Raw genomic sequence first — 1084030 nt, forward strand, 5'->3', positions numbered from 1 at the left:
CCTGAAAATCCGATCTGATCTGTCACTTGCCCCTCACGTACACGGTTAGAACAAGGCCTAATGGTAGGTAGCCTGGACATGAGCTGCTAAATGCCGCTGATCTCCCTCTTACATCCCTGAGCTTCATTGTTTCTTGCTTATTTACACGGCGTTCAGCTCTGAACATACACAAATCTTGCTTTGATGCCCTGCAGACACTTGGATATGAATTTAGTTCTCCCGAGTCTGCACAGATGTGGTGTTCTCCGCACCTTTCTCTTTCTCTCTCCCTCCTGTGCCATCAATCACTGCCTTCCTGTCTTTCCCTTCTGAGAAACAACTCCAGCACCAATTAATTTTCTTTTGGACAATTATCAGGCGCAAGTCAATGGAAAGCGTGTGCCTGGATTGCGTAATGTTCCCAGTAATACTCCCGGTGCAGTGGGCACAGGATCACGAACATGTTGTAATTGAAAGATAATTATTTCCTTTCTTCCCAGGAATGTATTTGGAGTTCTCGGAGCATCCGTTAATGCAACACCAGGAGTTTTCTCACTGCGTGTGCATTAGGAAGTAGCTGCGTGATGGGGGCCTCTTCCAGCTCTCAGGTATCCCGCTGAAAGCACAAGCCAGTCGGAAAAGGGCACAAGGGACTCAACCACATTTCTAACTGTATGATGGTGTAGTCTAGCCAAAGTCTAAGGCTAAAATTTCTAAAAGCAGCAAGAGATTTTTTGGGGAGCCAACATGAGCCCTTGCAAAGGCCTTTTTTTGCAGAAACTGCTGAGGATCCCATCAAATTGAGGGACTTAAAATGACTAACTTCTGAAGCTTGTAGCAGCACGACCGAGGAGCACAGGGAGAACGCAGCACAAGGCCGTCTCCACTGCACGCTCGAGCCACGCTCCGTTCCCAGCAAGGGACCTGCAGCGTCACGTTCCCAGAACGCAGCACTGAAGACGGCAGCTTATTAAGAGGAAACTCATAATCAAAGACAAATCGCTCCCTACACGGTCAGTAGCAAAGGACTTGCTAGGTTTTGAAATGAGCTGTGCTTAGGGCACTGGATAACATCCATGTTTCTGGGGTTTCTCGCACACCCACATCAGCTAATTTACACCTCCCGTCTCCTATTACAGGATGTAAGCAGGCAACAGCCAGGAAGATTGGGCTAACATGAGGACTTCCAAGGAAGAAGAATCATCTATAAAACACAAGTTCAAGCTCCCTGACATAACTGATGCAATGCAACATCAAGTTAATAAATCATCTTCCCAGTAAGCGATTGTCCTTCCTGGTGCCATTGATGATAACCTATTCAGGGCTTAACAGCCAGAGACTTTATTCACTCTTAGCATTTATTCTCTGGATTGATTTCTCCCGAGTTGTGCCTGAACCTGAACTGCAAGGCTACGCGCAGGGGTACAGTTTAGTCTGAACTCTCAACCCAAACTGCCTCGGTTTAGGATCTAGATCAGGATTGCATGTTCCAGGGGTTGGATTCTGCCTGTGACGGGCTCACAATACATCTTGGACACGTACTTTCCCTTCAGCTCTGTCCCCAGGCTCTTCTGCCCTTGGGCAGCAAAACCTAAGCATTTAGGCCCAAGGTCTGGTTCCCATGTCCCAGCACAGTGCTGCAGTGTTGAGTTCACAGACTTACAGGGAATATTTACAACCAACTAATGCCTGTTTTTGCACACTTGGGATTTCATTTACAAATCTATTGAATTGTCTTCATTTTAGGAAACATTTTTAAAGTGGCCTAGACTACTGCTTGGCTCCTTTCAGTACTTCTCTACCTCAGGGCATATGGTGCCTCTCAATTTGTGCATTATTGGCATCCTCGACTCTAAAACACTCTCTGGGAGGCACTGCCTTCTGGTGTTCTTAATGATACAGTAGTTTGGCAGCTTTAAACGGTAGCTTATTGATGTGTTACACGCTAACAGCTCCTTTGGTAAGCATCAAAGCTGATTCCTAGCCGTCTCTAGCTACTTGGACAAACACCTCTGAGTAGGTCACGTTAGAAGAACAAGCATTGAGATACGACGACAAGAAGAGTTGTATTTTAATGCAGAAAAAATTTGTTTTAAAGGGTGCTGTTTGCTCTAGGGAGGCTGATAGTTAGAGCAGAATTTTATTTGAATATTTCAACCAATTCCTTCCCATGCTTTCTCTGTAGGTTTGATTTCACACGTGGAAGTGCAGGGTTTGTGCGCAACCAGAGCAGAAAACCCTGATTCAAGGTGAAAGCATAAAACAAACTAAGCATGCATTTACATCCAGCTTCCTTCAGTGGAGCTTGTGCACTCATAGTGTCTTGAATAGGAATAATTCCCCAAACTGGGGGCAAAATGAGCTTCTAAAATATTACAGGTGCCTTTGTCCCATCCAATCCTTCATTGCTAGAGAGACAACGTTTTGGAAAACCTCTGCTTGAAATGGTGTCCCCATAGCTAGTTAGTCTCATTGCAACCGTGTCCTAATATAGGAGCTGTGTGGCGGCACCTTTTTATAAGGTCAGAAATTTAAAATCTATATACATAGTATATATAGTATAAAAATCTAGTGTGTGTGTGTGTGTGTGTGTGTGTGTGTGTGTGTAAAAACTATAACATAGTTGAAAACAAAACAAAAGAGAGTTGCTCCTTGTCCAGTATTTTAAAAGGATGAAATTTTAAACTCCAGACAACCAGGATTGTGACTAGGGCTGGGTTTATTTGGGTTTTTTATTTATTGGCAAATAGCAGATTTGTTGCAAAATGTGCTTTTTGTGGGAATGACACTATTTATACATTTGAGTCCAATACAGTGAATAGTTAAAACTAAAAAGAGGGGAAATTGGGAAAAATCAGCACTTTTTTTTTTTACATTTTCAAAACAAATCGTTTCATCTTTGTTTCAAAACCAGGTCTTAAGTTGCAGAATTGAGCTAAATTAAAAAAAAAATGAACTCAAAGTCAAAATGAGTCATGAATGTTGAGCTGAACAACGTGTTTTGACTTAACTGGAAGTGAAATAGCAGAACATTGGGAGGGGAAAAATCCCCACCAAAAAAACCACAAATATGTTCATTTCAGGTTAACCCACACTTTTTTTTGTTCACGTTGTGGCTCAGCCCCAACCAAAGTAAAATAATCCATTTATTTTGCACATCTGTAACTAGTATGTGGGAAGAACCTGAATGCCACTGGTGCAAAAGCTGAGAAGCTCTGAATTGATGGCCTTTTTTATATTTATTACAGCGATTTCTGAGAAAGGTAAAGTGTCAGCCTGCCTATTGATAGCTGAGGCATGCGATAAAATACCTGCCCACTTAAACCTGCGTCGTTAGTTCTCAGCCATTACTGTAAGAAACACAGAACGACGCGTCTAGTCTACTGCACGTGCTGAGAAACCGCACAGCCCAACTCCCGCGAGGGCTTCTCCTGCGGGCCGGGTCCTGGCCGCGTGGCTGGTGTCTGGAGACAGCGAGAGCCAGAGACTTACAGAGGGGAAGCTAAACTGGCAGCTTCCCAGTCTCATCTCTGCTAGTCGGTCGGGAGAGACCTCATCTAGTCCAGCCCCTGCTCCAAGCAGGACCAGCCCCAACTGCATCATCCCAGCCAGGGCTTTGTCTACCTGGGGCTTCAACACCTCCAAGGATGGAGATGCCACCACCTCTCTGGGGAGCCTGTTCCAGTGCTTCACCACCCTCCTCATGAGAAAGTTTTTCCTACTATCCAACCTCAACTTCCCTTGCTGCAACGTGAGCCCATTGCTCCTTGTCCTGCCATCCGCCCCCACCGAGACCAGCCCAGCTCCATCCTCTTTGCAGCCCCCCTGCAGGGAGCTATCAAATCCCACCTCGGTCTTCTCTTCTCCAGGCTCGAAAAGCCCAGTTCCCTCATCCTCTCCTCACTAGTCATGTGCCCCAGCCCCACAACCATTTTCATTTAATGCTTCGACTTCACAACACACCAAGTCTGCAAACGATGGGTGAGACGCAGCAGCTCGTGAGCACCCGGGCAGGGTGCACCAGATCTAGGATACAAGCCCCCGGACAGGCAGAAAAGAGCACGTTGGCGGGCGAGGACTCATAGGAGCCTGGCTGATGCTGAGTGTTTAGGGAAAAGATGGAGGGAGGCAATCCCTGCAACTTCACAGGGTTAAACCTGCAGATTAAAGGTTCGCGGAGAGCTCAGGGCAGCAGGCATCCAAATCAATTTGGTTAACGGCCAAGCTGTGCCCCTGGTCATCTGCCTGCGGCCCCGCTGCTGCGTCTGGGATTGCACATGGCTCTCACGGCAGGATCAGCCCTTTGCAAGCATCCCTGGGCAGCGGAGCAGCAAGCTCCGGGATTCAGGATGCTGTCACCTCTAGTCACATTGCTAAACCTGATGGCCTACAATCCTTCTGCCAGGTGCCTGGGGTGACCGGCGGGGCCAGGCCTCGGAGCAAATGGAAAGTTGGGCTCAAGCCCCCGTCAGCTCTTACTGAGTCTCAATTCTAGCAATACCCAAGTCAATCCCTAGTCGACCTTCATGGGGTCCCTTCCCCACCCGCGCACCAGCCAGGACACGACACCACACCACAGACCCCTGGAGATCACAGGAACAGGGTGTCACGACAATGTCCCAATAGACACGAAACCCAGCCACGAGCAAACCTCCAGACAGGCTGCCTGGGCTGGCTTGCTGGAACCTCAAACTCTCACCGAAAACACGGCACAGATGCCTCCCCTGCAAAGGTGCACAGCAAAAAATTGCCTCTCTTACCTTGATTGTTGCAGCGAGCTGCTGCCAGGTCCCGGGTCTGCTGCTGCTTGCTGAGGTCTGCCCTCCCCTCCAACCAGCTCCATCTGCTCAGAGGTGAGTTTCCATGGCAGGCCTGCTCGGTTTCATCACAGCAAAATGCAAGATCATATCCTGGTTCAGCTACCACATCTGAGCCCACGGACTCAGTGGTCAGGGTGGTGGAGTGACCCCGGGCAGAGCCCTCGTGAGTTCGTCTGTTCATGCTACGTGGGCATCCGGTGCATGTGAATCCCGACACGCGCAGCGGGGACCTGCGGACAAGAGGCTTGGAGCATTTCGTGGCACAAGGGTGATGCACGTGGCAGCAGGTAGGAACCACCCTCATTTCCATATTGCCCCTGGAGGAGGAGTCACAAGGGCCTCACATGCAAATCAAGCCGGCCAAACCTCCGGCAGGACGTAAGTGCATGCTTAGTTTGGTTTATGCTGCCGGAGGTTTGCCTAGGGCAGGCACATTTCCATGTCCCTGGCCGCCAAAGTCTTCCAGGGGCAAGAAGAATGGGGTACCAGTGGATCCAAAGCTGGCTAAGCCCTGCTCGCTCCCCCAAGGCAGTGGTTTGCAGGTGTCCTGCTGCCTTCTGGGGCAAGGGAGCACTTATGGATTAACCCGCGGTACGGTACGCAGCACCTACAGCCTCTGCCTGGATGCCGGCTCTTTGCTGAGGTCTCAAAAAAGCACTTTTGTGCTGTCTCCTGCATGGCGTGGCCCTTGCATTTGGGCCGGCTTGCAAACCTCCACCAAGCAGCTTCAGCCCCTTCCCCACCACTACAGACGGGGAAAAGGTGGGACCCGCTTGGAAAAAGAGCTGCAATGCAATCGTTCCCAGCCCGTGGCACTGCCTAGTGCCAGCTGCGGGCATTGCACCGTCTGCCCTCTTGCTTGCCTGCCAGCTGCTCAGGGCTTGCTTCCAATCAACCAGAAAGTGCTGGGCCGGCATCTCAGCCCCGGGGGTGGGAATCAGAGATCCCTTCCCTGGACAAGCAGGGAGGGCAGCCGGGAGCCCCCAGAGCAGGACAGCGGGTCCGCTGATGGGGAAGGAAAGCAAGGAGAGCTTGTGTGCGTCTGTGTGTACATCTCCGGGTAGGGTAGATGTGATCTCTTTTATGAAACCAACTGAGTAGCTGGAAAAATGTTCTTTGCAAGCTTTCGGGCCCAAGCACCCTTCTTGTGCGTACACAGCATCCAAACCCTTCGCCAGAGCGTCCCCCCAGAAGGGAAAAGGGTCCAGCGGGGTTAGGGCCGGGGGGGTTAGAGGTGGGAAAGGCAGGGCTGAAGGCCTCAGGGGCACTTTTGCATCCGTCGTTACAGCTGGCCCCCACTTGCTGCTGTGCGAGACCCAGGTTGGGGACAGCCGCTCCCGGCAGGAGAGGGGGCTGTGCGGGGAGGGCTGGGGGGTCCCCGGCTCCCCGCTTCTTTGCTGAGACACGCGGCATGCCTGCGAGCACAGAGCAGACCCAGGCTGCCGCGTGGAGATGGGGGTGACCAGGAGCAGACCCCCCTCCTGATCCTGGCTGGGGTTTGCCTTGCAATAGAGCCCCGATGCTCCAGTGCATCGTCTAGTTTACCAGGACACAGGTCCTGACAAGGGTCCTGCAGTCTGCCAGGCGAAAAAGCCGAGACTGGGGAAAAAGGCACCATTAATTAGCAGTGGGAATTCATTAACCTCCCCCCACCCCCTCGACCTGCAGCATCTGGGGGGCGAGGGAAGCCCTCACGGATGCCACAGGTGAGGACAAGGTTGGGCAGCAAGAGACATCCTTCCTCTGCCCTTTGTACCTGCTTTGCTCTCAGCTGCCTTTTATCCAGCCTAGGAGCAAAGCCTGGCCTCACCTGGGACAGCAAGCGCTGCTCAGCTGCCTGGGGCGGGGGGACAAGTCGTCTGCACGGCCCTGCCGTGCTGGGAGAGTCTGCCTGGGGCGGGGGGACAAGGGAATTAGGGCTGGGGCTGAGCCGGGTCAGGATGCATTTAGGCAGTCGCAGACGCAGGTGCTGCCTCTGTGCCATCATGTGCAGATGCCAGGCAGGAGCCGGGCCGAGGCCATTTCAAAGGCCGGCCTGGGGGGTTTCTTGCAGGTGGGGACACTGGCAGGAGCCCGCAGAGCTCTGCCTGGCACTGAGCCTTGTCACAGGCCTGGCGGCATCAGCCCCAGGCTCTGTCCTGACCCGAGGAGGTGGCACGGTCATTTCCCACCTACGGGGCCCGGGACCCATCACCCCCGGCTGCGAGCAGGACGGGGAGCCCAGCAGCCGCTCTGGGCATGTGCTCGGGGCTGCTCTAACACGGCTGTATCACCGTGTCACCGGGAGCTGGCGTGTGCAGCGTGAGTGCGTGGGGTCAAGGAGTGTGGGGGGGGTGCAGTGAGTGAGTGTGCAGGGTGTGTGAGTCTGTGAGTGAGCGTGCAGGGTCAGTGAGGGTGCAAAGTGAGTGTGCAGGGTGTGTGGGGTCAATAGGTATGCCAGGTGAGTGTGCAGGGTGTGTGGAGTCAGTGAGGGTGCAAGGTGACTGTGCAGGGTGTGTCAACACATCCCTAGCCGGTGTTGCTGGGAGAGGCTGTGGCCGAGTGACGTTGTTCCCGAGCTGGGGAGAGACGCCCAGGCGGTGAGGGTTGAGCAGGGGCAGAGAAGGGGCTCCTTGCAGCGACTCCCCAGCAGCCGTGGGAAGCTCTGTCCCAGCTCCGCGCCCCCAGGACTCAGCTTCACCCTGGGGGGAAAGACAGAGGCGGGGGCTGCGAGCCGGGACCCCACGGGCACTGACGGGCCCACCGCCTCGCACGCATCCCAACCTTTGTGCTGAAGGCAGAAACAGGCCGAGCCTGGCGCCCACCCCCTTGGGCCCGGGGAAGAGACGGGAGCAGCGTCCCCATTGGACCCGCAGGACGCCGACCCCCCGGTTGCCAGACGGTCTTGCAGAAGGTGCATTTGTTGCTGTCGGCACCGCGGATCCGGCAGTGACCCGAGGGGCAGCTCCACGCGGTTTCTGGTACCCAGTGCGTGGGCATGATCCACGTGCCCGCTGCAGCACCGCATCGCCCTGCGCTGGGCATGGCGGGGTGCAGACAGCCCAGCCCCTGCCTGCCTTCCAGGCCTTTCCCGGCTCGCTTCCTACCGGGTCCCGAGTCGTGGCTTGCAAACTCCCCTCTTGCAACACCTGTGGAAAGCCACTTTCCCGGCTCCCAGGGACCACAGCAAAGCTGCCACCCCAGGGAAAGCCCCTGCTGGATCCTCGTGCCCTTCCTCCCTGCCCCTCGAGAGCTGGACGTGCTTTGCTGGTGCTAGTGGCACCGTCTGGACCCAAAGCAGTCACACGTGAGACAAGGGGGTGCACGGGGGGGAAGCACGCACACGCCCGTGGGACACGCATCAGCCCTCAGGCTGTGCGTGGGGGAAATCTGTGGCCGGACAATCCCACGGCACAAATGCAGGCGGGAGAGAGTTGCACGCGCCCGCCCTGGGCCCGCAGCAAGCCCCAGTGGGCTTAATTATCGCAGTGTCCTTAACTAGCACCCGGCCCCGGCACTGCTCCTGTGCCTGGAGCGGAGGAGCCCTCCCTGCTCCTCGCTCATGGCCGCAGGCTCTTAAAACCGAGGGAGAAGCGGGGCCGTGTAACTCAGGCTCTCGGCCATGCGCTCTCGCGGTGCGGATGAGTCCTTGGCCCTGTACGACGTGGGAAATGACTGCCACGTTCTCGCACGGGGAGTGCCTGCAACAGGAGCCGTTGCCCCAAAATGCAACGCGTTTCACGAGACTGGGGAGCGGGGCCAGCACGCAGCTGCCTGCACGAGGCTCGGGGTCACGCTGACACACCTGCGTCTGAACACGCCATTGTGCGTGTGCGCTCAGCCCCCCCTGCAAGGTCCCCACGCCCCGTTCCCAACGCCGTCATGCCCGGGCACCCACCTGTCTGCGTAGGAGGCTCTGGCCAAAGTGGCCTGGCACCGGCTCACAGCAGGGAGCACCGCTGCCAAACGCGAAGGAGCAAGACGAAGCCTCCGACAGTGCGGTGCGGGCTCGGGGGCCTGCCTGCGCCTCTGTCCCCCCATGTGCCGGCGAGCCTCAGGGGCCCGGAGGGAGGCTGGGTGTCGGGGGCTGGAGAGAGGTTCTTTGTAACAAGAAAAATAGGGGTTGTTTTCTATGCGACGATGAACCTCCCTATGTGCTTGCCCTTTTCGCACTTCCACATCTGCCCCGGATGTGGGCACGGGCAAGACAGATGTGGCGTGGCGCTGGCGGGTGCAGGAGGGGCTGTGGAGAGAGGCCAGGGCTATGCTGGTTTCAGAGCGACCCAGACGAAGTGGAGGATTGGGCCACCAGAAATTAGGCTTGACAAGGACAAGTGCAGAGTCCTGCCCGTAGGACGGAGCGAGCCCCTGCACGGTGCAGGCGGGGGCACTGGCTGGGCAGCCGCTCTGCAGACACGGTCCGGCGGCCGCGGCTCCTCGACCCCGGTCCGTCCTCAATCCGCCCCCAAGCACGGCATGTAAATGGGCTCTGGCCGACACCAGAGAGCTGCCGGCAGTTTCCTCCCAGGGGCCCTTGACCGAGCCCTGGCTACTCTGAGACACTCATTGAAAAGGGGACGGGGCTGTTTTACATCATTGCCTCCTCTGAAAAGAGGCCGGGAGGGGAAAGGGGGTTTAGGAACAACCAGTGACCAGTTTATTTATTGCCCACAGCTGCTCTCCCCAGGAGGGCAACGGGTTTGTCTGGGCCGGTTTGCACAGGGCTGATCCTGCCTCAGGCAGGGGTGGACTGGATGCGAGCGCGGCAGGTGCCTCCCAGCCCCACGGCGCTGGGATCCTGTGACTACGACCAGCCAGGAGACGTCACGCCGGATGAAGCAGACGCAGGAGGCCCCGGAGATCCTGGATCTGCTCAGCAAGAGACAGCGGTGCCCACAGGGCACGGAGGCGGGGGAGCTCGCCTTGGGTGGGTGGGCTAGGAAGGAGCAGGGCAGCCCCATGGCGATGCGCGGGTCCCTGGGCCGTAGCCCTCAATGATGCCCAGGGCTGCCTGGTTTGCAAGCTGGTCCCTGGCAGCGTGGGACCTCGCCCAGCAGGGCCACGTCCAGGGCAGCGAGCTGAGCCCCTTGCACCGGCTGGCAGCGGTGCAGCTGTGCGTTGCAACTCCAGGAGAATTACAGCTTTTATTAAGAGCAGACACAATGGACCTGGTGATTGCAGGCTGGGAAACACAAAGGGCTCAGTATCAGAGGGCTGATCTCTCTGGCCAGGCTGCAGACAGACAGACTGACGGGTGCCTGGTCATTACCGCCACCGGCCAGGATTTAGGAACAGGGCACAGGGACCCTGGCACATGCTGCAAACCAGGGGCAAGGATGGACGCGCCTGGGACAGACGGCCCCTCCTGAGCATATAGGACCTGGACCATGTGGCATGACCATACTCAGGGCACAGCAGCAAGCTGCTGCAAGGCTGGGGCAGGCCTTTGCAGCGCCCGTGGCCCGTGTGCCCGCTCTGGAGCACTGCCCCGCAGCCGCGCAGCCCTCCGTCAGCGTGGGGAAGGGACTATGTGGCCGGCTGCTGCATGCACATGCGGTCCCTGGCCTGCTTCCTGCATGGGCCATGGTTCGGGTGCAAGCGCCCTTGAGGAGAGGTCCCGTGTATGGCAGGCTGACCGCTGCTCCCACCACTGCTCCCTGCACCCCAAGGGGACGAGCAGCCCTGCCCTGGTAAAGTGCGTGCTGGCCTATGAGGGTTGGGAACAGGTCCTCTCCATGTGGACCCCCTCGCTGGGCTAAGCAGTGCCCGGCACAGACAAGGGCCCTTGCAGCATGGCATGGGCTGGAAAACACCTGCCAGCAAGCCAGGGGGAGAGAGGGTTGCCCTGACCCAGAGAGCCACGCAGGCACGGTGAAGACGAGACAGGGGTGTGCATTGCACGCAGAACAAGGGTTCACGGCTGAGCGGAGCGCCCGCCCCGCTGCCCATATATACGAGGCTCCCCCCTGCGGGACACACAGCGGGCAACTGCCGGGCTCAGGACAGTCGAGGCAGTCTCCACCCATCTCCACCATGATGCTGACCAGGGTCACCGTGCTCCTCGCTCTCGGGCTCCTCTGCTACTTGGAGGGTGAGTCTGTTTGCAGGCACCTGGGCAGAGCCCGGGGCTGGTCCTTCACTCCCGGCGCTCAGGAGCAGGTGCCTCTTTGCAAGAAGCAGGGGTGACTTTTGGGGCCTGAACTCAGCCAGGTAATGGTGGGACTGCGGGCTGTGTTCACAAGCCTGCTGCGAGGGGGCATTTACCCCCCCTGCTTCTGCTGGTGCCAGAGGCCAGATGCCGGCACGGCTGCTCCGGGGCACTGTTCTGTGCCTCCAGGGGAAGAGCGAGTGTGCACAGCTGCCTCGTGGCGGGTAGTGCTGCAGCAATGATCCCGTTCCTTGGGGAGAGGTAATGCGGGGAGAGCCGGTGCCATCTCTAGGGGCTGTCACGGATGCCAGAGGCATCACATTGCCAAGGTGCTCAGCACCCCAGTGCTGAGAGCAAAGCAGCTGGGAATGCGCTCTGCTTCCCATCTCTGCATCGCAGGGGGCGCATCCTGCAGAACATGCCGCGCCATGGGGAGGAAAGCCTGGCACGGTGCCGTGTGCTCGAGACACAGCCTGCCCGGGGGGTTGCTAACGTGAGTCTCAGTCTCCAGCCTTGTGCATGGAGCTGCTTCTCTGCTCACACACATGCACGCTTGAGTGCAAGCACAAGAGGTCCCCCGGGTGCACGAGAGGCACCAGGGCAGGAGGTCTTCCCGGAGCCGGGTGGCCAGCTGAGGAAGCAGCACCCGCTGCCCCGCTGCCCTCCAGCACCGGGTCACTCGTGTCTGTGCTTCCGTTCCAGGTGCTGCCGGGCAGGACGACCAGGTGAGTCTGCTCCCTCGCCCTGCCGCACGTCCTTGCTTCCTGCGCCCCGGTGCCTGACTGCAGGGCCCCGATAGCACCGCAGGGAAGGGGATGGCACTCCCCCCTGAGACCCAGACCGGGGACGGGGCTGCATGCTGCGGGTCGATGGTTGGCACGACCTGTCTGGGGGTGGAGAGGAGCATGGAGGGGAGGAGAAGGGGCCCCTTAGTTCACGTCCCAGGTGAAGCTGGGGAGAGGATGGCCACAGGAATCGAGGTGCTGCAGAAAACCCCGGGGCAAGGCAGTGGTTGCACCCCTGCCGCAGCACGAGGATGAGCAGACCGCATGGGAGACCCAGAGCAGCAGGACCCCAGGGCCTGATGGACCAGGGCAGAGCCTGCAACCCGCAGCCGGCTGCTCTGGGCCGCGGAGGCAACGGCCCTCCCTCGCCGCTCCGTGCCTGGGTGGGGGGCAGCGCGGAGAGACCCACCTATTGCACCTGCAAAGCGTGGCCCCTCTCAGGCCTGGCGCTGCTAGCATCACTGGGCCAAAAGCAGGCTCAGCCGTGCCAGCGGTTGGGGCCGGGCTGGGTGGATGGTTTAAGGAGCCTCCCGTTGCCTCGGCAGGATGATTACCCAAAGCACGTGAACTGCCCGGGTGTCTACGCCCCGGTGTGTGGCACAAACGGCAAGACGTATCACAACGTCTGCTTTCTGAAAGCGGAGAACCGGTAAGTGCCAAAACGCCCCCGTCCTCCGTGCAGCGCTCTGCCGGAGCCGGGCTCCTGGGCACCGCTGCGGTCACGCGGCAAGGAGCAGGCCAGGCCTGGAGCTTGCCTTGCCTCCTGTGGTCCACACCGATGGCGGGAGGGAGGGGACTGAGCCACGGCCCAGTGCGCTGGGTGCAATCGTTAGCATCCCCGTGCACTGCAGCATCTCCTGGGCATCGCCATCTCAGCCTCCCGTGACCCCCAGGGCCAGCCCGGCCTCTCCGGGGGTGGCTTTGGGAGACCTGCCGCCCCCTCCGCACAAGGGCACTGTGCTCACGGCGCTGCCTTGCATTGCCTTCCAGAAAAAGCATGCGCACCATTCGCGTGAGGCACAGGGGACCTTGCCAGGACGACGACTTGCATGAATCCTGAGCTTCCAGGCTGGTGAAAAGGATGCACCCCGGCGCCCACGCCCTCCCCGCCGTCACGCTCCCTGCCCCTGGGCTGCCTGGCCTAGAGGCCTCACTTCTCCCCGCTGCTCAGAGACCCGGTGTGTCCCCCCCAGCCCCTTCTTGCCCTTTGCTTGTGCAATAAAACCAATGCAGCAGAACCCCGTGTCAGGCTCGTTTCCTCCATCTCTCTCTGCAGCTGGGAGGAAAGCCTGGCCCAGCACGAGCCCGAGGGAGGCACGGCGTGCAGTCTGAGTGCCGGGCGCTAGGTGTCCTCGCCGGGCAGCCCTTGGCCCTTCCCTGCAAACTAGCGCAGCAGCAGGAGGGCAGGGGAGGGGAGGAAGCCCTGGGGGTGCAGCCCCAGCGCACAGCTGCTGCCCAGAGCAGGTGCATGGTGCAGGCGGCTAGCACTCCCCTGCTATCGGCACTACACCCGCAGGGCCAAGTCCTTTGCTGGGGGCTTCCCTTAGACTCCCTGCCACTTGCAGCCAGGCCGTGCTATGAGACCCCCCGGGAATGGGGTGACTTTGGGACTTGGGGCTGGAGCTTGTGTGCCTGCCCCCATTGCGGAGAGTAACCCCATCCGTGGACATCAGCCGCTTGGAGCTGGCCCTGTCTGCCAGGAGTGCGTGCCCACCCAGGTGGTCTGGCTGGCCCCTTCTTCCAGGAACGCGGCTCAGCGAGGGGGGACTGGAGGGTGATTTAAAAGAGCCCTGTGTCCCTGCACAGCTCTCCTGTCCGTGCAGCTCATGTGCTTCCGCTTCTGCATTTTACAAGATTCATCCTCATCCTAGGACCAAACCAGCCCTACAGTTCAGGCCTGGCGCGAGTGAGTGGCGGTCTCTCGATGCCGGGGGAAGCCCCGTCCCCCCCCCCGCCTGCCCACCAGGTTACCTGTAAAGGCAGAGTCCTCTCAGGTGGGGACCAGTGTGGGACACTGGAGGGAAGATGGAGAGAAACGGAGAGGGGGATGAGGAAGGGTTGCAATGCAGCCCGAGGGGGAAAGGGCAAGGGACCGCGGTCGGCCGAGTCTGGAGAGACAGAGGTGAAGGAGGACACGAGAGCGGCTTTGGTATTTGGACGAGGAAGACAGGGACGCTTTCTTTCCTGCCACAGAAGGCAGGGACCAGGCAGCGGGGTCGCGCGCAGCCAAGCAGCTTCCCAACAAAGCTTAGGAAGGATTCCCTAGTGGTAAGAGCAGCAGGACCAGAGCAGGAGCTGTGGGCATTGCTTCCAGCCCCGTGAGTCCCTGATTCGGTGCAACCTGGGCAGAGAAGCAGCTGGATGCAGGGGTAGCTTTTCCCAAGGGTCTCATTAAAGCGGTGCTTGGTGCCAAGCCTGCCCTCCTGGCTCCCGAGGAGACTGACCGTGGCCCGACGGTGCAGCGGACACCAGTCCTGGGACCAGGCCTTGCAGCGTGGTCCTTTCCTCGCCCGACCGGTGGCGGTGCGCTCTGGCTCAGCCCCTCCTCGGCGATGGGCTGAAAACCGAGGGCCCCTCGCTCTCGGTCAGGTTGACTCTGTGGCTGGACCTTTAATGCAGAGCAGACAGCATGAAGGCCACTGCCTGCCACGGCTTGCCCCGGGCTTTGGCCTCCCCCGCCTGAATCTCAGGGGAGGAGCTCGCAGTGCTGTGAAGGCAGGTGCTTTCATTGCAACAGGTATCCAGGCTGCAGCCGTGCTGGTGTAGAGGCAAAGGGCATCCGAACTCGTGGTAGGGGTGATCTCTTGCGTTAGATTTTTGCACAAAAAAAAAAAAGTTTCTTCAATTGCAATTCAAGCTTGCAAGAATTCTTTATTTTGCCAAAATCGAGTTGGTCTAATAAAAGAGATCACCTCTACCACGCGTTCTGATTCCTTCGTTGCGCCGGGGCTTTCAATCAGCAGCGCGAGGTGCGTGCTCTTTCCTTGGGAACAGGCCGCAGGGTCTTGTCTCGAAAGGGGGCCGAGGCCCACCAGGCCCCCCTGGCTGGAGAGAGGCCGCCAGGCGCACAGCCGATGCCTGGGGACGGCAGACGCTGGCACAGGAATGGGAGGCAAGGCTACAGGCTGCTCCCAGGGAGGGACCCAGCAGAGAGCATACACCGCTCCAAGATGCTTCAATTAACTCAACCTGCCTAATTGCTACTGCAGTCACCAAATTAGGGGTGTGATGTATTTGTTCAGCTAAGTTTCAGGAAAAACAGGCTGAGGACAGAACAACACAGGTGTTCCCCTTCGGAGGAATGTCTCCTGGTTTCCCAAACCATCAACAACCAGTTTGGACACATTCATGGGGAAGGTGGGTGCTGGGCACCCTCTATATAGAGCAAGGCTGTGGGGTTTGCTGGCAAAGCAGCTGCTGGGCGGCGGACCGGGCGGCTTGCACCATGAAGACAGCAGGAGCCCTGGTGCTCCTTGCCATCGCGCTCCTCTGCTTCTCCTCGGGTGAGTCCCCTTCACCCAGCCGGCGCCGAGACCCAGCTCCGGCACCCCAGCCGCCGGAGAAGGGCAGGGTCAGTCCCACCCACAACTTCTCACGGGTCAGGAAGTGGCTTCTCCCAGGGGGAAGTGGGTGCCTTACCCAGAGGGTCCGGCAGAGCCTGGACCCTGAACTTGGGGTTGCTGATGCCCGGCAATGGGAGAGCTGCCCAGCCCCGGGGGCTGGGACAGCAAACAGCGCCCATGGCACAGGGCGCATCGCTGCTGCAGGGCTGGGCGAGCTGTGAGCGTTGTGCAGGGCCCGAGGGGGCGCAGATCCCTGCCGCCCGAGCTGCAGCTTGAAGGGGACGGGTGTTGTTTTCAGATCCCGGCTGGGCTGATGCCGGATGTTCCCATTACTTGAGTCGGGTCCAGCTCCTTTAGGACTCTTTCCTCTTGCGGGAACCTGAGACACAGACTGTGTGCGTGTGTGCATGCAGGTGTGCATGCATGTGCGCGTGTGATGCAAGCTGGATGCAGGTGTGTTAAGAGGCAGAGTCCCAGGGGCCTGGCCAGATCCGGCTTCATCCTCATTTCTGCCCTTTGTGTTTTGTTCCAGAGGTCGCAGCTCAGCCCGGCAGGAGGGTAAGTGCCGCCCTCTGGCTTCCAGCCCGTTCCCAGGGCACGGGCCCCTCTGTGCGCTGTAAATGGGGGCAGTCCTTGCAGACCTCGCTGAGGCCCCGACACCCTCTTCCCCAGCCCCTTGCCCTGCATGGGGTCAGGGCGAAGGGCCCAGCAGTTCCCAGCCCAGGAGGGGCAGGGGTGGTGGGATCCCTAAGCCCTGACAACAACGCTCAGCTCAGCGTCACCCGTGCAGCGGGGCAGCTTCTGCCCCGGGGATGCACCTGCACCCGCGCGAACTGGAGGCCACGAAGATGTGGTCCTGGCAGGGGCCGGGCAGCGCTGCCCATGCACACCCTGGGCTCTGCTCATGCCAGCGAGCTCCCCGTCCCCAGCTTCTCGAGGGCAGCGCTGCCAAGCCCCAGGGCCAAAGCGGGGTAAGAGTTGCCTCGTTGCCTCTGCAGTGTGACGGCGACGACACAGCGTGCCCGGTGGTCTACGATCCTGTCTGTGGCACGGATGGCAAAACATATCCCAACGACTGCTACCTTCAGGCAGCCAAGGTGTAAGTGCAGCGCCGCTCGGCACCGTCTAAGCGCCCTCGCCTGTGAGCAGCCCCTGCCTCCCTGCTCCTCTCCGTGCCCAGGCTGCTCACGTCTGCCTCCCTTCGCTTCTCCCCTGCCCCAGCAAGGGAGAAGTGTTGCCCCTCCAAGCCCTTCCCAGCGGACCCACACGTGCTCCTGAGGTCTCTGCAAATTGGGGGTGGGGGGTTACCAGAAAGGCCAGCCCTGCCTGCCGGGCTCCTGGACCAAGTAGCACAGACCCAGGATAGTCACAAGCTTTCCCCCGGCCCCCGGCAGAGAGAGCTACACGGCCCCCTGGGTGCTGCTGGGTGGACCCCAGAGCAGGTCGATCAATTAGCACCCAGGGAGGATTTTTTTTTTTCCCTTAAAAACATTTTATTAGAAAACCAGACCATAACAAAAGGCTCAGAAACGACCTCCAAGAGAGGCCTCGCAAAAGGATAATACAACAGTCCAAATAACATACTAAAAAAAACATCGGAATTGGTATCATATTGCACATCATCTCATTTGTACGCAGTATATACAAACACCCCTGAGTAGTGTCTATCGAACACATATTACACGCATCCTGTACTTTCCCGGAAAAGGGAAAGCAAGAACATACAGGTCCCTTTGTTGTCTCTACCCCACGTACAACCCTCGCCAGCCTTTTCTACCCACTAAGGCTGACTCTTAGTTTAGCCTACACCTGTGCGGGGCTGAAACAACCCCCTGAAGTCCAGCTCTTGCCAGAATTTTTCCTCCCCTCCTTTCGTATTTCCTTCTCTAGCTCCATAGAAGTGCAGCTCGTGCGTTGCTAACTGCACACACTCTACCTCTGCGCTTGCAGCGTGTGCGGGTTGCAAGGGCCAGGGCTGCTGCAGGCGGCGGGTGCAGGGTGCAGACCCTCGGTGCTCCCTACACGGCGAGCTGCTGCCCGCTGGCCCCTGCCAGGGCTATCACAAGCTCAAAAGCCAATCTGCCTGGCTTGCTGGGGGTTGTGGAGGGACTGGGCACCCCCTCTTTGCACGAGGTCACTGGGGTGGCTCTGATTTCACGGTGTTTCTCTTCCTAGGAAGGTCCAGGTGAACTACCGGGGGCCTTGTCGCTAGCGGGGCGAGGTGGAGAGGTGATGCCCTTCCACTCCCTGGCACGTCCCCGCCGGTGAGGACAACGTGCAACCTCATCTGCACGAATGCATCCGTGCTCCCGGGCCCAGGGGTCCAATAGACCGCACGCCCCCCACTGCTGCCCCCCACCCCGCCTTCCCTGCGCATCCCGGGGCCCGCTGGGGTGTCTTCGGAGGCCTCCTCTTGCTGTGCTTGCTCCATAAACTGCCTGCAGCAGAATCCCGCGTCTTTGTGATCTGTGAAGAAGTCGAGTGCCCTGCGTTCCCGATCCGAGCAGCACAAGTGTCAGGGTAGAGGTGTCCGGGTGCAGGACTCCTGCAGCCGCGCTCATGGCTGCGCTGCGTCCCGTCTGGCCCTGACGTCTTCCCAAGCTGCAAACTAGAGCAGCCTCCCACGCCGAGGCTGCAGGACCGGCTGCCTCTGTTAGCCCGTGGCATCCCCGGCCGGTCGGTGGCATGCATGTGATGGGCCTCAGAGGGAGCTCGTGCCCCGGGGTGGGGTGTGGGGTGCCCCTGCCTTGCTTTGGCAGCTCAAAGCCTGCCCCAGCAGCACGCGGGGAGGCCCTGGAGAAGGCAACCGGCATGCCCGGCACCACAGCACGAGTCCTCTCGGCGGGGCGGTACCGGAAGACACGATGCAAGAGGGACGGTGGAAGGACTCGGTGACTGAGCCATGTCATGGAAGGGGATTTACCCACGCGGGAAAGCTGGGGCTGCTGAGAAACCAGAAGCGCGATGGATTACGTGTGCGGCCAGACGTCCCCAGGACAGGCCGGCGTGGCCGCCAGGAGCTGGGGTGCGAGTCTTTGCAGCCCTCAGGTCCCGGCGTGCGACACTCCTCTCCACTACGCCCATCTGCACTGACTCAAGTTCCTTCCATCAGGGGCTCCATTTCTCCCGTGCCCCGGGCTGAAGGTGAAGCCTGGCGCTCTCCTCCTCCCGGCCCTCGCAAAGGGCTAAACAGAGCAGATACGTCCTGGGGCTGAGCCAAGGAGGCAACCCTGACCAATGCCTGACCTCCTCACATCATGTGTTCAGATCCGGGCCAGGGGAGCGGTCCTGCCAGGAGAGACGGCTGCGCTGGCACAGGATAGCCCCGTGCCAGGATGGTCGGTCTGTAATGGGAACACCCCGACCAGGACGTGACACGAGCCCACGGCCCAGGACGGGATAAGAGATGCAAGATACGGGCGCAGCGAATACGTAATTTGTTTCCACCACTGTGCAAAAGGAGGATTGGGAAGTACAGAAACTTTGCAGCAGCCTGCGTGGTGTCGTGCCGACCACCTTGTCACAGCACAGATGTGTTAACCCCGGTCTGATGTGCTTGCCAGGCCCAGATGTGTTAGGTCCGTGCTTGTAGACAGTAAACCTGGCTCAATCTTTACCCTAAACCCGACCCGTGCTTGTTCTTTAAGACACGATTGGTGCTGGGATCTGGCTGCTGCGCTTCCCAGCACGGAGACTACAAGACCTCAGTAACCCCAGCGAGTCCACGGCAGGGGCCACGCGCCCGGGCTCGTGCGGGCTGGAGGTTTAGCTGCTTTCAGAAGGGCAGACCCTGCAAACCCCGTGCAGGGATCCTGCAAGCTCAAGGCGGTGGGCGGCTTTAGGAGGCTCTGGGGCTGCTCTCCGGGGAGGGGGCAGGCGGCACGGGGGTGCATAGACTCCACCTGCAGAAGAGGCGGCTCTTGCCTGGTCCTCTACCTCCAAACCGGGCCCAGCAAGGAGTCATCGGGCGTAACTCTCTCTATTCGGGAGCCCGTTTCTTCCTTGTCCCCAGAGCTGCTGGGCAGAGGCCAGTCGTCACTGTGGCCACCGTGTCTAGACCATTCATACTCGACCCTGTCTTTATTCTCCCAGCCCAACACGCCTCGGCGACAGGGAGGTGCTCCTCTCCCCACGCTGCAGACCGCAGCTGGAGGCACAGGCGAAGGAAGGGCAAGGTCCTTGAAGGTCTTTAGGCCCCTGACTCCTACTGAAGTACAGGGGGATTCGGCACCAACTGACCTTGGTGATTGTGGACTGAGGTGACATGACCAAGGTCACACGCGGTAGTCTGTGGCAGAGCAGAGACGCATTCTTTCGCATCCCAAGACCAGGCCTTCCCCAGGGCACTCTCCTGTCCCTCAGAGGGGCATTAGCTAAGGGCAAAACAGTCCCTGGCATCTCCCTGGATTTCCATGCTGTCATAGTCCTAGGAGACACGCCGATGTAGCCCGGCCATCTCCCACGACACGGTGCTCCGTAGCGCCTGCGCTACACACCACTCACTGGCAGCATTGCCCCGTGCATTGCGGCAACAGGAAACACTCAAAGGATTGTGCCGAGTTTTCTTTATTGAGCAAGCAGATTGGAGACAACGTCGCCCCCAGAGCAGGGCTGAGATGAGCAGGGATCTGGGCCCTGGGGATGGCGAGGGAAAGCGAACTGATGCTTGGCACGGCCGGGGACTCAGCATTTCCCCATGTGGTACAGTCGAAGCTTCCCCCCACTTTTCCTGCAAGACAGACGCAGATCCAACCGGAGGTTAGAGAGGCCTGTCCCCGCGGCACGGGCAACGCCGCTGGCCGGCTCCTCGTGCCTCTGGGGTGGGCATCGCAGGGTTAACCCGCACGAGCAGGTGGGGGCCCAGCACTCAGCTCACCCCCCAGCAGCAATTAAATGCAATTAAGTATGCTTTCATGAAGATCTGAGGCAAGCCGGCCTGCTGGGAAAGGTCCAGGCTTAGACTCTCCCTTCCAGATGTTGCAGAGGAGCAGCCCCAAAACAGGGCTTGGGGGGGAGGCCCTTGGTGCCCAGGCCTGGTGCTAGCCAGAGAGGACTTGCAGCAAGTTGGACTCGTCTGGCTGTGCCGGGGTGGGGACAGGTGAGGGCTCGCTGCCCTTCGCAGGAAGGGTCGACTAGTCCCTATGAGCAGAAGCCGAAGGGATCCCGGCCCTTTGCTCCAAAGGCCTGGCATTCAGCTCACCCCCCTTGTCCTCAGCTCTACGCCCTCCAGGTCACTTACTCGACGGCCTTGCAGAAGGCGCACAAGTTGCCGTAGGTCATGCCGTCGTCGCCGCAGTGGGGGTTGGACTCCCGCGTGCAGAAGGTGCCCGAGTCCTTGAACTCGCTGCAGTCAGGCTGCAACGGCAACGGTAGATGCCCTTTAGGATCCCTTTCTCCCCCTTTCTTCCCTTCCTTGGCTCTAACAAGATGTTCACCCGCTTGCTCTACCATTTCTGCCGCAACGGCCGTGACGGCAGAGCCTCCTTCTCTCCGGCGCAATGGGCATCGCAGCCCACCTGAGCCCTGTTTTGGGGTTCAGTTGCACAGGAAGAGAAGTGTTACAGATGCTCTTTTAAAACCCATCGCCGCCCCAAGGAGCGCCAGGCTGAGCGGGGCCTCCCTCCCCTTGGCCCAGCTCTTCAGCCCAGTGTCTCGCCCGCACCCCAGCTCCATGCCTTTCCACCCGAAGGAAAAGCAAGTGGTAGCTTGCAGATGTCTCCGAAAAACAGCAAGGCAAGCTCAGTTTTGATCACCTCTTACAGCCGTCTTTCGGCTGAGGCCATGCTGCAAGCATTGCCCGGGCTCCCGAGAAGGCTCACCTCCACCCACCACCCACCCACCGTCGCTCTCCCCACCCTGGCACGGGATCCATGCATGGATCAGCTTCATGGTGGATCACCATCCGTATGTCATGCATGGATCACCTTCATGCAGGTGCATCCCCCCAGCGCGGGAACCACCCAGCTCCACCCATTCCCTTTTAAAATGATCTTCCAGGAGCTGAAAACGTGGTTGCAAAGACCCCTTCTCTTAAAGCAGGAGGAAGAGCAAAGCATTGCATAGGATCAGCTGCCCTAACCTTGTCCTCCTCTTTGCCGGCAACATCTGGAACAAAAGAGAGAGAGAGTGGGTTTGCAACAGCTGCACGGTCCCCGAGGAGAGGGAGGCAGTCATTCATCCTCAAAATGCAGCATTATTGTCTCGTCCCCGCGGGCGGAAACCAACCACCTGAATTGTTGTCCAGGATCTAACAGGGACTAATGAGACTGGGAGGTTTTGATTCTTCTAGCCTTGCCCTGCCGATGCCCCGTGGTCTCTGGGAAGAAACGCTCCAACGTTCACTAAGGGACGGGACCATCTCCGGTGAACTGGACCCGAGCCGTGTGGCCCCGATTTGGGGGACCTAGGTCAGGCACCCTCCCTACCCCCAGGGCTGCCAAGGGCTCATCAGCTCACGCGACACAGATGTGTCAGGCCGGCAGCTGACACGGACTCTCCTGTATCTAGGAAGGGCTGGTGAGATCCTCTTTCCCAGGACTTGCTGGCAGCCTCTGTCCACACCCGGTAGATCTGAGCAGGAGCGGAGCAGGGGACACAAGAAGAGGGAGAAACCCTAGTCCCAGCACCCTTGGCTTGCACCGTCCCTGCCCACCCCCAGCACCTCGAAACACCTAGCCCCTTCCGCACCTGCCCCCAGCCTCATTACCCAGGCCAGTCCCAGCCCTGTGCCCGGCTCCCCTCGCTGCTGTTGGGAGTGGGCAGCGTTGACCGTGAGCTGAGGCTTATAACTAGACGCGACCGAGGTACGAATGAGCAAAACGAAGCGCCTGGCACAAGCATCCCATGGGGTGCACGCAGCACTTGGGGATGATGCCCCGACCCTGCACAACGACAGCAGTGGCTGCAGCTGGTCCCTGGTTCTGCAGGAACAGCAGCGCGCGGCTGGCTCTTGGACCCCAATTAAATCTTAATTAGGGCCGGGCACAGATTTCCGAGCAAATCCTTCCTACAAGGGATCTTGCCTCTTTTGTCCTCAGGCAGCTTGGGACTCTCTCAGCTGCATCCACCATCCGCATGAGCCCGCTGCAAAAAGGTTTGCAACCAACGCTCGGGCTGCAGATGGCAGGGGAGAAGCAGCCCTGTGCGGCCTGGATCTGGGCCGAGTTAGCCGGACACGAGTCACATCGCTATTGCTAACTCCAGAGCTTCAAATATGGTACGTCCGCCCCCCCAAATCACGGAGAGACACCAGGCAGATACACGCTCCGCTCCTTGGATGTGTCCTCTGTGCTTTGAGTGGTTAAGGGCAACTGCAGCCCATTTGCCAGCTCTCCTCTGCTAAGTGAAGGGTTAGAAATTTACGGTTTTTAATAAATGAAAGCGGAGACTCTCCTCTTCCCACGTACCTCCACCGCCCAGGGCTGTAAGGAAACCATCTTGCAACAGAGCCACGGCAGCTGGCAGCTCAGCTGGCTCCCGACGGAGGGGTCTAACCCTCCAAAGAAGGTTTTTGGAGCCACCAGCGTCCGCAGTCAGATACTGGAGGTTTGCCTTCAACACCTACTCTGTGCCATTGTGTCTCCACTGCCGGTGAGCCTTTCCGTACCTGATTCACCCTCAGGAAACGCTGGAGGGGCAGGGACACCCCGATGCATCGAAACAGCCCTTGGGATGATTGCAGCGCTCCTCTCGAATGGCTCCCCCTACCCCCTGCCCAGAAGGGAAGACTCGTCCGGCCGGGCTTCATCGGGTTTGCAGAAGCAAACGTTACTCACGTGCGGAGAAGCAGAAAAGAGCCAGGCTCAGCAGCAGCAAGATGCCCATTGCCTTCATGGTGCAAGTGGCTGATCTCCGGTCCCGGGACGCTGCCTCAGCCCACAGGGAGTGCTGAGGGACCCGCCTCGCCACCTGCTTATATAGACACACCTTCCTGCCTGCTTCCCGAAGGGATCATTGGCTCCGTCGGTGTCTCAGGAATGCTTCGGCTTGAAGAGCGCCGCCCTGTCCACATCAAGCTCGGGGGAAATAGTGGGGGGGAGGGGGTTAATTATGTGGGTGGCATGCAATCTGCCAGGATGCAATCGGCTCCACAATTAGTAATCCCCGTTCTTGCACCTCGTCCTGGAGCTGGGACAAGGGCGACGCAGGGAGCCGTGATTCAGTGGGGCGGCCAGTCATTTTCCTAGCGCGCGGGCCTGCACCGATCGCCTGCAGCCAGGTTTTACAACGCGGCGAGCCAGCACTTAATGGCCAGGTACGAAGTGAATCACGCCGGGAGAAAGGAGCGGCTGCAAAACCAGTCATTTGCTGTGAGTCTAAATTTGGTAAGAGAGACATCGGGGTGACATTTTTTCACACCTGTTTGGAGAGTCCCAAGCCAGACGGGCCGACACTCCTCTGGGAACTATTTCAGCTATGGCTGTAAAGGATGTTTTTCAGTCCTTCTGACATGCAAAAGTATGTCGTGGCCCCGTTCTTCTTTTGGGTGGCAATGTGAAAGCACAGGATGGGCAATCAGGTCTACCTCCACCTCTTCCACCTACTTCCCATGTGACCTTTGGCCGATACTCTCCTATAGAGACATCATCCATAAAATGGGCATGACAGATCCTTTGAGCTTGGAGGTGCCAAGTATCAGTCCTATTTACTCTGCTCCTTTGAAGTCAGTGGAGCAACTCCTACGAGGGTTTGCTGATTCACGGCCCTTGCATGTCAGAAACCACCTCTGCGGGCTGGGGCTGAAAGGAAGAGTTGTTTCAGGATCGGTTTGGCCACGGAGACGGGGCGGGGGGCTCTGAGAGCCGTCAGCTACAACGGAAGGGCAAAGACTGAGACTATATGAACCTCCCAGTGAAATCAGAGATGGCCCCAAGTCTAAACCTCTGGGCCCGCGGGACATCGTTTGTACTGCAGAGCAGTGGTTTTCACCCTGTTTCCATTTGCGGACCCCTAAAAAAGTGCGAGCGGCGGTGCGGACCCCTTTGAGCTGTCAGTGTGGGCATTCACATAGTTTTGAAGGATCGTAGTCGTCCTTCACGGACCGCTTCGAAGGTCTGCGGACCCACGGACCACCGGGTGAAAACCACTGCTCGAGAACAAGTGCCCTTCGCATGGGTGAGGGTGACGTGCCAAGCTGGAAAGGAAGGGCAATGAGGATGTGCAATGAGCTAGGATTCGGGCGGCCTGGTCCAGGACAGAAGGGTGTTGGCTGCCATCACACCAGTAGCTTCTCCTAGGACGCCCCAAACACCCCCCGAGACAGGCCAGCCGGTGAGACGCGATGCCGGACGGCAGGAAAGGACGGCAGGAAAAGCCTCCGGCAGATCTTGCGTGTGCGAGCTGGCTGGCTTCAGTGAAACTAAAACATTAATCTGGTTCAGTCGGGTTCGTTGAACACAATTACCCCTGCAAGGCCAGGCCGCTGCGGCTCAGACATTTGCTGAGACATGTTACAAAGGCAGGGGAAAATGAGCCAAAGCCTAATAAAGTTCTCATCAAAGCGCAACCGGCTCAGGTGGTGTCAGTCCGCAAAGTCTTGCCTTGTGTCTTGTGAAGGTGTCTAGGGAGCAAATGAGAGCTATAAGGCTGTATGCAACAGGGAGCCGTCACCGCGAGAGACGTGGGCTCCAGCAAAACGAGGGTGGGTGTTTGAGCGGTGCTGGTTGCTGCGTGGTCCTGGGTACCCGGGTCCTTGCAGCCTTGCCTGGGCGTAGGGGCAGGGTGACTGAATTGAACCAGGACCCCAGGGAACAATCCTGCACCGGTGGGGAGGGAAGAGCCTACCCCATGGACCAATGTTTCCTGCTTCGCACTGATGTGCGCTGGCCTGGAGCATCCCTCGCATTTGTCTGCAATAAGAAGCAAGGCGTAAAAAGAGGTGTTTGGGGCTGACACCCATTTAGTCTGGGGATATTTTGCTGCAGAGAGTGGCCGGCGGTGTGCGAGTCCGGCGTCCTCTTCTAGGGGGAGGGTGGCACGGCTCTCTCCTGCCTGCGCCGGCCTGTCTGGGGCCATGCGCTGACACCGAAACAAGGGGTCTTCTTCAGCGCGGCATCTGAACATCAGGCGGGGGGACGCTGGGAGACGTGGACTGTTACCGGCCCCAGGAACGCTGTCCTGGCTGGGAAGTAAACAAGGCTGAGGTTATTAACCTAATTAGCAGCCTTGGAAACTGCCCCAGCCTCGCCTGTGCTGGCGAGAGTGGAAGGTGGAGGTGAGCATGTGAGTCAGGCCACACGCGGGACCCAGATCCGCCGGCACGCCCAGGAGCTGACTCATGCACCTTGTGAGCCACGGCCGGGCGTTGCATCTGTGCACGCGGAGCCTTGCTCCGCTCTGCAGTTGCTTTGCACCCTCCTGGGGCCGGGGTGTGAACCCGGCCCCTCCAGCATCCCCTGCACCGAGCCACCAGCGCTTCTTGCCCCTTCTTTCCGGAGGGCTGAGACCTCCCCCCACTCCGGGCTCCCCTCTTCGGCCCTCCTGTTAGGCGCTGTCAATGTGTGGTCGGAGCTGAAGTCGCAGGACCTGCGGTGCCAGCGCAAAGGGGGAGCCAGGAGATCCCGACTCCCATCGTGTCTTCAAGAACAACCGCAGGCCGGGCTCGTGGCAGAGACGTGGCCAGGTTCACTGTGTACCAGCACGGCCCTAACGCATCCAGGCCTGATGAGTACATCAGACCAGGTGTTAACACATCTGTACCTGTGACAAGGTGGTCGGCGTGACACCACGCAGGGCACTGCCAAGTTCCTAAACTTTCCCATTCTCCTTTTGTACAGCGGTGAAAACAAATGATGCATTCGTTCCACCCGTATCTTGCATCTCTTCTATCGTCCTGGGCCGTGGGCTCGTGTCACGTCCTGATCGGGGTGTTCCCATTACAGCCTGGTACAGGACTATCCTGTGCTAGCGCAGCCCTCTCCCCCTCCGCTCTCCTCGCACGACTGCTTCCCTGGCCCGGATCTGAACATGTGATGTGAGGAGGCCAGGCATCGGTCAGGGTTGCCGGTCAAGCCTCCTCTGCCCAGTGCTGGAGTAAAGCCTGGGCGTGAGCAGTGTACATACGGAGCGACGTTCCCGTATATTGTGTGATCAGTGTGCATATGGAGCAATGTTCCTGTATATTGTGTGATCGGTGCATATATAGAGTGATGTTCCTGTATATTGCTTGAGCAGTGTACATATGGAGCGATGATCCTGTATATTGTGAGAGCACTGTATATATGGAGTGATGTTCCCATATATTGCTTGAGCAGTGTACATATGGAGCGATGTTCCCATATATTGTGAGAGCAGTGTACATATGGAGCGATGTTCCCATATATTGTGAGAGCAGTGTACATATGGAGCGATGTTCCCGTATATTGCTTGAGCAGTGTACGTATGGAGCGATGTTCCCATATATTGTGAGAGCAGTGTACATATGGAGCGATGTTCCCGTATATTGCTTGAGCAGTGTACATATGGAGCGATGTTCCCATATATTGTGAGAGCAGTGTACATATGGAGCGATGTTCCCGTATATTGCTTGAGCAGTGTACGTATGGAGCGATGTTCCCATATATTGTGAGAGCAGTGTATATATGGAGCGATGTTCCCATATATTGTGAGAGCAGTGTACATATGGAGCAATGTTCCCATATATTGTGAGAGCAGTGTACGTATGGAGCGCTGATCCACCTTCTGGCCCAAGCTCCCTGCTCATCGCCCGCCCCGTCCCCCCTGAAACGGCACAGGGCTTGTGTGGCTGCCTGGAGCCCTCCTCCGTCCCTCCTCTCCCTCCTGCCTAGCAAGCCTAGGCAGGGCTAATTAAGCCCCAAACCTGTTGTTAACCCTTTCCGGGGAGCAGTCCCGCAGCAGGTGCTAGACTGTCCGTGGGAGGGGGTCAGGCCCAGCTCTCTGCCCCCGGCACATGACGCTAATGAGCCGTGGGGACGGACTAGGGGAGCAGCTTTGTGAGGAAGGCTAGGAGAGGGGAAAGCAGCAACAGTTCGTAGTCCCTGGATGCCTCCTTGGGTATCAGCAAGCCTGGCCTGGTTCAGCCACGCAGCCCCCTTGTCTACGCCATGGCCCTGGGGGTCCTGGCACCTGCCAGCCCCAGGCCTGGGGACGGGTCTCCGAGGCTGCTCTCGAACCCCCTGGCTCCACCAGGACTCAGCACAACTGGGGTGTGCACAAACCCGCCGAGCCTCTCGCCTGGTCCCCCGCTGCAACCGGGGGGCGGCCGGCGGCATGCATGCAAAGTGGAAGGTCAGCTCACGCCTTGAGCCATGGCGCAATACTGCGCCCGCTGTCTCGCTGGGCCCCTCTCCTTTGCTCTCGCACCGGGGAACGCAATAGGCATCATCCTGACGCCTGCCTGTGGCACTGCCCTTCCGGCCCCGCACCGAGACTCGTTTCTGCCTCCCCTCCATGTACGCGGGAGGCCATAACCCCCTGCCCTGCAAGGACTCGCTGAGGCAGAGGATGCTGCTGAGTTCGCTTTATTGATGAAGCCAAGGCAGAGCTCGAGACCACCGGAGGAGCCCCCCGAGCCCTGGGACCAAGAAAGCAGCGATGGCGTGGGGGCAAGGAGCAAGCTGGCTGTCAGTGCGCTCTGCCCCGGGAGATTTAGCATTTCCCGTAATGCTTGAACCGAAGTTTCTCACCACCTCTCCTGCAAAGAGAGAGAGAGCTTGGAGACAGGGGACTCAGGGCGAGAGTCCGGGGCGGCTTCTCCCCGTGACCCATCGCTTTGGACCCTTTCTTTTGCAGATGCAGTTTAAACCCCTGGGGACCCGGAGCCTGCCTGACCGCCCGGGAAGCAGAGAGAGAAACCTCCCGTGCTGTGTGCTGATGGAGGAGTGGAGGGGTCAGAAGGGAATATGGAGCCGAGCAAACCTGCAGGCTCTCCGCCTGCAACAGCCTGGCTTCCCGCTGCGTTGAGCAGCGACCTGGCTACAGCCCTGCCGCTGTCGGTGCAGGGCCTTCGGGCGGAGGAGAAAGGGGCAAGACCCCAGGGCCGTGGCCCTCCCCGGGCAGGCCCCAGGGGCTCAGGGCCACGGGCGCTGTACGTACACGACTGCATTGCAGAACTGGCACCTATTGCCGTACGTGCGGCCGTCGGAGCCGCAGTGGGGCAGGTACTCCAGCGTGCAGAAGGGTTTGGGCTCCTTGTAGTCACTGCAGTCCACCTGCAAGGAACGGGCACCGTCAGGGCTCTGCTGGGCATGAGCTATATGCTGCCCTGCCCAGAGGAGCTTGAAAAATAGGGGGCAAGCAGGCAACGTCATGCAGGCAATGGGAGGAGGGAGAAACTCGAAGACAGACGCTGCTTGAGTAGATAAGAAGGTGTCAGTGCCCCCGCAAGGCACCCATCCTCCCGGACACGCTGCACTGGCGTGTGTGCACAGATGTTACAGCACCGGGTAACGAGGGCCTTACCTGGGGACATTCTCCGTCACTGCTCCAGTCCGTGTCAGCCCCGTTCCTTTGGGAGGAAAGCAAGATGAGAGCGAGTGAGCGAACGGCGGGGCGTCTCCTCCTCGTGCCCGGGGGAGAACGCAGCCCCCATCGAGCCCGCTATTCCCAGGGCACTTACGCGACGGTCGTGCAGAAGGCACACGGGTTGCTGTAGGAAGTGCCGTCAGTGCCGCAGATGGGTTTGTGCTCCAGGGCACAGGCAGCCTCCTTGCCAGGACGGGTTTTCAGGTAGCCGGTGCAGTCCACCCCCTGCAAGTCATATGCACAGTGCAAGCCCTGACCCCGAGCCCGCCACCCCTGCTCCCTAGGACAGGGCCACGGCTGCGTCGGCAGCTCTCTCTGCCCGGTCTGTCTGCAGCGAGCACTGGGTGGGCAGTGGGAGAGGCTGCCCAACGGGCACGGCTGAGGCCAGCGGGGTGGGCACCACTGCATGCACCCCAAAAATAAGGGTTGGGCACAACCAAGGGCAGAACCAGACAAGCTCCTCGCCGTTAGATGGACTTCAACGCTGGAAGATTTCACACTGAAATCCAGACTGCATTTGAGAGAAAGCCAGCGGGAGGCTGACTGGTGTGGGCACCGAAGCAGCCAAGCTAGCGGAGGACCGGGCTGAGCCATACGCACCGGAGCAGAGATTTGACTTTACCTGAACGCATCTCCCATCGTGCTTTTTGTCAATGCTCTTGCCACGCCTGGAGCACCAAAGAGAAAAAAGAAGTTATCTGCCAGCGCCGGGCAGCCACCTCATCCAGGAAATCTTTCCATTTATATGGCAGCGAATACAATTAAGCAAATTCAGAGGGAGAAAAAAAAATCAAAGAACCGAAGGATCACGGATGTTAGGGAAGGGAAAGAGGCAGGAAGCGTCCCAGGCCACCTCGCTGAGCCGTTAGCCGTTAGCCGGGGGCTGTGAAGTGCCGGGAGAGGTGTGAACACTCACAGGATTTCCCTACACAGCATGCACTCGTTGGGGTAGACCACGCTGTCGGTGCCGCAGACGGGCTCAAGGTTTTTGGGACAGGCGACTTCGTTGTCTTCACTCAAGCGGTAACTGCTGCAATTGGCCTGGGGAAGGGAGGAGCAGGTTGGCATGGCCTCACCTCTCATCCTCCCCGAGTGCCTGCGTGCCCCATTGCCTCTCCCTGCCCTGGGACCCTCCCCTGCCTAATTGCTCCCATGGAGAAAACAGCACGTTCGGGTTAAACTCCTGCCTGTTTCCCCATGTCTCAATGTGGGGGGACACGGTTTTTCTCTCTCTCGTTCACTTTGATGAGCACCAGAAACTGCATCCCAGATCTTGTGGGGTGCAGTGGGCAGCGATGCTGAGCCAGGATCACCGCTCACCCGCCTTTCAGCGCATGGCAGCCTCCAGAGGCCTGGGCGATGCCACAGGATTGAATGATTCACCGCCACGTGATAGCTCTCCCCCTTCCCTCTGCTTGCAGGCTGCCTTCGGTGCCTCCTGATTTCGTGCACTATTCAACCCGCTCAGATAGAAAGCTGTTCTCAGGTGAGAGCCGGGGCCCTTTCTCCCTCGGAGAACATATTTACAGATGTCTGCAAGGGGTCACCCCCCAGCTGGCGAGTCCTAGAGCATCCGTTTGTCTCTGAGCGGGCTTCCTTCCTCACCCCACTCCCCGCCATGCAATGTGATCTAGAGTTACCAGCAAGCAGGTCCCCTCGTGCTGTTTGTCGACGTTGGCCCCATTTCTGCAAGGAGAGAAAGAAAGAGAAGCCGGGGATTTAAATCATGAATGCTCTGAAGTCATCTCAGCAAGCAATCTCCTTCCTTGCAAAACCATGGCACCAGTACAGCTAAAAGAGCCGAAATATGGGACAGGAAAGGAAATCAGAAGAGGTTGAAAGCATGGGGTGAAATCTAAGGTAACGAGCCTAGTAGAAATCGTGCCAGACCTTCCCTATAGATACCAGCGGTGAGGGCTTTTAGCCGAAATGCCATTGCTTTCCCAAGAGATGCTCGAAGCAGCTTTGGTGGCATCTTTTTTCCATTGGAAAAGGCCATTTTCCAACGGCCTTGTGGCTGGGACGGCGGAGTCGGGGCTGGTCCTGCTTGGAGCAGGGTCGCACTAGATGTGACTCCTGAGCTCTCGTCCAGCCCAAATTGCTGTGATTTCATCAGTATCAAAACTTCCATGAAGACATGCCCATTTTGACAAAAAAAATCATTATTTTTATAAAAAAAAGAACCAAAATGAAGCCTTTTCAGAATCAAGTTACTTTGCTTTTTTTTTTAGAAAATGAAGTTACTTTGCTTTTTTTTTTGCCTTTTCATCACAAATGCTTTGTAAATGATATCGCATGCAACAAGCAAATGAGAAAACATTTCTCTTTTTGTCCCACCAAATGAAACCTTGACACTGGCTAAAAAAAATTCTTCCAGACCTTTTTACATGGCTGGAAACGTTCAGGCCTCGTGGCTTCCTGGGATCAGGCCCGAGACTGCCACGTATCGCTGGAAATCCTCGCTGACCGGGATTTCCCGTTTTTCACCAGCTCCAGTTTTGAGTTGGTTACAAGTCTTTATCGGAGTACTCACAAGATTCGTGTGCAGAGGAAGCACTCGTTGGGGTAAGTGATGCCGTCTGTACCGCACACGGGTTGGAAGATTCGCGGGCAGGCCACGAGGCCGGTGGCGCCTACCTTGAAGCTGCTGCAGTCGGCCTGCAGAAAGAGAGGCATTTCCACGGGGCGCATTGGGTTCAACTGCATCTTCCCTGCCTTGCTCCTCTCCTCCTTGGCTACCTCCCGCTGCCACAAATTGCATCAGATCGCTTCCACCCGCCTTTCCCCGAAGCGTCTGACGTACAACAAAGGGCAGGAATTTTCCCCGAAAAAGCGAATGGTGGCCAATAGCTGTGGCAAGCTGATTTCCCGTTTGCAGAGGAGGCAAACATCCCAGAAACATGGCTGTGATGCTTCCCCTCATCGCAACGGGGCCAGCCGTGCAGCCTTTTGCCTGCAATACTCGGTTACGCTACAGCCCTCCCGTTTGGGACACGCAGCACGTGCAGACAGTTACGGAGGTGCAGGGGGAGCACGTGCCGAGGCCTCTAGGGAGGCTGCGTGCAAATCAAAAGTGAAAATCCCACCTTTTATAAGACAAGCAAAAAACTAGAACTCTTGGCTCCAAAATGATGCCCATCCACCATTACCTGTTATTAGACCAACTGGGAAATGGCAAGAAAATGGCATTGACAGCCGCTCACCTGACTTGCTTCGATGACAGCATCTAGAGCAGGAAGAAAGAGAGACAGCAGAAGTAACACCACAGCAGGGTCTCGGATGAGGAGCCACTTGAAAGCACGGCATCGTCATACGTGACGGAGACATGATGAAACGACATGTGCCGTTCAGAGTAACGCGTGTCCCAGCCCTCAGCGCTGCGCTGTTCCCCACCGCTCACGTTCTGTCTGCCCAGGGCAAACATCGCGTCGGGACAATGGGGGATTTTTTAAGATTTCATAAAAAGATTGGGATTTTTACATTTTTCATTAAAAACAACAGGGTTTTCCATTGCTACGGAAGAAGAAACAAAACCTGAACCTCGCTCTCTGCCCTCACCGTTGTCCCAGCTACATCCCAGAAATCTGGGAGGACATGGGTGAGGCATCAGCTTTGCAACTCTTCCCCGCACAAGCATGAGTTTCATCCCAAGAGGACTCACGCACCAAACCCGTTCCTCCAGGTTGGTGCCATGCTTGCAGGTAACACGGATCATCGCATCCTCCAACCACCTCTCCGGACAGGCCACCGCGGAAGCAACTCACCTGGAAGACAGCTGAGGAGCACCAGCCCAAGCAGCCCAAAAACGCTCGCGATCATGATGGGAGCAGCGATGTGGTCCCACTCGTCTGAGCAGATGACAGAGCTCCCTTGCTGCTTCTCTTTATATAGACGTGTTTCCCTAATCTAGATTGCAAATTCACCCTCCTAAAGTCATTATTTGCTCTGCAAACCAGCCAATTTTTATGGGTGATGGTGCTAAGCTGTAAAGACTGCTTCCTTGTCAGCAGAGTGCCCGGGAGAGTGAACAAACACGGGCGTACCACCCAGCTCATTAACAAAGGGGTTCTGTGGCACAAAGGTGGTTTGTAGTTTCTGGACAACGAGGGCATTGTCTCAGCGCCAGAAGCAGTGACAATCTGCAGGGAAACTGGGAAAGGAAGGGCCAGAGATGTGGGCAGCTTTATTGCACTCAAAATCTATAGGCGATAGATAGCCTGCTGCATTGCATAGGTTGCAAGGTGTTCAAAGCTCCCCACATGCTCTTGCACCGTGGCTTTTGGTGGGACAGATCTCTGGAGAGGTTTACATGGGATTTCAAAGATGCCTCAGGCTTACGCTGACCCTTTGCAGGACCCGCGGGTTCTCCAGAGACGTCGGGACCCTGCGATCGTCATGGGACCACCTTTCCCCGTCCTCGCCGGTACTTTCGTGTCGTGCTACCTCTTCCTGCCAACAGGCTGGGGTGACAAAGCATTAAACATCTAAGTTTTGGAGCTTACGGGTACCGTTCCAGCGCGGCACAAAAGAGCTGTTTGTCGCTGGCAGCGGAGATGAGTCCGGGAAGGATGTCATGGGAACAACAGATGGAAATTAGCTTTGAACAGGGCTTGGGTGAAATGCAGCTCGCTCTTGCAAGCCATCGGGGTCTCACGAGCGTCTGGGCCGGTTCGACACCAGAGGCATTTTTGTTTTAAAAGCTTTGCCATAGTTGCTAACACAGGGTAAGGCCCGAGGGAAGCATCGGCCCCATTATATGCGGCTGAATCTAGGCCGTCAGCTGTACATCTGGAAGTGCAGATGATGCAAGGGTTCACCCGATAACCTGCATGCCGCAGGGTGGATTCGATGTCAACGTCTATACAGCATCATTAAAGTCTTATAGGGCTTTGTCAGGAGAATGAGACATGATTAAACGGCATGTGCCTGCTCTGAAGCAGGAAAAGCAAATACAGATGTTGCCTAAAGAAAGGCTCCCTGCAGAGACTGAGTTATGCAAGGCTGCGAGGGGCCGGGCAGCATGTTTGCTTGCTTGGAAAGTGCCGGTCACCTGCGGACGATCGGGGAGTGGGTTGAAGGGTCTCCCGAGTCTTGAAACATCCTTCCCGGTGCCCTAGGAAATGCTGGCGGGTCTTGGCGCAGGGATGTTGGTCAACGGTGCCTGAAAGGGCCCTTGGGTTTTGGCAGCACGGTGCAGCGTGGCGGATACGGCCCATTTGCTGCAACAGGAGTCTTGACCGAATCACGAACGAGCCGCGGCATTAGCACTTAGTCCCTGGGGATTACAGGGCTTGGCTTGACAAACGCTTTCATTTCCCAACTTGCACAACCACATTCTCTGCATCGCGAGCTGCAGTTGACCCCAACCGATCGCACAGACGCACGAGCCGCGGGGCTGGCGGGGAGCCCCAGAGCCGGTCCAACCCCTGCCACAGGCAGGATCAGCCCCGTCCCAACCGCCCCAGACACATCCATCATCTAAACCCTATAGAAGCTGACTATCAAGTCTGGCACAGCGCCGACCCAGCACCCTGACCTGCCGCAGGGAAAGCAGGGGAACCACAGCAGGTCGTGTCCTGCTTCTAGGAAATGTTGTTAATATATGCTCAAGAAATCCCTGGAAGAGGGCCATGTCCCCCGCTACAAAGGAAGGCAAAACCCCTCTGCACATACAGCTCTGACCCCGGGGTAAAATCCCTTCCTGCCCCCAAGTAGGGCGATCGGTCTGACCCGGAGCAGAGGGCAGGACCCTTTAGCCAGGAACCTCTGGCTTTGCTGCCAGCAGGAGCAAGTCAATCCTGCAGGTCAAACATCTGGCAGGGACAACTGGCTACCATCTCCCCAGCTGTGTCAGCATCTTTGCCCCCCACCGGGGCTCGTTGCCACCAGTGAAATCCCCCTCCTCTGTGCTTTGCATCCTGGAGTTCGTGCCTGGCTTCTTCCTGGCAGCATTTCTGCCTGGGCCGTGATGATTTTTGCCTGGCCGGGCTTTGAAGGGTGCGCTCAGGTCTTAGGAGGAGGAGGAGGCGCTGGGATTCTCGGTGAAATGAGCTTGCTGCTCTCCTTCTTGGAGGAAAGCGCGTGCAGCAAAGGCTATTAGCAGCTTTACCATAAGAAGGGAGGTGTAGGTACTTAGGAGATTAGCCTTGAGATCTTGTTTATGCCAGCAAGTGGCACCATCTGCGCTGCCAACTGGAATAACACTTCTTGGCATGACGGGAGCTCACCATCGAACACGCAAGGGTCTGTGTTGTGTGGGTACAAGCAAGCTGCAAATGCACGAGATGAAATGGCTGTGGCCTCACTGTATGGAGCCATTTCTCTGCCCATATGTTCCTCCTTTGCACTCCTCTTGGCTTGTCATGAGAGAGAGAAAACAGGCCCCGGAGAGCTGCACATACACGTGGCTCCCTGCGGTGTTGTGGAGGGCCGGCTGGGCGCCCGGGCTGTTCTTCTGGACCGACGGGAAAGGCCACTGCCGCGCCGACTCCCCTGCGGGCTCCGCACGCTGCTCTCCGCGGGAGGCGGTTGCTAAATCTCAGGTCTGTAGCTCGCTGTCAGAGCTGGCCAGGTCTGTGAAAGATGGTCCCTTTTCTGCACTGAAAAATGCCTGTGTTTTTTGATGAGTGCTATTCAGGGCATCCCGCTTTGAAGCTGTAACAGGGGGCACAGCGGTCCCTTGCACGCTGATACGTCTTGTTGGGAGCCCCGAAAGCTGTCAGGACACAAAGTGTGGCAAGATCGCTGCACAACAGTTTCATCGGCGGGGTTCAGTAGTTACGGCCAGACGCAGCGAGCGAGGGAGAGCTGCGCCCGTCCACTGGAGCTGGGAAGTAGCCCCGGCCGCAGAGGGCCAGGTCGCAGTTTGGGAGCATTGTCCCTTTTAGCCCTCTCCAGTCACATGCATGTAGACTTCCATATAAAATATCACTGGGGACTGGCAGGCTGGAAGCTGGGCTCAGAATAGACATTCGGGACGTTTCACAGCAGCCCAGCCCATCGCTGTGAGTTCTTGGGAGGTAAAAAAGAAAGGTGCCTTCATCCCATCAGAAAACAGGCCGCCCTTTCCTTCGCTTCTGGCAAACATTCATTCCTGGTTTAAAACGTCGGTCTGAGAAAGCCTCACCGCTCCTGACAGAAATTGTCTGCTTTTGAGGGGGGTTTTTGGCTTGAGGGGGTGAGTTGGAAATAAAGGGTCTGAAATGATTGTATTGCAGTGCCTCCCCCACCTGCAGGATTCCCATACTGTACTTTCCTCGTCATGTGTACAAGTGCCACGTGCACAAGCGCCACGTGTGCAAGCGCCTCGGTCCAAGCGCCACGTGTACAAGCGCCCCGGTCCAAGCGCCACGTGTACAAGCGCCCCGGTCCAAGCGCCACGTGTACAAGCGCCCCGGTCCAAGCGCCACGTGTACAAGCGCCCCGGTCCAAGCGCCACGTGTACAAGCGCCCTGGTCCAAGCGCCACGTGTACAAGTGCCCCTGGACAACAAGAGAACACGTGCAGCAAACAGTAAAATGTGCTCCATGCCGCTCAGTGCAAGGAGGAGCATTTCCTTCCTGTTGAATCAGCTCCTAGTGTTTGCCCAACAAGAGTTGCACTGTGCTGCAAAGTTTTAATGAATCAGGTGTTGAGCCAGAAGCTCCAGTTCCTGTGGGAATTTGTTCTGCGAGTCCAGAGCGTGTTGAATCGCCGCACTCAGCTGCCTTTGGGTTTCTCTTCCTCTTCCCAGTTTAGCAACATGCTGTAGCCAGAGAAGAAATCACCTACAGTGGTGTCTGGGATTCGTGAGAGGATTGCATGGGAGCCAGGGGCCAGATCCCCAGCTGGCACAAATTGGCTCAATGCCCTCGGGTGCTACAAATCACCCACTTAGCATCACTTGAGAGTCTGGCTGCCATGCCCCTGGTGCAGAGACAGCCGAGTGATAAGCCTGGCACAAAATGCCCCCGGGGACAGACAGCACGCTCCCGCATGAATTGGCCCTGGAGCTATTTCGGTACAGAGGAAGGGGGATTTTTTTTTATTATTATTGCTGGAGCAGATTTGTTAGTGAAATAGCGCTGGAGTCATTGCAAAGAAGAATTGTTCCAACTGTTTGAGCCGCTCTAGTAAAAGATATCAGATTTACCCAAAGAGCCTTGTCTACTGGAGTCATTTGCAACCCAAGCAGGGGTCTCCCCGAGGTAGAGGGCTGGGAAATGCCCCCAGCCAGGTGCTGCCTGGGTAACTCCACTGGCTGCAGGATCAAACAGCAGAATTTGACCCCATTTTTCTCTTCTCCTGCAGATCCCCTTAAACGACCCCGCACTTTCTCCTGCTGCTTCCGACGAGCTGTCTGGCGCTGGAGCCGTGCCGATAGCACGCTGCACTGCTCGCACTTCAGTGCCTGCGAGGAGCAGCAAGTAACCGCAGGACCCTGAGCTTTTCCCTGGATCCATCAGGATGTCCAGAGTCGCCTGCACCCTGCGGCAGCGAGTGAGGAGCGCAGAACAGCTGCTGACCCAGCGGGGCTGACTCTGCCCCATTCGCGTCCCTTAAATACCCCACGGACAGAGCTGCACGCACGCAGGCAGGGGCAGGGAGCCCACCCTTGCAAGCTGCTATAGGAACTGCAGTGCAGCTGGGGTTTCGGGGGGCAGAAATGGTCACCTGAGACATGCCCCTGGGCGGGACTGGTGGAAGCAGGCTCCGGGCCCGGGAGTGACCGTCAGCCTCCTGCCCTGGTTCTCACGAGAGGTGAACATTAAGGGGTGCAAAGGTGGACAGAAACCAACTATGTGCCCAGAGGGATGTGAGTGGCCCGGCCCAGCCCAAACTGCCTCTGCCTGGCACGGCTGGAGGGGTATGCCAGCCTGCACTGGCAGCGCTGCCTGGGCACCCTCCCATCCCCTTGCTTTCTCTCTTGCAGAAAGAGGGATGCTACGGAGATGTCTCAGGATAGTTCCTTTGCAGGAAGACTTTGATTCCCCTGTAGACTCAGGAGATCATGTGCTCTGTGTGTCCGATCCGTCACAGGGGCAAGGTGCTTCCTCCCTTGAAGCGCTGCTCGTGGGGAAGCAAAGCTGGAAATCCACGGTGCCTTTGCAGCACAAGGGAGATGTCACAGGGCACACTGCTTTGAAATCAGGCAGAGAATGACTGCCAATGGCGTTTCATTGACCAGGAGCATCCTCAGAGATCAGGAAGCCCCAGGGAGCAAAAGGAGCCGATGGCAGCGTTATACCATGGGTGCTGGCAAGGATTCAGCGTTCTTCAAGGTCTTGCAAGATGAGATCCCAACCACTGCTCCAGGAAGGTAGGAGTCAAAGGAAAGAGTCAGAGATGAGAGTTTCATAGAAACTGAGGGTGGGAAGGGACCGCAGGAGGTCACATCTAGTCCGAGCAGGACCAGCCCCAACTCCATCATCCCAGACAAGGCTTTGTCCAGCCAGGTCTTAACCACCTCCAAGGATGGAGAGCCCACCACCTCTCTGGGCCACCTGCTCCAGTGCTGCACCACCCTCCTAGGGAGAAAGTTTTTCCTAATAGCCCCTAAAGTCCCTTGCTGCAGCTTGAGACCATTGCTCCTTGTTCTCGCTGTCCGATAACACGCCCTGCATGGGAGCACTGGTCTGAGAGAGACCAGTCAGCTCCTGGCCCCAGAGACAAAGACTATCCAGAGTCACAGGGACTCTCAATAGCACCTCCCCTTCGGTGCAAATATCAACAGAGCAGCAAAAGGCAGATTCCAGCTGGTTTTAAGAAATATTTGTCCGGCTGCAGGGAGGCTCAGGGCCGAATCCTGTGTTGGTGAAACAGCCGAATGCTACTGCAGGGCGTGGGGGGAACCCAGCTGCGACCCCTGAAAATGTGACCTCTGCTTTCGTAGCTCAGTGGAAACATGTCCTGGTGTGCTGGCTTCTCCTGCCAAAACTCCCCAGCACTTGGACGCTCATGGGAAAGCAAAGCTGGAAATCCACTGAGCCTCAAGGCACAGCGAGGCAGGGATTAGGCAAATGCAAAGTAAAGGAACGTAACCGCATCTGTGCCAGAGAAGCAGAGCATTCACCTTAATCAAAATGAGGAGGTGATTTATCCCTGCACATACACCACTGGTACTGGCACGCGTGTTGGCACGTGTCGTGCCATCTGAGCCCCCGTGGGCCGCGCGCTCTGGGGCGCAGTGTGTGCTGGTGCAACGTAGCCACAGCAGAAACGTTCCCGATAGAAGAGCAGCGTCTGGTGTGTGCAGCTGGCAGGGGCCGGATCCCCTTGGTGAGACTTGCACGCTGACGATCACGACCTACGGCAAAATGCACACGCAGTGGTATGCTGCAGGCAGGGGGATGGGTTAGGGTTAGGGTTAGGGTTTGGCATGGGGGTTTCCAGTGTGGTTTCACACCTTCTCTGCCATCTCAGCTCTGCAACACTCGAGGGTCCCTGCTCATCTTCGACAGCGCGAGAACGGACAAGTTGGCACTGAAGGCTGGCTGGGGCGATGCGGTGTCCAGGCTGCCAGGGGAGAGTCCTTTTGTGCAGCTCTGCCGCATGGAGGGACCCAGGACAACCTGGGCCGGGGCTATCATGGATAAACAGAGCCGGACACATGCATGGGTGAACCGCGCGGCTGCCCAAGGCGTGAACAGAAAGGGGCCCTTTTTTCCTGTTGTCCAATTATTATTATCTTTATCTCTGGCGAAGGGGGGCCGATACTAAAAGTTCACCTGGGGCTGCCAGGGGTCTAGGTACAGCACTGGCTATCAAAGCCAGTGAGGGGAGTTGGGATCGAGTGAAATGCCACGTGAAGCCTTTTCCGCAGGGAGGGATCGCGTGCCGGCCGAGCGAGCGCCTTCTGCCGAGAGCCGCCGAACACCGACTGCCGCGAGGGCCAAGACGCAGCGCAGAAGCGGGCGTGAGACCAGCGCTCCGGGGACGCAGCACAGGAGGGGCTGTCAGGTGCAAACCCTCTTGTAAAGCTCCCTCCAGCGTGGGGTTTTCCCCATCCTGTTCTTTGATCCCTGCGATGCCTTTCAGGCCTGGCACGCGCCTCCCCACGCGAGGCGAGCAGGTCTGCACACCCAGCCCAAGTAATTAGGTCGCTCTCTGTAAAGGCAAGTGGGGCAGAGACGAGCTGTGGGCTCAAAGAAATCCCTTGGTCCTTAAACATGTGAGTGGCCCCTTATGGCTTGTTAATAAAGCTATAGGATGTCCTATATCAGTGCTTCTCGACCCTGGTAGACCCCAGACCCCTTTGGAGAACGCCAGCTCTTCGCTTTGACTTGTTTCGTGATGACGGAAAATACCAGCGCAATTCTGCTGTTGCAAAGTGCTCGGGTCGGATGGTTTGTGACCCCGTGGATCGCTGTTTGAAATGGCTGGGCTCGTGTTGTGAATCACGTTGTGTTGTGGTGTTTGCGCTCCGGCGCCCCGGCTGAGAGTCACCGACCCTGTCGAGGGGTGTGCTCGAAAGGGGATGGATAGAAAGGGAAGAGTTATCCCTTTACCATCAAAGCAACTCCTCTGCAGTCAGCGTCTAGAGCAATGATTCACCCGGGCTTGTTTTTCAGAGACCGCGGGAGGGCACGGGGCAGACCGCACATTTTTGGATGCAGCATCATGCATCTTCTTTGTTTGCCGTGAGAAAAAACCCTGCGTGTCCCGACACCCGGGAGAGGCAAATGCCAAGCAGGCCCTGGCTGAGCACGGATCCCCTCGCTAACGGAGCTCGTAGCCCTATCCAGAAGTGAAACCATCAAAACCGAGGGCTGGCAGGGACCTCAGGAGGACCAAGCAGGACCAGCCCACCTCCATCATCCCTGGCAGTAGCCCACCGCGCCAGGCAGGGAGCGGGGCCGCCAGAGGCGGATGGACGGGTGTGCAGAGGGGGAGAGATGCATCTGGCATCACCCCCAAAGTGCCAGGGCCGTGCACGAGCGTGCTGCTTTCGTTTATTCGGGGGCGGGAAGTGGAAACCAGGACGGAGGGCGAAGAACGACTCCCTGTGAGCCGCTGCAGGCTGCTGAGAGAAAAGACCTGCAGGGAAATGCCGGGCGACATCCCAGACCCACCTCCGACCTGCACCGTGGGCGAACTCTCAGGAGGGCAAACGTCCCCCTGGGATGGAGCCAAAGGTCCCTGCAGAGCGGCCAGCTTCCAGCTCCTACCGACCAGCTCAGCCCGCGGGGCGCCGGGGGGGGAGCGTGCCCCCTCCTCCTGGTCCGGGCAGCGCGCCGCAGGAGTCCTCCCTGCCAAACCCGGAGACAACCTATTCTCTGCCTCTGTGCTTTCCTTTTGCCCCCAACCCCGTGACCGTCCCAGGAGCTCGGGGCTTCCCCCCGCCGCGAACGGACATGAAACGCAGGCGCTGGCATCACCCCTGGCCCAAGGCAAGGACAGCCGCAGAGGGCACGGCGTGGACACGAGGCCGAGCGATGCTGCTGAGCTATTTATTGATGCAGGAAGCGAGGCGCTCGGGGCGAGCGCACGTGAGCTAGCGCCAGGCCTCTGGGCAACCCCTGCCAGCGCGTGGGAAGTCCTGGGGGGCTCTTTCAGGACACCGCGGCGGGAAAGGTTCAACATACTCCATAGCGGACGAAGGTGAGAGTCTTCTTGCTTTGCCTGCGGGAAAACGGAGGAAGAAACAGGTTAGAGACCGAGCGTGGGGGTTGGCACAGGGGATCTGCTGGGACCTGGCCCTGGAGCCCTGGGGCCTTGCTGTGGCCCTTCATTATTAACATGGGACAAAGAGGAAACTCCTTCTGCAAGATCAAGCTGTCCCGGAGAAATATGAAGTCTTTCATGCTGTCAGAAGACCCAGTGCTAAATTCTCCGTGGTGTAGGTGGGGAACAGTCCGTTCCTCGGTCTGCATCTACTCGGCCCTTTATAGGTTTCAGTTAAAAGAAAAGCACACGTCCTGTGCTGCTGGCCGTCCCCAGGAGAGCAGAGGAAGGTACGTGGGCGGTGACGAGGACAGGCACTCGTCCCGTGGCAAGCAGGGGAGACGCGATGTAGTCCCGTACGTACGCGACTGCGTTACAAAAGGTGCACTTGTTGCCGTAGGTCTTGCCATCAGAGCCACAGATGGGCATGTACTCCAGGGTGCAGGCCGGTCCCGCAGCGTCACGGCAGTCAACCTGCAAAATGAATTGCGAGGTCCCGTTGTAAAAGGGGCAAATGGCAAATGGGGCCAGGCCCCTTGCCACAAGTGCAGGAGCAAGGACGATCGTCTACTTCGCTGCCAAGAACGAATATCTGCCGAGCTTCGTCCCAGGGGAGTTGAGCTAAGCGTGCAGGCTGCGTCCCCACCCGGGAGCCCTGCGCAATGCAAGCCAAGCGCAGCGTGTGCCAGGAGCCGGGGGACGGTGGTCTTTCCCCCGCACACGGGGCCGCTGGCATGTCTCTAGTTGCCCTGGGAAATTCCCGGCTCCAAGGTGAACGTGCTGATATCTCTGGCAGTCTTGCTTCCTTGTGTTAGCTGTAAACCTGCTTCCTGATACTTTCCTTGCAGATCCCCTTGCTCTCGGGATCTGAGGGATAATACATAGCGGGCACGTCTGCACTTTCATTCATGCACCGTAGTTACTGCGCATTAAGTTTAGCATGTGTATAACCAAGTACTAAATGAATGCGCAGTAACTAGAGCTACGCAGCAGCAGCACCGGTGCACGGGTTTTTACAGACGCTAACCGCACAGTACCCTAATACTACTGCGCCATAACCCGTGAGCACGGGTCTTGCCCAGCACGCTACTGCACAGCATTATTCAGCTATTGCACAGTGTGCGTCTCATGCACATGCACCCAGTAGGTCCCAATTTCCTTTTTTCCACGTCATTATTTTATTGCCCTCTATCATATGCCCCCTCAGCTGTCTTTTTCTAAGCCGAAAAGTTCTAGCCTGTCGAGTCCCTGGGACTCTTCCCGCAGCCGTCAGTGGGATGAGGACCAAGCATCCCTCCACACGCACCGGTTCTGGTTTCTTCTTGCACGGCCCCTGGTGCTGCAGGGTGATGTTGGCCCCATGTTCCCTGGAAAAGGCAAAACTGGAGTCAGGAGGCCCAGCCGAGAGCATGAACTGAACTGATGTCTAACAAACGAGACGTGGGAGACGTGTGCCCGCGATGGTTTGTTTTCTCCAGCCAGGCAGCATCAACCTCACGGATTGGTACAACCCTGCTAGCGGGTGGCCGTGCTGTCTTCCTACAGTGGATCGCGTGGGATAGCACTCGGGCCCGATCTTTTCTTTGCTTAGTCTCCAGTCACCCGCTGCTGCGCCCACCTCTGGCTCTGAGCACGAGCAAGAGCCATGACAAGAAACATGGGGTAGTGTCGAGGGGCAAAGAAAGGGCTCAGGACCTGAAACGTCCAAGGAAAGGTGGAGGGAGACGTGCAACTATTGCTAAAAGCTGTTACTGGGAACGCTGGCGATTGCTAATGGCTCGGGAAGAAACTTCTAAGTTCAGTACTTACACGTTGTAGGCGCACAGCATGCATTCGCTGGCGTAGGTGACGTTGTTGGAGCCACAGACCGGTTTGTAGTTCGGTGTGCAGGCCAGGCTTTGGACACCGCTCATGGATACTTTTGTGTATTTACTGCAGACAAGCTGGAAGAGTAGAATGGAGCAATAGCCGCCTTCATGAGACGCAGCAGTGCCCCAGCTCAAACCCACCCCAGCTCAAGCCCTGGAGGCCATAGGGCGCAATATTTAAACCTATTCTTCCTTTGCAGACAGGGCCACTCGTGTCTGCAGCAGCGTCATCTGGTTCTCTCTGCTGGAAGAGGAGGGATGCGCTGCACCGTGGGCAACGAGTGGTCTGTGCGTGCCCCGAACCCATTTCCATCACGCCCCGGCTGCTCCGAGCTGAAGCCAGCTGGCATCTGACAATAGCAGCTGAGGGATTTCCAGCAAGCCCTGATTTTGCAAGCGATGTCTCTAGACAGGATAATTACCTTTCCGCATTCTCCTTTGTGTCGGATGCCAATGTTAGTGCCGTGCTCTCTGGCGGAGGTAGAGAGAAAGGCAGAAGGGGCGGGAGGGAGAGATGGATGTTACAGAGCCCAGTCTTGTAGAGATACGCCGGCACAAGGGTGCGAGACGATCGCATCCCCCCACCCCAGCAAAAGCCTCCCCTTGCTCTTGCAATGCAGCAGCATTGAAAATACCTTTAATGGCTCAGCTTCTGCTGCGGGGAGACTGGCCTGGAGGGTGGAGTCAACGCACAATGAGAAGCATTTTTCTGCCACCATGTGCCACTTCTCCACGAGGAGTTGCCCCGTGCATAGCCAGGCCAACACAGCCATGAAGGCAGTAGCCACATAATGCAGGGAACCCATTAGCGAGAGACTCACCCCGTTGTGCTGTCAGTGTTGGGGATATGAACCACATTCACACCTTATGCATGGGAGGCTGCCAGGATCCCCCAAGTGAGCAAAAGCAAGAGGCGGCAGAGGGACATCAGGGTGGAGGAGAGGGGCACCGGGAGGTTCAGAGGCCTCCAGAAGTGGGGCTATGAAGCGGCGCTGGACGGGATGAAGGGGCCTGTCTGGAGCTCTCCTCGCTCTCAATGCCAACATTGTGCCCCCGGGACTCACAGATTGTGGGCGCACAGCATGCACTCGTTGGAGTAGGTTTTGTTGTCCGTGCCGCACACCGGGCTGTAGATCTCCAGGCAGGCTATCACCTCTTTGCCCTCGGGGGTGGTGCCTTTGGGGTACGTACTGCAATCGAGCTGCAAAGGAACAGCAACATGAAGGAGGGAACCGCAGCCTTTGCATCGAATCAAGTATTACATTTGGGATCTGAACAAAAAATAATGAGCTTTCATTTCTTCTGTAAGCTCTGGACAATTAAGGGGCTAACCCATATATTTCAGTGCATGGAAATAGGCTAGCAGACCACGTTCCAGGGGTGCGTATAAGAGCCCCTTGCACCAGATGTTCAGAGGGCGCCAGTCCTCATTGCAGCATGGGTGGCAGCGCAAGCCACAGACACCAGCTGCAAATCTGCCTCCCCTCGGCATTTCTCCAGCGCGGTGTGTAGTTGTTGCTCTGCAGATCACACGTGGTTTAAATGAACGAAACGCTGTCGTTCTGACTGTATGGAAGTGGAGTAGCCGAATCCCCTCATGTTACTGTTTGAAGACGTAATACCGGGGTGGGCTAGCTTCCAGACGCTCCAAACTGTGTCTTTGGGATGGCGTTGGGCAAATAAATGAGCACATGAAGCTGTGGGCTGCACCCTACACCCTTGGGCTGCCTGCTGGGACTCATCAAAGTGCACGTGTGTTTGTGGGCAGCAGCAGGGGTTGGGATCTTCTGCACAGCGGGTTGCCAAGCTTGTGATCCAGTTACGGGGTCTCCAAAACGGCAGGGTCCAGAGAGGCCGGCGGAGCGGTCCCTTCCCAGAAGTGCGCAGCAAGAGACACTTCGGCTACGTAGCCCGTGCCTCACTCCTCTTCTCTCCCTCGCTTTCTTCTCGCGCATTTTATGGATGGTGTCCACACAGGGCGGTTAGCATCCGATTCACATCCGGGAAGAAGGGCAGTGCGTGGTCTGTGCATGCCCTGAACCCATTTCTATCACGCCCAGGCTGTCCCGAGCTGAAGCCAGCTGGCGTCCGACAATGGCAGCCGAGGGACTTCCACCAAGCCCTGATTTTGCAAGAAATCTCTCTAGACAGGATAATTACCTTTCTGCATGCTCCTTTGTGTTTTATTTTAACGTACGTCCCATGCTCTCTGGTGGAGATGGAGAGAAAGACAGAAAGAAAGAGAGAGAGAGACGTTACAGTCTTCGGCAATTGCAGAGATTTGGGGACACAAGTGTGTTGCCCGAGGGTGCGAGAGGGTCACATCCCCCCACCCCAGCAAAAGCCTCCCCTTGCTCTCTTGCAATGCAGCAGCATTGAAAGTACCTTTAATGGCTCAGCTTCTGCTAAGGGGAAGGGTGGAGTAAGCGCGTGATGCAAAGACCTATTCGGCCGCTTCTCCACGAGGAGTTGCTCCGTGCATAGCCAGGCCAACGCAGCCACGAAGGCAGTAGCCACATAATGCAGGGAACCCATTAGCAAGAGACTCACCCCATTATGCTGTCAGTGTTGGGGATATGAACCACATTCACACCTTATGCATGGGAGGCTGCCAGGATCCCCCAAGTGAGCAAAAGCAAGAGGCGGCGGAGGGACATCAGGGTGGAGGAGAGGGGCACCGGGAGGTTCAGAGGCCTCCAGAAGTGGGGCTATGAAGCAGCGCTGGACGGGGTGAAGGGGCCTGTCTGGAGCTCTCCTCGCTCTCAATGCCAATATTGTGCCCCCGGGACTCACAGATTGTGGGCACACAGCATGCACTCGTTGGAGTAGGTTTTGTTGTCCGTGCCGCACACCGGGCTGTAGATCTTCGTGCAGAACATCACCTCTTTGCCCTCGGGGGTGGTGTCTTTGGGGTACTCGCTGCAATCGAGCTGTGAAGGCAACATGAAGGAGTAGTGGTGGAGCAGCGCTTTTGATATGACAGGGAGCCTAAGTGTGACCTGCCCGCTCGGTGCGCGTGCCCTAGCACAGGAGAAGTGAGGACGACTTGCTATGTGAAAGACAACCCTCCCGTGTCCTCCCTGCTCGGCACTTCCAAGCCTCCATCCTAGTTAGAGAGCGGCCCTCAACTCTCCTCAATTCTTCTCCTTTTAATGGGCTGAGTCAGTCTGTCTGGTTTTGTTTCTCCCAGGGACGGAAGGAAAGCACAGCTGGGAAGAAGAACAAATCACTGAGCTTTGCAATTCCACGTGAGACACCCACACAGAAAGAGGTGGGTGAGGAGGAGGCTCACCCCCAGATCCGGGGGCTTGGTAGTGGGTCAGGGTCTCAGCTGGGTTGCTACCAAGAGTCAAGCTTAGGAGCTGACTGCAGATGATGTGGCTGTGAGCATGCGTCTTACAGAATCAGAAGAAATGAGGGTGGGAGGGACCGCAGGAGCTCACATCTAGTCCAACCCCTGCTCCACGCAGGAACAGCCCAATCTACATCATCCCAGCCAGGGCTTCATCTGCCTGGGCCTTAAACGCCTCCAAGGATGGAGACTGCACCACTTCTCTGGGTAGCCTGGTTCAGTGCTTCACCACCCTCCTCGTGTAAAATGTTTTCCTAATATCCAACCTAAACTTGCCTTGCTGCAACCGGAGCCAATTGCTCCTTGTTCTGTCGCCTGCCCCCACTGAGACCAGCCCAGCTCCATCCTCTTTGCAGCCCCCCGGCAGGGAGGTGAAGGCTGCTATTCAATCCCCCTCGGTCTTCTCTTCTGCAGACTCAATCAGCCCAGTTCTCTCAGCCTCTCCTCACCAGTCCTGTCCCCCAGCCCCTGAACCGTTTCCATTGCCCTCCACTGGACTCTCTCCAATGTGTCCAAATCCTTTCTGCAGTGGGGGCCACAGCTGGACACAGGACTCCAGATGTGGCCTCCCCAGCACTGAATAGAGGGGAAGAATTGCTGCCCTCGATCTGCTGGCAACGCTCCTGCCAATGCACCCAGGATGCCAGTAGCCTTCTTGGCACCAAGGGCACACTGCTGGCTCCTGCCCAGCTTCTTGTCCCCTGTCCCCCCAGGTCCTTTTCTGCAGAGCTGCTGCCCAGCACATCCCCCCAGCCTGCCCCGGTGCAGGGGATGAGTGGCAACCTGAAGGTCAAGTCAAACCATCAGTGTAAACCTAGAATTAAGACTATACATGCACTGCCAAAATGATCTCCTAGGGATGCCAACAGGAGTCTTTACACTCATGGCACAATTGGTTATTGGTATTTTTCTTCCTGGCCTCTGCGATGGAGCTTGCCTCTTGGCGTCCCAGTATCTTATACAGATTGTGAGGATCAAACAACATCGGTCTCGGTGTGTATTGACGTGCGGATGAAGTGCAGGTTTTTATTCTTTTGCATGTCTGTAACTCGGCGGGTTTGGTTCTCAGTGCGCTAAACTACTCTCACCAATTTTAGAGTTGATCAAATAAACTGTACCCAAATCAATGAGGCTGGTTATGAAATGCGGTTCTTCCTGGTGTTTAACTGAAATGTGGCACGGCTGCACAGTTAATAGTAGAATAACAGACATCTTTGGTGAAATTCTCAGAGGAAAATGACACTATATGATAAGTAGAAGATGGGAGGGTTTCAACATTTATCACCCCTTTGGCAATGTGGTTAGCAACTACTTATACCAGGCTAGACATCTGGAAGAAGTAAAGGGAAATACAGATCAGCTACTCACCTCAACCCCAGAGGCAACATCTGCAAAAAAATCACAGATAGGACACGTGAACTACTCCAGCGTCCCTGCCAGACACAGAAGTTAGATGCCCAAGGGCTGAGTTATTACAGGCAATTTCAAATCCAGAGGTTGTCAGTGACTGGCACCTTGGTCTGAACAAACCCTGTTTAGAGCATGGTCCCATGCTGATAAATGAGAGGGTTTTCTTACCATTTAACATAATGGAACGGAGCTCTTTTATTTTACTGCTTTGTTTCATGGGCTGGGAATTTATTAATCAAGAAACCAATTCATTTTCCTTCCCTTTTTGCTTTCATACCTTTCCATGGCACAAAAAATAGCTACAGTCTATTGCAGAAAAGGTGTCCCCTCTACACAGGTGAACGATGAGTAGTACAAATAAGCCTGTGCAGCAAGCGTGGCATGCAACACGCAGATCCAACAGCGTGCACTTGTAACAAGCAGCACTTTTGCACTTCTTGCTTCAGTATTGAAGATGACTGTCGACCTCTGGCATTGCCCGGCCCTTTCCTGGCAGCTGCATCTCAGCCAGCGAGAATATTGCAGGGAATTTACCATGCACGCCGCAAGGTCCAACGCTGGGCCTGCCAGATGTGCATGGATCAATAGTGGGTGTCAGCACATCTGGCTGTGCTCTCTTCCTAGGTACCCAGACACCCATGCTCTGTATTGTGCCCGCAAATAGTGCTGGGCGCAGAATCACGCATGGTCACAAAATGCAAGGTGCTAGCATAGGAGGTGCATGGACCGCGGTTCGGCGTGTCGGTCTTTGCGGTGCATAGCCCCTGGGTCAACGCCGCCCTTCATACAAGGGGGCTTTTCCCCAGCCTGAGTATTTTTAAGCTGACCAGGACTGACTCAGATCCAGGCAAGAGTCACTCACCTGAGAAGCAGCCAAATGCTAGGAAGACGAGCACAAAACCCCGGGTTGTCTTCATGGTGCAGGTGGCTGCGTAGCCTGCACGCAGTCTGCCGTGCTGAGCTCTATGGAGGCAGATCATGAATATATACAGACACGCACGCATGCAGGTGTCCAGTCGGTATGGAAACAGCCCTCCAAATCTGTCACCAGTACAATAAGCCTGGTAATATTTATTGAGGCCTTGACTTTCTGCTAACACTCTTTGTCTACCAGGCAATTGATTTTGGCTGGACATTTGGTAAGTGGCTTGAGACGGGTTTAGCTGCGTCAAATGATATTTCTGAAGGAAAGACCCGACGGTAGACTTTAAGAGGAGACAGTGTCAGACGTCCGACGGGCAGATGGAGCCTCCTTTCGTCTCTGCCCCCATGTACAAAGTGATGTGAAGGCAGGGCTGGGAGCGGGGTTGGGGTGTGTGGGGGGCGGGTGTGGGGGGCACGGTTCTGCTGGAAATCAGCCTGAGGTCCCATTTTCCCACAATCTCACACCGAGGATGTCTTTGACACCACCCGAAGTGCAGCCGGCCGTAGCACGGCCGGCTTTGGTGGGTCCTTGTCATAACTGGGACAGCCACGCCATTTGGTGCGGATCTGCGGGGAGCAAGGGACTCTGGACAGGCTGCTTGCGAGGCCTCGAGAAGGCGCCCAGGGCAATGCCGTCGCCGTCTACACAAAGATCACCTGCGCTTTCTCAGCGGGGAGAGACTGTTTACGGTCCGAGCGGCAGGCACAATGAAGCGAGTCAGCGTGTCCTGCCAAGAAACCTTGGAAATCAAGTGCCGTGAAGGGTTCATAACAATGGGAATACTGGCATGACGGCACGGCTGCCCCTGCGAACCACCTGGAACATGTCACCGCGGCCACGAAATCGGTCACGGTTGCACAGGACACGTTATGCCTCCGGTCCTTACGCAGCCTCTGCAAATCCCCCTTCTTCCGGGGGCCCCGGGTCCTCCCTCCTTCCTTTGCCGGCTCGTTTCGACAGGCTGGTCCCCGTCTTCGAGACCTCTGGTGCTCACGGCTGCTCTTGCAGTGGTTTCATAAGCTGCAACCTCACCTTGGATATCGGGCTACTGTGCCTTTGCAGGACTAGACAGATAGACACACTCCCAGATTAGGCAACTCTTTCAAAGGATCATCCCCAGGGAGAAGGATTAATCCTCGGAGAAAAACTACTGCTTCAGAGGGTGCAGAGGAAAGGAACGGGCTGAGAAGACATAGCTAAAGCCTAGAAAAGCCACTTAGAGGGTTTGGGGTCAAGAGAACTCCTTCCAAAGCCCACAAACCCCGTCACCTGAACCTCGGCAGGGGGACATCGGGTTCAGGCCAAGCACAATTAAAACAAATGACGTGAGCACGTTCCAACGAGACGTGTTGGGAGTTAATTGCCACCGCGTTGCACAAACGAAGGGAACGTCTGTGTCAGAGCACCGCTCCGGGGAAAGCACAATAGGCAGCTGTCAGCTACAAATCATTTAGGAAATTACACGGCAGCCAAGCGCGAGGTTGTCACGGTCTTGTTCCCGGAGCGTGACAATGCTTTGAGGCCTGGAGCACAGAAGAGATGCCGTGCTAGGCTATCGGGAGAAATCTCATCTCCATGCAAAACTAGCTGGAATAATGGTCTCAGAAACTGCAGCGCGGGGCTGGACCAGGGAGGGAAGAGCTCCAGCCATGCAAGGCAGCCTGGAGCTTGCTGGTAGAAAGGACGGTGCGTCCTCGGGGCTCCGGAGACGGGCTGGAGCGATCACTCCTCTGCTTCTGGTTTCAGACGTTGGAAGCAGTGTGCACGGGGGACTGAGGGTGGCACGGACGAACCGGATTTGTTTGCGGTGCCCTTGCCGTGATGGGCTACGTAGCACGTCTCAAGAGAGGCCTGCCTGGAGGGAGAGGTGGTTTCCTTTGCTAGTGCCCTTTGTCTGAGGCCGGGCAGGCCTGCCATACTATTTCTGTCCGTCCTGCTTGGAGAAAGGGATGGATGGGAAAGAACAGTCTTGGGATCACGGTGCAGGACTGGGCTTCAGGCATATGAGGGTCAGCTCTTTGCTGCAGACCAGCCCTTCTGGAGCAGGCCACCCTTCCTCCCCACCTTGTGAGAGAGGAGGGGAACAAAGTCCACCTGCTCCCACCTGCTGTCCATCCTCGCTGTCGGGCCTGCAAGCCATTTGGGACGGTCCGACTGCTGCAGTGGGTATGCCCAAGGCCCCGTGCAATGGGGCTTTCGTCCTGGCCGGGGTGTCTCGGTGCTCCAGACATGTGACGGGGATGGGGGTGAGGAAGCGGGCGCTCCAACGGGGGATCGGTGAGGTCAGATGTTCCCAAAAGCCGCTCCAGGGTCCAGTCCTGGTGCTCAGGAGGGATGAACCCGAAGCGTGCAAAGCTCTCCTCCTGGGGGAGGCCACGATTACACGCACCGTGGGGAGTTCAGGGCCAGTCCCAAGGACAAACCCGTTTCTTCCCGGGACACCTGCATGGAGACGAGCATCCAGCACGGCTGCTGCAGGAGTGGACCCGCCAGAGCCAGTGCAGCCCCTGGGATTTCTCTTTCGGAAACCTGGGGGGATGCTGAGAAGCCCCTAAAAGCTCCCAAGAGCAGCCCCTACCCTTTCCACACTGCATTTAATCCCTGCCTCCAAGCAAAGTCTTTTATGAGTCTATATGCAGCTGACCCGCAGGACAGCAAGACGCTTCCTATCTCGAAGGTCCCTCCTCGAGAGCACGGGGCATCCCGCAGCAACGCACTGGCAGTGTCGGCGCCATCGCCGCACAGACTAGGCGAAAGGGTTCACGAGACATGATGTGAAGACAAGAGAAAGAAATGCTTTTGCTTGATCGTCCCAGGGAATACGGAGCGATCGACAGCCCTCAGGGCCCAGGATGAGCCAGGGTTTCTACAGGATCTGCCCATGGGGGGAAGGACCAAAGGGGGTCTTTCTGGTGTGGGTCCATGCCGGTAAGGATTCAGCATTCTCCACAATGGTTGCGGTAGGAGTCCCGCTGCTTTCCTGGAGGACAAGCGAGGAAGAGATGGACCACCTAGAGCATGTGCTGGCGGCCAAAAAGTGACTATTATTTGACTCGAACTATCAGAGAGGGTCTGGCCCCAGAGGTGAAAAGCATCCGACCTCCATAGCTATTTCCCCTATGACAAGAAGGGAGAAAAACCTAGCGCAGTCATCGGGTTCAAGCTCTTCTCATGCGTCACGAGAGGCTGGGCTAAGTCAATCGCTGGTGTAAAGAAGTGACACTGCCCTGAAAGTCAGCAGGGAGGCACCGATTGGCACCTCACCACAAAGTTTGGCCCTGGGGGTTTTAAATGGAAGAAAACAATTCCTGGCAGCATCTCAGTGCTTGTAGCTGGCAAGCTGATGAATCGGCGCGATCCTGGAGGGACAATGGGTTGGATTTGTACGTTCAGGACTGCGTGGCAGAAAAGGCATCGGTTGCACGCGGTGCCGTCAGAGCCGCCCGGGCACACGTCCTCCGGGGCTCGGGTCGGGCCGGGTTCAGCGTCGTCCCTGCAGTCACCCGTCGGCAGGAGAGCGCGAACCGGGGAAGACCCCCACCCTGACCCAGTCCCCCACCCGGAGGAACGCACGTCTCTTCTTCGAGCCTGTTAATAAGTGAGACTTGAGAACAGCCCTCGCACTGAGAAAGGAAGTTCAAGTAAGAAGAACGCTTGTTTTCACACCCAGAGACTAGTTACTGTCTGAGCAGAGGTTTGTACTTCCCCGGTGGTGCGACGCCTGTGATCGTAATGCAGGATTTCCAGACTGGGACTTGGAAAGTCCCGGACTTTCAGCAAGTCAGAGGGCTGGTACCTGCAGGAATTGGTGCATCCCATGGTCCTAAAGCAAGTCCTCTGCTCCTAGCCTGCTGCTTGCTGGAGCAACGTGGTGCTATTTCTCCTGCTGATCTTCTACGTCATTCCTCATCTATCCCCCCTCCTTCCCTTTGACACTTCTGGCCTGCAAAAGGATTACGGCCATTTTGCATAGTGAAGGTGAAACCTCCCCGTGCACAAGGTCATGCCCCATTTAGGTGTCAGAATATAGTGCAATCCAGCCTCCCCCCGCAGGGAAGTCATGGGAGTCTTTCCAGTGATACCACAAGCCATAGGATCTGATACCCCAGGTCTCACCAGCCGGAGAAACGTCCTCCTTGCATTCTCCGTCGTGCTTTTTGCAGACCCTGTTCTCATGGTCTTTGGAGGAGGGAGAGACCAGTGTTAGGGAGCTCCATGGCTCACTGTCCCCCTAACATCCTACCAGAAGTAGCAACCAAACTCACCAAAGAGGTCGGATATAATAATTGCATTGAACGATGACCTGATTGTGTTTAGAAAGTGATATAAGGTGGTCTGAATAGAGCCAACTAGCCTCCTCCTCTGGGTAGGAGACATGGGATGTCTGCATGCTGTGTAGCGCCCGGTCTCTTCTTCCTCGCCTGTCCCAGGCAGCTGATGGAAATATCATACTGCCGCGAAACGAGTAAAGAGTGGATGTCGGAAAACCAGCTTGCACACGTACCCTCTACTCAAGGGCATACAAAGGCATCTGCGATTCTTTCTACCCACCAGACTGAAGGTGCTAATGTACTACCCCAAGAAGGAGGGTCTGAAATCTTGGCCCCTGACCTCGAATCTTTTCAGGGTCATCTTTCCAAGAGAAAATAGCTCATCACAAAGGCAGAGTGCCCTCCACTTGGAGGACACCCTCATGTTTTCAAGGTCCCCAGGCCTGTGGCAGGGCTTTAAGCAATCCCCAAGGACCGAATCACCGGAGGAGCAGCAAAATACTCGAGCAAAGAGCACAGCCCCCCATGCCATCCCACCGATGGAGGTGGTGTTTGGTCAGAGTGCAGCTAGCTCCTGCTCCTGCTCCTGCTCAGGGGGTGAGCTCTCTGTGCTCACAACAGACAGGATCATGTATATGCATGTGTGTGTGTGTGTATATATATATATGTATATATATATATATGCAGACCCATGTACAGCTCTTCCAACCTTATTATGAAATAGCCACCCCAAACCCATCATCTGCCTGGCAACATTTACTGAGGGCACAAAGAAAACTTCCTCCTCAATGCAAACAATAAGAAATTGAAATACGAGAGTGACTCCTATGCTGGGAACCCAATAGAAAGTGGGTTGGTTGGGGGTAAAGCAGGAGCGATGAAGGCATTGGCAAGCCAGCCCCGGTCTCACATTCCCCGGTGGCAACCTGAGTGGGGAAGGCACACCCCGAGCAAATAGCCTATTTGCAGACAACACCCTTGAGCTTGTTGGTAAAAGGGATCATATATGTGGGGTTGGTTATCTGGCTACAGACCCAGAGACACGGGGTCAGGCCGTACTGCAGGCTTGCCAACAGGCTGCCTGTGGTCGGGGTGGGGGTAGCTCTCACTGGAGCAGGCAGAGTTCGGGAGCCGCCCAAGTCCCGTGTATCACGGACTGAGTTCGCATGTCCTGCCAAGTCATCCTGAGACTCATTTGCACCTAGGTGTTAGGAGCAAAGGGGATATTTGCATTAGACTATAGCTCGAAGGGCGGGACAATTGGCTGATGCCCACGGCAAATCATCTGGAGAAATGACGTGTCAGCTGCAGAAGAATAATATGGGGGTATTTTGCCCCTGTTCTTTGATCTCTCTCATACCCGCAGGTCTGGTCCATAGTGGGAAAACAGGAAATGGGACTGGAGCAGTCGCTGTGCAAGCCTAGCCCAGGCACCCGGATGCCCTCAGACAACCTGCGCCTGGGAAGCCACCCCGGGAAGGGGACAGCTGCGGGCTCAGAGAAGTCTTTTGACCTTTAAATGCACGAGATGCATCACAGCCGCTGGCCACTGACGATATATCCCGGGGTGGGTGTTTTCCAAGAGCAAGCGTCTTTCAGGGGTCAGTGCAGCGGGGACCTGAGATGAGCCCCTTTGCAAAACCAGCAGCTCCTCCATAGGGTTACAGTGCGTAGGATCATTTCTCCAGGCTTGCTTAGAGGCTGCAGGGAACATGCAGGGGTTTTAGCTGGGAAGGAATTAACTTGCCTTATTTACCAGTCCTTGGCTGTGGTGAAAAGCAGAGCAAGTCTGTGCCCCCAGGAGAGGTGAGAGCAGAGCGGGCTGGACTGAGACGGGCACGGGTCACGCAGCACGAGACGGGCAGGCAGGTTTTCCGGCTCGTGCACAGCTCGGGAGCAGGGGAGCAGCCGCATCGCATCGGGCAGCCTGGAGGATGCTTTCTGCTCTGGTCCTGAGGACCAGGTGCGTATCGGGGGCAGAAATGCAGAGGCTCTGCAGGTCATTTATGCAGGCTGCATGCTACCCCAGTCACCAGGTGAATATATTGGCTTAATTAATTAGGAGGCTGGAAGGAAAGATGAAGAGGAGGGAAAAGAATGACGCGAGGCAAGCCCCGTCAATGCAACTGTTGGGGGGTTGTTAAGAGAGGATTGCAAGGCAGGACGAGGCCTGGGGTCACATCACATCCAGGGGATGGTAGCAGTGTAAAAACAGATTCCCTTTGTCTCGAGAGAGTTGTTCGAGGGACCCGGTCTGGCACGCAGCCCCTGCGCTCATCAGGGCCATTAGCCTTAGCGTAGGGTGTGGACTGCTTGTTGCTCCAAACTGCATTTTCGGTGCAGGTTTTGTTCCCAGGGTGAAGGGACTGAAGGCTGCTGAGCGTATCGCACCGGCCACAGAGCCCTGAAGCGGAGAGCGGTGCAGCCGGGAGCGCACGGTTTGCTCGCCGGCTGGGCAGCCCGGCAGCTTGGGCCGAGAGCAAGAGCTGCGTGACCCCAGCCTAGCTAAAAACACCAGGCCTCGCGTCAGAGGGAGCCCTGGATAGCAGAGCTCCCAGTGAAGGATGCGTGGGCAGCAGCGCTGTTTTCTTGCCGCAGACTAGATGACGTGGTTCCCGGGGCACGGCATTAAAACAAGAGAAAGACTCTGTTTTATTTTATTGCACCAACAAGCCTACAAGGATCGCAAGTCCTTCAGGGTCCAAGATGAGCCGAGGCGAGGACTTCGTGTGGTATCTGCCGAGGGGGAGACGGGATGGACCAAGGGGCGGCGCGGTGGTCCTCGTGTGAATCGGTGCCAGTAAGGATTCAGCATTCGCCGTAATGGCTCAAGGTGAGAGTCCTGCTGCTTTCGCTGGAGGGAAAGAGAGGGAGACATGGGCCTGGGATAGTACACACTGCAGGCTACTATGAATACTGCAAGAAAGATGGACATTTTAATTCATTCCTGAGGATCAAGTTGTCACAGGGAAATACTTTTCTCATGCAGCAAAGAGCATCAAGTAGCGTGAAAGCCTGTTGAAGTTAATGGAGAGGGACCCACGATCACCGCACCACGCAACGGGGACCTTGCTATTTTAGATGCAAGAAAAGCGCCCCTGGATCGGTTCCTGCTATCCCCTTCTGCCAAAAATCCCCACCACATGCCAGTAAGTCAAGGACCCTTGAAGCAGGCCCACTGACGATTCAGGTTCAGCATGGAGAAAGAGAGATGTGCACATACATGACCGCGTTGCAGAAAAAGCATCGGTTCCCGTATGTCTGGTTGTCAGAGCCGCAGTGGGGCTGGTACAGCACGGCACAGCTCGGAGTGGTTTCACGGACGTTGCTGCAGTCATCCTGCCGGCAGAAAATGATACCGCGTTGGGGAGGGCCTCGCACGGCATGGACACGGGTCTTTCGGGGACTACCAAAATAACGACGGCAATCGGCTTCGTTGCCGGTCAAGAGTCCCTGTCCCCTGCCTTGCCCGAGGATAAAAGTGGCAACGACGCTCCTCGCGCTAGAAGAAGATGGGCTCAATAACCAGTGAAGTTATCCTCTGACCAAGAGGAGACCGCCCCGGGGTGACTGAGCCCCTCGACATGCACGGCGTGCTCCCAGCCGGGGAACCCCGTATGCAAGGAGAGGACAGCACTGATATCTGCTGCCAGAGTTTGTCCCTGCCCTCCCCAGGGCTGTAAACCTCTGTCCCAACTGCAATGCTGAGACAAGAGATTGCCGCGGGAAGAGCCGTTCTGCGCAGGCACGCTCAGCTCTGGTTCGCTCCCCTTTTCTTCCTGTCCATGTCACAGCACGGTACGCTGCAGCCTGTGTAAGCCCATGGACACCTGATCTCCCTGCCTCTGAGGTGAATGGGAGCAGGACCTGGCCCTTATTCAGCATCAGCTTTGGCTTACCTTGGGAGGGTCCTTCGCGCACGGGCCGATATGCTGTATTTCAACCCTGGGCTTGGCGTACCTGGAAGTGGGAAAGAGAGGAGTTAGGGGGTCCCGCTCTCCGTTCCAGCCGGGGATCCGGTTTGCAGCGCGCAGGGGATACAGGGTGGATTTAGCCCATCGCCTTCTCCCCGCTGTGATCAGCTTCAGGGCACAACGGGTGCCATCCCCTGCCAGTGCATCACTGGCACAGCGCTCTGCCCTGTGGCCGATGGCCCCGGAGGAAAGTTTTAGCTGCAGGACTTACAGGTTGTTGTTACACAGCGTGCATTCGCTGTTATACGTGTTCCCATCCGTGCCGCAGACCGGGCTGTAGAATATTGTGCAGGCAAGTGCCATGCCGCTCTCGGTGGTTATGTGGTGGTACTTGCTGCAATCAAGCTGGAGAAGGAAGATGAAGCCGTAACACCGCTTATGGAAGAGAGCGTCAGCGCCGGGGAAGGGGTTTCTGCTCGCTCTTATGCAGCTCTGCTCTGTCTGGGACTTGTCCCATGCTCCACGGTGCTTGTGGACCGCCCGGGGTGACTGAACCCCTGGACACGCAAGGGAGCCACGGCGTGCTCCCAGCCTGCTCTGCCTGCTAGCCTGGGAAACCCCCGTATGTGGGCAGGGGACGGCGCTGATATCGGCCAGGGAGCAGGACCAGCCTCTTATTCAGCATCAGCTCTGGATTACCTTGGGAAGGTCCTCCAGGCACAGGCCGCTATGCTTTATGTCAACCTTGAGCTCGGCCTTCCTGGAAGTGGGAAAGAGAAGAGTTAGGGGGTCCCGCTCTCTGTTACAGCGGGGGATCAGGTGTGCAGAGCGCTGGGGATACAGGATGGATTTAGCCCATCGCCTTCTCCCCAACGCGATCAGCATCAGGACAGAATAGGTGCCATCCCTGATAGAGGAAGAAGGGATGTCTGAAGAAGGGTGGCTGCACCCGAAAGCTTGCCGAGAACTTTTTCCCAGCTACTCAGTTGGTCTAATAAAAGATATCACATCCACCCAAAGGACCTTGCCTGCCCGTGCCCTCAGACCGACGCGGCTACAACCGAAAATCCCCTGCCAGCGCATCACTAGCACAATGCTCTGACCTGTGGCTCATGGCTGGGGAGTCGAGGATTAGCTGCAGCACTTCCAGTTGGTGGCTGCACAGCGCGCATTCGCTGGCATACGTTTTCCCATCCGTGCCACAGACCGGGTTGTAGATCATTGGGCAGGCCACCACCACCGTGCCGTTCTTGGTGGTTGCCTGGGGGTACTTGCTGCAGTCAAGCTGTAAAAGGAAAATGAAGCCGTAACACCGCTTATGGAAGAGAGCGCCAGCGCTCGGCTTCCTGCGTCTGCCCCGGGAAAAGGTTTCTGCCGGCTCTTATGCAGCTCCGCTCTGCCTGGGACTTGTCCCATGTTGTCTCCCAGCGGAGGCCAACTTTTTTTTTTGCAAGAGAGCCAAAGTAGCCCTGCACGCCCCTTGAATGCTGCTGCAATCCCCTTCCCCTGCTCGCTCTACTGCTCTGCTGTCTGCTCCCTGCCTCTGTGCTGCCTGTCTCCTCCCCAGCCTGCCGTGTGCCACATGCAGAGGCTGCCCATGCCTGGTCGGCAGGTCCCATTTCTCACCGCTCTTCCCTCCATTCATAATTTGGGGGGGGGGGGGGTTGTACGTAGCAGCCGGGTTTCTGACTCCCCCTGCACCCAGGGGTGTCACATCTGCGATCACAACAGGAGGGGTTTCCAACCTGCCCAGAACATCATCTTGCAACCCCTTGGCAAATGCCCTGGCCCCAAACAGGTGAATGCACCGGCACGTAGAGGGGCTTTGCCCCTTCCCTCCTCGGGTCTGGGAACAAGCTGCTCCATTGCTAGTCTGCTCGGCCATGGGCAAGGCTTACAAGTCTGTTTGTCCCTGGGATATTTCTCTTCTTAGACTCAGACTCCGCTCCCAGTGGATTTCCTTCTCTCTCTCACTACGTTATAGTGCAGCACATGTGCATTTTCAAGCACGAGGATGCAAACCCTGCACAAACCCAGCATGAGGCCTGTGCCCTGTACCGGTCCCTGCAGAGAAAGCCTGAACCAGCAATTGGGGACGGCCGTGAGAGTCTCCCTACAGATGCCAGACGGAGAAGAATTTCGCATCCACTTTCTTTTACCTTTGAAGTCTCCGGTTCACAAGGCCCATCGTGCTTTTTGCTGATGCTGGCGTCACGATGCTTTCTGGAAGATGGAGAGACCGAGGTTAGGGAGGAACTCTCCTTGTGCTTGCACACCTGAGCATCTCAGCAGCGCACTTACACGTTGTGGGCACAGATCGCACAGTCGTTGTCATAGGTGATGCCATCCGTGCCGCAGACAGGCTTCAGGATCCTTGGGCAGCCTATAAGCGTGTCTCCTTCTTCAGAAATCGTGGTGGGGTACTGGCTGCAATCCACCTGCGGTAGTAATAGCAGTGCAATGCGGGGAGTCGCCACGGGACATCGTGCTGAGGGCAGCCTCCTCTCGCTGCACCCAGCCTTGCTCCCTTCGGGGATCACTTCAAAGGCACCCTAGTCTGTGCTAACTCTCCCATCAGATGGGGGCCACGTCAGGTCTCCACTACGCTTCCCCCTTCTCTCCTGCTGGAAAGGAAGGGATGAGCAGCGGGGAGCAAGGAGCATTCGCTTAGGCCTGGATGCTGTGCGATGCCCCGGATGGACTCGACTCCAAAGCCAGCAACTCAAACCCCAACTCAAGCCCACTTGGGTAAAGACTTGCATGGGTTCAAAGGGGCTAATGACTGACTTGTGCATTTGCCAGGAAAAAAAAGGCACGAGGAGACGGGCTACCAGCCCTGGCCTGATTCTGTCAAAGACCGGGGTGAAGCTGATGGAGCGATGTTAAAGTCACTGGAAGTCATTTTGCAATGCTCCAGCCATTTAGTTATTTTTATGCTTTCCCCAGCATTGTGAATCTCTGCTCCCTTGGGTGTTTGCCATGGTTAAAGTGCAGAATTGTTCAGGAATCAGAAGGAATACATCCCACGGATCCGACTGCATACGAACACGAGGGCTTTACCGTTTCTAATGTATAGCACGCCTCGGCATAGGGCTGCTGCTTGAAACACCAGATTGTCCCTTTTGGCTTAGAAATGTCACATCGATGCAGAATGCAACTCAACAATCATGCGGTGCGATAAGCGTGTGCCTTTTGGCATGTTGTGTTTGTGGGGGGAAAAAAGCACAGGTGTTTCAAATCCCCCTGGAAACCGGGAAGAAAGGCTGCGCTCAGAAGACAGTGCGCTACACAAGGCAGGCGCTACACAACCTGCACGGTATTTCATCTTTTAAATCCCAGTAGCCAAAGAGGTGAACGGCCAGTATCTATATGGCCCTTCTGGCTCCCTTTCCATAGTATTAAGATGACTGCTCGGTGCCCAGGGTGATGGGCAAGAACAGATTGCCTTGGGAATGGGATTTGTATAAGCTGCTCTCCAGAGTTCGCCCCTTCTGCCACGGGACAAGCTCAGCTCCTCTTGCCACACGGATGGGGACGGTCCAGGAAGCCCTTGTTTCCTACTATGAGCTCAGGAAGCATCAGCTGCCCAAGTGAATTAGGCACCAGGCCCTCTCAGGGGAGATCTAGACTAGACATCACGTGCAACCAATTTAATTCAAGGAGCTTTCCACTCAGCCTCAGTTGTCCGGATTTGCCCTGTCCTTGGGGCTGCCCAGCCTACATGTCCAGATCACCTTGGAAAGTCTTTTCCGAGTACCAGGTATTACCTTAGGAAAGCTTTCCATCAAAAAAGGGAAGCTCTGGAGTCTACCAGGGCCTGGACTGTCCCTTGCCCGGGGCTCTGGTCAGGATTATTATCAGTACTAGCCAGTTTGCAGAAGGCTGTGGCACGGGAAAGGACGTCGGGTCACACTTCTACATTTCTGGCACCTCGTGCTCACCCCCGCTCCCTCTGCTCCCCCTCTTTCTTTCTCCCTGCGTCACAGCACGGTGCACGGGCAATGTCCCTAGGGGGTCATGTCGAGACAAGCCACCCCCGGGCAAGGTCTGTGCCTCACCTGGCACCATGCAGGGACTGGCCGGCTCTCGGAGAAGCCCCCGGGAGCGTGCATGTGGCTCTGACAACGTGGGGTCTTATATCCCCGCTTCCCATAATATTGAAACAGCCTGATCAGTGATTCAGAGGCTGTTGCAAAGAGAGGGATGCTTTGTGCCTGAAAGCTTGTCGACTGTCTCTGAATTACACAGCCGGTCCAATAAAAAGTTATCTCCAAAAAGCCTGACTTGCTGAAAGAGGAGACAGCCTTGGGATTGGGATTTATATGAACTGCTCTCCAGCACGGGGCCATTTCTGCTGCCTGTCTCAGTGTCCCGGTGTTTTATCCCCTGCTGTTTCCTCTGACAGCTTGTGGCACTATATGGACCGTGGCCGTTTCAGGTGCGCGGGCTATATTCTCGCTGTGCTGTGGCCAGTCCAAAAGTGACTCCTCGCTTCGCTCTATGCGCGTGGCTCAAGGGAGGGCGAAGGGGGATGGAGCTGGGCCGCGCGGCAGGCTTACCGGAGCAAAGTCTGGCTTGCATGTCCCATCGTGCTTGACGTCAATGCTGGTCCTATGTTCCCTGGAAGAAGGAGAGACTCGTTTAGGGACTCCCCAAGTCCCTCTTCCCATGCCGTTTTGCATGTTGGAAAGATGAGCCAAACCTGCCCCCGTTTTAGGTGACACAGGACGTGTGTGGTGGAGTTTGTCAGGACCTTCCCCAGCATCCCCAGCTCCACGCTCGCTATGCAGGGACCGAGGCCGCGCTATCTCCAGTAACGGGCCATTCCTGTGCTATCTCCAACAGCACTGGGGCTCATTTTTCCCAGTCTACCCAGTCCCGACGCAGCCAGCCGCTGCGCTCTGCGGCCACGGTCCGGCTCTCCCGGAGACAACTCTTGAGCAGAAAGAGGCAGCGAGGGAGGAAACTCAGAGCGGACTTTGCAGCAAGTCACAGACCAGCTCACGACCGAGGAGCTCTGCCCGCGGCCAGTCGCTCCAGGAGCACGGTCCCGGTCTGCTCCTCACCGGTTGTGAGCGCACAGCGTGCATTCACTGGCATACGTGACACCGTCCGTCCCACACACTTCATCCAGGATGAGCGGACAGGCTGTCCCTTGCTCAGCGCTACTGAGGTACTGGCTGCAATTGAGCTGTAAAGGCAAATAGGAGACCTTCGTCCTCTGTGGTGATGCCCAGGTCTCCCTCTCCTCCACTTTCCCCCTTGTCTCCAAGTTGGGCCCTTGTGCCAGGGGTTTCTCTTTGCATCCCGAATCCCCCGGATGGGGAAAGTCAGCTGGATCCCTGTCTCTCCCACTAGGCCAGGCTGTTGGGTGAGGAGGCAAAGCTGCGCGGACGGATCAGGCTCTGAGCCCTGTCTCTCCGCAGACGCCTCTCTGCCCTCGTGGCATGACTAGATGTTATATGTAGAAGTGTTAAGCAACCAATTTAAGTCAAGGCGTTTTCCCCCAAGCCTCTGCTATTCTGGCTCGCCCTGTCCCTGCTAATCCGTTCAGCTCTGCCCTGGGAAAGGGTTTCTAGTCCCCGTCCGACATCCCTGGCACGTGTCTGACTCTGGGGTCATGCTCGTCCCTTCTCCCTCTTCTACTCCCTCCCTTTCTTTCTCCCGGCATTACGGTGTGGTGCACGGACAAGGGCCGTCTGGGGTCGTCCACCGGCACGAGGTCTCGCACCAGGCAGAGGGGGCCTGGCCAGCTCTCAGGGAAGGACTCGGGAGCGTGGATGTGGATGTGGATATGAGTGGGGGAAGGACCTGGCTCCTATTCTTGCTTACCTTCTGGATGTCCTTCTTGCACTCTCCATCATGCTTCTTGCCAATGTGTGCCCCGTGCTCTCTGGGAGATGGAGATAGCAAGTGTTAGGGGAGTCAGTGCACAGCTGCCCTCCTCGTGCTCTGTGCTCATGAACAATGGACACATCTGGAGTCCTGTGTCCAGCTGTGGCCCCCACGGCAGAAAGGATTCATAGATTCATAGATGTTAGGGTCGGAAGGGATGTGGACACATTGGAGAGTCCAGCAGAGGGCAATGAAAATGGTTGTGGGGCTGAGGGACAGGACTGGTGAGGAGAGGCTGAGGGAAATGGGCTTGTTGAGTCTGCAGAAGAGAAGACCGAGGGGGATTGAATAGCAGCCTTCACCTCCCTGCAGGGGCTGCAAAGAGGATGGAGCTGGGCTGCTCTCAGTGGGGGCAGATGGCAGGACAAGGAGCAATGGGCTCCAGCTGCAACAGGTTGGATATTAGGAAAAACTCTCTCACTAGGAGGGTGCTGAAGCCCTGGAAGAGGCTCCCCAGAGAGGTGGTGGGATCTCCATCCTTGGAGGTGTTTAAGACCCAGGTAGACCAAGCCTTGACTGGGATGATGTAGCTGGGGCTGGTCCTGCTTGGAGCAGGGGTTGGATCGATGTGACCCCTGAGCTCCCTTCCACCCTCCTTGCCTGTGAGTCTGTGATCCCCTTCTGCAAGGCCGCACCCCCACCCCCCACAAGGACCCGGAGGAGCCCATCGGGGGTGGACGTAACATGCGTTCCCTCCGCTAGAATAACTCTGGTTCCTTCCGTCTCTTGTCCCAGCTGCACCCTGCACCTCGGCGTCTGGCCGTTGCAGGCTCCCCCTCCCAGCGGCACAGCCCGGCTGGAGGGGACGTGCTGGGTGAACTGGGGAGGGGGCAGTGCCTAGGGGGCACCTGGGAAAACTGTCGGGTCTTCTGTCGGGGCCACACAGCTCTGCTCCCCCCGAGGGACCGTTCTTCACAGGGCACTTACAGGTTATGGGCACAGATCTCACAGAGGCTGCTGTACGAGACGTCGTCTGTGCCGCAGACGGGACTGTAGATCCGAGGGCAGAATACCAGTACTTTGCCATCCTTGGTCGTCCGGGACGGGTACTTGCTGCAGTCCTCCTGTACGAGGAACCGTAGGTACCAGGCTAGCTATTGCATGCTGATGTCACGCCCCGATAAAACCACCCCGGGATGCGGACCGGACAGGACACGGTCTGTGCATCACCGAACCCCGGGCTTATCGCGCCTGACCCCTCCCTGTGAGGTCCAGGGAAGACACGGCACTCACCGGGAGCAGCCCCTGCTGGCATTGTCCCTGGTGTCTTACACCAATGTCTGCTTCGTGCTTTCTAGAAGAAGAGGAAACGGGTGTTAGGGAGCTCAGGGAGAAGAGCAGGCCTCACTGCTGAGCTCTAGGTGCTGGGACAGGAGCTGAGCTCCCATTTACTGCAGGAGATGTCGGAGTTGCCGGATGGGTTTCCTCCACCCGCTGCTACAAGGCGGCATCAGCAGCACCGACAAGCATCATCCTGCCGGCAGCAGTCGTGCCCAATTGCCCGTCTCCGGGTGCTGCCGGGTTTGCCATGCTTTTCTCTCCTCAAGCCCCACTGACCTACTTGCAATTTGGGTTGTCATCTGGCTTTTCCTGCATACCCCTCTTGAGCACAGACAGGGGGAGGAGGAGGAAAACCAGAGGTCGGGGAGGTGAGGAGAAGGGCCAGGGGCTACGAGAGCCCCAGAAACAGGCCAGTCTGGAAACAGGAAAGCGGAGTTTTTGGCCTGTTTAAAGAGGAACGACCTGGAAGGCTTGCGCGGTACTCACGAGTTATGGACACAGATCCCACAGTCGTTGCTGTAGGAGACGCCGTCTGTGCCACAGACTGGTTCCAGGTGCCGAGGGCAGACAATCAGCTCTTTGCCATCCTTCGCTGCGACCCGGGAGTACTGACTGCAATTCAGCTGCAGAAGCAATAAAGCAATGATCCTCGGGCAGTCCGGCTCCTGTGAATCCTGACCCGGGGGTTATCTCCCCTGCCTGCGCCTCCCAGCCCTTTTGCAGACCAGTTAGGGTTATTTTAAACTTATTCTCCCGTCCCGCATGGTGCCAGTCAGTCCTACAGCAATCTTTCTTGGCGTCTCCTGCTGGAGGCAAACGAATGCATTGCGCAGCCAGGAGTGAGGACCCCCGAGCCCTGCATTCAGGGCAAGGGAAACCACCTGGTGTGGAAGCCTAGCCTTCAGCTCAAGTCTGCAGCCCTCAAATCTAATGAGTTTCCAATTATGCTATAATGAGACCAGGAACTGTCTCGGCACTTGCAAAGCATGCCGACAGAAACACGCCACCAGAGCCTTTATCCTAGTCCGAGCCATACGAGGATCCTCGCATCTCCTCCCCGGCTGGAGTCAGCTAATCTAGTACTGCGGTGACCGAGCCTCATCTGGGATCAACCTACAAGTCAAAGGGCCTGTTTGCTATCGTGTTGTACGGCTTGGTTGCTCTCATGTAGCCCTAGCACAGATTGCCTCTAGCATGAACTTCCTTGAGCCCGACTGTATGGGAGTGGAGTACGTGCCCCTAGGGTTATATTCTTCCACACAGACAGCATTTCGGGAGCTTTGCTTCTTAATCTACCAGACTACTCCTTTTAGTGTAATATATTATCAATGGGTATACTAAGTCTGCATGATTATTTAGCTTCATAGATTCACAGTTATTTAGTTAACCAGTAGTTCAGTAATAGGCCCGCTGACCAGCCTGGCAAGTGTCGCTGAAAGGGGCAATAATGGCCCGGCCACGTGTTTGGTGACAGCGGGGAAAGCGGGTGGACGTGCCCGCGCGCTCTGTCCGCTTGGCCGCACTGCGCTTCCCAACCCTGGGGCTGGCCAGCGGTCGAGAGAGCGACACGGAAAATATGGAGACTTCGACCACTCACCTCTGATCCAAGAGCACCGTCTAAAAGAAAAGGACACATAGAAACCATGAAACTAAGGTAAACCACGAGCAGGCAAGGAGAGAAAGCAAATTACTCCATGAATAAATGCGGTTTCAAATGCAGTACCCATGAACAGGCACCGCGAGAAAGCATATTACTCCATGAATAAATGCGGTTTCAAATCCAGTGACTCTTTCTTGGACTAAATAAAATGTGTGAGATTTTTGTACTAAGATCATAAACGACCATAGAGTTTCCTAGCGTTTAACACAGTGTACTGTGCTATCGCTACTGTTCTTTCTTTCTCCTTTCTTCTTTTTTTTTTGGAGATGGTTATTTATTAATCAGAAAAAAAAAGATTTTTTTTTAGCACAGCCCTTTCTCATGGTGTCAGAGGATAGTCTGGGTTTATAAGGGGCAATATACAGAAGGCAAGACAAATACGTGATGAAGCCGGGTACATGATAATAAGCAAAGGTTTACAGGAAAAGGAGGGTGACAATTATGCATTTCATAAAACACACATTTTAAAAGTTTTGGGCGGGGGGGTTTAAAGAGTTTCATCTTTTAATTCTGGGATTTTCTGGCCAGACTGTCATCCTGTAAAACTGCCTGGGCATCACCGGGCATGTCCCACTCAATGCAGCAGTAATGTCTGCATCTGCAGCGCGTGCAGTGGCAGAGAGGATGTCGAAAACATCTGGCCGGACCCGTATCATGTTCTAATGGCATCCGCTCAGTGCAAAACTGTGTCTGCAGCTATTTCTACTCCCCAAACTGAAGGCCCCACGAGAGCTGCATTGAAGTGTCAGCCCCGGTCTTCCAGCAAGACCTCGCTCCACTTGGTCATGACGTGGAGCGTGTCCGGGGCCTGGAGCAGGGAAGGGCAGCACCGGGCTGCGCCCAAGAGTGACTCACCTGAGAAGTGGGAAAGTGCTAGGGCAAGCAGCACAACAGTGCTGGCAGCCTTCCTCATGCTGGGATGAAGGTCTGGTCTGGTGTGGTCTGCCAGGGCTCTGCTCAGGAGATGGTTTCCCCAAGACGCAGACCACGGCGGGGTGTGCATATATATTCACTATGCCCCCGCACGGCCTGGGGGGCCTGCGCATCCAACCTGGTTGTGAAACAGCCCTCCGAAGCCTGGCAGCATTTACTGAGGCCTTGACTTCTAGCTAATGATTCACACTGGAAGGCAGGAGCAGAAAGGGCCCGCTCTGCAGTGGAGCCCGGTTGCCCATGATCATGTCCCACCACGTCCTGTCGTCCCATTCAGAGCCAGCCTGGGCTCTGCTTTCTTGCCCCCTGCTCACCTCCACTTCCTTTCGGGTGGTCAGAAAACATCTGCTTACTCTTCATGCCCTTTGCAGAGCGGTCATTCATCTAGCTGGTCTGGCCCCCTCCCCTTGCTGGGGATACAAACTCCTGATCGCTCTCGCACCTTCGACGGCAAGAAGCATCCAGACTCTCCGCTCAAGGCGCAGAGTTCTTCCGGCCAGTTGGCTTCACCACTTCCCTCTTTGCAACCGGAAGCCTTCACCGATGAGCCATTTTTTATCATCATCTTTCCATTTAATTTAAGCAGAAACAACCTGTGATCACCCGATCCAAGATTATTTTCTGCCTCCATGCAGCTTGGGTAGACTCAAGGCATCCCATGGAAAATGCTGGTTAGATTCAAGGCTGCAGAGACAGGCTTGACCCATGGGAAATGCCAGCTCTTATTTGTCTTTTCACTCTGAAACAATGCTAGAGCAATTCTTGTGCTGCAAAGCCCTGGGAAAGACTGCAGCAGGGCAGAGGGGTTCGGATACTCTGGATCCCCACTGGAAACCTCTGGGTTTAGCTGGTGGATCTTATAGATTCATAGATTAATAGATGTTAGGGTCGGAAGGGACCTCAATAGATCATCGAGTCCGACCCCCTGCATAGGCAGGAAAGAGTGCTGGGTCTAGATGACCCCAGCTAGATACTCATCTAACCTCCTCTAGATCTTGTCTGGTTGTTTGCACCCTGAGCAGCGCCGATGTTGTGCAGCACCCCGCGGTATCCCAGGAGGACTCGCACCACTCCCTGGTTGGAAATCACGGATCCAGCTGTTCTTCGGCCGAGTCGGCTTGTGTCGGCTCCGTGGCTCCTTGGTGAAGACACCTGGCAGACAACGCATTGGTGTTAGCAGCATTTGCGCGCCAGTCTATAGCTGGGACACGAGTATCTGGCATCACGACGCAATTCCTCTTGCTATGGCTCTCCCTAATGGCATGACGGAGGTCTCTGCCCATTTCCAGCTCTGACCCTGCTATTTCCAGGAAGACTCCCAACACGATCCCACTAACCTGGTCCAACATGATTTTGGCTCGAAGAGATTCTGTTTTCGTGGTTACAAGAGACTGCTGCTGCCTGGGTCTTTGCTTAGCAGCTTGTGAACTTTTTTCTGAGCTGTAATAAAATGTAATTCCCAGAGACCAAGCAACAAGCACGCTCGAGTCTCCGCTGCGAAGGGGCTGAACGCTTACGGACTCTTCTGATGGAGCGTCTGTCTGTCTGGCTGGGTAGGCGCACGTGCCCTTTGCACCCAGACCAAAGGCATCTGCTCCCTTTCATGAAAGATGCATCTCCCTTATTGCAAAGGATGGTTGGGGAGCACAGCTATTCCCTCGCCCGGGGCCTGCCCCTTTGCAGTGTAGCGGTGAGGATGGCCCGGGCCCTCCCTCTACTACGACGTCTAAGGATTTTCCTGGAGATGACTTAGTAAGAGCTTCTTGGGCACGTCACCGGCAAGGCTCAGTACAGATAGGAACGGGCAGTCGGCAATGGCCAGGCTGGTCTGGGGGATGCTGTGTTGCACCCCAGATTGTCATGCCATTTGGTGCCGGTCTGGTAGCAGGAAGGGACTCATGACAAGCCCATTGCCAAGGCCTATAAAAGCCAGTGGGAGGAGTGGGGGGTCAAGTGCAATTCTGCCAAAGTCCACAAAAAACATCACTGAGCCTTATCAGCAGGGACTATTGACAGACCGAGCCATGGCTTAAAATGAAGGGTATCAGGGTGTTCTGCCAAGAGAGCTGGAGACAAAATTGCAATGAAGTTTTATGAGCCAATTGACTATTTGCATTAGGACAAGGTTAAAGGGGAAAGTACAGCGTGCGCTTGTTCCCTTCGCACCGTCTCAATGCTAGTGCCATGACTGACTCGAGCCGTGAGATCTGCATCCTGGGAGGTGTTCGTTAGCGTAGCTATTCCCCCGGAGAGCAGAGGCGTTGTCCTGCGAGCTGAGCGAGGCAGGGGCTGCCGGAAAGGGGGTGCCGGCATTTCACTGCCGTGCCCCCTTAGCTGGGCGCTCCCCGCTCTCTCGACGTGGGTAGAGGGCTGCCATAAGCAAGAAGGCTCTTGCAAGAGACCCTAAAGGGAGCTCCAGGACCTGACCTCCAAGTCACACCTGGAGCAGGGCAGATGTAGGGGAAATGCTGCCAGGAGCAGGCAGGGAGCCTCTGCATCGGAGGGGGAGAGAGGTAGTCTCGGGAAGACGATCTCTGCGGCAGAATCTGCAGGGAACAGAGAGGCCCGGGCAGGAGACTCCGAGGAAGAAGAGCCACCTGATGTGCTCAGATTTGGGGATTTCCTCCCATGCACGTGCGGCGGTGCCGCTTGAATCTGCTCAGTGAGCATCTATTTAGTTGCAGAGCGGATCACGTTGAGAACAGGGCCAAACGCACCCAGGTCTGTCAAGGTCTTGGGAATGAGCCGCAGTGAGGTTTGTGATTGCACGGAGTATATTTGCTTTAGGGCTCAGCTAGAAGGGAAAGTACAGCTGTTACTTAATGCCTGCAAAGCCCTGGTAGAGCTCTCTCAATCCCATCTTGCATCCTCCTTGCACCTTGATTGCCATGCTCCCTGCAAGCCGGGCACCTTCATACGTGCCGTGTTAAATCAGCACGAGGGACTGAAGGCTAGACCTAAATTGGCCACTTCTGCAATGCCAAATAATAAGGTGCTTGACCCCGTCAGGCACCTTGGGTCCCGATGCAGTTAATGCTGAGACCTGGGTGCCTCCAAAAAGGGACCCAAGGAGACAGCCTCTATACAGGGAATGGGGAGGGGTCGGCATCTCTAAAGGGTTCAGAGAGCTCGAGGAGAAAAAGCCAGCGAGAGCAGATGTCAAGGACACTTGGCAGGTCCAAAGACAGGTGCCAAATGGACCCTGGCACTCGTGGAGGTTGTGGCTGTGGGAATAAGGCCAACGTGGATTCCCTTTGGGTGCATGCATTTCTGTGCGGACACCAACACAACCCGTCTGAGTCTGGCCTCCAAGTGCAACAGGGATGCACCTGAGCTAAGAGATGCCCCCCAATCTCTCCTGGTCCGTGCCGTCTTTCGTTCTCAACATGCCCCCTCGGGGGACAGGAGTGTGTCCTTGGATATATTGTGCATTGCTGCTTATGAATGAAATGGGTTTTGCACTTGCCCAGGTTCCAAAAGCGTCTTTGGCATTTATTGGGCTGCAGGAGGCATCTCCATGCCTGGGATTGCTCAGCGCAGCTGGCGCTGGCGCTGGCGCTGGCCTTGAAGAGAGGTCCAGGACCCACTCAGCTCATGGGAACGGGTCGAATCGCCCTGCCGTGGCGCACACTGCAAACGTGCCTGTGCACGGGCTGCTGCCGTCACCCCTCCACTAAAAACAGGGTTGGCTTCAAATTTTTGGTTTCCTGTTTCTGGAAACAATTATTATAAACTATGCCTGGGAAGCCTCTCCTGCTGTATGGGAAAAGCCAGTTTTTGTTGAAGAAATGTTTTAATAAAAGGAAATTAACCCTCTCAAGTCACTTCTCTCAAAATCATAGACAAGGAGGGGTGAAGGGAGCTCAGGGGGTCACAACTAGTCCAGCCCCTGCTCCAAGCAGGGCCAGCCCCAACTCCATCATCCCAACCAAAGCTTTGTCTAGCTGGGTCTTAAACACCTCCAAGGATGGAGATGCCACAACCTCTCTCTTGGTCCTTCCCTTCACCCGCACCTATTATTTAGTCTTTAATCATCTCAGAAAAGGTTTCTAGGCTAATAGGAGGCTATTAACAGCAGGTGCTCCTCTAATTGGTGCTTCTCTTTTCTTCAGATGTCAGTGTGCCTCATTAAACCACACACAGCAAACGCTTTGATCTAGGAAATCGGCTTCCGTCAGTAAGTAGCATCTTCCCTTCGATGATTTGGAAGATGAAATAGATGAACAGGAGACTTTGAATATGACTTTGTACATGAATCAAGCCGGCGTGGGCTCCCACGCCTGGTCTCCCATGAGACCAGCGGCCCGTTACACATTACTACTCCTGCCGTGTCATTAAAGAGCATCAAAATATCAACCAGCCACTTGGGAACGAACTTCATTCTGAAATCTTGAATTTTTTTTTTTAAGGATTTGTAAGTCATGCACAGCTGCCAGTCTCGCTGCCCTGCTGCTCTCCAGGGGGACCTGGGCTGGAAATCGGTGGTGTTTCAGGAGCGCTGCTCGTGCCGGTCCCGCACGGCGCCGAGAGGACGGAGCGAGCGGGCAGCAGGCCGGACCCCTCAGTGGACCAGACCAGCGGGCTGGCCGGACCCTGGGGACGAAGGCTGGGACACCAACAAAAGACTCCTCCTCGGCAGAAGGGTAAAGTGGTTTATTTCACTCCGCATGTGACAGCGGTCCTTCCCCTGGGGATCTCAAAGCACTTTAGAAATGCGAGTCAGTGAAGCCTCCCGATGCGGCTGCCAGGTAGGTAAGTGTTTTCTAATGACCACTTTGCAGAGGGGGCTGCACATCTCCTGCCCAGAGCCGTACAGCCAGGTCGGGACACATCCTGACTGCGAGCCCACCAGCTCATGCTCCCTTTCGGTCGGGCATCTCTTTTGGGATCGGCGATAGCCAGGCTACCGAGGGGTCTCACCACGTATGGATTCTCAAGTGGCCGCATGAGCTTCACCTTACAGCTAAGGGCAAAGAAAGCCTCAGTTCCCCATGCACTATCCACTAACCTAGGCTGTTACTTCTGGGAGGTGAAAGGGCAGAGGTTCAAGTTCAGCCGCTGACTACAGAAGTCCTCAGGTGAGGCCCAGGGAAGAAAAGCGACAAGATGGTTGAAGAAACACAGCGAGACAGGGCGGAGAGTGGGGTCAAGGCTCAAAGTCCATCTCCCCCCACCTGAGCCGGCGCAGGGCTGAGCTGTCTTCTGCAGAGCATGAGCCGAGCTCCCGGGAGAGAGGACGAATGCAGGCTGTGCGATGCAGCACGGAGGACTGGGCAGCTGCTAAAGTCACTTCTTCAATCACTTCCCTAGAGAGAGAGAGAGTCGGGGAAGCTCAGTGCTGCGGTCCTGGCGGGCAAACTCCTGCAGGGCTCCCAGCGCTCCTCAGAAACACCCAATGTGCTGCAGGCCGAGGGGAATTGGGCCCCTGACCCATAGGTCCGGGAGGGTTTGGATCACCTGGCACCTATGTTACCCGGGAAGGAGTCCATCACCCCTTGTTTCTACCCCATCAGCGCCTGCCAAGAAACCCAGCTGCGGAGTCTCCTCTGGGTGCAGACTCCCTGCATGTGCCTTCACCCCAGCCGCAGCCCTGACCGGGCTGGGTTCAGGTAGCAAACCCCTTTTCGGGGGCCGCAGGCAGAGGACCCTCCTATCCATCATGAATTCATCAAATCTGGGCCACGTGTCAGGGGGAAACCCAGCCACCACACCAGCAGCCCTTCTGGTCTGAAGTGCCCTATGTGGATGGTGGGGGATGTGTCTGCCCCCTCTTCCTAGCTCAGCTGAGCTTATTATCTGTACCTGGCACACTTTTTCCTTGGATCGTGCTGGCAATCTTGACGCCGTTACTTCTGAAAAGGAACACAAGGGATGAGTCCAGCTGAGCCAGGGCACCACGTGCTCTTTCCTGGGTCTGATTAGCTTCGAGGGGGATTTGCTTCCTAACTGGGAGCAGCAGGACTGCTAAGGGATGCTCTGAAATCCCTTGCACGGGGGCTTGCAGGAAGAGGCAGGGTCAGTGTGGGATGGGATGGGATGGTTTAAGAAAGGTGACTACCACTTTCTGCATCTCTGTGGCTATGTCTCCTCTGCGCCAACAGTGCAGGCGGGGGGCTTAACCCAACGCAGCGTTGCAGGTCATGAACACGGGGAAAAAACCAGCCCCAAAGTCAGCTTGCAGCTAACAGCAGCTGCCCACCCACTCCCTCCCTCCCTCCCTCCCCACCTGACTGCAAAAGGAGCACTTTGGGGGCCTTTTTTCTTTTACTCTCTACTGCTTTCTCTGCCTGGGAAACTTGAGTAGACAGAAATAACAGCACGGAAAGAGACTTGAAGGCACCTGGCTGCAAATCTGCAAACGCTGCCATCACTTCAGGTAGGTGCAGAAAGAAACACGGGGCTGGCCAGGTTTTCCTACTCTGCTGAATACCACAAAGATGGCCCAGTGAGAAGGATTTTTAAGCCGTGAAAGTCTGAGAATAAGAGAAAGAAACTTGGGGATGGTAGCGCTATTCGAAGGAGAAGCAGAAAGCTACAGCTAATCCATCAGTTGCAGCACCAACTAGTCGCTGGTTTGGTGTCAAGCCCAAACCCTGAGCTCCCAGTCGTGCTCCCGTGGGGCAGCGATGATTGCAGAGTCCAGGGGAAGAGCAGCATCCTATCAAAGGGGCTGCGGGTGAACTGTCCTCTCCAGATGTTCGGGTGAACCCAGGGTCCGACTAATGAGCCAGAGCCTCACTGTGCACGGCGCTGGACAAACAGAAGAAGGAGGGTCCCTGTCCCAGAGGGATGCACCCTATACAAATTCTGGTGTACAAGTAAGACAGAGACTAAATGAGATGAATGCACACGTCACCGCGAGTGGCTAATTTTACAACACGGCCCACAGACCACACCGCAGCGTCCCTGGGAAAAGGGTCTTCTGATCTTTTCCCAGGTGTTTGTAGGGTTCATTCATTTCCCCCTCTATGCATCTTTGTATTTCTGCCGGCACCTTCCTTGACACCAAAAGGCAGAGTTAGCAACTTTCCCCGCTACTTGCAGAGCACGTAGTAAACACCTAGTTTTCTGCCAGAAGAAGAGGGGGCTCACGACAGCCCAGTGCCATGGCTGGGACTCGCTGCAGGGCACGGGAGCTGAATCACTCGGGCTCGGCAGCTCAGGAAATGAGAGAAGCATTGGAACGACTCAAAAGGTTTTCCCAGGATGACGGGGTTATAACTGACTGATCCGATGCATTATTTGCATGACACCGAGTTCAAAGCGTGGCACCCAGCTGAGCAAAGAGAACAAATGGGGCTTGTGCAATCTTGCAGAGGCTTTGACTGCAGTTTCAAGGGCTAATTACTTCTCCTTTGATTTGATTTCGACTCTCCCCAGGATGTTTCTCAAGGAGGCGGCGTTGTGGGACTTGCTTGGTTTTCCGTAAATAGGGCACTCCTTCCCTCGGGGATGTTTGTTTGCAAGAACAGCTCAGGAGCAAGAACCCAACCGCCCTGGAGATTATGCAAGTGGTTTGGGGCTCTGCTGTCTCCATTTGTCTGCCTAACTCAGGCCTGGACTCACCTGGCCCAGGTGGTCGCAGCGGCACGGCTGCTAGCCCAGCGGCAACTCCCAGCCAGCCCTGTGCGGAGCTCCTCCTGCCTCCCGCTGCACCGAGCCCCAAACAGGCCGCTCCTCCGCTCACGCAGACACCGAAGCACACGACTAGGCAGCTCGTTGCACGCAGCAGCCCCTGTGTGGCTGTGGGAAGGTTGCTTCTGCCTCCTGTGCCTCAGTTTCCCCTAGTAAGGGATGGCAGCGCTCCCCACCCCGGGGCAGGCGCTGCAGAGGTGAATGCCCATGCATTTGTGATCCTGGCACTCGAGGATACCAGGCGGGCCGAGCTGCCTCGATGTCTGTTTTGCCGTCGATGCAGCGCAGCGTTCTCAGACTGCCGGGCCCAGATATCACCATCCTGGGGGCACGGGTGCTGCTGTGCCAACCCCCCTTGGTTTTGCAAGGCAGCCTTTTGACTTTCTGCTCCGGTTTGGAAAGAAAACCAATGGCTGAATGTGCCATTACCAAAGAGCTGTGGCTCGCACAGGCCCCGCTCTCGCATCCTGCCCGGGCAGCGGACGCTAGATGGCACCAGCCACACGTTCAACACGAACAGGGAGAGCTCGGCAGCGAAACGACCTGGGAAGCCTGCATGCAACGCTCCCACGTTAGGGGCGACTGCACCTTGGGCGGCCGATCCTCCTGCCGTCGTGCAAGCTCTGCAGTGCCAAAGGACCAGCTTATTCGGCCACGGTGGCTGTTTCCCCCATGCAAACTACTCAAGGATTTGTTCTTTCCAGCAGCACAAGAGCCATCTCTCATTGCAAACAGGCAGGCAAGCCTGGAAAACTGGGGGGAGGCTGAACAGAACGGGGTACCAGGATTCGCTCCCCCAGACAGAGACAGTCCCTGCCGGGGGCCCGACTGCCCGGCTCTTCCTTTCTGCACAGTGATTTCCTTTGGCACTACGTCTGAAGAGTTAGGTTTGAAGGTCCAGGAAAAGTCAGGCTTAAGTTGTACCTGTTGTAGAGGAGCATCTCTGGTCCTCTACCGTGTGCTAGGAGAGGCAGTGCAGAGAGGCAGGGCTGGACGGGACTTCCAGAGGTCGCACCTCGCCCACCGCCTGCTGGAGACAGGACCAGTCCGGTCCAACCCATCCCAGCTCAACCCACTGTCTGCCCTCTTAGCAAAGCCACACAGTCGCCCCTGCCACAACGTGAGCCAAACTTGCCCCAAGTAATGCACGATTAGACAGCCAGGGGAAGAAGGGGTTTTGGCCCCTCTCTAAACCTCCATCACATCTGACCCTGGCTTGCATAAAACACCCGGGGGTGCTGCCGCGTTAGAGCCAGGATGCCTGTTTTCCTCCTGGCCATCATAATGCTTGTCCTCCCCAAACACCGTCTCGGTGTCGCTCGTCTCCACCGGCGTGCGGGGACAGGTGCCGCCTCGGCACGGCCTGTCTGAGCACGGCACAGCAGAGCGGCCCCGCACACCATCCCCATCCCCTCATCGAACTGGAAATGGGGAGCTCCTGCCCCCGGCCTTACCGTCGTCTCCGCAGGGCTGGTGCATTTCCCCACGTGCCTGAGCGAAAGGGAGCTTGCAGACTGCCTGCAGGAAGGAGAGGGGTGTTAGGAGGGGTCCCCGCGCGGGCCCTCACACAGCAGCAGGAGGAGAAGCCTCGTTAGCCTCCATAAGCTTTGCTGCTGCCTGCAAGGACATGACAACACGTGCGGTGACCCCAGAAACCTCCGCGTGCCGGAGCAGGAGGGAATCCCAGGAGCGTGCCGGATCTGAACCAGCATTGCTGGCTCTTAATGCCCATTAGCTTATCTTTGCACGCTCCGGGCTGTGCTTGCCACGTGGCAAGACACCAAGGACACACTGGGCTACTAGCCACGACACGGGCACCATCCCCGGTCTGCTGCACACGCTCGGCCGCACAAGCTGTGGGGCACGGAGACCCGCCGGTTGCCCTCACCTCGCTGCAAAGCACAGCTGACATCTATTCGAGTAGGTTTTTCCATCGGTGCCACAAACAGGGACTGCAGGCGACCGGCAGAAAATCCTTCCGCCTTTCACACCGTAGAGCAGCTGATTGCATTGCAGCTGAAACGAGAAGGAAAGGAGGTTTGCAGCTGGCTCGCATCCCGGGTCTGGTTAGAGGCGGCGTGGGGGGATTGAACAGCACTTGAGATCTTTCCTCTCCAGGAAAGGTCGAAACCCCGGCGCTGTCTCAAGCGCACACCCACACACACTTGTCGGCTCGGGCGGCAGGTGTGAGAGGTGTAAGCAGATGTGTCAGGCGGCAGCAGCAGGCCGTGCTGCTCAGAAAACATCCAGCACCCAGGTCCGTGCACGCTGCATCTCTCTCCAAAGGTCCGGTCCACACAAGAAGGTAGCAGCCTCCTACCGCTGCCTGCCAGGAAAGTTGCTCCTTCCTTGCAGATGAGGCGGCCCCGAAGTCTGGCGTTTCTCTGCTCTTCCTCCGAGGAGACCCACTTACTTATCTGTTTTTAACTTCGTGTCTCAGGCCAAACGAGTGCAGTCCGTTCCAGATGCCGTCTGCTGAGCGGAGCCCGGTTGTTCAAGTCCACGCGGCGCCACCCAGACTCCAGCCTGGGGCTTCACATCCTCCCAAATGCACGGCAGGCATCCTGCGCGCGAGCCCCCGGCCCGGAGGGTCTTGGGGCTCAGGTGCCCCTTGTCTCACTTGCCTTTAGCCAAAAGGCCAAAGAAGCAAGCTGGGGAGAAATCCCCCCTCTCCATAAAGCACAGTGTAGAGCCAAGATCCTCCCATTGGGAGGCTGTAGTCGGCTCTCCAGCCTCCCCTATACAAAGTCATTCAAGGTCAGGGAGAAGATCTCCTTTTCCAGGTACAGCAAAACCACCTGGACTGATGCTCCCTTCCACCCTGGCGGTGATGGTGCCATCTCCCCTGCCAGGTGGGATGAGACCCCTCGGTGCAGACGTGGTTGCAGAGCAGAGCAGAGCAGAGCAGAGCGGGCCGTGCGTGCCCACGTGCTGTGGCTTGGAGGGTCCCCCTGATCAGCGATGCTGAGCTTCTGGCTGGTGCTAGCTTATTCATTAAAAAAAGCCACAAATTCCCCAAAAGTTTCATGGACTTTAGCCTGGGCATTGACTTCTCAGTACAAGGGGCCCTGCTCTTTGCCAGGCATTGTTCTTTGGCTTAAGACAAGTCATCCCTTACATCAGAAAGGAGGAACATGGCTGGGTGCAGACAGGTCAAGTGCATGGATTGCAAACAACGTAGAGCTGAGATTTGTTCTCCTCAGCTGTTTACAATGGAAAACGATCCCGTGGAGCCCGTTCATGTTGTGATTAATAGGTGGAAAGGGGCCGGCTTATTGGGTAATTCACTAACGAGCTCTCCCACTTATTGGATTTATGCAAATGTAGCCACCAGAGAGCAATGTTGCTCAGGAGCTGAGACACAGGCCTTCCTGTCCTGGCCAAGTTCAGACACGCAAACATATATTAGCAGCCATCAGTGATTAAAGGGAGCAATTAAGCGTGCCCTCCTCTTTCCTGAGAGCCACACAAACAGGGTGTTTGTGGGAAGCCCGTCAGGGAGCAGCACGCGTGCAGCATGGCTGGGCGGGGAATCGGGTCCTCCTCGCAAGTCTTTTATCCCAACCCCCAGCAAAGGGGGTTGCATAGGCCTGGGCCCCGATCCTGCAGACGCTGGAGCAGAGACGGCATATTTCGGGCCAGGGCACTCGTTTCTCTCGCCCCGTGCACACCTTTCCCTGTCCAATTATCTGCATCGAACTCAGGCACGCAGCGTGATGCAAGAGAGGTAATGAAGGGGGCCTCCCCATCCCCGACACGGCGCAGCCTGCCCAGGAGGAGCAGTGCCCGTGCAGGGCGGCCGTGCAAGCCTCGCTCTCCCGGCACCGAGCGGCACGAGGCCTGGATCCGCGTGCCTGGATTAGCAGTCACCGGGAAGGGGCTTCTCCTCATCGGATCTGACAGCCGCCTGCTCCCGGGAGCGCGACAACCGAAGGCTGCGCTGAGGCCAGTTAACACACGACCTCACGGTTTAGCATCACCTGCTCATTTCGTGAACGTGCCGCTTGCTCCTTCTCTGCGATAATTAGTGCTGGAGTTAAATCCGACAGCACTGACCTTTGCAGATCCCCGCCAGGCCCTTCCTTGCATGCTGCACACGGTGCTGTTCAATGCATGCCTTACACGACAGCGTTCATCTCCCAGGTGCTCGGGTGTGCCCCCAGGGACCCTGCGCAATCGTGCTACCTCGGGGTGCCACATCCTGCTCGGATGAGCCCAAAAGCCAGAGACCAGCCAAAGCCCCCAAGCATAAAGCGGCACGGTTCTTTCTCCCTGTGCCTGGAGAAGGGCGTTTGTACCCGAAAGCTTGCAAAGAACAGTTTTTTCAAATATTTAGTTGGTCTAATCAAAGATATCGCCTTTACCCAAAGACTCATGTCTGCCCCCAAGCATCAGTTTGCATCTACCTTCCAAACACCATCACCATCAGGAACTGGAGAGTGTTGCTATCTGCCTACGCCTCCAGTCTGGTTTAAACCTTGCCCTCAACAGCATCCCAGCCTCCACCCTTTGCGTGTCTATGCTGGATGTGCCACCTTTGATGCTCATTGAACATCCACACGTTGCTGTGCTCCCAGACCAGGATAGAAACCCCGGTCTCCCATGTCTAGAGTGCTCGCCGTGTCAGGTGTGTTTGTCGTGTCCCCCCTTACTCTCCTCCTTCCTCCCATCCATTCAAGCTGTTTCATAGGAGACGTCTTCCAAGCCCCGCACGTTCTCACCACCCTTCTCCGCCTTTGAGACGACTGCTACTACCCAGAGCCCTTGCAACTGGTCCTTCGCACTTATTCCAGGGCCACATTAGCACCCGAAGCTCGAGTTACCTCCTCCTTGTACTGAGCCTCTCTGTTCTCTGCTTGGGTGACTTTGTCGTCTTGTCCACAACCTCCACCGGACTGGCCTGGGACTCCCCGTGACCTGCCGGGAAAGGATGAGCTTGTCGTAGGTAAAGGCTGCAACGGAGCTGGGTGCACGCGCGGTGCTGAGGAGCTACGGAGCGGCTCTCCAGCTCCCTGCCTCCCCTGTGGCACAGACTACTCTGCTACTGTTTTCCAATGTCTAAGCCAACTGCTTGGGCAATAAAAGAAAGCTTTGTTTGGAGCCTTTTCTGTTCCTCCATCTCATGTGTGAAGGGTGTGGGACTGGCCAAGGGGCTTTGGCAGCTCACTGGAAACATCTTGGCTAGATCTGATGTCTATTATTGCTTGTCTTCGAAACATGCCATTGCAGCCAGCAAGCTAAGCCTTTGATCCCAAGCACCAGCACAGACCTCCTCGATGTCCAAGTGCTCTTTTGGGCTCGGCCGGAGGAGCCGTCGCACCCCTCTGCGCAGCACAGACAGCGACAGAAGAGGAAAGACCGGCCAGAGCACGTCAGCTCAGAGCTGAGCCGTGAACGGGGCGTGTTTGCCTGCAAAGGCAGGGGCTAAACTACCGGCTGCGTGTGCCAAAGACAGGATACCAGGAGCGGGTATTTTGAGAGAGGGCAGAGGCACAGGACTTCCCGGGTACGGGGCTTGCTGGAGAGGCAGACCTGGGCATTGCTGAGCATAGAAACTGCCAGCTTGTGTTTCTTGCCAGTGTGCTCGGGGAAGCACGGCTGGGCAGGCAGCTTTCTGCAGGTGAACAAGTTACACCTAGAAGAGGCCTGAGTGCTTGCATCCTAACAGAGGCAATGTTGCAAGGCCCCGAGTCCTGGCAGCCCCGGTCTGGTACCCAGGGCCTGTCGCTGCCTGTACCACTCGGAGGTAGCACAGTCTGGCCATACTCACCCCCCGCAGCCGGGCCGAGCGCTCGGGCAGGAAGGTCGTCCGTCCTCTCCTTGCTGCGACCCGGAACCGCCGCAGCCGTTCTGCAAGAGGAGCAGAGGCAGGTTGCAAGGAGAGCGGCTGCCGGGCAGAGTGTCTCTCTCGTCTGTCTGCCAGGAGGGATGGACTAGAAGCAGCCTCTGCCCTCGGTCCACGTTATTACCAAAGGCAATCTGGGAGCAGCGCCCCGATACCCAAATCTGCACAGGCTCTGATCCCCACAGGCACTCCCGTTCGCACTAGGACTCTGCAGCCACCTCTTCTGGCAATATAAGACCACCCTCAATTGCAGTATCGTAGAAAGGAGGGTTGGGAGGGACCTCAGGAGGTCACATCTAGTCCAAGCCCCTGCTCAAAGCCACAACTACATCATCCCAGCCAGGCTTTCTCTAGCCAGGTCTTACAAACCTCCAAGGACGGAGACTGCACCACCTCTCTGGGGAGCCTGCTCCAGCGCTTCACCACTCTCCTGGTGAGAAAGTGTTTCCTAATATCCAACTTCAACTTCCCTTGCTGCAGCTGGAGCCCACTGCTCCTTGTCCTGTCATCTGCCCCCACTGAGACCAGCCCAGCTCCATCCTCTTTGCAGCCCCCCTGCAGGGAGGTGAAGGCTGCTATTCAATCCCCCTCGGTCTTCTCTTCTGCAGACTCAATCAGCCCATTCCCCTCAGCCTCCCCTCACCAGTCCTGTCCCCCAGCCCACAACCATTTTCATTGCTCTCCACTGGACTCTCTCCAACATGTCCACATCCTTTCTGTAGTGGGGGGTGCGCAGCTGGACACAGCACTCCAGATGTGGCCTCCCCAGTGCTGAATACAGGGAAGAATCACTGCCCTCCATCTGTTGCAACGCTCCTGCCAATGCAGCCCAGGATGCCGGTAGCCTTCTTGGCAACAACTGCTGGCTCATATTCAACTTATTGTCCCCTGTCCCCCCCTTGCCCCCTGTCCCCTCAGGTCCTTTTCTGCAGAGCTGCTGCCCAGCCCGTCCCCCCAGCCTGCACCGGTGCAGGAGATCGCTCCCTCCTCAGTGCAGGACTTTGCACTTGTCCTTGTTGAACCTCAGGAGATTTCTTTTGGCCCAATCCTCCAATTTCTCAAGGTCACTGAATCCTAAGTCACGAAGCAACCACCTCCACATTCTGGGAAGGGGAGAAGAAGGGCCAGCCCCTGCTTGGAGGGCACAGCAGTGCTTGGACAAGCCTTGGGGAGAGGATCTTGAAGGAGACAGGAGCAGGACTGACCCCACAGCTCTGAGCGGGGGGAGAACTGATGGATAAGGCGATGGAGCAGGCTCAGCACGGCCAGCACTACCATGGACGTCCTGCCCGTGGAAGAAGGAGCTGCAAGCGAGGCAGTGGGACAAAGCATGGCAGGAAAAGCAGGTATGGGTGTGCTAGAAAATAGCCTGTCCCGAGCATGCAGATCCTTAAACGACTAGAAATCCCATGGTCCTGTTCTGTGAGGTGGGACCGGCAGATCCCGGGGGCTGTGGCACCGCTCGTGCAAGCGTGCAGGCAGGAGATGACCCCGGCAGATTCACCCCTACGCCGACCTCCTGGGTAAAAGCCCACAGAAGCAGGAGGAGGAGAAGCACAGACCCTTCTGCGACCCGCAGACTCCAGAAAACCTCCAGCCGCACAAGCTCAGCCGTTGACCTCTCCGCCCCGTCTGGCAGCGAAGCGATGGCTTCTGCTGGCTGCTGCCATTATACAGCCACCTCCATCGCACACAGGGAGCGGGTGGAGAAAGCCCGTACAAGGCTGGCCACATCTGCGCACAATGCTGAATTATTGCGAGGCTGTTTCAAAAAGGACCATCATCTCTTATGCTAAGAAGCAGGAGAGCAGCGTTCACACGTGGCTGCCTCATCCTGGCCATCATTTCTAGTGGGGGCCTGGCCTGCAAGGCACCGTCGGTGCAGGACGACAAGCCAGAGATTTCATTTCATAGATTTCATAGACATGAGGGCTGGAAGGGACCTCGGAAGATCATCGAGTCCAGCCCCCTGCCCAAAGGGGCAGGAAGTCAGCTGGGGTCATAGGATCCCATATCCCGGTTCATAGAGAGAACCCAGTCTGAAAAGTAAGTGAAGATGGGCCCAGCGTGTTGGCAGCTGCACAGGAGAGCTGGCCGGGAAACAGAAGATAAATCCACAGTGTGCAACCCATCCAGGTCCCCAATGGACGTCTGTTTTGCATTGCAGCAATGCAAACATTCATGAATTTTTTTGGCAAATAGAAAATAAAAGGTGGGAGCAGGGGACACGCGAGCCAGGGCTCACACGGGCTGGGGCACTGCCCAACTCCTGCCTTCACAGCCCTGCTCGGCCTGATATGGGGCTGGGATCAGAGGCTCCCACCTCCCTGAAGCCTGGGGCGAGTCTTTCCCTCTCTGGTTTTGGTCTGGACTGAAGAAACCTTCCTGGCAGATTTGATCAGAACTGCCTCGTTGGCAATAGAAAGCCTCCGTGTTGGTGTCTTGGCCTTCTCCAGCGTCCCCCAAATGCCCCAGCCAGCCCTGCCATGCAGCAAGAAGCAATGCTAGCCCCTCTCCTTGGTGCAGAAACGCCGGGCCAGGCAGCACCCCGTACCGCGCTCAGCCTCACCTGGCTTGACTGCGAGCTCACGCGAGGCCGACCGCCGTTTTGAGCTTCCTTTTTGCTAGAAGAAAGGGAGAGGAGAGAAAGCAGGGCTGATGGGTGGCCACGTGTGCTAGCCCACACCACCTCTGTCCTGTTACCACACTGCTCTGCCCTCCTTCCCGCGGGGGTTTCCCCCACGGCCCACTGCCTGCTAAGCCCCGGGCTGGGAGACGCATCTTCGCGAGCGGGGGCTTCGCGGGAGCTGCCCGGAGGGCAGACGCAGGTTCCCGCAGGGCGAGGGGACCTGCCCAGGTGGGTCTCTGCTCCTGCCTAGAAGCAATAGGCAGGAGAGCGCCTTCTTTCTTGCAGTCGCACCTCTGGGCTCTGCACATCTCAGCCCCTGACTGACATCTGCCATCTCTGAATTGTTGGGGCTCTACCTGGTTACTCCAGGAAAAGCCTCCTTGATACTCACAACTTGTCTGCACACATGTAACACTTGTTGGGGTGCTCTCGGCCGGAGGCGTCGCGGACAGGATTGAGCTCTCTCGTGCAGAAGAGTTTCCCACCGTTCCTGATTTGCGACCGATATTCGCTGCACTCGTCCTGCCGAAGAGAGAAGAGCGTTTCCGTTCAGGGTGTCTCCCCTGTTTTGCTGGCCGGGTTCTTAGACATTTGGGGTTTCTTGCCAGAAAGCATTAAACCAAAACAAATGCATCATGCATAAAGCACTTGGGTGTGGTGGAGGAAGAAGGTGTACCATATCAGCCAGCATCAGATATCTGAGCTGAGGCGTGAGTCACAGGACTTGTGCACGCCTCTGACTGTGGCGCACGTGCTGGGAGTTTTTTCGTACGGCCTGCCTCGTTATAATCCTCCAGCTGGACGCTGGGAGCAAGCCACAGGTCTGCCCGATCATGTAACGAAGGCTTCGCTCCTGTCCCAACATCCTTAAACAAGCAGAATCAACCTTTCTGCAGATCACAGCAAAGATTATTTAATTTGTGGAGCAAATCACAACAACGAAGCAGTCCCAAACCTCTCCATGTCATCAAAGTGGATTAAGAAGCAAGAGGTTTTTATCGTATGCAATCTGCAATTCCCCGGGTATCACACCGCGTCTCGAATAGCTCCTTACGATTGCTACAGCTGCCAGCTAAGGAGGGGACCGGCGTCTTGGGGACCTGGCAATCCATGTCTTCCCAGAGCTGAACGGAGAGCTTCAGCAATCCTACAGAGGTAGGACTAGATGGGAACACTTGGCTTTCCAAGCCCAGCGCCTGCGTGGGAGGTGGCCAGCTCCTCACCACTGCCTCCTGCAAGGGTCTGCTGGACACGCAGCACTTGCAGCTGGGTGGAAACCTCCTCTTCTCCGCTCGGCCTCAGTGAACGCATTTCCAGGTCACACCCATCTCTCCCTGTCCCAGCCTTGTTCTTTAGCGTCTCTCTACTCTGCTTTTACTCCCGAGAGAGCAACTGCGTCCCCTCTCAGAGGATGCTGTGCCAGACTGCGCCGAGCAAGGCCTGTCCTTTCCACTGCTCGTCCTAGTAGACAGCGTCGCGAGAGTCCTGTTTCTTGAATGTGGGCGACCTGAATGCTATGGAGAAGTCTTGCTGAGGGCTGACCAGGGTACCGTTCACTGGAAAAACCACCCCGATGCATCCAAGGATTGCACAGGCCTTTTTTTTCTGGACAGCCCCACATCGGTGGCTCTCAGTCATCCCCTGATGGACTAATACACCCCAGGCCTGGCATAGGTGAACTTCCCAGTCCAACAGCAGGGATGCATCTGATGGGTCTCAAACAACATGGCTTGGCAATCTGCAGTATTCAATGCCATCCCATTTCTGTGAATCCAGTCCACAGGGGCAGAGGCACAACGAGCCCAGACAAACCGTGGGGGCAGGGGCCAGGGAGGTGCTGCTGAGCACCAGAGGGTTGCAAGGAGGGTGTCCCGGGACTCTTACCTATGCCAGGGACTCAAAAACAGGCCCTGACTTCTGCTGCTGCCACAGCCTCAGATGGTCTGTACGCCCGGCTGTTGCTCCTACCCCCGCAGTGCACCGCCCATGTGCCCAGCTGCTGGCAAGAGCAACACTGCATGGGGAACGGGCTTCCCAGGGGCAGGGGCATGATACTGGTGCCTCTATTAAGCTGGTGCCCTACTCACTCGCCCACCCCACACCACGCTGCTGCTCGCGGTCATCCTGCCCTTCCTGCACGACGCTCTAACGCTTCCCTGCCCTGACAGCTCCTCCCCGCACGGCGTCACCACCACCTTTCGTTGCCACGCTCTGACTTTTGCACCAGCCGTAATTGAAAATAGTAAACCAGCCGCATGCCAAAGCAATGCTGAGGGATGCCTCCAGGGACTGCCCGTCCCTTCAGTGCAGCATTGCAATGATCCTCTTGCAATGCAGCAGTTCCCCCCTGCAATGGTCTGTCCATTGAGACAGACTGGGGCTGGCATGAAAAGGGGTGACATTGGCCCTGTTGCAAGTAGCAGACAATGACACCCTTGGGACCTAGAGCCAGCACTCTGCCTGCGGGTCTCCTGGCCTGATGGGAAGTGCCTGTGGCTTGGAGCAAGGGTTTCTTATTTCTTATTTTTTTTCTTATTTTTTTAGGGTCGGAAGGGACCTCAATAGATCATCGAGTCCGACCCCCTGCATAAGCAGGAAAGAGTGCTGGGTCTAGATGACCCCAGCTAGATACTCGTCTAACCTCCTCTTGAAGACCCCCAGGGTAGGGGAGAGCACCACCTCCCTTGGGAGCCTGTTCCAGACCCTGGCCACTCGAACCGTGAAGAAGTTCTTCCTAATGTCCAGTCTAAATCTGCTCTCTGCTAGCTTGTGGCCATTGTTTCTTGTAACCCCCGGGGGCGCCTTGGTGAATAAATCCTCACCAATTCCCTTGTGTGCCCCCGTGATGAACTTAAAGGCAGCCACAAGGTCGCCTCTCACCCTTCTCTTGCGGAGGCTGAAAAGGTCCAGTTTCTCTAGTCTCTCCTCATAGGGCTTGGTCTGCAGGCCCTTGACCATACGAGTGGCCCTTCTCTGGACCCTCTCCAGGTTATCCACATCCCTCTTGAAGTGTGGCGCCCAGAATTGCACGCAGTACTCCACCTGCGGTCTGACCAGCGCCCGATAGAGGGGAAGTATCACCTCCCTGGACCTATTCGTCATGCATCTGCTGATGCACGATAAAGTGCCACTGGCTTTTCTGATGGCTTCGTCACGCTGGGAGGTTTTGCCCTCCCAGAACGTGATCCCTGCCTGGTGCGGGCGCTGGACCCGGAGATCTTCTGAGACTTACTATCTATGAATCTGTTCAAGTTTGCATGTGGCAGCAGCCCAGAGCGCCACAACGGGAGACTGGAGCCAGAAGGAGCACCTGGGTCCCCTGCTTTGCACCGCGAGACTGCAGCAGCCGCTGGGCAAAATGCAAGCACAGATGTGGGGGGTTTTCCTCTCTACCCTGGATGCAAACACAGAGCAGTCATGTTGGGACCTCCCTGGCTTAACACTGAGCCTCACCTCGTCTTCCTTGGTCATCCCATTGTCCTTTTTGCTGGAAGAGAAAAGAGAGGGGGAGCATGAGTAGGGCACCGCATGCTTTTTGCTGCTCCCCATCGCATGTGGGTGCAAGCTGCCAGCTTCAGCAGAGGCTCCACCTCATTCTCTCTACTCACAATCGCTCTGCGCACAGGACACACTTGTTGTTGTGCTCCTTGCCGGAGGAATCCCGCACCGGGTCCGACTCCCGCGTGCAGGAAAGCGTCCCACTCTTGAAGTCTTCTTCATATGCACTGCAGTCAACCTGCCAAGGGAAAAGCACATCGTGAGAGGGTGGGTTTTCTCTCGTTAGCCTTGTCATGTCCTAATGAAGCAGTTAGGCTTCCTCGCAGTGCATCACGTCTCCAGTGACTTCAGCCTCTCCATATTGCAACCTGCGCCCGGCTGCCCTAAGACACCAAACGAAACTCTCTGAGCACTCGGGGTTGTTTGGTTCGCAGACCTTTTGCAATCGCTCCAGCAAGACGTGGAACTGCATCTATGTGTTACGACTTGCTTGTGATATCTTCCTCCGACTTGAACGTCACACCCCAGGTAACGTCCCTGTCCTCAGCAACACCTTCAGTGCAGGAGTGCACATCTCAGCGTAGGGACAGCTCTGGCAGTGTGGCCCCACAACGTCTAAAGGGATTTGCTAGTGGAAGTTTTCTCATACGACTGTGCCAATTAGTTGCAAAGGACAAGTGATGGGGTCTGGTTTCTGGATGATCACACAAGTATTTGAGCACAAATCAATTTAAAGTTTGTTTTCCAATCACATTCATGCGTCCGCCTTGGAAACCCGAGTTCTGCGGCTGTTGGGATCAAGCAGCCCAGCTCTTCGAATACATGCGGGAAGCCACAACGAAGGGCGCGTGAAAAACGAGTAAAAAAGCACCTGCCCTTTAAACCCTTCTGCAATACCAGCAGATCTCTCACCAGCAGCATTTTAACTTGACTTCAGGTGGGTGGGCGTTGAGACCCTCTGCTCTGTTCTAGATGTTAACGCCCCCGTTTCTGATTGAGTCTAAATTAGACAAAAATTAGTTCTCCCGTCCATAGCGAGTTAACGCACCCCCTCGACCTTCCTATAATGGAGCTTGATGAATTAAACTGGAGTTTTGCCTCCTTGGAACAACTTCCCTCCGGAAGTCCCCAGGTTCAGGAGGGTCGAGCGTCCGTTCTGGAGTTAATCTCCTCACAGCCTTTCCGGATCCACCTAAGGAAAGTCTCCTGCCCCCATACCACGGGATCAGCACCTCACAATCTTGAACATATTTGCCCCACCAGATGCAGGAAAGGGAGACTGGTGATGCTGCTGCAGTGTTACTGGTGGGGCTGGACTTAGACACAACAAAGAATACATGACGTGACCAAGGCCATGCTGGAAGGCAGTAGCAGAGCAAGGATTTGAACCGGGGTCCCTGGATCTCAGGCTGGTACCACTGAACTATCCTTCCTCTCTCATAATTTTTATAAGCCTGAGGATATTCCCACTTGATCTGTCATGCAAAAAGCTTTCCCTTTTCCCTTGCAGATGTTTAAAGTAGACTGGATGTACTGGGGGTACAGGTTGTCACCGCTCACTCAGGCAAAAGGGAGGGGCTGAACGGCAACCGGTGCAAATGCACCATCTCCATCTCCTTTGAACCCCATTCCAGTCACACATGTGGGATAGAAAAGAAAAGAGGCCTTTCAAACAAAAAGATGAGCTGTCTGGAAAAAGCAGCCAGGCACGGACAGGGCTACCTGTGTAAACCATCCAGAAAAACAAGGCACAATTAGCATTAATATGCTGCCGCACCCTCCGCTCGTCAGCGCTCACATGCAATAGTCTTGCTTTCCATTACTGGTCGCAGGCCAACAGGGCGCCTGGTGTTGTACCAAGACGTAGGAGTGAGAAGAAGGCAGTCCTGAAGAGCTCCCCACCGAGGTCACACCCAGGCCGCAGACCCCCTGACGCCGTGTCCAGCCCCATCAAGGTGACGGCAAGGCTTTGCAAACCTCCGTCGGGAAGGGACGGCCGATGTCCCCCAGTCTATTGCAGGCAGCCGCGGCAGAGGAGCCCATTCATACACTGCTTAAGTTTCTTTTCAAATCAAGCATCCCCGGGGGAAGCCGGGACGCAGTCCGTGCATCCCAGGCGGAGGCCAGGACATAGTCCGTGCATCCCAGGGGAAGCCAGGGTAGAGGCAAGCTCCTCTGCTCAGGACTAGAAATCCCCTCCACGTCCAGGTGACATTTACTTGCTGCAGGGCTAATCCCTTTGGTCCCACGCCCACAGCTTCTTTAAGCTTCGACCTCCTTGCTGGACCCCCTGCCTGTGTTTCTGCAGGGCAACGACTCACATCTCCGCCCCTGTTTGGCCAGACTAGCCAAGCCAAGGAGCTTTAGCCTCCTCTCATGAGGCAGGGTCTGCGTGGCTCTCATCCTCCTAGCAGCTGTCTCCTGTCCTTGCGCCAGGGAAGTCGTCTTTCCGAAATATGGGTGACTCTGCGGCAAATCCCCGCTGGGGTCTCACCAGGGTCCTGTGCAAAGGTACTGCAACTTTCTCATCTCCACTGGAAATACCACGCCTGATGCTTGCAAAGCTCGCATTCAGGACACCACATCAGTAGCTCTCATCCTAATGCAACCCAGGTCTGTCTCCATCATTTCCAACTAACAAGCTTCCAGCTCCTGCTGCGGCTCCCAAACGCTGTGATCCAGCAATTTGCGCTGTTCGATGCCATCCCGTTCCTGTGCCTCCAGTGCTCGGGGTCGTCCGGGTCTTCCTGACTCGCACCCCAATCCACTTCAGTAACGGCCGTTTCTCCGCACAGGGCATCCTTAGCAAATGTCATTGCCAGGCTCTGACTTTTGCACCAGCCATTGATGAATTTTCTATCAGACCAGTCCCAAGAGTGATGTTTGAGAAACACCTCTAGGACCCGCGATCAGCCTGGTCATTCCCACTGAGAAACAAACTCATATAAGAACATGGAGAAAGTAACTGTCGCCCCGGACATCCTATCTGCCCACCATTTACTGGAAATAACAGCAAACGATAAGGTCCGGGCGGCTGCAGATCCTAAGGAAAGCTTTGGAGAGGCAAATGCCAACAGCCGACGTAGGATTTGGATCCTTGACTGTCAGAGCAGTGCAGCGTGCTCCCCTGCTCCTGTCTGCCGACAAGGGACGTCTCTCCCATCTTCTTCCTTCTGGCCGAAATGCTGCCTTCAAGCCCATTTAGGTCTTCAGGCCTGGGGACTGGCCTCCTCCCAGCCAGCAGACCGTGACCTTAACCTATGACCGGCACAAAGCCGGTTGCTCTCCTGGCCGGGTGGGATCTATGGGCCAAGACTGCACCTTGGAGCTGGACTTGCAAACCGAATGCCCACAAACAGGAGGCTGGAGCCAGAAGGAGCGCCTGGGTCTCCTGCCTTGCGACCAGTATGGACGCAGCAGCAGCTGGGCACAATGCACGCGCGGAAGTGGCCTTTTTTTCCTTTCTACCCTGGGTGCAAAGGCAGAGCATTCATGCTCGGACCCCCCGTGCTTAACACTGAGCCTCACCTTGACTCCCACGAATTCCCCAGGGCTGTTCTGGGTAGAATTCAGCCCGTTCTCCTTTTTGCTGGAAGAGAAGAAAGGGAGGGCGCGTGAGCAGGGCACCGCCGAGCCCCACACCACCCTGCTTTTGGCCGCAGCCCGTCGCGCGCGGCCCAAGGCGCCCTGTACTCACTACCGCGCCGCGCACAGGAGACACTTGTTGCTGTGCTCCTTGCCCAAAGAATCGCGCACGGGGTCGTTCTCCTTCGTGCAGGAAAAGTGTCCGCTCTTGAAAAGTTCCTCGTATTCGCTGCAGTCGATCTGCGACAGGGGAAAACAGCGTCAGAGAAACCCCGGGGTGGTGGCAGGGTCAGATCCAGCCCAGCCCTTTGCACAAGGCAGCAGCATCGCGGTCTGACCCACCCAGGACACGGTGCGTCCAGCCTGCGCCGGTCTGGTTGCGGGGGCTGCAATCCCCGTGCCGGGAGCGCTAGGAGACGTTTCCCCGTCTTTGCCGTAACTCTCAGAGGCCGAGGAGGCCCCGCTTCGCAAACCATCAAGTTAAATGAGATCGAATTAGAGCTCACTGGTTCCTACAGCCTGCCTTAACCAGAGCTCCCTGTTCATCATTTACCTGATGCTGACAGCTTGGCCGGTACCTCACAAACAAGGAGAAGGCACCAGACCTTTCCCCGAGGGATTAGGATCTAGAGAAGACACAGACACAGGCAGGCCAGCAATTCCTTGAGAGGGACCATGGGCGAGGACTGGAGCTGTTTTGACCTCCGGTGTCTCGGCGCTAGCAGAAAGCACGGTCGCTCCCTGCCCTCCCAAGCCGAGCCCTGCTGCGGCGCAGCCCCGCAGACCTGGACCTGGACCTGCCAAGCCACGTGCGGTTTGGGCTGAAGCCCCCACTGCTCTACTTCCCTCCGCTGCCGTCGGTCCAACCCGATAACATCGCCCGCGCGGGGATGCGGTAAGCCCGGGCTTTGGTAGCAGCCTGGCTCGCGATACACCTCACCTTTCCTGACGAGTCTCTGCTTCCACTTTCCTTCCCATTGCCTTCTCCACCGCTCCCCGCATTATTGAGTCCTCTTCCCCTGCAGCCAGAAAGGGAAATAGTGAATGGCCAGGAGTTGCACGGTCCTCAGACATAAAACCGAAGCGGCTAATAATTAAGGGCCCGGTCTTGCAAACCCCCAAGTCCTCACTCGAGCAAAACCAGGGCTTTATGGTAGCTGAACATGCACAGGTGCGTCTACATGTTCATTAATGCGCCTTAAGTCTAGTACTTGGATAACCAAGTGCTAAATCAATGCACAGTGACTCGCGCTACCGCACGGCACTGCCAGCGCACAGGGTTTTCAGGCAGGAATTGCACAGCAGCCTGGTACTCCTGCTAGCTCCTGCCACAGCCTTTGCTGCAGCGTTATCAGGCTGCCGTGCCGTTAGCGTCTCGTGTAGACGCAGCCACAATGTGCTAGACATCCTTCCACTGAGGGTACGCCGCCTTGCTCCCCACTTTGCCTGGTTCACCAGACCTTTCCACCACATCATCTCAATGCAGAATTGCCCTTAAATGCCCCATGGGCAAAAACCAGAAGCTAAGCCTTTATGCTGCTCTCTCTTTTCCTCTTTTTGGATTTTTGGCTGGACAGTGAAAAATAACGGGTTTTCCTGAGTTTGATGATGGCACTGGGGACATCAGGAGTGACCACTCTGGACTGGGATGGGCTGGGGGCCGGTGGGAGCTGCCAAAGGCTGCAGTGTCTTGCTCAGCCTGAAATGCAGGCCACAGGGATGGAGCGAGGCGGGGAAGGAGCATGGCAAGCAGCTCTATCGCCGCTACAGCTGTTTATTTCTAATACTCACATCAGCTTTTTGCACATGAGGCACTGGTTGAGGTGCGTTTTGCCATCTGGGCCACGGACAGGGCTGTTAATCCTGTTGCAGTAAAAGGCCCCAGTGCGGGAGATGCCGTGATATTCTTTGCAGTGGTCCTGAAAAAACTGTAAAGAGAGCAGTGCATGGAGGGCTTCCCCCTGAGACCCTTTGCTGGGGTTTTACCCCAGGGAGTCATTACCATTGCAAAGTCTTTGCCCTCCAGCGGTCACGAGCCACTTTTGTCCTGATTTAGGCTCCTAATCCCTGTCCTGAATTGCACTTTAACACAACACGCAGAATAAAGTCATGACGTGGCTAACGGTGGGGTTCAAACAGCCAGGCTGACTAACAGTATAAAGCATTGCTACCATATACACCTACAGACATAGGGCTATATGGCTATACGGCAGGCTACTGGCACATGGGAGATAGGCTGGAGGGCTCACCAAGTATTTAAAGTGATCCTCCTCAATCTCTTGAACCATCTCTTAGGAGAGGGATGTCTGTGGTTAAGGAAGTAATGCAGACAGCTGGTCTGCCGGACAACTTCCACCCATTGCAGCGGAAAGGTCTCGCGATTCAGCTGCAAGAGATGAACCCCAGCAAAGTTTTAAATGTTCAGGGAGATGGGCATTACTACTCCCCTCTCAATCACTTTTCAACTACCTCACCGGGCGGGCAACTGGCAACACGGGCTGCCCGGGATCCACACTCCAGCTAACGATGTGTTCGTTGATCTGTAGAGTCGGGTAACGGGGGGCAGGGGGGACAGGGCTCAGGCCTGGGTGCGGACGCCAAGGAGGCGCGAGGGCAGCGGCTACCAGCACAGCCGGCCACCCAGGGCACACGATACGCCTCGGGGTCTGTATATAAAATTGGGATTTTCCTGAGAAAAACCGAACGGGTCTGGCTAAAATATGAGCAGAGCTGCTGCTTTGCTCAGCAACTGGATTAAGTGACTTTTCCCCCGAGAGTCAAAAGTGTTAGTTTAAGAGTTGCATATTTTACATTCTCACACGCTTCCTGCAGATCCTTTTGGATCAGGAGCCAAAACCCCATGTATCATTAAAAAAACAACTCCTGCTATGTCTGACCTGCATCTCATGAGGTTTCTTAACCAAATACTTTCCAAGAAGCATCCAAAAGCCATTCTCCGAATATCCAAAATGCACTCAGAGAAGGATGCGGCTGCATCCAACCCATAACTGGTGGGAGCTACCCCAGGCTCGAATGCCGAAATGTCTCTCTGAACCCCGAGACGTTTACTCCACCCTGCAGCGCTGTGCAACATCCTGATCCGCCTTTAATTCCCATGGTCTTTCCCCATTGCCGCTAGGAAGCCTGAACCGCCGCAGCCGGGAGAACAGAGAGAGAAGAGGAAGAGCTGGACTAACCTTACTCCATTTCTGGCTGGCGACGTCTGAGAGAAAAACAAAAGACAGACACGAATGAGGAGATGGCAAAGTCTTGGAGAGCAACGGGAAGTGTTCAGCTCATCAATTCAACGCAGTCTCTCGGACTGGCAAACTATCATTGAACCAAGATGCAGCGCCAAACACGAGAGGCCACATGCAACTCTCACCTTGCTAGCAACCCTCATCATTACTTTTGTAAAAGCCTGTCCTTTCTTCCGTGCGTCCACTGCTACGCGGGGCGCTGGACTCACCCAGGAGGCCACTGCCCTCAGCCATCCTTCAACTTCCCTCTCGAGGCCCATTTTGACTGCAGTGCCTCAACTGCGTTAGCCGGCCAAAAGACGGGCAGTTAGGGGCATCTGCTGCGTGTCTCCCTGCAAAGCCATTCGAGCTGGCTCTGTGTATGTGTGTGCACCCGTGTTATCGTCCCCCCTTGCACGGTCCATCAGTCACCATGCAGCCGCCAGGAGCTCTTGGCTACGTTTTCTTCATAATAAATGAGAGTATTGCTGCAGGAGCATGGCCCAAAGTCCATGCTTGTGCCCAAATGTTCCCAATATACTATGTAAAAAATCCATTTGGCACAAATGGAGCTGGAGAGGGGAAAAAAATCCCATTTTCAGGAGCTCACACACAAAAAAAGTTTTAAAATTTTGGTTCCAGTCTTCAATTCCTTGAGCAAAGTTTCAAAAAAAAAAATTATAGCTTTTTAAATTAACGTGATCACTTTGTCCCCCAAAAATATCCATTGCAAAAGTATTATTTTTTCTTTTCAGTGCAAAAGGGATGTTCTCTCTCATTTACTTGCAAGAGAAAAAGCCAATCACCCGTCGCAGTGCAATGCACAGAACCGATTTTGCTAATAGAAATCAAGCAGCTATGGCAGTCTTCTTCTAACGCGGCTCGGGTTCCTTTCGAGCAAGCCCCTTGTCTAATTAGAAGAGAGCTGCATCCTCCTGAGAAAGCACACGACGCTTGCTCGAAGCGTCCGTGTGCTTTGAGGCGTCAGCGAAGCCTTCCCTAGAGAGTATAGCAAAAGTGACTGACCTGAGAAGAAGCAGAAAAAGGCCAGAGCCGGGAGCACAAAGACACCTGCTATCTTCATGGCGAGGACAGCGGCTGAGCCTGGGCTGACTTCTCAGTGCATTGCTCAGGAAAAACCCAGGCAGCAGCTCCCGTCAGGTCGGGTATATGTAGGTGACCGGGCTCTCCGCCTCCTCGATGACGTAACCCTCTCCAGAGCCCTCATTAGCCACAAAAACCAGTCGGTTGACTGTGGCTCCCAGTTCGAATGATTCCAGCCATGTAATTACTTTCCACAGGGATGGGGCACGTTTGAGACACACCCCGGGTCTTGTCGTGGAAGAAGTTGATAAAGAGATCCTCCCCAACCCCCATGCAGCCGAAGGAGCTTGCCCCATGGTGCGCAGAGTAAAGTTGCCTAACCTGCACTTTCATTTCTAGCCAGGAGGACTTTTACAGTCCTTCCTCCGATGCCTGATGAAGGGTGTTTGTGTCCAAAAGCTTGCAATTAAAGACTTTGTTTTTGCAAAAATCTAGTTGGTCTAATAAAAGATATCACCTCTACTATGAGCCCTGATTGCTTTTTCCTCTAGATCTATACGGCTACAACCTGGACACTTAACCTGGAGTGTCGTTCCTGGCTTTCTCTGCTTGCACAGGATAGCTAAAAGGGACTAGGTTTTAACAAACTGGTGCCAGTAAAGCCCATGGCAGTTACGTGTTGCTCAGCATCCCAAAAATCAGGAGCCCAAGTATGGATTTGAGTGTTTCATTAGCTCCCAGGGGTGTTGGTGGTAGCCATGTTGGTCTAAGGACATAGGCAGATGAGGCTCTTTGGGTAAATCCGATATCTTTTATTAAACCGACTCAAACAGGTGGAAAAATTCTTCTTTGCAAGCTTTTGGGCACAAACACCCTTCTTCTTTAGCACTCTGCAAGCTTGAAAATGTTCACGTCTAAATTCTTGTCTCCTTTCAGCCAGTCCTCAGCCTTGGCTGCACATTTCCATTTCCTGCCTTCTAAAAGAAGGATGCTCCGTGCACAAGACCATCAGGGCCTGCTCCTTGCAGAAAACCAGTCTTGAAAAAGGGAATGTTTTTATTGTAGGGGTAAGATCTGCTCCAGGCGCCTGCGGACGACCGAGCTCTCTGCTGTGCTGGCGCCTGTCCACAGGAAAGACGCGGGTTGTCTTGGCGAGCGTGCAGCGGCCGCCAACACCAGATGATACCAAAGCACAAGAATGTGAGCTATGCAGAAAGAACCGGGGTGTTGGCCTTGCTCTCAAATGAAAAAGGGAAGAACTGGCTGTGGCATAAGGATGTTTTTCAAGCTTAGAAAAGAAATAGCTAAAACAGAGAGAACTTAATCAGTCATCACAGGATTAAAGGCTGGGAGACAGACAGCAAGAAGAGGAGCAGGTTTGATCCTCTGTCACCTGTACCACGAGAAGCAGAAGACCAGGTGTTTGAGGTTGCCCAGCCCTGGAGGACAGCTCCGCTCCGCGGGGTATGGCCCTTTGTGCGGGTTTGACGGTCCCTGAGCAGAAGGAGGGAGCAGACGCGGCGGGGCCGGAGACGCAGCCGAGCGTCCTGGCTGCCCCCACGTCCCTGCCTCTGAAGGCCTGCAGACAAGCATGAGACAGCCCTGAGCAGCGAACAAATACCCATGCAACACGATCCCGACCTTCCTCACGGGAAAGGTGTGCGGCCTGGCATCACCACCCCTCGACTTAACAGCCCAACAACCGCAAGTGTTAAAAGGGGAGGGGAAAAACCAGCCTACAAACAAAACCTGAAATGTGATGAGGGACGATAGTCTGAGTCCCAACCCTATTCCAGTCGATGGGAGGAGGACGAGGAACAGGGAACAGGGGCTGCCAGCCCCTCCTCGCACGCCCGCCCGCTTGCACAGAGCTCAGCGCGGGTGCTGTGGCGAGCGCACGGATGCAGGAGGGGCTCCGTCCACGCCAGGCACCCTGGGGGAGCGCGCGTCTCGGACCAGAAGGTCAAACTCTTCTCCAGGGGGCCACAGCTTTTCTTCCAGGCATCCCACTGGGGGCAGGTGCAGAGAACAAAAAGGTCCGTGGCCAAGCTACAGGATCTCTATTGCTCCCTTTCCTCCCCTCAACCTCTCCATCTCCTCACCTTCTCCCTGCTCCTCATGCGGACGTATTCAGAGATTTTTCTGCACAGGGGAGTTCCCGTCTCCCACCCCACCTCCAGGCAATTTTTGCATTTTTCTAGCTTCAAATGTCCCAAGTCCACCCATGCACCATCCCCCACAGATGATGAAAGGATGCCGAAGGAGTCCCTCCCCATGCAATTTAGATTTTAAATTTTAAAAATCGAGCAACTTTCCCTCCATACGATCCACTTTCAAAGCGAAGGAAGGTCTTTTCGAGGGGAGTTGGTCTGGAAAAGGGGCTGTTGGAACATGTCTGCATTGGTCGTCTTCCCACAGTACCGTACAGCGGTTGCTTCACACCACATGGCCTGTGTGCTGACTTATGTGCTGGGGCATGCTGACTGGAGGCCACCTCCCTGTTTAAGAGGCTGGGTCACCGCCCGCGAGCCCCATTTGTGATGACGAGCTTCCAGAGGTGTTCGCCCCACTCAGCTTGGAAGTGGCCACACCTCCACGTGGACCCAGCGAAGAGGTCGTGGATGTCCTTGCGACCTGGGGAGGGGATGGGCCAGGCCGCCCGCGACCATCTCCGCAGGGATAACCCACAGCTCGGGCAGATCTGACACCGTGGCTGAGAGAAGGAAGGCGGTGAGAATTCGAAGCACGCCCACAAGATGTGTCTGTCTTGGGGCAGTTGGTTGTCTGTACTGAGTCTTTCCTCTCCTTAGTTTGTGGTTTTGTAGGTGTTAATTGTTGCTCGTTGACTTGCTAACACCTACAAAACCACAGACTAAGGAGAGGAAAGGCTCAGTACAGACAACCAATTGCCCCAAGACGGGCACAGCTGCACAAGCACCCATGGCACGAGTTTTGCCCGTCAGCAGCGAGGGGTGCTGGCCCCAGAGCCCCCCTGCACCCATCTCCTCCACAGCTGGCAGGCGTCGCACACCACCCCTGCAGCTGTCCCCCCCCCGGTGTAACACATACACGTGACATGAGTTGTGCTTTCAAGACTTTGGGGTGCAGTCCCCCCAAACCCCTGCACCGATCTTGAAACTTGGCAGACTTCATGACCGCAGCAGAGGCACCACCCCTGCATGTTACATTCAAACCAGACAAAAAACAGCAACGTTATAAATATGTCATTGATTCCCCATTATACCCTATGGCCGGATCTCCGAGGCGGCTCCGAAGCGGTTCGGGAAGCCGAACGAGGCCAGCGCTTCGACCCGGAGCGTGCAAAGCTTCTCTGGATCCGAAGCACGGTCCAAAGCCTCGCACAGCCCTACCCATCGCTGTCCCGTCGTTCCCGTGCCTCCGGTCCGAGACTGCGCAGCCTTTAGGGCAGGAGCTGTCCCTGGGGTGTTTGTGCAGCGCCCGGCGCAGCAGGGCACCGCTCCATCACCCAGGGCTGCAATCCCTGTGGCAGCAGCAAGGACTCACCATGCTAGCAGTGACCAAGAGCTGGTGCTTGAGCCTCATTTTCATACCTGTGACGTTTGTAAAGGCAGGCACGGTGCCGCGGCTCCATGCCAGGCAGCTGAGTGTGCTCTGAGCAGGACTTTCTGCGTCACAGATTTCCCTTGGGGAAAAAAAAGCATCAGGAAGTGAGCAATATGGACTTGTGAATCTCCAAGGCTGGGCTGAGCTTTTCTTGGGAGGATGGAGTCATGGCCCTCATCACTTCCCATCTTCAAAGCACCGCGGTTGTTGCAAGCGCTATTATTCCCATCTCACAGCCGGGCAAATTAAGACGCAAATGGCCACGCTGTCCTTTGGGTCACACCTACCTCGGCCTATTCATCCTCATTGCTGCACTGGATTTCATCACCGCTGGTGTCAGATCCTCCCAGAGATCACCGCAGCAGTGCTAGCTCTCTCCTCCCTCAGCCAGAGCCAGGCAGGAATCACGGAGGGGATTTTCATGGTCCGGGTTAGTCCAGAGATGGCCCTGGGGGTCTCCTCTTCTCCGGAGACCTACAGATCTAGCCTTTGCTCTTGCTGTCACTGGACTTGGAAGAACGGGGAGATGTTGGAGGGCTTCTCATGAGGGCAAAGTCCCCTAAGGAGTAGCTGCGAATGCAGCAAAGAGAAGGGCCACCCTGATTTCATCTAGCTCAAAGTCTGCTCGAGTTTCCAGTCCGTTCTGTCTTCCAGTCATGAGCCTCCCTCTCGAGGTTGGTTGGCAACCTCGTTGCTCCCAGAAGGATATAGCCGTGGGAGAAGGTGAGAGACGTGCACACCTACAACCAAAACCATATGGTGCCTGCAAACGGGCACCTTGTCATCTCGGAGCGAGCTCTGCAGCCCGTGGGGGGACCGGGACAGAGAGCAGCGTATCAGGGACATGCTCCCCATTGGCTTTATTGCAAATGAGACATGGCCCTAAAGTCAGAAGTGGTCCAGGCAGTCGGGTCCCTAAAGACTGGTGGGATGGAGGGGCAGAGGGAGGCGCTTGGGTCAATAAAGCAAGTGCAAAAGGTGCAGGGAAGATGCCCTGGGTGTCAGAAGCAGGTCAGCTCCCTTTGAAGTGCAAGACCCACAATGCCAGGAGACCACCAAGCCCTCTGCAGTGACAGTGCTGGCTGATCTCATGGCTACTAACGCTATTTGTAACTTGATAAGGACCATCAAAACCTCAGCATTCAGGGCGTAAGCTGATTGTCTGCAGGGGTGAAGAAATCCTGCTCCCCGTGCAGCGTTGCACAACCACCCAGGTCGACTGTGGGCATTTTGCACCTTCCAGAGCAGCCACCGGAGGCCGTGCTGGGTGCTGGGCATGGGCAGATATGTGTGGCCCATCATAACATTTGCACTGCTACCCCTTCAGGTCCAAGGAAAAATGTTCCTCGCTGGGATGCATGGAAATGAAAGGGGTCCTGGTCCCCGCTGCGCTCTGCAGTTCCACAGGAGGAATTCTCCGGTGTGGGATCCTTTGTAGCAGCCAAGAGGAGGAGTCATGTTTTCGGTCCGGACCCAACCTGCGGGGCCTTGTAAGCCAATCAATTCCCATGCATGAAGGCGTATGGTACCAAGGAAATCAGGGATCCCTTCCTTTTCCCACTCTGCTTCTCACTCCTGACTGCATCCTAAAAACCAAGCCCTAACAAGGATCCTTCTGGATAGAGAGACATGGGTACACCCAGCCACCGAAGACAGACATAGATCATGCTTCCTGCTACATTTCAACGCAAAGTGGGTGTGTCTACATGTGCATTTATGCTGGCTTAAATTTACTGCACAGTAAATTACTGTGCAGTAAGCAGGAACAGTCCGGTGTCTACACATGCAGGTGTTAAAGCACATTCATGCTGGGGGGTGGACTGACTTGGGGCTAAAGTTAGTCCCAGTCAATGCATGCACACAGTGTTACTGCGCAGTCACTAACTGGGCATAAATTTGATACCTGCATGTTGCAGGTATTACATTTACACTCACGTCAGCATAAGTCGCCATATTTACTATGCGGTACAGGCACGCACGTGTAGATGCGCGCCTGTGCTGTGCCATAAATGTGCATGTGTAGATGCACCCCGTGACACCGGGTATGATCCATCCACTCCTGGGAGATGAAGGAGAAATCTTTTAATGCCTTTCCCCCTGCAAAATTACTGTTTGTCTTTTATCAGGGGCAACTTAGAAAAGAAAAAGAAAGCAGGAATGGGCTCCAGGGCGCGGTGTCACCTGGGACATCATTCACCCCAGCTGAAGTAACAGCAGGAGGCCAGAAAAACATGCTTACTCTGGGTGTAGGTAGCTCTTAGAGTATCACTCCACCCTGCTCTTTTGTACTGCTTAATTGCACTGTGAAACTGGATTGGAGCCTAGCCCTCTGCCAACCACACAGCAAGCCCCTTTTCAGGGGTCTGATGCAGTCGGCATGCTGGCCTCTCCTCGGGGGGTTGGGAACAGGCTGCAGCCGTATTTCTTTCGTTTCTCTCAAGCGGAGGAAAATCTCTGTGTGCAGGGCGTGCGAAAGGAAGAGGGCCTGGGAATTGTGGGGAGGGAGGTGCCTGCTGCAAGGTGTAATTACCACAACCTATTGGAAAAGGGTGGGTTTGTTTCCACCAAGATTTCAACTTTTGCCATCAGCAAAACAAGCATCCAGGTCTCACCAGGTGAAAGGTGACAACTTGGTGCTGAAAACCGCTGGATTTCGGGGTGGGGTTGGGTTTCCAGCAGCACAACGTTGTTGGGGAGCAGACAGCTCTCCCTCTCTGCCCCAGCCCCCCACCAATTACTTTTGTCCAAAACCCACTTTTCCACATGCAAAAAACAGGTCTGATGGAAACATTGCACGCACTCCTAACTGCTGCTCTCACCAGCCGTGCCCCTGACGGTCTGTGCGCGCCTACGCATGGCAGACGTCCTTGGGCTCCTCGACATGGCATTACTGTGGTAGGGCCTGGATGCCAGGGACATCTGTTGGCACCCCATAAATTCAGGTGCGAGGCTTTGACCACCAGTATCCTTAGCTCGAAAACAATCTCTTTTGCTCTTTAGACGGGCTGACAGGCTGTGTGACGACACACAAGCCAGCGCCCTGCGGTCCTGATACGGGAATAAAAGTGCACCGGCAGCTTCCTTGGAGGAATCCGGTGCCGCGCTGGTTCACTCATCGCTCTTCTACTCTCTCAGGCCGGGGGCCTCTCGTTAGCTCATTGAGTTGCTCCAATTAAGTCTTCAGTTCCAGGGATTTCTGTGCCTTTTCTGTGTCTGGCAAGGGACATATGTTGAATGCTGCAGCCGCACAGCTGAGCATCCACACATCTAATTCGCCTCTCTTCCGAAGATCACAAGAGTCTGCCCTGGGATTGCAAGGTTTGCTTCCAGTGTCTGTGGTTCTTCCTTTAGTGTGAACCATCACGTGTTTTGCACTGAACTAGCTTGGTGCTGGCTCAGCCGTGCTGTCCCATTTGCTTCCACGCGTCTCCTGGGCGCTTGCCCATTGCTCTTGGGAAGCATTCGTCGGCTCTAGCGGTGCTGTCATCACGACTTTTGCTAAACATGCCTCTTTCTTGGGTGACTTGTGGCCTGTTGGCTTTTCATTGACACGTCTTGTCACCCCGAGCTTCCTTCTGGACTGGGCGGCTTCCCTGGCCTGGCTAATTCTTCCCAGGTCGGGAATACAATACCTCTTAGAGGAACAAGCTCCCAAACCGCAGCACCTAGCCAGCTGTGGAAGGGGGAAAGCCTCCCTGACTCCCACGAGTGATAATCTTGTGCCCTGAAGCACGAGATTTGATCTCCCTGATGAACGTGCTCAAAGGGTTTGTCCGGTGCGGGCCGGTGAGGGTGTGAAACCGATAGCAAAGTTTGTCTCCACGATGACTTCCCCAGATGGCTGCGTCTTCCCACCCACTTGGGCTTGCTCTGCCCTTTGGCTACACCTTCCCACTGGCTTCTCAAGGTGTAAATCCAGGATGTTTGGTTTTGGAGGCGAGAGGCTCCTTCGTGGAGCCATCTCCTTGTCATGCATATACACAGCCATATGATCCTGTCACTCCTCCTGAAAGCTGCTTCTGTTTTTCACTCTCACCTCCCCTTGCAGAAGGCTGTTCAGACCCTCGCTGCTCAGACAGTTAGAGACCATCTTCTCATTCCCAGCCTCAACTTATTCATGGACAGTTTATAGCCACTTGTTCAGGCGCCAACATTGCCTTTTCACTCAGAATCGCTATTCTCCCTCCCTGGCATTTGGCTCCTCTGAAGTATTCATAGAAAGCCACCATATGCCTCCCATCTTTTGTTTGCAGAGATAAATAAGCCAAGCTCTTCCATCTACCTCTTGCGAAACAGGCTCTCCATTCTCCTGATCATCACAGTAACCCCCTGTGTGTTGCATCCACTTGGCATTCGTATTTCCTGAGCACAGGAGTGCCGAATGACGCCGGGATCCCAGATAAAGTCTTACCTGGGTCACGTAGTCACAGACAACGGGGGTTGAAGGGAGCTCAGGAGGTCACGTCTAGTCCGACCCGCTGGTCAAAGTAGGACCAGCCCCAGCTACATCATCCCAGCCAGGCTTCCTTGAGAAGGGCCTTAAAAACCCTGCAAGGATGGAGATCCCACCACCTCTCTGGGGATCCTGTTCCAGCGCTTCACCACCCTCCTAATGAAAATGTTTTCCTAATGTCCAGCCTCAACTTCCCTTGCTGCAGCTTGAGCCCATTGCTCCTTGTCCTGCCATCTGCCCCCACTGAGACCAGCCCAGCTCCATCCTCTTCGCAGCCCCCCTGCAGGGAGGTGACGGCTGCTATTCAACCCCCTCGGTCTTCTCTTCTGCAGACTCAATCAGCCCATTTCCCTCGGCTTCTCCTCACCAGTCCTGTCCCCCAGCCCCTGAACCGTTTCCATTGCCCTCCACTGGACTCTCTCCAATGTGTCCACATCCTTTCTGCAGTGGGGGCCACAGCTGGACACAGGACTCCAGATGTGGCCTCCCCAGTGCTGAATAGAGGGGAAGAATCACTGCCCTCCGTCTGCTGGCAGTGCTCCTACCGATGCAGCCCAGGATGCCGGCAGCCTTCCTGGCACCAAGGGCACACTGCTGGCTCCTGTTCAACTTCTCGTCCCCTGCCCCCCCAGGTCCTTTTCTGCAGAGCTGCTGCCCAGCCCGTCGCCCCAGCCTGCACCGGTGCAGGGGATTGCTCCTATGTAAGATGGCACTAAAACTCCTCTGCCTGTGCTGGACGCATCTACCCTGCTACAGATTAAGATGGTGTTTGCTTTTCACAGGTGCATCACCTTGTCATCAGCCAATGCCTCCAGATGCTCCCCTCCTCCGGCGTTTTCAGTCTCCGTGAACTTTCTCTGCTGGAATTGCCCAGAGGCTGAAAAATGGAAGTCGACCCAGACAGGGCCAAGGTAGGCTGGCTCATCAGACACCGCTGGGATGCAAGAGATCTGGCTTTTATTCCCAGATCTGCCACAGGCTGCGTGTGTGACTGTAGGCAAGGCATTTAAACTGGGTGAGCCTCTCTCCCACCTATAAGATGGGCTAATGTTGCCCTCTGGTCAGTGCAGACTGGAAGCACGGCAAGGCCACGCGTGGTGGTGGCCTGTGCTTGCACAATGGAGCAATGGCTCCAAAGCAACGGCTCTCGCACTTTTTAGACTCAAGATTAGAAAAGCATTAGAAAACGCTGGCTCTGAGCGTTCACTTGTTTGTGACTATAGAAAAATACTGGAGCAATTCTTCCCTTCCCAAGAACTCAGAATGACCACAATACGCCGCGTGTTTGTGACCCTCTGGACTCCTCTTGGAGCTGACCTCGTCCGCCACACGCAGGTCTCTGCACCCCTGGCAGTGCTAATATTGGGGCACCCGGAAGGGAGCCTCGTGGCACCCCAGGGTGTTGCAGCACCTGGCTGAGAGTCTCTGCTTTTGGTAACACGGGAGCACAAAGTCTGAACAAGGCGTCAGCCTTCACATGGGATATTAGCACTTCACAGGACAAACTGAAGTGCCAGCCAGGACTAGGAAACTCTCACGTGGCTTTTTTTCCTCCTTCCCCTGCCATTAAGCAGGCAGAAGCAGGGCAGAGCTCTCCAGCCTCGCTCAACAATAAGTCCTGACAAGCGATCGAATTTGCAAATTCTCTCCCGCGCGGATGGAGCTGAGGTCGAGATCATTGCAGCCTGGCGCCAGGACGGGAAGAACGGGCTGGGAGCAGGTACGAACACTCGTGTGACCCAGGGGAGAACTGCAGGAGCTACTAATCCTCTCGTGCCTCGTCTTGCTTATCTTTGAACAGCTCTTGCAAAGCTACACTTGTTCCTCAAAGCCCAGCAGCAACAAGGAGAGATCACACGAGAGCAGAAAACCCTCTGACCGTGCTTTCAGAGAGGAGGGCTTCAGAGCCGTGCCCAGAATCCAGCCGCGCGCCTGCAAGGTGGGTTCAAAGCCAGGCTCCTCTCTGAAAGCTTGGATGGTTTCCTGGTTTCCAGTCTCCTTGGGCCGCAGACCCCAGGGAACGGGCAGCCCGCTGCACTCCTGCGCTGCTCTCCCGGGACGGGACGGGACGGGACGGCGGCTCGGGGAATCCCCGTGGCCTGACATCAAAGCCACTGCCCAAGCCGGATGCCGTGCGTGACGCACCAGGGGCTGCTTCTGCTTTGCTTTCCTTAACGATGCCACACATGGAGCAAAACATCCTTGCAAAAAAGGCTACGCCAGGCTCAGCTGTCCTTCTGCCCTGGCTGGCGAGCACATATTTCATCAACCTGTGTTTCAGGAACAGGAGCTGAGCTGTTGTTGGTGACCTCCCATCTGGCCTACGGGTTTGCGATAAGTATGGGATTCGTTTGCTGCCCCCGACAAGGCTTGGTACGTGGCGACGGCAATTACTGCGATTGCTCCATAGGAGACACTTTAACCAGCCCTCCCCTTCCCGCAGTCCCAAAAGCTGGGGCTGTGCAGGCCCTGGGCGTCTCAGCATCTCTCCTCTCCACCCTACAACCAGCTCTGGAGGCACCTGCCCATTTATCCTGAGGGATTCCTCGAAATATCCCTTCTCTCGGTGACTTCCACGCTGGCACAAGCCTCGGGAGACCGAGGGACTCCTTTCCGAGGACAGGAAAGCTTTGGAAAGGCTTTTTTGTTTCCGTCTCCCTGCAGGCTCCTCTGTTACAGCAGCCGCACCAGGACGCTTGAGCCTCCTTGGCGCATCCCAGCCAAGCCCCCTCTGCTAACGAAGGTGTCCGTCAGCGCCCAAGGCCACGTGTCCTCCCTGGGGGACAGTAGGCATCTCCCCGACGGGGACTTGGGTGGGATCGAAACCCCCGGCTCACGCGGGCAGCTGACCGAGTCGCCCGGGAGCGAGTGACCCCGAGCTGAAAGCCGCCGTCTCTTCCACCCCTTGTCTCCTACGCCTGTCCGCGCCGTCCCAGGGGCTCGGCAGCTCTCGTGCCAGACAACAGAGGCAGATTAACAGATCAGGACTTGGAGGCTTGACAGATTCCTCCTGACCGGTCTCCCTGCCAAGGCCTGGGCTAGCATTTAGTCCGTCTAATTCATCCAGCAGCGGCTACTCCCTTGGGGACCCCTGCTCCAAGACACCATTTCCACCTCCATTACGAGCGGATAGGCAGCGAGGCCCACAGCCAGCCCGAGAAGAGGCTAATAAGAGCTTGGCACGCGATGCTTGCTGATAGCTTCCTTCTGGCCGGTACCCAAGCATTCATGAAGAGCTAGCTGCCCAGGCCTAAAACCTTTGCCAAATCAGGAGCAGTCCGAAGGGGCTGAATTTGAAACAGGCTGAACGGCAATGAGGGCAGGGAGGGGGAATGAGAGCAGCAGGGAAGGGGATAACACCAAGGACAAGCCTTTGGGAAGGTTTATCGTGGGGGGTCTTGATGAACTCCTGATGTAGAGCGATACGTAGGAGCGCGACCCGTCGTCACTCAGCACGGGGAAGCCCGGGCTCCCTCGGATGCAGCGTGCAAAGGCAGATCTGTGCCCCCCTCCCCTACACGTGTGCATCTCTAGCTGTGATGGTGTCCCTCCCCTGAGGACTCCTTCCACCCGGTCCCTCTTTGCCCGGACACCAAACTACTGCCTGGCCCCCGCCTGTCGTAGCATCAGACAAGGAGGGGTGAAGGGAGGGCACATCTAGTCCAACCCCTGCTCCAAGCAGGACCAGCCCCAACTACAGCATCCCAGCCACGGCTTTGTCTTAAACACCTCCAAGGACAGAGACTGCACCACCTCTCCGGGGAGCCTGCTCCAGTGCTTCACCACCTTCCTTGGGAGAAAGTTTTTACTAACCTCAACTTGCCTTGCTGCAGCTTGAGCCCATTGCTCCTTGTCCTGTATCTGCCCCCACTGAGACCAGCCCAGCTCCGTCCTCTTTGCAGCCCCCCGGCAGGGAGGTGACGGCTGCTATTCAATCCCCCTCGGTCTGCTCTTCTGCAGACTAAATCAGCCCAGGTCCCTCAGCCTCTCCTCACCAGTCCTGTCCCCCAGCCCACAACCATTTTCATTGCCCTCCACTGGACTCTCTCCAATGTGTCCACATCCTTTCTGTAGGCAGGGCCCACAGCTGGACACAGGACTCCAGATGTGGCCTCCCCAGTGCTGAATCACAGCCCCCAATCTGCCAGCAACGTTCCTACGGTAATGTCGGGCCTCTTTCTGCAGCTCCACGCCTCCCAGCTTCTCTGGGGCTGGCTCCCACTACATCACCTCTGCCCAGCCCAGGCCTCTCTGCTTAGACAGCACTGCTGGTCTTGCTGGGCATCAACCAGTGCCACTTCCCAGACACCTGGGGAAGGCCCTGCCCTTCTGCAACCCTCAGGCGATGCCTTCCAGACATCAGCCCATCCGAGGGGGCTGGCAGCAGCTCACATTGTTTCTGGGGCGACAGCTGGACCTGGCTCTAGCCTCTGCTCAACCTTCGCTCTTTTTTAAATTGTTCTTTTTAATGAAAATAAATGAGCCATCCTGCCCTTCACCGCCCGGCTCCCCCAGCCCTCGCTGAGCCCCTGACTTGGATAGAAATGCAGACCGAGCTGAACACGAAAGCATACCAGTTCTTCAAAACCATCAGGCTGTGCCAGGGCCAACTTATCTCGGCAGGGATCAAACACACCCCGCTTCCGCCCAAGGCACGTGACAGCTCCTGGTTACACCTTACTTCAAACTGGAGCGGGACGTCTTTGGGCCCTCCTGCACAGGCCCCTGCCATAATGAATACCAGGAAGGGGAGTCCCGCCGTGTTTCCAAAGAAAAAAAGAGAAAAAAAGTACTAAGAGCGTGCCTGCAGCCCGGCGAGATCGACAGACCCCGAGTTCTCGCTGCAGTGAGTGCAGCCCGGTGCAAAAGTCCCTTCCGGATAGAGCAGCCCTGGGATGTGCACGGATTTGGCTCTTTTCTTCAACCATTCATTTTATTTTCTCACCTCAGGATTTCACTTCTCAAGTGGAGCTGAAAGAAGGGGTTTTGTCTTTCTTCCCCCAAAACAAAAAGCATTTCTTCCAAGTGGATTTTGGGTGTTTCTTTGATCATCATCACTTACAAGAGGGCAGTCAGCATGCTCCCACTTTGGACAGCGTGTCCCGTCAAGTCTGGGACATAGGCAGACAAATGGTGCATGTTTGCAAATAATAATAAAGCATTTTTTTAAACCATAAACCCAGTCCACAAAAATACCCAATGCTTTGCCCCGGCCTAGTTTTCCTCGGCCATACTGGCTTGTCCACCAAGCCTCGTGAGCTCGGAAAAGGGCTGCTTTTGTGTGGCCTCTCTGTGCCCTGCTGGAGATGATTCTGCTTTCTGGGTTTGCTACCTGCCAGTCACAACCTTCCCACTGTAAGACAGCTACAAACAACGCCCTGCCTGCACGTTCCCCAATTGTCTTCTTATAACAGCCCATCCTACTTCCCTGTGACTCTAAAATTAGGTTTAAAGTCTGTTTTTGCAAGTGGTAACATGCTCTGGGCTGCAGCCTGCACTGCAAAGCCCTTTAAGAGCGTGCAGGCAAGCTTCTTTGGGTAGACGTGACCTCTTTTGTTAGACCAAAAAAATAGTCGGGAAAATTGTTCTTTGCAAGCTTTTGGGTGCAAGCACCCTTCTTCAGGCATAGCGGGAACACAAAACCCCAGCAGACTCTCCCTATGCCGCCTTCTTCCTCTTGCGTATGACTGCAAAAGTCGACTCCTCCAACCCACGCCTGAAGAAGGGTGGTTGTGCCCAAAAGCTTGCAAAGAACCATTTTTCCAACTACTGGCCTACTAAAAGAGATTGCATTTACCCAAAGACCCTTGTCTGCCTGTGTCCTTAGACCAGCACGGCTACAACCAGCACCCCTTTCAGAGCAGGCCGCCTTCTGCTTGCTAACTCCCGAGGCACGGGGGATCTCCGTGCTTGCCATGTTCCCCAGCACAAACAGATCCTTATCGCTCGCACCAAACCCTCAAACAGCTTTGCCAGGGATAATCCCCAGGACATACCAGAGAGGGAGGCCAGCCAGCATTATCCTCATTTAATGAGGGCTGAGATGGGGAAAACAAGCACCTTGCTCTCAGCCACAACAGCAAGTCAGTGCCAGCCCCGAGACGAGTCCTGAAAGTCCCTGGAGCCTCGTGCTCCTTCCACCATCGCTCCCTGCACACGCGTGCACGTGCCGCCCGGGTCGAGGGTAACACGGGGGTACGCGGGAGAGATCACACTGCCCAGCTCGTTCGCTTTTGTCCTGCGTCCTTTTGTGTCAGCTCGCTGAGCCTCGCTGCTATGATGAAGGGTTTCGTTGATGGAACCCAGTTCTGCCGGTCGTAGCGTGGTATTGGTTTTTCTTGGTTCTCCAGAGTCCTTTGACTTCCCAGGATGCTCTGTTGGGGTTGGAAATGTTTCCTCTGGCATCTCTAGACCAATAGTGGTAGATGCCAGGGAAGACGTTCAATAGGGGATAGACTGCTCTAGATATGTCCAGACCCTCTTGCCGTTTTAAATGAAAAATATAAAGACCGTAAACACTGTAATGCCATATTTACGACTTGTTCTTGTCTGCATCATTTTGGGGTTGCAAAAACCTTCCAGTGTTTAAGTGGGGTCATGCTGCGGAAAAGGCTGGGGATCCCCGCTCTAGAGCATCCATGTCTGCCTCTGTCGGAGACGGGATCTGGGCTACCTCGAGCATCGCTCTGACCCCGCTGACAATCTGACGTTCATCCCCACCACCCTAAGGCTTCCCACTCTGGGCCCACCCGTCCTCACCAGTGAGGACTTGACGGCTGGATCTAGCTTCGAAACAGGTGCCTAAAGCGATCCGCGTGACCCTCCCTGCAAAGGCCACGGCAGCCTACCTCTGCAATGGCATCACTGGCCTCCGAACAGACAAATCAAGGCTGGGATCCCCACAGCAGCCTCCTGCGCGATGCCCTGGGCTCTTGCTGGTTTTCACTGCCCAGCTGCCCCCGAGACCTTCCGACGCAGCTCTCCGACATGACCCTGCAACGCGGCTCATGGTCACAGGAGATGTAGGCACTAAAACTGTGGTTCTCGGGGAGAATAAAGTGTGGTGCCCTTGCGGGAGAGACCGAAGGGTGGACGTGGCCTGCGTGGGCAGGACCGTTCAAAAGCAAAGCGATTCAGTGCAGAAAAGCAGGATGAGCTTAGCGACCTCCTGCAGGACTGCTGATCTACCAGCTCTTTGCCTCGGGGTCTCCTTCCTCCTGCCCTTTTGCACTGGCCGGCGTGCTCCCGGCTCCCCCGTGGAGGCAGGCAAGGTCCCCCCGTAGTGGGCTTGCTCCTAAACCTGCCTCCCCGGGGCCAGAACCCACCGTGGTGGCACCCGCGGGCAGGCCCGTGGCGGTGATGTGACCAGGGTGGGTGGAGGTAGGACGTGTCCTGGGATCACGGGTGTGGCAGGTGGCTCTACACACGTATGCAGATGGCATGCAGCAGCACTTGGTGCCTCGGCCAGTGCACCAGCAAGGCTGGCTGGGGACACCCGGCTCTGTGCAAGATAGGCCATGCCCGGCCAGTGCCATCTCTCAAGGCTGTATTACACGGGGAGCCAACGAAAGTGAAAGACCCACGGCTCCTCTGGTCCGTGCCCAGCCTCGCTGTGCCCGAGGCAGGCGGCTCTCCTCCCCGTGCCCTCGGGGCCGATGCTGATCTGCCTCCCATTCAGGAAGCTCTTGATGTGCGTGCCAACCCGCCCACCTCCTTGGATGGCAGGACCCACCTGTGCCCAGGTGCTGGCACCCAGGCCCGTGCTTCTGAGCCGGGCGCCTTGCATGTGCGGGGGCTGAGTCGATGCACCCAGGCCAGCAGCATCCGCTCCGCCCTGTGAATCCTGCCCAGTGCTGGCACTGGTTGGCACGGTCCCAGCTCCTCTGTGGAGGCCGTGGAGTCCCCGCGGGCTCCCTGCCGTGGGCGTGCTTGCTTCAGCCCCTGCTGGGTGCACCCTGGGGCACCCCATGCACAGGTCCCGGAGGCTGTCCCGTCCCGGTGTGCGCCCCTCACCCAGCACCCTGCTTGCAGAGGGGGCTTCTGGCCCTGGGCAGTGCGGTCACGCTGCCTTGGGAGTCAGCTCAAGGGTGGAGAGTCGATAAACCCCCTGCAAAAGCAAAGCCTCCAGGGCCCTGGGCTGGGTGCTTGCTTGGCGAGTCACGCCAACTCTCCCGAGGGGACCGGCTAGAAACCCAAACCCTGGGCCAAGGCCTGCTCTCGCGGCTTCCCTCGCCCACTCCAGTGCAGCCTTGCAAACGTCTCCAACGCAGCAGCCTCCGAAGCCCCGCCGGGGTCTGCCGGCTGCGACAGCCAGGCACGCGTTGCTCCGCGCTTCTCCGTATTGAGCAACCTCCCCGGGGGCGGACACACGCCCCAGCTAACCACAGGTCTGGCTGGTGCCGCCCCCACCGGCCCCGGCTTTACCCACGTCCCAAAACACAGCCTTGTTTTGAGCCCCGTCGTTCCCACACTCCACCCCAGAGGGATCCCCCTTGTGCAACAGCGCTTGGCATTCGCTGTTGAACTGCCGTGCCCTTCATCTCCGGTTCCCCCTGTTCGCCCACTCCTCCTCAGGGGACACGCCGCTCTGAGACCACCCCGACGTGGGTCCCAGCGCCCCAAGAGGGGCAGTCGGGGCGTGGTCCCGTGCCATTGCAGACCAGGGGAGCTGCCAGGTGGTTTGCCCGTGTTGGACCGGACCCCGAGTCCCGACCGGGCCGAGGTCTGCGATCCTGGACTTTGCAGAGCTAAAAGGGTCATTATCTCAGTGGCTTCAAGACGGCGCTGCCCAGACCCTGGCAGCCCACAAGCCTGGCTTCGGGGGCTGCAAGCTGGTCTACAGCCCCACGCCGCTCCCCTCCCGCTTTTCTTAGAGGTTTGAGCACAAGGGGCCATGAGAAACGGGGCACTGGCCCAAAGACCTGGAGCCCCACGGCCGTCTCCTCTTACGCCCCATCCTCCGAGCCGTCCCGCCCTGCTCTGCATTGTCAGGAAGGGTCACTGGAGTAATTCAGCTGGCTCTTGGACCACCAAGCGAAGGGGTCCCCGGGGCAGTCTCAGCCTGGCCGTTTTCCTTTGCACGGTACACAGCCGCGCACCCCTTCATTGTGCGTGCAGGTGTTAGCGCGGGGGATGCCCTTCCAGCTGCGGTGGGGGTGCATTGGGGGGGAAAGGGACGAGTCCTCACTGGGGAAGCTCCAGCCTCGTTATCTCACCCTTTCCAAACAGCCAAGGGTTGCTGCTAAATCGCTGAGAACAATTTAGCTGGCTCTGAAATGGCCTAGGCGACTTTGGCAGCGATGCCGCCGGCTGACACGCAGCCACCTTTTGGGTGGATTTTGGCAGCTCGCAGCACCAGCAGCTTAGGGCACAAAGACAGCGCATGGATCCCGGTGCAACGGGAACGGCAGGACGCGGCGATCCCGCCCGAGGGTTTGCAGGGCCGAGGGCTCGGCGCTCTGCCTTCTCATTCAAATGCGATCAGCTTTGAGGGGGAGCGTTTTTCTTCAAGGTTAAACATCGCTTTGGCAATTAGCGCCCGTAACGTGTGCTTTTACAACGTCATTCAAGTGCAGATAGGGGTGTCCACTCTCCACGATTGCCCTGGAGTCTCCAGGAAGTCGGGATAAATCTCCAGGAGACTGCGGAGAGTCTCCCGGGAGATACATGATAGGGCATCGACTAAAATAAATATTCAAGGCTGAATGCGATCTATACAGTAGTGCAGTGGGTTTTTAAAGCGTCGTAGTCATGTGCATGCGTCTCCCTGATGTCAGGTCGACGCACCGCGATCTGTGACTGGTACACGCGAGCGTGCGAGCGTGTCGGGGCTGTGTATCGCAGGCACGGCAGCATCATCTCTTTAATCTACTCGCTACGCTACGCTGCCTAGTGTATCGATGTCCTTCATATCATTGCCACGCGACGGGACCGGAAGAGATGCAAACAGAGCTGACAACCGTAAGCGCCGATCTGAGTGCCCTCTTTGCATCTCCAGCTGCTGCCCGCGTGCCCGTGGCTGGGGGATGCTCGGCCGACGGAAACGCCCCGCTCCGTACACCCAGTTCAGGAGAAAGCACCACGGAGCAGTGCAAATGCTGCATGCACGGCTGCCTTTCAGAGGCCCCAAGTCTCACCTGTAAGCAAACAGGCCGGGATCCCCAAACACCTGGCAGAGGCCTGGACTGTCCTGAAGTGCCCCTTCCTGACTCATCGAGCAGCCACAAAACATCGGCCACGTCCAGCTCTCTTTAGCTTTGCGGAGCCATCCAAGGCACACGGGACAAAGCTAAGCCAGCTGGCACGGACTCGGCCAGACAAGGAAGCCGCTACGAGTGGCCTCTGTCTGACACGTCTGGTGTATTGTAAAATGCTTGGACCTCAAAACTTGTGCCCAGTGGCCAGGATGTCAGGTGCCCAGTTGTAGCCGTATTGGTCTAGAGGCAAAAGGAAGCAGAACTCACAGTCGAGGTGATCTCTTTTACTAGACCAACTAGATTTTTGCAAAAAAAAAAAAACCCTTTATTTGCAAGCTTTCGGGCACAAGCACCCTTCTGCAGGCATGGGAGAAAGGCTTGTAAAAGGTCTCCTAGGTAGAAATGAAAGTTCATACTTCACAGTGTGGTAACATCTCCTGTGCGCGGTGTATGCAGCGCCCAGGATGTAGCATGCAAGGGCTTGGAGCTTTTTGCACCAACGCAGAGACCGGGGCCTCATCCATTTCCCCCCAGGTCTGTGGGGGCCAGCAGCCTTCGGACAGGGAGCTGAAGGATGCTCCGACAGCCGCAGGCAGCACGAATGCTCCTGATGGGCACAAAGTGCATCGTCCTCTCCGGATCACAGTGGCGCTCTGGAGGGAGGCATGGCAAGGCAACACCTGCTCTCCGCAGGGCGAGGGAGCGGGGTCCAGTGTGCTGACAGATGAGGAGGCAGCAGCGGGCCCCTTTTTGCTGAGAACCGAGTCTGGCTGCAGCCCGGAGAGCGGTGCCTGCCGAGGTGCGCACACCTGTGAGGAGATGCCGCCCAACCGCTGATGCTGGGCAGGGTAACGCAGAAGGGGAACAACGTAAAGCAGTCTGTGACAGGGGGCCTCCTGGGGCCGAGCTCTACGGCCCGCCCGCCTGTCACCATGACAGGAGGCCTACTCAGGGCTGAGCTCTTTGTGGCCTGCCCACCTGTCTCTGGGCAACCGCCCGCTTATCTCGCCTGCCACGCCTTTGATGATAATGGATTCATATATCGATGTCAATTAAGCGGGAGGCTGCCCATTGTAATGCCCTGATGCCAGGGGGCGCTCTGCAGCTCCGACCTCCCCTAATACCGCAGCCCAAGCCTTGCAGATGGCATCATGGTGTTCTTCCTCACCGGCCCCACACTGGGCCCCAGAATCTTCTATGCAAGACCCCACTATGGTCTTCGCTACTCAGGCGGCCAATCCGCCGTCAACTGGGCTACCTCACCCCCCCGAAGCCATCTTCCCCTCTCGGGTGTGGTTCCCCCGGGACCTTCGGCTACCTAGCCCTGGCCCACCTCCAGGCCAGTCGGGACCCCAGGCCCCCGGCTCTTGGGTGTCCCTCGCGGTGGGCCCCCGGCCCTTTTGACCCTCACTGGTCCCGGCCCCAGCATGGGCCAGTCGAGGGTACTCTCCCCTTCAGGCCGGGTCTCTCTAGCCACTCACTCTCCTCAGGCCTCACCATGTCGCTACTCCCTTCCTCCTAGGAGCAACCACAGCACCACGCCCACATCACTCCCACTCTCGGGGTCTGCCCTCTCTGGGCCCCTCACAACACTGGCCCATCTGGGCCCCCCAACAAACTCGGGGTCACCCACCCAGTGGTGGTGGGAGCTAGGGGTTAAGGCGCCCCGACCCGCCTTTCACCGGGGTGATCACTGGCCTGGCATTTCCTGGGGGCTCCCGCACCACTGAGAGCCCCACCAGATCGCCCACTCCCGGCAGGGTGCAATTTCAGGTCATGCCCAGGACCAGGAGCCTCCTGCCATCCCCTCGCAGCTCCCCCTTACCTCCGGGGTTGTTGACAGCAGCCCTACAGCCAGGCGATGTTGCTGCCTGACCCCTGCAGCCCAACTGCCTGGTTTATATAGGCCCCAAAATGGCTGCCTAATCAGGCACCTGGAGGCTGCCAGCTCCAGGCCCTTAAAGTGGCAGACACACCCTGTGCTCCGCCACACTCCTCCCCTCCTTAAATCGTAACCGCCCCCTCGCTGGGGCTCCCCATATTCTTGAGCCTTGGGTCTTTTAGGCCCCACACACTGCCATCCTCCCAACTGGGCTCACCGTCCTGCTCTCTCCCTTCCCGAAGCTATCTTCCCCTCTCGGGTGTGGTTCCCCCGGGACCTTCAGCCTCTTGCCCTAGCCCACCTCCAGGCCAGTCGGGACCCCAGGCCCCCGGCTCGTGGGTGTCCCTCGCGGTGGGCCCCCGGCCCTTTTGACCCACTTGGTCCTGGCCCCAGCATGGGCCAGTCAAGGGTACTCTCCCCTTCGGGCTAGCTACCGCAGGACCCTGCCTCCTCGAGGCCTATTGTTGTGCTGGCCTTCTCCCGGGCTCAATGTACGGCCCCTCTCGGGATCCTCGTCGCTGGCCCCCTTCACACTGGGGCCTCTCCCGCTACCGCCCCCTCACACCGGGGCTATGCAACCCACTGGTTGCAAGTGGCAGGCACACCCAGTGCACTGCCACACAGTCGTTTTTTAGCACGCCCTAATTCCCGCTGGAGCCGGAGCTCCTTCGGGGTCTCCTGGCCGTGCCAGCGACGGGAAACCCTTGAGCCTGGGCAGGCCCGCAGAGCAGGTCTCCATGGAGGACTGACCCTGGGCCAGAGCCTTCCTGCCTCTCAACGTGGGTGCGCTCCGCCGCCTGCAGAATAAAGCCTGCTCCTGGCATCCTTCCAGCGCTTCCACGTTCAAAGCCCCCTTGCACAAGTGATAAGCAGCCAGGAGCTCAGCTTATTCAAATCTCCGCCACGCTTCAATGCGGCTTTGCTGGGGCTTTCCTTGGGAAGCCGGGGAGGAGGGGGTGAAGCAGCTTTGTTCTTTTGGGTGCATGCATTGGGATTATTGCTCGATTGTTCCTGCAGACACCGTCTCTTTGATGCCTGCTGCATGCCTATGACTTTGTCGGAGCCTCGGGGGTACGGCAGCTGGCGCATTGCAGGCCTTAAGAAGTCAAACTTGAACTCTTTTGGGAAGGAAGTCATGGGAGGGACCCCTCTGTTTGCTGGTACCCTAAGGGAACATCCCATGTTGCAGCTGAAGCTGAGAGCAAAGGACCAAATACCAGATTTCCCAGGGAAGCAGCAAGAAAGAGAGCAGCTGGAGATCAGAGCTAATAGCATGGGGGTTGTCTTGCCTCCTCTGCAGCTTTCCCTTTGCAAACCAGACCCAGGATAGCCTGGACAGGCCAACAGGAACTGCAGCACTGCTCTAAAACAAGGGCTGGGGAGAAATGAGGGTTTCATGATCAGCCTCGTATCTCAGAGGAGGTGCAGGTGGTCGGAGCGCAGGCAGTAATAGATGCAGCTTTCCTGCCAAGAGGCTCGGCTCGGCCCAGCCTGCACCTGGGAGCAGCTGCAACCCACGAGAAGAAAATGTAAGGGAAAAAAAAACCCTATTTTTCTCATTTTGGAGGTAATGACACCAGCTGCCCCTTGCATCAGAGTCATTCCCCGGTCGGCGCTCACAGGCTGGATGCTGGCCGGGGAAAGAGCCTTGCCTTGCCTTGCCCTGCTACTGCACCCCCCCCCCCCTTTCTTTTTAGAGAAAAAGGGAAACTGGCTGGAAAGCAGGCTTTTATGGAAAAGTCATGTCATGTGACCTAGCCCTCAGCCATGTGACCCAAACAGACTCTATAAGTAGGGGCAGCCCCCGCCTGGGAGCTGGGCTGTTTGCCATGGGTGTGCTGGGGGGGCAGGGCGGCAATGACAACTTTCCAAGCAATGGGGACTTAAAAGGCCTTTGAGAGGGTAGCATAGTATAGGCTAGTTCTCAGAGACAGCCCTAATGCAGCGTTAGGGGTTTTATAGATGTTGCATGCTAGCATATATACATTTTAATTAGGTGCTAGTAATTAATGGGTGTAATGGCAACAGGGGCAGGAAACGTGCCTGTAAGGTACCGGCTGTGCAAGCATCTCTGTTCTGAATATAGCACGCGTCTGGTCCAGCACAGCGTCATGAGCCCAGGTGCAAACGCCTCTGCGCTGGTCCCAGTCCCCCTTGTCTCAGCTAGTCGAGGACGGCCATCTCCGAAGGGGGCTCCCAGTTCCTGCTGGCCCCTGATCCTCTTTGCAGCAAGAAAGGGGGAGGAAGTAGGAAGCACTGCTGTGCAATAGCATCGTGAATTGTGCAAATGTACCGTGGGTGCAGGAGAGGTGATTTAGGGCAGGCAGCGTCTCCCAGCAAGGGACAGCTATTCTCCACAGGGCTACGTGCACCCGAGCACAGGTGCTGGCTCTCCGTGGCCGGCTGCCACGTGGGTGTCGGCACAAGCTCCCGTGATTTCCAGTAACTCGGCCTGCCAGGTGACTCGGAGCTAGCGCTCCAGCAGGGATTGAAGGCTTACTAGGAGTCAGTTGCTGTACGTTGTTCCCTTTCCCAGCTGCAGTGATCCGACATGAGCTCGTTTAATCCCCTTGCAGCTGTGCACATGGCGGCAGGCGCTCTGCGTTGGCTCCAGACCAGTAGTTCACAGCACAAAAAGCCTCCGCACGGTGAGCAAGCCGTGGCTCTGCCCCCTGCTCTCTCTGCACTGCAGGGACGGTGTTGACCCCCCTCAACTCTGAGTCTCAGAAGAGCGGGTGCGATGCCAGGGTCCAGCTAGGGACGAGCGAGCTGCAGGTGCAGGTTGGCCAGCTGAGACCTTGCCTGGCCACTGCATTGCTATGGCCCCAGGTGGCAGCTTGCATTTCCTCCTTGTGCCCCTGATTAGATTGCAAACCAAAGCCGAGTCCCCGGTGCCTGGGAGGCAGAGAAAGAAGTGAAACGTGGTGTGCATACTGGAGGGGAGAGGAGGGAGGGGAGCTGGGTACCCGGGCGGCACAACGTGGCACAGGCTTGCGGCTGAGAGAGCACGCGAGGAAGGAGCGTAGAGCAGCCTGGAGAGCAAATGTACCTCTTCCAGGCTCATTCACAAGCTGCCAACACCTTCCTCTACCTGCCCATGAATCTCTCTCGCGCGGTGCCTGATGCTCCTCGCAATACGCGCCCGGCAGCCCCCGAGCCAGTGTCAGCCGCGTGCCGGCAGCATCTGGAGCAAGGGAATGAAAACGATGCGTGTCAGGTTGAACGCCAGCCCAGAAGTCATGACCCGAAATAATCCAAGCAGGTTAAAAAATCAGGAATATTACACGACCCCCACCCAGCTTTCCTCCTTTCAGCTCACCTAGCAGGATGCTCCCGAGTTATTTATTGCAGGTGCTTTCAGCTTAACAGGCATGAGGTTTCTTGGCTTTCTAAAAATAAGAAAATAATGCAAAGTCACGACTTCTCACTCCACCGGTGATTTTCCTGCCTCCGCCTGTCAGCATTTATGCTAATGCTCGCTGACAGCCTGTATCAGTCCAAGGATTAAGGGTATCTGTCAGTCAATACTCATCCATCACCAGGTGACAATAATAAGCAATAACTTTTCAATTCCTTTTCCTCCATGCCAGTAATCAATATTAGCCTGAGAAAGAAATGAGATTTAATTCAAAGGGAAAAATGTGTAAGCACCTATGAACAGACATAAAGCTCTGTTCATTTACCTAACGAAATGGTTTCAGCGATGTTTCTTGTCATCTCCTTTCTTAGTCAGAGCTGCCCATCGCAGTGCATGCTGAGAAGGTAATTGCTGACACCTCTTGAAGATGATCAAAGCTATATATAAAGAAAGCACAGGCTGTTGGTTTAGTTTAGCAATATCTAGTGAATGGTACAACTGTAAGGAGTTCGTGTGTTGTGCTTTTGTATCTGGCCTCTCATGCTAAGGCCTTGACCGAGCCTCCCGTGGATATCACAAGGAGCTGGAGCGCTAATAAACTTCTGAGCGCTCGTTAGCACACCGCGTGTTAGATGTGCCAGGTGGGGGGGTGAATGTATGGATGAGCCCCCTAACCCTAACCCTAACCACCCTCCGCAAGAGCAGCTGGGCAAGGAGCCACCCTCTGCTGCACGGCTGAGCATCCTGACCCGGAGAGTCCTTCAGAGGAGGTGGAGACCGCAGCTTGGACTCCCACGCAGGGCTCAAACGCAAGACCAGAAATGATGAATCGTGCTGGGGTTGCTGGCTGAAGCCTGGCGTTGGACAACCTTTCTGCAGCGGGGGCCACAGCTGGACACGGGACTCCAGATGTGGCCTCCCCAGTGCTGAACAGAGGGGAAGGATCAGTGCCCTTGATCTGCTGGCAGCGCTCCTACCCATGCAGCCCAGGATTGCATTCACCTTCATGCCCTGCTGCCGTACTGTGAACCCAGCTCTGGGAGCTTTCGTCTGGACCTAACTTCCTAATATGTCCTCATTCGTGAACGGGGATTACGCCTCATTTCTCCCACCCCGGTGTCCATTCTCTGTTACGATGGTAGTATCTTGACTAGATAAGTTCACTAGACAACACTTAGTAGTGTAACACCCACATGCACATTTGGTTGTTGCACATTGTGTTCTTACGTGGCCAAGACGCCCCGTGGTTGTGGCCGTGTGCTCAGCACGTGGCACGCTGGGCCAAATATGTAAAACCCTCTGGCCTCATTGGGCAGAGGACGCAGGGGATTCTTTAGGCAGATTGGTCGGGAGAAGGGGTGCTCCCTGATTGGGCAAGGCCAGGGCGATGTCGTGCAAGGGAGCTAAGGGGAGCCAGGCTGGTTTTGGGGAGGAGAAGCTGCCGGCATCTGCGGAAGAGAGCCGGGTCCTGCAAGGGAGAAGGCGTTGCACACAGCAAAAAGGGGAGCTGAGGTAGAGCGGGGAGAATTGGCCCAGTGTCTGGGAACTCCTCTGCCCTCCTTTTCTCCCCTGTTTTTCTTTTTTGAAGTTTTAAGGGATTAATACTGGGGGGAAGAGCATTGGTTCCTTGGGTTTGCTGGCCAGGATCGAGGCCTGGCAGCTTCAACAGGGTTGGGACCTGGGTGTTTCTAATCCCGCCAGTTTGGGGCTGGTTGTCCCCTGCGCAGTGCAACCTGTAGACTACGCCATGTAGTGAGCAGTGCTTCACGCTGCCTTTGCTGTTTCTCCCTGCTTGCTCTGTTCAATCTTTGTTGGCTACTCTGCTTGCAAGCAGGGGGAACCCTAGTGATTTAGTGTTCCTGGATTTTGGGGAGGGGGCTCAAGCCACAGGTATAATTTATGAGGTACCCCAAAATGTGAACCTGGCCCTTGTCCCCGGCAGGAGGGTTACATTAGCAAGAAGGGACAGTCTCTCGTCTTGTGTGCATGCTTGCATGGCTCTCACGGCTGGAGGCTAATAACTTGTACTGCAACGCAAAGGGTGACTCGTTGAGAGTAAAGATAACATGGGGAAGGGCGGTGAACGCTAATCCTCATGTGTGCTGGCAGTTCCCCCCACAGATCACTGCCCTCCGTCTGCTGCAACGCTCCTGCCGGCGCAGCCCAGGATTGCATTCACCTTCATGCCCTGCTCTGCACCGCCACCGTCCTGTGAACCCAGCTCTGGGAGCTTTTGTCTGGACCTTGTGGTCCATCCTGTGCTCCAGCCCAATCTGCAGCCTGAAGCCGGGGATGTGGGGACGTGTTCAGGGATGACGGGGGTATCGGCATGGCGGCAGGCTCTGGGGACTGTAGTCTAGTCGCAGCACCGGTTTTTTAGGTGTAAACCCTTCTGTACCTCTGTTCAATGCTGTTCTTCCTAATATGTGCTTGGGTCTCAGCCTCATTTGTGAAAGGGGATAACACCTCATTTCTCCCACCTCTGGTGTCTCTTTTCTCTTTAGACTGCAGTATCTTAGCAAGAAGGCACTGTCTCTCATTTTGTGTATGTGCTTGCATGGCTCTCACAGCTGGAGGCTAATAACTTGTATTATAATGCAAAGAATGACTCACTGATATTAAACATAGCACAGTGGGGAGTGGGGCTGAGTGCTGCTCATTTGGTGTGCTGGCAACTTCCCCCCACTTCCTAAGATAAGGAGAGAAGTTGTTCAAATCTCTCCCTTTGCATATTCTTGTTGCACTCTTGAAAACCAAGCCTCCCCCTTGTACAAAAAGGCAGACAAAGCCATTCACTGCAGTTCTGGTAGTTTATTACCCCAGGAATGTGACAGCATCCCCCATGGCAGCAGTGCCCACCAGCCCTCAGTCACGTCGGGGGACAGTGTGGCTGATGGAGCTGCAGCTCTTTCTGGCTCTGCAAATCACTTTTCATTGCTTCTTGGCCTAAAAGTAAGAGAAAAGCAAGTCACTTCAAGGGTCCGTGCACACAGCGCGGAGGCCAGCTGACAAAAAGGCTGGCATGGTTTGCACCGAAACCCTTCCAAGCCCGGCAGAGACAAATTCAGCACCACACAAAGCAGGCTCGCCTCATCTGCCCTCAGCGGTCTAGAGGGGTTTCAAGACACTCGAGCTTTCGAGGCATCAGAGATCGGCTGTGGGATCTGGTGCCCTCAATGCCCCCAAGCCGCTCTTTGCCCTTTGAGGTCTCCGAATGGGGACACGCCAAAACACCCGTCATCCCAGACCCGTTGCATTTCTCTGCCAGGTCGTGGGCGGCTCTGCAAACACCCCGGTACTGGTGATGGACCTGCACGTGGTTGGTTACTGTGGGCTCAGATCTCCAGGGATCACTACCCAGTGTGTACGCCCGGGATCCCCAGAGTAACGAGGACGGGGTGCGAGGCTGGCTGTTCTCACCTGGAACAAACCCCTTCTCTAGTGTAAAGCCCTTCCTGGGACCTGGCCTTTCCAGCTCCCTCCCCGTTGCTTGCTTTACTGGGGAGGTGACGGGCGTCATCAGCAAAGCTCGAGTTGTTCCCTTTGCTGCTAGAATCGGGCTGAGCCGGCGACTAAAGTGTGCGTATTGCGAGCGTCAGCTCAGAAATTGCACCTCGCGGCAATGGCCACCCCGTCCCGCTGAGCTGGGGCAGCACGAGGCTGGGTGCTGGTCACCACCCGCCAGACAAGGGAAATCCCGAATGAAAGGGCTTGGGGTTGTGGGAAAGAAAGCAAACCCAGAGCTGGTATTACCATAACGTGTTGGTTTTCCAGAGCCCGCATCCCTGCTGCTATTCCCCCAAAGGTGTCCCGGGAACAACGCTTTATTCCAGCAAATATGTCCAGCAGAGCTGCGATAGCTTCCTCTCTGGAGACAGCACCAGCAACTTTTAAAACAGGACAGAGAGAGAGGAGAGAGTCAGGTCTGAAGGCTGCCTGTCGGCCAAAAGCTGAGATAAGCCAAGGCCGGCCGCACAACACGACTATCACACCAGGCTGTCAGCTCTGTTTCTGGTGGTTTGATTAGCTAAAGTTTAAATTCATCCTATCTATTGTGTCGTTTTGCCCCTCCGCGGAGGTGAGGAAAGCGGGTGCAGCCGCTCTCCCAACTCACAGCGGGTCTAGGAGAAGGTCTCACAACAAATCCCCGCGTCCTGCACGCACCGCCACGGAGCCACAGACTGGTAGACAAGGAGGGGTGAAGGGACCTTAGGCGTCACATCCAGTCCAGCCCCCTGCTCCGAGCAGGACCAGCCCCAGCTACTTCATCCCACCCAAGGCTTGGTCTACCCGGGCCTTCAAACCCTCCAAGGACGGCAGCAAAACACAGGGATTAAAAACACCATCTTTTTAGTCTAAACTTGCGTGCAAGCAATGCATCGTGCGATCACAAAGCAAAGCCATGTCTCCTAAAGCCCTGTAGACCTCGCGTGCCCCTCGTGCCAGCGACCATGATTGTGTTCAGGGCGATGAGCCCATCGGCATTCATGAGAGAGACCTTTCTATGCACACGGGAAAACAGACCTGGACTTCGGCATGTCCCCAAGGACCTGTCTCGTGCGCGCACACCCGCGGGGGTTCACCCTGCATTCACTGCCTTCGCGGAGCCAGTAGAGAAGTGCCCGTGGCTCCTGGACCGTATGGCTAGGATGAACTTGGAGATAACATTGCGGTCCCCTCCAGAAGCTCCTTGTTGAGGAGTTCACCTGGACGAACTAAGGGCACCTTTCACTGCCAGGTCAGGCCTTGTGGGCAGACCAGTGCAGATCTGCAGCTCCCTGCACCGGTCTCGGGGCTTCTCCAACCTTACAGCGGGGGAGCTGCGATGAGAACCAGCCCTTTGCTCGCGATGCACCCTGCCCCTGCCACGTAGGCAGGGCTCGATTACTTTAAAACATGCAAGGTAGCTGAGGTCCTGTGAGCCATCGTCCAGCTTCCCTTTGAATGACACGTGCTTACCGGAGATGCAGCAAAGAGCCAGGATGGCCAGCACGAGGATCTTCGGTGCCTTCATGGTTGAGTTCAGCGCCCTGAGTTAAGGCAAACTCAAGCTGTGTCCCAGCGCAGGCTGTCAGGAGGAAACAGGGAACCTGTATATATATGTGCCACCCTCGATATCTGCAACCTGACTCTCACATGACATGAACATAGCCCCAGGATTCAGGGCATTTGCCAATGCAAACCCCGGGAGGCTGCCATCCGCTTTGCACCAGATTCCCAAGGGAAGGGATGCTTCTTCTGCATGCATTGCATTCCTCCGCTCTCGCTGGGCAAGTCCCACGTTGTTTTGTTGCGGATCGAATGAGCCGTTGTTGGAAGCTTGCGTGTGCCTTGTAGGGAGGAGAACATGAAGTGCATTTGGGAGGCAAGCGGCGAGGAATTTCCTAGCATTTCCAGCCTCTTCTTTTCCCCAATGTACAGATCATTTCTTTTCTTTCCTCAGCTGCCTTGTTCTGGGACCCCATCAGCTCCGGTAGCTCACTTTTTTCTATGACTATTTTTTCACTTGGCAGCCTCATCTCCTCCATCCGACGGGTGGTCGAGCCCCTTGTGACCTGCTGGGGTTCAGGAACAACTCTTTTCTCCCAGGTTTTGTTGCTGTTGCCGGTCTTTCGATGGCATTTAATACTGTTCAGTTCAGGTTCATGCTTTAGCAGGCGATGACCCCTTCCATTAAAGAACAGTTCAGTAGCCAGACGATAAGAGAGAACATATTTCAGGTTGAACAAAGCATTTCAAGTTGATCCAAGATAATGTGTTTTCAGTCCTGTCACTCAAAGAAGGGAAAAAAATCTGTTTTGACTTGAGTCAAATCGAGTGCATTTTTCCCCGATTACATAGTTTGACTATTAAATTGGAAAATCTTTTATTCATCCCGGTCCATCCCAACACCGCATCCTCTCTGGCACCAACAAAACCATCCCTCCGTGACTTGGTAAAAGCAGCACCAGCAGCACAAGAAGAAAGCAACTCCTCGGTTTAGATGGCTTTGAACAGGAGCCAAAGCAGCCAACCTGGTGGAGCCCATTCGAGAAGGCTTGCTGCCATCCCGTCTGTTAGCAAATCATTTTGGTTTTTGCTTCAGCTAGCACGCCAGAGCTGTGCATTGCACCATTTGGGGGTTGCAGTGTTCACTTTATTTTAGTGGAAAGCAGTAGTGATGTCGAGGAGGGGAGGGGAGGGGAGGGGAGGGATGGAGGGGTCCCCCAGGCTAGAGAAGCCAGCCCAGACTCGAATTAGGCTGCGTCTCGGCGCAGAGTCCTCTCCTGGTGCTGACTGCCCCGGCCTCGGGCCTGATTTCTGCCGGGCTGTCCAAAGTGCGGTTATTTGAATTTTCCATCGTGCCGGTGGGAAACCAGCCCCGGTTGTCTCTGCACAGGCAACGTGACAGACAGCACAGGGGTGCAAACACTGCTTAATTGATGTGGTTTTTAAAAATACAAAGCTTGTTATAGCTGCCGAGAGGCGGGTGAAATCCTGCCGCATCTCCGCCATCACAGGATCTCTTGCCTTCCCCACGGCTGCATCCCCAGGGAGCTTGGCAGCTGTTCTTCCTCCTCCATAATTTCTTTTAGTCAAACACTATTGAGAAGCCTGGGAGTCGTTTCAGTCGCCAGGCGGTTTCACCAAGCGCTGCGTGGATGTGAGCACAGGGATGGGGGACGTCACGTCAGTCCTGAGACTTGACTGTTGTGACAGCTCCGCGTCTTTGATACAGATTCATGCTGAAGAGCAGGCTTCAGAAACCGCATCCGCGCGGTACACGTGAGACCAGCGCCGTGCATGCGGCGCCAGGGAAACCTGATGGATTTGGCCAGTGGAAGTGTGCGACGGCCCTGGGAGCTGGGGTCAGAGAGCGCCTTCGGATGCAAAGGTCGCCTGCCAAAGAAGCAGGAACGTGCCGGGGGTCCCAGAAAAGGTCCAGCTCTCTCTCATGGCTCGCTGTTGCCCACCCCAGATGCAGGGCCTGCCTTTAACCAATTTCTCCTCCCGGGCTGGGCTGTTCTCAGTGGGGGCAGGTGACAGGACAAGGAGCAATGGGCAAGGGAGGCTGCGGTTAGATATTAGGAAAACTATTCTCGCTAGGAGGGTGCAGCACTGCAACAGGCTCCCCAGAGAGGTGGTGCAGTCTCCATCCCTGGAGGTGTTTAAGACTCGGGTAGACAAAGCCTTGGTTGGGATGATGCAGTCGGGGCTGGTCCTGCGTGGAGCAGGGGTCGGACTAGATGTGACCCCTGAGGTCCCTTCAACCCTCAGTTTTGACTCTGTCATTGCTCAGTGAGCCGGGGGCCGCTGGCAATGCTGAATGGCGCAAGCTGTTCCCGATACGATGTGCTGGGGGATGGGACAGCTCTTTTCTGACCCCTGTCAGAGGTCCTCTCTGTGGTCTGAACGTTTGTCTGTGCCGAGGGGACTCTGCACATACCCGGAGGAGTCAGGTAGATCCCGTGGGAATGAAAAGCAGACGAGTAGTGCGTGTGTTTGCCGGTGCCTAAAGGGAAGCCGGCGCCCTGGGGCGAAGGCATGGGAAGGAGCAGGAGCCGCAGAAGGATGCCCTGGAGGCAGCTGGGACTCCCCGAGGGGCAGTGAGTGTCCAAGGATTACAGGGTCTTTAATTCCCTGCTGTGGGAGGCTGCAGTCTGTGGCAGCCAAATGCAAAGTTGTGTGCAGGCACGAAGATTGCAGGCCACGTGTACAGCACGGGAGGGGTGGCTCTCTCCTGGGGGCATCTCCGTGAGCCCCTGGACCAATAGTGGGGTGATGAATACGGGGCGGGATGCACCTTGTGCAGCCCGGCCAGCCACATGCAAGGCTCAGCTTTGCCCAGCGAGCTCCGGGCTGCAGCTGCTCAGCCCCTGCTCCTTTACTGGGAAGCGGCGAGCCGTGTCGGCCCACGGCGCCAAAGGCAGGATGGTGTCTACTCGGGCCGGTGTGGACCTGGCAGGGGTCTCCTGGGCATCAACTCCAGGCCCTGCTACTGCAGGCGAGCACGTCACAGCATCTGCTCATCAACTGGCCACGCTCCGTCTTGAAGTCATTCAGGTTTCCCCCCGTACTCCCACAGCAAGGCTCTGCCAGCAGCTGTACCCCTCTGATAGTTAGCAACCCTCCTCTAGTTTCCAGCCTCCATATATCCCCGCTTCTTGTGCCACTGTCCTTTGGACCTAGCGTGCTCTGGCCTGGTAGGGAACCAGCCCTGGGGAGCCCGGGACGAGTGAGCAAAGGGTGCCTATGTGAGACTTTTGAGACACTTTTGAGATGCGGCCATCTCGCAGTCAGGCATATAGTCATATTCAGATGCAATGCTGGAAATGGTATTAGTGGTTTTCCCTAAGCCAGAGCAAATTACAGTGCCAGTCGGAGTACTTCTCCCAACAAGCCCTTTGATGTCTTGGAATAAAGACAACACAATTGTTGGTCTCAGTTGCATTGATTTATTGAAGGAATGAAAGTATCTGCTTTGGTTCCAAGAGAGCTCGTGTTGGGTCCATTCGCAGAGAAGGTCTTCAGCGAGACTGTGGGAAGACCTCGCTAGGATTTTGCAGATCAGTTTTTACCATTTTCAGTCTAAAAGGAAGAGAGAGAGACCTCACAGTCTTGCTCACAGTGTGGAGTCCTGCCAAGAGACGTTTCTTTCGGTATCTCGCAAGACCCGTCCAAGTCCCGCGTGTGCGTGGGGCACTAGACCAACCATAGGCAGGGTATGAGCTATAGGCCCAAGAGTAGGGACAGCCAGAGTTAAGGGGCTGTTGTGTCTTGGTGGGATGAGTATTGGCATCTCTAGCCCTCATTGCTGCTGCTCTGGGAAGATCAGGGCCCTTGGTGTTGTGCTACCATGGGTCTCTGTCGTCAGCTAAATGTCACCGTGCAAGTATTGACTCAGGAACTGCCCCTTGCAGCAGTTTGGATGTAGGGGGGGCTGTGGGATGAGGACAGATGTTGGCAGCTTGCAGACGTAGCACAGACCAAAGGGTTGCAGGACCCCAGATGTGAGCCTTACCTTTATTATGTCGTTCTCAATGTCGCGGAGGGAGGTTGCCAGCCCTGCGTGTAGATCAGACTTGCAGCGCTTGATGCTCATCACAACATCCTGCATGCTCGTGATAAAGTCCTCTCTCAAGCTGGCGCCGGCAGTGTCTAGGATGAAAGTAGAAATGTGCCTGTGTCAGTCTGGAAGGGAAACCCAGATAGAAACAGCCCACTGCATTCAAAAGGCCAAGCTCACTTTGCACACCCCTGGCTTTGCCGTCCGGTGTAAGACGGAGGAACGTTGCCTAGAAAACAATGCAGTAATGTGAAGCCGTGGATGATTCTCCCGTCCCTGCCTGAGATTTCCCCAAGCCCCTGTGAGCCGCCCTAGCCCTACTCTTTCCTTAAAGCCATTAGGGATTTTCCCAGTGCTTCCCATCCTTGTGCTACGAGGCAGGACGTGAGGATGGAAGGGAATGGTTCCCTCGTCTAAGGGAAGTGGGTGGACTCTGCACTGGAGGTCTCCTTTTGGGGCTGAATTTGGATTTGGACGACATGCAAACCTGGAGTCGACTGCAGGTGACCCAGGGCTGAGACTCTGCTACGCGTGCAGGTCACTCTTATGCCATGTCCAAGCCCTTGGTCACACATTATGTTAATATATCCTAGATCTCCAAGATCATTTGCACGCTGGTGAAGAGCTCACTTACTGGAGAAACACCAGATGGCAAGGGTGAGCAGCAGAAGGGCCCCAGATGCCTTCATGGTTGAGTTTGCTGAGGTGCTGGTTGCAGCTCTGCCCAGCTCTGCAGTGTAAATCCTCGTCCAGAAATGCCAAAGTTATATATGCTCCATATCCCCTGCCTCGTTGCACTTGCATTTATTGCAGGGAAGCATTTGCCAAGACAAGCAGCTGAGAGGCAGGTACACACATTAAGTCAAGTACACAGCATGGGAACAGGGGAGACTCACAAATAAGCAGCATTTCTGTTTGCTGTCCCCACCAAGATCCCTGCATTGCTTGTGGCTGAGCAAGGGACCTTGTTTGCAGACCTGAGTGTGTGTTGTGTGTGGAAAACAAGGCTGTGCACGGCAGGGTAGAGGCACCGACCAATTCCACGTTACTTCAAGGCTGTTTCTGTCCCGGGTGAGTTTGTGCCAGGCGGTGTAGTGTTGACCCCCAGGTTTGGACTGGACCCCGGGAGCTGCCAGAAGCTAAGCAGAGCTTGCCTGGGCCAATGTGCCTGGAACAACCCAGGATGCTACCGACAGCAGTGGGGCGGCTCCCCGCGACCCTTGCACAGTGTCGCAGCATAAAGACGTGGCACCACGGTGGTGATCGCCTGTGGTCATGAGAAAGCAGCTTCCCTGTCACGGGACCCCTTCGCCCTTTGGGGAGTGCAAGCACGACGACCTGCAGTGCTGCAATGGCTCTCTGGCTCCGTGTGCAAGTCCACCAGCAATAGGACAGACCGCAGAAAGGTGCACTTTTCCCCAGGTGTTGACTTGTCAGAGATGCTTTTAACCTTCCAAAAAGCACCTCCTGGTCTGTGAGATGCTGTTTCCGTTCATGTCCAACCCGACCGGACGTTGCTTTGCACGGTTCCAAGGTCGCCACTATCTGCCCCAAAAGGAGCTGCCTTTCAGAGGCAGGGTCCGTGGAGCCCTGTGAAATTTTCTGGACAGTTTGCAATGCTTGGATGAACAGTGGCAGATAATTAGTAGCAATGAAAACTAGGCCCTTGTGTGGTGACAGCAAACTGCAGTCAAGCCGCTGTGGCTTCTTCTCCACCATCACAGCCAACTTGTTCCCCAATCCCACCGGCAGCGCTGCTTCCGCGCCTGGCTGCAAAGGGCTCCCGAAGCCCATCGCAGCGAAAGGGAGCGTGGAGGGCATTTTCCCCACGTCCCTCGGAAAGCACCTGATGTGTCTCCGACATTCAGAGTATCCCCAAGGCCCGTAATTACAGTTCTGGAGGGTGAAGGGGCTTTGTCCTCAGACAAGACCAAGTTGCATCAAGCAGTACAAAAAGCTAAGCCGGCACCTCGTGTCCTTATCCCCCCCAAGGAAATCCCCCAAGAGCCTGCCTGGACCCAGGCACTTCCTTGAAGAAACGGGGAGCAGAGAAGTGGGGCACAAATCCCTGCAAAATGGGGAAACCAAAACCGACCCCCCGCAATCCTGTGACTGTTGTTAAATGTTCGTGGTCTTTACCCACTCGTGGTTTCTTCGGAAAGCTCCCAAGGCGCGGGGGCCTTGCCAAGCGCGTGGGGCTCTCCACGTCGTTTCTCTGGGGTTTGAGACAGCAGAGTCCTGCCAAAGACAAACTGCGGCGTAGCCAGGAGCACACAACGTACCCGCCAAAGGCAGGACCTCCCTCCAGCCGTCTGGGAGACCTGCAGATCGGATACCTTCCACGCCAACCTAAGAAGGGAAAGAGATGGGAGCAAATGGGTTTAAATGACCCCTGCAGTCAGCACAGACCACGCCGCCCCGTGCAGGCATGTGGAAGGATCAGAGGTCGAAAAACAATGCTGAAGACACAGGTTTCACCCCTCTGGTCCCGCAGCTGTCTGCCTGATCTGGGGCTATAACTTCCCACCCCCGTGGGTCCTACGTCTCATAATCTCTCCTGCTTCAGAGGCCTTCTGTGTGTGAAGCCATGTGAGCGCTAGGCTGAACGAGCAGCTCCTGGCGTGAGATGGGCTTGTAGCGGCAAAGCACCGGACCGGTGAGCCCGTCCAGCAGCAAATGGGTCGAGAAACCGGACCCCGTGAACCGTTGCTGGGGGTTGTGCGAGGAAGGAGGCTGCAATGGTTCAGACACAGCACGAGCAGGCTGGACCCCTTGCCAACGCCATCATGTAGGGCACAGGGGAGGGAAGGGAAAGAGAAGTCGACCCAAGAAGGGCTGGGACTCAGTGCCAAGGACTGGATGGGGCTTCGACTGACCAAGCGCGGGTCAGAGTGCAGGAGGGTTGTTACAGCGGCCTTGGGACTGGCTTGACTTGACTGGAGAGGCAACGGCTGAGGGTTACGTGGCTTGCTGTCCAGTGGCTGGAAGGAAGAGGTCCAGAAGAGCGGAGCACCCCTGAAGTCAAAGTAGAAAGTAGCAGAAAAGCAATGGAGCTGGGTCAAAGATGCCGGGAGCAGTGCCGTCTCGGAGATCAAAGGGATAAAGGGATATGCCATGTCGTTCTTTGTAACTCAGCCTGATCCCGTAATCACGGCATTAGCTGCACCGAGCAGTGCAGCCCTGCTGATGTCTTGCAAAAAGCAGCTGTCAGGATTTCCAAGACCATCGATAATGGCTAAGGGATGAGTCTCCAGAGAGGTTTAAGTTGGAAGCAGACCGCAATCAAAGGCAAAGCCCACAACAGGCTGAGCTGTGCCGCTGCGGAGCAGTGATTAGGAGGGTGAGACAACTGGATTAGGCGGAGAGAATAACGGGCAGCGGGAAGCCTGGTGCTGGTGAATGGGAGGCAGCGCAGGAGGACACGCAGGCCTGCCCCAAGCCTCTTCCCGAACGCGTTTGCCCGTGGAAATCTGCTCACGCCACCCCAGCTTGGCGAGCAGCTTCTGGTTCACCTAATCGTACTCTTGGCAAAAGAGCACTTCATCGGCCCCCGAGGGCTCTGCCTTCGCATCGACAGGCGCCACGGTACCAGCTCCCCGGGTCTGTCGCGCCCTGCGTCTACTAGCCCTAACCAGGCTTCCCTGCACAGCGTTTCTGGAACGGGCCGCAGCGAGCAGCTCTCGCTCGCCGTTTGTGAGTCAGGTTTCCGAGGGCTGCTCTTCAGCATGAATCTGCGTCAAATATTGGGAGCTGTCAAAATAGTCAGGCTTAAGGACTACCCCCCTCCCTGCGCTGCGGAGGGGGCGGCGTGGTTAAAATGTCTGGGAAAACGAGGCAGGTGGAAGCATGAGCTATTAAACGATCCTATTTGCATAAGCTGTTGAGTGCAATCACTTTAGCAAAGTCCAGTGCTCCCCCAGGTACTTTATGGAGAGGGGAAGTACAAGGAGATGGAGTTTGGGGAGCTGGGTGAACTGGGAATTGCAACTGGTTCCCTGTTTTAGGAAGACAGGCTTTTTCCCATAGTAAAGATGCTCTTTATGCCTGGGCCCGGGTACTTAAACCTGGATGTGACGCTGCAAGTAGAGGAAGCCCTTGCCCACGGAGCCAGGCTAGCCGCGGTGGGAGGAGCGCGCGTGGCTCCAGTCTGCTGTCCGCCACGCACGGGAGCCGACAGTCGCCGTCTCTCTGAGCCGTCGTGGTTGACTTGGATGGAAACTCCTACCCAGCTTCATCCCTTCCCCTATTCGGGGTCGCTGTGTCGGCACGCTCTGCCTTACGTGGTACACCCATGGGCCGCAAAGGCCACGTGCCTGCTTCAGTGCATCTACCCCCCTCAAATAAACAAGCAGACAAGGAAGGAACTGCACCATTCATGGTTTATTGGGGGGATCAAGAGCAAGAGGCTGTCGTTGTCCTGGAGGCGTCTGCCTGTTCGTGCAGCGGGGATGCCGCAGGAGGCCTTGGAGAAGGAGAGGGGACACGAGCACAGTTGGTGCGTCCCAGGCCTCAGCCATCATCTCAAACCCCTTGTTTCCTGCAGAGCAAAGCAGGGGCAGTGAAGAGGAATGACCCAAAAGACTTGGCAAAATGCTTGACGTCCTCAGAGGGGCTTGTCCGATCAGACCAGCTCTCGCCAGGGCGCCAGGGGAAAGCTGGGCAGGGCACCCCGTGGCTTTATAACAACGCTCAAGAACAACAGCAAGGTGTGGGGGTGCAAAGCCTCGCAGACCCCTTGCCCAGGCCAGCTTCGTCCTGGAGCAGTGTCCCCCACATCTTGCCTTTGCCCTGGGCTCCAGAGAGAGACGGAGGAGACCGAGCCCCCGCCAGCGCTGCCTCTGGAAGAGCAGCAGGTTTGCCAGCCCCGAGCACCCCAAAATAAATACGCCAGCTGTCCCCATTGTGGGCTGGGCGTACAAAGCAGCATGGCTTCAAAATGATCACCACTTCTTTATTCCCTTTCAATCTCTCTTTCAGTTTGACCTTCCCAGGAGCCCAGAGGGACACAAGCTTGAGCTTTCTTCTGTAACCAAGAGGGCTAAAAATGGAGAGTCTCTTCTCCTGAAACCTCTGGCTTGAGCTGAACACCCCCGAGCTCAGGGTCCTGCCCCCCCATACCAAGGGATCACCCCATGACCTGCTGGTCACTGTACTGGCGGGCGAGCGCAGCCTGCTGCGGTCTCTGGGGGGGGCGCTTGTACACGGCACGATGGGATGACGGGCTGGACATCGGCTCATTAAACAAAATCACTGCGTCAGGATCTCCCCGGAGAAGGTCCCGTCCTGCCCCAGACAGGGCCAGGAAGAACAGCTGCACCAAGGGGTATGCTAGCGCCAAGCACGCGCCCTCCCTGCAGATGGGAAATGGCTTACCGCTTCTCGTCCAGGTCACTAATGATCCCCTGCAGAACAGCGTCTGCCACGTTATCCAGCATCTTCACTGTGTCCTCCGCCATCACAGCGTTCGCCTCGGCAATGCTTTCACAGACAGCAGCTCCTGAAACACAACGCCGTGGCATACATTTCAGGGAGGCAAATCAGACGTTACAGCCCTCACCTTGCAGAAGGGAAACAGTCCCAGCTGCGTGTTGGGGGGAACAAGGCAGGAAACATTAGAAGGAACAAGTCCTGGCCCCTTGCCTAGGTGTTATGGTAATGGATCCAGGGCCTGGGAGATCTTCCCCCCGCACAAGGCATCCCTGGAAGGCATGGAGTCGCCAGCAGCCCCGAACTCGCTGACAACTTCTGGGGTTACGGCCGTGGAAAGGGACAGGAGAGGATTTCCCCCGTGCTGGACCCGTTTGGGCCACAGCTGGTGCAGGTCCGAGCTCTTCGGGCTGGTCCTGCGTGAGCGTAGGGACCAGACCAGAAAAGATGCCCCCCTCAGCTCAGAAATGCACCCCTCAAAATCTGCCCCTCCTGTCTATAGCCAACGTCCGGGCTCTTTGGGGCTCTGCAATGAGCACGTGGGTGTCGCTGCGCAGGCCAGAGCCAGCACTCGCAGCATCCCTGCACTTACCAGAGAGGCAGAGAAGTGCCAGGCTGAGCAGTACAAAGGCTCCTGCTCCTTTCATGGCTGGACGCTTGCTTGTTCGGTACGGAGACAGACCCTAAACGCTCCGGTCGGCTCTGACAGGCACGCAGCAGCCGGGCCCGGCATATTTATAGAGCTGTGAGCATCCCTTCCCCTCTGTTCCCGTGTGACCCTCCGCCTGGCACTGCTGGCATGGAGCGTGTTCTCTCAGGGCAAATGTAATCCTGTGGGAACAGGACCTGTGCACGCTGCGCCTGTTTGCTCTTCCATGAGGTGGGGGAACACTTGCTTTGGGAGCCCGGGACCTGCAGGATCTGTAGCCAGGAAACCCAGACCCCGGGTTCGAGCTACTTGCTTTTATTTTTCTTCCTCCCTGTTTCCATGCAGTCGCTCGTGTGTCACTGAGTGTGTGTGTGCATGCATGAGTGTATGTGTGCACATGTGTGTAAGTGCATATGTGTGAGCATGTGTGTGTGTGTGTGCACATGCACCATGTCCTGTAATGGGGCACGGGGTGGGTCCCCTGGGAGTCCTGGGTCTGACCGCTAGTGAAACAGTGATTGCCATCCACGTCGACATTTGGGGTTGTTAGAAGCAATGGAAAACCTGGCTTAAGGAACTGGGCTTATTTGGTCTGGGGAAGAGAAGAATGAGCGGGGATTTGATAGCAAGGAGGATGGAACTGGGCTGGTCTCAGTGGGGGCAGATACAGGACAAGGAGCAATGGGCTCAAGCTGCAGCAAGGGAAGTTGAGGTTGGATATTAGGAGAAATGTTCTGACTAGGAGGGCAGTAAAACACTGGCATGGGTTACCTAGAGAGATGGTGCAGTCTCCATCCTTGGAGGTGTTTAAGGTCCAGCTAGACAAAGCCTCATCTGGGATGATGAAGTTGGGGCTGGTCCTGCCTGGAGCAGGGGTTGGACTAGATGTGACCTCCTGGGGTCCCTTCAACCCTCCTTGTCTTTGATTCTATGACTTTCCTAATATCCAACCTCAACTTCCCTTGCTGCAGCTTGAGCCCATTGCTCCTTGTCCTGCCATCTGCCCCCACTGAGACCAGCCCAGCTCCATCCTCTTTGCAGCGCCCCTGCAGGGAGGTGAAGGCTGCTGTTCAATCCCCCTCGGTCTTCTCTTCTGCAGACTGAATCAGCCCATTTCCCTCAGCCTCTCCTCCCCAGTCCTGTCCCCCAGCCCCTGGACCATTTTCATTGCCCTCCGCTGGACTCTCTCCAATGTGTCCACATCCTTTCTGTAGTGGGGGCGCACAGCTGGACGCAGGACTCCAGATGTGGCCTCCCCAGTGCTGGATAGAGGGAAGAATCACTGCCCTCCATCTGCTGGCAACGCTCCTGCCAATGCAGCCCAGGATGCTGTTAACCACCTTTGCAACAAGGGCGCACTGGCTCATACCCATTTTACTGCCCACTGCCACCCCCAGGTCCTTTTCCTTAACAAAAAGCCGCACAGTCATCCCTGCCTGTGTGCACTGTAGGGACACGATGCAGGGTAGAGACTGATACTTCGCGTGGCCTGCTGAGTTGAAATCGGCTTGCAGAGCTTTGTGTAGTTGCCCCATCCCATCTGCATTTAATGCCCCCTCTCACTATTGCTCATGAGACTACAATGCGCCGTGGGAGTTTTGCTTCTGCGGGAGCCTGAGGGCAGATGCTGTGTACTGAGCACCAGGGCCACATCCCTCGACACAGCCCCTCAGGGCCGTGCCCGCATTCAGTCCTGCCCTGGCTTTGCATATCCGTGTGCAGCGACGTGGAGCCCCGCGGCAGGAGCAGGGTGTGCAGGCTGCCTCGTGATCCCGTGATGAGACGGCTTCACCTCGCAGCTTCAGAGCCACGAGTTAAGCCCTCGGCATCGCGGTCAGGCATCCCACAGTGCCTCGCTCCACGCCTGTGGGGTCTGCAGGCTGGGACGTCTTCTGTGGCACCTGTTGGAGGGCAACAGCATCCTTGAGTTTAGGGTCAATCTTATTCCTTGTTTCATCCTCTTATTATCATCATCGTTACTATTATTATTGCTAACTGCGGAGTTCAAAGCCTCATCAGGCATCGCGGAGGAAGCAATCTCCATCACTGTGAGTCTCCCGGTAATTAGCTAGCCTTTCAGTGGTCTTAAAGTTAGGCAACGACTTCATTATAAGGTTGATCATTTATTTAGTTGGTCTAATCAGAGATATCACGTGGATCCAAAGAACCTTGTCTGCCTTATTTCCTTAGGCCAACACGGCTACAGCCTACACCGCTGGGGCTGACAAGGGCACGGGAGATGCGTGTCCCGGAGAGGGTGTGGGACGTGCTGCGAGAGCGGCGGGTCCCCGAATGGCTGACGGTCGCCGGGCGAGTTGCTTCTCCGCCCACGTCCCCAGGGTCCGGGTTTCAGCAAGACGAGAGAAGGGAAGCCCTTGTAGACGGGGCGGGTGGAAGAAGAGGCAAGTTATCAAAACAGATGCGTCCCCGACGAGATCCTGCCGCAGCTGCCGGACCCCCCATGGGGATTTTTTGGAACACGCCTTTTTTTTTCCCTATGTGAAAAGCAAAAAAATTGCTGCTTTTCTTTCCTGACATGAGTGAGAGGGCTGCTCTTGTCAATTCATTTCAAAAGCTCGTCTCTCTTAAGGATATGATTTAAAAAAAACAACAGAAAAACCCAATTGAAGACAGAGAGAAAGTAAAAAAAGAGAGCGAGCAACCCGTAGAAAGACTCCTTTACAAGAGAGCTGCCCGGTTCGTCTGAAAAAGATAAGCGCTGCATGGATATTTAATAAACCTGCTTCCGGAGACGCAGCGGGTGGTAATGCTTCGTATAATGGCTCTGTTGGCAGCCTCAGACTCTACATAATCCTCTTTTTCCTCTAATTGTCATGAGCCTGGAACGCGTCTTTCTCTTCTCGGCAGCCCCCTGAGGGGAAATCCATGCTCAGAAGAGGGCGGACGGGGCTGCGTAGCCAGCGGTCAGCGTGGCTCCAGGCCAGGCCTCTTCAGGCGTGTTGCTTTGCACCCTCAGAGGGGGATTGGAGAGTTGCTTCCTACCAAAAACCCCCTAGGAACAGGCAGAGCGGCTGAAACCACCCAGCCGTGGCCTCACGGGAGGGCAAACCGGGTGACCGCCTGCGGCCCCACATTTTAGGGGTCCCACTTTTTTGGGAGGGGGTGTAATTCTTGCAAGGAAATGGCTCTAATTGCATTTTAACACTCAGATATTTATCTAATTCCCCCAAAGAATATTAAAAAGCTCCACAATACAACTGTGGTGGGTTAATATTGACCTGAGGACATACCCCAAATGACTCTCTTGCCCTAAGGCCACCACTGGAGCCACCAAGTGCCAGCAAGGCAGCGATCCCGGTCCCGAGGCCCCGTGTCCTTCAGGTGAAACGGCCAGCTAGGCTGGATTTGCTCGGGCCCTTCGGGAACAGGCAGACCGTGAAGCGAATACGGAGTCCAGGTGCTCCACGTGCATTATTTCAGGTCACCCAACTTGGCCCCCTCCTCCATTTCATGACGACCCCTCACTTCAGTGCCATGTAAGAGTTGCTATTTCCAATCCGCTTAATGTTCGCCAGGCCTGAGCTTGTACTGTTTTAGTTTCTTAACCAAAATGCCCCTTTCCTTGCCTGGCAGCCTCACTGTTTTTGCTGGGCGGGAGACTGAGTGCCTGCATGCAAACTCATAAGGAAATGCAAAAGGGGAAGAAGAAGAAGAAGAAGAAGAAACAGCAGCAGCAGAAGAAGGTCTATCTGGCAACACTGCTCGTGGGCTGAGCCCTGAGCCGAACGTCTCCGTGGACTGCCGGGGCCGGTGGCGTGTGATTGGTATTGCTACGTGGGTGCAGGAGCTGGATGGGCAGAGGCAGAGTTTAGGTTGCTCGGCCCCTCCTGGTTTCTGCTCTGGGTTCGTTTCAGGGGGATCTTGCCCAATTGCAAACCCCATCTCTGCACGGGAAAGGGTTTCAACCTGCGGGCCGTGGACCCCAGGGGTCTGCAGGCTATGTCTAAGAGGTCCGTGAAAGAGGACTACGCTCAATCAAAGTATGTGTGAATGCCCACACTTAATCTAAAGAGCTCCATGCCACCATTCAAAACTTGCAAAGGAGGTCCACAAATGAAAAAAGGGTGAAAACCACTAGTCTGGGCCACTCTGCAGTGCCCCTCGCAGTGAGGGAGAATAGGGCCGAGGGAGCCTTTATTTCGCACGTGCTTGTGCACACAAATGCACGCACCCACACACCTCAGTTTAGCGTGACTTGGTCTGTTTAAATCCCGGCCCTGCCGACCCATTTGTGAAATGGCCGGTCATTTTAGGCAGGCTTTGTTCCCAGTTCCCCTTCCCCCCGAGCTCCCTTCTCTCCCTCCTCGCAAGTGAATTGCAAGCTGCTGATTATATCCCTCCTCGCTTTCTGAGCCCCATCAGTCACAAAGGGAGAAACTCCAGAAGCCCAGGCTGCAGGAGTCCTTTGTGCTAATAAAAAATAAAGGCAACCGGCACCTGCGATGCTGAATACGCTTTATTAAATATGCAAAACTGGGGGCCGTAGCATGGGCAAAGCTTCTGGAGACCGGCAGGCCACGCGTGTTCAGACTGCACAAGTAGCTTTATACTGCATGCAGGGAAGGGAAGGGCAGCTATTGTCCAGCACTCTCCAGTTTGCAAAGACCTCATTCATTTTGCCTGAAAAGAAAAGAAAGAGAGAGGGTGGGTTTGGGGGATGTTTATAGCAGAACTAGTCCTGCAGCGGTCCCCGGGGTAGGACACAGCTGCCCGTTCACTGGTTAGTCAACCTCTTTCCTCCAGGGCAACGAGCAACCTTTGGGGTCGTCTCGTGCTGCGCCAGGACGTCGGAGCACGGCTCCCCCCAGCAGCGCTGAAGCGGGGGAAGGAGCCGGCAGCGAGCGTGGCTATCTGCTGCGGGGGTGGAAAGCTGTCAGGCATGCGATTAGTAGAGCTGAGCACCACGTTATGCCTTGCTTTACAGGGAATCGTGAGCCGATGGCACCAGGGGCTCTTCCCGCAGCGGTGGGGCAGGCCTCCAAGACCTCTGCAAAGCACCCGGTGTTTCAATCCGGCGGGCAAAGTAGGGGAGAAATGACCGTGTAAATTATAGACCGGGATTTAGCCCCCAGTTCAGACAAGTCATCAAGCCCGTGCCTTCATTAAACGGATGAGTGGCTTTAGGGCCTCGTTAAGAACCACGCGGCTGTCGAGTGCCTTCCCCGTCCCGCCGCCGCCCAGAACATCCCACAACTTGGGGTTCACCGTGGCGTTGCCGTACACCCGCAGCGCTACGCTCGGTGTGTGACTTGGGGCCATTGTTTGCTACAGAAGCCTCTTCTGGTTTATTTGGGTCTGAACGAGCTAGAGAAGGTGGGGTTTTCAGTCTATTATTTCATCATCTATAACTCCACCACCTTCCAGTCCGCTTATCAGGATCATTTGAGGTGACCGGGGAAGACCCCTCACCCAGTCTGCCTGGACGTCCATGCATTACCTGTAAAGACTTCCCAATGAGTCTGTCCAGGGCTCGATCAATGCTAGCCTCAATATCGCTCCTGCACCGCTCGAGTCCAGTAGAAATGTCCTCGGTCGCGTCGGGACTCTCTTGGCTAAGAGCAGCCTCTAAAACGACCAAGAAAAAGGAGCTGCATCCTGCACTGCACACACGGGAGCAAAGCCCTCAGTGGTACAACATCCAAAGCCAGTGCAATAAAATAGTCCGGCAGAATAAAAGAGCTTATCGCCTTCCAAAATTTGACCAGAAGACACAGTTATTCACAGTGAACGCTGGCGGGACCACGCTAGCCCGCCCTACCCTAAATCTGCACCACGTACTGCGGAGTTCACAGTCTCCCATCAGTGCACCAAGCCCTCAGCACCTCAGGTCAAGGCCAGGCTGAGGTGGACCACGGCACCGTCCGGACCTGACACTTCACCGGCGTGGATTTACATCTACAGTGACACATTCAGAAAAAAGCCGAGGGTAGGAGTTTCCATCCGAGACAACCACGCGGACTCATCCAACACGTGGCTTTCCAGCAAAGTTCCTGACAAGGTCGCGGCTAGCTCGGTTTTGAACGTAAAGGATGGGTTCCTCGTGCGTTGTCCTTAAGACACGGTCCTGTAATGAAGCAAAGCACGAAGCCCTGGTTGCGGGGCTGCAGACACCACGTTACAGCTTACTTACCAAAGCACCAGAAAAGGGCCAAGGAGAGGAGCAAGAAGGCGGCTCTTCCCTTCATAGTGGAAGAGGGTGAGTGTTTTTCTGAAGCGGTTAGAAAGGGTTGTGCCCACCACTGCCGTGTTAGCAGCTGGGACTGCTGCTGTGCTTATATCTGTGACCGTGGCCTCCCACATGACTCTCACGTGGCACTGCTGGCTGGAGCACCCAGGACTGTTTGCTTAAGCCATGTCGAATCTGGGTTTTGGGATAGTAAATAGCTCCCATCACTGTCATTCTCATGGGAAAGCCGGCTCCGCTAGAGCTGTCCCGTCGCGCTGTGCCTGCAGGCAGAGCGCTCGAGGCAGGCATCGCCCGCGCCGCCTGCCCGGGAGACGAGCTCGGGCCATGCCAAATGAAGACGCTCTGGCCAACCTGCTGCGTGGACGGGCCAAACTTGGCCAGCTGCAGACTGGGCTCCGGTGGGCGCTTGATTAAGAGCTGCTCTTCTAGTGAGGGGTGCAGTTTCTTTTCTGCCATCATCGTCATTATGTGCAGGCCCTTGGCCATTGCTGTCCTACCAGTAATGAGGAACGAGCAAGTTTCATGGTCGTTAGGGGACGGAGGGACCTTATCAGGTCCAGCCCCCCGCACTTGGGAGGACAGACTGCTGTTCCCAGCAAGGTGCAGAGAGAGTGGAGATTTCCATCATTTAAAAGGGCAACGGCCGCTCTCCCAGCTGGAGGAGCAGCCCCAGGATGGGTGGGACTTCGCCGAGTGTTGGTGTCTGGTCAGGGGGCACTTAGGGCACACGTGGAAAAAGTGACTTATGTCGTGTCTGCAATGGTCTCAACATCGATCCAGCACGTGCTTCTGGTGCAAGTCATTTGGGCTTTTCAGGCGTGTATCAAATCCGCCCTGGGGGAGGGCAAATAAACCCCAGCCGGTGACACTCAGGTGTGAGAGGACGTGTGGAGGCCTGGGAGATTCCCCTTACCCTAAGCACTGAATGCTGAACTCAATGGGGGACTTTTTGGGGTCCCCACCACAGAAAGGATGTGGAGACATTGGAGAGAGTCCAGTGGAGGGCAACGAAAATGGCTGGAGGGCTGGGGGACAGGACTGGTGAGGAGAGGCCGAGGGAACTGGGCTGATTGAGTCTGGAGAAGGGAAGACCGAGGGGGATTGAATAGCAGCCTTCACCTCCCTGCAGGGGGGCTGCAAAGAGGATGGAGCTGGGCTGGTCTCAGTGGGGGCAAATGGCAAGACAAGGAGCAATGGGCTCACGTTGCAGCAGGTTGGATATTAGGAAAAACTCTCACTAGGAGGACAATAAAACACTGGAGCAGGCTCCCCAGAGAGGTGGTGCAGTCTCCATCCTTGGAGGTGTTTAAGACCCAGGTAGACAAAGCCTTGTCTGGGATGATGTAGTTGGGGCTGGTCCTGCTTGGAGCAGGGCCTGGACTAGATGGGACCCCTGAGCTCCTTCCAGCCCTCCTTTCCTAGGCTTCGCTGACACCAGTTCTTCTGCCGGCAGTGAGTTCATTTTCCACCCTGGGAAGTTTAAAGCAAGCCTGACACCGCTCTGAAAACGGCACTTACAGAAACCAGAGGGACGAGGGCAGGAGACAAGAGGATTTGTGGGAATCCTTGTTGGGCGGCCCGGCCAGGCCCAGCCCGGCGTGCCCCTGCGTTCTGGTCGAGGTCTCGCCAGGCACCGCGTGACGCGCTCCAGCACGCACGTCCAGCAGCGCACGTGGCATGGATGACCGGACAGCACTCGGTCCCATATGCTGCTGCCCAGCGCGATCACAGGGTTTGCAGGCAATGCATATCTCCATCGCACCGGGACAATTCGGGGCTGTGGTTCACCTAGCCGGCAGCACAACCCCAGCAGGCTGCGATGGACCTGCCCGCCGACACTTCGCTGTTGTGCCTTGGGCACATTTGAACCCCCGCCTGACACGGCTCTGCTGGGAACCAGGCAGCTGTCAGGAGGCTCGTCAGTCTCCCACGCTGGGGGCTGCCTGGGAAATGTTCTCAGCATGTGCTTTCCTCCAGGCACATCCACGCAGGAGCTTCATTTCCTAGGGAATTCAGTCTAGGGCCAATATTGACACCTGGGAATGGTCTCGGGGGCAATTCAGAGCCTGGGGGAAGCAGGAGGAGGACACGTGGCTGAATGCACCTGCCTGTCACAGGGACACCGGGTTATTGAGACCATGGACAAACAATGCGTTTGCACCCGTGTCGTTGGTGCCGGGCTTGGGAAAGAACCAGCCGCACGTAACCCCCTAAAGCAGGGTAATTTTCCTCAATCTGGCGTAGAATAACTCCGGCCAGAATCAGGGTAAAATACTGCTAATCGCACCCAGCCGGTTAGGGGTCATCTCACGGTTGCACCTGCTCCCCGCTGGAATTGCTGCCTGCTCTGTGCTGCTCCCCGGGGAGCTCGTCCGTCCAGGCCTGGCCACGGGTAACTCATGCTACAAAACAGTGGGGGATGGGAGCACTCTGCCCTGGGTGGGTGCTAGCCATAGGGCAGCACATTGCATGGGCACATCTACACATGCACATTTACTGCGCAGTAACAAAATTACTGCACAGTATGGGCACACATCTACACATGCACATTTACTGCGCAGTAACAAAATTACTGCACAGTATGGGTGCACATCTACACATGCACATTTACTGCGCAGTAACAAAATTACTGCACAGTATGGGTGCACATCTACACATGCACACCCGCACTGTGCAGTAAATATGCTGGCTTACATTGACTTGAGTGTAAATTTGATACCTGCATCATGCAGGTATCATATTTATGCCCGATTCAGTATTGCACAGTAACACGTGTAGACACCTTACTGCACAGTAACACTATGTGTGGACTGACTTGGGACTAACTTTAGTCTCAGGTCAAGCCACACGCAGCATAACTGTGCTTTGACGCCTGCACTTGTAAACACCAGCCTATTCCCGCTTACTGCGCAGTAAATCTAAGCCAGCGTAAATGCACGTGTAGATCTGCCTAGCGCTAAGCTTCACTCGCTGACCTCGGGACTGCTGTTCTCAGGCAGCAACGGTTTAAAGGCTAGTTTGAATGGGAAATTGCAATCTCAGGCGAAATCCTGGATCCAGTCAAGGTGAATGGCACAACCCCCAGGGGCTCCCACTTCTCTCCCTCCTCTTTTCTCACCCATTGTATTCAAACCACTCCGGTCCCTTTACACCCTGCTCTGTGCTGTCTGATGAAGTGAGCTCATTCACGAAAGCTTGTGCTGTGTCTCTAAATATAGATTATTTAGTCAGTCTATAAGGTTGCCTGCCCTGCCTAAAGCATCCTGAGTGACAAGGTTCGTGGTGCCTTCCCCTCTTCACGGCGGGAGAGCAGGTGCTAACGCCGCTCTCTGCAGGGTTCGTTCTCAAAGCACCTCGGACTCGCCCTGGCCTGTTTCCTGCAAGCAGGGGTTGAAATAGCTGCCCAAAGCAAAGGAGGCAGCACTCGATCCCCGCAGCTCCCCCAAGCGCTGCATCCGGAGCTGGCCCAGGCTGCGTCTTCCTGGGAAGACGCCGACTGGATCGATTGCTCAGCTTTGGCATAGCACGGCCCGGACCCCGCTCCCGATGCTGCCTGCACCCAGAACAAAACCTCTCCCTGCCCAGATGAGGCCGTGGCTCCCTTCAGCGTTGCAGCGTTGCATTTCTCTTAGCATAGCTCTGTTTTAGCAGCAAAGCACACGCCCCTGCAGCCGGGGCTATAGCAGATGGCCTTTTCCTCTCTGTGAAATAGCCTTTGGGGCAGCCCCATTTCTGCTCTCTGGAGCCGGGACCTGTCCTATCCACGGGGAGATTTTCACTTGGCTTCAGGAAAGCTTAGCCCTTTCCCAGCTGTATCCCTGCATGCCTGCCGGGTGTCACCAAAGCACATGGCCTTTTCTCCACCCTCCTCTGTGACTCCCGGGTGATGGAGCAGCCCTGCGAGTTCAGGCGCTCGGTGCCAAAGGACCAGCTCGGGGCTGCCCAGACCTGGGCTCACGTTAATTATAAGGAGCTGGGCAGAACCTCAGGGAGCCCGAGGCTTGTCCATATAAACCTAGGGAGGTATTGGGGGCCCTCTGGGTCCTTTGCCAACTGGGGAAAAGTTGGCATTGTGGTGCTGCAGCTTTCAGGGAGGGCCGAGCTTCTACGTTCGGATGCTTTTCTACACCCCTTTCCCACCACCGAAGTTTGGGGTGCGTCCTCCTGTGATGCACACAGCATCTCTCAGGCTCATGCGTGTTCCAGGACCCCTCTGAGGACAAGATCCCCGCCTGGGAGCTGGGAGCTGAGCCTGCCAAGACTAAGTGACATGCCTAAGGTCACACGGCAAACCTGTGGTGCAGGGGGTGGAACCCAGATGCAGGCTACAGCCCTCCCTCTTCCTCCATCCTCCTCTCCCAGGGGATCGGAGAAGCAGGCTGGGGGTGGCGGGTCTCATACCATTACCAGCCAAGACTTAAACTATTACAGCGAGCGGTTTATAGGCACGGGGACCCACGGTGAGCCTCCGAGTCCTGTGTGTCAGGCTTCGTGCTGCTCATCTGCACGTGGGGGTCTGCACAAATGGAGCAGATCCATCTGCGGTGATGATTTTGCTCCTCGCGACACCATTTGCACGGAGAGCTCTGGCAGCTCCCAGCAGCCAGGCCTAACTGCTCGATAGCTCTCATAGATACCATAGACATTAGGGCTGGAAGGGACCTATAGAAGGACAACCCCCGGGTATCCCAACCTGGACCGGGCCATTTCTAGGGATAAACCCTCAGCATTGTCTGTGCCTCAGCAGAAAGGAGACCAGCAAAGATCTGCATTTCCTTTAGTTTATTGAAACAAGCTGCTGCATCAGGTCGAGGAAGAGCACGGGGTGCTCGGACATGGGTGGAAAGTCCAGGCCGTGAACGGGAAGAAGAGGAGAGCGTGTGGGGCTGTCACCTATCCACGACTCTTCAATGTGAAGATGCATCTGGCTTTGGTCATCTGGTCATCATCCTAAAACCCCAGTTAAGGTGTTCTGAAAGACAGGACAGGCGTGAACCAGAGCTGGCGTCTCCTGGCTGCAAAATTCAAGCAGGTCTGGGCACTGGTCAGTCTGCGTCCCATCGCAGCCTGTTAAGCGGGCGCAGCCGCTGCCCTCTGCTCACCTGTGCTGGTTTGACGTCCCTGAACATCCGTGCGTGATGGTCACAAGGTGCCGTCATCGGGGAAACGGAAGAGTGACCTCCTCTTCCAAGCCGTGTAAGAGCCCAGGATGTCCTAGTCCTAGTCCCAGCCAGGTGGCAGCTCTCCCTAAGAGAGTTCCCGCAGCGAGGAAACCCAAGGGGGTCCTTGGCTCTTGAGTCCCACCCCGTCCCTACCGAGGCGGGCAGTAGTCAGGCCGGTGGGAAAGAGATGGTGTGGCTATGCTGCCCCTACATCAGCCTGTGATGGAGACCCCAAGCTGGGGCGAGACGTATCCCCAGCGCACACGCGCCTCTGCCCGACAGTGATGCACCGGGTGGTTTCCTCCCAGGAAGCTTTGCATCGCCCGTCTCCCATGCTGCGCTCTCACACAGACCGAGACAACCTGCATGCACCCAGCGGCCCCTCCTGAGTGCCAGGAGATCGTGCTAAGAAGCTCCGACTGTTGCTCCCATGCTTGCTTCGAAGCAACCCACGTTCACCCCAAAGCCCTGATTTACCATGAGGCCCTGAATGGAAAGGGTCTCCCCTGGAGAGAGGCTCTTCACACAGGTCTGGAGCTCCTCAATGAGTTGGGCGTTTGGGAGGCCGAGGCCAGAGAGCGGGGATAGAGCGAGGGAGTTAGCAGGAGCCAGCAGAGCAGCGGCTGCAAGACAAAGACACGTGAAATCATCCCGACGAGGGCCGCAGGGGGCATGACCGCTGGGTCTGCCCGACCCTGCTCGTGCCGTCCAGCGACTGCCTGCCCTCTCCAGGCTTCAGCCTGCGTGCCGGTCTCCTGGGGCGGGCAGCACAGCATTGCACAGGCCGTGAGACCCCGCTCGCTGCGCCGTGCAGATCATGTACCAGAGCAGCAGCACAGCACCAGGGCCACGAGGAGGAAGGAGACATGCAGCTTCGTGGTGGAGCTGGCTGTGCAAGACGCAAAGGCTCCGGCTGGGATGCTCTGCATTTTGTGCTTGCTGCTCCTGCCTTTGTATGGGGCGCGCCTGCATGCCCCACCCAGCGCCCCCAGGCCAGGCTGCTGACGTGTTTGCCCGGCCCGCGGCCTGGGGAGACATCCCAGTGCCCCTTGTTCAAGTCTAGGCCTCCACAGCCATGTGCACAGAAGAGGGGAAGGGGTGCTTGCCCCTCAGTGCTGCCCAGGGACCATGGCACTGCCAGTCTCAGAGGGTGACGAGCTTCCCCTCAGGGGAGCTACTGGTTTCTGCAGACGTGGGGCTGGCTGGGCAGGATGCATTCCCTCCTGGCTGGTCCGAGTGCCCTTGCCTAGAGAACAGCCTTCACGTGGGCAGAGGGAGGCAAAAGCTTGTCTGCGCTGAAGGGGAAACTCTACCTCCGTGAGGGGATTGTACGCTGCAGTGCCGGCGATGGCAAAGGAGCGTGGCCCGTGGCCAGGGCTCCTTCGCAGCTCGGTCTGCCCCAGGGGAGAGTGGGAGAGACGTGTCCAGCTGCCTCCAGCCTCCCTGCCCTTCCTGCTTGTCCCTGGCCCCGGGGCGTGAAAACATTGCTTGACTTGAGGTATCCGACCCTTGCCGGGGGGCTCTGGGTAGCATTCATCCCGTGCTGTCTGATGGGCCTCGCGGACAGTGCTGGCTCACAAAGAACAGGTGGGAAATAACAGAGTCTGGGCCTAAGGCCCCAAATCCGGATGGCTTCCAGCAGAAGTCACAAAATCACAGAAAATGAGGGTTGAAGGGACCTCAGGAGGTCACATCGAGTCCAACCCCTGCTCCAAGCAGGACCAGCCCCAACTACATCATCCCAGCCAAGGCTCTGTCTAACCTGGTCTTAAATCTCCAAGGATGGAGAGTCCAGCACCTCTCTGGGTCACCTGTCCCAGTGCTTCACCACCCTCCTAGGGAGAGAGTTTTTCCTAATATCCAACCTCAACTTGCCTCGCTGCAGCTGGAGCCCACTGCTCCTTGTCCAGCATCTGCCCCCACTGAGACCAGCCCAGCTCCATCCTCTTTGCAGCCCCCCTGGAGGGAGTTAAGTCCTGTAATTACAATCACAGTGAAGAGGGACAGAAGGGATTTGGGGGGTTCTCTAGAAATTCATCTGTGCCTAAAGCATCCCTGCCAGAGGCTGGTCCAGCCGGCTCTTCCAAACGGCCCGTGATGAAGACCCCAATCTTCCCTCTGCCAGGGCTCAGCTCTCCTTGCAGGCAGGACGGTTTCCTACTGCCTAACCTACGTCTCCTTTGCCATCGTTCAAACCTGCTTCTTATCATCTCCGCAGTGGGCATGGGGACAAGTCTTTTAACATATTTGCCTTTCCTCTGCCTCCTGCTCTCTGGACAGAACAACCCAGTTCTCTTCTCAGAGGTCAGGCTTCCTAGACCCCCTTCAATGCCAAATATCCCAGAACGGCAGCAGAGCGACGCGCCGCGGGATGCCTGCATGGGAAGCCAAGCGCTCAGCTCTGAATATTGGCACTCCGTGCGGTCCGGGCCTCGGTTACACTGCAGCGCGCACACACGACGTGCACAACTGTTGTGCACGTACACAAACCCCCAGCAAGCTGCAGTGGATGTGCCCTGAGTCACTTCTTGCTTTTCCCCTTCGAAAACCCACCTGACGTGACTCCGTCCCGATCCCGGCAGCTGTCAGGAGACTCATCAATCTCCCCCACTCGGTGCTGCCGGCAAGATTTTTCTCAGCCTGTGCCTTGCCTTCAGGTGACTGCAAATAGAAGGGGAAGCTCGCACGCACATTAGCTTAATTTCCACCGGCAATGTAGTGCCACAGACCAGCATTTCTCTGCGGCATTTGTCTAAGGGCAGACGCTGAGCCAGTGCCAGCCACGCCAGGGGCAGGCCAGGAGAAGGATGCGCTACCGGATGCGCCGGTGTAGAAAAGAGGGGCTGAGCTGACGAGGTTCAGTGCTCAACTCCACTCCTCCAGCCCCAGCCATGAAGGGGACGGGAATTGCCCTGCTGCTCATTCTGGCTCTGTCCTGCGTCTTTGGTAAGTGGCGATAGGAATCCCGAGGATTTCTGAAGCTTGTGTGTATGGGAGCCCCCCGACACGGCACGGAGGGGCAGGTGGCATCCGGGATACCTGCCCAGCCGCTGCTTCGTGAACGTGTCTCAGGCTCACGGCTACGGTGCACACGCCGTCAGCTGAGGTTTGTGCTCACCTGGTATCCAGCCACCGTCGGGGGAAAGGCAGCCCTTTTTGTTCTCTCCGGGGTGGAGAAGGGGGAGTCTTGGCAGAGAACAGAAGATTTGGGCTGGGGAGAGATCGATGTCTTCTTCCACTAAAGGCCTCACCCCCGTGCCCCTTGGGGATGGGAGTTCAGACAAGGTGGGGAAAACTCACGGAGACGAAGCTGGAAGATTGGAGTAATTGCAAAGGAACAGCTCCTCCGGCTGAGGGCGGTTCCCGCGGACGTATTCCTTGTTTTCGTGCCGCACTGGGGAGCCCATCGTGGCACTGCTGTGCTAGGTGCTGTACGAACACAGCAGGGAGGGATGGTGCCTGCACCATTTTCCATCCTCCTCTGGGCTTCTGGTTGCATTCATCAGTCAAAAGGAGTCTCGAAGGCAGAGCATTTGGGGGGTGCCAAGCGGAGGGTGAGCGGAGAAGGGGCGAGGAACTGGGCCCGGGGAGGGAAGTTGACCCTTTGACGCTGAGCAGGGGCCTTGTGGCCGTGGGCATGGCAGGGTCTGCATGGAGAGGGGCCTCGTTGCAAGCCCCCGTTGGTGTCTCTGCATCCCACTGGGGCCATTTGAGCTTACTGGGCTTGGACTTACTTGGCCTCTTCATCCTGCAGAAGCCAGCGGTGCATTGCCCAACCTCCAGGCCAATGCAGAAGACCTTGAGAAACTGGACGGTGGATATAAAGACGCTGTCAATGCCGCTGTCAAGGGCATTGTCAAGGGGTTTGAAGACAGCAATATAGTGGTAAGCTCAACCTTGGCGGGCTGAGTTCTTCATTAGGAGCTGGGCTGGGCTGTCGCGGGTGTCGTCAGTCCAGGATGGGCTGCCTTTCTGGAAGACCGGCTAGTGAAACCGGCCGCTGGGCTTTGTCCTGGAGGAAGCTGGCCTGCGCTGTACAGACGGTTTGCTTGGAGGGTCGAATGCTCTTTTTGGCCTTAACATTATGAATCTAAATGACACTGCGACAAGGATGATGTCGGACCAGGCTCCAGCAGCTCAGGACTGCCCAGGGGAAGCAGCAGGGAGACTTTCTTGTGCCAATTGGTGTAGTGTAGACACGAGCAAAACGTGTTGCGGGGCAGAGGGGGAGCCCACAATTTAGCCCTGAGTGCTTTCACTTCTCAGCCTCGCTACCGGGCGGGTGCGGGATTCGCGGACAGGAGAGGGCTCGTTCCTGGGGGGTCTCCATGCAATGAAATCTAAGGATTTCATCTGGGTTTCCAGCTCCCCCAGTACAAATAAGGGGGGAGTTTCAATGTGGAGCCCCGTGCATTTCAGGGTCTGCTTGGATGTGTCCCGCTTCACTGCAGCTCTGACATCCCTTTTGGCTGTGGATTTTTAACCCGAGCTCAAGAAGTGGCCAGCCACCCTCAATATAGCACGACCCCTGTCCCCGTCACACCAGGGGAGGGTTTCTGATCTGCGGCTCGCTGGTGTAACCGGCCGAGGGTCCTGGCTGAGTATCTCTGTTGTCCGGAGTGAACCCAACCCAGATGTATTGCTAGCACTGGTACAACGGCTGGAAGAAATGGGGAAGGTGTAGCTCCAGCATGACCTGTGTGAGCTCCTTGTCCAGACCCCTGGGTGCAAGGGCCATTGAACCGCAGGGCCGGTGCTTTGAAAAGCAGGCGGCTGCACCCCTGCTTTTATTGCCATTTGATGGCGCCTCGTTTGCTTTCAGGGGAAACAATGAGGCTGGCGGCTGGCGACCCGGCAGGGCCTGACTGCAGGCATCCTCCCTGTAGCCCAAGCAGACGGACGAGGCGGAGACCTTGGATGGTAGAACAGTCGCTTGCCTTGCAATAAAATAAGCACAGGAATACACCGTGGCCTCACGCGTATCATTACTGCCGCTCGTTGCTGCTATTCTGTAGTTATGTCCTGGAACGAGGGCTTCCCGGGCGTCTGAATCGGCAGCAGGGCTGTTTCTTCGTGCACGGTTCAGACGGGGCCAGATTGCCCCAGGCTTCGTGCCCTGAGTGAGGCAGACCCCAGGAGCCCTGAATACAGTGAGAGAGAGATTGCTTCTCACCGCTGACACCCGTGGACCAGTGATAAACGGCCACGAAATATCCATGGGGCAGAGGATGAATGAACGGGCCGCGGGCTGCTGCAGCTGAGCGTAGCTCCATGGAGGGTGGGAAGTTTGAAGAGTCGCGTCCCTGGAAATCAAGGCGTGCTGTACAGCAGTGGGGCCAACCTTTTTGGCCTACATGCCACAGATTAGCCCTGCACCCCCCAGAGCGCCACCCCAGTCCCCTTCTTCTGCCAGATCTGCCACTCCTGATGCCCTGCTCTGCTTTCTGCTTCTTGCCCTATCTACTGTGGTGTTAGAAATATAGGATCGTAGACAACAAGGGCTCATGGGGCGCGCTGTAGCCTGTCCCTGTCCTGGCCTGTCCTGTGCCATGCACGCGGGCTGTCCGCACCACTTGTCAGCACAGCGGGGACTGCTCAGCAGTCCCAGCTCCCTCCAAACCACCCTGTCTTGCTCCAGTTCCAGGTTAACGTATCACCAAAGAGGAGCAGGGGAAATCGTCCCCATTCCCATGCCGCTGAGATCATGTCATTTGGGGAGCTCGTGGTCCAGCTCTACCACCGCACGCACACAATGAATACTGCAAGTTGACTCCCCTGCCCCAGCTGCAAACCCATGATGATGCATAAATGATGCCTAGAGAGCACCAGGCATAGATTTTCCTTTGCAGGTGACATGTATTTAAATCAGCAGCTTGAGGGTAATTAAGCAGAGCAGAGTGCCTCTGTTAGGCAGATTTTTCTCTACCCACCAACGCATCTGCACAACAGGGATTTGCATAACGGTGACATATTGCACCAGAATGATTGTAATGTGCCGGCAATCCCTACACGCTGGAGAGCTGGGATCCAGTGAAAAGAGGCTGACCAAACCCTTCGAAACCAGCCTGCTTTGTTTCCAGCCAACGCTTCATGGGATTGGGAAGCTTTTATGGCCAACTGAGTGTTTTCTAGGACCCCCAGTCCTGCAGGCACTATTGCACGGGTTTCATTTACCGCCGTGAGCAGAACAGACATCCGAGAGTATTCGTAGAGAGGTGGCTGTGTTTAACTTCCTGCAAACCAGAGTCCCGGGGCAGAAGGCATTGATCCTCTCTGCAGACAGGCCAAAAGGGTGATACACCGCAGTTGTTAAAGGCAACACTTTCTGCTCTCTGGGGAGACTCAACCCGGAGCTGCCCCACGTGTCTTCCGCTACACATAACCCATTTCCCACTCCTGCTGTATCACGGGCCCTTCAGCCACTGCCCAGGCCACGCTCGGGTGGCTAGGAGCACCCGGACATTTGCACACACACAGCAGCGTGTCTCCCGGGACTAGCATGCCTATCGCCTGCTGCTTCCTGGGGCACGCTGCCTGGCAGCTCCTTTGCTGGACTCTGCAGAGAGGGGACTAGCAAAGGGGCACCAGCACCCTGGAGAAGAAACCCCAGGCGAGGATGGCTGGCTGGGACCTGGCTCGGCACCAGCCTTTCCGACGAGAAGCCAGTGCACTTCTGCCCGGCTGCCGGACGGTGGTGCCACACACCAGCCTGAGCACAGCCCAGGCTCCCAGTGCCCGAGGGCCTGGGCAGAGGGAGTGCTTATCGTGAAAGATTCACGCTGGGAGCAGACCGACCGAGCCCGCCAGGGAAAAATCCCCAGATTGGCAAAGTGGAGGAAGCCCCTGGACTGGCAAATCCAGATACTCCTCCTGGCGCTGGTGATGCCACGCAGACAACTCGGTCTGCAGCCACAGGCAGCCTCCTCCCGCTCAGCCCCAACCCCGGTGTACAGCGCCCGGCGCAGGGCTGGCTGGTGCGGCGAGGAGACCTTTCCTTCCCCTCTGTGCAGGTTTATTTCCTATGCTGGACCTGACCATCACGGGAATGCACCAGAGGTTTCCCAAGTCAGGTCCTGCCCTGCCCATCGCTGACCCTGGTCTGCAGTCGCTGGTTTTCCTCCACGTTTCATAGCTGTGAGGGGCTGGAGGTGCCGGTGCTGGGCGCGGAGCGGACCTGCCTCACAGCGCATCATAAGGAGCAGCTCGTTTTTCCAAAGCACTTTGGCACCGGGGCCGCCAGGCGCTGGAGAAGTGCAGGGGAAAGCAGCCCTGCCAGGGCTCGGGGACGCGAGGCAGATTGTTAATTAGCTAAGCACAGAGAAGCAGGTGCCAAGATCAACTCGAGGAGGTGTTTGTGCACCGGGACCCGGGGCCAGCACAGACCTGGAGCCAGCAGCGTCACCGTCCAAGGGGGATTCCCACCCCAATGCAGCCCAGCGACAGAGCCAAGGGCTGGGGGACCTCGCGAGCATCGCAGTCCAGCCCCTGCACGGATGCAGGTGCCCTGCTCCTACACGCGGGCAGCAAACGCAGCCACCAGCGACCTGCAATAGCTCTTGCCTAGGTATCACGCCCAGGTCTGACTGTGGCACAAAACACCGTTGCAGTCCGGCAAGGCAAAGACACCTGGTATTTGCCGTCCAGTCCGTGAATGCCAGCTGCCGGGGCGTGAGGTTGAATGTCAGGTGCAATTTCAGGGCCGGCCCAGGGGTGTTGGCGCCTGTCGCTGTACCTGGGATCAAGGGAGAAACCAGGCTGCTGTCGCTGGGAGCTTTCCCCAGCTGCTGAGAGATGGAAATCTCTCCTGGCTGTGTTGACTCAGGGCTATTCGAAGTCCAAAGGGTGCCGCCTTTTCATCGTGCCTCTGTCTTCCTCCCAGGAAACCTCCTGCTGACAGTCTGCCACCTGGTATTAAAGACTAACAAACGGGTCCTTGCTGGCAACCAGGGAGAGCTGATCCAGAAGGGCTGCGGCAGGCGGCTGCTGCTCCTGTTACCAGTGTCTGGTCCTATTCCCTTAGAGACAAACCGAGGCAAACGCGGACAGACAGGGAGCAAAACGACCGGAGGTGACAGCGCGCCCGGCTTCTATTCCTGGTCCTGACACCTACTTGTGACCAGGGGAAGGCATGCCCCGCGCGGGTCTGAGCGGACGCCAAGACCTGGCCAACTCGCACCGCGGCAGCTTAAGACGTTCCTTGTGGCCGCCTTTCTGGTCGCAGGCCCGCGGCATTTTGCAAAAGAGGTGGTTTTGGCTGGTGGCACTAGACTCTTTATTGCTAGAAGGTAAAAGAGGTGAGAGAGGAAAGGGAACAAATATCAGACAGGCGGGAATGGGGGAGCGAAGGCCGGCAGCGACAAGAGAAATGCTAGTCCCACCTTCCCAGCCATGCTGGCATGTAGTGGGAGCGGGGCGAGGCGATGGCCCAGCATGGTCGCTTGCTCAGGGAATCTCTCAAGATCAAGACAATGTAGATCCTGTGATGCCACACTGGATCCCTGGGTCGTGACCCATTTAGAGGGCACAATCCCAGCACATGATGGTGAATACACTTGCTTTGCCTTCTCCCCCAGAGCCGAGGCACGGGAAACAATGCAGCTCTTCCTTGGAAGGACACGAGGCAATCCACGTGCTTCCAAGGGAGAGCAGGTGAGGGGATAAGTGCAGCATGAGATGTGTTTCTGCAGCCCAAGAAACCAACCACCCAAAAAAGAGCTCCACTGCCGTGGTCCCGCAGACCCAGACTTGTCTCAGATCTTCCTGTGGGCAAGAACGACATTGGTGCGGCCCCGTGCAAGGTTCCCGGCCTTGCCTTCCCCGAGCGTCATCTCGGCGCTTTGCAAACAGCTGCCAGGGTCTCCCGCGTGTCCTTGCAGCAAGGGTCCCACAGACAGTCCAGACTCGCACAGAACTTGCCAGGAGCAAAACTAATTGGAGAAGCATTAAAAGAGCAACAACGGCACTGAGAGGTCCAGGAAACATGAGCTATGAAGGACGGCTGGAAGATCAGGAATGACAGTCTGGAGAAGAAGAGACTGAAGGGGAATTGCTCGCATGCAGCGTGGTTGAACAGGGGATGGGAGACTCTTCTGCAGGGGACGGGACAGGAGCTGGGGTCTCCAGTTGTAACCAGGGGCATGTAGGCGTAGGACTTGCTCACTGTGGTTCGGCCCCGTGGCACGCCGGGCCTGGCTACCACCGTAAAGGCAAGCTCCTTAACTATGAATCGCAGGATCGGTGACTGCCCCCGAGGGAACGAAGGCACCCAAGGAAAGTAGCAGCCAGAGCCCCGTGAGCGCTGCCTGCAGCCGTCTAGTGCCATCGCGAGCACTTTTGGAGCATCACATTAGGATGGCACCTGTGACAACCTTCCAGCCCCGGTTCCCTTCTGCTCGGGGAAAGGGAGACCAAATGAATGTAACGGGCACTCACTTCTAACCCAAGACCGCAGGGCAGGCAGCCCCGAGCGGAGATCACCGCATGATTTACGACCGCAACAGCAGCCTCTGCCTCTCTGGTCCGCGTGCTCAGCAGAGCCGTGCCAGGAAGGATCTCAGCTCCATGCGGGGATCGTGGCAGGGTTAATAGCTAATGCAGACAGGTGATATGAGGCCGAAACCCAGCGATGAAACAACTCAGATGGGGACACACTGGTATCGCAGCTGCCTCTTCCTCGCCGCCGCGCAGTCCCGTCCTGGCTCTGGGACCCGGGCGAGTCACTCAAGCAGGATTATCAGTGGCCATTGCCTGGGTGTGACTCCCCCATCTGTGCTGGCCTTGCTGCCCACCCCCAAGACCCCGCACCGTGCTGCCTGGTCCTTGCATGGAGCCCTTCTAGGAACCGGGCTTCGGGCCACTTGTCTCCGGCTCTGCTTGGCGCTTATGGCAGGCGCTGGAGGCAGGCAGCCAGGTGCACAAGGGCTGCGAGTCAGGGAGGGGGCATTGTGGGTTTGGTGCTGGCTGACTTCACATGTTCCTGCCCTGCACCGAGTCCCAAACCCACCGTGGTGGGTGTGGAGGGGAGCCAGGGTGGGCTTGACCTCAGACCCCAAAGTTTGCCAGAGTTTCCAGGGTCAGGCTGGACTGCCACTGGGGGTCAAGCTAAGGGCACAGGTTTCAGGGGAGCTTAAGGTTGACCTTGACTGTGAAAGCCATAGATTCATAGATTCATAGATTCATAGATGTTAGGGTCGGAAGGGACCTCAATAGATCATCGAGTCCGACCCCCTGCATAAGCAGGAAAGAGTGCTGGGTCTAGATGACCCCAGCTAGATACTCGTCTAACCTCCTCTTGAAGACCCCCAGGGTAGGGGAGAGCACCACCTCCCTTGGGAGCCCATTCCAGACCCTGGCCACTCGAACTGTGAAGAAGTTCTTCCTAATGTCCAAAGTTCTTCCTAATGTCCAAATAGGGACTTAGGCACCTAAATATGGCTGCAAATCTGGGCCTGCGTGGCTTGCCCAGAGAGAAAACAGGGAGCCAAACCCAGGTGTCCCTTCTCCAATTGACAGTGTGCCTCCGGGATGTGACCAGCCTCCCCCACGGCGGTGAGGAGCAGAAACGTCCTCACGCAGCACCAAGCGCCACAGTGACGGAGGGCACGAGAGAAGTCCCGGTCCGCTGCTGCCCTTTGCTATCAGTGCCCGCAGCCCGGAGACCTCCCGAGACACCTCGTCCCTGCGAGTCTCACCTCCTCTCTGCAGCAAGCAGGGCACGAAGTCATCGGCGCGTATCCAGCCGTGCACAGCTGCTGTGTTATCGCAGCCTGCTCCGTGCGCCGCAGCACATACAGCATCAGGCCTGACGGGATCTGGCTCCCCCAGGGAGGAAGGCAGGGCGTTATCCATCCCTGGCTACGATCTGCTTTGTGTCATTTCCTAGGAATTATTCCTAGGAATTTCCTAGTGATAACAATGGAGGTGCCTTGAGTATGCGGGCAGCTGTTGCTCAGCGACACCCTGACAGCTGCTTGATTGGAGTCTCCCCTTGGCTGGAGGATGCTGCTGGGAAATGGCTTGTTTGGGCTCAGCTAATTGCACAGCAAACAGGCTTAGCTCCTAATCTCCTATAGCCTGGCACACACCCAACCTGGGGCAATAGTCAAATATCCTCAGGATCCTAATACCGCTCCAGCAGGCTCTGTGGATACGGTCGGGTGTATGCACCGGTAATGGATAGGGGAGCCACCTGCCCCAGTCACCCAAGTCTAAACGGCCTAGGAAAGAGCAGGGCCTCACATTCATGAGACCGGCCGCACAGGTAGAAGGATTTCAAGGCAGGTATACCACGCCAATGCTTCCTCCCTGCAGCGGGCAGACTGGCTGCACGTCTCCCTGCTCCAACTACTTGCAGCAAGTAATGCTCCCGATCCGAGCTGAAGGATGGGGGTTGTATCCCTAAGACCAGCACCACCAGGAAAGATTTCCACCCGCTTTGGAGAGCTCCCAGGAGACAGGCGCTGGGTTTCCCTCTCCGTCTCACCAATGCAGCAGTGTTCCTGGGGGTCTGGGAACAGCCGATCTTTCTGCTTTCTTTGCTAGTCACCCCCCACTCAGATTTGCTACGCTGCATTGACTGTTTCCTTGGACTTGGAGGGTGCTGGAGCCGGAGCTGCCCGAGACTGCTTAGAAACCCTGGCCGTGCATGCCTCCTTCAGCCCCCGCACCAGGGCAAGGCAGATGGTCAGCATTGAGAAAGCTCTTTCAAGCATGGTCCTCTGTGCTTGTTATATTCAAGAAAACCATCGCACCCACAGTCCCGCCAAAGCATCGCCGCTGAGTGTCTGCCACCTCCAGGCCAGGAAAACCACGACCCCGCATTGCGGTGCCGCTCACCCCACTTGGAAGGGCAGGAACCGGACCGGCACGGGCAGATCTGCACTGGGAGCAGAGAGAAATCAGAGCCTTTGCTGTATTAATCACGTGGCGGTGATGACACTGGAGGGGTCCCTGTCGTGACCACGGACTCCGAGCGAGCTCATTCAAAGAAGGAAAGCTGCCTTGAGCAATCCACATCTTTTGAACCCCAGATCCTGGTATTTCCAGGTGCCAATGAGACCCTGCAAAACCCCTCCCCAGAGACAGGACACTCTTGTATCGGAGCGGTCAGTGCTGTCTTTTCCACCCGTCCTCGTGCTGGGAGCTGCTGTGGGCACTCAAAAAAAGAGCATGAACTGCAGACGCAGCCCTGGCCGCCTCCGGGCAGAGCAGTGTGTGCAACAAGCCCTTAGAGAAACCACGTGGACTATGGGAGATGGCTGCTGTCTGTGTGCACGTGCGGGCATTTGGACTGCTGGCTTCTCTGCAGGCAGGGGAGGCTTGTGCCCCGTGGACTAACCGAAGTAGGTGCACGTAGCACAAGCTGTTGTGAGCCGAAGTCCTCCTTGTCCGATGTATTTGAACTCGGCCGAGCTCCTAACCTCTGACCTTAGCAACCAATGCACCTTATTCCAGCAGCCAAGTAAATCCTCTGCAGCAGGAGCACAGCCTTTTCCTGGGATCTCAGCGTATATGAACAACCCCTGCAGCAGCAGGACGTTGTGCACCGTGGTCCCCTGCTTTACCTGTGGCAGGGCCGGGTGAGACGGCCGGTGCTGTGTCAGGGCTGACTGCGGTTTTGCTCAGAGGTTGGACCACGAATGGATGCATCTGGGATGCTTTGGACAGGGCTGATGCTGTCTCGGGGTGGGCTACATGTGCCCTCGGGAGCTCCCTTTCAGCCCGCTTCTCTGTGACGCTGATTCTCTCCCAACAGTGACCACCCTTGCGGACTCCATGTCAGGCATTTGGGATGTTTTTATTGAAAACCACTTTTCTTGCAAAAATCTAGTTGGTCTAATAAAAGATATCGCCTCTACCAGGAGTCCTGATTACTTTTCTATTTGGAATTCACAAGAAAAACTAGTTTGAGCCATTCCTCCCCCCTCCCACTTCAACTGGACCTTCAGCCCATCCCAGGGGCTGTGATGGCTTTACATCCCATGCCTGGCGATGCCTGGAGCTTGGGGACAGACAGGACAGTAGTGCACTGCCCCGTACCAGTTATGGCAAAGTAACAGGTCCGGGGCTAAGCCTAATGAGCAGTCTTTCTCTAATTAGTGCAGGGAGTTGCGCTGCCACCTGAGCTTGTTGCTCCTTGGAGATAGCCAGGAGTAGGGGCAAAGTGGACACTCAGGTAAAGCCAAAAGGAGAGAGACCCCAGCCTGGAGCAGCCAAGGGGCTTGGCCGTGCAGAGACCTGGCTTCAGACCACAGGCTCACACAGCTTACAAACTAAACTGAGATTTGTTGGGCCAGAGAGAGCCGTGCACCGGGCTGGAGAGTCTGGGCACAGGCGGAGCAGGTGCGTATCCCGCGTGTTTTGGTGCATCAGGAACAACCCGGCTCTGCAGAAATTGCTCCTGACATTCATTCTCACCCCGGCCAGCTGCTTTGCACTGACATTCACAGGCTTGGCAGCAAATGCCGGGGGTCTGCACTGCTGGGCTGGAACGGCATTTTGTGCTGCAATCAGCTTTGCTGGTGCAAAGGGCAGCTTGCTGCCTTGTGCGCAGGAACGGGGCAGCCTGCATCTCTGCCGAGGGCTGGACTCGAGGCCGCAGGAGGGTCCCTCCAGCCCCAGCTCTGCCGCTCCCGCGGGGCTGCCTTCGGGCTGGAGTCTCCCTCGGACCGTGACGCTGCTGTCGGGGGCCTCTGTGCTGGCCCCGGTTCCCGCTCCCTCGAGGTGATCTTGGCACCTGCTCCTCTGTGCTCAGCTGGTGGATCTGCCTCGGTCCCTGAGCCCTGGCAGGGCTGCTTTCCCCTGCACCCCTCCAGCGCCTGGCGGCTGCGGCGCCAAGGGCTTTGGAAACACGAACTGCTCCCCATTTTTTATGATGCCTCATGGGGCAGGTCTGTTCTCCGCACAGGCTAAATCCAACTGCCCCGGACCAGCATCTGTCATTGGGTCGGCCCGGGGAGTCTCTGCTCCCTTCCCATCACTCTGGAGAAGCGCTGCGGCGGTCACGCAGCCCAGGAAACCAACCTCTGCAGAGGGGAACGAAGTGCCTCCGGGGCGCGGGGCTGCCGTCCCATGTTTTAATAGTCCAAGCCATTTGGGAAGGACGGCTGTCATCGCTCTAGACCCACCAAGCCGCAGGACAAGAAGGATTTACTTTGGGAGACTTCACAGAGCCTTCTGATGGGAAAAGGCTCTAGCCAGGTCTCCCCAAGTATGCACAGGAGCCGGGCCAGCATCACATCACGTTTCCTCCCGTGTGCCCTGGGCTTTGCGCACTTCTCTGCAGCTGGCCTAGCAGCAGTCCCTGGTGCAGCCTTCCGGGAGCGAGCTGATGTCGTGGCACGTCGTTCCTGGATGCTGGCTGCAGACTCAGGAAGACGGGTGCTCGGAGGAAGCTCATGACCCGCTCGTCCAGTTCCTCCCTCTCACTTTCCCACACGACCCCTCTGCCCTCGGTGCCGGTGAGGGGAAGACACATCTGCTCCTGGCAGGGTTTATTTCCCGTCGCTCAGTCCAGAGTTGACACAAGCGTGCATCTGCCTGGGGCTTGTGGGCTGCGGAGGTGAGCGGGGCATGCATGAGCAGAGGATGCTTTTCACGTGCACGTGCACGTGCTGATCATCTGGATCTCCAGTGACCATGTTTGCAGGGGACGTGCCTGAGTGACCTGGACGAGAAGCACTCAGAGCACTTGGGGACACCTCCAGGTAACAGCACCGAGGGGAAACACCGACCACCGCCATTTACAAAGCTGTGACGCGGGGGCTCGGGTTCTGCTCTGCAAGGCCAGCCCGGGGCCTGAGCGCCAAACTCTGTGGCCTGCCCCGAACCAGCACCGGCCGAGGTAGCTCTGCTCACCGTAGGCCACGCTGGAGCACTGATCAATACGTGCTGCTCGCACACCAGCTTTGCCAAAGCACTGGCCAGACGACACCTCCCCAGCAAACCTCACCGATGCACGAACTCCGCGCACAAGCAAAATTTGGCACGTGGGCCAGGCGTGCGCTCCTGCCAAGAGCGGGGACGCAGAGGTGAGGGCACAAGGGAGGATAACCCAGTACCGGGACGCTAAGGCTGGAACAGGAACACCCAGGCCAGGATGTGAAACAAGCCCCCGGTCCCAGGAAGGTTTGAGACGTTCAAGACACAGGAGGAATGCAGCACGTCCTTTGTTTTGAGCAGCGTATACAAGGAGAATTGGAAAGCAGCGGCCTGGGGGAGCCTGCATGGTTGTGCTGCCGACCGACCTCGTTGCAGGTACAAATGCCTTAACTCCCGGTCGGACGCACTTGTCAGGCTGCAGCGTGCTAGGGCCGTGCTTCCAGACAATAAACCTGCCTGAACCTTTGCCACCGAATCCAGCCCGCGGCCGTTCTTTCAGACATGACTGGTGCTGGGATCTCCTGCAGCCACTTATGCACACGGCAGCTCCTGAGACGTGAGCCATGCCAGCGCATTGCTAACGCCCGGCGAGGACAGCAGCGAGGACGGCGCTGGTACCCCAGACCACGCTCCGCAGCAGGGTGCGAGGATGGGAGGGGACGTTCCCATCGTCCCCTGAGCGCACCATGCGGGGCGTACGTATCGCCCGGGCAGCCGCAGACACCGGGACGTCGTTCCTGTCACCGCTCCAACCCCTGATCGCTGCCGCACAGGGCTGGTGCAGTGCGTGTTTACCCGCGGAGGGCATCCAGCCAGGACTTCAAAGGCAGGGCCCGGACCTCAGCTGCTTGTCCTAATGACTATCTTGTTAATGATCTCTGTTCCTGGCTGATAAGAGGCAATTTATCCCTGCCTTCACCAAGAGCAATTAGGCTTTGCTTCTGTCTGGCAGGAGTGCGAAATGCCCGGCTGAGAGAGAAACTGAGGCAAAACGCTGCGTGAGAGGTAGCGAGATCCAGCCGGGGTCTGGGCAGGGGGTTTCACTTCAAGAGACATCGCGCCCCTCCAGGCAGCTCCCCTGTCCGGGCAGAGAGAGCAGGTCTTCCCTTCCCACTCCCTCCCTGCACGGCTGCCCGTGGGGCTGGCTCTGGAGCCGGGCAGCGCAGGCGGAGCCGTGCCCAGCTCCCTTTGGCAGGCCAGCCCAGGCCGAGCCACGCAGAAAATGCCTTCAGTCCACTGCAGCAGGCCTGGGGCTTGCAAGCTCCTCCGCGCCACGCACGTGTCCCTTTCCCCCTGCGATGGGCTCGGTGCCGTTCTCCGCCATATGCCAGGCAGCTCCTGGGTCTCAGACCCCAAGTGCTAGCCTTCAAGTCTCACCATAGCATGCAAGTCTTGGGGCAGGGGCTGTGTTTGTCCCTGGCGGTCTACCCGCGGGATACCTCCTTGCCTGGCCCCCTTTGCACAGGGGACGAGGCGTTCTGCGTCCCACGAACCAGGGTGCTGCTCCCCCCCGGGGCATTCCCCACGGTTGGCCTTGCCCAGCTCTTGTCCCCTCTGCTGCAGCCAACTTGTGTGCAATCCAGAGTCGTCCTTGCAGCTCACAATTAATCATCCTGCAATTAATCACCCCCAGCCGAGGCCGCCAGACTGATGGCTTGGGAGGGGGGGGAGGCGGGGCCTGGGTGCCACAGCCAGGTAAGGTGGAGCGGCGGCACCAGGACTCACGGAGAGAGGTCTGTTGGAGCAAGGTGCGTTGTAGCTGTACTGAGCGCCCAGTCCCAGCTGTCTCGACCATGAAGGCCACCATGCTCTTCCTGCTCCTGGCCGCGGCCATGTGCTGCTGCCCTGGTGAGTGCCCGCGGCCCTCGAGCCCTTCTCTCCTGCGAGGTCTGACCCCTTGGAGGTGCAAGGGGCACGGCGTGGGGATGTGGCTACCTGGCGCAGGGAGCTGGACTCGTGGCAGGGCAGGGAGCCCGGGGTGCAGGTCAGGGCAAGGTGGGGCTGGAAGCCCTTGGTGCCTCATGGGCAGGGGAGGCTCCACGAGGCAGCTTGGAAACTGGCTCCCCAAAGCGGGGACTCCAGCCTGGGCCCTTGCTGGGCAAAGCAGAGGCTGCTTGCCCGGAGGGGAAGGTGCAGCTCCCCTCGCCCACCCGAGAGCCGAGCTGCCCGCGCTTTGCAGCCGTCGGCTCCCGGGCGTCCCGGTGCAGCCTGGTGTGACGGCAGTCCTGAGCGCAGACCCCAGGCTGACCGGAGCGGGATCTCTGCCCCCGCTGCCCCACTCCAGAGCCTTTTCCTGAATGCTTTGGGTCACGTCCAGTCTTCCCTCCCGTCCAGCCTCGCATCTGGGCCCTGTGTAGACGTGCCCGGCTCCCCGGAGCCGGTGCCCCGTTACTCCCATCCGGTTCTGGCTCCGCGTGGGGGCTCCTGAGATGGGCACATGGCCCCTCCGCCTCCACCTGCAGCAGCACTCGATCCCCCGCTGCCTCCCCCAGCAGTGCAACCCCCCTGCAATCGCAGAGCAGGCTCCTGACTTACACCCGCGCCCGTGAGAGCAGGATTGGGCCCCCCAGGTGCACTTGGGGGCCAGGGGGTGCTCACCCCTGAATCATCGATGGGGAGCACAAGCCTCCCTTTGTTCCCTGCCAGCCCGGGGTGGAGCCGGCGAGAGCGGCAGGGAGAGTCAGCACAGCTGGGCTTGGCCCTGAGCAGGACGCTGGTGGGAAGGGAGGGCTGTGGGGACATAGGGGTGTGCTGCAGGGCTGGGCGCGGCGGGACGCACTGTCAGCTCACCTGGACCGTCTGTGCCCAGCTGCCAGAGCTCACCTCTAAGGGCTGCTCCCACCTTGTGTTTTAGGCAACGCAGCACCTGAAGATCCTTCCGGCATCTGGGAGAAGGTAACGGCGCCTCCTTCGCAGTGACCCGCAGCAGCAAAAGCAGCTTGTCCGCGGGCCAGGGAGCCGGTGCTGCAGGGTGTGGGAAGCAGCATGGCCCCGGGGCGTTGGGAGAGCTGGGTTGTGCCCCCTCCCTGCCACCGTCCTGCTAAGGGACCCTGGGCATGTCCCTGGGCTTTGCCGGGCCTTTGCTTCCTTCCAGTAAAAGAGGCTCGTGACGTCCCTGTGCGAAGAGCTGCGAGGCCGGTGGGTGGGTGGGAAGGGCTGGCTCAGAGCAGGGTGGCGCGTGGACCGGCTGAGCTCACGCCTGCAAGGGGCGGCGTAGACAGCGTCCATGGGGCCGTGCGGTGCCCGTCCCGGAGCTGAGACCTGAAAGCAGAGGGGCCGAAAACAGGCACCGGGGTGCGACGGCCGCACCCGTCAGGGCATTGCACCCCCGTTGCTGCCCTGCTCCGGCAAAGCCCCATCTCCAGCAGGACGCTCCCAGCCCAGGGGTCTCTGGGCACTTACGTCTCTCCCTTGTCATCCCCATCCCTTGCCAGCCGTCGTGTGCCAAGTACTTTCCGGAAAGCGGCTGCCCCCGGATCCTGGACCCCGTGTGCGGCACTGACCTCCAGGTGTACCCCAACGAGTGCGTGCTGTGTGCCGAGAACCGGTGAGTCTCCGGGCTTCGTGCAAGAAGAGCTGCTCCCGCACCTGCCCCCGGGTGCTGAGCTCTGCTCTAGGGCTCCTGCGCCCGTGCCAGGACGCCATTCTTCGGGACCAGGTGTTTCCAAGGATAAAGAGTCCCCTGGGGTCTCATCTGTGCTGGCTTGCACGGCAAGCATCGCCGCAGTCTTCGCTCTCCCCTGGCCTCTCCCCGTGTGCTCAGCATATCGGGGCCTGGTCTAACATCTGGCAAGACTTCTGTTGGTTTTGGGGGGGCTGAGGCAGGTTCTGGGTGAATAAGGATGCTGCAGGTGTCACAGTTCGGATGAGAGCAGGGAGGCCGGCGAGAGCCAAGGGGCTCCGTCATCGCTGCTGTGAAGAGGCTGATGCCAGACGGACCCTGCTGTAACCGAGGGCAGGATCTGGCCCGCAGAAAAGCCGTGTGGGAAAGCCCTGCTGGGTCAGCTTGCCCCTCCGGCCCCAGGTCCTCCTCGCCACAGCCTGTCCTCCTCACTGGCTTTGAATGTTAAGGCCTAAGAGGTCTATTTGGTAGCCGTGTTGGTCTGAGACAAAAAGAAATGCAAAAATCTCGAGCTCTCGGTTCAGAGATGATCCCTTTTATTAGACCAGCTGAGAAACTGCAAAAAACTAAATCTTACAGAAAAAGATCTTTTTTTTGCAGTTTCTCAGTTGGTCAAATACAAGGTATCGTCTCTGAACCACGAGCTCAAGATGTTTGTATTTCTTCAAGGCCAGGAGGGGTGTTTTAAAGGCAGCAGGAGTCAAAGGCCGGCGTGCGGACGGGATGGTGCTTGCAGGCGGGGGCTGTATTCAGGGACCCGGCTCTCCCGGGGTCCCCAGCACTTCCCTTCTTCGCACCTACTCTGAATCCCAGCTCGGGGGGGCATCCTGGGTGGAAGCGCTGGCTCCCCTCTGGTTCTACGCCGTGCAGGGGATGTCGTCTGTGGTGGCGGGAGGGGAGGGGAGGGGGACAACGTCCTTAATCCCCAGGCACAGCTAAGGGGTTGGCCGAGAGCTGGTTGCAGATTGAAGAGGGGGACTGGAGAGAAGCAGGAGATGCTTCAGAGGCCCTGAGCAGAGACCCGTGGGGAGCGGGGACCGGGTGCACCGACAGCTGCAGTCAGCGATGCCGTGCCGTGGGGCAGCAGGACGGCAGTGACGGGCTTTCGGCAGCCACGGTGGAGTGTGTCTGTGCCCTTTCCGAGTCCTCTTTCCCCAACCGTTCCACACTTACTGCTCAAGACTGGCTGGGTTTTTCTTTCGAAAAAGCCCCACACCTGCCCGATTCCCTGGGAAGCTCCCAAGGGAGGAGACGCGCGTGCAGGTTGCACAGCCCTGCTGTTCGGTCGCGCTCCCAGCGTGCTGCCGCCGACCGGAAAGCTGCTGCCTGCAAAAGGCTTCTTTACAAGCCACATGGGAGCGATAGACAGTGTCCTTGGCCCTTGTAATGGTCACAGGGTGAGACGGGGCAAGCAGACAGCGCTGAGCCAGGCCTGAGGGAAGCACGTGAGCTCAGCGAGGGGCTGGGTGCAGCACGTCGAGCCCTGGCACAGCAATAGTGCTGTAGGACGGGAGTGTGTGGCATGGGCAGGGCTGGCATGGCAAGGGAGGTGTGTGTCAGGATGGGAGGGCACTGCCAGGGCTCGAGAGCAGCAGAGATGCACCAAAAGAAATGGTGCGGGAAGGGGGCCCGGGCTGCAGGATCCGATGGTGGCACGGGGCTGCCTCGTGCCCTCGGTGGCAGCAGCCCACACTCCTCGCATCGCTGCTGTTGGCGCAGCTGGGGGCTGTGCGTGGCTTCTGCATTGGGATTTAATTGTCATTGGATGTTTCTCAGCCTCACTCGTGCCTTCCCCTCTCTCAGGAAGAGAAACACCGACGTGCAGATCAAGAACCGCGGGTTTTGCTGAAAAGCGCCTGTGCGCTCGGCCTGGCCGCAGGGAGCAGCACCTCCTTGAAAATCCCGGCTGGAGACACCAAGAAAACCCGATAGACCCCCCAGCCGCCGGGAAACCCCAATAAACCCCAAGCATTGCAGGTGCTCGCATGGTCCTTGTTGCCCCCCAAGGGGCAACTCCTGGTGCTGGGTTTGGGTTGGGTTTGGGGTGAAACCTGTGCAAGGCGCCGGCCGCAATAGCGGAGCAGTGCCCGGGGCAGAGCAGCCCTGACCTCGGCTGTGGGGCCCAGGCTGAGCGGGGATGCTGTTCTCCCGCCCCGGCTGGCCGTGCCCCCACCCTGGAAAATGGAAGGGCACTGGCGCGTGCCAGGGCATGGGGACGTCGCCTGTGCCCACAAGGGGATGCTGTCGCACCACCACATTTTGGTGCGGAAAAAGGAGTTTTGTGCTGGCTCGGCTGTTTCCTGTGTCCCTGGCAGAGCCGCCCGTGCCAGGCCGGCAGCACCGGGAGCCGTGGGACTGCGTGCAGGGCAGCTGCGAAGGAGAGTCAGAGCCTTGCTTGTCAACCCGAACACACCTGTGCCTCGGCTTTGCACGTTGCCCCTTGCTGCGCTGCTGCAAACAGGCGCCGGGGGGTGACTGCCACCCACAGAGCTCGTTAGCCGTGGTCCTTAATCAGCTGTCCCTGCTGCTGGGCTGGCAACCGTGCCATTAATGACCTGGGGCCTGGGCTGGCCAGCTCCACCCAGCATCCTCCCCAGCCATGCCCGTCTCCCGGGGGCCGCCTGCATCAAGTGACGTCCTGGACCTGCCATGCTGGAGGCTGCAGCTGAGAGAGGAAGGGGGAAAGCCCTGCTGGGACCCGTCACTCCCCCTTCTCTGGGACGCGGTCTGACCCAGGACATGGCAGCTCTTCTGCAGCGCGACGTCTCGGTCCCCGAATGAGCGCTGTCAGGCAGGCCACGTGTCCGCGCCGGCGAGCAGGCTCCGTTCTGCGGAAAGGAGCCGAGGCGTCAGAGCAGGAAGGTGGGGGTGCCGGTGCCCGCACGAGCTGAGTCACACAGCACAGAGGACTTCCCCCATTCACACGCTCCCCCAGCACGGCATGAGAGCCACCGCCACTGCGCCTGGCTCCTTGCCAAGGGCACCCAGGCGTGCAGAGCACCAGTCACATCCAGCAAGGCACAAGCAGCCGCCAGCCCCGGGCCACTGCCGCCATCGCACTCGCAGCATCCCTGGGGCACGGGGACCGTCCCACACTCGGGGAGCCCTTGGAGGCAGGGGTTGCTCCCAGGGGGGAGCTGGGCAAGGAGGGCAGGGCCTCCTAGGAGCAAGCAGACCCTGCAGGCATCTCTACTGACAGAGGTCCCCTGGGGGAAAGCCAACAGGGGACACGGGGTCCCCCAGCCTAGTGGGCAGAGCCCCCTCCATGGGCATCTGAGAGTGCAAGGGCAGGAGGGGAGCAAGCCAGGGGGTGGGTGATGCTGCCCAGCAGCTGCAGCCCTTCCCTAGGCCCTGGGCTCTGCTGCCAATGTTATTTTTGTCTGTCAGCCCATCACTGCCTCTTACTAAATGGATTAACTGAGCTGGGAACAGGCAGGCAGGAGCCTGGCTTCCCCGTTGAGTGGTTGGGCGCTCCCCTAGGAGACGGGCGTCCTGAGCTCGGGTTATTTTGGGGGCTCTTTAATGCATGTGCAGCCTTACAGTGGGGGCCGGGCATGCAAGCAGGTGCGGGACTGTCCTGGGGAAAGGCTGGGCTCTCGGGCACGGGGGGCTTTGCTGCCACTGCGCCCATGCGGAGCCATTCACTCTCTTCCCGCCCCGAGCCCGGCAGTAGGCGTCAAGCAGGTGCTGAAGCCGCGCAGCTCCAAGCCACGTTCATCTCTGGCCGAAGCGGAGCTGCGGGCTGCGGCAGCCTTTCATCGCCGCCCCTGAGCAGGGCACATTTGTATGCCGGGCATGCAGACAAAACCCTCCGCTGCTTCCAAACCCTGAGCTCCCCTGTAGTTCAAAACACATGTTTGGTTTTGTCTTCAAGCGCAAGAAGCACCGAGCCTGTGGCAGCGCGCCGCAGAGCCCGGCCGCAGCTCGCGGGGTCACGCCGGCCGCGGAGGGAATCCAGGAGCGGTGCCGGGGCGGGGGGCAGGGGGGTTTCCACTTCCAGAGCCTTTCCCCAGATTTCTTGTGTGGCCTCGAGCTATCCACACGGGTTGCATGGAGGCCAGGACAGCAGCACGGCCCTCCAGGGAAGCAGGGCTGGCAGGGAGCTGCAGAGGTCACATCTCGTCCAGCCCCTTCCTGAGGCAGGATCAGCCCTGTCCAAACCACCCTCTACAAATCCATCAGCTAAACTCTCCATAAAACAATACAGTCACCCCTGACACAGCACTGGGCATCATACCCAAACCTGCCCCAGAGAAAGCTGGCGGGGCCACAGCTCTGGAAAGGTTGTTAAAATATGCTTGAGAGATCCCAGGTGAAAAGACCAGGTCCCTGCTACACCCCCCAGCCCGTACTGACCTTCCTGACCCCAGATGTGGCATCGGTCTGACCTTGAGCAGAGGGACAAGGCCCAAACGCTCGGCATTTTTATTCCAGTGCACTGCAAAATCCTCTGGACATCCCTGAAGAACAACGATGCAAAAAGTAGGAGGGTCCCCTCCTCCTCCCTGCCTGTCGTGGCCGAGCCCAGGGAGGACGACGAGGGCATTTGCAGCACAGGTGTATCCCTGGCTGTTCGGGGAGCGCTCAGGTTCACTCTTGGGCTCTGGCAGGTGGGGAAAGGATCTGGCCCCTGGTACCTCCAGCGTGCACAGGCCCCTGACACGGGGGCTGTCAGCTGCTCACTACTGTCCTGCAGCTCCTCGAGGGAGGAAGAGTCATTACAGCTGTGGCTCCTTGCATGGGCCGCGTGCAGCCGAAGACCAGCCCCCACCTCTGGCGCACAAACCAGCTGCCAGCCCGCGCCCGATCCAGCCAGGATTTGCTGCCATGTGGCAGATTGTTTTGCCACTAAATTGAGTGTGAATCATGGTTTCTTGCTAAACACAGCCCACATCCGTCCCAGGCTGGGACAGCTCGTGTGTCATGGAAAGGAAGAGGAGAAGGGCCGACGGTGCCGGGGCCTGTGCGGCAAGATGTCAGGGGGCGAGGATGTCGGGAAGGGGGAGATTGTCCATCAGCCTCGCAGCCCATCCTCCCCTGAGGTCGCAGCACCGCAGAGCTCGGGCTTCTGCCACCCGGGATAGACCCGGGCTTGTTCTTTCTGACCCCCCCAGTTCACGAGGTTGCATAAGCCCTCATTAGGATTCAGTGCATCTGCGGCTTGTCAGGAGCCCGCTCTGCTGTTGTGAGGCATCGGCTCTCTTCTCCGTGTCAGGAAAACGCTGCTCTCATCATCGCAATCTGACACACTAAATTGGGGAAAGAGAGCAAAATTGTGCTGGAAGGGAGGTGGGAAATGGCGGCTCTTTGTGTCTGAATCGCTGCAGCCTTTCATCTGGCGTTCCAAGGGCGGCAGCTCCAAGCATGATTGTCCAGGGGAGCCTTGAATGCATTTTAAATGATGCAATTAGGGAAAAAAGCAGGGCTTGTCAATGCACAGGAAGGAACACGGCTCAACCTTCAGCCTCTGCCACCGCTCCCCTCCTACAGCCTTTCAGAGCGTGCAGCCAGGCACAGGAGGAAGAGAGGCAGAGGGGTTTGCAGCTACCCTGGAAGTGAGGAGATGTAATTAAGCACCACCGAGGACTCTGGGTTTAGCAGCATTGTCTGCTCCTCAGCTCTGCCGGAGGAAAAAACTTGGGCAAAGTCGTACAGCGCAACAAGGGTTCAAATGACCCGGGGGGTGGCACGAGTGCTGCAGGTGACAGGCTCCTTGCCGCGGCCTCGCACAGCCAGTTGCCCCTTCCGCCAGCCCCAGCCTCCCCAAATCCCACCGTTGGGGTGGCAGGATGCAGGGCAGCGCTCTCGGAGCCGCCCAGGGAGCTCCCTTTGAGCCGTGCAGGCGTCACCCACAAACCTGCCGGCCTTGCCTCCCCCTCGGCGGCACCCGGGGCCCCGCTGCAGGAGCAAGCAGGAAGCCTTGCGTGCAGCTTTGGCCCTCGGCTGCGGCGTCTCCTCCCTGCCCCGGCTCCTGCGTGGGCTGCTGAGCCAGCTGCCGCGTTGCAGGGGTGGGCGGCGCGGCTCCAGGAAAAGGTGCGATGTGCAAATGCGAGTCCCAAACTGAAAGCGCCAGCCCCCGCTGCTCGGGGTGGGCCGGCAGGCTTTCCTCAGCCCCCGCACGCGAGCCGCGGCCCCCTCTCAGTGGGCAGGCGCTGGGTGGGGAGACGGGCCCCTCACTCCCACGGCAGCCTGGACTCCTCTGGCCCCCCAGAGCTGCACGGGGGGTACCGGGGCCAGGGCTGGATGGGGTTGCTGCAGAGAGAGCACGGGGACAGCCTGCTGGCACAGGCAGCCGCAGCAGCAACGCTAGGCGGAGGTGGCTAAGCTGGAGGTGTCTATGCATGCCACGATTGTGCACTGACTGCAGGGCAGCACGGCCTCGCACATGCCACCGAGACGGAGGTGCAGGCTCTGCATCGTCCTCTGCTAGGGCCGAGCTAGCCAGGGGCAGCACAGCTTGCCCAGCTATCAGCCCATGGCTCAGGAGATGCGGGTTCAAGCGCTAGCCCAAGCCCCTCGAAGGACTCATAGCTGGACCCAGCCGTGTCACCAGGTTTCACACCTGAGTAAATGAAGAGCAGCCACGTGATGCAATGCACTGCATTGCTGCAGGGTCTCGTGTCATTACCCCCGGGCAAACCAGCCTGCCATTTGGGCCGCATGCCTGCAGCGAGCCTGGCAGAGCTCTCGCCTGGTGGCGTGGCACCGACAGCACCTCTGGCGAGCGGCCCCGCTGATGTGACGTCCACGCACGTAAATACGTCCCACCCCCGATGACCCTTTCTGTGCCTCCCGCCCCCGTCCTCCCAGCCTCTGTCTGTCCTCACCCCGTCGTCTAACAGCTCTTCAGGGCAAAGGGACTGTGTCCTGCCAGCTGCCTGCCAAGCATCTGCCGTGGGAGCCCAAACTCTGCCAGGCCCCTGACATGGAGCTATAATCCTGATGGATTCGATGCCCAGCACAGGAGCCAGCTTGTGGGAAAACGTCTCCCTCCCAGGAGAGAGCTCTTTGCGCTCGAAGGACATTTGATGCCTGGGAACAAAATTGGTGCCTGCGAACAAACCCTCGCAAACCTGTTGGGCGCTAACAGCCAGGGCCCGAGCGAAGGCAAGGACGGCGGGGTCTGCAACCCACCTGGTGCTCGATAATCGCTGCACTTCACAGGTGATAATGAACAGCCTGTTCTTCTATTATTGGGTGTTTTACTGCACCTCCCTCGTCTATCGGCTCCCTGGTCATTGCTCCTAAATCCTGCCTTTTTGGACGCGTGGAGTTTTAAACAAGCTCCTGTTCCCTCTGCTTCTTAGCTCTGCCGTGCTGCCCCCTCCAGAGACCCGGGAAGGGTCCCGCGACACCCGAAAGCTCGTCTACGCCTACCCCAGCCATGCAGCTGTCCAATTAAAGATCTCACCCACAAAAATCACCGTCTCTCACATATTTCCTGGACCATCACAGCTACATCATCCCTTCAACACTCCCTTTAGAAATGCCATTTCAACAAAGCAGAAACTTGCTTCTGTGCCTCCCCACCTCCCCTCCCCTCCCCTCCCCTCCCAAAAAATACCCTGAAAGGAAGCTTTTCAAGAAGCCTCCTGGCTGGAAGGGAGCATTTCAATTTTCTTTGCAAAGCCGCTTTTCATTTGAAAAGGCGCTTTCTGCTGAACTGGCAGTTATAATAGCAAGGCAGGGCAGAATTCAAACCGGAGCGAGGCGTGTGGGCTGCATCCAAACAACCTGTTCCAGCAAGCCCGAAATTTAGATTCTTTCCAAAACAAAATTTCCATTCCTGTCGAAATGTATCACTTGGCCAACACGGCATGACAACCAATTTGGGGATGCTGCAGTTCTCCCACCCCCGCCCCGTGCGAGTGCCGTGCTGTGGCCAGCTCCGCGCAGCCCGGCCTGGGATGTAGGGACGTGGCCTGCAGGGAACGGCTCCGTGCCTTGAGCCCAAATGGCCCATCTCTGCCGAGGGCATCGCCACCCTCCCGTCTGTTCTGCTGTTGAACCAGAGTCTTATCATAAGGTTTATTTTTATTTTCTAGACAATAAATAAATCCTTTCCTGGCCACACCTGCCACTGCCAGCGATCAGCCCACACCTCCTGTGCTCCCTTCTTTGTGAAGGGCCCTTGCACGCTCTATGCTCAATCCCGAGCAACGTGCAAAGCAAGCTCGCTGGTCTCGTCCCGCGGGCCCTCCCGTCAATGAGCCGGCCTCCGCTAATCAGCATTGCCTCCAGCTAGCCTGAGGCAAGGCTGGGACTCAGAGGGAATGGACCGGCCTGGCCCGGCACCTCCTGCCGCACGGCGCTGGCCTGGGGGCTTGCTGCTGCCCACCGCCTGGGCCGGGCACGTGAGCTGGACCAGGCAGCTGGAAAAGGCTAGAGATAGAGATATAAGGGTCCCGAATTCACTTGGGCAACTCCCAAGTGTCAAGTTCCCAATCTTGACCGAGCAGAGCTCAGTTGTTCAGGTCCACGCGGTGCTACCACCGGCAAGTCTCCTCCCTCCCTCCCCTCTCCTGGGGCTTCAGATCCCCCCAAGTCCACGGCAAGCATCCTATGTACAGGCCCCAAGCCCAGAGGCCTTGGAGTTCAGACACCCCCAAGTCGCGCTTGCCTTTATCCCAAAGGCCAGAGGAGCAAGCTAGGGAGAAACCCTCCATCGCCATAAAATGAAGTGTATAGCTAAGATCCACTTTTTCCTGCCACTGGTGCGGGGTTGGACTCGATGATCCATTGAGGTCCCTTCCGACCCGGGCATCAATGAATCCTCCCATTGGGAAGCTGTAGTTGCCTCTCGCGGGGCCTGTCTGCACGCGTTGCAGTGGACAGGTCTCCAGCTGCCACTGCACAAAGTCACTGGAGGTCAGGGAGGCGGCGATCTCCCTTTCTAGGTACAGCAAAACCTCCTGGACCGATGCTCCCTTCCACCCAGGTGGTGTTCATGGCGTCTCCTCTGCCAGGCCGAGAAGAAGGGTCGGTTCTTCTCTTGGAGATAAGCCACATGTGGGGCTAACCCACCCTGTCCCCGGTGGTGGGGCCAGCGGGACCCCAAGCCCAGCTGCACTCAGCCAGCAAAGATGACAAAACGTTTCTCGCTGCGTCTGGGGATGCACTAGGGTCTTCCCTGCTGCTGGCTGAGCCCGTCTGCCCCAGCGAGAATGGGAGCTGACACACGCGGGCGCCCGGCCGTGCAAGCCCTTCGCCCTCTGCCCTGCTCACAGCAGATGGAGAGGGCTCAGGGACCTGCCCTGCTCCATCAAGACAGCAAAGCAAATCTGCATTCGGGAGCTGCGGTGGTAATAGCTGGATCAACTGAATCAATGCAGATTTCCCTCAGGCCTGAGAGAGAACTGCCAAGTTGTCTCACCGGATGGGGAGCCCGCAGTACTCAAAGGGAAAAGCCTCTTTGAGATGCAAGAACAAAGCAGCAGCAGGCCTCTCAACTGCAAGCAGTTCTCTTTTATCTAAGCCCTTGATGAAGGCATCTGGGGCAAAGCTCCTCCCTGGCAAACGTCTGGGGATGAATGACTGCGGGGTGAGCAGCAGAGCTGCATGCAACTCGCGCCAGCACAGCCCCGCAGTCCCACGCCTGCGTGCAGGCCAGCCCTGGCGAGCTCACACTGGAAGGGAATTTGGACCGTTGTCTCCCAGCTGGGACAAGTCTGGATCCTAGAGCAGTGGGGCTGGGGGGACCTCCACAGCAATCCCCTGCACCAGTGCAGGCTGGGGGGACGGGCTGGGCAGCAGCTCTGCAGACAAGGACCTGGGGGGACAGGGGACAAGAAGCTGAACAGGAGCCAGCAGTGTGCCCTCGGTGCCAGGAAGGGTACCGGCATCCTGGGTGCATTGGTAGGAGCGTTGCAGCAGATGGAGGGCAGTGATTCTTCCCTCTATTCAGCACTGGGGAGGCCACATCTGGAGTGCTGTGTCCAGCTGTGCACCCCCCACTACAGAAAGGATTTGGACATGTTGGAGAGAGTCCAGTGGAGGGCAATGAAAATGGTTGTGGGCTGGGGGACAGGACTGGTGGGGAGAGGCTGAGGGAACTGGGCTGATTGAGTCTGCAGAAGAGAAGACCGAGGGGGATTGAATAGCAGCCGTCACCTCCCTGCCGGGGGGCTGCAAAGAGGACGGAGCTGGGCTGGTCTCAGTGGGGGCAGCTGGCAGGACAAGGACCAATGGACTCAAGCTGCAGCAAGGCAAGTTGAGGTTGGATATTAGGTAAAACTTCCTCACCAGAAGGGAGGTGAAGCGCTGGGACAGGCTCCCCAGAGGTGGTGGACTCTCCATCCTTGGAGGTATTTAAGACCTGTCTTGACAAAGCCATGGCTGGGATGATGTAGCTGGGGCTGGTCCTGCTTGGAGCGGGGATTGGACTAGACATGACTCCTGAGCAACCTTCAACCCTCCTTGTCTATGACTCAGTGACTCTAACCCCTGCCCAAGGCAGGGCCGGCCCAGACAAACCCATTGCCTAACTGTACAGTCAGTCCTGACACAACCATGAGACATAACACCCAACTCTGCCCAGGTAGAGCAGGGGGAGCGGGGATGGGTGCCCATGACTGGGCCAGGCTGGGACCTGCAGAGAGCGGTGTGAGCGAAGGCTGCTCAGGCCGGGGCTGTGTGGGGCACAGAGACGCAGGACAGCGGGGGCAGAGCGCGGCGAGGAACGGGCTGCACGCTGGCTGCTGCTACCAGCACGGTCGGACCTGCTCTGGGCCTGGAGACCAGTTTGGCCAGGGGGGTGAAGGCAGTCCAGGGAGAAGGATGGTTAGTGGTAGGGAGGACTTCCACATGAGGAGAGAGTAAAGAGGCCAGGCCTGCTCAGTTTAGAAAAGAGACGCTTGGGGGGCAGGCGATAAGGACAAGAGTGAGGGGCACAGCATGAAACGAGGAGGTAGTAAGTTCAAAACGAATACCAGGCAGTTTTCATGCACGGCTGGAGCTCGTGGCCTCCAGATGCGGTGGAAGCCGAAACTTCAGCCAGATTCACCAAGGGACTGGACACGTGCTGGGAGGAAAGGGGCATCAGTCACTATCGATCCAGGAGTGAGGGGCATGGCCTCGGCATCAGCCCTGCCTGGACCCGCCGTGCTGGAGGCTGCACGGGAGAAAGGAACGGGGCAAACCCAGCTCAGTCCCCGTCGCTCTCCCTCCAGGCTCTGCCGCTGCGCGACACGGGACTGGGCACGACGGACCTAGGGTCTGACCCTGTCCGTGGCAGTGCTTATGTTCGGTGCAAGCAACACCATGTCCTTGACTCCCGGATGAACAGCCTGCCCCGCCGGCAGGACTTGCACTCCTGCCTCCATGGCCCCCGTGCCCCCGGGACAGCAGCTGCCACATCCCAGGGGACAGGAGAGCTGTGCTTCTCTCCCCGGGGGGGAAGCCACCTCCTTCCCTGGAGCATCTGCTTGTGTGCTTCGTGCATCACTCCCACGTCGGATGGACTCTATGCAAGCCAGCGCCTGTGACCGTGACCCTGCCAGAGAGGCAAACCGGAGTCTCCTGGCTTCATACATTAGCGCTAACCCAAAGGATTCATTTAGTGCTTGCAGATATTTTCAGGGCTGAAAAGCCACATTTCCTTCCTAAGCTAAATAGAAGAGCCCCCTGGTATCTCCCTTTCCTTGAGCAAGCCATGAGCAACGGCTTGCCGCAGGCTTGCTCCGCAGTGCCAGTCCCCAGGCTGCTTTCCGAAGGACAGCTCCGCATTTACTGTGACAAACAAACACACCAAAAGAATTAGATGTGCTTCAAGAGCCAAAAAAGACACCCTCGAGCACTGGCTTGTTGACCCAGGAAGAAGCCAGAGGTCTTTCAATGATGCACAGGACATGAAAAAATGCAGCTTCTCCACCCCGACGCCGGGGCCGCGGAGCTGCTGAAAGGGTCAGGCTGCCTCGCTGAATGGAGATGCTGCCTCTTCGTGGCCCCAGAAGAGTGGATACACCTGCATTGCCGCGTTCACAAGAGGCACTTCTCCACCCCGAGCAGCGCTCTCGGGCACAGAGAAGTGTGTCAGCTGCATTAGCCGGAGGGGCTTAATGGCTCTGGGCCCTGACCTGTGCTAGCGGAGGCAGAAGGGATCGTTCCTCGGGGACAGGACTGCCAGTGCTGGACTCTGGTTTAAAGCACGTCGAAACCAAGGGGAGCCTCTCCCTCGTCTCTGCTGGGCTCGGGGTCAGGCCCAGGAAGGGAAAGGCAGGAAATACCTGCTCGTGAGACCATTTCTGCACCAGTCCCTTTGCCTCAAGCCACTTCTGCCTGAGCCATCCTCCTCCGCTGCCTCCCTTGTCGGTCCAGCTGCCCTGCCAGGGCTGACATAACCTACCGCTGTCTGTTTCCTGGCTTCCCCCGGCCTCGTCCAGCCGGAGCAGATGGTGCGTTTGCAGCAACCAGGTCGTGAAAGCTGCAGTGCTCCGGGCTGATCCACCCGGCAGAGAAGCAAAGCCGGTGCCAGGCTGGGCTCCAGACGGAGGTGACAGGAAAGCACAGCCAGGCACATTGTAGTCCCGAAGCAGGGACTTGCCAGTGGCTTTGCATGTGAACATAGGCAGTGCCACGCTGGGTCAGCCCACGGGTCCATCTAGCCCAGTGCTCTGTCTCCAACAGGGGCAGGGGTGGATGCTACGGAGGCAGAGCACTGAACCGATAGCTGTGGCACGATCTATCCTCTATCCGTGCCCGCCCCCAGCATCTGCCATAGTTGGGTGAGCGATGCCAGAGCAAACATCTCCAACCGCTCGGTTCATCAACTATTCACAGATCGATCATCCAGGAACGTGTCTAGGCCTTTTTCGACCCTGACTGTGCTCTCTGCCGCTACCACCTTCTGCCGCAATGATTTCCACACGTTAACTATATGTTGGGTTACAAACAGCAACACTTTCTCGTGTTAGTTATAAGCATGTCTCCTGCTCATTTCCGGGGGTGCCCTCATTCCAGTGTTCGGGGACTTGGGGAACAACAGTCCCCTGTTCCCCTTCATGATTTTGTAGACCTCTATTGTGTCCTCCCACGGCTTTCTCCTTTCCAAAATAAGGAGCCCTTGCCTTTTTTAGTCTCTCCTGGCATGGCATCTCCCCTGATCGTTTTGGTCGTCCTTCTCTGCACCTTTGCTAAGTCTACAACATCCTTTTTGAGATGTGGGGACGAGACCTGCACACGGGCTTCAAGATGTGGGCGCACCGTGGATTTATATAATGGCACGATGATGCTATCCGTTGTGTTTGCTGTTCTTCTTTGGCAGAGGGGCACGGCCGCCCCGAGGAGCGGTGCGCAAGCTGACCGCAGGCAGCGAGCTGGGAACTCCTGGGTCCTTACCTTGGCTCTGCCACCGACTTCCCTTGTAGGCCTCGGTCAAGCCACCTAGACCAGAGGTGGCCTCTGCTTTGGGAAGCCTGCATTCGTAGGTGCCCAGTTTACCCTCTGGAATGACTGATTTCCCTGGGGACTAGGCGTCCGCGACACCAATGTGTTGGTAGATGCGAGAGCAAGGGAGGGCGCGTGGTCAGAATTAAATCAGCACAATGGAGAAGGCGGCTTGTCCAAGCAGGGACGAGGTGTTCCTTCCAAAGAAACACCTATGCCCTGTTTCAACAGCCGGGCTTGGTCAGGCTCCAAGGGACGGAGGCCAAAGCCTGTTGTGTCGTCTATTCCTTGGCATTCAGCAGCTCCAGTTACCTCCACGGTCTTGGCTGCTGCTTCGGACCTTGGCATCTGGGGCGTATCCCCACTCTGCAGGTAGCGCTGCCCACTGGCTCTGCTGCCTGGCGGGGATCCCTAGCGTGGTCCAGCTCCGTTAATAGACCACCTCCTCCCGAAGCAGCTCACAGGCTGCAGGGCCAGCCTGGATCCTCTGCCCTCGGCAGCTGGAAGTGGGGGTGTCAGCTGGAAGACATCTAAACGAGCAGAGGAAACAGGGACTTCGTTATAGAAATGGGGCTGGCAGCCGTAAGAATACCGCCAGGCGCACCCGGGCGCTGCCAGCTGCCGCCTATCACTGCAAGCTGCCTACAAGGAGAGATGGCCCACGAGCCCCGAGGTCTCAGGCCAGGGCGCAAGCCCCACTGCAGGATGAGTCCAGTCCCCAGCTCTGTCACGAGCCAGCCGTGTGGCCTCGGACTAGGGACAGTGGCGTCTCCGTGCCCCAGACATCTCCTGTCAACCGAGGATCATGAAATGCTGTGAGAACAAGTACACGGAGATGCCTGGATACTGCGGGGATGGGAGACACGTCAGCGTCCTACTAGACAGACACGCACATGCACGCGCTGGAGGCAGGAAGAGAGGCGTGGGGTACGCGATCCGGGGTGCTCCTCCGCACCCAGCCCGAAATCTTCAGAAATGCTTTTGGGTGCCCAGCAAGACGCGTGCTACGGGCACGTGCCCGGTGCATTCAGAAAACCAGGCTGCCCAACCCGGTCTGAAGCTGGCCCCTGGCCCTGAGCCATGCAGAATCGCCAGCTGCCTTTGAAAATCAGGGCCTGCCTCTGAGCCCGGGGAAACCTCTCATGAGCGAAGGCCTCCGCGGCGAGGCTGGGGTGCCCGGCTGGCAGGTACGTGTGGGAATATTTGCAAATCGCATGTTGACGCTTCACAGCCAGCTCCAGATCCAAGTCTTTGGGCGGGCCGTGACGGACGGGAGCGTGGGCCTGCCCACGCCGGGAGGTGCGGGGCGCAGAAAGCTGCTGGGTGGAGGCTCAGCCCGCGCGGTGCTAACTTCCCACGCTCGCGGGCCCGGCACAACGCGGCCGAGTCCTCCTTCAGGGAGCAGCGAGCTACCCCACACGTGCAGGCCATCCACGCCGGGAGCGGGTGCCACGGACGTGTGCGCTCACACCTCCCTCAGCACGCACCGACCTCTCCAGACCTGTGAGCCGCGCTGGCAGTCAGTTCGTTCTCCATGGGAAATCGTAGCATCGCAAACTAACAATGAAAGTTTGATTTCAGCCAAGCTAAATTGGGAGACAAAAAAAAAAACAACCCATCAGGGAGAGACTAAAAATATCGCTGGAAACTTGTACTCCGGCAATGCGCCTAATTGGGCATCTGGAACCAGCAGATCCCAGCAAATGTCTGATGCCGGGTAATTTGTTGGCACGAACCTTATCAGCTCTATTATGTAGATGGGCTTTCACGCAAACACCTGCCCCCAGAAAGCTGGGGGAAAAATGTAACTGGAAATGACAAGAGGTGCAAAAAATTAATTCTCTCTCCGAACAAATGTGTGGAGGAACATCTTGTCAATGTTAAGATGAGGTGTGAAAATTATCTTGTCAGTGGAAGCAAAGGAGGGAATGCGGGGTCCAGGGGGGCGGCAGGAGTTTTAAGTCTTCGAGGTAAGATGAAACGTTTTAAAACAAAAAACTGAGAGGTGCGAATTCTCGTGGGTGATGCTTTTTAATGGGCCAGCTGCATGGTTGGGATAGACACAGGCCAGCTTCCAGATATCCCAGCGCCTCGGGTCTCTGGGAGAGAAGCAGGAACATCAGCGCTAAGTAGCAGATGGAAAAAAACTTGTGCACAACTCCGTATGTACATAAATACAGGATGCAAGAGAAACGGCCAGGTTGCCAACAGAGAGAGAGAGAGAGAGAAGAGCCCTCAGGATTCATAGAAACCATCCTGAAACCGTATGTCACTCAAAGAGCCAATTTTCTGCAAGACGCGGCAGTCTTTCTCAGCAATGCAAAACTGAAACGAAAAATGAAACTTTCTGGTCCTTGGTCATCAGGAGAACAGCACTGGGCAGCTACAGCTGTCCGTCGTGACATGAATCCTGGAAGTACGCTCTGCAGTACGGCGATACCTCCCACCCCAACCCGCTGTGAGCCTGGGAGTCCACAGGAGACTCCAACCATTATAACATCACAGGCATTGAGGCTGAAGGGAGCTCAGGGGTCACGTCTGGTCCAACCCCTGCTCCGAGCAGGACCAGCCCCAGCTCCGTCATCCCAGCCAAGGCTTTGTCTACCTGGGCTTTAAAACCTCCAGGGATGGCGACGCCACCACCTCTCTGGGGAGCCTGCTCCAGTGACAGCACTACCCACCTACTGAGAAAGTTTTTCTTAATAACTAACCTAAATTTCCCTTCCTGCAGGTGGAGACTGCTGCTCCTGGTTCTGCCACCATTCCCCACGAGGACATGGTCTATAGGCTTCCCACCGTGACTTTGGTGCAAACTGTCTCTATCGTCTCCCTTCTGCCACGTCTCAGCGCCTCGCGGTTTCCCTTGTCCTTGAAGACGAACGAGCCTCTCCCTCTCCATTCCCCTGAACAGTGCAACCCTTCAATCCCTCTGCTCCAGCCACGATTGCTCTTCCCCACTGCTTTTCTATCTTTGTTCCCTGCGAACCGTCAAATGTTTAGCAGCAAATCCTGCTCTTCAAGCCAGCGGTTTGCGCCAGCTCCTCCTGTTTTGATGTGTCACACGCTGGTAGTGCTTTACCCGGGTTTTTTTGCCTTGACAATCACACACGAGAATGCACAGAGCTACTCGGCAATGTCCTCATCTCCTTTAATTGGCCTTAAATCACAATGGCCCAGGAGACCTGTAGTTTCCGGAAAAGCAATGATGTCCATCACTATTGAACCAGAACAGCTGGCCAGATCTGATACCACAGTTCCCACTTTCCCACGTCATTTCAAACTCCTGGCTTGCTTTCTGCCTGGGGTAATTGATTTATAAAAGAACTTTTGGCCAGCTGATAATGAGAAAAGTGTTTTGTCAGGAGTACTTTTCAGTGGCTGCAGTATTAGCAGCAAGTATTAGTAATAGCAGCAAGCCTTACTCTAAAGAAAACATTCAAGGGTTTATTTTAGTCTCTCGTGTTTCTTCCAGGTGTCAGTTTGGTTAAGGTTTTCTCTTTTCTTTTTGCATGCCGTTTCCATTATGGGCCGTGTGCACTGAAGTCAGGATTAAACTCTCGGGAAACATCCATCAGGTTCTCACATACTTTTCCAATAAACAAGGTCAAGCGGGTGAAAGCATAGTGTGCTAAGTTAGGTCACCCAGAAAATATGAGACTATGGGAACCCAGGACTAAACAGCGCTCATGACCATGCTTGGTAAAACCTTTGGCTTGCCGCTGTGTGTATGTTAGCAAATTAACAACCCACTCAGTGAAAGCCAGGAAGAATACACAGAGCCGGAAGGACAAGGGCTCTTGCTTTAACTCAGCTTAACTTACAAAGTTGCCTGTTGCTACTGATTATTTATGATGCTCCTCTTTGGTCCTGGACAATTAAGTAGATTTATGGGAAGGCCTGAGACCAGGACGGGAAGCGACGTCGGCTGCTAGCAGAGCTAGTCTGGCCTACTTCTTCTGAAGGGACTTGGGAATAAAGGCTTCCTCAGCATCCGTCGTGGGGGTGAGAGGGCATGAGGACGGGCTTCGATGCCTGGTGACTGCTCCCTGCTCCACGCTCTCGGTACACGCAGGCCTCACAGAGACTCGGTAGAAAGGAAACGACACCGGGTTTCTGTCTGGATTTTCACAAGGGTATGTGGAAAATGTTCAGGTTTTTTATAGTATTTCCTTAAATCAATCCGTGACCAATCCAGTTCTAATTTAATGAGTTCTGCTGTTTGGGGAGGCTATTTTGGTCGAGCGTGGCAGTCTAATTACAGTCATTACCTTGCCCTGAACTGCTCAAAAGACATTGTTGCTTTTAATTATATATATACATATGTAGCTGAATGGAATTTTATACATAGTAAAATGCAACTCCATGGATGTGTGCATTCACACGTGTAAATCCATGTGTGCGTGTGGTCAGGCCGTCATTTCACGCAACGCTTCTGCAGGAGCAACGTCTCGTGGTGCAAACCACACAAGAGTGTGACAGGCGAGGTTGTGGCGGCAACACTCACCCCATTGCCTGTCCTGTGTGTCTCCCTCTCTGGTACGTGCGCTGACCAGGGCTGTATGCACAGATCAGGTGTTTTCCCAGACATAGCTCAGTTAGCAATGCCAGTAAAGCCTGTTTCAGAGCCAAGTCATGCTACCAGATAAGGACACACCCCACAAAGTCACTGGAAGCTGCTTCTCAGTAAGTCTGCGGTCTCTGAACCATTCACTTCCCCGCCACTGGAGACCTAACCTCCCGCAGAGGTTTTATTAAGACCAAGGATGCAATCTTGAGCCTCCCGCCCATGTTCCAGCCTCCAGGCCCATCAGGGCTTTGGGAAGTGATATTACCTGTGCTCTTTGCTTAATCACAGACAATGCGGGTTGAAGGGACCTCAGGTCACATCTAGTCTGACCCCCTGCTCCAAGCAGGACCAGCCCCACCTACATCATCCCAGACAAGGCTTTGTCTACCCGGGTCTTCAAAACCTCCAAGGATGGAGACTGCACCCCCTCTCTGGGTAACCTGTCCCAGTGCTTCACCACCCTCCCAGTGAGAGAGTTTTTCCTAACCTCAACTTGCCTTGCTGCAGCTGGAGCCCATTGCTCCTTGTCCTGCCATCTGCCCCCACTGAGACCAGCCCAGCTCCATCCTCTTTGCAACTCACTTATAGGGAGGTGACGGCTGCTATTCAATCCCCCTCGGTCTTCTCTTCTGCAGACTCAATCAGCCCATTTCCGTCAGCCTCTCCTCACCAGTCCTGTCCCCCAGCCCACAACCATTTTCACTGCTCTCCGCTGGACTCTGTCCAGTGTGTCCACATCCTTTCTGTCGTGGGGGCGCACAGCTGGACACAGGACTCCAGATGTGGCCTCCCCAGTGCTGCATAGAGGGGAAGGATCACTGCCCTCCATCTGCTGGCAATGCTCCTGCCAATGCCGCCCAGGATGCCGGTCGCCTTATTGGCACCGAGGGCACACTGCTGGGACCTGTCCAGCGTCCCCTGTCCCCCCAGGTCCTTGTCTGCAGAGCTGCGGCCCAGCCCGTCACCCCAGCCTGCCCCAGTGCAAGCCCTGCTTCTTCCTGCGGAAACCAGCATGGGAGGCTTTGACATCCAGATATAGACAGAGCCACTTCCCTGGGGCAGCCTCTCAGGGCTGCATGATGGGCTGAACAAGGGCAGGTAACAGCTGCTCCAAGGTTTATGCCTCACTTATGATGAGGGTGATCTCGAAAGGGGAAGGCAAGCAAAGCCCCAGAGGCAGGGCTGGGGTGGGGAGCAGGTGTCCTCTCCACTTCGGGGCAAGACTAGGGAGCTTTCCCCATCGGTCCCGGTGCAGCTGAAGAACTGAACAGCAGATGGGATGTCTTTTGGGGAGAGGCAGCAAGGCCGGGGCCCTGGGCCAGGCCAGGCACTGGGGAGCTGCTGTTCTCACCCCAGACTTGCAGCAGTCCCTTTTGGGGAACACGTCTCTCTGTTTTACTTTGCCCATCTGTAAAATAAATCTTGCGTCAAGTAATCCCCCCGTCGCCGCAGGAGAATGCTGCTGCCACCCAGTTTTACGGGGCAAAAAAGAGCAGAAGAGCTGCCGTGTCCTGGGTCAGACCAGAGGTCCATCCTGTGCCACACGAGGGCAGAGAGCAGATGCTGAAAGGAAGAATGAGCCAGGGGGAGTTTCCCCTGTTCCTCTCCCATTTGCATTTAAGGGGCTGGAAGACTTCATTCAGAGGCTGTGCCCCAAACCCCCTTGCTTGTTTTCCCAGGCAAGAGCTAAAAGTCAAACAGCGCCCTGACCAGAGACAGAAGCAGGAGCAGGAGCTTGTTGGCACCGCGCGGAAACGCAAATGCACCAGACTGTCGAGCGCTCGCGCAGCTCGGGTAGCAGGCAGGGCAGGCCGTTAGCAAGTGGTGTCTAACGGCCTCTCATGTAGAGGACGCGCTGTTTCTCTCTCCTTGATTCTGCTGTTATTTTATTTCATTTAGGAGGCGGGTGAGTAAATAATTCAACAGACAAAAATAACTGGGACAAAAGCAAGCAAAAGACATCCTGCCCGGTCTCACCTGGCGGGAAGGGCTGTAATGAGGCTCTGCGCGGCACTGAATGGGACTCCGGAGCTGATGGACTTCGCGCTCGGTGGGCCTCAGACTGATGGAGAGGAGGTCACGTTGTGAAAACTCAGCAGATTTCCCACCAGCCCCCAAGAAAAAGGGATGACCCTGAAACATCTGCTTTCTCCACCTTGTAATTGTGCTGCTTTGGCCGTGCGCAGAGCTGCAGAGATGCTTGCCACAGAGCCCTGGAGAGCTTCAAATGGGGCTGCCTTACCGAGCAGGGTCGCTGTGGCCAGAGCCAGCAGCCGTGGCAGGGACTGGCCGTTCCCGCGGGCTCCGCATTGCCGCACAGCAGCTCCCGGATCAGGACTGCGAGCTGAGTCCCAAACCTGGCCCTCACAGCTGACAGACTAGTAGCTCTTGACCTCCAGTGGTCTGGGCTGGATCCAAATCCAACCTGGCACTGTAAGGGCCCGGACCCCCTGCGAGGTCCCCGCATCCTGAGCCGGGTAGCTGGGGTCTGATCTCTTGGGCCTTTGATGTCTATTCGGGCCAGGGATGATTCAGATCCTGGCAGCCGAGCAAAACTAAGATGTAATCCAACTATTTATGAAGAACACACCCAAGCTAATGAACAACAGGACCTGGAAGTCGGCTCTCAAGGGAGAATTTATTTCCAGAGAATTGGATTTAAAGAGCTAGAAAGGAAAGTTTCCTCAAGGTCCTTTCCCCCAATGGATGGCTTCTCTGTGACACATCTGGGAACCAGCTGGCAGCCCCCTCATACTCCACAACTCTGGCAAGTCCTTAAACAACTGCTGAACTCCCCGCTGTGCACACAGTCAGTGCTGGGTGGGGAGGGCCCTGGAGAGGGATGGCTCTCCTCTTTCTTGCCAGAACAGCCCACACCCAGCCAGTGCAATCACAGCACTGCATGGCCAGGGCCTGGGAAGCAGCTTGGGAGGCTCCAGGGATTGTGGGGGGTTATTTAAAAAATGCATTTATTAGGAAAAAGGTTTTGTGGAAAACTGCGAGGAAACCATTGTGCAGAATGGATGAACATGAGCCTTCAATGCCATGCTGTGGCTAGTAAAATGAGCACAACGCTGGCTTGCGTCCATAGATGCTTCTCAAACAAATCCCGGGATATCATTCTCCCCCTGTACTCGGCCTTGGTGAGGCCGCAGCTGGAGTACTGCGTCCAGTTTTGGGCTCCACAATTCAAAAAGGATGTGGAGAAGCTTGAGAGAGTGCAGAGGAGAGCCACGCGCATGATCAGAGGTCAGGAGAAGCGCAGGCTCAGCGGTGATCTGGTGGCCACCTATAAGTTTATCAGGGGTGACCACCAGGATGTGGGGGAACGTCTGTTCATCAGAGCGCCCCAAGGGATGACAAGATCGAACGGTCACGAACTTCACCGCGGCCGATTCAGGCTGGACATAAGGAGGAACTTCTTCACTGTCCGAGCCCCCATGGTTTGCAATAGACTGCCGCCGGAGGCGGTTCAAGCACCCACTTTGAATGCCTTCAAGAGACATTTGAACATTTATCTTGCTGGGATCCTGTGATCCCTGCTGACTTCCTGCCCCTGGGTCGGGGGGCTGGACTCGATGATCCTCCGGGGTCCCTTCCAGCCCGAACATCTGTGCAAACTATGAAAAATGTATGAAACAAGTGTTGCATAGGCTGATCGGGACAGCAGCACCGCTGCCTTCAGATGTCCCCTCCCCAACCTGGCCACAGGGGCGGGCTGCTCCTGGAGAGGAGACACCTCCAAATTAGTTGGGGTGCTGGTGCTGGGCCCCCCCGCCTGAGGGAGGGTGCAAGGTCCTGAGTGCAAGACGCTTGCACGAGGACAGGCATCAGCTGGGAAGAGCCCCCGACAGCCTCTCTGAAGCCGTCACTGCAGAACCGCCGCTCTGCAAGCTTGGGATGAGCTGGGACCGTCCATGGAGACACAAGAGCATCAGGACTGCCATGTACTGAGCCAGGCCATAGGTCCATCTTGCCCAGTCCCCAGTGTCTTATGGTGGCAGGAGTTGGGAGTCTACATGGGTCCTTGGGGTGGGAAGGTTGCCCCCACACTTCCCTCTCTTATGGCTGGATAGGAGCTGATCACCAGCTCCTTTTATTGTATGAGGCGGTCACAGTATGGGGGAAGGATGGGCCCTCCTGGGCTAACACTGGGCACCCGAGCCTGGGAGAGCGCTGGGTTCGTCCTGCAGCAACGGCGTGACCCTGCAGCCCTGCTCTTGGAGCAGCCTCTGGGCACAAAGAGTCGAGCTGCAGCATCACATCCTGGCTCTGCTCCACCGCTCGCCCCCCGCGCCATGCAGAGAGCAGCTGGGAGAGCTGGTGGGGCAGGGGCCGGCTGGGACTGCCTGGCCTTCCCCGCGGAGGTGCGTTCCTCACCATCCATCTCCTGGCCAGTGGCTGCCATCCCGCAGATGGGGCCCGCACGTAGAGGTCTCGCTTTCCTCTCCCCTTGTCTCCTTCCAGCTCTGGATCCACGAGCTGGCAGTCTCCTCCCAGTGACCGCGATCCTCAAGACCCCGTGGGAATAGCACCGGCTGTCTCGCACGGGCAGGAATGGCTATTCCCTCCTCCCCGAGAGGGGTTACTGGGGTTACTGGAAGGCGTTTCAGCGGAGCAGAGCAGCGTGAGGCCGTGGAGCGGATACAGGTCCCGTGCGTGATGGTCCCAGTACAGCATGAATCCAGTCGAAGATGCACCTGCCTTAGAGGTGCCCCCCAGCCACCCTTCGCATTGCCTTTGGTGCCTCACTCTCCCATCACCAGTCCACGTGGGCCGCCCAAGCAGCGTGAACCCAAGTCAGACGTCCGCCAGACACGGCACCTCTGTGTCCAGCCCAGCCAGCTCGGTGCTCCTCGTCGTGGTGCCTGCTGTTCCCGAGCCCCAGTCCCTGGTGTTTAATAGCGGTGTTCAGCGCTAATCGCTATTCAGCTGCAAGCATCTCATCCATTATGGCTAATGAGGTGGAGCTTCCAGCTTTTCTGGCACTCCAGCGCTGGCAGAAATTCCCCCCAGCAAAGGTTGGGGATGTTTTCTTTCGAGATAATTGCGCTATGCAAATTTGAGGTGCGACACCAACATCGTCTGCTGCTATTAGGTGCAGGGGAGACCGGCAGAGGCTTGTCACAGACAGATATATAGAGCCAAATCTGTAGGTCCCCAGATTAATGAGTGCTCGGCCTCAGTTTCCAGGTCTCACAGCCCGTCAGGCAGGCTTGGCTGGAACCAAGCAATACAGACATCAGCGCCGATACGAGAACTTGCTGAAAGTCACTGGGGGAATAAATAGTTTTAATGTGTTTGGACCTCAAGAGCAACTCGGTAGGAGCGAGCCCATGGGGATTGAAAGCAAGGGGGAATGAGCACTGGCAGAGAGCTCATCCGGCCTGCTTCCCGTGGCTAGCAGAGGTGTATTGACTCCGGGTCTTGAAGCCAACAGATTCCAGGCAAAACACCGACTACCAGCCAAGGTTTTGGGCAAGTCTCAAAAACAACATCCCCAGAGCTGGGCCAAAGTTTCCAGCTGCAAAAAGGCAACAACTTCTGAACTGAATCACCACATTTCCTGGATGTAAAGGAAGGGAAAGGTGCATATCCTCTAGAAAAACCAAGCAGATGTCAGGTGTTTTCTACCCAACAATAGAGGTTTCCACAGAAATGCTTCTCCTCCGGCCTGGGACCCAGGCTGCTCCGTTTCCCAGGAGGAGATGCCAGATGCCTGTTGGGGTGGTCCTGCCCGCAGACATCCACAGGCTCCGCTGTGAACCCTTTGGCTGGACACTTTTCAGGGAGAAATGCTGCTTCCTCAAGCTCCTCCATGGGAAGGTGGCCATCTGAGCGCGCCTGAGCAGGGCGGAAATGCAGAGCACGCCTTCCATTACACAGATGCAATCAGACCATTCATCCTTGACAGGCCTGGTTGAACTTGGGATGCTCTGGCAAACCTCCCAAGCTCAGAGGAGATGGAGACCATCAGTGTCTTGGGCTGGGGATGAGGGAACCAGGAGGCTGCTGCAATATGCAGACACCTTGCAACGTATCAGGCAAAGGATTGCTAGTGCCTCGGGGACATCTAAGTACCAGAACGAGAGGACGTGGAAGGTGGACTCAGACGATGTACTGGCTCCCCACGCCCTCTCCCTGCCAAGCAGGTACCTTTTGCTTTTGCACCGGGCTCTTATGTGAGACAGAGGAAGCCCAAGAGAAATGGAGCTGTGTTGCTATGCAAAGGAGGGGACAATGCACAGTGAAGGGCAAATCCAGACAGGTCCCAAGGACTGACCATCATGGCCCACGATGCGAGGAATAAAGCCAGTAGTCCCGGATGGGCCCCCCTCAGTGCAGCCTCCTCCAGCCCAGGCAGGTCTCTGGATGCAGGTCACCCCCGGCCCTGTGCTCCGCAGGGGCTCCCGCCGAACGGAGCCGGCCGTGCTGTGGTTTCCTTGGGCAGGGCAAGGCAGCACTTATCTGTGCAGTGACTCCCAGGCCTGGACCCGGGGGTCCGAACCGCAGCCCCCAGGGACATGGCCCTGACACCTGCAAGAGCCCAAACCAGGGAGGCCAAATGCACGGTCTGCTGAGGAGAGACAACCTTGACCGTCTCAAGGGCGAGCAGCCATTCCTGCGCTTGGGAGCAGTCCAACCATTTTACGTCATGCTTCTTATCTCCCAGCTTTAACCGGTGCATTAGAAACCCATGCGGGGTCCGTCAGGCCCAGGTGTGTTTGCACTGCTATCTAGCACTTACGGACCAGCAGAAGCCGAGGCTTTGATCATCCAGAGCACTATGCCTTGGGCAACGTCAGAGTCAACAGTGCAGCGCGATGTGGAGCCCCCAAAACCCAGGGTCAGGACCTGGGACCCAGGCCGCAGGCTGTGGAAAGCAACTGGATGGTGTTGAGTCCCAGCGGACGCATCGGGCGAGCAGGTGCCGGTTGGGCTGCAAAGCGTAAGTGAACAGCAGCACATTGCGCAGCGCCGGGGGGGCTGGCGGGACACAGGGGATTATTTCCTTTGTGAGGCCGGGAGCCCGCTGCAGAGACGGGGCAAGAGCCCGACCTGGCCAGGCAAGGGAGCACAGCCACGTGCCCTTCCAGGACAGGCCAAGCTTGGGGGCGTCCCAAGAGCTCCCTGAAAGGAGGCTTGTGTCTCAGGTTAGAAAAGCCAGTCCCGGGTCAGCACAAAGCAGCAACCAGATCCAAGCCGGCGTTCGGCAGCGGTGCCATCGCACTCGCGCTAGGGTGTTCAGGCCTGACGAGAGCCCTCCGTGGAGCCCCAGACGTGCGTCCCACTTCCAGCTCCCCGCCAGGCAGCCGCTTCATCACTGCTCTCCCAGCAGCTGCTGCTGGCGCCTGTTCTTTCCGCAGAGACTTGGCCAGGAGCATCTTCCCGGGGCACTGTTGCTACCCAAAAAGCACGTTCCTGCTTCGTGCTTTGGGGCCGGATCGCCTGATCCTTCCAAAAAGCCCAATATTAATAGCTCATTGCAAATATAATGACAGTAGCAACACCCCCTCTCTCTCTGGGCTTCACAAGCAGCTGCCTGCCTACAAGCCTATCATCAGCCCAGACCCATTTCGGAACCAAATTGCTCGGTCTGTTTGCAGTGACACAGATTCACTCGCATTCCTTGGCATCTCTGTTGCAATAAAGATGCTTTCACGGTAGTTTCCAGCCTCCCCACAGGGCACTGTCTGTGCTGCCTTTGCTGGGCTTACCCTTGAAAGCATTGAGAAGTGTCTGACTGAAAACCCCAGAGCCTGGCTCTGCAGACACTTTGGTCTACATGACCCCCTAAACCTGGTGCAGACGCTAAACCCAAGACCTCCATGCTGTAGGAACGTCCCACCGCGGTCTGGACCCAAACTCAGAGGCTCCAGCACATTGTAGTGCTACAAGCCAGTTGTCCTGCAGACAGGGACTTGCCCAAATCTGGACTGGGGATTTCAGCAGTTCTCTGCTGGGCTAAACCCAGGCAGCTGCCGCTGCATCACTGTTGTGAAACTTTCTCCAAGTTGTCATTCTCTGGCTCCAAGTAGTTATGCTCGTGTGCGTGCCATGGCGGGACGGGGGGGGGGGGGGCCGGCGGCAGGGCACACAGCGCTTCAAAGCTGCATTGCTCCTGCAAGCCTAGGCCATGCAACCTGTTCCCAGCACCCATACACATGCACAGTGCCAATAGGAGAAACCCCCCCGACACCCCAGGGTTGAAAGACCAGGAGGCAAAGAGGCTGTTGCAGCACCCAGTCTCTCCCACCCCTCCTCCCTGGAGGCAAGCAGCAGGGAAGAAGGGATGAAGAGGCACGTAGTCAGCACCAGCTGCAGCCCAATTACCTCCATTAGCGGCATTTATCTGTTCCCCGCACGGAGAGGCCCTGCCATCACCATTCTCCATCGCTCCTGCCTCGTGTTGCAGCTGGCACAGTTCCCCGCTAGCTGGGGGCTGTCCGACCCGGGCAGGGGGTGACCAGCACGGCTGCCCTCGCAGCCCCTGCGCCAGCCTGGGGTTCTCAGTGCGCCCCTCCGGAGCTGGGGCTCCGTGCAGGACCAGGTTGTGTCGGCCCCCGTGATTGCCCTCAAAACCTCCTCTGACTTATACTTGCATTGCCACGGAGCAGCCAGGGGCCACGTGGTAGGCTGCAGCTACTGCCCCACCTGCTCTCTCCTGCAGCTTTTCTCCCTCTGTATCTGCCCTCTGGTTTGTCCCAGACCCCCCCTCCCCAGGAGTTTGTGGCAGGGGAGACCTGGCTGCTTCCTGGCCCCCATATGCCAGGGCAACAACATGCAGGGGCTGGAACGCAGGCCAGAGATGGAAGCAAACCCCTGACAAGATGCTCTGAAATAGGAAGAGAAACCTTGAGCATAGTCCTGACCACACAGTTAACGCCCACACCCTGCGGTTTGCAGGTTCGAGCAGTCGCCCCACGCTGCTCGCACAGAGCGTGCTAACCTCAGGCAGGCCAAGGTTTGCACGGGGGAGGCAGGGGATTGAGATGCAATCTCCCTCCTCGCGCAGGTGGGAGTGTTTCCTGCTCAGCAAACATCCGGGGCCGGCGCCAGGGCTCCCCAGGACACGAGCCGTGCATCTGTGCCATTACGGCATCTCTTAAGCGGTGCTTCGGGGACTGGAAAACACAACCACTCCCGCCTTCGGCCCCTGCCGCAGCACTGATATCCCTGGCAGCGCTTTTATACCCGCCTGTGGCCAGTCCAGAAAACCTGCGGGGTCTTTCCAAACACACACAGCCCTCGGAGGTTTCCGAGCGAAATGATGGAGAAATGACTCAGTGTAGAAAACACGGGCGGAGACGGCTCAGCCTCCGGCTCCTCACAGCTCTCGGGGTGGCAGATACAAAGGACCGGCCAGCCCGCGAGTGGGCAGGGATGCCAAATGCATTCATGCGCTTGGCTAGCACGGCACATAGGAGCGCTGCAGGGGAGCGCTAGCACTGACCGCGGGGCCTGCCGTGGACTGCCTCCTCTCACATCCCCTGCACCCAGCACAGAGGGAGGGGGCTCTACACCTGACACGGCCTGCCTTGTTTAAATTTTTAAAGCCCTGCTTGACTTGATCAGGCCTTGAATGAATGGTGTCCAAAAAGGCAGCACTCGCAGTGAAATAGGGCAAGCTCCCACAGGTGTGGACCTGCTCTTTAGCAGCCCTGAGCACCCACAGCTCCCAATGGAAGATCTTTAGCACCTTTAATGGGTGCAATTCTCCCCGGCGGCGCAGAGGCAGGCCTTTCATAAGAGCAGGCACCTGCCTGGGCTCACACACCTGGGCAAGGCTCAGCAGAGCCGAGCAGAGCAGTTGAGGCTGAGAGCAGCTTCTCTGCTGCAGATGTGATTTGTAGCTGCGCCCAGGGCTGGGAGAAGAAGTCTCTGCTGTTCCTGACAGCTGAGATAATGAGGCTTTCAGAGCGGGTTTGGGCCTAGAGCAAGGGGAGGGAAAGAAAGGAAGAGGCAGTCCAGCAAAGAGCTCAGTAGAGGGGAAGGACTTTGCACTTTCGCGCGCGCCGCTGACAGCTATGCCTCTCCGAGTGGTTCAAACTGCAGCACAGGATGGGCTGTGCAGACTTCTCGCTCTGGCCTGTACGCTCAAGCAGCTGGCTGTCCTAATAACCCACACAGAGCTGTTTCCCTCAGCTGCGAGATGTTCTCAAGTGCTGACAAGAATAGCAAAAATTTCCCCCCACACTCGAGGCTCAGGGTGAGAAGGCAGCCAGATGCTGCAGTTCTTGTTCAGCGCTGCTTTGAAGTAAATGCTCTCGGGGCTTCCTCCGGCCCAGAAGTCAGAGGAAGAAATGCTGCCATAGACATCTCGCGGCCCATCTGGGGACCGGGGGTGAACCAGCGCAGTTCTGGCAGGCATCAGAAAAAGAAGCCAGGTGCTGGCAGCTGGGCAAAGAGGGATTTATTTTATTTTATGGCCAGCTTGAACCCTAGGAAGTGGAACTGGTCCAGTCAAGCTGAAAGAGGAACTTTGCAGGCAGAGTCAGTTGGAAAATAAAACCAGTGGTTTTATTTGGGTTCAATCCAGAACACTTTTTTACTCTTTCTAGACAACAACCTTCTTTTTTTAGGGTCAGGTCCTTTTGCCTTGTTTATAAGCAGGACTAGCCCCAACTCCATCGTCCCAGCCAGGGCTTTGTCTAAATGGGTCTTAAACACCGCCAAGGATGGAGACTGCACCACCTCTCTGGGTAACCTATTCCAGTGCTTCACCACCCTCCTCGGGAGAGAGTTCTTCCTAATATCCAGCCTTAACTTCCCTTGCTGCAGCTGGAGCCCATTGCTCCTTGTCCTGTATCTGCCCCCACTGAGACCAGCCCAGCTCCATCCTCTTTGCAGCCCCCCTGCAGGGAGGTGAAGGCTGCTGTTCAATCCCCCTCGGTCTTCTGGACTGCGGCGCTGGCGTCGTCAGGAAGGCTTTGGCTTTCATGACCACAGCCCGCTCTTTGGCGAGAGAGGCAGCGAGCTGCTGGGAAGAGATGGCCTCCACCTCTCTCCCCTAGGGAGGAGGCTCTTCTCAGCCAGACTGGCTGACCTGCTCCACCGGGCTTTAAACTAAGCCCGCTGGGGGACGGGGGGACGACCGCCACTGCTGGCCCGCTGAGCAATCCTTGCAAAGCCAGCGGATCACGGCACTCAAGGGAGCCCACCCCGGCCCCAGCCCTGGTAAAATCTGTAGGCAAGGAAGGAGCCCCCCGGGGGGCACTTGCCTGCCTGTACACAAATGCCAGGAGCTTGGGGAATAAGCAGGAGGAGCTCATCCTCCTGCTCAATGCAAACAAGTACGATGTCATAGGGATCACGGAGACCTGGTGGGACTCCACCCATGACTGGACCACGGGGATAGATGGCTATACCCTGTACAGGAGGGATCGTGTAGAGAAAAGGGGCGGGGGTGTAGCTCTATGTTAAGGAAAGCTACGCATCCCTGCAAGCCGATATTGGTGACCAGGGTGGACGGCTGGAGACCCTCTGGGTTAAAATCCGTGGGGAACACGGCACAGGGGACACAATGGTGGGAGTCTACCACATACCTCCCACCCAAAGTCCTGAGCTAGACCAGGAGTTTGCCCGGGAACTGGCTGAGGCAGCTTGCTCCAGGACCATGGTTGTCATGGGTGACTTCAATTACCCGGACATCTCGTGGGAGGATCGCTCAGCAAAATCTGAGCGGTCGCAGAGCTTCCTCTCATGCATGGATGACCTCTACCTGACTCAAGAAGTCTATGGGCCAACGAGAGGCAAAGCGCTGCTCGACCTGGTGCTGGCTACTGGGGATGATCTAGTCGGCGACCTAGTGATCGATGGGAAGCTGGGTGACAGCGACCACGAGCTGATCACCTTCACCATCCGCCCAAAAGCTGGCAAGTCAGTCAGCAACACGCAAGTCCTTGACTTCAGGAAAGCCGACTTTGACAAGCTCAGGGGGCTTGTCAGTGAGGCCCTAAGGGACCGTGACCACAGGGAGAGGGGAGTTCAAGAAGAGTGGTTGCTCCTCAAGGGAGCAATCCTCAATGCCTAAACTAAGTCTATTCCATCTCGGAGGAAAGGCAGCAAGAGGGCACAGCAGCCCCCCTGGCTCTCCAGAGACCTAGCAGACCTCCTGAGGCTAAAAAGAAAGGCCTACAAAGGATGGAGGATGGGAGTCACCTCCAAGGAGGATTATTCTGCACTGGTCCGGTCCTGTAGGGAGCAGACCAGGAAAGCCAAGGCTGCAACTGAACTCCAGCTAGCTTTGAGCATCAAGGACAATAAAAAGTCCTTTTTCAGATATGTGGGGAGCCGGAGGAAAAGCAGGGGCAACGTTGGACCCCTGCTGAACCAGATGGGGCAACTGACAACTGACGCCCAGGAAAAAGCCAACCTATTAAATAGGTACTTTGCGTCAGTCTTTCATCAGCCCCATGGGACGCCCGTGCCCGCTACAGGGCCGGGAAGTCCGGGTGAGGGTGATCCCCTGCCCTCCATTAATGCTGACTTTGTGAAGGAACATCTTGAGAAGCTGGATACCTTCAAGTCAGCCGGCCCTGACAATCTTCACCCCAGGGTACTCAAGGAGCTGGCGAGCATCATAGCCCAGCCTCTAGCACGGATCTTTGAAAACTCTTGGCGCTCTGGTGTCGTGCCCGAAGACTAGAAGAAGGTCAACGTGGTGCCTATCTTCAAGAAAGGGAGGAAAGTGGATCCGGCTAACTATAGGCCCATCAGCCTGACTTCTATCCCGGGGAAGATCTTAGAAAAGTTTATTAAGGAGGCCATCCTTAATGGACTGGCCGACGCCAACATCTTAAGGGATAGCCAGCACGGGTTTGTTGCGGGTAGGTCTTGCTTGACCAATCTCATTTCCTTCTACGACCAGGTGACCTATCACCTGGACAAGGGAGATGAGATTGATGTCATATCTCTTGACTTCAAAAAAGCCTTCGATCTGGTGTCCCATGATCGTCTCTTGGAGAAACTGGCCAACTGTTGCCTTGGGTCCCCCACGATCCACTGGCTGGAAAATTGGCTCCGGGGTCGGACCCAGAGGGTAGTAATTGATGGAAGTCACTCATCGTGGTGTCCTGTGACCAGTGGGGTCCCCCAGGGCTCTGTCCTTGGACCCATACTGTTCAACATCTTCATTAATGATGTGGACACTGGAGTCAGAAGCGGACTGGCCAAGTTCGCCGATGACACCAAACTTTGGGGCAAAGCATCCACACCAGAAGACAGACGGGTGATCCAGGCTGACCTGGACAGGCTCAGCAAGTGGGCGGATGAGAATCTGATGGTGTTCAACACCGATAAATGCAAGGTTCTCCACCTTGGGAAGAAAAACCCGCAGCATCCTTATAGGCTCAGCAGTGCTATGTTGACTAGTGCTATGCAAGAAAGAGACTTGGGGGTCATCATTGACCACAAGATGAACATGAGCCTGCAGTGCGATGCTGCAGCTAGTAAAGCGACCAAAACGCTGGCTTGCATCCATAGATGCTTCTCAAGCAAATCCCGGGACGTCATTCTCCCCCTGTACTCGGCCTTGGTGAGGCCGCAGCTGGAGTACTGCGTCCAGTTTTGGGCTCCACAATTCAAAAAGGATGTGGAGAAGCTTGAGAGAGTGCAGAGAAGAGCCACGCACATGATCAGAGGTCAGGGAAGCAGACCCTACGATGACAGGCTGAGAGCCCTGGGGCTCTTTAGCCTGGAAAAGCGCAGGCTCAGGGGTGATCTGATGGCCACCTACAAGTTTATCAGGGGTGACCACCAGTATCTGGGGGAACGTTTGTTCACCAGAGCACCCCAAGGGATGACGAGGACGAATGGTCACAAACTACTACAAGATCGTTTCAGGCTGGACATAAGGAAGAATTTCTTTACTGTCCGAGCCCCCAAGGTCTGGAACAGCCTGCCACCGGAGGTTGTTCAAGCGCCTTCATTGAACACCTTCAAGATGAAACTGGATGCTTATCTTGCTGGGATCCTATGACCCCAGCTGACGTCCTGCCCTTTGGGCGGGGGGCTGGACTCGATGATCTTCCGAGGTCCCTTCCAGCCCTAATGTCTATGAAATCTATGAAATCTTCTCTTCTGCAGACTCAATCAGCCCAGTTCCCTCGGCCTCTCCTCACCAGTCCTGTCCCCAACCCCACAACCATTTCCTTTGCTGGATCTCTCCAACGTGTCCACACCCTTTCTGTAGCGGGGGCCCGCAGCTGGACACAGCACTCCAGATGTGGCCTCCCCAGCGGGCACATTAGTAGAGCACCCTTTTGAACATCAGGACCGTATTGAAGATTTGGGAAGTCCTGGAAATTCTGTTCCTGCTGCTTTTTATTCCTGACTCAGTGGGCGACCTTGCCCGGGTCCTGTCTGCGCTCTGTGCCTCTCTTGCTATATCTACAGAATGGGAAAATCCCACATCTCCTACCCAGAGGTGCTGTGAAACGCGTCTTGATGGGCACGCTGTATGCCGGGGCGGCCAACCCGTGTGAGATAGCTAGCATGGTGGGCTCTGTGAGTGGCACCTGGCAGGCCAGGGAGGAAGCAGAGCAGCAGAGCGGGCAGGGGAAGGGGATGGAGTGGGACTCAGGGGGGGCCCGAAGTGAAGTCATGGCAGACCTGCCAAAGAGGTTGACCCCGCTGCTCTGCACATGCAGCACAAACCGCAACGTGTTCGGCTGTCTCGACCGTGCTGCAGACCGCCCTTGGTTGCCCAGCCTCCGGCCAGCAGCTGGCTCAGCCCTGGAAAGCCCGACGCTTCTCTCGTCTCGCCAGGCTCCGGAGCTGGGATTCAGAACTCGCCTGGGGTGACTCGGAGTGATGGCATCATTCGGTCCTCGATGACATCACTCTATCAGTGATGACATCAGTCATCCTGGTCTCTTGCTGCTGTGCTGGCACCGCCAGTTTGGGCCGGTTGGACCCAGTTCCACGGTCCTTCCCCACAGTTAGCCTGGCCTATCCAAATAGAGGGGCTTGGCAGTGCCTGATCCGAGGCAGCCACACACGCTTACCTGCCGGCAGCATCCCTTTCCCCCCGACGGACTCCACCCAGTCTGCCCTATCTAGACATTTTTGGATTTCCTTCCCTGGCCGCTGTGTTTAAATTAAAACTCAGCAAAAAGTAGTACAACAACATTTCCCTTTTAATCCAGTGACCCTAGCTGAGAGCGGGTCCCTGCAGAGTAAGGCGGGACTGGCCAAGTGCCCATGGCCTTCAGTCAAGCCATGCTTTCAACTCCCGTTCTCTGGTGCCTTTCCAAATCTGCTCGCCCTCCAGGCCGTCTCTTTGCCTTCCAGCCTTGGCAAAGGGAAGCAGATATCAACTGTGTCCCAGGTCAGGGAAATGGGGTTTTTTGTCCCTTTATGGGAATCCATAGCCCAAAATATCCCTGAGCTCCAGGAACTGGGCAGGCTGATAGGTAGCTCTGCAAGAAGCTGAGCCTCGGGCTGGCTGCATTAAGTCTAAAAGCATTGCCCCAAGGGAACAGGCCGATGCACGTAGCCGCACTGACGACGGCCAGCACCAGCAACTTCCTTGGGAAAGCACAGTGGTGAGGACTGGCCTCGCACCGACTTGGCCACCAGCTTCTGCCGCGGCGCATGAGGGCTCGATCCCCTGTCACTTCCTAGCGGGCATTAACTGCCGCAGTTTGTCTTGCCCACACAGGACCAGATTCTGTTCTCCGTCCTGCTGGGGAGACAGACTTCACATGTCAGCTCCCATGCAGAGCTCTGAATAACACCATCCAGACTGCAACCTGCGCGTGCCGGGAGCTGTCTGGAGCAATGGCTTCAACAGAGATTTGTCTTTAATAGCAAATCTGTCTCGTGCATTTTCCGATCCTAATTCTATTTAACCCTTTTAGCATCTCTCTCTGCCGGGAGGCCAGCCTCAGCTAGCCGCGCACGGCTGGAGCAGCGACTCTCGCCCAGGGGCCGGGAGGTCCTGTTACGAGTGCCACGTGGTATTCCCACAGAGGGGTGCAAACACCCACACGATTCCCAAGACAAACCCAGAGATTTCAAACATGAATCCAGAGGGTCACAAGCATCTGGCCTGTTCTGGGCTTGCCGAGTGCTTTGCAACAGCTGAATGGCTCCAGGATTTTTCCATAGTCGTAAATAAGTGAAAGCTGGGAGCTGGCATTTTCCAAGGGGAGCCTCACATCTAGCGAAGGTTGCCTTGAATGTAAAAAAGGGTGAGAAACCCTGAGCTGGAGTTTATTGCTGCAAAAGAGCTAGCACTGGTGGGAAAGCTTCCCTGGGCAAATCCTGACAGTCTGGGTTTTTGCTTGTGTTTCAGACTTGGGCACAAGGTTGAAACAGTCAAAAGGTGCGCCCAAACATGCGGTGTTTGAACAAAAGATTCCCAAAAGGAAAAAAAGAATTGGGAAATTCTGGAATGAAAACCGCGCGTTGCGGTCCCCGGGAAATGTTCTGACATTTGGAGGCAAAATGTTAACTCCTGTTCAAATTCCCATTGGGAGGCCGTGCATCTGGTTAGCGTTTGAAGCTCTGCCTTCAAACAAGTCTCGGTGCTGATTCTCCCGTGAAAAAACTCATCAAAATGGTCACTTTTCCCAGGGGAGTTTCACATTCGGTCCAACCACATTTTCCAAAGGGAACATGTCTCCATTGAGCTATTGCACCCAGTGTTCATATGCGCTGGTCGGACCCTGCTAACCCAGCAGCACAACGACCTGTTGATGGGTGCAGACGCTTCTGTCATCTGGCTGCACAACGAGTCCCGCCGTTGAACGAAAACCAACAGCTGCCTTGCCCCGGGCCTTCATTTGCTCCCTGCATGAATGACTAATGCAAGTTTCAGCACAGCCTTTCTTCAGGGAAATCGTTCTTATGTTTTTAATGGGCCCAAAGACGGGAGCCTGAAACCTTGAAGTTGTAAATGGCAAGAGATATGATCTATTGCAGGCAACTGTGAAACCTGACTGTGTGATGCATGCTCGCTGCGTCTCTAATGAGATTCCTGCCTGCTCTCACAGCACGCTCTGTACACTCAGCAGAGCTGGAAAGGCTAGGGAAAGGCCACAGCGAAGCATAAGAAGTGCCGGGGTGTGCAGGCTCTGGGCATGCACGCAGGTGAGAGCTTCCTCACTGCTGTGGGCCGTGTTCCCCAGCAGCCTTTTGGCCGTTGTTTGCATTAAAAAATCTTGCAGCGGATTGCCATGGGGCTTGTGAGGGTGAAAAGCTCAGTGGTGCATCGCTGCCTCCTGCTTCGACTGCTGTGGACAACAGTGGATGCCGGGGAGACCAGCAGATGTGGTGGACCTTGGCTTTAGCAAGACTTTTGATATGGTCTCCCACAACAGTCTTGCAAGCTAGATAAGGAAGGATGAATGGACTGCAAGGTGGATAGAAAACTGGCTGAAGCATCGGGCTCACAGGGTAGTAATCGATGGCTCAATGTCTAGTTGGCAGCTGGTACCAAGTGGCGTGCCCCGGGGTCGGTCCTGGGGCCGGTTTTGTTCAGTGTCTCCATCAACGACCTGGAAGACGGCAGAGCGCACCCTCAGCAAGTCTGACGATGACACCAAGCTGGGGGGAGCAGTGGATATGCTGGAGGTTACGGGTAGGATTCAGAGGGACCTCCACAAATTGGAGGATTGGGCCAAAAGAAATCTCCTGAGGTTCAACAAGGACAAGTGCAAAGTCCTGCACTGAGGAGGGAGCGATCCCTGCACTGGGGCAGGCTGGGGGGACGGGCTGGGCCGCAGCTCTGCAGAAAAGGACCTGGGGGGACAGGGGACAAGAAGCTGGGCAGGAGCCAGCAGTGTGCCCTTGGTGCCAGGAAGGCTGCCGGCATCCTGGGCTGCATCAGTAGGAGTGGTGCCAGCAGATCGAGGGAAATGATTCTTCCCCTCTATTCAGCACTGGTGAGATGACATCTGGAGTCCTGTGTCATTTTGGAACCCCGCACTACAGAAATGATGTGGACAAATTGGAGAGAGTCCAGCGGAGAGCAATGAAAATGGTTGTGGGGCTGGGGGACAGAACTGGTGAGGAGAGGCCAAGGGAAATGGGCTGATTGAGTCTGCAGAAGAGAAGACCGAGGGGATTGACTAGCAGCCTTCACCTCCCTGCAGGGGGGTGCAAAGAGGATGGAGCTGGGCTGCTCTCAGTGGGGGCAGGTGACAGGACAAGGAGCAATGGGCTCCAGCTGCAGCAAGGCAAGTTGAGGTTGGATATTAGGAAAAAAATTCTCACCAAGAAGGTAGTAAAACACAGGAGCGGGTCACCCAGAGCGGTGGTGGCATCTCCATCCTTGGAGGTTTTGAAGACCCAGGTAGACAAAGCCTCGGCTGGGATGATGTAGTTGGGGCTGGTCCTGCTTGGAGCAGGGGTTGGACTAGATGTGACCTCCGGCGGTCCCCTCCCACCCTCCTTGTCTGTGATCGTATGGCTTGGTGTCTGCACGTGCCTAGGGTGCAGAGCGTGGCCAGCCCCAGAGCTGGAGTCGGACGTGGGCGCTGGCGGGGGCCCAGCCCCTCCTCCTGTGGATGCAGCGGACGGTGTGAGGCCACAGCATGGTCCTGATCACACCCAGCAGCTCCACCCTCCTCCACGGTTTGGGTGCCGTGGTACCAGGCTTTCAACACCAGCCGTGGAGAATTCAATCCTAGTCCCTGCGCCAGCCCCAGCAGCTCAGGGTTGTGCTGCGGGCTGCTCCCACCTTCAGGGGAAAGCAGCAAACCAAGGCAGTAATGACGTGCCAGTCCCAGGGGGCTCTGCAAAGAACCGGCTGTGGCTGCCGACATCCCATTTCTGGCTCAACATGAAACCACGTCCCCTCCAGCAGACCCTGGGGGAGTAGAGGTCTGACTGGAGGGGGCTTCTCGCTGGCCCAGAAATACATTCAACCTCGCTAAGCAAGAGCGCAATCCAAACCCAGTTTGGTCTCCCCGTGCCTCAGCTAGGCTTTGGGTCAGGCCCTCGATGTGTGCAGAGGAGGCATGCATCACACATGCCTGCTACACGTATGCAAACAGGTGCTGAAATCACCCGAAGGACCTGAGCCGCGCGGCCGTGCAAGGAGTTGAGCTGGGTGTGAGAATCTTTATCTGCCGTTACTCAGGTGTGTTGCTTGCCAGCCTCCAGGACTGCCCTGAGAGCTGGCATTGTTTTCAGAGCCTGGGAAAGCACAGAATAAGCTGGAAGGTCCCCGTAATGCCCCGGGTTTGGGGACGGTAATGACCTTTGGATGCAGCGAAGTGGCGGAGGCTCGTTGCAGCGCCGAAGACTTTGCTGGAAGGCTGTCAGGCACTGTGGGGAGGCAGGTGGTGGGAGAAGCAAGCGAGAATAGAAATGTACAGAAAATTGAAGGGCAGCTTAAATGCCGGGAGTCGGCAGGGCTCTTTGTTCGGGGTTTGCAAAGTGCATTTGAGCAGAGCTGGCTGGAGCGCGGGACTCGGGCCTGCAGGAAGTGCTGCTTTCTGAAAGCTGGCTCCCGTCCACCTTGGCCCAAAACCAGGCTTTTGTTTCATCTGGACTTCAGTCACCCAGAGCCTTCCCAGCCCCTGCAGCTGCTCCGGGCAACTGATCTTCCTATCTGCTTCATTGCTCGCGCTGGCATCTGCCCATCACATCAGCATCTACCCCGCTAGGCCTGCTCAGGGCCGGGGACCCCGCGGGGTGCAGACCTGCCTGTCCCAGCACAAGGCCAGGGACTCCGCAGAAGTTCAACTCGAATGTCCAGGGCCCAACAAACAGGCGTTTTCAACGGGGCTGTTTCCCTGGGAAACTTCCAAGCTGCTCTCCCTTTAAATACTTTTTACAAGTTTCTGTCAAATACCACATTTACCCTCTGAACTGCAGGAGCTCCTGTCTTTGAAACTTGGCATGAAATATTCATGACATAAACAAGCCTTCAAAACTACCACAGCAGAAGAATCTAATATTAGTCTAGTTTGATGTCTGCAACAGCAGCCAATCCCAAATGTTTGCAGGAAAAGGCATAAAACCCTGCAATGCATCTATATGCAAGAGGCTTCACCATGCGCCAAATTCCTTCCTGACTCCAGCTGGTGACCAACGTATGCCCTGAAGCATGAAGATTAGTTGTCCTTGTCGTTTCCAATCTTGAAAACGGGGTGGCAGGCACTGTTCCTCTCCCTATCGCCATCTAATCCTTTCTTCAGCCTTGTTCAGCCAAAGGAGTTTGCATCCATCATCATGACACTGCAAACCCAGCCTTATTTTCAACCCATCTTTCAGGGAACAGGCACCCTGGCTTGTACTACTGATGGCTCGAGTCAGAAAGCAGCAAGGCAGCTCACTTAAGTTCCCTCTTGGCAAAGGCTCCTTATCGATCCGGTCTTCTCCGAGCTCGGTCTAGTGAAAGGATTGTTTGCAACATCCAGGGGATGTGGCAGCTTGCGGGTCCTTGCTCCCTGGGCAGAGGCCTGGCCTGAGGCGTATGGACTGGTTAAATCCCACAGCTGCTTCCATCACAACACAAGCGCCCCTCGGCCAGGCGGGGGGTCACCGTCTGTGCCCGGAACAAGGGCAGCAGCCGCGGCAGGACACGTACTCTCTGCTCTCCTGGCCTGAAGGACTTTGTATCACAGAAAAGCAGGGCATAGAAATCACAGCCAGCCCAGTCCCCTGCTCAGGGCAGGATCTACCCTGTCCCCGTCGGGTGTCTATCCTGTCCCGGAGCTCAGAGGCAAGGAGGGCTCCCCCTTTGCTCTCTGGCTGGACCTCCATGCTCCACACAAGGCCGAGGTGCTGACAAGCCCATCAGCTTCCCAGGGGTCACTAAGCAGCTGTCACCAACCCACCAGCCCATGCCAGCCTGAGCTACACGTCCCCCATGCCGAGCAGGGCTGGGGTCAATGCTCTTGGCAAGCTCCAGCGGCAAAGAAGGAAACAGCCCCAGATCTGTGCCTCGAGGGTTCGGTATTAAACCAACTTGACTTCAAGCTATTTCCTCTCCCCCAGGAGACTCCGCGGTCTCCTTCGAGCTGCCCGCAGCTGCACAGGTTGGTCCTTTACTGTCCTCCGTGTCCATGCCATCAGGAGAACATTGCCCGAGAAACGCATACAAGATCCAACTGTATGTCTCGGGGGTTCACAGCCAGGTGCCGCAGCACCCTGGGGTGCCGTGAGATCCTTTTAAGGGTGCTACGGGGCGCCACTCACTAGTAGCACTGTCGGGGCAAACACCTACACGTGATCCACAAGATCAATCCAGAGATTTCAAGCAGGAAATTCAAATAGGTTTCAAATAGAGCCGTCCTAACCTGTCGTGGGCTGGCTGAGCTCTTTGCAGCTACAGAATTGCTCTAGTATTTTTCCGGAGTCAAAAGCTAAGAGCTGGCATTTCCCGAGGGAGGCTTGGAGTGGCACAGGGTTATGCTCAAAACCTCTGTTCCCGGGGCTGCTCCCCAATATCATCAGCCATGGTGGGGGGTGGGAGAGTCCATCCGCCCCCGCTCCAAGCCCCCGTGGCGCGTGACCTGAGCACAGCTCTGACGGACCAGCGGAAACATGGCAAGTCTCCTCCCTGGTAAAATAGCTGCCACTTGGTTGGCATCATTCCCTGACAAAGCCTGGAGGCTCCAGCTGGACGGAGGAGCGCTCCGGAGAGGGGAAGGCAGGCGGTGAGCCCGTGCAGGACTCTGCCCCTGCATCGCCTAGCCAAGCCCTCCACCCAACGGAGGAAGTAACGCAGCACAGAGCCAGCGCGGGGGCCAGCAATGCAGCCGGTCAGGTTATCTACCGCCGTGGCCAGACACAGCCTGGGAGACATCTCTTCTCCCTGCACAAGTGCTGCCTGGGGCTCTGCCAGGCAGAATAAGGAAGGGGAAGCTGAACCTTATCTGTGGTTTTTCCCTGACATTTCCAGTTACAGCCAATGTATTATGTATGTTTGTCATGTGGGACTTCCCTGCCACTAAAAGTCGCTCCTGTCTTTGAGCCAGCCCTCTCGAGCGCGGGCCTCGGTTCTGCCCTTCTCTGTCTTTTCCCACCAGAAAGTGACCCTGGTGTCTTTAGCCAAGCTGGCCTGCCCCACTTCCCAGCAGAGAGCAGGCATCAGGGGAGCCGGGGCTCCAGGCCTGCATCTCCCTTTGACCGGTTCTTTGACACTGGGGTGTCACCAAGCCATCCTGTGCCTCAGTTTCCCCTCCTGACCTCTGTCTGCTTATCCTGGAGGCTCGCTGGGGAGCACCTGCCTTTCATTGCACATCTGTAGCGTACGCAGCAGGACCCGGACGGCATCTCTATCCGGGCTTTGTGGACATCCACGCAAGACTGCCCAGCGGCAGGGTCCCCCGGTGCACTCGCAAGCCAGGCCCAGCCTTTGCCTGGCAATGCACGCGACTAGGAACTGCTGTTGACACTGTGCTCTTTCCCCCGGCTCAAGGGTTTCTCAGGTCATGATATTCCTTGTGGTCTATTCCTAGCAACTGCATTTCTCAAGGGCAGCCCTCCTCCGTCACTGGGAAACCAACGCTGCTGGTGCCTTTATCCCATCTCTACCCCGCCAAGCCGGCCCGCTCTCCACTTCGCCAGGCACGAGAGCTGTGTCCTCGTGTCGCAAGGCAGACGGAGCGTGCCGTGCCGTGCCATGCCTTCCCACGGGTCCAGGGCCTTCGCTGGCCTTTCCTGCCTCTTCCGCGGGAGCTCGGAGACAACTGATGGTTCAGCGTCTCTTCCTTCAGCTGGCCTGGGGCCAACCCAGCACAGCCCGTTCCTGCTCTGCTGCACCCCGTGCTGAGCATATGGTAGTCTGGATTTAATTTAAACCCTCCTGTTCCTGCCTCAGCATGTGTGCGCGTGTGCAGGTGGGTGCACACTGAGGCCTCCAACGTTTTACTTTCCCCAGATGCCAGTGCTGCGGTCCTGCTATTGCCCCCGAGGACAAGCCGCCCCTGCCTGCGCTGAGTGAGAGTTTGTCAAGGCTCGGCGCCATCCAAAGGCAAGGGAGGAGCGTGGGGAGCAGTGGCACATGGTGCGATGGGTCTGGGCCTGATCTCCCTTGAACTTCTCCTGTCACCTGCTGGTCCAGCTCACCGTAGGCAGCGGCTGGGCTCCTCCAGCCAGGGCTGGACCGAGCCAAGCTGCTAGCTAAGAGCCCCTCCACGGGGCATCAGGCTGGAGGAAGAGACGCAGCAGCTCCCCGCGGCACTGCTGCACCCCGATGCCCGCCGAGCATGTCCAACGTGCTGGAAGGGAGGTGTCAGTCCTGCCCTCCCCGTCTCTGGGATTCAGTCCACACAGGTATGTCTGTGACCTCGCAGCAATGAGACGGGACCTGGCCCTGGCTCTCAGCTCGTCTTGGAATGGGCTCAGCAGGGGCGGCACGTGTCAGAGCAGGTGACTCCCCTGACACGAGCTTCACAGGAAGGAAGTGGGCTGATGGCTTCCAACAGAGCCGAGTAGCCGGGGCCGGGGCTGACTGCTACATTTCTCTGTGGGTGACTGAGGTTGTATGTGAAGTCGTGTCTGACAGGACGCACCTGAACTGGGATGGGACCTCTGATTCGGTCTGGTTTGGAGGTCTTCGGACGCTACATGCAGGCTCTGGAAACCTGAGGGGCTGGGGTTGAGTTAACAAACCCAGGCTGACCCATTTATCATCGATGCACTGAGCGCTCGCTGGGTTAGGGGCCGATTGCATATGCTTTGGGTGCACGCTTCCTTGCAGGCGCATCTTAAATTGCCAGCTGCAATCTCCATGCTTACATCTGCAAAACTGAGAGCAGGACAGAGGGCTAGTGAAGAGCATGCTGGACATCAGACCTCTGCCAGTATAGGCCCTGTATGGGAGATGTATGTGCCACCAGTTACTGAAATGCAGTCTCCCCCAGGTCAAATCCAGCTGCTAACCAGAGCATGGGTGATGATTTTAAGGCAGGGCTGCAAAAAAAGACAGTCATTCCAAGTGGTGCCGTGATAGGCACTTGCTTTCTCCCTCGGTCAACATGGCACTGGGACGTGAGGCTGGGAAGAACGGGGCCATTTATTTATTACTTACAAATGGTATTTTTCTGCGCTCCCCTTCCAGGACTCTGTTCCCCGCTGCTGCTCCCTTGAGGTCTGTGGGGTCGTGCCAGGGGTGGATTTAGCCTTCTTGGCCAAATACCTTCCTTCTCGCTGGGACATATTGCAAAGGGCTTTTTTTTAAATCCCAGCAGACAGCGTGGGCTTGTTTCCAGTGGGGCTGTCCAAGTGCCTGGCTCTTGTCCTGACAGCGAGCCAGGCAAGCTTGACTTCCTCCGGGCCTCTCCCCAGGGGCGTCCCATTGCCGGCGTACTTACTATTCCTGAGCAGGAAGGTGGCTGGCACTGGTGGGGGGCTGCCTACATCAGAGAAGATCAGGGCCAAAGAGCTGCTGCAGCTGCAGTGCACACACCAGTGCAGCTGGAGTCACAGCTGATCGGGGAGCCTCGCAGCCACTTGCCCTCCACTGCCCAGGCCCAAGGGAGGGGATCCCTAACAGCTGGAGACGACTCCAAGGCCAGAGCTTGCAGCTCTGGTGCATGCAAGGCACAGTCACCGTCCTCGAGGTCCATGCAGATGCCCCTTCCCTTCCCTTCCCTGAGATGTTTCACATCCCCAATACGAGGAAGGGGCACAGACCTTTAGCTCTACCCCTGCAAAGCAGGGACGTGCCCTTGTACTTCCCCAGGACCCCACGAGCCCCTAGCCATGAAGGGGGCTCGTGCCCAGTGGCTCTTGTTCCAGGACTCGCCAGTAGGCAGAGCGGACGGATCTGGATCTGGCGGTGCTGGCTAGCGACCCGAGCAGCACGGACCAGGAGGTCCTTTCTCAGCTGAGATAGCAGCTCCAGTCGCTCGGTGGACTCCCAGCCCAGCGCCAACCAAGCCCAGTCCTCCATAACGGCACAGGTCCCAATCCATCGGAGCACAGCTCCAAGCAGAGCTTGTCTGCAGGCCAGCCGTGGGGCTGGACGGTACTTAGCCTTGCACAGAGCTATTCGGGCATGTCCAGCCGGGACGTCCCAAAGACGCTGTGACCACATCTCTCATTCCTGGCCTTGCTCTTGAGTGCACGGTGGGGCCCGCGTGGCGGGTCTCCGCGGAGCGCGTTCCCTCCTCCGAGACCGCATTCCTATGCCTGTCAAAACAGCCAACGCTGCCTCCGAATTAAAAATCTTCTGCTTCATGTCTACTTTGATCAGCAGAGACTTCTCCGGATGAAAAGATAACACTGTAGTGTGGATAGAGGAGCAGCTCCTCCACATTAAAAGTCTCTTCTTGCTTAACAATTTCTCCGCTGCAGTAATTAATTGTTCAGGGAAAGTTCTCAGCCCTTGGTTGCTGGACTGCTTCCAGGCACCAGGAGACAAGGAGGAGAAAATACTTTCTAATTCATCACTTAGTGAGGTCAGCCCTTCAGCAGGAGGCACACCTGAGTCGACCAAGAAAATCCAGCCCAAGTACAGCAAATCCCAGCACTGGGCTCTGTTTGGAAGCCAGGCTGCAAGTGATGGGTCCCAGGTCTGCAGTGCTGGCATGGTCTGGGTCATGTATTTTATTTTTATTTTTTTCAGAGATTTCATAGACATTCGGGCTGGAAGGGACCTTGGAAGATCATCGAGTCCAGCCCCCTGCCCCAGGGGCAGCAAGTCAGCTGTGGTCACAGGATCCCAGCAAGAGAAATGTCCAAATGTTTCTTAAAAGAGTCCAGAGTAGGTGCTTCCCTCATTATTATCATTATTATTATTATTGTTATTATTAATAAATGTATTTTGTATTCCAGTTCAAATTAGCCAAATCAGTTCCAAACCGTATCGGTTGAGCAGAACTCAGTTGTTCCAAAAACCGTATCGCCTGAGCAGGCAGAAACTCAATCCTGCCAAACAGCGTGTATTATGTACGGCGCTACAACCGGGGAGCACCCTCCATCCCAGTCCTATCACCCGGGGGCTTCAGATGCTCCCAAATCCATTGGCAGGCATCCTACTTGCAGGCCCGAGCCCAGAGGTCTTGGGGTTTGGATGCCCCCAGGTACTACAGGCAAGCATCCTGCATCCCAGACTCTTTACTCTGGGACTTCAGATACTCCCTACACTTGATCTTCTGGGTCATGCATGCTGCATGCAGGCCCCGTGGGCACAGGTGCTCAGATGCCCGCTAGTTCTGTCTTTCCCCCCACGGTGCTGATTTACCTTCCGGGGAAGGGGAAGCGTTACCCTCTGGCCCTGGGGAGAAGCCCATGCAGTTCAGTGGAAAGGCTCCGCATGACTCCAGAGGGGTTTTGAATATGGGCATCAGGGCAGTGGTGGGACACCACTAATGTGGCCGCTTGCTGGGTCTGCTCCTATGACTCTGAAGGCATTGCTCATGGGAGGAGATGGCTCACAAGGCCATCTCCCCAGGGACTGGCAATTGCATTGGGGGCTGCCAGTCAGGGCTGCATTGCAGGGGCTGAGGACCCTGGGAGCAGGACTCAGCATGCAGTAGAGCAGCAGGGCCCACCTTCCCTGGCTCTCACGGTCCAGCGTCACCAGCAGCCCACCCCACGCCTGCCGCGAGGAGGGCAGCAGCTGGGGAATCCTTCTGCCACGTGCACCCCAGGCACAGATTCCTCCCAGCTCGCTAACCAGCCACGAACCTGCTTTCCCCGGCGGTTCTGCACACCCTGGCATGCCTAACATGACATCAGAGCAGGATAATTAGTGCTGTGTACCCGGTTTGGTGCTGCCTAACGAGGGCGTCACTATGGAGACTGGGAGGGGATCGAAGCAGCAATTTCCAGTGAAGAGTGGTGATGAGTTTGCCTCTATTTTCCGAGCCAAAGGGCTCTGCTTCCTCGTCGCCTCGCAAAATCCAGTAACCCTCATACCTCTTGCGCTGTGCATCCCTGCAGCTGTGCCCTGCACAGACATGCCTGCCCAGCCTGGGCTCGCAGCAAGGGCCTTGGCCTTGGCACGGATGGGATCCAGCCCTAGCTCGTGATGGACCCACAGGCCTCCTTGCCCATGTGAAACAAGCTGAGCAGCATTTGACCCCGTCCACCCCAGCCACCCACAGGCAGCAGAAACCAGTTTATCAGGAACCTTCTTGACTCCCTTGTTAAATAAGGTAAAAAACCACAGAAAGGGCAGAGCCCAGGGAGCAGGAAACTGGCTCTGCTCCCTCTGACCTGCAAAGGGACATCTAATCCGGCTGCCAGACTCGCGGCGGGGAGGCTCCAGGAGCGGGGAGCGACCTGGAGAGGCTCAGGTGTGGGGAAGGAGTGAAAAGACTGGTGCTGCTCGATGTAGGCAAGTAGCTCGCACAGACCCGGCGGGAGGAAAGTAGCCGGTGGTGCCCTGGCCACGGGACATGGCTGGGGCCAGGAGCGTTCAAGGAAGGGTCAGGGAAAAGAGAGCGCTTGCAGGGTCATGAGGCAGGACGAAGCTGAGCCCCTCGGCCTGAGCTGCTCCGTGCCTGGGAACTCCCCCCCCGGGCAGCTTGTTGTGCAGGATGTGGTCACGGGCTCCCCCAGACAAGCAGGGCCGGGCAAGTCAGGGCTGGGACAGCAGCGGGACAGAGGCGGCTGCAACCCACAGCCCTGCCTGCCTCCTTTCTCTTCCTCTTTAAATTGGGGAAGTGCTGGGGCGGGGTCAAGCCAGGAGTCATGGGACCCCCTGGGAAAGTCATATGCTCCTTTGCAACCGTTTGGGGTTGGCGAGAAGAGCTCAGCTGCAACCTGGGCGCGCCGCCTGCCACCCCAGCTCACAGAGCGGCACTGGGGCCCCGAAGCCCCATCCCTAGCTGGAAGCATGGTAGAAAAAAGGACTGCGGTTGCAACACGGACGCGGGGGCCACGCTCAGGTCCCCGGTGCCTGGGATGGCGTGTGGGCATCTCGGCTGGCTAGAAGCAAGACTGACCGACAACTTACTAGGGTGTCACCCAGTGCAAACCAGTCGCGGCCAAGCCAACATGCGACGGTGGAGAGCGAACGGCAGACGGGTCCTTCCTGTGTATCCCAGCCACAGCCCGGGAGAGCAACCCCCAGTGGTTTCACAATCCCCAGTGCTTCTGCAGACAGTTACGGGAATACATGTGGCTTGGGTCATTTCTTGCAATATTTCCGGTCATATCCACCAGAAGGGGCAACATCCTTCCAAGGAAACCTGGCTGCAGTCCCTGGAGCAAGAAGGAGCTTGTGTTTCACAGCCAGCGGGGTAGAGACTCACCTCCAACCCAGCCAGAAAGGAGCCTTATTATAACCTTACATCCCTCTGCTTATAACTTGCATTTCCCCGGAAGCCAGTGGGTTAGTGTTTTCCCTTCAAAGACGCAGCATTGGGGCCCCTCATCCATCATCCATCTGGCCAGAAAAGGCTGGTTTGAGGGACCCTGGAGAATGTTCCCCTGAAAACTACTGACATGTCAGGGATTTCCAAAGATTGTATTAGCTGATCCCATGAAAGCAGGCGGAGCTGGTGGGAAGCACTGAGGGGACACGTGGGCACCAGGAGTTGTCCCGAACTAGGACGAGGGGGCATCGTGCTCAGAGCCTGACCGAGGCCCTGCTGCAGGGCTCGAGCTGTCTTTCTTCCCATACGCGGAGTCCAGCGGTTGTCCCTTCTCCCCAGCCTGCGGCCAAGGATGGCCATGCAATGCATGTCACTCCAGAGCGTGAGCTCGGCCCTGCTCCCCCCGGGGGGAAGGCGCTGGCTGTCCCTAATCAGGACCCTTCTGTGGGTGGCACCAGAGATGCCCACTCTGTCCTGATGCAGCTCAGAGCAGCCCCTGCTCCTCTTCTTCCTCTGTCTCGGTGGCCTTCAGCAATGGCCCATCTCTTCCTGCCAGAGCCCCTGGCTTGCTTTCCAAACCCCTGCTTCTGGCTCCCCAGATGTTCCCTTGCCACAGGCCATGTTTAGGGATGCTAACTCTTACCAAAGCTATCCCAGATTTTTTCCCCCCAACATGATGTAAAGTCATTAATAGCATTTTCTTAAAATATCCTATTCAAATCTTTAATAGTCACAAGAAGATTGATGCAGGTCCGGGAAGGTTCACAACCCTAGCCATGTTCCCAGGCTCCAGATTTGCGCAGCCTCTGCACGCCTAACAAGGCTCCCACAGAGAGGGGTGAGCCCTGAGGACACAGAGCCACTCCTCCCCATCCAGAGTGGAGCCTGCCTGCCCTGATCTGGGCTTTTTTGGGGGGTGGGGAGGGCGCCCGGGGCTCTGGGCTCTTTGGGGTGACCTGATGTTCCCTTCGTGGCAGCCCTAGGCAGGGACATGTTCTCACCCCCTGCAAAGTGCTCTGCTCAAGAGCGCCTCTTGTCTGTCTTCAGTCCCAGCCTCATGCCCCTGGCATGGGTAGCTCTGCATTGCCCACACAGCCCCAGCCGTGCTGCCGTCCCTGTAGCCGCTACCTCTGGGGACCCCGCACTGTGCTGCCCCCACACACTGTTGCACCTTTCTTTGAGGGACCTCCAAATAGCGACTGCGCCGCTGTCTCCCCGGCACCTGCTGCAGTGGGCTCTCCCCAGCGGTCCTGGCACTGCAGGTATTGGAGCCCACGCAGCCCCCGGCCCCGCACCACCGGTGCTGCAAGGCGTGCATGGAGACAGCTCTTGGCCCAGGGGTGTATCCTGCTCATGGTGGTGGCAACACCGCGGGCAGGACTGAGCACACTAGGGCACAGCTGGCTCTGGGGTGTCTACCTGCGCTGGGACACTGGGATCCAGGGAGTCCCTCTGGGAGCAGGCAGCAGTGGTAGGCTGTTATCCGTCGTGTGGGAAGGCTACCGCGCACTGCTCACCTCTCTGCTACATAAGCAAAGAGACCTGCCAGGAGCCCCCAAGCTGCTGAAACGTCTCTGCCGTGGTCCTCACAGAGCAGAACACCACTGCTTCGTATCAGGGAGTGTAATTATCCCCATTTTACAGACAGGGAAATGAGGACACAGAGGGACCAGGGCCCCTCTTCTCAGTGCGCTGTCATTGTGGGTGCCTTAGACCTGCACGCCCTGGTGAGACGGGGAGAACGGCCCCTTCCCACCGCGCAGGCGGAGAAGCAGAGCACCGGGGATGTAGCTGCTCCCAGGACAGCCCTGCTGTCACTTCTGAGCTGCACTGAGCTGCCGCCCTTTCTTTGCCATTTCAGGTTCATAGGCTGTAAGGCCGGAAGGGACCTTTGAAGGTCATCGGGCCCAGCCAAGATGCAACCTCCAGGCTCTGAACAGGCTTGTTCTTGTTCTCAGTGGCCCGCACAGCCCCGGAGCTGCCCCCTCTGAGCCCGTGAGGGCCCACATACCCCCTCTCGCTGCTGCGTGCCCAGCCGTGCCCATGCCCCCATGTGCCTGGGGCCCTGTCTCCATTTCAAGTTTGCCAGATGAGAAGCATTGGTGTGAGCTCAGCGCTGGCCCCAGCTCACTTCTGGTGTGACTCATTCACCAAGCAGCATGCTGCTGCTGCGATAAGTGTGCGAGGGAGGGCGGGAGCAGGGAGGGAAGGAGGGGAGGCGACCGCCAGTCACTGCACAGAGGCAGCGCGCCCGCCTGCTCCTGGAGAGACCCAACTGCACGCTCCAGAGAGGGAACTTGGAGGAAGCACGGCCAGGAAGGCGCTCACTGCTCGAGGGACAGCGTGGCCCCCAGGTAAAGCCATCTCAGCCCTTCCTGCCCTTTGCCCTGCAGGTCAGGAGGCTATGTCAAGTGGGAGATGGGGTCTGGAGCCACGGCGGGGTGGGCTCCTGCCCTGCCCTGGTCTCACGCTACCGGCATCCCTGTGCAATCAGAGCATGGGAGCAGCGTTCGCTGGAGGGCGTGCCGTGGCGCGAACTCTGGCTGCAGCTGGCAGAGCGAGGCATGAGACCCAAGGCGGGCAGGGGCTGAGGGCAGGGGAGCGGAGGAGACTCCCTGCCCTGGGGGCTCTGCTTTTGGGCTGAGAAACACCCCTCTTCTCTGAGCAGGCTGCCCAGGGCAGCCGCCTGCTCCACACCACTCCTGTCAAGCCCACGCAGCTGGCTGGCATAGGGGCTTGACTTGCCCCGCAGAGGGGGAGGCTGCCCGGGCACCTGGAGGGGCGTGAGCCCTGACCGAGCGGGGCTCCCCGCACCCAGGCCGATCCAGAGCATGCTGGCAAGTGCCAGGGCTGATGGATCCCTGATTCAGCCCCCCCGCAGCCCTGCAGGATGCCGATCAGAGCTGGCAGCTGGTACGGTGCCGACGGCCCTGCAAACAGGATGTCGGTCTCATCCCACACCCCGGCCCCCGGCCCCCGGCCCCTGCAGTGCTCTGTACCTGGCCTGGGCAATGGGCTGCACCAGGGGGTGCCAGGGACCGGGCTCTGGGAGAGCTTCCAGGGCTCGGCATGGGTGCAAACGAGGCGCATCTTGCTGAGGGCTGTGCTGGGGACAGAGGCTTGGCAGGGGCGGGCTGCAGCCAGGCAGATGCCCTTAGGCTCCCCATTGTGCCCAGCAGTGCCTCCATGGCTGGGATGGACGGACACGGCCTGGGCTGGGCAGAGGGAGCAGGGCAGGGGCTGAGCCGTGTGCCTGGTGTGCAGGGAGGGAGAAGTGCTTCGTGAAGCCAGGCAGCATGAGGACCCACAGACGGGGCAGCATGGCCCAGGATGGACACCAGGGTTTCTCCCCCTCCTCCCCTTCCCCTCGGTGGACGACACAGTCCCAGGAGCCAGAAGCGGCACTTCCCGAGGACTCCTGCTGCGCACGCTGATCCCCGCGGCTTCCGACATAGGGCAGCCGGGTTTTATGCCCCCTGCAACCCAGGACGGGTCACCGCCATCCTCCTGTCCAGTCCCCTGCATGGCACAGAGCCAGCCTCTCCTTTCCAGCTGAGCCAGCACGTGCATTTGGAAAGACGCATCCTTCCTTGCTTCCAGGCCCTCGAGTGGATCACACCCGACACCCGCGGGCGGCTGGAATCGCCTCCCCAGGCCAGAGCCATGGTGAATGTCAGGGGGTGAGGCCCTGCGTGTGTTTGCCCCCGTCCCATCGTGTGCAGCTGATCAGGAGGCGGGCTGCTGCAGAAGGTGCCCCACAGCCTGGCACGCGGAGAAGGGGAGCGGGCTCCTTGCCCCGAGCCCGCTACTCCACAGCGCCTTTCCTAAGAGGGTCCGGAGAGCAGGAGTCCCTTTTACCCGTCAGAGCCATGCACGGTCCTGCTCCAGCACAGGCCCCTGGGCTTGCAGCAGGGCTTCTTTAATCTATCAAATCAAGCCATGTGACTGGAACAGCCAGGGTCCAGTGCCTCGGAGCAGGTACGGGATGCTACAGGCCTGCCAGTCTGCTCCCAATGGCCTCCGGGGTCTGATAACACCTGTTGAAGGAAAGACATGGCTGGAAACAAAAGTGAGATAACAGGCAATGTGGCTTCATGAAAAGGTAGCCGGTACCAGGCTAGTCTTGGATCTTAGATAAGATAACTCAGGTTTTAAAGAGAAGTGCAGTCGACATAACCGCCTTTGCTAAAGCCCTCAGGGGAAGCTCGTCCAGCAAAACAGGAAAAGGACGACGGGGTGAGGAAGGGCCGAAAGCGGCAATGGCTGGGCACTGAGCTGGGGTGCCGGAGGGAGGCTGCAAGGGCCAGCTCCTCCAGACTCAGCCTGGCGCCCCTTCAACATGACCATTTCCATGCGCGTCCCCAGGAACAGACGTGTTCTCCTGACGTGGCACAAAGGTGGGAGAAGCAACCTGCCCGAGGGGCTGGGAGCCCACGGGAAGAGTGCAGTGACTGCGAGGGCCAGGGTAGGATGCTTTCTCATGGAAAGGGGACAGAAATTGTGCTCGGGGCAATAGGCAGAGGCTCTGCCGGGACCCGGGAGCAGAACTGCTCTGTCCGTGCGCTCAGGGCTAGCACCACGCAGAGGAAGCAGGGCCGGGGCAGAGCCGTCCCCAGGGACCTCGTGCACTGGGGGGATCTAAGGCGGCCTGAGCGTGCCGATCCCTGGGGGACTGGAAACATCCCTCTGCGCTGGGGACAGCCCCCACCCTGGCCTCAGGGGCCAGGGCCCATCGCAGCCAGCAGCCCCTCGCCCCAGCCAGGGCTCCCAGGAGCGGCCCCTGCCCCTGCTCTCTGAGGATCTCCCTGGGCAGCTCCTCCGTAGCCACAGAGGTCGTTAGCAACTAACCCCGTCCGCCCGTATCGTCTGGTGGTGCCAGCAATCCAGACCGAAAGGCCCTTGGGGTCGGGAGCAGCCGATGCCTGAGAGCAGCAGCATATGCTTGCTGCGGCCCAGGCATGATGCCTGAGCTTGGCGGGGTGAACACGTCCCCGTGGCTGCTCCAGGGAGGGTGGAGCGTGCGAAGCCCTTTGGAGCAACAACGGGTTCTGCAGCAACGAGTGCACATGTGGCGACCGCTGCGGCTCCCTGCACCGGGGCGGAGGGGCTGCTCCCTCGCCCTTGCTCGAACCCAGGACCGTGCCGGCAGCCCTGCCAGCAACTTCCCCTGCAATCAGTGAATGCCATGCTCCTCCCTGAGCTTGGCGGGGTGCTTTTAACCCATTAGACATCAATGCAGACGTGATGCGTTTGGCCTGCTCCGCCTTTTCCTTCTGTTTTCTTTCCTGATGAGGATGAACTTGACCTTAACGGCTGTACCCCGCTCCCCACCCTGCTCCGGAGCCCAGAAGCCCCTGCTCTTGTCGGCCCCGGGGTACCCTGCCAACAGCAGCCGGTTGTGAGCAGGGAAGGCAGGGCCATCGTCTGCCTATAACCTCAGCTGGCACCTGCCGCGCTGCTGCAGCCCCGGGTTTCTCAGGCAGTCCTCCCCTGTCTTTCCACGGGGAGAAGGGAAGAGACGGTGGCAATCTCTGCGCAGCGCTTTGGGAGGGAAAAATGCTCACGACGTGCAACGACACAGCCACTGGCTCAGGTCTCAGCGGCCCCAACTCGCTTCTGTGGACAGGGAGTGGCGTGGACATCCAGGCAGCGCTATGGTCCGGTCCTGCTTCGTGTACGTGTGTACCCGCAGCGAGCAGACTCCCGGCGTGGGGAGGGGGTTTCGGCTACATCTACCCCAGCGATTTCCGCTCTTGCCACAGTGGACAATTCAGTGTGCAGATACCATCGCCCCTGCAGACAGCGGTCCCCCGGGGGGGTATTGCTATGAGCCAAGCGATTGCAGGCATTGCTTCCCTCTGTGGCGCCTGCGCTCCTGAGCCTAGGACGAGACCGCGGCAGGGGAGCTCTTCATGTCACAGATGGGTCACAACAGTGGTTATTGTTCCTGTGTAATTCATTAGCCCAGGTCTAATTCTGTCATTTGCTCTTTGAGCACAATAGGGCTCAGTGCGGAAGGGCCTCATTAACTGGCAGGACTCCACTCCCGCACATCGCGAGCACCCGGCTTGCTATTAAAAGAAGTTACCGTATCATCCAAGGAGCCTAAAAGGACCCCCGTCCCGTGGCACCATCGTGACCACAACCTGTGCAGCTGAATCCAGTAACTCCTTAGATTTCACAGACTATTCTGGGTCCATACGTGTGCAGCTCAGAGGCAGGATCCGTCCGCCCCCATGGTCAGACTGGTATGGACTGGGTGAGGGGGGTTGCCTTCCTCTATAGTGAGGGTATGGGCTCTTCCTGGGGTCTCTTGAGTGTATTTTAACAACCTGTGCTGCAGCAGGACATTGGCCGCTGCGGTCCCCCTGCTCTGGTGGGCGCGGGGTGGGGTGTGATGGCTGGTGCTGTGTCAGATCTGGCTGTAGTTTTGCTAAGGGGATTTGTATAGGATAGTCCGGACGGGGTTGGCCCTGCCTCGGGCCGTCCAGCCCGACTCGCCTACGATTCTCGGACTCTGCACTGGACTCTTGCTCTATATAGCAGTAGCATGTCCTTAATGAGGGTTGGCAGCTCTTGCTCAAGCCAGGCTCAGGACTGAGCTGGCAGGTGCTGTGCACCGGGCTAAGCACTGGCAGCATCAGCAGCAGTGCCTCCATGTCTGCAGCATTTGGTATTGCCGCGTGCTAGTATTGCAATACTGGCAGCCCCGGACGCTGGCGTGCTGTGGTCATGGGTGCACCGTGGCTGCTCATTTCAAGGGGAAAAACCAAACTGCAGCTTTGGAGAGGAGCCCAGACATCACAACGTCTAGAGGCTGCAGGGGAGAAGGCAGAGCAGCCCCAGGCTCGGGGCAGCTCGCGCTGTCTGAAGGGCACTGGTGGCTGTGCTGTGCCCGGGCTGCTGACCTGACGCCGGTTCCCCGGAGCTCCCAGCTGGAGACATCACAGGTACCAAAGCAAAAGCAAATCATGCAGATCTTCTGTGCAAACAGCCCAGAGCTGGTGTTGGCCTGGAAGGGGTCCTCAGTCCCCCCCGGCTGCATTTGCCTGGCAGAGCCCAGAACAGGAGCCATTCTCTTGGAGACCAAAGGTGGGAGTGCTCGGGGCTGCCAAAATGCCCCCCACGGGGCTCCTTGCATTCTCACGGGTTCCTGGGGCTGCCTGGGCCCAGCACGGGAAGGAAACAGTTGTTCCAGCTGTGAAAAACAAGGAAAGTGATTACTACCAGCTGGCGAGTTTGACCACAAGGAAAGATTCCCTCCCCGACCATGGAGGACACCCAAGGAGGCTATAGTTCAGGTCCAGGCAGCCAGCTGGGCCGGCACAGGGCAGCGGGGCTGTATCCGTGGAAGTGCGCTCAGGAGTCAGCAGCCACCGCTCTTCACAGGCTTTGCAGGGGCAGCCCGGGTCTGGGCAGCAGACAGCTTCGGCAGGCATAGCCTGTGCCCAGGTCAGGTGGGGATGGCTCTGCCCCTGCATACGCTGCTCTGTGCCGCCGCCTGGTTTTGTGCGTCTGCTCCTGTCAGGGAGATGCTGAGGGTGGAAACTGCCTTGCCTGGCTCTGGTGGAGCTGGGCCTGGGGGAGCTGGGGAAGGGCATGGGGAGTGGGCACGGGGCTTGGGGCGAGCGCTTTGCAGGGTCTCTGTCCTGCCTCTGGAGGGGCTGCTGCCCTCGCCGGGCTTCCCTGGGCAGCTGCGACGGCCTTCCCAGATTGCACGCTGCGTGGTCTCCCCTGCCCCCTGCCTCGCTCACAAGCCCCGGGCCTGACCCTTGCATTTCCCTTCCCTTGCAGGCTCTGACCCCTGGACGCTGCTGCAGGTTGTGCCCCCTTCTCCTGCCGGATGGACTGGCCAGGAGCAGCGAGGTAGCAGCAGCTCGCGCGACGCCCAGCCCAGCCATGCCGACGGAGCCAGGCAGAGCTGAGACTCCGCAGCACCCGGCCCCCGTGGACCTCTCGGAGCCGAGGGGCAAGACGGCCAGGAAGAGGGAGAGGCTGAGAGCCGGAGAGCAGCCTGGGCCTGTGACGGACAGTAACGGTGCCACAGCTGGTGCACGGGTGGGTGGCAGCAGCCTGCTCTAGGTGCCCAGCAGCCTTGCTCCTGGGCTCCCAGCGCTGAGCCTCGCTTTGCCCCGGCCCCTGCAGAGCTCAGACCGTGCTGGGTCCCATGTCAGCCCGGCTGGGAGAGAGCCATGCCCAGCGCTCCTTCGCCATGGGCTCCTGCCTGAACCAGACAGGCGCTGCGGAGGGCATCGCTGGGGCGGCGCTGGTGGGGTCCGTGCTGGTGGCACTCATCTTGGTGACCATCTGCGGGAACGTCATCGTCTGCCTGGTGGTCACCCTGGACCGCCAGCTGCGCAGCCTCACCAACTGCTTCATCGTCTCCCTGGCCACCACCGACCTGCTGCTGGGGCTGCTGGTGCTGCCCTTCTCGGCCATCTACGAGCTCACCAAGGACTGGCCCTTCGGCACTGTCCTGTGCAACATCTACACCAGCCTGGACGTCATGCTGTGCACGGCCTCCATCCTCAACCTGCTCATGATCAGCCTGGACCGCTATTACGCCGTGACCAAGGCGCTGCGCTACACCCAGCTGATCACCCCGTGCCGCGTGAAGCTGGCCCTGGTCGTCATCTGGGCCGTGGCACTGATGGTGTCCTTCCTGCCCATCCACCTGGGCTGGAACGCCAGCGGGCAGAGCACCAACAGCAGCAGGGTGTGCCAGCTGCAGGTCAATGCCTTGTACGGCCTGGTGGACTCGCTGCTCACCTTCTACTGCCCACTGATCGTCATGTGCATCACCTACTACCGCATCTTCAAGATCGCCCGGGAGCAAGCCAAGCGCATCAACCATACCAACAGCTGCCTGGCCACCGGCCCCTTGCTGGTGAAGGAGCATAAGGCCACGGTGACGCTGGCGGTCGTGCTGGGGGCGTTCATCATCTGCTGGTTCCCCTACTTCACCGTGTTCACTTACCGGGGGATGATGGGTGACGACGCGGTGGACTGCATGTCCAAGTCCATTGTCCTGTGGCTGGGCTACGCCAACTCGGCCCTGAACCCCATCCTGTACGCTGCCCTCAACCGGGACTTCCGCTCAGCCTACCAGCGCCTGCTGCGCTGCCGGAGGCAGAGGGGCCTCTCCCACTGCCAGCCCCTGACCTTCGCCTATGCACCCTGCCACAGGGGCCGAGCTGGCCAGCAAGCACTGAGCACGCAGCAGGAGAAGCCCCTGAGGTTGCAGGAGCGGAACGGCAGGGAGAGCTCGCTCGCTCGAGGAGCCAAGGAAAGGTACGGCTTGCCCCTTGCAAGCGGCTGGGGGCTGGGAGCAGGGCGGGGGGAGGTGGCCAGAAGAGCATCACACTGAGCTATGTCCAGACTCGGGTCAGAGGACACGGCCCAAGGCACGGGGCATACCCCGAGCGAGCTCAGCTGCCCCTGCAATGAGCCTGTGGCTGGCTGGGTCTTGCATGGTGGCTGCTCGGTTTCCCCCTGGTCACCGTGGGCAGAGCTCACTCCTTGTCTCAGATGGAGCAAGCTCACTCCCCTGACTCGGACTGCGGGCACCCGGCATGTACCCTCCGGGTGCACCGCAGGGCTTGTGCAGGTGCTGGGCTGGGCATCACGCATCCACTTGGCTGTGGTGCCGGCACTGAGACGGACTGCCCACCACCAGTGAGCTGCCCCTTGGGCATGTGCATGATGTTGGGTTGTCCATGGGGGAGCTGCAGGGCTGGGCTGGGCTGGCTCAGGGGCAGCTGTTCACACCAGCGGGCAGGGCTGGAGCCCCTTGATGTGTGTCCCAGTGCTCCGTCCTCACCCTCACATGATGCCTGCGTGCATGCATGGATGCTGGCCCCCGGCAGCCTGAGCAGCACAGCACTGTTGATAGCATGGGGGCCTGTTATCAGCAGCTGTGCAGGTGCAGCATGTGGAGGTGATGGTGACCTTGGCCAGCTCAGCAGAGGCATCTCACCAGTTGCCCCCATTCGGTCCTGGGGAAAGAGCAGGGCTGCTCCCTGGTGCAGAAGCCCTGCGGGCGCAGCAAGGCTGAAAGCGAGAGAAGGAAGTGCAGCACGTGGCTTCAGCTACCGCACCGCACAGAGCCGATGCTGGGAGCACACGGCACCTTCCTTCCGGGGGAAGCACGAGCCACAGCGTCACTGTGCACCCAGCTGCCTCGCCAGCATTAACAGAGCCTCCCTTGGCGCCGTGCCGGAGGGGCCGGCAGGGCATGCGCCCTACGCTCAGGAGCACGGAGCCGCCTAACCCAAACCAGGCGGGAGGTCCAGGCAGGGCAGCTGCTCCCCAGACTGCTCCAGCCTCAGCACTGACCCCCCCACAGCTGGTCCCCACTGGAAGGGGACCCTGGAAGTGCCCCACAGCAGGGCTCCAGCCTGCCCCAGCCCCGGGCCTTTGCCTTGAGGGGGTCCCCCCTTCCCCTGCCCCTGCCCCTGCCCCCGGAGGGGGTGCAGCCCAACCTGCGGCCTGGTGCTGGGGGTGCTGGTGCTGAACGGCCCATGTCCCCCCAGCACAGAGCAGGAGACCGTGTCCTTCCAGAGAAGCAGACCTGGCCGAGGACATGGCACTTGCCAGGCACAAGGGGAAGAAACGCCCAGGATTTTAGCCATAACGGCTGCAGGGGCTGCACTGATCTAGGCCAGGCAACAACAGCAGCTTCCCATCCCGCCTTCGAGCCTTAGACACGCAGCCCAAAGTGCACGAGAGGCCCCTCCGTGCAGCGGCACAGGCAGCGCTGGGGGATAGGGAGTATCTGCCGGGTGGGCAAGCTCCTGCGTCTGCGGGGCCTCTGCCAGCATCTCGGCCCACCTGCTTTCCGGGGTACCAGGGGGGGACCCCTCGTGTCGCAGCAAACATCTGGCAAGGATTGTCCACCAGGAAAGAGTGCAGAGGTCGGGGCTCCCTCGTGCCCAGGCCGTTTCCGAAGCATCAGGAGCCACTGGCTCCCCTGCCCTCCTTCCTCCTTCCCTGACTCCTGCACCCGCTCTCTGCAGCGGCAATATCCTTGCAGCCCGTCTCAGGGCTGAGCCGCCCTGTCAGGCACCAGCAGCTGCATGGAGGATGGAGGGGACCTCCCGGGCTTGCTCTGTATTCACCTCGCCTCATTGTGCCCTGGAGCGATTCCTGACAGCGAAAGGGCATGAAAGCTGAGGCATGCATCAGCATCTCGGCCCTTGTGCCAGGAGGCAGATTTGGTTTCACAGCCAGGGAAACGGGCTTGGAAACTTGCTGGGTTACCCGGGAAGGGCAGCGGCAGGGAGAGGCAGGCCCCGGGGCGTGGAGATGCTGGACTGCCAGGGAGACAGGGCAGCACGCACGGAAACCTGGACACCAGCAGAGCTGCAAAGGCAGACAGGCCATGTGTGCAATACATGCCTGCAGGTGTGGGCACGCATGCCCATGTGCACACGCACAAGCAGCCAGCTGGAGAGGGGGTGCGTAGCAGTCTCAGTTGTCCACAAATTCAGCTAATTAGTCCTTGGCGCGGTGCCACAGTGGAAGGCGGGGGCCAGCCAGGCAGGGCTGCGGAGACGGGAGCCAGGGCAGTACGTTCCCGCCTGAAGGGGACGAAGCAGCCGGGGAGGCAGCTGTACCCCGGGGACAACAGCCAAGTGCCACTTCCCCCGGCAGGCACAGCTTCCCAGAAGCCTCCTTCGTCCCTGGGGTGGGAAGATCCTCTGCAGTAGGCCGAAGCGGTTGGATCCCAGGGCTCCTGCACGTTGCAGGGGGGCCGGGAAGCAGACTGCATCTTGCAGAAGGGCGCTGGGGGGTTCGTGCAGTGGCTGGCCCAGAAAGGGGACCGTGGGCCCTGCTCCCTGTCCGGTGCCCTGGCTCAGCTCACCGAGCCAGCCGCAGATTTGGCACAGCCTGGGGCTGGCTGGCATCCAGTCCCGCCAGGCGCTTGGCTCTGGCAGGTGCTGCTGGCCGGTGCTGTGCCTGGTCGTGGGAGCCTGCTGAGGTCTGGAGGCCGACGGGGAGCACAGGGTCTGGCACTGCACAGGCACCCAGCCTGCAGAGCCCACAGACAGGGCAAAGGGCATTTCTGCCCTGGACATGGTGGCAGCAGGATCAGAATCAGACCTCCAGACCCCAAGCCCCAGGTGGGGCAGGGTCTCCCTGCTTGCTCAGGGCTCCCCAGGCCTGGCCCATTGCGCAGGGACCCGGCACCCCTGCAGGCCCCCTTGGAGCGCAATGCAGAGCCGTGTCTTTGCAAACCCCGTCTTCCCTAGCAGAGCCACGGCAGCTGCTGAACCAGCGCCGATCTGAACGAGATCCCAGGCACTGACTTCCACGGGGAGGCTGGGAGCGGTGTTGGGTGCTCGGGCTCAAGCATGGCCCGTGGGGCATGTCACTGGGACTCCCAGGCGGTTTGATTGGTTGTAATCACTGGCAAATAGGCCGGATTCCCCTGGTCGCGGGGGCACAGGTGGGCTGTTAGCGCCAAGACAGCCCTGACCGGCTGGGGCACGATGCAGCCAAGCATGGAAACAAAGGTGGCAGAATCGAACGTCTCTTTTTGCTCCATTCCCAGTTCCCTCCCCTGAATGCTCATCCCGGCGGAGCCAGCGCCCAAGCCTCGTGCAGGCAATTGTCAAGTGCAAGGAGGTTTTCCAAGCAGCTCGGCACTCCGTGGCTCCAGGCCGGGCTTCCGGAGGAGCTGGGCACCGGGCGGTTTGGCCGATCTCGCTGTTCACTGAAGTGTCCAAGTGGAAGCTGAGTCCTTTTGCCAGCCTGCCTCGCCTGCGTGGGCTGGGCCCATGGGAAAGGCTGGAGCAGCAGGCTCGGGGCTGGCCAGTCCCTCGGCAAACAGAGAGAAAGGAGTGCCGGCAGTCCCGAGGGAGCTTTCTGTGAGAGCAGCCGGAAAAGGCAGGGTCCAGCTAGGCCAGAGGGAATGGGATCAAAGGGGAGAGGATAGAGGTGTAGCCAGCAAGGACTGGCACCCCTCTCCTAGCGCAACGGCAGAGCTGGGCACGGGGAGGCTTTGGCACCGCTCGCAACTACCCTGTGGGCTCAGAGCCGGGGGCTCCTGGGAGACCGAGGGCTTCTGGCAAGCGCTGGGGAGAGACGGATCCACCAGTATATAACCCGTAGCACCAGAGCATCCCCAGGAAGGATACAACGGAGGAGCGTGGACTGCTAACTGCCAGAGAAGCTGGGCAGCCGTGGGCCCACTCCTACATGCACACGCAAGGGCACATGCATGTGCACCAGCACAAGTGTCCATGCTTTGCTCTAGCAGCCCTGTTCTGGTGGTCACGTTCGGTGGAGCTGGGGGCGATGCTGTGGCAGCACCACGTGGGGAGGAGTTGCTTTTTACTTTGCTTTGCATCGCCTAGCTGAGGATTAGCCATCAGCAAGCAAGAGAGGCCTGGTGCAGTCCCCACCAGCCCCTTTGGGAGCCTGTCCACAGGGAACAGAGTGTGGCCCAGGGCTGTGGCTGAAGCAGGGCACGGAGGAGCATCCGTGACTCTCTCCCCACACCTCCCGTCCTTAAATGTGCTTTTCTCTCTGTCTGATTTAACCCTTCCCAGCTCTGGAGCCTTTCCCTGAGTCTCAACTGCCCCCCTGCCGTAGGCCCTGCAATGGGCTCCCTGCTTGTGGCCTCCAGTTCCCAAGTCCAGCAAGGTGAAAAGGACAACGTGAGATTTTTCTGCTGGGAGAAACATGGAGGCACCGGCAGGAGCCGAAGGGTGAGTATCTGGGAAGCAGCGTCGGGGTGGGGATAAGGCTCACTTGGCCCTGGGGCATCTGCATGGGTGCCGTGATGAACCCGCCTGCACGGCAGCCCCATCAAAGGCACTGTGCTGGGATGGGGAGTGTCGTTCACTCGGCTTTCTCGTTTCCTGTGCGAATCCTGCTGGGCGGCGGTGCTGCGAGCGGCCACGTTCCTCCCCAGAAGTGGCTGCAACGGGACGAGAGCGCCCATGCAAGCCGGACCAGTCAGCTTCCCGCAATGGATGGGGTGGAGCCGGCCAGCGGACGCCCTTAGCTCTTCGGGAATATCCATTGCCTATGCCCTTTCTCCCCCCTGCACGATCCTACAGGCCTCCAGCCTGTCCCCCCTCTCTCTCTTTGCCGGTGCAGCAGGATGGGCGCTGTCAGCCCTTCTCCCAGCTGCCCTGCCATAGCACGGGTCTTACCCAGCGCCGTGTAGGAAACGGTGACCTGCCACACACCAAAGCTGTGGGCCAGGTGCTGAGCCGGCCAAGGTCACCGTCACCTCCACGTGCTGCACCTGCACAGCTGCTGATAACAGGCCCCCGCACTATCAACAGTGCCAGGGGGCCATTGCAGTCACCTGCCTGCCGAGAGCAAGATAGCACTGTTCTCCTGGCTCCCCCGTGGGCACCGATAACCTTGGCCAAGGTCAGATCGATGTGCTGCCGCGCCGGGGAGCAGGGCTTTCATCAGCGCTGCCTGCCGCCTCCCCGCGCTGGCAAAGCAAGCAGGCTGGAAAAATGCAATCAGCCAGGCTCTTCAGGCTTGAAATGAGGCCTGCCAGGGGGCCCACTTGCCCTGGGCTCGGCGCTGAGAGCGCCTGGCCCCTCGGCTCGGTGCGCTCCTCGGCCCCAATCAGCAGGGCGGCCGCGGGGTGCCTGGCAGTGCATGAAGAGGGGGGCTTGAGCGCTCCTCGGGGAGGTGGCCGAGAGGCTGCTCCTTCCCACGCCCGCAGCACCAAACCCTGCAGGAGGCAATGGAGCGTCCTCGGAGTGCCCCATTGCTGCTTCACGGCTGTCCCAGGATGCAGGCAGGCCCAGCGAGCAGCTCATCCCTCGGGGGCTGATGGTAGCAGTATAAACCTGCCTTTGGGCTCCGTACAGTCCCCTCTGCCCGGGGTGCATGCCCAGCGATGTCCTCTCCCACTGTCTCCTTCCCACTCTTGCATCTGCTCGCAGCCGCTGGCATAGCTGGCTCCGGAGGTCTGTGGCTCAGCACTCTGGTTTTATGGCAGTGTCTGCAGGAGATATTCCCCAAAGTGCCCAGGCAGGAGGAGGCAGCTCCTGAGCCTGGCCAGAGGGCAGAGCAAAGCCCCCCGCGCTTTGCTGGCTCAGATCTCCCCTGCCATGCCACCCCAAATGGAGGGGCCGTGAGGCAGGGGCCGTGTCCCCGCTGGGCCTGCAGTGAGCTGAGCTCTGCACAGTCTCAGCTGCCAGCGGCAGACCCGGGGAGCTGGGCACGAAGGGCTCTGAGGCATCTGTGTCACCGCAGGTTTCCTCTCCGAGCTGTGTGGGTGTTGGCAGGAAACCTCTGCTCTGTGAGCATGTAGCTGAGAGTGCAGCCGGGCACCACCCCCAGCCGGGGGGTCTCGGGCACAAATCCCCCCAAACGGCCGGCATTCGGCTTCATGGCAAGAGGCTCCCAGGTCCCCCATGGAGGGGAATGCTCCAGGCTGGAGCACGTGCAGTGCGGGGCGGTGGCTGGAGCACCGCTGGTGGGGTCCAGGGCTGGCGGGGACAGGGGAGCTCAACAAGCCACACTGCCCAAGTGACTCAGCTGCCTGTTCTCCCTTCAGGAGCCTCCTCTCAGCCTGGCCCCAAGGGACGCCCAGATCCCAGTGCCCAAGGAGCTGCCCTGGGGCCTTTAACAGCCGTTTACTGCATCCTCTCTCGAGCCCGAGCAGGGCTGGTGCTGCACACAGTGGAGAAAGGCCGGCGGCACTGCTCGGTCCCAGGGCCGCAGCCGGCGTGGAGAGGGGGGACCGGAGACCTGCTCTCTCGCAGCCTGTGCCCGGACCCGCAGCCGCCTGGGGCCCGCATGTGTGCACAGGGATGATGTGTGCATTTCATGTACTGGGTGCACGTGTGTGCAGGCACACAAGTGCACGTGGGAGTCCGTCTGTTTGTACACGCACACACACTGCCCCCCGATCCACGGGCAAGCCTGGGCACTGAAGGCAGATGGGATCTGTCTGTCTGCTGCTTCTTGACCCCACCTTGAAGGCCTGGGCACCTGGTATGGGACCGGGGAGTGGGAGCGGGGCTGGCGGCAGAGGAACCGCCCAGCTCCGGGGCAGGGCCGCGTCGCTGGTTCCTAGCCCTTGGGAAGGGACGGGCTGCATCTGTGGGCTCCCCTGAGTGCCAGGGGCCAAGGGGCGGGGGTCCTGGGAGAGTCTCCACCCGGGTGCTCTGTGCACCCCTGGGAGCTGCTTTCCCTGCAGGCTCCCTGTGCTGGGCGGGGGGAGCCGGCTGTGCTGCCCGATGGCAGTGTGGGACCCCCTTCCCTTGTGCCACATGCTCACCCATATCCCCCTGGCTCCTCGCCCGGCAGTCGGACACGGCCCATTCTGGCTCGGCAGCCCGAGACAGCTGTGTTTGCAAGAAGCTTCCCACGGGAACGGCCAAGCCGCCCTGGAGCGCGGCAGGGGCCCCGGGCAGAGAGCATTCCCCTGCATGTTGCACCCCCGTCGCTGACCCACCCACCCCGTCCCTGGCCAGGCCCTGCCCTGCTCAGGCCTCCCCCCAAACTCCTTACGCACAAGAGCTCTCTGCTACGCCCAGGTGCCCAGGCCAGGCCTCCTGGGGGAAAGCACCGGGTGGGAGCTCCCTTTGGCCCCTGCTAGACTGAGCCGCCTGGGTGCTGGGGAGAGCGTCCATGGCCGGGACTGACAGCTGCCGGTTTGCACCGCCGGCGGGGATGCCTGTCACACCTGAGCCAATAGAGCTGGTAAATAAAGGTTTGGAAAGAAAACAGAGATAAATGGTCTGTGCTTCTTGGAAAACCCTGTGGCGGGCCAGTAGGGGGCGCTCCTGCGTTGAGCCGCCCACCTCCCTGCGCCGACCCCCGTCCAGGCTCCGAGTGCCTCCCTGGGGTGCGTCCCGCCCGGCCGACCCCTTCCCTGGAGCACCCCCGCTAGCCTGGGGTCCCGCTGCCACCATCCAAGGCTCTGGACTCACTTCTGGCTCTGCGCACCTTGGAGAACACAGGCCTGATCGTCCAATGGGTGCTAGACCCAATACCAGCACTTGGGGCACTTCCCCAAGTCAGGGGCTTATTAGGAAAGTCTCCCTTAGTCCACAGACCTAAGGGGCCTCCTTGGCATAATTTAGTCCCACCCCTCAATACGTCTCCACACCGGTCACAAGGAGAACTTTATTGATGACAGGGGGTAGGGCGGAAACAGGGTAAAAGGTAGAGCAATATCATAGAAATCTTACAGCAATATCAGAGGAATCCCATAGAGCAAACCAGGGTGGCTGAGGTAGCCGTTTAAACGCATCTGAGTTACTGAAGCTAAATATCTAATCGGATCTCTAGTATCTTACTCACTCGCATCGTCCAGAGGTAGTTGTTGTATCCTCTGGAGGCAGGGCACTCTTGGAGCATGCGGTGATGAGGAGAGAGCCAGGCTCAGATTCACCTGGATGACCGCATGGCTAATGGCTGACCCCCTTCTTCTTGGACCGAGCCCTTAAATAACCTCTCTGCCCTCAGCAGCCCGGTCCAATCGAAGCTGCCAATACTGGCCACAAGCCGACCCATCTCCCCAGCATCCCTGGCTACCTGGGCCCGCGCAGGGCCGGGTCTTTCCCCCTGCCCAGGTGACCAGAGCATCGCCTCCCAGGCGCCAGGCTTTTGTCATGTAGACCAGGTGGGAGATCCCCACCCTGAGGAATGAAACACCAGCCTCCCAGGCTGGCTGAGACAGGTCTCTGGAGAGGGGCACCAACGGTGGCATTTCTGCCACAAACCCCGGCCAGCTCCAGGCAGCCCCCGCCCGGCCTGCTGCAGCTCAGGCAGCTGGACACTGTCCCCGTGTCTCCGTCCAGCCCCCCGGGCAGGCACAGATGTTCCTCCTGGTGTGCGTGGCCTGAAGGCAGGGGTCTGCCAGAGGCCTCGTGTGCATGGGGCTGCAGATGCTCCTGGGAGAGGCCTCTCCTCGCCGCCCTGCTGCAGGAGGGAGGCAGGGGCTCTCTGGGCTCCCTGCCCGACTGCTGCCAGCTTCAGGGTCGGGAGCACCCAGGGAATGCAGCTCGAGAGCACCACCTGCCTGCGGCCCGGAGACCGCAGCTGCCTGCCAGGGACCCTCCACCGGGCTCCCCGGGCCGGGGCTGGGAGCACCCGTCTGCATGGACTTCGTTTCCTGAGGGCTCCTGGCATCTCCGCAGCAGCCGCCAAGCTCGGCCTGTGACAGGGCAGACGGGGGCCCGGCTACCACTTCTGCTACGAGCCTTTTGCAGTAACCAGAGATGTGGGGAAGAGCTCACGGCTCCACACACCCCTCACCAGGCCCCTTGTAGAGGAGCAGCGCCCAGGCCTGCTGGGGAAGGATGCCAGAGGCCAGGGGAGAGAGCAGCTGATTGATTGCCTGGCGAGCAGCTGGTGCCTATAAAGGCAGCGAGCTCTGGGCAAGGGAAGCTGCTGCACTGGGCTGGGAAGTGAGGAGGGGGTTCGGGGGAGCCAGAGCTTCGGTCGGAGCAGGGCTTGGGGGGAGAGAGATGTCTCTGGAGCTGCAGGGCTTCTTCCAGGACTTCTGCTTGCCCGGCACTGGCCTTCCTGGGCTGGGGCTACGCTGCCTGTTGCTGTTCAGGGGTGTTTGGGGTGAGGAAAGATGCACATGATGGATGTGGGGGCTGTGGGGCTGCTATGGAGCAAGGCACTTGGCAAAGAGCTGCTACTTCCCGGGTGTCGTTCCAGCTACAGCATCCCTTTGCCCCTGGGAGCTGGAGCCATGAGCACCCATAGGTCTCCTAGGCCGATGGCAGCACAAGGTGCCCACCCTGCGCCCCTCCCTGGGAGAGCACAGGGCACCCACCTACCAGCACCAGGACAGCTGAGATGCACCCAGATGCTCCTCCTGGGCCCCCCCGGCAGGTGTGCAGGCACAGGGTGAGATCTCACCCCCCAGCTTGGCAAAGAGGAGGCCACAGAGCCAGTGAAACAGACCCCGGGGCTGCAAGGATGCCCTGTCTCTGGGTCAGGCCTGGAAATGCCCTGCTCAATTCCAACCCTGGGGAGACCGGCTGCCGGCATGCGCAAGCATGTGCACACGCACCCCAGCCACCTCTGATAACAATTAGAGACTTATCTAATTGCAAAACTAATTGCAATCCAAGTAGTTAATTACCATCCAAAGCTGGCAGTCGCTGCCAACCGTCCCAGCAGCCATCAAATTGGGTTTGGGGGGTTGATGATTAGATAGCACCCTGGGGGGATGGGCGGCTTTGCCAATTGGAGGCTGGAGGGCAGCTCACACTTGTGCACCGAGCTAGCGAGGCAGGGGCGGGGGTGTCTGGGCCCTGCAACAGCTGTACCAGTGACTGGCCGCACTTGTGCAGAGCACAGCGTCTGGCAGCCCCGGCTGGAGCACTGGGGGGGCACACCAGGCCAGGACAGAGGCACTGCTCTGCTGAAGGGGGGGCAACCCCCACAGCCCCTGAGCCCGGTGACTTTGAACAGATGTCGCTAGACACTTGTTGGAGGTCACGTCGGACCCTGGCCCAGCACCATCCTGTCCTTCAAGTGGCCTGAGAACAGGGGGGTGTTTGCTTGAGGGTGGCAGGGTCTTGCACGGGGACAGTCCGCCCAGCTCAGCCTGGGGGGCACCTGAGTGAGAAAGCACCCAGACCTGGACATCGCTTCGCTTCAGGCCAGGACCCTCTGCAGGCAGGGGGACGGGCAGCAGCTGGCTGAGCAGCGGTCACGAGTGGGGCCCAATGGCCCCGGAGGGCTCTTCCACCCTCCAGGAGTCTAGGACCTCCAGAACCGGGCAGCATGCAAGAAATGACCTGGGTGGGATGAGATGGCTCCTGACTCCCCCTGAAAACATTTTGGGGGGGATAGGAACTGGCACCCACGTGTCCTCAGTGGGATTGTCTCCCTCCTCCTGGCCCAGTGGGGTCAGGTCCAGATCCAAGCTCAGCCAAAGCCAGCGGATACCTGCACCTGGAGCCTATGGGGCTGCCGGAGCAGTTCTTCCCTGTGACGCTCAGTGCTGACAGGACCTGGACTGAAGACGTGGGGGCAGAAGCAGCCCCCGGATCAGCTCTGGACCCGAGAGGTGCAAGGAGAAGGCCCTTCCTAAGCCGAGAGCGGGGCTTGGAGCAGGTGCCTTGACCCAGCCTGCCCCAGCACACCTCCTCCAGGGCAGTGACCGGCCCTGGCTGCTCCATGCCCAGGGCAAGGCCAATGTGTCCACCACTGCCGGCAGCCCCGGGTAAGTCCCAGGCCAGAGGCCCTGTCTCATTACTCATAAACGGCTGTAGCGCAGGGCTCGTCTCATAGCAGAGACCAGGCCCAGGGGCCTGGAGACCGGGGTCCCAGCCAGCCAGGCCGGGGGGAGGTCAGAGCCAACCAGGCCCCCCTGCCCCTGTCTGGATAAGAAGCCCACCGAGGCCCCTCGAGAGCCAGGACCAAGACAACCCCAGCCCCAGCAGCCTTCCCCGAGCCAGGTCCCAGCACCACGATTCTGGCGACCACCAGCTGCAAGACAGGAGCAGACAGACGTTACATGTATTGCTTCTGCCAGTGTTACTGCAGGCTGCTTCCCCGCTCCACCTTCCTCTTCTGCAGCCAAGTGCCCCTAGCAAGGCCCTGGGCATCCCACCAGCCCTGGGCTCTACAGGGACTGAGGAGGCAGCTCTGGCAGGGGACAATGGGTGGGAGGCCCAACTATACTCCTCCCTGGGCAATGCGTCTCAGAGCCGGGGCTGGGAGGCAGGGGCCATGCTGTGTTTGAGCCGGGGTCTCAGTGCTGCATGTGGCGCTTGGAGTGGGTGCAGCTGGGCTCCCCACCCCACCTGGGATAGCCCCGAGGGCTCGCAGATACCTCTGCCTCCGCTCCCGAGCTCCCAATCAGGCTCACTCGCAGCTGCAGAGAGAACAGGGCAATCGCTGCCTCTGGGCGCTGCTGGGGGGATTTTCCTCCTCTGCTCCAGGTGCCCCCCTGTTGGGTGCAGCCCCTCAACCTGGCTGTCCTGGCCTCCCCCTTGGGCTCCTGCAGTACTGGGACGTGGGGAGAGCCCTCATGCCAGAGCAGACCCCGGAGAAGCCGAGGCACCATGGGGCTGAAGGGGAAACAGTCTCTGCCGCCAGCCTGGGGCACCTCCTGGCTCAGTGCAGTGAGCACCGGGGTTGGGAACTGCAAAGGAAAGGGGGGCAGCTACCCCGTGTGGCGGGCCAGTAGGGGGCGCTCCTGCGTTGAGCCGCCCACCTCCCCGCGCCCGACCCCCGTCCAGGCTCCAAGTGCCTCCCTGGGGTGCCTCCCGTCCGGCCGACCCCTTCCCTGGAGCACCCCCGCTAGCCTGGGGTCCCGCTGCCACCATCCAAGGCTCTGGACTCACTCCTGGCTCTGTGCACCTTGGAGAACACAGGCCTGATCGTCCAATGGGTCCTAGACCCAGTACAGCGCTTGGGGCACTTCCCCAAGTCAGGGGCTGATTAGGGAAGCCTCCCTTAGTCCACCGACCTAAGGGGCCTCCTCGGCATAATGTAGACCCACCCCTCAATAAGTCTCCCACACCGGTCACAAGGAGAACTTTATTGATTACAGGGGGTAGGGCGGAAACAGGGTAAAAGGTAGAGCAATATCATAGAAATCTTACAGGAATATCAAAGGAATCCCATAGAGCAAACCAGGGTGGCTGAGGTAGCCGTTTAAACGCATCTGAGTTACTGAAGCTAAATATCTAATCGGATCTCTAGTATCTTACTCTCATCGTCCAGAGGTAGTTGTTGTTTCCTCTGGAGGCAGGGCACTCTTGGAGCATGCGGTGATGAGGAGAGAGCCAGGCTCAGATTCACCTGGATGACCGCATGGCTAACGGCTGCCTGACTCCCCTTCTTCTTGGACCGAGCCCTTAAATAACCTCTCTGCCCTCAGCAGCCCGGTCCAATCGAAGCTGCCAATACTGGCCACAAGCCGACCAATCTCCCCAGCATCCCTGGCTACCTGGGCCCGCGCAGGGCCGGGTCTTTCCTCCCTGCCCAGGTGACCAGAGCATCGCCTCCCAGGCGCCAGGCTTTTGTCATGCAGACAAGGTGGGAGATTCCCGCTCCGAGGGATTCAACACCAGCCTCCCAGGCTTGATGAGACAGGTCTCTGGAGAGGGGCACCCACGGTGGCATTTCTGCCACACCCCACACCCCCCACCTAGGATATCCCATCTCAAGCAGCTGCAGGGAAGGGGCTGCCATGGCTCCCACACTCCTCACCCAGAGCACTGCAAGGGCAAAGGTTGGTCTGAGCCCGTGGCCTGTTGCCCTCATGCAGCCAAGGCCCCACCAGCTTCTGTAGCCAGCTGCAGGCCCTGGAGGGGTCCAGCCAGCACCACATCCAGTCCCCGCAGACCCCCGGCCCAGGGGCTGATCAGAGGCAAGTCTGAACCAGCACAAGGGGACCAGCAGCAATACCCGAGCTTGCCAAGACAGCGACCATCATGTCCCACTGGGATCTGTACGGGTCTTCATCCAGGGAAGGTATGAGCAGCCTGCCCACCCTGTGCTCCACTGCAGGGATCTGGGAGCTGGTGGATGAGCTGGGAGCCGGAGGCTCTGGCTTGTGGGGAACAGGGCAGGGAGGCCCCCATGGTGCTGCCCCCACACCCTGCTGGCTCAGACCTCTGCAGCTTGGCTGGACCCTCCCTGGCATCATGAGAGCTGGGCAGTCCTTTCCCCAGCATGGCAACCCCATGCCCTCCACAGCCATGGAGGACTTCAGGCTTGCCATGGAGCTCAGATGGCCCACGGAGCCCATGCACTGAGGGCAGGTCAGCTTCTGCAGCCAACAGCACATGCAGGGGCTCTGGTGCCATCATCCTGCTCAGCTTTCACCTCGCCCCAGACCGAACGAGCTGGTGCCCAAGTACAGCTGGGGCAGCCTTCAGTGCAGACTGAACTGGGGTTTGGTCTCGTGCCTCTGAAGTCCTGCCAAGATGCCACAAGTCTGCCAGAGACTGAATGGGGGCACAGAGGGGCTTGTCCAGGGAGTCTGGGAATTGCACCCAGATCCCTTAACCCCCATTCTACACTATATTGCATCCCAGCCTGCTCTGAGGGCAGTGGAAAGAGTGAGATCACTGTCAGAGAGACACTTGCTTGCAAACCTAATGCCTGCAGGTCATAAACAGCTGCACCGTGAAAAGGCTTCTCCTCCCCATGCACTGAGCGTGATGCTGGGGCCGTCACAGCCTGGAGCCGTGCAGGTGGCAGAACAAAGCCCCGGTCCCCAGGAGACGAGACAAGGGGCCTCCACATGCAGCCAGCGGGCCTTTCTCTGAGCTAGAGGCTTAGTCCATCTGCAGGGGTCCAGGCATGGGGGCGCAGGGCAGGGCCCATCCTCAGGATGCCCGAGCCCCTGGGCCCTGGGGCTGCTGCTATTACCTAGCCAGGGTGCAGCCCAGGGCCAACCCGGCTGTGTTACACACACCAGCCAGGCCCAGCCTTCAGTGCTGGGTAGACCATGGTGTGCAGCTGGGAACTACACGTTCCTGGCCTCAGGCTGCGAAGGGAGCTGGCACCAGCCGGTATTTCTAACTGATGGATTTTCACCTACTGCCTCTGCGTGCTCCTGCCACACTCAGGCTCCCTCCCTCCCGCCGGGACCAGTCCCCTCCTCCCACCCAAGCACAGGGGGAAGGACTGGTTCTCGCACCCTCTGGCTCAAAGCCAGAGCCTTTGAGCCCCCACCCAATGGCAGCTATGACTCCCCTCCCCATGTGGAGCCAAGATCCCTGCCCACCCTCTGGACCCTGGGGCCCCTTGAAGCTTTGTCAAGGGAAGTGCAGCTGCTTGCCTGGGTGTTTTCTCCTCTCCCTTTGCAGCTGCCGGCCCAGCCTGGCAGCCCCAGGCTCTAGAGCAGGACCATTGCTATGGGCTGCATTTCTCCCCACCTGCCCTTGAGCAAACAGGCTGGCCCCACCTGCTGGGATGGAGCTGGGCTGCCCGGGATCCCTGCTTCCCAATCTCCCTGCCCAGCTCGGAATGGGCCCTGCATACCCCAGAGGTCTCTGCTAACCACGGGATCCACTCCTATCCCCTTCCCACTGCTTCGTGGGTCCCCTCCCAGCCCGCCCTGCCCTGCAGCCAGGGAAAGGGCCCAACCCCGGAGCTCCTGGCCGATGGCTGGGGGCACAAATGTGGGCCCCAGTGTGGGGTAAAGACCCCTGCCTGTGCTGGGGAAGCAGCCCACCACCTCCAGAGACACCCGTGGGGGTGAAACTCCCTGCAGGCTGGGGATCCCAGCTGGCACTGCGGTGCTGAAGGGGGAGAGCCCCAGGGTCAGAGTCACCCTGTCCCCCTGGACGCCCACCCCTGGGCCCTGCATCAGGCAGGAGTCTCCCCGGTGCCCAGCGCTGCAGGTGTCCTGGCCAGCCCAGCCCTGCACAGCCCGACCCCGCACAGCCCGGCCCCGCCCGACACGGCCCAGCCCCGCACAGCCCGGCCCAGCCCGACCCCCACAGCCCGACCCGCACAGCCCAGCCCCGCGCATCCCGGCCCAGCCCGCACAGCCCGACCCGCACAGCCCAGCCCAGCCCAGCCCAGCCCCCCACAGCCCGGCCCAGCCCGCACAGCCCAACCCGCCCGACACAGCCCAGCCCCGCACAGCCCGGTCCCGCCCCGCCCCGCCCCGCCCGGGCGAGCTCGGCGGGCGCTGCTCGGAGCCCGGCCCGCACTCGGGCGCTGCAGCCGCGGGGCGCGGAGCTATTCTTATCCGCTCGCCCCCCTCCTCCGCCGACGCCTCCTTGGCTGCCCGCCTTCCCCGGCGGCGCGGCGCGGCGCGGAGCAGCGGAGCGGGGAGCGGAGACAGGCGAGCGGCGGCCCCGGATCGCCAGCCCCGGCCCGGCTCCCAGGTTGGTACGGCTCCGCCCGGCTCCCGCTCCCGCTCCCGCTCCCGCTCCGCGCGGGGCGTGTCCTCCGCAGGCGCCGCCGCTCGCGGCTGCAAGGAAGGGCCCGGCGGCCCCAGCCGGCTCCGCAGCTCGGGTGCGGCGCCCAGCCCCAGCCCCAGCCCTGCCGGGCCCAGCACCCGGGCTGCGGGTGGATCCCGGCCCCCTCCTTACCCGCGCTTCAGCACCCGGGGCGGGTAGCTCCCGGGCCCTGCCCTGCCCTGCCCTGCCCTGCCGGGCTTCAGCGTGCGGGGCGCGGGCAGCTTCCAGCCTCTCCGTGCCGGGGCTCAGCGCCAGGGCTGCAGCTAGCTCCCGGCCCCTGCCCTGCCCTGCCCTGCCCCCTGTTCAACACCGGGGCGCGGGCAGCTCCCGGCCCCTCCTTACCCGGGGTTCAACACTGGGGCGCGGGCAGCTCCCGGCCCCTCCTTACCCGGGGTTCAACACCGGAGATGCAGGTAGCTCCGGGGCCCTGCCCTGCCGGGGTTCAGCACCGCGGCGCGGACAGCTCCCGGGCGGGAGGCCCGGGTGCGTCCTCGGCCCCGCGCTCCCGCTCCCGCTCCCGCACCCGCGGGCGCCCGCGCTCCTGCCTCCCGTGTCCTCTCCCCGCCCCGCGCCGCTCCCCGCCGGGCAGACAGCCTGCCTAGGGCCGCCGGGATGCGGGGCGAGGACAGGGAGGCGCCGGGCTCTTATATAAGCGAGGTAAAGACGAGCAGCGAGGGCCGGGGAGCCGCGGGGAGGGGGATTCCCCGCACCCGCACTCGCACCCCGCCCCCGGATCCGCGCAGCTGCCGGCTCCCTCCCTCCATCCCCGCCGGGGGAAGGGGCCTGCTCGGAAATCCAGGCCGGCAGCTGCACCCGAGCTGGGCAGCTACAGAGCAGCTCGGACAAGGAGCACCAGGCCCGGGGGGATGGAGCCGGGATCCCTGCGCGAAACCCGCTCCTGCCGCCAAGAAATCAGCCTGGGTCTCGGCAGCCCAGGGTGGTGCGGGGTCAAGGCAGGCCCGGGTTTGTCCAGGGGAGGCAACAGGCATGTTCTTGCTGCTATTAGGAGCAGTGGTGATGAATGCAGGGCTCTTGTCCTAAAGCTTGGGGTCTCCCTGGGCAATGAGCATTGCATGTGGCTGGAGAAGAGGCTGGGCCTGCCGCTGAGCTCCTGGGAGCCCGTGGCTTTGGGCAGGGCCATGCCCACGCCTGCATGTGCAGCTGCGTCCCTGTGCACGCGTGGGCTCCAGCCCAGGCCGGCTGCTCTCACAGCACCGTTCTTGCCGCACTGGTTCTGCAGGTCCCTCTCCCAGCCCATCCCTGGCATCCCTGTGCATGGGCTCTGTGACCCCTGGGGAGAGGTCTCCCCCACCTCCTTCCTGGTTGAGGCCTGTCCTCTCCTTTCTCTGCAGTCCTCCCACAGCTCCCAGTTCAGCCCCGCTGACCTCCCCTCCCCTCCTAAGAGCGTCTTTAGATACAGCAGACAGTCCCTCTGCTCCCACTGCCTGCTTTGGACCCAGCTCGGGCTTTTGAACCCTCCTCAACAGCTGCCCAGGCACTTCCCCACAGCCTGTCTGGTGCCCAGGCTCTCCAGGCTGGGTGCCCTGCTCTGAGCTGAGCTGCAGCACCGGGTTTTAGCAGCCCACTGTGTGGGCACCAACTGCACTGCCCTCCTCCCTCTCCGGAGCTGCTTCAATCGGCTCAGCAGGAAAACTTGGCATCAGGCTACGGGGATTTGGCTTTTGATTTCCAACAGTGACTAGGACACCAGGCATCTCAGAGGGATTTGCTGGGACCTCCGAGGCAGGTTATTGCTGAGGTTGCAGTTAGAAGGCCGCTGCTCCTATCCCAGAGCAGAGGCAGCAGGACATTGCAGCCATGGAGAGGCCCTAGGGATGGGTGGAGGAAGGACAGCTGTGTAGGTGGGCAGGGGGCAGTGCCTTTCTCCCTGGGGGCAGGAGGGTGCCAGCAAGGCAAGCACCACCCCCCTGGTCCAGCTGCACTGCTGCCCTTGCCCCAGTACACTGGGCCTGGCTCGGAGGCGAATGTGCACCCCCAGCTCTCGGCAGTGCAGCCGGCCCTTGCTGCCACAGAGGCTCTTTTCCTTCCCACGCCGGGGGAGAGAAAGCGAGCTCCCTCCTCATAACCGAGCTGACACAAATCACAGCCGTGTGTTGCCGGCTCCTCCTTGGATGCGGCTGCGTGTTTGTTTCTTTGACGGCCTTGCGTGATAGCATGAGTATTGAAATGACCCCACGGAGGCTCCACTATTAACACCTCCCCGAGGTGGAGGAGAAGTGCGGTTCACACCTCCGCTCATCCTAGTGATGGTGGAGCAGCTCGCAGCCAGCCAGGAGGAGCAGGGCCCACACGGCTCCTCACAGAGTTTGCAAGGGAGAGGGAATGAACGGCACCGGGTTTCTCCAGTCGCTGCTGGAGCAGCAGGACAGAGAGCCCCGGTGGCAGCAGGAGCAGTGTACACAGCCCCTCCCCCAGAAACCTGGACTCGCGCCACTCAGGCATTCGGGCACCTCCATCCTGAGCCCTGCCCTGGCCTGTGCAGGAAGACAGGGGAAGGGGGAAAGTGCCTTTAAGATCCAGGTGCTGACCCCTTTTGGCTCTGCCCACTCCAGGGCTCTAAGGCCTGGGGCCTGGGAGAGGGGGTCAGTCCAGCTGGACCAGAGAAGGGGAAGGAGCTCTGCAGGCAGCTGGGCTGGATGGTGCAGGGGTGTCCTGGTAAGAGGCGGTGACTGGAGGTGCAGCTGCTGCATGTGGTTGTGGGGGGGGGATCACATGGACTTGGCAAAGGCTAAGGGGATGGGGAGGGGGTGAGTGCATTGTGGCCTGCCGAAGCAGGCAAGCAGTCCTCTGGGCTGGGTGGGATGGGCTGAGTTCCCCAGCCTTGCACCCCTTTGTCCCCAGTAGGAGAAATGGGCTGCAGGGAGGGGGCACCAGGCCAGCACTGGGGTGCAGGGTCCTTCCCCAGGTCCAGGGAGGGCTTGTGTGTCATCCCCTCCTGCAGTGGGGCCAGGCAAGAGGCCTGGTGAGCCAAGAAGGGAGGCGCTCCACTTGTCCGGCCCTGTCCGGGTGTCCGAGACCTGAGCCCCAGAGCTGAAGTAGACCGGGCAGGAGGCAGATGGAGGCGGCGTGACCCATCCAAGGTCAAACAGCAGGGCTGTGGCAGAGCCAAGAGTAAAACCCCGGGTGCCTGGCCCTGAGCCGCGCAGCCTCTCATGGCAGCCCATCTTCCCTGGAAAGCAGCAAGAGGCTTGGCAGGAACCAGCTTCCCCGGCATCCTGCTGCGCTACAGACGCCTGCTCACCGAGGCAGGAAGGTTGTGCTGCCCTCGCTGCTCTGCTGGCAGCCCAGGCAGGCACCCAGAGCTGGGCTTTGGGACTGAGTCTGTGCCCAGGTCCTCAGGGGAGCCTGGCAGCCTGCACCGAGCTCCCAGCGGCCTGTACCTCAGCCCAGGCCTCCGGCCGAGCGGCAGTGCCTTTGCAGCCTCCTCGAGCCTTAGCCACTACCACAACAGGAGCCATAAGTACTAGCGAGGTGTGACGTAGTCCCCGAGCCCCGGGGCTGCAGGGCCTCAGGAGGCTTCAGCTAGGCCGGCACCTGCTCCAGGCGGGAACTGCCCTGTTGAAGACACCCAGACAAATGTCACTGCCGAGCCCAGGGGGGCTGCCCGTCAGTGCTGCGAGATGCACAGCGGTTAGAAAGCAGTGGTTCACAACCTTTCCAGCCTCCAGGCCCTCCCAGAAAATGCCAGCTCTGAGCTTTTCCTTGTTGTTTTCATGACAGAAAAATGCCAGAGCCATTCTTCTCTTGCAAAGAGCTCAGCAAGCCCACAGCAGCGCCGACTGGCCTTGACACTCCAGATTACTGTTTGAAATCCTGAGTTTAACTTGTGAATCATGTGTAGGTGTTTGCCCACCTGGCAGCGCTGGCATGGCATAGCTCCCTGAGGCACCCGTAGAAGGACCTCGCGGCGCCCTGGGGTGCTGCAGCCCCCGTCGAGAAGTGTCCTGAGATCAGGATGCGAGGGGTGCACGAAATGGGATGGGCTTGTAGAAACGCATGCAGGCTGAAACCAGTCCCTTGGCAAGCTGGGGGATGCTCTGGGTGACACGCGCCCTCCCACCCCTTGCCCTCCGTGGGTGGATGTGCAGGAGCGCGGAGGGTTCAGGTCAGCAGAACAGAGAGGCAAAGAGTCTTTCACCTGAGCCGAGCTGATGCAGGACCCTGCTTTGCACCCCCAAAACACCTGGATTCTGCCAGGCCCAAAACTGAGGTTGGCACAGTGCACTGGAAAGGTCAGGAGCACTCTGGCTGTCACCAGGGAGAGCACTGGCATGAGACGCCCCATGCAGCGTTCCCCGGCCTGTTCCTTCCCCGCGTCCGTGGAGCTCAGTAGAGAAAGGCATTGGCTTTCAGCACAGAGCTGGATGGAAGGAGCCAGCCCCCTGCAGATCCCTGGGGATGGGGCTGATAGTCATGAGCCCCTGCAGGGGCAGGGGGTTGCCTGGGGGAGATGCCTGGGCAATCCCAGCAGCCCTCCATGCTACTGCCCCAGCCTGCCTGGCTCGTGTGGCCAGCCCTGCCCAGCCACACATCTGGCAGACACACGGGCCCGGGCCCCATGAACAGGATGCCCTGGCTGGCGTCTGAGCAAGGGGCTCCCTGTACCACTGCTGAGCACCGTCCTCTTCACACAGGGCCAGTCTCTGGGGAAGCAGGAAAGGGGATGCGCCCAGCTACTGGTGCAAAGGGGCTGAAGCCTGGGATTGGGTCCTGGTGCCCAGCTGCCAGCTGGGAGCGCTGCAGCTGGTTGCTCTCCCTGGGGCCCGGGCAATGCCACGTGGATCAAGCCGTAGCCTGACCTGCTGAACCCTCTGCAGAGAGAACCCCCCACCCCAGCCCTTAGCAAGGAGCTGAGCTCCCCTTAGGAGCTCGTCCATCCCATCCCAGTGATCCCAGGGCTGCTGCTAAGACACGAGCCCCCTTGCTCGCACCCGCTTGCTGGAGTCTGTCATACAGGGCCACACCCAAGCGGTACCAGGAGCCCCCAGGGACCCCAGCCGCAGGGGTCAAAGTGACCATGCCACGCTTCCCAGCATGCCAAGCCGCAGGGAGGGGGTGTTCTCCGGCTCGCCATGGAGATGGCACCGAGGTCCCCTGGCCAGCTGTTGGGTGTTTGGTTACCTGGCGGCGAAGGCGTTGCATCCTGGCGCTTGCCTGAGTCCTGCTCCCAGCTGCTCCGTCTGTTCTGGGGTCACGGAGCAGCCCCAAGTCTCGGGGCTGTCCTGCACGCGGGTCCCTCTGGCCCGCTGCCTCCAGGACAGGGCCTCTGCTGCTGCATCTCTGACCCCTCGGCGGTCTCCCCAGCCCCAGCCCCAGCCCCAGCCCCAGCGCGGGCGCCTGTTCCCACCGGGTCTGAGCAGTTCTGTGCACAGACCTTCCCTGGCTCTGCCCTGCGTCCTCCTCTCCTCCGTCTTGTACCCCTGAGAAAGTTGCATGAGCTCGTGGTTGAGCAGGGAGAGCTCTGGTTGAGCTAATAATGATTGCTGCTCTCTGGGATGGATCTCTCCAAGCCCTCAGCACCCCCCTGAACCAGCGCCTGGCTTGCTACCACAGGCCTGCAGACACCGCCATCACCGCAGCTTCTGCGTGGTGCTGCGACACCCCCAGGGAGGATCGCAGGCTGCCAGGGGGGTCAACAGGCCCTGAATCCAGAGCGGGAATGGGGCCTCCTGCCTCTGCGGCGGTGATAGCCCGCCCTTGCTCTTTAGCACTGTTAAAAATGCAGGCTCCCTCCATTAGCACCGCGGTGCAGCAGGAGCTCTTTAATTGTGCTGTTCCCTGGTCCCTGGGGTCATCTGTTTATCTACGATTTCCTGAGCCTCCCTCCTTCCCCATGGAGCAAGGAGCCCGTGTCTGCCTTGGAGAGACATTCAGAAGGGGACAGGAAGCCTTGCTAGGGGAGCTGGCAATGCATCCCTCCCCCTGCCCCAGTGCCCATGCATCTGCCCCCGTAGAGCTGCGAAGTGCCCTGGGAGGGTGCTCTCTGCTGTCAGGAGGCAGTTGGCAGGTGATGTCACAGCAGGTTGCCATGGCAGTGGTGTGATGTTGCTAGGGCAGGGTGATGATGCACTTTTGCACCAGAGCAATGGAGGAACGGCCTGTGGAGCGTGCACCCACGTCCCCCCGGCTTTACAGGGGTTGGTGGTGTGGGGTGATGGGGCTGGATCGCCGGCCCCGGGGTCGTGTCCCTGCCTGGCCCCAGCCCCTCACGCACCCTCCTCGGCGCTGCCTGGGCACCACTTCTAGGAGCCGGGAGGCAGCGGGTCTCCCCGACCCATTCGCGTCTCGGCTTTGGCGGGCAGGGGGACTGTTGTTCCTGCCCCTTCCGGCCAGGGCCGCTGGTCACAACCATCTCCCCGCATCAGTGCTTCTCATCCCTGGCCCCGGCCTGCTCTGCTCAGCAGGTGCCCCGGCTCCCTCCACACCCCAGGCCACAGCACGTGGCACCTCCCCTGTGCAGGGACTCAGCGCCCTGCCTGCGTGGCTGCCAGCCCCGGCCCACCCCGGGAGCAGGACAGTTGCCCACCCGGAGCAGCTCTTGGCCTCACCAGATGCGTTGATGGTGCTCGAGAGGCCTGGCTGACTTCAGGCAGTGGTGCCACATAGGGCACGCGGTGGAGCTTGCTGCAGCCCTGCTGCTGCCGTGTGCGGTCGTGGAGACCCTAGCCCACGTGCAAGGGGCCAGGCTGCCTAGGGGTGGGCGATCTAGGCGCCGCAGTGTCTGGGCCAAGCTCAGAGGCATCCGATTTGGAGCTCGCATCTCCCGAATACAGGCCCCCCATGCACCTTTGGGACATGAGCACCTGGAAGCCGTGTCTGCCCAGGGGCCCAATCTGGCATTGCTCCCTGCTCCCTGCCAGGCATCCCATGCCCTGTCTCCTCCAAGGGGCACGATGCCCTTCCCACCACTCCTCAACTCTGTGCCACACCAGGACGGAGCACCAGGGCCTGGCTGCACCCCCAGGCATTGCAACAGCCCTGGGCCTGTCTGCACCCAGGAAGGGGGTCCAGGGAAAGCGGGGCCAGCTCCACTGATGCGAGCCGAGAGGCTGCCCCAGGGGAGTCCTCCATGCCCCCCTTGAGCCGCTATCTCCAGCGGAGCAGGGTGGGGAGGTGCTCTCCTTCCCCAGAGGAGCGGACCGAGAGGGAGCGGAGCAGGACCAGGGCTGGCGGGGGGCGAAAGTCGGGCCAGGCTCCTGGGCAACGGGGCCAGCGCTGCCCTCACCCTGTCCCCTCTCTTCCAGGCGGTGAGCTCCCTCGATGCCCGGCCCCAGCGCGCAGGACCTGTCGTGCTAGCTGGCCCGAGGCAGCGGGCACCCCCAGGTAGGTACCTGCGGTGGCTGCAGGCTCCCCCGGGGCAGGGTCCAGCCCAGCCGTCTGGCCTGAGCTGCAGCTCCATGTGACCCCTTTCCCGTGGCCCGGTCCAGGGGGAGACCCAGTCCTGGGGATCTCGGCCCCCTGCCCCTTCCCCCCCACTTGCAGGGCTCGGCCCCTCGAGGAGCGTGTACCAGCTGGGCTGCAGGCAGGACCAGGCCCAGCTGCCGCCTGCCTCATGAGGCCGGGAAGCAGCAGAGAGCCCGGCCCAGGGAAAAGCTAAATGTGGGCATCCAGGGCCCCCTCTGGCCCCAGCCCCACCGGCTCCCCCAAGGGCAGGGTTGTCCTGGCAGGCTCAGGGCCCCTGGAGTCCAGCACCAGGCCCTGGAGAGCCCACCTCCCCCCCCGGCCCAAGAGCCCTGGCCCCGCTGCTTTGAAGCCCGGGCGCCTGCCCACCTCCCAGCAGCCAGGTCAGGGTCGGGGTCTCCATGGCACGCGGTGGTGCAGCACCCATTACACTGGGGACTCAGCTCCACTGAAGGAGGAGCCCCAGAGCCAGACAGGCAGTGCGGGGAGCCCAGCTCAAGGGAACTGGCGCTCTGCTGCCAGGGCCCTAGTGTAGACAGTGCTCTGCTGCACTGCTCCATCCCTGGAGCCAAGGCAATGCCGTGTGCCTTGTCTGCCAGGGCTGCCACAGCTGAGACCCCCGCTGAGTCCAGGGACTGGGGAGCAGAGCCCCCCTCCCCCCCGCCCTGCAGAGACAGGCAAGGCTAAGGACTGCAACACTTGCTGAGCCCAGGTGTTGCAGCAGGCGATTTGCATATGGGCCCCAGTGCATGCTGGGTAGCCACAGCATCCCTGTGCCCTCGGGTTGCCCAGGCGGGCTGTGTTTGCTTTTGCTTTTCAAGCCTGCAAATATCATGGTGAGGGGGGAGCGCGCGAGAGAGCAGCTGGTGGGAGGCCGGGAATGCCAAGGGCATCGCTCCTCTTCTCCTGCCAGGGCTGCGGCTCCCGACACCTGGGGTGACTGGCTGGAAGGAGGCTGGAGGGTCTCACCTGGCGTGTCCCTGCTTCTGCTGCCCGGGATGGCTCTGCTGGGAGTCAGGGCAGAACCAGACCAGGTCGCCTGCAAAGCGCATTTGCAGGGGAGCGCCAGCACCCCGGTACTCATTGGGAACGGTCTGTGCAGAGGGGCCTGGGCTCTGCAGACTGAGCTCTGCTGCCGCTCTGCGTGCAACAGGCCCTGACACTCAGCTGTGGGTCTGGGGCAAGGGGAGAGCCCAGGTCCATGTGTGCCAGGGAGCAGCCAGCCCTGCCCTGTGAGCGTCCGACACTGCTCCGTCCGTCTCTCTGGCCCTGGGGTGCCGACCTTGGGGAGCTGGCAGCCAGGGCAGGCCAGGGGTGTCAGCCACTCCTGCCCCGGCCTCTACAGTCAGCCCCACGAAGGCGCCAGGCTCATGACTGACGGCTGCCAGGGGGTGCAGGTAGAAACACCCACCAGGTGTTGGGGGAGCACTGCAGGCACCCAGCCACTTCAGCCCATTAACTCCATCCAGGCCAAAGCCCGAGTCATTAGCCACGCTGCCCACCCCCTGCAACCAGGGGTGCCCGGAGAGCAGCTGGCACAAGGCGAGACAGCTCGGCCCGCGCTGGTGCTGAGGCCACCTGGAGAGAGCAGGCAGCAGAGCGCTGGACCAGTGACCCTGCACCTCGCTGAGGCCCAAGGGCCCCTGCGCCTCGTCCCACCCATGCTGGTGACCGAGGTGCTCTCAGTCGCCTCTCGCAGTGTCCCCAGCCAGGTGCTCGTGCCAAGGACCAGGTGGGCCCTGTGCAGGGCCTATATGGGGCTGGAAGCGGGCAGGTGATGGGATTCCTGCCCCCTGCCAAGCACCAGGAGGTAGAGCGCAATGCCCAGGGCAGCTGCTCCAAGCCGGAGGGCCTCCAGCCTGGCACCGCAGAGACCAGGACTCCTCCCCTCGTGTTTCCCAGCGCTGGGACCTGCCAGCCTGGCACCGTGCCCTCTCCATGAGAGCTCCCGGCCTCCGTGCTCAGCTCCTGCACCTGCGGCCTCCTTGCTGCTCATCGGCCAGGGCGGCTCTGCCGAGGTGACAGCCCCAGCCCCAGCCCCCCGGCGTGTAGGGGGAGCTTCTCCGGGGGATGCAGCTGCCAGTGCGCGCATGTGTGTGTGTGCACGCGTGAGTGAGATGCTGCCCCCCCCCCCCCCCCCGCTCTGTTTCTGTTTTGTTTAAGAGGCTGGGTTAGGAATTTTAAGCAGGCTCCTGAAAAACCCAATTACCTCCAGAAGACAACCTGATAAAAGCCGCCTAAGTGGCTGTGTGGAAATCTCCTTGTGCAGCAGCCTGGGGAAAGCCGGCACAACAAAGCCTGCCTAAATTGAGTTAACCACTTTTAATCCTTCCCTGAGATGAGGGAGCCTGATAATTATTTTCTGCAGAGGTTGGGGGGCGGGAGGGGGGAATAAATAAAGCACAGCCCCGTGCTAAGGGCTTGCGGCAAGCCCGGGCGCTGGGCCGCGACTGGTAGGGCTGGATCCTTCCTGCTCCCCGCCACCCCCTCGCCCGCAGGAGGGTCCGGGGAGCTGGTGGCACGGGGTCCCGCCGGGGCCTGCCCCCCTCTGCAGAGAGGCTGTCTATGCAGCAAAGCGCAGCGCGGAGCAGCCTGCTCGGGGGCTGAGTTCCCACGTGCTGGCTCCCGTCCAGCGACCGCGGAGGGCACCAGGAGTCGAGAGGTGCCGGGGGCTGGGAGATGCCCAGGGGAGCCTGCCTGCCCCCGGCTGTCCAGAGCCGCATCCTTCTGGCCAGCCCTGGTCTTGCCTTTCCCAAGTGAAGCAGGGCCGAGGCTGCCCCGGCATGGATGGGAGATCAGGCACTGCAGGAGCCTGCCCCGGGCACTAGGGAAGCGGCATCACCAGTCACCCCAGTGCCAGCCCTCCAGCACCAGGCACGAGACCCGTGGCCCTGGCAGAGCCACCGGCAGCAGCTGGTTGGAGGGGCCGTCTCTGCACCTCGCTCCTGGAGCCCCGCACGCGCCGGCGTGCCAGGCCCTCTCCCCCAGCTGGCAGGGCCGCAAGCAGGGAGCCGCCAGCAGCGCTAGGACGTGATCCTCCATCTGGCAAAGCCGGGCCGCACGGGGAGCTCGATTAGTCACCTAATTGCGGGCTTGTGACAGGCTCAGGCGGGGCGGGCGCCTGGCGCTCGGCGGTGAGGGGCCGCAGGGTCGTGCGGTGCCTCATTATCTCTCCTGGCAGTGCCGGTGTGGCTGGCAGGCGGGCGGAGGTGCGGTGCACCGGTCTGTCACCGCCAGCTCTCCCGGCTGGCACGGAGCCGGGCGTGGGGAGCGTGTGCTGCAGCATGCCGGGGCGGGAGGGGATGGAGTCGGTCCATTAGGCCTGGCCTCTTGGGAGCTGAGGGAGTAAATCGTTACGGCCTCATTAGCATTGCTGCCGGCATGCTACATTTCCACCGGTGCGGTCCCAGCAGCCCCGTGCCTCTCCGAGGGCCTCCTGAGTCTCCACGGCATGGCTCCCGTCCTCTTTGCTTTGCTTCCTCGAGCCCCAGACCCGCTCGGCCTCCTGTGTCGTGCAGCACAGGGTGCGGGGTGGAGATGGAGGCCGGCATGAGGGGTCTCATGGGCTGGGGGCACCACCAGGCTGACCCGGTCCTGCGCTGACCCAGCCAGGCCGTGCCCTGCTGCCAGACCCCCTGGCAGCTCCCGGGGCACCTCAGGTCTCACCCGTTTCCCCTCTTCTCTCCCCAGGGTCAGCTGCCAGCCAGCCCCGACCCCAGGGTGGAGCCGGAGGTAAGCCCCAGAAACCCCTGTCCCGCCCCTGGTGGACCCCCCAGGCCAGCATCTCTCGGTGCGAGCGCCGCGGGCTGCAGCTGGTGCAGCAGGTCCTGTCCTCCATCCCCACCCCGTGTCATCGGACGGTGTGCGGTGCGGCGGGATGCATGTCGGCCTGGCAGGTCCAGGAGCTGCTGAGCCCCACGGGGCATGTCACGTAGGGTTTGGGTCTGGGGTCTGTGCGGCCGTCGCTGGGCGGGGGCCTGGTTCGGGCACCGTTCACTGTGTCATCGGGGTGGTGCTCTGAGCTGCGGCGGCCCCGGGGCCTTCCACGCGGAGGGAGGGCAGCCGAGCAGAGCAGAGTGAGCCGGGAGCACGGCAGGCGTCGGAGCAGGCGGGGTGAGATCCTCCCCTGTGCACGAGGAGGATCCCCCGGCTGTGCTGGGCAGGCCTGGCTTGGGGGCAGCCTTCGTGCGGGGCCTGGGCACAAGGACCCTGCCAGCTCTGGGTGCTGAGAGCGCTGGGGATGGAGGTGGGACCAGTGTCGCACCCTGGCCTGGAAAGGCTTGGACGTGGGCTCCGGGTCTTTGTGCCGTCCACGCTGGGTCTGCAGAGGAAGCCTCCCCCCTCCCCACCCAGCGCCTCCAGCACCTCCCCCCACCCTGCTCCAGCGGCACGGGGTAGCGTGTCCCTCCGGCACGGCTCCCACCTGGACGGCACCTCCATCTGCTGGTGCCAGGCTCAGCTCTGCCGCCTTGGGACCCCGGGGAGGACGAGCCCCAGGAGCCGAGTCCTCGTCCCGTCACGTTGGACCCAGCCGGGGAAGGAGGGGGCTGTCGGGCACTGATGGACGGGCTCGGCAATGCCTCCTGGCAGGTGCGCTGATCTGCAAGGAATTGCCGCTGCGCTTTATTATTTTTCATACAAGAGGCAGAGATGTTGTCTACCCTCGTCTGGGCACAGCTGCAAGCTGCTCTGTGGGGCTCCCCTGCGCGGGAAGCTGCCGGGGCGCTGAGCTCCACGGGGCAGGGCTAGAGCAGGCCCGAGCAGAGACCCCTGCTTGTGCCCCAGCCCAGGCCCCGCGGGACCCCAGTCCCCGACCTCCTGCCACTGGGGAAGGCCCCAGGTCCAGCTCAAATCCCCCTGGTATCCCAGGATGTCTGCGGAGACCCCTCCTTCCTGCTGCCCAGGCAGCCGGCCCGCTCCGCACCCCGCGGATACAGACCTCTGCACCCCAGAGCCACGGCTCATCGCCCTTCTCCCTGGGGCCACGGACACGCAGCAGTCCATAGCCCCCACGTGTTTTCGGTGTGTCCGGGCACGTGGCCCAGGGCAGGCAGAGCCACGTCTGTGCTGGCCACTGCAACCCACCCCTCATCCATCTCATCACTGCAGTGATACCCAGGCCTCATCCTGCACAGTGCAGGGGCCCAGGGCTCCCCCTGCCCCAAGCTGGGGGAGAGGAAGGGCTGCTGGCATGAAGTGAGCAAGCCTGGGGGCACGAATCCAGGGAGCGGTGAAATGCAGGGAGCCGGGCAGCTCTGTGCCAAGGGCACCATCCCTGGCTGTCCAGTGCCCAGCCTTCGGCACGGGGCTGCAGCGCGGAGGCCAGGGAAGGCATGGAGAGACCCAGGGCTTGAGGACGCAGCAGACTTGCTCCCTCGCAGCGTGGGCTCCCGTGGCACCAGGCGGCTTCTGTGCAGCTAGGCAGGTCTCCAAAATCAGCACCTGTCCCTGCCTCGGCCGTGCCCACCCTCGCGTTGAGTGGCACACGTTTGCCAGGTGCCTCCTCAAGCCTGGTCTTGGCCCCTGCTCAAGCTGCTGCATTTGGGGTCAGGAAGGGATTGTACCCCTTGCTCAGATTGGGATGGGCGGGGGTGGGGGGTGACGTCCTCTGCAGCGGGGGGCACGGCCTCTGCCTGGGGTCTCTCCAGGGCAGCAGCAGGGCACTGCCAGCCCTGGTTTCCCCTGGGGAGGGCTGGGGGCAGCGGGCAGACGAGGACGCTTTGGGGCTGGTTTGTCGGGGCGGATTTGCAGGCTGGGGCTGGGCTGGCCGCGACCTCCGCAGGCCCTGCCAGCCCGGCTCTCCTGGGCAGCTGCTTCGGTCGGCCAGCACCAGGCTTGTTTTTTCTGATGCTGGAGCTGGATTAATTAGGCACCGCTGAGCGTGTCCCTCGCCTGGGCACTGTTAGAAGCACCGTGACCCTCTTTAATTACGCCGCCCGCCCCGGCTCCTCGCGCTAATTTGCAGACAGCAAAGGGAAACCCGGCCATTGATTTCCCGACAGTCGTGGCTGACGTTGGCTGCCTCCCGGCGGGTGTCCCCAGGGGCAGGCAGCTCCGGCCTGCCGCTGTGCCCGGCCCCCTCTCTGCTGCGCGGCGTGTCCAGCGACCCCCCTGCTTCCCGGGAGAAGGCGCTGCCCCCAGCACCGGGCTCTGCAAAGCTGCTGCAGCGAGATGAAAGGCCGGGGAGGGGGCCAAGCTGGCTGCGCCGTAGCATGGCTCGTCATGCCGGGCTGGTCAGTCCTGTGCGGGACGCTGGGGTCCCAGAGCCCATCCCCGCGGGCTCTCGTCTGCCTGAGCCGTTGGTGAGTCCCCAGGGGGCTGAGCTGGGGGCAGAGAGGGGCTGGGCACAGCTGCCCCCCCACCCTGCCCTTGGCCTGGCCACACTCCCCCCCACCCCCTGGTCACAAACCACAGCTCAGCAGATCCAGGGAGCCGGCTGGAGCCACAGGCCGGGAAGGAAAAGCTCATCCATCTCCTGCCACCCGGCTCCTTCCCTTCCCTCCCCTTCTCCCTTCCCCCCAAAATAAGCAGCGTGCTCCCAGCCTGCAGCCAGCCTCCCAGCCCTCATGCCGGGGCCACGTCTGATCCAGGCACGATAAGACCCCCCCGGCCTCCTTCCCCGGCCCCGCGTTCTCGCCTGGTTATTAAAGGAGGCAGTTTAAATATCCTGTCTGCAGATCGCAGGCGATTGTGCCGCGTGCTGCCGCACAGGCTGGCGCGATGCGAGCCCAGGCAGAGCTCCCGGCCACGGGCCCCGGAGCCACGCCGTGCTCTGAATCCTAGATGAGGGGCCCGCGTGCCGGGCCGGAGCCGCCTGCGGCCCTTTGCAGGGGCCTGTGCCTCCAGGCAGGCTCCTCTCCTCATCCTCCAGCTCTCAGGGGCCGGGGTGGTGGCGGGCTGGTTTTCTGGCCCCCGCTGGGCTCCTTCCAGTCTGGCTGGCTTGCTCTCTGCTCATCCCCTCTCCAGCCACAAAGCCCAAGGAGCAAGATCCCCTGGGAAAGGCCAAGGCTGGACCAGGCTGGGCTGGGAGCAGCGGTGACAGCTGTGGGACCGGTCTGACACCCCAAGCCACGGCCGGCCCCGGGTCCTGCCCCCTCTCCCTCCCTCTGGGAGGCGAAGGGGGTTTGATTTGCTGGCACTGGGGGCACGGGGAGTGAATGGGCTGAGCCCGGAGAGGGCATCCAGAGCAGGAAAATGTCCTGGCTTCATGCCCCTCCTCGGCCTCCAAGCCACGGGGCGTCAGGTCCCCGATCAGAGGGGCCCGGGCACCTGATGCAGCACCCCGTGGGGGAGGCTGAGCCTGGTGCCAGCCTTGCCTCTCCCTGCCATTTTGAGCTGGTGCCAGGGAAGCAAATGAGCCTGCCAGGCTGTCACAGCCCATCCGTGTCCCTGGCTAATGGGTGCAGCTCAGCTCAGCAGAGCTCCTGGCCAGGCCTGGCTGCCGTCCCATGCGCCGCCCTGACCTGCCCAGCTCTGCTCACGGGAGAGGTCTGCAGCCGGGCTCCCAGCTCCATGGGTACATCCCTGGTGCCAGGAGCAGTGCTATTTCTGGTGGCCAGCGTCCCACAAGTGCTGGGGGGTGGGGAACCTGCACCTGGCTTTGTCTCTTTGCAGGGGCTGCAGGAAAGCGGGGCCGTCCTGCTGGCGTGGATGCAGGTCTGCTGCAGAGGGGTAGCCGGAGGGGAGCAGGGAGCCTCCCCCCCCAGGGCAGCGAGTTCATCCCGGGCTCCCCAGCGCTGCCTGGCCGGGCCCCACACCTGCCCCAGGGCAGGGACCTTTTCCTACCCATTAGCACTGGGTCTGGAAGAGGTGCTGAGAGCAGAGCTGTGCCGAGGGACCGGCCAGGCCCGGGGCGGCTTCTCCAGCCTGGGAAGCAGGACGGAGCAAGGAGCAGGCCTGGGGCAGGGGCGTGCGCAGGGTGGGGGCCGTGGGCAGAGGGCAGGCAGGTGCATGCCCGGCAGGGAGGGGAAGGCCGAGCGGCAGGTACATGGCAGGCAGGGGCAAGGAAGCAGGCGGGCAGGTGAGCGCCAGGTGGAGGAGGGACCGCGTGCCAGGCGGGGGCGGGGGCGGGGGCGGGCAGGCGTGTGCCCAGCGGGGCAGGGAGGAGGCTGCCAAAGTCCTTGGCATCGGCTTCCCCCAAGGCAGCGCCGGCTCTGGGCGCCAGCCCCAGGCTCCCCGGGCACTGGGAAATGCCCCCTCTGCCCTTGGTGTCCAGTCCTCCCCTCCTGGCAAGGAGACGCGGGGTAAGCGCCACCCGGTCCCTGCCAGGCAGCCATTAGTGCTGGGCCAGCGGTGATTGATCGGGCTCTCGAACAACTCCTGCGGCTGCCCCCCTCCCACCATTAATCACCATTCTCCAGCCCATTAGGGAGGCTGCTAGGGCTGGAGGTGGCTAATGGCCTCCCCCCCTCCCCAGCTTCGTGCCTGGCAGAAAACACCCAGGTTTTGCCACAGCAGAGCCCAAGGTCAGACACAAGCAGGCAGGGCAGGGCCGAGCAGTTTGCACACACTCACATACACATGCGTGTACACACACACAGGTGAGAGAATGCACATGCATGCACACGTGCGCAGCTGAGGTGCATGCACACAAACACACACCCAGGTGGGGGGGTGCACATGCCTGCACCGCACGCAGGTGAGGTGCACCCGGGCGTGCACACCCATGCAGCTGCGCACGCCCCCAGGCTGCAAGGCAGGCGGTGCTGGGGGCGCAGAGCCCACACGCGGCTGCCAGGGGCAGATGAACCGGCCCCTGCTGCCAGCCCGGTGCTGCTGCGGGGAGCAGGAGCCCAGCCAGGCAGGAGCAGCAGCTGCCCGCCAGTGCTGCGGGGCACGGCACGGCCCCGGCCTGGGGAGCAGACATGAGGCTGCTGAGAGAGGGGGAATGGGGGCCTGGGCTCCTGGGCTCTCTCCAGCCCTGGGACGGGGTCTGCCGAAGGGAGGGGATGACTCTCCCCTTGGCAGAAGGGGGCTGCGAGGCCTCCTCTGCTCCCCCCCGGGCTCTACTTGGAGTCCCCAAGCCGCCACCCCGGGGTCACCTCCGCGCCCCGGCCCCGCTGGCGAGCTCGGGAGCAGAGCGTGGACAACGGGGGGCAGGAAAAGGAAGCAATTACTGTGGGGAGGCAGGGAGGGGGCGCGGCGGCTCCAAGGCTCCGGAGAACGAGGCCTGTAATTTCCCACCCGAGGCGCCGGCGGACGGGAGCACCACAGTAATTACTGTAATGAGCCGCACCCGGCCGCCAGCGGGTCCCTACAGCCTGGGTGCCCCTCGCTGGGGGCGGCCGCGGCCCCAGGTGGGGCAGGAGGTCCGTGCCAGGCTGGGATGGGGCCGCCCAGCTCACACCTGGAGCCATGATGCTCTCTCCTGATCCTCTGCCACGTCTTTATGGCCCTGCCCGCCTTGCCCAGGCACCGCCGCAGCCCCTCTCCCTGCCAGCTTTGCCCCTCTCCACCCAGGAAGTCTGGCCCAGCCCCCACGGGGTCTCCCCCTGGGCAGGAGCAGCCCCCACCTAGTCCCGGAGAGCTGAGCATGCCCAGGGAGCCGTGCGACCCCAGCCCCGTGCCCGCCCCACACCTCTGCTGCTGCTGCTTTCCGGGATCAGGGCCCTTCTGCTCTAGGTGAGGGGCCGGCTGGCCCGGTCTGAGACGCGCACCTGGGCAGGCACGATGCAGCCGTTTGCACGCTGGCCACAAAGCCAAATGGGCCGTGGTGGTTCCAAGGCCGCGCGAAACCCTTCCCGGGGAGCTCGGTGTGGTCGGGGCTGGGTTTGGGGTGGCCGTTGCCGCACAAGAAGCCCCCTGAAGCTGCTTTGCTCCGTGCCTTGGTGGGTGCCTGGCTCATGCCCGGCTGTGCTGGGGTGGGAGGCCACGCGGCAGGCCCAGCCTCGGCCCGGGCAGGCTTGGGGCTGGGTTGCACATGGACGGCTGTGCCTGCCGCTGCTCCTCGGGGGCTCGGCATCTGGCCCCAGCCCTCGCTCTGCGGTGTTGATTGTGTGAGCTCCTCGTGCGGGTGGAGCGCACCGGAGGGGCCGCAGGCAAGGGCTTGCAGCCGTGCAGCACCGGGAAGCTCCAAACCGGGGGCGGGGGCGGCCTGATCCTCAAGCGGGGATAGGGGTAGGGGTCAGCGCCTCCCCGCTGCTGCCCCCGGGGCAGATCTGAGGCCGTTTGGGGGCAGAGGGCGCAGCCAGGCTAGGGCCGTGGCTCTCAGCCTGCCGGACTCCCGATCCCCCTTGTTAGACTCGAGCCCCCCTCGGAAAATGCCGCTTTGCAGATTTCTTCGGCTTGGGGAGAAAAAAACCAGCCATTCTGTCGCTGCCAAGACCTCGTTGAGCCCAGCGGGGCGGGAGGGTGGGAAGTCTCTGGCTTCATCCGCATGGAGGTGTCGGCAGATGTAATAGCACCGACCTCCGAGGCTCGCAGGGCCCCGGCTGAGAGCCCCCGGCCTTGAGGGGAAGCAGCCTGGGGGGCGAGCGCTCAGAGCCAGCCCTGGCTCTCGGGGGCAGGTAGGCTGAGGCCCCCGTCACAGCTCCCTGGGACCAGGCCACAAGGGTTTGGGGGGTCCCAGCGAGCAAAGGAGCTGCGGAGGGCTTGTCCCCAGGAGAGCCCCATGCTGCTGGGCCCTGGGCCGGGGGCGGGAGTCCCCCGCAGGCCGTGCTGCAGGAACCCCCCTCGGCAGCCTCCCTGCCCGGCCCCGCGGCTCAAGGCTCTTCAATAATCACTTGCTATTTCCATGGTGATCCCCGGCCGGCACACACCTGCCGCGCTGCAAAGATGCTGGCGGAGCTCCAGCTGCGCCTCTGCACCTGCCTGGGGAGTGGGCAGAGCCCCCCTCGGGTCCCAGCCCCGGCTCTGCAGGGGGGGTCTGGCCTCTCGGGCCAAGGAGGTTTGTGCGCGCCCACGAGCAACTCGGTGGAGCTGGCCCTGAGGGAGCCTCGAGGCGCGGGCAGGGTGGGCATGCAGGGGCCCCGTGGCTGGGGCAGGGCTTGCAGCCGTGCTGGGAGCGAGGCCCGCGCTGGTTTGCATGTGGAAGGGTCTGGACAGACTAACCCGCAAGGTCGCCCGCTCGCCGCCTCTTGCTCTCTGCAGCTGCGCTGGGCAGAGCCCCTGGAAGCTGGGACATGCCCATGTGCGGGCAGTGTGCGCCCACGCCCAGCACACGCATGCTGCTCCCGCAGGCCCCACGGCCCAGACCCCTTCTCCGCTCTGACCGGGCTGGGGGTGAGGGGCCGTGGCGCCCGAGCTGGTCCACCTTCAGGGGGATTTTGCTAGGTGGGCTTGTGGGGGTGAGGGCTGCAGGGGTTATTTCAGCGGGAGGTGTCCGTGCCCCCCACAAATGTACCTGTAGGTGCTGAAATACACTAGCACAGGGGCGTGCACACGCACACAGCAGCATCTGTACCACGGGGGTTACATGCACACGGATGCTCACGCATGCACACACACAGTGGTGTCTGTACCACGTGGGTTACACACACACCAGCATCTATAGCACGTGGGTTACACACATGCCCACTCATACACACACACACACACACACAGAGCAGTGTCTCTACCACATGGGTTACATGCATGCGTGCACACACACACACATACACAGAGCAGTGTCTGTACCATGTGGGTTACACACACACACACACACATCCACCAGGATCTATAGCATATGGGTTACACACATGTGCGCACACATACACACACACCAGGATCTATAGCATATGGGTTACAGACATGCACACTCACACACACACACACACACCAGCATCTATAGCATGTGGGTTACACACACACCCACTCATACACACACACACACACACACACACACACACAGCAGTGTCTCTACCACATGGGTTACACACATGCGTGCACACACACACATACACAGAGCAGTGTCTGTGCCATGTGGGTTACACACATACACACACATCCACCAGGATCTATAGCATATGGGTTACACACATGCACATTCACACACACCCCAGGATCTATAGCAGATGGGTTACACACATGCACGCATGCAGACACATCAGTGTCTATATAGCTTATGGGTTACACACGTGCACGCACACACATGCACACACAGCAGTGTCTCTACCACACGGGTTACACACATGCACACACACCCCAGTGTCTATAGCAGATGGGTAACACACATGCCTGCGCGCGCGCACACACACACGCCAGTGTCTGTCCCACATGGGTTAGACACGTACACACACAGCACGTGGGTTACACACATGCACACTCGCACTCACACCCACACCGGTGTCCGTAGCAAGTGGGTCGCACACCCGCACGCGCCCCCACCCGCGTCTCTCGGCCCGCCGCAGGGGGGTGGCGGTGGCGGTGCCCGGGGCGGGGCGGGCGGGCGGGCGGGGAGGGGGCGGCCGCGCCGGGGCTGCGGGCTGCGGGCGGGAGGCGGGAGCGGCGCGGCGGAGCTGCGGGACTGCGGGCGCGGGAGGCGGCGGCTCCGCTCGGCTGCGGACACCGGTGAGTGCGCCCGGCGCCGGCTCCCGCTCCCGGCCCTGCCCCGCGCCCCGCGCCCCGCCACCCCGGGCCCCGATCCCGATCCCGATCCCGGCCCCGCCTGCCTGCGGCGTGGGGAAACTTTGCGGAGCGCCCCCGGCCCCGGGCAATGCGGGACGGACCTGCCCCCCCCCCCCCCGCACACGCGTGGGTCCCCGCCGCCCGGCCGGGGAGGCTCCCTCGGGACCCCGCGCATGGAGCGCCCCCGCCCCCGCCCCGGGCTCCTGCCCGGCTCCGCTCCGTAGTCCAAGCTGCGGGGCTCGGGGTCCCGCGTGTGTCCTTGCTGCGGGCGGGGGGCTGGCGGCTGGTCTCGGGCTCTGAGAGGGTCTGGGGTGGGAGTGCAATGCAGAGGGAGCTCCCCCTGCGTGTGTGTGTGTGTGTGTGTGTGTGTGTGTGTGTGTGTGTGTGTGTGTTCGCGCACACGGCCAGGCCCCACAGCCCAGGGTGTGCAAGCCGCCCTCCTGGCTGCTCCCAGCCTCCAGCCCGCGGTGGCTCCCCGGGTCCGCCCGAGCTCCGTTTCCCCCAGGGGCAGGCAGCGGGGCCAGTCGGTTCAGGCCGCCCCAGTGTGATCCCCGTGTGGGTCCCGATGCCCTTTGCCCGGCCTGGCCCGGGGTCCTGCCTGCCCAGGTGCCTGCCTCGCAGAGCTGGCATGTGGCTTTGGGCGCTCAGGAGCCAGAGGGAGAGGCAATGCTGAGCTGTCTCCCCCCAGGCAGCAGGGACCGGCTGTGGGAGCGCCCAGCGGGTGCCTCTCATGTCTCCCCCTTCCTGCAAGCAGCAGAGGAGACAGGTGCTCCGGGCCTCCGAGCAGGTGCAAAGTTGCGTCGGCTGAGCCGGGCGCAGGGGCTGGACGGGTGCAGGAGAGTCACCTGCCCACGGCACCCAGCACCGCAGTGGCTGCGCCAGGCTTCTCCCAGCCCCCAGGCACCCAGGCGGGACCGGCAGCCTGCCCCCGGCTCCGCGCTGCCGCATCCCCGGGCAGCTGCAGGGAGCGACTGCAGGGCTGGATCTGCTCCGCCCTGAGCGGGAACAGGTGCCCTCGGGCCTCTTGGCATGCAGAAGCTGCACGAGCTTGCAACAAGCCTGGCTCAGCTGGAGTCTTTGGGGATTTGCCTCTGTGCCTACCCCCTGCAACTCTCCAAAGGCACCTCCCTGGCGCCAGGACGATCACTAGCCCCCCCGGCCCCTTTCCGTGACCCCGTTCCAGAGCCCAGAGATGCCCAAGCGTCAGTGGAACAGCAGCAAGCAGCATTTCACGTGGACAGAGCCAAGGTCTTCCCCTCGTCTCATCCCGAGACATGGAGAAGCCATTTGGGGCACCAAAAAACCACCTCCAAGGTGGGCACGCAGCATGGAGATGTCACAGCAGCGCAGCAGGGTTGCATCTCCCCCAGCACCCTGCTCAGGCCCGGAGCAGCCCAGGGCGCCCCAGCCCAGCTGAGCGTGTCCGACTGCTCCTGTGCATGAACCAGCCTCTCCCAAAGCCCCCGGGCACCCTGAGCTGAGGCCCTGCCAGTGTCAGGCCAACAGGTCGAAGCCTGGAAAGCAGCAAGTCTTCATGAATGGAGGCGTGAGGCAGCCTGCCAGCCCTGCCTGCAGGAGCTGTGGGGAAGGGGAAGGGGATGGGGCCTGCAGAGCACCCCCTGCCCTGGCTCCAGCCCCCGCTGCTGGCCCCTGCCCAGGGATTCTCCGCAGCAGCCCCGCGGCGAGGACAGAGCGAGGAGCACCGCGCCGGCAGGAGGAAGCCACCGCGCTGCCTGCTCTCTGCCGCGTATGAATCATCCGGATAATTGCCGTGCGGCTCCACACCGTTCTGGGCATATTACACTGTCCTGCGAAGCATCAGCTGCCTGCTATTTTCCGGCTGCTTAACCTCGCGTCCCGGAGCTGGTGCCCTCCAGCGAGATGCTGCCGGCTGCTGTCCCAGGAGGTGGGGGCAGAGAGTGCCAGACCCGCACGGGATGGGAAGGGGCTGCCAGCGGGCATCCGCGTGGCCCAGCCCCGAGCAGGACATGGCCCTAGGGAGCACAGAGTGGGGACAGATCTACTGGATCCCGTCTTGCAGGGCTGAAGCGTGTTGTATGCATGCAGTGTCCAGCCCCGGGGTTGCTGGCCCTGGGCAGGGGCTACTAGGCCATACCACCATACAGCTATTCAATGGCAGTGAGAGCAGGGCCCGGTGGCTACAGGGACATGCGGCCGATTGCTCCAGAGGCTGCCGCGGGGCAGCTCTGCCCTGCCACAGGAGGCAGCACCCTTGGCCTTGGGCTTATTCTGCAGCTGACCCGCTTTAGTCATGGAGAGACTCCCCAGCCATGGGCGCTGCAGGCGACGGGCCCAGGGGCACAGGGTGTCTCCTTGGCTGGAGGTTTCAGCAGAGGCTGTGGGCATCTGTCTGGACTGCGCGGCTCTGTGATCCGCTGACTGGATCTTGGATGGCAGGAGACTGGCTCTGCACCAGCACAAACTGGTCCAGGCTGGAAGAGCAGGGGCTGCATGGATGAGCCCATCTGGAGGAAGCCTGGTACAAGCCCCTGCCCTGCCACTGACCCTGGTCACCTCAAAGGTGCAAGCGCCCTGGGTCCCGCTGGCTCCAGCAGGTGCCAAATCCCCCTGATGTCTGGTTCTCCCTCTTGGCGGATCTACCTGCTACCTGCACGGGCAGAGCTGGCACTTTTGTGGCGGGGTCACAGGGACCTGGGCGTTTGGAGCAGGAAGCCTCCGGGCTGTGCTGAGCTTCTTCCCAGGCTTCTAGAGAGCAGCTCTGACCCCGTTCTGCCAAGCGGAGCACGTGGCCTGTGGGCGGGGGCACACACCGTGGCATGGGCCCAACTCTGCTCTTTGCTGGCAGGAAGGCAAGGGCATCTGCCAGCAGAGAAGAGCGCCGCGCTGTCCAGGGCCCCGCGGGAGGGGAGGGGGCCTGTCTGCATGGGTGGCAGGCTCTGGCTGGGGCTTGCAGCTGCGACAGTCGGTGGCAGCTCCAGGCAGGGTTGGGGCGACTTGCCAGTTGGCGCTGTCCTCCCCACGGGTCTGACCGGCAGCTGGGAGCCCGGGCAGCATCTGTCTGGAGCGCGTGGGCTTGGGGCCGGGGCCAGTTCACCTCACGCGTGTGAGAGGGAGAAAGGAAAAGCAAGAAGTGGAACCTGTGCAGGGCGTGTGTGTGTGTGTGTAGGAAGAAGGTGGGAGTGAACACCAGTCTGCAATTCTGTGCTGTGTGTGTGCGCGCATCTGTGCAGTACGCATATGCATATGTGTGTATCTGGGACGTGTACATATGCATGTGTGTGTATCTGTGCAATGCATGTGTATCAGTGCAGTGTGCATATGCATGTGTGCATGTTTCTGTCCAGTGTGTGTGTGTGTGTGTGTAAGACAGAGGAAGATGGCGAGAGTGAACACCGGAGTCTGTACAGTTCTGTGCTGTGTGTATATATCTGTGCAGTGTGGGGGTGTGTGTGTGTGCGTGCACACAACAGAGGTGACAAGAGACAGCGGAGCAGGCATATCAGCAACCGAGCGAAGGCAGCCGGAGGCAGGCGCAGGAGCCTGGCACCAGGTGCAGGTTCCTGGCTCCGAAGCAGGATGTCCCGCTCCGCCGGCTGCCTCCATCTGGGGCGAGCGCAGTGAGGCTGAGCCGTGGAGTAGCTCTGGGACCCCCCACCCCTGCCTTTGCTCCTGCCAAGGCTGGGGCTGGAGCCCTTGGCCTTGTCCTCTCCCCGCTGGGCCACCTCTGCAAGAAGCATTGCTCCGCAGGCCACGGGGCCTAGCTCCTCGGGGAGCACGGGGCCCCTGCCCCGCTCCACACCCTCTCACCAGCCTCTCCTGCCCTCCCAGGTGGCCTCTGATCCGCTGGATGAGCTTTCTGCCGGTGCCTAGAGCTCGCTAACCAGGCCGGCAGCATGGACTTCGTGATGAAGCAGGCTCTTGGCGGTAAGTCCCCCTGCGTGCACAGTGGGTCGCACTCACCCACCCACACCGCTTCCCGTCTGCCCTCACACTGCATCCGTGCCAGGGACCCCCTGGGAAAGGCACCCACTGCTGGGTCCTGCTCGGCCATGGGGGAGACCCTGGCCAGGATGTCCCTGCTGCTGCCTGGGGCAGAGGTGTTCCTGCAGCCCCCAGGCAGGAGCTGCCCAACCCCCGGGGCTCCCCCGGCCCCCAACAAGCAGCCCCGCACGGTGCCCAGGTTCCTGGGCTGCATGAAGGGCTGGCTGGCTCCAGCTCCACGTGATGAGTCACAGCAGAGGGAGGGAGCCAGAGCTGGGAGAGATGAAAGACCCTGGAGTCCCCCGGGACCCAGCACTGAGTTTGTAGCTCCTAAACGCTGACAAACTGCTCTGGGAGCCGCTGCCACCTGCCTCCCCGCTGCAGCCGCTCCCCGAGGTGCCCAGCCCAGGCTCCCACACTGCAGCATCAGGGCCTGCAGGCCCGGGGGGAGCTCCTTGCTGTGCCCCCCTTTCCCCTCTGCAGCCTAGGGCCTGCAGCTGGTACTGGGGTCTCTGCCCTGCCCCAGAACCAGGCCTGGGGGAGGAACCCGGGGAGAACCCAGCACAGTCCAGCGGCCGCAGCTGCTGTGAGCCCTGGCCGGCTCTGCCGACCATGCCCTCTGCCTCCCCGGAGACGGGACCTGAGGCCTTCTCCAGCCCCCACCAGGCTCTCAGCCTGCAGGTGCCCCGTGCTCCCAGCTCCCTTCTCCCCCAGGAGACGGGGCCTCGTGAGGAAGCGGCTGCACACGCACCAGCACCTGCCTCGAGCACCCTGACTCCCCTCCTTGAGCCCTCGCTCCCTTTCCCCCGGGAGGGGAAGCCGCCCTGAGCCAGCGCCCTGCAACCTTCCACCTGCACCAGCCCCGGCCCCACCTTCCCCCCCGCGCTCTGCTCTGTCGCAGTGGGCTGCAGCCAGCATGGCTCGGCACTGGCTGGGACCAGCTGGCCACCTCCGCTCCAGCCCGGGTGCGCTGGCGCTGCCTGCTGGGCTCTGCCAAGGGAACCCCAGGCCTCCGGTTTCCCATCTGCTCTCGCCCTCCTCTGCAACTTGGCTCTGCTGCATCCTCAAGGCACCACGGGTCTGCCGGGTTTCATGCCGCTTGGCAGTGGTTTCGGGGTGGCTGGAGGGGCGGCCGCAGATGCAGGGTCAGGGGTGGAGAATGGATCTCTGCCTCGCAGGGGGCTGGAAGAGCAGAAGGGAAGGAGCTGGGGAAAGGGGCAGGGAGGGACCCCGAGGCTCGCAGCAGAGCAACAGGGCTGCAGACCGGGCCTGCGATACCCAGGCAGGGTGCTGGAGCACGGGGGCTTTCCTGTGCCAACAGGCCCAGCCATGAGAAACCCCAGAGCCCAGCGCTGGCCCAGTGCGTTCTGGCAGGGTGGCTGTGGGCCCGGCTCCCTCGGGGTTGCTCAGCAGCCGGGGTGGCCGTGTTCACTTCGCACCGTGCAGAGCCCGTCATGCCCTGCCAGGCTTGGGCACCAGCTCCGGGCAGGGCAGGGAGAGCTGGGCAGCTCGGTCATGCCGGGGCGGGGGAAGGCGCAGGGTCCCCAGCGCTGACACGGCCCTGCTGCCCGGGCAGGAGCCACCAAGGACATGGGCAAGATGCTGGGGGGCGAGGAGGAGAAGGACCCCGATGCCCAGAAGAAGGAGGAGGAGCGGCAGGAGGCGCTGCGCCAGCAGGAGGAGGAGCGCAAAGCCAAGCACGCCCGCATGGAGGCCGAGCGCGAGAAGGTCCGGCAGCAGATCCGCGACAAGGTGCGTGGGCCAAGATAGGGCCTAGGGCTCCACCACCACCCCCCGGCCCTGCAGCGCGTTTCTGGGCACCTGAAGGAGCATCCTGGGGATGGATGGAGCAAAACCCCCGGGCAGCTGCACCCATTACCCAGCCCCACACCCGGCTGGACCCAGCCTGCCTGGGGCAGGGTTTGGAGAGGGCCCAGCAGGAGCCCCGTGGCCCAGCTCCGAGCTGAGCAAGCAGGGGCAAAGGGCAGGGACCCACTTTCCTCCTGCCTAGGGGCTCCCGGCAGGCTCCCTCCATGCGCCGGGATGCCATGGGGATGGGTGCTAGGCATGGGGGACTCTGCAGGGCTGGCAAGGGACTGGGGGCCGCACTCACCCCGGGTGTCCCCGCAGTACGGACTGAAGAAGAAGGAGGAGAAGGAGGCGGAGGAGAAGGCGGCGCTGGAGCAGCCGTGCGAGGGCAGCCTGACGCGCCCCAAGAAAGCCATCCCAGCGGGCTGCGGCGACGAGGACGAGGACGAGGAGGAGAGCATCCTGGACACGGTGCTCAAGTACCTGCCCGGGCCCCTCCAGGACATGTTCAAGAAGTAACCTCTCCCCGCCCCTTCTTCCCCCTTTTCTTTTCCTCCCCTTGCCCCGTCCCAGGCGCCCCGGGGGGCCGTGCCCACAGCCATGGGGCTGGCGCTGGGCGGGCACTGCCAGCTGGGCCCCGGCTCCCCCGGGTGGGCCCACGGGCCCCACCACTGCCTGCCCGCCCCGGCCCCAACCCCGCGCGTGGGGTCACCCAGGAGCCCCCACCCGCCTCTGTGCCCCCTAGTTAAAGCCATATCAGTTAGACGGCAATACTCGACCTCCCGAGCCAGGGCGGGCGCCTGCCCCACGTGTCCGTGTCTCGCCCGGGGGCGCCACCGCCCCCGCCCCGCCCGTCTCGTGTCTGCCACCGCCCGCGGGTCCTGCCGGCGGGAGCAGCCCTGTCCCGTCCGTGTCATGTCGTGTCGTGTCCATGGCGCCGCTTCCCCCGTCGGTCGGGTCCGACCCCTGCCCGGGGGCTCCATGGCCCCTGGGCGCTTTGCATGTGCCGCCCGCTCCCCCAAGCGGAGACGGGCTGGGCTCGGGCCGCCCCCGTGAGCCCCCGGCCCCTCGCCGCCCTGCGGCCCACGGGACTGCCCCGCGCCGGCCCCTGCAGCCGGGGCCGCCGGGGCCACTGCCAGCGCCCGGTGCCCATCCCGCGCCAGTTGTCTTTGGAGGACGAGACAATAAAGGGATTTGTACATTGCTCCGGCTCCAGCTCCCCCAGGCAGGGCGCGAGCTGCGGGCGCCCCCCGCGCTGTGCCCAAGGGGCGGGGAGGGGGCATCTCTGCAGCAGCTCATGGGGGTCTCGGGGAAACTGAGGCACAGGGCAGCTGCACTCACCTGCAGCCTCGAACCCAGGCTCCGGGGACTACAACTCCCAGCGTGTACAGTGGCCGGGGCACGGGGCACGCTCAGAGTGGCAGTGCCACCAGCTGGCTGCATTGGGACGCGGAGCCCCCCTGCGTTTGAAACCGGGTCCGGGCAGGACCAGCCCCAAGCCCGGGGCCCTTTCCTGCTTCCTGCAGGGCCTGGGGTTTCTACCCCCATGCACAGATGAGGCAGCAGTTGCTGGAGCCCTTCCTCACCCTCCCCAGCTTTGGGGGGTGGTACAGCTCAGGGGTCCCCCTCCCCTGCACAGAGCCCTCATGGGGAGCAGCTGGGCTGGCAGATGCCCAGGGTCAGGCAGCTGCTGTTGGCTCCCAGGGGGGGAAGCCCAGGCTCCTTCCTGAAGCAGCCTGGGCACAGCTGGGGGATGACACCATGAGCCCAGTGACCTGGGCATGCAGCACCCTCCACCACCGCTCCGGGGAAGCCCAAAACAAGAGGCAGGGCTAGAGGTGACCAACAGGAGGGCTTAAGCCTCAAGCGCCCTCCAGCTGCAGCTGACGAGAGGAAAACTGCAAGCTCCTGCCGTGGGGTGCCCCGCATCGCACCACCCAGCATGGGATGCAGGGGATACTGGGGACAGGGCCGAGCCCAGCCTGCCCTGGGCCTCTGCTCTGTGACAAGGACCAGGACCCCAGGCAGCCAAGGGAGACTTCAGACTGGTTACAAGCCACCAGGCCCTTGCAGGCTCTGTGGCTGCGCACGCACTGCCCCCTCCTGCAATGCTGTGGCAGGACACCCTGGGCCCCTTGCACGTCAAGCCCCTGGCCAGCTGGCGCTGAACTCCCTTTATTGGAGTGCTTATCAAAAGTTACAAAAACCCATACAAAAATACTCCCACCCCAACGCTGGACAGCCCAGCAAAGACAGGAGGGAGAACACCACCCTGGGCGGGGGACAGCTTCATGCAGCCACTTCTACGAGAGCAACGCTTCTCCAACGCTGCACCCCCGACCACAGCACCGTGGCAGGGGGAAGGGGCAGCTGTGCTATCAGCGAACTGTTCTAGCAGGGACCGCTGCCCACCCAGTCCAGGGCCCCGATCTTTTCCCCTGGGAGGCTGCCCTGCGCGGTCAGACACTAGAGCAGGGTTTCTTTTCCACACTTCTGCAAGGGCAGGAGTTGCTCTTTGCAGGCCCTGCTCTGGGAGTCCTTGTAGACAGCCAAAGAGGGAGCCCCACACTGCCAGCAGCCCATCTATCCTGGCTGGTAGGGCAGACGAAACATTGCAGGTACGGAGTGGGGCCGCCGGGGGCCTCGTGCCCTGCCCTGGTGCCGCTATGAGTCGTTGGGGAGCCCGAAGAGCTTCACGGTGCCAGCCTCCCGGCTGCTGTCGTACTTGCCGTCCTTGTCGTCACATGCAAAGGCCAGCAGCGGGCGCTTGGGGTGCCAGGCCACAGTGAAGGTGGGTGACTCGCACTGCACCTCCCACAGCTTCTCTCCTGGGTGATAAAGGGCAGAGTGAGGGGAGCCAAGCCAGAGAGCCCTGCACAGGGCAACAGCGCCCTGGGACAGACCCCAAGATGCACCCCCATACCTACCCACACTCCTGCCAGTGCAGGAAACAAGGCACCTATGCACTCTCATAAGCCATGACATATACCAAGAGAGACAGGCATGGACAGACCCCTCTCCTATAGTCCCACCCCCGCCTGCTCCAGCCTGGGCTCCTACCCATCTCCTGCAATCCCAGTCCCCAGCCCTGCCAATCCCCTCCCTCCTACCCCCAGTCTCCAAAGCCAGTGACTCTCAACCAGAGTGGCACAGCAATCTGGGGTGCCTTGAGATCTTTTTATGGGTGCCATGCCATGTTAGCACTGCTAGATACGCACACGCGATTCCCAAGATAAACCCAGAGATTTCAAAACAGCAACCAGTGTCAAAACCATTCTGCCCTGCTCTGGTCTTTGCACCAAAAGGATTGCTCTTCTGTTTTGTCTATGGTCAAAAAGCTCAGAGCGGGCATTTTCCAAGCAGGGCTTTAAATCTAACAAGGCTGAGAACCACTGCCCTAAGCCATGACAAGAGCCAGCCACCTCAGAGGGCCGAGGGAGCAAGAACACTCACCCGTCTCCACTTCCGCTATGTCAATGAAGTGATCCTCAGAGGCAGATGCCAGCATCTTCCCATCGTGGCTGAAGCTCAGTGTTCTCACGGGCCAGTCCAGCCTGCAGGGGAGGGGATGAGACGGGGGGTGAGGGCTCTCCCACCTCTGTACTGGGAGGGCAGAGAGCGGGCACAGGGCCTGGGCACCTACCTGGAAAAGCACCTCACACACACCAGCTCGTCCACATCCCACAGGCTGACGAGAGCGTCTGCGCTTCCTGTGGCAAAGTACTTCCCCATGGGGTCAAATTTGATGCAGATGCAGTTAGAAGGATGGGCATTGATGGACTGGATGGGCTTCAGCTCTGGGTAGCTGTGCACAGATAGGGAAGACACAGCTTAAGTGAGCAGGGTCCAGAGTCCAGGGGACGGGCCAGCAAGTGCTGCCTGCAGAGGGGCACCCTGGTCAGCACAGTGAGGCCACACAGGCTCGAGCAGCTGGGGGTCAATACCACCAGGAACCAGGCTCCCTCGTTCAGTGAGGATGCCACAGCCGCAGGGGAGGGAACCATGCAAGGACAGCGAGCCCGAGGGCTCCTGCTGAGGGGCACTAGAGGATCTACCTGTGACCGGGGAAGGTGGAAGCTGTGCCAGGGCCATACCTGAGGATGTTGATGCAGCCGTTGCCGTTGGTCAGGAAGAACATGTTGTTGTCATTGTTCCAAGAGATCTCGTTCACCTCAAACTTGAACTGCTCCTCAGCCTTGGAGCGGTGGGTCTTGGCGTCGATGAAGGTGACCACGTCGTCCTTGTTCCCCACCGCTATGGTCTGGCCGTCGGGGCTCCAGCAGATGTTGATGTTCTCCCCTGGAAGGGAGGAGAGTGCGGCAAGTCCAACCAGGAGCTAGGGCAGCGCAGGGGGCCTCACGCCTGCCCTACCAACTCCGAACTGCTCTCATGTGGCCGAAGCCAAGTTTACACTGCAAACCCACTACTGCTGCTTAGTGCTGCCTGGTAAGTGTGTCACGGGAACTAGATCCAACAGAACTCTGGCCTCAGAGCAAAGTGCCCACAATAAGTACTTCCGAGCGCTCAGCCAGCCCAGCCCGGCCCTCTCTGCACAGCCACGGGGATGCTGGCACGTTGCTTAGCGCTTCGTGATATTTGCAAGAAAAAAAATGCATACGCAACATTTTTCCAGGGTTTAGGCATACGCACGCGGATACCCTCTGTATATGCTTCAGCCATGGGAAAAAAGCTGCATCAGAAACATGAGCAGATGATAGAGACTCATCTCCCACAGCGTGGATCCCCGGTGCCTACAGCCACGCGAGGGCAGCAACAATGCTAAATAGTCTGCCGTTTGACTAGCGCCCATGCAGCTCAACCCGGCCCAGCCCCATGGAAGACCAGCACCCGGCGCAGATAAACACGAGGGGAGGGGAGGAGAGGAGAGACGGCCTGGAGCACTGATTGCGTTTGGCCGCCCTCCGGCTCAGGCTGGAGCAGCGTCCTGCAGAGCTTTCTGCTTCACGCTGGGCCCCGCAGAGGCGTGCTCCGACCGCGCCCCACCTTTGGTGTTCACCGTGGCGATGCACTTGGTGGTGCGGACGTCCCAGATACGGATGGTCTTGTCCCCCGACGCAGTGACAAAGAGGTCCGGGTTGCTGGGGTGCCAGCACAGCTGATCCACGCTGTCCCCATGGCCGCGGTAATTGTTCTCCTTCACCTAGAGGGAGGTGACCACGCCGGGCATCAGCCAGGCCCGCGCCTCCAGGTCAGCCACGCTCCTTCACCGTGGCGTGAGGCTGGCGCTTGGCCACGTGCAACGACTGCCAACGAACGTCTCAAACACGAACCAGCAGCGTCCAGCCAAGACACCCCAGCCCGTTAGAGACCCTCAGAAATCGCTGACCACGGAGGGATGCTTAAAAAGGACCATCTCCCCCATCCCTGCACCAGGATCCGCCCCGCCCCCGCCCCAGCACCCCCGTACCCAACCGCACCGCTCACCCCAACATCCGCATCACGCATTGCATCGCACCCCCCGCCCCGCCCTTGCACCCCGCACCAGCCGGTCCTTCTCCAGCACGAAGACGCTGGCCGTCTTGTCGAAGGAGCCGGACGCGAGGCGGCGGCCGCAGCAGCTCCAGGCCACCGAGTGCACCTTGGCGCCGTGCGCCGGGAACTCGCGGCTGCGCGTGTTGGCGCGGAACAGCTCCTGCATCGCCAGCACGTACGGGGACAGCGCCATGGCGGCCGCCACCGCTTCCGGGTCACCCGCACCGCTTCCGGGGCGCCGCCCACCTGCCCGCTTCCGGGTCGCCCACTACCCACTTCCAAGGGAAATGGCGGGAGTCGTGCGGCGACTTCCGGTTCCGCCCCGCACATGGCTCCCAGCTCGAGGACGGGACGCCCGGCAGAGCCCAAGGAAATAAAAGCTCCTTCCCCGCGATGCCCGTGCCCCGAGAAGGGCGGGTGTGCCCGGAAGCTTGCCAAGAACAACTTTTCCAACCATTTAATTGCACTCATAAAAGATCTCACACCTACCCAAAGACCCTCGTCTGCCTCCTTGCAAGCGTCCGACCCGGGGAGCCGCGCAGGCTGCACGGGGGAAGTGTCCGGATCCCCCCGCCGGACCTGGGGGCGCTGGGGGAGGCTGCGCTGCAGCGGGTGCCCTGGATGTCTATGGGGATTAGGTGCAGGGACCCCCCACCCTGCCTGCCGCGCACCCCAGGGCCCCCGGCCACTGGAGGAAGGAGCAGCAGCGTTGCCAGGCCTTAAATACAGAAGCTCAAAATTATCCTATTTGCTGAAAAACTACCCTCACTGAGCAAACAGGTGGACAAGCATGTAAATAAATCTAGTTTACTTCCCACTGCTCATAGAGGTCTCCAGGAGCCAGTGCGAACTGGGTCAAAGTTGAAGCATTTCTTTATTTCGAGGCAAGGGGTCCTGAGAAAGGGCTGGCAGCAAACCCAAAGGTCGGTTAAGACCCCCCGCGAGCGGCTTGGGTTTCGCACGTGCCACGTCAACGACCTGTCCCAAAAATGACCCCACATTTTGAGCACGTTCATTATTACTGATCGCAGGTCCACACGGGGTGAAGATACGAGCGTTATTGTAGGCCGGGCCACGCCGAGCGGCACGAGGCCCCTTCCCCACTGCGAGCGGGGGCCCACGAGCGGCCTGGCCCCGAGCCGAGCTGTTCCTGTGCGAGGCGGTTACAGCCGCTTTCCTCTGCCTGCAGCTGCTGCAGGGCCCGCGAGGAAGGGGCTGTGGTTAGTGCTGGGGGGCGCGGCGCTGGCGGCGGAGGGGGGGCGCAGCCCCGCGCGGGGCCTGCACCACCAACCAGCCAGCTCGGTGGGGCTGCGCGCAGCCGCCGGCACCGCTCCGATGGCTCCCGGGCAGCCCAGGAGGTCAGTAGAGGAGATCCACGGAGGGCCCGGGCCAGGGTCCTGCTGCCGCAGCTCCTGCGCTCTCCCTCCCGCGAGCCCGCCGCTGCTTCAGGCCGCACGAGCGGGGCGGCGCCGCAGCCCGCTCCCACCGCCCGGCACCAGCCTCGCTTCAAGGGGCTCTTCCACAGGGCCCGCTGAGACCCCCGCCCCAAACACCCCCCTCCCCCCACAAACACCCTCAAACTCCCCTTTTCCCCCCAAACACCCTCCTCCCCCCGCCAAACTCCCCCCAAACTCCCCGTTTGCCCCCAAACACCCCCTTTCCCCCCAACTCCCTTCCAAACTCCTTTACCCCAAACACCCCCGAAACTCCCCCTTCCCCCCAAACACCCCTCAAATTTCCCTTTCCTTCCCAAATACTCTCTTTTCCCACCCCCCGGCGGTGCGGCGATGCCGGGGGCGGGGGCTGTGCCGGGGGGGCGGTGCCCGGCGGAGGACGCGCTCGGCGCTCGACTGCGCGGCCTGGGCGCGGGCGCGGGGCGTGCGGGGATGGCGGAAGGCCCCGTCCTGCTCAGCGACTCGGACTCGGAGGGCGGCCGCGCCCCGCTGCGCCGCAGCAAGCGGCTCTGGGCCCGGCGGCGGCGGCTGCGGCGCCCGCGCCCCTCGGTGAGTCCCGGTCCGGGCACGGCGGCGGCGGCCGCGGTGGCCTCTCAGCCGCGCCCCAGGAAGTGTGCCAGTCCTAAAGATGGCGGCGCTTCCGACGGGGGCCGCGAGGGGCCAGGCCCCGCGTAGTGCGCGGCTGCGGCGCCCCCTGGCGGCAGCGCTGCCCGTCGGCACGTGCGTGCGCGCTGCCCGGCAGGTGCGAGGCTCGGGGGCGGGGCGCGGGCGCTGGTGCCGGTGCCGCCCCTGCGGGGCACGACCGGGCTGGGGCCGGGGGCGCTGGGGACGGCCGCACCACGCCGTGCTGCAGGGACGGGGACAGGGCGCGGCCGCGGAAGGCGGTTGGCGCCTCGGTTCTGAAGCCACTTTCAAACGTCGGGGATTCCAGCGGGCGGCGAGGCCGCGACCCCTCAGCACAGCCGGCTCCGGCGCCGCGCCGAGGCAGGTGGCAGCAGCGCGGACGGGCGGGTTGGACAGAGCCTGGGCACGAGCCGGCGGGAGGACCCTGCGGGGGCGCGGCGTGCGGCCCCCCGCCCCGACTGACCCCGTTCCCTCCCCAGGAGATCATCGACCTGACGGGCGAGGACGCGTGCGGCGGGGCCGCAGCGTGCGGCGGAAGTGTTGTCATCGACCTGACCGGGGAAGACGAGGAGCCGCCCAGCCCAGCGCGCGCCCCCGTGCAGACGCCACCTGCCGGGATGGAGACCGAGGCCCTGCCCGGCTTCTCCACCGCCGCCAAGGATGAAGCGAAGACAGCTGCCTGCTCCACGGACTCGGACTGCAGCCCCACCACCTTCAACAGCGACCTGGGCTCCCTGGCCAGCCCCCTGCTCGAGTCCAACCGCTTCTCCCTCTCCCCCTCCAGCAGCGACAGCTGGGGGGCATCCGTGGACCCCGGCTCCCCGCCCCCCCGCTCCCTCCCCGCTACCACCTCAAAGAGCCCCTCCAGGAAGCGGCCGCGGCTGGAAGCGAGCCCGCCCGCGCTGGCAGCCGTGAAGCAGGAGCCCGCGGCGCCCCCCGCCCCGCGCCTGGCCGACCCCAGCTGCCTGCACAAGCTGCGGTACTTCCGGAGGATGCCCGTGCACCACCTCCTGCGCGTGGCCAGGGCCGAGCGCTGCCAGGAGGTAATGGGGGGGGGGGGGTGTCCAGGATCCGGGTTCTCTCCATCCCCGGCTGCCCTTATCCCCATTCCCACCCCGCTCCCTGCCCCACACCAAGGGCTCGCTGTCCCGGCAGAGGACGTGGCCCATCCCGAGCCGGAAGCTGGACCTGGTGCAGACCACGATGGAGGAGAGCTTCCCTGAGGGCACGCTGCAGTTCCTGACTGACTTCGTGACGCCCCAGCACTACCCGCCCTGCAAGATCACGGCCCACCTGGTCCAGGAGATCCTGCTGGGCCCGCACCGCTGGGGGATCCTCAAGGATGCCTACACGCTGCTCATGAAGATCCAGACGTATGTGACATTGCTGCCCTCGGCTCCCGGCTGGTCCAGGAGCCCCCGGCACTTGCCGCTCCCAGGGAAGGGAGGTGTCCTTAGCAGGGGCCCCCAGGCCATTGGCAATAGGAGCCAGCAGCAAGGGGGCTCCAATGGCCAGGAGTCCCGTCCAGCAACCACGTGTGTAGGCAGAGCCTAGGTATACGTCCGGCACCAGGGTCCGGGATGGGGCCGTCCGGGCTCCCCGAAAGGGGCTGCCGTTGGGGGAAGAGACGCTGCAGCTGCCTCGAGCCTGTGCTGCAGCCCTGTTCGGGGAAGAGTATTTCCAAGGCTCTGCTGCGTCAGGAGCTGGCAGCATCCATGCCCTCCCACAGCCAGGCCATCTGCACAGCCCCAGGGAAGCAGAGAGGGGGCAGGCGCAGAGGTAGCTCTGTGCTCCCCCACGCAGCTCGGGGCCGTCACGGACTCACCCTCTGCTTTAGGCTCCATCCGGCCAGCACCACGACGGGCATGGGCTGGGACTGGCGGCTACTCAGACACATCATGGAAGACGAGGTAGGGCCCAGCATCCCTTCCCTCCAGGGCTGGGCTCTTGCTGGGGAGGGGAAGCAGCTGGCCGGCGGGAGGACAGGCAGAGCGTGGCTGCGTCCTGCATCCACGGGGCGGGGCGGGGCAGGGCAGGGCGGCGGGGTGCAGCCACGCTGGTGCCCTGGGCAGGCCCCCAATCCCACTGTCCCATCCCCCTCAGGAGAAGCCTCCCGGGCGCCTGCTGTTCCTGCAGTACGTGGTGCAGACACTGGAGGACGATGTCCAGCTGGGCCTGCGGCTGCAGCGCCCCTCCTTGACCATCGCCAAGCAGGTGCTGTCCTGCGACCAGAGCTTCGGCAACATCAAGTAAGGAGCCCCCACGCACTGGGCTGGGTGCTGCAAGCATAGGCCGGCACCTCCTGCGGGCCGAGAGCGAGAGCTTGGGGTGCAGGGATCCCTACACAGGAGTTCGGAGTGGGGGGGAGAAATCAACCACAACCCAGCTGGAAGACATGCCTTGCAGGCCAGCCAGAGCAGGTTATCCAAGCAGCTGCTTGGCAGGGCACTGCTGGGCATGGGGGAACCCACACAGCGCTGGACCCCCAGCTCACAGGAGCAGCCCATGTGGCCACCTACAAATCGCTCTGAGCCGTGCCCCCGCAGGGAGGTGATCGGGTGGCTGGTGGCTGCCGTCACCGGCGTCGGATTCTGCAGACCCCTGGAGCAGCAGAACGCAGCGCCTCCCGCCTCGGGTGCCTCCGGGCTCCAGCACAGCAGCCGCTCACCCACGCCGAGCCCCACGGAGCCGAGGGAGGATGTCCCGCCGGAGTTCCTGGCTGAGAAGTAAGATGGGGCAGGCTGGGCTCTTTGGGGTGGGGGTGTTACGCCGGTGGGAGCTTGGAGGCATCTCAGGCTGCCCCAGGGGCTGTTATCTTTACGGACACTGCAGCCCCCGCCCCCAGACAGAAGGGGCCCTGGTGCAGCGGGGAGCCTGCCCAGCCCCAGAGGGGAACCCAGTGTGGCTGGGGGTCAGTTGTGGCTGGCAGCCCAGGGCAGGGAGGGCACAAGCTCATCTGAGCCTCCCCTCCAAGCAGGAAGGGTCTCCCCCAGCCCTCAGGCCCTGGTTGTACCTCCAGCGGTGCCAGGCACGGCAGCGGCTTCTCACAGGACAGAGCCGAGGCTCCTGGATGCTGGGCCGTGCCCCCCGCAGCCAATGCAGGTCAGGGTAGTGTCGGCTTCACCCCCAGGCTCTAGGGGAGGGGGGCACAGGACCCCACAGCTGCCCCTCCCTGCCCGCCTGACTGACATCCCTGGTGTAGGGTGGTGCTACTGCTGCAGCGGCTGCTGTCCATCGCGGTGGAGGTGGACCGCTCACCCAACTGCAGCGCCCGCAAGATCGCTGACGCCATCTTCCCCTCTGTGCTGAACATCCCACTGCGGAGCCAGAGGTGAGCGCTGCCCGGCCCCCACACCACTCCCAGCGAGGCTGGCCCAGCGACGGGTGGGGCAGGGGAAGGGGCCAGTGGCACCGGGGGGGTGATGCTGACCTGCACAACAGCAGAGGGATAAGCATGCCCAGGTTCAGAGCTGCCTGCAGCCTCCTCTTCCCGCCCTGCCGTGGTCTGGCTGGGAGAGGGACCCAGCCCTGGCCCCAGCTGGCCAAACCCAGCAACAGATTTGGGACTCAATAGCTGCTCTCCAGGCTGCTGCGGGAGCCTTGCCCTGCCTACTCCCCCTTTCTTCCAGGGAAACCTTCCTCACCACCATGGAGAGCCACCTGCTGCGGTGCAAGTTGCTGGAGCTCCTGTTCCACCACAGCTGCGAGGTGCCCACAGCCCTGCCCCTGTCCCTGGCCAAGATCCTGTACTTCCTGAGCCACACTTCCCTGCTGCTTCAGTACGAGGTACCACCCAGCCCCACCCCGCTCCCAGCCCCTTTCTGGAGACCCCCTTCGAGTAACCAGACGCCCTCACCTTCTGCAGGACCAGGAAGCCACATGGCAGAGATGGGACGAGATGCTGCAGCATCTGATCTCCCTGCTGGTGAGCTACCACAACGTGGTGCTAGGTAAGAGCTTGCCCAGAGCCTGGCCCAGCCTCAGCACAGGCTGCCCAGGCTCCCTCCTTGCCCCTCCACATCACAGCTCTGGCTGCAACAACTCGAGGCCAGGACGGCACCAGCACTGGATGGAGCCGCCGGCCAAGTCCCCACCTCACCCGGCCCGTGACCCCAGCCGCTTTCCCTCTGGCAGAGCACCTGTGGAGCTCCCTGGGCGAGCGGATGCAGCTGATCACCTCTGCCCCCAGGCCCCAGCAGCAGGAAGGTGATGACATCACCACGCTGGATGTCCAGCAGAGCATCGAGGGCTTCTGCCAACAGCTGCAGCAGAGCCTGGGGGCACCGCTGCCCACCTCTATCACAGAGAAGGTGCACATGCTCCAGGTACTGCTCCTCACTGCCAGCCGCTCCTGACAGGGCTTTGGACCCAAACGCTGCCATGCGGCTGGAGCCCACCATGCTGCTCCCTTCCCGGAGGGGCAGGGAAGGCGCCTGAGCTCTGCCAGGCATTGGACTCCCCCAAGCCGGCACAGCTTGGCTCTCACCAGCACTTTATCTATGGCTTTCAATACATACTGTTCTTGGTGGCCAAGTCTTTCCTCAACATCCTGCTTCATTCATCCTGCCTCAGCCCTGGCAGCCAGGCCAACAGCAGTGCCAGGCAAGACACACCCTGAGGCGGCAGGCTGGAGCCCCCAGCGGTAGACACCAGTTAGCCGCGGCTGACTGGTATGAGTCCAGTCAGGGCAGCAGGCAGGCATTGGCCCGTCTCCCCGCACAGCCAGGAGGGCGGAGGCACAGCGCGACTCCAGCCAGCCGCAGCTCCCTGCATCACGGCTGCCCCAGCTCCGGGGCTCTGGTGAGACAGCAACAGGCTGGGACAAGGCCACTCCAGGAGGAAGCCAGCCCCATCTCCTCTGGCAGAGCCCCTGATGTCCAGCAGCCCCGGCCCGAGTGCTGCCATGCAGGAGGTCTCGTCTCCACCAGCTCAGCCCCTTCCTGGGCCAGAAGCCACAGAGCAGGCACAAGGTTTCCTCAACCTGAGCAGTGACGCAGGCTGGGGCTGCGCCCCCCACCCCATCCCAGTGGTGTCACTGCTCCCTGCCGGGGGATGAGCAGCTCTCGGCCATGAGCACGAGGCCCGTGCAGGAAGCTGCCCTGGCCGCCATACGTGCACAGCGCCTACAGGCTGAGGCACGTAACACTTCCCCTTCACGCAGCCTCTCAGTGCAGATCGTCCTCATGCCAGCCCCGTCCTGGGCCTGGCAGCACCATGCATAAGAACATCAGCAGGGGCAAACCCAGCCCGCGGCACCTGGGATCCTGCCGCACCGCGGCAGAAGCAGTTGCTTTAGAGGGACAGCACAGGACTCAGTGTATCCAGAGCGCTGTACCCCATCTGTGGCTGCCACCATCCTCAGTCCAAAGACCAGAACACCCCTGCATGTCTGTACAACAGCTGGTAATAGGGCTCTTGGCCATGACTTCGTCTAGGCCCTTTCTGATCCTGGCTATGCCATCTGCCCCCAGCTATGGCACATCTGTCCTCTTAGCAAGGTGATGGTTGCAGGCCAGCTGGGCTGGGACCGCAGCTACCCACCCCTTGGGGAACGAGCTGGGTCAGAGGCCTGGCCCAACTTCAGTCTCGGTCAGCTGGGGAAGTGCAAAAGCCCTGGGCATGTAAGGTTAAGATTGAAGGACGCTCAGGAGCTGGCTGCAGGAGGCAGACAGGGAGGAAACGCCTGGATAGAGTCCATCTCAGACAGGCTGGAAATGCTTCAGGCAGAGGGTAGACATCTCACCCTTGTGGGAACAGGTTTCCCCAAAGCACCGAACAGCTCAAGCCTTCACTAACCCATCACAGGAAAGGGCCAGGAAGAAGCCTGTCAAAGCCTATATGCATGTTCCCTCCCTGCCTCCCCAAAGGCCAACTGCTGCAGAGCACGTCAGCCCCGAGTGGAGTCCACCGGATCGGTCACGCACGAGAAGCACTTCCAAGAACTAAGTTTCACTCCCAAGTGCCAGGCAGCCACAGTGATGTCCAGGGCTGCACTCACCCGTGCAGCTGACCTGCAAGCACAGCACTCCCCACCCCCAGGGGAGCCACGGGCAGGGCCGAGGTATTGCATGCAGACTGGGACAAAGCCCAGCCCTGGGCATGCAGCTGAGGGGCAGGCCCCTCAGCCACACCAAGAGACTGCTAGAACAACCTGCCACAGCAGCCACGCGCCCTGGATCGGGGAACCCAGGCCCCATGCTCTCGTCTCACCCACATCCTGCTTCCAGAGCCCACGAAGCAGCATAAAGCGGGCACCTGCCTCCCCCTTCCTAGGGGGAAGCAGAGGGCAGCCGTGGGCACCTCCCCGCACACCACACTGCTGGGACCCTCCCCACTGGGGCAGGGGCCTGGCAGCCACTCCAACTTCCCCAGGTGGAAGCTGGGCCCCAGCCAGCGCTGCACAAACCTGCCAGGCACCTCGTCACAAGGGTCTTTATTCTCTTGTAACAAACCCGATGGAGGCACATTAAAGAGACATGAGTACAGACAGCAAAAATAAATTAATGCCAGCCCGAGGGCTCGTGAGCAACGGGGATGGGACGAGCAGTGGCCATGACAGTCCCTGGTGCTACCGGCGTGGTATGAGTGCAGGGGCTGCCACTGCTACACTGCCCGAGGTGAAGTGGCCCAGCAGCAGGGTTGCCCTGTGCAGGGGTAGCTGAGGCTGGACAGGCTGTGCCCTCTGAAGCACAGAGGGATGCTGGGCCTCACCCGCTGAGGAGGCTTACACCAGGTGGGCCAGGACAGGGCTGTCATCACTGCTGGGGGGGGCCAGGCCTGCACCCCACCATCACTTGCTCACTCAGGGAATGCAAGAGCCACAAGACCCAAGAGGCAGCACCGAGCACCCTCCTGTGTCCAGGCAGGTGTTGGGTAGTTGCAGGGTCCCTTCCTACCTCCACGGGAGAGGGCAGGTGCAGCGTTCCCCATAACATTTAAAAACCAAGCCAATGGAAGTCTAAAACCCGAGCACACGGGCCAGGGCTCAGCTCAGGCTTTCTCCAGGTCTCTGCACCCCCGTCAGCAGCACCTGCCGCTAGGAAGCAGCACCCCACTGACCTGCCACAGCCTCTGCCCCTACCTATTTACAGGAGGCTACTGGGAACATTCCCAAAACCCCCACACCGCCCTTCCACGTGCACTGCCCCATGGAAGCAAGGATCCCCACCCCAACCCATTCCAGGACCCCTCGGAAACCCCCCTACAGTCCCCACATAGGGAGGAAAACGCAGGCTTCCCTCTGGGATCCTGAAAGGGGAACTGCTGTGTGTAGCCCAGGTCTTGGTCCCAACCTACGTGCTGGAGGAAGCTGTGGTCCTTGTCACGAGGCAGCAAGCCTAGGAGAGAAGGCCAACCTTGAGCTGGGCAAAGCAGTCCAAGCAGAGGTGCACAAGTCCAAAGCCTCTCACCAGGTGTAGTTTTGGGGGGCAGGGAGGGAGTGTGCATCTCCCTGGGGTCCCCTGCTGTATGGAGAAGCAGGGCATCGATGCAAAGTGCAGAGGGTCTCTGTGGATTTAGTGCTGAGACAGAAGCTTTCTCAAGAAAGGAAACGGATTTGGGATTTGCCCCTGGAGAGCAGGGGCTGCTGCTTCCCCAGGGCCGAGCTGGAAGGACGCTGCTGGACTTTGCAGTTGGGTACATCCTGGGCACCTAGAAGCCTGTGGGCGTGAGCACGTTCATGTCCCGGGGCTTGAGGTTGTGCGGCCGAGGGGGCTCTTTCTTCCCCTCCAGGGCTGGGATGTCCATCTTGGGTGGCTTGAAGGTAACCAGGTCCTCTGCCTTGCGTGTGGCCTGGGCACGGATCAGCTCCATTGGGGACGGCTTTTGGGCGCCTTTGTAGGGCTGGATGGTGAAGCCCCCTGAAGGAAGACATGGCAGCCGGTAAGGAAGGCACGGTGCTTGGACACCAGCCAGCCCACCTCGGACAGACCGCAGCCCCCGCCACGCGTACCAGGCAGCCTCCCACACTGCCCCCAGGGTCAGGTTCCTGCTGGCGAGGTACAGTACTGCAGGGGCACAACAGAGCACCTGCCGTGCGCTCAAGTTTGACAGGCTGCACCCGAGCCAGGCACTGGTAGCCAACAGTCTCCAGTGCCCTGGTCACCGCTGCAGACACTCCCAACCTGGCTGGAAACTGTTCTCAGCCACCTGGTCCTGAGTCTGGGGACCTGGGAGGGAGAGCCTGGACACCCCAAGTTCAGCAGGGCACAGACCTCAGTGGACAGCTGGTAACACGCCACAGGAGGGGAGGCAGGAAGCCAAGCTATGGAGCCAGCCTAAGCCTCTGTGCCTGCCCCACCTTGTGCTCTCATCTGCCTTCCAGCAGCTTCCGAAAGGGGAGGCCCCCCCCAAGAGTGGCATACCTGGGTCACAGCTGGGCTTCTGCACAGACTTGGGTCCAAAGAAGCTCCATTTCTCAGCAGCTACACGGTCTCGGTCACCCCCAGCGGGATCCATGGAGACAAAGTCTGGGCCAGGGATGGCGGTGGACGGGGCCTGGCTAAACCAGCCTCTGAAGGAAGAGCGGCATTCAGGCGCATGGCACAGAGCGGGAAGGCTCGTGCCAACACTGAGCTGGCCAGAAGCTGGCATCGAGCTGCCACTCTGCTTCAGGGCATCTCCTCCCACCTGCCCCTCCCTACCACGTCCCCCCCACCCCAGTTTGCACAACGCATTCCAGCAGCTCCAGGCAAATGGAACTGGGAGTGCTGGGTTCTCTACAGCACCCCCACAGAAAGCCCAGGCCTCTACCCACGAGGGGACGTCCTCATACCAGGCAGGAAGGGGACTGGGAGCAGCTCCAGCCTAAAGGGAGTGCTCTCCTGCTGTGAGGGCATAGGCCACCCCAGGGGACACGTACCGGTTCTTGTGCTTGGGGGAGCAATGGGGAGTGTTGCTGGGAGAGGACTGCGTGGAGGAAGCTTGATAGTCATCTCTGGCAGCTGCCCCTCCGCTCTGCATCTTCAGCTTCTGCCGGGGGGCCGGGAGGGAAACAAGGGCAGCATGAGGCTTAGATGGAGAAGCCACAGCCAGGCAGCAGAAGCACCAGTCAACTCATTCACACCCTGCCCCCCCTCCAGCCCTCGCCCGCAGCCACCACACTGAGCATCACCCCCAAGGCTGGAACCAAGGGTGACGAGGGCCTGTTGTGCACCCACCCGGTCTTGGCGCCAGTGCCCCAGGCCACCCTGGCTGAGTTCAGCTACCCAGAACACTTCAAGGACAAGACAGAAGCTGGGGCTAACAGCCACATAATGAAGGTGGCTTTAGCATGGTCAGGCCCCTGGCACTGGCCCAGGGAGGGGAAGGCAGCAGGGAAGCCAGAGTGCAGCAGGGCTGCCTAGCGTTGCTCAGAACCCCCAGCCCTTCGGGTTTCAGGCACTTGCCCCCCCCCCCCCCCCCCCCAGCCCTAAGCCTGCTTTTAGGGGGGCTGGAGCTGCTGAAGAGCGGCGAGCCATGCCCCCAGGAAGGATCTAGGGGCTTCCTTGGACCCTGAGCTGCCGGCATGCAATGTGCCAAGGAGCCACAGCGCTGTCCCCTTTACTCCAGTGCAAGCTGCAGTCACACACCCATAGGGGAGCTCACTGTCCCGCCCCAGCAAACAGGGAAGAGCAGGGCCACCAGGAAGGGCTGTGACCCGAGTCCCGGGCCATCCCCTGCTGCCACAGCAGCCGATTCAACAAAGCCGACAGCTGGGCAGTTTTGGTGGAAGAGCTGAAGCCAATCTCCTCCGTCCTGTTTTCAAACCAAAGCTGCCCACCGCCCTCTGGACTCTCGGTGCAGCTGAGCAGAACAGGAGTCTGCCGTGTCCCACCCTCTGGGCTGAGCCAAGGCCTCTGGCCACTGCCAGCAGGAGGGAGAGGGACTCTGGGGCAGGGAGGCCACACGGTCAGCAAGAAAGCGGCATCCCGAGGAGGCCAGCAAGGCCCCTGCCAGGCTCTGCATCAGCCATGTGGCACAGGTGCCACTCAAGCAGTTCTGATTCTCAGATGCTGCTGGTTGCAACCGGCTGCCCGTGTCCTGCCTCTGAGACCAGGGGCACTGAACCACCACGAGAGCCAAGCCGGGGCAGCAGCAGTGACCTTCGACTCGTTTTGGCAAGATGAGTTACACAAGAGCCTGTCAGCCAGCACATAAACCAACTGAGCTGAGCTTATGTCGTTTTAATCCAAGCTTCTTGGGTGCTTTAAGTGGTAGTGAGTGCTTAAAAACCAACTCCCCTCCACACCTAGAACAGAGCAGGAGCTTTGGTGAGGGAGTTTGAGCCTGGGGAGATGCTGGAATGGGTAGGAGAAAGAGGGCAGAGCAGCCCTACTACTTCTTGAAGAGTCGGGAGCCAAAAGTGGGCTTCCCCCATGCTGCAGAGCAAGGTCACTGCCCCCACTCAGCACTGGGGGGGCCACGGAGGACTCGCAACAGCTACTTAACACAACAACAGAACTGTTGTAGGCCCCCAGGAAGCCCTGGAGGATGCCACCTTGGGAAGGCCACAGAATGCAGCCCCAGCGCCCACAGCACTGGCAGAGACGAGACAGCTACTTGAGCAGAGCGGACAATGGAGAGCTACTGGGCACGACCAGAGGACCGGGCTCCGCGCAGTGCTGTGAGCCCTTCCCAGTTTCCACAGGCAAATGGGGCCCAGCACTGGGGCAGGTGGATCATGCACGAGCTACGGGGACGCCGGGGCAGCGAGGAAGCCCGGTGCCTTACATGGAGCGCCTCAGCCACGCGGTGGTACTTGGTCTCCTCTGCTGTGAGGCCCTTGTGAGGAGTGTATCCAGCATCAGTCAGCCCTGCCTGCTGCTCAAAGCGCTGCATGCTCTCCTGAGTCTGCTCTAGAACGGACGAAACAACACATTCACACACGGCCGCACGGCCTCAGAGAAGCAGCACGAGGGCAGCGGGAGCCATCCCAGCACCAGGGCTTCGGCTCTCCACGACCGAACGTTGCAGCATCACCACCTGCTGCCTCTGCGCTGAACAGGGCACAAGACACCCACATCGCCCGAGTTCTTATCGCATCAGACACCAGCAACCAGACTGCCCCAAAATCACAACCCCCTGAAATAACAGCCCCAGAAACATCAGGCTGGGCTCAAAATTCCCTTCCAGGGACCCCAGATATTAAGGTACCCGCAGAGAACAAGCCCAGTTTACACCGGTGACTGGGTAAGCTCTCCTGGAAGACACACCATGCGCTTGAAGACAGTTCTTCCCTGGCTTATAAGGGGGAGAAGCTGGCTGACAACACTGGCCTCCTTTCCTGGCAAACAAGGCTTCTAGCATCGCAGCCGCTGGGGTATGTTACGACTCCAGCCTGGGTGCGATTTCATCCTCACAGAAGCTGCTCTCGGCCACCACCTGCATCGGCCTGGTCAGATAGTCGGCCATGCTCATGTTCTAGGGCATCAGGTTTCTGACAAGGCTCCAGGTGCTCTTCAGGGAGCTTCCTGATGCCAAGACCCATGGGATGGGGTGCTGAGCATTCAGCCTCCAGCATCAGAGACAGGAGGTGGCGTGGGCAGGCCAGCACAGCCCTGGACCTGGCTCAGTACTGACTCCAATGCTAATGCTGCAGAGCTCTCCCAGGGGGCTTCAAGGGGCAATGTCTCACCACCCCCGTGACAGCCGCAGCTGCCAACGACCATGCCAGTGCCTGCAAGTGCCACACACACACTCCAGTAGCTGGACAGGTCGGCATTCCCCATCTCACTGGTTCCACCTAGAGCCATGCTGACAGGTCAGCAAACACGGCCGAGCTGGGAGCACCAGCCCCTGACAGACAACCACTGCAGCCCAGGATGCATGTGAAAGCTTGCTTCCCTACTCCTCCCTCTCCACCCCAGGCCCAACCCACTGCAGCGGGGGAGTCAGCTTTCTGCCTCCAGCCCCTGATCGAGGGTGGGTTCTAGCCTAGGTCTATTAACACCTCCCCCAGCCTTGGGAGCGCATCACATTAACAAACCATGCAGTTAAGTCTGTGTGACACCAGCCGGAAAACGCCTGCTTGCACAGGCAGCAGAGCCGTGCAACACAAACCCAGTGTTCGCCCCCGCCCCACCGCCCTGTGCTCGCCTATTAGGGACTGAAGAGCTCTTACTTGTAATGAGAGAATTCATGATGATGTAAGTGGCCTTGGCCTTCACCACAGGGGCCTTGTTCACACTCTCAGTAGAAGATGAAGGGGTTATGGCAGGCGGGTAGCTGTTAGTCTCCCCTTCCTCAACCTGCGCAGAGTAAGTGGGGTAGAGCGAGACAGAAGGGAGGGAGTTAGCTCTGGAGTGCCACCCCCTTCCCGCCATCCTGATTAGGAGCGGTCCTGCAGCAATTACGGTCACACATGCAAGAAAGCCAAGAGCTGCAAGTTGTGGCTTGGGCTGCAGTTAGAGACACACTGACATGCTTATAACAGGAGCCCGCAGCTTGCTTTACACAATAAAACCAACTCCTGGGCAGTCCTGGCAGGGTGCCAGCCTGAACAGAAACGGGCATGCAGAAGGATACCAGCACAGACCCCTTCCTACCTCCTTGCCGAGGGCAGCAGACAGGCCCCCGCTGCCCCTGGGGAAGGGTTTCCTCCTGAGGGGCACCTCTTCAGGGACTGTGCCAGAGCCAGTCAAGCAGCACCAACCCAAACTGGCACCAGGGCTAAGGTCGGAGCACCCCAGTGCTGCCACTGCTCCTGCCCCTACTCCAGTACCTTGCCTTGTTAGGTCCCGAGCTGAACCACAGCTCCACCATTTTAAGCCAGAGTCTAGTGACTGGGTCTGCTGGATTCTCACTGGTTAACTCAGGAAACAGGAGCCCTTTGGAACGGATACCCAGGTATCCCTTCATACGGCTCCTCCCAGAGCTGCACACTTGTTTCTGCTACAATTAATTGCTCAAAACGTCCCTGGAAGTGACCATCAGCTGGGTAGCAGATGCCTGGGCACTTATTCCAAACTAGAGAGCACTTTGGGCCAGTTTAGTTAGCCCTGGAACTGGTGCAAACTGCAACCTGTGCCCAAGGCACAGTGTCCAGAGAGCCTTGTGCACTGGTTAAACATTGAAGTGTGGGGGGTTCGGTTCATGTCACTTGGACAGCCCTCGCCGAGGAGGAGCCTTTTTGAAAGGCTTCTCTATGGCTCGAAAGGACACGGGCACACTTAGACTGCAGTTGCCTTGAAGGGGTGGACAAGTCCCTGCCCAAGGCACGGGCAGAAGTGTCAGCTCTGGTGGCAAACTGCAGCTGCTGTTTAAAGAAGAGCCGTTTGCTCGTCTCTGGCATCTACAAGCAAGTGCTAGGACAGGCATCGAAGGCCTCGACTCCTCGCCAGCATCACGCCGAGCTCTGGCGAGGCCACCGCCTCACTCGCTTTTCACTAGTCTCCCAGACTGGAATTCAGTTCCTAACATCTCCTGCCTATTTTAATGGGTTGCAAGCATCTAGCATTCACCCACTTTGGCAGCTCAGCTTTAGACAGGAGCTGGACACTCAGCTCCAAAGAGCTCCCGTTTCTTTCCCGGAGAGTCCAGCCGCCCCCTCCCTAGCAGCTCCTCGCCCACTCGAGAGCATACCTGCGACAGCTCCTGGTACTTGCGCTCTGGGATGACCGGCTGTTTCCACAGGACATTGGAGCCCATATCTGAAGGGGGAGGAGTCATCGGTGCCGTGTCCTCCAGGGCATCGTCATAACTGAAAGCCCGCCGGTGCATCCCGATCGGCAGGGACATCTTTCCTAGAAGCCCTCCAGAGCTGTGCTCAATAGCTAAGGACAGAGAGGGCAGCTTTCACAAGGGAACGTGCCTGGGACATTTCACACGCCAACTCGGTAGGAACGCTTGTTCTTGCAGCCTCTCGCTGCAGCAATGCACGGCGCAGCGACATCTCCCACAACGCTACGTGCCTCACCAAGGACCTACAGAACCAGGAGCATCTGCAGCCAAGAGACTGTTACCAGGGAAATGTAAAATCGCAAGGTAAGTCTCAGGTGGATCCCAAGTCATCCCTAGCGCGAGTTACAGGTTTCTTGTTCTTAATTTGCCGTCCCCGGGCAGCCTCATCAGAAGGCCGCAGAAGTTCCTGGGAACTCTGTGCCCCTTCGCAAGATGCCAGAAGACATTTTGGACTAGCCTTTCTCCAACCACAGATGCGAGACTTCGGTCCTACGAGCACAAGACAACCGCAACTGCTTCGCATCCAGTTCGAGGTGCCGAAAGCCAACAGAAGCAACAATCCTTCCAGCAACTATGATTTAGGCCCCGATCTACAAAGAGCTCACCAACAGCTACCAAAAATCCTGCCACTGAACAGGAGCCCCAAATCTCACCCGAGACAGAGAAGCAGGGTGTCCCCACACACAGCACAGGAAGACAACACTGGTGCGCTGGGAGCCGGGCGACAGCGCTGCCGGTCGCACTGCCGACACTCGGGAGCCCGTTCCTCATCTCGGGAGAAGCCCCGTCACACGAGCCCGCGACTGCTTTACACCCCCGCGAGAGCGGCCAAGCAGACAAGCCCAGCGCATGCGCGCGTGCCAGTAAAGGTAGGTGTTATTTTCGCACACGAGCGAGGAGAAGCCGACATTGGGTGTTTTAGTCATCAGGCCACACTCAGTCCTCCCGGCAGTGCCCAGGGCTGTGGCAGTCGGCCCCCCGAGGCAGGTCCCAGGGAGGGCTCTGCCCCCGAGCCGTGCCCTGCCGCCGGCTCCAAGCTCTCCAGAGCCGCTCGGTACAACCGGCTGACACGGACAACAGCCGTCACGCGCCTGCGGCTCATCGGGCTGCGGGAACAACAGGTAATTGCCGATCAGCACCGTTTTAACCCCAAGCGCTCAAACGCGGAGCCCCGAGCGTCCTGTCTAGGGCAGGGACGGGGATGGCCTGGGCCAACCCGCGCACCGCCGCGGACGCCAGCCAGAGCATTACCGGGAACGTCGGGCCGCCGGGACGCCATGGCCGCGCGCTGCTCCACGGGAGGTCCTGCCGCAACGCAACGAGACGAGACGAGACGAAACGAGGCGTCACCTGGGAAGGCAAAGAGCATTGGCAGAGATGGCGCCCTGGCTGGGAGCTCCCCCTTGCTTCTCTGCCGGGGACAAGGACAGCAGCCATGCGGCCACGGCAGCGCCTCCCCCGGGAACCTCCTATGGGTCCCTGCACAGCTTGTGGGGGCCGAGATATGACATCACAGGCATGACATCAGAGAGTAGGGCACTGCAGCGCGCCAGCGGCCAGGATGCGGCCCTGGCACAGCAAAGGGGGGGCATGGCGTCACCAGGCCCCCAGTGGAAACCTCCTGTGGGGTCCTGCTGGGGGATATGACGTCACCGGCATGACATCACAAGCCTGGCGCCCCGATCTAAGCGACCGGAGCACCCCGGCACAGCGAGGGGGATATGACGTCACCGACGTGACGACACGAGCACGGCGCGGCGGAAGGACGTCAGCAGGCGCCGGGCGGCCGGACCCGGGACACCGCACTTACCGGGCCGGGGGAGCAGCGATCCCGCGGGGGCGGCGGGACCCCAAGTCCGCCATGGAGCCGCGTCCGGCGCGACTGCCCGGGCCGGAAGGGGCGGAGCGGCTTATGTGGAGGCGGAAGTCTCGCGGGGCCTCCACCTCCCGCGAGACCCGAGGGGTGCTGGGAGCTGTAGTCCAGGCGCGGGCGCAGCGCGCAGGCCTCGCTGTCAGCCACGAGCGCTGGGAGGGAGCTGGTGAGAGCCTGGGCCCAGCCCCTGCGCCAGCCCCGGGCCCAGGAGGGGAGGTCGCCGAGAAAGCAGTGACGAAGGAGACTGACACGATGGAGCTACGGTCTGACCCGGTCAGGGCAGTTACGCTCCCCCCAAACCGGCCTCCTGGCTGCGCAGGCGAAGCCACTGACCCGGGGGCGCTTCTACTGGAGCTGCCACCCGAGCTGTGCCCACAAGCTGGTGTTCATGGCGGACGCGGACAGGCCGTGGCCCCGCGCCGCGCCGCGCGGCAGGAGCTGCACGGGCTGTTGGCCCAGGCTCCGCCGGTGCCCCGGTGCCGCCCAACAAGCAGGTGCTCGGCCCCGCTAGAAGCTGGGGGAGACGGATGGGCCGCAGGGCAGGGGCGTTCAGACTCACCCCTTCCCTACTGCCCTGGCACCAGGAGCCAAAGCCCAGTCCCACGGGAACTCTGCCCCACGCAGGCAGGAAGCATGTCGGGGACTGGCAGAGGGTACTGTGGGGCAGACGGCAGAGCTCAGCTCAGGCAGCTCAACCCCATGCCCCAGAAGGATTTGGGACTCCTTGAATCCCCAGTCCTCTCTTGCACCAAGTACCTGCCCGGCTTGGCTGGGATCCGGGCGCTCTCAGCCCACAAAGAAGGGGCTGCACTGCGCGGTCAGTGGCACGACCAGGGGAGCTGGGCACTGCCGTTCCCCCCTCCACTCTGGGTTCCCCCTAGGACAAGCACGATGCCCGGAGCTTCGTCCTGCCCACGACCGGTACCCACACCAGGCTGCTCAGCCACCAGCACCCTCCACATCCAGCCCCCGCTGGTCCAGCTGCTCTCCCAGCTCTGAAGCACAGACAGCCCCGGGGGCAAACTGGGGCTGCAGGACTCCTGCCCCCACCCCTGCCCATAAGGCTGCCAACCCAGGCCTGGGCACAAGGACCAAGATTGCTTGATTTGCAGTCAGGGTCAAAGCCCCTATCCCATGGTGCTAAGTGAAAGCAGGTGCTGTCACATGCTCCATCCCCTGCAGCTTCCCCCCCAGTCCGCAGGCAGCGCCCGCCCATCTGGTAGAGTCGTGCCACTGAGCTCCTGGGGTGCCTGTCCCCCAGCTGTGCACTGCTCACATTGCCTGGACTGCTGCAGGGCAGGGGATGGGACTGGCCCTCAGCACTGAGGACAATGGGGCAGAGACGGGTGGAGGGGTTTTCATCTCAGTCATTCCACTGGTCAGCAGGGCCTGCGAGGCTTCCCTGGCCCAGCAACGAGGGTGTGCCCCCCGCCAGGCAAAGGGAGAATCCTCCCCAGCAGTGCCAGCTGCGCAATCCGATTCCCCAGCTCCCTGCCCCTCTCCCACGCATGAGGCCAGGCGGCCCCAGCAAGTCCAGCCTGGCTGTTCAGGGCTCCAGCTGATGACAACCTGGTGATTCAGCTGCCAAACAGGAATCAGCTCCCAGCAGCCAGCACGTGCCAGGAAGAAGGCTATTTCTTGCGCCCACTCACCTAACTACCTTGAGCCTGATTAAATGGCCAGTGCTAATTCGGAGGACGCGTGCTGGGCTAGGCAGCTGCTCTGCTGTCCCAGCTCCTTCCCCACATGCGGCATTAGGGCAGCAACCAGGCTTCTGGGAAGGCTGCAGCATTAGTTGGACGCAGGCTGGGCAGCTGGAAGCTCTTGCCATGCAGCAGTTGGAGCCAGGGGCTCCTGAGCAGGCCAATCTACGACGCTTGGCTGGTCTGTGACACTGAGCCTTTTGCACTACATCCTGTCTAAATAAAAGACACTGCCTCTCTTGACCTTTGCTCATGTTCTGTGCAATGGAGGAGGAAGGGCCTTGTCACCTGAAAGGGGAGGAAGGGGTCAGCAGCTCCCTGCCTGTCTCCTCTATCCTAGGCTGCAGGAGCAGGGAGAGCAGCAAGTCCTCTAAACCCCTCCTGCTGGGCTGCAAGAACCCCGTGCCCCTCACTGCAGCAGCCGTGCCACCTCCAGCCACACTGGTTTGGAAAAGCTGCTTTTATTGGAACGTGGAGAGCGCAGCTATTGTCCTCTCTGCATGGGGAGCTACCAAGCCCCCACAGCTCAAAGGCCTGCAGCACTAGGCCAGCTCGTTGCTTTACTGCACGCTTGTTCCTGCTGAATGGGGATTCTTCCTGTCCTCCAGTAGCTCCTCAAGTTCAGAGCTTAGGCTCCCGAAAACCTGCAGTTGGTGGACGGCCACAGGAAGCCCACACAGAGGCCCAGGAGAGGTGCCACGCTGGCTCTCGGAGCAGAACTGGCTTGTCTCTGACTGGGCAGGAACAGGAGCTGTCACTGCAGGTCCATCTTGTCCTGCTGCAGGGATGCCACGAACACCTGGAATTCCTCAGGGTAGAAGCGCTTGTAGACGGCAATCTTCCTCTTGATCTGCTTGGGGGTGTCCTGGTAATAGTTCTGCTCATCCCGAGCCATTGCCTGGAGCAGAGGGAAGGGGGAGGCCATCAGAGCCACCGCTGCCTGGGACCAGGGAGAGCAAACCCGCCGGAAAAGAAGCCCATGCCATGAGCGAGCACTGAGCCAGGCCAGGCACAGGGCTGGCTGCACTCCCGCTCCCCAGGCGTGGTTGAGTCCTGTGCCTCCGAGTCAGCGGGGGACTGGGCTACAGGCCAGGAAGCACCGGCCAGGCTGAGGAGCAGCCGCTCGCACAGGCTCTTGGGCAATTCGTGGGGTGTTCGGTGCCCGCCTTTCCCCCCATCCCGCTACGCCCCACAGACCCACCTTGTAGTTCTCGCCGTGGTTGCGTATCATGTGCTGCACGTAGTCGATGAGGTCCTTGGAAAGCGTCTGCGACTTCTTCTCCGGGAGGCTAGCCTCGTGCTCCAGCTCTGCGTAGCACCCGCACGCCGTGAGGCAGGGCGCCGCGCCAAGCCAGGCCGCCCAGCGCCCAGGCCCAGCGCAACCCGGAGACTGAGCCACAGCCCCGGGGAGCCAGGGCGGCAGCTCTGCCCCTCCCGTGCCCCTTCCCTTCCCTTCCCAGCTCCGCGCTCGGGGACAAGAGCGGGCAGGGACGCGGGGACACAGGGGAGGTTTCGTGCAAAGGGGTCTGCCCGAGCCGAGCCGAGCCAGCCGCGGGCTGCAAGCAGGCGGCACAGGCAGCATCCCAGCCAGGCGGCACCTACCGTTCAGCACGTACGGCTTCCGCACGACCGGCTTCGCCCCCTCGCACCCATCAACCTCCGTGTCTGTCGGCTGCATCGGACGAGAGAGGAGGACGCTCAGGACGGCTCCATCCAACGCGCAGCCCCTTGCGCCCAGACCGAGCAGGGAGCCCGCCCCGCCCCGCCCCGCCCCGCTCACCCGCGGCCCCCTCTTCCGGATGGGCACAGCCTTGTTGGGGTCGGCCGCCAGGCCCATCTCGGCCAGGTTCTGCGACACGGACTTGCTCCTGTCCCAGGCATGGCGGATCTGGGCGCTGCGGGGAGAGGCCAGGTGAGGTGAGGGGGGAGAGGCTCGTCGGCCCAGGGGCTGCCACCCCCGGCAGGTGAGAGCGGACCGCCCAGCGCTCGCTGGGGGCTGCAGAGGCCCCCTGCCTGGCCCGGGGGTGCGAGCCGAGCCCCCCCCATCCCGGGCCGCACCACTGGACGCGGGGCGCGGCGCGCTGGCGGGCGGCGCGGTGCAGCCGCTTGCGGTTCACGCTGTAGCCGAACTTCTGCCGCCGGCTCTTGCCCTTGGCCTTGGGCATCGCGGCCACGCGCCCGCCGCTCGCTTCCGGGCCCGCCGCGGGGCCCGCCGGGAAGGGTCGTCCCGCCCGCGCGCGGGACTACAAGGCCCGTGGTGCACCGCGCCGCCCGGAAGCCGCGTGGCCTGCTGGGATTGCGGGGAGGGGAAACCCCCGCCCGCCCGCCCGCCCGCTTCCGTGTGTCGGGCGGCGAGGTGCGGGTGGCGGCTATGGACCCCGGGCGGCCGCCAGTGATCGAGGGCTTCGAGCCCAGCGCCGCGCACCACCAGGAGCGCTTCTCCGACAAGTTCAAGCGCAAGATGCGCGAGAACCCGCTCGTGCCCATCGGTGAGGGCGGGGGTCATCGGGGTCCCGGGGTGGGGTTCAAGGGCCGGAGGGCAGACGAAGCCCGTGGTGGGGGTCAAGGGTCAGGGACACGCCTAGGGAGCCGGAGGGGTCGAGGGTCTGAGCAGTCGCCGGTGGGGGTCAAGGTCAGATGGAGGGCTAGGGTAGGGGAGGGGGGGTTTGAAGGGTCAGAGAGAACCCGGGGGGGGGTCAAGGGTCAGAGGGAAGTTCAGGGTGGGGGAGGGGAGTCTCGGAGGGGTGAGGGCTTGAAGGTCCAGAGGGGCCAGAGAGAGCTCCCTGACCCTTGACCCCCGCTGGGACAAGTGGGGGGGGGGGGAAGTATTGGAGGGTCAGAGGGAAGCCCAGGCTGGGGTCGGAGGTCGGAGAGCAGCCCAGGGTGGAGCGGGGGGCCAGCCCGGGGTGAAGGGGCAGCTCCGGCCTCCTGCCCACCTGCTTCCCGCGTCCCCGCAGGCTGCCTGGGCACCCTGGGGGCTCTGACCTACGGCCTCGTCTGCTTCAAGAAGGGCGACAGGCAGCAGTCGCAGCTGATGATGCGGGCCCGGATCCTGGCGCAGGGCTTCACCATCGCCGCCCTCATGGTGGGGGTGGTGGTCACGGCTCTGAAACCCGGGAGAGGAGGCCAAGCCGTGGGCACCGGGACCGCCCCGGCTGCAGCCAATACACCTCCGTGATTCAACCCCAAGCCTGAGCCGTGAGCTTTCTTGCCGCCAGCGGCACTCGGCCTTTCCGGGGTGGCAGCGTCTCCGGACGGCCTTCCCGCCTGGTCTTATAAAAGCGGGCTGGCATCGCCAGCGGGCAGCAGGCCGCGTGGGAACCCATGCAGGATCGCGGCATACATGGAGGGTTAGAAGGACATTGGAGCAAAACCCTTTGGCCGGGAGGGGACAGCCCTCCTGGCTGGTTAGATGCTGTCCAGCGAGCGATTGCGTCCCGTGGTGGGCTGTGTGATCTGTTAGGTGCCCCCCCTTCCCACTTGGGCTTGGGGCTAGTGCAGTGCAGGTGGCAGCAAGTGTCTGGCCCCAGTGCAGCAGAGCAAAAGGGCCTTAAGTAGGATGGAGGATGAGGACAGGGGCCTGCTCCCACCTTGGCCTAGCAGTGCAGATAGGACGTGGCCAATGCAGTCCCCCCTTAGTGCGGATGGGACATCTCCTGAGCTGGGGCACACTTGCTGTGGGGTCCCTAAGGGTGGTTTTGCCAGTTTCTAGCAGGATTTTCACTGCATAAAACTTCTCCCCATGGCTTGAGAACTAGACCACACTGTTCTGCAAATTCAGATCCCAGAGGGAACAGCCCTGCCTGCATCTGCAGATGCCCCAGGTGATAAAGTCTATGCAGGTGCATTAGACCGGGCTTGCTGTTGAGTGGAGGAGTCCCAGAAAAGGGTAGGAGTCTCTTACTGAGGACCCTTCTCTAGCCAGCGCTGTCAGAGCTCCAGGAGCTACGATTAATCTCTTCTTCTGCCAGACCCGCTGGGAGGGGAGTGCGCGTGTGCAGTGGAGTGCGATGTGCTGGTGGGCAAAGGGGCAAAGCAAAGGGTAGTGATGCTGCCAGCCAGGTGGGCCCAGTCCTGCCTGGGGCAACACCTCTGCGTAGCCCTGAAACCTGCCGGTCGGTGGGAGGTTTCCCCTGGAGTCGTGGTGCTGCGCAGAACCGGTGTCCTTTGTGTCTGGGGAAGAGCTGCTGGGCCCCAGGGGCAGGAGCATCCGGGTTCAGCCAGGAAGAAGCAACATATAATAAACGCTTCCAGAAAGACATTCGTATTTCAGCTTCGTCACTCCCCCCTCTCCCAGGGACAGACTGCACCAGGCAGCTGCACCACAGACACCCTTCCAGGCAAGGGGCCACTGCTCCTGTCCAGCCCAGCCAGGCTCTGAGCCACTCTGCCAGAGGGACAGCATGCCCCAAACCCCATGAGAGGCCCTGGAGCTAATCGGCTGCTCTGAGATGGCATAGAGTGCACCGTCAGCAAGTTTGCAGATGACACCAAGCTGGGGGGAGTAGTAGATACACTAATGTAGGGCTAGGATTCAGAGAGAACTAGACAAATTGGAGGATTGGGCCAAAAGGAATCATAGGAGACGTACACCCAATGGAAGAGAGGGGCCATCACCAGGGAGGACTACACCTCAGTTGCTTGGGGCTGCAGGGGGCGGTCAGGAAGGCCAAGGCGGAGATGGGACTGGGACTAGCGACCCGGATCAAGGACAACAAGAAGTCCTTTTTTAAATACATAGGGAGTAAAAAGAAGGTAGTAGGTAAATGGGGCCTCTGCAGGACCTAGTCAGGGAACTTCTGGTGGGACTAGATGTGTTCAAAATCAGCAGGTCCTGACGATCTCCACCCCAGAGTGCTGAGGGAATTAGCAGAGGTCATTGCGGGAACCCTGGCATGGCTTTACGAGCACTCGTGGTGCCAGAGGACTGGAAAAGGGCGGAAGGAGGACCCAGGAAACTATAGGCCTGTTAATCTTAACCTCAGTCTTGGGGAAGCTCTTTAATTATCTGGGTGCACATCTGCAAGGGGCAAGCAGGGGAGATGGGTTCATTTGAGGCAGGTCCTGTTAGACCAACCTGGTGGCCTTCCATGACCAGGTCACAAAATCCTTAGATGCAGGTGTTGCGACGGACATAGTCTTTCTGGACTTCAGGAAGGCCTTCTCATTAATAAACTAGGTGACTGTGGCGTTGATGCCTACAGTCAGATGGGTCGCTAACTGGCTGGAGGGCCGCACCCAGAGAGCGGTCGTGGACGGGTCATTTTCAACCTGGAGGGCTGTGGGCAGTGGGGTCCCCCAGGGCTCGGTCCTCGGACCCGCACTGTTCAACATCTTCATCAGCGACTTGGACAAGGGGCTGAAAAGCACCTTGTTCAAATTCGCAGATGACACTAAGATGTGGGGGGAGGTGGGCACGCTAGAAGGGAGGGACAGGCTGCAATCAGACCGGGACAGGTTACAGGGGTGGGCGGATGAGAACAGGATGGGTTCAACACTGACAAGTGCAGGGTGCTGCACCTGGGGAGGAAGAATCAGCAGCAGACCTACAGGCTGGGGAACTCCCTTCTCGTCAGTGCAGAGACAGAAAGGGATCTTGGAATCATTATTGACTCCAAGATGAACATGGGCCGACGGCATGGGGACATGGTCAGGAAGGCCTTGTTGGCATCCACAGATGCGTCACGAGCAAGTCCAATGTGATCCTCCCCCTCTGTGCGGTACTGGTCAGGCCGCAGTTGGAGTACTGCGTCCAGTTCTGGGCACCGCACTTCAGGAGGGATGTGGACAGAATGGAGAGGGTCTAGAGTGCCACCCGCATGACAAGGGGGCAGGCCCCAGGAGGAGAGGCAACAGGACCTGAACCTGTTCAGCCTCCACAAGAGAAGGCTGAGAGGGGATCTAGTGGCCATCTATAAATAGACAAAGGCAGACCAGCAGGCAATGGGGGAGTCCCTGCTCCCCTGAGCACTACCTGGAGTAACAAGGAATAACAGCCATAAGTTGATGGAGGGTAGACTCAGACTAGACATCAGGAGGCGCTACTTCACAGTCAGGGCAGCTAGGATCTGGAACCAACTTCCAAGGGAAGTGGTGCTGGCTCCTACCCTGGGGGTCTTTAAAAGGAGGCTAGATAGTCACCTTGCCGGGGTCATTTGACCCCAGCATCCTTTTTTGCCCGTGGCAGGGGGTCGGACTTGATGATCTGCTCAGGTCCCTTCCGACCCGACCAACTATGAAACCAGCTCCCCCGCCCCACTCCCACCCTTTCCTTTACCCGGCTCCCGGCCTCCACTTGCCAGCAAGCCTGTGGGCTCCCAGCACAGCAGCTGCTTCCGAGTTGCCCCTCCAGCCTGAACGAGGAATGAGTGAGGAAGGAAAGGGCAGCACCTCCTGGGTTTGGAGCTGTCAGTTTATTTGTAACAAGTGGCTTGGACAAGGTCACAGATACCAAAGCTGGGGACACACAGAACAGCCACAGGCACAGCCCTCCCCAGAGCCAGGTGTCCCTTCTCTCCCAGGTGACAGCAGCAGTCAGGGCCGGCTGGGGAAGCCTGGGGGCTCCTTCTCTCTGCGGGGCGCAAGCAACAGCCTCCCTGGGGCTTCCCAGAACAGAGTGAAGGGGGCTCTGCCAGCAGCTGCAAGAGTGAGGTAGGCCCCACTCTCTGGCCCCTGGAGCAGCAAAGGGGCAGGCAGAGCTGCCTAGGCAGAGCTGTGGGCTGCCATCCCCTCCTCCCCGCACCAGCTCAGCCCCAGCTGTGCAAAGTAGCACACTCCTGTCCTGCCCTGCTGGGCAGCTCCACACCCAGCCAGCAGCCTCCTGCACCCCAGAGCCAATGCCCTGCAGAGCTGGCCTGGGTGGGGCTGGAGAGGGTCTCCTAAGGCAAGGCTCAGCCCATGTGCTGTGGACTTTGCCCCGAGTTCCCTGCCAGCTGTACCCAGCCCTCCCCACCCACCAGGTCCTTGCAGACAGGTGGCTGAGCACATGCCCAAGAGGTGATATGGTGTCTACGCAGCCCAGCAGGGAGCAGATCTCAGGCTCCTGGACCAGGCCTCAGCACAGGCTGGGATCCCAGGGCTGGGGGCTGAGCCACAAGGGGTTGGGTCAGACCTACCCAGCACAGAGCCAGCACCTGCCTCTGCTACCAGCAAGGAGCTTGGGCAGGGGGCCAAAGCCTTGCTGGGAAGAGTCAGCCACCCAAGCTCAGCATCCCCTCACAGCAGCAGTCATCAAGGCAGCTCCATTCAGCCTGGAGCCAGGGGGCGGGAAGCTCTTAGTGAGACCCAGAGGACAGGCTCCCTGGGGGAGGCTCCTCCCTTGCCCTGCTCAGCATCTCCAGCCCCCACACACCACCCCAGGCCAGGCCAGGCCAGGACCTCCTGCCCACCCAAGCCCCTGCCCCAGCCCTGCACATCCCAATTCCTCACGCGCTGAGCCGCAAGCAGACGGTGATGTCACACTCCTACCTCCAACATCACAGCCAGCCTGGGCCCAGGCACCAGCTGGGGAGGGGGTACCTGCAACAGGGGCCTGGCAGGGAGGAGCCCCAGCCCAGCCACCCCACCCACCACCGAGGGAACCACCACGGTAATAAATAAGTGTAAAAAGACCAACGCACCCTTTAAGCAAAGGAAAACCAGGGGGACAGCGACAGCCACCCGCCCGCAGGAGGTGCTCGCGGCGGGGGCAGCACCCCTGCTGGCCACCACGGGCCCCACATGCTGCGCGCATCCAGGCAAGCTGGTGGGGGGCCGTGCCCCTGCGGCGCTCCGGCTGGGCTAGCGCGCCAGGGGCGTCTGTTTGAGGGAGATGAGCACCGAGCGCATGCGGGAGACGTCCTTGTTCTGCTTGCTGCTCTTGGGGTTGAAGTCGCAGAGCTGCGCCACCTTCTCCCACTCCGTGCCCGGGTCCTCCTCCCTCGACTCCTTCAGGAAGGCTTCCTCCGAGGCCCTGTGGGGAAAGGGGGTCAGCCACTGTCTGCCCACTGCCCGCAATGCCCCCGTTTCCCCATGCCCCCCATCCCTCGGGCACAGGGGCTCTGCAGTCTGGTTAAGAACAGGCTCCTGGCAGGTGCACAAGCCCAGGGCTCCTCTGCCACCCCAGAGACCCCCCCCAGGGGGGTGGGCTCATAATGCAACCCCCATGCAGCCGCCACTTCACCCCCTTCCTCCACACCTTGCAGCTCCACTCGCTTCTGGGGACTTCACTGTGGGAGGTGCTGGATGGACACCCCCACCAGACCCCAACAGCCCTGCAGACCCCCACACCAGGCAGAGGGAAATCCCCAACCGGAAGGACAGAGAAACAGAAAGAGAGAGGGAGAGAGCGAGAGAGAGGGGCACGTACACATAGCCAATCACATCGGCGTCCGGCTGCTGGTAAAAGGCTTTGTCAGCAATCCTAGCCCAGGAGCAGCAGACAGAGAAGTAGCAGAGTGACAGGCAGGCAGGTTAGACAGACAGAGAGGGCAGGTGTTAGTGCCCGCGCACCGCCGGCAGGAGCACGCCCCGCTCCACCAAGCAGAGACCCCGGCTACGCCCGGCCCCTGCGTGGCAGGCAGTGGGGTCGGGCTGACGCAGGACCCGGGCCCCCAGGACGAGGCCTCGCACGGGGAGAGATGCCCCTATTTCTAAGCACGGCTCCTCCCTGCTCCAGGAAGGTCCCCACCTCCCCCCCGGCCACACCTGTTGTTAACCCGGTTCTTCTCCATCTGCTCAACCTGCCGCAGGTTCCACTCCTCCAGGTCCTTCTTGGCCCTCTCGCGCCACTCCTGCTCCAGCACCTTGGAGGCAGCGTCTGTGGCCGGGGCAGAAGTCGGTCACGGCGGCGCGGGCGGCTCCGCCCCAGGGGGAGGTGGGGGCGCAGGCTGGCTCCCGCACCCTGCGCGCGCCCCTTCCCCGTGCTCACCCAGCTCCTGCAGCCGCTGCTTTTGCTCCTCCCTCCACTTGCGGAGGCTCTCGGGCTCCTGGGTCAGCCGGTCCGCCTTGGCGATGGCGGCGTAGGCGTCCGTGGGGCCGTTGGACTCCTGCGGGACACAGCCCCCCTGCCCCGCTGAGTGAGCACAGCCCCCCGGGGCAGCGGGCTCTGCTCGCTCTCCCTCCCCCAGCACCACAAGCAGGGGGCTGCTCGCCTGTGCCCCCCCCGCGGCAGCCCACACAACCCAGGTGCCCACGAGGGGCTTGGTGACATCACACCCCTGTGATGTCACAGCCGCCCCCCGCCCGTGGGGGTGCCGGCACCCCGAGGATGACACGGCGGGCGCGGGGCGGGGGCGGGGGCGGGCGCGTGAGTCAGGGCAGGGCGAGGCGAGGCTGGAGCCGCTCCCGCCCGGCTCAGCCCGGCTCGTACCTGGAAGAGGTCTCCGTTGAGCGCGGTCGCCCCGTCCGGCGCCCCGGCTGCACGCGAGGGAGGGAAGAGGCGGCGGGTCACGGCGGGCAGGGCGCCCCCCCCGGCCCCGGCCCCGGGCCCGGCCCCCTCCCGCGGGCAGCCCCCGCCGTGCCCCGGCCCCAAGCGCGCCGCCCACCGTCCTCGTGCAGCGGCTCCGGGCTGCTCCCGGGCCCGGGGTCGCCCTCGATGCCCGCGATCTCGCTCTCCTGCTGCGCCAGGAAGGCGGCGGCGGGGTCCTCCTCGGCCGCGCCCGCGAACAGCCCGAACTCCTCGGCCATGTCTGCGCCGGGCGGGGCGGGGCCGGGACGCGCGCTGGCGTCACCGGCGTGACGTCATGGGCGGGGCCGGGGGCGACGTCACGGCGCGGGACTGCGGCACGCGCGCACCAGCCCTGCCAACGGCTGCCTGAAGCCTTCGGCCGCTTCCGGAAACCTCCCAGCGGCTTCGGGTGTACTGTCACGTGACCGTGGATAGCTCGGGTGTTTCCGGAAACCTCCCAGAGACTTCGGGCGGGCGGTCACGTGGACCGCTCGGGTGTTTCCGGAACCCTCCCAGCAGCTTCGGGCGGGTGGTCACGTGGAGCGCTTCGGAAAGCCCCGAGCAACGACGCCGAGGGGAGCGGAGGAACGCCCTCCCGCGACCCGTCCGCCGTGGGGGGGGGGGTCAAAGAGGACCGGAAGTGTAGCGTCACTTCCCGAGAGTGACGGAGCGGCGGGTCAAGAGGCGGTAGCAAAATGGCTGCGCCGGCGGAGCGGGAGCTGACGGCGGAGCAGACCGAGAAGCTGCTGCAGTTCCAGGTGCCGCGGCCGCGCCGCTCTCGGGGCCCGGGCGGGGGAGGAGCAGGAAGGCCCCGCCCCCCAGGGTCTGTAGCGCCGGGATTGGCCGCTGGTTACCGGGGCAACGCGGCCCTGGGCTGGGGCCTTCCCCCCATGACTGGGCCGCGCTCCCCGCGCGCACGTGCCCGGCCCGGCCCGGCCCGGCCCACAGCGCCTCCTCTGCCGCCGCCGGCTGCCGCGTGGGGTTGGCCCGCTCGGAGCGCGGCCGGCAGCGACTCCGGCGCGGGCCGAGGCAGCGTCAGGCCGCCCTGCGCAATCCAGTCACGGGCCGGGAGGGGGAGGGGAGCGGAGCTCGGGAGTCGCGTCTAGCGCAGCCCCGCTCCACGCAGGACCGGCCCGGCCCGGCCAGGGCTTTGTCTACCCGCCGTTTCACCACCTCCGAGGGTGGAGACCGCACCACCGCTCTGGGGAGCCTGCTCCAGTGCTTCGCCCTCCTGGAGACTGTGCTGTCCTCATATCCACTCTCAACTTCCCTCGCTGCAGCTGGAGCCCATCGCTCCTTGTCCAGCATCTGCCCCACTGAGACCAGCCCAGCTCCATCCTCTTTGCAGCCCCCCGGCAGGGAGGTGAAGCTGCTATTCAGCCCCCCTCAGTCTTCCCTTCTGCAGACTCAGTCAGCCCATTTCCCTGAACCGCTCCTCACCAGTCCTGTCCCCAGCCCACAACCATTGTCAATGCCCTCCACTGGACTCTCTCCAACGTGTCCACATCCTTTCTGCAGCGGGGGCCCGCAGGTGGACACAGGACTGCAGGTAACCTAACCGGGGCGCAGCATAGGCAGCCCGCCCGAACCTGGTGCAGGTATGGCAGGGGACCCGTAGTAGCCACCGTCCCGTTTCCATGAAACGTTTACGGATTCGCAGAAGGTTAGGGCTGGAAGAGACCTCGTGAGATGACGCAGTCAGTACATGCTCAAGCGATCCCAGGGAAGGGCCCCCCCCGGCTACTGAGGAAGCTAAAACCCCCGTCGTCCGTGCCTGTCTGACCATGGGGTAAAATTTGCAACGTGATGCGTATCAGAAGACCAGAGACATCAAACGGGAACCCAGAGTGTCAAGAATACATGTATTAATATTGGAGCCAATCTTCTGTTGCAAATGAATCAAGAGATCAGAAATATATTTGTGCCCCGTTGTGTATTTTGCGACAGGAGATTGGCTCTGGTGTTTGTCTGTGTTCAGAAGATGAATGAAAAGCAAGAGCTGGCAACTTCCACGCAGGGCCTCAGATCTAAGGATGAGTGCGTCAGAGCGAGCGAGGGGTGAAGGTTGAGAACCACTGATCTAAATTAAGGGCTTTGAGTGGATCAAAAGACCTAACATTTCACCCAGTAACCCAAGCAGATAACTTGTGGTTGGTTGAGCTGTTTGTTAATCTCCGCTGTGCTCAGCGTGACAGCATGTAACTACTATGAATCGTGGTCCTTGGGCCTCCAGTCATGAGTTGAAGATCCCGGGTGATATATCAAGGTGATATTCCAGTTGTGATCAGACTACCGATGTTTTCAGTCTAATCCTCCTGAGTCTCCAGACGGGTTCAGCACATCTGCAGCTGCTGCTTGGCAGCGGGGTGACCGTCGAGGCGGTGCTGGGTTGGAGCCGTTGTTCAGACCCACGTTGCAGCAGTAAAGCTAAAGTGTGGGATGGGGCTTTGACAGACCAGGGTGTATTTCCCACTCTGACAGACCTCAAATGCCATTCAGTATTTATGGCCGTTCTGTATGCATACTGTTTTGCAGAGCCAGGAACATTTAAAGCAATGGAGCTAATGCTTCTAGACCTCAGAGATGGTCCTTCCTTCTACTGCACCCTTTCCTGTTTCTCAGTTACTCTGTCCCAACACATAGTGGTCAGTAGGTGTTTGAAGCTTAACTGCTGCTACTAATTATTTGCTTTTCTGTGTCACTAACTGCTGATGAACTTGATGCTTTACGCATCTTCATTACATTTCAAAATCCCCTTGTAGGCTAAGTAAATACAATTATGTGCATTTTATTTAGGGGAAACCCAGGAAAGGAGAGAGGGACTTACCTAAGGTCATGCAAGAAATGTGATCATTCTGATTGTAAGGTGTGTGTGGCAGAGGGTTTCTTTTACTTCAGATCATCCCATAGCAGCCACAGTGGAGTTCTGGTGCATGCTAGCGATTTCTGACTTTTGCTGCAACACAAAAAGGCAATAGTCATCATAAAACATGCATGTGTCAGGGTGGAGAATAAACCTCAACTGTTGCACACACAGTCCTGGACTTAACCCACAAGAAATCCTCCTCCTCATCCTCACTGTCAGCTTGAGTACAATGGAGGCAGTTTGCCCTGTGATGTGCACTATGGAAATAAGTAGACAGAGATGGTGGTCTCTCCAGAGAGAACACTGAATTTCTCTTGAAAGGTATTGGGCCCAGCTTGTGCAGTTCTCAGAGACCACAGGGATTTCTTCCTCTGAGCAGTTTTTCAGGCAGTTTTTAATTGGAAATTATTAACCTGCCATTAAGGCTGAAAGACTATCATGAGGACTGTGACAGATGGTGAGTAAACTGAACAAGAGGTAATTAAAGTGTTGCTGCTCAGTAATGAGCTGAAATATCTCAACTCTGGTTGTTTTCAGAATTCATAGATTTCATAGACATTAGGGCTGGAAGGGACCTTGGAAGATCATCAAGTCCAGCCCCTGCCCAAAGGGCAGGAAGTCAGCTGGGGTCATAGGATCCCAGCTGATTCCTATAGCTTCGGGTGGTTTGGGTTAACTGCATAGTTGTGTACTGCCCATTGTCTTGGCAGTGCTGTCTTGGAGTTGCCCTGCTCATAAACATTTGAATTCATAGTTCTTTTCAAGAACATTTTGCTTGAAGTGAATGATTCTTTCAACTTCACTTGTTTTTGTCAACGGCTGTGGTAGGCAACTCTCAGTCCTCTGGATCATGTACACAGAAGAGGTCTGGTCAGGTGTCCTTTAGTGTTAAATGATGCCCCCGTGCAGGGTAAACTACTTCCAAGTCACAAACAGTATTAGCGCTTGCTGCTCAAAAGGAAGTGTAGATGTTTCATGTGTAAGTGATTCAGCTGTTGGTTTGTGCAGAAACAAAGCTTTACTCTAGTCATGTGAATTCCATCCTGTTTGTCAATATTGCCTTCTAAATATGAAGCCAGTGTTAAAGGTTACTGTCGTTGTTACCTTGCTGAATCAGGACAGATAGCACCAGCTGCTCTTACCACTTTCACTGCTGCCCACAGGGCTGTGAAAATAGCAACAGTGGAACTGTCAGGATCACGTCTTTCCTTCTGCTGCCTTGGAGTGCAGAAAATGGACCAGAGCAGGGACCTGTGGACTAAGGGTATTAATGAGGGGGGGGAGGACTGAAAGGAAGTAGGGACAAAATACTGAGATCTTTCTGGGCAATGAATCCAGCTCTTCTCAATCCCAGCTTTAGTATCACTTACTTTGTGATCTTTATAAAGAGCCATGAATTCTTCCCAGACAGCTTGCACAATGCTGCAGAGGCTGCAGGAACTTCTCAAAGGAGAAGTCCCACAAACCTCACAGCACCCAGCTTCAGTGTTTGTGAACGTTGCCTGCAGAGCACTGGGAAGACGTAAAGGACAGCGAGTAGTTCTGTGTAGTGCTGTAGAGCTACAAGGCACTTCATGCACACGCGCATTCCCTACTCACGATGTAAACAGGACGAGGTGCAGGACAACAGTGAAGAGGAGTGAAGGGTGTGGGAGCTGGTGAGGGGAAGAGGAATTGCTTGATGGGAGTAGTACAGCAGGAGTTGAGTTTGGCATTTGAGGCCCTAAACAGCGTTCTCGTTGCAGCACAACAGAAGGAATGCGAGAGAGTGAGGGAGGGAGATTGAGGAGTGAGAAGTATCTAAGCACAATTTGAAGAGATGGAATTGGGATAATAAGCATGGGGGAGGGGGCAAGGGGAGAAATTAGTGTTTTGCAGCAGCAGTGACTGGGAGGAGAAAGTAAAGTTTTGCTTTCTGACAAGGCTGTGTCTTGGGACAGCTGTAGGGAAAAGCTACGTGTGAATTGGCTTGAGCAGTGCAGAGTGATGGGAGCTAGAAGGAACATGAAGCAGATATTGTAGGCTCTCACTGTACAGTGTCCATGATGGCATTTCTGGCTTGACTCTTGCAACTTATTTAAACTTCTGTGTGGCAATGTAATGCTACTGACCACTGGCTTTCTTCCACAGGCATGGGATAGCTTCATTTTCAGCGAAACAAGGAGAAGTTTGCACAAAAGAATATAGTCTCTACTAAAGGGAGCGAGAGGGAGGGATTAATTTGCTTGGAATCATGATTACTGAAAGTCAAGTAATGGAGCGCTAGGTGAAGACATCTTTCGCTTAAGGGGGTGGGAAATAGGGAAACTCAGTAGCAAACCCCTCTAATATGCCGGGTGCTGCTGCAAACCTCAGAATCTTTGGTATGCACGTTTATGACACGCAAAGAAGCTCTCGCCGAAAAAGATTTGGCAAAGGCTTTTGTGCTGCTAAAAGTCAGATGTTCTTCACCCTTGGAAACATAATTCTCTGGAATTTGGCAGTGGGCTGGGAATTAATAGCAGTGCCAGTTGTAGGCTGCATGGACACGCATCTTTTATGTAGTGTTTCAACGCAAGCCTGTCCAGGGAAGGAGAAGTTTCCAAACAGTCCAATGTACAAAACCTATACTTTTCATGCTTGCCCTCTTGAGCAAATATCAGCATCCTCTCTCCACTGCTTCGGAGTGAAGTGTCAGTATTTTAATTGACATCCTAAGGCTGAAAGGTACAAACTGGATGAACCTGCTTTGCAGTATAACAACAATCTCAATGTACCAAAGTCCAAGTGACGTATAGAGAGAGATGTTGAACTTCTCAGGTCCTTATGTTTTGTTGCATAGGGTTTCACTGTTCTTGGTCTTCTGGTGTTTGAAAGCCCCTTACCCAGTATGTCAGTTTTTGAGCTCCCATTCCACATGGAGGTGATCTTTTTGAGCCCCTCTGACAATACTGGTTTTCTGGGATTAGTTTCTTATCTCTATTTATCTAAAGATGGAGTAAGAAGTAAAACAACTGGTCTAAAAGGGCCCATCCTCTGACTTTAACGCGAGACACACTGCACATAGATATTCCGGTGATGGAAGCTGTAAAGGTATCTGAGGTAGGTAAGTAGGCACAAAAGAAGTAGTGATTTCCTCTTTACAGAGGAACATCACTGAGTGCTTAAAACCAAGGATGTTTAAAAATGTGCTTATCTTTTCTTGCATGTGGCTAGTAGAGCTTGCAGGAAAGCCCTTCAGGTGTGGACCATTGTACAGTCCACAGAAAAAAGCCCTGGACCGTAGGAGTGAAGTCCAAATTAAAGTGTCTTGCTTGCTTCAGGCTTCTTATGTGGCCTCTCTGCAAGAGTGAACTAGAGAGGGTTCCCAGAGCTTCAGAGAAATGGTATTAATGCTTTGCCAGTGAGATTTGTTTAAAAATGGCTTTTGACTGACAACTGAACTGTAGTCATACAGCTCCTAACTCTAGGGGAAGATATTTTTAACATCACTGAGCTGATTTCATGAGCACCTGAACGTGGCGGTGAGTGCTGCTTCGTAAGGGGATAGCAGACGTGGTCAGCATAGGAGGCCGCACCTATGCAGCCAGGTTTGGAGGACTGTTCCCAGCAGGCAGGTTTCCTGTGTGCAGCAGTGGTGGGAGGACTGATGCAGACAGTGTTTGGGTGTCTTTGGCGCTATGCTTTCTAATCTGTCTGGGGCAGCTGTCAAGGTAGGCCTCCTCAGTGCTGTTAAGATGCCCAGCCTGGCACTGCCCTGTGCCGTGCAGTCATCCTAGGTGACATAGGCAACAGTGCTGTAGGCTAATCTACACTGTTGGAAGCTGCCACTTTGGACAAGGCCCCAGCTTTACCCAGGAACACAACTGTCCTGCCAGAGGGATGGCCAGGGAACCATGTGGTGAAGCGCTGCTTGCCAAAGCCTTGCTTAACCAGCTTTGTAAGCCTCTACAGCTGCCCCAAGGATTCAGTGCTCACTGAGTGCGATAATGTTAGAAAATGACAGTGGTGTATAATTGCTTTCCAGCCTGAAACTGCAACTGCATTTGCATAATTCAGAAATGGAGAGAATGTTCCATCATGCAGCCTCGTTAACAGTGCCTAGTCGCGACTCTGATCTGTAGAGACAAAGGTGTGAATGTGTTTCTGCATCTTGTAAATGTGCAAACGCTGGCATTAAAAGAGGTGGTGATCAGGAGCTTTGCAACACATGCTGTAGGAAGTCTTAGCTTCTCCCTCCTAAAGCCCAGCTGCATGAATGGCTTGCTTGCCCAGGGTCAGTGTGCATGTTAGTGCCTGCCCAGGGTCATTGTTTGGGAAGGGCATCCAGAATGCACGCTTTCCTTACAGCTGCTTGTTGTGTACCTGTACGAGCTGACAGCCAAGGGTGCCCCTTGGGAGTCTGGCAAGGAAAATGTTGAGTGTAATTCAGTGACAGCAAATCTTGTAAAAGGGATCTTAAAACATACCTCGTGGTCGTGAAAGTTGCTGCAAAGCAGAGAGCATATTTCAGCAGCAAAGCAGGCCTAGTTTGACTTGAAGATGTACGAGCAAGAATGAAAACCAGCTGGAAATACCAGATTTACATGAAACACCACAGCTCAGGGCCCTGCTGCGGATGTACATCTGAATAAATCAGAGTGCATTATGACTGAAACTTCTCCTTCTTAATTGACCACAGTCTAAGTGGCAGAAGAGTTGAATTTCTGTACCTTTCTCTCTAACGCTGGGGAAAGGTCTGATCTCTGGCAAATAGCAGGGAGGGGTAGTGAGAGTGAAGCAGAAGAGTCTCTGGTCCAGTAGACAGGAGAGAAGAGGGAGAGAAGGCAATGTCATGGGGCTGGAAGGAGGAAGGAAGTGAAACAAATTGATCACAAGGTACAGAGCAGAGTCCTGACCTGGTCCCAGGACTAAATCTCCAGCAGGGATTTTGCTGTCCAGGTGAAGCCAGTAGGTGTAGGTAGAATCCAAAATGCTGAAATGAGGGGAGAAAATCAAGCACCTGGTACATGGACCATCCTCTTCCATGTGGAAACTGTAGCTCCAGCCTCCCAGTAGGTTCTCAGCTGAACAGCCAAACATCACGTTCCTAATGATCTTGGGAAACGAGGGGAGATCTCAAGGAAACCCAAGCAGGAATATCAAGAGCAGGCTAGTGTGGATGGTGTCTCCAGAGGCTGACCGAAAGGGTGGATGTTGCATTCCTGCTTTCTCCATCCCAATCCGGGCATGTGCCTCTCGCAGAATACCAGGGGCCCCTAATGCAGCAGGGAGCAGAGGTGCCCTGGCCTTGGCCAATCTCTTTAGGGCTCAAAACTGTTTTCAAGTGCCAAATAGGAAGGGAGTTTGAGAGAGCTTGTTGCCCTGAGTTCGCAGCCAGGACTCCGGCGGGAGGCACGGTGTTCGTTCTGTTTGGCTAAGAGACCCCTTCTGCTTGGGCGGCTTCCTCCACAACAAACAAGGTCCAGTTTAGCATCAGGACTGCAGCACCAAGCAGCCAGAATTCACAGGAGCTAGACATACCTGGTAGATAGAAGTGCAAAAGGTGGCCCCCGGGAGCCTGGATCCCCATGCACCCTGATGGGATCCCATAACCCAAGGGGAGGAGTGAGGAACATGGGCTTTTCACCAGTGTAATTCCCTGGCATCTGCCCTCTCTACCCTTGCCTAGGAGGCTAAATTATGAGGCCACCGGGGGTCTGGTGAACTTTTCTGGCCTCTGTGGTAGGAAAGAAATGTGTCTTCAGAAGCTGAAATATTGCGTCCCAAACTTGCCTTGCAAGGGATGACCTGGTTGATGTGACTTATACAAGGGGGAGGCAGACTGAACCCAGGGTGCCTTAGCTTAAACATGCTATATAGGTGGAGAGGTAGATCAGCCTCATCTGCCCACATCCAGGGGAAACTAGTGCTTTTGGAAATAGTCTTGCTCCCTGCTTACCAAATGGCAGGAGACTAAGTGAAGCAGAAGGTATCCTGCCTCCCTTTATCTCCATGTTACTGGTGTCATTACTGATGTCACTCATAACAAATGCAACTCTTCCTGAGTGACAGGGCTGCGAGCCTGGAGTTCAGTGCTTTACAGTAATGCAGTTAGATGCTGGAGCAGTGGGTTCAGTTTGAAAGCACGAGGTATTTTAGAAGAGTTTGTAGTGGTTGGTGGGGGGAATGAGGTGCGTTTCTGGCAAAGCGACAGGCATGGTGGCTTCAGCAAGACTTTTTGTCCCCATTCAGAAGTTATGCAGATTCAGCATGTCAGAACATCCAGTACAGTACTGCTGCGCTCTTGTGCAGAAGCCTCGATTAGCGGCAGCTTACTATGCGTTCCAAATCACTGTTGAATTAGTGCAGCGAACCCCTGGTGCTGAGGCCTGCGGGTGGTTTTGCGCAGGTACTCGGGCTCAGATTACTTTGTACTATGCTTAGGGCACTACCTCTGCCTATGTTGGCCTTGCTTTTTCACTATAACATCTACCATAGAACTGGAGAACAGTACAGCACCACTAATACCACTCATCTCTTCTTATTCTCTCTCCACTTCCAGTTGCAGTGAGTTGTGGATGAAGGAAAGGCCTTCCCTCACTGCCTGGAAAGGAGGAGCCGTAATGGCAGACATTTGAGGAGAATGGAAGAGAAGGCTCACAAGCAGTTTGTCAACAGGGCTAGATGCCGATAATCACTAAAATACCTTGCTGAGGCCCGAGGATCACTTAATGTTTGGAGAATATAAAGTCCCCTTGGGGTTAGGCACTCACTTCGCTCTCGCAGTATTTACAGCCATTGGCTGACTTTTATGTGCAGTAGCTTGCAAGTGTTTGTGTCTGAACTGAGAGTGGAAATTTTGGTTTAGGAAGAAGAAAAGTTCTACCTGTCACTTCTTTGTTTTTTCAGTCACAACCCATGTGCAAATGCTGCACTTTCTTTGCATTCACATTTTTTTTTCTCTCCTTCTGCAGGACTTGACTGGCATAGAGTCTATGGACCAATGTCGTCATACTCTGGAGCAACACAACTGGAATATAGAGGTACCAGCTAGAATTATCCTCCCAGCTGATTTTCTTTCCAGCTGCCTAGACACCTCTGTTTGAAGGCTCCCAAAGCAGAATTTCTTCTCTTGTATTTGCCTGAGCAGTGATCAAGGTTGCTATATTAAAAAAGAAGATGCATTTACATACTTTTGTATTGCGCTCCACATGAATAAGTTTCTTCGGCTATCATTAAGAACAACTTTGGCTGGTGTCTTAATTGCCCGTTCACAATTTCCAGTCATGTTGAGTTGCCCATTGTGCAAAGATGATAGCCCTTCATCTCTGAAAGCAGTTCTGTGCTCTTTTGGTCCCAAAGCATGAAGTGGAAAATGGATGCCAAATGGCTATTCGTGCCTCACTAAGGCCAGGACTCATGCTGGGCACAAACGGAGCATTCAGCCTAACTACATATGCTATTATTTGATTACCGCCAGTCAGAGGGAAGTCCATTTTTCTTTTTTAAGGCTTTCTGGAACTCTGTTCTCATTTCCCCCCTCCTCTTGCATGCAATACAAGCACCCTAATGTCTTCATCAATATAGTACCTTCCCACCTCAGAAAGGCTTCTGGTCAACATACACACGTCTCCACTGCTCTCTTTTTCAAAGCTTCTTGGCACATGGCTGTACCGTGAAACCTTCCATGTACAACTGCCTGCCCTGTGGCTGGATTGTTGTGGACCACACTACTCTGGGCACCTGAATAAAGCTGTCTTTCTTTAGACTGTAAACATATCACTTATTTAGCACAGCTCTTCAAAGGAACAGCACCAGGGATTGTAGGCTGGAAGCAGCAGTGCCCTCACTTATGTATTAAGTTGCAGCTGTCCAGTGCTCAGATGTTCAGAATGGGAAGGTTCAGAGTGTATTTCGCTAACCTTCATGCATGTTGCCACTTCTGATGGGTCCCTTTGCTGTTCTTTCCACCACAGGCAGCTGTACAGGACCGGCTGAATGAGCAAGAGGGTGTCCCGAGTGTCTTCAATCCACCTCCATCCCGACCGCTGCAGGTCAATACAGCTGACCACAGAATCTACAGCTACGTTGTTTCAAGGCCACAACCCAGGGCAAGTAATTTAATGATTGGGTTTTGTCTTTGCATAGATAAGTGATCCCTGTGGATAAGGAAAAGTACAGCAACAGGAAGGGAACTCTGTTTCCTTTGCTTACTGCTGTCTTGTTTATTTTCTCATGAAAATTGCACCCAATGCTGCTCTGGGCAGAGCTGTTCTTTCAACATCCCTGATTGCTTCAGGCGCTTTCCTTACCAGTGTGTTTTGCAATATAGGCAAACCATGTCAAGCCTATACAGGTCTTAGTCAGATCATAGCAAAACCCGTGCTTGGACTTCCCAGGTCATGTGGAATGAAAGATTGTTCCCTGCTTTCTTGCTGTTTGATGATTTTAAGTAACAGTCTGCCATAAGTATGCTGGTAAGATGCCAGTTTGATTACTACTTACTGCATTACAAATGGGGATTCTCATAGAATCCCTACAAGATCAGTCAAGGCTATGGTTCCCCTTTCACAGGTAGGGAAAGTTGATCTTTCCACCTCTGCCTTTTTTTTTTTTTTTTTTTTGGAAAGGTCTTGTCTGAGTGGCAGAAAGCATCAGGTTGGACTTTCCAAGTTAAGTGTCTGTCAGCAAACACTTAAAGTTGGCCTGACTTACCTGCCCCAGGTTGCAAGGCAAGTTGCCAGCTCCTGCTTCTTTGTTCAGAGCACTGGCAGCACACTTGCATGGACATTACAGCATGGCTGACGATGGGTAGAGGCACATTTCACCTGGCATGCATCTTCCAAGGGATGAGGTAAACACGTAACTCTCTTTGTAATTGCAGGGCTTGCTAGGATGGGGTTACTACTTGATAATGCTTCCATTCCGACTTACCTATTACACATTACTTGATATATTTAGGTAAGTTCTTTTCTTTCTTTCGTTTTTGTTCAAGTTTATGTATTAGTTGCAACAAGACAAACTAACTCTAGTGACTGTTCTTGTTATAGTCTGGAAATTCTCGTTCAGTGTGGTAAGATACCAGAATTTATATTAATGAGATACTTGCTCATTCTGATTTCTCTGTAGCATTGTGTAGTCTTTATGTCAGAACGCAGCATTCAGTAATGACCGAGTGTTGTATACCGACAAAGACAGGAATGCCTTCTTAATCTGCAAATGAAACAAACATGTAATGCTAACTCCAAATCAAGATGCTTTACAGTTCCTAAGTGTGACCCACCATCATCAGGCCACTGATGGGTAGGTACTGAGTTAATGCCCACAGCATCCACCCCTCATCACTGAGGCTGCATGGTGCTAGGTACTGTACCAGCACGTAGAACAACAGTCCCTGGCTTGGTGTTATGGTCTCTAAGGAGACTAGAGAGAGAGAGTGAAAAACCGACCAGCAAGAGAAGTCACAGTGTGAGAGTTTTATGTACAGGAGACGTTTGTACAGACTCTTCAGGTGCCTGTTTCTACCCTCTCCTGGAGCCCTGTCACTTCTCTGTCCTCACTGTCTCAAAAGGTCCTTCTTCTTTCAGCCCACCCCATGGGATAGCCAGCAGGAGGTTGGGGCAGGGTGCAGGCAAGATGGCAACAGTCGTGAGTGTCCCACCATCCTGCTTGCTGGATTCTGGCTCCTGTCTCCTCTGGTAGCTTCCTCTTGCCTTTGGGAAAGGGCTTAAGTACATTTCTAAACCAAATGTGCCATGGTGAACACTCTCCCACACGCTTGCATCTGTGCCAACAAAGCTGCCCGGAGGTTGAGACCCACTGATTTTTGGAGATCTTGCTGGCTGTAAGCATAAACCACGTGGGTCTTTCAGAAAGTCCAAGAGCTGAATTCCTTTGCTTCTCTCCTAGGTTTGCTTTGCGTTTTATACGCCCTGATCCTCGCAGTCGGGTCACAGACCCAGTGGGTGACATTATTTCCTTTATTCATATGTTTGAGGAAAAGTATGGGAGGATACACCCCGTCTTCTACCAGGGAACATACAGCCAGGTCAGTGCCATGTAGCACAGGGAGGGTATGGGTGGCATGTTGCCGGTGCTGCCTGGCCTCAGGCCCTAACATGGAATGGCAAAAGTCACCTTCTGTTTAGAAACCCACTATAAATGTTCAGGCAACAGCATCGCCAAGACCTAGTCTGTGAGCATGGTCAAAAAGAGTTTACCCCACAATGCATTTGCCATGGTGACATGCCAGGCCTTTAAGAATGGGAAGGACAAGCTGCTCTGACTGTTCTTGGCTGCCAGTGTGGCTCTGAAGCCAGCCGTTCTTCATGGCTCCACTTGTGCTGATTTTATAAATGACAGCAAGGAGCTTCGAGGAGAGTGCAGGCCCTGGGAGCGCCAGCCAGACGCAGCAGGCTCTTCACTTAACTCTGCTGCCCTAGTCCAGGAGGCTCCCATCCCATCCCACGCGCATCCTGATGGCCATAGTAACAGCCACCTCCCTCTGCCCTCCCCCAGGCGCTGAACGACGCCAAACGGGAGCTGCGCTTCCTACTGGTGTACCTGCACGGTGACGACCACCAGGACACGGATGAGTTCTGCCGGTAGGTGAGAGCGCGGGGCGCCAGCCAGCCCATCAATCACTCAGGGCCAATGAGTCATGCTGCCTTCCTTCTCGCCCCCAGCAACACCCTGTGCGTATCTGAGGTGATCACCCTCATCAACACCAGGATGCTGTTCTGGTCCTGCTCCACAAACAAGCCGGAGGGGTACCGAGGTGAGCGGGGAAGCAGGCGCCCAAGGCAGGGGCAACTGGTGCTGGTCCCCCTCATTTCTCTGTCCTCCTTCTCCCTCCATGCCCTGTAATGGGGTTGTCCCTTTTGTAGGCCGCAGGCAGGCTCTGCAGCATGGCACAGCTAGATGCCTGCAGTCTTATCTCTGCGGCATCAACAGCCATAGAGGCTCTGCCGTGCACAGGGGAGTGGTAGCCCAGAAAGCTGCCCAGCCCAGACCCTCGGAGGCAATGTTTACTGTGCCCTGTGACCTTTCTGGATCACCCATGCTGGCAGCAATTTCTGCACTTGTCTCCCAGTGTCCCAGGCTCTGCGAGAGAACACATACCCCTTCCTGGCTGTGATCATGCTGAAAGATCGCAGAATGACTGTGGTGGGACGGCTGGAAGGCCTCATCCAGCCAGATGACCTCGTTAATCAGTTGACGTTCATCATGGATGCCAACCAGACGTACCTGGTGTCCGAGCGCCTGGAGAGGTATGAGGCTGGGAGCCCGGAAGGACTCAGGAGGGCTTCAGGGGTACTTGGTGCCAACTTGCTGTGATCTGCAGTTAGAGGTCTCTCACCGTCACAAGGAAATGCTGCTCAGTGCTCCCTAGGCCTAATCTCCTTGGGAGCGGGCAGCATTTGGCCCCCAAAAGAACCTTTGGAGCCTTCCACGTGCACACACACTCGTGCTCCTGCCTGGGGCTGCTCCACTGAGGCTCCTCTGCCCTGCCGGGATCTGGGAGGCTGCCGGCTCTGACACCACTGCCTGGTGTTTGCAGGGAGGAGAGGAACCAGACGCAGGTCCTGAGGCAGCAGCAGGATGAGGCGTACCTGGCTTCCCTGCGCGCAGATCAGGAGAAGGAACGCAAGAAAAAGGAGGAGCGGGAGAGGAAGAAAAAGAAGGAAGAGGAGGTGCAGCAGCAGAAGCTGGCCGAGGAGAGACGGCGACAGGTGAGGGAGGGGCCCTGCAGGGCTGCAGCCCCCCTCGTCTTGCTCACGTTCCACTTGGGCATTTCCCCGTCCTGGTCAGTGCCCCATGCTGAGCCCACAGTGCTTTTCCTGCTGCGCTTCGAGTTCTTTGGCCTGTTGGGCCCACCTGCCTTCTCTTGAGCCTCTGGGGGGAGGCCGGCTGGCACATGCCGTCTCCCATGCTGGTACCCAGGCCAGCTCCGTGAGCCTGTCACTCCCCTCTCCCACCGTGCTTTGCAGACGCTGAAGGAAGAGAAGGAGCGGAGGTCGGAATGCCTTCCCCCGGAGCCGCACCCTGATGACCCAGAGAGTGTCAAGATCATCTTCAAACTGCCCAACGACTCCCGAGTAGAGAGGCGATTCCACTTCACGCAGTCGCTAACGGTCAGGATCTGCCCCCTGCTGTTCCCACCTGCTAACGCAGCCTGCAGTCTTCCACCCTCAATCTGGCGGCAGCTGGGTGGGTGGCCCAGCAGGTGCCGGCACAAGGCCACCCTTGCTGGGCCCTCCGGAGGCTGAGGGGTTACGCCCAGGCTGGAATAGGGCTCGGTTGCAGTGTGGTGGAGGGCTGCCGCACAGGGTCGCACATCCTCAGTGTGTGGGGAGTGCAGGGGCCTGGACTTGCAGGTGGGATCTCCAGGTCCTTCTGAATCCAGCCCTGGGAAAACGTCTTTGTCCCAGGGCCCGTGTCCCTGGCTGTACACAAGTGCTGGGTGGCCTGCGACTAGCCTGAGTCCGTGAGCAGAACCAACTTCTGTGCTTTCCGCTCCCTAGGTGATCCATGATTTCCTGTTCTCCCTGAAGGAGAGCCCGGAGAAGTTCCAGATCGAGGCCAATTTCCCACGCCGCGTGCTGCCCTGCCTCCCCACAGAGGAGTGGCCCAACCCACCCACGCTGCAGGAGGCCGGGCTCAGCCACACAGAGGTGCTCTTCGTGCAGGACCTCACGGACGATTGATGCGGCCCTGCCGCACGACCCGAGGACCCCAGACGATGATTACAACACGATATTTTTTTTAATGACTGCTGCGTACAGATGAGGGATCAGAGGCTACGTCGCCGGCGCCAGCCATGCTGCGAGCCTGTCCTGGTGCCGGGCAGCGCCTGCGAGCTCCCGCACCGTCACTCCTGACACCGTGGGCAGAGGGAGGGAGACAGCGCTGCCCTCTCCGGGGGGCAAAACCGGCAGCTCCCGGTAAATCTCGCTTTGATCGGAAACCCTTGGCCCCCCGCCCCTGCCGCCCGGGGAGGATTTGGGACTCGGCTGCTATGGGCGGCCCGTGTGGCAGGCAGGGGCTCCTGCCCATGCCGGGGGTGGGGCCAGACAGACAGACTCTCCTCCGCTTCCCCTGTGTATAGACACCTTTCTTTTAATCTCTCTCGCTTTGTAATGACCAAAGGAGCCCGGGGTTGACAATAGTATTAATTTTTGATAAGAGCTGGTTGAAGTTCCTGCCCCGTGGGTGCCGGCCCGGGGCTCTTAGCCTGCATAGTGTAATAAACTCTGCCTCTAGCGTGCCTGTGCTCGTGCTTCACGTGTTCCTGCCTCCCTGTCTCCACACAGGCCAAGGCCAGGCCTGCTGGCAAGGGGCCAGGGCTCTGCCGCAGCTGCCAGTGCTCACTTGGAGGCTAACCTATGTTTCTCCAGTGCGGGCTGTGGGTCTGGATGCCTCTTTTCCAGGCCTCTCAGCTGCCTCAGCCACTCGCCCCAAACCAGCTGATGCTGGGGGAGGATTGGCTGTGGGGTGTGCAGCAGGACTGTGCCCAGGTAGGGGTGGCTGAGCAGGCAGATGTGGCCACCTTGGCCCAGCTCCCTCCAGCCTGGTTCTTTTGCTGCTGTCCCCTCTGAACCCAACACTGGCCTCTCAACTGGTGGTGCAGGGGCATTGCTGCCAGTGGGAGGGCCAAGCCTAGCTGCTCTGAATAGGCTCTGCTTTCTCAGGAGGGGGAGACCTCAAAGAGTGGTGAGGAACATGCGATTATTGTCCCTTTGGGGTCCCCTGGACTCTATCCTCTTGTCTCTCCCATTCGCTGTGTGCCTGGGGCTGCTGGGCAAGAGGGTGCAGAGCTGTGGAGTTCACTACCAGCAGCATGTGCTGGCCCTAGCTCTGCTGCTACCTCTGACCCTGGCCCCATTGGTTTGGTCCTTCCCCAGCTGCAGCTGGGGCTGGGCTGTGGGGGAACCAGTTGCAGAGGAATCCAGACAGACTGAAGCTGGGGGCAGGCAGACTGCGATCTGCTGGGGCCAGGAACGCCTCTCACTGATAGGGTTCAGCCTCGTTGCTCAGGGTCACAGTCTGCGATAACTCATGGATCCTCTGCTACACCTGGATCTCCACCCAGGGAGAAGGCTGTGACTCTGGTCCCCATCACCTGTGTCTTTGCAGCAGTCCAGCCTGGAGGTGACTGTGCCCCACATGGAGCGCTGCCCTTGTGAACCGGCTGGTGCAGAACACAGCACCCAGCTTTTGCTGGGGGTGGGTCATTTGGAGCGCAGAGCTGCAGTCCTTCGGTATCTGTGTGGGCGCCCGGGAGCCTCCTCGGTGCTGGTTCTGACAGCACCCTGGGTCCTACCTATCTGCACCCAGCACAAGCACTAAGGGCAGCTGAGAGCAACCTCCTGCCCGTGCCATCAGTACAGTCTGCTGGGGGAGAAATGATCCCCACCCGAGGCAGGGCAAGACCTGGCCACGAGGTGGTTCCAGTGGGGCTCTGTACTGGTGTTTCATTTACTCTGGTGCCCTTGTCAGTTGTTCCCATTGTTAAACACCGCCCTGAGCCCTCGCTGCGGACAGCAGCACATAGATGGCACAAAGAGCCAGACCTGGTGCTAACACACAAGGCCCAGGGTTAATGTTGGTGAGAGTCAGACCCAGAGAAGCCTGAGCCCAAGCCGTGGTGTTTTGGGCTGGTCCCTGCTTGGCCAGGGCCTGGAGCTGCAGCAGGAGCTACTTCCTGCTGCCCAGGGAGCGGAGCTGCCCCAGCACCAGGCTGAGAGGAGGGGATCTCCCTTGCCAGGTAAGCAAAACCACCTCGGCTGAAGACCACCCCATGGCATTTCTGCTGCAAGGAGCAGGGGAGCCACCCAGCCCCTCGCCCCAGCTGGACTGGAGGCAGGGCATGGCTCTGCATCCCCCTGCCTCTACCAAGCCCAGGCTGCGGCACTTCTCCCAGCACACCGCGGGTTGGGTGGGGGCAGTTATCCCTACCTCCCCCCCAGCAACACGCTCCCCGCTGCTGGGCCACTACTCACCTGTGATGGAGGAAGGCCATATGGGAACCGGCACAGTAGATGCTGGTCCTTGCTGCTGGCTGTGCCACCTAGCACCGCTGTGGCCCCAGCCTGGGGCACAGACCCAGAGCACCCAGCAGTGGGGCAGGGATCGCTGATGCACCCAAGCAAAGGAGCAGGACCTGCTCCAGGCAGCAGATGTGGCCGTACTCCACAGGACACACGGGGTCAGGTCCAGCCCAGAGAAGGGCCCGCCTGCCCTACTCTTCAACAGCTGGGGAACAAACCCTCAGTGCAGCCACCCCTGGGCCCAGGAACGCAGGGGGCCAAGGGCTCTGGCACTGCAGAGAAAGATGAACCCTGCAACCCCGATGCAGCGTCCATCTGACCCTTAGTGCAGGGGAAGACCTGCTAGCCAGGACCCTCCAGGTTCGGACCCAGCCATCCCCACTCCGGCCCGGCCTGCAGCCAGTACCCAGGCCAAGGCCAGCGGCTCTGCCTGGTGCAGAGCCACAGGGAAAGGAGCAGCAGCCTCCTCTTTCCACCACAGCCACAGGGCTGGGATGGTCGCAGCTCCCCCCTGCCTCGTCTCCCCTTCCTTGGCTCATGCTGCCAGGCAGGGGCTTTAGGACACTAGGGCAGATGCAGACTGTCCCCAAAAGCCCCAGGCTCCGGCAGCTGCTGCTGTAGCACCCCCTGCTGGCCCCACCCCAGGCTGCAGCCAGGACCCAGCGTTGCCCTGCCACCCTGCAGCTGCAGGCTTCTTCCAGGGGCGCTGCCCCACGGCCCTGCACTGCCACACAGCTCCTTGGAGGCTCAGGCTGGCAGATGCTGCCACACCATGCCCAGCCCTCTTGGGATCACCCACCCCAATGCCCAAGCAGGCAGAGCTCCGCTCCCAAGGGGACCCTGCGCCTCAGGTACCTTGAGCACTCGCAGTGCAAGCCCTCCATGTCCATGGACTGCAACAGCACTGCCGCACCCTCGGCGCTCTCCAGCCCTGCTGTCCTCTCCCGGACCAGCCCAGCACTGTGGGCCACCAGCACCACCCCAATGCCTCCTGCCCACGTGTCCTTGGCCGCTTTCACCCGCCAGCCTCTGATGTCCCGCAAGGGCCAGAGCGAGAGCACTGAGCCAGCTCTGCCCAGCCAGAGGCTTCCCTTCCCGCGTGACCTACAAGGTAAAGAACACACTACTTTTTAGCCTTTTTATGTGGGAGAGGTAGGATAAAGGAAAAAAGATTTTTCCATAGCTGTGGCTCCAGAGAGCAGGGATGGAGGCTCATCATCAGCCCACTCGCCTGCCCTGTCCTGCTTCATTAAAGCTGAATTCCACTGCTGCTGTGGACGGTCTCTATGGGTGAATCTATGGTTACGAAAGGAGCTAAAGAGTCCGTGTTGAACAGTTCACGCTAAAAAAGCTACAAAATAGAGACCAGACAGCAACGCTGTCCTAAGCAAGGCTGGCTGGGTTAGTGGAAGGTCAAGAAATGATTGCTAACACCTGGAGAGTGAGAACAATAAACCATTAAGTCAGTTGACCCCAGTGGGACTATCACAGCTACAGCAGGAATCAAACCAGAGCGCTTCCTCCCCAGGCAGAAAATCAACTTCCTCGCTGCACACGTGCACCCCGATCAGGGAAGGTGCATGTCGTACGCTAGAAAATACAGTGCCCGACAACCACGCTGGAGTCCCACCAAGAGCCACGTGCTGGGTGCTGGGCTCCCATGGGCCCACGCAGCCGCTGGCCGACACCCAGCAGGGCCCCCTCGTCCCCCAACCCGTCTCCCACGTGCCCCCCTGGCCCAGCCCGGGAGAGAGAGGCGGGAGGCGGGCGCGGCGCATCGGTATACATCATACATTTATTAGTGAATATCCCTCTCAAAATCAGCCACAACATTAAAAAAAATAATGATTGCACTACTCGGTCAAGCAGAACTAGCAACTTTCATTTTAAAAAAAGTACAAATCTGTTAAAAATTTCCATCAGTATAATACACATATATATAATACAACAGACGAGGGAGGGGAGATGCTACAAAACCAATGCGAGTCCAATGGAATGGAGAAAAAAAACCCCAAAAAACAAAAACCCAAAAGAAAAACAAACACTTTTAGAGCTTTTAAGAACCTTTGTTTTTTTTCTCTATATATTAGCCTTTTTTTTTCTCAAATACATACATGGGGAAAATGAGGTAACTGTAAAATGTGCAAGTAACAGAGCAAAAAAAAATTAGATTTATATATATATATATATATGTATATATATATATGTATATAGCGCTGTACCCACGTATATAGATATATATATATAAGACTTTCTAACACAGAACACATGTCCGGGCGCCGTCCAGGGGCCGGGGATGTCCCGCTGGAAGGCCGAGGGACTGGTATAATAGAACAGTAAACAGTCCACTATCCCACCACAGGAAATCATTGGTAAACAGTGGTATCTACAGCGCAATCAGCAATCACAAACACCCTAGATAATTGTTTTAAGTATTTTTTTGTCTTTTTTTTGTCTTTTTTTTCTTCTTATTATTTTATTATTTCGTCTTTTAAATGATACTTTTAGCTGCTCCTCGGAGTAAATTCTGCAGCACACGAGCTGTGAGCTTTCGAGGCGCCGGCAACAGGACCGTAAGGCTTTCCAGACCGCCCGGGGGCGCCGGGCGGGAGGGAGGGGCGGGGGACCGGGGCGGGGACGGGGGTTTAAAACAGAGGGGCATCAACACTGCTCCGACTGGCTAGAAACATAGAAACGTCACCTGCCGTATGTACAGTAAAGAGCTTTGGTTATTCGTGTCACGCGGGAGGTTGGGGTTGGGGCGAGGGAGCCGCCGGCCCGGGGTGCTGGTGTCCTCCGCCCTCCCCGGGCACCTGCCCCGCGCCCGAGCGGACGGGGAGGTCGAGGCAAGGGGAAAGGGCACTGCGGGCTGGCCAGCGTGTCAACCGCGCTGGCCAATCAGAGTGCCAGGAAGGGAGCGGGTCATCTCGAAAGGGCAGCGGGAACCAGCCCGGCTCGCCTGGATTGGCCGGGAGGGGGTGGCGGTCCCTCGCTCCAGCCAATCGGAAGCTGCCGTTGGGCGAGTCCCACAATGCACACGGTGCAGGGGTGCGAAGGCGTCGGCGGCACATGGCGCAGCCCCGGCCCCGCCGCAGCTGCATTTCGAAGGCCCTTCCCGCACCCTGGGGCCGGGTCAGGTCCTCGGGGGCTTCTGCAACCCCTCGCCCCAGGGCCGGATTTCCTGAGAGCAGCCGGGCTCCCGCGGCCCCCGCCAGGCGGCTTCCACGCGGTGTATTGCTGAGAGCTGGTGCCCGCGGGAAGGAGGCCGCGTGGGCAGGGTGCCGCCGGGCCAGACTCTCCCTGGGCACCGCAGCCCCCTCCCGTCCCCTCCCACGCGGGCAGGGGAAGGCACCTGGGCCCAGCCCGGGCTTCCCAGCAGCGGCTGCTCCCCCGTGCGCCCACCCCAGGGCAGGGCCAGTCTGTGCCTGCAGGAAGCTCACGAGCACCAGGGCTGGGGGCTGTTCTCATGGCCGCGGGGCTGGGAGAGTCCTGGCTGAGGGCGGGGGAAGGATCCTGCTCCCCGGTCACCTATGGCTAGCGGAGAGGGGAGCTCAAGCCCGGCTGGCCGCGCAGACCCCACCTCCCCCTCCAGCTGGGCCGGCGGGCAGGCGAGGGGAAGGGAGAGGCGCCCCGAAAGCCTTACGGTGCTGCTGCGGCGCGCGGACATGTGCAGTACAGTGCATGGCAGTAATCAGCTGAGCACAAAGACCCCCTCGCCCCACCCCCCTCACCCCACAGCTGGCTCGAGTCGGCCAATACCACGTCCCAAGCTGGTCATACAGGCATGCATATGTGTGAACTATACAGGGGGCCGGGCATCCCCGTGGCCCCTCCAGACATCATGCAACACGACTGCCGACGGCCAGAGCTCTAGGGCACCGGGCGCGGCTGCTTCCCTGCTACGGTCGGTCGGTCAGTTAGGGCCTGGGCAGGATGGCGCGTGCACACGCGGGAAGGCACGGGACCAGCGCGCTCCTCGCGCCCGGGCAACAGGCCACGTGGAGGCATCGCCAGGGCCCAGCCCTGCCGGGGAGGGGGAAAGGGTAGGGGCCCCACCCAACAGGGTGGGAAGGGAAGACACGGCTCCTCCAGGGCCGGGGTGGGGGAATCACTAGCTGGGCTTCTCCATGATACGAGCCAGGGGAGGAAAAAGACGCCACGAGACAGAGGACGCACCAGCCCCGCTCGCCGGCAGCACCAGCACCAGCACCAGCCACGCTCTGCCGGGCCGGGGGCTTGGGGAGAGGGGGCTGGCTGGAGTGAGTCACCCCCAAGTGCAATTAAAATTCATGTGGGGGATACTTAAAAATCAGGTGCACACCCAGCCCAGGGTGGGAAGAGGCCACGGGGCACCTGGCACAGCAGAGCTTTGGGCGCTGGAGCCACCACCATGATTCTCCGCGTGGCCCCAAGGGCACGGGCCAGCTGCTCTGCCCAGGAGGCCTCGCTCCCAGCCACGGCCCTGCGGATGGGGGGTGGGAGAGCTTGCCCCCAGGGCAGCAGTGGGGGATGGGGCGGGTAGAACCAAGCAGCCGGGGACGCCAAAGGCAGGCAGGCGCCCAGCAGTGCCTCAGGCCTGGGTCCTGCCCTTGCAGCGCTCCACTGACCAATGCCTCCTGGTGCCCGCCGGGCAGGCCTGTCCCCGCCGCGCCGGGGGAAGGGTCCAGCGGCCACAGAACCAAACACGACAGAGAAAAGAACGGAGGAGGAGGACGAACAACAAAACGGAGACCTGGAGAGTGATGAGCAGCGGCGGCGACGGCGTCTTTGGAGTGCGGGGGCCTGGGCGCAGCCCCCGGGGCCGCGGGCAGCCCGCTGGGTGGCGCCAGGCCGAGTCCGTGCCCGGGCGGGCGGGCGGGGTAGGGGGCAGCCGGGCCCACGTTCTCACCACGCCTGAGGAGGGGCTGCCAGAGCCCGGCCCCGCGCCCTCCGCCTCTTGGGCCTCGCGTGGCAGAGCCTGGGCCAGCCTCACTCGGCCTCTCGGTGCACCTCCGACGCGTCCGCCCGGCAGATCGGGCACGTGCGGTTGGCCTGGGGGCGAGAGCAGTGAGCAGTGGCCGTGAGCTCCGCGTGCCCAGCCCTGGCCCCCCGCGCCGAGCCTCCCGTGATGCAGACACGGCCACGTGCCCTGCCCGGCCTGGGCGCTGCCTGCGGGTCCGGGTCTTTGCGGCCACCCCGTGCGGAGCTGGGGGAGCTCCCAGGGCGGGAGCAGCCCCTGCCGCTGGGAGGCGGGCTGCCGAGCACCCCCACGCACCCCCTCAGCAGGCTCCGGGCTGCCTCCCCCCTCCCCCCAGGCCGATACCTTTAACCATTTGTCGACACACTTGGCGTGGAACTCATGGTTGCAGGGCAAGACTCGGAGAAGCTGCCGGGCCTCGAAGTCGCTGAAGCACACGACACACCTGCGCAGGGGGCAGGGGGCACGGTCAGCCAGACACGGGCTCCAGCCTCACCCCACTCCCCACCTCCAGCCTGGGGAGCTCCCGGAGATGCTTCCAAACCAGGTGCCCTGCCCGCCCACGGCCCACGAGGGCTCCCCGCCCCAGGGTCACTCACAGAGTCTGCTCCGACTGGTGGCTCTCGGGGTTGAAGCGGTAGGAGGGCAGGTGCTCGATGTCGGCTTTGGTGAGTCCCCGCGGCTTGGCCTCCCCCAGCCGCTCGGCCAGGTTCAGCAGCGCCTGAGGGCAGGGGCAGGGAGCTCAGCCCCTGCAGCAAACCCCAGCTCCATGCACGGCTCCCCGAGTCCCAGGCTGGAAGCCAGGCCCCGCTCCTTGCTCCCAGAACTGGAGAGCTGGGCCTCGAGCCAGCCCAAGGCGGGTGGGTCTGAGGGCTGGGCCCAGGGAGCTGGAAGCCCCATCCCCTGCCCCCCCAACAGCAGCAGGGTGCAGCCCCCCACCTCGTAGTTCTCCATCTCCACATCGTCCACGTCCAGGTCCAGGCTGATCGTGGGCCCGACGGCCGTCGGCGACACGGGAAGCATCGAGCTGCGGGGGGAGGGGAGGGGGCACAGGGCACTTAGATGGGCTGCTGCTAGAGGCGCCCACCGCTGGGGGTGGGGGCAGCACCCTTGCCTCCCAGAGCTGGCACCCGCCGCCTGCCCGCGACGGCCAGAGGGGCCCCTCTCCCCCGCCCTGGTACTCACAGGAAGTACGGCAGGAAGCTGGGGTAGTAGGGGGGCGGGGGCGGCGGGGGTGGGGGGGGCGGCAAGGGCTGCTGCAGTCGGTACCGCTGGGCGCTCAGGCGTCGTGGCATCATGTGGGGGTATGGCTGCAAGGACAGAGCACGGCCCGGTCAGCGGGACCCTCCCAAGGGCGCTTGGGGCTCTCCCACGGCCTGGCCCCCGCCTTACCACGCCGAACGGCAGCTCCTGGTGCAGCGGGTCGTGGGGCAGGTAATGGAGCGGGACGGACGGGGACAGACCCGGGCCATGGGGCGAGGGCGGGTAGGCGAAGCCCCCGATGGGGTGCTGCTCCCCCCGCAGCTCCACGTCATTGTCTATCCTCTGCAGAGGCTGGGCAGGGAACAGTGCACCGTGACCGGACTGCCCGCGGGACGCTGCTGGATCCCGATCCCGCCAGCTCCCCTCCCTGGTCCTGACTCAAGGCAGCAAATAAAGCCTCTGGATCCCCCACATGGCAGCATACGCGTGTGCACACCTGTCCTCCCCTCCCCGCAGCTGAGCGGGGACTCACCATGCGCGGGTGCTGGGCCTGCAGAGGGACAAACTGGCCGAGGGGGGCCATGTGCGGGGGCTGGTGCGGCGCCACGGGCGGCGGCGGGTGCAGGATGTAATGGTCACTGGAGATGAGCGGGGGGAAGGTCTGGTAGGAGACGGGCAGCTGCTGCATGGCGCATGCCTGGATCAGCTAGGAGGAGAGACAGAAGCAGAACAGCCGTCAGCGGTGCCCGGGACCCGTCCCATAGCACCCCCAGGCCCCCTCTCCCTCCGCCCCCAATCCTTCCTGCTGTTCAGGCAGCCAAAGATGCCCCCTCCCCGTTCCCTTCCAGGCTCAGTACGGCCTGCACCGCCCGGGTCTCAGCTCCTCCTGCCCCTCAGCGCCGCGGCAGGGTCTCACCGGGGGCGGGAGGCAGCAGAGCGGGTAGTGCTGGCCGCTGAACATCACGGAGCATGCTGGGAGCTGCTGCGCGCTGCACCCGGGGATGTGCTGGCCCGTGTGGAGGGGAAAGCCTTGTGTCGTGACCGTGGTCACCGTGTAGGAGAGGGGGACGGGGCCCTGGTGCACCTGAGGGAGAGACCCCAGCCGTCGGTTTGCTGCGCCCACGCCCGTCGGGGAGCGTCAGCCCACGCAGAGGCCGTGCTCCTCCATCCCAGCTCCAAGCACAGGCAGCCGGGCTCTCATCTCGGCGCTGGCTGGAGCTGGGGGCTGCCTGGCCTCCGTGTCAGCGCAGGTAGCGACCAAGCGCCTCGACCGCACCGTGCCCAGCCCAGCCGGGTCTGCCAGGCGCTCTTCTCCTGCAGCGGCCTGGCTCCGAGGGCTGGGCAGCGCGGGGGTTCGGGGCACAGGAGGCCCCTGCGGGGCGTCTCAAGCTGCGCTTGTCACAGCAGGGGCCAGTGAGAACCCAACCCCCCCGCACTGCCCCCACCTGCTCGTGGAGATCCACCATGAATGGGTTCTGGTGGGGCGGGTGCGCAGCCGGGTGCAGCATTCGTGGCGGCGTGCTGGCCAGGGCGTAGGCGCGGGGCTCATCTACGGAGACGGGCTGCGGCAGGGGCGGCGCCTGAGGCTGGGCGAAGGCCGGCGGCGGGTAGCTCTCATCCTGGGCCAGAAGGGTTTGCAGAGGTCGCTCGCGCCGTGCCCACTGGCGCCTGGCGGGGGGGCTGAGAAACACACCAGGCGTGACCCTGGGCCTGGCGCCGGCTCCCCGAAGGACTGGGGCACGCGGGCCCGGCGTGTTCACAGCGTCCCCCTTTCACGGGGCCGGGCTCTCGCACCCCGTCCCTCCCCCCTTCCGCCGCACCCCGGGGAGCGTGCGGCGGTCTCGGCCCCGGGAAGGGGCAAGGAGCGCGCAGCCCAGCGGCGGCCCGTGCCCGGGTCCCACACGAGCCCGCGGCCCGACCCCGCTGAGCCGGCAGGGCAGGCGGGGACGGTGGGGCCGTACCTTCGCCGCAGGTGCTCGGGGCTGCTGCAGGGCCCCCCCGAGAACCGCCGCTGGGAGAAGGGGGCAGAGGGCGGCCGCCTATTCACTGCCAGTTCCCATGGGCGCATTGGTGACGTCGGGAGGCGAAGGGGCGCGCCGGACCTGGGGCTCCGGACGGGGCAGGACACCAGCGCCGCGACACCTGCCGGGAAGGGGACGGGGAAGGGGAAGGGGACAGAGAAGGGGTCATGCCCCGCGGCCCCACCTCTGCCCAAGGGAGAGCCCCGCGCCCCCCACCCCGCCACGCGCCCCAGGGAGGGCAGGAGGGGTCGGGGTCCCACCCGCGGCGCGGCGCCGTCTACACCAGGGCCGAGGCGCACACGTGGGCCGGGCCCCGCCCGGCGCCGCCCCCCGGCCACGTGCCGCGAACAAAAGCACAACAAAGGGCGAACAAAGGCGGGCGCGCGGCGGCCGCGGGGCGGAGCAGCAGTGCCCCGGCCCGACCCGGCCCAGCCCCCGCGCCCGGTACCTGCAGGCCGGGCGGCCCCCTTGTTCGCGGCCGGCCCCCCGACGGCACGGGCCGGGCCGGGCCGGCACGGTTGGCCCCGCGCTGCGCCGCGGCCTCTGCTCGGGGGGGCGGGGCGCGGCCCCTTTAAGACCCGGCGGCGGCGGCGGCGCGGACCCGCGGCACCGGGGGGGGGCGGGGGGCGCGGCCTCGCGGGGGCCACGTGACCGGGCGCGTCGCGCGGCCGCCGCCATCTTGGGGGGCGGGGGAGGAAGGGCGGGGGTGGCCATGGCAACGGTCGCCGCGGAGACCGGATGCAGCGCGTCCGGCCACGCGCTCCGCCGCCCCCCGCCCCCTCCTCCCCGCGCGGGGCGTTCACACGGCCGGGCCGGATCCGGATTCCGGTCCCGTTCCGCCTTCAGATTCCAACGGCTCTGGAATACGGATCCTGAGTCGGATTAAGATCCTGGTCCGGATTCAGAGTCCAATGGATCCTGATCCGGATTCGGGTCCTGCTTCTGGGTCCAGGTTCCCATATGGATCCTGAGCCTGATCCGGATTCAGATGTGGATCCTGATCCAAATTGAGGTCCCGGTCCTGATTCAGATGCCAATAGATCCTGATCTGGATCCTGATCCGGGCTGAGGTCCCCATCCAGGTTCAGCTTCCAATTTCGATATGGATCCAGATTCAAGTCCTGATCCTGTTCCGGGTTCGGATGTGGATCCTGATCTGGACTGAGGTCCTGACACGGATTCAGATTCCAATATGGACCCTGATCCAGATTCATATCCCGGTCGGTCCGGATTCCAATACGGATCCTGGTCCAGATTGAGGTCCTGATCCCGATTCCAATTCCAATACGGATCCTGATCCAGATCCTGAGACTCCGATCTGGATCCCAGCAGCCTCCGCTGGCGCGGGGGGAAGCCAGGGTCCCCGTGCCCCCGACCGAGCCCCCCTCAGCGACGGGCCCGGCTCAGCCCCCCGGGAGACGATGCTGCCAGCTCCAGGGCAGCGAAGGGGTCGAGCCCCATCAGGCGCACGTCCACGCCAGCTCCCAGAGCACAGGGGCTCAGCCCCCATGCACCCGCCGGGGCAGAAGTCCGGCCTCCCGCTGCCCAGGCCGTCCCAGGCCTCCTGGGTGCCAGGACCCCCGCTCGGGCAACACCAGCCAGGCCCAGATCCCAGCCCAGTCGCGGGGCATGCTCCACCCCCAGGCCCGTGACGAGTGACGAGTCCAAGCCCCAGCAGCCGCTCAGGCTGACCCCGGCCAGGCCCCGCGCACGCCCCAGCGCCCCACACCGCAGCCTCGCCCGCGGGAGCGAGCACCCGGGACCACGTGGGGCGACGACACGCTCCCCCCCCCGGCTCGGGGGAGCTCGCTTCCCTGCCAGCGCACAGAGGACGCCTCCGCTCTGCTTGCACGGCTCCCACGCACACCCCCAGACTGACAGCACCCGCAGCCACAGGCACGTGGGAAGGAAAGACCCCGCGCGACCCTGCCGGAAGTGCTGGGCACCCCCCTCCGAACGGGCCCTGCAGCCCCGCCGGCTCCAGGAGGGCTCAGCCCGCGGGACACGGGGCCGCTCGGCCTCTGCCGGGGGGCTTGCATCTACTGCGACCACGCCAGGCCGCACGGGGGGCCGGGAGCAGCCCGGGGCCTGCCACACCGCTGCCCGCGCCAGCCCTGGCAGCTTCCTTCTGCTGTGCCGCGGCCTCCCGTCGCGGCAGCCTCCTCCTGGGGGTCACGGCTGCCCCTCGGGCAGAAGGCCTTGCAGGGCACCCCTCCGCAGCCTCTGCACGGTGCAGCGGGCCGCGCTCGTGCTCCCACACCCTGCCCCGAGCCCCGCGGGGCTGACCCCCCACCCGCCTCTCCCAGCCCGCAGGGCCCCCAAGCCCAGCGCACGGGCACGGAAGAACTCTTCCTTTCTACTCACTCCTCTAGGCCCTCGCAGCGCCGGGGAGCCATGGAAGGGAGCGTGCGCTGGACTCACACCCGAGCCATGCCCTGGCCGGGCAAGGTGGTGGCTGGGCCCGCCTGGCCCGGAAGCAGCTCGAGGCGGCTAGGGCTGGGCCCAGGGCTCAGGCGAGCGGCGGAGCGGTGACAACAGGAAGCAAGCTGCACGCCCCGAGCGAGCCGGAGCCAGCGAGCACGTCAGCCTGGCAGCTCGGCTCTGTTTTGTTTTGCCGAAGCACGTCGCCTCGGCCTGACCCTGCCCCCTTAAAGGGACACGTGTGGCTCCGAGCCGGAGCGGGAAGGGCTTCCCGGAGCCAGCCCTGCACCCAGGCTACAGCTCCCCGGGGTGCCCCCCATGCGACCCACGTCCCCGGAGACCCGCACAGGTAGCAGGCGGGATGCAGGATGCCACTGCGAGGCTGCGCCGGCCTGGAGGGACCAAGGAGCACCCTGCCTGTTCTCCACACGTTGGGGCTGGCAGGGCTCTGCGGGCCATCTCTCCAGCCCCGCCACCCACGCCGGCCTGGGCACACGTTGGTCATGCCTGCTCTTCACCGCCCCCAGCCCTGCCAGGGAGCCTGCACAGGCCTCGGCAGTGGGGGAGCTCTTCCTGCCCCCTGCACTCGCCATGGTCCTCTGGCCGTGAAGCAGGAGGCTGTTGCAGAGGGGGGCACGCCGCCGAGCCAGTGCCAACCACTGACCAGACACTGCCACGCAGGGGCCAGCGGGGACCCTGGCAGCAGCTCATGCCAGAGGACTCTGATGGGCAGCACCTCTCCCATGGTGGAGCCAGTGTGAGGAAGCCTCGGGGCCAAACGCCCAACGCAGGCAGCAGGGCATGGGCCCAGCAGCAGAGCCACCCACCACGGTCCACCTGCACCGGGAAAACCTCCGCAGCCCAGCCGAGCCAGCAGCACCTGCACAAGCTTCCCGCCCTCAGAACTGGGCTGAGCCCTGCCCGGCGCAGGAGACGCACGGAAGCTGCTGGTGCCCTGGGCCCGGGCATCCCCCAAGAACCGCGGGCTCCGCAGCAATGCCCCGGACTCGGTTGCTGTCAGCCAGCAGCATGCAGAAACACCCACGGAAACACTGGGCCAAAGACAACAGCGATCCCCATGCGCAGCCCAAACCACAAGCCGCTGCCACAGCCCCGGGACACCCAGGCAGCATTGGGCACACCAGCCCCAGGCTCACCCGTGCATGGCTACACCTCACAGCGCACGCATCTCCAAGTCCTGCTGCCCTGCAGCTCTATCCACAAACCCGCCCGCCCAGGACGCGGGCTTCACCCTCCGGGGCCCTGTAGCAGGCAGCTGGCAAGTCGCGGTGCTCTCAGGAAAGCCCAGAGAGCCAAGTCCAACAGGCCGGGAGCGCGCACACACCCTGCCCCGGGCACGGGCTCGCCGGAGCCACCCCATCAGGGATGCACTGTGGCTCAGCCCAGCAGTGTACACTCCCACCTCGCCTGTGGAAAGCCCCAAGGCTTCGCTAGGAGACGAAGGAGCTCCAGAGCCCCGCCGCTCTGACCCCAAGGCCTGCGCAGCCTGCGCGGCCCCCGCAGCCCCACGCCTCAGCAGGCAACGCCCCACGTGACCACATCGGCCTGCATCCCCCAACTCGGCACCCCCTGCCAGCCGCTACCTGGCCCCGAGCGGGCCCGTACACCAGAGACAAGTCCATTTCCCCGACATCGCTTCCACTCGATGTAAAATCCATAGTCCCGGTCTCGTTAGCCGGCTCCGGGCTTCACAGCTCGATCAGTTCCCCTGCCCGGGGCACAGGCAGGCGGGGGCAGCCCCTGCCCCAGCAGCAGCCTCCGGGGACAGGCGCCCCACAAGCAGGAGCTGCCCCCCAAAACCTCCCCTTGATTGCAGCAAGGGGGGCCCAGCTCACGGCACCCGGAGGCCAGAGGCCAAGCAGAGCCACAAGGCTCCAGCCGGCCCAGCCTGACCCACAGGACGTGGGGCCCCTGCGCGGCGCGGCGCGGCACAGCCGGGCAAGAGCAGGGCCGCTGTGAGACCCCCTGGCCGCGCCCCCGTCTGTCCCACCCCGACACAAGTGCCCGGCTCCGGGGACGCCAGCAGCCGCAGGGCCCTGTCCACGTCCGACACTGAGGACACACGGCGGAGGTGGACCCGAGGGGCAGAGGGCTCTGCCGAGCCAGGCTGCAGCTCCCAGGCAGCCCAGCCCCTGCCCAGCCCCAGCGGGACCCAGAGGATGGGGCCCGGCCCCGCACACCCCCTCATCCCGCGACGTGGGAGCAGGAGGCCACGCGGCAGGGGTGCGCCTCGCTCCCACGGAGCCCCGGCACCACCGTGCGCGCCGGCCTCGGGGACCCGCAGCGCCCGCCTTCGACGTGAGCGCCCGGCCGCGATGCACGAAGGTGCCGCACGCGACAGGCTCCCGCCGCCACGGTATTTTTAGCCCCCGCCGCAACGAAGCCGGCCCCGTGACTCCCATTGCAACGGGCGCCCTGCGGTGACATTGCCCGCCAGCCGGCTCCGGCAGGCCTGGGCCAGGCCCCAGCGCGGCCGGCCAGGGCCCGGGGCGGCCCCGTCCCTGCAGCTCGCTGTCCAGCCCCGCAGAGCCGTGCCAGGGAGCGCGGGCCCGGGGCCGCCGCCGCTCGGCCCGCGGGCTGTGCAGCGCCGAGCACAAGGCGCCACGTGCAGCCGGGAGCCCCGGGCCGACGGGCGCCGAGCCGAGCCGAGCCGAGCCGGGTCCGGTGCAACGGGCGCCCCGTGCCCCGACCCCGACCCCGACCCCGGGCAGCGCCCGCCAGCACCGGCCGCACGAGGGGACACGGCCCGGGCACCCCCTGCCCCCCCGGGGCCCGTGCACCGCTCCGGGCCCGTGCACCCTCCAGTGCACCGCCCCACGGGCAGGCTGGAGGCCCCCGCCGCCTACCTGCCGCCGCTGGCCTGGCCCGGGGCCGGGAGCCCGCCGGGCTCGTCCTGCTCCGCCGCCGGTCCCGGCTCCGCTGCCGCCCCGCCCCGCCCCGCGGCCCCGCCCCCCCGCGCGCAATGGAACCGTCCGCTCTGCCCCCCCCGCCCGCGGCCCGATGGTCCCGCCCGCGCCGCTCAGTGCCGTCAGCCCTCCCCCCCCCGCCGCAGGAATGGGCCAGTCCGCGGCCGGCTCCACTCGGGGGTGGCGCCGCGCAGGGGGCCGTAATGCGCCTAAGGGCGGCGCCCCGCAATCCGCGGCGGCCGGGCGCGGGGAGCCGGGACAAGCGCCCCGGGAGAGCCTTGGCCCGTCCTGCCCCCGGGCTCTGGGGCCGGGCCACGGGGGTCCCGCGATGACCCTTGCCATTGCAATGGGGGGGAGCAGGGCAGGGAGCCCACCACCCCGGCGTCCCCGTCGGTGCCCTGCTGCCCCGGCCGTGCCCCGGGGGTCCCGCCGCCCCAGCCCTGCCCGGCCCCGCGCGGGCACGTGGGGCGCAGCCCCGCCCCGGGCCCCGCTCCAGCCCCTCTTCTGCCCGAGCAGAGCCGCACAATCCCGCCTTGTCCCGCCCGTAAGTAGGTCGCTGTCCCGCGGCACGGCTGCCCGGCGGGGCAGGGCTGAGGGCGCCGTTGCGCCCTGGCCCCGCGGGGTGCCGGGGGAGGAGGCTGCTCGAGGAAGCAGGAAGGGAAGATGCTGTTTCCCACCCACTAATTGCAGTTAATAATTGATCCACGCAGGAGCCAAAGGTCTGCTGTGGGCTCAGAGCCCTGGCAGCTGAGCGCCCCGGCGAGCCCGCGGCAGGTAAGCAAGGGGCAGGCGGCTCTGGGCAGGGGGCCGCGGGGAAGGGGCTTGCTCCTCCCTGCCGCCCCGGCCCCTGGGGTGCCCCTCTCGGGGGTCTCGGCCTGGGGGCTGGCACGAACCCGCAGGTGTGACTGCGGCAGCCCTGCGGGCGCCTCCCAGAAGCCCCCTGCCACGCAGCAGGCCCCGGCGCCCTGGCAAGACGTCTCCGGCGGCGAGCTGGGGGATTTGCCGGGTGCCTGCCCCTGCCCGGGCTGCGGCCAGGGCTGGACTGGGCCCAGCCTGCCCCTTCCCGTGCCGCCCGGTCGGTCTCCCTTGTGCCCGGGGCAGAGGGCACTGGGACAGCCTGGCTGCCGGCATTGGGGGCTTTCCGGAGAGCCGGCCGCGTCACTCCCAGCTGCTGGCAGCTCCATGTTCCCAGATGCTCTCTGCCCCCTGATAAGGCACCGTCTACGCCCTGCGGCCATGGCAGGGGCACCAGGGCCGGCCTGGCCGGGGGGGTGGCATCCTCCGTGGCGTGCGTCACGCCCAGAGGACTGCTCAGGGTGGATGGAGGGGTGTGACAGAGCTGGCATCAGTGCTAACAGCTTCTGGCCTCCCCATGCGTCAGCAGGGCCTTCGGCAGGATGGCCTGGCGCCCGCTGCTGCTGCTCCCCTGGCTCGTGGCAGCAGGTAAGGGGCTCGTGCAGCTAGCGGGGAGGGGGCGCTCCAGGGGCTGGGGGGGGACACCCCCTGGACGTGCCGCGGGCAGTACCAGGCTGATGGTGGAGGCCCAGGGGTTCCTCCCTCCAGCCCCCGTGGAAGCCCTGCCCCGTCCATGGGCACAGCTCGGAGCCGGGCGCTGCCTGGGGTGGGAGGGCGTCAGGCGGGACCCCTCGGCAGCCAACACTTTGCAAACACCTCCATTGCAGTGTCAGGCAACACGGCTCCCGTCTTCAACATGACCTTGGTAGAGGTGCCTGAGGACCTGCCCCAAGGTGAGTGTGTGGGGTCAGCGCCCCGGCTGCTCCCCATTGCCGGCTGCATGCAGGGCCCTGGTGCTGACCCTGCCCCTGCGCCTGCGCCCACAGGAGCCGTGGCCTTCGTGCTCACGGCCTACGACGCTGATGGGGACCCGCTGCAATTTGGGCTGGAAGGTGCAGATGCCTTCTACTTCAGCGTGAACTCGAACACGGGCAGCGTGACGCTGGTAGCCTCGCTGGACCGCGAGGTAGGCGCCAGGGCCAGGGCCAGGGCCAGGGCCGGCTCGGGGGCACCCTGGGCAGGCTGAGGCCAACCCTCTGCCTTGCAGGGGCAGCCGTGGCCCCTCGCCTGCTCCCCAGGGCTAGGGGGGCACCGGCATCCCCGTGCAGACAGCAGGGCAAGCTGCCTAGTGCAGGGGGGGTCGGAGCTGGTGACCCCCCGCTGCCCCCATTCTGCATTTCCCTCCAGACCAAGCCGCGGCTCAGCCTCAACGTCTTGGTGTCCGATGGGAAAAACCAAATGGTGAGTGCGGGGCTCTGGGGCACACGTCGGGGCCACGTTGACGCCACAGAGCAGGGGGCGGGGGGCAGGGGGTGGGCAGCTTCCCTCCTGCCCCCTGGCAGTAGCAGCTCTCTGGGAACTGCCAGGCAGGGGCAGCGCCTGCAGCTCCCGGTGGCCTGGCAGCGGGTCCGTGCTGTGCCCAGAGCCTCTGCCCCAGTCCCCCACGCAGATCTGGGTGCCAGGCCCGGACCCTGGTCCTGAGCCGGCACTCTGCTCTGACAGGTCACCAAGAGGCTCACGGTGATCGTGGAGGACAGGAACGACAACCGGCCCCTGTTCCAGAACGAGCCCTACACAGCTAACATCCCCGAGGTGCCCACGCCGCACCCTGCTCCCTCCCGAGGCCCCACACCCTCGCAGCTCTCCTGGGCCAGACCGAGGTGTCTGGGCCCCAAGCGAGATCCCAGGATGTGCAGGGCCTGGCACTGCCCCCCAGGCCAGAGGCAAGGCCCTGGGGGCTGGCTGAAAGATCCCGGCAGCTTGGGCAGCAGCCATCTCATGTGCCCGGGCTGGCTGCAGGGGTCTCCAAGCTTGCCCAGGGCCATGCCAGCATCCCAGACGCCCCCAGAGCTGCCCCCGCCAACACCAGCTTCCCTTCCAGAACACGCCCAATGGCACCACCATCATCAGCGTCCTGGCCGAGGACAAGGACAGCGGCCCTGCCTCCCGCGTGTCCTACCAGATCGTGGAGGTGAGTGCCCACGAGAGGGGACGTTCCCTGCTGATGGGACCCTGCCTTGGGGGCATCCACCTGCAGGGCAGCAGCAGGGCACAGGCAGCTGCTCCCACCCCCTGGATGGAGGCATGGGGCTGGGCCAGGCCACCCAGGCTCGCACGGCAAGACCCTGCATTGTCCCTACGCTGTGCCCAAGCCAGGCATGACGGGGCAGCTTTCCCCCTGCCAGCCGCACATGCCGGGTCCCCCCACCCCTTGTGCACTGGTAGGATGGATGGATGCTGGGGGGTGCTGGCGCAGCAGGGAAAGGGGCTGAGGTGGACACAGGGGCAGGGCTCGGGGGGGGTTCCAGGCTTGCCCTGTCCTGGGACGTAGGGTCAGCTCTGCCCCGCTCCCCGGCTGCAGCCCCAGGGCTCTGTGCAGACGGGCATATGCGCTGTGCCCCCAGGTGACCCCGAATGATGCCAAGAACCACGACCTCTTCCGGGTGCTGGGGAACGGGACCATCCTGCTCAACGGGTTGCTGAACTACATACAGCAGAGCACCTACTACCTCATCCGGATCAACGCCACGGTGCGGCCGGGGCCGGGGGCCATGGGGCTCAGGGCGGGGCTGGGAGCCGGCCCGCGCAGCTCTGACAGGCAGGCGTCTCTGGCAGGACGGCGGGGGCCAGCTGTACGGGAATCTGGTGTACCAGACTACCAGCACCTCGGTGTCCGTGAACGTCCTCGACCAGCCTGACCTGGACCCCCAGTTCCTGAACGAGCCCTATGTGGGGTCGGTGCCCGAGAACTGCCCGCTGGTATGTGGCGCCCGCGCTCTGCTTCGCCCGCTGCCTGGGCCCTGCGTGGAGGGAGAGGGGGCCTGGTCCCATGCCCTGTACAAACCCAGGCCCTGAGAGCTGGGACCACTGCCCCGCGGCAGCCTGCGGGACCGAGGTGTGCCAGTGGATGGGGGTGTATAGGGTGGGGACCTGGCCTCACCCTGCACCTCATTCCAGGGCACCTCGGTGCTGACAGTTTCCGCCATGGACCGGGACACGGGCGTGAACGATGTCATCCTCTACAGCCTCACCAGTGAGCGGGGGGCCACGCTGCCCTTACACCCGGCCAGGGGGGCACAGTGCTGCTGGGGTCTGGGCGTTGCCCCAGGGTGCACGTGGGGGAGAGGGAGCTGCCTGGGGGCGTGAGCTTGCAGCCAGCCAGTGCTGCGCTGCCGCCTGCCTTCTCACCGGGGACGAGGACCCCAAGCCAGGACCCTAGAGGCCAGGCTTCTCCCCTCCCTTGCTGGCCACAGCCTCCTGCCCCTCACCTCTCGGCCCCTCACCCTAGATACCAGCCTGCCCTTTGCCATCAACGACACCACGGGCACCATCACAGTGACGGGCGCCCTGGACCGCGAGAGCCTGCCCAGCGACGAGTGGCTGCTGGAAGTGCTGGTAAGTAGGGGGAGCCCATGGCAGCCCCCCCCAGGCTCCCGCCCCTGACCCTGACCCTGACCGGCCTGTGCCACCCGTGCCTAGGCACGTGAGAGGAACCTGGACATCCACAACCGGCCAGCGCAAGCCCGGGCCGCGGTGACTGTGCGTGTGACCGACGTCAACGACAACCGGCCCCAGTTCTACTGCTGCGTCCTGCCCCAGTGTGACTTCACCAGGCCCCCCCAGCACCACTTCGAGGGGCACATTGCCGAGCACGCCTCCGCCCGCCTGCCCGTCGCCAACCTCAGCATCGTGGCCCGTGATCCCGACAAGGTGACGCTGGCTTGGTACTTCTTCCGTCGGAGCAGGGAGGCCGTGGGAGAGACGCCAGGGAAGGGGGGGCCTCGCCTCCATCACTGGAGGTGTCGAGGAGAGGTGGATGGGCCCTGGGGGGGATGGTCTGGGCGCAGCGAAGCCTGCGCTCTGCTGTGGGGTGTCCCAGGCTTCTGGCTCTGCTGGCCACCTCCACCCGTCTTCTCCATGTGTCGGGGGGTTTAATCCTGCAACACAGGCGCTGGATGCTGGCTGCAGCCCAGACTGGGGCTGGGGCTGGGCTGGGCCAATGCTCAAGGGCTCAACCCCGCAGGGTCCTGGCTGGAGGGTCTCGCCCCTGCGCTCAGGCTCAGCCTGACGCTGCACTGGGACAGGAAGGGATTTTCTCCCTGCTCAGACTGGTCTGCACTGGGGGGGTTTGCCTGGGCCTGGGCTCTCTGCAGTGTCCATGACCCGCTTTGCAGCAGCAGGACCCTGGCAGCTGCAGCCCGCCTGCTTTCCTGGGGGTAGGGGCGGGGGTGAGGCCTGTGCCGGGTCAGGGCTGATGGTGTTTTACGTGGGGTTTAGAAGATGGTGTGGACAGGGCTGGTCCTGCCTCCGGCAGCTCCCTGCCAGCCCTGCCTCTCTGGGACTCCATGGAGCTGGGGTGGCAGTAGTGCTTGGGTGGGGAGCTGCGGGTCAGGAGTGAGGGGCACCCGACGCTGTGCTGGGCCCAGCTGCGCCCCGCTCAGGTGTGTGGGCACTGACCCGGCCCCTGCCCGTGCCCCTCTCCCCTCAGGGCTCCAACGGCACCTTCGAGCTGTCCCTGCAGGGCCAGCATGCAGCCGCCTTCTCGGTGCTGCCCTCGCGGGTCACAGGCGAGGGCGAGGTGCAGGTCCTGGTGCAGAACCCGGCCTTGGTGGATTACGAACAGTTTTGTAACATGACCGTGGAGGTGAGAGCCCGGTGCCGGGGCCAGCACCCCTGCTGCCACGTGCCCAACCCAGCCTGGGCAGCAGGATGTGCCCCAGCCCCTGCTGGGTCCTGTAGTGACGACATGGGGGGGGCATCACCCAGGGACGGGGATGGGACTTCTCCCAGCACCCTGGAGTGATCCTTACTGGACATACCAGCCAAGCCCCCGCAGTGCCAGCGCCAGGCGGCCAGAGCTGCACGGCGCGTAGGAGCCATCCCTGTCCTTGGCTGGGAAGAAATCGGTGCTGGGCAGGAGCTGGCCCGGGGCCGGCAGGGTGGGAGCAGCCCGGGAGCCCCCACATCTCTGCCCCTGGTTGGGGTGGAGGGGCGGCATGCAATCCTCGTCCCCCCCTGCAGATCGTTGCCAACGACACAGGGAATCCGGCAAACTGCTGCTCTGTGGCCACAGTGACCATCCTGCTGGAGGACACCAACGACCACAGCCCCACGTTCAACCAGAGTGTGTACAAGCTGTACGTGGTGGAGAACAGCCCGCCCGGCACCGTCATCTCCCGCGGCATCACGGTGAGGGGCTGGCCTGGCCCCAGGGTCGCCCCCGGCTGCCTCGGCCCAGACGGGCTCTGCTGGGAGCGTCCCCGTGGCGTGTCTCCCCTGAGCCCCAGGTGTGGCGGGCGGGTGGGGGTCCCTTTGCGCCCCAGGCTGTCCCAGGCTAGTGGCTAAACCCAGTGTCTCTTGGGGCCGCTGCAGGCCACTGATCCAGACACTGGTGCCTTCGGCAACATCTCCTACCAGCTGCTGCCTGAGAGCATGTACGTATCCCTCCCCTAGCCTCCATTCCTGCCCCAGGGGCTAGGCCACGGGGGGGTTGGGGACAGCCCCAGTCACGTCAAGTCTGTCTGTCCGTCACTGCCGCAGCCGGGACATCTTTGAGGTGAACGCCGTGAGCGGGGAGGTGCTGGTGCGGAATGGGAGCCTGCTGGACCGCGAGATGCGGGCCGTGTACTACGCCACGCTGCAGGCCACGGACGGCGCCCACCTGACGGGCTCCACCCTGCTGGAGATTGCCCTGGAGGACGACAACGACAACGCCCCTGTCGTCACCGGCACCTACAAGGTCTTCGTGGTCGAGGACCAGGAGGACGTTTCCGTGCAGATCCAGGTGAAACGCGCCACGGCGGCTCCGCCTGCAGGGGTGGCCCTAGGGGCGCCCAGTGCCTGTTCTCCTGCTCCGGGTCCCTCCGTTGGGCCCCTCCTCTCGCCTGACACATCTACGTGCCAGAAGCAAGTGAATTTGTGAGGCTGCCTTCAGATCCCTGGAGTTTGGCTACCAGTTCCCTGCCTTGCCCATCACGAAGCTGCCCAAGGCTGCCACCGGGTCCCAGGCCCTCGGTGGGCTCTACTGGGGCCTGAGCCCCTTGCAGCATGGAGCGTCTCCAAAGCACCCCTGGGACCCCTAGCACTGGTCAGCTTGGTCAGGCCTCGGCCCCTCCTCCCCGAGCGCCAGCCCCCGAGTCCCAGACCACTGCCTTTCCCACTGGCCCCTCCGGGCCCTTGCTCTTGCCCATCACAACCAGGGCACCTGCCCCTCCAGACTCTTCTCCAGCACTAGCCCCTGTCCCCCAGCTCCAGGCCGTGGCAGGCTCCACACCCCCAGCTCAAGACAACAGCAAGCATCCTTGTGCAGGGGGGCTGGGAAGCAGGGTCTTCCCCAGGGCTGCTGTGTTTTCTGCCTTGCGGTACTTGCTTACTGGCTCCCAGAGGAGCCCCAAGCCTCGAGCACAGCCGGGCTGGGCTGTCCCCCGATGCCCGTGTCCCGCATGGGCGCTTCTCTCACGACACATCCCGCCACCCCAGGCAGGGGCTCACGGGGGAGCTCAGGCTGGCAAGACCCTCTCAGCAAAGCAACTCCTGGGAGAAAGGGTCCTGGCCCCCCCACACTGGCACCGGGGGGCCCCAACCCTGCGCCCTGACCCCTGCAACTGCTTGCCCCCAGGCCTACGACAACGACGAACCAGGCACCAACAACAGCCGCCTGCGCTTCACGCTGGAGCCAGGGCCTTTCAGTGCCAACTTCACCATTGACCCGGACACGGGGCTGCTGCGTAGCCTTGGGCCCCTGGACCGCGAGGCCCTGAACGAGACGTGGCGCGGGCAGATGGGCGTGACGGTGCGTGTCCAGGACAGCGGCCAGCCCCCGTGCAGCACCCTCGTCAACGTCACCGTCACCGTGGAGGTGAGCAGAGGCTGGGCACGGGCGGGCAGGCACGGGGTAAAGCCTCGCCCAGCGACCCTGAGTCATACCCTCCCGCTTTGTCCCCTCAGGACGTGAACGACAACGCGCCCGTCTTCATCGGGCTGCCCTACATTTTTAAGGTGCAAGAACGCCCGGCAGGTAGGGCACCATGTGGGGGGCTGGCTCCGTGCCTGGAGGGGGCTGTGGGGTGGCCATGACCTGCTGATCTCTCTCTCTTGTCCCCCTGGCTGCAGGGGCTTACGTGGGTACCGTGGAGGCCGTGGATGCCGACCAGACGGAAGTGAACCACCGCATCTCCTTCTTCTTCGGCAACGGGAATGGGTCCAGCAACTTCCTTCTGCGCACCCACCGCCTGGGCCCCGGGCACTATGAGGGCCGCCTCTCGCTGGACCCGGACGTGCCACTGGACTACGAGCAGCTGTCGCAGCCAGTTTTCAACCTCACGGTGCAGGCTGAGAATGCAGCCACAGATGACACGCTCACCGTGGTCAGCACCGTGGTGCAGGTGTACATCATAGACGTCAACGACGAGTCCCCGACCATCCAGCCCTCCCCGCTGCCCGACGCCCGCGTGGCCGAGAACAGCACTGGGCCCCAGCTGGAGGAGGTGACCACTGTGCAGGCCTCAGACCCAGACACCAAGCACATGCTGAGCTTCCAGGAGCTGGGCCTGAGCTGCTACAAGGGGGCAGCGCCCGTGGGCTCCGTGTGCCACGCCTGGTTCCACCTTGACCCCAACGGCTCCGTCTTTGCCAACCGCTCCGAGATTGACTACGAGGCCTGCGACCTGGCACTGCTCGCCCTGCGCGTCCACGACAACTCCACCAAGTTTGGCAATGCCTACAGCCAGAACGGTAGGGCATGGCTCCCGGCAGGAGATGCGACCTGGGGGGGGCAGGGGGCAGGAGCACCAGCTGGGGGGTCCAGGCTGCTCAGCAGAGAGCACTGCGGGGCAGGGGGAGTGCGCCCAGGTGCAGGGGGGTTTGCGGACCAAGGGAGGGGGGCGGGCAGGATCCCTGTCCTGGGTGCCGGGGGGACACGGTGCAGTGGAGGTGGCTGGTGGCAGGCGGGGGAGGCCGTGCTCTGTGATCAGAGCTTCTGCTTTGGGGCCCGCGGCAGAGACCCTGAGAATCATCGTTGAGGACGTGAACGACAACAGCCCCGAGTTCCTGCCCATCACGGACACTTTTGGTGAGGCCACAGGCGTGCGTGCATGTGTGTGTGCACATGTGCTTGTGCATGCGTGGGCAGTGACCACTGCCCAGCTGCTGCTGGGAGCCCAGCCCTGCTCCTGGCTCACCCGGACTCTGTGCTTGGGGTGGAGGGACCCGGCAGCGCTGGGTTCGGGGCTCCCCGAGGGGAGAGGGGTGTATTTGGTGCCCCACTCCCTGGGCAGCACTGCCGTGGGCACGGAGCCCAGTCTGCCATCCCCACTTAGGGCCCCAGACCTGGGTTAATGGGTGCAAGAAGCCCCAGGGGCTGCAGCTGCCAGTGTGACCCAGCGTCTGTCTGTCTGTCTCCTCCCTCGCAGTCGTCATCCCCGACCTCTCCCCCATGGATCTGCAAGTGGCCGTGGTCAGGGTAAGGCCCCTGGGCAGTGTGGCATGCATAGGGGCTGCCCCTCCCGGAGTGGGGGGCGCAGGGCACGCGGTGACATCTCTGCTCCCCCCGTAGGCCACGGACGTGGACACGGGGCCGAGGGGTGTCATCACCTTCACCATCCTCCGCGTCGTCTTCATCCAGGATGGGGGCCTCGAACGCCCCTTCGAGAACCTCTTCAAGGTGGTGACCACGGCCAAGGACGGCGTCTACGTCGGCAGCATCCAGTGAGCCCCGGTGGTCCTGGCCCTGCCGGGCACCAGGCTCATGGGCGGGGGCTGGGTGGGTCTCTGCGGGGTCCAGGCTTGAGCCCACGGCGGGGAATCGGGGCGTGCGTGGGGCTGCACTGAGCCCGGCTAGGTCCCCAAGACTTGGCACCGGCACGGGGGGCAGGCAGAGCTGCTGACCCCTGCCACCCTCCAGGGTTGCCAGCAACCTCGACGGGTCGCTGAAGGGCCAGTACCGGGTGACGGTGGAGGCCAAGGATGGCGAGTCGCCAGTGCTGAGCACGCAGGCCATGCTGGATGTGAGTCCCCCCACGACCCCCAGCTGCCCTGGCCCCTGGCCTGCTGCAGGGGTTCCCGGCTCAGCCGCTGCCCCCCTCTCCCCCAGATTTACACCGTGGACCAGAGCTACCGGATCCGGCTGCAGTTCAAGAGAGCTGTGGATGAAGTGCAAGCCAACACCGACCAGATCAAGATGTAAGGGGCCCCGGCAGCGTTGGGGTGGGGGGGCATGGCTCCTGCTAGCTGGGCATGGGTGTGGGTCCACGCTGCCCTGTGCCAGACCGCGGGGCTTCGGCACAGCTGACCTGCCAGGCTCCCTTCCTCCCTGCAGGGCCCTGATGGCGGCGACGAAGACGACGGTGTACGTGGCAGCCATCCGGGCCCTGGAGGCTGCCTCAGCATCCAGATCTGCCAGGTGCGCCCAGCCTGCATGGACGCAGAGGGCTTGCTGGAGCTGCCAGCTGGGCAGTGCCCACCCCACGGACTTGGCTACAGCAGTCCTGAGCTGGCCAGGGCCAGGGCCTGGGGCAGGGGCCCTGGCTGAGCGGTGTCTGCCCCTTGCTCACCCAAGGCCTCTCGTGCCCGCAGGGCTGCAGCGCAGTCCGTGATGGAGGCGTACTTCGTCTACAGCAACGGGACAGCCCTGAAGTTTGGCCAGTTCAGCACGTGAGTGGGGGGCACTGGGGAGGGGTCTGCAGGGCGCGGGGGCCCTGCCATGGGCTCACGTTGGTCACGTGTCTCCAACAGCATCGTCCAGAGCGACCCGCAGGCCCTGATGGAGCTGGTGCAGCTCGGCCTCGCCGTCATCGTGAGTGCGGCCGAGGGGGTGGGCGTGGCGGGGGGGTGCAGGGCCTGCCTTGCCCTGCCGGACGCTGGCGGGAGGCACTGGGTGTCCGTGGGCACCGCGTGACCGCGCCGTGTCCCAGGACCCCGGGGAGACGGGGCAGACGGACGAGCAGCAGAAACTGATCGGCGTCATCGCGGGCCTGGCGGGAGCCCTGGCCCTGCTCATCCTCATCATGGCCCTGGTGCTCGTCAGCTCCAGCCGGAGGTATGGGGGCGCGCACCGCCTCCCCCCCGCCCCTGCCACTCCCACCGGCAGCTCGTGCCCCCGCCTGCACGCGCTGCAGCAGCCCCGCGCCACCCCGTGCCCCCGTCACGCCTGCCTCTCTCCGGCCGTGCAGCTACCGGCGGAAGCTGAACGCGCTGAAGGCTCTGCGGACGGCGACAACACTGGTCCCCGACGCGGTGCAGCAGGGCCCGGCCATCCCCGGGACCAACAAGTACAATGCGGAGCGGTGAGTGTGGGCACCCGGTGGGGGTGGGAGTGGGAGCGTGCCCGGGTGGGGGGGCATCACAAGGGGAGGGGGGGGCGGCGCTGCGCTCTACCCTCACGCTCCCTCCTGCCCAGGGCCAACCCGGTGCTCAACCTCGCGCTCAGCCTGGACGAGGATGATCGGGACTCCTCGCTGGACAGCACCAGGTGGGTGTCACCTATGAGAGCCCCCCACTCCCGTGGCCTGGCCACCCCCAGGGGCCATGGGACCTTCCGGCCCCAGGCGTTTGTCCCCTGCCCCGTGTCACCAGCACCGCCTCTTGCAGTGTGAACTCGCTGGATGAAAACACGGTGGACGTGGCGGAGGAGGGCGGCGCCGTGCGCGGGGTGAGTGACTGCCTGGGGGTGCAGCAGGGTGGGGGGCACTGGGCCCTGCCCCCGGGCTGGGCTGCAGGGCAGTGTCTGCTCCCTGAGGTCCCCCTGGCTCTCTCCCCCCGCAGGGCAGGGTGGGGGCATCGGCGCACACGGACAGCGACGAGGAGCCCCTGGCAGCCGCCCTATGGGGCCACCACGCGCACCCCTCTACAGGGATGGCACAGCCGCCCGGGGAGCCCAGCCCGGCCGTCATGGGCTTCAGCAACCCCAGCCTGGACACCACGGACTTGTGAGGGCGCCGGACAGCCAGGAGCAGGACTCTCCTGGAGCCAGCAGCCCCCGCGCCCCACAATAAACCTGCCGGCTCGAGTCCAGGGCCAGGAACCCCGTGTGGCTCGTGGCTTGTGGTGTGTGGGGAGGGTAGGCAGGGGCTGTGCCCCCTCCCCTGTTTGTCTATCTGTCCACCCGGCAGAGGCGAAGAAGGCCCGGGCACAGCTCTGCAGAAGGTTTTTATTACCCAACATCCAAGGTCACAAGTTTTACCCCCCAAAAAATAACAGTGAAGGAAAAAGTCAGTGGCAAAGTGTTGGCAGCTGCTGCCTGCCCCACGTGTGACGGACCCACCGGGACAGGGCATCCCCCGGGCCACGGTGCCGCGCTCTTCACCCTGGCCGCACCGGGCAAGGCACTCTGGGCCGCCCGGCACCCAGCTCCGTGGGGGCAGGGCAGCTCCCAGCTGCCTGGCAGCATGGGGCCGCGGTGCAGAGGGGTGGGCAGCTGGACTCGGTGGGAACTGGGGGTCTGTGCCAGCACCAGGGCCCGAGGGGCTGATGCTGCTCCAGTCCCAGCTGAGCCCCGGCAGCGAGAGGAGGTCAGGGAGGAAAGAGACGGAGTTGGGGCCAGGCCCTTGGGCCCAAGCCGCCACCACCCCACAAGGTTCGAACCCCTGGGAATAACCCACCCCCCCACCCCCCCTGAAAAACCCCACATGTAAAAAGTGGCTGCACCAGACACCCCCGTGCAGAGCCGCTGTCGCTGCAGAGAGGAGCCTGTACATGAGGATGTGCACAGGGGGACACACGCACGGGGACATGTGCATGGGAATGTGCACATAGGGCCACACACACACGGGGACGTGTGCACAGGGAGACAGGCACACAGGGACACGCACGCATGGGGTCATGTGCATGGGGACGTGCACATGGGGACACATGCACACATGGGGACGTGTACAGGGGGACGGGCACACGGGGACATGCACGCATGGGGATATGTGCACGGGGACGTGCACTTGTGGGCACGTGCACAGGGACACACACACATGGGGACATGTGCATGGAGATGCACACACATCCCCCACGCCCGCTCTCTGGGCACAGGCCCCCCCAGGCAGTCGGGGTTTCTCAGGCAAGTGACTGCAGTGTGATCCTCCCTCCCCCCACCCCCTGGGAGCGTGGTCCCTCGTGCCAGCAGCATGGGGCTCTGCCCCGATGCCCCGCACAGGCCACCAGAGTCCAGGCCCCGGCCCCTCAGCTGCATTGTGGCAAAACAGCCGGGCACCGGAGGGGCTGGGCAGCCTGGGCTCTCGCTGTGCACTCCTGCCCGGGCTCCGGCAGGGCCAGGGGGAGCAGCGACCCTGCACTGGGTGCTGGGTGAGGCTGCGCCGAGCTGCTCGCTGGAGCCGGCAGCCTCCTGGGGGCTGCTGACACGAGGCCCCGTGCAGGGCCGAGGCCGGCTCCTGGCAGCTTGTGCAGCCCTGACCCACGGGCCAGGGGAGCAGGGCAAGCCTGGCCCAGCTGGGAGCCAGCAGGAAGCGCTCACAGGCCCAGAGCCGTGGGCAGCAGGGGTGCCTGCCCGGAGCCCAGCATCTGGCCCCCGCGCCTCGCAGCCCAGTCCCTGCTTGCTCCCAGCTGGGCCCTCCCGCAGCTCCCGGACCGGCGCCCAAGCCCGCGGAGCCTGCGCACTGCTCCCCACCCCCTGGCCTGAGAAACCCCGGGCCGCGGTGCCGCCCCGCTCACTCGGCGGCCGGGCCAGCGCGGGAGCAGCAACGCGGGCGCCGCACGTTCTGCAGCAGGGCCCGGAAGACGCTGGGCGGACGCTTGGCCTTGGCCTTGCCCCGCGGGGCCCCCTTGATGGAGCTGGCGCGGGTGCTCTGGGGCGTGAGCACCATCTGCCGCCCGTGCTCCTCGATCTGCTTCTCCAGGTGTTTCTGGATGGCCATGCCCAGGACCTCCACCTCCATGGCGGCGCCGTACACCTCCCACGTCATGCCCTTCTCGTCCCAGCTCACCTCCCGGATGGGCTCGGGCGCCTCCTCGGCCGCCCCCTTCACACGCACCTCGGGGTACGAAGCCTGGGGAGACTTGCTCACCGGCGTCATGGGCCCTGTGGCCACCGACCGCGTCTCCACCGACATGGACACCTGCATCTCTGCATCCTTCTTGGCCGGGGCGGGGCTGCTCGGGGCCACGGTGCTGCCCGTCCCCTGGCTCTGGAAAGGGAAAGCCGAGGCCCCGTCCAGGGGGTTGATGGGGCTGACGGCTACTGACACGAGGTGCCCCCGGGTCTGGAAGGGGAAGGCCGAGGCGCTGCCCGGGGGGTTGATGGGGCTGACGGCCACGGACACCAGGGATGCCCGGCTGTCAACTTGCGTGGCGGTGTCCTGTGTCCCGGCGTCCTGCGGCGGGGGCGTGACCTCGAACGAGCAGCCCTTGGACAGTGCCGGCCGCAGCGCCCCAGCGCGGTCCGCTCTCCACGGCTCACCTGCTGCAGCCGCCTGGGGCTCGCCCACCTTGCCTGCCCCGTCGGTTTTCGGGTCCACGGCCGAGGAGGCCTCCAGCGCTGCGCTTGGGCTGCCGGCAGGGCTGGGCTCGGAGAGGCAGGGCGGGGAGGGGAGCCCCGTCTGCCCCGCATGCTCCGGCAGGGCTGCGTCTGCTTGCCCCGGTGCCTCTCCTGGGCTGCCCGGAGCAGGCTCCTTCACCAGTGGAGCGGGGGCGCAGGGCACTGGGTCCCCAGGGCTCCCCACAACAGCATCAGCCGGGGGCCCCAGCTGGGCCTCAGGCTGGGCTGGAGATGCTGGTGCCTTCTCATGGGCGCTGCCCTGGGAGTCGCCCTGCAACCCCACACCATCGGGCGGGCATGCGGCTTCTGTGCTCGGCAGGGCCTGATCCGGCAGGCTGTGGGGGGGGCCCAGGGCCGACGGTGTGGGGCAGGGCTTGTCGGCCCCGGTGCCGCCGGCCAAGGCATCTCTCGTGGCTGGCTCCAGAAATGCCACATGTTTCAGAGGGGCCGGTGCGCTCCCCGAGTCCTTGCCGTGCGCCTTGAGGCAGGGCTCCAGCACGGGGAGGGGAGACGGCCCGTCTGCAGGCTCCATCGGGCTGGTGCTCCCGGGGGGGCTGCAGACGCCGGCCAGGCTGCTGGCTGTCCCCACAGGGGCTGCCTCGCCGTCCTGTCCTGAGCAGTTCCCGGGCACCAGCGTGCTCTCACCGCTCTTCTCCAACAGCCTCGTGCCTGCGCCAGAGCCTGGGAGCGCCGTGGCGGCACTGGCAGCAGCTCCCCCCTCCGAGGGCTCTGGGGCCTTCCCCACGGGGCTGGAGCTGTCTGGGGCCGGGGCCTTCCCCGCAGGGCTGGGGCTGCCCGCACCGGCACCACTCTCCTGGCTGTCCGGGACCCCCCGCTCATTCACGCAGCAGTTCCTCATGGCCGTTTCCCCCGTGCTGCAGTGGGCGCGGTGCAGGGCCTCGCCCGCCGGCTGGCAGCCCGGGGCGCTGGGCTGGCACGTGGCCTCGGGGGCAGGCTGTTGGCCCAGGCGCTGCAGGGCCTCCAGCTCCTCAGCACTGCCCATGCCCGGGCAGGGGCTCTCCCATGCTATTTCGACAGCGGGGCCCAGGGCTTCTGCAAGAGAACACAGGGCGGGTCAGGCCCCCGCTCATGCCTGCTTCGCCCCGGTGCACACATGTGCACACGCAGCCCCACGGCCCTGCACATGGAAGTGGTGGCTTAGAGAAGTCGTGGCAATGTCCCCAGCACCCTTGTGCACTTGATGTGGCATAGCCAAGCCCCACGCGTGACTCACATGCGTTCTTGTGTCTGGGGAGGCAGCCGTGTGTGCAGAACTGCATGTGCAAGCAGGGGCATGAGGCTGTGACCCACTGTCTTCCTGGCAACTAGAGCCCAGCCCACCAAGGCCGTGGCCTGCTGCCCTGGCCATGCTCCAAGTAGGGTAATCGCATTCTGGCTCCTCCAGCCCAGCGGGGAGCAGGATCCTTCCCTCCCGGCGGCCCCGCAGCTGCCAGCTCCCCCCAGGGCGCTGGCAGCAAAGCATCACCGTGGTCCCAGGCAGGGACAGGCATGGGCTCAGGACCCAGACCTGCTCCCTGGGGCCTCCACTCCACTCCCGCTGGCGGGCCATGCCGACACATCAGGGCAGGATGCTGCCAGGCGCCTTCCCACCTCCTGCCCGCTCCGTCTCCCCGTGCCCGCCTGTGCGGCAGGGCCAGGCGCTGGGTGCAGCGGCCCAGGTGCACGTGCTGCTTTGCATGTCGCGGAGGAGCGCGGAGGGGGGCCGTGCGGGAACAGAGCCGCCTGCCTGGGCACAGGCGCCGCGCCGGGCATGCACACGCGTGCACCCCTGCACACGCACGCAGGCACATGCATGTGCACACCCCCACGGGCACGCATGCACACGCCCCGGCACGCACGCACGCACGCACATGCCCCCACAGGTGCACACATGCGCACACCCACCGCATGCACACGCATGCCCACGCACACCGCCAGGCCTGCCCCCTCCCTCCCCCATCACCCCGGCCCCGAGGTGCCGCCTGCCCCCGGCCCCCGTGCCCCTGGCGCTGCCCCCCCTCCCCCGCTCCCGGTGCCAGGCCCCACGTGGTGCCCCCCACGGCCCCCAGTCCCCCGGGGGCTCCAGGCCCCGCCCCCAGGGCCGAGGGGCAGGGGGTGCGGGCCCGACGGTGCGGGGCGGCCCCCCCGAGTGGGGGGGGCGGTCGCCGTGGAAACGGGAGGCAGAGGCTGCGGGGAGCATCCCCGCCCCCGCACCGGCCCGCAGCCCCGAGACGCGCCCCGCGAGGGGGGGCGCCGCCCACGCCCCCGCACCCCCACGCGTGCTCACCTGCGGGGTGCGGGCGCCGCGGGGCCGGCCGGCGCTGCCCCGCACCGAGCTCCGCGCTGCCGGCGCTGCGAGCATGCGTGGGGCGGCGCGGCGCGGGGCGGGGCGGCCGCCCCCCCGAACCGGGCGTGTCCCGAGCGCTGCGGGGGCCCCACGCGTGTCCGGCCGCCGGGGCCCGCGGCGGGAGGCGCCGGGCGCGGGGGGCTGCGGCCCGCGCGAGACCCAGCGAGCCCGGCCCGCGCGGCAGCGGCGCTCACGCGTGGGCAAGGGGGGCGCGCGTGGGCCCGCACCCAGGGATGCCGCGGGCCCGGGCCTTCCCGCGCCGCAGCCAATCAGCGAGCCGCCTGCAGCCGGTTGCCTGGCGACGCGGGGATGCGGGAGGAGGCGAGCGGTCCCTCGGAGGGGGCAGGAGCGGACGGAGGCGGGGCAGCGCCGGCCGCAGCCCCCTGCCCGCGGCCACGCGCGGGGAGCGGCGGGTGCGGGCTGCGTGCACCTGCCGGGGCTGAGGCGTGTGCGCGTGTGCACGCCTGCAGGCCCGTGGGGCTGGCGTGTGTGGGGGGGGCTTAGGCGGGCGTGGCAGGCATGTGCGTGGGTGGCTGGTGTGTGCATGGGTGCACACAGGCATGGCTGGTGTGTGCGCGCCCATGCTTGCAGGCATGGCCGGTGCGTGTGTGCAGGCTGGTGGGTATTGCTGAACGGGTGCCCGTGCCGCACGCATACAGGCACAGCTGACGTGCAGCGAGCGTGTGTGCGCGCGTGCATCCAGGCGTGGCAGGTATGTGCACGCATGGCTAGTATGTGCACGCATGCAGACGTTTGCTGGCATGTGTTGGACTGGTGTGTGTGGGCGGGTGGGCGGGTGTGTGCACACGCGCAGTCATGCAGGCTGGCTGGTGTGTGCATGCAGGCTGGTGTGTGTGCGCGCGGGTGACTGGCGTGTGCTGGCATGTGTGTGCATACCGGTGTGTGCAAAGCCTGCCCCACTCGCCCCTGCCGTGTCCTGGGCGTGCGGGCGGAGGGGGAGTCTCCAGCGTTGGGCAGCGGGTGGGCGCGGGGCCTGCAGCCAGCCCCGGGCTGGGTAAGATGCCCCCCTTCCTTGCCCCACGCCCCCTCCCATCCCCACCCCCAGGCAGCTGCGCGGTTGCCAGCCCTCCCCGCCCCCCCTGCTCCCAGGGCAACCAGCATCTTCCTCCTGCCATCGCCATGGCAACGACTTGTCACACAAAACGCAGAAGCGCCAGGAATCCAAGCCGCCGAGCGCCCCGGGGGGGGGGGGCACGGGCCAGGCCCCCGCCCCCCCAGCCCCAGGGCGGCAGGGGGAGGACCAGGAGATGCCCTCTGCCCCGGCAGGGCGCCCACAGCGGCTCGTGCTGGCAGCCGGGCTCCCGGGCCCCTGGCTGCACCCCGAGGGAGCAGGGCCGGCCGGCGGGCCAAGCCGTGGGCCCTGGGTGGTGGGGGAGCAGCCCCGGGGCTCCGTCTCTGCCCCCTCCCGCCCGTGCGGCTGTAACGAGAGGCGAGGGGGGAGTAAAATGCTGCCGATCGCCTTGGCAACGCACAGAGAGGGGGCTGCGAGCACGGGGCGCCGCGTGTGAGCAGCCCCCGCACACCCGGGGCCCGAGCACGCAGCGCCTGGGGCTCCCCAGCCTGCCTGGCCACCGGGCCGAGGCAGGGCCGGCCGGTCCACAGACCCCACAGCAGCTGGGGCCACGCCGTCCACGGTGCCCGGGCCCCCGCACCATGGCCCTATCCCGAGGACAGGCGGGGGAACACCGCTTGAAGCCCCACGGGCCCTGTGTGCGGATATGCCGCCTGCACAGCAGACATCCAGGAGGGCTGGAGGGAGACAGGCGGGTCCCCAGCACAGACCCGCGCAGGGCCCCCCATTCAGGGCACTGCGGGGAGCCCACGGCCCGACCGGGAGGGCAGGGCCGTCTCTAGCGGGAGGCCAAGGCCTCCCCAGGCACCCTCCCGGCTCGCACGCATGGCCGCACGTGTTTTCTGCCCGAGCGCGCGGCCCATTCCCGGGGCAGCCGAGCGGAAGGGCCGGGCTGGGCGCAGCTGCGGGGCCGCAGATGGGGGCAGCGCGGGGAGGGCCTCACGTCCTGGGCAGCCGAACCACCGCCGCAGGGTGCGCGCGCGCCGCCTCCCCCGTCCGGCCGGCCGCGGGGCCCCGGCTCTGGGCGGCTGCTCTCCCGCGGGGCCCCCACAGCCCGGCTCGGCTGCGCTGGTCCAGAGCTGCTGCGGCTCCCAGGAGGAGCCCGAGATGCCAAACACCCTAAAAATAGCTGCTGCCGCTCCAGCTGGCGCTGGTGACACATTGGCAGTGGGGGCGGGAGGGGAGGACGCTTTCCCGTGGCTGCGCTGCAAGGCCCGGCAGCCATGGGCCCGTCCCAGCCGAGCCCGCACCCCGCTGCCGCCGGAGCCTCGGGGCCCGCGGACGCCGCGCGTCTCCAGGGCTGGGGGCTGCTCGTGCCCCGCGTGGCCCCGCTCCGCGGAGAAGGCAAGGAGAGCGGCGGAGCCAACGCCTCCTGCAGCCGCCGAGCCGAGCACGGGCGTCCCTGGCAACTCCTTGCCCAGGGCAACACGCGTGCACACACACGCGCGCACACGCACAACCAGGCGCCTTTATTCCACGCGCTGCTCAGCGGGGGCTGCGAGGCCACGTGGCAGGTGCCGGCCCGGCTGCTCCGGGCACGCGCCCTGCCACCCAGCGCCTGCCCGGCTCCGGCTGCGCTGTCAGGGAAGCGGGGGGCCAGGCCAGGCTCCGGGCTCCGGCTGAGGACGCTGCGTCCTGGGCAGGGGCAGGGGTGCCGCGCAGGGGTGCACGCGCCCCCCCCACGTGCTCCCCTCGATGCCCCCCACGCGCTCCCACGCAGCACCACTTCCCACGCGCCCTCCCATTGGCCGAACTCTCCGCCTATCCGGAGAGCCCTGGGCCGCTGCCCCGCCCACTGGCTTCTTCACCCCTCGGGGGCTCTGGTCTGCCAATCAGGAGCCCCGCCCCGCCCTCATCAGCCAATCAGGAGAGCGTGCTGCGCGCAGCCAATCGGGCCCGCGCTTGTTGGCGCGAGGCCAGGGAGTGGGCCGGTGGCTAGTGACCGAGCTCGGGGCGATGCAGCGGCTAGTGGGGGCTGGGGCGCGGCTGCCGCGCGGGGCCCCGTGGGCAGCGGTTGGGGGGACCGGCTTCCGGCTCCTGGCGGGGGCCGGGGGGTGGCAGGCGTCGTTGCCGAGGCAACCAGCGGGCGGCGGCGGAAGTGCAGGCCCGGCCGGAAGCGGAAGTGGCGCGCACGTGGCGCGCAGGGGGGAGCACGTGGCGGCGGGCGACGCGGACCCGTGCGGCTTCCTGGCGGCGGTGGAGACGTTCTGCGGGCGGGCGTCGCGCGTGGCCGAGGAGGGGCTGGTGCAGCAGCTGCGCAGCGGGAAGCCGCGGCGGCAGTGGGTGCACGGCATCCTGGAGACCGTGCAGCGCTGCAGCCACGTGCTGGAGGTCTCCGTGCCGCTGCGCCGCGACAGCGGCACCTGGGAGATGGTGGAGGGCTGGCGGGCGCAGCACAGCCAGCACCGCCTCCCCTGCGAGGGGGGTGAGTGCTGGGCCCCCTTCCCCTCGGGCCGGGGTAACGCCCGCACGCACGTGTCCCCGCCCCCGTGGCGCCTCGCGATCCGTTCGGGGCTGCGGTGCAGTGTAGTGTGGGGTGTGCCAGCCCGACTGAAAACCAGGCCTGATACGAAATTGCATTGTTATTCTCTGATGATAAAAAAAAAAAAAAAATCACAAATTCTCTTAATAAAGCCCCCAAAATCAGTGATTAAAACGAGAGGCCGTCTCTGCCCTGCTCATGGCCCTCACTGCCCCCTCCACAACCCCTCCCCCCCCAACTGCCAGGGCTATGGAGCCAGGGACCCAGGTCCACATCCCCTGCCTGGAGGCAGCAGCAGCTGCTGCAGCAGAGCAGAGCTTTCCCCCCCTCTCCCTGGCTGCAGGCTGAGGGGGGGGCAGCTCTCTGGCACCATGCACACTTCTGGGGGGGGCGGCAGGAGAAACCTGCCCCCCCCCCGATCTGTGGGCAGGTGCAGGCTTGGGCTGCTGCCCTCCCCTGGGGCCTTCGCAGCCTGGCGGGTGCAAGCTGGCAGGGCAGAGAGGGGCCACGCAGGGAAGGCACTTGCTGCTGCAAGCTCTATGCTGCCCGGACGGCGTGTCCCTGCAAGAGTGGCAGGGGCACGGGGTTTGCCCCTCGTTGCTGCCCCCCACACCAGATGTGCGTTGCCAGGGCAGCACAGAGCTGGCAGCAGCAAGCACCTTTCCTGCACGGCCCCTCTCTGGTCTGCAGCACCGGGCTGCACCCGCTAGGCTGCAAAGGTCCCAGGGGAGGGCAGGGTGGGAGCCTGAGCCCGCATCAGGCAGCCTGCACCTATCCTGTGCACAAACCTGGGGGGCACAGGTCTCCACTGCCCCCAGGAGTGTGCAGTGGTGGAGAGCTGGCCCACCTCCCCGTCCCCTGCTTTACATGCATGAGCTGCCTGCAGCCCTGTCCTCCCCGCAGCCCCTGTCACCCCCAAGCCCCGTGGACTGCTCGGCTGGGCAGCAGCCCCAGCCCTGCCCACCCAACTCCCTCTGGTCCCTGTGCCCCCCCCCCCACTTACCTGTGGGGGCTGCTCTCCAGGCTGCCTGGCAGTCCAGTACATGTGTGAGCACGCACATGCACATGGTGACCCCTGCCTGACCACCCTCCTCCCACTCCCCCAGCCCCTCGCAAGCTGGAACTCTGCCCACCTCCAGACAACTCTTTGCAAAACAGCAAAATCCTTGGGTTTCTCCAGCAAGTGAGAAATCTGTTGTTTTCTCCAGTTTTGGATGAGAAAAGGAAAACCTGGATCCCTACTGAAGACAAGCCCAGAGATTTCCAATAGGAATTCACAGTGTTGGAAGTGTTCTGCCCTGCTGTGGCCCTGTTGAGTGCTTCGCAACAGAAAAAAGCAGTGTTATTTTTCCGTGCTCAATAAAGGGTGCAAGCACAGCTGGTGCTTTTGAGGGGAGCCTTGAGTCTGGAAAGGTGGAGAACCACTGCCTCAGGGCTGGAGGCAGTGCCAAGTCTACTCTGATTCAGCTCTCTGCTCTTGGCTTGGGGAATAGGCAGCCCCCTCAGCCTGTTGCTTTTTTGCCTTTTCCCCAGGCGTTCGTTTCAGCAGTTCTGTCAGCCTCGATGACGTGAGCGCTCTGGCTGCCCTCATGACGTACAAATGTGCCGTAGTGGGTAAGTTGGGAAGTCCCAGGGGGCTCGGGTTGGGTTGGGTGGGGATGGGATGAGGATGTTGCCCAGCAGGGTTTGTAGTGGAGGTTGGAATCAGGGAGGGCTCTTCCAAGGAAGGCCCAGTGTTGAGTACGCAGAACGTGACAGTGGGGGCTCTGGGTGCCATAAAGGGCATTGCCCTGAGTCTGGGTCTGGGTCGCTCCCGTGACTTGCAAGCAGGGAGATCTGGGCGTTCCCCTCAGCCTGGTGGAGCTAGAAGTAGGTGGAGCGCTGGGGCTGGGGGTCATTTGTTGCATAACTTCCCTCCCTCTGCGGCGTGGAATTCAGCTCTAGGGCATCCACACCTTGTTGAGCCGCTAATCCAGCTGCACGAAGTGGCAGTTGTGAGTCGGCGCAGCAGGGAGCACTGCCTTGCGCTCTGGCGGTCCGTCCTCCCCACTTCATGCTGTCCTGAGTCTGGCGGGCTCTCATAATTGGTGCCTTCGCCCCACGGTGCAGCAGCAGGGGACCCAGCAAGCGCTGCCTGAGTGCCAGCTGCTGACCTGGCTGCCTGGTGCCTTTCAGATGTGCCTTTTGGGGGGGCCATGGCCGGCATAAAGATCGATCCCAGGAAGTACTCGGTAAGTTGGCCCCATTCCCTCAGACGTCACACTCCGCTTGCCTTGGATTCACGCGGCCTTTCCTGCATGTGTGCGTGTGGGGGGTGTGACTGATATGCTCTGACAGGCCAGGAAGAGGAGGTTGTAGCAAGCAGAGCTCATCCAGAGGCTGCGAGCAGCAGCTTGAGGAGAGATGGGAGGGTGACGGATTCTGATTTGTGGTTTGGTACATTCGCCCAGACAGGTGACAAAACGCGAGGCGGGTTGGCATCTTGCCCAGCAGGAGAGGGAGGGGGTGTGAGTGAGAGCTGGGTGAGAGGCCGAGCATCGTGTAAGCAGGCTGCAAAGTGCAGTCCTCTCCCACCTCAGTGCAGCAGGGATCCTTTGCCCTGTCCAGGGCCTGCTGTGGCTGCCCCTCAAGTGCCTCGGCCCAAAGAGGCACATGGGGTCAGAACATGTGTGCTTGGGAGCGTGTGGTAGTCACTGGGTGCCATGCCTCAGGTCCAGGGCTCCTTTTTGGGGCCACAGTAACAGCTGTGTTTGCTGTTCTTGTGCAGGAAGCTGAGCTGGAGAAAGTCACAAGGCAGTTCACGATAGAACTGGCCAAGAAGGGTTTTATAGGTGAGGGGGCCCTTTCCCGGGCTCAGAGAAGGAGCCGGCTTGTCGGGGGGAGTAGAAACGGGCTGAGCAGCGTGCCGTGTAGCACGGGGAGCGAGGTGGCTGGAGTCTGTCTGCTCGTGAGGCAAATGCACTTCTCATCATGGCCGTGTGAGGGGTTGGAAGAGATGTGGTAAATCCCTGCTAAACCACCAGCAACAAACCCAGCAGCAGGGGCTCTGAAGAACAGGCTAGAGCCAGCCCCATGGTGCGGATGGATTGGTTGCCGTCTTGCCTAGGGACTGTGGGGGGTGGGACAGGTCCTTGGGGAGTAGAGACCAGCTGGGCTCAATGCCCCTTTTCTCCCTGGCAGGGCCCGGAATCGATGTGTTGGGGCCTGACGTCGGCACAGGCGAGCGGGAGATGTCCTGGATCGCGGACACATACGCACACACTCTCGGCTACAGGGTACGCGGGCACGGGAGGCGGGGCGTGCAGACAGCCCCGTTCCAGGATGTGGCACGGCCCGCCTGGCCGGCTCAGCACCTCCCTGCTTCAGATGGGCCAGGCGGGCAGGGAGTAGCCTCCAGTGTCCCCCCCAGTAAATCTGGAAACATGGCTCAGGGGCTGCCCCAGGGTGAAGGTCTTGGCTTCCTCCAGAAGAGGTGTGCAAGACATGGCCTTGACCTGTGACCTCTGCCCTTTCCCTCCGGCCTGTAGGACATCAATGCCCCTGCCTGCGTGACGGGGAAGCCCATCAGCCAGGGTGGGATCCACGGACGCGTCTCAGCCACTGGCCGCGGCGTGATGCACGGGATTGAGAACTACCTCAGCAACACGCACTACATGGACCTCATCGGCCTGAGTCCTGGCTTCCCCGGCAAGACCTTTGTGCTACAGGTGAGCACCAGGCCGCGCCCTGGGGGTCATTGTCCTTTCAAGGGAGTCCTCCCCACCCCCTCCAGTGACAGGTGCCATGGTTGGCAAGCGTGCCCTCACCTGGCCAGCTCCCACCTGCCACAGTGCTGCTGGAGTCCACGTCCCGGGGTCTCCACACCCCTGGGAATGCAGCCAGCCTTGCAGCTCTGTGCTGGGAGCCAATGGGCAGTGCCAGCTTGCCACCCCCGGTGCTCATATGGGAACGCAGCTTTGTTTCGTCTCTAGCTGCTCGGCTCCTGTGATGCTGCCGTGCAGCCCAGCCCAGCACCTCCAGCCCCCTCAATGTCCCAGGCCTCGGCAGCCCATCTCCCTGTTGCTGTGCTGTTTTCCAAGCAGCTCCTTCTTCCAGCCACCTCCTCTGTCTCCCTTCGGGCCTGCGGGTGAGGTGGGCCCCAGGGGCCGGCTTCCCCGGCCCTGTTGGATTTGGGTTGGCCTGTGGGTTTCCCCTGCAGAATGTGTCTGGCAAGAGCTAGGCTGCTCAGGAGGGGACTTGGCTCTGAGCAGCAGAGCTCTGGGTCACCCCAGCTGCCAGCGTCTGTCCCTGTATCCGTCCCCCCTGGCTCTGCTGGCTCTCACTCCCTGCCAACCCAAAACCTTCCTAACCCCCACCCCCCAACCCAAGCACTGAGTGGCAGTGACTGGGGGAGGGGGGTGGGGAGAGTTCATTGCCTGCCCAGGGACATGTGGCCTTGTCACAGGACCCCTAGGAGGAAGCAGCCCCCCTGCCTTGGGATGTTCTGCTGCCCCTTGCAGCTGGCTACAAAGGGCACGGAGCTGTGGCCCTGGGACCGCGTGAGCCATGCGAGGCGCAGGACAGGCAGGCTCTGCGGGCAGGGAGCTCTGTGGGTGCAGAGTGGAAATCCAGGTCAGCCGAGCAGCACTGAAAACGAGGCAGGACAGGCCAATGGCACGTGCTGTGGTCCGAGAGTTGGTTGCAGAGCAGGACCGGGAGAGCACACACATCGGCTTCCCCGGGCCTAATGCCCCATGACTGCCTGCACAGGGGGCACTGGTTTACATTGGGGGGCTGGGGTGCAGTGACCCAGAGCTGTGCAGGGCTTGCTAGCAGAAGATAGGCATGGACACTGGACACCTGGAGCAGACAGTTGATCTTCCAGGTGGACTGTGGGCCCTTAGGCAAGTGCCCTGCGCACTGTGGTGCCAGGATACCCGTGCTCAGTGAGGGGGCCCACAGTTGCCAGCAGCCCGGGCAAGGCAGAGTTTGCAGGGCTGCTGGACCCTCCCTGCATTGTAGAGGGGTCCCAAGCGGGCACTCGCTGTGGGCTGTGCCTGCAGCGTCTCCACAGCAGCGGCGAGAACGCAAGCGCAGGTCACACCCGTGCTTTGCTCCATGGCTGTGGCTGCTGGCAGATGCTCCTGGGAGAGGGCTCTTGCCAGCTTGGTGCCACCGTACTGTGGGCAGCAGAGCCCTCACCTCCATCCTCACGGGCAGCGCAGCTTTGCTGGTCGAGCATGTGGCTGGAATAAGTCCATCACTGCAGCGATGGGCAACGGAAGTGTTGTTTGGAGGGCAAGTCGTGGGATTGCAGCAGTGCGAGGTGTGTCCAGGGTTTCCTGGACTGTCACACACCAAATTCCTGCACAGAAGCTGAGTGGAAAAGCTGTGCCTGGGCCTGCAGAGCTGTGTTGCTTGGCCGCTTCCAGCCAGTGATGCCACTTCCAAAATGGACACGGCCCAGAACCACCTGTGGGATTCCTTGGATGCAGTGCGCCCGCCTGCTGCATGGATCCCACCAGGCCTTTGCTGAGCCCCTGTCCCACAGAGTTGGCGAAGGAGCGTGGGGGCAAGAGGGTGACAGGGCTGAGTGAGCAGGCCGAGTCCAGGAGGGGCATGGAGCTAGACCTGCAGCCTCCGGTGACAGGTCTGTGTTGGATCCGTGCTATGCGTCATGGGGAGCAAATACAATCCCCCACGAGGCTGGGCTGGCCACAGTTTCCTTCCCAGCCTCTCCGGCTGGCCATGACCTTGCCCTATGGGATGCTGCCTTGGCTTCCTCCCAGCTTCTGGTGAAAGAAATGAGACTGAGCTGGGGTGGAAGCCTCGGCTGACGGAGCCAGGCTCATACCAGGAGCCGACGTCTCTGAGTCATCCGTCACCTTTGCTCTGTGGATTCATTTCCAGGAGATCCTCCGCTTCCTAAGGACTTTGTGGAGCTGGGGAGGAGCTGTAGTGCCCCTGGCTGTTTGCCGGGCAGGGATTCACCGGAAGGGCAGTTTGGGGTTTGATGAAATAAGAGCTCCAGCTGCAGGGCAGAGGTACTGGGGGCTGCCAGGCTCAGGCTGCCCTGGGAAGAGCCCAGCCACAACAAAGGCACCAAGGATGCTTCAGGAGGGTGGCCTGCTGGGGAGTGGGCTGCCAGTAGTTCTCCAGTCCTTTCACTACAGTTTTGACTCTGCCGGGCTGGGTTGGTACGGCTCAGACCCAAGGAGAGACGCGTGCCGTGGAAAACTTGCCTGGCTTTATCCCAGCAGCGCTGCTGCTCCAATAAAAAAAGGTGGCTCCGCAAAATCCCTGCCTGGCTCTTTCCTACTGAAGTTTGATCCTGAGGGGTTCATAGATTGTCAGGGGCTGGAAGAGACCTTGTAGATCATCAGGTCCAGTCTCCCTGCACTAGGCAGGAAAAGACACCTGGGGTCAAGTGACCCCAGCGAGGTGACTGTCCAGTCTCCTTTAAAGTTGATGACTTGTAGAGGGAAGAGGGACTCAGCACGTCTGTGACCTGGGCAGCGAGGGGGTCTGGGTGATGCTGTTCTCTTAGGCCCACCACAGCCCCTTCTTGCCCCCAGGCCCATGCATGTGCCTGCTTCCAGCTGCCAGGAGATGGCAGCCGAGGTTCTTGGGAGCTGCCAGCTGGACCTGGCATTGCAGGGCTTGGGGGGGCTTTGGTTTGGGGTGCCTCGGAGGGCCTCAGCTGGGTCACATGCGTGCAGCCAGCTCAGCATGGGCCCCGTGCCCTCTCCTCTCCCCACCAGGGCTTCGGGCATGTGGGGCTGCACACGATGCGGTACCTGCACCGCTGCGGCGCCTGCTGCCTCTGTGTCGGCGAGGTGGATGGCGCCATCTACAACGCCGACGGCATCCACCCCCAGGAGCTGGCAGACTACAAGCTGGTATGTGCTGCTGCCAGACTGGGGGGCAAGGGCGATGAGAGACCAGGAGCCAACAAGACTCCTGAGCAGTGTGGCCAGGCAGGCTGAAGAAACCAGCGGGGAGGGGACTGGGATTGCATTGGCCCCAGGGCCATGCACAGATCAGCCCCAGACTGTCCTTGTCCTGCCAGGAGCATGGCACCATCGTTGGCTTCCCAGGAGCAGAGCCCTACAAGGGCAGCGTCCTCGAGGTCCCCTGTGACATCCTTATCCCAGCTGCCACGGAGAGGCAGCTCACAGCAGAGAATGCCCACCTGGTCAACGCCAAGGTAGGAAGCACCCTGCAGCCGTGCCCACGGGAGCCTGGCCCTTGGTGCCTGTGTCCAGCTGGGTGTCAGAGCAGCCCCACAGCTGTATGGAGGGAGCGTGGGGCGGAGCGTGTGGGTCACGCACTCCCTGTGTGCTGCTGGCCCAGAGCCCGGGTGAGGTGTCTGGAGGTACCTGGGGAGAGGAGTTGCAAGGGCTGGGGCAGTCCAGCGAGGTGACAGGCCCCAGGCATCCCTCTGCCCTGGGACTTCAGTGGAGCAGGGTGCACCGAGCACAAGGCGGCTGGGCCTCTGCTCCCTCCTGAAGTCGAGATGTGAGCCCTTGGTTCCAGTATAGACCCAGGGCCTTCTGCTGGGTGCAGCCTGGACAGTCCCATAGTTGCCTGCCAGGCATCCGCTGTGCTGGCATGGGGAGGGGAGGGGGTGGCAGCCAGTCCTTGCTGCTGGGCATCATCTGTCTCACACCGGGTCTGTTCCCGCTTTGCAGATTATCGCCGAAGCAGCCAACGGCCCCACAACACCAGCAGCACATGAGATCTTCCTCAAGAGGAACATCCTTGTTATCCCAGTATGTTGGACCCTGGGACCGGGAGAGCAGGAGTGCTGTCCTCCATCCCCAGCTTGGCCTAGGGAGCTGGAGGAGTTTGGTCCATGCAGCCGTGGGGCCTGGCCAAGCAGCCTGAGTTAAGTGCAGGCTGAATTGGCTGAGCAGCATCTCCCCTGGGGCTCTGGGTGCCTCCTGCAGCCGGCACACAGCCTTTGCTCCATCACTTGACTGCCCTGAGGCCCTGGTCACCCCCAAGGCAGAGAGCACGGTGCCTGGGAGCATCCCCTGGGCCCCAGAGCAAGGTGCTGCCCACCCTGGGTCTCACAGTCTAGGGGGCATTGGGGTAGAAGGAGGGAGGCTGCTGCTGGGACTTGCACTGATTGGGCCCTTCCAAGCCTGTGCTGCCCCTGCCCCAGGACCTGTACGTGAGCGCGGGCGGCGTGACTGTGTCCTTCTTTGAGTGGCTGAAGAACCTGAACCACGTGAGCTACGGGCGCCTCACCTTCAAGTACGAGCGTGACTCCAACCACCACCTGCTGCTCTCCGTGCAGCAGAGCCTGGAGCGGGGCCTGGGCCGTGCCCACGGCGACCTCCCCATCATGCCCTCCCCGGAGTTCCAGGCCCGCGTGGCGGTGAGTCTGCCCGGCCCAGGGAAGCCAGGGCTGGAGCACTGTCACCTCTCAGGTGTGGTACTGGGGCAGCTGCCCCTGCCTGTGGGGTGCGGGAGTCACTGAGGCAGGGCATGGGTCAGGGCAGCTCCAAGGGCTCCCTGCAGCTGCCCCCGTACCCACGGGCGCTGCGGGCACATAGCTGGCATCCAGTGTGGGGCCCCATGCTGCTCTGTGCCGACGTAGCTGGTTCCTGGCCTCTGACACTCCTGTGGGACTTGTGCAAGCCCTGGGGGCAAGTGACATGAGGTGCCTAGCCCTGTGGCCTGGCCAGGGGTGGGGGGTGTGCAGGCCCAGGTGAATGCACAGCCCTGGTAATAGAGGGGCTGGGGCAGAGGCAGACTTGGGAGCTGTAGGCACTGGCCCTTTAGCTTGTGGGTCCAACCAGCCCTGGAGCATGATGTGGGGCAGCCACAGAGGCAGGGGAGGGGGTTGCCCTGAGCTAGTCACCAGGCATGGGGGACTGGGGCGCGGGCTGTGTGCGGTGCCATGAGGGCACAGCTTGAGGTGGGTCCTGCCTGGCACTGCCCCAAGCCAGCACAGGAGACCCAGACATCACATCCCGCAGCACAGACCCTGCTGGCCCCAAGCCAGAGCAGAGCAGTGCCCTCCAAAGCCCTGGCTGGTGCAGGGGTGATGCAGAGGCCCCCAGCCCCACGGGCAGCCTGGGCCAGGAGGAGAGCTGCCTCTCTGAGACTGGCGTGTTCCTACGCAGGGTGCCTCGGAGAAGGACATTGTGCACTCGGGGCTGGCCTACACCATGGAGCGCTCGGCCAAGGTACCTCCTCGTCGCTGCTGTGAGCAGACCCCTCCCATGAGTGCGCCCTGGTGTCCGCCTGCCCAGGATCAGGCCGAGGCCTGTTGCCACCCCCTCCCCTGGCACCGGAGGGTGGCCCCCTCCCTCAGCGCTGGCTCCTTGTTCTGTCTCCATGCGGCAGAGGACTGCTGTAGCTGGCTGCTTTGGGAGCGTTGGGGAGAGCTGCTTCCTGGCTGAGCCCGTGGGGCAGGGGATAGATAGGGACAGCCCTGCCCAAAGCTGCAGGTGCTGCAGTGGGGCGGGGGAGGGCCCGGGGACCACTTTGTGTCGGGGCAGCAGCACTGCTCGCGTGTGCAGCCCAGGAGCCCAGCAGCACTGGAGGAGGGTTGAGCATGAGCTGCCCCTGCCACCTCCCGCAGCCTCCGCACCTCACCTCCACACTCCCTGTTCCCCAGCAAATTATGAGCACGGCCCAGCAGTACGACCTGGGCTTGGATCAGCGCACGGCCGCCTACCTCTGTGCCCTGGAGAAGGTCTTCAGGGTGTACAACGAGGCTGGCTTCACGTACTGACCAGGCTGGGCTGGGCTGGGGGCTGCGTGCCCCATGACTCCAGCCCCAGCACGTGCAGGAGCTGCCCAGGCTGGGTGTGTCGGGGAAGCAGCTGCATGCAGCGCAGTGCCTTGATAAAGGGTTTATTGGAGCGCGCCCGTGTCCCGCATGTGCCTGCGTCGCCCCCCTCCAGGCGTGGCCATGGCCCGGCTATGCCAGTTTCTGCCCCAGGCCCTTGATGGCCTCCTGCGCCTTGGAGGCTGCCGTGCTGATGGTGCTCTGCGTCTGTTTGGTCGCCTCCTCGGCAGCTGGGCAGCACGGGGGCAAGGAGAGAACGGCGGTTAGGTGAGTGGTGCCCCCATAGGCAGCCAGTCGTGCCCCCCTGCTCTGTGGCCCCACTCACCTGTCCGGGTGCCCTCCTTGGACGTGTCTGCCGCCTGCTGCAGCACCTCCCGGGCCGCCAGGACTAGGAGAGGGGAGACGGTGGGTGACTCCCAGCCGTCCAAGCCTGGCCAGCTGCAGGTCCCAGCCCTGCGGAGGGCCTGGCAGCCTGCCTGGCTTGTGGCAGGTGCGAGCCCCTCCCCGGCAGTGCCGCTGGCTTTCTCAGTGCTCCTTACCCAGGGGCTGATGCGTCTGCTCCAAGGGCCTGGGAGCTAGGTGCAAAGCAGCTGGGGGTCTGGCCCTCTGCCCCCAGAGCCTGGGGTACCGGGCCCCCCCATTCCCCCAGTTGGCCCTGCAGCTTAGAGCACGCCAGGCCTGCGGGAAGCCTGCCCTGGCAGCCCCTCCTGGCCCTGGGCACTGACCTGCAGAGTCCGTCACGCCCTTGGCTGCAGCCTGCGTCTGCCCGCGGAGACTGTCAAAGGATTTCTTCATGGTGCTGCGCTCAGTCCTGCTGCCCTGGGTGGAGGAGGCCTGTGCTGCCCAGGGCCGCGGCCACAGCTGTTAAATACCCGGCGGGTGTGGGGGGCAGCACAGTCGGGGGGCAGAAGTGCTGAGCACGGAGCTGGCACCCGAGCTGCCAGTGTCAGCAGAGCTGTTGTGTGCGGGGCCGGTGCGCATGGGGGGCTCTGGTGCTGTGTCTCCATCCTGCCTCCGGATGCAGGCCCAGCTGCCCGCTCCCTGCCCTCGGGCGCTGGCTCTGGTCCCGCTGGCTCTCCGGCCGGAGGTTGGCGAGCCGCACGGCCGGGAGCTGGCTGGGCTGGTGGCTGCCCGCAGGCGGGGGTGGCTGGAGCCCGGCTTCCCCCGGGAGGAGGGAGGGTGTCCAGGAGGCTCAGGGCAGCACGGGGGTTTCGGGGGGCTGGGTGCACCGTGGTGGTGGCTGCGTGCTCAGTAGCTCCAGGCCTCCCCTGCCGTGTTCCCCCACCCTTGGCCTCAGGCCGCTGGCTGCAGCAGGCACGCAGCGCCCAGGAAAGCGGTGAGCAGCTCACAGTGATGCTTTTACTGGGCCGGGCAGGAAAGCACTCGGCCCCGTGGGGAAGGCAGTGGAAGGTACCTTGCAGGGCACCCGAGTCGCGGCCTCCTTGGAGCCACTGAGCTGGGCAGGGGCAGCTGCGGGGCACCGTGCAGACCTGGGCTCCCCGGTGCCACCTCTGCAGCTGGACAGCAGGGAGCAGGCCCAGGGTAGGGGGCACTGCCCTGCCCCTCAGGCCAGAGCCGTCCCCTACCCCTGCTCCACTGCACAGACCCCGGATGCCCCTGTGGTGCCCCCCCAGCCCAGAGATGCCAGAGGCGGCAGCTACAGACAGGAGTTGTCTTTATTCACGGACACGGGGCGGCTGTGTCACTGGCAGCCGCCCGCGGCACACGACACACACTGCGACGGCGGGGGGCACGTCCATGCCACGGTCACAACACAGAGCGTGGGAGCGGAAAGGGGGGGCTGCGGGGCAGGGGGCCGAGGCGCGTGCAGGCCAATGTACAGCAGGACAGGGGCAGGCAGCACACGCGTGGGCACAGGGTGGGCAGCCCCGGGAGGGACACGGGGCGCACACGCCCGGTCACGCGGGCAGCGGGGGGGGCTCCGGGCACGCTACACAACACGACACGGAGACATGGACGCGGCCGGGTCCCTGGGGCAGGACCGGAGGAAGAACTTGTGAGGGGTGGGGGGACGGGGCTCCACTGCCCGCCAGCCCCGGCACTGGGGGGGTGGGCGGGCGCGGGGGGCGGGCGGCTTGGGTCTTGTGCTGCTGGTGGAAGAGTCGGGGCTGCAGCCGCTACGCCTCGGGCTCGTACTCCTGGTAGTCCTCCTGCAGCGGGAGCAGGCCGTGAGCGCAGCCCTGGGCGAGCCAGAGCAGCCTCGGGGTCGCTCGGCCTTGTCCCCCGGTCTCACCTGGCAGGCATGCAGCTGGCACAGGCCCACAGTCGTGCCACGCGGGCGAGGGGAGGGGCTGGTCCTGGGGACCCCCTCTGCCTCCCACCCGGGGGGACGATTGTCTCACCTGCGGCGGCTCCTCGTAGCTCTCGCCCTCCGGCTCCAGCAGGGGCTCGATCAGCGGCTCCTCCACAGCCTCCTGCGCCACCTCCTCCGGCTGCAAGGACGGGCCGCGCCGTGCCGTCAGCACTGGCTCGTGCTCCGTGTCCCGCACCCCAGGGCCAGGTTGGGGGCTGGGCCTCGGGGCACATGCGCCAGGCGGGTCCAGCTCCTCCGTGCTGGTGCCCCACCCTCCCCTCCTGCCCTGCCAGGAGCGCTGGGGTCCGATGTGTCCCAGGGTGCTGGGCTCTGCTGGTGTGGGGCTGGGAAGGGGTGCTTTCCCCTCCTGGTGTCAGGGTTTCCCCCTTCCTCAGCAGTGCTGGGCGCTGGTTGCAGCCCAGGCTGGGGATGGGACTGTGCTGTGCCAATGCTCCTGCTGGGACCAACCCCACAGGGTCCTGGCGGGAGGGTCTTGCCCCTGCTCTCAGGCTCAAACCGATGCTGCACTGGGGGCAGGAAGGGATTTGACCCCTGCTCAGACTGGGGGGGGCTTCACCTCCCTCTGTGGGGGGTCACGGTCTCTACCCAGGGTCTCGAGCGCAGCGCAATTCCCGAGGCGGCAGCAGGATGCTCCAGGCCTCGACCCCCTGGGGGCTCTCAGCCTGGCACGGCACAGCTGGCGCAGGTCATGGGGGGTCACAGGCAGCCCACTCCCACGTGCACGCATGCACACACACATGCACACGCAGCGCTGGCTGGCTGGCAGCAGCCGTGGCCTCATTTCTGAGCTGTTGCTATTTTGGGATAAGCTGGAAGCGAACGGCTCAGCACGGTCCAGCTCCCTCCCCCCTGCGCCGTGGAGCCCGCAGCTGTCGGGTCCGCTGTGCACGCACACCTGGCCGCTGCCGCCCCATCACACACACACACGTGCACGCCCGTGGCCTTGCATAGGGGCACGCGCAGCAGCCCTGGGGCAGGGACCCAGCAGCAGCGCTCCCCTCCTGCCCGGGGCGGCACACGTGGCAGCCCCCAGGTGGAGCAGGGGGAGCCGTGGGCATCCAGCGCTCACCTTGAGGTCAGTGGGGAACTCCTCCTTCTTGACCAGCCCCGTGGCGGCCACAATGTTGCCGGCCCCCGAGAAGACAGCGCCGCCCAGCTGGGAGGCCTGCTCCTTGGTCTTCTCGGCCACTGCAAGGCACACAGCATCACCCCGCTCCCATCGCTGCCCCCCCCCACGGGCATCAGGGCCCCTCAGCCCCCATGGGGTAGCAGCAAGTCTCCCCCCACCCCAGACCAACCCCGTGCCCCCCTCCCTGCAGGCTGGGGGCAGCTGGATTCTTTGCTCCGTTATGCAAGGGGCTTTGGTGACATCAAGGCCCTCCATGGCCTCTGATCTCGTTAGTGCGGCTGCCCCCGGGCATGGGGCCAGGAGCTGGGGGGGCAGCGGGTACCTGAGGTGACGCCCTGCACCACGCCTTGAGTCTTGCTTCCTGAGGGCAGAGAGAAAAGGAGCAAGGTGAGAAGGGCCAAGCCGGCCTGGCTGGCACCCGGCAGGGCCCTATGACTGACAGGGCCGGACTGCGGGCCCTGAAAGGCCAGTGGGGGCCACGGCTCTACAGCCAGAGTGTGAGTATCCACCATGAAGCTTGCTGGTGCCCCTCGCTCCCAACCTGCACCCCCTGCTCCCCCTTCCCTGTCGGTGCTCCTCACCCCGGCCCCGCAGCCAAGTTGGCAGAAGAGGGATGGGCAGGAGCCCGGGAGCAGGACAGAGAGCAGCACTTTGTCCCTGCCCCCGAACACACGAGGCCTGAAGGGGCTCAGCGCTGGGCCCCGGGCCTGGGGCACTGAGCAGTGGGGCTGTCCTGGGGGAGGCAGCGAGATGGAAGTGGGGAGCAGGGGTGTAAAGCAGATTCACCCCCACCCTCTGGTCCCATCCCTGCCCCACTTCCCTGCGTGCAGCTCTGCATGGGGAAGCCCTGGGCACTGGTGCAGGCCGCTGGGCTCCAGCTCCAGGCCCTCCCATGCCCCTGCTCACAGGGACCCTCGCCCCGGGGGGCTTAAGGAAGAAGGGAGACATCCCAGTGGGGCTGAATGCAGGGGTGGGGGGCTGCTTGTCTACAGCCCCCAGCGATAGATCTGCCCCAGGGCAGGATGGGGCCAGGGCCCCTCTGGGACCAAGCGGCAGTGTCCCTGCCATGGCCTGGTGCAGGACGTGGGCAGTGCCACGCTCCACAGGGCAGGACCAGGCCCCGGCAGAGCCTGGGGGGGGTCTTGGGGTGGAGGGCTCCCCTGGACTGAGAGGGGCTGCCGGGCTGCAGAAGGGGGCAGCATCCAGGAGCAGCGCCCAGCGCGGCCCGGGGACAGAGCTCCGCTACCCCGCCCCCGCCCCGCAGCTCCCAGACCGGCCCGAGCGGGGGTCTCCGGCCCCTTCCAGCGCCAGCCGGCACCCGGGCCTGGGCCTGGGCCTGCCCCTGCGGGAGCCCGGCGGGCGCGGCGCGGGTGGGCTCCAGCCGAGCATCCCCAGGCCCGCACCTGCCGCGGCTCCTGCCCCTCCCGCGCCCGGGCTGCGGGCCGGCCTTACCCATGTAGAGGACGCCCTCCTTGGTCTTCTCGGCCGCCTCGGCCACCCCCTGCTTGGTCTTCTCGGCGGCGGCCACCACCCCCTCCTTGGCCTTGGACAAGCCCTTCATGAACACGTCCATGGCGGCGCTGGCTCTGCGGGACACGCGCGGGGGCAAGATGGCTTCAGGCCGCGCCGGGGCTGCGGGGCAGCATCGGGGCCGCGGAGCTCCCCGCCCCCCGGGCCCCCCCGGGCCCCCCGGGCAGGGGCCGCGCGGGAGGACTCCGCGCCCTTGAGACGCGGGGCCGGGGCCGGGGCCGTGCCGCCCGCACCCCGCTGCCCCTGACCTGCGGTGCGGTAGCTCGGAGTGCGGCCGCGGGCGCTCAGCGCATGCCGGGCCGGGCCGGGCCGGGCGGGGCGGGGCGGGTGCGGGGCCGGGGCCGGGGCCGGGTGCGGGGTGGTGCGGGGCTCAGCGCGGCTCTGCCATGGAGCAGCCCGCGGATTGCGGCGCCCTATGCGGGGCCGGCGGCGGATTTCATCACCGCGCACCACGCCCGCCCCTCCGCGCCCCGGATGCGCCGGCCCCCCCGCACCGGGCTCGGCGCGCCCATCCCCGCGCCGCGGGCCGCCCCCCGCAATGCCCCGCAGCCCCGCGCGGGGCCCTTTAAGAGCCCGGGGCCGGGCCCGCATAAAAGGCGCCCGCGGGGGTGGGTCGGGCGCGGGCGGGAAGATGGCAGCGGTCGCAGCCGGGGCGGTGAGTGGGGCCGGGCTTTGCCCCGCACCCGCTGCCGCCTGGGCTGGGCCCTGGGGCTGCTAGAGGGGCTGGGAGGAGCGTGCCCTCGAGTAGGTGTTTGGGGGGCTGTGGCCGAGGGTCCCTGGGGGACCCTGCCCTCATGCCCCCTGCTCCTGTCCCAGGGGGCCGCGCCGGCCCAGCAGCAGGGAGAGGCACCGCGGCGGCGCAGGGCCCACAAAGAGGTGCTGGTGGCTGTGCCCCTGGGCAAGCACCCGCTGCAGAACAGGTAGCGCTGGCTCGTCCCCTGCCCGGGGGCACTGGGGGAGCCTGGCTGGGCTGGGGGTGTGGGGCGCAGGGCCTGGCATGGTGCTGACCCATCTCCTGCACCTAGGTGGGCGCTGTGGTTCTTCAAGAATGACAAGAGCAAGATGTGGCAGGCCAACCTGCGCCTGGTCACCAAGTTCAGCACCGTCGAGGACTTCTGGGCGTGAGCGTGGGCCAGGGCCAGGCCGCCTGCCCCCCACTCCCCCCGAGCCCTGGGCTGGCACTCTTTTCCTGGCCCCTGTGGGACACAGGCAGTGGCAGGGCTGGTACTATGACCCCAGGCAACACCATGCTGGGGTGGGGGGCAGTCCTGGTGCTAGCAGGGCTAGTGCCCTTGGCCCCTTTCTCAGGGGCCTGGTGGGGTGGGGGAAGCTGTGGTGCTGCCTCGGCCTGGGTCCCCTGCGGTAGGGGCAGGGCCCGCCCTGCAGCCTGGTGTTGCCTGGGGGGCTGGGGGGGGGCACACAGGGGGTCCTGCTCCAGCCCCAGCGGCTCCCCTTGCCCGTGCAGGCTGTACAGCCACATCCAGCTGGCCAGCAAGCTGACGTCAGGCTGTGACTACTCCCTCTTCAAGGTGAGGCCTGTGGAGAAGAGGGCAGCTGGGATGAGCCCTGGGGCTGGGCACCCCTGGGCGCTGCGGCAAGGGGCTGCATGGGAGCTGAGCAGGGAGTCCTGGGCATCGTGCTTGCTCCGGGGATGGGGGTGATGGCAGGTGCTGGGGCCGGCAGGGTGGATGATGCAGATCTGGATGGGGAAGGGGGGGCTGCTCCTGGTGATGGCTGCGCCCCCAGGACGGGATCGAGCCCATGTGGGAGGACAACCGGAACAAGTGTGGCGGGCGCTGGCTCATCACACTGGCCAAGCAGCAGCGGCACACCGAGCTTGATCACTTCTGGTTGGAGACCGTGAGTGCACCTGGCTCTGCTCTCCCCCGTGCCCCGAGTGGCTCTGCTCCCCCTGGGGCAGGTCCCCTTGGACCGGAGCAGAGCACAAGACCCCCAGTCCTAGGGGGGCACTTCAGTCTCCCAGCCCTAGACACCCCCAAGTTTCTTGCCCCTGCCCTTCTTCACCACCCCCCCCAGGGTGCTGTGGGTGTGGGCAATGGCGTCCAGGCAGGGCTGTGCCCCTGAACCCGGCAGGGGCTGTGTACTGGACTCCCCGTAACGCCCACCTCTGCAGCTGCTGTGCCTCATCGGGGAGTCGTTTGACGAGTACAGCAGCGAGGTCTGCGGCGCTGTCATCAACATCCGTGCCAAGGGCGACAAGATCGCGGTGTGGACCTGCGAGGCCGAGGACCGCGAGGGCGTCACCCACATCGGGTACTGCAGGCCTGGCAGCTGCAGGGGAGAGGAGGGCTGCTAGGGCTGGGTATGGCCCTGCCCTGGGACAAGGACCAGAACATGGCAGGCAGGGGGCTGGGGTGCTATGGCCAGGACCTGGGGCTGGCAGAAGTCCTGAGCGCACTGTGCTCTGCTTCCCTCCCCGCAGGCGCGTGTACAAGGAGCGCCTGGGCCTGTCTTCCAAGGTTGTCATCGGCTACCAGGCCCACGCGGACACGGCTACCAAAAGTGGCTCCCTCACCAAGAATAAGTTTGTGGTGTGAGGCCGGGCGGGCCCTCAATGAAAGCACTGCAGCCAGCACTGCCTCTGTCTTCTCTGGGGTGTATGTGGGGAGGGGGGCTCAGGGCGGCCCTGAAGATGTCTGGGCATGTGTAGGGGGGGCATGGGTTCACTAGCCTGCCCCTGGGGTTGTGCAGGGGTGGGAGGGGTGGGGGGCAGGAGCTCCCGTACACAACGGGCAACCCAGCAAGCTCCTGCGTGGGGGTGAGCCCTTGCTCAGAGCTCAGTTCTGGGCCCTGTTGCGTGGCTCCAGCTGGGCAGCGACCAAGAGAGCAGCCCAGCCCTGCCCTGCCCTGCCCTGCCCTGCTCTAGCACCTGCACAGGTGCATCGCCTTTGCTCAGCCCAGGCTGCTGCCCTCAGCTGCTGGCACAGCAGGTGCAGCCCATCCAGCAGGGCACAGCTCCTGGGGGTGGGGGTGGCAGTGAGCTCTGTGCTACGAGCCTCTAGTGAGGGAGGGGCCGGCGCTCTGCAACGCACCAGCTCGGGCTGCCAGGGCCCCAGGGAGGGGGTGCTGCTGCTCAGGGGCCCTTGGCCCCATTCCTGCTGTACCCCCTGGCACGGATCCCCCAGGCTCCTGCTGCCACCTCCCCTGGTGTCTGCAGGCTCCGGTTCATGAAAGGAGAGCTGTATCCATACTTCACAGCAGCCAGTCCAGCCTGGCCTGGACCTGACCCTTCACCGATGCTGAGGGCAGAGCTAAGGCTGGATTAGCAATGGCGAAGGTGGGGCAGGGGCCCCTGCTTGCATTGTTCTGGTAGAGCCCTAGGCTTTCCAGAGTGCAAGGACACTCATGGGCCATCGTGCCAGGGGGTGCCCCTTGGGAAGGATCATCAAAAGTACAGCAGCAGGACTGGCACCGCGTGGCTGGAAGGCAGCACGGGGTCCATGCCGTACATCGCTGGCAGACCCCAGTTCAGCCTGCAACCTGCTGAAAGGCAAGTGCAGCTTTGGGCTGCACTAGTAGGAGCTTTCGGTGCAAGAGGCAGGGGCTGATGGTGCCTCTGCTCCCTGCAGGGTCAGCCTCTGCTGGAGCACCAGGCACAGTCTGGCCCCCACCTCTTAAACAGGAGAGGGGCCAAAGGAAGCTTTTCTCCCAGCCTCTCCTTCAAGGGTGCAGTGGGTAGCCCCCAGAAGTGGTGGAGACTGAGAGCGCAGCCAGCTTCACATGGGGTTGGACATGCGTGGGGAGGAAAGGGGCATTGGTCACCGTTGAACACAGGAGTGAGGGATGCGGCCTCTGCATCAGCCCCGCCTGAACCCTCAGTGCTGGAGGCTGTAGGGGGGAGAGGAGGAGGGAAAACCCTGCTCAGACCCCATCACTCCCCCTCCAGCCTCCCCGCTCTGCTGCTGAGACCAACGGGGCACTGGGCAAGGTAGACCTAGGGCCAGATCCTGTCTATGGCAGCTCTGTTGCTCTTAGGGGCAGCAACCAAGGTGCCAACACTTGGAAAGCAAGGCCTAGGAGGAGCGGCTGAAGGTGCTGGGCCTGTTAGAGCAAGGAAAAGGTGCTGAAGTGGGGATGTGACAGCAGTCTTCAGAGCCTCGAGGGGCAGCAGGGAGCAAAGCTCGTAGTTGCAGCCAAGTCGGTTTTGGGTGGATCTCAGGAGAAACTTCCTCAAGTAGATACCAGGGCAGGGGCGAGCTCCCCTTCCCCGAAGGGGCTTGTGGTGTGTGTGGGCCGGGTGCGATCGAGGCCTGGCGCTGGCTGTGTCCTACCACAGGGATGGCCCAGGTGTGCCGGGAAGAGACCTGTTCCTCTTGCTGTTACAGATGTTGGGGTTTTTCCCCCTTCCCCAACAGCACGGGGTGCTGCTGCAGCCAGGGCTGGGGCTGTGCCAATGCTCTTGCTGGGCCCGAAGCCACAGGGTCCTGGCTGGAGGGTCTTGCCCCTGAGCTCAGGCCTGAACCAATTGCTCTATTTAGGGCCAGGAGTTTTACCCCCTGCTCAGATGAGCCAGGGACTGGGCTGGAGGGAGGTTTTGCCTTCCTCTAGCAGGGCCTGATCCTTTCCATGGGATTTCTCCCGTGTATCTAACATTTTGGCAGCAGGAGCTCGGCCTCTACAGCCCCCTGCTTTCCCTGAGGCCGGGGGAGGTCATGGGTCGTGCGTGGTTGTGCTCCAAGGCTGGATACAGGGTTTGTCTGGGTTGCTTTGGTCAGGGCTGATCCTGCCTCGGGCTGGGCTTGGACTGGATGCGACTTCTGCCACTCCCTGGGCTCTGGGACGGAGCCGACCTGTGCCCGCAGCCCGGGGGCCTCGTGCTACCGCTCCCCTGCGGCTTTCCCTTGCCGACAGCAGGTCTCGGCCCGGCCAGCCCGGTGCCCCCACCCCTGTGCCCCTGGCATGCTTGGTGCAGAGCCGGGTCCAGGCCCCCACACCCAAGCGGCAAAAGCAAACGCGGGAGCCCCGGCCGGGCTTGGCACTGGCACCGGCACTGGCACGGCGGCCGCTGTCCCGGCTGCAGTCACCAGGTGTCACTGTGGGTCTGCGGCACGGCCGAGCCGCACCGGTTCGGGATCCCCGCGCGTGGAAGGACGCGAGGGATCCTCCACCCTGCCCCCAACCCCCCGCAGGACCCAGGCTCGGGCATCCCCGGATCGGCCCGGCGCTGGGGCGGGGTCCTGGCAGGGCCCCCGGCCCAGCTCCCGGCTGCAGCGGCGGCGACACGCGTGGGTGCCCCCCCCCCCGCCCGCCCCCGCGGCAGCAGGCGGCCGTGCCCGGTCCGGCTCCCCCGGGGGCGTGTGGCCAGCGCCGGGGGGTGCAGCCGACCTCCCCGTTCCCACTCCTGCCCCGCGAGGCGCGTGGGTGCCCCCTGCTCCCCCCTTCAGCCTGGAGCGGCCCGGGGGCTCCGCAACGGCCCGAGAGGCGGGTCGGACCCACGGGTGACCGCGGCTCCCGGCCTCCACGCCCTGCCCGCGGGGCCCGACGCCGGCGGAGAGCGGCGCGTTCCCCTCCCGGGCTCCCGTGGGCGGCGGTCACGGGTGCGGGTCCTCAGGCCTCCTCCCGCGCTGCCCCAGTCCCACGCGTGACCCCGGGACCTGCGGGGCCGGAGCCTCCCGCCCGTCTCACGGGGGGGGGCGGGTTGCTGAAGCTCCCGCCACTCGCAGAGCCGAGCCCCCGCGGCCGGCTCCCCGCCCGCACCCCCGCCCGGGCCCGCCTGTCCCTGCGGCGGGGGGGGGGCTGCCCCGCCCAACCCTGGCTGCCCCGCGCGGGGTGCGGGGTCAACAACCGCCCTCCGGAGTGACCGCTCATGGAAAGCGGCTGCGGGCGCGGGCGCGGGGCGGGGGCGGCGGGCTCCGCTCGCACGAGGAGCCCGGGGATCCCGGCGCCCGCAGGACTCGGCGGGGGGGGCGTGCCTCAGTTTCCCCGCGCTGCGGGCCGGCCAGGGCTCGGTGCCCGGAGCGTGGTGGCCCGGCCCGGCCCGCGGCTCCTCCGGGGTCACCTTGGCGGCGCGGAGCCGCAGGGCGAGGCTGCACCGCAGCCGGGCGGCCTCTCCCGCCTGCCCGCCCGCCCGCCCGCTCCGCCGAGGTGGACGCCCCGAGCCGGCCGGCAGCGCCGCCCTCCCCCCGGCCCTGCAACCACGCGTGCGGTGCGGGCGCCTCCTCCTCCCTGCCCCCCCCTCCCCCCTCCCGCCGTGCGGGGTGCCCCGCGCGGCTGGGGCCAGCAGCAGGACCCAGGCGTCCTGGCTGGCAGCTCCCTGGGGTGGGGGGGACAACTGGAAGGGCTGGGGCCGAGCTCCCTGGTCCTTGGGTGGGGAGTGAGGGCAGACCTGGGTGCCTGGCACAGCCTGGAGCTGTGGGAGGCAGTGGAGCAGCACCCACGGCCCACAGCCACGTGCTGGCCCCTGTGACCGCTGACTCTCACCACCCATTCCTGAGACTTGGCTCCTCTCCCCGTGGCGGCTGTTCTGGCCGGTGTCCTGGAGAGGGGCCAGCTCCATCCAGGTAGCCAGTAGTGAGACAGACCCGCAGATGGACAGACAGGAACCACCTGCCACCCCACAGGCACGGCGGGTGCAGCACCACGATGCAGCAAGCACGTGGCCTCTGCAGCCAGCCTGGCCCAGCCGTCCACTCGAAAGCCAGTGCAATGCGGTCGGCCCGCAGCTGCACTGGGGCCTGGGGGAGAGGCTGGGAGACCTGGGACCTGCTGTTGTCCGTTGGGGCCGTGAGCCCCCAGCCGCCTCCCGCTCCCCCACCAAAGCCACGGTGCCCTCGTGGGTGTCTGTCAGTGCCCAGGGCGCCTGCAGCCCCCCTGGGGCAGGGACAAGCCCCAGAGGATCCCGCTGCCAGACGCTGGGCCTGCCCCACAGCAGGAGCGTGCTTGGTGCCCTGCGTACCCCCTGGCACGTCGCCCCCCTGGCCTGCCCTGAGCCTGGCTGCGTGGCAAGGCCCTGTGGTAGGTGTCCCGGCCTCCCTGCACTGGGAGCTGGTGCTGAGTGACTGCCGGTGAGCTGCGCTCCTGACAGCGTCTGCTCCACGCCTGCTCCACGCCGCCTCCGACCATCCATCATCCGGGGACAGGACGATGCCCCAGCCGCCTCCGCCCTCCCTGCCTGCAGCTGCTGCCGCCTGTGGGTGCAGGAATTTCAGGCTTGATGGATTTACATACGGAAAAACTAGAGCGTCAGCAGGGTGACACAGGCATCGATCGGCCCAGACAGGCAGCACGGCGGGGCCATCCGTCACGGCCCGCTGGCCCCCGGGGACAGGAGCGTGGAGCAGCGGTGGGGGAATCCCTGGCTCGGGGGTCCCTGCATTGGCCTGGGAGTGTCCCTGGATAGATCAGTCAGGAGGCTGGGTGCTGGCATCCCGGGCTGAGAGCAGCACCTGGGCGCAGTGTGGGAGGCATCAGCCACCACCCAGAGGCTTGAGACCCCACTCATCTCCGTGCTCCCACATGCCCACCCATGCCACCCTGCCCCTCCAGCAGCTTTGGCCCAGTCCTGGCATGGCCGTCCCCAAGGCCCCTGCTCCACCCGGTTCGTGGACCCACCTGGGGGCTGCTCTGGGCTTGGGCCCGGCCGTGTGCATGGGGGGTGTGATGCTGTGCAATGTCAGGTTGCCAAGGCCTGTGCTGCAAAGTATTCTGGGACAGCCGTGTGGCGCAGCACACAGATGGCTGGAAGTTGCAAACTGGGCAAGCGGGAAGGGGCGGTGGAGCTGGGCAGAGCAGCACCGGGCTGGGCTGGGGGTGCCGGCACAGGGGCAAGGGTGGCAGGGACCTTGGTGGCTTTGCTCCTGCATGGCTGCAGTCCCCGACACCCCGTCTGCTCTCACACGGCCCTTGCCAACCCACCTGGCACCAGCACAGGCACTGGCCCCTTTCCATCTGGGTGTTTACCAGCACGGCGGCAGCAAATTAGCTTTCAGCAGCACCGAGCGCAGCAGCCGGGCTTGCTGGGGGCCTCATAGCACTCTCCCCCCACACACATTAAATGTGGCTAATCTACGCCGGCAAAGGGCTAATTGTGCAAATCCTCTTATCAGCATTGGGGCCATGGCCTCTGCTGTCACTTGCTTTGCATTTTCGTAATCTCCCGGGCGCATGCAGCTGCTCTGCTCCCCGCGCGGCCTCGCCTGGCTGACGCCTGGAGAGGCAGGGGCAAGGCTTCATTTGCCTGGACATCGTGCAACAAGGCTGCATCCAAGGGGCACGGGCTGGAGGGGAGTATCCAGCCAGCCTGTGGGCCTGTAGAGCAGTCCCAGGCAGTCCTGGGGCCAGGAGCAGGCGTGTGCCAGGGTCTGGTGCAGGTGTGCCCAGGTGTGCATCCCTGCCTCCCATGCACATGCCTCATGTGTGCCCTGGCACACGTGCTCCAGGCAGTGAAGCACCCCACACACCTGGCCAAGCCCCACAGCAGCTCCTTCTCCTGACACCAGGTCTCAGTTGCACGGCCCCTTTGGGCCTGGATCCAGGGGCACAGCAGAGGCAGAGGTGAGACTGCCCTTCCCTCCAGATGGGGAGCAGGGCAGAGCCCCCCCGGCCTGGCCCCAGCCCCTCTCCAGCCCCCAGATTAGCAAGCTCAAGGCCCCAGGCCTGCAGTCTGCGCTGGGAGACGAAGGGGCCTGGTGGAGCTCGGCTGCAGCTCAGGGGCCTGCTACTGCCCCCCACCACGGAGGGGAGGTGCCCGGCCAGCGGCTCCATCTTTGCCGGGGCAGGCACGCGGGCTAACGCATTGCTCGCTCGCCGGCTCCATGCATAATGCATTGTTTATTAGTCAGCACCCTTCGCTGCTTGTAACTCAATTAGGCAGCCGGCAGTTCTGCTAATACAATGGTGTTTAATATTCTCCTTCCTTAAATACCACAAATTAATGAGGAGGAAGCATGGGGCTGATCCATTATACATGAGCCCCAGCGCCTCTCTCAATATTTGTTGGGAGTTTGGGAAACAGAAGGACTGAGCAGAGTCCCAGGCTCTGGCGCTGCGCAGGGACGAGTCTCCCCAGGCAGCACGGGGCATTGGGCAGACCAGTGCGGGCAGTGCTCCATGGGGTGCCCGGCTGGCCTGGCCTAGGGTTTCTGGGCAGTTCATGCCCTGTGACATCTAGACTCTGCAACTCGGTGCATGTCAGTGGTGCCTGGGGCCTGCCGGGGACACTGGCCCAAGCTGGGACTCGACGGGGCTTCTGGGGCTGGAGTGTGTCTGGGCCGAGCGTGGTGGTGAGGGGCAGTGCGGGCACCAGGGGAGCCTGGAACCAGTTTTGGGCAGCTGTGTTCACCCTGGGGCAGGTGGGGGCAGCCTGGCACTGGGCCCTGGGTGATGCCTTACAGCCCTGCGTGGGGTCCTGTGGCTGGGGTGAGCCTGGCACCAGGCTCTGGCATCACCAGGAGCGAGCGGTACACAGGGCTCCAGCAGCACCTGCCGAGGGCGCTCGGGGGTCTGCATGCCCCATGTCCCAGTGGCGAGGCAGGTCCACCCTCAGCCCCTGCCCACTAGCCGGCTGGCCACAACTGGGTCCCCCCTTCCCCTCCCCCTGCCCCGGCCAGTGCAGCCTGGGCAAGCACTGCACAGAGACACAGCCTCCGCTCAGCCCTTGCTGCCGCCGAAGCAGGGAATTAATTTTTAATTCCCTCTTAATTACCGCAAGCAATAATCCATGGCTGTACCATGCGCCTGCCCGCTCCCAGCCCCATCGTGACCACCGCAGCTAATCCAGGCCGGTGGGCATCAGCCGTGTGCCCAGTGCCTGGAGCCCTACGGTGCCCGGGCACACATCCCAGCTGCTCTGCTCCCTCAGGCCGTGCTCTGGTTGGGGGGGTGGGGGCAGGAAGAACCCCAGTGCCCGCACGCCCTGGTAGTGCCCGTGGTCAGTGAGCTGGCAGCTAGGCTCTGGTACCCTCCCACCTTGCTCCCAGCTGAGCCCCATGTGCCACCCCTGCTGCATCACCCCATACCCACAGTGGGGCACAGCAGGGAGACCCGAGCATAGCATGGGGGAGGGCGGTAGCAGCAGGCTGCAGCTGGCTAGTGGGCCCTGGGGTCTGCATCTGTGGCCATGAGGACCCCGGGCAGGCCCAGCCTGGCGCAGAGGTCTGTGCAACGCCAGCCCGATGGGGGGCCCGGCCTGGCTGGGGGCTTGGGGGCTGCTGTAATCCTGCTGCTAAACTCCCTGATCCCCTCCAGGCGCGCGGCGCTTAGCGGGATTCCAGCAGGATCAGCCGCTCCCGGCTCCGGCGGCTCGGGCGCAGCGTGGATCAAGCTAATCCGGGCGCTAAGCCCTGCTGCCTCCGGGCGCTGGCAGGAGAGGGAGCAGCCATAGGGCACTGCCAGCCACGCACTTTCCTCTGCAGCCAGAGGGTGGGCTAGGGCTAGACCCTGCCTGCCAGCCCCTGAACCCTGGGCTGTACTGGGAGGCACTGGAAGCGAGCAGGGCAGTGATGGGGCAGAGATGGAGCTGGTGGGGACAATGACTGTGTTCTGGGGCTGCTGTTAGCTTTGAATCCGGGAGCTCCTGGATGCAGCTCTGGCCAGGGGGCATCACGCCTGGGCTGGGGCCTGCTCTCCGGGGGGTGCAGCTGCCCCTCGGTGACCCCCAGCCCCTCTCCTGGCTGCGCCAGTCGCTGGAGCTGGCTCCGCTCCCTCTCCCCTGCGCCTCTGCAAGAGGGAGAGCCAGAGAAATTGAAAGTGATCTCCCCAATCTGTATTAATTAGGCTCTATTAACTCATCAGCGTGCCCAGGCAGGCGCAGGCCGCTTCCCGGGTGAAGGCACCTGGCAGCCGGGCCCGGGGAGGCTCCAGCCAGTGCTGGAGAGACACGGCCCCGCACCGGGCCTGGCCAGCTGCACCTGCTGGGGGGACAGGGGCTGGCCGCCCCCCACCCCAGGGAGAGGCTGCGTCCTCTGCACCCTGGGTGGAAAAGGCCAGGTGAGAGCTGGCACCAGGGGAAGGCCCCACCGCCCTTCCCTGCCCCCACAGCCCCAGGGCTGGATGAGACCTTGCCCCAGGGGGGAGCCCAGGTCCAGTCCTTGCCGTGAAGCCTCCTGGATGCAGCAAGCCTGGGCGTTGGGGCGTGTCTGGCCCTGAGCACCACATGGCCCGATCCTGTCATGCTGCATGGGGCTGGGGCCTGCATCCCTGCCCTGCCCCGGCCACTGCCCCCAGGGGCTGGTGCCAGGGCCCTGCCGGAGGCGGCGGCCAGCGGGTGTGTTTTCACTGGCACCATCACGGCGGCACCAGACGCTGGAGCTGGAGCCCGTCCCGGGCAGGAGGAATCGGCATCATAACAGCGGAGGAGCAGATGGCACGCCCGCCCTTCCCCCGCCGCTCCCCGCCCCCCCGCGGGGACCGGCATGTGCCGGGCTGGGGCAGGCGGCACCGCGGGCAGCTTCCCTCCGCCCCGGTGCCGGAGCCGCGAGCACGGCAGGGAGCAGGCGGCTGCAGGTGAGCTGTCCCACCCACTGGCACCTGCACCCGGGGCCGGATGCCCAGCAGCCCCCAGTCAGACCCACGTGCCTCCCCGAGCCATCTGGGCCCTGCCCCGCCACGTGCTGCATGCCCAAGGCAAGCTGCCACGTGTGGCTGTGGCGGGGGTGGGGCAGATCCGGCCTCCTCCCCTGGCAATCCCGCTGCCAGCCCAGCCCAGCAGCCCCTGGCATGCGGAACAGCAGCCTCGTGCCCGTGGGTGCAAACACCGGGAGTGCAGAGGGGGATTCAGGGCTGCTCCAGCCTTCCTGGGCCTGCAGCCTACAACCCTCTGGTGAGCCCAGGGCCTCACCCTGGCCAGGGAAGGGGGGAACCCGTGCCTGCCATGCCTCCCTGGGGAAGTCAGACTCCCCGGCTCGTGAGCTCACCATCATCTCCCCAGCAACCCCTGGTGAGCTCACGCGCAGCGCCAGTGTCTCCAGCAGGAGCAGATGGAGCCGGGAGAGGCAAAAACATCCTGTTTTTATGCAAATGCCATTAGTAATAACAAGGAGATGCCAAGAGAGGAGGGGGTATCACGGTGCTGGGCCACTGCCCATGCAGGCGGGTGCAGGGGGATGATCTGCGCCGCTGTGGGGACCCCCTGCTCTGGCAGAGGTGCCGTGGCTCCTGGCTGAGCTGGGATCATGCCCCAGGGACCCTGGGGCCAGGGCCAGGGAGCCCATGGGAGGGTCTGTCTGGGCCCCAGGAGTTTGGGGCACCACTCTGGCTCTTGTGCATGGCCAAGGCGGAGGGCTCCTGGCAGCTAATTCTGGGGAGGCTGCTGTCTTCCTTACACCAGGGTGAAGCTTGCAGCTGCCCCAGAGCCCAGCTCCTCTGTGCCTCCAGGCTGGCTGGACAGGGGACACAGGCCCTTCCCAGCCTGCTCCAGGCCAGGCCAAGCCAGGGCCACACAGGAAAGCCCCCGGCACCGGATGGACAGTCCCGGCGTTCTGGGGGCACCTGGCTTGGCTGGGACTGGGCTGTGTTGGGTTGTCTCGGCTCTGGGCCGCGGTGCTCCAGGGCCTTCCCACCCACTCGCCCCTGCCCTGCCTCTGGCGGGGGTCTCAACCGTGCCCATGGCAGTATGGACAGTAGCATCTGGCCTGGCGCCCTGCTGAGCCACGGTGCCTTCCCTGGGCTGTGGGGAGTATGGATCTGCCTCCCCAGCTGGTACCTGCAGTGGAGGGAAAGCTGGTCCCCTTGCAGGGGGGCTCCATGCTCCCCACCTCGGGCTCCCTCCGTGCTCTGGTCCTTGGACTGTGCCAGGCCAGGCCTCACCCGCCACTGCATCCTTGAGGGCCACATGCTGGCACCAGGCGCGGGTGCGCTAGGGGGAGGCAGCAGCTGGCACCCCCAGGGGAGCAGCCTTTGCTTCTCACCCACTTAAGCTCTTAAAGGCATCAGAGCAGCTCGTTAATTGTTCATCTCCCAGAGCTGCTAATGAAATTAACTCTGCCCAGCGCTCAGCTCTGCTCCTCCCCTCCCCTCCCCGCCGTGCGGGCCCACCCCACCCCACCCCGCTCTTCCCCAGTGCCAGCCTGCCCCCAGCCTGTCCCCGGCTACTCCAGCCCCTCAGGCCAGCCTGGCCCAGCCCCTGGCTTCAGCACCCTGCACCCGGCTGCCAGCCCCCAGCCTCCTGCTGTGGGGCATCCAGCAACGGGCTTAGTGCCCACCTCCCTGGCAGCCTGGGCTTGGGCCCCAGCTTCCAGCCTTGCAGCAGGTGCTGGCCAGCCCAGAGCCTACCCCCAAGACCAGGGCCTGTGTGCTGGGGTCTGCTGGTCACAACAGGCCTTGTCTGGGTCCCCAGGGGATACTTGGTCCCACTGCACTGACCCCCAGCCTGGCAAAGGGGGTCTGCCCCTACACAGGGGAAATGGACAGCCCAGGCCTCAGGTGGGGAGCAAGGGGCACCGGTTCCAGGTGGCATCCCAGGGTGCTGCCTTCATGATGTGCGTGCCTGAAAGCAAAGCCTCTGGGAGCCTGACATGGGCACTTGAGGCCTGGAGAAAGGGCATGGCTAGGTCTGGGCATGTCTGCCCAGGTCTGTGAGAAGCTTCTCCGTGGTGGGATGGTCCCCACCAGCAAAGCCTCCACCCCAGGCAGGGCACAGCCCATCTCTGACGCTGGCACAGAGCAGCAGAGGATGGAGCATCCCTGCCACAGCACTTTATCCCAGGCCACTCTGGCCTGCAGGGATGGCCGCATGGCAGGGCCTGGCAGAGGGGGAGAGGCTTCTGGAAAGGGCAGTGGTCGTATCTCCATGTGGGCTGCGTATCAGCTCCATGTGTGTGGGGTGCCTCTTGGGCTGCCGGGCACATCCAGGCTGACCCAGGGAGCCAGCCTGGGCAGCGGCAGGAAGCGTGTCTCCGGTCAGGCGGTGCAGGGAGCCCTGGTGCAACCCCAGCTGTCGGGAAGCTGCACGGGTTTGCAAGCACCTGTCAAGGGCAGGTGGCCTCGCTCGCTCCCCACCCGGGCATCAGCCCTGAGAGCGGAGTGCGAGGGTGGCAGAGGAGCCCCGTCTCCATGATGTGATAGTGCCACGTGCCACAGGACTTGTTCTGCCAAATGGATGGAGCCGGGGACCGCGCCACCACTGCCCTGTGCCCCGTGCCCTGGGCTCGTGCCCCTGCCCCTGCCCCTGCCCGGGGCGGCCGGCGGAGGCCGAGGGCACCTTTGCGCTCCGAGCCGGGCACGTGCCGCAGCAGGGCCCACCCCGGGGCGGGGGCGGGGGCCGGGGCCGGGCCGGCCGGGCCCGGTGCGCGCAGGCAGGCAGCTGTCGGCGGCGCCTTCCCGTCCGCGCGGCTCCGCTCCGCGTTTTGCGGCCCCGCGCCGCCGCCGCTCTCTGCATTGGCGTGCGGGACCGGCGCTGCGGAGCCGCGGGCAGCCCCCGCCGGCCGTGCGGGCACCATGGGCCGGCGGAGCGCGGCGCCCTGAGCCAGCGCCGCACCTCGGGCTGCCATGGGCGGGCGGCGGCGGGGACCCGCGCCCGGACCCGCGCCCGGTGCGGGGCTGTGGCGCGTCCTGCTGGCCGGCGCCCTCCTGGCCCCGCTCCTGCCCCGCAGCGGTGAGTCCCGCGCCCCGGGCTGGCACCGGCCCCTCTGCGTCCCGGGCTGTGCGGGGCGGGGCGGGGCGGGGCGGGCGGGGGCGGCTCCGGGCGTCGCGGGCCCCTACCGGGTGCGGGGCCAGGGCATGGGCATGGGCACGGGCACGGGCATGGGCAGGGGGCGGCGGGGGGCGCCGCCGCACTCGAGGCCTCCGCGCCGCGGCCCGGCGGGCACGGGCTGGGCAGTGGCCCGGGCTCCCCCACCTGTGGCTGCCGTGGCAGGCAGGGCTGGGCAGGGCCCCTGGCGTCGGGGCTGGGGGGGCAGGGACTTGCCCAAGGTCACTGGGGGGCCAGGGCAGACCCGTCGCCGGCGTCGCGGCCCACCCGCTGACCCCTGCCCAGCAGCTGGGCCCGCCAGGGTCCCGGGACCCATGAGCACCGCACAAGCCCAGGCCTGAGTGCCCGAGCCCTGGAAATCCCCCTGTCACCCACCTGCAGACAGCTCCAGGCACCAGCCCCACCGGTGTGACATGCACGAACTGGCTCCTCACATGCTCTACACAGGCGCTGCCCGGTGCCCCATGCCCAGCCGGGCCAGACTCGCGCTTGCCAGGCAACCACCTGTGCCCCTCTGTCCTCTGCCCCTGGCCAGCCCCCGTGCCCCCCCGCCCCCTGTCCCCCACCTCCCCAGGGGCTCCCTTCCCAGACGCTGCAGCAGGGCAGACAGTCATGGTGTCTGTGCCGCCCAGAGCCCGCGTGCCAGGCTGCTGGAGCAGGGTGGCAGCGAGGGCTGTGGGTGCGGGGGCCTGTCGGTCCCAGAGAGCTGTGGGGATGGCGGGAACGTGCAGCACCAGGGCTTGGCGGGTCTGCCATGGATGGTGCAGCAGGACGGGGCTCCATGAGCCCGGGTTCAAGAGCTGCAGGAGCCAGAGCTTGTGCTTCTGGAGGAGATGCTATGTCTTGGCAGCTGGCTACAGCATGGGCAGGACGCGGTAAGTCTTCCCCAAGCGCTCGGCTGGTGCCCCCCATGTGGCCCTGGCCCTGGCTGCCTGTGCAGGCTGTGCTGGGGGTGTGGGGGCAGTTGGCCCAGGGGGGCTGAGTTGCTGACAGGTGCCAGGTGCGTGCATGGCTGCAGCTTTGGTGTGCAGCAGGGACAGGGGCCAGGCCGGTCGGAGGTCCCTAGGGCAGATGTCACGTTAGCCTGGAGGTGGCAGCTGCAAACAAAGGACTGAGCCGCTGGTGCCTGCCGGGGAGGGGGCGGTGTGCGAGCCGGGCCCGGGGCTGAGCCGGCACAGGTCTCTGGCGGAGCTGCCCGGCCTGGCCCGGGCTGCATGAGGAGGGCTGCCCCCTACCCTGACCTGTGGCCGCATGCTGACCTGGGGGCAAGGCCCTGAGGCCTGGGCTGCTCTCGGGGGTCTGGTCTGGGCCATTGTGCCTAGAGCTGTTGGCTGGAGCTGTTGGCAGGGACCCCACTGCAGCACCCCCCAGATCCTCGGTGCTGCTGTTGCCATGGCACCCACATCCCATAACCCCCGCTGGGTGGCAGCCGTGGGAGCAGCGTCCCAGGCTCCCGCAGCGGGTGCTGCAGGGCTGGCGAGGGGGTCCCTGCCCCCTTTCCGCACAGCTCTGGGACCCTCCATGGCCTTCGGGGCAGGCCGGGCACTGGGTGTCTGGGCAGCACAGGCCATGGGGTGCATGGACACCACCCCATCTGCCCAGACAGGAGCCCAGGGCTCTGCCCTGAGCTTGGCTGTCTCCTCTCTGGGCAGGCGGGGCAGGCCCAGAGAGCAGGGCATGCAGGGGACTAGCCCCTTAGCCATGGGGCACCAGGCCTCTTGCCCCAGGAGCAGCCTGGAGGTGCAGGGGCCTGGGGATGCTTGGGCTTGGAGCCGTGTGGTTGGTGCATGGTGCAGGAGCGCGCGTCTCTGGTGGCAGGTCGCAGCCAGTGCCCGAGCACTTGAGCTGAGCCCTGTGCCTGCCCGCTGCCAACAGGCCCTCACCAGGCAGACCTGCACACTGGCACATGGCCTCCACTCCCCGGCCGGCCTGCGTCACGCCCCTACCTGCCGTGGCACAGGCACAGGGCGCCCAGGGCCACGTGGGGGCAGAGAACCCAGGCGTCCTGGCTCCCAGAGCCCCTGAGACTGCAGCGCGTGTACTGCCACCTCCTGCCTGGAGCTGCAGGGATCACTGGGGACTCCTCTGCCAAGCCGCCGCTGGTGCCCATCCTGGCACCGTGCTCTCTGCCCAGCCTGGCCCCAGAGCCTGGGAGCCTCTGCCCACCCCTCAGCTTCCAGGGGCAAGCAGAGGTGAATCTGGGGTCAAAGGTCAGAAGCTGCCTAGAGAGGCGCAGCCTGGGGGGAGCTGCCCCTGCCTCCCGGTGCCCAGCACCAGCGCAGCGCTCCTGCAGCTCATCCCCGTGACGGTGGTGCCTCGCTGCACTGGTGCTGCCCAGGGGCCTTGCTGCACAGCCAGCAGCTGCAGGAGGGGCCAGACTGTGGGAGTAGAGCCAGACTTGGCCTTCCTGGCAGTGGCATCAGCCCTGCGAACACCGGCGTGGGCAGCCTTGGGCTCTGCAGGCACTAGCTAGCACCTGCCCGGCCCAAGTCTTGACCATGGCCCCTCGTTCCCCACTGCTGGGACCCCTGCAGGGCTGTGGCCAGGCTCCAGGGGCACAGCTCTGCCGCTCGGGGAGCACCGCACGGCTGGAGAGCTGCTGTGTGCCGTCAGCACGACAGACACGGGCTGCCCAGGGCTGTTTGTTCTGGCTCCGTGCCACGTGAGGCTGGCACTCAGTCAAGCCTCGCAGAGCTGACAGGTGCTTGCAGGAGGGCACCCAGGGTGGCTGCACCAGCGCTGCCTCGGCTGGAATGGGGGCAGCTGGCAGGGCCCGGGGCCTGGCCTTGTTGGGGAGCCCTCTCTGCAGAGCAGGCTGGGATCGTGCCCTCCCAACCCGTGAGCAGGGAGCCCTCCTGCCAGGTTCAGGGACTGCCCAGGGGCTGTGCCAGGTGCCTGCATGGGGCACAAGGATCCTCTGTTCTGGGGTCATGGCCCTAATGTGCCCCTGGACATATGCAGACTTCAGCCCCTGGACAGGTGGTACTGGGTCCCCTTGCCCCATGCCAGCCCCCAGCCCAAGCAGATGCTGCCCCCAGCCCTGCCATGCCACAGGAGCATGGTGCAGATGCCCTGGATCGGTGCCTCGTGTCCCTCGGACATGCAGGGCCAGGGTGCTGGCGATGGCTCCTGCCAGCTCAGCCTGGGGCAGAACCAGTGGAGGGGGTCACTGCCCCAAGGCGAGTGGGAGGTGGGGTCAAGGCAGGGCCACCCTGGCCCTGGTGCCTTTGGTGCCCCAGGGGTGATTGGGGGCAGCCCGACCCCAGCCCCCTGCCAGTAGCACTTGCCAGGGGCTAGGCTGGACCAGGCCGCCATCTCCCCACTCTGGCCCTCACTAGCCTGCCTGCCCCAGCTGCCCTGGCTCCAGCCTGTGCTCATACGGTGCCCAGCCTGGCACTGCCCCAGGTTTCAGCTTGCTGCTCTGCATGGGGTGGGGAACAGCCCCCTCCCCACATCCATGAGGCTGAGCCAGGCATGTTGCTCCCAACTTTGCCCGCACTGGCACAGACAGACAGATGGGTTGGGGCGCATCGGTGCCGGGGTTGGAGAGGACCCTCAGGGTGGCAGGGCAGGGGCTGCAAGTGGGGCTTGCACTGCAACAGCTCCCGCCAGCTCCCTGCTCATAGCTGGAAGGACCTGGGGCTCAGGGTGACCTTGAGGCTCCTGGCAGGAGCTGGAGCTCATCCTTGCCTCTGGCGAAGGCACCTCCTCCCCTTCCCCTGCTCCCCAGAACAGGGGCAGCATCTCAACAAGTGCCCAGGCCTGGCATGGGGGGCACCAGCAGGGGGATGGGGAGGCAGTGCTGAGATCCGGGGGACAGTGGCAGTGGTGAGGGGACAGGGCTGCCCATGGCCTGTGCGGCCTCAACCAGCATCACCGTTCTCTCCCCTCCTCTGGCAGGGCAGGACAGCAAAAGCCAGTGCCCCCATGTGCCCACTGGGCCACATCCTGCTGTGGGGCTAGGGGCACTGCTGCAACCACCCACCGCTGGAACCCAGGAGCAGACAGCTGGTGGAGGAGGGGACCTCTGGGCTGGCAGCCATCCTGCCTGGGCACTGTGGGACCCAGCACACCAGCACCCTGGGCACGGGTCTGGGGAGGCCTGGTGCTGGAGGAGGAAGCTGCCGCTCACCTGCCCCTGCTGCACAGCTCTGGGGGCTCCTCTCCACAGCCTGGCAGGCTGCCTGCAGAGCTCCCAGCTGGGCACTGGCAGGCCGAGGCCGTCAGCGCCACAGCTGGCACTGGCACTGGCACTGGCAAGGCTCGGCCCGGCCTGGCCGACAGGCTGCACGGGAGCCCAGGGGCTCCCAGCCCTGGTGTCGGGCCTGCGCCGCGCTGCTCCGCGCCCGCCCAGGCCCCGGAGCCGCGCCGGGGAGGCGCTGGCACAGCTGGGGGCGCGGTGGTCGCTGTCTGCAGGGAGCGCTGCCAGCCGCGGCACATGCTAATTGTGTGTAATGGGGGAAGCGTTATCTGCTGAAATACTTAATTAGCTCGGCTCCATTGTGATGCAAAACCCGGCTGACTAATTCATTCATAACAATCGCAGACTCAATCGGGGCCCAGACTGCGCCGCTCGCACGCTCGCCGGGGGCCGGGCACATGCACCCCCGTGCCGGGCTCCCTGTGGGGCAGGGGTGGGTGCGAGGCTGAGCACAAGTGGCGGGAGCTTGGGTGCCCTGCACCGCGCGAGGCCCTGCGGCTGCCAGGCAGCTCAGCTCGGGGCACCAGGCCCTGTGGCCCAGGCGGGACCTCCCTCCCGGCATCCGTCCCATCCAGTGCAGCCTGCCGGGGCCTCCTCTGCCCTGCCTGCCCCACCAGGGCCAGGGCCCAGGGGTCTGCCCGAGCTGTGAGGGCAGAGCCAGGGGCCACGTGCTGGTCTGGGCCGGGGGGGCCTGGCACCGGCGCTGCCCCTCCCCCGGCTCGCGGCTCACTGCGGCGCTCGCTGCTTAGCATGAGTTTTATTAATAGGCCTGGCACTTAGCACCGCTCCAGCGCCGGGGGAGCGAGCGGGCGGCTGGGAGCCAGGACACCCGGCTTCGCTCTTGGCTCGGGAAGGCCTGTGGTGCCTAGGGGCTGGGGCAAGCCAGGACACCTGGGTTCCCCCCTGCCCAGCCCCTGCCAGCAGCGCCTCTGGCTCGGGGGCTCCAGCCTGGCTCCGTGCTCAGCCGTGGGCCGGCCGCTGGTGGCTGCACCTGGTGGAGCTGGCCCTCGGCGGCTCGGCTCGTGGGGGACCGCCTGCCCTGCCCTGCCCTGCCCTGCCCTGCCCTGCCGTGCCATGCTGTGCCGTGCCGCCAAGGGGCAGAGCAGGGCCTGGCACAGCCGCCCATGGGCCGCTCCCAGAGGCAGCTCCAGGTCTGCCTGGGGGGGAGCCGTGGCCTGTGCCCACCCAGCCTGGTGCTCCTGCCCCATGACTCCATGGACCTGACTGGCTCGGCCCTTTCTGCCCCAGGAGGGCAGCGGGCAGGGGACGCCGGGCTGTGCCAGGCATGGAGGTGGGCAGCATGGGGCCCCCCAGGGCAGGAGCTGGGCAGCACGGGAGATGCGACGTGCCACCCCCACCCCCGCCCCCACCCCGAGCTGGCACGGCTCGTTGCTAGGCTGGCCCCGTCACTCCCAGCAGGACGTTTCCATGTTCAAAGTCTCAAAAGCATTTCTGATGCCGACGCGCTCGCCGCCTGCCTCCCCCGCAGCACAGTGCTGGCGTGGGGCCTTCTCGTGGCTGTGGCCCCCGAGCAGGGCAGGCCGTCAGCTTCTGCCTGGCCCGGGCACACCCAGCCCCTCGGCAGGGCTCTCCCCAGGCCCAGGCCCGTGCACGCTGCACCCCCGTCCACGCACCTGTCTTCCCCACCCTGTCTGCTGGCATGGCAGGCGGGCAGCACTGCGGCCTGGGAGAGACTGGCAGAGCTGGGTCCCCGCTCGCTGCCCTCCAGGTGGGCCCAGGGCCCGGGTGGCGCTGGCAGGTGCTGCCGGCTTCTCGCTCTCCCCAGGGGCTGTCTCTGGGGGACGTTCCCCGGTCTCCCCCCGCCACCAGGTTCCAGCCGCCGCCGCCTCATTTAGGACGGCCCCATCAGCAGCAATTATTGCTTTAATTACCTGCTGTCGGCGCGGGCTGGGAGCTTGTAAAGTGCGATAAAATCTTTCATTTTAATGGAGTGCCAGGCCTGTCGCGGGGCCGGCGATTTACAGGGCTCCAGCTGGGAAGTTAATTCTCTTGCTGCAGAAACCCACGTTGCCTTGCAAGGGCCGCGAGGGGCGGGGGGTTGGGAGGGGGGCTGGCCGTGGCAGGAGCCGGCGATGGCAGGGGACGAGGGCTGCTCAGCAGGGCAGTGCCCACAATGGCTGGGCCGCGTGGCGGGTGCCTGGGGTACATCCCTGCCCGGTCCCTGGCTCTGGGCTACGGGGCTTCTTCTCTTCCCATCCCGTGAGCCCCATGGGGCAGCGCGGCTCAGCTGCCCTGTGCTGCCCGGGTGCTGTGGGGGTGTTGGCAGCACCATGCCAGGGCAGATCCAACCCTGGTGCAGGGCACGAGGTCTGCCCTGATCGTGCCCTAGTGCAAGGTGGCATCTGGGGGTGCCCGGCCCCCTGCGTGACTGCAGGACTGCGCGGAGCAATGCCATGCCTGCTCCGCGCCAGGCCGGTGCCCAGGGCCCAGCCAGCAGGCCCCCACCCCTGCTGCCGGCCGGCCGGCGCCTGCTCCAGCTCCATGCTCCAAGAACACTTTGACCTTCCCTTTGTCTGCAGCCGCCGCCGCGGCTCGGCGAGGCCCAGGCGGCTGGAGCGAGGCGCTGGCACTCCTCTAGCACCACGGACAGGGCCAGCACCGCGGCCAGGGCCGGCCTGGCACGGCGCCCATCCGCCCTCGTCCGTGCCCTCGGCTCTGCCTCCCCCGGGGCGGCCAAGCGCGGCAGCAGGGCCCGGGGCCTCCCCAGTGGGGGCGGCTCAGGCAGGAGCTGGGCTGCGGATTTCCCCTCGGCGGCAGGGGCTGGGGCTGTGCTGTGCTGGACTGGACTGGACTGGGGGAGGTGGGGGGCTGGGGCCCCCAGCGGAGCTGCAGCTGGGAGGACGCTGGCCCGGGGCCGCAGGGCAGGGGGTCGTGGCCCCGCCGGGCACCGTGGTAGGGGGCGGCGGCCGGCGGTTGGTGCAGGGCTCTGTGCCGCACTCCGGGGTCCCCCGCCTGCACCCCCAGGCGCTGCCCTGAGCCCAGGGAGCGGGCACCTGAGCCGGGCCCCGCAGGCCGGGCCGGGCCGGGCCGGGGGGCTGGAGCCGAGCCCCGGCCGGGCGCGAGGAGCGCGGGGGAGGGGCTGCAGGCAGTGCTGCAGCTGCGGCTGCGGCTGCTCGGTGACAGCTGCCGCCGGGAGCACGAGCCCGCACGTCCGCCGGGAGCCGTGGCCGTGGAGCCGGAGCCGGAGCCGGAGCCGGCGGGTGCTGCCCCAGAGCCGGCCGTGCGTGCAGCGCCAGGCGGCCGGCAGCCTCCCCTGGGGTGGGCCGGGCCCCGGGGCCCCCATGGGCCGGGGAGCGGCGCCCAGCGGGGCCGGGCTGGCCTCGGTCCAGGCTCGGGCTGCTCCAGGTGCGCCCGGGGGCTGGCGGCAGCTGGCTGGGCCTGGGCGTCCGACCCGCAGGGGCCCGCGTCCTACTCTGCCTCGTCCCCCCCACCCCAGCAAGGGTGCAGGGCAGGACAGGCGCTCCCCGCCGGCCGCCCCCGAGCCGGGCCCAGCCCCGCGGCTGCGCCCCGGAGCGCTCCCTCCCGGTGCGGGCCGGGGCGCGTCCTCGTTAGCCGGCGCGGGCGGGCGCGGCGGTCATTGGTAATAAGGCCCGGCTCAGCGCGCGGGGTTTCACTGGCGCTGATTTACAGCCGCCGATACGACAGCGTCTCCGCTCCCGGGGCCCCGTTTAGGCCGCCCGGCCCCGCGGCTCTACACTGCGGGTCCCGCGCGGGGGCCTGGGCACCTGCCCGCCCCGCGCCGCTCCCCGCCCCGCCCCGCCCCGCCCCGCCCGGGAAAAGTTGCTCAGATCCATTGCCAAGGTGACATCCGAAGCATCCCGCTTGTTTCCATGGCAACGGAGGCAGGTGAGCTGGGAGGCAGCGCTCGGCAACGGGCCCGGGCCTGGCGGGAGACGGCTCTGGGCACCGGGGTGGGCTGCAGCCCCCAGCTCCCGCGGTCGCCCCTGCAGCACCCACTGCACCCCGGCTGCCCCCCAGCAGCGACGGGGAGCACGGGAGCAGGGTGGGCACTGAGCGCCGCACTGCAGATGTGCCCTCTGTGCGTGGATGTGCACACGTGTGCAGAAGTGCACTTGTGTGCACGCGTCCTGCTGGCCCAGCTGCCCCCGGCTCACTGCCGGCCCCTAGGCCTGGGATCCCAGCGCGGCCCAGAGCCAGCCGAGGGGAGACCCCGGCACTGGGAGCTGGGCAGGGACTGCCGCCGCCGGCTCCTGCTGTGCCACGTCTTCACGAACCAGGTCGGGGTGACCGCAGGTGCCAGAGGGCCCAGCCAGGCCGTGATCGTGGCACTGGCCACGCGTGAGCCGTGAGGCGCTAGCAGGTGGGATGGGCAAGGGCAGCGGGGGCGAGCCGTGTGCCTTGAAGCCTCTATGCAGCCATGTGTGCGTGCAAGCCACGGAGCGCGTGCGTGTCCCCGGCCGCCCGGCGCAGATGGGGGGTTGTTAAACCAGTGAAATATGCGATGCCTTTATCTCCTGGACAGGGGTTTTAATTAAATTAATTGCCAGCGACGCTGTAAAAGTGCTGATGGGGTAATAACCACCCGTGACGGCGCCGTTCGTCTTCCCCACGCAAATGAGCTGCAGCACCTTGACTTCGCCGCCCGACCCGAGCCGGTGCCGGGGCCCCATGCGGCCACCAGCCCCAGCTGCCTCCCTCCCCCTTGCCTGGCTGTGCTGGGAGGGCCTGGCGGGAGCCGACCTGCCCTGGGCGTCAGTGACCTCTGCCCGGCCTGGAGCCACACAGGCAGGTCCCAGGGAGTTCCCCCTGCACAGCCTGGGGGGCCAGGGCTACAGACACCCCCTCTGCCGGGCTGCAGCCCAGGTGGGGCAGGAGTCAGCTGGCACCGGGGGGTGCCACCCGGCCTGTGGGCACTGTCCACGGGGTGCACCGTGCCTGGCAGTGTGGGGTCTGGCCTGGCGGCAGTCGGCACCAGCAAGTGAGGAGCACCTGGCACTGCCCGGGAGGCAGGGGTGCCAACACCGGCCCATGCGAGGCCTCTGGCCCTTGCCCACAGCCCCCACTCCCCCGGGGCAGGAGCAGGGGCAGGGGCAGGGGCCAAGGGTGGGCAGGCAGGTCGCGGACGCCCCAGGTGCTGCCCCCCGGGCTAGGCGAGGCAAAGAGAGGCCCAGCTCGCGCGGGGCAGGGGGAGGTGGGCGCGGGGCTGGCGCGGGAGCCGGCGCACTTAATTACTGCGCATTCCATTCCTTTTAATTGCTTATTAAATCCTAACCAGCCAATTACCAGCAGCAATTACCGCTCCATTCAGTGACACAATCGCTATTTTATCGTTTGTTAATCAAATGCTTATTTAGGGCCTGGGTTTATTAACTCTTTCTGCTGCCAGGGCCTGGGCACATGGGGGAGGGGAGCTGGCATGGGGGTGGCCCTGCAGCGGCTGCACCCCGGGGGCCATCGCGGGCCTTGCTGCTCTCGGGGCCTGCGCTCAGGGCTGGCATGGCGCCGAGGCCCGGGGAAGTGAGCGGCGTCCCTTGCTGGTCACACTACATTTCCCTTTCATTAGCAGCTAAGTGCGGACATGAGGGATCCGTGCGGGACCAGCGGGCTGAGCCGCCATCAGGCTGATGGATGGGCCTGGGGGCTCCGAGAGTCAGGCTGGGGCCCAGCCGCTGCCACAGGCCTCTCCCGGCCCAGCCAGTGCCCACGGGCCCTGACGCGGCTGTGTGTCCCCGCAGGCGCGCAGCAGAGCGCCACGGCCGCCAATCCCCTGCCTGGGGCCACCTCGGACCTGCTGCCCCACTTCCTGCTGGAGCCGGCGGACGTCTACATCGTCAAGAACAAGCCCGTGAGCCTGGCCTGCCGGGCCACCCCCGCCACCCAGATCTACTTCAAGTGCAACGGGGAGTGGGTGCACCAGGGCGACCACATCACCCAGCACAGCACTGACCGCAGCTCCGGTAGGGGTGCTGGCACTGGGCGCCCGCCATGCTCGGGGACGTGTGTCTGGGGAGCAAGGCTGTGCCAATGCTCCTGCAGGGCCCGGTACCGGGTCCTGCCTGTCCGCTCTGGCTCAGACTGCGTTTGGGGTCAGGAAGGCTCAGATTGGTGCCAACTAGGAGGGTTTTGCCTTCCTCTGTAGTGGGCCACGGCCTCTGCCCAGGACCTCCTGAGCATGTATTGACAGCATTGCATAGAAGCAGGCCGTGGCTGCCGTGGCAGGCTCAGCTGTGAGGCCTGTGTTGTGCCAGGGTTGACGGTTGGCTTATGCAGACTTTACCTGATGCTTTGCGTGGGCTGGTTCGGCCAGGGCTGATCCTGCCTCAGGCAGGGGCTGGACTGGATGTGACCGCCACTGGACCATGTTTGCTGGCCACACAGCCCCAGTGCCCCCAGGGGCAGGCGCTGGAGGGCTGAAACGTCTGCTCCCTGCGGAGAGAGGGGGGTGCTCGGCAGGGGTCTGCCCAGGGCCCCTCCCAGGGTACTGGTGGCTCATGACCGAAGGCTGAGCAGGACTGGGTTCTGCCCTGTCTCCCACACCGGGCCACTGTGCCCAGGAGAGCCAGGCAGGCTCACCCCCCCAAGCTGGGCAGGCAGCCCAGGTGAGGCCTGAGGAAAGGTCAGGGCTCAGCCCTAGGGCACAGGGTCACCAGGGCAGTGAGGTGGGCAGGCGGCCAGGTGGGCAGGGGTGGCTCCGCCAGCCCCCCAAGCCTGCCTGGCCGTGGTGGCCACGCCTGATGAGACCCCCCGCCCAGGGCTGCCCGTGATGGAGGTCCGCATCGACATCTCCCGGCAGCAGGTGGAGAAGATCTTTGGGCTGGAGGAGTACTGGTGCCAGTGCGTCGCCTGGAGCTCCTCGGGCACCACCAAGAGCCAGAAGGCCTATGTGCGCATCGCCTGTGAGTGCCGCCCTGCGGCGCCTGACCGTGCCAGACCTGAGCTGTGGCCTGTGTCCTCCGGCCTGGGCGGGTGGTCCCTACTGTGCCCCAGCTGTGTGGGCAGCACAAGCCCATGGGGCACGGGTGGGGGTCTCCAGGGCTGGGATGGGGCCTGACTGTGCCGGCTCTCATGCTGCCCGTGCTGCTTTCCAGACTTGCGGAAGAACTTTGAGCAGGAGCCGGCAGCCAAGGAGGTGCCGATCGACCAGGGCATTGTGCTGCCCTGCCGCCCCCCCGAGGGCATCCCACCAGCCGAGGTGAGCATGCAGCAGGGCATTTGCAAGTCTTGCCATGCCTGGGTGAGCTCAGCTCCAGGGGAGGATGTGAGGCCGCAGGTGACAGAGAGGGCAGGGCAGGGCAGAGTGGGGGTCAGAGCGGATCTGGGTACATCACGGGGCATCTTCTTCTAAGGAGGTATCTAGCAGGGCTGGGCTGGGAGCCGTGCACCTGGCATCAGGGCTGGGGCTGGATGGGGCAAGCCTGGGGTCCCGCCTAGGCCTGTGACCCTGGGGCTTGGCCTCTGCACTCTGCTCCATGTCTCACCTGTGGCCGGCAGCTTGGGGGGCTGTGTCTGCTCTGCAGCCCTTCTCCCGGCCCAGCAACCCAGGCTGGGGGCACGTCAGGGTCTGGCCCAAGCAGGCTGGGACTTGGCAGGGCCCCGGTGACGTCCCGGCGCCCACAGGTGGAGTGGCTGCGCAACGAGGAGCTGGTGGACCCGGCGCTGGACGCCAACGTGGACGTGACGCCCGAGCACAGCCTGGTGCTGCGGCAGGCGCGCCTGGCTGACACAGCCAACTACACCTGCGTGGCCAAGAACATCGTGGCGCGGCGCCGCAGCGCCTCTGCTGCCATCACCGTCTATGGTACGGCCCCGTGCGACCCCCGTGTCTCCCCCTGTCTCCCCGTGTCTCCCCCCCACCCCGTTGCCCTCCAACCCTCCCTGGAGCAGGGCCCGTGGGGCGGTGGGGCCGGCGCGGGTGACGCGTGCCTGTGCCTGCAGTGAACGGTGGCTGGTCGACGTGGACAGAGTGGTCGGCCTGCAGCGCCTCCTGCGGCCGCGGCTGGCAGAAGCGGAGCCGGAGCTGCACCAACCCGACGCCCCTCAACGGCGGGGCCACCTGCGAAGGCCAGAGCCTGCAGAAAAGTGCCTGCACCACCCTGTGCCCAGGTACCCACTGGGCCCAGCAGCTCCGGCCATGCCAGCATGGCAGAGACAAACTCAGGCAGGCCGGGCCTGGGTGCCCAGGGCCGGCTCCAGGCACAGTGGACACGCATGGCTCTGCTGCTGCCCCATAGCCCTAGCTTCCCTCCCAGCTCCACCAGTGCCCCCACAGCCTCTGTCCTCCCCACTCTGGGCCTGACAGGATGCATCTGAAGTCGACCGTGCAGCCCTGGCCCAGGGGTGCCCTGCTCTGTGCCCCTCTCTCTCCTTTCCCCGGCTGTGTCGTCCCCAACCCCCATGTGTCTTGTCTCCATCCTGCCCCGTGGTGGTCGAGGGCTGCTGCTGGGCGCTGCTGGGCAGCACCTTGGAGGGTAGGGGTCTCAGCCGGGCCCCCCATGCCCTGGGACCCCAGCCCTGCTGCACCAGGCAGGGGGAGCAAAGGGGCAGCCCCAAGCCAGGCCTCTTGCAGCAGCACCTGGGGCAGTGTCCACACCGGGGCATGGGGGGCCGCAGGGCTCAGGCCCAGCTGACAGCGTGTCCCCATACAGTGGACGGCGGCTGGTCGGAGTGGAGCAAGTGGTCGGTGTGTGGCCTGGACTGCACGCACTGGCGCAGCCGCGAGTGCTCGGAGCCAGCGCCTCGAAACGGTGGGCAGGAGTGCCAGGGCCCCGAGCTGGAGACCCGCAACTGCACCAGCGAGCTCTGCACCCACAGTGAGCGCGGGGCCGGGGCCCTGGGGGTGTCCCGGGTGGGGGCGGCCCAGGGAGCGGCTCCAGGGGCTGTGGGGGCAGAGCTGCAGCTGCAGCATGGGGGCACGGGGCTCCAAAGCAGCTCTCTGGGCTGTAGGATGGAGCAGCAGGTCCTGTCCCAGCTCGTTAGCGCTGCGGCTCGTTAAGGCTGCCTGGGGGCTGCTTTGCCATTTACAGCAAATTAGCCGTTCTTGCCACTGAGATGAAGCCGGCACCATCCCCGGGAGCCGGCTGGCTGCCGAGCGAGGGCCGCGGTGCTCCCATTCCCTTGCCGACGGGCACAGGCCTGGCCTTGCCCGACCCCACGGATCTGGGCCTTGCTCACACGTGGGCAGGCGTGTGCCCATCATGCCGAAGCCATGGCATCGGCCTTGTGCGTGCCCGGAGACTCGCACCGCACCCCTTCCCGTGCTCGACCCACCCCAGCTGCATGCCCCCAGCCCACACCAGGTGGGCTCTGCGGTGCCCTGTCATCCTACTCCGCTGCGGGGCTCTGCTGGCCAGGGCGGGGGCTCACGGCTCCATCTCCCACTGCGGCCCAGCCGCCTCGGGCCCCGAGGACGTGGCACTGTACGTGGGGCTGATTGCCGTGGCAGTGTGCCTGGTGCTGCTGCTGCTGGTGGGCGTCCTGGTGTACTGCCGCAAGAAGGAGGGGCTGGACGCCGACGTGGCCGACTCCTCCATCCTCACTGCTGGCTTCCAGCCCGTCAGCATCAAGCCCAGCAAGGCAGGTGGGTGGCACTGGACCCACGCTGGGAGTGGGGGTCAGGGGGCAGCCAGGGGCTCTCCCCACCCCAGGCTCCCCCACATGGCCGGGCCCGCAACAGCTCCCGCCGGCTTCCTTCTCTGCCACAGACAACTCCAACCTGCTCACCATCCAGCCCGACCTCAGCACCACCACCATGACCTACCAGGGCTCACTGTGCCCGCGCCAGGATGGGCCTGGCAAGTTCCAGCTGAGCAACGGGCACCTACTGAGCGCGCTGGGCGCCGGGCGCCACACGCTGCACCACAGCTCGCCCAGTGCCGAGGGCGTGGACTTTGTGACGCGGCTCTCCACCCAGAGCTGCTTCCGCTCCCTGCCCCGCGGCACCGCCAATGTGGCCTATGGCACCTTCAACTTCCTGGGTGGCCGGCTCATGATCCCCAACACGGGTAGGGCTCCGCACTGGGTCTGTTGGTGGGATCCTGGCTGGGTCGCTGGTGCAGGCGTGCAGGGAGTCGAGTCGTGCCTGTTCCCATGCACTGGGGCCGGAGCCACGTGTACCATGCGACCTGCATGTGCAAGCAGCCGTGCCCTGCTCCCGCGTGCAGGATGGGGTGGGTGTACTTAGGGTGGTCTTGACTCTGCATGGTGGGGCCAGGCAGGCAGGGTTGCAGCTTGAGGGCAGGAGGGTCCCTGGGGGCGTGGGGCTGTCCTGGGGGGCTGCTGACAGTGTCCCCGACTGGCTCTAGGGATCAGCCTGCTCATCCCGCCCGACGCCATCCCCCGGGGCAAGATCTACGAGGTTTACCTGACGCTGCACAAGCAGGAGGACGTGAGGTGAGTGCCCAGCCTGCCGTGGCAGCCATGGCAGGCGGTGACTGGCCCAGCGCCCGGCTCACCCTCTGCCCTCTGTCCCCGAGGCTGCCCTTGGCCGGCTGCCAGACCTTGCTGAGCCCCATCGTGAGCTGCGGCCCCCCGGGCGTGCTGCTCACGCGCCCCGTCATCCTGGCCATGGGCCACTGCGTGGAGGCCAGCGCTGAGAACTGGAGCATCCGCCTGAAGAAGCAGTCGTGCGAGGGCTCCTGGGAGGTGAGCGGGGGGGCTGGGCGCAGGGCGAGGGGCCCTGCTCTGCCCCAGGCCCTGCCTCTTGTGAAGGGGGGCAGAGCAGAGCCGGGTCAGAGGCAGGCGGCTGCAGCGCTAACGGGCTTTGGGGGAGAGGACGAGGTTGCTCACCTAGCTGCCATGCAGAGTGGGGAGAACCGTTCTCCTCCTTCCTCCCAATGGCTTCGAGTTGCAGCGAAGCCGGTTTCCATCTTCAGTCGGCTCTGGGAGAACATCTCCCCTGTTTGCCCCATCACCCGGGCTGCGGGCTGCCAGCACTGCAGGGGCTGGGGCAGCACGGGGCAGCTGGGCCTGGGGAGTGGGGCGAGGAGCAGCAGTGGGGAGCCCAGGAGCTGCCCCAGCCTCCAACCCGATTGCAGGGAGATCATGAGCTCTCCCAGGGGCTGGAGGGGACCGAGCCCAGCAGCCCAAGACGGGACAAAGCTCCAACCCAGCTTGGATGAGGCAGGAGTGGAGGAGCCAGGATCCGTGCATGCAGGGGGCTCCGGACAGGGCAGCTGGGCTGGGGGGCAGAGGGGCCGTGTCCAGCTGGGTGCTGCCCCCAGGCTGCAGAGCGAGCGGAGGGGCTTGCTGCATCCCAGGCTTCTGGGCTTCTCTGGGGGCTGCGAGAGGCTGCGAAGGAATTTTTTCCCCTCCTGTTGCTACGTGTCACGGGCCTCATCCCCTTCCTCAGCAGCTCTGGGTGCTGGGTTGGGGGCTATGACTGGGCTGTGCCATTGCTCCTGCTGGGACTCGCCCCAGAGGGCCCTGGCTAGAGGGTCCTGCGCCTCCACTCCGGCTCAGCCCGATGCTGCCTTGGGGGAAGGAGGGGATTTGTCCCCGGTCAGACTGGTGCAGACTGGGGGGATTTGCTCTTGGTGCCTCCAGGCAATTGGCCTTGTTGTCATGCCAAGGGGTTGACTGCAGCTCGAGGGCACCCCCATCCCCAGGCAGGCAGCACCGGCCAGCACGGGGTCCCAGCCCAGAGCCCCCATGGAGATGGGGAGCTGCCTGCTCAGGGCCCCCGGGGCAGGCACCCGCCCAGCTGGTCCTGGCTCTCAGCAGTGGGCAGGGCAGGGCACGGGGCGGCTGCCTCCTGCCCGCGCCCGGTCCCAGCTGGGCTCTCCCGCAGGACGTGCTGCACCTGGGCGAGGAGCCGGCCTCCGAGCTGTACTACTGCCAGCTGGAGCCGCAGGCCTGCTACGTCTTCACGGAGCAGCTGGGCCGCTTCGCCCTGGTCGGCGAGTCGCTCAGCATGGCGGCCTCCAAGCGCCTCAAGCTGGTGCTCTTCGCGCCCGCCTCCTGCAGCTCCCTGGAGTACAACATCCGCGTGTACTGCCTCAGCGACACCCAGGACGTCCTCAAGGTGCCAGGGCAGGAGGGCCGGCCGGCGGTGGGGCGGGGGCCGCCTCCAGCTGCTCTGGCCCTGCCTTGCAGCTGATTCCACCCCAGTCCCGCAGGGTCGTGGAGGGCTGGAGGCGCTGGGACAGGCGGGTTTTGGAGCAGGGTGCTGAGCCATGCCCTGGTGGGGTGCCCAGCTGACCTGGCACTTGGCCCCGGCAGGAGGTGATCCAGCTGGAGAAGCAGATGGGGGGGCAGCTGATTGGGGCCCCCCGTGTCCTGCACTTCAAGGACAGTTACCACAACCTGCGCCTCTCCATCCACGACATGCCCAGCTCCCTGTGGAAGAGCAAGCTCCTGGCCAGCTACCAGGTAGGGGAGCCCTGGCCTGGTCCGGGCCGTGGCACTCGTGGGCATTCCTGGCTGACACATGGGGAGACCCCCCAGGCTTGTTTCCCTGCGTCCCTGCGGTGGGGCTCGGCCCTGGGGGGCATCGTGGCCTGTGGGGGTGGGGCTGGGAGGTGCATGCCCGGGGCCAGCAGTGCCCTCCAACAGCGGTCACTGCAGCGCTGCCCCCTCCACGCAGGAGATCCCCTTCTACCACATCTGGAGCGGGCTGCAGCCCTACCTGCACTGCACCTTCACGCTGGAGCGCCTCAGCCCCAGCACCTGCGAGCTGGCCTGCAAGATCTGGATCTGGCAGGTGGAAGGCGACGGGCAGAGCTTCACCATCAACCTCAACATTGCCAAGGTGTGGGGCGGGCAGCCGGGCAGGGAGCTGGGGGAGGGGCGAGGGCAGTACCCAAAGTGCTGCCAGCAAGAAGAGCTAGGGACGTCCACACTGGATGAATGGACTGCAAGGTGGATAGAAAACTGGCTGAACCATCAGGATCACAGGGTAGTAATCGATGGCTCAATGTCTAGTTGGCAGCTGGTACCAAGTGGAGTGCCCCGGGGTCGGTCCTGGGGCCGGTTTTGTTCAGTGTCTTCATCAACGACCTGGAAGATGGCAGAGCGCACCCTCAGCAAGTCTGACGATGACACCAAGCTGGGGGGAGTAGTAGATATGCTGTCGGGTAGGGCTAGGATTCAGAGGGACCTCCGCAAACTGGAGGATTGGGACAAAAGAAATCTCATGCGGTTCAACAAGGACATGGGCAAAGTCCTGCACTGAGGAGGGAGCGATCCCATGCACCGGGGCAGGCTGGGGTGACGGGCTGGGCAGCAGCTCTGCAGAAAAGGACCTGGGGGGACGGGACAAGAAGCTGAACAGGAGCCAGCAGTGTGCCCTTGTTGCCAAGTAGGCTACCGGCATCCTGGGTGCATTGGCAGGAGCGTTGCCAGCAGATGGAGGGAGGTGATTCTTCCCCTCTATTCAGCACTGGGGAGGCCACATCTGGAGTCCTGCGTCCAGCTGCGGGCCCCCACTACAGAAAGGATGTGGACATGTTGGAGAGAGTCCAGTGGAGGGCAGTGAAAATGGTTGTGGGGCTGGGGGACAGGACTGGTGAGGAGAGGCTGAGGGAAGTGGGCTGGTTTAGACTGCAGAAAAGAAAACCGAGGGGATTGAATAGCAGCCTTCACCTCCCTGCCGGGGGGCTGCAAAGAGGATGGAGCTGGGCTGGTCTCAGTGGGGGCAGATGACAGGACAAGGAGCAATGGGCTCACGTTGCAGCAAGGGAAGTCGAGGTTAGGAAAAACTCTCTCACCAGGAGGGAGGTGAAGCGCTGGGACAGGTTCCCCAGAGAGGTGGTGGCATCTCCATCCTTGGAGGTTTTCAAGACCCAGGTAGACAAAGCCGTGGCTGGGATGACGTAGCTGGGCCTGGGCCCACGTTGAGCAGAGGTCGGACTAGATGTGACCTCCCAGGGGCCCTTCAACCCGCATTGTCTGCGACTGAGGGAAGCGCCTGCTCTCTCGCTGCAGAGGAGGACGTGGACACATGGCTTGAAGTTGCAGCCAGGGAGGTTTAGGTTGGAGCTCAGGAAACACTTCTTTGCTGTCAGAGCAGGGAGACGGGGCCGAGATGCAGGGACTGGGGGACTGTCCACACTGGAGCCGTTCGAGGAGAGGCTGGGCAGGCACTGGGATGATCCAGGCACAGCGATGCCCATTTTCTAGCGTGGGGGTTCCCAGGTTTCTGGACTGTGCTGGTTGCCCCCTTTCTGCTCTATGCCTCAGGGTGTTCTTAAGCCTCCCCCAGAGGCATGGGACATGCTGTGCCAACGCTGCTGCTGGCACCAACCCCGCAGGGTCCCGGCTGGAAGGCCTTGTCCCCGTGCTCAGGCTCAGACTGACACCACACTGGGGGTCAGGAAGCAGTTTTTACCCCAGACTAGGGGGGTTTGCCTTCCTCCACAGTGGGGACACGGCCTCAGCCTGGGTTCTGCGGTGCATAACATCCTTCGCAGCGGCGGGACACTGGCTGCTATTTTACCTGTGGCAGGTCCGGGTGTAAGGTCCGGCCTGTGCGAGGACTGACACCAGTTTTACACAGAGTTTAGGTGTGGGTTGGTCCGGGCTGGGTTGCACAGGGCTCAACTAGACACCACCTCTGCTGCTCCCTGCCAGCCCCCCGCTCTGGGGCTCCTGTGACAAGGCGGCCCCCGGGGCGGTTCTGGCTGAGGAGAGGGCTCTGAAGGCCCCTGGTGCTGGTGGCAAAGAGGGTCCATGCCCCATGCTCGGTGTTGATGCTGTTGGGCAGGCCCCGGCTGCAATGCCCCTGCCCACACCCTGGCACGGCCTGCTCCGGGCACTGGGAGCCCTGGGACCCGGCTGACTCCGGGCACAGCCTGGCAGGCTTTGGCTGCTCTCGGCTGGCACCCAGAGCAGCTCTGCTGCCCCACAGGACCTGTGTGCAGCCCCCTGTAATCCCGCCGGCACCATCTCTTGCAGGACACGAGGTTCTCAGACTGGCTGGCACCTGACGGCGAGGCCGGCCCCGCAGCCCTGGTGGGTCCCAGTGCCTTCAAGATCCCCTTCCTCATCCGCCAGAAGATCATCAGCAGCCTGGATGCACCCTGCGCCCGCGGAGCCGACTGGCGGACCCTGGCCCAGAAACTCAACCTAGACAGGTAGGAGGCAGTGGGGACTGCCAGCCCAGGGACCCCCACCCTGCCCAGCCCTGCACCCTGGGGTGGGGGTTCCTGCAGCCCTCCACGAGGACGGGACCCTGGACACAGCCCCAGGGAGGAGCTGGCTGCATCCTGCACCCCGGCGGGTCAGCCCCAGCCCCGCTGACCCCGCTCTCTCCACAGCCATCTCAGCTTCTTCGCCTTGAAGCCCAGCCCCACGGCCATGATCCTGAACCTGTGGGAGGCGCGGCACTTCCCCAGCGGCAACCTGGCGCAGCTGGCAGCCGCTGTGGCCGAGGTGGGCAAGCAGGACAGCAGCCTCTTTGCCGTGTCGGAGGCCGAGTGCTGAGTGCGGGCAGGCGGGCACTGTACAGCCCCTTCCCCGGCGCGCGGGTCGGCCCGGCACACACGCGCCCGCCGGGGCAGGGCGGGGAGGGGGCTGCCCCAAAGCCACTAGCTCCGTCCCCATCTGGGCCCTTCCTGCCCTGCCCCAGCCCTGGGGCCCCTGGAGCCCAAGCCCAGCGCCCCAAGTCTCCCCGGCGGCAGCAGAGCTCAGAAGCAGTGAGGGGCAGTGGGGGGGTCGGGGGGGTCGGGGGCCTGGTGGGGCGCGGGGTGGGGTGAGCAGGGACCCGGGTGGCCCGGCCCGGCCGGGGCCGGTGTGTGCCGCGGCGTGGTGCGTCGTGCGTGCGGTGCCGTGCGTGCTGTGTCCGTGTGGCCTGGGCGCCGCGGGCCCCAGCCGTGTCGTGTAAAGACCGTTTTTTAATTCTGTATTCAAGTGCATTCAAGTATTTACACTTGGCCTTATGTACATAGCGCTGCAGGGAGGGGCAGGGGCGGGCCGGGGCGCTGCCGGACAGGACTGTAAATAAATTGGATATATATTGCTATCTTGGCGTGCCAGCCTTGCCTGGGTCCCTTGGAGGGAGACGGAGGTATGCCACCCCGCAGAAGCACCCAGTGCTGGCAGGGACTGGGTCCTGGAGACTGTCAGCAGGAGACTCTCCCAGAGCCTCCCCCCCCCGCGGTCCCACTGCCCAGTCCTTGCTGCCGTGCACACAGGCTGCCCGGGGGCTACTGGCCAGGTGCTGGTGCTGCGCGGCTCTGGGCCACGCGGCAGGCGACAGCAGCGACGAGCGCGGCGCCCTTCCCGGACCCGTCTTCCGACTGCAGGAAGGTGACGGTGCAGCGCGGCGCCAGCTCCTTCACCGTCTGCTGCACGTGCTGCGAGAAGCTGCGGGGGAGAGAGGGGTGAGTCCCTGCCGAGGGGTGCGGCCCCCTCCCCACCCCGCTCTGCCTCCAGCCACACTCACTGTGGGTGCAGCTTGTAGAGGGTCCCGTCCACGCCCACAGTCACGGCCAGCTGGGCCAGGCCACGGTTGTCCCGGATCTTCTCCGCCACGGCGGCCAGGGCGGCTCCACAGAGCTGGCCGGCACGCAGGGACACGACCTGGCACACCTTCCGCACCAGCAGCGCGTCCTCCACGCTCGCCGCCAGCCCCAAGTTGCGCAGCACGGCGCTCACCTGCCGCAGGGCCAGCCCGTCACTGCGGGAGGACCCAGGGGCTGGTTAGCACGGTTGCAGCGTCCCACGCCCACTGCCCTGGGCTGGCAGCAGGAGGCCAGAGCCCAACCTAGCCCGCACCTACCTCTCAATGGTGGACAGGAACTTGGTGGGGAAGATGCCCGGGGTCTGCAGCGCCGGGCATGGGCGGCCCTGGAACAGCAGTCGCTTCTCCACGAGCTCCACCAGCACCATCCGCACGATCTCGCCCAAGTACATGCCACTGATCAGCTTCTCAAACCTGCCGGCGGGATGGTACCCGGCATCAGGGCAGGCACAGGGGCTGGCCAGAGCCCCTCGTCCTGGCTCCCAGCCCCGCTCCCCTGTCCGCCAGCCCTGCCCTACTCACCGCTGCTTCCCGGGGTTGAGAGACGCCCGGTCCACTTGGGCATCAAAGCACGTGAAGAACTCGTCCAGGCAGCCGTTGTCGCCGAACGCCCCCCACTCCATGTTGATGCACATCCGGCCCTCGGCCCCCGGCACCACCTCCACGTTGCGCAGCTCCTCCATGTAGCAGGCGTTGGTCCCTGTGCCTGGGGGGCACCACGGGGTCAGGCGCCTGCCCAGCCACAGGACCCTGGTGTGGGCCAGCCAGGCCTAGAGTGCAAGGGGAGGAGCAGGAGGGAGCCCAGGTCTCCCACGGCTGGGAGATCATGGCTGGGGCTAGAGGGGAGTGAGCCCAGCAGGGCTGGGCTATGGCAGGGTGGGAGGGGTCAGGATCCGTGCGTGCAGGGGGCTCCAGACAGGGCAGCGGTGCTGGGGGCGGAAGGGGGATGCGTGCAGCTGGCTGCTGCTGCCAGGCTGCAGAGCGGAGCAGAGGCCCTGCTGGGGCCAAGCTTCTGGGCTTCGCTGGAAGCCGGGCAAGAATGTTTCCCTTCCTGTTGCTGTGTCTTGGGGGTGAGTTTTTTGCCTCCTTCAATAGCATCAGGTGCTGCTGCAGCCCAGGCTGGGGGTGGGCTCTGGGCTCTGCCAGTGCTCCTGCCGGCAACCCCGCAGGGCCCAAGCTGGAGGGTCTTGCCCCTGCGCTCAGGCTCAGCCTGACACTGCGCTGGGGCAGGAGGGGTTTGACCCCGGCTCAGACCGACGACTCCAGCCAAGGCCACGGCAGGTCCTGCGCGAGGGGTTGGGCTGGACCGGACAAGCCGGGCTTTGCTGTGTCTGGCCTCACCCCAGCGCCACGCACTGTGGGCTGGACCATGCCGGAGCCCCCTCCCCAGCCCTGCTCCTTACCCACGATGAGGCCGACCTCGCAGTTGGGGTCGTCGTAGCCACACGACATCATGGTTCCCACGGTGTCGTTCACTATGGCAACCACATCCAGATCAAATTGCTGGGAAGAAAGCGCCAGGTTACTAGGCAACGCAATTCCCCATCACCACAGCAACTGTCGCCAGGCCCACCGACGTCTCCTGGGAAATCGCTTCTTCCTCCAGGGAACCTGGCGGTGGCCCAGCCCAGCGCCCACCCGCTCCCAGCGGACGCGGGCACAGCGCCAAACCCCTGCCCAGCCCCCCCAGGAGAGCGCCCGGCCCCGTACGTTTTTGCGCCGCACGGCCTCTCGCAGCAGCTCCACCACGTCCTTCCCCTCGCAGCCCGAGGCCGTGAAGCCTTTTGTCCAGTTCAGCAGGATGCCCTGCGGGGTCGTTAGGTTTCAGAGTCCACACCAAGGCGGCTCTGCTGTGGCTCTGGCTAACGGCAGGCCCAGGCGGGCACCGCAGTGGCACCAGGGCAGGGGGGTCACACCGGGCACGGCCCCACGCCCCACCCAGGGGAGCGTCTGGGCAGCCCCGCACCTGGTCCAGGCTCTTTTGCTGGCAGGGGAAGGAGAAGGTGAAGCCGAGGGGCAGGGTCCGGCCCCGCAGACCCTGCTTGGTCTGGAAGTCCATGATGCACTCCACGATGTGGTCGAAGAGCTGTGGGGAGCAGGGTCGGAGCTGAGAGGGGGCAGACGTGCTCCAGGCGGCCCCCAGTCTGTACAGGGCCCCTCCAAGCTATACAGGGTCCCCCTCTCCCTGCCCTTCTCGGCACATGCAGGCGCTGAGCTGGGGCTGCGGCTGGCGCTGCCCTGGCAAGGGGTCCCAGGGCCAGCAGGCGGGCACGCGCCGGTACCTGGGAGCCGGGGCCCTGGGCCACCTCGGGCGGGATGGAGTAGATCTCGCTGACCATGCAGATGCCCCCGGCCTCCCTGCTGCGCAGCTGCACCAGCAGCACCCGGAAATTGGTGCCGCCCAGGTCCAGCGCCAGGAAGTCGCCGCGCTCTGCAAGGGGCACGGGTCAGCACAGAGCGGGGGCTTCGTGCCCTCTCCCAGCCCCCAGCCGCCTGGAGCCGCCCCACGAGCCCCCGGCCAAGGCCCAGAGCCGCAGCACCCCCCGCCCGCCCCTCACCGGAGCCATCGGGTGTGGCGCGGACGTAGGTGGGCAGCATGCGGGTGGAGGCCTGGGCGTGCGTCTCGTGCCGCAGCCCCCGCTCCATCTCACGCTGCAGCAGGGCCTGGACCCGCTGCCGGGCGTCGGGCGCGAGGTGCAGCGGTTTCAGGAGCTGGTCGACCTCGTGACGTTGGGACTGTAGGCGCACGGCCACTGCGGTTACCATAGCCACCCCCCAGGCACAGCTGTCCTCCTTTGCCGACACCAGGGTGGCCGCGCACTCGGGGGCCAGCTTCTTGGTCATCTCCTCCAGCGTCCGGCAGAACCTGGGGCGCAGGAAAGCCGCAGGCTGGGCCCAGCTCCGGTGCGGCCCCCCAGTGTCCTCAGCCCCCTCACGCCTGTGGCATGAGCTGCATGCCCCCCACCAGGCACCAGGACGTGGCTGAACCCACCACTGCTGCCCCCCGCCCACCCACAGCCACAGCCACAGCCACAGTCCTAGCCAAGCCAGGCCTCACTTGCGCCCCTGGAAGATGTCCCCGTCCACGCCCACGCAGACGTCCAGCTGTGGCAGCTCCCGGTTCTTGCGCATGTGGGTGAGGATGGCGGCCAGGCTGGTGGCACAGAGGTTGGCGGCGCGGGTGACCACGGCCAGGCACACCTGCCGCACAGCGAAGCAGTCCAGGTCACTCGGCTGCAGCCCCAGCTTCTGCATCAGGCACCGGGCTGCGGCCAGCCCGCCCTGGTCCCTGCAGCGGAGAGAGCACGGGGCTCAGGCGGGCACGGGGCTCAGGCGGGCACGGGGCATGGGGCGTGGGGCACAGGCCCCCTGCCGAGGCCAGGCAGGCTGGCGGGGCGCAGCCCCTACTCACTCCGAGATGCTCAGGACTTCCAGAGCCGTCACCTTGCCCTGGGTGAGGAGCTGCGGGGTGGTGCCGCCGGCGTGCAGAGCCTTCTCTTGCGCCAGCTGCACCAGCAGGAGCCGGGCGATCTCGCCCAGGTGCAGGCTGCTGATCATCTTCTCAAACCTGCGGGGCGAAGGGGGGCTGAGGCAGTGGCACCAGCTCAGTGCCTCGCCCACCCGGGCTCTCTGCTTGCTACCCTGCAGGTCCGCTTCCTGGCCCCACAGACGCCAGGCCGTGCCCAAGGGACATCCGCCCACCCACCCCAGTACCGAGTCCTGACCTGCCCACAGCTCTACCGCTTCCCTCACCCCACAAGGCCCTGCACCCACCTGTGCTTCCCCTTGTGCATGCTGCCTGCGTCCACTTGTTCATCGTACGTGGTCAGGATGTCGGCCAGGGCCCCGGTGTCCCCAAAGGCGCCCCACTCCGTGTTCACGCACATCCGCCCCTCGTTGTCGTCCAGGCTCTCCACGCACCGCGCCTCCTCCATGAAGCAACTGTTGGTGCCGGCGCCTGCACAGCACAGGGCCGAGCGAGGCAGATGTGATGGCAGCACCATGCCAGGAGACCCCCCGCCACTTAACCGCCACGTGCCGCCGGCACCACTCACCTACGATGAGGCTGACCTCGCAGGGTTTCTCCCCCAAGCTGCAGCCCATCATGGTGGCCACGGTGTCGTTCACCACGACCACGACGTTGATGTCGTGGCGCTGGTGGAGCAGAGCGCACGGTCAGGCAGTGCCCCCGGCCTCCCGTGCCCCAGCTGAGCTCAGCCCCGCTGCCCTGGCCCGGCCCCCGCGCTCCTCACCGCCTGCTTCTGGATGGCCGCTTGCAGCAGCTGCCCCACGTCTCTCCCCTCCACGTCGCTGCAGCTGTAGCCCTTGGACCAGGTCTGCAGCACGCTCTGCAGGGACAGCAGCATGGGAGAATCGGGGGCTGCAGGGGCCGGCCTGCCATGGCTCCTCCTGCCGTGGGAGCTGGGAAATGCCCCAGCCCACGCAGGCCAGCCGCCAGCCGCCAGCCCCCAGCACGGTGCTCACCTTCTCCAGCCCAGCCTTGTGGCAAGTGAAGGGGAAGCAGAAGCCCAGCTGGTGGCTCGTGGCTGGGATGTGGAGATTGTCCAGGAACTGGCACAGCCTCTCCGCCATGAAGTCAAAGAGCTAGCAGGGAAGGATCCAGGCATGGCCCGTCAGCCACAGCTGCTCCACCCTGCCCCATCCCAGTGCCAGGGGGTCGCCCCCCCACCCCCTGCACCCACTTACCTTCTCCCCTTTGCCCTCGGTGAGGTCCCGTGGCACAGCGAAGACCTGACCCTTCAGTTGTGCCCCCTGGCGCCCGCCCCCGCCCAGCTCTGCCTGCAGGACCCGCAGGTCCTGCTCATGCAGCTCCAGCACCAGGAAGCTGCCTCGTTCTGTGGAGAAGGGACCATGGCATCAGAGCCAGCCTGGAAGGTGGCTGCCCCTGCCCCGCTGCCCCCAGGACCTGGGGCGAGGGGCACAGCCCTGCCCCCACCTGCAGCAGCCCAGATCCGATGGGCACCGTGCCCCAGTGCAGTTCAGTTGTCTGGAGAGGGCTGGGGGACGGGGGCCACAACTCACCAGTGCTGTCAGGCGTGGAGCGCACGTAGGTGGGCAGCATAGGCACGGCGTGGGCACCTTTCCGGAGGCTCAGCCCGGCCTCCATGGCTGCCAGCATGCGGTGCTGCACGCTGCTCAGCTGCTGCAGGGACAGGCTCAGCGGCTGCAGGACTCGCTGCACCTGGGGGAAGCGCTGGTCAGGCAGGGAGCACAGCTGGGAACCGCCGGGAGCCCTGAAGGGCTGCGGGACGTAGTCGGCAGTGTCCCGGGGGTGCCTGGCGAGGCCTGTACTCACCACCTCGGTGACACGATGGCTCTGGCTCTGTGGGTGCTGGGTGGCACCAGCGTCACCCACCCACTGGGCAGAGCACACAGGGCTCCCGGCTTCCTTGTGGGGCTCCTGCGGCACGGGCTCATCCTGGCGCGAGCTCATCGGGCCTGCGGGAGGGAGCGCGGGTGAGCCCTGCGCTGGGGACCTGGGGAGCGGCTCGGGGCCTCCGCCCTGCTGCTGCCAGCCCCGGCTGCGGGCGGGCCAGGGCCATACGGGCCCCACGGTTCATCGGCTGCAATACTTGCTGTGGCGCAGGCCCCGGCAGTGCTGAGCACCTGGTCCCAGCTGGATGTGACCCCCGGTTCCTGCCCACATGCACAGGCCAGGACTGGGGGGGCAATTAGGCAGGGGTCCCTACACAGCAATCATCCGGGCGGTGCTGGCAGCACTGCCTGGCAAAGCTGCACTTTCTTGTTGTTTTTTAATCCTGTATGTGGGGCCAAGCCCGCTCCGGAGCCCATCGCCGGATCAGAGCCCGATGGGTCCAGCCTGCGCTGCCCGCACCTCTCCTCCCTCCTGGACTCTTCAGCCCACGGCTTCAGATCCTCCCGCATCCCCGGCCGTGTCCCACGTGCGGGGCCCACGCCCAGAGGTGTTGGGGTTTGTTGCCCCCAAGTCTCGCTTGCCCTGAGTCCACAGGCCAAAGGAGCAAGCTGGGGAGAAACCCCATCACCATAAAGCAGGTGTAGCCAAGATCCTTTTGTTGGGAGGCTGCAGGAGCCGCTCGCAGGGGGCTGCCCGCAGCGCGCCGGACAGGCTCCCACCCTCCACCCCATAACCATCTTAGCCCTGGGACCCAACACTGCAGCGACTGCACTTGATCGGAGGGACCAAGAAGTAGAAGCAACACTCTTTTTTTATTAAATGTATTTGTTTTCCCAGCCAAATCGGATTGCACATCTGTGAGGCAGTCCAGAACCATAAGTGGTCCCACCACCGGCAGACATCCTCCACCCCCACCCGGGGCTGCAGATGTTTCCAAATCCCTTGGCAGGCATCCTACGTGGGGTTTGGGTGCCCCTGAATGCTGCCCGCCCTCAGCCATACGGCCCTCGGAGCAAGCCAGGGAGGAGACTCCCATTTCCATAAACTGGGCTTAAAGCTGCTGCACCTCGGCGGGTCCTGACCCAGCCGGAAGAGCAGTTCTCCCGGGGACGCTTTAGGAAAACTGCCTGTGGACACAGATGCACGGTACTTCCCCTGCCGGGTTACAAACAGGCACTGGACTTGATGGTCTGGGCCAAAAGGCTGGGACACGATCAGATCACATACCCCTGCACGCGCGCACACACGCACCTGAAAGCCCACCCCCGGACCCTCACACTGAGCAGCCCCACACGGACAGCAAGAAGAGAAGAATGTGCCCTGGCATCCCAGGCACGTACAGAGCATCCCGCTCACCCCCCGCCCCCCGCCCAGGCCACAGCCCTTTCTGGGAAATGGGCTGCAGCTGCTTGGAAAAGAGGAAGCGGCTCCGTTGGGCCAGCCTTGTGCAAACACAGACGTCCTCTTGCACTTCCTCGGTCCTCCGTCCGCTGCCTATGAAAACCGAGAGGCACACAGCCCGGGGCAGGGGGGGTCTGTGAGGACCTGGACCGAGGCTTGGAAACACTCAGAACCTGAAAACCCCGTGTCGCACAGCTGACAGAGAGCGGAGGCTGAAGGGAGGGTGACTGGGTCTTTTGCCCCCGCTCCTCTCTCCCCGGCAGCCTCCAGCACCGAGGGCCCAGGACTGTCTGATTTGGAGGCTGTGCCCCTTTGCCCCCAGAAGTGTCCAAGCCCGTGCGACTGGCTGCGCTCCCAGCTCCCACCACAGCTGGGAGCCGCTCCACCCTGACTGACCCTCGGGTGACAAAGAACTTCCTGGTTTCTTTGAAACGTAGTGCCTGTTCGTGCCATTGCGTGACAGCTGCAGGAGCACACGCATGTACAAATGCACACACACCCCCGCACCTGCCTGCTACCAACATCACCCGCTGCCCGCTCCCCGAGCCCATACATGGCAGACTGCACATGCCCTCCTGGCTGCCTACACACACCCCTACGTGCTTGGTCACGCAGCCGTCCCCCCCCCACCCTGCACTGCCCCACGACCCAGGCCCTGCACGTTATTTAATGAGCTCCCTTCCATCCTGAGCGGTTGCATGTGCTGCTCAGACCCAGGACCAGCTGACCCCGATGGGGACGCGGAGCTGCAACCCTTGCTCCCGCCTGGCTCAGTCCCCACACAGGGCTGGCACTGGGTGGGGGGGAAGGGGGCACACACGTGTGCAGGCATGCGACACGCAGTCCCAGGGCGGGGGCCACCCCAGCCAGCACAGCCCAGCAGGGCCCCGCTATTTCCAGGGCAATTTGCATTCGCCTTCAGTTCCAATTAGCACTTGTCGACTTGAGCTCTAATTTTAATTAGCTCAGCAACAACTCTGCCATTAATTAGCCAGCCCCCTTAATGAGCCCTCCCCCTGCTAACGAGCAGACAGGCCTGCTCCCTCCCGGCACCTGGCACGCGACGTGGCAGGGCTCTCGCGGCCGTGCCCATGAAGTGGCCTGGCTCGTGCTGCAGCCAGGGTCTCCCAGGGCCACGGCGGTTCTGGGGAGGGGGTGGGACGGCTCCCCCAGCGGCAGGCACGTGGCGCATGGCCTGCATCCAAGTGATGCCAGGGCAGCTCCTGGCTCCACACCACGGCCTCGCTGGATGCCAGGTCCAGGGGCAGGCAGCTGGGGCCATGGCGGGCTCCATGCTGAGCCCCTCTAGTGCCGAGTGTTGCATGGGGGCACCGCGCCCTGTTCCTGCCGGCCTCTGTCCCATGACCCTGGCCCCAACCCCACTTCCTCTTCTGTGTCCTTGCTCCCTGGAGATGCGTGGCTCCCAGCCCTTCCCTGCACCGACACCCTGAGTGCGGAGGGTGGGTCCTGTTTCCCACTCTTGCCCTCCTCCTCGGTGGGCACCCACGGGTGGTGCTGGTGACCATGCTGTGGCTGCATGGGTTAGCAGGTGCCTGGCACAGCTGGTGCAAGGGAGAAGCTGGAGAGAAGCTACCCCACGAGCAGCAGCCCCCACGTGGGCAGGGCCCAGCCCGACCCCGCTGCCTACCTCACGGCGTGGTCTGCTCCAAGGACACCGGCGACAGGCTGCAGCAGGGGCTTCCGTGTCTGCTCCGGGGCTCCCTGACACTCCAACTCAGAGGCAAAGTGAAAGCGAATCACAAGATGTTTCCTGCCCCTCCCTGCCACCAGGCACCAAGCCTGGGGCAGGGCAGGCTCCAGGCTGTTCCTCCAGGCGCATCCCCAGCACCCAAGACTGGGGGCGTTGGCATGACCCCTGGGCCAGAGCAGGGCTGCGCCCACAGGGCATGCCCTGCATCACGGAGCATGTGGCTGGACCTACCCAAGCCGGGGCCAGGGCACCTGGGTCCCCCATGCAGCCCTGCCTGCTCGGTGCCTTGTTTGCCCCACCTGGCCCCGTGCCAGAGAGCCTCAGATGCCACCACCGCCCGGGGCACCGTCTGCCCTGTGAGCTTGCGGGCATCCTACTTGCAGGCCCAAGCCCAGAGGCTTGGGGTTCGGCTGCCCGAGCTTTGCTTGCCCTCAGCCATAAGGCCCTTGGAGCAAGCAAGGGAGGAGACTCCTGTTTCCCTAAAGTGAGCTTAAAGCTGCTGCACCTCGGCGGGTCCTGACCCAGCCAGAAGCGCAGTTCTCCCGGGTGCGCTTTGGGGAACTGCCGCCACGGACACAGGGGCACGGTATTTCCCCTGCCGGGTTAAGCAGCCACCATGCCTGATCTGAGTCTTCAAGAGGCTGGGGGGGGGGGAAACGCACGGACTGTGCCAGCGGCCCCTGCCCTTCCCGTCCCTCCACCTCCCCTGCCTGCCCCCAGCCCTCATGCTGGGCTCATCGCCCCCCACCCGGGCCGTGCAGGCGAAGCCCCACACCGCTGTCTCCCAGGCCAAGGGGGCTTTTCAGCTTTTGCTGCCTGGGGCATGGGTCTGCCGCCTCCTCCCTGCTGCCCAGGGCACAGACACAGGGCTCCTCCAGCCGTGACACAGGAGCCAGGGACGCGGGGCAGGGTGGGGTCCGGGGCCCCAATGGACAAAGGACGCAAACAGCAGGCATGAGGAGCCCTGGCAGGCGGTGCCACCTCTGCAGGACCCAGAGAAGCAGAAGGTGGCAGGGAGCAGCACTGCGGCTGCGACGGGCGTCCCACGGGTGAGGCTCCCAGCATCAGATCCCATCCCCTGGCATACACCCTTCCCTAAGCACGGCCTGGCGCTCTCCCTCCAGCGCCCGGCTGGGCACAGAGTCGTGACGCTGCCCAAAGGGGCCTTGCCTGAGGGACCCGTGGGGCCTTCCCACCCTCCCGTGCTGCCGGGACCCTCGCAGACCTGGCAGCAGTCACAGCTGCCAACAGGCTTTGCCGGCTGTCGAGCAGCCTGGCTCCATGTGCCCACAGGCCTGACCCACTGTGGGGCTGGCCCACGGGGTGACGTGCTATGCAAAGCCACCCCACCAGGCAGGGCTGCTCTGTCCCGAGCTGGCCGCAGGGCCAGGGTGGCTGGCGCAGACATGCCCATGCACCGTGCAGCAGGCTGGGGACCTTCCCACCCTTGGGGCTTCCCAGTGAGGACAAAGGGCACCATGGCAGGCAGGTACCACAGTTTCCACGAGCAGCCAGCTGGGTGCTGCTGGGACAGGGCCCCAGCTCCTGGATGCTGGTGCCTCCCCACACCCTCGCTCCCTCCTGCCCATGCAGGCCGCAGGGCGCCACGGCCAGCTTGTAAAAATGTACATAAATATATTTCCATCTCTGCAAGGGGGTGGGGGAGCTGCGGGGCACGGAGAGACTGGGCGTTGCGCCCAGCCGCGCCAGCGTACAAAACATATAAAGGGGGCGGAGGGCGGGGGGCCCGAGTCCTTGCGGCAGCGTGGCTCAGAACTTCCTCTTCCTCCGCCGGGCGGCTTTGGTCTGCAGGCGACTGCCCGGCTGAGCGCCCGCCGGCTCCTCCAGGTCCAGCAGGCAGGCCGCGGCCTCACCCAGGGACATGAGGGCCTTGGCCGGGGGATCCCTCAGAGGCGTGTGGGGAGGGCTACACCGGCCGCCTGCACTGTTCCCAGCATCATCCTGGGCCCTGGATAGGAGGTGCCTAGGGGAGAAAGCAAGACCCGAATGCAGCGCTGCCCGGAAGAGCCCACCCGGCTCAACCCAGAGCCCACAGGCCCCGGCCAAGGGCTGCTGCCACCACCCCGCTGGAGCTGGAGGCAGGGAGCCCCTGGCTGCTCCAGGCTCCTGTGGCAGAAGGGCGTGGGAAGGGCCATGGGGCAGTGATTTCCCCCCCAGCCTGATGGCCCCTGTGCCCCACAGGGACCAGGATGTGGGCCTGGGAGTGGGGAGAGGGGATACCTGGTTTACGAGAGCGCCCACTGACCTTGGGCTTGCTCCTGCAGACGATGTGACCCCCACGGCAGCACCTGCAATGAGAGCACAAAGCAGAGCCTCAGCCCTGGGGGCACGCTCGGGTGAAGGGGGCCTGCCTTGGCATAGGGCTGGGCACGCACTGCCGGGCGCTGGGCCACAGCGGGGGGGCTAGGGGCCGAACAGTCCCATTACCCGGCAGCAAGCAAGCAGCCCCTCTGCCATGTGCCAGCTTGCAAGGGGCAGGGACAGGCCACTCTCTGGTGGGCCACAGGAGGAGACACTGGTGGCGTCACACCAATGTTGGGTCCTTCCAGCATCCCGGAGCACTCGCACTCGTACTGCCCTGCCGTCTTGCTTGGGAACTGGACCGACATGGGGGTCCTGCCTCTCTTCAGGACCCAGCTAGGACAGCCCGCGCCAAGGGACGCCTGGGGGCATGAGGGGAGGACTGGCCCTGGCTTCCCCCTGCTTTGCAGGGACAAGCGTCTCCAGGACAGCAGCCAGACACGGCACCAGGAACACACCAGTGACTATGAGCCAAAGCAAACAGAGCCAAGGGGTACGGGCCATGCCTCTATCCAGCCCTCTGCAGGGCAGGCCCCGAGCCCAGGACCCGTCCCTGTCCCCATCCCGGCCGGGCATTCCCACCTGCAGCCTTGCTCTCGGAGAGCTCCAGCAGGGCAAGGAGGCGGCCCTCGGGCCTGTCATCCTGCGGGAAGGAGAGAGCAGAGCGTCATGCTGCTGCCGGACCTCGGTGGCTAAGGAAGGAAGGCCCAGCCGAGGCGAGGCGGCTGAGAGCAGCTCCCTCACAACAGGTGGGCCCGGGAAGGGGGTCGCAGGGCAGGAAGCCTGGAGCTCTGAGCCGCTCCCACAGGCTCTGACCACAGGCCGGCCATGACCTCCCTGGGGCAGCTTCCTCGTGGGGGTTGCAGACTACAACGCCGGCTCCTTCACAAGGCCCTTGGGGGTCTGGGGGCCAGTATGCAGCACCATCAGCTGGACCCTTGAGAGGTCCTGCTTTCGCCCATGGGACCTCCATCTAGTCCTGGGGTCAAGGGTGGAGGGTGTGCCCAGGGCACCGATCCTTGCATCCAGCAATGCCAATGTCCCAGGGGCCCAGGATGCCGGGGCAAGGCGACGTCACCATGGCTGACTCCTCTTCAGCCACCCCCAATGTCACAGCCCAACCAGGCCCCGGATGCTCTGCTGCAGCAATCCATGCCCTGCAGCCCCCAGGCCAAGGCTGGGCAGAGGATGGCAGCCCTGCTGCTCACACCCTGAGGGCACACCCCTCTGTCCCCAGCTGGTGGGGAGCACTGCTCAGGGAAACCTGTGCTCACCTTGGCGCTTCGCAGCCTCCTGGTGCCTAGCGCTCTCTCCGCGGCCTGGAGGCAGCCGTCCACGTGGCGCTCATACTCCCTGCGCGGCACCAGCGACTTGCAGAGGTAGCACTTCTCGCTCCTGCTGAGCCCGAGGGAAGAGCAGTGCGTCAGGACTCTGCTGACCGCAGGCCTGAGATGCTGCCCTGCTCCCAAGCTGCCATCAGCACTGCCCACCCGGCACCCACCACCACACTGGAGCAACTGCTGGCACTCCTTGCAGCTGCAGCGATGGAATGGGACGCTAATGAAGCTGGCTACTCTAACGGGCCAGGTTCTCCTTGGACATGAAACACTCTCCCAGGTGGTTGCAACAGGCCCTGGGGCTCTGCTGAAGGAGCTGCACTTTGCCTGCAAGGCAAAGCAAGGGTGTGGAAGCAGAGCATCGGCTCACCGGAGACCCCGTCTGAGCAGCTTCTGCACCGCCCCCAGCTCCACTCGCCAGGCACCACCGCAGAGCAGAGCAGAGCAGGCTCTGGAAGCCGAGGGCTTGTCCACACTGGCACTGAACTCAGACTGGGCCGGTGACAGCCTAAAGGGCCATGGCTCCTCCTGGGCCCCCCCTCCAAGGAGGAGGACAAGGGGCACCCCAGCATGGCTACCCGGCAGCCATCAGGAGTGGGTCAGCCACAGAGCAGACTGAGCCCAGCAGGGGCGAGCGTGGCTTCCTCCGCCTCGACCCCCCACGCTCACTCTGCCATCCTCTTCTTGTGGTGCCTTTCCAGTCAGTGCCGATTACCCAGATAACGTGTCTAAACAGAAGCTGTCCTCTCTATAATTAGCCTAATTCCATTAGCGATGTTGCCATTCCCTGTTTGCAACAACAAAATTGCTTCCATGGCAGGGATCTCACTGTCAGCTCCTCTCTTCCAAGCTCCGGGTGGGTGGGAGGAGGAGGGGCTGGAGAGGAAGATATTAAACAAAGCCACGGCTCTTCCGAAAGTCTAATTGAATTAAGACGATCCCTCCAGCTGCCATGTTGTCAGCTCCCCATCCAGCCTGCTCCTCCTTTCAGGGCTCCTCCCAGATGCTCGTGGGCCTGGCCCAGTTCATACCCAGCAGCCGCTCTCCAGAGCTACCAGAGCAAACGCTGCTGGCCTGCACATAGGCTGGGCTGGAAGCAACCCAACGAAGCTAAGAGCCTGGCAGCCTCTGCTTCCCCCTGCCCTGGGCACCAGGAGGCCCAGCTCCATGGCCGGGGTGTCCACACGAGCCGAGGGAAGCCGCCTACCTACTTACTTGCCAGTGTCCCTGGGTGGCGGGATGCCCCGGACCGCTCTGCTCTTGGCTTCTCTCTGCCGCCGTGTGAGTACTGGAATGCAAGCAGAAAGCCTCACTCAGTGGATCTCCCCGGGATGGGAGGGGGCGCAGGCTACTGCCATGGACCGCAACCCTAACCCTGCAGCAGACTCCTAGGCACAGACCCTCAAGTCCCGGGGTCAGGGATGCCCCACAAGCTATGCAAGGGAAGCTCCCGGCAGTGCCGGGCAGCTCGGAGACAGGCAGGCGGCACGTGGACGGATGGATCTGCCTGACTCGCATGCTGATGCCTGGCTCCAGCGTGCTGCGCTCCCCGGCACGGCCGAGCAGGCTCTGCAGCCTGACTGCAGGCGGCTGCTGGGTACGTGCGCAGCTTGGCTGCTCCCGCCGCAGTCCTCTCCACACGCTCCCGACGCCAGCGGCGCAGGGCTGCGTTTCAGCTGGGGAAGCCGAGCTCCCTGCTGAGGGGAGAAGAGCTGGCCAGGGCCCAAGGGCACAGGGCAGGACTGCTCTGGGTCTCAGTCAGGCTCCCAGACAACAGCTGCACCCTGCGGCCTGGCACCTCCTCCAGCTGCGTGACTGCAACAGGCCGCTCTCCCAGCACAGCACGCGGCTCTGGGGGCCCTCCCTGCCTGCTGGTGCTGGGCTCCGCGGCCTGCCAGCCCTCCCACGGCAGCCATGAGAGCAGCCAGGCCTCTGTGGTGCCTGCTTCTGTCCCTCAGGAAGCAGACAGACTCTGCCTCAGCCACTTTCCACACACAGGGCCAGGCCTTAAGGTGGCATCTCCTCCCCATCCTGCCCTGGCCCAGCCTCGTGCCACCACAACCCACACAGACTCACTGCTGGTGTCTGAAGGGACAGGGAGAACCACTGGTGAGCTCGTTCACCTTCCAGCACCGCAGCCTTGGGATGCCTCCTGCACACGCTCAGGTGCTCATGGCTTCTAGTCTCCCACAGCAGCAAGCACAGCTGGCACAGCACACCCCGCTGAGCACAGGGCCAGTGCACCAGCTGCTTGGGGAAGACCCCAGCTGTGCCGTGTGTGGCAGCACAGGGGAGAGCGAGGCCATGCGGCTGAGCACTGCTGCAGCGGAGCTGGGCATGGGGGCCCCAAGCCAGCAGTGGCAAGCCCAGGCCACACAGCTGGAGACAGGGAGGAGCCTTCACCTCTGACCTCCTGGTGTAGGGAGCTGCAGTCTTGCAATGTCAGACCCACCCTCCAGCAAACTCTGCTCTTGCTCCATCCTCCCTCTGGCCTCCTCCAGGCTCTGGATCCCCGGGGAGCTGGGACTTCCTGCCTGGCCTGGCACAAGCTGCTGGCAGGTCCCCTGAGCATGCCTCACGGGGCTGTAGCAAGGGTGACTGGCCCCACACTCATGCTCAGAGGCCTGTGACACTGGCTGGATGTCACAAGCTCACCGCCTCCCACACCAGACTCATGCATGCTCTTCCAAGCTGCTCCTTCCTGCCCCGCACTGCCTGTCCCCAGCGCCCTGTGCTTGTTCCCATTATGGGAGATTCTTCCCAACTGGACCTCATCAGAAGAGACAGGCCTCCCCCTGCATGTTTTGTTGTGGGGCTGGGAGCTTGTGACAGGATCAGCACTGCTGCTGCAGCCCTGGGTACAGCTAGCTCTGCCGCTTGCACTCGAGCGCAGCCCCTGGCACTTTTCAGCCCCCAGCTGCCAGCGGAGCCTGCTGTGCATGCAGCGGGAGAGCAGGACACGCTGCTCACCTGTACACAGACACAGCCGGGTATGCTCTCATAACCACCGCAGGCCATGATGTGCGCAGAGGGCAGCGGCTTCCCCGCACTGCTCAGCCAGCAACTTGGAGGCCCACAGCTCCAAGAGCTTTGCAGTCCACATGCACACACACACAAGCAGAGCCAGGCACACATGTGCACACATGTGCCTGCACAGACAGAACTGAGGCCTGGAAGCCCGCACACAGCAGACCTGGGAGGTCCTCATCAGCATCCTCTCCCGTGGCGCCGTTGCAATACATGGCGTGCAGCTCGATCTCCGTGGCAGGGAAGCCCTGGTCGCACAGCGGGCAGGCCACACAGGCAGCCGTGGCAAGAGTGCTCTCCGACGCGCCACCCGCATCTTCGTCTCCAGCAGTCTGAGGAAAGGGACAAGAGCTCAGCCCACCAGGCCTCAGTGCTGCAGTGCTCCTCACAACCGTGCAGCACCAGGTGGCCCCACAGCCCTTCCCCAAAACTGTGTGTGCTCCCCTTCCCTGCCCAGCCCCAGCACAATCATCCTCAGGGATCAGCTACCTGGGGAAGCACCACAGGGGGCAGGGTGAGCAGCTGGACCCTAGGGAGCACCACGTCCCAGGGAAATGCAAAGCCTCCCTGCCTGAGGAGCAGAGCATGAAAGAGCCTGCTGGGGACTTCATGAGGCAGTGCCCGAAGGCAGCGCAGAGCTAGCCCAAGACCTCTACCAGGGAAAAGGGAAGCAGGAAGGACAGCCATGATGATGGAGGGGCAGTGAGCAGGCAGGCAACTCTCAGAGGCTGTATGGTCTAGGGACGGGGTTGTCATGGGGGACCTAAACTACCCCCATGACATCTGCTGGGAGCAGCCAGCCATTAATGGTCCCCTGCCCCTGCCCTCCATTAATGCTGACTTTGTGAAGGAACATCTTGAGAAGCTGGATACCTTCAAGTCAGCCGGCCCTGACAATCTTCACCCCAGGGTACTCAAGGAGCTGGCGAGCATCATAGCCCAGCCTCTAGCGCGGATCTTTGAAAACTCTTGGCGCTCTGGTGTAGTGCCCGAAGACTGGAAGAAGGCCAACGTGGTGCCTATCTTCAAGAAAGGGAGGAAAGTGGATCTGGCTAACTATAGGCCCATCAGCCTGACTTCTATCCCGGGGAAGATCTTAGAAAAGTTTATTAAGGAGGCCATCCTTAATGGACTGGCCGACGCCAACATCTTAAGGGATAGCCAGCACGGGTTTGTTGCGGGTAGGTCTTGCTTGACCAATCTCATTTCCTTCTACGACCAGGTGACCTATCACCTGGACAAGGGAGATGAGATTGATGTCATATATCTTGACTTCAAAAAAGCCTTTGATCTGGTGTCCCATGATCGTCTCTTGGAGAAACTGGCCAATTGTCGCCTTGGGTCCCCCACGATCCACTGGCTGGAAAATTGGCTCCGGGGTCGGACCCAGAGGGTAGTAATTGATGGAAGTCACTCATCGTGGTGTCCTGTGACCAGTGGGGTCCCCCAGGGCTCTGTCCTTGGACCCATACTGTTCAACATCTTCATTAATGATGTGGACACTGGAGTCAGAAGCGGACTGGCCAAGTTCGCCGATGACACCAAACTTTGGGGCAAAGCATCCACACCAGAAGACAGACGGGTGATCCAGGCTGACCTGGACAGGCTCAGCAAGTGGGCGGATGAGAATCTGATGGTGTTCAATGCCGATAAATGCAAGGTTCTCCACCTTGGGAAAAAAAACCCGCAGCATCCTTATAGGCTCGGCAGTGCTATGTTGGCTAGCACTATGGAAGAAAGAGACTTGGGGGTCATCATTGACCACAAGATGAACGTGAGCCTGCAATGCGATGCTGCGGCTAGTAAGGCGACCAAAACGCTGGCTTGCATCCATAGATGCTTCTCAAGCAAATCCCGGGACGTCATTCTCCCCCTGTACTCGGCCTTAGTGAGGCCGCAGCTGGAGTACTGCGTCCAGTTTTGGGCTCCACAATTCAAAAAGGATGTGGAGAAGCTTGAGAGAGTCCAGAGAAGAGCCACACGCATGATCAGAGGTCAGGGAAGCAGACCCTACGATGACAGGCTGAGAGCCCTGGGGCTCTTTAGCCTGGAAAAGCGCAGGCTCAGGGGTGATCTGATGGCCACCTACAAGTTTATCAGGGGTGACCACCAGTATCTGGGGGAACGTTTGTTCACCAGAGCGCCCCAAGGGATGACGAGGACGAATGGTCACAAACTACTACAAGTTCATTTCAGGCTGGACATAAGGAAGAATTTCTTTACTGTCCGAGCCCCCAAGGTCTGGAACAGCCTGCCACCGGAGGTTGTTCAAGCGCCTACATTGAACACCTTCAAGATGAAACTGGATGCTTATCTTGCTGGGATCCTATGACCCCAGCTGACGTCCTGCCCTTTGGGCGGGGGGCTGGACTCGATGATCTTCCGAGGTCCCTTCCAGCCCTAATGTCTATGAAATCTATGAAATCTATGAAATCCAACCGTTCATGTAGGTTCTTAACCTGCACGCAGGACTTCCACCTAATGCAGGAGGGATATGGTCCCACTACGGGGAATGCCTTACTGGACTTGGTGCTGGCCATGGGGAATGATCTGGTAGGGGAGCTGCAGATTTGTGGTCAGCCTGGGGACAGTTACCACCAATCAGCAGAATCCACCATACGGCGTAGGGCGGGAAAGATAACTAGTAGGGTGGGAGCGCTTGACTTTAGGAAGGCTAACTCCAGTGTGCTCAGAGTCTAGTCAAAGACGCGCTGCGGGATAGGAGTACTGGCAAGATGGGAGTCCAGGAAGGGTGGTTGTTCCTAAAGGAAGCGATCCTTCGGGCGCAGAGGGAGATGATCCCAGTGCGAGGGAAAGGGCGGGGAAGGGGCCAAAAAACTTCCTTGGCTAAACAGAGAAATCCAGGGGAGCCTAAGGGCAAAAAAAGGAGGTATATAGGTGGTGGAAGCAGGAGGAAGCTCCCAAGGAGGAGTATACCTACTTGGCCTGCACTTGCAGAGAGGCAGTTAGAAAGGCCAAAGCAAGTATGGAGCTGAGGCTGGCAATAGAAATTAAAACAACAAAAAAGTCCCTTTTTAGGTATGTAGGGAATAAAAGGAAGGTGCAGGGCAGCATGGGACCCTACTGAGCAAGCACGAGCAATTAGTGACAGACCAGGGGACAAGGCTGAGCTCTTCAGCGACTTTTTTGCCTCGGTGTTCCTGAACAGGGGTCAAGATAAGTCTCCTAATGGGCTCTTAGATGGGCATCAGAGGGACACCAGCCCACCAGCTGTTGACGCCAACTTGGCACAGAGTCACTTGGATGGACTGGATGCGTTCAAGTCGGCAGGCCTGGGCGAGCTGCATCCGAGGGCACTGAAGGAATTGGCTGGTGTCATAGCAGAGCCACTGGCACAGCTGTTTGAGCGCTCGTGGCACTTGGCCCAGGTCCTGGAGGACTGGAAAAGGGCCAACGTGGTCCCTATTTTTGAGAAGGGGAGGAAGAAGGATCCAAGTAATTACAGGTCGGTCAGTCTCACCTCCATCCTTGGAAAAGTCTTTGAAAAAATTCTGAAGGATCATATTTGTGCGAGTCCCCCAGGAAAAATAATGCAGCAGGGCAACCAGCATGGATTCGTAGCACGTAGAGCCTACCTGACTAATCTGGTTTCTTTTTATGACCAGGTCAAAAAACGCTTAGACACAGGAGTAGAGGCGTTTACTTGGACTTTAGCAAGGCCTTCGATACAGTATCTCATCCCATTCTCATAAATAAATTAAGAGGCTGTGACTTAGATGACGGTCTGTTGGGTGGCAAATTGGCTTAGTGGTCACACCCAGGGAGTGGTAGTAGACGGGTCGGTATCGACGTGGAAGGATGTGGTTGGTGGGGTCGCACAGGATTCGGTCCTTGGACCTGTACTCTTCAATATCTTCATTAGTGACTTGGATGCGGGTGTAACATGTACTCTGTCCAAGTTTGCGGACAATACTAAATTGTGGGGTGAAGTGCACATCCCAAAAGGTAGAGAACGATTGCAGGCAGACCTGGACAGGTTGGATAAGTGGGCAGAACACAGTAGGATGCAGTGCAACAAGGTCAAATGCAGAGTGGTGCATCTAGGGCGCAAAAATATCCAGCACACCTCCTCCCTGGGAACTGACCCTCTCAGCAGCACAGCAGTGGAAAGGGATCTCGGAGTCACAGTGGATCCAAGATGAGCATGAGTCGTCAGTGTGATGAAATCATCAGCAAAGCTAACTGCACTTTATTGTGCATCAGCAGATGCATGACAAACAGATCCAAGGTGATCCTCCCCCCCTGTGCAACACCGGTCAGTCCGCAGTTGAAGTACTGCGTCCAGTTTTGGGCGCTGCACTTCAAGAAGGATGTGGATAACCTTGAAAGGGTCCAGAGGAGGCCACTCGTATGGTTAAGGGTTTGCAGGCCAAGCCCTACGAGGAGAGACTGAGGGACCTGGACCTCTTTAGCCTCCACAACAGAAGGCTGGGAGGTGATCTTGTGACCATCTACAAATTCATTAGGGGATGCAGCCAGGGATTGGAGATGCTCTGTTCATCAGGGTGCCTCTTGGGGTAACAAGGAGCAATGGTTATAAACCGACAGACAGCAGATTTAGCTTGGACATTAGAAAGAACTTCTTCACAGCAAGGGTGGCCAGAATTTGGACTGGGCTCCCAAGGGAGGTGGTGCTCTCCCCTACCTTGGGGGTCTTTAAGAGAAGGCTGGATAGGCACCTGGCTGGGTCATCTGACCCCCGCGCTCTTTCCTGCCCAGGGCAGGGGGTCGGACTCGATGATCTGTTGAGGTCCCTTCCGACCCAAACATCTATGAACATGACGGGAGCTGTTGCTGTTGGAGGCTACCAGTCCACTCTGCTGGCACGTGGTGGCTAAAACACGCTGGCCCTCAGCCACGCTCCCAGGCACCTACACTACTGCGACCCAGACTGTGCCTACATGTTTTGAGGTCCCGGTGAGGCAGCAGGCCGGCCAAGCCAAGGGAGGGGTCTGCCCTGGGCAGCCTGCCGGGAGCATCTCTCCTTGCACGTGTGGAAGAAGAGCATTTCTCCTGTGCCATTAGCTGCAACATTTAAACATGAACTAGCTAGAGGGAGCCCATGGGGAGACACAACCCAGTGAGATGGCATCTGCAAGGGTCCTTGTGACACAAGGAGCCTCGTGACAGTGCCCATCTGGGAGGCTGTGACTGGGGTCAGCTGGGCACACAGCTATGGCAGAGATCTGGTCTATGACGGTGCCTGTCATGGGGGCTGATCGGAGCCTCAGGAGGGAAACCCTGCATGCCTTGCTTGCCTGCAGCCAGGGGCTGGGTCAGCTCATGGCAATGTGGCTTCTGGGCTGAAGTCTGTGGGCTCAGGCTTTGAGTGGGGTCTGCTCGGGCCAGCCAGGCCGTTCGTAGCCTTACCCTGACCACCACACAAAGAATATGCATCCTGCTGGCAGGACCAGAGCCTGCTGCCCGCAGTGGCTCAGCACAGCCTTCCCTCAGGGTGTAACCACATCAGCCTGCAAGGCTCTGGCATTCAGCTCCTACCCAGGCACCTAAGACCCTGCAGGCACCATCTGCAAATCTCAGGGGCTGAGTTTAGGGCCCCCAACTCCTGCTGCCCCAGCGCAACACGCCCGAGCAGCCGTGATGGCAGTGCTCCGTGCAGAATAACGGCTACAGCTCCCTGCTGCAGTGGCTAATTGAGTGTGCAGGGCTGGCAGGCACCTGCAGCAAGAAGGCACGGAGCGGAACTAGCTTCGTTAGGGGGCCCATGACAACGAGACGCTGCAGCTCCCGGTGCCCTGCATGAGCTGCCCGGCCGCGTTCTCACAAATGAAGCTCTTGTCAAGCACCTGCGAGGCCCTGGCCCACATGTCCCTGCCCATGTGGTGCTTGCTCCCCGGATACAGCTGTAAATGAACACCCCAAGGAGCCATTCTGAGATCAGGAAGCACATTCAGATGTCGTTATTGTGACAGCAGCTGGGCATTGCAGTACCAGTGTGGCAATCCAGACATGGCAACATGGGCAGCCGCTCTTATTGCACGCCAGGGAGGAAGCAGACCTGGCTCCATGTTTGCATTGCTCTGCTCAAGGCCATGGCTGCTGCAGGCACTCAGGCTCTGCTTGTTCTCCCCTGGCCCTTGCTCTAAAAGTGCCAGGCTGAAGCACTGCCAACAAGCAGCCTAGCCCAGCCCCACTCACTGCTCCTCCTGCCCTCCATGACAGCTAGACTGAGCCCAGTCCAGCAGATACCAGCACAGAAAGGTCAGCCCCAGCCAGGGCTCACCCCGAGGTGCTGACCAGCAGTGGTACTTGCCCATCGGCCCTGAGCAGCAGAGTGATCAGGCTCAGTAGCAGCCCGTGGTAGGTGCAGGCCCACGCAGTCCTAGAGACCGTGGCTGTGAGGGGTCTGGGAGCATCATAACCTGGGACTAATTAGGCAGTGGGCTGGTCAGAGGCCCAGCCCTCCCCTGGAGACACGCAGGAATGAGGGGACACCTAGTTGACCCATCTCGCGGGGCTCTCACCTGCCTAGGTGCATCTCTGCTGGCTGAACACAGCTCCTTGCTCACTGGCTCGATCGCTTCAGAGGGACTTGGCTGGGTCTCTGCAACGGAAGCCCCGTCAGTGCGGGCTGGCAGCCCCCAGCTAGCACCCTGTTCGCCAGGGGAGCTCGGCACGTTTGCTTCACAGTGTTTTCACAGCTTCTACACGTTCGAGACTTTCCGTGAACGTGAGCAGACGTGTCCCAGCTGCCGAGCAGGGGAGAGGTTAAAAGTCACGGCATGGGGGCGAGGACAGGGCCCGCGCAGCCCGGAGAATGTGAGCAAGAGAGTGCCGGGTGGGGCAGAGTGCTGCAGCCCCAGCGTGAGGCTCCTCATCCTCCACCCCACGCTCCCAGCTCTGCAGCAGGGCTGTCAGGTGCGTGACCCAAGAACCCACATGGGCCTTGGTGCCTAATGAGGAGGGAACAAACTGACCACCCGCAGCTAGCGGCGATGGGGCTTAGCAGGACAGAAACCCTGTTTTGCTCAGCAAATAGGCACTGAACCCAGAGGAGTGAACCCTCAACATCCTGAGGAGGGGCAGAGGTCTCCCAGACCCAGGAGTACAGGCTTGTCCTGGAGCATGGGCTGGGTCCTGCGCAGAACAGGGCTCAGGTGGAGTCATGATGGCTCTTACCAGGGCACACGGTGATCTCTTCTGCAGCAGGGCTTTCGGTGGCAATGTCTGGGCTCCGTTTACTGCCGAGGGGAGTCAAAGCCGAAATGCTGTCAAAACACAAATGCCCCTGTGAATCTTGGGCCAAATCAGCACCACGGTGTGAACCTGCCTGGCCCACCCAGGCCACAGAGACAGACTCACGTCTCCAGGCAGTGGCTCTCCACCACCCAGAAGGGTCATGAGAAGAGAGACAGACTGAGTGGAAACACCAAGCCCAGAAAAGCACTGAGAGGTGCTCGCTTTCCACCAAGCCCTTGATGAAGGGCTCCAAAGAGCCAGTGTCATGAGACAGAAGGGAGGGAGGCCTTTGATCCCACTGTGTGCAGTGGCAGCTTCCGCCCTGCGTCAGGGAGCTCTGAGCAGGAGATGAGACAGAGATGTGTGCAATATTCCAGCTCCTCTTCCCTCCATCACTCATCGTCCTTTCATCACTGCCCACGGCTTTCTCTAGCAGCAGGGACACGATGCAGCACAAAGCTTCCCCGCAGCACAGTCCTGCCACACGGCATCTAAACTGCACACAGCTCCTCTGCTTTGACTTCCTGTCTCCCTGCAGAGCGCCGCGCCTTTGTGAGGCAGGAGGGCACTGCCGGACATGTCTGCACCCACGCCGGAGCCTGCCACACACTACCTGGCTCCTGGATTAGTTTGATCCAAGTATGCAAGAGCACACTTGAAAAGCACGAATCCCCACACCAGCAAACATAAGATGTATTCAACTTCAGCGCAGGCCTCTGAGAGAAGGAAGCAGCCACCACTGATTTATGATAAATACCTGCAGTCTGATATGAACCCCCAAGCGGCGACTCTCTCTAAACAAGCCATCTCCACGCGCTTGTTGGGAGTCCGCGCCGAGCAGGGGGACTTTCTTCAAAAGGCCTAGCCCAAAACAACCTGCTCCGACATTTATAAAACAAGTTCAGCAATTTGAAGTCAAACGTCTTTGCCGGCTGCACCAACTGCCTTCCAGGCATGATCGCTGATCGCACTCGCAGCCCGCCTGGGGCTGCACACAGCGCGACCGAGGGAGCAGCCTGGCCCTGGAAGGCAAAGCCCCCTCCAACGCAGCCCAGAACAACGCTGCCTCAGGACCTGCCTCTGACGAACCCCGACCGAGTAGGGAGTGCCCAGGCATCGCCCCCAGACTGAGCTGGTGAACTGCCAGGAGCCAGTTAGCCACAATTAATGTGCACAGAACTGCGGAGGCTGTGGCCACCTTCATCTCGCTGCAGTGGTGGAACTGGAGGTCACGATGGCGAATTTCCGTCCTGATAAGGAAAGCATTTGGCTCCACTGCTGAGCTCCTGCGGAAGGCCTGACACCCAGTATTAAGGATTAACGCCCCCCCCCCCGGACCAATGGACAGGCCATCAGGAGGCCGCATGCTGGGCTCAGCTTACAGGTGTGTCCCCAACCCTGCTGGTAGCACTCCGTGGCTAAAGCCTGGCCCCCCACAGTGCTACCAGGAGGCGAGAGGTCCCTGCTCCTCCGCGTGCACCCCAAGCCTCCCGGCTGCAGAGGGGCACGGAACAGCATTTTGAGGCGATAGCACTCTAGGCAGGCCCTGCCCCAAGCAGTAACCACGTGGCACAGATCTGTCTGGAGTGAGCCTTACAGGGGAATCTCCCACCCCAGGCCCTGATGGCCCCAAGTGACCGGGTCCTGATAATTTCACGCTGCTGCTGCCCGAGAAAAGCCGGCCCAAGAGAGGCCAGCATTCCCCCCAGTCACCCCTGAGGGTTTGCTTTGCTTGCAATGCCTCTGAGCCCTCCAGGGAGGCTTTGGGAGCAATCGCTAGTGTCCACACCCAAACTGCCCTCCACCAAGGACTGGGGCAGGGGCAAGTCTGAGGAGACACTTGTTCCTCATCCTGCCCTCACTAGCCCCTGACTGGACTCTTGGAGAGCTTCTCTCTGCCTGTGGCTTACAAGAGGCGCCACCTCCAGCATGGCAAACTGCCATTAACTCTTCAGACCCATGACGCCCCCCAACACGCATGTACACACACTTAGCGTATATGTATGTTTGTAACAGAGTAGTCCACTGGGCAGCGTATGTGCCATTGCTCTGGGGCAGGGCTGTAAATCACCCTTATCTCACTACCCCTTCCAGCCCTGCTGCTCAGCCCAGCCCAGCTCAGACCGCGGGCTCCGCAGTTACAAATCACACTAGCGGGCTACACCCTGCTGCCAGGCGCGTGCACGTTCCGGGGGGCTCCGCAGTAAGAGATGCCTTCTCCCCTAGCATCTCTGCCTCTCCCTCTCAAGGGCCCCATGCCACAAGCCTCCCACGGTGCATAGCAGCAGTGACTGCAGGCAGCCTCTAGCGCTCTCCGAGCCTCTTGGCGAGGCTGCGTGGAGGGAATCCAGGCCACCAGAGCAGAGCTGTGCACTCAGACCCTGTGCTCCCAAATGGCTGCGCTCACCTCTGCGTGATCTGCATGGGCTCGCCGTCTTCAGGGGCGTCTTCTGCAAGCAGCACCTGGGAGGCCTGCAAAGGGAGAAGCGCTGGATGTAAATGTGAGAACTGAACTCGGAGCTGCAGCAGGCACAAGGGACCTCAGGCTGGCAAGTGCAGACCCATGGCTACGGGTGCCAGGGCAACCACTGCTCTGCTTCCCAGGTCTCCCAGGCAGGCCATCGACTAGCCCCTGGGCTCCCCCAGCCCCTCCCTACTCCAGGGGAGACACCTGCTTGTCTCCAGCCCTCACTTGCTCCTGACCAGCGTGTCCTGCTTGTGCCCACCCTGCCCAGGCCTCTGCACTGCTTTCCTTTCCCTTCACACCCTCCTGTTTCATGACAATCCAAGCCCAGGCCCCGGTCGGCCCCACCGGTACCTGCCCCAGGCAGATACTCCCCTCTCCACACCACCTGCTCGTCCTTTTCTGCTCCACCACCCTGGCACCACCCCTGCTTCCCAGCTTAACCAGTGCTCCCCCATGGTGCCAGATCAGACCTGGCTGCAGCCCAGCAAGAAAAGACCTGCTCCTTCCCTGCATGAACCAGCCGAGTTCCCAAAAGGAAGGCCGTCAGTCTGTCAGAAACCCTTACCACACCACTATCCATTCACCTCATCTTCTCCCTTCAGACCATGCCCTGAAGCTAGACATGCTACGGAGGCCAGGTGAACGGGCCAGCCCTTACTGACACAGGTGGATGTCGTTTCCTTAGATTTTAGGAAGGCCTTCAATACCCTATCTCATCCCATTCACATAAATAAATTAAGAGGCTGTGACTTAGATGCTTACAGAGTCTGGTGAGTGGCAAATTGGCTTGAGGGTCGCACCCAGAGGGTGGTGGTGGATGGATTGGTATTGGCCTGGAAGGATGTGGGTAGTGGGGTCCCGCAGGGCTCAGTCCTTGGACCTGTACCCTTCCATGTCTTCATCAGCAGCTTGGATGTAGGTGTGACGTGTACTCTGTCCAAGTTTGCGGAGGATACTAAATTGTGGGGTGAAGTGCACACCCCAAAGGGTACGGAACGATTGCAGGCAGACCTGGACAGGTTGGATAAGTGGGCAGAAAACAATAGGATGCCGTACAACAAGGACAAGTGCAGAGTGCTGCATCTAGGGCGTAAAAATATCCAGCACATCTACTGGCTGGAGAATGACCCTCTCAGCAGCAAAGCAGTGGAAAGGGATCTTGGAGTCATGGTGGATCCAAGATGAACATGAGTCATCAGTGTGATGAAATCATCAGCAAAGCTAACTGCATGACAGATAGATCCAAGGAGGTGATACTTCTCCTCTATGCAGCATTTGTCAGATCACAGTTGGAGTACTGTGTCCAGTTTTGGGCGCCATACTTTAAGAAGGATGTGGATAACCTCGAGAGGGTCCAGAGGCCACTCGTATGGTTAAGGGTTTGCAGGGCAAGCCCTACGAGGAGAGACTGTGGGACCTGGACCTCTTTAGCTTCTGCAAGAGAAGGCTGAGAGGTGATCTTGTAGCGGTCTACAAATTCATTAAGGGGACGCAGCAAGGAACCGGAGGAAAAACAAGGACCAACGCTCATAAACTCCTACAAGACCATTTTAGGCTGGACATAAGAAAACATTTCTTTACAGTCCAAGACACCGAGACCTGGAATACAGTCCCCTCCAGATGTGGTGCAGGCACCTACTCTGGACTCATTCAAGAAACATTTGGATGCTTATCTTGCTGGGATCCTTTGACCCTAGCTGACTCCTGCCCCCGGGGCAGGGGGCTGGTCTTGATGATCTTGGAGGTCCCTTCCAGCCCTAACGTGTATGAAATCTATGTTCTATTCACCAGGGTGCCTCTTGGGGTAACAAGGAGCAATGGTCACAAACTGACAGAGAGCAGATTTAGGCTAGATATCAGGAAAAACATCTCGACAGTAAGGGTGGCCAAAACTTGCAATGGGCTTCCAAGGGGGGTGGTGCTCTCCCCTACCTTGGGGGTCTTTAAGAGAAGGCTGGATAGGCACCTGGCTGGGTCATCTGACCCCAGCGCTCTTTCCTGCCCAGGGCAGGGGGTCGGACTTGATGATCTGTTGAGGTCCCTTCCGACCCTAGCATCTATGAATCTATGACACCACAGCGCTGGCTCCCCGCCAGTCACACAGCCCATGCCCAGCTGAGAGATACGGTACAGGGACCTGCAACCTTGCTGGCCAGCTCTTTCTGAATCTGCAGCGAAGGCCTCCACTCTCACCCTGCAAGGAGCTCTCTGAGCTTTGCTTCTGCCTTCATTCCCACACCTTCATGCCCAGCACAGCTGCCCTGCTTTGCCCTGGGCTTATCATCCTCCATGAAAACCAAGACACAGATTCCACCCAGTCCTTGCCCACCTGTCACCCTCACCCGCCCCCTGCACGAGCCCCCACCTGTCATTGCTTCCCCTCAAGGTGCAATGCAGCTTCGCTTCTCGTGCCATCCCCATGCATCTGATGGCGGAGGCCTGAGGCTATGCTGACCAAGCCAGGACCCACTGCAGACTATTCCTAAAATCTGTGCTGAGCTGGCGAGTTGTTCGGCAGAGGTCACAGCCCTGCCCTAGAAGCCCGGGCTCCTTGCTTGGGCTACAAGTGCCAGGGAGTTTCTGCAGCTTTGATTTCCAGACCTTGCCGCAGCCAAACTCCCACTTGCCTCAGTCCGGCTGACTTGGCAGACCACGTCCCTCAATGACCAGCACCTGCTTCTTTGAGAGCGAGGCCTTTGCTGCACAACTGCCCCCTTCCCCCTCTGTTGAACCTCCCCTGGACCAGCTTGCAACCATCGCTGAGATCCTTTTCCCCACCCAGAGCTCTCCAGTATCCTTGCTACCTCCCAAGTGGAATCTAAAATAGCAGCACCTCTCCTCGGTTCCATGACAAGCTGGTGAAGAAATCTGCTGGCTAGCACGCCCAGGAATATCTGGGTGCTACTATTATTAGTAGCGCTTGTTCTCTTAGCTATTTCTGGGCGTTAGTCTCCCACAATGACAACTCCCAGGAGTTTTTGTCCCTCTGACAATGTTTTGGGTCTCTTTGCACATCTGAGGCTGACCCAGGGCCAGAGCTGAGTGCCTGTGGCCTGGCAAAATTTCATCACCTTCCCCAGTCACTGTGCCAGGAGCAGGGTCTGTGTTCTCCCTCCCAGTCCCAATCCCTCTCTAGCCCCTTGTGTCTGCAGCACACAGCCCTACCCCAATCTCACTCTCTCGATCTCTCCAGAACTCAGGTCCTGTCAGGCGGCTGCTCCCATCAGCAATGCAGTTCCCACTACCCCAAACACCCACCTCCCTGCAGCGTGCCAGACAATCTAGTTCAGGACACCAACTCATCACCCACTGGGGTGGACTGGCTCTTCCATGCCATGTTCCCACTGCTCAATGCTGCATGAACCACCCAGAGGTGAACTAACAGCTGCTTGCTGCCCAGAGCCGGGCATGGCAGATATCCCAAGAGCCTGTGCTTGCTGGCTGCGGACAGGCAGTCAGGAATCTCAGTGGCATGAACACCCACGGGATGCCCTGACCCATCCCTGCAGCAAGGCTGGCACTGCCTGTTCCACTACCACAGAGCTCATGGAAGGGATGAGGGAACCCAGCAGCCTTGGTCACCTCTGCCAGCCCTGCAGAGCAGTGGCCAGGGGGACACCTCCTGGCTGTCCCTGTGCCAGCTGGCTTGGCCTGCTGCTTCCTTCTGCTGCTGGGACTGGACTGGCTCCACCCTGGTGGTAGCAGTGGGCTCCCGTGGGCAGCAAGGTACTGGCAGCTGTCTGGGTAGGTTCGCTCAGCGTCCTGGCTTGGGCTGCAGAAGGGCTGGGCCATTGCTTCTGCCAGAGAAGCAACGCCACTGGTGTGGCAGGGGAAAGCCTGGCAGAGAAGGAGCATAAAAGAGCACAAAAAAGATCCAGGTGAGCTGTAAAGGGGCCAAACCACCCACAAGTCACCTCCCCCGGCCCCAGCATGAGGCAGCACAAAGGGAGATGGAGCAAGGGGCTGCTGCTCCGCAGTGAGGAAGGGCAAAGATGATTGGAAAGTGTGAGCCATGCACCCTGTGCGGCTGATTCTCTGCAGCAGACAAGCCCCGGGGGTCTTGGCTGGGGACTGCGGGATGGGAGGTTATAAACAACTTCCAGATTTCCCCTGCATTTAATATCAGAAGGGCCTGGTCTGTCCTGTCTTTGCCGGGACCCACATGGCAAGCTCACAGGTGTCAGGGCGGTGTGCGAACACCTGGGCCAAACCTCCACTTCTCCCCTGACCGCTGGAAGCTTCAGCTTCCAGCCCTTCTGCTCCCCCTGCCCACCTGCTCTCCAGTCACCAGCATCTTGCAAGGCAAACAAAACACCCCTCTCTACTGGAGAAGAGGACACGAGGCAAAAGGCTCGTGGCCCCAGCCGCTGACGCTGGGCAGCGCTCAGGCCAGGGCTGAGCCCCAGGCAGTCCTGGAAGGCAGCTCGCAGCCCCACATGCCGGCTCGGCGCAGAACGTGCCAACGTGCCGCAGGTCGCCGGTACGAGGCAGAACATAAATATCAGCAAACAAGTTAAGTATCTCTCTAACACCCGGTAAATGATCAAATACCCTCGCAAACAGGAACAACAGCGCGGAGGCTCCAGTCAGAGAGAAGATAAAGTTACACGCGGATCCGGGAACGGAGTCATGATGACAAATGAGGGTTGGAAAAGGCTGACACACACCTAAAATACAGCAGTAATAAATACTTCATCTGCCTGGCAATCTGCTGAGCGGAGCAGTGACAAAGCTGCCTCCCGCACCAGCCGCAGCCCCACGGAGGCCAACGCTGACACCTAGCGTCCACCGGGCTCAGCACCGACACGAGCCCTGAGCCAGGGCAGCGGCTGCCTCTGGAGAACCACTTTGGGCGCTGCCGTGGCTAAACCACGACTGAGGAAAACAAGTGCAGCTGCCAAGAGGCACCTGATGCAGCAGCCCAGGCTGCCAACCGGCTCTCTACTGCCATGGCCAATGCCAGCCCCCCAGGCAGGCCCCTGTCCCCACCTCCAATGTGTGGGGCACTATGCCCAACCCACCTCGGACACACAAAGCCTCGGTCTTGCGGTTCTCTCGAGGGGCAGGAAGCTAAGACACAGAGCGGGATGCTGGACAATAGCTAGGGACTGCGGGGCACTGGGCAGCGGCTGAGCCATCTCTCTCATAGTCCCCCCACATTCAGAACCAGCCCTGACGCGGGACCCCAGAAAGGGGCTGGACCGGCCCGAGGCAGAGCATTCCCTCCACCCATGGTTACCTGGCAGTAGCTAGTGGTAGGCTCCTCCTCGGACGCTGAACTCTTCCCGTCTGGGCTCCACGCTGGATTCTCGCCAGGCCCACGGGCTGGGGAGGGCAGAAGCCAGGCGCCAGCCCTGGGCTCAGTCCTCCCTTCCACATCCCCATCTTCTGCCTCCTCGACCCCATTCTCCCTGGCAACTCCCTCCGCCTTCCCTGGGGCAGGTGGGCTGGAGGGGACAGACCCAGGGACCACAGGCTCACCAAACTCCTTCTTGTGCAGGAGCCGGCGCTGGGCCTGCTTCAGGCTCTTCTGGTATACTTCCAGCTGGCACAGGATAACCTGCGTGTACTGGTTGGGGTCAGCCCCCTTGGGGCAGAATGGGATCCCCCAGTAATAGTGCACAGTGTCCTTGCCCTCCTCCAGCTGGCACGCCTTGCCCGCCCGGCCACGTGTGCCCACCTGGCTGGACACCTCGCTCTGCTCCCCTGTCTCAGTGGGCACCGAGGCTTCCCTGCTGTCCCCAAGCCGCTGGGAACAAGGGGCACTGCCTGCTCCCTGGCTCCTCCGGGGGCGGCCATGCTGGGCACAGGTCCTGCTCCTCTGAGCCCCAGACCCCCCAGCGTCAGGAGGAGGCGCATCCTGATCCCTCTCAGTGGCTTTCCCTGGGCTGCACGAAGCTGGGAACAGTCTCCGAGGCGTCAGCCGCCAGGTGCCTGGAGTGAAGCTGGCAAAGGTGGGGCTCAGACGCTGGTTGGGGGAGCTGGGTGCCGCGCTGCTGGTGTTGCTGCCTGCCAGTGAGGCAGGCTGCTCGTCTGCCCTCAGGGAAGCCTGGCTCTTCCCTGGGGAGACAACAATGCTGGACGTTATCGAGCTCTCCACGATCTCCTGGCTTAGCCTCGTCAGCAAGACTAGGGGGCTTCTGGTAATGCCTGTGGGTTTGCTCCCATCCGTGCGCAGGCTCCGTGAAGAGGAGCAGGGCTCAGCAGAAGGGGAGCCAGGGGACGATGGCAAAGCACCTGCAGACTCTGTGTTGCCCTGCGGTGAAGCGCCACACGGCGGAGTGCCCGCTGCAGGTGTGGGCAGGGCAGTGGCCTCCACAGGTGGGGATGATGGCTGGCAGCTCTGCAAAACAAAAGACTGGGATTCTAGAGGCACGTTTGTCTGGAATGGAAAGTCCCCGACCAGGACGCTGGCAGGGGATGCTCTGCCACCCCGGGGGGGCCTAGAACGGGGTGCAAAGCAGGCCCCAATTCTGGGATCCCACCCTAGACCAAGCACGACGGGCTGCAGGCCTCTGCAATCGCTGTTTCTGGGCATGCTGTGCAGTGTTGAAGCCCCTGCGGGAGCGCCACTCCTCAAGCACCCTTGTCAGCCTCTCCAGAGAAGCACACTTACGTGAAGGCTCTCAGCGATGGCCTTCCTCAAGAGCTCCTCCTCTTCCTCCTCCTGGCAGTTCACTTGCCTGGCTTCCTGCTCACTCATCCTGAGGGCCAGAGCAAACTGTTCCTCTTCAGTCATCTCTAGAGACAAGAAAGCAAAGCAGCAGAGATGGCATGAGGCCTGCCTGCGAGGGCACCTGGGCCCCCCCTTTCTTGGACCAGCACCAGCCCACAGCAGATGGCCAAACCCACTTCCAGGGCCAGAGCAGCTGGTCCCAGATGCAAACCAGCCCCTCTGTGCCTGGCTGCTCCCGGATCCTAAGTTGAGCTCGGCAAGGGCTTCCAGAGTGATGCTGGCTCAAGCTCCTAGAATAAACAGCCTCATGGCCGCATCGAATAACCCAGACCATGCTCTGAGCATCAGGGCAAGCCCTAGAGGCTCACATCACCCGCTGGATGGTTCCATGAGGAGCCAACCCTGCCCCGCTCGTGTCTCTGCTTGGAGGCACCACAGCACTATTTGTGTGCGGATGATGGGTTTACCGGACAGGCTAGAGGCCAGAGCTGGCCCTTTCTGCACCAGAGCTGCTCCCCTGGACAACACCAATTTGTTGCTTTATTTAGACCCTGCCCCAGGACTTGCCCCTCTGCTCGGGGTCAGACCAATCACCATATCTGGTTGGGAAGGAATTTTACCCCCTGGTCAGACTGGTAAGGACTGGGGGAGGGTTGGTCTCCCTCTGTAGCGGGGGCATGGCCTCAACCTGGGATCTGTGGAGTACATTAACAACCTTTTAGAGCAGCAGGATGTTGGCTGCCATGGGCCCCCTGCTTTCCCAGGGCAGGTTCAGCTGTTATGTCTTGTGTTGCATCAGTAGTTTTACTACAACGTTAGACTATGGGACGGTTTGGAGAGGGCTGATCCTGCCTCAGGCAGGGGCTGGACTGGATGTGACCTGCGGAGGTCTCTTCCAGCCCCACTGCTCTAGGATTCGATGATGCCCAAGAGGTGCTGTGTGTGGAGAGCAGGCAGTACTGAGACATCACTCAGCAGGGTGCTTAGGACCTAAAGCGCATTCCCAAGCCTGCAGCTCAAAGCAGTGTCCTTCAAATGAGTGCCCAAGCCCAAGGACAGGTTGTGGGCACAAGGACCAGCTAAGCAGGTGACTCCCTTCCACTGGCCCGATCACAGCCCCGGGTTTCCTGTGTGCCCTGTGCCAGCAGCTCGCTTTCTCCTTGCGTATTTTTCTTGAGAACTTAAACAAGCAGAAGAAAGAGAACCAGGGCGGGGGCAGAGGGGAAGCAGCTGTAGTGTGCTGGGAGCCCCAGGGAAATCCTTTGTCCTTGGACAAAGTCGTGCTGAAATGTTACTGCTGGAAGGGACCCGGCAAAGAGAATTCTTCTTCCACACAAATGCCCTGCAGCTCCCAGCGCATCAGAGAAAGCTCCAACCCAAAGAGCCGTCACCACCCTCAGCTCTTGTACAGCCCCTTTCTTCTTCAGAGCATTTGATACGCGCCAACTGATCAATTCCCCTCCTACTTCTTCACATCAGGCCGGACCCGGGCTCCAGCATGCAAGCATTCGTGCACACAAGTACACACAGCCATGGGAGCTGTCTCCAAAGGACTCAGCAGGGCTACCAGAAGCTTAACGTCCGGCAGGCGCACGGTGTTTGTGAGCCCGAGCATCTGACAGCTGCTGAGCTGAATGTGAGGCACGTTTTCTCAGTAAATTGCTCTTGGAGCTTTTGTCTTCTTTTCCCTAGCCAGCATCAGGATTTCTCCACGGGAGAGAGCAAACATGCTAGACAAGTAGTGCCGCTGGCAAACAACCAGAGCACAAGCCGACTGCTTACTGCACTCCCCAAACACGCAGGTGCTTTGTGGATGTGAGAAGTCTTGGGCCAGGGCCGCTTGGAAACAGGGAGGGCCGGTGAGTGGAAGAGGTGAAGTGACCTCCGCTGCTGAGGCCCGACCTGCCGATCTCCCACCAGCTGGTGCCCCTCCACGCTGCACACCAGACTGTTTCAGACACTGCGTGCAGACATGCACAATTTATGTAAGCTCAGTGCTGATCACACCAGTCATAACTGAGAGTGATTAGAAATTCTAAGTACTGTGTTAGCCCCTGGTAGATGTGTGCAAACAACCGGGTGGAGAACTCGCAGGCACTGGCGCAAGAGGTGAGCTGCGCTTCCTGGATGCCTCCAACAGGGAGCCTGGTTTTCTGGGAATCGGGTACTGCCCATCGGGCCTGCTAGGGCACAGGAGCCGCTGTCCCAATCCTCCCTGTGCGCATGCTGCTGAGGCCCAATGCCCACCCCCCCCACACTCCTTGCACTGAGACCACTGAGGACAGGACCATTGCAACACAGCATGAAATCCAACCACGCCCAAGTACAGCGACCCATCGAGGCAGGGAGACTGTTTTTAAGATGCGGCAGCCCTAAACAAATTAAACCATTTCAGAGCCTTTTAAATGCTAATGCAGCAATTGACAAAGCGATTTAAGCTTTCTTTTGACATTTACAAAGTGAATACAATGCAGAACCCACCCGTTCCGGGTCTAACACTTCTTAATGAGAGATTAACTCCCAAATAATGGGAATCTGGGATCTTAACGTTTCCGCAGACCCGAAGCACAATTACAGCAAACCTGTTCAAATGTGCCGGAAAGCAATGACTTCAGGCTGAAAAGAGAAAAATTTCTGCAGGTTTTTGTACTTCCGCTTATCCTGTCAGGACAACAGTCACAAAGAGATTGTGGCTGAAGCGTTAGGTTAAAAGGAATACAACTTCAACAAAGCAAAACAGGAATTTGCTTTAAAGCCAGGCTCTCGAACCACGCTGCAGCTTTCCCCAGCCAGGAAGGGCCGAGCCCGCTAGCTGTTTCTAGTGTGCCGGGAGCGGACATCCCCGGTTAGTCACTGTTAATTGGCCGTGCTCTGAAGGAGAGCATAGGCCCACGCTGGAATCACTGTGGATCAGGACATTCCTGGAGCAGACAGAGGTGGCCGTGAAGACCTGAGCTGGCAGAGCCGGGTACGAATGTTGCCCCACAGCCTGGTCTGAGCAGCCAGCTGCGTGTGGGAGCCCACGCTCCAACACAAAGGCAGAAGGTGCTTTTGTGGCTCCTGGACCACCCTTATCTTATGCCCATGGGGGCAAACTAGCCAGACCAGGCCCTCTCCTAGCCCACACTTGTTCCAAGCCCCAGCTGACTGCATTGCACAAGGTGCAGGGAGCTGGGTTCTGCCATGCCCATTCCAGCTGATCCCAACCCTGCTGCCCAGTGCCCGTGACAAGACTGGTTGTGTGCACAGAGAAAGGGTGCACTGTCTGCCACCCACCACGGGGCACAAGGGAGTCACCAGAGGAGACCGAAGTATCAGGTAATAACAAGCACCCAAACAAACATGGGAGATGCCTAGCTCCAGATGCCTGTCCTTGCAGGCAGTTTTGGAGCTGCAGCCATCCCCAGTCTAAGCGTGACAGGGATGTGTCTGCCAGGGCACGCGGCCTGGCATGGGAATTCCCAGGGAACAGAGCCAGCCACCCACCATGACTGTGGGGTGGTGCCAGCTGCTCTACAGCCCTGGCGGGATATGCACCCATGTAGGAAACATGTACACTAGGGAGTGTGCGCTCCGGGGAGTTGTAGACCTCCACTCCCAAGATGAAGTGGCCCGCTTGGCAGGGCTGGCAAGAAGCCTGCATGCCCTCGGAGATCCGCCGAGAGGGGAGCAAAGCTCACCCCAAGAAATGCCAATGCCGGTCAGCTGCCAGTCTCCCCACACCTCCCACCCCTACACACCAGACCTACGTGCGATCTTCCTTCTTGCGGCACACTTGGCTCTCTCCAGCTGCTGCTTTGTTCTCTTCTTCTGCAAGCCATTCTCCTCCTTTGACTCCTGCGGCAACAGGAAAAACACCGTGAGCATGAGCACCACGAGGACGGCAGGCAGCCCTCCCCTGCCCGGCTGAGCCCCTGGCTTGAGGAGCCATAGATCTGCCAAGTGCTTGAAATCTCAGTTTCAGTCACTGGATCCGGAGCTTGCTGGCAGCCCCATGGGAAAGGCACACAGTGCCATGCAGGAGCCAGAGAACATCAGAGCTGCCATGGCCTGGGTCTGTTTTGCCCAGTCCCCCAAGTCTCTCAGCAGCAGAGAGCAGAAGCTAGAAAGTAATGACTGGGCCTGACCAAGGTTATTTTTCCCCCTGTTCCTCTCTGGTTCGCTGCCTGCAGTATTTAAAGTCCAGGCAGTTCTGATGCAAAGGCCATGCCCCTCACTCCTGTACTCAATAGCCAGCAGTGCCCCTTTCCTCCAAGAATATGTCCAACCCCTTTTTGCAGAGGGAGGCAATGGGCCTTAAGCCATCTATGACCCTGCGGCATTTACAGAGCCACACTGACCTTGGGGCAGCCTGAGCACTGTAACCCCACTGCCCAGGGGCTATCAAGTAGCCCAGGTGCCCCACAGGTCCCAGTGTGCCAGGACAGCTCTGAGCATCCCAGCTAGCAGCATGTCTAGGCCAACTGCCCTAGACCAGGACACCAAACCTCACTTTCCCCTTGCTTCCCCCAGTATGTTTGGCCTTGCAAGCTATGGCACGTTGCTCCTCCCTGGCACAGACTGACAGCAATCACACACGCTCTTACGGCCTTGATTCTGCAGACCACATGGCAGGTTCTGGCTGAGCTGGGCAGCCAGAAACAACGTGCAGCTGCAGTCAGCCGTGGATCTGCATACGGCAGGTGGCAGCTGAGACAGCCACACGTGGAATCTGCTGTGTGTGTGCTGTCACCTGTCCCTGTAGCCAGCTGGCACATGCCCATCCTGAGCGCCCTTCCCAGGGCCTGGCCGTGGCTCAGGAGCACAGCCCAATACCCAACCGCTCGCCCTGACTGCATGCACGTGTACACAGAGGTGCCTGTAACACAAGCCGTGGAAAGGGGTTGGAGGGGGCAAATGGCACCAGAGGCCTGGGCAAGTGCACACTTGCTCCCCGGCACGACACACCGCACAGCTCTGGGAGGGATCTCAAAGCAGGGCCAGGCTTTGGGAACCGGAGGATCCTGTCACTGGCGCAGTGGGGTTTCACTGCACGGCCGGTACTGGGAACTGCAGGGAAATCAACCCGACCCTGCCAGCCCCGTGAAAGCCAAACCACATGCTGCTCAGTGGGCTTTGTTCCTGCAGGGAGACTGCCCCGCCTGAGGAGGAGACTTTGCACGCCCGGTACTTGCAGACAGCCCCGAGCCCCCAACCGACCAGGAACACGGGAGGCAGTGGCTGCTCTGACCCGACCCAGCCTCCCAACGCTCATCTGCCTGCCAGGATAATGAGCTGGCGAGGCCATCCAGAGAAAAGCGCTCTGCCAAAAATAGCCTCAATCAATTTCTAACTCCCAAACTGCAGCCAAGGTCGTGGCTGACACTCCACTGATAGGAAATGCGGCCCCCTTGGCGGGGGCAAGTGCCTACTGCCCGCTCCCTCCCCCCGCAGCTTCATGACACTTCTCCTGCCTGCGCCTTTAAAATAGAGTGGCCGTGAGGAAGCCAAGCTCCTTCTGCCTTGAGATTTCCTTGCATGCCTCAGCCCCACACTGAGCCCAGGCTGGCTCCCAAGACTTTCTCTGCACAAGTCAGGTGCTGGGGATCTTACCCCTGTTCCACCCTGAGGGTTGGAACAGGCAGCAGAAATGCAAACCTCTGCCCCAAAGAGCGTTGTCCTGCCCCCCAGGGCCTGCTGCAGCCACCATGTGTGTAGATGCGACACCCCATCTCTGCAGCATTGACCCTGGCTGCTCCCTGGAGACACAGGGCTCATTTCCAGCAGCCTGGGATGGTTCCTGTCCCAGTGAAAGGGCTGGCCAGTCCAGCTCCCCAGCAGCCATATTGAGCAGTGGACAAGAGGGCTATGGCGCAGGCAGGCTTGCCTGGGGGTGGCTCCAACAGAAGCGAGGCTAATTGGCATTTAAAAGCCAAGCGGATGTTCAGAGTGCTCCGCAGGCGCCAGCCAGGGCTGCCGGTGGCTGAGGGCCTCGTACTGCAGCAGCTCAGACCCGCGGCAGCCCTGCTCCAGCTCCCAGCTCGTTAGAACAAACCTGCCAAAGGCAGATGCCCGAACACCGCGGTGCAGCTGGGCTCATGCCAGCACCAGCTCCCAGCACACGAGGGAAGCCTGGGGCAGAACAGGGGCTTTCACCGAGCTACCAAGGCAGCTGGGGGGGCGTGAGGGGGGCTCATGCATTCCATCAGCCTCCCCCAACAGTGCTATTGCCCTTGGCCTCCCCCTGGGGACTGAAGGTTCAGCCTCCCCATGGAGGCAGCTGTCAATAAGGGGCAGGGCCTTGCTGTTCCAGAGCCCCTGGAGATCTGGCTGACGAGCTTAGCCTGGATGTGGCAGCAGGCAAGGAGCCGCAAGGGGCCACGTTGAAGAGAAAAGGGCCCAGCCACTGCATCCACTGTGGCATGGACGTCCTGCAGCACACCTGGAGCTCCATCCACAGGGGGCTTGCTTGGCCCTTTCCCCGGGGGGGTCTGGGACCAGACACGCAGACAGCCCAACGTCCAGAAAGGTCCTGCCCAGGAGGCTTTGCAGATGCTGCAACCAAGCCCCGAGCACAGAAAGCAGCTTGCCTGATGAGACAGCACAGCTGAGAGCCCCACAGAGAGCCAGGCTGCCAGAGCAGCGCGGGGAGATGCTGGAGGCTTTCCAGGGGCACCTGCTGTGGGACCTGCTGCCCTGGAAGGAGCTGAGCCCCTCGGCTTTCACCGAGCTACCGAGGCAGCTGGGGGGGCAAGAGGGGGGTTCATGCATGCCATCAGCCTCCCCCAACAGTGCTATTGCCCTTGGCCTCCCCCTGGGGACTGGGTGCTGTGCACCCTGCCAGGGGATGGCCAAGAAAGCTATCCAAACCCACACTGCCCCAGGCATCTCTGCAGCCTTTGAGTCCTTGGGGGTTGCGTCCTAACAGGTGCAAGCTGAACGGGGAATGAGGGTCTCTGAAGACCCCACCTGCCTGAACTGCTGAGCCGCTTTCCCAGGCACGCGCCGGGGCTGGCTGAAGTGAGACCAACAGGCTGCGCCAGGCCCCGGGGGAACCAGGTGAGGACACAGGCAGGGACTGCGGCTCTCCAGCAGCCGATGACTCAGAGACACAGACAGCCTGAAGTGAACAAAGCCACTTATTCAACTGACTGCGAACGGTTGTCACTTAAACAGAACCTAATTGGCTCTTTAACGGCCTCTCTGAGCACATCCCTTTTGTGATACGACCGATTATGCCAGCAGCGTTTACTGTTTATAGGCAGCGCGCGGCACCGTCAGGGTGTCCAACCTTTCAGAGAGGCGTTTGAGGGACGTTTTGTTTCCTCGTGTGCACACCGAGAGGAAGAACTGGCTGTAACGAGGGGTCCTGATCTTTTATGCCCTGCAGTATCGGACTGCTCTGATCCCCCTGCCCCTCGCCAGTGCTGCAGCAGCCAGCGGAAGTCACCTTCGCCGACTGCAGCCGAAGGGTTTAACCCTGGTGAGTGGCTGCTGCCATATGCTCTGCTTCTGTGTCTTTAAGGGAGTGTCTCAACAGGGAACAGCTTGGATAATGCAAAGCCATTACAGCCACTGTCGTCTGCCCTGCAGCTTTTCTGTCTTTATCGCTAGCATGGTTCCCCTCCCCACACAATCGTCGCCTTGTGGCAGAGACGTGGGCTCCAAATGCAGCCGGCCATGCAGGGGGCTTGATTTAAGAGCGGGAGCTTGCAAAGCAGGCACAGACGCGTTGGAAATGGCAGCCGGCAGCTTAAGATGTCAGCCTGCTGCTGGGGCAGGGCAAGGACTCAGCCATCACATGAGGCAACCGATGCAGGTCGGTTCCTCTCGGTGACAGGACTCGCATCATGGCGCATGAACATGCTTTGCAACTCCTTTACCCGGAGAGCTGAGCTTTCGCGACTGGGTTTCCTGACCGGAGGCCAGCTGCGCTGGAACCTACCGGTGCGCTGCACAGAACCATGCTCCAGCGGGCTCATCAACCCTCAGGGAAGCAAAACTGTGGGAAGGGATGGAAAGGGGAGACAGGCACAGAGGTCAGAGAAAGGTTACCCTTGACACTAGCTGGAGCCTGGCTTTGCCAATCACCCCCTGGGGACAAGGCCAAATGTCAAAGGTCAAGCAGAACTGGCCTCTTCAGGTGGGGGGACGGTCCCTAGCCAAATGGCCTCCGGACCTTGCACGTGCACCTTGAGAGGCAGCAGGACAGCACGCCCACGCCAGCCCAGCACCCCATCCCAAGCCATCACGCTCATGACTGCCTCTTGGCCAGGGCCCGCAGGTCAGGAAGCAGGGTCCAGCCAGGCCTGTGATCTCCCCTTCCTGCTTGCTGACCTCCCCGTCGCTGTCAGAGATGACGATAAAGGCATCCACAAAGCTGCGCTTCTTCCTGGCACTGGCTGGGCTCCTCTGCTCATCCTCGTCCCCAGCCAGGCTCTGCGAGTCGCAGTCCTCCATGGGCTGCTTCTTCTTCGGCATCCTGCCCCTGGAACAGAGACAAGGATGAAGAGCTGAGCGTGCCCCCAGCAGCCAGCTGGCATGCTGCCCTTGGGCCAACACCCCCGCCACTCGAGCGCTGGTGCAGCACAGCACGTGGCGTGTCCGGTGCTGCCGGGACCCGCGCCCGCGCCTGCCTGGTGAGGGGAGACGATGTGATGCTACCCCGCGGAGCTGACAGCTCTGGGCAAACGCAGCACCGCTGAGACCTGCCTTGCAGACCCCCTCCTGTGCAGCGCCTCAGCTCCCCCTCGACGGCTCCGGTCACAGCACGTCAGCCAGCTCGGCCAGAGCCAGCCCCCGCAGGTGGGGGTCCTCGGCCTGCCCCGCCGAGCCCCACGCCCTGGCCACCCCTGCTGCCCAGCGCCCACAGCCCGGACAGAGGTCAGCAGGCCGCAGGCCAGCCACACCGCCGCTCCTGAACGGGAGGACCCGGCGGCAGCCCTGCAAGGCAGCACGTGCGTGCAGCTGGGCAGGGGAGCCTCTGGCCCTGGCACAGCGTTACCGCAGGGCAGGGCAGGGCAGGGCAGGGCAGGGCTGAGAGGAGGGTGGCGCGAGCACGGTGCAGCGGGGAGCCCAGGGCGAGGGCAGGGGTGTGTGGGGAGCAGTCGCGTGCCCAGCGGGCAGGCGCGGGAGACCCGGCAGGCAGCCGCACGCCATCCGTGCTCGAGCGGGGCAGGCCGGCCCCGTGGAGCGGCCCCAGGCAGGCCGAGGGGGCCGTGCCCACACACCGGGGCGCTGCCTGCGCAGCGAGAGCGACACCACCCTTCAGCGGGGCCACGCCAGGGCGGCTGGGGAGCCCGGCGAACGAGGGGCAGCAGGACGGCCCGGAGCGCGGTAGCGCAGAGCTCCCCGGGCGCGGCACGGCCCCTCCACAGACCCGTCCGCCGCCGCCCAGCCAGCAGCGCTGCCAGCGCGTCGAGCCCGGGCCGCAGCCGTCACGCGGGCGGCGCAGGAGGGTGCGCGGGGCCGAGCGCAGCCCCGCCGCGCGCATCCTGCTCGGGCCTGACGCCCGAACCGGGCTCCTGCCGCCCAGCAAGGGCCCAGCGTCCCGCCCCAGCACTGCACGCGCTTGCACCCGCGCCGGCGAGCCCCAGCACGTTGTGGGCAGCGCCGGGGCCGGAGGCTCGGGTCGGCCCGCCGTGGGCTCCGGCCGCAGCCTGACCGGGCAGCCGACGCCTCTGCGACCCGCCGACCCCTGCCCAGCACCGGGGGCCGGCGGCCTGGTGCCCGCCCCCACGCACCGCCCTGGCTCCCGGGAAACCCCACGGGGTCGCCCCCCCGCGGGCTGCCGGCGCCAGCGTCGCCCCGGCCCCCCCGGCGCCGCGCCGCGCCGCTCCTCTCCGCTCCCTTGGCGGCCACCGCACTGCCCGGCCGCACGAGCCGGCGGAGCCCCGCGCTGGCCGGGCCGCAGCGACCCCGCTTGGCGCCGACAGCCCACACAGGGTGTCCCCGCGCGCGGCCTCGCCTGGCCCGGCCCGGCCGCTGGTGCCGCGAGCTCCGTGGCGGGCCGCAGTCGGGCCGTGCGGACGCCCCGCCCGCCCGCGCCCCGGCCCGGCCCTTGCCCCCAGGAGCCCGGCGGCGGCGGCGGGCGTGCAGCGGGGTCCGGGCGGCGCTGCCCGCGCTCCCGGCTCCGACTCACCTCGCGGCCGCCGGGTCCGTTGCCCACCCTCGGGTCGGCGCCGGAGGCCCCGCTGCCCGCGTGCAAGATGGCGGCCGGCACCTCAGCCGCAGGTCACGTGCGCGGCCTGCCCGGCCTGACGCCGCCGCGCGGGGGCCGCCGCCATCTTGGGCGCGGGCAGCGGGGCCGCCCGCCAGGAGTCGGGCTCCGGGCCCGCCTCGTGCTGCCGCGGTGTGGCGGGGCCTCGCGGGGCGATGCCGGAGCCGGGAGCCAAACTCCCCGAGCTTCCCCGAGCGCTGGGGTGGCCGACCGCCGCCTCCGTCCGCGACGGGGCTGGGTTTCGCACGGAGACAGGACAGCGCGAGCGGACCGCGCCCGCCCCGTGTGACAAGCACAACCCACGAACACGGACACGTTCACACGAGCGACTGTAATTCCCGCAAAACGCGCGGACTCAACACGAGCACCCGCTGCGCAGGGAGCCGTAGCTGCGCCGCGCTGTCGCGCGTGGCGGGGCGATCCCCGGGACTAGCCCAGCAGCAGCGCGACGCCAGCACGTGCCTCGCTCCTCCGCCCCTACGGCACCCTGTGTCCTCTGCTCCTCTCCCCAGCGCGGGCGCGGGGTCTCGTGCCGTCGAGAGCGGGGGGGGGCTCGGTGCCGGCGGAGCGCAGAGGACGCGGGGCCGCCCGCCACCCCCGTGGGACCCCTGCGGGGGGCGGAAGAGAGAGCGCGAGCCCTTTTGCCCATAACCAAGATGGCTGCCGAGGACTCCTGGCAAGGGGGGTCACGTCAGAGCGGCGTGACGTCTGAGGGGCGGCGTCTCGCGAGAGCTTCGCCGCGAGCAAGCCCCGCGAGAGCAGGCCGGGGGCGGGGCCTGGGCCGGAGCCGGCCAAGCGCGGGGACAAGATGGCGGACGGAACCGGTAGCAACGGGGACGCCGCGGCGCCGCCGGTCGGGAAGGAGGCGGGTGAGCGCCGGGGGGCGGGGCTGGGGCGGGCGGGCGGGAGGGAGGGAGCCGCCGCCTGACGCGCGTGTGCCCGCAGTGGAGCGGCTGATCCGGGAGCACGGGCAGCTGTTCACGGCGGCGCAGTGTAAGGTGTGCAGCGCGCTGCTCATCTCCGAGTCGCAGAAGCTGGCGCACTACCAGGTAGGACCCGGCCTCCCGCCCCGCCCCGCCCCAACCCGGCCCGGCCCGGCCCCGTCGCGGGGCGCCGGCGTCACGGCACGTCACGTCACGTCACGTCTCGTGTCGTCCCCCCCGCAGAGCAAGAAGCACGCCAACAAGGTGCGGCGCTACCTGGCGATCCACGGCGAGGCGGAGCTCACGCACGGCAAGAAGATGAAGCTGGAGAGCAAGCAGGTGCGGCGCCGCGACGGGCCGGGGTGTGCGGCTCCCCGGGCGCGCGACGCAACCATCTCGCCGCAGCGCCGGCCCTCGCGTCACCCCCGCCCGGCCCGGCCCGGCGGAGCGCTTACCCCCCCCCCCCCCCCCCCCCCCCGCGCGCGGCGGTGGGGCCGGGCGGGCGCACGGGGCTGGCCGAGGGGGGCTCCGGAGCCGCCCCGTGGAGGCGCCGGCCGCCTGCCCCGCTGTGATGGTCTCGTCCGATGCCCAAACCTTAGTGTTCTTCTTGCAAACAGGAGAGCAGCAACGGCGAAGACCGGAACAAGTGCTGTGCCATCTGTAACATGACCTTTTCCTCTCCTGTTGTGGCCATGTCTCACTATCTAGGCAAGACACATGCCAAGAACCTGAAGCTGAAGCAGCAGGCCCCCAAAGCGGAAGGTACGGCGGGCCGGAGCGCTGCCGAGGGGCCGGGTGGGCGCGGTCCGCGTGTCCGTGGAGCCTCCTGACGGCGCGAGAGCTGTCAGACGTGGGGAGCCCTGTGGGCCGGCAGGACCCCGCTCCCGCTCCGCGCCGGGCCCTGGCGGCGTGGCCACAGCTCTCCCAGGAGGAGGAGCGGGCGTGCGGAGCGCCCAGGTGGCCCAGGTCTCGTGCGTGACGCGTCCTGGGAGGGAGCCGGCTTTGCCAGCTGCTCCCCTCGCGTTTGGGGCTGGGCTCGGATCACACGAGCGGACGTAGAAAGGGACGCTGGCGGGACCCGCGGCGCGTGGAGGGAACCCTCGATAGTGCGGAGACGTGAGGTTTTACACCCGTTCTCTGTTCTCCCTCGGAGCTGCCTGCCACCCCCCTCTCCTTTGCCCAGGCTGTGCTTGTGGCTGGAAGGCGACTTGTTCCCAGTGCCCTTTAAACGTGCCCGTTGCTCGCTGCGGGGCCAGGTCTGTCGGAAGGAAGCTGCAGGTCTGAGCCAGGAGAATCCCCTTGGCCGACGCTAAGGGGCACAGTTGCCGTGCGAGTGTGACGGGGGTGAGAGGAGGAGGCGAGCGACCCCTGTACGGAGACTGGTCCGAGCCGCGCTGTGGGCGTTGCCTGCCCCGGTAGCAGCGCCCGTGGGTACTGCCTGGTGTGGCGCGGGGGCTGTGCCAGCCATCGCTGACAGGGCTGGGCTTTGCTCCCCAGCGGCTGCACCTTCACAGAAACGCCCCGCTCAGCTCCCTCCTGCCGCGGTGCCCTCTAACGAGGAGACCAAGTGCACGGCCGACCCAGACAAGTTCTGCAGCCTCTGTCACGCTACCTTCAACAACCCACTCATGGCCAAGCAGCACTACACAGGCAAGAAGCACAGGAAGCAGGAGACCAAACTCAAGCTGATGGCGCACTACGGCCGTACCCCCGATGCTCCTGCCGCCACCTCTGCTGGTGAGTCCTTGCCAGCCGCGCCTGTGCCAGGTGGGGGTGGGGACCTGTGGGCAGGCTGGGGACAGCAAGGCCTGGAGAAAGACCTGCCTTGCACAGGGAGTAGGATTGCCTGGTGGTTCCATTAAAACCCCTCTTGCTGCTGGGGTTTGTGCCTGACGTAAGCCTCAGTTGGAGGCTGTTTTTCAGGTTGTCCATTTCGATGCCTATTTCCCTTGCCTGCATGGGTAACCTGAGCCCCTCAGTGCACTGAGCTCCCAGTTGAGGGGACCGTTCCCAGTGCCAGCTGTGAAGATGGCACTTGCTGCTGGAAGGAGACCCCAGGGAGGTGACCTGTGAGAGGAGGGAAACCTAGGCTCGTGTACCCCTTGCCGCTCTGACCTGCATGGAGGGACGGGTTTACAGAGTGCTTTCTGCCCCGCTTTGCGCTGGCAGTTCCACCACCAGTGGCCCGCTCGTGCAGTCATGGCCCGCAGGTGACGCTCAGTTACAGTTGAGGCACTTTCCTCAGCCAGCTGACAATCCTCTGAGTGCTTCTTTCCCTTAAAGTGCCCAGCGTGAGGGAAGAAGGTTGTGAGGGACCAGTGGAGCTGGTAAAAGCTGGCAGTAAACTCTTGGGCCCCTGCTGCTCTGCCGTTCTGCCAGAGACATCACAGCTTGAGCTGCAAGGGAAAAGCAAGCAGGAAAGTCCATCGAGAGCAGGAGTTCCCAACGTTTGTGTGCTCAAGGGTACATTCAAATTTAAAAGCAAAAGCAGCGGGCGCCAATATGAATATTAAAGTTTAGAATTTAGATCAATCCGTTACTTAAAATTGCATCAGATCCTCAACTTCAAAATGCAGCTTCCCTTTACTTTGTATTCTTTTGAAGTTTTATCCATGGCGCCCACGGGCACCACGTTGGGAATCACTGATCTAGAGAAACCCCCTTGGGTCCCTTCTCCATCCTAAAGAGACACAAATGGTCCAAGCAGGGTGGCAAATAGTTTCCAGGGCACCTTTTGAGGCACTGACAGCACTAGCGAGTGATGGGTGTCTTTTACACAGGGCAGCATTCCCTCTCCCTCCTGTGTGCAATGTGGGAGGTGCTCTAGGGCTCTCGGGTGGGGAACAGCTGGGCAGTCAAGGGGTTTCCTGGGCTGACGCCTGCTTCTTTGCTTCTATTGAACCCTGGGTTAGTGTTGCAGTCTGTTACAGTTCAGGTGAAGATGGAGCTGGGTTCCTTGCCCTCTGTCCCTGCCAGGTGCTGGGGTATGGGGTATAGCTCTCTAGTGCAACAGCGATCTCCCACAGGGTGCCCCACGTATGCAGCTTGCATCATATCGAGCACTGCAGGCAGGATTTTGGAGACGGGGATATAGCTATCTAAAAGTGACCGTCCAACATGGGTCACAGAAGGCCAGGCTGGATCACCCTGGTGCCCCTCTGGCCTTTCAGATCAGATGCTGGACCACGGTTGTCAGGGTGAAATGGCCCGGAGGAGTCTGAGCCCTCTGAAGTGCAGCAGCCAGATGGGATCATCTGCTGCATCCCATGTGTCCCCCTACGTGCACACGGAAAGAACATGCATTCTGACTCCGAGAGCTGGGAATAGCTGGGGCCCGTCTTGCCTCTTGTTGACTGTCTGCAGCGGTCCCATGTGCCAGCTCTGCCAGTGAGCCCCACTGAGGTTCAGTGCATGCCCACCAGAGCTCTGTCCAGCTGGAGCTGCCATGTCACTCAGGGTGAGGATCTCTGGGGCAGTGGTGCTGGAGAAGCAGGGATGGTTGCAGAGAGCATGGACTGCTGTTGACATGCCAGAGGGCAGAGCTCATCGCTCCAGATGAGCACCGATGCAAGTGGGAGATGTGTCGCAGCCTGCTGTTACGTTTCCTCTTCAGCAGCTGCCTGCCCAGGCGCTTCGAGCGATACGTGTGTGACTTCCTCTGCTCTGGTAGGAAGGTGCACGAGTCAGGAGGGCAGATGGAGGATTTAGAGAGCAGGGACCTGTGGAGGCAGGGCACGATCAGGCTGGCTTGCGAGTGCTCGGAGCTCGCGGAAGGAGCCTGAGCTCAGCTGCGTTGCCATAATGGTGGCATCTCATAGCTGAGGTGCAGGCTGCTCAGCTGCCTTGGCTGACCTCCTGGCCCATATGGAGGCTCAGTGGGAGCAGGGGGCAGAGTACAGGCCTGTGAGGCCCTTGGCTGGGCAGAATGCCGGGCCTTTCCTTGGTGCTTCTTTTTGTTTAGCAGCTGTTTAATTAGCAAGTCAAGCGACTGCTTCTCTCACCTCTTTACCTGAGGCCCCACGCTGTCGGCTAGCACGTGCACTAACATTGCTGTCTGTTTCAGCTGGGAAGGGGTACCCCTGCAGCACCTGTAACATCGTGCTCAACTCTATAGAGCAGTACCAGGCTCACATCAGTGGCTTCAAACACAAGAACCAGTAAGTGACCTGTGGTGTCGGGGCCATTCCAGGGGCAGGAGTCACAGTGCTGTTTCATTCATGCCGTTGGCTTGTGGTACTGTTTCACTGGGATTGTGACCCATATGATCCTGTCCCTGCCAGTCAGCTCTGCTGTTCTCAAGCTGTGATCCCTGGCACTGCTCTGTGCTCAGTCCATGCAGTTCAAGCAGCCCGGGATGCCACATGAAAGCACTGTTTGCCAGCCCTGCCCTAAAACCACCAAGCAGCCAACTGGGAATGGGGACAGAGGCGATGTCAAAGCCAGACCGTGTTAGCAGAGCCTGCAGGGACCAGCGCAGCCTCACTGTCGTGGAGCTGCAGTTCTGCTGCAGCACAGATGCAAGCTGGGGCTGGGGCTGCAGCTCCAGCTCTTTGCACCACTTGTCCTGCTCCCCTCTCTGGTGTCAACATGCCCCACAGGCGCAGGCAGCAGGCCGAAGTCTAGTAGAGCCTAAGGCTGTGTCTCTCCAGGAGCCTGCCACTGGGTTGCTCTGTTGCTGACCTGTGAGGTGAAGGTGCACTTTTGGTGTTGCCCCAGAAACAGCTGGACTGGACCTGGCTGAGGTTGGGGCCTCATTCTCCAGAGCCTAGATCAGTTGGGTAAGAGTGTGTGCCCAGCCTGGTGACCCAGAGTAACCCAAGACAGGGAAACGATTGACCTTTTCTTTCCCTGGTCCCATGGTGGTTTTGCACGTGCAGCACCCTCCTGTCCCAGCAGGCTGGAAGGACGCCAGAACCTCCCAACATCTGTTCTGAGCTGTGGGCTGTGCAACCTCGATGGCGGAGGTCACTTGCTTTGCAGAGCCATGTGTGCGCCAAGAAAATGCCTGAGTCAGGACCCCCCCACCCCCAGTGCCTGACAACCTGCATCCCTACACACACAGACACTGTCTGCCTTGCTTGCTGCTTAACTAACAGTGCAATGCCTGGCCCCGCGATGGTGTCTGCCCACGCTGGAGCCTTGCTCTGGCCATGCCGAGCCATGCCAGCCCCTTCTAGAGCAATTCTGGGAGCAGGGAGCTGAGCTCTGAGCAGCCCGCAGTACCTGTGGGCACAAATGAAGCTTTCCACATCTTGCAGCCAAGCTTGTGCTTGCTGAAGCAGTTTTGGGGGCCTGGCCCTCGGTGCAGTATGCGCTGGACTCCAGCCTGACCCAGAAGAGAACCCCAACACGAGTCGTGCTTGACAGGCCTGCTTACTTACCGGGGGCCGGTGGCGCCACTCAGAGCTCAGGTGGATCTGCCATGGAGGTGGCAGCAGGTCACTGAAAGCTGTTGCAGTCCATGAGTTCCACACGCGTGCCCATGTGGCATGTTCTGTGACGACAGCGTGCACGCAGCGGTTAGCAATGGACTCCGGACAGTTCTGACATGCCGTTTTCTCCCTGCCTCCAACCTGCAGGATGCCAGGAGCGGTGCCAGTCGTGGGCCGGTTCCCGAGGCAGCAGTACGTCCGGGAAGAGTCGACCAGCCCGGGGGGCTACAGCTACTTCAGCCAAGACTTCTAGAGCCGGCTGCAGAGCTGCCCTGGGCCCAACTGGTGCTCCAAGAACAAACATCCTTTGCCAGCCCACAACGATTTCCTTGTCCCCAGGATGGGCAGGACCTGGCGAGCAGAACCTGCGCTGCCCATGGCTTGGGAGAGGGGCTTGCCGAAGCAGACTCCAGACAGCCTAACTCAGCCCTTAGTCTGTCTAGCCAGCGCTTGGCATTTCTTCTTGGGGAGGGGAAGGAGGCAAGGGGCTTTTGGGCCAGGAGGGTTTCAGCTGCGAACAGCCTGTCTCCGGTCCCCTCCCAACCCCTACAACGCCGCAGCAAGTTCCTGTGTCTGCCAAGCAGCCGCCTGGGCCAAGGCTCCGGGAGCTGTGCCCAGGGGCCACTGGATTGCACCCTTGGCAGCACATACGGACCCAGCCTTTCAGGGCTGCGCTTGTCCAGCCCTTCCCTGCTGCTGGGATGCTGTCGGCATCCTGGAGCCCTGACCCGTCACCCCCAGTTGCAGCACGTGCTGTGCAACCCCTGGGTGCAGCGATGGAGCTGCCTGGCTCTGGAGGTTGCTGCATACTTGCTGCCCTCCCAACTTGGAAGTTCGGGGGTGGCCCAGCCTTCTCCGCCAGTGCTCTCCGCGCTCTGTGCATGCCCCTCCAGCTGCTGGCAGGGCAGGGCTCTGCTGGAGGAGGCCCCTGCAGGAAGAGTGGGCAGCACAGCCCCCTCGTTGCATTTTGAATCCAGTTTGTATGCGCCTCGTCCTCTCCCTGTGGTATCCCCCTCCCTGCCAGGGCAGTGCCTGCGCCAGGCTGAGCTGAGCAGGCAGGTCATGAAGGGCCACGGCTCCTCCCTGCTGCTCCCTGTCTCATGAGGCCTGGACTGTGGGTCCTGGGGCAGCCTCAACCGTACAGGTGCGTGATGCTGCTTCCCCTGCTTGGCAGGAAGCCCCCTGCTAAGGAGGAAGACATGCCTCTGGGCTCCGGCTTACCCAGCACAGGCGAGGGGTGTGACAGCTGAGCGGGCAAAGCAAGCGGCAGTCCAGACACACCTGCATGCTGCTGTGCCTGGCCTGGATGGGGCCTGATCATGACATTGGCACTGGCTGTGCCCTTGCAGTGAAGGCCCCAGGCAGGGGCTGGAGCTGGATGCTGCCTCTGGCTGCGCTGGTGCCCTCCACCATCACAGAGCAGGTATCCACCCTCTCCCTTGGCACCTGCTTCCCTCCCCTGTGCAGGCGCCTGCTGCTCTGAGCCTTGCCATGTGTCTGGTGTCTGGGCTTGGCACCTTCCCCAGGAGCCCTTGAGCCCTCACAACCCAATGCATTAGGTGCTGCTGACCCAGAGAGAGCACTGATGTGTGGCAGGCTATGCCCTAGCCCATAGCTCCCATCTCAGCTGTGCTCCTGGCACCCTGCAAGGGCCTAGGCTCTGCCACAGGCTGTGCACCTCACTCCACGTGTCCCCACTGCTCTGTTCCACCTCCTTGGAGGCCACCCGCCGTGTCCACGTCCCCAGGCATCAGTTCTCAGAATAGAGCCTGTTTGTTACAAGCTGCGTGTGTGTGTTTGCGGCACTGGGCACAGCCAGGGCGTGTTGATTGCCCTGTATGGCCTTGCCTGAGGGACAGCCAGGGACTACTGCTATGCTGGGTGGAAAACCAGCTGCCTGCATTTTTGGGGTGACTCCCACAGCCAAGCCTTGGAAGAGCAGGGGCAGACACAGCTGGCAGGCCAAAGCTGGGTCCTGCTGTCAGCCCCACCAAGGTGAAGACATTTCCACAGCCCTGAGATGCTGCAGGCCAGGACTCGGAGCCTGCTCATGCTCACTACAAGGTGCCAGCCTGAGCATGAGGCCACCCGGCCCCCTCTCCCCTGCGTGGGGCTGCAGGTGCAGTAGGGGGTAGGTCAGCACTGGGCTCTGCCTGCTGCACCTAGCCCGCACATGGGCACAGACAAACCTGGGCATCCCCTGAAGCAGGCTGACCCCTGGGGCCTTGCGGCCCAGGCCTAGCAGGGGCATCCCCAGGGGAAAGCAGCCTTGCCTGCAGCACCCGGCCTCTCACCCACAATATGGGCTGCTGGCCCGGGAAGGAGGCAGGGACTGTGCCACCCGGGGCCTGGCAGAGGGCTGTAGGCTGGTCCCTAGGAGCGGGGGCAGCGGCTGCCGCCAGGTGGCAGCCCCGGGGCAGCAGCAGGGCCAGGCCGTTGCCTGGGGGAGGAAGGAAGGGCAGGGCAGGCTGCCGGCCCTGCTAGGGAGCGGTGCCAGCCGAGCCCGCTGCCGGGGCCAGCACCGCTGCATGAGGCTGCCACTCGGAGCCTGCAGCTGGCCTAGGCAGCGGCAATGCAGCCCCTGGCCCGGGCAGCTGCCCTCCCGGCCTACGGGCACCCGCAGTGAAGGGGTCTCCTCCTGCCTGGGCAGGAGGGGGCTTCATGGCCCCGGCTGCCCCTCTGCAGACAGCAAGCGGCTGTGGGTCGGGGCGGAGGGCCTGCAGAGCCCCCAGGTCGGGGCCGTGGGGCACTGGGGTCTGGCCCGCCCGAGCCGAGCCGAGTCGTGCCAGCCCCTGCGGCATTGCAGTCTGCAGTGAGCCGCCGGGCCCCGCCAGCCCTCCACAGCCAGGATGGGGCCGTGCCCGCTGCCCCAGACCTGCCCGGGCTGTGCCCGTGGACTCTGGCTGCTCCGCGGGGAGGGTCCCCCGGCCGCAGCCCGGGGCCCGCTGTCTACCGGGGGCAGAGGCAGGGCCAGGCCCGGGTGCCCCCACGGCAGCGGCCGCCCGCGCCCCCAGCCCCGGCTGCGGGGTCAAAGCTTAACTGGCCCCGCCGCCCGCTCCCCTCTGCCGGCCGGGGCGGGGGCAGGGTGACCTGCCCGGGCCCTGCGGGGGAAGCGGGCTCGGGTCGGGCTGGCCCGGAGCAGCGAGAGCCCGGCCGGGGAGGGACGAGTGAAGTTGGTTGCCTAGTCCCCGCTCCTTATTCCCGGCTGCTTTGGCAGCGCTAATCTAGACCCGATAAAAGCCTGGTGTTAATGAATTACAGCGAGAGCGCGCGTCGCTCGCCGTGCAGACGCACTACTTCGTATGTAAAGTAATAGCCCGCGGGAATGAGCGTCCGACTTCAGCCTCGCGGGGGGAGGGAGGCGCGGGCCGGACTTTGCCCGGGCTCGGGGCGGCCCCGCAGCCCTTCGTCACCCGGTTAAACATTAACCCTTCCCTGCCGGCAGCTGCCCGCCGGAGCCCCCGCGGGGCGGGACGGGGCGGGCCGTGCGGCCGGGGCGGGCCGGGGCGGGGACCGGCTGCCTCTGGCCGCGCGGTGCGGGGCGGTGCGGTGCGGGGCGCGGGCGCGGGACGATGCAGCCCGGCGTGTGCGCCCTGCTGGGGCTCCTGGCCGCGCTGGCAGCCGGGGCTCGGGCGGCCGGGGCCGGGCCCGAGGACCCGCCCGCGGAGCCAGGTGGGCGCGGGGCGCGTGTGCGGGGCGCGGACGGGCGCCTGGGCTCCGCGCTCCCTCCGAGCGCGGCAGCCCGCGGGGCGCACGGGCGGCGGGTGGCGCGGTCCGCGCGGCCGGTGCCTGGGAGACCTGGCTGCTGCCAGGGCGGCCCCGCGAAGACAGCCTGGGTCGGGGGGCACCGGAGGAGCCCTCTCTGCCCTGCCCTGCCCTGCCCTGCCCGGGGAGGCTGCGGGCTGCCGGTGCCCCCGCCACTCCCCCGGCCGGACCGAGGGGCTCGAGGGGGCGGGAAGGTGGCGGGATCGGGCCGGGCGGGAGGGGCCGCTGGCGGAGCCACGGGCACAGGCTCCGGGCACGGGCCCAGCCGCGCCGGGGCGCGAGGCAGAGCGCAGGGGAGAGGCTCTGGGGCAGGCGAAGCTGCTGCGGGCACCGGGCTGGCTGCCCCGCGCTGGGCAGCGTGGCCCGGGCCCCGGGGCGTCCGGCTCCGGCTCCGGCTGGAGGCCGGCGGCGAGGACCAGGGGGCTGCGTGGGCCGGGCGCCGGGCAGGGGGTCCGCAGCGCCATCCCTCCTGCCCCTGCTCCACGGTGCCCACTGCTGGCAAGGGCTGGGAAACTGCCCGTGCCGGGCGGCAGCATGACACCCTGCGGCACTTCGTTCCAGACTCCCTGGCGTCAGGCGATGACGATGAGGATGGGGACGGGGATATCTCCCAGGGGGATTCGCGCGAGGAGCTCCTGCACTTCCGCAGAGGTCAGTGCTGTGGCCAGGCTGCCCCAGGCCCTGTGGAGCAGGGAGTCCCCATTGCCTGCAGCCTGGCAGCACCACACGGTCCCCCAGGCCCTTTGCACTCCACTGTGGCTGCCCTGAGCCGGCCGGCTGGATCAGGCCCTGGCCTGGGAGAGCTGAGCATGCACTGTGCCCCTCCCTGCAAGCTGTGCCTGCACCTGCCCTGCGTTGCAGCCCCAAGCACCCGTGTGCCTTGGCAGAGCCCACTGCGAGCTGGCCGCCCCCGCCCACACACACCCTGTTCCCGTGCTCCATAGCTGTCCCGGCCCCATGGCTAATGGGCACGGCCACCCATGTCATCCTCAGCGCCCTACTGGACGCACCCCCACCGCATGGACAAGAAGCTGTACGCGGTGCCCGCGGGCAACACCGTCAAGTTTCGCTGCCCGGCATCAGGGAGCCCCAGCCCCAGCATCCACTGGCTGAAGAATGGGCATGAGTTTCGGGGAGAGCATCGCATCGGCGGCATCCGGGTGAGGGAGCGGGGCTGCCCCCTGCCTTCTCCAGGGGCCTGTGGCAGAGGTCCTCTGGTAGCGACCCCCCTGCCGGGCCAGGCACCAGCCAGGAGCTGGGTGCCCTGCAGAGAGCTCTGCCCAGGTGCCAGCTGCCCCTCACCGTGCTCTGTCCCGTCCTCTCCCCCAGCTGCGGCACCAGCACTGGAGCCTGGTCATGGAGAGCGTGGTGCCCTCCGACCGCGGCAACTACACCTGCCTGGTGGAGAACAAGTTTGGCAGGATCCGCTACAGCTACCTGCTGGACGTGCTGGGTGAGCCCGCTGGCCGGCAGCACGGGGGGCTGATCCTGGGGTCCTCCCCCAGCAGGAAGCCTGCAAGGAAGGGGCCTCTCAGCTGGCGCAGACCCCCAGGGAAGGCTCTGCTCCTACGTGGGCTGCCTGAGTTGGGCCCCTCCCGTGCAGCTCCTGGCGCTGCATCAGGGCCTTGCTGTTGCCCTTGGGAGCTGGGAGATAAGAGGTCATTGATCCCTCTGCAAACTTCAAAGGGCCTCTGGGAGCGTCGGGGTTGTAAAGTCCAAAGCAAGGAGCCAGCATACCAGCACCCCCCCCCCCCCCACTGCTCCTTATCAGGGCCGGGCCGGCGGGCGGGGATGGACCGGGCAGGCAGGGGGGGCCCGAGGATCCACAGCCCCGTGGGGAGGGACAGATGGGTGGGCTGACTGGGGGCCTCTGGTTCTGTGGGGCAGAGGTTTCCCAGGCCATGGTGCCCCCGGTCCATGGGCGAGGTGCCAGAGGAGGGCAGGGCCCAGCCGGGTGCAGCCCCGTTGGCTGACGCACCCCACTTCCGGCAGAGCGGTCCCCGCACAGGCCCATCCTGCAGGCCGGGCTGCCGGCCAACACCACGGCCCAGGCAGGCAGCGACGTGGAGTTCTTCTGCAAGGTGTACAGCGACGCCCAGCCCCACATCCAGTGGCTCAAGCACATCAAGCTGAACGGCAGCAGCTACGGCCCCGACGGCATCCCCTACGTCCAAGTGCTCAAGGTACCAGAGGAGAGGGCGCGGGGGCATCATGTGGACCCGGCCAGGCCTGATTGCTGCTGGGCAGACCCCGTGGTGCCCTGAGGAGCTGAGCCCACATGACGCAGGGCTCTGGGGAGCAGTGGGAGGCAGCCGGGCACCAGGGAACAGGTGGAGCTGGGGGTCCTGGGAGAATCAGGGCTGCGTCCTGCCTCTGAGCAAGGCGAGAGGGGTGGGGGCTGGGGGCCGGGGAGACTTCCCTGGACCCGGGGCCTGTTCTGGAGGGGGATGACCCTGGCGCTGCTGCCCCCCAGACTGCCGACATCAACAGCTCGGGGATTGAGGTGCTGTATCTGCGCAACGTCTCCATGGAGGACGCTGGCGAGTACACCTGCCTGGCTGGGAACTCCATCGGCCTGTCCCACCAGTCGGCCTGGCTCACCGTGCTCCCAGGTACGGGCCGGCCTGGGCTGGGGGAGGGAGGCCGCGGCCATGGCCCAGGAGCCCAGGCTGACGGCAGGCTTGCTGTGCCCAGACGAGGAGTGGGCCTGGGAGGTGGAGGCCCCGGAGGTCAAGTACACCGACATCATCATCTACACGTCGGGCTCCCTGGCCGTCGTCATGGCGGCCGTCATCATGGTCCTGTGCCGGATGCAGACGCGGCCGAGCAAGCAGCCCCTGGAGCCCGTGCCCGTCCACAAGCTCTCCAAGTTCCCGCTCATGAGGCAGGTGCGTGCAGGCACCCTGTGGGCATGGGGAGGGCTGGACCTGGTGGGCGTGAGTGCCCGGCTGCAGGGCAGGGCCCTGCCGGCTCCCCGGCCTGCACCCGCCCCAGGCCCGGCAGTAATGGGCTCCACGGTTGCCCCGCAGTTCTCGCTGGACTCGAGCTCCTCGGGGAAGTCCAGCACGTCCTTGATGCGCGTCACCCGCCTGTCGTCCAGCTGCACCCCGATGCTGGCCGGCGTCCTGGAGCTCGAGCTGCCCCTGGACTCCATGTGGGAGTTCCCCCGTGACAAGTATGGGGGGCCGCGGGGTGGGGGAAAGGGGTGCCCTGTCTGGGGCTGTGTCCAGGGCTCAGTCCCATGCTCTGTCCCACAGGCTGGCACTCAGCAAGCCCCTGGGGGAAGGCTGCTTCGGGCAGGTGGTGCGGGCAGAGGCCTATGGCATCGACCGTGACCAGCCCGAGAGAGCAGTCACAGTGGCCGTCAAGATGCTCAAAGGTACTGGTGCCCTGTGGGGTGCGTGCCTGTGTGTGCACATGCGTGTGCATGTGTGTATGTGTGTGCATGCACATGGGGAGCTCAGGCTGTGCCCAGGCCCCCAGCCCAGGGACCCTCTTCTCACACCTCCCCAGACAGCGCCACGGACAAGGACTTGGCCGACCTGATCTCAGAGATGGAGATGATGAAGCTGATGGACAAGCACAAGAACATCATCAACCTGCTGGGGGTCTGCACGCAGGACGGTGAGGGGCTTGGGGGCACGGCCATGCTGGGGGGCCGCACCCCTGGTGTGGGCACTGCTGTGCAGGGGCTGGAGAGCACTACAGGCAACTGCTCTCAGCGCTATGGGGTGGGGAGGGGCAGGGCTGTGCAGTCAGTCTGGCCACGGCACTGACGGGTGCCCCCGCACCGCACAGGGCCACTGTATGTCATCGTGGAGTTCGCCGCCAAGGGGAACCTGCGGGAGTTCCTGCGCGCCCGGCGCCCACCCACACCCGACTACGCCTTCAATGCCGCCCGCCTCCCCGACGAGCAGCTCTCCTTCAAGGACCTCGTGTCCTGCGTCTACCAGGTGGCCCGCGGCATGGAGTACCTGGAGTCCAAGCGGGTGAGGCCCGGTCTGGCTCGGGGGTGGCAGTGGGTCTGTGGGGTGGGGCCCGGCGCCATGCTCATGCTGCCCAACGAGGCAGGGAACAGCACCTGGGTGCTCCCCACTGCACCAGGGGGCTGCCAGGCCTGGCTCCAGGCCCCTCGTGATGCCAGGGCTATGGCCTGTCCCTTTGCGGGAGGCTTTTGGTCCCGTGCAGGGGTAGGGGTAGGGGTAGGGAGAGGTGCTGCTCTGGTGCCCCCCGCTCTGAGGACCCATCTCACTGCAGTGCATCCACCGAGACCTGGCCGCCCGCAACGTGCTGGTGACAGAGGAGAACGTGATGAAGATCGCTGACTTTGGACTGGCCCGCGACGTCCACGACATCGACTACTACAAGAAGACGAGCAACGTGAGCGTGGGGGCCAGGGAGGGGTCTGGGAGCAGGCAGCGCTGGCACACGGGGCTGAGGTCTGCCTGTCCCTGTAGGGCCGCCTGCCAGTGAAGTGGATGGCGCCAGAGGCCCTGTTTGACCGCGTGTATACGCACCAGAGCGACGTGTGAGTGCTGTGGTGCGGGCAGCAATGGGGCCGGGCGAGGCCTGGCAGCGTGCTCAGGACTGCCCTGGCCGTAGGGGCCAAAGGCGGTGGGTGCCTGTCCAGGCGGGTGGGTTCGGAGGCTGCGGGATGGACAGTCAGGCATGGCCCTCAGAGACAGAGTCCCTGCAAGCACCCGGGGGGTGCACCTGGGCCACGGCCATGGCCTCCCCCAGCCCTGACGTCGGGTGGCATTGCAGGTGGTCATTTGGCATCCTGATGTGGGAGATCTTCACGCTGGGCGGGTCACCCTACCCCGGCATCCCCGTGGAGGAGCTCTTCAAGCTCCTGCGCGAAGGGCACCGCATGGACAAGCCGGCCAACTGCACCCACGAGCTGTGAGTACCTCCGGGGCTGGGGGTGCCCCTGCAGCCGGGAGCGGGGGTGTGGGACCCGCAGGCTGATGGCTCCCCCCTGCAGGTACATGCTGATGCGGGAGTGCTGGCATGCCGCGCCCTCGCAGCGCCCCACCTTCAAGCAGCTGGTGGAGGCGCTGGACAAGATCTTGGCCGCTGTCTCCGAGGAGGTAGGGCCGGGAGGTGCAGGCGGCTTCCCGGGGGCACAGGCTGGACCCTGCTTGGCCACGGGCGAGTGCACATGGTCCCAGCTCGGCCCCTGGGATGGGGGCAATGGGGCTGCAGCTCTACCCGGGCATTTATGCCCGTCTCTCCCGCAGTACCTGGACCTGTCCATGCCCTTCGAGCAGTACTCGCCCTCCTGTGAGGACACCACCAGCACCTGCTCCTCTGACGACTCTGTCTTCACCCACGATCCCCTGCCCCTGGCGCCCTGCCTCTTCACCTACCCCGGTGCCCGGACATGAGGCCCTGCAGGCACCTGGCAGAGCTGCTGATAGCACCAGGGCCCAGTGGTTGGTGCCACCCAGCGCTGGGGCCCGGTGCGCTCCCAGGAGGACTGCAAGCAGCTGCCCCAGGGACAGGACTTCTCCGTGGCTGCCCCGTGATGCCCCTGCTTCCTGCCTGGGCTGTCCCCATGGGCACAGCAGAGGGAGCGGGTCCATGTGGGGCAGTGCCAGGCACCGGGGAGCTGCATGCGGGCCCTGCGGGCTGCCTGCCCGCTCCACGGACTCTACAGTGCCTCTCCTCTCACTGGTGGGCCCAGGCCCCCTCTTTGTGTCCCAGAGGATATTTATATCTGTGCGCGTCCGGCAGCCTCGATAAATTATTTTTTGGAGTAAGACCCTCGTGCTGGCGGTTTTGGGGCCACAGCCACCGGACGGCCTGACCCCAAGGCCCCTCTCAAAGGGGCAGCATGAAGGTTTCTCCTCAAGGGCCTTGTAGCCTGGTTTCCCCCCTCCCCATGTGCTGCCCCTTCCTGCTGTGGGGCTGCCCCCGCTCCCCCACTGCCCCTGCAAGGGCTGGGCTCCAGGGCTGCTGCATGCGTGTAGTGCTGCCCAGTCCTGGCACTCGCTCCCTGCTCGGGACAGGGGCTGCACCCAGGCATGTGCATGTGGTGCCCAGGCGTGTCGGCTGCGTGTGCACCTGTGCCCCCTCCTTGGCGCGGGGGCAGGGCTGGCCCATGCACAAAGAGCTATGCAGCTGTTGTGCATTAGCCGCTGCCCCGCTAAGCCACCGTGAACGCCGCTGCCCGCGTCGCCCTGAAACCGATCTGGCAACTGCCATGGCCAGGGCTGGGAACGAGCCTCTGCTCCCCTCCCCCTGCTCTCCCTGCCCACCTGCCGGGCGCAGCCCCCAGCCCAGGGGCCTGGGGCTGCTTCTCCACTGCCAGGGCCAGGCCGGGCCGGGGGGAGGGGAAGGGGCCCGTGCCTGCCCGGACCCTTGCTCTCACTCCTGGAGCCGGGCAGGCTCAGCCCCCGCTCCCGCCAGCCATGAAGGGAGTGTGGGCACGGCGGGGGGGTTGCAGCTGTCCCTCGCCCCCGCGCACAGGGCTCAGCAGGGTTTAGGGTTTCTCCGCAGCGAGCGGAGCTCAGCTCTGGACCAGGCAGGGGTTGGGTTTCGCGGGGGCCTTAGCCCCAGGATCCGGTTTCCTCCTCGTGCCCCAGCTGCAGCTGAGGGAGGGAAGGTAGGGGGGTGGGCAACCCCCTTGCCTGCTGCCCGGGCCCCTGGCAGGAGCAGGCAGGTCAGGGAGCTCCAGCATGCTCCCGGCTGTCTCCTATCCCAGCCCTGGGGAAGACCTGCCACGCAGGCAGCTGCAGCTGGTCCCCCCACCCCAGACGACCTGCACGGGGCTCCAGTGGCCCACAGCAGCCTGAGGGCTCGTGCCTGAACCAGCCTGGCACAGCCCCCAGCCCTGGCTCCAGCAGCCGCTGCTGCAAGTGGCACAGCGCTTGGTGGGGCACGAGCCCTGCATAGTGATGGAGCTGGAGCAGACGGCACCAGGTCAGCCCCAGCCTTTGCCCTGAGACGACACAAAGCGCTTCCACCACAGCCTCCGCCAGTGACAGGGGCCTGCCAAAGCGCAACAGGCCCACACAGGGCTCCCAGCTCGGAGTCTGGTGCAGCTCAGGGCCTGGGTGTCTCCTGGCCCCACTGGCTGCAGGGTCCTACCCAGCTCCGCCACCTGCCTGGCATGTCCCGCGGGGGCTCACGCGCCTGCATTCGGGGCGCCTGCCTCGTGCAGCTGCTTGCAAGCACCCCCGTGCTCCAGGCGCACGGGGCCAGGCCGAGCAGAGCTGAGCTGCCCTTTCGCATGGCCTGGCTGGGTGGGGTGCTGCAGAGGCAGGGCAGCTCCCTGCAGGCAGAGCCCGGGCCGGCTCCCACAGCCCCTGCCCAGCCCCCTCCCCTGCCCGGGAAGGCAGACAGACCACCAGCAGGTGTGAAACCTGCCTGTCCCGCAGCCTCCGTGCCACGGAGAAGAAACCCAGCTGTCTGCTAATGTGCCAGAACCAATGCATTCATCACAGCCCGTGAATGGGGGCATTCAGCCCGCAGGAGGGGGGAGCATGGCCCCTCCCATCCTGCCCCCGCGAGAGGGCGGGGGGCGTTTGCTGAGGGTCTCAGCCCCCCTTCTGCTCCACCAGATCCTGTCCAGGGAGTGAGAGCAGAAGGGGGGACATGGCACCTCGGGGTGGGGCTCTGTTACCCCTTGGGGGTTGCGCCTCACCACCCAGGGCCCCCCCCCCCCCCAGCCCCTCTGGGTGCCCGCCAGGCCCGGCGGGCAGGGGGAGGGCCCCGGTGAGGCCAGTGTGGAGCTGCTAGGGCCGGGGAAGGATGTGGTTTCGGAAGCACGCGGCCTCGGCGCCCGGCTCCCTGGTCCCTCTCTCCCTCTGCCTCTCTCCCTCCTCCCTCGTTCCTGTTTTCCTGGCCTGCTGGGCCCCCGGGAGGTGCCGCGGCCAATGGCCGGCGCGGGCAAGGAGGAGGTGCGCTCATGAATGCTTCAAGCGGCGCAGCCAGGTGGAGGAGACAAGGGGGGATTGTGTGCGGTGCCTGGCAGCCCCGCCACGCCACAGCCCTGGGCACAGGCTGCAGCCAGCCAGGGCCGGGGCCTCTGCGCTCAGGCCTGGCGGTAGCAGGGTCCCTGAGCCAAAGCACAGTGGGGAGAGACTCGCTAGCAAGGCCCCACGTGGTAAGCGCTCTCATCCCTGGGCATGCCGCGGCCTTGAGGCTGGGGCTTTGGCAGTGCCCACTTGTGGGGAGCAGCCGAGGGCCACACACTGGCGTGGGAGTGCCCCGTACCACGCCGCCAGCACAGGGGCCTTGTCCTGGAAGGAACTGCCCATGCCCTGGGTCCGCAGGAGGGCTGGGGCCTTGCTGTGGGCCTGGAGGCCGGGTGCGGTGCCTGGGGCTGGTGGACTGGGGCCTCCCCACTCTGCACGGATAGGCTGGCGAAGGGCACCTGCCTCTGTCCCTCCTCATTTAGGTGCCGCCCTAATTAGCCTGCTGGAGCAGGAAACGAGGGGGGAACTGGTGCAGTGGAGAACCCAGAGGCTGCAGCCCGTCCTCCATCCTCAGTGGTGGGAAGGGAAGGGAAGGGAAGGGAAGGGAAGGGAAGGGAAGGGAAGGGAAGGGGCTGCGGGTGCAGCTGGGGTCCGTGCTGGCAGGCTCCCCTGTGCTGCTCCCAGGCCAGGACCCCATATCCCTGCCTGGTCCCTCCCTGCTGCCCCAAGAAGGACCCCCGGTCAGCGGGGTGGGACTCGCCACTCCCCTCGCACACCCCAGGTCTCCAAGGGGGTCTGGCTGCCCCCTTCGGGGCCCACGGCTCTGCTCCTGCCTCGGGAGCGAGGGCAAGCAGCTCTGAGCAGCGCCCACCCCCACACCAGGCACTGCTGGGGCGCAGAGCTGCCAGGCACCCTCAGCCCCCGGTCCAGGGACGTGACGATGTGCCCCAGACCCAGTTGGCCCCCAGCTATGCCCAGCCAAGGCCACGCGGGGCTGAGCCCAAGGGTCCCAGCCCTCGGTCACGCAGCAGCCGGCCCTGCCTGCTCGGACGGGCCGTGGGAGCCGCCTGCCGGCGCAGCGCTGGGCCCGGGGGCTGCAGCGGCCGCGGGAGGCTGCAGCGGAGCGGGGCAGGGGCGGCCGTGGCGAGCCCCACGGCCCTGACAACTGGCGGCGGTTTGACGGCAGAACATTCCTGATCCTTGCTGTCAGGGCTGAACCAATCGCCCCTAATCCGTCGGCTCTGCTGGCAGGACAAGTGCGGTCCGGGCGAACAGGCCCCTTTTGTGTGCCGGGATTTACAGCGCAGCCCAGGAAATCTCGCTCACTTCCTGAGGCCGCATTCCCACGCGGCCACCCGGGCACCGCCCTGCCCCAGCCAGGCCCAAGTCTGGACCCTCTGCCCACACCAGAAGGGGCAGAGCTGTGTGTGGGAGCAGCCGGCTCCCTTGGGCAACCCCTGGGGAATGAGGCCACGGTCCTGTCTGCTCCCAGCTCCTCAGGTGCGGGGCTGCATCCCCTGCCTGGCCCCCGGGGCAGCGCGCGGCGGTGGGGGTCGGGGTGGGCTTCTCAGGCCTGCCGGAGGGAAACAGGCAGAGACTGAAGGTGCGTTGTGCCCTGGGCTCCCCTGGCACCAGCGCTGTGGCAGGACCATGCCCTCTCAAACAAGGATCGTGTCCTTTCTCGAGCAAACAGCTTCAGGCACAGCCGGCTGCTGTGCCCTGCCCTGTCCCCCAGCCCTGCGCCCACAGGGCACGAGTGGCAGCGAGGCAGGGCCCTGCTCCAGCCCCCAGCCCAGCACCTCTGCATCCGCCTCCCATGCTCCATCAGCTGGGGGGTGCAGGACCTGGGGCAGGGGCCAGAGGGCAGAGCTGAGGCTGGAGCTTGTCCTGCTCTCGCTGGGGAATCAGTGCTTGAGCCCAGGCCTGGTGGTGCACGCGCACAGGTGTGCACACCCTTGCACACATGCATGCACGTGCAAATGCACACATGCATTTCAGGCTGGGCCGGGCGGATGCAGACGTGCTGGGCACCGCAGGCTCCTGCCCGTGACCGGAGGGAGGGGGCGGCCCAGGCCTGAGCCCTGCTGCTGCACAGCACAGCTGGGCCGGGCGGGCTGCCAGCGCCCCCTGGTGGGGCCAGGCTGAGCTGCACCGTGCCGGCTGTGGCCATGGCTGTGGGGCCCGTGGCCCTCGCTGCCTGGGCGGCCCCCCAGCCCCTGGGCTGCGGAGGCTGCTCTGCTCCTTGGTGCCTCTTCTCCAGGCCGCCCCTGGGCCATGAATGGGGGCAAATCTAGGGCCAGGGCCCATGGGCAGCGTGGGCACAGGGGCAGCCACATCCGGCCTTGCCCCGCCACATCTGGATCATGGTGTGCTTGGGGGGGTCCCGGTGCTGCTGCAGTCCCACCATGGCCTGGCCAGTGCCTGCAGTGAAGCCAGGCAGTGCTCTGAAGCTGCAGCACTGGTCCCTGGCGGGTGTCCCCCCTTCGGATCCAGGGCAGTGGGCAAGAGCCCCAGTGTGGGGCTGGCTCCTCCGGTGCCTGGGGCAGCCCCCATGATCTCACCTGCCCTGGGCCCCTGCAGCGCGGGTGTCGGGGCTCTGGGACGGGGGCCTGGTCCCTGTGCCCGGCGGGGCAGGGAGGGGCTGGGGCCCTCTGAGAGCCAGAGGGTGCAGGGGTTGGGGCCCCTCCGTGCTGCAGAGCTGACTGGCACAGGGTGTCTGGTCCTTGAATGGGCAGGGGGCTCTGCTGCCTCCCCGCTGGTGCTGGCCCTGGAGCCCCCTCCCAGGCTCGGAGCTGCCAGGAGCAACCCCCAGGTGAGTGCCTGAGAGGAGCAGGCCCTGGGCAGGGACGCAGTCTGCATGGGCTGAGGCAGGCCTGGTCCCAGGTTTGGGGCCCAGGGGCTGGCTGACCTGTGGACTTGGGGGTCTGGAGAGCCCAGTGACCCCAGGGTGCTGTGGTCCTGCAGGGGAGGGTGCTTAGCTGGGGGTTGGTGCCCTCAGCAGGGGAGCTCTGGCCCCCGCATCAGCAGGCTGGGCGCTGGGACCCCGGGCTGCAGGGATCCCCCGGCCTGGGGAGCTGTGCCGCCCCGGCACTACCCGCAAGCAGCCTGGGCAGAGGGCGGCTCTGCCGGGGAACAGGTCTCCCCGCCTTGGGGCACTTGAACCGTGGGGCCTGGCATGGGAAGGGCTGCAGGACTCCTTCCCCCGCCCTTCCCGCTGCTTCTGGCTGGCAGGGGCGGGGACAGGCCCAAGCCAGGCTCCGGCGGCCGATGCCTGCCCCCAGCCCGCTCCCTGGCTGCAGGGCCTGCTGGAGGGTGCCAGGGCTCTGCGCCGCGGTGCGGGCACGGGGGCCGGGGCTGCCTCCAGCACTGTCCGGCGGGCAGGAAGCTGCCAGGCCCGGGGCTGAGCAGGCTGGGCCGGCTCCTCCTGCCCGGGGTGGGGTGGGGTGGGGCTGGCCCGGCCCGGCCCGCATGCCCTGCCTGGGCTGGGCCGGGCCGGCCCAAGCCGCGCGCCCCCTTCCCGCAGCCCCCCGCGGGCGGCGGCGGTGTCGCAGCGCCCCCTGGTGGGCACGCGCAGCCCAGGCCCCCAGGCCGCAGCCCCCGCCCCGCGCCCTGCCCGACCCCGGGGCCCTCCCGCCCGGCCCGCGGCCCGGCCTGCCCGGGTGCCCGGCCCCGCTGGGCCAGGCTCCTCCCTCGCCCGCCCCGCGCCTTCCAGAAACGTCTCCAGCCCCTTCCCCTGGGAAGCGGGTCCCCCCACCCGGGCAGGAAGCCTTCCTCCATTCTCCTCCCCACTTCCTTCCCCTGCAGCCAGCGGGGGGCAGCCGGGGCCCTCGGCCTCCCCACGCAGCTGCTCCGCGGAGCTTCCTGCCTTTGACCCCTTCATCCGCTGCCCCGGGCAGTGCCACCCCCAGCCCGGCTGATCCCCGCAGCCTCCTGGACGGGGCCTGCCCGGCCCCCAGCTGCACCCTCCATGCTGCCCAGCGCCTCTCCAGGGCTGGAGGGGCTCCCTTCCAGCCTGTGTCTGCACTGATCTGCTGCCCTGGATGTGAGAACCAGCTCCTGCTGCCCCCAGCCTGGCTGCCCGTGGGAGCCCCCCGCCTGGCGGCAGCTAGCGTGCCCCCCCAGCCAAGGGTGAGGGTGACAACAGCTGCGGCCTCCTTCCAGCAGAGCCTGGCCTTCCCCGCAGGAGCTGCAGCAAGGGGAGCACACGGGTCTGGGACTGGCTGGGGGTGAGATGCACGCTGTGTGCCACCCCACGTGTGTCCCCCGTGTCGCAGAGGGCGCAGCTGGCAGGAACGCAGCTGCACCCGCTGGAGCAGCGTGGAGGCCTGCCCTGCCCTGCCCTGCCCTGCCCATCAGCCCCTGGGGTGGAGGGAGCCCAGGGCTTCCCTGCAGAGGAAATTCTTTGCAGGTTCCCTCCTGCGGCCTGTGCCCTGCCCTGGCAACGTTGACCATGGAGCGGGCTGAGCCAGTCCTCAGGGCTGCCAGGGGAGGCCTGTGAAATGCCCGGGAAATGGGGCCAGGCCGGCGGCTGCTAGAGGTGGGTGCCTCCGTGCTCGTGCACATACCCTGGCTGGGGAGGCTTCTCCCTGGCAGCCGGAGGAGCCCCACTCCCTGCTGAGCTCCTGCGCCCCTGCAAGAGGGAGGATGGGGCGGGAATGAGGCACGACCCTCCCCTCGTAGGGGCTTGCAGCAGGGTGCTGCGCGCCATGAATGTGCTGTGTGCCGTTACTAGTGCTATGCATTATCCTGCTGGACGGGGGACCCTGCAGACCCCAGCACCCTCGTGGGCTGTGGCTCTTGCCAGGGATCTTGGGAGCTGAGGGGCTGCAGGGATGGCTGTGGGGGGCACGGCCCCCCCCGCCGCCTGGGGGGCAGCAACCAGCAGAGGGCGCCTGGAGCAGGGCCCAGCAGCTGAGGCCTAGGCCTGGCACCTGCACCTAGGCCAGGCCAGGCCCAGGGCTCCTGGCACCCTGGTGCCCAGGCACCGCAGTCCCCACCGCCACGGGCATCACCCCCAGACCACTGCAGAGCAGCTGAGAAGAGCCTGGCTGCCAGCCAGCTACCGTGTCCCACTGGCTGGGCTGTGGGCTGGGGCACAGGCCGAACGAACCTCGACCTCCACCAACAGCCCCGTGGTCCACATATGGAGCAGGTGGCAGCGGGTGAGCCACAGGCTGAAACCACCAGAGCGCTCGGCACAGGGGCCTCGGGCACAATGACTGTCGTCCTGTGGTGGGACCCCGGTCAGCTGGCAGCAGGCGTGTGGGCACCCAGCACACTCCTGGACGAAGCACTGGAGACAGCGAGCGGGCAGAACTGGGGCCGGGGCTGCAGCGTGCCGGTGCCGAGACAGGACACACATGACGAGATGCTCCGTGGCACCACCCAGCTCAGCCACAGTGCCACACGAGGCAGCCTCTGCGTGTCCTGGGCGGCAGAGGCCTGGCAGGCAGGGGGTTAACCTCTGCTCCCTGTGCCCGGCTGGGCAGTGCCAGCACCCTGCAGACCTGGTCCCGGCTAGTTACCACAGTAACTTGGGAGCAGGGCCAAGGCCTGGCCCAAGCCCCCAGCACCGCTACCCCCACCAACCTCCAGGCCAGGGGATGCAGGGAAGCAGCAGCGCCCTCCCTGCCCTGGCAGCAGGATGGGGTGGGCAGGCCCCTGCACAGGGGGCGGTGCAGGGGCAGGAGGTCCGGCGGCGAGCCCCGGGGGCCAGGCGCTGCCCGGCCTAGGCTGCAGCCTGCCTGAGTGTGCCGAGAGCCTGAGCCCCGCGCGGGCTGGCCGGGCCCAGGGCAGGCGCCCGGCGCTGCGCTGCCCGCGGGCTCCACGGGGGGGAGCAGGCGGCGCCGAGCCCGGGGGCCGCAATCGGGCCGGGGGGAGCCAGGGCCTGGGCCCTGCTGGGCCGGGGGCGGCACCGGAGCAGCGCGGGGGCCCCCTCGCCACCCGCCCCGGGCCGGTGCTGCGGGGCCCGGAGCGGGAGCGGCCCGGGGCTGTCCCGCACGGCCCGGGGGTCCCGGCAGCGGCTGCCCCGCGATGGAGCCCGCGTCGCGCCGCGGAGCCGGGCCAGCCCCGCGCACGGAGGCGGAGGTAGCGGCGCGGCGCGGCGCTGCGCGGCGCGGCGCGGGGGAGGCCGCGGGCGCGGGGGGCGGCTGGGCCCGGCGGGGGGCGCTGGCTGCGGCCCGGCCTCGCCTCCGCGTCGTGCCCGCGGCCGCGGCCGCTGCGGGAGCAGGTGGGAGCCGCGGGCCGGGCCGGGCCGGGCCGGGAGCGGGGGCGCTCGCCGCCCCCCGGCCGGGCAGAGGGAGGGGCCGGCTCCCCGCTGCCCACTGGTGCCCGGCTGGGAGCGCCCGGCCCGCCGCCGCCGCCTCCATTTTGTGCGGGAGCGCGGCGGCGCGGGGAGGGGGCGCGGGCCGCAGGTGAGGCCGGGGCCGGGGCCGGGGCCCGGCGCGCTGCAGCCATGTGCGCACGGGCCCGGGGCGCGGAGCAGGTGGGGCCGGGCCGGGGCGGGCGCGGGATCGGGGCCGGCCGGGCCCGCGCGCCCCCCGCGCCCGCCCCGCGGAGCCGCCTCGGGCCTAGCGGCGGGGCGGGCCGGGCCGGGCCGAGCCGGGGCAGCGAGGCCGGGCCCGGCCGCCCCGTCGCCCCTCCCCGCGCCGAGCCGAGCCGAGCCGTGCGGCCGGGCCTGCGCTATTGTGCGGGCGGGCGGCCGGGCCGGGCCGGGCCGGGCCGGGCCGGGGGGCGGCGCTGGCGGGCGCGGGGCAGGCGGGCGGCGCTGCCCCCCGGGGCCGGGCCGGGCCGAGCCGAGCCGGGCCGGGCCGGGCCGGCGCGGGGGAGGAGGCGGCGCGGGGCGGGCGGCGCGGCTGCCATCTTGGCGCGGGGGCCCGGCGCGGTGACCCATTGTGCTGCTCGCTGTCTCGCAGGGGGAGGCGCGGGCCCGCCCGCCCGGCATGGACCAGGCCTGCGAGGTGAGCCGCCGCAGCTGCCTGGTGCCGTTCGGCAGCGCGCTGCCCCTGCCGGGCCCCGACGGCCGGCGCAGCCCGTATGGCCCGGACCCGTCGTCCTGCTACATCCCGCTGCGCCGGCTGCAGGACCTGGCCTCCATGATCAGCGCCGAGCCCGGCTCCCCGCCGCCCGCCGACGACCCGCCGCGCCCGGCCCGCGGCCCGGACGCCGCCACGCCGGGCATGGAGCCGGGCCCCGCGGAGCCGTGGTCGGGCTCGGAGCTGGACGACTCGGAGGCGAGCGCGGGGCCCCCGGACCTGCCGGCGCTGGAGCCCGTAAGCGGCGCGCGGGGGGCCGGGGCCGGGGCGCGGGGCGGGCCCGATCCTGCCCGGGGGAGGCGCGGGGCTGCAGGATCTTCCCGGCGGCGGCTCCACTTCCCCCTCGGCCCGGTGGAGCCAGCTGTCAGGAGGGTGCAGCCCAGCCCATCGCCGCCCCGCAGGGCACAGCCTCGCAGCAGCCCGTGCCAGGGTTTTCTTCCAGCGCGCTCCGAGGCCTCTCAGGGCCTGGCTCCAGCCTCCCCTGGCGCTCGTGCTGCAGAAATTAATGGCTGTGACATCACCGACCTCTGGATTTTTTTTACTTAATTCTTTTTTTCACCCCACCCGGGTGGCGCGGCCTCGTGCGAGCGGCTCCTGTTCAGGTGTGTGCCGGGCGGACGAGGCCTCTCCGCGGGCCCGCTGGCATTTCTGGGTGGCCTTCTCCGGAGGTGGGAGCAGCCGCATCCGCGCCCCCGTGCAGAGGGTGACCTTGGCAGGCGGCAGCGGGGCATGGGTGATGGTGCCATCTTAGGCCCCGCTCTGGCCCGGGGATGCTTTCCGGGCAGGCGAGGCCAGAGGAGGCAGGACGCAGGGGAGTTCAGGCTGCTGCTCCGCGTCTCTTGGATATTTACTGCAACTTTCTTTGTTTTGAAAGCCAAGCGGGTACCTTGCAGCAGCGACATGTGCTCGGTGATGCCGCGGTGGGAGGGCCGGGCTTTGTAAACAGAAGCCTGTGGAGGTGCTTTCACAACAGCCCTTGGCACGGAAGCGCTTTGGCCGTGTGCTGACGTCACGGGGGCTGCAGGAGTCCAGTGCTCGTGGGCTGGCGGCTCCCAGGTTCGAGCCCGACCTCCTGCTGCCCGCCGCAGAGCTGTCCCCACCTGCCCTGTGGCAGCACCTGGCAGAGTTGATATGGGGGGGTATCTCCTCTGGTCCATGGGCCCCCCTCGGTCACAGGGGCAATCCGCTGCCAAGCCCCCCTGTTCCCCCTGAGTTTGGGGGGAGAAAGCAGGTTTTCCTCAGCAGAGCCGCTCGCTGCAGCACGTCTAGTGCCAGCGGTGATGCAGTTGGTCGAAAGAACCAAGCTAGCTGGCCGGCCCCAAGTCCCGTGTGGGGCATTGGCAGAGCCCCCACCCCTCCCCCAGCCCCCTCCGACCTTTGTGCTTGGTTTGGGCCATTTTTTTAAAGGTTTCGGCAACACCAAATAAGAAACAGGAACTCTGCCGTGCTATTTTTAGAGCAGCTCTTCATAGTTGGGCAGCTCTTGAAAGCAAGGTCCTGGGGCCTGGCCGGGTGGGCGCAGGTAACTCCTGTCTGCCCCTCAGCAAAAGGTAACTCTTGTGTGGGCCGGGTGCCTGCCCAAAGAGGCCTCAGGCTGTTGCTCTCAGGGGCTGGCCCTGCCGCTCTGCAGGATCAGCTGGAAGGGATTAGGCTGGGGTGGGGAGAGGGACAGTGCATGCAAAGTGCCTCCATTGAGGTGCCATGCAAAGCCCATGCTGTTTTGCCCGGATGTGTTAATTGCCCTCTGATCTCTGCATGTCCCGGAGAAGAGGGTGCTCAGGTCACGCTGAGCAGGGTCATGCCCGTGTCCCAGGCTGGTGTTTTTAAATGCTGAGCTCCAGGGGCAGGTCTCCCCTGGTCCACAGAGCACCAACCTGTAGCAGCTGCATCTCGGTGGTGGGGTCGGTGCGGCGGCCACTGCTGGCTGAAGCGGCATTTTCCCCTCTGTCCGTGTTGGGGGTGGACTGTGGCTGATTGTTCCAGGTTCAAATGACTGGGCTGTGCGAGCTCCTCTGCTGTGTTTTTACCGTAGTGAAGGACGCCCGTCCTTAGCTCCTTATGGTTCTGGCCTTGGCAGGGGAAGGTGCAGCCAGGGCTGGCGGTGCCTGCATGCACTGCCAGGTGGCCGGTCCCCATAAAACGGCCCTGTTTAGCGCGTGCTTGGATGATGCGGTTTTGGTGGTTGTGCTAGTTTACTCCTTGCTCCAGTGTTTTGCTGATTTTAATTGGGTTGCTGGTGAATGAGCCTGTCTGATTGGAGCCGTCTGAATGCTGGAGCCCAGCGCCGGGGAGGCGGGAGGTGCTGGGTTTCAGGTCAGTGGCGCAGTGTCGGAGCACGTCTGCCGTGCGCCCGGCAGTCGGTAATGACACGGGCGTAGGCTAGTCCTTCCCGCAGGACTGTGCCTGGCTCTGGCTGCAGGGTGCTGCGTGCCTAGGGAACGAGGCAGCTGTTCCACTTCTCGCCCTTTCTTCTTGCCTGTCCCCTGAGGGAGCCTGGTGCAGTCCTGGTTTTCTGACGAGACGCTAAGGTGCTGGGAGCCCCGAGGCCCCAGGGCGTCTGACCTCCGTGCCGTGCTGGGCCGGGAGCACGTGCAATGTGAGCAGAGGGCGGCCAGGTTCTGCGCTGCCCAGAGCCCGCGGGGCAGCGGGAAGTGTGCGTGTGCAGTTGCCATGTCCGAAGGGCTGTTGCGGAGACCAGACTCGGCCTCGGGGTGCAGGGGCAGCCCCCGCGGCCTGCGAACACTTCCAGGAACGTGCCCGTCTGTCCCGGCGAGTGTCAGGCAGCTTCGAGGTAGGAGCTGCAGCTGCTGATTCCTGGTAGGCAGCAGCAGCTCGGCTTCTCCGACCTCCCTGTGTTGCTCCTTGGCTCTTTGCAGTCTGTTGTGAGGATGAAGATTTCCAGAAGGATCTTCAATGGCAACCTCCCCCCCAAATGTAGCTTCAACCATTAAGGTTCCCCATTGACGTGAGTTCAAACTGGTCTGGGTAACAGGAGATCCTGAGGTAGAGGAAATGCTCAAGTACTTTTTAATGTATATTCAAGGAACACAAATTCCCAAGGTTGGGATCTTTTCTAGAGGGAAAGCAGGTGATATGCTCTCTGTCTGTGCCTGGAGGAGAGAGGCCATCTGCATGCCCCAGGGCTATGGGAGGCTGTAGGGGTGTTTTATCATTCAAAGACCTCTCTTCAGTGCTGAAATTGGTTCTGTTTGGAGACCTTGCCTGGGGAGGGGACGGATAGCAGCTCTCAGTTGCTGAAAGGCTGCCATCAAGAAGAGGGGGGAACATTGCCGCACAGGTGAGGGCTTGAAACTGCAGCAAGGCGGACTTGGACTGAACCTCAGGAAGACCTGCCAGAGCAGCAAGGCAATGATGGGGCGAGCTGCCTGGGGAAGCAATGGAGTCTCCTTTGCCGGGGGCATTTGAGAAGCATCTGGATCTACATCTGTCTGGGCTGGTTCAGGAGCAGTGACTTCTGCCTCTCCTAGAGAGTCTGGGGGATGACTCTGGAGGCACGTCCAAGCCTAGGAGCCCTGTTTGGAGATTGCTGCGGTGCCCGGGAGCTGCAGAGGCAGGCACTGCAGATCCGCACGACTGTGCCCAGTCCTCTTAAAACGTGTTCCTTTTTCAAGAGCAAATTTGACCTGCTGTGCCAAAGACTTTGAGTGCCAGGAGTGGTGACTGGAGTCTCATCTGGGCCTGGGAGTGCTGGGCTGTGTCCCTGCTCCATCAGAAACAACCCACGGGACCTTGGGCAAGCTGCTTCGTGCCCGTGGAGGTGTTGCAGGCCAGCGTGCGAGGGGGCTTCTGAAGGGAGGTGCAAGGAAGGTTCTCGGGTGCTCAGAGCCCACCGCGCTGGGTTGGACGCTTGCCTTGGGTAGGGGCTGCATGTGTTCGGGCCTGCAGCTATCTGAGTAGCTCTTCCAAGGCATTGAGATCTCCTGCCCACATCTGCAATCTCAGGCACTCTGTTTGTTCCCCCATTACCTGTGGTGACTGGAAGAGGAGGTGGGAGCTGTGCATGTGCCTCCACGTTTTGGCCATAAACAACGGTTTCCTTAGCGAGGGTGCATCCTTGGGATACCTGCTGTGCGGCGCGCAGCACCTGTATGACCACAGAGCTGCTCGTCACAAGGCCTCGCGAGCATCTGAAGCTGAGCGGGGCTGGGTCCTTGCCAGTCGGTAGAACAATGGGTCGTGGTCCCGAGAGCGAGGCCTGGCTCTGCCTCACAACCAGGATTTGAAGTTGAAGGTCACGGCAAAGCCTCCGCAGCGATTTCCATTGGCAGGTTGTCATGCTGGCTCAATGTTGAGGGAGAGAAACCTTGCTCATCCCATGTCCTAGCCTTTTCTTTGCAGTTTGTCAGTTAATTGCATGTCGGTGATGTTAGAGAGGCTTCTGTTGAAACTGCGGATACAGCTAAACCAGGGGCGGGCAATTATTTTGGGCAGAGGGCCACTTACTGAGTTTTGGCAAGCCATCGAGGGCCGCATGACAGGCAGCCCAGGTCAGATTAATATTAATTTTCTAAATTTTTTAAGGGCCCCGCAGGCCAGATAGACTGGCCTGGCAGGCCGCATCTGGCCCCTGGGCCACATTTTGGCCCCCCCCCCCCCCCCAACCGAGCTAAACTATTTATTAAATACAGGGGAGCTGAGTGGAGCTTATGTTTCCCTATAAAGACATGAAAAAAATTGTGGCAGGCCACAGCCTTTTGGGCTAACACGCAGCCTCCCCGGTGCTGCCCACCTGTCTGTATTTAGCTGCTTGGTGTCTCTTCTGTCTCCCAGAACTTCCAGCTTCTTTTCAACAAATGGCAGGTCCCTGAGAGCAGCAGTTCCAGTCCTTTCCTCACCAGTGCCCATTAAAGATCAGGGTTTCAGTCTGATGATGGAACGGCTCCTGAAGACGGTGCGAAACCCAAATATTTTATTCCAAGAAGTCGCATGAGCTTGCTAGCTTCCTGCAGCAGCACAAGAGCTGCCTTTGAAGCATGTTGCAGACCATTTCCAGGGGCAGGATTGGGACTTGTGGTTTTCTTGTGAGACAGTTGCTTGTGAGCAGGAGTTCTGAGATGACTTGTTTTTCTTACTTCTTCCATAGAAATTGGAAGCTCTTTCAAGTTTCAGTCAAGCAAACCACAGCCCAAGGTGTGCTGAAGTTGGCAGGGTCAGTGGAGATACGGCCTTTCATTTGTTTCACTGTTAACAAGCTCTGAATTATTTGAGGAACTAAGCAGCAGGCACAAGACAGATCCATGTGGCATCATCATCGTAAACCCAGTGCAAGCAGTTTGTGGTCTTAAAGGAACAGCCAGCGTAGGGACCACACTTCCGCGTAGCTGGGAGTCACAGCAAAGGTGGCTGCTGCTGAGAGATCAGGAGCAGCAGTTTCTCTACACCTCCAGCCACACTTCCATAGGCAGTAAATGCTCTGCTCCATTGTGTGCAGCCCTTTCCTTGGCTCCCTGTTTGCCCAGGTCTTGAATGCAGGCACTGGGTGTGTGTCTGGGGGAGGGGAGCAGTGGCAGGAGAGAAGAGAAACACCTCATTGTGAAACCACAGAGACTGACTCGGGCTCGGGAGACATATCTGGGGCTATTTTTAATCTCCTTTAAAAAAAAAGCCTGGATTCCATACTGCAGTGGTGTCTCTTTGGCTAGGGAAGGAACAGGGTAGGTGCTGCCTGTGTTGCACGGTGCAGTCTGGCTCCGGGAGCCAGGAGTTCAGGTCTGCACGGCTGTGGGCACGCGTGCTGATAGGGCAAGGGTACGCCAGGATTTTCATGTAAGCGGGTAGAGGAGGTCTGAGAGCGAGGCCCTGTCCTGGTTCAGAAATCAGAGAGAAGCTGGGCTGGAAGGGACCTGCAGAGGTCTCGCTTAGGCCAGCGTCCCATCCCAACCTGTATGTTTGGCTGCTCCAGTGCTCTGTTATAGTCCGTGACGACTTCCACGCCTGCTAAGGACCCGTGTCCCAGCCAGGCTGGCTGCCCCGGCCCTTGGTGCAGTCAGGTGTGCTCCTCGTGCATCTCCCTCGCCAGGGCTCCCTGCCAGGGCAGGAGATAAAAGTTGCAACATGGTCTCCTGAAGTTGTTACTTGAGGTTTAAAAGTTCCCTGGGCGGATGTTGACATGGATACAGTGTTGCCGCTGTGGTCGATGCGCTGGCACCAGGTATGAGGACATCCCCGTGTGATCCTGGCACTATCAGGGATGACAGTTGTGTCTCGGATGTGCCAGTTTCTGCCCCTCTTCCAAGGGCTGGCGCAGGCGTGAGCAGTGGGGCTGCTCTTGATGCTGTTGTGCCCGTCAGCCCAGGCAGAGCCTGTGCTTTCCCACCTGGAAGGCCCAGGAGCGGTCCTGCAGGCCCCCCGGGGCTTTCAGCTGATGCATGCTCCTGCAGCATGTGACCAGCTCCCCGGCTCGGGAGCCAGGCTCCCAGCAGCAGGCTGTGCAGCAGTGCCCTGGACAGGCCGTTCCCAGGGACTGGGCCTTGCGCCCCAGGCCTAGGGGCACCGCTGCTGCTTGAGCTTGAGTGGGTGCATGGACTCCACTGCATGCATGGCAGCGACAGGCATGGACCCAGGCTGTGCAAGTGCCGGGGGGTTGTGTTCCCAGGAGAGGGGGACAGTGGGCAGCAGTGTGGTAGCCATTATCTCTCAGTATTGGGATGTGGGATAAGGGCCAGTGTCATACCCATCACAGTTTGACTTCTCCCCAACCTGCCAAGCCACGGGTCCAGCCCTTTTCCTAGCCGTGGCCTCCTCACCTGGCTGTGACCTACGTCGGGGGGCTGCAGTACAGCTGCTGGTATGGCAGGGTGCTGTGTGTCAGTGGGGGTAGCGCTCTGTTCCTGCCACCCGCACATTGCAGCAGCATGAGGTTTAGGGTTGGGGATGGGGCAGAGGGTCGATGCTGTGGGCAGCAGGCCCAGCTCGCCAAGGGAGGCAGGGGCTCTGGGCTGCATCCCATTCCCAAAAGATGCTGCCGTCACCTGGCGAGTTGCACCACTGAGTGCGGGGGCTGCCCCCGGCATCGCTGCCCTTGGGAACCGTCCCTGTGAGAGGCCATCACGCCTTGGCCTGGCCAGCAGCAGCAGCCCTGCAGCATCTGGCCTCCCCGCCCTAGAGCCATGCCCTGCCAGCCTTGCTGAAGGACTCAGCTGACATGTGAGCTTGGTTTTATCTCTCTTTTGGCTGTGTGGAGATGCTCCCCAAATCCTGGAAAGCAGAGCAACGCATAGGTAAAGGGAAACCTTTCTGCCTTCATCCTCAATTAGCCCTGCAAGTGATGACAGCACCAGCCACCAACCATTTGAGTTGGTCTCTAGCACGGGCCAGGCAGCACTGCATGCCTCAGCCGCCGCAGAGCCATGATGGTGACCACAGTGGTAACTCCCGAAGGATGAGATGGATGACAGACAGACCTGCCTGTTGCAGCCCGTGATGGCATTGCCCTCTCGGGTCTGTGCTACTGATGGATGTGGTGCAGGTGCCTCTGGTAGGCAGTGAAGGTGAAGTGAGCGCTGCAGGGAGCAGGTCATCGCTGAGGTTGCGGGGACCTTCCCATGGTTGTTCCATCCTTCCCGGGTGTGGGTGGGCGGGCGGGTAGTGTCTCAATGCAGCCCCTGCTGCTGAGCTGCACCTGCTAATTCTGCCAGTGTGCTTGGGCTGTCGGTTGCTGCAGTAGGATGGTGACGCTGGATGCATCTGAGCTCCATTTGAGACGGGGCATGACTCCCCTTCTTGTGGCAATTTGGTAGATGCTGGGTTTTTAAAAAGATTTGTTTTTAAACCAGTGGCTTTGCTGTGCTGGCAGCAGTGTCTGCAGTGAGTGCAGCAGAGCTGCTTGCATCTTTCGGAAGCCCCGGCTTGGGGCTGAGCTGTCCGGTTGGTGCCGGGCTTCCCGGCAGCACACAGTCTGAGCCGGGGTAGAAGTGGTGTGACGAGCCGATGCCCAGGACTGCCCTGAGGACCCTGCAGCTGGGCTGTCCTCGGGACGGTGCTGGTGGCTGCTTCTGGTCCCTCCCAGGTTCCCACTGGCCTGGCTTACTGGTTTCTGGCACCTGCAGTGGTATGTCCCTCTCTGAGGGTTGGAAAGGAGGAGGTAACTCATCTCTCTTCTGTGTCTCCCTGGGGTGAGGGTGACCCCTGCGACTTACCCCTGCAGAGCCTTCAGGCCAGTGCAGGTGCTTGGCTTCCTGCGGATGACTTAGACGCCTGCCCCCGTGCCACCTGGTCCCCCCAAGCAGCCGCTGGGTGTTGCCAGGCTCTGGGTAGCGGGAAGCTGCCCATGGGCTCCAGAATAGCAGCAGTGACACAGGCGTATTCCTGTTGATCTCTCTTCTGCCCTCTGATTGCCTTGAGGAGGAGCAGGGGCACCTGCCTCGTGTACGGTTAGGAGGTTTCCTTGGCAACAGGAGGGCCAGGAGCTCCCATTTATTAACACTTTACAAAAGAAAATGTGGAGCATGCAGAACCCCCAGCCGTGCTCCGGGCATGCTTGGCAGCTCTGGTGCCACTGACAGCTTGGCATGAGCGCAGCCTCATTGCCCTGCTCATTTGGGCAGAGGGTTGGGTTTAGGACATGGATGCTGCTTGCCATGCGCTTGCTGGCTCCCAGCAGCCATGAGCTCTGCGCATGGCAGTGCTGGTCTGCAGTTCGCCTTGCCTGCTTGCCTGGCAGTGCTGGAAGAGCGGCGCAGTTGGAAGCTTGTGAGCCCCCCCCACTCAGGTTTCTGCTGCTTCGGAGAATCCCAGGAAGTTCAGCACAAAATGCAAGGCTGACCTGGCTTTGCAGCTGCACAGACAATCGGAGCAAAGTTGCCAACTGCCGTCAGCGAGATTGCATTGCACGTACGAACTGAGGTTGCATTGCACGTACGAGCTACTTCTGTTCCTGAGTCATCTTTTCTGGGTAACGAAGTCGGTTTAATGTAGTTCTGTTCGTAAGATGCCTGCTGTACAGGCCAGAGTTGCAGTACCGCCGAGGGATGCTGCTGGGTGAATGTGAGGTTTTCCTGTTCCTGATTGCGCGGCCTCGGTGTGGGATTCACGTGGGGTTTGCTTGGAAGGCCGCGTGTTCTCCCAAACATCTGGGACAGATGGGGAGACTGGAGAGGGCCAGACCCATTGGCCAAGTTTCCCTAGTTCTCTAATATTGAAGATCTTGCAAGACGTCTGTCCATTCCTGCAAGAACTATGTAGAAACCTTTTACTTGTGGCACCCTAGACAGACTTGTGCTACCCCTCGGGAAAACACCAGCTCTTCCTTGTCACTCTTTTTATTGCCTACAGAAAAATAATCAAGCAGTTTTTCTGCTGCAGAGAGCTCGGAAAGAGCATGGCTGTGGGTTCCTGTTTGAAATCCCTCAGTTCACCTTGTGAATCATGTTTGCACGCCTAATGGTGCTAACTGATTTCCAGCGTCACCCTTGAAAGGATCTTGAGCCACCCCAGGGCACTGTGGCACCTGGTTGAGGATCACTGGTGCAAGACATGGTAGGTGCAATTCCCCTTGTTTTCAGCATTGTTATGATGGAGCCAGCTCAGGAGACAGGCATCTCATTTATCTGTAGCTCCTCTGCGGCTGATCAAAGCTTGATGTTCTCATGCTGACCATGGGCCATGGTCTCGCTCCTGCCCGGCAGCAGCCAGCTCCTCTGGGCCAGAATCTTCCTGTGTGCTCAAGCCATGGCTCTGCTGCCGAGGCTGCTAATGCCCATGCTAATTTGTGCTCCTGGGGGAGATGGGGCTGAGCCCCCCCAGGTCACGCAGACATTCCCCACCCGTGCGTTGTGGTCACTGAGCATGGAGCCGTCTTGGCCTGAAGTCAGGCGGACGGCTGGGCAGGGGCAGCTCAGAGAGGCACGGGCTCTCACAGGCGATAACCTGCATCTCAGCATCCGAATGTTGGCTGTTGCCTACAAGAGCCACTACCTCTAAACTAGTTAGTCTCTAAGGTGCCACCCACCCTGGCTTCTGCCTGGTTCCTCTGATGACGTTAAGGTGCGGAGGCTTGAACCCCATCAACAAACTGGCTGATCCATCTGGTCCCCCCGCCATGCAGCTATGGTTAAGACCACAGGCAAGCCTGCAGCCTCTGCAGGATGCCAGCATCTGCATCAGACCCATGTCTGCACTCGGTGTCACAAGCAGAGAACTAGGAGGACTTGGCCAATGGATCTGCCCCTCTCCAGCCTTCCCGTTAGCCTTAGATGTTAAGGAGGACACGTGGCCTTTCAAGCAAACCATAGTGTGGGATTCATACAGGCTGCAGAGTCAAGCTTGCAGTTGGAAGCTGGAAAACCTCGCGTTCCCCCAGCAGCTGTGAACGGAAACATGCGCCTCCCCGGCACTAGGAACTGGCCTCGTGTGCCCTCGCCCAGGACAGCTTCCTGCCCCCAAAGCAAGGCAGGCAAGACTGGCATTTACAGTCCCAGCTTGCACTTCCCTGTGTTGGAACTGAGTGAACTGGTGAATGTTTAACGTTCCTTTTATGATCATCGCAGTTGGCTCAGAGACGTTGGACCTTTGCAGACGTGGATGGAAATCAGTGACGTTTGCTTTCTGCCGCCCCAGTCTCTGCAAACCTGAACAAAGACCAGGGCAGGGTGCTGGGCTCCCAGAGTGGGGCAAGCCCTGTGCTGTGTGTTTGGGCAGGAGGGGGGTAGTGCAAGCATGTGCTGGGTTTGGGGGGTCACTAGAGCTCCAGACCAGCACACGAGCAAGGCCTGATCCTGCCATGCTCAGCAGCGCCCAGCTCCATTTCCTCCAGCAGGCCGCTTGGGCAAGGCTGAAACTGCAGGGCCCAGTCTAGGTTGGTGCTGGCCAGCGGCAAGACAGCTTGTGGGCTTGATCGAGTGCAAAGGCAGGAAGAGGGTGTCCAGTCGTGGTCCTCTGGTCTCTGTGTGTTTTGGTGGGCTGGGTGGGCCCAGCCCACGTGGTTGCTGCCCAGGGCCTGATCCAGCAGAGCAAGGTGGGTGTTCGTGTGATCTGTGCACTGGCAGGACCCTTGTGTTAGCTCTCTCCAGGCTGGGTTGTGTCCTGCAGTCCCTGCTGCCAGCGCTTCTCAGCCCCGGGGCCGGGACAAACCCCGAGATTTCCAGCAGGAATCTAGAGCGTCCCGAACCCCCTGCCCTGACGGGGATCTCTGAGCTCTTTGCCACAGAAGAACCACTCTGTTATTTTCCTGTGGTCAAGCAATGAGCAGGCGCTAAAAGCTGGCGCCTCCAAGGTGGCCCCGAGTCTGCCAGGGTTGAGAGCTGCTGGATTTGATGTGTCTGTAGCTAGAGACAGTTGTGGTGGCTGAGACTTCGGCTCGTGTCCCCGTTCTCGACTCTGCCCCAGGTTAGTCTAATCTCACCTCCCCACCCCAGCAAGCAAACAGCACCAGCCTCTCCCTCCTCTGAATTCCCTCGCAGCCCAGCACCCGGGAACACGGGGAGGGTCCCTCAGGGCAGCCCTGGGGCCGGAGCCTACGTGCAGGGGATCATGGGCAGGGGCTGCTACAGCTCAGAGGAGGTTTCTGCTTCTGCACTGGTGATTGTCACCTGCTTGCATCCCTTGATCCCCCACCACAGTCCCGGCCCTGGTGTGCCAGGTGCTGCCCTGCTGTCTCTGGGAGGTGGCCTCTGCTCCCATGACCAGCCCCCGAGTGGCTCTGCTGTGTTCAGCGTGGGCACAAACAGCCCCTGCTCCAGCCCTAAGGAGCAAGGCTATGGCCTGTGCATACCAAGTCTTGCGGTCCAGGCCTGGGCTCCCGCCTAGGCGTGGCTGCGTCAGCAAGGACCCGCTACCTGCTGTGGGTGGAGGTGTCTGGACTCGGGTCTGACAGGGAAGTGGGAGGAAGTCAGCCTCCGCTCTCCAGAGGCAGGGACCGGGCAGCCAGGTCCACCCACGGTCACACTGAGGCGCTGAGCTCTGCCCTGGGTGGCAGGACAGTGACTCTGCATTCACTTACTGGCACGCTCAGCTCAGCTCAGCTCAGCCTTCCTGGGGCTCCTCGGGGCCTTGTCTACACCAGGGCCCTCTAGCTGAACCCGCCCCCCCAAGCAATGGTTTTCCTTCCCTGCAGCTGACCACAGCGAGACACCTGCTGTCAGCAGCTGCCTGGCATGTACGTGCTCTGCGGCAGCCGCCCTTGCCTGGTGCAGCCAGTGATCGCTGCGCTTGAAGTGCAGGTGGTGCCAGGCCCAGCTGCTCATGGTGCCCACAGCCCCCCGGCCCGCGTGGGCCCGGCTGTGGGGCAAAGCAAGAGCCCCCAAGTGCTGCAAAGGGGCGTTTCCTGCCCGAGCAGGCCGGGCCACCTCCTGGCACCAGCGTTCACTTGTGCGCGGGCCTGGCAGATGTTCCTTGACCCAGCCCCCGTGGCTGGGTGCAGCGCGCCATTGCGTGCCGTTCACGTGCTCGGCCGGGCTGTCCTGCCTCAGCTCTCCACGGCGCCTGGCGTCTGTGGGCCTTGTGTGTCTCAGGCTCTTTATCTCCCTTCCTGCCCTGGCTTCGTTCCACGCCTGCGCTGCGGTGGCTGGGCCGGCAGCCTCCCCTGCATCACTGTCTCTGGTTTCCTTTTCCCCTCCCCCTGCTCTCCCATATCCCCCTGCCCTTCCCCTGCGCGGCTTCCTTCCTCCACAGCAGTGCCTGGTCCCCACACAGCCGCTTGCCAGCAGCCGTCTGCTGGGGGTGAATCCCCAGGGTGCCGGGGCTGCCACGCAGGGAGCCCACGTCCCCTTAGGCAGGGTTGCTGGAGGGGCTGGGGCACAGGTGCCTGCCAGCAGGTTCAGGATGGCTCTGAGGGACTGCATGCCTGTCCTCCTGCACCAGACAATGGTGCCCACAGGGACCAGTTCCTGTCCTTGCTCTGGCTCTGTAGCCCCTTCTCCCAGCCTCATGGTGCCTGCTGGGATCCTGGCCACCTGCCCTGAGATCCCTTCCCTTCCCCCCGCATGTGGGAGGCAGCCGTGGTTGCCATGGGGCTGGCAGCGATGCTGGGCAGGAAGCGGGGATCCCAGCAGGGCATCTGGGGGAAGCTGCTGCCTATCAGCCTTAACAAGGGACAGGAGAGCGCTGCATGGGGGCACGTGCACTGGAGGCCTCGCCTTCCAGCCAGCTCTAGCCCGGGGCAGGACAGCACCTTCCCAGCCAGGGCTGCTTGCAGTGGGCTTCTCGGCACTGGCTCTTCCAGTGAGGGCAGCGGGGCAAGCAGCAGCATGGCAGGCTGCTAGGATGGGCATCGCTAGTCATGCGCAGTCCTTGTCCCACTGCATGATGCAGCCTCTTTAAAGGGGAGCAAGTTGCTGAGATGTGAGGGCTCTGCCCCGTGGCCATGCCTGCTGTCTGTTGTGCAGAGCCTGGTAACGGGATGGGTGGGCTTGGGCACGGGTGCGCACGCTGCCACCAGGTTGTGGCCGTGGGGTCTTCCAGGGAGAGCCTCTGCTTTTTCCCTGAACGTTGATGCCCTGGTGAGGTCCTCGGCGAGTTGCAGCTGTCTCCTGTAAGACGGGGGTGTGGGCACGTGTGCGTGTGTTGTGGACAAGGTCTAGGGCCACGTAGCTGAGCTCCTACCAACCACCGATCACTCGGGAGCCCCGCACTGACACGCGATCCCTGCTCCAAGCCGCCTCAAGTCCGTTCCTGCTCCCTTCAGCATATGAAACCGTCCAGAGTCCGGTTCAGGACCCGGTCCCAGCCGCAGGTTGATGTAGAGTGCTCCAAACAGCTGGGACTGCTGCGGGCGGCTTTCCCCAGCTGGAAAGGGCATGTCGAGCTCTGTGCAAGAAGCTGTTGTGGTGGTGCTGTACTTTCCAGCAGGCCCTCCCTGGTCCTAGGGCTTCTCAGGCGCTGTCGGTGACTTCTGTCTAAGGGTTTTGGGGTGCAGGGGGAAGATCCCCAGTCTAAATATTGAAAGCGGCAGGGTCACAGGACAGCAGGGCAGGAGGGGACCTCACAAGGTCGTATCTAGTCCAGGCAGGATCAGCCCTGGCTAAACCCTCCCAGTCAGGGACCTGTCCAACCCGCTCTTGAAAACTTCAGGGGCAGAGACTCGGCAGCTTCTCCCTGCCTGTTCCAGTGCTGGACCCCCGGAGCCAGAAAGCTCCTCCTCCAGCCTCAGTTTCCCCTGCTGCAGCTTGAGGCCATTGCTCCTCGTCCTGTCCCCTGCAGCCGCAGAGTAAAGCCCGTCTCTGTCCTCCCTGTAATCACCCTCCAGGTGTCGGAAGACTTATCCAGTCCCCCCTCGGTCTTCCCTTCTCCACTCTAAATAGCCCTGGCTCTTTCAGCCTTTGCTCAGTCTTGCTTCCTAGGCCCCTAATCATTTTTTGTTGCTCTGCACTGGGCTCATCCCAAACTTCTTGAAGTGCAGGGCCCCAAACCAGACCCGGTTCTCCAGGTGAAGCAGAACCACCCATCTCCCTGTTCTGATGTTGCAGGTTGGGGTTCGTGGCACATCTGGAGGTTCAGTGTAGTGCTGTTGTTCGGCAGCTGCTTCTGCTCCCACCCCAAAAAAACTAGTGTAACCAGCATTTAAAATGATTGTGCTGTGGCCTCGAGGGCAGACCGGTGGGTCGGGGGACGCCGCGGTGCAGATCTCTGCTGATGCTGTGGGTGCAGTTCTGGCTCCCAACTCAGCACATCAACATGTTGGGGCCTCAGCACGGCTCTGTGGAGCAGGATTTACTGTTGCTTTTTCTGTGCCCGGCAGATCCCTGCTGTTGCACCGCCCGGGCCAATTCTCCTTTGCTAATAATGTGGATGTGAGCAACTGCCCTGTAGCAAGTAGGTTCCTGGCAGCTTCAGCATCATGGTTCAGTGAGGCATAGAGGCCGGAGAGATGAGCGTGTGGGCAGGTGTATGCTTTGGCCCTCGTGCCCATCTTTAGGACGCTGCAGGTTGTGCTGGTGCGAGCTGGGGGACAGGCAAGCCCCACGGAGATGTTAGTGAGAACGCGGCCCAGGGTGACCCCTCAGGACGTGACCACCATGCCTGACCCACTGCCACTGACTCTTGTTCTGGTTTCTGTCCAAAGCATCGTGTGAAGAAGAAGCCCACGCCAGTGAAGTATGACATGGACGACCTCGTCTGGGCCAAGTTCAGCCGCCGGCCCTGGTGGCCCTGCACCATCTGCCTCGACCCGACACTGGATTGCCACTCGAAGATGAAAGGTAATGCCCCTGCATGGCTGGGGCTGCTGGTGAGCTGTGCATCGCCCCTGCTTCTCCAAGAGTGAGGGGTGCAGTGTAGCAGCCCCACATCCAAACTCAATGGATGTGCCAGATGTGTGGGATTCTGCGGGCTCTGCTGCCCCGAGATGGGCAATGGTGCTGAGTGGCACTGAGCAAAGAGACGAGGGCGAAGGTAAAGAGAGGCAGCGCAGCCCCAGCCAGTGGGAGCCAGCACCAGCAGGGAGAAGGGGCGGGGGGTGGATCAGGAGCCCAAAGAGGTTCAGACTGGTGTTTCATTGCACCTGGGCGGAATTGCACGCTGCCCTTCCTGCCAGCCCAGGCGTGAAGGCGTTCCCCTGTCTCAAGCATCAGGATGCCTTGGAGCTGGAAGGTGTCTCCACGTGCTGCTGGGCAGAACGCAGCCCGGGCTGGGGCCCCACAGCCATCCCATCCATGCATGGGCCCAGTGCCTGCTCTGGGTCCTCTTTGCCCAGAGCCCTCTGACCTGCCTGCCACATGGTGACCCAGGTAGTGGTACCCCGGGCATGCGTGCACCCTGTGTAACCCTGCAGCTCCTCTGGCACCACCTGCATGCTCGCAGGGTGGGGTGGGGAGAAACATCCTGCAAAGGTGTCCCATCCCCTTGCATCTGGAGTGAATGGGCTGTGCCTGGCAGTAACCAGCTGAACAAGGAAGGGGGACCAAGGGTGGAAGATGAGAGCTCCCTCCCTAAAGTCGCAGCCTGTGCACAGCAGGGCTCATTTCCAGGGAGACAGTGTAACATGAACAAGTTGCAATCCAGGCAGAGGTGGCCACTGGACATGTCCCTGTGGCAGGGGAGGCAGGTGTGTGTTCGTGGGGGGGAGTTGCCAACCCATTGCCCTCCAGCTTTGAGTCTTTGCTGCAGTGGAGGCAGGTGCATGGGTCTGTAGATCACCTGTTTCAGAGCAGTCCCCGTTGCTGGGTGCATGGTGCCAGCCAAGGAGCCTGGAGCACTGAGGCAGGGGCACCCTCTCCCGGGACAGCGGTAACACAGGAGCACGGGCAGTTAAGCCAGTGCTGGTTGAGTGGACAGATGTCACTGTCTGTGCTGTGCTCCCAACACCTTTGCCCCATTGCAAGCAAGGCGCTGATCCCCTCTGGTCCCTTCCTGCAGCGTCCAACCGGAGACCATACCGCGAATACTACGTCGAAGCCCTGGGGGACCCCTCGGAGAAGGCCTGGGTGGCCGGGAAAGCAATCATGCCTTTTGAGGGCAGACACCAGTTTGAAGAGCTGCCAGTTCTGCGGAAGAGAGGGAAGCAAAAAGAAAAAGGCTACAAGCACAAGGTAGGGCTCCATGCTGTGTGCTCTGGGCTTGCATGGTGGGTCCTTCTCGGCATCTGTCAGCACAGCTGGCTCATGCCTGGGCCTCCAGAGACTTGCTGGCACCCATCGGTGCCACCACCCACTCAGTGTCTGGAAGTGGTTTGCTGAAATAGCTTCCCAGACTCATCAGCCCCACTTCTGGCCAATTCCCTGCTGCTCCAGACCTGATCAGGCACAGCGCTAAAGCAGCCGGAACGTGTGCTAGGAGCTCCTGGAGCAGTCGTGCCCCGTGCAGCAGTGTACTGCCCAGGTGCCCAGAGGAAGCAGGCGGTGAGCGCGCTGAGCACAGGAGCGCGCAGTGCTGCTTGCAGAGTCGCAGGGTGGGGGTGCTCCCCTCCGCACATGGGACACGTTCCCACAAGGGGACAGCCCCGGAGACATTTGCTGCCATCGGAGATGGGGGCTCTATGCTGTTCCCCTTCCGTCCCTGGACAGGGCACTCGCCATGGGACTAGGAGGACTGTTCTTGATCCCAGAGTCTGGCATCACTGCTGTGCTCCCCTGGGGCCTGTCTGTGCTCTGAGGCCCCAGGAGGTCTCTGGCTCGTACCTTGTTGTGCGTTTGGGCTGCACGGCTGCAGCTCTGGGAAGAGCCGCTTTACCTGTGTGCTGTGCCAGGCTGGTGTCAGATCTCCTGGAGAGCCGCCCAAGCATCTGGCTGTTTGCTGCTCAGCCCCTGGCTGCTCTGAGCCAGTAAGATCTTGTGTGTAACCCTGGAAAGAGCAGGGGCAGGCACAGAAGCCAACCCCAGGCCTGGGGTTGATGTTGGCTTGCGGCATTGTCCTTAAAACCCTTCTTCATCATCTGATCTAGATGCACCAATGCCCGCGCTCTGCTACGGGGGTGTCCCAGCCTTCTGCACTGTGCTGGTCGCTCCCTTTCTGCTCTATGCCTCGGAGGATTTTTAAGCCTCCCCCAGAGGCGCTGGTGCTGGTGCAGCCCAGGCTGGGGACAGGGACTGGGCTGTGCCAATGCTCCTGCTGGCACCAGTCCCACAGGGTCCTGGCTGGAGGGTCTTGCCCCCACGCTCAGGCTCAGGCAGGTCAGGAAGAAGTTTTTATCTCTGCTTAGACTGGTCTGGACTGGGGGGGGGAGGGTGGGGCGGGAGTTTGCTTTCTCTGCAGTGGGGGCAAGGCCTTGGCCTGGGTTTCTGGAGCGTCTATTAACAACCTTGTGTAGAAGCAGGATGCAGGTGGCTGTGGTCCCCTGCTTCCCCTGTGGCAGGGTCAGGTGTGATGTCTGTGTTGTGCGATGGTATCTTATGTAGTTTAGATGATGGACTTGTCTGGGCTGGTTTGGACAGGGCTGATCCTGCCTCAGGCAGGACTTGGACTGGACGTGACCTCTGGGGTCCCTGCCAGCCCCATGGCTCTGGGGCTCTTGTGATTTCTGTGAATCCCAGAGGCTGAGGTGCCTAGAGGCAGGGCCTGCAGTCGGGCTACTGCGGGGATTTCTGGTGCTTCGTGCACATGTCCAGGGTGGCATTCACCAGGCTCTGGAGGGGCTGCAGGAGCAAGGCTGTGTCTGTTCTCCCCCTCCTCCGCATGTCATTGATGGTCCCTGTGTTTGTCTCCTCTCACAGGTGCCTCAGCGGTTCATGGCCAAGTGGAAGGTCGGCGTCTCCCAGGCAGAAGACCTGCTCCTGCAGGGACTGGAGGAGTGGATGCGCAGCCCGAGCCCCCGCAAGCCAGGCCGCAGGAAGGGGGCACAGCTGCAGCCACCATGCACAAACGGCCCCAGCACGGTGCGGGGCCGGCAGCTCAATGGCTGCTTCAGCTCCCTGGCATTTCCCTCCAGGTACACGGGCAATGAGAAGGGCAAGTCAGGCACCAAATCACAAGTGAAGAAGAACTCCGATAGCCGGAAGAGGACAAGGGTAAAAAAGACCAGAGTGCGGATGGAGACGGTGAAGAGGGGGCTCGGGGGGCAGGCGCCCAGGAGCATGGCCAGGAACTTGCTGGGGGGGAACCTGCCAGAGAAGCACGCGTCCCACGAGCTGCGGCGCATCGCAAGCAGCTTGACGATCTCCGGCGGCACCAAGGAAAACCACCTGCTGGCGTCCTTTGGGGACAGGCGCTTTGAGAAGGAGCACACATACGGGGCCCCGAGCAGCGCCGCCCCGCGGGACTCGCGCTCCAGCCCCTCCACGGAGGGGGGCAGCCCTGGCAGCTTCTACCGTGGCTCCCAGCAGCACAGCCGTTACTCCATGCCTGGCGCCAGGGACCTGGACAGCGACTCCGACTCGCTGACCTCCTCCTCTTCCTCCTCCTCCTCCTCCTCCTCCTCTTCCTCCTCCTCCTCCTCCTCGGAGGACGATGGGGATAGCGACCTGGACCTCATGGACCAGAGCCCCGAGAGAGCCTTTGGCGCCCTGCACATCAGCGACGAGACGCTGGATGACGACTTTCCTGTCGGGGCCAGTGGGAGCCTGAGCCGTGCTGTGCGCCTGGCTCAGAGCAGTGGCCGGAGAGCCAGGAAACGGGCCTATCGGGACCACCGACCCCTGCAGAGCTCCCACACCATCAGCATTGAGTCGGGACCCGAAGAAGGGGAGGTCGAAGAAGCCTCCTCAGACGCTGAGCCACCCACCCCTGCCCGACTGTGCCCTGCGGCTACCCGACGCGACAATCTCCCCCCTGCAGACAAGCACACTACGCCCCTTGGCACTGGCCCTCCTGCCCGAGTGCCCAGCCAGGGGGCTGCACCGCCTCACAGCCTCCAGCTGCTGTCAGGTAGAAGCACCCTGCGCACCGCAGGGCCAGAGCCCAGCCTGGCCCGGGAGGAGAGCGGCATGCATCGCGGCACTGCCGACACCAAAGGTTTCCCTGGCGCCACCCTGGAACTGCTCGGCAAAGGCAGCAAGGCAGACGGCCAGCGGCTGCTGAACAACGTGCATGAGAAGCGCCAGGAGGCAGCCGAGGTGGAGGCGGCCGTGGTGAAGCACTCACTGTCTTTCCGGTCCCTCAGCGAGGAGGCGAGTAGCGGTGGGCCCCCGAAGCCCGCCGTGCCCTCGCTTTTCACATCTGCCTCTGGCCATGGCCTGCCTATCGAGCCGGACTACAAGTTCAGCACCCTGCTGATGATGCTGAAGGACATGCACGACAGCAAGACCAAGGAGCAGCAGCTCATGGCGGCTCAGAACTTGGCCTTGTATTGTGGCGATGGCCCCGGGAGTGGCCCGGCCAGTGCCCCAAAGCTGCTGCCTGCGCTGGGCCACCCTTTCAAGGCGGAGCGGAACGGGGATTGTCTCCCGGAGGTGGCGCGGCAGAGCCCCAGTGCTAGTGAACCCTCCCTGTCCAGCACAGGGGCCAAGCTCCCTGGACTCGGGGCCAGCAAGAGGGAGCCAGGCGGTGCTCCAGCCTCCAGCTCCAACGGCACCAACTGCATTGCCAGGCGCCACAGCGCTAAGCCCAAGCCGCCGTCCAAGCGAGCGGGGAGCAGAAAGGAGACGAAGCTGGACAGACCTGCCCCAGCCCTTGGGCGGTTCTCGCGGGATGCAGCTGCCGGCGGGTCCCGCAAGCGCAGAGAGGTGCTGGGGGCAGGGACGGGTCCCCTGGGCAAGGACACGGGCAGCTCGGAAAGGAAAGGACCCCTGGGGCTGCTGGGGCACTCCACCGACGAGGACTCGGTGTGCTCCTCCGACAGCTCAGACCCCCTCCGCGGGATGCCCGAGCTGGAGAAGAGCGTCCCGAGCTGTACGTCTGCCGAGAACAGCGAGAGCCCAGAGCTGGACTCGGAGGCCAACAGCGAGTGCTCCCTGGGTGAGGAGACCAGCGGTGCCAACCACGTGGCGCCCAAGAAGCGCTGGCAGCGTTTTAACCAAAGCAATGCGAAAGCCAGTAAGCAAGGCCGCCGGCCTCGGGCCCCAGGGAGCTCACAGCGGGCCCTCCAGAGTCGGACTCCCAGCACCTTCCCGCTGAAGGGAAGCAAGTGCACGGTGCACAGGCCTCCTGCCCCCAGCCCAAGCGACACAGCAGGGCAGGGCTGCCAGAACCACCGGGACTCAGCCATGCCACGGCTGACGGCACGTGACAAGCCTGACATGGAGCCGGATCTGGGCAGCTTTGCACCCCGGGCTGAGTTCCCTGCACAAGGTAAGGGAGTGAGGCTTCCATGCATGTGGATGTATGTTCATGCATGTGTGCACATGTGCATATCTGCACACTTCACAAGGCTCTGCTCTACAGGACGAGCACGCTGTTGAGAGCTGCTCCAAGTTCAGTACGGCCTGCATGGACACAGGTTTCCCTCGTGTTATCCTGCTGCCTGCAGCCGTGACCGCTCTGCCCAGCTTCCCGCCCAGTTCCGTTGTCCCGCTCCCTTTCCCTGCGCAGGTCCATAACCTGCCTCTGGCACCGCACTCCCAGCAGAGCCACATCTGGCTGCTGCAAGCAGGAGCAAGGTGAGAGGTGGTGACGCGGGGGCCATGCACGGTTGGGAGCTACGAGGATGCATGGGCTGAGTCAGGGGGAGCCCCTGGGAGCTTCGTGGGTGATGCTGCCACTGCAAATAGCACGCAGGCTCCCAGTGGCTGGTGCAGTTGGAGGCCCTGGGGTGTGCTGGTGTTTCACCAAGCAAGTGAAGACCCACCTCCGCCTCCAGCCTGCTGCATGTTGCAGGCATGAGAGCCATGCACTGATGAAGGGCATCAGCAGTCATGCAGGGACAGTCTGAGTAAGGGGAGCCTGGAGCCCAGGCAGGCAGCGGGCCTGTGGGAGTGGGGGCAGGTTGTGGGGTGTCCCCAGGAGAAGAGGCAGCAGCGTAGCAAGGCGGGTGCATGGGGCTGGGGGCAGTGTGCACGGGACAGGCTGAGCTCCCAGCAGGCATCCAATTCTGCAAGTAGAAACTAGACCAAAGTCCAGCCCAGACTCTACCCTCCTGGCCCTCCCTGGGAGCCTGCCTGGGAAAGCATGGCTGGCTTTGCAACATGCCCTGGCAGCTGCTGGACCCGCCTGTCACCGCGGTGCCTAGCAGGTGGGGAAGCACCTGGCGCTGCGTGCTCCCCAGGTACTCGCAGTGCCCTGAATGTCACCACCCTGCAGCTGCGGTCATCCCCTGCAGTCAGGATGTGCAGTGAGGGGAGATTCAACGTGTTCCTGGCCAGTGACACGTCTTGGGTCTGCCCAGGGCAGGAGCTGCTGCAAGTGGCTGAATGTGGGTGTCCTTGTAGAGCGAGCAGCCTGGCTAAGGAGGGACTGGGTCGCCAGTGCCCACGAGGCTCAGCAAAGCCCAACAAGGTCACACGTTGCAGTTGCTATGTCCTAGGTACCAGGGCCCGTGAATGCCTGGGCCCCAGGCTGCCCCACACTGCGCCTGGGGTTACCCTGCGCTGCCCCACGCAGAGTGCGCTTGTCATGAGCAGACAGCACTGCTTGCTGCGCTTTGGTGGGTTTATACTCATTTAAGCAATGTGCCACCAGGAGGCCTGGCCGCCCTGTCCAGGCGCCTCCATTGCACTGGGGTTGTGTAGGAGAGCTGTGCTAGGAACACGGCTGCCGAGATGTAGACGGGTAGGCAGCTCCTACATGCATGCGCATGTGTATGTGCATGTTCCTGTGCACACACAAATGCAAGCCCACACATGTGCTCGTGCCTTGTGAGGGACAGGCTATTCTCTCCTTGTTCTCAAGACCCCAGGGTGTTCCAGCATGAAGCACTGGGTTGACCTGTGAAAATCTCCTGGGGTTCTCATTTAAGGAGCCCTTCAACCAGCAAAGGCAGAAGGGGACAGAGGGTGCAGGGCACTGCCCAGCCCAGAGGCAGCCAGGGGCACTTGCAAGCTGATGGCAGGCTGTGGGCACCATGTGCCATGCCCCATAGCCCAGGGGCAGGGCTGGAGATGGCTCCTGCTCCATCAGGTTCCTGGCATGGATGGGATGCTGCCTTGGCTGGGTGGCCCTCACCATGGTGACCTCCTGGCAGCCTGTCCAGGAGCACTTAGGAACCCCTGATAAGGCATCTCCATGCCCAGACAGGCTTCCTCAGGATGCAGGCAGGGCGCCTGGCGCAGGCACTTCCCTGCAGAGTCTTGCAAGAGCTGCCGGCTCCTCCAGGCACAGCGTCACGTGGAAGAAAACAGGACGTGGGTGGGGGCAGGTGACCCTGCAACCTGAACGATGCATCTGCAGCAGCTGGTGGTGGAACTTGGGTTTGCCCCAGAGCCGCGCTGGGGAGAGCAGCCCTCTCAGCCTGGACCACAGCGCACAGGACAGGCAGGGGCTGCCTGGCCAGGCTGGGTACTGCTGGAGCGAGGCTTGGCAGCAAGCGAAGCTGACAGGGCTGTGGGTGCAGGCGCCTGAGGTGCCATGGCTCCGGAGCGTGGGACACAGGATGCGGGGTTTGGCTTCCTAGGGCGCCCCGTTCTGGGAGATCAGGCCCTTCTGCCAGCCCTGGGCAGTCAAGATCAGGGATCAAAGAGACTGCAGCGAGGGCCAGGGCTCGGGCGGCTCTGAGCCTTTCTGTCTGTTAGGCCTGGGAGGAGGCCCCTGTGGGGGTTTCATCCTAGCCCCAAGAGCTGACCCCGCTCTCTGTTGCTCGCAGTCATTTCGGAGCGGAAGCGCCTGAGGAAGCCGAGCAAGCGGCTGCTGGAGTATGCCGAGGAGTACGACCATATCTTCGCGCCCAAGAAGAAGCCCAGGAAGAGCCATGAGCCATCACGGAAGGTAGGCAAGATCCGGCGCTGCCGCCGCACCCTGCCCCAGCGGCCCGGCGCTGCTTGCTTCGCCTCTGCCGTGTGCATGGTGTTGCCCGGGCCGAGCGCGCTTTCATCTGTGTGTGTTGCTGTGCCAGGTGAATGCCCTAGAGAGGTCTGAGTGTCAAGAGGAGGAAGGTCTTCCCGCACCGCGCAGCCCTGGCCGTGGCGCTCAGAGCAGGCGGCTAGAGCACAGCCCTTTCGTTTCAACTCCATCTTCCTCTTCAACCAAAGAGTCTCCTCCGGTCCTCGAGCGAGAGCCGCCCCTCTCGGAAGAGCCCACGGAGCTGGCCAGCCGACTCGGAGAGGGGCCCGCAGAGCTGCCTGAGCTGACGCTGTCTTCCCCGGATTTGTCGGAGATCTCTGCTTCCCCGGAGGCAGAGGAGCGGTTCCTGAAGTCAGGTAGGCGTGAGGCCACGCAGCGCCCAGGCAGGGGCAGGAGTCTGGCTCCGTGCTGCCGGCCTCACCCCGTGCTGCTGCCATTGGCATGAGTGTGAAGCAGACACATTGATTGCTCACATGGGCACTACAGGGGCAGAGAGCAGGGAAGCATGAAGCCAGGGACGGTGGCCAAAGGGATCAGGCAAGCCCTGTGGCCTGGGCAGCCTCACTGGGGCTTGTCCGCAGCCTGGGTCCTGCATCCGCGCTCTCGCGGCAGTCAGGCTGGGCTGTGTTGCATGGGCACCGTACTGCTAGCAGCAGCCCCCTCCAAGGGGGTGACACATCAGGGCTGAGGCTTCCTGCCAGTTGGTCTCTGATGAATGTGCTTTGCAAGCCCGGTGTGGCACAAGGATGGCTGTGCTGGCCTAACGAGAAGCGCTCTTTTGCAGGGAGCTTTGAGAGCAAGCGGCAAAGGAAGCCCACGAAGAAGCTCTTGGAGTCCAATGACCTGGACACCACGTTCATGCCAAAGAAGGAGTGGACTCCGCCAAAGAAGGTGCATCTCTGCAGCTGGGCTGGACACGAATGCCACGCGGGCAGCAGACATAGCGCGCATCCCCCTTTCTGGGGCAGCTGAGGGGCCCTGGCTGGGGCATCCCTCATGGGTTATGCTTGAAACAGCCTCCTTTAAAGCCCCTTCCTGCAGGTGCCCATGCCCCCAGCACGGGGCTAGGCTGTTCCCACTCCACTTGGGCCAGGCCTTGCTGTCAGAGCCCCTGCAGAGCAGTGTGTGTCCTGCTGAGCAGAGCCCTTGAGCTGTGGCCATCAGGGGTGCCCGGGCTGGGTCCCGTGCTGGTGCCCAGAGAGCTGCTGCAGCGCTCGGTACCTGCTGACTCGCTTTGCCCAGAGACCTCTCTGGTCACATGGCCGATAACGTCGAGCGGTGCTAGTCTAATGGGTTTCACTGTGGCTGAGACGTGGCCAGCAGCAGTAGCTCCTAGGAGGGCAGACTGGCCCGGGGCACAGCAGCTCTGTGCTGGGGTGAGTGCAGCTGGTAACTCATACCTGGTGTGTGCCCCCAGGGTGCCGGCCCCTCGGAGAGTGACAGCTCGGAGCTGTATTCACCTGCCCACTTCTCTGACCACGGCGAAGGTAGGCGGTGCGGGGCTCTGGGGCACTGGAAGCAGGCGTGGGCAGTGCTCAGCACATGCCTTGGGGCTGCTATGCTAGCAGGATCTGCTCGCCCCACGTGGGGCTAGGGTGGAGGGAAGGGCTGCCCTGGGATGGCCGCTTCACCGGGGGGAGCAGGAACGCCAGGCATAACCATGTCCTTCTCCCAGCGCGGAGGTGCCAGAGACAGCACGTCATTTCTCCCCAGGCTCTGTGCTGGCCAGGACCACGGGCATGGGATGGGTCTGTGTTGCTGGGCCGGGCTGTGCAGCTGTGGCCAGCCCGAGCCAGGCTGCACTGGTCCTGAGACCTGCCTCTGCCTTCTCTCTCAGCTCCTGAGAAGCCCTCTGAGAAGCAGCGCAAGCGCAAGAGGCAACGGCACCCTTTGTCTGTGGCCCGTGGCAAGAAGGAGCGGAGCGAAGATGGCCTGGGGGATGCTCCCCACTCCGAGGTAGGGCGACCTCTGCCTGGTGCCATGAACCTGAGAGTCCCATGCCCCCTCGCTCCCCGAAGGCTGGGGGCTCCCATCCTGCCACCGCGGCTGTGTGTGCTGGGTCCCAGGCGAAGGTGTTGCTCTGGAACAGCAGTTGGCTTGAGCTCCAGGAGGCCAGTGTCACTGCTCAGCTCCCTGCCCCATGCGTGGGCACTGAATGGGGACACCACAGTGCTCACTGGGCTGATTGAAGGTGTCCTCACACCCCAGAGCTGTTTGCGGGAGTCCTGGCTTCTTGCTGCCAGAGAGGATTTTTCATGCCTTGCTGTTCACCTTTTCCTGCCTGCAGCCCACGGTCTGGGCTGGCTGGAGGGCGGTGGTAGAGGGCACTGAGGGTCACTAGTGAGACTGGGGACCTTGGGATCCCCCATCACAATCCTGCCTGCCAGCTGGAGGGAAGAGCTGGGCACTTCCCTGCTCCTAAGGGGGTGTCCCCTCACCTCCTGGACCTGCATGCACCGGAGCCGGCGGGCACCCCTCTGACGGGCATGCTTGAGGCAAGAGTTTGGTGTGCCCCAGTGCCTCTGGGGGCAGAGGGACACTCCTCAGTGCAGCCTCCTCTGCTGGACACTGGCACAGCTCGCAGCGTGCTCCCCGGCAGCGTCTGTGCCAGCTGCCTCAGAAGACATCTCCAAGCAGCCGGGTGAGCATGTGCTGCCAGCTGGCCTCAGGCAGACGGGAGACTGGGAGCTGGTCGTACTGGACTGGGAAGTCCCTGGCATGGAAGCGCCTAACTCACTGGCAGAACCCTGCACCGGATGCCCGGGCTGGGAGCCAGCCAGGGAGCCATGGTGCAGTGCACAGCCTGGGTGGTGTGAGCTCACCTGTCCGTGGAGCCCAGGTGCACCTGCACGGCTTCAGCCTGGCGGGGAAGGTGCACGTGGGTCTATGGCCAGGCTTTGGGTCAGGGCGGAGGCGACCAGCCTGAAGGACAGCCGGGTTCCTGGAGTACTCCTGAGGCTGTGGCAGCAGCTTGGACAGTGCCAGGAGGTGGCGAGAGGGGCCTGCCTGCAGTATGAGGTATGTGACTTCTCCTGGCTCTTGGGTAGTGGGGCAGGGGGACTGCTGTTATACGTGCGTGTGACACAGGTGGTGGAGCCCCCGTAGAGCCTGAGGGCTGCCTGCTTTCCCTGTCCCTCTGTGTCTGGCTGCATGGCACTGAACCCCAGTTGCACAGGTGCCCCAGCTGGCTTGTGGGCTTGGACATCCTGGGCTCTGGGTGGGCCCCAGCTGGATGGCTTCCCAGGCTCAAGCCAGCTGTAGAGCCATACGTCTTGCCCCTGACAGAGACCATGTGCTCTTACCTTGATGCAGACCTGCAGCAGGCTGCACTGCACTGCATCAGCTTTGCGAGTGGGCTTGGAGTGGGAGGGCCCCTTTGCCCCCAGCCACCCAGCTCGGGGCCTCCCTGGGACCATCTCCAGGTCCTTGGCAGACCAGACTGGCTGTGCACATCTGATCCGGGGTGACATCCGCTTGCTGGTGCCTTGACCCTGCAGGCGCGGCCTGTCCCCAGTGTTGTGCATCTTGGCTCTGGAGTTCGCTGGAGCCAATAAACTGATTAATCCTGCCTGCCCCTTGCCTCTCGTTACAGGGCTCGCGCTGTACCGAGGCCGTGGCTAGCAGGAGGAGCAGGCCCCTGAGCCAGGCAGGGCTGCGCATGGGACCAGCACGCTCGGTGCCTGGAGCTGCTGGAGAGGCGCTGCTAGGCTTCTGGAAAGACAGGAACGAAGCAGGCAGGAAGATGGCTCTGGGGATGGTCCCTGGTAGAGGTGGGAGGCCGCAGGAGCTGGCCTACCTGAGGGAGCCCGTGGGGCCAAAGGCAGTGAGCATCATGACGCCGATGGCAGGGCCGTGCATCTGCCCAAGGCTAACTAACCACCACCTCTGTGAGTGGGGCCGAGCCATGAACACATCTGCAGCCCGAGCCATATGCAGTGTAGTGTCTCGGTTTGGCACTCGGCACTGGAGCTAGGGCCCAGCTCCAGTGCTCAATAAAGGAGACCGGCCCCGTGTCTGTGTGTGTCATGTGCTTCAGCCTCCTGGCGCCGCGCTCTGCCTGCCTCACCGGACCCGGGGCCCTGGCGCCTGCACCGGGAGCAGCCGCCAGCCAAGGCAGCGAGGCTGCCGTCACCAGGGTGCTCGTGCTATGCAGCGACCCAGCCTTGCTCTAAGCCCGTGCGCCTCAGCCAGACAGAGCAGGGCCAGGTCTGCTCCAGGGCTCCCCAAGTCCCTGCTGCAGGACCTCTTGCAAAGCCCTGTGCTGGAAGGGTGCGTTGGGACCAGCCCTCTGAGTAACTCAGGGGGTGGCGAGAGCCTGTCTTCTGCTCCTGCTGCTATGTGCCTGCCAGGCCCTGGTGCGGCCCTGACGTCTTGGGGCAGCAGGAGCAGCTGCCTCTGTGGGCACCGTGGGGCCATGGAGCAGACGAATGGCTGACCCCGCTGCTCCCTGCTGCACCTCTGCCCCCTGCACCCAGCAATAGTTGATGGCCTCCATGCATGCACCTAGCACCGCAGCAGGGTCAGGATGCCTGGGACAGCGTGGTCAGAGCTGGCTTTGGGCAGGGAGGGCTCTGTTGCCTGCCAGCAGCTCTGCAGGAGCTTGGCTTTGGCTGTCCCAGTACTGGGATGTGGCAGGTGCCCCTCATGGCCCTAGGCCTCCTGGCTCATTTCCCAGAAGCTGCTCCTTGTGCCGCCAGGCATCGCGGCCTGGACTGTGGCAGCCAGGCACCATCGGTCATCACAGGCCCCCGGCTGCAGCACAGGACACCGAGTAGCTCCCTCCCCAGACGGGGCAGCTGGCAGGGACCCTGCACTGCTGCTGTTCCCCCTGGCACCATCCTTTGGCCAGTCCCGCTGCTCCAGCCTGTAGGTGCACCTGTGGCTTGTTTTCAGGATGATTGACCAGGAGTCGTCATGAGCTCCATCATGGGGGGGTCCCAGCACTGCTCTGGCCCTGAGCTAAGCTGTGTCCAGGGAAAAAGGGAGCACACCTGCAGTCCAAGCAGCCGACACCTCAGGGAGGCTTTGCTTGGTGTGTGGGGCGAGTCCCAGCCCAGGCAGCAACTGCCACCGGTGCGTGCCCCGGCCCAGGAGATGCTCACAGGCCGAACTCTGGTTCCTTCCTCCAGGGAGAGACTTCGGTGCACGGGGCTGCCACGAGCCCCAAGGAGGGCATTGAGGAGGGTTTGGAGAACGACCATGGGGTGCCATCATCCAAGAAGATGCAGGGGGAGCGTGGTGGGGGAGCCGCCCTCAAGGAGAACGTCTGCCAGGTAGAGCCCAGGGCCACGGCAGTGGGGAGCAGTGTCTTCGTGCCATTGCCTGACTGTGGGACTCGGGGACGGGCGAGTTCTCAGGCAGCCATGGGACCCCTGGCCCCGGGTGAGCTTGTGCTGGTGCCAACCATGTTCCCTTCCTACAGATCTGCGAGAAGCCGGGTGAGCTGCTGCTGTGCGAGGCGCAGTGCTGCGGCGCGTTCCACCTGCAGTGCCTGGGGCTCTCGGAGATGCCCAAGGGCAAGTTCATCTGCAACGAGTGCTCCACAGGTACGGACCAGAGCATGGCCGCTGCAGGAGGGATTGAGCCACGCGCCCATCTCTGGGTGCAGCAGTGGGCAGGGGCTGTGGCTGCCCTCTCCCGCACGAGCCCACGTGACCGGGGCCGTGTTGTGTTGTTGCTGCAGGCGTCCACACCTGCTTCGTGTGCAAGAGCAGTGGGGAGGATGTGAAGCGATGCCTGCTGCCTCTGTGTGGGAAGTACTACCACGAGGCCTGTGTCCAGAAGTACCCTCCCGCCGTGCTGCAGAGCAAGGGCTTCCGCTGCTCGCTGCACATCTGCATGACCTGCTACGCTGCTAACCCCACCAACGTCTCTGCCTCCAAAGGTAGGGGCGCCGCCAGCACCCGCGGGCGTGGGGGCACCCAACTTCCCTCCCCTCCTCTGCCTCCTGCCACCCCTGTTTGACGCAGCCCCCCTAGTGCCAGCTGCTTCTGCTGGCCCTTTTCCTCTGCGTGTTGCCCCTGGTGCCCCGTGGCAACCAGAGGAATCCAGGAGTGTGGCCTCATGGCTCAGACGATCCTGGCACCTGCCCACGCCGGCTTGCAGCTGCTCTGCACTGCCCTGGGACGATGCGGGGAGGGCACTCGGGGGCTTGCACAGCACTTCACCCTTGCATCCTGGAGCCCAGTCCTTGTGCCCATCTGCACGGGGACAGCGGGGCCAGTTGGACAGCCTGTGGGGCTTAGGCCCGCTGCTTCTCCTCCATCCCCCATTCCTGGGTTGCATCAGAGCCACCCGGCATGGGAGAGGTGAGAGCTGGTTGTTGCAGATGCTGGGCCGGGTTTGCGTGTCTGTGACCCTTGCATCCCTGCAGCTGGTCACTAGCCTCTGTGCAGGGTGAGGAGCTGCCTCGGCCCTGAGCCCTCACTTCTGCACCCCAACAAAAGGGGTTCTGGCTCACTGGGTGACCGGGGTTTGCCGGGCAGTGCAGCAGTGCAGGGGGTCAGGGTTGTGTTTGCAGAGGGGGCTCCTTCCCTTGCAGCACGACCACAGCCTGAGCTGGGGAGCTGAGCCCCCAGCTGCTGTGGCCCCCGCTCATGCCCCCGTGTCCCCGGGCAGGCCGCCTGATGCGCTGTGTGCGGTGCCCAGTGGCCTACCACTCCAATGACTTCTGCCTTGCTGCCGGCTCCGTGGTCCTGGCCTCCAACAGCATCATCTGCCCCAACCACTTCACGGCGCGCCGGGGCTGCCGCAACCACGAGCACGTCAACGTCAGCTGGTGCTTCGTCTGCTCGGAAGGTGAGCTGGGGCCTGGCTGGCGGGCTGCAGGCTTGGCACCTGGGGCTGGCTTCTGGAGACGTCCGCAGCCAGTCTCATGGGTGCCGCTGCACCCTGCACCGTGGGTCAGGCCAGAGCTGGGTGCGTGTGGTGGGGCACCAGGCTCGCCACGCAGCATCCCTGCGCTGCAGGAGTGGGCATCCGAGGGGAGCGCGGTGTCCTCTGGCATGCCCAGGGCTGGCCTCGGCGCTCCGTGGCACTGACACCCCATCCCTCTCTCAGGGGGCAGTCTGCTGTGTTGTGAATCGTGCCCGGCTGCCTTCCACCGTGAGTGTCTGAACATCGAGATGCCTGAGGGCAGCTGGTACTGCAACGACTGCAAGGCGGGCAAGAAGCCGCACTACAAGGAGGTGGTCTGGGTGAAAGTCGGGCGCTACAGGTGGGCAGAGGACACGTTCCTGGGTCTCTTCCCACATGGCAGACTTTGCTGGGAGGGTGGGGGTGCAGTGGGGTCTGGTTTGGGGCCCCCACGGGCAGTCCTGGGCACCGTTTCCTCCTAGTCCTTTCTCCCTGACCAGGTTTCCCGTGCCGCGGCATGGGGCTGTCTCAGGCTGCCCAGGGCCACAGCACCAGAGGTCTGAGCTGCTCTCTGTGTCCCTCCCTTGGACAGGTGGTGGCCAGCTGAGATCTGCCATCCCCGCACAATCCCGGCCAACATCCAGAAGATGAAGCACGACATTGGGGAGTTCCCGGTGCTCTTTTTCGGCTCCAAGGACTACCTGTGGACGCACCAGGCTCGCGTCTTCCCCTACATGGAAGGCGATGCCAGCAGCAAGGACAAAATGGGCAAGGGGGTGGACGGCATCTACAAGAAAGGTAACGCCCACCTCTCCCTGTCCATCCCTGCCATGCCCCACTCCTTGGGGACCCCCAGACCCCACCCTGGGCCCCTGGCCTTCTCATAGATTTCATAGACATTAGGGCTGGAAGGGACCCTGGAGGATCATCGAGTTCAGCCCCCACCCAAGGGGCGGGAAGTCAGCTGGGGTCATAGGATCCCAGCAAGATGAGCATCCAATTTTTTCTTGAAGGTGTTCAATGAAGGCGCTTGAACCACCTCCGGTGGCAGGCTGTTCCAGACCTTGGGGGCTCGGACAGTAAAGAAATTCTTCCTTATGTCCAGCCTGAAACGAACTTGTAGTAGTTTATGACCGTTCGACCTAGGCGTCATCCCTTGGGGCGCTCTGGTGAACAAACGTTCCCCCAGATACTGGTGGTCACCCCGATAAACTTATAGGTGGCCACCAGATCACCCCTGAGCCTGCGCTTTTCCAGGCTAAAGAGCCCCAGGGCTCTCAGCCTGTCATCGTAGGGTCTGCTTCCCTGACCTCTGATCATGCGCGTGGCTCTTCTCTGCACTCTCTCAAGCTTCTCCACATCCTTTTTGAATTGTGGAGCCCAAAACTGGACGCAATACTCCAGCTGCGGCCTCACCAAGGCGCAGCACAGGGGAGAATGACGTCCCGGGATTTGCTTGAGAAGCATCTACGGATGCAAGCCAGTGTTTTGGTTGCTTTACTAGCCTCAGCATCGCATTGCAGGCTCATATTCATCTTGTGGTCAATGATGACCCCCAAGTCTCTTTCTTGCATAGTGCTAGCCAACATAGCACTGCTGAGCCTATAAGGATGCTGCAGGTTTTTCCTCCCAAGGTGGAACCTGGCATTTTTCGGTGTTAAACACCATCAGATTCTCGTCCGCCCATTTCCTGAGCCTGTCCAGGTCAGCCTGGATCATCCGCCTGTGCTCAGGTGTGGATGCTTTATCCCAAAGTTTGGTGTCATCGGCGAACTTGGCCAGCCCGCTTCTGACTCCAATGTCCACATCATTAATGAAGATGTTGAACAGTATGGGTCCTCCTGCCTTGGCCAGCCTTCTGCCCTGTGCTGTCCTGGAGTACGTGATGCAGCAGTGCTGGTGCAGGAGGGCTTGTCTGGTAGTGGCAGGGCTGTGTGCCTAGTGGGTGGAGCGAGCAAGACTCCCGGGAAGGGCTGTTGGGCAGCTCCCTGTGGGGCTGGGGTGCAGGCATTGCGTGGGTGCTGGAGCTCCAAGTGATGCAGCTGCTGCTCTGCCCAGCTCTGCAGGAGGCAGCCGCACGTTTCGAGGAGCTGAAGGCGCAGAAGGAGCTGAGGCAGCTGCAGGAAGACAAGAAGAATGACAAGAAGCCTCCTCCCTACAAGCACATCAAGGTGGGGGTGCAGGCAGGGGCTGGCACGGCTGCACTTCCTCTGGCTCCCTCCTGCTGGAGGATGCGCTGGCGTGGCTGGCAGCCTGGGGACGGGGGTGCTCTGCCGTGCAGCTGGGCGGCAGCCACACGCAGGTGGCTCCTCCCGCGTGGATTGGCTGGGGAGAGCTCAGTGCAGTACGGCTCTGAGGCCCCAGAGCATGCGAAGTTGCAGGTGCTGGGGTATTGCAGCCTTGGGGAGCAGAAAGGAGTATGCGGACAGCCCCTGTGCATCGGCTTTGTGGCTGACACAGCCTCTCTGCACTCTGCTGTGTGGGGCTGTGACCCCAGCACAGGCAAAGCACAGGGGAGGGCAATGAGGGAGGGGGCCTCAGGCTGAGCGGGCCCCTCTTGGCTGGGGACCCTGAGCCATGGAGCTGCCTGGAGCCCAGCAGCTCCTGGGCCAGCTGGTGCTTGGTGAGGGATGACCCTAGGGATGGGGAACACGGTGTCTTGGGCCCCAGATGCATCTGAGCCCTGCCTCAGCTTCGCCCCTGCTTGCTTCCTCCTGCCTTCATGCAACTGCTCTGTCAAGGGCTCCAGAAGGTCCAAGCCTCGCGGGCTCCAGTGTTACAAGCTGCAGCCATTAGCCAGGACAGCACCAGCAGCTGGTTCAGGGCAGGACCAGGTGGGAGTGACCCCTGCAAGGGAAGCTGGCCGGCACCCGGCCCAGTCCCACGGGGAGTTCTGCTTCCTCAGTCCAGTGTCGCTGGGCAGTGCTGTCAGCCTGGGGATGCAGGGATCTGTGCAGGAGCCCAGTGCGGGGTCCCTTGGCAGAGGGTGGCAGGGCCAGGCCTTCCTGGCTGTGCAAATGGTCTCTGCATTGACAGGGTTTGAGCCTGCTCCAGCAGCTGGTTTCCAGGCCTGGGGCCTCGCGCATTGGGCATGGGAAGCCCGAGTCCTCAGGAGCTGATGGTGTGAGGGCAGGGAGCAGTGGGGTGGGTGGGAGGGTGCAGCGCTGGGGCTGCAGGCCCCTGGGTGCTTCGATCCGATGAGCGGGCGGGTGAGGACCACTGTGGGGTGCCTGCCCGGGGGTCGCCGCGGGGGCTGGCCGCAAGCCCCGAGTGTGCGCACAGGTCGGGCCCCTGCACCCGTCGAGCTGCCTGCCCAGCGCAGCTATTGAAGCCTGGAGCTGCTGCATGGCCGCCTTCCGACCTGTGCGCCCTACCTGTGCCCCAGGTGAACCGGCCCGTGGGCAAGGTGCAGATCTGCACGGCTGACCTGTCCGAGATCCCGCGCTGCAACTGCAAGCCCACGGACGAGAACCCCTGCGGGCTGGACTCGGAGTGCATCAACCGCATGCTGCTGTACGAGTGCCACCCGCTGGTGTGCCCGGCTGGCGAGCGCTGCCAGAACCAGTGCTTCTCCAAGCGCCAGTACCCCGAGGTGCAGATCTTCCGCACGCTGGCCCGCGGCTGGGGCCTCCAGGCCAAGACGGACATCCGCAAGGTACCTGGCCCCCGCTGACCCCCTCGTGCAAGGGAATGGCTGCACTCGGGGTCTGGCCCCATTCCTTTCCAAGCGGCAGGGAGGCATTGCTCTGGCTCGAGAGGCTGTGGTTTCGCTGTCCCTGCGGCAATGCAGAGAGCCAGCCCCTCAGTGGCACTGGGCACTCGTCTGCACTGAGGCTGCCCGGAGAGGGGGCCCCAGCTGCAGGCAGGCACCCCGTTGCACTGCGGCTCTGGCTTGGAGCAGCAGCCTTGCTAACAGCGGCACTGCTGCCCTGCCCTCGCTGCGGGGGGATGCCACGGGGGGTCTCTACCTCCCCCTCCAACCAGGGGGTCGGCATGGGGCAGCCCCCGCTGAGTGACTGCCTGCTGCTCTCCATGCAGGGTGAGTTCGTCAACGAGTATGTGGGGGAGCTGATTGACGAGGAGGAGTGTCGTGCCCGCATCCGCTACGCCCAGGAGCATGACATCACCAACTTCTACATGCTGACGCTGGACAAGGTGCGTGGGCAGCCGCCTTGGCCCTGGGCAGGGTGTGCACCGAGGGCTGCTGAAGAGGTGACAGTGCCCAATCGCTCTGCGCCCACGGCAGGACAGGCCGCAGCACGGCCCCTGGGTTTATGCCAGGTGCCTAAGTTCCCCCAGGGAGGGAAATGTCAGGGCATGTGGCCCGTGGGTGGTGGGATCCCTGCTGGGATGGCCCAGCTGCTCTGCCCCTGCCCCAGCATTGCGCCTGGCCATGGCGCAATGGGGTCGGACTTGATGATCTATTGAGGTCCCTTCCGGCCCTAGCATCTATGAATCTAGGTGGTCCCTAGGCCCTGGCTGCAGGGAAGGCCACCCTGCCTGTAGGTAGACACGATGGCACGGGGAAGCCCCACGGCACTGCCTGGCCCAGGAGGCGCCCAGGACCCCTTCTCACAGTGCTCTGTGTGCACAAGCTGCCTGGACACTCCAGGTTTCCTGCACAGCCCTGGCACCAGGGACCGGCTGCTCTGCCTCCACATGAAAGGATTTGGGGGCACAAGAGCTCTGCAGGGAGGGAAACGGGCTGTGGGCACAGCAGCAAACCGTCCCCAGGCTCTGATCACCACGTTGAGCCTCCCGTCCCCTCCCTGGGGTTGCTGTGCTGTGCACGTGGTCAGCTAGTCCCTCCAAGGGGAGCACCGGCCCAGGTGCTGCGTGAGCCCAACGGGCACTGGCTCCTGCGGGTGCTCTCCTGGGCTGGCGGATGCCAGCTGGGTGCCCCTGTGCTGGGGCAGGGAGGGCTCCCACCAGCTGGTGACTGTGCCCCCACCTCGTGATTGCAGGATCGAATCATCGACGCGGGGCCAAAGGGCAACTATGCCCGGTTCATGAACCACTGCTGCCAGCCCAACTGCGAGACGCAGAAGTGGTGCGTGAACGGCGACACGAGGGTCGGGCTCTTTGCCATTGTGAATATCAAAGCCGGTAAGGGCCCGCTGGGCTGCCCGGGGAGTGTCTGGCTGGGGTGGGAGCAGGGACAGGGGTGCCTTGTCTTCTGTTCTGTCTGGTGAAGAGAGCCATGGGAGAAGGTGAGACCTGCTAGGGCCAAACACCAGAGCCAGGCCCCAGGCAGGCAGGAGAGTCCTGGTTGTGCAGGGCTTGGGCCCCAGTACTGCGATCCCAGGACAGCTCTGGGCAGGGGGGGGATGGGCTGAAGCAGTTGGCTGGCAGGTGACGGCTGTTGCACGTAGCCCCTGGTCTGAGGGATGGGGGACTTGGTGCCACTCTCCGTTCAGGTCGGCCCTTGGGTCGTCACAGGTCAGGTGCCTCCTACAAGCCTCTTTCGTTGCCAGGCACGGAGCTGACGTTCAACTACAACCTGGAGTGTCTGGGGAACGGGAAGACGGTTTGCAAGTGTGGGGCCCCCAACTGCAGCGGCTTCCTCGGCGTGCGGCCCAAGGTACGACAGCCTTTCTGGTGCCGTTCTTCTTCTGAGCGTGCCCTCCCCAGCGCAGCGGCTCCGTGCCCTGCCGGGAGCACAGGGCTTGCAGTGCACCGCAGCCACTGAGACGTGGGGTTAGGGGGGACCTGCAAAGGTCACGTCTGAGGGTCCAGAGGAGGCCACCCGCTTGGTGAGAGGGCAGCAGGGCAGGCCCTACGAGGAGAGGCTGAGGGACCTGAACCTGTTCAGCCTCAGCAAGAGGAGGCTGAGGGGGACCTGGTGGCTGCCTACAAGCTCATCAGGGGGGGATCAACAGCAAATAGGCAGAGCCCTTTTCTCCCCAGCACCACCTGGGGTGACGAGGAACAATGGTCATAAGCTGATGGAGAACAGGTTTAGGTTGGAGATCAGGAGGCAATATTTTACAGTTAGGGTGGCCAAAATCTGGAACCAACTTTCCAGGGAAGTGGTCCTCGCCCCTACCTTGGGTAAATTCAAGAGGAGGTTGGACGATCACCTGTCTGGGGTCTTGTGAACCCAGCATCCATTCCTGCCTGTGGCAGGGGGTCAGGCTAGACGATCTGTTCAGGTCCCTCCTGACCCGAGCTACTATGAAACTATGCTGTCTGCAGTGTGGGCAGCAAGGGCCTGGCAGTGTCCCTCACTCGAGTCACGGGAGCCCGACATCTCGGAGGTGTTGAGGGTTACGGGTCTTTGTTGCCAGGGGGGTTTCGCAAAAGCCCGGCGTAGGCAGGGGCGGTTTGTATCCATGGGGAGCAGCGATTGCTCCTTTCAAGCACTGACCTTATTGTAATAAGATGTATTCCCTCATTTGTGGTAAAAATGGCCCCTGGCAGCCGCCCGCCTCCCACATGCCAGGCCAGAGCGTGGGCATAATAACCCCCAGCAATAAACCAGAACAAAGCTGTCCGTGAGCGAGCTCCCGTCGGGCTGCTGCTGAGCTCGGTTCCTCTGGCCACGGCCCGGGAATGGAGGCCAGCGCGTGCTGGGCTGTTCAGTTGACATGGGAAGCACGTGCTAGAGTCGACAGCCCAGGCCAGGCTGGTCCCGCCTGCTGGGGAAGCCACGCGGAGATCGGGGCCGAGGGCATGGCAGGGGAGCTGCCATGCAGAAGGCTGGGCTCCCGCAGCTTCCAGGGCCTGGGGCCCATCGCCCTGCATTGCACAGCAGACATCTGCTTCTGCGCCTGGTCTCCCTGTTTGCACGGGGCTCCTTGAGGAGGCAGGGAGAGCGCCACAGCACTGGGCATGGCTGCAGGCTTCCTCGCTGGGGCCGAGCTGCAACCAGGCTGGTGCCACGAGCTTCCTCAAACTCCCAGCCTGAGCAGAGCGTCAGAGGCCACAGCAGGCAGGCGCCGGAGCCACCGAGGTCTGCGCCAGCAGACGGAGCGAGGTCCCACTGCGGTTTTGCTTCTGTTCCGTGGGGCTTTCCAGCGGGTGGCAGCTGGGCCCTGTCATGCCGCGGGCCGCTCCGTTGCGTGCTCCAGCTGTCCCCGTGCCCCGCTCCTGGGCTGTGCGAGTGCTTCGTGGGCTGTGGGGGCAGCTGGAGCTCTGCAGAGGGACAGGAGCAGCAGGCGCCGGGCCCAGGGCTGCAGGAGTGATGCACATGTCAGGACCGTGCCAGGGTCAAGAGCAGTGATATTGAGCCTGCTCCCTTGGATTCCAGAGTTGCCTTGAGCCGTGCTGGCCAGGGCAGCTTCCCCCGCTCCTGCCGCTCCACGCGCAGCTTGGGGCTGCCACCGACTCGCACAGGACCCGGTGTGTTCGTGCTCCTTGGATGCGAGCGGGGAGCCGCTCGGGGAGTGGTTGGTTACTTACTGCAGGCGCTGCTGGCTCTATCGCTGTGGGGGAATGCACTGGGTGCAGCTCGGGACATGTTGCAAAGGCCCAGCGCAGATGGTGCCTGCCAGGGACACATCCTTCTTCAGACAGGGCGGGTTCCTCGATCCGAGGAGGCAGTGCCTCCCTGGCAGTCTGTGCAGAAGCGCCTAGAAATGCCCTTCTCTGTCCTCCTGAGTCCCAGCAGCATTGTGCATGACAGCGGCTGCAGCACCTGGCCACCCTCGGCCTCATGACACTGTGCACTCGCATTGCCAAGGCTGAGCCCCTCACGCCACGAGTTGGGTCGGTCATGGTGACGGGGCTCTCGGGTGTCTCCGTGCACTGCCAAATGTGCTAACAGTGTGGCGCGGGGTGCAGCGAGGTTTCTGTGCTGCCCTGCCCTTGTCCCATCACATGTGCTTCATCTGATCCACGGCCGGGCCCAGGGGCTCTCTGCTCCGCTCCCTGCCTGGGTCGCCGGCCTGCCCCTTTGCAGTGTGAGCTCACGGGACGAAACCCCGGGCTGGGTCGGGTGAGGGAGGCAGCCACGGAGGAGCCAGGCCTGCCCAGCCCACCTTGGCCAGGGGCTTTCAGAGCCCGTCTCTGGTGTAGTCGGCGGCCTGGGTCTCATTTTGGAGGCTGCCTCAGCTCCATGGTACACGGTGTAGTGGAGCCAGAGCTGACGCGTGCTATCCCCCCACACAGAGCCAGCCAAATCCTACCGAGGAGAAGTCCAAGAAGCTGAAGCGGCGGCCGCTAAAGCGCCGGTCGCAGGCCGAGGTCATGAAGGAGCGGGAGGACGAGTGCTTCAGCTGCGGGGACGCAGGGCAGCTGGTGTCCTGCAAGAAGCCGGGCTGCCCCAAGGTGTACCACGCCGACTGCCTCAACCTGACCAAGCGGCCTGCAGGTCAGTGCACAGGCCACGGGAGCCTCGCGGTGCTGCCGGCTGGCGCGGGTGTTGCTCCTGGCTCTGCTCAGGCCTGGGGGCCCCGTGGCAGCCACCAACCGTGGGTCAGTCGCTGCGGCTGGGATCGTGACCGGGGCACACCCAGCGCCCCAAACCTGGGGGCCGATTGTGTGGAACTGCTGGGAGGGAAGAGCAGAAGCTGTTGAAAGGAAGCTATGAGCCAGGGCTTCACAAGCAACCATGGCGGGGGGCTGTGACTGGAGGCCCGTCCCAGGTCCCTGCAAAGTACTGGAAGCCGGCGCATAGCAGAGGGCAGCAGGGGACTGTGTGGTGATGAGATGCAGGAGACCTGCGGGGGAAGCTGGGGGCTCCCGGGGAAGCGCAGGGGCTGGAAAGGCAGGGAGAGGTTCCTGGAGTGCACTGAGGAGCAGGAAATCCCGGGCATGGAACAAGCTCGAGCTCGTTACCGCAGGGGCTGGCGGTGCAGCAGGGCGAGGTGCGGTGTCACAGGCGGGAGGAAGGAGGGTGGTGTGCTCACCACACGGGATGGGGAAGTGCTTGGCAGCCCCGAGCAGGGGAGGAGGATGTGGAGCAACGTCTAGGGATGGCCCAGGCAGCGTGCCCCGAGTCCTCGCGGGGCCTGGCCCTGCAGGGAGATTCCAGGCAGCTGGAGGAAGCCCTGAGTGTGCCAGGCTTGGAAAGGGAAGTGGTGACACGGGTGGTGATGGGTTGGACCTGGTGCTGGGGAGAAGACTGGAAAAGCTGAGACGGGTGTCAAGCGATGAAAAATCAAGTGCTGGCACGATGCACAAGTCCCGTCCATGGGGCAGGAGTGGGCCCAGTGAGGAAAACCTGACTGGTCCTGGCTTGGTCGATCGAGGGCACTGCACAGCTGTAGTTGACTCGGTCCCGTGAAGCCTTGGCCCTCGCACCCCCCAGCAGCCTGGTAGCGTAGACGAGCCCCGTGTAGCAGACACGGGTTCAGCCTCGCCGCGCAGAGCTGGTGGCAGCGGCAGGGACACCAGCCCCCGTTGGCACATCACCCATGCTGTTGGAGAACATCGAATTGCTGCCAGCGTCACCAGGTGACACAGCCTGGCACGGAGGTGAATGCCGACCAAGCCGGGCCAGCGTGCAGAGCCGTCTGGCTTGCTCTGCCGCAACTCCACTTAAGTGCATTGTGCCCGCATGGCCGGGGTGCAGAGTGTGCACCTGGGGGCTGTGGGGTGCCGGGCACGTGAGGCAGGAAGGGGTCACCAGAGCAAAGGGATGCTCAGCCAGGGGCCGGGGCACGGGCATCATTCACGAGATCAACCCAGAGACTGGAAATAGGAACCGCGGTTTCAAAACCACTCTGAGCTGTCCTAGGCTTCTGAGGCCTTTGCAGGGCAGGAACGCTGCAGCATTTTTCTGTGGGCAGAACCGAGCTGAGAGCTGGCATTTCCCGAGGGGGGTTGGGGCCTAGAACAGATGAGAGCCGCCGACTGGCCCGCCCCCATCACGCCTTTGTCCGGGCGGCCTCCGAGCAAGAGGGCTCCACAGCTTTCCCGGCAGGTCCCTGGCACCCCTGGTCCTGCCCAGACAGGACAAATGTCCATCCTGTGCCAGCTGACACCTGCCTCCTGCCCAGCAGGTGTGGGACAGCCAATGCCTGCTCTCTCTTTTGCAAACTCTTTTATCAGCGATTTGGATGATGGGGTGAAAAGCAACCTGTTTACATTTGCTGATGATACCAAAATCTGGGGTGAGGTGGGCACGCTAGCAGGGAGGGAAAGACTGCAGCAAGACCTGGACAGGTTGTAGGGGTGGGCTAACAAAAACAGGATGCATTTCAATAAGGACAAGTGCAGGGTGCTGCACTTGGGCAGTAGTAACCAGCAGCACACTTATAAGATGGGAAACTCCCTTCTTGAGAGCACGGAGGCAGAGAGGGATCTTGGAGTCATTATTGACTCGAAGATGAACATGGGCCGACAATGCGAGGTCACGGTCGGCAGGGCTAACTGGACCCTATCGTGCATCCACTGGTGCATCTCAAGTAGGGCCAAGGAGGTGATCCTCCCCCTCTACGCGACAGCTGGAGTACTGTGTCCAGTTCTGGGCGCCGCACTTCAAGAGGGATGTGGACAACATGGAGAGGGTCCAGAGGAGGCCACCCACATGATCCGGGGCAGCAGGGCAGACCCTACGAGGAGAGGCTACGGGACCTGAACCTGCTCAGCCTCCACAAGAGAAGGCTGAGGGGGGACCTGGTGACCATCTACAAACTCACTAGGGGGGACCAGCAGGATTTGGGGGAGACCCTGTTTCCCCGAGTGCTCCCCGGGATAACAAGGAATAACGGCCACAAGTTGTTGGAGAGTAGGTTCAGATTAGACATCCGTAGGAACTACTTCACAGTTAGGGCGGCTAGGATCTGGAACCAACTTCCAAGGGAAGTGGTGCTGGCTCCTACCTGGGGGTCTTTAAGAAGCGGCTCGATGTCAACCTGGCTGGGGTCACTTGAGCCCAGTTTCCCTCCTGCCCAGGCAGGGGGTCGGACTTGAAGATCTACAAGGTCCCGTCCGACCCGACTTCTGTGAGTCTATGAAACAGAAAGGCTCCTGCCGCCCTCCCCCTTCTGAACTAAACAGCCTGCTCCTTCGAGCTCTCTGCAGCCTGCCCAGTGGGTCGTTGCCAGCTGAGGCCCCAGCAGCGTGGAGCAGAGCAGGATTGTTCCCTCTGCTTCCAGGCATGAGCCCCCGATCTGGGGATCTGCCTTTTTGGCCTAGCTGCTGCCCCCTGCGTGTCCACACCTGGGATTTCCCCTGCCGGCGGGCAGCCAGGTGGGGCTAGCCGGTGGCAGCAGAGGAGGTGAAGCGATGTCCTTACGGAGTGAGGCATGGTTGATTTGAGACGGTCTCTCTTGCGGGTCAAGGTCGGTGTCGCCCCAGGCGCTGGACGTGTTCTCTCCGGTCCGGGGCAGGGCTGCACGGAGACGGGAGCCAGGAACAGCTGCTTCTGGACAGGCTGCTTTCAGCCAGGAGAGAGGAGCTGGGAGAGGGAGGGTTATTTCCTTCTTGTCTTCTGGGCACTTGCAGATAGGTGGTCAGCGGTTTGTTCTGGGTCTCCCCAGGCTTGGAGCTGGGCCGATGGGTCCGTAACCCCCAGCTCCTCCGTTTGCCTCGGAGACGGCCTGGCTGCCCTCTGGCAGGTGAACGAGGAGCTGCTGCTGCCCAGCTGCGTTTGGGCCCTGGGCCAGCCGGGGCTCAGCTGTGCTGGGTGGAGCAAGCAGGCAGCTCCCGCCCGGCACAATGCCGCAGCACAGGGCGGGTGGGCGCAGTGCGTGGGGGGCTCCTACCCCACTGGCGCGGTGCCCAGCAGTGTGAAATGGGTGGAGGAGAGCTGGAGGAGGAGCCGGCGGGGAGAAGCTTGATGCTCACAGTCAGGAGCCAGAAGGGCTTGTTCCCAGGGCCTGGCCCCCAAACAGGTCGCCCCGGAGCATGAGCACAGCCCGGTTTGCAAAGGGCCGGGGCAGGTGTAGTGAGGATGGGGCCCCGGGTAGTGGCTGAGCATTGCTGTCTGGGCCATCTCCTCTGCCAGCCCTTCACCAGCGCTGGCATTCAGGGGGGTTGGCAGGGCTGGGTTGCACTACATGTGCTCGGTACATGGGCTCCCTGCTAATGCATCTGCTGCAACCGTGCTTGGACTCAGGGTGCTGGGCTGGAGCAGCCACAGGTCCAGTGCCGCAGCGTTGGTGCCTGTGCTCGTGTCCCAGCCCACGACTCTAAAAGACCTTCCCGGGGAGGGCATGCAGGGACCAGCAGGCTGAGAGGGGCAGAGCTGGGAGGCAAAGCCGGGTGGATGCAAGGCCGAGGCTGGCTGGCGAGGCCCGGGGAAGGCACTCCCATCCCATCCCGTGGGGCCACGGTGGAAGAGCCCAACCCCTCCTCAGCCTGGCTCGGGGTGAGGCGCTGGCCCTTCCGCCAGCCGGAAAAGCCCAGAGCGAAGGGGCGGGGATGGGACAGGACCACGCATCTCTCTGCCCGTGGCCCCCTCCCATGGTGACGAAAGCAGGGGGAGCTGCCCAAGCCCCTTTGGGGGGCACTGAGCACCTGTGAGCCTGGCTCTGTAGCAGGGCCCCAGGCGCCGGAGCCTGGGCTTCCTGGCAGCAGCCTCTGGGCCAAAAGCTGGAGCAGCCTGAAGCACGGAGACTCCTGGCCTCGGCGCCTGTCCGCAGGGTGTCCCCCAAGCGAGCTCCTGGCAGAGAGCCCTCAGCTGCCCCAGCCACACTCAGCCATGCCTTTCTCTCCTGTTCTTGCCGCAGGGAAGTGGGAGTGCCCATGGCACCAGTGCGACCAGTGTGGCAAGGAGGCGGCCTCCTTCTGCGAGATGTGTCCACGATCCTTCTGCAAGCAGCACCGCGAGGGCATGCTCTTCATCTCCAAGCTGGATGGGCGGCTGTGCTGCACGGAGCACGACCCCTGCGGGCCCCACCCCCTGGAGCCGGGGGAGATCCGTGAGTACGTGCCTCCGGCCGGGCCGCCACCGCCACCTGCCCGCGAGAGCGCCTCGCCACCCGCGGACACCGCCCACAGCCTCCCGCCACCCGACCGGCCGCCGCAGCCCGTGGCCGTGCGGCTGCAGCCCTCCGACAAGCCCCCAACCACGCTGGCGCTGCAGCTGCAGCCCTCTGACAAGCCCCCGGCCACGCTGGCCCTGCGGCTGCAGCCACCCAACAAGCCCACCACCACCTTCGCCGTGCGGCTGCAGCCCTCCAGCAAGCCCCCTTCCACGCTGGCGCTGCGGCTGCAGCCCTCCAGCAAGCCCCCCACCACCCTGGCGCTGCGGCTGCAGTCCTCCAACAAGCCCCCAACCACCATCGCCCTGAGGCTGCAGCCGTCGGACAAGCCCCAGGCAGCCCTGGCGCTGCGGCTGCCGTCCGAGAAGCTGCCCGCCATTGTGGCGCTGAGGCCACCGCCCTCGGACAAGCTGGCCATCGCTGACACCACCCAGTGGTCTCCGTCCCCGGACGTGTCCCCAGCCAAGGCGCCACTGCAGCCCCTAGACGAGCCACCGGCCGGGGCCCCACCACCCCCACCTTGCGTGCCGCGTGAGGGAGCCCTGCAGCCTGCGCCCACGGACAGGCCTTCCAGCACCACCGCCGCAGTCCCGCGGCCGCAGCCCCCGGACGAGCTGTGCGCCCTGGCCCAGCTGTCGGACAAGCCTCTCGCTGCTGCTGGTGCCCCGCAGCTACCACCGCTCGCCGGTGAGACCCCTCCTGCACCTGGGGCCCCGCAGCCTCCGCCGGCTGACGAGCCTGCCCCCAAGGGACCCTGGGCCCCGGCCCCCGAAAAGCCTCCCAATACCGGGACCCCGCGGCCTCTGCAGCTGGACAAGCCGCCCGCCCCGTGGCCCCCCACTTCAGACAAGCCCGCCCCAGCTGCCACCGGGGCCCTGCGGATTCAGGCACCAGACAAGCCGGCCGCCCCCCTGGCTCCAAGGCCTCAGGTCCCAGACAAGGCGCCGGCAGCCACGGTGCCACGGCCACCGCTGTCTGAGAAGGCGCTGCGGCCCGTTGACCAGAACGCCCAGCCGCAGGAGAGGGGCGCGGAGCCGAGCGCCCAGCAGAAAGACAGAACTATCGCGCCAGCCGAGCCGCCACCGTGGCCGCCGGGGAGAGCGGCGGCGCATACGGGGCAGGTGCTGTGGCCCCCAGAGAAGCTGCAGATGCACGAGCTGCCCCGCTGGCCCCCCGCGAAAGCACTGACCCCCGCGGAGCCGCCCCCGCGGGCAGCAGAGAAGCTGCAGGAGCCGCCGCCACTGCCGCCACCACCGTTGGGCTGGGACGTGGCGCCCGCGCCCCCAGAGCCGGTGCCGTGGACAGCAGAGCGGTTGCGGGCTCTGGAGCCAGCCCCACCCGAGCAGGCGTCGTGGCTGGCCCGGTCCGTGCAGACGTTCGAGCCCATCTGGCTCTCCGGGAAAGCACAGACTCCCCGGGGGCAGGACCCTTTGCCGCTGCCCGAGCAGCACGCCTGCCGCGATCGGCCGGAGCCCAGCCCGGAGTGAGAGGGTGGGGGGCCAGCGCCGTCTGCTTGGGGCGGGGGACGGGGTTTCTTGGCTCTTTCTGTTTTTTATTCACTGCCCTGCGCCCAGCCCCTGGCCTGCACCCTCTCCCATGACACAAGCCAGGACGTTGGCCCAGCCCCAGTGCACCCGGCCTGGCCGGGGGGAGAGACCGCCCTGGACCTTGTCCTCTTCCTTCCACACCAGTAAAGCTGAAATAAAGAGTCCGCTCTGGATAAAGCCTCTAGGTCACATTACTGGTCAGGGTCTCCAGGGGCCAGGGCTCCCCCACCCCACCCCACCCCACCCCACGGCCCCCGGCCCGGGGCACAGCCGGCCCGCCCGGGAAGAGTAGGCTCTGTGGAAGGAGGGGCGAGGAGTGCGGTCAGCTGCCCCCGCGGGGGCTCTGCACTGCAAGGGCATGCGGGGCAGCGTCGCTGGTCGCTGTCCCCTCCAAGCTGAAGGTGCAGCGGTTGTGGGGCTGTGCTGGTCAGGCTGTGGGATCCGTCCACTGGGGTCTCGGTGAAAGCAGGAGGCGGCAGGGATGGCAGGGGCCTTGCAGCATCTGCCCCGGGGGTCTTGGCCACAGACCAGCGCTCCCCGCCCCCCAAGCATGTGCCTGGGAGCTGCATGCACCTGGCCCCGAGCCACGCTGCGTGGGCTGCAGGGCTCTCCGTGGACTCCACCCCCCGCAGCTGCGTCTGGAGGAAGCCGTGGCTTCCTCAGCACCCCCACCCCACTTTGTGCCGCCTCTGACTCGGTGCGTTGGCAACCAAAAATCCCTGCAGGAGACTTGAACCCCCGGCCCGCGTGTGCGTGTGCGCGTGCCCCTGCCTCCGGCATTCCTGGTTCTCGCACTGGAGCCCCTGGGCCCAGCGGGTGTTGGTGCTCCGGCTTTGCCTCCCCGGCCCCCTCCCCAGTGCAGCTGGTATCTGGGCAGGCCAGCAGCCCGGACCGGGCGTGTGGCGGGATTGCAGCCGGCCCCATCCGTGGCTTGCGCCGCCTGAGCCGGGCAGGGTTGGGGCAGTGCCGTGGGCCAGCGCTCTCTGCCCCAGCACGTGGGCAGTGGAGCCTGGATGGCCACGGCAGGGGCTCAGCACCGTGGCCACCAGCTGCTGGCACGCGTCTCGTCTCATCTCCACCCGGCGCGGCGCCACTGACTCCAGCCTCAGGCACCCTCGTGCCTGGGGCTGATCCAGTGGGGTCACAGGGGTCCCGTCCATGATGTGGGTGGGTGCTGGGGAGATGCAGGAGCCTGGCAGCTGTGGGGAGAAGAGCAGGAGCCCAAGGGCATTGCACTCAGGCTCTGAAACAAAAGGCCACTTTAGGAAGTAAGCTGGTGCCAGCACCACAGCCCCAACCCTCCCCGCGCCCGGGACGAGGCCCCTTGGTGTGAGTGGGGTGGTGGCAGCTGCCTGCCAGGCCCCCGCCCGGCTTCTGCGCTGTCGCGTTTCCTCATTCCTTGTTTCACGCACAAATAAACTGTGACTACTTTGGTGCAGGCAACGTGAGGTCTGTGGCACGGAGGTATTCTCGGTGCAGTTTGAGGCCAGCTACACTGAGCATGCAACCCGGGGACCCCACTGAGCTGGTGCACCGCACCCACAGCCTGGTTCCCCTCGACTGGCCTCCTCCCTCTGCACCAGATCCCTCCGCTCCACCCACCCGAGCCGCCGCATGGGGAGCTGGCTCGGGCCAGGCAGCTGCTGGATGGAGCACGAGTCTGAACCGGGAGCATGGGGCCCAAGCCAAGATCTCCCTCCCTGGCAGAGCTGGGACCCTGTCTGCCCGAAGGGGTGCCCAGGAGGGGGGCAGCCGGCTGCCAGGGAGCGAGACAGGAGGTGGCTTGTGCCCAAGCTGCAGCTCAGCGAGGGCAGCTGGGCAGGGATCCGTGGTCAGGGGCTCCCTCGGAGCTGCCCCGGCTGGAAGAGGCGAGGCATGGTGCTGGCAAGAGCAGCTTTGACTCCCAGCCCCAGAGCCCGAACGGGCCCCTGAGACGCACCCCTGTGCCCACCCTGCTGGCCGAGCCCCGGGAGCCGGGCTCTGCCCTGAGTCAGGCACCGGGAAGGAGGGCGCGGGCCCATCACCCTGGCCGTGGGGTGGTGCAGCGCTGGCGTCCACAGCAGAGGTGGTGCGGGGCAGGGGCTGGTGCCCGGGGGAGGCACCAGGGTGGGGGCCGTGCCATTGGAGCCGGTCGTTCTGTGCTGCGGGATTTGGGAGCAGAGCACGGTGGCTGGGCCGTCGGGAGCGAGGGACGGGGCAGGCGGGGGCGCAGTGTGGCCAGGACACGTTCTCCTGCCTGGCAGAGGCATCGCCACAGCCCCAGTGCAGAGGGTGTCGGCTCCCGCTTGGTGCAGCCAGTGGGTCAGGACTGGGCCTCTTTGCCCCGGAAGTCGGAGGGGAGGTTGTGCAGCAGAGGCGTCCGGTCTGTGGCAGCCCCAGGCCCTGCTCCAAGTCGGGCGCGCAGGATGAGGAGCTGGAAGCGCTGGGCACCTCAGGGCAGCTTGGTGAATGTGCGCGCGCGGGTGGAGGGTGGGCGCAGGTGCGGCTGGACGCAAGCAGATCCTGACGCCATCCAGCCATTGCACCGGGTTGGTGCAGCGCGTCTGCAATGGGGCAGCCTCTTGGGGCCGCTCCCAGGCACGCGCGGCCTCTTAGCAGAGCTTCGTGCGTCTGGGAGCAGCCCTGAGCTGCCCCTGCACCCCCGCCGGCCAGCATGGGGGCACAGTACCCGCCGTTCACCCTCGTGTCTGCGCCGCCCCGGCACCATGCCCCTGGTACGAGCTTCCCTAGCGTAGACGAGGCCCCGCTGCGCTCAAGCCCCAGAGAAGCGGTGACTGTGGGGCCGTGACACCAGCCCTCCATGGTGTCGGTTGGCAGCGAGCGTGGGCTCCCTGCTCACCGGTTCTGGAGGGACGCTGCCCTGGAGGCTGACACGTGCCTGTGCCCGTGCCCAGGCCTTGCGGTGCTCCATGCCTCCCGGTGCCGGCGGTCCCTGCAGGAGTGAATCTACCTCGTAGGGAAACCTCGGCATTCGCGTCGCTGTCGTGTTCCTAGGACATGTTTAATCTGTGTTTGCCCTTGGCGGAGCCCTCGGGCGCTCCTGGTGCTATTGTAGACTTTTGGCAGCTCTGTGTGTTGTCCCCCCACCCCCTGCCGGCTCGGGGTGTGGGTCCCTCACAAGCCGAATCTCCCCTCCTCTGAGCCCGGGGAGACCCTGCTCCTCTGCCGCCAGGCGCTTGGAAGCTCCCTCGCCTGGGGCAGGGCTGAGCAGGCCCCGCGGGGCTCCTCGGTCTGGTGGTGCCTCCTGAGCGCTGACCCAGGGGAACCGAGCCTTGGACTTTGACCTTGGCACTGGGGAACAGCCTCGTGCCGGGGTGGGCTGGAGCCGTGGCACCCGTTGGCCTGAGCACTGGCAAGACGGGGCCGGTGGCAGAAGGGTGCGGCAGCCTGTCCTGCGCCGGCCCCCCGGGAAGGCGAGAACAGGGTGGGAGTCGCACCTGCTTTGGGAACAGCTGCGGCCCTCTGGCGCAGTCCCTGCACCCGCTCCTGCCCGGGCTCGTCCCTCCCCTCCCCTCCCCTGGACTGGTGCAGCTGGAGCAGGGCCCGGGAGGAGCCCTAGCAGCTGCAGACGAGGGAAATGGAGCTGGGGTTTGCTGCTGCTGCCTCCGGGGCCCTTCCTGTGGCTCCAGGCTCCGGCTGGTGCCCTTGCCCAAGGCCATGCCAGGGTCCTGCTCCGGGGCTCGGCTCTGGGTCACAGGAGGCAGCAAGGGCCGTAAGCTTTAGTCTGGACAGCACCCAGGTGCAAGTGAAGCGTTACCTGCGTCACAGCGGGGCCTAGCTGGGTGGGGCTGGTCCAGGCGGCACAGGCACCTTGGGGACCGATGCAGGCAACACTGGAAGGGGGCCAGCAGGGGGACGGGAGCGGTGACTGCAGGAGGGACCAGGCGCAGCCACCCAGCGCCTCGAGGCACGCGGGGAGGTGGATGCAGCACATAGACACCCGCACCGCTTGGCCTGGGGAGAGCGGCGTGGCCGGCGCGTGCAGCGAGAGGGGGGAATCTGGGGCCACGGCCTTCCTCTCGCCCCGGGCTGCGTGTGATGGGCAGAGGGTGGCCCTGCCAGGTGCTCCCAGAACACGTACTGTAATTCTCTGTACATAGACGAACGATTACTGTAAAGTAAAGTTTAACTTTACTCCCGATGCCCTCTCGTGTGGTTTGTCTTGGGGGCACAAGCAGGTCAGGGGCAGCACCCCCTGCACAGACTGGGGGACGGGGAGGTACGGGCCCCGGTGCAGGGAAGGAGGGACCGGCGCAGTTAGCGGGCACTCGGTCCCCAGCGCCTGTGCACGGCTGCAGCCAGGACCACGGCTGGCAGAGATGTTGGTGCACACTGGGAAGGCTGGGGACAGGTTGCTCCAGCTTCGCCAGGTGGGTGACTTGAGTAGCCTGGATAGGGACCAGGGCTGGCGTGTCTCCTTCCGTCAGGTCAGCCTGCGAGTTAGGCTTCAGCCTGGCAGCAACACGAGCGCGGACCTGGGCCGTGGGGGTCCCAGCTGCCTGCTCCCCGGGGCGCGGTGGGCTGCAACTGACCCCTGGCAGCAGCAGCGCAGGGGGGAGCCCTCGGGCCCAGGCTGCTCCTGGTCCATCGGCTCAGCCTCGTAGGTAGCATGCTCTGGTGGGAGTCTCCCCCAACCTGAGCCCTCCACGGCGAGCAGAGACCTTTCACTCCAGGCACCGCGAGGTTGAGGTGCCGAGTCCCTGCCTCCCCCCAGCGCACAACCCAGAAGGCTGTGAGATTTGGCCAGCCAGGGCGGAGGAAAGGGTTGGTGCACCCTGGGCACGGCCCTGTAGCATGCAGGCCCCTCTGTCCGCAGGTGGGAGCAAAGGGTAAGGGGTGCTTGCAGCAAGCAGGGGTTTCCCACGAGGGAAATCTACCCACCAGCCCTGGGTAGCCGCAGCAGCCTGACGGGTGAGTATACCTTCCCCCCCCACCCCGGGGTGAAGACGGTGCCCCTGGGTGGCCTGGGCTGGGGGCCTCAGGGCTCTGGTTCTCTCCCTGGTGCAGTTGCCCAGGGAAGGGTGCAGGGCTGCTCACAGCAGCAGCCGTCCCCTCCCCCTGCATCGGGATACACCTGCCAGCTTGGCAGGACCTCAGGGTGTCGCAGATGGCTGCTCACGGATGTGGTGGCAGGGCAGAGCGCCAAGCGCCTTCCAGGAACAGGAGCATGCAGGGAGCAGTTCTCCAGTGCCCAAGGGAGAAGGGCTCAAAGAGGCCAGGAGGATGCAGGAGCTGAAGGAGGTGGGTGCAGGTGCAGGGCCAGGGCCAGGGCCAGGGCGGGCCTGAAGCAGTGCTTCCTGCTGCTAAGAGCAGTACAGGCAGGAGTAAGGCTGCCTGCAGGGCTCTCAGCCCGGCCTGTCTGGGACAGCAAGGTCTGGCCCTCTCCTGGGCTCGCACCAGGGGCTTCTCCCCATCCTGCTCCGGGCAGAGGAGCCAGAAGGCCCCTGCCTGCCCCATTCCGCAGCCCCCTGCACTTGCTCCCTGAGGCCTCAGGCCACCGGCCTGGTCCCAGCACAGTGAGCCCAGCGCTGCCATCTCACACACCGCAACGCACTTTATTTACATCTCTATAAGTTAACAGAAGCTGAGACAATCCACGTGGGCCCAGGGTGCAGTTCCAGCCAGCGCAGCCTGTGCCGGGAGGAGCTAGGTGGGGACGCAGCCGCGGAGCAGGCAGCAGCAGGGGACCCACGGCCACAAGGTCCTGCAGCAAGAGCAGAGCTATGTCCCCTCCAGCATCCCAACCATGTCCCTGTCCAGTGCCGGGGCCCCGTCTCTGCAGCCCCACAGCTAAAACCAGGCCAGTGCAAGGAGCAGGGGCTGTGCCGCGGCAGGGGCGTTGCTCTGGCTCAGTGGTGGCAGCAGCTGTAGAAGTAGGGGCTGCTCTTCTGGCTCAGGTCGATGCCTCCTTTCTCCTCTGCAAGAGAAGGAGCAGTGAGGGGGTGGCCCGCCAGCTGTGGCCCACAGCCGATGGGAGCTGCACCCCAGCCCTGCTCCCAAGCAGACACTGTGGGAGCAGAAGGCTCCACGCTGCCACACCAGACCTGTGCCTGCTGAGGAGCAAGAGATGCCTCTCCCGCACTCACCTGTCATCAGCTGGAAGGCAGTGAAGCGCACGTAGTCCTCTGCTACCTTCTGAAACAGCTCATCTGAGACAGGAAAGAGTCAGGCCCGGCCGTGCCCCCCACCCCCTACCAGCCCCAGGGTCCTGGCTGAGGAGGAGCCTGCATCGTGCCCAGGACCTGAGAGATGGGGCAGCACTGAGCCCTTGATCTGCATGGCCGCTCTAGAGGGAAGGGCCCGGCCTGGCTCCAGCTGCGGCTCCACGGAGAAGCGGTCACTCACCCACGCTCTGGCCTGTCTTGCTGGAGGTCTCGAAGAGCTCGGCCTTAATCTCTGAGCAAGATGACAGGTGAGTGCCTGAGAAGCATGGGCCACGGGGCAGGAACCACCACCACCCTCTACCCCCTTCCCAGCTGGCCCGGTGCAACCTCTGGGCCCCTTCTCCCGCTAGCCTAAGCAAACACGCGGCTGGGGGCTCGCCCCCAGGGACCGCCAGCCCCGGAGCCGTTCCTGCTGTGCGGGTGGACATGGGCCCCAGCGGGTGCTGGCCTTCATTTCCACAGGGACCGGGACCGGGAGGGTCCCTGAGCCGCACCTGACCAGCGTGAAGCAGAGATGGGGCCGAAGCCCGAAAGAAGATCCAGGCCCAGTGGGAGCAGGGCAGGGGCTGCGACCGAGACACGACCTACCATCTGCGTAGTCCTGCACGTCGTGGAAGTCGACCCCCCGCCGGCGCCTGTCCTCCTCCAGCAGGTCGCTCTTGGTGCCGCACAGGTAGATGCGGCAGTTCTGGGCCGAGCAGGGAGGGGGGTCAGCCACACGCGGGAGCCCGGGCGCCCGCGCCGCACCCAGATGCCCCCGCGCCGCGCAGCGCCGCACCGGGGCTGCGGCGCGGGGGGAGGGGAATTAGCACCCCCTCGCGGGTACCCGGGGCACGGCCGGCACTTGAGGAACCTGCACCCGAGGAAACGGCTCCTCGCCGCGCGGGAAGTCCCTCGGCGGCTCCCGAAGGGGAAGTGTCCCCCCCGCCCCCGCTCACCTCCTCGAAGGTCTGCAGCTCGTTCACCCAGAACTTGGCGCGCTCGAAACTGCTGCCGTCCGTGAGATCTGCCGGAGCCGAGAGTCGGACGCTGCCCGCCGCGGACCGGGGCCCGCCCGGCCGAGGAGCCCCCGCAGGGGGGGCGGGGAGGGCCCGGCCGCCCCGGCCCCCTTACCGTAGCACACGATGGCCGCCCGGGCCCCGCGGTAGTAGATGCGGCTCATGGCCTCGTAGCGCTCGGAGCCCGCCGTGTCCTGCGGGCGGGGGCAGGGTCAGGGTCAGGGTCGGGGCCAGGGTCAGCTCCGCGCCCCCGCCCCCCCGGCCGGCCCCACTCACCCAGATGCCCAGCGTCACGGCCCGGTCCCCCACGGCGATGACCTTGGCCACGAAGGCGGCGCCGATGGTCTGCAAGAGGAGGGAGAGGGAGAGGGAGGGGGAGGGGAAGCACCGGGGTCGGGGGGGCGGGGGCGCGGGCCGGCACTCACGTTCTGGTAGGGCCCCACGAGGAAGCGCTGGTGAACGTAGCGCTCCACCAGGCTGGTCTTGCCCACGTACTCCTTGCCCAGCAGCACCACCTTGGCGTCCACGCGCGGGCCGCTCATGCTGCTGCCGCCGGGCCGGGGCCGGGCCGGGAGCGGGACCCGCTCAGCCGCGCCGCATGGCCCCGCCGGCTCGGCTCGGGCCAGGACTCCGGAAGCACGTGACGCCGAAGCGGAAGTGGGGCAGGGGCAGGGCGGAAGCAGGCCGAGCGGGAGCGGAAGTGGTGCTCGGCCCTTCCGGTCACGAGGACTGGCGGCCCCGGAAGTTGCCGCAGGGACGCTGTCGTCGCATGGCGGGCGCTGCGCGGCCGGGGCGGGGGCGGACGCGGACGTGGGGTGCGGGAGCGGCGGGCCCGGCCTGAGGCGGCGCCATGGGCAAGCACTGCGCCAGCACGGGCGTGCTCAAGGGGCCCTGGGACCAAGTCTTCGCCGCCTTCTGGCAACGCTACCCGAACCCCTACAGGTGCGGCCGGGCCGGGGCCGGGGCGGGAGCGCCGCTCCTTGGGGCGCTGGGCTGGGCCGGGTCGGGTCGGGCCCCCCTCCCTGATGCCCCCCCCTGCCCCCGCAGCAAGCACGTGCTGACCGAGGACATCGTGCACCGCGAGGTGACGCCGGACCAGAAGCTGCTCTCCCGGCGGCTCCTGACCAAGACCAACAGGATGCCGCGCTGGGCCGAGCGCTTCTTCCCCGCCAACGTGGCGCACTCGGTGTACATCCTGGAGGACTCCATCGTGGACCCCCAGAACCAGACCATGACCACCTTCACCCGGAACATCAACCACGCGCGCCTGATGGTGGGCGGCCGGGCCGGGCCGGGGGTGTCTGCCTGGGCAAGGAAGGGCTCCCGGGACGCGGCTGGAGCTGCGGGCAGGGCTCATGTCACACCGTCCTCTCCCTGGCAGGTGGTGGAGGAGCGCTGCGTTTACCGCGTGAACCCAGAGAACAGCGGCTGGACGGAGGTGCAGCGGGAAGCCTGGATTTCCTCCAGCCTTTTCGGCATCTCCCGGGCCGTCCAGGTCAGTGTTCGTTCCCAGGGTCCCCATGCGCGGCAGGGACGTGGCCCCCCGGGAGCCCGGCGTGCCGCCCAGACAGCCCTGGTGGGACGGGGGCAGCAAGCACTTGGAAGCTGATGCGCTGCTGGGACCGCTGGGTCTGAGCTGCAGCCTCACAGCGTCTCCTGTTGCAGGAGTTCGGCCTGGCCCGGTTCAAGAGCAACGTGACCAAGAGCACCAAGGGCTTCGAGTACGCGCTGGCTAGGATCCAAGGTGCGTGCGTGCGGGCGGGCGGGCGGGGCTGTTACCGGCTGGGTGTGTGGATTGCTGCCTGCCGCAGCACCAGCTCTGCCGGCCCGGGCGGTGGAACCTGCGCTGTCAGGGCAGGGAGTTTGCCCCGGGAGGGCTGAGTGAGGGGAAGCTGTCCCTGCCCTCCAGGGGCGGAGGCGCCCAGACGATTACAGGTCAGTGACTCATTGCAGGGGAAGCTCCATCCAAAACGCTGGTGGAGACCGCAAAGCAGGCAACGGAGAAGGCCAAGGAGACGGCCTTAGCAGCTACAGAGAAAGCTAAGGACCTGGCCAGCAAGGCAGCCACCAAGAAGCAGCAGTACATGTGAGCTCAGCTCCACCTGTTTCTCCCCCCAGACAGGACCTCCGTAGATTTTATATTTTTTAATCAATGTTGTACAAGTCTGACAATCAGTGATGGAGAACGCCTTCCTGAGATGTAATTATCATTAAACATTCGACTCCCTGAGGCTTGTTTTGGCTGGGCCTGGCTGGCAGTGCAGGTCCATGTGTCACCCAGGGCCAGGGTTAGACACCACCAGCAGGCTAGGGAGGGCGTAGGCTGCTGGAAGCAGGAGGCCAAGTCCCAATCCCGGGGATGAGGGCTGGGGCTGTGACAGCAGGTGCAGCTCTCCAGGAGATGCTGGCTTTGGCCCCCCTGTTCCTGTTGCATTCAGCAATGTCCTGGCAGCAGAGGGAGGCGCTCAGGTGCCTACAGCCCCTGCTGGCGCTCGGCCCTGTGCGAGCAGAGGCGGCCTGACAGGGTGTGGGGCATCGCTGCTGCCTGCCTGCTTGCGGGGCAGCATTTTCTGAAGCGGTTCCAGTTCCTGCCACCCAGAGCAAGAGCCCCCACCTTCTTCCCTCCCCTCAGTGCACCTGTGGCTGTCAGAGCATGCAGTTCGGTCCCAGCAGCTGGCAGCGGTTGAAAGCAGGGGCAGGCTCCTCCCGCCGCATGCCTGGGTGGCGGGGTGTATGCAGGGGGTGCCCACGCTGCTCCAGGGGATGCGGCTGATGGGTCTTCAGGGCTCCTCCCGGGCCCATGGGCTCAGCAGGGTGCTGGGCAAGGAAGCTACGCGCACATCTGGACCAGGGCTCCTTGGGCTTAGGCTGTGGCAGCCTGGCTGGGTGCCGTCATAGCCACAGGCGATGGGTGCTGGAGTAGCTGTGCTCCCTGCCGGCACTGAAGCGGGCCAGCATATCCCCCTCGCTGCTGTCGAACACGGTCATTTCCACGTCGATCTCCGCATCCTCTGTGCGAGGAGGCAAAGCCTTGACAGGTCCTGCCCGGGAGGGGCTTCCCCTGCTCAGACCCCCTCCCCCCACAGGGGTCCAGGTGGCCTGAGGTCTGCCTGCCCAGAGCCGGAGGGGGTGGTCTGGGGCCCGCGGCCACTGACCTTGGTCGGAGTCGGAGCGCTCCGAGGACAGCGCGGACGAGTCCAGGCTGCTGGCCCTCGTGCGCTCGCCGCCAGGACCTGGCACCAGCTGCTCCAGGCGCCGCCGCAGACTCCGCTGCTCGTGCTGCAGCCGGTCCTTCAGCCTCTGGGCCCGCCGCTCCTGCTCCTCCAGCTTCTTCAGGGCCGCGGCAGAGGCACGGTTAGCCCCTCCTTCCCTCCCCGCTCCTCTGCTACCCCGGGCCTCCCGCTCCTGCCAGCCTGGGGGCGGAAGGGGGGCCCTCACCTGGATGTGCAGCCGGGCCCGGTGCAGGAGGCTGAGGGTGGTGTGGCGGGAGCGCTCTGCGCCGCCAGGAACCTGCTGCCGCAGCTGCTCCAGGCAGCGCCGGAGCTGCGCCCTCCTGCCCGGGGAGCGCGGGTCACGGGCCGCCAGGAGGGGCCCCGCACCTGCGCCGCCCCGCCCCGTCCCGCCACCTACCTGTGCTGCTCCAGCTCCTTGTGCACGGACCTGCGGGGGGAGCGGGCAGAGCTGAGCCGCGGGGCCGGGGCCGCCGTGCCCGGAGCCCGGGGGGGGGGAACCGCTGGGACCCTGCAGCCGCCTACCTGGCACTGGCCGCGGCGCGGCGCGGAGGGGGGCGGCGGGGCTGCCAGGGCCGGGGCGAGGCGTAGCCGTGCTCCGCTTCTGCAGCACACGGCGGGGTCAGCGCGGCCGGGACCCCTCCCCCGGGGCCCACCCCCCGGAGCAGGCCGCCGGCCCCCGCCCCCGCTGCACCTCGGTCGCGGCGCTCCAGGTAGGCGGCCGCCTGCAGCAGCACGGCGATGGGGCCGGGGCCGGGGCCGGGGCCGGGGCCGGGCCCCCCCGGCGGCTCCATGACAGCTCCGCTCGCTACACTGTAACCGCCCGGGGCCGGGGGCGGGGCCAGCGCCGAGCCGCGCCGCGATTGGCCGGGGCCGCGCGACGTCACCGCTCTTTGACAACAACTTCGGGCGGGAAAGAGCCGGGCTTCAAATTTGAATCCGAGCAGGAGGCGGGGCCGCTTGTCAGGCCCCGCCTCCTCCTCCTCCAGGCCCCGCCCTTCTCGTAACGTCACGCCGCGCCCCGAGAGGCCACGCCTCCCTGCTGTACACGCCCCCCGACGGGCCCGCGAGCCCCAGGGAAGCCCCCGCGCCGGGGCCGAGCTCGACGTCACGGCGCCCTCCCGCGGGGACTCCCCGGTGCTGCCCGCCCCCGGGAGGCGGCGGCGCGCGGTCTCGGGGCAGGATGTCCACCGGGCCAAGGGGCAGCAGCCGCCGACAGCTGGGCCCGCGGGGCAGCCAGGGCAGGTGCCAGGTCCCTGTGCGCGGCGGCCTGGCGCGAGGGCTGCTGCGGGCCCAGGCCCCGCGGACGCCCCCCGCCCCAGCGTGGTCTGGGCCAGGCCAGGCCCCTGCCTCTGCCTGGGCACCGCCATGCCCAGGAGCCGGGTGCCGGGAAGGCAGGCGTGCCGCCCACGCCCGCCCCTGGGCCGCAGGGCGAAGGCCGGCACCAGCCGACCCGCGGTGGGCTGTCGGTGCCTGGAGGCGGGGGAAGCCACAGGCTGGGGCGCTGCTGGGCAGGGCGGAGGTGGGACCCTACCTGCGCCCTGCAGGGCTGGACACGGGTGCCCCGGGCAGGGGCAGAAAGGGGGCTCGGAAATGGTAGTTTTTTCCAGCATCTGATTATTATTATCGTCATCTCTGGCGACTGGGGCCCGAGAACAGAAGTTTGCCCGGGGCCGCCAGGAGTCTAGGTACGGAGCTGGAGCCCGGCCAGCGTCCCCAGCGCCGGCACCAGGTTGCTAGGCCCTGGCGGCGCCACACGGGCCGGGGCTGCCTCGAGCACAGCTGCTGCCGCCCTGGGTCTTTAACGGTGAACGTGGGCCTGAGCCTGGGGGCCAGAAGCCCACGGAGCTGCAGAAGGTCTGGGGCACCCAGAGCCTCCGGTGCCCGAGCAGGGTCAGGCTGCCAGCGGTGGGGCAGCCTGACTCCCGCGGTGGGGGCACGTGGCTAGGGGTGGCAGGGTTGGGTGGCGGGCGGCAGGTGCGTGGTGTAGCAGTGGGTGCAGACGCGCACCGGCTTCGGCTGTCCATAGTGCGGGAGCGGCGCCGTGTGCGGGGAGCAGCGGGCGCAGAAGATCTGCCGAGGGAGGCAGGGGTGAGCAGTGCCTGGGAGCCCAGCACCGCCCTGCCAGGACCCCCTCCCACCTGCACAGCACTGCGGGCCCCTCTGCCCTCGCGGGAGGGAGCAGGCCCTGTCCAGGCTCCTACCTTCCCGCAGTTGCGGCAGTGGTGCCGCCGGCGCAGCAGGGTGAAGGGCGCGTGGCAGGCAGAGCACTGGCTGCAGCTACTGTCTGGCATCCACCGCGGCAGCCCGGTGGTGCCTGGGGAAGGATGGGCACCGTGAGGGGCCAGGCGGACGAGGGACCCTGGGCAGGGACCCAGCTCCATCTGCCCCCTTCCTGGCCGGGTCACTTGGGTGGGCTGGAGGGCCACAATGGTCCCCAAAGCCGCTTGGACCAGCTGAGCGGTGGGGTGGCCCCAGGGCAAGCACAGGGGCTTTCTGGTGGAGCCCTGTCCCTCTCACCTGTTCCCTCGTGGCTGGTGGAGCACAGGGCGCAGTTGGGTATGCGGGGGCCGGTCTCTGCCAGGCACGCGTCGCCTTCCTTGTCCGTGGCTGGGGGCGGACGGGGTGTTAGCACCGTGCAGGCTCGCTGTGCACCCCATCTCAGGCCACTCCAGGGGCCGCTTCCTGTGGTCATATCCCTGCATAGAGGGCTCTCATCCCCCAGGGCAGCTCGCAGGGACCCCAGGTGCCAGCCCCGCCTGCACTGAAAGGTGACCCCAGGGCAGCACACGACCCCTGCCCCTACCCAGACCAGACACAGGGGCCGGGCTCCAGCATCAAGCACTGGGATCCAGCCTAAGGGATTCTTGCAACTAGCCCACTGGGCCCGGCTGCCTGCACTGAGCACACTCGCAGCCGGCACCTGGTGCCTCAGGCTGGGACATCACGATGGTGAACACAGTCCTGAGGATGCTCCGCAGGTCGCTGGCAAAGTTGGTCTGCAGCTGGTCGGCCACTCCTGCGAGAAGAGCACAGCGTCAGGGCGGGGCTGGCGGGCAGGTCTCAGTGGCACGGCGGGGGCTGCAGAGCCACAAGCTCCCGGGCTCGGCTATTTCCAGGCCCCACAGGCAGCTCCCCAGCCCTCACCCGCAGCGGGCAGTCTAGTCCCCCCGTGCTGGGAAAGCCACGTGTCTGTGCCCAGCGCTTACCTGAGATGCAGACGAAGAGCGTGTGGATCATGTCCCAGGTGCTGCTGTAGCGGGAGCGGAGCTCTGCCCGCCGGGCATGCTGCACGGTGCCAGGAGGCACACAGAGATGTTTGCTGCCCAGGGGCCTGCGCGGAGGAGAAAGTTAAAGGGCCTCGCCCTAGAGCACAACCCAACCCGGAGCAGCCTCTAAGGGTCAGGCAGCTTGGACACTGTCCCCCAGGGCAAGCAGCCCAGGTGCAGCTGCCCACCCGCTGCCTGTGGCCACCTACCTGCTGCAGGCACCAGGGCCTCGGTCACTGCATGGCAACGGAGGAAGAGCTGGGGTCTGGCCCAGGTTGGTCCCCTCAGCCCGGGAGTGGGTATGGGGCCCCCAGCACTGCCCTGCCCAGGGTGCCTGGCCAAAGGCCACAGGCAAGAGCTGGGGCTGTGGCTCCTGGGCAGCCCAGGCTGTGCTGGGCAGGGCTGGGGCAGGGGCCAGCAGGGCTGGGGTGTCACAGGCGGTAGTCAGGTTACCAGGGCAGGCACTTGGAGGCCTGTGGAGATGAGGCAGCCCCAGCTCTGTGCCCCCGAGTGCAGGCACCCCTGGGACACCCGTGTTGCAGCCTGCCCCTGGCCTCGCCCAGCACCCCGATGTGGTGCCAGGACCCCTGGCAGCCTGCAGGGGAGCAGGGCCAGGTGGGGCGGCCAGGGGCTGGGGCAGAGCAGCAGCGCGGGGCTCCTCCAGTTGGGCCGCACACAGGCTCCTCTCCAGCAGGGACAGCTCCTCGGCTGACAGCGCCCGCAGCAGGTCCCTGCAGGGGCCACGGCAGGCGTGAGGGCCCCGCGGCTCTGCGGAGAGTCCCACTGCTCTCTCCAGCAGCACGTTGCCCTGCACATGCCTCCAGCCCTGTGCCCCCGCCTCACCCACCTGATCTTTCTCAACAGGACGTAGAAGGGGCTGAAGACCCTGGACATCTCCTCGGGCTGCCGCTCCAGGCTGAGTGGCCCCTCAGGGTAGATCAGGAGCCCACTGCAGGCAGGGAGTGATGGGGCAGCAGCTCAGATGGTGGCTTGAGCCCAAGAGCTCCAAGCCAGGTGCCCACCAGGCTGCCCCTGCATAGCCCCCCCGCCACCGGCCCTGCCCCAGCAGTGCCTGCCCTGAGCCCACCTGATGATGGCCAGGCGGGGAATGGTGAACATCAGCAGCGGCTCATACTGGTCGATCATCTCCTGCGTCAGGTACCCGAGTCTCAGGGCCCTGCAGAGGGTTAGGGGGCCTTAGTTGTATGGGGAAGGGGGCACTGCAGGGGTGCAAAGAGCCGCTGGGCACAGAGGCCAGCGCTGCGCTCTTTTCTCCTGCCCAGGACCCCTGCCCCGCAGCCGTCCAGAGCCAGAACCATTGCCTGGACTGTGGCCTCTCACCTCTGCACTGTCTCGCAGAAAAGCACGACGATCTCCTGCTGCTTGTAGAGTTCCTCCGGCGACTTCACCGTGACCAGGGAGGACACGTAGCTGGAGGGAACAGGCCCTGTGATGCCCAGGCTTGCCCACCCCAGAGCCCATGACCTGGGAGCGATGCCCCCCGCCCTGCCTGAGCCTCTCTATCAGGATCCCCAGCACCACAAGGAGCTACCCAGGAGGTGTCCGGGCACCCTGGGCTGCAAGGGGAGGCTGGGACCCGGGCCCTCGGTGGGGGAGCCCCACAGAGCCATGCACACCTCAGTTCAAACTCGGCGAAGAGCGCATCGAACCGGACCAGTGCAGCCTGCACGGACTCTGGGTAGGGCCCAGCCTGGCTCAGGCTCTGTTCCCGGAGCAGCACCCGCACCAGCTCCAGGCTGCACAGCAGGGTCCTGGCCAGCGGGCGCAGCTGCTGCCCCTCAGCCACGTCCAGCTCCAGGAAGGTGCCAGCCACCAGGCACTGCAGGGAGAGCACAGGGCGGGTCAGATCCCGGGGTGTAGCCTAGACCCCCTGCACCCCCCTGGGGCTGGCTGGGGCAGCACCACGCGCCCCCCACCCTGGGCACCCCTGCACAAGGGCTCACTCGGGGCTGGCCGGGGGTCTGCCCACGCAAGGTCCGTGCAATGCAGGGGGAGGGACAGCTCCTCCAGGAGCCCCAGAATGAGCCCTTCGCCATGGGGCAGGACAGGAACACCGCCCCCCTCCCCGGGGTCTTGGCTGACCTCGGCTGCAAAGAGCAGGTGGTTGCCCAGGTCGTCAGCCAGCAGCTCCTCCGGGAACTTGGCGCGGTAGTCGCGGCTGTGCCGTGCGGTGGGGATGCACTCGTCCATGATGCGCTGGAGCACGGTGAGCAGGCGCACCTGGGTGAGGGCCACCCATGTCAGGCTGCAGCACGGCCCAGCACTGCTGCCTCCCAGCAGCCCGGGGCTGGCCCGTTCAGCCAGGACGGCCGGGCCCACGCCGCCCCGCGTACCTGGCTGAGGTGCAGCTGGCTGAGCAGCACCAGGTACCGCTGCGGGTCCAAGTCCGCGTCCAGGCAGCTCATCTCCGTCACCGCCCGGGTCACCTGCTCGTCCGCGTGGAAGAACTGGGCCAGCAGCCGCGGGTCAGAGCGCTGGGGCACGGAGACAGGGCGCCGTCACCCCACGGGGACAGGACAGCCACCGCCCCGCAGCTGGACGGGTGCCCGCCCGCCCCGGGCTGGCTCGGGGCGGGGCGGGGCCCCGTGGTCCAGGGGCGGGGCTTCGGGCCCACGCGAATGCCGCCGCCCGGGCCGGCAAGGGGCGCGGCCGCCCTGGGCCGGCTCCTCCCCGGGCCTCCGCTCAGGCACGCACCGACGAGCGCCGCTGCCCGGCCGCCGGGAGCGGGCGGCAGCTCCGGCTCGGGCCGCGGCACGGCCCCCGCTGGGGAAGCGCGCGGCAGCGCAGTGGCGGGGCCCTTCCCCGCCCGCCCCGGGGGCACCGCCGCGGAGGTCCCGGGGCACGGGCCGGGCCTGCGGGGGCAGCGGAGCGGGGACGAGCCGGGGCCCCACGCCCGCCGCCGCCCGCGCTCACCTTGGGCCGCTGCAGCCACCGGCGCACGGCCGCGGGCAGCATGGCCAGTCCGCCCGCCCGGCCCGCCCGGCCCGCGCCGCGCCTGGCACGTCCCGGCGGCGCCTCCCGCCCCGCCCCGCCCCGCCCACAGCCCCGCCCCGCCCCGCCCCGCGCGTGCGGCTGCGGCGCCGCCTCCGGCCGCGGGGGGCGCTGCGCGGGACGGGAGCCGGGCGGGCGGCGGCGGCGGGGCGGGGCAGGCGGGGCGGGGCGGGGCGGGGGCGCCGCCATGTTGCCTGTTGTCCTGGCGGCGGCGGCGGCGCGATGACCCGCAGGCGGAACCGGGCGGCGGGCGGCGGCGGCGGCGGCCTCGGGCCGGGCCGGGAGCGAGAGCGGGGCGCCGCGCCCCCGGACCCGCCCGCGCCCCCCGAGCCCGCGCCCGCCCCCGCCGCGACAGGCGGCGCCGAGCCCGCGCGAGCCCCGCAGGTACCCGCGTGCGCCCCGCCCCGCCCCGCCCCGCCCGCACCAACCGCAGGGGCGCCCGGCCGCGGGGCGGGGCGGGGCGGGGCGGGGGCCGAGCCCCGGGGCCCTCGGGCTGTCAGCCACGTGCGCCCGGCCGGGAGACCCGCCCTCGCCCGGCGCTGCCCGCGGGAGGGTCGGGGCGGCCGGGCGTCGCGGTGCGGGGAGGCCGCCCCGCCCCGCCCCGCGCGGAGCTTCCCGCCAGGCCGCGGCGAGCGCGGGCAGCCCCCGGGGCAGCTCCGGGCGGGCGGGCGGGCGGGCGCTGACCGGGAGCAGTGCGGCGCGGGCGGCGCGGGGCGGGGCGGGGAAGGGCCGGGCCGGCCGCGCCCCCGGCAGCCCCGTCTCTGCAGGCTGCCGCCAGGAGGGGCGGGGGCGGCGGCGGCGCTGCCCCCCCACCCGGCGCCGCGGGTCTCTGGCTGGCTCTCGGCCCGTGCCCCAAGTCGGGGTGGGGGCAGGGGCAGGGGCACGCCAGGGCAGGCAGGGTACGGCTACTGCTGCTGCCGGACCGCGGTGCCCGCAGCGCGGTGTGACCCGGCCTGGCGGGCACGCGCCCCCCGTCCCCGCAGGCGGCAGGTGCGGGGCTGCCTGGTCCGTGCCGCCCGCGGCGCAGCGCAGGGCCTGTGGCACTGTCCCGCCCCGGCGGCCCCGCACGCGCTGCTCCGTGGCCTCTTGGTGCTGCCTGCGCTGGGCGCGATGCTGGCGCCCTGGGGCCTGCCCAGGAGGGCCCCTTCCCCGCCCAGGCTTTGCCGCCTGCTCCCTCCCTGTAGCCTCTGACCTCCGCTTCACCTTGAGGCGGGGAGCCGCCATCTGCTCCGCGGCCACCGCCGCTCTGGGCAGACAATGGGACCCCCCAGCAGCCGCCCGGCTCCCGCTCCGTGGCCGGCAGGCTGTCCCCAGCTGCGCCAGGCCATGCAGGGGGACGCCGAGCGTGGGGCTGCGCCCTGCTCTGCCTCCCGCTGCCTTGGCTTCTCCGTCTGCTGAACAAAGGCCGCAGCCCAGGCTGTTGCCAGCAGGATGCCCAGGGCGGGGGTTGGGGCTGGCAGGGGGTCTAGGCAGCCTGCCCCCACCTGGGATTCCCTCCGCACCCCCTCTCCCGGCATCGTAGGCACCCATGGGGTCACGCCTTGTGCTCGGGCACCTGCTGGCGGCTCTGCACGCGGCAGGAGGTGGGTGTTGTCGACGGGCAGCCAAGAGCTGGCTTTCGGGAAGGGGTGGGCAGGGCCGTTCAGGCCCCCGGGGGCCAAGGGTTCAGCCCTGTGCATGGCTGGGCCTGCCCCGCACCGTGAGTGATGCCCCGTGTGTCCCCACACAGGTGCTGCCCACCGCCAGCCAGTCGGTGCAGACGTGCTGCCTGCTCTGCCACCGGGAGCGCAAGGACTGGAGCGGCCCGTCCCACAATGGGCTGGTGTCCCCGGGCGAGCGGCTGCCCCCAGACTTCGTGCCAGCCCTGGTGCAGAACCTGCTGGGGGAGATGCCGCTGTGGATCTGCCAGAGTTGCCGCAAGAGCGTGGAGGAAGAAGAGCGGCGGGCTGTGCAGGAGCAGGCGCTGGCGGTAGGTGTTGGGCGGGCACTGCTGTCGGGTGGGCATCCCCCGAGGTCTGCCGGTGGCTTTGGAGCAAGGGTCCCAGCTGAGGGTCGGGGCTGGGGCAGCAGCAGCCTTGGCTCAGGGTTCTGCTAGGGCACGGTGCCTGCGGGCGTCCCTGCCCAGGGAGCCTGCGCAGCCCTCTCACGATGCATGTCACCGCAGGTCTCCTTGTCGCGCACGTCCTGCAAGGCACAGTCCTGCGGTGGCGGCTCCCACTCCTCGTCCTCATCCTCGTCATCCTCCTCCTCGTGCCACGGGAACTCGGGGGACTGGGACCCCAGCTCTTTCTTGTCCGCCCACAAGCTCTCGGGCCTCTGGAACTCCCCACACGCCAATGGAGCTGCACAGGGCAGCCCCGCAGGGCCCCCCACCGCGCTAGGTAAGTCCTGGCTGCCGGGGATGGGGTGTCCGGCCGTCTGCTTGCTTGGCGCTGCCCCTACCAGTGCCTTGCGTTTCATGGGGAGCGCAGAGAGCGGCAGCTGGAGACCGCAGCCTGGTCCTGGCCGGAGCCATGTCTAGTGCTGACTCTGTTCCAGGTGAGAAGCACACGGGCCTGGCCCTGTCTGCAGAGTGCGTTAGCCAGGCCCCCACAGTGGCTCCGGGGCTCAAGGCCTGTCCCTACAGCCACGCGGTCTCCCCAGCCCCCAGCGGTGCTGCCCCGAGCACGCCTCTGCCTACCTCACTCGACTTCTGCAAGGCGCTGCCCAAACAGTTCAAGAGCATGTGCCGGAGACCCACCCCACCAGGTGGGTGTATGTGCTTCCCAGGGATCCTTCACCCCCCAGGGCAAAGGACTGCCTTGGCAGGGAGCGGAGGTGGCTGTAGCTGGGCCAGCAGGCTGTGCAGGACCCGCCTGTGTCCTCCGCAGCACTGGGCTGCTCCATCTCAGTCCAAGAGCCCCTCCCTGCCTGGGGGACTGGCACCAGGCCTGGCCAGGCCACCCCGTCCATACCACTGCAGCCTAGAGTGCAGAGCTAGTTGCGGGGCAACTGGCTGCGGAGGCAGAATGGGAGTGGGGAGCTGGCGTGGGGTGCAGCGTGGCCTAGGGAGCTGTGTATATGCTCATATGAGCACATGCACACGCCTCATGCCGTGGGCTGATTCTCCCTGTTCACCTGCAGGCGAAGCCTTCCATGCCCCGGAGCACCATCGGCACTCGGACCTCACCGCCCCGCCCAACAGCCCCACCGGCCTCCCCACCCAGCCCCCCGCGCTGGCGCCTGCCAAGCAGCCGCCTGCCCACCCGGGCCCCTTCAGCCCCCTGCCGCACGTCCCCCTGGGTACCGCCCCACCAGCGCCGCCCTTCCCCGCGCCTGCCCCCAAGCCTGTGGCCGAGCCGGTCTCCGCAGGCCCCGTCGTGCACAGCCAGGGGACCTACAAGAGCCCACACCTGCCTCCCGCCAACGTGCCCCTTCTGAAGATGCCACCACCGCTCTCGGGCTGTTCCCACCCCTGCAATGGGCACTGCAGCGGCGCCCTGATCCCTCCAGCCACCCCTCACCCACTGCCCAGCGCCAACAGGTGAGCAAGCCACTGGGGCACAGGAGCTGGGGCCTTGGGAAGGCAGGGGACCCAAGGAACAGCTCCTGGGGAGGGGGCAGAGCCCTGCATTCCCAGCAGCCAGCCAGGCTCAGGGCTGGACCCTAGAACACCTGGCTCCTGTCCCTCTGTGCCCCTGGGCCAGGTGCCCTGCCTGTGCCTATGCCTGGGAGTCACGTGCAGCCTGGGCTGCAGAAGAGGCAGGGGCAGCATTGCGACTGGCCCTGGACATGGGAGCAGCTCATGAGCACTTGGTTATATGGGGAGGGCGCATGACCCCCGCTGCTGCTCCCAGGGCCTCCCTCACCCCCCTGCTCCCTCAGGGACCCTTCGTGCAAAGGGCACAAGTTCACAAATGGCGCCGGGTGCCACCCGCCCCAGTCGTGTGAGGCAGACGAGGGCCTGGGCGAGGACGAGGACAGCAGCTCCGAGCGCAGCTCCTGCACCTCATCTTCCACCACCCAGAAGGACGGGAAGTTCTGCGACTGCTGCTACTGCGAGTTCTTCGGCCACAATGCGGTGAGCATGGCTGCATCCAGCCCTGCCCTGCCCTGCCTTGGGGGTGCCCGGAGGGTCATGAGCTGGGCAAGCCCTGCCCTGCCGCTCCCCTACCTGGTGGCCTGGCTTCCGCATGCCCCTCCACCCCCGCGCCCTGCCTGGAGAGGCCTGTCCGTTCCCCAACACTGCCCTGCTGCTGCACCTCCAACCTGATACCCCGTCTCCGCTCTCCTGGATCAGGGGTGTCCCAGCCCCCAACGTCCCCTCAGCTGAGTTGCAAGCAGCCTCGCTGGAGCAGGGTTTTGTGATGGCCCCGCTGACCTGGCAAACTTGCTGTGCTTGTGGAGGAGCTGGGCGTGAGGGGCTTGAAGCGGTCTCTGTGGCCAGCTGTGCAGTGCGTGTCCCCACCTCTGCCTGGGGCTCACCGCTCTGGCTTCCCCCTGCAGCCCCCAGCAGCCCCAACGAGCCGGAACTACGCGGAGATCCGGGAGAAGCTGCGCTCCCGCCTCACCAAGCGCAAGGAGGAGTTGCCACAGAAGCTGGGCCCGGGCAGTGGTACAGGGGAGCCGGCCGTGGACCACCGTGATGTGGATGAGCTCCTGGACTACATCAACAGCACAGAGCCCAAGCCTCTGAACAGTGCCAAGGCCGCCAAGCGGGCACGGCACAAGCAGAAGAAGAAGGTGAGGCCGGTTGGGGAGGTCGCGTCTCTGGCTCTGCCTGTGCCTCACAGCGTGGTCCACCCTGCCTGGCTCTGCGGACAGGACCCGCACTGGGCCTGGCCTGGGCACGTGCACGTGGCTGTAGCTGGCTGCCAGGGCACAGGTCTCATGCAGCCCACACTGTTGGCTCCAGCCCAGTGCAGTGACTAGTGCCAAGCATAAGCTGGCGGGCAGCCGTGCAGAGGCCATGGGCACCAGGGAGAGGGAGGCCCCTGAGTGGCTCACCTGGTGCTGAGTGAGCCGGGCTGAGCCCTGCGCTTGCCTTGCTGCAGCCTGAGGCCAATCCGTGTCCCCTGGGCATAGCCACCCTCTGTGCCTCTGGCCCTGACCCCAGCGTTGCCTGCCCTGTGCTGCAGGAGAAGGAGAAGGCGCAGCTGGAGGCGGAGGCACAGAAGCGGGTGGAGCGCAGGCCCCTGGCCGGGCCGGAGGACGAGCTGCTGGAGTGGCCGGAGCTGGAGCTGGAGCGGGTGAACAGCTTCCTGAGCAGCCGGCTGCAGGAGATCAAGGACTCCATCCGCGCCAGCTTCAGCGTCTACGACCTCAACCTGGACGTGGACGACTTCCCCAAGAAGGCGGCCGTGCTGGAGCAGAAGGGCCTGCTTGCCCACCTCAATGGCTCTGCTGACCCACCTGACATCGGCCTTGACCTGGCACCACTCAGCCTGGGCCCTGTGCCGGGTCACGAGCCAGGCCCCCGGTGGGGCGAGCACCCAGGCGAGGCCACTGAGAACGGTGTGGTGCGGCGCCTGAGCGCCGTGCCCAGCCTGTCCCGCATGATCTGGGTCCAGTCTCCCAAGGCGATGGACTCTGGCCAGGAGAGTGGCGGGTCTGGCCCGGAGCCCAAGGGGCCAGAGCCACTGGAGCTGGCACCTGCTGGGGGCAAGCAGAGGAAAAGCAAGCGGCAGAGCGGCCCGGGGAGGAAGGGGGATGGCCCGGCAGTACTGGGGGGCACAGCCCAGCTGGACGGCCCTGGCACGAAGGGGCAGGTGCTGGGAGCCAAGCACCCTTCGAAGCCCAGCACTGTCTGTGAGCCCCTGCGAGGCAGCAGCGTGGAACCAGGCGAGGTCGGCAAGGGGCAGGGCTGGGGCTGTGGCGGCCCCCGGCCCGAGGAGCGGACCAGCGAGCGGAAAGGCCGGAGGGGTGAGGGCAGGGCCGAGCAGCCGGAGCCCGTGCAGCTGCCCCCCGTGGCCTTCGGGGACCGGCAGACCGCCCAGCCCCCTGCCCTGGCCAGCTCCCCCCAGCCAAAGGGCAAGAGCCGGAAGAGCAGGAACAAGGCGGACAAGGCCAACCCGTCCATCGGTGAGTGCAGGGCCCTCCCTGCCCGCGTGGCCAGCCCTCTGGCCTGGCAGGGGCTTAGGCTTTGCTCCCACAGCTGTGCCCTGGGTCGGCCTGTGCACCCTCTGCCTGGCAGCAGCTCCCTGTTGGGGCAGTGCCCCTGCTCCCTGGCGCTGCCAGGCCTGACCTTGCCCTGGGGGGGGGCAGCTGTCTGGGTGCTGCGCCTGACCTGGTGCTGCTTTGCTCCTGCAGACGATGTGTTTCTGCCCAAGGACGTGGACGGGGTGGAGATGGACGAGACCGACCGAGAAGTGGAGTATTTCAAGAGGTGAGGTGGGGCATGCCGGGGGGTGCTGGAGGCAGGGGCAGACCTGCAGCTGGGCTCTAGCGGTCGGGGGGGTGACCCCCGCCCACCCCTTCCTCATGTGGCCTCCACCCTCAGGTTCTGTCTGGACTCGGCAAAGCAAACCCGGCAGAAGGTGGCTGTGAACTGGACCAACTTCACCCTGAAGAAAACCACTTCGAGTGCTGCTCAGTGAGGTGCGGGGGCCCCAGCCGCCCCCGCCGCCCACAGACACTCGCCTCACTGTGCCCCCACCTCCTCCTGGGCTTCCCGGTCACACGAATGTGGAGCCCCCAGCCCGGGGATGCCAGGACTGCCCCCCCAGCCTGGCACAGCCCCGGGGCCCTGTCCTCGGCCATAGGCAGCTGCCCCCGCCCTGCCCCCACCCGCCCCGCCCCGGCCCGGCCCATAAGGGTACTGCCTCCTCCCGGCGCTCCGCGGTGCCCTGCGGGGAGCTCGCCGGCCTGGCGCTGCCCCGCACCCCGCGGGGAAGGACCATGCTGGATCCAATAAAGAACTTTTTAATTTTTTATTTTATTTAAAAAAAACAAAACCAACTTTTTTGGTTGTTTGTTCCCGGCTCCCTGTGCCCCCGCCCCGCCCCGCCCCGCCCATGGCTGCCCCGCCGCGGGGGGGCAGCCCCTTGCAGCGGATGCCAGGGCCGCGGGGGTGCCACACCGCTGCTGGGCCCGGCTGCCCCGGGCAGCCGGGCGGGAGTGCCCCCGCTCGGTGTCGGCGGCGGCCCCGGCCGTGGTGCTTCCCCTCCCGGAGGGAGCAGGGCCCCGCGGCAGTCGGGGCGCCCCCGGTGCTCCCCGCCTGCCGCGGCACGGCCCCTCCCCCGGCTCCGGGAGGCCGTGCCCCTGCGGAGGGGCCGGGGCAGCGCTCCCGCCCGGCTCCCGGGGCCCCCGCGGGCAGGGCCCTGGGCTGGGGCGCGCCAGGCGGCCCCGGGGCTGGCGCGGGGCCCTGGCCGAGCCGCGGCGGGCGGGGCGGGGCGGGGCGGCCCGGCTTGGGGGCGAGGGGCGCCCGGCTGCTTTGTGTTTTTTTTAAACCGTCCGTGACTTTTGATACTGTGAATCTTTCTGCTGAAAGATAAAGAGCCTTTGACACCGAGCGGGCGGGTGTGTGTGCTGTGTGCGCCGTGCCCGCCGGCCCGCCCGGCAAGGGGGCTGCCCGGCCGCGGAGGCCGCGTCTACACCGGGGGGCGGGGGGAGCCCCGCCTTCCGCGGCGTTTGTCCCTCGGCGCATCCCGTCCGCACCGCCCAGCGTCGCTAGGACACGGCGCCTGCCCCCGCCCACCCGCCCGCCGCGCGCGCTCATTGGCTGCGCCTCTTCCGCCTTCCGCCGAGACCGCCATGGAGGCCGGAAGCGAGAGGAAGGTGCGCGCCGTGGTCCCGTCCCCCCCCCCCCCCCCGGGGTGTGCTCGCGCGCGGGTCGCGTCCCGGGGCAGGGGCCGTGACCGCCACCGCCACCGCCACTGCCACTTTGCCTGCAGCGGTCGCGCGAGGAGCCGGCGGAGGTGTCGGGCCCGTCCGGGGAGGATGAGGACGAGTACGAGCCCTACGTGCCCGTCAAGCAGCGGCGGCAGCAGATGGTAACGGGGGCCGGGGCCGGGGGGCCGGGGCCGGGGGGGGGTCGGGGGCTGCCGGCAGGGCCGCGCTGACCCCGGCCCCGCAGCTGCAGAAGCTGCTGCAGATGCGGCGCAAGGGGGCGGCGGAGGAGGAGCCGCGGGACAGCGGCAGCGAGCCCCGGGGCGACGAGGACGACATCCCGCTGGGCCCCCAGTCCCATGTCAGCCTGCTGGACCAGCACCAGCACCTCAAGGAGAAGGCGGAAGGTGGGCGGCCGGCCGGCCGGGGGGGGGGGCGGGCGGGGGCCCCTGGGCCGCGGCCCCTAACCCGCCCCGCTCGCCCGCAGCCCGCAAGGAGTCGGCCAAGGAGAAGCAGCTGAAGGAGGAGGAGAAGATCCTGGAGAGCGTGGCCGAGGGCCGAGGTACGTGCGCGGGTCCGCTCCCCTCTCCTCCCCTCGCCGCGCCGCGCCCAGGGCCGGCCGAGCGAGAGCCCCCGCGCCCGCTCCCCTCCGCCGCAGCGCCGGCCTCTGCTTGTTGCGGCCGCGCGGCGCCCCGTGAGCCGCCTGCCGCCGCCGCAGGCCCCTCTCGGCTGAGCTGCTTCTTGTTCTCCTCGCAGCGCTGATGTCCGTGAAGGAGATGGCAAAGGGCATCACGTACGACGACCCCATTAAAACCAGGTGCGTTCCTGGGGAAGCACCCCAGCTCTGCCGCGGGCCTGCCGCGCGACGCCCACGCAGACGCGGAGGCCAGGCAGGACCGAGCAGGGCGCGGGCGAGGGGAGGTGCTCCCGCCCCGGTGAGGAGCCGTGTGCCGTGCAGCAGAGGAAGGTGCCAGGCTGCCCCTTCCCCGCTGCTCTGGCACCGCGTCGCAGGGCAGGCGAGAGCTGCAACCAGCCAAGGGCGGAGCGGGGAGTCGCGGGCACGGTGCAGGGCCTGGACTTGGCCGTGGGCTCCCCGGTCACTGGCTTGCACGAGGGGAAGGTCCCTTGTGGGCTGGGGTCTGTTCTGGGGGAGTTGGGGGCGCTGCTTTGGCTTAGCGCGATGCCCCCAGGGGCAAGGGGGAGCGCTGAGCGGCTCTGCTCCGGGCTGACCCCTCTGGGTCCTGGTCAGCTGGCGGGCGCCGCGTCACATCTTGGGCATGTCGGAGGCGCGGCACGAGCGCGTGCGCAAGAAGTTTCACATCCTGGTGGAGGGCGAGGGCATCCCGCCGCCCATCAAGAGCTTCAAGGAGATGAAGTTCCCTGCAGGTGATGTGGGGAGGGGGCGTTGCTGGGAGGGGGCACAGGTGTGCAGCGGGGTGCAGACCAATGCAGAGCTCCCCTAGCCAGGTCGCAGGTCGCGAGGAGAGCGTGGCTTCGTGCCCCCAGTTCTCTGTCTGCTGGCCGGGAGCCTGGGTGGATGCGTGTTGCTGGCCCAAGGTGGCACGGGGTCCGGTGGAGGGGCCACAGTGCCGTGGTGCTGACCCCTCCCTGTCGTCACGTGCACAGCCATTCTGCGGGGCCTGAAGAAGAAGGGGATCCAGCAGCCGACGCCCATCCAGATCCAGGGCATCCCCACCATGTGAGTGCTCGGCCCAGCCGCGGTGCTGCTTCGTTCCCTGCCCAGCGGTGTGGGTGGGGCAGCCGGCCGCTGGCAGCACCCCGGCTAGCTGGCCGGCAGGGCGTGCTCGGCCCTGGGCTGACCCTGCTCCTGCGTTTCCGGCAGCCTCTCCGGCAGGGACATGATTGGCATCGCGTTCACCGGTTCCGGGAAGACTCTGGTGTTCACCCTCCCAGTTATTATGTTCTGCCTGGAGCAGGAGAAGAGGTTGCCGTTCTCCAAGAGGGAAGGGCCCTATGGGCTCATCATCTGCCCCTCGGTGAGCACGCGTGCCCCCACTGCGGGGTCATGATGAAGGGATATGGGCAGCAGTGCACGAGAGCTGTCGGGGTGGGCCAGCTGCGACAGGCCTGGGGTGGGGCCGGGGAGGCAGGTGTTGGTGCCGGCCAGCTGGGAGCCTTGTCTTTGGGGTGACAGACTGTTGTCTGCAGCGGGAGCTGGCCCGGCAGACCCATGGCATCCTGGAGTACTACTGCCGCCTGCTGCAGGAGGATGGGCTGCCCCCACTGCGCTGCGCTCTCTGCATCGGGGGCATGTCCGTCAAGGAACAGATGGAGACCATCAAGCAGTAAGTCGTGTTCGCCGGCTGGTCAAGGCAGCACCACCAGAGCTCTGCTCTGCTCCCCGGGCCTGGCACCAAGGGAGAAGATCGCATGCAGCAGCCAGCTATCCCAGGCCTGGCTGGGCGGTTGCCTCGAGCCTGGGGGAGGGCACTTGACCTGAGCTTGCGGGATGGGCACACAGGAGGCCACGCAGCACAGTTGCTGCCTGCCCTGTGCTTGTTTTCTGCCTGCAGTGGCGTGCACATGATGGTGGCCACGCCCGGGCGCCTCATGGATCTGCTGCAGAAGAAGATGGTGAGCCTGGACATCTGCCGCTACCTGGCACTGGATGAGGCTGACCGCATGATCGACATGGGCTTTGAGGGAGATATCCGCACCATCTTCTCCTACTTCAAGGTACTAGCGGGGAAACCAGTGAACATGGGCTCCTGCCCCCCGAGCCTGCTGCCAGCAGAATGCCCTCCCATGCTCTGGGTGCTGCCCAGTTTCAGGCCACCTCCTGGCTGTCCGAGGGGGCGGTGGTGCTATCGCTGGATTTCCTGTGGCCTGGGCAGACTCCTGCTGGCTGCCACAGTGGCTAGCAGCTCAGGCGCCTCAGCCCTAGGGCTCTGCCCTGTCCTGGGCCTGTGCTTCTATGCGACCCCCATGGTTTCCGGGCTTCCCACTTGCCACACCTGGCTTCCGGCCCACGGGGCACAGCCACTGGCATGGCTGCTGCTGAAGTAGGCGCATGGGACTCGCGGAGTAACATTGGGTCATGTTCATCCGCCTGACTGGTGCTTGCAGGGCCAGCGGCAGACCCTCCTCTTCAGTGCCACCATGCCCAAGAAGATCCAGAATTTTGCCAAGAGTGCCCTGGTGAAGCCCATCACCATCAACGTGGGGCGAGCAGGAGCAGCCAGCCTGGATGTCGTGCAGGTGAGGGCCTGGAGGGGGTGTTTGCATGGGGAGGGGACACCCACACAGGCAGGCTCCTGGGGTCTGAGTGTCCCCAGCCTTTCCCTGCTGAGGGCTCAGGGCACAGCAGCTGGGTCACAGGTGCTCTGCTCTGACCTTTGCCACATGCCCATGCGCAGGAGGTAGAGTACGTGAAGGAGGAGGCCAAGATGGTGTACCTGCTCGAGTGCCTGCAGAAAACCCCACCGCCCGTGAGTTCCACACTGCAGCTGCTTGGGGCTTGGGAAACCTGTGGGTGATGGGAGCTGCTTGGGCAGCATGGGAGAGGCTTCTGGCACTGTCACTGCTGTCAGCCCCTGGGCTGGGGCAGGAGGGCCCACGAGCCTGCACCCAAGAACCGTCTCTCCAGGACCCAGTGGGGGTTGGGGAGGGAGGGAGGGCAGCGCTGGCACCCGGCCAGCCAGGTGGGGCCCTGGCTCCCTCCAGCAGAGGCTGGGCCTGCGGCCCCTGACGCCAGCTCCTGCGGCAGGTGCTGATCTTCGCGGAGAAGAAGGCAGATGTCGACGCGATCCATGAGTACCTGCTGCTCAAGGGTGTGGAGGCCGTAGCCATACATGGAGGGAAAGGTCAGCGCAAGTGGTGTGGGGATGTCCACCGTGTGCACCCCTGGGGCCACGTGCAGCCTGCAGAGTGCTTCCCCGTGCAATGGGAGCTGCCCACATGCCCTTGCAGGGCACGTGCTGGGCTCGCCACATGGGCAAGCCCTGGGCAAAGACAGTTGGACTCAATTCCCGTGTCTGGGCCATGGGTTGTACCGGGCCCCACAGCCAGCGTCAGTGCAGGGGGTGGGGGTGTTGCACTCACAGGGTATGGTCCCCACTAACTGCTGGCGCTGGCCCCACAGACCAAGAAGAGCGGACAAAAGCCATCGAGGCCTTCCGGGACGGGAAGAAGGATGTCCTGGTTGCCACGGACGTGGCCTCCAAGGGCCTGGACTTCCCGGCTATCCAGCATGTCATCAACTATGACATGCCGGAGGAGATCGAGAACTATGGTGAGTAGGCATTCTGGGCCTTCCTGTGGGCCCCACCGGGTGTGGGCAGCTTGCTGTGCCGGCACTGTGATGGGGTGGAGGAGGGACACTCGGGCTTGGCTCCCAGGTGGTGGGAGATGGGGGTCCGTGTTCAGGCTCCTGCTTTGGTCCCCTGGCCCTGACCACACCTGTCTTCCCACAGTGCACCGCATTGGGCGTACGGGCCGCTCGGGGAACACGGGCATCGCCACCACCTTCATCAACAAAGCCTGCGGTGAGGAGCATGAGGGGTGGTCTGCTGGGCTGGGGCACACTGAGCTGGGCAGGGCGTCCTCCACTGACCCCGTGTGCATTGCCAAGCCAGTGATGGGGTAGTGCCAGGTGGGTACTGGTGGAGCCATGAGGAGCCCAGTGGCTCAGGCAGTGTTGGCCCGGGGTCTGGATGGGGAGGGTATCGAGGGTGCTCCTCTTCTGTGGTCAAGCTGCCCTGTGCCCCACACCATGAGGTGCTACACTATGGGGGGGCACTCTGCTATCCTTCCCACCTGGGGCCCTGCTCTGCCCCACAGCCTTGCGTTCAGTGTGCCCTGCACTGCAGGCTCCTTCTGGCATCTGTGCCTGGAGCCTGTGCTGAGCTGCCCTTCTGCCCCCAGACGAGTCGGTGCTCATGGACCTGAAGGCGCTGCTGCTGGAGGCCAAGCAGAAGGTACCACCTGTGCTCCAGGTGCTGCACTGCGGGGATGAGACCATGCTGGACATCGGAGGTGAGAGGCTGCGGGAAGGTGGCACTTCTGCTGCCGTTCTGGCCCTAGGAAGGGCTGCGTCCTGTCCAGGGAAGGGGGCACTGAGGCAGGGGAGGGCGAGAGCAGCTGCAGGTTGCTTGAGCCGTGCACTCTGGCAGTGGCTGCACTTCTGGGGCTGTTACTCTCCCAAGAGCTGCGGGAGCTCCCCCATCCCAGGCAGTGCCCTGCCCCTGCCCGAGCTCACTCATCCTTCTTCCTGTCATAGGGGAGAGGGGCTGTGCCTTCTGCGGGGGGCTGGGCCATCGCATCACAGACTGCCCCAAGCTGGAAGCCATGCAGACCAAGCAAGTCAGCAACATCGGCCGCAAAGACTACCTGGCCCACAGCTCCATGGACTTCTAGGGCTGCCCGCCGGGCACCAGCCCCTGCCCAGATGCTGTGAAGGGGTGGGGGAAGGGGAAGGTGGCTGCTCCCTGGGCAAGTGCCAGTCGCACCAGGAAGGCCATGTTAGCGCCAGGCGGCTGGTCCCTGTGTCTCGGGCAGCCACGCCACGGCCTGCTCCAGGCCCCTGGGGCATGCTGCCCATTCCCTGCTGCTCCAGAGCCGGGCTGCAGTTCTGGTGCTGGGAGGAAGTGCTGTGCCATGCAGCAACAGCCTCTTACATCAGCCCTACTGTTGACATGCTGGGATTGAGCAAGTGGGAGCCTCTGGGCCAGATGCACAGCACCGGCCCAGGGGGATTTGGGTGGGGGGAGCTGGAGGGCAGTAGGGACAGTCTGCTAGCCCAGGCCGCCTCGGCTCGGCCTGGCACAGAGATTCTGCCAGGATGCCCTTGGCCCTGCCAGGACTGTTCCCCAGTCTAGGGGATGCTCAGCATCTTCCTGGGGCTGCTGGGCTGGGCAGGAAGGGGCAGTCCTAGTCCTCAGCACCACCCCCCTTGCCTCAAGCAGGGGCTGTGAGAGCCTGCCTAGGGCAGACTCGCAGCCCCGCCTGCCCGTTCTGCCCCACTGCTCTGCTCTGGCGGAGGCAGGGCCAGCTCCACGGCTCACACGCCAGAAAGGGGAAGTGGATGCAGAGGGGAAGTCTACCCCTGCACTCCTGCGGCAGCAGCCCCAGCTCCCGTGGCCAACGGCTCCACAACCCAGGCAGCTCAAGCCATGGAGGGGCCCGTGAAGGATGGGATCCTTTATGTCCAGCACTTCAAATTTGGAAAGGTAACGGGCAGGGCTGGGCTCCAGGCCTTGCTGGCCAGGGGGAGGGGCGTGTGGTCTCGGCCCCACGCCTGGGTGCCGGGGAGGCAGCCACAACCAGCAGTCCTGGTGCTCCTGACTCTGCTGTGGGTGCTGCCTGCGGCAGGCGCAAAGGGCAATAAAAGCTGTTACAGAGTACAACGTGGTGCATGTGAGTGAGGGGGGCAGGTGTGGAAGCCCCTCGTCTTCCCTGGGGCTGAGCCCTGCTGCTCTGCCGTTGTCCCAGGGTGGGTAGGGACCAGTGCTTGCCAGCAGCCCAAGTGGAATGGGGATGGTGACTGGGGCCCAGTGCCCTCATGTGGCTTGGGTTTGCAGCCAACTACCCCACAAGCACCACGGTCCCTACAGCCGTGGTCAGGGTCTGACCATAGGCAGCAACTGCAGGCGGGCTTTCAAGGCAGAGCCTCAATTGCCTCCTGTCCTGGAGGTGCCAGGTCCCCCAGCAACCTGCCCAGCCCGGGTGCCCTTGCAGGGCACGGGAGATGCTTCCTGCAAGCTGCAACCCTGTGCCTCAGGTTGGAAACGGGTCCGGCCTAGGCTGGGTCGCAGCCCAGCTGGACCAGTGCCAGGCTGGGAGCACGGTGCCCATTGGGGCAGCCCCCATATCCCAGCACAGGTGGAGCGGAGCAGGCAGGTGCAGCCCCCACATGGGGTGGGCAGTGCAGCCATGGCTGGCGGTGCTTCTGGGCCTGTCTGCCCCTTCTCCTCAGCCAGCACGTGGGGATTGCAAGAGGAGGCTGCAGCTGCCCCGTGCCCTCACCTCGTGACCCGCTGGCTGCTGCAGAGCTTCCCCCGGGAGGAAGGGGTGGGTGGTGCTGGCAGGACCTGGCCCATGTGTCAGGTGCAGGGCTGCTGTTGGTCGTGGGCGCAAACAGCCCTAAATGGCCTGATTTGCATAGGGCCTAGGCTGGAACAGCTGGTCCACCCCACCTGCCGGGCCCCCAGGGGCAGCACGAGGCTGGCCGCAGCCTCCCAGCCCGGATGCCTGGGCTGTGTTCTCGGAGCTGCTGGGCCCAGAGGAAGGGCGTGAGATGCCGGCGGGCTGAGCCCGCAGCCCGCAGGGCAGGCGCAGGCTCCAGCTTGAGCAGGTGCTGCAGAGGCAGGGTGCCTGCACGAGGGTCTCCTTTCCCTGCCTGCCGGTGGCTCCAAGCAGCATCCTACCAGCTCCATCCCTGGCCCAAGGGTGCTGAGCCCTGCTCATCTACCCACCCCCAGAGGTCCTGGAAGAAGGTGCGGGCACAGCTGTTCGCGGCTGGCCCGTCAGGCGTGGCCCGCATGGAGCAGTTTGCGGTGCGGGACGGTTCGGGGCCCGAGAAGACATCGCTACGCCGGGGCGAACGCCGGGTGCTCCGGCTGGCCGACTGTGTGTCCGTGGGGCCTGCCGGCAGTGAGGGCTGCCCCCGTGGCACGGCCGCCTTCTGCCTCCGCACCCTGGACAAGAGCCACGTGCTGGCGGCCGAGCAGCCTGACGAGTGGGTGGCGCAGCTCTGCCAACTGGCCTTCCAGGTATGGTGGACCCTGGCCAGGGGGTGGCACAGGCGGGCGGCTGCATCCAGCACCACGGAGTCGTGGGAGGCTCAGGTGGTGCTACAGCCAATCTGCCCCCTCCCCAGCCCCTGGAGGTCCCGTGGTCAAGTCTGTGGACTTGCCCAAGCTCCATGTGTTCCCCCCTCCAGCTCCCTGCAGCTCTGCTCCCCAGGCGGTGGACGCGGCTCACCTCTCTGCTTTTCAGGGCACAAAGGAGATGGCTCCAGGCAGCAACAGGGCCTCGCCCAGCTCTGGCCTCCACATGGAGGAGAACACGATCTACTCGTCCTGGCACGCACGTAGGTGCGGGGGGCTGGTGCCTGCCCTGGCGCATGGGTGGACACGCCTTACAGCCGGTGGGGGGTGGGCTGTCATGCCCTCACAGGAGCCAGGGCTGCAGCGTCAACGTGGGCTCCGTTCCTCCGCCAGCGAACGAGTTCCCAGTACTGCTGCTCCGGACCGAGGCCTCCACCCGCTGCGGCCTGAGCGGGCGCTACCTGCTGGCCGTGCTGCCCGAGCGCCTGGTGTTGAAGGAGCTGCAGACGCGGCAGCCGCTGCTTGCCTGGCCCTATCCCTTCCTGCGCAAGTTCGGCCAGGACCAGGTACCTGTGTGGCCCCACAAGCCTGGCACCCCGTGCCCCACTTCTTCCCTGCAGTGTCGGGGGGGGGGAGGTCCTGGGGCCCTGGCCTTCCCTGCCCCTTACCCCCATCCGCCCACAGGCCATGCTGTCCTTCGAGGCCGGCCGCCGCTGCGACTCTGGTGAGGGCGTCTTCACCTTCAGCACGGGCCGCGCTGCCGAGATCTGTGGTCTCATATCCGCTGCCATCGCCCGCCAGAGGAACCAGGAGCCCTGGCAGCACCCCGCCAGCAGCCCCGAGGGGGCACCATCAGCGTCCTGGGCCCTCGAGGACGGAGGGGCCGCGCCACCCGCCTGGCTCCGGCCCGAGCACCCTCCGCCCCAGCCCTGCTCACGGGAGCCAGGGGCTCCAGACAGGGTGGACCACACCTTCCCCGTCATCTACGCCTCCATTGCCCGGGGCCCGCAGCCCCTGCCTGCTGCCGTCCGGCGGGAGCCGGAGCCGGAGGCCTGGGGCCAGCAGCCCTCCGAGCACCTGTACGAGAACCTGTGCGGCCCGGAGACAGACTGCCCGGGGCGGGGCCTGGACCAGGCGGCCGCGAGCTGGCACCGGAGCTGCCGGGAGCCACCCGAGGGCAGCAGCGGCCCCGAGGCGCCCATCTACGACAACAGCTGCATGGTGGCCGCGGCCCGGAGCGGCGCCCCCAGCCCCGTGCTCCAGCCCCGCTACCAGCGGCTGCAGGACCCGGAGGGGCCCGACAGCGCGGCCCACGGCGAGGCCACGGCCAGCAACGGCCTCCGCCGGAGGCTGGTCACGCTGCTGAGCAGGGAGGCGGCGCCGCCGGTGCCCGGCCGGACCCCCAGCCCCGCGGACCGCGCCTGAGCCGCCCGGCGGGGAGAAGGGCGGGGGCAGCGGCCGTCCCGAGGGCTCCGGCGGCGGGGACCGAGCGGGGGGCGGCGGCGCTTCCCGGCAGGACGGGCCGGGCCGGGCGCGCCTCTCCCGGACAGCGACACCCCGCGGGCTCGGGGCGGCTCCGTGCGGCGCCGGTTCCGGCTTCGGGCGCCGCGACCAGGAAATAAAGGCGGCGCCGGAGCGACGGGCAGCGTCTCCTTGAGCGCGGCGGGGCGGGGCGGGCCGGTAACGCTGGAGCCGGGCGGCGGCCCGGCGGGGAAGGAGGGTCCGGGGGCGCACGCGGGGGCCCGGGGCCCGCAGCCGCGCAAGCGCAGTAGGGGCGGGGCGGGGCCTAGGGCCGGCCCCGCCCCCGAGGGTACATAGGGCCCGGCGCAGGGAGCGCGGCCCGCAGAGCGCAGCGGTGTCGGGCTCGGCTCGTCGCGCAGTGCCGGCTCCGCCCGGCCGGGCCCCGCAGGTCAGCGTCCGCGGGCGGGCGGGGGTGCGCGGGGGCTGCGGCTCCGGGGCGGGGCGGGGCGGGAGCCTGCCCGGCCGGAGCCCCCGGTCCCGCCGCGCCCCGCTCGGAGGAGCGGGGCCGGGGCACGCCGCGGTCGCCCAGTGCCGGCAGTGCCGGGCGCGGTGTCGTCTTACACGCCTCTCATCGCCCGCCCGCGCCTCCCGGCCCCGCCTCGGCTCGCCGCGCCCCGCCGCTCACCGTCTCCCTCCCCAGGCATGAGCGACATGGACGCCTACAAGGTGGTGCTGGAGGGGCCGGCGCCCTGGGGCTTCCGCCTGCAGGGGGGCAAGGACTTCAACATGCCGCTCTCCATCTCGCGGGTAAGCGCGGCCGGCCGGGCCCGCCGAGCCATTGCCTTATAAGCCTCGGAATGCGCCGGCCGCCGCGGCCAGCTGGCAGGAGGGCGGCCCCGGCCCCGGCCCCGGCCCCGGCCCCGCGCAGGCTGGGGCTCGTTGCGGGAGGCAGCTAGCCGAGGGCCCCGGCCCTTCCCCGGGCCTCGCGCAGCCTGGCTCCCAGCTGCCCACGGGGGGAGGCTGTTGGCTGCGTGCTGGGGTCGGGGCGCAGGCGTGGGGGGGCAAGAGGCTGCCCAGGAGGTGGGGTGGGCTGGCACGTCTCGTGCCCACAGAGACACAGCCCCCGGGTCCCCTCCGCAGCACCGCGCCCTGTGCCGGTCTGAGCTTCCTCTGGGGCGCGTCGCTCCCAGCCAGGCCCCTGGCTCCAAGCTCCCTCCAGCAGCCACAGCGCTGCCCTGCCCGGAGCTGGCCCTGCCCAGGAAGGCGGCTGTGCCGGGTGGGCACGGTCACAGGCGTAGCCGAGGCTTCCTTCCTCAGCTCGTTAGTACAGCGCCTCCCAGCCAGCGGGGCCCAGGCAGTGCCCCAGGACCCCCCGACAGCCAGCGGGGACGTGTGCTCCAGGCACTCGTGCTCCTTGCCATGGGGCAGGGGCAGGGCAGGTGCTCTGGTGCGTGCAGGGCTGGCCGCGGTGTGAGCGACGGGGGCAGGTGGGGCAGGCCTGCAGCCCCATCCCAGCTGTCAGAGGTGGCGCTGGGGGCCAGGGAGAAGTGCTGAGCTCAGGCAGGAGAGGATAAAAATACGCCCTAGTCGTCAGCAGGGCTGGGGTCCTGCGGGGACACGGCCCTGCTTCCCCCTGGGCGCTGCCTAGGCCTGTCTCCAGCCAGCCAGGAAGAGCTGGGCAGGGGCCTGGCCGGGAGCAGGATGCGGCTGCAGGGCTGGGCTGAGTGCGCGAGGGGCAGCTCCTCTGCCTGGTCGGGGGGTCCTGGCCACCCGGAGGCCCGGCGCAGGCTTCTCCGGCGCTTGGAGCCGAGAGCTTTCCCGGGCTGGGCTCTGCCATGGCCCCCGGGCCCAGCCCGGCTGGGAGCGAGGGTCTGTGAGCACCAGCATCCCCGCAGGCTCCGGGGCTGGGGCGCGCAGGGGGCGGTGCCGGCATCGCGGGGGCCTTGGCCCGGGGGGAGGGGCCTGGGGGCCGCCGCCGGGATCTGGCTCGCTCCTTTTATGTCCATGTTGAGCCAGAGAAGCATTTGGCTCCAGTCCAGGAGCCTGGAGCTCCCCCAGCCCGGCCCAGGCAGCTGGAGTGAGAGCAGGCCCGGCCGCACTGCAGGCAATGCAGGGGGTAGGGGGTGGCCTGGACCCACACACCCTTCCCCCCCACCGTGCACCCGGCTGAGCCCTGCTGGGCTCCCACCCCAGCCTGCGGCCCCCGCAGAAGATGCTTCTCTCAGGTCCCCGGGGCCGGGGTGGCAGCACCACACGTCTGCCTCGAAGCTGCCCCATCCTGGCCTTGGCCCCTGCCCCTCCGCCCCGGGGCCGAGGCTGCTGTGGTGGTGCCGGCTGGGCTGGACTTTCCCGCGGGGGGGCGGGGGGGCAGCCCCAGCGGGTATCGCTGCTCACGGCTGGGATGAGGTAACGTCTGTCCGCGGACAGGAGATGGGGGAGCGACCAGGGCTGGCCAGGGTGGGAGCGCCTGTCTCCCCCCAGCCCAGACACAAAAGCCTCGGAAATGCCTGTGGTTCAGGCTCCAACAGGCCCGGGCCTGATGCATGGGCTGCGCCGGGACGGCGAAGTTCTGACTCACGCCCGGCTCCCGGGGACGGAGCTGCTCCTGTCTCGGCCGGCAGAGCCGCGGGGGGCGCCTGGTCTCTGTGCCAAGGTGGGGCCTGGCCCGGGCCACAGGCCAGGAAAAAGCCCCCAGGATGTGTTGGGGGGGAGGGGAGGACTGGGAGTAGGTACCTGCCCCAACGGGCCCAGCCCAGTGTCCCCAGCATCAGCCAGGGCAGCAGTGTGGGCACTTGGCTTCCCCGGGGCACGGGGCAGCATTGCTCACTGCCCGCCTGACTCTCTCCCTCTGTGCCCACGGCAGCTGACACCCAGTGGGAAGGCGGCGCAGGCCGGCGTGGGCGTGGGCGACTGGGTGCTGAGCATCGATGGCGAGAACGCTAGCGCTCTGACCCACATCGAGGCGCAGAACAGGATCCGCGCCTGTGGCGACCGCCTCAGCCTCAGCCTCAGCAGGTGCCAGCCCGGGCATTCCCCTGCAGGGCACGGGTGGGGGGTGCTGGGCTGGGCATGAGCAGGGTACGGTAGGGACCAGGGTGCTGTGGCCTGGTGCAGGGGTGGCAGGAGCATGCCTATGGGAAGTTGCAGGCGTGTGTGCATCTGCTGCTGGTAGTAGCCGGCTGGTCAATGGGAGGCTGCGGAGGTCCCTTTGCCACAGCCCCATCAGCTGGGCCCCCACCACCCAGCGCGGCTGTATGCCCAGGGCACTGCCCAGGCCTGGGGCATCCCACCCAGATGTGGCTCAAGCAGGAGCCTGTGTCTGGCCCTCGCTGGGTCCAGCTGGTGGCTTCGCAGCGCAAAGCTGCCTGTGTCCAGGGCACAGGGTAGAGCGTTGCACGCTGGGCACCGTGGTGCTGAGGCTGCAGGAGCCCGCACCTGCGGCTGTTGCTCACCTGGGCTCCGTCTCTTCTCTTGCAGAGCCCAGAACCTCGTGGGGAAGCCACAGAAGGTACGTGGCGCTGGGGCTGCGGGGGGCTGTTGGGCGGGCTGGGGGGCACCGGGAGACCTGACTGGCAGGACCAGGCGTGGCAGGCAGCTTCCCATGGCTCCACTCGTGGGGCTGGTGGTGCAAGGCCTGGGCACCTGCCGGCTGCCACAGCTGCTTGCTGCCTGCGAGCACCGGGTGAGCTTGGCTTCGTCCTGCGGGCAAGGACAGGGACAGGGGCTGCGCTGCCCTGCATGGCTGCTCCTGGCTTCCTAGTGCTGCCGTGTCGCACTTGTGCAGCTCCCAGGCCCCCCCAACTGCCCATGCAGGGTCTGACCCTGAGGTGGGGGCATTGCCTTGCAGAGCCACTTGGGGCTGGGCACATCCTATGTGGCCTTGTGCCCGAGCCGGTGCCCCACACCTGCGCCCACGCTTGCTGCCCGCGTCGCCAGCCGCTGTCATGTTTTGTCTCCTGCTCAGGATGCCCCCCCCCACTCTGAGCCCCTGAAATACAGCTTTGCGCCCAGCTCCGCCCTCAACAAAACTGCGCGGCCCTTCGGGGCCGGCACCGCCCCAGTGACGAAACCCGTGACGTACACGCCCCTGGCGCCTGCCAGCGCCCCGCAGCACAATGGGTACGTTGCTGTCCATCACGCTGCCCCCCAGGCGCCCTGGCCCGGCCTGGGCTTGCCCTCGCACCACGGCCTTGCATGCTGGACCCGTGCCCGTGTGTGCCCCCCACCCCACCCCACCATGCCTGCGGTGTCCAGTGCCCCCTGGTGGCTGGTGCTGGTGTTGCACTGCAAGAGATGCTGCTGCCCGCCAACTTCTGCGCCCAGGGTCTGAGCTCCCCCCGCCTGCCGGGGCCAGGGTGCCCGAGGGTCCTGTCAGCGTGTGCACGGCCTGCTGCCGGCCCTGCACAGTACCGTCCAGTGGGGGGCGCCGTGCATCTGTGCCTGGGGAGTGCGTCTGGGGCCACGGCTTGGGGCCTGCCCAGGACTCCCGCCGTCCTCGCTGGGCCTGCAGTGGGGCTTTGCTGCATCCGAGCCAGGTGTAGACCTTGTGCCTGGAGGAGGGCGGCTGGGACTGGGTCTCTGGTCACGTGGCTTGCGCCGTTGTCCGCTCGCGCCGGGAGGCTCCTGCGGCCCCGGGGCAGGGACAGGGTTGTACGACCATGTGCAGCGAGGGGGTTCAGCTCTGCAGCCGTCCCCAGCCAGTGTCCATGCAGTGAGGAGCATGGGGACGGCTGAGCCAGGCTCCATGTGGTGCTTGGCTCTGGCAACGCCTGACCCTGGCCTGCTGGGGTGCATGGAGCAGTAAGGGGTTGTGCCCCTCCTGGATGGTGCTGGCGCCAGGCGGGCTCTGTGGGGCGGCGTGTTTCCGGGCTTTGCTGCGATACTCCCTGCGGTCCGGGCTAACCTCTCCTCTGTCTTCTCTCCTCTCTCCTCCCGTCTGCTGCAGGTGCACAGCCCTGACAAGTCAGTAAGCCTCTGCCTGCTCTCTCCTGCATGCCCTTCGCTGCCCTTTGCTCTGTTGGGGACCTGCCCTGGAGCCCGGCCCTGCTGAGCGGAGCCTGTGGCTTGGGGGGAGCTGGCCTGTGGGCTCTGCCTGCCCAGCACTGCCTCTGTCCGGGGATCCGTGTTCATCTGGGCCCTGACTGGCCCCTCGCAGGGGCAGGAGCTGGCCTTGGCCCTGGGGAGAGGTGTGGTGTGCTCAGGGGCCCTGCTGCTGCCATCATTAAGGGGCCCATGTACAGTGGTTGCCCAGGCCTGGAGCAGGCGTCTGTGCTGCACTGGCCTGGGCTCTGCCCCTGCTGGGGCCACAGGGCTGGGCCTGGGTCTGGGCAGAGCGCAGCTCTTTGGGGCCACCATGCCTGTGTTTGGCGGGGACAGGTGCAGCTGGGAGGTTTCTCTGGGGGAGTTGGTGGGGTTTCCAGGGGCTGGGACCTCCTCTCCTCTCCTCTCCTCTCCTCTCCGTGAGGCTCCTGCTCTCGTTCTCCTGCCATGCCTCCCTCTCTCTCTCTGCCTGTCTGTCTGTCTGACTTCCTGGCCCTGCAGGGTCAGTGCCCACCCCCTGGAGGTGCGAGCTCAGGCCCACGAAGACCCCCTGAGCACCCTGGGCCAGTCCTACCTGGAGGACAAGTAAGGCAGGGCTGTGCCGCTGGTTGCCGGGGTCCGGCCGGGGCAGGGTGTTGTGCTCGGGGGTCGTGGGGAGCTGGTGCCTTGGCTTTGGGCCAGGTGCTCTTGTAGGAGCACTGGGGTGCTGCGGGCAGGGGCTGAGCACCCTGCCCTGTCTACCCAGGCACTCGCTGCGGCTGGAGGGCCCCCCGGGCGTCCCCCACAGCGACTCCAGCAAGAAGCGGCTGATTGAGGACACGGAGGACTGGCGGCCCCGCACTGGCACCACCCAATCCCGCTCCTTCCGCATCCTGGCCCAGCTCACGGGCACAGAGTTCAGTAAGTGCCTCTGGCTCCTGCCCTCACTGGCACCGCGCACGCCTTCAGCCGGCGCAGAGGGCTCTGCCCTCCCCACCGGTGCCCTGCGCCGTGGCCCGCCCGCCCTCCCATCCTCCCAGGGATGGTGGTCCCTGCGGGGTCCGTCCCTTGCCCCCGGCCACAGGGCTCAGGCACCTCTGGCTGACTCTGACTCTGCTGTTCTCTTTCTCTTCCGCTCGCTGCTCAGTGCAAGACCCTGATGACGAGCTTGCTAAAAAGTCCAGGTAAGGGGGGGCCGAGGAGCCCCAGGCTGTGGCGTGAGCCTGGGGGAGCCGGTCCTGGCTGCCCCCGTGGGCATGGAGCTGCCTCCTGCTCCGGCCGTGCCTGACCCTGCTGCCATCTCTCTCTGCCTTGTTCTCCTCTTGCTCTGACCTCTCCTCCCTGCTCTGTCCCTGTCTGTCTGTCCTTTCTTCCTTCCTTTCAGAGAAAAGTTTTTCACGGAGCTGCAGAGCCCGCGCTACACCCGCCTGCGCGACTGGCACCACCAGCGCTCAGCCACCTCCCTCCACGTGTAGTCATGAGGGCCACGCTCCCCACGGCCCAGCCCTGGCCACAGCTACACCGGCATCACTGCCCTGGCCTCTTGCCCTGCGGGGACGCTTGGCACACGGTCACTGCTCAGGCGCTGTGCGGAGGGGGTGGGGGCTTGGCCCGGGATGGCCTTGAGCCAGCCCAAGGGCTGTTGCCCGCGGCTGCCGGAGGGGAAGGCGGCCCCCGGGCCAGCTGTTCTGCTCTCCCTGTGGCCATGGCCTGGCGGGCAGAGCCCTCTGACCCCTGGCACCTGCCGCACTGTAGGCAGGCAGCTGGCAGAGCCCCGGGGCCTTGCCCCAGTCCCTTTGTGCTGATGCCCCCAGCCAGCCAGAGGGGCCACGGTGTAGGGGCCCCGGCTGGCAGGTCCCACGTGGCCTGGGGCAGCCTGGCCCAGCTGCACCAGTGTTTTGTAGTCCAATAAACGTTCCCGTCCTCATAGCTGCCTCTGCCTCGTCACTGCTGTGTGCGGCCCTCTCACCCGCTGCCTTTGCTGGGCCTTGCCTTGTCCCCGCGCTCTAGTGGAGGTCGTGCAACCCCTGTGCCGCCTATGTCCCAGGGAGGGGCCCTGCTCCCACTGCTGCTGCCATCCTGGGGGTCTGGCCCTGGGGACGTGGGGCCTCCCCCTGCCAGAGCTGGGTCTGGAGTATCCCCTGGGTGCCTGGCCACCCTTCTCAGCCAGGGCAGGCACCAGGACTCCTCCAGCCCCCATGCCATGCTCCACACTTCCCAACCCAGGGCTCAGGCCCTGCTGCCAGGTGGCTCAGCCTGTGTGTGCACATTTGCCCTCCCCTTGCCCGTGGCCTCCTTGCAGCAGCCACAGTGCTGCCGCAGCCGCTCTCTGCCCAAGGCTGGTGCTTTACCCCGGGCAGCCGGGGCGCTGGCATCGGGGCAGGTCCCTGGGCCACTGCTGGGCCTGCATGTGCTGGGAGGGGAGCAGCCCTCACCTGCGGGGCATCCAGGCTCGAGTGCAGGCAGGCCATGCATGACTGGGCTCTTTGCCGGTGGGGGGGTCTGGGACGTACGCGTGGACCCGGCACCGCAACGCAAGGACACAAGGTCTTGCACAGCACTGGCACCGTCACAATGCACCAGACCAGCCACCAGGGGCAGTGCCCCACAGCGGGGCGGGGGGGGCAGGCTGGGGTCCCTGGGGCGGGGGGGGGCTGGGGCTGCCTGGCCGGGGAGGCCAGATGCAGGCTGGATTAACGGGTTGCTCTGTAGCCAGGTCCCCGTGCCGGGCCCGCCTGTGGGGGCAGCACCAAAGGCGGAGGCTGGACCGGGTGAGTGGGGAGCACGAGGCGGAGGCCCTGGGGGGTCACGGGGCCCGCAGCCCCGGGAGACGCCGCAGTGCGCTGTCCCCGGCCCCGCGGCCGCACCCAGCCCCGCCAGCCGCCCGCCCTGGGCCGTGGACGCAGCCTTCGCGGAGCGCTACGCCCCAGACAAGACCAGCACGGTGCTGAGCAAGCACCGGCAGCCAGCCATGCCCACGCCCGCACAGAGCCGCAGCTCCATCGTGCAGGCCGCGCAGCAGCCCCCCGAGCCCGCTGGCCGCACCCCCATCTGCTACCACTGCAACAAGGTCATCAGGTGAGTGCGCGGCCCAGGGTGAGGCAGGGGTCCGGCCCGGCCCCTGCCCGGCTCACCTGCCTCTGCCCTCTGCAGGGGCCGCTACCTGGTGGCGCTGGGACGCTACTACCACCCTGAGGAGTTCACGTGCTGCCAGTGCCGGCGCCCGCTGGATGAGGGTGGCTTCTTCGAGGAGAAGGGCTCGGTGCTGTGCCCGCCCTGCTACGACCTGCGCTACGCCCCCCCCTGCGCCAAGTGCAAGAAGAAGATCACGGGGGTGAGTGGTCTCAGCCGGGTGCTGCCCCGCAGCCCCCCGGTCCCCATGCCAATCAGCCCTGCCCTGGGCACTGCCCCCTGTCTTGCATGCTGCCCGATAGCGCTCCCCAGCCTGCCCTGCCCCCACCCCGGATCTGCCCCACTGCTCCTGGTGGCCCCCAGGCTGCAGCTCCCACCCTAGGCCCCTGCTCTGTGCTGTGGGGTCAGCTGGAGCCTCTGGCTCTGCCTACGGGGGCCTGCCCTGCTGCTCCCCGGGGGGCAGGGCATGTGGCTGACCCCCCGTCCCCCAGGAGATCATGCACGCCCTGAAGATGACCTGGCACGTGCAGTGCTTCACCTGCGCTGCCTGCAAGACGCCCATCCGCAACCGCGCCTTCTACATGGAGGAGGGGCAGCCCTACTGCGAGAGAGGTACGGCACGGGCATGGGGGTGCCGCCCTATGGCAAGCAGTGTATGTGCCGCCCCCCCGCCACCCATGCCGCCTGGGGGGGGTAGCCTCGGAGGAACGGCTCCAGCCTGAGCATCGTGGGGTTCCCAGCACAGCTGGGACGTGGCCATCCCGGTCCCGGTCCCCACCCCATTCCTGCTGCTGAGGGACGGGGAGGAGGGGCCTGGGCAGTGCCAGCACCAGCAGGTTGCCATGGTGATGGTGTAAGTACCTACATCAAAGCCAAGGGCTGCAAAGCATCCTGGGAAAGTGGCAGAGCAGAGGCCTGACAGCGCTGCTGCCAGGAATGGGGGGGAGGGAGGCTTTGGGCACCGGGACCAACTGCCCCTGCCCCAGCGCAGGGGAGCGAAGGGCCCAAGCATGGATCCTGCTTGCAGCCAGGCCCAGCTGCAAAGTCGTGTCCAGAAGCGGCTTGAGGAGCCTGCCTGTGGGCAGCCGCGTCCCCCTGCTCGGCTGCGGCCCCATGCTGCCCTGTCCCCCCAGATTACGAGAAGATGTTTGGCACCAAATGCCGTGGCTGCGACTTCAAGATCGATGCCGGTGACCGGTTCCTGGAGGCGCTGGGCTTCAGCTGGCACGACACCTGCTTCGTCTGTGCGGTGAGCGTCCCCACTCCTCCCGGCCTCATCCGTGGTGGTGCAGGTGCCCGGGGGCTCCAGGCAGCAGCTTTGCCCAGTGGTGCCCAGCCCTGGGTGGCAGTGGGGCAGGGTGGGGGGAGCAGGGCTGGCCTGGCCTGGAGCCAGCATTACCCTGGGGGTGGCGGTGGGCACAGGCCCCCCCCTCCTGACCGTGCTCTCCTACCTGCACAGATCTGCCAGACCAACCTGGAGGGGAAGACCTTCTACTCCAAGAAGGACAAGCCCCTGTGCAAGAGCCATGCTTTCTCCCATGTGTGAGGGGAACCGTTTCCCCCAGCCCGGCCTGCCCTGCATGCTTCTCTCTGCCCCTCCGCAGCCCTCGGGAACCCTGCCTGGAGCGTGGCAGGGGCCTGGCTGGACACACCTCTCCTCACCCCGTGCCGGCCCTGGCCTGGGGGTAACGGGTGCTGCTGCCAAGGACCCACCCTCCTCCATCCCCGCACCTGCTGCAGGCCCTGCATGGGGCTGGGCTGCTCCACACGGCCAGTGCATGGGCATGTGCCCTGAGCCAGCAGCTGGCCCTTGTGCCCCCCTGCCCTACACAGGGCCCTCTCTGCTGGGGTCCACCAGCCAGAGCGCAGAGCCCTGCCCCGGCCCTGCTGCCCCATGGGTGAGTGCAGGAGGGGACCCTGCAGTGACCACGCTTGTGCCACCTACTTCCCTGCCCAAGAGCCACTGCTCTCCCCACACCCACACGCACCCCTTCCCCCCGTGCCCAGCCGGGCTGTGACGTCGCGCGGAGCTTTTAGTGTCTCAATAAACACTTCTGTGCAAGTGCCGGTGTCTCCAGGGACTCTTCTTCATGCTGAGCCCAGTGCTGGCTTGTGCAGGGCAGCTGCGCCTAGCTCCATGGTGCCCGTGTGTTGGCAGCACCCGTCACTTCCCTGGGGACATTATCACCCCTCCCCACAACCACCCTGTGCAGAATGGGCCCTGCTCCTCCAGCGTGGGGCAGCCAGAGGCCTGGGCAGGCCCTGCCGTGGATGCACCAACATGAGCAGCCGGGCCTGGGAGAAGCCACGGGGAGGGACCAAAAAGGGGCCTGAGCTGCAGCTGGACAGTGCAGCAGTGCGGAGGGGCAGGAGAGACGGGGCTAGAGGTGCCGTGAGCCACTGGCTGGACAGACCAGCACCCGACCCCCCCCTGCCCCCAGGCGCTGAGCTGCAGTGAGAGGAGCCCCTTGTCCCTCGAACACAGCCTGGACATCTTGGGCGGGAGCAGACGTGGGGGGGGAGCCATGGAGCCGGTCCATGTACACCCCGGTGTTGGGGGGGGGGGTGGGGGGTGCAGACAGGCCTGGCCTGGCCCCAGCGGCAGGTTTCCTGGCGAAAGGGCACCCTAGGGACGAGTCCCGCGGAGCGGGGGTGCTGGCCCGGGCGCAGGCGGGGAAGGCTGTGCCCCGAGGAGGATGGAGCCGGGGCGGGTGCTGGCCCTGGAGCCGGCTGACGGCTGCACGCGCGTGGGCCGGGCCGCTCGGCGGGGGAGCTGGGCGCTGTCCCCAGGGCCGGGGCCGGGGCCGGTCCCAGTCCCGGTCCCGGGGGGCGGGGAGGGTGCGGGGCCGGTTCGGCGCTAGGACCGGGCGGCAGCGGCGGGCGGAGCCTCCCGCCCCCTCGCCCCGCGCCCGGCTCGGCTCGGCTCGGCTCGGCGCGGCGCTGCGGTGCAGTCTCGGCGGCTCCCGGTCCCGGTCCCGGCTCCGGCTCCGGCTCCGGCTCCGGCATGGCTGGCCCCGGCCCCGGCCCCGGCGTCGGCTTCGGCGCGCACCGCCTGGAGCTGCTGGCGTCCTACCAGGACGTGATCGGCGAGGACAGCCCGACCGACTGGTGAGCGCGGGGCGGCGCGGGCGCGGGCGCGGGGCGCGGCGGCTTTGTCCGCTCGGGCGCGGGCGCGGGCGCGGCCCCTGCCAGCGGCGCCGGGCGGGGAGCGGCCGGGCCGGGGCGGGGCGGGTGCGGGATGCGCAGGGACGAGGCATCGCGGCCGGGCGCCTCCACCTGCCGCCGGTGCGGGGCGGTGCGGTGCGGTGCGGTGCGGGGCCGGGCGGGCGGGCGGGCGCGGGGGGCGCTCCAGCAGCCACACAAAGGAGGGTGGGGCCGGGCCGGGCCAGGCCGGGCCGCGGGAGGGGAGGGGAGGGGAGGGGGCTGCGGGCGATGACGGGCAGGGGAAGCGCGGAGGCTGCTCCCGCCTCGCCCCGCAGCCCCGGCCCCGGCCCCGGCCCCGGCCCCGGCCTCGGCCTGGGCGTTGCGGGCACGTGCGCCTGGAGCAGCCAGCCCGGCTCGGGCAGCCGCTTCCCCTCCCCCCCCGCCCCGCCCGGCCCGGCCCCGCCCCGCCCCGCCCGGCCGGAGCCGCCAGAGCAGAAGCGGTCCCAGGAGGGAAGCGGCTCGGTGGGGGCAGGACGGGCATCCCCTGCTCGCCCTCTCGGGCCTGGCATCACCTCCCCTTGCACCGGGCGGCCGGTGGCCCCGGGGTGTTGCGGGTGCTGGCTCCTTGCGGGCCCCGCGCCGGCCGGGGCTACCAGGCTGAGCAGAGCCCCGGCTGCTGGCACCCGCGCAGCATCCCCTGCCCGCAGCACCGGGTCGCCCACGGCCGGCTCTGCTGGTCCACTCCCCGGGCCCCCGCATCACTGCACGGGGCCAGGGATGTGCTGGCATCGACCCTTGCTCACAGCCTGGCTAGGCCCGGCGTCCCCAGGGAGCCATCACTGGGCTCCTGCTGTGCCAGCTGCCCCAGAGCCCACGGCACAGGCACCTCTGCCAGCGTCCCCAGCCCCAAAGGCAGCCCAGCTGGAAGAGCCGGTTGCGGGGTGAGGGGGGCCGGGGGAGCGGCCGAGCCTGCCTGCCCACGGTGGGTCCCCAGGGAAGGCTGCGTGCGCAGCGCGGGCCGGGCCAGGCCGGGCTGAACAATGGGCTCCTTATGCCGCCAGACCCCAGCCAGCCGCGCAGCAGCTGCCGCAGCACTGGGGCGTGCGCTCTGCAGCGGTGCCGCCGGCCCCTCCCGTGCACCCCCGTCCTGCCCGGGCCCAAGGTCGCGGGGTCAGCGCAGTGCCGCCGCCTGTCTGGGGCGGAGGCCGCAAAGCCCGCGTGTGTCCAGCTGGCCGTGGCAGGCCTCTCCGGGAGCTGCTGGGGGGCTTCTGCTGCAGGGACCGCTCTGGGGAGGAGGGAGCAGGAGGTGGGGGAGACGAGCATCACTTGCTTGTCCTGGGCTCTGATCCCCCAGGCGCAGCCCACCCCCGCCCCGAGTTGCCCCCTGGGCGGCCAAGAGCCACAGGCAGCTTCAGGGCAGCGGTGGGGGTCGATGCCACAGTCACAGCCCAGTGAGATCAGGCATGAGCCGGTCTGCGGGGGGCACAGCCTGCACTGCTGCAGCCCCTGGGTGGGAGACCCAGCTGGGGGGCTGCAAGCTGGCAGTGGGGTCTCTGGGTCGGGGGTGTTGCCTCTGCTGCAGCAGCTGCAGGGCTCCTGGGGCCAGGGCCGGGCAGGCTGGGAGGGGAGGGGATGTTTAGTCTGGGGCTTCCCGGGCAGTGGCAGGTCAGCGCGGCCCTCCCCCGTCAGGGCCTCGCGGAGGCTGCCGGGCCCATTACTCGATAGGAAAGGAATTCGGCGCCGTCCTGCGCTCGCCCCCAGCTCGCGCCACATTGGAAACACATGTGTGCGTGGGGCCGCGGCCTGTGGCAGCTGGGGGGGGCTGCCCTGTGGACTGGGGCAGCCGGCGGGGCATGGGGCGGCAGCGACCTGGCACATCCGCGGCAGAGATGCTGCCCTGGCCCCCCTCCCTGTAGGAGCTCAGAGTTGCCCGCCCCCTTGAACCTAGCAGAGGCCAGGGCTGCCACGTGGGTCCCTGCTGCCACCAAATCCCTCGCCCCACCGCACCCCCAGACAATTACATCCTCGCCCTGGGGCTGCCCAGGCAGTGGCATCCCAGCAGGGCAAGTTCCTGGCTGCTGGGGATTTGTGCCCGGGCTGGTGCAGTGAGGCCCGGGCCCTGGGGGGCTCCAGCAGGCTCTGTGCAGCCAGGGGCCCCGTGGCTCCGTCGCTCAGAACCAAGCCCTTGGCCCAGCCCCGCAAGCTCGGAGCAGATGGCAGAAGCAGGACCAGCCTCCTGGGCCCGCTTGGGACTTGGCCAGGACCCTGGAGGTCTCTGGCACTGCCCGGCCTGGCCCTGCCCCAGGCGGCGCGGCTGGGCAGGGCCTCTGCCTGTGCCTGACGCTGGTGCTGGCATGTCCCCCTGCTCCCGCCAGCTGGCAGCTCCTGGCCAGGACCCCGCTGGGCTGGGCAGGCCGAGGTGTCCGGAGCAGCTGGCTGACACCAGCACTGCAACATTGGCCCCATGCCAGAGCCAGGGAGACGAGCTGCTAAAATTAGCTGTCCCTGGCGTGCGCGAGCAGGAGGTCGGCGGCACTGGCACAGCTTCACTGGGCAGGCCAGCCCCGGCCCTGGCCCCTGCCCGCCCAGCAGTGCCCAAGGCAGGCAGGGCTCCACGTCCCCCGCCACGTTACCCTTGCTCCCTGCCCGTTCTGCCAGCGCCTGCAGGTAGCGGCTCCCCGCGCTCAGCCCCAGCGGTCTAGCTGAGGCTTGGGCTCAGGCTCCGTGAGTTCTCTGCGGGGGCCAGTGTGGCCCCCCATCCCCACAAGGACTGAGCAGGCCAGGGCCAGGACTGGCTGGAGGGGTGCAGCCACATGCTGCTGCAGCCTGGGTGCTGTGCGGGGCAGCTGGAGCCTAGCCCAGGGCCAGCTCCAGCTGAGCAGGATTGGGCCAGTCTCACTGGCCTCTCGCCTCAGCTCAGCTGTGGGGACGGGAGCTGCGGGTCCCCCCACCCCTGCTCTGTCCCCATGCAGGGCTTGGCTCCTGCTGCCGGCCGGGCCGTGGGGCCAGTGCGGGCTCTGGGCTGTGCCTGGGTCAGGCAGGAGTGGCTCCCGCCCCTTTGTGCCAGGGCCGGGCCCAGGGCAGGCACCGCACGGGGGGCACGGAGCAGCCCCCTGCCTCGCAGTCGCCCTAGGCAGAGCCTCCCTGAGCCGGGGGTCAGAGCTGGGCGGGCGAGGGGGATTGGGGCTGCGCCAGCCAGGAAGGAGCACGCAAGGCAGGGCAGGGCAGCGACTGCCCCGCTTGGGCCCGTGCCCGACGCAGGCCTCGCTCCCTGCCTCCCCCGCTAATCACCCAGCTGGGTGGCAGGCCAGTTGTCATGGAGACAGAGGATGCCGGTTGCCTGGAGAAGTGGAGATTTCCACCTCTTCGCCTACCAGCCCTGGACCCTGGACCCACTCGGCCCTGCCCCTACCACCGGGGTGGGTTGTGGGTCCTGGAGGGGGGCAGCCCCCGGCTGGGCGGGGCAGAGGGGGATGTCCCCAGCGGGGGCAGGAGCCAGGGTGGTATCTAAGCAACGGTTGCCATGGAGCCCCATCCATCGCACCCGTGACTGGGGCTCCATGATTGGCTGCTGCTCCCCCTCCCCGGGTGGCGCACGCTGCCGGGCACGTGAGCAGCTCCAGGAGGGTGCTGCTCCCCACCCCCACCCCCCCGCAACCCGCAGGCAGCACTGCCGGACCCCCACGGGCGCTGCGAGGGCCCGCTCGGCGTGTGCCCGTGAGCCTGCCTGGTCCAGCCGGGGGTCCATCTCTTGCTGCCGGGCACCGCGGAGCATCTGCAGGGCGGAGGCCGGGGGGCCGATCCGTGCTGCGGAGACAGGCCGGCTGGGCGGGGGGAGGGAGGCGCATCTGCTCGTGCCAGAGCGGCAGCAGCGATGCTGGTGCGGGGGGGCATGGGCCTGCCTGGGGAGCGCGCTGCAGGCCAGGCCGGCGGCCGCAAGAGCTGTCCCAGCCCTGGGGACCCCGTTCCCAGCCTGAGGCTGGGGCTGCGCTGGGGCCGCTCACGCGCTGCTCCCCACAGGGCGCTCTACACATATGAGGACGACTCTGATGAGCTGAAGCTGGCAGCCTCTGGAGGTGAGAACCCCGCGCCCTGCCCTGCCCTGCCCTGCTTGCACCACAACTCGTGGGTCCCCAGGGCCAGGCTCTGTGGGGGGTATCTGCCAGGGCTGCAAGCCTGGGCCGGGTGGGCGGTGAGGGCAGGGCCCCTGGACCCCTGACAGGCCTCAACGCCCCTGGCCCTGGCCCTGGCTGGAGGCCCAGCAGCAGCAGGGCGGCTGGACAGACTGGGCCCTGCCCCTGCCAGGTGGTGGCCTGCTGGAACTCTCCAGCCACTTTGAGATCCAGAAGGTGATGTACGGCTTCTGCAGCGTGAAGGATCCCCAGGCTGCGCTGCCCAAATACGTCCTCGTCAACTGGGTGAGCGGGGCCGGGGCTGGGCCGTGGGCTGGCCATGTGGGCTCTGCAGGTGACGGCTGGCGGCCCCGGGGGTGGTGCTGGGCCCAGGCCCCCCTGCCTCGTCACTGGGCCCATCCCCAGAGCAGCGTTGGCGTGCCAGCTGGGCTCGTGGGTCAGATGCCGGGAGCCGCGGGACTGCAGATCATTCCCTGGGATGTCGACTGCTCTCCGTGCTCGGGCACTGGGCTTGGGGGCAGCACCGCGGGGAGGTGGGGGGCGGGGAGCTGCTGCCTGGGCTCCACCAAAGCTCAGACTCAGGAGGGGCCTCGGGGTCTGGGCACGTGGACAGCCCCCGCGATGGGCGCAGGTCCCAGGCTCTCCAGGCTGCTGCCCCTTCAAGCACCAGCGCTGCCCTAGCAGAGCCCTGCGCAGTTGCAGGTGAGGGGTGGGCAGGGCTGTATGGGGCTGGGCACTTCCTGTGGCCCCACCTGACCCCCTCTCTGTGCCACGGCAGGTGGGCGAAGACGTGCCTGATGCCCGCAAGTGCGCCTGCGCCAGCCACGTAGCCAAGATCGCAGAGTTCTTCCAGGTCAGAGGGTGCAGGGACAGAGATGGGGACGGGGCACGCAACACCCAGCAGCGACCCACCACAGCTGGGTGCGAGGCTGGGGCCAGCCCCTCATGCGCTGCCCCTATGCAGGGCGTGGACGTGATAGTCAACGCCAGCAGCGTGGAGGACATTGACCCGGGGGCCATCGGGCAGCGCCTCTCCAACGGCCTGGCCCGCATCTCCAGCCCCGTGCTGCACCGCCTGCGGCTGCGCGAGGACGAGAACACCGAGCCTGTGGTAATGCCGTGCCCGCCTGCCTGCCCCAGCCCTCGTACGGCGCCAGGTCAGGCTCCGGGCCTGCTCACCGCCGCTCTGTTGCAGGGAACCACCTATCAGAAGACAGACGCGACGGTGGAGATGAAGCGCATCAACCGGGAGCAGTTCTGGGAGCAGGCCAAGGTGGGGCGGGGGGCAGCTGCCAGCCCCGAGCTAAGCTGGGCTGGAGGCCCTGGGCCCTGCCCTGTGCTGGGCTGCCTGGGCCCGGGGCAGGGGCGGCGGGCTGACATGCTGCCCTGCAGAAGGAGGAGGAGCTGCGCAAGGAGGAAGAGCGGAAGAAGGCGCTGGACGCGCGGCTGCGCTTCGAGCAGGAGCGCATGGAGCAGGAGCGGCTGCAGCAGGAGGAGCGGGAGCGGCGCTACCGGGAGCGCGAGGAGCAGATCGAGGAGCACAGGCAAGGGGCCACGGGCACGGGCACAGGCACCCCCCCAGGGTCTGCAAAATGGCATACCATGGGGGCAGGGGCTCAGGGCTGTGCCAGGCCCTGGGCTGGGGTCACGCAGGGCTGGGCTTTGGCAGAGGATGCCGGGGGTAATAACCACATCCCTGGTCTCCCCCCGCTCACCCCGGTCCCGTGCCTGTGCAGGCGGAAGCAGCAGAGCCTGGAGGCAGAGGAGGCCCAGCAGCGCCTGAAGGAGCCGTCCATCTTCGTGAGTGCCGTCCTGGCCCTGCGCTCCCTGCCGCCCGCGTGTGGGTCGGGCGCGGGAGAGCTGGGGCTGCCCTGCCCGCAGGGCTGCACAGGCCAGGCCAGCCTGACCTGCCTCAATCCTCGCAGGGGGACCAGGAGGAGGACGAGGAGCGGCAGCAGCTCAAGAAGTCGGAGTCGGAGGTGGAGGTGACTGCGGTACTTGGGCTGCGCTGGAGATGGGGCTGGGGCGCAGGGTGGGGCTGCCCTGGGCGGGGGGCGCAGGGCTGTGGGAGGGGTGGCTCCGGGGGACTGTGGCCACTCACCCCCCCGCCCCCCAGGAGGCGGCCGCCATCATCGCACAGCGTCCCGACAACCCCCGCGAGTTCTTCAAGCAGCAGGAGCGCGTGGCCTCGGGCAGCCTGGACACCGTGTCCCCACTCGGCCACAGGACAGGTGAGGACCCCGTTGCCACCGCCACACTGGGGGAGGGGCCGGGGGCAGGTGAGGGCCAGGGCCTGGCTCAGCGTGGGGGCCAGGGCTGTGCATCAGGCTGGGGGGACAAGTGCAAGTGGGGACAGGGTTTGTAGGGCCAGGCGTGTGCCACAGGGCCTGGGCGCTTGGTGACATTCGAGAGTGAGCAGCAGGGCATGGCCCGCTGGGAGAGGGGCAGGTTTGTGCGCAGTGGGGACTGGTTCATGGCTGGGGCAGGCTCATGCAGCGGGGCAGTCATGTGCAGTGCAGCAGGGCAGGCGTGTGCGGTGCAGCGGGGCAGGCGTGTGCACTGCTGTGGGGCAGGCGTGTAGCAGGGCAGGCATGTGAGCTGCTTTGGGGCAGGCGTGTGCAATGCAGCGGGGCAGGCGTGCAGAAGGGCAGGCGTATGTGGTGCTGTGGGGCAGGCGTGTGCAGCGGGGCTGGTTTGTGGCTGGAGCAGCCGCGTGCAGCGGACTGGGTTTGGGCAGAAGAGGAAGAGGCTGTGGCTCTGGGATGCAGCGGGGTCCTTGGCCAGGTGCGCTGGGCAGGGGCAATGCTGCCCTGGCCTGGGGGGCTGGGCGCTCCCGATGCGGAGCAGGGGCTCTGCTGCGGGGTCTGCCTGGGGCAGGTGTAGGGAAGGGCTGGTGCAAGCCTGTGCAGGGTTGGGCTGGGGCTGGCTGTTCCCCCTCCCTCCCTGCCTCTGACCCTGACTTTGACCCTGACCCTGACCCTGACCCTTGTGTGTTTGCTGCTGTGTGTGTCCGGAGAGTGCGGAGGGCTCCCAAGAGCAGTGCTAGGGCCCCCCGCTCCCCAACACACTCCTGGCTCCACCTTTGTTCCTGCCCCAGCTCCGTGCGCCTGGCTCTGACCGTGGTGCATGCCGTGCCGTGCCGTGCCGCGCCGTGCTGTGCTATGCCGTGCCGCGCCGGGCTGGATTGGGTTGCGTGGGGCCGGGCACTGTGCGGGGCTTGACGGTTCTCTCTGCTCTCTGTCTCGTGCGTCTGTCTGTCTGTCTGTCTCTCTCTCGCAGGTCGTCTGCACTGTCCTTTCATAAAGACGCCTGACAGTGGGCCGCCTTCCTCCTCCTCCTCCTCCTCCTCCCCCCCACGGACCCCCTTCCCCTATATCTCCTGCCACCGCACCCCGAACCTCTCCTCTTTCTTCCCATGTAGGTAGCTGGGCCGGGCAGGAGATCCCAAGCCCAGACCCCCCCGCCCCCCAGTACCCCAGTGCCTGGCATGGGCGCAGGCCCCAGCAGCAGGGCCCTTGCAGTGTACTTGTGCCACGGGCAGGGGGGAGCAGCCGTGGGGGTGCGCCTGTGCGGGGGGCAGCAGAGCTCAGGCCTGTGCAGCGATGTCCGTGCAGCGCGTGCGACGGGGCGCTGGGGCAGGCGGGACTGGGCTGCAGCTGGGGCTGCTGTGATGGGGCGGGAGTGGGGGGCAGGTGTAATAGGGCACCAGAGCACCGGCCTGGATCCAGGCAGGGAGGGAGCCACGGAGCTGGGAGGGGATGGGGCTGCCGCGCCAGGGACTGGTCCTGCAGTGCTTCTCGCGTGGCTCTTGTCGGTGTGGTAGATGTGCCCCTGCCAGCCCGGACCCGCCATCCACAGGGGCAGCCTCTAGCTCAGCCCGTGTCTGGCTGCCGAGCCGAGCCGAGCCGAGCAGGGTGCGGGGCCCGGGTTAAATCAGCCCATGCGGGGCCCTGCCCCCACTTCGATCCCACACACCCTGGACCCGAAGAAGCGGTGTCGGCTTCGGCAGTGGGGGGTGGGGGGAGTAGTGAGCGGCTGGATGTGAAGTCGGTGGCGGCGTGGAGTCGCCGCAGCCTCTCCGCCCAGCTCCACGGGACCCACAAAGCGTGGGGCCCAGGGCAGTTGCCCGATTCGCCCCCCGGACAGTCCTGCAGCTGCGCCCTGCAGCAGCCTGGGCAGCGTGCAGCCCATGAGCAGGGACAGGGCTGGGTACGACGCTCCATCCCAGGCAGGAGTGGTGGGCACCCCAGGCAGCTCCAGGCCGGGGTGGCTGCGCATAGGGGACCAGGGCCAGCCCTCCGACCTCACCTGTCTTGCCTGTTTTCAGGTAGCCAGTCGGACAGCCACAGAAAGGCCTCCACTGGGGGCTGCAGCCCCTGCGACTCCAGCACGGCCTCCACGCCTGTGGGCGAGCAGATCGAGCGGGCGCTGGATGAGGTGACCCTGCAGCCGAGGCCGCACGGTAGGTGCCGGGGCCTGTGCTGCGGCCCCCTCCCTGCCCCAACATCTCCTGCCCGGGGCTGCCGCACTGATGCCCCTCTCCCTGCAGACGCCCCCAGCCCTGGCAGTGAGGCGGCGGCTGTGGTGCCCGACCAGCGCTGGCCCCTTTCCAGCGAGGTGCAGCCGGCCCCGAAGGCCAAGGAGCTGTCTGGGGGCCCTGCTGTGCTGGGGGACGAGTGGACAGAGGCACCAGGGCCCGGGCCAGGCCCTGCCACCGCAGACCTGCTAGCGCTGGAGACCCAAGAGCCGGTGCTGCTCCCACCGGGTGAGGCTGAGGCCCAGGGCCAGCCCCTGCCACCGCCCACCCCTGCACCCGAGAGCCTCCTCGAGCTGTGGCAGGACGACAGCGCTGCACCCGGCACCTGGGAGTTGCCTGCAGAGCTGGCCGCGCCTGCACCCATGCCCGTGCCCACAGAGGCGGCAGTGCCTCTGGCTGCCCCCGAGCCCCCGCTGTCGGCAGGCCCTGAGGACGGGAACCTGCTGAACTTCGACGAGCTGCCGGAGCCACCGGCCACCTTCTGCGATGCAGAGCAGGATGAGGAGCTGCCCAGCATGGTCGCACTGGAGGGGACGCACCCCATGACGCTCAGCTACCAGCACGCGCTGCAGGAAGCTGCGGGTGGGCGCCCCGACCCCCTGCCCGAGCTCATGACCAATGGGGACATGGCCCTGAAGGAGAGCACACAGGTGAGCAGGGCACGGGGGCCCAGGGCACCAGTGCGCCAGGCCCTTCCAAGCCGCCAGCACGTGCCGAGGGGCCCAGCCTGGCCCTCGCCCGCTGGGCAAAGCCTGGCATGGCAGGCCCTGGGTCCAGGCAGTGGATGGTGGCCTGTGGGACACAAAGCCCAGGTGGATGGGGGTGGGGCCTCCAGGTGCCTGGGAGCGAGGGACACGGGTGCACATCTGGCCACATCCTCGTGCGGCTGCCCCTGATGGCGCCTCCCCCCCAGGCTAGCGAGGGCTACTTCAGCCAGTCGCAGGACGACGACGTGACCCAGGCTGACGAGCCGTCGGCAAAGGCGCCGCCCCCCGTGTTCTACAACAAGCCGCCAGGTGAGCCCAGGGCACCCCCACGGCAGCCCCCGGGGCAGGGCGGCAGGGCCCGGCACAGAGCCCTGGCGGAGGGCTGCAGTGAGCGCTCGGTCCCAGCCGGGCGGGCAGGGCCCTCGGGGGTCTCGCCCTGCCCAGCCGCTGCTCAAGGCAACCGCAGCCCTGTCCAAACCCCCCAGACACGTCCTGGTCTGACCTGCTCCTAAAGCTGCACCACAGCCCCAGGCGGGCTCCCGGCCCCAGTGCCCCAGGTGTGGAGAGTCCCAGCCCTACCCCCGCTGCAGCTGGGGCACCAGGGCCTTGGTGTCCTGCTGCACCCAGGGCAGGTTAAATGTACTCAAGAGACCGCGAGCCCCTACTGCAGAGGAAGCAACCCCCCCCCCCCCCCCCCGCTGCCCCCTCCAGACAAATCTGACAATGGGGTAAAATCCTCTCCTCCCCCAATGCAGCATTGGTCTGACCCTACATGGAGGGCAAGACCCTCTAACCAGGACCCTGCGGGCCAGCGCCCAGCACTGCTGGGGAAGGTGAAACCCACCCCCACACATGTAGCAGCAGGAGGAGAAAACCATCCTCCTCTACCCGGCTTTGCAGCCTGGGGACAGGAAGCAGAGCCCCCACATCACCCCTCTGCCTGCACAGCCAGAGCGCCCCCGCCCGCCAGCCCTTTCCCTCCAGGAACTTCTCAGCCCCTTTACCCGTCTTTCATAACCAAGCAAAACTACAAGGGGGACTGGCAGCCACAAGCAACAGGGAATTATAAACAGAGCCCTGTTGGGACGGCAGGAGGCTTGGAGGGGAGTCCCACTGGGGTCTCTCCCGGCCCGTGGCTGTTCAACATGTTAGTGACTTGGATGCCAGCACAGAAAGCTGCTTGAGCAAGTTCCCAATGATGCAGAAGTGGGCAGGATTGGGAGCATGCTGGAGGGTGGGAGCACAAGGGATCTGGACAACCTGAAAAGCCAGGCTGGAGCTGACGGGACCCGGTGCATTGCTGGCAAATGCAAGGTGTTGCCGCTCGGGGGCAATAACCAAAACACGGATACACGACGGAGGTAAGGGGCTGGACAGCAGCGCCGTGGAGAAGGATCTGAGAGTCCTGGTAGGTCACAGACTCGATAGGAGTCTGCAGCGTGGTACAGCCGCACAAAAGGTCTGTGCAGGTTGGGATGCTTCAGCCAGAGCATTAGGTGCAAGACACGGGAGGTGCTGGTGCCTCTGCAGTAGCCAGGCCTCAGCCGGATGTTGTGCGTGGTTGTGGGCTCCATGTTTTAAAAAGGACATGAAGAAGGTAGAGGGGGCCCGAGGCGGCAACAGAAATGATCAAGGGCTTGCAAAGCAAGTCCTGCAAGGAGCGGCCGAAAGAGCTGGGCTTGTTCAGCGTGAGAAGGAGCTCAAGGGGGCATGGCAGCAGTCTTCATGGACCTGACGGGCTGCCAGAGAGAAGAGGGAAAGCCCCTGGTCTCTCCTGCTGCAGGAAGGAAGAAGTGGGCCAATGGCTTGAGGTTGCAGCAACGCTGGTTTGGAGCCAGGGCCATGGGAGAGATGCCAGGGAAGGGAGGGCTCTGCATCTCGGGAGGTGTCGAGGAGAGGTGGATGGACACTGGGCGGGGATGATCTAGGCACAGCGATGCCTGTGCTCTGCTGTGGGGTGTCCCAGGCTTCGGGCTGTGCTGGTTGCTGCAGGGAGTAGGAAGGACTTTTCCCCTCTTGCTGTTACCACTGGTGGGGGCGGGGGGTCACCTCCCCCAGAGGTGCCAAGTGCTGCTGGGGATGGGACTGGGCTGGGCCAATGCTGCTGGGCCCAAGCCCGCAGGGTCCTGGCGGGAGGGTCTTGCCCCTGCGCTCAGGCTCAGGCCAACGCTGCACTGGGGCAGGAAGGGATTTAGCCCCTTCTCAGACTGGACTGGACTGGCGGGGTTCCCTGCCCCTGCAGAGGGGGCACGGCCTCAGCCCGGGCTCTGTGGAGCGTCTACGAGGACGCTGCTTTGCCGGGGCAGGTTGGGGTGTGATGTCTGGCGCTGTCGGGGCTGCCTGCAGTTTTGCTAAGAGGTTGGACACGGGGTTTGTCTGGGCTAGTTTGGACAGGACTAATCCTGCCTCAGGCCAGGTTTGGACTAGATGTGGGCTCCGGAAGTCCCGTCCAGCCCCGCGGCTCTGGTTCTGTGCCAAGCTGGTCGTGGAGCTCCGCTGCGCGCTCTCCAGCCTGCAGCTGCTCTGGGCTGAGGTCTCTCCCCCCCACTGCCAGCGTGGGGTGCGTGGGGCCCTCCTGGGCTCCCCACCATGCACGCCAGACCTGGCTGCCCCTCCATGGTCCCTGCCCGAGCCTGCAGCACTGGCACCCCCTGCAAGCCGGCCATGCCCGGCCCCACAGCACCGACGGGAGACGTTCTCCCAAAACCAATTGAAACCGGCTTTGCTGCCACTTCAAGTTGCGGCTCCGTGTCCGGCTGCGCAGCAGTGGAAAAGGGGGGGTTCTTTCCGGCAGCCCCTCAGGTGCTTAAAGGCCGCTGTCACATCCCCTCTCAAGCACCATCTCCGCAAGCAGAGCCTGCCCAGCTCCTCCAGCCTCCCCCCACGCAGCTTTGCCTTCCAAGCCCTTTATCCCCTTCATCGCCTGCCTCTGGACTCTCTCTGCCTTGCCACGTCGTTTTGAATGTGGAGCTCAGATGTGCACACAGTGCTCCGCCGAGGCCTGGCCAGGGCCAAACAGAGACACTGTCCTGCCCCTGATGCATCCCAAACCGGTATTTGCCCCGGTGCAGGCCTGGAGCCTGTGGCCCACCAGGAGCCCAGCCCCTTGCTGCCATGCTGCTGCCCAGCCAGGTGCCAGGCAGGGCGTCCATCGTCCAGCCGCAGCAGAGTCCAGCCCGTGTCCCTGCTGGCCGCGGGCCTGGGCCGGCAGCAAGACCCTGCTGACCCGCGTGTGCCCCTCTCTCTGCAGAGATCGACATCACCTGCTGGGACGCCGACCCGGTGCCCGAGGACGAGGAGAGCTTTGGCGGCGGCGTCTAAGGCACGGCCCCGTGCGCCAGCCTCTGACCCACCGCCTGGAGCCCCAGCTGCGTGGGCACACGCGGAGGCCGCAGCCAGGGCCTGGCCTGGCCCGGGCCGGGCGGTTGCCCGCGGCATCGGCGTGCGGCCGGGCTGCCCCGTGGGGCCACGTTTACGGCTTCCTCCCCCTTTTTTAAGTTGTCGATAGGAGACGTGTTGATTCGCCCATGCCCTGTTGGTGCCCAGCCCCTGCCCCCCGCTGCCCCCCCGCCCCGGGTTGAGCGTGTATAACGGAGCCCCAGCTCAGCCCAGCCGGTGCCGGCGCCCACGTGGGGACGGGGCCTCGTGCCCACCAGCTCCACCCCGCCGAGCTTCGAGTATTTTGCACGAATCAGAAATAAACAAGGCAATAAGCAACGCTGGGGTGAGGCTCCGGATGGCTGCGCGCCCCCTGCCCGGGCAGCTGCGAGGCCGAGGGCCCGTGCAAGTGCCCTCTTCCACCACCACGCTCGTGGCACCCGGCCCCTGCCTTCCCCGCAAGACCCATGGGTGTTGCCACAGGCTGGGACCCCACCCTGCCCCTCCGCCCCGCTTTGCCCCTGCCCCCGCTCAGTCCCTCGGTCCTGCCCCCGTTTTTTTGGAAGCACAATTCTGTACCGGCGATGTGCTCATGTATGTTAATAAACAAACGACTCCGCCTGCGCCTGCTGCCTGGCTCTCGCCGCCCGAGCAGGGCCTGCGGCGTGGCGTGGCGGGCACGGAGCAAGTGCGCTACGGGGCGGGGGGCTGCATTCACAGAGGAATGGGAGCTGTGCCAGCCCCCATGGCCAGCTCCCCGGCCTGATGCTGCTTGGCAGCCCCCACCTTCCCCGAGTGCCACTCTGCCCCCCCCCCACCCCTGCCTGATCTGGTGCTCTGCTCTCTGTTGCCTGCCTGATCTGCTTTCTGCGCCCTGCCTTGTGCTCCCCACCTGAGCTGCAGCTCTGCTTTTTGCTCCCCGTCTTATCTGATGCTCTACTTACCACTTGACTGCTCTGCTTTCTGCACCCCGCCCTGTGCTCCCCACCTGATCTGCTGCTCTTATTTCTGTGTCCTGGCCCAGCTGCTGCTCTGCTTCCCACTTCGTGTCTGAACTGCTTTCTGTTCCCCACCTGATCCACTGCTCTGCTTTCTGCACCCTGCCCAATCCAGTGCTTTAATCTTCACTTCTTTTTTGCTTGCTGCCTGTGCTTCCTGCCTGGTCTGCTCCCTGCACCCTGTGCGGTGCGTCCTGCCTGAGCTGTTGCTCTGCTTCCCACTTCTCGTCTGCTCTGCTTTCTGCTCTCTGCCTGAACTGCTTTCTGCACCCTGCCTTGTGCTTCCTGCCTGAGCTGCCACTCTGCTTTCTGTTCCCTGCTTAATCTGCTGCTCTGCTTTCTGCTCTACATGTGATCTTTTTCTGCTCCCTGCCATATCTGTGGCCTGTTTCCTCCCAGATGCGCTGTTTTCCACCCCCTGTCCTATGTGCTGTGATGCTGCCTGTCCCATCCCTGGCCTTCCAAGTCCCTGTGACCCCCCTCCCCCCCCCCCCCCCCCAACAGAGCTATACCTAGATCCCTGTCAGCCCAGGGTGAATTTCTAGTGTTATTCCCCCACCCCCCCACTTTGCCACAGACAATGATAATAATAATTTTAAAATTACCATGTTCAGGCCGCTTTTCTGGCAGGCCCTGGACGGCCACCCGGATCACCCACGCCTGTGTACAGCTCTACATGGAGGCCCTTGGCCAGGTCCACTCCCCAACCCACCGCAAAAAACCCTGCCTGGACCAGCCTTCTTCCCAGCCTGAAGTGTTGTAGCCATTTCAGTGGCTCCAGGCCTGGCCCCTGCACCAGCACTGGGGCATCAGGCTGCAAGGCTTCCACGGGCGCCCGGGCCATGCACGGGAGGTACAATGTGGCCTCCCCAGGCGTGGCATGTGGTGGGAGGCTGGGTTCCCGCTGGCCCTGATGTCGTGCCTGCTTGGGCAAGACCCGGCTGTATTCTGACGGGTGCATTTATTGAGCACAGCGATGGGCACTGCCAAGTCCCTGACAAAGACAAGCAGACTGACCCCAGCCATAGTGTCCCAATCAGTTAAAGGGTCAGAGCCTGTTATGACGGTGCCAAGTCTTTGCCAACTGGCAGGGGCAGTGCAGGACCTGAGCCCAGGGTGCAAGGGCAGGCTGAAGGGTCATGGGGTGCATGGCGGGGAGGGGCTGGGTGTGGGGGGCTTGGGGGCTGGCACAGCACAGCTCCAATCCCAGCGTGTGGGGCTGGGTGGAAGCAGTGCAGGGCCTGCAGGGGCGGGCATGGGCAGGGTCTGGGCAAGCAAAGCCAGGCGATGGCTGCATGCCCCCTGCTCCCCCCCATCCTGGGCACGGGGCCTGACCCAGGCTTTGTAGGGCCCATGTGAGAGGCAGGACTGAGGTAGCCTAAGTCTGACTGGGCACGCAGGGGTGGCATGGACCAGATCCAGGCATGCAGGGCCTGTGGTGGGAGGGCAGGGCCTGATCCCAGAGCATGCAGCTGGACTGAGGCTGCCTGGGGCCCCTCTGGGCACACAAAGCCTGCCGATGGCCACATGGGACCCGTTCCTGCATACAGGGTCCCATCCAGGCATGCAGGGCAGCACAGGGCCCAAGCCCCATGTGCAAGGCCAGGACAAGGCCGCATGGGCCTAACCGGGGCACCCAGGGCGGGCCAAGGTGGCAGAGGCATGCCCAGGGCGCACAGGGCTGAGCGGGTGCTGAGGCGGGTGTAATGTAGGCTGGGCCCAGGGGATGTGTGACCCAGCTGAGGCATGCCAGGCTGGCTCTGGCCATGGCAGCACCAGCCCCAGCCCCCAGCTGCGTGCTCCCTTCTGTCGCTGGGGAGGGGCCATGGCTGAAGCTGCTGGAGCATCCAAGTGGGTCGTGCCCGCGGGCCCCCCCCCCGCATCCACACACGCCCCCTGGGCCAGCACTGCCCCACTTGGAGCAGGGCCAACCGCCCAGCCTGCCCCGAGCCCCCGCTGCTCCCCTGGGGAGCCTGGTTGTGGTCCCGCCGCCCCCCGAGGCAAAGCCAGGGCCATCCCCCGCCCCGGCCCCCAGCGCGGCCGCAGTGAGCTGGTTCCACAAACTTTTATTCTCAAACTGTAACAAACAAGATAAGAAACGGCTGCGCCGGGGTGCAGCACGGAGCCCCTGCAGCCCCGGGAGGCCGGCAGGCGCCGTGGGCGAGAGGGGAGCCAGCCCCTCGCGCCCTGGCCGTGGCAGGCAGAGGTCGGGGGGGGCGAGGGGTCGCGCTGGTCCTGAGGAGCCCCCGGCAGCCGTGGGGAGCAGCCCGGTGGAGGGTGACAGTGGGGCACAGCGGCCACAGTCCTGGTCTCAGTCCCATGCTGATGCTGGCCTGGGCAGCGCGCTCTACACCGCCGTAGTCCTGCCAAACAAGGGCATCGAGACAGGGAGGTGCCAGGGCCCCGGCTCATATGTGTCCCTGCTGCTGAGCTCGGAGTCCGTCCAGCTGGGGAACATGCGCTGGGAGTGCTCCGCCGCCAGGTAGAGCTCGGGGCAGGTGTGGCCCTGGCCGGCGCCGCTGGGCAGGTGCAGGGAGGAGCCGTAGCTCGGGTCCAGGAAGAGGGGCTTGTAGCTGGGCAGCTGCTCCTGCTTCTCGGGGCGCTCGTGGCTCAGGAAGGGAGCATTGATCTTGCGGTACAGCCCCCGCGTGTCCATCAGCACCTCGCTGTAGGGCGGTGGCGGCTCTGCCATCAGCAGCGCCTCCTCGTAGCACGGCGGCTTGGACAGGTCCGACTCTGCAAGGCAAGTGGCAGGCGGTGCTCAGCGACCTGCAGGGGCCGTGCCCCCAGCCCCAGGGTCCCTACCTGGCCCCTCGCCCCTGCCCAGTACACACACACCATGCACGACCCCGTCCCTGCACCCACCCAAGCACACGGTGCAGCCCCATTGCCACCCTGGCCCGCCCAGGCCCTGTGAGCAGTGCTTCATGTCTCAGCAGTGCTGGAGAAGGTGCAGGGAAAGGCAGCCACAGCTGTCGGGGCAGGGGCAGCTGCCTGCTCCGGAGGGACTGCACCAGCTCCAGCTTTGCTGTGCGGGAAGGAGGTGAGGGCGGCCAGGGCAGAGGTCTAGACCAGCAGGACGGAGAGAGCAACACAAACAGGGACCTGCTGTTCTCCAGGGCCCAGAACACGAGGCCCTGTTAACGCGTGGGACACACTACTGCAGGACAGGGTGGAGGCAGAGCCCAGCCGAGCCAGAAGGGATGGAGACATTCGTGTCCATAGGTCTGTAATGGCTGTTGAGCAGAACGGTGGAGAGGTTCCCTCCGGCACCCCTGAAGCTGGGGGTGGTGCCAGGAAGGGGACTGGATAGAGGGTGGATTGCTCAGGGAAGGGCCTGGAGAATGGCAACACGGATGACTGGTGGCACAAAGGGGCTTTCACATGAGGAGAGATGATGAGACTAGGCTTGGACACTATGGAAAGGAGCCACTTGAGAGGGGGTGCAAGAAGGGCTTACGAAATACTAAGTAGTGAAGAGGAAGTCACCAGGGATTTGCTAGTGACTCTCGCTCAACACACAAGCGAGGGGTCACAGCATCAAACCAGTGGGCAGTAACCTTAAAACTACCGCCAGGCAGTTCTTTGGCACCAGCCTGTCATTCAAAGTTGAAACCGCTGCCACCAGATGGGGTGGGAGCTGAGAGGGCAGCCAGATCTGCAAAGGCCTTGGACACGTGCTTGGAGGAAAGGGGCGCAGCCACGGTGCAGGGGAGCGAGGGGCACGGCCTCTGCAACAGACCTGCCTGGGCCCTCCATGCTGGAGGCTGCAAGTGAGAGAGGAACAGAGGAACTCTGCTCAGACCCCGTCACCCCCCTCCAGCCTCCACTCTCTGCCCCCGTGTGACATGGGAAACTGGGCAAGACGGACCTGGGTCTGACCCGATCAAAGGCAGCTCTGATGCTCTTATCATTGAATGACAGAGGATGGGGGCTGGAAGGGAGCTCAGGAGTCACATCTGGTCCAGTGCCCTGCTCCAAGCAGGACCAGCCCCAGCCACATCATCCCAGCCAAGGCTTTGTCCAGCTGCCTCTTAAATACTGCCAAGGATGGAGGCTACACAACCTCTCTGGGTAGCCTGTTCCAGTGCTTCACCACCCTCCTCCTGAGAAAGTTTCTCCCAGTATCCAACCTCAGCTTGCCTTGCTGCAGCTTGAGCCCATTGCTCCTTGTCCTGCCATCTGCCCCCACTGAGACCAGCCCAGCTCCGTCCCCCTTGCCCCCCCCCCCCCCCTCCGGGAGGTGAAGGCTGCTGTCACCCCCCCCCTTCTCTTCTCCAGACTCAGTCAGCCCAGTCCTCTCAGCCTCTCCTCACCAGTCCTGTCCCCAGCCCTCTCACCACGTTTGTTGCCCTTCACTAGACTGTCTCCAACGTGTCCACATCCTCCCTGCAGTGGGGTGCACAGCTGGACACAGCACTCCAGATGTGGCCTCCCCAGTGCCGAACAGAGGGACGAATCTCTGCCCTGGATCTGCTGGCGACGCTCCAGCTCCAGCTCCAGCTCCAGCTCCACCCGGCTCAGAGCTCTCCCTCTATAGCCCCCCGGGGCAGGAGGGCCCGGCTGATACTCGCCTGCCTCCCTCCTGCAGCCGCTGCCAGAGGAAGCCAGCCCGGGCCGGCCCCCGGACAGCGGCTCCCCCCGCACCGCCAGGCCGGCGCTCGTCCTTACCGTGCCGGTAGCTCCAGGGCCGCGGGGGCGGCAGGTGCGGGTGCGCGTGGGGGTGCGGGTGCGCGTGGGGGTGCGGGTGCGCGTGGGGGTGCGGGTGCGCGTGCGGCGGGTGCGGCTCGAGGCGGAGGCGGTGGGGCGCGGGCAGGCCGGGGGGGCTGCCCGCGTAGCCCTCGTAGTGCAGGGGCTCCAGCTCCAGCGCGCGCAGGCTCTGCTCCCGCAGCCGGGCCTCCTGCCGCCGCCGCAGGCGCCGCCGCAGGTAGCTGCAGAAGCAGCAGAGCAGCACGATGAGGCCCCAGATGAGCCAGAAGCCGGCGAAGCAGGTGAGGAAGGTGTAGGTGCCCTGGGACATCACCATGGTGGCGGGCGCGGGCTCCTCCTCCGCGCTGCCCGGTGCCGGCCGCGGGCCCGCGCGCCGTGCCGCCCCCGCGCGCTCACGGGGCCCCCCCCGCGCTGCCGGCAGCCGTTGCCATGGCGCCCGCTGGCTGGCAGCACCGGGAGCGGGAGCGGGAGGGGGAGGCGCGGCGAGGGGGGGGCCGGTGCCGGCGCCGTCCAGCGCGGGGGGCCCCGGCCCAGCCCCTGCCCATGGCACCGGCGGCACCGGCTGCTCCTGCAACAGACAGAGGCGTGAGGGGGGCGCGCACGTCCCCATGGCAACGCCGGGCCCGGTCCTGCCTCGGCCCGTCCGCGGCACCCCGCCCGCGCCCGCGCCCGCGCCCGCACCCGCCTGGGCCCGCGCGGACCGGGCCGGGCCGGGCCGGGCTCCTGCAGCCGGCGGGGGCGGGGGTCGCTCCAGCCCCGCTGCCCCGGACGCCGGGCGCGCGCGGGGGACCAGCCGGGCGGGGCGATGGCGCGGGCGGGTGCGCGCGGCCCGAACCCGCCCCGACACGTGCGCGCGCCCCCCTCCCCCGCCTGCCGGCGGCGCGCACAGCCCCGGCGCGGCCTCGCGGGAGCGCGCCCCCCGCTCCCGGGTCCCGCGCGCCCCCCCCGAGCGCGCGGCGCGTTACCGCGGGGCCGGGATCGGGGCCGGGGCCGGGGTCGCCGCGGGCGCGGAGCCGCTGCCGCCGCCTTTGTCTCGCGGCGGCGCGTCCCCGCCCGCCCCGCCTCGCCCCGCCCGCCTCGGCCCGCGCCGCGCCGCCCCGCACCGCCCCGCCCCGCGCGGCAGGTGGAGCCGGATCGGGGCCGCGGGAGGGACCCGCGTCCGCCCCCCTCCCCCCGGGCCCGATCCGGCCTTGCAGGGGCCGCGCCGGGGTCGGGCTCCGCGGGGCTGCAGCAGGGGCCGGCGGCCCCGACCCGCCTCGCGCCGCGCCGCGCTCACCTCCCGCGCTGGGCGGCCGGGGCCGGGGCCGGGGCCGGGGCCGGGGCCGGGCTGGGCAGCCGCTGGGCCCGCAGCCGACGGGAGGGGGCGGCGGCAGCACATGGTGGGCGGGAGGAAGAGCCGTTTCCTCGGCAACAGCCCGCAGCATCCCGGGGCCGGGGCCGGGGCCGGGGCCGGGGCCGGACGCGAGTCGCAGCCCCGACGCCAGGGCCCCGCGCCTGCCCCGACGTGCCGGCTCCGTGGCAGGGCCCCGCACCGCTGCCGGCCACCGCTCCGGGTCCCGGGCGGCGGGGGACCCCGGCGCCGGCTCCCGCAGCGGGACCGCGGCCAATGCCGGGCCTTCCCGCGCCCACGGCTCCGGGCTGGACGCGGCCCCCGCCCCGCGATGCCGCCCTGGGGCCAGGTCTGCGCCCCGGGGCCGGAGCCCCGCAGCGACCGTGGTGCTGCCCCGCCTCGTGGCTGCAGGAGCCCCGCGGGGCGGCGCAGGGGCAGCAGGGAGGGGAGCCCAAACGCCTGCCCGCACTAGGCTGGTGCCAGCCAAGGGAGCAAGGTGCACGGGGTGAGGGGGGGCGAGGGGGTGACCAGCTTGGACACAGCAGAGACACTCGGAGCTGAGGGTAAAAAACATTTAAATAGTCCAACATCAGTGCAAGGCAAGCGCAGGACGCCCAGGGCCAGGCCGGGCAGCACGTGCCACGGGCAGGACAGGCATCCATGGAAGGGGCGAGCAGGTCCGCAGGGCCCTGTGCCCCAAGGCATGAGGGCAGCCAAGGACCCAGAGACAGCAGCAGCTGCCAGAGAAGCCTTTGGCACAGCTAGCCTTTGGCAGCAGCAAGTTCCTCAGGCCAGCACAGGCAGCAAGCTCAGCTTGCAGCCGCTGCCCAGGCACTGGCACTTCCCACCACATCCCTGGGGTGACACACTGCCCTGGGCCCAGTCCTCTGCCAGCCCAGGCTGGAGCAGCCCCATGCCTGCACCTGCCACAGCACAGCAGCATCCATTGCAGCTTCTGGGCTGGGGCAAGGGATGATTGCAGCTTCTGGGCTGGGGCAAGGGATGACCATGGCATCGAAGTGCCCAGCTCTATTGGCAAATGCTTTGGCATAGCAGCTTCCCAGACCTGAGGCCTGGGGGTGAATGTGCACAGAGATGCCCGTGCCCGCTGGGGCACTGCTGCATTGCTCCATGGGGGCCCCAGGCTGCAACTCACAGGCCCAAGGCAACACCCTGATGCATCCAGGCACCAGCAGCAGCAGGCAGAGCCAGCACAGTGAGGCTCCCGGGCAGAGCAGGTGCAGCAACACCTGCAGCCCACGGGGAAAGTTCAGAACGGGGCAGGCTCAACACACACAGACAGCTGCTGACATGGTTAAGCTGCCAGCGCCTCTGGACCACGTTCCTGGCCAGCTCCTGCAAGGCCTCCGAGTGCCCCAACAGCGGGGGGAAGCAGCCACAGCATGAGCCCTCCACGCTGCAGCCATGAGGCAGCCATGTCCCACGACGCGCTGGCCGCTGCATGGAGGCCCTGGGTCTAGGAACCCCAGGCAGGGAGCATGGCGCTGCCCGCAGCTGCATCTGCAGCCAGTGTGCAAACTGCGAACACCCCAGGCAGGGCAGCAGCTCCCCCGGGCAGCTCAGCCCACAGCACCGCCGGCGCCAGAGGGTCCCGAGGCCGGCGAACAGGCGGCCCTACAGCCGGGTGGGCTCTTCCTCGCTGTCGCTGCAGTTCCCACAGCAGGCCTGAAGGCAGGGGCAGTGGAGGGGGGAGGGAGAGAGGAGCACAGCAAGCAGAGGGTGAGCACGGTCACACAACACAGAGCCCACACAGCAGGGGAGGGGCAGCTAGGACAGCAGTGAGGCTGCAGCTCCAGGCACCTGGTGCCCCGCTGTGCCCCGCTCCAGGCCACCCGTGCTGTGCTCCAGAGAGGAGCAGGGCGGCAGCCGGGGTCTGTTGCAGGAACAGAGCATGGGCCTGGCCCTGGGACTGAGAGCCTGTGGGCAGCTGCCAGCCCCGTCTCACCTGGGGAATAAGAGCACAGGTGATCACTGAGCCTTTCACAGCTTATAAGCCCTGCCTGCTTCCCCTCTGCAGGGCACGGGGCCACGAAGGTGTCCTGCACGGGTGTCCCAGGGCAGGGCAACTGGCTCAGAGGGTGGGCAGCAGAGTCCCCAGCCCAGCGAGGCAGCGAGCGCAGGGTGCGGGGATTAGTGGCTCAAGGGGCAATTAAAGACACACAAGCGGCATCTGCTTGGCGGGGGCAGAAAGGGAACAAAGGACAAGGCTCCTCTTCCCCGGTCTCGCCATGTCGCAGGTGAGTCTAGGCCACCGGGCATTTCCCTGAGCGGAGCAGCCGAGATACTGCTCACCTCTGGAACGACAGAACGGGCGCGTCACCACAGCCCATGGAGGCGCCTGAGCAGGGCTCCGACCCAGGCTGCTCTGAGCTGGCACAAGCGGACAACAGCCTGAGGCATCCGTCTGCCCCCAGGAGCCCCTGGCCCTGCTCCAGGCCTGGCTGTGGGGTCTCAGGGCTGCCCGTCAGTGCCCTGAGCAGCTGACATTGCCCACGCAGGGGGCTGCCTCCCACCCTGCCAAGCTAGCTAGCTAGCTAGCTAGCTCCAACCCCCAGCACCTCCACCACACCCCACCCCACCCCACCCAGCTTCCAGGCCTGCTCTCTGCCACCCCACACCCCTGCTCCCAGGTCTTTCCCCGACTTGGGTCCTACCCATCTCTGTCCCCTCTGTGCCCACCTGCCCTTGCCTGGCACCAGTCACACTGCACTGCCAGTGCCAGCCCTGGGACTGCAGGCATCTCCTTGGCCTGCAAGGACTGACTCTTCCCGCCTGCCTCTCCCAGCACCCCCCAGCACAAAGAGGCCAACGCAGGAGGTGGGCCAGCCTGTCCTTTGGAGCCTGAGGACCCTGCCCCTCGCAGGGAGCCAAGGTCCTGAGTCCTGTGCAGAGCCTGGGGAGCAGCTGAGCCAGCGGGAAGCCTGGCTGCAACTCTCCTGGTGGGAGGCGGCTGTCTGGAAACGAAGTGACTGGTGGTGCAAGGGAGGGGGATCCTCACAGTGCAGGACCAGGCCTGTGAGTCTCTAGGCTCAGAGGTCCCTATGGCCTTTCCTCTGCAGATGAGGAGAGGGGCCTGCCCAGTGCACCCAGGGCAGTGCCAGCAGGAACCAGGGAAGCTCCACGCTGCAGCTGGAGCAAGGACCCAGGGAGGCAGGAGCAGAGAAGCAAGGGGGCTCCACCGCCTGCAACCTTTCATTCCCCAGGCACAAGGCCCAGCACCTGGCACCCAGCCCTAGCAAGGCAGCCTGCAGGGGCCCATCCCTCCAGCCCTGACGGGCCCTACAGATGCCTGCCCCCCAAGGGGGCTGTCCAGGGGCCAAGCCCTCCACCTGCAGTTGTGTGACCGGGGCTTTACACCGCTTCGCTGGCACCCCCTGGCATCTGACCCCCACCCTGCAAGCATTCAAGTACTACCTGTCTGCTAAAGAGACGCTGGAGCAGGCCCTTCTTGGGCTGCGGGGATGGCTGCCCCTTCCAGTCCAGGTCGGGGGGCACTGAGCCATCTGCGTTGAAGACATTTAGCTCCTGGAAACACTCTGTGTCGACCATCTAGGGGAAAGAGGTGGCAGCTGAGCAGCACCCACACCTGCCGCACAGCAAGGAGCTGGCCCTGCCAGCAGCTGCAGCGCCCCCATCCCTACCTCGTTCTGCCAGGGGATGGGTACGCTGCCTGTGGCAAACTTCTGGTAGAAGTCGTTGTCTATGGGCTCCAGCTCCACTCCCTTCACCGTGGAAAACTGCTCGATGTCCAGCACATCCTTGCAGTAGATGGCCTGGGGCTGTGGGGGAGCATGGGCCCAGGGTTAGCGTCAGGCCAGAGCAACACTTGGAGCTAGGGGAAGGGACCTGGGAAGGCGTGGAGGTCAGGTCCCCCCAGTCAAGTTGCCAGGGTCCCTGCCCCCTCAGGCCCCCCCCACACTGCCTGGGTGACACTCACGTCTGGCTTGAATGGAGGCTCCAGCATGCCCGCCTCCAGCCGCTTGAAGTTAAGGTGCCTGAAGAGAGGATGCTCCTTCACCTCCTGCGCTCCGTCGCCACGGCAGCCCAGCCGCTCCAGTGGATCCTTGCACAGGAGCTGCCATAGCACAGTGGGATCAGACCTGGGCTTGGGGCTCCTGGCACCATGCAGGGAAGGCAGTGCCTGCCCACCACTGAGCGCAGCTCCCAGCTCCCGCCCAGGGAGGGGCTGTGGCAGAAATGCCACCATCGGTGCCCCTCTCCAGAGATCTGTCTCCACCAGCCCGAGAGGCGGGTGTTGAATCCCTCAGGGCGGGGATCTCCCACCTGGTCTACATGACAAAAGCCTGGCGCCTGGGAGGCGGATGCTCTGGTCACCTGGGCAGGGGGGAAAGGCCCGGCCCTGCACGGGCCCAGGTAGCCAGGGATGCGGGGGAGATTGGTCGGCTTGTGGCCAGTATTGGCAGCTTCGATCAGACCGGGCTGCTGAGGTCAGAGAGGTTATTTAAGGGCTTGGTCCAAGAAGAAGTGGAGCCATTAGCCATGCGGTCATCCAGGTGAATCTGAGCCTGGCTCTCTCCTCATCACCGCATGCTCCAAGAGTGCCCTGCCTCCAGAGGAAACAACAACTACCTCTGGACGATGCAAGTGAGTAAGATACTAGAGATCCGATTAGATATTTAGCTTCAGTAACTCAGATGCGTGTTTAAACGGCTACCTCAGCCACCCTGGTTTGCTCTATGGATTCCTCTGATATTCCTCTAATATTTCTATGACACTGCTCTACCTTGTACCCTGTTTCTGCCCTACCCCCTGTAATCAATAAAGTTCTCCTTGTGACCGGTGTGGGAGACTTATTGAGGGGTGGGTCTAAATTATGCCAAGGAGGCCCCTTAGGTCTGTGGACTAAGGGAGGCTTCCCTAATCAGCCCCTGACTTGGGGAAGTGCCCCAAGTGCTGGTATTGGGTCTAGCACCCATTGGACGATCAGGCCTGCGTTCTCCAAGGTGCGCAGAGCCAGGAGTGAGTCCAGAGCCTTGGATGGTGGCAGCGGGACCCCCAGGCTAGCGGGTGTGCTCCAGGGAAGGGGTCGGCCGGACGGGAGGCACCCCAGGGAGGCACTCGGAGCCTGGACGGGGGTCGGGCGCAGGGAGGTGGGCGGCTCAACGCAGGAGCGCCCCCTACTGGCCCGCCACAGGGGCCATGCACCCTGATGTCCCCTCTTCTGCAGCTTGCTCTTGGGTGCCCGGGGGCAGTTGCTGCACACCAGGAACACACTGCAGCAGTGGCAGCTGCAGCACCAGGAAAGCGACCCCAGGGGCAGGGGGGACCATACCATGGTGCAGAGGGAGCGGGCACAGGGTGAGAACTTCTCCGAGTACTCCTCTGGCACCTCCTTCACCAGCCGCTCCACCTCCTCCCGCCGTATCTTCCTCTTGCGCTGCTGGAAGGGTGACTGCCCCTCGATCATCTCGTACACGAGGCAGCCCAGAGCCCACCAGTCCGGGCTGAACGTGTAGTGCTCATTCTTCACCACTTCGGGAGCTGAGGGGGACACGGGACAGTGAGAGAGGGCAGCAGCAGCCTCCCCACACAGGCGCCAGGCCAGGCCAGGGAAGAGCTCACTCCCACTTGGCTCCCTCCCCAGTCCCCTCCCGGCAGCAGTGCAGGGCAGGGGGGAAGAGGGGGCTGGCAGGCTCTGTAGCACACAGCCCGAGCAGTACAGTCCAAAGGCCACAGCCCAGCAGCCCTGGGCACATCCTGGAGCACCCCTGGGAGAGGGCCGGGCTGGTGCCGTCAAGGAAACGCTCGCAGTCCTGGCAGAAGAAGAGAGCAAGAGATGCCCCAGCTGTGCAAAGACAAGCAGAGCATCGCTGCAGCCCCGGGGGCTCCTGCACGTGCAGTGCTGGAGAGGGCAGGGAAGGGCTGGCACGAAGCCTGTGCCAGCCAGGGCTCTGCTGGCATCCAGGCACCACTACGGGGACAGGGCTCCACACCTGCCACGCTCCAGGGTGAGCACCGGCTCAGGTTGCACCAAGATGACCCATTGAACAGGAGAGCAGTGCGGAGGGAAAGGAACCCTGGGGGGGGTCACAGTTGTAGGAGTAGACGCTGCACAGCCGTGCAGAGCAGACCCAGCAGCTTGTGCCTGTGGCCAGCACTCACCCATGTAGCCCACAGTGCCCACACGACCCTTGATCGTCTGCCCTTCAGGCACATGCACTGCCAGGCCCAGATCTGAGATGCGGATGTGTCCTGTGGGGGAATGATGGTGTCAGGGCCCAACTGGGTCCAGCAGCAGCACAAGCCCCCGCTGCCCTGCACCCCTGTCTTACCGTGGTCATCCAGCAGGATGTTTTCTGGCTTCAGATCCCTGGAGAGGAAAGAGGATGGCGCTAGCAATGGCTCCTGTCTGTCCAGCACCAGGGACTGCCCCAGGGAGGTGCCAGGGCCTTCCCACCTATGGCAGCCTGGTATCACGCGGGGAGCAGGGACGTGGCCCCACTGAACTGCAGGAAGGCTGCCCCGGTGTTGGTGACAGCTGGGGCAGGGAGGGCCTCCCTGCTTGGACTCTTGGCAGGGAAGCGGCCAGCCCCCCAGCTGCAGCCCTCTCCTTCCCACACCGAGCCCTTCCTGCTCTACCTGCTGCAACCAGCGCGACGCCTATGGGGCAAGCAGGACCAGCGGGGCTGGCTAGAACCACATGCAGTAGGGCCCCCTCAGACCCTTCCTGACACCCCCAAACCCCAGGTTCCCAGGTGTGGAGGGAACACCCGGCCCTCACCGGTACACGATGCGCTCATGGTGCAGGTCAGCCAGGCCACAGCAGATCTCGGCAGCGTAGAAGGCAGCACGGGGCTCGGCGAAGCCAGCCTCACCCATGTGGTAGATGTGGAACTTGAGGTCACCCCCATTCATGAGTGTAAGCACCAAGCACAACGCATCCTTCGTCTCGTAGGCGTAGGCCAGGCTCACCTGTGCACAGCACCAGGACCGTTAGGGCACCAATGCCTGCAGCCCCCAGCACCTGCCCCCACCCCAGCACCAGATGTGGGAGCATCTCCTGGAGCAGAGCTGCACCTGCCTGAGCATCCCAGCTGCTCCTAACATCCAGGCTCGGCCTGGCTAGAAGGTGCTGGGCAGAGGAGCCGCTCCCCTGCACAGCCCCGGGTGCCTGACAGCAGGTTCCACCCCCCAAAACTGGCCATGGCACCGCCAGGAGCCAGGAAGAGGGTGGTGCAGGAGTGGCACCCCCAATACCCCCCCCACACCCCTCTGCCAGCTGAAGCCAGGCCTGAAGACTGCTGCCTGCCAGGGAGACAGCAGTGCTCCTGGCTGCCCAGGGGGGCAGGGGCTGCCGCGGCACAGAGGGAGCCACTCCCGGGTACTTACTACAAACCTACTGTTCACTCGCTCCAGGATCTGCTTCTCATTCAAGGCCATGGCTTCCCCCTTCCGCTTCTTGATGCGCTTCTTCTCCAGCTTTTTGCAGGCATACATCTTCCCCGTGGCCCGTACCTGGCAGGCGCACACCTGGGGGCATGGGGCAGACAGGCCTAGGGTCAGCTGGTGGCACGAGGGCGGACAGGCAGCACTGGTGTGGTCACTGCCCCTTCCCCATGCCCTCCCCAACCTGCATGTGGCAGAGCCAGGCCTAGACTCCATCCCGGGGCCCTGGCAAGGCAGCACAGTCAAAGTCCCAAGGGCCAGCAGAACCAGTCCCCACTCTGGTCCCAGCTACCACCCACCCCACAGCTGCAGAGGGTCCTTCCTGCCAGCTTGGTGGGAGAGGCTGAGGTACGAGCCCAAACCTCTCCCCACATGGGGATGGGGAATATGCCAAAGGCCCAAAGGTCTGGTCTCCCCAGGCCACGGCGGGTGCCTGCCCCATCGCCAGAGGGGCTCTCGGTTCTGGAGGGCAGCCGGGCACTGCACACTGGACCCAAACTCAACGGGAGCGGCAGTTCCCAGCAGGACAGTTTCAGCTTGTCCCCCCAACAACGTGCTGCCGACCGCTCACCTCACCAAAGCCGCCCTTGCCCAGCACGCGGTACTGCCGGAAGGTGTTTTTGGTCACGGGCTGTCTGCAAGGGAAGGAAGGAGCCTGGACTGAGCCGGAGCTGTACGACAGCTGCCCCAACTGCCGCCACCTCTGGGCCAGCCACCACAGTGGGCTGCCCAAGCCATGACATCTGCAGCCCTTGTCTCACGGCACAGACTGGCACATCCGGGGCCCCAGGGGCGGAGGCCAGGATGGAAGGCAGGACAGCTGCGCCCCCGAGGGGGAAGCAGAGCAGCCAAGTTACCTTTCCATCCATTTCCACTGCAGGAAGCGGCTGAAGTACAAGCTATCAAGGTAGTCGGCGAAGGGAGCCACGCTCAGGTAGTCGTGGATGAGCCTGGGGGGGGCCAGGGGTCAGCACTGCAGCACTGGCCTTGGGGACAGTGCCCATGCGCCCACCCAGCCAGGCAGCCCCATATGCCCCTTCCTCCCAGGCCAGCCCACACCACAGCAAAGTCCCACAGGAGTAGGGCGCTGGGTGGGCATCTCAGATATGCACCCACCACCCGCCCGTGACTGTTGCAAATGGCCCTGGGCAGCTGGCAGAACCCAGCCGTGTGCCTGGACTTGCACTGCAGCACCTCGCCACACGCGGCCCCAACTCTGCCCATTGCCACAGCTCCAATTGTGCCAGGTGCGGCGCTGCAGGCCTGCCCAGCTCACCAGCTTCCTCCACATTGCTGGCCACACCTGTCCCAGGGGAGCTCCCCCACCCCCCTGCCAGGCCAGCCCAGCCCAGCCCAGCTCTACTGGCTTACCTGGTGGACTCCTTGAAGAGCTCCTTAGAGGACTCCTGCTCCAGCCTCTTGCAGCATGCACCCGCCAGCTGCGCGGGGATCTCGGCCACATGATCTGTGCTCTGTGGGCAGGAGATGCCGAGTCAGACATGGGAAGCAGAGCCCCAGCACCTTGCCCGGGCCCATACATCCCAGGCTGGGGGGCACAGAACAATGCAGGTGTCCATGACCAGCCCACCCCGTGCTACTGGCTCACCTCAGGGCTCAGGAAGCTCTCGATAAGGCGCTGCCCACACTCCCTGCGCTTCTCGTCGGGCGTCACCTCGTACTCAGCCTGTAAGGGCAGAAGGGGATCAAGATGCCTGCAGGAGGGCAGCAGCCACACCGCTCCCCCCAGCCCAGCATCACAGCACAGAGTTGCTCTGGCCCTGCACCCTGGGCTCTGGCACCTCCCTTCACTAGGCACAGCCCCATGCTTCAGGAGCCGTGGGTCACAGCCCCCCCTGCCCCGAACACGCTGCAGCAGATGGCAAGGAGGATGGACAGCAGCCACAGCCCTCCCAACCCAGCCCAGCCCAGCCCCAAGCAGCAGGTGGAGCCAGTACCGATGGCCCAGGCCCTGGCCTCAGCCCCAGCCCCAGCCCCGCTCTTACCACAGCATCCAGGAACCTGACACAGCGTGACAGCTCGGGCCGTGTCTCGCAAAAATGCCGGAACAGTGCACGCCCGATGGGCTGCTTCTCACACAGGTTGTGGTAGTCCCGCTCTGCAGAGGAGAGAGAGTCAGAGCCGACCCAACACGAGCTGCGCAAGACAGACAGGGCCCAGGGCAACTGTCCTGGCTTCGCCTGGGCACAGACTATGACTCCCAGCTCACCAGCTTGCAGAGAACAAGGGCGGGGAGCCGGGAACACCCGGAGTGCAGTGCTCCAACTGACTCGTGCTCCCTCCCCACACAGGCTGCACCCCACCCTGCAGACGTTAACCCGCTTTGCCCGCAAGGGATCTGCCCTTGGGTCCAGCAAAGTCCTGGGGCCTGGCCAGAGCTGGTGGCTGGGCAAATCCAGCCTCCTGCAGCAAGGGCGGTTTCCCAGGCCACAGACTGCTCTGGGGACTCCGCACCCGCTCAGAGGAGGGGGCTGCCCGGACTGGCGCCTGGTCTCTGCAGGCCACGATGCCGCCCTGGCCGCCCCAGAAGCACAGGCCGGGGAGTCAGCACTGCACTGCCCCCATCGTACCCAGTCTGTGCCTGCATTGCCAGCCCCCAGGCCCCACCCCCACGGATGTCCTCATCACAGCACCAGCCACGGTTATCAGGACGGCTGCCTGCTTCCTGCACTGCTCTGCTGAGCCGCTGCTGAGCCTAGGGCATTTGTGGGACCATTTAGGCACCCCCCCCAGTGCACACCAACCCCCTCCTGGGCGGGAGGGGGGCAAGACCATGCCAGACCTACAAGGATGTGGACACGTGACCCGGCCGCAGCAGCCACCGCGCTGGTGTCTCCACCTGCCCTGGGTCACGGCAAACGCTGGCTGCTGCCTGCACAGGAAAGCCCTCCCCGAGGGTGGAGCCAGGGGCATGACAGCCTTGCTGCAATCAGCTCTGCCACAGAGGCCAGGGCTGGGTGCACCCCCCGCCCGTGCAGCAGCAGCTCCTGAGGAAGCTGCGGTTTCCTGAGCAATGCATGAGTTCAGAGGCACAGCTGGGGCGTGTGGAGATGCCCCACAGGCAGGCAGCACGTTCCCTGCCTACCAGGAAGTGAGCTCAGGTCGAGGGGGAAGGGGCCAGGCCGCACGGGGGCTCGAGTCTGCAGGGGTACCGGCTCAGGGAGGCAGGGAATGGCAGCATCCTAAGGGGCTGGAGGCTCAGCAGAAAGATCTGGGCATGCTGGGCCCCATGACGCCCACAGCCCCGGTTCCACGCATCCCCACGGCACTGCCAGGCAGCAACCGTACCAAGGGCTGCACAACCCAAGCTGCCTCCCACGTCAAAGCATCCCCCAGGGTCCTGGCGCTGACCGTGGTGCTCAGCTGCTCTGCTGCAGTTTAGCTATGGTCAGAAGTGGCCTCAGCCTGGTGCCAGGGAACAGGCAGGGCCTGGAGCAGGAGCAGGGACCCCAGGGCAACGAGCTGCATCTGGAGCCTCCTCTTTGCCCGTGGGCCCTGGCAGGGCGTGCATGTCTCTGGGGGAGCTCCGCAGCCCAGGGGACCCTGGGGAGCAATGCTGGGGTTCCCTGGAAGCCAACCCACACCTATGCCCCCAGCCCCGGTGCTGGTGAGGATGCTGCACACCAGGTGCTCCGTGTCGCAGCACGACAGAGCCCTTCCACCTTCCTGCGACAGCAGACACGGCGCTGCCAGGTCGTGGCGCTGCGTGTGCAGAACAGGGGCTGCCCAGCACGCTGCGCACCCGGCAGAGCCGCGTCTCACCGAGGGTCTGCCGGAGCTCCTCGCACAGGCCGATGTGGGGAAACTGCAGCATCTGGCGCCATTTCTTGCTCTTGCCCTTCCGGCTGCCACCGCCACCTGCAGGGGATGCAGCATGGGCGTCACCAGCTGCCCGGGTTGAGACCTAGGGCGAAGGCAGCAGGCGGCATTGCTCTGCCCGTGCGCACACGCCAGCCCGCGGGCAGCCAGGGGTGCTTGGCACCACGAGCCGGCAGGACACGGCACCCCATCCTGCAACCTGTCTCTGGCTGGCAGGAGACCCCAGGACCCGCCATGTGGGCACATGGACAGTGCCGGGCAGGGACAGGCAGGCCTCGCCTGCCAGCGGGAGCCCCAGCAGCACCGAGGCCTCCCACCCGCCCCGCCACAGGGACAGGGACAGGGACCGGGACCGGGACCGGCGCAGGGAGGGGGCCAAGGGCCGCAGAGGACGCTCGAGCGCCCAGCCCTGGGGGCACCTCTGCTCCTGCCACCCACAGGCGCCCCCAGCCGCAGAACTCGCCGCCCCCGCGCGTCTCCTGCAGCCAGGCGCCCTCGAGAGCGGCAGCGGCAGGGGCGGCGGGAGACAGGAACTCCTGCTCCCGGCTCAGCTCGTGCTGACTCACCACGGCCCCGGGCAAGCCTCTCGCTCCGCGCTTCCTTCCTCCCTCCTCCCCGCGGGCAGCCAGCCTCTACCAGGAAGCCGGGACGCGAGCGCCCAGCGGCACCCGCCTGCCGCCAGCTCGGCCCCCGCGCCGGAGGTGCCGGACGCCTGCCACGTCACCGCGGCCCCGCGCAGACCGCCCTGCTGCCCGCCCGCCCGGGCGCGGCGCGGCGCGGCGCAGCACTGCACGGGGGGCTCGTGCGGGGCGCAGCGCTGGGGCCGCGGTGCCCGCCCTGCGCCTGCCAGGCACGAGGCGGCACGTGGCGGGCGCAGCCCAGCCCGGCCCCGCCCACGCCACGATTGTACAAGCCAGGAAGGAAGTGACTCAAGACCCGGCCGCGAGCAGCCCCCCTCTGCCGGCGGCAGCCCCGCGCGGGGCGGGGCGGGGCGGGGCGGGGCGGGGGTCTCGCTCGCCCCCCGGCCGAGCGCGGGACGCGCCCCCTGGCTGCCGCCAGCGCTGAGCAGGGGCGGCGGCGGCGGCGGCGGCGGGCGGCGGGTGCGGGGCTCCGGGCCGGCGGCCGCCCCGGCGCTGGCGGATGCTTGTGGCGGGGCGGGGCGGGGCGGGGCGGGGGCCGGTGGAGAAGCCGCTCCCCTGCCGCCCGGGGACGCGCGCCCGCCCGCCCGCCCGCCCGCCCGGCCCCACCTACCCTCGCGGGCCTTGAGCAGCACGGTGTTGGCCACGATGTTCTCGAGCTCCATGGGCCCCGCCTCGGCGCGCCCGGCCCGGCCCGGCCCCGCCCGCCAATGCCCGCGCCTCCCGCGCCGCCCGCCCATTGGCCCGCCCCGCCCCCTCGCCCCGCCCCCGCCGCGCGCTGCCGCCATTGGCCCCGGGCCGAGGCCGGGCGGGGGGGCGGGGCCGCGGGCGCGTCGCCGGGCTCCCATTGGTCCGGCCGCTCGGGAAGGGTCGGCGGCGCCGCCGAGGGGGGACCGCCCTGCGTGTCAACGTCATCGCGGGGCTCGCGCGGATTGGGCGGGCCCGCGCCACGCCCCCAGGCGCCAGTTTGGAGGAGCGGCTGTCACTCTGATCGCGCTGGGCTGTGATTGGGCGGGAGTGCGAGGGGGCGGGGCCTCGAGCCCCGGTCACACCTATATTAGCGGCCCCAGGAGGGCAGGTGCCGGGCGTGCCCGTGGCCGTCCGTGCCTTTCCTAGTCCCGCTGCCCCGGGGTATGTTACTAGGGCGGGTGGAGTCAGCCTGGCTCCACCCCTCCCGCTAGCAGGGCACGTGTGCACACGCTCGTGTGTGCTGTAATGAGTGCCGAGCTGCACAGGCCGGCCGCAGCCCGGTACGGAAGTGTTGGGGACGGTCTTTCCAAGGCTGATCGCCCCCCGGCTGCTGGTGCCCTGCTCTGCTCGGCCGCCCGCTGCCGCCGCCCGGCTCCGAACGTGCCCGGCCCGGGCAAGGGAGGGAGCCCCCCAGCAGGGCCAGCCCTGCCCCGGCAGCCTGGCGCCCTGCGCTCCATGAGGCAGCCGTGGGAAGAAGAGGTGCAGCTGGGCGCGTCCCGCTGAGCTGAGCCAGCCCCAGCGCCTCCCACCCCTTCCCCGCGGGCCCCAGGGCTCCCCCCTCGCCTGCGGCTTCCCGGGACCCTGCCGCCTTCCCCCCTCTGCACCCCGCCGCGGGCCGGCCCAGCTCCACTGTTCTGTGCTGTGGCTCCAGCAAGGCCCAGGCCAGCCCGTAACCACAAAATGCCTGCCAGCCTCCGTGTCGCAAGGTTTTTATTTGGTTAAATCCAAGCAACCAGCTGCGCATTTGATAGCGGTGGGGAGAAGAAGGAGCAGAGGGCAGCAGAAGGGCAACAAGAAGGGGAGCGGGTAGGAAAGTCTGTGGGCGTGTTCGTGCCTATGAGGTTTTACAAAACTGAAAAGTAGGTACGTCAGTGGTCTGTAGCAGTGGCCTGTGGGAGCAGCCGGGAGCAGTAAAAAGCCGCATGTGCATGGAGCAGAACGGCTCCGGGCTGTTGAACCGAAAGACCTGAACGAACTATGCCCTAAAGGTCCCGGCACAGCCCTGAAGGCCTGCTCCGTGCAGCAAGGAGTATGTGCACGTTTCATGGCCCACAAGCCTGTGCCACCTGCTAAAGAAACCTCCGCGAGCGAAGGAAAAGCTCCTGTCTCTCGAGCGCTCGTGCTCTCAGCCACCTGCGTCTCCAATCCAAGGGTCTGGGGTAACAGGCCACCGCCCCCAGCCCTGGCACCCTGGGCTGCTTGTCCCGGCAGTGACACCTCCCCGAGGGGCCGCCCTGCAGCCAGCCTGGCAGCGGGAAGATGGCCCTTGCCAGGGAAGCGACGGCTCGTGGGCCCTTGCTGTGGCACAGTGAGGGCAGCAGGTGGCACTGCGAGCACGGCAGTGGTGGCCAGAGCAGGTGGGCACCCAGCCAGTGGCTCCAGCAGCAGGGTGGGGGGGGCTCTGCTCTAGTTCTCCAAGGCTCCCACCAGGCCAGGCTGGGCAGGCACAGCACAGGCCTCGCTGGGCATTTGCCTGGGGGGGGGGGTTGGCACCACCCTGCTCCACAGGGAAACTGAGGCACAGATGGCTTTCATGAGCCAGCAGTGCAGGGTGGACAAGGACGGGTTCCGATGCACAGGCCTCGTGCCAGGACCCCCGTGCTGGGGTGCTGCTGGCCGCAGGCTGGCTATAGGCCCATTAGCCTGACTTCTATCCCGGGGAAGATCTTAGAAAAGTTTATTAAGGAGGCCATCCTTAATGGACTGGCCGACGCCAACATCTTAAGGGATAGCCAGCACGGGTTTGTTGCGGGTAGGTCTTGCTTGACCAATCTCATTTCCTTCTACGACCAGGTGACCTATCACCTGGACAAGGGAGAAGAGATTGATGTCATATATCTTGACTTCAAAAAAGCCTTTGATCTGGTGTCCCATGATCGTCTCTTGGAGAAACTGGCCAATTGTCGCCTTGGGTCCCCCACGATCCACTGGCTGGACAATTGGCTCCGGGGTCAGACCCAGAGGGTAGTAATTGATGAAAGTCACTCATCGTGGTGTCCTGTGACCAGTGGGGTCCCCCAGGGCTCTGTCCTTGGACCCATACTGTTCAACATCTTCATTAATGATGTGGACACTGGAGTCAGAAGCGGACTGGCCAAGTTCGCCGATGACACCAAACTTTGGGGCAAAGCATCCACACCAGAAGACAGGCGGATGATCCAGGCTGACCTGGACAGGCTCAGCAAGTGGGCGGACGAGAATCTGATGGTGTTCAACGCCGATAAATGCAAGGTTCTCCACCTTGGGAAGAAAAACCCGCAGCATCCTTATAGGCTCGGCAGTGCTATGTTGGCTAACACTGTGGAAGAAAGAGACTTGGGGGTCATCACTGACCACAAGATGAACATGAGCCTGCAGTGCAATGCTGCGGCTAGAAAAGCGACCAAAACGCTGGCTTGCATCCATAGATGCTTCTCAAGCAAATCCCGGGACGTCATTCTCCCCTTGTACTCGGCCTTGGTGAGGCCGCAGCTGGAGTACTGCATCCAGTTTTGGGCTCCACAATTCAAAAAGGATGTGGAGAAGCTTGAGAGAGTCCAGAGAAGAGCCACGCGCATGATCAGAGCTCAGGGAAGCAGACCCTACGATGACAGGCTGAGAGCCCTGGGGTTCTTTAGCCTGGAAAAGCGCAGGCTCAGGGGTGATCTGATGGCCACCTACAAGTTTATCAGGGGTGACCACCAGTATCTGGGGGAACGTTTGTTCACCAGAGCGCCCCAAGGGATGACTACTAGGTTGAACGGTCATAAACTACTACAAGACCGTTTCAGGCTGGACATAAGGAAGAATTTCTTTACTGTCCGAGCCCCCAAGGTCTGGAACAGCCTGCCACCGGAGGTGGTGCAAGCACCTACACTGAACACCTTCAAGACCAAACTGGATGCTCATCTTGCTGGGATCCTGTGACCCCAGCTGACTTCCTGCCCTTTGGGCGGGGGGCTGGACTCGATGATCTTCCGAGGTCCCTTCCAGCCCTCATGTCTATGAAATCTATGAAACCCAGGGCTGATGCACAGAGCCTGACCCGCAGACAGGCCTGGGTGCCAGCAGGAGTGGGAGGGCTCAGGGGTGTCACTGGGTAGTGCTGATGGGGGGTCCGGTGGACAGAAGGTGACTGGTGTGGACCCCCAGGCCAGGCTGCCCTGTGCCCATCCCCAGGCATTTCTCCCTGCAAGTGCAGGTTAATTGTGGAGATGCAAATGTGGGATGGAAACAGGCAAGGGCTAATAGGGATCTCCTGGGGGGGGGGCTTCCCTGCTGGCTCCCGCTCTGCCCAGCTTCACCCTTCAGGGACAGGGCCAGGGCCAGGGCAATGCAGGGAAAGGGGGGCTGAGACTTCAGGGGAGGGAGAGGCCGCAGGGTGGGGGGTTGCGGATCAAGGAGCCTACAGAGCTACAGCCCTCTGTGAGTGGGTGGAGCGGGGGAGGCCCGCACACTGCAAGCTGCTCCCCACATCCTGAGTGCTGATCACCAGCCCCCCTCCACCCTCAGCGGGGCTCTAAGCCCTGTTCTCCAGGCAGAGAAACTGAGGCAGGGGGATGGGGTTTGTCACAGCCCAGGGGGCAAAGGAGGGAGGCTGAGCAGCTCCTGGCACCCAGTCCCTGCTCACCCCCCGCCCCCGCCGCAACATCCCCCACCGCGGACTTTGTTTCAGCTGGATCGATCTGTTTGCCTGGGTTGGTGCTCAACGGCCGGGCCCAGACACAACATGACTGCCCTCCCGCTGCTGCTGCTGCTGCTGCTGGGCCCGGCAGGCACCCTCCAGGTGCGCAGCTTAGCCCCGTGCCCGGCCCTCCTGGGGACCCAGGACCCTTTCCCAGCTCTGCAGCACCAGAGCCTGAAGGAGCTGGGCAAGGGCACCCCCGTGATCAGAGCCCCGGCTCGGGACCCTCGGCTCCTGCCCGGGCACGGACAGCTCCGCCTCCCCCTGAGAAGGGCACTTGAAGGGCTGACGGGCAGTGGCGGGCAGTGCGGGCCAGGCCCGGCGGAGACCAGGAGGAGCCTGCTCCAGCCCAGACCCTTTGGGCCGCACTGCGAGCGGGCGGGACGGGGCAGTGTGGGCGCAGAAGGGCACTCAGCTGGCTTCTGTCCCTGACAGGGCCGGCCCGACCACCCCGCGAAGACCAAGGACAAGGGTAAGTGTCTTGCCAGGGCCCAGCCCTGCAGGTGTCTGGGGGCAATGGACAGCTGGGCCGAGCCGGGCACCAGCTGTGGGGAGAGCACATGCCAGCCAGGCTGGCAGAGGGCGCTGGGGCTGCAGGGGTTAGGTTTAGGGGCTGAGGGGGTTGCCCGTGCCCTGGGGGCGGCCCCGCAGCTCCTCGCCCGGGGCCGTAGGGGCAGCGCCCTCTCTCCCGCCTGTACTGCAGGGGCGGCGGACGGCGAGGGGTCCTGCCACTTCCCCTTCCGCTACCAGCGCCGCTTGCACCGGTCCTGCCTGCGGGGCGGCCCGCACGGGCCCCAGCCCTGGTAAGAGCCGTGGCAGCTCCGGCTGCTGCCCCAGGCATGGGGGCGCCCAGCCTGGCTGGGCGGGGAAGGGGGCAGCGGGGGCCGCGCTGGGCAGGGCCCGCCCCAGCCGCCCCTGGGCCCCTCACGGCTCCCCCGGCAGGTGCGCCACCACCGGCAACTACGACCGAGACCGCAAGTGGGCGCCGTGCGGGCACCAGGAGGCTGCGACAGGTGCGTCAGCCACGGACACCCAACCCGAGGGGCCCCGCCCCGCCCCGCCCCGCCCCGGGGCAGCCTGCACCCCCTGCGCCGGCTGCCCCAGGATCCACGGGCCCCTCCTGCTGCCCCTGGCCCAGCCCGGGAAGGGAAGGAGACTCCCGGCAGGCAGAGCCGCCCCCGTCAGCCCAGCCCCCCAGGCTCCCCACCCCGGCCTGAGGCCGCGCCTCCCCGCAGAGCCCTGCAAGAGGAACCCCTGCCAGAACAACGGCAGCTGCGAGACCCGCGGCGCCGGCTACCGCTGCGCCTGCCCCCCCGGCTTCCACGGCCACCACTGCCACAAAGGTGACGGCCCGCGCCCGCCAGCCCTGCCGGGACCCCCGACGGCCCCTGGCGAGCAGCCTGCGAGAGGGGACCCCCGGCCCGGCCCCTCGTGACTGCCGGCGGAGGGGGGGTGGCACGGACAGCCCCCCCGACTCTCCCCGGCTGGAGGGCCGGGCCCGCGCCTCGGAGCGGCGCCGTGCGGGTATGCGGCGGGGCGGGGCGGGGCGGGGCGGGCCGCGGCTCACGCCCGTGGCCCTGCAGAGAGCTGCTACGATGCGCAGAGCCTGGCGCACTTCCAGGAGGGGCAGAAGTGGCTGCGGGTCGGGCCGGCCGGCCTGGAGGACTGTCAGTGCGCCGGGGCCGGGGTGCGCTGCCGGCCCGCCCGGGGCAAGGGTGAGGCACCGCGCGGGGGGCCGGGGCCGGCCAGGGCAGGGGCATCCCCGGGCCGGGGGGCAGATCCAGGCGCGGGGCTACCCAGAGGGGGCGGAGCCAGGATGCAGGGGTGGGGCTACTACATGGGGCATAGTAGGGGCAGGTGCTGGCGGGGGGTCGAGGGCACTGCCCGTCGGTGCCTCATCGTCGGCTGCGGAGCCCGGAGCCTCGCTGGCCGGCCCGGCCCGGCCCGGCCCTGACCCGCCTGCCCCGCAGCCTGCGCCGCCAACCCCTGCCTGCATGGCGGGCGCTGCCTGGAGCTCCGCCACGAGCGCGTCTGCGGCTGCCCCGGCGGCTACGCCGGGCCGCTTTGCAGCGTAGGTACGGGCCGGGCCGGGCCGGGCCGGGGCAGCGCGGGGGGGCCGAGCTCGGCCCGGGACGGAGCGCAGGGGACCGGGCTCTACTCGGAGTTGACGGGCCGACCCCGCTCCAGACCTCGGCCAGGCCTGCTACAGCGGGAACGGGGCCGGGTACCGCGGCACGGCCGGCACCACCCTCTCGGGCGCGCCCTGCCTGCGCTGGGACTCCGACCTGCTGTCCCACGAGCTCTCCAGCAGCGCCGTCGGGGCCGCCGCCCTCCTGGGCCTGGGCGGACACGCCTTCTGCCGGTGAGCGCGGCTGGGCGGGGATCGGAGCCGGGGCCGGGGCCGGGGCCGGGCCGGCGCGGGGCACAGTGCGAGGCCTGCTGACGGGCCGCGGGGCCGCGACAGGAACCCGGACAACGACATGCAGCCCTGGTGCTACGCCCTGCAGGACGACCAGCTCACCTGGGGCTTCTGCCGCCTGCCCCCGTGCCTGCCCCGCGCCGGAGGTAGGGCCACGCCCGCGCGGGCGGGGGGCTGGGCCCGGGGCCCCGTGACCGCTGTCTTCCCGCAGGCACGGCGGCTCCGGAGGACACCGGAAGCCAGGCGGAGGCCGACGTGGGGGCGAAGGCCGAGGTGGGGCCCGACGGGGATCCCGTCCGGGCCTGCGGGGAGCGCTTCGGGAAGAGCCGGTCGCAGCGCGGCCGCGTGGTCGGGGGGCTGGTGGCGCTGCCCGGCGCGCACCCCTACGCGGCGGCGCTGCGGCTGGGCGGGGGGTTCTGCGGGGGCAGCCTCCTCGCCTCGTGCTGGCTGCTCACGGCCGCGCACTGCCTGGAGCACCGGCAAGTGCCCGCGGGCGGGCGGGGGCGGCTCTGCGGCTGGCCTGGGACAGGGCTGGCGGGGCGGAGAGCAGCGGCCCCCGGCGACGGCTGCCCGTCCCCTGCAGGCCCAACATCTCTGACATCCGGGTCGGGCTGGGGCTGAGCCGCTACAGCACCGACACGCCCGGGGCCGCGGAGCTAGAGGTAGACAGCTACCTGCTCCACGACAACTACTCCCAGGCCACCAAGCACAACGACATCGGTGAGCCCCGGGCCCCAGTGGCGCAGGACACCCCCACGCTTCCCCCAGCCACGCAGGGCACCCTCCCGCCTCCCCTCCCCTTGCTGCCCTAGCCTGGCCCCAGCCCGCCCTCGCGCGGCCTCCTGCCCCATCCCCGCGCCTGGTCCTCCGCACCTGGCCGCAGCCTTGCCCCGACGCCGGTGCCCGGGCAGGACGCGTGGGCCGCTCTCACCTCCGTGTCCCGGGCCAGCGCTGCTGCGCTTGAAGGCCGACGCCACCGGCCACTGCGCCACGTTCTCCCGCACCATCCAGCCCGTCTGCCTTCCCGAGGCCCCGGAGCCGGAGGAGCCCGGGCAGCTCTGCACCGTGGCCGGCTGGGGACACCTCTATGAAGGTAAGAGCGGGACAGGGCCCAGCCCAGCCCCGGCCTGCCCCGCGCCCTGGCCCGCGCTCACTGCGGCCCCCGCAGACGCCGAGGCCCTGTCCGAGCAGCTTCAGGAGGCCGTGGTGCCCCTGGTCCCGCACGAGCAGTGCAGCTCCGCCGCGCTGCACGGGGCCCGCGTCACCGCCGACATGCTGTGCGCCGGGGACCCCGACGGCGGCAGCGACGCCTGCCAGGTGAGCGGAGCCCGGGCCCGCACCCCGCGTGACCCCCGGGGGCTGGGCTGAGCACAGGGAGGGTCCCGGCTGCCGGCCCTCGGCCTGACCCGCCTGTGCGCCGCAGGGCGACTCGGGCGGGCCGCTGGTGTGCGAGGAGCGGGGCCGAGCCACCCTGCGCGGCGTGGTCAGCTGGGGCGTCGGCTGCGGGGAGCAGAACAAGCCCGGCGTCTACACCCGCGTCGCACGCTACCTCGCCTGGATCCGGGCCGCCATGGCCTAGGCCCGCGGCCCAATAAACCCCGTGGCGGCTCTGCGCTCCGGTCTCCGCTGCGTCCTGCCGGGGCTCCGCCGCGCGGGCTCGGCTCGGGCTGCCCTGGCAGCGCCGGCGCGTCCGGCCAGGGAGGGCGGCAGCAGGCGGCTCCAGGGCCCGCGCAGCCGGCTGTTTCCAGCTGGGGAAAGTTTGACGCTCGAGAGTCGACACCTTCTGTTGAGCCGCTGGCCTGTCCCGGCCCGGCCGCATGGCGGCCCTGGCCCGTGCCCGTACCCGTGCCCAGCCCCAGTGCCCCCCGAGCCGGCGGGACGCACCGAGCGCGCGCACAAGTCAGACGAGGGCTCGGGCCTGCGCCGCAGTCTTTATTAACGCCCGAGGGCGCGTCCCGCAGCCGGCGGCCCCTCCCGCCCCGTCCAGTCCCGCGGCCGGGCCGGCGCCGTCAGCAGCTCCGCGGGGCCGGGATGCTGTTGAAGCCGGGCCAGACGCGGGCCGAGGCGGCAGCAGCCGGTCCGGAAGGGACGCTAGGCCCAGGCGGAGGGGAAGCCCCGGCACCGCGCCCGCGGCACCGCCTGCGCCCGGGGAGGGTCCCGCGTTGCCCAGGACGAGCCGGTGCCGAGCCGGGCGCTGCGGGCGGCACGTTCCCCGCCGCCGCGGCCCGACGCGTCCGGGCTGCCTCGGTCCGGCCCCGACGGGCAACGCCGCTCTCTGCCCCACGCCCCCCGGCTGCTCCCTGGGGCGCGGCCCCGCGGGCGCGGGGCTAGAGCGCGGTGGCTCGGAGCGCGGGCGCGGGGGCACGCGGCGGGGCGTAGGGGCCGGGGCACGCGGGCTCCTCGAGGCCCGGCTTGGCTTTGCGGGGCGCGGGGGCACGCAGGCAGCGGGGCAGCAGGCCGGGGGCGCGCGCGCGCAGGGCGCGCACGAGCACGAGGCCGGCGGCCAGGGCGAGCAGGGGCGCGCCCAGGCCCAGGAGCGCACGCCACCCGGCCAGCGAGAGCGCGAGCGCGAGCCCGGGCAGCAGCACGAAGGCCCCGAGCAGGTAGAGCGCGGCCAGCCCGCGCCGCCGCCCCGCGCGCGCCCCCAGCGCCTTGGCCGCGCGCACCGGCAGGCGCGTGCACGGCACCGGGTACCACAGTGCGATGCCCGCCGCGTTGAAGAGGAAGTGGCACAGCGCGGCCTGCGGGAGCGCGGCCTCAGCGCGGGCGCAGAGCTACCCCCGCCCCGCCGGGCCCCCCTTTCCCACGCGCAGTCCCCTGACCACTCCCCCCGCCGGGCCCCCCTTCCCCACGCGCAGTCCCCTGACCACTCCCCCCGCCGGGCCCCCCTTCCCCACGCGCAGTCCCCTGACCACTCCCCCCGCCGGGCCCCCCTTCCCCACGCGCAGTCCCCTGACCACTCCCCCCGCCGGGCCCCCCTTTCCCACGTGCAGTCCCCTGACCACTCCCCCCGCCGGGCCCCCCTTCCCCACGCGCAGTCCCCTGACCACTCCCCCCGCCGGGCCCCCCTTCCCCACGCGCAGTCCCCTGACCACTCCCCCCGCCGGGCCCCCCTTTCCCACGTGCAGTCCCCTGACCACTCCCCCCGCCGGGCCCCCCTTCCCCACGCGCAGTCCCCTGACCACTCCCCCCGCCGGGCCCCCCTTTCCCACGCGCAGTCCCCTGACCACTCCCCCCGCCGGGCCCCCCTTCCCCACGCGCAGTCCCCTGACCACTCCCCCCGCCGAGTCCCCCCTTCCCGACGCGCAGTCCCCTGCCCCCCCCCGCCCCCCGGGCTCCCCCTTCCCCATGCGCAGTCCCCTAACCACCCCCCCCCGCCCCGCCGGGGCCCCTCACTCCTGCCCCGCAGCCCGCACCTGGATGGAGCTGGCCAGCTTGTCCCCGGGGCTGGCCAGGGCGGCCAGGAGGGCGGTGCTGGTGGTGCCGATGTTGGCGCCCAGGGTCAGCGGGTAGGCGCGCTCGATGCTGATCACGCCGAGGCCTGTGGCAGGGCCTCCCCCGGTCACCGGGTGGGAGCGCCGCGCCGCGCCCCACGCCACCGCCCGCCGGCCCCGGGCCCGGACTCACCGATCAGGGGGGTGATGGCCGCGGTGAAGACCGAGCTGCTCTGCACGACGAAGGTGGCAGCAGCGCCCACCAGCATGGCACAGTAGCCGCTGAGCCACGACAGCGGGGGCGGCAGGTCTGCGGGGCCTCAGCACGCTCAGTGAGGGGCCTTGAGTCCCGCTGCCCGCAACCCCGGGGCTCCCGCGGCCCGGAGCTGCCCCCCGGTCCCCGCGCTTACCGGTGTTGATGACCTTCTGCACAGCCCCAGCCACCGCGCCGCGGAGCACGGAGTTGAGCAGCTTGACCAGCAGGAGCAGGCAGGAGCAGAGCAGCAGCAGGGAGCCGGCCAGCAGCACCAGCCCCACGGCCACGTCCGGCAGCGCCGAGTCCACGAACAGGTGGTGACCTGCGGGCGGCCGGGTGACCCGCCGCCCCTGCCCCAGCCCCGTGCTGCCGCCCCGCCGCCCCCACGAGCCCCGCTGTGGTCCCGCCGCCACCTACACTTCTCGGCCGTGGTGTTGCCGAGGGCGCCCGCGCTGCAGTTCAGGGCTGCTCCTCCCGGCCCCGGGCTCTGCAGCTGTGGAGGGAGGAGCGCATGGGCCCCGCAGCCTGCGCTTGGAGCCCGACTCGGCCCGGGACCGCGGAGTGCCTCCCCACGCACCTGGGGCCTCCCGCTGCTCTGCGCCCCGGGGCCAACCCCGCCCGGACTCTGCCCCCCTCCCGCGCCGGCTGGCTCGGCCCCGCGTCTCCAGCGCCGAGGGGTGCGGGGGGAGGGTGCTCACCTGCAGGGCCGGCTGCCCGCACCACACCCGCACCAGGCTCCTGTTGCGCGCGCTCTCGTCGCCCGTGACGATGCCCGTGATGACCGACTCGTCCAGCTGCGGGGGAGCGGAGTCAGGGGGGCGGCGGCGGGGAGGGAGCGAGGGGTGCCCCGGGGCCGAGGCGGTAAGGGGGCGCACCTGGATGATGCGGCGGGTGAGCGGCTCCGTGAGGGTCCGGAGCAGCGCGGGGGCGTCCTTCCCGCTGCGGACGCGGAGCGCGGCCACGAGCAGCGCCGACACGCGGTGCAGGAAGCCGGTGGCCACCTCCAGCGGCAGCAGTACCAGCACCGACAGCCAGTTGAAGCAGTCGTGCAGCGTCGCGCCCGCGAACGCCCTGCGGGCCGGCCCGTCAGCCCCGCTCTGCCCCGCCCCGCCCCGCCCCGCCCGGCAGCCCCGCACCTCATCGCCCGGCCTGTCAGCACTGCCCCGCACCGCTCGGCAGCACCGCACTGCCCGCCCCGCCCAGCCCGGTAGCACCGCCCTGCCCGGCCCTGCGGGAGCTCGGTCTCCGGTGCTGGGGCGGGGACCGGGGCCGCACTCGGGGGAAGCTCCCCAGACCGCCCCCGCAGCTCTCACCGCTCAAAGCGGGTGCGGTCCCCGGCCTGCAGCAGCGCCACGACAGTGCTGGTGACGGACGTGCCGATGTTGGAGCCCATGAGCACGGGGACGGCGGCGCGCACCTCCAGCACTGCGGGCACCGCGGGCAGCGCTAGTCCCGCCCGGCCCGGTCCTGCCTGGCCGCCGCTGCCCCGCGCCCCCCACCCGGCCCGGCCGCACTCACGGCCCGCGGAGACGAGGCTGACCACGATGGAGGTGGAGGTGGACGAGCTCTGCACCAGCACCGTGACCAGGATCCCGGCCACCAGCCCGGCCACGGGGTTGGCCAAGACGGCGCCCTCCTTCATCATGTCCCCGGCCGCCTTCCCTGCAAGAGCGGCGACGTCGGGGCGGGTGGGGAAGGGGGCAGCCCCGGCCCCGGCCCCGGCCCCGGCCCCAGCCCCGTCCGGCCCGGCCCTACCTCCCGCCAGCTGGAAGGCGGAGCTGAGCACGTCCAGGGAGCAGACGAAGAGGTAGAGGCAGCCGAGCATCAGGGGCGCCTTGAGGAGCGCGAGGCCGACAGAGCGGGCCCGGCTCCCGCAGCGCGGCGCTGCGCGGGGACAGACGCGGCGTCAGCCCAGCCCGGCCCGGCCCCGCAGCATTGCCTCCCGCTTGCGGCACTCGCGGTCCAGCCATTTGCCAAGGAGCAGCTCGGAGGCGGCGGGGGCCGCGCTGGGCCGGTGCGGCCCCTGGGTCCCCCCAAGCCCCCGGGGCCCACGGCACCGGGCCACGGAGCCGGCCTGAGGCCCAGCACCAACCCGGGGCCCTGTGGGCCGCCGGGGCCGGGATGGGTCCCCGCTGCTCCGCCGTGGCCAGGCCCGCCCCAGTTCTCCCGGCGCTCACCTGGGCTCTGCGCCTCCTCCAGGCCCGGCCACGGCTTGGGGGCGAGGGCGTCAGGCTGGCAGCTCCCCGTGCCCTGCCCCTGGCAGCCTCGGTCCGGGCAGGTGCCGGCGGGGAAGGGGTAGGCGGCGGGCAGCCGCGGCAGAGCTGTGCGGAGACGAGACGAGCCTGGCGGGGCTGCGCTGCGGAGACCCCCGGCCCCAGTGCGGGCAGGGTCCGGCCGCGCCCGCCGGGGCCGAGACCGAGTCCGGGGCAGAGCCCGGCTGACGGCGTGGCCGAGGGGCGGGGACGAGCCGGACCAGGCTCTACCTTGGGGGCTGGGGCAGTAGGCGAAGGGCGGCCCGCGAAGGGCCCCCCCCGGGAGGCCGCGCGGCGTGGGGCTCTCCTGGCCCCGGAGCAGCATCGTCCCCTGCGAGGCGCGGCTGGCCCGGGCGGCGGACGACCGGCCCGGCCGCGGGGCTCTTTATAGACCCGCCAAGAGCAAAGTCTGCGGGGCCGGCGCTGCCCCCGCGCTGCGCGCTCGCCTCTTCCCCAGAAATTCCTGCGGTTAATGGGTAACCCCCGCGGGCCGGGGCCGGGGCCGCGCACCCCGCAGCCCCCGAGCCCCCCGCTGAGCCCCGCCCCCGATCCCGCCGGCCAGGCCCGGCCCGGCCGCAGCCCGCCGACGCCGAACCGGCTGCCGCAGCCACGGCGGAGCCCGGCCCAGCCCGGGGCGCGGGCGCCGTGAGATGGAGACGCGGCCGCCCCGGCGGAGCAGGACGGGGACACTCGAGGCTCTGCCTTCGTACAGGGAAGCGCCGTGATCCAGCTCCCGGGGCCCCGCGGCGGCTGCGGGGGACCCGGGAAGGCCTCCCAGGGAGCTCGAGGCGCAGGACTCGGCCCGTGGCCCCAGGCCGGCTCCCCCCGCTCGTCCGAGCCGCTGGCTCCGCTCCCAGGCCCGCGTTGGCGTCAGCGGCGCCTCCCCCCCGCGGGTCGCCGCCGCCGCCGCCAAGTTTCCAGGCTCGGGGACAGGCACGTGCTGCTGAGCGCACGATACATGGGGGGAGGCAGGACGCCTGGGCTCTCTCCTGGCGCCCGGACGGGGCGGGTCTCATGGGGGACCAGGGCCTGGGATGCCGGGGCTGCTGCCAGCCCAGTGCCGCCGGCGCTGCCTCTGCCCCGACGTGCGGCTGCTCCGGGCTGAGCTGGGGCTGCCCTGGATCCCACAGAGGAGACCTCGGGGACCCCGAAGGCTGCTGCTCTGCCCGGCCCTGGCGCAGAGCCCATTACACGTGGCCCCTGCTCCCGGCCCAGCCCCCAGCACTGCGGGGGCTGCGGTGCGGGGTAGGCCGCAGGCTGAGCGGGGTTGTGCGGGCTGGCGGAGTCAAGCCCAGCCCGGGCTGAGCTCACCTCGGGAGCCCCACAGGGACCCGCCAGCCCTGGAGGCCCCGGTGCTGCCTCGAGCGGCCGCTCCTGCCTGGCTCGGCCACTAATCATTGACCGGCCTGGCCCCCGGTCACTCATTGACAGGCCCAGGGCTGAAGTCCTTGCCCCTCCTGGGCCGGCCGCGGCCGCCCGCGCCATCCCTGCATCTCCCCGGGGCCAGGACCCGGCTCCCACCCCGCAGCCGACTCCATACAGGGCCTGCCCGTGACTCCCGCAGCCCGCACCGCGGTGCGGGGCCAGCACCACGGCCGCGGAGCAGAGCAGTGCCCCGCAAACTTTCCCCGCCAGGGCATGCCAGGGGCCCCAGCCGCGCCTCCCCTGCCCTGCTTGTGCGGGGCGGCCCTGAGGCAGGACCCACCGCAGCGCCCCCGTCTCCAGGCACCGTCTGGAAACCGGGCTGGGCCGGCACGGGACCGCCCGCACTCCCGAGAGCTGCTGGCCCCAGTCGCTGCCGTGGCACTAGCCTCCCCGCTGGGCTCTCCTGCCCCGACAGCGCCCCAGGCCGCGGAGGGGTGATGGTGGCCCCGGCGCTGTGTGGCAGGACCCACATGGACCTCCTCACCCCCTCCCGCCAGACACGAGCCCGGCGCAGAGCCCAGAGCCCCCACCCCCCGGCTGCGCGGCTCCACGGAAGCGGGGCCTGGGCTGCACCTGCCCGTGGGACCCCGCTCTCCTGCGCCGGGCGGGGCGACGGCAAGGACGAGGCTGCGGCAGGGCCATGCGGTTTATGCATATCTTACACCAGGCGAGGCAGCTCTGTACAGGGCGCGGGGCAGCCGGGGTCACAGCAACACGACACCGGGGTGGGACGGGGAGGGGCAGCAGGGAGGCCGGCACCAGGCCGGGCGCGACGGCTTAGCGCCGCTCGGGGCGGGAGGCCGGCTCCGGCCCGGGCTCCGCGGGGCACGGGCTGTCGGTGGGCGCCGGGGCCGGGAGCTGCAGGAAGGCTGGCAGCACCAGGTTCTCCTTGGAGAGCAGCCCGCGCTGGTCGTTGGCGCGGCAGCTCTGGACGCGGTTCAGCAGCTCCACCAGCCCTGCGGGGGCACGAGGCGATCAGCACAGCGCCGCACCGCCTCGCAGCCCCGGGCCTGCACCCCCCACCCCTGCCCCGCGCCCCGCCTACCTTCCAGGTCGTACGTGCGCCGGTTCAGGTTTTTGGCGGCCATGGCCCGGGAGCGGGGGAGCCCCGCGGGCACCTCCAGCAGCAGCTCTGCCTCCGCGTCGCCGGGGCTGCTCTCCTGCAGGCAGGGACGCCTGAGCCACGGGATCAGCAGGCAAGTGTCCCCTCCCTGCCCAGCCCAAGTGCCAGACCAGCAGTGGCTGCCCCATCCCTGCCTGCGCTGGTGCCTTGTGCTGTGGGGACCCCACCGACCCTGCACGTCCCATGCGGCTGGCACAAGGTGAGCAGCAGCTTGCTCCTGCCCCTGCCCCCCCCTCTACTCACCTCACTCCCAAGGTGGGAAGAGGATGCAGAGGCGTGACTGGTGCCTGCGGCTTTCCCGCCTGCAACACAAGCAAGGTAGCGCTGGGACCAAAGCCTCCAGCCTCAGCACAAGGCCTGGGCAGTAGGGATCAGCCTCAGTGCCATGCTGATGTCTGCCCGCTGCAGTGAGACCCACGGGGGCCAGCACCAAAGTGAGCCCACCCCGAGTACTGCGTTTCATAGGTGGTCGAGTCAGAAGGGACCTGAGCAGATCATCAAGTCCAACCCCCTGCCATGGCAGGAAAGAGTACTGGGGTCAAACGCCCCGGCAAGGTGCTCATCCAGCCTCCTTTTGTAGACCCCCAGGGTAGGAGCCAGCACCACTTCCCTTGGAAGTTGGTTCCAGATCCTAGCCGCCCTGCCAATGAAGTAGTGCCTCCTGATGTCTAGCCTGAGCCTACCCTCTGCCAGCTTGTGAGTGTTATGTCTAGTCACTCCCGGTAGTGCTCAGGGGAACAGGGACTCCCCCAAAGCCTACTGGTCCCCTCTGACTAGTTTGTAAACGGGCACCAGATCCCCCCTCAGCCTTCTCTCGTGGAGGCTGAACAGGTTCAGGTCCCGTCACCTCTCCTCGTGGGGCCTGCCTGCTGCCCCCTGGTCATGCGGGCGTCCTCCTCTGACCCCTCTCCATGCTGGCCACATCCCTCCTGAAGTGCGGCGCCCAGAACTGGACGCAGTACTCCACCTGCGGCCTGACCAGTGCCGCACAAAGGGGGAGGATCACCTCCTTGGCCCTGCTTGAGATGCATCTGTGGATGCACAAGGTGCGGTTGCCCTTCCTGACCGCGTCCCCACACTGTCGGCCCATGTTCATTCTGGCATCCATAATGACTCCAAGCTCCTTCTCTGCCTCTGCGCTGACGAGAAGGGAGTTCCCCAGCCTGTAGGTCTGCCGCTGGTTTCCCCCCCCCGTGCAGCACCTTGCATTTGTCAGTGTTGAAACCCATCCTGTTCTCATCCGCCCACCCCTGTCACCTGTATGGATCTGATTGCAGCTTGACACTAAGATGTGGGGGGATGTGGGCACACTAGAGGGGAGGGACATCTGCAAATTTGAACAGGGTGCTTTTCACCCCCTCATCCAAGTCGCTGATGAAGATGTCGAAAAGTGCAGGCCCGAGGACCGAGCCCTGGGGGACCTCACTGCCCACATCCCTCCAGGTCAAGTAAGACCCGTCCACCACCACTCTCTGGGTGTGGCCCTCCAGCCAACTAATGACCCATCTGACTGTGTAGGCATCGACGCCATTAGTCTCCTAGTGTTGTGCAGGGGTTTTACGTCCCCCTGGCCCACACACACCAACTGTACCTGCTCCGGCCTCCAAGATCAGCTTCTGGCCAGCCACGGTGCTGACTGGTCTCTCCAGGTCCAAGGTGTTGGGCTCACCCTCCTGCAGTGGGAGAAGGGAGTCAGGGTGGGGCTCATGTGGCAGGCAGGGGTGGGGGGAGCAGGTCCAGGCACCACATGGGGATGCAAGCTGTGGGAGCAGATGAGGCTGCAGATGCAGGCAGTCCCCTGTGCGGGGGCCATGCTCATGGGTGCCCACTGTGCAGCAAGCCCAGCACGTGCAGCTGGCACAGGCAGGCCGAGCAGCATGGGGTGTCTGGCCTGGGCTCCCCCCACCCCCCACTGCATGCCCGAACAAGAGGGCTTGCACCGAGTGCTCAGCCAGCAGCCCCCCCCCCCACAGGTGCCAGGCCATGGCTGCTCCGGAGCAAGTGCCTGGCTCACCTGCCGCAGCTTCACGGGCTCCACGGCCAGGCCGTACTTCCCCAAGATGGGCTGTAGTGCTTCCCGCAGGCTCTTGGTTGCCTTCGCCATGATGCGCACGCTCTTGCCCACAGAGGCAATTTCCAGCCTGCAGAGAGGAGCTGGAGGAAGCACTGCCCAGGCTCAGTGAGGGCAAGGGCAGAGGGCACTCAGGGAGCAGGGCAGGGGCTGTCTCAGCCCCTCAGAGACAATGCAGAGAAGCCAGCTGCTCCTGGGGCCTCCTCTGGGGCTGGTGGAGGGCACGCTGCTGGGAGAGGGCAGGGAGCAAGGCTGGGGGCAGGCAGGGCACAGCCTGCATGGGGCAGAGGTGAACTTAAACCAGTCTGCGGTGTCCAGAGCAGCCTGGGCAGGGGGCTGGCGGCTGTGGGGCCAGGAGGGTGTGAGGGTGTCACAGCCAGCCAATAGCACACTCACTCAAAGCTGATCCTGTTCTCCAGCTTCACCTCCTTGTCTGATAGCACCGAGCTCTCCTGGTCCAGCGCCAGCGCCTTCTGGGGAGACCAGCCCGGCAGGGCCGTGTCACACGGGATGGTCGTGGGGATGCCCCAGCTCTGTCACAGCCCCTCACTGCGCCCAAGGGGCAGCCCTGCTGGGGCAAGTGCAGGGCCGGGCCAGGCCAGGCGGTGCAGAGCCCAGCTCCCTGCTCCCCGCCGACCATACCTGCTCGTTGCCCACCAGGTAGACCTTGATGTCAGGCAGGTGGAAGCCACGCTTCTCACAGATCCCAGCCAGCATGTCGCGCACAGAGAGGCCAGGCCGCACAGCAGCCAGCGAGGCTGTGCCATCAGGCAGGTACACGCAGCAGTACTTCATTGGCTCGGTCCCACCCAGGCTCTGCCGGGGGCCCTGTGGGGCAGGGGGTGAGCAGGCTGGCAGGGGTGGGTGGGGATGGGCAGGGGCTGCGGCCGCGGCACTCACCTCCAGGCGGGAGCTGGGCCCCGAGCTGGGGAGGCTGGTGCTGGAGGAGGACAGGAAGCCCAAGTCCAGGCTGGCGGAGGAGTTGAGGGAGCCCTGGGACTCGCGCCACAGGCCCATGCCGTCCCCCCCATCTAGGAAGCACAGACACAACACGTTGGGCTGGGGAAGAGGCCCCAGGGGGTCACAGCCACGGTGCTGCCAGGGTCAGCGCCAGCTCAGGGCTCACCTGCCCACGAGGGCTCTCTCCGCTCCCCCTTCCTGAAGGAGCGCCGGGGGCTCCGAGCCGCGCTAGCGCTGCTTCCTGCTGCCTCCACGCCCAGCGGCAGTGACTTGCCCGGCTTCAGCTTCGTCTTCTGGAGAAACCGGGACTGGCCTCAGCCCTGCAGCACCAAGGCTGCCCTCCGCCCTGCCCCCCGACCGGGCTGGATGCTCACCTTGTCGAGGTCCAGCGGGGGGCTGCCGCTGCGGGGGTGGGGCCGCAGGTCGGGCAGAGGCAGCCCCCCGCTCTCGGCCTTGGCACAGGCCTGATACAGCGGGGACTTGACAAAGCGGGCGTAGCTGTCGAACTTCATGAGGTTGAAGATCTGAGCCAGAGGCAGGGCCGGTGAGTCCCCTGGGCAGAAGGGCTACATCCGCCCTGGCAGCCAGCCCAGGCCATGGGGTGCAAGGCTGTCCTCCCAGCCCACAGCCCAGCAGGGCCCAGCACAGGCCTCCAGAGTGGGGGTCCGGGTGGGCACGGCCGTGCCCCAGGCCGCGGGGGAGCAGGCGGGCAGAGCTGCGCTCACCTGTAGCTGCTGGAGCTGGAACATGTCAGGGGTGGGGGTGGCCAGCACATCCTCCCCGATCCAGGCCTGCCGGTCAATGTTGACGGGGCTGACGGCGTGGCTGGACAGGAACTCATCATAGATGCGCCGTGCATCCTGGGCTAGCTACCGGTGCCAGGGGAGCTCGGGTGAGTCCCCCCAACACGCCTGCTCTGTGCGTGGGGCACAAGTCACCCCACACCCATGGTCCCGCTCTGCAAGCATTTCTGCCATGCCATGCCAGGCCCAGTGGCCCCACAATACTGCCCCGGGCTCCCTTGGAGTTGTCGCCCTCCCACAGTCCAGCCTTGGTGCTGTGCCTGGGGCAGCCCACAAGCAGGGGCTCTCCTGCACTTTGACAATGCCCAGGCCCCTGGACATAGTGACCCCAGCACTGGCTGAGGTGCAGCCGTGCTGGCAGCCATGGGGCGAGGCGGGCTGCACCATGCCTGGTACCTGCTGGGCATTGGTGGCAGGGATCTGCTGGAACCGCTCACACGCCTGCCAGAAGTAGACGTTCTCAGCGCTGAACTCCTTCTTCAGGAACTCCTGGGGCAAGAGGGGACATGCCAGCCATGGGGGGAGCTGGGCACTGGGGCACCCAGGTAGAGGCACATGGCAGACAAGCACCTGTGCCCCAGCCCTGGGGAGGGGTCGGGCTCTGGGCACAATGCCCACAGGCTGCCGAGCCCAGGGTAGCCCAGGCAGGGGTTCACATCTGGCTAAAGCTACATGCTCCAAGGATGGCCCCTCTGCCCAGCAGAAGCTGGGAACCTTGTAGTCCCAGCCGCGGAGCCCAACTCAGGTGCCTGGGGGCAGCTGCTCCCACGCTGGAAGGGCTGCCGGGCTGCAGGCCCCTCGAGTCCCCTGGCAGGGACCCGGTGATGCCCTGCGAGGCTCTGGGTGGAGCACTGGCTGCACAGGCTCTGCCCATGAGACCTCAAGGATCCCTCCTCCCTGGGGACATGGACAGGATGGGCTCATCCTGCCCAGCAGCCTCAGACTCCAGGCTGAACCCAGGGCCAGCTGCCCTCCTGCAATGCCAGACGGCATGTGGCCAGGGCCTGGGAGAGGGAGGCGGCACTGGGTGCAGCAGCCTGAGGGGGCCCCAGCAGCTGGGCAGGGGCCAGGTGTGGTGACAGGGGAGACCTGCTGTGGCAGCAGGGGCTGGAGGTGGCAGGGAAGGGGGCTTCCAGCACTCACGGTGAAGTAGGCGAGGCCCACGCGGTCCTGCAGCAGTGCCTCAAAGGATTCGGCCCAGCTGGCCACGGGCCCTGGAGCGGTGCTCGGGGAGCTGGGCAAGCTGTTCACGCTCTGACTGCTGCCCTGGGCCCGGGAGGCGTTTAGCTCTGAGACAGAGAGACGTCAGCTCCAGCCAGGCGCCACATGGGTGCCGCGGCCTCCCTGCAGCCTAGGGCATCCGTGGCCAAGGACCACCGGGACAGGCACCATCCAGCCAGGCCCCCTCCCCCATCTGCCTGGGCTGGAGTCTGCGGCAGCTTGTGCTGATGCCCCTGTCTGCACTGGCTGCTTGAGCACCGCACCCGACTGGCTCCTGCCAGCCCCCAGGGATGTGCAGGGACTCGCTGGACAGTGCCCAGGAGCGCCATGGAGCCAGGGCCAGGAGGGGCCTCACAGAGCTGCGTCAGTCTCAGGCACCTGTGGGCACAGAGTGGGCAGCAACACTGGCCAAAGCCTTGCAGCTGGCAGAGCACAGTGCAGCCACCACCACCCGCCCACGAGCTCGAGCTCAGCTCCCAGCAGCAGTGGGGGTAGGACCCCAGCCCAGGGAGTACTGGGGGCAGGAGCCAGTTGGAGCTTCAGCATATGCCAGGAGCTCCGCGAGGGACCCTTGTGCACTACAGAAACCTGGGGCCTGGCCTGGGCCCACATTGCAGAGGCTAGCACCAGCACAGCCTCCCAGGACTGCTCCCCAGAGCAGTGCCAGCCCTCGAGCCATGCTCTGCAGCTGGTCACACTCACCTCCAACGGACGTGGCCAGGCCCTGCAAAACCAGAGAGGGGAGGTCAGAAAGGGCAGCCAGGCCCTGCCATTGCAGCGCAGGCAGCCGGGGCAACCAGCTGGGCACCTCCTGGCGCCGGCCAAGGGGCAGGGGGCCTCGGCATGTGGGGGGCACAGATGGGGCCTGCAGCGTGTCAGGGGGCGTGGGGCTGGTGCAGAGCAGGCTGGGCCAGGCAGGTGCCCACTGGCAGGCTGCCCCAGGCCACGGGGTGAGCGCTGCCTGTGGTGTGGCCCTGTGGGCAGACGGCAGCAGCGATTGGGAAAGGGCGGATGCTTTGAGCAGCCACTCCCAGGCAGCACAGGAAGGGGAGGGAGGGCAGGAAAGGGGAGGAGAAGCAGAAGCCTCCACCCCAGGGATGGGCCCAACACCTCCCCAGGGGCAGCCCCTCTGCCCTGCCAGTCTCCCAGCCAGGGGAGGGGGTGGCAGGGCCAGGACAGGGGAACACGGTGCCCAGCTATGGGGCTGACCGTGACCGGCTGCCCCAGCCAGGTGGGCAGCACCCTCAGCCCTGGCGCAAAGGGGGCATCCCAGGGGCTGCTGGGTGGCTGTCCCGGGGCAAGGCAGGGCTCTGGGCGCGTGGGCAGCTTGCAGAGGGGCATCCCAGGCGCTGCTGACAGCCAGGCCGAGCATGCCCCCAGTGCAGGTGCCAGGCCAGGCCCCCCCAAGCTGGAGGCTGGGACCTTTCCAGCTTTGCGGCACACCTCAGCTTGTTGGATCCAGCTGCTGCAGGTCTGGGCCCTGCTGTCCCGGCCTGGCCACCAGCACAGCCATGCCCCACAGCACCAGCTGCAGCCCCCCAACAAGCCCAGTCGTGGCTCCCGCCCCCGCCTGCCGTGCCACTGTGCGTCTCCGCCAGCCCACGCCCCTCCCACACCTGCGCCGCTCCGGGCCGCACTCCCCACGCTCCTGGCGTTGCCAGGCACCCCGCACCCGGCGCTGCAGCCCTGCCATCAGCTGCAGGAGCCGGCTCACACCGCCGCTGCCACTTCCGACCCGAGTGGGCCATTCTCAGCAGCCAGCATCTCTCCGAGGCACGCATCCCCTTGGCACTGCCCTGAAGCCTTTCCTACAGCCCAGCTGCCAGGAGGGAGGGGGTAGGGGAGCAGCTGCAGCCTTGAGGCCAGAGCCACGCCATAACCAGCCCCCCCATAAGTTCCCTCCAGCATCCCCCCCAGGCCTGGGGGAGCAGCCTGCAGCAGCCAGGGCCAAGGAAGCCCTGCCACCAGCGAGGAGCAGAGGAGAGGGGGCAGCGCAGCCCAGGGGAGCCAGGCCCCAGGCTGAGCAGAGCTGCACGCAGCGCCCTGGCTCCTACCTCGAAAGCCGCTGGGGCGGCACTGGCAGGGCAGGGCAGGGCAGGGCAGGGCAGGGCAGTCACTCACCACGCGGCCGTTGTGAACGCCCAGCAGCTTGGCTCGTCCCTGCATGCCGCGCGTGGCCCCACGGGGCCTGTCAGCACCCGGGCTCGGGGCGCGGGCGGCAACCCCTGCAGCGCCCGCAGGCCCAGCGCATCCCCGGTGTGCGGGCGCGGTGCGGGCGCGCTGCCTGCCAGGAGCGCTGCGCTCTGCTCCTCACTACCTCTTTTCGCTACCACAGGAAGTGTCACTATGGAAACCAAAACCACAGCGAGCGATGGGTTTGAGGAGACTCCCTCTGCGCAGTGCGGGCCTCTCCATCGGGGCTCCCCGCGGGCCACGTGCCTGGGCCCCAGGTCCCGCTCCGGCCGCGAGCCGAGGCGCCTGGAGCAGGGCCTTCCACCCGGGCAAGCGCCCGCCCAGGGACAGGAGGGCGCGCCCGGAGCCGAGCCGGGGCAGGGCCGCGTGCCCTGGGGAGACGGGCCTGGCCCTGCCCGCGGGCGGGTCGGCAGCGGCGCCGGAGCCTGGCCGGGCCCCGCAGGCTCGCTCCCTCCCGCCTGCCCGCTTCGCGGAGACGGGCAGGAGGTGGCCGGGCGGGGCGGGGCTGGGCCCTGGGGACGGGCTCCCCGCACGCCGACCCGACCCGACCCGCGCACCGGGCTGGGCCAGAGCCCGGCAGCGGACACGAGCCGGCGCGCAGGGGGCAGCGCAGGCTGGCACGGCTCTGGCCGTGCGGGGCCCGGGCCGACGGCGGGGACAGCCCGCGCCCGGGGACCCCCGCGCCCCGCAGGAGCCGAGGCCGCGGCTCCAGCCCGAGCACCAGCCGCGAGGCAGCGACGCGGACACCGCGCACCAGCTCTGCTCCCCCGGCCGTGCTGCTGTTACGGGGCGGGGCGGGGCGGCCGCCTGGCCCCGGGCGATGCCGCAGCACCTACGAGCCCGAGCACCGCCCGCCCGGCGCGAGCTCCTCGGCGCCACGAGGCAGGGCCCCCCCACCCCGCCCCGCCCCGCCCCGCCTGGACCGGGGGCTGCGCCTCCTCTTGCCGCCGGGGGCCGCCCGTGCGCCGCGAACTACAGCACCCGGCATGCCCCGCGCTGCCCCCCCAACTGCATGCCGGGAACCGCCCCCACCCCGCCCCCCGCGCTTCCTAGGATTCGGGCGCCTCACTGTTTAAAGGTCCGCTGGGCCCCGCCCCTCTGCGACCACTGGCCCGCGGTGTGACGTGGTGCTGGGTGATTCGCCGCGCTCTCCGCGGTCGCGCTCTCCGATTGGCGGACGGAGCGCGGCGGGCTCGCGGGCACTTCCGGCCCAGGCTTGGCGGGGGACGGGTTTTGGCGCGTCCCGGCCGGAAGCCGGAAGCGGGAAGTGGGGGCGGCAATGGCGGCGGCTCCGGGCAGCGGTGGCTGCGCGCGCGGGGGCCGGGGCCGGGGCCGCCCCGCCCGCGGGGTCCTGCCCGGGCTGCTGCTCCTGGCGGCGGCGGCGGCGGCGGAGCTCACGGACGGGAACAGCGAGCACGTGAAGCGCGAGCACTCGCTTATCAAGCCCTACCAGGGTGAGGGGCGGGGCGGAGCGGGGCGGGGCGGGGCTCGGCTCCGGGGCCTTGCGGCTCGGCCGTGGCCGGCGGCCCCCAACGCCGGTCTCACCCGCCGCCCCACTCGCTGCAGGGGTCGGGTCCAGCTCGATGCCGCTGTGGGACTTCCAGGGGAGCACGATGCTGACCAGCCAGTACGTGCGCCTGACGCCCGACGAGCGCAGCCGGGAGGGCTCCATCTGGAACCGCATGGTGAGCGGGGCGGGGCGGGGCGGGGCGGGGCGGGCAAGGGAGCGCGGGCCGGGCCGGGCCGGGCCGGGCTGGGAGGCGCCGGCCGGCCGAGCGTGACCGCCTGTTCCTCGCAGCCCTGCTTCCTCAAGGACTGGGAGCTGCACGTCCACTTCAAGGTGCACGGGGCCGGCAAGAAGAACCTGCACGGGGACGGCCTGGCGCTGTGGTACACGCGGGAGCGCCTCGTCCCAGGTACCGGCGTCCTTCGGGGGCTGGCTGCTCGGTGGCTGCCGGCCGCGGTCCAGCAGCGAGCTGCTGTCGCTCCGCCACTGCCCTCGGGGCCTGCGCCTGGCCACGCCGCGGCCAGGGCCCGTCCGTCCCGTGTCCGGTGCTGGGGTGCAGCGTTCGGCCAGGGGCACGGCTCGTGGCGCAGCCTGTCCCGGCAGGTGCCGGGCTGGTTGTCGTGCGGGTCTTGCTGATGCCCCTGGGCACCAGACCCCGAGCCAAGCGCCGTCCCGCAGAGAAGCTGCGTGCTGCAGCACGTTAAAGGTCCCTCGCTCCCACCCTCGTGCCATCGCTGGTCAGTGGCACGTGCACGGGCCGTGGGGTGGGGTGGGCCCCACGCTGCACGGGCCGATCGGGAAGCCCACCAGGACTGGCGCAGCAGCACGAAGCGCAGGGTCTCACTAGACTAGTTGGTGTCACGCGCTCTGGACAGGGACAAGGGCTGCCTGCGCCTCTGCCGTAGAGCTCCCTGCTCTGCTTGACTCTTCTAGGTCCTGTGTTTGGCAGCAAGGATAACTTCCACGGCCTGGCCATCTTCCTGGACACCTACCCAAACGACGAAGCGACCGAGGTAGGTGGCTCAGCGCCTGGCTAGCGCTGGGAGGCGTAGCAGGCTCAGGGCAACGTGGTCAGGGCTTGCTGCGGGCGCACAGAACGTGCTGCACGGGGAGGAGCCTGGTGCTGGCATCGTGCCCTCTCTTCTCGTCTCCTGGGGAGCGGCATGCATGGTCACAACAGAGGGGAGGGTTGCAGCTTGCTTAGTCCATCCTCTTGTCTTACCAGCTACACCGGACCCCTTTCTAGGTCTCTTAATTCTGCTGTCATTAGGGAGAGAAGTAGAAAACCCACTTAAGCCTCCAGGCTCCTGCTTCCAGAATGAGGAGGTTCAGGGAGTTAAACTGCCCCGGGGGGGTCTCTTGGTTGCTCGGCTTTTCCTGGGTGCTGCCAGACCCTGCGGTAGCACAGACAAAAGAAACCACTTCTGTGTTGAAACCTGATCCTACAGCTCTGCCTGGCAGGACCCTCGCCCAGCCCAGCTCGCTTCCCTTGCCTTGGAAGACAGGTCTGTGGCGTTGGACCCCTGCTTCGCCCCATGCACAGACCTGGCACGATTGCTTTACTCCACTTGGCCTGTGCCTCCTGCCTCCATCACCCACTTATTCAATTGTCAAATGCATCGTCTGTGCCCACCCCCCTCCCACTTCCCCACTGTTGCCCCTGCAGGGGAGGATCCTCCCGGTACCACCTCATTCTTCTTCAAACCCCTTCTCAAACCTCCTCTGCTCCGGCTACAAAATCCTTGCATGGTTGGGCTGGCAGGGCTTGAGGCTGCCAACCAGCCTGTGGAGACTGCTGTGGTCTGCTTCCTAGTTCTGCTTCCTGTCCCCCTTGGTTCACCTCTCTCATCTCAGGCCTGAGCTACTGGTTCTCTGGGCAGGACCATTTCTTGTCCCTGGGCATTTACTACCTAGGAAGAGGAGTGGGGGCTCCACAGTGGTGCAGATGGTAAGAGCTCAGGGGACTTGTCCCGCAGTGCAGAGTCACAGAGTAGTCTCCTGTGGAAAGAAGAGAGGAGGAGGATGCCACAACTGGGCTGTCCTTAAGCAGGAATCCTTTGTCCAGTGGGATGGTGTGTCTGGGTGTTTGCTAAGCTGGAGTAGTTGGGTTAAGGAGAGTGGTGAACGGCCCTGCCTGGAGCCTGCACCCTCCGCTGCCTGCCCGAAATCAGGTGCTCCCACTTCCAGTCAAACCACATTGAATGTGACGGGCCCCTCAGGATAGTGTGCCTAGGGGTCGCACCCTGGCAGAGGTGCCCTGACACAGCCCTGGGTACGTCGCAGCAGGCTGTTCCCTTAGGCACACAGGTGTGCCTGATCTGCAGGGGTGGGAGTGGGGGAAACGTCTGGCTCTCCCACCGTACAGGCTGTCCTGGTGTGTGGCAGGCTCCGAGTCATGTCCCGTTCTGCCCGCAGCGTGTGTTCCCGTACATCTCGGCCATGGTGAATAATGGCTCCCTGTCCTACGACCACAGCAAAGACGGGCGCTGGACAGAGCTGGCGGGCTGCACTGCTGACCTGCGGAATCAGAACCACGACACCTTCTTGGCAGTTCGCTATTCCAGGGGTCGGCTGACGGTGAGAGGGGCGGGGAGGCGGCACGGGGTCTGGGGCCCCTTGGTGTTTTGAGCAGGGCGGGGGGCCGTGTTGCCAGCGGGAAGGGGTCCTGTGCACAAAAAGGGCTCGTGCTCTCTGGCACCTGGGCTGGCCAGGCCTAGAGAGGGTGCAGGCCTGGCCTGGTGGAGGTGGGTGGGCAGCACAGCTGTATGTGAGAACCGTGTGTTTGCACAGGTGATGACTGACGTGGAGGACAAGAACGAGTGGAAGAACTGCATCGATATTGCAGGAGTCCGGCTGCCCACTGGCTACTTCTTTGGGGCTTCTGCTGGCACTGGGGATCTGTCCGGTGAGGAGGCCTTGCTCGCTGGGGTGTCGGCGCAGGGCCCAAGCAGGAGCCGTTCTTCGCCATGCAGGGGAGGAGACCGACTGCGGGGGGCAGCTGCAAGCTGGGCAAGGCCTCTTGGAGCCGAAGGCAGATCTCCGAGTTGGGGGCTTAGCCTGAAGGCGTTGGGGGGGGCGAGACCTGAGTGCAACAACCCCTGTGGGGGACGTGTGGCTCAAAGGCCTTTGCCAACCTCGGCCGCTGTTTTCCAGACAATCATGACATCATCTCCATGAAGCTGTTCCAGCTCATGGTGGAGCATCCTCCTGAGGACGAGAACATCGACTGGACTAAGATTGAGCCTAGCGTCAGCCTCCTCAAGTCTCCCAAAGGTGAGCGGGGTGCGGAGGAGACTTGGCGGGTCAGGGCCCGGCCCCGCTCCGCCCCTGCCAGCCGGGCACCGCTCTGCTGGCGTCACGGGACCTGGGCGCAGCAGTCCTGGGCCCGGTGATGCAGCGGGTGCTTTGGGGCGAAGGTGGGGGCACTTCTCCCGCGAAGCCGGGGGGACGGGGGTGTTACTCCCCCAGCTGCGGGGCAGGGGCTGCCTGCTAGCGAGCCCCAGGCAGGGTGGAGGCCCCCCCCGGCTCACCCTTGTCCTTTCCGGCCGCAGACAACGTGGACGACCCGACCGGGAACTTCCGGAGCGGGCCGCTGACGGGCTGGAAGGTGTTCCTGCTGCTGCTCTGCGCCCTGCTCGGCATCATCGTGTGCGCCGTGGTGGGCGCCGTGGTTTTCCAGAAGCGGCAGGAGCGGAACAAGCGTTTCTACTAGCGGGCGAGGCCCGGCGGCCTCAGGGACTTTTTCTAGGGGGGTCGGACGGAGCTCCGGTTTGTAAACCTCGTTTCTGAGAAATAACAGGATATTTTTGTATCTCTCATTCCTGCCGCAGCTGCAGCGCGGGCCCCGGCGGGGGGGTCGTCCGCCCTGGGGGGGCCCTCCGGGCGGGCGGGGGACGAGAGCGCGGCCCTGCCCGCTGGGCCCGCCCAGGGGCCGGTGCGTCGGGGCCCGGAGCCGGCGCCGGGGGGACATTAAAGGAGTGACACCCACTTCCGCTTCCTGTCTTCCTGCCGGCGGCGCGGGGGCTGCTGGGACTTGTAGTCCTCGGTGGGGGGGGTTGTGTTCCGGCCCGGTCCTGCCCTCCCTGCCGGGCCTCCCGCAGCCCCGCGCGGGTCCGCCGAGCCCGACTGCGCGGGCAGGGCCGGGGCGCGGGCAGAGGCCGGGCGCCGCTCCCGCCGCGCCGCGCCGTGTGGCGCCGTGGGCCGGAGCCAGCGTGGCGGGGGGCGGCGCCGCCGCGATGTTCCCGGCCCGGCGGAGGCCGCTGCTGCCCGGGCGCGACGACAGCGGGTGAGAGGGGGGTCGGGTGGGGGCCGGGCCGGGCGGAGGGGGGCCGGGCCGGGCCGCGGTGTGCGCGCTCCGCCGACGCCCGGCTGCGGCCGGCCCTGCTCTGCCCCGCAGGTCCCGGCGCGCGCTGCCGCGGCGCTGCCCCGTGTTCCGGCTCTTCGTGGCGGCGCTGCTGCTGGGCCTCGCCTCGCTGCTCTGGCTCCAGCTCAGCTGCGCGGGCGACGGGGCCCGGCGGGGCCGCGGGGCCGGGGCCGGGGCCGCCCCTCCGCGGCCGTGCCCGGCCGAGCCGCCGCCGCCGCCGGGCGAGGAGGCGTCGTGGGGGCCGCACCGCCTGGCGCTGCTCGTGCCCTTCCGCGAGCGCTTCGAGGAGCTGCTGGCCTTCGTGCCGCACATGCACCGGTTCCTGAGCGCGCAGCGCGTGCGCCACCGCATCCTCGTGCTCAACCAGGCCGACCGCTTCAGGTGCGGCCCCGGGGGGAGCGGGCGCCGGGCGTCCCACGCGCAGCCCCTGCCCCGGCGCTCCTGGGCTGGAGGCGCCCCGCGGGGCACTGCCTCTGGCTCCTGCGGCCGCCCAAGCCCCCAGGGCACGGGCCCGGGCACGGGTGGGTGCAGGCCCCTGGGCCGGGAAGTCTGGGAGCTGCAGCTGAGCCCCGAGGCCAGCTCTACCCCCGCACCGGGTGCTGCCCCACCACCGCCCTTGGCCTTGTCTGCGGGCCCGGCCCCAGCACGTCCTCGTGCAGCCCCCGGGCCCCTCGCCTCACCTTGCCAGCAGCCGGCGCCGCAGGTCCCTCCCAGCCGCCATCGTCCCGTGAGGCCCGGGGCCGCCTCGGGCGGGCGGGGGGACGATGTGCCTGGAGTCCGGACGAGCCTCTCCTGGCCTCTGGGCAGGTTTAACCGGGCGTCTCTGATCAACGTGGGCTTCCTGGAGAGCGGCAACGACACCGATTACATCGCCATGCACGACGTGGACCTGCTGCCCCTCAACGAGCAGCTGGACTATGGCTTCCCCGAGGCGGGGCCCTTCCACGTGGCCTCCCCGGAGCTGCACCCGCTCTACCACTACAAGACCTACGTGGGCGGCATCCTGCTCCTCACCAAGCAGCACTACGAGATGGTGAGGGGCGCGGGCAGGCTGGCGTTCCCCGTCCCGATCCACGGTGGGAGGGGGCGGCTCAGCGCCACGCCGTGGGTAGTAGGAACGGGGCGAGCGGGTGGGGGAAGGGCTGTGGGGCAGCGCCGGCCTCAGCACCACGGCCTCATTTCAGTGCAACGGGATGTCCAACCGCTTCTGGGGCTGGGGCCGAGAAGACGACGAGTTCTACCGCCGCATCAAGGGGGCCGGCCTCCAGGTAGGGGTCTGCTCTGCGTCCCGAGGCTCCCGGTCCCCTCAGCCTGGGCCGGGGGACCCCATGCCCAGCTGAGCAAGGTGAGGCCGGGGCCCAGGACAGGAGTTCCGGTGGCTCAGGCCAGCTCTGCTTTCCTCCAGCTCTTCCGCCCCTCGGGAATCACGACTGGATACAAGACCTTCCAGCACCTGCACGACCCAGCCTGGAGGAAGAGGGACCAGAAGCGCATCGCTGCACAGAAGCAGGTGGGAGCAGCACTCTGGGTGGTGGGAGGGGACGCGACGCCGGAGTAACCCCTGCCAGGCCCAGCCCGGCCCGGCCTGCAGCTCGCGCCCCTTCCTCACTGCAGGAGCAGTTCAAGGTGGATCGGGACGGCGGCCTGAACAATGTGCGGTACCGGATCGCGTCGCGGACGGCGCTGAGCGTGGGCGGAGCTCCCTGCACCGTCCTCAACATCCTGCTGGACTGCGACACCAGCCTGACGCCCTGGTGCACGTTCGGCTGAGCCGCCCACATGGCACGCCGGGTCGGCTGCGGCTGTGGCTGGGCCCCGCAGCGGGGCAGGGTGGCCGCGGCAGGCCAGCGCTGGAGGTCGTGATGTGGGGGACCGGCAGGCCCTAGGGACCGGAGGAGCAGGAGAGGGCAAAGGAGAGGACCTAGGCGGGGATTAGGGCACAAACCGAGCGCAGGATTCGGGACCGCTGGTGCGGCCTCCCCTGCAGCGCTGGGGAAGCCGTGGCCCACGCTGGACGTGGCAGAGCTGCCACGGGCCTGGCGGACAATAAAGCACCGAAGTGCACGTGTGGTGTGAATGTGGGCGCTTGCCTGCCTGCCCTGCCCTGCCCTGCCCGGCGCGGACACAGCAGGCCCCGGGTCCCTGCGGTGCTGGGGCTGGTGGGCGCGGGGTGCTGCTGCCCGGGCTGGGGGCCGCAGGTGTGCAGTTCTCCTGCCCCGGCCCCCGGGGCACAGCTGGAGCCGCCCGCAGCGCTCGGTGCCCGGGCAGGCACGGGGCTGGCCCCGCGGGACGGGCCGGGCCGGGCCGGGCCGGGGTGCGGGCGGGGGCAGAGCCCGTGCCTCGGCCGTGGCCGCTCGAGGCGCCGCTCCGGTGGCTCCGGGCCGGGCTTTGCGGCGGGCGCGGGGCCGGGCCGGGCCGGGTTTTGCGGCCTCCCGAGCCCGCGTTCAAACCGCGGCGAGGGAAGCGCGGGGCGGCAGCATGGTGAGTGCGGCCGCGGGGCTCCGCTCCCTCCCGGGGCCCCCGGCCCGCTGGGCCCGCCACCCGCCCGCGGGAGGCCGCGCCGGGGCAGGGAGGGCTTTCCCGCCGGGCAGACGGGGCGCGCCGGGGCCGGGCTGGAGGCGCGGCCGGGGCGGCTGTGGCCAGCAGGGCCCGGCACCCAGCTGCTGCCCGGCTGGCCCAGGCGCCTCGTCCCGGGCTGGGGAGCGGGTTCTTGGCGGGCGGGCGGGCGGGGGCACGGGGATGCGCGCGGCCGGGCGCGCTCCCGGCTCCGGCGCTGCCAGCCCCTTCCCGGGCTCCCCACGCTTTCCCCTTCGCGCTGCTCCGCGCCCCCGGGGCGGTCTGGCCGCGGGCCCTCGGGCAGGACCGGCCGCAGGCTGTCCCGGCAAGGTGCGAGCCGGGGCGCGGGCCCTTCGGGCTGTGGCGGGGCCGGGGCCGGGCGCTGCGACTCCCGAGCTGCGGCTGCACCTGCACCCGCGTGGGTGCGCAGCCTCGCCCTCGGGCTGTTTGTGGAGGTCAGATGCAGGAAACGGCTGCCCCTGCCTGAGCTGCTGCTTCCCGGTCCCGCCCGCCCGCGCCCCCCAGCACCGCCCTGGCTCCCCTGCACTCGGGTGGCCGCGTGCCAGCGCTGAGCGCCCGCGGCTGTTGGGCCCCTGGCTGCGGTGCGTCCCCGCTCCGCCCTCTGCGGCCAGGAACGGCCGGACGTTTGGCCGTGGTTGGGGGCAGGCGGCTTTAGGGGGTCAGCTCTGAGGAGCCCCAGCAGAGCTGGTTCCCGGGAGCCGCCCAGGGAGCGCTGAGCCACCAGGCACAGGGATGCAGGGACCTTCACCCCCAGGGTGCCGGTGCAAAACCAGCCCTGATTGAGAGCTTCCCCCCATGGGCCTTGCCCACTCGGGGTCTCCAGCCCCCAGCTCCGAATCCCTGTCTCGGCTGCGCTTTGCTCGGCCCCTTTGTGGTGGAGGCACCATGGGCTTGGGGCAAGGGCCCTGGGCTGCAGGACGGTGCCTGGACGGAGGAGGACAAGTAGCTGGTGCCCCTCGACCTCTGGCAGCCCCGCGGCTGGAGCCCCGCACGTGCTGGCTGGGCTGGGGTGGGAGCCGGCTCCTGCAGGCGACTGCGGGCCTGCGTCTGCTGCAGTGTTATGCAAGGAGAGAGAATCCAGGCCAGGGAGGGAGCCAGAAAATGGGGCAAGGCGCTGCGTGATGCGACAGCTACCGTCCTCGGTGTGGGCGCTGCGGCAGGCCTGACCTACCTAGAGGCTGGTGCAGTGCTTCGGGCTGTGCTGGGAATGGGGTGCAGCACTGTGCGGGGGTTGGGGGGCGAGGGCCAGGGAGTCGGGGCAGGGCAGCGTGGGACGCAGCGTCGCCCTTGGAGGGACCTGCGGGGGCTTGGGCGCAGGACGGCAGCTCAGGCGCCCTGAGGGCTGGCCCGAGTCCTGCCGGCGCACTAGGCCTGGGGCGAGCAGCCCCAGCAGGAGCCGAGAGCCCGGCATTGAAGGAGTCTGGATCGGTCTGGCGGCTGCCGGGCCCTGGCAGCGCTCTCGTGCACTCCAGCTGCCTGGAGGGGCTGGGCGGAGGTGGTCTGGGCCCTGAGGCGGTGCTGGGGGTGCTCTGTGCCAGCAGCACCGGGGGACGTGCTCGTTCAGGGGAGACGGCAGAAGGGGCCTGGCAGCTTCCAGTGTCTCGGCCTGGCCCCGGGCCTTGCGCTTCTCACGATGGGCCCAGTGTGGGGTGAGTGCTGCTGGGGCAGGGCCAGGGAGCCGGCCCAGGGGTGGATGTGTGAGCCCCTCCTGGGTGGGCCTCTGCCCCACTGGTGCCTCGCAGCCCAAGGCAGACGACCCGATGCCCCTGGGCATTCCCAGTGCTGCTGCAGGCTGACCTGCTTCCTCATCTCTCAGCTGGGACTGGGGCCAGAGCCAAACCCTCTGCCTTCCCCAGGCCCGGCTGGCGACCAGTCCTGGCAGCGCCCTCACGCCCTGCATCACATGCAGCAGCCTGGCCCTGGTGGGCGGGACCGGGGGCTGGGCGCCAGGTGCAGGTGTCTGGGGAGCGGCGCCAGGCCCAGGCAGGAGGCGACTGCTGGGCAGAAGCTGTCAGACGGGTTCAAGCGCGGTGCTGATTACGGAGCGTTGTTTGTTTCTCAGGCACGTGGGGCTGAGCCAGGGTGGCTTCCTGGGGTGCGACCTGGGCTGTGGGCATGGGCTGCACTGGGCTAGCCCTGGGATCCCTGCACCAGGAGCAGCAGCTCTTCCAGTGGCAGGAGCGTGGGGGGGACCAGCGGGGAATGGGAGAGACCCTGCTCCCCCGAGCACCTCCCGGAGTAACAAGGACTAACAGCCACAAGTTGCTAGAGAGCAAGTTCACTCTGGACATCAGGAATCCCTACTTCGTGGTCAGGGCAGCTACGATCTGGAGCCTGCTTCCAAGGGAAGTGGTGCTGGCTCCTACCCTGGGGGTCTTTCATAGATTTCATAGACATTAGGGCTGGAAGGCACCTCGGAAGATCATCAAGTCCAGCCCCCGCCTGAGGGGCAGGAAGTCAGCTGGGGTCATAGGATCCCAGCAAGATAAGCATCCAGTTTCATCTTGAAGGTGTTCAATGAAGGCGCTTGAACAACCTCCGGTGGCAGGCTGTTCCAGACCTTGGGGGCTCGGACAGTAAAGAAATTCTTCCTTATGTCCAGCCTGAAACAATCTTGTAGTAGTTTATGTTGTAGTTTACCGTTCGACCTAGGCGTCATCCCTTGGGGCGCTCTGGTGAACAAACGTTCCCCCAGATACTGGTGGTCACCCCTGATAAACTTGTAGGTGGCCATCAGATCACCCCTGAGCCTGCGCTTTTCCAGGCTGAAGAGCCCCAGGGCTCTCAGCCTGTCGTCGTAGGGTCTGCTTCCCTGAGCTCTGATCATGCGCGTGGCTCTTCTCTGCACTCTCTCAAGCTTCTCCACATCCTTTTTGAATTGTGGAGCCCAAAACTGGACGCAGTACTCCAGCTGCGGCCTCACTAGGGCCGAGTACAGGGGGAGAATGACGTCCCGGGATTTGCTTGAGAAGCATCTATGGATGCAAGCCAGCGTTTTGGTCGCTTTACTAGCCGCAGCATCGCACTGCAGGCTCATGTTCATCTTGTGGTCAATGATGACCCCCAAGTCTCTTTCTTCCATAGTGCTAGCCAGCATACCACTGCCGAGCGTATAAGGATGCTGCGGGTTTTTCCTCCGAAGGTGGAGAACCTTGCAGTTTTCAGTGCAGAGAGGAGGAGGCTCGACGTTTACCTGGCTGGGGTCATTTGAATCCAGTTTTCTCTCCTGCCCAGGCGGGGGGTCGGACTCAATGACCTACTTAGTTAGGTCCCTTCCAACCCGACTTCTGTGACCCTATGAATCGTGGCAGGCCCTGGCTAGCGGCTGTGTGAACCGGGGGCACGTGCACTGCGCTGGGCCGGCTGGGCAGGGGCTGCCGTGGCCCCGGGAGGTCGGAGGGCTGCGGCACTTGACGTGCGGTCGCAGCACAGGCAGGGATGCGCCCACGCGCTGCACCGCAGCCTGGCTCCATCCCCGTTGCCACGGGAACCTTTGCTTCTGTCTTACCAAACCTGACAGCGTTCCCAGGCTGCTCGGGGCTCTGCTCCCGCAGGACGTGGGAGGGGGAGCCGGACTCCTGCCTCCTTTCCCCGGCTCGGCTGCAGCTGTGACCCCTCCGTCTTGCTTCCCCAGCTGCGCAGCGGGGCCGAGACCCTGGGCTGCGCCTGCCAGACCCGGGCGCTGGGGTGCAGCCGGGCTGGGCGTGCTGGACGCGGCACGGGGCGTGCGCCGGTCCCAGCCCCTGGAGCAGGCTTATCCGCTGCTCACCCGCTCTGCTGGCTTCCTCGTAGTTTCCTCCGGTGGCGGCGCGGCCGGGCGCTGCCTGCAGCCTGGACACCTGCTCAGGAAACAGCCTCATCCTGTCCCGGCGTCCGGGTCCCCCCGCCCGGCCCCACTTCCGTGCCGCGCTGAGCCGGGACAGTGACTTCGGCCTGCGGGCCGCTCCCACAACAAGGGCAGGCTGATGAGCAAGGAGGGAGCACGGCTCCTGGGGGTCTGCCTGGGAGCAGACACCCGCTCTGCTCCCTCTGGGGCTGGGGCTGGGGCTGGGGCTGGGGCTGAGCGGGCCTGGGGGCAGCAGGGGCCGGAGGAGCTGGGTGGGACCGGCCTCGGCCTCAGCCTGGGGCAGGGCTTGCAGCCCTGCTCCTTTCCCTGCTGCTGGCAGAGCTGTGCTGGGCCCCGGGCTTGCCTGCCCCTCTCCGGGGGCGCTGGGCACCATCCCCTGCAGGCCCGGCCCGTGGTGCGGCCAGGCCCTGCCTGCAGCGCATCCCGAGGGCTGCCCGCTGCTCTGGGGCTCTGCTGGGCCCTGGCCCTGGCCCGCAGACGCAGCTGCCCGCCCCACGGCTGGTCTCGGGACCCCTCTGAGCGGAGGCGGCTGCAGGCACGCCTGGCCAGCTGCCCCAGGCCTGCGTGGGGCAGGGCAGGTGCTCACGTGGACCGGGCGGGCGATGCCGGCTCTGGAACCTGCCTGCCTGGCTGGGCGGTAGGTGTTTATTTTGGTTTCCTCCCCGTGCCCGGGGCAGGGGCGGGAGGTGGGGCGGGTGCAGGAGGAGCTGGTCGGCCCGGGCGGGTGGCAGCAAGGCAGGTCAGCCGCAGCCGGCGTCTCGCAGCCTCCTGGCACGCTGCTCTCGGGCCCGACTGGCTGCCCGGGGAGAGCAGGCGGGCAGCAGGCCCCTCCAGGGGCTGCGGGAAGGCACTGCCGTGGCTCTCCGGGCTGGCGGCCGTGGCAGAGCTGCTCCGTGGGGCTCCCGGCCGGCAGGGCAGGGCAGGGGCCTGGGGCCTGAGCCCCCCAGAGCCCGGACGCTGGCCCTCGCTGACCTCTGCTCCCCGGCCCGCAGGGCTGGCGTCCCGCACCTTGCTGATTCTCCATGGCAACAGCACAGGCCCCTCATGTGACCTGTGCGCCTGGCAGTGGCTTCCTGGACCCTCGGCTCGCCGGTGGCATGGGCAGCGTGGGCAGCCTGGTGGAGAGGCAGGATCTGTCGCCCGTGGAGCTGCGGGCACCCCTGGGCGGCGTGCGGGGGCTGCGGCAGCCCGACGGCCTGCTCCGGAAGGGCCTGAGCCAGCGCGAGCTCCTGGGCTACCTGCACGGCCCCCGGCGTGAAGCGCGGCCCGAACGCAAGTGCCCGGGGGGCTCCTGCAAACGGGACTATGAGAGCGACCGCGAGAACTGCTCGCCCGAGCGCAGCCCCCGCGGGGCCGACTTCTCCAAGAGCTCGCTGCCCGAGCGGGGCCGCTTCGACAAGGTGGGCCGGACCGGGCTGGGGCAGTGCCCGCGGGTGACGGGTGTCAGCTGGGGGAGGACGTGGCCACGGGTCACAGCAATGCTTCCCCCGGTGCCTCGAATGCACCCGTGTCGGGAGCAGCGGGACGGGGCTCGTGGGTGCCGGTCTGCGGGGGCAGGCGCTGCCCTTGCACGTCCCGCATCCCTGCGGCGTGGCAGAAGCTGAGACCGAGGTTGGAAGGGTCTCCGGGCAGGTCCTTCCACGAGGCCTGGCGGCTGACCCCGGCTCTTGTCTTGCAGTGCCGCATCCGGCCAACAGCCTTCAAAGCGGTGGCGGGGAAGGGCCTGGTTTCCATGCAGGGCCTGTCTGCGTCCAAGGGGCAGAAGCTGTCCAAAAGTAACGGGAGCCTGCACACGCTGCTGTCACCGGGCAGCTCCGGGCAGCCTGGCCCGCTGCGCACCCACCTGCTGCACGCCATCAGCCTGGACGAGAGCTCCGCTGCCGACTGCGGCTCCACGCACTTCTCCTCCTATGTGCCCCGCTTCAAGCCAGCCCCGGGCCAGCTCAGCGCCTCCGTGGGCCACATCAACCACATTGGGGGCTCTCTGGACAGGGCTTCGTGGGGCCCCAGGGACCCCCTGCCACCAGAGCCGGTGCCGCTGCCCTGCAAGAGCACAGCTACGCTGAGCCGGCTGCAGAGCCCCGGGGACCCGCCGCCACCCTACGAGTTCACGTTCTCCCTGGAGGACGTGGTAAAGCAGCTGGAGGACCGACTGCAGGAGAAGGGCGGGGAGCTGCGTCAGCTGAAGCGCAGCCTCAGTGAGACCGAGGACCCCTTCACGCAGGTGAGGGCAGGTGGAGGAGCGGGGCAGGCGGTGCTGTGTCCCTGCCCCGGCAGGCAGCTGGCCGAGGGGTCTGGCAGCCGGAGCAGAGCAGGGGCCGCTGGTGGAGGGAGCGTGCCCCCTGCCCTGCACCAAGCGGGGGGTAGCAAGGGACCTCCACGGCCCTGCTGCGCTGGCTGAGAGGGGGCCTGTGGCCTGGGAGGGGCTCCGGGAGCCTTACACCCATGGGGCAGGGTTGGGGTCTCGGGGCTGCTGGAGGGGCTGGGCTGGCAGACCTCCCCCGGCTGCCAGCACCCAGTGCCACGTGCCGGCAGGTGTTTGAGGACAAGCAGCGGCTGTGGATGGACGAGCTGGACGAGCTGAAGCAGATGTACATGGCCAAGCTGCAGCAGGTGACGCAGCAGGCGCAGCGCAGCCAGCGGGCCCTGCAGCTGCAGCTCTACAAGGCGCAGCAGGAGAAGAAGCGGCTGCAGGAGGAGCTGAGCCTGCACCAGTGCCAGAGCGAGGAGCTGCGGCTGCGCCCGCTGCCACCTGACCGCGCCAGCCCCAAGCTGGAGGAGGCCAAGTGGGAGGTGAGCATGGAGGGGCCGGGCCGCAGCCCCTGCGCCCCACCCTGTCCCAGCTGCAGCCCCTGCCCTCCCGGCCTTGGGCGGCTGACTGCAGTGTCTGTGGTGCGGACCTGCTCCGTGCGGCCAGGCAGAGCACAGCTGCATCGCTGGTTCGCCCACTGTGCACCCGTGGGCTGGAACCCGCAGGCGCCCGCATCCTTCTGGCCTGCGGTGCCTTTGCCTCCTGCATGGGGCTCAGCACCGGGTGGCTGCGACCAGGGAGGCTGGGGACACAAGGCCCTGAACCCCCCTGTACTCGGGCGGGGGAGCTTTGATGGGGGCCTCCAGGGCTGGGTCCCGGCCCTGTGCCCAGCTTCTCGTGCTCCTGTAGGTTTGCCAGAAGGCGGCTGAGATCTCCCTGCTCAAGCAGCAGCTGCGCGACTCGCAGGAGGAGATGGCCCAGAAGCTCAGCGAGATCCTCAGCCTGAAGACACAGCTGCGGGAGGCCAGAGCCGAGGTGCAGGCCCGCGACTCTCAGCTGGCGCAGCTGGCCGATGCCTTCCCTGGCTCCCCGGAGCCCGGCGGGGATGACCCCATGGCCCTGTGCCAGGACCTGTCTGGCTGCGAGACGGACGACTCCAAGTGCCGGGGCCTGGCCGGGGAGGGCATGGAGCCCCTGGAGCGCCAGGTGGAGTGGCTGTGGGAAGAGCTGCTGCAGGAGCGGCGCCAGGGCCAGCTGCAGGCCATGGACTTTGAGCTGGAGCGCAAGACATGGCAGGAGGAGAAGGAGAAGGTGCTGCGCTACCAGCGGGAGCTCCAGGCCGGCTACATGGACATGTACCACCGCAGCCAGGCCCTGGAGCGCGAGCTGCGGGCCCTGCGGACTGAGCCCCGCAACCCGGACCCGGACCCCGACTCGCCCTGGATCCAGCGGGTCGAGTCCTCCAAGATCTGAGTGTGGCGCCCTGGCCTGGGCTGCAGGGACAGCCCCTGGCTGCGGCCAGGGGGCCGGGGCTGCCCGCTGGTGCCCCCCACAGAGCCGGAAGGGGCTGCTGGCGTTGCTGGAGCCAGGGCCGCTGCCTGGTCCCTGGCCCTGCCACCCGAGCAGAGGCTGGAGCAAGGAGCGGGGCAGCTGCACCTCCCTTCTGGCACAAGTGACCACGGGAGCGAGCTGGGCTCCCTGCATGTGTCCAGCCGGGGCCGCTCCTGCAAAGCTGCGGGCCTGGGGCTGCCGGGCCATCACCCTGGGGGGCTGTGGGTGGCCCCAGCACTCCGTGGCTCTGGGCTGTCCCTGGGGCCACAACCCACCAGGGCTGGATGTGAAGGCCCAGGCCTGGCGCCGTGCCACTGGCCTCTCCTGGAATAAACCTACCGCAGCTCGGTCCGTTGGCCTCCTGTGGTCGCGCCGCACTGCCCACTGCCTGCAGGAGCTGCCGGGGCCTGGGGGCTGGTGCCAGTGGTGCCCGGCGGGAGCAGGCAGCTGCAGAGCAGCGCGTGTGCATACACTCAGGTTTCCAGGGGGGCTCAGCCCTTGGTGCTGTGCACCACAGCTGAGGGGGCCCCTTGGCCTGAAGCTGCCACCCTTGGGTGCTGGGAGAGGCCCGGGGCAGTTTTCAGTCCCCGAAGGGCAAGGGGGGGGGGAAAGCTGCCCCTCACCCTGCCACACTCTGGAGGAGCAGGCCAGGGCGGGGGCTCCTGCCGGCAGTGCTGTGGAGCTGGGGGCCGAGCCTGGGCCAGGCGGAGCCGCCCCGGGGGTGTCACTGTGCCACGCGGGCGGCCAGGGCTGGAGTGCCGTGGGGCTGGGAGCGGCACCACCAAAACTTGGCAGCGCCGCCAGAAACCGGGCGCAGCCGCGGGAGGAGCCGCTGAGTCAGGCCACATCGGGAGCCCCCGCCCCCCTTTGGAGCCCATCCCCAAACCCTGGGGCCACAGCAGGAGCCCCTGCCTCCCCCCCCAGGAACCCTTGCTCCCAAGAGCCAGCCCCCAAGCCCTGGGGCCATGGCGGGAGCCCCTGCCGGCCCGGCCCGAGCATCAGGGACCCGCCCCACCCCCCCGGCTGCGCGCACTCCCTCTCCCTCCCACACACACACACACACACACACACACACACACACACACACACACGGTGGAGGGGTGCAATGGGCTGCCGCAGGCACGTGCCCGCACAGGAGATGGGTGGGGGGCAGGTGGCACATCCTGTAGCGGTGAGCCTCCACGCTGGGGGCCTTCCCCTAGGCCGCAGTGAGCAGTGGTTTAAAACCGTACAAAATTCATTTATTGAGAAGCGGCAGCACCCAGCACAGTGCGCCCCCACAGCAGGGCCAGGCCCCACCGCTGCACCATGCTGGTTTCCGAAGAAGTCCCATGCCCCGGCTGGCAACGCAGGGCAGGCCGACAACTTCCTTTAAAAATGCCCAAACGGGCGGTTTTACAGGAGAGCTGTGGAGGTAAAGGCAGGCAGCAGCCCGAGTCTCTGGGCAGTGGGTGCCCCATGTCACAAGGGCACAGGGAGGGCCGTCACCTCCTCCAGACACTCTCCGTAAGCCTCTGCATACTCCTCGTTGGGCTTGATCATGATCACGCAGGTCGGACGCTTGGAGCCTGCAGCTGTTCCCAGATCCTGAACGAGGGAAGGAGGGAGATGCTGTGAGGTTGGCACCGGGCAGGCAGCCCCCATGTCCCTGGGGCCGGTGCAGGGGCTTCCTCCCCTCCACCAGGGCAGCACCGTACAGCCCAGCCCACGCCTCCGCCCCTCTCCTAACCTGAGCCCTCCCCCTGCCAAGGCTCTAATGCCCACCCTCCTCTCCCCGTGGCACCCCCAGCAGCACGATGCTGCCCCTAAGGGGAGCACTGACACTGCCCAGTGCCCTGGGCACAGCAGGGCCGCCACTCTACCACACAACACGGAAGAGCAGGAGGCCAGTAGCAGGCAATGCTGTCGTGGTGCCAGCTGCACTGTGACCATGCCAGCTCTGCAGGGAACCCGCTGCAACACAATTAGGGATCACCCAAGCGTGCTAGTTCATCTCAGCCTGTCTCCAGCCTCTAACAGACCCCACAGCTGCTCCCTTCTCCAGTGCTCCAAACACTGTTCCCACCACAGCAGTTTAATAGAGGTCTCCATGGGCAAAGCAGCTCCAACCACCTTGGCGGGAAGCATCTGTCTCAGCTGGAGACCAGCTCAGCTCCTGGCCTGAAGCAGGACGATACTGGGCACCCACCGCAGAAGCCCCCTTCACTGAAGAAGCCAAGTCACAGTACTAAACTGTAGCCATAACTTCCTGCAACAGGGAGCCCTGGAGCTAGGGGCAGCATGGAGCCATTTCATTCCTTGTAGCCATTGAAATATGTGGAGTTCTCTACTGCTGGTCGCCAAGGGCAGACAACAGGAGCTCAACCAGCTAAGAAGCGTCGTCTCCTCCACGTGTAAGTCTCAGCTGTGAACCTGCTGCCTTGCACAGGAGAGCAGCAGCAGCAGCAAGGACCTTGGGCTAGGCCCCAGGGCAAGTTTATTGCCACCAGAAAGGGGAAGGGATAGAATCCGAGAGAGCCTGGCCCAAGACTGCTCCGTGCTCTCCCAACCCCACAGGGATTGTTGTTTTCAGACCCCTCCCACCTGCCTTACCGTCTTGGAGGGGATGTAAGCATAGGGCAGGCTCCTGTCTTCACACATCACGGGGATGTGGCAGTACACTTCAATGGGCAGCGTGTCTCCAGCCAAGACCACAATCCTGAAACAGCAGAGAAAAGTTGTGGGCCAGGAAGGCAGCGAGAGCATGAGGAGAGCGGATGAGTGGGGGCGAGAGGGCTGGTGATGGATAGCATTTGGGGCTGGCACCACTGGTCCCCCAGCAGGGCGAGGCCAGGTTTGGGTCAGAGACAGAATCGGCACCAGTACGGGAGTCCTGCGCGCACAGCACCGAGTAACAAGTCTGGTCCCAGGTCCCCACACATATGGGCTGGACACTGATCCTCTCGTCTCCTGTATGCTGAGACAGCTGAGAGAACACGAAAGAGGCAGGATTTGTTTGGCGGCATCTTTTACTGCACCAGCTCTCCGGATGGAGACCAGACAAGCTTCCACGCACAAAGCATCCTTCTTCGGTCTGGGAATGAAGCAGCTTCAGCCTAAGCCAAGTAGCTGGTAAAGCAATGTCACAGAAGTGGTAAACCAAAGGGATGGGAATAATTTAGAGGGGAAGCAGGCAACAAGCAAAGTAGCTACCAGACCAAGCAAACAGCAGTGCTCACATACTTCGGTTCCTCTAGTCCAACTTTCTGCGTGGTCCATCCCCACTGCTGATAACCCACGGAGCAGAGGAGGTCACTGCCCGCTCCCTTTGGAAGTGACCATTTGTATTTAGTAGGGTTGGAAAGCTGTTGTCAGAGGCAGGCAGCTGCCCACGGTAGTCCGAAGTCAGGCAGGCAGATTTACACCTCAGACCAATTCTCTGAATGTGTTAGTGCACGTCCTTGAATGACAGTCTTCAAGAGTCTGCCCTGCCTTCTGCCCAAGTCGTAATGATGTGGCTCAGCTTAAAAAGGCCCTGACCTAGGCCCACCCCGCCCCCTTTACAGCGCTCGATGATGCTCACAGCACTGGCCACCGCAGCATTTCGCGGCTCCACAAGACGCAAGCAATCAACTGCCCCGTTCTGCTCGGTTACCTGATCCGAGCAGCAACCACCCACGCGTGCAAAGCAGAAACCTCCGACCAACTGTTTTACTCCGTCAGCGGCGGGGCAGCACCCACAGACGCGAGCGAGCACCGCGTTCCTGTAGTGAGCAGCTGTAGGTGAAGCACCTACCTATCTGCACACAGCCGTTCCTCAGCTTTCACACCTGGGCTTTGTGAAATCCCTCTCTTCACGGTAAGTGCCAAGCCGCTGTTCTGTTACAAGGCAGCAGGCACCAGTCAAACACCTGAACGCTGCTAGGCACGGTCAGCAGCCGTCGGTTCCAACTCCTGCGAGCAACGGACCGGGCCGAACAAAAGCGACTGTTCTTCCTCGTACGCGGCTGCGCCAGCTTCTCTTCCTCTCCCAGACCCTTGCGTCGGGAAGCCTGCCGCAGCCCCCGCGCAGGTGGCGCAAGGAGCCGCCCCTCGGCGCTGCACGCGCTCGCCCCGCCCCGCCCCGCTCGGGTCTTACCCCTTCTCGCCCTTGTTGATGAACTTCTGCACCTCCTTCACCCCGCGCCGGATCTGCTTGTGCTTCGCGGCTGCACGAGAGAGACAACGTCAACGCCGGTTCCGCGCGGGCCCCGCTCCCCACGTGCGCCCCGCCCCGCCCCGCCCCACCTTTCTTGATGCACTTGTACAGCTTGCGCGTGAGCTTGCGCGACGCGAGCGGCTGCGCGATGGGGTTCAGGTTCGCCAGCTGCTCCCGGTACGTGCGCTCCGGGCCGCCCTCCGGCTCCGCCAGCGCCTCCGACTCCAGCTCCCGACCCATCTCCGCGCCGGCCACGTGCCGCGCCGCCGCGCGCTTCCGCTTCCGGGTCCGCGCGGCCCCCCGGGAAGGGCCGCGGCCCGCCAATCGCGCCCCCCGCCCGCAGGCCCCGCCCAATCAGAGGCGCCCGCCGCCCCGCCCCGCCCCGCCCCACCCCGAACAGACCACTCCGGGGCGGGCGGCCGAGCGAAGCGCCTTTATTTGGGGGGGGGGGGGGGGGTCGCGTCCGCCGCGCTCAGCACCTGCGGGCGGGACAGGCGGCGTCAGGCCGGCGGGAGGAGGGCGCCGCCCCCGCCTTCCTCCTCCCCGCTCCCGCTCCCGGGTCGCTGGAGCCTGGCGGGCCTGGCCCAGGAGAGCCCCGGCCCCGGCCCCGGCCCCGGCACAGCGCCCCAGGAATGCCCAAGCAGACGGGGCTTGCTTCTGGCGGGGCCAGGGCCCCGGACCGCGCGCCGCTGCTTACCGCTCAAAACAGCCTGTCCGCGGAGCACAGGAGGGCCTCGCCCAGCATCTGCAGCTGCTGCAAGACCTCCTGCTGCATGGCCAGGGCCGTGCGGTGCACGTGGTGGTCGGAGCTGTTGTACATGACGGCGTTGTGGAACATCAGCATGAGGTCGCGCTGGAACTGGGCCGTGCTCCGGATGTGGCCCTTGGACACACTTCTCTTTATGGTGGTTAAATCCATGGGTCTGCAGGAGGAGACCCCATCAAGTATCACAACACAGGGCCCCCCAGCCCCGACACCGCCGCCTCAGGCCTGGCGCCCCGTGACCCTGCACGCGCAGCAGTTCTCAACCCAGCTCTCAAGTCGGGAACCTCAAAAACCAGGAGGGTTTCGCCTTGTGACAGATACCTGCCACCCAAGCACTGTGCACTGGCAACTGCTTCTAAAACCTGAGCAGTACTGAGCACCAGACAAAGCAGCAACCTGAACAACTAGTTACATCAGCCCACACTGAGGGAAAATGAAACAGTAGTAAAAAAGATCTTAGGAACTAGGATCTACAGTGTGCATACAACACGGAGCTCTCGGGGCAATAATGCACCGCCAGGAGCAATGAACGGTCTTGGGGGCGGGGGAGACCGGGCAGCGGGGAAAGCTGTAGCCGAGCGCGCGTCGCTCGGTGAGCTGCTGGGGCTGGGGCTCAGGTTCCTGCCGCAGACCACACAGCCCCGTCCCCCAGGGGAAGCGGCCGATTCCTGAGGGGTTCGCAAGTCAGGAACATAACAGTCGCCAAACACCTAAGGGTGCAGATGTGAAGGATGGAGTCAGAGGAGTCCATGTGGCTGTTAGGGGCATGTTATAAATAAGGAAACTGGGTCTTTGGGACAAAACTCCCCTCGGGAGAGCGGGGCTGGGCAGGGTGGAAGCCCCGTAACGCAGGGCTAACCCCAGGAGTGTAAGCCACCGAGGGCCTTCCCGCCCCAGTCTGAGGGGGCAGGTACCCTGTGACAAGCCTGGGGCAGGTTTCCTAACCCAGCCGCCTTGGACTTTCTCTCTCTGGCAGCTGGATCCAATGAGGCCAGAGAAAGCAGGTGGAAAGGGTCTCAAGCAGCTCTCCTGCCTTCTCCCAACTGACCTTTTCACCACATCCTTGTACCCAGGGGCTTGCTTGTCTGACACTGGCTTCAGGAACGGGCCGCTGTATCTAGGGGACAAGCCCAAAGAGAATGAGGCGAGATCCAGGTCTGCCCTGGCTGGCAGCTGACTCCCAAAGAGGGAGTGGGCTGTGGGCAGTGACACACCGTTGCTTGAATGGGCTCATCTGCCTGCCAGTGGCCCCTGGTTACAGTGGCTGGTGCAGCCAGCACCAGCAGAGGAAAGTCTGAGACCCTGCTGGGGCTGGCTGAAGCCAGACTTAGCCCTCCACATCCTGCACAGACCAGCGGCTGCCAAACAAAGTAATAAGAATGGAGGTGCAAGGCCAGAGCCCTGGAGCAAGGACCCCTTCCTGCTGCAAGGTAGGCAACATGAGAGAGGAATGCAGGAGAAACAGCTGGATTGCTGGTGCCTTCAAGCAAGAGGGGGTGCTGATGGCACTGGGGAGCCAGGGAGAGCATGGACCCACCCCACCACACCCTCCATACACACCTGTGACTGGCTATCATCTTCCAGATGGACAGCAGAGTCTTTTTGAAATGCATGCGCTGCAGAGGGTCATCCCAGCTCAGCTGCACCCTGCACAAGACACCACCCAGTCAGCATGCCTGGAGGGTCAGGGAGAGGCCTACACTGCTAACCTCCCACCCACCATGTGTGGCCAGAGATGTACAGGGCAGGTGCCCCTTGGGGCAGCATTTCCCAGTGCACTCCTTCCTGAAGTCTCTTTGGAGACCCTCCCTTAGGATTTACCTGTGCCCATGACCCAAGTCTACCCTGTCTGGGACCACCTCTCTGGCTGCTGAGCCAGAAGGCATCAGAACCAGGAGAACAGTCGCTGCACTCTGGCAGGAGACTTTTGAACAGGGTCTGTCTTCTCTCTCTGTTGGGAGTGAAGGGTGTCCTCATTTCTGCTGCACCTTTCTTGGTTCATCTCCTGACCCTCCTCACCCACACACCACCCAAGGGAGAATCTGCAAATGAATGGCCTGTTTCTTGAAGAGCATTTGGGTCCCAGTGCAGGGAGTGGGGAGGCCGGCCCCACTGCTCAGTGTACCATATGCTCCCCTCAAGGACAGTGCTGGCAGGCTGCCTGCAGGACTGCCTGGCAGAGCAGGTCCCCAGCTCAGGCTAGGCCATGGTCACTTTGTCCCCACTCCCCTTTTGCTGCACCTGCAGTAGAACCAACACCCAAAGGTCGGAAGCCCATCACCAGCAGCGACCGGGGCCATCTCTTCCTCCACTTTCTGCTGGCTTGCCACCCTCCCCAAAGTGACCTGCCCCCTGCCAATCCCTGGCTTGGCCTCACATAGACAGCTCCAGTGAAGGCGCCACAGGGCTGCACTACTCACAGCTGCGAAGGTGCTGGGTTCATGTGTATAACATCTGCCGGGGAACCCGCGGAGGTTCTGCAGCCGCTATCTCCTTGTGCAGGGAATACAGTGTTCCCCTGCCTCTCCTGCTGGGCTTGTCCTGGCCCCTCCTCCTCAGCCTTGCCCTGGAGGACAGACAGAGAGGAGTGGCTGCTCAAAGCCAGGGTCTCAATGACAAGGTTGCTGGAAAAGCCCCATCCAGAGGTGGCACTTGCAGGAGCCAACCTTCAAATCCTGGTCCCCAATCTCCAGGAAGTGGGTGTAGCAAGTGGGTACACAAGGAGCCCCCCAGTCCTGTCTGAGGTGCCGTAAGTTGTGCCATGAGCCACAGGTCTCACTGTGGATCTGAGAGTCACCTTCAGTCTCCAGTGGGGATCGACAGCCCACCACTAGCATTACGAGGGAGGCTGTGGACACGCCGCAGGTAGAGACCGGGAGGAGACAGCAGAGTAACAGAGAAAGCTGGGAGAATGCAGACAGAGGATGGAATGTGCTTGTTCCCTCACAAGCTCCTTGTGACAGAGCAACAGTGAATGGAGCCTGCCAGGGGGTGCTGAGCAGTGCTGCTGCAACAGCCACTTCTCCGTGGAGCACAGGGACCATGGCTGTGTAGGACAACCCTTCTGCCTGGATGGCAAGCAGCACTGAGAGAAGAGAGAGCTTCCCAGTGTCCAGGACAGGGAACTGCCTAGGGCAAGTGGGTAAAGAAAGCCCCAGAAAGTGGAGGAAATTTGTTCTGCAGGACTTTGAAAACTGGGTGGGTTCTAATGCTCCACGGTCCAAGACAAGGCTGCCCTGGCTCTGTAGAAGCAGGGGAGCCCCACAGGAATTTTTCGTCCCTAATGTCTGATTCTGTGACACGCTAAAGCAAAGAGCCTGGCCCCAGGGAGCAAGGGATTGTCCTGCTGTATCATCGCTGTTACTCAGGGTATGGTACTACCTAGAGGGGTGCCACTGAGATCACGGCTTCCTTGGACCAGGCACTGCGGACAGTGAAGAGCTTGCCCCCACTTTAAATATGTAAGACAGAAGTGAAGGGCCATTATCCCAGGGGATGGGTGGATAGATTGAGACCAAAATAAATTAAATGATTGCTCAAGATCACACAAGCACTCTAAAATGAGAACCCAGACCTCCAGGGTCCCTGTCCACCACTTCTCAGCAAGGCCAGGACTCCAGCTGCCCGTGTGCATTTACCTCCATACTGCCTGAAAGTTCCTCCTCTAAGGTAGGCATCCCCAGGGAAGTCAGATTCGTGAGCAGCATCTGGTTCTTCTCTCCCTCCTGTATTCCTTCTGTGTTCTCCACCACAGCCAGGCACTCCCTCTCCTCTCCTGAATCCCCTTCCTCTCCTCCTGGGACCTGAGACTCTCCTGTCTCCTCTCCTACACCTTGTGTTTCCTTTGCATCTTTGGCCTCCCAGCCCATGTGCTGTAGATCCCCTGTCATCTGTGGCATGCACACACCTCGTCCTGGGACAGGCAGTTCCTCAGCTTCTCCTGCCAGAATTCGTGGCTGCCCTTCCTCCTCTGCCTCTCTTCTTGGGACTGGGAGCCTCTCCATCTCTTCCTGGCAGTTGAGGGCTTCCATTTCTTCCTTCTCCCTAGCAGTACAAAAAGCCCTGTCCATCTGTGCTGAGTCTGAGCCACTTATGCAAAGAGGTTCCATCAAGTTGGTCACCTGTAACAGAGCACTTTATTACTAATGTCAAACTGCGACAGGACAAGAGACTGGGACAAGCAGTTGGGAGCACAAGCCCTGGGGGGCTACTGCATTACAGTAACAATTGCTGTTACACCACAGGGAGATTTGCAACAGCTTGTTACAGCAGACTTCCTAAAGGGCAGTTCCACAGCACGGTCCAGTTGGGAACCCCAAGGAATAAGCTATTACTCCCCACAGAGCCTTTAAGCAAGGAAAATGTCTGGGCTTCCCCCCCAAATAAACTGTTCATCTAACAGCCCCCCAGGGGTGTCTGTTGCTCCACCCCAAGGACTTTGTGGCAGGATGACAGAGATGGTCACAGCACCGGCATTTTAGAGGGCTGTGTCACGCAGACTCTCCCACTCACACCAGCAGCTCTGCCTCGGAGAGGGACTGCAGAAGGCTGTCCTGCTCGCACCGCCCTGCCACCTTCAGCAGCAATTCCCATATCAGAGGCTCACAGGACTGCACCCTACAAGCCTCCTCCTGGCTGCTTCCCTCAAGCTCCCCACAACAGCCGTCTCCTCAGTCTTCCTCCGGCTCCTCACCTCCAGATCCAAGCTGGAATCCCAGGAGCTGTGAAGAGACTGGCAGGAGCTGCTCTTCTCAGACTCGCTAAGAGACTCTCTCTCAGAATCCAACCACATCCGCGTGTGTCCCATCTGCAAACAGACAGAGACACTGTCAGGAGCTGACAAACGAGCGCAAAGCCGCACGGACTCCATTGCTCATGGTCACACTGTGGAAGCCTAAAAGGGGAAGAGACACTCCCGAGCCCACGTTCCATAATGTGCTTTTCACCGGTGCAGTCAAGGCTCCAGCTGCAGCAGAGAAACAGTCTTTTCTGAGCAATTCAACCCTGTGCTTCACCTTGGGGGGATTTCACCATTCAGCTTAGGGAGAACCTGACAGGATGAAGTTTAAATGCAGCCAACACAGCAGGGCAGTATTTGGTAGCCATGTTGGTCTGAGACAAAAAGAAATGCAGAACTCTAGAACTCTTGGTTCAGAGATTATACCTTTTATTAGCCCAACTAAGAAATCACAAAACTCCCATGATGGATTTACTCACTGTGGGCAGGTCTACAGGAGATGCTAAAAGCACAGTAGACTAATTCTGTGCATTAGCGCATCATGGCTAAAGCCATGCTAATGTACAGTAAATTAGTCTACTGCACACTAGCATCACGTAAAAGATGTGTGCTGGCATTACTGTGCGGTAGCACCCACTACAGCACATTTAGTGATTACAGGTACTAAACTTAATGTGGCGCATTAATGCACATGTAGACGTGCCCCGTGACTAACACAACTAGTAAAAGAAAGCTCACCAAGAGGACCGCAGCTGCCAGGGCGCACTTGGCATTCTGAAGGCTCTGAACAGGCACCTGGCGGGGGTCATCTGACCCCAGCACTTTCCTGCCTAGGCAGGTCAGACTCGGTGATCTGCTGAGGTCCCTTCTGACTAGAATCTATGAGCAACGAATGCTGAAGAAGCTATTTTAAGTGAAAGAAGTGATTGGGTAGATGTGCTGATGCAATGTCTGTCAGCCCTGGGGGAGAAAGTAGGGGACAGATGCCCTTAAAGACTTAACTGAATCAGAGATACATAAGCTTTTCTGATGTTATCTGTGGGAGTTCCATCAAAGGAAAAGCAACCAGCACCCTTCATCTGCAGCAGAGAAGAGTTCTGCCTGCCTGCACTTTGCAGGACAAAAATGGAGCTATTTGGGGGGAAAAAAAGAGGCCACTTGTTCCAACTTCCTCAGTCAGACATTGCTCTCCCATCAGGTGCAGATCCAGGATCGCTTCTGGGAAGTCTATGGAGCTGCTTCAGATTCATCCCAAGGCAACAGATAAGATTGAGCCTCAGGCTCATCAATCTAGAGGCCTTATAATACAGCTAGTATGTGACTGGGGTTCTATTAAAAAGGAACTTCCCTCACTAAACTCACATGAGCAGATCATATACCAAGGGAAAGCTATTGCTAGGGCAGTGGCAGCTTTAGCAACCAAAATTGGTCAGGTGGGACTCAATTTTTTTTTGGAGGTAGTGAGCAATTATAGCTCCCATTGACTTCACCTGGCCCAATGCAAAACCGTAAGTCCACATGGATCCAGCTCCAGAATGCAATGAATTTTACTTTATCCAAATTAAAACCAGAAACAGCAACAGAAGCAGTATGTTCCTGAGACCTTCCTTCAAATTTCTTGCAACTGCAGCAGGTTGCATTAGGCTTATGGAAATACCATCATATAACCTCGGTGACTCCAAATGGCTCTAAGTCACATGGGACAACACTCCCTTTTCTCCACTTCCTGTCCTTAACAATCTAATCCCTGAAATGCAGACAGGCACAACTGGGTTAGTACTGCTGCATGGGGAGGAGGTTAATGTTACTACAGAAACCCTCACACTAAGATTTCCCGACCTTTGCATTTAAGAGCAGCATAGCACTATGCAAAGTCTGTTCTTTAACACATTTAAAATGTATATGCCTGCATGACAAAGGCCCATGAAAATGTCATTAGACATGACAGGTTCCTGCTGCTCCTCTCATTAAGGAGCATGTGTTGTGGGAAATTCAACAATCTGTAGGGCCTGAGGAGTGAATCACTGCAGTCACACTAGAGTGCACAGCATATGGGCTAATTTTTGACATTTTCATTTGGCTCCTCTACAAGCAGAGTAATTACTCTGAAGTGATGTCCACCTAAAATGTTGTACTAACATAACTTTAGCAGTATAATTAATTTGCTGCAGCTGTGCCAGTGAGTTTCCCCATGCAGATGGGCCCTACAATACCAATGTTCTGATTAAAAATTTGCTGTAAACAGCATCAATAATTTACTCAAATGGATTAAGAAATGGATAAGATTTTAAAACAAACAAGCTGTAATGGAAATATTTAGTGAGGTTCTACTGAAATCATTAGGCCAATTCTATTTGATCATTGCTGGTAAAGTTCATAGATGAAACAAAGGTGGTAAATGAGGCAGCAGCTGCCAAAAGAATCTGGATCACTATGAGCTGTGTCCATTCAAAGAGAATGTTTGAATTCAGCTACATCTAAGATCACTTCTTGGCACAAAGCAAGCAGGCCATGCCTCCTGAGTGAGGACTGACCCTGAGAACAGCCCCTAGGAGGATTTAAACATCACAGTGAACAACAGCAGGAGTCCCAACTGCAGCACTGTGGCAAAGGGGCCAACTCTTCCAAGTACAAACGAGGGAGCAGCAAGGAGGAAGGGGAGCAGGGTTTCAGTCAGACCCATGCTGGAGTGCTGCTCAGAGTTATGACTTCCACCTTTTAAAAAGGAGGTTAAACTGGAGAATGTGCAAAAGACACAAAAATGATTTGATGCTTAGAAAACATTGCCTAGCAGAAAATGAGACGGAGAGCTCAACATCTCATTTATAAAAAGACTGTCAGGAAATGTCTTTACACTCCAAGTTACTTCACTGAAGAAAATAAAATCAGGTATTGAAGAGTTCTTCATTAGCAGAGATACAGCTGAAACCAGAAAAAACACATTATAGATAAGGCACAAACTTTTAACACAGCAAATTATCCACTAGAACAAACAATCAAGCAAAAGTGGCAGTTTCCCCATCTCTTGATGTCTTCAAATCTTACCTGGCTGCCCTTCTGGAAAATACGCTTTAGCCAAACAAAGCACTGGGCTCAATGCAGAATTAACCGAGTGAGATGTAACAGCCTGTGTGACACCAGAGGTCAGCCTAGACGACTCAGTGGTGCCTCAGGCCCTCTGACTAGGAATCTGCTTTGGGCACATGGCTCCGAGGGCTGAACCAGGCTAGCTACGGGGCTGGAAGGGACCTCAGAAGATCGAGTCCAGCCCCCTTGCCTACTGCCAAAAACAGTACAAACAAAACTTTTTTTTCCCCCCAAATGACAGCAGTTCTGCCCTCTGAGATCAGATGAAGCGAAAAGGGGCCTTGAGAACTGTGGCAGTGAGAGCACTGTGTCTCAGTTAAGCCTGCATGTACAAGAATGGGACATTCAACACATGGAGGAACTCCTGCTAGTAGAGGGTAGTGGTGTACTCAGTGAAGGGAAAGAGCTGCAAAGGAAGGTTTGAAATACCAAGTCTGAAGTCACAGACTGACATCTCAGGACAGCTCACATATCCCTTTCCAGGTTCCCATGGAAGAGGCCTGTACAGTTAGCATGCAAATCTCTCAAATGAGATTTTAAATGCCAGTCCTGTCAGTCTCTTCCATATCAAAGCTCCTTGCACTTTTCATAGAAGCAGGCTCTCATAGCCACATAGGACCATGCTGGTAGCCACATTTTCCTACTGTCCCCAGCTGAGTACTACATAACGATCTGGAGACTGGCTAATACAGAGGCTGCTGCATTTCAGTAGCTTGTTGCATGCAAAAACTGGAAAGCACTCAAGTGTCTGAGCATAAGAACAATGCACGTCTTTAAGTGAGCAGACCACTGTAACGCCAATCAGTAAATTACACACCCCTCCCCAGATTCACTCCTGCACTTTATTATACACATTTACACTTCATAGCTAAAAATCTGTACACTTCACATTACAGTACATGCTAGCCACCGGCTGCTAGCTACCACAGGACACTGATGGCCCAAGACTCCTGCCCTAGAACAGGCAGTAGGGCTGGTCTTCCCCCCTGGGGAAGTCTCTTCAGGTTCACACATTCAGAGAGGACACTGCTTGCCACATGTGACAATGCAGGGGGCCGAAGGTGCAAGCAGGCTGTTCCCTCCCTGGCTGGGAACTGAAGGCATCTTGTTCACTTTTCAGCTCTGGATGCCAAATACTGGATCTTGCCTTCCCGTTGCAGACTCATTTCTTCATTTTCATGTCTGCCTCAATGGCACAGCGACGTCCTCTGGTCCCTCCATCCTAACCAACATGCAAACAGATGGGAAAGAACCAGCGTTAGCAAGGGTGGAATGAAAAGAACACGCTTCCTTCTGTGCTCAAGGAGATGGATTACAGCTCTTTCCTGCCTTCCAGTAAGCAGTGAGGAATGCACTGCAAATCTGCTGCAAGATGGGCTGGTGACACCTGCCAGCAGCCCTTCCAACATTACTGGCGTGGGTCTAACATAAAAAGGCTCCAGTGGGGGCCCAGAACCACATCCGTCTACAGGAAGCAAGGGTAGCCAGAGGGTTGGCAGTTGGATTCCCATCTGTACAACTCTTTTGGAACTGATTAAAAGAGCTGCACTAAACAAAGTGAAACATTTGAGTGGATCTGGAGCGGGGTGGAGAAGAAGGAACTGCTGGCTAACGTACCTGATCAACTGCTGGTCCCTACAGGAAGAGCTCCTCCAGCTGAGTGGCCCTGGCACTAGTTCCCTAGCTTCTCCGCACAGCTGCTCTCCTTGAACACAGGGCAACTGGAGGGCTTCTTTGCACTGGATGCCCTCTCCCTCGTGCTGATATGCTGCCTCTCCTGAAACACTTCTCTGTCTTTAAATGCATATGAGAAAATAAACCCTCAAACTTTTGTTTCTAGCTCAAGAGCTTGGGCTCCCAGGAAGGAAACCTCTTTTCCCAGCACTAACAACCCCCAATACAAAACAGTTCTTTTCTGCAGGGAAACCTGGCTGCTTTCTGGTCCACAAAACAAAAACTAGAACGCTGTTTTAGAGAGGAGATGGTTGCTATATGAGCATGAACGGGTGTTAAAACTGCAGTGCTGTATTTGACCTGCCTTCCCACTTACATTGAGAGAAAGCAGGACAGGAGTCAGAGGGAAAGAAAGCAGAGCAAGAACCCTAAGAACCTACATGGAAAAACTACAATCCCTCCCCACTCATCCTAAGAAGCATGGGATGATGATGTTTCTGCTTTGATACCCCTAGCTGCACAGCCATTAACTTAAAACACATCACTACAGAGCTACTGGTAGCCCTATGCCCCAGTATCCCACAGACAAGGAGCAGAGCACACTGCCAGGAGTACCCCCCACATTACCTACTGCAGCCTTTCAATACTTACAAAGAGAGAGAGAAGGAAGGCAGGAGAGCCCATTGGGACACTGTCCTGTCAAAAGGCCAAACAGAAGGACTCATCAGATTGCAGATACGGAAGTGCACACACCACACAAAAGCAATGCAACCCACATAGTCATTAGCACAGAGAAACAGGCACCTTAACTCCCCACCCTCATGGCATCATTCTTATGCAGCAGGAACACAAAGAAGGACACAAAGAAGGATTCTGACAAGTGAGAAGGCTAGGACCAGGATTTCCTTTCACTCGAGATTTCTAGTCAAGGCCTGCTCCACTCTCCATCTCCCTCAGGAGACAAACCCCACTCAAGCTCTAAAGTTGTAAGGATGCTACAAGTACAAGGCTTTCTAGAAGGTATACTATTCTGCCATCAGTTGAACCTGGTACAGAAATCACATGGTGAATCTCGCAGATGTGTGTTCTTTGGGAGGTGAGCCTTGGATCACCACATAGTCTCTGCTGCCTCTAAAATCTATTGATGAATGTTTAATATGCTTATAACTTTTAGAGCACTGTATAATACTACATCAGTGCTGTGCTTCCACGTTGATCACCTGCAGGGGCCAAGGAGAATTCTCTCTTCTGTCCCAAATGCACTACCTGGGAGTATGTTACCTTCCTCTGAAACATTACATACTGGCTGCTTCAAGAGACATGAGACTGACCAGGATGTCCAAGGGCTACTTAAGGCCTTTTTGGGCACCTAGTTGGCGAGTCCTGTCCACACTTGGGATTAAACCAGTAGCAAGATGTGAAGTCAAGAAGGTTTCCCCCAGGTCAGACTGGCAGGGGGACCCCTTCCTGAATCACCAGAAGGTATTTTACTAAGGATGCACCAATAAAGATTTTTTTGGCTTATACTGATGTTCGATTATTAACCAGCAATATCAGCCGATACCAATTCAATAGTTGATATACAGCCTGGCAGCTTGGAGAGCAGCATCTGGCCAGTAAGTCTGCTGGGGGGAAAGGGGGATGGGGAGGAAAGGGCCTTGGGGTGGGCAGATCAAGGCCCCCACACAGTGAGGGTGCTGCCTAGCCAGGGTGGTGAATGCAACCCCAGAAGCAGGGTGGATCCGCAGGCAGCTCATCTGGGGGTGGGGAGTTGCAGCGCTGGGAAGGGGCCTACAGGAAATTTTGGGGTGGCTGTAGCCACTGCCTGCCCCAAGAACAGCTCCCTTCTTCCCCCCCACCAGGAACAGGCCAGCACAGCCCCTGGCCCCAAGCCTGCAGTGGGCAGCCCACCCCTGCCCCTCACACAAATCTGGGGGGAACGTGCCCATGTCTCCCCCAGGGGTGGGAACAGCCCCTGCCCCACTCCCTTCTTCACAATGGGGGCCTTGATCTGCTCCCCCATTTCCCTTCCCCTCTACAGACTTACCAGCTGAATGCTGCTCTGCATGCTGCAGCTGTGCACAAGCAGGCAGCATTTATTGGCAACATTATCAGTTACACGGGCCAAATAAAGTTGATTGCTGATAATGTCAATTTTCCTTTTAATAATGCCAATCCGATATGCCACCAACATATTGGTGCACCTCTATATTTTATCAAATAAACTCCCTGCCACTGCCCTAGCAGTGCCCTTGGTCTCTTCTACAGGATACTGTAGATTTTTAGGATCTCATATTTTGGGGTACTAGACCCCAAATTAGTTATAGGGCATTAGCGAGTGCTTTTTGACCGCAATGTGTGGGACAGCCCAGGACTAAAGCAGTCATGGGCCCTTTCACATGAAATAGCTATTACAAGGTGGCCTGAGATTGCAGAGAACTTAACTCAAAGACCTAGGTGGTCTCATTCTACATGCATATGAATAGATCAGAAGGTCTGGGGGGTTATCCATGCAGCAACTCTCCATTTCACGATTCTCCACGTTTCCAACTCCCTACCATGCCTTGTCTTCTCCAAACTACCCCAGTTTCTTTAAGGTTCCAATAATTTACTTAATCAAAAACAAAGGGATAAAACTATTAGGTGCTGCTGGAGAGCTGCTTCTATGATAATTTACAGCAGTCATGGCTGAACTCTGAGAATCACTTCTACAGAGGTTTTGCACATAAGGACCTCACAGTTCCACAGACTCATCTTTTCCAGGTGGGCAACCTCTTCTGCAGCTCTCCAGGACCCATCTGAAAAACCAAACCCCTCTCACCCAAAATCAGGGGTCCCAGCCCCATTCTACCTTGGGCCAAACATCCTCACCTTCTCCGAAGCATCTTGTTTCCGAGTGGAGTCTCGCCCACGCAGGCTCTTTGCACTGATCCCGGACTCTGACGTCTGCATGATCAGTTGTGTGGCCAGAAATTGCTGCATGAAAACCATGCAGTCAGTCATTAAGATTCGGTGAAACACTCAGTTTGTGGCCTCAGTCTCACAAGGCACAAGATCAGGAATGACTAGGCTGCAGGCAGCTGCAGTTCTTTGGATACATTTCCTCACTTGCCCACAGAAGCCACAAATTGTACCCAGCTCAACAAATGAACTTTGACTCCTGGGAGCTGGGAAACCCCAGAAAGCAAAGTGGAAGCAACCAAACACCTCAGGAGCCCCTTCTCAGAGGTCTGGTTGGCACCTTCTCTATCAACTGGCGCATAAGTTTTCTCTAAAATAAGCCTCAGATCAAGAAGTCCAACTCCTGCCTTTACCTGGATTTGCTCCAAAACATCTCGCTGCATTTCCACAGCCATGTGGTACACATCATGGTCAGAGCTGTTGTACATGACTGCATTCTGGAACATTAGCATTATATCACGTTGGAACTCAGCTGTGGTTCGGATGAGCCCATTCTCAATGTTCTTCTTAATGGTAGATAAATCCATCGGCCTGTGAATGCAGGACAGTGAGAAGTGGCAGCAGGAGAGTCCCCAGCACTGCCTACACTCCTTTTCTCTTCTGAGCCAGCTTGGTCTTTGCCAGCAATGCAGTCATCTCAACTCCCACAATGGCCAAACAGAACCTCCTCAGCACAGATGGCACTGAGGATTCAGACCAGAGGAGGTGAATTGGGAAGCTTTCCTCAGTAGAGTAATCCTTGGCCAGCAGAGTGCCCAAGAAAGGCACTCACTACTCCTGCCACTACTGAAAGGAGGTGGAAGCTAGAAGAGCCCAAACCACCCCGGACTTCTGGAGATGGCGGACAATTCAAGTAACTCACCTGAAGAGACCGCTGTCTGACAGAGTCCATAGATATTAATGGAACAGCTTGTTAAAGAAGCCATCTCCTGGTGAGATGGTTCCTTTGACAGAAGGAAACACTGATCTGCTCTTCCGCAGATTGCTGGGTTCATGCCAATTAAATCAGGGGCTAGCAACTGTTTAGGAGCAGTAGGCCACACTAACAGAGCTAGATGTGAAGGTGAGCTGCCACTTCCAACCTGACAGCCACTGCTTCCCCTCCTTTCTGCCACCAATGTCATTTCCTCTTCCCCTTCGCTGCATGGCAGGTGTGGCAACAGAAGGCTGCTGGGTCACTCACCTCTGCACAATACTGTGATAGCCTGGTGCTATGTCATCAGTCACAGGCTGTAGGAAGACATTGGCATACCTACAGGGAGAAGGAGGCAACTATGAGTGCCCAGACTGCTTGCTGGCAGTGGAACAAACCCCTGGCCAGAGGCATGACCGGCAGACAGAAGCACTAAGCACCTGTTTCACAAACGCACATTTTCACTGGTCTTCTAATCAAGCAACAGAGATAAGAACTGGACAGTCCTTCATCCAAACCCAGGATCAGACCAGCCTGGGGGACAGGAGAGCAGAGAACTCCACCTGCAGTTTGCTTGAGGCTAGCTAACTCTTCTCACTCACCTGTGATTGGCTGCTGCTCTCCAAACCAGCATTATGGCCTTTTTCCAGATCTTCTGGGCTTGGATTGCCTCCTGATCTTCACTGCAAACAGAGCTGAGGAGACAAGGAAGCCTCTCAGAGTGGAACTCATGACACCTCTAGACCGCCACAAGGTTAGGGACTTCCTTCAGCAGTCTCCAACCCATCCTTCCAGCAGCAGTAACTTGAGCTCATTTGGCCTTGGACCTACCCACAGTGTTCCATGCCAGCCAAGGAAAGGAAACAGCATCCAACTCCTTGGAGCTGGCTCTATGGGGCTGTCTGCACAACACTTCAAGGAGTAAGGAGGCCCTAGGGTCAGACTGATCAGCCAACTCCCACTGCATCCCTGTTCAGTCAGCAAGACACAAATGAGACTCCCCTACTCCCTCCCAGCATGGTCTGGGATTTGCATTGTGGGTGGCTGAACATTTTGCTGATACTCACAACTGTGAGGAAGCAGGGCTGCTGGGAATGGAGTCAGCTAGCGTGTGAGACTGCAAAGGTGCATTATGGACACTGAAGCCATCATCACTCTCACTCACAGGGGGCTCGTTATCCATTTCCGACAGGTACCCCTCACCCTGATCTTCCTCCTTGGGCTCCTCCAGACTGGGAGCCTCACTGGCACCATCCTCATCATCCTCTTCCCCCCGAGCCTCCTAAGACATACAATCAAATTCAGTCAAATCAGCTCTACTAGCAATAGCAACTAGCCACAGATACTAAAGGCAGCTGTGTTTCAGCAAGCAGTAGCAATCTCCACTAGTCAGCTTCAGGGACACCTGTATAAAACCATCAATCCCTCTCCCAAAGCTTTACAGAGTCTGGAGTGAGCTCCTCTCACTTGCATCTACCAGCTGCAATGGGATGGGCACCCCACTTTTAACCATTATACCCAAGAAAGAGTCAACTCAGAATTACTTTACCTGGCTTCTAAACAGCGCTTGGGTGTCCTCCTTCATTGATTCTGGGGAGAAAAGACAAAAAGAATAAGGCAAGTTCATTCCCCAAGAACAAGTTTGGGAACCCCTCCTGCACCAGTGCACCCCTCACAAAGCAGAGACTGTCCATTCTGCACAGATAATCTTCCCCCACAAACCGAAGTCCTCCCACCTAGTACGCTGCAGGTAAAATATTTCTTGGCTGAATTAAATTACCTGACAGCTCAAATTTGTGCTGAACATCAGGCTGTGAAGAATCTTCATTCATATTTGGGACTTGTGGAGGTGGTGAGTCATCATCAGGAAGGGCCTGGAGGAAAGTGAAATGCATAAATCCAGGTGTTTTTTGTCACCTTCCATGGTGCACATATGCCTCTTCCACAGTCCAACCCCTGCCGGGTTTCAGTGACAGCTAGCCCATATGCTGAATTCCTACTGGGCTAGCTGCACACCCTGCCTAATACTGCCTGTTCCAGAGACACCTTCCGGCAGAACAACAGTGTGACCCAGAAGGAAACAGCAACTGCTCTAATTACAGTTGCCAAGATATAATCTTTAAGTTCAGAGTCCATTTTCTCTCTGAACCATTCTCCCCTGCCACACTGCTCCCTGCTCTCCCCCACACTGCCTGACAGACCCCAGCCACACACCTCTGTCTTCACCGTGTTGTGCACTCCTTCATCCCCCTTTGCTAACTCGGTCTCAGTTTCGGAGTTCTCTCCTCCAGCAGCAGCTGCTCTCTGCTCCTCGTCTGTCTCCCTACTCCTGAGCTCAGGCATCTCCACTGTCCGTGAGACTGCTACTGTGGCTTCTTCAGGGTCCAGCTGGCTCTGTTCCTGCTCTGCAGGTTCTGTCTTTATTTCTGGCCCCAGCTCTCCAAGGCTCATGAGGTCTCTGATTCCCTTTGTTTCTGCCTCTTCACAGTCCAACCTTTCTTGCTTCACAGTCACAGCCACTTGGGGCATCTGAGTCTGTTTCTCATGCTCTTGCTGGATTGGATGCTCCCATGGGCCAGTCAAGGCCTGTGGGTCATCAGTCTCTTCACAGAAAGACAAAGCAGCTTCAACTGCTGCTACATCCAGGACTTCAGGATGGTCATCTACCTTCATCCCAAAACAAAAGCAGAGCAGCATAAACCATGGGCAGCAAAAGGGAGCAAAGCACCTAGTTTCATAGTAGGTAGGGTCGGAAGGGACCTGAGCAGATCATCAAATCCGATCCCCTGCCCTGGGCAGGAAAGAATGCTGGGGTCAAATGACCCCAGCAAGGTGATTATCTAGCCTCCTTCTGAAGACCCCCAGGGTAGGAGTGAGCGCCACTTCCCTTGGAAGTTGGTTCCAGATCCTAGCTGCCCTAACTGTGAAGTAGCGCCTCCTGATGTCTAGCCTAAACCTACTCTCAGTCAACTTGTGGCCATTATTCCTCGGTACTCCAGGTAGTGCTGGGGGGAACAGGGACTCTCTCATTCCCCACTGGTCCCCCTGGTACGTTTACAGACAGCCACCAGATCCCACCTCAGCCTTCTCTTGTGCAGGCTGAACAGGTTCAGGTCCCGTAGCCTCTCCTTGTAGGGCCTGCCCTGCTGCCCCCTGATCATGTGAGTGGCCCTCCTCTGGACCCTCTCCATTGGTCCACATCCCTCCTGAAGTGCAGCGCCCAGAACTGGACGCAGTACTCCACCTGCGGCCTGACCAGTGCTGCACATAGGGGGAGGATCACCTCCTTGGACCTGCTCGTGATGCATCTGTGGATGCACAACAAGGTGCAGTTGGTCTTCCTGACCGCGTCCCCACACTGGTGGCCCATGTTTATCTTGGAGTCTATAATGACTCCAAGATCCTTTTCTGCCTCTGTGCTAACGAGAAGGGAATTCCCCAGCCTGTAAGTATGCTGCTGGTTCTTCCTCCCCAGGTGCAGTACCCTGCACTTATCAGTATTGAATCCCATCTTATTCTCATCCGCCCACCCCTGTAACCTGTCCAGGTCTGATTGCAGCCTATTCCTCTCTTCTAGCATGCCCACCTCTCCCCACATCTTAGTGTCATCTGCGAATCTGAACAAGGTGCTTTTCACCCCCTTGTCCAAGTCACTGATGAAGATGTTGAACAGTGCAGGCCTAAGGACCAAACCCTGTACTGGAACAGCTAAACAAAAGGCTTCTCAACACCCAAAATTATAGGACCCCAGCACCAAAGGCTGAAAACATTTTTACTCTTAAACACAAGCAAGTTGGCAAAGCACTCAGGCCTCTCCAGATGGACTTGCTTTTAAGCGGGTGTACCAGAAACAGGGAAGAACACATATTAACTAGACCCTTCCACCCACAGTGCTGCAGCAGTCATATGATGCTGTATATTCTCAGCTGGGCAATTCCCAACTTTGGGCCAGTGTATCAGGGAGCATTACCAGGAATTAGGGATCCCCTCAGTACTAGATTCTGGGGCCTGCCAGGTATTAAGTGATCTAGATAAATAGCCACTTGCATGCTGGCATGGGCCAGGTGAATCCTGGCAGGGAACCTCAAAGATTTCAGAGACTGCAAGGCCAATCAAGACACTGTGATCATCTAATCTGGCTCCCGTACATCACTGGCCTCTCAATTTCACTCGACTACCCTCGTATTGAGCACAAGGACTTTATTTTAAAGGATTTTAATCCTCAAGAGCAGGGGTTGGCAACCTTCTTCTAACCATGAGCCACTGCTTGAGACCCCGGCTGGCACCACAATCCACCCATCTCTTGCTGTGCCCTAGCTGCTCCTGCTCTGTGCAGAGAAGGATTCCCTGCTCCCTCTCCCAGTGCAGCCTCTTCTGAAAAGATGTGGTGCAGGACAACTTAGAGTGACTAATTCAGTGAGCAGAGGCTGCAGTGTAGGGGGAAAGAGTAGCCCTCTGCATGGGGCCACAACTAGGATTGCAGGGAGGGGATTAGCTGGCCATTAGTAAAACAAGGAACTACAAAATTCAATGGTTAGCCTGCAACAGAGGTTCAGCTTGCTATTCAAAAAACAGGGACTGGATCACAGGCCAGATCTAACCTCTTCAAGGGCCACAAGTTTCTGTCCCCTGCTCACAAGAATAATCTGTTGCATCTCATAGGCAGAGAACAGGAGTCGGACTAAAGCATCTCTTTTAGAAAGATATCTTATCTCATTTTGAAGACTCCAAGCAACAGGAAGTCCCTTGGCTCCTCTGGCAAGCTGTTCCCATGTTTAATTAACCTCACTGCTAAGAAAGTATACCCTGTTATTGGCTCCCAGATGTATTACCTTGCACTTGACTACATTAAAGCACATTTCCTTGGACCATACAATTTAATCAGGTGATGCATACTATTCTGTAGGTTACTCATCCTCATTTATTATCCCACCAATCTTTGTTCTCCATTACGTTTAATATTTTATATCACTGTATTGTTAAAAATATCACCTAGTTGTTAAAATATCTAACATTAAATATTCATAACAGCATTTTAAATATTTGACTTAAAATATTTAAAAGCTCTGAATTAGAAACAGCTCTGTTCCTTGGTATCATCCTCTTAACAGCTGAATTTTGAGATCTGTATATGAGCCAGTTTTTAACTCATCTAATGTACCCTGTTGATTCTATAGAAAAATGAGTTCTTTTTAAGCAAAGGTGACATGCTGCTAAGTTAAAATGCTTTGGAGAAATCCAATTACAGTATATCTATACAGTTTCCCGTGTCAACCAAAGGCTAAGACAGAAGAAAGAAATAAGCAGCTGAAGATCTGATGAACAAGAAATAACTAAGCCTACTTGTGGGAAGTAACGAACAAGACTGAGTTAATGAGATTTGGAGACAAAAGCAGCTAGCGCCCCAGGCTGCTCCAGCAGTTACCTTGTCCTCAATGATGGCTATAATATCCCCAACAGTCTCAAAGTCCAGCTCTTCCCCAGTGTAGGAGACTGCAATGTCCATCTTCTCAGCCAGATCCAGGTCTTCTTTCCCATCCATGCTGTGATCTTTGGAGGGCCCTGCAGCACTGCCAGCCCCAGATGCCAGGCACTCTTTCTTGATCGAATCAATGATCATGGATATTTCGCTGCTGTCCATAGACACTGTCACTGTGTGGGGATCAGACACTGTCTCCATGGAAACACAGGTCTCTGGCTGGCTCACTGGACAAGGACAAGCATGATACCTCAGAGACCAATCGGGTGAAAGCCCACAAGCATTGGGGTCTACCGGCATGGAAAAGATCAGCCATCCAGCTCAAACAGCCCAAGCCCACCCACAACTCTTTGGCCTAGAAGGTTAAAGGCAAACACAGGGGATTGCACTCACTCCCCTACAAGACAGGAAACTGGGACTTAGGTTTGCCATCAAGATAAGGCACCAAAACATCAGCTGCCCCACCCAGCATACCCTCTTGCATATCCCATTCTTCAGTGCACCCCAGAAGCCTGCCTCAGCCACTGCCTTGGAGTTTATGCCCATGCTCCCTCACCTCGCCTCCCTGTCTGTCAAGCCCAAGGGACGCTCCACTTAGAAATACTACGTGGCCTATGAGGGTGTAGTTCAGGAACGCACCTGTCGCTACACTTTCTGGAGTTGCAGCTGGTGGCACAACAGATGGTGCTGACAGCGTGGGCATCATGACAATGGTTGCCTGGGACACAGCCTCTACAGGGGGCGGCAGCAGTTTAGCTGGAGGTTCACTGGCAACAGCAGAGAAGGAAGCAAGAGGTGTGGTGAACTGTGCAGGACCAGCCTCTAAAAGCCGGGAAAGTGTAGGAGCACCTAACAAAGAGTACAAGAGGGAAAAGCCATGTGAGGAAGAAGCAAAAGCCACAGAGCTCTACAAAGCATCCACTAGGTTCTTTATACACAGATGGCTCTCCCATAACCCGGGCACTACAAATCACCTACAGCACTAAGCAGCCACACTGCGAGTCTGCACCAGACATACAACTCCCTGATCGGGCAATCTGAGCCAGAACCACGTAGGGATTATAGGGATGCCACGTGCTTAACGTAAGAGGTGCGCCACACTTGCAGGTACAAATGTTCTTCCCATGCTCATCCCCCCAGAATCCTGGGACTCAGTCACTGCTTCCAGCATGAATTTATTAACCACTTGGGCCAAACAGAGATTAGACCTTCATGAGAAGAATGAGAACATCCATACTGAAGAATAAAACATGTACAAAGGGCATAAGCCCTCATGCTGCAGAGGGCATGAGAAAAATCACACCTCATCAACAGAGGGAAAGCAGAAAACCTCCATTAGGGGAAGATGTTTTATAACTAACTGCCCATGGCAGAAATTCTTGCACCTTCCCAGATCCATTAAAGGAGCACAACGAGCATAAAAGACTATGCTTGGTTTTTTTCCAAGCAGGACTCACTGGAACTGTAAGTGCCATTACAATAGACAACCAGATTTAATGACCAAGGCTTCCAGCATTTCCAAATAGAAAGAATGTGAAAGGAGAGTCTCCACAAGTTACCTGAGGCAGCAGGAGATGCAGGGACAGCACCAGATGCCGACTGCATATCCCCACCATGCAGCACTGGAAGGACACTTCCTACCTCCAGGAGGACGCCGGAGCTGTTCATGTGACCAGAAGCCACTGCTATATCACTTTCGCCAACCTGCCAAAGGAGATGTAGATAAAGATCCTGGAGATATGGCCACACCAGTGATTCACAGGTAGATATGTCTTCATTAACATGTCTACCAACCTGTGTCTGAGAGCTTCGTTTAATGCTTTTTGCCTCAATGCAGCCCCTGCCTGACATCACAGGAAAACCTCACTAAGTCATCTAATCCAGCCCCCTGCTCGAGGCAGGAACATCCCTAACTAAATCATTCCAGCAAAGTGCCTGCCCAACCTGCTCTTGGAGATTTCAAGAGATGGAGATTTCACAATTTTTCTGGGGAGCCTGTTCCACTGATTGACCACCCTACTAGTCAGAAAGTTCCTCCTCATCTACAACTTAAATTTCCTCTGTTGTAGCCTGAGCCCACTGCTCCTAATCCTGAATATATGACCAGAGAGAAAAGCCACTCCACCCCCATCCTCTCTAGTTACCCTTCAGGTAGATGAGGACTGTTACCAAAGCTCCCTTCAGACTTCTCTTCTTCAGACTAAATAACCCTAGCTCTTTTAGCCTTTCCTCATAAGTCATGCTTCCCAAGTCTCTAATCATTATTTCTGCTGTTCTTTGCTGGACTCTCCTATCTGTCTACACCCTTCTTGAAGTCTGAGGCCCAAAACTGGGCACAATACTCCACATGAAGCCTCATTAGTACTAAATAGAGCAGACGAATCACTTCCCCTGATTTGAAAGTGACACTCCTGTTAACAGAACCCGCTATTATGAGATGCCTTATGCCTGCACCCAACATGGTGAAGCAATTGCTGAGCTTCATCTGAAATAGAGCTGCCATATGACCATTTCCTCTGGAGTAAGACTAAATGCATAAATTGGCTTTGCTTCACTCTGATGCCTTTATCCACACACCAGAACATGATTTACAGGTGTCAGCATGTTTACACACACAACCTGCCCTGATGGGCAAACCGAAGCGCTGAGAGGAAAAGTCACTTGGTAAGATTGCACATTGAACCACAAAGAGCTAAAAATAGACACAGAATGGCACTGTTAACGCAAGGAAATCCCCATACTTCCCAAACAGCCACGGCCCTAGCCCTGCCACTCTCACATCTTAGTATGGCACTGTACAGGCTCCAAAGCATGAGCTGCCTTTCTGACCGGAGGTGGAACTTGGGAAGCAGCGGGCAAGGCAGCTGCAGCACTAACCTATCTGACAGAGAAGCTGGTCAGACACATCTACCGACACATTTCTTTGGCAGCTAATATTCTCCCAGTTCACCAAAAGCTCCCAGCCTAACTGGCTAAGGTGGACAGTAGTCAGAAATTCTTCAGGATAACATACATTCAACCATAAAAAGTTATGCCAGGGGCCATGGGATATACAGGCCACTAACTGCTGACTCCCACATTCAGAAGAGGAGTCAAGGTTCTGAAGGGAGTCAACACTCCATTGGGAGGGAAGGGTCAGTCCATCTAAGACCAGAACTTCCGAGGTTAAACTTCACTAACTTCGGTAGGACTCAAATAGCATTAGCAACAGTAGTGATTCCAAAAGCTGTCTACTTTAGGGGCATGAGTAATTAGGGTCTAAGTCCAGGAAAATGATGAACCCCCTCTGAATCATGATCACATTTTTAAAGTAAAAGGTATTTTGTGTATCTTCCTGATCATAACTTTACTAAAAACTCAAATTCAACATGGAGTTGACATGCAGATAAACTTCAAACCAAAGGAAAATAGCTGCAAAGAAAGTCAAATCTTCCCAGGGTCTGTCCAGGGGTCCTACTCACACCCCTTCCTAATGCTACCTTACTCACTGGTGGAGTCTGCAACTCCAACTCCTTACAGCTCAAGGGAGCCAATTCATCTTCAGTGTTGCTTGATCACTTCAGCCCTGAATTCCCAGGCAGCATGAGAAAAACGGTCCACCTTTGTGGCTTGTACGGATTAGCATTAGACTTTACTAGATTCTCGTAAGATCTGGGTGGTTTCTAAATATCCTTGCAGAACCCATTTCAGTGCATGTCTGAAGCAGAGATTCATCAGTGTTTTTGTATATGTGAGCTGAGAGCTCCATACCAGCCTGGGGCTTGTGGGCAGGAGACTGCCCTTCTTCAGCAGCTCTGAGAGCAGAGGGGAAGGAGGCGGAGTTGCTTTCTGTCCTAGCATCTTTTTCTGGGGTGAATCATCAGTGACTGGGGTCATGGGGGCATCCAGGGAAGCAGAGCCTGGAGGGGTGTCAGGGATCCCAATGAAGGAGGCAACTGGGGTGCTGGGCAATGTCCCTGGAGTTACCTGAGAAAGAAAAAAACCACACTGTTCAAAGCCAAATCCTTACCATATGGACAATCACATTTAGTTCTTCTCCCATGGCCATTGACCCAGCATACCCCAGGCACCTGCTCCATTCATTCGCTACGTCTCCACCCTTTCATTCCCTGCCCTGCAGGGATACTGCCTCAGCACACAAGACCCTGCCTGCCCCTCTGCAGTGAAGTCCTCTGCCCCAGGCACCTGTTCAGCAGACATTCAAGGAAACTTGTACCCTACACATGACAGTGCACGCAGGCTACAATATAGCACTAAAGTTGGAAAAGCCTGCAAAACAAGCCAAGGGTCCTCCAGAGATGTGCAATGCCTCACATCCCCAGCAGGTTTCCCATGCTCAGCACAGGAAGCATCCTTACCCCAGGGCTGGCCTCTTCCACAGCTGGCTGAGACAAGTCCCCCAGAGCATAGTCCCCTCCTGGGGAGGTTGAACCTGCAGGAGAGCGAACCATCACACCTGTTAACCTTCGTGGCGGGTTCTTAACTGCCTGACGAGCTGGAAAAGAGAATGGAAGGAAAGTGAGACCCCAGGGCTCCAGACTGGTAAGTTTCAAGGAATTAATTCTGCTTCTGATCATCAAGTTAAGAGGATCTTTATAAAGTCGCCTAGTCCTGCTGCTCCTGCACCACAGCAAGGCTGATCCTCCATCCCTACTGAGTAATTGCTAATCCCTACTGAGTAATTGCTAATACCTTGCCTTCAAACCTCTCCACAACCTTCCAGGGCACTGGTTCCATGCTTGAACTGTCCTAAGAGCTATGAAGCAGATCAAATTTGGAGAACAACTTTTCCCTGTGGGAGATTCAAGCAATAATCTAAATTTTGCCCGCAGTGACTAGTAACTCAACCCTGACCCCTCTAACATCTCTTTACAGACTAGTGTCTTGCTTCCTTTTTCCTTTCATTCAGAAAGAAGAAATCCAACTTTCCACCTTGCCTTGAGACCCATGTGCTAAGACCTTTATTCAGTTCACTCCCTTCTTTATAGATTCATAGATGTTAGGGTTGGAAGGGACCTCAATAGATCATCGAGTCCGACCCCCAACTGTCCGACTTTAAACTGTCTTCATTTTGTCTCCTTGCACTCTGGCACTGAAAACTGAGTGCTCCCCTCTCTATGACACCCGTGCGCCAAAGAAAAGAGACACCCTTGGTCCTTTTGCCTTCAGATTAGATCTGGAATCAGCTTTAAATTTGTCCCAAATGTTTTTTCTCAGTAGCAGCTCCTGTGTGGGGAGGAACAAGCAAGCAAAGTCCCACCTTACCCTGATAAGCAGCATCAGTAGCCTTCTTCTTCACCTCTGCCTCCTCCTCTTCCATTTTTTTCTTCCTGCACAAAGAAACAGGGTCCATGGTCACACAAATCCACCTGGTGCCACCCCATAAGCAGCAGGTCAAACACCCACATCCTTGATCTGTCTTTGCTAGCTAAGGTTCAATTAAGGGCATTGCATCCATCCAGCTTAGTTGCTTTTCTTAAGCCTTGCAACAGAGTGGCAAGAGAGAGAAGACTAATTCTCAGAGCCCTTGGGCATGGCTATCTCATGGGAAAGTGCAATAAAAAAATAGTAAGATAACAACCTACATCATAATCTCGTTGCACAGGTCCTCCAGCCTGTTATCCATGTGCCCAGTCTGAATCAGCTCTGCATCTTTCTTCAGTTGCCTACAAACAGACAGAACTACCTCAGCTATTTTACAACTAACTGCTCCAAAGAGGTAGTTAACCCCATTAGTCTGAAGATAGGCAGAAGGCATGGCAGGGTGGTACCCTAGAAATTAAAAAGAGTCTTTAAGGTGTCACTTGACCCTACACCTTCTGCACAGCTGCTCCAAGCGAGCCTCCTGTTCCCTACAATTTTCCCTGCCAGACCTCCTCCTTCAGAGCAGTGAGAGTTACACAGACTTGCAGACAATACCTACCTGTACTTCTCCTGTGTCTCCTTTATCATTTTCTTCAACTCCTCAACTCTTTCTGCTGTCAGTTTCCTCACAATGACATCTTCCACCGTTTCCACCACCTCCCCCTTCTCACCGCGCTTTCTCCTACAGAACAAGGGCCAGAAAACAAACATAGGCACCAATCACAGGAACCTCCCCAGTCCTCCTGAAAACAGCACCAGCTGCCCTGGCATCTGTCACATCTGTACCTTCTCCCCCCTCACCTTTTCCCAGCACTAATACTGGAACTCACATTGCAAAAATCACTTTCTCTTGAAAAGTCTGCCTAGCCAGATTCCCTTCTGACAGCAGTTTAGGTGGTGTGGAAAAAACCCATAACAGACAATTCTACACTAACTTTTTCACAGAGCAAATGCCTTTCTCTACTCATACGAAACACGTGTGGTTACTAACCTAGGCCAGGAGTGTTTGCATTCCTGTCAAATTTTTACCCTCGTTAATTCAACTTTGGAAAAAGACTTTTACTATCCATGCCTACGTATAAATCCATCTCAGAAGCCCATGTCAGTCATTTATGCACAGCAGAGACATAAATACTACTTTCAAACACTACAAATTTCCTTAGGCATCAATTACCAACACCAGTGCCCAGATTCAGAGCAAGAGATGAACACTACAGCTTTCACTGGTACAAAGCTAGTGTCCAGGAGAAGAATAGGGTTTCATTTGCCCCTCCCTAAACAATCCTCAAATACTGCAGGTACATAAAAGGCAACATAAAATATTAGCTCTCCTGCTCATCATTCTTACTAGCTTCTATTCTCCCAAATTTTCAGTATTCTGAGCTGTAATTTTAAGCACACAATTTTTGTTTTATAAGTTTAATTTGTTTCATTTTAAGATCTGCTGTATAAAAAAGAACAAAGCTATTTTAGTATGCAATCTATGTCCTTTTAAAAGTAAGTTATTTTTAAAAAAGCAGCATTTTTATAGAAATTACCACACACTATGTTGCCTCTCTAGCTTCCTCAAACCAGCAAGCTGAGAGCTGTGCTGGGAACTGCAGCCTAGATGCCTCAATACCTGTAACCCACTGGTTCAGGGATGAGTACAGGAGTGGTGTGAATGAGCACTCAGGATAGCACAATGACCAGTTCTAGAACCACTTACATTTGAAATGGTCCAGTCCTTTGAGCTAAGTAACAAAACATACAAAAATGAGCAAAACGCTCTAGGTAATATTACCTACCCAGCATCTCCTGTTAGGTTAGGGGGTAATTTCAAACAACGGCCCTACTCTGCTCACTTTCCACACCCACACAGTGTGACCAGATTTCTCTGCCGTGCCTGCGCCTCCTTGCTCAGTAGCAGCCAATGCACTGTCTGATGCACTGATGACACCTCCGCCCCGCCAGAGGTACTGCAGACACCACATGCCTCAGCCTTTGCACTCACTTGGGAGTCTCTGTGGTCTCCAGGAGTTCCGAATACTGAGATGCGCAGTGCTAAGGAGAAACAGAGGGAGTCAGAGCACACAGAACAGTCAACACAGCCAATTCAGTTTATTGGCAAAGCTCTTGGGTTCCCTCCTCTAACAGCCAGGTAGCCTTTGAGCATGTTTTCATGTTTCCCATACTAGTACTGTAGCAGGAAAATACTGCCACAGTACTAGTATGGGAAGCTGCAGTGACTTCCCAAGCTGCTGTGTACCCAATGCATCTATAAGGAGGGTCAGCTAGCACCACAGAGTCAGCTCTGTAATGCCAAATAAAAACTAGGAAAGAATAAATTAAATTAAAAAGGTGGCCCCACAAATTAACACGTCCTCCCCTGGTTTTCCAAGATCCTGATCTTTGAACAGTCATACTCCAAAATATCAGTGCTAGTAATAGAACAGGTTGAATACAACATGATGCTTAAAATTACAAATCTAAACTATGATTTCAAATCAACAACCAAAAATCTTTGATTTAAATAATAAATTATAATCCCATTTTGCATTTATATCGTTTAGCTATTCGCACTGAATGAGCTGAATAAGTGAAATAGAAAAAACACCTCTTTTCATCTGCAGAAGACTTGTGCAACAGTTTGGCTGGCGCTGCAATAGACTCAAGGCCAGGTGCTCAGACAGTGACTTCCACAAATTTAGGGGTGTTGGACCTAGCCGCGTTGGTCTAAGGACACTGGAGGTCAAGGCTCGTTGGGTAAATCCAATATCACTCCACCCAGGAAGAGCACAGACCATCTGCGGATGCTTCCTCAGCCTGACAAAGGGTGTTTGTGCCCAAAAGCTGGCTTAGAAGAATGTTTCCAACTACTTGAGTTGGTCTGATGAGAGATATCGCATTTATCCAAAGACTCGTCTCCCACAAATTTAGCAATTTTGCTTTCTTTGAAGTTTGGTAGCATGCGTGTAATGTGTTAGCTCTGTCTAATACCCTTTTATCAAATTATATCAAGTTTAGACCATAAAACAATATACTTTGTTTTATTTTCACATATGCTTTCATATAAATTTTAGTTTTAGAGAAAAACGAAGCAAAGCTGTTTGACGTTTAAATTAAAAGTCTTATTTAACGTTTTAAGTGGCCACTTTTCTACCCCTCTACTTGGCCGAAACTGGAGTCCCTTGAGCAAGAGCTCCCCGGCAGCGGGAAGTGCCTCCGCCTCCCCCTTACCTTCTGAGAGAACCAGTCAGGTGGGCGGCCCGGCTCGGCAAAGGGCTTGATGGCCCTGCTGACTGACACCCTGCGGGGGAGAGAAGCGGGTGAAGCCCTGCCTCCTGCCCTCGCCAGCGCCCGCTCAAGCCACACCGGGCTGCTCCCGCCGAGCTGACGCCGCTGCGACGCCTGAACAGCTTCCCTGCTCGCGGCGGCGCCGCCTGGCCAGCGCCCAAGCGCAGCCCGAGCACGGCTGATGGCTCGTGCACCGGCCCGCGCAAACAGAGCCAGGATTCAAGTCCTGCTGAACGGCAGCGACAAGCCAGGCCCTCGCCTCGCTTGTCCCGCAGCCCGGCTCCGTCCCCGTCCCCATCCCCGCAGCCGGCACCACCGCGACGACGGCCCAACCCCCGCCGCGCCGCGGCTCTCACCAGTTCTGGTCGCCGCTCCGCATGACGGAGGAGGCCAGGCACAGCTTCTCGCGGACGGACCACGGCTCCGTGGGGCCGGCGCTCAGCAGCTTGTGCTCTGCGGGGACGGACGGGCCTCTCAGGGGCGGGCGGGCAGGGCCTGCCCCCCCTCGGCTCCCCCAGCCCCGCCCGCCAACTCCCCGCTCCGCCCCGGGCCGCCCCGGCCCGTCCCCGGCCCCACGGCACTCACTGCCCGTGCCCGCCGCCATCTTCGCCGCCAGGCCCGGGCCAGAGGCGGGGCCCACCGCAAAGGTCGCCGGGAAGCGGCGCGCGGGCTGCCGGGAAGGCTGCCCGGCCCCGCCCCCAGCCTCTCTCTGGCCGGCGGCTCGGAGCGCGCGCTGATTGGCCGGCGGCTCGGAGCGCGCGCTGATTGGCCGGCGGCTCGGAGCGCGCGGTTTGAAACCACAGCACCCGCTGCTGCCCCCGAGGTCAGCGTGGCCCGGCCCGGGCCGGGGGGAGGGGGCGGCTTCACTGCCTCAGCGCAGCCTGAAGGACGGCCGGCCGGCCGGCCGGGGGCCGAGGAGGCTGTTGCCGACCGACCCGCCCGCCCTCCCGCCCGCTCTCTCTCGCAGGCCCCGCCATGGCGCAGGCCGCGCTGTCGCCGCTCGCTCCCGCGCTGTTCTCGGACGAGGAGGCCGCGTCGTCCCCGGTGCTCGAGTCTACGGCGGCCGAGCTGGGCCGGGCCGCGCGCCGGGACCTGCTCTCCGACTTCTCCGCCATCTGGCCCGCCGCGGCGGGCGGCCCGCAGGTGAGGGGGGCGGGGCCGGGGCCGGGCGGCGCTCGCGGGCCTCACCCGGGGCCGTGTGTGACCCCCGCTCTCCGCAGGCGGACCCCGAGGACGGTGCCAGGCTGAGGGTGCACCTGCGGGTCCGGCCTCTGACGCCGGCCGAGCTGGAGAAGCGGGAGGACCAGGTGAGGCGGGGGCGGCGGCTTTGGGGGGGGAGGGCCCCCGCCCCCCGCCCCCCGCCCCGGCTGAGGCTCCGCACTCCTCAGGGCTGCGTCTGCATCGAGAGCCCGGAGACGCTGCTCCTGCGGGCGCCCGCGGACTCCTTCGCCATGCGCAGCACGGAGCGCGGCGTGGGCCAGGCGGCGCACAGGTTCACCTTCACGCAGGTAGGTGGGTGCCCGTGGGCGCGGCGCGGCACGGCGGCCCTGCCGTTCACGCAGCTTTGCGCTGACGGCACCGGGGCCGCCCGCACCAGCCCCTGGTGTCTCCCTTCCCCCGCCCCGTCCCTGCGTCCGTCTGCTGCGCGTTGTCTCGTGCTCGCGGAGCAGGAGCCCTCGTCTTGCTGTCTGTCCGGTCGGCGCCCGGCGCAGCTGGCCCCCGGGCACGTCTAGCGCTCCTAGGATTATGTGGATGGAGCAGCCTGGGCCGGCTCTGCCGGGGTTCGGGTGGGGTCGGAGGTGGGTGGCAGTCCAGGACGAGCAGGGCTGCAGCAGGCCGGAGAGGGAAGTCCCGCGCACGCCCCTGTGATCATGTTTGCAGATCTTCGGCCCAGACGTCGGACAAAAGACGTTCTTTGACGCGACCATGAAGGAGCTGGTGCAGGATGTGCTGAACGGGCAAAACTGGCTGGTTTATACCTATGGCATCACCAACTCGGGGAAGACTCACACCATCCAGGGTGAGCGAGGCATCAGGTGTTGGCATACCTGGTCTCCTCGGAGGGAAGAAGTGCTGCTGTGTTGTGACTGAGCTCTGCTCACTGCTGTCCTCTCCTCCAGGGAGCAGCAAGGACGGTGGGATTCTGCCCCGCTCCCTAGCACTCATCTTCAATAGCGTGGGAGAGCAGCTCTACCGAGCCATGGATCTCAAGCCCTCGCTCTCCAGCGAGGTGGCCTGGCTAGACAGCCGGCAGGTTCAACAAGAAGAGACCAAGAAGCTGGCCTTGCTGCACGGGGGATTACGGGAGGTGAGTGCTCTTCTCCGTCCGCTGGGGAAGGACGAGGGTGCCCTGCACCAGCCTCACGTTCTGCCTGTTTCCTAGGAGCTGCTGACTCCACTGAAGAGGAGCCACAACACCGAGTCCCAGCTCCAGGCTGCCACTAGCAGCAGTTATGACAGTGGAGTGGGTGGCCTCTCGTCTACCAGCCAATTTGCCAACCACTCCGAGAGCAGCCAGCTGGACAGTATGTCTGGGACCCTACTGTGCCGGGGGAAGGGCAAGTCCTGGGTAGGAGGGGATGAAGCACACTTTGGGCAGGGGTAGAAACTCTCCCTTGTCTCCTCCAATCTGCTGGGGCTGCTGCAATCCCTACCACCCCCTCTGATTCTCCTCTGAAACCTAGGGTCTCGCTGGGCTGATCCAGACTGTGTCTCGCTCCATGCCTCGGGAGACGTGCAGTTCTCCATATGGGTCTCCTTTTTTGAGATTTACAACGAACAGATCTACGACTTGCTAGAGCCGGCTCTGCCTGGCCCGAACCGCAAGAGGCAGACGCTGCGGCTGTGTGAAGACCCGAGCGGCAATCCCTATGTCAAAGGTAGAAACTGACCCAGCAGCACTCTGGGGAAGGACCCTGCTGGATCATTCTCTCTCCTTCAGGAGACAGTAGTAACCTGGGGTGGATAAGAGAAATGTCGAGTGGCCAGGAGCGCCCATGGAAAGCAAGCAGTAGTAGGGGGAGGGATACTGCTCTAGGGCAGCAGCTCTCAACCTTTTTTGTACCAGGACCCATTTGTGAACATCAGCGGCCAGTCCTGCCCCAGTGCCTCTCACTCTTGACCTGCTAGGCCCCAGCCCCCCTGTGTGTGGGTTATGGGGGGCGGAAGGGGGGTGGGGCATGGTGGGAGAGACCCAAACAGCTCCTCATAGGTTGAAACTCTGCAAGGGAAAAGCCACAATTTCCTGCATTTTTCTTGTGGGAAAAGGAGAATCCATTTTTTAAGTCTGTTTGTGACCCTTTTGAGATATTCTTGTGATCCACTTTTGGGTCTCGACCCATGGGTTGAGAAACGCTGCCCTAGGGCATTTTTATACACAGTCAGCAGTTCCCTTCTGCTGAACTTGGGCTGGTATCCCTCAGGAGGCCCAAACAATGCAGGGAAGTTCAGCTTGGCTGTTGGCAGCAGTGAAGCCTAGGATGCGGTAGGTAGCCAGGGCCTGGGAAGGCAAACCACGTCTATCTGTACCACTTTCCCACCTGTCTGCTCTTTCAGATCTGAACTGGATCCACGTCCAAGATGCCGACGAGGCCTGGAAGCTCCTGAAGCTGGGTCAGAAAAACCAGAGCTTTGCCAGCACTCACCTGAACCAGAACTCCAGCCGCAGGTTGGGGGCAGGGAGAGGAGAGGAATGGTCTCCAGCAGGTTGTGGCGGGGAGGGCTCATTTTATGGAACTAGGTGCTGGACTGGTGCCAGAGGTGGTCGTTGCATGTTCCATTCAAGTGTATTTTTTTTTTTTTGTCCTTGCTCCCTGCAGTCACAGCATCTTCTCCATCCGGATTCTTCACCTAACAGGGGGCAGCAGTGAGATGATCCCCAAAATCAGCGAGTGAGTGCTTGGGGATGATCCTGCCATGAGCAAGAGGGGGTTGGACCAGTGACCACCTGAGGGCCCTGCTAGCCTGGCTCTGATTCTCAGATTGCATGAGCTCTCCAGGCCATGGTGCTGTTATGGATCTTTGGGGGCCTTCAGAAGGTGGAACTCACTGCGGGGGTGGAGAGCAGCTGTTGTGCATGTGTCCCACTGCTCCCTTTGGAGAGAGCAACAAAGCTGCTCTGGGAAGCACAAAAACATCCTGCATCAGCATGAGCATGGCTGACTGACCCCATCCCTGCGTCCAAGGAGGCCCTCATGACAGCTGCTGCTGAGCAGCTTAACACTCATGTCTGGGATGCAGCAAGCTGGACATACTTGCTGGATCCGTGCTTGGAAAGCAGCACCCAACAGGGAATTTCTGGGTGAGCTTGGGCCCCTGACCTGAGCTTGGTAGTGTTGTTTGAAACAAACCTCCTAGAAGAGATGGCTGAGCTGTCCTGAGGCTCGAGTGGGTGCATGACAACACATGGACTGTAATCACAGCAGTGCCCTGGGTCTCTTCCAGACTGTCCCTGTGTGACCTTGCTGGCTCAGAGCGTTGCAAGGACCAGAAGAGCGGGGACCGAATGAAGGAGGCAAACAACATCAACACCTCTCTGCACACGCTAGGCCGCTGCATTGCTGCCCTGCGCCAGAACCAGCAGTCCAAGTGAGTAGCTTGGGGACCAGGGTGGTACGGGGGCTACCCACATACTTTTCTGCAGGCTCAGCACATTTGTGCTCTTCCAACAGGCTGAAGCTGGTTGTGGTTCCCTTCCGGGACAGCAAGCTGACCCGTGTGTTCCAGGGATTCTTCACAGGGCGTGGGCGCTCCTCCATGATCGTCAACATTAGCCAGTGTGCGTCCATGTATGATGAAACCCTGCATGTGGCCAAGTTCTCAGCACTCGCCAGCCAGGTCAGTGAGATGCGCAAGTGCTGCGGTCCCTGGCAGTGCAGGGGCTTCTCTGGATCTTCCATGAACCCCGTGGCTGGCTTGGATCTCAGGCCTCCTCCAGCTCCTATGCAAGTGAGCTGCTGCCCTTCGGTGCAAGTGGGTGAGGCAGTCCTTGCCAAGGTGCACTGTGCTCCCAGGTCCTGCCATCTTGCACAGTGAGGCTGGCTGTGACAAGAGAGCACTGGCCTGATGCCATCAGGTCTGCAGGCAATGTAGGCTCATGTCAGCAACCTGTTTTCTCTTCAGCTTGTTCAAGCTCCTGCAAAAGTGGTTCTCCCATCCATCCAGTCCATCATGAGGGAACACAGACGTCTTAGCCAGAGCTCAGAAGCAGGCCCAAAGCAGGAAATAGAATCTGACGAAGAGGGTGGAGATGAAGCAGATGTGTCCTTGTATAACAAGGAGGTGGGTGGTGTCTGTCTTGCACCCTCTGGGGTGATGTATAGTGTGCAGAGGTGGGACAGTAAGACTAGGTCACCATCTTGGACCTGTGGGGCATGAGGTTATGGTCTCCTCTTGTTCTGCTTCTGCAGGACTTGCTGCGTGTGGTGGAGGCTGCCCGGGAGCTGCTGGTGCAGGAACGGCGGGAGAAGCTGCACCTGGAAATGCAGCTCCGGGAGGAGATCTGCAATGAGATGGTGGAGCACCTGCAGCAGAAAGAGCAGTGGTGCAGGTGCGAGGGGTCGGGGATGGGCACAGGCACCTGTCCTCTCCTAAGGCTAAGCCTTGGCTTCAGGCCTCCAAATTGATGCCATGTCACTGTCTGCTCTCTGCAGCCAACATGTGGATGCCCAGAAGGAGCTACTGGAGGAGCTGTATGAGGATAAGCTGAGCAATCTGAAGGAGTCACTCACAGACTATTACCAGGAGGAGATCAGGGTGTGTGGCAGTGGGAGTCAGGGGTGAGGAAGGGAGGCGGAAGGGGCAGGGCATGGAAACAACTTGTCTGGGTCCAGGAATGCTGCTGTCATCACCCTTGCAGCATGAAGCCTTTCAGTTTTGTGCATGATGCCCTAGAGTGGAACTGCCAGGCATCTCTGCTCCTCCCCGCAGCCCCGGGCTCTGCATAGCCCCCAGCTCCAGTTCAACTTCTCGGCTGCTTGCTAGCCCTTAGCCTATTGTTCCCAGGCAGGTAGCAGACAGCTCTCCATCTTGTGTGTGGAAAACCCTCCAAAACATGGCATTGTTGTGTTAAATAAATTCTGGAGAAAATGGTGACCTCTTCAGAGTAACCATGAAGCTTCTTCTCCCATGATTCATGTTGGCCATGTTGAGTAAGTTGCATGGCTGCTACATTGCCTGGAGCAGGTGAGGCATCATAGAAAATTAGGGTTGGAAGGGACATCAGGAGGTCATCTCATCCAACCATCAGGCAGATCCACCTGGAGTTGCAAACCCTTCACTTACCCAGGTGTGCACAGAGGGTGGCACTTGTTGCTGTTGTTCCTGTTATTTACCAAGGTGCTGTCTGAGCCAGTCCACTGAAGGTGCTGTATGACTAGCCAGTGCGTCGCTTGGGGAAGGGATGCCCCCCAGGGCCTGAAACATTAAGGGGGCTGTGTAAGTTCTTGGGTGTCAGCCAGCCTGCTGTGTTCCCCTCAGGAACGGGATGAGAAGATTGAAGAGCTGGAGGCTGCTCTGCAGGGGGCAAGGGTGCAGCTGGAGAACCTGGAGATGAAGCAGCAGGATGCTGGGCAAGAGGGCCTGCGCAGGTCAAAGAGAGTGGCAGCATCTGCAACTTCTATGCAACAGGAGCTGCTGGAAGCCAAAGCCAATCTGGAGCAGTGTCAGTCAGAGCTAAGAACCACAACAGCAGGTGAGGAGCAGGGGCAGGGCAGCCAAGGTTGGGTAGCAGTGGGGGAGAGAGGGGGCAGGAGTGGGAGCAGTCTGGTCACCTGGTTGTGCCAGGCCCACCCTTTCTCCAGTGCATCTGTGATTGTTGGCTGGGGCCTTCTCACTCTGTTCCTGCTTCCTCCCAGAGCTACGCAAGTACCAGAGGCTGGTGGAGCCACCACCTTCTGCCAAACCCATCACTGCAGATGTGGACAAGAAGCTGGAGGACGGACAGAAGGTAACTGCACTCCTATGAGGGAGAAGGGGAGGGGCTCTTCTGGCAATGCTGTCAGGCACAACCTCCAGGCTACCTTCTACTGCAGCCCTCGTGTTGCAAACAATCTGCAGCTCTGGGGACCAGAGTATGCCGCACTTCCAGTTACCCAGTGGCAACTGGACTAGCTCAACTCAGTCTGTGGGATGGAGACTGTTCTGGTGGGCCCTTGCCCCCTCGCAGCCTCACACCTCTGTGTCCTACCTGTGTGGCTGTGCCTGCTGCTGGCATGGGTTTTCCTGTCCCTCCTGCAGAACGTGAGGCTGCTGAGATCAGAGTTGCATAAACTCGAGGAGTGTCTGCAGTCAGCAGAAAGAGCATGTTGTCACAGCACAAGTGCAGGGAAGCTTCGTGAGACCCTTTGCACTTGTGAAGAGATCCTGGCTAGACAGGTAATGGATGACAGTGCTGGGATGTGTGGGTGGCAGAGCTTGGCTGACAATGTCAGATTGCTGCCCAAATCTGGCAGAAAACACTTGTGTTTTCTAGCAGCATGAGACAAACCGTGTTTATTACTGGTCCTTGTCTCTGTCCATTCCCAGCATAACAGGGTCTCAACACTTCTTGTTCCTCTGTTTGCTTGGAACCCCTTCTGATGGCCACCTGCAGCAGGGGCTGACTACAGGGTGGGAAGCCAGGAGGCTTTCAAGCAACCTTTAAGTCACTTTCTGAGGTGGATTCAGCTCCCCTGGCTCTGCCTCAGTTGGCAGTTCAGAACTCTATCACTGCAAGCTGCCTGTGTGAACAGCTGGCTCACTTTGACTGCAAGAGGATGGATTAACGGGCTGCTGGGCACCTGTGTACAGTATTAAACAGGCCAGTTTTGGCTCTGGGTTTCTTGTCACAGGACCAGACGCTGGCAGAGCTGCAGAACAACATGATGCTGGTCAAGCTGGATCTACGGAAGAAAGCAGCCTGCATTGCTGAACAGTATCATACTGTGCAGAAGCTCCAGGCCCCTCCGACATCCACCTTGAAGAAGCGCTTCTGTGCCAACCGAGAGAACCTGCAGCCAAGCCAGCCTCCTGGCAAAAAGCTTTTCCTGCGCAACTTCCTGCCCTGCTCACCTGCCCGTACAGGGGTGGCTGAGAGCGGCCCCTACGGCTGCATCCTGCGAGCCCGTGGAACACCAGCACACAAGACCCTGCCCTCTGGTAAGAAGTACTGAGTGGGGCCTGTGGGTTGGTTGAGCCTTTAAGGCGCATTTACTGTATTTAGCCACATGTATATAAACAGCTATCTAGGGTAACTCTTCAGGGCTTGTGCAGACACCGTGGGGGGTGACTCCCGCCAATGGCTTTAGATTGTCCACGTTGTGTCTCAGGCTAGCTGCTACTCCACTATACATGGATCAGAGCCTCAAGCCCGGACTGCAATATAACCCTGCCTCATCTTTTTTTTTTTTGTATTCTGTTACATTGTTTATGCATGACAATAAATGTCTTCCTACTGGCAGCAGCATACATCTCCTATCCTAACTAGCCCTAGGTTTCCTGGCATCTCCCAGGAGCTTCCTCCCTTTCAGCTTGTGCCTCTACAGTCAAGACAGTTTAAGAATTGTGCTGCAGTTGAGAGATTTTTGGATGAGCTGGTGTAGTGCTGCTGCCTTGCAGAGCAGAGACCTAAAACTAGACCCTAAATCTTACATTTTTAATAAAGAACAAGACTGACAGGACTGACCTATGTGGCAAGCCAGGCAGTTGTGGAACACGTTAAAGCCTGAAAGGCACAGAACAGCTCCATGAAACGGGCTGTAGCTTCTCCAACATGTTTAAGTTCTATCCATCTCAAACAGGTGAGAACAAGCTCCTGAGACAAACAGCTGACTAAGCAAAATTACCTTGTCTGAGCCTGAAGAGGAAGATAAAGAGCAGTCCTTTCACATCAAGTAACTTTTAACCAAGGGTACTGATGCCATTATACCAACCATGGCTTTTGCTGTGTACAGAACAAGGGCACCCTAGTGAGGACTGCAGCATCTCCTGGGTCAAATACACTACAAGCCCAACTCGCAGTAGTGGTGGCAGGTGTAAAGTGTTCCATTGGTGAAGGTGGTAAAGCAGCAACCTGGCCCAGAGTAAGCTCTCACCAAATGCTACTTGGCATGGTGGTCTGCTGCCAGCTTTGGGACAGCAGTGCCAGTCTGTTCAGCTTCTATCCTACACTGAGCAGGGTGATGCAACACACTTGTGTACCCACCTTTCATGAAAGTATTGTATATTCTTACCCTACTTGATAAGAACATGAGGAAACAGCCAGGCAGGGTAGGAATGATGGGAGGGTTCAGGTGAAGCAAGTTAATCCTTGAGCCACACTTCAACTTTTGGCAGCATGCCTGCTCAAGGTCTTCAGTCCCACAGGCCTACTGCAGCTCCTGCTGGACCAACAGGCCAAGTCCCGCAGGTATGAACAAAGGCAATACAACCAGTTAGTAACAGGAAAACAGCCTCCTCCTGCAGCTGACTTCCTTTGTGTTACTTTTGCCACCAGGGTGGGGGGTGGTGGTATAATAACTGCAACATAAAGGACCTCCAGAGCTAAGGAGTATGGAAAGCAAGCTCAAGGATGCCCTACTGACAAGGCAGATGTGCAGACAGCGAAGACATCACCACTTGCTAGTGTTTGGGGATAAGGATGGCCTGAGCCTGGCACTGTTAGAGTCAAAGTCCAGGGAAGACTTATTTTCAAAAGTAATCACTGTGGAAAATAGTGGACAAGTTGTAAAAAGGAACACATGGTTTGATAGGGGCTGAAAGATTTGTGCGTGACAACTGGCTTTGCTTTAGAACTGAGGCATTGTAATAGAATCTGGTCCCTTAGCAATGAAAGGTCACGTTTGCTTACGCTCAGTTACTGTACGTTCCTGCAAAAGGCTGTTTAGCCTTTTTAACTTAAATTAAGCAGAACTCTGTGCCGCTGCCCAGTTGAGCAACAGCACCTTGAGCAACTGTCCAGAAGCTTGTGCAAGATCACATTTGTTTAAGGCATGAGAGGCCCAACTGGCCTTCAATTCCTCATGACTGCCTGTGACAGAGAAGCCACAGTGACATCTGTGTCCTGTTCAATTTAGCTTCGTATTTTTGCATTCAGTGTAGTTCCTCTGACACCTACATATTGGTCCTTAAGGAGGATTCACAAGGGGAGCTGCTGCATAACCCTCTACGAGCACGGGCCCAGATTTTAGGCCCCTTTTACTGGTCTTGTTTGTAACTGCTTGTTTGGCAGCTCTAAGCAGCACCATCCCTCAGCCTTTTTTAAGAGGCACTAATGTGGAGAAAGGTATGAGTGACAACACTGCTCTTCCGCACTTCCCCCCACATCTCAGGGCAGCTAGGGCACAAACAAGATGTGATGTTAGGTGTAAGGATCTGGGCTGCTATACTAGTAGCCCTGTTTAGTGTCCTGTAAAGCCTCTGAGCCACCTTTCACACCCCTCCTGGAAGAACCTGGATCTTTTCTATACTTAGTTCAACTTTACTTGTTTTAGGACAAAGGAAAATGGTGCCATGAAACAGCTCAGAGGCAGGAATTCAGTCATCGACATTTAATGGTATCCCTCTGACTGCTCCTCCATTCAAAGTCAAAACATTTGAGCCACAGACCTAATCACAACCAGCCATTACTGCAGGTCACTTATGCACTTCTGACACCTAGGTCCCCAGATGCTGCTTCCTCTCATGACAGCAGGGTGCCTCTCTGCTGCTCACAGCAGGAGAGCAGCTTGTGGGACACCTGTGGGTTAACACGTGCAGAGAAGCCTGGCAGGGACCACTCTTGCCATAAGCAGTGGTGATCCCATTCTGGCCCTGATGGGAGTTCAGCTCATTTGTTTCACCTGGAACTGCTTCTCACAAAGTTGGGATTTGCTGCGCTCAGGCAATGGCACTGCACTGTTCTGAGGTCTCGGCCCAGGCACTTTGTCTGGGCCCCACTGCAAGTTTTGTTGTGCTGGCACAACAGCTGCCTGGTCTTCAGGTTCAGGATTCCTGCCCCCAAGGAAAGACAGTGCCAAACACAAGCTTCACTGCAAAGGTGGCTGTTTCAGGGATGGGAAGAGGCCTCTATTTGCACAGCTCACGGCGTAACTGAGGACAGGTTGAGTGGGGACACTCGGCGTGTAGGAGTGTTATTGGCCGACAATGATGCAGGGAGGAAGAAGGAAGCGGAGATCTCCGTGGAGGAGTTTTCTCCTTGGTTGCGTAGTTGCAAGATCTGTCGCAGCAAGGCCTTTCCTTCTTCTCTCGTCTAAAAGGAAGCAAGAAGATAGCATCAATAAAGGTCAAATCCAGGCCTACCGAGTCAAATTCAGCAGGAGTGTGAACTGTTACATAGCCCACAGCAACTCAATGTTGAGTCTGCAGGATACTATGCACCTTATTCCCAGATATTTATTTTTAATGCTATTAAAAGCAGTGTTGAGACAACTACCCCCCTTTTAATATATCCTTTGGCACCCAAAGTACAAGCTTTAAGTACCTCCCAGCCACTGCTGTAATACCCAACTACTTTTCACAGAGCAGATTTGCAAGAGCAAAGTGCTGAATGGACTTAGAAGAGAAGAAGTGGAGACTCCACTTTCTAGAAGGGGCCAGTGTCATGCCATGCTGTCTTCTGGGCTCAAGTAACCCAGCATGTCCTGTGATAGGAACCAGGAGATTCTCTAAGGCCAGTGTATATGAGGGGAGTGAGCACTATGGCACCCTGGTGCTGTCCAGTGAAGCAGGCTGATCGGAGAGAAGGAATCTAGGGGATTCTGATACCAAATGGGCAGCAAGTCCATCAGGCCCTGCACAAAGGCAGAAGACTTTATGCGTGGAGGTTAATGGACACTCCATCTCATGTTCTTTGCCTCCTGAATGCAGTGAGAGTTAGTTCAGCTGTGCTAAAGAGCAACAGCAGATGTGTGCTCAACACTAGAAACCTCCACGTGGCCATGAAGACAATGCACTGCAGGGGATGCAGCTCACTTTCCCTAATCAGAAAGTCCCTCTCACTGGGGAAGCAGAGCCAACATCCAAGTCACCCATGACAGGAGCGCTGGGGATTGTATGGCTACTCACATCGTTGAACGCACAGCATTTCTGAGCACATGCCGAGGCTTCGTCCCACAGCTTACACTTGAAGTAGTATTGAGCCAGGTAGCGGAAGGCAGTGCTCACCTCCAGATGCTCCACTATCTCCTGGAGTAATAAGAAAGCAGTAAGAGCTAGTTCCTCTCCACTCAGTCTTGCCTCCCATCCCCCTGCCACCCCCACGGCACTGACTCACCCCACAGGAATAGATATCCTGAATGTACTTGATGTAGCACTGTGCAGCCTGTTCAGATTCATTCAGCTGTTCATGCAGCCTGAGAAAGGAGAAAGACTGTCACAGGGGAGGAGCAGAGTAGGGAAGATACCTGCTGTTTGTATCTCCAGCTGGTCTGGGTGGACCTATACAAAAGGAATCACCCCAACACTACCCCACTCCAACTGCAGCAAGCCCCAGCCCACTAGAATTCGCCAAAGAATCCAGCACAGACGGCACAGTGACCAGCTGCCCAGAGAACAGCCAGCCAGGTGGCAGGAGTTCTTGCAAAAGCCACCAAGGAATTCACTATAATCATGAAAGGTTAAGGAATTCGCTGCAATTTTGAGCAGCTTTGGCTGTTTGCTTCAACCTCTGCAGCTGAGCTTCATTCCACATCCATCCTTTTCTCCCCTGGACTGTTCCAAGCATCCTCCTCCCCACTTTTTTCCACGTAGCTTATCCCCAATTATACCTTCAAAAATCAGAGCCAGCATCACCTTACTCGCTGTGCTGCTGTGGTACACACCCCTGCCCCACTCCACCACACCTGACTAGTTCTGAGGCAGGATTTGTCTGCTACTTTGTACTGTGCCCACCACAACGGAGCCCCTTCAGCGCTACTGTAATGAACCCGATTCCCAATTAGCACTGCCTGACACAGTCACTCTGGCCCGTGGGGAATTAGTATGTTCAGAGGCCTAAAACACTGGCATTCCCAAAGACCTGGGTACACTCTCCCCATCACAGTTAATGCCACCCAGCTCTTACCCAGCATTTACAGAGATCTCAAACTGCTTTATGAAGGAGCCAATCTATCCCCAAGTACTGGGAACAACAAATGCACATCTGTACTCACTTTGCTAGTTTCACCAATGCCATCTTCTCCACATCTCCCACAGCATAAGCTCTCCAATAACACTGCCAGAGAAGAAATAAGCACTCGCACAAGCATCTCGACAACACATGTATAGGAGATGCAAGTGGGTCAGAAAGTTGCTGCAGGGGCCTCCAGCACGGGGATGAAGAGAACTGGGCCTCTGGAAATAAAGACCGGACAGATTCACCATCCGGTCTGGGCTAACACCGAAAACAAAGCCTCCCTTAACGACAACAGAAATCAGCTAAGACTAGCCTCCGACAACATACTATACCAGCAGTTCCCAATCTGTGGCATGGGTACCACCAGTGGTACACAGACACAACTTGTCAGTGATTCTGTGTTAACAGATTTATTATAATCACTTTATAGGACAAAAATTTGCTGGTGGTACTAAAGGTTGTATCATTTTAAACTGGTGGTACACAATCGCTCAAAGTTTGGGAACCGCTGTACTACACCAATTCTCCCACCCTTCACAGAGACCACAGAACAGCTAGTTCCCCATTCATCTTCCTCTCTCGTTGTGCGGACAAAAAGCTCTGGGGGCCTGAAGTATCATACAGGGTGGACTAGTAGTAACCAGCTTTCCGGGCAGGCACATTAAAACTCAGCCTCTCTGAAACCTCACTCACCTTTTTGGCTTCCACTAACTGATTGAGTTTCTCGTAACATTCTCCCAGAGCAACCAGCATACGGGAATCATTGGGCCTGAAAGACACAAAAGTCAGTCAAGCTGGCCGATGAGAAGATGAAGCTACCTCAGAACCCAATACTGTTTCAAGTTAATTGAGCACTCAGCCCTACCCCAAAATATATCATTGCATACGCACCCTAAGCTAGCAGGAGTATTAATCCTTTACTGATGTACCCAATGATGTACCCAAGTCACTGTAGTGAGGCTACATACTTTGTCAGAAGCAGCACTGGTAACTCAGCTCCCATATTTGTCTCTTAGCTAACAGCAGTTCAGAGTTTGCACCCACAGGAATGGCTACTTTCCTGGCTTTACCTGAGCTGGTGGGCCCGCCGGTAGTAGTAGAGACAGTAAAAAGGCATCTTGAGGATCTCATATGTCTGCCCTAGTCCATACCAGGCTCTGTAGTCCCTCTTGTTCACCTCTATGGCATGTCTGCCACAAAAAGAGAGATGCAAGTACTAGCATACACAGGGGTAGGAAGAGAATTCCTAAGCAGAGCACCATAAGGTACTTGGCCCCCAGCCCTGCACACACCTGTAAGCCTGGATGGCTGCAGACGTGTTCTTCATTTCCATGTACTCATGTCCCATGAGGGTCCAAGCTCCAAGATACCGAGGATTCAGTTTTAAGGCTCTCTGGAAATACAGCGCTGCTTTTTCATGCTGGGAGCGCAAACTATAGTAATTCCCTAAAGCAAAGTCACTGGATTAAAACAAGTAAGGGAAAACAGCAAAGACCTAGGAAATGGGTGGAAGCAGCAGCAGCAACCGTTGCTTTTTCATAAACCCTAGAAAAAGCAGCAGCCTACTCAGGCAGATCCAACTCAACCCCTTATGCCAAACCAACAGCTAGTGCAGATTTTTCTTTCTGTCTGTCCTCCAATGCTCTAGCAAAGACCTTTTTCCAACTGTGGCAGCCAACAATGCTCTCACTCTGCTGGGTGAAGACAACTGCACCAAGCCAGTTTTCCACATCTTGTTTGGGAATTAAGTGTCCAGAATTGCACTGCAGGTTTCCAGGTGAGATCTTGGAGCTTTATAAAAGGGATCACCACCCACATGTCCTTTATAAGACCTGCCTCAACTGTGCTGCCAACAGTTGTGCTTGCTCACAGTCTCATTTTTACTGCTTTACCCCAAGAAAAGGGGTACCCCATTAAGACAGACTCAATAGCCGTTAATGTGGCCGCCACACTGCAGGCACAGAGGTCGAATCAAGCAGGAGGGCTGGTTCTTACCTATCACACAGCAAGTCTCAACGCGATACTTGTCAATCTCACACAGATTGTGAGCCAGGTAGCTCAGCTCAGGTTTCATGCTCTGAGGGAACAGAAGAGGGAGACCCATATGGGGACAAGTGTGATGCCACTTCAGAGGGAAGAGAAATAGGGGGAGGGGGGACTCACACACAGTATCTCAATCTACTGTGGAGGAAGGAGAGAGAAAGGAGGGGCTACAGCTCTACACTCAGAGCTATGTTAGTGTTAATTCAGTCGGATCAGCCTTACTCAGGTATTCTGCCAAGGCGGCACAAATTGCTCTTTGCAGGTAGCTGACGTTGCACAGGAATGTAGGCAACAGAAGGGTGGGCTTACCCGAACATAAAGCAGGTTGGAAAATGTGTCCATGTTCTCTATCCTGTATGGATCTTGCTTCCTCAGCTCGTTGAAGATGGAAAGAGCTTTGTCAATATCTGAAGAGAGAGGAAAGCAGGCATCATGAGCACTGCTGAAGAGTTTGCAACAGAAGGCACATTGCCTACCGACAGGGCTTCCTAACCTCGGATGTTGTGGTAGGCAACTGCAATCTGAGAGATGATGTAGGTGCTTTTGGAGAATCCTGCATCAATGAGACTCTGGTACTTCTGCAGAGCCTCTTCAATCAGTTGCAGCTCTGTGTAAATGTGTGCCAAGAAGAACTCCTTCATCCACGTATCTGGCAAGGACAGGAACTTCAGCTGGCACGAACCAAACAGAGACGACACCCACTTCAACAACAGTCCATGGTATGAGAATCAAAGACAGCATCAGTTTAACATCCAATATTTCTACTGGTAGCAGCAGTGGAAGTCCCCTGACAACACTCCTATGGAAGGTGCTAAATCCTTCATATAAACTAATATATCAGTAACCTTTTGATAAGCCAAAAAGACTGAACTCTAAGACTCGCTAAAAGGTATTCTGTCTGACTCTTAAATCATGAGGCTGTTTTCTGTGCCCTCTCTATTGCTTTAAATGTGCCATTTAAAACAGACACCAGAGCTATATGCAGCATTGCAGTACAAGGAACACCTAATGCCATGTCCAGAGGTAAAAAAAATAAAATAATCACTTCCCTATTCCTCCTCCCCTCTTTAGATTAATCTAAAGACTTCATTAGCTTCTTCTGATGTAACACCAGAACATAACCCATGTTCTCTCACAAACTCATGGTGATCCCAACACACTCTTCAAAGCAAGCCACAGTCTCCATTTTGACAATGGCTTTGTATTTGACTTCATTACCATTCACAGGCCGTTAGCTAATTTTAGGTCACTGATAAAAAAATATTGACTTGCCCCAAGCCTAGAACCAATTCCTATGAAGGACCACCCCTATTTGATGGCAATTCTGTTATCCAGCCAGTCCCTGGTCTATTTAACAGAGACTTGACTCATATTGTAGGGGGCTAAATATTTAACCAGAATACCATGTAATAACAAGTGCCATACAGAGGCCTTAAGTATACTGTAGCTTATAGACACCCAAACTTGTCATCTGAAAGAGGGAAGTCAGGTGTATTTAATGAGGCCTAATATATGAATTGGCCCTGCCAGCTCTGGATTAGTCCAAAGCCTTCTAGTTTTTTTTGTCAATCTCCAGCGCCCCCCCCTTCCACAACTTTATTTATAGTAATTACAGTATACATCTCCTCCCCCAGATGCCCATTTACCACGATCTGATTATTTGTTTGGTTGCTAATGGTTGCTTTCTGTTATGTAAGGGAGAGGCTCAGACAGAACTGTGGGGGGTAAGAATAATTCAATGAGTTCCTGTCTATAGGAAAACTTTCCAGACGACATTATGGTAAGCAGCTGCAGCATACACAGTTTCAAAAACAGTTTACAGTTCAAGGTTCTCATTTCTGTGATCAGCTTCTGAGCTGAAAATAACACCAGTCTCACAACATGAGCCCATCAGCCACCAGACCACGTTACAAACTGAGGCTAGGTTCTAGAATTGCGACTGCATTTTAGTATTTGTCAGTTTTTACCATCTCCTTGTCTGTGATCAGGTTACAAAGCTCCAGCCAGGCTCCCCAGTGTAAAGGCAAAACATGAGCTGCTTCAACAAATACATCTATGGCCTCTTTCACCAGGTCCAGCTTTCGCAGCACAACACCATAGCTGTAGAGAAAGATACCAGTGTAACTCTGCACTGCTCACCTCAACCAGCTGCCCATGCTAAAGAAGCTACAAAACTCTCAACTACCTCAGACAAGCCACAAGGCTGCAAGAAAGAAAAATCATCAAGTTTCTAGCAGCAAAAAGGAACTCCTTCCTTGTGGAGAAGCAACAACATATCAAATTTACTAGATGCATTAAACATGTTTGATCTATAGGATATTGCTGAAATGACTAAAATACAAATCAGTTCAGAGAAAAGAGTTAAAAGGATCATTTTAAGTAATTTTTCATTAAAGCACCCGACTTTTCTTTGCACTTTAAAGATACCAGCACTGTCCTCTGGCTACATGGCTGCTTCTCATGTGCCAATTTCTTAAATAGATTACATATAGGTAATATTTATCAGAGGGTTATAAGAATGAGCATGAGATCAAATCCCATTTCCTATGGAATTGTTGCTAAATACTATCCATTATTTGAAAGTTAAAGTGAGTCACTGCAGGCGCAGAACTTAAGTTTCTATTGTAAGACCCTACTCTTTTTATTGTAATGCTTGCCCCTGAGCAACTGAGCCAACTTTGGTTATCCTATCTCTAGTTACCGTAAGTCACACTTTTCCCAGAATCAGGGGGAATTCTGGATTCTCACATCACCAGTGTACTGGGTACTGGTACCTGGTTGACTGGGAAAGGATGCGTTAAGTCCTCCCCTACTGACTGATTACAAAAGAGGTACCACTTGTTTAGCAGTAAGGGTCCGAATTAGATCTCCGGTCAGGTGTTCGAACACTGCTGTAGATCTAATGAGGGGTTGTATTCAACTCACACAGTAGAAAAACCTCCTAAAAATCTAAGTTACGCAATTTGTCAAAATGTGTTTTGCATTTTAGACGATTATCATACAACTGGCTGGTAGTTTCAATGTGTGACTGCGCCCCATCATTGTGCAGGTGATGGAAGGCATCAATCTAATAGCTTGGCTCAAGTCCGACTCTTTAGCTTACACCGTAAGACACACATTTACCTCTGCAGGCCTTCGGCTCAAATACCAGTGTTGGCCAAGGTGAAAGCTACCAGTGTTCCAGGCTAATACGTTTGAACGTTGATCAGCCTATTTCACACCATCAGAGATAGGGAACTCCGAGGATGGAAAGCCTAATACAAAATCTCATCAACAAGATGAAGATGAACCAGGATACCCAACCTTTCAGTGCTTATTTCTGTCCTCCAAAATTCTGGATGGTTCATGTGCATCCTGCCAGGATTTTAAGTGCTGCTAAACTATTAGCTAACTCTCCAATGGGCACTCCATTCTCTTCCTTTCCTTTAGGAAAAGGATAAGGGAAGCACAGGGTGACCTAGAAATCACTATATGCCAATCCCACTTGTTGAGTATCCTTGATCCAAGGATTCATATGGAGACTCAGAGATACTTACAGATAAAGACCAAATCCATCTAGTTCTCGTGCCTTGTGTTTCTTGCTAAGTTCCACCCTTAGCTCTCTCAGAGCTTCGTTTTTCACCTGTCCTTTCTCCAAAGGACCTGCAAGGAAAGTCAGAGCCAGGTTCTAGTGTAAACCATCACACCTCAGTGATCAGATGCTACAGTCCCTCATAGTCTTGTGACTTTACCAGGTTAGAGGCTCACAGAAAACAGTCCCTTCTTCTCTTCAGGTAAGTACGTCTGATGAAGTAGGTTGCCTACAACAGCTTGTGCTTCTGAAGCAGTTAGTCTCTAAAGATGCCCCCCTACCCTACCTGCGTCCCAACTAACACAGGCCTGGTGCTGGCCTTTAAATAAAAAGAAGACCTAGCTTGATCTCCTGCAGGACACTGGTGTATTTCACCTGGTACTTCCTGTGCCAAGCCCGTGCCAGCTGAAACTATATTCTGGAGCTGTATTCTAGTATTGGCCACGCTGATGACAGAGGTAAAAGTGCTCTCCTGCACCTAACTCGCCACTTCTGCCTTTGCATTGGGGTAAGGATCGCAAAAGCCTCTGCCGGACAGCTAGAGTCACTTCTTCACCGGGACTCCCACATTCTTCCCAGAGGAACCGCTGTCCAGAATACAAGCCCGACCCTTGAAATGCAAGTCATCTTCTTAAAGAAGTGCCAGAAAGGATTTGTGGCAAATGCCTCAAATAAGAAGTAGACTGCTCACGTCCAGCAGACTGAACGTGCCATTCAATCATTTACTCCTGGGCCAGAGGCAGAACTGGCTTACACGGAGACGGTCAGAAACGCTGGTGTTATTTTCTTGGGTTCTTTATTCCAGATAAGAAAAATCAGCCGCTTACCCAGACTATCCACTGTTTCATCATCTTTCTTCTTTTCTCCCGACTGTGAAGAGAGAACAAACACGTCTTACAGGCTGCAGGGTAACCCTACTGGTGACACTGTACTCCAGCTCCTGAGAAACACCGCTAGAAATGGCTTGGTTTAGCAAGAAAACCAGGGGTTAGATCTGGCCTTTCAGACGGCGGCTAGAAAAGAACCCGGTGGAAGACGAAGACGGCAAAAGAAAGCAGCAGGGGCAGAGTTAACGTGGAAGAGCGGCCTCGGCCGCTGCCTCACCAGGTATCGGGAGTACATGTACAGGAAGTACGCCTTCTGGCTCTTGCAGCCCCGCAGGAAGTAGGCAGCCCGGTCGTACTCCTTCAGATCGAAGTAGGACTTGGCCAGCGTGTACGCGTCCAGGTCGCGAGCGTCCTCCTGGTGCACAGGAGACCAAGCTCGAAGGCTGCAGCTTCCCCGTGGGGAAGCCACTTTCCGCCGACGAACCCCAGCGCAACGCGCTCTGGACGGCGAAGCTTACACCGCCCGCACGCAGGCGGCTCGCACGCGCCCCGCCCCACCACCCCCGTCCTTCCACGCAGCAGAGTTAAAGCGCGTTTAGAAATGCTGCGTCCATACGCTGCCGCCCCCAAAACAGACCGCGACGCGGCCGGCGCCAGAGCAGCCGCCAGGGACGGGGCCGCGGGGGGCAGGGGCGCGCGGCGCCGGACTGAGCCCGCCCGCTTCCAGCCCCGACACCAGCCGTGTCCAGGCTGCAAACCGCAACCGGCGGCTGCTCGCAGCACCGGCTCTCCCCCGCGTCGGCCTGAGCTGTCACCGGGGGGGGGCACGAAACCGTCTGTGCTCGGACCGGCCGGAGCCCCGCGCCCCTACCTCGGTGAGCGGCGGCGGCGGCGGCAGGTCGCCGAGCGGCAGCGGCTCCAGGGCGAAGGCCAGCTCGGAGGCCCTGCGGCGAGAGAGCGCGAGTGAGCGCCGCCAGCCCGCCCCCCGGCCCCGTACTCTGACCCCGGCCCCGGCCCCGGCCCCGGCCCCACCATTTCCCGCTGTGCTGCAGGCCGCGCTCGCGGCTCCGCTCCGCCACGCTCAGCAGCTGCTTCTTGATCTCGCGCAGGTCGGAGAAGTCGCTGCCGCCGCCCGGCCCCGCCGCGGCCGCCGCCATCTTGCGGGCGCGCTGCGAGCCAATCGGGGCCCGGCTTGCTGGGCCGCGCCGCCGCGCTCCTATTGGCCGGCGGAGGCCCCGCGGCGCGGGACGCAGTGGTGGCTGCTGATTGGCTGTGCGCTTTGGCGCGCGTTGAGGCTCGGAGCGTGGCTCCCGGCCCGGCCCGGCCTCGCCTCGCTTCCCTTCCCCCCACCCCACCCCCCGGCGGCGGGGCCCGTTGCGGCCCGGTGCTCCCCGCGCCAGCCGTTTGCTTGGCCGGGCTCGGCTCGGCCCGCTCGCTCGAGGCCCCCCGCCCCGGGCGCGCACGAGGGCCGGCGCCAAGCCGAGTGTGCAGACGGCCTGTGAAGGGCGCGGTGCTGCTCCCGCTCCTCTGCCCGTGCCGGCGCGGCGAGCGCGGCCCGCGCGCCCCCCAGGGGGCAGGAGGGCCGGGATCTCCCGGAGGGCTGCGATGGGAAGGGTGGACCTGGGCTGCGCCGCGCGCGGAGCCGACCCCCCCCCCCCCGGTAAGCTACCATTCAGGTGGCGGCGGTGGGCTCTCAGCCACCCATGGGTCGCTCGCGCACGCTGGTTGGACTCCCCTCTCTTCAGCAGAAATGCCCTGCGCGCCCTTGGGCACGGGATGGGACGGGGACGGGGCGTCAAGTGCAGGCCCGTCGCGGAGCCCCTCGTAAACGGTCCCGCCGCTCTGTCGCCGTGCTGCTCCTCCTCCTCCTCGGCTGTTCCCAGGCTCGCCCTGGAGGTGGCTAGTATCCCCCTCCGCGTTTCCAGGCCGTTTGCACCCAGTTGCTCTTGTTCCGCTCGCGTCTCTCCCCCTGCTCTGCTGTTCGTCCCCAGGCTCATCCGTGCTGGAGCCAGCGCTGCCAGCGAGTCTCAGGCCCCAGCTTCGCGGGGCCAGCGCTGCGTGCAGACGCCCCGCTCTTGGTTTCCGAAGCAAGCGCTGGACTCCGTCTGGTTGTGGCGTGAGATCGTGCCGTGGCCAGAGGAAGCGCTGCAAGGACACGCCGAAGGTGGACCTCAAGAAAACATGCCAGCATCAAGAGCTGGGTGGAGCTGGCTGCTCGCTGACTCCGGTGGTGCCCCAGCCTCAACCAAGGGGCAGCCGTGTCAGGGCACAGCACCTTGCCCGCAGAGCAGAGGAGAGAGTGGAAAGGGAGAGGAATCCCATCCTACGGCCATGGTAGAGACCATCCTCGAAGCGAGGGATTGCCAGCAGTGGCTACAGAAGAGCCGTGTCCCGTACCGGCCTTCGTTTCGACAGACCGAACAAGCCAAGCTGTCTCCTTTCCTGAGGTAAGTTCTCGTGTGACGTCAGCAGTGAGGCACCCTCGAGACCTCACCTGCCTTCGACAGTAGCATCTTGCACGACACCTTCTAGGGACGTGTTTTTGTTTTCGTGTCTGCGCGACGTTGGCAGGCCATAGTTATCCTGTGATCAACTAATAAGCCCAGGTCTTTTCCTCCTGTGTTGCTTCCAGTGGGTGAACTCTCAGCATTAGCATAAATGTTGGCTTGTAGTCACTCAGTACATAACCTTACACCAAAAATTAATGTGACTCAGATTTTGTTACGGGTGTTTGGCTATAATCTTGCAGAAAGATGAGCAGCTGTTTTTTCACATAATTCTGTGCAAGGCTTCCGCTACAGCAGTGTTTTGGTAGCAGTTTCCTCATGGAAGGCAGTCAGTATTGTAATGAGCACAAGCTGATTTACCTTCAGAGAACAGCAACTTTTTGCTTATTCTCTAAAGAAAGGGGAAGAAAGACTTTCCATGATATTCTCTTTCCTTCTTAGATGTCGTGCTGCATGATCATGTGGTTGCTGCTATTTCTCTTTATGACCAGGAGGGCTCTGAGTTATCTATGCCATCGAAAACTTTCTGCTACTTGACTCTGCTCATATGTCATTTCTATCATAACAAAAATTACTTGAGCCAGAGGTCACGGTGCATAAATTGGCCCAGAGATCATTGCTGAGAAAAGGAGGATAATTGATTAGCATGATGTCACCATGCTTTATATGTGATTATCATAATGGGAGATTTTTTTTCTGTGATCCTTTATAACACTGCTGTGGCTGAATGTCATCTGTTTCTTGCTGCTTAGAATCCAGATTGGTTTCTGTGCCCGCTACCTTTTCTTTTGCTGTCTGTTGATGAGAAGTATACAGAGATATGTCAGTTGTAATTGTACAGCGATGCAGACTCATTTTATCTGGAGCTGCCTGGTGAAATGAGGCTTTTTCTTATTTGTTTCATTCAGACTGACAGAAATGGATAGCTAATTTGTCTTTAAAATGAAACATGATAAGGTATTTATAATGCTTCTCACCCGTTCAAACGCACCAAACAAACCAGTCTGGTGAACAGTGAAGTTTTGCTTTAATATTACATTTTTGTCTCTCTCATATTGGCACCTATGTTTGTTTGCTTTAAAATTTTAAACCTGAATGTTGCAACCTAAATGTTTTTATTGCTTTCCATACTCTGGAAATATATTGTCAGCCTGTATATTGGTATAAATAGAATCTTTATTGCTTATAGATTGGCTCTCAGAATTACACTGCCAAAGACAGAATTGAATATGGATTCACGAATGTGAAGTTCAAGAGCTTGATTTTCTGTTTCATTCTGCAGGTGTTTTATTTTGCGCTCATTCTGCTCTCTTGTGGCAGTGCATTCCATTCATGAGCCTGGTGTGGAGTAGTTCTGGTTCCTGTGCTCACAATTTGAACTCTCAGTATGAATTGCATTGTTTTAGTTGGTCACCGGGATGCTCGTTTGAAACCGCATGAATTTTGACAGGGTGCCCACAGGGAGACTTACAGGAAAGCATTTTTCTGGTGGGCCAACAGACTGGTTTGAATTCATACAAATAACGTCTGCAATCTCAGTCCAGTGCTTGCACTGTTATTTCTGGTTTTAGATATTGAGCAGAAGATGGCGCTTTGGGCTTATTTGAAGCAACAGTGAAAGGGCAAAAGGGTACTGATTGCTAAGAGTTTAGTAATTCAATTTCTCAAGACTGGCTTCATAATGAGAACTCGTAATTCATACTGTCACTCCATTGTGTAATAGATGCATCTTTTAAGTGACACCCAGGGCTGGCTTTTAAAGCAGGAGACTAATTAAATACTCTGTGCCTGAAGCTGATAACATCTCAGGGAGCTGCAGATTAACTTATCTGACACTAACCGGGAACCGTTAGAGAAGCAGTAGTTCGTTCACTGCGTCACTGCACAACTATCTGACTTAGACTAATGATTTCTAGTCTCCCATAGAAAACCTGGTAATAAAAAGAGCTATAGAAGATCAATAGAAAAATCAAGGTTAATGTGTTCCATTACACAAATAAATTGCTAAGACGCAACAATTCTCATATTATAAGGGTTCATTTTTAAGGTAAAAGTACTCAACCCTTTAGCTAAATGAAATTCACCATAAATAATCTTTAGAAGTGTTAAAGAGTGTCTAGGAGACATGGAAAGTATTACACACTTTTAAACACAAGCCCTTGTTTTCCCAGGTAACTGGAGAATTGCGCCTCTCTACGGCAGCTAATAATTCACATTTTTCTATGTTTGATTTGTTTGTTAGTTTGGTGGCGTATTCTGTGTTTGCTAACTTGTACAGAAAACTATGTTGTGAATACAAGTCCTTCCTCTATTATACTGGATTTCTCAGTGTGAAATGCAAAGTATTTTTTTCTCTGATTGTGGTTATGTTCTTGGTTTGGTGCAGTCACATGACTGTTACTTTCACTTGTTATATAGCATCCACCAGGATATCATTCAGATTAGAACTTGGAAACCACGTGACCTTGAAATGTAAGGGAAACCATTTGTACTTGATTTACACCCAGAATGATGAATGAACCCTTTCATATCAGGAATGGTAGCCACAGTCAGCAGTCTCTTGCCTGCCAGAGGTGAGACAGATCATGTGGAAATCTGTGTTAGCACCTTAAAAAGTACAGGCTAGTTTCAGTGCATGTATAAAAGAAATCTATATATAATTTTAAGGGAGAATATATTTTTAAATTTTTGACCCCATGGGAGTGGGTCCTTCCTTTCTATTGCTATCCAAATCTGATCTGGGAAAAGGGAGGAGGCTGCTAACTTCAAGGAGAAAGTGAAATATAGAGCTATGATGCTCGTCACATTATCAGAGTGTCTTGTGCCATCCATTTTTAAGGTTAGAAAATGTTATGACTTGTAAAGCAACAGCTTTCTAGTAAGTCAGTGACTCAGCCTAGTTAGAGCAAAATCCTGTTCTGCCCTTTTGTGGGAGATTTTGGGAGAATTTGTACATTCTGCAAAATAAATATTCATTGCCATCAAGTCAGAAGCTCTCAGCCATGACACCAGCACATAATGAAAAAGAAAAACATTCAATGTACATTGTTCTTGCAATTGTATTTCACTAAAATGTTCCCACAAAACTGTTCCTTTTTTGTTTGGAAATCCCTTTACTAACAGAGAAGCTTCCTGGGTATGTTTCATAGCAGCCTGCCCAGTTAACTGCTTAAATCAAGTCACTCTGAGGTTTCTGACTGAAATAGCACGACCAGCTATATACTATATATGCTCTTTTGATCAGAACAATCTAATATGTAAATGGATTAAAATCATCTCATTACTGCAGCATTACTGCATCTCATTACTGTGCGAGACTTCCTCAAACAGCAGAGGGAGAGGCTCAAATTTACATCTTTTTCCACCTTCCACTCTGCAAATTTGTGAGAGACTCGCTGCACATAAGACTGCTGAGTCTGCAGAGGTTAGAGGCAGGTTGACCTCTGAATTAGTTGCAGGTCTTGTGATGTGATTGTGCTGTCTTGCCAGATGACTTGTACAGCAGCTTGTAGCAGCAGTTAAAGAGCTTCTGCATGCTCATTTTCCCTTTAATTTATCATAGAATCCTAGAAGTCGGGTTGGAAGGGACCTTGTAGATCTTCAAGTCCGACCCCCTGCCTCGGCAGGAGGGAAACTGGGCTCAAGTAACCCCAGCCAGGTAGACATCGAGCCGCTTCTTAGGAAACAAGGTCTCCCCCAAACCCTTCTGGTCCCCCCTAGTGAGTTTGTAGACGGTCACAAGGTCCCCCCTCAGCCTTCTCTTGTGAAGGCTGAACAGGTTCAGGTCTCGTAGCCTCTCATTGTAGGGTCTGCCCTGCTGTCCCCAGATCATGCGGGTGGCCTCCTCTGGACCCTCTCAATGTTGTCCACATCCCTCCTGAAGTGGGGTGCCCAGAATTGGACACAGTACTCCAGCTGTGGCCTGACCAGTGTCGCGTAGAGGGGGAGGATCACCTCCTTGGCCCTACTTGAGATGCACCTGTGGGTGCACGATAGGGTCCGGTTACCCTCCCGACCGTGACCTTGCATTGTTGGCCCATGTTCATCTTGGAGTCAGTGATGACTCCAACATCCCTCTCTGCCTCCGTGCTCTCAAGAAGGGAGTTTCCCATCTTATAAGTGTGCTGCTGGTTACTACTGCCCAAGTGCAGCACCCTGTGCTTGTCCATGTTGAAATGCATCCTGTTTTTGTTAGCCCACCCCTGCAACCTATCCAGGTCTTTCTGCAGTCTTTCCCTCCCTACTAGCGTGCCCACCTCACCCCAAATTTTGGTATCAGCAAATTTGAACAGGTTTGATCACTCCTTTTCTGTAGCAAGTGCAAACTGAAAAATTTGAGTATAATTAGGCCACAAAACTTGGACTTCCTCTTAGCCAAAGCACTGTGACAAGCATCACTATAAAAAAGGAAGCAAAGAATTCACCCTAAGATGAAAGTTATTGGTCCTGGGTCAAATCCTACTGCGTTGTGCTGGACCACCTTCACTGAACTCCCTGGATTTGCACAGTTTAACTGAGACTAAAATTTGGTTCATTGTTCTTTACCAGCTCCATCTTCAAGCTGGTGGCTCAGAAGACTGGTACTGGGAGAGAGGCCTTGTCTACACTAGAAAGCTTTGCCAGCGTATAACATCTGCTGCTTCTCAGCCCCCAGAGTGCATGCATGTTCAGGCCAGTGCACTGTGGGATGAAGATGTGCAGCACAATGGGGTGCCCATGGCTCCTTGAGGAAGTGGTGTATCTGCTGTTTTCATTTTGTGATTCCTCATAGTCCACTGCGGTCCCTGTCAGAGTGTAAGTCAGCCTATGATCAGTGAAGTTTAGGAAAAACATTTCCTGCGGTAATATGATTTTTTAGCTGTCTGCTGTAAGAATTCTTGCTCCTCCTGTTGAGAAACATGATTCTGACTGCAGTCAAAGGCAGGATACTTGGCTAGATGGACCATGAACCAGTATGGCAATTCCTAGGTTCCTATAATATTAATATATTTGGGGGTTGGGGTTTTTTTTTGTCTTGCCACGATTTTTCTTCCGTGTTAGCTATTTGACAGTCCTCACTGAGGAATGATGGGGAGAATCTGAGAATCTTCTCACAACAATGAGGCACTGGACTCCAAGGATGGAGAAGAGCTTTTTAGGATTAGATGGAGGGGTAAGAAGCACCTGTAGGCTAAAATGGGGAGAGTACCAGAAAAATATCCTTCTGGTGCAGTGCATTATTTTGGGTAAGTTTCTCCCAGGGAAAAGCTATGGCGACACTATTATAGGGGACAGAGCCCCTAAACCGGACTGATGAAAAGACAGTGGGAAACAAGCCAGCAGGTCCCAACGATCTCTACCCCAGAGTGCTGAGGGAGTTAGCAGAGGTCACAGCAGGACCCCTGGCACGGCTTTATGAGCACTCATGGTGCTCTGGCGAGGTGCCGGAGGAATGGAAAAGGGCCAATGTGGTTCCCATTTACAAAAAAGGGAGGAAAGAGGACCCAGGGAACCATAGGCCTGTTAGTCTTACCTTGGTCCTGGGGAAGCTCTTTGAGAAAATTATCCAGGAGCACAACTGCGAGGGAACAGCAGGGGAAATCATGCTTAGGGGCAACCAACATGGGTTCATTAGAGGCAGGTCTTGTCAGACCAACCTGGTGGCCTTCTATGACCAGGTCACAAAAGCCCTGGACGCAGGTGGACTTAGTCTTTCTGGACTTTAGGAAGACCTTCGACACTCTCTCACCCCATCCTCGTTAAAAAAATAGGCAACTGTGGTATTGACACCTACACAGTGAGATGGGTCGCTAACTGGCTGGAGGGCTGCACCCAGAGAGTTGTGGTGGACGGGTCATTTTCAACCTGGAGGGATGTGGGCAGTGGGGTCCCCCAGGGCTCGCACTGTTCAACATCTTCATCAGTGACTTGGACAAGGGGGTGAAAAGCACCTTGTTCAAATTCGCAGATGACACTAAGATGTGGGGAAAAGTGAGCACACTAGAAGAGAGGGACAGGCTGCAACTAGATCTGGACAGGTTACAGGGGTGGGAGGATGAGAATAGGATGCAATATGGACAAGTGCAAAGTATTGCACCTGGGGAGGAAAAACCAGCAGCAGACCTACAGGCTGGGGAACTCCCTTCTCATCAGCACAGAGGAGAAAAGGATCTTGGAGTCACTATCGATTCCAAGATGAACATGGGCTGACAGTGTGGGGGCGCGGTCAGGAAGGCCAACTGCACTTTGTCGTGCATCCACAGATGTATCACGAGCAGGTCCAAGGAGGTGATCCTCCCCCTCTATACGGCACTGGTCAGGCCACAGCTGGAGTACTGCGTCCAGTTCTGGGCACCGCACTTCAGGAGGGATGTGGACAGCATCCAGGGGGTCCAGAGGAGGGTCACTTGCAAGGTCAGGGGGCAGCAGGACAGGCCCTACAAGGAGAGGCTACAGGACCTGAACCTGTTCAGCCTCCACAAGAGAAGGCTGAGAGGGGATCTGGTGGCAGTCTGTAAACTTACCAGGGGGACCAGTGGGGAATGGGGGAGACCCTGCTGCCCCGAGCACTACCGGGAGTAACGAGGAATAACGGCCATAAGCTGCCTGAGAGTAGGTTCAGACTAGACATCAGGAGGCGCTACTTCACTGTCAGGGCGGCTAGGACCTGTAACCAACTTCCAAGGGAAGTGGTGCTTGCTCTTACCCTGGGGTCTTCAAAAGGAGGCTAGATAATCACCTAGCCAAATGGGGTCGTTTGACCCCAGCATTCTTTCCTGCCCAGGGCAGGGGGTCGGACTTGATGACTGACCTGCTTAGGTCCCCTCCGACCCTACCTGCTATGAAACAATCTTGCACTGACCACAGGCTGAGTAGAGCAGCTGCTTTAGTAGTTAGTATTTAGTATGCCTTTTCCATCTCCAATTTCTGTGATTCATTCCCCCGTCTGTGCCTCCCTCCTCTGTGCCCTCATGCACAGCTGCTGATTGTTATCCTGTAAATCGTAGGCTCTGCAGGAAAAAACAGGGGTCTTTCATTAGCTATAGGTTATTGCCAGGAGGATGTCCCAGGTTACTGCGGAACCTACACTCAGCAAAGGCAGAAGTGACTAGCTCTCAGTCTAAAATGTCTAATATCTAGAGAGCCTGTTAACATGAGTAATAGAGCACAGAGTTTGATCTTCCAATTATTTGATGGAGTGCTATCTTGTCTCCAGCCCTTAGGGAGCAATCAGTGATAGAACACACTTAGGGGAAAGAATAGAACAGTCCTGATTGAAAGCAGACCCTTCCTCGTTATTGAAATGTCAGGAGCACGCCATTCGTTGTGAAGTATGTTTATGCTTGTCATCTAAATTCTTATGAAACTTGCTAGGCTGGCCCTGAGAGCTGAATTCTCAAGCTGGGGCCATGGGAATACAACAAACTTCCTTACCCACCTACATGTAGCTATACTGGAGAGAAAAGTCAGAGTTTAAGTATAGTGTTTGAGAAGAAAACTCAAGTTTTTTGGTCTCTCAAACTACTCGTGAAGAGGCCAGTTAGTGCTAATTGAGGTGCTGGGGAGTGTAACTTGGGCACCAGTGCACCAGGAGTTGACTGACACCCCCACACTCTTCACATTGGAGGCAGTGAAGGGCAATCTGGTTAGAACCGCTGTTAGCTGAATTTGACCCACCAGTGACCTAGGAAGGGAAAGGCTGTGTTTCTCCAACTATCAGTTCTCTGATCCGTCTTGTTCTCCTACTTCTGTTTGGAAAGAGCAGTGTAAAAACATGCACAGCAGGGGTGGTGCCAGCCTCTTCCCAATGGGGAGGGCTGAGGTGGGCTAGACAGAAAATTGCAGGGGGCTGCGCTATATACCTTCTGGCCAAACATACTTATTTGTTTGTTTAACAATACTGTCTTAGAATGAACTACTGGGTTCAGAAGATTTTCCACGCTTGAACAAAGGACATACTCACGATTGGTTTTACTCCTGCAAAGCATTGTTTAAGGATACTTGCAGAGGCAGGCAATAAGACAGAGCAGAGTGGATGATTACTTCACATCGGCTCTAGGCAGCAGCCGCTACCCCGCATAGTTTTTCTGGCTCTGGAGTGTCCCAATCCCAGGGGTGCGATAGCCTGTGCCGGGCTCTGCGCAAGTCAGGATTCTTGCCAGAGTTTGAGGAACTCTCGTAACTTAAGAACGTACAGCTTATATAGTTTGGAGTAAAGAACGTTATCTTGAACTAGGGATTTGGTTATTTCAGGCTAAGAATTTGGGGATGAGTTGTGATCCGACATACTTGGTGTTACAGCCCGCTGTATTACAACATTCTACTGTCTAGGTTCATGGTTCAGTCACTGTCACAAAGCAAGAAGCTACGTGCTATAATACTGGCCTACTGTGGAGTCAGCATACAAAACTCTTGCTATGAGCATTAAGCAAAGCCCTTACTATTACAAATACCCACTTAAGGCACTGTGCCTCTGTGGGCAGGAGTCGAGTGGGCTCAGCTGCATGGGGCCAGCAGCAGCGGCCGGGGGGCTTGGACAGGGGTGGTGCTTGGAGGTGTGGTTATGGTGGGGCTAAGGTGAATTTTGGGATGGCTAGACCCCCCACTCCCCCAAGCCTCCCTGACATCACCCCGAATGTGTGGTCTTGTCCTACTCTCATTCTGAGATATTTTTTTTAATCTTAGGAGGCTTATATTTTTCAGAATTAATTCTTAAAAAGGTTGTGTAAATAGGTATGCAGCAATTCAAATGTTAAATTCAGTAATAGTTGTGTTCAGACATCAGTAGTATTTAACTTAATTCGTAGGTTGATTGATAGGAAAGAGTTTTCTTGGCACAGACCTCTGCACTCAGACAAGGCAGTCCAAGTCATGCCGTCTCACTGTCCTAGAACAGAGCCTGCTGGCTTAGACGACTAAAGAACATTTTAGTCCACAGGCAAGGAGGCTCAACTGTTGTTTTAGAAAAGCGATTCACTCCAGGTGTGTGGAGGAAGGGTGAGAAGAATGTCATAGTTAAGTAATGTAATGATAGGATCTGATTAAACAATGTCTTTACCTTGAAATGGTAACAGTGACAACTTCTTTGAGAACTGTTGAGTAGCTGAAAGTTCATCTCTGCCAGTATTCACTACAGCTGAGGTAGCTCTTCATCTGTCCTCCCCTCTGGTTTGACTCATTCTTGCAAGTCCATTGTCAATGCTTAATTCCAGGCAGCCAGTGACCTGCCTAGGACTTAAGCATTACAGCATTATGATATCATAGTAGGCTTTTTATATATTACCAGTACTACTTGTTTTCCCTCCTTTATCTTCAGAGTGTTCCCTGGTCAGCTGAGTGATCCAATCAATATACTAAGGTAAAAGTGTCATAGGAGCTGTCTCAGGGGTCACAGAATACAAAACACTCATCTTGCCTAAACTACTCCCTTAAATATCGGAGGAATCCATAGGGTCATGCCCCTTGTATTTACTAATCAGAAAGGAGTTTTTGTTACCATTGCCACCTTTTTGAGTGAGCCCCGAATTAGAAACAGCTTGGAGGACAGCCTCCAGGGGCTCCCTTTGCTCACTGTTTTGCCCACCAAGGTCCCCACACTTCAGTGCAACTGTTAATAACAGTCTAATTTCGTGAACTCACATTTCTGGATATTAATAGTACTCTTATTTTGGGGTCCTTTGATTGTCTGTCTACACCAGGATGGTTTGGAATGTCATTGGGGCTGGAAAAAAAATCAGTGAGGCAAGGTAATAACTTTGTTTGACAAAGTTTATAGTTGTAGAAAGATGTTAGGCAGGCTTTCAGGCACAAAATGTACTTGCTCAGTTTTGGGAAAGCCAAAAAACAAGTATTTCTGTTATAAGGTGGGAGCTTACCCGTTGGAAATAATAGAGGAGGGAAAGACATGGATATATTGGTTGATCACAGGCTGACTATGAACCACCAATGCCATGCAGACTTGAAAAAGGGGAATCCAGTACTAGGATATATTGTACCAGAAGTATTAATGCCATTTATAGAAAGCACTATTGAAACCTCAGCTGGAGTACTGTGTCCAGTTCTCGTCACTTGTGTTCAGGGAAAATTAGTTCAAACTAGAACGAGTCCTGAGAGGAGCCACGAGGAGCTTGTCCACACCACAGTAGTGGCAGGTCTCATCATGAAAGGCCTGAGCATGGTCTGCTCCTGTCCTGTACCCCCAGCTACACTTGCAGGCAAACTGCAGACCTGGAGGCTTGCCAGGGAGGCTGCTTTGGGATCATTTTCCTGCCTGCTCTTGAGCCCTTTGTGTCCTGTGTGCCTGAGAGCAGGCCCTGGGAATGAGCCGGACCAGCCCCACCTTGCTTCTAATTCTTTCTACTGCTACCTTTGCTATCTCCATTATCAGCTCTATTTTGTGTCTATATTCATGCAGACAATAACAGTTAGGGGTGGGCAAAGCAGGCCGTATTCGATTCAGATTTGGCCCAATTTGCGGGGACTCATTTGAGTCGCTGATTTGGATCACTGTCCCGATTCAATTTGGCCAAATCTGAATCTGAAGATTCGAGTCTGATTCAGAGAATCAGCACTTTGGTCATAGACACAACTTTATATGTTTTTTCTACGTACCTCGAGGTACCAGGTGTGGCTCATGAACGCTGAGATGGTGAAGTGGATGGAGCATCCCACAGGAGCGTGGCGGGGGGCCCACCCGCGCGCTTGGTGGTGGACCCAGAAGTGGACCGGAAGTACTTCCAGTCCACTTCCAGGTCCACTGCTGAGGGCATGGGGGACCACATGCCCACGGCTTGGCGATCAGCTGAAAGGGGGCCCCGGGTGCAGCCCCAGACCCAGGAGGCACCAATCTCCAAGCTGGGGGGTTGGGGGGGGGGTCCCCTGTGCGCTTCATAGCAGACTCAGAAGTGGATTGGAAGTACTTCTAGTCCACTTCCGGGTCTGCTGCTGAGTGTGCAGGGAACCCCCCCGCGCTCCCGTGAGATGCTCCATCCACCCACCGCACCATCTCAGCATTCGCAAGCCGCGCCTGGTACCTCAAGGTACATGGAAAACCATGTAAAGCTGTGTCTATGGCTGAATTGTCGAATCTCTCCAAATCAATTCAGAGGCTTCCGATTCGATTCGGAGAGATTAATGGGTCTCCTGATTCAATAAGGATTTGGCTGCTGAATTGGGCCAAATCTCCTCCAAATCGAATCAGCAACTGAAGCTTCGCACAGCCCTAATAACAATATGCCAGTTTCAGTATAAGTGCTGATAAGCCTAGTAATTTCAGTGTTCAGAATAAAGAAGAAATAGTCTCTCACATGAGAATGAAAAAGGTGCCATTAGAACATCCCTGCTACTAACTAGCAGGTAGGAATTTATACAAAATGATACATCTTAAAATCCTGTTGGACTGTTCTGACAGAGCCTTCTGAATTCACGAGATTTACTAACTCTTAAATCAAAAAGAGGCTGACATGAATTGCACGTGGTGGATGGGTCGGTCTCGACCTGGAAGGGTGTGGGCAGTGGGGTCCCGCAGGGCTCGGTCCTTGGACCGATACTCTTTAATGTCTTCATCAGCGACTTGGACGAGGGAGTGAAATGTACTCTGTCCAAGTTTGCAGATGACACAAAGCTATGGGGAGAAGTGGACACGCCGGAGGGCAGGGAACAGCTGCAGGCAGACCTGGACAGGTTGCACAAGTGGGCAGAAAACAACAGGATGCAGTTCAACAAGGAGAAATGCAAAGTGCTGCACCTAGGGAGGAAAAATGTCCAGCACACCTACAGCCTAGGGAATGACCTGCTGGGTGGCACAGAGGTGGAAAGGGATCTGGGAGTCCTAGTGGACTCCAAGATGAACATGAGCCGGCAGTGTGACGAAGCCATCAGAAAAGCCAATGGCACTTTATCGTGCATCAGCAGATGCATGACGAATAGGCCCAAGGAGGTGATACTTCCCCTCTATAGGGCGCTGGTCAGACCGCAGTTGGAGTACTGCGTGCAATTCTGGGTGCCGCACTTCAAGAGGGATGCGGATAACCTGGAGAGGGTCCAGAGAAGGGCCACTCGTATGGTTAAGGGCTTGCAGACCAAGCCCTACGAGGAGAGACTAGAGAAACTGGACCTCTTCAGCCTCCGCAAGAGAAGGTTGAGAGGCGACCTTGTGGCTGCCTATAAGTTCATCACGGGGGCACAGAAGGGAATTGGTGAGGCTTTACTCACCAAGGCGCCCCCGGGGGTTACAAGAAACAATGGCCACAAGCTAGCAGAGAGCAGATTTAGATTGGACAGTAGGAAGAACTTCTTCACAGTTCGAGTGGCCAGGGTCTGGAACGGGCTCCCAAGGGAGGTGGTACTCTCCCCTACCCTGGGGGTCTTCAAGAGGAGGTTAGATGAGTATCTAGCTGGGGTCATCTAGACCCAGCACTCTTTCCTGCTGATGCAGGGGGTCGGACTCGATGATCTATTGAGGTCCCTTCCGACCCTAACATCTATGAATCTATGAAACGGGCCTGTTTGCACTGAAGGAAGGTACAGCCCAAGGTCTTCACAACCACTTGTCAGCTGCTTTTTCTAAGTAGGTTTTAAGTTTAGTATTGAGCTTGTCATTAAATATGATCCTTGAGCCACTTCAGAAATTAATGACACAACTTGCCTCCAAACCCTCAGTACCCTCACTAAGCAATACAAAGTAAGCTGCTATGGTAATGGAGATCGTAGGTTTGAAAAGCCATCACATCACCTCTGTGAATATGGGTAAAACTACTGGAACCCTGACCATGCCACATAGAGGGGAAGCATCACCTCCCTCGATCTGCTGGTCATGCATCTGCTAATGCAGGACAAGAATGCCAATGCAATTGGCTTTGTTGATACTTTGTTACACTGCTGGCTTATGTTCATCTTGGAGTCAGCTATGATTCCAAGATCTCTTTCAGCCGCTGTGGTGCTGAGGAGGTCATCACATTTGGGAGAATAACTGTGTTGATTTAGAGTCTGTTACCTGAACTGCTTGGCTGTGATGGACTTTCCATGTTACTGGCTTTATTGACTCGGATTAAACATAAACTGGTGGACATGTATTCTTTTAGGGTGCAGCAGTTAATCAACAAGTAAGATTTCTGCTGTCAATGCGTGTACTGCAAATGTAAAATGTATTTTCTGGATGTAACTAAGATACTGTTGTAAATGTTCTGAGGACTGTTCAATTATATATTACTCTATTGTTTTCTGTACATCATCCTGTTTTACAGATCTGGGGGCCCTCTAATCCAGGATCCTGTCTCTGGCAAGGGGCAAATATAGAAGAAGGTGCAGGAAGCCTTGCAGCAGCATTGATGCAATAACCTGTCTCCAGAGAAGCTTTCTCCTAATCCTCAATAGCTACAATATGATTTAAGACCTGAATCATGACATAAGTGGCAGGTATGTGTCCACTACAATATACAGTGTGCTGTATTTAAGTGCATAGTTTGGTATTGAACAAGGGCCATGCACACACCCAAACTTAATGTAAACAGTGCCCATTAAGTATCCAAGGTATGGAGGGCAGGAACTTTGGAGCGGGAACCTAAGTTATTAAAGTGTTGTAGTTCGGGAGGAGGAGGAAAGAAGGGAGAAGGGTGTGTCAAGAGAAAGTAAGGTAATAAGACAGAGCCCTGTGGGTAAGAATAGCCACCTGTGTACACCTATGTATGCATGTGTAAGTTTCAAGTTAAGTAAAGAGTTTAATTCATAGATTATAGAGTCGGAAGGGACCCAGTGGATCATCGTGTCCAACCCCCTGCCCCTGGCAGGAAAGAGGACTGAGGTCAGATGGCCCCAGCCAGGTGATTGTCAAGCCTCCTCTGGAAGACCTCCAAGTTAGGTGATAGCACCACCTCTCGTGGAAGCCCATTCCAGACTCTGGCCACCCTTACTGTAAAGAATTTCTTCCTAATGTCTAACCTAAATCTACTGTCCACTAGCTTGCACCCATTATTCCTAGTTATTCCCTGGGGCGCTCTGGTAAACAGCGCATCCCCAATTCCCTGCTGTCCTGCCCTGATAAACTTATAGGTGGCTACAAGGTTACCCCTCAGCCGTCTTTTGTAAAAGCTGAAGAGATCCAGATCCCTCAACCTCCCCTCATAGGGTCTTTCACAGAGGCCACTAATCATGTGAGTGGCCCTCCTCTGGACCCTCTCCAGATCCTCCATGTCCCTCTTGAAGTGCGGTGCCCAAAACTGGACACAGTACTCCAACTGTGGCCTGACTAATGCCACACAGAGGGGGAACATCACCTCCCTTGATTTGTTGGTCATGCATCTGCTAATACCCGACAAGGAGCGATTGGCTTTGTTGATGGCCTCGTTACACTGCCAGCTCATGTTCATCCTGGAGTCAACTATGACTCCAAGATCTCCTTCAGCCTCTGAGCTGCTGAGGAGGTCGTCCCCCAACCTGTAGGTGTGCTGGGGATTCCTCCTTCCTAGGTGGAGTACCTTACATTTATCTTTGTTGAATTGCATCCTGTTTCATTCCGCCCATTGATCTAACCTGTCCAGGTTAGCCTGTATCTGCTCCCTGCCCTTCAGCGTATTAACTTTTCCCCATAACTTGGTATCATCTACGAACTTGGAGAGGGTGCTCTCCACACCCTCGTCCAAATCGCTGATGAAGATATTAAATAACACCGGTCCAAGGACTGAACCCCGTGGGACCCCACTGCCTGCCTCCTTCCAGGCCAAGAACGACCTGTCCACCACCACTCTCTGGGTGCGGTCCCTAAGGCAGTTAGCCACCCACCCAACTGTGTAACTCCACAGCCCGTTAGCTTCCCTATGAGAATAGGATGCGAAACTGTCGAAGGCCTTCCTAAAATCGATGTAGATGACATTGGCCTCAGCTCCTGTGTCAAGGCAATGTGAGACCTGGTTGTAAAAGGCTATAAGGTTTGTCAGGCAGGATCTATCTGCGACGAACCCGCGCTGGTTTCCTTTCAGCATCGTTTCCCTTGCTGGGCCTGCACAAATACGCTCTTTGATTTTTTTTCTAGTATTTTCCCAGGGATAGAGGTAAGACTGACTGGCCTGAAGTTACCTGGCTCTCAACCCTTTTCCCCTTCTTAAAAATGGGCACCATGTTGGCCTTAATGTTAATGTTCAATTAATGTTAATGTTCAATTAATTGGGTGTTAATTGAAAATTCGGTATCTTATCAAGGGCATGCATTGCAGATATTCCAGCGTTGTCAGTGCAGCATTAGCAGCCTCAAAACCCACTCATTCCCCTCATTTACAAAACTTCTAATAGTCTGTTGAGGGGCTCCTGTTGGAAGCCTGAACAGAGCCTTGTCAGTTTTAGGGCTGCCAATGCAGCAGCAGCACTGTGCGCTTGCTGAGTATTGTTCACAGCACTGTCAGTGCTGTGGTATTAGCAACTCTAAAACTGACTAGCTCCCCTAATCTTCAGGGGTTGGAATAGGCAGTTTCAAAGCTGGAGGTAGAAGCCTTGAAAATGAGAGAAGAGAGTAAGTAGCCTTGAAACTGACCCCTGTTGTATTCCAGCTTCTAATAGCAGCCCTTCCGCAGCCGCTTCCCTTCGCTGTTTCTGACTGGATTAACCAGAGTACAGTCAGTTACAAAGTAGACAGTAGGGCCGAAAGGTGCTTTGCTCATAAATCCCTTAAGTGCAATTAATGGCTGTGCGGAGAATCGGTGTTTGTTGCAATGTAAGTAATAGGTAACAAATGAGGACTGACATTAATGGTATGCAGTTAAGGGAATTGTGCAATTATCTGGCAAGCCTATTGGTGGGGTACACTGCACATTGCTGAAATTATTTAAATTTGTATAATGATTGATTTTGACATTAACTTTCTAAACGTTCCAGCTATGAAGAACCTAATCATACAATCAAATAACATTTTTTCTCCCCCTTTTTTAAAAAGGAAGTTTAAAGAATGTAAAAAATATATATTAATCCACCATTATAAAGGAGATTCTAAGCTCCCAAAATGTGAAATGCTTTTCTTTTGCTGGGAATATATGAAATTTAACTTTTTTTTACAATCAAAATGAGCCAGAATTACTTTAAATCAGCATTGAGTAAGTGGAAAAGGCACAAAAAAATAGATGATCCTAGTAACAGTGTGGCCACTGGAATGTACAAAATCACCACAGACATATTAGTCGTCACTGGGACAGAGCTTTACCGATTACCCTGACCATGTTTTATTAGTCACTGATGTTGCCCTGCAAAACAACTTTTAAGACATTTTACACTTCCACTTCCCAAATACCATAGCCACTGGCGCCTTTGGATAACTCAGCAGGATATAACACAAGGTTTTACATCCAAGGATCAAGAAGAGAATCACTTTTCATTGAATTGGTCCTCTCTGCTTGAGAGTCATGTACTGAAATTTAATCCAGTGAGCATATTTTACTTGTCTGAATAAGTGTGAGATTCTCCCAACAATTCTAGTCCAAGCAGTTTTGGTGTCTTGTCCACCGTCAACCTTTTCTCTGTTATGGGGAGAAAGGACTAAAAGGGCCACATTTATACCTAGTTAATGTACATTGTGCAGTTCTGTAAACATATCCAGTTAATAACTGATGCAAATATGGGGACCCAAGGAGCAAAGCTCTCTGTGAGTGGCAGGTGCATTAACTGGAGATGATTGGACTGAATCCAGTCAGTTTATAAATGGAGCAGTCAGCACTAGCAGCATGTCACAAGAATGTAAATACAAGATTTATCCAAGGAACATTTAATTAAACTGGAAGGTAATGGAAGACAGCATGTAGCTCTTCCATTTCAGAAAACACTACATGGATTTGTGTGAGTTACTGCCAAGAGAAAAACAATAGCTTCATGTTTCTCAAGTATACAACATTAAAAGGCTGCATAATATTTGTTTGAAGTAGGCAAAATTCTGATTATATTTTAAGAATACCTTTCAGAGTCCTTTCTATTCTTAATTAATTTATAGAATGTGTTCTAAAAATCAAAAAGTTTTGGACATGTCGTGTGTTGTATTTGAGATTTATTTATTAGGGTATGCATTTGATTCTGTAGTGTTTGTCATCAACAGAGTCATGTGGTGAGGACTGGTTCCTCCCCTCTTTGCATGCCGCAGCCTTGTGTCTGACAGCCCTAGTACCGAGAAGCATGGCACTACCTTAATATAGTAGTCTGTAGAGTCACAGAATATATGTTAATAGTTAGCCCTACTGGTCAAATTGTACCCACCACTGTAGCTTGTGACATACTTTCCCACAGAGGATGTTCAAGCAAAGATGCTGGATAGAAGGAGACATATGGTGCTGCGTGCTTTGAACACAGGACCACTTGGTATTCTAAAAGAATAGCATATGGAGAAGCTGATCTTTGCCTTACATTTTCCGAGGGCATCATTTTTAAAGGCAGGAGCAGCTAGGGGTTAATTGAGCAATATCTTCCAGTTTACACAGTAATAAAATGGTTCTGTGTGCTGAGTAAATGTCAGTTTATTCTTGGACATGGCTGTAATTTTTGCAGTGTAATTTTTTTTTGCATGCTCCTGTTGTGCAACAAGCACGGGTGATCACTTGCACTGGGACTTTGCTTATTTAAACAAATCAAATAAATTGTTATTTCAAATCAAATAAATTATTTTGTAATGTTAACATTAGAGAGGAAATGCTGTTTTCTAGAAAGCTCTTTTTAATGCCTTTTCCTTGGATAGTAGCATGACCTTTCTTCTCCTGCCTTCTCCTTCTTTAGTTTGAGAGTGGGCTTACCCTTTTTCCCACCTCATCTGCGCTGAGTTTTAACTGTGAAGAGGTCAATTCCATTTCTGCGTAAGATGGCTGCTAGCATGTAGAGCTCTGAAAGCGTGGGCCACAAGCCACTCTCATTTCTGATTATGGAGTAGGAAGAGAGCAGTTATTACAGAAAAGAAGTGGTAAAACCTGATTATCCCAAAAAGGAATCCCTTTTTTCCAGGGAGAGGACACTATTTTGATGCTCTTAATCCCTCCTTATCACAGGGATCATTATCATTTAGCTCTCTGCCTTACTGTGCAGGGCCTACTGTGTGTTCCTGAGTTTCTTACCATTCCCATCTGCCAGAAGCAGAGCTGGCCTCCTCCCTCTCCCCCACCCCCATGTACAGGAGCACATAATGCTGTAATAAGGGTGGCTCAGCAACCATGCTCTGCCTGTTAATGTAAGACACACTGAATGTCATCTTCAGAGATAAAGGTAGGACAGCTTCTACAGTGAACTTGAACTGTTTCTTACTGTCTTAAAAGCACACTTTAGTCATAAGAGTGGGAAATGAAGTCTGTCAGCCATTCCAGAAGAACAAAATAACAACATTTGGAGCAAGGAAGAAGAAGGTCAAAGTCGAGAGGATCACGAAACAGAAAACAGAGGCCAGGCTGTCTGGAACCTCTCTTATCCTTGAGCAGTTCAGGTGTCTGCTTGGGGGAAGGATTACCGCTATAGCTAGCTGGTATATGGTTCCCCTTGCAGAAACAGAGTCTTCATGAATTTAAGGCTGAGGGAAAAAGCAGTAATAGCTTCTGCCCACCCAGGGATCGGGGACCTGGATCAATCCATAGTGTAGCAGAGCTCTGGTATGTGATCCTTCACTGTTAAGCCTCTAAGGGACCTTACCTCACAAGTCATGTGCCCCAGCCCTTGAACCATTTTCATGGCTCTCTGCTGGACTCTCTCCTATTTGTCCACATCCTTTCTGTAGTGGGGGGCGCACAGCTGGACACAGGACTCCAGATGTGGCCTCCCCAGCGCTGAATAGAGGGAAAGAATCACTTCCCTCGATCTGCTGGCAGCGCTCCTACCAGTGCAGCCCGGGATGCCATTAACCATCTTCACAGCAACGCTGATGACTCATATCCAGCTTAATGTCCACTGTAACCCCCAGGCCCTTTTCTGCACAGCTGCTGCTTACCAGTTGGTCGTTAGCCTGTACCAGTGCATGGGATTGTTCTGTCCTAAGTCCAGGACTTTGCACTTGCTCTTATTGAACCACATGAGATATAGTTTCATAGTTGTAGGGTCAGAAGGGACTGGAGCAGATCATCAAGTCCGACCCCCCTGCCATGACAGGAAAAAGTACTGGGGTCAAATGACCCCGGCAAGCTGTTCATCCAGCCTCCTCTTAAAGCCCCCCAGGGCAGGAGCCAGCACCACTTCTCTTGGAAGTTGGTTCCAGATCCTAGCTGCCCCGACTGTGAAGTAGCGCCTTCTGATGTCTAGTCTGAGTCTACCCTCTGCCAGCTTGTGACGGTTATTTCTAGTCACTCCTGGGAGTGCTCGGGGGAACAGGGACTCCCCCAATGCCTGCTGGCCCCCCTGACTAGTTTGTAAACGGCCACCAGATCCCCCGTCAGCCTTCTCTTGTGGAGGCTGAACAGGTTCAGGTCCCGTCGCCTCTCCTCGTAGGGCCTGCCCTGCTGCCCCCTGACCATGCGGGTGGCCTCCTCCGGACCCTCTCCATGCTGTCCACATCCCTCCTGAAGTGCAGTGCCCAGACCTGGGCACAGTACTCCAGCTGTGGCCTGACCAGTGCTGCATAGAGGGGGAGGATCACCTCCTTGGACCTGCTCGAGACGCATCTGGATGCACGGCAAGGTGCGGTTGGCCTTCCTGACCGCGTCCCCACACTGTCGGCCTATGTTCATTTTGGCTTCAATAATGACTCCAAGATCCTTTTCTGCCTCTGCGCTGACGAGAAGGGAGTTCCCCAGCCTGTAGGTCTGCTGCTGGGTCTTCCTCCCTGGTGCAGCACCTTGCACTGGTCAGTGTTGAAACCCATCCTTTTCTCATCTGCCCACCCCTGTAACCTGTCTAGGTCTGATTGCAGCTTGTCCCTCCCCTCTAGCATGCCCACATTCCCCCACATCTTAATGTCATCTGCTAATTAGAACAAGGTGCTTTTCACCCCCTCGTCCAAGTCAGTGACGAAGGTGTTGAACAGTGTGGGTCTGAGGACCGAGCCCTGGGGGACCCCACTGCCCACGTCCCTCCTGGTCGAAAATGACCCGTCCACCACCACTCTCTGGGCGCGGCCCTCCAGCCAGTTAGCGACCCATCTCACTGTGTAGGTGTCGATGCCACAGTCCCCTAGCTTTTTAATGAGAATGGGATGAGAGACAATGTCGAAGGCCTTCCTGAAGTCCAGAAAGACTATGTCCGCCGCGACACCTGTGTCTAAAGATTTTGTGACCTGGTCATAGAAGGCCACCAGGTTGGTCTGACAGGACCTGCCTCGAATGAACCCGTGTTGGTTGCCCCTAAGCATAACCTCCCCTGCCGGCCCCTCGTGGACGTGCGCCAGGATAATTCTCTCAAAAGGTTACTCAGGATTGAGGTAAGACTAATGGACCTATAGTTTCCTGGGTCCTCCTTCCTCCCTTTTTTGAAAATAGAGACCACACTGGCCCTTTTCCAGTCCTCTGGCACCACAGAGCACCATGAGCGCTCGTAAAGCCATGCCGGGGTCTCGCAATGACCTCGGCTAGTTCCCTCAGCACTCTGGGGTGGAGGTCGTCAGGACCAGCTGATTTAAATGCATCCAGTCCCTCCAGAAGTTCCCTGACCAGATCCTCATTGACCCTAGGCCTGGGTGCGCCTCCCCTGGGGCCTGAGGGGGTCCCAGCGGATGGGCTGATCTGGTCCCTGCTCAGGAAAATATCTTTTGGTCTAATCCTCCAATTTGTCTAGGTCACTCTGAACCCTAGCCCTACCCTCCAGCTTATCTACTACTCCCCCCAGCTTCATGTCCTCTGCAGACTTGCTGAGCATGCACTCTATGCCATCTTTGAGGTCACTGGTGTAAATATTGAACAAAACTAGCCCCAGGACCAACCCCTGGGCACGCCACTTTATATTGCCTGCCGACTAGACATTGAGGCATTGACTACTACACAGAGCCTGATGATACAGCCAGTTTGCTGTCCACCTTACAGTCCATTCACCCAACCCAGATTTCCTCAGCTTGCTTGCGAGAATGTTGTGGGAGACCATACCAACATCCTTGCTGAAGTCAAAGTATATTATAACCACTCGTCTCCCGGCATCCACAGCCAGTCATTTTGTCATAGAAGACAATCAGGTTGGTCAAGCATGACTTGCCCTTGGTGAATCCATGCTGACTGTTCCTAATCACCTTCTCCAAGTGCTTAGAGATGGATTCCTTGAGGACATGCTTCATGATTTTTCCAGGGACTGAGGTGAGGCTGACTGGTCTGTAGTTCCCCAGACCCTCCTTCCCTTTCTTAAATAGAGCACTGTGTTTGCCCTTTTCCAATCATCCAGGACCTCTCCGAGTCACCAAGAGTTTTCAAAGATGATGGCCAGCGGCAGTCACATCAGCTATCTCTCTCAGCATCCTTGGGTGCATCCCCTCTGGCCCCATGGACTTGTACACATCCAGCTTTTCTAAATAATGCCTAACTTGTTCTCTTGCCAGTATTGGCTGCTCACCTCCTCCCCAACCTGTGCTGCCCAATGCTGTAGTCTAGGAACTGACCTCGCCTGTGAAGACTGAGGTGAAACGGGCATTGAGCACTTCAGCCTTTTTTTGCATCTTCTGCCAGAAAGTTGCCTCCCCGTTCAGTAAGGGACCGTACTTTCCCTGACCTTCCTCCTGTTGCTGACATACTTGTGGAAACCCTTCTTGTTACCCTTCATGTCCCTTACTAGCTGCAACTCCAGTTGCTCTTTGGCCTTCCTGACTTCATCCCTGCATGCCCAAGCAGTGCTTTTATACTCCTCCCTAGTTGTTTGTCCAAGATTGCGCTTCTTATAAGCTTCCTTTTTGTGTTTTAGCTCGCTAGTTCCCTGCTAAGCCAAGCTGGTCTTCTGCCATACTTGCTAGTCTTCCTGCGCATCAAGATGGTTTGTTTCTGCATCCTCGGTAAGGTTTCTTTAAAGTACAACCCGCTCTCCTGGACTCCTCTCCCCACTCAGACAGGCCTCCCAGGGGATCTTGCCCATGAGTTCCCTGAATAAATTGAAGTCTGCTTTTCTGAAGTCCAGAGTCCTCGCTCTTCTGCTCTCCTTCCTCAGGGCTCTGAACTCAATCATCTCGTGACCGCTGGTGCCCAAGTTGCCATCCACTTATACATTGTTTCCTTGTGTTTTAATTTACATGGTAGGATCTTCAGAACAAAGTCTGCTGCTTCCTATGTGTATTACCAAGTCCAATGGGCCTTTGAGTCTGATTAAGACTTTTGCATTCATAAGACTCTGATTTATAAGCACAGTGTCAATTAAGGGTGTGGATGACTTTCTGGCCAGATGGCAGGTCTTTGCAGTACTGTTTTGTATATTGAATATATGTGTGTGATGGAAAATGTTTTAAGTAAACCTCTGTGATGTAAGAAGCATTTGTGCTGCTTCCCATAATATGGCAATGCCAGATATCAAACTGACTCTGGATGTTATTGTTTGGGCCTTTTCAACTTACTGACCTGCTGATTTCAAGCAGATCTTTTAGTTTGACTTGCATTCATTTTAGAGGAATACACATCCAGGTAAAAAGTTTGCAGTCGCTTGACTGGCAGGCCCTCTATTCCGAAGCCCACTACTGGAATTGCAAGGGGAGCTACCTGTCAGGCACTACCAGTGCAGGCAGGGAGGTACGCAGTCAGTGAAGGGATGTGGCACCTGTACCCAAGCACATTTCTCGGTTGCTCAGACTTAAGGAATCATGAGAACAGGTCTATTAATCTGCATCAGAAAGCAAGCAAGCATTGTAACTGAAGTGAGTGTAGCTTTTTCAAAGTCTGGGCTGCCAGTCCCATTTGAAAGAGATTTTTGCCTAAATCTGGCATCTTGTTTAGCAACGATAATGCTAGAGAGAGACCAATTAAAGTATTTCAAGAAGGCATCCCAATACAAGTCTACATTGATTGCCTGCTAATGTATATTGAGTTTTAGCTAAATACAGCCCCGGGTGCTGTGCTGGAAAGCACAGGAGCTTGCTGTCCAAGGCTCTTAATCTGTTTTGTATCGATTTGGTCACTAATGATATAACCTTCTCCTCTAATTAACTGACATCTGCATTAGGCTGAACAAGAGCCCCCTGCTTCAGGCTGTCCTCTTGTTTCCTCCAGTTTCAATGTTGTGAAATGTTTCCTTAATTTCGACTGTTGTTTCTGTCCATACCAGCATGCTTCATGTGACTTGGGCATGTTAGAGATGTACTTTTAAATGTTTGGGGGGGGTTTAAATCAGTTTGAGTTCATCTCCTTGTCTTATAGATTCTTTCTTCATGCCTGGGGGGGAGAGAGAAGAAGGGCTGCACTGCTAGCTAGGGTGTCCTAGGCCTGGTGCCTACCCTGCTAGTACAACTTTATGGTTATTCTTCATCAAATCTTTGCTCTGTGGAGACAGTTGAGATGGCTGAGAAGGAGGGCAGTCAGTACTGCTAGGGATAGCCTCTTGTCCATTGTGACCAGTGGATCATTTGGAAATGGGGTGAGAGCAGAACTTGTCTCATGTTCTGTAGGCTGCAGACAGAATATTTAGCACTGAATTTGGAATTTGGTCAGGCTTGAAGGGGCAGCCTAGAGGTGAAAGGCTCATCATCTGTTACCAGCCCTGGAGCCTTCAGCACCCAGATTTTAATTTTTGTAAAGAACTGACAAGTGGAAAAACTTATTACTTACAGCTAAAAAATAAAATAGATGTGCCCAGGGTATTGTAGGACTGTTTTCTAGCCAGCAGGAACTTGCAGCTGGAAGTTATAAGGGAAGAGGGACTGGGGACAAAGCAGTCTGGACAGACCTTGCATACATTTTATTTCCTTTAGCCACTGTGAGATACAGACCACTGGGCTAGATGAGGGGTGTGCAGAACCAGGAGAAAGGCATGTCGTTCTTAGCGGAGAGGCGGTGGAATCAGGATTTGCTGGCTTTGTGCCTGGTCCTGGGAGGTACTTGTTACCTAGTGATATATAGTTCAGGTCCCTGTTAACTAAAATGCTTCCAATGGATTCTTATTTTACATATTTCAAAGTCATTTGCTTTCCAGGTTTATGTAGATGATAAAACAGGACAACAAATTAAATGGCAGTACCTGCATGTATCCTTCCTCTGGAAAAGGACACATCCAAGCATCTTAGTTTTATATTTCTTCCCCTCCTTCCCTGATTTGCCTCCTCACGTTAGTGGTTCTGCTTTGAAGACCTCTTGCCTATTGCCTTTATCTGTTCATCAGGATCTGTTTTGGAACTGCTGTTTTGGAGGTCTGACCTCACTACTAAGTGTAAGGGACAGAGGATCATTATTTCTTTTCTTTAAAATATTGACAATCTGCTGTTTTTGGGAAGGGACAGATGCTGTATTTCAAGCACAACTAAAACGTAGTTGTTTGAGCATATTCTGGAATGCCAAAAATGACCAGCATGTAGAACTTCAGAGACATTAAGGTAGAAACACTTGGTCCCTAGGCCAGGCCAGGCCAGACTGCACCACAGTGAAGTTTCAAATGTGCAAATGATGAGGTTTCATCCTTTCCTTGAGGGAGGCCATTTCCTAGACTCAGAGAAATTACTGTCAGGAATGTTTTCTGATAGTTTGACTATGATGTTCTTTGCTTAATTTAATGTTAATATTCCTAATTATCCCTCTTGTGCCCCTTACATGACTCCTCCCACTTTTTCATAGAGAGGTAAAGTGGGTACATAGAGGGGACAGCACAGGAACTCCTGAGTAGAGCTGTTTGGGAATGTTCTGATGCAATGGTTTTTCCTGGAAACTATTAATTAACCAACATTTTTGGAGAGAACATACATGCCCGTTTCATCAAGAACGGAATGTTTGAACTAAGCCAAAAAGAGAGGTGCTCACTCACCTCGGAATAGCCAGCGCCCAGCGGGTATATACTCGGGGGCAGGAGGTGCCCAAGTAACAATTTGCAAATGCATTTTCTTCATTAGATGCATACAGAAAGTATGCTTAACTGTGCATGTGCATTTAAACATGCACTCTGGACTGTGCGTGGTGTTTTGAACTCCACTGTATCACAGTCACAGAAGAGGGACTTTAACCTGCCAGCTATATACTATGATAGCTGTATATGCAGATGTGTCTGCAGCCAAAAACCCCATTGCAAGCTGATGTTAAATTTGCCACCTACTGTCATCCCTGGGTCTCTTTCCCTACTACAGCGCTTTCCAGCTTCCACTGATCTTCCCAGTTCAGGACCAGCTCACCAAATTGCTCTTCATTAAAAATCAAAAGAAATTATTTTATGCAGTGAAACTCCATCAGTAAATCACCTAAGTACTTTAGGGAGTTTTACCCTGGAAATAACTCTGTTATTGATAGGCCTTTGTGTATTTATATACATTCATAATTATCATGAAAACAAACACATAAAGCTGTATTCTTTTACATGCTTTACCATCTTTTTGATACTTAAATTGCACACAGGGGCCCTGGAGTAGGCTACAGCAGACTGAGCTCTCTTCTACTTGGCAAGAGTTCCCAAGAGGTGGTCATCTAATTGCGAAGTGGTGAAATTATGCCAGTGTCCTCTGTATGTCCTCATATACCCTCCTGCTCAACCTGTGAGTAGAGAGGAGGATGGTATGGGTAGAGTGTCAGTGGCTGGACCCTTGGGGATCGTTTCCTGCTGGTATTGGCTAGGACAGTCCCGATACTGCTCTAACATACTAGACCTGAGGCTTGCAGGGCAGAGATCTGGGAGTCAAGACCACCGCACCCACTCCCACCCTCAGCAATCTCATTACAGAAGCAAGTCTGTTGTGCGGGTAGCTTACATAACTTAGGAACAGTGGATCCTGCATCTGCTGGGGGTTAGACAAGAAGACTCTTGAGGTCTCTTCCAACCCTTGATTCTGTAAGCACAATTCGAGATTAGGAGTGGCATTTGCTCTAGTGAACATCCTGGAGCCAATGTGACAATAAGGTTGCTGATATTTTTTGCAATGACATCCCTGCACAGGCTCAGTGTTTGGGATCGCTGACTGATTGCTGTTAGGTCACACCACTGATCAGCAATGTGCTTATTGGCTTTGTTTAAAATATGATGACAATGTAACTGAGAAGTCATCATGACCAGCTCATTCTAGTGAAATCATTTTTGAGGCGTCATCATGATAAGCATGGATAGCAGGGAGAGAGGAAGGGTTTGAAATGGCTTATCTAATCCACCCCTTATATCAGACAGTGAATAGTGTTTCCAGAAATGTATCTAACCCTTCTTGTATACCCACAAGAAGTTGTGCTAGCTACAAAAACCTCACTGTAAATACAAGTTCCTGTTCTTTAACATCTGCTATCATGTCACCTAAATAGACAGTGCAGAATGGAAAAGTGGGAGTGTGCTGTCTGTGCAATAGCTTCAAAAACTCCTAGCTGCTATAAAAGAGAGAGAAAGATTGCGAAGGAAAGAAACAAGTAGTTGGCTTTGTGGTTGTTCAGACCTCAGGGTCAAACTCTGCTCCCAGTTGTGCCTGTGCAGTCTCATTGATTTAAATGGAGTTGTCCAGTTGTGAGGAAGGGAAGAATCTAGCACTTGAAGAGGTGCCTGAGGCGTGAAAGATGCATGTGCAAAGGATTCTTTCCCAGTGTTTCCCTAAATGTGGCTTTAGTGATTCATGCTTGTGTGTTCTTTGTTTGCTTATAAAGTTTCTCTTCAGCACCTTCGCAGAAATCCTGTGAATTTATAGTCCAGGCCTTCAGAGAATCAGAAGAACCATGAAAACCTCTTCCATCTCCTGTCTCCATTCAGTAACATGTCGCTGTGGAGAACAGGGAAAATTTCTATATTACTTTATGGAAAAATAGGCACGATTTGGTTTTATGCGTTTTTGCATGGTTACTTTCTAAGGTTGAAAGGATTAATGTATATCCTGGACCAAGGAATGGGGAGGAGTCACGGCAGGCAGGAGCGGATCCAGTGGGAGTGCAGGGGTGCAGTTGCCCCCCCAATTCCTGGTCCACCTGTAGTTTAAAACAAATGGCCTGGCTGTGGCAACAACATTTCCATTCAGGCAGCAGTGACTTCATGGATCATTATCATCTGCCTGATTCTTTCTAAACTCTTCACTCCACAGATGTTAATGACCCTTTCTCATTTTTAATGATTTTAACCAAATGAAGCTATTCTTTCATCTGCAGTTCTGTTGTCTGGTAGAACATCATGAGAGTAAATGAATAACAGGGAGATAAATCTAGAGGGCCCAGCTTTGGGGTAATGGAGCAGTGAGGGTCCCTACTTCCACAGAAGGAGTGGTGGCCTAAGAGCCAGCAGCAAAGGGGCACACTCCCAAAGAGGCTGAATAAAAGCACAGTGCCTCCTATGAATCCATCACAGCAGCAGAATTGGTCTCAAAATTGTCTGACTGCCTCTACTCCTGAGGGCTTGAGGACTCTAGTTCTGGTGTCTTTCCCCTGACCTGACATTATTGAGAGAGGGGGGGTTTGGTAGTGGCATGACACTTCTGTTGGAGGTATCAGAGGGTGCCAGTTGTGCACATGTGAGTGTGTACGTGCGCGCGTGCGCGCACACACACACACCTGTGGGAGGTTGAAGAGAAGAGACTGGTGCAATCATCTCCCCTGTGGAAAGTGCAAGGGGGACTGATTTGTGTGAACCTATTTTGAGTGAAAACTATTTCCAGTGTTTCCCATTTCAGTGACTCTTCAAGTAGTGACCTTTCAGCTCCTGCTTTTCTTTCCTGACCCTGATTCTGAGGGACTTGCGAGTGAGAGATGGGGGTAGGATGTTGCACATGTCCACAGCGAGAGGAATTCACTGCACCTTACTGTTCCGGTGTGGCACTACCCTTCTGTGATTGCTGCTTTGAGAGACAGAATTTGTTTGAAATCTGGGATGGCTTTTCTGGGCCTAACACATTCCCTGAAGCAGAGCTGCGCTGTAGCCGAGGTTGCCCCAGGAGCCAGCGCTTGCTCCAATAGGACCGTTTCATTGTAGACAAAGCAGTGCTGTTCTGCTCAGGCCTGCAGATAATATTTAGCATTCTGAGTTCTCCTGAGGCCAGAAAATTCCTATTCTGAGCTGCTCTGTCAGGTGGGTGCTGGGCTTCTGTCCAGCTTCTCCGCAAGAGATTTGGTTTGAAAATACTTGGCACTTCCTATCTCTAGAGGTGACCTGAAAAGGATTACTACAAAAATAGTGCTTACTTCCTTCTTGTCCCTCTCTAATGAGATATGCTGAGACTTTGTTTGCCTGCTTTTGTGCTTATTCTTCACCCTGGAAATATCAGAATGATTCATAGATTCATAGATGTAGGGTCGGAAGAGACCTTGCAGATCTTCTAGTCCGACCCCCTGCCGTGGGTAGGAGAGAAAACTGGTCTCAAATGACCCCAGCCAGGTAAACGTCGAGCCTCCTCTTAAAGACCCCAGGGTCGGAGCCAGCACCACTTCCCTTGGAAGTTGGTTCCAGATCCTAGCTGCCCGGACTCTGAAGTAGTGCCTCCTGATGTCTAGTCTGACCCTGCTCTCTAGCAACTTATGGCCGTTATTCCTTGTTATCCCAGGGGTGCTAGGAGAACAAGGTCTCTCCCAAACCCCACTAGTCCCCCCTAGTAAGTTTATAGACGGCCACTAAATCCCCCCTCAGCCTTCTCTTGTGGAGGCTGAACAGGTTCAGGTCCCGTCGCCTCTCCTCCTAGGGCCTGCCCTGCTGCCCCCTGACCATGCGAACGGCCCTCCTTTGGCCCCCTTGATGCTGTCCACATCCCTCCTGAAGTGCGGCGCTCAGAACTGGATGCAGGACTCCACCTGCGGCCTGACCAGTGTCGCGCAGAGGGGGAGGATCACCTCCTTGGACCTGCGCGAAATGCATCTGTGGATGCAGGACAAGGTGCGGTTGACCTTCCTGACCACGTCCCCATGCTGTCGGCCCATGTTCATCTTGGAATCAATAGACTCCAAGATCCTTTTCTGCCTCTGCACTGACGAGAAGGGAGTTCCCCAGCCTGTAGGTCTGCTGCTGGTTCCTCCTGCCCAAGTGCAGCACCCTGCACTTGTCAGTGTTGAATCCCATCCTATTCTCATTTGCCCACCCCTGTAACCTGGCCAGGTCCTGCTGTAATCTGTCCTTCCTTTCTAGCGTGCCCACCTCACCCCAAATCTTGCTGTTGTCTGTGAATTTAAACAGGCTGCTCTTCACCCCGTTGTCCAAGTCGCGAGTAAAGAAATTGAACAGTGCAGGCCCAAGGCCTGAGCCCTGGGGGACCCCACTGCCCACGTCCCTCCAGGTCGAATATGACCCGTCCACCACCACTCTCTGGGTGCGGCCCCTTAACCAATTTGCGATCCATCTGACTAGGCATCAATGCCGCAGTCGCCTAGCTTTTTAACAAGAATGGGGTGAGAGGCAGTGTCAAAGGCCTTCCTGAAGTCCAGAAAGACTACGTCCACCGTGACACCTGTGTCCAATGATTTTGTGACCTGGTCGTAGAAGGCCACCAGGTTGGTCTGACAGGACCTGCCCCTAATGAAACTGCTGGTTGCCCTTGAGCATCGTCCCCGCTGCTGGCCCGTCGCAGATGTGCTCCTTGATGTGGTCATACTGCTCTTCTCTTGTTTTGCTGCTACCTGTTGGTTGTCATGGAGTATATGCACTTTCAGCTTAGCTGAGTGAAATCACAACATTGAATCTTTAACAAAAATAACATTTGTCCAAAATGTTAGGTTAGGCATTGGAGTTAAATAGGTATTAACAAAAATCAAATCAAATAAACAGTCTACCTTAACTATTTCTCCTTTGAGTTTCTGTAGGTTTTTAATCTCTTAACCTTTCTGATATCATTACTCCACTAGCTCTTCAGTCACCAAAGGGTTGGGTTGGGAAGGCCTGACATTTCTGATGTAAAGAAAAACCCCAGAAGTCAGAACACAAGTCTTTTGGAGATCTTGCAGGATTTGTCTCCATTATGAAGAAGAAATGGTCACAAACACCACTACCCCTTGAATATGACCCCTTTCCCTTTCTTTTTTTCACTCATGCAAAAAATAGAAAAGTCAGGTTGTACTCTTAACAAAGTTTCACTGATAGGAAGCTGAGGCCAGAAGAGAAATTACGTTCCGCAGAGTAGCAGTGCGAGAAGAAGAACTGGGTTTCAGACCCCCTGACTTCTGTACTGTCTACTCGTGGACACTTTTCTCTCGTGGTAGGGCCTCCAGTAAGATGGAGCATTTGTCTCCCAGGTGGCATGTAGCCTGTTGATGGCTGAGTAGTTTTGCAGCATGTCAGCCTTTTTACAGAGATGTTCTGTGTCTATTTTTCTTTGTAACAGAGGCAGCTCCTAATCCAGGAGCCAAATTCTTCCTTTCCTTAGCTTCACTGCAAAATGTTGTACTGGACCTGTGCAGGGGTGAGAGCCCACTGCTGAAGTAGCAGTAAAATAGAACATAGTCTTCTGCAGAGCCTCTCCTGGCGAGGGGTTAAGTGAGGTGAGTCCTGATGCCTGTTTACGTAGTGTTTTGAGGTCCTTGGGATCCTGTCGGGGCGAACAGTGTTCCAGGCTAATCAGGGGACGGGAGATCAACCTCCTGTGGCAGTCCTCTGCTTGGTCCTTGTCAGAGAGGGAAGCACTCTGTCCCTTAAACAGACACTGAAGAGGCAGATTCCCTGCTTCTTCCCTAGTACGTGTCTCTTTGGATTCTCTTCACTCCGTTACTAAGTTCTGCACATTGTAGCTTTAAGTCCAAGCCACAATCATGGCTCTGTTTTGCTCTTATAGGATCATAAGAAAGTTGGGCTGAAAGGGACTTCACAAGGCCATCCAGTCCAGTGCCCTGCTCAGGGCAGGATTGCCCCTAACTAAACCATCCCAGCCAGGTGTCTGTCCAACCTGCTCTTGAAAACTTCCCAGGACGGAGATTCCACAGTTTCTCCAGGCAGCCTGTCCCACCTCTGTCCTCTTGATAACTGCCCCTCACGTATTTGAAGACTGTTATAAAATCTCCCCTCAGTCTTCTCCTCTCCAAACTAAATAACCCTAGCTCTTTCAGCCTGTCCTCATAAATCATGCTTCCCAAGCCCCTGACTTGTGTTGCTTTCTGCTGGACTCTTTCCAATCTGTCCATCTCCGTGAATAGTGGGGCCCAAAACGTGACGTTGTTCTCTGGGTGAGGCCTCACCTGCACTGACTAGATTGCAAGAACGACTTGCCTTGATTTTTCAAGTGACACTCCTGTTAATACAACCCAGGATGCTGTTGGCTTTTTATGAAACAGGAACACACTACTGGTTTATATTCAGGCTATGGTGTACTGTAACCCGCAGGTCCTTCTCCGCAGTACTGCAGCCTAGCCAGCCATTCTCAGTCTGTATTTGTGCCTGCAGTGGTTCTGTCTCAAGTGCGGGGTTTTGCATTCATCTGTCCAGGTCATTCTGGATCCCAGCCCTGTCTTCCAGAGTGTCTGCAACTCCACCCCACTTGGTGTCATCCACAGATGTGCTAAGTGTGCGCTCAGTCCCATCATTCCTATCATTAATTAAGATGTTAAATAATACTGGACCCAGGACAGACCCCTGGGTCCAAAATGGTTCCAGTATCTGCCCTCTAATTCAAATAAGCAGTCTCTGCGGCCAGTAAAACTTTAGTTACCTCATGCTGTAAAACTAGCTGCAATATATACAATATAGGAGTTGACTGTTAGGATGGTCTGACACTTTTCAAAGAGCTCCTGAAGGGACCCATAAAGGACAGAGCAGCATCAGAAACACCACTAGCTACACAGTATTTGAGGCTAGGGACCACATGTTGCACTTGGAGACCGAACTCTCATTTCAGTACAGAACAGAGAAGAGGAAATCGAGTCATTTCATCAGGACCAGGCTTTGTGTGCTGAAGAGATGATGCCTTCCTCCTCAAGTTGTTAGTCTTGCAGTAAGTGCCCTGAGGAAAGGGAAGCAAGCTGGCACAATGACCTCTTGCAGCTCTGGTGCCCTGTTGAAAAGAGGAGTAGCTCTGAGATTCAGGGCGCACTCTCTGAAGGGGCGCAGAACTCTGTCCTTGTCCTGATCTTTAGTATCCTCATCTTTCAGCAGACTGCATGTTCCCTTCTGGAGTCTCCAAGCTCACAAGGGACTGGCTCCTACAAAGCCCTATAGAGAAGTGCCATCAATAATTGATAAGGCAGTTCACAAAGCCTGATTGATAGGCCCATCTTCTGGTCAGCGTCAGCTTTTTATTGAGCTAATTAATTGTCCCCATCAGAGCTGAACACAGCAAAAGGACATTTCAACCTCCCGACCCCTAACGCCATCCTGAGCTAGTTTCATAGCAAAGGAGGCCTTCTCTGTTGCGACGCTTCTGTCTGCTGCTCCTTTACCGTAGAATTTATTTCAAAATACCGAGGGCATCGTAAGCAGAGGGCTTTTGCCAGATGATACCAGAGCATGTCTCCTATTTCCATCCCATTGGAAGTTAGAATTGAGAGAATGATCAGCATACCAAAGTGCTTTCCACTCTGCAAATAAAAAGATGCTGAAAATAATAGTGGGTATTAATGTTCTTCAACCCTTTGCAGCTTCTGAGCACTTTGCATCAGCTGTTTATTTCAGTTTCCAACATTAAACTTCCGCTCCGTGCCCTTGGCCCTTTCACAGAAGCTCACAATTAAAATGCAATCAATAATTTTAGCATAATGTTCTGATAACGTAACTTGAAGGAGATTCAGCTAAAGGAGAAAGTGACACACCAGTCTTATTATTCTAGTCCTTTTCACATAGACCAGTAGTAGGTTATAGCAAGGACTGGCTGGAAGAAGAGAAACCCCACTGTGTAGCATCAGCACTGTTGGAAGTGCTTGTCTTGCAGCTTGGCCTGAGATTTTTTGGGCAGTTTGCACTTCTTGTTGGTATTTGAATACTTGAAGCTTTCGGATTGAGCTCCTCCGTCTGACAAAGGTCACGGTCTTGCTGGGACCTGGGACTGCAGCAGAAGGGCCATGTAGATCCTCCATGCCAAGAGACTAGTCACTTAAAGAACCGGTGGAACCAGGCACCCTGCCCAAAGCATGTTCCTCACCAGGGCCTAGTGAAAGTTTGCAGTCAGTGCTCAATCCCCAGGGCAGGAGCAGGGTGCTCAGCAGAGCGTTCAGATGCTCAAGTGACTAAATAAATGCTTGCCTGGATTGAGGGCAGGGGGCAGTTGTGAGTGAAATGTCCCAAACTGATGGGGCTTCCTCTTTTCCACAAGCAAACATTATACAGGGAAGAGTGTCTGATAGTCTGCCAATGTGTATTTATTTACTCATTTATTTCACCCCATTTAATTCTAAGTTACACTTCTAGGAATACATTCAGTAACTCCACCTGAAACAGAGCAACCGGACTTGATTTAATGTCTGATTTGTCATTCTTGATTATTTGATGGGTATTGCATGTATAATTAGTCCTGTTCCTCTGAGTTAATGAAAACTCAAAGTCTGTATACATGCCTTAGCAGCAACAATGATGTATTGCTTTAGATCAGAGCATGGTTCTCATGTAATCTGGTCCCGGTAATGGCCAGCAACAGAAACAAGAGGAGCATTAAATAGTAAAAGGCAAAAGGTTAGAGAGGGGTGAGTCCCAAAGACACTTCATCCAAGACCAGTGTCTGACAGATTTCATCAGCAGTTTGGAAAGTGTGTGGCAGGCAAGGTAGAAAACTTTGCACAAAATTATCGAGACCATGAAATAGCAGATAGATCTGAGAATAAAGCTAGGTGAGGTAGCAACATGATTCCAGATGAAAGTCAGTGTTGGCAAATGTAAGGGAATATGTATTGGAAGGTACAATTGAACTGTTGGGCTCTCAATGATAACCACTCAGAAACATGACCCAAGCGTGAGTGGGTAGCTCAATGAAAACTGCTCAATATACCAGCGTGGCGTCAGGGAAAAAAGAAAATGTTTGTTTGTTTCTTAGATGAATGTGCTGCTCTTTCCAACAAGGGCTCAGGGTGGGAAGGGTGTTTTAAAGTAGAAACAGTTAGAAAATTCCACAAACCAGGTTCAGTGTACAGACGACGTGGCTGAGGAACGCGGAACAGTGAACGGGACAGAGGAAGTGAACTGGTTTCTGCTGTTCACCTTTTCTCATAATGCAAGAGCAAGGAGATGCTCAATTAAACTTAAAGGCAACTAATTAAGAACTAAACAAGAAATAAATTAACAACTAAACAAGAAATAATGGCCACAAGCTAGCAGAGAGCAGATTTAGACTGGACATTAGGAGGAACTTCTTCACAGTTCGAGTGGCCAAGGTCTGGAACGGGCTCCCAAGGGAGGTGGTGCTCTCCCCTACCCTGGGGGTCTTCAAGAGGAGGTTAGACGAGTATCTAGCTGGGGTCATCTAGACCCAGCACTCTTTCCTGCTTATGCAGGGGGTCGGACTCGATGATCTATTGAGGTCCCTTCCGACCCTAACATCTATGAATCTATGAATAATTTAAAGCTGATAAAAGGAAGTACAGTAAAACAACGCATAATGTATCTGTGATGCTTACTGTTTATGATAGAAGAGTAAGGCTAAGGTTGCATGGGATTGAAAAAGGACTAGATAGTTGTTTTACATTAAATAGTTGTTGGGTTTTTTTAACGTTAAAAGGATACATTGTTTGGTGCAAAGACCATGCCTTCTTGAGTTGAACTGAAGTACTGTGTCCAGTTTTGTCCCCCCTCCTCCCCACACCCTGAAAGGATGTGGACACATTGGAGAGTCCAGCGGAGGGCAATGAAAATGGTTGTGGGGCTGGGGGACAGGACGGTTGAGGAGAGGCTGAGGGAAATGGGCTGATTGAGTCTGGAGAAGAGAAGACCGAGGGGATTGAATAGCAGCCTTCACCTCCCTGCAGGGGCTGCAAAGAGGATGGAGCTGGGCTGGTCTCAGTGGGAGCAGATGACAGGACAAGGAGCAATGGGCTCCAGCTGCAGCAAGGAAAGTTGAAGTTGGATATTAGGAAAAAACTCTCTCAGTAGGAGGGTGGTGAAGCACTGGGACAGGTTACCCAGAGAGGTGGTGGCATCTCCATCCTTGGAGGTGTTTAAGACCCAGCTAGACAAAGCCCTGGCTGGGATGATGGAGCTGGGCTGGTCCTGCTTGGAGCAGGGGCTGGACTAGATGTGCCCTCCTGCGGTCCCTTCCAGCCCTCCTTGTCTGTGATTCTATGAATGTCTGAAAAGTATCTAGCTCAGTAAGCAGAACCATAGACAAAGAATGTAAACCCTCTTGCTGAGTTGTTATTATTCTGTTAGTTAAACACTTACCTGATATACAGGTTCTGTTATTGTCCATTAGGGAGTTTGTTTTACCTTCCCCTACAGCATCTGATGCTGGACAGTGTTGGAGAGGGAAGACTACTGCGGGCGAGCCACAGTATTGAGCTAGGATGGCAGTTTCTGTGCTTAAGAAATAGTGTAAACACCTGAGGAAAATGTTAAGGGTGCCCTTCATTCTGTTTTAGAAAGTTTTTAGTGAGAGATTTATGTTTTCGATTATTTCAGTGAGCGATACAGGAAGAAATATTCAGTCTTCCTCTTGTCAGAGACCATAGAATAACTGTAGGCATTGTGAACAGCTCAAACACCATTTCCTGCCAGGGGAGTCTGATTACTGATTAGAAGTGCCCATGGTGCCTTAATCTGCATGTCAACACTTGAGATCAAAGAGACAGGACTGTGGTCTGGCTGTGGAGCATCTGCCTCTTACTTCTATCATATATAAAGTGTCTAAAGCAGGCAGCTGAGGAAATGGAGAATTTGTCACCATGGCTTTTAAATAAATCTTCATTTAACCCTGTGCTTTACAGAAAATAACCTTCTGAGCAATGGCTGGGCTTGTGGGTGAAACTTGCTAGTTTTTGTGGTTTATCTGCAGAAACTAAATAACATTAATTTTGTTGGCAAGTTGATTTATGCAAACTTCTTTTCACCTTCCCATCTTGCCTCCTTTGCCAAGCTGGTGGATGACAAGAGAACCTTGCAGACTTAGCTTCTAGTGCAAAATTGCAGGCTCTTCTCTCCGGTAGGGTGCTGAGTCTGTGCGATCCACAAAGTGACCAGGATCCTACTCCTGATGCCACTGAGTCACGGTGCGGCACCTCGCAAACTCTGTGCCTCAGTGTCCTTCTCTGCAAAGCAGAAAATGGAATACGCAGCTGCCGTACCAGCATGCTGTCAGATTCTCGACAGAAAGCTTCAGCCAAAGTGCAATGTGCCCACTGGCAGCTTCATATAACTCAGTGAAAATGTGTCCCTTGATGTTATACCTGTACAGCTCTAGGTCGGGAGTCGAGGCTAAGAGGAGACCACAGAGTTCATGCTACGTTCTTAGCAACTCATCTCTTTTGTGTCGCTGAACTATAAAGTTTGCACGAGAGTAAGTCAAGAAAGAGTGAGAATGAAGAGAGTAAAGTGAGAATAGAGAAGAGCTTGGGACAGAGGAGAAATCTGGTCCTATCTTCATTGAAGTCTGCACCCAGAAGAAAAACGTCTTCTGGTTTAGAATAAGTGTTTTTCCACAGAAGCTGAGAGCAAAGAGTTTTAAGGCTGGAAAAATTAACTGCTAATTTCACATTTCTGCAAATAGACCGAGTAAGTCCTGCTTTATTGCCCTGATAATGTAATGGAGCCCCAGGGACCCCTGACAACCAGCTTCTGAGAGCCACTAGCACTTAGCAAAATTGACTTCAGCTAATCAAAAGATTCTTTCCAAAAAAGAAAAAAACAACAAACCATGGTCTGCAGTATTTGCTGTCTGCTGGCCTGTGCAGCTGCAAAACTTGCCATTATTTCACAGTCAGTTTGAGTAGATAGTTAAGGAAAGTCCTACCCCCCAAAAGGGGCCTGTTGGATTCTGTTGGGCAATTACAAGGGTTTATTTACACCTCATGAAAGTAACTTTAGTTGAAAGAAGAAAAAGCGTGGGCTCTGGATTCAGATCCCAAAGCTGGAGAAAGAAGGGTCAGGTGTTTCCTGTAATGTGTAGCGAGTGTCAGGCAAAGTGCCCCTGTTTCTGCTCCCCGTTAACTAAAACACTTATGGAGCAGATTGTAATTTGAATCCACAAGCATGTAGCATTGGAGAAGTGCCTTAGTTGTTAACAGCTCCAGAGAGGATGGGTTCTTCCGCATATGACATATTTGGATGTTCTGTCCTGAACAGAGCAGCATGGCCCTGACTGTGTTGCCAGTTAGTGGAACCAGGAGCATTTGAGTTGGGGTTGACAGCTCTGCTCTTCTTTTGCAGTCCCAACTGAAAGGAAGAACTCTCTTCTAACTACTTCTTCACGAATGAATGGGAGAAATGGTAGAAACAAGATTCCAGAGAAGATGCAGTGAACATGTCTGTTGAAAAGCTATCCTAGTAATTAATAGCATTACCCCTATGGACTCCAAGGATAAATGTTCTTTGCTTGAACAAACTGTGGTAAGGTCAAATGTATCTGGCACTGTGCCCCAACTCCAGCCTCTAACACACATCCTGTACCTGCATCAGCACAGGTCCCTTAGCCTGCCCCTTTGAAGTCTGACGGGAGTTCCAGTAAATTGCGAATTCTGAAAACAGGCCGTGCTAAGATGAAGAGACTGTGGGGGAATCTCAGACAAAGGATGTGTGGTTGTGGTATAGGTGTGAAGGCAGCTCACTTGCTGGCACCACACCTGCTTAGAGACTTGGACTAAAGTACGCTGGTTACAGATGTGGAGCTTTGCAAAGTCAAGTTTGACTTTCATCGTAAGCATCAGGACAAATTCACATGTTGTGTCAGTCCATTGGAACATCCAGTATCGTGAAATGTAACACCAGGGCAATCAAACCAGGGGAAAGCAAAGGGAAATTGTTTTGGAAATAATATCCAGCTATGTCCTTTCCTCTGGTGTTTATACAGGGACACAGAACTGGTAGGGACCTCCTGAGTCAGTGAGACCAGTTCCTGCTGTTGTTGCAGGCGTCTGTCCCCTTGAACACTTGCCTTCTGGAAAGCAAAAGCATTGTGACTTAAATGTACCACAGTTTTACTAAGGAAACATTTTTACTTAAATAGGGATTAAATTAGTCCCTTGTGGAAGCCAAGGGAGATCTTCTGCAGCAGCAATTCCAGCATTACAGAGCAAGTTCAACCATTTGTATTGAGCATGTCACTGAAGTAACAACAAGGCTGTCATCTGTCCCTTTGCAAATGTTGCAGTGCCCTGCTTTCCTATCTGCGGTTCCACCCAATGGAGTCAGTGCTGAAGGCGTAGCAACTGGAAAGGGCACAGTTAATACCAACAAGTGACCTTTTGGAAAATTTGCTTTTCTTTTCCTCATCCAAGGATGGAGTGTCCTGGAACGGGGAGTGGAGGACTTGGAGCATCTTTGAATTTTTTTCCAATTTAATTCTGGAAATAGATGCATAGTTTCATAGTTGGTAGGGTCAGGAGGGACCTGAGCAGATCATCAAGTCCGCCCCCCCTGCCATGGGCAGGAAAGATGCTGGGGTCAAACGACCCCGGCTAGGTGATTATCTAGCCCCCATTTGAAGACCCCCAGGGTAGGAGCGAGTACCGCTTCCCTTGGAAGTTGGTTCCAGATCCTGGCCGCCCTGACAGTGAAGTAGCGCCTCCTGATGTCTAGTCTGAACCTACTCTCTAGCAACTTATGGCCGTTATTCCTCGTTACTCCGGGTAGTGCTCGGGGGAACAGGGACTCTCCCATTCCCGGCAGTTCCCCCCGGTAAGTTTATAGATGGCCACCAGATCCCCTCTCAGCCTTCTCTTGTGGAGGCTGAACAGGTTCAGTCCCAAGTTTTCTAGACATGTCTTGCTGCAGAGAGATTACCCTAATCCCGCTAGTACTGCTACTGTTCTCAAATTGAAGCTCATGATTGATATTGTCTCTGGAAAGGATGAGATACTTAAAGGCATAATGAAGGATAAGTCGGGAAGCACATAGGTTTTACAGTGAGGGGCAATATAGAAAACTCTTAGATCTTCTTCTCATGTCTCTACACCACACCTGACCTTTTTTTTTAACACATGCTTGTGCTCGTTTATTGTACTCAGTAGGATCTTTCATTGTCCATGTGCCTTCAAGCAGCAGACATTGCAGCAAGTGTTGCATAGTCTGAGGCTGTGCACCACAGTCACAGGTGGGTGAACCAGTGGTATAGCCCCACTTCTTCATTAGTTCCTTGGAGCGTCCAGCCCCAGTGTGTAAGCAGTTGGGAGTCATAGCAGAAGTGTTCACATCACAACCCCTGTCAAGTAATACCTGGTAATACCTGCGAATTCTACTAACACCCCAAACCACAATCTAATTCTCAAATAAATTGTCTTCTCTGCTCTAAGTCTTGTGTGTGCTGCTTTTTGGACTTTTGCTGCTTATATTGATGGGAGGTACGTGACTTATAATTCAGCTGAAGGCTAATTTACTACTAATTAACTTTAATTCAGTCAGATAATCAATAGAACATCCCTCGGTTCTTTATCTACACACAGAGGTGACGAGCCGTTTCTCCTCCCTCCTGTGCTCAGTGGTAAATCCTGCTAGAAGTGGTTTCTACAGGCTCCACTCTACATCGCTGAGCTCTTCAAGCATCTGTTAATACGCAGTCCAGGATTCTGGCTATGTGGAGAACCACCAGGCAGACCTGGAGGTGATGTCTCTGAGAGGATTGACTGCTTACAGAATTGTATTTAATAAAATGCATGACCTGATTGCGAGGAAAGAAATGGTAGAGACTTGGGGCCTACAAGAGACCGAGTGTTTTTTTAAACCCATTAGGAGAGAGCTGAGCCAAAATCATGCAAGTAATTATCTTTCACTGACCTGATAGTTGGCTTCTTTTCTGCCCAAAGGTAAAGATCTAGTTATCTGCAGCATTTATCAGGTATAACGTTTTAGAGTAACTGTTTAAAAGTAGGATACAGACCCCTTTTCATCTTAATTAGACAATAACTCATTGATTCCAAGTGGTCCTTCATCTTCTAATTATTTAGTACACAATTTAATGTCATTAAACATCTTTGAGTGGGCAGAATTGCTCTAAAAGCTTTAGCTCCAGAGCTCCAATATTAGGCTTTTGGCATTCTTCCCTGTGTGTGAAAAGCAGTCAGTTTGTTTACCAGGAATTTAGATTCATATTACAGGGGGAATTAGCAGTGAGCTATTAGTCTGATTCAAGCACTTAACAATTACTGATCATCTCCTAGTCTGTGGATAATGGAGGTGATCAGCTGCAAATGGAAAGGATGTGGGGCTATTTTCATGTGGGCACTAGGGAGAAAGCTCTGTACAGGGTGACCTCTGCTAACCCCGGGCTTTGCAAAAAACCCAAACAGAGAATCACTTCCTGGAGAAGAACTAATAACCTATAAGAAAAGCCTCCATTAGAGATAAAACCAAGCTCAGACTCAACAGACCCTCTTTCAGCTGAACAAAAGTCCAACCGCAGAGTCCCAGAGGCAGAAGTAATTAGCTGTTGATTATATTTACCACTGTTTCTGCATGGAAAGTAACTGTTGGAGATTTTGGGGGGTGGAAGGGCAGGCTTTGTTACTCTGCAGAAAGCTGGACGACCCTTTGGGTCCAGGTGTTTTCTGGGCACCCTCCAATGCCAACAGTCACTCTGGGGCTGTGTTTAGTGCGGAGACACTGGAATTTGGAAACTCTAGACTATTAAGTCTTTTATTCCATAAGCTGACACTTTCCCTCCCAGTAAATACTGAAATATGTAATGCAATGCGAGTTTATGGAGCAAAAGACTTAATAGTCTAGCTTCCAAATTCCAGGGCCACCTCTGACTCCAACACCCTGCCCTGTACAGCCTCCAGGAAGAAACGTACATCTCTCTTCCCTCCCCTGCCAAGTTGGAGTGACCTCTTGCCTAACTTGTACGGTGGCTGGTTGCCAGCCTTACTGCCTGCAAAGAGCTGTATAAATATACTATCTATTCATACGTGTTAAGCTAGACCTTGTCAAGGGGTTTTAAAAACGGCTTTTAGAAATGTGACTTGGCTTCCTCTCTGTGACTGTACCTGGTCCTTGGGGTGTCTGTCAGTAAGAGCTGCCATTATGCTGAGACTTCCCTGCCGGAGCTCCTGTAGGAGGCTGTCCTCCTTAGGTTTCTTTGCTGAGCAGAGTAGGACACAACAGGGAATGCAGATGCCTCTGACTGCAAAGGAAGGCAGGAAACTTTCAGAGCTGCAAGGTAAACTTTATTCTTGGAGATATTTTGCTTTTATGTTACATTTTTTTAATAATAAAATTTACATTACAACAGCTGAAAAAGCTTCCTCTATTCTGTGTGTTTGCCCAAAGTCCATCTTCAGCCACCCTGAGCCCTTTCTGGGGCAGGTGGCATGTAAATCTTTATAAATCTAATAAAAATAAATTAATATTACTGTCAGGAAAGGGTGTTCCTATTATACTATTCTTCTTGCAGTCATACTTAAGATACTTTATAGCATCTTCAGTGACCTCTATCGCACTGCTGTATTCCTGCATGCAGCAGTTGAAGATTTGCTGTAAGTCCTTCTATATTTGAGAGAGGGGCTCGGATTCTGACCTGTTACATCTGCGGATATCTGAAACAAGGCTCCTGACGTCAGAAAGCTAACACGGAGTCAGATTCAGGGCAACATCAGTGCAATGTCAACAGAAGGGTGTGCAGCTACCGCCACAATATATCTGAAATGAGACACCTGAAAAGCTTAAAGGGAATTTTTAGCTATCTGAAACAGTTAATTTAAATAACAACCGAGCCAAGATTATTCACTGAAAATGGAGTTAAAAAAGAAACAATTATCTACCTACAACAAACCTAAAAAATCTGATTTTGTCTTCGCCCAAGAAAAGCTGTATTTCATGTTTCCATCCCAGCAGGAAGCTGTGTCTCAGATCTCGATTCAAAACTTGTCTACATGAAGGAAAATATGCAAGACATTTGTCAGGTTGCTAAACGAGCTCTTCTGTTGGCTGTGTTGGAAGACCTACTGCAGCTGGGCCACTGTTTTATGCACTGTGTCATCTAACCACACTCAGGAAAGGTCTGAAACGCTAGAGGCAGCCAGCCGGCCCCTTCTTGGAAAATAGTTCTGAACTGATTTCTGTGAGTCTAGGGCAGTCTCTCAACTTTGGTGATGCTTGTGGGAGTGGGCTGGTGTTGACAATCGTGATAAGCGCCTGTACAGTGCCAGCTACAACAGGGAAATTCATTCCTTTTCCTTTCACTTTAGAGTTTTCCTTTAAATATGCCTATTTAAATGTATTCTCAGAGCTTAGTTGTTTTTCAGCAGTGCACATGGACTGTATGCAGTTGTGTGTGTGTGCTGTTGTATTGGTGTGTTATTCTGGGGAGGCAGGCATTAATCTGCAAGTAGTTGTACAAATGGCTTTGTGTACTTGTGGATGTAAATGTATGTGTGTGGAGAAGTGGTGTTTGGGGTGCACTAGTAGGCACCAGGTGTGAGAGGCAGAAGTGTCTATGGCATAGGTATACAGAAGAGGAGAAGGCCCGGAGGCTTCAGTTTCTGGGCAGACCAGAATTTCCTTCACTGTAAAGCAGCTGGCCCAGAATGACCTGAACCTTGGCCCAGCATGTGCAGGACAGGATGTGCTAGCTATAACCAGTGGTGCAGACGCTGAGGATGGGAGGGTAGAGCCCCAGCTGCACAGTGAACATGAGCAAATGGACAGCTGTTTGTCCTGTACCTGCCTGCGTGCAGAAAGACACGAGGAGTGGGGAAGACAGGTACTGAAGGAGCCATAGGGCACGTCTACACATCACTGTATGGTGACATTGCTATGGCACTGTGCTTCATTGCTTCCTTTTAGAAGTACTAAAGCACAGTGCGGTGCAGGCAGCTATTGTGCCGTGCGCACAGGGCATGGTTAGATTTCACCACTACATCACTGTAGCAGCGCACCATCCCAGGGGAGTGCGCTGCTATGGCAGTGTAGCTGGCAATCACGTGTCGACCCGTGTGATGGCTACATCACTGTAGTGCGCTATATGGCGATGTTGCACGTTGCTATGTTGCCGTAGGTTTAGGGCAACGTGTAGACATGGTCATAGAGAAGTAGGGCTGGAAGGGACCTCCAGAAGTCATCTAGTCCAACCCCCTGCCTGAGGCAGGATCATCCCTATCCAAACCATCCCATACAACTGTAATCTAAACTCTACGTAAGGCTACCCTCATCCCTGACACAACACAGACCTAAGACCTGAACCTGCCTCAGGTGAAGCAGAGGAACCACGGCAGCAATGCCCTGCTTCTACAAAATGTTGTCAATATACACGCAAGAGGTTCCCGGTGGAGGGCCGTGCCCCACACTACAGAGGAAGGCAAAACCCCCCACAGTCCGTACCAATCTGACCATGGGGTAAAATTTCTTTCTGACCCCAAATATGGCTATCAGTCTAACCCTGAGTGGAGGAGTAAGACCCTTTAGCCAGGAACCTCCAGCAGCTTTTCTTCTAGTAGGAGAACCAGCACACCCCAGTTAAAGTGTCCAGCATTACCTGCAGCCAACACCCAATGCCTTTGGGGAGGCTTAAAAACACTCTGACACACAGGACAAGGGGAGGGTGGGGTGCGAGCAACCAGCGAAGCCCAGAAGCATGGGAAATATCTGTGGTAGAAAACGGGCACAGCTGTGCCTAGATTATCCCCAACCAGTGGCTCTCCAGCTTCTTCTTGAACACCTCCAGCGATGGAGAGTCCACAGCTTCCCTAGGCCATGTATTGCACTGCAGAGGGCCGTTGGCTGGGCAGGAAGGCACACAATGCTTGGGGAGAAATGTGTAAATGCCGACCAGCCTCTCACTCGACTCTTTTGCTGGGTAGCGTGGTGCAGGAATTAGGAAGAACTGCTCCCCCATTGTCCCATAACTGAAGTTATAAATAATAACTTTTCTCCAAAATAAGCTTTGGAGATGGCTTCTCCTGCTACGCTACGAGGGAGCTTTGCACAGCTCCAGAGAATAGCCAGCTCCTCCACATCAGGGTGGACAAATGGAGCCCTTAGGTCCTATACCACGGACTCTGTCTTCATCGGACAGGGGCAGCAAGTGGAATGGTCCATCCTGATCCGAGCAATCCCAGAACACGAAGGTACACATTACGCTCCACATCCCTCTTTCAACAATGGGGGTGGCTGCCACCTTCCTGTAACTGGAAATTACCAGTAAGTACACCTGCATGGGTGCACTTGCTCTGCGCAGCAGAGGCCAAAACTCCTTCTCCAACGGGTAGAGCGCAGAGAATATTAGGATTCAAGTGGGAGCGTGGCAGCTAGTTGAAGACTGTTCGGAGGTGTAGCTGGGACACAGAACTGGTTTGTGCAGCGATGGAGGCTGCTCTAGTAATGAGGCATCTGACAAGTGCCTCCAGGACCTACAGCCAGGGTGGCCATCGTAGAGGACATTCCGGTTTTCTGCTGCTCTGTTCTCTGCCCTGTATTGACACGGAACCCAACGCCTTTATGTCCTCTGTTTTTTGGACATGAAGGCATCGGGTTTCGTATCAATAGAGGACAACTGGACTGTCCTCTGTGATGGCCCCCCTACCTGCAACACAGGAATGAAGTCAGCCCCCACCCGGAGGCCAGGAGGAATGGAGCACGGGGAATGTAGGCAGGCCTACATCCACTCCGTGAGCATATTTGCTCAGCTTCATTGCATCATTCCCAGCGCGCACCTGTGTGCAGAGGAGCTGCTCTGAATTGGGTTGCCAGCTCTCCTGAAAACATAAACTGGCTGATAAGGCAGCTCTTACACACAATTGATTGTGGACTATTAACCTGCACTCAAATCAATATTCACTTTAACATCACATTTTAACAGGCCACTGCAGCACAACAGAAGAGTAGTTACATAGTGCACATGTTTACATCCAGAATAAATAGTTCATGAAATGGAGCCTGGCAAAGAGAAGGGAGTCACTGCAGGGGAGATTGGGCATGTGAAGGGACACCAGGTCATTCCAGCCGCCTGAGGTCTTTGCACGGCAGATCAGCAAAAACTCAGCAAGCCTGGATGCTTCCTTCCTAGCATTCACAGGGAAGCATGGCCTGGCCAGGCGGGGTGGTGGGATGCAGGACAAAGCTTAATACACTGGGACAAAGAACAGATGTATAACCTGACCACAGGAGGCTAAATCTCTGTCTAGCAGTAGCAGTGGAAAGGAGGTGTGGCTGAACGGGGGTCAGAGCAGAAGCTGGAATCCAGCTCCCTTGCTCTCGCTCTGGGACATGCTGCTATATGTTTAACAGAATAGGTTTGAAGAGTGCTCAAATGAGCCTGGAAGCAGCCCAGAGCCAGTATTTACAGAAGACGTGTGTGTGGGTTTGCTGTGCTGTATTCTCAGGAGCCCAGGAGTGAGGGATCTTTGTCCTTGGGGGACCCACTTGCTGCTTTCTGCTTTAAAGGAGAGGTGCTGTTGCCAAAGCAAGTGTGACAGGTTCCTGCAGGCGCCTCTCCTTCCTCTTCAGTCAGAAAACAAACACGCTGCATGTTCTAGCAACATCCAGAAGTTTTGCGAAGTGCCCCCGTGTCTCCTGACTGGCTGCGTTTCCTGGCAGTGCTAATGGCGAGGAGAGGTGATGGTGATGGTGCTGGAGAGCAGGCCCCTGCAGCTCTAGCTGCAGGAGGATCAGTCCTGGAGCAGGATGTAAGGGCGAGCGGGGGGCTTGCAGTGCATCCTGTTGTGGGCTGAGACTGCATCCCTCCTCTCTGGAGATCCTCAGCCCCCCAGGGTGAGCGAGTATGAAGATGTCAGGGTGCAGAGTGAGAATAATCGCAGGGTGGGGCAGTCACAGTTTGTCAGGCTAGCGTGGGCTGAGCAGCAGCGGCAGCAGCAGCAAAACTGGGCAGGGCCAGGAAAGCCCGGCTCCAGAATACACAGAGGAGGCCCTGGGCAAGCTGCTGTGTTCAGAGATGTCTTCATTGGTCTTCACCTTCATCTCCTAGGAAAGAAACACAAGAAATTAATTCAACCGAGACCTATCTCGCTCTGACCCCCGGCTCCTTCAGGGTCTCCAGCTCTGAGTAGGGACACCAGGTCCCTGACTGAGTAGAGAACTGATGTTCTTGAGACCTGCCACAGCCACAAAAATGATGCTCTTCACCTCTGCTCCCCTCTGGGAAGGAGCAGCCGTGGGAGGGGGTGGGGTGAGAGTTGTCTTCTCAGGCCTTTCTATGTACATGCCTGCCTCCCTCCTTCAAGTGCCCTGAGCTTCATGTTTCAAAATGCCAGATTTCTCAAATGCTACTTACTTCCTCTACGCCATTTCTTGTACTGCTGTTGAAGGTGGCAAAATGAAGTCATACCTGGATCATTCCTGAAGCAAGTGAAGTGCTAGTGCTTCTCCCGTGGATGCTTTGAGAAGGTGTGTAAGACAGTTCTGCCTGCCCCTCCTGAGTCGTGCGATTCAGATGCATCTGGGACTGGATTGTGTTTTCTGCAAGCAGAAGACAAATGGGAATCCAATAGATTTTTCTTGCACGTTTATCTTGCAATATACTGTGTATGGGAAGTGCACGAAAGTGCCTGGACAGGTGCACATCAGTGCTTTGGAGGGTACCGTATAACAGCATATTACTCGGGAGTTTACCTAGGTAAAGGCACAGGCAACAGACTACAAGGGACACTCCCACACTGGTGCCTGGGGCTGCTGCGGGTAGGTCCTCCACTGCCTTCTTCCTGAGGTGAGGTAGGATTAGAAGATATAGCTAGGTAGATAGATATGTATCTGCACTGCAGGGTGTGAAAGATTTTTTCTGTATTGTACTGAATACCATTTAAAATGGCATTAATATGAAACATTCATATAGTGATGTTGTTTCTTTATTTGATGTCCTTTGAAAGCTTTTATAATCATAAAATATTTACATTTTAATACAGTCCATTGCCAAGTTGCCAGAGATGGATAAAGGATGGAGGTCCAGGACACAGGCATTGCTCACAGTTGGATTTTACACAGCTTCAGGCAGCAGGATTTAGAAGCTGTCACTGTGCTCCTGAGACCAGTCACACAGAGCTGGCCAGGCAGTGGAGAGTCAAACTATTACTATTTATTTTTGAGCACTCAGAAATATTTACATTTTCTCTCAGATAATTAGAAGCACTTGCCCTATCAGTGAACAAATGTCAGATGAAAGGGCAGGGAGAAAGGAGAGAAGGACAAGATAGTGGTGGTGAGTTTGGATATGCCATGATCCCAGCCTTCCTCTCTTCACCTTTTCTGCCTTTGCACTTTATACAGTTAAGAAAGCAGAAGCAAGTCTCGGGGAAGGGACTGGTGTGATGAGAGAAGGCTTGATGGGGAACACTTCCAAGATGAGCCCATTGTGGCAGAAGATACAGAAACACCTGAGAGCAGACAAAGTGGGGATCGTGGCATGGACTAGAAGGGATACTGCAGTGTAGAAGAGGCAGGTCAAAGCTGGACGCAGAGGCTGTGCCTTAGACCTTAAAAGGAGCCATACAGGGTTTAACTTGCTAAGGCTGAACCTCCACCGTGGCCGACATCCTACATGACACTTACTGAGGCATTTGTTGCTGATGAACATGCCGAGTATCTGGTCACACTCCTCCTTCTGGTTGCCACTGCTCTCACACGTACACCACAGCGAAATCGCCACGCTAGAGTTACTGATGTAGTTTGGTGTCATGTGGGTACCTGTCCCAAATCCCCAAGAGATGCCATTAGTGCTTACATACACTGAGATACATGATGCCTGGGAAGGGCAAAGGGACAGGGACCCCTGCATTTCTGTTCCTACCGCCAAGGGGGCAGGGCGGGAAATGCTGCTAAAGCGTCTGCCCGCTCATCAGCTCTGCGCCGCACACATGCCCCTCCCAATGTACCCCTGTGGGCACCACTTACCAATCATCCCCAGGTAAGCCTGCAGGCATGCAGCATGGGTGTGCTGAGGGCAGCCATCTGGGGACGCGTCTGCAGGCTGGCAATTGTGTTGGAAATCAGCCAGTCGGGATCTGTGGAAGGAAGTAGAAGAGTGTCAGCATCAGGGCTGCTTTGCTCACTGCGCTCATGCTGCTTGGTGCCAGACCTACTTGCAAATATTGTCTTGGACACAGGCATGCCAGAGAGAGAGGCAGTTGGGTTTGATGCTCTCCTGAAAGGAGCACTCTGGGACAATGGCTTTCCGGCGTCGCTCCCCACAGACCTCATTTTCACAGGGGCAGAACAGCAGCCTCTTGGTGAAATCCTCATGGACCTTCTCAAAGAAATGCCGCAGCCCTTTGTGGCACATGAGCCGGTTACAGGTCTCCCCAGCCTCCGCCCCCCTGGTGCAGATGGAAGCATATGCGGTACGCCATCGGACACACTTCTTATTCATGCTGCAGATGTGAGTTGCTTTCAGGCAGTGATTTGTGTTGTCCCCTGCTAGATTTGAGTCTGTAAAGCCAACAGAAACACAGGCAGAATAAAGCAAATTGCAGAAGAGGTTCCAGGTGGAGTAGAAAGGGATATAAGGTCTCCTGCAGCTCCTGAGAACTGGGAGAGGGCTGGCTTGCCAAGGGACACATTCAAGGGACCCCTTACATGCACCTTTCAAGGACAGCAGCAGGCAGGCGTGGTGCAAAGGGCAGTTGCCCGGCGCCACCTGTGTTCTGAGGTTTTCTGCAGAAGATGCAAGTTCCACAGACGTTCCTTGGGTTTTGAATCATCTCCCTGGCTGTAAATATTCTTAATCATTCTTAGTTAAGATTATAAACTAGAAAGCAGCACTGAGAGAGTCATAATGGAAGACCAGGACAGGGAGTAACTTATATAGGGACTTGACTAGTAGTAAACCTTTTTAAGTTAGTTGAGTTGCTTTAGTTAAAGAAATGGATGCATGTGAAACATCAAATATCCAGAACAGTTCTAAGTGGAACAATTTTTCTTGGAGTAAGTGGAAGATGTCCATTGGAAAATAAACCCCTTGTTAGCTATAGCTAACCCCTTGAGGTTACTGATTGGAGTAAAGGAAAATATAGGAAATAATAGAGAGAAATGCCAATATTTATTGTATCTTGCTACTTTAAATAATCTGGATTATTTACCAATCAAGATTGTTAGGCCTTCCCTGATGCGGTCAGTCCTTTTGACTCTTTCCCTCCAAATCTTTCCTGATCTCTTTCCTTTGCTGGATGCCTTTCTTCACACAGCGGCATCTAGGATTCGTATCGCCCTTTCACCTGCTGTCCCCAAGCTCCGTTTGTCTATACCGGGCCCTCCAGCACCAATGTTCCTCTGACCAGCTGGCAAAGGGGTGTTCCCCTAGAATTTTTTTTCATTTAATAGTCTTCCTCTGGAAAGTGAATGAAAAAAAGCGGGGAAGGGTAGTGTTATATAATGTGCCCTACCTGAAACCAAAGCTGCCAGCCTGTTGTAGTCCATCTCCTTGGGTTCTTTATTTGCTGGATCCTTGTAGGGAGAAGTCTCCATATTCATATACCCTAGATGAGGCAAGAAACACATGCAGGAGTGTTGGGAGAAGTGCTCTATGACCAGTTTAGCCTTTCGGAGAGACATCTACGCACCCATCTAACTGCAGCCACAGGGCCATAGTTAATTCAAAAACACCCTGCTCTAGATCTAGGAGCCAACCAAGGGCCAGGAGCTAAGGACCTTGCTTGGGTGTTACTCTGCAGCAGAGATGCAGCAGTCATTCACCAACTTCCACGTGGGCAAGATGTATTCCAAGTTCTCATTTGCTCCTTCCTGGTCTCAGCATTTGTGAGGATGGATGCACTGCAGGCAGCAAGGCAGCAGTGGGGATAGGGGAGCCTTCAGGAAACACTCTACAGAAGGCAGACAGCAGGTTTAGGGAGACACTGTTTTCTCTGTTCAATTAATCCCTTGATTCACTGCTATTAGACCCTCCTTCCTTACACAAGGCAACAGAAAATGCAGTATCTGAGGGTTCAGCCCCTGAACTGGCTCATGAATATATTGTGAGCATATTTCTTTGCTGTTTTAAAAGGTGCAATCTGTGCTTAGGCTTTCTTGTTCTGTGTATTGATTTCTTTAACATATTCCTTGTAAATCACTAATAACTTACTTTTCTCTGGAGGTTTGGTGAGATTCTCCAGTGACTGCCTCCAGAGTTGAGTGCTCTGTGGCAGTGTTCCCAGGAAACCATCCCCTCTCCCTTGGTGGGCATTTATTCCCATGACATAGGTTCCCATTATTTTTAGGTGAAGTGATTCCATCTCACCATGCATCAGGCTGGAGTGAACAGTCCAGTAGATGCGCAGACAGTGCTCCTGTCTCCTCATGCGCCGGCGACACTTGCAGCGCAGTAGAGGGCTGCTTCTGATGGCCAGCTCAGCATCCAGGCACTTTGCCCTGGCATCATGGTCCAGGGAGATGGGATGAGTCTTGGCACTCGAGCAGTTTTCCAGGGTCTGGTAGGTGGTATTACAGACAGAGTCTTTCAGGCAAAGCCGCTTTGCTTCTGTGCAGTCACTTGACAGAGCCAGGAAACTTCCTGATCAAAACAGAGAAGCAATATTAAGACTTCATTCGTGGTGAGAACCACATGAACAGCAGCACAGTCCCTGCAGGCTTCCTGTAGCAAGCAGGAAACCCTCTGGGAAGGTACAAGTGGGGAAGTTTACTTGATGTGGGAGAGGTGGAAGCCCACACCCGTGGGACAGACCCATGGGCAAGAGTTGCCTCCCTTTCAAATCAATAAGATAGACATCAATGGGGCTTGCAGCAAAAGAAAAACTAGCAAGAGACTGCGAACAAACCTATTTGAGAGCTCTCCCTCTTAAACCCCTTTGGATTACGTAGTTTATGATCCCTTCTAAATCCTGTAACCCGATCAGAGCCAGACCCACTTGGTTCTTGCATGGGACAGAAGATTCCTCAGGAAGGCTCAGTTGCCTCAGGGAGTGGAGCATGAGAAGCACCTCGCCCATGAGTTGCTGGGGCTCCTGCAGCCCCGTGTAATGCCAAGGAAGCATTCAAATGCCCCCTCCTCCAGGTGCCACAGCCTAGGACAAGGTATTAAAAGCTTCACTGAGAAAGCTGTTTGCAGTTGTATAATGACATCATGTTGAGCAAGCCTGTGAGCTCAGGAAGAGCGCAGCACGTGTTCTCATTGTAACAGAGGTCTCCTTTCAGAGTGAACTGACAGAAGGTAGGGCAGAGTGGCACCTTAGAGACTAACTGGTTCAGAGAAGCATGAGCTTTTGTAGGTCGCAACGTACGTTGTCAGATGCTATGAATGGCATTAACGTTTCCTATTAAACCATAGACATATCTGTACACATCCATCTGTAGAATACAATGGTGGCGACAAGAACACGTGTAACAAATTTCTCTTACGGTGCTTGAACTGAATAGTTTCAAGTATCTGTGGACTCTTTGAAATGTGGCATCTCCACAGCTCTGCCACTCGCTGGGTTTTATTTGCACCTGTTCTATCGGGATTGGGTGGTATTTTCTTTTAGCGTTGTGTAGGGAGATTTTGTGGCATCCTCTTTGCCCCTTGATGGGGGTCATTACTGGGAGAACACATTGCAGTCATTGTTCACTTCTTCTGTAGCAGTTGCACAGAATCCGCGTGGGCACCATACCTAGCGCTGCAGGACCCTGGCCCGTGACTGGGCAATGCTGTTCCCCTGTGGGAAGCCTCTGGGGAAAGTCGTTCCTTGGCTGGTCTTAGGAAAGGGCTGTTCCTGACCAAGTTGTCTTTTCCCTCCTGCTGTTTCTGACCTTGATGCTACCCTTTGGATACGAGGCCTGGCCCTGCCTCTTGGCTTGGTCTCCAGGGTGCTGGTTGAATTCTTGGTGCCCATTCTTTCTGAAGCACAGGAAGCATCTCGATACCTCTCATTAGACTTAGCTTGCTGTCACTGCTGTTTTGTTTCTTCTGTCACTCTTTCCACTACTGCTGGATTCAAAAGTTGAGGCAATGACCTGTGTGCGGAGTGACAGGATGCCACGCTGGACTGCTGCCCAGCCTTTCTGGGGGGTTTTCTCCAGCCCAGTGAAGCTAACCAGGGGGCTCTGTAACACTGATGCATTTTTAATAGTTTCTTGGCAGTCTTGATAGCTGCTTCCGCTCTGTTATTATCTTGGCTCTGGTGTTGGGAAAATGTGTTCTGCAAGTCCTTTTCTGCAGCTGTGCCTGATGGGACGTGGCACCATGCGTAGCACACTTGCGTGGGATGGTTGCTGCCGTAGTACAGGCAGGAAAGGCTAGAACTGTGGCGATGCTGCCAGTGGTGCAGATGAGTCTGTTCCCCCTAACCCCATGAGGCTGAAGTTGGTTGCTTATTCCCAGTTCCTTATTCCCAGTTCCCAGTTCATTTTTCAAAGTTAATCTAGACGCAGTAAAAGCTTGTTATTAATGAATTGCACATCCTAATGAGAGAGAATTTCATTAGCTGTGTATATGTACTAATTAATATGTAAAATAATATCCTGTATCAAGAACAGAGCCCTAAATGAAGGTCAGATTTAGATGGGATTATGGGGCAAAATATTTCTTGGGCCACCCCAAACTTCCTGTTGATGCTACTTGGGGGCTGTCCCAAAGACCCCTGACCACAGTCCTGCCCAGCCCAAAGCATGGTTTGGCCGTGCCAGACTGCCAACAGACAGCCCCCATGCCCACTGTACTAAGTATAATGGCTCGAATAAGGAACTGGTTTTTGGGCTGGGATTATGGCTAGAAATCCTGTTTGGGCCACCCCACAGCATACCCCTGTGACACCGTGGGACTCTCCTGGACATCTCTGCCCGGGTTTTGCCTGACCCAAAGTGCTGTTTGTTCATCGCAGGCTGCTAACTGGCATCCCCCCATATTGACTGTACTAAGTGTAATGGCTTGAATAAGGAAGTGTCTTTTGGGCTGAGATTATGATTCAAAATTCTTCTGGGTCACCCCACAGCATACCTGTGTGCCACTGGGGGACTCTCCTGGACATCTCTGCCCCAGGTCTTGCCCGGCCCAAAGTGCAGTTTGTGCATGTCAGGCTGCCAGCTGACAGTCCCCACATGCCCACTGAAGTAAGTATATGGGCTCGAATAAGCAACCGGTTTTGGCTGGGTTTCTGGTTGGAAATCTTTTTTGGGCCACCCCACCCCATCCCATGCCTGTGTACCACCTGGGGACTCTCCTGGACATTTCTGGCCAGAGACTTGCCCAACTGCACTTTGGGCTGGGCAAGACTGGTCAGAGATGTCCAGGCGAGTCCCGCAGTGCCATAGACTCATGGTGTGGGGTGGCCCAAGACGCATTTCCATCTCTAATCCCAGCCCAGAAAACAGTTCCTAATTCAAGCCCATACACTTAACACGGGGGGGGCTGCCAATTGGCAGCCTGGCACGAACAAACCGTGCTCTGGGCTGGGCAAGACCCTGTCCACATACGTCCAGGAGAGGCCCCCGGTGCCACAGAGTCATGGTGTGGGGTGGCCCAAAAAGGATTTCCAATCATAATCTCATCCCAAAAAACAGTTCCTAATTCAAGCCCCTGTACTTGGGGGGGGCTGTCACTTGGCACCCTGGCACGGCCAAGCTGCGCTTTGGGCCGGGCAAGTCTCTGGTCGGAAGTGGCCAGGAGAGTGCCCCGGTGCAAGAGGCATGGCAGGGGTTGGCCTGAAAAAGATTTCCAACCATAAACTCGGCCAAAACACTGACGCCAGCGGGCATGCGGGGGCTGGCCGTTGGCCGCCTGGCACGGCCAGACCGCGCCTCGGGCTGGGCTGGGCAGCACTGTGGTCAGGGCCCCTGGACAGTCCGCCGGCGGCATCGACAGCAAGGCTGGGGCGGCCCAAGGAACATTGAGCCCCTTAATCCCATCCGACTGCCCATCAGCTAGGGCTCCGTGCTTGACACGGGCTATGATTTACACATGCATTAGTACGTACCTGTGCTCGGCTAGTGACAGGCGTCTCGTCAGGATGTGCAGTTCATTAGGAACAGGCTTCTGTCGGGTCGCGATTAGCTTTGAAAAAGGAGCCGGCAGGACGGGCCCGGGACTAAGCAGCCACTTCACTCGTCCCGGCGCCGCCGCCCGCCGCCCGCCGCTTGGAAGCGGGGCCGCCCGAGCGGGTGCAGCCGCGTGTCCCGCGCCCCGAGCCCCGCGCCGCCGCCCCGCGCCCGCCGGGAGCCCGGAGCCGCCCGCGGGCCACGGGGAGCCAGAGCCCCGGGCTCGGCAGCCTGCCCTGCCCTGCCCTGCCCCGCGCCGCCCCGCATCGCCCGCCCCGCTTACCGGCCCGGGAGAGGAGCAGCCCGAGCAGCAGCGGCGGCAGTGCCATGGCGGGGCCGCTCCCGCTCCCGCTGCTGCGACGCGTCCCGAGCGCTGCCCGGCGGGGCTGTGCGCCGCGGGGCCGGGCCGGGCCGGGCCGGTGTCGGTGCCTCCGCCTCCCGCGGCAGCCCCCGCCCCTTACACCGCCCGCCGCCACTGGCCCCGGCCCGGCCCGGCCCGGCCCGGCGGAGCGGCGAGGAGCCGCGGGGGCTGCGGGGCAGGGGCTGGGCTGGCACAGGGCAGGGACCTCCTTACAAGCGCTCGGACCCACTGCCCCGTGTTTGTGGCCCCAACAAACCGTGCAGCCCCTCGGCCTGCTGCAAGCGGGGGTTACGGGCGTGCGGGGGACACGATCGCTTCCACTCTGATACCCGAGAAAAGGTGACTTTTGTCCTTGCCAGAGGGGGCTTTGCCTGGCTGCATCGCACACCACCTTATCTTCCTCTTGAAAAGGCACTTGCAAGCTCCCCGGGTCCCAAGAGCCTCAGGCAGGAAGACCAGTTTCCAGAGTCTCTGCATCCTGTCCTTCAAATATGGATTTCATAGTTTTGTTTCAACCTGACTAGAACGAAACCTGCAAATATCTGAAAGTCGCTGCCCTTGTTGGAGGTGTGATCGTGGCTGCTTGGCCACACGCAACTCGGCAGCCTTTCCCTTCCTTATCTCGTATATTTAGGTCATCTACACTTCTCAGTCTAGGTAATTTCCCACTTTCATGTAGCTCAGTCCTGAAGAACATCTTGTTTCTAATTACTGCAAACCAGTGTCATGTAGCAGTTGCATGCGTAAATACAGTTAACTGGTATGAAAAAAATCCCCGCACCAACACGTGAGAATCGCACATTAGTGTGTGCAACGACCAGTGAGGCACTTGTCCCGTGACGTGCAGTCACTTCAGCCCTCTGGTTCCGGCTCTCCATCTGTAGAAGAGGGGCCACGCACCTGCTCCTTGGGGAGCTGAATAGTGCCGAAATGCAAAACACGTGCAAAGTACTAGGAAAGACCTAAGTGCGAGCAGAGCTGCACTAATTCACGCCAGCAACAAGGATGGTAAGCGGGTTGGAAAGAAACTGCGTGAGGAAGGGCTGAAAGACCTGGGTATGTTTAGTTTGGTGAGAGAGAGGTTCAGGGGCGACATCCTGGCCGTTTTCAAGTACTTGAAAGGCTGCTGTAAAGAGGAGGGAGAACTGTTCTCCCTTCCCGCAGAGGGCAGGAGCAGGACTGCAGCAGTGGGTTTAAACTGCAGCAAAGCAGATTCGTGTTACGTCTGGGGTGGGGGGGACACCAACAAAAAACAAACACTCCCCCCCACTTCTCTTGATACCAGTGAAACGGGCTGCCAAGGACAGTTTCTTCACGGGAGGTTTTTAAGAGGAGGCTATACTGACATGTCCTCCCAAGGATCGCAACCATCACATGGTAGAGTGGCTTGTGTGCTACCGGGGACCTCGAGAGCCCTGCTGTCTGGAGCTTTGTACTTCTGGCAGGGTCACCCATGGCAGCAAGGACAAAAGCAAGATTTCCAGAGTAATAGTGGTCCAAAAATTATAAGAAAATCCTCAGTGGTGGAGCAAGTAGATGAAGGAAGAATAGCCCACGATGGCTGCAGAAGTGGATGGAGGCTCCAGTGCAATAGAAATCTCTGGTCATCTGGGTTTTCTTTGCTGTTGGATTAAGGTTTTCTTTCTGCGAAGGGAATCCCTGCTTTAAAAGAAGACATGTGTAGGTGTCTTCCTTCAATAAGAAGCCCTCTGGCAACGAGTGACTGGTGACGGGCAGGTGCTAGTGGTTGCTGGAAGCTGCTAGTTACGGACCTACATGGAGGTGATGATGGTATGATGGTTGTGTTGTACTCGGAACAGGTATGCGATTCAGCAGCTGCGACCCTGACTGAGCAGGCCCATTTGGCCTATTCTGCTCACCCCTTACCGGGAGGGGGTTAGAAAAGGTGCCCTAAACGTAGTCTTTCTCATTTCACCGGACTGGAAAACCTGCATCCAGTGGGATCACTCTACCTCAGGGGCGGGTGATTATTTGGGCGGAGGGCCACTTACTGAGTTTTGGCAAGCCATAGAGGGCCGCATGACAGGCGGCCAGGGGAAGATAAATATTAATTTTCTACATTTTTGAGGGGCCCCGCGGGCTGGAGAGAATGGCCTGGTGGGCCGCAGCCAGCCCCCAGGCTACATTTTGCCCACCCCTGCTCTACCTGAAGTCCAGATTGTGTAATGAAGTTTGCAACCTGAAATATCCTCACCCAGTGGATAACCCTAAAGGTGACTGGCCAGAGGGAAGAACAGCTCTCACGGCCAGAGAACTTGCACAGTTTGATGCTGATGTTGCTGCACTTAGTGGGACTAGACAGACACACAGGAGAAGGGCAGTTCAGAGCATGGTGGTGGCTGCACCTTTGTTTGGAAAGGAAAAGCCGAAAGAGCCAGACACATCCATGGCACTAGTTTTGCTATCGAGACTAAGATTGTTACTCAGATGCCAGAATGTCCAGTTGGCATCAGCAAGCATCCCATGCCCCTTTGTCTTCAACTGACCAACAGACAGCGTGGTAGTCATCAGTGCACGCACCCTGACCCTGGATGCAGGTGATGAAACAAGGATTCTGGTGACTGGTACTACAGTTAACAGCCCCCGAAAGAACCCATCCGAATCTCTGGATCCTACGCATGCCTTTCACAAAATACGATATGCCTGTTCCAATGCACCAGATGCCTTTGTGGGGCATACGTGGATGCAGCTAAACAACAGCTGCACATCAGACTGGACTCTCAGAGAAAAAATATAAAGGACAGCGAGACACATACATCATCAGATGTATTTTTGTTTTCACAGAACAGCCACTTCCTTCCTGACCTCACTGTCCTCATGTTTAAGGGAAATCTGCCAAACATTCCCAAACATTGGGAAGAACCATTCATAAGCTGGCTGGACGCTGGGAACCACGGACTGAACATTGACAGTGATTTTCTGACACGCTGTGATCTGCCCGCTTCCTGAAGTTCTTCCCCCACAGTACAGGTGATCATGACCCTACTTCCCTTCCAAAGGTCTTGATCTCTCAGTAATCAAGCTGCTTTTCTTTTGCTGTGTCTGCTACCCCTGGGAGTTCCTCCCCCTCTAATTTTACAGCGCTACCCACTGTTCTTACAAATTTCTGTGCTTGCTTTACTTCTCAGATCTGAAGAATAGTTTGTATTCAAAAGCTCGTCTAGCTTTATCCCAACTATACAGCTGGCCCAATAAAAGATATCACCCCCCAAAATCCTTTTCTTTCACATAATTACAGGACCATCACAGCTACAACATCACGCTAACACTATTACTGGAAGACTGTCTTCCTTGTATTGACGGATGTGTCTAGGATGATTTAGGAATAGCACATTTTGCGTTTGTGAAGGAAACTGAAGTAGATGGGTCTTGAGATTCCTTCCACCCCATGAGTTTATGGTTCTAGAAAGATATCCAGTCTTGATTGCCAGACACTAATAGATGGAAAATCTGCCTCTTCCCAAGGTCTGGTCTTTTAATGATTATTAACTATGCACACTGTTCAAAATGAAACTTTCCTGTTAGCTTGAATTTGCCTAGTGGTGGGGGTTCAGCTGCATCGCAAGGCGCAGAGAGGCTACTAATTACAAGATCAGGGCTTTCACCAGTCTTCCCATCTGGAATCCTGTGGGCCAGCTCTGGCCTCGGGTTGCCCCCACTCTGGTGTGTAATTTCTTGGGAATCAAGTTCTTCAGGTCCCCTGGAAGGTCCAGTCCTTTGACCTGCTCAAGCAGCTGCACAGATTGTGAGCTGTAAGCCCTGATCTGATTTCCCCAGCTTTTAGCCTCCCTTCTGTGGTCCCTCGGTTCTTTATTGGGCACTGTGGACCTGGGCAGGTCCCTGCTGCTCTGGGGTCAGCGATGTAGCAGTCATGCAGGGGAGGCAGACTCCTGACCTCAGGGAAGCCAGTGAGTGCAGGAGGGATCCTTTGTGGATATTTCTTTTTACCCAGAGCGTAAATTAAGCGTTCATCCTAATTATGAAACCGGGGGCTGTGTTGGGCTCGCATGGAAACAAAACTTACAACCCTCACACGTGCTAGTTCTTTGTTCTAGGGGGAGCTTTCACTTCTGCAGTGGAGCGTTGTGCTTGTACTCTCCTGTCCTTTATGTCAGTCCCGTTGTATTAGCAGGGCTAAGCCCTCACCACTGCCAAACGGGAGTGCCTTACAACTGTGAGGGCGTATACTTTTAGTACTGCCACTTGCTCTTCTGCAGCAGGGCAGTGTTGTTCTCCCTGGTGTGCATGAGGGGACCTGAGGCAGTCTTACCCAAGGAATCATAGGGCACCAGGACTGAATCCAGGCTTCTGGAGACCCAGTCTGCAACCACAAGATCAAGAACTTCCTCGGCCTCTTCTTTTGTATGACAAAAATGGTGTCCGTGTCTTTATCTTTGTGTACTGTGGTGCTTTTGTCAATTCGGGAGCTCTTGGCTGTCGGAGACGTTACCAGGGATCGCTACATGGAAGCGGCTCTCATTAATCCCCTTCCTCCCCCCTTGTCACATCCTATAAACACCTGCGAGAGCATGTGCTCCTCCATCTGGCACCGAGAGGACTGCCTCTGCATATCCCCATTTGTGCGACACACCTGCTCGAACCACACGTCTTGGGGAAACTTCCTGTGAAGCTGCAGTTTTGTGCCACCAAGTGTCCACGCACAGCACAGGCCAGAGACACAGCCCTCCCTCAGCCTGCTGCTGAACCAGAGTGCCGTGGGAGCAGAGCCTTCCCTGAGCAACAGCGCGGGCTCCTGCCCTGGTTCCAGCTACGCCTGCGAGGGACTCCCTCGCTGTCTGGCCTTGTGGTGCGGGGCTCTGATCGAAGTGTCAGCACCGTTGTGCGTATGTCAGCTTGGCAGTGGGTTTGTGTTTGCCAGTGTCATGCCTACTTGATCTTCAGGGAGTTCCTGTACTTCTGGCTCTCATTACTTTGGCATCAGCCGAAGAGAGGGAAGTACTTTTTTAGCAGTTGTAGTTGTAGCCTCTGGCATGCTGGGGGCAGGACGACCACTGTTAAGAAACACACGGTCCAGTCACAAATAACTGCTCTTTTTGGTCTAGGTGCTTCTGCTTTTTTATGATTCTGGATATTCTTGATTGTCAGCAACTTCAGATATTGATAATACCTAGTTCTGCTACAGGACCTCACAAAGCTATTCACCTCGCTACTACCGGCTTCACCCCTTTTCCCTCACTAATAAACAGCACGTACACCATCTTGGCACAGCTGCGTTTAGCCAGAGTTCAGGCCACTCGCAGGGGAGAGGTGCTGACAATAGGCCACAGATATCCACTTGATGTACAACTTGTCCACAAAGCTGCACACGAAGGGGTTACATAAAGCTAATTAAGCTTCGTGACACCACTGTGAGGTCAATGTTATCTTCATTTTACAGATGGCTAAATCAGGACACAGAGAATTGACTGGCCCAAGGTCACACAATGAGTCCCGGGTAACAACGGGGAATAAAGGCTGTGAATCCCTACTTTCTTCTCTAAACGGGCTAGCCTTCACTCACTGGTGCCTTCAACTCCTCCAGTAAGCCTTTCAACTTCTTTATCTGCCCAGTGGCCCAAGGCAGTTTTGGGCAGGAGTGGGAGCCATGACAATTTTCAGATGCCCACCCCAAATGTCGACTGCTGATCCTCCTCAGGCCTCAGGCTTTTGCTCACTTCAGGAGCAAGGCCCTAGGAATGAAGTACTGGTTTTACCTGAGAGTTACTCTGTTTCCCCAGTTGGGTTAACAACTAGCGTGGTGCTCAGGCAGCCCGAGCTCAGATCACAGGCGTGACTGCTGAGCTGGAGCTCGTGGCAAAGCAGGCGTCTTGCTTTCAAATGGTCAGAAGGGTATTTCATCGTAGCTGCTGGTTAATGGGATCCGCCTGTGCAGATGGTAGAGAAGCAGGGCTGGTAGCAGCTCTCACGGGGTGGGGTGTAAAACAGTGTCTGCTCCTCTGTGCCGTGCAGGTGCTGCCCTTCCACGGGCAGGGGAGGCTCGGGCAGCTGCGAGCCGGGAGCACGAACCTAGGGCAGCAGGAGGCAGATGTGGGGAAAGCTGTGCAAACACTCCTTTGCCAGGACTCATGTCTACAGCACCACCGACCTCTCGTTTCAGAGGCAGTGACAGACACGCTGCACCAACCGCACATATTAACACCTGTACAGGGCAGAAATATTACCACAAAGTAAACGGCCCAGAAGAAGGTAGGGTCATTATTCAAGGAAACCAAGCACAAAACTGCCAGCTCCTAATATTGATGCTAGTGCCCAAACAGCCCTGGCTGGTTCCTCCCGCAGAAAGTCCATGGACCCCCCAGCCAAATCAGCAAGCCAGCAGGCCCTCGCAGGGTGGCAGAGCGCAGCCTCAGGAGACCCATGGAGTGACTGGAAGGGCGTTCAGAACTGACTCTCTCTAAAGAGACTGTCCAGTTCTTCCTCCCAGAGCAACAGGTGGGAGCTCCTGCTGACTCCTGCGCTGCTGAGTTTGCTTTAAATGGGTCAGGCTCGGACATAGGGAGGTAAACAGAGAGCTGCTTCAGTGCCGAATTGCTTCTGGTAGCAAACCTCCAGAGGACAGTTGTTGAAAGATGCTGTAGCAAGTCGACAGCAGCCACCTCATGTGTGGGCAGTTGTTTTCTCCGGCTTGTTTTTATAAGTGATGGTGTGGCAGGGCAGCTACTCTGCCTCTCCTTGCCTGGGGCAAGGCGTGAGAGAGCAGTGTGGTGAATACATCCATGGCGAGAGAGATCTACACGGATGCTGCACTGCCTCAGGGCTAGCAGCTGTTAAGAGCCATGGCATACTCCGCTGACCATGAAACTAGACGGTAACACGTGAGCAGAACACATTTGTCCTGCTCCTGCAGTTTGGGGGTACGTGTTGAATTAAGAGAAATCACGTGATAAAACAAGGGCAGTTTGAGATTTTCTCCTTGATGTAGCAGTAATCCTGCCACACTGTTAGCTGCTCAGTGAACTAGTCCCTATTCTCCCCCGGCCGTGGGACTGAGACAAACTGCAGGAACAGGTGCTGCTGTGCCCATCAGACGGGCTCCTTCTCCCTGCTGCCACCCTCATCCCCCGCTCTGGGGGAGAAAACAATATGTTGCAGCGTCCAGCTGGCCACAGCAGGATTTTTATTTCAGATAATCTTGTTCATTTACCCTTTTTCCTTGTAATAAAGAAGGGCATGTGGCAGAGAGCAAAAACAGAGGGGCTGGTGTTTGCTTTGCATCTTATCAGCAGCATCAGGCGGTGCATAGATTAACCAGAAAAGAGCGAGGTACAGGGCTCACCTGCACAACAGGACTTTGAACTGTAACAGGGAACAGGTGTGTCCACATAGACAAGATTTTTCTCTCTCAGCTCATCCCCTGGCAGCAGTATTTCTGATTGCTTTTCTTTATACACAAGCCATCGCCCCCCTTCCTTCCAGCACAGGGGATGTTGCCCACCTTTCAAGTATTTAATTACATGTACTGAGGACAATCTGCATATTTAGTCTTTTGCCAAAAAGAAGGAAGATGTGCCCCCTCTTGCCAGGAGAGCAGCACAGAACAGGCCAGGCTTGCAGGGCTCCCCGATGCATCTCACAGACACGGGCTTTAAAGTAGGGATTGAAACAGGAACGGGGGTTTACTTAGTGCAAAGATGGGAGAACAAGGTTCTTTGGGTAAATCTGATACTTTTATTAGATCAACTCAAATAGCTGGAAAAAATTCTTCTTTGCAAGCTTTTGGGCACAAAGACTTTTCTTCAGGCTGAGGAAGCAGCTGCAGGTGGTCTGTGGCTTTCTGTTCAAGGAGCGTGCAGGCAGCTACACAGGGAGAAACTCAGAGCCTCAACTTGGGGCAGGAGGAAAGGGAAGCTCCCAAAGGTACTTCTCCCAAGTCTCATCCCACACTCTGAAGCACGGGTGGTTCTCTGATTGAGCAGCAAGACGAGTCTTTTACCTGGCATGGAAGCCAGGGAAGTAAAAGGAATCAAGTGCCATTGGCACCCCTAGAGCAAAGAAGTCCACCTGCCGATGGAGCTTATCACAAGCTCCCCAGGGAAGCAGGTTCCCTCATATCACAACCTCAGGTACTCTCTTCTTGCGCTCTGGGGAGCTAGACAGCTTGCTGTGGCATAGGAGATAAAGCGTGCAAAGGGAAGAGCCAACCCAAGCTCAGCCCAAGGGTTTTCAGCAAGGAGACAGAGACACCCAGAGTCAGGCAAAAGGCGTGCGAGCAGGCTCCTGCGCCGACTCCCCGAGCGCTGCGCGACCGTTCCAGGACTGGCCCCGCTGAGCTCTCCCGAGCCCAGGTCCGAACTCCCCCCCCCCCCCTGGTGCCCTGGTTCATGGGGCACTTGTGCAGCCGCCTGCTCGCCCGTCCCTGGGGCAGCAGAGACGCCTGGCAGGAGCCTTGGGCCAGGGCCAGGACCGGGACCGGGACCCTCCAGCCCTTCCCTACAGACGCTCCAACAGTGCCACCTGCTGGGTCCTCCCACCTAGCGGCAGCAGCTCCCTGCCTGTCCCCAGCACCAGGCTCCTGCACTGGCCCATCCGCGGCCGCCGGCAGGCAGCCTGAGCGAGCCAGCTTTGTAGCACGAGATGGTGTAGGCTAAGCCAAGCATCTCTTTCTAGGCAAGCGGGAGCATGGAGCACCATGGAGCCTATTGCCATCATCTCTGTCTACAAGGAGCCAGTGGCTTGAGTCTTTTCTCACAGCAGGTAAACCCAGAATCCTAATGAACTGCAGGCGCTGTGTCCATGATGAAAAGCCCTTTGCCCATGTTCACCCTGTGCTAATGTCCTCTCCCCCAGTGCCATGCCTGAAGCTCTTTCCTGCAAGGACCAGATGTGATGTGGCTGCCAGGAGTGACCTCCCCTCCAGCCAGTGCTGTTTCAGTTTGCATCACAGTGTATTTGCCTTGGCCATTCTTTAACTCAAGGGATAATGAAACTTGATGGGCGCTAAAACATGGAGCCACGCTGTTCCTCTAAATATGGTCTCAACTTCCAACCAGAATATTTGACACAGGATTTGCCAAACCAGGGCTCCATCTAGCCCAGTTTCCTGCCTCTGCTTCAGAGGACGGTTCAAGAAAGCCCTTAAAAGACCAATGTGGAGTGCTGTGCTTATGGGGGAGTCTCTCAACCTTGCCCCTTGGCAGTTGCTGGTGCCTCAAGGCAGGAGGCCTCTGAACCCCCCTCGAAGGATGGTCTCGGTATCAGTCAAATGTCTGACAAGTGTCCGCACCTGCCCTGGGCCCGGGCGTCTCAAAGATGGCTTGTGCAAACGGCCGAGATGAAAACCCCGGGGCTTTCCTAACAGCTACGTACCCCCAATAGGTGTGCACCGTAAGACCAGAGGGCTGTGGGAGAGATGCCCAAATCAAATATTTCAGTCTTTTAAAACTGTTTATTCTTCTTTTCAAAAGTTATGATTAACTGCAAAACCGAGAGTAAATACCAAGAAGGAACGTGGGGGCTCCTGCTGTGCCAGGAGGACGGGGGGAAGAGCTCTGGCTGGGACATTCCCTGCCCTGTCTTGCAATGGCAGGGCAGCACGGACACGGGCGAGAACCGGCCTTCCCACTGCCTGTTCTGCGAGCAGGGTCCACTCTGCCCACCCTCCATGCACGGGCTCCGTGCTCAGATACAGGCATGTCTAAACACAGCACCACTGACATCTTTTCAACAAGCCTCCTCCTCACGTTTCCTGTCACCCGAGATGGCTGAAGATGGCTGCAGGTGCCAGAGGATGAGGCAGGCTCCTGGTTCCCAGCCTCTCACTAAGAGCGTAGCCCACGTCAGAGTAAGTGGTGGCACTCTAGTAGCTGCTGTGGCCCTCACAGCTTCATGAGGCGAGTGATCTGGTCTCGTCTCTTCCGCTCTCCCGCCCAGGACTTGCTCTTGGTGCGGAATTTCAGCAGCTCTGTCTTAAAGTCCTGGTGGTGCATTGGACAGTAGCTCTGGGGTTCACACAGCTCCTGAGAAGGAATACATTATACGGCAAGCAGGGCAAGGACCCCCAACCAACCACCAGGACAACGCCCCTGGAAGGAGCTGGTGTGTTCGCCGTGGGATAGAGTATTTCATCTGGCTGGTGACTGAACCCTGCTAGCGGGACCTCGCACCTGAGAAGCCAGCTTCTCTCTCAGGAAACCTTGGATACCCCGGCCCCATCTATCACATTTTGGCCCTCACCTTGTACTCAGGGAAGAACTCCTTGTAGCCTCCCTTCAGGACATACATCTCAGGATAATGCAGTGCAGGGTACTCATTCATGGCTCGATCTTCCTCCCTCAGATAACGGCACCTTCAAACAGCGACAAGGGGAGCAGTCAGATGGGCAGCAGAGGGATTCATCCCAGCATGGAGTCCCGCCTGCGCCTTCCCCCCCTCGTTAGCCAGGCAGGGCCTGCACTCACATCTTGGGGCCCCTCTCCGAGGAGAATTCACAGTGGAACACGAGGACGATGCGTTTCTGTGGCATGGATGGGAAGAGAGGCCTCTTCAGGAACAACTCAAAGAGGTCTTCTTGCCTGTGGAGGTTCAGAGCACCCTGCAGGAGAAACATGGGGAAGAGTTTTCTGTAACGCATCAAGATAACCAGCAGCTTGGGGCAGCTCATCACAGGCACCCGATACCTATATCCAGCTTCTCCCCTTGGCTGTCGCATATCCCATTCCCTCACCTTGATGTGCCCTCCTAGATACTCATAGGGGTAGCGGCAGTCAATGATGTAGAACATCTCAATGAGGCTTTGGAATTGCCCAAAGAGCAGAGCAGCCACCTGCAAGGGAACACGTGCGCACTCAGGGCATTGGAAAACGAAGGGCAGTTCCCAGGCACATGGATTCCCCTCCCAAGCTCTGAACATATTCTACCACTCTGGCCCATCCTAGCAGAACGCACAACCCGCACAGCCTGAGTCAGAGCAAGACTCATGCCTGGGATGGGGCCACATGACTAGGCCTCAGGTGAACAAGCTTTGGGAGCTGGATGAAGGAGATTCCTCCCACACAAATGTGGTCATGGACCTGAACCAGTATCCAGAAGCAGTCGTTCCAGGGGGTAAGTCAGACAGCAAGGCCTAACCCTTGCTAAGCTGGTTTCTGCTGGAAGTAAGGCCTGGGTACTTGATCCTGCACAGGATCAGAGGGGAGGCAGAGAAGCAGAGGAGAGAGGTGGAGCTAGGGGCTGCACATGCAGACAGGCGTGTGGGGTTACAGCCTAGGTGGACAGCAGGCTGGTACTCACAGTCTCCGGGATGATATATCGTAGATCCTGGTGCCTTCCTGTCACTGTAGGCAGCGCATACACCTAGGGAAACGTTCCCCATCCAGCTCAGAATGGCAACATCTGCAAGGCCCCTGCTCCTCCAGAGCTAGTTCAGCGGCCCCCACCCCGTGGTGACTGTCCCCCACCCCACTCTGCTCAAGGTCCTGTTTCTGCTGCATGTCTTGGTGATAGTCTTTGCCCTCTGAGACAATTTTATAAGCTTCTCTGAGCACAGGATTCCCAGGTTTGTTGGGAGGTGTCCCCTCTCCTCCCATTGCCCAATGTTCCTCATAGGTGGCAGGCATTTAGTTGTGAGACAAATTGTTTGACATATGGAGGCAGTCAGTTTGTTCTCAAGTCAGTAGTTTTCAACCTTTTTTCACTTACGGACCCCTATGGACACTTCAAATGGAGGTGTGGACCCCTTTGACTTGCAAGTGAGGGTACTTGCATATTTTTAATTGATCAAAGTCATCTTTTGGAGACCCCCTTAGGCAGTCTGCAGACCCCCAGGGGTCCACAAACCACAGACTGAAAACCACTGCTTTAAGCGACTCTAGGACTGGGGGCAGGGAAGATCTTCCTGTTGGGCGAAAAGGAAGATCAATCAGCTCTGCATACTAACAGTTGAGGGCTCCTTCTTCCATGCCTAGGCCTGACCTTTCTGCAGGCAGAGAGACCCTGAGGGTGCACGGGGCTGGAGCAAACACGGACCTTGGAGAAGTCCCCAATGAGTTGTCTGAGGCCGTGGTCCTGATCCAGGATTTTGGTGATCTCCATGTCGGAGAGTGAAGCCGTCTTCTTCAGAGTTGCTCCCTGTAACCACCCAGGCAGCCATCAGCAATACATATGCAAGCCAGTCCTGACCACCCAGCCCATGACCCCTGAGACCAGGCCCCGAAGACACTGCCTAGACTAGTTTCTGTCTGCCTTCAGAGCCCAGCACTGTAGCTGCAGCTAAGGCTGGGGGGATAAGGATTCAGAACGCAGACAGCCTGGGCTGGCTCCCTTACCCCCTCCGGTTCTTCCTGGATCAGGCTGCATCTCCGTTTCACCTTAACAGGAGTTTCATTATCCTGACCCTTCACTATTCGCTTCAGTGCTGGCCTGTCCAATTTCTCCGGCATTGATGGAGAGCGGTACAGGCGGCTTCTGTTCACAGAGACCTGCTTGGAGACAGGCAAGTGGGAAGGGAACAGCAAGTCATGAGGGGGCACCGTCACCTCAGCACCCCACGCAGCAGAGCCCCTCTAGGGCTGGAAGCCAGATAGCAAGTCTGAATGGCTCCGTAGCATGGCAAGGACCCCTGCTCTGCAGGCGCAGTCTTTGCTCTAACACCTGGGGCTCCAGCCTGGCCTTTTTCCATGAGATGTTAGTAGGTAAGTGCCTTGCCTCACTGACGTTGATGTCCTGTGTGAGGAGGGGCCCAGAGAGCAGAACAGCCATACTGGAAGACTGGTTTCCAGCCACTGGTATCTGAAGGAGCAGAAACATTGCATTACCACCAAGACAGTCCGCTGGCAGTCACTGAGACCACGAGTCAGCCACAGGCCTGTGTTCCTGTGCCTGACTGTACCAGGCAAGGCAGAAGGACATGTCTGGGGCTCATTGTACTTGGGAGCTGCTCTCCCTTACATTTTCTCACAGTGGGTAATGACTATACCATCTTCCCAGTGCCCTGAAGTGACCAGCAGCCAGCTGAAAGAAAGCTCCTCAGCACCCCCTGGCTCTTGGTAGCCTGGAATCGGGCGAGGTCCGGGACTGGCTCTGTGATGCTTGTTTCTCTGTCCTGGGCATGGCTCTGCAGCCTGTGACACAGGACGCAGCATGCAGGACTCACCTCCATGTCTTCCTGCTCGTCAGGGAAGAAAGCTGCAAAGCTGGCCGAGTGATCTGCTGTCCTGTGTGCGTAGGATTCCACCTCGGCAATCGGGCTGCCTAGCTCGGTCATCTCAGACTCCAGGCTTCTTACATCCTAGCAGGGAAGAGGAGAAGAGTTTGGGGCTGCAGTGGTACCCAGCTCCCATACCTTCTCTGTCGTGTTTTCCAGCACCAACCACCAATCCAGAGAAACTCCGGAGAGTAGAGGCAGACTCCCTACAGTGCCTGCGTAGCCTCACTGCAGGGAGTATTTTCTAGAGCTTGCCTGGAGCAGAGTGCATGATCTGCCCCAGGGTCAGAAGAGGAATGCTTGTTCCCACTCCAGTTCCTGATTCTGTACTGGAGTCAGGGCTTCATTTGAGGAACAGACGGTACTCATGGTCAGAGAGGGACGATCTGATCTAGCCCAGCTTCTTCTCCTTCCCCTCTCGTAGGAGGAACCCTCACCCAGCCCGAGCTCTGTCGCTGTACTGCTACCCACTCCGTGGGAGGGAGTCACTGGATTCTGAGGAGCTGAGCTGTTAACTCACCAGCGGAGCAGTAAGGCAAGTCAGAGGATCCATCACTTCCTTATGGAACAGCAAGGGCTTGGACACATGCCATCCTGGATGCTTAAACCAGCCCCCCTCCTGAAACGAGAAGGGTCAGGAGCTCTCAGCTCTCTGGCTCTAGGAGGTGCTGAGAACTACCTTCAAGCCCCCACCCCTCAGGTCAAGAGCCCAAGGCAAGTTCAGCTCCAACCCTGGCATTAAGCAGCCACTGGGCACTGGCTGTGAGGAGGGTCACCAGCATGGTGGGTGGGTGAGAGCAGGAAGGGAATCTAGAGTTCCTGGAAGACTGCAACCCTCCCAAAAGCAGCACTTGCAAAACACTGTCGTGTCGTAGGGAACTCCAGTACTGAGACTGCTCCAGCCTGCCCTTCGCTGGTCCAGCAGGGACTCACCTTTGCCATGCTCATCAGGGGACTGGCCATCTCACTGCTCTCACAGTACATGGCGCCTGGTGTGCTGCACCGTACCTGGGGCTGGAACGGACAGGAGGGAACGCTCACTGGAGACAACTGTAAGCATAAACTCAGAGCTGCAGCCAGCATCCCAGCGCACCGACTCGCCACATCTCCCAGACAGCAAATCGCCTTTCTTTGAAGACGAAAAGGTACTCACCGGGAGAGACCTCAGACACTGCCTCTGCGACTCTCTGCAGGAAGAAAGATAGCCAGTCAGTGTCCTGGCCCCTCTTCCTGGCCAGCTTGCACTGCCCTGGGACAGGGCTCCCATCCCTACCTGCATCCTCCCTCGCATCCACAGAGCCCTTCCCAGCCCCGTGACAGCGCTCAGCGACAATTCAGGACACCTGTGACACCCCGCCCCCGCCAGCAGGATCATGCCATTTTGCAGGGAGGACAGTTTTGGAGGCCACGCCACGTGTCAGCGGCAGTGCTGCGACTTGAACGCGGGATCCTTTCTGTCATCTTACACCCTTTCCCCGTTTGTGCTGAACGGGACACAGCCAGCTGGCTGGAGACTGGCAGGACAGCTCAGAAACTACTCACTCGTTTCTCTGGTTTCCAGATTCTGGTGTCAACCCGAGTAAGAAATAACACCAAATCCAACACAGCTGGCACCCGCGCATCAGCCTCTGTGCAAACATCACCTGTCCAGGTCCAGCAGGTGCTAGACCTGGAAGAGGCAGGTACTGCAGACACCCAACCGCTGCGGGACGAGCAGCCGCTCTAGGCTCTTTAGGAACTCGTGCATTGTCCGCGCTCAGCAGGAGCTGTCCAGATGGGGACAACACCCGAACGGCACGGACACGCTGACAAGCGAGTCAACAGCCGTTTCTGACAGCATCCCAGCCACACGTGCCGAACGGGCTGGACCGTCCCCTGAATGGGCAGGCGGGCACAGCAGCGAACCAACAATACTACCATCTCTGTTCCTCGGCTAACCGCTTAGATGGGCAGGGGTTGTGTTGAAATGAGATTCAAGTAGGAGGACAAGGACTCGGCAGCTGAAAAGCCACAGGCCAACGCTAAAATCAGCGCAGCTGGAAGGTTTGTAAGACAGGACAGCCGAGGCAGAGACAGATCCACTTCAGCGCGCTCTGCGCAAAGGGAGAGCCCTGGGCCAATCGACCCACTGCGAACACGCAAAGAATAGCTGTGCTTCAAACTGCCGCGCAGTGCCGCCACCGCCCAGACTCCCAGCGTCGTGAAACAGGCTGGGCGCGACACGGTCCGAGCCAGCAGAGCCCTAGCCGCTGCCCGGCCAGAGGCAAGGACGGCTCGCGGGACGGGACAGGACGTCCGCCCGGCCCGACCCAGCACTCCTGACCCGGGCACAAGACACGCCCGCCACCGCTCGCAGCGGACGAGGAGCCTCGGGAGGGACAGGCCCCGCTCGCAGCACGGCGCAGGCTGCCGCGCAGAGACCGCCGGCCCCGCAGCAGCGAGCAGCCAGGACACTTACGGCCCCTGCCCGCGTCCCGGCGCGTCCGTCCGGCCTGCAACTGAAGAGACACAAGTAGGCGACACCCGCAGCGAGCGGCCGCGCCGGGCACGAGCCACAGCGAGGCGAAGGCGGCCGGCACCAGGGCGGGCCCGGGCAGCTGGGAACGCCCGGCAGCCCCGGCCCCCGCCGCGGCCCAGCGCGCATCCTCGCGGTCCGCCGCGCCGCCACGAGCGCCGGGCGGCGGGGCAGGGGCCGGGGGGCGGCGGCGCCTACCAGGCTCGGGCCCGCCCGGGGACGGCGCGAAGCGGAAGACGGTCATCTCCTCGCCGGCGCTGAGGTCGGACAGGTCCAGGCAGCAGCGCGGCGTGGCCCTGCGGGGAGAACGCGCGAGCGGCTCAGGGCCGGGCCGGGCCGGGCCCCACGGGAGGCGGCGGCCCGCGCGGAGGCCGGCGAAGCGGCGCTCACCCGGGCGAGGCGCGGAGGCCCCGGGCGAGGTCCGGCGAGAAGGGCAGCGAGAGGTCGGCGTCCCGCAGCAGCCCCAGCACCATGCGGCAGCCGGCGCGCAGCCCCAGGCGCGACCCGCCCCGCCCCGGCGAGCGCCGCCCCGACATGGCCCGCGGAGAGACCCCGCGCCGCCCACTTGAATGTAAATAGAACCCGCCCCCCGGCCCTGCCGCCCCGCCCCCCGGCCAATCAGCGCGCTGCTCTCCGCCCCTCACCAATCAGCGCGCTGCTGGGGGCGGGGGAAAACAAACCCCAGAGCCGCTCTCCGATTGGCTCGCTGCGCTGCCCGCTATTGGAGCCCGGGCGGGCAGGGCTATTGCCATTGGGGGCTTCCGCCGGCGGGCGGGGCTTCGGGCGGCCAATGGCCGCACGCGGGCGCACGTGGAGCTTGTCGACGCCGCACGTGGGCGTGGCGCAGGCGCCAAGAGGCGGCGCGGGCCGGGCCTGGCCGGGTCGGGCGGTGTCGTACATGCTGCCCGTCGCCTCCTCCCGGCCCGCGGCGGGGCGCAGGTACGGCCGCCCCGCCCCGCTCCCCGCGGCTCTGCCGGTGCCCAGCCCGGGGTCTCGGTCCCGGTCCCGGCCGCGGCTGTGGCACAGGCTCCCGCCCGCCGCGTCCGGGAAGGCAGCGGGGCTCGGCGCAGGGAGACCCGGGCGCTGCCCGCCTGGCGGGGGTCTCCGCGCCGACCCTTGCGGCCCCCGGGGGGCGCGGCATGCCCGCCCGCGGAAAGGCGGCGCCGGGGCGGGCGGGGGAGCGGCGGCGGGCTCGGGTGCCGGCAGGCGGCTGTGGGGGGCGCCGGTCCCCCGCAGAGACTGGGGCGGGGCGGGAGCGGCGGGCTGGGTGAGGCAGTTGCGCGGTGTGACGGGTGCGGCTGCGCGTCCGTGCGCCCCGCACAGCCCGGAGCGCCCCGTGCGCGGAGCAGCGGCTCGCCGCGCCCGTAGCTGCGAAGCGTCCGCTCCGATGCCCGCAGGAAGGGAAGGGAGGGAGCGGTTCCTCCGCAGGTCGCCCGGGCTGTGACGCCAGCTCCGGGTGTGCGCCGAGCCCTGTCCGCACCCAGCAGCGGTGCCGTTGCGCGGCGCCCTTGAAAGGACCTGGTGCGCGTGGAGGGATCCCGCGCGCCCCTGGCAGACCTCCGTGCTTCGGGCCTGAGCTCCCGCGGAGCCGGGGCTCCGTCCCCCGGGGGCCCCGTGGCGCAGCTCCGGTTCCGCGTCCCGGACCCAGCGGTTGACTTGGGGGAACGCGGCGCGGCGCCTCCGTCGGTGACACAAGCCCCCTGGACGCTGCGGGGTGCCGCTGAGCAAGCTCTTCTCCCCCGGAGCAGGCCCGTGTCCTCCGAGCCCGTTTCTTTCCGAGTTCGCATGGTCAGCGTCGGGGTCGGCACGTGGCCCAGCCCAGCGCAAGGAGCCGGCTCGGGATGCAGGTGTGGTGGTCTCTGCCAGGGACGTGGCTTGTCCAGGCTCGGGTCTCGGGTCTCCGGTGCTGACTGGGTTCCTGTTCCCCAGATCTGACATCGAGACGGATGAGAGCACCCTGCAGCGTAGGCAGAAGCAAATTGATTATGGGAAGAACACCCTGGGCTACCAGCGCTTTCTGCAGCAGGTTCCCAAGTGAGGGCTCTTTGTCTTTCACCTCCTCTCCCCGTGCGGGCCTGCTGGCTCTGGCCACAGGCCCTCGGCACAGGGGAGACGTCAGAGCTTGCTCCAGAGCAGGGGCTCCCAAGCTGCACCCCTGGGGTGTGCAAGACATGTGAGGGGTACCTGAGAGAAACTGGGTAATGGCAACTTGAATTTCCATTATAATAATAATAATAGGCGTGAAAGGGGCAGCTGGCAGATCTGGGAGGGGGCACGCAATAAGACAGTCTGGGAGCCCTGGCTCTGGAGCGCCTCTTCCTCCTCGCTGACCCTGCCGACGGGCAAGTTGCTCTTCCTGCCCCAGGGGACGGCGGGGCCGTTCTTGTCCTGTTCCCGCTAGGATAAGGGGTCTTGTCCCGAGGTGGGAGGATCTGGCCCTTCCTCATGACGAATGCGATGCTGTATTTGTAGGTCCACTCGGCAGGCAGAGGTCCACCCTCAGACCCCAAACAAGTACAAGAAGTACAGCCGCCGCTCCTGGGACATGCAGATCCGGCTGTGGAGACGGGCCTTGCACGCGTGGGACCCGCCCAGCCAGCATCCTCTCCAGTGCCACCAAGGACTTGAGAGGGAAGTGTCTGCCAGGTGTTTGGCTCCTCCAGAGCCTTCCAGGGGGAGTGCTCGTGCGGCAGGGTGACGGGGCAGCTTGTGCCCACGCTGGGCTGGATGGTGGTCTCCTTAGTGCCGCCTCAAAACGCTCGCTGAGTGCGGCTGCCCTTACACCTGCCCGTGCAGATGGCTCGAGACGGTCAGTGAATGGGGCGTTAACGTGCCCAGGCCTCCAGTTGTCAGGGGCCCACTGAGACTTGGCGCCTTATGATACTGGGCAGCGGGTGCTTTGCACCTCTGGAAGGAGAGGGGCTATGCAAAGAAATCGTGTCGTGCACAGTGTTGGGGACGCGTTCGCACGTCTTGACGTGCACCATGTGCCGTGGAAACTGGTTCCCTGCGTTGTGTGGAGTTACCCGGGCATCTCCGGTGCTGCTGGGGAGGGGGGCAGAGCTGGGGAACGGGCCTTCGGTTGCTGGGTCTGATTAGAGAGCAAAGACTGGGTGCAGTGTCCCACGTGGCTGTGCATCGGTGTGTTCTGGGGAGCAATCCTGCCCACCGTGGCTGGGGCTCAAGGGAGAGAGACTGCTGTGCCTCCCCGCAGCTCTGAGCCCTGGTGTGCCCCAGCACTTGCTGCTGCTGCCTCTCTCTTTGGGGTCAGTGACTGGAACTGCTGTTTCCTTGCAAGACAGGGCCTGGCAGCTCTCTGCAGCGCTGGAGATGGAGACAGACCCTTTGTGTTGCCTCTCTGATCACTGGCTGGGAGCCTTGGCTTGGCCTCCCCAGAGCCTGTCCAGAGCAGCACTAGGAGAGGTAGGCGGGGGATGCTGGTGGGGTGCGGGGGTCCACGGGGCAGGAGGCTTTCTGCGGAGGGATGGTGGGGCTGAGCAGGGGGCGCTGGGGGCGGGGAAGAGTGGTGGAAGGGATCAGCGGGCCTCGCTCGGGGCCTGGCCTTGTGCCTCTCTCTTGGATTGCTTTCCTGTTCCCGTCGGGCTCACGCTGGTTCCCCCTCGCTCAGCTGGCGGCTCTGGGCCCCTCGTCTCCTTGCCTGCCCCCCGAGGAGGATCCCGGCAGGCTGCACGTCCGGGGAGACGCTGCTTGTGGCTGGGGCCGCGTGTCCGGGGCGTGCGGCGCACCCCGTCTTCCGCAGCCGGCTCGGTGGGGGCCGCCGGAGCCGGAGCCTGCGCCCTGACGCAGCTGCTGCCCGGGCTCCTGGCCCCGGGGAGCGGCGGGAGCGCGCTCCTGGCCCGGGGGGGCGGGCCCTTGCCTTGCCCCCGGGCCGAGGGGACGCGGGCCGCCGGCCGGGGTGAGCGCCGGGCCGCCCGCTCGGGCGCAGGGAGGCGGCGGGGCCCTGCCGCGGGCGGGCGGGCGGGCGGGCGGGGGCCGGGCCGGGGTGAGGGCGGCGGTGCTGCGGGCCCCGGGGCCGGGGCGGGCGCGGCGATGGCGATGGCGGCGGCGCGGACTACACTTCCCAGGGTGCCCGGGCCGCGCGGGCGCTGCGGGCTCGGCCGGGCCCGGGTGCGGGGAGCCCGAGCCGGCGGCGCCCGCGCGCCCGAGCCGGGCGCTGGACGAGGTGGGAGCGGGCCCGGGTGCCGGGCGCCGGGGCCCCGCTTGCCCGGGGCTGGTGGCCGGAGGCTCGGCGGGGCGCTGTCGGGCGGCGCGGGGCAGGGACCCCGGCGTGGTGTCGCAGGGGCGGCGGCGGGGATGGCGCGCGCGGAGCCCCGGCCGGGCGGGCCCAGGAGCGGCGCGGCGGGCGCTGCCCCGGCCCGGCCCTGCTGAGCGGCGCGGCGCGGCGCGGCGCGGCGGGCCTGGCTCGCGGGAGCCATGGTGCCGCTGGTGGCGGAGCAGCTGCAGACGCGGGCGCTGGAGGAGCCGACACGCGCGTCCTTCGGCATCCGCCCGGTAAGAGGTTTCCCGAGCGCGCCGAGCAGGCTCAGGCCCCGCGGGACATGGGGCCGACATCGTGCTGGCGCTCCGGGGCGGGCGGCGGGAGCCGGCAGGGCCGTGCGGGGTGGCGGGTCGCGCCCGGAGCTGCGGGGGAAGCTTGCCGCAAACCAGGCGGGTCCGGCCGGCGCCGGGCGCTGCGGGGTCCCTGGGCGTCCCGCGGCGCGAGCTCGGGCCGGGGCCGGGGCCGGGGCCGGGCCGGGGCTGTTGTCTGCGCTGTGGCGGTGGCTGCTGGGCGATGGGCGATGGCCGTGCCTGGTGGGGCTCAGAGGCGTCTCCTTGGAGGAGCGCTTTGTGACCCCCCTGGGATAGGGACGGAGTTTCTTCGGGGAGGGGGAGCCCCTGCATCCTCCCTACGGGGGTGGCCTTTTTGTAACGATCCGGATCTGGTTTTTCTCCCAAACAAATTAAGCACGCTGAGATGCTCTTGCACCCTGGCAAGGGTCTCTTACAGGTCGGGCAGCCTCTGCTCCCTCGCTGCTCCCAGTCACCCCTTCGGTTGTTGCCTTTGGGGTGTAACTGCAGTCGCCACCTTTGCTGCTGTTCGCATTTTCTTAAGCAGCAGCATGAACCCAGCCCAGCTGGGATCGCAGTTGGCCATAGGTCTGCTGCCCCGTCCCTGTGGCCGGAGCAGGACAGACGGGGGCGTGGGAGCCGCGGGCTCCAGAGAGAGGAGCAACAGCAGCACGTGCTGGAGTCAACAAGTTGCTCTGTGTAATGTCACTCTGCTGGGGCAGCTAACTTGCAATCGGAGCGGTTGAGCGGCCATCAGTTCCAGGACTGCTCCTGTCCTTGCCCTTGCCCTTGCCCTTGCCTTGCTTCAGGCTCCCGTCGCCTTCCACAGAGGAGCTGCGATGCGCTCCTGCCTCCTGCCCGGCGCTCAGGCCTAGGGGGTTGCATTGGTAAATCTTCTCTCTCCCCAGGCCCCGATCCTACCCTTGCTCCTCCTCCCAGCTGAGTTTGTATCCTGCTGTGCCAGCCCAGCAATGAAGCAGCATTGGGAATCAGAAGGTGGACTTAATTAATTACTAAGGAGTAAACTGTGATTTAAACCGTCAGTCTTAACTTTGTTTTGTGTTTGTGCTGTTAGTCTTTCTTTAGAAAAGTAGCTCATTTTAATTGGAGGGTAACAATTTAAAAACACATTGATCTGCAACTAAATGTAGCTCTTACACTGAAGTTGGTATTCTTTGCTAGCCAGGAAGATGCGCAAAATCTGTATGCGATTTTTCTAAGCAATTATATATCTTAACCTGCACTTATTCAAATTCTTAATTTTTGATAGTTCTACATTTATGTTAGAAATGATAAATTATGCATTTCCTTGTTAGTCTTCTTTCTTGTGGCTTATATCAACTTGAATGGAAATGAAAATACATGAAATTCCATTTAAAACGCTGCTTTTTTATTAGCCAATTAAAACTGCCTTAAATATACTGGGTATATACACTTTTATTTTTTTTTGTTTAAAACAAATTTTACGTTTAAAAGAGAACCCAACGTATTAAACAGAGGAAGCATGAACTGTAGTGAGTGAATTGACCAATTTGTTTCTGGTCACCCTGTGACAGATAAGTTCTCAGCGGCATTTTCAAAGGCAGGCATCTTGGGCAGGCCAGTAGGTGCAGAAATCCATGAGAGGTATGTCCTAATGTGTTTAGGATTTTCAAAAGCAGCTATTAGGTAGTTCTCTGCATTTTAGGTATATAAATACCATGTCCTTCAAGTTGTTGCGAACAGTAGATCTCATTGTGTCCCACCTGGATTCCCTTCTTGCCTTGGAAGAGAACTAGTTTTCCTGCTCTTTCAATCCCGACCCGACCCGAGGGAGGGCTCTTTGTGCCCAATAGCTTGTCTCGCCACAGTTGCCCAGTAACAGATATCACCAACGACCCCTTGCTGCCTGCAGATTTCCTAACTCCCCAGGGCTACGACACCACTCCAGCCCCTAGTCACTTTGAACTTTGTGAATGAGCTAGTGCAAATGAAGAAAATAGTCTCTCTGTACCTGCCAGCTAAACTGAAATGCAAAGGACTTCAGGCAAAAGCTTTTCTCCACAACAGAAAATGAAAGTACTGACATCTGGAAAAGCATAAACAACTGCATTTCCTTCACTGTAGACTGGAAATCACAGGCTGGATTGAGTATCTGTTACATTGTGACACATTTCTAAAGCATAAATTGACCTCAGAAATTAAAGAGGTTTCCCCCTCATTCTGCATGCAACTACAAATAGTAGTATCCTCAACATGGTCATGTTTGAGGAAGGGTTATTGACAAAGCCTGTTTATTTAAACTATTGTAATAGATTGTAGCAAACGTAGGTTTTAACTTAGGATTTCATAATGAATTCCAAATAGGCTTAATTCAAAAAGAATATTTGAATATAACTTTCTGCACCCCAGGGGTCAGTATCTAGAGGATGAGGAGCCTGCTGGCTCAGTTGATGGCTAGGCTTAGGCACTAAATCCTGGAGGAGAAAGGTTGGAGCCGCTGTTGCACCGGTATAGGGTGATGTGTGAGAGATGCGTGTCTGTGTAGCCAGCTCCTGGTCCAGACCATCGGGCTCATCAGTGCAGTGATAAGTGCCACAGATCCGTGCATGCATCCAGCATCTGAAAACCATCTAAACCATTTTTCCCTTTCCCTGTTGCTGTGCTGCCCTACGCCCAAGACAACATGGAGAGTGAATGAGAAAAGAAAGCAACAACTGGTAAACGGCTATCAAATGGCAAACTGAAGTGAATTGCTGAGTTGTTAGGATCGGGAAGGTTACCTGTAGCCAGCTGAGGGGAAGGTTCTGGCAGATGAGCCAGGGGTGTTTGAAGTGGGCCAGGTGGTTATGACCCTCCTAGGTGGTTGTGAGCCCTGGAGTGAAAGCTGAGATTGTACATAAAGCAATGGATTAAGCCTGCACCTGCCAGAGAGGTGACTTGCCCTGACAAGAAGGTGAGTGTGCATTTCAGACTCGCTGCCTGGTTGGGGACGTTAGTAATGTAAGTGTTGGGTGCTACTAGATAAGGTGCACGCTGACCATGCCCCCCACCCCTTGCTGTTCTCGGCTACACAGGTTTGTATCCTGTCCCCATCCTTGTAGTCTGAGTGCTTTCCAGTCTTGCTTCGTGTGGTCTAATGGACATCTGTCAGCTGGTTTGTTTCCACTGGCCCTTGTTTCAGGATGTACGGAGAAGTAAGTTGCAGGGGAGGAGTTTGGGTGGGTTTGCTGGTTTTGTTTCAAAGGGCCATGCAGCTCTGCAGAGAAGACGTGTCAGAGAAGGGCTCCTGGCGTTTGGAGTGTGGTTGGCAGAGTTTCTGATACTGAAGTCTTCATGTGGTTGTCCTGGTTTATTTCTGTATGCCAGTGATGTATAGCTATGAGGGCTCTCCCTTAAAGACCTTCCAGGACGAGCTGCAGCATAAAGCAAGTTCAGCTTGGAGATGTTGCTCCTGTACATTTCCTTTTTGCTCATCTCTGCAGTTCTCTGAAGGACGGAGAAGGGATTTGCAATTTGCAGAATACACAGGCATGACACATGAGGTCAGGGAGGGCCCTTGCAGGGGACCACATGAATATGGCTCTGGGTGACAGGGGGCTTTGTCACATGGTTTGTGGAGAAGTGAGGGAGCAAAGACCAGAGATGGGAGAAGCAGCGGGGAAAGTTGCAAGTGGCGTGGTGACGTTTTATCATCCCAGAGGGAGCGAGATGAGCTAATTCCGCGAGCAGGGGCTGGGGGTTTTCTCACCGAGTCAGGGGTCTGTTGGGATGTTGACCACCTGAGCCAGGAGCCCGTTGTGGGTCAGGAGTCCCACGGAGCACTTCGGGCGCCTGCTGGAATCTAGTCTCCGTCGCCGCAGGCTGCTGTGGCTAAGATTCATAGCAGAGTCTCTGATCTGTTCAGTGCTTCCAGACCTGATGGTGACGCTGGTTTTTGCTCCTGGCTGGGGGGAGGCCGAGAGGTTCTTGTTCCTTCCTGCAGCATGGTGACTCTGTGTTTTCCTCCGTAGCCATGGCCTGACCAGGCAGACGTGACCCGCTGTGGCAGCCCTTCCCTGCTCATGTCTGGTAAGAACACCTAGCTGCATTTCACCTGTTGTGCCCACATCATGCTTTTTTTCTGCCTCCACCCATTTGTGTTACGAGATGTTTTTGTCTGTGCATCTCCTTGCCAAAAGGACTTATCAATCAGAGATGGGGCTGAGGGGGGGCACCCCAGCGAACCTGCCGTTCCAAAGGAACAGCTGTTTTCCCCTGCCAGGTGTGCAACTTAATACTGTACCATCTGGGACCCAAGCCTGAAACCAGCTCCTTGTTCCAGAAAAGCAGTGAATAAATCTGATTTTTAAACCACTCCATCCCTATCGTCTCTGGTATCAAAAGCATAGAAGAAATCAGTTCAAAACTAGAGTAATAAAATAGAATCTTCTTAATATTGCCCCTTTCTGACCAGGTCTTTCTGAAAGCTTTGTGCAAGTGTCCTTTGTAGCATCAAGCGGCAATTCTGCTGCCATCTGTGTGTGGAAGTGCTTGCAATCTGCTACCCGCTGTCTGTGCATAGGGAAACACAGTTGTTAGCATGCAGGCTAGGGCTAGGAGTGGATGCAAGACGAGAGGTGAGATACAGACGACGAAGGGCCTTTCAAGACCTTCGCTGTGCTCAATCTCTCTCCAACTAGTGCAGCGCATCCTGGCTCCTCGGCACCTTTCAGAGCTACTGTCCACATAAAAGCATTCCTTGTCACGCAGGGAACTTTCCCAGAGGGAGGAGCACTTCCTCGACGCCGAGCTTTCTGTTTCCCTAATGCAGCAGCCTCCGGGCCTTAGTTTTGGAGCTGGTTCTTGGCTGGAATCAGTTCTCTTCTAGATGCTTGTGGCATCACTGACTGTGAGACAGGACAGTTTCCCATCCCAGGAGACGCATCAGCTAAGTTCTGCCTAGGCCACGCAGGGTTGGACCTTTGTAACTGGTGACCTGGATGCCCCCACCCCCTGGTGATCCCCATCTCCTCTCCAGTCTCCGGCAGTGCTTTGTTGCATGGAGTGGCTCGTATCAGCTGTTCCTCCAAAGAGTGTGAAAGCCCCTTCCTCTCCAGGAAGCCCAGGGCTCAGATTTCCTGCCACCATCCCAATCTGTTCTCTGTTGCACATCCAGCCTGCCTGCCTCAGTATGTTTCTATTTTAGCCATTCTGTGGCATCAAACTCATTCTGTTGTTTCTGGCATTAAAAACAACATCCGCTTGCTGTACAGTTGGGCAAATTGCTGTGGGCCAGCTCATCAGGGAGACCGTCACCACCCCCACAGCAACCCCTCTCTCCCACCCCACAAAACGTGCATTATATTCACTTAACTTGGCTACAGCCAGTCACTTGGGAGTTTAGTGACGGAGGCATTCAGCCAAGACCTTCCACAGTTGAGCAGGGTACTGGGAAGCACACTACTGTCCAAGCAGCAGTGTTGCCCCATCGGGGCCTGTCTGCAGAAGCCGGACTACGGCACGTCAGTGGTGGCTGTAGGATTTGAGTGTTTCCATTGCTCAGTTCCTCAAATGTACGGTTTGTGGAGGAGGTGGGCAGATCTCCGTGTGGACCGCCTGTCCTGCAGTCATCCCCTAGCCCAGGTCAGAGAGGCTTGGTACATCTGTGCCCTCCTTCAAGGCATCAGTACCAGGGGTGAGGTTTCCCAGTCCCGGTGCTTGCCAGCCACCGTGTCTGCCCTCTTCCTAGCCCAGCTGGAGGGAAGATGCCCCCTGTGCTGGGACGCGCTGGGAAGCAGATTTAATGAGCTAACATCTCTCGAGGGCATCACGTGGTGGCGGCGCTGGGGACTGAGGGCAGACGAGGCACGCTGGTCCTGTCTTAGGGTAGTGAGAACAACCCCAGGCGCCGAATCCAGGGAGTTGTCGTAAAGCCCCACAGCCAGGAGAGCCTCCTTCGGGGCCGGGCGCCCAGACAAGGATGCGTGGGAGAGGCAGTCGGTTGCTGGGACGCGGCGGCGCCGGCGCCGGTCTCTCGCCCAGGACTGCGGGACAAGGACGAGGCCGTGGCTGCCGGGGGGCGAGACGGGCAGGCTGGTAAACTGTTCCCTCCTCTGGCGTCTCTTGCAGAAAGGGCTTCCTGGAGGGACCGGCTCCTCTGTCCTCGAATCCACCTTCAGGACAACGTAAGCTTCGGCTACCGCCGCCCCAGCCTGGGCCTGCCGCCTCGCGGCCAGAGCAGCTGCCCGCCGGGCAGCCCCGTGTCCCCCGCGCTGGCCGCAGACCCGCGCACCTCGGAGAAGGCGTCGGTGCCCCCTTCCAAGCGGCACTGCCGCTCGCTCTCGGTGCCCGAGGATCTCTCCCGCTGGCGGCCGCTCGGCTCCCGCGTGTGGACGGCCGTGCAGCAGCGGCGCAGCGGCGCAGCGGGCGCGCTGGCAGCGCCGCGCCCCCGCCAGCCCCCGCCGGGCCCGGGCCCGGGCCCCCCCAGCACCCCGCCGCGGCCGCGCAGCCCCCCCTTCTTCAGCTTGGCCCTGGCCCTGCCGCGGGAGGCCTGGGACGGCGGAGAAGCCCCGCAGCCCTTCCCGCTGCAGCGGCGCTTCTCCTTGTCGCCGCGGAGCTCGGCCTCCTGCGCGCCCGCGCCGCGCCCGCGCAGCCGCTCGCAGCCCTGCGACCTGGGCGCCAGGAAGAGCGGCCTCAAGCGGCGCCACGATGAGCGCGTGAGCCGGCGCCGGCCCGCGCTCGACTTCCACAAGATGAACCAGGTAGGGAGCGCGGGGCGCGGGCGCGGCCGGGCGGGGGAGGCCGCGGGCGGCGCTGACGCTCGGGCCCGTTCGCAGACGCAGCTGCCCGGAGGCGCCCGCGGCCCGGCCCCCGCGCCCCGGCCCTGCAGCCCCCCGGGCGGCGGCGCGGCGCGGAGCGGCTGCGGCAGCGCCGAGGAGGACGAGGAGGAGGACGAGGAGGAGGAGGAGGAGCGCGGGCGGCGCTGGGCCGGGGCCGGGGCCGGGCCCGAGGAGCCGCCGCTGCGCCGGGACCTCGGCGACCTGGACCTGGCGCTCATCGAGGAGAACTAGGGCGAGCGGCCCGGACCCGCCCAGCCGGGGGCGCCCGCGGGCCGGAAGCGGAAGTGGGGCGCGCTGCGCTGCGCTGCGCTGCGGCGTCTCGGTGGCTGCGCGGCCCTTTCCGCTCCGGGCCGGGCGGGGCGCGGCGCGGGGGCCGTGGGGACGCGCCCGCCGCGGACTCGGCCCGGCCCTTCCGCTTCCGCTTCCGCTTCCCCCGGACCGGAGCCCGGCGCCGAGTGGCCGCGCGGGGTGGCGCCGCGCCCGTGACCGCCGCCGCCTCCTGCAGCGGCCCGCGCCGCGCCGCGCCGAGCCGAGCGGCCCGCGGGGTCGCCGCGCCCCATGGACAGGCACAAAGTGAAGCGGCAGAGGCTGGACCGCATCTGCGAAGGTGAGGCCCGGGCGCCTCGGGGAGCGCCCGCGCGGGAGGGACCGGCTCCGGGTTGGGCCGGAGACCGCGGGCCGTCCGCGGCGGTGCTGCCCGGCGCCGCAGTCTGTCTGGGGCAGGCCCGAGGCGAGAGCGCGGGGCAGGTCCCGACACCAACACCAGCGCCGGACCCGCAGGAGCCCCCGCGAGGTGCCGGCAGCGCGGCGGCGTTGGAGAAGGCCGGGCCGGGCCGGGCACAGGGGCGCGCGCCACCTGGTCCCGTGCAGCAGCTCCACTTGTCTGCTCTGGTTTCCAAATAAGTGGGACTAAAAATCGTTAGTTTTACATTTGGATGAACCAGAAAGTAGGTTATCGCGGCTTAGGTTTGCGTGCAACAAGTTGGCGGCAGGTGGATGAAACGGTTGCCGCGCTGTAGCCGAGTCTGACGTGCGTCTTCCTTCGCTGCGTAACTGTCTAATCTCCCAGTGCCTCCACCCGTGCCATGGAGGGAGGTGTTCTGGAAAGGGAGTTTGCAGCAGCGTTTGGCTCTTCTTGTTCTCGCGTGTGCGCGGTGCTGCTCTCCTCAGCCGCGGTCACGCACTGCTCTGAGCCCTGCTCCCTGAAGAGGCTTGGACAGATCTGCCGTGACTTCCGTTTTCCAAATTCTTTTTGTGCTTATCGATGCTTTCGTGCCTTTTGACTAGGTTGCTTGCTATAGGACTGGGACCAGCAACCTTCCAACAACGGCAGGCTGCCCGTTTCCTGTCGCGGGATGATTTTTCCCCTTGCCCCGCAGCAGCTCTCCAGTGGGCGAGGCACAGGGCAAGCTGTGAGGCCGAGGAGGGGACTGGGGCCACAGGGGCATGACCCTCACAAGCCTCCGGAGGCCCCAGTGGCTGCAGGTGACTGCTGCAGGTTGGATCTAATCTCTGGGCTGTAGGCTGCCGTCCCCTGCTACAGGAGAGAGTTCCTCTCGTGTCCCGTTCAGTCTGTGCTAACGAGGGTGCTGCCTGCTTCTCATGTTAGCCCTGGGCTCTGGAGTTCATTTTGTTCCTTCCTGTGCACAGTCGGTCCTAACTTCCTTTTTCCGTAGGCATACGGCCTCCCATTGTGAATGGACCGATGCCAGCCCGACCACTGGTTGCGCTCCTGGATGGGAGAGATTGTACTGTTGAGATGCCCATCCTAAAGGATGTTGCTACAGTGGCCTTCTGTGATGCTCAGTCAACTCAGGAAATCCATGAAAAGGTAGGAAGACCAAGGGAGTCCACGTGGGGATGGAACAGGCTGCCTCCATGAGCAGCTGAAACATGGAATGACTCTGAGGGTGGTGTTTTCTGTCTGCAGGTGCTGAATGAGGCTGTGGGGGCTCTCATGTATCACACCATCACCCTATCCCGCCAGGACCTGGAGAAGTTCAAAGCTCTCCGTGTCATTGTGCGCATTGGCAGTGGCTATGACAATGTGGACATTAAGTCAGCTGCAGAATTAGGTACGATGAGCTCTGTGCGTCTCTTCTGGGAACATAAGTGACTATGAAGGGACATTCACATTCACTTTCCCTTTCTGCTTTGGAATGACCAGACTCATTGGACATACCCAAATACGCCAAATAAGGTCAGGCCTCATTTGGAAGGAGACAGAAAGTTCAAGCGCAAAGATTTTATGGCAGCTGGCCTAAGAAGAAGGTTAGGTTCTTGGTCACAAAGGTTCCCAAATCCTGGATGCAGCTGGTAACTTACCTTTCCATAAACTGCTTCCCTGTCTTCTTGACGAGGAGGTCCTGAACCTGTTTAAGGTCCAGTTAGATATTTACTGTGCTGGAAGCAAATAGCCTGATGCCCTGCAAATCGATTTCAGTTGCTTAGGAATCATTATGTAACTTCCAGAGGGGTTTTGCATTCAACTAAATTGTGGATGAACATTTTCAGGGTCTTGATGGCAGCGGCTGTATGTAGTCCTTGATGTCTTTATTCTTTCTTAGCTGCCACAGATTTGGGGAAGGGGAAATCTATCTGTATGCTTTGCCAAGAGGTGTTTGCAATGCTGAATCATCTGTGCTTTCAACTTCCACCTGGATTTATATCATGGTTCTGATGTGAGTGTTGAGGCTTGGCTGTTTTTGTGCTGACACGTTTGAACTGCTCCACTGAGTGCCAGGCAGTGTTATATGGACACTTGCCTTGCTGCTCTATGCCTGTTGCCTCCTAAGCCAGCTGTGGTGTGGGTGTGGTAGTGCAGCCCTGTGCTTACTGCACTGCCACAGGTACCCTGCTTTTAGGCTGCACCTGCTCGTGCCAGGACATCTCAGAATGGTGCTGCTTGAATAGGATAGATGTACCTTGTTAAGTCTCTCTCGGCTTGACAAGATGCACTGGGGCCTCAGGCTCCAGTAAAACCTCTTTTCCCAAAGACGTTTTGCGATTCTAGGGCTAAGGTTTAGGCAGAAGATCTGCTTTGCCCTATTTGAACCTGATTTTTGGCTATCTAAGATTGTATATGCTGAAACATTTCTCTGGATATCCTGGCCCTCTATGCGGTCCAGAGACTCTTCTCAATGCAGGGGGAAATTAGAGAGAACTCGAGGTCATTCTAAGGTGTTTTCTTTCCTTCCTTCCATGACGTGGCTCATACAGGGCTCTGACACTGATTGCTTCCTGGTGGCAAGGTATCTTTCAGTGCTTGCCTTCATTAGCATTATGGTTTGCCTTGTCATTCTTGCCCAGGGTATCTGAGAGAGTCCATGTGGCTGCACAGTGCCTCCATAGTGGTAATTGTAATGACTGGGTTTTTTAAACAGCAAATGGATTTTGAGAGGGAACCCTGTGGTTTCTAGTTTGTACATGTTGTGGCTTAGCAGCAGCAGCAGTGTGACTGGGAAACCCGTGCTTGCAATCTGGCTTTGAGCATCTGGTACAGAAAGCACGGAGACAGCCACATTTGTAATTCTGCTCCCATGATTTGCTGGGCAGCCCCTTAGGAATGCCCTGGAGTGTCTCTTGGCCAGGTGCTGCCCTCTGCATACTTTGGCTGCACAAATGGTATAACAAGCAAACTTCTCTGGTTTTGTCATTTTTCTGTGGTGGGGGCGCCAGCCTAACGGTTTGAGAAGCAAAGAAGCTTAGGAACTTTTTCCTGGAGGATCCTGAAACTTGAGTAACGAGGCTGGCACCTTAGTGACTGTGGCTGTGGAGCGTGGACTTGCCTTCCAGCCATCATGCTCTAGAAGGGGAGTTTGCTGCCATAATGCTGTATGGGGTGCTAGGGATCTCATGTGAGTTCCTTCTTATTGCAGGCATCGCAGTTTGCAACGTCCCTTCCTCCTCTGTAGAGGAGACCGCAGACTCTACCCTCTGTCATATCTTGAACTTGTATCGCCGGGTGACTTGGCTCCATCAGGCTATGCGGGAAGGAAATCGGGCTTCAAGTGTTGAGCAGATCCGAGAGGTGGCTGGAGGTGCTGTGCGTATCCGTGGGGAGACACTAGGCATCATTGGCCTGGGTAAGAAATGGTAACTTGGACCGAGAAGGAAACTGAGTGTCCCTGGGGACACTGCTGGTAGCTTCTGGACATGCTGGATTTCTAAGTTTGTAATGCTGGTGATTTAATATGTAATCTTGCTACTCTCAGAAGCCAAACGTGTAGTGCAGCCCGTGAGTCTCTGCCTTTCTTATACAAATGATTGGAAAAGCTGACATTTTCAAACAGCCCTCTTTGGCAGCCTCTGCATGTGCTGGCCTTGTTGGGAGAACTTCATGTTGCTGCGATACCAGGTCTTGCTAGAAGACCTTGCTTCCAGGCCATCTCTTTTCTAATCAGCCTGAAATGCATATGTTTAGAGTGCAGACTGAGTGTGGGCTAAGCATAAAGAGCTCCCCTTGGGGTTGAGCACTGTTGGCTACAGTGCATGGAAGGGTTAGTTCACATCAAGGGAACAGCACAGAACTCCAATATGATCATCTGCTCCTTCATGGGCTTCTGTGGGGAGGAGTGGGGAGAAGGGATGGGGTTCCAAGAGTATCCAGGAGCAGTCCCCGCCTAGACCCCTGGCTGTGCTGTGGGTTGTTGCATTCATTTGACATGCGTGTTTTCTCCTGTGAAGGCCGTGTTGGACAGGCTGTGGCCCTGCGAGCTAAAACCTTTGGTTTCAATGTGATTTTCTATGACCCGTACCTGCCGGATGGAGTGGAACGGTCCCTCGGGCTGCAGCGAGTAGGGACTCTGCAGGATCTCCTAATGCACAGCGATTGCATTTCATTGCACTGCAGCCTGAATGAACATAACCATCACCTCATCAACGACTTCACTATTAAACAGGTGCAGCAGAAACTTGGTCTTCCTCCTTTTGCCTCCCTAACCCCTGCTCCAAACACCCTGGAAATGAATAAGAACATAGGCTGCTGCTTTCACAGAGGCTGGGAGCTTGTGAATCTTGCTGGCTCTGCTGTATGGCTCCTGTTGCCTGCAGTGGCTGGGAGCAGGTGGATGGATCCGTGCTTGTTTCAGGAGAGAACTTGGCACGGACTCTTTGCTTTGTAATTTCACATATGAAACAACTGTTTTAGGTGGCTACCGTTCACGATGAATGAGAAGTTTGTAGTTACGTTTCAGATGCGTAAGGGATGCTGATTAGAGGCAGGAGTAGTGCAGGCCAGTAGTACAGTTCTGTGAGTGTGCCTTGCTCTCGGGGCTGAGTACTCTCTGCTATAGCAGTCTCTGGCTCCCCCCGCCCCTCTGCTGATGCTTTTCAGTGCTTTCTTACAGCTGTCTGGTTTGCGCAGCTGGCCTCTTTGCTTGTTTCCTCGAGTAACTGATTAGAGTGGTCTGCTAAAACAAAAATAGTGGGGCACTCTAGGGCGGGAAACCTGCGAGCTCTTCTGCCTTTCTGTGCCTTCAGCGTGTGCACTGAGTTCTCCAGGCCCGCTTCGTGTGCCCTGGTCCTTCCCAGTCTCTGCAGGATCCTGCTTGTTTCCAGCCATCTCCCCCAAATTAATGCTGACTGAGGAAAAGGACATTTTCACTCCCCACCCCTCTTTTTATTTTCCGCTCCCCAGATGCGCCAGGGCTGCTTCCTGGTGAATACAGCACGTGGGGGCCTTGTAGATGAAAAGGCCTTGGCACAAGCCTTGAAGGAAGGGAGAATCAGAGGGACAGCACTGGATGTGCATGAATCTGAGCCCTTCAGGTAATGTCTGCTCCTGTCCTGTCGCTCTTCTGTACTGGGTGATTCTCTGATCTTGGTCATGTTATGGTTATGCTGGGAAGACAGATTGGGATTCCATCTGGGGGAGAAACAACGTGTTTGGTCTTTTGTCCGTCCCCCCCACTCCCTTCCCCAGCTTTGCCCAGGGGCCCCTAAAGGATGCTCCCAACGTGATCTGCACCCCTCATGCTGCATGGTACAGTGAGCAGGCTTCCATTGAATCCAGAGAAGATGCAGCTAGGGAGATCCGCCGAGCTATCACAGGTAGGTTCCTGGGGAGGCCTGGGATGTGATGGGGCTGCTGGGATAGGCGCCATTCCTTGGTTCCCTGTTAGGACTGTGGAATATTAATGCAGGCTTTTTCCTGAAGGCCAGGGTTGTTGGGCTTGTGCTTCACTGCCCGATTCATTATTTCCTGGAAAGGGAATGCATGTTGCTGATGGGCTGTTTGGCTTTTAAGGGTTTTATAGCTGTTGCCAAGAGGAGTCTTTGTTTTTTAGCTTGTGTTATGGGCAAGACCAATGTCTTTCCCTTCCCTCTGGACACCTGGCCTGTCACTTTGCAGGCTGTATGGCATACCCATAAGTGCCCAGTATGTGCTGGGGAAGGTAAGGCCTGGCAGTGGCAAATCAAGGAAACTGTCCCTTTCCTAAGATCCTAGGGGTTGGGTGGAGTGTGTTTGAGTCCCTGAGAATCGCCTGGATAAGATGTGGGTATGGAACAGATCTGCATTTAGATCTCCTCTTCTCTGTCCAGTGGAACTCACACAGGAAAGGATGGAGGGTCCCTTTTTGCTGCTTTCAGCTGCAAGTACGTTGGGCATCGGTACATTTGCTCCTTGTTCTTTTACCTTCTTGTTGCCACAGGTCACATACCCGATGCCTTGAAAAACTGTGTTAACAAGGAGTATTTGTTGTTAGCTGCTCAGTGGTCCAATATCGATCCTGCAACTGTCCACCCAGAACTTAATGGAGCTGCAGCTTACAGGTGAGATACGGGCTAGTGCACATCATGCAGGTGCTTGTGCTGTCTTACGCATGCGGAGTCCAGTGTCTGGGGTGTGTACTTTCTCTGGGAATCTGAGAATTGCATTTTGCCTGGCAACAGATCACATCCTGCAAGCTGTGTGGCATAAGCTCCCACAAGAAATGTTGTCAGCATCGCTTCTTTAGCTGGCTCAGAAGCACATAGCTGCTTCTTCTGACAGTCTGTGCCAGCTGTGGGAACCCAGGGCCATGTAGATGTATCCACTGCACCAAGTTATCTTGCAACAGTTTTTTGAAAGGTTGTGTGTTATAGAGGCTCTTCAATATGTGAAACTGGCTGGACTCAAAAGAAGGATCTAGGGTGAACCCTAGGAATGAAGCATACAAAGAATTACAGTCTATGCGCAGAACTTCCTTCTCTTCACCCCAAGACAGGACTGTAAACGTGAGAGCCAACATGGTCTAGTGGACTGGGCAAAAGACTAAGGCAGATCCTAGGGTTCTGTTTGTCTGCTGCAGGCTTTCTGTGTGGTGCTGGGACAGGTTGCTTCCCTTCTGTTTCTGCATCTCTAACATAGGGGTTTAATTCTTCTCTCCCTTCCGGAAACATTAGGGACTGTTAATGTTTGTTGCACGCTTACTTCCTTCTGGCAAAGGAATACTCTTTTCTCCCAGAAAAAAAAGAGTTGTGGATAATGGAAGCAAAGTAAAAGCTTTGTCCAGAAGCTGTTCATTTTTCTTTTTACAGTCCAGTGAGGGGGTATCCAGCAGTTTGTGCCTCTTGCACATAGTGTCAGGCACTCGTTTGGGATGTCTGAAATCCACTGTCTAGCAGTGGCAAGATCTGTATTGGAAATGTCTAGGGCACGACTGAAACCATTACTGAAGTCAGTTGCTGAGTGAGTGGTGCTCTGGGAAGGGGTGCTGTGGTAGCCATGTGTTACTGGGCCTCTGGTAAATGCCCTCAGACAATCTGGCCAGGATGGGTGCCCGTGCTGTAGACCTTTATGCAGTGTAGCACTCCACCTTGCATCTCCTCTGAGCTGCAATAGGCAGGCTGATGGCACAAGTCTGTCCTTTCCCTTGGTTGAGATCTCTGAAGACAGGCGTGTAATCTCCTCGTGTTTTCTGTTGGTTTCAGGTTTCCTCCAGGAGTAGTGGGAGTAGCTGCTCCTGGCTTGCCAGAGCCAACGGTGTTGGAGGGGATGGTGACTCACGGGATACCCTCTGTCTCTCATTCCACACCACGTACCCCTTCCCCAGGAGAGACGAGCAAACTGGACCCAGACAGAGAGATTCCTGCTGACCAGTAGCATCTTCCCTCTCATTTCTCCTCTGGCAGCAGAAAAAGCAGGGGGAGATCTCCCTGCTAGGACCTTCCCTAACTCCCTCTGAGACTGTTTCCTGTTCACATGGGACAGGAGAATGCATTTCATTACTGGCAAACTTTTAGCTCTTGCCTTTCAACAGATATTTTATAACCTGTTTTAGTTTTAATTTCTTGGTGAATCTGTCTTTTTGTCTGGGATAGAACAGCAGTGACCTTGCTTCCCATTTTGAAATTCTTAGTTTGACCTGTAGGTTTCCATGTCCCTGTCTCCTGTTGTTTCACAGGAAGGCACCTGGGCATGCTCAAGTCCAGGAGCACTGGAGCTGACTGAACACAAAAGGCTTCCAGTGCTTCCAACAGACTCAGTGTAGGTTTTCAGCAGGGACTTGCACAGACTGCAGATTTGATAGTTTTTGGACAGTGAAGGTGAAGAGGTGGGGGAGCGCTTTGAAGCAAGACTAGAAAACCTGGAGAGGCCAAGCAGATTGTGTCCTGATACACTGCAGGGCAGGGAGAAGTGACCCTGTGCCCAGTGCTGTGCACTGCCCTGCGTAGCCTGACCCTGCTGTCTGTGAGCACAGGTGTAGCCATCATGAGGACTGGTGCTTGGCCACATGAAGTTTAGCTCCTGCAGTGCTGGGCATGAGCACAAGGGAATATGAGACTAAAAGATATAAAGGACTGACAGCAGTCATGTGCATGCTGGCAGCCCAGGTGTTCATGAGGCGTCAGGAGAGATCGCCCTGCAATCCGTACACTGCTCAGGGAGGGTCAGAACTGGCAGAAATAGGGAGAGCGCAGCAAGTTGTAGCTATTTGCAGCTGCTCTTGCTGGTTTTTTGTGCATATACCTTGCAAACTAATGCTCTTCATCAAGAAAAATGTTCTGCTAGAATACTTGGTATGGTCTGTGCTAGAGTTTTGTTAGCATAGCTGTGTTGGCTTGGAATGTGAAAAACATCCCCCCCAAGCAGATGTAGGTAAGGTGGCAAGTTTGTGTAGATGCATCTTTGCGGACAGAAGAGTGCTTCTCTTGCTATAGCTAATGTTTGGAAAGGTGATGTAACCACACTGGCAGAAATGTCCTGCCAGCATGGCATGGAACACTTCTAGTGTATCTGTACCAGCAGAGACTGACAACTCTCCCTAGAAATTAGAAAAGAAAAAAACCTAAGTAGCTCACCTGTCTGGCCAAGGGCAGGATTGTTCGGGACATTTAAGAATAGACAAAACCTTGAAAAGAAGAGTGAGGCATTTGTCACTTTCCTGGGGGAAGGTGATTCTTCAGCTTGATTCAGTGTCAGACTTCTACTTATATTCCTCTAAGTTTCCTTTTCTTCACTGCATCCCATGTCTCCCAGTTGTGCCCTCCCCCCACACACTGAGGGTCTGCATGCCTGCAGCATTTCAAAATCATCTAAAACTTGACATCTCTTGGGCTGCAACAGTATGCATTTCTGTTGCTTGCATGTGTTGGAATGCAACTTGCTGTGGGGGATGGCAATGGGGGGGCACAGATCTTTGTTCTTCAGTTTGAGGAGAAGGCTGTTCCTTGTTTCCCAGTGAAAGGAGCCCAGAACTTGCAGAGGACATGATCCAAGTAGGTTACTCTTTAGTTTGGGTAATGGAATGAAGTGGCGAAGCTCAAGTTGGTTCTCAAGTTCTCTTCTGACTTGTACATTGTTTTCCATTTTTTTCCTTCACATACTGGCTTATGACCTAATCTAGTGCTGACCTTGTGAAATGATTTATTTTCCTGTGGGAAGAGGTGCCATAGGGGAGGAGAATGTATGGTGAGTGGAAGTCTTTAGCTGGCCCTATTTCCTTTGGACTGTCACCTTAGCTGAGTGGAGATTTACCATGATGGGACATGGTGCAGTTTCTCAGCGCTGTGAGCTGGGTGTGTTTATTAAGGTGTTCAGGTAGCTGTAGGCACTTCAGCTCTCTGTTCTCCTGGGTAATACTTATTCAGTTTTAATATTCATTTACCTCCTTTGTGGCTCAGGAACTAGCTAGTCAAACTAGAGTGACAGCAGCTGGGGCTGGTGGTAGACACATTATAGGGAGGAGAAGCATTTCTGAGGAAAGTTTGGAGATCACTGATTGGAATGGAAGACACCAATATCTGAATATTCTTCCAACAGTTTCCTAATCTCTAAAGCAACAAGGCTGTAGCTCAGAAAGCTGCTCCCCCAGTAGGCAGGCTGGCCTGGTGGGAGGAAAGGTTTCCCTAGCGATTCAAAGGGCTGACTTTGGCCTGTTACTGTCTTAGGGAGATAGTCTGTCAGCACCTTTTTATTTTTGACTTGCTGCTGAAAACAGCTGCTTGACCTGCAAAGATACAGGAAGCAGATAATTTTGGGGCAGGGAGTTCCCAGTTGTGGGGTTTTCAAGCACAGGAGATCAGGGTCCATTTATCTCCTTTCTTAAAGTACAGTGCAAAATGTGCAAGGGCCAGCCTTTTATCTTTTTTTTTTTTTTTAACTATGGGTAAATTAAGAACTATCAAGAAAAACTTCTTCAAAGAAGGAGTGGAAAAGAAGATCTCACCTGGATGATGTTGAAACTTTTAATTTTTTAGTTGGTGCCTAGATACCATGGTGACTGGCATACTAGGAATACATGCCTAGAGCTGTGAGGATTGCTAACTCCATCTATGTCTGCTGATGAACTTGACCTAAGCCTTAGTCCTAAGAAAACAGATTCTGTTACAGCCAGCGCCACGTAGACCTGCTTTTGGAACTAAATGACTTGAAATTTGGTTGGAGTTGCAGTAAAGAAGATGCAGTTCTGGGCAGGTGCAAGACTAAAATCAAGTTGAATGCTTCCCTCTACCCCAATGAACAGCTCTCAGGTGCTGGTAAAACTATTCCTGTGGCACCTCTGCTCGGTATGCTTTGGGCTGGGCCTGGCCGTTATCAAGAGAAGGGCAGACAGCTCGAGGAAGTGACATGTACCAGTACTGAAGCACAAAGTCTTCCCCTTTTCCCTGATGCCAAGTTCTCCTTTAACAGCACTCTCTTCTGCGCAGTGTACTCATTTGCCACTCCATGTTCTGGGTTTAATGCAGCATGGAGAGACAGAAAGAATATTGTTTTTCTTGTCTTAAATCACTTCCTTCAAAACCAGTGTGGAGCTTAATCCCAAAGAACAGAAACCTCCTATCCCAGGGTGAGGCAGACGTGCCCTGGCCACGCTGAACTGCTCACAGGAGATGCACGCTCTGTCCGAAGGTACATCCTGTTTTGTTAGGGTCACTGTTGCTGACCAGCTTTTTTATAGAGGACTCAGAGTTTCAGAAATATATTTTTGTAGACAACAATTAAACTGTGAAGCATTTAAAAATAAAGCATGTAAACAAAATTTTACAGCAATGTTCCCTGTGCAGAAGTCCTTCTCACTTCAGTTCTTTCCTGGCTCTTGTTAGAAAACCTGTTTGGCTATTTCTTGGATATATTTTAATAAAGTTCTGGAACAAATATGGCTGCGGTTTGGTGGTAGGGGTGGCCCCACGTAGTGCATGCTGTGGGAGGTGGGAGAAACAACAAAAATCCGTGGTTGCATCTGTCCCCTTTGAAGAACCAAGCTTCAAAAGAAAAAGCTTCCAAATGATCCTACTTTAGCCACTTCATGTTATGAGAGTGGCCTGGTCATGGGCTTTGCTGTGGGAAAGTCAGGTGTGGTCTGGTGTCAGGACTAGACTTGTAATTAGTGATTCGGAGGAGGGACTTGGAAGATGTTGCTCTGGCGGACAGAACCTGTTAACTGTGGGGAGTGGTTGAACACGGACCACAGAAAGCGGGTCGCGTTCACCCTTTCTTGTAACACAGGAAGACCTGCTGGAAGTAAATGCTTGCTTCTACAAGGCAAAACCTGTCCGTAGAGCTCACGGCCCTAACATACCGTTGAAATGCGCGCAGAAGAATTCAGGCAGACAAGGTTCCTTGAGTGAATTTGATTTCTTTTATTAAACCAACCAAAGAGATCAAATTCACCCAAGGAACCTTGTCTGCCTGTGTCCTTAGACCAACATGGCTACAGCCTACACCCCTAGAATTCAGGAAGGGGTGAGGCGCTTAGGTGGCTAAGAGAACACGTGGTTATTTTAGTCTTTTATATGATCAGCAAGTTCTTGGGATTCGGAGCGTAAATCAACCGCTATGGGAAGTGAGAGAGGCCCTTTGACCTGTGGCAGATCAAACCATAATCCAGTCTAGGGTGTCCTGCACCCCTGAAACATCCCGTGTTGGCCGCTGTCCAGAGATGCTCACCTCGATGAGCCAGCCGCCTGACACAAGTGAACGATCGCGGTTTGTCTCCTTCACCAATTCTAAGTTGAGGCGAACGTGATTGCGCAGAGCCTGCCTCCCGGGCGGGCGCTCCTACCCAGTAGCCGTAGCCACCGCGGCCGGGGGCTCGGGTGCGCGTGGCGTGCCGCTCTTCGTTTGGCAAGAGGCCGCTCGCCGCCCACACGGGCCGCGCGATCGGATCCTGCTGCTTGGAGCCGTCGTGTCTGCGTGCGACGCTGGAGCAGGCGAAGGAACGCTGACGGCCGGTCTGAGTTCTTCTGGCTTCGCTTTTCAACCACGGGATGCAGCTACGCGGCTGCCACCGAGGTGACACGCCCCGTCGCGGTCGGCGTCTCTCCCCGTGCGCATCCTCACGCACCGGAGCACGTTGCCTCGACTTTGCTGTGTGATCAGGTAACTCGAGTCGGTTGAGCCCCGCGGTAAAGCCTGCTTTCCTGACCGTGGCGTACGGCTTTCGTGGATGTGTTAAAGGACCGGGAGTGTCACTGCCGCTCGCGCTCGGCCGCGGGCTTTTCTTTCTGCTCTCCGCGGGCTCCGCCAGGTTCGTCCTCCTCGCCCGCGGCGAGACGGACCCGTGCCTGGGACGTGCGGGCGGGTTATTTTTTATTTCTGCTGCTGAACTTGTATCCCGAAGCGCCTCCCCCGGGTTTACGGCCGCCGCAGCGCTCGGCTCCGCCTGCCCGGCGCCCGGCCAGAGGCGGCGGGTGACGGTTCGCTCGGGCCGGGCCGCACCGCACCGCACCGCACCGCAGCGCTCCAGGCTGCGCCGCCGCTTCACGGCGGGGCCGGTAGGGCCCGAGGCAGGTCCGCTCAGGAGGACGGAGGCCGGGCGGGCGGGGGCGGAGGCGCGGCTCGACCCCGGCCCGGTCGGAGCAGCGCAGGCCGCGGGCAGTGCTGCCTGTCGTCGCCGCGGCCCGTGACGTCACGGGCGGACGTTGCCCGCTGTCGTCATCCGCCGCGGCCCCGCCCAGGCTCGGCCCCGCCGCGTGCGGCCGCCCGGTGTGCGCAGGCGCCGGCGGCGGGCGAGGGGAGGGGAGGGGGCGGCGCGGGGCAGGCCGGGAGGAGGGGGGGGGCGGCGCGGGGCAGGCCGGGATCGGGGCGGGCGGTGCTCGGAGGCCCAGCGCGGGGCGGTCGCGGCCGTTGCTCGAGGCAGGCCAGGCCAGGCCCGGCCCGGGGATGGCGGACGCGGCGGCGTCGCCGGTGGGGAAGCGGCTCCTGCTGCTCCTGGCGGCGGCCGCGGGCGAGGGCGACGCGGCAGGGCCGGAGCCGGGCCCGGGGCCGGGGCCTGCGCTGCCGTCGCGGGCCTGGCGGAGCGGCACCGTGCGGGCCATGAGCGGAGCGGTGCCCCAGGACCTGGCGGTGAGGCCCGCGGGCGGGCGGGCGGGCGGGGCCCTCTTTCCTGCCTTCCCCCGCCCCTCGGCGCCGCGGGGGCGGGGCGGGGCGGGGCGGGGGGGTCTTCCCGCGGGGCGGGGGCGGACGGAGGAGCTCCGCACGCGCGGAACCAGCGCGCCCGCACGTGTGGGGCGGGGCGGGGCGGGTTGGGGCGGGGCGGCCCCGGGCTCCCACGCCGGGCCGGGCCGGGCCGGGCCGCCCCTCCCCTCCCCTGTGTCTGGCGGCACCTCCTGCCCTGCGCCTGCTGCAGCCGCCCGGCGCCGGGGTGGCAGGGGCTGCAGGCGGCCTCCCCCGTCGCCCAGCCCGGGGGCTGCCTGGGCTTTGCACGGGACAGACTTGGGCGCGCGCGTCTCTACCTCGCGGTGGCGCGAGGCCTGGCCCCCCAGAGCTGCTGCGTCTCCGGTTCGGTCAGTTTACAGGGCTCCTCCCGACCCTGCCCGCCAGCCGAGCCCAGGCCTGGTTCCCTGCCTTCCCCCGTGGCAGCCTCTCGTCCTGCCCCCGCCGCCCTGCGCTGCCTTCACCCTGGCCCCGCTGCTGGCAACTGGCGTCTGCCGCTTTGCCAAGGAGAAGCGGGAGGGATGATGGGCTGCCTGGATCCTGTCCGTCGGGGTCGGGGTCGGTCCCGGTCTCGCCCGCTCTTCCTCTTCGTCCTTTGCGGCCCCTGGAGACGGCTGCCGTTGCATGTTGTTCGGTGGGGCCGAGGCAGCGTCTCGTCCGGTTCTGAGACGTGGGGCCAGAGCGGACACTTGACTCCCTCCCACCCCCAAGGGACCTGCTCTTCCCGACGCAGCGTCTTCCCTGGGACGGGGGCGCGAGTGCCGGGCTGGGTCAGCCCAACGGCCCATCCTGCCCCGTATCCCGTGGATAGATGCATAGTATTCGTTGTGTCTTCGGCGTAATTGTAAAACAGGCTGAAGGTAAACAGGTAATTGTAAAACAAATGCTGAAGACTTCGTTTTTGGAAGAAATTTTGAGCATTGTGAACATTTTCTAGAAATCCCACCTTTTTCAAGTTTCTTTTGACTGCCAGTTGATTCCTGGGGGAACTGCACTAATACTTTACTTATTCCGCAGGCATCTTTTTCCCAAGGGTAGGAGAACGTACTTTACTAGCATTGTTTTTAACAGGTCTGGGGAGGGGTGAGGGGCACCTGCTCTCGTGACCAGCTTTTTGAGGGGATTGTGTGGTTACTGTGCATGACTTCCAGAGTCAGGATTTGATCTGGACTTGCACAGTACTCTTTTCAGGTCATCTTTGCCTTCTTAAAGTAATATAAAATCTTTATTTAAAACAAGAACTAGCTTGGGGAAGTTCTGTTGCCTGTTTCATGGGAGGCTTGTCTGGATCAAGGTGTCCAACTCCTCAGCAGCTGGCACCTGCACGCCAGGTGGGCTGCACCAGTGAGAGCCTCCCCATCCCACCCCATTCCTGCACCATGCACATGGGGGAAGGGGCCCTAGCTCAGCTCCTTTGCTGAACCGTGCCATGGGCTTCCCAGCCCTGCCCCCTGGGGCAGAAGGGAGCAGAAATGAAAGCTGAGTGAGGGAGGAAGGGGGAACGTAGACCCCGCAGCAGCCAGAGCGTCCAAGGCAGCAGCAGCAGCTGAGTAGGGGCCTGGGAAGCGCACGTTCGCTGCTTGTGGGTCGTGTGGGCTGCCAGTTGGACAGCCCTGGTCACGGTGATCGTTATGATCCCATCTGACCTTGTGAATTATGAGTTCCATACTTTTTTGTTTGTTTGTCTTGCTTTGTCTGGCCTTAGATGCATTTTTATTTCACTTCTTAGTAGTTGTGGTTTGTTGTCTTTTTTAGATAAGAGGACAGTAAATTCCTAGTCCAGAGCTTGAGACCATGTGTCAGGCTGCTATTTGCTGGTGCCAAAGCTACCAAAAACATTTATAGCCATAGGCAATGGCACACCATAAATTTCTCCTTTTCAGTCTGTGGTTTTGGTGGTTTTACCTCTTATTTAATGCTGTCAACACGGCCATTGTCTAGACTAACATGCATCCTCCTCCAAATTCATAGTGAGCATCAATGCTGCAGGTAGTTTAAATAAAAGCCTGCAGGGCAGTGCATCTCTGACTTTATCAATGCAGACCACATTTTAGTAGTGAGAATCTCATGGGTACTGCCCATTCCTGGGATAACAAAATTACAGCTGTGGCAGTTAAAGCAATATGGAGAATTAACATTAGAGAAATATTTACTGTTTTCTTTTCGTGCAGTTTAGCAGACAGAAATGAGGAGAATTGGCACAATGTGACCAACCATCTTTGCAGAGCTCCCTGACCGTGGGGGGAAGGTGGGGCATGACATTGGTTGCTCACAGGCCGCTGTTGGGAACTGCTTATCTAAGGAAGAAACGTTCAGTCTTTAGGGAACAGCAGAGAGAGACTGCAGAGAATCATCCTATTCTCCTTTAATTAACTCCATGCTTTTCACAGCACTTTGTATATGGACCATTTAAGGTGTTTGCCTTGTACAAGTGTCATAGCTTTCGTCTTTCAGCAGTAACTGATGAGGAAAATATTTTTTAGAATAAAATTGTATAAGCAGTTGCTTCAGCAGGAGATTGCTGTGGGGGGCTGGGGAGAGGCAAATGTAGATCTTGAATCTCAAGTCATTGTTGAAACTCACAAACTGTCCCTTTGGTGGTGTAGAAATCAGTGGCCTATTCCAGTATTTGGGTAGGGGGGCCCTTTCAGAGAAGTATCCAGGGGTGGGGGGAGTTCCCCATGCAAACATCAGCTTGGAAATTAACTATTAAAAAATGTAAAGTTTTTGGAAAATACCTAATCATGGCTACCCAAATGCAAGATTTAAAAAAATCCCCATGATTGAACTGCCATATTAGCTTTATCTTCAAAATAACTGAAAGCGAATGAAAAATTCTGCTGCTTTTTAAAGCTATTCTTTTACTGACAAGAGTAGTTCTTAGTTTTTCTCCCAAAGTGGCCATTGGAACAGCTTAAATCCTGTTAAAAGCCTGCCTTCATTAGAATGTCTCCTTGGTGCTCTGTGCAAGAGTTGAGTTGACAACTGATGGCGAACAGGGGCTGAGCTAGAATAGTTCATCTCTTCTGAATTTCCAAGCTTTCTGTTTGTTCGCGGTTACTTTAAAAGCACAATGGAATTCAACAGATACAGGTTTTAGCCACATTGGTCTACGGGCAAAAGCAGTCAGGACTCTTGGTAGAGGTGATATCTTTTATTAGACCAACTACATAGTTGTGAAACAAAATTCTTTATTTGCAAGCTTTCCGCCTCATGCACCCTTTTCCAGGCAAAGGAGAATGCAAAGTTTTTGGGTGCTACTCACAGTGAGAAACCCAAAGAAGACTAATTGCTGATGCAGTGATGAACAAATATCTCACTGAGACTAAGGTGGGTAATTCATTGGATAATGGCGGGTTATATCTTTGGTCAATAATATTTTAGCAGTAAAATAAATGAACAACTTTTAAATTACATGTTTTAATCTAGAAATCCCAGATGATTGGAAAAGAGCATTGAAGTCCAAGAGAGATGGTGTGAACTAGAGCTCTCATTCACAATATGTCTAGGGAAAATGAAGTGCTTATTGGTAGTTATGGATTAATGTGTAAAGGGCAGAGTCAACAAGCTAATCGGGATGGATTTGAGAATGGTAAATAATTAACACTTTTCTTAAATAGCTGTTGGGGAACACAGGTATTTATTCATAGATGCTAGGGTCAGAAGGGACCTCAGTAGGTCATTGAGTCCGACCCCCTGCCCTGGGCAGGAAAGAGCGCTGGAGTCGGATGACTCCGGCCAGGTGCTTGTCCAGCCTCCTCTTGAAGACCCCCAGGGTAGGGGAGAGCACTACCATCTCCCTGGGAAGCCCATTCCAGGTTCTGGCAACCCTTACTGTGAAGAAGCTCTTCCTAGTGTCCGACCTAGATCTGCTCTCCGTCAATTTGTGGCCATTGTTCCTAGTTACTTCAGGGGGTGCCTTAGTAAATAGAACGTTTCCTATTCCCTGCTGCCTTCCCTTGATGAATTTATAGCAGCCACACGATCACCTCTCAGTCTTCTCTTGTGAAGGCTGAAGAGATGTAGGTCCCTCAGTCTCTCCTCGTAGGGCCTTGCTTGCAGGCCTCTGACCATACGAGTGGCCTCCTCTGAACCCTCAAGGTTCTCCGCATCCCTCTTGAAGTCTGACTTGGATGACTACACAGTCCGGTGGGTGGCGAATTGGCTGGAGGGTCGCACCCAGAGAGTCGTGGTGGATGGGTCGGTTTCGACCTGGAAGGGTGTGGGCAGTGGGGTCCCGCAGGGCTCGGTCCTTGGACCGATACTCTTTAATGTCTTCATCAGCGACTTGGACAAGGGAGTGAAGTGTACTCTGTCCAAGTTTGCAGATGACACAAAGCTATGGGGAGAAGTGGACACGCCGGAGGGCAGGGAACAGCTGCAGGCAGACCTGGACAGGTTGAACTGCATTCTGTTGTTTTCTGCCCACGTGTCCAACAAGGAGAAATGCAAAGTGCTGCACCTAGGCAGGAAAAATGTCCAGCACACCTACAGCCTAGGGAATGATCTGCTGGGTGGCACAGAGGTGGAAAGGGATCTTGGAGTCCTAGTGGACTCCAAGATGAACATGAGCCGGCAGTGTGACGAAGCCATCAGAAAAGCCAATGGCACTTTATCGTGCATCAGCAGATGCATGACAAATAGGCCCAAGGAGGTGATACTTCCCCTCTATCGGGCACTGGTCAGACCGCAGTTGGAGTACTGCGTGCAATTCTGGGCGCCGCACTTCAAGAGGGACGCGGATAACCTGGAGAGGGTCCAGAGAAGGGCAACTCGTATGGTCAAGGGCCTGCAGACCAAGCCCTACAAGGAGAGACTAGAGAACCTGGACCTTTTCAGCCTCCGCAAGAGAAGGGTGAGAGGCGACCTTGTGGCTGCCTATAAGTTCATCACGGGAGCACAGAAGGGAATTGGTGAGGATTTATTCACCAAGGCGCCCCCGGGGGTTACAAGAAATAATGGCCACAAGCTAACAGAGAGCAGATTTAGACTGGACATTAGGAAGAACTTCTTCACAGTTCGAGTGGCCAAGGTCTGGAACGGGCTCCCAAGGGAGGTGGTGCTCTCCCCTACCCTGGGGGTCTTCAAGAGGAGGTTAGATGAGTATCTAGCTGGGGTCATCTAGACCCAGCACTCTTTCCTGCCTATGCAGGGGGTCGGACTCGATGATCTATTGAGGTTCCTTCCGACCCTGACATCTATGAATCTGGCGCCCAAAACTGGATGTGGTACTCCAACTGTGGCCTGACCAGTTTAAGTTTATATCAACTTTTTTTTGCATACTGGTTTATTGTCATCAGTTTACTAAATATGAAGTGAATTGGTGGTGTTCTGTCCTTCCTGCCATCCCTGACAATCCTGGTAGATATCTGTTCCCAGTCTCCTTTAATCTGTTGGGAGAATCTTAGTGCTAGACGGATGTGATTCTCAGCCTGTCTCGCTCTTTTTCTGTTCTAGGGGCTAAAAGAGCGTGGGAGGAGGCACCCTGTGCTTAGGTAGAAACCCACGTGGTTCTGTCTTGCTCACCTTCATACTTCCATAGCCTGGCAGGGAAGCAGGTGGTAGAGAAGCTGGAGACAAGCTTCCCTTCTTGTTATGTATCACGTCATCAGTTGGGGCATCTGCTTGATTGGTCCAATACATGTTAGAGGCAGTTTTCTGTCTGTTGGATCCTTCAGAGGTGTTGCATGTTCCATCCAATCTCCCTGCCCACAGGAGGGACAAGAAGTAGCAGGTGTCGCGGATCAGCATTGCTTTGGAGGGGGAGCTCTGCCTTGGGACTCCCCAAGAAGAAGCCTTATTTGGTCTCCGCCTCCTGAAGGACCCCCTGAAATTGTCTCTGTCCTCAGGTTGCTCCCCACTGTTTCAGAACCTCACGTTCTCCTTGGGTGCAGTCAGCTCCGTTCCCAACAAAATTATCACAAAACTCTAGTCTTAACCTGAGGACAGCACTCGCCCAATAAAATGGAACGGTCATAGGGAACCAGTCGGAGAGCAGTCTCTGTGGCCTGCTGTCAGGTCTAGGTTGCCTTCTGCCTCTGGGCTGAGAAGGACATTATGGTACCCTGGTTATACAATAAAACCTGCTCTCCCTGAGCCCCCAGAGCATTCCCCATAAGGGCTGCAGGCTGGACCTTAGCCTGTTCCGTCCCAGTCGTTTAAATTGCAACAAGGCAGGTATAAGCTGGAAATCAAGAACAACTTACTGACCAAGGGGGTGGGTTAAGCTGTGGAAGCGATTATCTACAGAGCTTGTGGAATCTCTGCCACTGGAAGCTTCTCAGTGCAGTTTAGTCAAATGCTTTGGCTGGGGTGGTTCATAGATGTAGGGTTGGAAGGAACCTGAGCAGATCATCAAGTTGACCCCCTGCTCTGCGCAGGAATGAATACTGGGCTCGTATGACCCCTGGTAAGTTTAAGCTTATATGACCCCAGCTAGGTAATTATCAAGCCTCCTTTTGTAAAGACCCCTAAGGTAGGAGCCAGCACCACTTCCCTTAGAAGCTGGTTCCAGATCCTGGCCCTCCTTACTGTGAAGTAGCGCCTCCTGATGTCTAGCCTGAACCTACTCTCTGTCAACTTGTGGCTGTTATTCCTCGTTACTCTGGGAGGTCCTCGGGGGAGCAGGGTCTCACCCATTCCCCTCTGGTCCCCCCTGGCAAGTTTATGAACAGCCACCAGATCCCCCCCGTCAGCCTTCTCGTGGCGGCTGAACAGGTTCAGGTCCCGTAGCCTCTCCTCGTGGGGCCTGTCCTGCTGCCCCCTGGTCATGCGGGTGGCCTCCTCTAGACCCTCTCCATGCTGTCCACGTCCCTCCTGAAGTGCGGCACCCAGAACTGGACGCAGTACTCCACCTGCGGCTTGACCAGTGCCGCACAAAGGGGGAGGATCACCTCCTTGGCCCTGCTCGTGACGCATCTGTGCATACGTGGCAAGGTTCCGTTTAGCTTTCCTGACCATGTCCTCACACTGTCGGCCCATGTTCATTTTAGAATCAATAATGACTCTAAGATGTCTTTCTGCCTCTGTGCTTTCAAGAAGGGAATTCCTCAGCCTATAGGTGTGCTGCTGGTTCTTTCTGCCCCAGTGCAGCATCCGGCACTTGCCAGTATTGAATCCCGTCCTATTTACATTCCCCCACCCCTGTAACCTGTGCAGGTCCAGCTGTATCCTGTCCTTCCCTTCTATCATGCCCACCTCGCCCCAGATCTTTGTGTTGTCAGTGGATTTGAACAGGGTGCTATTCATCCCCTCGTCCAAGTCGCGAGTAAAGAAATTGAATGGTGCGGGCCCGAGGACCGAGCCCTGGGGGACCCCACTGCCCCTGTCCCTCCAGGTCGAATATGACCCATCCACCACCACTCTCTGGGTGCAGCCCCTTAACCAATTTGCGATCCATCTGACTGTAGGCATCAGTGCCACAGTCACCTAGCTTTTTAATGAGAATGGGGTGAGAGACAGTGTCAAAGGCTTTCCTGAAGTCCAGAAAGACTACGTCCACCGTGACACCTGTGTCCAATGATTTTGTGACCTGATTGTAGAAGGCAATCAGGTTGATTTGACAGGACCTGCCCCAATGAACCCATGCTGGTTGCCCCTCAGCATCACTTCTGATGCCGGCCCATCACAGATGTGCTCCTTGATGATCTTCTCAAAGAATTTCCCCAGGATTGAGGTAAGATTACCGGGCCTGTAGTTGCCCTGGTCCTCCCTCCCCCCTTTTTTGAAAACGGGGACCACATTGGCCTTCTTTCCAGTCTTCTGTCACCTGGCTAGAGCACCACGAGTGCTCATAAAGCCGTGCCAGGGGCCCCACGGTTTAGACATGTAATTGTGCCTTGAGCAGGGAGCTGGACTAAATCACGCGGCGGCGCCCCCCCCCCCCGGCTATTTTGTGTGTTTCCATAGTGTTGATAAGTGGGAATATTCCTAGGCTTTGCTATGTCTTCCTCTGGGGCTCTAGTGATCGCAGTGGCAGGAAATAGTGTCCTTTTCCTCCTGCCTATGGCAATAGTGGTTTCATATGAAAAAAAATGACACCTGTTGCTCTGAGACCTGCTTTCGGGTCTTTTCTTTTTCTTCTCTTTTAATGCAGTCATCCTTTGCCAAAATCATTTTGGGGGTTCAGTGTAAATGCTGTTGTTTTAGTAGTTAAGGCTAGTTATAGGTAGAATTGGACATGGAATTAAGGTGTTAGCTTCTTAGAAGCTAATAAAATGTGTAGTCCTGCAGTAGCCCTCTATCAGGGGAAGTATTTTCCTTGTGTATGCACTGTGTTGGCATAGAATAAGTCTCCACTCTTCAGAGTTCTGTCTCATTGGATTTGTATTAATATAGTTAATTTTGTAATGTGGAAGATGAGCAATTTGCGGGTGTTCTGTAAACAGGAGACCTGATTGTTGGAGCCGCTAAGGCAGAGTTCCTTCCCGGGAGAGAAGAGCGCAAGATTCTGTGAGCTTCGGGGTTTTGTTGCTCTCCTTGTTTTTAAGTTGAAGGTACTGGAACATGCCTACGGGTAGTGCAGAAAGCTCTGAAATATTTTACAAGATAATATGTGAGAAATGGGGGGGTAACAGTGGAGTAACAGGACTCAAGTGCCTACATGTGAAATAATGCACTTGAGCAGAAATGCCCACGCAGAGGAGGATTTGAAGCTATTGAGCTAGTTAGTATGGCAGGCAGAGGGATTTGTGGCTATTGACCTTATCAAAATGAAGACTGCACAGTGTCTAGCAGCTGACTTCCTGCACTGCCAGTGCACAGAACTCTGATTGCACACGTAACATGTCTAGTGTAGCAGCTACAGATTAGTACCATATTTGCATGGGTGCAAAATGTGTCTAAGTGGCTGGGCAAATACGTGAGCGGTCTGTGTGGAGCACTGTGCAGTACCCAGCCTGGTTAAGCTAAGTTAAAACTAGCTTGAAGTCTACACCAGTTGTGCTGTACACTGATTCCATGGCCTGAACCTTTGGCTCTTTCACTTGCACCCTTTGGGCGCTGTTTTTGTTTGCAGTTAGATCTTCGCAAAGAAGAACGAGGAGGAGGAAGAATCCTGCAGAGCATAAAGGTTGTCAAGAGGCTCTCCAGGGGTGATTGATTACATCTAGGAGTCCAAGTCCAGCATGAGTCTTGGAGAGAGCATCTTTATGTCTAAGTGGCAACAAAGCCCTTGGATCTCTCCTGACTGACCACGTCTGGTGCTGCAGATCCAATACCAGGGCCTTTTCAGAGCTGCTTGCCAGAATGTTTTGCTTTGTGATGCCCTTGAACATAGGATCTTCACATTAGGTTCATGTTTCTTACGTTTAGTGACAGTTTGGACTCCTGCCCTGTTTTTGTTACTTGTGTACATGAGAAATCAAAGCTGCCCCTTTAAGAATAGGGTTGTGGCGCAGTGAGCGCACTCGAATTGGGACTGGGCTCTCGCTGCTTTGGCAGGAAGAAGCCAGCCTCTGGCCAGCGCTGAGCGGGCCTCTCCTGCAGGGAGATCCTGAAGGAAACGCTTTGATTTTCCTTCACAGTCCGAAGGCTGGGGAATTGGCTCTGAGGTTGGACCCAGAGAGTGGTGGTCAACACAAGTGAATCCTCACGGTGCTCTGTGACCAGTGGTGTCCCCCAAGGCTCCGTCCTTGGACCTGCTCTCTTTAACATCTTTATTAACGATGTGGACACTGGTGTCAGAAGTGGACTGGACAAGTTTGCCGATGACACCAGACCTCGGGGTAAGGCATCCACACCTGAGGATAGGCTGGTGATCCAAGCCGACCTTGACAGGCTCAGAAAATGGGCAGATAAAAACCTAATGACATTCAATACAGAAAAATGCAAGGTACTCCACCTCGGGGGTTGGGGGGAGAACAAAGACACCCCCCGCATCATGCTTATAGGCTTGACAGTGCTACGCTTGCTAGCACCACGGCTGAAAGGGACTTGGGGGTCATGATTGACCACAAGATGAACGTGAGCCACCAGTGCAACGTTGCAGTTGGTAGAGCGAGCAAAACTCTGGCTTGCATCCATAGATGCTTCTCAAGCAAATCTCAAGATGTCATCCTCCTGCTGTACTCAGCCTCGGTGAGGCTGCAGCTGGAATACTGCGTCCAGTTCTGGGCTTCACAATTTTACAAGTATGTGGAAAAGCTTGAGAGAGTCCAGAGAGCCACACGCATGATCAGAGGGCAAGAGATGAGCCTCTGAGAGAGGCTCATGAGCCTCGTGATGAGAGGCTGAGAGCCATGGGACTCTTCAGCCTGCAAAAACGCAGGCTCGGGGTGACTTAGTGGCAGCTTACAAATACATAAGGGGGGGTAGATCAGGATCTGGGGAATGCCTGTTCACCAGAGCACCCCAAGGGATGACAAGGTCCAACGGTCACAAACTCCTCCAAGACGGTTTTAGGCTGGACATAAAGAAAAACGTCTTTACTGTCCGAGCCCCCAAGGCCTGGAATAGACTGCCTCCAGAGGTGGTGCAAGCACCTACTGTGGACTCTTTGAAGAGACATTTGGACACCTATCTTGCTGGGATCCTTTGACCCCAGCTGACTTCCTGCCCCTGGGGCAGGGGGCTGGACTCGATGATCCTCCAAGGTCCCTTCCAGCCCTAGTGTCTATGAAATCTATGACGTTTCTAGAATGAGTGATGTTCTCTCTGAAACTGTGTGTTGTAATTACACGCGTCACAAATGTAGAGGTTCCCCTAGGGTCACTGTCCTGGCTTCCTGCACACTGCTTCTAGCACTGGAACATAACACAAGTGACAGTAAAGCAGAATCCATTCCACAAGGAGAAGCTGAAGATCATGTCATGGTCAGCATCAGCTGCCAAAGCAGAACACATTAGTTGCCCCTCTGAAAGACGAGAGTGAAGCAGTCCAGCACTAACAGTTGAAATGGCAGTTCTTACAGGCTGCGGTTGGAAATGCTTGTAATTCTGCAGGTATTTGCATCTCCTCTCCTGGTCTGCGTAGCATGATCAGAGACTGGCAGTATTGTCTGTGGAGAAAACGTGACTGACTGACAGGTGTCACGGTGTGGCTGGACTGCATGCTGGGCAGGTGGATTTGGGGCAAAAGAAAACAACAGTGTCACAACTGCAAGACCAGATGCAATCGACCTCAGGTGGCAGCGAGTTTCTTGTGGCAAATGAAAAGGAAACGAGGAACAATTTGTTCAGTTCTTGGGTGTCTTCAAGAAGTATTCCTTTCAAGGGACTATAAGATATAGCACTGGAGAAAACCTAAAGCTAATTGCGCCACTCAGCAAAGTTCTGCAAAGAATAGCAGTTACTTAGCCAATCCTCTGGTTAAAAAAAAGTGTAAGAATAGAAGAAAAAATTCTCTAGTGTTATCAAAGGGAGAGAGAACCTTCATCATTATGGATTAAAACTGCCTACGTTCCAGAGGTGATTCTATTGTAACTTCTATTAAAGCAGATCATCGTCTCCCAGAGCTGTGCATAAAACCCTCTGGGAGTTGAAATTACTCTACATGTAGAAGTAGTGAACGGCACTGAACTTCCATCTCATGGTTGGATTGATGTGGAATTTACTTGACTGCCGCTTAACTGTCATACTGCAATAGTGTCCCCATACCTGTGCGCTTTGGAAAGATGGCCTCAGTGCTGCTGACAAGAGTTTTAGGAACATAGGGCTGGGCAGGACCTTCTCCATCATGGAGTTCAGTGCCTGGTATTGCAGGCATCAGCGCTGCACGTGATGGCTGCCCTCGTCAGACTGATGGCCTTTTATGACCAGGTAACTACATCCCTGGATGACGGTGTTGCCGTGGATGTAGTCTTTCTGGACTTTAAGAAGGCCTTTGACACTGTCTCTCACCCCATTCTCATTAATAAACTGAGCAACTGTGTCACTGATGCCTACACAATTGGATGGGTCAAAAATTGGCTGATGGGGCACACCCAGAGAGTGGTGGGGGACGGGTCATACTCAACCTGGCGGGATGTGAATAGTGGGGTCCCCCAGGGCTCAGCCCTGGGGCCTACACTGTTCAACATCTTCATCAGTGGCTTGGACGAGGCGGTGGAAAACACGTCGTCCAAGTTTGCCAATCACACCAAGATGCAGGGAGAAGTAGGCACGCTCGAAGGGAGAGAGAGGCTGCAATTAGACTTAGACTACAGAGGTGGGCTGATGGTAATAGGATGGGGTTCAATCTAGAGAAATGCAGGGTGCTGCACCTTGGGAGAAGGAATCCACAGCACACGTACAAGCTGGGGAGCTCCCTCCTTGTGAGCACAGGGGCGGAAAGGGATCTTGGAATCATTATTGACTCCAAGATGAACATGAGGCACCAATGCCAGACCGCAGCCAGCAAGGCCAGCCATACCTTGTCGTGCATCCAAAGATGCATCTCAAGCCGGTCCAGAGAGGTGATCCTCCCCCTCTGTGCGACTTTGGTCCGGCCTCAACTGGAGTACTGCGTCCAGTTCTGGGCACTGCACTTTAAGAAGGATGTGGCCTGCTTTGAGAGGAGGGCCACCTGCTTGGTTGGAGGGCAAAAGGGCAGGCCCTATGAGGAGAGGCTGAGGGACCTGAACCTGTTCAGTCTCAGCAAGCAGAGGCTGAGGGGGGATTTGGTACTGCCTACAAACTCATTAGGGGAGATCAGCAGCAAATAGGAAGGGCCCTATTGTCCCTAGCAGCCCCTGGGGTGACGAGGGACAATGGCCAGAAGCTGCTGGAGAATAGGTTCAGGTTAGAGATTAGGAGGCACTATTTCATTGTCAGGGTAGCTAAGATCTGGAACCAGCTTCCTAGAGAAGTGGTCCTCGCTCCTACCTTGGGTAAATTCAAAAAGGTTGGATGAACGCCTGTCTGGGGTCATGTGATCCCAGCGCGTGCTCCAGCCAGTGCAGTTAGACTAGATGATCTATTCAGGTCCCTTCTGACCCCCAACTACTATGAAACTGCACGGTACGAGCACCTGCTTTGGGCAGTCTGTACCCGTGCTGAACGTGGTGCCTGGGAGCGCAGGTCCCAGACCAGCTGGAGCAGGCACCGTGTGGTGCATGTGCCAGAGTGGGCGCTTTGTGCGGTGCTGTCCAGTCCAAGATAGCCCCTATGTGCGGGATGGCTACTGTCCTGCCTGGGCTGGACTGCGTGTGGTGCCCATTTTGGTGAATCCCGGATCCATGCCGCACGGAGTGTGGGTCCCAGCCCAGCTGGAGCAGCCTCCAGGTTGGGTATCCTGCGGGAGGGACTACATGGGCCCAGTCTAGCCCACGCACTGCCCCATGCTTTGAGCATGTGCTCTGCCCTGTGTGGGTCCAGTTGGGACCTGGATGGCAGGGCTGTGCAAGCTAGGTCTGCCCTGCAAGTAGCGTGTGGCCCTCGGTGCTCTACAGCTTGCTTCTGATGCCTGTTCTGTTACTAAATGTGGTATCACCTCAGAGCAGGGGATTTATAAAGGAATGGTTATAGTTGGTCAGTTCAGCTACCATAGAAACCGGAAAGGGATCCTTGCCCCATTGAAGGGAAAAATGAGCATTGCGATAACCAATCGACAATGCTGGCTAAGCATAAAGCTTTCAGATCTCTAGTGAATTTGGGACGGCCCTGCCGACTGTACAGCCTCAGAGGAAGGAGAGAGCTGTCAGAGGGATTCTGCCAGGCGGATGCCGTACCTTTGCAAGGAATAATTCATGTGTAGGTTGTCTTGAAACTCTGAAAATGGATCATAAGCAGGTGGTCAAGATTCCATTTCCTAAAATGTGTAATGGCACTGTGCAGCAAAGTCAAAGGGAAAAACATGTCTGTAGACCATAGAGAGCTAAAGAGCATAATCCTATCCCAGATATGCACCAGTATGCATAGTTCAAGAGATCTGTGATAGGTGGAAACTTCTGGTCTTTTTGTCTTTAACGAAGGTAAATAGGCTTAGCGGTTTAAGTGACAGTACTGCAAACTTAATAGCATTCTTATCACCTTAAGGTTATGTCACTGGTTTGCATTCGTTTTGGATTTGCTGCTTCACTTGCAACGTTCCAGTTCTGCTTGTAAGATCTGGGAACTGAGATGGGGGTGTCCTATTTGGACACACATACCTCTGGCAAACAGTTTGGGAGTCGCATGCAAAAAATACATCATCATCTTCATTGTGAGACTAAGCAGGGTATGAACACGCCCCAAAAACTATGGACAATTTTATGAAATTTTGGCTAAGTATGCCCTAAAACGAAAGTGTGCTGCAACTGCTGCTGAATATTCAGTGACTTTGCAATGAATTATAGATTCCTTTCCAGACTATCCTATGACTAGGAAATGAATGTGAAAATGTTTTTAAAAACTGCAGGATTATATTTGTTCAGAGTGGTGTAAGAATATCTTACTAGGCTTCCCGAGAACCAGTCAAGAAAGTGAATGGCTCCTAGTTTTAAAAAGCTAGTCGTAAGGGGTGGGGAAGAACAGTACAAAACAAATAAGCAAAAGGAGAAGTTGATGTTAATGAATGCAGGTCAGACAGTAGCAACAGAAAAGGGAAGGGAAGCAGAAGAACCCAAGAAAAACTGAGCGGCAGTTAAAGATACAGACGGTAAGAAGTTTAAGTCCTTTTGGAACAGAAGTGATTCTAACAATGAGATGGGTCCATGTCTAGATGAAAATATGCTTATCAGTAGTGGTGTTGAAGTGTTCCATAAATGTTTCTGTAATGTGTACTTGTATGATGGATGACTGGGGAGGGTGTTAAATAGCTACCAAGCAAGACTTGAAAATCTGCAGGTTTGGATAGGGGGAGCCAGTGTCTAGATCAGGGATGTCCAACCTTTTTGAAGGTGGGGCCGGTTCACGAACTTTTTATCACCCAGTGGGTCGGCGCATATTCAAAGATGTCACAGGAAGTGGTATCATATCAGGAAGTGATGTCACATGACCTTTGACACCAGTGAAGTTGCAGGGGTTGACACGGTGCTGGTTGACATGGCATGCATGCCTGGGTTGACATGGTGCTGGAGGAGCTGCTTGGCTACAACCGGGTTGACCTGGTGCTGGAAAAGCCGCGGGGCCAGGCCAGGGTTAACCTGGGGCCTGCCCGGCCTGCCGGTGCCATGCCCGGGTTGACACGGTGCTGCAGGACCTGCCTGGGCAGAACCGGGTCGGCACCGGCCAGAAAATGCAGCATGCAGCTGAAGCCGGCTTCCCATGTGCTGCTGGGGACGGTTCAAAGCTCGCCAGGTCTGCACCGGCCAGCAGAAGCGGTGGCAGAGCCGTGTGCCGCTTGGGACTGACAGGTGCAGGCTCGTCCCGTCCCAAGCGGCACATGGTTCCGCCACCGCTTCTGCTGGCCGGTGCAGACCCGGCCGGGCTCCTCCCGTCCCCAGCAGCACGTGAGAAGCGGCCCCCTTGGGGCCTCGTGCCCGGACCTGGAGAGCCGCAGCGCCCGGGGGAGACTGGCCAGGGGAGCAGGCACCGCCTTGCTGTGGGGTGGGGCAGGGCAGCGCAGGGCAGCGGGGCTGGCTTGAAGCGGGCGGGTGAGGAGGCAGGCATGGGCCGGCAGTTCCAGCGGCTGCTGCTTGACTTCCCGCGCGGGGCCAAGCAGCTCCCCTCCCCTTGCTGCTGGCTGAGGCCCGCGGGCTGGCCCTGCCCACCTTGCTACGGCCCTGCGCCACCACCACTGCAGCTCCGCGCTGCCGCAACTCTCCGCGCTGCCGCAACTCTCCGCACTGCCGCCACTGCCCTGCGCCACCGTGGCTCTATGGCGGCGGCTCTGCAATCCATGCTGCTGCCACCGTCGCTCTGTGCTCCACAGCGGTGGTGCCACCGCCGCCACGCACTAGATAAAATGTCTTGGTGGGCCTTATGGCGGCCCGCAGGCCGTAAGTTGGACAAGCCTGGTCTAGATTATTCATGTTAACTACCCCCCTGCCCCCACCATCCCCTGAAGGAAATGAATGCTATACTTAAAAGGGGCAGATGATATAACCTGAGTAAATCTGGGCCTGTCAGCCTTCCACTAATCCAGGGCGAAGCGATGGAGTGGCTGATACAGGACTCAGTCAAAAAATAAAGGAGTATAATTCTGTTCAACATAGACCAATCTTCAAGAAAGGGAGGAAAGTGGATCCGGCAAACTACAGGCCCATCAGCCTGACCTCTCTCCTGGGGAAGGTCTTGGAAAAGATTATCAAAGAGGCCATTCTTAACAGACTAGCTGACAGCAATATCTTGAGGGATACCCAGCACGGGTTTGTTGCGGCTAGGTCTTGCTTGACCAATCTCATTTCCTTTTACGACCAGGTGACCTATCACCTGGACAAGGGAGAGGAGATTGATGCCGTATATCTTGACTTTAAAAAAGCCTTCAATCTGGTATCCCACGATCACCTCTTGGCAAAACTGGCTAACTGCGGCCTGGACCTCACTGCGATCCACTGGCTGGGGAATTGGCTCCACAGTAGGAGCCAGAGAGCAGTGGTTGACAGAAGCCAATCGTTTTGGTGTGCGGTCACCAGTGGGATCCCCCAAGGCTTTGTCCTAGGGCCTATACTGTTTAACATCTTAATCAGTGATGTGGACATTGGTGTCAAAAGTGGACTGGCCAAGTTTGCCGACAACACCAAACTCGGGTAAAGCATCCACGCCTGAGGACAGGAGGGTGATCCAGGCTGACCATGACAGGCTCAGGAAATGGGCAGATGAGAACCTGATGGTGTTCAACACCAAAAAATGCAAGTTTCTTCACCTTGGGAGGAAAAACCTGCAGCACGCTTATAGGCTCGGCAGTGCTATGCTGGTTATCACTACAGATGAAAGGGACTTGGGGGTCATCATTGACCACAAGATGAACATGAGCCTGCAATGCGATGCTGCAGCCAGTAAAGCGAGCAAAATGCTGGCTTGTGTCCACAGATGCTTCTCAAGCAAATCCCGGGACATGATTCTCCCCTTGTACTCGGCCTTGGTGAGGCCGCAGCTGGAGTACTGCGTCTAGTTTTGGGCTCCACAATTCAAAAAGGATGTGGAGAAGCTTGAGAGAGTCCAGAGAAGAGCCATGCGCATGATCAGAGGTCAGGGAAGCAGACCTTACAACGAGAGGCTGAGAGCCCTGGGACTCTTCAGCCAGGAAAAGCTCAGGCTCAGGGGTGATCTGGTGGCCACCAGGATCTGGGGGAATGTCTGTTCACCAGAGCACCCCAAGGGATGACCAGATCGAGTGGTCACAAACTTCACCGTGACCGATTCAGGCTGGACATAAGGAAGAACTTCACTGTCCGAGCCCCCAAGGTCTGGAATAGACTGCCACTGGAGGCGGTTCAAGCACCCACTTTGAACGCCTTCAAGAGACGTTTGCATGTTTATCTTGCTGGGATCCTGTGATCCCTGCTGACTTCGTGCCCCTTGGAGCAGGGGGCTGGACTCGATGATCCTCTGGGGTCCCTTCCAGCCCGAATGTCTATGAAATCTATGAAATAGAAAGGTCTTATCAACTGGCTACTTTTGATAAGTTTCAAAGTTTGATAAAATTGAGCAAAGTAACATGCCCAGACTACAGCAGGGAGTTTGACATGGCACTGCATGATGTTTTAAGAAACAAGAACAATACAAAATCACTAAGGTGCACAGTAAATGAATTAAAAACAGATTCAGTGACAGGTCTCTCTTGTAACCATAGTGGAGTAGTTGGGTTTCTGGCAGGACACTGATTGCATCTTGAGCCTGTGCTAGTTAGTGTTTTAACCAATGACTTGAAAACAAAAGAACAAACTGGGTGACAAGTGGGAGGGAAGCCCAGGTAAGCATCAGTGTCCTGGGAGTAGGGGGCCACAACTGTCCTTGGGGTGGGAGGGAGGCTCGGACACCCTCGGGAGGCCTCAGGTGCCTCTACACTGACGCTTGTAGTACAGGGTGTAAGCAGGAGGAACTGTGCCTCCTGATTGTGAGTAAGAACCCAGGTCCAGATGCCCTCCACCCACGGGTGTTGAGGGAGCTGGCAGGGGTCATCGCGGAGCCCTTGGCCTGGCTGTACGAGCATTTGTGGTCATCTGGCCAGGTGCTGGGGGATTGGAAACTGGCTAATGTGGTCCCAATTTTCGAGAAGGGAGGAAGGAAGACCCAAGTAATTATAGGCCTGTAAGCCTCACCTCAGTGCTCTGGAAGCTCTTGGAGAAAATCCTCAAGGAGCACATCAGTGGGGGGCCTGCAGGGGAGACCATGCTCAGGGGCACTCAGCATGGGTTCACCAAAGGCAGGTCCTGCCTGACCAACCTGATTGCCTTTTACGACCAAGTAACTAAATCCTTGGATGATGGTGTCGCCATGGACGTAGTCTTTCTAGACTTTAAAGAAGGCCTTTGACACTGTCTCTCACCCCATCCTCATCAGTAAATTAAGCGACTGTGGCATTGATGCCTGCACAGTTGGATGGGTAAAAAATTGGCTGATGGGGCACACCCAGAGAGTAGTGGTGGACGGGTTGTACTCAACCTGGTGAGATGTGGGCAGTGGGGTTCCCCAGGCTCGGTCCTCGGGCCCGCACTGTTTAACATCTTCATCAGCGACTTGGACGAGGGGGTGGAAAGCACGCTGTCCAAGTTTGCTGATGACACTAAGATGTGGGGCGAGGTGGACACACTTGAAGGGAGAGAGGGGCTGCAACTAGATTTAGACAGACTGCAAAAGTGGACAGATGGTAGTAGGATGGGGTTCAACGTAGACAAGTGCAGGGTGCTGCACCTTGGGAGAAGGAATCCACAGCACACATACAGGCTGGGGAGTTCCCTTCTTGAAAGCACAGGGGCGGAAAGGGATCTTGGAGTCATTATTGACTCCAAGATGAACGTGAGCCGCCAATGCCAGACCTTATCGTGCATCCAAAGGTGCATCTCAAGGCAGTCCAGAGAGGTGATCCTCCCCCTCTACACGACTTTGGTCAGGCCGCAGTTGGAGTACTGTGTCCAGTACTGGGCGCCGCACTTCAGGAGGGATGTGGCCAGCCTGGAGAGGGTCCAGAGGAGGCCACCCGCTTGGTGAGAGGGCAGCAGGACAGGCCCTACGAGGAGAGACTGAGGGACCTGAACCTGTTCAGCCTCAGCAAGAGGAGGCTGAGGGGGGACCTGGTGGCTGCCTACAAGCTCATCAGTGGGGATCATCAGCAAATAGGCAGAGCCCTTTTCTCCCCAGCACCACCCGGGGTGACGAGGAACAATGGTCATAAGCTGATGGAGAACAGGTTTAGGTTGGAGATCAGGAGGCAATATTTTACAGTTAGGGTGGCCAAAATCTGGAACCAACTTCCCAGGGAAGTGGTCCTCGCCCCTACCTTGGGTAAATTCAAGAGGAGGTTGGACGATCACCTCTCTGGGGTCTTGTGAACCCAGCATCCATTCCTGCCTGTGGCAGGGGGTCAGGCTAGACGATCTGTTCAGGTCCCTCCTGACCCTAGCTACTATGAAACTTTTAAGTGACCCAAATATTGTGGGGGGGAATGGCTAATTATCAGGCAGCTAGTGGTCTCTGTCTTGTTTAGGCTAGGGCATACATAAGGTCATATATCTAAGGAAAAGGAATGCAGACTGTGCTTATGTGACGGGGGAGCCATTGTGGGAAGCAGTCGGTGATTCTGAGCAGGGCTGAGGGCCGCAATGGATACGTGGGTGGAGTGTGAACTCCGAGTGTGGTGCTGCAGCCAGAAGGGCTATCGGTGCGATCCTTGTTTGTAGAAATAGAGACATCCTGAATAGGAGCAGGGAGGCAAGCCTGTCCCTGGATTAGGTGCTAGTGTTGTACCTGCTGCGGGAACACTGTTAGGTTCTGATGTGTAGAGTTTGAGAAATGCTGAAGGAATGGAGAAGGTACAGGGAAGAGCCACACGAATGATTACAGGTTTGCAAAATAGCTTGGGTCTGATTTCCCCTCCCTCCTCTTCTTCCATCCAACCTAATGAGCGACTAGGTGTTTGGCTGAGATTGCGGCATGGATGACAGCAAGCTGCACGAGACCCAGTGAGGATACAATTGAAATGATGCTGATAGTTTAGGAACGGCCACCCAGAGACTTTTAATTGGAATCTTCCCTTTTGAGGCAGTTAATAGTCCTAACTGATAATTGGTTAGAAACTTGAGGATGGATTCCCAGTTATTGAAAGATTTGACTTAGCAGGGGACACAACGAGCTTCTTCCATGTAGCAAGAAAGTTGCAGCTTCTTAGATGTAATCGTTGCTGGCCTCGTTCATGTTAGTCTCCGAGATTGTCCAAAGCAAACTGAAGCTGGTGCAGAACGTACCGTCTTCAAACGGAGCATCTGCACGGGTCGCCTGCGGCTCTCTGGCTGTCAGAGTTTGGTTTTGCTCTTTTAAATGATCAGGGATTTGAATTGTGTACTTTCCTCTAGCTCACGTCCTCTTGCTGCGATAAACACAGCAATACTTGACTTGCAGCTCGTTGGCCAGAGGAGCATGCTGCTGAGTCCTCTACTGTTCTGTCCTGGATTAGGGCATTTTTGCATCTCAAATTTAAATGTGAGTTAAATTTGGTCCTGAATCTCTTGTGTAGTTGATTCCTCTGTGTCAAATGGACAGAGTAAAACTGAAACTGGTCTTTCAGCTATAGTAATTGTGTGCCATTAAAATGCTGCACAATTATCCTCAGTACTTCTGAGAAACGGGGAAGTAAATCTGTAGCTTTTCAAGCAGAAAGCACTGTTTAGTATGACCATATAACCTCAAGTAATTACTTCTCTGTTGAGTCCAATAATGTATTTGACTAAGACTTGTTCAAGACAGGCATCCAGTCTTGCTTTGAAGCCATCAAGAGATGCAGAATAAAGCACTTTTTAATAGTATTGTATTGCAGTGAGTAATAGCGTTAAAGTTAAACTTTGGACCTTCCTTGCATTTCGAGTTTGCTGGTTTCAGTCTCTCTCTGCCAAATAAGTGTCTTTAGGAACCTGGTATTTTCATTTTGCATACTCTCAGTTTGCTGCCTCATCTCTGATAAACTGGGCAGCTGAAGCTCTGTAAGTCTGTCATGACAACTTTTCTTATCTTTGCCCTCAGAGTATTTTTGCAGCACTGTTCTGGTGCTCTGCAAAGTTCCAGCATCTTTTAAAATGTGAATCCCGAAACCAGGGGCAGTGTTCCCTTAATGGCTTCTGGCCAAAGTTGTCCTCTCTTGTATCTGTGGCTTTCTGCCCAGGAAATATATTTCCAATTAGAAAGAAAAACGTGAACGTTTATTCCTCTATCTTACTTTTGATACTAGAGTTCCCAAAGTTGGAAGAGCAGTCTTTTTGAACCAAGAAGTTCATATCCTACTGGTCGGAATTACTCTTTGCCTAGAAGCAATGTGAGTGAGTCTTGATTTCAGGACATGGAGACTTGGCTATCTAGAGATCGCTGACTTAATCTTTCTGGAGTTCCAGATTAGCTGTGCTGGTGCTTGCACTGCTCTTGAACAAGTTGGGACAAAGCGAGCAGCTTATTTTCTACCCTTTGTCAGTGGAAACTTGAGAGCACAACCTTTTGTCCCCTATCTGAAACTTGGAAGGTGAGACTTTCCCCTCATGTCATAGCACTTTTTGACCTTGAAAAAACAACCCAGTGCGCTGTCTGAGAGCAATACTTTGCCTGATACTAGCTTCGACTGCCATTGTGCCCTTCTGTGCTGCTCTGAAGTGGCAGTGCTGGGGCGGAAGAAGAGGGAGGTGGTAGTAGTAGCAGATACAGAATCATCTGCAATTTTCTCTGCTGTTTAAGTGTTTATCTTTTATTCGTGAAACCTGATTGCGTGTTGAGGCTTTTAGCTGCTTTTGTGATAAGAGCTGGGATTTCCCTCCCCACCCCCTTCCTTCTGGGTAATTCTTTGAATTGTTCTGTCTGTCACCCAACGGTGGAGCTGTAATTAATAGGAGGATGCCACTGAAAGAACTGCATCCCAGGGTGGGCAATTACTTGGGCTGTCACCAGCCAGGTCAGCACCCCTGCTCCCAGGGCTGCCAGGAAGCAAGTCCAGCTGCTGTGCCGCCGCAGCCCTGCTGTGGGACCGGCTGCATGCTCTACGGCCCAAGCTGCCCCCTGCACCTGGGCCAGGAAGCATCAAGGGACTAGCTGCGGGGCAGAAAAACATCTTGGAGCACCCAGTCTGGCCTGCAAGCTCTACTCTGACTAGTGAGTTAGGTAATAGCCTGCTCTTTTCATGCCATGGTGCCTCGTGTTCTTATTCCCTTCAGTTTCTAGTGCTTTGCGGAAACTTAAGTGTTGGACTGTACTCAGGTGGGGTCTGCTGAACTAAAGGAGACGGCTGCCTGATATTTGTGGGCAGATCTTGGGGCTGGCCGCCACTTTTGTGGGCAGAGGTGGCGGGGGAATGTCTCTGGCGGAAGGGCCCTGCAGTCCCGTCCCTCCCCACAGACTGCCAGATGTCCTGAAACCATGGCTTAATTACTCTGAACTCAGTAGTTCCCTATTCATAGATGAAAGACTCATCATCTAGTCCGGTCTCTGTAATGATACAGGGCACCGTTTATTTGAGTAATTCTTGAATTCTTGCATCGTTTGACTCTTTTGCATGAATCTGCTATCTCTTATTAGACCAACTTGCATCTTTGCAAAAATTCATCAAGTGACAAACTTGGTGTGAATTCTTGCATCAAGTTTGTACCTTCCAGTCAAATGAAACTATCTTTGTATAATAACATCCACATTGAAAAACTAATGAAGGATTCACCAGACTGCCTACCCAGTTGTTCCACAGTTATGCTACTGTTAAAACATTCTTGCTTTCAGTTTTAGTTTGTTTTTCAGCAATTAAATGATTTCATAGGAAAGTTGGGCTGGAAGGAGCCTCACAAAAAGGTCATCTAGTCCAGCCCCCTGTCGAAGGCAGGATCACACCTGGCTAAACCATCCCAGCCAAGTATCTGTCCAAACTGCTCTTGAAAACTTCCAAGGATGAAATTTTCCCAATTTCTCTAGGTGCCTGTTCCAGTGCTTGACCAAACTTATATCTTTATATCTTTGAAAACTCTTGGCGCTCTGGTGTAGTGCCCGAAGGCACCACATTGGCCTTCTTCCAGTCTATCTTCAAGAAAGGGAGGAAAGTGGATCCGGCTAACTATAGGCCCATCAGCCTGACTTCTATCCTGGGGAAGATCTTAGAAAAGTTTATTAAAGAGGCCATCCTTAATGGACTGGCCGACGCCAAAATCTTAAGGGATAGCCAGCACGGGTTTGTTGCGGGTAGGTCTTGCTTGACCAATCTCATTTCTTTCTACGACCAGGTGACCTATCACCTGGACAAGGCAGAAGAGATTGATGTCATATATCTTGACTTCAAAAAAGCCTTCAGTCTGGTTTCCCATGATCACCTCTTGGAGAAACTGGCCAATTGTCGCCTTGGGTCCTCCACGATCCACTGGCTGGAAAATTGGCTCCGGGGTCGGACCCAGAGGGTAGTAATTGATGGAAGTCACTCATCGTGGTGTCCTGTGACCAGTGGGGTCCCCCAGGGCTCTGTCCTTGGACCCATACTGTTCAACATCTTCATTAATGATGTGGACACTGGAGTCAGAAGCGGACTGGCCAAGTTCGCAGATGACACCAAGCTTTGGGGCAAAGCAGCCACACCAGAAGACAGGCGGGTGATCCAAGCTGACCTGGACAGGCTCAGCAAGTGGGCGGACGAGAATCTGATGGTGTTCAACGCCGATAAATGCAAGGTTCTCCACCTTCGGAGGAAAAACCCGCAGCATCCTTATAGGCTCGGCAGTGCTATGTTGGTTAGCACTATGCAAGAAAGAGACTTGGGGGTCATCACTGACCACAAGATGAACATGAGCCTGCAATGCGATGCTGCAGCTAGTAAAGCGACCAAAACGCTGGCTTGCATCCATAGATGCTTCTCAAGCAAATCCCGGGACGTCATTCTCCCCCTGTACTCGGCCTTGGTGAGGCCGCAGCTGGAGTACTGCGTCCAGTTTTGGGCTCCACAATTCAAAAAGGATGTGGAGAAGCTTGAGAGAGTCCAGAGAAGAGCCACGCGCATCAGAGGTCAGGGAAGCAGACCCTACAATGACAGGCTTCCTCATATGTCTTGCCTCCCAGGCCCCTGTTGCTCTACACCGGACTCTCCAAATTGTTCATATCCTTATTGAAGTTTTGGGCCCAGAACTGGACACGGTTCTCTAGGTGAGGCCTTGCCAGTGCTGAATAGAGCAGAAGAATCACTTGCCTTGACTTGCAATTAACACTCCTGTTAATACAACCCGGAGATGTTGGGGGTTTTTTGCAGTGAGAGCACACTGTTGGTTTGTATTGAGGTTATTATGGTCCACCATGACCCCCAGCAACCCTGGCAGTCATTCCCCAGGCTGTATTTGCACGTGCAGTTATTCCATCCCAAGTGCAGGGCTTTGCACTTGTCCTTGTTGAATCTCATCTGGTTGAAGTGGATCATTTTTCCAGTCTATCTAGGTCATTCTGGATCCCAGCTCTGCTCTCCAGAGGATCCGTGACGCCGCCTGACTTGGTGTGGTCTGCAAATTTGCTACGTGTGCACTGGATCCTATTGTCCAAATCATTAATGAAGCTATTAAAGAACTCGGCAATGTTTTATGTATTTACCAATTTGAAGAACTCTTTGTTGTGAGAAATTTTTGCTCTATGTAGCTTATGATAAAATACCCCTTCCTTTTGGTAAGTTTAAATAACTGAACTTTTAAAGTCTCCTGCTAACAGGCTTTTTTTCCCCAGACTTCACTTCTTTCTCATAGCTCTTTTTTGAGACCTTTCCAGTTTTTCTACACTTTCTTTGTAGCATGGATGCAATAACTAGATATTTACTTTATTAATGGTCTCAGTAGCGTCCTGTATGGAGTTGGTATCACCTCCTTACTCCTACTAGTCCCCCATTTATCCATCCAAGTTGGCATTAGCTTTTGTGACCATCATCATTGACAGACATCATGTTTATTTGGTTATCCAAGTCCTTTCCACTGCTGATTTATAGGATTGTCCTCACCCTGAGCCCCCCGGGTTTGGGAAGGGCACTGTATAAATCGAATACACACACAAACCCTGTAAATGACACTTAGGCTCTTTATTCCTAGAGGCCTCTTGGAACATTTTCGTTACAATACTTGTGCTTTGCATGTGTGCAGTAATTTTCATAAGAGGCTTCTGGAGCTACTTAGAAATGAGAGAAGACGCAACAACCGGTGTTGTGCCGCTAAGCAATGGCGTGTTTGTGTTAACGCTGGCACTCTGCCAGCAGTTTATTTCAGATTGCTGAACTATTTGCATTCATTAAGTCCACTTTAACCTAAAAGGCCAAATTTCTGGGAAGCTAAGATCTGTTTGGGGGAGTTAGGTGTTCTCCACGTTTACACTGCAGCAGAGTAAGGGGAGGGTGTGTGTGTGTGCTTTAAGTTGTACCGACAATTCTTTAGCTATTTTGAGACGTGTGTCTGTGTGTGAAAAGAAAATCCCTTTGTGAGCCTTTAAGAGCTCAGCTGCCGAAGTAGCAGAAGTATAGGTTTTTGACAGGGTGCGTGCAGTAGAAAAGCCGTCCAGCCCTCCAGTGAAAGTGGGCCGTGTTAATGAAGTTGAACGAAGGAAAGGTGGCACCTTCCAGTCACTTTGGTGTGCTAAATCATGTCAGCGATCTAAATGCAAGGGCTGCCCACGCGTGCATAGCAAGCGTGCGGCTGTAGCTGTACAGACCCTGCCCCCTTTCTTTGTGAGCTACAGTTCAGGAATTCTGCAGGAGAGCAGCTACAGATATGCTTCCTTCTGTTGGGCTCAAACTTCTGAGCTGGGTGTGGGAAGACGTGGGTGGCTGCTAGCATCTGCTGACCAAAAATGGGAGTTGTTTGTCTTCAGTTTCTGTCACTTCCGATCGACCTCAGTGATCTTATGGTCATTTAGTAAAACTTTATTGTAATGTACAAATTGACATTGTTTCCTATGGTGTGGGAATGTGTTACCGATTTTGGTTTGATATGTAGAAGAGCTGTTTCTTATGAGAGCCCCTTGGGCTGTACAGGTAAAGACCGAGTATTGCAGCAGTAGTGTTCTGGGATGGTGCCTTAGCGCGTAGATTAGGGGCTAAGACTCCAGGATATTATTCTTGGCTTCATCACACTCATTCTCTAACTTCACGGGTCATTTTAATGTCTTTACTTCTGTTTACCTGGCTGAGGAACAGGTGCCACCTGGGAGGTTCAGGCTGAATATTGTGCACTGCGGTCTGTTTTGTAGGTGAGACGGCGCATCTGAGCAGCCTCAGTCCCCTGCGGACTGAAAGGTTTGCCGGGGTTCAGAGAGAGGAACACGGCGTGCAAGGCTGCGACCTCCCGGCGTTGGTGGGAGTTCTGCAGACGCAGTGTTTCTGACTGCAGAGGAGTTGAAATTCCGTGAATAATGACGATGGCAGTGTTTGTAAACGCAGAGGACTGGGCGAAAGGGGGTGGACTGCTGTATGGGTTACCGAGGCAAGGCGAGGTTTGGGTGGGAGGAAGTGACTTTCCCATTGTTCGGTTACTCTTAATTCAGCTGACTTTTTTGGTAGCTGTGTAAACGTGACAGTCTGGCAGGCTGTGAAGCATGCTCTAACATGGTGCTAATCTTCCTGACTGACAATGAAGTCCCTTTCTCCGTAGCTGTTTGCAAGATTTCCCTCCTCTCACCCATGGGGTTTGGAATGTGTTCTTAAATCACCTCTTAAAATCTCGTGCAGATCTTTGTGGAGTTTGATGGCTGCAACTGGAAGCAACATGCCTGGGTGAAAGTTCATGCTGAAGAGGTCATCGTGTTGCTGTTGGAAGGCTCGCTGGTTTGGGCTCCTCGAAATGATCCAATTCCACTTCAGGGAGCTCGGGTCTCTCTCACACATTGGCCTGCACTTGTAAGTATTTGGCCAGGACAGTCTCAGCATGGAAAAAAGCCATGTAATTGTTGAAGTTGGGATTAGCTTTATCAGGTCCTTTTTATGGCTTACATGCTGCTTCCCAACCTTAGCTATATTGAGGTGAGGCAGGAACAAATTTGGGAAGTGGAAAACGCAGTTGGGATCTGGACAGAATGTGCTGTTATCCCTGAGGCTGCGAAGTCAGAGGTTCTCGCGTGTTGTGATGTGTATTTCCTAATGTAGGTTGTGTTTGGACCATGCTATCCCAAGCAGCTTAGCTTACAAACTCCAGGTCTCATTTCAGAGGTCTGATTATTTTGGGGAAGTTTAGGTTGCACGTGGAAGGAACTCTTTTCAGGTGCTTGGGATTGTACAGCAATGAAGTAGTGAGGACCTTTTGAAGGTTTTAGAAAGATTATTTCTCATAGTACCTAGCTGTGCTTCCTGCAGAATTTATAAGGACTTCCCCCTGCCCCCCTTCATTTTTAATAGGCTAAGTGCTATACCCCAAAGTTTTTGTTGGAATACCTGTATTGCCTGGAGTATGTGGAAAGATGCACGGAGAAGAGAGCTGTTGCTGGCTGCCAGCTCCATTTTTCATTTGGGGAAACAGATTAACTGTGTCAAAGGAAACCTTCTGTCAGCATATGCTACCCCTTCACGTTGACCTTGCCACCATAGCTATGCCAATGTTTTCATACTTGCTGTTCCAGTCCTTTCTATTCTGGAGGACTCTGGGGATATGAAAACTAATGAAATTAAAACATGAGAAGATTAAATTGAAATCAAATGAGAGAGAGAAATGTTAGTCGGTGCTGAAACCTTTTTGTTGATCTCTGTTGAAGTTGCATGGGAAACTGTTGAGAGAACATCTTTGGTTCAGTATTTCTTCCCCGTAAGTTAGTGTCCGAGAGTGAGCACATGTTATTTTCTTGGTCCTTCAGGAGTTCACCAGCAAATGTAAAAGGAAGATTCAAGATGCAGTGCTCCTGGTAATAACGTAGCAAAGTAGCTTTTGGTGTGTTTGAGGCTGCTTTTATCAATCATAAAACAGAATTCCACAGTCTTTCCTTAGCGAGTCACCTTTAAAAACATCTCTTATTCTGTCCTTTGTAGGTCACTTCCAAGTAGAAAGTATCCTGATTTCCCCGCCCCCCCACAACCCCTTCAAGCATTCATATTTTAAAATAACTCTTTACAACTAGAAGTGAATATTATCAAGGCGTTTTCGTCTGGGAGTCTGTTCTCTAGTGCTCTTGCATCTGGGTTGTAATACTGGGTTGCATTACCAGGAATATCTCTTGCAAATCAAGTGAAGTCATGGTGGGTGGTTGCAAAGAGGATGGAGCTGGACTGGTCTCAGTCGGGGCAGACGACAGGACAAGGAGCAGTGGGCTCACACTGCAGCAAGGGAAGCTGAGTTTGGATATTAGGAAAAAACTCTCTCACTAGGAGGGTGGTGAAGCACTGGAACAGGTTACCCAGAGAGGTGGTGGAGTCTCCATCTTTGGAGGTTTATAAGGCCTGGCTTGACAAAACCTTGGCTGCGACGATGTAGTTGGGGCTGGTCCTAATTGGAGCAGGGGGTTGGACTAGATGTGACCTCCTGAGGTCCCCTCCAGCCCTCGTTGTCTCTGCTTCTATGATTCTTCTGCTCTGTTCAACACTGGTGACGCCTCACCTTTGAGAATTGTGTCCAGTTCTGGGCCCCACACTCCAAGAAAGATGGAGACAGATTGGAAAGAGTCCATTGGAGAACAGCAATAGTGATTAGAGGTCTGGGAAGCCCGTCTTATGAGAAAAGGCTGAAAGAACTAGGATTGTTTAGTCTGCAAAAGAGAAAATGGGGTGGGGGGGGTTGCTAACAGTCTTTATAAGGAGTCATTATAGAGAAGATGGAGATAAGCTTTTCTCTCTGGCTGTAGGGGACAGGACTAGATGCAATAGCCTTAAGCTGCAGCAGGCAAAATTTAGGTTGGAGATTTCCAAGGAAGAACTTTTTGACTCCGAGTGGTCAAGCATTTGGAACAGGCAGCTAGAGAAATTGTGTAATTTCCATCCCTGGAAGTTTTCAGAAGTGGGTTAGACAGGCACTTGGCTGGGATGGTTTAGTGAAGGATGATCCTGCTGTGGGCAGGGCCTTATGAGGTCCCCTTCCAGCCCCACTTTTCTATGATTCTTTGACCTAACGTGCACTTGTTTGTCAGACAGTTATAGTAGCCAGTAATGCTTCCCTTCATTAGTCAATCCAAAATAGTGTTTACTTTTACATGGAATGAGAGTATAAACTTGTCCTTGTTAAATAGCTATGTCCGGGATTTCCTGGAGTACTAGAATTATTGGTCACAGATTTTTATTACAAGTGCAGTACAAAGAACGGGCTGCATTGGGATGTGCACGCTCTAGTAGTACCCACACCCAAAAGAACATCTCATTTGAACTGTGCCTTGAGTTCTAACAAAGGTTGTAGGTCATGTTGCTTTCACATGACCTCTCATCTGGAGTTGGTGAAGCTCCTTAGAAGTACTGAGAAAAAGTCTTAGTGATCCGTGATTTAATTTTAGTTTCTTGTCTTACCAAAGCTGACTGCCACGAGCCCTGGACAAAGCAAAATTATTTTACTTGGCCTGTTTTCTAAATTACTGAGGCTTGGGTTCTTCTTGTTCTTTGTCCGCAGTATTTATGCAGTACACGTTTAAAGTGTCCGCTGCTTTGGCAAGAATGTATTTTACAAATGATTATTTTATCCACTGAAAATCTGAGAACTGCTGGAGAGGATCACCTACGTCTGAGGGTTTTCCCAGCCTTTTTGCTGACTGCCATTTTTGTTCTTCACAGACTTTCACTCCTTTAGTAGATAAGCTGGGCTTAGGCTCTGTGGTTCCAGTGGAGTTTCTTCTGGACCGGCGCCTAAGGTTCCTGTCTGATGCCAGTGGACTACGTCTTTTTCAGGTACTTGATTAAGCATGTTTAGAGCATAGATTTCACTTTGCCCTCTTTCCAAATCAGGAAACCCTCCTTAAGTATTTTGGTTCTTGTTTTTCTGCTGTTGTAAAAATCAGCAGCATTTAGGCCTTCTTCCATATTCAGAGTGAATGATTACTATGGGAGTTGCAAAGCTGCTTCTGCAGGTCTTGATCAAGTTCTTGACATATTAAGAGAGGCTGCTTCGTTTTTTCTGGTTTGGGTGGAGGTCAGATGTTTTTCCCATACGTGTCTCAGAACAGAGGTGCCAGCATTATGTGGAATTTCCATCACTGGAAGTTTTCAGGATGTAATGTAAAGTAGTGCAGCTTTTCTGCTATCTACTGTCTTGGCGTGAAGAGCACCCTGCCCAAGTTTGCAGATGATTCCAAAATGTGGGGTAAAGTTAACACACCAGAGGGTAGGGAACAGATCCAGGCTGATCTGGACAGATTGGAAAACTGGGCAGAACGAAATAGGATGCAGTTCAACAAAGACAAGTGCAAAGCGCTGCGCCTGGGCAAAAAGAACCACCAACACTTACAGGCGGGGGGATGACCTTCTTTCCGCAGCTGTGCTGCTGAGGGATCTTGGAGTCATAGTTGACTCCAAGATGAACATGAGTTGTCAATGTGACAAAGTGATCAACAAGGCTAACAGCACCTTATCATGTGTTAGGAGATGCGTGACGAACAGGTCCAGGTAGGTGATGCTTACCCTCTATACAGCATTGGTCAGGCTGCGGTTGAAGTACTGCATCCAGTTCTGGGCGTCACACTTCTGGGCAGGGGGTTGGACTCAATGACCTACTGAGGTCCCTTCCAACCCTAACATCTACGAATCTGAGTCTTGAGAGGTTTTGAATCTTCCATTCAAAATGTTTTGTGTTTTCTTCCATTGCTGACAGATGGGAACGGAGAGCCAGAATCAAATTCTGCAGGAGCAGCCTGCCCTGCGAGAATCTGTCAATGCATTGATTGGTGACCAGAAGCTCCAGGAAATTTTTAGCAGAGGTAAAACTGACTGGTTTTTCATTTCAGAACGATTTTGATTGTGTCACCAGAGTACTGACTTATGCTTGGGTTTTGTTGAGGAAAGGAGTCAAAGCGATACGTGTGGCTGGTTATATTTGAAAGTTCCCCTTTCATAGATAATGTGTCCTGAGTTCTTTGTGACATGAGGTTAATCATTTGTGTCAAAAGTGCCTTCAGCTGGGAAAATGACTGGTTTCTCTATTTAAAGTGACAAAACCTCTTTCAGCGTAAGTCAGTATTTACAAATAATCAGATCTTTAGATTTGAAACGTAAAATGTTTAGCTTTTGCCTGGAGCTGGGTTTCGTGGGAATTTAGAACTGAATCCCTTCGGTCGTCTTTGAGTTCTGTGCAACTGAAGAAAACTACTTTGTCTCAAAGTCTAATGATAGCATCTTGAACATGACTACAGGGAAACATAGGGGACTAGCCTCAGCAGCTCTGTGTTCATAAATGACTGGAATGTTAAACGGGATTTGACCCAGACTTGCGCTATGTGGTATTCTGACAGTCTAGTGCAGGGGCGGGCAAAATGCAGCCCAGGGGCCAGATGTAGCCCGCCAGGCCATTCTATCCGGCCCGCAGGGCCCCCCCAAAATTAAGAAAATGAATATTTATTTGCCCCTGGCTGCCTGTCATGTGGCCCTTGATGGCTTGCCAAAACTCAGTAAGCGGCCCTCCGCACAAAATAATTGCCTGCCCCGGTCTAGTGCCTAGAGCATGTAGCTTTGCATCTGTTACAACCTTTGATTAGCAGCCTGGGCTCTTCAGCTTGACCAGTGGAAGCTTGTGGCTTTCGGTGCAGTTTGGCCCACCCCAGGGACACTGCGTTACATTGGCACGATGTGGATCTTACTGGGGAGCTAGTGACTTTGATTTTAGCAAAACTGATTTTGGCTTAATAAGCATGTCTTCTCTGTTTAAGGCGATGCTCCTCAAATGAGCTGGTCATCTCATAATTTACAGTCAGTGACAGGATACTAGACTAGACAGGCCCCTGTGGTCTGAGTTGCTTTTCTTCCTTTGTTCAGGCAAGTTCTTTGTTTCTAGGTTTAGTGGGGAGCCAGGAGATGAACTCTGCATACTGGCTTTTATAGCAGGAAAAAATTCTTACCTCTGGATGAACTGTGGGCTCATGTTCTGTTCAGGTGGTTTACATAAGTCTGCTGGTCTGCTCCACCTATACTTAATGCTTCAGCTACAGATAAGTGGCAGCCTTGTTCCAAATGGCAGCCTTGCGGTGTCCACCGAGCAAATGAGGGTCACAAATAGAACAAAGAGTAGAACAAACCAAGCTGACAGTTAGGTTGTGTTACTTGCTATGTGGCTACACATTCACTTTTCTAAGTATTAATTTGTTTGTAGGTGATAGAGCAAAAGTGAAAAGAAGGGAGTCAGAATTTGGTGCATGTTTGCAAAGCTGGAGGAGGGTGTTCAGTTATCCAGAAAACAATTCTGATAAACTTAACAGACTTGATCGGAGAATCATTGAGAAACAAATGTGAAGACCCCTGAGGCTGATGGTCATTTTTATTCAGAGACCTGTGCTTGCAGAGTACAGCTGCTGGCAACCAGCAGAAGCTGTAATAAAACTTTGTAATCTGTTTCCTTGCATCAGAGCACTGGTACTTTCAACCCCAAGCTATATATATATTACTATATATATAGCTATATATATATTATATACCTGTAATGGTACAGTCAGTATAATTTGTCCGAAGGTATATTCAATCAATGTGCGTCTTTTCTAGGTCCTTACAGCGTTCAGGGCCAACGGGTGAAGGTGTACCAACCAGAGGATGAAAACAGCTGGCTCTGTGGTGTGGTGAGCCGTCAAGACCCCATCACTCGCCTTATGGAGGTGTCTGTGACTGAGGTGAAGATCTGATACCTTTTGTTTGCGCTTCTGAAATGTGATTCTGTTGCATCACCTGGTGAACTTATTTTTCAAAAAAAATACATCTATTTGTTCTTGGCTAGTGGTTCTTAAATGTAAAATCATTTACCCGATGCTTTATGGACAAAATGTCCGCAGGCCTTATAATAAAAAGACAGTACACAATTCAGCAATTCTGGTAGGGGAGAGGGTATAGGAGAGATCTCTGTTGAGAACAAGCTACTGTAGGGTGGAAAAAAACTAATGACTCTGATAGAGAGTCTGCTGAATGGAAACATGTATTTTTCTATTGGTGTATGGCTTTGAAGTATCTTCTTTTTTTGGCAGCTACTTCATAGGTTACATGGGTTACAGAAATTGCCATCGCTCATGCTGCATTTGTTTGACGATATACCCCAGGGGTGGACACATTGGTGTAACCTAAATTATTGTTTTGGTTTTTGTTGAGCTAAAATTGCAGACTTTTTAGCTTCTCCAAAATCCCAGTAGTCATGTCAGTTCCAGGTGGTTGATAGCATGGTGACCCTTCATTGACAACACTGATTATTGTACTTCTTGCCCAGGGAGGAACAGCCAGCACAAATGTCTGAGTAGATTATTTGGATTTAACTCCAGAGTTGGATAATATATAGGGTATTTTTTGTTTGAATATGTATGTCGTGATTTTTTATTATGTATTTATTTATTTATCAACTGCTTATGCTGCCCTTCCCAGAAAGGGCTGGGTGGTTTTCAATAAAAAACAAAACTTAAAGAATAATAAAATAATATAAGAGAGTATAACAAAATAAACTCCCCCCCCCAAATTCAAACACAGCCTATTTTACTCCACTCGCTCCCTACTTCCCTGCCTCTTAGTTAGGAGAGCATCCCCCCGTCCGACCCAATCTCACTTCTCCACCCCCATTAACCATCTCTGCAAAAGAAAATATTTTTCCCATGTGCCCTCCCATCCCTACAGACGCCCACTCTGCTGCCTCAAACCCTGGAGAGGGAAGGGTGTTTCTGGCCATTATTGCTTGCTGTGGGAGTTTCAGGTCTCTGCCTCTAAGCTGGGTTCTTGTATCCACGTATCTTCTGTTTGATTAAATCTGGGGAGACAGCCTTAATAGAAGAGATGCTTTATTGCTTCTTTTTGGGGGACAGGTTGACACTTGAGTAGAAAGTAAACATGAAGTCATGGGTCAAGAAACCATCACCTGCCTTAAATCTTCTAATGGACTAGTTTCCAATCTCCTGTCTTTGGGTGAGGCTGCTAGGGAATGGGTCACGCAAACTGAGTCACTTCCTTGCCAGGTTAGAAAGAAAGGAAGGGAGAAGAGAATGCATTTAAAGGAAAGTATGCTTCGTGGCCGAAGCGTGCCCAAAGTGCTCAGCGGGGCAAGTATATGAATGCAGACAAAGGGAGAGCCAAGTTCGAGGGCCACATAACTGAAGAAAAAGTGAAACCATTAGAATGGTAAATTAAAGATAGACTAGCAAGGAAGTGGAAACAGGGTACAAAAGGTAGAGAAAGTGGGTGGGATGGGCTGTTTGGTGCAGTCTCCAAGCTGATAACTTGATTCAATGCGTTTCTTCCTTCCTCCTGTGCTTCTTGCTGCCCACACCCATAAAAATCAGAGTGGTGAGATAAAGTCAGTGGATCCTCGACTTATTCATGTGGTGATGGACAACTCGGCTCCTTCCAATGAGGTACTGTTATTTATCAGGTCTCTGCATATACAGTTGGAGCTTTGGAAAGCCTTTGAAGTCACTTGATAAAAAAGAACTGCAACGGGTGCTGTTCGCTGAGGGCATCTGAGAATTCTGCTGGAGGGGAGAAGTGGGTGTCGTGTCGCTAATCAGATTATTTTCTTGGTTTCTCTTAATGATCCGTTTTCTGTCAGCTCAGGCTTGCTTTTGGTTTACAAAGTTAGAAATGATTTTTAGTGGCTCTTGGCATCTGGACATGTCATCTTTCATTGTAAGAGGTTTTCTGACAGCGGGTCCTGCTGGTCATTTTCTCTTATTGTAGGAAAACGTTCCTCTCCTCCTTTAGGTCCTTGTTGAGAGAGGGGTCGTGGCTGGTCCCCACACAGCAGACTCTGTAACTTCATGCCACAGCAATCTGGGATCTGCCCTCCTGATTTAAATGATTCTTCTACTTGAAGTTTGGAGCCGCGTGGTTGCTCTTTGCAGTGTAGAGCAGGCTGCCTCCTGCAGAATCCTGGCAATGGTAGCAGCTGTGTTTGACCAAAAGCTTTGCCCTAAAAGAAAGTGGTGGCAATTTACTTGTAGCAGTAAGATGCAGTATATAAATAGTTTCATAGTTCAGGCTCTCGACCATAAGTATTTTGAAGTCATTACTTTCACTGGCTTTCTGTTTCTTTAAGGTCTGCTGTACTGGTGTTGCCACAATAACATTGCTTGATGTCAGTCAGTTAATGAAAAAAATATTTTTGTTTATTGACAACCCTGTTTTAACATAAAAAGGACAAAGGCTTACCTTTTTTTTGCTCCTTACAGTTTCCTCTATTAAAAGTTGCCAGAGCAGCATCTAGAGTAGAATAGAGTAACACATTAATTGTTCCAGCAGACGGACTGCTTTCCATTGAGTTGGGAAGGGAGTGAAACTTGTGGTTTTCTTGACACAGCCAGGGGGACCTTATGTAATAATTGCATAATTTTGCTTCTTCTAGGGCGGAGGTGTAAAGACAGCTAAATCTTCAAAAGGGAAAAAGAAACGCGAGTGTCTGGAAGGAAAGGATGGACGGAGGAGGAAAACTGCTTCGGATCCTGGGTGCGATCCTGCAACAAAGAAGCTAAAAGAGAGGGGTGAAGCAGATAGTAATGGGAGTGATGGAGGCGAGGGAAGCAGAGGCCCTTGGAAAGGAGGAACCAGTAGTGATGCGGGGCTGGATCCAAGGGCCAAGCAGCTGCCTCCGTTTGTTCCTCCAATTAATCGCAATATTCGCTTTGCCACTTACACCAAAGAGAATGGCCGAACTCTGGTAGTCCAGGATGAACCAGTCGGTGGTGAGACACCTGTACCATTCACTCCCTTTTCCTCAGCGGCTGGTCAAGCACTGCTGGTTGGAGCTGGTTGTAAAGAGGCAGGAAAATCACTGGAACAGGTTGGCCAAAACATGGCAGCTGCTGCAACAGCTGTCACTACAGCTACTTTGACGCCCACAACTGTGAGGATCTCAGATACTGGTATGTCAGCAGTTTCTGGACAAGAGAAACCGAAAAGCCGGTCACAGGCTCAGGGAGAGGTGAGTCGTTTGCAGCTCTGAAGATTCAAAGTAAAACTAGGAAATGCAGGGAAAATATATTTTCTAAGAGCGTCTAATGTAATAGGTTCCCACTGGGAATGTATACATGGGAAATTCTAACAGGTTTGCCGTTTGGGGGCCTCTGTCTTTTTCCCCTTTTTGTCCCCAAGAAGGTCCCAACGGTTCCTCTCATTTTGTTTTTTTAGCCACTGACTGGGAAAAGAACTAAGGGACACCTCTTCTAAACCAGGGCTGTCCAACTTCAGCCTCTGGGCACCACACCACGCAGGCCACCGGACCATGCGGCATGCAGATGCTTCCCCCTTCCCCCTGCTGCTCCCCATGGGCATCCCCTCCGCTGCACCAGTGTCTTCCCCCATGCAGGCACAGTCTCTCCTTCCTTCCCCTCCCCCACTTTCCCTTAGCCCTAATATTTGGGTTTTTTTTCCTACCCCTGCTGCATGCAACACAGGCTCACCAGCAGTTCCCGCTGCTACATGCTGCCTGGACTTGCCTGTAGCTGCCTGCATTGCGTTGCCCTGCTCCCTGGGGAGGGAGGGGGAGCAGCAGCCAGGTGGGAGCCCAGGGACTGCAACTTAACTACCTTCAGCCCATGCACAGCCTACAAGGGCTAAGTTGCAGGCAGAAGGAAGCCACCTGGCTGTGAATTTCAAGGACTGTATAATATTTGTTTAACGGCTTAAAAAGAAATGCAGTCCAAAGTAATGGAACTATTAACAGAGAGCTGTTCTGGGAGAGTAGTCGCTGTTGTGTTGGTCTTTAAAGTTGGTAGGGGAGATTTGGGGAATTTTAAGGTATGAGACCTTAGTACCAGAAGACATTTCTGACCATGGCCCAAGAATTGATGATGAACCCTTGCTTCAGAAGCTAACCTTCATTTAAAACTTATAGTCCTGTGGTCAAGAATGTTTTTATACATGAGCTATGTGATATGATAATTTTGTCTTCCTTAACCTGTAGACAGTCTGAAACTATATGAATTGGTCTGGCCTACCACAGTATATTCAGGTCTTTGGTTGTGAGGTATCTGCATAAGCTTACATGCTAGGAAAAAGCTAGCCCCACAAGTCGTCCCTCTTTAGTCTGAGTGTTCTTCAGAAGTACTGATAAAATAATGGAAGAGGACTGTCAAAATCTTTGACTCTCAAAACAGATTGATAGAAAAGACTTACAAATCCCATGGTTGCTATAGTTTGAATACGCTATGATGGATTAAAATTATAGGAGATTCTAAATCAGAAGTTGTAGTCAGAGAGACTGAGGCAATTAATGAGGCATGAAGAGACTAGATCTATATATCATATGGAGTCACCAAATACGTAAAGAAGAAAAAATACTGTAGATACGCGTACTCGGAGGGAGAATTCTGGGAGGCAGTAACATAGGAAGACTGATAGTAGTCAGTACACTAAACATGAGTGTGTAGTGTCATAAGGCTACAGAAAAGGCTATGCAAGCAGAAACCTCATGCCATGATGCTGGTAGGCAGTGGTTCCGCATCCTATGGCCCTTAACTGCACCAGCAGCGCTGGATTACAAACTCAGTGAGAGTCTGCAATGTTCATAGATTCATAGACATTAGGGCTGGAAGGGACCTTGAGGATCATCGAGTCTAGCCCCCTGCCCCGGGGGCCAGAAGTCAGCTAGGGTCCAAGGACCCCAGCAAGATAAACATCCAAGCATTTCTTGAATGAGTCCAGAGTAGGTGCCTGCACCACGTCTGGAGGGACTCTATTCCAGGTCTTGGGGGCTTGGACCGTAAAGAAATTTTTTCTTGTGTCCAGCCTAAAATAGTCTTGTAGGAGTTTATGACCGTTGGTCCTTGTTTTTCCTTGGGGCGCTCTGGTGAACAGACATTCTCCCAGATCCTGATGTATACTCCTTATGTACTTATAAACAGCCACCAGGTCCCCCCTGAGCCTGCGCTTTTCCAGAATCGTTATGGTGTCCCATGGCTCTCAGCCTGTCTTCATAAGGCCTATTCTCTTGCACGCGCCGGTACAGAGCTGATGCCGGGGCTCGAGCCAGGTGCAGCTGTTTGGAGCCTCCCGGCTCTGGGTAGCTGCTGTAGCCACAGAGCCCGGGCTGCTCCCAGCAGGCAGCTGAGACACTGCAAGCCCTGCTGGGAGCAGCCCAGGCTCCAGCAGCTACCCAGAGCCGGGGCTGGCTGTGGCGTGCTGAGCAAAACGGCCTCGCATGCCATGCTTGGCACGCGTGCCGGGGGTTGCCAACCCCTGATCTAGCAAATAAGAAATGCATTTTTCTCCGTGAGGAAAGTGTAAGAAATAAGAAACTGGATAAATGCATGCTGAGCAGTGGTTTACATGTAGTTGCATGCACTGTTCCTCTTCCCTTTAAAGAAAAAAACCCCACCACGTTAAGCATAAAGGCTGAATGACTTAGCTGCAGGTACGTATGTTTGACTGGCCGCCAGTCTGAGAGAAGGAATCAAATCCTCATTTAGGAAAATCGCTGTTCTGTACAAATACAAAACAAGATAAAAAGCAATTATTTAAATGGAAGTTTCATGCTAGCTGATGTAAATCACTTTCATATGCGAGTCGGCCCAACTTGATCTGTTAGTTCCATTCCCACGTGTTAATAAAACTCCATTTCTCTGCGCGCTCTTATTTTGTAACTGATATGAATCAGCTAGGTATGTCGGTTGATAGGTGAAGGGAGGTCATGCGGTATCTAAACGTTAGTTTAGCGGGTGCTGTTTATGTAATGATTTCTGGTCTGACTTCCTACAGTAGTAAGGGGCACGTGAAGAAATTGTGAAGCAAGATAGACAAAGTACTGCTGAAGTAGATACTAAGCACTTTTTTTTTTTTTTTGAGGAATTTGTCTCATGAGCTAACTCTCTCCAATTTTGTTGCAGAATTCCCGAAACTCGCTTTTGACTTCTGGTTTTGGAGCATCTCTTCCAAGCGCTCCCCAACCTTTGGCATTCGGGGGTGGAAGAGGCCAATCAAATGGAGTATTGACCACAGAAAGCAAACCTGTTGGATTTCCATTTGGCAGCAGCACTGGGCAAGAGTCTCCAAAAGATTCTGATCTGTCAAAGAACTTGTTTTTCCAATGTATGTCACAGAATTTGCCCTCCAGTAACTACTTCACAGTCATCTCTGAGAGTTTGGCTGACGAGCCCTCTAGTCGGGACTCATTCAAGCAGTGTTCAGAAAGCCTGGGCTCTGGGATTGGTAAAGGTAAAAGTCTTCTTGCAGCAGACAATAAGCCTGCAGCCCAGTCTGGCAGTTCTGTGGACCGGAAGCTGCCAATGGAGTCAATGCCCACCCTCACTCCAGCTTTTTCAAGAAGCCTGTTGAATCCTCGACCCCCAGATAATCATGAAAATTTATTTTTACAGCCCCCAAAACTGTCCCGGGAGGAGCCTGCAAACCCTTTCCTGGCATTTGCTGAAAAAGCAGAACTTGGTCCTTTCAGTAGCTTTGCATCTTCATCTCAGACAGGAGTTTCTACACCCTCTTCAGCTGTGGCTCCCAAGGCTGCTTCTAGCTGGCCAGAATCGCTCACCTCAGCAGACTCTTCTTTTGCTAAGAAGAAAACCTTGTTTATAACAACCGATTCCTCCAAGCTGGTTTCTGGTGCGACCGGTCTGGCTGCCCTGGCTGGTGTACAGAGCCCTGCTACGGTGGGGAATGGCCGCTCCAGCTCGCCCACCAGCATCCTGACGCAGCCTATTGAGATGCCCACTCTTTCCTCCAGTCCAACGGAAGAGAAACCATCTGTTGGGCCTGGGCAGCAGGACAACCCTCTTCTGAAAACTTTTTCTAACGTGTTTGGCAGGCACCCGCCTTGCTTTTTCTCTTCACAGGCAGAGTTTGCACAGGAGAACAGAGCCCCTTTTGAAGCTGTGAAAAGGTTCTCGTTAGATGAGCGGAGCATGACATCCAAACAAGACTCAGATTCTAGTACCAATAGTGACCTGTCAGATTTGAGTGACTCTGAGGAGCAGCTGCAGGCCAAGGCTTGTCTGAAGGGGATCCCAGAGCACTTGATTGGGAAGCTGGGCCCCAATGCAGAACGGAACGCTGAGTTGCTACTGGGAAAAGGAAAAGGGAAACAGGCCCCAAAGGGCCGGCCTCGCACAGCTCCCCTGAAAGGTGAAGACTTCAAGGCAGGGCACACCTGCTTGGAAACATGAAGGGAAGGGATTCTGTGTTCTGCACTGGCACATCTCCTGTATGGTAAACCATGTGATGTGCCCTCTGGTGTAAACTAGCATGTGCACAAGAGATTAGTAAGGGCCCAAGGTTGGAGTTTCATGGATTTGATATTTTTGGACTTAAAAATATTGGCAGGTGCAGTCTCTAAGAACGATGTACCCCAACATAAGTGTCAGGACGCAGAATTAATGGGCATGCTTCAGAACTGATGACAATTGTTAACACTTCCCTGTGGGCACGTTCTTGTTCCACAGCTAAGACCATTATCCTGGTCTATTTGAAGCAGGCAGTACTAGCCACTGGTCTGAGATGAGAGACTGGACTCTGTGCTGTTGGTCTTAGACGTTCTGGTAGACTGTCATGCTCCTGTGAGGGGGTTGTGGCTTGTAATTTCTGTCGGTTTCTGTTCTTCAGTATTTTGTGTGTTCAGCCCCATTAACCATTTTTAATCTGTTTTGCAATATTCCTATTTGAAATAGCCATCATTGTAATGGTGTGATGTGACTGAAGATTATATGCAAAAGTGCTCCTGCTCACGTTGGGGAGGGAGACCTTAGGAGAATTTCTTTGGCAGAAATGCACTGGTAGAGATTATCTGGAGGAAGATAGATGCTTCTGGTGTAGTTTGCTGGTGTAGCTTGATGGATTTTCATGTTTCCCCTTCTACACAGTTGGCCAGTCGGTGCTGAAAGACATGAGCAAGGTGAGGAAGCTGAAGCAGTCGGGAGAACCCTTCCTCCAGGACGGCTCTTGCATCAACGTAGCCCCTCATCTGCACAAGTGCCGGGAGTGCCGTCTGGAGCGGTACCGCAAGTTCAAGGAGCAAGAGCAAGACGACTCAACTGTGGCCTGTCGCTTTTTCCATTTCCGAAGGTGCTGAATCTGTTCTTGCTTCATACCTAGTGCTGCAGAGCTTCAGGCATATTCAAGTCCCCAGTTCTTAGGGCTTCCACTTCTAATTTGCTTGAGACTCTTAGGCAAGGCTTTGACCATTTCCAGTTTCCTGTCACCCGGCTGAAGGTCTGTTCTTCTGCAAAGAAGGCGGCTGTCATTGCAGCTGTATTTCTGCCAACTCACTTGGAAACTACAGCTATGTGATGCTGACTGGCTGACTCCATCCCAAGTCCCAGGAGACCTAATTTGCTTCAGTGAAATGTTACTGCCGGGTAGCAGGGTACTGAAATAACTGCTCATTTCTGTTTTTATTCAATAGTTTGGGACAGGTAAGATTTAATTTAGCTAAAAAATAGCTAGAAGCTATCGGTGCAAAGCTAATATTGGTGTAAATGTGATAAATTGGCTTGGAAGCAATTTCTTGGAGTAGCCTGCTCTGTCCGTTTGTGTTTCCCTTCTTCCCCCTTTCTCCCAGTACACCATGGGAGTACACAGGTCCCTCAAGGGATATGTGTTTCTTGATCTCCTTAATCAGTCTCTTCCCAGCTAGTGACATGTGTAGTTTGGAGAAAGATGATTAGTTGCTTCTAGAGAAATAAAGCAGCAGTGAATCCTCTGCACATTATACTGTATTCCTTGTTGGGGTTGGAGGGCATGTCTTTCTCTTCCCTCCATTGTTTGAAGCCAGGTGGGATGAGAAGCTAGATTGGACATGCTGGAGAACAAAGTTTTCTTAAAACAGACTGGAGCAGAAGTGCAAGTTTTTGACCTGTTGTGGACTGTGCGCATGCACATCGTGATCTGGCAGGGCCGTATCTGTGAATTAAAGGTAGTTCCATCTGCTGAGATTAATGGCACTAATCCTAGAGAGACTAGGATTTTCTAACATGTTTTTTAACATTTACAAGACAGGATAGGTTCATCCCTAATAAGTAGGTACTGAAACAGTTGTCAAATGTCAGCTGCGATTTAGTGATGAACACACCAGTCTGTTTGCAGGCTAGTAGTGAAGAGCTCCATGTCCTATTTCCAGTTCCCACACACTAGTTTTTTCTTCAGAAGCTAGGAAATAACTTGCACTAAGAGACAGCATGGAGAATTACATGCAGGACTCTGGATACTCTTGCATAGCAAACCAATAAGCCCCATGGACTTTTATCAGTTTAGCCTCTTGCCATTTTTTCAGTCCTCCTGAAATCGGTTGCCTCACCGCTCCCTATTGCCAGTGCCTATAACGGGATCTGTTCAATTGCCTCAACCTGTCCTCTTAGGCTCAGGTACTAACTCCACGGATTGTATAGTTATAGAGAAAAGCCTGTCCTTCTCTGCCCAGGTGCACTCTGAGGGGGGTGGCATCAGAGGGAAGTTCTCAGTTATTTTGCTGCTTCTTATCTAGTTCATCCTGTTTTGTTTCAGACTCATATTCACGCGGAAGGGTATCCTGCGAGTAGAAGGATTCTTAAATCCCCAGCAGAGTGACCCTGATGCGATGAGCCTGTGGATCCCGTCTTCCGCCCCTGCAGAGGGCATTGACCTGGAAACTTCTAAATACATCCTGGCCAATGTTGGAGACCAGTTCTGCCAGCTTGTTATGTCTGAGAAGGAGGCGATGATGATGGTGGAGCCACATCGTAAGCTGCTGGTTTTACCCCTCTAGCTGAGAACCATGCAAATTCAGTGTAGTGCAGCTAAAGAAATAGTTTAGCTCCTAGTTGCAAAGACTATGCTTTCCTTCTTTAAAAGAGGGTGCGGTGCGTCCCCTTCTGTAGCAGATCTGACTATAGGACCAGCTTCCCTTCTTGGAAAGAGTAGTTTTTTTCTAACAAGGGAACTGATGGTAAATTGCCTGAAACTGCTAATTCCATGTTTTAAATAAGGACATACAAAAAATTATGTTCCTTGAGTAACTGGTTGAAGGTCCCGAGAAAATGGAAATGAACCTTACTTTCTGATAACACTGACAAGTGCTTTAGCATGCAATGAGACCTTACTTTGGTGTCTAAAACCCTACCCACTTGAAATGCTTATCCTGAAGTCTTGATAACTAATGGACTGTCATTGAATTCACTGCATGAATTCCATCCTATTAAATTAGATCAGCTTTTGTGTTATCTTCTTCCAAAATGCCCTAGAAAAAGCTGAGTGTTAGTCTGCCACACCCAGTGAAGATGCTGGTTTTAGAGGGCTGGTATGCAAGTGTTTATCTGTCAAAGTGCATATCTCTGGGAAGAGTTCTACTGGGTGTGCTCACTATGCATTTTTAAATGCTCCTCAAAAACAAATAATTACAAGTCTAGCAAAGGCAGACCTCCTAATTAAGATCTGTTTTAGGTTTCAACATCCAGATGGTAAGATGCTGGACTCAAAGCACATTGTCACAGTTTCTCTGGTTTAGAAAAAAAATGCTACTTTCTAACTCTAGAATAATTGAAGAGGATACTGAGTCAGAAATTTTTTTGTAATTCAGTATGGTCTCTACTGCTCTAGGACTGATAAGAGATGGTTGTGTTTTGCCAAGTCGGCAGTTTTTCAGCTTTTGTGTACTTAGGCTGTAAAATGATTCCAGTCACTTTCCTGTGTTGAAACTGGAACATAGTTGTTTTCCTGACTGCCATTACTGAGTCATGGGCTTTGTGCCGTTATAGGCTTGCACACATTTTTAAATGGGTGCAGATTTGCATACGCTGGCAATTTGCCAAATTCACACCCTTGTCATGTAGAAATTCTATAAATCCTGTTTCTGACTCAGACAGCATTCACTACACTCCCAGGCTTTGTGCCCGTAAGCACACTACACTCGTTCCAAGTACACACATTCTGCACCTACTTATCTGCTGCATCATGTGCGTATACACACATCTGCTCTAGATTAGCCGATTCTATGGCTTTTCTGAAAAAATGTCACAGAACTGTGGGTTGCCAGATCTATACACAGTAAAGACAGGAAACACCTCTGTTCCGTGGGGAAATCACTTCCGGTCTGCTGCCTTTCGGGAAGGGCATCAAATTGAAGCTCCTGCACCTGCTGCTGAACAGTCTGGTGTTTCAGTGGATAGCAGGTTCCAGCTTCTGCCTCCCAGGTATGCAAATGGAGACCTGGAGTGGTGGTGGAGTGTACTTGGCCCTCCAGTCAGTGACAGCTGAGGGTTAACTCTGCACTCCTTGTTGGCTTTCCTGCACCTGGTCTCTCCTGGGGCAATAACAGAGATGAAAGTGTTGTTGAATCTCACCCCACTGGAGAACTAAGCCTGGCTGCTGAGGCCAGGTCAGTGGGTTTGTGGGATCCTCAGACCCCTATGCGTCTTCCTCCCTCTCCTGCTGCCATCCCCCTCCCTGCACCTCCCCACAAAAGACAACAAAACCCCAATCTGAAATCTTCCTCCTTCTCTTTTTAGAGAAAGTGGCATGGAAGCGAGCAGTCCGTGGTGTGAGGGAGATGTGTGATGTATGTGAGACAACCCTCTTCAATATTCACTGGGTTTGTCGCAAATGTGGTTTTGGAGTCTGCCTGGACTGTTACCGGCTGAGGAAGAATCGTCCGCGAAGTGGTTAGTACCAGATTTCTCTGTGATTCTTGTATTCTTTGAACTGGGCAGTTAGCAGGTAGGTGACCCCTGGGGTCTGATGGGGTCCCCAAACAGAAGTTAGTGTGCGATGGGAGAGACTCAAAGGGTTTGGTAGAAGGGAGGTAGGTGATAGTGGCAGAAGGTTCTGCCACTGCTGCTTGTACCTGTTGTCATCCCATCCTCCTTGTTCTGTCCATATATGCATTTGCCTCTGGCATACTTGCACTCCATGTATTTGACCAGTCTTGTGGCCACCAGTGTCTGTTTGTTTTTTCTGGGACTGTGCATGCCCCTGGTGTCCTTGTGCTCCACAGAGAACTGAAAGCGTGCTGCAGCACATGCTGTTGCCCAGTTTCCTCTTACCACTTGTAGCTACAAGGTGGACCTGTTTTGTGTCTGGATCTTGGTATGCTCCTTAACCATTTTTAATGGCATGTTATTGTAAATGCTAGATATTGCTTGTTCACACAAATTTATAAGGGAAGCTTCTTTCTGTACTTGTGCTGAAGTTTGGGTAGCCTAACCTCAAGTCTCAACTGTTAGATTTAAACTGTTTTTTGTCTTGTGGGGAAAGCCATACCAATAAAGGGACAAGTGAGAGAACTTGTAAATCTTATACTAATGAATTTCAAGAGCTAGAGAAGATGGTTTGTAAATTCATAGATTGTAGAGTTGGAAGGGACCCCGAAGGATCATCGTGTCCAACCCCTTGCCCCAGGCAGGAAAAGGACCGAGGTCAGGCGACCCCAGTCAGGTGCCTATCTAGCCTCCTCTTGAAGACCTCCAAGTTAGGTCGTAGCACCACCTCTCTTGGAAGCCCATTCCAGATTCTGGCCACATTTACTATGAAGAATTTTTTCCTAATGTCTAACCTGAATCTACCGGTTGCCTTTTATGATCAGGTCACAAAAACCTTGGACACAGGTGTCATGGTGCACGTAGTCTTTCTGGACTTTGGGAAGGCCTTTGACACTAGCTCTCACCCCATTCTCATTAAAAAACTAGCCTACTGTGGCATTGATGCCTACACAGTCAGGTGGGTCACAAATTGGCTAGAGGGCTGCACCCAGAGAGTGGTGGTGGATGGGTCATTTTTGACCTGGAGGGATCCCAGGGCTCGGTCCTTGGGCCCCCACTGTTCAGCATCTTTATCAGCAACTTGGACGAGGGGGTGAAAAGCACCTTGTTCAAATTTGCGGACAACACTAAGATGTGGGGGGATGTGGGCACTCTAGAAGGGTGGGACAGGCTACAAGATCTGGACAGGTTACAGGTGTGGGTGGATGAGACTAGGATGGGATTCAATACTGACAAGTGCAGGGTATTGCACCCAGGGTAAAAGAAAGAGCAGCAGACCTACAGGCTGGGGAACTCCCTTCTCGACAGTGCAGAGGCAGAAAAGGATCTTGGAGTCGTTGATTCCGAGATGAACGTGGGCCGCCACTGTGGGGACGCGGTTAGTAAGGCTAACTGTACCTTGTCGTGCATCGCGAGCAGGTCCAAGGAGGTGATCCTCCCCCTCTATACGGCACTGGTCAGGCCACAGCTGGAGTACTGTGTCCAGTTCTGGGCGCTGCACTTCAGGAGGGATGTGGACAGCATGGAGAGGGTCCAGAGGAGGGTCACTTGCAAGGTCAGGGGGCAGCAGGGCAGGCCCTACGAGGAGAGGCTACGGGACCTGAAACTGTTCAGCCTCCACAGGAGAAGGCTGAGAGGGGATCTGGTGGCTGTCTGTAAACTTAGCAGGGGGACCAGTGGGGAATGAGGGAGTCCCTGTTCCCCCGAGCACTACCTGGAGTAACAAGGAATAACGGCCATAAGCTGCCTGAGAGCAGGTTCAGACTAGACTTCAGGAGGCGCTACGTTGCTGTTAGGGCGGCTAGGACCTGTAACCAACTTCCGAGGGAAGTGGTGCTCGCTCCTACCCTGGGGTCTTCAAAAGGAGGCTAGATAATCACCTAGCCAAATGGGGTTGTTTGAATCCCAGCTTTCTTTCCTGTCCATGGCAGGTGGTCGGACTTGATGATCTGCTCAGGTCCCTTCCGACCCTATCAACTATGAAACTACTCTCCACTTGTTTGTACCCGTTATTCCTAGTTATTCTTAGGGGTGCCCTGGTAAGGAGCGCATCTCCAGCTCTCTCTTGTCCTCCCTTGATAAACTTATAGGCTGCTACAAGGTCTCCCCTCAGACGTCTCTTGTGAAGGCGGAAGAGATCCAGATCTCTCAACCTCCCCTCGCAGGGTTTTGTACGGAGGCCACTAATCATGTGAGTGGCACTTCCCCGGACCCTCTCGAGATTCTCCGCGTCCCCCTTGAAGTGCGGTGCCCAGAACTGGATGCAGCACCCCAACTGCAGCCTGACTAGTGCCGCGTAGAGGGGGAGCATCACCTCCCTCAATCTGTTGGTCGGGCATCTGCTAATGCTCGACAAGCTGCGATTGGCTTTGTTGATGGCTTTGTTACACTGTCGGCTCATGTTCATCTTAGAGTCAACTGTGACTCCGAGATCCCCCTCAGCTGCTGAGGAGGTCATCCCCCAACCTGTAGGTGTGCTGGGGATTCCTCCTCCCTAGGTGGAGTACTTTGCATTTGTCTTTGTTGAATTGCATCCTGTTTCGTTCTGCCCATTGATCTAACCTGTCCAGATCGGCCTGAATCTGCTCCCTGCCCTCCAGTGTGTTAACTTTGCCCCATAACTTGTTGTCATCTGCAGACTTGAAGAGGGTGCTCTCCACACCCTCGTCCAAATCGCTGTTGAAGATATTAAATAACACTGGTCCAAGGACTGACCCCTGTGGGACCCCGCTGCCCACCTCCCTCCAGGCCGAGAACGACCCGTCCACCACCGCTCCCTGGGTGCGGTCCCTAAGCCAGTTTGCCACCCACAGCCTGTTAGTTTTCTTATGAGAATAGGATGCGAAACAGTATCGAAGGCCTTCTTTAAGTCCAAGTAGATGACATCGGCCTCAGCTCCTGTGTCAAGGCAGTGTGTGACCTGGTCGTAAAAGGCTACGAGGTTTGTCAGGCAGGACCTACCTGTGACGAACCCACGCTGGTTTCCTTTCAGCATCGTTTCCCTTGCTGAGCCTGCACAAATGTGCTCTTTGATGATTTTTTCTAGTACTTTCCCAGTGATAGAGGTAAGACTGACTGGCCTAAAGTTACCCGGCTCAGCCTTTCTCCCCTTCTTAACAAGTGGGCACCACGTTGGCTCTTTTCCAGTCCTCAGGGACCTGGCCGGAGCACCATGAGTGCTCAAACAGCCGTGCCAGTGGCTCAGCTATGACGCTGGCCAATTCCTTCAGCACCCGTGGATGGAGGTCATCCGGGCCTGCTGACTTGTACCCATCCAGCCCCTCCAAGCGCTCCTTAACCAAGTCAGCACTAACCATGGGCGGTCTGGTGCCTTCCAGTCATTTATGTATGTTCAAATTGGGGGAATTGTCCTGACCAGTACTTAGGAATACTGAAGTGAAGAACTCATTGAAGAGCTCCGTCTTTTTCCCTGTGTTGGCAGCCAACTGTCCTGATTCGTCTTGCAGGGGCCCTATGCTACTCTGCGCCTTCCTTCTGCTTCTTATGTATCTGTAGAAGGACTTTTTATTGTCCTTAATTGTTGTAGCTAGCCTATGCTCCAGCCCTGCCTTGGTCTGCCTAACTGGCTCCTTGCAACAGCGCACCAGGATGGTGTATGCCTCCTGGGTGGCTGCCCTCTGCTTCCACCACCTATAAATCTCTTCCTTTGCCCTCAGTCTTTTCTGGTGTTCCCTGTTCAACCAAGGGGGCTTTTTAGTCCCCTTGCCCCCTTTCCAGTGTTATAGAATAGTCTCCTTTTGTGCCCCAAGGATCACTCCCTTGAGAAACTGCCAACCCTTCTGGACCCCCATATGCTCGATGCTCTTGAGTTCAGTCACCTCATTAACTAGTCTTCTAAGTTTACTAAAATTGGCCCTTCTGAAGTCTAACACTTTACCCTTGCTAGTTATTTTTCCCACCCTTCGTTGGATTGTAAATTCAACCAAATAATGATCCCTATCTCCCAGGCTACTGTGCACTTGCTGATCCCCCGCGAGATCATCCCCTGTTGCTAAGACCAGGTCTAGCAAGGTGTTACCCTTAGTGGGACTGGACACCTCCGGGGTTAGGTGGAGGCCCTGCATGCAGTTTAAGAATCTACGTGAGTGGTTTGTTTTGGCCGTCTGCTCCTCCCAGCAGATGTCCAGGTAATTTAGGTCTCCCATGACCACCGCCTCTCTTACCTGAACAGCCTCTGAAAGCTGCCTGGAGAATACCAGGTTTAGCTCGTCATCCTCATTAGACTCCCCACTGCCAAGTCCTTTTCCCCTGGACCCCCCTGTATCCCGACCCATAATGACTCGGCATTCCCCTCCTCTTCCCCTGCTTTGATGATGGTAGATGTGTACAACTCCCTAACATAGAGAGCTACACCCCTGCCTTTTTTCCCCACTCTGTTTTGCCTATACAACCTGTACCCCTCAATGCCCACCACCCAGTCATGAGTAGAGTCCCACCATGTTTCTGTTAAGCCAACCAGGTCATACTGGGTGCTAGCGAGTAGGAGTGTGAGCTCCTCCTGTTTATTCCCCATACTCCTGCGTTTGTGTAAAGACACGTTAGCCCCCCGACGGGTGCTCTTGGTGCCCCTTCGCCTTGATGTCTAGTGTGCCCCTTAGTACTTACCTGGTTTGGTCCGGTGCCTTGTTTGTGGCTTGCCAACCCTGGGTTCTCCTCGACCACCGGTTCCCTGTCCCCCATCGAACCTAGTTTAAAGCTCTGCAGAGGAGATCAGCCAACCTGTGGGAGAACAGACGCTTACTTCTGGGAGAGAGATGAAGATTGTCCCATCCCAGGAAGCCTCCTGTCTGGAAGTGCTGATCGTGGCTGTAGAATCCAAAGCCCTCCAGAAGACACCATCTCTGTAGCCGCTGGTTGACTACCCTGATGTGGGCATCTTGGCGCTACCAGCTGCTTCCAACTGGAAGGATGGAGGAGAATACCACCTGTGCCCCCGACTTCCTAAGCTTGGCCCCCAGCTCATGGAAGTCCTTCATGATGTGGTCACGACTACTCCCAGCCTCATCGTTCGTGCCCACATGGACAAGGACCATGGGGTAGTAGTCGGAGGGCTGGATGAGATCAGGAATCCTTTCGGTGATGTCGCTGATCTTAGTTCCGGACATGCAGGAGACCTCTCTTGCCATAGGATCCAGTCGGCAGATCGGTCCCTCTGTGCCTCTCAGGAGTGAGTCACCCACCACAAGAACCCGGCATTTCTTCTTCTGACTGGGCAGTGGTCCCCCAGTCTGTCCAGGGGGGGGTTGCAGGGACAACTTCCTCTGCGGCCTCCTCTGCTGCATCCTCCACCAAAGCTGCCAGGGCCTCATCCCTGTTCCCCAGTCTCAGTGGGGAAGCTGACGCCTGCTCCTACTGCCTGGGTCCGGAGGTGACAGTCTGCCACTGCTTTGCTGCAGATCCCTCTCATGGGGTTTCTCCCGTAGGCATCTGGAGCTGTAAGGAATGGAAGTACCCATCAGTCACAGCCTCACCCTCCCTGATCCCCCTCAGCCTGCTCACTGCCTCCTGGAGTTCCCTCACCTGCTCCTGCTCCTCTAGGGCCTGAAGGTGGGCACAAGAGGAACAGGTGAGAGGGCTCCCCCCCCACTGCAGGGTCCCCGCCAGGCCGCCCCCACAGACAGGGGGGCAGGGCTCCGTTTGGGTGGCGACCTCCGAGGAGCCGCAGGTAGGCAGCACCACGGGCAGAGTCCCTAGCAGTAGCGCGCCTGCCAGGGACCTACTAAATCTTTCTACTAAATCATTTGAAGCTGATTGAAGTCCAGCCCTCCTCTTCTAACAAACGCCAGCTATCAAAGTGTGGGCTCAGATAGCTTTGGGTCCTATCTCCCTAAGCCAGGCTTATTGGCGATGCATAGAGGGTGCATGCGCACCCCCTGAGATCAGCTGTGCACCCCCTGGAAGCGCCTGGCTTGGCGATTGGCCACTGGGGGACCCCCCTTCCCCATCAGTGATCTGGTGCCCCTCCAGACTTGGGAGACACCAGTCACCTATGGCCAGGCTTAAAATTAATTTAGGGACATTAAAACTAAATTTTAATAGGAAGGAAAGCATTCCTCTGGCTCCTTTGTTGAAGCAAGAGACCAGTTCCCAACTAAACCTCTGCTAGAAAGATGGTTGAGCCACAATTCTAGAGACTCCTCAGCTGAACTGAGAGTAGTGTTGGACCTTTGAAGAGAGCTAGTTTCAGAGCATCAGTACTGCATGTGTGAGCTAAGTAACTTCCATCTCAACTGCTGTCTTCGATGCTGTAACTTTGGCTGGCATCAGTGTCAAGTGCTTAGTTCTAGTCATATTGTCATTGCTAACTTCCTCAAGAGCAGCACTGGTCTTTAGGGTGCTCTCTTGTCTAACACCAGGGTACTCTATCCTGCTGAGTCTGAGAAATCTGAATCTCTCCTGTTGTCACTGACTCTCAGATCCCTGCTATTGATACTGAGGCCTACAGTAGTTATAGCACAGTACATTTCCATAGGTGCCTGTTCTATTTCCATAGGTACCCACTGTGGAATATTAATCTTGTCCTTTCAGATTTAATGGGACCTATATTTAAGGAATCTCTCTGTGGTATCCTATTCCCTAGTATATGTATCTATGCAAACCTCCTTTTTCTAGCAGTTTCACTAGCTGGGGAGATCCCAGCCCATTTTTACACTGACAGGGTATAATTCAACTCTGCCCATCCCCTCCTTCCTTCTCAAATTCCCGAAAAACTAGTAATGAAATTTTATTTAAATAAGAATACACTCTGTCTTATGTTCTTCACTTAACCTCAGTCTTCCAAAATAGAGGCTAGGCTATGTAAATTAAATGTCCACAGTGTTATCCTTCTAGCTACAAGGAGCTGAACCTTTTGCAGCTTCCCCAAGGTTGGCTTTGCTGTTTGCTGAAAGAATAAAGGGTCAACTGTATAGGAACAAGTACTCAAGGAAAGCAGAGTTACTTACCAGTTTGGTAACTGGAATCCAAGATTCTTTGTCCATGTATGACTGTGTTTCTTCTTTTTCCACGCGATTCTGGAGTTGTATAACAGCTGGATCTGAAGGGGAAAAGAAACGGGGGTTGTTCTACCTGTTATGCCCTCACTGCAGGAGATGAGGCTATCCAAGGCGCCTGCGTGGCCTCAGTGGACACTTCTGTGCAAAAGACTGGTCTTAACAGCCTTCTGTGGATGGTAGGGGCAAAATAGAGCCCCTGGGAGCTGCCATGGATTTTGTTCTCAAGCGTCTTAGTTCTGTGCTCACCAGGGCAGGATGGGTTTGTTGTTGATCGTGCAGCTCGGAGATTAAACTCATTGAAATAGTGACAAATAAATATTCTTTGACTTATTAGGAGAGTAAAGTGTGTCTGGCTCTTACCATTTCAGAAACAGAGGAGATTGGTGATGAGGAAGTCTTCTCATGGCTGAAGTGTGCGAAGGGGCAGTCTCATGAACCAGAAAATCTTATGCCAACCCAAATCATTCCTGGAACAGGTAATATTTGAAACTAGAAGGAAACTCTATATAACTTCTCCTGTTTCAAGAGGCAGGAGAGAAGGAAGTGTGATAGTTAAGTTTTCTAGCTGTTGTCTTGTTTAGTGGAGACAGGGAGGAGGGTGCCTGGATGAAGGAGGTGTTCTGCTGAAGGAAGCTTGGGAATTGAGGTGAAAATAGCTCGTGTGAGACTAAGCTGTTACCAAAGGGGGATAACATGCATCCAAAGCATGTGGCTCTTGTTTTGGCTCAGTCATCTTTTTTTCAAAGATACTACCAGTAACCAGATACAGCGAATAGTAGGAATAATCCTACCTGAAGGGCAGGGAAATGTTCAATGGTAGGATCTCCCTGACAGGACCAGCTTTCAGGACCAACGTGAGCACTGTTGCACAGTACACTAGAGTGCATGCAAGCATCTTGTTTTGAGGCTTTCATCAACCCTTAAGACTTTCACTGTGAAGTGGCAGTAATTGGGGTCAGTGTCTCTTCCAGATTTGTACACAGCTCCAGCACCAAAACATTTAACTTTCCTTACAGCCCTTTATAATATTGGAGATATGGTGCATGCAGCACGAGGCAAATGGGGAATTAAAGCAAACTGCCCATGTATTAACCGACAGAACAAATCCGTACTGAGACCAGCTGTCACCAATGGGATGTCACAGGTACGTAAGCAGTGAGTCTGTGAGTAGAAATACTGTACTTGACCCTGAGTGTTGGAGAAGAGTTTTAAAAGTCAAAGGGTGGCATTAGACGGTCTAATCTAATATTCTCCTGTGTATTGCAAGTCTTACTACTTCAGCAGCTACTAACTGTTAGGCTTGTTATGGTATATTTGATTTTGCTGTTTTCAATAAACTTAATAGAGATTCAGAGATGATCAGGGGAGCTTCAACTATCCATATATAACCCAGTAAAGTGAGATAAGTGGACAGAATGTGAGAATCTGGTTCTTGAAGTGCAGTATTTTAACCGTTGATTGATTTTGTTGTGTTTGTCCTTAGAATAGCTAGTTGTAAAGCTGGTATGTCAGGCTAAGTAACAGAAACACGGTAATCAAGAATGCTGCTGACCACATTATAGTTAGAGTCAGTGTCCTAGCAGAAGTTAAGGAGTCAAATATTAACACAAGTGAAGATTTCAGTAAAATAGAATGAGTCAGAAAAGATGCTGAAGTTGAAAGATGAAAGAAAAAGTGTGGTGGCTTGGATGCTACTCTCAAAAACCAGCAAGGAAATCTCATCAGTAATACTTGTGACCAAAAACTGTGATTAGAAAGCCAGGACTATATCAATATGATGAAATGGGTTGAGGGTCCAGTAGAGTCAAAAAGATATTCTTCTTCAAAATGGGATCCTAATAATAGTAATAATATTTAATAGTAATTTAATAGTATAAATTAGAAGCATGTAGGAAGGACATTAGAAGGGCTGAAATGGCACCTTTAGCTAATGACTTTTCAAACTCCAAATAAACAGCAAGAGTTTCTTTAAGTGCATCAGAAGCAGGAAACTCACGAAAAAAAAATTGGGACTGCTGGGTCTCAAAGGGCTAAGGATAAGGACAGCACTGAGCACCGAAACGTATCAGTCTCTGCATCAGTCTTCACAGGGGGTGGTGGAGATCCCTGTTCTTCTTTTCTGGCAATGGGGAAGAAGTACTATTGGTGACCTGAATGTCAAAAGAGAGGCTGGACCGAATTGAGAACTGAAAATACAGTAAGTCACCCAACCCAAACAGTGCAAATCCCACAGTGCTGAAGGAGCTGAAATACAAATTTAGTGAGCTGCTTGCAAAAATATGCAAGCTTTCATTTAAAACCAGCCTCTATGCTGAGAAAATTAGAAAGTAGCCAAATATTCTTCTACTTGTATTTGAAAACAGTTATCGCTGTTCGGCAAACTGATTGTAATGAAGATTAAAAACTGAATATAATAACCTAGGTAGACCATAGTGCAAAGGAAAACGGTGCCTTACTAATCTGTTAAAAGTCTTGATGTTGTCAGCATAGTGCTAAATGAGAACTTGTTGATGTAACTTTTGAGTCTTTCAGAAGACCTTTGAAAAGCCTTTTTCCAAGACGCTACCAAAGAAAGTAGTTCCGTAGTTGGTCGGGTCGGAAGGGACCCGAGCAGATCATCAAGTCCGACCCCCTGCCATGGGCAGGAAAGGATGCTGGGGTCAAACGACCCCAGCAAGGTGACTATCTAGCCTCGTTTTGAAGACCCCCAGGGCAGGAGCCAGCACCACTTCCCTTGGAAGTTGATTCCAGATCCTAGCCGCCCTGACTGTGAAGTAGTGCTTATAATCATAAGCAAGAAACAAAATATTGTTATGGGACAAATAAAGAAGAATTAATAGTTGGCGTTCATCGTGCAAAAGACGAACAGCAAGGTTCCATAGTAGTTCCTGTGTCATTTTATTCGTGTGTTGATGATGTGGAAATGACAGATTGTATAAAGAGAAACCAAGTTTTGGAGATAAGACTAGGCTGTTTCAGTAAGTCGAGACCAGAGGAGGTCTGAGTTGGGCAGATTGGTGTAACGTGATGGGAAATGATGCCTGGCTTCTGAAAACTGCAAGGAAATAAACATGACTTGATCACAGACTTGACCTTGCAAGATTAACTTAAAAAGATACCATAACATTACCATAACTAAGACATTTCCACAGTATACAACAGCAAGCAGAATAGGAAACTGGATTCTCAGTGCATAAAGAATAGGGTGGAGAATAATACAGAAAATATTTTGCTATCTTATTGAGTGGAATATGGGATACTTCCAACAATACAGGTCACCTTATCTCATAAAGATATTGCTGAATTAGGGGTAGATCTCAAAAGAAGGATGAATGATTTGTGCCTGGTTAAAACTCCTGTATTAAGGGAGATTGAAAAGATGAGGACTGTTCAGTTTAGAAAGGAGATGAAGAGTGCACACACAGTACAAATAAATAGAATGGTGCCTGGTCTACAGTGACTGTTCTCTCTGCCTCATCACACAAGAACGAGGAGACTTTGAATCAATTCAGTAATGACTAAGTTGAAGCCTGATAAAGGACATTTTTTACATACATGATTTACTGTGGTATCCTTGGCTTTGAGATCACTACATAGCAATAACTCGGCAAGGCACATTGTACATCAGTATGAATAACGAAATTATGCTGTCGATGTTTCTTAGGGTGTGGACATATGATCACTTATAGCCCTTTCAAAAGGGGAATGTTTCAAAAGGGCAGCTGCTGATGCATTCTCAGTGTTATGACTGAGCAAGCTGAGAATGATTCAGATGCAGCAGCCCCACTCCAAGTTTAGCACTCCCTCCTCCTGGGTGAAAGTTAGAGTAGTTTTGTTGCATTTCTGGCCTTCCTCTGGTTTCACATTCTACCTTGATGACACTAGACTGTATTGCCTTGTTCTGCTGTTATCAGCTGCTTAAATGTTCATTTGTTTCAGTTTAGGGGGAGCAGTTTGGTTTTTTAAAGTCAGCATCTAAATGTGCATGTTTTCTTTAGCTTCCCAGTGTAAATCCTACTGTGTCTGCCTCTGGAAATGAGAGCACCTTCTCCAATGCAGCAACAGGGACAGGACAGCTAGAGATGGATACTGGTCCTAAACCTGAGGCTACAGATGGTAGAACTGAGGAGTCTGCAAAATCAGAGACGCCACCAACCAGTAACACGAGCGAAACAAAGACTAACAGGGCATTGTGTCCAGAAACGGCCCCCTCATCTGCCTTGCACTGGCTTGCTGATTTAGCAACCCAGAAAGCAAAAGAAGAAACAAAAGGTAAGTAAAAGATCTATCCCATAGCCTTTTGTAGAAAAGGGTTGCAGTATTACCTTGGTGAGAGTCCCATCTTGTTAGATGGAAAAGGGCATGGTCGTTCCTCTTCACTTCCCTCTTTGGATCCATTTTCTTTACTAGGTTTAAAGGATGTGGAAAGTATCTCGAAATAACTTGCGTGGAGGTGACAAAAGAGAGAGCATGTAATTCCTAATCACATTTATCCCATCTTAGTCTGCTGTTAGCTGTATCTTTTCTGGAAGGCTTTGTCACACTGGTACATGATGGTCAGGTCTAATTTAACATTTATTTCTGGTATCAGTTAAGTAGCTTGTGGAAACTGCTAAAATTGATGTTAGCGTCCTGCATGGAAAATAGAGAGTGGAATTTCTAGTCACTTAAATGTTCAAGGCAGGTTTTAGAAGAAAAAAACTCGGAATATACAACATCATTTCAGAAATATTTGTTTTTCAGGACACATCTGCCATAAAGATGGTTCAAGGTGGCCCCCATAAAGACTGTGCTTAGGTAGAGTGAAGGAGTTGTAGCATGCAACTTTTTTCATCACGATGAGTGATAGAAAGATGTTGTTAACATTTCCCAAACAGTCTTGTTCCTTCTTGTTGCTCACAAATGTTTTACTAGTTCTAAAGGTCACATTCCCAGTAGTATTCTCGACTGTGTGTAAAACCTGCAGGCAGTAATCTTTACAGCTTTCGTGGTGAAGGATTCAGAACTAACTTGGAAGGTGAGTGGGTCAGGTGGGGAATTTGTTTCAAATAAGGTTGCAGTTCCTTGTAAATCAAACGTGTTTAAGTCAAAATTATCTTTTGTACTTCTCAAGGCCTTATCCCACAATGATAACAGCCTCTTGGTAACACCTCCCTGCAATGTACAATACCGTGTATAAGAGTGTTTCATCCCGTATTCATAGATGCTAGGGTCGGAAGGGACCTCAACAGAGTGTAATGCTATTCTTGAGTTGTAACATTCAGGTAAACTGCTGTAGCTTGCTGCAGGATAGTAGCTGTGTTATTTTGGACTCTTGTCTCAGACCTTTCCTTGTTGTGGTGCTCCATCTCACCCAGTTCTAATTCTTGCTTACAGAAGCAGGATCGCTGAGGTCGGTGCTCAGCAAAGAATCCCACTCGCCCTTCGGATTGGATTCCTTCAATGCCAGTGCAAAGGTTTCCCCATTAACTCCAAAGCTGTTTAACAGCCTCCTGTTGGGCCCAGTTGCATCTAGCAATAAAACCGAAGGTTCGAGTCTCAGAGACTTGCTACACTCTGGACCAGGAAAACTGCCTCAGGTCCCATTAGATGCAGGAATCCCATTTCCTCCAGTTTTCTCTGCAGCTTCGATGGTAAGTAGCATTGTCTTCCTGCAAACAGGTAATGCTCTGAGGTAAAATTCTCAGTAATTTAACGGTTCTCTTTGCAGTCAAACAGCATTCGTTTTGGGCACTTGGTATAAACAAAGACATTCATCTGATGGTGAAAAAAGCCATAAAATAATTTGACACAATTGTTATTTATGGGGCTTAGTCCTTTGTTGTCATGAAAAAATTCTCCTCTTGGAGGGAAGTGGCCATTAGTTAGACATAGTATTAACTCTGACTCTTAAATTCCTTTTTGGTAAGCTGTGCTGCCATGAAAGCTCAATCTAGAAGCAGTCTGATTTTTTGGGAAGTCCTGCTTAAGATTAGCCTGAAAGCTGTTGCTGTTGCTGGTTAAGGGGACCCAGCTGTAGAACAGATTTCCAGAGATTGGGTGAATGTGAAGTAAGGCTGTCCTTAAAGAAAGAAGTGCTGCAAAATTCTCCTTTGAAGATACCCATCATAAGAATGATGCAACAACCACACGTGTCCTGCTTTAAAAAAAAAAAGGAAGTAAAAAGAGGAACCCCAAGAATTCTTACCTTAAAAAACCCTAAGGGCTTGCCCACGCTTGAAGTTGATTCTAGTTTAAGGTCGGGTGTGAATTTAAAAGACAGTGGCTATTACTGAGTACTTCCAAACTGAAAACTCTTATTCTGGAACAAGAATTCCTTGTTGAAATATAACTTAAGCCTCTTTAAGAAGTGGGCAAGCTACCAGTATGAGCAATCTGTAACAAAAAGCCCTTCCCTAAATAGGATCTTTACCTTCAGAAGTGCCGCGGTCCCTTGACTCCACCAGGGACTTGGCTCTCACTGCGAGCTTTTTGTTGTGTGTTTTAATTCTGGAAGGTGTTCGGATTCTGGTAAGGGATGGTGTTAGACTGGTATGATACACAGTGCGATCTAGTAAGAGCAGCAAAAGCACCTTACTGAGTCAGACCAGTGGTCCATCTAGCCCAGTATCCTGTCTCTGACAGTGGCAGAAGTAGATGCTTTGGAAGGGGAGCATTGAACCAGGCGTACCTGGTGTGAGCACAGTCCCCCTGTTCATTACCCTCCTGGCATCTGTCATTATTGGTTTAGAGTAACACTGCCTTGCTCTAATGTTTAGAGCAAGACATTTGAACTCTGTGAGCCAGGGCAGGTGGGGTCTTAATAGTTCAGCTTGTTGGCAAGAGGATTGGAACATACTACAAAGGGAAGCTTTGTTGTGACAGGAAAGTGAAACCAGTAGTTGTGACTCAGCTTTTAAGAGCTTCTGAAAATGTCATGGCCCTGAGAACATATATCCACAAGCTAAGATGTAGATAACTGTGAAATGCCTTAAGGCAAAAGGAATTTCTTCTGTGGCTACAGAAAGTCTTCACACTTCTATTCCCTACCATTGTAACTGCATACCCTTCCTAGCAACGTGGCACAGTAAACCACAGGTTTATCCTTTTTCTCCTTTCTCAGAACTATGTCAGTTATTGTTGCTGCTCCTTATCAAGAGCAGCAACAAATTCATCAACAAAGATCCCTTGCTGCTTTTCTGATCTCAAACATTAGGGTCAGAACTTCGTAAAAGTCTGAATTACTAGCATTTGAAGAGGAGACACGCATAAGGTTGTGAAGTTATCTGTATTGGGATTTCCTTTATTAAAATGTACAACTTCTGCACCATTTCAGTTTCACTGAAATCATTTGACCTCCAGAATTTTCAAGTGAATCAAACAGTGTGCCCAAATGACTTGCAGTGGAGCAGATAGCATCGTAGCAACTGGGCCACTGTCGTCTGTCTTAACGTGAGCACCATCCGTTTCTTAGCCACAAGCTCTCATTATACCTCTCTTCCTGCTAAAAAGTACCATTTCTTACCAGAAACAGTTTTATTGTTGAGGCACTTGTAGGTCACGATCAAAACTAGCTCTTAATCTTCTGTTGTTTAAACTAATGCTTGAATATAAATCTCTCACTGTAAGGCATGTTTTTCAAGGCCTCGAACACTTGTAGCTCTCCTCTTGAATCTCTTCCAAATTTTCAGTGTCCTTTCTGAGCTGTAGACAGCAGAACTGGGCACAGTATTAAGTAACAGTCTCTATTATGCTGCATACAGAGGTAATGCTGCCTTCCTATTCCTGCGCGAGCTACTCCTGCTTATATATTCAAAGATTGCTGTCTCCCTTTTAACAGAAACCAGAACAACAAAAGCAAGCGATCTTAACTGGTCTGTTTCTGTTTAGTGCATAAAAAGCATTTAAGGGAAACAGGAAAAAATGAACATTTCATAACTTGATAGGAATAAAACTGATGGTGGTAGGAGGGAACAGCTTCTGATATTGTGACATCAGTATTAATTTTTGTAGGCTTAGCAGTTAATCTCGTTAGAATGCAGCAAGTTTTCCAAGCCTTCGTTCTGCAGAGCGCTGGCGGCAGCAGCAGCAGACATGCTGTTGTCAGTACCCCCTCCCAGCCGTGTACCGACTTGCGTACAAGGTCTTGTGATAACACAGTTACCACGGTTGAAATACAAGAGGGTGTTAGGGCAGACGCATATTGCCCTTATGTAAACATCTGTGAAAACTGAACTTGGCCTGTATATTTGTGTCTTTAGGGGGCCAAAGGTAAAGCCAGTCTGCCCAACTTCCTAGATCATATCATTGCTTCTGTGGTGGAAAATAAGAAGACATCTGATGCTGCAAAGCGAACAAGTAACTTGGCTGACACTCAAAAAGAGGTGAAGGAAATGGTAATGGGACTGAATGTTCTGGATCCACACACGTCTCATTCCTGGCTCTGTGATGGAAGGCTCCTATGCCTTCATGATCCCAGCAACAAAAACAACTGGAAGATCTTCAGGGAGTGTTGGAAACAGGGCCAGGTAAGTGAAAATGAATAGCCAGGTTGTAACACTGGAGCGGGTATTTTGGAGAGTGGAAAAAAAGCTTCCTCTATTCCTGCTCTGAGTAGTCGATGACAACGTACAGTTCTGTGTAAAGAATAAAGGAAGGGATTTGCTGTATTTTAGAGAGACTTCCTTTCATCTAGGAGTGGATATAGTCTATCTAGAAGTACAGCCAGATATAGTTACATATGCCTACTGGATCTTGGGGGGAGAGGGGGGTGTATATGGTGCTATATGGTACTAGACTTTCTTGTAAGGACACCTGAAAATGGCTTGGAACTGAATTTTGATTTGCTGACTTTGCTAATTTGCTCAATGTAATGGGGATGTACTTTTATGTGAAAAGGAGCTGGTATCTGATGCCTTGCTTCTCTGGTGATGGCCAAGAAAATCCAGCTCCTAAGAATGAGAGAGATGTAGTTAAATTAGTAGGAAATTTGGCTAATAATGTAATGAGCCACCTGCCTTTCTTTTCTTTAGCCTGTGCTAGTTTCTGGAGTCCATAAGAAGTTGAAGTCAGAGCTCTGGAAACCAGAGGCCTTCAGTCTGGAGTTTGGAGACCAGGATGTTGATCTGGTGAACTGCAGAAACTGTGCCATAATTTCAGATGTGAAAGTGCGTGACTTCTGGGATGGCTTTGAAATAATTTCTAGTAAGTGCAGACTCATGGTAGAACAGCACATCTCATTCTTCTTCTAATCCCTGTCACAGATACCACAGGTTACATGTTCCAGTAGCTATCCCTCGAGGTGTAAAGCCACAGCTGCTCCTTGCAAGGCTCACTAGAGAGTGACTTCTGGGTGGAGAAATTGTGAAGAATGATGTTAGGCCAAAAGTAGCTTAGTACAGTCAGACTGCTTTGGAGCAGAGAACTCTTATTACAGCAGTATTAAAAATAAATAAGTAGAAGGTCTGTCCTGCAAGAGATTGGTAGTCTGATCTTTTCTCTCTCCCCCTCTTGTTGCATTCATGGTAAAGTTGAAGTTGGTTCTACATTTTGCTGTGATTGCAAGTCTTGCCACCTCCATGTTTTTATCCCCTGGTGACAACCTCCCAGAACCATGGTCATGCTGCAAAGAAAGCCCTATTTGTAAGGATCAGTCTTGAGCAGGGGTGGGCAAAGTCCGGCCCTCCATATCCCGTCACCTCTGCAGTGGCAGCTCTTTCTGGCAGCTACTACCAGACCGAGCCCTGCTTCCTGGACACCTTTGCCCGTCTGCCCCATACCCACTGCCAGGCACACAGGCAGGACACGTGGCCAGGTGGCTGGGATGGGACTGCAGCCGGGACCAAGATGGGCAGGCAGGGCTAGGGAGACCCCGGGATCTGGTGGGGGCTGGGCCCTGGGCAGAGCTGCGATCCACTGCCTGGTAACGAGTGCAGGTTTCATGTGCAGGGGCGTGCAGGGAGTAGATTCCAGCTCTGCTGCTGTCCCCACCTCGAGTTCCTGGCCCCGGAGCAGCTCCCTGCCCAGCCGTGCACCCTGACTGCATGGCTCCCAGCTGGTCTCCGTGGCCAGTTGCGCAGGCAGGGGCTGTTTGGAAATGGAGTCTGGCTGCTGGCCGGATCTGCCGTTTTGCCGCCCTGGTCTTGAGGCTGACCACTTCAGAGTTCCGGAGGGGTGGGGTGGGTCGTGGACTCTCGTTCTAACAAGACGCTTTCTGAGGTCTTGGGCCAGGGTCCTGGAAGACTTTGAAGATGGGTAAATTAGATTCAGCAAGCAGCTGAATGATGGACTTGCTCAGGACTGCCCCAGCTTCCAGACAGCTGGAGGCTGCATGCCATGCGAGTCTGCAGGCCTGGTGTCCCTCTGCCACACAGGAGCCCAGCTCTCCACCCCCAGTGGCCATGCACTCAGTGCAAGCAGCACAGAGGAGTTCTTCCCTTTGTTTGCCACACATGCAGCATGAGCGGTCCATGTGCCCTGGCTACGTGTGCAGCACGAGTGGTATAGTCCCTCCCTGGTTGCAGGCGTGGGGAGGGAGATATGCTGCTGAGCATGGAGGGCAAGGCTGGGGGAAGTAGGGAGTTCTTACTTGATTTGGAGTCTTTAAAAGAAAACCCGGCTGCTGCGTCCATGGTGTGGTCGGTAAGGGGAGTGCAGCTGAATCGCTGCAGCCCCTCTAGATCTGCCCCCGAGTGACACATACATTGAATAAATAAGGAAGTGGGGCCAGGTTTGTTTTTGGTTTGTTTGTTGTTGGGTTTTTTTAAGTCCCTCTTACATTTGAGGCAAGACTGTAATTGGCCATAGTCAGTAGTATCATAAGACATCTAGAAGGATAAATGTAAAATCTCTCTTACCTGTGGCCAGAAAAGGTAATTTGTCAGTGCTAAAGGCATGCTGTGCCATGGCTTGGCCTGAGCTCTGACTGGTGGGGCGGATCCAGGATACAGGTAAAAGACAGACGTTTTGAAGTGGCTATCAGCTAGTTTCTCGGATGCTTCCTTGTGGAGGTCTGACAAATGAGCAGGATTCTGCAGTGTCTTATAGATCCAAAGATGACTGCTCGAGGCACCTGTAGTATATGGCCAAGCAGGCTAACAGCATGCTGGGCACATTAGTAGGAGCGCTGCCAGCAGATGGAAGGCAGTGATTCTTCCCCTCTATTTGGTACTGAGGAGGCCACATCTGGAGTCCTGTGTCCAGTTTTGCCTGCCCCCTCCCCCCCTCAGAAAGGATGTGGACACAATGTGGTCCCCATTTTCAAGAAGGGGAGGAAGGAGTACCCGGGCAACTATAGGCCAGTCAGTCTCACCTCCATCCTGGGCAAAGTCTTTGAAAAAATTATCAAGGCTCACATTTGCGAGGGCCCGGCAGGACAAGTTATGCTGAGGGGAAACCAGCACGGGTTTGTGGCGGGCAGATAGTTCCTGACCAATCTAGTCTCTTTCTATGACCAGGTTACGAAATGCCTGGACACAGGAGGAGGGGTGGATGTCGTATACTTAGACTTCAGGAAGGCCTTCGATACGGTATCCCACCCCATACTGGTGAACAAGTTAAGAGGCTGTGATGTGGATGACTACACAGTGCGGTGGGTGGCGAATTGGCTAGAGGGTCGCACCCAGAGGGTCATGGTGGATGGGTCGGCTTCGACCTGGAAGGGTGTGGGCAGTGGGGTCCCACAGGGCTCGGTCCTTGGACCGATACTCTTCAATGTCTTCATCGGCGACTTGGACGAGGGAGTCAAATGTACTCTGTCCAAGTTTGCAGATGACACAAAGCTATGGGGAGAAGTGGACACGCCGGAGGGCAGGGAACAGCTGCAGGCAGACCTGGATAGGTTGCACAAGTGGGCAGAAAACAACAGGATGCAGTTCAACAAGGAGAAATGCAAAGTGCTGCACCTAGGCAGGAAAAATGTCCAGCACACCTACAGCCTAGGGAATGACCTGCTGGGTGGCACAGAGGTGGAAAGGGACCTTGGAGTCCTAGTGGACTCCAAGATGAACATGAGCCGGCAGTGTGACGAAGCCATCAGAAAAGCTAACGGCACTTTATCGTGCATCTGCAGATGCATGACAAACAGGTCCAAGGAGGTGATACTTCCCCTCTATCGGGCGCTGGTCAGACCGCAGTTGGAGTACTGCGTGCAATTCTGGGCGCCGCACTTCAAGAGGGATGCAGATAACCTGGAGAGGGTCCAGAGAAGGGCCACTCGTATGGTTAAGGGCTTGCAGTCCAAGCCCTACGAGGAGAGACTAGAGAAACTGGACCTTTTCAGCCTCCGCAAGAGAAGGTTGAGAGGCGACCTTGTGGCTGCCTATAAGTTCATCACGGGAGCACAGAAGGGAATTGGTGAGTATTTATTCACCAAGGTGCCCCCGAGGGTTACAAGAAATAATGGCCACAAGCTAGCAGAGAGCAGATTTAGATTGGACAGTAGGAAGAACTTCTTCACAGTTCGAGTGGCCAGGGTCTGGAACGGGCTCCCAAGGGAGGTGGTGCTCTCCCCTACCCTGGGGGTCTTCAAGAGGAGGTTAGACGAGTATCTAGCTGGGGTCATCTAGACCCAGCACTCTTTCCTGCCGATGCAGGGGGTCGGACTCGATGATCTATTGAGGTCCCTTCCAACCCTAACATCTATGAATCTATGAACTGGAGAGAGTCCAGCGGAGAGCAGTGAAAATGGTTGTGGGGCTGGGGACAGGACTGGTGAGGAGAGGCCGAGGGAACTGGGCTGATTGAGTCTGGAGAAGAGAAGACCGAGGGGGATTGAATAGCCTTCACCTCCCTGCCGGGGGGCTGCAAAGAGGATGGAACTGGACTGGTCTCAGTGGGGGCAGATGACAGGACAAGGAGCAATGGGCTCCAGCTGCAGCAAGGGACGTTTAGGTTCAATATTAGGAAAAACTTTCTCATGAGGGTAGAACAGGCTACCCAGAGAGGTGGTGGAATCTATATCCTTAGTGGTTTTAAGATCTTGGTAGAAAAAGCCTTGTCTGGGATGATGTAGTTGAGGCTGGTCCAGCTTTGAGCAGAGGGTTGGACTAGATGTGACCTCCTGAGGTTCCTTCCAGGCTTCATTGTCAGATGAGTGGAGGGGAGTTGGCACTTGGCCAGCCCGTGGGTGCAGCTGCATGCTGGTGTAATCTGGCACCCAGGGCCACATTATATGGCCCATGCAGCTCCCTAAGGGTCCAGAAAATTGAAATCAGGGGAGCAGTGGCAGCATTAATTATCACTCCCGTGCTGCCAGATTTCCAGACCTTGGGGAGCCCCACTAGCTGGATGAGACAGCTCTGCAGCCAGGTCTGTCTGAGCACCCCTGTTTTAGTCAGACTAGTCAGCATCACGTATGAAGGGAAGAAATGGACTAGGCTTCATTCTTGAGTCAAATTAGGTATGGGTAAAAATCAGTTGTGAGCGTTGCCTTCTTAATGTCCTGCTCTGCTCTGCACCACATTTGGTAAATGAGAGGCTGTGCGTGGTGGATGTCTTCTGGAGGTTGTGTGCGTGTCCCCCACCCTGTGGACTGAGATTTGAGCAGTGCATTACCAGTCCCTTGCATTGACCACAGTGGATTTCATCGTGTGTTAGAAGCAGTCCAGGTTGGCAAAAACAATGTAGGATGAGATTTTTCATAAGCATTGGGCATTGGCTTAACTGCCTTCTGTAGGAATGAATGGTAAAATTCTGTGATGTCGAGAGAAGTGGTTCGGCGGGGGGATCTGGAACGCTCCTCCTTTCAGCCCCACAAAAGTGCTGTAGGGATTTGGCAAGTTGCAGGAGTCTCCTTTAGACTCTGCTGTGGCTCCTGTTTTGACTAGTAAAATTAATTTGTACTATGGACCAGGGAGCAGCGTGCACTGTGCTGGACAGTGTACAAAGTCACCGTCACAAGGAGTTTACTATGGAGATGAGACTGAGAGGGTGGTGAAGAGGTGCAGCATGCAGAGTGAAATGTGTCTCATCTTGCAGAACGCCTGAGGTCAGAAGATGGACAGCCGATGGTGCTGAAGTTAAAGGACTGGCCTCCAGGGGAGGATTTTAGAGACATGATGCCTACAAGGTAAGGAATCTGGAGCAACAGCACTAACAGGGGATCCTGACTGCTTTACCAGCAGGACCGTTCTGTTGGTGTTCCATTGTTCGTCTGCTCGTCCTGCCCCGTGACCTGAAAGGGTCTTTGCTCTCTTCTCTTCCTGCGTAGGTTTGAGGATTTGATGGAGAATCTTCCTCTCCCGGAGTATACCAAGAGGGACGGCAGGTTAAATCTGGCCTCTAGGCTGCCAAGCTACTTTGTACGTCCTGATCTGGGTCCCAAAATGTACAATGCCTACGGTATGTAGGAACAGAGCTGGAGATGAGCTTGTGGCTGTGCTTTATTTCATTGTGTATATCCTCAGAACTGGAATTTGTATGGCAAGAAAGCATTAGCTAAGTCTGAGAACTTACCCTAGAGGAGGTTGAGTTGTCTTACTGGACCAACACTAAGAGATGTCCATGTGCTGCTTTTTCCTCCATGAGTACGTATGTGTACACACCAGTAAACTTAAAACCTCCCTATAAATTATTACCATAATGTACATTATATGACTGAGCTAAAGCAGTTCTGGTGACTTCAGACTGAAAGACAGATTGGACCCTATTATTAGACTTAAATGTATATTTTTAGCCTTGTAAGATAAATTGTGTGCGCAGCAGATTGGATATCAATGGAGGGAAATGTGCCAGAGCACGTGCCCTGAATAAGCATCCTGAAGCATTCTGAAACTTGCAGGTGACAATTTCTGCAGGGGTTAAAAGCAATTAGCATTTAATGATTATTTTTCAAAATATCCAAAACAATTGGCGCACATGCTTTTGTGGATGTAATCAATCTAAAATATGAAGTTATTTTCGCTGTGTCTGAAGGACAGAAGCAGAATGGAACAATTTGAAGTTAAAACAGCTTGAATCATGATAGAAATGTGGGGGAGGTTGGTTGTTTTTCACCAGTTATTTAAAGTAGGTTGAGGTCTCAAACACGTGACTTTGTTTTTGCCTTTAAAGCAACAACTGTTTGGATCTCTCTTAATGTTGCAAAACTGTTTTAAGCTGGTGACCCTGCGAATGGTGTCTCCACTGTGCAGGCATGTGGAAGGAAACTGTTTTTATAATTGAAGGGTGAACTGTAGAAATGTTGTTTAAAAACTAAACTTTGTAAAATCTTTTTTAATTGAGCCAGCTTCCTTTGGGATGTCGGTTTATAAAAGATGTGCTTAAATCTACCCCTGGTCACTGACTTAGAGTTCAGGAATTGCTGCATGAAATCGTATGCCTGCTAAGCCAGTGATCAGACTTCTGGCTTTAAAAATGTGAAACACCTGTGAGGTTCTGAGAGAGCAGTTTCTTTACTACAGAGACATCACAAGTATTATACAATAAGGGGGTGAAAATGGGATTATGATTAATGGGGCTCTTTCAAGTCTTTTGTTTTTGGTGCTTTAATTTAGACAGGTAGCAGAACCAACTTCTGCAAGCTGTATGTTAAGGCAACAGTTGCCTTAAATGTGCGGTTAACACCCTGATGCGACAGGCTTTAGACAGTAAGAAATCATAGTCCTTGCGCCAAAGAGCATGTAGTTTAGTCAGACAGTGTACTAGATGTAGGAAATGAGGCACCAAAAAAGCAGTGAATACTAGTGAAAGCTAACTTGTTTTGTCTGCTTCCAGTTTCTCTTTTGTACCATCTTATGTGTGTGGGGAATGCAATGAACACATTTTGGTTTCAACTTTTTTCTTCTTTTAAAAATCAGAATTTGTAGGACTTCTTGCATAATATATTGCCTTCCAGAAGTAAAAATTAATTCTTCAGTGTTGTATCTGACTGTTAAAAAGTGTTGTCACCAAAGGGGCAACCCCTTTATTTTGGCCTCTGTTAAAAGTAAAAGGCAAAAATGCCTTAAATGTCTTCATCAAAAAAATATTCAGTCCCTTGCTCAGTGTGCTTACAGGCATGGCAAAGTAAAAGAAGGGATTAGGAGAAAAATGTTTCATTGCTGTATGTTGCAGCAGTAATGAACGCAACGTACTACTTCAAATTGCTTTGCATTCGTAACGTTTTTCAGTTTAGAAAAGCTAGGGAGCTGTAGCTCAGGTCTCTAAATATGTAGCTTTGATTTTGTACACCGTTTCATGGATGATGGGAGAAATCAAAAGTAAACGTGCATTAGGAAGCCCCTGTTCTTGCAAAAAGAGCTCTGTTTGTTCTCTTCACAGGAACTTGGATCTTGTCTGTCTTACAGTGCTGGTCTTTCACACTGTCCTTTTTCTTAGGGCTAATAACTGCGGAAGACAGACGTGTTGGTACGACCAACTTACACTTGGATGTGTCTGATGCCGTTAATGTCATGGTGTATGTTGGGATCCCCATTGGTGAAGGGGCCCATGATGATGGTAATGTTTTGGAAACGTTTTACTGTCCTATGAAAACTGCGCTGTGGAAAGAGGAATGTGTATGTGGGCTTCCAAGTCTCTTTAAAGAGTCTTGCAGCTTTGGCCAGATGCAACAAGTCACCTTGGAAATGTAGGCTGTATCTTCAGTGAACATTCACACGTCTAGAAAGTAATCTGTTCTTTAGTAGTGCCTTTTCCACTGATAGTTCACAACGTTTTGTGAAAGCAGTGGCAGTTTTGTGGGGGAATGAAGAAGAGAACTGAACGGGAGGGGAAGGAAACCACCTTACCGTTTTTCAAATATTTGCAAAATAAGGATTGGCTAGATGTGAATGTTTTATGACCAAGTTTTTAGACTGCTTCCCAGTCAGTTAGTGACTGGTACGAGTCCAAAGATTATGATGGTAATTTCTGCTTACATATTGGACATAAAAGCTCTGTGATTGTACTCAGCTTTTTGTGGGGATCTTCTTTGCAGAGGTGCTGAAAACAATTGATGAAGGAGATGCTGATGATGTAACAAAGCAGCGAATCCACGAAGGGAAGGAAAAGCCTGGAGCTCTGTGGCACATCTATGCTGCCAAGGATGCTGAGAAGATCCGTGAACTTCTGCGGAAGGTATATCGATGACAAAGAAGGCTTGTGTCTTACTGTTGTCCAAGAAAGGTTCATCTGTAGGGACTTGGAGGATTCGGGTTGAATCTTGTGCAGTTGGTGTTCCTTACCACAAAAATATTCACCTGCAGAAATTACAACCACTGCCCTCTTCTGCGAATGTGACTGAATGGAATTGTGTGTGTGGCTAGTCATAGGATCATAGGAAAGGAGGACTGGAAGGGATCTCATGGGGGCATCTAGGCCAGCCTTGTGCTTAAGGCAGGATCATCCCTGACTAAACCATAACAATCAAGTGCTGATCTAACCTGATTTTGAAAATTTCCAGTAACGGAGATTCCACAGCTTCCCTAGGTAGCTTGTTCCAGTGCTTGATGACCCTCATAGTCAGAAAGTTTCTCCTAACTTCCAACTTAAACTTCCTTTGCTGCATTTTTGAGGCCATTGCTCTTAGTCCTGTCCCCTGTAGCCACAAAGAAAAGCCTATCTCCGTCCTTGAGAAGACCGGGATTACTTTGCTTCCAAGCATGGAGAAAATATAAATGATTAGCCCATGCTAGCATCTCAAGGACAGATATGAAAGGGATATTAATTAGTACAGATGCCATTGCCTGGAAATCCTTTATGTTCTGCGCTGCTAGTATTTCTCGTTGTAGTAGCTTAAAATCATATTTGTCCGAGTCAGGGTTGACTCAGAATGCTATGTGAGATGGGAGAAGTACTGAACCTTGCTACCTCTGGATGTGTTTCATATTTTTGTATTAGGTTGGAGAAGAACAAGGTCAAGAAAATCCCCCAGATCATGACCCAATTCATGACCAAAGTTGGTACTTGGACCAGACCCTGCGTAAGCGTCTTTATGATGAGTATGGTGTACAAGGCTGGGCAATAGTACAGTTCCTAGGAGATGCAGTGTTCATTCCTGCAGGTGCACCCCACCAGGTAAGTGTAGTGTCACAGATGATAAAGAACATTACAGCCAAGTTTGTTTCATCTCCCAAAAGCGCCCTGAAATATGACCCCTGACTTGAGCCCTTCGGTTTTGGAGGACAGTTGCTACAGAAATCTGTTTGTAACATTCTTATCAATGTGATGCTTGAGTACAGTTTAAACAACTGAATAAGTAAGCATAGTGGTACCACAGGAGTAGGTGTATAACTAAATTACTGGGAGAAAATTAAGAAAATGAACACTTAGACTGACTATTTTAGGAAAAACTTCCTGACATTGAGATTTCCTTAGGCTCTGGACCGGACTCCCAGTGGAAGTGGTAGAAGCTCCATCACTGTAGTCCTCTAACACTTGGTCAGCAAAATACCAGAGAACTTTGTGTAGCGAGCAGTCCTGCATCTGTAGGGAGAGGTTGGCTGTCGCTCAGTAGAGTGTTTGCACTTCTGACATGAGACTAATTCTGTGAATTGTTCTGCGTGAAACTGGGTAGCTTCAGTCTCTGGTAGCTAGGTGAGCAGGAACCTACAGTACATGGAATTCTTCTGTATTAATTCTATATTGGATCATTCAGTTTTGCTTTGTCTAACATCCACTGCTATAATGTTTTGGGGTTTTTTAGGTTCATAATCTGTACAGCTGTATTAAAGTGGCAGAAGATTTTGTATCTCCAGAACATGTAAAGCACTGCTTCCGCCTGACTCAAGAGTTCAGACATTTGTCTAACACTCACACGAACCATGAAGATAAGCTGCAGGTAACTGTCAGTCCATCTTGGGGGAACTATTTCTGTGCTGACTGGTGACTTGAAGTCTTTAAAAGAAATGTCATTACTAGTCTGAATAGGCCTGATTTTGTCTGAGCAACGCTGCTATGGAGGTTTAGGATTTTTCTCCTTTGGTGGCAAGAATGGGTGGTGATCATGATTTTGTGTATATATGACAAAGGAGCTGACTTGTATGAGTTAGTCTTTAGACCGTCAGCTGGAAAGGATGTTGAAGAGATTGTGTGAGCACGTGTGCTTTAGGATGAAGCTATGGCATATAATTAGGCAACTAGGCAGGGTAAAGGTACTAAGAGACTAATGAACTGAAAAGATGTCCGTTCCTCGTTGCTCTCCTTTTGTTCTCTGCATTGGAAAAATGTTTAATACAAAAGGACTGGCTTAAACAGAGTTGTTTAATCCTCTTGTTCAGTGCTGTAGTGAGAGCAGCAGTTAGAAGTAAAACAGACATCTATAACAAATGGAAAAAAGGAAATAAAACCCATAAATTATTAATTTTCTATACTTAATTTCTAAGGGAAGCCAAAAGTCTTGGGAAAGATCTATGGCTGGCAGGGCTTAAGAGACTTTTTTTTAAGTACGAGAAGCCTAAGAACAAAAGAAGCCTTGGTGCTAGACCGTAAAACTGATGCAGGAAAGGTTTAATGTTCCATAAATACTTGTTACAAATGTTGAAAGATGTGGGATGGTGTGCTCTTATAACATATAGCTGAAGAAGTAAGCTTCAGTGCACTACTCCAGTTACTAAGGAGGGTTCAAAACAGCATCTACTAAGATTAAGAAATTTTAAATTGGTAGCCCAAGAAATGTGTGAATGAGCTGCTAAGAAGGTCTTTGGCCGAGTGACAGAGATCATTAATAATGTTTTGGAATACAAAGGACATTTCAGAGGGAAGGAAGAGTAATAATATTGTGGCAATGTTTAAATGGGGCAAGTAGGTATTTTGAGAGATGAAGAATTAAAGCGTAGCAATGCAAGACGATACAATTGGAGAGGGCAGACCTAGTGCCCATCTTTAAGAAAGGGAAGGAGGATTTGGGAAACTACAGATCAGTCAGCCTTACCTCAGTCCCTAGGAAATCATGAAGCATGTCCTCAAGGAATCTGTTTCTAAGCACTTGGAAGATAAGTTGATTAGGAACAGCCAGCATGGATTCACCAAGGGCAAGTCATGACGGACCAACCTGATTGCCCTCTATGATGAGATGACTGGCTCTGTGGCTGTGGGGAAAGCAGGTGACATAATATACCTTGACTTTAGCAAGGCTTTTGATACCGTCTCCCACAACATTCTCACAAGCAAGCTAAGGAGGTATGGGTTGGATGAATGAACTGTAAGGTGCAAAGAAAACTGGCTGGGTTGTTGGGCTCAAAGGGTAGTAATTGGTGGCTCAATGTCTAGTTGGCAACTGGTATCAAATGGAGTGCCCAGGGGTTAGTCCTTGAGCTGGTTTTGTTCAATGTCTTCAACAATTTGTAAGGTGGGATGGAGTGCACGCTCAGCGCGTTTGAAGATGACACCAAGCTGTGGGGAGTAGTAGATACGCTAGAGGGTAGGGTTAGGATTCAGAGAGACCTCGACAAATTGGAGAATTGGGCCAAAGAAGTCTCATGAGGTTCAACAAGGACAAGTGCAAAGTCCTGCACTGAGGAGGTACACGCTGGGGACCGACTGCCTAAGCAGCAGCTCTGCAGAAAAGGACCTGGGGCGACAGGGGACAAGAAGCTGAACAGGAGCCAGCAGTGTGCCCTTGTTGCCAAGTAGGCTACCGGCATCCTGGGTGTGTTGGCAGGAGCGTTGCCAGCAGATGGAGGGAGGTGATTCTTCCCCTCTATTCAGCACTGGGGAGGCCACATCTGGAGTCCTGTGTCCAGCTGTGCGCCCCCCACTACAGAAAGGATGTAGAGGGAGAGTGGGAGAGAGTCCAGCGGAGGGCAGTGAAAATGGTTTGGGGGTTGGGGCCTAGACTGGTGAGGAGAGGCCGAGCGAACTGGACTGGTTGAGTCTGCAGAAGAGAAGACCGAGGGGGATTGAATAGCAGCCTTCACCTCCCTGCAGGGGGGCTGCAAAAAGGATGGAGCTGGGCTGGTCTCAGTGGGGGCAGATGGCAGAACAAGGAGCAATGGGCTCCAGCTGCAGCAGGGCAAATTGAGGTTAGATATTAGGAGAAACTTTCTCACCAAGAGGGTGGTGAAGCACTGGAACAGGTTACCCAGAGAGGTGGTGCTGTCTCCATCTGTGGAGGTTTTCAAAACCCAGGTAGACAAAGGCTTGGCTGGGATGATGTAGTTGGGGCTGGTCCTGCTTTGAGCTGGGAGTTGGACTAGATGTGACCCCCCGAGGTCCCTTCCAGCCCTCCTTTTCTGCGATTCTGAGACCAATATCCTTTGGTCAATGACCAACTCTTTTGTGCGATTATCTTCCAATGACTATAGAGCTAATTGCCAGAGTTTAACTAGCTCTGCTTGTTTAAAGCTGTGGGAGTAATTTCTTGTTAAACTGAAGATGCTGCTCATTGTGCCAGGTTTAATCACATGTGTTGATTTTTGTGGGGGCTTTTTGTTTTTTTGTTTTAGGTGAAGAACATTATCTACCATGCAGTGAAAGATGCTGTTGGCACACTGAAGGCTCACGAATCCAAACTGGCTAGGTCTTAGGAGTTGCTAATTCTGAATCCCCTGTGAAGTAAGCCTTTGCTCACAGTACATACAGGGACTGCACTTGACTGCCTCTGCGGGAGCAGAAGCCTCTCACTAAGAGCTGGTGTGGTCAGTATTACACACACTCTTCAGCCACTGTTTTCTACGCTGCCTCAACACTGAAGGTCTAACGGGAAGTTGCACTGTTACATGCAGAATTCCTGTCTGATGAAAGGTGCCGTTTCCCTTTCCTGTGGCCTTCTGCAAATTGGAATTGCATGGAAACCACATGGTGTTCCTGCATATTATAATTAGAAATGGTATAAGAGCGTGACATTTTTTTTCCTCATGCCTAGTTAGTCTCCAAGAAATTAGAAGGAATGTGCTGGAGGTGGGGTATCCTACTGCAGACTTAAGTAGATAGCTGCTGCAGAAGTGTGACCACCAGGAGCCCAACTGCAGAAACATACACGCTAATCCTTCCTAGTGTGATTGATACAGGCCAAGGAAAAGGGATAAAGCTGTTCTCCACACTCCCCTTCTTGTAGCCGTTTATACACTGTAGAACTGCAGAAATACAGGGAGAACCCACTGCTTTTCCCAGGAGGCTCCAGAATTAGGAGAATTGTGTATTTAGTGAAAAACTAGGTTTGTAGTGAAACAGTTAATATTTCATGAAAGTAGATATTTTTAGTATTTTTGAAATACCACAACTGTTCCTGGATTTGCAAGGAAAGGCACATTACATTTAGTCTTCCTTTCAATAAAATCAATAAATGATTTGTAGAAATCAGTCCAAAATAGCACAAAATCAGCCAAAGGAGAGCTAAGAGAAATTGACCCCCCCCTTCCAGTTTCCTCAAAATGAGAAGTAAAAAGGGGCATGAACTTTGTTTTGACTTGGAGATGTTGTGCATCTCCTCCTGCACTGGTAAGGCCAGGCAATAGTTCACCCGGTGCCGGTGCTAGCTCGGGGCTTCTATCCTTTCCAGAAGTGAAGGAAAACTAATTTTCAGATATCAGCTTTGTCCAGAACTATTTTAAGTAAAACGTTCCTGCTTGATAGAACTGTATTCAGAATAACTAAATGTCAGCATTGATGCGGTGGATTCCATTGTCCGGGTACATGGGGAAATGTGTCTACCTTATATCCAGCTGTACTGTAGTGCCACCTGCAGGCCTGTTAATATGTTCACGGTTATTTCATTTTTTTTAAAAATAAAAGTCATTTACTGTAGACGCCTAGCCTGCTCCCTTCCTGCCTCGGCTCCGTGCAGCCTGCCAGGGCGCCGTGGCCCCGGGACGCCGGCCCCTGAACCAGGCCGAGAGGCGGCAGCTCCAGCCAGCCCAGCTGCCCCGGTGGCACGCTCAGCTTGGCACAGCCACTGCCTAGGCACCAGCTCCTCAGAGCGCTGCAGGACAAGTGGCCTGAGCTGGTGTGAGGCTCAAACTGTATGCATGGGAGATCCTGAAGGTTAGCTTGCCTGAAGCTGGCTGCCACAGACCAGCCTGGCCCCCACTGCATTCCCTCAGGCTCACCCTCTTCATCCACCCTTCACCCGCACCGTGCCCTCTTGCCCCTACCCTCGCGAGCAGGGTGTTTCCCCTGTGCCCCAGGCTTTTGTCTTCAGCCTGGCTGCTTCTCGCTGTCATGGAGGGCAGAGCTGTCCCCTGCGTGTCCCATGCCGATTGGGGTCCCTGTCCCTTGCCATGCCGCGGCCTGGCTCTGTCCCAGGTAGGTGGAGGTGCGAGTGGCTCAGTCTTGGCAACAACTGCCCAAGTCCCTCTGCACTTGCCCTGAAGAGGAGGGTCAGAGAGGCCAGACCATGGCTTGCTGGCTGCTGCTGCTGTTCATCTCGCAGGCAGGGCTGGAGCCTGCTGTAGTGCATGCCTGTCTGCACAGCTGGCGGCCCGGTGCACAGATCACCACTGGTCCCAGGCATGGCAGGGCTCCTGGGTCCATCTCTGCTGCTCCCTGTCCCCAGTTCAGAGACCAGTTTTTTAAAATGCATCAAGGTAAAATTAAATTTGTAGAAAATTCTCCATGATAAATAACCATTCAGATTGCTTAATTGAATTAGGACTATTGAAATGTGTTAGGTTCAGTGGTTTTGTGGTTGCTACACAACAAGATAAACAGTAAGTGGCTCCCTCATAACCGCATTTCCTAGTACATAGCTAAACATACAAGTCTAACTCAGCATGCACTGGTGCTTTGGTTTCTGATGGCTTCTAAAACATAGAACAGTGAGCACCACCACAGGGCTCTCCACTTCTGTAAAGAGATACTTCCTCATTATACACTACAGTTAGTTCAACCAGCTCTTGTATTTAGTGTTGCCTTAAGACTCGCAAACGAGCACTGTTATTTGTTATGCTTTTCAAGGATTTGGAGAATTCTTCATCTCTAGCTGGAATAGTGCCTAGAATCCTAAGACAATAGAGCTGGAAAGGACCTCAAGAAGCTATCCAATCCAACCCCTTAACTCCATGAACTGTACCTACTAACTTTCCTTTTTAGTTCTAAAATTTCATCAGAGAAATGCAAACTCTAACTTCAACTTTGTGGAAACAAAATACCAATAACAATATTGTATATTACCCCAACAACTTTGTACCTTGGCTTTAATAAACTCTAATTTATGCAAATAACTTGGTTTTCTGTATGATCAATGTGTGCAGCATTTTTTATTATTCTAAGTGGCATACACTACGGAGAGGGTGGATGACGGTTTTCTTGGGCAGAGCCTCTTATTCAGAGAATTAAAACAGTGAGTGGTAGAAAAATGCAGTTCGGTACTTTGATAAAATGACCAAAGCCATCTTGTTTTCCTTACGCACAGAAATATTTCATGGGAATAGAGACTCAAATGTTATGAATTTTCCTGGGATCAGATGTTAATTGCAAGTATAATGAAACAATGGCATAGACCACCACCGTAATACAAGGACATTTTACCAGACCATTGTACTTTTTTACTTTGATCCATAAAACGTTTAAAAAACCCAAAAAGCAGCTCTTCCCTGCGGTTAGCTCTGATCGCTGGTGACACTTGCATTCAAGCGTTCTGAAGGATTTGTATTACAACATCTTGATTTCCATTCTTCCTGATTGCCTGCATAGTTCAGCGCTGTCTGCCTTATGGAGAGAAGTGCAGCTTTTATGGTCTGTAATCTTGACCTGGCCAGCTACTGTGCCAAGCATCCATGTGGAGGAGACGACACTGGTGAAAGTGCATGCACAGAATGGTTTGTAACAGGATTTCATGGGTCCTTAAACTCTACTTCATCTTCTATTTATTTTTCATCTGTTGTTCTATTTCATGGAGTTTACATCTATTTCTGGGCATTGTCCTTTTGGGGTATCTTCTACTTTTGAGTCTCGGTAATTGATGGGTACAACAGAGAGTTGTGTTACTGTAACATTTCAAAGTAATCACACAAATTAAGTCCATTATAGTGGTATACAAGATCTTAACTGTTAGTGAGTATAATGCTTTTGGAGTAACTGGTGGCCGCTTCTACTTAAAATTACAACCAAAGATTTCTAGCGTGTATGGCAAATGTCTGACAGTACAGAGGAAGATTTCAGATGCGACTTGCCTACATTTGGGCAGAGCTGTTTCTGGCCCTTCGTGGGTAGAGTAAACAGTCCCTGTACTAGCTCAAGTACAGGCGAACGCAGGTGGAGGGATATACAATTGAAAGTGAAAGCAGCATTAGTGCAAACATAATTTTTGAATTGCTGCCACGTAATAAATCCTCTAGTAGCTGAAGGGGACGATGCGAAGTCAGTGATGTGATTTTCAGCTAATGAGAAGAGCGTGAGTTGTGTATGCCATCAGTGAATTATGGTATATTAAAGATGATGCACCTGGCTTAGATTATGCACCAAGCTGAACATTTTGCCGTACTTGGGGTGACATCCTAAACCCTTGGAGGTGACAACTGAGCTTCGGGATATGAGAAGCCCAAAACGAAGTTGTTGTTTTTAATTATGTATTTTCAGACTTTGGACTTGCTGTATTCTAACTGCATCTTTTATGAGCATAGCTTTACTCTCCTTGCCATTCTCCAACTTTTGCCTTTCTTATTTCTTCCTTGTTACTGTTTCACTCTGTCTCTTTTTTTGGTATTACATTTTTGGTCCTTTTTAGCTTCTGTGCCTCCCTTCACTTTCTGTCTTCACAAATAAAAAGCTGGAGCTGTCACATGGGGGCCACAGGCAAAGAACAGATGAAAATCACAGCAACGGCAGTTTAAAATTTAAACCAGCTTTTTATTTTTATGGGAGTTTTATCTTTGTTGCCTTTGTAACAATGGTAGTGTTAGAGTGACGTGACCATGGTAGTCCAGGAATTACGCAAGCTATCTTTCAGTGATATGAAGAATGCCTTGCCTTCTTAGGTCAGACAAATGATGCTATACAATGAAGGATATCGCTTCCCCCCCCCCCAAATCCTTGCCACCTTTGTAATGATGTTCACTTAACTGCAGTGTATCTAAATCTTTATGATTATTTTTAATTCTGCATTTGTCCTCTCATCTTTGTTATGCTATCACTTTGGTTTTAAAACATTAGAGGAATCTAAGCCTTTCTTTTAAGAAACCTGACATAAGCTTTAATATGTTTTAGATTATATGTATAATGCTTTTCTGGCTCAAATGAACCAACACTTTCAAATGTGTGCATCTAGAAACTTAGATTTGGGCAAAGCTTTAAATGTATATGGCCTTGCTTTACTGGAAGTTACAACATAAAAGGGCATTAGCAAGCAATTGGATTCTTGGAAGAGTTTTATAAAGCTTGGTAATGCTCATTTTCTATTGTATTCTTTACAAGAAAGGGGAACTTGTGGAGGTTCTCAAATTAAAAGCTATCACAAAAAGTACCTACCATACTGATCCAGTGGTTCTTGACCTCATTAGACTCAAAGCACCATTCAGAAAATGTCAGCTCTTAGGTTTCACTTGTGGGGTATTTTTTCTGTCTGTTTGGATGGCGGGGCAGGAATTGTGTTGCGAAGAACTCGAAGACTACAGTAGTGTGGCAAAAATGTCTCATCTCACTACACAAAAGGCTTCACAGCTGAGAACTGCAAATGGTTTGTTCTCCTCTCTCCCCCACCACTGCGGGGCCGGGGGGGGTCCTGTTAGGGGGAGAGCACAGTCCGAACAATGCTCGGTTCACGATAAGGCTGACTCCTGTGAGAACACAGATTAGTTACTGCCTGCTTTGCACATAAACTTTGCAGAAAACTGTAGCAAATGACAGATTGCCACAATGGGATCTTGTTCATGAGAGGTATAAAAATGTATCTTCGGGCGTGGCTAGGGGTCGACACGGCTTTGAGTATTGAGCTCCCTTGTCGATCTGTTTGCAAACAAATAAACTCGAGATGGATCCAGCCTGAGTGTGTCTGACTCTCTCCTTGAGGTATATTGGAAAAGCCTCCAGGGGCACGAAACTAGCCGTTCGTGCAACAGTAGGTCGCAGTGTTTTTGACCCTGGATCCCTATTTGAAATCTCTTGGCTTACTTTGTGAATCGTGTAGGTGTTTGCACATCTGATACCGAGCCAACACCCGTAAAAGGCGCTCTCAGCGCCCCCAGCCTGAGAATCGCCACTCTAAACCCTGTGCAGATAGGAAGCTCTTGCACCGTGTGATGCCAAACAGATAGTAGGCCTTTTTTAGAAAAAGGGGAGGTCAGCACTGGTGTGCAGCTCTCCCGTGGAGAGGAATTTTAGGGTGTGTGTAGTGAGTGGGATGAAATACAAGAAAGAACTGGTAGGCAGGGGAATCTGTATAATAATGAAGTGGATTAGGCTGTGGAAGGACCTCCCACGTGATAGTATTAATCCCTTTTCTCTTTGATTTAAACCTGGTCTGCACAATGCAAGGCCAGCGTGCTAGAGACAGATCCTGCGTTGGCCCCTGGTGAGGTGTGTACAGGCTAAAATGAAAAGGCTCTACAGGGACTCTCAATGCTTGAACTCGTTCTCTGGAAGCACCGATCCAAATGTCTATTTTAGGAGTTCAGAAACGGGCTTTAGTCACTCTTTCCTCGGGCAGGCTCCTCGCAGGCTGCTTATGAGGGTAGGTGTCAAGAAGAGGTTTGGGACTTCTCTTACAGGTCTGATGCTGGTTTTCGAGCCTGTTTTTTCCCTTTGTCCACCTGTTGTTTTGTTCTGTGTTTGGCTGGGTACTTATTTTTAATGGCAGCATTTCATAGACCTTAATGCGACAGAGCAGTTTTATGTGAATTCCCAGGTTTGTAACACAGCATCTCTTTTGCTCTTCGAACGTTGCCTACCTGCATTTGATCAGACAAGCTCGTCTCCCAGTAAACTGCATGCTCGTTTCCAAGTTCTGTTTGAGGTTTTGTCCCCGTATTGATCTTACCAGCTGCTTCCCATGAGAGAGCCGTCTCTGGGTGAGGTTCTTGCCATTAAATGAACACGGACACTTTTACTGCAAGGATGTTTGTCTGCAACTGCGTGCTGACTCTCAAGTGCTGCAGGTGCACCAGCCTTGTCTCCTCACGTTAGCCGTCAGCAGCTGACCGTCTGGTAGAGCCGCACAGCAGGAATGGCTCACCTTGCCCTTTCGTCTGACTTGTTTGTTTGCTTGTTTTCCCCTTGATTTCTTCGCGTGCGTTTTCCAAATTACCACCTGCTGCCTTGGGCGTAACATTCAGCAGATCAACCGCGCTCTTCCTTCCAAGCAGGAGCCATTGTTCTCGGGTTAATTCCTGGGCCAGTGCTGTTAAACCCATGTTATGCTGGGACCGGTAAGATGGAGGTTTATAGGCGTCCTTCTACACAGCACCTTATATCAGCCCTATGTGTTTTTCCTTCTGACTTTTGCATTCAGGTACGTAGGATCTCACACAGCCTTTACAGGCATTTAAGCAATTTATGCAACTTATCTGTGTATATATGCGCTGTGTCGACTCTGAGGTGATGTGGGGAGCCTGTCGCACCAAAATCAGCTCTTCAGGAAAATGAATCTAAATACAATTTAATAGCAGAGTTAATATTGAACTGCCAATGGTATGTGAATGATATGACAACACAGGTAAAACATTTCAAACCAAACCAAATATTCATATTTGTGACTGAATTTTTAACACCTGAACTAGAAAAGAGATTAATTTTAAACCGCATGCAAGCCTCTAACAAGTAGTCATCCTGTCGTGGAGGCTAAACTGAGTTTTAAAGAAGTGCTTATCTTGGCTCATTGGTAGATGGGCTATTCAGCAAGAGGCTTAATGCAAACCTGAAAAAAGAAAATTCTGAGGTAAACCTGTATTTTTAGACTCAATTACCAGGTGAAACTTCAAAAGCTTGCTAAGTAAATATAGACACATTCCTAATGGGTTATATCCTGATTAATGTTAATATGCCTGTTTTTATCCCTTGTGTAAACTCTGCAGCGTCCTGAACGAGAGCTAACGTATGAAACCGTACGTGAACTCTAGATGACGTGTGGCTGACGGCGTCCGTCCGTCTCCCGCGCGTTCTGAAGTATCGTTGCCTCCCACGTGCTCTCGCCTGCACGTCTCCTTTGCTGCCTCTTCTCTTCCCCAAACCCTGGTCGAGCAAATGCTCTTCTGTTAAACAACCTGGGGCCTACCACAGTCTACGGCTCGCATACGTTAGAGGAGACGCCCTCTATCCGACTCCTCCTGCTTGATGGCAGGTGCAGGACCATCGTCGACTACAGGTTTTCTTTATACGGTGTCATTTAAAAACGAGAAGTTCTGGGATCTGTCCCACACCTCCTGGGAAACGGTCCTGGCCTGATCCAGATCATTTTGAAGCAGTTTCTTCAATCATTGGAAGCAGTGGCCGGCCGCAAAGCCAGCGGGAGGGGGAGGGGTGGGGGTGGCGAGCGGCGGGACACGAAGGCACCGGCAGCGCGGAGCCACCAGCACTGGGCGAGCACCGCAGGAGGGGCCGTGGCTGCTCCGCGGGGCCCAGGGCGGTCGCCCCGTTTCGCCCCCCGCTAGGGACGGACAGTTTCTCTAGGTGCCCGTTCCAAAGCCTGACCACCCGCAGTCAGAAAGTTCCTCCTAATCTTCAACCTAAATCTCCCATTGTTCCTAGTTCTGTCCCCTGTGGCCACAGAGAAAAGCCCATCTCCATCTTCTCTGTCATCCTCCTTCTGGTATTTGAAGATGGATCAAATTCCCCCCGTCTTCTCTTCTCCAGACGAAATAGTCCTAGCTCTTTCAGCCTGTCCTCGTGAGTCTTGCTTCCCAGGCCCCTACTCATTTTCATTGCTCTGTGCTGGACTCTTCCATCTGCCCAAATCCTCCTTGAAATGTGGGGGGCCTCAGTCCTTCTTGAAGTGTGGGGATCATAGTGCTGTATTTGCAATTTTTGCTAGACAAAGCATTGGGTTTCTTTAGAAAATTAAATGTTTATGGGTAGCTTCTTAAAGGAGAGAGAGCAGTAGTTAGTCCTATTAGTCTGAAGTCAGGCAGAAGGCATATAGATTCACTTTGGCCTTCTAGCTTCTTTAAAAAATCATAAATAAATGCAGTGACTTATTTAAATGTGTATTATGAATTTACACAACAGACTGTCAGCTACTCCTGATCAGCTGTATCTGTAATGTATAGTGAGACTTTTCAGAGAAGGTTAATTGGCTTTAGCACAACCTAAAACATCTCATTGTAATGATAAAAAAGGAATTTATTTTTTACACTAATGTCTGCTTGAAAAATTGTTTAATTTTAAAATGTGTGTGCATACACACAAAAGTAATGTTCCCTCCCCTTTAGGATGTAATTTAACTTCCTTTACTTTTTACTAAGGCTATTCCAGTTAGCCTTGACAGGCTCGAGATGCCTGTTCCTTCACATCGAGATCAGCAAGTTAGTTTCAGGCTGCACAGAAATATTAAATTCAATCTGTGAAAACTGAAGCTACCTGACTTCAGTTACTGGAATGGACTTGGCAGAACTGGGCCTGTGGGCTACTCTGGCATTCACTTTGTTTGCTGCATTTCAGTGGCTCCCTGAGCCAGTCAGCTAGTTTAATTTTGCCTGAAAAATGACTTCTCTTCTGTGGTCTCTTACCGTGTGTGCTGATGGCCTTCAAATGCATCTCCTCCCCCATGCATGCTCACAGCTCCTTGTATCAGTTCAAGACCTACTTCTTGACTATTTGTGGCCTTTAAACTCAACACATTACACTCTCTTTTAGATTTTCACCAGGTCTGTGTTTTGTGGTGCATAAGGCTCAGCGCCCTGCCCCTGCCAGCCTCAGTAGGTTTCTGGCTGTATTTCCACGTTGTACCCTGCACTCTGCTCTCTCCTCCTTGTGTTGCTGTTCTTCCCCTCTGGCACTTTGGGCCGCCTTTATGATGCTGCCTCTGACTGGAACAAGTTTCCCCTTCCAGCGCACAAAGTATTCAAACTCTCCTCTTCTAAAATCCAATTCCTTTGGGTTGGTTGCTGCTGCTGGCAAACTGCTTTTGCCCGTGTCATATTCCCCGTCTAAAATTGTGCAACAGGTTGGACTATACAAGGTGCACATGCACTACAAGACCCACTTCACTGTTTTATGATTCATAGAAGTAGGGTCAGAAGGGACCTTGCAGATCTTCTAGTCTGACCCCCTGCCTTGGGCAGGAGGAAAACTGGGCTCAAATGACCCCAGCCAGGTAAACGTTGAGCCTCCTCTTGAAGACCCCCGGGGTAGGAGCCAGCACCACTTCCCTTGGAAGTTGGTTCCAGATCCTGGCCGCCCTAACTGTGAAGTAGTGCCTCCTGATGTCTAGCCTGAACCTGCTCTCTAACAACTTATGTCCATTATTCCTTGTTACTCTGGGAGGTGCTCGGGGGAACAAGGTCTCTCCCATTCCCCGCTGGTCCCCCTTGGCCAGTTTATAGATGGCCACCAGATTCCCACCTCAGCCTTCTCTTGTGGAGGCTGAACAGGTTCAGGTCCTGTCACCTCTCCGCCTAGGGCCTGCCCTGCTGTCCCCTGATCATGTGGGTGGCCTCCTCTAGACCCTCTCCATGCTGTCCACATCCCTCCTGAAGTGCGGTGCCCAGAGCTGGACGCAGTACTCCAACTGCGACCTGACCAGTGCCGCGTAGAGGGGGAGGATCGCCTCCTTGGACCTGCTCGTGATACATCTGTGGATGCACGACAAGGTGCGGTTGGCCTTCCTGACCGCATCCCCACACTGTCCGCCCACGTTCATCTTGGAATCAATAGACTCCAAGATCCTTTTCTGTCTCTGCACTGATGAAAAGGGAGTTCCCCAGCCTGTAGGTGTGCTGCTGGTTCTTCCTGCCCAAGTGCAGCACCTTGCACTTGTCAGTGTTGAAACCCATCCTGTTCTCATCCGCCCACCCCTGGAACCTGGCCAGGTCCAGCTGTATCCTGTCCCTCCCTTCTAGTGTGCCCACTTCACCCGTTCATCTTTTATTTTTGCTATTTATCAGATTTGGACTAATTTCTTTAAAGGACCACGTGCACTTATGGAAGAAGTCATCCAGCCTTTTTCAACCATCATGACACAGCTCAAACAGCAGAAAGGAAACTTAAAATAGTTGGAGTGCATGCTCCCTGATTTGGGGGTTTTTTTGGTCACAGGATCAGGTAGGAACATGGGGCTGGGGTTTTGTGCTAACATTTCATCTATTTGTAAATGGGCTGTGAAACAGTTTGTTTGAGAGGTTCTATATTTTCTTCTTGATGAACATGACTGACATTTATGGAAATAATAATGCTCAGACCAAAATCTACAGCCTGTTTACTTTTTCACAAATTATTTATATTGTTGGTGATTTACTGTTGAAATGGTGAGCAACTCAAACCTTTTATCTTCTAAAATTTTTGTCCACAAAAAGTTTTGTTTCTCTTCCTAAATAATTGGAAAATAGCAAGGAAAGTGCTGGGAAGATGCAGAGGAAGTGTGGGGAGAGGCCTTTTAGTTTGAAATGGGAAGTGAGGGTTGAGTTATGGACTGAGATGTGGAGCACAGTCCCATATATCTGCTGTTTAGTTGTCTCTTTTACTTTGGAGCTTAGCCTATTAGGAAGGCAACAGAAATGTCTGAATAGTGAAACAAGCTTTTTCCAGTGAGAGGCCATGCTTTGAATATTCAATGCTCTAACTATTCTGGCACAGAGCGATTTTTCACAGCAAAGACATAAATGAGGAAAGAGCCATTCCCTCCTACAGTCCTAGTTTTGTTTGTTTCTTGATTTTGTCAAGATGTTTCTCTTTAGGCTGAAATTTCTTATCCCTGGAGTGATCCTAAAAAAGAATGTTTTTAAAAGTTTCAGCAAAATTGTCATTTTTGAATGATGGACAGTTCAGTTCTTTAATTCTTCTTCCTTTTTGGTTCACAAATGCTTCAAGCAGCCATTTTTACCAAAACTTAAGCATTGGGGTGTGATTACTTCTTGGCAAGGAACAGCTACTTAGGGAAAATAAAGCATCGTGGTCCGTCAAGGTAAGGGTAACTGTAACATGTACAGTGAAGATTAGCTGGTACATCTCATTAGTTAGACCCTCTTGTTGCTTGTAACTCTGTCAACTTTAAATTACTTGGGCTATGTCCCTTGCTATCTTGATTTTGGCCTTCCTGATTTTGTCTCTACATGCTCTTGTACTCATCCATAGTCATATAGCCAGGTCTTCAATTGTGACTCGATTGCTTACAAGCTCATAGTATAGCCGTGGAGAGCTCCTTCCACATTTCCAGTCCTTTTTTTTCATGCAGGGCTAACATGGTCTTATGCCAGAATATTCTCTCTTTAAGGGATGACCATCTTTTCCTTTATCCTTGAACCCTGTCCACGAATTCCCTGAGTTTGCCAGCTTTCCTGAAGTCCACTTTCATAGTTTTGCTGTTCTCATTTCTTCCTTGCCCTTGGATGATATGTTCCATTTCATGAATATTACTCGGGCTGGTTTCCACCTTTCAGATTCTCTACTGATTACTTCTCAGTAAGAAGAACACCAAGAAGAGCCTCTTCCCATCGTGGGTTTCTCATCCCCAACATCATGTAAGAATTTGTGGGATCACTTGTGATCAGCTGTGTTGCTCTCCCAGATGATATCACAGTAATTTAAAGTCCTCCGCCACCAGGTCCTGTGACTTGGATATAAGACAAAACCTTTTCCACTTTTTCCCCATCCATCCTTCCTGAGCAAGCTATACCCCTCTATATCAGTCAGTCCATTGTGTGAACTCTTCCACCAAGTCTCTGTCTTTCTGATTAAAAGATAATTTTGGTTGCATATTTTGGCCTTCCAGTTCTTTATGTCCCATACTTGTTGCATTTGTTTTCTTGTCATCTCAGGTGACTCACAGACGGTCACACTAATTTCCTTCTTGTGACTTTATTTAAAGATTTTCCATATTCCCGCCCGTTCCTAGTAGACCTTTAATCGGGTTGCCCTACTTTTGTAACCGGAGTAGTTCCTCCTCACCCTCATAATTTACTAATGTTTTAGAAACGTAAAGCTAGAAATGCTCTTGTTCCAAATGGTTGGATAATCTGTGAAACTTTATTTTTAAAACTCTTCCTGGCATGGGTACCTCTTTAAGGGACTCCGGAGGGAGCGATAGGTTATACAGATGATTCAGTATTCAAGATGCGTGTCTGGCAGGTTATGCTCTATAATCTCATCTTTTTCTTTGGAGCCTACTGGTAGTTTGCCTTTTCACATGTATAATGCTGACAACAAGGTTCACGCCCTCTCCTTTATATCTGCTGCCTGTTCTGATTACTATCAGAATGTTTCTTGGACCGTGCTTTTACTAACAGTAGATGCTGGTAATGTGTGTCTTATGTAAGAGCACCTTAGTGCTATTGTTAAAACAATTAAAATCATGGGATTGAAGGGGAACTCCAAGACTTCTATCCAATTTGACCCACTGCACAAGTGAAGGAATCATTACTGCCAAACAATCCAATACCAAGGCCTATCCAGCCTCCTCTTAAAAGCCTCCAATGAAGGAGATGCTATTTTTCCTCAGGTGTCTTCTCTTATTCCATTGCCGTCCTGTTGTGATGGTTCGGAAGCCTTTCCTGAGACTGGATCTAGAACGGCTCTGCTACGCACAGCTGATTCTCAACCCGGATGCCACGAGATCCTTTTCAGGTGCCACAGGGTGCTGCCTATTAGCACCTGCACAAGACTCGCGGGATGAAACCAGAGATTGGAAAAGCAATCCACTGTGTCAGCCATGCTCCGCCCTGCCGCCGTCTTTCTGAGTTCTTCACAACACAAGAATCGCTCCGTAACTTTTCTGTAGTCAAGAATCAAATGAAAGCTAAAAGCTGGCATTTTCTGACGGGTGCCTTGAGTCTAACGAGGGTGAGAAGCACCGTCGTTGCCACGTGACCTGCCCCCCCCCAGGGCAGAGCAATATCTCCATCCTGATGGATCCTTCCAGATACGTGCGAGTGGCGGCGTGCCCCCGAGTTCCTACAGCCTCCCTCCGCGTGTCTCCCTCCCTCCCCTTCGCTGGTCCTCTCTCCATGTTCTCCAGTTCCTCCACGGCGATCGGAAACCGCTGCACCGAGAAGCCTAGGCGGCGCGGAGCAGAGCTGAGCCATCGCCTTCTGCGTCTTGCACGCGCTGCTTCTGGGCCCGTAACCAATGTTTAGTTCGTTTGCACGGCAGCATCCCGTTGCTGACTCGTGCTGGCTGCGCGAGCACCAGAACCCAGGATCGCCCGTGCCGGCGCTCCCTCCGCCCCGCTCGGCCACCAACACGCGCGGAAGCCGTTCTCCTCCCTCGGCGCCAGCCGTCTCGGGCTCGCGTTCTCGCAGCCACAGTATCTGCTGCGAGGACGAACGGTAGAGATTATAACCGCTCTCCTTGAAACGGCCACGCGTGAGCAGCGTGCACGTGTCGTGTGCGCGAACGTGGTTTGCGTCCCGCCGGCCCAGGCGGCTCCGGGCTGCTCCCCGGGGGAAGCCCCGGGCCCGGGCCCAGGCGCCCGGCCGAAGTCCTGCGTCCCGCGCGCGGAGCCGCCCCGTCCCGGCGCGCCGCGGGCCTCGTGTCCGCCGGCTCGAGCGCCCCACGGCCGGGGCGGGCCCAGGCCGGCAGCGCCGCCGGGGCCGGGGCCGGGGCCGGGGCCGCCCGCGGGTCAGAGCGCGGGCCCGCCCCGCCCCGCCGTGCGGCGTCGCTAACTCGGGCCCAACCGACCAAATCAATGGAGTCCGCGGCAGCGTCGGCGGGGGGGGGGGGGGGGGGGGGGATGCACCGGCTCCGCCCTGGCCCTGCTGCGGTGCGCGGGGCCGGGGCCGGGGCCGGGGCCGGGGCGGGCGAGCGGCGAGGTCCTGCCGTGGCCGGGGCGGGGCGGGGCCATGTGTGCCGCGGGCAGCCCCGCCCGGCAGGAGGCGCAGGGGCTGCCGGGAGCGGGCCGGCTCCGGCTTCCCTCCGACGCCGCAGCGCCTCCCCTTTAAGGGCGGGGCGGGGCCGCGCCTGCTGCAGGAACCTGCCCTTTAAGAGTCGCCTCCTGCCGCCGCCGCGACCCGCACCCCCGCCGCCGCCCCGCACCGCCCGGCCTGGCCCGGTCCGGTCCGCGCCGCCATGGTGTCCTGGATCATCTCCCGCCTCGTGGTGTGAGTGCGCGGGGGCGGTGGGGGGCCGGGCGGGCGGGCGGGCGGTGCGGGGTGGCCGGTCTGAGGCGGGCGCTCACCGGCGCGGTCGCTCGTTGCAGGCTGCTGTTCGGGACGCTGTACCCCGCCTACTCCTCCTACAAGGCCGTGAAGACCAAGAACGTGAAGGAATACGTAAGTGCCCCGGCGCGGCGCGGAGCGGTGCGGCTGTGGGCCCCGCGGGAGCGGAGCGGGGCAGGGCAGGGCTGCTGCGCCCGCCGCACCAGGCCCGGCCCGCGGCGGTGCCGGCGCCCCCCACAGCCGGGGCTGGCGGCTGCCCCGCACCGGCCGCTCGGGGGAGAGGAGCCCGGCGCGGCGCGGCGCCCCGCACGCTGTCGGGGCCGGGCCTTGGCGCGGCGGGGCGGGGCGGGCGCTGGCCGGCCGGCTGCAGCGGGGAGCAGTGGCTGGGGCGGGCGTGGCAGGCTCTGCCCCAGACACGGCGGCTGGCCAGGAGCGAGCGCACCCCGCCGGTCGCTGGCGCTGTGGCGGGGCGAGCGGGGAAGACACGAGGCTGGGCCGCCCGGAGAGCGCCGCTTTGGCCCCTGCGCGCTCGCCGCGACCTGGCTCATTTGCTACGGGGAGCGGGGCCTTCCTCTGGAGCCTTGACTGAGAGGCCTGAAAAGATTAGGAAACCCAAGCAACTATGGGTGTGTGGCTTAATGGTCGACTGCGACCTTATTGCTGCCACCTCTGCTCTTCACCTCCTCCTTCCGCCCTTCTGTCCATCGCCTCGTTCACCGCCTTGCGCACGACCGGCCGCGGAGTCTCGTGCTGGCTCGAGCGCCGGCCGCAGACCGTGGGACCCGTGTTAGCCCACAAGTCCTCGCACAGATTTCATGGCTGGAAAAATGTAGCTGGCAGGGAACAAAATATCAGTTCTTTATTAAATTGCAGTGGAGATGCTGGTCTGGACTCGCTGGGTTTCGGTAAAAATGAAGCCCCTAAATCGCTTAATTTCTCCAGAGTAACGGCCGTGTTCCTGTCGTGTTTCGGTGCGGCCGTGGTAGCGCTGCGGGGCCGGGCACCTTCCAAAACTAGAACGCTTGCAGGAGCGCAGTCTTGCAGACGAGAGCAGCGTTGTCCAAAGTGCCCGGAGACCTGCCCAGCCTGCCGGTGAAACGGAAACCGCGGCTCCTTGCTGAGCGATTGCAGGCCACAAGTCCGCTGGTAGGAAGAGCGGTGACTTCCACAAGCCTTTTGGTTACGCGTCCCATTGTGCCCCGTGTGAGAAGTGCTTTCGTATCTTCATAGATGATTATTTCTTGAAACGCTAGTTCTGGAGCGCAGGTTCAGCTGCTGCTTTTGTCTTGGTTCTAGATGGAAGTGGAGCTGGTTCAGGAAGTAACTGGATTTGACCTGCAGAGTAAAATGAGATCTGGGTATAATGAAATTATATATATTTAATTAAATTCTCTTCTGTTAAAGGGATTGTACAGAAATGGGTACAAGCAACCCCCAGTTAGCGCTCTTAAGTGGTTCCTGGAAAACCGAGCGTTAATCAAAATGGAAAGGTTTTGAGGACCGGAGATGGTGACCGTGAGCGTTATAATGAAACTCGCTGACCGCTAAGTGGCATTGGGTATCAGTTTAAAATGAGTAGCGCTAAGCGAAGCAGCGTTAAGCAGGGGTCGCCTGTATTCTAGAATTTATCTTTAGCAAGGCCTAAAAACAGGCAAGTTGGTTAAAGAGAATCTAGAGACAAAAGTTAAGAAAATAAAATTATTAAAATGAGTCATAAGACTTCTTATACCTGGCTTATGAGTCTTGGGATGGATTCATCCCAATTTAAAAAAAGAGTGTAAGAAAAAGGGAAAATACTCTTGTTAAATAACAGGGTGCCAAACATTTATTCAAACCAAAGAAAAACCCCATCCTTCATGAAGCAGACATCAGGCTGAGTTAGGTTTGTTTGGGGGTTTTTTGCCAATAAAATGTATAATTCTTCAGGTAAGGTGAACTTTGAAAAACAAATAGCAAAAAAAAAAATGTCTTTGTGCATATCTGAAGTAGGAACTTGCCATCGCTTTCTCTCACAATGAAGAAGAATACAGGTATTGCAGAGGGGCTAAGCAGCTTCTTTGGATCAGCCTTTACTGACAGAAATAAATGCTTACTCCACCTATTGGGGAAATAGATGGGCATGAACGGATTAAGGTTTAAGAGGAGGAACTGCTGAAACAAATGAATAACAGCACCATTTGCCCTGACTAGATGGTATTCGTCTCAGAGTTCTGAAGGACCTGGCAGTACAGCTTTCTTCTGAAAAGTGGCTGTATAAAACTGGTTCATTTTTGATACAGTGCATCCTGTGTACGTTCAGAGCTGGAGCTGCCCACATGCTGCTGCCTGCTTTGAAAGCTGAAGAGGAAGCACAGATGAGAGAGCATTTGAGTGTATGTCTGTACAAGAGACTGACGTAGAGCTACCTGAGTAGGCTTTAAACGAGCCACCTCGGGCACTGGAAGCAGTGTAGCTGCAGCATTTTGGATCTCTGCAGGCTATTCTCAGCAAGGAAAATTAGCCTGTACTGAACTCTGTGTTGCTGCAGTACAGCAGCTACCTTGGGTGCAAGAAAAACGTTTAAAGCCAGTGCAGTAGCTGGGTGTTTCATCGTAGTCTGCAGACATAACCCAAATGCCAGTTCTTGTGCCGTGACAGATGTGTTCAAGTTCTGGTCAGACGGTTAGTTAACTACTGAGCTCATCAGTTCACCTGCAGAACCTTTTTCTTGGTATGTTGTATGAGGAAGAGAGGCTGTAGCTTGCTTCCCCATGCAGGAGGAGTTTGTAGTCTGACGAGCTGTGGAAAAAAAGCTTTGTCAACTGAAGGTGATGAATTGTGGGGAGCCAACCTAGTTGTTGTAACAGGCCTGCCAACTTGGTATCCAAGTTCTTCAAGAGAGCCTCCAACTAATAACCTAGAAAACAGAACCACACGAGACTAACGATGTCACATCCTACAGTCAGCCTGGTTGGACTGCTAACAAATAGCTTTTAAAGCCAGCTATTGTATTAGAGAATTGGAGGTAATCATTGTTGGACTTGCTTTTTTAAAATTTTTCAAGAGGTGGGGGCAGAGGGTAATCTTTTTTAACTGTTACAGGCCATTTGATTTATCCAATGTCTGGTAAATTAGCTGAGGGGAAAAACGTTTTTATAACTCCATAGTTGGGCATGTTACAAACTTGTTGATGTACCAAATTATGTTAAATATTTTTTTTTCTTGTAAACCCAAGCACTTGGAATTTATGAATACTATTGGGCAGGCAACCTTTAGTGCTGGAATAACTTGGTCTGTCCTGGGCTCAGCCCTGTGCTGTCACCGCCCCATGATCCCAGGGTCTCAATGGAGCCCCGCTCGGGGTCTGCAGACAGCCTGCTCATCTGTGGGGATGAGAAGAGGCCACAGGTGGGCAGGGAGCAGCATCTGGAAGCAGGATGGGTAGGTTAGGGTTAGGATCTTGCAGCAGTGACAGAGCTAAGCTGGAACCCAGGGCAGAACTGCAATCTGCTCCCCACATACCCCTGCCTGTGGAACCAGCACCCATCATGGGGATGTGTGGGCAACAAGTCATGGCTCTGCCCCTGACCCTGTGCTGTCACCGCCCCAAGATCCCAGCCCCATCCCATCCACCTGGCTGTGTGTGCTGCCCATGTGGGTCCTAGGCCAGTCTCCGTGTGTCCACTCCACTCTGTCCAGTGCTACCCAGTGGTGGGTGTGACATGGACTGGCCGGGGTGTCGGGGTGCCCAGGCAGCAGGGCTTGGTCCAGGGGCAGTGGTGACGCTGGCGGCGGTGGCCGGAAGGAGCTGTCACCACCGCTGGGGCTGCCAGGAAACAAGCCTTACTGCTGTGCTGGCCCAGCCCTGGTGCATGCCTGGGGGTGGGCTGGATAAAATCTCTTGGTGGGCTGGATTTGGCCCATGGGCTATATTTCTGCCTATCCCTGTTCTGTATAGAATCACTTGTTTAAAGTCATTGCCATCTCCCGTTGTTCTCAGTGGCACTGAGTGTGCAACTTGCTTTTCATTAAGAATGCAAGTGCCTCAGTTTATCTGATCCTTGTTTTGGTTTGTTTTACCTCTTCCTCAGGAACTGCTCAAGTCCTGTTGGAAGCAGTAAGAAATGGAGGCTTGCCAAAATCTTTCCCTTCAAAAACAAAAAAAAACCTCAGAAAAAGTGTCCTTTTACAAAATGGTCACTAACAAATACACTACTGGTTGTGAAAAATATTCAGAATTATTATAACTTATTTTTTCTTAAAAAAAAACAAACAAACAACCCAACAAACTCCTTGTGTGTCGGGCAAAGTAATTAAGGAGGATGTGGGTTGAGATGGTTCTCACGTACATACCCAACACTGATAGTTTCCAAGTGGCATAAAGCAGCCAGAGCCCCTTGGTGAATCCAGTCCTGAAATTTATAAATACACCAAGATTGAAACTATGCATCTTCAAATTGCCAGAAATATACAGTAGCATGCGCTAGATTTCTTGTTCAGGGTTTGTTTACAGGCGTGTTATAATTATTCACAACGCAGGCATAACATTCGGGAAATTTTAGAATGGAGTAATCTTAAAAGAAAGACAGCATGTGACAACACATGGCAAAAAGGGGGGGAAAAAGGACTGACATGAAAATCTTGATCTACATAGCACTAATCTTCAAAAATACTTTATTTGTATCACTCTTTCATGATGTCACAACACAATAGTTAAGGCTGTTCAGTGCTGTAATTGAATATTTCTGTACCCTAATTCTAATTATCTTTTTAAATAGTGGTTAACCTCAGTTGTAAGTCTATGTTTTAACGTGGTTTATGGATAATTCTGAAAGCCTCTGTACTTTTTCCTAAATTACTTGTATATGGCCTTATATTTCTGTCTTGGCATCTGGAGGTGATGAATCATTTGACCAGGAAGGTATTTCTAACTTTTGGGTTGGATCATAGTTGTACCTGCATGTGTCTGATGTCTAACATAAGTGGCTGTTCCTTTGCAGGTAAAATGGATGATGTACTGGATTGTATTCGCCTTCTTCACTACAGCAGAAACACTCACGGATATCGTTCTTTCTTGGTGAGCATCCTGGTTGCTTGCTCTTTATGGGGAGTAGAGGAAGAACGTTTGGCTACGGCTTTCTCTGGTGTTCTAGGAGTGTTCTCCAAGAGCTACAATAGGAAGCTTTCTAGGCCCCCCCCCCCTCCTCCCCCCCGTATGCTGTTTCTACCCTTGGGAGCCGTCAGAAGGCTTGTGCCTCTCTAGCCCCAGGATTCCTGCTTTTGAAGCCATTGTGGCCAGCAGCTCTGAATTCTTAGATGCTTTGCCTTGTGTAGGCATAAATGGCTGTGCCAAATGTTTGACATCTAGAACAGGAGATCCTATGACATACGAGACTGATGTTCTGACTCTTCATGTAATGTAAGGGAAGGTTTAATAATAATAATATTTTCTTAAGGTGCTATTTGAATTGCTAAAGGTTAGGAGCTGTAGATCTAAAGAAAGTGGAAGGAGAATAAGAAGGTTTGAGGGACATTGGAACTTTTGCTTTGGGAAATTCAGGCTTTATAGAAGAGGCTGGTAAGGGTTCAAGTCTATTGTGCCTGATGTTTGGCCATTCAGTATTTCTGGTTCATAATGAAATGCTTGTTTTGGGGCTTATTAATATCAATACTTGTTCTTGTATGCAATTTTTTTTTTTTTTTTTTTTTTCCTCCCCCCCTGCCTGTAAATCCACTGGGGTACTGTATCAAGCCTTTTGGCTTTCTGCAAGCATTGGAGAAAGGGGTGCTGCCTAAATACTGCAATAACTGCAATAAAATAGCTAAACTATAAATATATGTTAGTATTTTCAAAGATATGTTAGTGTTTTCAAAGCTTTAATTGCTTTACACACGTTTTCCAAAGAGACCTAGTAGTCCTTCCTCTTCCTGCACCAGCTTTTGAGCTCTGCATTTGATCCTTTGTCATTTCAGTCTGGACTCCTGCACATGTTAAAATGGACCCTTGAAATGCAGAGTCCTTATTACTGACAGAGTTGGGGAAATATTTTGTATTTAAACACTTGAAACCCTTCTCCCAGCTGTAGCAAAAGTAATCTCCCACAGAAGATACACATCTATTCTGTCTCGGTGGCACCCATTGTCCTTTAGCAACTGACATGAAGAACTGTTGACAGGAGTTTCATGGACCAATTGGTCCTCAGTTGAGAGGTTGAGGAAGTCGGGTATAGCTGTAAATCACTGCAGGTGAGGGAAGAACTGTACCCTTTGATTACCTACCAGCAGGCAGCAGAGCAAAGAGTGGTCGGTTCATGGTTTTCCAGCAGTTTACTGTCGAGTGACAGGAAGGGCTATTGGATCATAACTTGGCATGTTCAAATTGGTCCTAGTTCTATTTCTGGCCTTTTTCCTTTCTGAGACTTTATTCTTCCCTCTGCTGATCTGCATGTGCCACTCTCTGGACTACCTATTTCTGTCTGTCTCTGACCTGATCTTGATTCTAGCTTCTCCATCTCTCTCAGGTTTCCCTTTTATTTCGAACTGAAAATCGCATTTGTGATCTGGCTGCTCTCCCCTTACACCAAGGGCTCCAGCGTCCTCTACAGGAAGTTTGTGCACCCAACGCTCTCCAATAAGGAGAAGGTACTTTCCTGTTGCCATGGATCTTGGCCTGCCCTGAAAGTTGGGTGATCTAAGTTAGGCCATAGTAAAACCCCCTATTGTATTATTTTAGTTTATGCTGCCTGCAGAGATGCACAGCTTTTGCTCTTCTAAAAAGTGCAGCCTGCTGAACATTCATTGCAGTGAGGCCTGTAGTATCCCTGCGTTCTAATGCGGATGTTTGGCTTGCTGATGTTACAGGCCCTGGGGTGCACTCCTTCCACATTTGAGCTGTTTGAATTAAAATAGAAGCGCCCTTGCAGCCCTCTTGCCTCTGCAGGCTGCACCATCTACATTAGACATAGCATCTTGGTTCTTGACAAGTTGCAAATGCACATCTCCATTGGGTATGGACCTGCCCTAAGTAGCAAAGGGAAGACAATAACACAGGTAACAGAAAAATAGACAACAGCTGTTAACTTCCATAGCTGATGAGAGCTCATCAGCTCTGTAGGTGCCTGATGACCTTTGGAATTTTAATGGGGAGGTCTCTGTGGTTTTAACTAGGAATTTTAAATGGTGTGTTCCCATACTCTTTCTCTTAGGAGATTGATGAGTATATCACCCAGGCCCGTGACAAGAGCTATGAAACCATGATGCGAGTTGGGAAGAGAGGGTTAAACCTGGCTGCCAATGCAGCAGTTACTGCAGCTGCAAAGGTAATGCCTCTCCCATGTGTTACAACCACCCCCTAAGCCTTTGAGGCATCAGGCACTTCCTGGCGGGCTTGCTGCCTGTTGGTCTCCCAGGGTGGTTGCTACTCATTTCACTTCACTTTTCCTCCAGTCTGCCTGTTCACCCTGTTCTGTAGCTTGTGGAAGAATGGGAGTGGACTGCCTCATCCTCTTTTCTTTTGGTATCTGGAGAAGGCTTGTCTTTTCCCTGTTCTTCCCCAAGGGTTTCTGTGTGGGAGATGGGACATCTTTTCCCTCTAGCTTGTCTCAGATGCTGGTGTCATAAATGCCTTCATATGTGTGTGTCATGCTCTCCTAGGGTCAGGGAGTTCTGTCCGAGAAGCTACGGAGTTTCAGCATGCAGGACCTAACTCTGATCAGGGATGAAGACGGTGTGCACCTGCGGAGTCCTGAGCCACGGCGGCATCCCTCTGGTGGGGGCCTTCTTGAAACCATTGACGATTCAGGTACAAAGTCTTTCTGTTTGGCCATTCCATGAGGTCCCATTCAATGGATGAGGGGAAGGGAAGCTTGTGGGTTGTGCGTAAGGGTAGAGGTGCACCGATATATCAGCGATATCTCAGATTGGCACTGATATAAAGAAATTGGAAATCTGGCCAATAAATGCCTGGGCATGCACGCGCACAGTGAGGAGTGCAGCCCAGCAAGCTTGGAGATCTGCCTCCAGCTTGTAAGTCTTTTTGGTGGAAGGGGAGAGAAGGGGTGTGGGGGGGACTGATCCACGCCCCCCGTGGTGAGAGAGGAGTGGGGCTGGGGCAGGCGCTGCCCAGCCAGGGCGGGTTATGGGACAGCACTGTAGCTTGTTTGGGGGGGCTGGAGGGGGCAGCTTCTGCCCTGCACACACTCTGGGGAGTGGGGAGCATGTGCCCCTGGATCTGGGCAGGGCAGGCTGCAGCTGGGGCTGGGGCCAAGGTGGCACCAGTTTCTTCCTGGCAATGGCCAGGGGGTGGGAATCGCAGGGGTTGAGCCAGGATGTGCTCAGGGCAGGCAGTGGTGGGAGGGGTGCTATGGGGGGGCTGCAGCCACCCCATATTTTGCTGTGGTGTCCCCCCCAGAGATTCACTTCCTAGTGCCGCTACCACCCAACCCAACCTTCCCACCCCAGGCCAGGAAGAGCCTGGTGCTGCCCCAGCCCACCCTGCCTGCGCCCTTTGCAGATCTGGGTGGCACATGCCTTCCCCACTCCTGTGCCCTCCTTGGGTGTGTGCCACGGTGGGAGGCACCATCCGTGCCCCCCAGATGAGCCATGGCTCTGTTCTGTGCCCCACCCCTCCCCTTCTCAGCTGGACAGCACCTGCCCCAGCCCCATTCCTCCCTCACCGCAGGGGGCATTGATCTGCCCCCCCCCCCCCCCCCCACGCCCCTTCCCTCCTCCCTCCTTGTCTGCCACAACAGACTTATCAGCTGCACACAGCTGTTTCAGAAATCGGATCGCTATCAGCTGATATGCCTCCTTAATTAGCTGTTGGTCTCTGCCCCAAAAATCTCTATCTGTGCACCCCTACATAAGGGTTATCAGTACCCCAGATTCCTCTTGTTTCTCCACCTGCCTCAATGAATCCTCCAGGTCCTTGAACCAAGGACTGCTAAGAGCTCTTCTGTCCACCCTGCCTTGCCTGCCATTTTCAGCTTGAAGCCCCCAGTCAGGTGTTACGTGTAGCATTTTTTTTTCTATTCCTTAGCTTCTTGTTACTCTTCTGGAGAAGAAGCCAGCATAGCACAGAGGTCTAATGGGATCCAGTCTGATGCTAGAACAGACCCATCAGATGACGATGCAGGAGACAAAATGCCCAAACGTACTCAGAGTCTTAAAGCTCCAAAGAAAGTGACAAAAACGGAGGTGAGTTGGTATGTAAATGAATTCCTGGGCATGTGCTGCAGGGTGTGGGTGGAGCCATGAGCTGTGGTGGCTGTGTAGATCACTTGGAAAAATCAGTCTGCTTGCAGTATTTTACAAGCAGCCTAACTTCTCTTCCAGTTGGGTGCACTACTGTTTTATTGAGGACTTTCCCATGGAAGTGCTTGTTACCTGCCTGCTGCATTGATCTCTTGTTAATTTGTTGTAGCCAGGATCCCCAGTTGTGGCTCACTTACCCACTTTTACCTTCAAAGAGAGATGTGTGCGTCTCTTCCAGGGTCAGTTGACTGTAGTGTCCACAGTTGTCTCTATTATAGACAGTGTGAATACAGTAACAGCACCTCTGGCGCGATGCAGTTTGTGAACAGGGTCCCTGAGGATGTCCTGTATCCCAGTGCAGTTTTTTGTCTTTTTGAGCATTTGCAGAATCTTAACTGTTAGACCTGGAAAAATACCTGGTTCATAGATTTAATAGACACTAGGGCTGGAAGGGACCCTGGAGGATCATCGAGTCCAGCCCCCCGCCCCAGGGGCAGGAAATCGGCAGGGATCATAGGATCCCAGCAAGATAAACATCCAAATGTCTCTTGAAGGCATTCAAAGTAGGTGCTTGAACCGCCTCTGGCAGCAATCTATTCCAGACCTTGGGGGCTCAGACAGTAAAGAAGTTCTTATGTCCAGCCTGAAACGGTCATGGAGGAGTTCGTGACCGTTTGATCTTGTCATCCCTTGGGGCGCTCTGATGAACAAACATTCCCTCAGATCCTGGTGAGCACCCCTGATAAACTTACAGGTGGCCACTCGATCACCCCTGAACCTGCGCTTTTCCAGGCTGAAGAGTCCCATGGCTCTCAGCCTCACTTCATAAGGTCTGTTTTCCTGACCTCTTATCATGCGCGTGGCTCTCCTCTGCACTCTCTCAAGCTTCTCCACATCCTTTTTGAATTGTGGGGCCCAACACTGGACGCAGTACTCCAGCTGCGGCCTCACCAAGGCCGAGTACAACTGAGTACGACCGGTACATTCATATAGTTCAGGGCTTTTCCGTTGGGGGCCACGTCCAGCCCACGAGGGGCTCATTTGCAGCCCCCAAGCTCTTGCTTGGCTGCCTTGCTCCAGTTGAGCAGTCACCAGGGTTTCTGGGCTCCCCCTTTCTCCTCTGGCTGCCCCGTTTAGTGCCCTGCCCCCTGGGTAGGGACGGTGGTGCAGGGAGTAGAGGGTGAGTTGGGGGCTGCATGGGTTCATGGTGCAGCAGTGAGTGGGGGGGGTGCCCACAGGGATGGGGGGGTTGTGGCTCAGTGGTGTCCCATGGGGTGTGCAACCCCTGGCTGCTTAGAAGCTGGACAGCTCTGATACAGTTCATCAGTCTTCTCTATGCCCATGCAGTGACCATTTTTGAAGTGCGTCCTACAGGAACACCCAGAGTGCAGTCCATTTAAAAATTCATCAAGCCCTGGGTTCTCTGTTGCAGGCTCTTCCCCCTCCATTCTGCACCCCCCTTCCCTGCACTTCCTAACATGCACCCTAGGGAGCCTGTTTCATAATCTAATAGAGCTTGCTCTTTGGAAGCTTTTATTGATAGCCTGCATGTGCTGTGGGACTCTTAGAAATGCCAGTGGTAGATAGATTGATCCTGTTGCTCTGTTAAGTCTTTGAACCAATGCTGTATTGACTCTGTTCCTCCCATTGGCATCTTTGCCTCTTGAGATGATTCAGATGTTATCCTGCCCTTAATCTCTTAATTGTATCACTAAGGCCAGCCTTGTGTGGGAATGAGTACAGTCATCCCAGTAGTGTCCTCATGCTAATTCCTTCACTCTCTCTCGTTTTTAATACTTTGGATTATAGTCGAGAGAGATGCTGTTTCTCTGCGTTATAAAAGTTGATACTAACTTTCTTAAGGAGCAGACCAGGAAAGCCAAAGCTGCAACTGAACTCCAGCTAGCTTTGAGCATCAAGGACAATAAAAAGTCCTTTTTCAGATATGTGGGGAGCCGGAGGAAAAGCAGGGGCAACGTTGGACCCCTGCTGAACCAGATGGGGCAACTGACAACTGACGCCCAGGAAAAAGCCAACCTATTAAATAGGTACTTTGCGTCGGTCTTTCATCAGCCCCATGGGACGCCCGTGCCCGCCACAGGGCCGGGAAGTCCGGGTGAGGGTGATCCCCTGCCCTCCATTAATGCTGACTTTGTGAAGGAACATCTTGAGAAGCTGGATACCTTCAAGTCAGCCGGCCCTGACAATCTTCACCCCAGGGTGCTCAAGGAGCTGGCGAGCATCATAGCCCAGCCTCTAGCGCGGATCTTTGAAAACTCTTGGCGCTCTGGTGTCCTGCCTGAAGACTGGAAGAAGGCCAACGTGGTGCCTATCTTCAAGAAAGGGAGGAAAGTGGATCCGGCTAACTATAGGCCCATCAGCCTGACTTCTATCCCGGGGAAGATCTTAGAAAAGTTTATTAAGGAGGCCATCCTTAATGGACTGGCCGACGCCAACATCTTAAGGGATAGCCAGCACGGGTTTGTTGCGGGTAGGTCTTGCTTGACCAATCTCATTTCCTTCTACGACCAGGTGACCTATCACCTGGACAAGGGAGATGAGATTGATGTCATATATCTTGACTTCAAAAAAGCCTTCGATCTGGTGTCCCATGATCGTCTCTTGGAGAAACTGGCCAACTGTTGCCTTGGGTCCCCCACGATCCACTGGCTGGAAAATTGGCTCCGGGGTCGGACCCAGAGGGTAGTAATTAATGGAAGTCACTCATCGTGGTGTCCTGTGACCAGTGGGGTCCCCCAAGGCTCTGTCCTTGGACCCATACTGTTCAACATCTTCATTAATGATGTGGACACTGGAGTCAGAAGCGGACTGGCCAAGTTCGCCGATGACACCAAACTTTGGGGCAAAGCATCCACACCAGAAGACAGGCGGATGATCCAGGCTGACCTGGACAGGCTCAGCAAGTGGGCGGACGAGAATCTGATGGTGTTCAACGCCGATAAATGCAAGGTTCTCCACCTTGGGAAGAAAAACCCGCAGCATCCTTATAGGCTTGGCAGTGCTATGTTGGTTAGCACTATGGAAGAAAGAGACTTGGGGGTCATCATTGACCACAAGATGAACATGAGCCTGCAGTGCGATGCTGCGGCTAGTAAAATGACCAAAACGCTGGCTTGCATCCATAGATGCTTCTCAAGCAAATCCCGGGACGTCATTCTCCCCCTGTACTCGGCCTTAGTGAGGCCGCAGCTGGAGTACTGCGTCCAGTTTTGGGCTCCACAATTCAAAAAGGATGTGGAGAAGCTTGAGAGAGTCCAGAGAAGAGCCACGCGCATGATCAGAGGTCAGGGAAGCAGACCCTACGATGACAGGCTGAGAGCCCTGGGACTCTTTAGCCTGGAAAAGCGCAGGCTCAGGGGTGATCTGATGGCCACCTACAAGTTTATCAGGGGTGACCACCAGTATCTGGGGGAACGTTTGTTCACCAGAGCGCCCCAAGGGATGACGAGGACGAATGGTCACAAACTACTACAAGTTCGTTTCAGGCTGGACATAAGGAAGAATTTCTTTACTGTCCGAGCCCCCAAGGTCTGGAACAGCCTGCCACCGGAGGTGGTTCAAGCGCCTTCATTGAACACCTTCAAGATGAAACTGGATGCTTATCTTGCTGGGATCCTATGACCCCAGCTGATGTCCTGCCCTTTGGGCAGGGGGCTGGACTCGATGATCTTCCGAGGTCCCTTCCAGCCCTAATGTCTATGAAATCTATGAAATTAACACAGCACAAACTGCTGCATTTGGGAATACGATACTTAGTGTGTGAATAGTTTGCTGTACATGCTGTCTTGAATCTTAGGTTTTTGCCTTGCCGAGCTCTCAGTTAGGAAGGCTGAATCCGTCTCCAGTTGTTAATGGTATTCCTTTCCCAGGGATCTAGAATGAGATGGTCAGTTGTATGCTCCGCTTCTTTCTGGAAGAGCAGGATTGAGGATGTCAGTCAGATAGCAGAAAAGCTGGAGTAGCAGGTCTTAAAATGTGGGTTTTTTTCTGTGTTGCTGTGTAAAGGACACACTCGAGTAACAAGAAGTTTATGGATTTGAGAGCCCCAGCCGGGCTTTGTGCCAGGTGGCGGTCATGCTGGGAGGGGGAGCAATGGGGAGGGGGTGGCTAAGGCAAATGTTGGGGTGTCCATAGTCTCCCTAGCTCTGCCTTTGCAGTTTGCCGATGGGCGGGCTTTGGGCTGGGACCTCGGCGGGCCACACTGCAGGCTGTGAGCCGGCTCCCTGGTGAAACACAGGCTGTGGTAGGCCTGGGCCATTGTCAGCTTGGACTTTGTTCTGCAGTCCAGCAGCCCTGGCATCCCTCTCTGTGTCACTGTGCGTGTCTGTCTGGTTCTGGGTGTGTGCGCGTGTGTCTGGTCTGTGTGCATTTGCGCACGTGTGGTTCTGTGCATGTGCACGTGTCTAGTTCTCTGTCTTCTCTCCTTTTTCTTTTCTTTTTTTTTCTTTCTCTTTCCCACTTTCTCTCTTTTTTTTTTTTTTTTTTTTTTTTTTTTTTTTTTTTTTTCCCTCTCATCACAACATGCTTAACAAAAAGAAAAATAACAAAGGCAGTACATGAAGCTTTATTTGTTGTTACCAGGCTTAGACTTTTTAGAAAACCTGGTATTTACTGGTTTGGCTTGGTTTGGTTTTGGTTTGTTTTGTTTGTTCTTTTTTAAGGAGGGGACATTTATGTTTATTAACTATTTTAATATGCAGTGTGTCCTGGCATGTACCCCTTGCCCCGGTTTTGTTTTTCTGGCATGCTGGCACTCTGGCACCTTACAAGGGAGACATTGTGGGTTTTTTGGCACTCCGGGGAAAAACATTGCCTACCCCTGTTCTACAGTGAGCTGATATACCATTTTTTTTTCTTTCTTTTACAGCCTCCACTAAAGAGCATAAAAGCTCGCCCCAAGAAGAAAGCTGTGGGTTCTGTTGCTGCTGGCGAGTCAGCCTAAGGAGACCTCCCCCACCCGTATCTGTCCCAGGATTCACCTGTTACTTTGAAGGGACACTCTCCAAAGAAGGGAGCTGAGATTCATGTACATAACAGCTACTGCTTTGTAGAGCTCATTCCAAGGCGAGGGGGTGGCTGGGATTTGGCACACGGAGCAGAGGATGCACATCCTCAGGAATTATTTACTTCTTTTCATCTCTTTTGGAGGGATTGCTAATATGTCTGTACATAGCCTGTTGCTTTGGGATTCCCTCTCTGTGTAACCCTAATAGGGGAAGCTCATTGCTGAAAGAACTAATTAGGGTTAGAGCCATCCCTAGCACAGAGGCTGGAAATAGGATATTTAAGATGCAGGCCACTGAAATTCCACTTATGGTGGGGAGCTTCCCCACTATGTCTTAGGTTGCCCTGGCTTTCCTTCTGCAGCTACAAGCTAATGTTAGGAATCCCCAGGAGCCAGAGTGACTGGTGCTGGTACCGGTGACAATTCAAGCTCATCCTCTTAGGGAAGGGGCCTGAAGGGATATGTACTGGGTGCTTTCCAGTGTGTGTGATAACTCGTGTGGGAGAAGTGCAATTGGCTTAGAGTTTCAGCAAGTGCTATAGAGGCACTCGTGGGAGGTGAGGATGAAGTGTGTGTGGCAGGGAGAGTGAAGATTAGGGAGGGAGCTGAGAAACTATTAAGTGACCAGTGGGGTGGTATAGGGGTGGGTGTGTGGGTGTGGTAGAGTGTATACAAGAATGCTGGAAAAGTCACTTCTCCAGGAAAAAAATGTGGTATCCCTGGGGCTTGATGGTCTCCACTTCAGAAGTCCCTGAATGTAATGTCCAAGTCCCTAGTCAGATCTGTTGCCTGTAAGAATCTCAAGTAGTGTGTGAGACAGCGAGAGAATTGGCAGGGGGTGGGGGTGGACAGGGAGGATGTTACTTTGCCACCCAGTGGCTGAAGTCCACAGCACCTCTGATTCTACTTGTCCCAGAACTAATCTGACAAATTCTTTCATCCTAACAGATGACTGGAAAACGTGGCTCAAAACAGTCTGCAGACACTTGAGCAAATATGAGGTGGAGCAATCCAGAGGCCCTTCTGTCCCAACTCCAGAAGGCTCCAGGAGAGCCAGTCCACAGGGCAGGAGAGCTTACAAATAACTAAAGTATGAAAACATCATTATCCTGATCCCAGAACTCCATTTTTGGGTTGGGGGAGGGGGGGGGTCAAGGGGAGCACAGTATCAGGATTGATCAATCCTTCTGCTGCATCCCATTCCAGCCCTTGAGAACCAACTTCTCGTCTATCTGACCATGTGCCATTTCCATCAACCTGGGACCTGAGCAGCATGTAAGACTCGAATCAAAAAAACATGTGGATATGGGATATGTAATGTGGGAGTCAGACTTCAGTAATCCTCACATAGAAAGACTTTGAGGTGAGTCAGTCCAAACTATGCTGGATCCTAACCCCTCAGAATAGGTTAGAGGATTTTTCCCTTTTGGGTGAGAACACGTGCTACCCTTTACCTGTTACTAGTTCCATTCAGATTTATGATGGTGGGAATTTCTTATGTGAAGTAGCACCCCTCATCTTGCTAGCTTTTATGATTTCCTCAGCAGTGATTGAGGGAGCATCCTTGATGCCAAGGTAAGTATTCACGTGCACAACTGCTATCTTAGAGACTTGGAGACCTTGGTTTCTATTGAGAATAGCTGCCAAAGGAGTCTGATCTCCCTGGCTGCTTCTCCTTATTTAAGAACTATGCTCTTTTGTATTCAAGGTGTAGGACTTCCTTCCAAATCTCTGTATCCTGCTATCACACTGCTAGAACTAGGACAGAGTTTTTAGTCTAAAAACCCTGTTGTTTTGTTGTAGGCAGGGTCTAGAACTTCCCCTGTAATCCAGGTTATGATTACATTTTCCGTCTACTGGACAGTTCTTAAGTTGCTCATAACAGTAGAAGTGTCATCTTGGGCTGAAATTCTACACATTTCTCCTTCATCTGGAAACAGACTTTCTGGAAAGCTCAGCTGCTTTTGCAACAAGAGCTAGGGAAGACATTTTTGCCCTTGGACCCAATTTTGAAAAATCATAGCTTCAGGTTCTACAGCAGACAGTGGAAGGAACTTGTAAGAAACAGTGACTTAATGAGACAGGGTGTGGAAAAACATTCATTTTAGCTTTTTAAAAAAGGGGAAGGAGAGTTCCTGCTCTGCTCTTAACAAGCGCTTCTGTTATGCCACGGTTACAGCTGTGTGAACCTGCCTAAATTAAGGAGGGTTAAAGTTGGAATGGTTTTGCTACACTAGTTTCACTGCAGAATCAGAGTTGCATCATAACTGCTTGCTCTGGTATCTTTTGATAAGTATGCCATTGATGCATCTGTCATAAACCTTTTCATAGTCTGGTGAAAATACATTTTGATTTGGCTGAAGCTTTAAGATTTAAAAAACGTACTCTCTTGCCTTTTATCAATTCCTAACCTGCCAGTGTTCCACTAGCATTATATGAAAGTGCATGTATTTCAGTGGAAATCTTTGGAGAGGATTCAACTATTTAACCATTTTACAGACCCTGGGACTGTAAAGTGAAGAGAAACTTGTGTAGAATGTTGTTTGGAAAAAGACTGGGCTTTGAAGGATTGCTGTCCCAGTCTGTAGTGTACTGGGTAGAACAGAGCAATTAACTCTCTACAACATGCAGAGTGTTCTGCATAGCCACATTTTTCTAGTTTTATTTTTTAAAAGTAAGTCTCCAAATATTGCATTTAAAGATCATGGACTCAAGTTTGGAATTGCAAGGGTAAAGTAGACTGTCCACGTGCTCATCTTCCCCTTGCCCTCCTTGAGTTTATGCTTTGCATTAATGTCTAATTACAAAACCATACTGTGAATTTTCCAGAAGAGCCATTTCAGAAACTGGGTGGTGCAGAGTGAATGAGACGGAACTGCCTTGGGGATAAGGCAGAGTTTCATAGTAGGTAGGGTTGGAAGGGACCTGAGCAGATCATCAAGTCCAACCCCCTGCCCTGGGCAGGAAAGAATGCTGGAGTCAAACGACCCCGGCTAGGTGATTATCCTGGCGGTCCTTTTGAAGACCCCCAGGGTAGGAGCAAGCATCGCTTCCCTTGGAAGTTGGTTACAGGTCCTAGCCACCCTGACTGAAGTAGTGCCTCCTGATTTTCTAGCCTAAATCTACTCTTGGTCAATTTATGGCTGTTATTACTCGTCACTCCCGGTAGTGCTCGGGGGGGGGCAGGGACTCTTCCATAGCTTGCTGGTCCCTCTTGGCCAGTTTATAGACGGCCACCAGATCCCACCTCAGCCTTCTCTTGTGGAGGCTGAACAGGTTCAGGTCCCTTAGCCTCTCCTTGTAGGGCCTGCCTTGCTGCCCCCTGATCATGCGGGTGGCCTCCTCTGGACCCTCTCAATGCTGTCCACATCCCTCCTGAAATGTGGTGCCCAGAGCTGGACACAGTACTCCACCTGTAGCCTGACCAGTGTCATATAGAGGGGGAGGATCACCTCCTTGGACCTGCTCGAGATGCATCTGTGGATGCATGACAAGGTGCGGTTAGCCTTCCTGACCGCGTCCCCATGCTGTCGGCCCATGTTCATTCTGGAATCAATAATGACTCCAAGATCCTTTTCTGCCTCTGTGCTGACGAGAAGGGAGTTCCCCAGCCTGTAGGTCTGCCGCTGGTTCTTCCTCCCCAGGTGCAGTACCTTGCACTTGTCAGTATTGAATCCTATCTTATTCTCATCCGCCCACCCCTGTAACCTGTCTAGATCTAGTTGCAGCCTGTCCCTCTCCTCCACTTCTCCCCATATTTAGTGTCACCTGCAAATTTGAACAAGGTACTTTTCACCCCCTCGGCCAAGTTGCTGATGAAGATGCTGAATGGTGTGGGCTTGAGCACCGAGCCCTGGGGGACCCCACTACCCACGTCCCTCCAGATTAAAAAAGACCCATCCACCACCAGTCTGGGTGCAGCCCTCCAGCCAATTTGCAACCCATCTGACTAGGCATCAATGCCACAGTCACCTAATTTCTTAATGAGAATGGGGTGAGAGACAGTGTTGAAGGCCTTCCTAAAGTCCAGAAAGACTATGTCCACCGTGACACCTGCATCCAAGGATTTTGTGACCTGGTTGTAGAAGGCCACCAAGTTGGTCTGACAGGACCTGCCTTGAATGAACCTACGTTGGTTGCCCCTAAGCATGATTTCCCCTGCTGGTCCCTCGCAGATGTGCTCCTGGATAATTTTCTCAGAAAGCTTCCCCAGGACTGAGGTAAGACTAACAGGCCTTTAGTTTCCTGGGTCCTCCTTCCTCCCTTTTTTGAAAACGGGGACCACATTGGCCCTTTTCCAGTCCTCCGGCACCTTGCCAGAGCACCATGAGTGCTCATAAAGCTGTGCCAGGGGTCCTGCTGTGACCTCTGCCAGTTCCCTCAGCACTCTGGGGTAGAGATCGTTGGGACCTGCTGACTTGAACACATCTAGACCCACCAGAAGTTCCCTGACTAGGTCCTCTCTGACCCTGGGCTTTGCAGCGCCTCGCCTGGGTCCTTTGGGGATCCCAGTGGGGGGGATGCCCCGGTCCCTGCTCAAAAAGATGGAGGCAAATAAATTGTTAGAAGTTAGCTTTGTCATCTGGTGTGACCACCAGATTTCCTAGCTTATCCTGCAGAGGTTCTTTGTCATCTGTGGCACAGAGGTTGTTTGATGTGCAGTTTATGGGGAAAGAGACAACTAAGAATGACTTTGTTCACTATGTACTTCCCATTCTGCTCATTTGAATGGGTGATTGACTCCTTAGATTATATAATCATGAAGTTAAAAACTGTATTGTAATGACTACATATATTAGGGCACAGCTAAGGGTGTATTGACTTAACACTCTCAAGTCCTTATGCTTTAGTGCTTTACTTTGTTGTCTTCAAATCCATTTACCATGGCCTTTTGAATGATCCCAGTTACCATGTTTTCTCACGTACAACATGCACCTTTTCCTCAAAAAAAGCATCCCCCAAGATTGGGGTGCATGTATTAAGCAGGGAAGCTAATTCTCTGCACGCAGCTGGAAGTACTCGAGTTTGATTCCTGCTTTACAGTGCAGCAACTATGGTATGGTTCAGACAGCTGAGGGAGTCGGCTGACTTCATAATTCATTGTTCTTCATTCTACAGGTGTTAAGATTGTCTCCTTTTTAATGGTCTTGAACGTTCCACTAACCAAGGTGGCCTTTCTTAGGGCAGTTTTACTGTCTGCTTACAGCTCTCACTCTCGCTCATAGCTCTTTTGCTCAGACTCTTTAGCTGTTTAGCTGATTCTTTAGCTCTCTTTAGAATTATAGATCCACCCATAGAGACTGTTGTAGCATGCACAGGATGGTGGAGTCTACCAGACTCGGTGGCACCAGAAGCTAGTAGTCCAGCACAGCCCATATGTTCTGTTCTGTGCCTCCAGTGTCTAGTAGGTTTTTGGCTAGGGAAAACAAAACTACCCCCAACCACGTGACTGACCCATGGTCCGGTTGTTACCCTAATTATATGGATGGACGGTAATGGACATAAGCTCTCTTCCTTAATGAGAACATTCTTCATGCTGCTTTAGTAATACGTTTTCACCAGTTGGTGCACCCAGTGACATGATTATTCAGCAGGAAATGCTGAAGCTTGGATAGCTCTTCCCTCGGTAGCGTTCTTGGGCCTCAGTGTGGTGCATGTGGATTTTTCAATTTTTACATTGCAGGACTACCTATTTTGCTCAGTAGCAGCCTTCCAGCCCCACCTGCTTCTCTGCCGAGGTGCAGAGATGTAAGTGGAATGATAGCAGGGGAATGATCCTTGAGTCTTGCGTACCTTTTTTACAGTAAGCCATAGGCCTGCAGAGCAAGAGTTGTGCATTCCCAGGACAGAGTAAAGCAAAACCCTACTCACAAATGCTGTACCCTTGTACCATGTGACAGCGGGAATCTGGGTTCTGCTGCTAAAGAACGAAACCTTCTCTTTATGAGGTGTGCTGGCTTCGTAACCTCCCCCTTTTTTCAGTAAAATGCACCGTCTGGCTGCCTGCAGATTACAGCTGCGAGGAAATACTGTGTTTTTGGAAGTTGTATATAGTTACTCATCTCAGGAGTAATGGTGTACCTGTCTGACATAAAATCATTAGCAGGAGTAAAGGCCTTAGTTCATTTCATGGTATTTCTGGCATCCCCCCTCCCTTTGCAGAATACAGTTTAGTATTTGATTGATTTAGTTTTCATTAACTCCCTTTTCTTGGTTGGTAGGAATTTATTGGATAGAAGGGAATGTTGGTGATTTCTGAGAGTGGCAAAGCTTATTAAAGGAGAACCTTCTTTCCTCGGCCTGGCGTGTCTCTCTCTGCCTCTGTCTCTGTCTGTCTCTCGGTATTTATGGACCCTCTCAGCCTCGTTGTCTGAGCTCTCCTGGGAATATACTTCTTCCACGCATCTATCGCTGTTGCTCATTGAAGAGCTAGGATTCTGAAGGGACTTGTATCCATAGTCTTTCTGCATTGAGTGAATTCTTGTTTAGGTCTGCACCTGAGAGTGCAAGGCACCTTGGTGCAGTCTTGTACAGTACGGAGCAGACAGCTGCTGACTGTCAGTAGAGTCTCACTTCTTCCCTCGTGAGGTAGTGTCCCACTGCCTTACTGAGAGAGGCCATGTCATGCACTCTTGAGCCTGAGAACCCCTGTCCAGTTGCCTGCTGGGAACCCTGACCCCTCCCAACCTTCAGGGCAGTGATGGACACCCAGGTTTTGCTGCTTTGAAGTAAACTTCATCTTGCTTACTTTGAATATTCCCATGGCCATTGCTGATGGAAACAGAGCACACCAGACCTTCTCTGCTGCCTAATATGGACATGCTGTATCCTGCCCCTTGAAAAATCATCCTCGGTCTGGAGGGAAAATACCCAAGTTTTTCTCATCACCTCTTCCCTCAAGCGACTAGGAATCCATGTCCTCTACTTGGTGGGCAGCTTGTTGTGCCACTCCTTGGTTTTCTCAGTAAAGACAGGGATGTGGAAGACCAACAAAGTGTTCTGAAAGCTATGTATGTGTGTGTCAGTCGCTGAAAGGGCTCTGGAGCCTATGTGTGTGTTCGCATGTGTTAGTGTTTCAGAGAGAGAGAGAGAGAGAGAGAATGCACGTGTTCATTCATGTATGTACATTCATCAGTGTTGTTTTTGGGGGGTCCCTGATCATGTTTTGCCTGAAACCAGGGTTTATGCAAAGATTGGGGAAGCCTAGTGTTACAGGTCCTTTAAGATTTCAGACACTGTTATAAATGTCTCAGTCAAGCCCGGGGACCCCTAGAGAAGTCTTAAAGTGCTGTCCGGAGTAATTTGTCTTTAGGAACAGCTGTTTGCATAGTGACTGATAGAGCCCCTACAGTCTTTGTAACAGCAGAAAACTTTAGACATGGGGTGTGGTGGGAAATTGTGGGGGTGTCACACTGTCAGGGTACATCAACAAATATATTTGAATCAGTCTGAGCCTCAACCAAGCACAGCTTCCACTCAGCATCCCACAAGTTAGAGCCTGGCTGCCTGTGGCACTTCTGATTCTTCCTGTTCTATAGTATGAGCAGGACTGAATTTTCTGCAATCAAGCTTTTGCACTTAAACAGTAATGACAATTTCCCTTCAGCAGAGCAATGTATCTGCAGGGAGGGCTGGACAGATTTAAAGTCTTTTTCAACCAGTGGCTTAGATGCACTGTGCTGGTCAAGCGCCAAGAAGGGGAGAATATCCAGCCGGAGTTTTCCTGCAAACATCTATTTCTTAGGCTAAACTGCTTTTTCAGGGGAACAGAGTGGTGAACTGCACTGCTGCAATGCTGAGTTTCTGAAGATGACCGTTTGGAAAAAACGTTGTAGCAAGGCCAATAATCAAACTACAATTGTTCTGTTTGCAATGAAAAGTTGGAGTTGGAAATAATATGGAATGTAGACAAAAACCCACATTTGCCTCTGTTTCTTTTTAATATTGTATGTGAATATGTGGTACTCTTGGGGCCATTTCACAAATCCTGTGTGCAAAAACTTTTTCCTGCCCTGCTTCTTGCTTTACATCACATCCCCTTATGTCTCATGTATATCTGGAGTAAGGTACCGTATCCAATCGGCTAGATACCAAAGGCAAAAATGTCACTTTTCTATACAAAGCCAACTCCAATCTTCTGGATAGTTAATTTTTTCCCTTGATCTCTTAACACTAGGCACTGCATCACAGTTAGAGAAGGCCTCTGGTTGGGCTTAAAGTTGAATTTAAGTACCCTTTACTCCAGCCTAAGTCCATAGCATCAGCCATGTTAACCTTTGGTTGTGGCTAAAATTCACTTCCTGCATGATGCAAGTGATCTGAAAGTGTTGAGGAACAGGCAGGTAGGTTTGGGCATTCCCTTTCTGAGGAGGAGTTAATAAGAACATTAGAAATGCCTTGAGTTTGTCTTGAGTCCCATATTTACACAGCAGCTCAAGGAACAAAGGTGGGCTGAAAGAACAAATGTCTGGCCCCCCGACAGTAGCATTACAGGTTATGTCTATCTTGCAGTCTGCCATGTATTGCAGAAGTACTCAAGCCTGCTTCTTGGGAACGTAAACTAACATGCCTCCTGTGGACATAGTAAGACTATTTCTACTACCTGAGCTAGGTTTGGTGTCGTCATTAATTGCACTGGATTTGGATATGCACACAACTTAACTGTAAAGAATGATTTGACAAACATTAGCCCTTCAGCAATCTGTGCAGACCTCTTCCTAGCAAATACCAATTTTCTAATGTGTGTATTGGTTCAAATGCGGTGTGTCAATCTCAAATATGTTAATCGAATGCCCAGACTTTAGGTTAAGCTCTGTACTGCCGTTAAGGAGACCAGACGAGTGTCATATTCTTGGCCCTGAAGCTGCCTGAAGATGACAGTTCTCTTTCCTAGAGGTGGGACTGCCTGTACTGCTGTACAGTAAATGTGTTCACTGTACTCCCAAGCTTGTTTTTTAGCAGGTGGTGATAAGTACTGCAGCATAGTATCCCTTCATTGCGTGTGTGCACATATACATTTGCTTGTGTGCTTGCATTTTGTTTATTATTCTGTAGTAACTCCTGCAAAGCAAGTTGAATTTTGGTTCCTTTCGTAATCTAACAGACACTTTTTAATGCATAGGTAGGGTTTCTGGATATGATAGCGGGCATTAGAAATGTATAGATAAATGTTATAAAAGGTCTTTATGGCCTCCAGGTACTTAGATGGTAAGAATACAGGAAATGAAATTAAACTGAAAAAATAAGGAAACTCTAGTGAGGGATCACAATTAGGATGGTAAGAACTGACTGATCGCAAATCCACGTTGAAAGGGGAGTTGTAGAATGAAGTGCAGCACAGCAGCCTGCCCAACAGTTTGAGGAGTTGGTTCCTGCTAATATCAACTAGAGGCTTCCACTAGATTTTTCCTGCCTGTATAGAACAATTCTTTCTATTCATACTTACATGGCTTCAATCATCATTAATGCACATTGCTGACTTAACCTTTTCATGCAAATTTCCTGACTCCCATTATACAGTAGGTATGAAATGCAGGCTGTCTCACCCTGGGATGAAAAGGTGTCTGTTTGGCTGAGACTGGTGAGGATGAGAAATAAAGAGGGACTCAGCCAGGGGAAGTAAATGGGTATTATAATGGTGAATGAAATTCACTGCTGACAGCAATAAAGTAATATAAAAAAACCTACTTTTTTGGGTAACTATAGCAGCCTAAGAAAAAAGACAACAGTACGGATAGTTTTAATGAAAACCTTTCTACAGTATACCGGTCAAAAACCCCTTAATCTTAGAGTGCAGAAGGAAGTGAGGAAGCACAACACTAACAACTGTTACGATGCCATTTTATGGGTTTGTTTTCTGTTTTTACTTTGAATGCACAGTACCTGACTCCTTTTTCAATCTCAGAAAAGGAGATGGCAAAAATAGAGGGTTCATGGATGGGTGATAAGAATTACTAGGGGTGTGGAAAGGTGCGTAGGTGACTACGTAAGGAGAATCTGAAAAGAGTGGAACGGTTACCTTGAAGAGGAACTATGAAAGGATACACAACAATGGAGAAAGAAGACGGATGTGATAATTGTGGTCACATTCAATAGAAAAATGAGGGGCTACTCAATTAAACTGAAAAGTGACAACATTTAAAGACTGATGCACCTCTTAATTATGAAAGTGTTTGTCTCCTGGCTCCTTAGGGATTTTATTTTTGTTTTAGTAGTTTCTTGCCTTGTAGGTAATGTTAAAATTCAGACATTCAGAAAAAATGTAGCATTTCCGTTGGGGGAGTAAGTCTTCATTTATTACCTACTTAATTACTTAAAACAAATTTCCAAGTTAACTTTTTAGCTTGAAAGGGATTGTTTTTATAAAATTAGGAGCCAAATTATCTAAATCTTTAGATCAAGATTTATCTGCCCATCCTTCAACTTTCTGCAGTGCCTTTGAGTGATAGACAAGATTCTCTTAATTTACTGATGGCTCTTATTTCTCCATTGTCAGGAATAAGTTTAATCTATAAATTAAGATAACTAGGTTGGGGGGTTTTTGTGGGGGGAGGTTTGTTCGTTTTTTGTTTGATTTTAAGTAATCACAATCACTTCTGAATTCCAGAGCATTCTTCTCCAGGTTGCAATTGCAAATCCCAAAGGGGATTTACGAATACCGTAAGACTTCAACATACGGAGAAATGCTGTTGGGGGAGCCTGAGTCATGAGATGTTGAGAGAGCTATTTTCAGTACAGCAGCAAATGGCTTTGAGTCCCTATCTACCGCTGCCATCTTTACAGTGTGGGTTGGAGAGGGTTAATGAAGTTTGTTAGCCCATCTGAGGAAATGAAAACTTGGGAGTTTGAAAACTTTACCCTTGATTTAACAGCTTAAGAATCAGGTACAAAAATGTTGCGCATAAGGTGCGAAGTGTCCACCAGAGGGTGCAAGCACAGCATCTGAGCCCTCCCAGCAGGGGAGATGGAGAGAAAGTAACAGCAGGGATTGAATAAGAAGACATGAAGCAGACTGCCATCAGTGCCTTGCTAGAAAAACCACCACGGCTCTTAATTGAGGAGCTCTCCGACGAGGTGCACTAAGAATGGTGTTTTGGAAGAATAACCTTTTCCAGATCCTTTCGTTATCCTTTTGGCTTGTGTTGACCAGCTGTGCAGGGAAAAGCTCCATAAATGGCTTTGTTTCCGGTTCCTTCATCTGCCATGAAAGGTTCTCTTTAAAGAATGCTGCCCTGATTTACACTCCTCTGGATTTTATAGCACTTCCAATAGGATTTCCTGGTAAAAGTGGGCAGCCTCTTTCAATCGGACCCATCTCCTGTAGAAATAGAAACAAATGGAGTCTAAAAATATAGATGCATCTAATGGTTTCCATGGTAATTGGTGGCCATGGCAACCGAGAGCTAGCTTTGTGAAGAACCTGATGGAAGATAGTTTTTTGTTTTGGGTTTTTAAATCGCCAAGCTAATTATTACTGTGCAAATGTTTCAGAGGAAATGCTGAATGTTAGCCCTGAAGACTTCAGAGCTGCAAGAGGAGGAATTTTCCACAAAAATTGCTTGGGTATTTAAATTTGCATATATTTCCATTTTTTAAACAGTCTCCCTGTGTGAGCTGGCAGTTTGCTTGATGTAATGGATTTATTGAAGAGATGTCCTCTGGAATTTATGCTTGCTATTTTCTTTTTAGACATTTTATTAATGAAAAAATATTTTCAAGCTGATTCCAGAATTCTGGTCTCTCACTCCAAGAGTGGGGCAGGAGAGGCAGGATGCATGGGTCTTCTAGCTTTTTATTACCATTACAGTACATTTTCTGTTCTTTTTGACATCATTATTTGTTTAGAATATGGTCAAATAAGAGACTCCTCACACTCTTTGAAGATAACACAGAAATAATGTGTTTCATGATAAACATATTATATTTGGAGTATTGTAATCCTGTTGGAGGAAAGTCCTGAATTCTAGGTGCAGTTACAGCAGGGATGGGCAAAATATGGCCTGCAGGCCATAAGTTGATCCTGTCTGGCCTGCTGGCTGCTCCCAGGAGCCTGAGGAAGGGTTGCATCCTGCTCTGCTCTGCACTGCTGCAGCCAGAGCTGGGCTGGGCTGGGCTGTGCAGCATGCCGCCTTCTCTGCCCCACCACATTCCCTACCCCTCTGCCCGGCTTCCTGTTGGCACTGTGGCTGCGCAGTCCTGACACCACAGCTCCCAGCAGGCAGCCCCACACAATACAGGGTGTGATGTGCCACCCCTGCCCACTGCAGTGCCACTAGTCTATGCCAGCCATGCAGGGAGGGGGCATTCCCAGTGTGGTGCACAGCACCTCATTGCAGCAGGTGGGTGGGCAGGATGGCTGTGCGGACCCAGCTGCTCATGGCCACAGTGCCAGGACTGCGCATTGTCAAGAGGATGCGGGGACGAGGGGTGGTGGGATGTGGGGCACTGCATGGCCTGGCCCAGCCCTGGCTGCAGCAGAGTGCCATGGGGTGCAGCCCTTTCTCCTCAGGCTTGTGGTAGTGGCTGGTAGGCTGGATAGATTCGATTGCCACCCCCACTCCCCTCGCCCTCAACAGCTCACCAAAACTCCTTAAGTGGCCCTCCAGCTCAAACAATTGCCTACCCCTGAGTTAGTCTGCAGTATAAATTCATGACTGTGTGCTTGTGCTTCACCATTGATAAGAGGATGCCTCCTGTGGCAGTACAGAGATTGATGTGACTTGCATGTCATTTATTATTTTGCACAACTTCTAGGTCTTTCTGAAGTGGACTGTAACCAGTGTTTCACTGCTTGCAGACCCTGCTCAGTTCCCTGGCCCCCTAAGCATTGTCCGTTCACTAACTGAACTGTTGTCACGTTAGTACTTCCTTTCTCTGTCCATCCTGCTTATCCTCCTGCTCTGATTCCTTTGAGGTTTGACTGGCAAGAGCCTGCTAGAGCCTTCTCGGAGCCAGACATCACTGTTACATGCTGCCTTTCCTGTTTTCACTGTGCTTGGTCTTCTGTTACATACAGTAGATTTATGTTGGGGTAATTACCTTATCTGGTTCTTGTCTCTACCCCATCTTTGGTCAGTGACCCTTCTTAGGAGAGCCACCTGATCTGACAGCTGGCTTTCTGCATCATTTAGGAGCCCTACTGGAGGCAACATGAGTGTACAAGAAGAGGTTTCTACTCCTGGTGCTTCCTTATCATAGGCTTTCATTCTATCCCAGCCCTGAGAAGAGTGAACAAATACATGCAGATCTGAATCTGACTCTGAGACTTCTTCCATCATCCTTTCCTGCTTCTGTCACTTAAAAAGGACATTGGAGAGGGGTGGTGGCTTGAAGGAAAAGGGACCAAGAATGAGTTGAGTGGTAGGAGGATGGAGTTGCAATGGGGTCCAAGACTCTCTCATTTTGAGACTTATCTGAACCCCAGAAGTACTTAGTGTGCTATGGGGATAACCCCCTGGTAGTGATTTAAGAAGTGACCCAGTCTTCAGGATCACTATTACTAAAAACCTGTTCATGGGACTTTAAAAGGAGGCAGAAATCAGCCCTTGAGAATAACATCTGTGTAGAGGCCTCTTAAGGGAGAGGAGCTCCTGGAAGAACTCTGTACCTGCGCTGTTCCAAGCCCATGGCACGGGTCATATTTGGATGAGTTTGGCTTTGGCCAGAGCATGCTTGTACTCGCTGCTTTCTATTTCTTGGATCCCATAGGAAACCCTGGGGACCATGGCACAAGTTAAAGCATCTGTGAGGCTACTCTAATCAATATATAATGGGGACTGAATGTGTAATAAGACGATCAGTTCAAATGATTCCTGCCAGAGTGTATGCGTTAGTTGGCCTTTGCTGTTCTTTACTGACCTAAGTAATCTTGTCATCTGCAAATATTTCCATTCCATCATCTCCCTGCCCTGTTTTTAGATGAGTATAGAAACAATACCAGTCCTACCTCTGCCCAAGCAAGCTCCTGTTCCAGCAGCAACTCCTATCAACATCAACAGTTTCCCTTTTAAAGATCTTGTTGCAGTGTAGGAACACAAGGATAAGACATCACAGCACTCTCTCATTAACTTTTTAGTCGTGTCAAAAATGGATAAATTATCTCAATAGCATTTTGTCCCTTTCCCAGTCTCTCATTCTCTTGTATATGGCAAAATTATATATCTCTTCCTAAAGTTTTCTTAAATTCCTCTTGAAAGGAACTTTGACAAAGGCTTTCTGACAGTCCAGAAAGTTATCAACAAGCTCTTCTTAAATCTGCTCTACTTCTGACCTCCACAAAGATTGTTAATGTTTTTAGTGAGTCATATTTTTTCTTCGAAAACATCTTTCTGGTTTGTTGTTGTTTCCTATTCATTATGTTGTCTTAAAATTCTACTTTTAATAGTTTCAAATAATTTGCTTGTGCCAAGTTTGAAATTTGTTAGGTTCCAATTGTCAAGGTCATCGCTACTGTCTTTAAAAATGGTACATTTTTATCATCTTTCATTTCTGTTAGTATGCTTGAGATGAATATTTTTTGTTAGCAACTTAGCTCCTTCCTTACTCTGAGGTGTAACATTCAGGGTTTTTGACTTGTGCTTTAAAATGGGTTACTCTAGGGGTCTCTTATTTGATACCTCATTTTTGGAAAGTGCTTACTTTACTACCTGAAAAGAATTGAGGTATCTCTATCTGCATCCTCTCCTGGTACTCAAGAGGGCTGTTGATTCCCTTGCAGCTTGGAGATTGCTGCTGTAGTGCACAAATACCTACTTCCGCAGGGTGGCAGCTGAGCCTCTGTTCAGTTCTCAGAGTTGTTTTGACTTATTTTCTGCTAGAAGCAGCAGTTCCTGCGTCATCCCTGACATGCAGGGCATGAATCTGTAAATACAATCCATATATTGTGGGTTAAAGAATACTTTGGACTGGCTTTTTGTTGCATTGCATTTGCTTAGTCTGTATTAGCTTGCCTAAAGACTGGCTGTCTCTGAAGGATATTGAGGATTGTTCAAACTCAGATAGCCATGTCACATTAGAATTGGATTAAGACCTCCAGGAAGGGCTTGATTTCTTCACTGAGTCGCTGATCAGCATTTCTTGTTCCTTTTTCCTCATTTTGTTGGAAAGGCTGCTATCTGTTCTTGCTGCCTTCTCAGCCTAATCCATCTACTGGATATCTTTCTTTTCTTACCTTCTCTGGGTTTGCATTAAAAAAGAATCAAATTCTGTCTTGGGCAGGCTTTGCTCCTTCAATAGTTAGGTCATGTCTGCTTTCCACATGTGTGTTTCAAGCGTCCAGGCTTACAACATGCATCTGCCACTGCAGAAGTTCCTTTTTAGGGTGAAATGAGCACTGTTACCACGGCATGCAAATAAAACTGTCGTGAAGTGATTTTCTTTTTGTGTTAGTCTACTCTTAAGTGGACCTCTCCTTTTCTGCAAGTGCAAAGAGTCGTGTGTTCAGAATGCATCATTAATGCATGTAGGAACAGGAAAAAAGGAAAGGCATCCTGGACTAGCCCCCTGTATTTATAGGTAACTATTAGTCCAAAAGCATCCATGAGAATGTCCGCTCTAGCCTTTCTTGTATCCTATAGAAAAGTAAATGAAAAAGCAAAAAAAAAAAGAAAGTATGATTTGCTACAGGTAAAGAGTAGGGGAAATGAGGGTGGTTGGCTACTGCTGTTACAAGCAGTCTTTTTAGTTTAAAATATGCTTAGATTATTTTAGGAAAGGAAACATGCCTCATTTCCCCTTTCCCTCTGTAGCATACACTGGTGGTCCTTGCCAGTCTTACCCAGGGTAAAAATTCCTTCCAAACACCCAATCTGGCAGTCAGTTGCACCTTGAGCACGTGAGCAAGATCCACCAACCAACCAGGCACTCAGGAGTTTCAAAGTTACCATTTGGAAACTAGTTTATTGCAGCCAAACTTCAACTCTAGCTATAGCTCATGTCTAATAAGAGGGAAGGGGGAGGGAAGCCGAATAACACATTCATGGGAGTATGAGGAGGGAGGATTCTTCCTAGGCCCTGCTGTGACAGAAGCAGCTGCGATCCCTTCCATGCTGATAGTTTCTATTCAGCCCCTTGTTGGGGATACTGGATGTATGAGTCCATGCATCAGATGCTCTGATTACCATTTGAAGTACACCCTTTTCTATCATACTGTCCCTGCCATAAACTTATCACGCTGTTTTAAGTCATTTCAGTTTTTCAGCCGCTTTGTTCAGGTCGTTTCAAAACTTCACTAAGCTAATAGCTAGGACTCGCCTAATTTCCAGTCTCACTTTTTTTTTTTTGCTAACAGTTAACCCATTTCTTCTTGCACTGGTATTGTTAAACAGCCCTTCTCCCTTCCTGATGCTCACCCTGTGAATGTTTTTATAAAAGTATTCGTATCCCATCTCAACCTCACTTTGCTAAGCTAAGGAGGTTGAACTCTTGATCGTAAGATTGGTTCTCCATTCCCCTCCCTACACTGCTAGGCCCTTCTTCATACTTGTTTCATGTCCATCTTCTTTGAACGCATGTAATCAGAACTGTACACGGTATGCTAAATGCAGGGTTACCAATACCTTGTACGGTGGTACTAGTACTTCCCTGTCTCTACAAAGAAATACCTTGCCTAATACATCCTGCAGTTTCATTAGCCTTTAGCACAACTGCATCACACTGGTATCTTGTGGTTACACTGAAGTCGGCCAATACACCCATGTCCCTCTTCCGTACTTCCAGTCTGAGACACCGACTTCTAGCAAAGGTTCTCAGTATTAGTCCTGAAATGCATGACTTTGTACTATTAAATTATTTTGAATATTAAATCCTGTATATCCTGTATAATAGTCCTTCCCTCCTCTGTATGCAGAATAGCTTGTATGATCCACTATTTTTACACATGCACATCTAGTTCTGGCATCACAATTGCTAGTCAAAATGTTTTAATAGGATGAGTCCCAGGACCAATCCCTGAAGAACACCATCAGTAGCCTTTCATCTGACAAGTCAGTTTACCTTACTGTAGAAGGTTGTTATATTGGGGCGACACAATCTTCCTTGGATAAACCATATTGTGCTTTGTCCCCTTTTCTGTTTACCTCCATATTCTTAATTCTTTCACTGCCTGTATAAAGACCTTTTATGATATTGAAGACAGACTAACAGACATGTTAGAGTCTATGATCTGTCTTCCCATTTTTGAATACAGGAGTTGTGCTTACTGTTCTCCTGTTGTAGGTTACTATCCCTGAATTGACAGCTTCATTAAAGATCTGTGCTTCAGGAGTCGTTATTTCATGTAAAAAGGCAGATTTGGGTTGGATAATAGGCAGAACTTCCTAACTATGGAAGTGGTTGAACAGTGGAACAGACTACTTTGGAAACTTCCCACAACAAAAGATCTACAACCTAAGTGCAGATCAGCCATTTTTTCTGGGGTGGTTTAGGAAAAGAGTGATCCTGATTTCACCATGGGGTTTGACTAGATAATCTCTGGAGCTCCCTTTTACCCCTATTTTATGATATTTCGGTATGCTAGTTCTTCACTCATCTCAAATGGAGATTATCCAAGAAGACCCAAGTGATCAAAATTGCACCTTTACAGAACTGAGCATGCAAAATTAGTCTTTATTTACTTGTATATTCAAGTCCTTGATTCAGGCCTAGAGACTGAATATTTGGCTTTTGTGTCTTGAAAAGCATTACAGATGAAGCAACCCTATATAGCTTGAATACTTGACTGTGAAAAGATGAGTAACAAATATTAAATCCCTAAAGAGAGGGAATATGGGGGGGTGGAGTCCTCTTTGAATGCCTTCAGTAACAATCCCCCAGTCCCATCTACTAGAGAGGACTAAGAGTAGATCCAGGCCAGTGGTTCTGGGTAGAAAAAAGGTGTCCGAACACTGCTCGACTAACAGCATCCCTAGTGCTCTGCGTTCTCTGCGTGTTGGGCTGACAAGCTGTGGACAGCAGCTGGAATTTACTAAGAGCAATAATCAGCTCTGTCTCTGTTTTTCATTGAGTTTGGAATCTTTTGCCTTTTGAAATTCTGTCTGGCTTGTTCTTTATGAGCATGCCTTCCCTCTGGGACTCTTGTGTAGGTGGAAACCCTTTCTCTCCTTCCCCCTTGCTGTCAGTGCCTCTTGCCAATGTTATTAATGTCAGACGTGCCAGCCCTCCGCCTCCACGGATGTCCCCACAAAAGAGGCGGGGTTGCTGCTGCAGTTATATGAGATTCCCACACCCAGCAGTGAAAGGCTGAAAGAGTGTGCATTTGCAGTGCATAGCATGTCCATGTGTATGCAAGTGTAAGGAGTTTTGTTATGTGTAGAGGGAGGCGGGGTTGGGCTTGTGTGTTTGGTTTTTGCACGGCTGTTCGAGGAGTCGGATTTCTTCCCATGTTTGATTCTGCATGTGCTTAATATACTGCTACTAGTAGGATTTAAGGAAACTGGAACATTACAAGAATTACACTAAAACCTATACAAGTTAAATCATATCCTTTAACAAGTTTATATAACCGCATAGATTAAAAAATCTCTATGCTACAAGTCAGATTGATTTAAAGTCCTATAAAAGATTTTTGCTTTCCTATTCATTTCTACAGGGTGTATGAAAGCCAGGTCTGTGTTTATGTAATGTTCTTTCTAACCCATTTCTAATGCTCCCTTTTTTCTAGCATCTAGAGGCCAATAGCATGCCCTGGGTGTCCAGCTTTCAGCCTCAAAGTTCCCACAAACCATTCTGTTTCCTGTAGCAGGGTCTGGCTGTAGGGTCTGCGATGCCTAGTTGCTGCTGGTTTGCTCTTGTGTACTTCTACCCATAGAGGCACAGGTATGGGTAGCTAGTTTTGCAGCATGTGCTATCGATGTTATCCAAAGGGAGTTTTTGTAGTGAGGGAGTGTAATGATGAAACAAGGAATCCGCATAAAAAATGGAAGAACAGTTAAGGGAGTGTGTCTGTTCACAATATCCAGTGAATTCTTGTATGTATTTTTGTATTGTGCTGCAAACAGGAGAGAGAAGCATATCACCTTTCTTTAACCTAAAGAAGTGCTTTCCCCTATACCATTCTTTCAAAGCTGGCAAGATGTAGCGAGCACTATTTGTGGCTAGACGAACAGAATTCTATAATTAAAGCTCCATTCTGTTAATGAAAGCAAGATCTTTAGCAAGCAAACAAAATAGCTGTGATATTTATAGATTCAGTTTCAGATCAGTTTTCCTGATAGGCAGTGCTGGAGTAACGTGGTCCCTGTAGGAATGCGAGCAGCAAACATGCTGTTGCTATGGAGCTTCTGCCATCATCGCAGTGAAGAGGGATTGTGAGTGCTGCCTGTACTCAGTTGTTAGGGGAGGTATTTACAACCTTAATTGGTTCAGATAGAAAATATTTATTGTAAAGGTGAACAGTGATGGAGAGGAAACAAACCTACATTTAGATTCATTCTAGCAACTGGCTTCTAGAGCTGAGGTTTGTAGCACGGGCGCTTGAAAAGCACGCAGAAAGTGGACACGACCATGACCGTGTAGCAAGAAGGCAAAAGCAAGGACAGGGGTGGAAAAATGTTATCAACTGGTGTGAGATGCAGATAATACTTGGAGCAAATGTCTGTAGGATGCTGAGAATGTGTGTAGTGTTGCCTCTGTGGGAGAGGACACCCACCCTCAAACTCGGAAGAAGCTGCAGAACAAGAGCAGTTTTAAATAATGTCTAAAACACCTGATCTGTTTTGAGAAATTATGAACAGAAAAGGGAGAAAAAGTCACCAACTAAATTACTCAGTTTGAGTTATTCATTTTAACACTAACACTAGCTTTAGACTAGTTTTTCTATTACCTCTTTTCCCATGCTAAACCATTCCTCTTCTTCCTTGGGCAATGACCTCCTTCATGTGCTTGCGGCCTGGTAGCATGTGCTCAGCTAAAATGTACATGCCTGGTTCTTCTACCCTCTCCCAATTTTAAAAATAAATAAATCTTATTTGAATTTTCACCTACATCTATCTTTTAGGGAGGGACCCAGCAGAGACTGTAAGATTGTAACTGGCCTCACCTGCAACTTCAGAGGAGCGGGACTATCTGCTCCCTACTGCACCAACTGATTCTGCACCTGAAATGCAAATTCAGTTTTTTTTCTTTTTTTGGTTTATTTCCATGTCACATTGTAAACTCTGATCTAATTAACTCTTCCCTATCCCTAGTTTTCTTGGCATTACTGTGCTCTAGTGTTCTCACTGTCCTTGAATAACACTCAGATTATTTTGCCAGGGTCTATTAATGTAACCTTTCCAGATTTCATTTGGTGTTTCTGTTTCTTGCATATGTTTCCATAACCCTATAGTGCTTTGATGCTGTCCCCCCAAAATCAAAGGATGTTGGTAAGACCTAGGTCCTTCTGGTTTGTGGGTTTGCATCCCATGACATTTGTAACATATCTCAGTTTAATAGAATTTGTGAATGTAATTCACAGCTCATTAATGACAAAAATTAAGTGTGTCTGGATTTACCTCTGGTCCCTGAAGCATGCCAGTGGACAACTCTTTCCTAAACACACTTGAATCATTCTTTTCTAGATATTTCTCCATGTGGAAGTACTGGGTCCAAGCCACAGTAACTGTGTACAATTTAAACACAATATCAAAAATTGTACCAGAATAAAATACAGTAAATGGCTGCATTTCCTTTATCTACAATTAAGTGTTTTTAATTTTTAAGCATCTTAAAATAAATATCTATGCATAGCAAAGTAAACGGTGTAATGAACTCGGACAATAATATTCAGTAAGAAAAATCCGAGGGGGGAGATTTCTCTCATTACCCAGTGTTTAGGTCTAGAGCTCTTAAAAAACATTCCCATTCATTGCAGCAGGAACCATGTGCTTTGTGACGAAAATAAAATTAAACCATATCCATCATTAGCAATATCATTCTTTATGTAATGCCCAAGGGACAGCACTGCTAGTAGCCTTTGGCAGTTATGTGCCACTTCATTTAAAAAAACAAAAAAAAACCAAAAAGAAACTTGTCCTCCCAGGCAGCATATCATTTCAAATCAAGTCCTGTTGAATCCATCTTCATCAATGTGTTGATAGCTTAAAAAAACCCGAAATGGCATGTTTGGGAAAAAGAGATTGTAATGTCCCTGGGCTGCTGCTTGCTGTCAGTCCTGTAGCCTCAAGAAGGTATGTGATCTTTTTTTTTTTTTCTTTTCTCTTACTATTTATTCTGTTTTGCCAGCAATTGGCAGATGGCTTACACCAGAATGACTCATTTCAGCCCATGACATTAATGGGTCAGCACCTTCTTTCCCTGTGGTGCTGACAGATATTTCCTCTGTCTCTCTGGAGTGGTGAGGGTAATACCCATTTTCCCAGCAGGATTCAGGGGAAGGTAACAATTTTCCTTGACTGAGCAAGCCCTAATGGTTGAACAGCACCGACCTTTTCTGCCTGTGCCAAGTGGCTGACACGAGTCCCCCGTGCCTTGCAGTGCTGTGGGCAACAGGACCATGTGTTGTTATTGTCAATAATCTTCTGGTCCTCTCTCAGCTCTGTGTGTTACTCAGCTCCTGCAACATATTCCAAATGCATTATTTTCATAGTGGACTCTTACTGTTTCATGATACCATATTAAGGCGAAAGCTTAAACTAATGAATGTAACGTAACTTGTAAAAGCTCAGTCCTTGGTCTCTCTAACATGTAGAGCTTAGCACCTAAAGTTGGTCTTTAGATTTAACTTTTCTGATCACAGGTAAAGGAAAGAATTAGAAATTATTTTATACTGCTATTTAACACTGATTTAAAAATGTAGCATCTTCTCTTTATATTAAACTCTTCTGTAGGTGAGCTGCTCAATGCATTGTGCTGTGAAACTTCCATGCTTCCTCCTCTTAAACTAAAAATAATTACTTTGGGTGCAAGTTGACAGGCTGGTAGAAGGGAGCCGGATGAGACACTGAAGAGGACTGAAGTTGTGTAGAAAGTCCAAGCCGCACGGCAGTGAATCAGCAGCTCCCAAGAGCACAGAAGCATTCCACAGAAATGTCACGCAGGCCTTCTGGCATGGTAATCGGGAAGCAGTGGTGAGTGCTCACTCTCTGCCAGGTTTCTTTAGAACTCTTGCTCAGCTGAGTGTGAATTCCTGTCATTCGGCTGCAGAATAGCGGTCAAAAGTCTGAGATTCCTATGGGAATATAATCAAGATTTAGTCTCTTTCAGTCGTGGAAGAAAGTAAACTTCCCTGTGGTGACCTGTCCATGGTATTCTCTTCTGTAATCTTGCAGTTGTTCTCCTTTCCTCAGATCATAGCAATTGGACCTGGAAAATGCCAATAGCCTATTACTGGTTGCCCCATGCTGGCCTGAACAGGATTGCTGAATGTAGAATTTAAAGCTCCTTGTAAAATAATATCCTTATATAATAATATCATATTGAAACCAATCACGGTCATTCACAGCACAAGATTTCCCAGTGTGCCCAAGAATCTCTGTTTGTTAGATTTCTGGCTCTTGGAGGTAGGGCTAGGGGCTGTGCTTAGTTTTGCACTTTGTGGACCAGTAAGCCTGTTGTTTACAAGGAACAAATGAATAAGAATTAGGAAAGAGACATACAGGGGACCAGACATTTCTGAAAGAACAGAGGTTGAGTTGGCTCAGTGACTTGTTTGTGACACTTATTTACTTTGGAATAATTCAGTATTAAAGTGAAGTACAGTTAGTGCAGAACTCCATTAATGTGCCAGTGAAACCACACGGCTGAAAAATAAAAGGCAGGAAACGCAAACATGAAGGTTAACAATAAGTGCAGTGCAGCCTCATTGTACATCCTGTGTGTTCTGTGATGACAGTTAACAGCACAAACAGAAATATTTCCTAGATTTCATAGACATTCGGGCTGGAAGGAATCCCGAAGGATTGAGTCCTGCCCCAGGGCAGGAAGTCAGCAGGGGTCATAGGATCCCAGCAAGATAGATATCCAAATGTGTCTTGAAGGCGTTCAAAATGGGTGCTTGAACCGCCTCCGGCGGCAGTCTGTTCCAGACCTTGGGGGCTCAGACAGTAAAGAAGTTCCTCCTTACGTCCAGCCTGAATCGGTCGCGGTGAAGTTCATGACCGTTCGATCTTGGCATCCCTTGGGGCGCTCTGATGAACAGACGTTCCCCCAGATCCTGGTGGTCACCCCTGATAAACTTATAGGTGGCCACCAGGTCCTCCCTGAGCCTGCGCTTTTCCAGGCTGAAGAGCCCCATGGCTCTCAGCCTTGCTTCATAAGGTCTATTTTCCTGACCTCTGATCATGCGCGCGGCTCCTCTGCACTCTCTCAAGCTTCTCCACATCCTTTTTGAATTGTGGAGCCCAAAACTGGACGCAGTACTCCAGCTGCGGCCTCACCAAGGCCGAGTACAAGGGGAGAATGACGTCCCGGGATTTGCTTGAGAAGCATCTATGGATGCAAGCCAGCGTTTTGGTCGCTTTACTAGCCGCAGCATCGCATTGAAGGCTCATGTTCATCTTGCAGTCAGTCGTGACCCCCAAGTCCCTTTCATTTGTAGTGCTAACCAGCGTAGCACTGCTGAGCCTATAAGCGTGCTGCAGGTTTTCCCTCCCAGGGTGGAGAACTTTGCATTTTTTTCGGTGTTAAACACCATCAGGATATTTTTAATCTTGATTTTTAACATGAAAATTACATCTTCAGGATTGCATTCGTGTAAATGTGGGGTGGGGTGGAGGAGTGTGGGTCCTTCCACTGCAGTAATCCAGGGAACCCTGTGAGCAGCTGGGCTCAATGCAAAGGCACAGGCCATACTTGGAGGGAAAAAAATCCTCCTCTCCTCTCCCCTCCCACCCCAGTACCATTCCACACCCAGGGCAGAAACTCCCTCTACATTGATTGTTACAACAGATCAGTTTCCACCTAGGCAGAAATGCTGGCAGCTCTGCGTAAGAGGGTTACCTCAAATACCTGTTGGGCATGTCTACACGTATGCATTTAATGTGCATTAGCCTGATTTCAGGCTCATTAAGGGCATGTGTCTACATGTGTGCACCCTTAATGCTCCTTAAAAATGGCAATTTAAGGCAATTTGAGCCTAAATTTGATACCTGCGTAATGCAGGTATCAAATTTATTCAAAAATAGTTGAATCACATTAGCGACCCTGTAGACTCACTAATGCCCATTAACGTGTTGTGTGCCCATTGACTTGGGACTAACTTTAGTCCCAGGTTGGTCTGTATACCCATGTTAATGCACATTAGCATGTGCATGTGGGGATGCACGCCTAAATTGCCTTAATGCTTACTAGGTTAATGCACACTAAGCTTAGGGACGTGTAGACATGCCCGTTGTGTTTTGGCTCCCGAAGGAATGGGGCAAGGGGGCAGAGGAGTAGTGTACACTTCTGTGCGAGATGCCCAGATACTGCTATTGTCCTGCCCCGCATAGTGAGAGTGCAGGGCACTCAGCCTAACAACAGAGAGGAGGAGGGAAAGGAAGGAGAATTTACCTCTTTGTATCCAAATTAACGGTATCCGCAGAAATCAAAATCATCTATTTTCCTGCTTTAATTTGAAGTGTGCACCAGGGGTTGGCAGCCTACAGCCTGCAGAGCTGTGGCTTCAGCAGCAATGGGCTCTGCTGCTGTTGAGTGCTGGGGTCCTTGGTGGAAAGGGGACTCTGGCTATGCTGTAGCTGGCTGGCAGGGAGAAGCGGCAGAAATGGCTGGGTCCTAGCACCTCAGACAGTTGGGTCATCTCAGCCCGCTGTTGGAAAATTGTTGCCAACTCCTGGTAAACAAATTGTGCCTAGAAAGGGAAGACGCCTCATTCAAAAGGATGCATGCTCTGTTGCTTTAAAACGGAAGCAGGGAGCCAGGTGACCGTGGGTCCAGGGAAGGATTTTGGTAGACGCTAGGCAACAAAGCAGGGTAATAAATGAAGCAACTGGTTTTCTCATGTTAACAAACCCCATGTTCAGTGTTGAATAAATGTGTCTGATCCTTCACCACTGTCTTCTGGTGCAGCCCTTTTGGTATTACTAAAAGGAAAGGGAAAGTAATTGGTCCCTGGTATGCGAGTACTAACTTCACTGGATTTATGCTGGGGATGGATTTTGGTTCATCTTGTTCAATTTAACAAGATTCTGAGTCTCACCAACACCCCCTCCACACACTTTCAGACAAAGAGATTTTGGGGGGCAGGGCAGAACACGTATATCGGAAGCAAGTTTTGATTGTGGCTGAGCTGGATTTTCCTGCAACCACATGAAGGAAAATGGGCTATAGAAGTTAAAAAAATCAATTTTCCTTACTTCTAAATTAAATGTATGGGTAAATGTTTAAAAGAGTGGACAGGATGCCAGGGGTGGAGTGCTTCCATTGCAGAGACCTTCCTCATCTTCCAGTCTTTCACAGTCTAGCTTGGATTTCAATTTATACAAAATAAATTATGAACAGAGTGAAGGTCAAAGGGCTGGTTCTCTCACTGCTCAAACATGAGCAATTTCCAGTGATGTTAATGGAAATGGTCATATGCTGCAATAGGAGAATAAGGGTCTTTAGAGTTTTCTGTAGCTGTTATGATGAAAGGGCACACAAGTGGTTAACAGTAGCCATAGAAGCATATCCAGAAGCATTGCTGACACACTTCTCTTTCCACCTTAGTCCTAATAAGATGCATACTATTTGTGGCTTTTGAGGCCTTTTCTCTTATTTTGAATTGCTGGGCAAATACAGCGGGCCTGACCCAAAGCTAGAACCACAAAATGAAATAGAATTAATGGACAGTTTCTTCCCCAAATAATTTACAATCTAAATATAAGATTACTGGCAGCAAATGGCTATAGAGGAAAAGGAAACAGTGGAACAGTTCTGTCAGTGTGATGGGCAGAAGGACCAGCATACTACAAAGCAAAGCATAACATAACACCCCCTGAAGTGGCATCAGTTGGTTCCCTTGGCGCTTGATCAGAGGCCGAGGCTTCAGCAATAGAGCCATAAACGCTCTTCCTGCCGGAGGGTAGAAGATGCTTGTTAACTGGTGGGAATATGGCACCTGGTTTTGTAATGGCCACAGGTCCAGCACTTTCCTCTAGACTTCATAGAGGTGCACTGCTCTGACTTGTTATGGCATTGTTTTATGTCAAAGTGATTGTAGGAAGAAAAATAGGTCTTAGAACAGTTTGCATGCTAGCATTTGTTTTTCAAACTGCAAGGAACCAACTTCTCTGCTCCTTTGACATCAGTGAGAGTTGTTTGTGTCCTTAAATGGGAGACCCAGGACCCAACTCTTTTTGGTTTTGGCTTATTCCTTACTTCTTCATTTTTTATTTTTTTTTTTTTTTTTCCTACCCAGCTCACACTTTCGTCACTGGCTGCCTCAGACAGTCCAGTCCGTTCTGGGGTCTCCTCAGTCCATTCTCCATTTTTCCTTCTGTACCTTTTCCAGCAATTCTGCTCAAGCCTCCTTTTATTAACTCAGTCTCCCTTTCATAGTTTCATAGATGTTAGGGTTGGAAGGGACCTATTAGATCATCGAGTCCGACCCCCTGCCCTGGGCAGGAATGAGTGCCGGGGTCAAATGACCCCAGCCAGGTGTCTGTCCAGTCTCCTTTTAAACACCCCTAAGGAAGGGGACAGCACCTCCTCCCTTGGAAGCTTATTCCGTATTTTGGCAACCCTCACTGTAAAGAATTTTTTCCTTTGTCTTGGCTTAGGCACATCCTTCCCCACACGAGTTTTTCTTTCCCTCAGTTCATCAGTTAAATGCTGGCTTCCCCATCCGAGTTATCTATAAATTCTAAGTCACCACCAGTCCCCAAGCCAGTTCAGTTGTCCCCCTATAATCAACTTTTTGCAGCCTTCCCCACAAAAAAAGAAAAAGAAAAAAAGAAACTTCATCCCCACAGAGGCAGGTAGTTCAACACACAGCGCTTCCTCCCCAGAACTCCCGTAGAAACCGCGTGGGTAGGACAGCAAGAGACTCTCGAGCTGGTAGTGACGGAGTGCTTCCCTTCGCTCCCTTCCCAAAGGTTTTCTCTCTCTCCTTTTCAGAAGATGGACCCTGATCATACCACCCTGAGCTGAAAAATATAATTTTCACCTCAGCTGAATTTCTTATTGAGAAAAGGCTGTGTCTGTATAATTTGGAGGATGTGGAAGTGTGACATTCATAGTCAGCTATTTAAACTGTAGAAATTCAACACATTTTCCCAACTAGCTCCTTGGGGGTGGCAACTTTTCACTAGGGTCTCACCATTTCTTTCTGTGCCATAGCTGTTATTTTTAGGTTGACAGTTTTGCCTAGTGAATAATCGATATGAGGAGGAAAGACTTCCCTAGTTTGTGTAAAATGTACAGCGGTGGAGCCACAAATAAATGAGATGTAAAAATGCTCCCTCAGTTTTAAATACCTTTTGAAACACTGATTATCATCACTTACCAGTCAACCTAACTTCAGTTAGATGTTTCACAAATTTACTGGTATGCTGCGTTTGACGAGAGTTTATTGTGGTTTAAGCTTTTACATTTTTTATTTTCCTCGTATATACCTGGACTTTGCTCACAGCCCATTACTTATGTTAGGCTGTACATAAATGTTTTCTCTTTATTGATTTTCCTTCTCCCACACTTGTGGGGGCAATTGCTTTATTTAAATCAGTCAAGAAGGCTGTTCCTCTCCCAAGAACATTTTGTATGCTTGTAAGGGGAATGTAGGGAGACATTTAAAATGCATGTAACTTGATGCCAATAAAATGCTAAAAGCTGCTATTTTTTATTTAAATGAGCCACCTGATTGCATTGCTCAAAAATGGAAGGGTTAAATGTAGCTAGTGGGGTTTAAAAAAAACCCAACACCTTTCTGTACTGTCCTAGATGCAGTCCCCTGGAAGTTGATGGTAAAACTCCAATTGGCATAAGAGGAGGAGCAGAGTTAAGCCAATAAGGGATCACTCTGACAAAAATCCCCCCCTGTGGAAGTCATCAACACAGGCTAGCTTCCTCCCAAGCACAAGTACCACCAGCCCGTCTCTTTAATAGAGCTTTCCACGAACCAGATTTGGCTCTAGAAAATTCAGCACAGTTCTATTCATGTAATGAAAGCAGGTCGGAAGGGACCTTCTTGATCTTGTAGTCCAGTGGTTCTCAACCTTTCCATGGTGCTCGCACCCCATCTCCCCTTTTTTCAGTGCAGCAGTACCCCTGGCTCAGAAACAGCTGTTGGTGCTGCCTCAGCTGACTTCAGTACTGCTCAGCCACATTCTGCTGCCTTCAGAGGGAACTGCCTTGTGTGCCTGCCGCCCCACAAGCCTGGACAGGGCTGTGCCTCCTTGGGCTCTGAGCAGCCTAAAACAGGCAGGAGCTGCTTTATGCTATGTAACGCTACCTGGTCTAGGACCTGCTCTCTTGGCAAAGGACAGTTCTACCTGGGCCTGTTTCTACAAGGAGCATGGGCATTGGACCAGGGGGCATAGAAGGCACTGGGCCAGGGAGTGCTGCACAGCTGGAGGCAGCTTGGCTGCCTGCTGAAGGCTGGCTAGCAAGTCCTCATGCAGGGTGGCACACAGGGCAGTTTTACCTGGCTGCTGCTGCCACCGGCACCCTGTTGAGAGCTGGGCCAACCCTCCAGACTCTTTGCTGTTCCTAAACCATCCCAGACAGACCTCTAGTGAAGGAGGTTCTGCAGCTTCCCTGGGTAGCTTTTGCCTGAGTTAGATATTGTTAGCCTCTACAACAGCAGTCTCCAACCTTTTTAAGTAGGAGATCACCTTTGGCATTTAAAAGCAACCCAAGATATACTGTGTGCTGCCACCCTCCCCGCCTCTCTGCCCAGCAAGTAAGTCTGTGGGGAGGAAAGGGGGGTGCGGATTGAGGCGGAGAGGAAAAAAAATTATTTGGGGACACACCTCCCCATCAGGTAAGTCCCACCTGGCCAGGGCCTCACTCAACTTCCCCTGCTCCTGCCTCTGCGACACTGTTCCTCACTGTGGGGGCCTCGATTTAGCCCCCACCCCTTCCCTCCCCCACGGACTGACCTGCTGGGCTGGGGTGTGCACGTGCATGCGCAGGCACTCAGCCCCCATCCCAGCCTCGAATCGACTCGAAGAGGCTCCGAGATCTACTGGTGGATCGAGATCTGGTGGTTGGTGACCACTGCTCTCCAACACGTTGTAGCAGTGAGTTCCATGAGTTAACTGCACATGGTGCGGAAAAGTATTTCCTTTGGCTTGTTGTAGACTTGCTTCCTACTTGCCTTGCGTTGCCCCTACTTCTGGTATTGTGAGAGATGGTAACTCCTTACTACTTTCTGTACCCTGTTTCTTATTTTATAGACTTCTGTCATCCCACCTCAGACATCTTAGAGTCCTTGTATGGAAGCCTCACCATACCCTAATCTTTCTTGCTGCTGATCTGTTCAGTAAGGCAGATGCCATATTATGTTCACATGGACCTTTTACATTGAAATGGTTATATAATTATTGTTTTAAACAAAAAATAATAACCTTATATTTCAAAGTCACACACTTCTGGAAAATGTAAATGAGTAGACTGACTTTAAGATATTTGCTTTTTTTTTAAAGTTTTTAATTTACCAAATCAAAATACTGTAAAGTAGAATCTCTTCTGCCACCTCTTCTTCTTTTTTTTAAAGGCAGATACTGTGGCTATATTTATCTAAAGCCAAAATAAACTAAGTCTGCAGTTAGTTTAGCTGCAAAGGTGAAAGCATGAGGTTAGATTATTTTAGAATTTAACAAGAATATAGTAATTAGGTCTCGTCATTTCTGGCAGTTGTTTCATTGTTTCATTCTTCTCAGCCAGACTGGCTGACCTGCTCGCCCAGGCTTTAAACTAAGCCTGCCGGGGGACGGGGGGACTCCCGCCACTGCTGGCCCACTGAGCAACCCTTGCAAAACCAGCAGGCCAAGGCACTTTAAGGAGCCCACCCCTGCCCCAGCCCTGTAACGAGCTGTGGGCAAGACAAGGGCCCCCAAGGGGATGCTTGCCTGCCTGTGCACAAATGGCAGGAGCTCAGGGAATAAACAGGAGGAACTTGTCCTCCTGCTTAAGACAAATAATTATGATGTCATAGGGATAATGGAGACCTGGTGGGACTCCACCTATGACTGGGCCACAAGTATAGACGGCTATGCCTTGTACAAGAGAGATCGCGTGGACAAAATCGGGGGGGTAGCTCTCTATGTCAAGGAAAGCTACGTGTCTCTGCAAGCCGACATTGGCACCCACGGTGGACGACTGGAGACCCTCTGGGTTAAAATCCGTGGGGAACACAGCACAGGGGACACAACGGTGGGAGTCTACTACAGACCTCCTAGCCAGGGTCAAGAGCTGGACCACGAGTTTGACCGGGAACTGGCTGAGGCTGCACGCTCCTGGTGCATGGTTGCAATGGGACACTTCAACTACCCAGACATCTCCTGGGAAGAGCACTCGGGCAAATCCGAGCGGTCGCAAAGCTTTCTCACGTGCGTGGATGAGCTCTACGCAACTCAAGATGTCTACGGGCCGACGAGAGGCAAAGCGCTGCTTGACCTGGTACTGGCAATGGGGGACGACCTAAACAGCGACCTAACGATCGGAGGGAAGCTGGGTGACGGCGACCACAAGCTGATCACCTTCACTATCAGCCCTTAAAGCTGGCAAGTCAGTCAGCAATACAGAAGCCCTCAACTTCAAGAAAGCTGACTTTGACAAGCTCAGGAGGCTTGTCAGTGAGTCCCTAAGGGACCACGACCCCAAGGGGAGGAGGTCAGGAAGAGTGGTTGCTTCCCAAAGGAGCAATGCTGGATGCACAAGTAAAGTTTATTCTGTCTCAGAGGAAAGGCAGCAAAAGGGCACAGCAGCCTCCTTGGCTCTTCAGGGAACTAGCAGACCACCTGCATCTAAAAAGAGGCCTACAAAGGATGTAGAACAGGATCCACCTCCAAAGAGGAATACTCTGCACTGGTCCGAAACTGCAGAGAACGAACCAGGAAAGCCAAGGCTGCAGCTGAACTCCAGCTGGCTACAAGTGTCAAGGACAATAAAAAGTCCTTTTTTAGATATGTGGGGAGCCAGAGGAAAAGCAAGGGCAACATGGGACCCCTGCTAAACCAGATGGGACAACTGACAACCAACGCCCAGGAAAAAGCCAACTTGCTAAATGGGTACTTTGTGTTGGTTTTTCACCAGTCCCAAGTGATGCCCTTCCCCATTATGGGACAGGGAGGCCTGGGTGAGGGAGATTCCTTACCCCCCATCAATGCTGACCTCGTGAAGGAACACCTTGAGAGGCTGGACACCTTCAGGTCAGCCAGCCCTGAGAGTTTACACCCCAGGGTACTCAAGGAGCTGGCGAACATCATAGCCCAGCCTCTGGCACGGATCTTCGAGAGTTCCTGGTGCTCTGGCAAAGTGCCTGATGATTGAAAGAAGGCCCATGTGGGTCCTATCTTCAAGAAAGGGAGGAAAGTGGATCCGGCAAACTACAGCCCCATCAGCCTGACCTCCCTCCTGGGGAAGATCCTAGAAAAGATTATCGAAGAGGCCATTCTCAACAGACTGGCCGATGGCAAAATCCTGAGGCATAGCCAGCACGGGTGTGTTGTGGGTAGGTCTTGCTTGACCAGTCTCATTTCCTTTTACAACCAGGTGACCTATCACCTGGACAAGGTTGATGAGATTGATGTCATTTATCTTAACTTCAAAAAAGCCTTCAATCTGGTATCCCATGATCACCTCTTAGCAAAACTGGCCAACTGTGGCCTCGACCTCTCCACGATCCACTTGCTGGGGAATTGGCTCTGTGGTCGGACCCAGAGGGCGATGGTTGGTGGAAGTCGATCGTCATGGTCCGCTGTGACCAGTGGGGTCCCTCAAGGCTCTGTCCTTGGGCCTATATTGTTCAACATCTTCATTAATGATGTGGACATCGGAGTCAGAAACGGACTGGCCGAGTTCGCCGATGTTGCCAAACTTAGGGGTAAAGCGTCCACACCTGAGGACAGGAGGGTGATCCAGGCAGATCTTGACAGGCTCAGGAAATGGGCAGATGAGAACCTGATGGTGTTTAACACCAAAAAATGCAAGGTCCTCCACCTTGGGAGGAAAAACCCACAACATGCCTGTAGGCTCGGCAGTGCTACGCTGGCTAGCATTACAGATGAAAGGGACTTGGGGGTCATCACTGACCACAAGATGAACATGAGCCTTCAATGTGATGCTGCAGCCAGTAAAGCGAGCAAAATGCTGGCTTGCATCCATAGATGCTTCTCAAGCAAATCCCAGGACATCATTCTCCTGTTGTACTCGGCCTTGGTGAGGCTGCAGCTGGAGTACTGCGTCCAGTTTTGGGCTCCACAATTCAAAAAGGATGTGGAGAAGCTTGAGAGGGTGCAGAGGAGAGCCACGCGCATGATCAGAGGTCAGGAAAACAGATCTTACAACGAAAGGCTGAGAGCCATGGGACACTTCAGCCTGGAAAAGCGCAGGCTCAGGGGTGACCTGATGGCCACCTGTAAGTTTATCAGGGGTGCTCACCAGGATCTGGGGGAATGTCTGTTCATCAGAGCGCCCCAAGGGATGACAAGATTGAACGGTCACAAAGTCCTCTGCAACCGATTCAGGCTGGACATAAGGAAGAACTTCACTGTCTGAGCCCCCAAGGTGTGGAACAGACTGCCGCCGGAGGCGGTTCAAGCGCCCACTTTGAACGCCTTCAAGAGACATTTGGATGTCTGTCTTGCTGGGATCCTGTGATTCCTGCTGACTTCCTGCCCCTGGGGCAGGGGGCTGGAGTCGAAGATCTTCCGAGGTCCCTTCCAGCCCTAATGTCTATGAAATCTATGAATCCATTTCCTCAGTAAGAGGAGAATGCAGATTAGGACTTGCATTCCTTGGTTATCCCTATTAATTGCTGTCTCATATTCCAATTTACCTCTGACACCAGAAATCTGTATCTTCCTTTCAAAAAACTGCATGTACAAACAAGCCACGTCTGAGCGTTCTCTGCATTCTGCTTGGCAACTGAGCTGCTAAAATAGCACCCAGGCTACAAAGTCTCATCTGTTAATGCACAAAATGTACCTCCGTTCTCCTTAAACTCTTCCAAAAGGTTCACTGTGTTTGCTGCTAAGAGAGCAGCAAGGCAAGAGGAGTCAAGTCAACTCTCTGAAAACACTTGTTCGTGTGAGATGTTCTGTGTCCAGAGGATGTTTGAGGGAAAACTTAAGCCAGATTGCTTTAGCCATTTTTAGCATAATGAGGTAAACTCTCCCCTCCCCTTTCTTTTATTTTCAGGAATGTAGTTAGAATTTTTTTTAAATGCACAAAAAATACTGCTAAGGTGAGCCCCCCTGTGCAGAACTACCAGCATTTCTTCCCAGGTGAAGATTGCTGCATTGTAACAGTAGGAGCAGGGGCAGTTTCTGCCCTGGTGGGGGAGTGGGGAATGGCACTGGGGCAGGAAAGGAGGGGAGGATTCCCTTTTGCCCTCTCTGGCCTTCCACTACCGCTCGTTCCTTGCTTGCCTGCCTTCCATCCCAGGGAGAGGAGCTGGATACTTGGTGGATGTTTCCGTGCTGAAGCATTCAGGCTTGTATAAATGGAAATGTACAGTTCTTAGCTATTCTGAACTTCCAGCCAGCTGACAAGAAAGGATTTCCTCTCGCCTTGTTGTATGAATTGTTAAAGCCACATCTAGTGGTTAAGGCAGATCAACCAAATGTGCAGGAGTGGAGGAGATGCGCCCTTCGGGGGGGCTGAAAGCAGTTCACAGGCTGCCTGTCTAGGAGCCAGCTGCAACAGGTGAGGAGTGAGTGAGGGCAGAGCCCCAAGGAGGGTGAAAAGTTCCCAGAGCAGAGTGCGTTGAGCCTGGTCACCCTCTCGGGGTCTGTAGAACGTGGCGTTTGCACGTGTGTTTGTTTTGGTTTCTGTGGGGACAAGTTTTCCCCATGAAAAAGGAACTGCTTGGAAATCCAGAAGGCAGAGCTGACTGACTTCAAAGGGAGCTGGGTGAGTAACCTGCTTACATGGTTAAGCCCCTGAAGCCACTTCAGTTCTTTATGAGAAGACCAACAGGTTTTAATGTGCTGTAACTTTTGTATGCTGAAGTTGCACCTCTGATGAATTTGTCTCAGCCTTCCTAATGAGAGTCCTTTACATACAAGCCCTTAGCGTGTGCCTTTATCAGAAGGACTCTGACCACCGTGATAACAAGAGAGGTATGGAAAAAATCCCCCTGTATATATTAAGTTATACAGAATCCCTGCAAAAGGGGCTGGGCCACCGCATGCACGTAGCTTTAGTTCAGGGATGTATAAAGGAAGGGGTTTTTTTCCCTCTAGATCCTCAGCTGTTGGTGGTTTAGTTGTAGGCCTAGAATCATACCCAAATCAAGTAAATGCTGCTGCATTGGCCTCCATTTGTAGCAGCTGTGAATGTCACAAGCCCTGAGTGATCAAAAGGTTCTTAATGATTAGCAGATTGTGGTTCTGACTCATCAGAAATGACTTGACATTAAATGTCTTTGGAAAGAGACCTTTGATATTCCATTTAACTACTGTATAACAGTGTAATAGTTATGAACTCAAGTTACACCCTCGTTTCCAAACCAACTGCACAGTAACACATTAAAGCTGCACTCAGTCAGGCTTCCTTGACCTGTGTTTGCAGAATGAAGCTGTTAGTCCAGAGCAATTAAGCAACATGTCTGATGTCCGTCTGTCACTGAAGAGATGCGTAAAGTCAACAAACCTGATTAAAATGGCATTTCTAGGCTTTGACATCAGAGGGAACCTGATGATGTCCATCATTTCAGACCCTGCTGCTCTGGCTGCTTTTAATAACAGCATCTGCATCCTGTTTCAGAATCTGAGCGTGTGGATAAAGCTGTGTGTTTGAAGGAGCAAATTGCCTGTGTGTGTGTGTGTTGGAACCTGAAGGCAGGGATGTTTGTAGCTGGAGATATGCGTGTCTTTTATAGAGAAACTTCAGGTGTGCACTTCCTGCTGGGCAAGCAATAAACATCTTGGCAAAGGGGGCTGCCCTTGAGGAAGAGGGTTCCCAAGGCCCCAGGAATCCCAACAATAACAGCTGCAACCTTATTGCCCCCTGGTTTATGGGTATGCATATGGGCTACTTGTTAGGGGCTGAAGCAGAGATGTGTGACACCACAGCCAGTTTCTGATCACACTCTTGGCCCTGTGACACACTGGCGCTTCTGGACAAAGACAGACATGGTTTGTTTGCTTGAAACCCAAAAGAATAATCTTTAAATGACCAGCACCTCGATCTTTGCCAGGAGTGGAGAACAATAAATTCAAGGCAAAACACAGCAATAAAGAAAAACAAAAAATGTATATACCCCAGTATGGAATATATCGGGAATATGTGACCAAGAATTCCAAATACCAGCTTTTATAGAATGCCTCAGGAAAGACAAATATTGCCAAAGAAAGTCAATAGGTTGTTTCCAGCTTTGCTACAAAAAAGGCATTTGAAAAAAAAATCCAGGTTATGGGTGTTGTCATAGAATCACAGAAAAATAGAGCTGGAAGAGACCTTGAGAGGTCATAGAGCAAAGAGTGTGTCAGAGTAACTGAAAATGATAAAACCTTCATAGGACAAACTCCACCGAAAGGACATTAACCCAACGCATAAGTACTTCCCCCAAGCTGTAGCACATCAGTACTTAAAGAAAGGATCACATAATTTCCCATACACAATAAAAACACTGAAATCTAGTCGGGATAGAGCCACTTCTATCTACTTGGTGAAGTAAGGTTAACAGTAAAGATAAGAATGAATGGTAAATTTTCATATGAAATGTAAAATCAGAGATTAAAAATAATAGCACTGCTTACCAGGAGTCTCTAAAGCACTTTACAGCAGAGGTCCTTATTATAATTTCTGTTTTACAGGCTGGGAAACTGAGGCAACATAAGTGAACATGACTTAGCCAAGGTCACCCAACAGAGCCAGGAATAAAACCAGGGTCTTCTAGAGCCCTGGACAAAGACTTAAGTTTGGCCAAACCTGAGAGAGGATGGATGAATTAGAGCTTCATAAATAAGGATCCTTCAACACGAGGTAAAAATACTCAGAAACTAAAATAAAAAGAGAAAACATAGTAGAAGTACAACATCCTTTGTAAAAATACGAATATGGCGCACAGTGAGGAGACGATACTCCTAGTCTTTGACCATTTAATTAAAATATAACTTATAGGGAAACATGTAAACGCAAAAAAACTCAAGCAGCTCACTTTTCATAGCTTCCCTCTTCTAAAATTCACAAGCCCAGGCTTTACCTGCAATAAATGATTATCATAATAGACTCTAACTAGAACTTGAATGAAACCTACCTGGCTCTAGAGGAAAAGGGGGTAAAACTCTGGGGTTATGTTGTAGATTGTGGCAAATATGTCTTGTCACTTGTACTTAGTAACGGGGCAGAGGTTCTTCATGGAAGGCGTCTGCTTTCCAACAGAATTTCCCAGCTTTCTGTAGAATAGTCACAGTCCAAATTGTCTGCCAGCCAGCATCCAGGTTGTCATGCACAGGGACCCTGAGCTCCTATAGGAGAGGCCATAGGTTGGTTACAGGGACTGGAAAATCTGTTGCAAGAACTATATCAAAAATGACAGGCCTAGGTTAGAGCTACGAAGTGGTATTATGCCTCTGTTCTACCTGAGCTTCCAAAGTACTCTGAGACTGAGAAAATGTGAGTAAAAAAGCCATGTTTCAGTCCAGATCTTTCAAGGATCTGGACACCGTGCACCTGTGTAGCAGCATTGGTTGCACATGGCATTTAATTTTGCACAAGTGGGTCCCAGCTTAAATGCAGAGAACTGACTATTGCCTGGCATTGTATTCTAGCTGAAATCATCCAGCAAGTTGGTCCCTGGAAGATGGAGAATTGAAGGCATGTGGAGAGATGGTGACTTTCCCAGCTTAGCATGTTCACAGCCCCCTATGAACTAAATGGGCAGGGTTTTTCCCCTCTAGAATCTGAAGGGGGAGATGCCCTTCAGCTGAGCTAGGAGAGGAGAACAGACATTATGGCTGTGCTTACCGTCAGGGCTGGAGAGCAGAGGAGAAAGGCTCTTTTCTCCTCTTCCTCTTGCAAATTGGATACAATCAAGACTGGTTTGTCTTAGTTATTTCATTTTGGATGTAGTTTCTCTGCAAGAGACATGACAGAATTCCCCATTTGGGTGTTCACATAAGCCAGTGATGCTTAACCTGGGTGCTTTGGCACCCTCGAGTGCCATAAGATCCTCTGAAAGGTGCCTGTGGTGTGAGGTGATAAGCAGATAATGGTAGGCTCAAGCTTGTCCCTGCCTGGCTGATTTCCACCCCCCCCCCCCCCCATGGTCCCTGTGCAAGGAGGTGTAAGTACTTACATTTACTCAATTGACAAAAATTGTGGAGGTGTGCCTCATGTCTAAAAAGATAGAGATCCACTGAAATAAGTAAATATGCTTGAGGGGGGGAGGTGAGGCCAGATTCTGCTCCTCCTGAAGTCAATAGACACATTTTCAGTAGGTTTTGTGGGAACAAGACATGACACACTTGTAGATGGACTCCTCTTTATCAAGGTCTTTATGAGAAAAAGTGCAATAACTTGTGTATTTTGGCACTGACTTTATGGTACAAGTTTTCAGACAGTAGAGGTTGTGGGAGTAATTGTGTTGAACAGAGGTTGTCCCTTCTCATGGTACTGGAATCTAGGTTTAATTTAGGATAGTGATGTCTGTGTTCCTAAATTCACTCTGGAGAAAAGTATGCCAGCTTTGGGTTGTAGTGTCCATAATGTGGGAAAAACAAAGAGCCAGACATAAGTATTGTTTGGCACGTGAAGGTCCCCAAAGACCATCTTCAAGGTATTTCAACCTGCAACAGATCTTATGTTATAGACATAGAAGCAATCCCCATCATCTGGCTGAACTGCTGGGACTGCTGTAGTGCAAAATGCAAAGTATTAAATCCCTGTAAAGTGCCAGGTCCTGTTGCACATTTCTTTGGTATCCCACACCTGTACAGTTTTCTCCAAGGTATTCTGCAGTGACAGTGCTCATGCCCCTTTGCACACATCCAGCTTCTGCACACTTGCACAGTTGCCGTATCCTCTCACCCCTGCTTCCTGGCATATTACCCCTACACAGCTTTCTATCCAGACCTACACCTCGGGTTCTGTGCTAAACAACTGCAGATTTTCTCTTACGTACACGTGCATGTGCACAACTGCAGTTCTTCCCTCTGTACTTATTGATTGTCCCCCATGCGTTTATACAGACCTGCAGATCTCTCCTCTATGCCCTCTTGCTTCCCCCAGGGGCTCTGTTGCTGTCTGATGATAGCATATTGCTGCGTCAGGTGCTTGGTAAGCATTTTGGGTTTGGGGTGAGCTTGTTTGTTGGGTCAGTGTTTTTTGAAACCCAAGAAGTGAGAGTATCTGGACTGGCTTGTGCTTTCATTTGGATTTAAGCAGTACAGGGGGATGCTTGCGGATGTGGTTGAGATGACACCAGAAGTCAGGCACTTGAACCTCTGTGTGTGGATGAGTGAGGGAAACGCACAGTTTCTGTAAGTGCTGTTGCTGGGCCGCCATGCCCATCGAGTGTTTGCTTACAGAACTGTGGAGATGGGGCTTGTGTTCGGCTTCTCTTCTGCCTCTGGGTAGGATACAAGGGGACTGACCCTCACTCTTCTTCCATTCACTTGTACCGTGTACTGTCACCTTCATCTCAAGGAATCCACTCTCTCCACAGTTCTGTAAAGCCACAGTTTTTGGCCTTTCGTTGTTCGCTTGTGGACTCTGTTACGTATATGCCCTCTAGTGACAAGATTCTTGAAGAGCCCACTTCATATTTTTCCTCTTAAGTAGAAGCTATCCCCGCGCTAGGCCTTGGACAGGATGGGGGCACCTAGGGTGACTGTTCTGCGCTAACAGCTGTGTTCCTGGCAGTTGTCTCACCAGTCGTTGGGGGAAATACTGTGACTAAGAGTGAACCTTCCCAGGGTTAAGCTGCCTTTCATCCTCAACCTAAGGATCTTGCTAGTGAAGTTTCTGGTTTTTTTCAGTAAGATAATGTGTTATTTTTCGTGGGGAGACTGCTTTGCGTATCTCTCAAGAGCTAGTCGCTCCATTTGCCGTGCAAGGAGGGAGCAGCAGGGATCAGTCGCTTCCCTCCCGTAGGCTGTTCCAGTTGGGCAGACCCCGCAGCCGTGCTTGATGGGAGGAAGCAGGGATCCCAAAGCGTCTGGCACGGAGGTCTGTTCCACCACAGCTTCCGTGATTGCTGTGCTCGGACCCAGGCACGTTCCCATCATGAAGACTTGCAAGGCAGATGCGTGAATACCTGTCCACGTCACAAAGCCTCACTCCCTAGATTTAACCTGAGGAGTGTGATCGCCTGGTGACAGCGCTGCTGTAGCCCGTCTTGAAATGCAGCCCCTGAGACCCTCCTCCAGGCTAGAGACCGTCTGCCAGTCGCCTGCACCGGGGACGGCCGCAGACAGCCGCCCGAGAGCGCCCCTGCCACTGCGACAAGTGACCCGCCGCTCTTGCACGAGCCCCGGCCATTGTGTGTGTGTTGGAAACATTAAACTTCAATTCAAATGGCATCACTGGCATTTAATGAGATCTCTTTCCTCTGGGTAATGGTGAGACCTTTTGCTGATGTCATCATGGGGTTGCCATGGTTACAGGACCGGCTGCTAAATTGGAAGTATCAGGTAGTGAGGAAAATTAAGAGGGAGGAAATGGCTTAGGTAGAGAAGAGGGACGGAATGGAAACGGGCAGCGGAGAGGGCCAGGAGGAAATGGGGATGAGAGAAAGGGAAGAGGCCTGTAGCGGGAGATGTCGGGGGCGGCGGGGAGGGAAGAGGGTGAGCTGATGGCCAAGTGAAGGGAAGAGCCGCGCTAGGAGCCCGTTACCGACAGCCCCCAAAGAGAAATGCCTGGGGACCGCGTGTCCTTTCAGGCTCGTCTCCGGTAACAGCCAGGCGCCTTGCTCGACGGCGAGAACGGTTTGCAGGAGGAAAACTAAGCCTCGGCCTTGTTTGCTGGCTTGTGCCGGGTGGCCGGCGTGCTCCTCCCGTCCTGCCCGCAGCAGGATCTGTGTTTGCTGCGGGCGTGCGCCGCGATGGGCAGCCTGCGCGTCTGGGCCCGCTCACGCTCGGGCCAAGCTCCTGGTGAAGCCAGGGCGCGTTGTCCCAGGATTTGGCCTCTAAGCAGCGCTGTGTGTGTTGCTGAGGGAATACGCTAGGTTTCAGTTGTCTTCTGCTTTCAATCCGTGGAAAGCAACTCAACCTTTTGTTCTGGTAGAAAATAGCAGAGGGTGTATGCGAGACGATAAAGGCCGCCTGGCGTGAGTTACTGTCGCAGCGAGTCTCTGGGCGGGGGAGAAGGGGCTGCGATCACGTCCTGAGCGGGATGGAGAACAGGTTTCCATGGATACCAAGCCAGGAGCAGCACTGCCAGGCCCAGACAGTCTGCGCGTGGCGCTGCTACAGCTGTGCGGCCCGGGGTCCGCGTTTCGAGCACGCGCGCCCGCTCTCCGGCACTGCTCCAAGGACCGGGAGGGCATGGGGAAGAGGAGTCTTGTCTGGGCAAGATTGCACTGGAAATTGAAGGGGCTGAGGTCATTTGAGAGCACGCGCTAGAATGGAAATAAATGTTCTCACGTGACTTGGGAGTTTCAAGGAAAAGGTTCACAGGCCACTTCTCCTTTCGCTTTTACCCATATTTCCTGTTGTCCTCAGAGAGATGCTGAAAAACAGGAAAGAGAAGTAACCGGGGCCTCTGGCAGTAGCTGCAGGAGAGGGCCGTGGGCCGGCGCGGTAGCAGAGGCTGCTTCGTCTGCGCTGCAGCAGGGCAGCGACTGGGCGTGCGGAGCTGTCGTCCATCCAGGCCTCTGCAGACACGTGTGTTAGCAGTGCTTTCAGCAAACTCAAGAAAGGGATAATACAGTATCTACCTGAAACATATAGTACGCAGTCAAATTAGATTTCTCCCTGAAAATGAACCATCAACCACACCAATGGTCTCCCAAGTTTTTATTTAAAAAATGTAAGAAAACTAAAAACGGAAGATATTTGGCTGATTCGCATGCTTTAAAAAAAGCTTTTGACTCGGCACTCAGGATTGCATCTTTAATTGCGGCAGACTGCAAAGGTAGGAAAGCCCATGACCTCATTAAATCCGTGTATCAGTCTATGGGATACAGGATAAATGCCAACAACAGCCAGACAAGAAGTGAGCAGAATGTACATGTCACTTCAGCCTAACCCTCTTCAGTGTTTACATCTTTGTTTCGGTAGCGCCAACAGATCTGTCTCCAAATCTTAGGCTTCCGCTAAACAACTTGATGATTAAAATGCCTGCTAGAGGTTGATGCTCTAGTCAAATTATTACCTGTTCAAGGAGACACTTACACTTCCCAGTATTCTGTTGCAATTCATGGGCCCGACAGGTCAATCGCTAGATAACAAAAATCATGGTACATTTAGACAGACCCGAAACAACATACAATGTTACTGCAGGGACATGGGAATGTAATGTGCTTTAAAAAGACAGATTTCGTCCTCTCAGAAAATGCATCAGAGCGCTCCGGATATGTTGTAAAATATGTGCAGCTTTTTCATCCTAAAAAAATGCTAAAGAGATCTAACCTTCTAGTAACCTTGCTGCTAGAACTATTTGACAGCATAATCCAAGCCACTCTGCAGAAGGGGAGCAATGTCTGCCTCCAGCTTTAATATCTGAGAGCACCAACTGATGTAAAACTCAGCACATGCAGTTTTGCAGACATGTCCTCCATGTCAAGCGCTGCAACACCAAGGGTGGTTCATTAGAGTTGGCTAATGCTCCTGCTGTCAGGAGTTCAGGGGGAGAAAAAAATCCTTCTTTTTATGCCTCCCCAATCAAAGCAGAAACACCCTGCTTCTCCCCTCCCAATCCTCCTAACCATGTTCACAGTCTCAAAACTAAATACAAAGGAAAGCATGGGCTTGACAACTCTAGCCTTGTCCATCAGTAAAGCAACCCCCCTCCCCCCCCCCCCCAATATAAAGTTAAAAGGTGTTGAAGATGTTCATTAGACTAGTTGCCAAAACCCAAGTTACTGGGGAAAAAAAGTCAAAACCAGCAACAAGCCGAACTGCTACGTAGCCCTTACCAGTATGATCCCACTTGCAGATACCGCGTCACAGTAGCAGGCACAAAGCTTGTTCCTACCAAATTCAGAATGGCAAGTGCACAGCTGTGGTGAAAACTGGCACCATCTGTACCCAGTGTGGCACAGTTATGCATACGAGGAGCAGGGGCACAAAGAGATGCATTTTATTCCAGTGGCTGTATTATGAGGAAGGGCAAGAATTGTAAAAGATGCTTCATTAGAAAAAGAAAAAGCAATGGGGACAAGCTGTGGCATAACCCTGAGAGATGGCAGGGACCATTGCACTATAGAGACACCTAGCACCAGGTGAGGAATGGACTCCCCTGATGCAGGAAATGAGTTCCAGACACAGTACAGAGCTAGGATGTGAGGCTTCTGTGCCTGCCGCTGAAAGCTGGGACTGAAGTTTCATTACAGTCCAGCTTTCCTCCTCCACTGCCAGAGCTTCAGGAGCAATCAAGTATGTAGAACCAACATCCAGGAAATAAATCTGGTAAAACTGAGTTGCCAGTGTAGTGCAGGGCTGCTAGAATGATTTGCTCCTGGCTTTTCTTGCAGCTGTTGATGCCTACTTCAGATCAAGCAGATTTTGAGAACTGGCTCTACATTTCTCTTACTCTTGGGCAATGACCCTCGCTGAAGGGAACGATAAGTATGTTTGTATGTGCAAACACATGCCAGGGCACTTGGGTGGTGAGGCAAGTTGGTGGGAATGTGTCTGCGTGAAGGTGAGAAAAGGTGCATCATCGGTGGGAAAGTGTGACTGTCTTCACAGGCATGGGGACAGGGACACGAACATGGCAAGTGTTAGCACAGCTGAGGAGCAGGAGCATCCTTTCTGCCTAATTTAAAGGGAATCCATAAAGTCACGAAGATATACAAGCAACTGTTTGACCATTAGCCAGTCATTGTCCAAAGCCTGCTGTGTGTAGGCGAAATCTGGGAGGAGGTGGGAGATGCCACTTAATTTCTGGCATAGAGAGAGAGAGAGAAAACTCCTGTTCAGCCGTGTGAATTGATGATGACTAGCCAGTGTCACCCAGGCAAAGGCACAACCTCCTGCATTCCCAGAAGGGTTTGGAGACTGTTGGAAAATGATTACTAACATTGCAGGGATTTGATATTTTATTTTGGGGTTTGTTTTAGAAGGGGTGGGTAGAGGAACATTCTGCTTACTTGCTACTGATCCTTTAGGCGGTAAGGTATAAGTTCTGTGTTTAGGCTTTCTGAGACAAAGCTTTGGAATAAAAGATTTGTGTTGTACACATCCTAGGAAGGTACCAGTGGTTTGGGTTTATTCAACTGGGGAGACCTCTTGACAGGCAGAAAATTATCCTGAGTAATACCTTGTTAGTTAGTGGGGAGGGGAAAACATTGCAATTAAGGCTTCCTAAAAGTTTACATTATTTACTCCCGTTGTTTAGTTGCTGATAACTTCCTGAAAGCATCTCCCATTAGGTTAGCTTCCCTGAGGATTCTAGCAGTGCCTCACAGGCAGAGAGCGTGTGGCACTGTCTGGGGGTGTGGGGAGAACCACTGTGTGAGCATAATATTGTAAAGCAAAGCACCCAAAGCTCAAAATACGGTTCAGCTTCCGTTTTATTCCTTGAGTATTAAGCTGCATTATTTAACTGACCATATGGTATTATTTCCATAGGACATCTGGCTCGGCTAGTGTGAAAGGGGAAAGTCCACTTGTGGCATTGAGGATAAGAGAGTCCAATGCAAGCTAATATTTAAAGTCAGTATTTTGTTTTAAAAAATGAAGCAAATGTTTTCTGTTTGGGTGACCAATCACAGTTGTACTTGCTGCAGCTTCCCTCCTGCTTAAAGATACATGCTGCATACCCACCTCATGCAGGCTTTCATATAGCAATATACTGAAGTGTGTGCTTTACTTTAAGCATATTAATCAACACATTGCTGTCAATGCCTAGAAAACAGTAAAATGCAATAGTTGCTGAATTTCCTGCTTGGAATTAAACACATACGTAAGTGCTCTGCTGGATTGGTATTGCTATGCATCAAAGCAGGATTTCTGCAGAAATTAAAGTATTTGACCATTTAATTAGGCAGTGACAATGTCTGATGACATACTGCATATATAAAGACTATATACTCTAGAGGTATTTCCTGATATTTGATCATACAAACTTACATTTCTTGAAATGCATGTTTAAGTGAATTGTATGTAGTAGGCAGACAAGGTTCCTTGGGTGAATCTGATATCTTTTATTAGACCAACCCAAATAGTTGGAGAATAGTTATTAAGCAAGCTTTTGAGTTCAAAAAACCCTTCGTCAGGCTAAGGAAGTTTCAGCAGTTGGTGTGTGATCTTCCTGGATGGAATAAAAAGTCAGTTGTATGTAGTAGCAATTTTGTGGACAGAAAAATTCATTGCATTCCTTGGCACTATAGTTTGCTAACTCGTAGTCAAGTATTCAACTGATTTTAAATATGGGGGGAATCCCGCGCTGAAGCAAGGGAAGTTAATTATCATTATGTTCTGTTACACGCAATAGAATAGAGCATCAGGAGTATGGGAAAGGAGAACTCGGCATCTTTCAGGTAATGCCATAGCGTAGAAATGAGCAGATGGACAAGAAACTGCTGAACACTGCCCCACAGTTGAAATGTGATACGGGAACCATTAAAAGGGGACTAAATGTGCGGGCAGTTAATGGTATCCCTTAAAGGGTATCCATCCAGCCACTCCTTGTTCCAGTCCTTTATAATGCTGTTAAAAGGTTAGACGGAGATATAACCAGCTGGCAAAATAATTACCTCTTCTTTTGTTGATACCAGCTGAGCTTATGAATAAGTAATACCATATTTTCTTGTTTGCCTAATCCCTTTGTGAAATATTCATGCTTATGTTTTCATCCCGGCCCCTTTTTAACACTTGGTTATAATATATTTATGTTTTGATTTAGGAGCCACCAATTTTCCAGTCCAGATTCACAACCTTAGCCCAAAGCTCTGTACGCTCCTCCTGCTCTTTGCTTTTGGCCACTCCAGGTCTCTGCAGAGCTGGTGTCTACCTTCCCAAGTCATGGGAAAGGTACTCCTGGCATGGGCCCAGAGGCAGCATTGCCCACATATCAGAGAAGCAGAGATGGGAGAATTCAGGGCAGGACTGAGTTAGTTCAAGCCTGAACTCTGGTCTGAATCTATTACTACTCCATTACTACTGATGTTGTTTAATTGCAGTAATACCTGCTAAGTGATGGATACTTTCTAGTCACTTAAGGCAACAGCATAACAGGAGTGTCGATTGCAACTCAAGGGATGTGGTTCTTCCCCTCTGTTCAGCACGAGTGAGGCCTCACCTGGAGTGCTGTGTCTACTTTTCGGCCCCATGCTTCAAGAACAGATTGGAAAGAGGCCAGCAGAGAGCAACAAAAATGATCAGGGGGCTGGGAGACGAGACTCACGAGGAAAGGCTGAAAGAGAGGATTATTCAGTCTGGAGAAGAGAAGGCTGTGGGGTGGGGGGGGGGGGGGAGGGATTTGATAATAATCTTCAAATATCTGAATAGTGACTACTGAAAAGATGGAAATGGGTTTTTCTCTGTGGCACAGGACTAGATGCAATGACCTCAGGCTGCAGCAGAGGAAACTAAGGTTGGAGATTAGGAGGAACTTTCTGACTCGGAGGGTGGTTAAGCATTGGAACGGGCACCTAAAGTTGTTGAATGTCTGACAGTCAAAAGCAGGTTAGACGGACACTTGGCTGAGGACAGCTTAGTCAGGGATGATCCCGCCTTGAGCAAGGGGCTGAACTAGATAATCTGTGACGGTCCCTTCCAAGCCTCCTTTCCTGTGATTCCTAGGAATGATGGTTTATTCTCAAAGAAGCTCACCATCTAAGAAACCAGAATTTATAAATAATGCTGTGGTATTACCTTAGTGATCTGCATGATGTCTGCAAAAACGTTTTATTTCTAAACTTCTGTTTTAAAATATTTATGATATTCTGGAGGGGAAAATGAATAGTTTATGCTTAAAATTTGATCATTTTTGAGGTAGTGTTTCAGTTATCTAAGTGATGATGAAAAATATTTTTATTAAATTAAAACCTTGATTTTTAGGGTTTGTTTTTAAACCTAAGAGTAGGCTATTTCTTAAACTTCAGGCTTGTCATGGTTTTGGAGTCTAATGAGATCAAATATTTTTGATAAGTTTAATGAACTTTTATTTTTAAAATAAAAAAGAATAATTAGACTAATATAGATCTATCAGAGCACTGTTTAGCGAGACTTAATTAACTGGCTGATTTAAGGAGTAAGGAGATTCTTTTACATGTATAGAAAGTGTTAGTGAGACGTACTGTGTGGTGTGCCCAGTTCTAATGACTACACTTCAAAAAGTGTGGTGAAAAACTGGAAAGTATTCAAAAAAAGAATTCAGGTGTCATTCGCAGTTTGGAAAACCTGCCTTACAGTGAGGCTTATGAAGCCTAACATAATTAGTTCACCCCGCAGGAAGTTTAAAAGACGACTTGATCTACAAGCAAGTCTGAAAGAAAAAGGGTTCTGACAGTAAATGGATGTTTAATCTAGCAGTAGTGGAGACCCAGTGGCTAGAAGCTGAAGCTAGACAAATTCAAGCTAAAATAGCAAATGTTAATCTAGGATTTAGTAGATTCTTGAGCACCCGATGTCTTTAACTCAGTGATTCTCAACTAGGTGCCACAGCACCCCAGGTGCCTTGAGATCCACAAGGTAAGCCTGGAGATTTCAAACAGAAATCCATAGCTGTGCTCTTTCTGAGTTCTGAACAGAAAAACGGTTCCCTATAAAGAGTGGAAATGTTGTGGCAGGGGAGTGGTGACAGGGTTAATTGCCGCAGCTCTGGAAGTTGTGGCAATTAATACGGCCACTGTTCCTTCACCACCAAATGTCGAGACGGGGGGGAGCCCAGTGGGCCAGTTGATACAGCCCTGCAGGCCAAAGGTTGGGGCTAGGCTAACTGATCATGATGATCTCTTCTGGCCTTTGAATCTATGGGACCATCTTTGCTAATGAAAAGGACTTAGATTCGTAGATTGTAGAGTCGGAAGGGACCACAATAGATCGTCGTGTCTGACCCCCTGCCCCTGGCAGGAAAGAGGACCAAGGTCAGATGACCCCAGCCAGGTGACTATCTAGCCTCCTCTTGAAGACCTCCAGGCTAGGTGACAGCACCACCTCTCTTGGAAACCCATTCCAGATCCTGGCCACCCTTACTGTGAAAAATTTCTTCCTAATATCTAACCTAAATCCACTCTCAGCTAGTTTGCACCCGTTATTCCTAGTCACTCCCTGGGGCGCCCTAATCAACAGCGCGTCTCCTATTCCCCGTTGACCTCCCCTAATAAATTTATAGGCGGCCACAAGATCTCCCCTCAGCCGTGAAGGCTGAAGAGATTCAGCTCTCAACCTCCCCCCATAGGAGGGGGCCACTATCTATCACGAAGGCCACTAATCACGCGAGTCGCCCTCCTCTGGACCCTCTCCAGATTCCCCGCGTCCCTCTTGAAGTGCGGCACCCAAAACTGGACACAGCACTCCAACTGCGGCCTTACCAGTGCCGCATAGAGGGGGAGCATCACCTCCTCTGATCTATTAGTCATGCACCTGCTAATGCACGACAAGGTGCGATTGGCCTTGTTGATGGCCTCGTTACACTGCTGGCTCATGTTCATCTTGGAGTCGATTATGACTCCAAGATCCCTCTCTGCCTCTGAGCTGCTGAGAAGGACACTCCCCAACCTGTAAGTGTGCTGGGGGTTCCTCCTTCCCAGGTGGAGTACCTTACATTTGTCTTTATAATATCATGCTTTTCTGCACTTCTTTGTGAGCAGCTTAGATGTGAATGTAAGGCACCTGTTTGTGTTGTCCCTCCTTAAAATAGACAGAACCAAAGATAATTTCACTTGCTCCAGACCGTAACCAAATGCTAACTGACAGGGTTTAGGAAAATGGGAGGATCATTTTATAATTGTCCACTACAGACCTTTCAGAATCTCACTTTGTCCAAAAAAGAGGAGGGGGCAGAGAGAGGAAAAAGGACTTAAAATAAATGGTGGAACAGCAGAAAAAAATCGCAGCACAAATGGAGGCAACTCCAGGCTACAGTCCAAACAGGAAGAGCAGGGCCAGTGCCAGGAACAAATGTTCCAGAGGCTCCTTAACCCTGAGTGCCACCCAGGCCCCCTTCTCTGTCTGAAATGGGACTGGGGATGATCGGGTCACTTTTGAGTGGGTGGCCACAGTGCTCGCTGGAAGGAGGTGTTCCTGACCCGTCTGCTTAGCTCTCTTCTCTTTTGTTCTTGTTGTGAGTACTCACACTCCGCTAGATGGCATTTTGTCTGTCTGTCTGTCTCTGTAATGTAATAACTTAAAAAAATTGTATTGAATTGATTCCAAGATCCACAATTGCAGGGACTGTTCTAGGTGGTGTTGGGCAGAAACCTACTGATTTGCATGAAAATGGGCAAAGTGGAAAAGCTGAGTTTTTACTAAAATAATGTTCACTGAACACTGTTTGGTGCTGCTGACACAGGGAGTCTAGTGTTTTTTGGTGCTGCCTACACGCAGTGCAGGTAGTAGCCAGCAGTGGATCTCACACCATTGATAGCCAGCTGGTCTGTTGCCCTCCCGCTATAGCCAGCATTCCCCCTGTCAGGTCCTCGCCATGCGTCTGGCAACCCTCTGGTTGACCCCTCATCCTTCCATGTTTCTCCTGCAACAGGCCCCTCACTCGCTCTCCCCCTTTAGCTGAGTCCCCAGCCCCACAAGATGGGTCGCTCACCCTCATTCTGGCTACTCTAAAAAGCCGTGCCAACGTTCCCACTCAGGTGACCTTTCCAGTGGAGGACTCTACTTCAGCTCCAGAGCCTTGCAGCCCTGGCCAGTCCCCCAGCCGGACCTGCATTTGCACTTAAATTAGATGATAGTGTTTAGCCTACATGAGCAACAAGGTGTGCAGTCCTTTGGTTTTATGCGAGGCCCAAGATGCATCTCGGGCAAGGGCGTTGCTGCTGACTGAGATTACAACAGCTGTCACCCTAGCAGACTTAGATCCATCAGGGCAAGGGTTTCAGGAAAAGTCTTTCTCATTGATACAATCACACATCTTCACTCATGAGGAGACTGACTGGACAATTCTGTTGGGGACTGATAGAAGTCGTTGTTCGAGAGGAAGTTTGAGACGCATGCCCCAACCCTGAATTTAATGAAAGATGAACTTTCTGGGACTGCACTTGGGAACATGTTAGGAAATGGCCCACTTGCACTTGATCCAAGGAGAACGTACGAAGTGCAACACTTGGTCAGACCAGTGGTCTATCTAGCCTAGTATCTTGTCTCTGATAGTGGCAGAAGTGGATGCTATTGGTGTCGGATTTAGGCTTAAGCTACTTAAGCTACAGCTTAGGGCCTCACAATATGAAGGGCCTCTAAATAAATAAAAAAACTGACTCAGTATCAAGTTTTATAATAATCAGTTGGGAAATAAAGGAGACATGGGAAAATGAGTCTCTAAATATGGACATTTTCGTTCTGATGACAAAAGTATACATACACTGGATTCTTTTTATTGTATGGGGCCTCTTAAGCTGGACATATCTTAGGGCCTTCTCATGTCAGAATCCGGCACTGGACGCTACGGAGGGAGAGCGTGAGCTGGGGATCTCTGGAATGATCGATCCCCTAGTCCTACCCCTCCCACAGCAGCCACTCTTGCTGCTCTAGCGGTGCCAGAGGAAATGTCTCCAGTCATCCTGTTTAGCCACCACTAATAGATTTATCATCCACCAATTTATCCAGTCCCTTTCTGAATCTGGTTGTGCTATCTGCCTCTACTGCCTCCTGTGGCAATTAATTCCACATGTTAACTATACGTTATGTAAAAAGAGTATTTTCTCATGTTAGTTTTAAATTGGTCACCATCTAATTTCAGGAGCTGCCCCCTAGGTCTAATTACTGGGTCTTGGTGAACAACAGTTCCCCATTCACTTGGTCCACACCCTTCATGATGTTATACACCTCTGCCATGTCCCCCCTCAGCCTTCTTTCCCAGCCTTAGTCTCTCCTGGTATGGCAACTGCTCCAAGCCCCTGATCATTTTGGTTGCCCTTCTACATCCCTTTTGAGATGTGGGGACCAGAGCTGCACACAGTATTCAAGATGTGGGTGCACCATGGATCTGTGTAATGGCATGATGTTATTCATCATTTGGCTTTCAGCTCCCTCCTTAATGATGCCCAGCATTTTATTGGCTTTTTTGGTTGCCTCTGAATACTGAGCTGATGTTTTTAAAGAACTATGTACAGTGAGTCCAAGGTCTCTTTTCCTCAGTTGTACCAGGTAGTTCAGAGCCCAGCACTGGGTATGTATAGTTGAGGAGGGAGCATATCTGTTGCTACTCCCCTCAAGGAAAGGCGTCTGCCTAGTATTCCTTCTACTGGAGACCAGGGCTAACACTGGCCATATATCCCTGGAGCATGGCATGGCAAGCCCGCTGTGGCCTCCTGTGTTTCACACCATTTGTTCCTCAGAACAGCTGCATGTGGGTGCATATGCTGAAGGCTCTAGAAGGAAGGCGATACCAGGTTCCTTATAGGAATGGAGTTTGCAATGGCCTCGGAGGGGAAAGAATTTAAAAAGACAAGTAGAAAATGGGACCTGGATGAATGATGACACAGAATTAAAATGCAGTTCTCGGCTTAGGAGGCCAACAGCAGAGGCTTTGCACAGCGATCGCTTAAGTTGCTTTCATTTTGTTTTCTTTCTTCTGTACTGATCTCATTGAACCTTGAGTTTCTCTAACTTGTGGAAAGTATGACACAAACGTTTCCTGTGTCACTGACTGAGACGCAGCAAGAAACCACAATGCTTATTTTTGGTGGTGACGCAGCATTATGGAAAGAAAGTTGTTGTGGAAAGGGCTTTTTTTTAGAGAAACTATTTACAATAATCTCAACTGCAAATATTTATAGACACAGCTGGAGAGTTATGCCTTTTGTGTAGACATTCCAGGTTTGTACAGACATTCTGCTTTAGTCTCAATGTTTTCCTATAACATGAAGTTTTTTTAGTGTCAGTGCTGTGAGGAGGTTGGGAAGGAACAGATGCTCACAACTGTCACTTCAGATGTAATCTCTGGGCTACTCTGGGATGAAGCTGTTCAGGGTCCTGAGGAGAGCAGGAAGACTGAATCTGTTCTTGGGTGCAACAACTAGCAGGTAGTGACCCTCAGGACCTAAATCAGTTACCAGTACCAGTGGGCATAATTTCTATGTTAGTCAAATGGGAGTTGTGCCTGTTTGTACAAGGCCTGAGCTTAGCTCTCAGCATAATTGTTATTTATTATGTGTATTGATATCACCCAGACACCCAGGAGAACTTTTTAAAATTCAGATTAGTTGTAAGGAACAAGAGCAGTAAAGGAGGCAAATGTACAGCAGAAACTAGGTACAGATCACTACCCTTTTAATCCTTTTGCCCTGGATTTTATCATGGGACAGAGAATAATGAGGAGTGACTGGTTTATTAGCATGGAGCAATAAACTCTGGAAAATCTTGTGCTGGAGTTTACTGCTCCCAAGTCACCGCATTTGAACGTGTGCCCGGGACTGCAGCACATTGAGCCGGGTCAGAGCAGCCCCAGCTAGCAGGGAGCCTGGAGGGTCAGCCTGCCAGCCCGGGGCTGTTCCGACCCAGCTCAGTGTGCTGCAGAGGGGATGGCCCGGGCACGAGGCTGTTCCAGTGCGGGACGAGCCGGCACGCAGTCCCCGCACTGAAGCACCCTTGTGCCCCAGCCGGCCCCGTCAGCATCCAGATGTGCGCTGCTGCACAGTAAAGAACTCTGCTGCAGGATAGTACTTGTATTTACAAGTACTAACCTGCGGCAATGTTAATTAGTTTCTTGCAGCCTAACAGGGCTACACATGTAGACATTTAGACTTTACTTTGGAGCTATTTATGCAGCTCCGCAGTAAACATTTTGCGTAGACGCACCCACTATTTCTTTATAATAGTGTACTGCCTTATTTACTAGTACTGATGATAACCTGCTTTTAAATTGGTGTGATATCTGTTTTATAAAAATAAATTTAGACAGGAATAACCCTGTGCATGAGGCATTGCCAGGAGCAGTGAGGAACACAACAAGCTAATTAAGTAAATCCTAAAATGAATTCTGCCTTGTTCCAGTGTCATACCCCATGGCGTTGTACCTAGGAAAATGGTGCTTGCATCATCCAGGTAAAGAATCGCTGTTGGAGCAACTGCTGCAGTGTCCTGCATGTCTCCTAGCATGGGGCTTCATAGCAGCAAAAGCTAATGGATGGAGGCAGAGCATGGAAAAAATGTGCCCTTGGCAGCTGTCTCTCATACATCTCCCTCCCCCTGCTCCCCTTCCCTCCCTCCCAACTTTTTGATTTCAGGAACAGAGCAGAGAGCCAGGCAGTCTTACAACTGCCATGTTCTTGGAACCAGTTCTCTAGACTGGCAGTGGAGTTTTTAGCCAGGGGAAACTTTTACCCCACTTTTTGCAGACAAAGCCCATGTCCAAAGGGCAAATAAAGGTTGATTTTGGCAGCTAAAAATGGGAGTCAGTTCTGCCCTCAGCAGCAGCAAACTCCACTGCTGCTCTGCAAAACTACAAGTTCCAGAACACCTTGCGGTCTATGACATGCACTGTCTGTGCCAGCAATGCGTGTTATAGAGGCAGGCTCCCTTCAGAAGTGTCACTTTTGAACACTAAATCAATTTTAAATTTTAACGACAGATTTGCACATCATGAGGTGGCAGCCCAGGCTTGTACACTGATGCCAACAAATCCTGGGAGAGAGGCATCCACCCTGCTTGGATTCTTGTTTTGCTTCAACAGACATGCGTCCAGTTTTCTTTTTGCTCCTCCTTTACATTTCACTTGGTGCATAACTATGCTATTACTCTTCTTCATGGATGATGTAAACTTTTTACACCAATTTCCAGTAATGGATAAGGTTCTGTGGCCTGTGTTATGCAGAAGGTCCGATTTCGTTATTATAATTAGGGACCTACTTAATTTGCAGTTTTGTGGATTTTGTTGAAACCTTGAAATCAAAACAGAGAAAGAAAAGCTTACTAAAAATAAAATGCTGGCTCGAGCCAGTGGTCCTCATGGCCACTGTGGCCCGACCTCACAGCCTGCCTGGTAGGGGGGTGCCATTGTGAAGGGAAACAGCCAAGATGTTGGAGGCCCCCCACCTGCAGTCCTCGTTGCTGATTGGCTGAGACAACTGCCCATTGCACTACCCTGTCCTTTTCAGCCAATCAGCAGCATGGGGTGAGGTCACATGATGGACAGCTCTCTCAGCCAGTCAGCGGTGAAGAGTGGGCTTACTGCAAACAGGCCGCGGAACCGGCTCTGCGTGCTGTTGGTGGCCTGCAAAAACTCCCTTTGCTTGCCGCGACTTAGGTAGGTTCTAAGCGAAACGGTTGGTCCCCTCCACCAGTAAGATCTGTGAATTTTTCATATTGGGTTCCCGGCATTTTGCTGCCTCAGACTGCTGAGACAGGTGCAGCACTGTGCCAGAGTCGGCTCAGGTGGTAACAGTAATTTTCTGAAAATACTTTGTTTACAGTCTGACCTAAAGAAAGATCTCATTTTCTTTCATGCTGATGCCCATTTCACAACCTGCTCCTGCTTCATTTTGGGCCCTTATGCAGGTGCCAGTGCCCCTCACTCAGCCTAAGCTTCCTTTGGCAAAGCCACAGTTAATCATAAGTGACAGTCTTTTAAATGAAATGTTCACCTGCTTTACAAGCACCTTTTCTGTTTCACTACAGAGCTTCCATCCAGGGACTTCAGCAGTTCTCCCTCTTCCATTTTCTGCAACTGATTTAAAGAAGCAGCATGCATTTTCACAAGTGGCACCAATGATCTCTTTCCCAGAAAAAGAATGAGCGAATATATTAAATTGTATTACCAAAACAGTGAGACGGGAAAGGGAATATTCACCTGACACTGGAGGAGATATCCCTAAAGTTGGCTGACACACGTGTTTTCCCATTATTTGATGATGCCTGCTGTATCCTGATAAAGTCACAGTGTCCGCATTTATTACCTCCTTTGTCTATTACTCTTTGCAGCATTTATTTTTCAGCTTTGGCAGTTCTGAAATACTTTTTCACAGAATGACTGCAGGGACAACAGAGGATAACCTTATCCGCGGGGTAATATTCTAATTCATCATAATGCAGTGGAGTATCTAGAAATGTAAGTCTTCCATGCTAACGCTGAACGAAGGAAAGCATGTCCCTTAGCAACACCAGCTAAATTATCTAGGCCAGACAAAATCCTGTCAGGAAAGAGAGGCACGCACTCCTTAGGAACTAAAAAGTGTTTGAATACTGCAAGCATTATTGTCTGCAGTGACACATTCCTGTTAAGGACTGTTAAAAGTCCACAGTGTCAGGCTTTTTCAGGATTTTTAATTGGTGCCTGAAAACGTGAACCTTCAAAAGCTTTGCTAGACTTCTTCTGACAATACAGTCGCCGTTCTGCTCACATAGTTATTTTTTATTAAATGAAAAGGTAAATAAGCAAAACTGCTTCCAGCGCAATCCATAGTCTGTTTAGCATACATTGGGCCACTCCTTCCTTATGCCTTCATATAATCACAGGAAAGAGTTCCCTCTTGTGGCTGGACAATATCAGTACAAATGATGTTATATTTCCTTCCTTTTAAATTAGAAGCATGGATTGATTGATTGATTGATTGATTTATGGAGGGGAGGGGCATGATATTATATCGAACCAGCCGCATGTTTGGTATAAAGGTAGATACACTTTCAGACGCAAGGCATTGTTCGTTGGGTCTGAGAAGGGAAGCTTGTGCAGCCAGTGTTAAGAGTTGAGAACAGAGCTGTGAAGTTTGAGGGGGAAAGGAAATCCCCAGGGGTAGGGGCAAACAACCGTCAGAAGAAAAGAAGCTGATTACTGGAAGATCGAGACCTATCAGAAGGGAAGAAGGTCATTGATACCTGTTGGGCTTAGGAAGAAATTCAGGAGTCAGGTAGATTGTAGCATGTCAAAAAATCATTTTTACTGTTTGATCTTTGAGTCCAGCCATCTTATACATTTTTATTCCCAAGATCACCTTTTAAAAGGTGTTTGGTAGGTTTCCCTTGAGCATGAAGGTAGTGAGGTCAGAAGGGGAGTAGTGGTTCTGTGAATAATGTGTCCTGATGACATAAGTATGCCTCTGTCCATTCTGGTGTGTAGTTGCTGCTTCGTTTCACCCATGTAGTTACCATGAAGGCATTTTGGGAAAGACATGTAGGATCAATGGATCCTGGTTGGGTTTGTTAGGGGGTGGGGGGCAGTATTAGTTGTAGCAGTGGAGACAGGCTGACAGATTAAGTAGCTATTGCTAAGGCGAGGAAGACTGTCCCATTTGGTGTTTGATGAGCGGTGGGGAGTTTGCTTCTGATGATGAGTTGGGCAAGGTCTTGGGGGGCTCGTTTGAAAGCCAGGAGTGGTGGGGCTGGAAATATTTCTCTCAAGGTTTGATCTCTGTCAGGTATATGCTGTAGTCATTTGATGATTCTTCTGATCGGCTCTGGTGTGGGGTAGTAAGTGACCACGGGGTGGGGGGGGTGTTTTCCTTTTATGTTGCAATGTATGGTTCTTTAAATTAATGAACCACATGATAGGGTGATATAAAAGTTTTATCAGTGTAAGTATGGGAAGGTTGTATTGCTCAGAAGATGCAAAGCTGCAAGTCAGTTATGTAGGTCACTCAAAAGGTGCTAATACAGCTTTTATATCACAATTCATCTCACAAAAAAACCTGCTTTAAATTTAATTGAATTCTGTTTAATTTTAAAAACATTTATTAGGCCTATTTTATGTACTCTTTGCCTCCCCACACACAGCTGTAAAGCCAAATGCTATAGTTGCCATGAATACAACTGCATGGAGCTCAAAAGAAGAAAGTTATGATGCATATGAACATGATAAATGTGTTTTAAACAACTATAAAGCAACCAGAAGAGTTTTTCTATGCTGAAACACATATATTATCTTGATACCATCTAAGGCCATTGACCGTGTAACTCATTAAGAAGCTTTTCCCAGTAACATGAAGTTGCAATATTTATGTTGTGAGAATTGAAGAACATTGGCAGAGAGGCTGGAGGTTAAATTATTTGTAAAACCAGGTCAAATTGAAGGGTTTTTTAAGACATTTAATTAATTTGGATAGCTAAATAACTGTGGATATTGTGAAAATTGTGCTTCTCAGATGAAAGTGTTAACAAGAAGTGAAAGGGGAGAAATGCATCTACTTAAAAATGTGTACTAAGGCATAAAGACAGAATACAGAGAAACAACAGAATCTAGGGTTTTTTTAGCAAAAATGGAAGCAAGCATTAAGGCATCCAATGAAAAGGTAAATTCTGTCAAAGTGTGTTGCTGTAAGCACATATTGGAAAGAAATCCCAAAGCAAAATGGATTCATGAATAAACAGCTGAAGGAGGGGGTTTGTGTTCTGTTTGGATGGCATCAAATATTAACAAGCAAGACAATTCAAGTTTTTTTACTGGGACCCCAGGCATGCTTCTCAGCAGGGCTCTGGCTCTCCAGGCTCCAGTCCGCTCCCTGAAATTCTCACACTTCTTCCATTGGGCCCACCTTTTTCACAGTATCTTTGCAGCCAGAATTTTACATCTACTTCTTTAGCCAGGCCCAGAGAACAAATTAGATATGTATTTATTCACTATTCATATATTATTTAGGTAGTCTGTAAGGGGCATCTCTTCCCTGCCTTCTGCCTGACTTCAGGCTAACACCTCTCACTAGCTGGTTAAGGCATGCAAGTGTCTGTTGCCAGTGGCCCGCCAGGGAGTGATGTGGGCAGCATCAGGCGCGGGCCATGCAGAGGTACCTGGATGAAATTCCAAAACTGAAGGTCAGGCACTTGAAGCTCTAAGGGTCCCATTTTGGATCTTGAATTGTATAACTCTGGAGGGGGAGAAAGGGAATAAGATCTCTGGGATGCGTGTGAAACAAGACCCAGAAACCAACACCAGTGAACAATGCTGAAGAAAAAGTATGGGTGAAGAAAAAAACCGCTATTGATACTAGAGCATGGACTGTACAGGTGTGTAAGAAACTGCTAGAATCACTTGGCATATTCTGAACATTAAAGAATTTTCAGTCTCTCTCTCAAACTCATCTTTTACTGCAAAATCAGGATTCTCACATTGCTATCATCTGTCATGTTTTCTCTACATGCAGACAGGGCATTACAAAAATATTTTTTTCTGTGAAGGAGTAAATAAAAAGGAACCTTAACTTGCATTGTACATGGGAATAACTAAAGAGAAAGTGGGGAAGCCTTCTTCTGTTGCACTCAAAAGCCTCAGGGCATCAGGTATGCACTGGCTCCTTTGAAAATCTTCCCCAGAGTGATGAAGCTTTCAGAATACCTTGTGCCAGATTTGTTGATGTACTTGTGCATTTGGGGGTGCTGTGCTTTAGCTAGGAGCACAAGTGCCAGTGGATGTTATTACTGAACAGACCTTAGTAGGAGTTTCTCTTTTATGCTGCTGCTTTCATCTCACTGCGGACTGGAAGGACCAATGGCCATGTCTACCACAGACTCACATGGGACTAACTAAAGGTGTTAATCCGGTGAAGGTTCCGAGTGAACATTCATGGACCAGGTTGTAAGTGGCTGGGGTTGATTAAATGGAAGTTAATTTAAACCATTAGTTGTTCTTTATTAAGTCAGGAGCGTGTGGGCCCCAGAGCTCAGGGTGGAGGTGCTTGGGGCAGTCTGTCTTCTGAGTTCCAAGAATGTCTGCGGTGGGGGCCGATCAGCCATGTCTGGCCTAGGGCTGATTCTGCCCTGGGGCAGGGGGAAGAAGAGGACTGCGTGAAGTTCCTGCCTTAGCTTCTAGTATAATCTAGGTTTCTAATGATTTAAGGGTTGAAGCAGGAGTTTTTGCCCCCATGAATCAAAGCTGGTTTATAAATGTGGTGTACCAACCGGTTTGGGCCAGGCCAGTGCACGTGTTTCTGCAGCCAGGGCCTGTCCTTATGCGATGTAGGGGGCAGGTGCGAATGAAGGCCAGACCTGCCTTCAGCGCGCCGTGCCCGTGTGCCTGAGGGTAGCGAGGAAAGACGCGTTCCCACCCGGCCTGCGCCGAGTCGTGACCGGCGTTAACCCAGACTCATGCCCTGCGGGCCCCGCGGCGGGGCTCCCTCGCCCGCAGCCGCCTCCAGAACAGCGGCGCGGGCCGGACAGGGGCCGGGCTGCAGCTCCGCTCCGCTCCGCTCCGCCCGCTGCTCTGCTCCCGCTCCCGCTCCCGCTCCCGCGCGGTGAAGAGCGGCCCCGGGCTCTGCCTGCCGGGGCGTCCGCGGAGGGCGCGTCGCTGCAGCGAGCAGGGCGCCCGGGCCCGGCCGCTACCCGGGGAGCCCGCAGCGTCCCCGCGGGCGGTGCCGGGGCGGTGTCACCGCCGTGCCCGGGGACGCGCTGGGGAGCCCGGCCCAGCCCGGCTCTGATGCTCCCGGGCCGGGGGCGCAAGCGGCCGCGGGCTCCTGCAGGGGATTCCTCGGCCCGGCCGCGGGGCGGAGCCGCAGCGGCAGCCCCGCCCGAGGAGCGCTCCCCGCGCCGCGAGCGCCGGGTCCCGGAGGACTGCGGGGGAAGCACTTGCAGGGGCGGCCGCGCACGCTCAGTGCGATCTCACTGCGTCGGGGCTGCCGCTTGGCTGCGAGCCAGGGCCGCCCGGCCGCGGCCTTCCCGCCGGGGTGCCCGGGGGCGGGGCCGGGGCCGGGGCAGTCGCTGCCGGAGCCCGGGGCCGAGGCCGGGGCCGGCGCTCGCGGGCCTGGCCAGAGCCGCGGGAGGTGAACCCAGATGCGGCGCTTGCGTGCAGGCGGGCCGGGCGCCAGGAGGCAGCACCGAGCGCCGGTTCGCGCCGCCCCGAGGTTCCCCGCATTTCGCATCATCAGGAAATTCCCTTTCCCGAGACGCGGCCGCTCCGCAGTGCGCCCGGCCCGGCCCGGCCCGGCCCCCTTGCAGCAGCGGGGCCGGGAGCCCCGGGCCGTGGGGAGGGAAGCCGCCGGCCCCGGGGGGGGGGGGGGCGGTAGAAGGCTCCGGGGTCCCAGCGCCGCCCTCTCCTCTGCAGTCGCCGCGCCCCGGGGGGACGGGCGCGCCCCGGCAAGGCCCGGGATCCCCGAGACGGCACCGCCCGAGCCCGCGGGTGCAGCTCGAGGCGGGCCGCCAGCACAAGCCGGCGCCGGAGCGGGGAAGCCTGTGGCCGGGCCGGCGGCGGGCGGGCAGCGCTCGTGCCCGCGCCGGCCCCGCCGAGCCCCCGCCGAGCAGGGCCGGGCTGGCGCGGGCTCCCCGGGCTTCTCCCGCCCCCCCGCGCGCCGGAATCGCCATATAAGGCGCAGGAAAGCTCCCGCCGGAACAGGGACTTATAAGGATGCTTCCTTATATGGACTCCACGGCCGGGGCTTCCGGCGACCTCGGCCCAGCCGCCCTGGGGCAGCCGCGGGCTCGGGCGCGCGTAGCGGCCGGGGGGCTGGGGTGGCACGGCCCCGGGGGCAGCCCCTGCCGCGGCTAGGGGCCCGGGGCCCGGCGCGGGGCTGCGGGGCACGGCCGCGCGGGGCCCCCACCGCGCGGCTTTCCCCGGTGCCAAGCTCTGACGCCAGGCGGAGTCCTCCAGCCCCGCTTCCATATAAGGGCTTCCTGCTCCCCATATATGGCCATGTACGTCAGCGCTGGGGCGGGCAGCGGCCGGTGGGACCCGATATATAGGGGCCGTTGTGGGCGGGCGGGAGCCGAGTGCTGCCAGCGGCGGAGCAGGGAGCCCCGGCCGGGCGGGAGGGCGAGCGGGCGGGGGGAGCGCCGGAGCGGGAGCCGGAGCCGGAACCGCAGCCGGGCCCGGCAGGCACCAGCAGCGCCCAGGCCGGCCCGAGCGGCCCGCGTGTCCCGGCCCGCCGCCCCCATGGCCGCGGCCAAGGCGGAGATGCAGCTCCTGCCCCCGCTGCAGATGGCCGACCCCTTCGGCTCCTTCCCGCACTCGCCCCCCGCCATGGACACGCACTACCCCAAGCTGGAGGAGATGATGCTGCTGGGCGGCGGCGGGCCGCAGTTCCTCACGCCCACGAGCGGCCCCGAGAGCGGCGGCTTCAGCGCGGCCGCGGAGCCCGCGGAGCAGCCCTTCGAGCACCTCGCCGCAGGTAAGCGGGCGGGCGGGCGGGCGGGGCCGGGCGGCAGGTGCGGGATCCCGGCGCCGCTGACGCGCCGCTGCGCCGCGCGGGGGATTCTCTCGATGTGCGTCAGCGGCTGCTGGCGCGGGGCCAGGAGTGCGCCCGGGCACGCTCCGCCCTTGGCCCGCGGCCGGGCCGGGCTCTCCCCGCCGCGGGGCCGTGCGCGCGCGCGGGCCCGGGCTGACCGCCGCTCTCCCTCCCTCCCTCCCACAGACACCTTCCCCGAGATGTCTCTGAACAACGAGAAAGGCCTGCCGGAGACCAGCTACCCCAGCCCGGCCGGCCGCCTGCCGCCCATCACCTACACGGGCCGCTTCTCCCTGGAGCCGGCCCCCAGCAGCAGCAGCAGCAGCAACATGCTGTGGCCGGAGCCGCTCTTCAGTCTGGTCAGCGGGCTGGTGGGCATGGCGAACGCCCCGGCCCCGGCGCCGCCGGCCTCCTCCGCCTCCTCGCAGAGCCCCGCGCTCAGCTGCTCGGTGCAGCCCAGCGACAGCAGCCCCATCTACTCGGCGGCGCCGACTTTCCCCAGCTCCGGCGCGGAGCTGTTCCCCGAGCCCCAAGCGCAGCCCTTCGCGAGCCCTCCAGGCGCCGCCGTCCAGTACCCGCCGCCCGCCTACCCGGCCGCCAAGTCCGGCTTCCAGGTGCCGATGATCCCGGACTACCTGTTCCCGCAGCAGCAGCAGCAGCAGCAGCAGCAGCAGGGGGACGCGGGCCTGGCGCCCGCGGAGCACAAGCCCTTCCCGGGCCTGGAGAGCAGGCCGCAGCAGCCCTCGCTCACGCCGCTGTCCACCATCAAGGCGTTCGCCACGCAGAGCGGCTCGCAGGACCTCAAGACTCTCAACGGCGCCTACCAGGCGCAGCTGGTCAAGCCGAGCCGCATGAGGAAGTACCCCAACCGGCCCAGCAAGACGCCGCCGCACGAGCGGCCCTACGCCTGCCCGGTGGAGTCGTGCGACCGGCGCTTCTCCCGCTCCGACGAGCTGACGCGGCACATCCGCATCCACACGGGGCAGAAGCCCTTCCAGTGCCGCATCTGCATGAGGAACTTCAGCCGCAGCGACCACCTCACCACGCACATCCGCACGCACACGGGCGAGAAGCCCTTCGCCTGCGACATCTGCGGCCGCAAGTTCGCGCGGAGCGACGAGCGCAAGAGGCACACCAAGATCCACCTGCGGCAGAAGGACAAGAAAGCCGAGAAGGCGGCGCCCGCGCCCGCCGCCGCCTCCCCCGCCGGCGCCCCCTACCCGGCCCCCGCGCCGGCCGCCTACCCCGCCGCCTACCCGTCCCCGGGGCCCGCGTCCTACCCCTCGCCCGCGCCCTCCTCCTACCCCTCGCCCGCGCACAGCACCTTCCCGTCCCCCTCCCTCGCCACCACCTACCCCTCCGCCTTCCCGGCCCAGGTGGCCGCCGCCTTCCCGTCCCCCGCCGGCGCCAGCTCTTTCAGCTCGCAAGTGACGTCAGCGCTGTCAGACATGGCGTCAGCTTTCTCGCCAAGGACCATTGAGATCTGCTGAGCCTTAGGGACAGGCCACTCCAGCCGTTCCCGCGGCTCAGGCCGCGCCCCTCGGCCCGCAGCGGAGCCCGGAGCTCCGGCTGCCTTCCAGGTGCCCGCCCCGTCGGACGGAGGACTCGATTGCATGGACAGTGGATACACGCTCCATATGACTTTCCCCACGAGGGGGAAGGACCCCTTGATTCATACATAACCTGTGTGTATTGTATACGTGCCATGGTTCTGCTTTCCTTGGGGTACTTACTATTGCCGTGACAGTCCCTTGCCTATTCATGCGGTATCTTCGGAGGTCGCGGGGCCATCCTTTGTAAATGGTAACTCTACTTTCGTGACAAAGCTGTAATGAGTTTAACACTTAGTTGAGAACCAGCACTTACTCTGTATCCGAGCATGTACGAGTGGTGTCCTGTACATAGCACCCGACGAGACACTCTCACGCGGCAGAAGTTTTCGTTCCCCAGTTCCGAGTCTTGGTGCCTTTGTGAAGCCTTGCTGACGCCATGCATTGCTGTGAACGGGTGCCCGCGTCTCGCCTTAAGGGGCCGGGCTGTTCCCGGACCGTCCTCAAGAGCGATGCGGGGAGCGGGGAGGCGCAGGAGGAGCCCGAGGACAGGATGTAAGCAAAAAACTCTCAAAGTATATTTTTGTTACAAAAAATGTAAATTTATAAATATATATATAAATATATATATATATATTCAGGAGTTGGAATGTCGTAGTTACCTACTGAGTAGGCAGCAATTTTGTATGTTATGAACATGCCGTTCATTATTTTGTGGTTCATTTTTACTTTGTACTTGTGTTTGTTTAACCGAAAGTGACTGTTTGGCTTCAACACATCGAATGCGCTTTACTGCCAATGGGATCCTTGGTGTACGATGCCCGCCGGAGACGTCAATAAACTATCAAACCGACCGACTGGTTCCTTGACGGCGTGGAGCGCTGTGTGGTCCGGGTGCGCGGGGGCCGCCTGCTCTGCGGCTGCTGGGGCGCTGCGGGCAGCAGCGCGTTCCCGGTCCAGCCCTTCGTGCGGGGCTGCGTGGCCCCTGGCCGGGAAGCAGGACACGGGTGGCTTTAGTGCGGCAGAGGCTCAGGAGGGGACGAGCCAGCACGCGGCCGGGGCCACGGGGGAAGGACTCACCCCACGGGGCAGGGGAGAAGGGCGGGAGGGGCGGGCCACGGGAGCTCCCGGGACGGGGGGGGGGAAGCCCGGGATGGAGGCAGCTGGGGCCCGCTTCGCGGCAGAGGAGGCGCCAGGAACGCGCGGGGGAGCGCGGCTGCGGACTCGGCGCTGGCCCTGGCCCGCTCCTTGCCCGGGGCGCCTCGCCGCACTGAGCAGCGTGGAGCGCGGCCAGAAAGCCGAGACGCCCGGGCCGTCCCGGGGGGGGGCGGCAGGACCTGGGGGGCTGCACAGTCGCCCTTGCCATGCGCGCTGCCCGCGGCCCGTCGCCGCCCCAGCCGGGTCCTCTCGGGCAGCCCAGGGCCTTCGCTGCACGTCGAAGGAGGCGGGAGGCAGCTGCGGGCCCGGGGCCGCCCCTGCCAGCACGTGGCCACGGCGCGGCTGCGGGAGCGCCCGGCGGGAGGCGCCGAGGCCCCGGGTGACAGCCGGCAGGACACGCCTCGCCCTGGGCGCGCCCGGGGCCGGGGCGCAGCGCTCGCGGGGCGTCCTGCTCGCCCGCTCCGCCCGAGCCGCGGCCCGCCAGGCCTCGTCTCCCGGACCTCCCCGGTCGCGCAGCCCGGGCCGGGACACGGCGGTGCCCCCGCGCGTCGGGGCGGCAGCTGAGGGGCTTCCCGGGAGCCGCGGACAGAGACCAGAGCCGCGAGCTCCTGCCCTCGGTGACGCCCGCTGTCCCGGCGGCCTGAACGTGCGGCTCACGTCGAGCCCGCGCCGGCACCTGCTGCTTCTGCTCGCTGCCTGCGCTCGCGAGAGAGCCGGCCCTGCCAGCCGCCTGCCCCGACCCCTGCCTCTTCCCGGGCGGGACGGGGTCCCTGCCGCCGCCTGGCACGGGAGTCGAGCCCGCCCCCGCCTCCCGGGAGACGCGGCCGCCCTCTCTCTGCATGAAGCGCGACTTGGGCGGGAGCGGCTCCCGGCTCCGTGCGACGGGGCCCGGGCCCGGGCCCGGGCCCTGCCCCTGGCCTCCCCGCGGGCTGTCTTCCTACCCGCTGCGGCAGCGCCTGGGAGCCCCCGGCCTTCTCCGTCCCGCCCCCGCTCTCCTGACCCGCCGCCGCGGGACGGGCCGAGCGGAAGCCCCGGAGCAGCCCCCCCCCAGCTGCTTGTCAGGCCCAGCATCTCCGGGCAGCGAGGGGCTGGCCCAGCCGCCGGGCTCGGGGCTCGGCTGGGGCCGGGGCCGGGGCCGGGCTGGGCGCGGGGCCGGCAGCCGCTGGCTGCCCCCGGGCGGCGGGGACGGGGCGGAGCCGGGCTGCTGCCCCGCCCGCGGCAGCTCCAGAGGTTCAGTCACCGCCTAACCCCGCCCCCGCAGGAACTGCCGTCCATATATGGCGCTTCCGCCGCTCCTTACATGGCGCTTCCTGAGCCCATACAAGGAGCTTCCTTCCCCGCCGCCCGCGGGGGTTGCCACAGCTCCGGGGCCCGCGGGGGGGAGGCCCCGGCCCCGGCCCCGGCCCCGCGAGCTCTGCGCTCCCCGGCGGCGCTGGGCCCCCGCCCCGCTCCGCTCCGCGCCGCGCCGGGCCGGGCCGGGCCGGGCCAGCTGCTGCCGCGCGTCCTGCGCAGGCTTCGCAACGCGGCGGCCGAGCCGCTGCCCCGGGCGGCCGGCCCGAGTGCCCGAGGCGCTGCTCAAGCCGCTGCCCGCGCCGCGAGCGTGGCGGGCCCGGAGCCCTCCGTCTCCGCTGGGCCGGGTTCCGGCTCCTAGCTCCCCGGCGCTGCGGCGTGGACTCGGCGGCCTGGTTTCTGCTTCCCCGGAGGTGCCGTGAGAAGTCCTTGTCCGCCCGCGCCGCCCGCGGCTGCTCCCAGGCTGCGTCCCGCTCCGTGCGAGTGCCGCAAGGCCGAGGGCAGGAGGGAGGAGGAGCAGGCGGCCGGTGCTGCGGGGCAGGGCCGCCCTCCCCCCCGCCCCCCGCGCCGCGCTTGCTCCGGCGGTGACATCACGCACGGTGCGAGGCCGGGCTGGAGGGGAGACGGGCTGTCCTTACCGCAGGGCACAAGTCTGCGATCAGGTGACAAGGCGGGAAAGAGCCGAAAGGCAACAGCTGTTCCCGGGTCTGAGCAAGAGATCTTGCTTTGCTTTGCCTTTTCATTCCTAGGACTTTGTGGGAATGGACCCGGCATCAGCACGCATCGAGGAACTGTGGAATCTTTTCTAGGAGCCACAGACTGGATCAAGACTAGTGATGAAGATGGGCATCCCACTGTGGTTCATGGGAATGGGAGTGGACTCCAGGGTGGGTCCCTGGGATTCACCCTGAGATCCAAGAGCAATCGATTGCAAGTGCCAGGCCGGTTGTGCTTGGCAAAACTACAACTCCAAGCAAAAGAAACTGAATCTCCAACAAACCAAGGCAGAGGTCAAAGGAGGACCCCCAAACAAATGGTGAGAAGAGGAGTTGAAGGAGATTCAACATCTCAATGAGGCCCACAACACGTGCCGCTTCTTTGCTGCCACTGAAGCCATCTACGGTCTGAGCACCACCTCTCTGGAGACCTAAGGATGGGAGAGACCTGACCAAGGGAAGGGGAGCTGTCAGCGCAGGTTGGAAGGAGCATGTTGAAGACATTCTCAATCGAGACTGCTGTTGACAAGAGTGCTCTCCACTCCATCCCCCAAAACCCAGACAGAGATGATCTCAGACCCCCCCTCCAACCACTGACGAGGTGAGGAAAGCCATCAAGCAGCTGAAGAACAAGTCATCTGGAGCAGATGGAATCCAGCTCCATGCCCTCATCTTAAGGATCTGGAGTGATGAGGAAATCTCAGGTGACCTCAGGGATGCCTTGATCATGGCAATCTCGAGAAAGGAGATAAGGCTGACTCTGGGAGCTATAGAGGGATCACCTGGAATCTCAGGGTGGGTTTAGGGCATCAAAAGGCACAACTGACATGATCTCCGAGTTTGCCAGCTGCAGGAGAAATGCTGGGACCAACGTAAGCCTCTCTACATGGCCTTGTTTGACCTCATGAAAGCTTTAGACTCTGCCAGCCAAGAAGTGCTGTGAAGGCTCCTTCTAAGGAACAGATGCCTACTGAAATTGTCACCATTCTCTGCCTCTGCCTGCTCTGTGACGGTACACAAGCGGTGATTCTCAGCAATGGATCTATCACAGATCCCTTTGAGGTTAAGATGGAAGTTAAGCAAGGCTGCTAATCACTCCAACACTCTTCTCAATATTTCCTGCCTCAAGGTTACATCTGACCACCAACAAGCTTCAGGGATGTCCACAAGGCCAACTTAAAAAAAAATACAATGTTGATGTCAACCAGGACCACTCCACATGGAGGAAGACTCTGCTACAGGCATCTCTGTATTTTGAAACCTCAGGATGACAACAGGAGATGTGAAAACCAGCGGCGGCAGAAGCAGCGTGTCATGGACCAAATCAAGAATCCGGCACCACCCACCCCACCTGGAAACATATGTCCAAGCTGCAGTAGAGTCTATTGATCCTGGACAGGCCTCAGCAGGGATCCTGGCTTTCTATTTCACACAGAAAATTGTGGATTTTCTTTGAAGTGGGAAACCGCGCGTTTCCCCTTGCAGGCTGGCAGAGTTTTGGGTGGTGCTAGTGTGAGTGTGGCTGGGGCGCAGGGGGCTGGAGTGCTCTGTGGCTCCGCAGCAGCCGGGGAGAGCGGCAGCAGTTGCAGGTTTCGGCACGGACTCTGGCTGCAGACTGGTGCTCGGTCTGAGCTCTGGCTAGGAGAGGCTGTGGCTGTGGCCGTGGCTGTGGTGCAGCAGGTCCCCGGGCTGCCCAACAGGAGCAAAGCCTTCCTCTTCCCAAGTACCATGTGTGCTTCCCCCACCCCCAGCCCAGGGATCTGGGCTAAACTTTGGCAGGTTACCCTCTGCTCTGGGCCTGTGTGCACACGTTCAACCAGCAAGTGTTCTCTCTGCTTCCAAGGTGGCTGAGTAATGCCGACCCTGCCTTTGCTAAGGCACAGCTCCTGCAGTTTTCCTCCATCCCTGGCACAGGCAGGGCTGGGGGGTGGGCAGACAAGTGAGGCATAGCTTCCAAGAAGTGTACTGGCAGGGGGCTGCAGTTCTGGAGTGAGGGGCATCCCCCAGGGCTGAGGGTGTGGGGGTGGGGGGCTGTGGGTTTGGGGTGAGGGGCACTGGTGGGGAGGAGAAGCTTCAGATTTGGAGTGAGGGGCACTGACAGGGCCAGGGGGGCTGGGGCAGAGGGCTGTGGGACAGGAGTGAGGGGTACTGGTGGGGATAAGGAGGAGCCGTGACTTGGAAGTGAGGGTCAATGGCAGGGGCAGCATATCAGGGCTGCTCAGCACTACAACGCGGCTGGGGGGGGGGGCAGCCACAACTGGACCCACATCCTGGTGAGTGAAGAGAGCAGGGCTAAAAACCCCCAAAGCAAACTCCAAATATTTAGAAGATATTTAGAATTTATTTTATAATAATGATGGAGGCACTGGTAGGCTTCCTAATTCGTTTAAAGTTGCAAATATGTCAATAATACGTTGTGTTCAACTGATACCACCTATGTGTATAGTGGTGTTTCATGTTACTCACAGAAAACCACAGATTTTGGTGGGGTTTTTTTAATCGGAGAATGTAGGGCTTTTTAATGGAGAAAACCAGGATCCCCGGTTGTGACGGGTTCCTCAAAAACAAAATCAGATTGTTCATATGTAAACACAACGATACTATAATCCAAAATTGAAAATATTTTCTGAGGAAAACCACCTTTTCAGGAAACATTAATTCTAAAGGAAAAAAACAGAAAAAAATCTGTTCCCAGCCGGAAAATTGTATGGGGATTTGGTAACTTGGTGTGGAACTATGGTGATTTTCAGGAAAGTTGTGATTTATTTGTGGTGATTTGGGAACTTTCTTGTAGAAATGATATTTCTGTGGAAAACCAATGATTCTGCATTATGGTCTGCAAACTTTTTGTGCAAATGTGTGTGGAAATATGGTGATACTTCTGTGGAAAATTGTGTGGTGGGTTGGTAACTGTGCTAGTATGGCGATTTCCTCGTGTAGAAAATTGTGTGCTGATTCTGTGGTGATTTGGGAACATTTTTGGGGTCATGCGTGGAAATACGGTGCTATTTGTGTGGTGATTTGGTAATACGGTGTAGAAATATGGGATTTTTTTTTTGTCCGTGAAGAAAAATGGCAATTTTCTGTGGTGATTTGGGAACTCTGTGTAGAAATGTGTGTGGGAATACGGTGATGCTTGTGGAAAATGGTGTGCTAATTTGGGAACTAGGTGGAGAACAGGGGTGATTGTGTGGTGATTTAGGGACTTTGTATAAAAGTGTGGAAATACTGTGATACCTGTGTGGAAAAATGGTGATGTGTCAACTTTGTAAATACGGCGACTGTATGTGGTGATTTGGGAATGTTTTGTGGAAATGTGTGTGGACATAAGGTGGGTGGGGTGTGACAGAGAGTGAAATGGGGGTGGATGACTGTGCTGGGGGCTAAGCCAACACCACTGGTTCCAGGTGTTCTTTTAGACACAGTCCCAGCGCAAGGGCCCTTTATGGTTAGGAATTTCGAGTTCATTTGATTCCCGAAGCTGCGCTCATCTCTAGCGTCCTTATGTGAGGCACCGATCTGTTCTGCTCAGGATTGTTCATGGCAGGCGTTGGGTTGGGTGAAGAGGCACAAGACAAATGAGAAGGAATTCTTCTGAATGATATGCTGGGTTCTAGGAGTAGTACCCTTGAGCAAGACTTGTCGGAGCAGCTGCAGACAGTGAAGCATACACAGGTACACTTGCAGCTGGTGTGGGCTCAGGTTCCTCAGCATCTGTTGTCCAGATAAGGCAGATTGCATACTTGATGCACAGGCCTTTGTGTCTTGGTGGTTTAAACATATGCAGGGTCAAACATCTTTGTAGCTTTGCCTGTTTCTCTAAGAGAGATCTCTCCTGGCTAAGTCAGCTGTGAAACCAAGTCCAGAGGCTGTGGTGGGCATGGGCGGTGGTCATCTTACTATCATCACTGTGGCAGCTAGCAGTGTGAGCATTTTACCTCGTGCGAAATTGTCTGATGTGGGTCTGCCCTTTTCATAAGTTAGTCCTTGCGAACCTGTCCTTGGAACCAGCATATTGGTGAGGAGGTGCAGCGTGGCAATCAGCACCAAAAGGCTTGAAGGCCCTCAACGCTGGTCATGTCTGCAGTGGATTACTGTGCGAGCTGCTCAGAAACAGGCATTTGGGGCCTGCAACAGTCTCTTGGAAACATCTGAGGCAACCCTGGCAGCAGGTGAGTGCGTGTTCCTGCCTTTGACATGCTCAGGGAAGAGAACGCAGCAGCGGTTGCCTTGGCTTCTGACTGGATGCATATTGTTCGCTTGGGCATGTCCAAAGCTACCACCTCCAGTGACTGCAGCTCTCACCTCCAAACTACTTGAGCGCCTTGCAAAAGCAATGGCCTGCCCCTGGGCTAGTCTGATACCAGTGGCCCACACTCACAAACTTGCTGTTGTACCTCCCTGTGCCTGGATTAGGTGTTGAGCACTTGGACCTCTGCAAGCTTCAGCATGTAGCCTGTTGTCCTCATGTAGCCAACACCATAGTCCCTGTGGTCATAAGGCCCCTGTCAGCCCCAAAAGCCTCCACTGAAACCCCTCATCCGGTCCCAGTCTGCAGCAAGGCTGCACCAGTATTTCCCAGCAGCAATTGGAGAGTTGAAATGGGGATAGGGAAGAGCCTTCCTTGCCCCTGTGCTCTTTACTTCTCCCATCTTTAAGCTGTTTGTCTGTCTCAGTGCCTCTTTTCTCTCTGACTCTGCTTAGCCCCTCTGTCCACTGTATATGCTGGGAGGTGGTGCAAGGGGGTGCACATGGGCCTCCACTTGCTTCCAGGCTTAACCTCTTTACAGAGAACCTTGCAAAGTACCTCCAGGTCTGCATCAGTGCAAGTTATATGGGGCAAGGTGCATAGGTGAGGAAATGGCTCTGTGTTGTCCTCTGTCAACTCCCAGGGAAACACTTTGGTAGGGATCAAGTAGATTACAGGGTAGTAAAACCACTGTAGCTACACTACAGTAAACTACCACAAGAAACATACACACCACACTGATAGCCTCGAGTACGAGTTTAAAAATACCGTTGGTGATTCTTGCAATTAAAATAAGATAATAGGCCTACACAATACAACTCAAATTAGACCCGTCTGTGTCCATGTGTGCACCTGTGTATCTCTGTGTCTGTCCCTCACTCCTGACCCACAGTACCCCACATCCTGCAGGGACCCCCCCCCGGGCTCCAAACCCCACACACATACACCTACAGCCCTCCACACCTTCACAAATAACACCCCCACACATAGTTAAAAAAATAGCCTCTCATGCTTTACATACCAAATCTCTTGATTTTTTTTTTTAACAGTTTGGCTCATGATTTTTGACAGGGTGGGGTTGACAATACTGCATTGATTTTATAGCCCCCCCACCCACCATCTGGTCCACATCTGAGACCTACAGGTAAACAACCTGCTGTTCCCTGGAGCCCTCCTAAATTTGCATTCCTACAGAACAGGTTTCTGAAGTCTGGTTTGTTTGTTTTTTGTACCTGACTCCTGAGGAATGTCTAACCATCTTTCATATCTCTGACCATGTTTAATTTCTTTTTTTTTTTGCCTGAGAGAGGGTGTGGGTGTCCAAAAGCTTGCAAATAATAACTTTTTTGCACCTATTTAGTTGGTCTAATAAAAGATATTGCATCTACCCAAAGCCTCCAGCTCCAGGTCAACATTCCCCTCCCTGCACCCCTACCTGTTTCTCACCCATGGTCTTGACTTGCCTGACTCCCCACGTACCTCTGCACCATTTACCTGCTACATTCATCCCCTTTCTCTTAAGAGAAGAAGGCTGCTGCCTGAAGTACACGCCTGCCTTCTTCCCGCCTTTCCACAAAGCAGTTACTTGCTTTTGGTCTCATCTAGTTATAAAGGTAGGAGGAACAGATTCTTATTGCACCCTCCCAGGCAACTGCTTGTGGTGCAAATGCAGCCCAAGTCCCTTCCACACAGTGGCCCTCCTTGCTGTCACCCCGCGGGGCTCGTGTGGGCCCCGGCTATGACCTCCGCCTCCCCCGGACCTGGCAGCTTCCCATTTCCGACAACGTGCGCTCCAATCGACATATCAGCCTTCGATTGCTTTTGTCTGTGGCCACTGCTTATGCGCCCTTACCACTGTTATCAGTAAGTTCGATATTCAGTTGGTCAACCTCTCACCGCGCTGCGCATGCGTACGTGCCTTGCCCTTTGGGGGGCGAATGGGATGCGCCATCTCTTCCTAAATTCACATGCGTGTTCATGGCCCTTATCGATGTTCTCGTCGCGCGATTGGGTGCCTGCCCAGCGCATGCGCACTGGGTCTCCCCAGTGATGGTTTAACGCCGCGTCCCGTGTGGGCTAGAGACGTGGGGAGCGTCCATCCCTTCCCTTCTCCAGGATTGGCCCCAGAGGAGACTATAGTGCTCATTCGCAGTGCGCATGCTCGTTGAGACTGGCGCCTCCATAGTTTCGACGTCGGTCATGTCGTCACTGCATGTGTAACTATGGAAACCCGTCCATGACTCCTGCCCTGGCAGCGTCCCTGATTCCCAGGACTCATACACCAATCCACAATATTGGTGTTTGATGCATTTTGTCTGCGAGCATTGCGCACGCGCGCTTACAAGTACCACGGATAATTTCGGTATTCCCCTGATCAGCGTCTCACCACTCTACGTTTCCCTTGAACTTGCTTGTTAAAGGGAAACGCTATGCAACGCCTCTTCCCAAGCGCGCATGCGTATTAATGGGTACTCATCGATATTATCCTCGCGAGATTGTGCGACTGCGAACCTGCCCTGTGTAGCGCATGCGCAGTGGGCGCTCTCTCTCCGCTTTACCGCCGCGGCCGCTTTCCCGCGCAGCGGTGCGGCGTCCCAGGTGGCAGCGTCTGTGAGCCCGGATTGAGAGGGGAGCGGTCTTTCCTGTCCTTTCCACCAAGTACTGGCGGGGGGGGGAGACGGGACTGTAGCGCTTATTCCCAGTGCGCACGCGCATTGATACTCGGGTTTCGATAGTTTCGGCGCTCGTCCTGTCGTGATTAACGCGTTTCCATGGTTTCAGAGGCAATGATTTCGGCAGCTGGCAGCGGCCGGTTCCCAGGACGCATGCGCATTCCTTTTTACCAGTCCACACTATCAGCGGCCGATGTGTTGAACTGCCTCTTCGGTGCACGCGCTCTTAAACTATGGATGAATTTAGCCTTGAACTGATGAACCCTCCTCCGGCGCATGCGTACATGCCATTGAAGGGCAAAGGTTTTTGTTTTTTTAACCTTTTATTGGAAAACAAACCAAGCCAGACAGTCTGAAACGACCCTACCGGAGGCCTCGCGGAGGAAGATACAACATAACATTTTCAAGGATTACATCATAGAAAAGCAGGTGCGCACGCGTGCGTCTGGCTGCTCTGTACTGCCCATGCGCACTGGGTCTCCCGCCGGGGCGCCGTGCGGCCGGTCGCAGCGCGGTGGTTGAGCGGCGGGCGCCGCCCCGCGGCTCGTGGTGCGGTCTGGGGGTGTCGAGGGGAGGAATTCCGCCCCCCGCCCGGGGCGCTGGGGCCCGCGGGAGCCTCCCCTGCGGGCGCGCGGCGGCCGGTGTGTGCCGAGCCCGCCGTTTGTGCGCGGGGTCGGGAACCGTTCTTCTGGCTTTTTGTGTGGTGACCTGGAGGCGCTTCTGTGGAAATGTGGAATGGGGACAGTTCTGTCGGGATTTGGGAGCTTTCTTTCAGGAAGTGTGTGGGGTTTTTACTATGGAAAACTGGCAGTTGTGTGTGGTGATGTCAGAGCTTATTTTGGAGGTGCGGTCGTTTTGTGTAGAAAGCTGGTGTTTTCGGAACCAGTTGTGGAAACGTGATGAGTCCTGGTGTGGTCATTTTAGGATGATATGGGAGCTTTTTTGTGTGCTTGTTTTGTGGGATCTGTGGGAAACGGTGTGGTCACTGGGTAAGCATATGGGAATATTATGTTGTGCGAGGGAAACTGCGGGTTTGAAAAGCCTTTCTGTAGGGGGTGTGTAGAAAACCGGTAATACTTGAGTGGTGATTTGGGAGCTCTTAATGGAAACGTGTAGGGTCAGCCCAGTGGGGGTCGTTTCATCCACTCTGTTCTGGTTAACGGCGCATGTGTTTTCTCTCAGAAAACTGTCTAACGTGGGTCTTCCCTTTCTCCCAGGCTCCTCCTCCTCACCTGTCCTTGGAACCAGCGTGTCAGTGAGGACTCGGGGCAGAAGGGCCCCCAGGAGCTGTCGTGCCTGCAAGGGTCACTGCGGGCACTCGGACGGGTGTGCGGGGCGTGAAGTGGTCCCTTAGACATACCCAAGGTGCGACGGGCAACAGGCGAGTACGTGTTTCTGCCTTTAACACGGCCAGCAGACAGAACACACCAGCAGTTGCCTCGGCTTCTGCCTGGATGCCTGTCATTCGTGTGCCCGGCTCCAACTGTGACACCTCCAGTGACTGCAGCTCTTGCCTCTGACTGCTGGTAGAACTCTCCAAAAGTAATGACCTGCCCCAAAAGTATGGACTGACCCCGGCCCGAGTGGACCTACCAGACCCTACGTGCACAACCCTCACCTTGGCCTGCCCTGCACTTGCTCCAGACCACACACCCATGCTGAGCAGCAGCCACAACTGAGCAGAAGCTGCTGGTTGGTGCAGGGGAGAAGTGGCCCCACCCGCTCACTGTGGCTGGGCCCTTGTTGCTGCAGCTCTTTGGCTGCCATGCCCAGGCTGCCTTGCGGCTCTTCTCCGTTGCCATCACTGCTCCATCTGGGCTGGCCAGTGGGTCACTGGTGGCAGTTCAGATGAGACGCAGGGCAGCCTGGGTGTGGGTTTCAAGGTGCTGCAGTAAGAAAGCTCTTGTACCTGTGATTGCAGGGGGCAGAGGGAGCTGCTTTTCCCTCATGTCAAGCTGTGACTTCTGCTTGGCCATTGTCACTGCTCAGCTGCCGGCAAGCTGTGCAAGTGGGTTCTAGCTGCTCTGGAGCTGGTCTGCTCTGCCGGGCTGACTCCAGAGTGTATGTGGGGTGGGTTAGGGGCAGGGCTGTGTGTGTGGGTCTTCACCAGAACCATGGGGCTGTGGCCGGGGCAGTGGCAACCGGAAGGAGCTGTCACTGCCTGGGCTACCTAGAAAGGTAGTCCAGCTACAGGCCTCCTGCATGGCTAGGGGGTGACAGGATGTGCCACAGGCTGGATGACACCTGGGCCAGGTGGGACCTGCCACGTGCTGGATCCAGCCTGTGAGCCATATTTTGCCCAACCCTGGTGTAAGTGATTGCACATGTTATACCCAGGATATCTCTGGAGAAGTACAAGAAAACCAAAGCAAGTTTCTCTGAAAAATCAACACTGGTTTATTGGGATGCTAGTAATTAGGCATCTTTGCCAAGAACAGCTATATACAGCAAAGAATACAGATGTACTTGGTACTGGGTGGCAAGGTGCCAGCGCCCCTTGCAATCCATCCTCTGGGTGCGAGGCTGGTTCCAGACTTCCACACCTCTGCCTGTGTGGGGGGGTTTTGTTCCAGAATGTCTTGGCTAATTGAGTAGAGAGCAGGGAAACTGAGTCATGGGCTGTGACCATTGTTCTTTCCTGAGGTCACCTCATTAGCCTTGCATGTGATCACTGGCCCCTACGTTTCAGCTCCCTTGAAACTTGTCTCATATTCTACTCGTGGTGTTTTAGACTGAACTGTTTCTGGGATCAGAGTAGCTGGAAGGAGGAGTAGTGTTGTGTCATGTAGCATAGCAAAAAAGATGAGGGGTGTTAGGGACTCCCTAAGAATTCTCGCTGTGGACTCGGACAGACCCTTGGTACTTTAGCGGCCACAGAATATGGTTCTGCATTGAGGGGCCTTGTTTGACGCCTAAGTATAATCGTTACAGAGACAAATTCCCAGATATTGTGTCTGTGTGTGTGAATCGGAGGATTATGTACATTACTTTTAACCTTTTAGCTATTAGCAGTAAGTTTTAGCCAGGATTTCCTTGGCTGATGTCAGCATATCCAGTGCAGCTCAGAGCTGGAATCACTTGGAGTTTAGAAGATGACCTTCCTTTATACAGTTTCAGCTGTGTGTGAATGGAACCCTTTACATGGGTTTTTTAATCGGTGATGCATCTTATCAAGAAGCAGGTACTGTTCAGTCTTTTGGGAGGGACAAGACTACAGCCCTTTTATGATCGGGTCTCCCTTATGAGCTTAGAAACAGAATTCTGGGAAAGTTGCAATTACGTCACTGGTTATCAGGGATCCTGGTTTTCTCTGATAAAAAAAACAACCCAAGTTCTCTGATGGAAAACCTCAACATCTATGCTTTTCTGTGATTAAAATGAAATGCCACTATGTATACAGGTATCGGTTGAACACTATGTTTTATTGATACCTTTAGCACTTTAAAGCCATTTGGAATTGTACAAGTGCCTCAATCAGTAGAATAAAAAAATTCTAAATACCTATACATTTTGGTGGTGATTTGGGGTTTTTTAGCCTGGAATATCAGAGCTTCCTCTGTCCCCTTTGCTCACCAGGACATGGGTCCAGGAGCAGGTGTCCCCTGCATGAATTTGTGGCGCTGAACAGTCCTGATATGCTAGTGCCCTGGCCATGCCATTGCCCCCCCCCTTCCCTGCTGGTGCCCCTCACTCCCCAGCCACAGCCCCCTCGGCACTGCAGGTGCACCTTATTCCCAAGCCACAGCCACCTCAGCCCAGCTGGTGTCACTCACTTGCCATTCACAGCATCCCAGCCCTGCTGATGCCACTCACTTTCCAGCTATAGCTCTTTGTTTTGACAGTGCCCTTCACTCACTACCCATTGCCCCCTGGGGCCTGCTGCTGCCCCCACTCCTCACCCAAAGCCTCCTGGCCCTGCCAGTGGCCTTCATAGATACATAGTTTGTAAGGTTGGAAGGGACCTTGGAAGATCATTGTGTTCAGCCTGTTGACCTGAAACTCATCCAAGCCCTACTTTTCTGTGGGCGAGGAGAACTCTGTGATTAACCACCGGCACTCGCCTGACAAACAGTCAGAAGCTTTATTGACTACAAAACATCTACTAAACACAAACCAATTCATCAACTGGGGTTGTCAGAATACAAGTAGTCAACTTTACTGGGATTGCCAGAATATAAGCAGACAGTTACCAAAGACTGCACGCATTAACATGACTCTTCACTGCTTCATAGTCTGTCTAGAGCTGTTATGCAGGAGTTACTTCCCTCAGCCAGCCATTCTGGGAAAGCTTCCTGGGTTGCGCTGTTCCAAGTCCGAAGGCTTGGTCCTCCTTTAGAGACCCATGCAGATGCCTCCCTCAGAAATCCATGCAATGAACAGTGAACAGAGAACAGCGAACACTGACTTTACTTGCTTAGGCTATTTAACCCTTTAGTGACATCACCATTATCAATGCTATCCAAGCTTGTTATATAATATTTTGGCTCATAGATCTTAAAAATACAATACCACATCCTTGCCTCTTGAGAATATTTTCCTGTTATTTTCCCATCTCCAAATTAATTACTCCCCAAAATTACCATGTTATCATTTTATTTTATGGTTCTGTTGTTCCATTGTTTTAAATGCTCATGTACCCTGGCATTTTACTGGGGTTAACTTTAGGCCACAATTACTGCCAATTTTGAGTCCTCTCGAAAAGACTTCTGGGAATTTGGTCAACTTGACATGACCAGATTTGATTTTTTCTTGCAACACAGCCCCCTGCATCAAGCAGGAAAGACAGCTGGGGTTAAGTGACCCCAGCAAGGTGACTGTCCAGTCTCCTCTTGAAGAATTCCAGAGCAGGTGATTGCACCACCTCTGGAATGAGCTTTTTCCACAGTCTGGAAACCTTGACTGTGAAGAAGTTTTTCCTAATGTTGAGTCTGAAACGGTCTTCCAGCAGTTTGTGGCCATTACTCCTGGATTTCCCCAGGGGTGCCCTGGTGAACAGTTGTTTGCTGAGCCCCTGATGTATTCCCCTAATGTAGCAGTAAGCTGGTATCAAGTCCCCTCTCAGCCTTTTCTTTTTCAAGCTGGAGAATCCCAGGTCCCTCAACCTTTCCTCATATGGCTTGCTGTGCAAGTCTCTGATCATATGGGTGGCTCTTCTCTGGACTCGCTCAAGCTTGTCCACGTCCTTGTTAAAGTGTGGCTCCCAGAACAGGCCACAGTATTCCAGCTGTGGTCTCACCAGTGCTGAGTAAAGCAGAATAATCACTTCCTTGGTTTTGCTGGAGATGCATTGATTGATGCATGTCAGCGTATTATTTGCCCTGCTGGCTACAGTGTCTCACTGCCAGCTCATGTTCATACTGTGATCTACTATAACTCCAAGGTCCCTTTCATTCGTGGTGCTGGTCAGTTTGGCGCTGCCAAACCTACAGTTGTTCATCCCCGGTGGAGCACTTTACATTTCTCAATGTTGAACTTAATCTGGTTCTGATCCTGCCCAATTTGCTAGTCTGTCTAGATCCGATTGCCACCCACAACCCCTTGGGCCCTGCCAGTACCCCTTACTCTCTACCCACAGCCAGCTGCCCACTGCACCCCCCCACCAGCCCTGCAGGAGGGGTGGGGGGTCCTAGCTGCTAGAACTACTGAACCAGGGACCTGGGTGTGCAGTCCTCTGCCCCTACGGTAGCACACGAGCCCAGCTGCTTAATGTGGAAGGTGCTGGCTGCTGTGGCCCAAGCAGAGTGTGAAGCACAGCTCACCCTCTGTCATGGGTGGCATGGCCAGAGTGGATCCTGTTGGGAGTGGGGGGTTGGTGCAGGCTGCCCACTGTGGACTTGGGCACCCTGCCCTGGGGTCCCTGTGGACTAGTGGGCAGGACCCAGCATGGCAGGGCAGAGTGGGGCCAGGTGGGAGAGTTTGGTGGGCCACTGCGAGCCCTGTGCTGCCATGGTGAGGCACCCCCTGCCCATCTAGCAGCAGCAAAAGGTACAACTCTGCACTGCCACCCCTGCTGCAAGCCCTGCACCACAGTGTCAAGGTGCTCTCTGCCTACCAGGCAGCAGCAATGGCACTGAGCTTCCCAGCCTTGGACTGCCCTGCTGTGCTGGGTCTCGCCCTCTGGGTTTCACAGGCCCCAGGGAGATGCCAGCAGGGTAAGAAGACCAAGGCTGCAGTGGGCAGCCCACCACCACCCTGTGGTGTGGTTAACAGTATGCGCGTTTTATATAGCATGAAACTGTCTGATGTGGGTCTGCCCTTTCTCACAGGCTAGTCCTTGTGTACCTGTCCTTGGAACCAGCTTATCGGTGAGGAGGTTCAGCGTGACAGTTGGCACCAAAAGGGCCCCTGACAGCTGTCACATCTGCAACAGGTCACTGTGAGGGCTACTGAGAAACAGAGTGGCAACACAGAACACACGCTGACTCTTTGTCTGTTCACTGCATTTGTAACTTTATCATCTCAAATTATCCAATCCTCAAGTTCCAAATCTCATCTTTTTAGATAAGGTACTCCACTCCTATTGTTTTTGGTTTCCTTTCCTTGTAGGGAAACTGCTGTACTTGGTAGCACAATGTACCAATCATAGCACTCCCTTTTCCCAGTGCCTTACTTAGGCACTCAGTACAATTTAATTGCTTAGTTCTGGGAAGACCCAAAGTTATGCTGAGAGCCTGAGCAGAACTCAGGTTGCTCGTTATACCAGCAGTTGCCTTAGCTTCTGACTGGATGCATGTTGTTTGGTTGTACACGTCCAAAGGTAACGCCTTCAGTGACTGCAGCTCTCGCCTCCCGAGTACTAGAGCACCTTCCAAAAGCAATGGCCTGCCCCTGGGTTAGGCTGATATCAGTGGCCCAGACCCACAGACTTGCTGTTGTACAACCCTCTGCCCAGATTTGGTGTTGAGCACTTGTACCTCTGCCAGCTTCAGCATGTATTAGCCTTTCCTTCTGTGGCCAACACCACAGGGTCTGTGACCCTAATGTTTCTGTTGGCCTCTGAGACAGCTTCCCCCTGAAGGCCTTCCATGAAATCCCTTGTCCCATCCCAGTCTGCAGCGGGGCTCCACCAGTATTTCCCAGCTGCAATTGGAGAGTTGCGAGGTGGGTGGGGAAGAGCCTTCCTTGCCCCCACACTCTTTACTTCTCTCAGCTTGAAGCTGTTTTTGTCCCAGTGCTCCTCTTCTGTCCTCCTCCCACTCAAGTAGCCACCCTGTCTCCTGTATGTGCTGGGAGGTGGTCTAAGGGGGTACACATGGGCCTCCAAGAAGGACCGTTTGATTCTGGGCTGATGCTGAAACCTTTCTAGAGAACACCTTGCAAAGCTCCACCTTTCCCTTTTTTAAAGAGAGCTGGAAATGTTGGGGACAGACAGCAGAGCGCTCCCATGACAGTGGGGACTGAGGGGAGGGCCGAGGGGCATGACGGGGACTGGAGCACTGCCATAATGGAGGTGATGGAGTGGGGGGGGCCTTGTGCCCCATCTCCTCCTTGGAGCCAGGGGCTTGCCCCCCCCCCAACAGCTGTCAGGGAGGGGAGCAGGCAGGGGATGGTGGGTTCCTGGTGGCTGCGTCCCCCCCGGGCCCGGGTGCCCTGTTCCCCTCCACGCCGTTATTCGCGACGGGCGATTGGCTAGTACCGTGTCATAGGTATCTGCTGCCCTCCTGTGGTTCGGCCGGAGCACTGCAGCCACGAGGAGCGGTGCTGAGGAGGGGAGACGAAGCCGCTGCGCGGTGCTGCCCTCCGGTGGTCCGGTCGGTCGGGGCACTGACCCAGTGCGTGAAGGGGGAGAAAAAGCCGGGTTCAGAGCCGCCCTCCTGTGGCCGCGGCGGGGAGACCCGGGCGGACACGCAAGCCGGCTCCGCGCTGCCGGCCTGGGGCTGGGGCGGGGCGTGGAGCCCGGAGATAGGGGCAGGGGACTACGCGACTCGTGCGCCGCTAACGGCATCGCAGCCAGGAGAAAGCCGGAGAAAATAAAACCGAGCTCAGTGCCGCGCTCCGGTGGTGACAACCGGGCGTTGCGGCGCGGAGGTACGGCAGGTAACTAGCCGGCTCCGAGCTGCGGTGCGCCCCGGGCCCTGTAGACCGGATTTCAGGCTGCGGAAATAAAGGCCGCTCCGCGCTGCCCTTCTGGGGCTGGAGCCCGGAACAAGCCCGGCTCCGTGCCGCCCGCCCTGCGCGGAGCAGCCAGGATTTAAAGCCAGAAAAAATAAACACCTGTCGTGTGCTGCTCCCCTGGCTTTGAAACCGGGCTTCGCAGCCAAGAGAGGAGGGCAGCGAGTGGGGAAAAAAGCGGCTCGGGCAGGCGGCTGAGAAAGGCAGAGAGAGAGGAAGAAAAAAGGCCGCGCTTGGGGCGTAACTCGAGCAGTGCCCGCGGCCGAGACGAGGCGGGCTCGCGCTGCTCGGCGCGGACACAGCGATCCCGGCCCGCGCCGCGCGGCAGGGCCGGCATCAGAGCCGCGTCTTCCCGTTGGCCGCTCTCAGGAGTGCGGCGATTGGCTGGCAGGGCTGTGTGGGCGGGGTCAGGCCTACGCCGGCCTTGTCTTTGTTCCCTCTGATTAGCCGCTGCCAGAGGAGGCGGGTTCAGGACTCGCCCGCCTTCTCCGCGGTCTGATTGGCTGCAATGGATTACTGAGAGGGGTGGCGATTGGTCCGACTCCTGTCCCCAACGGAGCCGTTCAGCCGGCCGGGCGCCGGCGTGCGCCGCGGGGAAGTGGGTGCGTCCCCCTTTGCCCCAAGCCGCGCGCCCCGCTTCCGGACCGGTGCTGCCTGGCGGGCTCCGTTCCGACCTGTGTCGTTGGCAGCAAGATTTGCACGGAGTTTCCCCTTTTTGAAGGAGAAAAGAAAAAGAAAAACCCGTTGTTCAGTAAGACGTGCAAGGGATCACTTCAATTCCAGTGGAGAGTTGGGGAACGTCGCTGTAAATTAAGTAAAATATTGAACCGAGGGGATTGAAGTGACAGTGTTAATCGTTGTGTGCTTACTTTGGGAAATCGTATGTATGCAAGAAGAGTGTGCGTGCGTGTGTGTGGGATAGGTGCCATAATTAGCAGTGAACCCACTACTGTCTACAGAAGGGGAAATCGAGATAGGTATGCACGTATTCCGATGTTTGCTTCCCGACCTACAATAATGTGTGCAGCTCATACATCTATAACAGGGGCATTGTGCACCCATGGCGAGTGTCAGAAATACACTTCTCGGCGCGGCCTCCCGTGCTCCGAGCTGGGCGCAGCAGCCGCCGGATCAAGGCACCGAGGGGAAATCCCTGCTGAGTGCTGCCCTCGTGGGGGTACCGCCGGGAACAAGCCAGCTCCGTGCTGCCGTGCTGTGGCTCACCCGCGGGCCTGCAGCCCGGCTGTAGGGCAGAGGAAATAAAGGCGGCTCCGCGCTGCCCTCCTGGGGCTGGAGCGGCGCTTGGAGCCCGGAACAAAGCCGGCGCCGTGCCGCCCTCCCTGCGCTCCAACCTGCGCGCTGCAGCTGGGTTTTCAAGCCAAAGAAAAGAAAATCTTCCCCTGCACTACTTCCCTGTGCTTCCCTGTGGGCTTTGCAGCCGCGAGAGGAGGACAGCGAGAGCACGAAAAGCGGCCCCGGCCGCGCACCTGTAGATCAGGCAGGCGAGAGATAAAGGCAGGGAGAGAAGAAAAAAGGCGTCGCTCGCTCGGGGCGTTCCCGGAGCAGTGCCCGCGGCCGGGGCCAGGCGGGTTCGCGCTGCTCGGGGCGGACACACGATTCCCGGGACATTGATCCCAGCCCGAGGAGCGCGGCAGGCCCGGGATCGGAGTCTTGCGTTTCTATTGGTCATATTAAGGCATGAGGCGATTGGGTGGAGTTGTCACTTGGGCGGGATCAGGGCCGCTCCGCCCTTCTTTGCTCTGATTGGCCTCTGCTGGATGAGGCGGGTCCGGGAGCACGCCCTCCTTGTTCGCATTCTGATTGGCTGCCGGGGAACGGTGGGTGAGCTGCCCTCTTCTGTGTGCTGATTGGTCCGACTCCGATCCTTAGCGGCCCTCTTTAGCTGTTCGTCTGTGTCCTCCTGGCTCAGCTGTGCCCAGAGCTCACGTCCCGCAGCTGTCCCGGACACCCGGGCGGTCCCGGAGCGCTGCGGCAGGCTGTTCTGGCGGCCACGGCGGGTCGTGCGGGAGATTGCGTTCCCCACGCTGCGGGGCCTGTCAGGCTCTCTTCTGAGGTTAGTATTGATGCCTGAAGCTGTGTCTGCCCCAGTGCCCCTTTTCTCCTACTCCCGCCTGCGTAGCCTCCCTGTCTCCTCGATAGGCTGAGAGGTGGTCTAAGGGGGTCCCCGCACGTGGGCCCCCAGGAAGGACTGTTTGCTTCTAGGCTGACACTTAAACCACCGTAGAGAGCATTTGGCAAAGCACCACTTCTCTCTTTTTTAAAGAGAAATGGATATGAAAAACCTCTTGTTGTTCAGGAAGCACCGCGAGACGTCAGTTCAATTCTATGGGAGAGTTTGGGATCTTTGGTGTAAAATAAGGTAATACTGAGAACAGGGGATTCACCTGACGGTGTTATGTGTTGCATACTTACTTCGAAAAACCTGAAACTGTACAGAGATGTATCTAATAAGGATGTGCTTGTATATGATCCTGTTACAGTCTCTCACTCTGTCTCTATAGATGGGGATGGTGATATAGATATGCATGTATTCTCCCGGAGCAGCCGGGATTTCAAGCCAGAAAAAATAAAGACGTGGTTCGGTCTGAGCGCTGCAGCCAGGAGGAGCGGTGCTGACGATAGGAGGACAACCCGCTGCTCAGAGCTGCCCTCCTGTGGCCGCGCCCGGCATTGCTGCGGGAAGATGCGGGCGGACACCCAACGGTCGGGAGTGCCGCTTCGAGCCCGGAGAGGCGGGCAGGGAACTAAGTGGCTCGGTGCCGCCCTCCCGTGCCAAAACCTTGGCATTGCAGCCAGGAGAAAGCCAGAGAAAATAAAACCCAGCTCAGTGCCGCGCTCCTGCGCTGATAACCGGGAATTGCAGCGTGGAGGTAGGTACTGCAGGTAACTAACCGGCTCCGAGGTGCCCGGGGCACTGCAGCTCGGATTTCAGGCAGCGGAAATAAAGGCCGCTCCGCGCTGCCCGCCTGGGGCTGGACCGGGGCTCGGAGCCCGGAGTTACGGGCCGGGAACAAATCCGGCTCCGTGCCGCCCTCCCTGCGCTTCACCCTGCGCGGAGCAGCCGGGATTTCAAGCCACAGAAAATGAAAACCTGCCCTGGCTTTGAACCTGGGCTTCGCAGCCGAGAGGGGAGGGCAGCGAGAGCAGAAACGCGGCTGCAGCCGCGCACCTGAAGCTCCGGAAGGCGGGAAATAAAGGCAGAGAGAGAAGAAGAAAAAAGGCCTCAGGGGGGATGTAACTGGAGCAGTGCCCGCGGCCGGGGCCAGGCGGGTTCGCGCTGCTCGGGGCGGACACACGATCCCGGGACAGGGATCCCGGCCCGGGAGTGCGGCTGGGCCGGCATCGGAGCCTCGCGTTTCCATTGGCCATGTTAAGACGTGAGGCGATTGGGTGGAGTGGCCGCGTGGGAGGGCCGCTCCGTCCTTCTTCGTTCTCATTGGCCTCTGCCGTAGAAGGGAGCGCGCCTTCTTTGTTCGCATTCTGATTGGCTGCCGAGCAGTGGTGGTGGTGTGCGGACTTCTGTGCGCCGATTGGTCCGACTCCGACCCGCAGCGGACCCGGCCAGCTGCCCCAGACCCCGGGCGGACCGCGACCGCTGCGACAGGCTACCCGGGAGCGCGGGGCTGCGGGGGCGGGTTGCATGCGGGGCACGGGCTGCGGCTCGGGGCAGTCCCCGAGGAAGCAGCAGCGCTGCGGACGGGTTTGTGAGGTGCCGCCGCCCGGCCGCTCTCTCCGCCGATCGCCCCGCGCCTGCGCCGGGTCGCCGCCCCCGCCCCCGTGCGGCGCCCGGCCCAGCCCGGCCTCGTGCCACGGGGGGCCGCGTCTGGGGTTGCGGGGCGGGGCGGGGCCGGCGAGCGGGGCGTGGGGCTGTGCGGGCACGGGCGTGGGCTCGTGGGAAACCCGCCACTTTGTGTGGTGATTTGGAGGCGTTTGTACGGAAACGTTTGTGGAAATGTGGGACAGCTGGACAATTCTGTGGGGATCGGGAACTTTCCTGTGGAAATGTGTGGAATTGTGTGTTCTTTCGGTTCGTTTGTTCTTGAAAACTGGTCATTCTGTGCAGTGATAAAGGACTTGTTTGGAAATGATTGTGACTGTGGAAAACGTGATTTGGGAACCGTTCCTGAAAATGTGTGTGGAAATATGGTAGAAAATGGTGTGGAAATGTTGGGGTCATTTGGGAACGTTTTTGTGCGGTGTGGTAAGCATGTTGAAATATGGTTATGTTGTGTGAGGGACATGGTGTGGGGATTTGGAAACCTTTTTTGAGGGCACGTGGTGGGTTTTGTGTGGAGCCGCCGGCCGGGCATTTCCTGTCATGGTGCGAGAAGTCTTAATGGGAATGTCAGGGTAGTCTGGATGTGGGCTTTGAGTGGCTGCAGCAAGAAGGTTCTGGCAGGTGACAAGTGTGTGGGGCCACTGTTCCCTTGTGCCGAGCAGGAGCTTCTGCTTGGCCATTGCCCCTATTGCTGCTGCTCACTGTGGGTGGGTGACTCCAGAGCAGGTGCAAGGTAGGCCAGGGTCGGGGCTGTGCACACAGGTTCCGGCTGGTCTGGAGATGGTCCTGTCTGCCAAGCCCAGAGTGGGAGCAGGGCAGATGGGGGCAGAGCTGTGTTGGAGCTAGAAAGGCTGTCCAGCTGCAGCCGTGCTGCGTGGCCAGGGGGCAGCGGGTTGCACCATGGGCTGGCCAGTACCTGTGTTGGGTTGGACTGTGTGTGGTGATAAATGGCCTTTTTTGGAAATATGGTGACTTTGTGGTAAGTTGAGTTTTTTTGGGAAGGGGGTACTTTTTTGGTGGGACGTTGGTAATTTTGTGTGGTAATGTGGATGTGTTTTTGTGGAAATGTTTGTGGAAATATGGTTGTGTCGGGAGAATTCTGGTGATTTGGGAATGATTTTTCTGGAAATGTGTGCAAATGTCATTTTTGTTGTGGGAAACGTGATTGTATGGACTGATGATATAGTACCTTTCCTTGGAAATACGGTGGTTCTGTGTGGAAGACTGGCTACACTTTGTGGAAACATGTATAGCGATATGGTGATTTTGTGTGTGGAAAATGGCGTGGTAACTTTAGGGTGAGTAGGGAGGTTTTTTTTGGATGGCTGGTGTGTCGTGGGACCTGTGTAAAATTGTGTGGCAATTGGGTTAGTGTATGGAAATATGGTTATGTTGTACGAGGGTAAATTGTCTGGGGATTTGGAAACCTTTTTTGTAGGAATCTGTGTAGATAAGTGGTGGTGATTGTGTGTTGATTTAGAAACTCTGGAAATGTGCTGGGTCAGCCCATGGTGGTCATCTGATCCACTGCGGTGCCGTTAATGGTGCGTGCCATTTCACCCATGTGAAACTGTCTAACGTGGGTCTGCCTTTTCTCTCAGACTGCTCCTCGTGCACCTGTCCTTGGAGCCAGTGTGTCAGCGAGGAGCTGCAGCATGACAGAGGCAGCACTTGGGGCGGAAGGGCCCCCAGGACCTGTCATATCTGCAGGGGTCACTCCGGGCACTCAGACGGGTGTGCAGGGCCTGCGGTGGTCCCTTGGAAACAGCCAGGGCAACACAGGTAACAGGTGAGTACATGTTTCTGCTCTGACACGCTCAGCGGATAGAACACACCAGCAGTTGCCTAGGCTTCTGCCTGGGCGCACACCATCCATGTGTCCTGCTCCTATTGTAACACCTCCAGTGACTGCAGCTCTTGCCTCTAACTGCATGTAGCACCCTTCAAAACCCTTCTCTTGGCTATGCTGTATCTATGGAGGCAACAGTGCATGGGGACTCTGTGGTGTCTGGCACTTCCGAGCAGGTGCAGAACTCCACTGAGCCACCCCAGGTGCCAGAAGTATCATTCTCAGGACAGAGGTCCAGTCAGGAGCTAGATGAAACAACACGATTGGACATCTCTGAAAGACCGTCTGTGGAAGATGTCGAGTCTGAAACTGGCTCCACTGGAGCCCTCGCGACCAGGAGCTTAAAGGACCACAAAGGTGAGGACAAGTGTTACTTGGAACATGAGCCAGTCAGCCTTACAGACCTGAGGCTAGGGTGATGGTCATATCTCTTGGCTGACTAACTGTCCACTTCTGCAGTGGGTGATGGTAACTTCATTCCTTATCTGTTTTGCTAATCCTACAAAGTGATGTGTGTTTAGGCAAGATGGTTGTGATTGCTTCCAGAAAAAATGTCAAAGCAGTCACACAGCCAACCTGTGTTAGCAGCACAAATTGCAGGAATGGGACTTGGACTGGCATGTTCTCCAAGTAGGTGCGCAAATAAAAGGAGCAAGCAAGGTGCACTGTCAAATACAAGACAAATGTGAAGTCAGTTTTAAGACCTATTTTACCAAGTGTCCAATATCATAACTGCTAAAAGCGATGGGTCAGTTGAGGGAGACCTTGCTACAGAGCTTTTCTGAATTGAGAGGTGGGAGTTGGTGAAACTACTAATTGTGTGATGCAAGATACTAATGTAGTTTGCATAAAGAAACAAAACATGTCTATGCAGGTGAGATACTTACTGATGGGGAGATGCAGTAGTCTATAAATGGCATGGGTTTTTTTGTTTTTGAGCTCTACAGTCAGAATGAAGTCAGCCTCATACTGCATGGAAATAAAAGTGCAGATTTAAAAAAAATATATTTATTGATTGATTTGGTAATTTTTTTGTCTCTCAAGCCAAATCAATAACAAATCCATAAGTCATTCAAGAACCATAAGTGACCCTTCTACCAGCAAACATCCTCCACCCCCACCTGGGGCTTCAGATGCTTCCAAATCATTTGGCAGGCATCCTACGTGCAGCACCAAGCTCAGAGGCTTGGGGTTCAGATGCCCCCAAGTTTTGCTTGCCCTCAGCCCTACGGTTGCAGGAGTAAGCTAGAGAGGAGTCTCCCATTTCAATAAAGTGGGCATAAAGTCAAGATCTTCCTATGAGAAATGAACATAGGAGGTTAACTACATGTTACCTCTGCGGGTACTACCCTGTACTAACTGCAGAAAAGCGGTTATCACAAGCGACTAGGAAAACTGCCTTAGTGGCCATGGTATTTCTGTTGTCAGGTAAGTATGGAAATGCAAGTGCAGATGCCTTGTGCTAGCTTCAAAACTGTAAGTGGTAGTGCTTCCAGTTTTAGAGCTAGGTGGGAGTGGGGTATTTATAGGGCCATTGGTCCTGTTTTATACTGGACTATTCTGTTTTAAACCCTTTGTCTCCTCTTAGTTTCTGAACGAGGAATGGATGGCAAAAAGTCCCGTTTTTCAGTTAGTCGGTGGAAATTTTACATGTTAATAACTTGCCCTCACAAATCTGTGGGCTGTGCCCAGGGGGTAGGGCAGTGCACAGCCAGGAGGAGCAGGGTCCTAGCCAGCCACGGTTGCCCCACCCCTTGCTGCTGGTTGGCAGTGGGGGCCTGCCCATCACCAAAGGGATGTCCTGTGTTCTGGGGATGATAACTACTGCACAATATACCCTAAGGGAGGGCCTTTTAACCTTTTTTTGGTTGGGGTACCCACAGCAGCCAGCCCAGAAGGGGGGAGGGAAAGAGGCGGGGGGGTGGGGGGTTCCTCAGTGGCAGATACAGGAGGAGGAGGAGGGGGGAGTCCATCACGGCGAAACAAGATGCTTCGGTGACAAAATCAGAAGTGCTGCTAGCGAAACTGGAAGTGCCCCCAGCTGCTCCGCTGCACTGCCACGTGCCCCTGGGGGCTTCCTAAGTACCGGTTGACAACCCCTGCCCTAAGTCGCCCTGAGGTCATAACTTGCTCAGGAGTATCATGCCGGGCAGAAGAGCAATGGGATGAATCTGAAGAAGAGATCTTAAGGCGAAAGGCAGGAGTCTTTTCCGTTCCCAGTGGGTTTAGATTTATGGTGCAGCGTGACATGGTGGTCTGTGCCAAAGAGGGGGGTTTGTGGCCTCAACCAAGGAAGCAGAGACAGTGTGATAAGCTAGGAAGGAAATAGGATATTAAATTATTGACCTCTACCCCAACACTCCTGCATCCCGTGCCATTCCTTGGCCACCTCCATTGCAGGACATTTCATTACCACAACTTGTCCTTTGCAGCCTCCAAGTTGTAAGGGTGTGCCTGTACCCCTGGCCCTTCACATTTCTCTTCTAACTCTCTCTCATTCCACCCCCCCCCCCCAAGAAGGACCTTTCACGGGTAGTTTTGGATCAAACATATATCGCAGTCTGCACACCAGCTCCAACAGAGGTTTGGTAACATGAGACATGTGAAGCCTTCCAGGAGCCACTGAGGACAATTTCCCTTGATGAAATACGAAGTTTGAGAATCGGTTGGACACGGGTATGACGTGCCAGGGGCTCAGAGAAGTGGAAACGAGTAACTGTCCAATCTGCAGCCAAGTTTTACACGAAACCAACGTGTGGGGGAGGACACTTGGACTGAGACCCACAGGCACAGGACGGGGCCAGCTCCGGAAACCCCAGTGCCCCCGAGCGCCACGAGAGACCCGCCCCCGGGCTGGTCTTCCGCCCGCCAAACCGTGGGCGGGGGGCGGGAGCAGCGGTCGAGCACGGGGCTGGGAACGGCCGGAGCGGGACACCCAGGGGTGCCGGGGCCCACCACGGCCACAATCTCCTGTTCAAGGCGCTTTTCCAGCCGCGGAGCGGGGACGTCCGTCCTCGCACGCCTACGCACACACGCATGCTGGGTGTCCCGCAGTAATGGTTTAACGCAGCAGTCGACTTCCCACACAGCGAGCGGCGCCGAGCTCGGCCTGCCGCCCCTTCCCGTTGTCCCTCGTATTAGTCCCAGAGGGAACTGTAGCTCTCATTTCTACTACGCATGCGTATCGGGACTCGGGCCTTAGTTTCGGCGCTGGTTGTGTCGTCACAGCCGTGGTAACTTTGAAAACAACAGTGATTCCTACTCAGCACCGCCCCGATTCCCAAGACGCGTGCGGCAATCCGCAATATCGGCGATCGATATCTTTCCACGGCGAGCACTAGGCATGTGTACTGACCATTATCGATGAATGCTGTTGTGCCCATGAGTGGGCAAAGGACAGTGTGCTGCCGGCGCATGCGTACTCATGGTCGGTCGTTCATGTTTTCGTCCCACGATTGCGAAGCAGCTTTGGCCTGCGTTCGCACTGGGGCCCCCGGAGAAACGGCTTCAGCACTCAGGTCGCATTCCCGCACTCGGGCTTCGTGACCCGTGTGGCTTCGGCTCCGGCCTCAGTTGACAGAGAAGGGTAAAGGGGGGCATTTCTGCCCGCTCGTCTTCCCGCGAGAATTTGACGCCATCCATCAGTCTTACTGCGCATGTGCGTCGGGACAGGCGCCTCGATCGTTTGGGTGCTCGTCCTGTCGCCTTTACCGCTGTAACCATGGAAACCCATCAATGACTCCCTTTCTTGGCACCGCCCTATGATTCCCAAGACACGTGCAAATTGACAATATCTGCGATCGATGTGTTTTTACTGCCACCACTGCGCGTGTGTATTAACCAGCACAATTGATACATTCTGTTTTCAGCTGATCAGCCTGTCAGGCCGGCCCGTGCAGAATTCTTTCGCTAATTGATGGGACAACGCGGTGGTCACCCATACACAAGTGCGCATGCGTGCTTGTAGCTTCTTTTGCTCATTGGGCTGGGAGCAAGTGTTCTACTTCGCATGCGTACTGGGTCTCCCCCAGAGTTATAAACGCGGTCACACAGCACAGCGGTGCCGCGCCCCATGTGGTTGTGGCTGCTTGCCCGGAGGGTCAAGAAAGGGCACGTCCCTGCCTCTTTCTCCGACTATTGGCACTTGGTAGCCGCCCCTGATTCCCAGAACGAATGGGCGTACGGCTTCCCCAATCTATATAATAAGGGCTCGATGCATTTACTGCGTTTACTGCAAGTACAGCGTATGCGCGCTTAAGGAGTATAATGGATGACTTAGTTTCCTAACTGGCGGAGGGGCTCTCCCTGCCCAGTGCATGCCTGCTTCACTTGCCCATTGAAGGGCAAATACCCTGCACTATCTCTTCCCAAGTGCACATGCGTACTCATGGCCATGTTGGGCGCCAATCCTTTACTGCGGGTGTGCAATGGGTGTCCACCAGCGATGCGTTAAAGCCACGTGTTCGCGCACGACAGCTTCGCGCCTCGGGCTGTCTGAGGTTGCAGAACCGGAGTACCGGAGGAACGTCCTGCTCCTTCCCCGAAGCATTGTTCCCCACCCAGAGCGGGTTCTAGCCCTTATGCTGCGCATGTGTAGGGTGACTATGCGCCAATCGACAAGATCAGCGGTCTATGTATTTTGTCTGTGGCCAGCGCGCATGCGCGATTCATCTCACTTTTATTAAATACAGACAAGGTTCCTTGGGTGAATCTGCAATCTTTTATTAGGCCAACCCAGATAGTTGGAGAATAGTTATTAAGGAAGCTTTCGGGTTCAAAAACCCTTCGTCAGGCTAAGGCAGTTTCTGCAGTTGGTGTGTGCTCTTCCTGGACGGAATGAAAAGTAAAGCCAGAGGCTGGGCTGGGGAGCCAGTTGTCAGACAGATTATTAAATACTGCGTTTAGCCGCTAATGACCACGCGCATGCGTATTTGCTTTGCCCATTCAAGGGAAAAAAATTTGCAGCACATCTTTTCAAATGCACACGCACGTTAGTGACCCTACGCTAGTTCGCCGCCTGAGTGGGAGTGTGCCTTGTAAAGCGCACGTGCGCTGGGTCTCAACCAGCATTAGCTTAATTCCGCGGCCGCTTTCCCAGGTACCCCGGACGCGACCTCGGTAGCTGCAGCTGCGGGCCCGGAAAAAGATGGGAGGGAGTGTCCCTGTCCTTTCCTACGAGTATTTCACCTGGACAGAACTGTAGGGCGCATTCCCAGCCCGCATGCACATTGAGATTGGAGCCTTGAGCGTTTCAGCGCTCGTCATGCCGGCACTGCCTCTGTAGCCATGGGAACGCGTGCGCGTCTCCTGCTCTGGGAGTGTCCCCTGAGTCTCAGGAGGCACGCGTCAATCCAGGACATCGGCGATCGACACTTTTTACTTGCGCCCAGGCCGCATGCGCTTCTTGCAGTACCATCGATTAATTCGGAGTTCAGCGGATCAAGGTGTTATTCCAGGCGCATGCGTACTTGCTTTCCCCGTCGAAGGGCAAACTCTATGCACCACCTCTTCCAGACTACGCATGCGCATTCATGGCGGCTCATCGATGTTTTCGTCGCATGACTGCGAGCCTGGCCCGTGAAGCTCATGCTCACTGGGTTACCTCTAGCTGGTCTTAACGTCAGGGCCGCTTTCCCCAACACTGGTTTCACGGCCCGTGTGGCTGTGTTTCCCAGCTGGGAGACACGGAGGGTGGGGTACACCGCCAGGAGAATTGATCCTAGTAGGAACTGTCGGGCACATTTGCAGTCTGCATGCATACTTAGAGTCGGGCCCCGACGGTTTCGGAGTTAGTCATCACTGTCCCTGTAACTATGGGAACGCGTCCATAACTCCTGCTCTGGCACAGCCTCCTGATTCTCAGGACGCACGCGCCAATTCGGAATATTGACCATCGATAGCTCTTGCCTGCTCCCATTGAGCATGCGCCAGTTTCAGTGACATCGATAAACTCAGTATTCAGCTGATCAGCGTGCCACAGCCCCGCGCATGCGTACTTGCTTTGCCCAGTGACGGGAAATGCAAAGGCCCACCTTTTCCCAAGTGCGCATGCGTATTCATGGCTGTTCATCGATATTGTCGTCGCGCAACTGGGATCCCGCCCCGTGCAGCGCATGCGTGCTGGGCCTACCCCGTGATTCCTCAACGCCACTTCCGGTTTAGCGTACAGTGTCGCCACGCCCCTGCAGCTGCGGGCCCGGAGTGAGCGGGGAGGGGGTATCCCTGCCTTTCCCTTCCCCTGAGTATTGGTTTGGCTGGGAGGAGCGCCGGGAGCTGTAGTGCTCATTTCCAGTGAGCCTCGATTAATTTCGGCGATCGTCCTCTTGTTAGTGCCTGTGTAACCATGGAAACCCATTAATAATTTCGAAGCGAGGCAACGGTCCCTCATTCCCAGAACGCATGCGCAAATGGTTTCACGAACACAATCAGCGCATGCGTACTTGTGTTGCCCATTGATGGGTAGGCGTGATGCATGACGTCCCGAATTGCGCGTGCCTGGCTATGACGTCTCGGTGCTGCACATGCGCACTGGCTCTCCCCCGGGAATGTTTGAATAGCGAACACGCGAATGTTGCAGTGGGAGGGACGTCCTTGTCGCCTTGGGGGGGGGGTTGTACCCTTTCCCGGATGCGGCCAGGCCCGGGCTGTGGGGACTGCGGGCACGGGGCAGGCGTGGCGTGGCGTGGCAATCCCGGCGGGGAGCTTGGACCCTTTCCGTGCAGTGCGGGCTGGGAATGGCCGGGGGTTCGCGGTGGTGCTGGGGGAGTGCGGTGGGGCCTGGGGACGTGTTTCTGTTAATGTGTGGGAATGTGATTGTTTTTTGGGGAAGAAAACTGGTAATTGTGTGTGGTGCCTTGTTTTTTGGAAATATGGTGGTTTTGCATGAAAAACTGGTGATCTGGGTTTGTGGAACTGTTTGTGGAAATGTGGGTGGACATATTGTCACTACCTGTGTAGAAAATTGTGTGGTAATTTTCAGGTCATTTGGGACCTGTTTTGTGGGACTGTCTTGTGGGACCTGTGGAAACTGTGTGGCAATTGGGTAAGTGTATGAAAATATGACTTTTCTGTGTCATGGAAATGGTGTGGGGATTTGGAAACTTTTTTAAAGGCACGTGGCGGTTTGTGTGTGGAAAACTGGCCATTTTGTGTGGTGATTTGAGAACGCTTAATGGAAATGTGCTGGGTCGGCCCACGGGGGTCGTCTTATCCGCTGCGATGTGGTTAGCGTGAAACTGTCTAACGCGGGTCTGCCCTTTCTCGCAGGCTCCTCCTCGTGCACCCGTCCTTGGAGCCGGTGTGGCAGCGAGGAGCCGCAGCGTGACAGAAGCGGGACTTGGGGCAGAAGCACCCCCAGGAGCTGTCATGTTTGCAAGGGGCACTGGGCACTCAGATGGGTGTGCGGGGCCTGCAACGGTCCCTTGGAAACAGGTAGGGCACCATGAGCGACAGGTACGCTCAGTGAACAGAACGCAGCAGCAGTTGCCTGGGCTTCTGCCATTCCCATGCCCTGCTCCCACCGTAATGCCACCAGTGATTGCAGCTCTTTCCTCTAACTTAGAGGTAGGCTGCGCTGCCCCGCTGTCTGCCCTGAGGTGCATGCGCAGTCGCCACCAGCATGGAGCTGATGCCGAAGCTGTGGAGCCCGGCGCAGCTGTTTGCAGCCTGCCCGCTGCCTGCTGCAGCTGCCCAGAGCTCAGGCTGGCTACAAACAGCTGTGCTGAGCTCCCGAGCCCAGTCACCAGCTCTGTGCTGGGAGCAGGGGAGAGACCAGGGTTGTGCTGCCTCAGGCCCCACCCCCACCGCCCGCTCTGATGCACGGGTGAAAGCGCCGGTATAGAGCTCATGCCTGGGCTCTGGAGCCTGGCACAGCTGTTTGGAACCTTTTGGCCGCAGCCGGCCCTGGCTCTGAGTAACCGCTGCCAGCCACAGAGCCCGGACTGCTCCCAGCGGGCAATTGGGACGCTGCAAGCCCTGCTGGGAGCAGCCCAGGCTCCAGCAGCTACCCGGTGCCCAGGCTGGCTGTGGCGTGCCAAGCAAAATGGCCTTGCGCGCCATAGTTGGCATGTGTGCTGAGGGTTTCTGCCCCCTGCTCTAACTGCTCATAGCACCCTGCAAAAAGCAACTACCTGCCCCTTGGCTTGCTGGATCCTGGGGGCCCAGACCCCACAGACTTTGTATTCACTTTTCCTGCGTGCGGGTGAGGTGTGGAGCTCCTTGATCTCTGCAAGCTTCAGGCCTTGTTAGCCACCCACCCTTATGTGCTCAACAACCAGCCCCTATGACTGTCCTACCTGACAGCCTCTGTTACCCTCTCCTAGTTTCATCCTTCCTCTCAAGGCTTCCCACGAAATTCCTTGTCACGTTCCAGTCTGCAGCAGGGCTGCACCACTGTTTCCCAGCTTCTTTTTGTAGGGAAGCTGGGGGAGAATGCTTCCTTGACCCCCTGCTCTTTGCTTCTGTCAGCTTTAAGCTATTTATCTGTTTCAGTTCCCCTTTTCCCTTCTCTGCTGCCTGTGCTGCCATTGTCTCCTGTCTGTGCTGGGCTTTGGTTTAACCCAGGGGTGGACAGGTATTTGGGCCTCAGGGACGTATAAACAGCTCCGGGGAGCTGCAGCGGGCTGGTCAGTGCCCCCGCACCGTGAATAGTTAGGAGTCTGTGCTCCCTATTTCTTCTCCCTGCCACTGACAATACTCTACATTCCCAGCCCTGACCCTGGCCTGCCCTGTGCCCACTTGAGCCTCACCCTGGCCAGGGTGGACCAGCCCGAACCTGTGTGCACATACCTGACCACAGCCCTCCTTGCACCTGTTTCGGACCACCTGCCCATGCTGAGGAGTGGTAGCAGCAGGACAGGAGCTGCTACTCCAACGTAGGAGAAATGTGGCCACTGCTCACCCTGGCCAAGCCCTTCTTGTTGCAGCTGCCTGGAGTTCCCACCTGGGTTGCCCTGCAGCTCCTCACTGCTGCCTCTGGGCTGCCCAGCAGGGCAGCGGTGGCAGTGCAGTGGAACCACAGGACAGTCTGGGCATGGGCTTTGAGCAGCTGCAGCAAGAAGGTGCTGGGAGCTGAGAAGTGTGTGGGGCCACTGTTCCCTCATGCTGAGCAGCAGCTTCTGCTTTGCTATTGCTGCTAGTGCTGTTGCTCACCGTGGGTGGAGAAGTCTGGAGCAGGGGTGGGGCTGTACGTGCTGTTTCTGGCTTGTCCATGGATGGCCCTGTTCACTGAGCTCAGAGCAGGAGCGGGTTAGACGGGCTTGGAGCTGTGTTGGAGCTAGAGAGGCAGTTCAGCTGCAGCCCTGCTGCCTCGCCAGGGGATGGCGGGATGAGCCAGGGCCTGGATGGCGTCTGGGTCAGGTTGGACCGAGGGACCCTCTGCAGGCCAAACAGTCCCTCCACAGGCCAGATCTGGCCTCCAAGCTATATTTTGCCTACCTCTGGCATAATGGGATGTATGTGTTACACCAAGAATGACTCTGGAGAAGTACAAGAGAACCAAAGCAAGTACTTCCATAAAATGTACACCAGATTATTGCGACATTACTAATCGGGCACTTTTGCCAAGAGCAGCTACTTACAGCAGAGAATACAGACACAAACTCAGAATGGGGGTGGCCAGGTGCCAGGGCCTCTCGCAATACATCCTTCAGGTTTGAGGCCAGTTCCACAATCGCACATCTTTGCCTTTTTATGGGGGTTTTATAAAATTCAGGTTGAAATTCTGTATTCCAGCCCATTTCTCTGAGGTTGGGATCTCTTGGCCCTTTGAGTAGAGAGCAGGGAAACTGAGTCATGGTCTGGGACCATTGTTCTTTCCTGAAGTTGCCTCCTGAGCAGTGGGTGTCATTATTGGGCTATACATCCCTACTCCATTGAAACTTTTCTGCCAAGCTCCTCTTGGTGTTGTTAGACTGAGCTGCTTCTGGGATCAGAGTATCTGGAGGGAGGAGTAACCTTGTGGAATGTAGCATAGCAAAAAAGAGGTTCTTGCCATGGGCTGCGACAGACTTTAGCAGTCACAGGCACTTTAGCAGTCACAGAATATGGTTCTGCATTGAGGAGCCTTGTTTGACACCTAAGGATAATCATTTAAGATAATTATTCCCATATATTGCTTCTGAGAGTAGGAATGGGGGAGGAATGTATTCATTTTTTCTGCTTTTAGCTACTAGCAGGGTATTTTTAACTGAGGATGTCCTTAGCTGATCTGAGCATATCCAGTGCCACATTTGTGCACATTGCTGCTGGGCACTGGCAACACTTGGAGTTTAGAAGATAACCCTCCTTTATACAGTTTCAGCTGTGTGCGATGGGACTCCTTAAATAGAGGGGTTTTTAATCATTGAGGCACATTAGAAAGAACCTGGTAATGTTCAGTCTTTTGAGAGACAAGACTATGGCCCCTTTATGGTCGGGACCGTTTTGCAAGCTTAGAGCCAGAATTCTTGGAAAGTAGCAATTATTTTATTTATTACTGGAGTTCCTGGTTTTCTCTGTTAAAAAAATTGCCAATTCTCTGATTAAAACCCTCCAAATTATAACCTGCCTTTTCCTGTTACAACAATTAAATGCTGCTTGTGCCCCTCAGTCCCCCCCACCCCCATGCTTACCAGCCCTGCTGGTGCCCTTCGTCCTGCCAGCCATGTCAGAGAGAGGCCCGAGCTGCCAGGCCTATGCCCCCCACCCCTGGGAGGAGCCTGCGGCTGCTGCAGCAGAGCAGAGCACTGAGCCTGGTTCCCGCCTGTTCCCTGCCTGCTGTGGGATTGGGCAGGGGGTGAGGCCAGCTCCCCGCTCCTGTGTGCACTCCTGGGGTGCAGAGGGGACTCCTGCCCGTCAGATCTGTGCTTGGGGTGGGCATGGGCTGCTGCCCTGCTACCCTCCCCTGGGGCCCCTGCAGCCTGGCGGGTGAAACCTGGCATGGTAGGGAACAGCAGAGCCACACAGGGAAGCTGCTTGACACTACGACCAGGGCAGGCACCCTGGGGCTGGAGCGGCGCTTGCAGCCTGGAGACGGGCCAGGAACAAAGCCGGCTCCGTCCCGCCCTCCTGGGCCTTCGACCTGCGCGGAGCAGCCGGGCTTTAAAGCCAGAGAAAAGAAAAACCTGCCGCGTGCTACTCCCTAGGGTTCAAACCGGGCTTTGCAGCCGCGAGGTAAGGGCAGAGAGAGCGGCTCCGGCCCCGCAGCTGTAGCGCAGGCAGGCGGGAGATGAAGGCAGAGAGAGAAGAAAGAGACAAGGCCCCGCTGGCTCAGGCAGTCGCTAGAGCAGCGACCGGAGCCTTGCGTTCCCGCCGGGCGCTTGGGCCGTGCAGCTATTGGGTGGAAGGGTTGTATGTGCCTAGTCAGTGACAGCCCGCCTTGCTTCGGTCTGATTGGCCTCTGCTGAAAGAGGCGGGTCTAGGAGCTCTTTGATTGGCTGTCAGGGACTAGTGAGAGGGGCGGGGTCCCTGCTCTGCGTGCCGATTGGTCCGACTGCGATGCCTAGGGGAGCTTTTCAAGTGGCCGGCGCGGGGGTGTGCCGAGGGTCACGGGGTGGGCTAGCGCGGCCCGGCCTGACCCAGGGTGCGGCCCCCTTTGGTCGAACCCCCGTGCCCTGCTTCCGCTCCCATGTGGCTCTGTTCTGAGCTATATCGTTGCTAGCTATATTTGCACGGACTTTCCCATTTTTTTTTAATAGAAAAGGGAAGAAAAGCCCGCGGTTGTTTAGTAAACACTGCAAGACCTCACTTTGGTTCCAACGCGGAGTCTCGTATTCTTGGTGTAAAATAAAAAAACATGGAGGAGGGGGGATTGAAGTGGCAGTGGTCTTCATTGCGTAGTTACTTTGATGAACTTGAAACTGTACAGAGATGCGTCTAATAATTATGTGTGTACAAGATGTGCACATAATGTGTGTGCAGAATCCGTGCCATAAGATACATAGAGATCCTACTGCCTTGTCTCTCTCTTTCTGAAATGAGGGAAATCGCTTTAGGTATTCAAATACCACGACAGTTTCATCTGAATATATATGTATATGGACAAGTACTAGATGTCTCTAGTGGGTTATGGAATAGGGAAAATCCCACACAATTTACTGATTCGTTTTGATGCACTGGCTGGGGGAGTAGTTAACTGATTGCAGGATTTCACAATGATTACACACTTAATTTATACAACACAATTTTATTTTAAAACTCTTTGCTACATATATAACACTGCTTAGCTTTAAGAAACACCACAAACATTAAAACACAATAATTACATATATCAGAAACAATGCTCCGAAGGCACTTCCTTCCCAAACAATACTATAAGAATTAGTGTTACAAAAACAACTACAATTACAACTAAAAGTTAAATGTGAATCAATACTATTATTTTTCATGTTATACTTACAATCTTAGAATTCCGAGAAGCCAAATACCAAAATATGGTTTCATTCCTCAGTAGTACGATTTAATGGGTTGGCCTCAGTAGTACGGTTCAATGAAATAGGCTCAGCAATACAATTCAATAGGCTGGCCTCAGCAGTGATAGGACTAAGTCCCCTTCCTTCCGTCCCTTTCAGGTGCTCCGCAGCTTCAGCGTGAACTAAGAGATTCGTGTTCACGGAGAGGGTGGTTCAGGTGATCAGTCTGATCCGGGCTACACTTGTGATTCTTCCTTTGTTCTGCAAGTGAAGTCACCTCCAAATTGGGACAGTAAGCTACAGTTTTTATTGAGCGAGCTGCTGTCAATGGGCTCCTCCTACTCAACCTGTTATTACCCCCAAATTTGGGCTCGGATCTTACTCAACAGATTCTTTTGCCTTTGTTGAGCATTTTAAATTACCTTTGGGAAACTTCCATATCACTACAACTGCCCTTTCTTACCAATCTGGTCAAAAGGCCTTAGGGTTTGATCTCTCGGAGTTCAGGATATTTGCTCTCTTTGTAAAAGGCTTCTGAAGATAAAATTCAAATTAAGACTTTAAGCAAAGTCAGGACTTTTTGCACGTAGTCCCAAAACAATGACTTAGATAAGGAGATAAATCTTATCTTCTTCCTGAAACTGGCTAATGGGCAACCTTTACAAACATGCAAACTATTTCATTCAATATGACACTAGATACATAAGGGGCGTGTCCGGCATCCATCCCTAGAGTATTACAAGAATCGCCTCAGTGCTGCCCTCCTGTGGCTCGCCCTGCGCATTGCAGCCAGGACACAAGGGCGGAGAAGAAGGGAAAGGGTGTGAGCCGCCGACGCGTATTTCTACCGGGGCTTCGCGGCCCGGGGACCCTGACACGTCACAAAATGGGCCCAGTGCCGCGGTCCGGAGCTTCGCACTGGGCACGGCAGCCAGGAAAATCAGCCGGAGCAATAAAAACAGGGCTGGTGTTGCCGTCCCGTGCTGCAGAGCGGCATTGCAGTCGGGCGACAAGGGCGGAGACAGAGGCTCGCTGCCGGTGGGCTTGGATCTTGCAGCACGCAGATAAAGCCAGATAGAGAAGAGGAAAAAAGGCCTCGCTCACTTCGTGAGTAAATAGAGCAGTGACCGCGGCCGGGGCGGACACACGATTTACGGGGCTTTGATTGTGGGCCGGGAGTGCAGCAGGGCCGGGATCGGAGGCTCGAGTTTTCATTGGCCACTTGGCGGAGTGACGGCATTGGGTGGAGTGGCCGAATGGGCGGGTTCACGGCCGCTCCGCCCTTCTTCACTCTGATTGGTTTTTCCAGGAGAGGGCGGGCACAGAGGCCTTACCCCCACCCGGTTCGCATTCTGATTGGCTGCTCGGGAACTGTGGGTGGTGTGCAAGTTTCTACGTGCCGATTGGTTCGACTCCGATCCTCAGCGGCCCCGCTCAGCTGCTTGTCTGTCCGCTGCCGGGTCCACTGCAGGCCCGGACACCCGACCGGTCCCGCAGCGGTGCGTCTGGCTGTTCTGGCAACCGCGGCGGGGCGTGCGGGAGACGGCGTTCCCCACGGCACGGGGCCTTCAGGCCCTCCGGTGGTCCCCTCCGGGCCTGGACGCACCACGTTAAGGGCGGAGAAAAATCCCTGCTCAGAGGCGCCCTCCTGTGGCCGCGCTGGGCATTGCCGCCTGCAGACCCGGGGAGGAACCCAAGCCGTTCCGCGCTCCCCGCGTGGGGGCAGGAGCGGGGCCTGGAGCCTGGCGATAAGTACCAGGAACAGAGCCGGCTCCGTGCCGCCTCCCCTGCGCTTCAGCTTCTGCGTAGTAGCCACGATTAAATACAGAGAAAATAAAAGCCTGCTCTGTGCTACTTCCCTGCGGTTCAATCTGGTCTTTGCAATGAAGAGATGAGGGCACAGAGAGAGAGAGAAAGCGGCTCCCGCCGCTCACCTGTAGCTCAGGCAGGCGGGAAATAAAGGCAGAGACAGAAGAAAAAGGGCCTCGCTCGGGGCGTAACTAGAGCCGTGACCGCAGGCCGGGTTCGCGCTCCTCGGGGCAGACGCACGATTTAGGGGACATGGATCCCCGGCCCGGGGCAGCACACAAGGGCCGGGATCGGAGGCTCGGGTTTTCATTGGCCATCTGGAAGGAAGAGGCGATTGGGTGCCTCATGGGCGGGGTCAGGGCTCTGCTGCTCATCTTCGCTCTGATTGGCCTCTGCCGTTGGAGGCGGGCCAGGAAGCTCGCCCTCCTTGTCTGCAGTTCATTGGCTGCCGGGGACTATTGAGAGGGGTCAGCACTCTTCCGTGTGCCGATTGGTCCGACTCCGATGCACAGCGGCACCGGTCAGCTGTTTGTCTACCCACTGCCCAGTGCGCGGAGCCCACGTCCCGCTGCGGGCCCGGAGCGCTGCGGCAGCTGTTCTGGCAACCACGGCGGGTCGTGCGGGAGACTCCGTTCCTCACGGCACGGGGCCTGTCAGGCTCTCCTGAGGTTGGCGTTAGCAACACATGCAGCACCGGATTTCTCTTTTGCAGAGATGAGAAAAGGAAAACCCGCAGTTGTTCACTAAACACTGCCAGGAAACCTTGAAATCCTAGAGGTGACACTGCGCCCCTTGCTGTAAAATAGTATCAGGTGTCAGCAGGGGGCTGGTGTGACCTGCTCTTCCTTCTGTGCCAGAAGCCTCCTGATTTCGCCTATCGGGCTGTGCTCTGAGGTGTGTCGTCGCTGTCACGATTTGCACGGAAATTCACTTTTTTAAAGGTAAAAAGAAATGAAAAAAACCCTATTGTAAGAAATCTATTGAAGTGGAGAGTTGGAAATCCTTGCTGTCAACTAAGTAACATTTTGAGAACAGGGGTTTCAAGTGCCAGTATTATTCGTTGACTACTGACTTGTAACTACAGAGATGTATGTAACAGAGATGTGTGTGCGTATAGTGTGTATGTGTGCGCGCAGAATACATGCCATAATGAACATAGTGATCCTACTACAGTTTCTTTGTGGGTGTCTCTATCTAAAAGGAAAATAGAGGTATTCACATATCATAATGTTTGTATATAGCTACATGAATATGTGTGTAGTTCAAACATATACCGTAGGTATGGTGTGCACCCCTGTAGAGTATTAGGAAAAAAGAAAACGCTCTTGTCGGGGCCGCCGTCCTGCGCTTCCCCCGGCGCCGCAGCCTGGGCTTCAAGGCGAACAGGGGAGCGCGCTCGGTGCTGCCCCGCGGTGGCTCAGGCCGGGCACTGCAGCGGGGAGGCGCTGCCGGCAAATGAGGCCGGCTCAGTGCTGCTCTCCTGTGGTCACGCCGCGCATTGCAGCCAGGGGACCGGGGCAGGGACGGAAGCGGATCCACGTGTCCTGTCCCTGCAGCCGGGCGCGGAGCCGGGACACAAGGGCGACGAGGGGGAAACCCCGCTCAGTAATGCCGCGGGACTCGCTCCGGGCCCGGGGCGGAGCAGGCCGAGGCGCCGGGCGTGGCTCTCGTGGCTGCCCGGCCGGCGCTTGCCCCGCCGAGGCAGCCACGCTGCGGGAGGGTTTGTACGCGGCGCCTCCGCTCCCTCCGCCGCTCGCCCCGCGCCTGCGCCGGGTCGCCGCGCCCGGCCCAGCCCGGCCTCGTGCCACGGCGGGGGGTGCGGGGGGGCCCCGGTCCGAGGTGCCGGGGGCGGGGTGTTGGGGGCGTCGTCTGCCCCGGGGCGGGGCGGGGCGGTTGTGTGGCGGGAAATCCCGCCATTTTGTGGGGATTTGAAGGCTTTTGTATGGAAAGGTTTGGGCAAATCTGGGGATAGCGGGAGACTTCTGCAGGGATTTGGGAACTTTTTTGTGGAAATGTGTGGAATTACGTGTTGTGTTTGTCACAACCCAAGGGTGTGATTTTTGTTTTGTGTGCGCTTTGGCGCCACTGAATTATTTTCCTGCCAATCTGTAGCTTTCTTTGCAGTGTGCATTTCTTCTTTGCAGTTAAGAAATGCTGGTTGCAAAGAGTTCCCGGCATTTGTATGATAATTCGAGCCCCATTATTGGCTTGTGCTAAATTATTCACAGGTGCCGGCTAGTGATTGGCTTGCTAGCCGTATAAAAAGCTTGAGTGGTTTCCGCCCAAGTCGGAGGACTCCACGAACACCAGGAGGAGGAGACTTTGTGCTGTGTGAAGATCTCTAAGCGCTGTGGAGCCTATCGGACCCAGCGCATTTCAAGCAGGCAACAGAGGTCTGATCAGCCTCTAGCCTCTCCCCGTCGCCGTTCGCAATCCTCAACGTATCCCTCTCCCTGCGCGCAAAAGGATCCGCGGAGCCTCAACAAGTCCGTGGGAGAGACCCAAGCTTGTTGTAGTCCTCAAATGAGGATTTAATCAGAGCTGTGCCTGGGAAACTGTCCAGCCTACACCGCGACCAGCTACTGTGTAAGTAAACAATCTTGAATCAACCATTACGTGTCTGTGACTAATTCTAGTGTGCCGCCTGTTTTCTCCGACCCAGCGTGCCCGGGCTGCCGGCCACAGCCCACGCGGCGCAAAAAAGGGCCCGGATCGCTTCCGGCCCGCAGTGTTGTTCGTTTGCTCGTTTGAAAACGGGTCATTCTGTGTGGTGATAAAGGACTTATTTGGAAAACATGGTGACCTTGTGTGGAAAACTGGTGAATTGGTTATCGTTTGTGGAACTGCGTGTGGAAATATGTTAATTTTGTGTGTGGAAAATGGTGTGGTAATTTTAGCATGAAATGGGAGCTTTTTTATGTGACGTGTGTGTTGTGCAACCTGTGGAAAATTGTGTGGTGATTGGGTAAATGTCAGGAAATATGGTTATTGTGTGTGAGGTGAATGGTGTGGGGATTTGGAAACCTTTTTTGAGGGCACGTGATGGTTTTTGTGTGGAAAACGGGTCATTTTCTGTGGTGACGGGAGACCTCTCCGTGGGGACGCGCTGGGCCGGCCCGTACGGGTTGTCTCGTCCACGGCTCTGTGGTCAACGGTGCGCGCGATTTCTCTCACGTGAAAGTGTCTAACACGGGTCTGCCGCTCTCGCAGGCGCCTCCTCGTGCCCCGTCCTGGAGCCGGCAGTGACAGGAGCAGGACTTGGAAACATCCAACGCTCCATGGGTGAAGGTGAGTACCTTTACTGGTCCCAGTTACCCAGCTCTACTGGCACCAGTTATCCCCCCTTAATGCGTCCCAGTTACCCAGCTATGCTGTTCCCAGTTACCCCCTACTTTACTGGTCCAAATATGCAGCCATACTGGTCCCAGTTACACCCCCGTCACTGGTCCCACTTACCCAGCTATACTGGTCCCAGTTACCCCACCTTTACTGGTCCCACTCCCCCCCCCCCCATGGTCTCAGTTACTCAGCTATACTTGCGTTTCTGTGTGTGACACACTCAGCGGTCAGAACGCACCAGCAGTTGCCTTTGCTTCTCCCTGGATGCACATCATCCACGTGCCCTGCTCCTACGGTAACACCTCTGGTGACTGCCGTTGTTGCCTCTAACTGCTGGGAGCTCCCTCCAGAAGTACTGACCTGCCCCTTGGCTCGCAGGACCCTGGGGCCCAGACTCCACAGACAGAGACGACCCGAGCAGGGTGGGGCCTGGAGGAAATCATCCTGTGCAGGGCCGTGCCCACAGATGCGAGGAAGCTAGCGGCAGATTCGACGGTGGGAGGAAGTGGCGAGTGGCTGGACACCAGACTCAGTGGCGGGGCGGGTGTAGTGCTTAGTGACTGGACAGGAAGCCAGCAGCAGTGACACTCCACTCCACTCCACAGAAATAATGCTGCAACCTCACTTTCTATAAAAGGCTTACTCTGTTGCAGTGGCAGTGCCACCCCACTCAGTGTGCCACTCTACCCAAATCTGCAGGGCTCCCCAAAGCGTGGGGCCTGGGGTGGTCATCCCAATTTTGCCCCTGCTAGAGATGGCCCTGCCCACAGCCTTAGTATTCCCCGCCCCCCCCCCGGTGCCTGGGTGAGGTGTTGAGCACTTTGATCTCTGCAGGCTTCAGGTTTTGTTAACCACTCTTCCTCATGTTCCCAAAACCCAGCCCCTGTGAACCTGTCCTACCTGGCAGCCTCTGCTATTCTTCCCCACTGCCAAATCTGCCACCAGCTTCCTTGTCTCCAGGGGTGATGCCCCGCACAGGCTGATTTGCCCTGGGCCCTGCACCCTGCTCAGGTTGTCTCTTGTTCCCGGAGAGCGGGTAGAATGCCTCCTTGCCCCCACCCCAGCTTTTGGCTTCTCTCAGCTTGAAGCTGTTTATCTGTTTCTGATCCCATTTTCCCTCCTCTTCTCCCTCTGCTGCCACTGTCTCCTCGATGTGCTGGATGTGGGTGTAAACCAGGTCTCTGGGCCACACAGGCAGTTCTGGGGATCTGCAGCTACCCTGGTCCCAGTTATCCCCCAACCATTACTGGTCCCAGTTACCCTGTTTTCCTGTCCCAGCTCCCCCCCCCTTTATTGGTCCTAATTACGAAGCTATACTGGTCCCAATTACCCCCAAATTTAGTGATCCCAAATACCCAGGTCTACTGGCCCCAGTTATCCCCCCCCTTAATTGTCCCAATTACCCAGCTGGATTGTTCCCAGTTACACCCCCCACTTCACTGGTCCCAATTACCCTGACCTTTACTCGTCCTAGTTACCCTGCTAGACTGGTCCAAGTTACCTTTAACTTTACTGGTCCCATGTACCCTGCTAGACTGGTCCAACTCACCCCCTCTTTACTGGTCCCATTTACCGCCCCCTTTGGGGCCTGCACCAATCTCCTGAAAACAGCTGAGCCAGCCCTTCCAGCAGGTAAGTGCAGGTTTCTGCCTTTGACACACTTGGGGAACAAGTCTCCAGCAGTTGCCTTGACTTCTGACTGGATGCACATCATTCACTTGGGCAGGTCCATAGGTACCGCCTCCAGTGGCTATGGCTCTTGCCTCCAAACTACTGGCAGTGTCTTTCAAAAGCCACGGCATGTCCCTGGGCTAGGCCTATACCAGTGGGTAGATGCACAGACTTGCTGTTGTAACTCTCTGTGCCTGGATAGGTGTTGTGCACTTGGACTTCTGCCAGCTTCAGTACCTTGTACCCTGTTACCCTCATGTGGCCAGCAGCACAGGCCTATGACCCTAATGAACCTGTCAGCCCCTGAAGGCCATTGCTGAAACCCCTCATCCTACTGCTCTCTGCAGTGGGGATGCACCAGTATTTCCCCATTGCAGTTGGAGAGTTGCAACGAGGGTGGGAACAGTGCAGAAATAATGCTGCAACCTCACCTTCTATAAAAGGCTTACTCTGTTGCAGTAGGGCCATGATTCCAGATTCAGACATATATATATTTAAAGTTTAGAATGTAACCTGCAGCTGACAGGTATTGGCAAACACCTGTGTCCTGGTAGAAGGCTGTCACCACTACAACTCCTTTTGTAGCACAAACACGTAGCCTTGGGACCACTGGACTGAAATCTGGCTGTGTTTGGAATGACTGCATGCTGCCGTGGGGCTTTAACGAGCTATAGAAGAGATCAGAAAGGAAACAACTCAGGTGGTTATTTCTCCCTGTTGTGTAACCTAACCCAGCAAGCCAGAAGCTCTCTTGGAAACTGTTTGAAACTAGACGCAACCTACTTCCAAGAGCAAACCGTCAGAAAGCAGGTGAGGGACTGCAATATTAGAGCACAGATAAAGCATTTTTTTGAGACAGAGAAACCACTTCCTTTCTGAGCTTAAAGTCCTTATGCTTAAGGAAAGTTTACAAAGTGGTTTTAGAGGCCTGGCCTGGGGAAAAAACCAAATTAGGTTGCTAAACAACCACAGGTTGAACACAGGCCTTGACTTTGTGGTCCATTGTTATGTAGGCGATGTCCCCCAGTTTCTATACTGTGCTGGTGATACCAGCCCTCTTGAATGGGCTTGCTCTTGTATTTATGCTTTCTTCTGCATTTCACCTGTCAGCTACCTAGCAATGTCTCTCATTTGCTATGTATCTTCAAACTGGAGTTCAGTGCAGGCCCTTGTGCTGTGCTCTAAGCTCTCGCTTGTCGGCTGTTTCTGAGGGACCTAGAGACGGCAACGTTATCACCAGAACCTTACCTTTCTCTTTCCCAGCTCCACCGCCAGCAGTGGATTTAGAAATTCATTTAGAAATGGGGGCGCAGACCGTGAGGTGCAGCATCTCATTGAAAACGACCCACATTTTCTTCCAGGTAAATATCCACCGGAAGCTTTATTAAGATGTTGGGGGGAGGGCTCGGGCTGTATCATTTAGGATAAGCTAGAAGCAAAAACCAAGACGTGTCAGTGGAAGGAGTTGAAAGCCATGTGCAGGCTGTGGAAACAGGAGCTCCAGGCCCAGGTGCAGCACAGGCCGCAGACCCACACACGCAGGCCAGCTCCAGAGCACCAAGACCGTGAGAAGAGCAGGCCCTTTGCAGCGGCAGCAGGAGCGGTAAGAGGGGTCTGGGTGATGTGAACCATGACACCCAGAAATGCTGCCACTGCGGCCAAGCAGGAATAGCAGCAGGGGGATGAGGGCCCAGGCCTGGACCTACCTCTTCCACTGCTGCTGCAGTGCAAGCGATGGCCCACACAAGCCCTTATCTGGGTCGCGGGAGGCAGGATCTGCCGGGATCTCTGGGCCTGACGAGGCTGCCGGGCTCCAGGCATGAAAGGAAAGACGGGCTCCCTGCAGGCGGGTGGGTCTGGAGTCCCGCGGGCGCGAGCTCCGGCCCCGCGGGGAAAAACAAGAGAACGGACTCGGACCCGGCTGCGGCGGGGCGGGGCGTGAGGGGCCGCCCCGGGGGTGGGCTGGGGCGCGAGGCGAGGGCGGAACGCGCGGGATGGCGGGGGAGGGGCGCGGTTGGCCCGGGAGCCGCTTTGGGGGTGCTGCGCTTCCAAGGGTCCCCCGGGCGCATCCGGTCTGCTATCGGTGCGCCAGGGTGGGAGCGGAAAGTAGAGCAGCAGGTGGGACGGGGCACGGGGTGGGAATGGAAAACAGACCGGCGCGCGGGTCAGGATGCGGACAGCGGACTGGCAGATCAGACGGCACAAGAGATCGTGGCGGCTTTCCGGGAGCACAGACTACCGTACTCCGGAAGGAATCTGCCCCGTGTGCGGGTGCAGGACACCTGTGATTGCCCGGAGCTCCCCCGTGCAGCTCTGCCCAGGAGCAGGCGCAATGATAGCTGATCAACAGCTCAGCGTCCGCGCGTGCGTACTTGCTTTGCCCATTGAAGGGCAAAGCCGATGCACCACCCCCTCCCAAGTGCGCATGCGTGTTCATAGTCGTTCATAGCTGTTTTCATGGCGCAAGTGGGAGCCTGCACTGTATGCCCATGCACACTGGTTCTCTTTCAGTCATGCTTTTACGCTGCGACCGCTCTCTCGCACAGCAGCGCTGAGCCCTGACTTGCTGTGGCTGGGCACTGGGAGAAGGTGGGGGACAGTCTATCCTTCCCCGAGAGTTGGCAGCAGAGAGCCATCCAGTGCTTTTTCCTAATGCGTATGCGTACTCTCGGTATTCGTCGTGTGGTCACTGTCGCCGTAACAATGGTCCACGCTCGCCACTGTGGCAGCGTCCACTAGTCCGCAGGACGCATGCGCGAATCGATTATATGGCTGCTCGATATAGTTTGTCTGATTAATGTACATGTGCAGAGGGACAATATCGATTGACTCGGTGATCAGCTGAACAGGCTCTGAGGTAAACGCATGCGTACATCCATTATCCTTTGGGCAAACCTTATGCACCCCCTGTTCCGAAGTGCGCGTGCGTCATCGTGGTTTCTCTTGATGTTTTGTCACGTGAGTGGGATCAGCGTCTCATGCGTACTTGCGGATTTCGGAAACGATGTGCTGCCTGTTCCCAATTACACAAGTGTGGTCAGGGCCTCTCAGTGATGTGTTCGTCACGCAACTGGGAGCCTTCCCTGTATAGCACACGCGTAGTGAGCCTCCCCCAGCGTTTTTTTTAAAGCTGCAGCACCTGTGGCTGTAGGCTGGGAGAGACGTGGCGGCGGGGGCGGGCAACCATCTCTACGCGAGTATTGGACCTGGAGGGAACAGTAGTGTTCATCTTCAGTGCACATGCGCATTGACACGTGCACTGAAAGTTTCGGCAGTCGATATGTCGTCACTTCCTCTTTAACCGTGGAAACTGATTCATGCCTCTGGCAGCGTCGGTTGATTCTTAGGACGCATGCGCTAATCCTGAATATCGGTGATCGATATTTTTCGACTGGGTCTTGTGCGCAGGCACAAGTTCCACACGTATTGATAAATTCGGTGTTCAGGTGATCAGCTCACTTACTGCTCAGCGCATGCGTATTTGCTATGCCCATTCGCGGGAAATGCGATAGTCCACCTCTTCCCAAGTGCGCATGCGTTTCCGTGGCAGCTCATCGATATTTTCGTCGTGCAACTGGGAGCCTTAACTACCGCGCATGCGCACTGCGTCTTTGCCAGTGATCGCTTAATGTCGCGGTCGTTTTCGTGCACGGGGGGCCGCGCCCCGGTGCCTGTGGATTCGAGCCCCGGATGAAATGGCAGGAGGCGTCCATGCTCTTCCCCGAATGCTGGCTTAGCCAGTGGGGGATGGTCTGAGCAGACAGAACACACCAGCAGTTGCCTAGGCTTCTGCCTGGAGGCACATCATTCCTGTGTCCTGCTCCAACGGTAACCCCTGCAGCTCTTGCCTCTGACTGCTGGTAGCAGGGGTGACTGGTACCTCCTGAGTCTGGGACAGGCACAGTTTGTTGGCAGGCCAAAAGCTTCATATCTACTCTCAGTCCTGATCCTCAAGGGAAACTTACACACTTCCCAGAGACGAGCCTGTGAGCTCCATTTCATCAACCTCTTGGATACTAGAGATCATGGACTAAACATAGACATTGGATTTTTGACACATTATAATCTGCCTGGCAACTGACTCCCCAGCCCAGCCCAGCCCAGCCCCTGGCTTCTTTACTTTTCTTTCCATCCAGGAAGAGCACACACCAACTGCTGAAACCTCCTTAGCCTGACAAAGGGTTTTTGAACCCAAAAGTTTGCTTAATAACTATTCTCCAACTATTTGGGTTGATCTAATAAAAGATATAAAATTCATCCAAGGAACCTTGTCTGCTCATATCTACTCCTATACTTGTGTGCTGTGGCTTAGTGCCCCCTCCCCCCCATCACGCTGCTGGCATGCACAGCAAGAAAACTGCCTTGTCCTGAGTGGTGCTGAGTCGGGGCCCAATCCCAGGCGGGGAATGGGCCCCTCTCTGCCTCTCCTACCAGTTGCCTGTGGCTAGTAGCACCCTCCTGTTGTACAGCTTCTCTTTATTTACACGTAATATTTATATGTGGGTTTATATAATCAGTACTAGCCACTTGCCTGTCAAGAATGGCGGAAGGGAGAGGGGGCTCGGATGCAGTGCTGCCACCTAACACCCCATGCTGCCATTGTTTCACCTCAAGCAGGGAGTCAGGTGGGGGTCTCGGGTCCCCCACCCTCTGTCCAGTCCTCTGCGTGGCTTCGGAATCATGATGGTGCTCCCCCACGCTTGGAGCGCTCTCTTTCTGTCAGCCATTTGGGGTGTGAATAAAGTGTTATGGACAGACAGACTTAGGTTATTATAATATTAGAATTCTGATAGGTGTCATGTAGATGTATCTCAGTGAAAGCTTGGGAATGGGAGCGAACCAGGTTTCCTGTGGACTTGGGAGATGCCATGTAGCTGGGGCCTCTGTCCCTGGGGAAAAATACAACTCTGAGATGGAGGAGCACTGCTCATTAGGGGTGTGCAAAGTGAGCCTGATCCGATTCAGATTCGGCCCAAATCAGGGACAGTGACTCGATTCGTTGATTCAGATCACTGTCCCTGATTCAATTTGGCCAGATCTGAAGATTTGATGCTGATTCGGACATAGGAAAAACTTTTAAAGCTGTGTCTGTATACCTCAAGGTACCAGCGCAGCTTGTGAACACTGCGATGCTGGGGTGCATGGAGCTTCCCACAGGAGGAGGGGGTGGCCCTCCACGTGCTCGACGGCAAACCTGGAAATAGACGGGAAGTACTTCTGGGTTGTCTGGACCATGTGCTCCCCTGGCTTGGCGATTGGCCACGGGAGGGCCAGGGTGCTGCTGCCGCCCCCCTCCCCAGACCCGTGACTTATACATGTCATGCATAAGTCAGGCTTCTGCTAGGTGTGTAGTTTGCAAGAGTCCATGTGGCCTGTCAGCCACTGACTGTATCTACAGCCTATGGGAGGAATCACCCTGCAACGCCCTCCCTCTTGCCGCCCCTGCCTCCCGTTATCTACATTACAGGTAACCTTGTGGGTAGGCTGCTAATAAGAGAGGCAGAAGTAAGTCTATAGCCCCACCTTTTCGTTGTTTGCACCTTGAAACAGGAGAACAAACCTTTATTCCAAAGTCTGTCTGTCTATCCAGAACCACACAACATAGGTGCTCACTTACATTGGCTGGGGAGACTTAGGATGGAGGAGGAGGGGGGGCACAGATTGGCAGCAAGTTTTCTTGAATTTGCTGAGTTTTCCAAATTTCCCTTCAGCCTATGCCAATATTTATAGATACACATTTGGGTTACATCAGTCGCTACCACTACTACTACTTAAGGATAAAGCTATGCTGTTGCATATGTCGATTATTTAATGTATAGACTTTCCTTAGCTCCTTTTAGGCCTGGTGCTTTGTTTAATTATTTGATGGTTTCCTTTACTTGGTGACCAACTTAGTTGTCACATCTGCAAAAGTTCATGCTGCAGTCATTCAGAACAAGGCTTTGGGCCTTCTGTTTGCAGCACTTCTCCAGCTTAGCCTAGATGCCTTGAAAATGGCTCAGGCTGGCAGCAGGGTCATTTTACCCTCATCCATGGTTAACGGATTGATGGTTAACAGCGTGAGCGTTTTTCCTCGTGTGAAAGTGTCTGATGTGGATCTGCCCTTTCTCACAGGCTAGTCCTTGTGCACTTGTCCTTGGAACCAGCTTATGGGTGAGGAGGTTCAGCGTGACAATAGCACCTAAAGGCCTGGGGTAGAAGGGCCCCTGACAGCTGTCACGTCTGCAACAGGTCCCTGTGTGGGCTGCTGAGAAACAGGCCTCATTTTCCTGTGCCCAACACCACAGGGCCTGTGACCCTAATGTTTCTGTCAGCCTCTGACTCCCACTTCTCGTGGAGGCCTCCCATGAAACCCCTTGTCCCGTCACAGCTTGCAGCATAGCTCCACCACTATTTCCCAGCTGCAAGTGGAGAGTTGCAAGGCCGGTGGGGAAGAGCTTTCCTCGCTCCCACGCTCTTTATTTCTCTCAGCTTAAAGCTATTTGTCCTTGTGCTCTATTTTTGTCCTCCCGCTCGCATAGCCACCCTGTCTCCTCGATATGCTGGGAGGTGGTGCATATGGACCCCTAAGGACTGTTTGGTTCCGGGCTGATACTCCAACCTCTCTAGAGACCACCTTGCAAAATGCCAAATTTTCATTTTTTAAAGAGAAAAAGAAATGAAAAACTTGTTGTTCAGGAAGCACCACAGGAAATCAGTTCAATTCCAGGGGAGAGTTTGGGATTTTTGGTGTAAAATAGTATTGTCATATTGAATGTAATAGTTTGAATGTTTGTAATAGTTGCCCATTAGCCAGTTTAGGAAGAAGACAAAATTCATCTTCTTATCTAGGCCATTGTTTTGGTCTACGTGCGGAAGGTCCTGACTTTGCTCCAAGTTTTAACTCTTGAATTTTATCTTTAGAGGCCTTTAACAAAGTTAACATAAAAATGACCCTTAAGCAAACATCCCACATTCCGAGAGATCAAACCCTAGGGCCTTTGACAAGATTGCAAATAAAAGTCAATTCAGTGATCTGGAAATTCCACAAAGTAATTAAAATTGTCAAGCAAAAGAAACTGATTACCAAGCAAAAGAATCTGTTAAGTAAGATCCCAGCCCAAATTTGGGAGTAGTGACAGGTTTGAGTAGGAGGGGCCCAAGACCGCACCTCACTCAATAAAAACTGTAACCTACTGTCCCAATTTGAAGGTAACCTCACTTGCAGAACAAAGAAGGAAGAATCGGAAGTGTAGGCCGGATCAGACTGATCACCTGAACCACCCTCTCCGTGAACACGAATCTCTTAGTTCACGCTGAAGCTGCGGAGCACCTGAAAGGGACCGAAGGAAGGGGACTTAGTCCTATCAGTATTGAGGCCAGCCCATTGAAATGTACTGCTGCGGCCAACCCAATAAATTGTACTACTGAGGAATGAAACCGTATTTAGGAGTTTGGCTTCTCGGAATGCTAGGATTGTAAGTATATTATGAAAATAATAGTATTAATTAAAATTGAACTTTGAGTTGTAATTGTTGTTTTTGTAATACTAATTCTTATAACATGGTTTGGGAAGGAAGTGCATTTGGAGCATTGTTTCTGACATATGTAGTTATTGTGTTCTTAATGTTTGTGGTATTTCTTAAAGCTAAGCAGTGTGTAGCAAAGAATTTTAAAATAAAATTGTGTTGTATGAATTAAGTGCATAATCATTGTGAAATCGTGCAATCAACTAAATACTCCCCCAGCCAGTGCATCAAACGAATCAGTACGCTGTGTGGGATCTTCTCTATTCCATAACCCGCTAGAGACAAGTATAACAGTGAGAATGGGGTTGAAGTGATGGTGTTATTCATTGTGTGCTTATTCTGAAAAACTTGAACCTGTGCAGAGATGTATCCAATAAGGGTGTGTATGTATAACACACACCATAATTAATACAGTGATCCTGTTACTATCCTTCCCTCTGGAGAAAGCCAGAGAAAATAAAACCGAGCTCAGTGCCGCGCTCCTGTGGTGACAACCGGGCTTTGCAGCGTGGAGGTGCTGCAGATAAGTGACCGGCTCCGAGCACCCGTGCGCGCGGGGCCCTGTAGATCGGATTTCAGGCGGCGGAAATAATGGCCGCTCCGCGCTGCCCGCCTGGGGCCCGAGCCGGGCTTGGAGCCCGGAGATGAGGGCCGGGAACAAACCCGGGTTCGCGCCGCTCGGGGCGGACACACGATCCCGGGACAGGGATCCCGGCCCGGCGGAGCGCGGCGGGGCCGAGTTCGGCGTCTCGCGTTTCCGTTGGTCGCTTTCAGGAGTGCGACGATTGGCTGACAGGGCTGTGTGGGCGGGGTCAGGCCTAGGCGGGCCTTGTCTTTGTTCACTCTGATTAGCCGCTGCCTCAGGAGGCGGGTCCAAGACTCGCCCGCCTTCTCCGCAGTCTGATTGGCTGTAATGGATCAGTGAGTGGGGTGGCGATTGGTCCGAGTCCTGTCCCCAGTGGAGCCATTCAGCTGGCCGGGCGCGGGCGTGTGCCGTGGGGAAGTGGGGGGGCGCCCCATTTGCCCCAAGCCGCGCGCCCCGCTTCCGGACCGGTGCTGCCTGGCGGGCTCCGTTCCGAGGCGTGTCGTTGCCAGCAAGATTTGCACGGAGTTTCCCCTTTTTGAAGGAGAAAAGAAAAACCCGTTGTTCAGGAAGAAGTGCAAAGGGTCAGTTCAAGTCCAATGGAGAGTTGGGGAACATCGCTGTAAATGAAGTAAAATATTGAGCCGAGGGGATTGAAGTGACAGTGTTAATCGTTGTGTGCTTTCTTCGGGAAACTGAATTCGTACAGCGATGTATGTAATAAGGGTGTGCGTGTGTATGTGTGGGATAGGTGCCATAATTAGCAGTGAACCCACTACTGTCTACAGAAGGGGAAATCGAGATAGTTTGCGTCCAGACCTACAATGATAAGTGCAGCTCAGACATCTATAACAGGGGCATTGTGCACCCACAGCGCGCGTCAGAAATACACTTGTGGGCGCGGCCTCCCGCGCTCCGAGCTGGGTGCAGCAGCCGCCGGATCAAGGCACCGAGGGGAAATCCCTGCTGAGTGCTGCCCTCCTGTGGCCACGCCGGGCATCGCAGCGCGGAGGTATCGCCGGGAACAAGCCAGCTCCGTGCTGCCGTGCTGTGGCTCACCCGCGGCCCCGCAGCCCGGCTGTAGGGCAGAGGAAATAAAGGCGGCTCCGTGCTGCCCTCCTGGGGCTGGAGCGGCGCTTGGAGCCCGGAGATGAGGGCCCGGAACAAAGCCGGCGCCGTGCCGCCCTCCCTGCGCTTCAACCTGCGCGCTGCAGCTGGGTTTTCAAGACAAAGAAAAGAAAATTTTCCCCTGCGCTACTTCCCTGTGCTTCCATGCGGGCTTTGCAGCCGCGAGAGGAGGACAGCGAGAGCACGAAAAGCGGCCCCGGCCGCGCACCTGTAGCTCAGGCAGGCGAGAGATAAAGGCAGGGAGAGAAAAAAAAAAGGCGTCGCTCGCTCGGGGCGTTCCCGGAGCAGTGCCCGCGGCCGGGGCCAGGCGGGTTCGCGCTGCTCGGGGCGGACACACGATTCCCGGGACATTGATCCCAGCCCGAGGAGCGCGGCAGGCCCGGGATCGGAGTCTTGCGTTTCTATTGGTCATATTAAGGCATGAGGCGATTGGGTGGAGTTGTCACTTGGGCGGGATCGGCCGCTCCGCCCTTCTTTGCTCTGATTGGCCTCTGCTGGCGGAGGTGGGTCCAGAAGAACACCCTCCTTTTTCGCATTCTGATTGTCTGCCGGGGCACGGTGGGTGGGGCTGCACTCTTCTGTGTGCTGATTGGTCTGACTTGGCTGCTTAGCGGCCCTGTTTTGCTGTTCGTCTTTCCGCTCACGCCTCAGCTGTGATCGGAGTTTACGTCCCCCAGCCGGCCCGGGCAGCCGGAAGGTCCTGGAGCGCTGCGGCAGGCTGTCCTGGCGATCACGGCGGGTCGTGCGGGAAACTGCGTTCCCCACCTTGCGGGGTGTGTCAGGCTGTCTTCTGAGGCTGGAGTTGAACCTTGAAGCTGTGTCTGTCCCAGTGCCCCGTTTTTCTCCTACTCCCGCCTGCGTAGCCTCCCTGTCTTCTCGATTGGCTGAGAGGTGGTCTAAGGGCGTTGACGTGGGCCCCCAAGAAGGACTGTTTGCTTCTAGGCTGACGCTGAAACCTCCCTAGAGAGCACTTGGCAAAGCACCACTTTTCTACTTTTTAAAGAGAAATGGATATTATAGTAAAAATAGGTTAGACTCCATGATTTTGAAATAATGCTTGAGCAGCAACTATATAATAGAAGTGTCTTATGACCATCTTATGACCCTGTGCAAGATCATAAGGTCTAACGACTTAGCTGTGGTCTGCTGTTTTTACTGCTTGCCTTGCATCTTGAAGTTATCCCTGCCCAATGCCCTAAGGTTACGCTAAGATAAGAGGTTACTAAAGTTTACTAACTTTGCCGCAGTTCCCCTTTTCCTCTGCGCATGCGACAAAAGATTTCGCTGCAGTTCTGCTTTTTGAGTGCGCATGCACTAACCCTGATAAGTCACACTAACCAATAACAAGTTAAGTGCAGCCTACAAGATAAGACGTAACAATTAGGAAATGGTAATGCTGCCAATAAACATCTAATACGTTAAAACTCTATGTTCAATGTAAGCTATAAAAATGTAATTCCGGGCCAGACTAGTGGTCGACCAGATTTGAGATCAGCTTCTGGGTCGAACTGTTTGCAAACAATAAATCTGAGATGGACCCAGCCTCTGTGTGTGTGTGTGTGTGTGTGTGTGTGTGTGTGTGTGTGTGTGTGTGTGTGTGTGTGTGTGTGTGTGTGTGTGTGTGTGACTCTCTCCTGGGGTGGATTGGACAAGCCTCCAGGGGAACGAAACTAGCCGTTTGGGCAACAATATGAAAAGCCTCTTGTTGTTCGGGAAGCACCACAAGACATCAGTTCAATTCTGTGACAGAGTTTGGGATCTTTGGTGTAAAATAATGTAGTATTGAGAACAAGGGACTCACCTGACTGTGTCATTTATTGCGTGCGTACTTTGAAAAACCTGAAACTGTACAGAGATGTGTCCAATCAGGATACGTTCGTATGTGATCCTGTTACTATCTCTCACTCTGTCTCTATAGATGGGGATGGTGATACAGATATTCATGTATTCTCCCGGAGCAGCCGGGATTTCAAGACAGAAAAAAGAAAAACCTGCCCTATGCTGCTCGCTTGCTTTTGAACCGGGCTTTGCAGCCAAGACATGATGGCAGAGAGGAAAAAAAAAAACCCGGCTCCGGCCGCGCACCTGTTGCTCAGGCAGGGGGCAGGTTAAGGTGGAGAGAAGAACAAAGGCCCCCCCTCGTGCGGGGCGTAAGTCGGGCAGTGCCCGCGGCGGACGTACGATTCACGGACGTGGATTCAGGGCCGGGGAGCGCAGCAAGGCTGGGATTGGAGGTTCGTGTTCCTATTGGCCAACATGAGGCGTGAGGCGATTGGGTGGAGTAGCCGATTGGGCGGGGTCACCACTACTCCGCCCATCTCCGCTCTGATTGGCCTGTTCCGGGGAGGCGGGACCAGGAGCCTGACCTCTTTATTCGCATTCTGATTGGCTACCGGGAATTGGAGGGTGGTGTGCGGGCTTCTGTGCACCTTTTGGTCCGACTCCGCTGCCCCGCTCGGCTGTCCGCCTGCGCCTGACGGGTCGGCGCTGCCCGGAGTCCACGTCCTGCTGCTGGCCCGGACACCGGGCGGCCCGCGAGAGCTGCGACCGGCTGTTGTGGCGACCATGTGCGGGCAATCGCGCTCCCCACGGCGGGAGCGCCCGGCACGGCTGTGCTAGCGGCCACGTGTGAGCGAGGCGCGCAGGTCGGGCCCGGGGAGGAGCAGGTTGAGGCGCCGGGCGTGACCCTCGTGTCTGCCCGGCCGGCGCTTGCCCTGCGGAGGCAGCAGCGCTGCGGGCGGCTTTGTGTGCGGTGCCGCCGCTCGGCCGCTCCCGCCACCGCTTGCCCCGCGCCTGCGCCCTGTCGCCGCTCCCGCCCCGGGGGCGCCCGGCCCAGCCCGGCCTCGGGCCACGGCGAGGGGCGCGGGCGGTCCGGGTGTGGGGTGACGGAGGCGGGGTGTTGTGGGGCGTCGTCTGCACCGGGGCGGGGCCGGGCGAGCCGGGCATGGGGCCGGGCGGGCACGTGCGTGGGCTCGTGGGAATCCCGCTATTTTGTGTGGTGATGTGGGGGCGTTTGTACGGAAACGTTTGTGGAAATGTGGGACAGCGGGACAACTCCGTGGGGATTGGGAACTTCACTGTGGAAATGTGTGGGATTAGGGGGTTGTTCCTGTGTTTGTTTGAAAACTGATTATTCTGTGTGGTGATGAAGGACTCTGAAAAATATTGTGACTGTGTGTAGAAAGCTCATGATTTTAGAACTGTTTGTGAAAATGTATGGAAATATGGTGATTTTGTATAAAGAAAATGGGGTGGATATTTTAGGGTCGCTTGGGAATTTTTGTGTGTGATTGGTGTGTTGTGGGGCCGATGGAAAGTTGTGTGGTGGTTAGGTAATAAGTATTGAAACACGGTTATGTTGTGTGAGGGAAATGGTGTGGGGATTTGGAAACCTGTCTTGAGGGCACGTGGTGGTTTTTGTGTGGAAAACCAGCCCTTTTGTGTTGACGTGAGAACTCTGAATGGAAATGTGCTGCGCCGGGTCCGTGAGGGTCATCTTATCCCTGCGGTGCGGTAAACGGTGCGTGCGTTTTCACTTGCGTGAAAGTGTCTAACACAAGTCTGCCCTTTCTCGCAGGCTGCTCCTCGTGCCCCCGTCCTTGGAGCTGGTGTGTCAGTGAGGAGCTGCAGCCAGAAAGAATTGGGGCAGAAGGGCTCCCAGGAGCTGTCATTTCTGCAAGGGTCACTTCAGGCACTCAGACGGGTGTGCGGGGCCTGCAGCGCTCCCTTGCAAAAAGCCAAGGCGCCACGGGTGACAGGTGAGTGTGATTCTGCTTTGACACGCTCACTAGACACTCAGCTTCTGCCTGGATGCACATCATCCATGTGTCCTACTCCTACAGTAACACCTCCAGTGACGGCAGCTCTTGCCTTTAACTGCTGGTAGCACCTTCCAAAAACAATGACCTGCACGTTGGTTTGCAGGATGCTGGGGGCCCAGATCCTGCAGATTTTGTATTCTCCCTGCCTGTGCCTGGACCAGGTGTTGAGCACTTTGGTCTGTGCAAGCTTCGGCACTTGTTAGCCACACAGCCCCTGGGACCGTGTCCTACCTGACAGCCTTTGTCAGCCTCTCCTAGTCTCGTGCTTCCTCAGAAGGCTTCCATGAGATCCCTTGTCCCGTCCCAGTCTGCAGCAGGCCTGCACCACTGTTCTCCAGGTCCCTTTAGAGAGTTGTAGGGGAGGGGGGAGAATGCTTCTTTGCCCCCTGCTCTTTGCTTCTGTCAGCTATAAGCTGTTTAACTTTTTGTTTCCCTTTTCCCTCTTCTTGTCTATGCTGCAACTGCCCGGCCCCTCTGCTTCCCCTGTAGCTGCACCATTCTTGCTGCAGCTGCCTTGAGTCCACACCTGGGTTGCCCTAGGACTCCTCTCTGATGCATCACTTCTTCCCCTGGGCCAGGAGATGAGGGCAAGTACCAAAACTGGCCCTGTGTCCTCCTGGCTTCAGGCCCTTCCAGCGGAGCCTGGAGGTAAAGGCAGGGAAGGGAGGGAAAGGCCTTTCAGTGCTGCCAACATGTGACTAACGCTGAGCATTGCAGCCAAGAGACAAAGGGCAGCAGGGATCTGGGTTTTCCTCTTCCCACCGAAAAATGAGACCACCTGTATGTGTCCCTGGCATTCCCTGCAGAAATGGGTCATCTGCTGGGCTGCAGAGGCCCTGGGGAAGGGCAGCAGGGTGGGAGCCCACAGCTGGCAGCCTGCTGCCCTCTATGCACAGATCTGGGGGCATAGGTCCCTCCGTCCCTTGGAAGGATGCGCAGCAGCAGGGAGCTGGCGCCCCCCAAGCTGAGCCCACAGCAGGCAGGCAGTGGGTGGGGGGTGCTGGGCTTTGCTCCACTGAAGGAGCTGCTGCCTCCTGCCGGGGGCAGGGAGCTGTGGGCCTGGGCCGTGTAGCCCTGGCAGTGGGGTGCTCCCTCTGGCAGGGCTGGGGAGGTGAGGAGGGTGTGTGGGGGAGTGAGGGGCCTTTCACTTTAATCATGGATTTTGGGGGTTTTATGAGAGAATTAGCAGGGAGGTTTATTTATCGGAGAATAAGCAATTTTTTATCAGAGAAAACCAGGATCTCTGGTCATTAGAGCAGCGTGTGTGAGGTGGGTGCCCACAGCGTTACGTGGTGTGGGCTGCACACACGCTCCCTGGGCACTGCTGTGAGGCAGGGTCCCGGTGTCAGCCCTCTGCCTGCTGTGGACAGCGGGAGCGCTCCAACAGCAGCCTGGCTCCAGCACTGTTTTTCAATCTGGGCATGCACGGCAGCTCTGAGTCTGTGTGTTTGGGTGGTCCCTGAGGGGGCCGGGGTGGAGCAAACTGAGGGCACTGTGCATGGCCCTCGTGGCTGCCAGGCCGGCACTTGCCCAGTGGAGGCAGCTGTGCTGCGGGTGGGATCCCCCGTGGGCACATGCGGGGCGGGGCATGGAGTGGCGTGCAGGGCAGGTGGGGGTTCTGTGCGCGGTGCCATAACCTGGCCACTCCCTCCTCGAGCCTTGGAGCTGGTGCTTCTCTGTGCCACCTGCCCCCGGCCCTTCTACTCACCCCATGAATGAACAGTCACCGCTCTCCTGGGGTGGCCAGTGTAGCGAGGCTGCATAGTGCAGCCGTGGCCAGCGCAGTGGCAGTGTGGGTGGGAAGGACCCGGCGCCAAATGGACCCGCGGGGAGCGGGTGTTTCGGTAGTGTTGTGGGGGGTGTTTTAGCAAATAGAAACCTAGGATTCTGGACTAGCCTAGGGATTGGCATGACACCTCATTGAATGAGTGATAGAAAGGCTTTATTTACTACAAGTATTCCAGGTCAAGTGAGGCCGAACCAAAGCAAAGTCCAGTAATTAGTAATAAGGTGATGATTTCTCACCAGACAGGTGTCTATGAGGCGGTCTGTTTCTCTTCAGCTTCTCACATAAGCTGGGCACGGCAGCAGTTGGTGTCACACATTTCTCACTATTGAAGCGCGCTGTTAGCTGTTTCACTGGCTGTGTTATACCCTTAGTCCAGCATCTTCAAAGCATTCTTTTAGTTGTAGAAATCAAGAGAGTCCCCAGCAGTGATTGCCAGGAACATCCTGTTAATCAGCCTGCTCATTGTTGGTACCAGAAAGTTCCAATTGGACCGAATGACCTTCCTCAGGAACAAGAGGTTATTCATTTCTATGAAGTTTGGAACGTAGCTAGAAACTGATTAACCACCAGGAAAAACCCACGTGTCCTTGGAAAATGAGGTAAATCATGGAAAAACAACAGAGACAAAACTAAATCGGGGGGAGACACCTGTCCCAAACGGAGAATGTCTCTTCTTGCAGATAAACACGAGTTAATTGCAAAAGAAATATTTACCATACTAAGTAATCAAAGATAGACATTTTACATAATTACATGAAATCCCATGTCCTGTCCCAGTCTGCAGCAGGCCTGCACCACTGTTTCCCAGCTTCCTTTAGGGAGTTGCAAAGGAGCGGAGAGAATGCTTCCTTGTCCTCTGCTCTTTGCTTATATGAGTTTTAAGGTGTCTATCTGTTTCAGTTCCGCCTTTCCCTCCTCCATCTGTGCTCCCTGTGTCTTCTGTATATGCTGGACGTTGATGTAAGCCAGGGGCTGGCAACTATTTGGGCCTGTGGGCCACTGTGGTGGTTCTGGGGAGGTGCAGTTGGCTGGTCAGTGCTGCCCACCCTGAATAGCCCAGATCCCGTGTGCCCTGTGGTTCCTCCCCCTACTGCCAGCAGTGCACAGCCTGAGCCCCAACCCCAGCCCACTCTGCACCTGCTCTGGACTCTCCCTGGCCAGAGTGGACGAGCTGGAACTTGTGTGCATAGCCCTCAAGGGAATAGAAGGCTAAATATACATCGTAAGAGCAACTTGTAAAAAAAATACAGAACAGATGTCCTGTACATGACAAACACTTCCCTCACCAAACATCCTAAGGTATAGGGTGTTAAAAAGTCGGAACCATTCATTGATTGTCTGGGGTTTGAAAAATAAACCATCACTTGTACAAGCTACTGCAAATGTGCCCGATTGATATTGAAATACCCCAAGACAGGTTTAGTGACACCTCTAAGTATCCAGTCTGGCTGCTCAGACCCATCAGCTGTAAATTGACCTACAATTACAGGGTCTGCAGAGATGCACAAGGTTTACACATAGACAATGCAAGAACAGGAGTCAGGCAATTAATCGTTATGGTGTGATGATAAACATCTTTTCCTCCCTGTTTGTTTGGACTCTAATTGGCCAACTATCAAGGAAAAATGCTTTGAAGTTGTACAGTTTAATAGTATAAGAACAGAATTTGCAAGGAAAGCATGTGCTCCAGGAGAAGCCGAGAGAGAGAGAGCAGTGCTACATCGCACCCAGCTTAACCAGCAATGGATCCTGCTTGGTCAAAGTTGCAAGATGGGACCAGCATCCTTCACTGGCATTGGTGAGAGAACACTATTGCTGCTAAATATGTACTAGGACTTTGTGGAGTAGCTCATTTTATTTTGGGAAGGAGTCTTTTTGTCATTTGGTTTTATAAGCTTGCTTGTGGTATTGTTGTTAAAGCTTTTCTGTTATTGATCACCCGCGTGTTGCGTCACAGCTGCTGCCACTGCTGTGTATGCTTAGATGCAGCTCTGGCCCTGCTCTGGCCTGACAGTGGAGGCATTGGCAACCCTAGCTCCAAATCTATGTCAGGGTCAAGGCCTGGGCTGCAGCTGCTACTGCAGCTGCTGCCCTCCACTGTTTCCCACCGCGTTGTGGTCTAGAGTCCTAAATTGAGGCTAAACAATGTGGGGCAGACAGCAGGGGGGATGAGGGGCTCAGGCAGTCTGAGGTGGGGAGGGCAGGTGGCAGGGGCACAGGCACACCATGGGAATGGGGAAGGGTGGGAGGCAGGGGGCAGGTATGGGGAGACAACCCTCCAATATTTAGATTCTATACATGGTAAATTATAACAACATTATAAATTTTCCATGTGTCGAATCTAATTAGTTGGGGGTGGGTTAAAATCAAAGTTACCTTGGATTTAGGTAAATATGGTAAAACAATGATCTGTGCTGGCTGCCTGGTCTTTGTGACTGGAGACCCCTGTCTTCCTGACCTGATGGACTCACTGGGTAGGTGTCGCATTCAGCACTTGGGTCTAGGACCCGCCTGCTCACTCTGGGTAGATGTAGGATTTTCTTTTGATGTGACTTATGAGGGGCCTGTGCATCCCAGCCAATGCCTTTGTACCTGGGTGGTGGTCAGACAGTGGCTCAGCATGACTCCTTTGTATCCTATTCTCGAAGTTTTTCTACCAACAGTCCCCTGCATCCTTGAGTACCCAGCATGCTGCATCGCTCTGCACCAGCATCACTTCCACCAAGAAGATTGAGATAGACTGTACCATCATGCCTGATGGTACTATTGTGACCACTGTCACCACCATTCAGTCCAGGCCCAAAGTGGACTGCAAGCTGGGTAAGGTCTGATTAGTATGTGACTCTTAGACATGTTGCTGGTATCTGTAGTGAGAGAATAAAGCAGCTCTTAATTTCACCAGGCTTAGTCCTATAGCATGTGGTTAGCTTCTGTAGCTGTCAAATGCAGCAGTCCCTGCAAATGTGCTCCTCATGTAGATAATGAGAATGGTGCCTGGAGCCTGTGGTGTGAGAATGGGATTATTGGCACTGGGCGATGCTGCTGTTCTGTTGTTGGCATCATGCTGTAACTGGGAAAGTACACTTGGCACCCAGGGCCTCTGCTTCTGACAATTTTTGCGCTGCTACTGGCTTCCTGTATGACTCTGGGTAAATCAGTTTGTCTCTCTGCTTCCATTGCCTCATCTCTAAAGTAAGTCTGATGCCGAACTGTGGTGTTCCTCATGTCAGCATTGTGCACTAAGTACTGTCATGTGCTGAGTAGAACCAAATGCTTTCCAACTTGGCTTGGTAGCATTCCCTAGCTTCAGTTCCAGGTGTTGCACAGGACTGGGTAGGAGACCAGTGTGCACTGTGACCAGTGTCTGGGATGCTACATGACTTGCTCCATGTTTGAAGGAGACCTAGAAGGTTCCCCATTTTTACACAATGCTGGGTGGAAAGGCTTTGATGGACCCAGTGCCGTAGTCTTCCCTGTAATGGGCAAAGTTTGTGCCTCCGAGGCAGACAACCTTAGGCAGGTCCTGTCCCTCCTACTGCTGACTTTGTGCCTTTCTTTCTTGTGTCTAGATTCACCTTCAAGATCTCTGTCCAAAGTCAAGGTGATGGAGAAGACAGTGGTGCTTTCAGAGAGCAGCTGTCCCAGCAACACCTCACCCAGCAGCATGTGCATGTCCTTTGATACCTGAGACCTTCCTTAGTAGCAAGAAGTTCCATCTCTGGTGGCAAAATATAACTCATTCTCTTGACTGTTTTGTATCCACTGTTGGAGAAGCTCACTTGACTTTATAGAAGGCAGGGTAGATTTGCACCTTATAGACAAACTAAACTGTGCGTGTGTGTAAATACACGCACGCAGAGCACAAGGCTTCCATGGGCTGAAGCTCACTTTATCTAATTCTGCGTGTGCACGTATATGTTGTCTCTGTCTGGTTAGTCTATAGGGTGCTAAATTACTTGACTTGAAGCTAACATGGCTAAGTGTCTCTCTGCTTACCATCCTTTGCTTCAAACAATACTTAAAAATACCGGGGGAGGGGAGGTACGGGGTGGGGAGGAAGATGGTGAGGATGGAGTAGTTAACCTTGTTGTCAACTCTAAGTTGTCGCCGATCTTGCATATCCATAAGAGGGCTTTACAAATTCTGTATTCGTGAGTTGCTTCTCAGCCCTTGGCTAGAACATATTCTGTTAAGCAGGGCGTGATGGCAATTAGTTGGGAGTTCAGGGCCAGAATTGAAACAATTCCATATGCACCTGAAGCTTCATGTGCCAATTGCTCAGGATGAAATGGCACTTTCTCTTGGCTATGCTGCATCTATGGAGGCAACAGTGCATGGGGACTCTGTGGTTTCTAGCACTTAAGAGCAGATGCAGAACTCAGCTGAGGCATCCCAGTTGCTGGAAGCATCCTTCTCAGGACAAAGGTCCAATCAGGAGCTAGATGAAACAACACAATCGGACATCTCTGAAAGATCGGACATCTCTGGAAGATGTTGAGTCTGAAACTGGCTCTACTGGAGCCCTTGAGACCAGGAGCTTAAAGGATGACAAAGGTGAGGACCAGTGTTGCTTGGAACATGAGCCAGTCAGCCTTACAGACCTGAGTATAGCGTGATGGTCGCGTCTTGTGGCTGAGTAAGTGTCCGCTTGTGCAGTGGGTGATGGTAACTTCATTCCTTATCTGTTTTGCTAATCTACAAGGTGATGTGCTTTAGGCAAGATGGTTGTGATTACTTCTGGAAGATATGTCACAGCAGTCACTTTTTGGCATACAAACAGCCAACCTGTGTTAGCAGCACAAATTGCAGGAATGGGACTTGGACTGGCATGTTCTCCAAATAGGTGCACAAATAAAAGGAGCAAGCAAGGTGCAGTGTCAAATACAAGGCAAATATGAAGTCAGTTTTAAGACTTATTTTACCAAGTGTCCAGTATCATAACTGCTAAAAGCAATGGGTCAGTTGAGGGAGACCTTGCTACAGAGCTTTTGGGAATTGGTGAAACTACTAATTGTGTGATGCAAGATAGTAATGTAGTTTGCCTAACCAAACAAAACATGTCTGTGTAGGTGAAATACTTACTGATGGGGAGAGGCAATAGTCTATAAATGGCATGTTGGGTTTTTTTGTTTTTGACCTCTAGAGTCACAATGAAGTCAGCCTCGTGCTGCCTGGAAATGCAAGTGCAGATTTTTAAAAAAATATATATTTATTGATTTTTTTTTTTTTTTTTTTGTCCCCCAGGCCAAATCAGTTCCAAATCCTGAGTCATTCAAAAACCATATGTGACCCTAGTACCAGCAAACATCCTCCACCCCCACCTGGGGTTTCAGATGTTTTCAAATCATTTGGCAGGCATCCTACGTGCAGCACCAAGCTCAGAGGCTTGGGGTTCAGATGCCTCCAAGTTTCACTTGCCTTCTGCCGTATGGCCACAGGAGCAAGGTAGAGAGGAGTCTCCCATCTTGATAAAGTGGGCATAAAGCCAAGATGTTCCCAGGGGAAATGAACATAGGAGGTTAATTACATGTTACCTCTGCGGGTACTACCCCGTGCCAGAAAAGCAGTTATCCAGAGCAACTAGGAAAACTGTGCTGGTTTCAAAACTGTAAGTGGTAGTGCTTCCAGTTCCAGAGCTAGTTGGGATTGGGGTATTTATAGAGCAGTGTATTTAGGGTGGCCATTGGTCCTGTTTTATCCTGGACTACCCTGTTTTAAACCCTTTGTCTTTTCCTGGCTTCTGAATGAGGAATGGATGGCAAAAGTCCTGTTTTTCAGTTAGCTGGTGGCAATTTTACATGTTAATGATTTGCCCTCACAATTCTGTGGGCTGTGCCCAGGGGTTAGGGCAGTGCACAGCCAGTAGGAGCAGGGTCCTAGCCCCTAGCCAGCCATGGTGACTCCACCCCTAGCTGCTGGTTGGCTAAGGTTGGCACTCCTCATTGCTGATTGGCAGTGGGGGCTGCCTGTTGGCAAAGGGATGTCCTGTGTTCTGGGGTTGCTAAGTATTGAGTAATAGACCCTAAGGCAGGGGCTTTCAACCTTTTTTGGTTGGGGTACCCGCAGAGGCCAGCCCAGAAGCAGCGAGTCCCCCCCGGCTGCTGGACAAGTGTGAGTGTGTGTGGGGGAAATTAGGGGTTCCTCAGTGGCAGATGGAGGAGGAATAGGGGTCCATCACAGCAAAACAAGATGCTGCGGTGGCAAAATCAGAAGTGTTGCTGGCGAACCTGGAAGCGCGCCCAGCTTCTCCATTGCACTGCCACGTGCCTCCTGGGGGCTTCCTAAGTACCGGTTGACAACCCCTGCCCCGAGTCGTCCTGAGGTCATAACTTGCTCGGGAGTATCATGACAGGCAGAAGAGCAATGGGATGAAACTGAAAAAGAGAACTTCAGCTGAGCGATTGGAAAAGGATTTTTTGTAACAGAAAGGAAGGAGTCTTGTCCATTCCCAGTGGGTTTAGATTTATGGTGCAGCGTGACATTGTGGTCCGTGCCTCGACTAAGGAAGCAGAGACAGTGTGATAAGCTAGGAAGAAAATAGGATATTGAATGATTGACCTCTACCCCAACACCCCTGCATCCTGTGCCATTGCTTGGCCACCTCCGTTGCAGGATATTTCACTGTCACAAGTTGTCCTCTTTGTCCTCCAAGTTGTAAGGGCATCTCTGTACCCCTGGCACCTCACATTTCACTTTTAACTCTCCCTCCTTCCACCCTTCTCCCCCCCCCCCCCCCAACCCGTCCCCAAAGCGAGACCTTTTACAGGTAGTTTTGGATCAAACATCTGTCATGGTCTGCGCACCGATTCCAACAGAGGTTTGATAACATGAGACGTGTGAAGCCTTCTAGTGGCCACTGAAGACAATTTCCCTTGATGGATACAAAGTCTGAGAATCGGTTGGACACACGCGTCTGACGCGCGAGGGGCTCAGAGAAGTGGAAACGAGCAACTGTCCAATCTGCAGCCAAAGTTTTCCATGACGGAGACCCGCAGGCGGACGAAGGGGCAGCTCCGGAAACGCCAGTGCCCCCGCGCGCCGCGAGAGCCCCGCCCCCGGGCGGGGCTTCCGCCCGCCACCCCGCCAAACCGTGAGTGGGGGGGCGGCAGTAGCAGTCGAGCACGGGGCTGGGAACGGCGGGAGCGGGACACCCGGGAGCCTGCCACGATCAAAGTCTCCTGTTCAAGGCGCTTTTCCAGCCGCGGAGCCGCGACGTCCGTCCCCGCGCGCGGAGCTCAGGCGGGAGTGGAGGCGCCCGCTTCGCAAGGCGCAGAGACCAGGCCACAGGGCCAGCGACTGATGAGGGGCCACTGCGGGCGCTGCGCAAGCGCGCTAACCTACTATCGATAAATTCGGCCTTCAGCTGATCTGCCTGTCAAGGATGCGGATGAGAACTTGCCTTGCCAATTGATGGGCAAATGCGGTGCCCACACGTACCCAAGTGCGCATGCGGGGAAATGGTAGCTCATCCACATTTTCCTCACCCGACACCTCTACTCCGCATGCGCAGTGGTTTAATGCCCCCCCCCCCCTTGCTTGAGCGACCCAGCCACTTTCCTGGACACCGGCTCCGCGCAGCGAGTGTTGCGCGCCCGGAGTGTTAAGGAAGGGAGCGTCCTTGTCTCTTCCCTCGATTAATGGCCGGACGGGTCGAACCTATTGCGTTTGCTCCCAGTACGCATGCGCGTTGGGACTCGGACCTCGATAATATCGGAGGCCATCCCTAGATGGCTCAGTAGCCGTGGACACCAGTCAATGAGGTCGGCACTAGTCAGAGCCCCTCCGGTTTCCAGTACGCATGCGTCAATCCACAACACCGGTAATCGATGTGTTTGGCCTCCAAGCGACACGCATGCGCACTTCTTGTTCAGCCTCTAACAGCCAAGCACATGCGCACTTCCTTTGCCCGTTGATTGGCAAGGGTGAGCCGCCTATTCCCAAGTGCGCATGCGTGCGCATGGGCAGGCCGGACCGGGAGGCAGCTGCGCGCGGCGGATGCACACTGGGTCTCCCCAGTGACGGTTTAACGACTCGGCCGTTTGACCGCGCAGCGCGCTCCGGTGGCTGCGGGTGCGAACCCGGGGTGAGAGGGAGGTCTGCCTCCGCACACATGCATGCTGGGTCTTCTATGTTTTCGTCCTACGATTGCGAACAACCTTTGGAGTGGCGTTTGCGCTGGGGCTCCCGGAAAAATGGCTTCAACACACCGGTCGAATTCCTGCACATAGACTTTGCGACCCGTGTGGCTGCGGCTCCGGGCCCAATTGACAGAGAGGGGTAAGGGGGCGCATTTCTGCCCCTTCCTCTTTCTGCGAGTATTGGATGCCATCGATCAGTCTTACTGCGCATGCGCAGCGGGATTGGCACCTTGATCGTTTCGGTTCTTGTCATGTCATTACCGCTGTAACCATGGAAACCCATCAATGACTCCCTTTCTGGGCACCGCCCTTTGATTCCAAAGACACATGTGCGATCGACAATACCGGTGATCCAGGTGCTTTCCCTGCCACCACCGCGCATGCGTATTAACCGGAATTATCGATAAATTCGGTTTTCAGCTGATCAGCCTGTCAGGCCGGGACGTGCCGAATTCTTTTGCCAATAGATGGGACACCTTGGTGGTCACCCGAACACAAGTGCGCATGCGTGCTTTTGGCTGCTTTTGGTCTTCGGACTGGGCGGTAGTGTTCTGCTCGGCATGCGCACTGCGTCTCCCCAGAGTTTAACAACGTGCCTCCGGGTGCGTGCCCGGAGGGGCAGGGGAGGGGACGTCCCTGCTTCTTTCTCCGTGTATTGGCACTTGCTAGCGGCCCTTGATTCCCAGAACGAAAGGGCGTACGGCTTCCCCAATCTATATAATAAGGGGTCGATGCATTTACTGGAAGTACAGCGCGTGATCACTTAAGCGGTATAATGGATGAATTAGGTACCTAACTGGAGGAGGGAGCCGACCCGACCTAGCGCATGCGTGCTTCCATTGCCCGTTGAAGGGCAAATACTGTGCACCGCCTCTTCCCAAGTGCGCATGCGTAGCAATCGGTACGCCTTGATGAGGACACTATTTCCATTGGGCGCCAATCCTTTACTGCGGGTATGCAATGGTTGTCCCCCAGCGATGGGTTAAAGCCACATGTTTTCCCACTCGGCAGCTTCGCGCCTCGGGCTGGCTGAGGTTGCGGAACCGGAGTACCGGGGGAACGCCGTGCCCCTTCCCCGAAGTATTGCTTCCCACCCATTCCGGATTGTGGCCCTTATTCACACTACACATGAGCAGCTATGCCCCCAATCTACAAGATCAGCGTTTGATGTATTTTGTTTGTGGCCAGCGCGCAGGCGCGATTCACCCTAGTATCATTGAATTCCGTTTAGCCGCTTAAGACCGCGCGCATGCGTATTTGCTTTGCCCATTCAAGGGAAAACGCACTGCACCGCATCTTTTGAAATACGCATCCGCTTTCGTGACCGCTCGGCAGATCGGGGACTGAGTGGGAGTGTGCCTTGTACAGCGCACGCGCACTGGGTCTCAACAAGCGCTAGTTTAATTCCGCGGCCGCTTTCCCAGGTACCGCCGCTGCGACCTCGGTAGCTGCAGCTGCGGGCCCGGAATAAGATGGGAGGGAGTGACCCTGTCCTTTTCTACGAGTATGTCCCCCGGACAGAACTGTAGGGCTCATTCCCAGCCCGCATACACGTTGAGATTGGCGCCTTGAGAGTTTCGGCGCTCGTCATGCCGGCACTCCCTCTGTAGCCATGGGAACGCGTGCGTGACTCCTGCTTTGATACCTTCTCCTGAGTGTCACGACGCATGTGCCAATCTAGGATATCGGCGATCGACATCATCTTCCTTGCGCCCAGGCCGCATGCGCTACTTGCAGTACCATCGATTAATTAGGAGTTCAGCGGATTCAGGTGTTATTTCATCCGCATGCGTAGTTGCCTTCCCCCGCGAAGGGCAAACCCTATGCACCAGGTCTTCCAGAGTGCGCATGCGTATTCCTGGCCGCTCATCGATGTTTTCGTCGCACGACTGGAAGCCTGGCTGGTGAAGTGCACTGCGTTATCTCTAGCTGTTCTTATCGTCAGGGCCGCTTTCCCCAACACTGGCTTCACGGCCTGCGTGGCTGTGGTTCCCAACTGGGAGAGACGCAGGGTGGGGTACACCGCCAGGAGTATTTATCATAGTAGGAATTGTCGGGCTCATTTGCAGGCCGCACGCATACTTAGACGTGGGGCCCTGACGGTTTCGACATTACTCACGCCATCACTGTCCCTGTAACTATGGGAACGCGTGCATAACTCCTGGTCTGGCACAGCCTACTGAGCGTCAGGACGCAAGCCCCAATTCGGAACATCGGCCATCCATACCTCTCGCCTGCTCCCATTGAGCATGCGCCAGTTTCAGTGACATCGATAAACTCGGTATTCAGCTGATCACAGCCCGGCGCATGCGTACTTGCTTTGCCCGTTTACGGGAAACGCCAAGGCCCAGCTTTTCCCAAGTCCGCATGCGTATATATGGCTGGTCATCGATTCTCTCGTCGCGCGACTGAGAGCTCGCCCCGTGCTGCGCATGCGCGCTGGGCCTAGTCCAATGAGTCCTTAATGCCACTGCCGGTAAAGCGTACAGTGGCGCTACATCCCGGGTTGATGAGCTGCGGTCCCGCAGTGAGAGGGGAGGGGGTGTCCCTGCCCCTCACTTCCTCCGTGTATTGGCTGAGCTGGGAGGAGCGCCGGGAACTGTAGTGCTCATTTGTAGCGAGCCTCAATTAGTATTGGCGATCGTCCTGTTGTCAGTACCCGTGTAACCATTGAAACCGATTAGTAATTTCGGTGAGAGGGAACGGTCCCTCATTGCCAGAACGCATGCGCAATGGGTTTCAAGACTTTTTTTTATTATTAAGAAAATATAAAATATTTCTTTCTCTCTCCACACCGCCTCCTTTTGTCAATATCTCACAATAAACAATATCATACATGAATCAATAATGCATGACACAATCTTGGGAACTTCCCGTCTTCTTTCTCCATCGCAATTTCTTCACAAGTGGATCACCAGATCCTCCTTATACATAATCATCAATTCAATCTATGACAATACATTTTGCTCTTTCCTCATACAGGTTCTTGGGACACTTTCAACATTTATAATATATCCTCATATTTTACACCATCTTTCCCTGTGGTCTCGTATTTTCTTTCTTTTTATTTGCCTTTAACACATTTTCCACACCTCTTTATTTATAGCATACACAATTCACTCGTTTCAGTATTACTGTTTTCCCTACTTTTCATTTTCACCTTTCCCTTTCCCTGATTCCTGATGCTTTTTCTTTCCCTCCTCTCTCTCCCTTCTTCTTTTCTTTCCCTACCCTTACCCTATCCCGGCTGGCTGGAATAATTCCTGCCACCGAACGCCTTGCCATGCCCTACTCCCTTCGCCCTTTTCTCCCTTTCCCTTTATGTAGTAATGGGTTACAAGACTCCTACAAGCGCATGCGTACTTGCGTTGCCCAATGATAGACAGGCGTGATGCACCACATCCTGAACCGGGCATGCGTGGCCATGACGTCTCCGTGCTACGCATGCGCACTGGCTCTCCCCCAGCAATGGTTGAACGGCGAGCACGTATCCCCGCAGAGCTGCGACGCGCTAACAGGGAAGGGGCATCCCTGCCGTCCTCCCAGCTACTGCCCTGCCCCCCTGGTGGGGTTGTACCCTGTCCCGGATGCGGCCAGTGACTGCGCGAGCAGGCCCGGGCTGTGCGTGGTGCAGCAATCTTGGCGGGTCGTGCAGGGAGCTTGGCCCCTTTCCGGGCAGTGCGGGGTGGGAAAGGTCGGGAGACTGTGGTGGTGCTGGGGGAGTGCGGTGGGGCCTGCGGACGTGTTTCTGCTAATGTGTGGGCATGTGACCTTTTTGGGGGAAGAAAACTGGTAATTGTGTGTGGTGCCTTGTTTTTTGGAAATATGGTGGTTTTGTATGGAAAAACTGGTGATTTGGGTTGCAGAAATGTGGGTGGACGTATTGTCACTACGTGTGTAGAAAATTGTGTGGTAATTTTTGAGTCGTTTGGGAACTTTTTTGTGGAACTGTGTTGTGGGACCTGTGGAAACTGTGTGACAATTGGGTAACTGAATGAAAATATGGCTTTGTTATGTTATGGAAATGGTGTGGGGATTTGGAAACCTTTTTTAAGGGCATGTGGTGGTCTGTGTGTGGAAAACTGGCCATTTTGTGTGGTGATTTGAGAATGCTTAATGGAAATGTGCTGGGTAGGTCCACAGGGGTTGTCTTAGCCACTACGATGTGGTTAGCGTGAAACTGTCTAATGTAAGTCTGCCCTTTCTCGCAGGCTCCTCCTCGTGCACCCGTCCTTGGAACCGGCGTGTCGGCAAGGAGCCACAGGGTGACAGAAGCGGGATTTGGACCAGAAGCACCCCCAGGAGCTGTCGTGTTTGTTAGGGTCATTCCGGGCACTCAGACGGGTGTGCAGGGCCTGCAGCGGTCCCTTGGAAACAGGTAAGGCACCACGAGCGACAGGTACGCTCAGCGGACAGAACGCACCAGCGGTTGCCTAGGCTTCTGCCTGGACGCACATCTTTCCCATGCCCTGCTCCAACCGTAATGCCTGCAGTGACTGCAGCTCTTTCCTCTAACTCAGAGGTAGGCTGCACTGCCCCGCTGTCTGCCCCGAGGTACACGCGTAGTTGCCACCAGCATGGAGCTGATGCCGAAGCTGTGGAGCCCGGCGCAACTGTTTGCAGCCTGCCTGCTGCTTGCTGCAGCTCCCCAAAGCCTGGGCTGGCTTCGAACAGCTGCGCTGAGCTCCAGAGCCCAGTCACCAGCTCTGTGCTGGGAGCAGGGGAGAGACCAGGGTTGTGCTGCCTCATGCCTTTCCCCCGCTGCCCGCTCTGATGCACAGGTGAAAGCGCCGGTATAGAGCTCATGCCTGGGCTCTGGAGCCCGGCACAGCTGTTTGGAGCCTTTTGGCCGCAGCCGGCCCTGGCTCTGGGTAACTGCTGCCAGCAACAGAGCCCGGACTGCTCCCAGCGGGCAATTGGGACGCTGCAAGCCCTGCTGGGAGTAGCCCAGGCTCCAGCAGCCACCCAGAGCCAGGGCTGGCCATGGCGTGCCGAGCAAAATGGCCTCGCGTGCCATGCTGAGCACACGGGCTGGGGGTTTCCACTCTAACTGCTTGTAGCACCCTGCAAAAGCAATTACCTGCCCCTTGACTCGCTGGATCCTGAGGGCCCAGACCCCACAGACTTTGTATTCTCTTTTCCTGCGTGCGGGTGAGGTGTGGAGGTCTTTGATCTTTGCAAGCTTCAGGCCTTGTTAGCCACCCACCCTTATGTGCTCAACAACCAGCCCCTATGACTGTCCTACCTGACAGCCTCTGTTAGCCTCTCCTAGTTTCATCCTTCCTCTCAAGGCTTCCCATTAAATTCCTTGTCACATTCCAGTCTGCAGCAGGGCTGCACCACTGTTTCCCAGCTTCTTTTTGAGAGCTGTAGGGAAGCTGGGGGAGAATGCTTCCTTGACCCCCTGCTCTTTGCTTCTGTCAGCTTTAAGCTATTTATCTGTTTCAGTTCCCCTTTTCCCTTCTCTGCTGCCTGTGCTGCCATTGTCTCCTGTCAGTGCTGGGCTTTGGTTTAACCCAGGGGTGGACAGGTATTTGGGCCTGCAGGACACATAAGCAGTTCTGGGGAGCTGCAGCGGGCTGGTCAGCATCCCCACACTCTGAATAGTTAGAAGGCCGTCCCCCTATTTCTTCTCCCTGCCACCACCAATACTCCACATTCCCAGCTTGGACCCTGGCTAGCCCCATGGCCACTCCAGACTCACTCTGGCCAGGGTGGACCAGCCCGAACCTGCGTGCACGCCCCTGACCACAGCCCTCCTTGCACCTGTTTCGAACCACCTGCCCATGCTGAGGAGTGGTAGCAGCAGGACAGAAGCTGCTGCTCCAACGTGGGAGAAACGTGGCCACTGCTCACCCTGGCCAAGCCCTTTTTGCTGCAGCTGCCTGGAGTCCCCACCTGGGTTGACCTGCAGCTCCTCACTGCTGCCTCTGGGCTGCCCAGCAGGGCGGCCGTGGCAGTGCAGGGAACCACAGGGCAGTCTGGGTGTGGGCTTTGAGCACCTGCAGCAAGAAGGTCCTGGCAGCTGAGAAGTTTGTGGGGCCACTGTTCCCTTGTGCTGAGCTGCAGCTTCTGCTTTGCCATCGCCGCTAGTGCTGCTGCTCACCATGGGCGGACAAGTCTGAAGCAGTACGTGCTGTTTCTGGCTTGTCCGTGGATGGTCCTGCTCACTAAGCCCAGAGTACGAGTGGGTTAGATGTGCTTGGAGCTGTGTCGGAGCTAGAGAGGCAGTTCAGCAGCACCCCTGTTGTGCGGCCACGGGGTGGCGGGATACACCACGGCCTGGATGCCGTCCGGGTCAGGTAGGGCCGAGGGACCCGCCGCAGGCCAAACCGAGTCCCTTCATGAGCCAGATCTGGCCTCCGAGCTGTATTTTGCCTACCGCTGCTATCATGGGATGGATGTGTTACACCAAGAATGTCTCTGGAGAAGTACAAGAGAACCAAAGCAAGTACCTTCATAAAATGTACACCAGATTATTGGGACATTACTAATCAGGCACTTTTGCCAAGAGCAGCTACTTACAGCAGAGAATACACAGAGGTAGTCAGAACTGGGGCGGCCAGGTGCCAGGGCCTCTCGCAATACATCCTTCAGGTTTGAGGCCAGTTCCACAATCCCACATCTTTGCCTTTTTGTGGGGGTTTTATAAAGTTCAGGTTGACATTCTGTATTCCAGCCCATTTCTCTGAGGTAGGGATCTCTTGGCCCTTTGAGTAGAGAGCAGGGAAACTGAGTCGTGGCCTGGGACCATTGTTCTTTCCTGAAGTTGCCTCATGAGCAGTGGGTGTCATTATTGGACTATACATCCCTACTCCCTTGAAACTTTTCTGCCAAGCTCCTCTTGGTGTTTTTAGACTGAGCTGCTTCTGGGATCAGAGTATCTGGAGGGAGGAGTAACCTTGTGGAATGTAGCATAGCAAAAAAGAGGTACTTGCCATGGGCTGCGACACACCCTTGGCACTTTAGCAGTCATAGAACATGGTTCTGCATTGAGGGGCCTTGTTTGACACCGAAGGTTGGATAATCATTCAAGATAATAATTCCCAGATATTGCTTCTGAGAGTATGAATGGGGGAGGAATGTATTCATTTTTTCTGCTTTTAGCTATTAGCAGTATGTTTTTAACTGAGGATGTCCTTAGCTGATCTGAGCATATCCAGTGCCACATTTGTGCACATTGCTGCTGGGCACTGGCATCACTTGGAGTTGAGAAGATAACCCTCCTTTATACAGTTGTGATGGGACTCCTTAAATAGACGGGGTTTTAATCATTGAGGCACGTAAGAAAGAACCTGGTAATGTTCAGTCTTTTGAGAGACCAGACTATGGCCCCTTTATGGTCGGGACAGTTTTGCAAGCTTAGAGCCTGAATTCTTGGAAAGTAGCAATTATTTTACTTATTACTGGGGTTCCTGCTTTTCTCTTTTAAAAAAAATTGTCAATTCTCTGATTAAAACCCTCCAAATTATAACCTGCCTTTTCCTGTTACTACAATTAAACGTTTGCTTGTGCCCCTCATTCCCCTTCACCCCCATGCTTGCCAGCCCTGCTGGTGCCCTTAGTCCTGTGGCTGCTGCAGTGGAGTGGAGCATGGAGCCTGGTTCCCACCGGCTCTCTGTCTGCTGTGGGACTGGGCAGGTGGTGAGGCCAGCTCCCCGCTCCTGTGTGCACTCCTGGGGTGCAGCGGGGACTCCTGCCCATTAGATCTGTGCTCAGGGTGGGCGTGTGCTCCGGCCCTGGTATCCTCCCCCCGGGGCCTCTGCAGCCTGGTGGGTGCAACCTGGCATGGCAGGGAACAGCAGAGCCACACAGGGAAGCTGCTTGCCACTATGACCTCCGCCCTGCTCTGGCATGTCCAGTGCATGCGTGGGGGTAGCGGTGCAGGGTTGCGCTCCTCACTGGTGCCACTCCTGCCCCACAGACAGGTTTGGGGGCATGGGTCCCCACTGCCCTCCAGGAATGTGCGCAGCTGTGGGGAGCCAGCCGGCCCCACCCATCCTTCCTGCTCCCCACCAGGGCCTTGCAGCCACAGACTGCAGCCCCTGGTCCCATGCACCACCAAGCTGGGCAGCAGCCCAGCCCTGCCCAACTCCCTCCCTCCTGATGGGGGCCTCACTTCCCCCCCCCCCAGCTCCCCACCACCTACCTGCAGGAGCGGCGGCAGCGGCCAGGGGCAATCGTGGACCCCTTTTTGCAGGGGATGCACCGCCACACTCGGGGGGATGTACGAGCACCTGTAAGGTGCCTGTAAGGGGACAAAACAGATGAACAGACAAACAAAGAAAAGGGTGGCCATACTCGGTGAACAGCATGGCGGCGAGTTAGCCAGTTGTGATGAGCTATGATGAGCGACCAGGTTTGATCGCCTTCTAGGAGCACAGAGTAGGAGCCAGGATACTGCTCGGGTTCGCAGATGACTTCCTTGTGCACTCGCGGATGTGGTTGACGATGGTGTGGTGTCTAGGGGTGAGCTTCGGCTTTCATGGTTGGGTCTTTTGAAGCGCTAGTTCATAGATGCCCCCTTCAAGTAGTTGTTTGTTGGGGCAGGCTGCAGTGTTATCCGGAGTGCACTGTTAGGCGCGGGTGCCTCCGGGGCCCGGACCGGTTGGCAGGATCGGCCGAGATTGGTAGCCTAGTATATGTGCCAGTTGTTGTTGTCCCGCATCTCCTAGGACGTGTAGCCGTTGTTTGGTAAGCGTGAAGTGGTTTAGGAGGAACCCAAACATGGCTCTTTCCTCTGGTGTCCTCTGGGGTGGCAGTCTTGATTCCTTTCGTAAGTTGAATTGGGAATGTCTTGGCCCTTGGTATTCGACTGGATATGCAGTAAGATAGCTTGGGGCGACGGCTGAGTTTGCGGTTGCTGACTTTATAAGGGCTTACAGTCGTGGAAGTTGACTTAAAAGATTTTCTGCTGGCTGAGTAACGAGCAGGTTGAGGAGAAGGCGAAGGTTGATGGTATCCTCTTCTCCATAAATCTCCATGCATGCTTCGATGACATTAAGGGTGGTGGTGGTGGTTGCACCCTCTGGGTTGGTTATTTGCTTGGTTATTGTTACAGGATGAGCGGCAGCTGTAGTTGTTACTGTGTCTGGTGGGAGGATCGGATTCTCGCTCGTTGCCCCCTCCCTGTGGTACGGAGGTGGGGCCGTTGGGAGTGACGTCATCTCATGGGGCGGGCTTGCTGGGTGGAGTCCCACCTGTTCTTCTGTGGCTCCGCCCTTCTTTTTCAGGTCCTCGGCAGCTCATATTTTTCTCGGTGCCATTTTCTGGTGGCAACGGAGGGTTTTGGCACGCTGCCATCTCCGCAGCAGCTTTGCTGACTGTAGCTAACTGGGTTTTTAAGTTTGCATTTTCACGCAGTAGGAGTGACACTACGTTAATCATCTTTCTTTTGTCCCACTCGGAGCTTGCCCACTCCTTTCCGACTCCCTCCTCTCCTCTCAGCGAGAAGTAACCGCTGACGCACCCTGTCTCCGCTCCGCTCGCTTGGTGGTAAGCGATGTGGGCCCATAATTCATCCGCGTTACCTACGCGGCGCCCCCCACTACACCAGGGGCAGTTCTTAATTAATTCCACCTTCATCACATTTCTCCTTGATCCTGTTCGTGATGCCACGTCAGGACCCAGGGCAGCCGGCCAGCAGCTCTCCCTGACTCCCACCCGGGCAGATAAGGGTCCGGGGCCTTAGAAGGCCGTCAGGCGGGTACTTGTGACGGGTGGAGTGGAATTAATTAGGCAGACGCTTAATCGGTTGCAAAGCAAGATTGTTTACTCACGTCAAGGTGGTGTAAGACGGAGGTCAGAGATACTTAGTTAGTTACAGCTTAGAGATCGTCGTTCAGTCGTTCTGCAGATATGTAAATACGGGCCGGCGGTCGGCTTATCGGGCATGCGGGGCAAGGGTACGCGAGGGAGGTGGCGGCGGGAAGACGCTGACAACTGATCAAATTGTCAGATTTACTCCAAGGTGCGGGCAGAGTTGTCTTCGACTTTGCGAAAAATGTAAGCGGGTTTTGTTTGTATGATAGCCAATTGTTTTTCGCCACGTCATAAATCTAATTAGAATCCCCAATTATCTAGCGGTCTTTGCTAGGGTGTTATCTCACAGGGTTACTCCCTGTTTTTTCTGACCAGTTATAATGATTTATGTACAGCACAGAAGGCTAAGTTCTATTTCATGTTAGTGTTGCAGTTATAAATTTCTTTTTGACACGTGCAGCAGAAAAAAAAGCGGTTACTATCATTATTATTAACCCTTAGTTAACCTAGTGCAGAAAAAAACTGTTTTGAATGGTTTTACTTGTTTGTGACATGGGCACTACTTAATTTGGTTGTGACAGTCTGCAGTAAATTGGCTGCCGGAGAATCTTGAGAGGGGTCAGCACTCTTCCGTGTGCCGATTGGTCCGACTCCGATGCACAGCGGCACCGGTCAGCTGTTTGTCTACCCACTGCCCAGTGCGCGGAGCCCACGTCCCGCTGCGGGCCCGGACACGCGGGCGGCCCTGGAGCGCTGCGGCAGCTGTTCTGGCAACCACGGCGGGTCGTGCGGGAGACTCCGTTCCCCACGGCACGGGGCCTGTCAGGCTCTCTTCTGAGGTTGGCATTAGCAACACAAGCAATATTGGATTTCCCTTTGTAGGGATGAAAAAAGGAAAACCCGCGGTTGTTCACTAAACACTGCCAGAAAACCCTGAAATCCTAGAGGTGACACTGAGCCTCTTGCTGTAAAATAGTATCGTGGTGTCAGCAGGGGGCTGGTGTGACCTGCTGTTCGCTCTGCCAGAAGCCGCCTGATGCCGCCTATCGGGCTCTGATCTGAGGTGTGTCGTTGCTGTCACGATTTGCACGGAAATTCCGTTTTTGAAAGGTAAAAAGAAATTTTGAAACCCCCTATTGTAAGAAATCTATTGAAGTGGAGAGTTGGAGATCCTTGCTGTCAAATAAGTACCATGTTGGGAACAGGGGTTTCAAGCGTCGGTATTATTCGTTGACTACTGACTTGTAACTACAGCAATGTATGTAACAGAGGTGTGTGCGTATGTGTATACAGTGTGTGTGCGCGCGTGCGCAGAATACATGCCGTAATGAACATAGTAATCCTATTACTGTTTCATTGTGGGGGTGTCTATCTAAAAGGGAAATAGAGGTATGCACATATCATTATGTTTGTATATAACTACATATTCATGTGTGTAATTCAAACATATACCGTAGGTATGGTGTGCACCCCTGTAGAGTATTAGGAAAAAATAAAACGCTCTTGTCGGTGCCGCCGTCCTGCGCTTCCCCCGGCGCCGCAGCCGGGGCTTGAAGGCGGAGAGGAGGAGAGCGCGCTCGGTGCTGGCGGCTCCTGAGGCCGGCTCAGTGCTGCTCTCCTGTGGTCACGGCGGGCACTGCAGACAGGGGCATGACGGAGGAGGCTGCACGTGTCCTCCTGTCCCTGCAGCCGGGACACAGCGGCGGGGAGCAGGGAACCGCTCAGTGCTGCTGCGGGGCTCCCGCCGGCACGGGGCCGTCCCCGAGGGGCCTGGGGCGAAGCAGGCCGAGGCGTCGGGCGTGGCCCTCGTGGCTGCCCGGCCGGCTCTTGCCCCGCGGAGGCAGCAGGGTTGCGGGCGGGTTTGTGCGCGGTGCCGCCGCTCGGCCTCTCCCTCCGCCGCTCGTCCCGCGCCTGCGCCGTGTCGCCGCTCCCGCCCCCACCCCGGCCCGGCCCCGGGTCACGGCGGGGGTGCCGCATCCGGGGTGACGGGGGTTGGGGCGGAGGGGTGTTGGGGGCGTCGTCTGCACCGGGGCGATGCGGGACCGGTGAGCGGGGCGGGGCGGGGCGGCACGTGGGTGGGTTCGCGGCGGTTGTGGTGGGAAAACCCGCCATTTTGTGTGGGGATTTGGAGGCGTTTGTATGGAAACGTTTGGGCAAATCTGGGGACAGGGGGAGACCTCTGCGGGGATTTGGGAACTTTTTTGTGGAAATGTGTGGAATTACGTGTTATTTTGTTCGTTTGCTCGTTTGAAAACGGGTCATTCCGTGTGGTGATAAAGGACTTATTTGGAAAACACGGTGACCTTGTGTGGAAAACTGGTGAATTGGTTACCGTTTGTGGAACTGCGTGGGGAAATATGCTAATTTTGTGTGTGGAAAATGGTGTGGTAATTGTAGCGTGAAATGGGAGCTTTTTTATGTGACGTGTGTGTTGTGCAACCTGTGGAAAATTGTGTGGTGATTGGGTAAATGTCAGGAAATATGGTTATTGTGTGTGAGGTGAATGGTGTGGGGATTTGGAAACCTGTTTTGAGGGCACATGATGGTTTTTGTGTGGAAAACGGGTCATTTTGTGTGGTGACGGGAGACCTCTCCGTGGGGACGCGCTGGGTCGGCCCGTACGGGTCGTCTCGTCCATGGCTCTGCGGTCGACGGTGCGCGCGATTTTGCTCGCGTGGAAGTGTCTAACGCGGGTCTGCCGCTTTCGCAGGCGCCTCCTCGTGCCCCGTCCTGGAGCCGGCAGTGACAGGAGCAGGACTTGGAAACATCCAGCGCTCCATGCGTGAAGGTGAGTATCTTTACTGGTCCCAGTTACCCAGCTCTACTGGCACCAGTTATCCCCCCTTAACGGGTCCCAGTTACCCAGCTATGCTGTTCCCAGTTACCCCCTACTTTATTTGTCCAAATACGTAGCCATACTGGCCCTAGTTACCCCCCCCCTACTTCACTGGTCCCAATTACTTAGCTATAGTGGTCCCAGTTATCCCCACCTTTACTCATCCCAGATACCGTGCTAAACTGGTCCCAGTTATTCCCGTTTACTGGTCCCAGTTACTCCCACCTTTACTGCTCCCACTTACCCCACCCCCTCTGGTGGTCCCACTTACTCAGCTATACTCGTGTTTCTGCCTTTGGCACGCTCAGCAGGCAGAACGTACCAGCGGTTGCCTAGGCTTCTGCCTGGATGCACATCATCCACGTGTCCTGCTCCTATGGTAACACCTCCATTGACTGCCATTGTTGCCTCTAACTGCTGCATTACTCTCCATAAGTACTGACCTGCCCCTTGGCTCGCAGGATCCTGGGCGCCAGACTCCACAGATGGAGACGACCCGAGCAGGGTGGGGGCCCGGAGGAAATCAGCCTGTGCAGGGCCATGTCCCGAGATGCAAGGAAGCTAGCAGCAGATTTGGCGGCAGGAGGGAGTGGTGAGTGGCTGGACACAAAATTTGGTGGTGGGGTGGGTGTGGTGCTTAGTGGCTGGATGTGAAGCCAACGGCAGTGACACTCCACTCCACTCCACTCCACAGAAATAATGCTGCAACCTCACCTTCTATAAAAGGCTTACTCTGTTGCAGCGGCAGTGCCACCCCACTCAGTGTGCCACTCCACCCAAATCTGCAGGGCCCCCCAGAGCGTGGGGCTTGGGGTGGTAACTCTAATTTGGCCCCCGCTAGGGATGGCCCTGCCCATAGACTTCATATTCTCCTTCCCCGTCCTTGGGTGAGGTGTTGAGCACTTTGATCTGTGCAGGCTTCAGGTTTTGTTAGCCACTCTTCCTCATGTTCCCAAAACCCAGCCCCTGTGAACCTGTCCTACCTGACAGCCTTTCCTAGTCTCCCCTGCTGCCAAATCTGCCACCAGCTTCCTTGTGTTCAGGGGTTTGATTTGATGGGCTGATTTGCCTTGGGCCTCACACCCTGCTCAGGTCGTCTCTGGTTGCCGGAGAGCAGAGAGAATGTCTCCTTGCCCCACCGGCTCTTGGTTTCTCTCAGCTTGAAGCTGCTTATCTGTTTCCGTTCCCCTTTTCCCTCCTCCTCTCCCTCTGCTGCCACTGTCTCCTCAATGTGCTGGATGTTGGTGTAAGCCAGGTCTGTGGGCCACACAGGCGGTTCCGGGGATATGCAGCTACACTGGTCCCAGTTACCCCGACCATTACTGGTCCCAGTTACCCTGTTTTCCTGTCCCAGCTATCCCCCTACCCCCTTTTCTGGTTCTAATTAAAAAGCTATACTGGTCCCAGCTACCCCCACCTTTAGTGATCCCAATTACCCAGCTCTACTGGTCCCAGTTACACCCCCACTTCACTGGTCCCAATTACCCAGCTATGCTCATCCCAGTTACCCGCAATTTTACTCATTCCAGTTACACTACTAGACTGGTCCCAGTTATCTCCACCTTTACTGGTCCCGTTTACACCCCCATTACTGGTCCCAGTTACTCAGCTATACTGGTTCAAATTCTCCCCCCTTTACTGGTCCTAGTTACCCAGCTATACTGTCCCCAGTTACCCCCACCCTATACTGGCTAAAACTTCTTTATAGCTTTTCCTATTTCCCTGAGAGACATTTCTCGTGCTTAAGTCAGCTGGGAGCTGTGAAACCAAGTCCTGAGACTGGTGAGCACACAGGTGTCATCTTACCATCATCAGTGTTGGGGTTAACGCTGTGAATATTTTATCTTGCGTGACACTGTCTGATGTGGGCCTCCAAGGCTTGTCCTTGTGCACTTGTCCTTGGAACCAGCTTATCGTCGAGGAGGTGCAACGTGACAATCGGCACCTAAAGTCAGGGGGTAGAAGGGCCTTTGACACCTGACACGTCTGCAACCAGGTCTCTGTGCGGACTGTTCAGAAATGGGCATTTGGGGCCTGCACCAGTCTCTTGGAAACAGCTGATCCAGCCCTTGCAGCAGGTAAGTGCACGTTTCTGCCTTGACACACCTGGGGAACACAACGCTTCAGCAGTTGCCTTGGCTTCTGACTGGATGTACATCATTCACTTGGGCAGGTCCATAGGTACCGCCTCCAGTGGCTATGGCTCTCACCTCCAAGCTACTGGGAGCGTCTTCCAAAAGCCACGGCGTGCCCCTGGGCTAGGCCTATACCAGCGGGCCCGACACAGACTTGCTGTTGTACCTCTCTGTGCATTAGAAACGGGGGCACAGACTGTGAGGTGCAGCATCTCATTGAAAAGAACCCACATTTTGCTCCAGGTAAATATACACTGGAAGCTTTATTAACATGTTGCAGGGGTGGGTAGGGCTGTATCATTTAGGATAAGCTTGAAGCAAAAACCAAGACAGTGTTAGTGGAAGGAGTTGAAAGCCATGCACAGGCTGTAAAACAGGAGCTCCAGGCGCGGGACAGGCTGCCGACCTGTGCACACAGGCCAGCTCCAGAGCACCAAGACTGAGAAGAAGAGCGGGCCCCTTGCAGCGGCAGCAGGAGTGGTCAGAGGGGTCCGGGCGATGGGCTGAACCGTGATACTCGGGGCTCCAGCATTGCCCGAGCAGAAATGCTGCTACCGCGGCCTAGCAGGTGGTTTGCCACAATGCAACACAACTAGCAGTGGGGGGCGAGGGCCCAGGCCTGGACCTGCCTCTCCCCACTGCTGCTGCAGCACAAGCAATGGCCCACACAAGACCTTATCCAGGAGGCGGGATCTGTCGGGATCTCCTCGGCCCTGCGAGGCTGCCAGGTTCTAGGCACGAAAGGAAAAACGGGCTTCCTCCCAGCCTAGGGTCTGGAGTCCCATGGGCGTGAGTTCCGCCTCCCGGTGAAGAGCTGTGAAGGGAACAAACACACTTGGACCTGGCTGTGGGGGGGGGGCGGGCGTGAGGGGCCGCCCCAGGGGTGGGTTGGGGCCACAAGGCGAGGGTGGAACACGCGGGATGGCGGGGGCGCGGGTTAGGGGCCAACCGGAAGTACGAGGCCTGGGCGCTGCCAAGGATCCCCCGGACGCATCCGGTCAGCTCGGATTGGTGCGCCGGGGTGGGAGCGGAAAGTAGAGCAGCAGGTGCACGGGGGGGAAATGGAAAACAGATCGTTGCGCGAGGCAGGATGCGGAGAGCAGCCTGGCAGATGATGCGGCACAGGGGATCGTGGCGGCTTTCCAGGAGCACGGACTACAATATGCCGGGAGGGAGGAGGAAATCTGCGCCGTGTGCGGGTGCAGGAAACCTGTGCTTGTGCGGAGCGACCCCGTGCTGCTGTGCGCAGAAGCAGGTGCAGTGACAGCTGATCAGCTTGACAAGGCCCGCGCACGCGTACTAGCTTTGTCCGCTGCTGGGGCTCCCCGATGCACCACCTCTTCCCCAGTGCGCATGCGTGTTCATGGCCGTTCATAGATGGTTTCATGGCGCAAGTGGGAGCCTGCACTGTATGGTGCCTGCACGCTGGGTCTCCCTCCCTGGTTTTACGCTGCAACCGCTCTCCCGCACAGCAGCGCCGAGCCGTGACTTGCTGTGGCTGGGTGCTGGAAGAAAGCGGGGGACCGTCTATCCTTGCCCCCTCCCCCAGTGTTGGACGCAGGGTGCCCGCTAGTGCTAACTCCCAATACGCATGTGTACTTTCGGTTTTCGTCGTGTCGTCCCTGTCGCCGTAACCACGGCCGCTCATCGATCATCGCCGCTCTGGCAGCGTCCACAGATTCGCAGGAAGCATGCGCCAATCGATTATGTTGGTGCTCGACGCAATTAGTCTAAACAATGCGCACGCGCACTGAGATGCCACCGATTGACTCGGCGATCAGCTGATCAGGCTCAGAGGCAAACGTACATCCACTGCCCTTTGATGGGCAAACCCTGTGCGACACCTTCCTAAGTACACATGCATCTTCGTAGTCTCGCTTGAACTTCTGTCATGTGTCCGGGATCAGCATCTTACGGTCCGAAGCATGCGTACTTGCGAATTTGGAAAACGATGTGGCGACTTCCCAAATGTGCAAGTGTAGTCAGGGCTTTTCATCGATGTGTTCGTCATGCGACTGGGAGCCTGCCTTGCATACTAGACGCGTACTGAGCCTCCCCCAGCCCTCTTTTTCAACGCTGCGGCACCTGTGGCTGCGCCTGTAGGCTTGGAGAGACGTGGCGGCGGGGGTGGGCAATCATCTCTACCCCGAGTATTGGACCCTGGAGGGAACGGTCGTGTTCATTCTTAATGCGCATGCGTATTGACACGTGCCCTCATAGTTTCGGCGGTTGACATGTCACTTCCTCTGTATCCGTGGAAACTGACCCATGACTCCTCTGGTAGCGGCCGCTGATGCTTACTATACACGCGCCAATCCTGAACATCGGTATTGGATGTTTTTTGACTGCGTTCTCTGCGCACGCACAAGTTCCTCTATAGATAAATTCGGTATTCGGGTCATCAGCCCACTTACTGCCCAGCGCATTCCTATTTGCTTTGCTGATTGAAGGGGAACGCGATGGCCCGCCTCTTGCCAAGTGCGCATGCGTGCCCATGGCGGATTATCGATATTTTCGTCGCGCAACTGGGAGGGTCAGCTGTACCGCGCATGCGCACTAGGTCTTCACCTGTGCTTGCTTAACGTCGCAGGCGCTTTTGTGCACAGGGCTGTCGCGCCCCGTGTGCCTGCTGTCTTCATTGCATGTGTAACCAGGGAAACCATCAATTATTTCGACAGGAGGAAACGGTCTTTTCCTAGGACACGTACACATCCGGCGTCAAGAGTTCTCCGGGCGCATGCATACTGTCATTACCCATTGAGCAAGCGTCATGAGTGCTTTTGGCCGCCCTGTAGTGCGCGTGCGAACTGAGTCTCCTCCGTACGCCCCGGGGCGGCTGCGACTGCGGCCGCGGCCCGATAGCGACGAGACGGAGACATCCCTGCCTCTCCCCCGAGTACTGCTGCGGCCTGAGTGGAGCGGAGAGTGTGGAGCCCAGCTTCCCCTCTCTCATGGGTTGCACAGCTGGATTGGTCGGGACCAAGGACCGCAACTCCACGCTGCCACCCTTGCTGGCTGGTGGGCAGGGGGCTCCTTGCAAAACTGCGGTGCAGGGCTCGCAGCAATGCCAATGATGTTCCCCACCCTGGACTGCCCTGCCATGCTGGGTGTGCCCTGCTGGGCCAGAGAGGGCCCCAGGAGAAGCCAGCAGTCTGGGAAGATACAGCATGCTGTGGGCAGCTTGCCACCACCCTACGTGCAAATCTGGAGGGCATGTGCCCCCATTTCTCCCTGGTAGTGTGTGCAGTGGCGAGGAGTCAGGCCCCCGGCCACTCCCACTCCGCTCTCGCGCCCTTCCTTTATTTGCTGGCCAAGTTAGTTGTCATATCTGCAAGGGTTCATGCGTTCAGTGAGAAGAAGGCTTTGAGCTTTCTGCTTAGCAGCACTTCTGCAGCTTAGTCTAGGTGCCTTGAAAATGGCCGAGGCTGGGAGCAGGATCCTGTTACTGTCATCCGTGTTGTGGTTAACAGTGTGAGCGTTTTACATCGTGTGAAAGTGTCTGATGTGGATCCGCCCTTTCTCACAGGCTAGTCCTTGTGCAACTGTCCTTGGCACCAGGTTATTGGTGAAGAGGTTCAGTGTGACAATGGGCTCCAAAATGCCTGGGGTGGAAGGGCCCCCGACAGTTGACACGTCTGCAAAGGGTCTCTGTGCTGGCTGTAGAGAAACAGGGTTATGGGGCCTGCGCTAATCTCTTGAAAAGATCCGAGCCAACCCTGGCAGCAAGTGAGTGCGTGTTTCTGCCTTGGACACCCTCGTGGAACACAACGTGCCACTAGTTGCCTTGGTTTCTCACTGGATGCACATTGTTTGCTTGCACATGTCCAAAGGTACCACCTGCAGTGACTGCCGCTCTTGCCTCTGAACTACTAGGGCACCTTGCAAAAGCAATGGCCTGCCCCTGGGCTAGGCTGATATTAGTGGCCCAGACCCAGAGACTTCCTGTTGTTTCCTGCTGTGCCTGGATTAGGTGTTGAGCACTTGGACCTCTTCCAGCATCAGCACGTATTAGCCTCTCATTCTCCTGTGGCCAACACCAGAGGGCATATGACCATACTGTCTCTGTCAGCCTCTGTCTCAGCCTTCCTATGATGGCTCCCATGAAAACCCTTGTCCCATCACAATGTGCAGTGGGGCTGCAACAGTATTTCCTAGCTGCAACGAGAATTGTGAGGTGGGTGGGAAAGAGCCTTCGTTGCCTGCACGCTCCTTCATTTTTTCAGCTTAGAGCTGCTTGGCTGTCCCAGTGCTCCTTTTCTGTTCTCCTCTGTATATGCTGCCCCTACGTAGCCCTCCTGTCTCCTGTGTATGCTGGGAGATGGTGTATGAGGGTGTACATAGGCCTCCAGTCAGAACTATTTACTTACGGAGTTAAGCTGAAACCCCTCTACAGAGCATCATGCGAAGTGCCTACACATCTGCAGCAGTGGAAGGCGAATGGGGTAAGGGTTAGAGGTGAGGGGATGGCTCTGTGTTGCCCTCCGTGAGATCCCAGGGAAACACTTTGTTGCGGGCGGTCGAGTGGGTCACAGTACAACCATTCTTCCGTGCCTGAGCTTTAGCCCATGAGGTTTGGGTGCAGGTTTCCCCCTGGGTGACATGACACCGCCTATACAGGCGCAGTCACTTGAGCACAGAACCAGGGGGAACTGTATGGTATGGTTGGGTTTGAAATGGAAAGGAGCAGGGACCAGGATGCACTGGTCCGAGTTGGGTTACAAACCAGTGAGGGGTTTCATACATGTCTGGGGCAGGGCACTGGGGGTCCCTGTGCTTCTGGCTTGTGGGGGAGGAGCCTGGTGCTGGGGGTGCCCCTTGCTGCTGCCCCCGCAGCCCGTGCTAGTTAGATGCTTTAACGCCCTTGACTCCCAGCTCTTCGTCTCCGCTTGTCTTATGATGCTGACCCGCAGCCCCCGCTCCCCGTTCATGTCCCCACGGAAAAGGTCGGTCCCGCGTGCGGCTCCCGCCAGCGATCACCACAGGAGCCGGGGCTGGGGGCGCGTCCTGAAGCGCGCGGCAGGGCCGGCATCAGAGGCGCGTGTTCCCGTTGGCCGCCTTGAGGAGAGCCGCGATTGGGTGGAAGAGCTGTATGGGCGGGGTCTCGGAGACTCCGCCCTTCCTCGCTTTGATTGGCTTTTGCCGGTGGAGGCGGGTCCAGGAGGAAGTCTCGTTCTCCGCAGTCTGATTGGCTGTTGGGTTTGGTAGGAGGAGTAGGCCCAACTGCGTGCTGGTTGGTCCGACTGATCTTCAGCAGCTCGGTTTGCGCTGGCAGGGCGCGGCGTGGGCTGTGCGGGGCCGGGGGTCCTTGTTTTAACATAAGTACCATGTTGAGCCCGGTGCGGGGGAGCGAAGAATTGCCGGTATTATTCGTATTCTACGTCCTTGTCATGACAGAAATGCGTGGAGGTGGGATGCGTGTGCAGATGTGTATACAGTGCGTGTGCTGCGTGTAGAATAGATGCGGGAGCCCCGCGGCAGCACTGAGCGGTTCCTCCCTCCCCGCCGTTGCGTCCCGGCTCCGCGCCCGGCTGCAGGGACAGGAGGACACGTGGAGCCGCTTCTGTCCCTGTCCTTGTCCGCTCGCTGTAATGCCCGGCGTGACCACAGGAGAGCAGCACTGAGCCGTCCTCAGGAGCCGTCCGCGTCCCCCTCCCACTCTCCCCCCCCCCTCCCCGCTGCAGTGCGCGGCGTGAGCCGCCGGGGGCAGCACGGAGCGCGCTCTCCTTCGAACCGTGGTGCGGCGCCGGGGGGACCTCGGTTTTGTGACCCACGTGGGAGCGGGGCACGTGCGGGGTGCGCGGTGCCGCAGCCCGGGAGCTTCAGAGCTGGTGCTGGCGGGACGCTGCCCCGCGCCGCCTGCCTCTGGTCCCGCTGCTCGTCGCCGCTGTCCTGGGGCGCCCGGCCCGGCGTCGTTCCGCAGCGGCGGGGGCAGGACCCGGGGGTGTCTGTGGGGGATGTGTCCTGTGTGGAAACGTGAGTTGGGAACCTTTTTCTGGCAGTGCGGTGATTTTGTGGGTGGGAAGTTGGTCATTTAGTGTGGTGATTTGGGGCGTTTCTGTGGAAATGTTTGGGGAAATCTGGGGATTTGAGACCTTTTTTCTGGATGTATGTGGAAATGTGTGTTTTGCTGTGTGAAACTGGGAATTGTGTGTGAAGATAGCTCCTTTCCCTGAAAACACAGTGGCTCTGTATTTAAAACTGGTTACTCTAGGAGTAGTTTGTAGAAATGTGTTTAGAGATATGGTGTGGTAATTTTAGGGTGAGTTGGGAGGGTTTTTAGGGGACTGGTTTGTTGTGGGATGTGTGGAAAATTGCGTGGCAATTGGGCAAGCATATGGAAATATGTGGTCAGGTTGTGTCAGGGAAATTTTCTGGGGATTTGGAAACCCTTTTTGTAGGAATGTGTATAGATAAGTGATGATATTTGTGTAGTGATTTGGGTACCCTTAATGGAAATGTGCTGGGTCGGCCCATGGTGGTCGTCTTATCCACTGCGGTGCGGTTAACAGCGTGTGCGTTTTCACTCGTGTGAAACGGTCTAACATGGGCGTGCCCTTTCTCTGAGGCTCTCCTCATGCACCTGTCCTTGGCACCAGCATATCAGTGGTGAGCTGCAGTGTGACAAATGTTACTTGGGGCAGAAGGGCCCCCAGGAGCTGTCATGTCTGCAAGGGTCATTCTGGGTACTGAGACGGGTGTGGCGGTCTCTTGGAAATAGCCAAAGCACCACAGGTGAGTACGTGTTCCTGCTTTGACACGCCAAGCGGACAGAACGCACCAGCAGTTGCCTAGGCTTCTGCCTGGAGGCACGTCATTCACGTGCCCTGCTCCAACGGGAACACCTCCACTGACTGCAGCTCTTGCCTCTAACTGCTGGTAGCACCCTCAAAAAGCAATGGCTTGCCCCTTGACTTGCAGAATACTAGGGGCCCAGACCCCACAGACTTTGTATTCTCTTCCCCTGTGCCTGGGGGAGGTGTTGAGCCCTTTGATCTCTGCAGTCTTCAGCACTTGTTAGCCACTCCTCCTTATGTGCGCAACACCCAGCCCCTGTGACCTTGTCCTACCTGACAGCCTCTGTCAGCCTCTCCTAGTCTCATCCTTCCTTGGAAGGCTTCCCATAAAATCCCGTCTTCTGTCCCAGCGTGCAGCAGGCCTGCACCAATGTTTTCCAGCTTGCTTTAGAGAGCTGTAGGGTGGGGGTGGTGCTTCCTTGCCCCCTGCTGTTTGCTTCTGTCAGCTTTAAGGTGTTTATGTATTTCAGTTTTCCTTTTCTCCCCTCCTCTGTGCTGCCTGTGTCTTGCGCATATGGAGGACGTTGGTGTAAGGCAGGGGCCGGCAGCTCTTTGGGCCTGTGGGCCACAGAGGCGGTACTGGGGAGGTGAAGCGGGCCGGTCAGCGGTGCCGATCCTGAATAGCCCAGATCCCGCGTGCCCTACGGCTCCTCCCCGTACCGCCAACAGTGCCCAGCCTAAGCCCCGACCCCCAGCTCACCCTGCACCTTCTCTGGACTCCCTGGACAAAGTTGACCAGATGGAACCTGTGTGCATAACCCTGGCCCGCTGTGCCCCTGCTCCAGACAACCTGTGCACACTGAGCAGCAGCAGTAGCTGTTGCTTGACACGGCGGAAACATGACTTCTCCTCGTCACGGTGGCCAGTCCCTTCTTCCTGCAGCTGTGCAGAGTCTACATGTGGCCTGCCCTGGGGCTTGTCTCCACTGCCATCGCTGCTGCTTCCAGGCCGTGCAGCAGGTCCATGGAGGCTGTGCAAAGGAACTGTAGGGCAGTCCAGCCTCAGGCTCGTAGTGGTTGCAGCCAGAAGAGCCTGGTAGCTGTGAAGGGTGTGGGGCCACTTGTCCCTTGTGCCGAGCATGATCTTCTGTTCACCTCCAGCAGCTATGGCCGCTGCTCAGCGTGGGTGGGCATGTGTAGAGGAGGTGCAGTGCAGTTTGGGTTTTGGGCTGTGTGCACGGGTTCTGGCTGGGCTGGTGCTCGTCCACTCTGCCGGGCCTAGTCCTGAGCGGGCGCTGGCTGGATGGAGTTGGAGCTGTGCGTGTGGGTCCCTGCCAGTAGCTTGGTTTTGGGGCAGTGGCGGGAGAAACTAGAAGCAGCTGTCTTTTCCTGTACAGCCTGGAAAGGCAGTCCAGGCGCACCCCGCTGCATGCCCGGAGGCAGTGGGATGCACTAGAGGCTAGACAATGATTGGGCAAGACAGGATTGATGTACCTGCCAAGGGGCAGACTGAGTCCCTCCATGGGCCACATCTGCCCATGCTACTCATGGTGTTTCATATGGAACAGGTTTTAGGAGCAGAGTATCTGGAAGGAGGACTACTGTTGAAAAACTGTCTCCCTGCAGCTGTCTCCCCACATGGATTTGTGGTGCTGAGCAGCCATAATACGCTCATGCCCTGCCTGTGGCATGTTCCCTCCCTCCCAAGCTACACCCCCCTCAAGGCCAGTGCCCCTCACTCCCCTTTTCTGTGCTGATGCTGAAACCTGTCTAGAGAGCAGCTTGCAAAGCACCAAATTTTCATTTTTTAAGCAGAAAAAGAAATGAAAAAACCTGTTGTTGTTCAGGAAGCACCGCAGGACATCAATTCAACTTCAGGGGAGTTTGAGATGTTTGGAATACAGATTTTCACCTGTGCAGGAGGGAGGAGGAGGCTAACAACAGGTTGCCTCCACTTTGCAAAGGTCTTTTAAAGCTTTCCTCTGTTCACATCTAATGTTTACGTGTGGTTTTTGCTTTGTTTTTTAAATGGATATTCCGATACGTGTCAAGCAGATTGGTGTCACTGGAAGTTTGGGAACGGGAGTGAATCCGTTTTCCCGTGGACTTGGGAGATGCCAATGAGCTGGGGCCTGTGTCCCTGGAAAAAATACAACTCTGGAAGGGAAGAGCATTGCTCATGTCTTTCCCTGCCCACCTGGGAATGCTGCTTGCCCTGTTTTGTTTCTTTTACTCTGCTGTCTAGACCTATTTTAATTTACAAAGGTTCACAAAACCACAAATTAGTTGGTGTTTTAAGCTGCTTTTTCCCACCTTTTCAGGAAGTAGTTACTCATCTTTGGTCTCACCTGGTATTGAAGGCTGGAGAAACAGATTCTTATTGTACTTTCTCAGGCCATTGCTTGTGATGTAAATGCAGGCTTATTACTTGTTAACTGTTTCAAACAGCATGTTCATCTAACACAGGAGGTATATGGTCCCACTAGGGACCTCTTACTGGACTTGGTGCTGGCTACAGGGGATGACCTGGTAGGGAATTGACTGACACAAGGTAACCTAGGGGACAGTGACCATCCATTGATTGGATTCACTATCTGGCACAGGGTGGGAAAGATAACCAGTAGGGTAGGAGTGCTAGACTTCAGTGTGGTCAGGAGATTAGTTAGTGAGGCGCTGAAGGACAAGAGCACTGGTGAGATGGGAGTCCAGGAAGGGCAGTTGTTCCTAAAGGGAGCAATTCTACAGGTGTAGAAGAAGATGATCCCGTTGCACAGGAGAGGGGAAAAAGGGGCCAAGAAACCCTCTTGGCTGAACAGCAAAATGCAGGAAAACCTAGGGGCAGTGAGCACATATTCATAGCAGGTAGATCCTGCCTGACTAACCTTGTTTCTTTTTATGACCAGGTCACAAAATGCTTACACACAGGAATTGAGGTAGATGTCATCTACTTGCATTTTAAGAAGGCCTTCAATATGGTATCTCATTCTAATGTCATTAATAAACTGAGCCGCTGTCACGTAGATGATTACACGATCAGGTGGGTGGCAAAATGGCTCAGCGTCATACCCAGAGAATGGTGGTGGATGGGTCGGTGTCAACCTGGAAAGATGTGGACAGTGGAGTCTGACAAGGCTCGGTCCTTGGACCTGTGCTGTTTAATGTCTTCATCAGTCACTTGGATGAGGGCGTGGAAAGCACTCTGTCCAAATATGCAGATGATACCAAATTTATGGGTAACGTTAACATGCTAAAGCAGAGGTCCTCAAACTGTGGTCTCTGGACCAGCACTGGTCCACAAGCTCCATGTAGGTGGTCCTCAGAAAGGTTGCAGAACAATTGAGAATCTCTGCATTTGGCCCCGCAGTTGATTAATTTTTTTTCTGGTGACGGAGATTAAGCGGTCCGCTGAGACCCTCGGCAATTTTCAAGCGGTCCACGCAAAACAAAGTTTGAGAGCCAGTGCACTAGAGGGTTGGGACCAAATCTGTGGGGACCTGGACAGGTTGGAAAATGGGCAGACCAGAATAGGATGCAGTTGAACAAAGACAAGTGCAAAGTGCTGCACCTAGGGAGAAGGAATCACCGGCACGCTTACAGGCTGCGGGAGGGCTTTCTCAGCATCAGAGCAGCGGAAAGGGATCTCGGAGCCAGCATCGACACCGAGATGAGCGTGAGTTGTCAACGTGACAAAGCGATTGGTAAAGCTAACCGCACTTTATCGTGTGTTTGCAGGTGCAGGACAAACAGGTCCAGGGAGGTGATACTTACCCTCTATGCGACATTGGTCAAGCTGCAGTCGGAGTACTCTGCCTGGTTTTGGATGCCACACTTCAAGAGGGATGTGGACAACCTTGTGAGGGTTCAGAGGAGGGCAAAAGTATATCTATTATAGAAAATAACATGCAGTATATTTAGTTACATCAATTGCCACACTGCTAGCTAAAGATAAACCTATGATATACCATATAGGGATCATTTATGTATGGTCCGTTAGCTCCTTTTAGGCCTTGTGCTTTGTTTAATTGTGTTTGATGGTTTCCTTTACTTGCTGCCCAAGTTAGTTGTCACAACCGCAAAGGTTCACGCTGCGGTTACTCAGAACAAAGCCTTGGCCCTTGTGCTTAACAGCGTAAGCGCGGCTCAGCCTAGGCACCTTGAAAATGGCCGAGGCTGGCATCAGGGTCATCTTATCGCTATCTGTGCTGGGGTTAACAGTGTGAGCATTTTACCTTGCGTGAAAGTGTCTGATGTGTGTCTGCCCTTTCTCACAGGCTAGTCCTTGCGCTCCTGTCCTTGGAACCAGCTTATCGGTGAGGAGGCGCAGCGAGACATTCGACACCAAAAGGCCCGGAGTAGAAGGGCCCCCAACATGTGTCGCATCTGCAACGGGTCCCTGCGTGAGCTACTGAGAAACGAGCGTTTGGGGCCCGCACCGGTCTCTCGGAAACATCCGAGCCAGCCCTGGCAGCAGGTGCCTGTGCGTTCCTGCCTTGGACACGGTCAGGGAACGCAATGCGCCAGCAGTTGCCTCGGCTTCTGACCGCACGCACGTCGTTTGCTTGCAAGCATCCAAAGCTAGCACCTCCAGCGGCTGCAGCTGTTGCTTCCCAACTACTAGGAGAGCCTTGCAAAAGCAATGGCCTGCCCCTGGGCCAGGCTGATACCAGTGGCTCAGACCCAGAGACTTGCTGTTGTACCTCCCGGTGTCTGGATTAGGTGTCGAGCACTTGGAACTCTGGCAGCTTCAGCACATATTAACCTCTCGTCCTCCTGTGGCCAACACCACGGAGCCCGTGACCCTAATGTTTCTGTCAGCCTCTGTCTCACCCTTCCCCTGAAGGCCTCCCGTGAAATCCCTTGTCCCATCCCAGTCTGCAGGTTGGCTCCACCGGTATTTCCCAGCTGCATGTGGAGAGTTGTGAGGGAGGTGGGGAAGAGTTTTATGCCTCCGTACTCTACTTGTTTCAGCCTGAAGCTGTTTGTTTGTCTCAGGGCCTTTTTTTCCCCTCTCTCCTCCTCTGTCTGTGCTTCTGCTGCGTAGCCACACTGCCTCCTGTGTATGTGGGAAGGTGATGTAAGGGGGTGCACAGTTGCCCTTAGGAAGGAGCAATTTTTCTATGGAGTTAAGCTGAAACTGCTGTACAGAACGCCTTGCAAAGTGCCTCCAGGTCTGCAGCGGTAGAAGGTGTATGGGGTAAGGCACAGAGGTGAGGGAATCACACTGTGTTGCCCTCTGTGAGCTTCCTGGGAAACACTTGGGGCGGGGTGCGGTTCATGTAGGTGGCAGGGCAGTGCAACCATTTTTCTTCCATGCCCATGGGGTGTGGGTGCAGGTTTCCCCCTGGGTGACATGACACTGCCTGTGCAGGCCCAGTCACCTGAGCGTAGAGCCAGGGGGGGACTTTATGGTATTGTTGGGTTTGAACTACAAAGGAGCAGGGACCAGGATGCACGGGTGCCAGAGATGTGTTCCAGACCAGGTGAGGGGTGCATGCAGGTCTGTGGCAGCGTCCTAGTGCAGGGCAGGGCACTGGGGGGTCCCTGTGCTTCTGGCTAGTGCGGGAGGAGCCTGGTGCTGGGGGTGCTCTGTGCTGCTGCTCACCAGCCCGTGCTTGTGAGATGCTTTGGTGCCCCTGACTCCCAGCCCGCAGCCTCTGCTTGTCTTCTGTTGCCCTCACTCCTGACCCGCAGCCTTGTCCCCACGGAAAAGATCAGTCCCAAATGCAACTCAGGTGGGTGAACAGGTGATCCAGGGCTGGGTTTGGTGGGGGAGCGGGGGCAACACGTCCCCTAAGTGCACGGTGGCATGCGGTTGTGTCCCTCACTGGTGCTGCGTGGGCTGGGGATGTGGTCCCACTGTTCCCGAAAGCAATGGGTTGCACCTGCTGGGCTGCAGAGGCCCCGGGGCGAGGGCAGTAGGGAGGGAGCCCGAGTCTACAGTGGGCAACCTGCCCCTGCCTTGCACACAGGATTGTGGGCACGGGTTCCTGCTGCTCCTCGGGAATGCGCACAGCTGTGGGGTGTCTCGGACGGCCAGAGCCGACTCGAGGTGATCTAATAATTACTCGTTCGTTGGGCGGGCTGGTGAATAGAGAGGCTGACAAAGCTTAATGGTTGTAAAACATTACTTATGCCGCTTGTGGTTGCGACGAAAACGGTCTGGTCATCTGAACAACTATGTTAGTTGTTCCACCTGATAAGGCTCAGGCTAGCTCATCCATCCACAAATCAAGCCGGCGGGGAAAGGGTACGTCTGGGATTGCGCTCGGCGACGGGGAGAAGAATCGATAGGTGATCGGTCTATCGATCAGCTCAGCCGCAAGTCAGATCTCTTTTAGAAGCACTCTGCAGCGTGCTCAAAGTTCTCCGACTTGGGCGGAAGTCGCACAAAATTTTAAACGGCTAGCAAGCCAATTGCTAGCCGCCACGCAGGAATAATTTAGAATTGGCCAATAGCGGGACACAAATTTGCATTCGAATGGCGGGAACTCTCTTGCACCGGGGTTTCTCTGCTGCAACAGAAAACCTTTACTGTGCAAGAGGCTCTCATGTAGCGGGAAAATTCCATCGTGCTGAGGCACCAAAATCACTGGGTTGTGACATGGGGAACCCCCCCACCCAGCCTGAGCCTGCAGCAGGCAGGCAGTGGGTGGGGGGAGCTGGGCTTTGGTCTGCTGCAGCAGCCGCTGTCTCCTGCCGGGCAGGGCACCATGGACACGGGTCCCTGGCCCCATAGTGCTGGCAGCTGAGGGCCCCCTCTGGTAGAGCGGGGGGGGGGGGGGGAGGAGTTGAGGGGCCTTTCATTTTAATCAGGCATTTTGGTGTTTTTATTTGAGAATTAGCGGGGTTATTTATCAGAGATTTTGCCTTTTTTTTTTTTTTTTTTTTTTTTAATCGGGGAAAAGCAGGATGCCTCGTCATTAGAGCAGCACGTGGGAGCCAGGGCCTGCAGCGTTATCAGGCGTGGGGTGGACACGCGGTTCCCGGTGTCAGTCAGAGCCCGGTGGGTGGCGGGCACGCTCCGCAGCAGCACCCGGGCTCCGGCGCTGCCGTGCGCTCTGGACACGAGGGGCAGCTCTGAGCCGGCACGTGTGGGGCCGTCTGCAAGGCTGGCTCGGGGCAGAGCAGACCGGGGTGCTGTGCGCGGCCCTCGGGGCTGTCAGGCAGCCGCTTGCCCAGCGGAGGCATCAGCGCTGCAGGCGGGATCCCCCGTGGCCACGGGCGGGGCAGGGCACGGCGGGGCGGGCGAGTGTTCTGTGCGCGGTGCCGCAGCTCGGCCCCTTCCTCCTCGAGCTGGTGCTGGCGGGACGCTGCTCCGCCCCGCTCCGCCCCGCTTGGCCCTGGGCGCGCTGCTCGCCCCGCGCCCCCCGCACGGGGTCGGAGCCGCCGCTCTCCTGGGGCGCCTGGTGCGGCCTCGTTGCGCGGCGGGGCAGCGCGGTGCGGGCGGGCAGGCCCCGGCGCCGGACGGACCCGGGGGAGGGGGTGGAAATGTGCCTGTGAGCAGTGGCGTGGAGCTGTGAGAGCACCGGGGGGTTTTCATGCTGCCCGTTTTGTGTGGGGACTTGGGAAACATTTTTTGTGGCAGTGTGATGATCTTTTTGGTGGGAAGTTGGTCATGTAGTGTGGCGATTTGGAGGTGTTTTGTGGAAATGTGTGAAATATGGTGGTATTGGGAGAATTGTGTGAGGAGTTGGGATCTGTATTTGGAAATTGTGGAAATGTGATTGTTTGGGGGGAATTTGGTCATTGTGTGCGGTGATATAGTGCCTTTTTTGGAAATACTGCTATTTTGTGTGGAAACGTGATGGTTTGGGAACCTTGTAGAAATGTGTGTGGAAATCTGTTGATTTTGTGTGGAAGTGGTGTGGTAATTTTAGGGTGATTTGGGAACTGTTTGTGTGACTGGTGTGTTGTGGGACCTGTGGACAATTGTATGGGGATTGGTTCACTGTATGGAAATACGGCTGTGTTGTGTGAGGGAAATGGTCTGGGGATTTGGAAACCTTTTTTGTGGGCTCGTGTGTGGGCTTGTGGTGGTTTGCGTGTGGAAAACCAGACATCTTTTGTGGTGAGTTGGAGGTGTTTTTGTGGAAATATTTGGAGATATTTTGTGACGTTGGGAGAAGTCTGTGGGGATTTGGGACGTTTATTTGGGAGTGTGTGGAAATGTTAAAATTTTGTGAAAAACTGGTGATGTGTGGTACGAAAGGACCTTGTTTGTTAGAAAACGTGATTTTTGTGTGGAAAACTGGTGATTTAGGAACTCTGTGGAAATGTGGTGATTATGCCAGTGGAAAATGGTGTGGTAGTTTTAGGGTAATTTGGGAGCTGTTTGTGCAACTGGTGTTTGTGGGAACTGGAAATTTGTGTGCATGGGAATATGGTTGTGTTGTGTGGGGGAAATGGTGTGGGGATTTGGAAACCTTTTTTGAGGGCATGTGGCGACTTTTGTGTGGAAAACAGTTTGTTCTGTGTGGTGATTTGAGAACCCCCTTTTTATCTGGAAGTGCTGATTTGTTTGGTGGGAGGCGAGTCATTTTGTGGTAATTTGGTGATGGGTTGGTGGAAAGGTTTGGGGAAACGTGGTATTGGGAGAATTCTGTGGGGACTGGGGAGCGTGTCTGTGGAAATGTGCTTTTTTGTGGAAAATGTGATGGTGTGTGGTGAAAAAGGATTTGTTTTGGAAGTGTGATTTTTTTGCGTGGAAAACTGGTGATTTGGCAGGTGTATGTGAAAATGTGAGTGGATATATCTGGTGATTTTGTGTGTGTGGAAAATGGTCTGGTAATATTAGGGTGATTTAGGAACTGTTTTTGTGGAACTTGTGTGTTGTGGGACTTGTGGAATAGTTTGTGGTGACTGGGTAAGTGTGGAAATATGCTTGTGTTGTGTGAGGGAAATGGTGGGCAGGGGTTGGAAAAATTTTTGTGGGCATGTGTGTGCCTGTGTTTGGACACGTGGTGGTTTCCATGTTGAAAACTGGTGCTGATTTGAAAACCTTTTTTTCTGGCAGTGTGGTGGTTTTTTTGTGGGTTTTTTTAGGTGGGAGGTTGGTCATTTTGTGTGGTGATATGGAAGTTTTTTTGTAGAAACGTTTTGGGGAAATATGGTGGTATTGGGAGAGTTCAGTGGTGCTTTGTGAACTTTTTCCTGGAAATGTTTGGACATGCGATTTTTGTTGTGGCATTTAGGACCTTGTGGTATATAGGACATTTGGAACTATAGGGGTTTTGCATGGAAATATGGTAATTTAATTTTTAGAAAATGGTGTGGTAACTTTAGGGTGATTTGGGAACTGTTTTGTGCAACCTTTGGAAAATTGTGTGGCAATGGGGTAAGCATATGGAAATATGGTTATGTTGTATGAGGGAAAATGCATGGTGATTTGGAAACCTTTTTTGTAGTAGTGTGTGTAGAAAAGTGTGATTTTGTGTGTGTGTGTGTGGTCATTTGATAAGTCTGAATGGGAATGTGCCGGGCTGGCCCATGGGGGTCATTTCATCTACTGCGGTGCGTTTAATGGTGTGTGTCTTCTCACTCTAATGAAACGGTCTAACGTGGTTCTTTCCTTTCTTTGCAACTGCTCCTTGTGCACCTGTTCATGGAAGAAATGTGTCAGCGAGGAGCTGCAGCGTGAAAGAAGTGGGACTTGGAAATATCCAAGGCACCACGGGTAACAGGTGAGTACGAGTTTCTGCCTTAAACACTCTCATGGGGCAAAATGCACCCGCAGCTGCTTAGGCTTCTGCCTGGAGGCACATCATCTGTGTGTCGTGCTCCTATGATAACACCTCCAGTGACTGCAGCTCTTGCCTCTAACTGCTGGTAGCACCCTTCAAAAGCAATGACCTGCCCCTTGGCTCACAGGATCCCAGTGGCCCAGACCCCACAGCCTTTGTATTCTCCCTTCCTGTGCCAGGATGAGGTGTTGAGCACTTTGATGTCTGCAGGCTTCAGCACTTGTTAGCCACTGAACCTTATGTGCCCAATATCCAGGCCCTGTGACCTTGTCCTACCTGACAGCCTCTGTCAGCCTCTCCTAGTCTCATCCTTCCTCGGAAGGCTTCCCATGAAATCCCTTGTCCTGTCCCAGTCTGCAGCAGGCCTGCACCACATTTTTCAACTTCCTTTCGAGAGTTGTAGGGGAAGTGGGGAGAATACTCCTTTGCCCCCTGCTCTTTGCTTCTCTCAGCTTTAAGGTGTTTTTCTGTTTGTTTCCTTGTCCCTCCTCCTCTGGCTGTGCAGTGGTAGCATTGTCTCCTGTATATGGTGGACATTGGTGTCAGCCAGGGGCAGGCAAGTATTTGGACTTGTGGGCCACACAGGCAGTTTTGGGGAGTTGCAGCAGGGCAGTCAACACCCCCCTCCACCCGAGCCCCAAATGTGCCAAGCTTGTGGGCTCTACGGCTCATCCCTGCCACTACCAACAGTGGACAATCCCAGTTCCAATCCCAGCCTGCCCCACGCCTGCTCTGGACTCACCTCAGCCAGAGTGGACCAGTCACAACCTGCGTGCACAGCTCCAACCCTCGCCCGCATTGCTCCTGCTCCAGACCGCCCACCCACAATGAGTACTGGCAGCGGTCGGGCAGAAGCTGCTGCTTGGCATGAGAGAAAAATGGCCCTTCCCTCTTACAGTGACTAGGCTGTTCTTGCTACAGCTACCTGGAGCCTGCACCCAGGTTGCCCTGCTGAGCCTCTGCCACCATCACTGCTGGGGCAGCAGCGGCAGTGCAGAGGAGATGCAGGGCAGCACGGGTGCAAGCTATGAGCGGCTGCAGCAAAAAAGGACCCAGCAGCAGGGGAGGAACAGTTTTTCTTTTTCATCGAGCAGCAGCTTCTGCTCGACTGCTGCTGCTGGTGCCATTGGTCAGCGTGGGTGGGTGAGCCCAGAGCAGGGTCGGGGCTGTGCGTGCGGGTCTGGCTGGTCTCCTCCACTGGGCTAAGTCCAGAGCTGGGGCGGGGTGGGGCGGGATCGGGGCTGTGCGTGGGGGAACTGCCAGTAGCACGGTGCTGGGACCAGTGGCAGTGACAGCTGGAAGGAGCCACTGCTGTCCAGGCTGCCTAGAAGGGCAGTCCAGCCACAGCCCTGCCGCATTCGCAGGGATGGCACGATGTGCCACGGGCTGGACGGTGCCCGAGCCAGGCGGGACCGAGGAACAGACAATCTCTCTCCCCATGCTGGATCTGGCCTGTGGGCAGTATTTTGTGCGTGCAGATGCACATGTTACACCCAGGATGGCTCTGGAGAAGTAGAAGATAAGCTGGAGCAAGTTCCTTCAAAAAATGTACACCAGTCTATTGGGATATTAGTAGTCAGGCACTTTTGCTGACAGCAGCTACATAAAGCAAAGAATACATAGGCATACACGGTACCGGGTGGGAAGGGGACACGGCCCCTTGCAGTCCATCCTCCAGGTTTGAGGGCGGTTCCAGAATCCCGCATCTCTACCTTTGTGCGAGGGTTTTATAGAGTTCAGGTTGAAATTTCTGTATTCCACCCTGTTTGTCTGAGGTAAGGAGCGCTTGGCCAATAGAGCGGAGAGCAGGGAAACTGAGGCGAGGCCTGGGACTGTTCGTCTTTCCGGAGGTCACCTCATTAACATTGCACGTGATTACTGACCTATACATCTCAACTCCCTCAGGACTTCTCTCACATGCTACTCATGGTGTTTCAGACTGAACAGCTTCTGGGATCAGAGTATTGGGAGGGAGGAGTAATGTAGCATAGCAGAAGAAGGGTGAGGAGTGTTCAGGACTCCCTAAGAATCCTCACCTTAGACTCGAGCAGACACTCGGTACTTTAGCAACGACAGAATATGGTTCTGCATCGAGGGGCCTCGTTTGTCCACTAAGTATAATCATTCCAGATAAAAATTGCCAGATAGTTTTTCTGAGAGTATGAGTTGGGGTGGAATAGTTTTTTTTGTTTTGTTTTGTTTTTTTACCTTTTAGCCAGTAGCATTTCAGCCTGGATTTCCTTGGCTGATCTCAGCATATCCAGTGTCCCATTTGTGGCTCTTGTTGCTCAGCCCTGAAATCGCTTGGAGTTTGAGACGACTTTTCTTTATACAGTTTCAGCTGTGTGTGATGGACGTAGAGGGTGTTTGTAATCAGTCATGTACGTTATGGAGAACCAGGTACTGTTTAATCTTTTGACAGACAAGCCTACAGTTCTGTTATGGTGAGGACAGTTTTGCAGGTTAAGAGACAACATTCTAGGTAAGTAGCCATTCCTTTACTTATTACCAGGGATCCTGCTTTTCTCAGAAGAAAAAACAAATCACAAAATCTCTGATTAGCCCCCCAAATCCACCTTTTTTCATGATCAAAAGGAAATGCCACTATATATATATATATAGGGATTGGTTGAACACTGTTTTATTGATATGTTTCCAATGTTAAAGCCACTTGGAATCTTACCAGTGCACAACCTCGTGGCCATTCCTGTACTCGTCACTCCCCACCCATGGCCCCCTAGCCTGCCAGCGCCCGTCAGTTGCCAAGCACGGTCCCTTGGGCCCTGGCAGTGCCTCCGAGTTCGCACCCACAGCCACATGCTGCACCCCAGTTGCCAGGGTTACTGGATCGGGGTCCTGGATGTGTCAGGCGGCCGCTGCTGTGGCCTGAGGGGGGAGCGGAGCACAGCTCCCGCTTTCATGGATGGCACAGCCTGAGTAGAGCCTGTGGGGGGTGCGTGCGTGCTATCTGCTATGGGCTTGGGCACTTCACTCTGTTGCCCTTCCCCTGGGGTTTCTGGAGCCCAGTGGGCAGGACCCAGCGTGGAAGTAGAGAGCAGGGATGGGCAGGGAAGATTGGTGCTGCCCCTGCAAGTCCCACGCTATCATGATGAGGCACCCTGTGCCTACCCAGCAGCAGCAAGGGGAAGAACTCTGTGCTGCCACCCCCGGTGCTGTCTGGCGGGCAGGGGGCAACTTGCTGTGGTAGTGTAGGGGTCACGGTGGTGGCACTGAGCTTCTGTGCCCTATATTGCCCTCCTGTGCCAGCTCTCACCCACTGGGCCACAGAGGCTTTGCAGCGGTCAGCAGGGTTGGAAGACCAAGCCTGCAATGGGCAACCTGCCCCCAGTGTGCACAAATCGGAGGCGTGTGCACCCCATCCCCCCAGGAGTGTGTGCAGTGGCAGGCAGTCAAGCCCTCTGCCCACTCCTCACCTAAGCCCTGTAGCTGTGTATTGCAGCCCCAGGCCCCATGCACGGGCACAGCTGGGCAGAAGCCCCAGCCCTGCCCAAGTCCCTCACTCCCTATTTATGGGGGCCTCAATTCACTACCTCCCGCTGCACCTGACTTCCCTGTGGGGACCCAATCTCCAGGCTGTGGGCAGGTGTGTACATGCTCACACGCGCATAGCAACCCTTTGTGACCCCTCCTTCTATTCCCCCGAGAGCCTTGCAGGATGAAACTCTGGCAGCCTGCAAGGAGAAACCCACCGGTGGTCATACTGTTCCCCTTTAAAGGAGAAAATCTGGATTTCTCTCATCTAAAAGAGAAAATCTGGGGGGGCTGGGTGTCGGCAAATAAAAACCTAGGATTCCGGACTAGCCCAGGGATTGACACGACACCTCGTTCGATGAGTGACAGAAAGGCTTTATTTACTACAAGTATTTAAGATCAAGTCAAGTGATTCCAAACCAAATCAAAGTCCAGTAATTAGCTATAAGGTGATGATTTCTTGCCAAACAGGCGGTCTGTTTCTCTTCAACTTCTTGAGTAAGTTGGGCGCATCAGCAAGCCGTGTCAGAGAGGTTTTTCACTCCTGAAACGCACGTGTGCTGCTTTACTGCTTTTTTTATACCCTTAGTTTAGCATGTGTAAATCAAGACAGAGTCCCAAACAGTAATTGACAGGAAAAACCTGCTGATTACTGGTGATCAGAAATTTCTAATTTGAACGAGTTACCTTCTTCAGTAACAAGAGGTTATCCAGTTTGGAACATATTGAGAAACTGATTAACCGCTAGGAAAAACGTACTAAATCAGGAGGAGACATCTATTACATATGGAGAACGTCTTTCGGCACATAAACATGAGTTAGTCGCAAAAGAAATATTTATCATACTAATTAATCAAGGATAGACATTTCATACGGTTACGCACCAGACAACTAAGAGTCTGCGTGAAATCATCCTGAATATAGCCAGATAAGGTGGAAGAAATGCTTCATAATTCCTTCTCAGATGGCCTAGCCATGAAATCGCATCGTCTTGCATTATGCAGTTAGCATTATTATTCTGTATTTTAACTTTTGTGAGTAGGGCTAAGCTTAGCATGGTTTTCAGAGTCATTTGGGGGGGGGGTCCTTAAGGTGACAAACTGGGTTTTACTGCGTTTTTCCTTGGCGAATGGAAACCCTGGGTCCCTGCCAATTACCCTTTTTGTATGTAAAGTGAAGACACAATGACATTTCCCAGTGACGCTCCAGTCCCTCTGAGCCGGTCCTCCAAACTGGATAAAGCAGCTAGAGACAGGGCTATAATATGCACTTTTATAGATCACACCTCGAGGCATAAGAATAAACCCTTTGTGCTATGCCCACCTAGTGACTTGTCACACCACAATACAGTTTGTCAAGTCTACCAGCTGGGGAGATGCAGGAGGGAGGAAGAGGCTAACAGCAGGTTGTCTCCACTTTGCAAAGGTCTTTGTAGTTTCCCTTTGTTTAAACCTAATTTTTACGTGGGCTTTTCAAACCGATAGTCTGACGGGTGTCACGCAGACTTGTTTTGCTGAAACTTTGGGAATGAGACTGAACCCATTTTTCTGTGCACTTGGGACATGTCGATGGCTGGGGCCTGTGTCCCTGGGAAAATTCCAACTCTGGAAGGGAGGAACACTGCTCCTCTCTTTCCTTGCCTGCCTGGGAATGCTCCTTGCCTTGTGTTTGTTAAACTCTGCCATTTAGACCTATTTTAACTTGTAACAGGGTCACAAAACCAAACGCCAGTTGCTGCTCATAGCCGCTGTTTCCCACCATTCCAGAAAGCAGCTACTCGCTCTTGGTCTTGTCTGGTATTAAAGTCTTGAGAAACAGATTCTTATTCCACTCTCTTTGGCCGTTCCTTGGGATGTAAGTGTAGGCTCATGGCTTATTCATTGTATGCCAGCTTAAGTACGTGTCATTTGTAATTTAGGCTTCTGGTAGGTCCGTCGTCTGCAATAGTCAGTGTGGTCTGTCAGGCCCTGACCATATCCTCAGCCTACACAGGGGGGAATCTGCCTGCAGCCTTCCTTCCCCTTTCCCATCACCACCTTCTTAACCTCCCTGCCTCTTTACTTGTTCCTCATTTCAGGAGCTGTTGTGTCCCAGTGCTTCTGTTCCCTGGTGCTTCCCCTGGGTACCCACCCTGTCTCCTATATGTGCTGGAGGACTGGTTTAAGGAGATGCACGGAGGTGCCCGCAGAAGTCCTGTGTGGTCATGGGTTTACAATGAAGACTTGCAGCTGTGTGTTGCCATTCATGGGGTGTGCCATGTGTGAGCTGCAGCTGTCAGAGGAATGCTTTGGAGGAATGTCGCTCATGAAGGGAAGCAAAATTGTTCTGCTCCCCCCCACTGAGCTTTACAGGGTGATACCTGTGAGACATCACATCCCCTGTGCAAACCTGAGCCATCTGAGCAGGGGAAGTGGCATGGCAGAGGGGCCAAGATACCTGGGTGACAGCCCAGAGTGCGAGTTGAAGGCTGCAATGGAAGCGCTCAGTGTGGCCTGTCAGATTCCAACAAAATCTGTCAAGAATTGCATGTACCTTATCACAAGGACACGAAAAAGAAAAGCAGGGCCCATGGTAGAGTCTTACTGCATTGGTCAGTGATTGGGGGTGAGGAGGCTACATGTCCTTCCTTCACTGCTTGTCTGTTGACTGTCATTGTTAAAGGGCCAGGGTTGGGGGCAGGGGCATTCTTGGCTTCTTGGCCAAGTGCCTGGGGGAAGAGGTAGGAGGGAGGGAAGGTTCAGGGGCTCAGAGGTCAAAGTTGGGTGAGGGTTCAGCAACCCCAGACTGCCCAGGTCTCCCCCTGCCTCCCCCAGGGCTGGGCTAGCCGCTGCTGGCAGTGACCCTGCCTGGAGCAGTTGGCAGGCCCTTGTAAGCAGCCTGCACTGCTTGGGAAATGTGGGCTGTGACACCTTGGTTTTCTGGACTGTGGTAAGAAAGCAAACAGCCTTGTAGTACAGGCTTCAATTGTGGGACTGCACCCTGTTTTTGAGACACCCCCCCCCCCCCCCAGGAGCTTATTTCTTGTATGTCCATGCAGGATAGTTTGGGGGAGGGGGGAGGGAATGGAAGGAAGAGGCATGGATGAGACCTGCATCTTTCATTCAGCAAATTTCAGTAAGTAATGTTAGTACTACAAACATTATGCCTGTTCTGATACTTACTATTATTTGTTTTCCCATGTACTTTGCCAACAAAGAATCTGGCAGGTCCCAGTAAGGAAAGGAAGTTTCCAAACAGGTGACAGAAGAAAGAAACAAAATGATTTAAGTATGCAGGTGATGTTGTTGTTGTGAAGGTCCAGGAACCATGGGGGAGGCAAGAAATTTTGTGATGTCTTGTGTGGCACTAACAGCATGGTTTGGACGGACAGAAGCAAGGTTTTAGGCATCACAGTCCCTTTTTTCAGTCCTTCCTTCCCAGCATCCTGAGGAAAGGTACTGTCATACCCCAAAGGTTGCCTGTGTCTATGCCCATCTTACAGTTGGCCTGGTAAAACAGGGGTCAAAAAACCTATGGCCTGTGGTCTGGATCCAACCTGTGAAGAAAACTGGTTCTAACCTGTAGCAGTTCAACCAAGGAGCAGCACACTCCAATCGTGACAGCAGCAGGGACATCCCCAGCGGCCTGTTGCCACTGCGTTGTTTGTTCTTTGTGCTGCAGCAGAAGCAGCCTCCCCAGGGTCTCGGCCCCTGCCTTTTTCTTTTGAGTCCTTTCACAGCCTGTGGAGATTGCTGGGGAGCAACCTGTCACGTCAGCAACGGTGCACAATGGCAAAAGAACGGCCCTTCCCTGCAAGGAAAGATTGCACTTAACTCCAAGTGAGCAGAGCAGAGCATCGACACAGAGTGAGATGCTCATCTGTAGGGTAGTCTGGCCTTGCCGTTGCTAGGAGTGCCCAAGTAGGGAGGCGTTGGAATAATTTCTTAGCTTTTTCCCTAGATTGCTCTAAGATGAGAGGGGAGCGCTAAGCACACTTGGGTTCGTGCATGCTCCCCATCATTTTCAGAAGCGGACGGCAGGAGAAAGTTTGTGGGCAGCGATAGCAGCACAAGGCCACGCAACCAGGCTGGGGAACGTGGGGCTCTTTCCTAAACCAGGAGTGGCAGGAGTTGCACAGCTTTGCCAGGTGAATGTTGTGCCTGAGTCCTATATGTTGCTTACCTTGGCTCCTGCTGCCGTCTCCCTCCCTCCCTCCACGAGCACAGGTACAGCCTTTCTTAAGCCCCTCTCACTGCTACCTGGCCAACTTTTAAAGCAGTGGTTCTTGCCCTTTTTCACTCTAGAACCCCCACTATCCTGGTCCCTGACTCAGAGAGTCCCTCCCTCCCTCCTTCCTGTTCCTTTACCCTGCCCCCAGGCAGCCTTGCAGCGTTTCTCTCTACCTCGCTGTGACCCTTTAAACTCTTGCAGAGGAACCTCTCTGCTCCCTTTGGCTGGTGGTGTAGACAACAGGGAGGAAAGTGGGGAGCCTCTTCCTGTCCTCCCCTGTCCTGGAGGCACAGTGACCAGAGCTAGGGTATAAAGATGGACGTGGGCCCTGTACAGCAAGCGGAGGCTGCTTCAGCACTGGACCCGAGGACGAGGATTGAGCTGAGCACAGTTCTTGTTGACTGGGCAAATGGGGAAGGTTGTGCCTGCTGGGAAGGGTCCGGTGGACACCTCGGCCTGTTCTCCACGCTTTTTCTGTGGGCGGAGCGGGTGGGTTGTCCTGCAGGCAGTCGGGTCGAGGACAGGCTCCGGCATGGCACTGCTGAAAGCACTTTGGCAAAGTTGAGGCTCAGCAAGGGCTCCCCATACTGCTGCTTGGTTCCTTAGTGTCACAGTACCGTTTTGGTTTCTGAGTTCCCCCATTTCGTGTTCTTACAAACAGCTCGCTACCGCCGGGCCTCGGCCAAGGAGACTGCGGCCTGTCTGCGCTCAGAACCTCGCAGGCTGACACGGGCACAGAAATAACGCAGCTACGGCTCCCTTGATGATTACCCTTGAAATGCAAAAGGCAGGTCCCACTACAGTGGCCACCCAGGCAGCTAAGAGGCAGGAGACCAAGCTGCAGCCTGAGCTTGCCTATCATACCTCAAAGGTCTCCCACGCAGTAGTGCAGCACCACGCACGTTCTCCCCCGCGGGGTGGGAGGTGGTGGGTCTGACTGGCAGCAGGTCTGAAATTGGTGCAGTTTCTCTCCCCTTTGCCTTCCAGCTCGCCCCGTCCTGCAGACACCCGAAGCAAAGGTCTGGGGTGGGAGCCAGGTGCCAACACCTGGGGGTTGGGTTTAAAGCTGTGTCCCGGGTAGTGGGGCCTGGGCCAGGTGCTCCTTCTTGGTTGAGTGGGTCAGGTGCCTCACCCGCAGAGGTTTTGGGGGCTATGGCATTAGCGCCAAGCCGGGGTCAGGACGGGTGCTGGAAACGAGTGCTTGTCGCACACGGCCACAGAACAAGACTGTGCGCAGCTCTGCACAACAAGGCGGCACCTGCTGCGGTGATGCCTGATGCCCGCTAGCGCTTCCTCACAGGTAGGACCTGCCTGGGGCCCGCGCAGTCCGGCAGCTGCGGGACCGCGTACCTGCCCGAGGCTGGGGTGTGCCGCGAGTGGCAGCGGCCCCTGCCTCGTGCTGAGGACGGCGCTGGCGGGTGGGGAGGGCAGAGTCTGTAGTCCTGGTCCCTCCGCCCGACCCGGGGGCAGAGCTAGACCCAGCGCGCACTGCCCTGCGGCCGGGCCAGGGTGCGCGGGGCGGGCGGCAGGAGCGGGGGGCGGTTGGGTCCCAGGAGCTCTTCCTGGGGGCCTGGGCGGGATCCGCCGGGCCACCCTCGGGTCCCGGCGCGACAGCGGGAAGCCGAGGTGTGGCTCGTGCCGCCGGGGCGGGGCAGCGCTGGGCGGGCGGGGCCCGGCGGCCCGTGCGGAGCCGTCTCCCTGCCCGCCCGAGGCTCTCGTCCCGTGAAAAGCCGAGCGCGGGCCGGCGCGGCACGTGACCGGAAGGGGCGCTGGAGGCGGGAGTAGTGTGGGCTGCGCCGCGCCGCGCCGGGGCTGGGGAAGGAGCCGTGCTGCGGGGAGCGCCGGGCTCCTGGCGCGGGGCCGCCTGTGCGGGCTGGGCGTGCCCGGTCCCCCGCGACGGCGCTGCCCCGTGTCCCTGCGCTTTGTCCGTCCCCGTTTTCGTGTTGTTAAACCGCCGCTTTTTCTGCACTGCTCCCAGCCCGGCGGGCGCGGGCGCGCTGCTCCGTGGGGTGCTGTCCCTCGGGGGCCTGGGGCCCTGCTTTGCTGGGGCCGGGGGTGTTTTGGGAGCCGTTGGCTGAGACCTGCCCTCGGTCCGAGTCCTGGCTTGGGAGTGCTGTTAATTGCCCGCGTTAATTGCCTCGAGTCGGGGCGGGTCTTTCCGCCGCGGTGCCTGGTCTCCGAGGAGAAGGGGGCCGCGGGGCCTGGGTGCGAGGAGTGTCCCCTGTGCCGGCTGGGCCTTCCCCTGGGCTCCGGCCCCTGCCTGCTCTGGGCCTTGGCCCGAGGTGCCCTAGCCTCACCTGGCCTGGCCTGCCTGGGGCCCGGGGGGCGGGGGCGGAAGGCTTGACCCTGCGGGTGCCGGGAGCCAGCTGCGGCCGGCTGGTCTCGGGGCCTGGCAGAAATGCGACTCGTGCGAGGTGGGGGTGAGCGGTCCCGCTGTGGGGCGGCGTCCTGAGCTCTGCGCTCGCAGGCCGCCGTTTTGCAGCAGGGGCCTGCGGTGCCCGGGGCTGCTTCTGCCTGTGGCCCCGGAGAGCGTCTGCCCTTGTGTGTCAGCCGCTCCTAAACTCCTTTGTGCTGGGTTGGGTTAACTGCTGTGTTTAATGCTAGTTTACTAGCTGCAGCCCCCAAAACACTAGGAATTACATTTTTATTCCAAGAGTATTTATTGAAGTCCAGGATTTTTAGGTACCCTTTGAGTGCGTACTTTAACACAGCATCAGCAATTATTTCAGGTGCAGGGCCACTCACCAAGTGGTGGCACGTGTTGCAGCCCTGCCCCTGGCTCGGTGCCCTGCCCCTTGGTCGCCGTCCTGTGGCTGCGAGTCCTATCCCGTAACCCTGACCTTTGCCACTGGAAGTCCCTCTCTTTGCCCCCTGGAAACACTCCCTTCAGGAAGGGGTTTTGTCATCTCAGAAGCAGAAAAATACCGAGTTATATTCTAAAAAGAGAACATCTACAACAACGACTAATTTTATTAAAAAATTTAAAAAAGCAGTAATTTGATTTCAAGAGTCACTCTTGTGCTCCCTGGGCACTCTTGTGCTCCCTGGGCTTCTCTGAGCACAGCCAGGTTTCCAGAAACCGGTGCACCATTGGATCCAGCAGGTGCAGCCTGTGAGCTGGGGCTGCAGCCATGCAGCTAGCACCCTGCCTGGGCAGCCTTGAGGGAAACGGCTGCTGCGGAGGGAAGCACCTGCCCCCTGCGACTCGGGGGCTGTGCAATGCATAGCAGCTCGTATTGGCAGGCTCTGCTGAGGGCTGTGGGGGGGGAAGCAGTGAGGGGCCTGATTTCTCTTCTTCCCCCTCCCCCAGCCTGCGTGCATCTGTGGGCAGGCTCCAGAGTACTGTGGTTGTTTCGTTAAGCATTGTGATTAGCTGCCGAGAGAACCCATCGGAGCGCTCTGGACAGACAATAAGCCTCTGGAAGGGGAAAACTTATAGAGGGGATGACTGGTTCCTATGGAGGGGGTGCGGGGTGGAATAGAGCTGCTTCTGTAACACTTTGGGTGGGAGTTTTTCTGCCTTCTGTGCTGTGAAGACTGGAAGTGGAGTTGCTTGTAGGTTTTTTTTGGTTGTGGGGGGGTTGGTTGGCCTTTCTGCTAAAGTTTCTAGGGTCTGAGAAGCAAGTGTAATGAAGAGACCTAGAGCTGATGACTCGTGGAGGGTAGAGGAGGGAGCAAGAGGCTGGGTGTGTGCTTCTGGATTCCCTGTGGTGAGGCCTCTGCCCCTGTGTCCTTAGCTGCCTTGGAGCGGGACATGGTCACAGCCCGGGGGAGGTGCAAGCTTCCTTGGATCGGTGTGGGGTTGTCTTTGATTTGTCAGTTTGTTGCAAGGCACAGGGATGGCTTCTGGGAGCTTGGAGACACTGGGTGGTGGGGCCTGGATGTGTGTGTATGCTGTTTGGGAGGGATTTCAGTCTGGTCTTGATTGACCCTGTGGGCTTCATGTCTTGTTTTGTCTTTCAGGATCCTGGCTGTTGTGGAGAGACTTTGGGTTGGAGATGGATGCAAAGAAGTGGAGGCATGCCATGGTGATGGAGGATAGAGCAGGAGGAGTAGCGTGATGGAAGGTGGACTTACCTCAAGCGGGGGTGGTGTTTTGAGTGGGGGTGTCTGGGTGGGCTGGGAAGTCCCTGCTCTGGGTTGGTGTCCTGAGCTGCACGCTCCCAGGGCAGGGCTACTCAAGCGGAGGGCCATGGCACCTAGGAGTGCCTCTGAGATGAGTGGTGTATGGCTGGGCTGGCTTGGCCCAGAGTTGCTCTGAGTCTGTGCAAAGATCTCCAGGTTGCGGTGGGACAGAGGATTGGGTCTCTGCCTGGCTGTACCTGTTGCCACATGCCTCCTTTCAGTGCTGGGAATTGCATTTATGTCTCATCTCTCTGGGTGTGTCACTGGTGTCTGTCTTTGTACTTCTGTTCTTAAAAATCACTGCAGCACTTGTTACTTTGTTCTTCCCAGGACTGAAAGGGGGGTTGTGTTTGCATTTAAATTGATCCCCTCACTTGGGAGGGGTGTAGCTGCAGCCCCCTGCGGTTTGTTAGTAGGGCCAGTCCAAGCTGCTGTTGTACCCCTGGTTGGGAGGGAGGGGGTGCTGTCCCGTTGGTGCTGTGAGACCTGCGCATAGTGCCGCAAGTGTTAATTGCTGTTGTTCATTTTTGGTGGTGTGGACATGTTTGGCAAGATGATCAAAGTCTGGTCCTGAGTGGAGAAGAGCTGAGGAAGAGGTGAAGAGCCCTGGAGCTGGTATGGCGTGGAAGGAGTTGGAGACGGCCCAAAGCCATGCTCATGTGATCACCTGGAGCGAGGTATTTGCTTCTTGCGGGTTGCAGCTCTGGATGGAGAGATCCTGCAGCTGGTAAGGGGTTGCTTGGAGCAGTGTGGGGCTAATTGCTAGACTCAGACATTCATGCTTTGCCCTTTGATGTTTTTCATGCTGAGGCTTTTCTTTTGCGTCCTCAGCAGGTGCCTGCATCGTATCTGGGAAAGGGATGGCAAGCATGAGGACTGACGGCGCACAAGGACTGAAAGCGCAGCTTGATGCCAGGTGTGGTGAGTGCTGGGTCTTGGGGCTGAGGCCTTCCCCCTGCTGTCTGCCTACCCTGTGCGTGCCCATAGCAATGTGTTGAGGTGCTCCCTTGGACGGATGTGTGTGGTGGCAGTTCCCCCAGTGGTTCCCTTTGACTGTGTTTTGTTCTTCCACTTGGGGTGAATACCAGTTCTCTGTATTCCAGGGTCCTGATGTTCCTGGAAGGAAAGGGTGAGGGCACAGGGACCGGAGCAGAGCAGCGGTAACGGAACCAGAGGATCAGGATGCTAGAAGGTGTTCCGTGTTTGGGATGGTGGGTGTCTGGTGTGCGGGCCGGGCCCTGCTCCCGCCGCCACGTGCGGGTCGGGAGGGGCGATCTGCGGCCCGTCTTTCGCGCACGGGGGCTGTGGCCAGCAGCCCAGGCACGCGGGGTTGGAGAGAGCAGGCGGCGAGCTAGAGTTAGTCACAAACGCGTAGCGGTTGATTGAAAAGATTGTTTACTTACACCCAAAGATGGTAGTGGTGTAGGCTGGACAGGTTTCCAGGCTCAGCTCCCGCTTAGATCCTCGCTAGAAGAGCATGACAAATTCGATTGCTCCCACGGAGTTGTTTAGGCTCCACGGGTCCGGTTCGGTTTCTTGGTTCCCCGGAGTTGTTTAGGCTCCGCGGGTTCGAAGGGTTCCCCGGAGATGCTTAAGCTTCGCGGGTTCGAAGTTTACAGGAAAGGGATGTGTCTCTAGTGGGTTATGGAATAGAGAAAATCGCACACAATTTACTGATTCGTTTTGATGCACTGGCTGGGGGAGTAGTTAGCTGATTGCACGATTTCACAATGATTACACACTTAATTCATACAACACAATTTTATTTTAAAACTCTTTGCTACGCATATAACACTGCTTAGCCTTAAGAAACACCACAAACATTAAAAACACAATAATTACATATATCAGAAACAATGCTCCGAATGCACTTCCTTCCCAAACAATACTATAAGAATTAGTGTTACAAAAACAACTAAAAGTTAAATTTGAATCAATACTATTATTTTTCATATTGTACTTACAATCCTAGAATTCCGAGAAGCCAAATACCAAAATATGGTTTCATTCCTCAGTAGTACAATTTAATGGGTTGGCCTCAGTAGTACGGTTCAATGGGCTCGCCTCAGCAATACGATTCAATGAGCTGGGCTCAGTAGTGATAGGACTAAGTCCCCTTCCTTCAGTCCCTTTCGGGCGCTCTGCAGCTTCAGCGTGAACTAAGAGATTCGTGTTCACGGAGAGGTTGGTTCAGGTGATCAGTCTGATCCGGGCTACACTTGTGATTCTTCCTTCATTGTTCTGCAAGTGAAGTCACCTCCAAATTGGGACAGTAACTTACAGTTTTTATTGAGCGAGCTGCTGTCAATGGGCTCCTCCTACTCAAGCCTGTCACTACTCCCAAATTTGGGCTCGGATCTTACTCAACAGATTCTTTTGCCTTTGTTGAGCATTTTAAATTACCTTTGGGAAACTTCCATATCACTGCAAATGCCCTTTTCTTACCAATCTGGTCAAAAGGCCTTGGGGTTTGATCTCTCGGAACTCAGGATATTTGCTGTCTTTGTAAAAGACTTCTAAAGATAAAATTCAAATTAAGACTTTAAACAAAGTCAGGACCTCTTGCACGTAGTACAAAAACAATGACTTAGATAAGGAGATAAATCTTATCTTCTTCCTGAAACTGGCTAATGGGCAACCTTTACAAACATTCAAACTATTTCATTCAATATGACAGGATACGTCTGGGATTGCGATCGGCGACGGGGAGAGGCTAGAAGCGAAAGCTCCGTAGGTTCGGTTATTAAGCCTCTATTGCCTGCTTAGGGGAGGCGCGTCGGGTCCGCAGCTCTTGGAGATCTTCACACAGAGTCTCTCTCTCTTCCTCCGTCCTCTGACGGGCGGAAGCTACCCAAGCCTTTTGTACGGCTAGCAAGCCAATAGCTAGCTGCCACGTGTGCCTACATTGGAACTGGCCAATAATATGGCGCGAATCCAAATACAAATGGCGGGAACTCCTTTGCAACGTGCATCGCTAGTATGCAAAAGAAATGCACCCTGCAAAGAAGCTGTAATTTGGCGGGAAATCCCCCGTTACACCAGAGTTCTCTCCCGCAGCAGAGAACTCCATCATGCAAAGAAAGCTACAATCGGCGGGAAAATAATTTAGCGCTGCTGAAGCACGCGCAAACAAAAACCACAACTTTGGCTTGTGACATCTGGGTGTGATGGGAAGGCTCAGGCAGGGTGTTGTGGAGATCAAAGTTTCCCTCCTCTCTTGTGGTGGCATGCTCTGGGCAGGGGTCCCTCATCTGGCTCTACATGAGGCTTGAGTATCTGTGCCTGTCCCTGCTACTAGCCATTTTGGCTCTCTGAGCTGGGTTTGGTCCAACATTTGAGTGCTGGTGTCTGGCCCTGTCCAGGGTTCGCTGGAACAAGATGGTGCGTGTCTGCCTAGCTGCTTGTCTTGCCACAGGCTCTCCCACTGGTGCCGGGAACGGCTTGTCCTGTGTCTGTATGCGTTTCTGTTTGTCTTGTTGTCTTCCATGTCACTGCAGTCTTTCTCTGCTCTTCCCAGAACTTGCAGGAGACCTGTGTTTGCACATCTAAATTGCTTCCCTTGCTTGCAAGGGGAGAGCCCGGAGAGGGCTGTGCCTGCACCCTTGCCGCTACGGGCGGGGGGGAGGGGGGTAAAAAAAAAAAAAAAATGTTACCTGTGGGGTCTTGGCAGGGAGGGTCTGCTGCCCCCAGTGCCGTGAGGCCTCTGAGTTGTTAACAGTGGCAAGTGTCTTCCTGTGTTTTGTCTGTGTCCAGAGGAGCCACCTTGCCAAGGCTTCAGGCACTGAAGACGAGGTGAAGAGCCGCAGAGATGATGGAGGAGGAAATGGGCAGCTGTCTCGTGACTTCCCAGTTTGTGTGGTGTGAGGCCTCTGCCCCTGTGACGTCACCTGTGTGGAGCCTGCGGTGGGTTTGAGCTTCCTTGGAGCGGTGCGATGTCTTTGTCTTCCTGTCTGACCACTTGTTGTGCACTTGTTCTTTCATGTTTCCAGGAGCTGTTGTGTGTGTATCTTTGCAGGTCATGCTGTGTGTACGGTGGTTACTGTGATACATCACGTTTTGAGTGCCTGTGACTATCCAGCTCCGGGAGGCCGCAGACAAGCCTTTGAGAGCTCGGGTAGTGAGTAGGGGGGCTGGATGTGTGTGCTGGAGGATGGGAGAGGAGCTTTCCCCGTCTCTGACTTTGTGCCCTTGCAGCCCCTCTTTGGGCTGACAATGTTTCTGCTCTTCTTCCAGAAGCCTGTATGCATCTTGTGGGGGAAGAGGGACGCAGGGAGTTCTGTGCCATGCTGGTGGAAGAGGAAGGAAAACAATGCTTAAAGGTGGGTGTGGTTAGAGTGTGTGTAGGGGAGTGGTGAGCATTGTTTGCCCTGGGGTTTTTGGGGTGGGGGGGGGAACCCCTAATGTCTGATAGATAGTGTCTTGAGCTTCTTGTTTCCAGCAGGGTTTTGGCCTCCTGGGTTGCCCCAGAGCTGGGTGGTGTAAGCCTGGGTTGGGTTTAGGCTGCCTGTGAGTCCTTGTTCTTTTGTAAAGGCTGAAAATAGTCTTTAAGTATACAGATGGTTTCAGGGTTTGCCCCTGGCATGTGGGTGCAGATCTTGGCCTTGTGTGCTGAGGCAGAGGAGCGGGTGCTTGTGTCCCTGCCTGTGCTGCCACTGGCCTCCTTTCAGTTCTGGGAACTGCACTTTGTTCTGTCTCTCTGGGTTTGTCACTGGTGTTTCTTTCTAGTTTGATTTTTAAAATCACTGCAGCACTTTTTATTCTTCCTTTGCTTTTCCCAGATCTGGAAAGAGGGCCATGTTGGCACCTAAATTGATGCCCTGCTTTGGGGAGGGGCTTGACTGCACCCTGCCTGCCTTGTTTGGGGGGGTTGGCAGTGTGCTGCTTCTGGAGCCCTGGCCGGGGGGGGGAGGGGTCTTCACTTCACTACAATGAGAGATGAGTGCTCTTCCATGTAGTAATTGCTTGTTGTTTTGGGGTGATGCTAATGTTTGGACTGTGAACAGAGGCGAGCCGAGGTAGAGGTAAAGCGACCTAGAGCCACAACGTTTTGGGAGGTGGAAGACACGGGACTGCGCTCCGATGGTGACTTCTGGGTCACTTGGAAGGAAGGCCTCTGTCCTTTTGCTGGAGTTGTGTGCATGAGCAGAGCGTGCAGTGAGTAAGATGTTACTTGGAGCGGTGTGGGATTGTGTTCCGGTGGGGCAGTTGTTTGTCCTTTGCCCTTTGCCCTTCTGTTTGGTAGTGAAGTTGCCTGTGTGCCCTCAGGAGGTGCCTGTGTACCCTGTGCAGAGAGGAAGGCAATCGGGGACAAGGCTGGGCTGGAGAAGGAGCAGAATTATGCCAGTTTGGGTGAGTGTTGTCTCTAAGGGCTGAGGCTTCTGTCATGGCTGGGGTGGGTCTTGGCCAGGCACCATTTGGGGAACTTTGAACTGGGTGGGTGGGGTGGGAATTGTACTTGGTGGTCCCTTCTTCTGTTCACTTGTGCCTTTTGGGGTGAATGGCCTGTTTTGTCTCTTGTAGGATCCTGCCCTGCGTGGAGGGAAATGAATGCCGGTTCAGGGAGTGGAGCCAAGCAGTGCCCATGGAGGCGGAAGCAGGAGGAATTGAATGCCGTGAGGTGTGTTGGCGCTGCATGGGCAGATCCAGTAGTTGGTAAGAGCTTGCTTGGAGTAATCTGGGGTTGTGTGAGTCTGGTAGTTGTTTCTGCTTTGCACTTTGTAGTTCTTTGTGTTGGGGTTTTTCCTTTGTGCCTGCAGCAGGTGCGTGCCTCTGGAGTTAAGGGGGGATGGCAGGCAGGGACACGTGACGGCTGGTGTTGCAGCGCGATGCCGGCTGTGGCGGGTGCTGGCTTTCAGGGCTGAGGCCCTCCCCCTGCTGTCTGCCTACCCTGTACAGTGTGTCGAGGTGCTCCCTTGGCTGCATGTGTGGGGTGGGAATTTTCCCAGCGGTTCCCTTGTCCCGTGTTTTGTTCTTTTGCTTGTGGTGAATGCTTCTTCTCTGTTCTCTTGAGGGTCCTGGCGTGTGTGGAAGGAAAGGGTGAGGACACTGGAGCAGAGCAGTGGTAATGGAGCCAGAGGATCAGGATGCTAGAAGGTGTTTTGTGTTTGGGAAGGGGGGGGGGAGGGGTTGTCTGGGTGTGGTGGGAAGGCTGAGGCAGGGAGTTGTGGGGTTTGAGGTTCCCTTCCTCCTTCGTGGTGGCATGCTGTGGTCAGGGGTCCCTCATCTGGCTCTACATGAGGCTTGAGCATCCCTGCCAGCCCCTGCCACTAGTTGTTTTGGGTCCTTCAGCTGGGTTAGCTCCAATATATGGGTGCTGGTGTCTGGCCCTGTTCAGGTTGTGCTGGGCCGCAAGTGTTTTGTCTGAGTTACTGCCTAGCTGTTTGTATTGCCACAGGCTCTGCCACCAGTGCTGGGAACAGCTTGTCCTGTGTCTGTGTGCCTTTCTGTTTGTCTTATTGTCTTCAAAGTTGCTGCAGCCTTTGTCTGCTCTTCCCAGAGTTGGCAGCAGACCTGTGTTTGCACATCTAAATTGCTTCCTTCGCTTGGTAGGGGAAAGGCCTGAGAGCGCTCTGTCTGCACCCTCACAGCTATGGGGGGTGGTGGTTTAAAAAAAATAAAAATAAAAAGGTGCCCGTGGGGTCTTGGCAGGGAGGGGCCACTGTCCCCAGTGCGGTGAGGCCTCTTTGTTGTTGATAGTGGCAATTGTCTTTTCTTTGTCTCTGTATGTGTGTGGAGGAGCCATCTTCTGAAGGCTTGAGGGCTGTGAAGCAGACACTGTGAAGATGAAGTGAAGAGTCCCAGAGATGGTGCATGAGGAAATGGGCAGCCTTGTCATGACTTCCTGACTTGCGTGATGTGAGGCCTCTTCTCCTGTGGCATGACCTGGCTGGACTCCTGGGGTGGGTCTGAGCTGTCTTGCAACAGTGTGATGTGTTTGTCTTCCTGCCTGACCACTTCTTCCACACTTGTTCTTTCATGTTTCTAGGAGGTTTTGTGTGTGTAGCTTCGCAGGCGGTGCATCTCTGCTCCCACTTCCTGCTGTGAGGACACCTGGATAAGGAGCAGCATGATTGTGGCTGGGTGTGGTGAGTCCTGCCTATTGGAGATGAGGGCTCTCCTGTGGTGGCTGTCCCCTGTGTAGGTTAGCTGAGTCCTTGATTGCCTGTGAATATGCACCTCAGGCTGGCCACAGGCATGCCTTTGTGAGCAGTTAGTGGATAGCGGGGCTGGATGTCTGCTGGGGGTTTGGAGAGGGGAACGTCCCTTATCTCCGAGTCGGTGCCCTTGCAGTCCCTCGGTGCGCTGATGAGGTTTTGTTCGTTTTTTCCAGCGGCCTCAATGTTGTGGGGGAGAGGAATAGAAGTGAGTTTTCTACGGTGGTGGTAGAAGATGGAGGAACTGGATCCCGAAAGGTGGGCTGGGTTAAAGTGGGAGGCTGGGTTGCGTTTTCCCTGGTCGTATTTGGGTGGGGGAGGAAACCCCTAGTGTGTGATGGGGTCTGGAGCTCTGTGCTGTCTGGGGAGTGATGCTGAAGCAGGGAACTGTGGCCCTTAGGGATGCTGCAGAGCAGGGGGTCTAAGCCTGATTTTGGTTTAGCTTGGGGTTGAGTCCTGACTGCTTGTAAAGGCTGGAAATTGTCCTTGAGTATATTAGGGGTTTCAGTGTTTGCCCCTGGCTTCTGGGTGCAGATGACGGCATTGGATGTGCCGGGGCAGAGGAGCGGGTGCGTGCGTGGCTGCCTCTGCCTGGCTGTTGCTGCTGCCACTGGTCTCCCTTCAGTTCTGGGAAGTGCACTCTGTCCTATGTCTCTGGGTGTGTCACTGGTGTTTCTTTCTACTTTGATATCTAAAATCACAGCAGCACTTCTTTCTTTGCTCTTCCCAGAGCTGGAAGGATAGGTGTGTTTGCATGTAAATTGATCCCCTCCTTTGGGTGGGCTTTGACTGCACCCTGTGTGCCTCATGTGCGGGTGGGGGTGTTATGCTTTTGGTGTCCTAGATTGCGGGGGGCATTGTGTCTGTGCTGTCAGTACTATGAGATGTGAATACTGTTGTGTGTAGTAATTGCTTGTTGTTTTGGGTGTGATGTCAATGTGTGGAGTGTGAGCAGAGAAGAGCTGAGGGGAAGAGGTGAAGAGACCTAGAGCCAGTGCTACGTAGAAGCAGGTGGTCATGCAGCCATGCTCACTTCTGGGTCACCTAGAGGGAGGCCTCTGCCCGTTTGGTGGAGCTGTGTGCATGGGCAGAGCCTGCAGTGGGTAAGATGTTACTTGGAGTGGTGTGGTGTGGTCTTCCCACTGGGCAGTTGCTTGTGTTTTGCCCTTTTGTTTTGCAGTGATGTTTCTTGTGTGCCCTCAGGAGGTCCCTACGTCCTCTGTGTGGAGAGGACGGCAAGGAGGGATGAGAGTGCACTGGAGGAGGAGTGTGATGCCAGGTCCCATGAGTGCAGTCTCTTGGGGTGAGGCCCTTCTCACAGATGGATGGGTGCACCCTGGCCAGGCACGTCTTGGAGAGCTGTGAGCTGGGGCCTGGGTATGTGTGGTGTGAATTGTACCTGTGGGTTTCTTCTTCTGTTCACTTGTCCCCTCTGGGGTGACCTGCGTGTTCTGTCCCTTGCAGGGTCCTGACCTGTGCAGAGGGAAATGACTGCCGGTTGAAGGAGTGAAGCTGAGCAGCGCCCACGGAGGATGAAGCAGGAGGAACTCAATGCTGCACGGTGTGTCGGTGCTGGATGGGCAGGTCTGGCATTTGGTACGAAATGGCTCGGAGTAGTCTAGGGTTTTCGGAGCCTGGCAGTTAGTTTTTGTTTTGCTCTTTGTTGCTAGTTGTGCTGAGGTTTTTCCTTGGCAGCCTCAGCTGGTGCCAGTCTCCCGTATGGGGTGGGGATGGCAAGCAAGGATGCATGAGGGCTGGAGGAGAAGCGTGATGCCAAGTGTGGCAAGTGCTGGCGGTCAGGGGTGAGGCCTTTCCCCTTGTGTCTGTACCCTGTGTGTGCCCTTAGTAGTGGGGAGAGGTGCTCCCTTGGCTGGACGTGTAGGGTGGGAATGCCTCCACAAAGATCAGGACCCTGGACCGGAGTTCAGCCCAAGGAGCAGAAGTAAACGCAGGAGAAGGAAGCCACTGAGGAGAAAGGAGAGGGCGAAGGACTGGAGCAGAGCAGTGGTAAGGGAGCAAGACAAGCAGGATGCTGAAAGGTGCTGTGGGATGGTGGGGGTGTCTGTGTGTGGTGGGAAGGCCCTGGTGTGGGACGTTGTCATGAGTTCAATTAGTGCAAGCAGTTACGGTCAACCGGGGTGTTGCGGAACCTGAAGTTTCCCTCGTTTCTTGCGGTGGCTCGCTGTGGCCAGGGGTCCCTCATCTGGCTCTGCGTGAGGCTTGAGCATCCCTGCCTGCCCCTGCCGCTAGTTTTTTTGGCTCCCTGGGCTGGGTTTGGTCCAACATCTGGGTGCCGGTATCTGGCTTTCCCAGGTTTTGTTGGGGCAGGAGTTTGGTGTGCGTCTCTGTCTAGCCATTTGTCTTCTCACAGGCTCTCCCACCAGTGCCGGGAATGGCTTGTCCTGTGTCCGTGTGCTTTTCTGTTTGTCTCGTTGCGTTCAAAGTCGCTGCAGCATTTCTCTCCTCTTCCCAGAACTGGCAGGAGACCTGCGTTTGCACATCTAAATTGCTTCCTTTGCTTGCCGAGGGAAAGTCCCAAGTTGACTCTGGCTGCACACTTACAGCTATGGGGGGCGGCGGTAAAATAAATTTGCTTGGGAGTGTTGGCAGGGAGGGTGCACTGTCCCCAGCGCTGTGAGGCCTCTGAGTTGTTGATAGTGGCCATTGCCTCTTTGTGCATGTGCGTGTGGAGGAGCCATCTTGCCAGGGCTTCAGGCTTGTGAAGCGGACACTTGGCAGAATAGGTGAAGAGACCCACAGGTGGCAGCGGAGGAAATGGGCAGCCCTTTCACGCCTTCCCATTTTGTCTCGTGTGAGGCCTCTGCCTCTGTGGCGTCACCCGTCTGGAGCCCGCGGCGGGTTGGAGCTTCCTCGGACCACCGCGACGTATTTGTCTTCTTGTCGGACCGCTTCTTCGCACTTGCTCTTTCATGTTTCCAGGTGGTTTTGTGCGTGTACCTTTTGCAGGTGGCGTGCCCCCTCCCCTTTCCAGCTGTGAGGTTGAGTGGAGCATGAGCCGCACGGTTGTGGCTGTGGCGAGTAGTGCCTGTAGGAGATGAGGGGTCTCCTGTGGTGGTTGCGCCGTATGTGTGGTGGTTGCTGTGATTGGTGACTCCTTGATTGCTGTGAATATGTGGCTCCGGGTGACCACAGGCAAGCCTTTGAGAGCTCAGTTGGTGGGTAGTGGGGCTGAATGTGTGTGGTGGGGGTTTGGAGAGGAGCTTTCTTCCTCTGAGTTTGTGCCCTTGTGTCCCCTCTTAGAGCTGATGAGGTTTTTGTTGTTTTTTAGCTGCGTTGATCTCGGGGGAGGAGGATACAAGGGCGTGTTGTGGCGTGATGATGGAAGGTGGAGGAACAGGATGGTGAAAGGTGGGCTGGGTTAGAGATGCAGGGGTGGGATTTGCCCTGGTGATTTTCAGGTGGGGGAGGTAATACCTAGTGTGGGATAGTGTCTGGAGCTCCATGCTTCCTGGTCAGTGATGGTGAAGGAAGGGATTGTGGGCACCAAGCGTGCTCTAGAGCTGGGTGGTATAACCCTAGATTAGATTTTACCCTGGTTGTGAGTTGTTGTTTGTGTGAAGTCTCAAAATTGCCTTTGGCTATATAGCGTTTATCCCTGGCATCTGGGTACTGATCTTGCCCTTGGATGTGCGGGGGTAGAGGAGCGCATCTGTGCGTCTCTGCCTGCCTGTTGCCGCTGCCACTGGCCTCCCTTCCGCTCTGGGAACTGCACTTCGTTCTGTCTCTCTGGGTTTGTCACTGGTGTTCCTTTCTTGTTTGTTCATCCTCACAGCCGGAAGGGGGGGGGGGGGTTGTTGTTTGTTTGTTTTTAAATCACTCCAGCACTTTTTTTGTTCTTCCTTTGCTCTTCCCAGGCATGGAAAGAAGGCCATGTTAGCACCTAAATTGGTTCCCCCTTTGGGGAGGGGCTTGACTGTACCCTGCTTACTTTGTTTTGGGGGTGGTTTGGAGGGGAAGGTGTCTCCCTTCAGTACTATGAGATGTGAATACTGTCCCATGTAGTAATTGCTTGTTGTTTTGGGGTAACACCAATGTTTGGACCGTGAGCAAAAGAGAGCTTGAGGTAGAGGTGAAGCGATGTAGAGCCGCAACCATTTAGGCAGTGGAGGAAGCGGGCGACTGTGCACCTACGGTGACTTCTGTGTCAGCGGGAAGGAGGCCTCTGCCCTTTCGCTGGACTTGGGGTCAGAGCCTGTAGTGAGCAAGATGTTACATTGAGCAGCGTGGGATTGTGTTCCAGTAGGGCAGTCGCTTGTGCTTTGCACTTCTGTATGGTAGCAAAGTTTCCCGTGTGGCCTCAGGAGGTGCCTGTGTACCCCTGTGTGGAGAGGAAGGCAAGCAGGGATGAGACTGGGCTGGAGAAGGAGCAGCGTTATGCCAGGTTGGGCGAGTGCTGCATCTGGGGGTGAGCCTTTTGTCGTGGCTGGATGGGTGCACCCTGGCCAGGCATGCCTTGGTGAGCTTTGAGCTCAGGGCTGGGTGCGTGGGGTGGGAATTGTACCCGTTGGTCCATCTGTCTGTTCACTTGTGCCCCTAGGGGTGACTGCCTGTTCTGTCCCCTTGTAGGATCTTGTCTAGTGTGGAGGGAAGTGAATGCTGGTTCAGGGAGTGGAGCTGAGCAGTGGGGGAGGAATTAGATGCTGTGAGGTGTGTTGGGATTAGATGGGTTGATCCAGTAGTTGGTAAGGAGCTTGCTTGGAGTAGTCTGGGGTTCTTGAAGTCTGGCACTTTTTTCTGCTTTGCCCTTTATAGGTCTTTGTGGTGAGGTTTTTCCTTTGTGCCCACAGCAGGTGCGTGCCTCTGGGATGGGGAGAGTTAGGGTTAGGATGCACGATGGCTTGTGTTGCAGTGTGATGCCAGCTGTGGTGGGTGCTGGCTCTCAGGGCTGAGGCCTTCCCCCTGCTGTCTGCCTACCCTGTGCAGTGTGTTGAGGTGTTCCCTTGGCTGCATGTGTGGGGTGTGATTTCCCCCGGAGGTTCCTGTCTCCCGTGTTTTGTTCTCCCACTTGGGGTGAACACCTGTTCTCTATACTCTCTAGGTTTCTCGTGTATGTGGAGGGAATGGTGAGGGCAAAGGGTAAGGGCGCCTGAGGATCAGGATACTAAAAGATGTTTTGCGTTTGGGATGGGGGGGCTGTCTGGGTGTGGTGGGAAGGTACAGGCAGGGTGTTGTCGGGTTTGAGGTTCCCTTCACCTCTAGTAGTGGCATGCTCTGGCCAGGAGTCCCTCATCTGGCTGTACATGAGGCTTGAGTATCCCCGCCTGCTTCCGGCACTAGGTGTTGTGGGGCCCTGAGCTGGGTTTGGTCCAACATTTGGGTGCTGGTGTCTGACCCTCTCTAGATTTTGCGGGGGCAGAAGTTTGGTGTGCGTCTCTGCCTAGCTGGTTGTCTTGCCATAGGCTGTCCCAGCAGTGCCAGGCATGGCTTGTCCTGTGTCCGTGTGCCTTTCTGTTTGTCGTGTTGTCTTCCAAGTCAGTGCAGTCTTTCTCTGCTCTTCCCAGAACTGGCAGGAGACCTGTGTTTGGACGTCTCGAGTGCTTCCCTTGCTTGCTATGGGAAAGCCCTGAGAGGGCTCTGCCTGCACCCTCACAGCTATGGGATGAGGTGGTTTAAAAAAACAAAAAAATAACAAAAGTTGCCCATGGAGTCCTGGCAGGAGGGGCTGCTACCTCCAGTGCCGTGAGGCCTCTGAGTTGTTAACAGTGGCAAGCGTGTCTCTTTTGTCTGTCTGTGGAGGAGTCCTCTTGCCAAGGCTTCAGGACTGTGAAGCAGAGACTGGAAGAAGAGGTGAAGAGCCCCAGAGATGGCGGAGGAGAAAACGCACAGCTGTCTCCTGACTTTCCAATTTGTGTGGTGTCAGGCCCCTGGCCCTGCGGCATCACGCGGTTGGAACCTGCGGTGCGTCTGAGCTTCCTCGGAGCGGTGTGATGTCTTCGTTTCCCTGTCTGACCGTTTCTTTCACAGTTGTTTGCAGGATGTACTGTGTGTATGGTGGTTGCTGTGGTGCATTGCTTTTTGATGCCCTGTGACTATCTGGCTCTGGGCGGCCACAGGCAAGCCTTTAAGAGCTCAGCTAGTGAGTAGTGGGTCTGGATGTGTCTGCCGGGTGTTTGCAGAGGAGCTTTCCCTGTCTCTAGCTTTGTGCCGTTTCTTCTGCTCTCTGGGCTGGCTAGGTTTCTGTTCTTTTTCCAGCATAGTCTATCTTGATGGGGTGAAGGATACAGGGAGTACTGTGCCACAGTGTTGGAAGATGAAGGAACAGAATACTTAAAAGTGGGCTTGGTTAGGGAGGGGTGGTGGGGTGGTGGTGAGTGGTTTCTTCCCTGTGGTTTTTTGGGTGAGGGAGCAAACGCCTAGTGTCTGATAGTGTCTGGCGCTTCTTGTTTCCAGCAGGGTTCTGGCCTCCTGGGGTGTCCCAGAGCTGGGTGGTTTAAGCCTGGGTTGGGTTTAGCCTGTGTGTGTGTCCTGGCTCTCTTTGTACAGGCTGACAATAACCTTTGAGTATATAGGTGGTTTCAGTGTTTGCCCCTGGGATCTGGATGCAGATCTTGTCCCTGGGTGTGGTGGGGCAGAGGAGCGGGTGCCTGTCTCTCTGCCTCTGCCTGCCTGTTGCTGCTGCTGCTGCTGGCCTCCCTTCCGTTCTGGGAAGGGCACTTTGTTCTGTCTGTCTGGGTTTGTCACTGGTGTTTCTGTCTACTTGGATTTTGAACATCAGTGCAGCACTTGTTGTTCTTGCTTTCCTATTCCCAGAGCTGGAAGGAGGGCTGTGTTGGCAATTAAATTGGTCCCCTCCTTTGGGAGGGGTCTGAATGCACCCTATGTTGCTTGTTTGGGGTAGTTGCTTGTGCTTTGTCCTTTTGTTTGGTAGTGAACTTTCCCCATGTGCTGTCAGGAGGTTCCTGCATCCTGTGAGAGGAGACAAAGCGAAGCAGGGACAAGTGAGGGCTGCAGAAGGAGCGGCATAATGTCAGGCACGGTGAGGGCTGTCCCGAGGCTAAAGCCTTTTCTGCGGCTGAATGGGAGGCGTCGTAGCCGGGCACCCCTCGGAGACCTTTGAGCCGGGGAGCGGGTGTGCGGTGTGGGAGTTGTACTGTGGGTTCCTTCTCCTTGGTTGTGGTCCTGGAGTGACTACCTGTTCTCTTCCTTCTAGGGTCCTGGCCCGTGTGCAGGGAAATGTATGATGGTTCAGGGGGTGGAGTGGACTAGTGCCCATGGAGGATGAAGCAGTAGGAGTTGGCTGTTGCATGGTGTGTTGGCATTGAATGGGCACATCCTGCAGTTGGTAAATGATTGCTTGAAGCAGTGTGGGGTTGCCCAGGTCTGGCAGGTTTTTGTGCTTTGCCCTTTGTTGTTTTCTGTGCTCGTTGCGCTGAGGTTTTCCTTTGCGTCCTCGGCAGGCGCTTGCCTCCTGTGGGGAAGGGATGGCAAGCGAGGCTGCGCAAGGGGTGACGGAGCACTGCGATGCCACGTGTGGCGTGTGCCGGTTCTCTGGGCTGAGGCCTTCGCTCTGGTGTCTGCGTGCCCTCTGTGTGCCCTTTGCAGTGTGATGAGGTGCTCTGTTGGCTTGCTGTGTGTTGTGGGACTTGCTCAGTGGTTTGCTCATCCTGTGTTTAGTTCTGCTTGTTGGGCTGATCACTTGTTGTCTGTTCTCTGTACGGTCCTGGTATGTGTGGAGGAAAAGGAAGAGGGCTAAGGAGCGGAGCAGAACAGTGGTAATAGAGGAAGAGAAGCAGGATGCTGGGAGGTGGGGTGGGTTGGGGCGGGCGGTGTCTGGGTGTGGTGGGAAGGCCCTGGTCTGGCATGGTGTCCTGTGTTAGGTGATCCCAGTCAGAGATGCCGGAGCAGGGTGTTGCGGCATTTGAGCTTCCTCTCATCTCTTGCGGTGGCCTGCTGTGGTCAGGGGTCCCTCGTGCGGCTCTTCACGTGGCTTGAGAATGCGTGCCTGTCCCTGCCAGCAGGTTTTTTGGCTCCTTGTGCTGGGTTTGCTACAACACTTGGGTGCCGGTGTCCGGCCCTCTCCAGGATTTGGTGGGGCAGAAGTTGGGTGCGTCTTTGCCTACCTGGCTGTCTTGCCACAGGCTCTCCCACCGGTGCTGGGACTGGCTTGTCCTCTGTGCGTGTGCCTTTGTTTGTCTTGTTGTCTTGAAAGTTGTTGCAGCCTTTTTCTGTTGTTCCCAGATCTGGCAGGAGACCTGCGTTTGCACACCTAAATTGCTTCCCTTGCTATTGAAGGGAAAAGCCTGAGGGGTCTGGCTGTCCTGTGATAGCTGTGGGCTGGGGTGTGGGGAATAAGTCGTGTGCGGCGTCTCGGCAGGGAGCGGCCGTTGTCCCCAGTGCTGTGAAGCCTTGGAGTTGTTGATAGTGCTAATTGCCTTTCTCTTACGTGTGTGGAGGAGCCATCTTGTGAAGGTTGCAGGCCTATGAACCAGAGACTGGGAAGATGAGATGAAGAGCCCAGAGATGGTGGAAGAGGAAGTGGGCAGGCCTGTTGCGACTTCCCAATTTGGCACTGTGTGAGGCGTCTACCTCTACGGTGTCACCTGGCTGGAGTGTGTGGTGGGTCTGAGCTCCCTTGGAGCAGTGTGATGTATTTGTCTTCCTGGTTCGTCACTTCTTCCACGCTTATTCTTTCACGTTTCCAGTAGGTTTTGTGCGTGTACCTGTGCAGGTGGTGTGTCCCCAGTCCCTCTTCCGGCTGTGAGGATGCCTGGATAAGGAGCCGCATGGCTGTGGCTGTGGTGAGCAGTGCCTGTTGGAGATATGAGGGCTGTCCTGTGGTGGCTGTGCCCTGTGTAAGCTAGGTGGGTTTTTGATTGCCTGTGAATATCCAGCTCAGGCTGGCCAGAAACAAGCGTTTGAGAGCTCAGGTAGTGGGTTGTGGTGCTGGAGGTTTGGAGAGGAGCTTGCCTTGGCTCTGACTTGGTTCCCTTGTGTCCCCTGTTTTGGGGTGACGAGGGTTTTGTTCTTTTTCCAGTGGCTTTGATCTTGTGGGGGAGAAGGATGTGAGGGCATGTTGTGCTGTAGTGATGGAAGATGGAGGAACAGGGTGCTGAAAAGTGGGTTGGTTTAGAGTAGCAGGGTGGAGTGGCTGGCTTGCTCTGGTGATATTCGGGGGGGGGTTCCAGGCTCTGCCTGCGTGTTGCTGCTGCCACCGGCCTCCCTTCAGTTCTGGGAGTTGTACTCTGTGTTGTCTCTCTGGGTGTGTCACTGGTGTTTCTGTCTGTTCTGATGTTGAAAATCACAGCAGCACTTTTTGTTCTTTCTCTGCTCTTCCCAGAGCTGGAAGGATGGGAGTGTTTGCATGTAAATTGGTCGCCTCCTTTGGGAGGGGTTTGCTTGTACCTTCTGTGCCTTGTGTGGGGGTGGCGGCTGTGTGCTGCTTTTGGAGACTGGGGCGGGTGCATCTCTCTCCTTAGTACTATGAGATGTGAATACTGTTTCATGTAGTACTTGCTTGTTGTTTGGGGGGTGATGCAAATATCTGGACCCTGAGCGGGGAAGAGATCAGGTAGAGGTGAAGTGACCTAGTGGCACCACCAGGCAGAAGGAGGTGGAAGAAGTTGGTGGCTGTGTCCCTGTCGTCACTTCTGGTTCTCCTTGAGCAAGGCCTTTGCCTGTTGGGTGGAGCTGTGTGCGTGGACAGAGCCTGCAGCAGGTAAGATGTTACTCGTAGCGGCATGGGATTGTCTTCCGGTCAGGCAGTCGTTTGCGGTCTGCCCTTCTGTTTGGTAGTGAAGTTTCCCGTGTGCCCTCAGGCGGTGCCTGTGTCCCCTGTGTGGGGAGGATGGTGAGCAGGATGAGGGAGGGGTGGAGAAGGAACAGCATGATGCCAGGTGTGGCTGTTGGGGCTGAGCCCTTTCGTAGGGCTGGATGGGGCGCACCCTGGCCAGGCCTGCCTTGGAGAGCTTTGAGGTGAGGGCTGGGTGTGTGGAGTGGGAGTTCTCCCAATGGGTCCTGTCTTGTGTTTGGTTGTCTCTCCTGGGGTTATGGTCTGTTCTGTGCCTTGTAGGGTTGTGGCTTGTGTGGATGCAAGTGAATGCTGGTTCAGGGAGTGGAGCCAAGCTATGCCCATGGAGGCTGAAGCAGGCAGAGGTGTGTTGGCAGTTTGTGTGGGAGGCCTTTGCTTGTGAGTTGTGTGTGAGGCCCCTGTGTGGGATGGTGTCCGAAGCTTCGTGCTTGCCGGTCAGTTTGTCTAGTATGCGGGGCAGGCACCTTGGGTGTCTGATTTGTGATTTTGGTGCTGGTGGATGCAGCCGGGGTGTTGTGTCTTGCTGTGCTTGAGGAAAGCCTCTGTCTTTTGTGTAGGGAGTTTTTGGACTTGTAGTGGATTAACTTTTGACATGTGGGTGTCGATTTTTGCCCCTACATAGATTTTGCTAAGGTAGAGGATTGGGTCCGTCTCTGCCTGGACGTTGTTATTGCCACAGGCTCCACTTCAGTGCTGGGAACAATGTTTGCTGCTTGCGTGTCTGCACGTGCGTGTCTGTCCTGTTACGTTTGTTACTGAAATCACCGGGGTGTTTTGTTTAGTCCTTCCCAGAAGAGAAGGCGGGAGGGCTGCGTTGGCAGGTGCAAACAGAATCCCCTGCTAGGAAGGGGGAATCCCGGAGAAGGGTCTGTCTGCGCCCCGTCTGCGCTGCGGGGCAAAGCAGGCTGGTGTCGGAGCCCTGGGCGGGAGGGCCGCGGGTGCTAGTAGTGAGGTGTGTGCGTTGCGCCGATGGCAGTAACGGCTTCTCTGTTGCGGGCAGAGGGTTTGTTTGGTGTTTGTCCTGAGGTTTCTGAGGACGATGATGTGCACCAGACTGTGGGAAGAGGGTGAAGCGTCCCAGAGGTGTTGGAGGAGGTGCGGTCAGTCCCTGGTTGCCTGGTTTGAGGCCTCTGGCTTTGTGGTGTCTCTTGGCTGGATCCCTATGCATCTGTGGTCCCTGTGGTAGGTGGGCGAGTGCTTACTTGGAGCAGCGTGGGACTTCTCTCTAATCTGTCAGTTGCCTCCATGTTTTTGTTCTTGTGTTTTGGTGAAGATTTTCTGTATCTTGCAGGTTTCTGTTTTTCTCCAGCCCAGTCCTGGGTGTTGGGCATTGACTAGGTAGGGTAGACGGCTGGAGATCGATCTGGATGTTTCTGACTGGTGAGTACTGGGTGTCAGAGAAAAGGTCCTTCTTGTGGTGGTGTGTCCAGCATATGCTGTGGCTGCTGTGCTGTGGTCCCAGCAGAGGCAAGCCTTGGAGAGCTCAGAGGTGTGGACCAGGGGATGGGATTGCATTGTGTAGCTTTGTGCCTTTGCTTCCGTTGTTGGACTCCCTGGCTGTTGAATGTATTTCTGTTTGCAGGGTCCTGGTCCTTGGAGAGAAGTTTGAGCAGAGAAGGGTGGAAGATGGAGGCAGAGAGGATGGTGCAAGGTGTGTTTGTTCTGGAAGGGGGGTGGGGTGGGGTGACAAGTCCCTGGTGTACTGAGCTTCACGCTCCTGGGCCAGCGATGCTCCGGCAGGAGGTTGTGGCACCATGGGTGGCCCCTCTCTGTACCGGTGCAAGGCTGTGCTGGTGTACCTGGGAGTCCCGCAATTGCCTCGGTGTAAAGAATGGGAATCGTTCCCCTCCATTGTGGGCGATTTCTGGTCCTTTGAGCAGGGTTTGCTTCTGGCATGGGTGCAGATCTTGACTCTGTCTAGGCTCTAGCAGGGCAGAGGATTAGGTGTTTGCCTTGCTGATGCCATTACCACAGCTTCCTGCTTCAGTTCTGGGAATTGTCTGGGGGTGTCACTGATGGCTTGGAGTCAACATCACTGCACTATTTCTGTCTCTGTCTCTTTTGTCCTTTTCTTTGCTCTTCCCAGAAGTGAAGGGGGAGGCCTGTGTGCGCACATGTAAATGGCCTCCCTTAGTTGGGAGGGGAGAGCTGTGAGACAGGTCTTGCTGCATCCTGTCAGCTTTGTGGGAGCTAAGTAGGGTGGTTTTGGGTGGAAGGGGCCCCTGCCGCCAGTGCTGTGAGGCCTGTGAGTTGTGCTGTTTTGTGGTAATTGCTGCTTTATCTGCAGCAGGGGGTCTTTTTACCAAGACTTTTGGGGCAGGGAGGAGAAGTGGAGATTGGGCAGAAGAAGAGAAGACATCTTGAAGTCATGAACCATGGAGCTGCCTGTCATTGGTGCGTGGAGCATGTGATGGGTGAGAGCTTGCTTTGGGGGAAGCTGTTGCTGCCTGGTTTTGCCTTGGCACATTTTGGTGAGGTTTTACTTGTGCATGTTCACAGGTGCTTGTGCTGTAGCTCTGTCGTGAGGAGCAGGGCAGGGGCAGTGACATGCTGAGGGCTGGAGAAGGAGCACCACAAAGATGGCTGTGGTGAGCAGTAGATGCTGATGATGAGGATGTGTTCTCTGTGGTGGCCGTGTCCTGCAAACGGTCTGGTTGCTGTGAAGTAGATGTTTCCTCGGGTCGGATGTTGAACACCCTGCCCAGGCAGGCCGGAGAGAAGCCTTTGTGAGGTCTGAGTCTGTGGGTGAGGTGGGTTGGCTGCATCTGCCTGGGGCTTGGGGAGGACCTTCCGCCTACGTTTTGCTTTGCACCTATTTGTCGTCCGTGTTTTGGGCTGACAAGGCACGTGTGGTTTTTCCCCTGTCCCAGAGGCCTTGGTCAGGCGTGAAGTATGTGAGCCAGGAGAGTCGTACAGCACACACGCAGGATGGAGGTAGAAAAGGGATGGGGGAGTGGTTTGTGGGGAGGGGGTTGGGTGGTGGCTGTATGTTGTTTGGGGGCGGTGTGGGTGGGGTAGGACGGCCCTGGTTTGCGATAGCCTCCTGAGCTTTTTGCTTCCAGGGCAACAATTCGAGTGGGGGGCTTCTTTGGCCAGGGCTGCTGTGAAATCTGGCGTAGGGCTGGGCCAGCCGGTCCGAGTCTGTCGGACTCCACGTATAGGAGAAACGACGGATGTCTAAGGAGCTTGTGGGGCGTTTGATCCGGGCTCATCCCTGGCACTTGGGGTGCAGGCCTGGCCCCTCTCTGGGGTGTGTTGAGGGTGAGCTCTGGGTTTGCGTTCATGCCCCTGACTTGCTGTTGCTACAGGCCTCCCTTCAGTCTTGGGAACAGCGCTATGTCCTGTGTGCCTGGGGGTGTCACTGGTGTCTCTCTCTTTCTACCTCTTTGCAAAATGTCTGCAGCACTTGTTCTTTTTCTGCTCTTGTCAGGACTGGAGGGAAGGCTGTGGTGGGTTTTTTCCTGCCACCTAAAATGGTTTCCACCTCGGGGAGGGGTCTGACTTCACCCTGTGTGCCCTGTTTAGCCTGAGTGGGGGTATCGCCTTTGAATTCTCGGGGGTTGCTTTTGCCCTCAGGGCTGTGAGTCCCGTGTGCTGCGTGACTTTTCCTAATTTATTTTTGTTTTGGTGACATGTACGGGAGTCATCTGGCTGAGGCTCGAGGCTCCTAAGTGGGCATCGGGAAGAAGAGGTGGAGATATAGCGCCTGTGACCTGAGGAAGCTGGTGAAAGAAACGGATGTCGGCGCATTCGCTTTGCGGTTGCCCGGTGTGAGACTTCTGCCCGTGTGGTGGCCCTGGGCTGGAAGCCTTGCTGCGTGAAGCCTGCGATAGGTGAGATCTGAATCGGAGCGGTGTGAGACATTTGGTCCGTGGAAGTTGGGAGGTGGATTTGAGCGGGCTTGGGGGGAGCATCTCTTGGCCTCCCTCGGTGGTGCTGGTGACGGTCCTGTAGAGGGAAGGGTTGTGGGCTCCTGCCGTTGGTCACAGGGTGTATTTAGGGTTGTCAGACTGTGCTTGCCTGTGGCACTTGGGTGTTGGTCTTGCACTTCTAGGTTGTTTTGGGCCAGACGATTGGGTTTGTGTTGGCGTGCCTGTTGCTGTTGCGAGAGGGCCTTCGCAGTGCTGGGAATGGTTTGTCTGGTTTCTGCCTGTCTCATCTTTGTTCACTGTGCCTGAATTCACTGTTGCCTGTCTTTGCTCTTTGCCGGACTGAAAGGAGGGGACTTTTCTGTAGTGCTGAAGTTCTGCCCTCTTAATTGGGGGGGAAGTTCAGAGGGGTCTTAATGCTTCGTGTCTCCTTGGTGGGCATGTGGGGTGCTGTGTGCGCCCTACGTAGGGGGTGGGGGGGTGCTGTAGTCTCAGTGCTCTGCAAGTGTTAATAGCTGTATTATTGTTTTGGGGATGGGAGGGTGCAGCTGTGTGTTGCTTTGCTGGCTCCTGTGGTGTGGGATGAGGTGTTGGGTTCACGGTGAAGAGCCCCAGACCTGGTGCCATGGCCATGTTGGAGGAATCGGGAGGTTACTTGGAGTCGCCTTGCATGGAGTCCTGTGGCTGTGCCAGTCAGAGCTGGGAGACTTGTGGTGTGAGCCGTGTGGGGCATTGTTCCTGTTTTGCGGGGAGCTTTTTCCATGGGCATTTTTGTTGGTGTGGGGGGGCGGGGTTTTCTTCTGTTTTGATGTGTCTAGCTTTGCATTTGTATTTAAGGGGTTTTCTTTTTTTTCCCCTCTGTGTCTGTAGATGTTGGATTGCTGCTCCCTGTGTGGTGAGAAGGATTGGCTGCAATGACTGGAGGCCTGGAAAAGGAGCCGTGTGGCCAGGTACGGCGTGCATTTGACTCTTGGGGCTGGAGCCTCTCGGTAGCGGCTGCGTGGCGGAGCCTGCAGTTGCCTTGTCGAGGCGGCTTCCTGGCTGCAAGTGGAACAAATTGCCAGAAACCAGTGGCTGGTGGTGTTGGGATGCGCGCTGTGTGTAGTGCTTGCCTTGCTTCCCTTGTGCTGAAAGTGTGTTCTGTGTTCTTGCCAGGGTCCTGGCCTGCATGGAGGGAAGTAGGTGAGAGGACTGCATCGTGGAAGAGCCGTGGGACAGTGTTGGATGACAGACACGGACCGGCCGGATGTTGCCCGCTACGTTGGAATGTCCCTTCTGTATTGGGATTCTGCGTGGGGGTGTGGGGTGGGTTTGGGAGTGTCCTCAGCTTTATGATCCTGGAGCCAGGGGTTTGCAAGTAGTATGTTTGGGTCAGTTTGTCTGTGCTGTGGGTGGACCTAGGGTGACCAGAGGTGAAATCCATTCCTGTGACCCTGTAGTTGGACCAGCACCCAGACACTTGCAGGAACCGCTGGGCAAGCAGGCCCAGAGCTTTCAACTGTTGAGCACGGCAATGCTGGAGCCAGCTAGCATGGAAGCAGAAGGGCCGGCCGGGCGCGGGGCCCGGGCTGCCTCTGTGGCTTCTGTGCTAGTGAGGTTGAGAATTGCAGTGCTGGGGGGTTGGAGGTTTTGGACCTGCTTGTGCAGGGTTCTTGTTGGTGTTGGGGTGCTGGGTCAGAGCAATGGGTTTTATTCTGCCTGACTGCCATGTTTACCGTGTCGTACAGGGCTGGGAGCCTGTCGTAGCAGTGTGTGTTTGGCTGGGGCGGGGTGGTTGTCTGGTTTGGTCCCTGAGCAGTGTGGTGAGCATGTTTGTTATTACCCTGAAATAAAATAGTTTTCTGATAGCCTACTGTTAGGCTAACAATAATTTAGATTATTAAGAAGTATTAGCTTTGCAGTTGAATACAAGGCATGACCTGTGGCCTAGCAATGCTGCTGACCACAAGGCAGAATGATAGCTAAGCCTTTGCTTATGTTAAGTAATCATTTTAACTGTGTTGACTATTTTCTGAGTAAAATGCAGCAAGTGAATCTGTCTGTGTGCTGTAAACCAGATACAGCAAGGAACAAGGTAAGAGGAAGAAGGCATTGTTCTAAGTACAGTGATCGTGTCCTTAAGAAGTATCTAGTACTGTGCAAGTTTTTGCTAAGATATCATAATGTTACTGTTACTTAGGTTAGAAAATATTGTTGGAAAATCAATGTGACCTTTGTATGACCTTTGGTCAATGCTGGCTGATGCAACCTTGCAGTAAGATTGCCATGATCTGTCAATATAGGCGGGCAGACAAGGTGATTGGGCCCAACCGTGCGGGGTGAGCAAAGCCAAGCCATCTTGGTGATTTCCTCTGAGTTTTGCGCATGCGTTATGAAGGAGCTTATGTAACCAGAGTTTATAAATCTATGTGTTGAGTTGCAGTCGGGGGTCTCTCTGCCCTTACGAGGACAGGGGACCTTTGGTCGAATAAACTGAAAAGACCACACCCTCGTCTCCTGCTTATTGGAGTCTCAGCTGGGAAACGAGCCCTGTTCAGGTTAAGAGAGTCTGCAGGTGTTCCCTTACCAGATTGGGAGCCTGGTCAGACAATTTCTCTCACAATTTGGCGAGCCAGCCAGGAGCACCCTTCTCGTCGCGTCGCCGCTGCCGCCTAAACCCAACCTCCGGCCGGCCGTAACAGAGGTGAGTTCACCACGGGAGTCTTGGGTTAAGGCTGCAGACACGGCGGGACGATAAGGTGACTCCTTCAATTTTACTGGCACGGTGTGGTCTTTTATATGTTGTGTATGTCTTGTCTAACGTGTTATAGGCCAGTCTGTTCTCCGGATCCTCAAACCTGGGCACACAGGCAATTTTAGTCAATTGCCCGTTCGACTCTTTTGAGCCGATAAATCTGTGTGGCGCATTTTATGTCTCCATTCGCGCACCGAGGAACCGTCTCTGTTTCTGACCTTTTAACTGGATAAGTCCTCCAACCTGTTTGAGGCATCCTAGAAGCCTGCCTTTCCAGGTTGGTTAGGTCTAGGGCAGCCAAGAAAGCAGGGTTTTTGGGGAGCTTAATAGTATATCAGGTCATCTGGGAAAGGGATGTCCGCCAAGAATGACGATGGGACAGAAACAGTCAATTCTGGCTAGTAGTCCTCTTGGAGAATTGTTAAGCAACTGGAATAAGTTATCTGGACATGGCCAATTGAGTAAGAAGCGCGCTATAGCCTTATGTACTAGTGTCTGGCCCGGCTACACTTATAAAAACCCTGAACTTCAGTGGCCAGTGTTGGGATCCCTCAGTGTAGATAAATGAAGGTACCTCAGGGGGTTCCTAGAGGAACCCCATCCCCGACTAATGGATTATTGGTATCTCTGGTGTGATTTGATGGATTTAATTCTGCAGAGGAAAAAAAAAACTGATTACTTCTGGCCGCTCAACAACGTCTGTGGTGTCTTCTCCCCCTTATTCTCCCGCTATGCCACCATTGGTGACTAGGGGACCAGCCATAATAAACCCGGCCGCTTAGGCCGTGGCCCTTCCGGCACCTTTTACCCCTCCATCAGGCTCCTCTCCTCCCGTAACAGGAGTGTCAGGGTCTGTACCTGCCTCCTCGGAGCCTACTTTCAGTCCCATAGCAGGACATACTAGGTAGCGTTTGAATCAGGTCATACACCTGCTCTTGTACACATGTAATGACAGCTGCACACCCCCATCACACATGCAGTCACGCCTGCTCAGAGTCCCTTACAGACATGCGCCTGCACAGAACCCCAAAACACACTGCGACATACACATGTGCCCCAACAGGTGTCCGTGACACACTTGCACACAAATGTGCATCCTCGCACACATGCACGTGCAGTCTCACACACGTACCCAGAGCCCAGGTGCTTGTGACACGTGCATGCTCACACACACATGGAACTCAGGTGTCTGACACATGCATATGTGCTCTCGCGGACACAGTCTAGCACACATGTACAGAACCCAAGTGTCTGTGGCACACAGGCAAGTATCCTGACATATTCACATTTACACACACACAACCCCACATGGGTAGATATGAATCAACCTGCCCCCAATGATGTGTGCAATTATTGTAAACAATTGGGGCATTGGAGACGAGAACGCCCAAACTGCCCTAAGGGACTTCCCCCTTATGGAGGAAGAAAGGGGGGAACCCAGGGAAACAACCGGGCTGCCAGCACCGATCCTACAGATCCCTGGGTCCAGAGTTTGCAACAAGATATAGATGACTCCCAGTGAAATAAGGGGGCGGCTCGTCCACACGATGTATTTAGGGGAACCTTCCTCTTTTGAGTATACCTGCGCCCCTTCATCCCCTTATGTACCACTTCAAATAGCAGGAAAATTTATAAATGTCTTATAGATAGAGGAGCAGATCTGTCCTCACTGGGAGAATCTCCAGAAAGGGCGGGAATTGCAGTCTCAGGATCTGAAAAGATTACGAGAGTAATTGGAAAATCTATGCAAGTGCCCCGTGGCACTGAAACACAAGTGCAGATAGGACCCTTGACCACCATTCATGCTTTCCTATTAGCTGAAGGAACTGTAGTGCACCTCCTTGGAAGAAATCTACTCTATAAACTACAGACCAGAAACCCTTCACCCTACTTACTCATGAGAATCAAGGCGTTGCTTCAGGTGTCTTAACTCAGCCATGGGGATTTTCTAATCGTCCCATAGCATACTATTCTGCTCAGTTAAATCCTGTAGCAAGGGCAGCAATTCTCTGTCTTAGAGCAGTCGCTGCTGCCGCTGTGCTAGTTCAAAAGGCTCAAGATTTAGTGTTAGGACACTCTCTTGTGCTTGAAATATCTCATTCAGTGGAAGCTCTCCTACTACAGCACAACCTCTGCCAGCAGGGACCAACGCCCAGGCCGCTGAGCTAGCGGCACTCTGACGAGCATGCAAATTGGCCACAGCCTCCAGGGTCACTATCTATACTGACTCTAAATATGCTTTTAGTATCTGTCATGCGCTAGGACGGTCCTGGTGACAAAGAGGTTTTATCACGTCCTCTGATGCTGTAATCAGCAATGCCACGGAAGTCCAAGAACTGCTAGAGGCTGTCGTGTTACCAGGTGATATAGCGGTAATGCACGGTCCCAGACATTCCAGAGAAGATACTGACATCGCTAAAGGAAAGCATCTCGCAGATGCTGTAGCTAGAGCCGCTGCACTACAAACTAAAGGAAGTCTCCTTGCATCTCAAGTTGTTCTTCCACCCTTGTCTGTTATTTATGACAAAGTCCCAGCGGATGAAGTATCTATATGGGTCCAAAAGTGGGAAGCTGCGCAAGGAAAGGATGCAGTGTGACGTGTGCCAGACGGTAGACCAATTGCTCCTCGCACCTTGCTCCGAAGTCTGGCTCAGGATGTCCACAGATGCTGTCAGTCGGGAAAAGGAGAAATAGCAGAACAGGTCCTCTCCACCTGGTTTGCTCCAGGTATACATCTAGAAGCTGCCCGAATAACTCTGCAATGTTCAGAGTGCAGAGCCTTCAACAAATACAGAGGAGACACAAAATTACAAGGGGCCCGACCGTGGGCCTATTTACCCTTTGAAAAACGACATGGATTTGCTCAAAGCTGTAAATTTCAAGCACTGCCTAGTAGTGGTAGATCAAGTAACAGGATGGCCAGAAGCTTTCCCCACTCGAGAAGCGGATTCAGTAGCAGTAGCCAAACCCGTATTAAAAGAAATCATCCCACATTTCGGCATTCCAGGAGGAATAAACTCTGACCGGGGAACTCACTTTACAGAAACTGTTTTAAAAGAAGTTTACAGAGTTTTTGGAATAATAACATACTTCCACGCACCCTATCGCCCTCCGTCCTCGGGTCAGGTAGAGAGTATGAATCGGAGTATAAAATCCCTTTTAGGAAAGATCTGCTCCTAAACCAAATTGAAATGGTCAGATGCCTTACCAAGGGTGCTGTTTGCTATAAGAACAAAACCCAAATGGCCTCTCAACCTTGTCCCCCTACGAGTTGTTGTTTGGTCACGCTCCTGTTATATAAGAGATGGGAAAATCTGCATGTTAGCTTACTCGGCGGAGATGAAGCTTTAATTAGTTATGTTTTATCCTTACAGGAGTCTCTCTAGTGTTTACGCAGGTCAGCTGCTTTGGTTCAGCCGGTACCCCTGGACTGTAACCTTCACTCCTATCAATCGGGACGCTGAGTTTGGGTAAAACAACATCGGCGAAAAACCGCCTCAGCCCAAGTCTGGGCAGGTCCGTACCAAGTTCTTCTTACTATACACGCTGCTGTGAAAATCGCCGAGAAAGAGGGCCGGATTCATCGCAGTCGCCTCAAACCTGGTATCGGCAAGTAATGACCGGTCAGCTGCTGTTCCGCCTTTATGGCTAGAAAGAATTGGAGAATCGTGGACCGTTCAGACTCCTTAATAGAAATGATACGTGTATTAAGCTTGCTTTGTATTATCTTTCTTGTTATACTTTGTGTTTGTATTTCACTGTGGATGCAGGGAAGGTTATAAGTTAATAATGGCATTTCACCGGGCTATCCTAACAGGATTATTGCTCTTGATGCATAAAACACCATGGCTATTTATGGGAAAGCGATACAGAACAGGAAGACCAGTGGAAAGATAATACTTACCTGATTTCCACTATAGCTATAGCACAAGTCCTAAAATTTGTCTAATGGTTGGATATGTGGTACACAGTCTCCTTCTACTAACTTTCCACCCTATTCTTTAATCTCTTGGGAAGGGATTTTTTCTAATCCAGAGTGGGTTGATACGGATAGAGCTGGAATAAGTACCTGGGAGGACAATCCTTATTTTAAAGAGAGAGTACTTTCAGACATCATGTTATCTGCCCAGGTGTGTTGGGAAAATCCTCATGGAATAGGAAAAGAGATTTTTAGGATGGCAACCAGGTTGTAAACTAACCATTAATGCCACACACTTAATTTGGCCTAACAATACTGCAGTGGGGACTAAAGAAGCTGAAAAGAAAGGTTACATCCCCTGGAATGTGTCTGCTCCCTGCAGTTCCTTGCAGCGTCCTTATGTATGGCAATGTATGGAAGGTTCTATCCGATGCTCCGCCCCTAATAAAACTTGGGCTTGGAGTCACGGCTGTTTCACGTCTTGCACATACAGCTCCTTTGCAAAGCCAAGTTGTTTGTATGTTAACTATACCATTTACAGAGACGGTTCAGTACCTTGCCCCAGAGATCCTCATACTACCGCATCAATCAACTAGCACATGCGTTAGAACTTATTGCCAATAGCACAGCAGAGGGCATTGAATTAGTGCAAGACCAGGCTTCTTGCAACCATGCTATGACTTTAGAAAATCGCTTCGCTTTAGACTATTTGTTAGCTAGAGAAGGAGGGGTATGTGCTTTAATCACAGGAGGACCCTGCTGCACCTATATTCCTGACCACTCTGACAACATAACTGCTGCAGTAAAAACAATTCGAGACACAGCACGACTTCTTTGCGAAGTTGGTCAGTAATAGAACGGATTGCCTCAACTTTAGGAATGTGGGGAAGGTATATCTTAGAATACATTTTATGGGGATTAGGAATCTTCTTGGTTATTATTGTAATAATTGCTGTAATTACAGCCTGTGTAGTTTGAGTTAAGCAAAAAGTAATTAATCTCAATATTATGCAAACCTGGGAAATGGCCAGCAGGCCATAGGCCTGTGGCTGTAAGGGGGGATTGTTAGAAACTATTGTTGGAAAATCAGTGTGACCTTTGTATCACCTTTGGGCAATGCTAGCTGATGCAACCTTGCAGTAAGATTGCCATGATCTGTCAATATAGGCGGGCAAACAAGGTGATTGGGCCTAACCATGCGGGGTGAGCAAAGCCAAGCCATCTTCTTGATTTCCTCTGAGTTTTGCACATGTGTTATGAAGGAGCTTATGTAACGAGAGTTTATAAAGCTACATGTTGAGTTGCAGTTGGGGTCTCTGTTCCCTTATGCGGACAGGGGACCTTCGGCCCAATAAACTGAAAAGACCACACCCTTGTCTGCTGCTTATTGGAGTCTCAGCTGGGAAACGAGCCCTGTTTGGGTTAAGAGAGTCTGCAGGTGTTCCCTTACCAGCTTGGGAGTCTGGTCAGACAATTTGTCTCACAATTAATTTGTAGCTTTTAGAAAGTGCTAGTTCAGCTTAATAGAAATATGCTGTTATGAAGATTCGTAAAGCACCGCCCAAGTATTGCTTTTGGTTAACCCTTGTAGTGCGCAAGTTTGTTATTACCCTGAAATAGAATAGTTTTCTGATAGCATACTGTTAGGTTAACAATAATTTGGATTATTAAGAAGTATTAGCTTTACAGCTGAATACAAGGCATGACCTGTGGCCTAGCAATGCAGCTGACCACAAGGCAGAATGATAGCTAGGCCTTTGCTTATGTCAAGTAATCATTTTAACTACACCAAGCATTTTCTGAGTTAAAAAGTGAATCTGTGTCTGTGTGCTAAAAAAAATCAGCTACAGCAAAAAGTAAGATAAAACAGAGAAACCATTGTTTGAGCTTACTGGTTGTGTCCTTGAAAAATATCTTCTACTGTATAAGGTTTTGCTAACATAATGTTACTGTTACTTAACTTTTAGCTTTAAAAAGTGCTAGTTCAGCTTAATAAAAATATGCTGTCACAAAGATTTATAGATCACCGTCCCAAGTATTGCTTTTTGTTAACCATATAGTTTTGCTTTGTTGTAAAAAAATATAAAAGATCGCCTCACCCTTGAGGGGGGGCCTTTTTGCCTTTTGCTGGCTTTATGGTCTTTGCTCGAGCAAATAAACAGCTGTCTTTCTTTACCCGCGTTGTCTGTCAATCAAATTACAGCTAGACAACCGACCTTAGGGAGATTTCTCCCACCACACCCTGTAGTCTTGCCTTATTGTAAAAAGTCTAAAAGAACACCCCACCCTTGAGTGGGGGGCATTTTGGCTTTTTGCTGGCTTATGGTCATTGCTCGAGCAAATAAACGGCAGTAAATCTTTACCTGCGTTGCTTGGTTTCTATTGCAGCTAGACAACAAACTCCTCCTGGGAGTTTTCTCCCACCACAGCAGGAAGGAGGATGTTGAAGGTTTCTGAGCCATAAGCTCGAGCCCTCTCTTTGGAAGGGGTGTTAGAAAATATTGTTAGAAAATTAATGTGACCTCTGTATGACCTTGGATCAATGCTGGCTGATGCAACCTTGCACTAAGATTGCTGCTGATATGTCAATCTTGGCGGACAAGCAAGGTGATTGGGCCCAACCATGCGGGGTGAGCAAAGTCATGCCATTTTAGCAATTTTCTGCTGGGTTTTGCACATGTGTTATGGGAAAGGCTTATGTAACGAAAGTTCATAAGTATGTGTTGAGTTGGAGTCGGGGTCTCTCTGCCCTTACGAGGACAGGGGACCTTCAGCCAAATAAACTGAAAAGACCACACCCTCGTCTCCTGCTTATTGGAGTCTCAGCTGGGATAGGAGCCCCCTTAGGGTTAAGAAAGTCTGCAGGTGTTCCCTTACGAGATTGGGAGCCTGGCCAGACAATTTCTCTGATGGGGAAAGCAGAGCCGTCTGTTACTCAGCTTTGTTTTGTTGTTGCCCATAGTGGAGGTATTGCAAAAATGTATCATCTCACTACACCAAAGGCTTCTCAGCTGAAAACTGTAAACTGGAAATTGTTTCTTCTTCTCTCTCCCCCATCACTGCGGGGCCAGGAGGCGGGGGGGTCGTGTTAGGGGGAGAGAACAGTCTGAACAACGCTTGCTTCATGATAAGGCTGAGTCCTGTGGGAACACAGATTAGTTACTGCCTGCTTTGCACATAAACTTTGCAGAAAACTGTAGCAAATGACAGATTGCCACAATGGAATCTTGTTTAGGAGAGGTATAAAAATGTATTTTCGGGCATGGCTAGGGGTTAACATGACTTTGAGGTTTGAGCTCCGTTGTCGATCTGTTTGCAAACAAACATAGTTGAAATGGATCCAGCCTAAGTGTGTATAACTCTCTCTTGAGGTATATGGAAAAAGCCTCCAGAAACACGAAACTAGCCGTTTGTGCAACAGAGGCACCCCCCTCCCCCTGTCAGCTCAACCACCTTCTTGTCCCTCCAAGGCCCCTGCCTTGTAGTGCCTCTTGGGCCTGCGTGGTGTTGCTGGTCGTTGTGTTTGGGTGTGAGGGGGGTGCAGCCAAGGTGATGGTTCCTGTGGAGAAGGGGAGTAGAAGCAGAAGTAGTTACGAAGAGCCTGGGTGCTGGGCTGATGTCGTGGGAGAAAACTCCCTGGTGTTCGTTGTCTAGCTGGCTTAGAGACCAGACAACACGGGTGAAGGGGTAACTGCAGTTTATCTACTCGAGTAAAGACCATAAAACAGTAAAGAGGTAAAATGGCCTCGACTTAAGGGTGAGGCTGTCTTGTATACATTTTCTAAGAAAGAAACTACAAGGTTATTGAATATGCAATACTTATGGTAATCATCTCCTTACATGGTGCATTACAAATCTCAGTACTTTTGCAGAGGAAAAAAGTTAGTGTTATCTTACACACTGCAATCTGTTATCCTGTACTCCGCTGTACCATCTTCTTGCCTCTGGGCCCCCCCCCCCCCGCCTTATCTTATCTGACTCCTAGCTGCAGCTGGTACCCAGTACACAGACTTAACCATTTTGTTAGAAAAAAGCAGAAATTAAGGCACCTGACATAAGAAAATGACTGGCTTAGAAATCATTCTGTCTTGTGGTCAGCAAGATTGCTAGGCCACAGGTCATGCCTAGTGTTTAGCTACAAAGGTAATACTATTTAATAATCTAAATTACCCTGAAATAAAATAGTTTTCTGTAGTATACTGTTAACAATAAAGAGAAACCCATCACTTTGAGTGTGAGGTGGAAGAGGTGCCAGGAGGATGTGTGTGCTCGGTGGGGTGACAGGGGTGCGAAGCTGCCTGCCTGGGGGTGGTGGGATCGTGCTGTGCTCCGTTGCTTGTTTGCTTTGTTTGGTGATGTTTGTGTGTGTCTTTGTGTTGTTTGTGTTCTGCCTGTTTGTTGTGAGGTTGGCAATGTTTTCTTGCTGGTGGTTTGTTTTGTACATGGCTGTTTGCTCACCTCCTATATGTTGAGCTTTTTGTATGTAACATGTAGAGGAACTTCTGGGTCAGCCTGGAAAAATAAAATAAAGGAGAAATGGTTCTGGTACCTGCTGCATTGAGTTTATTTACTTTTTGTATTTATTACTTTTCTCGTGGGGGGCAGGGGCAGGGCTGGGTGCTCGTGTCCCGTGCGCTGCGAGGCGGGTGGGACGGGTCCGGGCAGGGGAGCTCCCCGCGTCTGGGCCCTGGGTCCGCGAGGCAGGGAGGGATCGTGGGCCGAAGCGGGCCCTGTGGCCGAGGGCGGAGGCTCTATTGTCCCGGGCCCGGGGTAGCGCGGAGCCGGGCTGTCCCCTTCGTGCGCGGTGTGGCCCGCGGGGGCGGCGCTGAGCTGTCTTCCCGGTGCTCGCCCCGGTCCATCCCGGCTGCTCCCCCCCCCCCGGGTCCGGGTTTTTCGGGAGCTGCGAGAAGAGCGCGGATTCCTGCGCATGGCTGCATGGGGCAGGGGGGTGGGGGGGGCGTCACGTGACGGCCACGTGCAAGCGAGCGGCGGTGGGGAGCGGCTCCGTGCGGTAAGTTTGGGGGGGGGAAGTGAGCCCCCCCCGTGGTGGGTGCGGCGGCGGGGCCGGAAGCTGCGCGGGGCGCGTGGGGAGAGCCCCGGGGCCGGGAGCAGATCGCGAATCCGCGCGCGTCCTGCCCCCACTCGTGGCCACTCGCTGTGCAGTGGGGGAGACCCGGGGTCGCCGGTGGCCCCGCGCGTGTCCCGTGCCGCCCAGGTGACGGTCCTGCTGACTGCTGGGGGCGCTCCCGGCGGCCGGAGCACCCGGCTCCACTTGCTTCGCTCTCCCGGCGGGTCCCGGCCGTGGGGGGGGGGCGTGCAGCGGGCCGCGGAGCCCCGAGCTGACTGGCGCCCCCGGGCTCTGTTTCGGATCTCCTGTCCCGGGTGTGGTGCAGGGTGGGGAGCAGTGCACTTGCAGCTGCCAGCCTGCATCTGTGCCTGCCTGGCATATACATGCCGGGGTCTTGTGCCCCGTGCTGTGCTTGGGAGTCCCCCCTTGCCCATCTAGCTGCCTGGGGCTCTGTTCTGCTCCCTGTCCCCGCCCTTTGGCTGCACATTTTTGCCTCGGATCCCATGCATGCCTGCCTGCAGCCTTGTCTGACACTTTCCCTCTGGTGGGGCCTGAATGTGTGTGTGTGTGTGCTTGTGTGTGTGTGTGTGTGTGTGTGCTTGTGTGCGTGCATGCACATGCATGGGCTGTTGTCCCCAAAGGACAGTGAGTTCATGCCTGGTGCGCTTGTGCCAGTAAAGACAGAGGGATGAAGGATCCAACTTAATCTTTATTTCTGCACAGAAAGCAGTGCTTGGCAATCGTTTGCAAAGCAAGCACACCCACCCAAGTGGGTATCAGCCTTATATAGCCTCTTCTCGCCTTACACACTGTACAGTCACTAGAGGTTGTCTCTTTTGGTCCATGCGCACTTCGCCCCCTAGGTACAGACTACCCCTAGCCAGCTGAACTGGGCTTCCTAATAGGTAATTTGCTCATGTAGCAGCTGGTATTCAGCCAGCCTAGGAAGCAACCCCCCTTCCAACTCCCCGCAAGTAACCCCCCTTCCAACTTTCCCCGGACTTTGTTGATACAGCTTTTCCTACTAGCGAGGCCAGCAATTAGCAACTAAGCAACAAGCAATCTCCCCCTGCCTAAACAACCTACTCTATGCCCTTGGTTAGATACGATACTTTTTCAAAAGATACAAAGCTGTTCGCTAAGTAGAAAATGCATAGTGAAAGTTCAGGGGTGCTCCTCAGGGCTGCCCACTGCCTAATTGCCTTCCTGTTGGAAAAGGAAGGAACGTGCAGGGTGCTGAAAACCTGGGTCCTGGCATATTGCAGTTTAATAAAACACAGGTCTGGTTTCTTTGGCTTGTTTGACACTGGACCGAGCACCAGACACCACAGAGACCGACGGCGAAGGTCATATATTTGCACTTGCTTGCCCCGCTTGTGTTCTGTTACCCAACCTGTCCCTGCTGCCCCCCACCAGTTGCCCCCTTTGTCCTGCTGCTTGCCTTGAGCTGTGAACTTGGCTGGTTTTGGCTGCTTCATTTTTTGCACTAAGCCAGCCAGCGTGTGGCCCGTCCATAACGTGTGCCTTTTTAAGGCCCGTTTATTTTATCCCTGTAACCCTCTGCAATGGCCTTTAACACCCTGCCCCTTGTCCCTTTCTCTCCTTGTTCCTTACTGGCAGTGTCCCTTGGCTCTGTAAAGTGGAAGAGCTGTTTAACCACCAAGGCCTTTAGCTTCCCTGCTGTTTAACTGCAAGGTCCCTGCAGCCGGCACTTGTTCTGCCTCAAGCTACCTGTATCTGCTGTCAAGCCCCGTGCTGCCTTAACCTGCCTCTTGCCTCCGCAAGCCCCCATCTTTCCCGCTCAAGCCCGCTGCAGGCTCCTGCATGTCCTCTCAAGCCCCTGTTGCCTTAAGCTGTGTCTGGGCCCCCTGAACGTCTCTGCATCCCTCACTTTTTTCACCTCAAGGTTGCTGCATCCCCCCTTGTGTACCCTCTAGCCCCCTGCACCCCCCCTCTTTGCTCTTCCAGCCTCCTGAAGTCCCCTCAAGTTTGCTGCTGCCTTAACTCCGCTCTGGCCCCCTCAAGCTCCCTGCATTCCTCCTGTTTGCCTGTCATGTCCCCTGCATCCCCTGTCTTTCCTCTTGAAGCCTTGTGCATGCTCTGTCAAGCCCCCTGCTGTGTTAAATTGTGCTCTGGGTCCCTCAAGGTTCCTACATTTCTCTGCCTTTCCCCCTGAAGCCCGCTGCATCCCCTCTTTTTGCCTGTCAAGTGCCCTACATGTCCTGTCAAGACCCCTGCTGCTGCAACCCTCCTCTTGTGCCCTCAAGGTCCTTGTGTGCCCCCTGTTTCCTTGTGAAGCTCTATGCATCCCCTGTATTTACCCCTTGAGCTCCCTACATCCCTTGTCTTTGCTCTTCCAGCCCCCTGCATCTCCCAGTGTTTCTGGCTCAAGCTCCATGTATCCTGTCTTTTTGCCCCTGAAGCTTCCTGCTGCCTTAAGCTCTGTCTGGCCCCCTCAAGCGACGTGTATCCCTGCTCTGTGTTCCTGAAGCCTCCGGCAGGCCCCTGCGTCCCCTGTGAAGGCCCTGGTGCCTTAACGTGTGTGTGGCCCCTCTCAAGGTCCCTGCATCTCCCACTTTTTCTGTCTCAAGCTTGTTGCATTCCCCCTTGTGGCCCCTCAAGCTGCCTGGAGCGTTGCCTTTGCTCCTCCAGCCTCCTGCATGTGCCCTCAAGCCCCCCCGGGCCTTAAGTGCCCTCTGGCCCTCTCAAGCTCCCTGGATTGCCTATGTTTTCCCGTCAAGCCTCGTGCATGCCGTGTCAAGCACTGTGCTGCCTTAACCCCTGTCTGGCCCGCTCAGGGTCCCTGGATTCCCCCCCCCCCCCCCGGTTTCTGCCTGAAGCTCCCTGCATCCCTGCTTGTGTCCTGTTAACCTTGCTTCACCTCTCCTCTTTGCTCCTTCATCCTCCTGCATGTCCCCTCAAGCTCGCTGCTGCCTTGATTCCCCTGTAGGCCTGTCAAACTGCTTGCACACTCTCTGTTTCTGCATTACTCTGCATCGCCCCTTGCGTCCCCTCAAGCTTCCTGCACCCCCCCTGTTTGCTTGTCAAATGTGCTGTTTGTCCGCTCTCGCGTCCTTCTGCCTTAATCCCCCTCTGGCTCTGGCAAGTGCCCTGGATTCCCCCTCTGGGTTTGTGAAGCACCATGCATCCACATTTGTGTGCCCTCAAGGTTTCTGCATTCCCTTTTTGCTCCCCCAGTCCCCTGCATGTCCCCTTAAGCGTGCTGCTGCCTTAACTGCCCTGTGCATCCCCGCTGCTTTCCCTCCAAGCCCTGTGCGTTGTTCCTCTTTGCTCCTCCAGCCCTGTGCATGTCTCGCCAAGCCCTGTGCTGCCTTAACAAGCTTCCGGCCCTCTTAGGGTTCCTGCATCCTCCCGTTTCCCCCTCAAGCCCTGTGAATCTCCGCTCTTTGCCCTTCAAGCTGCTTGCATGTCCCGTCAAGCCCTCTGCTGCTTTAACACCCTCTGGCCCTCTCAAGGTTCGTAAATCCTGCTGTTTGCCCCTCAAGCCCCCTGCATCTGTCCCTCTTTCCTGTTTAGGCCCCTGCATGTTCACTCAAGTCCCTGCTGCCTTAATGTCCTCCTCTCCAGGTCTCTCAAGGTCTCTGCATTCCCCTGTGTTTCTGCCTGAAGTTGCCTGCATCCCGCCCCCCCCGTCCCTTTACCTTTCCCTCTCAACCTGCTTGTATTCCTCCTTCATCAGCCCTCAAGTGTCCTGGTGTGTTAACCCCTCTCTGGTCTCGTCAAGCTCCGTGTATCTCATTGTCTTTGGTGCTGAAGCCCCCTGCATCCCGCATCCTTGCCCTTGAAGGCTCCTGCATGTTCCCTGTTCCCCCCTGAAGGTCCCTGCATCCCCCCTCTTCGCCCCTGAAGGTGCCAGCATCTCCTCCCATGTCCTGTTAAGCCCCCTGTGCACTTCCCCACTTTGCTTCCTCAGCCTCCTGCATGTCCCCTCAAGCAGTGTGGTGCCTTAACGTGCGTCTGGCCTCCTCAAGGTCCCTGCATCCTCTTCTGTTTCTCTCTACAAGCTCCCTACATTTCTTTTTCTTTTCTTTTCTTTCTATTCTCTTTTCTCTTTTCTTTCTTCTTTTCTTTTTCTTTTCTTTTTTTTTCCCTTTCTTTTCTTTCCTTTATTTCTTTTCTTTTCTTTTCTTTTCTTTTCTTTCTCTTTGGTGCTGAAGCCCCCTGCATCCCCCATCCTTGCCCTTGAAGGCTCGTGGATGTTCCCTGTGACCCCTTGAAGGTCCCTGCACCTGCCCTATTCCCCCCTGAAGGTCCCTGCATCCCCATTCTTCCCCCCTGAAGGTACTGGCATCTCCTCTCATGTCCTGTGAAGCCCACTGTGCACTTCCCCCCTTGGCTCCCTCAGCCTCCTGCATGTGCGCTCAAGCAGTGTGGTGCTTTAACGTGCCTCTGGCCCCCTCAAGGTCCCTGCATCCTCTTCTGTTTCTCCAAGCTCCCTGCATTTCTTTTTCTTTCTTTTCTTTCTTTTGTTTTCTTTTCTTTCTTTTTTTCTATTCTTTTATTTCTCTTTTTTCTTTCTTTTCTTTTTGTTTTTCCTCTCTTTCTTTTCTTTCTTTTTTCTTTTCATTTTTTTCTTTTTCTTTTTGTTTAATTTTCTTTTTCTTTTTTCTTTTCTTTTCTTTTATTCTTTTCTTTATTTCTTTTTCTTTTCTTTTCTCTGTTTTCTTTTCATTTCTCTTTTCTTTGTCTTTTTTCTTTTTCTTTTCTTTCTTTTCTCTTTTTCTTTTCTTTTCTTTGTTTTCTTTTATTTTTCTTTTTTTCTTTTCTTTGTTTTCTTTTATTTCTTCTCTTTTCTTTCTTTTTTCTTTCTTTTCTTTCTTTTCTTTTGTTTTATTTTTTCTTGTTTTCTTTCTTTTCTTTTTTTCTCTCATTTCTTTTTCTTTTCTTTTCTTTTCTTTCTTTTCTTTTCCTTTTCTCTTCTATTTCTTACTTTTCTTTCTTTTCTTTCTTTTTCTTTTCTTTTTTCTTTTTTTCTCTTCTTTTTTTCTTTACTTTTCTTTTTTCTTTTTCTTTTATTTCTTTTATTCTTTTCTGTTTTCTTTTCCTTGTTTTCTTTTCTTTGTTTTCTTTTTTCTTTTCTTTCTTTTCTTTTCTTTACTTTTTTCTTTTATTTCTTTTCTTTTTCTTTTTTCTTTTTCTTTTCTTTTTTTGTTTTCTTTCCTTTTTCTTTTATTTTTCGTTTTTTTCTTTCTCTTTTCTTTTGCTATTCTTTTTCTTTCTTCTTCTTTTTCTTTTTTCTCTTTTCTTTTTGTTCTTTTTCTTATTTCTTTTTACGTTCTTTTCTTTCTTTTTTTTCTTTACTTTTCTTTCTTTTTCTTTTCTTTTTTTCTTTTTTCTCTTTTGTTTCTTTTCTTTTTTCTTTTTCTTTTTTTTCTTTTCTTTTCTTTGTGTTTGGTGCTGAAGCCCCCTGCATCCCCTGTCCTTGCCCTTGAAGGCTCCTGCATGTTCCCTGTGACCTCTTGAAGGTCCCTGCACCTGCCCTATTCCCCCCTGAAGGTCCCTGCATCCCCCCTCTTCCCCCCTGAAGGTGCCGGCATCTCCTCTCATGTCCTGTGAAGCCCACTGTGCCCTTCCCCCCTTGGCTCCCTCAGCCTCCTGCATGTCCTCTGAAGTAGTGTGGTGCCTTAACGTGCCTCTGGCCCCCTAAAGGTCCCTGCATCCTCTTCTGTTTCTCTCTGCAAGCTCCCTGCATTTCTTTTTTTTTTTCTTTTTTTTGTTTCTTTTCTTTTTTCTCTTTTGATTCTTTTCTTTTTTCTTTTTTCCTTTTTTCTATTTCTTTTTTTTCTTTCTTTTTTCTCTTTCGTTTTCTTTTTCTTTCTTTTTCTTTCTTTTTTCTTTACTTTCTTTTTTATTTTGTCTTTTCTTTCTTTTGTTTTCTTTTTTTTCTTTTTTCTTTTCTTTTTCTTTCTTTCTTTACTTTTCTGTTTTGTTTCTTTTC

General features: G+C 57.8%; 58 protein-coding genes and 14 long non-coding RNA genes across 200 annotated transcripts; 40 read left to right on the top strand and 32 right to left on the bottom strand.

Moving 5' to 3' along the window:
* The first annotated feature begins 10728 nt into the window (after positions 1-10728).
* On the top strand, positions 10729-12942 carry LOC102561635 (serine protease inhibitor Kazal-type 1). The gene is made up of 4 exons (XM_006268605.3): positions 10729-10869; positions 11629-11651; positions 12257-12360; positions 12702-12942. Exons 1-4 carry the CDS (start codon positions 10812-10814, stop codon positions 12769-12771), a joined length of 255 nt encoding a protein of 84 aa, XP_006268667.1. The 5' UTR covers positions 10729-10811; the 3' UTR covers positions 12772-12942.
* Positions 12943-15104: 2162 nt separating this feature from the next.
* Positions 15105-18897, top strand: LOC106737677 (uncharacterized). Its single transcript, XR_001373813.3, has 4 exons — positions 15105-15214; positions 15807-15832; positions 16273-16373; positions 17450-18897. It is a non-coding gene; the product is annotated as an uncharacterized LOC106737677 (long non-coding RNA).
* A 927-nt stretch (positions 18898-19824) lies between these two features.
* LOC102561251 (serine peptidase inhibitor Kazal type 6) lies at positions 19825-23421 on the bottom strand. 4 transcript variants are annotated; one of them, XM_019475976.2, is made up of 5 exons: positions 23050-23421; positions 21354-21379; positions 20723-20797; positions 20514-20629; positions 19825-20003 (listed from the first exon to the last, which is right to left on the bottom strand). In XM_019475976.2, the coding sequence occupies exons 1-5, from the start codon at positions 23105-23107 to the stop codon at positions 19958-19960; spliced, it is 321 nt and encodes a 106-aa protein (XP_019331521.1). In that variant the 5' UTR covers positions 23108-23421; the 3' UTR covers positions 19825-19957. The 4 variants fall into 4 exon arrangements, with proteins under 4 accessions (XP_019331521.1, XP_059568936.1, XP_019331522.1 ...); XM_059712953.1 differs by lacking the exon at positions 23050-23421 and adding an exon at positions 22881-23042; XM_019475977.2 differs by lacking the exon at positions 20723-20797 and having other exon boundaries at positions 23050-23403.
* A 4324-nt stretch (positions 23422-27745) lies between these two features.
* LOC106737427 (ovomucoid) lies at positions 27746-32791 on the bottom strand. Its single transcript, XM_014609957.3, has 10 exons — positions 32521-32791; positions 31960-31982; positions 31290-31414; positions 30397-30442; positions 29673-29797; positions 29379-29424; positions 28851-28981; positions 28694-28739; positions 28328-28443; positions 27746-27926 (listed from the first exon to the last, which is right to left on the bottom strand). The coding sequence occupies exons 1-10, from the start codon at positions 32573-32575 to the stop codon at positions 27881-27883; spliced, it is 759 nt and encodes a 252-aa protein (XP_014465443.1). The 5' UTR covers positions 32576-32791; the 3' UTR covers positions 27746-27880.
* Positions 32792-41170: 8379 nt separating this feature from the next.
* Positions 41171-48958, bottom strand: LOC106737655 (ovomucoid). Its single transcript, XM_019475972.2, has 10 exons — positions 48891-48958; positions 47987-48006; positions 46060-46196; positions 45427-45475; positions 44331-44467; positions 43689-43737; positions 43208-43341; positions 42705-42765; positions 41763-41872; positions 41171-41356 (listed from the first exon to the last, which is right to left on the bottom strand). The coding sequence occupies exons 1-10, from the start codon at positions 48943-48945 to the stop codon at positions 41311-41313; spliced, it is 798 nt and encodes a 265-aa protein (XP_019331517.1). The 5' UTR covers positions 48946-48958; the 3' UTR covers positions 41171-41310.
* A 6909-nt stretch (positions 48959-55867) lies between these two features.
* On the bottom strand, positions 55868-66968 carry LOC102562335 (ovoinhibitor). The gene is made up of 16 exons (XM_014610087.3): positions 66830-66968; positions 65912-65931; positions 64801-64937; positions 64267-64327; positions 63961-64097; positions 62971-63031; positions 62205-62329; positions 61698-61758; positions 59440-59576; positions 59298-59361; positions 58242-58423; positions 57838-57898; positions 57410-57543; positions 57124-57184; positions 56448-56563; positions 55868-56078 (listed from the first exon to the last, which is right to left on the bottom strand). Exons 1-16 carry the CDS (start codon positions 66885-66887, stop codon positions 56033-56035), a joined length of 1461 nt encoding a protein of 486 aa, XP_014465573.1. The 5' UTR covers positions 66888-66968; the 3' UTR covers positions 55868-56032.
* A 4577-nt stretch (positions 66969-71545) lies between these two features.
* On the bottom strand, positions 71546-94476 carry LOC102560108 (serine protease inhibitor Kazal-type 5). Of its 3 annotated transcripts, XM_014610073.3 has the most exons (16): positions 94365-94476; positions 93297-93322; positions 91891-92027; positions 91040-91118; positions 90212-90339; positions 90043-90103; positions 86625-86752; positions 86470-86503; positions 83408-83538; positions 82957-83011; positions 80313-80392; positions 79366-79459; positions 76431-76558; positions 75997-76060; positions 72710-72759; positions 71546-72213 (listed from the first exon to the last, which is right to left on the bottom strand). In XM_014610073.3, the coding sequence occupies exons 1-15, from the start codon at positions 94420-94422 to the stop codon at positions 72754-72756; spliced, it is 1209 nt and encodes a 402-aa protein (XP_014465559.1). In that variant the 5' UTR covers positions 94423-94476; the 3' UTR covers positions 71546-72213; positions 72710-72753. The 3 variants fall into 3 exon arrangements, with proteins under 3 accessions (XP_014465559.1, XP_019331516.1, XP_014465564.1); XM_019475971.2 differs by lacking the exons at positions 86470-86503; positions 86625-86752; XM_014610078.3 differs by lacking the exons at positions 75997-76060; positions 76431-76558 and having other exon boundaries at positions 94365-94475.
* A 26176-nt stretch (positions 94477-120652) lies between these two features.
* On the bottom strand, positions 120653-122945 carry LOC106737908 (uncharacterized). Its single transcript, XR_001373792.3, has 3 exons — positions 122816-122945; positions 121610-121743; positions 120653-120802 (listed from the first exon to the last, which is right to left on the bottom strand). It is a non-coding gene; the product is annotated as an uncharacterized LOC106737908 (long non-coding RNA).
* Positions 122946-131263: 8318 nt separating this feature from the next.
* Positions 131264-133058, bottom strand: LOC106740311 (uncharacterized). Its single transcript, XR_001373787.3, has 3 exons — positions 132922-133058; positions 132276-132399; positions 131264-131439 (listed from the first exon to the last, which is right to left on the bottom strand). It is a non-coding gene; the product is annotated as an uncharacterized LOC106740311 (long non-coding RNA).
* Positions 133059-137437: 4379 nt separating this feature from the next.
* Positions 137438-139243, bottom strand: LOC132243403 (uncharacterized). Its single transcript, XR_009454933.1, has 3 exons — positions 139130-139243; positions 138437-138564; positions 137438-137619 (listed from the first exon to the last, which is right to left on the bottom strand). It is a non-coding gene; the product is annotated as an uncharacterized LOC132243403 (long non-coding RNA).
* A 4710-nt stretch (positions 139244-143953) lies between these two features.
* LOC132243404 (uncharacterized) lies at positions 143954-145369 on the bottom strand. The gene is made up of 2 exons (XR_009454934.1): positions 144289-145369; positions 143954-144158 (listed from the first exon to the last, which is right to left on the bottom strand). It is a non-coding gene; the product is annotated as an uncharacterized LOC132243404 (long non-coding RNA).
* A 1820-nt stretch (positions 145370-147189) lies between these two features.
* LOC132243361 (uncharacterized) lies at positions 147190-149313 on the top strand. Its single transcript, XR_009454836.1, has 3 exons — positions 147190-147294; positions 148103-148233; positions 149171-149313. It is a non-coding gene; the product is annotated as an uncharacterized LOC132243361 (long non-coding RNA).
* Positions 149314-160918: 11605 nt separating this feature from the next.
* Positions 160919-164826, top strand: LOC109280274 (trypsin inhibitor ClTI-1). Its single transcript, XM_019475970.2, has 4 exons — positions 160919-161076; positions 162083-162123; positions 162663-162775; positions 164654-164826. The coding sequence occupies exons 1-4, from the start codon at positions 161022-161024 to the stop codon at positions 164697-164699; spliced, it is 255 nt and encodes an 84-aa protein (XP_019331515.1). The 5' UTR covers positions 160919-161021; the 3' UTR covers positions 164700-164826.
* A 46434-nt stretch (positions 164827-211260) lies between these two features.
* Positions 211261-225746, top strand: HRH2 (histamine receptor H2). The gene is made up of 4 exons (XM_059712955.1): positions 211261-211386; positions 216827-218323; positions 222586-222744; positions 224568-225746. Exons 2-3 carry the CDS (start codon positions 217200-217202, stop codon positions 222602-222604), a joined length of 1143 nt encoding a protein of 380 aa, XP_059568938.1. The 5' UTR covers positions 211261-211386; positions 216827-217199; the 3' UTR covers positions 222605-222744; positions 224568-225746.
* A 7901-nt stretch (positions 225747-233647) lies between these two features.
* On the top strand, positions 233648-260857 carry CPLX2 (complexin 2). 4 transcript variants are annotated; one of them, XM_059712959.1, is made up of 6 exons: positions 233649-233841; positions 241182-241260; positions 245029-245070; positions 257692-257787; positions 259421-259596; positions 259975-260857. In XM_059712959.1, exons 4-6 carry the CDS (start codon positions 257757-257759, stop codon positions 260170-260172), a joined length of 405 nt encoding a protein of 134 aa, XP_059568942.1. In that variant the 5' UTR covers positions 233649-233841; positions 241182-241260; positions 245029-245070; positions 257692-257756; the 3' UTR covers positions 260173-260857. The 4 variants fall into 4 exon arrangements, with proteins under 4 accessions (XP_059568944.1, XP_059568942.1, XP_059568943.1 ...); XM_059712961.1 differs by lacking the exon at positions 245029-245070 and having other exon boundaries at positions 233648-233841; XM_059712960.1 differs by lacking the exons at positions 233649-233841; positions 241182-241260; positions 245029-245070 and adding an exon at positions 253718-253824.
* Positions 260858-261812: 955 nt separating this feature from the next.
* On the bottom strand, positions 261813-265728 carry THOC3 (THO complex subunit 3). The gene is made up of 6 exons (XM_006274561.4): positions 265157-265728; positions 264658-264814; positions 263748-263952; positions 263297-263458; positions 263107-263207; positions 261813-262481 (listed from the first exon to the last, which is right to left on the bottom strand). Exons 1-6 carry the CDS (start codon positions 265337-265339, stop codon positions 262318-262320), a joined length of 972 nt encoding a protein of 323 aa, XP_006274623.1. The 5' UTR covers positions 265340-265728; the 3' UTR covers positions 261813-262317.
* A 1086-nt stretch (positions 265729-266814) lies between these two features.
* On the top strand, positions 266815-271757 carry SIMC1 (SUMO interacting motifs containing 1). 2 transcript variants are annotated; one of them, XM_059712956.1, is made up of 10 exons: positions 266832-267149; positions 267704-268267; positions 268380-268597; positions 269062-269134; positions 269328-269473; positions 269771-269950; positions 270427-270555; positions 270854-271010; positions 271090-271174; positions 271359-271757. In XM_059712956.1, exons 1-10 carry the CDS (start codon positions 266934-266936, stop codon positions 271577-271579), a joined length of 1989 nt encoding a protein of 662 aa, XP_059568939.1. In that variant the 5' UTR covers positions 266832-266933; the 3' UTR covers positions 271580-271757. The 2 variants fall into 2 exon arrangements, with proteins under 2 accessions (XP_059568940.1, XP_059568939.1); XM_059712957.1 differs by lacking the exons at positions 271090-271174; positions 271359-271757 and adding an exon at positions 270202-270326 and having other exon boundaries at positions 266815-267149; positions 270854-270943.
* Positions 271758-273642: 1885 nt separating this feature from the next.
* Positions 273643-282774, bottom strand: KIAA1191 (KIAA1191 ortholog). The gene is made up of 8 exons (XM_019497028.2): positions 282694-282774; positions 282135-282233; positions 280785-280975; positions 279325-279451; positions 277935-278059; positions 276085-276194; positions 275588-275736; positions 273643-275083 (listed from the first exon to the last, which is right to left on the bottom strand). The coding sequence occupies exons 2-8, from the start codon at positions 282160-282162 to the stop codon at positions 274875-274877; spliced, it is 939 nt and encodes a 312-aa protein (XP_019352573.1). The 5' UTR covers positions 282163-282233; positions 282694-282774; the 3' UTR covers positions 273643-274874.
* A 2130-nt stretch (positions 282775-284904) lies between these two features.
* NOP16 (NOP16 nucleolar protein) lies at positions 284905-286665 on the bottom strand. Its single transcript, XM_059712958.1, has 5 exons — positions 286518-286665; positions 286240-286354; positions 286062-286131; positions 285661-285767; positions 284905-285357 (listed from the first exon to the last, which is right to left on the bottom strand). The coding sequence occupies exons 1-5, from the start codon at positions 286622-286624 to the stop codon at positions 285214-285216; spliced, it is 543 nt and encodes a 180-aa protein (XP_059568941.1). The 5' UTR covers positions 286625-286665; the 3' UTR covers positions 284905-285213.
* Positions 286666-286760: 95 nt separating this feature from the next.
* On the top strand, positions 286761-287648 carry HIGD2A (HIG1 hypoxia inducible domain family member 2A). Its single transcript, XM_006274569.4, has 2 exons — positions 286761-286948; positions 287417-287648. Exons 1-2 carry the CDS (start codon positions 286831-286833, stop codon positions 287635-287637), a joined length of 339 nt encoding a protein of 112 aa, XP_006274631.1. The 5' UTR covers positions 286761-286830; the 3' UTR covers positions 287638-287648.
* Positions 287649-290853: 3205 nt separating this feature from the next.
* On the bottom strand, positions 290854-294224 carry CLTB (clathrin light chain B). Of its 4 annotated transcripts, none has more exons than XM_019495348.2 (6): positions 293984-294224; positions 293809-293855; positions 293368-293485; positions 293145-293256; positions 292807-292860; positions 290854-292410 (listed from the first exon to the last, which is right to left on the bottom strand). In XM_019495348.2, the coding sequence occupies exons 1-6, from the start codon at positions 294123-294125 to the stop codon at positions 292239-292241; spliced, it is 645 nt and encodes a 214-aa protein (XP_019350893.1). In that variant the 5' UTR covers positions 294126-294224; the 3' UTR covers positions 290854-292238. The 4 variants fall into 4 exon arrangements, with proteins under 4 accessions (XP_019350893.1, XP_019350892.1, XP_019350895.1 ...); XM_019495347.2 differs by having other exon boundaries at positions 293368-293503; XM_019495350.2 differs by lacking the exon at positions 292807-292860.
* Positions 294225-294487: 263 nt separating this feature from the next.
* FAF2 (Fas associated factor family member 2) lies at positions 294488-309980 on the top strand. Its single transcript, XM_006274564.4, has 11 exons — positions 294488-294644; positions 303688-303756; positions 304690-304824; positions 305598-305674; positions 306623-306761; positions 307232-307317; positions 307399-307490; positions 307806-307983; positions 308274-308445; positions 308704-308847; positions 309238-309980. The coding sequence occupies exons 1-11, from the start codon at positions 294582-294584 to the stop codon at positions 309418-309420; spliced, it is 1338 nt and encodes a 445-aa protein (XP_006274626.1). The 5' UTR covers positions 294488-294581; the 3' UTR covers positions 309421-309980.
* A 3560-nt stretch (positions 309981-313540) lies between these two features.
* RNF44 (ring finger protein 44) lies at positions 313541-325317 on the bottom strand. 5 transcript variants are annotated; one of them, XM_059712968.1, is made up of 11 exons: positions 325233-325317; positions 319885-320065; positions 319369-319603; positions 318840-319007; positions 318456-318629; positions 318113-318274; positions 317906-318030; positions 317660-317747; positions 317320-317441; positions 317066-317165; positions 313541-316794 (listed from the first exon to the last, which is right to left on the bottom strand). In XM_059712968.1, the coding sequence occupies exons 2-11, from the start codon at positions 319989-319991 to the stop codon at positions 316732-316734; spliced, it is 1344 nt and encodes a 447-aa protein (XP_059568951.1). In that variant the 5' UTR covers positions 319992-320065; positions 325233-325317; the 3' UTR covers positions 313541-316731. The 5 variants fall into 5 exon arrangements, with proteins under 5 accessions (XP_059568951.1, XP_059568947.1, XP_059568948.1 ...); XM_059712964.1 differs by lacking the exon at positions 325233-325317 and adding an exon at positions 322309-322398; XM_059712965.1 differs by lacking the exon at positions 325233-325317 and adding an exon at positions 320393-320701.
* A 166-nt stretch (positions 325318-325483) lies between these two features.
* Positions 325484-337329, top strand: CDHR2 (cadherin related family member 2). 2 transcript variants are annotated; one of them, XM_059712969.1, is made up of 33 exons: positions 325484-325836; positions 326003-326066; positions 326674-326735; positions 326975-327040; positions 327134-327273; positions 327495-327548; positions 327810-327899; positions 328189-328278; positions 328712-328837; positions 328923-329066; positions 329265-329340; positions 329596-329702; positions 329787-330017; positions 330796-330951; positions 331329-331496; positions 331680-331741; positions 331848-332091; positions 332926-333165; positions 333255-333324; positions 333420-334040; positions 334306-334377; positions 334718-334767; positions 334861-335012; positions 335209-335311; positions 335398-335486; positions 335623-335706; positions 335880-335957; positions 336039-336099; positions 336218-336342; positions 336476-336589; positions 336703-336774; positions 336894-336954; positions 337068-337329. In XM_059712969.1, exons 3-33 carry the CDS (start codon positions 326690-326692, stop codon positions 337233-337235), a joined length of 3960 nt encoding a protein of 1319 aa, XP_059568952.1. In that variant the 5' UTR covers positions 325484-325836; positions 326003-326066; positions 326674-326689; the 3' UTR covers positions 337236-337329. The 2 variants fall into 2 exon arrangements, with proteins under 2 accessions (XP_059568952.1, XP_059568953.1); XM_059712970.1 differs by having other exon boundaries at positions 326677-326735.
* Positions 337330-337922: 593 nt separating this feature from the next.
* On the bottom strand, positions 337923-342137 carry GPRIN1 (G protein regulated inducer of neurite outgrowth 1). The gene is made up of 2 exons (XM_059712972.1): positions 342071-342137; positions 337923-340836 (listed from the first exon to the last, which is right to left on the bottom strand). The coding sequence occupies exon 2, from the start codon at positions 340784-340786 to the stop codon at positions 338957-338959; it is 1830 nt and encodes a 609-aa protein (XP_059568955.1). The 5' UTR covers positions 340787-340836; positions 342071-342137; the 3' UTR covers positions 337923-338956.
* Positions 342138-342748: 611 nt separating this feature from the next.
* LOC106739213 (glutamate dehydrogenase, mitochondrial) lies at positions 342749-355562 on the top strand. 7 transcript variants are annotated; one of them, XM_059712979.1, is made up of 12 exons: positions 345281-345648; positions 347239-347319; positions 347881-347936; positions 348473-348536; positions 348886-348980; positions 349233-349412; positions 352446-352583; positions 352754-352891; positions 353376-353456; positions 353852-354067; positions 354819-354881; positions 355316-355562. In XM_059712979.1, the coding sequence occupies exons 1-12, from the start codon at positions 345594-345596 to the stop codon at positions 355430-355432; spliced, it is 1284 nt and encodes a 427-aa protein (XP_059568962.1). In that variant the 5' UTR covers positions 345281-345593; the 3' UTR covers positions 355433-355562. The 7 variants fall into 7 exon arrangements, with proteins under 7 accessions (XP_059568956.1, XP_059568959.1, XP_059568962.1 ...); XM_059712973.1 differs by lacking the exon at positions 345281-345648 and adding an exon at positions 342749-342842 and having other exon boundaries at positions 354819-355395; XM_059712976.1 differs by lacking the exons at positions 345281-345648; positions 348473-348536 and adding an exon at positions 342750-342842 and having other exon boundaries at positions 354819-355395.
* Positions 355563-357147: 1585 nt separating this feature from the next.
* Positions 357148-360817, bottom strand: SNCB (synuclein beta). Its single transcript, XM_059712980.1, has 6 exons — positions 360732-360817; positions 360406-360539; positions 359276-359314; positions 358894-359012; positions 357853-357942; positions 357148-357660 (listed from the first exon to the last, which is right to left on the bottom strand). The coding sequence occupies exons 2-6, from the start codon at positions 360524-360526 to the stop codon at positions 357628-357630; spliced, it is 402 nt and encodes a 133-aa protein (XP_059568963.1). The 5' UTR covers positions 360527-360539; positions 360732-360817; the 3' UTR covers positions 357148-357627.
* An 81-nt stretch (positions 360818-360898) lies between these two features.
* EIF4E1B (eukaryotic translation initiation factor 4E family member 1B) lies at positions 360899-363076 on the top strand. Its single transcript, XM_006274574.4, has 7 exons — positions 360899-361138; positions 361300-361403; positions 361509-361604; positions 361949-362012; positions 362230-362343; positions 362618-362757; positions 362927-363076. Exons 1-7 carry the CDS (start codon positions 360899-360901, stop codon positions 363039-363041), a joined length of 873 nt encoding a protein of 290 aa, XP_006274636.2. The 3' UTR covers positions 363042-363076.
* An 11754-nt stretch (positions 363077-374830) lies between these two features.
* UNC5A (unc-5 netrin receptor A) lies at positions 374831-395268 on the top strand. 2 transcript variants are annotated; one of them, XM_059712981.1, is made up of 16 exons: positions 374831-375034; positions 385049-385270; positions 386066-386209; positions 386402-386505; positions 386931-387111; positions 387249-387416; positions 387959-388123; positions 388702-388890; positions 389015-389314; positions 389615-389702; positions 389786-389954; positions 391099-391332; positions 391530-391679; positions 391894-392058; positions 394203-394381; positions 394565-395268. In XM_059712981.1, the coding sequence occupies exons 1-16, from the start codon at positions 374929-374931 to the stop codon at positions 394728-394730; spliced, it is 2730 nt and encodes a 909-aa protein (XP_059568964.1). In that variant the 5' UTR covers positions 374831-374928; the 3' UTR covers positions 394731-395268. The 2 variants fall into 2 exon arrangements, with proteins under 2 accessions (XP_059568964.1, XP_059568965.1); XM_059712982.1 differs by lacking the exon at positions 387249-387416 and having other exon boundaries at positions 374832-375034.
* On the bottom strand, positions 395121-404924 carry HK3 (hexokinase 3). Its single transcript, XM_014601333.3, has 19 exons — positions 404217-404924; positions 401087-401229; positions 400813-400972; positions 400477-400625; positions 400255-400374; positions 400023-400118; positions 399825-399924; positions 399544-399727; positions 399182-399337; positions 398828-399058; positions 398328-398635; positions 398052-398200; positions 397736-397855; positions 397480-397575; positions 397173-397272; positions 396292-396475; positions 396028-396183; positions 395692-395925; positions 395121-395612 (listed from the first exon to the last, which is right to left on the bottom strand). Exons 2-19 carry the CDS (start codon positions 401222-401224, stop codon positions 395453-395455), a joined length of 2841 nt encoding a protein of 946 aa, XP_014456819.1. The 5' UTR covers positions 401225-401229; positions 404217-404924; the 3' UTR covers positions 395121-395452.
* A 970-nt stretch (positions 404925-405894) lies between these two features.
* On the bottom strand, positions 405895-438092 carry UIMC1 (ubiquitin interaction motif containing 1). 7 transcript variants are annotated; one of them, XM_059712988.1, is made up of 14 exons: positions 437990-438092; positions 435646-435796; positions 431079-431166; positions 427270-427394; positions 425893-426996; positions 420594-420658; positions 418127-418215; positions 417472-417551; positions 411132-411297; positions 409154-409226; positions 407876-407999; positions 407184-407244; positions 406546-406588; positions 405895-406263 (listed from the first exon to the last, which is right to left on the bottom strand). In XM_059712988.1, the coding sequence occupies exons 2-14, from the start codon at positions 435787-435789 to the stop codon at positions 406050-406052; spliced, it is 2376 nt and encodes a 791-aa protein (XP_059568971.1). In that variant the 5' UTR covers positions 435790-435796; positions 437990-438092; the 3' UTR covers positions 405895-406049. The 7 variants fall into 7 exon arrangements, with proteins under 7 accessions (XP_059568971.1, XP_059568967.1, XP_059568966.1 ...); XM_059712984.1 differs by lacking the exon at positions 437990-438092 and adding an exon at positions 437450-437546 and having other exon boundaries at positions 407876-407996; XM_059712983.1 differs by lacking the exon at positions 437990-438092 and adding an exon at positions 437450-437546.
* A 3-nt stretch (positions 438093-438095) lies between these two features.
* Positions 438096-445664, top strand: ZNF346 (zinc finger protein 346). 2 transcript variants are annotated; one of them, XM_059712992.1, is made up of 7 exons: positions 438287-438396; positions 438473-438576; positions 438694-438789; positions 439068-439212; positions 439948-440187; positions 442514-442607; positions 444030-445664. In XM_059712992.1, the coding sequence occupies exons 1-7, from the start codon at positions 438336-438338 to the stop codon at positions 444133-444135; spliced, it is 846 nt and encodes a 281-aa protein (XP_059568975.1). In that variant the 5' UTR covers positions 438287-438335; the 3' UTR covers positions 444136-445664. The 2 variants fall into 2 exon arrangements, with proteins under 2 accessions (XP_059568974.1, XP_059568975.1); XM_059712991.1 differs by lacking the exon at positions 438473-438576 and having other exon boundaries at positions 438096-438396.
* Positions 445665-447412: 1748 nt separating this feature from the next.
* Positions 447413-453409, top strand: FGFR4 (fibroblast growth factor receptor 4). Its single transcript, XM_059712990.1, has 16 exons — positions 447413-447554; positions 448209-448298; positions 448641-448807; positions 448977-449100; positions 449640-449830; positions 450121-450259; positions 450342-450535; positions 450677-450822; positions 450905-451026; positions 451161-451271; positions 451446-451636; positions 451905-452027; positions 452105-452175; positions 452412-452549; positions 452632-452737; positions 452888-453409. Exons 1-16 carry the CDS (start codon positions 447455-447457, stop codon positions 453032-453034), a joined length of 2160 nt encoding a protein of 719 aa, XP_059568973.1. The 5' UTR covers positions 447413-447454; the 3' UTR covers positions 453035-453409.
* An 8116-nt stretch (positions 453410-461525) lies between these two features.
* On the top strand, positions 461526-511277 carry NSD1 (nuclear receptor binding SET domain protein 1). Of its 3 annotated transcripts, none has more exons than XM_059712993.1 (23): positions 461526-461656; positions 462484-462840; positions 477623-477758; positions 478915-479087; positions 480708-483219; positions 485666-485787; positions 485915-486218; positions 486647-486753; positions 487280-487349; positions 487700-487818; positions 490992-491135; positions 491285-491408; positions 491546-491746; positions 492481-492660; positions 492922-493078; positions 493310-493515; positions 494776-494888; positions 496103-496372; positions 496756-496872; positions 497682-497823; positions 498192-498298; positions 500827-501028; positions 505335-511277. In XM_059712993.1, the coding sequence occupies exons 1-23, from the start codon at positions 461603-461605 to the stop codon at positions 507074-507076; spliced, it is 7659 nt and encodes a 2552-aa protein (XP_059568976.1). In that variant the 5' UTR covers positions 461526-461602; the 3' UTR covers positions 507077-511277. The 3 variants fall into 3 exon arrangements, with proteins under 3 accessions (XP_059568976.1, XP_059568978.1, XP_059568977.1); XM_059712995.1 differs by lacking the exon at positions 461526-461656 and adding an exon at positions 461728-461798; XM_059712994.1 differs by lacking the exon at positions 461526-461656 and adding an exon at positions 461805-461982.
* On the top strand, positions 487825-489876 carry LOC109284758 (uncharacterized). The gene is made up of 2 exons (XM_019494130.2): positions 487825-488880; positions 489455-489876. Exons 1-2 carry the CDS (start codon positions 488581-488583, stop codon positions 489833-489835), a joined length of 681 nt encoding a protein of 226 aa, XP_019349675.1. The 5' UTR covers positions 487825-488580; the 3' UTR covers positions 489836-489876.
* Positions 511278-512672: 1395 nt separating the features above from the next.
* Positions 512673-514932, bottom strand: RAB24 (RAB24, member RAS oncogene family). Of its 2 annotated transcripts, XM_006267081.4 has the most exons (8): positions 514724-514932; positions 514575-514643; positions 514414-514492; positions 514239-514306; positions 513889-513988; positions 513482-513532; positions 513223-513285; positions 512673-513053 (listed from the first exon to the last, which is right to left on the bottom strand). In XM_006267081.4, the coding sequence occupies exons 1-8, from the start codon at positions 514838-514840 to the stop codon at positions 512986-512988; spliced, it is 615 nt and encodes a 204-aa protein (XP_006267143.1). In that variant the 5' UTR covers positions 514841-514932; the 3' UTR covers positions 512673-512985. The 2 variants fall into 2 exon arrangements, with proteins under 2 accessions (XP_006267143.1, XP_059568994.1); XM_059713011.1 differs by lacking the exon at positions 514575-514643.
* A 140-nt stretch (positions 514933-515072) lies between these two features.
* PRELID1 (PRELI domain containing 1) lies at positions 515073-516528 on the top strand. Its single transcript, XM_014596250.3, has 5 exons — positions 515073-515240; positions 515346-515571; positions 515680-515793; positions 515964-516042; positions 516252-516528. The coding sequence occupies exons 1-5, from the start codon at positions 515149-515151 to the stop codon at positions 516386-516388; spliced, it is 648 nt and encodes a 215-aa protein (XP_014451736.2). The 5' UTR covers positions 515073-515148; the 3' UTR covers positions 516389-516528.
* On the bottom strand, positions 516429-518419 carry MXD3 (MAX dimerization protein 3). 3 transcript variants are annotated; one of them, XM_059713010.1, is made up of 6 exons: positions 518223-518419; positions 518054-518132; positions 517929-517958; positions 517737-517851; positions 517454-517628; positions 516429-517309 (listed from the first exon to the last, which is right to left on the bottom strand). In XM_059713010.1, exons 1-6 carry the CDS (start codon positions 518320-518322, stop codon positions 517191-517193), a joined length of 618 nt encoding a protein of 205 aa, XP_059568993.1. In that variant the 5' UTR covers positions 518323-518419; the 3' UTR covers positions 516429-517190. The 3 variants fall into 3 exon arrangements, with proteins under 3 accessions (XP_059568993.1, XP_059568992.1, XP_019345742.2); XM_059713009.1 differs by having other exon boundaries at positions 517454-517851; XM_019490197.2 differs by having other exon boundaries at positions 518054-518419.
* Positions 518420-522837: 4418 nt separating this feature from the next.
* FAM193B (family with sequence similarity 193 member B) lies at positions 522838-531299 on the top strand. 3 transcript variants are annotated; one of them, XM_059712996.1, is made up of 10 exons: positions 522838-524193; positions 525539-525778; positions 525974-526190; positions 526348-526557; positions 526933-527332; positions 527674-527869; positions 528295-528531; positions 528927-529869; positions 530098-530173; positions 530288-531299. In XM_059712996.1, the coding sequence occupies exons 1-10, from the start codon at positions 522853-522855 to the stop codon at positions 530382-530384; spliced, it is 3957 nt and encodes a 1318-aa protein (XP_059568979.1). In that variant the 5' UTR covers positions 522838-522852; the 3' UTR covers positions 530385-531299. The 3 variants fall into 3 exon arrangements, with proteins under 3 accessions (XP_059568979.1, XP_059568980.1, XP_059568981.1); XM_059712998.1 differs by lacking the exon at positions 522838-524193 and adding an exon at positions 525279-525392; XM_059712997.1 differs by lacking the exon at positions 526348-526557.
* Positions 531300-531466: 167 nt separating this feature from the next.
* On the top strand, positions 531467-537980 carry DDX41 (DEAD-box helicase 41). The gene is made up of 17 exons (XM_059713003.1): positions 531467-531564; positions 531681-531779; positions 531863-532022; positions 532103-532177; positions 532372-532432; positions 532865-533001; positions 533242-533314; positions 533459-533612; positions 533785-533921; positions 534150-534312; positions 534703-534834; positions 534993-535064; positions 535343-535439; positions 535718-535867; positions 536049-536120; positions 536500-536610; positions 536855-537980. Exons 1-17 carry the CDS (start codon positions 531541-531543, stop codon positions 536989-536991), a joined length of 1854 nt encoding a protein of 617 aa, XP_059568986.1. The 5' UTR covers positions 531467-531540; the 3' UTR covers positions 536992-537980.
* An 88-nt stretch (positions 537981-538068) lies between these two features.
* On the top strand, positions 538069-541041 carry DOK3 (docking protein 3). Its single transcript, XM_019478679.2, has 4 exons — positions 538069-539345; positions 539572-539665; positions 539796-539968; positions 540087-541041. The coding sequence occupies exons 1-4, from the start codon at positions 538821-538823 to the stop codon at positions 540825-540827; spliced, it is 1533 nt and encodes a 510-aa protein (XP_019334224.2). The 5' UTR covers positions 538069-538820; the 3' UTR covers positions 540828-541041.
* Positions 541042-541207: 166 nt separating this feature from the next.
* On the top strand, positions 541208-551079 carry PDLIM7 (PDZ and LIM domain 7). 5 transcript variants are annotated; one of them, XM_059713005.1, is made up of 13 exons: positions 541209-541311; positions 541564-541670; positions 543727-543878; positions 544341-544371; positions 545809-545825; positions 546405-546488; positions 546649-546803; positions 547030-547066; positions 548595-548960; positions 549036-549216; positions 549506-549626; positions 550148-550263; positions 550474-551079. In XM_059713005.1, the coding sequence occupies exons 2-13, from the start codon at positions 541566-541568 to the stop codon at positions 550558-550560; spliced, it is 1452 nt and encodes a 483-aa protein (XP_059568988.1). In that variant the 5' UTR covers positions 541209-541311; positions 541564-541565; the 3' UTR covers positions 550561-551079. The 5 variants fall into 5 exon arrangements, with proteins under 5 accessions (XP_059568991.1, XP_059568988.1, XP_059568987.1 ...); XM_059713004.1 differs by lacking the exons at positions 545809-545825; positions 546405-546488 and adding an exon at positions 544828-544982; XM_059713006.1 differs by lacking the exon at positions 546405-546488.
* Positions 551080-551916: 837 nt separating this feature from the next.
* Positions 551917-565532, top strand: DBN1 (drebrin 1). 4 transcript variants are annotated; one of them, XM_059712999.1, is made up of 15 exons: positions 551917-552122; positions 556179-556234; positions 556464-556576; positions 557070-557144; positions 557256-557402; positions 557487-557564; positions 557684-557835; positions 558028-558091; positions 558217-558285; positions 558408-558522; positions 559571-559708; positions 560619-560753; positions 560841-561478; positions 561742-561844; positions 564786-565532. In XM_059712999.1, the coding sequence occupies exons 1-15, from the start codon at positions 552019-552021 to the stop codon at positions 564854-564856; spliced, it is 2058 nt and encodes a 685-aa protein (XP_059568982.1). In that variant the 5' UTR covers positions 551917-552018; the 3' UTR covers positions 564857-565532. The 4 variants fall into 4 exon arrangements, with proteins under 4 accessions (XP_059568982.1, XP_059568983.1, XP_059568984.1 ...); XM_059713000.1 differs by having other exon boundaries at positions 551919-552122; positions 558217-558276; XM_059713001.1 differs by lacking the exon at positions 559571-559708 and having other exon boundaries at positions 551923-552122.
* A 2429-nt stretch (positions 565533-567961) lies between these two features.
* On the bottom strand, positions 567962-571955 carry PRR7 (proline rich 7, synaptic). Of its 3 annotated transcripts, none has more exons than XM_059713014.1 (3): positions 571898-571955; positions 570583-571189; positions 567962-568647 (listed from the first exon to the last, which is right to left on the bottom strand). In XM_059713014.1, exons 2-3 carry the CDS (start codon positions 570935-570937, stop codon positions 568259-568261), a joined length of 744 nt encoding a protein of 247 aa, XP_059568997.1. In that variant the 5' UTR covers positions 570938-571189; positions 571898-571955; the 3' UTR covers positions 567962-568258. The 3 variants fall into 3 exon arrangements, with proteins under 3 accessions (XP_059568997.1, XP_059568999.1, XP_059568998.1); XM_059713016.1 differs by lacking the exon at positions 571898-571955 and adding an exon at positions 571587-571681; XM_059713015.1 differs by lacking the exon at positions 571898-571955 and adding an exon at positions 571303-571432.
* Positions 571956-572509: 554 nt separating this feature from the next.
* On the bottom strand, positions 572510-584565 carry GRK6 (G protein-coupled receptor kinase 6). Of its 2 annotated transcripts, none has more exons than XM_059713012.1 (16): positions 584468-584565; positions 583160-583255; positions 581383-581495; positions 580986-581063; positions 580751-580851; positions 580237-580329; positions 579951-580014; positions 579323-579463; positions 578715-578905; positions 578266-578303; positions 578096-578185; positions 577266-577474; positions 575910-576047; positions 575614-575751; positions 575387-575521; positions 572510-573637 (listed from the first exon to the last, which is right to left on the bottom strand). In XM_059713012.1, the coding sequence occupies exons 1-16, from the start codon at positions 584517-584519 to the stop codon at positions 573587-573589; spliced, it is 1728 nt and encodes a 575-aa protein (XP_059568995.1). In that variant the 5' UTR covers positions 584520-584565; the 3' UTR covers positions 572510-573586. The 2 variants fall into 2 exon arrangements, with proteins under 2 accessions (XP_059568995.1, XP_059568996.1); XM_059713013.1 differs by lacking the exon at positions 572510-573637 and adding an exon at positions 573644-574266.
* Positions 584566-587427: 2862 nt separating this feature from the next.
* On the top strand, positions 587428-590556 carry LOC132243363 (coagulation factor XII-like). Its single transcript, XM_059713020.1, has 6 exons — positions 587428-588589; positions 588923-588959; positions 589191-589290; positions 589430-589500; positions 589723-589830; positions 590071-590556. The coding sequence occupies exons 1-6, from the start codon at positions 588533-588535 to the stop codon at positions 590439-590441; spliced, it is 744 nt and encodes a 247-aa protein (XP_059569003.1). The 5' UTR covers positions 587428-588532; the 3' UTR covers positions 590442-590556.
* A 102-nt stretch (positions 590557-590658) lies between these two features.
* LOC102570409 (coagulation factor XII) lies at positions 590659-592520 on the top strand (the record flags this gene model as incomplete). Its single annotated transcript, XM_059733427.1, has 6 exons — positions 590659-590849; positions 590952-591179; positions 591490-591626; positions 591856-591999; positions 592075-592223; positions 592330-592520. Coding segments are annotated over 6 exons (1005 nt in total), but the record flags the coding sequence as incomplete, so codon positions are not given.
* A 298-nt stretch (positions 592521-592818) lies between these two features.
* SLC34A1 (solute carrier family 34 member 1) lies at positions 592819-597234 on the bottom strand. The gene is made up of 12 exons (XM_059713017.1): positions 597080-597234; positions 596774-596917; positions 596352-596480; positions 596115-596258; positions 595910-596021; positions 595472-595667; positions 595295-595390; positions 595014-595089; positions 594751-594918; positions 594534-594650; positions 594323-594447; positions 592819-593647 (listed from the first exon to the last, which is right to left on the bottom strand). The coding sequence occupies exons 1-12, from the start codon at positions 597171-597173 to the stop codon at positions 593234-593236; spliced, it is 1815 nt and encodes a 604-aa protein (XP_059569000.1). The 5' UTR covers positions 597174-597234; the 3' UTR covers positions 592819-593233.
* A 1672-nt stretch (positions 597235-598906) lies between these two features.
* Positions 598907-606709, bottom strand: RGS14 (regulator of G protein signaling 14). 2 transcript variants are annotated; one of them, XM_019496248.2, is made up of 15 exons: positions 606573-606709; positions 605154-605175; positions 604374-604519; positions 603627-603719; positions 603153-603296; positions 602802-602951; positions 602594-602720; positions 602368-602498; positions 602110-602295; positions 601864-601940; positions 601411-601537; positions 600988-601069; positions 599640-599698; positions 599319-599433; positions 598907-599229 (listed from the first exon to the last, which is right to left on the bottom strand). In XM_019496248.2, the coding sequence occupies exons 1-15, from the start codon at positions 606615-606617 to the stop codon at positions 599051-599053; spliced, it is 1683 nt and encodes a 560-aa protein (XP_019351793.2). In that variant the 5' UTR covers positions 606618-606709; the 3' UTR covers positions 598907-599050. The 2 variants fall into 2 exon arrangements, with proteins under 2 accessions (XP_019351793.2, XP_019351792.2); XM_019496247.2 differs by lacking the exon at positions 606573-606709 and having other exon boundaries at positions 605154-606563.
* A 1199-nt stretch (positions 606710-607908) lies between these two features.
* On the top strand, positions 607909-611969 carry LMAN2 (lectin, mannose binding 2). Its single transcript, XM_019485667.2, has 8 exons — positions 607909-608098; positions 608211-608329; positions 608443-608560; positions 609085-609164; positions 610567-610728; positions 610942-611056; positions 611305-611424; positions 611703-611969. The coding sequence occupies exons 1-8, from the start codon at positions 607924-607926 to the stop codon at positions 611861-611863; spliced, it is 1050 nt and encodes a 349-aa protein (XP_019341212.2). The 5' UTR covers positions 607909-607923; the 3' UTR covers positions 611864-611969.
* A 257-nt stretch (positions 611970-612226) lies between these two features.
* On the top strand, positions 612227-614578 carry B4GALT7 (beta-1,4-galactosyltransferase 7). Its single transcript, XM_059713019.1, has 6 exons — positions 612227-612436; positions 612548-612895; positions 613322-613547; positions 613699-613782; positions 613920-614024; positions 614129-614578. Exons 1-6 carry the CDS (start codon positions 612387-612389, stop codon positions 614282-614284), a joined length of 969 nt encoding a protein of 322 aa, XP_059569002.1. The 5' UTR covers positions 612227-612386; the 3' UTR covers positions 614285-614578.
* Positions 614579-614662: 84 nt separating this feature from the next.
* Positions 614663-623091, top strand: N4BP3 (NEDD4 binding protein 3). Its single transcript, XM_059713018.1, has 5 exons — positions 614663-614995; positions 619931-620338; positions 620617-621162; positions 621474-621731; positions 622099-623091. Exons 2-5 carry the CDS (start codon positions 619961-619963, stop codon positions 622660-622662), a joined length of 1746 nt encoding a protein of 581 aa, XP_059569001.1. The 5' UTR covers positions 614663-614995; positions 619931-619960; the 3' UTR covers positions 622663-623091.
* An 868-nt stretch (positions 623092-623959) lies between these two features.
* NHP2 (NHP2 ribonucleoprotein) lies at positions 623960-627202 on the bottom strand. Its single transcript, XM_019500385.2, has 4 exons — positions 627007-627202; positions 626858-626927; positions 625333-625438; positions 623960-624327 (listed from the first exon to the last, which is right to left on the bottom strand). Exons 1-4 carry the CDS (start codon positions 627155-627157, stop codon positions 624202-624204), a joined length of 453 nt encoding a protein of 150 aa, XP_019355930.1. The 5' UTR covers positions 627158-627202; the 3' UTR covers positions 623960-624201.
* Positions 627203-627361: 159 nt separating this feature from the next.
* Positions 627362-636237, bottom strand: LOC132243161 (bromodomain-containing protein 8-like). 2 transcript variants are annotated; one of them, XM_059713035.1, is made up of 7 exons: positions 632377-636237; positions 631322-631804; positions 630104-630249; positions 629244-629330; positions 628732-628800; positions 627615-627840; positions 627362-627396 (listed from the first exon to the last, which is right to left on the bottom strand). In XM_059713035.1, exons 1-6 carry the CDS (start codon positions 632551-632553, stop codon positions 627618-627620), a joined length of 1185 nt encoding a protein of 394 aa, XP_059569018.1. In that variant the 5' UTR covers positions 632554-636237; the 3' UTR covers positions 627362-627396; positions 627615-627617. The 2 variants fall into 2 exon arrangements, with proteins under 2 accessions (XP_059569018.1, XP_059569019.1); XM_059713036.1 differs by lacking the exons at positions 627362-627396; positions 628732-628800 and having other exon boundaries at positions 627403-627840.
* Positions 636238-636336: 99 nt separating this feature from the next.
* On the bottom strand, positions 636337-655848 carry BRD8 (bromodomain containing 8). 2 transcript variants are annotated; one of them, XM_059713025.1, is made up of 22 exons: positions 655761-655848; positions 655532-655628; positions 655119-655188; positions 653893-653942; positions 652459-652581; positions 652121-652201; positions 651801-651865; positions 650894-651030; positions 650286-650501; positions 648095-648239; positions 647175-647384; positions 646482-646762; positions 643271-643723; positions 642837-642930; positions 642606-642646; positions 642124-642338; positions 641659-641751; positions 641327-641395; positions 640497-640674; positions 640054-640158; positions 637834-637878; positions 636337-636730 (listed from the first exon to the last, which is right to left on the bottom strand). In XM_059713025.1, exons 1-22 carry the CDS (start codon positions 655777-655779, stop codon positions 636671-636673), a joined length of 2847 nt encoding a protein of 948 aa, XP_059569008.1. In that variant the 5' UTR covers positions 655780-655848; the 3' UTR covers positions 636337-636670. The 2 variants fall into 2 exon arrangements, with proteins under 2 accessions (XP_059569008.1, XP_059569009.1); XM_059713026.1 differs by lacking the exon at positions 650286-650501.
* Positions 655849-655933: 85 nt separating this feature from the next.
* KIF20A (kinesin family member 20A) lies at positions 655934-670197 on the top strand. Of its 4 annotated transcripts, XM_059713024.1 has the most exons (20): positions 655934-655998; positions 656143-656318; positions 656396-656482; positions 656564-656683; positions 657057-657195; positions 657296-657483; positions 657559-657700; positions 657860-658054; positions 658731-658842; positions 658994-659065; positions 659619-659762; positions 659846-660011; positions 660297-660455; positions 660584-660723; positions 660827-660929; positions 661653-661866; positions 662030-662121; positions 662412-662549; positions 663005-663311; positions 669914-670197. In XM_059713024.1, the coding sequence occupies exons 2-20, from the start codon at positions 656151-656153 to the stop codon at positions 670180-670182; spliced, it is 2955 nt and encodes a 984-aa protein (XP_059569007.1). In that variant the 5' UTR covers positions 655934-655998; positions 656143-656150; the 3' UTR covers positions 670183-670197. The 4 variants fall into 4 exon arrangements, with proteins under 4 accessions (XP_059569007.1, XP_019355928.2, XP_006267148.4 ...); XM_019500383.2 differs by lacking the exons at positions 655934-655998; positions 669914-670197 and adding an exon at positions 665645-665729 and having other exon boundaries at positions 656032-656318; XM_006267086.4 differs by lacking the exons at positions 655934-655998; positions 669914-670197 and adding an exon at positions 663953-664136 and having other exon boundaries at positions 656032-656318.
* Positions 665687-675880, bottom strand: CDC23 (cell division cycle 23). Its single transcript, XM_006267108.3, has 16 exons — positions 675739-675880; positions 675578-675650; positions 674984-675121; positions 674707-674749; positions 673845-673950; positions 672276-672408; positions 670802-670979; positions 670618-670715; positions 670261-670342; positions 669558-669711; positions 669336-669455; positions 668959-669034; positions 668303-668364; positions 667426-667504; positions 667218-667337; positions 665687-666402 (listed from the first exon to the last, which is right to left on the bottom strand). Exons 1-16 carry the CDS (start codon positions 675861-675863, stop codon positions 666232-666234), a joined length of 1758 nt encoding a protein of 585 aa, XP_006267170.1. The 5' UTR covers positions 675864-675880; the 3' UTR covers positions 665687-666231.
* An 81-nt stretch (positions 675881-675961) lies between these two features.
* FAM53C (family with sequence similarity 53 member C) lies at positions 675962-758843 on the top strand. 5 transcript variants are annotated; one of them, XM_059713040.1, is made up of 5 exons: positions 751303-751690; positions 752656-754923; positions 755740-755797; positions 757838-758469; positions 758545-758843. In XM_059713040.1, exons 2-5 carry the CDS (start codon positions 754912-754914, stop codon positions 758776-758778), a joined length of 936 nt encoding a protein of 311 aa, XP_059569023.1. In that variant the 5' UTR covers positions 751303-751690; positions 752656-754911; the 3' UTR covers positions 758779-758843. The 5 variants fall into 5 exon arrangements, with proteins under 5 accessions (XP_059569022.1, XP_019355923.2, XP_059569021.1 ...); XM_059713039.1 differs by lacking the exons at positions 751303-751690; positions 752656-754923 and adding exons at positions 675962-677153; positions 690437-690608 and having other exon boundaries at positions 757838-758843; XM_059713038.1 differs by lacking the exon at positions 751303-751690 and adding an exon at positions 750511-750601 and having other exon boundaries at positions 757838-758843.
* GFRA3 (GDNF family receptor alpha 3) lies at positions 721978-731876 on the bottom strand. 3 transcript variants are annotated; one of them, XM_014600538.3, is made up of 8 exons: positions 731810-731876; positions 727389-727661; positions 726535-726627; positions 725236-725581; positions 725048-725157; positions 724706-724840; positions 723489-723619; positions 721978-723124 (listed from the first exon to the last, which is right to left on the bottom strand). In XM_014600538.3, the coding sequence occupies exons 1-8, from the start codon at positions 731859-731861 to the stop codon at positions 722987-722989; spliced, it is 1278 nt and encodes a 425-aa protein (XP_014456024.3). In that variant the 5' UTR covers positions 731862-731876; the 3' UTR covers positions 721978-722986. The 3 variants fall into 3 exon arrangements, with proteins under 3 accessions (XP_014456024.3, XP_059569017.1, XP_059569016.1); XM_059713034.1 differs by lacking the exon at positions 731810-731876 and adding an exon at positions 731403-731511; XM_059713033.1 differs by lacking the exon at positions 731810-731876 and adding an exon at positions 727927-728088.
* On the bottom strand, positions 740888-749116 carry CDC25C (cell division cycle 25C). Of its 7 annotated transcripts, none has more exons than XM_059713028.1 (15): positions 747569-747729; positions 747377-747474; positions 747122-747161; positions 745817-745850; positions 745597-745677; positions 745184-745282; positions 744613-744747; positions 744165-744248; positions 743786-743938; positions 743487-743588; positions 742752-742814; positions 742186-742284; positions 741920-742053; positions 741696-741807; positions 740888-741478 (listed from the first exon to the last, which is right to left on the bottom strand). In XM_059713028.1, the coding sequence occupies exons 1-15, from the start codon at positions 747712-747714 to the stop codon at positions 741338-741340; spliced, it is 1521 nt and encodes a 506-aa protein (XP_059569011.1). In that variant the 5' UTR covers positions 747715-747729; the 3' UTR covers positions 740888-741337. The 7 variants fall into 7 exon arrangements, 6 of the variants coding, with proteins under 6 accessions (XP_059569011.1, XP_059569010.1, XP_059569013.1 ...); XM_059713027.1 differs by having other exon boundaries at positions 745597-745713; XM_059713030.1 differs by lacking the exons at positions 747122-747161; positions 747377-747474.
* Positions 758844-759019: 176 nt separating the features above from the next.
* On the top strand, positions 759020-770023 carry LOC102566458 (C-terminal-binding protein 2). Of its 2 annotated transcripts, XM_019500381.2 has the most exons (10): positions 759089-759154; positions 759835-760032; positions 760224-760378; positions 760478-760622; positions 762426-762632; positions 763234-763448; positions 764186-764316; positions 764471-764598; positions 765201-765321; positions 766462-770023. In XM_019500381.2, exons 2-10 carry the CDS (start codon positions 759903-759905, stop codon positions 766631-766633), a joined length of 1404 nt encoding a protein of 467 aa, XP_019355926.1. In that variant the 5' UTR covers positions 759089-759154; positions 759835-759902; the 3' UTR covers positions 766634-770023. The 2 variants fall into 2 exon arrangements, with proteins under 2 accessions (XP_006267149.1, XP_019355926.1); XM_006267087.4 differs by lacking the exon at positions 759835-760032 and having other exon boundaries at positions 759020-759154.
* Positions 770024-772066: 2043 nt separating this feature from the next.
* On the top strand, positions 772067-846824 carry KDM3B (lysine demethylase 3B). Of its 3 annotated transcripts, none has more exons than XM_059713021.1 (24): positions 772067-772318; positions 799100-799267; positions 802109-802222; positions 803142-803247; positions 805019-805143; positions 806785-806856; positions 807843-808418; positions 811321-812566; positions 813301-813502; positions 814940-815154; positions 816919-817071; positions 824552-824659; positions 825200-825327; positions 828182-828455; positions 829560-829816; positions 832424-832690; positions 833195-833366; positions 838140-838230; positions 838372-838502; positions 840480-840599; positions 841078-841217; positions 841980-842156; positions 842785-842919; positions 845525-846824. In XM_059713021.1, exons 1-24 carry the CDS (start codon positions 772136-772138, stop codon positions 845603-845605), a joined length of 5241 nt encoding a protein of 1746 aa, XP_059569004.1. In that variant the 5' UTR covers positions 772067-772135; the 3' UTR covers positions 845606-846824. The 3 variants fall into 3 exon arrangements, with proteins under 3 accessions (XP_059569004.1, XP_059569005.1, XP_059569006.1); XM_059713023.1 differs by lacking the exon at positions 772067-772318 and adding an exon at positions 772537-772758; XM_059713022.1 differs by lacking the exon at positions 806785-806856.
* Positions 846825-849845: 3021 nt separating this feature from the next.
* On the bottom strand, positions 849846-860015 carry LOC109286362 (uncharacterized). The gene is made up of 2 exons (XR_002094367.2): positions 853059-860015; positions 849846-852598 (listed from the first exon to the last, which is right to left on the bottom strand). It is a non-coding gene; the product is annotated as an uncharacterized LOC109286362 (long non-coding RNA).
* Positions 860016-860078: 63 nt separating this feature from the next.
* On the top strand, positions 860079-932417 carry REEP2 (receptor accessory protein 2). Of its 6 annotated transcripts, XR_009454842.1 has the most exons (10): positions 860079-860197; positions 860296-860368; positions 865234-865310; positions 866755-866875; positions 867439-867552; positions 867887-868034; positions 869271-869428; positions 874374-875874; positions 896415-896575; positions 928493-932417. XR_009454842.1 is itself a non-coding variant. In XM_059713041.1 (8 exons), the coding sequence occupies exons 1-8, from the start codon at positions 860166-860168 to the stop codon at positions 874446-874448; spliced, it is 798 nt and encodes a 265-aa protein (XP_059569024.1). In that variant the 5' UTR covers positions 860079-860165; the 3' UTR covers positions 874449-882430. The 6 variants fall into 6 exon arrangements, 1 of the variants encoding a protein (XP_059569024.1); XR_009454843.1 differs by lacking the exon at positions 896415-896575; XR_009454844.1 differs by lacking the exons at positions 896415-896575; positions 928493-932417 and having other exon boundaries at positions 869271-869436; positions 874374-874532; positions 875460-882430.
* Positions 932418-934510: 2093 nt separating this feature from the next.
* On the top strand, positions 934511-937359 carry EGR1 (early growth response 1). Its single transcript, XM_019500373.2, has 2 exons — positions 934511-934899; positions 935143-937359. Exons 1-2 carry the CDS (start codon positions 934665-934667, stop codon positions 936444-936446), a joined length of 1539 nt encoding a protein of 512 aa, XP_019355918.2. The 5' UTR covers positions 934511-934664; the 3' UTR covers positions 936447-937359.
* Positions 937360-939482: 2123 nt separating this feature from the next.
* LOC106739234 (uncharacterized) lies at positions 939483-950097 on the top strand. The gene is made up of 2 exons (XR_001372468.3): positions 939483-947020; positions 947809-950097. It is a non-coding gene; the product is annotated as an uncharacterized LOC106739234 (long non-coding RNA).
* A 4419-nt stretch (positions 950098-954516) lies between these two features.
* LOC106738180 (uncharacterized) lies at positions 954517-961354 on the top strand. The gene is made up of 2 exons (XR_009454845.1): positions 954517-956777; positions 957226-961354. It is a non-coding gene; the product is annotated as an uncharacterized LOC106738180 (long non-coding RNA).
* A 4066-nt stretch (positions 961355-965420) lies between these two features.
* On the top strand, positions 965421-998136 carry LOC132243364 (uncharacterized). Of its 7 annotated transcripts, none has more exons than XR_009454852.1 (7): positions 965421-967393; positions 967618-975490; positions 977760-977837; positions 980823-980920; positions 992356-996186; positions 997052-997208; positions 997958-998136. It is a non-coding gene; the product is annotated as an uncharacterized LOC132243364 (long non-coding RNA). The 7 variants fall into 7 exon arrangements; XR_009454851.1 differs by lacking the exons at positions 965421-967393; positions 967618-975490 and adding exons at positions 976413-977135; positions 980145-980369; XR_009454849.1 differs by lacking the exons at positions 965421-967393; positions 967618-975490 and adding an exon at positions 976413-977135 and having other exon boundaries at positions 992356-994987; positions 996009-996186.
* A 16829-nt stretch (positions 998137-1014965) lies between these two features.
* Positions 1014966-1016616, top strand: LOC132243367 (uncharacterized). Its single transcript, XR_009454903.1, has 2 exons — positions 1014966-1015076; positions 1015586-1016616. It is a non-coding gene; the product is annotated as an uncharacterized LOC132243367 (long non-coding RNA).
* Positions 1016617-1017503: 887 nt separating this feature from the next.
* LOC132243368 (uncharacterized) lies at positions 1017504-1018944 on the bottom strand. The gene is made up of 2 exons (XR_009454904.1): positions 1018859-1018944; positions 1017504-1018073 (listed from the first exon to the last, which is right to left on the bottom strand). It is a non-coding gene; the product is annotated as an uncharacterized LOC132243368 (long non-coding RNA).
* Positions 1018945-1019722: 778 nt separating this feature from the next.
* Positions 1019723-1030103, top strand: LOC132243366 (uncharacterized). 2 transcript variants are annotated; one of them, XR_009454902.1, is made up of 3 exons: positions 1019723-1027029; positions 1027725-1027869; positions 1028264-1030103. It is a non-coding gene; the product is annotated as an uncharacterized LOC132243366 (long non-coding RNA). The 2 variants fall into 2 exon arrangements; XR_009454901.1 differs by having other exon boundaries at positions 1019723-1027869.
* A 670-nt stretch (positions 1030104-1030773) lies between these two features.
* Positions 1030774-1077551, top strand: LOC132243365 (uncharacterized). 48 transcript variants are annotated; one of them, XR_009454879.1, is made up of 27 exons: positions 1030777-1033672; positions 1036155-1046285; positions 1046390-1046479; positions 1046662-1046769; positions 1049312-1049461; positions 1049574-1049675; positions 1049792-1049877; positions 1050562-1050712; positions 1050824-1050907; positions 1051079-1051210; positions 1051569-1051651; positions 1052294-1052457; positions 1052544-1052643; positions 1052889-1052970; positions 1053659-1053815; positions 1053916-1054089; positions 1054177-1054308; positions 1054559-1054719; positions 1058470-1058631; positions 1063773-1063861; positions 1064064-1064132; positions 1064769-1064875; positions 1064981-1065069; positions 1065352-1065415; positions 1065544-1066314; positions 1067221-1067300; positions 1067506-1077551. It is a non-coding gene; the product is annotated as an uncharacterized LOC132243365 (long non-coding RNA). The 48 variants fall into 48 exon arrangements; XR_009454891.1 differs by lacking the exons at positions 1054559-1054719; positions 1058470-1058631 and having other exon boundaries at positions 1030775-1033672; positions 1065544-1065742; positions 1066125-1066314; XR_009454877.1 differs by lacking the exon at positions 1058470-1058631.
* Positions 1077552-1084030: the final 6479 nt, after the last annotated feature.

This window comes from Alligator mississippiensis, chromosome 9, assembly GCF_030867095.1.
Source record: "Alligator mississippiensis isolate rAllMis1 chromosome 9, rAllMis1, whole genome shotgun sequence".
NCBI classification, from domain to species: domain Eukaryota; kingdom Metazoa; phylum Chordata; order Crocodylia; family Alligatoridae; genus Alligator; species Alligator mississippiensis.

Bases quoted from the DNA above. Each gene is read 5' to 3' on its own strand.
- LOC102561635 (XM_006268605.3), top strand. From the start codon at position 10,812: ATGATGCTGACCAGGGTCACCGTGCTCCTCGCTCTCGGGCTCCTCTGC. The intron at 10,870-11,628 runs GTGAGTCTGTTT...CTTCCGTTCCAG, and splicing joins GCTCCTCTGCTACTTGGAGG to GTGCTGCCGGGCAGGACGAC. The intron at 12,361-12,701 runs GTAAGTGCCAAA...ATTGCCTTCCAG, and splicing joins TTTCTGAAAGCGGAGAACCG to AAAAAGCATGCGCACCATTC.
- LOC102561251 (XM_019475976.2), bottom strand. From the start codon at position 23,107: ATGAAGGCAATGGGCATCTTGCTGCTGCTGAGCCTGGCTCTTTTCTGC. The intron at 20,630-20,722 runs GTAGAGCAAGCG...TTGCCGTTGCAG, and splicing joins CGGCCGTTGCGGCAGAAATG to CCTGACTGCAGCGAGTTCAA. The intron at 20,004-20,513 runs GTAAGTGACCTG...TCTGTCTTGCAG, and splicing joins GCCTTCTGCAAGGCCGTCGA to GAAAAGTGGGGGGAAGCTTC.
- LOC106737427 (XM_014609957.3), bottom strand. From the start codon at position 32,575: ATGATCGCGAGCGTTTTTGGGCTGCTTGGGCTGGTGCTCCTCAGCTGT. The intron at 29,798-30,396 runs GTAACTCTAGAT...TCCCTTCCCCAG, and splicing joins ACGAGGGGACCTGCTTGCTG to GCCAATTGCAGCAGTTACCG. The intron at 28,982-29,378 runs GTAAAGTCAAAT...TATGACTTGCAG, and splicing joins ACGATGGGAGATGCGTTCAG to GGGGTGGACTGCACCGGCTA.
- LOC106737655 (XM_019475972.2), bottom strand. From the start codon at position 48,945: ATGAAGACAACCCGGGGTTTTGTGCTCGTCTTCCTAGCATTTGGCTGC. The intron at 43,738-44,330 runs GTGAGTCCCGGG...TACCTCCGCCAG, and splicing joins ATGCTGTGCGCCCACAATCT to AGAGCACGGCACTAACATTG. The intron at 42,766-43,207 runs GTAAGTACTGAA...TGCCTTTTCCAG, and splicing joins ATGCTGTGCGCCTACAACGT to GGAACATGGGGCCAACATCA.
- LOC102562335 (XM_014610087.3), bottom strand. From the start codon at position 66,887: ATGAGGAAGGCTGCCAGCACTGTTGTGCTGCTTGCCCTAGCACTTTCC. The intron at 64,938-65,911 runs GTGAGTGGTCGA...TTGCTTCTGCAG, and splicing joins ACGGTGCTCTTGGATCAGAG to CTGAATTGCAGTCAGTACTC. The intron at 58,424-59,297 runs GTAAAAGAAAGT...TTCCTTTTACAG, and splicing joins GTGAACCGGAGACTTCAAAG to CTTGACTGCAGCAAGTACCC.
- LOC102560108 (XM_014610073.3), bottom strand. From the start codon at position 94,422: ATGAAGATAGCAGGTGTCTTTGTGCTCCCGGCTCTGGCCTTTTTCTGC. The intron at 80,393-82,956 runs GTGAGGCTGAGC...CTCCTCTTGCAG, and splicing joins TGAGCTCGCAGTCAAGCCAG to AACGGCTGCGGCGGTTCCGG. The intron at 76,559-79,365 runs GTAACTCGAGCT...TTCTCGTTTCAG, and splicing joins AGGCTCAGTACAAGGAGGAG to CTGCAATGCAATCAGCTGCT.
- LOC109280274 (XM_019475970.2), top strand. From the start codon at position 161,022: ATGAAGGCCACCATGCTCTTCCTGCTCCTGGCCGCGGCCATGTGCTGC. The intron at 161,077-162,082 runs GTGAGTGCCCGC...CTTGTGTTTTAG, and splicing joins GGCCATGTGCTGCTGCCCTG to GCAACGCAGCACCTGAAGAT. The intron at 162,124-162,662 runs GTAACGGCGCCT...ATCCCTTGCCAG, and splicing joins CTTCCGGCATCTGGGAGAAG to CCGTCGTGTGCCAAGTACTT.
- HRH2 (XM_059712955.1), top strand. From the start codon at position 217,200: ATGTCAGCCCGGCTGGGAGAGAGCCATGCCCAGCGCTCCTTCGCCATG.
- CPLX2 (XM_059712961.1), top strand. From the start codon at position 257,757: ATGGACTTCGTGATGAAGCAGGCTCTTGGCG. The intron at 257,788-259,420 runs GTAAGTCCCCCT...CTGCCCGGGCAG, and splicing joins GATGAAGCAGGCTCTTGGCG to GAGCCACCAAGGACATGGGC. The intron at 259,597-259,974 runs GTGCGTGGGCCA...GTGTCCCCGCAG, and splicing joins GGCAGCAGATCCGCGACAAG to TACGGACTGAAGAAGAAGGA.
- THOC3 (XM_006274561.4), bottom strand. From the start codon at position 265,339: ATGGCGCTGTCCCCGTACGTGCTGGCGATGCAGGAGCTGTTCCGCGCC. The intron at 263,459-263,747 runs GTATGGCCCTGG...ATCTGTGCACAG, and splicing joins GGCTGCATCAACATCCTCAG to CTACCCAGAGCTGAAGCCCA. The intron at 262,482-263,106 runs GTGAGTGTTCTT...TTTATCACCCAG, and splicing joins CATAGCGGAAGTGGAGACGG to GAGAGAAGCTGTGGGAGGTG.
- SIMC1 (XM_059712956.1), top strand. From the start codon at position 266,934: ATGCCGGGGGCGGGGGCTGTGCCGGGGGGGCGGTGCCCGGCGGAGGAC. The intron at 267,150-267,703 runs GTGAGTCCCGGT...TTCCCTCCCCAG, and splicing joins TGCGGCGCCCGCGCCCCTCG to GAGATCATCGACCTGACGGG. The intron at 268,598-269,061 runs GTATGTGACATT...CCTCTGCTTTAG, and splicing joins CTGCTCATGAAGATCCAGAC to GCTCCATCCGGCCAGCACCA.
- KIAA1191 (XM_019497028.2), bottom strand. From the start codon at position 282,162: ATGGCGTCCCGGCGGCCCGACGTTCCCG. The intron at 278,060-279,324 runs GTAAGAGCTCTT...CGTCCGTTCTAG, and splicing joins CATGAATTCTCTCATTACAA to AGCAGACTCAGGAGAGCATG. The intron at 275,084-275,587 runs GTATGCCACTCT...GTCTTCCTTCAG, and splicing joins GAAGCCCAGCTGTGACCCAG to GGGGCTTCACCATCCAGCCC.
- NOP16 (XM_059712958.1), bottom strand. From the start codon at position 286,624: ATGCCCAAGGCCAAGGGCAAGAGCCGGCGGCAGAAGTTCGGCTACAGC. The intron at 286,355-286,517 runs GTGCGGCCCGGG...CTCTCCCCGCAG, and splicing joins GCCGCGCCCCGCGTCCAGTG to CGCCCAGATCCGCCATGCCT. The intron at 285,768-286,061 runs GTAGGTGCCGCC...GGTGCTACGCAG, and splicing joins GAAGCCGTACGTGCTGAACG to AGCTGGAGCACGAGGCTAGC.
- HIGD2A (XM_006274569.4), top strand. From the start codon at position 286,831: ATGGACCCCGGGCGGCCGCCAGTGATCGAGGGCTTCGAGCCCAGCGCC. The intron at 286,949-287,416 runs GTGAGGGCGGGG...GCGTCCCCGCAG, and splicing joins GAACCCGCTCGTGCCCATCG to GCTGCCTGGGCACCCTGGGG.
- CLTB (XM_019495347.2), bottom strand. From the start codon at position 294,125: ATGGCCGAGGAGTTCGGGCTGTTCGCGGGCGCGGCCGAGGAGGACCCC. The intron at 293,257-293,367 runs GTGAGCACGGGG...CCCCGGCCACAG, and splicing joins GCAGCGGCTGCAGGAGCTGG to ACGCTGCCTCCAAGGTGCTG. The intron at 292,411-292,806 runs GTACGTGCCCCT...CTTTCCCCACAG, and splicing joins GCCGATGTGATTGGCTATGT to GGCCTCGGAGGAAGCCTTCC.
- FAF2 (XM_006274564.4), top strand. From the start codon at position 294,582: ATGGCTGCGCCGGCGGAGCGGGAGCTGACGGCGGAGCAGACCGAGAAG. The intron at 307,491-307,805 runs GTGAGCGGGGAA...CTTGTCTCCCAG, and splicing joins CAAGCCGGAGGGGTACCGAG to TGTCCCAGGCTCTGCGAGAG. The intron at 308,446-308,703 runs GTGAGGGAGGGG...CGTGCTTTGCAG, and splicing joins CCGAGGAGAGACGGCGACAG to ACGCTGAAGGAAGAGAAGGA.
- RNF44 (XM_059712968.1), bottom strand. From the start codon at position 319,991: ATGCGCCCATGGGAACTGGCAGTGAATAGGCGGCCGCCCTCTGCCCCC. The intron at 317,748-317,905 runs GTGAGTACCAGG...CTCCCCCCGCAG, and splicing joins AGCTTCCTGCCGTACTTCCT to CTCGATGCTTCCCGTGTCGC. The intron at 317,442-317,659 runs GTGGGGGGCTGC...CCCTGCCCTCAG, and splicing joins TGGAGATGGAGAACTACGAG to GCGCTGCTGAACCTGGCCGA.
- CDHR2 (XM_059712969.1), top strand. From the start codon at position 326,690: ATGGCCTGGCGCCCGCTGCTGCTGCTCCCCTGGCTCGTGGCAGCAG. The intron at 329,341-329,595 runs GTGAGCGGGGGG...CCCTCACCCTAG, and splicing joins CATCCTCTACAGCCTCACCA to ATACCAGCCTGCCCTTTGCC. The intron at 334,768-334,860 runs GTAAGGCCCCTG...CTCCCCCCGTAG, and splicing joins TGCAAGTGGCCGTGGTCAGG to GCCACGGACGTGGACACGGG.
- GPRIN1 (XM_059712972.1), bottom strand. From the start codon at position 340,786: ATGGGCAGTGCTGAGGAGCTGGAGGCCCTGCAGCGCCTGGGCCAACAG.
- LOC106739213 (XM_059712979.1), top strand. From the start codon at position 345,594: ATGGTGGAGGGCTGGCGGGCGCAGCACAGCCAGCACCGCCTCCCCTGC. The intron at 348,537-348,885 runs GTGAGGGGGCCC...TCTCCCTGGCAG, and splicing joins GGCCAAGAAGGGTTTTATAG to GGCCCGGAATCGATGTGTTG. The intron at 348,981-349,232 runs GTACGCGGGCAC...TCCGGCCTGTAG, and splicing joins CACACACTCTCGGCTACAGG to GACATCAATGCCCCTGCCTG.
- SNCB (XM_059712980.1), bottom strand. From the start codon at position 360,526: ATGGACGTGTTCATGAAGGGCTTGTCCAAGGCCAAGGAGGGGGTGGTG. The intron at 359,013-359,275 runs GTACCCGCTGCC...TGTGCCTTGCAG, and splicing joins GGTGCAGGGCGTCACCTCAG to TGGCCGAGAAGACCAAGGAG. The intron at 357,661-357,852 runs GTGAGACAATCG...CTCCCGCTGCAG, and splicing joins GCTACGAGGAGCCGCCGCAG to GAGGACTACCAGGAGTACGA.
- EIF4E1B (XM_006274574.4), top strand. From the start codon at position 360,899: ATGCGGGGCCGGCGGCGGATTTCATCACCGCGCACCACGCCCGCCCCT. The intron at 361,139-361,299 runs GTGAGTGGGGCC...CTCCTGTCCCAG, and splicing joins CAGCGGTCGCAGCCGGGGCG to GGGGCCGCGCCGGCCCAGCA. The intron at 362,758-362,926 runs GTACTGCAGGCC...CCCTCCCCGCAG, and splicing joins GAGGGCGTCACCCACATCGG to GCGCGTGTACAAGGAGCGCC.
- UNC5A (XM_059712981.1), top strand. From the start codon at position 374,929: ATGGGCGGGCGGCGGCGGGGACCCGCGCCCGGACCCGCGCCCGGTGCG. The intron at 389,315-389,614 runs GTAGGGCTCCGC...GACTGGCTCTAG, and splicing joins GCTCATGATCCCCAACACGG to GGATCAGCCTGCTCATCCCG. The intron at 391,680-391,893 runs GTAGGGGAGCCC...CCCTCCACGCAG, and splicing joins AGCTCCTGGCCAGCTACCAG to GAGATCCCCTTCTACCACAT.
- HK3 (XM_014601333.3), bottom strand. From the start codon at position 401,224: ATGAGCTCGCGCCAGGATGAGCCCGTGCCGCAGGAGCCCCACAAGGAA. The intron at 400,626-400,812 runs GTGAGTTGTGGC...CCTTCTCCACAG, and splicing joins CTCCACGCCTGACAGCACTG to AACGAGGCAGCTTCCTGGTG. The intron at 400,375-400,476 runs GTAAGTGGGTGC...CTTCCCTGCTAG, and splicing joins CCGAGGGCAAAGGGGAGAAG to CTCTTTGACTTCATGGCGGA.
- UIMC1 (XM_059712988.1), bottom strand. From the start codon at position 435,789: ATGCCGAAGAAGAAGCAGCCCATGGAGGACTGCGACTCGCAGAGCCTG. The intron at 418,216-420,593 runs GTGAGCGCAGCC...GTGTTTTGACAG, and splicing joins CCCATGCAGATCACGCAGAG to CATTTCGGCTTTGACTCCCC. The intron at 411,298-417,471 runs GTGAGAGCCCCG...CCCTTTCCTCAG, and splicing joins GCAGAGATGCACCTAGGCAG to ACTGCTGGAGACGAAGATGC.
- ZNF346 (XM_059712991.1), top strand. From the start codon at position 438,184: ATGGCTGCCGAGGACTCCTGGCAAGGGGGGTCACGTCAGAGCGGCGTG. The intron at 439,213-439,947 runs GTACGGCGGGCC...TTTGCTCCCCAG, and splicing joins GCAGGCCCCCAAAGCGGAAG to CGGCTGCACCTTCACAGAAA. The intron at 440,188-442,513 runs GTGAGTCCTTGC...TGTCTGTTTCAG, and splicing joins TCCTGCCGCCACCTCTGCTG to CTGGGAAGGGGTACCCCTGC.
- FGFR4 (XM_059712990.1), top strand. From the start codon at position 447,455: ATGCAGCCCGGCGTGTGCGCCCTGCTGGGGCTCCTGGCCGCGCTGGCA. The intron at 449,831-450,120 runs GTACCAGAGGAG...GCTGCCCCCCAG, and splicing joins CCTACGTCCAAGTGCTCAAG to ACTGCCGACATCAACAGCTC. The intron at 451,272-451,445 runs GTGAGGGGCTTG...CGCACCGCACAG, and splicing joins GGGGGTCTGCACGCAGGACG to GGCCACTGTATGTCATCGTG.
- NSD1 (XM_059712993.1), top strand. From the start codon at position 461,603: ATGGAGCCCGCGTCGCGCCGCGGAGCCGGGCCAGCCCCGCGCACGGAG. The intron at 492,661-492,921 runs GTGAGCTGGGGC...TCCCTCTCTCAG, and splicing joins GTGCTTCGTCTGCTCGGAAG to GGGGCAGTCTGCTGTGTTGT. The intron at 493,079-493,309 runs GTGGGCAGAGGA...TCCCTTGGACAG, and splicing joins GTGAAAGTCGGGCGCTACAG to GTGGTGGCCAGCTGAGATCT.
- LOC109284758 (XM_019494130.2), top strand. From the start codon at position 488,581: ATGGAAGCGCCTAACTCACTGGCAGAACCCTGCACCGGATGCCCGGGC. The intron at 488,881-489,454 runs GTATGTGACTTC...CTCTCGTTACAG, and splicing joins GGGCCTGCCTGCAGTATGAG to GGCTCGCGCTGTACCGAGGC.
- RAB24 (XM_006267081.4), bottom strand. From the start codon at position 514,840: ATGAGCGGCCCGCGCGTGGACGCCAAGGTGGTGCTGCTGGGCAAGGAG. The intron at 513,533-513,888 runs GTAGGTCGTGTC...CATCTTGCTCAG, and splicing joins CGTGCAGGACTACGCAGATG to AGATTAAGGCCGAGCTCTTC. The intron at 513,054-513,222 runs GTGAGTGCGGGA...CTTCTCTTGCAG, and splicing joins TGCCTTCCAGCTGATGACAG to AGGAGAAAGGAGGCATCGAC.
- PRELID1 (XM_014596250.3), top strand. From the start codon at position 515,149: ATGGGCAAGCACTGCGCCAGCACGGGCGTGCTCAAGGGGCCCTGGGAC. The intron at 515,572-515,679 runs GTGGGCGGCCGG...TCTCCCTGGCAG, and splicing joins TCAACCACGCGCGCCTGATG to GTGGTGGAGGAGCGCTGCGT. The intron at 515,794-515,963 runs GTCAGTGTTCGT...CTCCTGTTGCAG, and splicing joins GCATCTCCCGGGCCGTCCAG to GAGTTCGGCCTGGCCCGGTT.
- MXD3 (XM_059713009.1), bottom strand. From the start codon at position 518,322: ATGGAGCCGCCGGGGGGGCCCGGCCCCGGCCCCGGCCCCGGCCCCGGC. The intron at 517,959-518,053 runs GTAGGCGGCTGC...CTCCCCCCGCAG, and splicing joins CGCGCCGCGGCCAGTGCCAG to GTCCGTGCACAAGGAGCTGG. The intron at 517,310-517,453 runs GTCAGTGGCCGC...CTCCTCGCACAG, and splicing joins GCGCTCCGACTCCGACCAAG to AGGATGCGGAGATCGACGTG.
- FAM193B (XM_059712996.1), top strand. From the start codon at position 522,853: ATGGGGCAGGACAGGAACACCGCCCCCCTCCCCGGGGTCTTGGCTGAC. The intron at 525,779-525,973 runs GTAGGTGTTGGG...ATGTCACCGCAG, and splicing joins TGCAGGAGCAGGCGCTGGCG to GTCTCCTTGTCGCGCACGTC. The intron at 530,174-530,287 runs GTGAGGTGGGGC...CTCCACCCTCAG, and splicing joins GAAGTGGAGTATTTCAAGAG to GTTCTGTCTGGACTCGGCAA.
- DDX41 (XM_059713003.1), top strand. From the start codon at position 531,541: ATGGAGGCCGGAAGCGAGAGGAAG. The intron at 532,178-532,371 runs GTACGTGCGCGG...TTCTCCTCGCAG, and splicing joins GAGCGTGGCCGAGGGCCGAG to CGCTGATGTCCGTGAAGGAG. The intron at 533,002-533,241 runs GTGATGTGGGGA...TCACGTGCACAG, and splicing joins GGAGATGAAGTTCCCTGCAG to CCATTCTGCGGGGCCTGAAG.
- DOK3 (XM_019478679.2), top strand. From the start codon at position 538,821: ATGCCTGGGCTGTGTTCTCGGAGCTGCTGGGCCCAGAGGAAGGGCGTG. The intron at 539,346-539,571 runs GTATGGTGGACC...TCTGCTTTTCAG, and splicing joins TCTGCCAACTGGCCTTCCAG to GGCACAAAGGAGATGGCTCC. The intron at 539,666-539,795 runs GTAGGTGCGGGG...TTCCTCCGCCAG, and splicing joins CTACTCGTCCTGGCACGCAC to CGAACGAGTTCCCAGTACTG.
- PDLIM7 (XM_059713004.1), top strand. From the start codon at position 541,566: ATGAGCGACATGGACGCCTACAAGGTGGTGCTGGAGGGGCCGGCGCCC. The intron at 541,671-543,726 runs GTAAGCGCGGCC...TGCCCACGGCAG, and splicing joins TGCCGCTCTCCATCTCGCGG to CTGACACCCAGTGGGAAGGC. The intron at 543,879-544,340 runs GTGCCAGCCCGG...CTTCTCTTGCAG, and splicing joins CTCAGCCTCAGCCTCAGCAG to AGCCCAGAACCTCGTGGGGA.
- DBN1 (XM_059712999.1), top strand. From the start codon at position 552,019: ATGGCTGGCCCCGGCCCCGGCCCCGGCGTCGGCTTCGGCGCGCACCGC. The intron at 556,235-556,463 runs GTGAGAACCCCG...TGCCCCTGCCAG, and splicing joins GAAGCTGGCAGCCTCTGGAG to GTGGTGGCCTGCTGGAACTC. The intron at 557,145-557,255 runs GTCAGAGGGTGC...GCCCCTATGCAG, and splicing joins AGATCGCAGAGTTCTTCCAG to GGCGTGGACGTGATAGTCAA.
- PRR7 (XM_059713014.1), bottom strand. From the start codon at position 570,937: ATGGTGATGTCCCAGGGCACCTACACCTTCCTCACCTGCTTCGCCGGC. The intron at 568,648-570,582 runs GTAAGGACGAGC...CTTGCCTTGCAG, and splicing joins GCCCTGGAGCTACCGGCACG to AGTCGGACCTGTCCAAGCCG.
- GRK6 (XM_059713012.1), bottom strand. From the start codon at position 584,519: ATGGAGCTCGAGAACATCGTGGCCAACACCGTGCTGCTCAAGGCCCGC. The intron at 581,496-583,159 runs GTGAGACGCGGC...TCTCCTCTGCAG, and splicing joins GGAGCTCCGGCAGACCCTCG to AGCGGGACTACCACAACCTG. The intron at 579,464-579,950 runs GTGAGCGGTCGG...CCATGCCCCCAG, and splicing joins GCAAGGGCGGCTTTGGTGAG to GTGTGCGCCTGCCAGGTACG.
- LOC132243363 (XM_059713020.1), top strand. From the start codon at position 588,533: ATGACTGCCCTCCCGCTGCTGCTGCTGCTGCTGCTGGGCCCGGCAGGC. The intron at 589,291-589,429 runs GTAAGAGCCGTG...CTCCCCCGGCAG, and splicing joins CCGCACGGGCCCCAGCCCTG to GTGCGCCACCACCGGCAACT. The intron at 589,501-589,722 runs GTGCGTCAGCCA...GCCTCCCCGCAG, and splicing joins GCACCAGGAGGCTGCGACAG to AGCCCTGCAAGAGGAACCCC.
- SLC34A1 (XM_059713017.1), bottom strand. From the start codon at position 597,173: ATGCTGCTCCGGGGCCAGGAGAGCCCCACGCCGCGCGGCCTCCCGGGG. The intron at 595,391-595,471 runs GTGCGCCCCCTT...GCTCCCCCGCAG, and splicing joins TCACCCGCCGCATCATCCAG to CTGGACGAGTCGGTCATCAC. The intron at 594,448-594,533 runs GTGAGTCCGGGC...GCCCTGCCACAG, and splicing joins GGCCATCACCCCCCTGATCG to GCCTCGGCGTGATCAGCATC.
- RGS14 (XM_019496247.2), bottom strand. From the start codon at position 605,823: ATGCTCGGCCTGGCTGTCAGCAGCGCCTGGGATGCCCCTCTGCAAGCT. The intron at 602,952-603,152 runs GTGAGCGCAGCT...CCTCTGGCTCAG, and splicing joins TCCAGCTCCAGCAGCTACAG to ATCTTCAACCTCATGAAGTT. The intron at 599,699-600,987 runs GTACAGTTGGTG...CTTGTGTTGCAG, and splicing joins GATCTTGGAGGCCGGAGCAG to GCGGGAAAGCCGCAGGCACC.
- LMAN2 (XM_019485667.2), top strand. From the start codon at position 607,924: ATGGCGGCGGCTCCGGGCAGCGGTGGCTGCGCGCGCGGGGGCCGGGGC. The intron at 608,330-608,442 runs GTGAGCGGGGCG...TGTTCCTCGCAG, and splicing joins GCTCCATCTGGAACCGCATG to CCCTGCTTCCTCAAGGACTG. The intron at 611,057-611,304 runs GTGAGGAGGCCT...GCTGTTTTCCAG, and splicing joins TGGCACTGGGGATCTGTCCG to ACAATCATGACATCATCTCC.
- B4GALT7 (XM_059713019.1), top strand. From the start codon at position 612,387: ATGTTCCCGGCCCGGCGGAGGCCGCTGCTGCCCGGGCGCGACGACAGC. The intron at 613,548-613,698 runs GTGAGGGGCGCG...GCCTCATTTCAG, and splicing joins CCAAGCAGCACTACGAGATG to TGCAACGGGATGTCCAACCG. The intron at 613,783-613,919 runs GTAGGGGTCTGC...GCTTTCCTCCAG, and splicing joins TCAAGGGGGCCGGCCTCCAG to CTCTTCCGCCCCTCGGGAAT.
- N4BP3 (XM_059713018.1), top strand. From the start codon at position 619,961: ATGGCAACAGCACAGGCCCCTCATGTGACCTGTGCGCCTGGCAGTGGC. The intron at 620,339-620,616 runs GTGGGCCGGACC...CTTGTCTTGCAG, and splicing joins AGCGGGGCCGCTTCGACAAG to TGCCGCATCCGGCCAACAGC. The intron at 621,163-621,473 runs GTGAGGGCAGGT...ACGTGCCGGCAG, and splicing joins CCGAGGACCCCTTCACGCAG to GTGTTTGAGGACAAGCAGCG.
- NHP2 (XM_019500385.2), bottom strand. From the start codon at position 627,157: ATGGGTCGGGAGCTGGAGTCGGAGGCGCTGGCGGAGCCGGAGGGCGGC. The intron at 626,928-627,006 runs GTGGGGCGGGGC...TCTCTCGTGCAG, and splicing joins GTACAAGTGCATCAAGAAAG to CCGCGAAGCACAAGCAGATC. The intron at 624,328-625,332 runs GTAAGGCAGGTG...TCCCTCGTTCAG, and splicing joins CTTACATCCCCTCCAAGACG to GATCTGGGAACAGCTGCAGG.
- LOC132243161 (XM_059713035.1), bottom strand. From the start codon at position 632,553: ATGGAGTCCGTGCGGCTTTGCGCTCGTTTGTCAGCTCCTGACAGTGTC. The intron at 630,250-631,321 runs GTAAATGCACAC...TCTGTCCTCCAG, and splicing joins AACTTTCAGGCAGTATGGAG to GGCAAGGCTGAGGAGGAGGG. The intron at 628,801-629,243 runs GTGTGTATGGAG...CTTGTCCCCTAG, and splicing joins AAGATGATAGCCAGTCACAG to ATACAGCGGCCCGTTCCTGA.
- BRD8 (XM_059713025.1), bottom strand. The intron at 651,866-652,120 runs GTAGGTTGTTAT...TTCTTTGTGCAG, and splicing joins CTGTGCAACGAGATTATGAT to GAAGAAAAAAATGGAAGAGG. The intron at 642,931-643,270 runs GTGTGTGGCTGG...ACTTTCCTCCAG, and splicing joins ACAACACGGTGAAGACAGAG to GCCCTTCCTGATGATGACTC.
- KIF20A (XM_059713024.1), top strand. From the start codon at position 656,151: ATGGCGCAGGCCGCGCTGTCGCCGCTCGCTCCCGCGCTGTTCTCGGAC. The intron at 660,012-660,296 runs GTCAGTGAGATG...TTTTCTCTTCAG, and splicing joins TCTCAGCACTCGCCAGCCAG to CTTGTTCAAGCTCCTGCAAA. The intron at 660,930-661,652 runs GTGTGTGGCAGT...TGTTCCCCTCAG, and splicing joins ATTACCAGGAGGAGATCAGG to GAACGGGATGAGAAGATTGA.
- CDC23 (XM_006267108.3), bottom strand. From the start codon at position 675,863: ATGGCGGCGGCCGCGGCGGGGCCGGGCGGCGGCAGCGACTTCTCCGAC. The intron at 675,122-675,577 runs GTAGGGGCGCGG...CCTGTGCACCAG, and splicing joins CGCCGCCGCCGCTCACCGAG to GAGGACGCTCGCGACCTGGA. The intron at 670,980-672,275 runs GTAAAAACTGAC...GGTTCGTGCCAG, and splicing joins TGATCACAGACAAGGAGATG to CTGAAGTTCCTGTCCTTGCC.
- GFRA3 (XM_059713033.1), bottom strand. From the start codon at position 728,029: ATGCAAGAACCAAGTGGGTCTGGCTCTGATCGGGTTACAGGATTTAGA. The intron at 725,582-726,534 runs GTAGGGCACATT...TTGGCTTTACAG, and splicing joins GCTGGCAGCTTTGGTTTCAG to ACTCAAATCTAGCAGGGGAC. The intron at 723,125-723,488 runs GTATGACTTCAT...TTTCTTTCCTAG, and splicing joins TTGCTTCAGGAATGATCCAG to GAGATGAAGGTGAAGACCAA.
- CDC25C (XM_059713027.1), bottom strand. From the start codon at position 747,714: ATGTCGGGGCGGCGCTCGCCGGGGCGGGGCGGGTCGCGCCTGGGGCTG. The intron at 745,851-747,121 runs GTAAGTGTCCTG...TTCTTCCTGCAG, and splicing joins CCGGGACGCGGGCAGGGGCC to AGAGTCGCAGAGGCAGTGTC. The intron at 745,283-745,596 runs GTGAGTCCCTGC...TTCTCGTTTCAG, and splicing joins CCCTGATGAGCATGGCAAAG to GAGGGGGGCTGGTTTAAGCA.
- FAM53C (XM_059713038.1), top strand. The intron at 755,798-757,837 runs GTAAGAACACCT...CGTCTCTTGCAG, and splicing joins CCCTTCCCTGCTCATGTCTG to AAAGGGCTTCCTGGAGGGAC.
- LOC102566458 (XM_019500381.2), top strand. From the start codon at position 759,903: ATGATTTTTCCCCTTGCCCCGCAGCAGCTCTCCAGTGGGCGAGGCACA. The intron at 760,379-760,477 runs GTAGGAAGACCA...TTCTGTCTGCAG, and splicing joins CTCAGGAAATCCATGAAAAG to GTGCTGAATGAGGCTGTGGG. The intron at 763,449-764,185 runs GTGCAGCAGAAA...TCCGCTCCCCAG, and splicing joins ACGACTTCACTATTAAACAG to ATGCGCCAGGGCTGCTTCCT.
- KDM3B (XM_059713021.1), top strand. From the start codon at position 772,136: ATGGCGGACGCGGCGGCGTCGCCGGTGGGGAAGCGGCTCCTGCTGCTC. The intron at 815,155-816,918 runs GTAAGCTGCTGG...TTCTCTTTTTAG, and splicing joins GATGATGGTGGAGCCACATC to AGAAAGTGGCATGGAAGCGA. The intron at 817,072-824,551 runs GTTAGTACCAGA...TTACCATTTCAG, and splicing joins GAAGAATCGTCCGCGAAGTG to AAACAGAGGAGATTGGTGAT.
- REEP2 (XM_059713041.1), top strand. From the start codon at position 860,166: ATGGTGTCCTGGATCATCTCCCGCCTCGTGGT. The intron at 865,311-866,754 runs GTGAGCATCCTG...CATCTCTCTCAG, and splicing joins ACGGATATCGTTCTTTCTTG to GTTTCCCTTTTATTTCGAAC. The intron at 869,429-874,373 runs GTGAGTTGGTAT...TTTCTTTTACAG, and splicing joins AGAAAGTGACAAAAACGGAG to CCTCCACTAAAGAGCATAAA.
- EGR1 (XM_019500373.2), top strand. From the start codon at position 934,665: ATGGCCGCGGCCAAGGCGGAGATGCAGCTCCTGCCCCCGCTGCAGATG. The intron at 934,900-935,142 runs GTAAGCGGGCGG...TCCCTCCCACAG, and splicing joins CTTCGAGCACCTCGCCGCAG to ACACCTTCCCCGAGATGTCT.